Source organism: Diorhabda sublineata, chromosome 11 (genome assembly GCF_026230105.1).
Source record: "Diorhabda sublineata isolate icDioSubl1.1 chromosome 11, icDioSubl1.1, whole genome shotgun sequence".
Lineage (NCBI taxonomy): Eukaryota > Metazoa > Arthropoda > Insecta > Coleoptera > Chrysomelidae > Diorhabda > Diorhabda sublineata.
In genome coordinates this window covers 11,126,564-12,279,996 of record NC_079484.1, presented here as the reverse complement: position 1 = coordinate 12,279,996, position 1,153,433 = coordinate 11,126,564, and the positions used below count along the sequence as shown (strand labels likewise).

The following is a 1,153,433-nucleotide window of genomic DNA, read 5'->3' as shown; positions in this document are numbered from 1 at the left end:
AAGTTCTATTAAATAAATTTAATTGGTTTAAAAAAATATTCAGCAATCTGATAATGCAAATCATAGTTAGAATTGCGAAGGAAAATTTTTAGAAAAAATCATGGCAATCGTAGGAGCTTATAAGTAAAGCTAATTATAACATATTATTATATAAAAAGAACAGAGCTCTTACATTGGTTAGCAGAAATAAGCAGATTATAAAGATTAAATTCATACCAGCGCAGAATAGAGATATTGCGTCACACACATGATTAGTGGATCCAACATTTTCAAGAAAACAAGGCAGCAAAATTATTTGAAAATTGATTTAGAGAACAGAAGTAAATCAACACTTCGAAGAAACAACGTTAGTTCCGTATATTCGCAGGTAATTGAGGAAATCAAAGCCAAAAATTTTCACATATTTACTGATGAAATCATCTATTCATTTATTTACAGTTGTTTTTAGCGACGACATTCTACCAAAATCTTACCTCACTGCTTGTAAAGAAATAGAAAAAACAAATGCACTGACTGTGGCCAAATTTGTTCAAGAGACTCTTTCAACATTTTTTCTTCCAACGCTTGTTCCTTAAGATAATTTCTTGATCATTTGTTCAGATGCCGCACAGTACATAATAAAGGCTGGGCAAAATCTTTTACCCTAACTTAATACATATAACATGTCTCGCCCATGCTTTAGATAGGGCTGCTCAAGAAAAAAATCTTCCTTAAAACACTCCTCTTCCACCTCAACCTATCATTTCAAAGTGGAATACTTGATTGGAGTTCGCTTTTTTTATTGTGAAAATTTTTTATCAACTTAAAGATTTAACTTAAGAATTGGCTGATTCTTCTTTATCATTAACTAATGTTAAGCAATTATTTGGAAGCAGAAAGCAAAACTTTGAACAATAACACAAAGAGAGAAATATATATATATATATATATATATATATATATATATATATATATATATATAATTATTTATAATCGAGAAGATAAAATATTGATAATTAACTGAATCCTTTGATTTGGATTCTGCAATAATCAGCAATTATAAAAATGCCTCTATTACACCAGATGATATGGAAAGAAGTTTTTGTATTCAACAATTTTCATATTCAGACAGGAGACCAAATTTTTTTATTGAGAACATTTTATGGTTTACTGTTTTTATAATTAACGACAATATATTTTATGTATTTAACTCATATTTAGGTTCAGGTTAGTACCTTGAAAGTTTGTATATTGCGCTTGGCAGAAGGTTGACTGTTATTTTTAAAAGTATAGATGCTATACAATGAACATTTTGAAATAACTGGCAACGTGGCATATTTGTGAATCACTTAGTAATCTAACCTTTCACATCAATAATTGAGGAATATTAACGAATGCAGAAAAAATTGGATGGATATTTCCATAAACACATTGTTCAATAATTACATCGTGTGTTGTTTACATTGAATATGGAGGTCATATGCCAAGATAATGTTTTTCATTTTACGGAAGATTTATCTATTAGTTTTTATATAAATTATACATTTTATTTATTTCAACACGTATTTCCAAATTATGTAACATCACCGCTTCAGACGAGTAGCTATTTTAAGGAAATGGTTATATTAATTGAGGAAATTAAATAAATAATGTATTGATACGTTCCATTAAATTAACAATTCTCATAATGTAGTGGAAGAAAAGCTTTTTCGATATTCCATTTCATTTGCTTAAAATGTAATAAAAGTAATAAAATAAAACAACAAAAAAATTTCCACTATTTTGAAATCGATGCGAACCATATCAGTGACTTTCGAAAGAACCTGCATTAACTAAACTATATTTGATAACATTACCAAATTTTTTTGTTTCCATTTATTGAATATATACAGAATATGATCCTTTGATCAACAACCATGTTTTCGTTACAAATACTATTTTTTTTTAAGTTGTTTCTCTCTTCTCATTCTCGATTATAGCACAAATCACTGTGTATGCTTTCCCTTATCCTTATTTATTTGTTACAATGCTACCCATCATATGTTTCTGGCTAAAAGGTCTGTCTTCTCTCTCATATACCGCCCTGGCACGTTGGACACTAGTATAGGGTAGCGCAGTGTCAACACTTCTTCATACTATGTACACCAGTCATTTACCGCCCATTGTTTTCAAATAACTAATCTTTGTAGCTTATTCCGCAAAACCTATTAATGCTCTAGAAAGTGGAAGCTCGGCTATAATTGCATAAATGAATTAGGGACTACTTTGAAGGATGTCTCTTATCGGATGATAATGAATAACATAATTGTAAGTATATGAAGATACTTTTGGAACAAAACTCGTATCTCTAGCGTATTTTTATGATCTAGGGAATGTAACTGGCACTGAAAGGAGATCACAGTTTCCCGTTGAAAATACAAATACATAATGCACATTTACTATAATTATATTGGGCTTTTCCAGAATCTAGAAATTTAATTGTTGGAAATCAAGAGATATAAGCTATATAAATTAAAACCATGTTATTTGCATTTATCATACTTGTCTGAGATTCCAAGAAATCAATTATTAATAATTGAAGCGATTCTTACTAATATTTTTGTCGTCCTTGAAAAAATCTGCGAATGATTAATAATAATACATAAATGTGCCTGAAGTATTTACTAGAAGCAAATGATAAGAATAAAATAGAAGTATTGAAATGAGATTACCTAATTATTAGAGCCTATACTCGTATATTAAAGCATTCCCAAACTATTTTGGCCAAGGAAGGCTTTTTAAAATACATTTCTTCTTTGATCTCTCGATTTAATTAGGAGTCAAAATTTACTGATAATTTAATAAAGATTAGTGAGATACCACAGCCAGCGTGTAGAACACTTACCAACCACCCAATGGTTGCCACTCTACCTGTTAAACCACATAGAACTTATAATGACTCAAGTAAAAAATGACGAAAAAATCTGTCTATATATCTATCTATCAATGTAATCACAGTCGTGCTGTATCTTATCTACCAACCTTTTTTATATCTAAAAGAATTAAGTATTAAATTATGCTTAACTATTTATTACTATTACTATCCTATCAAACTCTCAAAAACTTGTTACAGTTTATAAGAAGGATATACATATATATATATATATATATATATATATATATATATATATATATGTATATATATATATATATATATATATATATATATATATATATGTATATATATATATATATATCTCTGACTCTGAAAGAAAATAATTTTGTATATATTGATAACTTGTATGAAATTGTTCAAATTTGTTTTATCCTTTATACTCTTCGGAACATTAATAATTCGAAGACGTGTCGTGTGACTGACACATAGATGGCACTGCCATTGTGAAATCCATATAACGTTGAAGTACCATACCTACGATTAGTCAGAAAAAAGTGATAACCATTTAAGTGAAGCTACTTTTGTTATTTTTAAAACAATTACGTATGTAGTCAGTAATGGCTTCAAAAGTATTTTTCGAACTCTGCTCCATCAAAACGAAACATTTGTTATTGGTTTGCTGAATTTAACGTGATCGTACGTGAACGTTCTGGCGGTCCAATTGAGGTGGTTACTCCAGAAAACAAAAAGTCCACGAACTGTAAATTGAAATTGCGTGAGATAGATGACGCCGTAAAGATATCAGAAGGTCTCCAATTATGCATGAATATTTGAATGAGAAAACTTCAGGGCAGAATTTTGCCATGTTTACACATAATAAATCAGATTTTTTGCATAGATATGTTACAATGAATGAACAAGGATCTATCACTTCACATCGGAATCAAAACGATGATCATATAAGTGGACTGTAGCCGGTGAACCATGTCCGAAGCGTCCATAGGCACAACAGTCAGCTAGGAAGGTTATGGCTTCAGTATTTTGAGATGCGCATGTAATATTGTTCATTATCTCCAAAAAGGAGAGGACAATCAATAGCAAACACTTCATAAAATTGTTGGATCGGTTGAATGCAAAAATCAAGGAAAATAAGCCTCATGTCAAAGAAAAAACCAATGATTCACCAAAGCGATACACCGATTCACAAGTTGATGGTTAAATTGAACGAATTTGAATTGCTTCCTCATTCACTATATAGTCCAAATCTGGCTCCCAATGAATCTATCTCAAAAAAATACTCGTCGGTAAGAAATTTAGCTCAAATGAAGAACCAATTGCTGAAGCTGATGCCTATTTTAAGGCAAAACACAAATTCTCCTACAACCAAATTATCGAAAAGTTAGAGAAGCCTTGGAGTTATTGTATTACTCGTGAAAGAGATCACATTGAAGAATAAAATCGATTTTTCACAATTTTTAATAATTAATTAATATTACCGCACGCCTCCTTATTTAAAACTTCTTAATATCCATGGAATGAGAGGAAGTTGTTTACCCCTCTACATCCGTCATTAACTACCTATTATCCTTGAATTGAAAACAAACTGAATTTCATTCAAGTTGTAAATAATTTATTTATTCAAACGTTCCATTGAAAAAATTCAAACATTCTAATAAACCTTACAGAAGCCGAAAGAATACTAAAAACTTAAAAGTATATTAACATAAATTCTATATTCAAGTATTTCCTTTATCAAAAATAGAAATATTTAATACTACATCGAAAGCGTATAGTAGGAAGTTTCAATATTTTAAGCATTTGTATTTCTTTATCAAAATTTCATAAAAGTAGTATGCATTACAGGATTTAATAATGGACTATGAATTATCGCGACGCCGAACAAATTGTATGTTTGTAATAACCCTAGTGACCATTATAAAAATGTACTCTTCTCAAATTGAATCGTAAATAACGTCTTCCAGTATTAGATAGTATTAAATACCCTTTAGCCGTCTTCAAAATAGTCGTGTGGAGTTGGTGAAAATAAACAGGAACCGATTATTGACTTCCGTCATATAACCACGATTTTATAGTAGTTCAACTTCCAGGGTCCCGTGATTTATTCAAAGAAAATTAATTCGCAGAATCATCTATTTGTATACCGCAGTTCATAAAGGGGAGGCAATATTTCAATTCGTTAAAGAGCAAACAGGAATCAATTTTACTCGCAGAATATATGCATTCAGAAAATTAGACTGGAATTAAAAGAAGAGAAATCTCGAGAGAGATTTTAATGTAGAAAAATATCAATACAAAATGTTTTGAATATTTTAAAAAGGTAAAAAATATAACGTACGTAATTATGACGAAATCTACATTCACAGCATTCTTTCGGTACCTATAATATTGGACGTGGAAAAAGAGTATTTTGACATCACCAGAACCCAAAGGTAACTGGTTATATTATATGTTGGAGGTGTATTAGGTTTTGTACCTAAAGTTCTTATTTAAAATAGGAAATAAAAGACAGAATGAATACCAAGAATCTTCGTAAAAGGCTAAAGAATAGTTTATCGTTTGTTGTGACGTTACTTTCCAGCTGATGATGTGAAAAAATCAACAGAAGAAATTCAACAATGTGAAAATTCAATATTTGAAAATATCTACGTTTATGTAGGAAAAATTGAAAAATAATACATAAGAAAGAATATATGCTATGGATGATATTTATAATTTAATAATCGATATATGGATCCATAGTAGCGATAACAAATCTGATCAGAAGATAATGAGGCAGATGATGACAAGCCGGGTTGCTATTGTTATGATGCTACAGTTATAAATAAATATTCATTACGTGTGTTGTTATCACATTCAAACACTAGGTACACTCAATTAAATAAACGATAAGACTTAATATTTTTATTTAATTCTTATTTGTCCTGGAAATTATACGTAAAATTATTCCCTTGTTATTTTATTAAATATGCAGTAGAAATAATACTTAGTCTAAGTATATTGTTCTTTTGTGGTATGAAGAAAAAATTACATCAAACATTTAATGAAATTGAGGTGGTATCAAAATATATTATTTTTGTGTAAGGTAGAAGAAAAGTGGACAATTTATTTCAAATTGTTTTAAAATTAATCTTTATATAAGTTTAAATTATTATTTTTATTGTTATTATTTTTATTATTATATTATATTATTTATTATAAATTTGAATGGTTATTGAGAAACACGATGGTGCCTCAAAACAAAGATTGAACCTTTTAAACTGATCTTTTCACACATATAGTATGAAAGCGACGAGACAAAACGTTTTTTACTATTGAAAAGATTTAACCAATGAGATGTTTACCAATAAAACTACGCTCATTACTCTAATACCCCATCAATACTGTAAGCGTAATTCCCAACAGCAAATATGATGTGATTCTCCACGGTAGCGAATTACTCTTCTACCACCGTCATGACTAGAATGGCGATTTGTAACTTATAGTGAAGAGCTAGTGACGTTATGAGTAAGTTATTTAGCTAAATACAATGTTTAAAAAAATGCTAATTTTTTTATTATTTACTTAAGGCTACTATTTTCTCAGTAGTCTTTTAGTAGCTATAAAGAAGGTGGCGAATACCCCCAATGCGTTATTGCTTCCTCTATTTCAAAAATATACGATAATTGGCTAAAGAAAATGGCCATTCTAACTATATAATTTCTAATTTTTGTACCGAATAAGCCAAAATTACGTCCTCCGTAATAGTTTTGCTTTTTTTTAGATCCATCCATTTCGTGAATAAACTATAAATACTTTCATACTTAACATTGACAACAACCTATTTCAGTTTCATGTACTTTCCTTATTAGGCCGAAAAAGCTAGACTTTCTCAAAGAAAAAGCGTCCGAAAAATAGGTACTTTTCGGACGGTTGCCGTAAAAAATGTTATAAGTTTTGCTGTTCAGTTTCTGTTTTGTTTCATAATTAATTATAGTATCTATTTATATTTTTCTTGAATATATTATTTACCATTTTTCATCATAATTATTCTGTTTCAATGCAGTTTTGGCTTCTTTTTTGCATCTTAATTCAGGATTTTATACTTGTATAAATCTATCATCCCAACTTACAATCAGATGTTTTTTGTGACATAGGATGACCTGTATTGAAGTTCAAATATCTTGAGGATCGAGTTGGTTTTGTATACTATTCTGTTCTTATGTTATTGTTAATTTTATATAATGTGACATCAAGAAAATTAATTTTATTATTTTGTTCGATCTCCATTGTGAATTTACTTTTATAATAAGAATTTATTTATTTATGTTTTTAGTTTGATTTTTCGGTACAGCAGTAATGCGTCATCTACATAACGGATGAATGGGATATCTATATTAAGATTGCTTAAGACAGTTTACTCAACATCTTCCATTACTAGGTGCGCTATAACACTTGGTATGGAAGCTCCCATAGCGCAACCTTCAATTTGTTTATATATTTATGTTATTATAAGTATTAATTCTATAACTCTGATAAATACGTTTTAAGGTATATCTTCCGCAATTGCGACCTACGACCTATTGATAAAACTACAAATAAAATAAAATCAAAATGGATCGAAAATTTAACTATTATTGAAATACAAGATAAAGTTAAAGAATCTATATGCCCCAATTTTGGAGGAAATAAAATTTTTAGCATTTTATAATAAATACTATTCTTGAGAATAGATGTCGTTTCAAATTAGTGGTTATAAAATATGTTTTATTTTAGTATTTGTTTTATATAAATTTATTTATCTATGTTGAATTATTACAGTTGTCTAATGACATGGAAAACTTAGTATCATCTAATTCATGATTATCATAAATAAAATGGTTAGTACACATAAATAATATAATGTTAAATTTATTTGTTAAAAAAGAGTAATACAATCAATAAGACAGATATTATGTTTTAAACTGAATTTTAGAATTATATATTTTTGTTTCTATTTGCATAGAGTATAAACTATATAATTTCAATATCACCAATCACAATTATTATAACAAAATGAAATGAAAACTCAATACAAATATCAAAGTAAATATATGAAAGAATGACACATTAACCAATTGTATATATTCACATTGAAATTTTAACGTTCTTAATTCAGGAATATAAAAATAATGAATGGCTACTACCATAATTGCTTCATTGGAAGTTGGAACTATCCACTTTTCATTGTGACAATTTTCAATTGAAAATAAAAATACAAATAACGTAAGTTAATTCAGGTATAAATTCATGTGAACCACAAGAAAATAGGATTACTTGTGCAAAGATAGCCACAACAAAGTTAATTAAAGTTAATCGGACCACATCAGTTGTTCACTATATAGTGACGTCATTCGTAACTGACTAGTGCACTGTTTATTTCTGATCACATGACAAAATTTAATTTAACCAATTTCTTTTAATAAATTATTATGTGTTTAACAAAAAACAAGAAAATAAGGTTAGTTTTAGGAATTTTTGAGACATTGAGCGATGAATAAAAATTTATATAAATTTATTTTATACCTCTGACAAATACCCCATCGCATTACGTTTTCGATGAATGTTTGCTTTTCTTAAAAAAATGTTGAAATTAGTGATGCTTCTCTTTACTTCCCAAACACGTAAATACAGTGTTTCCTGTCATATAACAATAATAAAATTTATTTCCAAAAACATTTTTACGTTGTGAATTATTTACATCATCTTTATCTCAAAATATTACAAATGTATTGAGAAAGTGATAATTATTGTATATGACAACTTTCTTCTCGATTGACAATAATGTTTGGATTTGTTGGTGGAAATCATTACATTATCGCCATTATATAATATTTAGTTTCAACTGTACTGCGAAATGTTAACGACTCACGATGAATTTTAATTATGTTTAATCAACGAAGAAAAGCGTTTATTGATGTAATTCGAGAATATTATTTAAGCGATTAGGTAAGACTTGTCTAAGTCTTACGTACGTCTGTTCAATCATGTTCTACTTGTTCAAATGTACTTATTTGATTCAATACATACAATAATTGGTATTAAAATTATTTTGAAAAATTTATTTGAATCGAACTACTATGAATAACTAATGTAGAGAAGGGTCGTAAATGATCAATGTTATTGAAGAAAGAAGATTCAGATGTGTAAGAAAGTGGGGAAGGATAATCAGCAAAAAGAAAAAATATATCGCATTACTGCGATAATTATCATTTGTTTTGATCCTCGCAAATTTTCTTCTTTGAAAATATTTCATTATAATGGGTTACATTTTTTAGTTTCAATCTCAAAAACTTGTGCAATAATTAGTCATAGTATAATCCAAGGGTGATAATCCTTCCATCCGTAAGGAAGAGTTCCATTTTTACCCGAAGTATGTGTTTTTGATGTTATAAGTGCTAGATGTTCCGCCCAGAATGAATTTTAAGAACAGTCCAGAGCATTAGAGGGTATTTGAGAGTAGTTCACAAAATTGAAATATATTTACTGGAGCCAATTGAACAAGGAGTTGCATAAGTCATATCCACAATATTTCACAGAGAGTCTCAAACAGTTGAAAATATATTTTCACTTTGAGATGGACAATCTGGAGCAGCAGCCTTATTTTTATTGCTCTTCAGATAAAGTGAGATTTTTTTATAATGCATTTAAGATAAATAAATTTAATGAATGTCACGCGTATGTTTAGAGAGAGAGAGAGAAATGCTTTATTGTCAAAAAATTGTTACAATTTGTAAAAACTGAAAATAAAAAACATAAATTTAACTAAATAAAGAAAATTATAGATAATAGTAATAGGTAATAATAGCATTATTACCGTTCATTGACTTATCACAGTCTACTTACCCCTCGACAATTGACCACTAACAAAAATATGGAAATATCAATATTTCACTTGAAAGAAAGTATTTTTAAAAATAATTCGTTTTGTAAAATCAGTTTGAAACAGTTTATTTTGTACAATTTTTGCTTAAAATATGTTTTACATCTCAAAAATAAATTAGGACATCGAATTATATTGAAACACCAGGTACTTACTACCTCTACCATATATCCATACTTGAATATTTAAAAGGTATTAAATTAAAATTTCCATTCTTCAAACATGAATTGTATATTGTATTCCGTATAATCAATATTCATAAATTATTTAGTTGAGCGTTCTTACAGTGAAATAGCGAATAACTACTTATCAATAAATCACCTCGCGTGTCTTCCTACACAAAAGAGCAAGAAACCGATTATGGGTGCAAAGACTAACCAGGAACTAAACGCTCAAATGTCTCCAAATCCATTGAACATAACTAGAAACGATTATTTAGAGGCCAAAGTTGAAGTCTTCCTACTTTTGACATATACTTCCTTATACTTAAATGAAACTAAGTCCATTTTTTGTTTTGTCTACATAACATTGAAAATAATGGTCGTTGGCCTGTCGCTTATCGAGGTCGAACTCTGTATGGGGTATAGGACGCATGCACATATGTTTTGGTGACAGACAACTGCACTACGTTGATTCCCTAATTTCTAATCTCAATTCTTTGAATTATTTGAAAAGTGTGATATTACTTATATATTTATAATTTGCCAGAAGAAATGCTATTCGCTCTAATGGTAACAGACATACGTCTGTCCCATGTTTATTCTCAGATTCGTCAATCTTATGTCAACATATCATTTACAAGGGACATAATTCCAACATATTAATACGAACCACTTGATTGGTGTACTTCTCGTTATCATACCGTAAGAAAGCTCCGTTGGTGCTTGAATTTTAGATGCCCAAAGAAAAATACTCCTTAACCGAATGCACATAACTGATTAAATCACTGACCCACCTATCCTTTACTCTTTTTTGTAGGCTAGATAGTAGTATAACTTTCTTCTTCCTTGTAACCGTATATCAGTTACATTGAATTATAGATTATAGATATTTTTACTAACTTTTATTTATTTAGACTATTTTGTTTTCTGTGTTTTCTGAGTAAGGTAATTCTTGAGCTACAAGGGTTGCTTGAAAAGTACCCGACGTCAACCTTAGTATAGTTAAAATTGAAATTTATAAAAATATTATGATACGTATACACTAAATATCTTTGAAATTTATTAAGAAAAAAATTATTCATCATCAGAAAGGGGGAAGCTGTAATTTCTGAAACGAATTTCAGCTTTAGTTACCTACGGTATCTGAGCATCAGACAGTGAAATTGTGAGTGTTCAGTATTAAGATTGGTATTTCCATTTCCATAGAAATAGTGTTATTTTTGTGTTTCCTTCTGTCTTTTTAGATATTATATTAGGATTCTGATTCATTATTTTCAGTACACACTATTTTCTCATTCCTTTTTTTTCTTTTTTAGGTCTATAGTCATTTTCTTCTGGATCTCTCCTTTTATTTGAGTTTCCAACTATATTTTTTGTCAATTTTGTCGATAATAACATGTACATGTAGTAGTTTCTTTACCATCTCTCCGATTTTTCCCTTTCCTTTCACTTTATAGACGCTTAAATTCTATAAAGTTTGATGACTAAAAGATTATTTACTTACTTCACCAGTGCAAATTCTCCTCACAGAAGTGTGTTGATTGCTAAAAAAATATTGTTAAGCTCTAAACTGCCTTCTACCATTTATATTGCTCGAGTTCCATACGAGGTGAGATAAAATGTATGGAGTATGTACGTTTGAAACCTATGGAATTATCCTCTTGTCGATATGACAAAATTTATAATCATATGAATATTACATTTAACGAGTATTACAGTACGAACCGATTTATGAATTGAATTTTCATAAGAGTGCTTATGATCTACTTGCCTCTAATGAGGTGTAGTTCTCTCATAAATGCATTATAGAATAGTTTTTATGGCAAAGGTCAATACAGGATATTGAAACAGAAAAAAAATGAATATTGTTATCTTCTTATGTGAATTTTCACTAGATCTCTAGTATGACAATCTCGAACAATCTAGAATACAATAAAATAAAATGAAAATGAGCAAATATTAACCAATAATTCTATGCCTCAGTGACGAGTAAAATACATTTATTTTTATAAAAATAGTATATTAGATCAGTATATTTCGTTAGTTTGGAAAAATAAAAATACACAAATACTGCTATGGCATGTATCATACCTTTTTTTAATTATCCAGTGACATTTTTGGTATACAGTCACGTAATAAATCACGAATTTGAATTTTAAATATTCTATGGTCTAGCAACATAGTTCTTCATTTCCCAGACCAGTGCACATGGTAATAATGTGATAACCTGAACACTTTAACTTGTTATTTTGCTATTACATCTAATCTTTTTAAATTTTGGTAAATGTTAGTTACATAACTGCAAAAACTCCTTTTTAAGTAATCTGCCACTATTTCTTTGCTCATTGGCCAATTCGATACTTCCTACTCTTTTCTTCTGTAATACTAATTGGTACTAATACATAACTAATACAAAAATGATCGCTAGTAAATTTATCATTTACTGAAATATTCTTTATTGACATCATCAGTATTTCCTTCATGGGAGTCTTCTGTAGAATTTGAAACAAATTCTAATAAGCCTCTAACAACAAATCTTTTATATCATCGTATATGAATGATGTTTAATACCGACCTTTACAATTTAAAATTTTATGCCAATACCTTTTATACATGACTGATGAAAATTTGTGACTAGTTTATTTTGCCAAGTTTCCCATAATTTATCTCAATGGTTGTCAGAGTTTTTATACATTTTTGTGCACTGAACGGTTTTTTTGAAGTAGATATCTTTTCCGCAAATAAAATGAATGGACATTTTCTTATCAATTGCTCCATACATAGGTACACAATATGGTGGATTTTTTAGGAGTCTCAAATTGAACTCAAGTCTCATCACTTGCTCCATCAATATTGTTGAAGAAAGTTAGACAATTCAAAAAACAACAGCAACTGTAGAGATAAACTTTTGTCCTTGACGATCTTTATCATACACATTAGTATGGCCATCTTTAAACTTGCGTCTTTATCTTCAATGGATTTTTCCTATATTGTTTCCTTCTGCCTATAAGAAACGAATAACAGCTCGCAATACACACTTGCCGGTCAATCAATAGCGACAGCTATGCTTACATGATTGCTATTCATTTGAACGTGTTGATCTCGCCTGTCACAGAGCGTGAGGAGCAGAAGATTTACAGGAGCCAACTTATTGTCCTTATCAGAGATTTAGAAAAAGTCATCACAAATGTTGAAACTACACTAATTTCATGTTAAAATCAGAGTTTTATTCAAATACAAATAGGAGAGCCCCAAGAATGGGTATTCGCGCTCAAAATGAACAAGTATTGGAATATGTGGCCCGAGACCTAAGCTCGCTATTGCAGTGGTCTCAACATCTTCTATTTTCCAGACGAAAATATATGCTATTTGTGCATGTGTAGCCCATTGCACACAACCCAACGGTAGTAACAACCCATCAAGCAGTTGACTCTTATAAAATTGGGTGGTGGCTTTTTGGGAAACCTATAAAAGGTTCAAGTACATTGAAAGGGGTTGTTCCCGGCAAATTAGTGTATGGCACTAACAAGCTGATCCCCTGCCGAGGAACGGCGTGACAACGACTTTAATAGGATTACAACCAAAAAACCATTCATACAAATGAGAAAAAGCCACGTTAGGTGTTAAAAAAATTGGCAACAAGTACGAATACGACAAATTAATTTACTTGCTTCAGCGTTTTTTGAAGTAACTAGTTGAACAGTAATAATTTTATTCCGGATATTCACACAGGTATATTTTCAATCCAATCATAACAATTAGCTTGAAACATAATAAAAACTATTAACATTATTGGATTCAACTAGTTTTTTAAGCTATTTTTAATTGGTTTATTGTTGATATTGGAATTATCACGAATTAATAAAATGATTATTTCAAAATTACGTAGAAACTCAGAACGGTTGACGATAAAACATAGTTAATCAAACAGGATGGTATATTTAACAAGCCACACGTCGTTCAACTCACTTGCTTATTCTTATGAGGAGTAAAGAAATATTTACTTTATCATTTATCGTTACAGCCAGGACCGGCGATAGGTATATACAATATACAGTGATGTTCTATAGAAACGGGTGAAATCAGTTTCTACGTAATTGTTAATACAATTGAAATATCCAAAGCCAAGTCATATTTTTTACAAGGTGTTTGAATAGAAAGTTCACGTTTATTTAGCGAAATGTATCAACGCAGAGGGTATATGGTCAGTAGGTAGTATCAGTATACATTAAAAGCTCTGAAGCTCTTGTATTAATGAACTACACCTGTAAAAACTCAGCATATGGAATATAGTGAATATCCAAAGAGGATAAGAAACTAACGCCACCAAAAAGTCAACGGAATTATATACATTGAAAAAGAAGAGTTTGAAGCGCTGGTAAACACTTGAAGGGAACAGAAAACCAATTTTCTCTTTCTCTTCTGTTTTAAGAAATAAGAAAATTATATATATATATATATATATATATATATATATATATAAAAATATATATATATATATATATATATATATATATATATATATATATGGAATTCCTGAAACCGATCTTAATATTCATAATAAACACACTGTTTTGCCTACCACAACACAACACTCACTGTGCACTGTCTGGCATGTGTATGGATAAGCAAGTTATTGACTGAAGGACAGTTTAAAGAATTTGTTGATAATTTTATGAAATTAAAGTTGTCAACTATGTATATAAAGTTTTTGAAGCATTTGTTATTAATTTACGGTGCCTACTTTTCACAGATCTACGACATTTAGAATAGACTTCGACTTGTTGATTTTGCCAGGAAAACCTTGCGCTCGTTTTCGAAAGCTGAATTCAATTAGGCAATCTAAGAAATCAGTTAATCTACGTCAAACTGGCGGGTGAGGGGTAAATAATTGATTTTCTCGTATGCCCCTTTTCTTTATTTTTCTTGTAGTGACAGTTGTTTTATATTGTTTCTATGTTTGATGGTGTTGAGAAGACTCAATAGATCCTTTTAAGATATGTTTCAATGAAATCAGTAAAGCTGGAATTGAGTGTTTTGCAGTTTTTTTAGAAAATAAGCTTTCAAGTAATTTACAAAATTTAGGTCACTTCTATTTATTTTATGACTTAATTGAAGAACTTTATTAGACATTGATTAGCATTGTTACGTTCAGCTTCATGAAGTTCATCGAACGTGAGTAAAGTGGCAGCTAACAAACTTGAAGCTTTAGGTGGAGCTTACTCATTTTCATTTAATGAAAAGAACTTTGCCCATTTTCCGTTAGTTTCCGATACACTTGCGTTTCAGACTATGTTTACAGCTTCCCTACATTAAGCAAAATTCTGCATAGTAGAAAAAAGACGACAAAACTACTTTCCGGGACGAAATCTCGTACTTCTTTTAGTAGCAACACTTTAAAAAGCGATTTCGCAATAAAACTGGATATAATAAGATCTAAAATTGAGCAAATAAGTTTACAAAACACACAGAACTCTACGAAAAAAACATTTGATTAACCCATGGTCACTAACTAAAATCTTGAGAAATCAAGTATTTCATATCAATTTACAAATTATAAATATCATTGTCTCCCTTTCTCCTAAAATTTGCAACAGATTCTTTCACAGTAATATTTATTGCTTTCATTCAATAAATAATTATAATAATTACTATTTAACATCATCAATAATAAATTCATTTAGACTGTCTTTCGCAAAAAAAAACTTAAATCGCCCAATCAAAAGGTGAGTACGAATATATTCATGCAGAAATTTGAATATAACAGAATTGTTGCACTCCAGTTGACTGTACATACATCTTTCGTTATATCCTGGTAACTCAGGTTTGGAATGTAGTCACTACAAACGTCTCATAGACGGTGATGCAGTGATACAGCAAAACTGAAATCATTTCTTTAAGCACGGAAAGGACGTGAGAATCCGAATCTTTCAATTGGAAAACGCTATAAATGAGCATGAATCATCGTTACACCACATTTATATATAAATCTAAAATTACGCTTGTAACAATCTCTGACGTATTTGAAAGAAAATATCTGCCACGAAAGCAAAACTATGAGGGAGTTGGTTACTGAGTCGTCAATGCAAATTTTCATGGAATTTGGGACATGAGTAGTATAGAGAACAAAATTGAAATTCTGACGATATAACTTAGATACAGATTATATTGAAAATCGGATAGACAGAAATACAAATGAGACTAATTTTTTTAATGACAATAATACACACAATATAATGGCTCTATTAATGAAAGGACTAGACACGGTTTGTACGTTGCATTTTAAAAAGTTAATATTTTCATCTAGCATCTACTAAACAGTGGAAGTAGAGTAGATAATATTGTTTGAGGAGTCGTTTTGGTTTTCAGTCGCTCTGCACTCTATCGTGCTATGCACGTGGTTCATCGGCGTGTCAGTGCTTTCTAGCTTGATCAATTTTACAATCACATACCCTGACAGGATACTTTAGGAGGCAGATTTAAAATTGCCTCTAATGCTGTAGAGCATGTTAATTTGGCCCCCGTGATACACAAACAGATAAACCTCCACAAAAAAAGCGATGCTTATGTGATCAGGGGTTTTATGATTTGATCTAGCCGTATATATATATATATATATATATATATATATATATATATATATATATATATATATATATATATATATATACTAGCAATGTATTTATTTTTAGAACGTTTATTAAAGTTCAGCCTTTCAAAAAAATTTTTACTTAAAGCTGTGTTTCCAATAAAAAACTCGGATCTTTCATTATCTGTATTATCACCATACTCAATATTATTTTTATCATGTACAAGGTCTGATGAATTAAATTGTGTAGCTGCAATTACTTGTATATGTTTAAAATACTCTATATGATACCCTCATATTGTATACCTTTTCATGACTAACAACTGAAAATCCGTCACTGGTTCTTGGTCTATATATTCAAGTCAGATTTATCATAACCCAGTAATTGAAAAATATTATTAACAAAAACTACTGTTGCAAAATGGAATGATTGGAGTCTTTTAATCACAGATAAAAGTTGCTGCATTTATTTCATAATTAATATTTTGATAGTGAATATCTTAAAGAAAATATAGTTTAAATGAGTAACGTAACATCAAAACTACATTGTTTAAATAAACTTGTGACTCGAATGTTTTTTGATAATAACTTTGGTCATAGACCATAATTAGAATCGAATTGAAATGTGGTACGAAACAGTACTAAATACATCATATTACCGATGAAGCAAAGTGTGCACTAAATTATTAATTTGCCATCATTAATATTAAATTTATCAATTATCTATCGATATTCGTAGAATATTTAGCAATAAAAGAAAGAATTCTGTTACACATTAGCTATATGCCTTCATATTTAACACGTGTACGTGGTTTCAGACGATTTCAAGGAGAAATGGCTTTTGTACAATTCGAGATTTCCTAATATTAAAAACCTAGTAATTCACTCTCCCATAAAAGCTAATTTGTTAATACCTCTTTCAAAAGTACAATAACTTGAAAATAATGATTTAACATGAAATAGGTGAAGAATTATACACTTTAAAATATCACAAAATTTTTAAATTATTCGTCATTGCAAACATATCGTATACAGCAAGTATACGATATATATTTGAGTATGTCAGATTTGACATACTCAAATCAGTGCTTCCATATCATAAAACTTAGGTAGCCATCTTCGTTTGCGTCAAATTTTTCTAACCAATGGTTTGGAGAAAAACGTAGACCCATTACTAAGCGTACAATATAACAATACACTCGAGCCTTTCGTCTTTTTTCATATTGTTAATAATTAGTTTTCCTTTTAGGATGTACCATTGTTATCAACTTTTAAGGTGTTGCAAAGAACAATAGCAGATGTGTGGGATAGGATGGTCTGTAGCCTGAAGTTGCTGGGAACGATATACCACAAGCAGATGTTGACTATCTAATTTTGTCAATGCGTAGTTGTACAGAAGTGTATTTTAGCCTTGGAGTCGTCTAACACATTAATATTATTCTGTCGAGCACAATTTTTTGCAAAACTTATCACTCCATTCATTCTGAATGTATGACGTATCTAGTATCTAGCAGATATGTGTTCTAAGTATAACTCACTAATAATAACTGGAATGTCAAATCTTTTGTTTTTAAATACTGCTGTGATCATACTTCATTTCGACATATGCTTGATATTTTTGATTAATTTACAAGAAGGTTTGATAGCGTGGTTGGTGTTTTCATTAGGAATCTACATTCGGAGTCACGCTTTAAACACATTTAACGAGTATTAGTTCTACTTCTATCGCTTGTTCACATTTATAACAAATACTTTTTCCATTTTTGTCACAGTTATTTTCATGGTAGGAGCTTAATTCTTTTCATTGACATCTGTAGTTATTATTTGTATGTTAATCATAAAAAGCTACTTATTGTTCCTGTAAAGTCAGTGTCAAAAATTGTCTTCTAATATTACTATAATTCATTTCTATTTTGCCAGAAAAACTATAGTTCAGAAGTGCTTTAGTCATAAACATTCGCATTCTAATTTCAGAGTTCAAGTATCTGGTCAAAAAAAGGTAAGGTTCTCACTTTTAGACCGAGCTACTCAACCAGATAATTTTCGCGAACGCTTGCAATTCAGAATTAGGTGAACATGGATTTTATCCCCTTCCCCAATTCGCAATTTCTGCTAGAACTATTTTCATCTGCTTCCTCTTGTGGCAGTGCCCTATGAATGCGTAGCTTGTTCTTTTAGTAGTACACCCAAGAAAGACACGACTACAATGCTTCCCCTTCAGTTTTCACCTCCTTACAAATTATTTTCTATACCACATACATAATAGGATGTCATTAACTCAAAAAGTAGTTATATCTTACCATTTTGAATCTATTGCAGTTATTCTCTAGCATTCCCACATCGGGCTTAAAATATCATTTTACCGGTTCTGTGTAGCAACAGTCAACATGTATATACCTATCACATAATCATGTATGTGATTAGAAACCTAGACGAGTTCCTCCTATATGCATAGTGCGTTGACTTCCTTTTATCAACGAACGTTTTAATTGGATTGTTTTTGAAAAAATTCTTATGACTCTTCTATCTTATCGCCTTTTATGTATTGAGGGTTATCGGTAACATACTCTGATACCGGTATTAACGTTGCCATTGTTTTAATTTTATTTAACGTTGATGTTGAATGACAGACAATTTCATTTCTAACCCTTAGGTGCAGATATAAGAAGAAACTTATAATTCCCATTCTAAATATAAACCAAACATTAAATTATTAGGAAACAAGTGATTCTATCATATAGTCCAGTCAAATAACTCCTAAGAATAATAGTGAAGCTATAAAAATTTGCATAGACTTTAACCAAATGGTGTCGAATTTTAAACCACTCTTGATCTAGGGTTCCTGTCAAATTCATATTTTCGGACTTACCAGGGACCAAAACAGAGGAGCTTTATCGGAGTTAAATATATCATAGCAATTTCCTTAATGCATAAATTTGTACTAGAATGAAAAGAGAAAGTTGTTTATTTAATAGTAATATTTGTTGATGAATATGCCATTTATCGAGGATATTAGTGTTGTCAAAATGGAACAATTTCAGAAAATCATACCGAAACCTGACAATTTCCTTAATTTTGCTCTGTTGGAGAAAAAACCACAATCTAGTCCTTGTGACGTGTGCTTTGGCACTGTCTTTAAAATACTAAAATACGGGGGTCAGGAATATGATAATGGGCAAATATTAAAAAAAAACACTTTGTTTGGTCTTAGAAAAAGACAAGACAAAACAAAAATATCAATGTTAACAGTGACAATTCAACGGGGTTGTTTGTGTTTTTTAACTCATCAACAAAAAGTTGGAGTGAATTATTGGAAAGCTTATCACAATCATTCGAAATATTTTCAGCACTTGGGCTTTCTCTTCACATTAAAAGAGCTTTGTATGACTAACTAAGGAGCATGAATTGAATCACTGAATGCAACAAGTTCCAGATTGTGCGTTTTCACCAAGCACTTTGCGACTTTCACGAAGATAAATGGTTTGATGACGAGGTTAGAACAAATTTCCTTGTCCGAAGCAATGGAAGATTTTCGTTTCTTTGTGTCGTTGGCTGCGTGGTATGATATCTTATTTCAATTAAACATTGTTAGTAAAATATAATAAATTAATACTGTCAACTTCCCTCAAGCTGTGTTTATTTTGAAGTCGTTTGAGGGTTTTTGGACAGACCTCTGTGAAACGGATTTTTATGTTGTTTAGTGAATACTAACGAGCTGACTGAAAAGCTAAAAATAGCATCAATCTCTAAATTATTTTATGTTAGAAGGAAGAAAACGCATTTAATCACGAAGCCAATGATGAAACAATAATTGACCTCTAAGAGAGTTAAATTTTCTAATCCAGTTGTTGATACTGCAGAAGAGGTTCCAACAGCTTAAAAGCAAAACATCGAATGTCGTGTTTTTTTATTTAATAAGTTGCCCACGAAAGTGTATTTATTAAATCCAAAGAACTAGAAGACGATATGAGATGAGAATGGCAATTACATCAAAGGAGCGAAATTATGTGTACTAGTTTCAAGATGAATAAAGATTCTTCAAATTTTGTTTTGAAAAATCAGTCAATTAGTCTCTTTTCTTTGTTTTATGCTGAAAAACGCCGATGAATGAGTTGAAATTTGAAAATTTATTTTGGGAACTGGAACATATATACAGACGTATATATAAATGTGTGGGTTGCTTTGCAAGCGCTACTGTGTCTGTGTCATACTCGAAGAAAACCATTTGGAGATTTAGTCTACAGTGCAGTATCTCTAGGGAATCTTAATCTGCGTCTCTCTGATCTGTAGTGAGTTGCGGTGCAAGCAGTCCTTATACTAGCCAATATTGACATTTTAAAGTACTTTTTGTCGAAGGAAGCATCAATTTAACTCAAAAAATGACGTGACTGAAGTGTATTTATCAATCATCAATTGAATTTTGACATCATTATTATTTTTCGAAGTTTTTATGTTTTCGCAACGAAACCTCATATTATCAATTACTGCCCAGCATTGAATTTCTGAAACGAATATCTGTACTAGAATATTCCATTACACCTGGTCAACAAACGAGTTTCATTTCATTTTTACACTTCGATTTTATCGATGAACATGCGTTGATATGGTAATTTAATACTTTAAAAAAATGCGAAAAAAAAAATAAAGTTCATTAAATTATTTTGATACTCACTTTATATTCATAAACTGCTTTTTGTGCTGTTTCATTCTCAAGTATGAATCGATTTCTTTAATTATCCATTAGTATAGTATAAAAATTTAATTTTATCGATTGAAATTTCTTGAATCTATTTCCTTAGGTCAGCGTTCAAGATAAATGAATTTATGAAACATGACAATGTTTCTACCAAAAAAGATTAATGAACACGTAATATTTGATCTACTTGCTAAGTATTTGATACCAAATGTAAACGGACGCCATTTTTTAGGGGCCAGAATTTTTATTATAGCGTGTGTTTATTTTTGTGATTATTAATTTAAGTAGAATTCATTTTCAACTTGTTAAATTTGTATACAATGGTGCGGTATGTTCATGGTTTAAAAAAAAGTGTGATAAAAAAGTACCATTATTATCGTTATATAGGTAAGAAATGATTATTATTAAATTGGCTACATTACGAAATAATCGAAATATTAACTTGTTATACATCGCATCTAGCTCATATTTTTAGTACTTATTCTGGAAAATATGAAATTGTATAGTACAAATCTAAAAGATTTTAATCCATAATTTTCCAAACATCGTCTGTACATACACTCTTATATACTATAAATACCATAGGTCTAGCTAACTCAAGTCATATTTCCATTGGTAATATATTTTCTTGCACCGATTATATCATAACATATAAGGTTGGTTGGCGGATCAAATTCGGAATCAGTTTAGGGTCTGGTCGCTTACGCATTTTCAAAATTGTAGAATGAGTTCTCATTTAATTTGCCGACAGGGCTACGGAAATAAATAAATAGTTCATCGGAAATAGAATCGTCAGATTTTATCATTTTTATCATAATTTCTGGTGATCTTCCTGCAGAGGAAATTTTTCTTCTGCTTTGTCACACAGTTTTGACAAATTATATTGCGCAGCGAGAGCAGTTTCTTTATAACACCCATGCTCTTGTCAATCTCGTTCAGGATCATTGACTGCAATTCTAGGTCAAGAGACTCTTCAACTGTAAGAGGTTTAACTTTTGGAAGAAGACAATGGAAAAGTGATATAATTTTACTGCCACTTCCTTAGTTGCAACCTCAATCAATTGCAGAATTTGTGAAACCGAAGGAAGAATAGATAGGACTGACGCAGTTAGCATCGGTGGTGTATTGTTATGACGAATGATTATATAGCGACCACGCCATGTGCTCTATCATTTAAAAATACTCAAAACTGGTACACACTTCTTCGTCTACCTCTTGACTGACCGATATCTGAAACAGGAAATTCCAAGTAACCTTCTTAATATCCTAATCACATACAATTGAACTAATCCTTTCCGCTATACCTGTTATATTTTTTGGGAAAAACCAATACCTTCTACCTGCTCATTGCTCCTTACTACTTAAACGAACCCAAGCAAGGCGTCAATCTCGAGACAGAGAGGCGATCAGATTTCGAACAACGCTGAGAGCTCAGCGTAGCTGCGCCGTTTCCAGAGACTTAGCTCGAATAACGTAGCTTAATCTTCTGTTATATACATTTTTGTGTATATATATTTTGATGATGTATTGTAGGTTATGAAATCGAACCTTTCCACTACCCTCGACACTAAGACCAGCGCCCATAACTATATTGTTGACGACGCTGCAAAGCTCCAGAAATCGCTTGATCACATCTTTGGGACCTCTTGTTTCAATTTAGTTTCTTTCAGGGCTACTTTACGTAACCAACTTACTGTCTCTTAGTTTAGTTATCAAATTTCCAGATTCCCAATTCAAAATATGTGCGAAACATGGTATATGCTTTTTTCCAAATGCTAAATCGACAGCTTTTACCATATTAGCTGTCTTATCTGTGACAACGGTTGAAACTACCAAATTTAAGTGGTCAAACTTGAGGTTTTATGAAAATAATTGTTTATAATCGATTCGATGTTTTCCTAGAAAAACTGAAAAAACCTCAATGCATTGAGTATATTGGAAGCATTTGAATACATCGGATCGATTCGATTTATTGCATTGTAAGAATTGACCCGTGAATAAAGCTAATATCATTTATCATATTTCCCAAATGAGATTACAACGTTGGAGAATATGATAATCGATAACTGGATGCCATCAGATAATAGTAGAGTATTGTTGGTGTGAAATTTTTCTGTTATCAATTCCAGGGTGAAATTAATACAACAATATTCGTGGATTTACTTAGTTACATGCAACTAGCTAAGATAAAGCTGCTCATATTATCCAGTTTTTTATTTCACTGTTTTCTATCCTAAATATTTTCTCTTACAAAGTATACCCATAACATTGATAGTATAACATCTTTTTGATTAATAAATAATAGAGTACCTCAAGTGACAAAAAACTGCGTGAAAGAATATACTGAAATGAATAATTGTAGAGAAAATCTTACCAGACCTTAGTATAAATAATCAGAGTTAAACGATAGTAGGTACCTCATATACTCTTTCAACTCATAAAAGACTAAATAGTTTATTTTCAAGTGGACATATAACCTACCTGTTGGAAATATGATACACCTATGGAGATGGCTTTGTCATATTAATACAAGATACACAGTGTGATTGAAATTAGTAGATAATATAGAATACTCGAATATTTCTTGTCATATAATTTTTCAGTACCATCCAATTTTGTTATTAAAATTATTAAACATAACAATTGCTAGATAGGGAGATATAAAATTGTTATTTTAAAGATGATGAATATCCAGTTCAAAAAAATAAAGGTAAACTTACTAAACATGGAATGTTACTTTTGGTAGTTAATATAAAGGTATATACAATGAAAATTTTCATATCATCATATTGAAAAATGTAAATAAAGGTTTGTAAAAAAAATAGTTTAAGAAAAATCAGTGAAGTGAAAGTTTTCAATAGCGTGAGTGTCACAAACCTTGGAATATCAGTGAAAAAAGGTATAAAAAAACTTCGGTGTGTAGGGAATTTTATACAGTTTCTCGTTTTAGAGAATAAAAAATATAAAGGAACAATTCTAATCATAAAATCATGTTTAAGAAGAAATGTCAGTTTTGCTGGTGAAAAATTTAGTAAATGGGTTGGCTAGGAAAATCAACGGCGAGAGGAGTCAAAGAAAGAAACTGTGAGTAATTACTTATTACAATTCAGCTCAACGTTTACAAAAAAGAACCAAAAGCAAAAATCTATATAAGCTCACATTTATGGACTTTATCTAGAAATACGTACACCACTTAACTGTGTTTAACATTCCATACATTTATATAAACTTTTTGTGAGGTATTTTATACAATAACCCCCTTTTCATTCCTTGCATTATACGCCCTGCAAAGTTGTCCGATGCCTATTTGCCATTGTTTTCTATTGTTAAAGTCTTCTCTTCTTAGTCCTCGCTCGCATTTTTCTTTGTTTTTGCAATTGCAATTGGAATTCTATGTCTGTACTCCATAGAATTGCAATAAGTGTTTTTATTATCTGTTTCGCCTTTTAGTTTTCTCGATTTTATCACAGCGTCATCCATCCCTTCTTAATTACCCCTAAATATCTATAGCTACCACATTTCTTATTTTTTCATGATTCCCGAATAGCTTCGTGGTTTCGTGGTGTCTTCACCTTTGCAGAGATATTGTGTTTTTGTAATATTGATTTGAAAAAACAATTTTTAGTATACTTCTGTCTCGCCATGCATTCAAGATCCTATTTCTCGTTTGCACATATCACTTGATCATCGGCGATTTGTAGAGTGTAAAAGTATGTATCTTCGTCAATATATCTGCTCATTCATCTGCATTTTCTCTGAGGAAGTGCTTCTGCCACATATATCTTTAAAAGTGTTGGAGAAATGCAGCATCCTTGTTGCAGACTCTAGTCAATTCTGAATGGCTCTTATATTTTATTACCTATTTTTACACAAGATCTCATATAGATTCTGAATGAGTTTTAGTCTTATATATCGCTTTTCTTTGTAGCGATGTTATGAAGACCATTTTCCAGTCTTCTGGTATATTTTCACCTTTGGCGCATTTTGTAAAACGATGAGCCAGAGAAGAATACAGTTCCATTTTTAAGTCGTTCTGCGTTTATCTCTCTGGTTCCGCTGCTCCGCCATTGTTTAGTTGTATAATTGCATCATCTACTGCCTCTTGACCTATATGTACTTCTTCACCTACGACTTGTACTTCGGAGTCCATTCTTTGTTTTTTTTTTTTCATATGTTATTATAAAAAATTTCATTGTCTTCCAAATATTTATTCATATAAGTTAACAGATATATATTATATCATTTGTATAAATATCATAAAATAAAGATACTATCCATGTATTAATATCTCTTACAGGTAGAGGTTTATTCACCCATGTTTTATAAAATTCATTTATTTTTACAAAACAATGTTTGGAAAAAGTTAAACAGCCTCCAACTTACACTGTAGTAGATGATTGGAGCCAGTTAGTAACCTTGTCTAAAGTTGCTTCGCAAGGTGATGGATGTTATGGAAGATCTGCTAGATGCTTGATGCTAGATGCGGATGCTTTGCCCGTGGAACAAAATTTGAGCATTATATAACTATCTATTACCCCAAGAAGACGTCAAGAAATACCCATGTATCTATCTAGACAGGTACCAAAACACATATGGTATAAGAGATTACAGTTTTGTCTGAGAAAATGCTCATTCCAATTATCTCCCACGGGGTCCACTGGGGTTCATAAAGGCAGCTTGACATGGTACAAGACAAAATACAAGAAACAGCATGTAATTTTTTCCAAAGTCAAAATATTTCATAGATAAATATTGCAAAATGACTGCCCCTAATAAAAATTCCAGTAACTAAACTTCTACATAAAATTATACGAAATAAAAATGGCACCAAATCGATAATGTTGTGCGAGTTTTTCCTTGAGCTGAATTTCAGCTGCGCAAGCTATTGATCAAAAAATATTGCTCTTGCATTGCAGTGCACGTTGTATTGCATCATGTCAAGCGGCCATAAAGTAATATCATAATATAATAAATAATAATAAAGAGTTACCAATCCAAAGTGCATAAAGCGGTAGCTAATGTTTTTTGGTATGTCCTGTACCAAATTATGAAAGTCTTAAATGTAGAAAAATATAACTTTGTCGTATTTTGTATAGAATATTTACGTAAATGTTATGGCAGAAATATTATTCAACATAAGTGAGTATTAAATGTATACGAGTAGATGTTGTTTACTTCTTCAAATATTTGTTGATTGAGTTGCCATTAGACGAAAATATCAGCATTGTCAAAATGTAACAATTTTGAAAAATCGTGATGTTGCAATAAAAATATTAATAGAAATTAAGTTCAACATAAGCAAGTATTAAAAATATTGAAGCGTTATAAGGTTCACAGTTGACGATGGTTTCAAAGATAAAATAGAGAATAAGAAAATTTTTTTGGAATTACCACTACTAATAAAAATGGAAGACTTTGACTTTGACTTGCCCTTTACGAAGATAAACAAGTCAGATGTGCAAACCATTGTTGAAGAACATATTCTGTAAGCTGCGTTGAAAAGTGAAAGTGTAAGAACTCTATTTGATTATTTTTCTCACATATTATACTGTTTCCTTCCTATTAGTGGTTTATCCGAAGACGTAAAACAGTAACAAATGGTTATAAAAACGCTGATTTGATCTTCTTTCGATTACATTATAGCATATCGGCACTAAAACAAATACTTTTCTTTGGTTAATATTTTGTTATTTTATTAATGAGGCAATTGGAATAATAGCAGAAATATTATTAATGGTGTAACAACAGTGTAACAACACCGCTTTCAAGTTTTGATACGCTTTATTTGTGATGAAATGGAATACACTGATTCTACATCTTCAAGGAGCAAACATACATATTCTGGACAGTAGTGGTAAAGTGTATCAAAACCTATAAGGAAGAAGAACAATATGCGAAAATTCTTATTTTCCCAACAGCAATCCATTCTGCCATGTTGGTATAGTATTTTGAGAAATTATTTTCCTGGTTGGCGAAGTGCAGAGTGTAATAATCCTTCAGATTTTAATTTCATTTATATGATATATATTGCATACTCTCAAGAAATTAATATTCTTCAGGATACAGAAGATAATATTTTAAAAAATACCGTAATATTTTAGAAAATTAAAAAACTAATTACGTCCAGTAGCTATTTATTGGTAAAAACTACGATATTTTATTAAATTATCAAATGCAATCTCATGACTATGTATGAATACTACTATACATACCTGAAAAGTATTGGAGAATCAGCAGCTTCTACTTAAATGACTTTCTGCCTGTGGCGTAGAATGTAGGAGGAAAAAAACCTTACCTTGCTTCTTTCGTTTGGTAGAGAGCGAATTAACAAATTGTAATATATTTTCATATACTTTAACGCATTATAAAATATATAAAGTAGAAAGCAAAGCTAATTTTAATTTAATTAGCTAATTTTTTTCACAATTTCTCCGTATAGATCGCACCTGTTAAAACCTAACAATGAACAACCCAATCTTTTGAATACAACACCACAATAACAACAAAAAATAAATGATGTCATTCGCTATTAAGAAATTTAAGCCAGTTTCAAATACTAATACAAAATGTACAGGGGCGGACTTTACTTTACTTTCTAATTTAATGGTCCTTTTCGCAATATATGATCCTGCATCAAATAAATCACCTATAAGTCGAATGCGGATCCTAGCTGATAAAAAAGTTTTCTTTAATATTCCCGAATATAGCATTCTGTTCTCGGAAATTCCATATTTTAAACTTTACCTACAAAAACCGCTCTTATTATCTTAGTTTTGTTAATTTTTTAAAAATATTTCATGTTTATATGTTTAGAATTTTTCCTTTTTACAAGAACGAATGAGTTAACATGATCATAGTTTCTGAATTTCGTAATTCAATAAAGATATTTACCGAAATATGGACCAGGTAAAAAAATATTAGAATGAGCTATAAATAGAAGAAAAATCCTCAAGAAAACATGTGGCGGTGTCAAACTGGAAGAAGTTATCTGAAGAATATATACCAAGAGAGAACTAATGATGATAAACCAAAAGCGAAAATAACACATATAATTAGAGCACAAAGAGGGAAATGGTTAGGACACATTGCCAATTTGCCACGGCAAAGAGATGTGAGTATAATGTTGGAGTTAGGGGTAGAACAGAGAAGAAGAAGGGTGAGCCCTCAAAAAAATAGCTGCAAGAAGTCAAGTGGCATTTAGATGAGGTAGGAAGGATCGAAGTTGCGAAGGACCGAAGAAGATTGAGGCTAATATCAAAATCAATATTTCCTCGTATCATTCTAATGCGTATTACGGAGAAAGAATTAATGAAATTGCCTTCAGTTGAAGTAAAATTGATCGAAGTAAAAGAATATAAAATTATGTATAATAATTTTAATAATTTTAAATTGAATCTTAGAAAGGTAGATTATATGTTGGCACAGTTTTTTATTCAAAAAAGGTCGGGAAAGGAGTTGATTTGATAAGAGAGAAAATTCTATATAAAATTGTTACGCATTTTGAAAAATACTACATTTATTTATGACCAATTAAATATATTATAAGAGCCACGCCATTTTTTTGCACGATTTTAGAGTATTTTCTTTTTGTTCTTATCTAATTATTCGAGTTACAATGTTTTTCTATTATCACTATTATGATGAAAGGGATATTTCTGTTAGCATGTCAATAAATAGTTGCATAACGTACACTTTCTTAGAATCAAAAGTTAAGTTTTGGTTGAATATAATAAAAAAACAATGTAATTTTATGTTAATCATTTTTCTCTTCTACTTCTCATGATTCCGGTCCTGGTGGAAGAAAAAAAAAGACTTCTAACAATCTCTGGTTTGTGAACGACCCTCTTTATGGTACTCCCCCTTTCGGTTGTGTTGCAGGTGTTTCGAGGGTGTTCCCTTTCAATAGCTTTATACCTAGCAAGGGTCTTTTGAGAAAGCTGCCCTTTAAATGTTATTTAACCTTCACTACGAATATCTTCCTTATGCATGAGGGTGTCTTTTCATATTGGTATTAGGAATATAAGCTGCAGGTAGTTGGATATCTTTTATGAGAAAAAAAATAGGTGGAATTTAAACCGGTTTTGTCAGTTTTTCTTTTTGAATTAAATTGAATAATTTCTTAGTGTCTCTAATACAATTTTATTATATATATATATATATACAGTGCTTTTCAGATAAAAGTATCCACCTTTAATAACTTTTGTAATACTGGTATTTAGAAAAAATCCAAAAACACGTCAATTTATGTTGGAAGGGGCAAGCATTATGGCTTATTTAAACTTACTGGAAAAGCCACCCCCTCACCCCTAGCAGCATCCCCTTTATTTTTATAAACTACTTTTCATATGTAAATATTATCATATTATGTAAAATTTGGATACTCCTCTTTGAGCTGATTTCAAAAATGTATAATACTTGTAGGTTAAAGTGGTTAGTTTATGAGATAAACAATTTTTCTTTTAAGAGGACAAATTTTACTTATTATTTACTTTCACCTTATTTGCCTGTACTAAAATGGGTTGTACAACAGTTCAAACTCTTTAATCTTTTTAACTGTGCTATTTATTCTACTTAAAAAATCCAAACAACAAAAAACTCTACTTTTTATTAAAGTTTGACATTGTCAACTAGAATTTGTAGTCACTATTGATAGTGTAATTTGATACATTATTTATTTTGTTTCTCTGAAATGGTTTACTCTTTGCAAGAAAGAATTGAAATTGTAGGTTTATACTACCAAAATAATAATTGTGCAAGAGCTGCTGTTAGAATATTTAACGAATTACATGACGGAAGACATGCAACTCATAAGTATGTAATTCAACTGATGGAGAAATTTACCACAACAGGGTCTGTTTGCAATAAAGTGCATAAGCGAGAGGGACTCGTAAATAACGAAGCAATCCAAGTGGCAATTTTAGGGCAAGTCAGCTTAGAGGCTCAACAACCCCAATCGTTGTCAACAATAAGTAGAGCAATCGGTGTTTCATCTTCTACAGTTTTCCGAGTTCTACATAAATTCAAGTACCACTCATACAAAGTTAAGTTGGTGCACGAGTTGAATGAAGATGATTTTGATCGTCGTCCAGAGTTTTGCGAATCAATGACGCAAATTATCAATAACAACCCACAATTGTTAAACAATATTTGCTTTTCTGATGAATGCTCATGTTCATTAAATGGCTTAGTAAGTAGGCATAATTGTAGATATTGGGCTGAAAGTGATCCACATATTATGCGTGAATTCCATACACAACATCCCCAAAAGTTAAACGTTTGGTGTGGTATCCTAGGTGACCACATTGTCGGACCTTTCTTCATCAACGGAAATTTAAATGGTGAATCATATCTTGAGTTACTCAGGGAAGGGGTTGACCCACGTATTACAACAATAATAGAAAATGATGATAACCTTTCCGAAGATTTACTGGTATTTCAACAAGACGGAGCTCCCCCACACTATGCTATGCCTGTCCGACAATTTTTAAACGAAACATTCTCCGCTCGTTGGATAGGTAGAAGGGGGCAGATGATGGAGTGGCCACCTAGGTCACCGGATTTAACACCCCTAGACTTCTTTTTATGGGGCTATTTAAAAACAAAAGTTTATGCTACCCAACCAGAATATCTGGATGATTTACGGGAGAGGATAGAAAATTAATGTCGACAATTAAATCCAGCCGTATTAAGCAATGTCAGAGAGGCATTTCAAAATAGATTATATGTTGTTTCATTTACAGTGGGTTTCGGGTTTGTAGTTGCAAATAAATTGAGTCCAATCTTGATCAATGTTCGATTTATTGAACAGGATTTCAAAAGTGCGTTCAAATAACAATAATAACGGAATAACAATTTCGGAGCACGTTTTTCTTTTGCCTTTCTTTTCGCTCGTATCACTATTACATGAAACTGTCAAAAGGTGCTTATCGCCTACTAATTTTTAATAAAATCAGAATACATTAGAATACATAATTACCAACTTTGACTCTATATAAAACAAAAGTATAGTGTGAAGTTGGATAGGGTCAAGGTTGGGTTGGGTTCGGGTCAGCTGTCAATTGATCAATTCTCAACACTCCTCCTTGATCAATTTACAGCGAAGTGTCTCAAAAACTTTTCTGTTGAGTGCTTTTGTGAAAATGTCTGCAATCTGTTTACTGCACGTGTTGCAGTGTCACAGTGTTGCCGACGTGTTGCTGAATGTGTTTTCGTGGTATCTCAATGTGTCTCTTGCCTCTGGTTGTCTTTCCTTCGTGTGCATTCTGTAACATGTGAATCGCTGATATGTTGTCGATTTTCAGAGTGATCGGCTGATCATTTGCCAGGATACCAAGTTCCAGTGCGAGTCTCTTGATCCAGCACACATCTCCAATCACAGACACTGCGGCTCGGTACTCGGCTTCTGCGGTTGAAGTCGCTACCAAACGCTGCTTCTGTGAGTACCAGACTACTGGTCCATCACCAATACTCCACTTGTCAACTTTCCTGTCTCAGGGTCTCCTCCGAAGTCTGAATCGGTGTATGCTACGAGTTCTTTGCCTCCTCCGAAGTAGATTCCTGCTGTCGCTGTCCCTCTCAAGTACTGGAATACACGTTTCACCATCGCCTGATGGCTTTTCATGGGATTGTTGCAGATTCGACTGAGGTAGTTCACGGCGAAACTGATGTCTGGTCGAGATATTGTAGCGAGGTACAACAAACTCCCTATCGCCTCGCGATAGTTGTTCTTCGCCGGTAGTGCCTCGTCGTTCTTGAAATCTGTTTTCTTGGTGATCATTCCTTGCTCAATTGGTGTGGATGCTGGGTTGCACTGTTCGAGTTTCATCCTCCTCAAGATCTTCTCCGTGTACCGAGGCTGATTCACGAAGATTCCATCTTTGTCGACCTTGATTTCCATGCCCAAGTACGTCAACTTGTCCTGAACTTTCTCACTGTAAGTGATCTGAAACTCCTTGCTTATTTCCTTCAAAAGTCTGTATATTCTCTTTTCATCTTTCCCAATTATCAGTCCATCATCCACGAAGAGTGAGAGCATAATGCTCTTGTCCTTGGTGTAGTAAATACACGGGTCATCATCTGCGTTGATCAGGCCAACTTTCTTTACAAAGTGTGTAGTGACTCTCTCGTTCCACATATTTGGGGCTTGCTTGAGTCCGTAAAGACTCTTATCCAACCTGCAAACTTTACCTCATCCATCGTCGAATCCTTCAGGCTGATTCATGTAGATGACTTGTTCCAGATTTCCATACAAGAATGCCGTTTTCACATCGAACGATACCAACTTCATTTTCTTTGACGCTGCGTGACTTAGTAGTAGTCGAATCGATGCATGGCGGGCTACTGGGCTGAATGTTTCCTTGTAGTCCACTCTTTCCTTCTGTTCAAATCCTCTGGCTACGAGTCTGGCCTTGTATCTTCCATCTGCTTTCTCTCGAAGTACCCACCGACATGTGATAGGTTTCACTCCTTCAGGGCAGTCCACCAGTTCCCAAGTTTTCATTTCCATTAGCGAGTCGTACTTCTCCTGCATTGCTTTTCTCCACTTTTCATCTTTAAGTGCCTGACTCACCGGAATGTCTTCAGCTTCACCAATCATGGCTACTTTTGCGCTCATTCCTCCATGTCTGTTATTAAGTACATAGTCTTTCAGTCTCGGTGGTGGTTGCAAAGTTCGACGATCTCGCAAACTTCTCCTTCCTGGCTCTTCTTCTGGCGGTTGTGTCCCACTTTCGTTCTCACTTTCCTCTTCAGCACTTTCTCCAGTCGTCCAGTTGTCTTCTTCTTCGTCTGACTCACTGCTGCTTTCTTCTTTCTTCTCAAGTGTACCCTCTGTTGCCGATGTCTCAACTTCAGTGCCTTGCCTCTGTCGTATCCTCTCCTCGTCGAAGATTACATTGTCTGAAGTAATGACCTCTCTTTTCTCTTTCATGTAAATCCTGTAACAGGGCGAATCAATGTCATAGCCAACCAGAATTCCCTTTTCTGATTTTCTATTTATTTTGCCTCTCTTTTGTGCTTGGGTCAGCACATAACATTCACAGCCAAAAGGTCGCAGTTTCTCAATCTTCATTTTCCTTCCAAACCACAATTCTGCTGGACTCTTTCCTGGTACGTTGCTGGTTCCTGTCTGGTTGATCGTGAAGATCACGTGGTTCATTGCCTCTGCCCATAGTTTCTCGTTCAATCCATCTTCATGTATCGCTGCCCTGGCTGCTTCGACAATAGTTCTCATTTCTCTTTCAACCCTTCCATTTTGCTCTGGCGTGTGTACATTCGTAAAGGTGTGAAAGATTCCCAACTTGTCCATGAGTTCTTTCGTTTTTGCATTCTTCAGGTCCGTGCCGTTGTCCGATCTCAGGCTCTTCACTCTCCTTCCTAGTTGATTTTCTACAAGTCTCAGGTAGCTGGCAATCTTCTCAGGGGCCTCACTTTTCGTCCTCATGAAATAACAGCTTCGGTAGTGAGTGAAGTCGTCCTTCAACATGAGCCAATACTTTGCTCCTCCCAGGGATGGGATGTTCATCTCTCCAATGTCGACATGAACAAGATCTAACGGCTGCTGGGCTGTCTTGGGATTGTTCGGATGTGCGGATCGATGTTGCTTGCCATATGCGCACCCTGTGCACACATAATTATTCCAGTCATCAACATACTTGATCCCTTTCCTTTTCAGTATGTCCCTCACATACTTCACGTTTTGATGGGCGAGTCTTTCATGCCATACTTTGATCGACTGAACCATCAAACTTGCCTCTTCTTCCTGTCCTTCTCTTCTGAGCATCATTTTGTATAAATTTCCTTTGCGCCTTGCTACTGCCACAACCTCGTTGCTTTTCTTACAATGGAATATCGACTCGTTTTCATCTGCCTTCTGTACATGTCCCTTGTCTAACATCTGACTGACTGAGAAAAGATTAAAGTTGAGATTTGGTACATAGATCACATCTTCAAGTACCACTGGATACCACTTTTGACCATCAAAAGCCTCCATCTCAATGTTCCCGACTGCAACGCCATCTAGCCTAGTTGAATCTCCGATAACAATTGGGATTGGCTCGTCCAGCTCGACAAGCTGTACAAACCATTCTCGATGAGACGTCATGTGTTGACTGGCTCCACTGTCTTGATACCATGAAGTTGCCCTGTCCTGCGAGATGTCGTTGTCCACTGTCGAGAGAGCTGTGGTCAAAAATGCCTTCTTGGGTTTTCCATTTGCTGACTTATTTCCTTCTTCTCGGGATGGACAATCCTTTGCGAAGTGGCCTTTCTGCTTACAATTGTTACATGAGTATTTCTTCTTGCAATACTCAATGTACTTCTGACATGCCTTTCCTCTGCACTCCTTGATCACGTGACCTGGCTTCCCACATTTGTAACATGTGAACTGTGACTTGTCCTGCTTGCTCGACGACTGCCCTTGTTTTCCACGTTTTGCCATGAGAGCGTTGCTGGTACTGCCCTCTGCGTTTGTCGTCGGTTCTCTAAGCTGCTCGTCCTCAAGTCTCAGACGTTTGATGAGTGTGTCCCGTCACGTTGTTCCACGCAGTTCTGAAATGTGCCAGTTTTGGCGGTAAGACACTCAAAATCCTCGTCATGACCCAACTTTCTCTCATTGGATCATTTTCAGTTGACAATTCCTCTCCATACAGTTCTCTATTGCTGACTTGCTCTCATCATACTCAAAGGTAAAGAATTTGATTCGGGACGTTTCTAAAGTTACATCAGTCTTTGTACCATATAAACTAACTAATTTGTCTATCATGTCTTTGGAAGTTTTACAATTAGCAATTTTGTTAGCTATCTTACTGTTTACATTTAAACCTATCAGTGTTTGAGCTTCGACATCTTTCTTGGTCCAAGCTGAAACAGTTGCATCTGACGCAGCACCTGCTGGTCTGACTTTCGTGCCTGATACAATCTCAAACAGGTCTTTGTTCTTAAGTACTAGTATCCAAATATGAAAAGTATCCAAATATGAAAAGTAATTTAAAAAAATAAAGGGGATGCTGCTAGGGGTGAGGGGGTGGCTTTTCCAGTAAGTTTAAATAAGCCATAATGCTTGCCCCTTCCAACATAAATTGACGTGTTTTTGGATTTTTTCTAAATACCAGTATTACAAAAGTTATTAAAGGTGGATACTTTTATCTGAAAAGCACTGTATATATATATATATATATATATATATATATATATATATATATATATATATATATATATATATATATATATGTTTTCAATTTCTTAGACCTTTTGATATATTAATGCATCTAAACGCTCTTGATTTTAGGTCTCTTCTGTTTTAAAATTAGTTTTTTTTGATAGTTTTTAAAAGAAAGATAAATTTTGACGTGTCGACTTTTCTTTAAGTCTTTATCATAATATGGATATTGACACTGACAATTTGCTTATTTATTGATCTATAGATCACCTTCATCATGAATATCAAAATAAGGATTATGTATGGTGTTATAGTTTAATTCTTCATTTCTTAATCTCGAAATTTCGGGTTGAAATATTTATATTTACTAAAGGATCTGTTTCTGTATATATGTATGTGTCAGTTTGTTATTGGTTTGTCCTTCTTATGTGTTGACTTATCCATAATCTCTTAATTGTTATTTTATATTTAATTCTCAACACAATTTTTGCTCTCATTGATTTACTGATCATTTGTATCCCTTCTTAACCATTATTTCTTCTGGAGTAAAGTATAGTATAATGAAAATTAGTGATCATCAAAATAGTTGAGTAAAAATTAATTCTAAAACTAATTAATTTCCAATTGATTTATCAATTTTTTCTCTCGCGAACCGTTTGCACACCTATGCTTTTCATGAAAATACTGCGTAACGAGAATGTATTTCATAGGTGATTATCTAGGGTTAAGGCATTATTATCAATATTAGATTACATTATATACAAAAACAATCAAAACATCTGGTTGCCATGTATATCTAGTGAAAATATTTTTTGAAACAGCATTGCACATGTTTTTCGTTCCCACGCAGTGAAAACATGTGTACGCCTTAAAGATGGGGACCCAAGTTGTAGAGGGTGGAAATAAAAACCGTAAGAAACACTTGCGATAGGGAAGCTTCTTTTTTTGACATTCTCTTGAATTATTATAGAAAGCGTATGAGGGTGACCTTTTTATTTTGTTTAAACCGTTTTTGCATAGCTGAGAGGATTGAGTGTCAAGTTTCTAGAAAGTGTTCAGTTTGATGTGGGTATTTTATTTTCATTGGAAACATTTCGAGGACTGACATAATGAATATGGTTTATCTAGCCTTAATGGTATTACAACGTTAAGGGTATTAGAACTGTTAGCTGTAGTTTATTTTATTTTATTTTTATATTATACTTTTCGCATAATACGATCAATACTTTTCAAACTTTCCATACTTCATAAATATTCGTCTAAATACTTCTTCCTGATTCAAATATTAAGGAAAATGGGAAAGATATTAAAAATATTAGATAGTGGTAATGTTAATAAAAAAATAATTAGTTTTATCTTCATGATTCGTATATTTGAAATCACATTTGATAGATTTGTGATTCGTCATGTTCAAAATGTTGAACGACAGATAGAATCTAATGACCTATATCTTTTGTAACAAATACAAAGCTGTTTTCAAGGCAGGGGGGAAGCAACCAAAAACTCACTTTAACATGGGTGAATGAGAAAAATGAATTTGCACAAAGTTTTAGAAATTTACATTTACTACAATCCCAAATTATTTCAAATAAAATATTATTTATCTGGACGACTGATTCTTTCTGACTCTACGGCATTTTAACAACAATAGGGAAAAGCTCAAAAATGGCATTGTAAACTACATGCATCTTCCTACAACCGGTAATGCAAACTGCACAATAGATAAGGATTTGCTCACTGAGTGAATAATCAGATAAACCCTTAAAGACTATCTATTATCCACACTATTTAACCTTAGCTTAATAGGATCAAACGTAAAATGATGATTACAAAAATCTAATAAAATCAAAAAAGTGGTTGAAGAAAATGTAAAAAAGTAATTGCAGGGGACCACTAATATATTCGAAAATATTGTGTCGCAACATGTTAAGAAAGATCATGTAGTATTACCCTCTCTTCAACCCTTTATAAACAAACTAATGATGATTTTCAGACGATTGTACTGTTGTGATGATATCAATTTTTTGAATTAAAAGTTGAATTTTTTTTTTGTATAAATGTGACTACCTGGTATATTTTGTTTTATTTGCCCAATGATACTTACTTTTTCGTTTATGATATACGATATACTTTTTCAGTTAATAAAGATATGGGAATACTAGAATGAAACTGACAAACTCTGAATACTCAATGGATCTCGCTTTAAAACTTCTGCAAATGTAAATGTAATAACTGTACCATAAAACAGAATGTCCTTTGTCTGAACATGCTCGGGAATATCCAGCAATAAAAAGGCCATCCTATCTCTGATTCTCGTACCGATAGTCAATTTTAGTTATAACCCAACAAAAATAATATTTGCTTATTTCGGTGTAATAAAAGTACATGTTTCATTACATGCCTATTTCTTCTAATGTCTTTTCTATTTTACTTACACTTTCGTTTGTGTACTCACTTTTCATATCCAATCAATTGTAAAGTTTCAATCTTGTGCATTTGAGTTAAGTGAATTATATTAAATTTTTGAACCATATTCCTGCTCTAGACTCCCGTGAGGCGCCTCCAAAAACTCTTGACACGACTTTAGGCGAGTGAGGCTAGCAGTACACACTCGATTATTCAGTTGTTTGCAACATCTCCTACAAAGTGAGCGTGATTCGTTGACGTTAAAATCGCAATTAAATTGAAGCTTTTTTCTGGGCGAGTAGAGGTGACCGAAGTGCTAGCCATCAACACTCTCAACTTCACTTTGTTTTACTTGAGTACAAAAAATCTACAAAGAGTCACGGCGAGTGAAGGCGAAGAAGGCGAGTGCACCATCCATAGTACCGTTTTCTAGTAGAGAGTCTGGATCGGTCTTAGCGTTCAAGATAGAGAGAGCGAGGTGTGCGAGCTTGTTCAAGTAGGCCCAAATGTAAGGGAAACCTGTATACACTCTCTATATCTCTGTCCTTTCTCTAATTGGATCGAAATGACGTCGAAGTCTGGTGGAAACGGTAAAGGAGGAGAATAACAAGTTTTGCGAGTAGAGAGTGATGGAGTCTGATAATCTAATGCTCCTTCTCTTCAAATAATATAATTCCCCTCACATGCTGCTCTCTCTCTATGTTTAATATTTACTCTATGGTTTAAGCTGACGTTGATAATAATCGATATTTAATTTCAAACCACAGCAGTACCATATTTCTGTTTGATATTTAGATTACTAATTTTTCATTAAATGATAATATATCCAAATATCATCTACCATTGTAATTGGTTAGAAATTGAAATTTGTTATAAGGTAGTTATAAACAACTTATCACACCCTGTAAAAATAATCATGAAAAGGACAGTTTTGTCATTTAACAAAATTGCTAATCGAGGTGTCCGAGCATTTTTCGAAGAGAAAATTATCATTTCAACTATTAAATATACCACATTACGGATTCATATTGTATATTACGATAAGCAAGTTTCTAACAGAACAAAAAATAAACTAGTCTTCATTTTAAATATGAAAATAGTCGGTTTTGTAATCAACACTCAATAAAAATAAAAATACATCACTAAAAATAGTAATAACGGAGTATGATACAAATAGTATACAGTGTGTAGCAAAAATAAGGCATACAATATAACAACAGCCAATTTAGGTTAACCAATGCAGTTTAATTATGCCACCAATGAACCTCGTTACCAAACAGTGATACCAACGCAGATAATTCTACAACAGACAGTGATGCCAAGAATACGATTCTTCAAGTTCAAGGTAACAACCAATAAGTTCCACTGATATATCTTTCCCAATCCCAGATTATCCAATAGTCTCACCAACAAATACAGGGAGAGGGCCAATAGAACAATGGAATTAATTTAAAAATTTCAAAGAAGAAAATAGAACAAGCTAAAAACTCAAAAGCACTAAAAAAAAGACCGAATTTTATATATACGGCGAAATATTAAAAAGAACCAAACAAAATTTCAATGTCAAAATATTTTATTACTCAACATATTCTCCTCTTAATTGGATACATTTATTACAACGAACCTGTAACGTCTATAGACCTTTCAAAAAACATGTTTCTTCTTGCTCTGCAAACGAGACCTCCACAGCTTTTATTACCTCCTCGTTGGAAGAAAATTTACAGCCTCTTGAACTTTTTTTCAGTTGAGAAAAGAAATGACAGTTGGACGGAGCCGAATATCTGGTGTATAAGGGGGGTGTTCTAGTAATTCAAACCCTAAATCACGAGTTTTTTGCATGGCAACATGAGATTTGTGTACAGGGGCATTGTCCTGCAAAAACAAAACACTTTTGGATAGCTGTCCGCGTCTTTTCTCTTTAATTTTTCCTGTAGAGTGGTCAGTAATGTCGAATAGTAATCTCCAGTTATTGTTCTACCCTTATCCAAAACATCAATCATGATTACTCCATGACAATCCCAAAAAACTGACGCAATAACTTTTCCAGCAGATTTTTGGACACGAAACTTCTTAGGTCTTGGAGAACCAGAGTGTCGCCATTCCGTCGTTTATTGCTTTGTTTCTGGATCGTAGAAAGGTACCCAATTCTCCTCCATAGTAATAAGTAACAATTCGGTTTAAGAAGTCTACATCGTTCTCAAATCGAGCACAGATCCCTTGCACGCTTTTGGTCAACATTCAAACATTTCGGAATCCATTTTGCAAAAATTTTTCTCATGTCCAAATTGACGTAAACTATATGATGAACGCGTGCGTTCGTATGAAACATTCAGTGCTTCAGATTCCGTTTTAGCCCAATTTGATGGTCTAATAAAATCATGTCATGAACTGCATCGAAATTTTCGGGGACTAACACAGAAACTGGCCTTTCTGATTGGTCATCATCTTTAATGGAAAATTCACCTCTTTTGAAGCTTGCGGTCCATTTTTTCACGGTCGCATACGAAGGACATTGATCACCAAGGGTATTAAGCATATCTTCGTAAATCTGCTTACCTTTTAACTCGATTAAATACAGGTACTTGATGAGGGCTCGATACTCCAATTTTTCTATTTCCACAATTTCGGTGGACATATTTTTTCTTCTAATTTATTGTGTAGCTCTGGTTTACTTTTTGTGCCGTCAAACTTTACATTGACTCATCTAATAAGTTATTGTTCATTGCTATGGTAATGTAATATTTTATTTATGCATGGAACTGGTCTAGGCTAACTAGATAAATACATCCTCGAATGTAAATTAAAAGAAGACAAAAACTTTAGAAAAGTCCTGAAAAACATTCAATACTCCGTAGAAACAAATGAGGTAAAGAATGGAACAGAAAAATTCTAACATACTGTTGCTAATGTGTGGAATATAAAGCACTTTAAATCCAAAAACCTAATATCCATCTTTTTTATTGACCTCGTACACCTGATAACAACAACAAAGAAATTTACAACTTAGAAATTCTCCTTCATCAAAAATCAAATTTGAACCACCAAGATACAGGTGAAAAATTCCCCAATGCATCTGATGTCAACGCTATGGCCATACTACGTCATACTGTCTCTTTAGATGTGTCAAATGCACTGCAAATCAGAAAATGTTAAATGTGTGTTATACGACGGGAATAATCCTGCAAATTATAAAGGATGCAAAGATATAGAGATATCCTAAAAAATAAATTTCCTAGCATTCGCCGTAAAACGCAAGCATCAGCTAAAGTGTAATATACACAACCAATCGTAACAAATAGTCAAGTATTATCATCGGAATCAACAACAACAGAACTACAAGTACCAAGAACTGTCCAATTACAACATTTTAGCACTCCACCCAATGAAATAGCTGAGCTGAAGAATAGGATGGAATCCATTACGGAACAAATGAGTACGATGTTAAATCTATTAACAACCGTCATCACTAAATCGGAAAAATGAATACGTTTCCAAAAATCGCTTTGTAGAACAATCACCAACGGGCTTACTCAACACGTTGATGAAGTAAGAGCCTTCATTACTAATAAAACCATTCATATCATGCTGATATCGGAATCTCATTTCACAGATCAATTTTTCTCAGTATATCTGTGGAAGACTGGAATGGAATCTTTGCAGTTGCACAAATTTATTGCCCACCCAGACACGCCATAAAATAGAAGAGTTAACTGTATTTTACAAAACTCTCGGAAATCGCTAAAGTGCAGGTGGTGACCAAAACTTTTCCCCTTCCAAATAATAATTGCTGTCTGTATCCTTAAAAGGGTGTTTACAATAATGTCTTTGTCTTATGAAAATCCCTCTCTTCCAAGTGAAGAAGTCACTGGGGGCTAGAACTGGTGGATATGGTGGGTAGTCAACAGATTCCAAGTGCAATTTTTCAATTTTAGCTAAGACGATCACCGAAGGTGCATTGTCCCGATTAAAAAGCATTTTCTTCTTTTCAAATGAATTCGCTTTTCACAGTTTATCCTTACCTTATCAATTAATGACTATTCCAAAAACGGTTGCCATCACTTTTCTGACCGATGAAACCGCTTTGCCTTTTGTAACCTACTGTTTTTTAGATTTAATACTATATCGCATCAATAAAAATAACGCGCACCCAACAGATGCATATTCAATCAGTATAGGGCAAATTCTTTTTTTAATATGCCGATAGTCTATTCTATCTCTTAACCTTATTAATCCGGTGATCGCCTAGGACCATTTGGTGGACTTTTTCGATTATATCACTGGTTGTAGCAGTTTTTGGTCGTCTTGAACGCTACTTGTTACTCAAGCTGACACGGCTAAGTTTGAATTCAGTTGCCCATAATTTTACGGTCGAAAATACGCAGAATCTAAATTCTTTTGCGTGGGCGTATTGCCTTTCTCGAAGAAATATCTACTGATAGCTCGATCTCATTATGTATTTTCCATTTTCAGAAAAAATCTCATGACGACTCATTTATACGATGGTTTTACAGAAACTTCATCAAAAATTGATAGAAGTTTAGTGAATTTGTAAATATATTTCACAACTTATATGGATAAATGCTGACATCACCAGGTTGAGGTTGGAAACTCTTCAGACAACCTTCATATCTTGGATAAAATTAAGTTCTACCTTCCCAAACACATCTAAGACATAATTTTAAACAAATAATCTCATATGTAGTATGTAGTTAGCTAATAATGATTAATTCTGGAGAGATTTAGTACGAATATTTTGTTTTGAGCAAAAACAATCGATGTTTATTTTCTAGAAATTGGCAAAAAAATGTTATCCAACCATATTTTTACAGAATAAACATGTTTTGACATTTTTTCAACCCATAAATACACACATATTTAGCTCCTTTAAAATTAGTCAAAAAGTTTTCTAAAGCTAAGTAATAAACGAACAACTAATTTCGAGAGTGTCAGCACACAAAGAAAAGATAAATTTAGGTACAAAGAGCTACGAAATTAGTCCAAGTGAGTCAGGCATTCTGTACAAAATATAAATAAGTCGATAAAGAGTCCAAAAGGTGAGTCAATTATTATTAAAATCAGTAGCGCTCCTTTAAAAACGAGAGTTTTAGTTTTATAAAAAAGTATAATACCTACAGAAATACACTGATAGCCAAAATTTTTTTTCTTGATTTAAAGAAAGCTGGATAGCATACTATAGTATGCAGAATTAACATATCTTAATACAAAAGTGGCGAAAAAAAACTGTAATACTTAAGGTATTTTAATAGTTAATATTAATTTAATTTCAAAATGACAGGTTCTGCAACGTTGTGTATAGATTATAGATTATATTCAAACCAACATAAAAAAAATCAAAAATATCTTTTTCTAACAAATTTTTTATTTCTCTTCTTATGAAGGATCATATCTTCCCTCTCAAAAACCGATGTCGACAGTAATTATCCATTATGACTGAATCCCATAGCCGTTAGGGACGAGTTTCCATTGTTCTAATATCATCTTGTTTGTCGCTGACAGCTCCCAAATTTTCAGAAGTCCCAAGCTCTAAGCTCTTGCGTGGTAATCTTTTCTATAAAATTAGTATCGCTTAGCAACTCTAATTTATCAATAAATATACCATACTTCAATTTGCCGTCACTGGAGGGAAGATATTTAAATCATTCACTCTCTTTATTCAGAGTTTTTCATTAGTCGAACTTTACTGTGAAGGCAGAAGAACATTTTTACATCAACAATAAGTACATAGATTTTGAGAACCTGGTTGAAATTCGGACCTATACGGCCAATTTTCCTTCACTGCACGGCTGTTTTGAAAATAAAGAAATATTTCGTAAATTCCCACTAAAATTGCGATAACTTTTAAATCACCACATATCTGCTAATTATAGTGGTCGTAGTTACTCTTATCTTTCTTTCTTAATAAATGGACCATTGGTATAGATTTAGGTACGTATAGTTTTAAAATTTCATAGTTTCATAACATAACTTAATTTATATTATGATGAGTCCCTGAACAAGCGCCATTCACAAGGAGAATACTTGATATCGAGTTTCTGCATCATATCCCTACAGATACACAAATTTTTAATATCGTATGTTTTTGTTTATGTTTTTTTACGAAAAGTTACCAAATCACGTACTAAATCACTTTCATACCAGGTATGAAGGTAGGATTGGTACACTGTTCCTAGAAGCTTGCTGAAGATCCGTAATTACCTCCAATATTTCTCAAAGCAATATCATACCAATCAAAAGGAGCTACTGCTACTGATAAGTTTGCATTGTATGGTAGAGGTCTTATGACAGATTACAAATTAACACATCACTAGTATTTGTGACTATAATCTTTATTTAATAATTTTCTGTATTCAATAAACATAGCTTAAGAGTGTTATATAGTAAACTTTAGTTTATGTTGAAGGATATTTAACGATACAGATTGATCTTAAGAGAAAGACATCATTCCAGCATTAAGTGTTTGGTGAGACAATATATATACTAACGAGAACGTACAATCTACTAGAAGGGCAACATCTACGAATTTAATTGTTGATCCTTTTCTAAATGATCATGCAGGGTTCCTATATGTACGAGGTCCATGAATTCCTAATATAACTTGGAGAATACTATTTTAATACAAGTAATGCTCGCCTATGTAGCTAGACAGGTTATTGCTAACTTAATTTCCGTTAATATTTTTTTATTAGAGTAGCCACTCAGTAGTCCAGGAATTAAATCAATAGAAAATTTGTAGACAAAGCTCAAAAAAAAGTAGTAGTAGTAGTAGTAGTAGTAGTAGTAGTAGAGAATATCGTGGGTTCCATTCTATCATTCAAAAGCACGTTGAAAGATGCAATATAACAAATAAAGATCATAGTTGACTAATTTCTAAGTTTTAATTATTATTCCGATATTTCTATTTAGTATTGTGAATATTTAGGTTTAATTTTGTCCTGGAATTTAGCATTGCAGTGGTTATGAAGAATATTGATTCTTTTGAATGTTTTTATGTACCGATAATGATAAGCAAAAGCATAAAAATTACAAAATTTAAAATTCGTATCTTTGAGGAAAAAAATTTATATTTCTCACCACCTTTCAGGACGTGTCATCACATCCTTAATATTTCCGCGTAAATATAGAAACACCTTGCATATTTGTATACTAAATAAAATGCAAATTGGTTGGTACTTTCTTGAAAAACAACAAGGAGACAGCGCAGATGTAACCCTTTTAACAAGAAACGAAGGATCCACAAATAAAAAGACGTAATTTGTTTAAATTTTTATAAGTATACATAACATAAACAAATCGAGTGAGTTGGTATATTTGCATGCAATAATCACTTTCCCTGTTCAACTTTCTTCACTGGAAAGTGGACCAACAACCATTTTAATATATCTTTATATTATGTACATTCAGAAATTTTTACACAACACGTGAATAACTTTAGAAAAGACTTGTTGATCAACGATTTCAAAAACTCGTTACATCCACTTCCACACTATTTACAGAAACAAGGTACAGCCTTTACCCGCAAAGATGGGTTGATTTAGATTTTAATTCATAGAGGATAAAACATTTCTTAATTTTTTTTATATTTTATTTGGATATAATTATGCTATTTGTTAATGTCAAATTATATTTTAATTAAAACCCATATTAGGTCGAAACGATTATGTGGCCAAACATTACTAGCCGAAATAGTTGATTTTACGAATTTGGTAATCAAAATCACTAATATTATCATGTCAAAGCACTCTTCAATCGACAGTTTAAAGAATTGTTAAACGAATAGAAACTCCGACTTCCTTCTTAATAATAGAATACGATAGCTTTCCAAAGGTAAGGTGTAAAAACATTTTGCTTTGTGCTTGAATTAAATAGATAAATTCCTAAAAGTTGAAGGTAATAATCATCCTGAATTAAAGAGCGACAAATGGTTGCAAAATTTTTACTTTATGGTGGATAACACAACGAAACTAAATGAACTTAATCTGAAATTGCAATGAATGATAAACCCAGCCTATATATTAGTATACATAGAAGATTTGGTTTGTTTTGGAGACAAATAATGTTTTTTGTAGAAGAATTCAGAGCGGTAAATTATTTTCAATGTTTAAAGAAATATGACAATAAAACCAGTGCAACTGTTGACAACTGTTGATACTTCAGCATATTTATAAAAAAAATTAAGCTGAATTTGCAGACAGATTTGAGCAACTCAAAACCAAAAAAATCATTCTTGCATTCGTAGCAAATCCTCTCAACACAAATAGTAACGAAATCTACTTTGAGCCATTTGGAATTGAAACTGGATATCTAGAAATATAATTTAAAAAAAAAGCCGTGAGCAGCAGAGCCCCATCACGAAAGTCGAATTTTTCGTCGAATGAAGAATTTAACTAATACACAAACAAATCTTTCCATAAAATGATTTTCTTGGAAATATCAATTCTCAATCTTATTTCTTTATATGGAAAATTTGCTATTCCTCAATAACTTTTCATTCTCTCTCTCGAATGAAAATTCATAATTTCAATAGACCCGGTGGTCTCGAACCCTCTTGTTCAATTCCAATTGACAACAAAGAAAAAATTGTCATAATGACAAGAAATTTTGAAAATGAGAAGTAAAAAAAATCACCCTAGCAACGATCATACTCGTATTATTCATTAAATAGGAGGCGGTCCAGTTCAACAATTACAACGATCAAAATGATTTCGGGCGTTTTGTGCTAGAAGAACTGAAGAAGAGAACTTTGAACTTGAAAAAGACAATTCTTCAACATCACCCCTACTTGCATGCGAAGTTCGAACCCTCTAGTTAAACTTTTTCTGGCCAAAAAATAAGAAAATATAACAAAAATGACCATAAAATGGAGAGGGGTGGAGATGGAAAGTTTCGACCTTAGACAGGAAATCATCTCGCAACTAATTGAACCTACATGTGAAATTTCAATTTTCGCTTTTCGTTTGACCTGCAGAGGTGGCCAAAGGTCAAAAACCACTTTTTTTGCACTGCGACCCCTCGAAATATTCATTTGTTTTCAACCACTCTAATAACATCGCCATCCGCCGCCAAAAAAGCCATGTATGCTAATGTTCAACCAAATCGGACCCATAGCAATTGCTCGAGAGACGAAAATAAGAATTTTAGCTTAAACAGATATTATGATGGTTTTATATATATATATATATATATATATATATATATATATATATATATATATATCATAATCGTGTTCAGGAGGTCTCAAAACATGAGAAAAATGATGTGATTATCAAAAATAATTTTGGAAAGAATGCTATAACAAAAAAAGAAATATGACTAGAAAGAATAAACAGTCGAGTATATCAAATGAAGAAATAGTAGGAACTACGAAACAATACAAATCTTATATAGCTCCATACTCAACTGTTAATTAGTCATAAAGTCTTTTTAACCATCATCTTATCAAGGGTAACTTCTCAAAAATAGGAAAAAGACCGATACTAGTGCAACTAGAGAAGTCCTAAATATCGGTAACGAATACAACACTCTACAGACCTGTGTATTTTTTGACTGTTTATGAAAATCCTTTGGCATCTTATCGGAACAATATTTATCGCAAAGATAAAGAGTGCGAAGGAATTTCCAAAGTGCATATCACTATATCTTGAAAGCATTGTAATGAGCTAATTTATTAATGTACAGCCCTCGGTACGGTAGGAACATCATAAATGTAAATCACAAGTATCCATGTTAGGTACAACTCTATGGAACCTCTACTCTGACAAACTCTTCAGCCTGCATAACATCATCCTTATTGGTTATGTTACGACCCTGGATCACCGGTGCATTAGAAGGATTAATGCTTATTCTGACAGACATTACAATACATAGTATACCGTAGTGTATGAAAGAAATGTTTTATAAATACGCGGAAAACAAATTTAGTTTCTAGAACCTTTGGTGACATGCATATTGAACACACTGCTTACCACTACACCAAAACTCACAATTACACTGTTTGACGTGGGCTTCGATAGCCAAGTTATCGTCTTCAGATACTGAAATTAACTTGACCTATTTAGACTAAATTTTCTGACCAATCAGCTTCTTCCTGCGAAGAACAATTCTAGCGGAAAAACTTCTTCAGCGGGAAATTTTACATTAATTCCTTAACCACTAAACTGTAGAGAACAGTCCGCGTTTACTATTTAAAATATTCTTACATTTAAATATCTCAATACTTCCAAATACATTCATCAATTCATTATTAGATACATTTTCCATAATTTAACAATTTAATATTATAATATATTATTTTTCCCATATCCTGGAAAAATACTGAAGATCTATCTTATCTGTTTTTCAAACTAACTCTTGATTAGTTCTGACATCAACGGTTATAGGCAATAGTTCTATCAACGTCACTCTGAATATTGATTTTTTGAATCCTATGAATTTAAAATTTTTCAAGAATTTATATTACTGAATTCCACTACAAATTTTAATTAATTGTTTCCCAGACGATGAATACATAATTATTCGAAAGCTTTAATAAAAATTATTATTCTCATTTTAACAACGTGTTTTATTACAGAAAGCATTATTTTATACATTTCCCAATACGATATTGGAATTATACATATACAATGCGTAGGAATTGTGCACATTTTCTAGGACATTTATGTATTAAATAGTTTTTAAAACAAAATTTTATACATTTCCTAAATAGCTTCGGAATTATATAAATTTCCTAGGATTTGTATACAATCCGTAGATTTCCTACATTTTCGGTAACATATATCTAAAATACGAATGTCAGAATTATTTTGAAAATGTACTTAATTGAAACAAGCTATAATTCAATTCCTGTTGATGTCATAATTAAAAAGATCGTCAAATCAATCTATCACCTAAGAGACGAAAAACATTATGCCCTTCATTCTTCAGCTAATTTTGTGATGATACGAACAATTTTACTTCTTTACTCATAAACGTGGCGCCTCAACTTATTCTAAAATAGGCATAACAACGTACCTTGAATAAGAAAACAGACAAAAGGACCAAAATTGTCCTATTCTACAATACCTCCGGGGTTCCTTCTCATTATGTCAAAGCTATCTATTATCTTTCAATGGGGTATAAAAACACTTAAAAGTAAAAGAAACTATTTGTGGTTCACTGAAATCAGTCCCAAATGGATTAACAGACAAATCGATAGGAAATATATTCAACTAGTCGGCGGTCTACAGTCTTTAAATATAATCTAACTTCAATTATGCAGGAGAAGGTAGAGCACAATGGGACAGAGGAGTTGTTTTTGCCCATAACACACCACGTGATACTTTTTATCAACAATTTTCATTTTTACCTGTTACCTTAAGGTCGATGTACGAAATAAATGTGTAAACTATTATTTTATACAATATATATGACCGTGGTCTACCATTTCCAAAAAAAAAATTATTTAGTTATGCTTCGAGGCCCCGGAAAAAGTTATAATAGGATTAATTCAAGAGATATCAAAATAATTTGTTACAAGATATTATACAAGGTGTCAATTTGAAAACAACCGTCTCCTATATTTCGGCCCCTATAAAAAATTCAAATTCCCGCTACGATAATTCTCTAATAATGGCTAAAGGGGGAATTGATACCTCATTTTAAAGATAGCTCAAATACTTTCTTGATTTTTGAATTTCACAAAAAAATTAAATGAAAACTCTAAACCAGTTATAGGTACGGAAAACTAAAACTTTGGTCATATTATGTAACGGTGAGTTTTTTTGTATTTTCACTTCTAATATTCATGAAAGTAATGATGATATTTAACAAATATTATCATTGGAATGTTACGCTCCTGAACTAGTATTTTTTGTTTTTTTTTTGTTTATTGAACATTCCTATTTGTTGTAAATGAAATTGTCCATTGTAAAATAAGTTAGCATGCTGAAGTACATGCATTCATTAATTATTTTCAAATTGTGCTAACGTACCAGCAAATAACAGGAATTATTATTACTTAGGAAAAATATGCGTAATGCGCAAGATGAACAAAGATCCTAAATGTTCTTTAAATTATAAATATGTTCTGGAATTGGTTGCTAAGTATAGTTGAGTTCTTTATTATTCTAAGGAATCAGAATATTCTGTACAATATTGGTTTTATAGATGACTGAACGTTTTTTCTTAATGTTAGCAAGAGAAACTTTCACCATGGGAACGATGAAAACCCGAAACTTTTTAGGGTGGGTCATACAGTATTTAGAAAAAGTGTACGTTTAGGTTGCCATTCTTGGGAATATCAATATTGAACTTTTATTAACTGTGAAAAATGTAACTGGTGATGTCTACTTATTTTACAAGAAATAATGGACCTCTCAATAACAGATTGTTTAGATAATCAAATTCCTGCTGGTGGTGACATAATTGTGAAATATTCTATTCACACCTAGTTACTTTGTTCTCGTTAAAAAGTGGTTAAATAATAGATTTCCCGGCAATTGGGTTAGACGAGAAAGAGCCACCCTTATTGCCCGACTAAGCCCCTTTAGATTTCTTCCTATGGAAGCGTCCAAAAACCATAAAAAACAACCTCCAGATGTGGATGATATGAAAAGTAGAATAATAGCGGTCTGTAAAGAGTTCAGGCAAAATGTTGAGGTTGGAAAATAGTATATTAGACTTTATGACTGATCATAAAATATTAAGCAAAATTTCAAGAATTGATTAAAATAAGTAACTAATTAATATTTTTGCTATATTGCAAAACACTTCTCACATAAAGTATATTTACGGTTTTTCTTATTTTTTGTACAAAATACGCAAAAGATAATTAAAATAGTCTTTAGTACATTTTGTATGTTGAACGCGGAATATATTTTTGTGCATTAATTTCAAAGAAAATATATTTTAATTTATATATGTCTTTATAAAGCAATTTTTTTTATTTTTTTGACGTGAATTTATTTCCAAATTAAAAAAGTAATCTTATATTGAAACATACTATCAGTTCTAGAAATTCATATTCATAATCATAGATCAACCTGTAACTACATATTAGAATATTTAATATGAATTCTAAAGAAACAATGAGTCACTGTTTTGAATTTCTAATGTTAATATCTTTTCGTTAATCCCATACCAAAGAATAGCTGGGATTTACTAATATTTGATAAGCGATTTCTTATCTACTTATTTATTTTTATGGTAGATATAATATGAATGTAATAATTCTGATTTTAAGTATTTTTCATATTATTCAAATATATATTATATAGCCAAGTATTAAAAACAACTCTGAATTTTTTTGGGTATTATAGCAGAAGTACGAAATTCTGAATTATACTATTGGATTCATTTGAGTATTTAATAAATGAGTATTTAATAAATGAGTATTTAATAAATGGATAAAGTTATACGTAAACAAATCAAACACAATTGTGAGCTAAGCTCTATTTGTACTTTTTATCAGAAAATCGAAATTTCAAAAGCAAAAACAAATTCTCTACATGAATTAGACCAAAATATTGTGGCTTTTTACACAAATAAAAAACAAAAATTGATTGAATTTGAAACGTTTCAATTTCAAAGTTTGTTTATAAGCGATCATCAGTCAGACTCATCTGCACTAGAAACAACCTTCGTTTATTTTATACAAGGGTTGCTACTGAAGTTTTGAAATAGACACATCAAAACAAATATTTATAATTGAATATAGCTTCAGTATTCTATTCTCCATTAAGATCAATACAATTTGACATGCGATTGAACCTATTGTCGAGCATTTTTTTATGTGGAAACTAATGCATCAATTAGTTCTTCGGGTGTAAAAAAGCGTTCACATCGTAATTTATTTTGATCCGCGGAAATAAGAAGAAATCATTGGGTACTGCAGATAATTCATCAATTCGATGTTTTGACTGTACAAAAACTTTTTTGCTTCAACTAATATGTGAGAGCTCACATTGTCGTAGTGGAGAATGATTCTTCTTCTGCGATTGGTTTACCTGATTTTTAAAATTTTTGGCAAAAAACGCTGGTGTAGTACCATCCAGAATTGACCGTTCTACTTTGCTTTAACGGAACGGTGACGATATATCCAGATATTCCGAAAGACCAAGTGACCATTTGCTTCGAAGCGCTTCGTGCGCGAACAACTTTTATTATTTTGGCTCGTCTTGAAGCACCCATACAGACGATTGTGGTTTAGCTTCGGGTTTATAGCTGACAGCGACTATCGGAATTAAAGATTTTACCAAGAAAGCAGAATAATGGAACTATGATACCAAGACCGCTGGGATTCAGTCATGATGAGTAATTACTGATAATTGTTGAAGAGGGAAGATATGATATTTCCATTCAAGATGACATCAATGAAAAAGGGTCCTAAAATATGATTTGCAAAAATTCCTGCCGAAACATTAACTTTTTCATAATATTACGTATGTTCTCTTATCCAGTGAGGATTATCATTGGACCAATAGTCGCATTTTTGACGATTAATATGACCGTGAAGATCAATATACTCTCATCACAAAACAAAAATTCACTTTTTTATCTAATATTTGCTATCATTTGTTTACTAAAATACGGTCTCCTATCGAAATCGTCTTCCATGAGCTCCTAAGTTGGAATTTTATAGGGATGATTTTATTTTCCTTTGATATTTGAAAAATTGATGTATGACTAACGTTCAACAATACTGCTTTCCGATTAGAATGTTGTAGGTTTTCTTGAAACTCAAGCATGATGTCTAATTTCATATCATCATCACAACTGCATTGGCAGCTACTTTTTCATATGTCTTACATGACCAAGCTTCCAAAACAACTCTTCTGTTTTGCTAATTATTTCTTGAAATATTGGCAGAAAATTTGGAAATTTTTCGTGAAAATACGCAACAAACAATCATTTGTGGAATGGTTATTTTGTGAATTTCTGTTGAAAGAATGATTGTTCTGATATTATTACGAAGAGTTAACGAAATTAGAACGACAATTGCACTTGCACAAACCACCATTGTCATTGTTGCAGACAACAAGATGCTAAAGCTATGCGTTTTCAAATCAGTAAAAAGAAACTATTGAACGGTTTTTGTTTACTTTCTCAATATCTAGAGCAGCGGTCGCCGACCTTTTTAATATATTAATTTACATTGATAATTTTGGAATAGATAGAGGAGATAAAACCAACCAAAATAAAATAATGCATAGTTGTATTCCACACATATTTATTTCGTTCATCAATAAATAATAAAAATAAACTAATATTATTTTAGTAAGAGTAAATAATGTTCATAAAAACTAACCATAGGTGTTTAATAAATAAACAAAACTTTTATGCCATTTACATTGCACATTGTAATAGCAACACTATTTTAATTTATGTTCAATGAGAGAGCTGATGTTCAGTCTCATTAATAATATTTTCTATGTTTGCAGTATAATTTGATACAGCCATTCGAATACAATTATTCAGATGTTCATTTGTAATTCGATTCCGGTGTTTGTTTTTAATTAACTTCAGAAACTGGATTCACACAATCTGTTGAACTGGATAACATTTACTTTCAAAGCAAACGCTACATAAAACTGTATATTTTTTCTTGGCTTGAAATTAAAGTTAAATCATTTTGAAATGCAATTAGTTCTATCGCAGTAATTTCTTCTCCCAAGTTCTGCAATACACAAGTAGCGAATTATTGAACCGATATCAATGAACGGTAAAACAACAAAATACGCCACTAATGCAATTCATTCTATTGCATTTCGAGATATCTTTTCTGAAAGAATAAGGAAATGCTTGGTATTGCAGTTAATGAGGTTTTTTCAGTCCACATTCATATATGAATTTAATTTAGAAATCATTTACCCTTGAGCTGCAAATTATGTTTATTTAATTTTTCTGTAATATCCACTTGAAAACCAGAATCTCAAAGGCGAGTTAATTCTCCCAATTCCTGAATCAATTCATCGCGTTGAAAAAAATGAACTATAACAGGTATTATATGTTTAACACTCATCCCCTACTTAATCATTTAACTTTAGAGTGAAGAAGTGGTTTCACATATTGACAGTCGATTTCATCCGCCAAGGTTTTGAATAACCTTCTTTGTAAGGGTTAATCTCTAATTTTTGTTTACAATTTTTACAACAAATTACATAACGTTGCTTTAAAAAAAGTCTGCATAATGCTAACGAACACGGTCATCTGGGAGATATCAATTATGTTATTTGATTCGTCCAATTGCAGGGAAAAATAAAATCACAATTATGCAAGTCACTCTCCAACTCTGGATAATATTATTACTCATTCCTTCTACTCGTCTCATCAATGTATTAACAGAAAGTTACAGAGACCATATTGAAGACACTATCTCGTCTTTATTTTTAAATAATGAATCTGTAGCTTTTAAAAACGCCTATTTTATCATTTTTCGGCCTGTTCTTAAAATACTGATGGCCAATTAACTGCTTATTTAACTGTTTCAGTTTTTCCTTTCAGGCGGAAGAATGTAATGGAATTGATTTCTCAAAATTTGAACGTATATTGATACCTGCCAATATATCCTTTTTTAGGAACGGAGACAGAAGGATCAAACAACAAACACACATTTTCACCGTTAATTTCTGTAAGAAAATATTGATCAAACCGCTAAATTGAGTTTTGTTCTATTATGAGAATTTGCGCAAAACATTTTATCTTGCAAAAATATTGCTGTAAAATGGATCCTCAAATTGAAAACGATGCAAACTTCTCAAACCGAATTGTTACTATGGATGAAACTTGGGTACATTTCTACGATCCAGAAACAAAGCAGCAATCGATGGAATGACAACACATGGTTCTCCAAGACCTAAGAAGCTTCGAGTCCAAGAATCTGCTGGAAAAGTTCTTGCTCCAGTTTTTTGGAATTGCCATAGAGTAATCATGATCGATTTTTGGATAAGGGTGGAACAATAACTGGAGATTACTATACGACATTACTGACCACTCTACGGGAAAAAAGGTGTTTTGTTTTTGCAGGACAATGCCCCTGTACACAAATCTCATGTTGCGATGCAAAAAATTCGTGATTTAGGGTTTGAATTACTAGAACATCCCCCTTATTCTCCAGATTTGGCTCCGTCCGCCTATCATCTCTTTCCTCAGCTGAAAAAAAGTTTAAAAGATCGTACATTTTCTTCCAACGAGGAGGTAACAAAAGCTGTCAAGGTCTGGTTTGCAGAGCAAAAAGAAGAATTTTTTTTGAAAGGTCTAGAGACGTTGCAGGTTCGCTTTAATAAATGTATCCAATTAGGAGGATAATATGTTGAGTAATAAAATATTTTGACCCTGAAATTTTGTTTGGTTCTATAGTAGGCGAAGAATTTATCAATATATCCTCGTAGAGCTAAATGGAAAATAAATATTGAGTGTAATGTAGGAAATTTGTGAAAAAATATAATTTTAATTTCTAATGTTAATTTTTGTAATTAATCTGGAAGCACTTAAAATATTTCCCAGACAGTTGAAGGTATATAAAATAAGTAAGTTGGTCTGGCCAATGTCATTGTCTCACCCAGCACCATTTTTATAAAACTCCGCATTTAAAAATACCAATCAACCGGTTTTCTCCAAAAAACTCTTTATTTATTTATTAACGAATTTATTCTATTCATTACATTACTTATATTATTTCCTATATGATAAGTATTAGTTTGAGTACATGTATTATATGCAGCTATGGAATTATTTATTCTGTATCTACATTACATAGTAAATTTATATATTGCGTGTATTTTATACTCTCACAAACAAGTGTGATTTATAGTTATTAAGCAGTAAGTATTGTGTACAATTCACTAACAATTCGTTATGTTCAGAAAAAATTGACCTTGAAACAGACAGAGATTATCACAGACCTTTTAAACAATATTTTAAAAATCTCGTTTCATCCGTAAGCACTTGTTAAACATTCAGAGCAACTAAGATTATATTCAACTTTTTCGAAACGCGAATCGGATTTACTTTATAAATACAAGCATATCTTTTCATTTTTAACGTTTTCTAAAAACGTTGCATTAAAATTTTTAGGCTAAATCATACCCTATCACTATTAGGTAGCCAAAACCTATTAAAAGTTTCGTTTATATTCAGAGATGGATATACAGGTAACAGTATCCACGGTAGGAGGCTGAAACTAGACACATTAACAATAACATAGTGCACCACGGATGTTATGTACTGTTAGTAGACGCTAAATCCATAGTCTTAAAAATACGCACCAAACACTTTCAAGCAGCATAGCTGATATCAGATACAAAAAAATTATTTATGATTCTTAAAACTATTTTGAACGTATGGAGTGTTACTAGTTAATTTGCAATCCTCAATTTGTTTATTAATAGAGTCCATTATGCGTATTCTTAAATCAAAAAAGAAAAATCAAAAAAAAAATGTTTAAAAATAGAGATCAAATAAGCAATACATTTATCTAAATTCAAGTAAATTTCTATATTCCATCTTAACTCTACATTCAATTTAATTCTTAGGTTATTTAGCAAGACACGACAATAACAACGCTATTCAATATACCCCAACCCAAGACCTACAAAGGAAAAGACTCTTGATCTTGATCTTTCATTAAAGTATTCCTAACCAAATAATAAACCCAAACCAAATGAGCATGTCTCTCTTTCGCTTTTCGGTTTTCATCTCCATTCAAATACGTATCTGCGTCAAGCTGGTGAATCATTTGTCGTTACTTTATTTAAACACATAGGTACACAAGTAGCGTATATATAGCATATAATAGAAAAACAAAAGTCATGTAATTATAGTTCATGAATATCCTCACCTTCTTACTAATAAAACATTAAAAGAATACAGGAAGTTTTAATTATCACACTTTCTTTAACCCCACAGCAATATGTATAAAAAAATATGAGCAGTAGAAAGAAGCAAAAAATGGATAATTTCGAAACTGTTTCATAATTACCACAACTACATTTTACGTAATTGATAGTTTTATTAAATTGCGTGTATTTCTAGTATAGGTTATTATCAGTAGGAATACATGCAAAAAATTAACATTCATTTCTGTGAACACAATTAATTATACAACTTTCAGTAAATAAAATAAAAAGTATTTATATGACTACTTCATAAACTAGAGAAGACTTCGTAGAAAGGCTATTGAACAATAGTTAATGATTCAAAAATTCCCCAGGTTGAATTAGTATAAAATAAGTGTAGAATTTCATCTTTAGATTACTAACATTTCGTTTTGCAATATGTATGTATATTTGCTAACGCATAGAATATTATATAGAGTGATACATAGAACGATTCAACTAGTCTTTATTAGTCATGATAATCTAACCTAACTTACCTCCATTGGCAGAGCGCTTTGCTATACATCCTTCTTGTTAGAATATATGGAACGCAACCAATTTTTATTTAACTGTCAAATGTTGTCAATGTAAGTTGACGTCTGTCAATAGATCTTATCAACCACGTAATTTTCCTTTATGGTAGCAGAGCGTGGTTCCGTGGAAATAACAGAAGACTGAAGAAACTGATTATACAACTGTTAAAATTAAGTTTAGTAATTTGGAGGTTATATTTACAACGTGCTTCTCGTCAAACTTCATCTTCAAAATGGGTTCAAATTTGTTTAATTTGGAACAACTAGTGGGAAGAGAAAATTTTTCCACTTGGAAATTCAGTATGAAAACATATTTACAGCATGAGGATTTGTGGTGTTGTATCGAACCGTCTGATAACAAACCAATTGAAGCAAGTAAGGATGTAAAGGCCAAAGCCAAGTTGATTTTACTTCTGGACCCTCAAAATTATGTTCATGTTCAAGATTGTTCAACTGCAAAAGAGGTATGGGAATGTTTACAATAAGCTTTTGATGATAAAGGGCTCACGCGACGTTGAAATATAGTAATAGTGTTGAAGAATATGTGAGCAAGATCATGAATACTGCTCACAAGCTGCGTAACTTTGATTTTGACGTAAACGATGAATGGCTTGGTACTTTGATGTTGGCAGGCTTACCAGATGAATACAAGCCCATGATTATGGGGCTTGAGAGCTCAGGTATTAAAATAAGTGCTGATTCAGTTAAGTCAAAGCTAATACAAGAAATTAGTACATCAAAGTCAACAATCTTTTCACAAATTATAAGAAATCCAGAAGTAATACTCAGCAAGTTAAAAACAGAGGACCAAGATGCTATAATTGCAATAAATATGGTTATTTTGCTAAACTATGTATTACTTAAGAAGTTAGCGAATAAAGGAGAAGGTTCAAGTTTTGTAGCTGCTTTCCCAGTAACTGTTAAACAAAATGTGAGTGATAAATGGCTAATAGACTCAGGAGCATCTTTGCACATGACTTGCAAAGATGACTGGTTGTATAATGTCACTGAGCCAACTGTGAAAAGTGTTACTGTGGCAAACAGAGAGCCATTAACTGTAAAAGGAGTTGGATGTGTGGACATTCAAATAAATCAGAAAGATAAAATATAAGTTAAAAATGTACTGTTTGTTCCTGGTTTAGCTGCCAATCTTCTTTCAGTCAGCACATTCGTGAAGAATGGGCATAATGTTATATTTTATGAAAGAGATGTGACATTCAGAATGCTAAAGGAGAGGTTATCTGTAATGCAGTATTAAAAAATAGCCTATACGTTATGAACATAAGTGGAGAAGAGGTTCATCTGACTTCAAGCTGTGAATTCTAATGACACTTATCTGTGGCATCTGCGAATGGGACACTTGAATTTTTCAGATATTAAGAAACTGCCAAATTGTGTGCTCGGTTGCCATTTAAAAATGTAGGTTCAAGAGCAGTAAGACCACTTGAACTAATACATTCTGATTTATGTGGCCCTATGGAAAATATTTCATATGGAGGTAAGAAATATTTTATAACTTTCATTGATGACTACACACGAATGGTACATGTGTACTTTCTTAAATATAAAATGAGTGTACTTGATACGTTCAAAGATTTCAAGTCAAAAGTAGAGAATGAATTGAATTGTAATAGTTACGCACAGATAATGGTAAAGAGTACTGTAATAACAATTTTGAGAAATTTTTAACTAATCATGGTATAATTCATCAGACATCTACTCCGTACACTCCAGAGCACAATGGCTAGGCAGAACGAATGAACAGAACACTAGTGGAGCGAGCAAGGTGTATGTTGTTTTATGCCAACCTGGAGAAGAAACTATGGGCTGAAGCTTTGGCAACTGCTGCGTATATTGTAAATAGATCTCCTACAAAGGCTTTGGAAGGTAAAACACCGTATGAACTGTGGAAAGGTAAAAACCCAATTTATCTCATTTAAAGATTTTTGGCTCTGTTGGTATGGTACATGTACCAAAAGAAAAACGTCAAAAATGGGATAAAAAATCTGAAAAAATGTTGATGGTAAGTTATTGTGAAAATTCCAAAGGATATCGATTAATAAATCCTTTAACACATAAAGTAGTAAAAAGTAGAGACATAACTTTTATTGAGAAGTATACTGATGATAATAATATACTTATACCTTCCGATGCTGAAGTTGCAGACATGGAGGGCCGGTCAGCCAGTAATAGCACTGCTCCCACCAGTACTGGGATGTCATCTGATATTCAAAATCAGGAAATACACACTCAGGAGTCATCAAGTAAGGAATTGAATGAACCTATAAGTAGAAGCGAAGACTCAAGTGAGTATGAAACAGATTCTGGGGATTTAGATGAGACTTACTATCCACCTAGATATGTAAGACAGGACTATGATAATAATGTAACTGTTCGACATTCCGTACACGTGACAAACAGCACAGTGATAATCATAAAAATCATATGTGTTTCTTTACTGAACTGACCGACCCACAGACAGTTGAGGAAGCTTTGGCTTCACCACTGGCTAACAAATGGAAAAAGGCTATGGATGAGTTTAGTTGTCCCTATCAGCAAGCAATTAGGTCATTGTTATATGTGTTATAGATCTACAAGGAACTAAAAATTTACAGTTAGTTTATACCAAAGATGGTAATGAAGAAACCACAGGTTATTGTGATGCAGATTGGGCCAGTGATCTGCGCGACCGAAAGTCGTGCACTGGTTATTTATTTATGTTACAGGGTGGTGCAATATCTTGGCGGTCCCAAAAACAACAGACAGTCGCTCTGTCAACTGCAGAGGTGTAGTACATGGCGATATCTTCTGCAGCGCAAGAGGCATTATGGCTGCAGCAGTTACATGAGGAGCTTGGTGTACAGCTGAAGAGCCCACTTATCATCTACAGTGACAACCAGAGTGCAATTAAATTGACTACTACCTCGATCGAAACATATTGATATACGCTATCATTTTCTGAAGAGTCATGTAAATAATCTAAAAATTAAATTTTTGTATATAAAAGGTGAGGAAATGATAGCAGATAGTTTAACAAAAGGTACGACTAGTGATAAAAATTTGTATTGTACCGTAAAAATGGGGTTGTGTTCCAAGGGAGGGTGTTAGAATATATGGAACGCAACCAATTTATATTTAACTGTCAAATGTTGTTAATGTAAGTTGACGTCTGTCATATATCTTATCAATCTTGCTCTTTTATGTGTAAGACTGAAATTACAATAAATTGTTTGTACTGAAAATCATATCAGTTATTATTTTCAAACCACGTAATTTTCCTTTTCCTGCTGAGCAGCACTAAAGAATTTTGCCACTTTTTTGTAATCTCTGTTTCCCTGCTGACTTAGCATGAAATCTACTACTAATGCCATTTTTAAATTTTCACAAACACCCACACACACCACGTTATTTGCTTGAAGAATGAAGAACGAATTTATTATTTTAATTTAACGGTTAAAGGGTTGTGGCAATACTGTGGGTAGAATTTTAACCAATTGCAAGTGTACATGATTTATGTTATATAGAATTTTAAAAAATAGGGCTTCCCAAAATTTTAAAAATCCATTCCTTTATTATATATTGTTTAGTACCTACCCATGTTAAAATGCAATTTAAAAGATTTAGAAATTCCAAGTTTTAATATTTGGATTTCTCATTTTCACAAAGTGGTTTAGGTAGATCCAGGGAATAATCGTAATGAATCCATCACGAATTGTATTATGTACTCGAACTACCTTTTCATTTACTTGGAATATTAAAAGTCGTTACGAGTTGTAGCGCACCCCTTTCCTAAACTCGTATAAATCTTGGCTTTGTCATATTGTAAACAGACAGTTTGAACAATTTCTATAAGAAACAGTTTTATAGAATTGTGTTAGTATGAAAGTTATTACTACAATTAAGTTTATTTGAATCTTCCTTTATTTATTTCTTATTTTTCTTTAAAAATAAAAGTTGAAATTCTTGCAAATGACGCAAATGTTTCGTCATAATCTACAAGATATTTTTCACTAAAACCCATAGCGACTAAACGTGCTTTATACCTAAATGGATTTCCAAATTCATCATTCTGTATAGTAAATATCCATTTACAGTCTACAATATTTTTATTACTTGGTTTCGGTACTGAAATTTTATTTTTCAACAAAGATTCTAAATTCATCTTTTATAGGATGTTGCCATTGCTTAGAAATAGGACATACAATGTATTATGCACATAACATATAATCGTCAGGTATAATATTTTCATTATGTGAAACTTTGCTACGATCTCTGTGTCTATTACTTCGTCTAAGCACTACATTACCGTTATCTTGAGATGAAGAATAGGGATCGTGCTTCTAGACTTTTACGCCAACTAGTGGCAAGTATCTAAAACAGTTGGGATCATGTATTTAACGTAAACATATGTGATTTACTTTTTAATAATTATAAATAAAATATATTTAATTTTTTTAAACAATGCCAGCTTCGAGAAAAAATTGTATTCTTGGATGTAATAATACATCACGCCGAGAACGTGGATTCGGTGTGGAAGTAAAATTTTATAAATTTCCTGAGAGTGTGTTAGGAGCCTCATGGAAAATATTAAAACGTAAACAGTGGATAAATGCAGTGAAAAATTACGTGTAAGTACAATATTAATTACAATTTATAAAAACGAACTGCACCATTCAGTAAAATTATAACCTTTAAATACGACGTATGTAAAAATTGATCATTTTTAATTTTTAATTGATGAAATCTCAAATATTCGTGCCATTTATCTTATAGTCATGACTTAACCTTTTAATAATTCTTTTCTTTGATTTCAGAGAAAATCCAAAAGACTGGGTGCCAAATAAATATACGAGAATTTGTAGTACCCATTTTGTAAATAATGAAAAATCGGAGCATCCTTTACACCCATCTTATGTTTCTTCGATTTTTCCTGGACGTGAAAATAAAAAAAGAAATATTCAATCCTTAGAACGTTTCCAACGAGTTAGGAATCGTGAAACAAACACAACCCACATCAATAAATATATTGTGAGTGAAAAAAAAAAAAGGAATAACATAAACATTGAAAATACGATAGACACAGTAATGGAGCAAGGTAATGAAGAACATGCAAGTAGTGTTGAAGAACATTGATATAAGATTGATATTCATGTTGAAACTGTTACGGTGAAGCCTGTGCAACGGAGCATAAGTTGTCAAACAGAAATAGTCACAGATGGAGCTGAAGAAGATTTGTCATATTTTTTTTGCAATCTTAACTATTTTAACGATTTAAACATGACAGCAGCACAGGTAAATATTCCAATAAAAACAACACAAAATAAATTTTGTGAAGCTAAAATACCAATTATAAAAAATGTTAAAGATTCCAGTTGTGATCCAATAAATATAGACCTTAGTAAATCTTGTCAAGGTTTTTACTACCGACGAAGCAATGAGCAGTTTAACAGGTGTGACATTAGAAATTTTTTCATGGCTTTTAACTATGTTACCAGACTGTAAAGCCTCTAAAGTAGACAAAAAAACTAGTTTCCTGATAACATTAGTCAAATTGAAGACGGGTTTATCATTTACTGCATTGGCAGTAATTTTCAATATTCATAGAACAACTTCACATAGGATATTTGTGAAACACATACAGCAGTTAAATATTTTGCTACAGAATTTCATTGTTTGGCCATCAAAATCAACAATACGTGCATCTCTACCTGAATCTTTTAAGCGGCATTACCCAGATACGCGTGTGATAATTGATTGTACTGAAGTTTACACTGAAGTACCACCAGAAGTTAATCAAAAAGTATTAATGTATTCTGAATATAAACATCATCATACTGTCAAGTTTATGGTGGGTTGTACACCAGATGGATTTATAACTTATGTTTCCAAATATTATGGTGGCCGTGTTGGTGATTGCTTCATTACAAACGATTGTGGTTTGGTTGATTTAATTGCACCCGGTGACGTTGTTCTTGCTGACAAAGGATTTCCCCGGATAAAAACTCAAGTCGAAAACAAAAATGCTATTTTTATTATGCCTCCCTTTGGCCACAAAGATCAATTCACCCCTGAAGAAGTTGACGAAACATACAACATTGCTTCTGTGAGAATACATATAGAACGAGTAAATCAACGAGTTAAGGACTTTAGAATTCTGTCAAAAGTACCTAATTCATTATTTCCTCTTATTGATGAAATTGTTTTTGTTATTTGTGCTTTGGTAAATGTACAGAAGCCATTGTTTAAAGAAAAAGAAGTTGACAAATAAGCCTTTTTCAAATAATTGTAAAAACTGAATTAAATTTCTAATTGTATAAAATAAAAACAAATTAATTTTAACTTTAAAATCTCAGTCTTAGAAATAACAACTACTATAACATTTTTTCAATACTGCACATTTGGTCGATTGCAAAATTATTTTTAAGTCATTTTATAATTTATATTTATATATATATTTATATCTAAAAAGTAATGCACTAATGATAATCATAAATGTATTGTTACTTAGTTAAGTCTTTAGCGTATAATTTTTGTATGTATTGGGTAAAATAAAAGTTTTCAAGATGAGGTATTAAGTTATTCAACAATTGACACTACCTTTTGGCGAGTACACGTACAGATCACAAAACTTTATATTAGTCACATACATCTGCAGCTGGACCTGAATGTTAATTGAATGCGTTGTACTCAAATGTAATCCATTTTCATCAACTTTTAGATATCGAACATTTGACTGGCTTAAACCAGCATCCCAAACAGAAATATCGCGGCAAGTATATGGACATTTAATTTCTATGAGCCGCTTTTGACATTTTGACATACTTCATTCCCATAAACGAGGATTGCGTCCGGAGAACAGCTTAGCCACGGTTGTTGCAGACTAATTATTACACCAACTTTAACAATCTCCCACTTTGGATCAACTAACTGTTTATATTCTTTCAATGCAAAATCCTCATTGTTTTTTTCCGTTAGTTTTGGGTATAACATATCTGTCACAACTTTTTCCACATTAAAACGTTGACCTTTCAACCTGTATCCATTACTGGCAGTTATTCGCAGTGCAAACCATTCGCTGCTATCAGATAAAAGAATGGTTAAAAGACTCAGATTTAATGCTGTCGTAGCATCACAGCATATCTTCTTTTGATAGAATGTATATATTTCTTTGGTAACCAACTTCTTGACTAAATATCACATTACAATTTTGCAATATAAATATATCATTTACTACTTTTTTCGCCTTCTCCTGGAGGACTTCTTTAGCCTTAGTTTGTATTATTTGTAACATTGATTCTACTGGTGTTATTACAATATCTTCTTTCTCTTCAAGCTCTAAGATTTTTCGAAGCGCTGTATTTTTCAAAGATTCCGGCATACTTGCTAGTGTAAGTTTGATAGGTTTCAACTTAGTCATTTCGGCAGACAACACTGGGGGAGGAAAGAGTTTAGACATCCTTTCACCTTTGTCGTATCCTAGTAATTGCTTTTGAGTAGGCTTACCCCATTGCTGAGAATAACTCGTTTTCGATGACGATGTTTCGGGAGAATTAACGTAATGAATTAACGCACATATATGCTTACACTTGCCTCCAAGACCAGCTTTACAGGTGCAAACAGCGTTTCTAACGTGTCAGTTTGTATCAACCTGAAAATAATAATTCTATCATTTTTCTTATAAATTAATAGAAAAATTTCCTAGCTTTCTAATTTAAGTGCAATAAATAATTTTTTATTTTACTTTTATACTTACACTTCATAAAGATTTGATACACTTGTCTGTGGTACAACTTTACCAGTTATGATGCTTTGATTTGAATAATTTTTTGCCTTTTTCATCGTTTTGGCTACAGGCTGAAATCCATATTTTATAATTTTTTCCGTTTTTTTAATGTTATCAAATATTTGTTTTGATCCCACTATGTTCATCAATGAAACACCAGAGAGCGCTCACTCCGACAGCAGTGCTGCCTCTATATTTCACGCACGATCCCTATTATCGGTTTGTTTTTCAACTTTGTCTATCTGTATGTCGTTAAGTTGAGATAATGTATTTTGTATGTTTTCAGTAATACTATTAACAGTTTTCCTTCCTGGATCGACCTCATCTTCAAGTACTTTTAATTTTGGTCTTGACTTAACAAAATTTATCTCATCTATAATTACATCTCTTACTATCAAAAACTTGTCATTCAATTACATTTCATCAAATTTATTTTTTAACCGAAAACCTTTAGCTATTCACATTTCATACGGTGTTTTATTTGTTTTCAATGATTTAGTTGATATCATATTAATTAGATACGTTGCAGGTAAAACTGTATCACCTCATAATATTTTATCTAATTTCACACCAGATATCATTGTTTGAGCTTTTTCTGTGATAGTCCTGACCATCCTTTCTGATGCACCATTTAACTGTGAAGTTCGTGATACTGTAAGATTATAACTCATACCTTTCTGTTCACAATAATCCTTCATTTCGTTATATAAATATTCTCTACCATTATGTGAATATAAATTTACTATTTTGAAATTAAGCCTGGATTCACTTTTTGCTACATACTTACCAAAATATATATCTTTAACTAGGTTAAAAATGTGTTTAACAGGTGTTTTAAAACAGCAAACTTTACTTTCAAAATTATATTAATATATTATAAAAGTATAATATCTTAAAAAAGAAGGATTTTTACATTCAATATTCCCACAGAAACATCTCTTTTAAATAAGATGGTGCGATTACCAATTCAGCAATGCCTGTTTTGAGTTTCTTGATGCTATATTTATAGGCAGATGGACAGGATCCTTTTGAATGACCACCAAGATGGATAGGAATCTTTTGAATTTCTTTATACAAGAGTACTAATATCTATCTATCTATACATTATATTTTATATAAACTTAAAAATATAAATCGGGTCAGAACAATTATACAAAAAAATTATTTCGAAGTACAGTAAACTTAATATCATTGTAAATAAAGGCAATGAGAAAAAAAATATAATTTGTTATTCATATTCAGAGGTAGACGTTAACCGAATATATATTCATTTTCATGTATTAATTCCGAAATCTTATCTCACCGGCCAGCTTGCAATTGTTAAGATTGTTTAGTCTATAGTCACATAAAGGAGTTCTTTGTTGGATATGTTAAGCAGTTAGACATAAAGTTTGCTTTCCAAGTTAAAAGGTACAGGGTGGATAAAAAGTTAAGTCCGGATATAAGGGCGAGTGCAAGCCCGGGCTCCTGCCCTGGGCGATAAATTTAGGAGAAAGCAAATTCAAATTTTGCATACAGTACAGTATCAGAATCAATACATCTTTAACAACTTTGACCATTGAGATGTCCAGTATTTTAAATAATTAAGAGTTTTATTAATTGTAAGGAAGTATTTGCTGACATAGTATTACTACAAAATTAAGTTCTCTTGGGTTTAGATGTAATATTACTTTTAAGTAATGTTCACTTAAATATATGTTAAATCGCTCTACACAAATTGACTAGTATCATTACAAATTATAAACTTAATAGAGAATTAATGACATTCATTTTTAAAAATACATATTTTTTTGAATGTATAAAAAAATAATTGGATCACCAATGGGCTATGCAATACATCCTATACCAGCAAATTATATAATGGATTATATTTTGGATAATCAATATAATTTATATTATATTGAAAAAAAACTATTAAAGAGTTACCCCTTAACTTTCTGGACTCTTTAAACAACATTATATAAAAATTGCTAGCATACAACATCTTACAATCCATTCAATTTTTGGTAACACCAAAGACAGAATGCCAACTAATACTAATAACTTGACTAACATAGATTATGTTATCCCTTGCTTAAATTGCAACTTTGAATACGTTGGTCAACCTAAAATGTCATTTACTAATCGGATTATATATTACAAAATTATACCCTGTCAGATACTCACTTGTTGAACACGTACTTTATAAAAGCCATTATATGTATTATACATCTGCCAAAGTATAAACAATAGAAAATAACGACAACCAACGTTTGTTCGATAATTTATTGAAATACTGGGTATGTAGAAATTTTTGAAAACAAAGGCTTGACAGAAGAAGACATTATATTATAGCATTTCCGAAAATTACTTAAATAGCTAACTGAAATAAAAAAAACATCGTATTCATATTTGACATCAGAAAATTATTAAACAACGGTGTTTTGTATATTTCAATGCACTTTTTCACCGAACATCTGTATAGTTCACTGAAAAACTATATTTGCTATTCGTGAGGATTGTAATCGGGCGAATAACTAACTCGAATATAAAGTCTATCTAAAGCTTTTGTAATCTTGCTCGCTCATTCTCGAAACTATAATTATTTTAGGTTATAACGAAATGTAAATATGCAATGAATTCAATAAGTACAACGGTATAGATGGAATCCACCTGACCTGAACGGTCAAATTCTTGCTTTTAGGATCAGTGTAGCACTGGGGAAAGTAATCATAAATACATACATTACAGAAAATGAATATATATTTGTTCATTATTTGAATATATTAAAAGACAATATAAAACGTTTAAAATATTATATGAGAAAATTAGAAATGGGCCGCTCAACTCAGATTTATTTGTTTCCATTGGGCTGATAACTTATTAAACAGTATTTCAAATCCACATGCTTCATTATCTTAAAAAATGATTTTAATTTCGAGAAATTTTTCAAATATACAATCCAAAAACATAAACAACGTGTTATAAAAATTTAATATTAGCAGTTGTCACTAAAAGGTGTTTGTTCTTCGCTATCCCGAAGTATATTAGAAATAAAACATTATTTTTTGTCCTAATCAAATATTTCTAACTGTTTAGGAGATAACCTGGATAAATAAGAATGGGAGATACCTATATTATTTTTTTATGGTAGAAGATAATATCCAGAATAAAAATGATATGTTCACATGGCTCATGCCTGTTGAACGTTCATCAATTTTATTTAAGTATACTCAATCGGTGCTAGTACTACAAAACACAAAATTTTCTCAGATTAGTGTTGTTCAAAGATTACACACATCATTTTCTTAAGTTATTTTAAGTTGCCCTCATGTAACTTGAAAATTTGATTCTCTCAAACTCATTTTTTACATTCTTCCAAATTTAGGAAACAACGAAGATCCTTTTACTTTGACGCCTTCTTTATTCCTAGAAGATATTCAGACTTGGGAAAGCCCTGATTATGATATCACTGTTCGAGATAACTTTAACCGAAGGTTACCAAACCGACAAAATTTGCTTGACCTGCTATGAATGCGTTTTAGATTGAAGTTCCTTGGATATTTAGCATAGACCTACAACAGAAGGAGTATCGGAGAGCCCAAAGCTGGAGAAGTACTTTTTGGATCGGACGAAGATAGGAGGATGGACTCGACCTTAGCATAATTCAAAATCTGATCTGTGGTTCTGACGGGACGAGTGCTGCAACTCAAAACATCAAATGTGAAACTACTCGCCCACTTTAAAGATTGTTTGCCTTAGAAATAAATTCGCCGGTCCCACTGCTTAGAGAAATTTCAAGGCTGAAATCCAGCTAATATGGATCTAGCTGTTATGTTGTCGAATAAAGGTGGAAAGTGTTTCATCAACAGAAAATAAAAAATTTTTTGACCTCAAAGAGTCGATATAATCATTTATGAAAACTATGATTTAATAACTCTCCTTTTATTATACTTTGACAGTTTGCGTTATTTTCTCTTTAATTTTTTTCCATTTTCAAATACTTTTCATCATCTTGTTATGTTGTTTTATTTTCAGAAGACTGCGGTATATATCGTTTCCATTATCAACATTTGACCATATTGAATTTATTTTCAATTCATTAAGTTTGCACAGTAAGTCAAGGATAAAAGTACATTCATTTTAATGAAGGCATTTGATAAAATTATTATATGTGTATCAAAATGAAGTAGATTAGATACGAACCTTTCCATTTACTCAAACTTTTATATCAAGGATTATTAAACATAATAAAATGAAAATTGTTGTGTTACCATATATATCATAGATGCTACGAACCAAAACTAAATCTTTTTCTTCTTTGCGGCTGGTAATATTGCGGAGTTTAGTAGTTTCGTTGGAAAATTCCTTTATCAAATTCATAACTCGAAATTCATCCACTAACATTTCTTCCATCTGAACAATATTGCAATTATTGATGTAACGTAAAGTGAATCTGAAAAGTGTTTATTTCCAATTTTCTCTATTCCCCTCGTTTATTGCGCGTAAATCCAAAATCTCGCCTCAATTCTATTTTTTGACAGAAAATGAATATGAGGTAGGAAAATACGGTGTGAATATGAAGATTTCAATTGAAGCATTTGAATAAAACATCATTTTGTTCTGAGATACAAGGTGTTTGGATTCAAAATATGAAAATTAGTCCTCCTCTTCTCTTCTTCACTATTGGATATCATTTATCTAAACTTGGTAATAGATTTAAACAAATGAAATTACATTAAAATTTCTGCTTCCTAATAAGGAGCTCGAAACAAACAGGCGAAATTCCTTCTTTACATTTCACGTTACTGACGGGATTGTCATTTTTTAATTCTACTTTAGGTTTTATGTCAATAACACTGCTGTTCAAATCGTTTTATTATGGGTTATGATTTAGAATTAACATACATTAAATGCAAAAAATGTGGAAATCACTTATTGTAGGAGATTCAGATGACTGTTAATTTTCTGGAAATTTACGAAAGATTTCGCAATTCTTAGTGACTATTTATTTCTTGGAAGTAATCGAGCGAAGTCATATGTCTCCAAATATGAAAATTTCAAGATTTTTTGTGCCAATTCAAGGATATGGAAATGATTCGTTTGAAAAAATATGTACAATTACAGGATTATAAGGTAATGCACAATCCTGTAAAAAACAATTATCGCATCTTACATTAAGTGGAAGAATTATATCTCAAAAATATTGTCTGTAAAAATTGCAGATAAGATTAGTCATTCAAATTTTGTGACGACTCGAGAGCATTGTGGCCAGATTGTGCGATTTATCGCAAATTGGACTAATTTTTAGAAGATTTTTTTAGGAAAATATATCAATAATGATTTGGATGACCTACTTTAGTCAATGTCACATAAACAAAGTTTTGTAAATATTGAACATTGTGATTTTGGGTACGAATTTAATATATAATAATTTCTTAAAGAAGTGAAAACTTTTTACTCGATCAGCTACTGCGTTCAATCTCCCAGGAAGATTAATTCTGAACAGATTAAAGAAAATTGAAGATTGGTTCGTTACTGTTGAAAATTGTCAAAGGCCAAGTTGAGGATTTCGTAGTAAAATCTTAACCTCCTGAAAAAAAGATATACGTTTTGGTCGTCCTTCAACACGTTCAGTCAATAGAAGTCCAGCCTCTCCAAATATTGTATAAATGTTGAGCAAACTCTCATGATCGGGTTGTATTGTATATATTATTTCTTGATATCTTTACAACTAGCAAGACATGAGTATTTGAAAAGTTATATAGAAAGTATTCGGAAATTAAAAAATCCAAATGAAATAACAAATCCGCCAGTGGCGTGGAATGTAGGAAGAGAATCCTTCTTTGCCCCTTTCGTACCCATTTGATACTGGGCGGATACTACATCTTTATTATATTTTTATAGTTGAATCCATTACCAAGTATGATAAAAAAATATAAATTATTCTTGAGGAAACGGAAAAAACCAATGCTTATATTTTGACTAACACGCCGACCTTTTACTTGAGTGTTTTTCATCAAATCATATTTTGAGCTGAAATTGTTCTGTCTAATTCATTAGCAGTTATTAATGAGTCACCCCATATATTTCAAACATTTGATTTTGATTTTGATAAATATCTAGAGATACTGTAGAATTAATTCATATCAAAAGACTACATTTTTATCAACAGAAACTTTATTAGTGATCTATGAGGATGTATTGATATCTAGTTAGCCTAGACCAGTTCCATGCATAAAAAATATATTGCATTACCATAGCAACGAACAATAGCTTATTAGAAGTGTCAGTGTAAAGTTTGATGTCAAAAAAGTAAACCAGAGTTACGCAATAAATTAAAAGAAAAAAGATGTCCACCGAAATTGTGAAAATCGAAAAATTGAAGTATCGAGACATCATCAAGTACATGTATTTAAAAGGGTTAAAAGGTAAGCAGATTTACGAAGATGCTTAATACCCTTGGTGATAAATGTCCTTCGTATGCGACCGTGAAAAATTGAACTGCAAACTTCGAAAGAGGTAAATTTTCCAAGATGATGACGATCGGGAAGGCCAATTTCTGTGTTGGTACCCGAAAATATCGATGCAGTTCAAGACATGATTTTATCAGACCGTCGAATTGGGCTGGCTGAAACGGATATCTGAATATCTGATGAACGCGTTCATCATATAGTTTACGTCAATTTGGACATGAGAAAAATTGTTGCAAAATGGATTCCGAAATGTTTGAATGTTGACCAAAAGTGTGCAAGGGTAGAAGCATCGCGTTCGATCTGTGATCGATTTGAAAACGATGCAAACTTCTCAAACCGAATTGTTACGATGGATGAGACTTGGGTACGTTTCTACGAACCAGAAAAAAAGCAAAAATCGATGGAATGGCCTCACTCTGGTTCTCCAAGACCTAAGAAGTTTCGTTTCCAGAAATCTGCTGGGAAAGCAGATTTCTGGGGATTGCCAAGGAATAATCGTGATTGATTTTTTGGATAAGGGTAGAACAATAACTGGAGATTACTATTCGATATTACTGACCACTCTACAGGAAAAAATTAAAAAGAATAGACGCGGAAAGCTATCCAAAGATGTTTTGTTTTTGCAGGACAACGCCCCTGCACTCAAATCTCATGTTGTCATGCAAAAAATTCGTGATTTAGGGTTTGAATTACTGGAACATCCCCCTTATTCACCAGATTTGGTTCCGTCCGACTATCATCTCTTTCCTCAACTGAAAAAAAGTTTAAAAGGTTGTAAATTTTCTTCCAACGAGTAATAAAGGTAATAAAAGCTGTGGAGGTCTGGTTTGCAGAGCAAGAAGTATTTTTTTTAAAGGTCTAGAGAGGTTGCAGGTTCGCTGTAATAAATGTATTCAATTAAGAGGAGAAGATGTTGAGTAATAAAATATTTTGACTTTGAAATTTTGTTTGGTTCTATAGTAGGCTAAGAATGTTTTAATATAAACTTGTATAATGAAAACCTTCATTTTAAAACTATGTACTAACAGATAAGGGTATCGATAGTAGAGTTGTGGTTATTTTTTGTAGTTAGTCGTTAGGATAATTTGTGATTGAACTGAAAAGTAGTAATTTTTTGTGATAAAAAATTGATAAATTGAGACAATCAATCCACCATTTCCTGAACTATTATTCCAAATTATCCGTGTGATTTTTCTTGTGTGATGGCAGCCATTTTTTGAGATAGTTTATCGTATCGGGTTTATCGTATGAAGATAAGGAGGAGTATCTCAAATAAGAGAAAAGTTGAAAAATAGTCCAGCTGTATACGATAAATAACAGTTCGAAAACCTTCGGAATGCTGGTGTGGACAATTTGTATGCTACTGATATATAATTGTAGATGAATTGAAGTATGCCAAGTTAAGAAATTTAACTCAAGCTATTAATTATTGAAACTCAAACCTGATATAACCTAAAAGAACTATTATAAAATTTACCGCGATGATTATGTGGCGCCATTCCTATTTATCATATTTCGACGTATACTTTTTCATAATCACCGATGATTTTCCTGATCTCAACTCTCCATCGTTTATCAACTACCTTAAAAAGGTAAAAAACTAAAAAAAAATATTACACATCATTGCTTGATAAGGCAAAGGAAAAATTGTAAAAAATGAGCTTCTCTATCAGAACAATGGACCTTCGGTAATCGCCATGGTTGAAATTCACGAATTGTTTGACCACTCACCGTTTCATCAGATCTCTCCCCCAGTGATTTTTTACAGATTACTAACCATAAAGTGTCACTTGCAAGATGTACTAATTGTATAGACTTAAGAGAAGTAAAGAAAATGTCTTGTTTCTTTAGTAGGACGGTAACTTTTCAAAAGACCCTTGTTAAATATCATTTAAAATTAAAATTTCATAATTTTTTGAAACTTGATACAAAATAAGTAATTCTTTGCATTTTAAATTCTCCCAAGCCAGCACCGACTAAAAATCTAGCAAAATTCTGTTTTATAGCCTCCAATGAATTTTATTTGTCTCAACAATTAGCTGTATTGAATTTATATTAACAGGAATTTACATAATGACGAAACACATATTTATTGGTAGAAAACCGAATTTAATAGCCTCATCACTGAGATTGAAAGTGAAAGTAAATTACGAGTATAAGTCAATATTCTTGAAATATGAATGACATTATGTAATATGGGAAAACAACGTTACCAGTTTTCAATTTTGTAAAATGTTAATGTTGAATATCTATAACTTTCTCAACACACTTATGGTAAATAAAAAGGCATATTGCCCCCTCGATACTGGATGACAATTCTCATGCGAGTGGGCATAGAACGTAAAACATTCTGAATGTTTGCTTGCTGCAACATATCGTCGTGCTATTAATGCGGCTCTGTCAATATCGACGAGACCTGTGTGTGCTTCTAAAGAAATATCTGCCCAAAACATTACTGCTCCACCCCAATACGCAACCCGTGGTAACCGAGTACAGGCAGCATACCGTTTTCCAGATCTTCTGTACCTTGGCCTGCCATCGTGACCATACAGGCACATTCTACACTCATCCGTGAATAATACTTTTTTCCAGTCGTACACTGTCTAATTCATGTGTTCACGAGCAAAATCAAGGTTGCGGTTTTTGTGAGCTGCAGTAAGCAAGGGTCCTTTAGCTGGACTGCAATCTGTGAGACCATTGTTAAGAACTAAACTCAACTCTATGGAGGCTACTTTCGAACAACGATACGTCTAAGAGTTAAAAATTACTTGAAATGTTACAACGCAAACGTTTTAAATCACAATAAATGTACATGAAGTAATCGAAATTTTCATTCACGCGATCGGTGTTTGACCACTATAGTTTATTTCAGAAAGGTATAGAGCAATAAAATCTCATTAAGTATGAAAAGGAATCACAGAGTGACCCAACGAATATTTAAGCCACATTCATAGCTTGGCATTCATTTCATTGTAAAACATTTTTTTTTATCAAGTGCAAGTAGTACCAGCCGTGTTGGGGTCAATATATGGGTTTAGCCTATTGTTATCCATTCACAAACACTGAAAATAGTGTGCCAAAGGCGTGCCGGTAGGATACTCGTAAAAAGGAAAGAATTTTATTTTAACAGAATAAAAATTAGGCATTATCTGCATAGTATTAGGTACACTTATATTTTATTGGACATTGTACAAAAAATACATTATACAGAAATTAAAAGATGAAAAATCATAATATTCTTCGTCATCTGAGGAACTGTCATCTCCTCTTGACGTTATAATTAACGTGTCGACGGTCCGATCGATCAAGTAGTCAAGATCCCACATTTTCTCCTCTTCTTTAATGACATGCTGGACTGATTTTCGCCAGTTCACCTCGTTAATGGATTAATCCTTTCACTTGCGCCCATATAAGTTCTATAGGATTTAGTTCGCAATGATGTGGCGGTGTGCACAGCACAGTTACACTATGTTTATGTTAAACGATGTTAGTGTTAATTTCCTATAGCTAATTGGTCTTTTTTTACCCAATTATCTTCAAATTCAAACTTTTGGTGGTTAACCAGTCAATAATTTCTTGTTTTCACCAAGATGAAGTTGGAGTATTCTTTATGCATCAAGAATGATAACTTGCGATATCCATAACTACTACTGAATTAGCCGGAAGATATTTTATCATTTCACCAAAAACATCCGAATCCATGTCCTCGTGGTAATCTCCCGTATGGCACGACTGAAAGGTTAGCAAACCGTCTTTGAAAAATCCCTCTTCGCTTCCAATATGGACAATTATTAGTCTTTTCTTTTTACCTAAAGGAGGCAACTTAATACCTGTTGACAGCCATTTTTGGTACTGTATAACCTTCATTAATCCACATCTCATCAAGATAAAATATTTTCTTTTGCTCTGTTCTGTACTGATTTATACTTCTTAAGTATTTTCGTCGCCACCAAACAATTTCATCGCTTTCCAGTAAAAATGCTTTACGGTTATGCTTTTCCCAGGCAAAATCCATATTTCTCACAGTGGTCCATAAAAGTTTTTTAGTTATCAACGGAATACTGTCATCCTGGCCAAGCTCCATTAAAATCTTATCTAGGGTGGGTATTTCTTTTTTTAAATAAAGAGAGTGAACTTTTCTTCGAATTACACTTTTGTTGTCTTCATCAAGAACTTTTACTTGTCTGCCTGGACTTTTCTTCGGAAGTTCCACTTGGCCTGCTATCTTTCTCCCCCGCAATAATTTAAAAACGGTGGACTTTCCAACTCGTCATTCAGGAGCATCGGTCGACAGTTTCTTGTAGAGTAAATGTGGGGTATCGTATTTTATGCAATCGTGTACATTTTATTAATAATCTAATAATACTGTCAACACTATTTACGGATTAACTGCAAATACTGATGCGTTAAACTAAACAAATATACTTAGAAAGATCTAAAAATTTAGGGTAAGGCACCATTGCCCTTACGACGCATGGTTAAGCCGAATCTGAAATAGGGTTGGAATTAGGCAGAGGCACTAATAGAAGGTAAAACGGTACCTGTTAAACGCAAAACGTAACTGTATAAACTACTACCAAAGTAATTCCTACACAATATTTCAAGACCTACACCTATGGCCGACACCGAAATTGTGCCGAAATCGACGGAATTCCCCATTTTATTGCTATATACATTACTGAAATAGACTATATTAATTGTATCGTTTCTTTGGTTCCGAGAAGTTTCTCCTCTGTACAGGGCCTGTTTCATATACATAATTTCACTAAATTAATAAATAAGCAATTAGTAACACTTTGTGAGTTCGCAAATATTTGGGGTTTCCCGTTTTCGCTGACGCGCAGTTAATATTTGTTGTTCTATGTTAAACATGAATCTTCTGCAGCGTTTCCTAAACATTGAAAAACTTGAGTATTAATCTATCATTAACTATTTGTTTTTAAGGCAATACGCTCAAGCAATTAAAAGAGGAGTTACTTCTGCAGCAAAAAGATAGTTCAAAATACCTTGGAATTCATCCGGATCGATGAATAATCTGTGGCACACGCAGCAAACTGTACTGGTTAATTGGTCGAAGATTTCTAATAAAAATCAACAAGCTGCTAATATACAAAGCCACATTAAAAAAACTTAGAATGATTTGAATGCTCCATGGTGTGTACCAAACAGCATTATTGCTTGTCACCTTCAAATTGAGTCAGCTGAAGAAGATATATCTCACTTCTACCAGAAATATTCTCACCGCATTAAACCCCATCTCAATCAAGGCATTTACTCTACCTCTAATGAGATCTTCCACTCAGTGAAGGCTTAGAAGGCATCTTCCGTATGATCTGACTGATAGATTTTTGTGCCGTAGTGATGTACTATGTGGTTATCCTACAATCAAACTATTCTTTTTGTATTGAAAGGAAATTGACACTGGGTAATTTTCCTACAATATAACTTATATAATATTTTGAACCATTTGCTCATTGTACATTTTAAAGATTGCAAATAAAAAAAGGATTGTAAAAAAATATTAACTAGATACGGATAAATATACAATAGAGTTAAGTTATCCAAAATAACTCTTTTCGCAGCGGCGCATCATCATCAATTACTTATTTATTATTATGAACTCTAACCTCATTAAGTTATCTTGCTATAACTTTTGAATATGTTGAGTCTGTCTCTAAGTTTTATAGATTCCACTTCAACCCCATTGAAGTATCATGACAATAATGAACCATAAATATATTTATCTAATTTTATAATTATTATGGTATAAGATAAGAACTAATATATAAAGAAGCCTGTGAAACAAATATTTTGTTCATTCAACTGATATTCGTCTAGTCCGCCAGTCAGATTGGTGTAACAATTTGTAACTTTAAATTATTAAATTCTCAGTTTGCTACATAAATTGTTTTTAAAAAAGCAAGTTAGTGAATTGAGTTATTTACTATAGTGACTATACAACTAAACAGATCATTTGTCGTATAATACAGGCATTTTTTATTAAAAAGTAATTACCAACTGTAAACAATATTGTTTTCTCTCTTCAATCTAACGAAAATTTCTCAAAAATATTAAGGTGTGTTTTGTTACCTACTTCGCGTGAGATGAACTTCAGGTATTTAAAGTGAAATAAGAAATAATTTTATGGGTTTAGAGAAAAAGGTAGAAAAATATATTATACACATGAAACCTGGTTCAATACAAGACATACCGTGACAAACATTTGTCAGGGTTTAAGTGTAAAAAACTTTTGTAGATGGTTTATCGACAGGTTTAATAATCCTATTTGGAAATGGAGAAAAATTCTTAGCCTACTATAGAACCAAACAAAATTTCAATGTCCAAATATTTTATTACTCAACATATTCTCCTCTTAATTGGATACATTTATTACAGCGAACCTACAACGTCCCTAGACCTTTCAAAAAAATGTTTCTTCTTGCTTTGCAAACCAGACCCCCACAGCTTTTATTACCACCTCGTTGGAAGAAAATTTACAACCTTTTAAGTTTTTTTCAGTTGAGGAAAGAGATGATAGTCGGGCGGAGCCAAATCTGGTAAATAAGGGGGGTGTTCTAGTAATTCAAACCCTAATCACGAATTTTTTGCATGGCAACATGAGATTTGTGTGCAGGGGCGTTGTCCTGCAAGAATAAAAACGTTTGAATAGCTTTCCGGGTCTTTTCTCTTTAATTTTTTCCAGTAGAGTGGTCAGTAATGTCGAATAGTAATCTCCAGTTATTGTTCTACCCTTATCCAAAAAATTAATCATGATTATTCCGTGGCAATCCCAAAAAACTGAACCAAGAACTTCTCCAGCAGATTTTTGGACACGAAACTTCTTAGGTCTTGGAGAACCAGAGTGTCGCCATTCCATCGATCGTTGCTTTGTTTCTGGATCGTAGTAAGTCTCATCCATAGTAACAATTTGGATTAAGAAGTCTACATCGTTTTCAAATCGAGCACAGATCGAACGCGATGCTTCTACCCTTGCATGCATTTGGTCAACATTCAAACATTTCGGAATCCATTTTGTAACAATTTTTCTCATGTCCAAATTGACGTAAACTTTATGATGAACGCGTTCGTATGAAATATTCAGTGCTTCAGATATCCGTTTTAGCCCAATTCGACTGTCTGATAAAATCATGTCTTGAACTGCATAAATATTTTCGGGTACAGACACAGAAACTGCCCTTCCCGATCGGTCATCATCTTCAATGAAAAATTTACCTCTTTTGAAGCTTGCAGTCGCATACGAAGGACATTGATCACCAAGGGTATAAGCATATCTTCGTAAATCTGCAAATCTCTGAAACCTTATAAATACAGGTACTTGATGATGTCTCGATACTCCAATTTTTCGATTTTCACAATTCCGGTGGACATATTTTTTTTTAATTTATTGCGTAACTGGTTTACTTTTTTGACGTCAAACTTCACACTGATACTTCTAATAAGTTATTGTTCGTTGTTATAATAACGCAATATTTTGTTTATGCATGGAACTGGTCTAGGCTAACTAGATATCAATACATCCTCGTATATGTTGACTATTTCGAATACAGTGGTATTTTTCAAGCCATATCTAGATCAGGCCAAGTACTTCTGGGACCATCCTCGTATATCAAACAACAAAGTGAAGATAAAAATAATGAAAACTTGAGGATGGATCAACTCAGTGCCTTTCTGCAAATCTAGTTAAATTTTGATCAATGGTGGTTTTTAAACAGTTTTTTTGAAATGTTTGTATAATGTAAACATGCAGAAGCCTTACTTGGCTAGGTATAGTGATGGGTACGCGATAAGATAAATTCCGCGTTGTTTCACAATGCAGGATACTTTATGTTAACGTTGGGCTGTAACATTTGATAGCATTGTTTGAAATTCTGCTCAAGCCCCACATGTTAGCTGATAGTCATCATCACTATATACTGGTCTGCAAAAAATTTTTCATGAATTATAGTCTTGAAATGAATAAATATCAGTAGGTTATCTCATTATATGTCGAGAAATTTTAGTTATTTTGTGGTGTTTTTCTTTCCATCGTTTCTTTTGGAGTTTCTGGGCGAATACCAACAAAATCAACCATTTCCCACTGTAGCGTTTTTCAATCTGCATCACATCCTGATGAAACCTTTCACCATGTTCATCTGATATGGCTCCAAGATTATCAGGAAATCTAAATGCAAGTCCAAAAAATAAATCTATAGTAAGTAAAGCTTCATAATTAAAAAGAAGCCCCCGAATGATTTGTCGATGGTGCTCAGCTTTTGTATTCTCAACTTTGAACTTCGTCTTTCATTAGTTCACGTATCTGCGAATCCACAAAAATTCCTACCTTAAATTTTGCATACTTATTCGAGGAAATTCTATTTTTAGATATTGAAACCCTGCACCATCTTTATTCATAGCTTTCATAGTTTTTCACGAGTCCCAACTTTATGTGAAGTGGTGGCAGAAAAATTTTCTCACTTGGTACCAAAGATTTTTTAGATACATTTTTAAGCCACTTTTTCGTAGTGGCCAAGTTTTTATTTTGTAAAGTTTTCCTCTTGTGTGACTGTCCCACTCACAAAGAAAACAGCAAAACTTTGTAATCCTCCTTATAATCCAGTAAGTATAGCGACGACTTTTAAATCAGCACAAATATTCCATAGGTATTGAGAATATTCAATTTTTTCTAGTAATACTCCTAGGTTTGCATAATTTTGCATGTTCGTAGCATGTGCAACGGGCACAGATGGGTATTTATAACCATTATGGAGTAGGACGGATTTTAAGCTTATTTTTGAAGCATCTTGAAGCATCAATAAAAATTCTTCATTCACTAAAATCTTCTGGAAAACTCAGTTCTTGAAGAAGCCCCAGCATCATTACAATGGACCAAATAATCTTCTTTGGAAAAGTAACTCGTAAAATCTTCTTGCCTCGTACGAAAATATGAAACTCTAGTACTTTTATCCAATAGATTCCATCCAAGTAATTGCGCCTTAGATTTTGAAAGTCCCAAATCTCTAACAAGATGATTTAAGTCACCTTATTTAGATGGACTGGAAGATGCATACAAAGTGGATGAAGATGTATCGGCAAAAAGAAAACTTGATTGAGATTGTGGACCAGAAATATTTTTATTTTTCACCTTATCATTAATTGATGGAACTGGAGGTGAAGTGCCTTCATCACGAGAAATTGGTCTTCGCGTATATACTCGTATACAACGTACTTTTGGCAACCTACTCTTTACTCGCTCATCGATTTAAAATCCAAAATATAGATTATAAGCTGTTTTAACAAGACAATTCGCTGTGTTTTCATTACGAATTCTCCTCAAATGTAGCAAAAACAGACTGTAAAATTTGCATAAGTTCGTGAATTGTATAACCTAAAATTACATAAAATTTATTTTAAAATTAAAAATTATTTTCAAATATCTATTTTATATTTCTTGACTCTGCATATAACAAAATACATAAGGTACATATAAAGAACTCAATACCAATATAAAGAACATGAATTTGCAACACTTACCAAAATATTTGATATAAAATGTAAACAATTATAAGACGTTTTCACTCAACTGTTGTAAAGTCATAGCGAATACTGTATTTACTACCTTTGAAAATAACCCAAATTTGGGAAATTTATAAAAAATCATATTGAAAAATCTAGACATGATAGAAAAAATCGGCCAAGGGGAATAGATTCATAAGATTTGAATCGTAATTTTATGACAAAATTTTTAAAGGAGACATTGGGAATTGCCGCACGCCTAATGTCTAATCGGTTCTATTAACTAAATTTTAGATTGTGGCTTTAGAACTACTTTTTTCAGCTACCTAAAGCATGTGAAAAAACAGCTTGTTATATTATTAATTAGACACAATATTCTGAAAGATTAGTATCTTGAAATTATGTAATAATTGAAACTGTCTCAACTCATGATTTTTTGTCGTTTTCAGCATAACTTGAAAGTGGATCCTATGACTTCAGCATTACAGTAGTTAACAATTATAATAAATTTCTGAGAATCAGGTTTTGATTTGTCAACGAAGTAGATATGAAATTATTTATATGCGCGATGTAATATATTGTCATATTAGAACCAAAGATTACGCGGGCGATAAATATGACTATTTCCTTCGAAAAATTTAAGCCAACCAAAAAGCTGTAATATTTTATGTTTACCTAGCAACGATCAAATTTCAGCGATAATACTGCACTAGTGCAAATTATCGATAATTTGCACTAGTGCCAAATTTTCGTCTAGGATTAATAAACATCATTTGGTTTTAATTTTATATTTTAAGAAAAGGAACAATTATTGTTTATTTTAAATTAAATTTTTCTCAGGAAACAGTCTGCCAAAATGCCCTCTCGTGCATGTCAAATTGTCTCATAATTTCCTCTCGTGCGCATTCGCGCACTCGAGAATATTAAATTATCGACAATTTGACATGCACTCGGGACATTAATATTGATAATTTTACATTGTAGTTATATAAAGTATTACATCACTTTATTTGTAAATATTCCAATGCGAGTGTTTTAAATTTAGCAGGAAACCCATTTTAAAGTTGCAAAATTCCTCAGACATCCCTCTCTAGTCGTTTTCCAATTGATTTAAAAACTTGATAGGTCCAGTTTGTAAATTTGAAGTTATTTTCCTATCAAGATTGAACAATTTAAATAGACATACTAGTCAGTAAATATGAAGTGTACTTAGTAATGATTAATCCAATTTAGTACGTAAAAACACTTAAGGTTATAATTTGAAAAGATGGTTCCTAGACGTACCTAGACCAACAAAGAAAACAGAAAAATTTTGAAAAAAATTTATCTATTTCTCAACGTAATCTCCTTTTAGCACCATATACTTTCCCCAGCGATGTTCAATAATTTCGATCCTCTTTTTGTAATAATCAAGCTCCTCAAAATAGCTGTTAACTGCCGACATCTTCGTTGTTGGAAAATCTTTGACCACGGAGCAATTTTTTTAAGTCTGGGAACAGAAAATAATCAGGGTGGATTAGGGAGCAATTCAAACTTTAATTCATTAATTTGGGCCAATGCTATTACTTTGCCATTGTTTTGATGAAACAACATTTTCTTCTCAGCCAAATGCGGCCGTTTTTGCTTGATTTCTTGGTTCAAACGTTGCATTAAATTCGCAAAATAATAGCCGGTGATAGTTTTTCTTTTTCAAGATAGTCAATGTAAATGATCCCACGCGCATCGCAAAAAACCCACGCCAGGACCTTGCCTGCCTATGAAACAGTCTTTGCCTTCTTTGGAGTCGGTTCTCTCTTTTCTGTCCATTGCTTTGTTTGGTCTTTTGTTTCTGGTGCAAGAATTAGGCTTTATTTCTGTGAAACATTACCACACACTAGGAAATATTCGAAAATATATTAAGGTGTATTATAAATGATTCCCAGATCGTCGAATAACAACTAACCCAACTTTTACCACCGTTGAGCGATATCTTCGAAAGACTGGCTGCTTTGCTTCTGCAAGGGGTTACTAATTTACATAATGAAGACGTTTATGCAATTAAAAACTCATATGCCTTGAATTTGAACTTAATTAATATGTATTATGAAATAATTCCCAATTTCAATGTTGATCTGTTATTCTTTTATAAAAATTGACAGAAGATACCTACTTATAATTTTTAGAAGAATACATTGTCAGAGGTCAGATGACTTCAATGATATTAGAAATGAGTTGTACCCAAACAAATGGATACGTAGATATAATAACGTTCCTGTGAATTTCCCACAACGTTTTTCAGATTTAGTTTCGGCTGATTTCTTTGTATTGGGATATTATAAGTCCATGGTACAAAATACCTGTGAAGTAAAAGTTTGGCACGTTCACAAAATTAAATTAAGGAACTTGGAGATGATGAAATATTTTTACAATGAGTAACTTTTAAATCTTTGTGTGCAAGTAAATGCATAATACATTAGTTATTTTTTTTAATTATTGTATCGTATAATCTCAATAATCTTCAAAACTATGAGCTTTTACTGAACCTACTAATGTATTAGTCTCCAATTGTAGTAGAAGCTTTAAGAAAATAATTTGCTTTTGTTAGAAATGAATAAAAAGAAAATTAAAAACAAAAAATAACTATATAACAAATTTATATTACAGTCCAACGCAACACGGCTAGGTCCCGAGTATTTTTTTTAATCAATACCAAGAGAAGATAGAACTGAAAAGAAAAGGGATTAAATCTACACGAGAAAATTTTCAAGATATTGTACCAAACATGATTGGATCTATGGTTATAACCAAAAAAATGCATTCTAATGTTTTGTGACGAAAAAATTTCGACGCAAATGAAGGTCAGAGATTTGGAGTTTTTTAGTTTAAATGAAAATAGACGTAGAAACTCCGAAAGCTACCTAATTGCATGGAATATGTGACACTAGGAGCAACCAATATTATGCTTCAAATAGATTGTATTTATTGGATAAATATGTAGAGACATAATGAAAAACTAAGAATTCGTATATATTGTAAAAAATATTAATTATACTGCATCTCCGCGGACATGGTGAAATCTATATGTTCGATAATCGTGGACTTAGAAGTAAATTAGTAAAATTATTAAAGATCTGGGTTTCTTATGTGTCAACCGTTTCAACAATGCATCATTTCAGTACCAAAGTTATAAAACAACTAAATTTTTTTACATTGAACCGCCACTGAAACGATAAGCTGTTTAGAATGTATGATACAAATAGCATAGGAATATAATGTTGAATATGTGTGAAGACCTTTTACATACGTATTGCATATTTAGCTTTTGATTACAAGTTATTGTCACTATGTGGTCAATTTATTATCTCTTGAAACATGCACTTATGTCAGAAAATATTTTTTCTAATTAATCTTTACATTTTTGATAAATATAACAATCTTGAAAAATATCAATATGTTTTGACAAGTACCAAAAGTAAACATCACATTTTATGTAAAAAATAAAACTATTTTAAGCAGTTACTCAACACGATTATTTTTTATTCATAGTTGTAAGAAGTGATTAGTTTTTGAATAAAATTATCATTTAAATTGAATTAAGAAAAGAGATAAGGAATAAGTGAACCAAATATTAATAAGAAAATCCGTCATGCATTTTTTAAATTCTAAATCATGACATATGAAAAATAAAAAGGTGGTATATACGGGCCTCAGTGAATATTTATTGTACATTTTGATATTGAAGTATTATTTGTCCAAAGTTATTTGTTATTCAGCATTCATTTTATTGTTGTTTGAGTAATAATGTTGTAGATTCTATTGTATATATTCATTTCATACAATCTCACTCTGATACACAAATAACATGTGAAACAATAGTGCCAGTAGTGTGATGCTACATCTCAATACATTTTATTGTATCATCTTGATCTTTAATCTATTAGTAAGTAGATAACCAATAGTTTTGACGAAACGAGCAAAACAAATATTCATTTTTTTTTATCTAAAAATACCCTTTGAATCTTTGAACCATGTGATATTTTTCGCGTGCTTTGGTCTTAATACTTTAGGAACATGATTTTTTGTGTAAAATATTCACACATATTTTACTTCAAGTTCACACTATTTCCTATATTAATGCTAACTATATCTAAACAGTATTTATACTTTACAAGAGAGGAAGTAAGAATTATTTATTTTAATAATTTCTTTGAAGCTGAACATTTGCTTGATTTAAAAAACGTGACTTAAAATTTTGCCTGTTTACATTATTGATTATAAACTGAATTTGGGATGTTGATTCTTGAAAAACTTCTTCCGTTAACTTGGAGTCTTACAATTAAAAACAAAACCGCGAATAAAACTGCCTTAGAAAATACAAATTTCTGAAAAACTGAGATACACAACTTACATATAATCGAAATATAATCACAAATTTTCCATTGAATCTCAATAATTAGCGTTGCATCTAGGCTATTCTCTGAGCTGACCTTCTGTTTTGCTTGCCAACTGTTCTTGTTAATTTTTGTAATGTAAGTGAGTAAAAAATATATGATTTCTTCCTCTTCCTTTTTTCCTCTGTTCTTTTTTACTTTGAAAAGAGGTGGTGATACGGACTGAAAGTATAAAATGTTTTTGGGAAATTGAAGAGTGAAGTTAATGTGTCGAAACTGTTGTTAGCCCATCAGGATGTGGAAGTTATTATATAATCCTCTTATTATAAGTATGTCGTCTTCATAGACGCAATAGCTGGTGCTGGCTTCAGAAGAATACTAGTATTTGGTATTGGCTGGAAAAAGATTCTTGCCTCTAATCAATTTTGAGCAGTCCAATTTTATTATTATTACATGGTTGCAATCGATAATCGCTATGTAATGGTAAGAAGAAGGTTTATTCTCTCGATGTGGAAATTATTAAAGACAGTGAATGAGGTGTGGATCGTACGATTAATCAATTACTACTAACAAACAGCCAAATTAGAGCTTCCTTTTTCATATTTTTTGAAAAATTCTGTCTTTATGACTCCCGATTCTGAAACCTATAAGTAGAGCCAACTGGAGCGCCGTTAAGTAGGTCTCGTGCTCTTTTGCTGCGGGGAAATATTGAAGAAAGAGGTACGAATATTCCAGTCGGAGTTAGTGAACCCTACAGTTGAAAGTTTGATTTATTAGTCGAACATATGAGTAAAATTAACGATAACTATCAGGTACGACAATTAAATCAACGTATGAGATTAAAACAATAACGATAAAAGCCTGCAATATGAAATTTTGGGATAGATTAGAGTGAAAACGAATTGATTCGAAATACAAATAGCTACCACAACTTGTGTTATGTTAATGCTCGTTTTAGCTTCACATGTATATAAATGAATTTTTTATTTATGTTGAATGTTAGTATATACGAGTACCTACGTGATGTTGAAGTTTTACACGTCACTAAGAATTATATAAAATTTATTCAACAGGTTACGATACAGTCATAAAATTTTTAGTATTTCTTAGCTGTTTTTACTAGAAGCACATATTTTTTCTTACAAAAAAAAATTAATTATATAAGACCCGGTAATTTGCTGCAATATTCTGTTTATGTTTTTATTATTTTCATTATATTTTGAATATATTTATGGACACATTAAAATTGATAATATGATAATCGTAGAGATAATTAATGAGAATAATATACGAGGTTTTTCCAGCAAAAAACTACGGGTTTCTTTTTTATCACTAGAAAATCGCGCTAAGATAAAAGACGTTCTGTCAATCCATGTCTACTTTACCACCTGTCAGCAAATGGAAGTCGTTACGAAAGAAACCGTCCAGAAATGTTTCCACTCTTAGATTCAACGTTGGAATTACTGCAATCCTAGATGAGGGAATACATACTTTGAAGAAGATTAAAAAACGGGATAGTAAAGATATTTAGAAGAAGGTTGATTTGAAACATATCGAACAATAAGTGTCCAAATTTTCTTTTCAAACATTAACATTTGAATTGACGTGAATATTCGATTGATGCTATATTTCTGATAATGAAGGAATATATAGTGAAGTCTAATAAGTACATTAGGAGGCTAATTTATTTCTAATCTCTCCCTCTTATTTCTATCCTGTATTGGTTTCTTGTCTCTTAGTACTCAAAAGTAGTAGTAGTAAACTAGTAGATACAAGGAAGAAAAAGTATTTTTTTGTATGTACTAGATAATTTAGTTTTTTCTCTGTTATCATGGTCTTCGTTCATCAAATCATATTATTGTAGCGCCTTCTTGATTATCTCTACAATCTCCTCTTTACTTTTCAATGTTTTTATCAATGATTACTATATCTATATTTATTATTCTATTCCACATGGCTTAACCGTTTCAAAGGCCTTTTTAGCTGTTATTGCAATATTACTGGGCTTAAAACATACTTCTGTTTTGCCCATATGGTTTAAATGGTTTTTTGTTTGTTTTGCGTAATTATTTGTATGGTTTATGAGCTTTATATTCGTTTTATTCCTCTTTTTTAGCAGATTGAAATTCTTATTGAGTTGTCTTCTTCTTCTAACGTGTTTCACTTTAGTCTTTTGCATTAGTTTGTTATCTAAAACGCTACCATACTGTTGGGACACGTTAGTAGACAATGCGAGTTTTCTATTTTTCAAGTTTAGTGATATGATTCCCAGGTCCATTTTTTTAAGTGTGACCATTATAAATTTTGTTAGATAACTCACTATATACTTATGACATTGCAATCAGTTGATTGTCCAGTCCCGGAGCTAGTTGAGTTTTTTAAACTTCTTCCTGATTATTGAGTATCACGAAGATTAGGAGGAACCTTTTTATGACCAAGTTTTATCCTTAAAAATAATATGAGTTAAATTTAGTTACAAAAATATATGGTTTAAAAAATTGATATCAGTTCAATTTGATGATATTTCTCAGAAGAAAACCAAAAACTAATTGTCGGATTTCGAATCTTATTTAATTATTTAACCCAAATAAAGAGATTCTTCAATATTAACGGATAAATGTTGTATATAATTTGTAGTTTAATTTCGGCCGAAATTAATTTTATTGAGTTGAATTCAGAATTCAAAATGCGCATCTACCTCATATACTCTCAGCTTGTTTCTTCACTACCTTAATAGATTCAATAGAAATTTTCAAATCCGCCGTTGTTGGACATTTATACAATCTCCTACTATGATCCATTGCTCATCATAATTCAAGCCTTCTCATTCAACCCGCTTCATAGTTTTATGAAGCCACAAAAAAAATCCGATACAAGCATATATCTGCTTTAAGGATAAGTATTTGTTACTTAAAATTCAATTTCTTCACCAATAAATACAAGGAAGTCTTTTTGTTACTTGACAAATCTCTATCTAGTGCTGGTATTTTATTATTTAAATTATTCTTCCTTACAGAGGATATCATTTGCGTCGACAGGAAAAATTAAATAAAAATATAAGACTTAATAAAAATCAGGAGTTTACGCAACAAATTTTACAGATTGGATTTTCTTTTCTTTTGGATGGTTATAAATATTGAAGATATTGTTTGCTTTTAAGAAAGGAGAAAAATTATCCCTATTTCTCTTTAAGGGAGGATAATCACAATTTGCCGTTGCAATAAACTACTCACTTATTTTCATGTTAAAATATATCAAAATATATATTTGAAAATCCCAAACATAAAACCATGTTGGTGTTTCCTCAAACACCCTAACTTCAATTTGACAATAGACTAATAGAAATTGTTCTGCGCTAACTGTTTCTAACTTTTTTATTTACTCAGTGTAATTTTGAAATAGAGTATAGCTTCCGCACTGCTGTCTTGTTTATTTTCACCCTCAATTGCCTCAGTCTCGAAATTCTTTGTAGTATCCCCTTTATCTGTCGAAGATTTTGTCCTTGTCTTTTATGTTTGATAACATTTTTTTCTTCTCATGTCACATTTATATTCTAGCGTTCCAAAGCATGATTTATCAACTTTCTTTGTTGTAAAGAATACTTACAGTTATCTTTCTCTCTTTACTCAATAATTTTTGTTTTTTCTGTTCGTTATTTTTGTTTTTCCGCACTCATTGAGAGTGTCCATTATTCTTTACTTGTTCGTTTTTGTTATTTTTTTAGTTTTTATAAACTTATATTTCTAACGAATTTAATTCTCGCTTTTTCCCGTTCTTTTCTTACTGTTATATCTTTTTATTTTGAATATAGTCTATTATTATTTTCATTCTAACGCATAATTCTAATAAATACATATTCTTTAGAAATCTCATTCATTGCAAATTTGGCAACATTGTTTGGATGAGTTAACTGAAAATGTTTTGTCTGTCATCTCCCGCTGAGAAAAAAAAACATATCTGAGAAGAGACCTAAGTGTTCACATCTTGATTCCAACTTTTGACTGTTATGCCTTTGTATGTATGCATTTAACAGATATTGTGAGGATGTTCATAAATGTGTCTTTCTAAAAGTTTTAAATTTCGTTTTTTGTAAACAACTGGATAATAGCCGTCGAATAATCTATTCGTAAAGAATTATGAAAAAGTAATAGCTTTTTAACAGATTTGTGCATTTTCTGACACTTAAATGTCAATGTTAAGAAAACAATTTAAAAAATACATTAGTTTCAGTTCATTATGCGAGTATTCTCGTATATCATGTATTTTTACTATATAGACTCTGTTTTTGTCGAATCCACTATACTTCGACAATATTTCGTTTCTTTTGAATCGATTATGACAGTGGCGGTTTGTTGTACAAAATTTAGGTATTCTGCAATGTTTCCAAAAAAATATTTTGAAATGCATCCTCGTCAAACTGCAATACAAGAAAAATATGAATTAGCAGGCACGTTTTTATCGAGGTCCTTTCTTCTACTTTCCTACTTTACTTTTATTTGCTTTAAAGGAAGTTCGCAATGTTCCAATTTTCAACTTATGAATGACTTAATATTGCTTTGCGTGTAGGGCTTAGATAAACTTTATGTTCCAAGACCAGTAGTTACATCAACAATAAACTTTCAAACGTTCAACAGTCCGGTAGAAAGCGATAATGAGAGCGAAAATCAGACTCCATTATCGGCAGATCAACGTCAGCAACAATAAATTTTCATGGAAAATCAAAAAGTTGTGAGAATTGAAGGAGAGAGGGAAGATTGAAGTTTAGAATCATAAGTTTTGATTTTGTTTTTGTTTGCAGCACATAAATCAAGGAAAACAAGTCCAAAGCGGTATCAAAGAGAAAGCGATGTTTAGATATTTTTATAACAATCATAGTGAAAAGCAAACAGACACCAACCTTGTGTTTTGGCCAGGTCCATAGAAACTACAAGATTTTATACATTTTTCAAAATAATCAATAACCAATATAACCAATATCAGACCAATAGAATTGGTCCGATTATCAGTTAGAATTTTCTCGGCATTTCGAGTATGTTTAGGTGGAGATAACAGGGGCGTGACTAAGAAAGAACAATTCAGCGATTTGTTTTGTAAAACAGGGTTCCCTTCCAATAAGTAATTGTGGGTGCTTTTAACGTTGAGAATCTGAATGTTTGTAAGAAGACATTACAAACGTCAAACCTACTAGAGCCATTGACATACAAATAGAATTAATGAACAGCCAAAAAACAATGGTAGAGATGTCGGTCATGTAACCTAATCTAAGAGTACTGATAGTACCTACCCATCGATAAACTATATTGTATAATAATGAGGACACTAATATCTATTCTCAAAACAGATATATAGGAATGTTGAAATTAGGCATATTTCTCATTGAATTAAATTGATTTTATTTGATTTCTTTATGAAACATCATTTTTATACCTAAATTAAACTACGCTCATGGAATCTTTTATTAGTTCAAAACTGGCTGAAAAAGATTCGTCGTAATCTGCGGGACTTCTTTATGTAGTGTAGTAACTAAAAATCTCACTCTCTTACTTGAAAAATATTGTTATATATGACATTTTAGTCACCAAAATATTTTACGTTTGTACAAGTTGCTAGAGGCTGTAATATTGTTTATTTCCGTTTCCTTAGTCAAATTTAATAACAGTATACATTCTAATATGGCCTTTTAAAAACAACGTAATAAAACTAATTCTTTTACATACCTCTTTCACTTTCAATGTAGTCGGAAGTGAATATAGTAATATTATTCATGGTAGATTATGACGCTTGTGCATAAATGAATAAATAAATTATTTATATCAACTTAATACTGAATGTGCAGTTATTAAGCATTGTTGAATTTCGAAGGTTCGTATGTGTTTAGTATGACGCATAAATTATTTTTATTTATCAAATCAACAAAACACACAAACAAAATCTTTATTGCATATACGAACGGTTGTTGACTTTTGTCCTATAAATTCAATGGATTACATTTGATTCAATTTCAAATAACAAAAAAAACAAAGTGTAATTGTAATTGTAATAACTGCCATATTCTGTGGATATCAGAAATATTTACCAACGAAAGAAGTGTTGAAATGAACCTCGAAAGGAATTGTAAAAACGCAAGATCCATTGCGGCCATTAATGCTATCAAAGTATCGTCATCGTTTCAAAGATGAGAATGTTGTAGGAAACTGAATGGCAAGAGCTGTAAGGTTCTTTTGGCAAAGGTTTTGGTCCTTTCAGAATCAACGGAAACGAGACAACCAGAAAAGTAGCTAAAATAATTTTACTGACCCGGAAAGATAATTACTCTGGCAAATTCTTTCAGGATTGGATTCTTTAAAAAAATTTTTTTTAAACTAATATGCAATATTCAAATATCTGAATGACATGGAAATTATGCCTCACCTTCTTACTAATTTCTTAAAGAAGGCAATTATTTACAAAATAATCTGCCATCACAATTAGTAGAAGTGAGGAGATGTTTTCTGTGTAGCGAACCCAGACACAAAAAACGGATACAATTAGAAGTTTAACAAGCAATGTAGAAGCTTGACAATATTACATCAGATATGCTCCAAAATTTGGGAGAAAGCGGTCTACAAATGCTAACAAAATGCGAATATGGATGGAAGAAAAAATTTCGACAGATTGAGAGATATGTATTATTTTTGGGAAATATTAGACAACCAATTATAAAAATTGTGAGGCTGCTTTAGAAAAGGAAGAAGATACAAAAATATATTCACATTGAGACCGAATAGAGAAAAGACTGAAAACAAATCAAAAAGTATAACTCAGTTTTATATACATTCAAAAAGTATTTAAATGTAAATAAAACAAACATTCCTGGTCATTCCCCTTTCCTGTGAACCGTAGATTATAGAATAGAATATAGGATATTATTTATACAATTTATTGTTTTTTAAATAAAACAAATGTTGTCTGTAATATTTGGTTGGTGTGATATAAATTTTTTTTCTGACAATAGTTACTCATTATATGAAGTAAAGCATTGTTCACATTAACTAGTAGGAAACTACGGTTTTAGCATGTTAGAAGTTTTATTGTTTATTGTTTATTTAGCAGTATCCAGTTGAAAAGAAAAACAGCGCGAAGTTTTAGCTGGGACATCATCAAAGAAAGGTGGAAACGACAATATTGATTTAGAATAAAAATATACCAGTAGAATAGATAAAGATTAATTTTTATGGGAAAGTCCGATTATTCTATGCCCCCAATCATTATCAATGGGATATATGAATCCATAACTACTTTTTATAATTTTCTAGAGAGTTATAGATGTTAACGTTTGTTGCTGCTATGGTATTATTTGGAAATTACATAATCGTGCAAATATAAAATATTATACTGCACTATTATTGTGTGCAATTCATCATATGATGCCTAGCTAATATCACCGGAAGATAGGAATCCATAACTCTCCAGTGATGATTGATGTTGCCATGGCATTTTATGGAAATAAACGATTCATGAAAAATAATTTGGTATATTTGGAATCTAAGAAAGCCTTTTGATTAGCATAGATTTTGTCGGACATAGGTCTAGTGAAAGTGATTTATTTTATGCATATGAAACGACTAATATTACAAAAGTACGAGTTGTAATTTATCCTGATAGCCTGTTTTAAATTTTTGAAAAAAATTATTTCAATATTTACCTACTTTTACAATTTCGTTCATTTTTATCATAAAAGAAAATAATATTTCCTAGGTAGTTATCAGAGATCATTAGGAGTAATTGCAATGACATACTTACTGATAAACTCCTTCAATTTGCAGTTTGTCCTTAATAACCAGGTTTAAATATTTTTCTGAATGTTCTCACGATTGAACGTAGGCAGATAATACTTTTTTGTTGACATGTTTTCAGTTCACTATATGAGAATCATTAAAAGCAATTTAACATGAGCACTTAGATGACAAATGGTAAGAGTTTATAATTTTGACAATCGAAACAAGTATGAAAAAAATAATTTTTTCAATAGTATGAAAGTATTCCCCAGGATCTAAAAGATTTCAATTGCATTGTCTTAACATCAACATAAAAGAGAATGTGAACACAAATTTTAATGTGGAGCTTCGACCTTTACCTCTGTAGTCGATGTTTCAAATCGGAAATCTTTATGTAAAATATTGTGTATAGTAATGATGTTATTTTATCGAATTTCCCGACCCAATTACTTATAATATAAGAATATAAGATAAATAAATATACGGTAGTATATTTTTACGTTGATTTATCACTAGCATATACATAATTTCTATTTATAACAGTATTCGATATTTTAAATTATTGGTAGATCAGCCGTTTACTAGCCCATGCTATAAATTGAAATAATTACCTATTAAATTTCCGTCAATGTTTGATACATATTCTATAACATTTATAGCAAAGAACTTTCAATTTCTGTTAAGAATTCAAGGTGCGGATATAAATTTGAACTATATGAACCTTTAACACCATTGAGTATTTCATAAGAAAACTTAATGATTACATCAGAGGTTAATGGAAATCATACTAATTATTTGCAACAGAATTAAATCAACTTCGACAGATTAGGTGCTGTATTATTACATATGTTCATTGTGATTGCACCCGATGGCAAATGTTTCGTGTTTGTTAACTTTCACTCTTACCATGCAACTAGCATACATCGAACTTCGTAACACTGAAATAATAATTTCATTGATATTCTAACAAATATTGCGGGATTTAAATAATCCATATCCATCTAGTACGATTTCATAATTTGATTGAATTACAATGATGTCCTAATTAAAGGATACAATAAAAATCCTGTGCTGGATATCCATTAGTATTGTTGTAAATATTTTATATTGATAGATGTTGAAATGAGAGTTGCTATTAAAGTTTTGAGATATGGTAACACTGATGTGAATATGTCAAATCTGACATTGACATTATTAAATTTGACATTTTTAATGCTAAACCTACTCGAAAAATGCATATAAATCGGGAACAGTTTCGTGCAATTATTTTCTATGACTTTCGCCGAGTATTAAACCAATAGCAGTGTGCTGATCAATCGCTTCGACTTTTGGTGATGAAGCACCATCTCGAGCCACTGTGTTTTCCTGGTTTTCCGAATTCAATCGTGATCGCATTTCGCTACAGGATAGATTCCGTGAAGATCGTCCAAAATCGGCATTAGTTCTATTCGTATACATTCAATATTGCAAAGGCTCGTGTTAATTGGTGGAAAGAAATACTGAAAAAACTCAATCGTAGTGTTTCAAAAGATGTCTATAAGATCGCGATAGGCGACGAATCGTGGATCTATGCAAGTGAATCCGAAACTAAACAACAATCGTCTGTATGGGTCAAGACAAGTCAAATGCATCAAAAATTGTTAGTGAACGGAGCACTTCGGAGCAAATGGTAGCCTGTTTTTTCGAAATAACTGAAAGTGTCGCCACCGTTACATTAGAACAACTAAGACCAGTCAATTCTGAATGGTACACCTGCATCTGTTTGCCAGAATTTTCCGAAAAAATTAAGGAAATCAATCACAGTAGACGAGTCATTCTTCACGAAGAAAATGCGAGGTCTTACACATCAGTTCAAACATAAACGTTGAACAGTCAAAACATCGAATAGATGATTCATCCGCTGTACAGTTCTTATTTGGCACCCAATGAATTCTTCTTATTCCTGCAAAACAAAAATAAATTACAGGTCAACGTTTTTCTACACCTGAAGAACAGTTTGATGCGTCCAAATCACATGTTTTGGAGGTACCTCAATCGGAATGGAAAAATGTTTCAACAATTGCAATTATAAATATTTTATTTTGAATTCAAAAATTCTCAAAACTCTCTCATATAAGTAGATTCCAACTTTTAGTTTACTTTGCTGATAAAGTATGTTTTTTTTTATTTTCTGAATTATTGTTTATTTTATCTTATCCAGGCACGTCCCTTGGTTACCCTACCAGAAATCGGATATTATAAAAATCGCTAATTTGGTGATTCTGCATCTTTTGACATAAAATTAAAAAAATAAAACGTCAAATTTATTAATGTTATGAGATCATCAAGTTTTTTTTAAATAGTAAGCTAGTTTTCTTACATTATTTAATAAAACTTATTTTTCTGTATTAATACCCTTTTCAAATCTACATGGCTTGTCAGTTCACCAGATGGATGTGAAAACTGCGTTTTTAAATGGTGGCTTAAAAGAGGAATATATATGCAAGTACCTGTGGGTGTAGAAAGTAAGGACAATTAGGTCTGTAAACTGAACAAAGCATTATATGGCCTGAAACAAGCTGCCAGATGTTGGTTCGAAGTATTTGAAATGACTCTTAAAGAAATAGATTTTACAAATTCTTATGGCGATCTGTGTATGTACATATTAGATAGACGAGATATCTCTAAAAATATTTACATTGTACTATTTGTGTTTCATCTAGTGATTTGTACTGCAGATGAAAATACAATGAAGTATTTCTTAATGAATAAATATTTAATACTTGATTTAAAATAGGTAAAGGTAGGCATTAGGGTTACTAGACAAAATAAAGAAACAACACTAGATCAAAGTATATATATATTTAAGCAGTATTAAGTAAATTTAATATAACAGATTGTAACCCCGTAAGTACACCGCTAGTAATTATAAGGCGTTGGAATCCGATGAAAATTACGATGCTCAGTGTCGAAGTCTCATCGGGTGTCTAACTATAAGTATATCAAGCAGATATATGAATAAAAAACACCAAGAACCTTGGCAATATTTAAAACGAGTACTTACTTGATATATCAAGTTTATGTAGCAGGTAGTAAGTTCTCTCCGATCCTTAACATTGTAAGGTCATACCAATTCTTACAGAAGCTTTCATAAACTGTATCGTCTACTTCACATTTCGGTGATATTGTGCCACTTGGATTAATCATAGAATCCTTGAATCATTGCAACTTAATACTTTCGCCATTATCTAGAAGGAAATTCATTCACGATCTGCCAATCTATAAATCATTGATTGAAGCTTTTTAACACAATTTGCCTGCAAATCAATTAATCTTCTCATCGCAGATATTTAACAGATGATCAACATATCAAAAGTACAGTGAATGTCATAAACCTTGGTTTCTCAAATTGTTTCTAGTTTCTAATTGCTAGTTAAATTCCAAGAGGATTATTCAAGAAAATTCTCTCCGCATCGAACATGAGCCAATACCTGGTTCCTTGCTTAGTGTTTTTTTTTTCTATGGGAAAACTACCAATTTCCAAACCTCGAAATTTTTTTTAATGCTAGAATAGATTGTTTGATTGATTGGGTTAATTATTTGATAATAAAATCAATCAAACTTTTAAAATTTCTAATGAAACTGATTGTGCTGTGAATGGATATTAAAAAGCAAAGTTGGCCTATCTAAAAAGTGACTCCATCAAACTTTACTTTTTTGAAATCTACGGTGGCTCTCAGCACAAAAACCAATCAATTCTCACAAATTTTATTAAGAAAACTCCCCATTCGGAATGTTAAAAAGGAATATAGAATATTTTGTTGTTTTGTAGGCATTTATTCAAATATATAAATTATTATTGTATAAAATATTATTATTATAAAAGTCGTGATATAATCAAAATTAAACACTTGTAACTTCTACAATGGAAATCACAAAAAAATTATAACTTTAATGAGGGAGATGTACTTAATGGATTGACAGCAAATTATCAATATTTGGCTTAAGTTTTGTAAGGAATATCCCCAAATCTCCTCGTTTTGTGATATTCAATATACTCCTTATATTGTTAAAATGTTTGTAACGGTACTAAAACTTTTATCGACTAAATATGACAAGGGAAACGCGATTAGAAGACAAAATTTTTGATACCTTCTTTAAATGTCACTTTCAGCTTCTCATTCATGCTAGGATCAAGTAACATCACATTCTCCACTTTCGTTTCACCAAATGGATTTATGATCCATGGTGGCATTTCCATCGACAACATATCTTCAAATCTAAATTTAAAATCATCATGCAGGGCAAAGAAATATTGAACGTATGTCATCAAGGCATTCTATCTGCCACAAGTTTTGAAAACTGAAAAAATTCTCGGCGGCCAAAATTTTCCTTCATAAATTTCAATTTACCTAGAAAAGCTGAAATTACACTCCTTGTTTTTATAAAATTCACGCCATCCCCTTGTAATTTTGAGGTAATTGAATTTTCTGAACAAATCTGACAAATCAGGATCTTCACTTCCCAGAAATTCTATTATTCTGGATAAACATGCACCTTTCGACAACCAGCGTACTTCAGCAATCGTTAGAAGTCTTCATTATTTATCGTAAAATTGTGCAAATAAGCGTGTTTCGATGTATTGTTTCTTATTTTATTAATTGCATTAATCACAAATTAAAGCGACTGATGCAATCTACCAATAATTTTTTGCTACTAGATTTTGTCGATGATTAACACAGTAAATAAAAGTTATCTCTGATATGATTCTTTTAAGATGGCTTATAAAGTTGCGATATCGCCTGACTATGGCAGAAGCTCCTGTTGCCACTAAAATAACATTTCAGAAAAATAAATATTGATTCAACTTTAGTGTTCATCTTCAAATTTCGCAAATAGTATCTCTTCATGAATTTATTCGCCCATAACAAATCGAACATATGCCAATAATAATGCTTCACTGCCAGGTTGACTCGTCTGATTGAATAGAAAAATGTGTTGTTTGCAGTTTATCACACAAGAAACTTTCAGCATTAGAATTGATTCCATCCATACGTCTCAGTACAGTGGTGTTATTCAAAGAAATTCTTTTGAGTATGTCAAATGAAGATTTGTGCAGAACAGTTTTTAAAACCTCTTCAACAGCAGGTAAAATTAACTGTTCTCTAATGGTGTGCGGATTTCCAAATTTGCTTGTTGAGATATTGTAAGATGGCCGGAAGCCAGCATCATTGCTTTAAGACGTTGAAGCGAACATTCCGTTGCCGGCTTGCTCTCTTCATATTTTTCCTTCAATATTTAAAATATTTTAAATCTTTACAAATTTTAGAATGACACGTTCTTAGATGATCTTCCAGCTGATGCGATGCCTTCATAGTCAGTGCTTAAAACTTTGTTGCATACAAGGCATGTGAGCAATCGTCTGCCTGCCTTTGATCGAAGAAAACCAAATTTTAAATATTCAACACTGTACTGACGATACTTCTTCTTAGATTCGGCCATGTTGCGTATAAATTACCTGAAAGAAAATAAAAAAACTTTAATTTCAGTAATCTTAAGGCGATCTGACTTAACAGGATATGGCTATTTTAAAAAAATATGATTATGAAAGCGAAGATTAAAAAGTTTCACACTTCACATATATATTATATACAACCTTTATAATTCTACCGGTTTCGAAAACGATGTTGTCATCATTAGGAATTGAATAATATGATTAATCAATTATTATATACATTATCCATTATTATTATTAGATCCGTAATAGACTTTTATGAAAGCGGCTGAACTTATTTTGATGTGATATAACATTATTATTTCATTTATTATATTTTAATAAATTTCTGTTAAAATAATATTTCCATATTAATATGTTTTCTGATGTTTCATCGAAGTATGAAGTGAATTCAATACTATACAATATACATGTACTTATTACAATATTAAATTTATATTGTAATAAATAATATTTGCGTGTAATAATAGTAAAAATTAAATACTGATTACTTAACTTATATCTTTCGATAAAATAATATATTATAAATATATTTCCATTTTTTGTTTAAAATAAGTTGTAGAATGAATAATATATAAATTAAACTATATGCATATAACAAATAGGCAGGTAGATAATTATTTTTCTGTCATTGGACAACATTGGACAACAATATTGATTAACTTTTATTTATGAAATTCCAGAAAAAAATTATTAACGTTCATCTTTGACATTCGTATTTATATTGGTGAACAAGTTTATGCAAGATATATGCACATATACCACAAGTCGTACTAATTTGCACGTCTGAAGAAGCGTTGCGGACAGGACATGTCGGTGCAGCAACGGCAAGTCTCGACGCATTGTACTGAATCTGGAATAGGCAAGTTTTTACAAATAATAGTCGCTGAGCTTAAAATATGATATGCCTTATATTGAAAGGATAAGACAAGCCAACATTTTAGTTCTTCACTTTCGAAACCAAATAAATTTTGTGGATCCCCTATTTTCTGTAACACCCACCGTAGACCACGTCGAGGCTCCCGTGGACCCCTTTGGGAATGACGGCATTAGATAAATCCCTGTTTGCTTTTATTTTTGTTATATGAATATTGTCATTATTATTTTTCTTTTGACTGGTTTTCTTAACCCATTCGTGATATTTGTTTGCTACATCGTTGTCCGCAGTTTTCTAAATAGTACACTGATACATGCCTTCTGCAGATCAACATATGATAAATGGATTTTTATTCTAATGCAGTTTTTTTCCTAGCACGCAGATATTTTTGTGACGACACTAAACTTTATTTTTTTATAAACATACGAATGGCAGCGAAAATAACTTATCCTTGATTTTTTTAATAAAATTATTTGTCAAGAATAAAATGATAACTTTTATCATCATGTCAGCAGAAGATGAATACTTTATTTGGCGACCCCGTAACTAAATAAATCCTGAACATGTCTAGGAATCGACAAAAGGTTTGACTTCATGGAAATCCTTTATGCAAAACCTATGCCAAAGCCTGAGGAAGGTGCATGTTCTCTATCTCCTCTCCATAACATCTCATATATGTTCAATGAACTGACATATCTGTGAAAGTCTAATTGTGATGATTTTATTTCCTAATTTATGACCGATAAAAAATATTTAAAGTACCCTATTAAATTATTTTATCATTTATACGAGATAGGCGAGCATGTTAAACAAGTATTCGATTAATGAATAATATATTCATTAATATTAAATAGTCCATAATTGAAATGTTGAGATTTACGGTTGAACATACATAATATGGGTAACAGAAACTAATTTAATTGTTCTTAAAATTGGTAGAAAATTTTAGAGTATCAAAACTTTTTATAGAGGTACATTTATTCTCAAGGCAAAAAATAAGTTAATAATTCATCACAATCTCAAATTCTCATTTACCATTCCAATATTCTGACATTCTAAAAATTCTTCTTCAAGGCTACAATATTATTATGAAGTCAGTTATATCTTAGGGTCTACATCAATTAAGTTAGCCAACTAGTATGTTATTTCCAAGAAAAATTAGAAAAACTCTAATTCCTTGCTTTACTGTTTCGTTTCGGTTTATTTTTTGTCAGATTGAATTTTGTCAAGAATTTGTATTACTCTTAATCATATTAAATTATATATTTCCATTTTATTTACATATACGAGGATGTATTGATATCTAGTTAGCCCAGACCAGTTCCATGCATAAACAAAATATTGCGTTATCATAGCAACGAACAATAACTTATTAGAAGTGCCAGTGTAAAGTTTGCCGTCAAAAAAGTAAACTAGAGTTACGCAATAAATTAGAAGAAAAAAGTTGTCCACCGAAATTGTGAAAATCGAAAAATTGGAGTATCGAGACATCATCAAGTACCTGTATTTAAAAGGGTTAAGAGGTAAGCAGATTTACGAAGATATGCTTAATACCCTTGGTGATCAATGTCCTTCGTATGCTACCGTGAAAAATTGGACTGCAAACTTCGAAAGAGGTAAATTTTCCAAGATTATGATGATCGGGAAGGCCAATTTCTGTGTCTGTACCCGAAAATTTCGATGCAGTTCAAGACATGATTTTATCAGACCGTTGAATTGGGCTGAAACGGATATATGAAGCACTGAATATTTCGTACGAACGCGTTCATCATATAGTTTACGTCAATTTGGACATGAGAAAAATTGTTGCAAAATGGATTCCGAAATGTTTGAATGTTGACCAAAAGCGTGCAAGGGATCTGTGCTCGATTTGAAAACGATGTAGACTTCTTAAACCGAATTGTTACTTATTAGTTACTTATTACTATGGAGGAGACTTGGGTACGTTTCTACGATACAGAAACAAAGCAATAATCGATGGAATAGCGACACTCTGGTTCTCCAAGACATAAGAAGTTTCGTGTCCAAAAATCTGCTGGGAAAAATCTTCTTGCTCCAGTTTTTTGAGATAGCCATGGAGTAATCATGATTGATTTTTTGGATAAGGGTGGAACAATAACTGGAGATTACTATTCGACATTACTGACCACTCTACAGGAAAAAAATATAAAGAAAAGACGCGGAAAGCTATCCAAAGGTGTTTTGTTTTTGCAGGACAACGCCCCTGCACACAAATCTCATATTGCTATGTAAAAAATTCGTGATTTAGGGTTTGAATTACTAGATCACCCCCCTTATTCATCAGGTTTGGCTCCGTCCGACTATCATCTCCTTTTCTCAACTGAAAAAAAGTTTAAAAGGTCGTAAATTTTCTTCCAACGAGGAGGTAACAAAAGCTGTGGAGATCTGGTTTTGCAGAGCAAGAAGAAATATTTTTTTTGAAAGATCTAGAGACGTTGCAGGTTCGCTGTAATAAATGTATCCAATTAAGAGGAGAATATGTTTAATAATAAAATATTTTGACAATGAAATTTTGTTTGGTTCTATAGTAGGCTAAGAATTTCTCAATATATCCCCGTACATGTCTTTATTTCTATATTTTGTAAACAATTTCAATTACTTCATTCTGGTAATTATTTTTGAAGTATTTAAAATAAACTAACAGAATTACTTAACGAGATAAAGCAGCGATGAAAAATACCTATAGCTTGGAACCTAGGAATTATACTATCTATATATGAAAGAGGGACTAAAGAAATTTTAAACTAACAGAACAAATGATACCTATAATAATAGAGAGAAGTCAGTAAAGAGGACTCTAATGTGGATTTAGAAGAATAAGCAGAAACGACATAACATTTAGAATTAGATAATTAACTTAGACATTAATAAATAATAAATACATTTGGAGAAAATCTCTGGTTGATTGAAAAAATGAATTTGTTAGTAAAATAATCCATAACAAAAAAGAATTAGTTCACCGTTAAATGAAGAATTTAATTGACAAATAATAATTGTCTATCTACTGTTTTTACAATTGTAAATTGGAATTTCTAGGAACCGTTGGTAATATTCATACTGTTTAACTACCACTACACCAACATTCACAATTACTTTGACACTCGCTTGGATAACCAAGTAATCATTTTCAGACTGAGGATAAACAGTTTGTTCAGTATTTATAATTTTAATTTTACTTATTAAATAGAATGAAAAAATATTCAATTGAAAATCGTCTGAATATAATTTTTATTTTTAGGAAATGTTTCTTAACATCATGTCTATATCGAATGATTTCCTTTAAAATACCACCTCCGTAAAGGTTGGGTGAAACCGGTAGTTTTAATTACTTCAAACTGAAATTGATGAATCCTCCAACTGCCCTTCAAAAACTACTTCAAATGTGATGTAATAATGTAATAAAAAAATTATATTGAAGTCACTCTTCTAAAATTTGTCATCTAAATTATTGTCAAGAATTCAGCGTAGGAAAGATTCTTACACAATTACCACCCTTATTTTGAGATATATAAAAAATTGCAAGGGATGGATTTCGAGAGGAGACTTCAATTTTGGCTACGGTTTCTGAAAAGAACTGACGTATTCGTTTGCAAAATTGTTTTAAGTCGTAATTTTTTGTGTCCGGGAGGTGTTCCTGATTATAAAAGTGTAAGATGACACTTGATATCTTTTGATGTTATTGTTTAAACAACGAAAAACTGAATAAGAAAAAATGCATTTTTTGTAATGAATTAATTTTTTTTTTTTATATTCTTTACAATATTTCGAATGAAAAAAGTCCGTACACCTATTATCGTATCTCCAACCAATTATTTGTTATGAATTTTTTAAAATTCAAAATCGGCGAAAATCCTAATTTTCCTGAATTAAATAATATACCTAAAAAATTGAAATGTTATAATTTTTTGTCAAATATTTCAACTATCGAACAAATTAAACTAAATAGATTTGAAGAATTTTGGTTTTTATATGTTTTATTTATGTTATAACAATATGCTCCCTACGCGCAGACACTTTCGAGAGAGAAGTATTTCTGTCTCACTCCCATCTCAATGTATAAGATGAGTGAGATAAAGGCCGACGACGCGCTTATAAAATTGTTTGCTATTTTTCAGCAGTAATACGTTAAAATAAATATTCTTACTGGTTCTAATATTAATCTATTAAATTTTCCAAATTATTGTTATGTGTAATGAGATTTTTATTTATTACTAGCTGACCCGGCAAACGTTGTTTTACCATATAAATTAGGGAATTTCTAGTGTAGAAAAAAAATAACTAACTATGTAAGGATGTGGTATATGAGTGAAAGAAGCATTGAGCGCTGTGAGTGATGAGCGAATATAAAAAACAAAACACCAAACATTTTTTATTTTATTTATTATAATTTATTCCTTAAAATTATATATATCATCAATTTACGACAGTAATACTAACAAACAATATCAATCTCTTAATGCTATAGCGTGAACAATATTTTTTGTTAGCCCATGTTTAGCTAACAGAAACAAACTGGATGGTTAACCCACTCGAGAGCATACCACGTATAATTTTCCGTGTGAAAAACATGGTGTGCTCAAATCTAAGCCACAAACAGACATCGTTTGGCCTTACTACTTATTGATAGTCATTGCAAATGCCAATCTAATCGGAAACTGAATACGTTTAAATGAATTGGCACATCTGTAGGTGTGATTGTCGTTATTCTAATCTTATTACTTCATTGCGATCAGCTCTTGTTGTTGAGGCAGTTGCGCCATGCCTACACTCGCATCAGTATTTTGTTGCCTGATTTGTTCTTCGGTTCTTTGGGCTCTTCTATTTCGCATGCTTCTAGATCTACTTGTATCACGGTTCAAAGTAGCCCGTTTGCGATTTGTTGGCATTGTTCACTGTACTAAACATACATAAATAGAATTAATCAAATTACATAATAATGAAAAACATTATAGTAATAATGTATTTAATCTTTGATTGTGCACACATACAAATGTAAATATTAGACTGTTTTACGAAAGCAAAAAATTTTATTTTTCTTAATTATATCGTAAATATATTATTAGAAATTGTGAAAAAAAATTCTGTGGTAGTTAGAGCTCTTATAAGTGAACACAAAAAAAATTGCTCAATTGTTATAAAAATCTCTCACCGAATTTTGTTTTGACCATTTCCAACAAAAATTTAAAAAAATATATAGATTTTATAATAAATGTATAAGAATAATTTATATTTACAACACAATAGCCGTTGTTGGCGGGAGCTCGTAGCACGTGTTGAGTACTTTTGAGGTTATATTAATCACTTAATTAACTAATAGTGCGAACTACACTCAACATTAATAATTATTGATAAAATAGGAATAAATAATTATAATCCAGAAAATTAATAATAAATTTACTTGAGAATATAGTTAATATGAGAGTTACATTGAGATACTAAAATGATAATTGTAAACGTTACTACTACGCTTGATGCATGAACAAAAATAATGACCGAAAACTGTGGAGTGAGTGAGAAAAGGCTTATTGTGTGAGAGAAACAGGAAACCGGCTTCGGTTTCATCCCTACTCCGTGTAAGTAGTATTGTAATTAAAATTTTATTATTTTTATACATTTATACATATTTCTTATATTGTATTTGACCATAATTTCAGTCCCAGACGATGAATACATGAGTAGTCGAAAGCTCGGAAAATATATTAAAGTTAGTCCACTACTTATATATATACAGTGCTTTTCAGATAAAAGTATCCACCTTTAATAACTTTTGTAATACTGGTATTTAGAAAAAATCCAAAAACACGTCAATTTATGTTGGAAGGGGCAAGCATTATGGCTTATTTAAACTTACTGGAAAAGCCACCCCCTCACCCCTAGCAACATCCCCTTTATTTTTTTAAATTACTTGTCATATTTTTTATGTAAAATTTGGATACTCCTCTTTGAGCTGATTTCAAAAATGTATAATACTTGTAGGTTAAAGTGGTTAGTTTATGAGATAAACAATTTTTCTTTTAAGAGCACAAATTTTACTTATTATTTACTTTCACCTTATTTGCCTGTACTAAAATGGGTTGTACAACAGTTCAAACCCTTTAATTTTTTTAACTGTGCTATTTATTCTACTTAAAAAATCCAAACAACAAAAAACTCTACTTTTTATTAAAGTTTGACATTGTCAACTAGAATTTGTAGTCACTATTGATAGTGTAATTTGATACATTATTTAATTTGTTTCTCTGAAATGGTTTACTCTTTGCAAGAAAGAATTGAAATTGTAGGTTTATACTACCAAAATAATAATTGTGCAAGAGCTGCTGCTAGAATATTTAACGAATTACATGACGGAAGACATGCAACTCATAACTATGTAATTCAACTGATGGAGAAATTTACCACAACAGGGTCTGTTTGCAATAAAGTGCATAAGCGAGAGGGACTCGTAAATAACGAAGCAATCCAAGTGGCAATTTTAGGGCAAGTCAGTTTAGAGGCTCAACAACCCCAATCGTTGTCAACAATAAGTATAGCGATCGGTGTTTCATCTTCTACAGTTTTCCGAGTTCTTCTACATAAATTCAAGTACCACCCATACAAAGTTAAGTTGGTGCACGAGTTGAATGAAGATGATTTTGATCGTCGTCTAGAGTTTTGCGAATCAATGACGCAAATTATCAATAACAATCCACAATTGTTAAACAATATTTGCTTTTCTGATGAATGCTCATGGTCATTAAATGGCTTAGTAAGTAGGCATAATTGTAGATATTGGGCTGAAAGTGATCCACATATTATGCGTGAATTCCATACACAACATCCCCAAAAGTTAAACGTTTGGTGTGGTATCCTAGGTGACCTTTCTTCATCAACGGAAATTTAAATGGTGAATCATATCTTGAGTTACTCAGGGAAGGGGTTGACCCACGTATTACAACAATAATAGAAAATGATGATAACCTTTCCGAAGATTTACTGATATTTCAACAAGACGGAGCTCCCCCACACTATGCTATGCCTGTCCGACAATTTTTAAACGAAACATTCCCCGCTCGTTGGATAGGTAGAAGGGGGCAGATGATGGAGTGGCCACCTAGGTCACCGGATTTAACACCCCTAGACTTCTTTTTATGGGGGTATTTAAAAACAAAAGTTTATGCTACCCAACCAGAATCTCTGGATGATTTACGAGAGAGGATAGAAAATGAATGTCGACAATTAAATCCAGCCGTATTAAGCAATGTCAGAGAGGCATTTCAAAATAGATTATACCATTGTATGGAAGTGAATGGTACTCATTTTGAACACTTATTGTAACTTCATAATAAATAGCACAGTTAAAAAGATTAAAGAGTTTGAACTGTTCATTTTAGTACAGGCAAATAAGGTGAAAGTAAATAATAAGTAAAATTTGTGCTCTTAAAAGAAAAATTGTTTATCTCATAAACTAACCACTTTAAACTACAAGTATTATACATTTTTGAAATCAGCTCAAAGAGGAGTATCCAAATTTTACATAAAAAATATGACAAGTAATTTAAAAAAATAAAGGGGATGTTGCTAGGGGTGAGGGGGTGGCTTTTCCAGTAAGTTTAAATAAGCCATAATGCTTGCCCCTTCCAACATAAATTGACGTGTTTTTGGATTTTTTCTAAATACCAGTATTACAAAAGTTATTAAAGGTGGATACTTTTATCTGAAAAGCACTGTATATATATATATATATATATATATATATATATATATATATATATATATATAATTAATGTAAGTAAATATTATACTTACATATATCCTAATTATTTCATAACAAACCATGCACACCATATTTATGTACATGTTTACTCAACCATAATAGATGATTCGTAAGTAAAAAAACATTTTACGTTGAATGAAGGTTAAAAAAGTCATACAATTTATAATATATGCCTGCGATGTAAACAAAAATCTTATGGAACAATATAAATGTAAATTTGCTCACTGATTATTTATAAATGTTTCTTGGATCTGTTTTTTCAGAAAGATAGCTCAACATTTACATGAGTCAAATCATTACTACTGATAAAAATTTATATTGAAATTACTTATAATTAACTGAACACGACTGGGCTACGATAGTATTGAAAAACCGTTGATTGAATGGAGAAAGGAAAATTTTACTAACAGAGGAATTAGACGACTATTAATCTATGACTAATTCATCATCCAAGTCATAACAAGACATGGGAGTAATTAATATAGAAAGAGGGTCAAGTGAAGGATATTGATTATCTACAATACAACAAATATTCATACCAAACCCAAGAATAAACATAACGAACCTAAAAGGTATAAGTATATCTCACATAATCGTACCACCTGGTGCACTCAAAAAAAAAGAAAACTTTAAAAAAGTTCTGAAAAGATAAAACAAGATATAAGACAAGCTCAAGACAAGACATTAAGTAATGGGCAGAAACAGAAATAGGTGATTACAATAACGAATACATTTAAATACTACATACCGAGCACCACTACAAAATGTCTTTACAATCTAAGGAGCTTGTACATACATTGCGACCTCAAAATATCGATACTCCTTGCTAAAACTGGGCATATACCTATATATATTTTTCATATATTTCCAAAATATTAATGGACAACATCAGTCGACCCGAATACCGGGGCACGTGTGCCATCACCTCGTTTCATACCAAAATTATATGCGTCGGTTTTTCGGCCCATTCTCCACAAAATCTGCTGCAGATTCCTCGTAGTTTCCGAGGAACAGTCTCGAATATCTAAGACCTTATATAGACTTCAACCTGAATCAACCACAGATTTTTTCTCAGTTATATGGAGCCCTTTCTCAATGAATTCATACCTTTTCATTGTCTAATGGGATTATGTGATCTGTATATACTACATAAAGGATACATACCTAATTTATTTTATCTATATCTTTTGGTGATTATTGCTATGGTCTGTCTCATTGCCCATCTGTCAGATTATCAAACGACCCTAATGTGTCGTATTACAGATATATTCTTTGGCCTTTTGGTATGGACAAATCACTCCTACTTATTATGGGTACCAAGTCCATCGCTAAACTGTTTCTAGTGTTATGTAACACTTCATGTAGCAGATTTCTGGTGTTAGGAACTTTCAATATTTGGCAATAGTTTCTGTTATCTAGCTGTTTGATATAATGTTGCAGCATATCGAAAGTTCAACTTTATTGCAAGATAATGACTTTGGCAGCCGAAATAGTAAGATTCACACAGAGAATGAAGAAAAATTCAAATTTCGGAGCTAAAAAAAGTCTAGAAAATATGTATCAAACTGAAGCGACGGATAAATACACATTTGTATTTTTTGTGAATAAAAACATATCACAATCAGTTTACATAGTTTACCATCTTAAATTTTTAAAATCAGTATTTTAGCGAGATGTAATTAGAAATAAGTACAAAACTGATTTTGAGTGTCGACGAGGTGTTCAATTAGAAACAGTTTCTGAGCATGACATTTTGAGGAAAATTGTAAAAAGTATACGATAGTGTAGTCTGTTAGATATATTTTAAATAAAGGAGTATGACAAACGATTTAACTGAATAAGTTGAGGATTATTAATATTATTTGGTAGTATTTATTGTACGTAAAGCTAGAAACGATTTAATAAATTATGACAATAGTGTATTATTAGAATGGGCATACAAGGGCAATATTTTATAGAATTTCCTAAGTAGGAATTTAAGAGAACGTTCTAGCTCGTCTCCTTAATTTTGAAAATCTGAATTTCTACCTATCTATATAATCAATTCAGTTTCCTTATATTATCATATTTATATTTAAATAGAATCAAGGGTCAAGGAAGAGCAAAATTTATTCAAGTATATTTTTAGTTAATTATTCACAATAGTAGAAGCAGAATTAATAACAAATTCAATTCTCAACATGAGCACAAATTTAACGATTAAATTTTGTTAATATAAGAATAATATTTCTCAAGTTTTGGTTGATTATGCCTTTTCCATAACTCCTATATCCATCAAATATATTCCACGTGTCAGATACATTCTCGAAAAATCGAAAAAATTAACTTTTGAAAATATTGTGCGGCCCCCTAATCTAAAAAACGTTTCGAACAGACGTTGTCAAAAATTCTGTACTATACAACTTTTCAATCAATTTTTACCGAAAAATCGTAACTTATTCGCCAAGGGGTCGAAAGAAACGCAAAGACCCAACTACACGATTTATCCAGGCTCTCTAGCGGGGAAACTAAGCACAACTGGAAAAAATGTTTTAGACAAAAGTTGTGCAAAATCTTATGTTCTGTATAGCTGCTACATAAATTTTTCCCTAATACGCATAGTTTTCGCGGAAAATCCGAAAAACTAATTGTCTACGCCCTCCAGCAGCGATAATATGCGTTCTTCAGAAAAAAGTTTCAAACAAAAGTTGATGGAAATTCTTGCTACAAGTTTACTGTTGACTATTATTCCCGAAAAAGTATAGTTTTTCAGAAAATGCAAGTCTGTAGCAGTCTTTGGTACCATTTTTTGATAGATACCAGATACTACACAGGATGTCAGTATATTTACTAGTCTTGGACTCAATTGCCAGCACTCGCTATCGCTCTGGTGCAGAATCGATCACAACTAGTAAATGTTACTTACATCCTTTGTAATGTAAATAACTATTTTATTGAATATTGAAAACTTCTGGTACCACAGACAGTGTGAAATTAGAGTAATTATTGAAGATTGAATAAAAATTAAAAAAAGTTTCGCATTTATCAAGTTATTCTTAGAGAAGTTATTGTAAAATAGAATGAAAAATTTTCAGTTATTGACAGAAGTTATACGTATTCATACATATAAATATATGAAAGTTGTGACATTGAAAGTTATACGAGTACAACAGATAATCCTGGGAATACTGCCAGAATACTTAGGGGGTCATGTACACCCTGACCCAAAAGATATATTATGACACCTTCTCTTGCTGTGTAGTGTAGTGTTTACTGCTGATGTGAGATGAATGTGAGGTGGCTTTAACTACCAAAAATCATCGTCTTTTATTTCATAGGTTCCCAAATGTAATGCCTTAGAATTCCATAGTCTCTCACACTTCGAGAGAATGTGGATCGAATTCGTCCTCTACGTAATAGAATCTGCACGTTGTTTTCTTACTATACCTAGCGTCTTCAGGAGTCCATTAAGACGGCAATGCCTCCTAATCCTATAGTGTTACCTGCTAAAAAAATTGTAAAATATGAGCAGAAAAGTAAGACCAAGACCGCAAAACCAAGACAATCCCACTCATGATTGGTTATGATTGATTATAACTTTCAAAATTAAAAATCTAATTTTCTACATGTTTCAATTTTGTAAATGAATCGAAGAAAATTTTATATTATTATATATATATATATATATTTTATATTTTTATATATATATATATATATATATATATATATATATATATATAATATGATTTAAAGTTAACTTGTAGCAGGCTATACAATGAAAAAAAGATTGAGAGGATTTTATTAGATAGATAGTTTGGGTTCTGAATCTGAAGTATCTACATATTGAAAAAAAAAATGCCCTTGATTAATTTATGCGTAAAGTTGTCCAATTATAACAATACCTTATGACAAATAAAAAAACACTTCCTGGCTAATGGCATATTATTTCAGTGTGTGAAAATATTTGAATACTGAAATAAAATTAATAATAAATAGTCGATTTTGAAATATATCTTCAACATAATAACCACCCCCCATTTTATTAGTATTTTACCGCGTTTTTTATGTGAATATTTGTATAAATAATTTTGATAACACATTTTTACGATAACATAATCGACGAGCACCATATAGTTGAAAAAAGATATTTTACCGCGATATTGTTGCTAGCTTCCTGTTTATTGATAAAAATATGTCTAGCTTGTGAAACAGGAAATATTTGCAAACTAAGTGTAACAGAATATTTATTATTATGAAAACAGTATGCATGTCAGTTTAACCTAGGACAAAAGTGAAATAAATACTTTGACTAGTAATGTGGCATATAAATACCATCCTAAATAACCTATACAGTTTTATAATTGTCTTTAGTTCTCGAGATCCGCCCTTACACTTGCTCTTTGGTTGAATCAACATATATGCATACATATGAATCAGAAATAGAATAGTCGAATGGGTCATAAATTTTTCCACTTTCAAACTAGTGAAAAAAAACATATAAAATGGAAAATTATTTTTTTAAAATAGTATAGACTAAGTAACGGCCATCTCGCCGCTGGCCCTTATATTTTCGAAAACTCCTCGACCCATACAGGTACGTTACCCATTTATTGACGAATATTCTTTGAGAATTGTTCTTAGTTTATTCAGTTAGATTCGAATTTTAAGAAAATCTCATAAAAAGAGAAGAGCTGAAGATAGGATGCGCTGAGGAGACGCCAATTTTTATCTCTTCTGAACGATATCAATTTGTTTGGAAACAATTCTTTAACAGCAGGTAAACTTTCGTTAGATGTATGTATGTCTTTCATCTTCTAACTAAAGGTTTACTCTGTATCTGAAATTTTATTTTTTGAGATACCCATTTGAATAATGGTTCCTACGCTAGATCAGTTACGAAAGTATAAAAATTTATGGTCTACCCTGTAGTTAATGGCATATTTAGAAAGTTTTGAAAAAAAATACATTTTTCCAAGAAATCTCATGATATTTTCTATTAACGAAATCAGTACCCTGCAGATTGTCCAGTACTTATGTTTGTTGAACATATTTTTTCATTTTTTATAAGAAAGTTTACGACATGGGACTAAATAATGCAAATAAATCGATTTTTATCGAAGTTGTGTTAGACAAAATTTCATTAAAATTGCATCATTGATTATTTATAGTTAATAATAGGAAACTTTTTATTGAAACAAGAAAATTGATATACTAAATATCCCTGCTTTCTGTGGCAGTCTTGCGAAAAACAAACGCTGAGAAAAAACATGATTTTAGGAAACATCGTTTATTGGGCTCTGATAAGTCCATACATATTAAACTTGGACTCTTTACACGTTATCCAGAACATTCTTTTTGCCGATGAGGCCATTTCCTCTTGCAGAGGAGTAGAGAAATAGCCACAGTTCGATTATTGAGAATCTTTAATTACGATACTTATTTTCATTAATAGGTGAAAGACATGTGTACATTTAATATAAAACGTCTTATGTGGTTCTTGTAGAATGGAGCACCCACCTATTATCCTTTAATTATACATAACTATTTAAATGTTTCTTTTCAATACTTTCGAAGAAGAGAGTTTCCGAGTCTATTGCGAAATAATCGCAAGTTATAAAAGCAAATAAATAACTCCTCCGATTTAAAACTCCGTCTATCTAAAAATAGATCGTTATTTTATGTGCTTTAATTTGAATTTAAACATTCTAGGCTGAGGATTTTCTGTATATTCAATAATATATCTATGTAAGAAGTAGTTTCGATATTGTGTTTGAAAATGGTAAATCTTCTGAAAAGTAATAATCTACCGAAGAAAGCATTACGTTAAAACACTTCCTATGGAAATATGCGAACTTGTGGTACCTTGAATATATAAGTTGATTGGTTATGGAAAAAAAATTTTCTGACTTTCTGAGTTTTTGTGTAGTTTCAGTTTTGTTTTTCGGATTCTAGAAAATATTCACTTGCAAAACAAACTGAACCATAGGTTTATTGAAAAACCGTCGTTAGAGGTCTCATATCATGTAAGTATTTCGGGACTCTGATATTTAATTATATGATTTGGCACGTGAATAAAAAAATAAATTGCATCCTGTTATTGCGTGCTAGATTATAAAATTATAGATTAAAATTTGCGTAACCAAATACAGTTTTGTGGTTTAGTGCGATATAATTTAACCGTTTATACTCTATCAAAAACTCAATAGCTAATTAGTTGCAAGGGCCTCGTTATTAATCATCACTTATAACGTTGATGAAATATTGATAACACCGACATTTGATTTAACTGGAAAAGTAAACCATAATAATCTGTTATTTTATTAAATTTCAAGCTTTAATATATAATTGAATCCCACTATTGTATAGGGTGACTCATATTGTAAAGCGATTTAATAGGTTAATCAAATTAAACATTTACCCTGCACCAAATCGATTTAAATAGTGGTTGGATTTTTGAATACCGACAAAAATGGAAAAACTCCATTTTTCTTCATTTTCCAGGCATCATGAAATTCATACATTTTTCCTCCTCTCTTTTGCAAAATATAATTTCCGTTGAAAAACATTCCCTACTGAAAATTACATTCTTTCAATAATTTTCCAGGCACTACTTCCAAAATTGAGATATTTTCCTTTCCTCATATAAAAACATATTTTCCGGTACATGAAAAATATTCAGCAAATTTCTTTCTTTTCATTTCATTTTTCAAGCAAAATTACGAAAATTTAGACATCTTACCTTTCCTTAGAAGGATATATTGAAAAATTCTTAGCCTACTATAGAACCAAACAAAATTTCAATGTCAAAATATTTTATTACTCAACATATTCTCCTCTTAATTGGATACATTTATTACAGCGAACCTGCCACGTCTCTAGACCTTTCAAAAAACATGTTTCTTCTTGCTCTGCAAACCAGACATCCACAGCTTTTATTACCTCTTCGTTTGAAGAAAATTCACGACCTTTTAAACTTTTTTTCAGTTGTCGAAAGAGATGATACTCGGGCGGAGCCAAATCTGCTGAATAAGGGGGATGTTCTAGTAATTCAAACCGTAAATCACGAATTTTTTGCATGGAAACATGAGATTGGTGTGCAGGGGCGTTGTCCTGCAAAAACAACAAAACACCTTTGGATAGCTTTCCGCATCTTTTCTCTTTAATTTTTTCCCGTAGAGTGGTCAGTAATGTCGAATAATAATCTCCAGTTATTGTTCTACCCTTACACCCTTATACAAAAAATCAATCATGATTACTCCATGTCAATCCCAAAAAACTAAAGCAAGAACTTTTCCATCAGATTTAACCAAGTCTCATCCATAGCAACAATTCGGTTTAAGAAGTCTATATCGTTTTCAAATCGAGCACAGATTGAACGCGATGCTTCTACCCTTGCACGCTTTTGGTCAACATTCAAACATTTGGGGATCCATTTTGCAGCAATTTTTCTCATGTCCAAATTGACGTGAACTATATGATGAACGCGTTCGTATGAAATATTCAGTACTTCAGATATCCGTTTAAGCCCAATTCGACGGTCTGATAAAATCATGTCATGAACTGCATCGATATTTTCAGGGACCGATACAGAAACTGACCTTCCCGATCGGTCATCATCTTCAATGGAAAATTTACCTCTTTTGAAGCTTGTAGCTCAATTTTTCACGGTCGCATTCGAAGGACATTCATCACCAAGGGTATAAGCATATCTTCGTAAATTTGCTTACATCTTAGCCCTTCTAAATACAGGTACTTGATTATGGCTCGATACTTCAATTTTTCGATTTTCACAATTTCGGTGGACATCTTTTTTCTTTTAATTTATTGCGTAACTCTGGTTTACTTTTTTGACGTCAAACTTTACACTGACACTCCTAATTTTTTGTTGCTATGGTAACGCAATATTTTGTTTATGCATGGAACTGGCATAGGCTAACAAGATATCAATACATCCTCCTACATGTAAATATAGTTACCATTGCATGTAAATCCAATAAACACAACAAATTTCAATTTTATAATCATTTTTCATTATTATAAAATTTAGATATTTTCTCGTTCCATTACTCAAAAACATGGTCACCATTCCCTCTTTTGAAAAATATAGTTTTCATTGTAAAGAAATCCTTCAAAATAGGACCAATTTCGTCCTTTCCATAATTTTCTAGTCACTAGTTTGGAAATAATTGCAAAAAAATTTACAAATTCAAAATTTTCCTCCGTCCGCACTGTTTCGAAATTTGGACATTTTCCCTTAAAATAAGTATGATTCTAACAAAAACTGTCAACAAAAAATAATACGTTCAAGTATTCATAAAATTATTGTATTTTTATTACTTACCTTCCGAATATAGGCTATCATATTTTGATATATTATTAAATATGTATATTAAATAATTAAAATGGAAGATGAAACAGTAGATATTATCATCGACACTAGAAGAAAAAAACAAATTAAATTGAACAAAGCAAACAAACAGGTCATTTGTCAAGCATTGTAATAATTTTTTATTAAAAAAAATTACCATGTATGAAGAGAATTATTTTCTCTCTTTAATCTAGCGAAAATCTCGCAAAAATATCAGGACTTGTTTTCTTTTGTACGGATAGAAAAATGGATGATACAGAAAAAACTTATTTGAATGAAATTTATTTACATCTTTCCACTCAAACACTTAATATTTTTTGTGTTTATATTCATCATTTCTTGTTTTTAAAAATGTTCAAAGTTTAGAATACTTGAAAATATCTATGTTTTTCTGTATGAAAAAAAAGCATAGCATATTCATAAGATAAGTTCAGAGATTTTAATAGAGAAGATTTTCCATAAAAGTACACCAAAAGCACTGAAACTGCAACAGCAGTCTTTGTTTGGCACCATTTGTTGAAGTATTGATATTCATACCCCTTACTCGATTTTTCTTGCAGCACCCACAGAAAAGCAACATTTGCTGATTATTCTATTATATATATATATATATATATATATATATATATATATATATATATATTTGCAGTTGCATCGGCATCGTTTAGGCAGCATAGACAGAAATTATTATATTATATTATTTAAATATTGGACGACGTTCTGCATAAATAGGTTGATTTTTTTAAAATTAAATTATTTCAAAATCTGCACTATCTATGTAATAACATCGTGAAATTTTTTCCATTATATTTCTGAATACAAAGGAGTATTAAACAAGTTATTAAACAACATCTAATAATTCAAAAATATCAACATGATCCCTTTTTAAGATAGCTCCTGTACTAAAAATGTAAGATTGTTTATTCGTCCATTGCTTTTAGCTCGCTGGTAAGTTTTTACGAATGGCAAAACCTCAAGGCCAAGAAATAATCGGTCTGAATTTATTAGTGAATATTTGAATTTTATGGTGCTGAAATTTATATTCGGAAACCAGCAACAAAGTCTCATACAAATTTCAACATTTCAATATTGATACCAAATAAATGTAAAATGTTCTGCATAGAACACATTTTTTTATATATATAATTTTTATAGTCGTATTTTCTTTGAAATAGCATATATCATATCACCGTAATTTGGAAAATCGCTTGAAATATAAAGAGATAATGTTGCTTTTATAATAATAGACTTTACAAACATTACCTAATATTAGATATATTGCTCACTTAGCTTTGGTTAAAAAAAATATGTTGATTAATAGTTCAGATTGCATGAATCCACAGTTTTAAATTTACAGACAATTGAAATTATTTTTCTGTCATTAATTGTGATTAAATGGCATGAATCATTTCTCATTGTCATTATATAGTAAGGGTATTTATTCTAACTAGATACCTTTAAAATGCAACTATATTTGCCGAAGAGGAAAAATGATGATTACGATGACGTTAAAGAACTAAAGGTAAATCATTTATTTAATTATACGTATCCAAATTATAAGAAAATTACCAAAGCATCAAAGGATTTTGAAACATTTTTAACAAATGAGTTCAACTAAAAACCATTCTATAAACTAGGTCCTTAATACATAATGGAAAATCCTTGGACGTTATGTAAAAGTTTGTAGAACATACTTTTGTGCTTTTGTGCATTACAACATAATATTATTGTAACATTATTAAGAAAAAATCATTATTTTAAAGTAGTTCAAAAATTATTATCGTATTTTGAGAAACAGTAATGTAATTTTACAATGAAAATTTCTTTCAGTAGAGCCATGTTAATATCAAATTATGCAGTTAATCGTCACAATTATCGCTTATATCTAGTGATATAGAGCCCCTAATAGATGCGCGAACATAAAACATAAAAATTTATGTTTAGTAAAGTAATATCGGCACCACGGACAATTTGAACTATAGATATATTACAGATGAGGGTATCAAGCTAAACGTATAATCTTCTGTGTGTAGAACATTCCCAATTAAATAGCGGGTTAATTTGATTTTTTCAACAAGAAGTATTTAGAAATTTTTCTCTATAGTAGAGTGCATTTTATTTGGTAACTACTACAAAAATTTATTGTAACAGAGACTATCATAATAATATTAATATGTTAAATTCAACTGTTAAACACTACTTTAATGATCTTAAAATGTTTTTAAATAATATGCTAACATTAGAGGAAAAAGTGTATGTTATTCAGTGTTATTGAACCGGCGAGAGATCTATAAACAAAATAAAATTCATTTTAAGAGAAAAGATACAGCAGCGTATGCTGAAACTGATGCAGGTATTTTAGTTGCTTCAAATTCAATAAATGGATATCCCAAAATCGAGCAGAATTTATTCCTACAAAGTCAAAATCTGTCGCACTTTAAAAAAGAAAACATTGCGATTTTAGTTCCATTTCTCTTAAGAGTAGCAAAAATTTCCAGAAATTATTTTTTTTTTGGTTGAAAGTACATTTATCACAAATAGAATTACGCCTTCCAAAAACTGTCACAAACGAAATTTCCAACGTAATTAAAGTAAAAGGGGCGTATTTCAAAAAAGTGAACTAAAAAATCGACTGATGTTTTTCAACATGTTCACCAAAATACCCAGCTCATCCTACACAAAGAATTACTGATTGGCTAAATAATCAGTTTGGTGTTTGGGAAAATAATTGTGCAATGTTGGCCTGCTAGATTTCCAAACCTTATAATAGTGGATTTTTTGTACAGATGAAAGAAACTAAGAACGAATGATAGTGAAATATATTATTAGGTTTTTAACTTATATTTATCTAATCATCACCGATGTCAAGCCAGTGTATATGACCCTAAATAACTTTTCTCATATTTGTCAAATAAAAAACACTTCACTTGAGATTACTCATAAAGATAAAAAATCTCAACATTGCCTATTCTAAAAACTCGAACTTTTAAATAAATAATTACACTCATAGAAAAATAAAAAAGAAATATCTACATCACTTAGTTGACAAAAATGAGAAAGCCTATAGCACAAGTATACAGAAAAATGTGTAAGGCTATCGATAATATATGGTAGTGAATCCTGGACACCCAACAAAATTAGAGTAATTACCGCTAAAGTTAGATTTTGATGGAATTATAAAAAGAAAGCGAACTAAGAATGAGACAGGAACAGATAGTACTTATAGTAAGTAATACTCGTTTACGAGCATATTTTTCTTTACATATAAAAGACGTAATTATATGTTTAAATGCAAAAATCCTAAAAACTAGTTATTAGCGAACCCTAATCCAATGGATGATAATTAATTAAAATGGAAATAGGTTCCGGGTATAGCGATGCCAGCAAACAACCTTCAAACTTCTAAACACTGCTGGCTTCCTATAATAATCACGTTGTACTGCGATATGTCCGAGTTAGCCTTGGAAAAATGACCGTTCATCCATTGGTTGAGTTTGTTAGTTACTTGGGCTATCAGTTTGTGTATCGCGGAATAGAATATCGCGGCTACGACGCAAATAGTGAAAACGTTGAAAAAGCATCACATTAACACAAATTATAGTACAGAAGCCAAATTTTTTAGTAGAGTGTTGGAATTATATGATAAAACTCGATAATTATTATTTTTCTTATTATGTTATTACTTGAGACATTTATTTCTTTATTTTATACTGACTGCATATCAACTTCAAATTGCTGTTGAACTGGTTTAGTTCGTTGGTAAAATCAATCTCCTCTAGGAGCCGTTTCACCTGACGTTGGTGAATGTGTTAACGGCCAACACTCCATGGACTGGCCTATGCGGAAAAGAGGAGAGGGAGCTGTTGCAAAGCATAACTCATTTGTGGGCTCCATTCAGTCGTACCAAGGAATGAATGGTATCTAAACTCTAATCAGGTACCACGAACACTGCCTGCGGCAAGCCTGGAGAGGTTTTGCGGTGTATTTGTCTCACTGTGACATGTGGGACACTATTTCAGTGAAACCTTAAAGGTCTTTAATGGTAGGGTTCAAGATAAATCCTTCCATAGGAATCTGAAACAACAGTAATCACGGTATCCTCCACCCACAAAGCATCAGTTTCCCTCAATGCTGATATATTGGGTGATGCTTTTGACAAGGCCCTGCTATAACGCTGCAAAATTGGTCTTATGAGAAAAAGGAGAGAAAAACCATTGCTAGCGAGACGGCTCTGTGTTTCACAGCAGGCTATTTGGTTGTCTCGACCTTCAATACGGATACCCAGCTAAAGACTGCTTAAAGGTGTGGAGCCCCCGGTTCTATGCCAACCAAACAGCGAGATAGAGCGAAAAAATCTGAGCTACCTCTGTAGTAAGGCCCCATACTGGCTCAATCCGGTATCGGAACCAAGTCATCGCAGTTTCTGTCTGTTCGGCTAGTTAGCATCCATATCCTAACTACGACTGCAGATATAAAGGTTAAATGCCTCAGAGTGGTATTGAGCATGGACGAAAAGTTAACTCAATTCATAAAGGAGAGGGGAAGCTCACTATACTATAGCATAACCATAGCATCAATTTCGTTTAAAAAAGATGATTTGCTACAATGGTACCTTCGAAGAAACTCAATAGAGAAACAACCAGAAGTGCAGAGGTAGCAACTATCAGCGAAGTTGCTTCTATCAAATATTTAAAAATAAAAAAATAAATACCCATATTTATCCATTTCATTTTGAATTTGACGCAGCTAGAGACTTGATCTTGATAGGTTGAAATGACATTAATCACCACAATTTTCCTCACTTATCTGGTAAAGTACTTCTTCATATATGTTAGTAAAAGTGAGGAAATGGCATTCAGAACTACTAGAGTAGTAGAGTCAAATATAGGAACATATCCATTATGGCATAATTGAGGAACTCATGGATAGACTGAGCATTAGCCTTAATCGATAATATCTAAAAGGAAGTTTGAGAATAACTTCTGTGACATAGTATAAAGTGGTTCAACTACATGAATAGCTAGTTTAGGCAGGTAGGACTCATCTTCAACCACGCCACAATTCTGCACTAGCATTTTAACAGATGAGTTGCAGATGAGACGGCGTTTTACTGGTAAACACATAAAATATTATTCCAATTTGCATTGACTTGATAGACGCTTTCATACCGATTCAAATGCCAAAGTTAATACTGAAAGAGAGAACCATGAGACGAGAATTCAGAATTCTGAATGAAAAAACAGTAACCTACCTCTCCCTAAAAACAATCAGAGTTGAACACTAAAATCTTGATCAACGTTGTCTTTATCATACTCCGTTCCAAAGACAACAGCTGTAAACTCCGAAATCTAAATAAGTGTATGGAAACGTTTACGAAACAATAGATACTTGAAAATCGTGTGTTTCTGATGGCAAAAGACATTTAACATAAATATTCAGCTAATTCCAGGTCTAAAAATGTGTAATTTTGCTTCTCGCAAAAGGTTCTTACGCCAATTTGTGAATTAGAATATGAATTGGAATTGGGTGTCCATCCTCTTGTGCCGTAAACGTTTTACATATGTACCCACATAATATTTAGATTTATATGCTATTAAAATATGAAAACAAAAATCAACAGCTAACTATAAAATATCAAAAGCAAAGAATCGAACACGCAAAAATAGTTGTACAGTATACTTCTGGTAAACCGATCTCCTCTAATCAATCTTACACTGTATTCCACATGCCTATATCAACGTACAGACTGCCACAGAGAGATTGAGGGAATCAGATTACAAAGGATATTTTGCCAAAAAGTACAACTATAGGGAAATTTTAAAGTCGAAAATTTGATAATCCGACACCGCCTTGCAAATTGGTTATCAGATTGCCACGAGTGGACTGTATATACATAAAAACGAGAAATGCATTAGTAATGCAAAAATACCAAGAAAATTAAAAAAAAATCCTTTTAATGTACTTTCTATGAATAAATTAAGGGGTAAATTGTTCTTTCTTTGTATATTACAAATTCAATATAGAATTTTAACTTTAAATGAAAGAATTTTAGTACTTGCATGTTCTGTTCTTATTTTCATGTGTTGAAAAATAATATACGAGGGCTTTTCAGAAAATAAAACACCTTTCGGTCTGATGTCTACCATAGTCGGTATCGTTCTATTTTAACGGGAATCGAACAACCTGTATACATTCAAAGTAATCGATAGTTACCTTGAGTGTTTAACCACTTGAAGCGGTGAAGCCTTATCTCATCGTTGAAAACTTTTTGATGCACAAAAATAGACATGAATAATTTTGTAGCTTTTTAGAATTATTTATTATCAAAATTATTACAATAAGACATTAACAATATAATAAGTGTCGGATAGTACAAAGATGAGTTGAAAACTGAATCCAGCTTGACTTTTCTTATGAACATCGTCTATAATGCTGAGTTTCTAGATATTATTGGTTCGCGGAAATCAACTGTACGATACAGTCAGCATCTTCTTACGCATCTACGCAAGGTGAAGACATAATTATCGTTTTTTCTAGCGTTTGTGTGTCGGATGAAAAAACTTCTAGTTTTATTGTATTTTCTTTGAAAAAGTGGCTTCCTTTCGATAATAAATCGTAAAATAAAATTATACAAATGTGACAAAATCACAGCAATCTGATAATGCAATCAGGGTAAGAGCTAGGGAAATTAAAAAAAATATGAATCTTCCTTTAACCGAGTTATCACAGAATTAGTGTATATGAATCATACTAAAAATGAGTGAAACAATTGTAATTAAGAAAGAAGATGGTTTTACCCTCTATCCAACCTATTATAATACAAACAAGAGATGATTCCAGTTCAAACGAATTTTATTGTCATGATGATTGCTTTTGATATTAGAAAACTCTGATTTTATTTATTCCTGTATTATTTCATTTTAAAATAGTTTTAAAAAAGATATAATAGTGTATAAATAGTGTATAATTATTTATTCCGTCAAACACACTACATACGTAATCATCCATTAAAAATTCATAATGTTCGAAGGTATAATTTAGAAAATATACTTAAATATAAGTTCTGAATTCACAGCTTTGAAGACCCATAAGTCTGAAAAGAGGATCTTATGGGAAATATATGGCAGCGTTATTTTCACTTCATCTACTCCCGAATTTTTTGCAACAACCACCGGAACACCCTGTATAATAAAAAAAAATTAATAAAATAATTAGATGCGTTTTATCTACTTCATAACGTTGTTCAATTCACCAACACATACTTGATTGAATATGGCATATTGTTTTTTTTTTGCAATTATGAAGAAATTATAACTATAACGAGACGTGAATCAGACACGTTAATAATAAAACATGGAATGGGGGCAAATAACTAAGAAAACTTTTACTAACCTATTTTTCTTTTGTAATAATCAAAATTCATTCACAATAAACTGTGAGTAGTTTAGAACGAGCTTCACAAAAAACTTGATGCCAAAATCCAATATTCAAACTTTGAAAGCATTCATTCGTTCGAATAATATGTTTTTCCTCATTCCTATCTCATACCCCGTGATTTCTATTTGTTTCCAAAATCACTGGTAGCAGAATTTTTTAATCGATAGGTCCCTCAATTTGTTTGTAGATAAGATAGAAATGTAGAATATTAGTAACTCTTGCGAATGTAGATAATTTTCTATTACATCTCGTTTTTTTATTTCCCGCCATTCCTTTATTTCTGACTAGCTCTCGTATTTATCTTATAATATGGAATGGAAAATTTTAATCAAGTCTACAATTGATACAGTTTGATTATAGCAAAGGTTCACTTAATTTTTCGTTGAAATAATAATAACAATGTTTATTGGGTAACTATAAAACTACATAACTTTTGATAATATTAGATCTAGGAGAAATATTCAATGAGTTTCTGCATCACCTGCCTTCAGTGTAGAATAGAAATAACTCAAACATTAGCATGGTAGTTTGTTGGTTGTAAAAGTACGGTTATATTTATTAGCAGGTGCTGTACAGGTCTGCGAACGAAAAATAAATAACCTCTACCTTCACAGAGTTATTCGACAATTTTTCATTGCGTTATTGAAATTTGAATATTCTATAAGACTAAAAAATTTCAAACTGCGTCGAAAAAGCCTTGCTGAGCCGAAAAGATTTGTTGCTAAAAACATTTACAGGTAGATTTGAAATTTGTATTACAAAAATTATTTCATTTTTAATTATAATGATTCAGTTTTAATATTTAATATTATGTATCATTCATAATTTGAAATATTTATATTGTTAAATATTCATATTGAAAATTTATTTTTGTCCTACTTAAAAACAATTTGATGTTCTTGTCCTTATTGTAGATACTATAAACCTATACTTATATTCCTTTCTTATAGATCTTCTGTTCTTACAATTATACTCTACAAGTTGATATTCTGGACTTTTCTACTCCAGTTCCGCTCTGCCTCTTCCAACACCTTATCCAACTATGTTTCTTTGACCTCTCTCTTCTTCTTTCATCTCTTTCCCCTTCTTCAATACTCTTTTCGCATATCTATTTTCTGGCATCCTTTAAGTATGCACCAACTATCTCACTATTTGAGATTTTATAAAATTAATTAGTATTTATACAAATTCTTCAATTCTTCAGTTTTAGGTTAGTTCTTCTCATTCAAAATCTTCATTTGTTTTTATTTTTTCTCAACACCTACCATTTTTGGTTATTACGCCTTTGGTAAAACCCATGTTTCACTACCATATATGACTGTTTTTACTCGATATATTTTAATTTTGGATGCTCTACATAACTTTTATGATCTTATTAACCTACTTAATGATTCCAAATCTTCACTTCCTTTCGCTATTCTTTCATTTGTTACTGTCCATTCTTCGTTTTTTTGGCAGTTTTTTCGAATTCACAAACTGTCTGTCTTTACCTTCTTTAATATATTTTTTTAGAGTTTAACACTATATACTTAGGTTTTTTTTGAAAATGCTATTTCCTTTTCTTTTTTGTTCTGGTTAATAAAGGTTATTTGCTGCTTCGATAGTCTCTGTTACTTATATCTTGTTATCTCGTGCAATTATTTTCAACACTAGCTTAGAAGCAAATTTTTTTCGAAATTTCTAGTAGAATCAGAGCAATATACATTTTATTTCTAAGTATTGCGTCAAAAGCCTACTTAAAATCTATAAACGTAATATGTTTGCTCTAAATCCTTGTTTTACACCTTCTATAGTTCTAGTTGGTTTGTTTCGTAGTTTATTTTACTACTGACTAACTTAATAATGTGATACCTCTACAATTGTTTCTTGTATTCACTTTTTTGCATATTGGTGTAGTTATTTCCACTTGTCAATCTTCTAACGCTTCTCCTGTGTCATATATTTTATCATCACAATTTTCAGTGTCTCTGTTTTCTTTAATTTCTGCTGTATATACCATGTATGTATTTATTTGGTCCATTCCTGTTACCTTTCCTAGTTTTAAATTCTGCATTGCCTGTTGTATTTATCTTGTACTTATTTCACCTTTTGTTATTTGGGTTTCTGCTACTCCTTGTTTTTTAATATATAAGTTTATTTTTTCTTGTACCATATCTTTTTATTTGTAATTATTTTGAGTTTATAACATCTATTTTTTATATCCACAGTTTTTCTTGTGTCTTTCTGTATTTCACTAGGAAGTGTCCTATTATGGATTTCCCTTGTTTATTTCTGTTATTTTATGAATCTCTTCTCTTCTCTCTCTACATCATACAATTATTTTCTTTTCTATTTTTACCATTTAGGTCATTTATTATTATTATTATATCAACTTTACTATCGTCTATTTTTATGCAATATTATTGTGAGCAAGTATTTATGAATATAAATCATTAATGATTCATATACTCCATTGAAAACAACAAAAACATAATCTTTCCTTTCATTATCTCAATGTTTAATATATGCTGAATGCTAATAGAACAAGTTAAGTACACTACGATAGTGAAATTTAAATCATTCCTCCATATCCATTATTCTAATAGATCACATAAAGTCATAATAATATCACCTAATCGTTTCTATTTAATCCAGTGTTCAACAATAATTAACAGCAATTATTTCTTATCTTAGTTTGTGTTAGTGTCAAGAATAATCGAGTTTTTTCTCCATTCAATAGCATTTTTAATTCAATCTGATTGATTTTGTTTGATCCTCAAAAATATTATCAAAAACAAACTAAACGAATTATCATAAATAATGAAAAACATTTTTGTGGACAATACAAAACTAATGATCTACAGTAGTAGAAGTACAAATTATATAACATATACGTTTAACTTTAAAGGTGCGTTTAACTGTTCATGTGAGTTGACCAAGTCAAATGAATTCAAGTGTGATGAATTCAATTGTGAAGGTGAAGGTGACAGTAGTTGTAAATAAAGCTATATTCATCTCTAGCTGAGATATTAGCAAAAACTGTGCGTAAAAAAAAACAAAAGAGAAAAAAAGCTTGGAGTGAGAGTGGATTACTCGCAGAAGGGCACTACACAATACAACCTTCCCTGTGAACTGAAAATGGAACGTCCTGGAGATTCAAGAAATTTTCTCGTTAGGAATTATCAACAATTTCCCTACTTACTAGAGCAAGCTAAATTTGAAATCTGTGAACAAGATACTTTGATGCATGAAGTCCTTCCATCTCGCATGAAACTAAGAGACTAGAAATAAAGATATATAGCATCGGGTGATTAATTGAAAACTTTAGAGTACCTCTACAGAGTACCGAAGTCAGTTATTTCATATTTTCTCTTCCTTTATCTTTAGACCATCCAACTGTCGCCATTTTTTATACCTGTTGTTTATTTCATTTGAATATAAAAAAGTTGAACTTGTTCCAACTCACAACACAATCAATTCAATCGATCAACTAAGTTGAATAGTATGAGTTTACATGTTCAATTCGCTTTCGTGTCACTTGAATTCATTTCTCATTTTTTTAAGACAACCTGAAGGTTTTCCCAACATTGCAAACTGAACATCTTATCTTAAGTTACTATGAATATCTTAAATCTAATGGTTTTACTTAGTTCAAGCTCCTTGAATTTTATACTAATCCCTTAGGTAACTAACTCAAAAGGTTTCTTCCTCTTCAGTCTTCTCAGTCTACGTGGTAGTTCTCGAGAGGCTAATTTGCCTCGATGTTCACGTGTTTTGAGAACCGCTGTTTGTGACTCTTGGCAAATTTAGTGGTTGTATGCCTTACAGTGTCTATCTCTAACTCCCGATGGAGGTGTCTATTTCGAAAGTACCAGGGTGCAGCAAATGATATATGTTCGTTATCTATTTTGATTGATACATATTGCTATTTTTTATATGTACAATTGACGTGTACCTTTACTTGTAAAAGCTTATTCTCCATTTTTTTTGGATCAACTCACAGTGTAAGCGCTCTATAAGGCTTCGTCGATATAAATAAACTTGACCCTCAAATTATTTTATTTCTGAATTAATAAGTCCGGTATACTTTTCTATTTATTATTGTTGACTATAATTCTAAAAACTAAATAATCGAATTCGTATCAAACTAGGAATAAACAAAACAAATTATATATTCGTCCCTATTTTCATGTCATTTCATTATTCTATTACTCATCCACTTATAAGTTTATAGAATTTTTTTAACTCGTAGAAACGATTTGATAACCGCACCTTTAAATTCGCACGTTCACTAGTTGACGCATGATAGCAATACTGTTGCCAGCCACGTTGCAACATTTCAACTTGTTTCTGTGCACTAATTATGTTACAGAGCGCGGGAAAATGCATAAACAATGTTGCTTAATTATTTTTGTCTCGTTTATTGATGTCATATGCTCAGAAAATGAAATTGCAGAAATATTGACGAGTATTACCTTTAGTTTCACGAGCGCACAACGATCCAGTGCCAATTCGACCAAGTTTAAGAATCAACATCTATTTTCCTGGTAAATAATGAAAACGATTTCGTTATAAAAAAAATTCTTTATTTTTTCCAATGAACTGAGTGATTTTATTTGCTATTTGAATTTATCTACTCAAAAACACATCATTAGAAATGATGCGATTTTCAGCGCTTTTCAAAATAGAAAATGACATATGGTCGCTTAAGTTCTAGCTTCGCGTGATTCAAAAAAGACAACTTTTCAAGAGTGTGTTTTTTCAAATATCGCTCTCATAATACATATAAATTTTCTTTTCTTCTAATTTATGAACATAGATCATTTGTATAGGTGTATATTTCGATTCTTCGTAAAATGAAATTTAAAAATAAAAAAATGCATTTTTGGAAGATGTGCTTTTGCTAAGATGATCGAAATGAGTGGCATTTGAACATAGGTAGTATAAAAGATTCGTCTGAAAAGTTTTCGACCGTACAAAATCCGAATCATTTTACCTAAACTGCATCGATAAGGCCTGGCCTGTTCATTTGAATGCGCTTTTGGTCTAAAGTAAACAAACGCCGCACCAACTCGCGGATGCTTACGCTCAAGCATTATTCTGTAGTCGATATTTGGCAAATGCATTCTTTTAAAATGCACATGGCCTCTTCTATCTGTCTAATCCGATGGTCGTCCAGAACTATTTAATCAACTTTTTCGATTATATCACTGTTTATCGCAGGTTTTGGCTATCCCCCTAACGCTCGTCTTGAGGCGAGCTGATACGATTACATTTGAATTCAGCCCCCTAAAACTTAAGGTCGTAATTATGGTGCAGTTTACACTGCAACAATGGACTATAAATATTTTCACTTGTGGGAAATGTGGACGATAAATGAGGAAGATAATTATGCAATATATGTAATTTGCTGCAAAATTGAGAAAAAATTATAATAATCATAATGTTTTGTATGGAGCAGCACAATTAGTACATTTAGACGCCTGTAGATTCCTCCACATATTCTACTCTGACAGGCAAAAGCAATAGAGAAAGCACTACAGTTGAATAAATTTAACTCTATGAAATGCAAATTCTTCAATAGATTATTGTCGACCATTTCAACAAAAGAATTGAATTTTGTCGTTGATATCCAGAATATTTGCACAATATTAAAGCTTTACTGAATTTTTCTTAAGCGTCATCAAATACATGCTGCTGTTAACATAATTTTGCAAAAGTATCTTATTTACATCCACAAGATGAAGCTCCACCACATATTTTTTCCATTTAGACAGAGAAAGGAACGATTCTATGTGATATTTTGAAGAAAACAGTGTTTGGAACTGCGAGTAGGAGTTTGTCATGAGGTTTGACAGAGTTTTGAAAATGGTCGATATTTCCAAAATTTAATAAAAATACGTTTCATAAATTTTTTCTTCCAAAACACTTCATACATAAGATATTTTACTTGATTTCTCGAAAAGTACTGAAAAGATAAATGAACTACTATAAACGACTACTATGTCCATATTTAATTTTCTACTTCCCCGATTCCACGCTCCATTCACTTTATTTTCATCCTCATATCCTTTGGTCCCACTTGAAAAACCTACACGAAGCGGAGCAGCAAAGGGTCAAGGCGAGGGAAGAGAGAAGACACGTATGCATCGCCCACAGTTGCGTTGCCTCGTGTAGCCTCCTGGACAATCTGCCACCATTTCTATTTGAAATTTGAGGGTGGTGCCCACAAGCTAGAAGATTGATTTAATTTATTAAAAACCCGCCTACCAACAATCTCGTTTAAAAATAAATGCGTCTTTGTATTTTTTTTAATTTCGATAGAGGCCGAAATATAGAGATGTTTTCTAACAACCTGTATAGTTATTAGAATACGTCCTTATCTTATCAAAGACAAAATTTATTGCGTAAAATATTTCGGGACTACGTGACATCTATTCAATTAAATTTTCTAGAGACGTTTTTTCGTTTTGTTTGAGCAACTTTGAAACGGGCCTCGAAATCAATATTGAGATCAACACACAATTATTTACATTTAAACTTTAGTTCAGATAACAATTTATCTAGGGAACAGGAAATATTTTCAAAACGTTTCTATGTATCGTTACAATAACAAAGTATTCCTATCTGAACAGCTAAACATACAACAGACTATTATCACCTAAAGAAGTACGTTAAGAGTAAAAACAAATAGACAGAATCGAACTCTAACAAGGAACAGTTTATGCTAAAAAATTCTTATTGATTTCTACATCCAAACAAATTCTCTAGTAACTCGATCAAATAGTTTATCCAACAACCAATATTTCAAATATTTCAGATAATAAATTGCGGGAAGCTTTTCGCGTTTTGAGTAGAATCTAAAAATGTTTGTTGATATTGAAATTTCTCATTATTTCCACAAAAATAAATCTATCAAGTATAAGTTTGTGGTCTAGAAAGAGGTCTTATAATATAAACCAACCACGGGTTCTACTTGACATGCTCAGTTGGTATAGGTACTCAGAATAATTATTTGTTTCTTCATCATCCAGTATGCATCTATATACATTACAGTAGAGGAACCCAAAAGAGGATTTTGAGATTTACCTGAGCTTGGCAGATTAATATAAGAAAACCTATCTTACCTCTTAATAAGTACCTTTAACCAGTATTAGTCCTTAATATAAATCACTATATATGAAGTCCTAATTTCGCTAATCTGACGATTTGAAAGGAGGGTTGGAGGTAACAATATTTAAAAGAAAAAAAGGATATGTGGAGACACAAAAGAGCAAGCGTTTTTTAATAAAGATAATAATGTTAGAATAACAAAAAAATATAGTCTCGCAAATTACGCAACTAGAAAGTAATTAAAATCACTGATCAAAATTCGAGAGTGCAGTAAGGGTGAAGCATATATCCCCCACTTCGCAGCTCTCTGTGTCTTTCACTTTTCCCCTATTTCTGACTCTCTTAACCCTTCTCAAGAGTGCTCTATGGCGCCAAGACATTACAATGTCAAAGATAAAATTTCTGTATTAATTTATAGTTTCTAAAATAGATAAGTACGTAAGAATAAATTTCAGGAAATAAATAAATATCGGTTATATTTGTTTTCAAAGTGAATATATTAAAACAAAAAACTTAATAGATTTGATTATCCCGATTGTAATAGCCGTGGCTAACGACCGAGATGACGTGTGAAATGTTGTGAAAAAAAACGAGTACAGTCACCAGTGATATAATCGATGCCTAATCCTTGTCAAAAAAGATTCAGAACTGTCTTCAGAACTGCCCGCTAAAACGTCACATATGGAACTGCACGACAAAGGCCTACCAAACCACATGGTATGACGGCAAGCAATGGATTATACCCATTAGCAAGAACGTCGCTGTGCAAATCAATGTGGAGGAAAAGCCAAATTCGAGTTCTTAACATGCGATAAAAGCCTGCAATCTAAGTGTATTATGGAGTGCCATGTAATAGGCTCTTCATCATAATATAAATGTTTTAATCATTCCATTACTTTTTTCTATAAACATTGATGAAAATTCAACTGGTTTGTTTATATTTATCCCGTCAACAGGTATCGTATAATATATATAAAATCATAGATATAAATTGTTTTTTATCAACTAAATCGTTAAATTGACCAGAACTCTCCATTATTTATTATAGTACTCGAATTAAGTACTATGTATAACAAACTTTATACAGTTATGGATTAAAATAAATGTAATTTTGTGCAGAGAACTGAATAACGTGTCAAATGATGTCGGCCGCTCTTGTTATTTAAAAAATAGGTGTTGATGGGGGTATGAACATTGGAAGACCATGTATTCATAAAAACTATGCACCTTATACCAATTTTTCTTTTCATGACATAATTAAATATATCCTTCAAGCCCAACATTTACTATTACCATCTCAATCCATATTCTTCTACTTATTTCTTGGCTCTAAAATCATTATTTTTAGCCGTATCCACTATCGCTCTATAATTGTGTTTGAATTCCTTTCTTTTGAATAGATAACGCACGCTTATGCACGTTATGCACTTTAACTACAAAGTTAACAATTTTCATATTATTAGATCAATCACTTAATGGTTAAATTAACATATCAACATAATTTTGATGATTTTTTCAAAAAGTTTTAGAAATATTCAGTATATTTTAGCACCAAATGATGTGGCACTAAAAAATATTCTTGATTTCTTTTATCCTTGCCTTATTTTTGTCTACTTTTAGATGATTAACGATTCCGCTGTATATTTGTATAGAGAAGGAGATTATGAACCAGAACAATTATTATATACAAGGTGATTAATTAGTGTGGTAAAGTTTAATGCCTCCTTTATCCTTTATCCAATTTTTCAAACAAAAAACACTATATTTTATTGCATATTTCAAATCAGCCTTGACTTCCCCATTATAATAATATGGGCTTGTGATGTGTTTATTTTAAAGGGCATTTAAAAAGTTATAACCAATTTTTCATAAATATCGTTACAAGTTCAATACCATGTACAATATAAGAAAAAATCAAGTGACGATCTGTTGTGACCAAAGCATTCGAATAGAGGTAAAAATTCTAGAAAATTATCTATTTCGTTAGTATTCATTGAATATGAATAAACCCACATATTCAATGTGAGTATCCGAAAGTACTACCAACATACTTTTTTTTATCCAGCATTTCCTATACCTAGCATATACCTATACCTATACCAGCATTGGCTCTCTAACCTTCTAACAATAATTTGTGAGATGGCTATAATTTATTTGTCAAAATCATACCATATTTTCTTCATCATAACGCCTTAATTTTTGGAGAGATTTTATTCACTGCATTCTTTATTGTGACTCGGGAAAAATAAGTCCGTTTTATTGAAATCTGGTGACATTGGTTGCCACAGTATGGGACCATTTCTTTCTATCCATCTTCCAGAAAAAAATTTCACGATTAATTAATTGATTAGTATGAGCAGGCGCACTATCATGCAAAAGCCACATCCTTTGACATGTACGAAGTGGGTTTTCTTCCAATAAAAGAGATAATGGGTTAACTAAAAAATCTAAATACATCTCAGCATTCAAATGTACCTCAAAAAAATATGCTAGTTTGACTATGTGATATAAATAATAGTGAAAGTTTTGCCTGTTAACACAACCATTTTTTTAAACCTTGCTCCATCTTCAAATAGAATAGTGTAAAAAGTCTTTATAAATTCCATATATGAAATTTTACTTTCTTTCAAAAATTTACATTTGCTCCTATGATACGTATAAAATAAATTGAGTTGTTACATTCTGCAATTCAGTTTCATATATTATAATAAAATTGAATAGCCGTTCAAAATTAAATTATGTGTTTACTTTTTGATGATATAAAAATGTGCTCCAAACACGTACTGGAAAAAATTAAGTATTGAATATTTGTTTTTGAAAGACAGTAAGCCTACGTAATTGAAGGAGAAGTTGGACACTGTGTTACAAAGCTTCTGTACTTAGTATTTAGGACCTTAAAATGTTGGGAATTCAAACGTGGTCGTAGCAGCTTGATTGACGACAAGCATTGGGGACGACTAAAAACTGTGACAACCAGCGATATCATCGATATGAAGTTCACCAAATGGTACTGGACTATCATCGGATTAAAGTTTGGGAAACAGAAGATACTATCGGTATATCAAAAGAACGTATTTGCCATATACTGACTACTCGATAGTGTAAAGAGAGAAATTGCAAAAAAGCGATCTCATTTGAAAAAAAAAGTGTTTTCTAGCATAATAACGCACCATCTCATTCTTCGGTAATCGCCGTGGCCGAAATTCACGAATTATAATTAATTGATTAACAACATCACGAGATTTGGTCCCCAAATTTTTCCTGTTTCCTAACCTTAAAATTCCATGATGATTATTGTGAAGTTATTGCAAAAAAGCTCCAGAATCGAATACTTTTATTTAGAATTGTCGTGGAGCAATTTAAAAAAATATATTGAATTTTTATATCCATCGTCATGTTGAAAGTAGTTTTTTAAACTATATGAATTCAATTAAGTTGGAATTTCTGCAATCGTTGGCGATATTCCTTCTGAATACACTGTTTACACCACCACTACACCAACACTCACAATTACACAGTCTGACACGCGTTTCGATAACCAAGTTATCTTCTTCAGATAATGAAGGTAAAACGTTTTACAGACTTACAGACTGAAGGTAAACTGTTTTACCTTTAGTATCTGAAGAAGATAACTTGGTTAGGTGAATTCATCACAAAATTGCAATGCCACATTTCTCAGTTAACCAATTCTCCGATAATATATAATTATCCGAAAACAATGAATTTTCGCAAATTTTCAGAGATTGAGGAATTTCTATAGTTTATTGACTTATAATAAGAATGGTTACTAAAAATTTTAGTAGCCGGCAAATTAGGCCAATACGACATCCAACTGAAATCGATCACACGCTATAATGTATCTATTGTGATCATGATAATTGTGGCATTTTGGGAGAAATATGGCATTAAATCCTTTCGTACGATAGACCGCATCAAACATGAGTGAGTGCAGCTTTCCCTAATTTACTGCTCTTCAGTTCCCCGTAGAAAGTTTGCTATCTATTTGTTTATTAACAATGTTTATGGTATCGCATTTTCTTTTTGCTATAACATAAAAGTATAATCAAGTCAATTTTGGTAGTTTGCCAACTCTACTTCTTGTACTAGTTAGTTTTTGTTTGGCAAAATTCTCTGAGGAGGCTTGAGAGCCCAGATTGAACAGAATGTCTTATTGTTAATATTTCTGTCTCTTTTTCACTTTCATAGACTGTCTGTCTGTTTGAAAAATAAAATCTAATTATTTTTCTCATTGATCTTTTACTTATTACACCAACTTCTATTTTTGACAACACTTTATATCAGTTTTTTTCAGATATTCGTTAGATCGATCTTTATAATATTATTTTCTGTAACTTAACTGAGTTGTGTACTGGATTATGTATATAATAAATAGGCTTATCTTATCAAGACAACGGCAGAAAATACAAATATTGTCTTTCTTCATATCTTTATTTTTTCTGTTTCAATGCATATGTTGAATTTAGATTGGTAGTCCAAAAATAGACATTCCCAAAGAGCAAATAAGATTGTTAGATATAATCTTATGATATACCTAAGCATTATATTATTACTGTGACTGTTACTATGGAAGCATTACATACATCGTGATTAGAATTACAATGAAAAGTTGAATAACTCCTTCATTCTAGCTTGGAACTAACAATACATTCATCAACATTTTTGCAACGAATTTTTTTCGAAAAGAAATGCACCTGGTTAGTTTCAGGAAAAATATTAGTGAGACTTCATTTGATCCCACATTTATGTCTAAAATTTTTAAGAATATGGAGGGAAAACGGAAATATCGTTGTTTATACAGATGAGAGGCATATCAAGTTATCAGTTACACTCAATAAAAGCTGGAAAAACAACAAAAATTTGAGATTTTTAAAACCCATTAGTAAAGGCCATTGTTGTGTAATGATTAGTACCTAGATTACCAAGCTTTGTTTGGTATTTTGTGCTTCTTAAATATCATATACGAATCACAATGAAATATGAATAATATTTTTCGATCTTGCCAGCATAATAGTGAAAAAATCACGAGTGCAGTTTGCGCCAACAAATTCGAAAGTTTGCCTTTTTGATTTGTGGAAAGTCATGGCAAATATAGATCTAACGGGAAATTGGTGACGCTGCATGATACATCCCAGTTGGTCATTTGATAAGTCAAAGGTTATCATTGGTATATGTACTCCTTTGCCGAATTTTTCACCAGTAACAATTTTCGCCTTTTATTATATGACTACACAGACTTGTTACCATGAGTCTTACACCATTCCGTAGTCCTTCAGATACACATAAAATCTTTCGTTGAGTCGTGGGTATAGTAAATTTTGTACCTTCCGGGAAGTTTGGCAAATATATCTTCATTAATTTTATCAACATTTTGTTAAAAGGAACTGTCTTTCATCCCCTCATGATTTCCATTGGTATTTAGGGTCAGTTCTCCGTTTTCTAATTTTAGTAAATACTCAGCAAATTGTCATTGCTCTATATCAACAATTTATTTTCTTTTAGTTTTTCAAAGTATTAAAAACGAACCACAAGGAGCATCGTTTGATGGAAAGATCTAATAACTCCATTTTATTCATATGTGGCTGTGCAACAGACATTAACGGAAACTTCCTAATACTGTTAATTTTCCCCCGATAATGAAGATTTAAGATTGGGACGCGACCTTTTTCATTACTTCCAATTATTTTTTCATTTTTGTCCAATACAAAAAATTTATATTTAGATTGATTATTGAAAACCCGAATAAAACGACATTTTCTAAATATTAATCCTAGCTACATCGATTAATCGCCCCCCTGTATACTAAATTTCATGAAAATTGTTAGAGCCGAGGTGGTCATTCCCAAGCATTTATTATGAATCGTATTACATTTTACATCTTTACAGTTTTCCACTTTATCCAATTTATTAAAAAAATTATAATTATATTGTTGTGAAATATACCTGAAAATGGAAAAAAATCAAGCAAAGTCATTATTGTGGTTTTTGAAAGGCAATACGCCTACGCAAATGGAAGAGATACTGAGTACTTTTCAAAAAAAAAGAAGACATTTACAGGAGGCCATCACGAATCAATGTTTGATACGGAAAATGCAGAAATTTCAAAGAAGCTACCGCAGTTGGAAAAAACGAAAGTTCTTTTTAATCAGGACAACGCCCTTTTTTACATCTTGATAATCGCCATGGCTAAAATTCAAGAACTGCACTTCGAATGAGGTGACCACCGATCATATTCACCAAGTCTGAACTCCAGTGACACTTAATGTTTCACTTGCAGTTTAGAGATTTTCATGAGACGAGTATGTTATCGCATGTGTAAACGCCAATTTTGAGGAGAAAAACGGCAAGTCCTCTAAAAAGGTTAGTGCATCGCTGGACTAAGTGTAGGTATAGAGTTAAAAAGAATAAAGGATATTGAGAAAAAATATAAACTTTTTAGACAACTCTGGAACTTCATCCAGTTAACAATTATTATAAAAATACGATTGAAGGCTATTTAAATCATTCACCTGGATATTGTAAATAACATCTTAGAAGTATTTAAACTATTAGTTATGGATTATACACTTTGACAGCTTAATTTATTTCCCTGTCCAAAGTTACTAAATCTTTAAACCTCAAGAAAATTATAATTGGTTATACGGCGAAAATCAAAGATAAAATTTAATTTAAATAACCACGTGATTTGATTTTAGGTGGTCATATTTGTGGTTACAAAATTAAGTCATTTTTGTTTTCGGCCCCTATCTGCTACCCCTATCTGCTACTCTACCCAACCATTAATTACTAAAATGCAAAGATATTTCTTGTGTCAAAACTTTGTTAATATGGAATCTCATAACATCATTTTCTCACTCATGTGATTATTAGGAATTTTTTTAAGTTCTAGAGATATCTGCAATCTAACAAGACATATGCGTTTGATTTGATTTGTTACTGAAATGTATAGTCCAACACCAATGAATAAGTTCTTTCGTTATAAACCTAAATCAAGAATAAACTTAAATTAGATTTACGACTATGATAACAGAAGATGTCGGATAATTGTAATACTTGGCAGCAATTGTTTGCGTCACTGTACTTTACGCTGAATCGAAGGATTGTTTCATTGATAGATTCTAAAGAGATGTCGTGTCGACTTATATTGTTGGAAACATAATATGGAGCATCAATAATGACTCTCTAGACTGTGTTTGTGATCTTAAAGCTGCTGGCAGTGCCTCATAATTGTATACTGTAGGTCAATGCAGATTTTAGGATGGTTCTGTGAAGCAGCGCCTTGTTGTATACTGATATTTGGGATTTACGGCCAATAAGTCATTACGTCATTACTTAGTTTAATCCCCCAAGTAATTTCTGCTTGATGAATATATGCTCTTTCCATGTGAGAAGTCTGTCTAAATGCACCCCAAAGTATTCAATATCCTGCTCTTGTTAAAGTTGGTAGTTATTATTGCTTACAATTCTGTTAATTGGAATAGCATACTAGTCTTGAGACAATTCTTGCCATTTTTTAGCTGAGTAAATTTACTTTATATTTGTTGCTAGTTTGTCAATATTAAATTTTCAAGTAAGTATTTACAAAAAATTTTCATTATACCATAATTATTAATCCTTTCATTCCAGCCGACTCGAGTGAATCCTTACTATTTAAACCCATTTGTTCGTTACAAGGTATGTTTGAAAATAACAGCGGAGTATGTTCTGAAGCTTATGAAAGCGCAATAAGTCCATCAATCACTAATACTAAAAAATCTCTTTTGCCGTTGTATATATAACAACAAATACTCTTTTTACTCCATCTTTCTGAATCGATCTAGAAGAACTTTAGTTGATATGACGACTCACTTATACGATTGTCCCAAAATCACAGAAATTTTAATAAGAACCTCTCAACGTATGAGAAAATACTTTTCCTAACTTATATTGATCATTGTCAACATCTTTAGGCTGAGGTCCGAAGCTTTTCAAACAACTCTCGTACTATTAATTATCTAGTATTTATTCAACACTATCTAATTTATACAAATTCACTATACTCATATTTAAAAAAAAATATTTATAGTAGCTCTGGATATTTATCACTTAACATTATATTATTGTATTAATAGGGCAAAGGTTAATTGTAGAAATTTATAGTAACATTTCGAAAGATCATAAATATATATAAGATAGAACATATATGTAACATAAAATTTTGTTTATAAAAAATGTAGTTTTCCATTGCCCCCTTTTAAAGGATAATTTAAATATCGCTACCATTAAATATTTCTTGCGACTTCCTAAGCTTCTACTTTAAGGCGACTCTGCTCAGATATAACAAAATAAGACATAATTCCACTATTACTGCTCTACTCTAATTTACTATCGAACTTTTCAAATACTATGATCGGGTTAACTCGTTTTTATATTTTTATACTTTTCGGCATTTCAACATAAAAATGGCTCACTGGTATTAAACTTTAATGCAAAATCGTTGTGGGTAGATCATCAATAACAATTATTAAAAATTTACAATCCATTATATAAGTAAATTGTGAATTCGGAAGTGAATAACTTCCAAATAATAATAAACAAGAGAACCTATATTTCCTAAATTATACATTCGAACATAATGAATTTATAATAGATGATTACGTATGTCCATGTAGTGTATTAGACGGATTAGATAATTCTACACTACTATCTGAAAGCCAGAAGGATAATCTAAAGATAGCAAAAATGAATTTTTCAATCGATTTTTCAACAAAAAATACTCTTTGCTTAACTCGATAAAATTTACGGTTTAGGAGATATTTAGATTTTTAGAGCGTTGTACATGCCATGGAAACCATTCGCCATAAATATACATCCTGGAGAAAATAATCATAAATTGTAATAATTTATTAACAAAACTTATTATTATGTATTAAAACACAATCAAAAATTCTTAACTGAACTGCATACTGTCGAACATTATATTACTCAAATTGAAATGTATAAAAATTTAGTTGGTTAGCTTATAAAAAAAAACTATAATAAATGTTCGAAGTGGCCTTGCGGAGGATATTTCTTTGAACATGAAGGAGCATTCCAAGATTCTGCCTTATAGCGTTACAATGGAAGTTTATTCTATAAATCATTCATAAATAAATCCATTGTACTTAATTCAGGGGAACGTGGTGGCCATGCAAATGGACCTTACCGACCATTCCACCTATTCGGAAAAATATTATTTGTTATATTTTAATTATAAATATGTTTCTTATGCCAGTTAGTACAAATGTTTATTTATTTATTCATTCTCCTAGAAATGTTTGATTGTGTTTTGATACCTCCTGTAAGTATTGTTTTACATATCTCCCGATTTATAAATGTTATCGACTTAAACAAAGCAAACCTTCCTGTTGAAAAATCTATTGAAAATTTCATTTATGCTATCTTTAGATTGTACAGATTGTTCCTGTAAAAGTTACGGATTGTTAACCAATGAGCATGAGCCGCCCCTGGCATTCAGAATTATTTATTCCGTCAAACACACTACTCTACGTACGTAATCCATTAAAAATTCATAATATTCGAATGTATAATTTAGAAAATATGCTTAAATATATGTTCTGATTTCGCAATTTTAAAGGCCTATAAGTCAGAAACGAGGTATCGTATGAGAAATTTTTTTATGTCATAGCAGTTTCACGTCATCTACTCACTCCCGAATTTTTTGCATCAAGCTCTCATATGATACGGCTATTAATCTTTAATACATAGGGTTTTTGACGAATCCAAACCTTTTTCTATTGTTCTGTACAACTCATGGTAATAAAAGACCAATAAAACCCTGAAAACTTGTATTAGCTCAGTTACATTTATGAACATTCTAGGAAATAATAGTAAGTAGGTTTTATTGCTCTCTCGTAAATAAAAATGTACTATAATTTTGTTTTCTTTTTGAATAACTTCTTAACTTCTGAAATTCAAATTGTTAGATACCTGTCTTCTTGTGAAATCTTAAGATCATATTAAGACCACCTAAAGTTAAGAGTTACCGTAGTCGCGTCGAAATGAGCTTTACCAACTCTAAAGTCGGAAATCGGTCCTCGTAAAAGAAAATGGAATTTTCCAAAAAAAAATTCTTTTTTTAACCAAAAAACTATTTAAAAAGTAATGTTTTTTACGTAATTTTCAGCTATTCTGAAGTCTGCTTAATTTCTCCGTAACATGTATTGAACTTATAAATAAAACAAATTTTTTATATAACAGTGACAACATATGTCATATAGCTCATTAGAACTAAACGTTGGTCCGTGGTATGGTTAGGAAGAAGGCTATGAAAAGTGTGATTAATAATAGATATTTATTTTCCTTCAAACTTGGAATGATTCAGATACAAATATTCATATCTAATATCCACCCAGTATATATAAAAAACAATCACACACTTTTATGTATGAGTTGTCTGTTTATTAAGTCACTGTTGAACATATGGTTAATGAGTATTATATTTACACTTGTTCGGGTTACTCATTTTAATTTACAAAGTCTGAGGGGATATCAAAACACATCTGACGATTTCTTTTCACTTACGCTTAAAACAATTGGAAGTCTTTTAACGTCGACAGACATCCAAGGCAAAATATGGATTCGAAAGTAAACAAAAACTCAATACAAATAACATAACTAATTTTATTAGTCATTACAAATAAACTACATCACTAATACATGTAGATAAATTCAGTAAAGCGAATTGAAAAAAATTGAAAAAAAAATAATGGGATTCGTAATTTTCATTTTATCTTCGCCTTTGTCGATTTTTCCCGTAACTAGGAACTTTTCAATGTCATCGAATTATCCCAAAAGTAATCAGTTTTTGTCTTTTCCATACCTCAATTATTCTAATCAAACCAAATTTAATTCTTAATTATGTACTTAATTCGATACTATACATACCAGACCCTATAGTATAGATACTTAATCGCTAGATGTAAAGGGTTTTAAAAAAAACTGAAAAATAATTGATATTTTCATAACGCAATCCGTGTTCAAGAAAATAGATGAAGAAGAAAAGTACACATTTTCCACGATTTTGTGAAAACCACTAACAACATCGTTTGTCACGTAAATAAAACCTGATACATAAAACGAACGTTCAAAAATTGGATTTTCCTTTCTTGTAATGTATCACAAAAATCCATTAATAAGTATATTTTGATTTTCTTTAAGTTTGCCATGTCATTTATTCGCGCACCTGTATGGAATTTCGATTGACCAATGATAGTGATCTGAAAGGTCAGTTGATCTTATTAATTGGTCAGCTTAGAGAATTTTTTATAGGCGTAAAAATTTTACAAGATCATTGGGAAATTTCAGCAAGAATCTTTAGCACCTCATTCGCGAAAAAAAGAAAAAAATTCACATATGGGCGATCAAGAACTATTTGCTGATAATTGATCAGCTATATAAAAATATTTCATTTAAGACAATATAAAAATCTGGATATGTTCTACTATCAAATATATAATATATTTGTTAACTACGCATGTGATTTGGTGAGTGATAGTTAACTAGTTAATTTTATAATAATTTTATACAAACATGAATTTTTCAAACTAGAAATATTCGATTCACAAAAAATTCAGCATTGAAATTAATTTCTAGAATATATTATAATTTAGTTTTTTGAACTATAATGTTACATTTATACTGCAATATACTACTTAAACTATTCTATTACGCAATTCAGAAAGCTATAAAAATATTCAAAATACACATAGTAAGAAAGGATTCTAAGAAGCTGCATAATATTTGATCCAACATGTCAGAAACAATGCTGCTATATATTTATGGCGAACATAAAATATTTTGCATTGTTTATTAAAAAAAAAAAAAAGAAGTCATGGCTTTCCTACAAAACAAACGACCCTAAGTCAAGTACAGAAGTTAATGAAATTCTAGGAAACCGAAAAAAGGTAGGTTGTACATCATATTTTATACTGAGTTAGATAAGAGACAGCCATCCTGACAATTATATTTAATTAAGATGTAGATTAGGATATAATAATCACGATAAATAAACATAAAATTTCAGAAAATAACTTTTTTACACATTTGAGATCTTGAAAGGTATTAACAATTCAATGAACTTTGTTATCATAACTTACCTAAAAGATAAAAATATCTATGAATAAAACTTCAATTATATTGACATTATTATTGATAGATGAAACAATTATTTCGACGTCTGTAATAATTAATATCTCATAAGATGAGGGTTTAACGGAATATATTGCTTCTATACAGGGTGCTTCATTAAGAATGTCCAATATCTGAACTGTAGATTCTAGACCTCAAAATATGATGATTCTGCTCAACATGCCTTATGCAAATATTGCTAGTTTCCGAGATATGGGGTGTTCAAAGTTTAAATTTAAATTTTGATTTTCGCAATAAGTTTTTATGTTTTCACAATTTCTCTTTGAAAATTGGCAATTCTACGTTTTTTGGCATGAGGAATCATAATTTGCACTCTAATTTAACATTGCTAATAGAGGGCGCTAGTTACACTTGTTTTTGTTAATTAAATCAAAGTAAACTTTTTTTGGGCTAAACTTACAACTGAAATAATAAAAAAAATTTAAAAACCGTTAAATTCTACAAAAAAAAGTTACTCCTCTTTGATTCGTGTAACTCAATCGATTATCGAGTTATTTGCTTCTATAAAGTTCAATAAATTTTAATTTTTTCATCAAAAAATTTTATTATTCCTTAAATATGTAACAATAACAAATTTGTAAACAAAAATAAAAAACTTCAAAGCAAATAGTCAAAATGCCCACCATTTACTTCAATACACTTTATGATCCGCTTTCGTAAAGATGTCTTAATATCAAATAATCCTTGTCTATTAATTTTAATTACATCCGCGACCTCTTCTATTTTCCGTCGCAGTTGTGGAAGAGAAGTAATTTTTTTTGTAAACTAATGCCTTCATTTGCGACCAAATTGAAATAGACTATATTTCAACCTATTTTTCACTTATTGTCTCATTTTAATTATAGACTTTGAATTAATTTAGTACCATTGTAATTTTCTCAACTTGTTTATCCCCTTTTTTTATATTGTGTACAGTAGATACTACATTGTTTCCCACTGTTTCGAAGCCTTTTGTGTTTTTTATTACGATTATTCTTACTGTTTGGAAGCCTTTTGTATTTTCCATGCGTCTTTACAAACTATTACTATATTTGGTAAATATTTAGAAGTGGGGCTCCAACCCAAAATTACTCCAAAAATGTTTTCTCGCATATAGGGTTGTTTTTAAGTGCTCCGAAAGTAGTGTAAATTATAACTCTTCTCTCGCGAATTATCTAAGCATTCATCCGTTCAATATATCAATCGTCAAGCTTATAGTGAAAAATGTATGTACTTCTTTTACTTAATATTATCTCAAGCACTTGACAGTTAATCATACTTATAATTTCAGGGATCCTTATTGCGGGACATACACCCAAAACGTGGAGCGAGTGTGACTTGATAATATGCCAAAATATGGCCGCTGTGATTATCACATGGATGGTTACATCACGGAATTTCTGTTTAGACGCCGTTATGCCAACCATACTGATCGCTTGCATGCGTTGACTACAGCGATTTTCATATAAACTAATTATTTTGTGATTATTGATAATTTATAATAAGAAATGAACGTATAATGAAATCATGAAACAGTAAACTAAAATTGAATTAAAAATGAAAAATAATTTTTTTTCGATCATCCTTTAAAAAATGTTCCTCTACCTTAACATAACTTATTTTACCTCTTAAAAGGAACTGAATTGGAGCAAAAAATTTTTGGAGTAAGTTTGGGGTGGAGCTCTACTTCTAAATATTTCAGAATAGTGCTATAATATTCCAATGTTTCTAGAACATCTAGTATTTCGGTCTTCGCCTCGTCTTTTATTGTGTTTGATTCTTTGTCCCTGTCTTTGTTCACAATTTGCATTGCCTATTAGCAGATAATTCCATTTACAAAATTCATCATCAACTCAGGGGATATTTATCTCTTTTGAGGAGACGTAAGAAAGTTAGTATTAATAACAATGCAAATTCTATATTTCCTTGATTATGTTGTCTTTATAATCGTTATCGTTGATGTTCACAAAACTCAATATTTCTTCATGTTAACATTGTAAATATTTTCAGTGATGACTCTTGTTTACGGAAAAGAAGTGCTTATTAAGTTATCATTGAGCTTAATTACATGAAATCGGTCAATGGAACGCACAATATTGTTTCCTGAAGATCCCCCTTTCGAAATAGTAGTCCAACTAATGATCCATTCTTACTAACCTTACTTTTGGATTGAGAAGTTGTTTCGTTGGTAAAGAAAAAAATTAATTCATCAATTATTTTAACAATTTAAATGTGAAATTAGTTTATTAACAATTAAAAAATTTCTATAAGAATTTTTTAAATGATGATAATTACAAAATATACGAGGCTTGTCCATACAATAACGAATTTTTGACAGTGAAATGTTAATTGGTATTGAATAATATATGTTTGAAAAGCTTAGACTTGCCTCTATCGACATCATCGCCGTTTAGATCAATGTATTTTGCATGCGGTGTACTATCTCTTCGTCTGTTTTGAATTTGTCCCTCCCAAGTTTTTCTTTAATTTAGAGAAGAGATCGTAACTATAGGGGGTAGAATCTGGGCTGTAACGGTAGTGTGAGGTAATATTCCATCCTAATCTGTACGTCCATTTTTTATTTCTTTTTCCTTTGGTTCCCACATCTCAAATATATAGCGGTATTCAATTAATTTTTCTTATTCATATTTTGATAAAGACTTAAAGAAAAGTCGAAACGTCAATATTTATCTTTCTTTTAAAAACTAATTTTAAAACAGAAGAGAACTATATCAAAACGTCTAAGAAATAGGAAATTTGTCTGTGGAAAAGAATAACATATGCCATAAAAATATATATACAAGTATAAAAAAAATAAAAATCACTTACATTTACTGGTTAAGATTTGCGGGGCTTAAATTTTGTTGTTTCTTTTGAAAATTCAAAAATCAATATTCAAATTGACGCTTGATAGAAATATTAAGCTTCTTGATTCTGGTTGTTATTAGTTTCCTTTGGTTAGATTATGAATGACATAAATATTTATAGGTTAAATTAGGTTATGAGTGTAGTTTATTTTCATAGGGTAGGTGAGAATTGTATTGAATACACGGATCTACAAAAAAAAAATTTTGTTTGGTGCCGCTAATTCTATGTTATAATTTGGTTAATTAGTCCACAAGACGTCGTGGTAAGCTGTCAAAATCGCGAAGCTACTTTTAGGTATGTATCGATCGATCATAACCTAAAAATGTATTTTTTTTTTATACTTAATGTCATTGTAGTTAATTAATTTCTTTTTATAAATGATAATATCGATATGCCGTCGTCGAGAAGGTGTAGTGTAGTAAACATTAAAGACAGTGGACAAACGGTAAACGTAATCATTTAAAGTATAGTGTGCCGATGATTTGGACAGAACCGAAAAGTCACATTGATGACAGTTGTTATTTTTGTGTTGTAGAATTACATGGTATACTATAAACAAAAGGAAAATGACATATCCTGATTTACCGAGTGTTAAAAGACCTCGACTGTTTTCAGGTTTTCCTATGAATCAAGATCTTTCAGATTTGTCGGACACAGTTTTGGAAGTTTTTTCTGATGAACGTGACAGTGGTAGTGATTTTGAAGTGTCAACAAAGCCTTCACTTTTTTCTCAAGATGCTTAAGTGATTTAATTAGAGACCTTTACCTTTCGAAAGAGCAATCTGAGCTACTAGCATCTAGACTCAAAGAAAAAAATTTGTTATCTCAAGGTACTAAAATAACATTTTATCGTGATCGCGAAAAAGTTTTCTTCCATTTTTTAGCTCAGAAAATGATATAGTTTATTGTAATAATCTTGGTGGCCTTCTAATGAACTTGGGACTCTCAAGATACAAAGCTGAAGAATGGAGATTGTTTATGGACAGCTATAAGCGAAGTTTAAAGTGTGTTTTACTAGATATTGGTAATAAACATGCAGCTGTGTCTATTGCTCATTCAACGAAATTAAAAGAGGAGTATCAAAACGTGGATCTTGTTTTAAAAAAACTTAAGTACTCGGAGCACCAATGAGCTATATGTGTCGATTTAAAAATGGTGAACTTTCTATTAGGTCAACAGAGTGGGTACACTAAATTTCCATGCTTCCCATGTTTATGGGATAGCAGGGCAAAGAAAGATCACTGGATCAAGAAAGATTGGCCTTTGAGAAATAACATGACGGTTGGCAAACTAAATATTATAAACCCACCTTTAGTTTCTAGAGATAAGATTATTTTGCCTCCATTGCACATCAAATTAGGACTTATGAAACAATTTGTTAAGGCGTTAGATAAAACTGGTCCGTACTTTGTATATCTTTCAAGAAAGTTTCCCGGTTTAAGTAATAAAAAACTAAAAGCTGGTATGTTTGATGGTCCACAGGTTAGACTTTTAATGAAAGACAAGATTTCATTCATTCAATGAATGATTTAGAAGCAGAGGCTTGGAAATCTTTTGATGCTGTTGTAAAAAATTTTCGAGGAAATCAGAAGGCCAAAAATTACAAAGAATTAGTTCATAAGCGCTTAATTACTTTTAAAAATCTTGGATGTAATATGAGCATAAAAGTACACTATCTGGACAATCATTTAGACAAGTTTCCTGAAAATCTTGGAGCGTATAGCGAAGAACAAGGAGAACGTTTCCATCAAGATTTAAAGATGTAAGATAGATACCAAGGTCGCTGGGATGAGCATATGATGGCAGATTACTGTTGGAGTATTACACGGGAATGTCCTGAAGACATCCACCGAAGAATATCTAAAAAGAGGTGCTTCTAACCTGTAAAATAATGAGTAATTTAATGTATTTAAATGTATCGAATTAAATGTTCTTTTGTTTTTTCAATGAATTTATTGAATGTTTTTTGATTTATTTACCATTGCGAAATCTCGAAAACTACACGTAGCATTAAAAAAGTAAGAATCAATTTTTTATCAGAGTACCGAACGTACTTGAAATCTGTTTTACTTTTAGTAGCATCAAAATCATTGCAGGCCTGTGATATCTTTTAGAGCATTTTGCTTTTTCAAATTCTAAAAGATATTTATAGATTACAATGGTGTTTATATATATATATATATATATATATATATATATATATATATATATATATATATTTCTTTAATTTCTTTTTATTATATTAATGCATCTAAATTTTCTTGATTTTAGACTGTTTCTTCTGTTTTAAAATTAGTTTATTTTTGATAATTTTAAAAAGAAAGATTAATTTTGACGTTTCGACCTTTCCTCAAGTCTTTATCAAAATATAATATTGACACTAACAATTTGCTTATTTATATAGATCTATAGATCACTTTCATCATGAATATCAAAATAAGGATAAAATCAACTTAGAACTTTGTTCTAATAAGAAAAATTAATTTTTCCTTGGTCCCATTTCAAGTGTTATAGCACAATTGGTAATGGAAGATTTTGAGGAAACTGTCCTAAGCAAACTTGATATAAATATTCTATTCTTTTTCCGATATGTAGATGATTGCATTAGTGCTGTACCAAAGAATCAAATTGAAAACATAAGTTAAAAATTCAATTCTTATCATAAAAAACTTCAATTCACAATCGAGGTTGTTGAGCAAAACAACAGAATCAATTTTCTTGATGTCACATTATATAAAATGAACAATAACATAAGAACAGAATGGTATACGAAACCAACTTGGTCCTCAAGATATTTAAACTTCAATTCGTGTCATCCTAAGTCACAAAAAAGATCAGTGATAATAAGTATGGCTGATAGATCTGTCCAACTATCAGATCCTGAATTTAGATTAGATACCAAGGTCCTACTCTTTAGTATACCTAGTATCTAATAAATTTGGCAATGATGCCATTAACATGTTATGCGATATTCGCACAATACTCTACTTTTAATTAACACTGCTATTGTCCTCAATAAGATGAACATGAACAACAACAGTATAGTTGCCTCAATCTATCTTTTGTGGAAGTTCAGCAAGATCATAAATGTTTGAATGATTCCCACTAGACATGTTTATTCAAGAGATAGGAGATAAACAAAGTCTAGCGTTAGGTATCATCCCCAAATAATTTGCATTGTTAGTATAAGAAATTTTATCATTGTTTATTGTTACTAGGATATTTTAGTTTCGCTGAACAAAAATTATGGGACAAAATATTTAAAGAAGAAATCCAGCACCCCATGCTCTGTTATGTAGTCAATTGTAAAGACAAAACTGCGGAAATTCGATGAATTTTTTTTTTTAATTTTTTGAATAATTATCAGGAAAATAATTCTTAACACACACTAATTGAAGCGGGAGCTCATGAGCTGGAGTCACAAACAATTGATGGGATTTCTCTAATTTTTGGTTGGACAGAAAATAAATTATCACAACTATTCAATCTATTTGAACTATTTTTGTTAAAAGGTAATTTTGGTCAGTCGAAAAACAGTTTTCAAAATTGTTTAGTACAGATCGTTAACTATTCGTGGTCAATCTAGTAGTGATACGAAGATTTTCAGTGTAATTATAATTTATAATACTGTTTGTTGAACTTGCTCGAACATCTTTACAAATTTTCCGCAATAAAGTTTAATATATTACAGTTTAATGTTAACGCTTAATGTAGGTTATCACAAAAAAACAAATTATATCAAATCCAAGTTTAAACATTTTATCACTAATCATGAAGTACTGATAAGAACTTTTAAGTAGTTCATTTACCTGGTTAAATTTGAGACTTACACAAACAATACACTCGAAAAACGTAATACTTCTTTTTTTGGTAGTTTCTCATAAGAAAATTTTCGTAGGAAGAACTATAAAATAAGTTCTTTATCTACCAAGTGACTGAGAAAAATAGCAAGGAATTATTATTTATTTTTGTATTTCTTTATAAATTTGGTAAAAAAACTTGTCGATGTACATACATGCTTAAAACATATCAGATGTAATGTTTATAAAAACCAAAAACCCGAACATTAAGGCATCACGCAAGCTGCTAGATATCTGTAAACGTGCCATTACTACAACAATAAATATAATAATCAAGATATCTGCTTTAAAACTCCGGGCTCCAGAAAAATTCATATTTTATATTATTCACGAATATATAAGAGAGGTTATTATTCACGGTGTAAAGTATGCGCATTAACGAGTGGCATAAATCATCAAAAAACTCATTATAAGCGTGTAGAATACTATACTACATCCACAATTACTAAATATTTTTGTTGAAATTTTTTTGTTCGAAAATTTCCTCACATTATAAGAAACACTTTTATTTTATTCTGACAAATATTTCAAACAATATTATTGTTGATTTTAACATAGTACATAGTTAATAAAAATTATAATAGTCATATAGTATCTCAATATATCAATACAAAAATCTATATTTTAGATTCAGGATTGTGTATCTAATGTTACAAGAGAATGAAATTTATTTATAATTATTAGTAATTCCTGTTTCCAGTTCTAAGTTCATATGCTATATTATATACTTTCCTTGACTTTTCCGGTCATAAATTTGACGAGGCAGCTACTCTAATTTCTGGTGGTGTGAAAGAAAACTCAATTTCATTGTCTATATCCATTTAAATTGGTTTTTGAACATTATTCAACATAAAATATTGAAACAGAAATCTAAATACACTGACGCTGACAGCTTGGCTCGAATCAGGGTAAGAAAAATTTACTTTTAGAATTTGTTTAATGTGTACCGAATTAAATTGAAATTATTTAGTAGTGTTTTGCATGATAAAATTATAGAAACCTCATTAATCACTGCCGTGATTTCTTGAATCTTATTAAGATCAAACAAGCAAACGTATAATAGTGTTGGAGAATATGATTGTTTTTTTAACTTATGCCACGTACACTGAAATAATTGTTAACTACTGTTATACCAACACTTACAATTACACTATTACCGTTTCGATAGCCAAGATATCATATTGAAAAACCAAGGGTAATCAGAAATTCACCCTAGTTGCCCTACACTTCTTTTAGAATATTTAGATAATTGTTGAGCTGGAGACATAAGGGTAGGAATACTAGCTACCAGCTCTCCAGATTGACTTCTAATAGTGGAACAGATTCAAGTCAAAAAAGAAGCCATTATGGAACAAATCATGACCGTGGCTGGCTCTGAAGAGACAAATTCCAAGTTTATCAGCGCCCATAACAGACCAGGCTGGCTCGTCTGTGTGAATAAAGAGACTAAGGAGTGGCTACAGAACGCAGTTAATACTTGTAAAACCCTGGGTATAGTATAGCAGGGGTATCTAATATTCCTCACTCCGAGAACTTTAAGCAAAGTGAGCTATAAGTTTGATCACACGACAACCATAAAACAGCTTTGGAAGCAAGGACCAACCGAGCACCTCCAAAAAAACAAGGACCAAAGTAATAGTCCAAATCCTTAGAGCAGATGGCACTAATAGAGGGACCTGCTTCAGACAGAGAGTTGCCCCCAACACAGCCTTAGGGACGCTATTAAACCTGCCTCGTTTCAACTCATATATGAGGAAAGAGGAATTTAGCGAATCTCACAGGTTAATCCAGATAGTGAAATTAAAACCAGGAAGCCTGACAGGTCACCTAAGAAATCGATGACTGATAAAGCTACAAAGCAGTATCAAACCAATGAACCAAATGCATAGAATAATGGACGACGATATACCTTTCGAAGTGGTAATTAAGGACCCCTAATCATGGGCCAAGAACAATACTCCGCATCTTCTTAGCTTAACATAGTTGAGTAATAATTTCAGAATATGGTAAACAATTATTTGGATAACCAGTAGCGTAACGAAAAAATTTGGTTCTCAACATGATTAATATTATTAATATGTTGATTAATACGTTTATTAATCAACAATTTGAAATTTAAAATAAATTAGTTAAAAAGTGCTCATTATTAAATATTTATTGTTCACGTTAATAGCCGTTAAATATATGAAATTTTTAAACTAAATATTTACCGATACGTTATTTTCATTATTGCCTGTCATTAGGAATATTTCACAACATTGACGAATGTAGTGACTCAAATACAATCAAAGATTTCTCTAGAACCGTGACTTCTTCCAGTGGTCGCTATCACACGAATGTGTGATGTATTAAAATATATTCAGACTCGTTGTTGATTTGAAGGTTGAATTCAACAAACAACTGAGAAAAAATCAGTATATTTTTTGATGTAGCTAACCAAACAACTCTAAAATTGTAGGACAAACTCTTAATAAGATCGAAGCAGATATTACGTACATTCTTTTGTGGTGTAGGTGGCTTTGGCACCAGATGGATAAAGTTATCTAAACGCAAAGTTTTAAAAAGATACAAAAACTCGCTCTCCACATTTCCAAAATTAAATTTGTGAATCTGCCTCAAACAAAACTACAATATGACATACTCTAAAATACTGGGACATGACTCATCTGTAGACTCCTGGTTGTTAAATATAAAAAATTGATTTATTATTTCAGTACAACGCATCAAATTTTTTTGTAAAAATTAATTTTTACATCAAAACGAGTAGACTGAAGTCGTTTGTAGTAATCTCTGGCATGGCATTTTCAGTTACTTTGAATCACGTTTTGAGATAGTTTTGGTTGTTAGTAATTTGTTTTACAACCATCTTGGTGATAATTTCCTAAAAAATATTTGTTGTTCCTTCTAATTTTTGAATATATTATTGCTATCGATAATCTGAAATTTATTTATAACAGAGCTGTTGCATTTGTTCATCGTATTGAATTGCATCTGCAGTTAGCTCCATTGCTAATCCAATTATAAGAAATCTAATCAAATATACTAAACACCAGTGGCGTAGCGTGCTTTTGAGGGGCCATGTATCAAAATGAGGGGCCCAAATGAAGGGTATAATTTTCTCACAAAAGAAACAAAACAAAAGTGCTTGCATTAAATTAAAATAAATATTTATCGCTTTAGGCACGTATGACAGTTTTTTTTATATGTTTTTCCAGGGGAAAGCGAGATTAATTGACATTGAGGATAACATTTCATTAATTTTTGTTTATACACGTTAGGGGCCTCTGTAGCCCGGAGGGCCCGTATCATTGATACGTCTGTTACGGTCTGATTCCAACTTAGATTTGTTCATATAAGCAGGTCAAAATGAAATAAAGAAATGACCTTTCATGTAAAACCCACTTACTAACTCTAAGAAGTGATGTCACATAGTGTTTCTTGGCACTTGCCACCACAAAATAATATGGAAATAGTGAGTGGCCTATTTTTTGTGTCTGATATACAATAAATTGCAAAAGATTTCTAAGGAAGTTATTTTTACACAATAATGAAATATTTATAGGAAGCAGCTATTTTCTGGATACGTAGGTAAATTACAATTTTTTTTTATTAATTATAGATACTTATTTTGTAAATGAGCGGTTTAAAGAATTTTAAACCGAAAATTTAAAAACTTGATTTTAAATGTGATAATGGTTTAAAAATTATTATAATAATTTTGCATCATCAATCATCCTTATTATTGCTATTTTTATTGCAAAGACTGAAAATGATTACAAAAATAAAAGCTTAAGATTGAATATCCAAATTTGCAATCTGCCACAAGTCCTGTTTCTCACAATGCACCGACGGCGCCTTTAGATTTTTAAAAATAATGTAGCTGATAATGGTTCTTCTGAAAGTTTCAATAAATAGTTTACCGACCTTACATACTCGTTAAGTTCCAGTCCATTTGATGGAAACAACTTGAATGACTTGGTGTTGTAAAATCACAGTCAGAACTTCTTGGTTCCTGACTTAACGATTAAAACTCATTTGTCAAGAAATGAAACTTACAACTTTTAGTCAAAGAAATTTCGCTTGTACTATATTTTACAATAATAAAATTCGTTGGTTTAAAGAAAGAAATAGATATAAAGTATTCTCCTTGTGAATGGCGATTGTTGAAAATTGTTATGATTAATAGAACTACAATAAATAAAACATGATTTAAATATCTTGCCTTGGTACAACGTTCATGGTTTAAATTCTCGTTTGCTGACGACACTGGCTACAAAGCGTAAATTAATGGTTTTGTTTACAACTTGTAAGAATTGTTTTTTCTAATTATTTTCATGAGCTTTTATAGTGGACTTTAATTGCCTTCTTAAATTTGGAGCATCAACTGACGCGTGACCTAAGTGAGTCAATTTACTGGTACTTTTTATCAAATGTTCATATTCCATAAATAGTTGTATTTGAACGTAACCTACATTTCAGCAAATTAATTGAATAAATATTAAAAATATATTTACGTACGTTTGAAAATAATTGAAAATGTTGGATATTAAACAAAGTCGAAATTTTTAAAAGTTCCGGATATATAAATATGTCACATGCATAGAAAAATATGAATAGTACATGTGTTAAACGGAAAAAAATATTGGTCATATACAGGATGAAAAATAATAAGCAAAAAACAAAATTTGCGAAATTTCTCCAATAACCAAAAAAAAACAAAAAATTTGGAAAAAAATATATTCATATTTCAATGTAAACTCCTTTTGGCTCTATACAATTTTCCCTGCAATGTTCTAAGTCTGGGAACAGAAAATAATCCGTGGAGGCTAATTCTGGCGAATAGAGTGCATGAGCTAGCAATTCAAACTTTATTCCATTAATATTGGCCATTGGAATGACGGATGTGTGAGCTAGTGCATTGTCTCGATGAAACAACATTTTCTTCTCAGACAAATGTGGCTGTTTTGCTTGATTTCTTCGCTCAAACGTTACAATAAGTACGCATAATTGTCAACGTTGATAGTTTTTCATTTTTTAAGATAATTAATGAAAATTATCGTATCACAAAAAACCTTCGCTATGACCTTGTCTGTAGATGGAACGGTCTTTGCTTCTTTGAAGCCGGTTCTCCATTTTCAGTTCGTTGTTTTGATTGTTCTTTTGTTTCGGGTGTGAAGTGATGGACCTACGTTTTATCCATCGTTATGAAACGGCACAAAATGTTGGCTTTATATATGTGAAACATTGCCGAACACGCGATGGAAACATCTTCACTATGCCGGTTTTGTTACATTGTGAGCAAACGCGGCACCCATCCTGCGCACAACTTTCTCATATCCAAATTCTCAGTCAATACGAAAGATTCCGCACTTTTTGAAATTCCTACTATGTCTGCCGAGCTGTCGACGATTATCAATTACATACCACTTTGAGGATTTTTTTCAACATTTCTACAATCGTTACGTCATTTGGTCGATCACTGCGATGCTGATCTTCGCAGATCGTACGGCCTCGTTCTCTGCTACCCAAATGTTTCTGTTGATAGCAAAGGAGCAATCTCACCAAGGGTAGAATGCAGTTTAGCTTTTGTATTGTTAGGACTAATGCCTTTCAAATAAAAGTATTGTATCACATGACAATGTCCAATTTTTTCCATATTTACAAATTCACTGAGAATGTGCACTATTGATGGCTGCAAAACAAACACAACGTGGAGTCTTCAAATTTGCAACATATGCTGTATAGATTGTGTACTTTCTAATACAGTGGTATTTCTCTAGCTACTTACCACCTCCATCTCTAGATCAAGACATGTGCTTGGGGGACCATCCTCGTTGAGAATGGTGGTGTACTGCTCTTTGAATTGAAAAAATTTTTTCGTTTTCCGTAATTTTCATGACTTGGGGCCAAAACACACTTAAAATTGCTAATCTCTGTTTTCGGGGTATTCTTTGTTTTCCGAATGAGGTTGATTGAACGTTCGATGTGGAATTGGACCGACATCCAAATGGAAAATATTCTGTGAATAAAATGAATACAACACTTAATCGTAAGGTTCAGCACAGCCTATTATGATTGTTGAAAACTTCTAAGACCATTGACAGCGTCGTGTATTTCGCTTGTTGAATGAAATATATTTTGTTTAGTTATGATTTGTTGGGAAATATATATTTTACACTTTTGGAAAATGCACAAAGAACTAATTGAATTCCACTAGAAAGTGAATACATTATAAGAATCTAACTACATAGACTTGCACATGAAAACCAATGTTATTTTAATATATTTGCTTGTCTGAATAATATTCAGAAATCATTTAATCTAATGCGAATGAAAATATTAAAAAATCGACAAAATTGCTATTAGAAAACCAATTACGAGTATATTACCACACACTGGAACCAAAAGTCTTATTACCCAGAATATTTTTTTTATTAGAGTCTATTTCAGAAATGTATAGAGCAATAAAATGGGGAATTCCGTCTATTTCCGGTCAATTTCGGTATCGGTCATAGCTGTAGTAGGTCTTGAAATATTGTGTAGGGATTACATAGATAGTATTACATATATATTATTGCCTTTGCCCAATTCCAACCCTATTTCAGATTCAGATTCAGATGTACACGATTGCATAAAATACGATTACCTGAAATTTACTGTACAAGAAACTGTCGACCGATGTTACCGAATGACTGGAGTTGGGAAGTCCACCATTTTTAAATTATTGAGGGGAGAAAGATAGCAGGCCAAGTAGAACCACCCAAGAAAAGTCCAGGCAGACCAGTAAAAGTCCTTGATGAAGAAACCAAAAGTGTAATTCGAAGAAAAATTCACTATTTTTATTTTTTAAAAGAAATACCCAGCCTAGATAAGATTTTAATGGAGCTTGGCCGGGATGACAGTATTCCGTTTATAACTAAAAAACTTTTATGGACCACTTTGAGAAACATGGATTTTGCCTGGGAAAAGCATAACCGTAAAGCACTTTTACTGGAAAGCGATGAAATTGTTTGCTGGCGACGAAAATACTTAAGAAGTATAAAGCAGTACAAAACAAAGCATCTTGATGAGACGTGGATTAATGAAGTTTATACAGTACCAAAAATGTGGCAAGACAAAAATATAACCAGTGCTCGCCAAGCTTTCATGGAAGGTCTGTCAATGGGTATTAAATTGTTTCCTTCAGGTAAAGGGAAAAGACCAATAATCGTTCATATTGCAAGCGAAGAGGGATTTTTAAAAGAAGGTTTGCTAACCTTTCAGTCGTGCCATACGGGAGATTACCACGACATGGATTCGGATGTTTTTGAAGACTATTTTGGTGAAATGATAAAATATCTTCCGGCTGATTCAGTTGTAGTTATGAATAACGCAAGTTATCATTCTCGACGCATAGAGAATACTCCAACTTCATCTTGGTGTAAACAAGAAATTATTGACTGGTTAACCACCAAAAGTTTTAATTTCAAGATAATTGGGCAAAAAAAGATCTATTAGCTATAGCAAACTTACACAAACATCGTTTTATGAAATACGTCGTGGAAGATATAGTAGAAAAACATAGTGTAACTGTGCTGCGCACACCGCCATATCATTGCGAACTAAATCCTATAGAACTTATAAGGGCGCAAGTGAAGGGATTTGTAGCAAGATACAACACGACATTCAAAATGAAAGACATTAGGCTACTGTTTGATCAAGCCATTAAAGAGGTGACACCAGAGAACTGGCGAAAAACAGTCCAGCATGTCATTAAAGAAGAGGAGAAAATATGGGATCTTGACTACTTGATCGATCGGACCGTCGACCTGTTAATTATAACGTTAAGGAGAGATGACGGTTCCTCAGATGACGAAAAATATTATGATTTTTTATAATTCAATTTCTGTATAATGTATTTTTTGTATAATATTCAATAAAAAATAAATGTACCTAATAATATGTACCGGGTGACCCAATAAGAATGGCACTCGGCCATATCTCGGGAGCCGTTTATAGTGCAGCTTCGGGAAAAAACATTTATAACAAAAGTGACCTCGAGAAAAACCTAGAAATTATTTACAGAGTTGTAGGTCCACCGCCAGAGGGCGTAATTAAATACCAAGGAAAAGGAAAATGCTTAAAATTTACATATTACTTAAGATATCTCGTAATACGAAAAAGATATCGACATGTGGTTTTCGCTATTCTGTTGCTAATTTGGTCTACTTTTATATTCCTATATTAAATGCATCTTAATTGGGAAAAATTTGTAAATTATTAATTTTATAATTTTTGGTATTTAATTACGCCCTCTGGCGGTGGACCTACAACTCTATAAATAATTTCCAGGTTTTTCTCAAGGTCACTTTTGTTATAAATTTTTTTCCCGAAACTTTACTATATACGGTTCCCGAGATATGGCCGAGAGCCATTTTTATTGGGACACCTGGTACATAATTTTTATTCTGTTAAAATAAAATTCTTTCCTTTTTACGAGTATCCTACCGGCACGCATTTGGTACACTAATTTCAATGTTTATGAATGGATAACAATAGGCTAAACCCATATATTGACGCCACACAATGAAATGAATGCTAAGCTATGAAAGTGGCTTAAATATTCGTTGGGTCACTCTGTGGTCCCTTTGCATACCTAATGAGATTTTATTACTCTATACATTTCTGAAATAAACTATAGTCCAAAGAATTTATTTTCTTTTATAGCTTTTATGCTATTTATAGTATAATCACACTAAAACCAAATTTCTCAATAGGTTGAAAGTTCAAGTGCATGTATTAGATCTTTTTTGATTTGATGTAGAATATTATCAATTAATGTTTAAATATACAAACATCTTGAAATTTGAATTTCACATTTTTATAAAAAATAGTAAAATATGAACCCATACCAGATTTAAAAATGCTTATCTTAATATTTAAAAAGGTATTACCCTGACCTATAAAATTTTAGGGATATTATATGAATTTTATCTATATCCCCGCCTCTGATTTTATAAGAAAGAAATATATTTCAATTTAAATAGATAGTGATTCTAATTTTTCATGAATTGATAACAAGTAGTATTAAATTATCTTTTTAAAATGTTTCTAATCGAACCAAATGAATATTACACAAGATCAGATTCACTTTCTTTAAGTAAAAAGTAACAGTCACCATCGTGACGTACTCTCCTCTCCTTCTTCGGGTCTGTACAGTTCACACTAACAAGAAGTTTCTCGTTTCTGCGCTGCTAATAGAAAAACAAGAAAAAGAAGACTTATACAGCCTGAAACCGTTAATTGAGATAAACAACCAAATATAACAGAGGCGTCTCTGGTTATACATGTATATAAATGTGAAATGTCAACATTTTAAATTAATAAGGTGGGAACGTGATGTAAAGGAAGGGACAATTGAATAAAACACGTTAAAATTATCAACTCAGTTAGTAATTTCTCCGATGAACCGTTTGGGTTCAATAACATACTAAGAAGCTTGAAAATAATATATTTTATAAATTTTTTACTTATAATTATTATAATTTTTTTTCTAAAAAAAACTTTCTATTATATTTAATTTCAATTTATCTATGTAGCCTTGATGTAAAGAATATCTTCTTGAAACTAGAAAATCTCTAATTCTCATCTTAACGCTGACAAAACTCTTATCAGATCATGTTTTATCTTCTCATGCAATGAGTGGCTGTGACACAACATCTTTCAACCATAGAACACTTAAATTTCAAAAAGTTTTGCAAAAGAACAATCACATATACGTATTTTCAAAGAGCTTCATGTACACCAAGGTGAAGTTGCCGAAGCAGGGAACAAGCTTCTTTCCATACTTTCTGTATAAAAAAGACATCAGACTAGCCAAACAATTAGAGATGAATACGTTTTTTTAACGTAAAAAACAAAATAAAACTTTTTCTCACGATTACCCACAGAAGCTGCCGCTCGACAACATTCGCTGGTAGTTTACTTATAAGTAAAGCAGTCCAGTCAAACCATATTCAATAAATAGCAAAGAGACCCGACTGAATGGAGGCAAAAAAAGAAGTGGAATCGTGCCAGTGGAAACCAAATTAAACCCTACACCACACTCTATACTGCGATACAGTTCTTGTAAGTGCGAAAAGAGCTGTCAGCTCAATTTGGGATGCAAAAAAGCAGGTCTCTACTACTTTATAATCTGTTCATCGTACGAAGAGCTGTATGAAAATATTTAATCACCAGACCACAGCATTGGTTTATAATCAACCAAAGGAAAATATCACAAAACCATCACAGAGCGGTAGTAATTAGAAGAAGAGATCGGTGGCAATAAGTGGCAGTCGAAAAAACGAGTTGTGAAACATGGTAGCATCTGGGGCATAGTCAACCACAAACGTTAAAGATTGTCATACGGAGCCATTTTCTTTTGTAATACTGGGTCAATGGCACCGTTCCTGGCATCGGTGCAGTCAGTCGAATCAAAGTTTTTTCAGAATTATCTTGCCATTGCGCCTGTATTACAGTGTAATATGAACAGAGATTGATTTGGAACCAAAGTTTCGGTTAGTACAAGAATTTTACCTAAATTCTATTATGTCTATTTTTTTGTGAGAAATTCCTCAAAATTATTAACACCTGAATCTGAAATTCAAAGAAAATATAAGTCAACTTGATTTGGATAATAGTAAATATGTCTTTATAATTGATGAATGAATACATTCTAGTCTATCAACATCTTACCAAAGGTCATTTTTTGAAAAAAATCTCGTTTAAAAAGGCAGTCCCATTGCTAAGGTGAATCAAGAAAAGGTTGTTGCAAGCTAAGAACACAAGAATCTACTTACTGACTGTATTTAGTCAACTAGAATAGTTGGCAAAGAGTTTTTACTTTTTTCGTATGGGCCGGGTAATTAATACTTACACATATTTGACTATTTGAATAGCAGAAAGCTGTATAAAACATCCATATGTCGAAAAAAATAATGCGAAAATTCTTTGTCATAGTGTTTCATATCTTCTGATTATTCGGAAAAATTACAAAGTGGGCGACATCTGTTGATTTTCAGTCAAACTTCAATAGAAGTGAACAACAAAGCCAGACTACGATCTAATTTTGTTGTTGTATAGACAATAGAAAGTGTTATTTAAAATTTTAGTCAAAATATGCCTGTTTAAAGTACTTTACTGATGCAATAATATGTTTGCAGAAGCCGGAGATTCCAGTATTACATGAACAAATTCATTTCCAATCTTTAGGCTGGGAAGTTAAACCTGACGTCTACAGACACCAACTTTTAATGGTTTTTAAATTTGTTTCTTCTAGGCCATAAGTTAAAGAGGGCTACTTTCATTTTTGTCATTTTTAGCTCTCAAATAAACATATAAAAAAATAAACATCATCAAACAACTTTACAGGTTGTGTTGTTGTTCATGCGTATAGAAACCAAATCAGCGCCATCTAGTGACACGTGATTTTCGCCAATAAATGAAATAGCTAAAAAGGTGATAAAAAATAGAAACAAAGATTATGTGAGAAGATATTAGACAGCATCAAGACATTATAAATCACTAAAGAAAATTATTCAATGACAAGAAAGGAGTTAGCTAACATCCAGTAAAAAATAAACAAGCTACGGTAGAGTAAACGCAGGAAATATTTCATACACCTCACAATTATCATTGAAATGTAAAACATTTGTAAATGCAATAATGGTAACGAGACATGAAAGAGGGATTAACGCCGGAAAATCACAAGTCACAGATTTTCAAAAATGGATAAGCAAATAACAGAGAAATACTACAAAAAAGTTACGTTAAGCAATGATCAAGAAGAATAAATAAGAGAATATCAGACTTAAGGGCAGCAGTAGAAGTAGGGTAGGGGTCAACTACCAATACTTTTTGAACGTCATTATTATTATATCATATTAAATTTAAAAACAAAATGTTTCTTAAATATATAACCCATATTTTAAGTACAAAATATTTAAAATCGATACCCCTTTGAAATTTTCTAGAAGTACGCCATTGTGATATAGCGAGACTAAGGTCGAAAATCAGCCGAAACATGGCGGATGTCGTCAATTTAAACAATGTTATATTTGATCTTAAAGGAGAAACAACTTTAGGCTTTGCTTGGAATATGCGCTGTTGTCAGATGGTGAAATGATAGTATCCAACGTTGACCAACGTACAAAACAAGTTGAGTTTGAGTCTGGTTAAGGCAGTTCCGAGAAGTGTTATTATTGATTTTTGTGGGTGTAGATTAACACTAGAAAAACTGCGATATGAATGCTAGTAGTATTTTTCAAGGTCGAAAGATTTGTGCTCATCAAAAGTTGATTTGTTAGAAATATAATTATTGTTTTAATGAGCTACATATTTTTGAAGATTTCAAATAAAACCAATTAATCATATTTATGTATGGTGTGTAGTTTTGTTCCTCGAATTAAATCGCTATTGATATGAATATGTATGAGTAATATGTAATATTTAATTGAACATCCACTATTTTGGAAACCGTCTTCAATAATTTAACTTTGAAAGTATGCGAAAACCAAAAACCAAGGAGTTGGTATGAAAATTTTGAAAAACAAACAAAACTAAAGAGAAGGTACATGGCATATATTATTACAAAAATTATAAAATGGGAATAATTTTGTGAAAATATGGAAAACAAATAACAAAGCATATCAGAGGTTTAAAAAAAATAGGGAAAATCGAGCAATATATTCTTCAAATATATCAACACAAAGTAGGTAAAAAAGAATAACTGGAACTCGAAAAAAAAAAGCATCAAATACTGGTAAACGACGGAAGAAGTTGAACAAGCAATACGCAAAAATCCGTGTGAAGCGAATCGATATTGTATTAATCGAATATAGATCAATATATTTTGAATAGAATCTATACAAATCGATTTTACTTGAACAGAATCTATATGAGTCGAATCTATAAATCCTATCTATATAAATCAAATATATCAATCTAGTTTCAATATATAGATTCGATTCCAATACATTTGATTCATATAGATTCGATGCAAAATATTTAAAGCAGCCAGTTACGCCAGTATTACTTTGACAAAAAGAAGAGCCCTTATAATACAAATTTAAGAGTGATTATGAAGGATTTTTACATTTGATCACATTTAAAAACAAAGGTGACATTACAGCTATCGACATAACTTTTTTAACTGAAAGTTCATGAAATTAGGCTATAAAACCTACCAAAAAAAAAATAATAGGTAACCATATTTTTTGATAGTGAAGTTCCACATGGAAAAATTCATGACAAGGAAGATTTGAAATTAAAACAGAAATAATGATAAATCTAATTTTAAAAAAATACGCTCAGCTCAATGACAAAATAATTCAGACAAGGAGTTATTCGTATTTATAATGCATTACAGTGCTGTAGAGAAAAAATTTCTTTCTTCATCCTAAAGTATGTATATTTATAGTATAAAACGAAAGGAAAATAAAAATCTTTTGGTAGTTCACTTTTGTGATAAATTAAAAAATTGAAACATTCAAAAATACCACGGGATCAGAGTAGAGTTTGTACGATCAAATAGCTAAATGGCATTTGAGTGCTGAGGTATTGTGTATAAATCTATAGAAACTTTAAATGTCATCGCGAAAGTGTAAATAAGATGCTGATGTAATTTTGTATATAGGTATGTGGTCAATTTATTAAATTTCGAGACGTAAAACACCAACTAAAAACTGTAACTGTCCCGTTCTGCATCAAGATAAGCCATGGGATCTACATGTTTTTTGTAGTAAAGAAATTCGCAAGTTGACATTGGAATTTTTGTTGATCTGCAATTAGATTTTTGCCGTTGAAAAATTTCCAACGTTGCTGAATAGTACTCAAAATAGGAAAAATAGTTTTAAAGCAGTATTCAGATTTAGAAAATTATCAATTTCCTAAATACAAAAGCAAACTTTTTTATATATTTTTTTCGTCTAGTCACGACCTAAAATAGTGAAATATCACAATTTTAATTCAAAATCTAATTTTGCAATATCTATTCAGAGAAGTAAAAACAAAAGTTAAATAAATAAGGATCGAAAGTAAGTAAATTAAACTATAATGTGATAACATAAACAAGAATTAAAAAAACAAAAATCAATATTGGTACGTTGTGGTAGTAAGTCAAGAAGAAGGAATAAACAAAATACAGAACAAGAGTTTTTAATATTAAGGAGTTTCTTTTAATTATTCACACATACTTCTTCAAAATATTAACAGAAGCTGACCTTAAATGGAGAAACGACGTTTAATGTTATTAATTATAATTAAAAAATAATTATTCAAAAGATTAAAATGAATTATAGGTCTATGTCAAACAATCAACGAAATCGATGGTATACACCACTTGTTGATGAAAGATAATTGCTTTAGATATATAAGAAAAGGAATTCCTAATGTCCCGAAAATAAATATTCCAAAATCAATTCATGAAGCATGGTAGTGAATGTTGGGTATATATCTGAAAATATAATATAAGCTTCAGAGACCTAACTTAACCAAGTTAGGTGTTAACAGAAAGGATCAAATGATCATTGAAAATAAAGAGTAAACTTGAACATTAATTTGTACTAAAAAATTTCAGAAACAACAACCTAAATCGGCAAAGGTGACAATGGATAAATATATGCAGTTCTCATATATGTAATTTAAATTTGAATATACTAGAATAGCTATTATCAAAGTGAGTTCCGTATAAGTCATTAAGGTTACGCAATAGCTATTTACATACCAAGAGAACGAAAATAACACATTCCCTCCCGTAGATAGTAGAAAGGCATTTTTCTCTTGATATCATTTGTATATCGTTTCTTTCTACTACATCTTAATATAATATTGTGGAACTTAAGTAGCCAGTACTTGCTAGGAAAATATTTTAATTTTATAACAAAATATAAATGAGTGATTGCATCAGTTGGTAACAATTACAGATTTAATATGAATTTTGACAATATATAAACACAAAACTGTCACGTAGTGTTAGAAGTTTTCCAAATTTCAAACAAGAAAATTTAGAAATTATAGGTTTAAGTTGGCTTAAGAGGCAAAATTTGTGGCATTGAACTTAATTCCTAAGAAATCAAAAGAGAGATACAGAAAGGAAAATGATGTTTTTGAAACATGGTTCCAAGAGGTAGTCAAAAAATTTTCATTTCTCTCGAAATCATTTTCCTAACTGCGACTTAAAGATCGAAAATTACGTTTTCTAGTAGAGTAGTAGAAAAAAGTATTTAATACCATATTCTTATGAAAGTAGGCACAAATATCTGTACGTTGTACTTTCATATACAACTTCACACGGAAAAACGAAATAAAATTACCATATGAAATAATAGCTATCGTAACTGAACATTCGGTAGATCACCAGAAATATATGACAGATTAATTTCAATTTAAGTAGGTCGATCCACATTAAAACATACGTGTTTGTCTGTCAATGAGTTTTGGATTGATCTTGAGCGTTTTATCTCTTATAACTTTTGTCACAATATATTGTTGTGAAACAGATTCTCCCACCTATAATTATACAAAAAAATTCAGATCAAAATAGGATGTTATTGTAGATATACGCATAAAACCATAAGCAATTATTTATGAAACAATGACACAATTTAGTTTTCAACACTAAAACTTTGAACAAAGAAAATTGTTACAACGTCTAAAACATAGGTGGGGAACCTGCGGCCCTTTGCCACATAGTATAAAATGGTAGAGTTCGTTTCAAACAACTATTGTACATCAACACCATGATAGTTGCGCGAAAAATCCCGCCAAAGACAATGTCATATTGTAAGATGACGTCAGAATATTAGTCTGAAACGGACCCTAACACGCATGAGCGAGGCTCTGGCCCACAGACCATCCGTTTCAGACTTGGACACTCAATGTTAATTTTTTAAACAGTTTTCAGCGCCCTCAAGTTGCTAATAGATTTTCTGATTTTGACGAGCACACTCCTGCTATGAAACTGGCATTTGAACCGCATTTAATAGATATATCCGAGGCTCCTGCAGAACTACAAATGGAGTTAATTGATTTAGGGGAAGATAGTATCATCAAATCCGTTTTTAACGCTAAAAAGGATCCCTTAGAAATCTGGAAAAATGCCGTTGAATATCCATGCCTTCGAGAACATGCTCGCCGTTTACTTTCCTGCTTCGGAAGTACCCACGGTTGCGAGACATTTTCTCTCAAGTCAAAAATAAAAACATTTAAGAACGCAAATTACAGATGCACATTTAGAGGATCAATTAAAGCTAAGCTGTGTGTTACGAAACTTGATCCAAATATACAATTACTGTCAAACAAAAAACAAAGCCAAATAAGTCACTAACTTAGTGAATAAAAAAATATTTTTTATTGTATTTTTTTATATTATTTTATATGTATATTGTATTTAAAATTTTGTAGTATTATATTTTATTTTTTCTATATAATGCAATAAATTGTTAAATCTATAGAAAAACTATAATAATCTCACAAAAGTCACTTTCTTAGGTCAATCAGCTTATGCGGCCTCTCTTATTGCTGCCTAATTTAAATGTGGCCTCTAATGGTAAAAAGGTACCCCACCTCTGGTCTAAAACATTACTGATAAAAGTTTCTGTTCTTATATAATGTTTTTGGCCTCTCAAGGTCTTTCTTTATCTATATAGACATTGCCAGATTTAGCACTATATGAATTCTGACTCTTTCCGGAAATAAGAAATATGCTAGGCCATTCCGATAGAAGTATTGAAATGCTTCCATTCAAGAGCTCAACGTATTGAATTATAGTCTATTTTAGAAATGTGTAGAGCAATAAAATGAGGAATTCCGTCCTGTTGGGCTCAATTTCGGTGTCGGCCATAGGTGTAGGTCTTGAAATATTGTGTAGGGATTACTTAGGTAGTAGATTATACAGTTACGTTTTGCGTTTAACAGGTACCGTTTAACCTTCTATTAGTGCCTCTGCCCAATTCCAACCCTATTTCAGATTCAGATTCAGATGTACACGATTGCATAAAATACGATTACCCGAAATTTACTGTACAAGAAACTGTCGACCGATGTTACCGAATGACTGGAGTTGGAAAGTCCACCGTTTTTAAATTATTGTGGGGAGAAAGATAGCAGGCCAAGTAGAACCCTCCAAGAAAAGTCCAGGCAGACCAGAAAAGCATAACCGTAAAGCATTTTTACTGAAAAGCGATGAAATTGTTTGCTGGCGACGAAAATACTTAAGAAGTATAAAGCAGTACAGAACAGAGCAGAAGAAAATCTTTCATCTTGATGAGACGTGGATTAATGAAGTTTATACAGTACCAAAAATGTGACAAGACAAGAATATAACCAGTACTCCCCAAGCTGTCATGGAAGGCCTGTCAACGGGTATTAAGGTGCTTTCAGGTAATGGGAAAAGACTAATAATCGTCCATATTGGGAGCGAAGAGGGATTTTTAAAAGAAGGTTTGCTGACCTTTCAGTCGTGCCATACAGGAGATTACCATGAGGACGTGGATTCGGATGTTTTTGAAGACTATTTTGGTGAAATGATAAAATATCTTCCGGCTATTTCAGTTGTAGTTATGGATAACGCAAGTTATCATTCTAGACGCATAGAGAAGACTCCAACTTCATCTTGGAGAAAACAAGAAATTATTGAGTGGTTAAGCACCAAAATTTTTAATTTGAAGATAATTGGGTAAAAAAGGAACTATTAGCTATAGCAAACTTACACAAACATCGTTTTATGGAATACGTCATGGAAGATATAGTAGAAAAACACAGTGTAACTGTGCTGCGTACACCACCATATCATTGCGAACTAAATCCTATAGAACTTATAAGGGCGCAAGTGAAGGGATTTGTAGCAAGATACAACACGACATTCAAAATAAAAGACATTATGCTACTGTTTGATCAAGCCAATAAAGAGGTGACACCAGAGAACTGGCGAAAAACAGTCTAGCATGTCATTAAAGAAGAGGAGATAATATGGGATCTTGACTATTTGATCGATCGGACCGTCGACCCATGAATTATAACGTCAAGAAGAGATGACGGTCCTCAGATGACGAAAAATATCATGTTTTTTTATAATTTAATTTCTGTATAATATATTTTTTGTATAATATTCAATAAAAAATAAGTGTACCTAATACTATGTACCGGGTGAATAAGAATGGGACTCGGCCATATCTCGGGAACCGTATATAGTAAAGTTTCGGGAAAAAACATTTATATCAAAAGTGACCTCGAGAAAAACCTGGAAATTATTTACAGAGTTGTAGGTCCACCGCCAAAGGGCGTAATTAAATACCAAAATTGTAAAATGAATAATTTACAAATTTTGCCTAATTAAGATGAATTTAAACTATGATTATCGTAGTATTCAGCGTATATTTGATTCACAAGTTTTAGTCTATCTCTTCAAATAATTAATAAACCTAGTAATTTGTTTATTTACGTGTCATTGAGATTTGTGTGCATTAAATTCGATATAAAATTTACTTAAAATTATATCTAAGATGATTCTTACAAACGAAGAAGCATTTGATATGATAGGCATTTAATTTGACTGTATGAGAAATGCAACTGTTGCGGCTAGGGTATATGACATACAATATCCCCAAAGACGTCATCCCGGTGGCAGAGTTTTTCGTCGATTCATACACCGTTTAAGAACTACTGGAAATGTAAATCTTCCTGTATTTAGAAGACGCAGCAGAGGTCGTTCAGAGGAAAACACAATATGTGGGCATTGTTATATGTTAACATAATAATTTATTTGTCATTCCGGAAAGATATTTAATAGGACTTTATATGTCTTTTATATTTCATCGATATCATATAGTACTGCATCAACAATTGGTTGATCGTGATTAGGACAGAAGGTTAGATTACTGCAACTGGTTACTACATATGGTATATGACGACCTTCAATTATTGTCACGTATTTTGTGGTCAAACGAAGCTACATTTAGTAGTGATGGTACGGTTAACCGGCATAATATGCACTATTGGTCACAGAATAATCCAGGCTTGATGGAAGAAGTTCAGTATCAGGGGCGATGGTCGGTGAATGTATGGTGAGGTATTGTTGATGGTCATATAATTGGACATTTTATTTTTGACAACGCAATTAACGGGGAACGCTACCTGAATTTTATAAGGGACGAATTACCACTTCTTCTAGAAGATATATCACTAGCAACTCATAGGTCTATGTTGCTTCAGCACGATGGGTGTCAGGAGCTTTTCTCCAGACAAGTTAGAGAATTTTTTGATAATGCTTACCCTGATAAGACGTGGAGCCCTATTTTTTTGACCAGCCAGGTCACCAGACTTAACTGTCTTAGATTTCTATCTCTGGAACCGGATTAAAGACCTTTTTTGTGCAATTAGAGCCACTACTAGAGATAACATGATCGAGAGAATACGAAACGCTGTTCAGAGTATTTCGAGAGCAGAAATTGAGACTGCTGTTCAATCTACTCTTCAAAGAATAAACGTTTGTATCGAAAATGAATTTGAACATTTAGGTACCTAGTTATACTTCCATTTTAACTTCCATAACGCAGTTTCCCGGTGACAGCATAAGTAATATTGACATAATAATTGGAACTATTATTAATAGAACAAGAAAAGACAATTTTGAGGAGTCAAAAAATGTTAAAATCCGTCAGTCAACCCGGAGTAATTTATGTTTAAAGGAAAATGCTTAAAATTTACATATTTCTTAAGATATCTCGTAATACGAAAAAGATATCGACATGCGGTTTTCGCTATGCTATTGCTAATTTGATCTACTTTTATATTCCTCAATTAAAACTGCATATTTCCATTTAACATTGAACAAGGATAGCTAGAATTAAAAAAATAGATAAATAGCGCCCTCTAACGTATACGTTACTCATTAGGTAGTTTCGAAATTATAACTCTTACATTGGTAGAAAGAAGCTCTCTTCAAAAAGACTAATTTTGCATAGATAGGTTAAGTAGAACTGGACTTACAGACGTTTTTTCATAATAGAGTTCCCGCTTCCCCCCAACTATTATTTGAAGAGATAGACTAAAACTTGTGAATCAAATATACGCTGAATAATACGATAATCATAGTTTAAATGCATCTTAATTGGGAAAAAATTGTAAATTATTCATTTTATAATTTTTGCTATTTAATTACGTCCTCTGGTGGTAGACCTACAACTCTATAAATAAATTCCAGGTTTTTCTCAAGGTCACTTTTGCTATAAATTTTTTTCCCGAAACTTTACTATATACGGTTCCCGAGATATGGCCGAGAGCCATTCTTATTGGGACACCTGGTACATAATTTTTATTCTGTTAAAATAAAATTCTTTCCTTTTTACGAGTATCCTACCGGCACGCATTTGGTACACTATTTTCAATGTTTGTGACTGGATAACAATAGGCTAAACCCATATATTGACCCCAACACGGGTGGAACTACTTGCACTTGATAAAAAAAAATTTACAATGAATGCCAAGCTATGAAAGTGGCTTAAATATTCGTTGGGTCACTCTGTGGTCCCTTTGCATACCTAATGAGGTTTTATTACTCTAAACCTTTCTGAAATAAACTATAGATAATTTGAATTTTCCACATCATTTTTAATAAAATATTTTCAAATTTTTACATTTACATTTACATTTTTACATCTCCTTGTAAATAATACAAATAGATACAAATTTATGTAAGATCGTTTACTACATAATAAAACGAAGTATCTAAATCCTCTTTAAAATTAAACAGCTTCATTCAAATACATATCGAGCATTTCCCAATCTAATCTGTCAATGAAATTCCCGTTAGGAATTTATACACAACTGCTTCCACCAAAATGTCAGTACGTGTTTATCATTCCTCATTCAAATTTCTCTCTAAATATTATCATAAAAAGACTTTTCTCCTAACTTCACAAAATTATCAAATAAATCGAATTCCTGTTATAATACAATGCGGTCCATATTTATGAATTAAATTCAATTTTAACGTTATCATATACTTTGTGAAAAAAACCTGAAACACATCGATTTTTAATCTTAAATTCACAATCAACAGTATGAAAATATTATCCCCCCACAGGATTTCCTCTGAATTATAAGCACCCTCTCGAAAATTTTAAAAAGAAAGGGGGTCGTGTAGCACCTTATAGGAAAAGGATTTTAGTCCTCTAATCAGTAAGTTAAAGTTTTATTTTAAATTTGGTGCAATCATAACCGAGAAAATAAATTTTTAAGATGTAAAATTTTGATAATGTCTCTATCAGAAAACTTTACATCTTAAAAATTAATTTTCTCAGTTATGATTGAACAAATTTAAAAAAACTTCATATTGCTGATCAGAGGACTAAAATCTATTTCCAACAAGGTGCCTCAAGACGCCCTGTCTTATTCAAAAATTTTCGAGGGGGTGCTTATAATTCAGAGGAAATGCTGTAGGGGGATAATATTTTCCCACTGTAAATTGTCAATTTAAGAATAAAAATCGACGCGTTTCAAGTTTTTTCACAAGTATATGATAACGCTAAAATTGAATTTATTCCATACATACTGTATATGCGAAGACTCTTTTATAAGATGTTCTATTGGGTTAGAAGTTTACATCCAATATAAATGCATCTCATTATTATGTAAAAAATGCCTTAATGCTTCTTTCATATTGTATATAATAATATTTCACTATTGATCATAATAATAAGGCAAACAATTTTTTTAGGACTGAAGAGTTGTAGTTCATTTAATTATTTATAATTAGATTAAACCATCATGTTCCATTTCAAACTACCACATGGCTATATCTTTAAAAAAGCCAAAAAGTCACTTCAGCTTGTTACTTCTAATGTTAATTCGTTTATTTTGGGGTGACCTGCCAACCCATTGGGGATATTCTGCCTGTTTGCTATCCTCATGGCTTCGAATTTTATCGTTTATCGTAGGACTTCAACGGCTCTAGTTGGGGCCGTACCCATGAACCTTGTGATATTAAGACACTCGAGACACTGAACACTGTTCTTTTGCAAACTAATTTTTACTCTCTCCACACATGATGGCTTCGTACGTGAGAAGGGGTTTGACCACTGAAGTGTATATCCAGTGTAGGATCTTAGGTAAAAGACCCCACGAAAACTATTAGTTTTCAATGAAGGATCAAATTTCTCTATCATACGTGACATATGCCTTATTTTGTTCGACTAATATGAATATCTAGGTCTGTACTGAAAGTACAGAATTTTCCCCAATAATCACTTCCTGTTGTCTTGGAAAATGAAATTTCGACTACATCATATAGATTGCTAAAATCAGTAATTACAGAAACTACGAGGATAAAATTCTTAGCCTACTATAGAACCAAACAAAATTTCAAAGTCAAAATATATTATTACTCAACATATTCTCCTCTTAATTGGATACATTTATTACAGCCAACCTGCAACGTTTCTAGACCTTTCAAAAACATGTTTCTTCTTGCTCTGCAAACCAGACCTCCACAGCTTTTATTACCTCCTCGTTGGAAGAAAATTTACGACCTTTTAAACTTTTTTTCAGTTGAGGAAAGAGATGATAGTAAGACGGAGCCAAATTTTGTGAATAAGGTGGGTGTTATTGTAATTCAAACCCTGAATCACGAAGTTTTTGCATGGCAACATGAGATTTGTGTGCAGGAGCGTTGTCCTACAAAAACAAAACACCTTTGGATAGCCTTCCGCGTCTTTTCTCTTCAATTTTTTCCCGTAAAGTGATCAGTAATGTGGAGTAGTAATCTTCTACTTGCTTCTACTCTTGAACGCTTTTGGTGAACATTTAAACATTGACGTTAACTAAATGATGAACGCGTTCGTATGAAATATTCAGTGCTTCAGATATCCGTTTTAGCCCAATTCGACGGTCTGATGAAATCATGTCATGAATTGCATCGATATTTTTGGGGATTGACACAGAAACTGGCCTTCCCGGTCATCATCTTCAATGGAAAATTTATCTCTTTCGAAACTTGCAGTCCAATTTTTCACGGTCGCATACGAAGGACATTGATCACCAAGGGTATTAAGCATATCTTCGTAAATCTGCATACCCCTGAACTCTATTAAATACAGGTACTTGATGATTGCTCGATACTCCAATTTTTCGATTTTCACAATATCGGTGGACATCTTTTTTCTTTTAATTTATTGCGAAACGCCGGTTTACTTTTTTGACGGCAAACTTTACACTGACACTTCTAATAAGTTATTGTTCGTTGCTATGGTAACGCAATATTTTGTTTATGCATGAAACTGGTCTAGGCTAACTAGATATCAATACATCTTCGTACTACTACGTAATAAAATATTGCTTTATATTTTGAGGAAAGAAAACCGGAAGATAATGCTCATATTTTTGTGAAAACTGCAATGGTAATAGTTATAACAAAATAAATGTTATCGAGGGGAGTGATGTCGTTGTTAATAATTTCGCCGATGATTAATGTAATTATATTGTTTCAATAGAATAATAGTTGAATATACATGTCTGCAATTATTTACTATTATTTAATCTCAATTATTTGTTTAATAACAAACATGTGGAATCAATCATATTAGTCCATCGTTACAGTTTAGTTTAGTTTAGTTTAGTCAGGGTCTCTGTCATGCGTATGTAGTGGAATACTAGAAGCAAACATTTCACCGGGACCGGCAGACGATGGTATATGTCAAACAACATTTGAGTCTTTCTACCAAGCACGTCGTGTTAGTTGCTTTTTGGATAATTGAGGTATCTTTAAAGAGGTCAAAGCGTGCACTGATAATATATGTATTAATAAAACGCTGAAAAGGTCCTGAAAAATACTGAATTCATCCTATAGGTAAGTCCGTTAAGAATTGAGTGCGGAAAATATCATCGGTTATGTAATGAGCTTGAAAATTACTCGGAACGATATTTCGAATACTACAAAATGACAAAATCCCAGTTTGATGTTCTTTTGCAATTAGAAAAGGTAATTTCAAAGCAAAATACCAAGTTTCAAAAATGTATTGGTGCAAGAAAAAGACTTTTTGTAACCTTAATGTAAGTAGAATTATTAAAGTCGATTACATTATATTGAAAACATTTGTTCAATAAATTTGGTTTGTAATTTGTTAAAGAATAAAAAGTAATACGAAAATAAATTGAAAATCTTAAATCATAGAAATCTCCAGCTCCCAGAAGACTTATCTGGCTACCACGGTATCTGAGATTCACTTTCTGTCGTGGAGATTTTTAGTAGTGGAAAGCTGACGATAGAGTTCATTGTGGATATGTCTCGTATGTTGTCATACTCAATGTCATATAGTAGTTGTTGTATACTGATTCTATAAAGATTATTTTTTCTCTGCTTTAAACATTTATGTATAAGTAGGCAACTTAAAAGAAAGTTTTCATAGGAATCCGCTTCTTTTGTAAGAATTTCTAATAGCTTTTTATCTGTCATCTCGTTTTCTTTTATTTGAAGCTTGTTTTTCTCAGCGAATTTTGAAATGCTATTTCGAGGTGCTTTCGTTGGAAGAACCAAATCAGACTTTCATGTTGAACGCGGTATTCAAATTCATGATTTCATGTACTATCCTCAATTTCGCCCATTTCTTGCGTGTGTGGAATAGTTTGTGTCTCTATACCAGACGTACAGTTCGGTTCATCAATATTTTTGTTATTACTACAGCTTTGAATAGTTTCTTTCATCTGATTATGAGAAATCGAAAACAATAAATAGTTATAATAGGTCCATCTCTTTTTGCCTCCAGCTCCTGACCCGCGTGATTGAATTTTAACATACGGTGGTATTTAATGAAGGCATCCTTTAGCAGCCGCCATCTCAATATCTAAAAGAAAAAATTCTCATAAAAAATACTTTTATTGTTTTCATGAATTAGGTTGAATTATTTTTTCTTCTTAATATGACTTTACGGGTTGTATTAAATAAAGTGCTCACTTTTTGAACCATAGTTAAAGTAAAATCAAGTGGTAACAAGTTTTTCGTAATTTAAAATTTAATCCGATAGTAAAATTAGTTACAGTTTTTAAACCTTTCAATAATGGTACCACTTTGCTAATTCAACCGATTTCCTATCCATGATATTAACAATTGTTGTAGAGTCTTGGCGTCGAGAATATCGTTTCGAAGTGCTGCTTACATATATCGTATGGTTAAAACTACTGTCAATTTGATAGTGAGGGGAAGTTGTTCTGAAATTTGCTGAGCTTCAATGCCATCCTACATACCGGATCCCAGTGAGCACTTGTGGCTTAAAACATATGATGATCTCTCGGATGGAATATGCATTTTGCTTGGTACCTGCATATGGCAAACATAGAGAGAGACTTTTTGCTCCAATAAACTCCGATTCGCAATATTTCAATTACAAAAGTTTCTTTTCAATTATTTTAGTGGCAGTTGTTAACGCAAATTATAAATACATAACAATAGATGTAGAGGAATACGGATAAAATAGTGACGGTGGTGTTTTTGCTAATAGAAACCTTGGTCGTTATTACAAACTAACATGGGTTTGCCTCTGGTTTTAGTCGCCGATGAGGCCTTTCCTTTAAAGAAATTACATCAAGATCATTTCCAGGAAAAAATTTAACAATACGTGAACGAGTTTTTGGCTGTCGCATATCACCAGCAAGAAGAGTAGTGGAAAATGGATTTGGCATAACTGTTCGCACTTGGATAATTCTATTAAAACGTGACTGTAAGTTTCGTGTCTTTGATAACCGTTACATATTATACACTTTATAACTTTTTATTTATTGAATAATATGCTAATGATAATATTCATGCACCTGATAATTGTGCAAAATAATAGAAGTCGATTTTAAATGAGCATTGTGTTAACTATTTAAGAGCAACAATGGGCCATGGATATCCGCAATTCTTTCGCAAATTAGTTTGTACCACCTACAACTAAAGCGTCCTGGCAGTAAGTGTACTCTTCATTGTTTTATAATATATTTCAGATTATTTTCTTGTATTTGTAACATTAAATCAATGAAAGAAGTTTGCTGATAGTAATTATTCAATGTGTATTCAATACTTACCCTACGTTTAATTCATGTGACCCTTCTTTCCAAGCACAAAACAAAACGCCACGGCCTACCGAATTCAAGAAATACCAAAACCAAAACATGCGTCGATGTGCCGCATCGTGACGTACGTCATTTGACCTACCGTAGTATGTGGGAGGTTAACCAAGCAGTTGCATAGAAAATGAAATATTGAAATATATGGGTTGACGTACATCAACGTATCGCACGACGGTGGAATGTGACCATTAGTGAAGACTGTTGCTTTATAAAATATCACCAGTTATAATCTACTTCAAAAATTGATACAAATCTAATGTTATAAACTGCGTAAATTATTCCAAAAAAAATCAAATATATAAGCTATATACAGAATTTATGAGCATACCTTAATTTCCGACGGAAACGCTGCCGTTTGGTGCATGTGCACTGTAACACTAGTTGTTTAATAACTATACCTCATACAATAATTACTACAGGCGAAAAATTTGAATGATATATATGAAGAAAAGCAGAACCTCCTCAAATGGATCAAGCGAATCGTTTAATTTTCGGGTGAAGTCGTGTTCATTTGGTAAAGCTGGTTAATGTTGATGCGATATTATTAATATTGGACATAACGTTATTGATCCACACTGTATTTCCTCAGAATTTTGTTCGATTCAATTTTTTTTCAAAATTTGACCCTAAATATCTTAGTTTAAGTTTTGCACTTGAGGATGTTAATTGTCACCATCTGGATAAGTTTTTAATTTATGACATTACCTGACTATAGGAGGGTCAAGTCTATTTCTCGACCTTCAAAAGAGTAATTTTATTTAAATTTCTCTTTTGGCTCATTTTTATGATCGATATATAGACCTTTTTATTGGTAAATAAATGTTAATATTTGAAGTCGCCAAAATGGACAGAATTGATATCATGTTGGCTCCAATATTCAAGCGTAGCTATAGTTGTTTTGAGACATTTTATCTTGCTCCGGGTAGCCATAGGTTTTACCTGTAATAATCTCTGACTAGGTAGTTGGTAATCCTAAACAATTAGAATAGGTAAGTAGTAAGAAATTATTAACCCTAAATAATAATGCCATTGTCTAATCCGATCTTATCAAAATAGTTATCACAAATATACGCAGCACTTAAAGAAACAAATTATAAAAAGGAAATTCAAGTATATTTGTTGAGTTCTGACATTTATTTTGACGAAAGTAGCTAAGCTTATCTTTACAGGCAGGGGTTAATACTGAAAAAGATATTTTTAGAGATTATTGCCGGTTCGCAGGTAGTCAAGACTTGGAACTTGGAACGAACTGTACTTTCTACTTTTTCTTTAAGTAAGAGGCGATTCATACTATTCAATTACGTTTCGTTCATCTCTGAATTACAAAGAAAAGTATACTATTTTCTCCCAGCTAGGAATAAAAGGAATGCAACAGGAAATAAGGAAGATCAGTAGCTCAAGGAACTGTATAATTTCTGGAGATAACTGAAGGAGATACTGAAGGGGGCAAACTGTTTGCGTGTCCTAATGACTATAAAAGTATAGAGACAGATGGGTCTGTTCTAATAGTGTGGTTTTGAATAGAAAAAACACGACAGCAGAATTGTTACTATGTCGTATAATCGAACTTCGACGGAAATGTTTACTTATCAGGACATACCTAGACTCAAACAGAAATATAGTGTATTTGGTTTGATACATACGACGTAGTTAATTATGACTGGGTTGTTGATTCTGAAAATGATCACTTAAATATTACTTACTATTCTTCACACTAGCAGTGAAGATGATTTTGTACTAATTGCATTGCTTTTAAATGATAAAATTGCCAATTATAAGCTGACTACCACCATTTCGTAGATTCATTCCTGAATATTAAAAAAATTTTCCATACCAGTTTTAAAAAGAAATGAATTATTCATGAAAACTATTATTTGAAAAATGAATATATTTGTTAATAGCATTTGGAGGTCTTATGGGCATACATACCTTATTAAGATTTCCCCCGTATTATTGTATATTCAATCCTATCGAAATAGTTAGGAGCAGATTAAAAGAAAAACTACGCAAATATAATCGTTTACCTACTTAAGTGCGATAGTGATTGAAAACATATATCGTTCTATCAAACTTTGCAAAGACGTATGGAAAAATTGTGTTGGACACGTAATAAATATTCTATTTGTCTACACGTAACGCAAATAATAATTTTAATCCGTTCGATTGACTTGACTAGCTTTCATGTTTATAACATATTTTAGGTAATTCAGTAATTTTCTTAATATCGTAATAAAATTATTACAATCAGTAAATAGCTGAGTTGAGATATGACAATCATATTTGGAGTAGTTTGTACGATATTTGGGCTATCGCAAATCTCAGGTGGTGATTTTATTCTATATTGTCCATTTCTGCACTGATCCCTACATTGGAGGAGTAATTAGTAAGTCCAGGAGCCACTGTCATAGTTGTAAAGAGATGCTTAAAATAATTCTATTATGTTCACTTCCGAAGAGTCTCAAATTACAAGAAAAACTTCTACTTCAAATACTAGAAAACAATCCCTGTCCCAGTTGGAATGGAAAGAATATACTCATTCATTATTACGATGTGAATCCTATTAAACGGAAACCACCAAATTATTATTAAAATCCAATTATATACCTTAGCTAATATTCACACAGAATTTTCTTTCGTTACATCAAACGCAAATCTTTAAATGCACACAAGATAAAGTTAAATCATAAATGATCCCAATCTATCACATAAAATCTCTATACTTAACGATGGGCCACGTTACGAAACAATTTTTCAGTTAAATCAGAAGCAAATAGAGTCGAATATGGGATAGATAAATTCAATAAAAAATACTTCAAAAAGTTGATCATAATTAGTTATAATCATTTCAAATTTAAACCATATTAGTTTTATAATTGAAAACCAGACATATATTGAAATTAAATGTTAATAAATGATGTTCTTAATTAAATAATAAACATGTATTTATAATCCCACTCTATTATTGACATTAGAAATTTCATTATTTTTGTAAATCATAAATTAATCACCCGTAGATCATTCCGGAAAATTAACTATCCATAGCACTAAAGAAATAAAACAATCAAAATTATTCGCAAAAATTCTTATTCGCCGGGAAATCTTAGTGATGCAGAATCTTCTAAAAAACTCATTAAAATCGACTACATACTATACAATATCATGAGAATTATTCCAAAAAAATATTTGACAAGACGAAGTTGGCTAATGTTCGACATAAAAAACCTACATACCGTCAGAGTCCATCCAACCAATCATTTCCTTCCGAAATAATCATAAAACTAGAAAAAAAAATTGATCGGCGCATTTCCTTACCGATATCCCTATGTAATTCACCACCGTGAACAATACTCAACTCCGAATCAGTCAATCTTCTTCCTCGCCGTAGACATTATCGCCTTCTCTCTCAACTAAGTGATCGAAAGATAACCAATCTTCATTAAAAATATTCTCTCACCCCCTGAAAATTGACCATCTTTTTAACTCGGAAATTTACTTCTTAATATTAATAAGTTTCGAAAAAGCTACTTCGAGAAATCAGAATTTATATTTCCTGCATTTATAATTACTTAGTATTATAAGACCTTTTTGTATAAATATTATCATGGTGATAAATTATTTTTGTATATTTGAATTGAATCTATATTCTTGATAAAATATGTATATATGGCAAATGTTAAAAATAATAATTGCCAAGGTAATATTTGTATGGGACCTATACGAGCTTACAGAGAAATGCTAATACATAAGGAAGACCGTGAAAAACCAGTTTTACAATCACGTAACCTATTTAATCATTCTAGAGTTTATTATAAAACATTGGTAATTACAGAAAGATATCGTTTATGTTGTTCTTCATATCAAAAATAAAAAATAGAATTTCGTATTCTTCTTTCAAATGGAACGTTTTATATTTTCGTGGAATAATCCATCAATCCTTCACGACTATCCACTTCTATAATTCTTTCGCATGTTCATGAATAAAAGTGACAATCTGGCAACACGAAATATCCGTAGTTTATCATTTCTGCCCCCCTCCCCCCAATGTCCCTTCGGCTGAAAAAGTGGGAGCTAACCACTTAGCACGAATAAGCTCCGTACGTATTCGAACCTCAGTAAGAGATATTGCGTGAAAGTAGTAGCAGGGGATTACTGCGTTCGTGGAATAGCGCACTTTTTCGTAATCAAATAGAAAAAAAAATACATTTACTGAAAAAGCGAGTCTTCCCAATTGCAGAATCGGTGTGTTGTGTGTAATAAGTATTTTGTATTTTTATAAATTGTGGGTGCTAAATACAGGATAATAATGTCTACAGCTATAATGTCACAGAACGCCATGTACGAATTCGGGGAAAGTCTTATAAAGGTAAATTAGTGTTCTTTTATTTAATAAAAAAAAGTAATTATTTGGTGTAATTAATTTATTCTAAATAATATAATCTAAGATATTTCTACCAATACGTTTAATATTTTTTGTAATTAAAAAATTATATGGGAGTAGTCGTTTTTATCGAATATCAAAGTTATTAAATGAATTAGATTGTTGTTTGAGTTTTGTTTATGAGATGAGTACGTTTTTTCTAAACTTCTTATTAAGATGAAACGATTATAAAACAATATACTTTTTCAAACATGTTGCCTCGTTTTAGTCTATGAAGGTATAAATTGTGACATGAATAATAAATGTAATACGTTTTTTTTTTTCAAAAATAGCTTAGTATTTATTAAAAATAAGCAGGAACACTTCTTAAACTTAATAATATTATTACTATTTATAACCATTAAATTGAATTTCCTGACCAGCATTAACTATGTACCTGTTGCTTCCGCTTCCATGTTATGAAAACAAGTTTGGGTCGTGGAAGTTTTTCAAAACAAATTAAATAATTGAACGTAGTAATGTTTTGTATTTTAGTGCATTGCGAAATTTAATTCGTGTATAATTTTATAAACATTTTAAAACTTAAAGATACCAAGTAGGTATGGACAAAAAATTAAATTTCAACATTCGACAAAAAACTCATAATATTGTGCACGATGTTTAAAAATATGTACAAAAAGTTGTTTTGCACTTAGAAATAAAAAAAACGTATTTTGATGATGTATTAAATAGTTCTGATATTTTAGGTAAATAACCCATATGGAAAACAACTTTCTTTTTTAATAATTGAATCATTAAAAATATATTAAATTCTGTTTTTTTCCTCAATTCACATAAAAAAAGGTGAATGGAAAGGACAAAGTGACGAAAACAATAGAATTGACTATTTATTCTTAAATTACATGATTTGAGAAGTACAAGGTTATAAAAGAAAATTAAAAGATGAGGTTGAAAGATGATGATAAATTTGAACATTACATTAATTGATTTGAAATTAATTAAACATATTTCACTTACCTAATATAAACTGTGTAAGACGAAAATCTCTTTCAAGGCATTAATGATTTTCATATATTTGTATACAGTTAAAAATAATTCTATCATTTAGAAACAAAATTCTCTTTTATATTCACAAAACGCTCTTATTTTTTTGTTCCTTAACATTATTGATCTGTTTGTTCGTTTATCTGTAGTTTGCTTACTTTACAGGAAATATTCGTCAATTCGGTAATAAAACCCAGAATATATATTAACAAGAGTACACTACACTTATTTTATGTCTATTATGTTTAAGTCAAATATTAACTCTGTTGGATAGAAAAATAACTGGTATAAAAATATTATTTCGAGGAAAATATAGAAAGAAAAAGAAATTCAAGGGTATTTGAGTAAAAAGACACATTTCAAACAAACTGATTTTAAATTGAAATTTCTGAAACCGTTTTTGATGCTCACTGAACACACCATAACTTTTTTGGACTTCAACTATGGATAGCCTTCTTCAAAAAATATCAGCGAGAACAACAGATGTCAACAAAATCTAGCACACAGAAAAACAAGTAGTAGCGCTGAGAGGGAAAGTGATTGCGAATCACTTCAAATTTATTTCGATACATTCTTATATTTACTATGTTACACAACAAAATATTATCTGGTATTTCTCTGAAATCACTGTTGACTTGTGCTACAGAAAAATTTCTATTTGATCATTTTACTAATATCTTGTCATTTTTACGCAAGTATTTTTATTATATCCCCAATAGACTATATTTTTTGGTTCCGATAATTTTCAAAAATAGTCCTTAGAATGGAAAAACCCAACTTATTAGTTTATATGAAATTTAAATATATGTATTGAGTATAAAGTACAATAACCCTTGAGAACAATAAATTTTTGTTTAAAAGTACAATAAACTTTAGATATTCAATTAATAAAATTATCATTGTAAATATTAATTTACTTCTGTTTGATGAACAATTTTATTGTTTACGCAGATGTACTTTGTGGCTATATTTCATTGTTGAATAAAAAGAAATTGTAGTTTAATGAAACATACTTCTAAATAAAAAAATATTTTACTTTGGTTAGGGAAACTTTTCGGTATTTACATCCTGTTCATCGAAGCTTTACTCTTAAACTCACTGATGTATTAAAAATAATTTGCAACGACCTAAGCTAACATAACTTTTGAACGGTTTTTGTTAAAAAAAAATATCAATAAACTTCATTTTTATGTCTTATATTATTTTGAAGGTTGTTTATTGAATTTAAAATTTCACTGAAAACATATTTTGTAGCAATTCCAGCTTAATTTTTTTCAATATCTTCATATTTAGGATATATTTATATTTTTATATATTCCGATAATAGTTTCTATTCAAGCTCATGAATGAACAGTTATTCAAAAGCTTAGAAAATATATTAAAAAGAGTCTTTGTCTATCTTGGATGAACAAGAATGTCAAATTCTATCAGGTATTTGTATTGTTCAAAAAGTATGTGCTTAACTACATAATAAAAGGAGATTAAAATAATCATATGAGATATAATAAAATTAAATTTTATGAATAATAAGGCATCATTTATCGTATCTTGAAAATATGTAGGTACTTACTTCTCCATAGGACAAGTAAATTTGTAGTAATATTTATTTCTATTCCATTTAAACTTCCTGCTTCGCGACCCACGATGTTTAATTCCAAAAATGCGGATTTTTATTATATAGTCATTATATTATAAATTCTGTAAACTTCTCATTAAACCAGAATTTGATTATAACAATAAATAACATCGAAAATGTATGCCTCAGTAAAAATTCATTTCTTATGAATAACAAATTCATTCCTACTATTCTCGGGTGGGTATTTTATTTCTCGGACCAACATTAATATGCATTTTTGGGTAGGGTGTAATACCCAACCAAAGATAAAGCCGGTTTTGCTGGCTACATCAGTCCTTGAATACAAAGTACACATAAAACCTGCTGGGTTACCAGTTTATTTGTTCAAATACATCAGGTAACTTTCAATCATCTTTATCCCTACCATAAGACTTTGCTTTTTACACAGTATGTCTGTATACAAGGTTTTTCTCTGAAAGTAGACGGAGATCTCAATCGTTGGCACTCAGAGGTCGAGAAAATTGAATCTTGCGAATGGAAAAATTTGCTGTTGCCAAAAAAAATTTGCTTTGGGCGAGATCTGTGAATTTAAGTTTATTTGTTTTAAGGTTTTAAAATTCATTTGGAAATTTTGAATTTTGCCTATGCATTTAATTATAATATTTGTCTACATAGCCAGCAATAAAATAGAAACAAATTGTCATGTTTCTGTAAAAAAGTATATCAAAACTAATAGCCAAGTAATTTTAAATACGTCTAAATTTGTTAGTGGTACATTTATTTATTAAATGAATTAAAAAGAGAAATCACAATACGTTGGAATGGAAGTTTGGTATCCACCTAATCTAACAATAAACTAGAAATTGCACTAGTTTCTCCAGAAATTATATCTCGAATAGCATCACAGTTAATTTCAAATACATTTAAGATTATTAAAAAAATTATTAATGTACTATGATACAATAATGTGAGGAATTGGTAGGAGCGAAAAATTATTTTTTGGCAATAAATTGTCTAGAATAAATTGATCGATTTTTCTGACCTCGCTGCAAAGCTTTTTAGACCTCGTTTTTTCTTGAATCCTTCAACCCAGAACGCATAATAGATAATTCATGCTACAAAATAAACCATTTTTGTTAATATACTGAATCCAAACTTGTTACCATCCACTTTTGATGTATTGCCAATAAATGTAGGTTGTGATAAGATTAGTTTATTTCTGAGGGTTAGAATCTCGTTGATCGAGAAAACAGTATTATTTGAATGAAAATTAATGTACCTACTATCATGATGAATAATATCCATTTCAAGGTTATAATTTCAAACGATTTCATTGCATGTCTACCTAGTAGATGAACCACAAGCTGGATTTATAACTATTAAAGAATTGTTTACACTGTTGCAACATCCTATCTTTTCCATATTTCACAGTCATTTCATGACTGAATAAACCAAGGAATAATCGGTAAAGGCACTTGCATAAAATTATTTTTTTATTGGAAACCGCGAAACAGTTCCGTCTCCAAAAATTAATAAAGGGATTAAACGAATCATAAAATATGTTATTTTTCAATGTAATCTGGTATCTGACTGTTAAAATGTTGTGAATTTAGAATGTATCATTCTTGTAGAGAGAAGAAAATGATAAATTTGACACGTGAGAAACTTACTTTCTGTTAAATTGTGTACGCTATTTTTCCTACTCACAAAGATGCTCTTATTTTGTGCTTATTAGTCTTCAATTTTGCACAAAATGAATTGAAACTACTTTTTCTCCGATTTATAAAAAACTTTGCAACACATATGGGGGAAAATGTTGTTAACCTCATTTCTACATATCAAAATTAACAACCAAGTTTAGATAGATATCTACGTGTGAGGCAATATACAAGAAAAGGGGCAGGGCATCGATCGAAATGGCACATGCTGATTAGTTATTAAAATTTATATAAATTCACTTCAAAAGACATTATTTCGACTTTCATATCTTATTGTTTCATACAGATTCCAACAGATATTTCATAATGTACTTATTTAATTCAAACCGAAAAATTACATCCTTAAAATAGTATTGTACGTTTTTTGTTTACTTGTTTATCTTCATCAACGTTTGAGTTATGTAACATATATTTTGAGCCTTGATAAAAATCAAATAAAATATCATAAAATATCGAAATGTTTGATTGAAATTTTTGATAATATAGTATCTAAAACTATTGCCATCTTGAATTATTATTGTGTTACTAACAGATTCAAAGATTTATTGATTTTGGATATTGTATTCTCTATTACTTTGGTATTATACGAATTTTACTTATATACAAGTTTCCACAAAATGCGGAAATTGAACATATTTGATATTGAAAGTATCAATAAGTATAAATGGAGCACGAGAAACCGGCACAGAAAACAATACAGTCGCACACAGAAAAATCTATGTTCTCTTCAAAAAGTTGTCTGGTTCATCTACTAACATTTACATTCAGTTCTTATTGTTTTCATCTCTCCACCCTTGTCATTACATTACCCACTTTCGATGGTTCTGTCGTGTGTTACAAACTGTCGCATTTGGGATTTTATGTGGCAACTATCATTGCAGTACATTATTATTGTCATTATGTTTTTTTATAAATTTTGGATAACAACTTCATCATTTTATCTTTTAGTGTATGGCCCCAGCTAATAACCTGCTTGTGGTCTGGAAAAGTATATGACTAGATACCCAATTTTCTATATTTTCGATTATTTACTTGATTCTATTACGATGATATTTCTATATTAAACTAGACAAGAAATCATAGTAATTTAGTAGGGAAAATTTATACAAATAGATCTATAAATTGAGAAGCAATTTTTGTGTTTATATAGGTACTATTACCGAAAAATATATTCTGAAGCTGATAACTTTACATATCGATCCAGTTTTTCTATTCAAAAACCCTTGTTGTCTATTTATATACTTAAAACTACAAATTTTGAAGGAATTATTTTTCATCCCTTCCAAATAGTTTATGTGAAATGTGAAAAAATATTTTGTAGGTCCTGCAAAATAAAGACTGCAAATCATTTTTCTTTAATATTCTGTGAATTTAGTTTTAACACAATACTGAGAGAGAAAACCTCAAACATTGAAAGAATACCAGTCGATAATGGTTCATTTTTCTTTGATAGATGATACTCCAACAAAAAATATGGTTAGTAATAACTGGAGATCTATTCATTAGTTGTTTATATCATATTTGGCATTACTGCTTTTCTGACCACTTATTTTTCCATACTCTTTTCATATTTCTTTTTGCAAAGATTGATGTTGATATTTTCTCTATTTTTTCTGTTCTCATGTTAATTCTGCTTGATATTCAGTTTTCAATGTATTTAAATTTTTCTCACTTGTTCTGTGCCATTTTCATTTGTTATTTATTTGGTTCTGTGATTATTGGTTTTGTCTTGGGTATAAAGTCTATATCGTAGTTCTTATTACGTGTTACCGTAGGTTTCTGTATGTTCAAAATATTGTTGATGAATTTTATTTATTGTTTATTTCCATTTTATTTTCTAAAAGAATACTATTACAAAAATTGGATAGGAAGGATCTTATCATTCTTACCACCTATCCCTTAAAGGTGCAACTTGTTTCATATTATTTTTTTCTACAACTGGAAATTGGAGTGAAAAAATTGAAAATATAGCAGGTACTATAGCTACTATGACTGCACGTAATAATGAAGAAACGAATTTTTTTAACAATTAGACTCAACCATAAACCAGTTTTATCTGGACAAATGAAATTATAAAGGGAGGTAGGTTACCTGCTTAGATAATATCTAAGTTTTAGTGCTTAAAAGCTTAAAATATCCATCTTTTATTTGACCTTGGAAGATATAAATAATTTAGGTACGACTTTTTAAATTATATATCTAACAGCAAAAATCAAAATTACTTTTTTTGTAATAACATCTTGTGGAAAGTGAACATAAACATAGACACTAACATCATTTTTTGAAAGTATATCTAAAATACATAGTTGTGAATTGTTAGCATTGTATATTTTATATCTTTACAAATTTTGATTTAATAGATTATAAAATATAAAACCATACGAGTGTACGAATTAGCCTGTAACACAAAATTAGAAATTTGAATGATAAAATAAACAATTTCAGCAAATTTTTAAATCAACTCATTTTAAATTAATTAAGTTCTTTCAAGTAACATGGAATTACTACTTCTTAATAGATAAGCCACTAGTTGTATCTGAAGAAAATATGGGAAACTTCTGAAAAATCTGGTCAGAGTCTTATTAGGATGTAATAATATAGTATCAATATAATAATAAACTATTTATTAATACAAAAAAAAATTAGATAACAATAAAATCAATGCTAGGATACTTTTCACAAATCACTTGTTAAGTTTTGCACTAATTTCAGTTGGAAATTGTTGAATCTTCTATATATTTTTTTGCAATTTATAACAAAATCGTCACAGCTAACTTTCTTCCATAAATAATACTCATGTTTGAGATTTGATTGACTTTTCATTTGGTTACTGATTGCTTAATTCTTAGCTATTGAAATAACATTTGTGACATGTTACTCATTAAAAATATCTGAAATTGCTGCACAATCGAAGATTAATATTATAACGCACACGTGTAAACAGTTAATGCAGTCAGATCTAGGTTTAAATACGCTCGTGTTTTCAAAATTATTGTTATGAAGAATCGTTTTACACTTGTTATTGTAATAGAATACAAATGAAATAATCATTAGGTTTACTTCGATCGCAAAGAATATATTTTCGACATAATCTGTATTTTGATTTTACAACTATATCTTAATATTGACCCTGAAGCACTGTATCTAATTTCCGTTTAATCATTATCGAAATAGTTAATACCAGTATTATTTTTTTTAATTAAATCTAATATTCTGAAGCTTCAGAATATACGAAATTTTTTTTAAAAGTATTGAGCTCAAATTGTAGAATGTATAGTGACGGTAAATAAAGTAGTTAAAAAGAGGACTAAAAGGTACAGAAGTAGGAAAAAAAGAAGTTGAAGGCCAAGGGAAACATAGTTGGAGAAAGTTCGAAGAACAGTGTAGGGAGCAATCATCTCATTTATTTCAAAATATCAACTAATTAGTGACCTGTAAGGCCAATATTTCATAAACTATTCTGTTCTACAATTATTTCATTTTTCCAATGTATTCCAATTCACTTTCAATTTTTATTAAAATAATGTGCAAATTTTTCTAAAAATAGTTAATAAAACATTTAAAGACATGGAATGGATAAATACCAAAATTGTATTATTAGAAACTTATGAAAAATTCAATACTTATTTTTATCCTAAAAGGATAGAATTTTAGTTCGTTATCTGACTCTTAATATTTCTGTACAAACATCAAACACTCCTATAACTTCTGTGTTCCTTAGAAACTGTATTCATTTTTTCACTGATTCAACTATCAATGTTTGGAAGAATTTTGCAACTGTTACATTAATGTATCGATTACAATTAATGCTAACTAGTATAAATCAATTTGTTTTACCGGAAGTTAAAGACAAACAAAACAGTAAAATTCCATGACTGTGCAATAACTACACGGACTTAATAAAAGTGATAACTAATTACCAAATAAACTTATACGTATTTAACATCGACAATAAGTGTCGAGGAAAAATAAAAACGTTGAAAAACCACAGAATAATATTATAAACACGTTCGTAAAAGATTCCATCCACAGTATGCTTAGGTGAAAAAATTTTTTAACCTGGCAACATCGACTAACAGCAACTTGTTGGAATAACCTTGTAACAGTCAGTTGTGTGGTGTTTGTGTGTGTGTGTGTGTGAGTAGGCGCAATATTCATGACCGTGCAGGCAGAAATAATTGAAAGGGATTGAAGAAGCTTTCTTAAATTAAAAACTAACGTAGCGTAAAATATTTCGGTACCAGAGGGTATATTCACATATTTAATAAATATAATTTAATAAATAAGTTTGATCGTGTGGATTGTTAAAATTATTATAAATATAGTACTTAGATCGATTTTTCAAAAACATTAAATGCATTGATTTTAATATCTGTATTTTTACTAGTTTTTCTCTTAATTTAGAATATATAATGGACTCCAAATGCAATGATAGGGTTATATATTAAATATATATAAATTTTTTTCATCGGTTTTGTTGATTATATATGTGGTATAGTTATAAACTGAGTATATGAGAAACTAAAAAGAAATCATTGAAGTTTCTAGGAAAATACGCAGCAACTGATGAAAACAAAATGAAATATATGATTTGATATTATGTATTGTTCTGTTTGTTGAAGGTCATCAAGTTATAGAATTTATCTCTTATATTTGTAACGATTTAAGCAATCTACAATAAAAAATTCGTATAAAACAAAAATCAAAGTCATATTCTCTTGAAATAATACAAAATTGTTAAACATTTACGTATACAGAACTCATCTCTGTATTTTCTAGTTCTTCATATATTTTTCAATTTTTTTTTGTAGGACGTTCTCCTTTTTTTTTCTTTTTTAGTTAACTTCACACTATTTTTTGATCTCTGGTCAATGCTTTCCAAATGTCCAAGTTATTTATAGTGGTTTGATTGGATTAGGTACCTTTGTTTTTTTATATTTCTATACAGCTTATATACTTTATTGTTTGATCATCATATCCTCATATCATCATAACCCACAGTTTTGCTTCCTTGAAGCACTGTATCATTCTTGTTTTGTGAACTATTTTCTACGTTTTGATTCTAAATTCTTCTGTACCCAGAGCACCTTTCAACTCGGGTCTAAGATCTATCACCATTTCTTCACATTTATCGTTTTTTACGGCTACCGGATACATAATTATCTGGTCTTTTAATGTTTCTTCACCCGTTCGTAATTCTAGCTAAAGCAATTTGTTTCCTTGATTTCCAAACAAATACCACCTCATTCAAATTCATTTCCTTTTGAGGAAATATTATTGAAACGTTCAGTAACTATATTTTAACTATAGAATTTCGGTGTACTTCAAACATTACATTTAAAGGACTATTCCTATTAATTATTGCAAATCGACGATCTTTTTTTTTTTTCATAAAAAGACAGAATGTATAAGTTTGTATTTACATATGATTACTGTTAGTTGCGTCAAGATAAATATAAATTTTAACGACTGTATGTATATTACATCATTCAATAAGTCTTGTGACTGACGCTGATATAGTCAAAGCCATAGGACATTTATGAAGTACCAACTTTCTAAAGAGTATGTGTAAAATTTCATGATATTTCGACGGCGTGAAGCTACTTTTTTATTATTAAAACAATTTCGTGTGTTAATTTACCATTGCTTCTTGATGAAAAAAATACTATACAAGTTCAGCAATGGCTTAAAAAGTGTTATCCAGACTCTGCCGGAAAAGAACCATTTGTTATTGGTTTGCTGAATTTAAAAGTGGTCGTACAGACACCGATGATGGTCTGGTCGACGAATTGAGGTGGTTATTCCAGAAAACATCAGAAAAGTCCACAAATTGGTTATATCTAATCGTAAATTGAAATTGCGTGAAATGTTGAGGCTGTAAAGATATCAGGAGGCAGTGTGTGTGTATAATTATGCATGAACATTTGACCATGAGAAACCTTTTTTCAAAGTGGGTGCCGTGCCGCGTTTACTCACAGTTGATAAAAAACAAAAACGTGTTGATGATTCAGAGCAGTGTTTGGCCATGTTTACACGTAATAAATCAGATTTCATTCATCACAAAGGAATTATTTTATTTCCCCATTGAAAACTGCATCTAATAACTTCTTATTACATTCAAGTGGAAGATTCTTGCCTCTCATTAGCCATATTGTTCCTTGCATCTAGTAATTATAATTTGTTTCCAAAAAACCTATAGAGGATGAGAAGCTAAAGGTATGCCTCACTTTCTAGCCAAAATCGCACGCGACAGTATTCTATAACGAAGTAAACTTACATCTCTGTTAGAAGTGTTTCAATTTATAGAGAAGTGTAGTCACTAATTCAGATGTGAATTAAATGTCATCTTTTTTGCTAATTCTGAAGCGTTTCTTTCTGAAAGACCTTGTAAAGATAGTTTCATAAAAACATACAATCTTCGAAAATTGAATATATCAAGTATTATATTTCGAAATACTCCTAATTAAAAATTCGAACCAAAAGATTATAACGGTTTTGGTGTCCAGCTTCACTGAAAGTCAAGTTAAACGATAAAATTTACTTTTATGCATCACGATGTAGAGTTCATTGACATAATCGATGGACATCAGAAGGCAACATGGTTAATAAAAAATATCGGAATAAGAGAACTGCGCCTCTTAAATAAAAGTGAATGTGAAAAATTGATGAAACAAAAATACGGTACCAGGCTCGCATTAATCTTTTAAAAAGTAAAAGTAGTATTACGTAATTAGATATTTAGTTCCGGAAGCAAGAGAATGTTTATTTAGTTTATATTCATATCGCCATTTATATATATATATATATATATATATATATATATATATATATATATATTTCTTTAATTTTTTATTTCTTAGACCTTGTGATATGTTTATGTTCCTAAATCTTCTTGATTTTAGGTCTCTTCTGTTTCAAAATTTGTTTTTTCAAAAATAATGTTTCTAAATGTATATGTAAATATATAAAATTGAAAATTTGTCATAAATAATTTGAATTTACATTTCACATAAGTGGATAATTATTTTTATTATTAATATCGCTTCAATGTTTGCGCTTGTCAGCAAATACTTATAATTTTTAGGAACCTTTTCGAAAATGTGACATATCCTATCTGTTTCTATGACATCCATAGTTGATATAGCAGTACTGAAGACTATTTCCTTCGAAAAATTTAAGCCAACCAAACCAAATTATCGATAATTTGCACTAGTGTCAAATTTTCGTCTAGGATTAATAAACATCATTTGGTTTTAATTTTATATTTTAAGAAAAGGAACAATTATTGTTTATTTTAAATTAAATTTTTCTCAGGAAATAGTCTGCCAAAATGCCCTCTCGTGCATGTCAAATTGTCTCATAATTTCCTCTCGTGCGCATTCGCGCACTCGAGAAAATTAAATTATCGACAATTTGACATGCACTCGGGACATTAATATTGAAAATATCGTGAATTAATGAAAAACAACAGTGTCTCTAGTCTTGGTTCCTGGTCACTCGTGTATCAAAGGAAATGAAAAGCCCAACACTTACCAGAAAAAAAGTATAAATACCTTTTATTGATCCAGAACTGTAGGAACATGCTCCTATAGGAAATAGTTTACTAAGGTGTAAACACATAAGATACATCCTCCTCATTGCTCAGCTTACCGGCCGCTACCACCTTAAAAGAGTAATTCATGAGAATAGATTTTGCAAAATCTGCGGATTCATATTCGGTGGGAGGGGGAATAAATTCCTAATACTTTGAACAAGAAACTTTAAGGAACGAGAATCTTACCCTCATCAAACCACGCCATTACAAATAATTGAGATCCTATACCCGCTTTACTCTACGTAGTCCTATACCCGCTTTACTGTACGTAGCATTCTAGTTAGTGAACTAGGTGACTTAGAATTAAAATATCCGGGAGAAAAAATTGGAAATAATGCGATTATTTGGTGAATTGGTAATATTATTAAAATCATTTAAAATGACTAGTTCCATTGAATACACCCGTTTCTTGGTAAGAAATTTTCACAAATGTAAAGAAATAATTATCCCTTAACTTGAACAAGTTACTAAATTGAATGGGGAAACAATTGAAATATGCATTCATATAGACAAAAAATAGATAAGATTAATCGCATTCATCCCATTTATTTCTTTGTACATTTTTTCCTGTATTTTATCGTCTCGATATGATAAAATAATTATTCCAAGTTTTAGGAAATTTCTCAAGATCACACTATTAAATTGTAATTTATACATAAAAAAATGATGATATTCAGAAACGAGGGTTGTGACTATAAAAATTTAAATCTCCATTCGTTAATATAAAGAAAATATGGTGGTCTCCTAATTCGACACACTGTATAATTAAAAAATAATATAATTCGCTTTGTTAATGATATACCAACCGAATAGTTGATTTGAATGGGATCATAGGTCACTGATTCATTTATTTACTACCTAGAATATGAGGTCATTGTAGAAATATATATTTGAACGTCAATATTATCTTGAAATTATACAGGCATTATTTGACCAAAGTCTCTTATTTCATTTAACTTTTAAATTATTGGACTAAATCGAAATAATAATGAAATGTGGAGTTGACACATATGCACAGTTAGTGACGATCCAAATTAACTACCTAACTGTACCTTTTAATCTTATGTTATTAGATCTAATATTAGCATACCATCAAAATGTTCGAAACAACTCTGCCATGTGTACCATTCTATAAATCAAGTTTTATATGTTATTCGTCTCAAATGGTCACATTAACGTTTTTATGACGTTCAAATCTTTGTTAATGTATTACGTACAGACTTACCATACACTAAAGGAAGTATCAGATATTTCGAAATCCTTGTTCACTAATTAGTTGTTCTACGTGAACGATAGGAATGAATAAATACGAAAATATCAAATTTGATATTGTACGTATTTGTGGCCTTTACTTTCGTGTTAATCAGATAAGGCCACACCAATTAGCTCTCACAGTATTTCTTTCATTATTCTTCGTATAGACTTTCTATCTTGTTGTCTCATATTTCGCACCTACGCTCAAAAAATTAAAAAATTTTATCATTTGGAGTTAATTTCAAACTCTTATTACTCGATAGTTCCCTTTTTTTGACTTATAGCACTATTTGATCGGATTTGCTATTTCTTCTACTACTGTTTGTATTTGATTATTTTTGACGTTGACTGCTTTTATTTTCTTCAACGAGAGTTGTTTTCAATCTAAAAAGAAACAAGACTTTTTTCCATAATAATTTCAATTTAGGCGTTTACGTATAATGTAATCTCTAAATTTAACAAACAGGAAAAAATCGCTTCGAGCAAGATAAATACGGTGGATTGACAACTAATACCACTTTATTTTGGTTCAAAGGTCATCGCTTTTTACAAATTATCACTTTACTTTATCAAGCAATTATGCGTAATACTCTCTTCTTAGTATTTTACCTCTTTGAATATATTCGCTGCTGAAAGATTCAGGTTGAGACCTGAAAGTTTTCATACAACTCTCGTACTATTAAGGAATTTGCACTCATATTCCCGATGTGTAACCAGCTTCATAGTTGGATATTGAAATAATGAATCTTAGACATCTTATTAATAAAATTTCACTATTTTTCATAATTTTTATATGGACATCAAAATTATAAAGGAAGTTTAAACGTAAATTGAAAGAAACAATTATTAGAGAGAACAGTTGCTTTCTGAGGAATGTATTGTCATTTGCAAACAACCTAACAGAAACTAGCTAAATCATTAATAAAATGTCCATATATAAGTAGATGTTCTAGGAAATTGTCGAACAATGATAGATGTTATAGGTTGAGGAAGCATGAATTAAGTTGGTCTGACAGTCTATATAAACACGAAATTTGAGTGCCAATTACACTCGCGAAGATAAAATACTACATAAAGAAATATAATTCGAAAATAAAAACCAAAGAGTAAGAAAAATTAAAATTATTTAGTAACTTCCCTATCGCGTCTTTTACAAACTGTACTAATGTGTACTAATTTAAAAATAATAAATTAATTTAAATGTAGTCGAGAAACTAAATTATGGAGAGAAATAGTTGACCAGTATTCTTTTTGGTTATCATATTCTGTTTTCCACTCAGTACATCGTAGCACTTTCATAAAAAAATGTCCATATAGTAACTAGAGAAACTTGAGCACATGATACGAAGCTTTAACCTAAAATATTCCTCCTCCGAGAGACAGTGTGTTGTATCACAAATATTCTAAAAGGATATTAACCCATTGTTTCAACACCTTCACATATATAATATCTAATAGTTGACACTTGGTAGAATACACAAAACGTATTGAAAGATAGTTTTCATTTATCAAACGCGTGCTTGTAGAAACACATACTTTCTTTCCCTTTTATTCCACGCCACTCTCTTAATAATTATTTCTGAATGTGATGATAATACTTACAAGAAATCGTTTTAATATGTGATAATTCGAAAAATTTGATACGTTCGGTGACCCGCAGATGAAGAAACTCCCATAGACGTCGAGGCATCCACAAAAGGATATTATCAATAGCCACTTGCACTCGTTTTCAAGCTCTTGAACTGCATGGATTGATTGCACCGGAATCTGTGGAATTTGATACAAATTGAACCCTTTCTATAATATCCCATACTTTTTATATTGTATTTAAATATGGTTACCGGTGTAGCTACGCGTCGGTCGTCTTCTACCTACTTCTAATTCCATACGACATATACCTAACCATCCTTGCAATGCAGGTGGACAATATTGTAATAGGAAAAACCAACATAACAACTCGTTACACAACAATTTCATGTTAATCGATAAGATTACGATAATTTTGACGTCTTCGAACTCGAGAAATTTTGTTGCAATTGCAATAATATAAAAGTACCTTTACTATTTGGCTTCATTAGCAAATTATTAAAAGAAAACATTTGATTTTGTTAACATGGTCAAAATGTTATCATAGTTGACTCTAAATATTTTTTTTATTAATGCGACATGATCAACATTATTTATAACAATTTAAACGATGTACAGTCATTTATCGTATTGAGATATTGAAACGTAAGCGCCACTAGTCTAGAGAAAGTATTCAACATTGCATCGCAACCGTTGCAGTTACATTGCGGAAAGAAATTTAAAAATTGAAAACGAATGTTGTTTTGATTGTACGATCAATGATTATGGAAAAGAGAAAGAGAAAAGAACTCCCACTGCATAGAAGCAGCTTTCACAGTAAATGAATTACGCTGTTTGTCACTACCAAGCGTAGATACTATAATGTAGAAAGTAGATACTTTTACTGCGATTGGGTAGATATAAATCTGCTTCATAATAACATTTATTAATTATTATAAAGGGTGGACAAATGAAACTTTACTTAAGTTAGGGGAAATAAGACGTCTTTTCAAAATCATTATACCAACAATTACTTGCACTATTTGCTAAAGTGTCCCCTTCGTGGTCATGTCATCTACTGTTTTTTTTTGTTCTTTTTGTCGACACTGTAAGTTGTGATTCAACTGTTTTTTCGATCTTGTTTCCTGGCGTAGTCTTTCTCGAAGTTGTCCGTCATTTAGATATTGCGGTGGCTCCTAGGCTCTTCGTATATTCTCCTAACAATATCATCTTGTAACTTATTCTAGTCCACCTCTCGATAGATCTGCTGGGTGTTGATAGACCAACGGAATGTAAGCTTACGCTTGGAGCTTCTCGCGATGGCTCTCCCCTGTAGTTTGCATTAAGGATGGCCCTGGTAAGTTATAGCTTGGATCGTCTACAGATAAGTCCTTCAAGTCGTCCTCCTGCTTTTATTGTATTGCCCACAAGGTAGTCGACGGGACCCCTAAATGTCTGTTCTTGGTTTAGGATGAGTGCCATGTATTAAGATTTATTATATTTGGTGTGTGCCGCAAAATTTGTGGATCAAATAAGTTATGAGGAAAACTTGGATTTGGATTTCATATCTGTTGTAGTTGCCACGAAATCAGAAAACAAATAATGTTTTCTTAAATTGTCATAGATAAGTCAAATTTGTCCAATTAACAAAATGTAACAATATATCAAATAATAGAAGAATACAGAGGTTCCACCATAAAATCTGATATAAAATAAGCTTAGCATTTCTTAAGTGGAACTGCAGTTAATCGAGAGGCAATTTATAATTTGTGTTCGAGGCGACTACGTGTATGGCCGCTATTAGATTTAGAACCTTTGCGTTGCCGAGGCGAGATGCTGTATAGTTGTTTCAATATCAATTGCAGATTATAAAAACTTACATAAAAACCCTTGCAGGCAATTTTGTTTGAACTACCATAGGTGTAGATTTACTACATCGTGACTGTCAAATTATGTTTCATCTAGATAAATTATGTGTCTATTAGAACTTCGGTAGTCTTTTATCTGACGCAAATAATCTTGTTGCCATCGAACTATCCTTGGCGATTCGGTTATTGCCATCCGTTTATTCAGTTTAAAACCACATGCTAACAAAACTTGACGTACTGTTTCTTAACTGTTATAATTGTATCCTGGATAATCTGCTACCTTTTTCTATCTGTATTACTTCTAATGTCGCAAACCTGTTCTCCTTATATCAATTATAAATTGTCCTACGTATAAAATCTTGAGTAATTTTTTCAACTGATTTCAGTTTTTCTTTACATGTTTTTCGGTTCTGTGAATGATCCACAGCAAATCCCTTTCGTGACTACTCAATGAACGGAAAATTTATTTACTCTAGTAAATTCAGCAATTCTTATTACGACTGCACTATCGGATTGCTGAATATTTTCCTTTTTTAAAACATTCGAATATATTTTAAATATCTGTCTTTATTCTCACTACACGGTGCAATTTCATTGTCTTCATTCGTCCATGGTCTAAAGAATGTCCTCTTTCTATTTATTTAAAGAACTTTATGAATTAAAAAAATCTCACCAACGAAGCCACTGTCTCTGGCAGGAATATTTCAAAGAAATTGTGTACATAATGTGATTCGATATTTTCATCGGTAAACAGTGAAGATGATGAGTCCATGTGGACTGACGGTCTTTTACATATTTACCGAATTTGATACGGGGAATAAACATTTTTCATTTCTTAATTTGGTATGAGTGCCGTGCGTATTTATGAAATATTGCAATTAATATTGGAAAAACTATAATAGTAATAAGTTAGACATCCGTGTTGAAACATACTCGTATAAACATAAATTTTTGTTCATGTCAGTCAAACAAACCGCCAAGATATTTTCTTAACGAGAATGGATCTCACATAGACTTATAAAGTTTAAATTTCTGACTTTTATATTACCCACTAATATGTATGTATTTGGCTATGAAGTCATATTCATATAACAAACCAATATTAATTTTTTCAAACCAATATTAATTTTTTTGACCTGAAAAATGTTGACATTGGTAATACGACTTTTTATTAAAACATCATGGTATGATATTAATATAATAAAAACATGTAAACAACTAATAAATATTCTAATAATTTAAAAATATTATTATCATATTTCAAGATTACAAGAGATGTTCACCAACAGATTTTTTTTCGTGAAGAATGGTTGATTGTGTTTCATTTTCGAAAATTTAATGCAGAAAAATAGCTCATAGAATTCCATTTTCTGTTCTACTCATGTTTCCAAAATTGCAAATAACAGCATTGGATTTTATTTTTTTTTGTTACAGTATTCACAAAAATCCTTACACTGTACAACATACTATAGGGACCTTCTTGATTACGTATGTGAAATCTGCGCACAGATAGTTGACAGATGAAATAGAACTCTAACCACACATGATGTATGTAACCAAAATTGTCGACTTCCGCCCCCCTAATGGCGTTATTCATCTAGTTTGTAAATTTTGTGGTGAGAGTAATGTGAATGAAATAGATGAATAAATACAGAGAAATTTACTAGTACCACATATAATTTTTTTATAGTGTACATATACTTAAAGTGAAATTTTTATTTTCACATGATTTGCGATTGAACAAGATCAAACTGGTCTGTTAGAGATGTAACATAATATTAAACGCACAGATAAGTGATTGATAACAGCAAGATTTTCACTATTTTAATTCATCATGCAGTAAGCCTCTGGTCTAGCAGATAGAGATTACAACAAATTTCATTTTTATATATTTCCCTTGAAGTATCTTTAAAATGACAGCTTCCAAATTTTAAACTCATTCCCGCAAATAATTTGTTACTTGGAATTTTTCAAAATGAATTTTTGTAAACAAATGAAAAAAAATATTTTCAAAACGGAAAAATACCTTTTTGGCAAAGGTATGACTTGAACAATCATTGACTAGTGTGATTACGAGGTGTAATTAAATGGTTTGATGAATGGTGAGAAGAGAAACCAAACAGAAGATACAAACTAATTACTTTTAAGGGCCTTTAAAGTAATCGGCATTACCCACAACAATCTTTTGACAATGTTCATAAAGTTTCTGGAAACCTTCAAAAAATGCTTGGCTTTGTCTTGATTTCTGGAAGTGTTAGTTATCTTTCAGAATTTGATTCTTTCTGTAGGTGAGGAGGGATCAACTTATCATTACTTTATCTCCTCTAAACTATTTTTAAACTCCAGATTAAGCTGACATGCAAAAGAGCATCGTATAGGCCTTGCTTATTGTATTTTATTCAATTGAAGGTATTGTAAAAGATTCTTCATTTGTAAAAACGACATTATGTACTGACATTCTACACTATTATTTAACTGCGAACTCATTAGCGAGACTCCCACTTAAAAATAACTTAGAAGAGATAAAAACTTTTTGATAATATCTTAGTTTTGAATTTGATCTTTGTAACATACTGTTCATATTAAAATATATTGTGTAGTTTATCAAAAGAAATAGCAAATATTTATAGTATTTTCAGAATGTTTATAATCTATTTTTATTGAAAAAAATTATAGGTACCATGTATTGATTTCAAATGGTATGACTTTATGAAGATATCATATAGAAATGTTTGTAGTTTAAAAAAAATGTTCCAATGGGAAAAAATCTAAATAAATGAGGAAGTCATCGCTGAAATTAGAAACCTATTTTGATATTGAAAACTCTTTTTATAAAAATGTTGGGATAGCGTAGGACTCTCGAAAGATGAATAAAACAATTTTTCTAACGATATATTATGTTTATTTTAAATCATTTATTTTAATATCGTTGGAAATTCAGCGAAACATTTTATTGGGTAATTACAGTAAGAAATTATTTGAATCTTATTCCCTACCGAACTCAATTACTTTTTTCAATTTTACTAGACTACTAAACATTGTTATCATCGTCTACTTTCAATTTCTAAAAGTTTACAATAAATTCAATTCTTTCGGTTCTTTCACGTTTCTTTTATAATTCACAATAGAGAAAGTATGACGAAGTTCCCATTGACTGATTTCATCTTATGTAATAATATAATGTCACGACCATGTTGCCAGTGTTAAAATGATTTTAATAAGAATAATAATAAATATTTAAAACCAGCTATAAATATTATGATAATACAGATTAATACTAAAAATTGTTGTACCAGTTAACGTCACTAAATGTCTATATTTTTTTATCTCGAGATAAACTCTCTTTATAGAGATAACTTTTGATCAGGCAGTTTTACTCGGCAGTGATAATAATTATTGTATACTTATTTCAAGATGAGTATAATTGTGCAAGCGAGATTACCTATCTAGAGAAAATTATTTATGACCAAGTGAAAATAACTGATAATTAAATTTGCAACTAAATTGATACAGAATGTATCTTCGATTTCATCGTATTTTCATACGGACAGAAAGTTGAATCGTGAAAAAATAATTACATACTCTGAAATTGTTTGCAACCTAAGTTTGCAATCGGAGCAGTAAATAATATTCATTATTGTGGTAATAGGCTACTGCATGGTAATCAGGTAAATTATGTTCTGTGAATATAATGACATGGAACAGTAAAATTTAAGGAAAATTCAAAAATATTTAAATAAAGGTGTACTTTCTAGTATAAGAGAATTAAAGATTGATTTCATAAATAAATGTATTCTTAAGTAGTTCTATACGAGGTTTGTATGAATGTTGGCTGCCACGTTTGCTCACTTTAGACCAAAAGCAAATTCGCATGAACATTTCTAGACCTTATTGACGCGGTTTAAACAAAATGAGTTGAATTTTTGCGACGGTAACTGTAGATGAAACCTGGATCCACCAATACATTTCTTTGTAAGATCTTCAGACAACCATCGTATTACAATTTTTTTCACAACCTAAAAATAAAAAAGCAACAACATAATAACTACTAAGTTATATAACATAGGAGGAAGGAATTATAGATAGAAAAATATGTTTGGAAAGAGAAATGCCAACAGAGTAGAACATATAGAACATAATCAAAAAAGGAGATATATCCAAAGATATGTGGCAGTACGATGTCGGTGTTTAAGTTACTAACATACTTTGTTAACAATCGCGGATAAAATTACATTAATACTGCCATGCTCCCCTCTCTATTGGCCAGCGTGGGTGCTATAAATTTCAGAATACGCAAAATCGTACTTATGAGCTCTGTATTCTTGGTTTAATGTTGTTCAGCTCTTTGATTTTTTAACTATGCCTAATAAATATTTTGGAATCTCTTAAAAACAAACTAATGCAATATATTTGCTTGAAACTACGAATCAAAAAGAATTTGTTAACATTGTTATCCATAATTGTCACTGAGGAATTTATTTAAAAAAGTTTTTTCTTCCACTAGAATATGTACAATACAACAAATGAAAAAACAATATCACTCGACTTATGTTGTTTTTTAAGAAAGAATTTCGGATAGCAGTAGTACGCTAAATGTTGAAGTTAGTTAAAAAATAATATCACTTTATCGGCCTGCTTTGCAACATTGTCATGTGTAGTTTGCTCACTGTCTGTTTGCTTACGTCAATTTGATAATGCAAACATATCGCGCTGGAAGCAGTAAATAAGAATAGATATGCCGACATCAGACAACTTCAGTAGTAGGGGCGCATGATACAAAAATAATGATGATTTGGTAAAGTTTGGTATGCGGGTTGTAATTGAACAATGTAATATTCAAGATCGAGTGTATTATGCACAAGGTTGCTTCAGGTTTTAAACTCATGGATCAGAATATGTCGAAATGATTATTGCAAAAAATTCAAAACTCGAAACTAAATATTAAATATCAACATTTTTGCCGCTAAACATAAAAACAACTAATGTTAGGACTAAAGTTATTTATTTACATTATCTGGAGGTACTGTATTCGTAGCAGAAAATTACTTTGTAGCAGCACTTTTTAGCACCAGTCTCGTTATTTAATAGCGATACCTTGATAAGTTGAGCTTAAAATATATTTTGTATGTTTAATTACGTCACTGTTGAAATACTAGCATATTTCATAAATATAGACATTACAGGCTACACGTTAACATTTAATGTGATTTATAATACTTTTAATTATTTTATTCCATTATTTGCAACTGTATGTGCGGGTCACTAGCGCATAAATGCACAAACGTCACAAACCTTCTCTTTGAAGACCTGTGTCTCTCCTCTGATTGACGTGGAACTTACACATCGTCAAAACGTCGCGCAACATCTTTATCTATAAAAATCGTCATAGATTTGAGGTATGGATTATAGGAAAGCTTCAGCTAATGTCTACAGCTAAAAACAAATAAATGAAATTACTTAATGAGGCATTGGTGGTATAGATGAGGTGCTCCTACGTACTTCTAACAAAACGTTGGTTGATATTGTGAGGGGCGATATGGAAAGATGATGAGAACGTCAAGATATTCAGAAAGTGAGATACATTTTCTTTCCCTATTTGTTCATATATTTGGCCTTGATCCTTCATCACCTCGTCTATCCATCTAAATGTTGGTCTACTTCTTTCCTCTTCCTTTAGTTCCACTTTCTATTGTCCTTGTAGATAGTCTTACATACCCTTTTTATACGAACCATCAATTTTAATCTGTGCCCTTTTGAGGTGTCGTCATTTATTTCCTTTCATTCTTGGAATAAGATCGATAATCCGTATATAGTAGCCGAAATTTTCGTTGGGCACCCTCAATCAGACGTAACTGTGATTTTGTGGAAAGAGCTTATATTCCCTAGTTTTGTATATGAAACATGTATTTCATATTTGCATCAGTGGGCAGCTTAGGAATTGATTTAGATACAGAAACATTAACTGATAAAGTTCATCAGGAAAATATACAAAAATCCGCATTGTTTAAATGAAAAAATTGGCGTCAAATAGATTTCGCTACCTTTTTTGCAGAAAAATATCCTAGTAATTGATACGATTGGTTCTAGACCACTTTTCCAGAAAACTTAGATGATTATGGTGAAGAACAGAGGGAAAGATCCCTTCGGAATATTAAAACGCAAGAACGGTGAAATATCTACATGACTAACCACGTTTGAACTTTCAGGAACATTAATAAGGTGAAATTAACACAATTAGAAAATAAAGAATACCATTTGTAGCATATCTCAAAAAATAGATATGGTAGATAAATATTGAGGGCTATTTTGAATTCTGCAACCAAAAATAAACCAGGAGTAGTTGAAAACTGCGAGAGTTAACATGTCTGTTGCCCCGTGTAATTGTTTCTGAATAAACAATAAATAATAACAATATTATATCCTTCAGACGTAGTGTAGAATTGTGGATTTTAAAAGCAGAGTAAAACTAATCATGACTCATATATATACTTTGGAAACGTACTGAGTATCTTTTATAACTAAACTCAAACAGATAATACCAAACATAATAATTAAATACTTCAATAAGCCATAAGTAACAATCAAATTTTAGCAAATACTCAACAACGGTACAACAATAAACATTAAAATTTTAACATATACTCAACAACGGTACCATTTATTAACGTAAATATGGAGAATTTTATTATCTGTTATAGTAATAACCTAAACTCCATTGTTGTGAGTATGATTTCTTCAATGACAAAGTTCAAAACAGAATTTTAAATTACACTCGGTATAAAAACAGGAAATTGATCATTTTAACGCTCAAACACGGTAACAAACGACTTGGTCAATTAAAGAATTGATGTAAAGTTAACTGAAGGAGAATCTTTTGACCTTTGTAGATAGTGATTTTTTGTAATAACTGCTAGTTATTGGGAAATTTTTTCATCAGTCATTTCGTTAGAACTTTAAATACCCATATTATTTTCTTTATTCTACATTGTGAAATAATAATAAACAACAAATAAGTAGAAAATATCTTCAACAGATGAGAATATAAAAATAGTATTAGTCCAAATAAAACTTGTTTTTTAGATTAAACGAATGGACTATAATTTGTTTGCAAGTTGAAAAAAATATATAGTTGTGCTGCTAGTAAAACTATTAAAAATATATATATTACTTTTTATATAATTTAATCTATTATATTGATATTTAATTAATGAATATTTTTTTTAGAACGGCATAACGCCAGAATCAAACAATGGCACTCATCTACCGATCGCAACCTCCCAGATGCGTCTGACATTATCCAGAATGGCCTCTACTCCCATAGGTCAAGCAAGTTCCAATCAATTAGCGGCCATGCTCCTAGATAATCTAACCCAACATCGGCGATTGGAGCGAACTCAATCTGCTCCCGCTCCCCCAGTATCTGCGCCTGCGGCGACGGTTACCGCCACAACAGTCAACACCTCCCGTTATAAAACCGAATTATGTCGTCCATTTGAAGAGTTTGGGGTCTGTAAATACGGCGATAAATGTCAGTTCGCACATGGCATTAGTGAGTTACGCAGCCTCGCCAGGCACCCCAAATACAAAACAGAATTATGTCGCACCTATCACACAGTAGGTTTTTGTCCTTACGGACCACGTTGCCATTTTGTACATAACCAAGATGAAGTCACAAAACCTCAAATATTGAGCAGCAGATCAGCTTCTGTTACACCACGTGCCGCGCGACCAGCTGCACTCAGTCCCTCGCTATCATTGGATAGTCCCAGTCCGCCTTGTAGTTTGAGTCAAAGTCCTACCTCATCCATGGGATCGTTTTTCAGCAGTGATCCCGAACTGCATTCCCCTGGTGTCGAAGATCAGAGGTTGCCAGTTTTCAACAGATTTATAGATACTACGCAGATCCTTGCTTTGAGCGATTTAATGTTGTAGTGCTATTTTTATATTTTCTTTACGATGGATAAAATTCGGAACATGGACGTTCAGTTCTTCTAACAGTTGATTTATTATTTAAAAAATGGGCAGTTATACAATGTAATGTAAGGGCAGACAAAAATTTTTAAACAATGTTAAAAAATTTAGCATATTAGAATTTGATGTTAAATTTAGTCTAAATGACGTTTTTGTTTAAATTTTTTGACTATGTCACCTATTGGTGGTTGCAATAGTGCAAGGCTACAATTTTCATACATTGTTTCCATTATAATATAAAAATAAATAAATTATCTGAAATTAAAATAAAATTGTTCTTATTATATTGATTGAAATATTTCATTTTTTGCGGTTTAAAACAGAATAAACAAAAATATGCACTCTATAATAATTTAAGTATTTATTTTTATAGTTTTTAAGTTCAAAGTAATAATTTTTTTATAATATGTGGAGCTCCGCAAATTTGAATGAATTATTTGATTCTACATGTTTTGTGTCTTTGAAAAATTGAAGATTTATGGAAATTTAAAAGAATATGTAAAATTGATTGTAAACATAACGTCCAAGTTTCGATAAAGGCTCCAACTCAGACTTTATTTAATGCATTGTCTTATTTATGTTACAAATAATTATCTCGTCGTCAAGACGGAGTGATTTTGATATTGTGTGATTTTTTTTAAATATTAATAAATTTATAAAATGGTGTGTTTTATACGAATGTTAATATATGTGAATGTGCAACTTAGGTTAGTTTTCAAATCATCGGTCTTAGATTTTCGTAATACATTCCGCGAATTATTTATTATTTTTATTACTGCTTTTCTCACATTGTTTCCCCTTTTGCGTGTGCCTTGTGACCGATGAAAGAATTAAGATTTTTTTGTTATTTAAATCATTATTTAATTTGTGTTTTTTTTCTCAATCAACACGTTTATGTTATGTAGTTATTTTATTATTATAATTTATGTGTAACTTATTATTTATATCGCAATATTTAGAGACCACCGTGCTCATTGTCTCAGTCAAAGTGCATCCTTTTGTGCAGACTGGTCGGGAGTTCGCAATACCTGTATATTATTTATGTAGCTAATAATGTATCTTTGTATCATTATCAATAAATTATATTTTGTTCAATACAACATGGTATTTTTTTTCTGATCCTCTCCAGTGAACTTTACCTCATTTTCATCACCAATTCATACCATCATGAACGAACTGTCCATATAGTTTAAAAAACTAAAAAACACGTTTTCAAAGAACAAACTAAAAAGTTAGAAATATTTTTTTTAAAATAAGCTTGAAACAATGAATGAAAAATACTAGTATTATTGAGAAAAAAAAAACGTCGAGCGCTCAATGTGCGAGAAATATAAAACAAGACGCCCTACACCTTTTTTCACAATAATGCTAGTAATTTTCATTCATAATTGTTTTAAGCTTATTTCAAAAATTATTTTTAACTTTTTAGTTTCATAAGGTATGAAAACTTGTTTTTTATTTTTTTATCCTATATTTATTTTGCATTTTTTTTTAGAGAAAAATTGCAGTGATAATTTTTAAAAAAAATTTGCCAAAAAAGCAATTGAAGTGTTGGGATATACTAACAGTAGTAAGTCACAAAGGAGAGTTACAAACAAGCTCACAAACCTAGATACAGGTGAAGCTAGTTCTCTTAGAAATCATTTTACCAGTTACTCAATAAGTTCTGTAGGCCACTTAAAGCTATAATGTTCATTGTTGTAGTGTTTCTAACATATAGATCAGTCAACACATTCATGTATGCTCCTCAGTTATTGAAAGTCGACACGTCATACAGTGTCAAATTTGTATCAGGATAGTGGACAAAATTAGAAATTTGCTTTATATAGTAGTTAATTTACAAAATTTCTAGTTTCTATAGATACAAATACATATGGCTGAAAAGTTCATAAGTTGACACATAGATGGAGATACTAGTATCAAATCTATATGATTTTCAAGATGAAAGATCTCTGCAAAATGTATTCACCAAAGCACTCGTATGCGACTTTCTCAATCACATTTGGAACATTTTAGAAATGATAAGGAGGGTTTTTGGTGTTGTTTGTTAAATATACTCTCCTTACTACATAATCTTGAATCAAAAAGATTAAGGAATGATACGATCACAAATACTTAGCTACATATCTAACAGGAAGCTATGCCAAACGAATCTTGCTTTTGAATTAACTTCACACTGGTAAAGCAATCAACATAGTAAATATTGTAATCTTATTCTTTTGGATGAACTTATGTAGAAATTCGTTGAAAAGTACTTGGTTTACACAATGAAAAAATTTCATGTCCATAAATTCATGGGAGGAAATTTATTTCCATTGAACGTAATAGCAGCCGTGGAAAAAATGTCTTGCTTGTTTCTTTGTTAGGTTGGAAACTTTTCAGGCTGCCGTCGTACCTTCTATCTGCGTAGGGACTATGTTTTCGGGAGGAGCAGAAAATTGTTTTAATATATTTTTCACTTTATATTATTTTTTAAAGTTTCAATAATTATTTTTGTTAATTATTATTGCACTAAGCAGCTTTTCCCTTGGAATCATTACCCGTAGGATTGAGTAAGGTATATTTTTTTAATATCAAAAATTAATTATGGTTTTTATTATTATAAAAACAATAAGCAGTAGAGTAAAAGTTTAAATAATTCGAAGTCCTTTTGCAAAGGCAATGTTTTCCAATATCGTGGCCATTCCAAAAATTATCTATATCCTATACGAAAATGTCCCCATCCCATTAAAAAACAAACCATGTAGTTCCTGAAGATGTTGTTACCCAAAGTTTAATTTGAACCGACTAGTATTCGAGATTGTCAAATAGTTGAAACGCTAATATTTGTTGAATCTCCTCTCCTGTCTTCTCTCAAAGTTGATATATACTTGCGGAGCTTCGACTTCATATAATCATTAAAAAAATTTCAGTCAAACATGAATGTTTCCTGTATTTTATGAAGAAATTGAGAACATCGGCCATTACGAAATTTCCTATACTTTATAACATGATCTATATACAAATAATGAAGTTGTAACAACACATTTATTAATTAAACACCAGCATTCAAAGATAGGATAATTTTAATAATTTTCACTCCGAGCCTTATGTGATTCTTACACTTATAATTGTCTATTTAACTGCTTTTATAGAGAGGTTTTTTCATAAAATAAACGTTCAAATGATTTTCTTCCCGCAGTGAGATTTTCATTATTACTTTTTCATTCTCCCTGGAATACTTGCTTCAATAATTGTGTTGTGCAGAAAAAGTTGTGCGGAATTTTTCTTTACATAGTGGGCTGACAATTGAGGAACCTTGTGGAAAAATAGTCCAATACGTGAGTGAAGGAAGTTTACTTAAAGTCATTTCCTTTCTTTTGCTCGGTTTCGATTTTCTTCTCTTTGCCTGTAGATCTGAAGCTTTTGCTCAACTTTAAACTCTGAATACTACAAATGCAAGATTATTAATAAATATTTGACGACAAAATTGAACTAATTCTTCGCCGTTGATAAGTTGTTATTTCGAAAAAAAAAATTAAACTTACTTTCATAATAAACATAATCTTAGGGCGTCAACACAAACTAAGGGCAACGATTATTGGTGGGAGAATTTAGTATAAAACAGATAATTGAAGTTAATAGGCTTTAGTTTACCTTCAGTCTCTGAAGACGGTAACTTTGTTATCGAAACGCGCATCATAAAGTGTAATTGTGAGTGTTGGTGTAGTGGTAGTGAAACAGTGTATTCAGAATGAAGATAGAAAGGTGTATGAGAGCGCTCCAAGCGGATTTATGATAAGAGATAATTGTTTATTCCATTCGATCCGTTGTAAAAAATATTGTTACAAAATAAATATGACACATTTTTGAACAAAATGTCAGATAGGACCGTTATTATCGTAAGAAATGCGATCAGCTCTTATGAGCAGCAAATTTCCTCGAAAATGGAACGTGATGATTGGAAACTCCGATAAAAATCTATCTGGAATAGTTTCTGAACAGCCCTGACAATTAGAATGGATATTATAAATGATGTACTATCTGCCATCTATCGTTCACTAGTTGTACTATAGGAGAGAAAACTTCAATAAGTCAAGTTCACTACATTTAACAGAAGTCTCAGATTTCTCAGAGTTTATTCGCTCCGAGTGTGACTGCAGCGCCACAGTGAATATGAAGTACGGGAGGCTGTCAGAGCATGTTTTATTACGTTTTTCAATAGTAAACAGAAAAATTTTGGAAAAAAAGTATGATAAATAGTAATAAATTAGTCGTCAAAAATAAATGTGACAATTTAATACTTACTACAATTTTATAATTATCTTGAGAAGCCAAAAACACAAGTATGTATAATGATAAAATATATAACAGAATGCAGCAAACATATTTGAGGTTAAGTTGCTTTAAACTGTTTTTTCAATGGGATAAGGAAATATTTGCTTAATTAATTGATTTTTTCATTATTTTTAGTTAGACCAAAGAAATGGATATTATTATAAAAACAGGATTTCAGCCATCAAATAAAATTTCAACCAGAAACTATGACCAAGGGTAAAAATGTTGTTCTTGCTGGACATGTGAGAGAAACTGAGGAACATCGACGAAACTTTGATAGTTTTTTAATAAAGTCTCTGATAATTCAGATACTAGTAACAAAGAAGGTGAAAGTACATCTGAAAAACGAAGCTATACTGGAAATGATCTTGCAAATATTTTAATATAAAAATTTATTTTCTATGATGTATAATAGTGTAAAAGTCAATACAGTATTTTTATAATTAGTTACTGAAAAAACAATATTTATTAAGTGACTAAAAACTAAAAAGTGTTATTTTGTGTTACAATAATGTCTATTTAAAAGAATTTTATTATTCGTTACTAATTTGTTAGTTATCAACAAGTTTAAAAGAATATAACTGTTTATTACAATAAGTTTAATTATTAATTTTATTAAAAGCGTACAATAAATTTAAAATTTCTTACAAATTTTCGTTTGTATTATCACAAGTACTTAATGAACAATTTTCATGAGTAATAAAATAGTTTTTATCCCTCATTTTCAGGATCTTTTTTATCAGAAATAATTGAAGGCTGTAAATTTACCACAACACAACAAATATGCAAAATATTGTCAATGCAGTGCAACATATGTTGTGGAATTTTATGCAATATACGATAAGTCCTTAACCGCATAATTCTTTTAACGTGAATCCTAACCCTTGCAACACTGTATGTCTGTTGAGTTGAAAATTCACTTTTCTTCTCTAGAAAAGGTGGCATAACCATTTGCACTTTCTTCCCACTTGCGTCAATCACTGTTCTAATTTCTGGAAAACCTTTGTCAGCCAAAACAATGTCATTATCTTCCAATAAATCCAACAACCCCGATTCTATTGTAAGCTGAGAATCTGATTTCCGTCCTCCAGCTACGTCAGATCTTAAGGATATAAAACCTCCAGGAGGTATGCCAATTAGAACTTTGGCCGTGAAATTCTTTTTGTATTGTGAGTACGTAAAAACATCATTACCAACACTTGTAGGAATATCTATTCGAAATTCAGTGCAATCAATTATGACCCTGGTGTTATTATAATCAGGTAGGAAACAATCAGGCATAGTTTCTTGCACTGCGTCAATATCTAGCCAAAATACTAAATTTCTTATCGCACTAGCAAGATGTTGTAAGATCTCAAAAAAAATTGTTGAAATTGTTCTGTGAACACTAAATAATACACCGAGTGCCGAAAATGTTAATTCAGTCTTAATTTTCATTAAAAAAATTAATAGTCGGTCTTTTTCGATACAATGTACTTTCGTGACGTTGGTTTACATATTCTAGTCAATAAAAAATCAAAATTAGGGAATTAGGGATCCTTTGTGATCGATGCGAATCCATTGAAGAGTTTCCTTATCAGCAAAAGTTTTTTGATCAGTACCACATTCTTTATTAATAAATTTTTTATTACTAATATTTATTTTTATCGGCCTAGTATCATCAACTATTTCTGTCTGAGTTTCAACATGACAGAAATCATGTGTAACATACCGAGTGCAAATAAACGTTTGAGAATTGAGATCAGAATTTGAATAAAAATCAACTTGACACTCTTGGTCAACAATCAGAGGATTATCATATTCATTTATCATTTCTTCTAATACAGTGAGCTCGAAACTTGATTTTGAAGGTGATGTTATTTTCATCCGCCGATTCAATAAACGCTTGTATTTGTATCTGAAATTATTATTATGTTATAAATATTGATCTAGTTTTACTATATCATTTTTACCTGTTCACGGCAGAAAATTCATTTATTTTGCGAGACCTGTAATATGGAGGAAATATTGTTGGAATGTAGCTAGGACTCAACTCCTCATCTGATTTTTTACCTCCAATAAAATGATCACTACAAATATAATCATATGCCTTGGGAATCCACGGTGATCTATCAACGTTAAAAATTATATTTTTTATTAATTTTATCACAGTATTAATTAAACTGTTGGCAAAATAAAAAAAAAATCACTGTAATTAATTTTTCTTTTAATCATTACTTTTTTATAATATTAAAATTTATTCATTTATAAATTTTAGTTTTACTTTTTCATAACAGAATTCTAGAAAAATGATTGACTTCTACTAAACTTAACAATTTTACAAAAATCTACAATACTTCGAATTATTATTTTTGTTAACAATAAGGTTATGGTACTACTTACTTAAACCTTTTAATTGCAGCTATCCACCGATTCCGTTGATTTATTTTTCATGTAGCGGTTGGAAATTTATAAAATTTGCACTTACTTTTTCTGCTAGTATTTTTACAATTCACTACACAATAACTCTGGTGACCCATTTTTATTTAATTTATTATAATTAAAACAAACAAAAGATTTTAACGTGGATTTGTTTATAATTTCGGTTATAATAGCCTCCCGTAATGCTCAAAGTGACCACTGCGAACGCTTCAGTCGATTTAATTTCCCCTACCATGCCTTCCCTCACAGCGAATACCAAGCATAGTAATTTGTGGGTATATCGTTATGTGAACGGCTTAGAGATTTAATTCTCTCGACAAAAGTTGCATTAATACACGAAAATATGTTCATATATTCTTAATTTAAACAATTGCGATAACCATGGAAGTCTTCCATTAACTTATTATTAGTATATATTGTGGACAGTTAATTAAAAGTGCGGCGGTTATTGTAATTAAATAAAAAATAAAGTAATTGAAAAAAAAATTAATACAATTATTGTATTGATATTACTATAAATAAAAGGTAATTCTTATTTTAAAATTGGCAATTTGTTAGTTATATCAAGGTCTAGTATTAAAAATGTGTCATAATTTAAAACAGTTAGGCTACCAAAATATTAATTAAACAATCAACAATTATACTTATGTGAGCCAATTAAAGCTTTACTGCATATAACAAAAGCCTCACAAATGCCTAAAGAAAAAAGTGTTGAAACCTTAACTTAAGCCACCTATAATAATATTTAAAGAGCATATTTCGTAGAGAGAACATCGTGGTAATTTTATTAAGAAAGGTTAGGGACAGTTTTATATGGGATTTTAGGAATGGCCTACTTGTAAGAAAATTTTTTCTTTGGAAAACTGGAATAGGGGTGACTTTTAAGATAGTTTCTCTTCGTGCGACACTCGCTCAGCGTTTGTACATCCGCTCATTATAATGCGCGAAAAGAATAAAATACAAAATGGCTCGATAAACCAAAGAGCTTTTGGAGTGTATTAAGTAGGTGGTCTGTATAAGGGCGGGTAAAGCTGCAGTTGAATTATTCCGTCGTCAGCCGTTTGACTGGTGACGAGTTCACCTAGTTAAAGGGAAACCGCTGAAAACCTTTATCACCGACGAGTGGCGAGGTGGGGTTTTGGAATTGGTTTCATCTAATGAAGATATGGGAATTAACAAGAATGGTTAAGAAATTTTTTAAGCTTTTTTCAATTAAATTATTTTATAAAGGGTTTTGTAGTGTCTATATCTTTTAGGGTACTTTTTTCCTCCTGCACCTGTAATTTAATATCAAAGTCCATGCAGGCTTTCATAAGATTATCATCCAAAATCTAATGAAACTCGTACAGAAACCAGAATATTGAATAGCAGTCAGTAAAATCTTTCGATAACCAAGGAAATCGCGTGTTTAAGAATTATAAATAAGAAAGCAGTCTTGAACTTATGAAAGAAGTTAATTACTGTCCTAGTAATTTAATTTTTTCTTAAATTTATTGCCATTGCTCATAGGAGAATACGAAATATTTGCATTTGAATATAGAAGTAATAGGATTGTTTAAAAGAGAAAAACCTAAAGAAATTTTCGCAGGTTAACAATGTCCAGAAATATTTTTCATTAGAAAAAAAATATTTAACATAATTCTGCCACTGTATTCAACGATTTTGGTACTGAACAAATTACATATATCGAATAGAATTATAATATATTTCACTTCTGTAACACAGATACAAAAATATATACTTTATTTATCGATATATTTGACCTTCTTATCTTTTTGTTATTCCAGCACTAAAGAGGAGCATCGTTACTTTCAAAGAATATTCTGTATTATAAAGATGTTTTCTGTGAAAATAATTAATAAACTAAACAGAAAAGCAATAAGAAGAACGTTCAGTGGGAATGTCGTGGGTGAAAAGACAGCTCTATATGATTTTCATGTGGAAAATGGTGGAAAGATAGTTAATTTTGGAGGATATTTACTTCCCGTGATGTACAATGATTTCAGTATGGTAAACTCCCATCTGTTTACACGAAAAAATGCATCTTTGTTTGATGTATCTCATATGCTTCAAACAGAAATTCGAGGTAAGTATATTTAATGATAATTTTCAATAAATTTTGTTTAATATATTATTATTGTTAAAATTTGAACATCAATTTGAAAAGATTGTGCAATTGACAAATTAGAGTATTCTATACGTGGAACTTTTTATCATTAATTGTGTTATGAAATCACTTGTTCCGAATTTTCAAAAGTTTGGGGAACGAATTAAAATTTGTCATGGAGATTGAGAGTTCCAGACTCGGAGATTATAAAATGTGAATATACATTAGTAATAGGTAATATGATCTAAGTGTAGTGTATAAATGAATTAATTATTAGAAAATTGTTTCAAATTCCTCCTATGTATTAGGATAAAAAGAAGTACATAACTTTTAGTTGAGAAAACATTACAATACATTTCTCATTTACGTATATAATGTGCAGTCGTTGTGTAGCTTATTATTAATAATAGAAAAAATGTTAATAACTTTCCTCTTGCAAATATAATTTAATGCAAATTGAGCTGATATTGGAATGATGGAATGACAAACTGAGACATTCATTAAGCTCATTACATTCTAACCTAAAATCAATTTTTCAATACTAAAGTAAAATATACTTTTTTATTATACAAAGGAAAAAAGTACTTGATTTTAGCTGGAGATTGTATTGTCTTCGAAAGCTAAAATCTAGTATTTTTCTCGTGTATAATATACATTTTTTTCTATGAAGGGAAAAACGATGATTTAATATTGAAAAATTATATTATTACAATATGCAACTCGATATGGAATTTAAATTTTGAAATTAGTAGGCTATGTTGTACTAGCGACAATTAGTCCTGCGTCACTAAGAATACTTTTAAGTAATCAAATAGCTGTCAATTTAATTTTGTGATTTGATTCAAAAATTTTAAGCTTGGTGGTTGTGAAGGAGTTATTTTCAATACTATACAGTAAGAAATGTTTGATTCCGAATTTTCTTTGACTCCACTGGAATTAGTAGAAGTGCGTAAAGTAATGACGATAACTTTGTTATCAAGACGCGCATAAGACAGTGTAATTGTAGTGTAGTGGTAGTGTAAATAGTGTGTTCAGTATGAATATCACCAAAAGGCTCCAGAAATTCCAACTAAGTGCAATCAGTATAAAATATTCTTAATATTTACGTTGCAACATTTTTATTACGATAAAAAATCATATAGATCAAAATTAGTATCATTACGGTTATTATTACGAGAAAATATTTTTTACACAAAAGTACATAAGAAAACAGATCGTGAAATCTGGAACCATATAAAAACTAACTTGGTTATGGGTGAACAAGAATTTACTTATTTTAATATCCCTTGACTACTCCCAAAATATGATTTCCTTAAGCAAAAGATATTTGGAAAAATAAGGTTCTTTCAAAAAATTGAATATCTATAATTATTTTTAGAAAAAAGTGTATGATTTGGCCGATCAATGCACTATTTAATTAATAGTATTCCCGTTTCGACTTAATTTTTGTCTTTATTCAAATATAGCTGACCTTGATAATAATCTAATTATAACAATCAACAGCTCACCTACCACATAAATATCAAAATGTCAGTGTAAAAGTCTAGGAATAAGCGATGGTGCCAGGTCATTAGAAGATAGCCCTTAAACAACTACAGCAGAAATTGCGTTACAACCAAATATTGATCAGTCATTTGTAGTAGAGTTTTTACATGATCTTCATGTTTGAAGGTTTTTGGATAACCACGAAGGTGGATTGGATCAATACGAGGTCACCTAGGTCACTTGATTTTACCCGCTTTGATTTTTTCTGTGGAGACATTCAAGAAGTCGGATTTAAGTTAACCGACCAGACAAATTAATGGACTTATGAAACTCAAGTGGACGAAAGTCTTTCAGAGTAATTCCATAGGGAGAGTCTTCAATGTTTATACAAAAAACCGCTGAATGCTTCTATCAACATTTATTACTATACACTATAGTGATGCGTGCCCAATATTCGATTTAAGAAATTTCTAACAAAGGGTTGATAATACTGAAAAAAATGTTAGCCATATCTAATCAATAGTCATTGATACTGCAAATAATTCATTTCTAAGAGGAAAAATGAATTTCCGAGCTACATTCAACCCAAAAAACTTTATTTTGGTCAAAAACAAGTATATGGTAATAATGGATTATTTCAAAAAACAAGGTACTATGATATTTCTGGATGATCTGGTGTTAATGGAAATATATTTTTGATCAATCCAATCCCAGCTAAAATTCATCCAAACAAAAATATTAGACTTAATATAGCATTAGTGCAAATAGCAACTACACTAATGGATTGTAGACGAACAGTATATTCGGCACTAAAATCACCTTCAAATATCGCCAATTTTGAATTTCCGATATGTGACATTTACAAATCATTGAAACAGGGCAGAGCACGTGCACAATAACTGATCGAATGATGAAGCACTAAATAGAGAAATTAAGATCTACGAGATAAGACCAGCTAAAAGGTAGGTGCATTGTTAATATTTTTATCTGAAAATTGAGGAGTTGGCTGATTTTGCAACAAGACACATATTTAAGATCAGTAGTGTAGAGTGTACTAACATAAACATGTGCAAATTTGCATCATAGAAACTCCTTTTCTTCCTTTCCAAAGTTTACACAATAAAACTATCTTGCAAAACATGCTTTGAAACAATATACCTATTCATGATACGAAGGTTGCTACTAAAGTTATAAGATGGACAACTAAAAACAAATATTTATAATTGGATATGGCTTTATTGTTTTTCAAAATCAATACACTTTTGCGTGCGTTTGAAACAATTGTCGAAGTACTTTTTCCATTCCGATTGAGGTACATGTGACTTCAACGTAACAAGCGCTAATGGAGCGGTTGCGAGATGTCCAGTTATTCCGAAAAAATAGGCAGCCAAGTCCTTCGTGCGTAAACAACTTTTGCTGGATTACACTTGTCTTGGAAGACCCATACATTCGATTGTTGTTTAGTTTCGGGTTCATATACATAAGTCCATGATTCGTCGCCTGTCACGATCTTATAGACGTCTTTTGAAGCATCGCGATTGAATTTTGTCAGCATTTCTTCTTATCGATCGATAAAAGCTTTGTTTAAACGATTATCAAATTATGCGGCATCCAACGCGAACAAATGTCATATGACCATCTTGTATTATTAGTTTAAGCACAGCATCAATGTTTCTTGCACAACAGCCGATTTTGGACGACCTTCACGAAGTTCATCTTGTAGCGAAGTGCGCCCACGATTGAATTCTGAAAACTAGCTAAACACGCTGGTTCGAGATGGCTCTTCATCACTAGAAGTCGAAGCAAGTTGATCGGTTCGATGCTGTTGGTTTAATACACGTCGAAGTTCGTAGAAAATCATCACATGAAAGTGTTCGCGATTTAATTCCATTTTGTGAACAAGTTGAATGTAAAGGTATGTGTAAACAACTCAAATAGCACTCGTATGACTACACGTTCCCTATTAAAAATATCAAATTTTATGAAGACAATGTCGAACTTCACATATTCACATCAGTGTTGCCATATCTCAAAACGTAAGTAGCAACCGTCGTAGTGAAAAAATATAAAAGCATGCTGGGAAAATATTGAAATTCTTATAGGTTTGAAAGAAAGGTTTTATTCATTAATTATTAAGAAAAGTAATGGTCTCTAGTAAGGATTTGTAATCAATTCTTAGCAGCAAAATCTACGAGTATTACTAAACTAAACAGTTGGTACTGCTTGATATTATTTTGTAAGTAGTTTTTAAAAATTTAATTGCGAGGTTGTGGGCAAGAGACCACTTCTTCCACTCTTAGCTACGCTACTGTCTAAGATAGATAAACTGAATTTCTAACTATTAAATGTTCGATATATTGACATAAGTAACTCTGGGTTAAACTGCTATATTTTGATAAGCGTTATTTCTTTTATGACTTATTCCTTATTCACTGAAATAATTTGATAATTGGTGGGATAAGGTTGGTGTACGAAGTTACCTACTGAACTTGTTATTCAGTGAGAGGCGTGCGTGTACAATAAATATCATTTACTAAAACTAAAATTACTGGAAACCTAGACTAAAAAATTGATATCAAGGTTTGCTTCAGTATTGGAGAAAACCATCAATAGATGAAAGTTATGCTACTGTACGCAATTCCGAAAACTGACTTTTAGAGTTACTTCTTGAAGCGAATTAACACTGGGAACGAAAATCAAACGGAATCTACCTTGTAGGATGTCATTCAACAAAGCGGAGATATGGAAATGGGATTTGTTTTGTTTGGTGATTGATTATGATATTAGTTCATTCTTTTTATCAATACAATTTTTTCTTGACGCCTGTTAGACCGTTTTCAATTGCTGTAGATCTAAATTCAATATTCCATATTTCAATTACGGTAGTAAGGTTATTATTTACGTAATGTTATATTAATACTCATTCGTAATATTAATGCTAATAACGGAAAATTAATAGTTATCACAGTTTTTGGGAAAATCCTTACCTAGCAATTAGTACCTAGTTGAATAATTAAAAATTTAAAACTTAATGAAATTATAAAATATAGTATACAATTAAAGTGTCTCACCGTTTATTTTTAAAAAAATCTGCATGCAAAATAATTATTGTTTATCATTGTTCAAAATTGTATCTTTTCCAGGAAGTAGATGTATTGACTTCCTAGAAACCATTTGCACAGCAGATATCCAAGGAACTCAAATTAACGGAGCAACTCTTACTATATTTACAAATGAAAATGGAGGTATTATAGACGATCTCATTGTTACAAAAATTACAGACGATCATCTCTATCTAGTATCAAACGCTGCGAGGAAACAACACGATCAACAGTTGATGTTAAAAGCTTTAGTAAGTGGGCATTCACGGAGCGTTGTTATTCAATAACGAGACTGACGCTGAAAAATCTTTTATCAGGAATTCATAGATATAACAAAAAAACAACTCTGAAGCGAATTAAAGTTACGGCTCTACTTTTACAAAAGCGGGAGATACTGCATTCGACACAAAACGTTTCTTGGTAAAAGATGTCATCTGATGGCATTTAGTTCATGTGCACTTCTTCTGTAGCACTGTCAATATTTTTTTGATAAATGCTCTAGCAAAGCATTATAAATTATTTAAATTACTCCAATAGCTTAAGCTACATACGCTATGTAATCAAATAATCTATTAGGTGAGCTGAAAAATTCGTGAACTGACACATAAATAGCGTTACTATAATTAAAACCATATTTCCAGTTAGGTCCAATCTTCAAAGTCACGAGTATAAATTTGATAGCTGTCGTACAATTAGTTAGCATTTGAGTGGAGCAACGTTTTTTAGTTTGAAAAAATTAATTTTGTGTGTTAATAGAGCATTGCTTTTTAGCAAAAAATACTATTGAATCCAATGCTTGATTCGATAAACTTTATCCGGACATTGCTCCTTTGAGAAGTGGTTTGCTAAGTTTCAACCAAAACCAACAACAAATTGATGATTCTGAGCAGTTTTTTGAGCTGTTCAACACAAGAGTTTCTAATAATGTCTCTAGTTGGCAAAGGGTGACATTTCCCAGTATGTACACTCATGACTGCAGCACCGTCTTAACTTTGGACAATTTATTTATGGGGGCTATAATTTTTTTTAAATACTATTATCTAGGGAGTTAGCATTACAAACCACTGGATTTACGAATTCCCTTAACGTCTCTACAGGAGAGTAATATAGCGCAAAACAATAAGAAGCTGTATTTTGTTGCAAAAATTTGTAGTTCCATCGGTATTAATAGCAATATAATTACTATTTCACTTTATTCTCGACTTCTTCTTCGTGGTAAACATAAAGTATGCATTCGAGAAGGTCATTATGGATGTCTTTAAACACTGTTGTCTTATTAAAATGTTCTATAAGCTCCCTATATAGTTTTGAGCTCAAATCTATCAATCCTTTTATTTATCGACTTAGTTTCGTCATAACCTGTTAAAGCTAATGCAAATGCACGATAAAACGGATACAAATCAGTATTCTATTTAAAATATATTTATTCTTCCCAATTTTCTCAGTATGAGTTGCTGATGTTTATCTATGAACAGTATTTGAATATGACAAAATACTTGTTTGGATATGCCATAAACCTTTCGTGCCAGTTTTGGTTTACATTACTTCTAGTATGAATAAGTTCATACTAGACGAAAAACTAGGAAAGTCAATAAACGTGGAATAATTAGTGCAAGATGAGCTCGAGCATACAAGTTTTTTTAATACGTTTTAATTTTCTTCCAAAAAATATATTTATAAGAGTAACTGTGCTAAGGTTACTAACCGTTCCGGAATAAACGGGAGAGTCCGGCTTTTTTATGTACTTCCCGCTTTGTCAATTGTCCACAAAAAGTCAAGCATTGAGAAGTTCTGTTCCACATTGTCTCCATTCACTTTCTTCTTCTTTCTTCCATAATAGTTTAGATTGTCACTTCAACTCTTTTATGGTCAACTTCTACACCCTGCTCCAATTGGATATTTATCCTTTGCTATTTTTACCAATCTATTGTCTGAAATTCAACTAATATGTAAGTACCTCTGCCTGCAGTGCTTCTGGGAGGTATGAGTAGCCTAGTGTCATTGTTGCCGGTCCCAGGACCGGAAAGAAGAGGAGGGTTGAGGGGCCAGGCTAGCAGCCTACCACTTAGAAAACAAATAATTAGCTCAAAGTACCAATAGAAGTTCTCGATCCTCCTGTGAGATATATTAGGAAATAAAACAAATATAATGAATTATTCCGATAAGACGTCCTGCTTCGACAGAAAGAGTGTTTTTATTAATTTGGACGTGTGAAAAGAAAGGTATGGAAACGGAACCTGTAAGTACAACAGTTGTAACGTGAACGTGTATTAAGTGTTATTAATCCGGTAAAACGACCGGTTTATATAAAGGTTTTTGTATTGAGATAGAGCAGACTTGAATGACAAAAATATGTTGCAGATAAAACGACTTCACAAGTTCGGCATAACCATATGATACTTGTAGTTAATTGACAGTTAGTGGGTCTGTTCACATAATAAGAATTGCCAATATTAGCAACAATAAATAATAGTCAGGTGTTTGATCTGTAAATTACATTTTTTTCATTTTCCTGATTTTCCTATCTTAAAAAAATAGTTTTCAGTGTCAATCTCGTATCTGTCCCTTAAGTAGAGTAGAAAGTGGGTAACCCTTAATCGGGAGCATCATTAATTGCGTGTGGAGGTCAAACCTAATAACATAAATCTCACGTAAGAACGAGAAGGTGTTTCGGCAAATATAGTTGGTGTTTTTTCTAGTCTGAAATATCCCGAAATATAATACAATTATTTTATATATTAAAAGCTATCGACAGATGTGGTGATGTAGTGTTGACGTTTTTTTGTTAAACAAATCATTATGACGTTTTAGTAATATTCTTAGAACTCTTATTTTATGTATTCAATCACGTCACACTTGAAAGTAATAAAATTTTCGAGTATTTTGTAGGATATAAATATATATTTGAAACAATTAGAACAATTTTTGTTTAAGGAAAAATATAAACGGTCAAATTTGGATACCGACATAAAAATAAAATTTTTCGATCCCAAAGAAAGAAGCTTATTGGCTCTGCAAGGTCCTAAAGCAGCCGAAGCATTACAAAATCTCACTGAAGTTGACCTGTCAAATTTATATTTTATGAATACTACTACAGCAACAGTGACCGATGTAAAAGATTGCAGGATTACGAGGTATTTTTTATACTTAAATTTATACTTTTTACTCTACTTTGACTAAGAGAGCACGTTTACAGAAAAAAAATGGAGTGATGCTCAAACAATGGTTACTTATTGCTAAACACAGCTTTCTACAAAATAGGAGCCGACCAGGCTCTGCAAATTGATCAACGTATTTCCTTGGACGTAGCTAATCGATTCCCCCTATACTTTGCCGTTAAACATGACCCACCTCATAAAAGGTGAAAACTAAAGGGTTGCTTACTGAAACTTATTGTAATGTATTTTGCTCGTTGCTAATAGTCGATTCCCTCAAATGATTTTCACAATTCACATGACTAAAGTGACTACCCCAAACTAAAGTATGCGTCATTCGGCGATTATTTTTTAAAACAATATTCGAGGATTGTCTGAAAATGTGTCCGAACCAACAAATAAACAATATTTTTTTCCATTTTTATTTTAAAACGCAGTCTCCTTTCAAGTTCATTTTTTTCCATGGTGCTCTAACACTTTTAACACTTCCAATTAATCATAGTTCGCGTCGCGTCGTTTTCCTCAAAATAGGCGTTTACGTATGTATAACGTCCTCGTCTGATGAAATCTGTCTTCTTTAAGGTTATAAAACAGGAAAAATTGTTGGTGTCCAGATGTATTGAATACGGTGAATGGTTAACCAATTCAAAAAATTTCTAAATTTTAGCCATAGCTATAACCAAAGTGTTGAAAGGTTTTACTGATAAAATAGTTATTTGTATGCCAAGGACTGAAAGTGCTACTTTGTTGAACGAGTCTGAAAATTGCGAGACGAGCAAAGCAACGCGAGTAACAGACGTGTCCAACAAAGTATTTCAGCCGCGGCGTACAGAATATTTGTTACACGACGCATAAGATCCAAAACTTTTTCAATTACATTGAGGAAAGAAAATAAATAATAGATAATTAGAAACCATTTATTTATAATTTTTTCTGGTGACACCACTTCATATCGAGTTCGTACTGCTTTCTTCGGTGAGATCAGGTGGCATGGATTCGAGTAACTCTTCATCGCATTGTTATCCATAAATTTAGACAAAACGCAACTTTCGGTATGTAAATGTATACAGAACGAACACCTTTCAGATGGCGTCGTCTAAAGAAGTACTTTATTTAAAAGTGTGCTCGCTTTTTTGTAATTTCTCTATTTACACTATCAAGCAATGATGCGTAATACTCTCCTGTTTCAACTAAAAAAATCTGACTGATTATGCTTCAATCGCATTAATAAGGCCTGAGAAAAATTTATTTGGATGATCCAATGTGAGCAAAAGCGGCATCCAATGCGGGGATGGCTTACGTATGCATATCCTTCAGTAAGTATATGTCAAATGTACACTTTTGTTATTCTGCTTCTTATATCTTTCTAATCTTAATCCGATGGTCGATAAGCTGCTCAAAGTTCACATTCGTAAATAATGGTCCATAGTATCCGTACAGAGTGCTTAACCATTTGCGTATGCGTATTTCCTTCTAAAAACAAATATTCAACAGCTCGATACTCATTTTTTCCGACTTTCAGGCAAAATCTTCAGAACGATTTACTTACGATTTTCAAACAGAAACTAAGCGTTGGAAATGACTGAAATTTCTCTCAACGCATACGTAAATATATTTCCGAATTTACATTGATATGTGCTGACATCTGGAGATCCTGAATTTCCCAGAAAACCTCCGTACAGCATTAAAATAAGGGATTCTGTAATTTCTGTACTTGCCAACCCCTTTACTTTAGTAAAGAAAAATCAACTTTGCACTGTCTTGCCGAGATCTTTGAGTAGAAAAAAATTTTCTGTCGTCAAGCGAAAAGAATCCGCAGAAGTAACCATATGAATTTCATCTCCCAGTATGGGGTAGTTATTTTATTCATATTTTCGCTGTTGCGAAGACATGATTAAATACATTCTAATGAGGGGTAAGTTTTAATGTAAAAATAATTTGTTGTAACAATTTTAGGTAGCAATCATATAACTTTATTTCGGATCTGTCAACAATTTTAACGGCATTGCATAGGAGGAATTGATTGGTTGGGTACTAGAAAATACGTTGCAACAATTTGCAGTATGCAGTATTACGTTTTCCCCCTATGGGAGAAAAACATTTACTTGCTCTCCATCTTCCATTACCAGCTATTTGATAGAAAGAATCTTGTCTTTAGCAAAGAGTAATTGTTAGAGCATATTGCACATTTATATTCATACAAGATAGTCCCATAGGAGTTGTGAGCATCTCTCTTTTGGTAGCTGATTTTACTTGACCCAAGGGCAAAATTAATTTAGAATAAGATACCCCGATCAATGAATTTGTTGGGGAAAATTGTTTAACGAGGTAAGAAGGGTGTGATTTTAGTAAAAATAACGTTTTTCTTGCATATCTTTTTATCCTTCAATTGAATCAGTTATTAGAGGAACCTATGTCCATTTCGTCCAAAATTACGCTAGACATATTAGATTGGCTTAGATATTGGTGAAGGCTAGACAAATATAATATTTCCATTAAATTCATCATTGAGTTTTAATGTGTAGACTTTGGAAAATGATAATATTCAGACATCTTATTCGTATCCCAGAAATCCTGGTAGCGCTCTTCCATATCGCGTAATTCCTTTTTCATACGCTCTATGTGCTTTTCCTCATATCTCCTAAATTTTCTGAAAACCTATCCAGGTTACTATAGAGTAAGTGAAGTTTTATGCTCGTTCTCGTATTACATCCCATCTTTTTTAATTGTAGCAGAAGGTCTTCTACAAGATAATTTTCAGAATTCTTATTTTCAAGAATGTTCTGCATTACAGAGACGAAAGCTGTCGAAGCCTGTAGTTATAACTCAGTTTTAGAAATTCTAAATTCAATATCTTCCGTAGGTTGTCTAATTTGGGATCCATCAAAAATATCGCTTTTCCATAGTGAGCTAAGGAAATCTTGGCAATTGTAAAAGAAGCAGTTTTCATCTTTGTATAGTGATTTAATAAAGTTTCAAATGCCCAGTTTTGTATGTAATGATGGAGGGACAATTTTGTCACGAGAAATTAATGAGTTCTGGACTATATTTTTTTCTAGACTTTCTAGACCAGTTTCTTATGATCTGCTTCAAAGATTTTCAAATAGAAATTAATCGTCAAGATTTCTTATTCTAATCCAAAAGCATCCCAAAATACTCAAAATAGATATTTTACTCCAACTCTGATATAATCTTTATACACATTTTCTCCGCATATATAGCAAAAATGATCTGGACTATTTAAACAACTTCTTTTGGAAGTACTCATAATGCACCTAACCTAACACAGTGAAATAAGCCTGTTGTGGATTCTTATATATCCTCAAATGATAAAGATCAATAGCAAAGTAACTCGTTAAAAAAATGTTGACGCCAGATTTGACAAATCCAAGTCAACCACACAATTCGCAGCAACAGACAAATAGGTGAATTTTGTAAATTAGTGTAATCAGTCCTAGCCGCAGAAATGTGTATCTCTCAATGGGTTTTCTTCAAACTCAAGCATCATCACTTACTCGTATTGCATTAGCAGTTACTTTTTATCTATCTTACATGATCAAGCTCGTGAAATTGCTTTTCTATTTGTTCCTTGTGTTATAGGTGGCAACTTCCATTTCTATCCGTGTCTTATCTTCATAACCAAAAAGTTGTAGAATTATAATTTTGTGCATTTCTGTTAAATGAACCATTTTTCTTTATTATTTCGAACAATAAACGAAATTCAAACGACAATGACACTTCTTACGTCTGCTAAGAAATGTGTAAATTTTAAGTATTTTCCTTAAACATAAATTACTCCGGGTTGACTGAACGGATTTTAACTTTTTTTGACTCCTCAAAATTGTCTTTACTTATTCTATTAGGTAATAATAGTTCCAATTATTATGTCAATATTACTCATGCTGTCACCGGGAAACTGCGTTATGGAAGTTAAAATGGAAATATATAAATATGTCTTGTGTCAAATTGATAAACCTAGTAATTTGTTCATTTACGTGTCATTGAGATTTGTGTGCATTAAATTCGATATAAAATTTACTTAAAATTATATCTAAGATGATTCTTACAAACGAAGAAGCATTTGATATGATAGGCATTTACTGAATATTATTTGTGGGTATGGTTATATGTTAACATAATAATTTATTAATCATTTTATTAGATATTTAATAGGACATTATATGTCTTTTATATTTCATCCATATCATATAGTACTGCATCATCAATTGGTTGATCGTGATTACGACAGAAGGTTGGATTCTTGCAACTGGTTACTACATATGGTATGTGACGACCCTCAATTACTGTCACGTATTTTGTGGTCAGACAAAGCTACATTTAGAATAATCCACGCTGGATGGAAGAAGTTCAGTATCAGGGGCGATGGTCGGTGAATGTATGGTATGGTATTGTAGATGGTCAGATAATTGGACCTTTTATTTTTGACAACGCAATTAACGGGGAACGCTATCTAAATTTTATAAGGTATGAATTACCACTTCTTCTAGAAGATATATCATTAGCAACTCGTAGGTTTATGTCGTTTCAGCACGACGGGTGTCAGGCGCATTTCTCCAGACAAGTTAGAGAATTTTTAGATAATGCTTACCCTGATAGGTGGATAAGAGTGGAGGCCTATTTTTTTGGCCAGCCAGGTTACCAGATTTAACCGTCTTAGATTTTCATCTCTGGGGCCGGATTAAAGACCTTTTTTGTGCAATTAGACTCACCACTAGAGATAACATGATCGAGAGAATACGAAACGCCATTCAGAGTATTTCGGGAGCAGAAATTGAGACTGCTGTTCAATATACTCTTCAAAGAATAAAAGCTTGTGTCGAAAATGATGGGCGACAATTTGAACATTTAGGTCGTCACTAGAGAGGTACCTTAAGTTATATTTCTATTTTAACTTCCATAACGCAGTTTCCCGGTGACAGCTGAGTAATATTGACGTAATAATTGGAACTAATATTAATACAATAAGGAAAGACAATTTTGAGGAGTCAAAAAAAATCCGATCAGTCAACCCGGAGTAATTTATGTTTAAGGAAAATGCTTAAAATTTACACATTTCTTAGGATATCTCGTAATACGAAAAAGATATCGACATGCAGTTTTCGCTATTCTGTTGCTAATTTGATCTACTTTTATATTCCTTAATTAAAACTGCATGTTTCCATTTAACATTTCTCAAGGATAGCTAGATTTAAGAAAATAAATAAATAGCGCCTTCTAGCGTATACGTTACTCATTAAGTTGCTTCGAATTATAACTCTCACATTGGTAGAAAGGAATTCTCTTCAAAAAGACTAAGTTTGCATAGATAGGTTAAGTAGAACTGGACTTACAGGCGTTTTTTCATATTAAAGTTCCCGCTTCTCCCCACCTCTTATTTGAAGAGATAGACTAAAACTTGCAAAATCAAATATACGCTGAATTTCTTGAAGAATACGATAATCATAGTTTAAATGTATCTTAATTAGGCAAAATTTGTAAATTATTCATGTTATAATTTTTGGTGTCTAATTACGTCCTCTGGCGGTGGACCTACAACTCTGTAAATAATTTTCAGGTTTTTCTCGAGGTCACATTTGTTATGATTTTTTTTCCGAAGCTGTACCATAAACGGTTGCCGATATATGTCCGAGAGCCATTCTTATTGGGACACCCGCTACAATAAAAAGTTGGTATTAGCCACTGTCATATTACACACCTTGTAATTTTTCTTTGATAAAATGCTCATTTAAAAATACAAATCCACGTGCCATAGCTTTCTTATTTATTTATTAACGAATTTATTCTAATTGGCTGTTCCACACACACTGTATATTTATAGAGCATAAGAGAACTTTAATCTGTAAAAAAATTTAGTTTAGATTCCTTGACTTAGTCCAGATTTCGTACACGTTATTTGTGAAGCTGTGGAACATAATTAGGTTTCAATAATAATTTGTTTATTAATAATGGTTTTTTGCTCATAACTTCGAAACTAATAGACATGTTTCTTGACGTGCCAATTCTAGTTTTGTATATCTTTTGAGACGAAAAAATATGCACGAAAAACGTTACTTTCACTGAAATCACACTATTCTTAACTCGTTAAAAAATTTCGGCAAATTTTGTGATGACTACCAGGTGAACTGAAAAGTTCATAAGCTAGCATAGAGAAAATCTTTTTTAATAGAATTTTTTTTTTATTTTTCAAAATAGACGCCATCGACGGCGATATAACCATTAAATCGGTTATTTGGATGTCTTTAACATTAAAATAGGGTTTAGTTTCGGTGATAATCTCTTTATCGGTGCACAATTTCTATAGCGACTATTATCTTGAGTTCTGAGAACAGAAAAAAGTTGCTAGAGACTAGATCTGGAGAATACGGTGTATACGGAAGCAATTCGAAGCCCAATTCATGGAATTTCACCATCGTTTTTCCAAAACGTCCCTTTGATATGTATAGAATCTCAGTTATCTAAGTTAGTTTCAGTTTACGATTATCCAAAATTATTGTGTGACTTTTTTGATGTTTTTATCGGTGACTCTTTGAGGCATCCATTGATGATTCATCTTCGGTACTTTTTGCGCATCGCTTTAACTTAGCAAACCATAATAATGTTCATGCCAACTCAAGTCTTGGCTTCAATAGTACATTTTTGCCAAAAAGCAATGCTATATTAATACACAAAATTAATTTCTATCTATTTTTGCTTCATAAAAATGTTATATATTACAAACTAATAATACGGCATTTCATATATTTACTTTTGAAAGTTAGTACTTAATAAAAATCATCTGAATTCAATACTGGTAGCGCCGTCTATGATCCAGCCTACGAGTTTAAAGATTATTTCTAATTTTTTAGATGTGGATACACCGGCGAAGATGGTTTTGAAATATCGATTCCTGCATCTTATAGTGTGAATGTTGCGAAGGTTTTATTAGAAAATAATTGCGTAAAATTAGCCGGACTTGGAGTGAGAGATTCGTTAAGGTAATTCATCAATCACGTTAATGTATAGTGGAAATCGGCAATTTGATATTATTTATAACTTGTTGCTCTTAACACATTCCTGTGATTTTTAATATATAATCAAACAATTTGTAAACAAATTATACAGGGTATCCATACTGCCATTATTTCGGAAGCGAATAAAAAGCAGAGATGAAGATAATGTGAAATTCAAAATTATTCCAAGTTCAATTCAAATTATATCTGTAACTTGCTATGTTTTGTTCAAAATGCTCCAAGTATACTTTTCTCTCTCGTCAATAGTTATTCGAATTATTGATATACTGGATCTTGAAAAATGTATATTCGCGGATACTGATCTGAATATTCAGGAAACATATGAAAAAATTATTCGAAAAGTTATATTCCTTTGTTATTCAGTTGAAATAAGATTTACAATTTTAATTAATATGTTCGTTCTGAAATAAATTGTAAAAGGCTAGTAAGAGTAGGTATACAGTTATAATATTTGATGCTCAGTCTACCTGGTTAAATGGTTTTCCTTTAGAGTCTCTTTAAAGTATCGAATAGGAATTCTAAAAGTAATATGAATTCATGTATTACATAATAAATCCTTCCTTCAAAGTCCTTTGCTTGGAGCTTTGTGTCACCCTGAAACAAAATGAAATTTTAATGAACATATATTATGTATTGAATATTAATAATATAATAGTACCTAAAACAACAACATATCTATTTTTATATTTTCTTAATTATATAATTATATACTATATAATTATATATATATTGCTATGGGTCCGATTTGGTTCAAAATTAGCATACATGGCTTTTTTGGCGGCGGATTGATGTTATTAGAGTTTGGTTGAAAACAAATGAATATTTCGAGGGGTTGCAGCGCAAAAAAAGTGATTTTTGACCTTTGCTCACCTCTGCAGGTCAAACGAAAAGCGACTGAAAAATGAAATTTCACATGTAGGTTCAATTATTTGCGAGATGATTTCCTGTCTAAGGTCGAAACTTTCCATCTCCACCCCTCTCCATTTTATGGTAATTTTTGTTATATTTTTATTTTTTGGCCAGAAAATGTTTAACTAGAGGGTTCGAACTTCGCATGCAAGTAGGGGTGATGTTGAAGAATTGTCTTTCTCAAGTTCAAAGTTTTCTTCTTCAGTTCTTCTAGCACAAAACGCCCGAAATCATTTTGCTCGTTGTAATTGTTGAACTGGACCGCCTCCTATTTAATGAATATTACGAGTATGATCGTTGCTAGGGTGGTTATTTTTACTTACCAAGAAATTCATTTTTTGGAAAGATTGTTTGTGTATTAGTTAAATTCTTCATTCGACGAAAAATTCGACTTTCGTGATGGAGCTCTGCTGCTCACGGCTTTTTTGATATTTATGTTTGTGATCCATGGATACGGATCTCTATATTCTAATTCAATCGGTGTCGGCACGCGTGACCTTGAAACGATAGTTAATGTCGTGCTCGCCGCAACGACAGGCAGAACATGTCTGACTTCCTTTACATTTTTTTATCATTTGACACTAAGCTGCTTAGATGATATTTGCGTTTGTTTTTGTTACAAGAGTTAAAATAATGTCTGCAAAGTTTTGTAGTTTAATTTGCAATTATTTCAATATAAAAAATTGTGAATGTACGAAGTGTAGAATTTGTGATGTATTCCCGTAAGAAACGAGTCACAAATCGGCAATAGATAAATCATTTTAAGGAACTTGTTTTCGGCGAGATTTACGATAAAATGTTATCGAAAATGAAAAAGATTTTGATGGTTTCCTTCACATCAGAATCTAGTCACACTCGTCATTAGAAGTTTCATTGTTATCTTTAACATGTAAAATGATAGATATTATTAAAAATTTTCTGTTAAATTCGGTGGTTACTGAAGTCATCAAAAAAGTTGTTAGGCCCCTGGTAACTCGCAAAAGATAAAAAAATTGCATGACATCCAACCATTCCACAATAGTAAAGCAAAAACTAATAAAAAAGTTGAACACAAAAAGTTTTAAACTTTTTCCAAGACCAATACGCTGGAATTATTGCTATCATATGTTGGAAAGACTTGATTGAATCAAAGATTCGATATCGCTTCATGTTTCTAATAACATGTATATCTGACTTTATTTCTCTAGTACGAGCATTGAATAAAATCTATGATGAGATCAAGGAAAGTTATAAGTATAGCTGCTGTTCTGGATTTTGTGTCTATTTTTATGAATAAATTAGACTAACATTCTTCGGAAATTAATAAAAATATTTTGTTTCAATAGCCACAGTTTGAGACCACCCACGGACGAAAATGAATTCTTCAATGATATTCTCATGAAAAATAAAGATGCAGACAGCTTTAGATACTGAAGAAAATCTCGCAGAAGCTGTTACTGTTGGAAAAGAACATTGCCAAAATCACTATGTTAAACAATTATGATGACGATGGGCCGAATCTGAAATGAATTAAAAAATACAAAAGCTGATAGAATAGAAAGATTGTTTGAGAAGTTTTCGACCTCAATCTGAAGATATGAACAGTTATCAGTATAAATTGGAGAATATATTTGCGCATGGCTTGACAGATTCTCACCAAAATTTCATCCATTTTCGTGGCTTAATTTCTTATAGACGATCGTATAACAAAATCATTGCGAAATATAATAAGTTGTTTTTAAATATTTGTTTTAAAAAGATAATACGCCTACGCAAATAACAGAGGAGTTGGATATTGTCTACGAAGACTAGTATAACCGTAAAATTTTGGGCAACTGAATTCACACCTGGCCTTATCAGTGCTTGGGACGGCCTAGTACTGCGACAACACGCAATTTTCTCGAAAAAGTTCAACAAATGGTACTGGATGACCGTTGGATTAAGGTTACAGTCATAGAAGAGGCAATAGGTATATCAAAAGAACGCATTTGTCAAATATTGACTGAAAAATTATACATGCGTGACTATCTAAACGTTAAGTGCCGCGTTTGGCCCAATTTAAACATTTCCCAAGAGTTATTGACGTAGTATAGGCAATATGAAGCATTTTTTCACTTCGAATCATAACTACAAATGAAACCATCACTACACACCTGAAACGAAAAAAAAAGTGGATTGCAAAGGGTGAACATGTTCCGATGAAAGCTAAGACTGTTTCATCAGACAGAAAAGTGATGGCGACCGTTGGAATAATCATGGGATTGTGTTCATAAACTATATTGAAGAAGGTAAAACAGTAACAGAAGAGTATTACGTATCATTGTATCATAAGATGAAGATAGAGTACTTTTCCATTAGGACGTTTTCATATCACTGTAATTGCAATAGTTAAAACAGACGAATTGCACTTTGAATTGTTTGACCAGATCTGGTTCCCTGCTATTTTTTTCTGTTTCCTAAAAAATATTCTCATAAGAGGAAGACTTTATCGCATACGTAAAAGTTGTTTTCTATTCTAGGAACCGTCACTTTTTTTTCAAAAATTCGTCTTCTAGCACAAGATTGTCCAACTGAGCCCAGTATGTCTTTCGTGTCGCTGACAATCTTGTCACTTCTTGTCACTTCCATTGCATAATTATTTTTAGGTGATCATTCTATTGATCCTTTTTGGTCACTATTCTTTACTAACCACTCTTGAAACTACAGCTTCCTTAGATTTCGCCTTGTTGAAGTGGGAACTGACCACGTCGTCTGCCGAAATGCCGCCTCCCTAACAGACACCAGCTCGATGTTCGATATCAAAAATGTACTCAATCCAACTTGCGATCTTGAACTGCATCAACCACTTGAGGCTGTATGGTCAATTCGGATTAAGACCTTCTTTCCGCTACTTCCGATACTGGCAAAAGTGTTCCACGGATTAAACTACCGCCAAAAGTTGTCTTCTCGTGGCGCAATAGTTTCGTTCCGATTTCGAGAGAACTTTTTCAATTTCTACGTTGCTTGCATCAGTGTCAAGAATGAAGTCCCACTCTGGTAATGGACATCCTAATATCGGCGCCGTGGTTAAATGTCTCTTCAAGGTCTCGAACGCTGTTTGAGTCTTCATCCCAGTGCAAAGCATTTTTCCTGTGACACGAGTTAGTGGCCTGGCGATATCTCCAAATAAGTCCAAGGAAACTCCTAACTTGATGTTTGTAGATTGGTTGCGGCCATCGCCGAATAGATTTTGGGTACACCGCCACTCCTTCATTGATCACTATACACCTTCTAAATTCTTCAGGTGCTCATGAAATGTGTTTCCCAAATAGATCAGGCTTGTTTTCCAAAATAATCCTCTCAAAACGTTTTCCAAAAGACATTCAAATGTCACGGGTGCATTATAGAGTACGATTTTGTAACACTACATTATTCAATATCAGATGATTTTCGGATATAATAAATTCGTGCAATTTTTTTATTGAAATCGTAAACAAGGATTGTTAAGTCATCACCAGTGCGTTGCAATATTTGCAACCCTGAGTGATTTAAGCACTATGGTTAGTTTATAAAAATGATGATAACCGATGAACCTGTTGGTTACTGTCTGTTTTCACTGTTTTTAACTCCTCACAAATTTCTATTTCTAAATATTAGTAAAGAACTGGATTAATTAAAATATGACGATACTGACACTGAAAATTAACCAGAAGAAAGTAAAAGTTAATGTATTGTTTTATATTTATATTTTTTATTTGGCATCTAAAATATAAAAATACAAATTTCCTCATATGACAACCATTATTTGTGTCTTCACTACTTGACTCTTTATTTTCAGAATAAGCAGATATTTTTATTACAAAGAATTATTGTTATAAAGTTTAAGAAAAAATTTTCCATATTTATATAAATATTTTTGAGGCTCACTGTGTGAAAAAATTTTTAAACACGTCATCATCTGATTACATTAGTCGTCTGCCAGCAGCAGTGTTAATGAAAACATCTATTTTGGTTAATTTTCAATCAATACTTACCCCTTTGGTGCATAAGAGATATCGACATTTAATTATTTATGCTTGGACTTATTGGTATTCCAATATTTTTAGAATGGAAGCAGGTTTGTGTCTTTATGGTAACGATATAACTGAAACAACAACACCTATTCAGGCTGCATTAACATGGCTTGTGGCAAAAAGAAGACGGGAAATGAGAAACTTTCCAGGGGCGGATATAATTCTCGAGGAGATTCAGAAAACATCACCAATCAAAAGAATAGGTAATTTCACATGACAAATATGCTTTGAACATATATAATTGTATAAAATATTTCATAGGTTTATTGTCTTCGTCGGGTCCGCCAGCTAGACAAGGAGCTATAATTTTTTCTGTAGACGGAAAAGAATTAGGAGAAGTAACATCTGGTTGTCCGTCTCCAAGTTTGGGAAAAAACATTGCAATGGGTTATGTATCAACTGATTATAGTAAAATTGGTACTAAAGTTAGTTTAAAAATTAGAGATAAATTGTACGAAGCTAAAGTCAGTAAAATGCCTTTTGTAAAAGCGAATTATTATGTAAAACCAAAACAGAATGTTAATTAAAAATGAGAAAATGTTTCTACTTTTATTATATTTGTAAGTACTACTGATACATAGATAACAAATTTTTAAGATATATAAATACATATCCTTCCAATCGTTCCACGAATTTTAACAAGAAGACCCCCAATAATCCGGCGTCTCCTATAATCCGATATGTCTACGAGAATTATTATTTTTCGTAGACAATCTTCGCTGATGTATGTTTCAGATCAACCACCTCCTGTACGCGCCGTCACCATTGTACTCGACCTTTGAATTAATAGTACTGAAAGGAGTAATGAACAAAAGTTTGGTACCCAGCGAAAGACTAGCAAAGAGAACGGTCGTTGTCCATATTGTTTGGCGATAAGAAACTCGATCAACGGGTCTTATCACAAATACAACGGACGGGAATTATACTTTTCGGTTTTCGAAAATTATTTTTAAAAATTTATTTTACAATAATTGAATGAATACAATTAATCTCAAGCGAACTAACTGATATTCATTGAATGAACTATATTTTCAAGAACGATACATATATTCATTGCCAAGTTGTTTACAAATATTTGTATTTAGTGTTTATGATATTTAATACAATTGCGTTTTATATAAATGTCCTTCTAGAATTTTCTCCATGTAACTCCTCCATCCCTAAGAATGAAAAATGACGGAGTTATTTTTCATATCTTGTTGTCTTCTTTCTTCTAATTCGATGTTTTCTTTCTTCTTTTCTTCAAATTTCTGTTTTCTTACAAATTTACTTTTATATTTACGAATTAATCATAATGTTATGAAAATTACACAAATTATTATTATTATTATAGTAAATAGTCCAATTGATACATGGATTTGCGGATTATAAATTTCATGAATTGGTTTTATATTTCTAGCAATTTTATTTATTTTATATAATTTGTCAAAATCTATGTTGGTTGGAGATTTATAAATTTGATTATTTAAAAATTTGAAGTTTAATTTCGGTAATATTATCGATTTTCCTTTTTTAATTTGTATGTTGGTTGAAAAAATTTCACTTTCTATTTGAATACTACAGTTCTTTGGAATTTTTATAATTGATGGATAACTTATTTTCAAATAACGGTCCGAAACAAATTTAGAAATCACTTCAGTTTCTGAATTTGGAATTACTAAAAGTTCGTTATTTGTTACTTGTTCTAATATAGTTTCTTGAAGATTTATTTATTTAACTAACAACACAATTTTCGGCAGAGCGTCCGTTTAACAATTCAATAGTACAATTGTCTTTTAACTTAAATGTTTCTTTACAATAATATTTCTCTTCTAATGCCGGACATTCTTCTTTAATAAAATTAACTTCTTCTTGACTTCTGGCCAAGTAAGGTTGAGGAGGGATAAATATTGTATGATTTTGGATTATAGGATGTAAATGGAAAATTTTGGGATTTGTTCTTCATTATAAATAGTACTTAAGTATTTCATCATTTCTAAAATTTCTTGACTAGATATTACTGAACTATGAATCGTATTTAATTTTAAAAATGTTATGGCGTTTTCAATATTATTATTTAATGTAATCAAACTTTGACAGTCCAGATTAATCTGTGATATTGTACTGTGAAATGTTATAATATTATTCAAAGTTATTATTTTATTTTCTATCGAAATGTGAAATTTCTCTAAATTGTCAGAAAGTTTCTGTTGATTATTCCATAGAGTCGTAATCGATTTATTATAATGATCAATTAATTTTTTATGTAGTGATATTTGTAAATTTACTTCATGAATTATGTGTTTTTAATTTTGTTGTAAAACCTTTATAGCATTATCATATCTTTCTTCATCATCTGAATCTAGAGTTCCAAAAAGCCATTTATCTATTTTTCCTACTGTATTTATTAATCCTCTTTTTAATCTTAAATGTGGATAAATATTTTCTGATTTTCTATCTAAAGTATTAAATCACAATTTCCGTTCTACTTAATGATTATTCGGCTAAATTATGATATGAAATAGGATTTGTAGCGTTCGCTTGGGATAAATTATTTTTTAAACTATAATAATATTGTTTCAAATTATTAATTTGTTTATGAATAAATTCTAAATCTATATAATATATAAAAGTGTATTTAGTATATATAAGATTACTGGTTCCTAAATTAATGGGTAATAATAAGTTATTTACTTTTGTAATTGTTATGTCTTCTGTCTTAGTTGTCTTGTAAAGTAGTAGTAATATTAATACTGTCGTCAGCTTCATTATTCTGTAACAATTTTTCTGTTTTAGTTTTTGGTTTTCTAATTATGTTTTTGTGATAGGTTCCTCTATCAGTTTCTAATAATATACTAGTCTTTTATGATTTCCGCCTTTTTAAATTTAGGTAATTTTTTATCTCGGAATTTTGTTTTTATATAAGCTGTATTTTGATTTTCATAGGAAGGGGGATCATTTCTATTTTCATTTCTCTTATTAATTATTTTTTCTTTAATAATAGCATTTTTATTTTTAATTTTTTCATATAATAATTTAGAGGTTTCTTTGTGATTTTGTATATAATTGGATATTATTAGATGATCGTGTGTAAATTGTGTTACAGAGTGAATCGAATATATTAATAAAACATTCAATATGCCAATATTGAATGTTCTATTAATTGATTAGGTGTTATTTTCTCTTATACATCTGAAATGCTCAATTAGACTAGAGTGAAAACATTCTACAGGTGAGTTGGAGTTACTGTTTTTTGATGTTGTATAATGTAATTCAATTCTGTACAATTCGCAAAAATCTTGTAGGTTGTTATTCTTGAACTCTGAACCACAATCAGCTGTAATTCTGTAATGTAAACCGTGATGAGTAACATAATTTAATATATTATCAACAACTGAGGTTCCATTCACACTTAACATTGAATAGGCTTCACCGTAACGAGAGAATTTGCTATTTTAAAAGTGTCTATATGTATGTGTTCGAATGGTTTACTGGCTGTTAGGGTTAAATTGAATTTAATTACTGGGGGGTTTCTATCATATTTCACCAATTATAATTTTCGCTAATTATTTTTTCTTTCTCTTTCAAATAATTAAAATTAAGAATTTCATATTGGTTTGTTTCTAAAGGATAAACACTAAGAGGCTTATTCAAAATTATATAAATTGTCTTAAACGTTTCATTTGTGTTACACTGATTATAATTTAAATTTATTTATATTATTTTCTTTTTCCATTAGTTAAGTAAACAAAGTTATGAATCATATTAAGTTTCTTATATATATATATATATATATATATATATATATATATATATATATATATATATATATATATATATATTTCAATTAATAATAAGTTTTTATTATTATAGTTTTTTAAAAGTTTACTAATTTTTTTTAAATTTTACTTATTTATTACCTACTAATTCTAAATCTTATCTATTCATATAACATAATAAGAAAAAAGAAGGTCTTTGTATAAAAATACATTTTATAATTTCTTGAATTGCGTACCATTTTAATGAATGATAATATTTATTTTTCCAAAATTGTTCTTCTATTATCGTTTCATTTAGTATCGCATTTAATTTTCTATTGAAATATTTTTGACTTATTTCATTATTATTTCTATCAAATTCTTTGTTAATTGTTTCATAATTAATCTCAACTTCGTCATTTTCATTATTTATTTCTCTTTTATCAATGATATTACTTTGATTTTGTATATCCAATATATTTGTATTTAATTCAGGTTTTGTAACATAACATTCTTTTCCTAATATATCATTATCTATTTTTATAACATCATTTATATCTTTTTCTTCCATTGTCTCATCATTATTTATTTCATTTATTTTTCTATTTAATTCTATTACATTTTCTTTTACTTCAATTCCATTATCATTTTCATTCATTTTTAATTCACCTAATCCTTTATATTTTAATTCTACGTTTAATTCCTCTTTATCAAATAATTCTATTTCTAATTCTAATTTTGTATCATTATTCATTTCTCCTACCATTATAATATTTTATTCTGAATTCTTTTCTGTTACATTTAATTTATCTTTTTCTTCTTCATTAACTAATTTACTGAAATCTAGTTCTAATTGTTCATTTATCTCTTTACAATGATTTAATTCCGATTCTTTCATTTTTATGAATTTTGAATTTTTGGTGATGAATTATTAGATGTGAAATTTATTTCAATTATTTTTTCACTGGATTCTGGTTCGTTAGTTTCTATGAAATTTTCAAAATATGTTAATGGATCATTAGGAGTATAATTTATTTCTTCTATTATTGATTCTTTTTCCGAGGCTCTTTTCGAAAATTTACTGTTTGATCATTATTTTCTTCTAGTTCAAATAAATTTTGAAAGTTAATTATTTCTTCTGTTTCTTCATCGTTATTGTTACAGTTATTATTATATAACTCTTCCGATGTAAAATTTGGTCGTTCATTTCTCGATTGGAAATATTTATTATTACTCGTATTATTATTATCATATTGCTGATATTGTTGATAGTAGGGATTGTTATTATTATATTGATTATTTTTATTCTTTTTCATTGAATTAGTTTTAAAATTATTATTTTATATTGGGCTCATAAAATTGGCCATAGAGTTTCTCGAAGTTTTCGAATTCGTCGACATAAGCCATAGCATTCTAGCGATACAGGCTTTTTCAAATACATATTATTTCGTATGGTGCCTGAACATCCTGCTATAAAGGTGTTCAAAGCTGTTTTTTCGCAATAGTTTATTTGACATTTTTTGTCAATTTCCTCTAAATTCAAATTATTACTAATTCTTTGGATTATTTGACTTTTCAGCAATTGTAATCTATTTCCAAATGCTATTAGACTCTCATTTTTAAATGGTCGTGTTCTTGTTAGTTCCTGTAATATACAATCTAAATCACGTCTGTCTGCAAAGCATTGTATCAAAGCTTCTTTTAGTTTGAACCAGGTATTTAGTTCAATCCTATTTCCTACCATCATTTCTGCTTTATCAATTAATTTTTCTTGGATACATTCCAAGACATGATTACTGATATCTTGATCATTATAGACCGATTACGTCTCTATTAAATTTTCACGTCTGCTTATGAATTTATTTAAAGTATTTATATTTCCATTGTACGATTTGATATTTTCTAGTTTTAATTTAAACAATTCCCAATTTAGGGTTTTTGTACTTGAAGTTGCCATTTTTTCTGAATTATGTTTCAAGTTTAATTTACAACATGTATTTAATAAGTTATCTAAATCGTTCATAAAAATTATATATTCAAAATTATTAGATTATCTCTTCCTTACTCAGAGTTTGATAAGGATAGATAAAAAAGGAATAAAAATAAGGAAACTTGGCACTTACAGCTATTTGATGTCCTGAAGTTCCTCGTTGAACACGTAGATCTAGTGCTGCTGTACTGAAGTACGTAGTCGGAATTTTTTATCGCACTTTGCGTGAAAAATCACGACCACACTAATCTGAATAACTGCGCCAATTAACAACAAGCGAACTAACTGATATTCATTGAATGAACTATATACTCATGAACGATATATATATATATATATATATATATATATATATATATAAAATTCTAGAAGGACATTTATATAAAACGTAATTGTATTAAATATCATAAACACTATATATAAAACATATATATAAACATATACATATATATATATATATATATATATATATATATATGTATATGTTTATATATATGTTTTATATATAGTGTTTATGATATTTAATACAATTACGTTTTATATAAATGTCCTATATATATATATATATATATATATATATGTATATGTTTATATATATGTTTTATATATAGTGTTTATGATATTTAATACAATTACGTTTTATATAAATGTCCTTCTAGAATTTTCTCCATGTAACTCGGGTTTTGTTTTATTGTTTTTATTGTGAAAATAAAAATGAAATTTAGGTGTATAAAAACAGTTACAAATTATTAGATATAGTTCAGATCAAAATTTTTCGATAATAAAAATTTAAATAAACAGAAAGCTACAGGACGGAATAGGAATAAATAAGATACTGGGTGATTAAAGGAAAATGTGACTGTAGTCTATAAAAGCATTAAACATTTAGAAAAAGTGTTACTTGAAATAAATAAGATATCGGCTTAAAATAACAATAATATAATATAATAAGTAACAATACAAAGCAAGAAATGAGAAAAGAAATAATCGGTAATTATCTAAAAATTCCCTTATCCCCTATCGACTTGGGGTTGTAGGGAGTGTTAGAGGGAAGTAATTACAATATATGGAAGGAGGAATTAGCCGTCGGTCATTGTTTTTAATTTAGGTTAGGTTATACTCAAGACCACTATTTATACAACATCTTTCCGTTCTCTTTTTCGGCAATACTTAACTTGACATATATTATGTACATTTTATATTCTGAAGAATTTAACATAACTGTAGTCTCTAATGAATCAATCACCTATCTGTATTTTCGGATGTGCCAAAAAAATGGACATCCACTACAATCACACCATCACAACCATCTACTAGTCACTAGTAGGTACATTAAATTGTTTTAGCTCAAAGGACAATAAATTTTTATTTTAATAATTTTAATAAAGTTGCTCATAGTAAGTGTATTTAAGTAAATATTTTTTCTTACCCATAACGTTATACGTTAATAATATTACATATTTTGTCTTTAGTCTGTTTTTAACTCATAAATAATAGAGTGCTAGCCGAAAATAATTTATGCAATATTTTTTATAGCAACATGTTTATGCAAATTTCGAAAAATATCATTAATTTATTTTCACACAACAATATTTGAACAAATTTAAAAATAAATAGCCTCCAGTATATGTTCTCCACCACTGGTAGTAGAAGAATGGAACCAGTTTGTAACATAAACTTTGCGGTAGTTTATAAGAACACATTCCGAATAAATTCTGAATATCTTCTGAACGTTCCAAATGCGCATGCTTTGTTTAGACTATGTTCTGAAGGTACATTCATCCACGAACGATATATATGAAATGAACGTCTATTTTGACATCCTTATGCTCTGCCGCCTACATAAACTTTCTGTGATATTTGGTAACCCAAGATAACCTACAAGTATTATTGCTTTGATCTTTAGATTGTGGTATATCCAGGATTTGTTGTTATTTTTAAAACTGACTTGTGATTTTCAATGTAGCTAAAACTAGAAAGTATTTCTGTCACTGAAGTTTTTCGACAAGTTGAATATTTCTAGACTGCTTAAGAAAAATATAATTTTTCAGATTTAATGAACTTTTTTATTCTCCCCAGTAATAGTACCGCACTACAGCCAGGACATAGTACTTTCAGCATTATAGAATATAAACTGGACACTTCTAAGTGAAAACACATGTATACGTTAATTGGTTGATTGTTTTGTGTTACTAGTGTCGGATGCAGGATTCTTTGATATTGAGAAAAATTCAACTCATGTTAGAAGAAATGAAAGAATTTTAAATAGAAATAACTATGAAATTAAGAGAATCGTTGGAAGAAATTTGAATTACAAACATAATAATAATAAAAAAGGTGGAGTATGAGTATGCAGATATAATAAAACACATTTCAGACAACAAAAAATATATATAAATCCGGTATTTTTCCCTTCATTGCAAACAGTTTCTCCGGTAGGTAAAAAAGAGAATGCCTCAAATTTAGAAGAAAATATAGCAGTTCATCTAGCCACAAATGAAACTGAGGACACTCCAAAACTTTGCCAAAGTTATGAGAGAAGACTCCACCAAGCCTAGAAAATATTATCCTATAGAAAGAAATTGTTTACGACAAATATTTTATGCTAAATGAGAAGTGAATTATAAGAGACTAGATAGAAATTAAAAAAAAATCTGAAATGAAAATTGAAAAAAAATATTTCACAACAATAAAACGACCTATGAAAACAGTTCGTAATTTAATTGTCTTTTGCTGTTTAGCATGGAAAAATTTCTTTATTTTTAATTTGTTGACTAAGTATTATAATTTTTTTTCTATTGCCTTCTTAACATTTTACTATAAGTACTTGGTACCAGAGTTCTAAAAATCTTATTTATATCAGTATTTTATTTTGTAGGGCAGCGGTTCTCAAACTTTTTTAATGACTGGAACCACAATTAGGTGCTTTTTTTGTATTCGTGACACGACTCCTGCTGTTTTACCCGTCATCGCCTTGGCCCCATCTGTACAAATGTCAATGCAATTGTTCCAACTGAGATTATTTTTTTCAAAAAACATATTTATTTTAGTAAAAATTTCTTCTCCGGTTCTTCAACGGTGAACATGTAAGCATGTCTTCTTCAAAAGAACTTTCATATGGATATCTCACGATAACCAGCAAGATAGCCAGACCAGCGACATCAGTAGACTCATCCATTTGCAAGACGAATCGTGTTTTTTGTAGACGTGTAACTAGCTCTTGTTTGACGTAGCTTGCCATATCATGAATTCGACGTGAAACAGTATCGTTTGATAGTGGCACAGTAGAAAGATGCTTTGCAGATTTTTCATCGAGCATACATTTTGTTATGTCTAACACACATGGTTTTATTAAAATCTCAGCGATAGTGTGTGTTTCAGGTTAGCTTTGATATTATTATTTAAATAAAACACGATTAGTTTGAGAACACGTTTTACTTCGATCTTCTATATGTTCTAACCTAACTATCTAAGGATGCCGCTTCCCAACTGTCACTTGCCAGATGATCCTAGAACATTCAAGCTAGTACATGGCACTGTGAAGTGACATATACGTAACATCTCCTCTTTTTGGACTTATATTGAAATAATTGAAATAGTAATTAACTAATACTATAAACTAGACATGAAACTAATAATATTTTTTCCGCTATGTATAATAGTCTCTTAACCTATTTGGTACATTGACGACCCGACCTGATCTTGTGCATTTGCTATTTGCTTCCTTGACACTTGTACATTCATTTGCCGTTTTATTATTATTAGTTCCACAATCGTTTTCATTATATACATCAGTGCTATTAGACAAACAAGTTTCTCACTTGATTCATCAGCACTACTAGGTTTACAGTTTATGTTTATATTTTCGTTGTTGTTTGACGCATTTATAACCGTTGGATTTTTTGTATTTTTTAGAAAGGAAGAATTTCTTTTATAAACTCTGCCATTTTCATCACTCACCAAGTATGATCGTGGAGAATTAGTATTTGATAAGACTTTTCCCGGTGTCCAATACCCATCCTTCTTCAATTTAAATAGTATATCTTGATTTTCGTTAAAATCTGAGCTGCTACGTGCAGATTTATCATGATAGCTTTTTACTGCCAACTTTCTTTCTACTTTTTTCCCATACTCGTTAGTGGTTTTGGGTTCCAATAATCTGTTGGATATAGGCAAACCTGTTCTTAGTAACCTACTTTGTAATAACTCTGAAGGTGAGGCCTCAAGACCACATAGTGGTGTAACTCTGTAATTCAACAAATGAACAAATATTTCGTCTTCATTGTTACACTTTTTTAATAACTGTTTACATATGTGTACGGCTTTTTCAGCCAACCCATTCGATTTTGGGTACCTGGGACTCGTAAAAACACATTATATATTGTATTGATTACAAAATTCTTTAAATTTAAAGCTGTTGTAGGGATTGTTATCAGATATAAACTTTGCAGGTAACCCAAAATTAGAAAATATTACTTTTAATTGTTTTAAGATTTCATCTATACTTTTTCTTTGTATTTCTTTCAATTCAATCCAATTGCTGTAGTAATCGACTAAAACTAAATAATATTTTGATGCGTATTCTAATATATCAGACCCCACTATCTCAAATGGATATTTAGGTACCTCGTGCGGTATTAGCGGTTCTTTTATTTTATTTCTGCTGAATTTCTCACATATGCGACACCTTGAAATAAAATTTTCAATATCAGTTATTATACCCGGCCAGTATAATATTTTCCTTGCCCACTTCTTTGTTTTTTCCATACCAAAATGGGATTTATGTAGCTCTCTAGTCATATGATTTTGTAGTTTTTTGGGTATGCAAATTCGCTCATTGAAAAATAAAATTCCATGGCGAACCAGTAGTCTTTTATTTTATAATACTGCTTTAGTTCAGTGTTATCTAATACTTTTTTATCTGGCCAACCTTTAATGCAATATTCAGTAACTTTTTTAAGAGTACTATCATACAAAGTTTCCTTGCTTACCTCAGCTAATCGTCTATTTGTAATGGGTCTTTCAATGTCAATCGTATGCACAACCTCTTCCATTTCACAATCTTCATTTACTTTGTCTTTTATGAATGACCTACTTAAAAGATCAGCTACATACATCTTTGAACCTGGTATGTACTCAACTTCGAAATTATATTTTAAGATTTTCAAGCGCATTCTCTGTAGTCTGGACGTAATTTTATTAATATCTTTTTGCTGAATGCCAATTATTGGCTTGTGATCGGTTTGTACTGTTATCTTATTACCGTAAACAAACGTATGAAACTTAATTAGACTAAAACAAATTGATAAATACTCCTTTTCTATTTGTGCGTACCTTGTCTCGGTTTCAGTAAGACGTCTTGAGCAAAATGCTATGGGTTGACCTCTTTGCATAAGGCACCCTCCCACTCCATACTGGGAACTATCACTTTGTATTGTAATAGGTAAGTTTGGGTTAAATCTTTTAAGGGTTGGTAAATTACCTATAACTTTTTTCAGATTGCTAAATGTATTATCATGATCAGCAGTCCACAAGAAATTTACGTTATTTTTTATTAAACCTCTTAGAGGTGCTACTATTTCTGACATCTTTGGTATAAATTTCGTCAAGTAATTTACCATGCCCAGAATTCTCAGAAATTCTTTTTTATTTTTTGGAGCTTCTAAAGCCATTATTGCCTCTACATATGAATTATCTGGTTTTATCCCCTCTTTGGAATAAACCTGCCCCAAGTATTTTACTTCCTTTACTTTGTATTGTAACTTGTTAGCATTAAATCTTACATTAAACTGTTTAGCTCTCTCTAGTACTTTATTCATTATCAAATCATGTTCTCTTTCGTCTTTACCAGCAATTATTAAGTCATCAAAATATATTGGGATATTTAAATCTCCGAAAATTCTTTCATTTACTCGTTGGAAAACTTCTGGACTACATGATAGACCAAAACATAACCTCTTAAAACGATATTTACCGAATGGTGTTATAAATGTGCATAATTTTTGGCTATCTTTGACCAATCCTATGTGATAGAAGGCATCTGACATATCTATCACACTGTAGATACTTTTCCCTCTTAATTTTAAGCCTATTTCTTCTGTTGTTGGTATAGGATGCCTATCTATACAAATATACTTATTTAAATACGGAACTTTACCTGTACCTTCAAGCAACTTTTTATTCTGACTAATGAAATTTTCTTTAGGATCTCTTTTATTCTTTAAGTTAACTTCATCCAGCTTGCATATTATATTTAATTTTACACAGGTTTTTAATCCAAGAATAGGTTTGCCTCGTATATCTACAACCAAGAATTTTAAATTTTGAATATTATTTTTAATTAAACATTTTAAGATTATACTTCCTACAACTCTGATTTTATTGTCGCCATAGGCTATAATACTTTGCTCTGAATGTATTATGTCATTCTCCCTTTCTAATTTTTTTATATAACTTATTGGAAGCACATTAGATTGAGCTCCAGAATCAACCTTAAACTTAATTACACTATTATCAATACATACATTTTCTGTCCATATTTTTTCAAGTTCTGAATTACCATTCTCATAAATGTTGAATACAGTTAGATTGTTAATAACAAAATCTTCATCACTCGAGTCATTTTCATGAACAACATTTACATGTTGATTACTATTTATATTTCTATTGTGACTGTTAAAATATTTACCTTTGTTCTTATTTATCTTACTGTTACTAAAGTTATCTTTTTTATTGTATCCTGTTTTGCATCGTACAGCAAAATGTCCTTCCAGTCCACACTTAGCGCAGTTTTTTCCGAAAGCAAAACACTTGCCTTTGGTGTGTCTTCTGCCACATTTCAAGCAACTGTATTCTCTTCCGTTATTATTGCCACTGTCGCTAGTACTAGGGTCACCTTGACTGTATCCTCTTCTTCGAATTAAATTCACTTCTTCCTTGTTTAAATCTTTTGCTTGAAGCTTAGTAGCTTCTGTTGTTCTACAAGTGCTTTCTGCAGTTTCCAGATTTAAATTATTTATTCCCAATAGTTTTTCTTGCAAATTATGATCTTGGACCCCTAAAATTATTCTATCTCTAATAAGACTATCTTCTTGAGTTCCAAAATTACACGGTTTAGCTAATAATTTCAAGTCTTTTATAAAATGATCCATGCTTTCTCCCTCTGCCTGATTTCTTGAGAAAAATTTGAAACGATCAAACGTTTCATTATTGCGTGGTTTACAATAATTATCAAAAGCTGCTATGACTTCTTTGTAATTTCCTTTTTGATCTTCTGATAGACTTAATGTGCTGAATACTTCCATAGCCTCCTCACCAGAGGAGTTTAAAAACAAAGCGATTTTGCGTTCATCTGACTTTCCACTTAATACGGTTGCTTTTAAATAAATTTCGAAATGTTGTTTAAACTTCTCATAATTTTTATGAAGGTTTTGATCAAATACAAGATTTGATGGCGGTTTAAATCCGCTTGAATCCATATTAAAATCTTATTCTCAACTAAAGTTCTGTACTTTATATTTATTAAACTCACTCTTCTTATTAATTCACACCTGACACCATGTTTCAGGTTAGCTTTGATATTATTATTTAAATAAAACACGATTAGTTTGAGAATACGTTTTACTTCGATCTTCTATATGTTCTAACCTAACTATCTAAGGATCCCGCTTCCCAACTGTCACTTGCCAGATGACCATAGAACATTCAAGCTAGTACATGGCACTGTGAAGTGTCATATACGTAACAGTGTGCGCTTCACCTTCTCGTGCAATGCTATAGCTAACTAAATATGATGCCTTTGTGACCTTTTCATTGATAGTTTGGGTTACTTGCATCATAGTTTTTTGACTTTCCAATAACTGTTCTTTTTTACGTACAAAAAATTCTCTATTCTTGTCTTTAGACTCGTGGTGTACAGTTTCTAAATGTCGGCGCAACTACTTGGCAGGTGCCATGGAACTATTAGGAAGCAGTTTACTACTCCGAAACTGATATATGATTCATCATACTTCCTTTTTTTCGCCTTTAAAACCGTGGAACTTGACGTCGTTGCATCATTATCATCGATAATTGCAGTACACTCCGCGCGTACTGCTTTTGAACATTCGGCTTCGTTAGAAGATGTTGTTGCAATACGTTCAACACCTTTAAGCCAACGTTCCATTCTTCTTTATTAATAATTACTTGTCAGCGTAGTGGGGTCAAATTAACGCACGATCGTTACTAAGTAGAAGAGTTTAGTCCAAAGAAGATATGTACAAAACTGATACAATCAGAATACAGCAGTAGAACAAAAAAACTTCGTTTCTAGCAAATAGGTACTTATCGCTCCGAACGCTAATCGTCGACTGACTCGAGTGTCGAAGCGCGGTCGTCGCTTTTATAGTCCTAGCCTCGATCTCGAACATTCTTAAAAATACGCGAGTCGGCGCCTTTGATAAATAAAAAGCCGATATAAAAATAGAAATGCAAAAAATGCGGTGTAAACAATCTCGACTTGTTTTGAAGTTATATAGCCGAAAGTCGCTTGTTTACAACTATAGCGTCTAATCTCAGCGGCGGCTTTTATCAAAGTGACTGCGCGCTCACAAGTACATATCGGCGGTCGGTTTTCATCAAGACAAAGGCTAAAGCTGCTTGCGGATCTCATCGGTGAGACATAAAGCATAAATAAATCACCTTAAACTTAAGTATTAAGTCTATTCTTTTTATCTAGGCGCGTGCCGTCCTGAATAAATATTTGGGCTACTGTAGAGATATATTTTTTTAATCTTCTGACTCTCGTATTTTGTACAGGGATCGGTGTAAGTGAAGAACTTGCAATAGGTTTGCCATAAAATTTATTGAAGAGCGGCGTGATGTTAAACTCTCCTCGTAAAATGCACTGTTTCAAGTTAGAATGAAATTACTTTACTGTGCTGGGTGGTGACTGAGTTCTACAGGGGTTTCGCGGAACCCTAGGGTTCCGCGGAACACACTTTGAGCATGGCGGTTGTAGGGCATGTTTTTAATACCGATATTTTTCTTTTCTCCTTATTAAGAATGCTCTCATATTCAAGTTTTTTGTCCCTACTAGAATATTGTGTCATTAGATTATTCATTTTAACTTATATTTTGTATTAGTGAAGAGTTCTTGTAGTATTAAAATAACTCAACCTAGTATCGTTTATTTTTTCCAAATTCCTATTTACTAGTATCGATTTGTGATTTGTAGTGTTGAAGTATTTTATTAATTTTTATTGGTAAAATGTCTAAAGTCAGTTCTGGGCTAGTATGGATTAATCTATACAAAGATCTACGTATGAATTAGGGACAAGCGTACTGTTAAAATAGTAAATATAATTTGTGTATATTCAATAAAAATGGTGGTGCGAAATCTGTCATTGTGTATTTTTTTGAGAACTACAAAAACAAGTTCTTTTTTGTTAGAAACATACCTAAAGAAAGTACACAGAAAGGGATAAAGTGTTTCAGCTTCGATTTGTTTCTTTTATCTATCACGTAATATAAAGTATTCCATTTTCAAAACTGTATAATCAAAATCTCACACCTTTTTTTCAAAAGTATTGCAAATTCAATGTACCAGGTGAATAAACACTAGGAATAAATGACGTTAGTTCCTAATTTTAAGAGATAATTGAACCAAAAATTTAGAATAAACATTTTTATATACCTATGTATTCATAAAACCACCGATTCAAGAGGAAGTTTGATTGCTCATTTATTGATAGGTGCTCTTAGCGACGACATTCTGCCAAAATCTTACATCATTGCTTCTAAAAAGCACTGACAGTGGCCAGATTTGGACAATAGAGACTCTTTTAACATTTTTCTTCCTACGCCTGTTCCTGGAGATTTTATGCTCATTTTGTCAGGCGCAGTACCGTACATGGAAAAAGTTGGGCAAAATGTATTAACATGTCTTGTCTCCGCTTTACATAGGGTTACTCAAGAGATTAGGGAATATTATCAAAAAATTATCGAACACTCCTCTTCTATCTCATCCCATCATTACAAGATAGAAGCTGTTTTTTTATTCCGAGAATTTTTGTCAATCAAAAGAATTAATTTCGGAATTGTCTAACGAATCTTCCCAATTCCTTACCGATGTTAAATAATTATTCGAAAACATAGAAATAAAATCAATTTTCGTTTAAATATATACGGGTGTTTGGAGGGTGAGTAGCCATAGGAAAATGGTCGATAGGTGATGGTGTTGGCTATGTGTTGCACCTACTTAAACAACATTTTGCCTTAAGTTTAATGAGTAACAATTTTTTTTCTATTTTTCTAGAAAATCCCCATTTTTTTTGTATAAAAACTTTAATTATTTTTTTAATAACCGCTGAAATGTTAAAAAATGATGTCATTTGTTAGTGTAGTCTTACCTTATTCAGATTTAATCATAATTTCATACAAACTATTCAAAAAGAAATAACAGTGAAGTATCAAACTTTCATAAATCGAAAAAAAAATCATCCTTATGTCAACTTCAGATGGTAATAATAAAAAAAATACAGTGTATGGCATTTACAAATGTTTTTAAAAACTTCTCTAATTAATATTCTTTCGGACGAAATGTAACATGTATCATAACTAACCAGGTAACTCAACAAAAACCGGTTTGTCGTCACGAATGCATTAAAAGGGTGAAAACCTCATTTCCCAACGCTTGGATGGGCAGAAATGGTCCCATCCCATGGCCTGCAAGGTCGCCGGATATAACACCGCTTGATTTTTATGTTTGGGGTCGTGCTAAAGCTCTAGTGTATACGGAAACCATTGAGCCAAGAGAGCAATTAATTGAAAAAATAGATAATGCATTTGTGATAATGAAACATGAAATCAGGTTAAGCCATACCACAACGGAAATTAGAAAGAGATGTTACGCATGTATCAGAAATAATGGACATCAATTTGAACAAGATTTGTAATAAATGATTTAAAAAAAATATTTTTTTGTTTTAATTGCCCCAAAATAAAGTACATAGATAGTAATAAAAGACAAAAAAGTGCAACAGCTAAACCTATTGCACTTTTTCGTTGCATCATCCAAAACAAAACTTTTTACCTGCTCAATTGAATAGCTTAGGTTTTCACCCATTTAATGCATTCGTGACGACAAACTGGTTTTTGTTGAGTTACCTGGTTAGTTATGATACATGTTACATACCGTTCGAATGAATATTAACTAGAGAAGTTTTTAAAAACATTTGTAAATGCCATAAACTAATTTTGGTTTTCTTTACGAAAAATTCGTTTTTAAAAAAATATATTTATTCTAGCAATTACAAGTTTATTGTTAGAGATCTGAACAGAGAATGAATATTATTAAATGATATTACAAGAAAGTAAGATTTATCTGCATATGTTGTTAAATAACAATTTCTCAGAAAGTATAGTGTTTCTGCTGCGCTTTTAAGTTTCCTTGATAAGCGGCATATGTAACTCCTCCCTCCTTAAGTCTCGAAAAGTATGGATTGACTTTTCGATTTTTGGGTCCTTTCCAGGTTTACTTGACTTTTTTCTTTTGTGTGTTTTCGGCATACTAAAATTTTTGATTTGAATTTGAACAAAACACCTGCTATTAAAATAATGAATATTATCGCTAAAAGGCTTTCGATTATTGTTACATGACTCTGTGTATTGGAAGTTTCTTGGATCGGCTTCAATTTTCTTGACAATTCGTTGATTTGGAAAAGATCATCGATATTGAGATTTGTTATGTTATATTTTTCGTAGTGTTTTGAAGTTGATAATTTGTTTGTTTCTAATTTAGGCAGGACAAATGGTTTACCGTAACTGATTTCGTCGTCATTGATGTATCGTTGATTATTGATCCATAGTTCACAGTTTTTTGGGATTTTGACAAGTGATGGTTCTTCTATTTCGAGGTATCGATCGGATTGACATTTTGAAAGTATTTTTTCTTGTTGAATCGGCATTATCAGGACTTCTTTTGTTGTAACTTGTTGAATGATTGTTTCTTCGATTGGATTTCATTTTGCGTTCGTGCCAGGTAAGGGAATTTAGGAGTGTACATTTTATTATTTTGGATTATGGGAAAAAGGTGGTAAAATTCAAATGTTTCGGAGATGAGTATAGGTACGTGGATAGCAAAGACTAATTTCGAATCGATGATTGATACTTGAGTTCCAAGAAATTGATAGTATGTTAAAATGTTAGAAAATTTAGGAATCTGTTTTTCCGAATATAGTTTTTCTAAATGTTGAATTATGTCCAGTATCTCGTAACTAGAAATTATAGACGTATGTACAGCATTAAGTTTCGAAAATACAACTGCGTTCTCAATATTATCTATAAACGTTATTGTTGACTGACAGTCTAAATTAATCTGATACAACATACCTTGAAACGTTAGATAACTTTCTAGTGTTTCAATTCTGTTATATACAGAGGCTGAAAATAGTTGTAACCCATTATTAAAGTTTGCTTGATTTTTATTTAAAGTAGTAATTGACTTATTGTAATGATCAATGAGTTTCTTATAGAGAGAAATTTGAAGGTTAGTTTCATGGATAATGTTCTTTTGATTTTGTTGTAATAAAGTAATTGCGTTATCGTATTTTATCTCGTCATCTGAATCGAGGTTTCCAAATAGCCATTTGTTTATTTTACCAACGCCATTTAGCAAACCTCTTCGATTTCTGATATGAGGATTCAATTTTCGAATTTTTTCTGTACAACGTTGATCAAATACTCGGTTCTTATTAACATATTCTGTGCTAAAGCGTGATAGGATATAGTGTTTGTAGTGGTTACAGTTGTAATACTATTTTTTATGTAATTGAAATGCGTAACTAGACTATCTATTTGCTTAATAAGTTGGCTTAAATCTAAATAATGTAAAAATGTATGTTTACTATATACTAATCTAGCGTTTCCTAAGTGGATAGGAAGAAGGAAGTTTTGAATTTTCGTAGCCTGTATGTCTTCTACACTACAGGTCGCTTGAAATACGCGAAGAATCAGGTAAAGCATCAGGATTCGCGTGCTCGTCGACATCCTGTAACAATTTCCGAACATTACTTCTTGGTTTTCGGACAATACTTTTATGATACGTACCTTTATCGGTTTTAAGCAGAATATCTTTATCTGTGATTATTTTAGTTTGTTTAAATTTAGGGAGTTTCTTATTTCTTAATTTAGTTTTTACGTAGGCGGTTTTTTGATTTGAATAGTCTAAAGGTTCGGACCTTTTTCTATTTAATTTCTCTATAACCTTTTGTTTAGTTTGTTCGTTTTGTTGTTTAATTTTTTCATATAAGCGTTTACTGGTTTCTTTGTGATTTTGAACGTATTGAGATATAACTAAATGATCATTCAGGTCAAACGGGTCAGGATTGTTTATATGTCCTTTTATAATTTCGAAAGGCGTGAATTTTGTTACTGTATGAACTGAATTGTTATAACTAAGAATCGCGTGTTTCATTATTTGATCCGGTGTCAAATTTTTATTATCTTCCTGTATACATCGATAATGTTCTAAAATACTTGAATGAAATCGTTCAATTGGCGAGTTGGAATTGCTATTTTTCGCTGTGGTATGCAATTCTATATGGTGAAGTTTGCAAAAGTCTTCTAAATCGAAATTCTTAAATTCAGAACCACTATCTGTTTTTATCTTTTGAATAGTCCATGGTGAGTTATGAAATTTAGTAAAGAGTCTACTGTGGAAAATCCTGTAACACTTACTTTGGGGTAAGCTTGTCCGTAACGCGAAAAAGAATCAATTACTGTTAAATAAATTTTATTTGCAATTTTAAAAACATCCATATGTACATGCTCAAAAGGCTTAGACGCTGTGGGTGTTAGGCTAAATTTGACTACAAGGGGATTCCTATCATATTTATTTTTCAAGCATGTATCGCAATTATTGATAAAGTTTTCTACATCTTCGATCATTTTCGGCCAGTAGTATCTACAACTAAGAGATGTTTTAACTTCGTTTATGCCCCTATGACCTGATTTATATATATGATGATATTTAATTTTTTCTAATTGCTCTTCTTTTGTTTCAATATCTGTTACTGATTTGGTACACATTGTAAATTTAAATGCAGAATTCTTAAACATATTCTGTGCAGTTACAATAAATATTCTCGATAAGGGTTCGTTCTGGAAATAAAGTGGATAATTTTTTCTGGGGTCAATATATTCTTTAATGAAGTTTATTATATTATTTTCGATGTCAATTACCGGTAATGTAACGTATAGACGAATATTTTCGAATACTTTCTCTCTTCTAACCTTAAAGGTATTTATTTGACCATTAGTAAGATATATTTGATTTTTATACATATTTAATGGTTTTTCGGTAATTGGAATTGATAGAATAGGATTTTCAACAGATGTATGTACTGTTTCAATGTCTTCGTTATTATTAGAATTTGGTTCTTCCGTTATAGGTAATATTGGTAAATTATTGTTTGCGAGATTTTCTATGTTTGAATCGTTTTGGTTAAATTTATTTAAATCTAATATATTTGTACGATCTAAATTATCTAAATTCGGGAGAGTTCTGGAATTAATTCTTTCAAATTCTTCATTCATTATTTCATCGATGTCACTTAAATTGACATCCATTGATGCAGTTTCTAATGCATTTATATCGGGATATCGAGATAATGCATCAGCTGCTTTGTTACTTTTACCTTTCAAATATTTTATATCGTACTCAAATTCCTCAAGTTTAAGGCGCCAGCGTACAAGACGTGAATTGGGCTCTTTTAATGACATGAGCCATTGCAATGGTTTATGATCTGAAAAAATTGTGAATTTTTGACCAAATAAATACGGTCGAAAATATTTACACAACCAGACTATCGAAAGTAACTCTTTCTCGATTGTAGAATAATTTATTTCTGCGGAATTAAGTGTTCTACTAGCATAACAAATAGGATGATTATTTTGAGATAGAATAGCACCTATGGCATATTTAGAAGCGTCAGTAGTTAATTCGAAAGGTTTACTGAAATCGGGATACGCAAGGACTGCTTCTGAAATTAAAATGTTTTTACAAGTATTGAAGCAATTAATAAATTCTTCGGTATGTTTAATTATGTGATCCTGCTTTAGACATATCGTCATCGGTTTCGTAATTTGAGCAAAGTTTTTTATAAACTTTCTATAGTAACCTACTAGTCCTAAAAAGGATTTAATATCTTTAGCGGTTTTTGGGATAGGGAAATTTTGAATTGCTTTGATTTTATTCGGATTAGGTTTTATCCCATGAGGAGTTACAACGTGACCTAGATACTCTACTTCCTTGCGAAGAAACTCGCACTTGTCTAGTTGTATCTTAAGCTCTGCGTGGCGTTTTGAAAATACTAGTTTCAGATTTTGTATGTGCTCCTGAAGGCTAGTACTGAATATGATAATGTCATCCATGTATACCATGCATAATTTGTTTTGGATGTCTTTAAGGACTTCATTTACAGCTCTTTGAAATGTAGAAGGGGCATTTTTAAGACCGAAAGGCATTCTAAGGTACTCGTAATGTCCTCCATCTACGTTGAAAGCCGTTTTTTCTATAGAACATTCGCTCATTTGTATTTGATGGAAGCCGCTTGCCAAGTCGAGGGTAGTAAAATACTGGGCTCGACCTAATTTATCCAATATATCGGATATATTGGGAAGCGGGTACCTGTCATCAATTGTCTTTTCATTAATTTTCCGGTAATCAACTACCAGTCTCCATTTTTGGGTATTTGATGCGTCCATTTTCTTTTTAACAATCCATATCGGGGAGCTCCAAGGGGAACAGGACGGTCTAATTATGTTTTTATCTAACATCTCTTGAATTTGTCTCCTAATTTCCTCTCTGTGGACGTAGGGATATCTGTGAACCGGTACCTCGTCTTTGGTTCTTATAATATGTTTAACATTTGAAGTGAAAGTCAATTTGTCCCCTGGTTTTAAAAATAAATCAGAATATTCTTTACACAATGAAATAATTTTTTGTTTTTCTTCTTTATTCATGTGATTTGTACGAATTAATTCGGTAATATTGTCATTAGGTTTTATGAAATTATTTTCATCAAAATCATTAGCAAAGCTTTCAAATTTAAAAAGTTCATATTGTGAATATTTAAATGGAGTAACTTGAATTGGTTCTCGTAATGTTATCGTTATCGAATTATTTGTGTGATTTTGAATTTCTATTGGTGCGAAACCGTTTCTCGCTGTAGATAAAATTTGTGGAATTATTATATTTTCTATTTTTCGAGCGTCTACAATAATATCCCCATTATCTATATTTACGGGTAATTTCTTTATCGTTTTTTCTCCGGGGTCTATTGAAAAAGAAAACTCAATATCGTTTACTTTTCTATACTTAAAAGGCAATCTTAGGTGAGGTCCTAATAGTTCTCGATTAGTTAGATCAATATTTATATTCATACCTATTAAATCTTTAATACCGAGAATTCCATCAAAATAATTGTGAAAATCATATAGTATACAATCGATTTGATAGTTTTTATTTTTTAGTTCAGGAAATGCAGGAATAAGCGCTCGATACCTAACGTTTTTACTTCCAAGACTAGTAGATATAGTAGTATCAGAATGATAAATTGTGTCTGGAAAGTATTTTTCGGCAATAGAAGGTATTGATTTAGAGCTACCAGTATCGATTAGCAATTTAATTTTTGGATTTGCAATTTCTATATATGGTAGCGGATTAACTGAAAGTATATTTATTTCTATGTTTTCCCGTCTGATGGACGAGCTGCTTGAAAATTTTCATCGCGATTGGTTTCGTCGTTTTCGTTAAATTCTATTTCATTATATTCATCATATTGATTATCGTGATTATAGTCTGAATTAGCATATTGATTTAATTATAATTCTTCGAACGAAGTTTGATTTAGCGTTTGGATTTGATCGGAAAAATCTATTATTATTATTATTGATAGGTCTTCGAGTACGTTCAGTAAAATTACGTGATGTCGTGGACATCGGTTCAGGTGTTGGTAATCGGTTTTGTGGAATTTGGTCGGGTTTGAATACATTTTTGGGAGGGCCGAATACTTGTCGATTAGTAAAATATCTTTTATTTTGTGGTATGGATTGAATAGGTATCGGCTGATTTGGCCAACTTTCTCTGTTTTGTACGAAATTTGGTTGGTAGTTTTGTCGATTGCTGTAAGAATTCGGGTAATTGTTAACAGGTCTGTTATTTGGTACAAAATTTTGATACGTATTAGTATTTTTATAAAAATTTGATTTGGCTCTTTGAGAATTTTGGCTATTCGCATGCTGTATATTAATATTATTAGGTGTATTTTGTCGATTATTTTTATCGTTTAAAGAACCGTACAGTCTTTCAAAATTTTCGAATTCGGCCACATAATTGAAGTCTACTTCCAAAATCAATAAGATGCTCGTTTTTTAATGGTTTGGCTCTAATCAACTCTTGCACAAGACAATTTAAATCCCTTCTATCAGCAAAACACTGTAATAAGGCCGGTTTTAATTTTGGCCAAGTATTTAATTCAACTCTGTTACCGACCATGAAGGCTGCTCTACCTTCTAATTTCTCTTGAATACATTCTATAATGTGTATAACTCTATTAAATGCTCACACATTGTAATGAATTTATTCAAATATTCACTGTCACCGTTAAAAGGTTTAATATTTGATAATTTGGATTTGAAAAGATCCCAATTCAATGCAGGAGGAGCCATTTTGTTAGTACCAGTTTGTTCTACGTTATTTTCGACTAAAGAAATATTATTGAACAATTGAACTATGTTATCGAGATTACTAGAGTTTAATTCTCTCATAAATTGATAATTTCCTTTTTTTTTAATTATATTCGTTTTTGAAACTTTAAAACTTAATAATCAATACTATCTTTCCGAAATCCAAAAAAAGGTAGGAAAGGCAAGAAGAGGACAATAAGGCACTTACGTTTCTGAAGAAAAGGCTTTTAAAATCTTCTCCCTCGATGATTCCCTGTTGCCTCCAATGTTCACCACTAAAGGGCTATTGCACGATAATTGCTAGTCTAATATTGTTCGTTGGATTCGCACTTAAAACGTTGAAACGTTAAAGCCGTGAAGTCACTAAATTATTTCGCACGATCCGAAATTTTGTTACGCACTGTATGCCCGTAAACGTTTTAGTGATTTTTGATTTCGACGACTTGCGCGATCCTACTGACTGCGCCAATTTTGGTTTTCTTTACGAAAAATTCGTTTTTAAAAAAATATATTTATTCTAGCAATTACAAGTTTATCGTTAGAGATCTGAACAGAGAATGAATATTATTAAATAATATTACAAGAAAGTAAGATTTATCTGCATATGTTGTTAAATAACAATGTCTCAGAAAGTATAGTGTTTCTGCTGCGCTTTTAAGTTTCCTTGATAAGCGGCGTATGTAACTCACTGTATTTTTTTTTTATTATTACCATCTGAAGTTGACGTAAGGATGATTTTTTTTTCGATTTATGAAAGTTGGATACTTCACTGTTATTTCTTTTTGAATAGTTTGTATGAAATTATGATTAAATCTGAATAAGGTAAGACTATACTAACAAATGATATCATTTTTTTAACATTTCTGTGGTTATTAAAAAAATAATTAAAGTTTTTATACAAAAAAATGGAGATTTTCTAGAAAAATAGAAAAAAAATTATTACTTATTAAAGGCAAAATGTTGTTTAAGTAGGCGCAACACGTAGCCAACACCATCACCTATCGACCATTTTCCTATGGCTACTCACCCTCTATAGAAGTTTACTGCCAAGAGCTCTAGGGAGTGGCATAACTCACGGAGTGAATTTATCTACGACTACTACATATTTTTGTTGGAAAACTTTGTTACATTATTCTAAACAAATATTTCATACAATATATTGTTGTTCATTTAAACATAGTCCATAGTTATAGAAAATTATAATAATCGTATATCTCCATAGTAATAGACACAAATGTATATGTATTAGTTTAACAAATCTCGGGTATCTAATGTTACAAGAGGATGGTATTTATTTTTTGTTATTACTAATCCATGTGGCCAATTCAAAATTCATAACCCATATTATATATTCTCCTGTTTCGGTATTAGAACAACGTTATTCTCGCATTTTCGTTTCATTTTGACAGATGACGGGACGATGCATTATTCGGTCCTGTTTGATGTTATTTTAAGATACTATTCACAAGAAATTTTAGTTTTTAGACAAAATAAATGTAGTCATAGATAAAACATACAAATCTACAGTTTTCTTGAAAATACCTAAAAAATGAATGACTTGAGAACATTTTTAAATTCCCTTAATGTAAATTTTTTAACATTTTCTATAAATAAATAAAGTGAATACAAGTCAAAACAGTCAATAGTATAAAACCCTGGCAACAGAAGGCCTTTTAAGCATTCGTTTGGAACTCTTGCTGGAATGAAGACTTCTGTTACTTGTATTCTAATATACTGTTCCGGGAATAAATTTAATGAGGAACCTCAGCAGCTTCTCTAATTTCTGGTGGTGTTAAAGAAGTCATTTTCATTATCCATTGCTACTTGGTTTTTCAACATAATTGAACATAACATTTTAAAACACTGAGAAATCTGAATACACAATAATGTTGACAGAATTGAGTCAAATTTATTTTGTTTTAGAGCTACTTCAATTCACTGATAGTTGAGCGTTATGCTCCGTGCCTTCAAAATGCAAGTCCAATGTTCGAATCTGGTCTAGGAAAATTTTTAATTTTCATTAATGTGAATAGAACTAAATTGAAAATTTTTAGTAGTTTTACATAATATAATTATAAAAATAGATTTTTTGTAGCGAAACAATATAATACAGCTAAATAAATAAAGCATCTGACAGCGGCGATTAACGGATATTATGTAGGTTGAGTAAGACGATGTTTAACGGGTTTATTATTTAACATTTGTGGATAAAAAATATAGCTTTGTTTCTAGAACATTAACACAAATACAAGAATCTAATTTGCCATTACGTCGAAATGTAAAACTAATGAAAACAATTTAACTAGCTATTATTTAAGAGAGAGAATTTACTAAATCAATTGATCTGGATCCTGCAATAAGCAATTATAAAAACGCCCCTAGCACATCAGTATGAAAGTATGAAAAGTTTTTTCATTTATATTTTTATATTCAAAAAGACATAAAATGTATGTTTAGATCCTATGTAAAAAAATTAAAATGCTTATGTTGAATGAATGAATTGATTTACAAGAATTTCTTTGCATATTTCCTACATTTTGACTAAATGATTCATGCGTATATTTTGGTTTTTAAATTTGCATATTTGGGTTCCCTGTTATTACATTTATAGCATTATTGACATTAATTTTATTTTAAATTTCAAGTTCTCATCATTTGTTCAGTGATTTGTGGGTTAACAATTTTCGTGAATAAAACACCGAACACCTGTGCGTAAAATTTTAAATGCTTAAGGGAAAATTGAAAAATCACAGTCTATTTATGTCTTTATTTTATGCCTTTTATAATAAAGGTCTTTTTCAAGACACCCTAAAAAACTTTAGATTAACACAATACATCAAATTTTTGGAATAACATCGGCATGACATTATATAATAGAGCTAACTTCAGTTACATGTGTTATTCAAGTAACTCAATATACATATTATTTTGGAAAAACAATTTATAAAAAAGCAGAATTATCCATTTACAAAGAAATTAGAATTTTTGCGTTTCCTTAGAAAATAAAATCAATAAATTAGTAATACAGTCTAGCATCAATCATCCTGCCATCGATGCGTGCCTTATCTAAATTCTTAATAGCTCTTTCAGCTTGCCAATCTGATCCATATGTAATTAAAATACTCCCATGAGATTTTTCTTCAAAACCTTGGACTTCACCAAATTCTGAAAACTTTTCACTCAGGAGTTTGTAACTGGCCATAGGAGGTAGCTAAAAACAAAATGTTTTGGTGGAAATTAATACTTCCATTTTAAACATACAATATTTTGATTTAATCTCAACAATATTCAAAAATGATGAATTTAACATGTTTTGCATCCTAAATTTTATGTGTACAGAAATATTTTCATATGTTGTGTAAAAAAAAATATAATTGGATAAAAGGCTTTGTTTTTCAAAATATTCTCTATTAAGATCAATACACTTTTGCGTGCATTTGAACCAATTGTCAAAAGTATTTTTTCCATTCTAATTGAGGTGATTTGAACATATCAACCGCTTCTTCGGGCGTGGAAAAACATTGAACTCAATTTATTTTGGATCTGTGAGAATAAGAAATGATCCGTAAATTCGCTGTTGTGACTGTTAAGAAACGTTTTTGTTTGAACTGATGTGTGAGCTCGCATTGTCGTGATGGAGAATGATTCGTCTTCTGTGATTGGTTACTCCAAAAAAACGAGCGACCATTCGCTTATAGACGTGTTTTAAATAACCATGATTGAATTTTTTCAGCATTCTTTGTACCAATTGACACGAGTGTTTTTTTGAGCTATTGTCAAATCTTTTTGACTACCAAATGTTCGACCAATATTGAATATATGCGAGTGGAACTAATGCAAAGTATGCCTCAATGTCACGGTAGTATATCACATGACCATCGTGCAATATCAGTTTTACGCACAGCATCGATGTTAACTGGCACAACAGGTGATTTTGTAGCCAAGTACGACCACGATTCAAAAACCGGCAAAACATGAAAAGTGGAAGCGAATTGATCGCCAGATGAATGTTTCAAGTGTCTTTAAATAACTCAAATAGCACTCATATGACAACATGTACTGAATAATGTTCACCATTAAAAATGTCAACTTTATGATGGCAATGTCAGATTTGATATATCAGTGTTGCCATATCTCAAAACTTAAGAAACCGTATAAGAAATTCTCACAAAAAATAAGGAAATTCAGATATAAAAAGGATACTTTCTGGGTCACAAGAAATGACAAAATCAATTTTTTTTTAATATATTACTTTCAGTACAGTTTGACCAAATTGTATGTAACATATAAGATGACAATATGAATTTTTTCTACAATAAAGCCTAGCTTTTCATCAATTTTTTCTTTATTTTTGTTATTAACAATTTTAGCAAAGAAATTATCCTAAGTTACTTACATTTGAAATTAAAACCTTTCTGGAAAAACTTTTTCCACCAACTAATTGTCGATCCATTGCTCCTGATCTTGCTCCATTGTTAAAGGACAATTGGTCATTGTTATTAAAACCACCTCCTGCACCCTGGAAGTTTCTTCCACCAGAGAGGTTGTTATAGTTTGAATTCTGATTACCAAAGTTGTCGTTTCCTGGATTAGAAATTACTTGATAATATAAATAATTTAAATTTCTTTAATTTCTTAGACCTTTTTATATATTAATGCATCTAAATGTTTTTGATTTTAGGTCTCTTCTGTTGTAAAATTAGTTTTTTGATAATTTTTAGAAGATCAAAATTTGTCTTTTAAAAATTATCAAAAAAAACTAATTTTAAAACAGAAGAGACCTAAAATCAAGAACATTTAGAAGTATTAACAAATAATTTATAGAACTGGTACTGTTTTAATAAAATTTCAACACTAAATTTTTCTTGAATGTCTTGAATGTGACAATTATAAACTGTATAGAAAAAAAGTTATACTTCTTTTAAATATAAGTGATACAATCAAACTTTAGGTGGTATACAAATAATTATATTGCTTTACCAGAATTAGATCCTCTAAAAGTACCAATATTTCCAGAAGCAGTATTTTGCTGAGCCAATGCTGCCAATTGTGGAGTCGCTGTATTTTGGGCTAGGGGATTCTGAACCAGCGACGATAGATCAGTAGCCCCCAACCCGTTTCCCAACAACGTACTTGCGAAACCTGACAAATTACCAGATTGGAAAACTTGCGAACTTCCCAAGTTACCAAGTCCTAAAAATAAACAAATATTTTAATGATAATATATTTTACCTGTTTTTGGTTCATAAAAAGTCACATCAAAAATTACAGCTTTCAATTGTACCAATGATCCTCCTTGTAATGTTCCTCATTCAACATTTCCCAAGCAATACAAAACTTTAAAGAAATGCCAAAATACGATAATAGATGTATTTGTGGTAAAAAAATTTTTTTTTTCAACAAACTACCTAAAAAATACTATTTCAATGCTATCGACGTGTGAATTAAAGTAAGAGATGTTCAAAATGTCCTCCACCCTCTATTTAGCAGGCTCCCAGGAGATGGTAAAACCAGTCTATCAAATTTCAAACATACAGTATTTGATTCCGCTTATTCTATTTTATAGACCTTCAATATTAGCGGGACTATTTTGATAAACCTTATTTTTCACTTATTACTCTGTACATTGATCACTCAAAATACTGATTACCTGGAAAGTGAGGGTTTATTCATTCTAAACTTCTAGCAATGTCGAACATTTTCTGTGTTGCCAATAAAAAATTACAATTTTCAATACAACCGAACACTACAATGATAGTGCCTCTACCAAATTTTCAGAAAAAAAACCCACTATTAAATAATACTTAGAACAAAATGTCAATCTTCTAATTGATTCCAATAGTATATACATACATACTATTAAAAATAAAATCCATGAAAAAATTTAAGCGTTTTGTTGGAATGAGAAGCATAGAAACCATTTTTGTTATTTCACTTTCGAGATAAACCTTACATACAATAAAAATTAAAAATTTCCAAGAAAGAAACTCCAACCTTTAAACAAGATAAATTGATAAAACATACCTGATAGAGCATTAGCCAATTGCAAAGAATTATTAGGTACCGCCCCTAGAATTCCAGACCCACCAATCTGTGAATTAGTATTCAAAGAAGGCAAGTTGTGAGCAACATTTTTCAAAGGTTCTCCATTAGGACCGAGCCCCATACCAATAGACCTTAGACCTTCCGGTAACTTCATGTGTTCATTAACTCTGTCCATTCGAACAGCCAATGTTCTGTCATTCAATACTTGACCTTGCAGCATGGAAATAGCTTGCACCGCTTCTACAGGATGATCGTACTCAATAACTGCAAATCCTCGTACTTTACCATCCTTGTCCAAAGGCAGATCTACATTGATAACTCTACCCGCTAATTTAAAAACTTCCTTCAATTTTTTCTGATCAATGTTGTAATCCAACTAAAAAGTAATACATGAAGAAGGAAAAGACAGACAACTAAATATGAAACATGAACAAGACAAATACTTCACCAGAAAACAGGATATATTTCATAAATCTAATCATTTCTACTACTACAAAATATTTCAACAATCGACACATTGTACAAAGCTTTGAATTAAGAAAATTGTTTCCAATCAAAAACTAATAAAACATTAGAATATGGTAGAAAATGCCATAAAAAACAAAAGACAATCATGCAGTTATGAATTTGTGTTGACATTTGGCAAGTATTTGATTTATAGAATATATCCAAATGTATTGAATTCTTTCCATTGTTATCAAATGATTAGGTGTTCCCAACAGTTTTCATTTCAAAATATTCCAAAAGTTAGTAAACAATTTTAAATTTCAAATCAACAACTCATATAAATTCTTCCTGAGAAAACAAATCCTGTACCATTACCATCTCAGCATATAGTGATAAAATATGATGTAAGCATTTTCAGAATAAATTTGGAAGGATAAGTTTGAATTTTTTTTTAAATTCACAATAGTAATATTTTCTCCACTAATGTTTATAACTGAAAGTTCCTTGTTCTTTGCATAGGACAGACACCTGAATATTTGAAATCAAATAAATCAACAATACCATATAAAAATTAAATTGGTTTAACAAACCATGATATAAAAAAAAATATATGTATCTAGTTATAAAAAGTCAAAAAGAGAATTTTTCTGTATACTTATGAAGTAAAGCAAATCTCAAAAAACAGTTTGTACTTATTGGTAGTAATCAATCGTATTGTCAATGATATATTTTGATAAGATTTAAATTAAATCGAAAAAATCATCCGTTGTTCATTAATAAGGAGCTTAAATCAAGAACATAAATTCGTAGAGTAACGAGAACCTTCATTTTCATCTTTACAGCGCTACCAGTGGGCAAGGTATTAAAATATACCTCTGAAGACGATAACTTGGTTATCGAAACGCGCGTCTGATAGTGTAATTGTGAGTGGCGGTGTAGTAGTAGCGTGCACAATGAATTCAGTATGAATCTCACCAACGATGCCAAAAATTTGAAATTAGTTGATATATGTAATGTTAACATAAAGGTCTAAATTTTACCTATTTGACAATGATAGACGTGTCCCAATTACAGAAGATAGAACAAAACGTTTGCAGAGTATTGCATACAACCAAAGTACTACAAATCTAGATGGACGAGTATGGTATGGGGTTGCATTAAGATGAAAGACCACACTGACATGGTTATTATTGAAAGAGGCAGTTAGATTGCAGACATATTAGAACTCTAAGTCTTATCTATCGCTACCTTTCTAGGAACAAATCTTTCTTCGTGCATGACAATGCATATCACAAGGATCATTCAGAGAACAGCCCCAGCCCTGACCTCAATCAAATAGAACTTCTTTGGGATGTAATTTATAGTCACTAATGAAATCAGAAATGAGATTTGAAGCATGACCAAATGCTGTTTAGCAAAAGGACATACGCACTAAGTGGTTAAAATTAAAAAATATATCAATTTTACATATGTCGATTTTCCCCTTCACCAGCATATGTAAACAGTAATTTTTGTCTCATGCAACATTTTTTAGACTAAAGGAATCAAGAGTTAATTTAGTAAACAAAATTTGAAATAAAATGAAGATATTTTTAATAAGTTATCTAATTATAAACTCAGATACAGAAATTCAAATTAATAAATCTGTATGCCCTCACATTTCCTTGCAATAATTAAATAATCTTTTTTCTTGTAAACTAACCTTCATTTGCAATTCAAAGCTTGAAAATGTTATAAAATATTGAAGAACCTATATGAAATCTTCGAACACCTAAAAAAATTTTTGAAAACAATATAGGAACACCCTGCACATTATTACTAACTCCAAAGCCCCTGTATTGTTCAAACAATCTAAATATAAATTAGAATGGATTTCATACAAAAAAAGAAGAACAATTCGCCAAATTCTATTTTCAACTTCTGTTCGGGTATTTTTTAATTATTATCATTATACACGAAATGCAATCTTGTAGTCCTAGTCCTTCCAATTCCCATATATATTTACAAAATAGAATACATGACATTATTAAACAGCTTAAAATTTGAACTTAATTGCACTAACCATTACCAATAAAAATATGCTTAAGCAGTTTATACTAGGGTTATATGATGTACGATGTTCCAACATACAGAGGCCTATTGACTTTCATTGGAACCAATACAAAAATTATTTTATCATTTACATTAAATTATCCAGCAGATATTTCATATTAAAGAAATTGGAAAACAGCAAACCAATAAAAAATCTCATTGTTCCAATCGAATTGAAATAGTAAAAAACGGACAGAAACATCAAAGTGAAATGTAAAATAATATTTGTAAGGAATACCAGCATCCAACTACAAACAGTCGACAAAAAACATTATACTTACATTAGCAACAAACACTTTATTGTTAAGTGGAGGATCAATTTTCAAAGATTCAAGAAACTGTGGACTTAATCCATAGGTATTGCCCCATTTGTCATCATTTCTTAAAGACAAGCTACTGCCCAAATCTCTACGATCATCTCTGAATCTATCAGAATCTCTATTCCTTCTGCCTCCACTACTTATAATAGCCCCAGACTTATCTCTTGTTACCCCTCCATCATCTTTGACGACTAATTTACGCCCCTTAACCTCAAAACGTTGCATAATTTCCAAACACTTCCTAACAGCATCACCGTCAGAAAATTCGACAATGCCACTACCTTTTGGCTTATCATTATCATCTACAAAAAGCTCGACAAACGCTACATCCCCGACTCTGCTCCGAAACAGATCTTTGATGTCTTGCCAACGATATTCATAAGGGATATTAGATACATACACTCGATTTTGAGAGGATCTCATGCTACGAGGTTCTCTGCCCCCACCTCCTCTATCATTGCTTCTATCTCTGCTATTATCCATTCTGGAGTTATTGCGTTCCCTTCTTGGACGGTCACGCTCTCGACCACGCTGATCGTTAGACGATTCACTCATCTAGAAAAAAGTGGATACATAGTAAAATGTAGATAAATTATTTTTCAGTTAACTTTAAAGAATTGAAGAAATCATAAATTCAAAAAAAAAATTGGAAAGCTAAATTTTGCTAAGGATTTCTCTAACTTATTATTCAGCATATATAAGCAAAGTTTTCAAATGTTAATTTTAGATGATCCAACATAACAGATACCTACTAAGGCCGCTAGTCTTAGGGTTGAGGATGGTGATGAGGTAGCCCATTAAACATAGTTCAATAACTACTTAAACTTACTATATACATTAACAAAACTATAAAGACAAACATATAAATATAAAGTTGACTTAGAATTGTTAAAAATAATACTTTTCTGGTTTGTATTTAATAATATAGGTATTAGTTTTTTTACTTTCTGGCCTACTGTTAAGATATATGAAAATAAAAAAAGAAGAAGTCAGTTAGTGAGAATCATAGAGAATTATCGAGAATGATTCATCATTAAGGTTAAGATGATATATTAATATGATTTGTATTGTACATGGAGTTGACAAATAAAGGTGTATAAGAAGGAAGACTATAAGTTAATTATTTAAAAAAACAACAGGTTATGGGCCCAGGTGATTCTGTGGATAATTAAAATATAAAGAAAATGGCTAATTCACAAATAAAAAATATTTATAACATAGAACTATTGAATGGTGAAAATTATTACTCATGGAAATTTAGAGTGAAAATATTACTAGAAGAAAAAGATGTGGCAGAATGGATAGAAAAAGAATTTGTGGAATCAGATTATACAGTGGAAAAAGACAAAAAGGAAGCTATGAAAAAAGATAAGTTATGTAAGTCATTGATAATACAATGTTTGGATGATAAGCAATTAGAATTTGTAACGGAGAAAAATACAGCCTATGGTATGTGGCAAGCTTTAGGAGATATTTATGAAAAAAAAGGATTACCCGGGCAAATGATGCTAAGAAGAATGTTAATGTCATTAAAATTAAAAGAGAATGAAGATTTGGAAGGTTATTTGACAGAATTTGATGACCTTGTTAGGAAGATAAGAGCTACAGGGGCTGTTATGAGTGATGAGGACATTGTATGTATGTTAATGATGGGGATGCCTCCAAGTTTTGAAACAGTTATAACAATATTAGAGAATATGGATCCTAAAGTGTTAACAATAGATTTCGTCAAAAGAAAATTTAGAAGTGAAGTAGAAAGAAGAAAAGCATTAAAATCTGAACAATCAACTTATGAACAAAAATCAGCAGTATTTAATACTACAAATACTAGAAAAATAGTGTGTTTCCGGTGTCACAAGGAAGGACATATGCAAAAAGACTGTAAAGAAAGTGTACCAGGGCAATCAAATTCAAGAGTTGTGCAAGGTGGTTTTACAAGAGGTAGTTTCAGAGGAAATTATAGAGGTGGTTATAGTAGAGGAGGTTTTCGAGGATATGCAACTCCAAGTAGAGGTTTCACTCGAGGTAGAAGTTATCATACAAACTACAGAAATCAGGGAAATCATGTAGAGGTGAACAAGAAACAAAGTTCAGAAGATCAGGAAGAGCAAGATGGAATATGTTTTTTGATGAATGGTAATGAAAGTAAGATTGTAAGTAACGATAATATCTCATTCTATATAGATTCAGGCTGTACAGATCATTTAGTAAATAATAACAAATATTTTTATGAATATTTAGAATTAAAAACACCAATTAACATAGCAGTAGCAAAGAATAATGAATATTTGAGGGCAATAGGTATTGGAAATATTAAAGTTTTGAGTAAAATAAATGGAAAGATCATTGAATGCATAATAAAAAATGTTTTTTACGTTCCAAATTTAAGGAAGAATTTATTATCAGTAAAAAGATTAGAAATGTCTAATGTATCTGTAGTTTTTGAGGGTGGTCAGGTTAGTTTATATAATGAAAATAAATTGATAGGAGTAGGATTTAGAAACAGGCTTTATGAGATTATTTTTGAGTATAAGATAGAAAATCGATGTTTTATGATTGAAAATGATGACAATGAATCAATGATGTGGCATAAAAGATTAGGGCATATATGTAATGCAAATTTAAAGTTATTAGTTGATAAAAGAATGGTAAAAGGTTTGGAAAATGTAAATGTAAATAAAATTGATTTTTGTGAAGCCTGTGTAAAAGGTAAAATGACAAAACTTAGATTTGAAACAAGATCACATGCAAAAAGATTATTAGAGATTGTTCATACTGATGTTGTCGGACCAATAACGCCACTAAGTCACGATGGGGGTAAATATTTTGTTACATTTGTGGATGATTTTTCTAATTTTTGTACAGTGTATATCATAAAAGGTAAAGATGAGGTGTTTAAGTGTTTTGAAGAATATGTAAATATGGTACAATCAAAATTTAACATAAAATTGGCAGTGCTAAGATGTGACAATGGAGGGGAATATATTTCCAAAGATATAAAAGATTTATGTAAATCAAATGGAACTGTTTTAGATTATACAATACCATATACGCCACAGCAGAATGGTAAGGCTGAGAGGTTTAATAGAAGTTTGTTGGAAAAGGCAAGAACAATGATAGAAGAAGCCAACCTGCCAAAAACATTTTGGAATGAGAGCATTAGAGTAGCTGCTTATATTTTAAATCGTAGCCCTAGCAAACATTTAGAAAATGTTACACCAGCAGAATTGTGGTATGGTAAAAAACCTGATATAAAAAATATTAAGATATTTGGATGTACAGCATATGCTCATATACAAAAACAATTTAGAGAAAAGTTTGATCCAGTTTCTGAAAAAATGATTTTTATAGGATATACAAATACAGGTGGAGTATAAAAGGAAAAAGGGTGATAGTAGCACGAGATGTTATATTTAATGAAACTGATTTTATTTATAAAATAAAAAAGGCAAGTATTGAAATAAATAATAGAGAACAAAACAGTTTAGAAGAAAACGCTGAAATAGAATCCGAAGAAGATGAGAGTAATGATGAAGCTCATAAAAGAAAAAATTTTGAAAGAATAAAAAGGAAAGTCAAAATTCCAGAAAAATATAATGATTATGAATTATATATGGCATTTGATGCAGTATCATTTGTAGAAAAAGTACCAGAGACAGTGGAGGAAATAGATAATAGAAGTGACAAAAATATGTGGATACAGGCTATGAAAAGGGAAATTGATTCAATTGAGAAAAATTAGACATGGAATGAAGTAGAGAAACCGGAAAAAGCAGAAATTTTGACAGCTAAATGGGTATTTGCTAAGAAACCATTAGAAACAATAATGGAAGACAGATACAAAGCGAGATTAGTTGTACGAGGATGTGGACAGAGAAATACTTATGATTATGATGATATATATTCACCTGTGGCAAAAATGACAACAATAAGGACTCTTCTAACAGTGAGCAATCAATATGGATATTATATAAAACAACTTGATGTGAAAACGGCATTTCTAAATGGAGATTTAAAAGAAGAAATATATGTTTATGCGCCAGAGAGGGTAAATTGTAAACCAGGATGTGTTTTAAAATTGAATAAAGCTCTTTATGGCTTAAAACAAGCTGCAAAATGCTGGAATATAAAAATAAATACATATTTATTAAATTTAGGTTTTACAAGATCAGAAACTGATTATTGTCTATATACAAAAGTTGATGAAGATAAACAAATTATGTATTTATTACTCTACGTGGATGATATCATATTAGCAGGGCAAAAATTAAATAAAATTGAAATTTGTAAAAATGATTTAATGAGATGTTTTGATATAAAAGATAAAGGAGATTTAAAGAGTTTTCTAGGACTTGAAGTAAATTATATTAAAGAAGAAGGAATCTTGGAATTAAGTCAAAGAAGATATTTACTTGGAATATTAGAAAGATTTAATTTTGATAATTGCAATCCCACAGCAACACCTATAGATCCAAAGTTTAATATTTTTGAAAATAAAGATGATGAATGCACACTACCAGTAAGACAACTAATTGGATGTTTAATGTATCTGATGCTTGGAACAAGACCAGATATCAGTTACTCAGTAAATTATTTAAGTAGATTTCAAGATAAAAATAATAGTTTGGTGTGGACAGGATTAAAAAGAATTTTAAGATATTTAAAAGGAACAGTTAATATGCATTTAAAATTTGAAAGAAAAAATAATGAGAGTTTGTTTGAGTGTTATGTGGATTCTGATTGGGGAAGTGAAGTGGTAGATAGAAAATCAGTGTCAGGATATTTAATTAAATTATTTGGTAATATAGTGATGTGGGTAACAAGAAAACAAAATTGTGTGACTCTTTCAAGCTCAGAAGCTGAGTTAGTGGCATTATGTTCCGCAGTACAAGATTGCTTATGGTTTAAGAAATTATTGTTTGATATGAAAGTCAATATTCAAAATTTTAAAATATATGAGGACAATCAAGGATGTATAGCTTTGATAAAAAATCCCGAAAATAACAAACGTGTAAAACATATAGATATAAAATACAACTTTGTGTGTGACATTTTAAATACAAAGAAAATGGAATTAACTTTTATTGGAACTAAAAATCAAGTAGCAGACATTTTAACAAAGGGGCTCCACAAAAGACAGTTTTATAAGAATAGAGATTATTTAAATTTATGTTAAGATATTTTGTTTATTATTAATGTTAATAAAAGAAAAAAATCAAAATATAATATTTGAAATTTCATAGAAAAGTATTAAGAGAGGGTGTTAAAAATAATACTTTTCTGGTTTGTGTTTAATAATATAGGTATTAGTTTTTTTACTTTCTGGCCTACTGTTAAGATATATGAAAATAAAAAAAGAAGAAGTCAGTTAGTGAGAATCATAGAGAATTATCGAGAATGATTCATCATTAAGGTTAAGATGATATATTAATATGATTTGTATTGTACATGGAGTTGACAAATAAAGGTGTATAAGAAGGAAGACTAAGTTAATTATTTAAAAAAACAACAAGAATTTCCAAAAGAAGGTAACTTAAAATTCCTTGGTCACGTATCAGTCAGTTAGGGGTGAACGGATTATTGTTTGGAGTTTTTAATGCAAGGGCGCATGGCGTTGTCGCCACACTACTGTAGATAATAGAAATGACTAGACCAGTTTATTAAGTTTTAAATGTACATCATGTTCAGTTTTAATTGCACACATATAGAATTATGCATTTTAACTAAGCCCTTCAGTTAAAAGTCCTCAGTTGAAAACATGGTAGTTTGGTCAATATTATTAGTACTTATTGTAATAATTTATTATTGTAGTTACAAAAAAAGAGAGACCTGTATGGGCGAAAGAGTAGTTTTTGCAAAATGTCGCATAAATGAACTTAAATTACATCTCGAAGATTGGCATAGTTATATGGGAATGAAGTAGAAAACATATCTTTTGTCACATGTATTTCCTTTGATTCTGTGTCCGATAAAGAGTTTATCTAATGAATAAAGCTAACAGATTCCACATACGGGCAGTTTGTCATGGAATCAGTTGAACCTACTTATGCAGAATAGTGAATTTTTATCATCTTTTCAATTCAATTTTTTGGCATGAACACCAATAATTTTTTATCTCCGTTCTTTAGTCCAATTTTATGTACGAGAGAATAACAAAACCTACTTACTTATACGAAACTATAATAAATGTACCTGAGTCACATGTTTTCTGGCTTTAATAACCATAAGCTGTACATAGAAAAAGGTTTGGACCTGTCAAAATTACAAATGCTTCATCATTGTATTACTCTCAGATTCATAAAAAAAAGACTGTAACTGATAAATGTCTGTAGGTCATGAATGCACAGTATCAAGTGCTCCTGATTTAAATTGATTTTCAAAAACTATAAAATATAACATTTCAAAAAAATTTGTAAATAACTATTTTTAATATTTAGTATAGAATTTAGCTTTAGTCCCACATTGTTTACTTAATGATCGTTTTTTTAGGTGAACCTAAGGTTTTGATATATATATATATATATATATATATATATATATATATACATTTTTGAAATCAGCTCAAAGAGGAGTATCCAAATTTTACATAAAAAATATGACAAGTAATTTAAAAAAATAAAGGGGATGCTGCTAGGGGTGAGGGGGTGGCTTTTCTAGTAAGTTTAAATATGCCATAATGCTTGCCCCTTCCAACATAAATTGACGTGTTTTTGGATTTTTTCTAAATACCAGTACTTGGATTGGATACTTTTATCTGAAAAGCACTGTATATATATATATATATATATTTGCATATACCAAACGCCCTATTAGTGTGAAAATTTAGTTGTTTACCGGTAAACTCTATATAGAGATAATGTAAATCAATTAACTAGATAAACACTTATTAATTAAAAATTCATTTTATGCGATTATTCATTTTAATACAATGCAATACACTTTTGATATTACTTTGCCTTGTACCTATCGAAATTTAACAGACTCAATTAGACATGTCCAATATGACGCCGTTATAAAATTCGATGTAGATATTATAAATACATATATTTTTGATACTAAACCATATTTTTAAAAATCAAATAAAAGGAGTGAATTTTGATAACAAATTGAAAAAATGTTTTAGTTGGAACTTACTTTTAGATATTTATATAAAACATATAAACTGAATATACGTACCTCCAAACCACGAGAATTGAAAATGGAAGAGAAGCTTCATCGGCTTGACGCTTGATTATTTCATTTTGACCACACAAACCATCTGAAAATGTTTAGAAACATTTGGTAAAGCCAACCTACAAATATAAAATCCCTAGGTACAAAGCTGATAAAACTAGAATTTGGGAAAAATTGGAGCTAAAGAAACGAAATTCAATGCTATCTTTTCTCAATAGTATCCTTTATCCCTGAATTTAGCTAACATAATTTGCTTTTATATCTAAAATGAGATGAGATTCATACACTTCAAACTCCACAATTGCTTAAAGATCATAGAGAACCATGGAGTAGTGGTATTCCTATATCCGCACAGAGAACACGGTTAAGCCCTTATTTTGGCAATTGACACTAATGACACTGATAAGTGCAATGGCAGATAGTAATGGTAATATTTTGTGAAAAGGAATAATAAAACCTAATAAAAAAATATATGTAAATTTTTAAACTTAAAATTTTATAGCCCACATTGTATTTTTTCACTAACAAAATAATTTATAGGTAAGTGTTGATTATAGAATTTTAGGTTATGTTGGTAAATCGTCATTGTTATTTCAGGAATACACAATAAATATGTCATCAGGCCGGCCCATTAAATGTGTGGTTGTTGGAGATGGAACCGTAGGAAAAACTTGTATGCTCATTTCTTATACCACAGATAGTTTTCCTGGCGAATATGTTCCGACAGTGTAAGTATAGCTAGGAATTTCCTTACCGATAATTTTAACAAATAATCTAAAACACTAAATTTTTAACATCATTTGTTTATTTAATATTACCATCAGGAAATTTTATTGAAACTTTATTTCAGGTTTGACAATTATTCCGCCCCAATGGTAGTTGATGGAATTTCTGTTAGTTTAGGACTTTGGGATACTGCAGGTCAAGAGGATTACGATAGGTTACGACCTCTATCCTATCCACAGACAGATGTTTTTTTGATATGTTTCAGTGTAGCATCACCATCCTCTTTTGAAAATGTTACTTCTAAGTGGTATCCTGAAATTAAACATCACTGTCCAGATGCACCCATTATATTAGTTGGTAAGTAAATTGATTATTTTTCAATTTTCTAGTATATTTTATTTCAGCAGAATATATGTAGTTCTATTTTTGTGGCACAAGCGTTACAAATGCATTAGTTTTTGTTTTATTTAATTACAGTATTAATTTTTCTGTTTAATTTTGGTTAAAATAATAGAAACCATGAAAGCATTCAAATACATTTAAAGAAGTCATAAGGCAATCTAGAACCATGACCTGCGCAACACCAACATGCCTGCTGGATGACAAACAATGTGATTAATGCTCTTGTGACCACTGGATTTTGCTATTTTTTCTTGTGCATTCTATTACCTTGCATTGCCCAAGATTTATTTCAAAAAATTTGAGAAAAGTTCAATCAATAAATTTTGGAGAAATAATTATTACAGTATGCAGAATCTGTTATTTTCTGAACTGTTAAATTATATTCACATATTAATAGATTCGTTCCAACCCATCAAAAAACCATCAGACGGTCTTTTTAATACTTGGTTAATAGCAAGTACTGTTATAAGAACTGTGCATAGCCCTAGATTGCACAGAAAATATCATTTAAACACTTCCAATAACTGTTTCGAGAAGGGTCCAAATTAGCAGGTCAAAACAAGCATAATATTATAAATTTTTAATAACATACTTGGTATGATAGCTTTATGCATATATATTTTCAGGTACGAAAATAGATTTAAGAGATGATAGAGAAACTTTGAATTCTCTTGCTGATCAAGGTCTCAGTCCTATAAAAAGAGAACAAGGACAAAAATTGGCCAATAAGATTAGAGCTGTAAAATATATGGAATGCTCGGCTTTAACTCAGAGGGGTCTTAAACAGGTATTTGATGAAGCTGTTAGGGCAGTACTCCGACCCGAACCTCAAAAAAGGCGCCAACGCAAATGTTTGGTTATGTAACCTTTTTGGTTATATATTTTTGGAAGTCTCTAAATTTAATACTCATTTTGATAATGTTGCAGTTTTTATTTTCTATTTGGGATCTGTGGTTTTCATAATAAACAATTTAAGCAGCATCCATTTTATCAAATCTAAGTAGTTTATTATTGCACATAATAAATGATCAGATTTTATTAAAGAATGGTCATTTCAGATGAGTTACAACACATTTATAGATGAAACTAATTTGTAATTAAATTTATAATTTATTTTTGTCACAATTTCAATTAGATCTGACATCTGTATTAATCCTCTTTATACAGTGCAGGTATTAAGTCTTACCTGTCTATTTTTATTTTAATCAAGGTGTTTTATAACATATAAAAAATTGTCATCCCTTTTACCCCCTTCCCTTGACAGACAGTTTCCTCTTCCGACTATTCTTTGATGTCTTGTCAAATGGCTCTCATAAAGTTTGGGTTTAAAATAACCCCCATAGGTAAAAAATCTAGAGGAGTCAGATCTGGTGAGCAGCAATATGAGAAGGAGCTCCATCCTGCTGAAAAATAATATCCCCAATGAAATCGCCTGGATTGTTTCTAACTAAATCATATCATTAATTATTGAAGGAACTATTTGTGTCTGTAACAGGTATAGATTGGTTTTTTTCCCGTTAAATTTCTGACAATAAAGAGTCTATATTGTTTTCTGCTAGTATACTTGCCCAAACATTTAATTTATTCGGAAATTGAGTATGACACCCTCAAAACAATGGAGGGGTTCCATTGAACCAATATCTGACGTTTTGTCGATGTACATGACAATTTAAATAGAATGTAGCTTTTTCGGAAAAATAAATATGTCTTAAGTAATTTGGATCTTGTGAAGTATTATTATCTATAGTTTCACAAAATTGCAGTCATTGATCTAGATCACCATATGTCAATTTTTGCTTTATTTTCAGTTTATATGGATGAAAATTTTGCTTATTTAAAATGTTTAGACAGATCTGTAACTTACCACAAATTGAGACGAAATATCCACAATATTTTTTTTAGAACTGTGTGAACATTTCTAGAAGTTTTATTTTTATATAATTATTATGACTGTATATGTGGATGCTGCTTTAAATTTTTTCAATTATATACACAATTTTTCTATTCATTTTTAATCGTGTGATTTGTTTCAACAAACATTTTTCTGTATAGTTTAGTTGATTTCAGAACAAAAAATTATCCATCTTTTCGAATTCCTAATGGCTATACTATAACAAACAGTTAACCTCAAATATTATTCAGAAGCATAAACCTTGAATATTTCAAATATATTTGCTGACAAAAATGGTAACCATTCACCAATTTCAGATTTAAAAAATTTTTATGTCTTGATTTGCTATTTACAGGTTTATCAGTTGAATTTCTTAGAACTTATTAATCTTCACTCGCTTTACTACAATTTCAAGAGGTGTGGGCTTAAGAAAGCCATAGAGCTTAAGGCCTTAGGTATCATACACCAATCACAGAACAACGAGATCGTCGATTCAACATCAACTGGTCCATTGACCCGGATTGCCGGTTCCATATAGGAAAAACTACAGATTCACAACCTTTGCAATTGTGACAATCATATAAAAAAAGGAAAGTTCTTAGATTTGATTTAGTAAAAGAGTCTTGCTTCAAACGCTTGGAACATTCTCCAAATTGGGATGAGTTAGGGCGACTGAGGGGGCTACAAACGGACTACCCAAACAATTATGACTGACAAGGCCTCTCTAACCAGACAATGACAAACCAGTGGTTCTAAGAGCTCAGAATGAGTAAAGTATATCGTCAAAAAAGAAGTTTTGACATTTTTTCCACACTGGATGCTGCCCTTTTAAGTTGAGCATCGTCGTAGCCTTCTGCTTTAGTTGTAGACAAAGAATTCAGGGGGAGAACGAAATCAAGTTACCTTTAGTGAAAAAGTCTACTTCTATCAGATGAGGCACAATGGTCAGCCAAGGAGTAGGAAGCATTTACCTTGGCTACCAAGATCTCCCAATCTGTCTCATATTGAATATATCTGGGATGTAACTGATTAAAGGCTCTTAAATTGTAGCATCCTTTACAGACTTTAACAGCACTTTCATCGAGTGCATAAAGAATAACCTCTTTACAAAACATGATGATGACACATCTCAATCTGTTGTTTAATGAAGCATTAAAAAAAGCTCTCAAATTCTTTAAAAAATTATTATAACCAAATGAACAGATGTGTGCGATTTCCTTTATAGATAGACAGTACCTATAATTTTCTATTTTATCTGTGACCTCTACCATAGTTTTCGGCAGGTTAACAAAATAATAGTTGGTTTGCATTGCACTTTTTCCTCTATTATTATTATCATATTTGTTATTTGACCAAAATTAGACTATAACTTAGAATTTAGTGACTCAGTAAATATTAAAATTTATAAATATTCATTATATTGCTCATGTATATATTATACTTAACCAATTGTTAACTGTTTGTTTAGTTTCACTACATATTTATCATTTTGCAACTTTTGATTCTGTTTAAAAAAACTACTCAACCTATAACAATTTTTACAATTTACAAATATTTTCTACACAATTTTTACAACCATATATTAATCGAATTTTTAAGAAAAATCTCTTTTTTATATATAAAAAAACGTAGTGTCGTACAACGAAATGCGTTAATTAAAAGTTGTTTTATATGAAACTATTTGCATTATATTGGTGAACATATATTACATCTTCGAGATTATTTAATTGGTTGAGAAGCATCTTTGAATTGTAATTATTGAATGAGAATATTCAATAATATTCACATTCAATTTTCTGGAACAACAACAATTACTTTTTATATATATATCCCCTTTTATAGCGTTATACGCCTTTGGGTTCCTAATCTCCAGGCCTGTCTATCTTGCCAGTCGTCGACTGCTAGGTTCCTTTCGGACATTGCTCTAGTGATTCCTTGTAGCCATGTTCTAGGTGGTCTTCCCCTCTTTCTTTTTTCTTTGGGGGTCCATTCTAATATTATTCTTGGTAGTCGTTCTCTTCCCATTCTCTTAATGTGTCCGTACCAAATCAACTGTTTCTTTTCTATATCTTCTACTAAAGTTCTTTCTACTTTCAATTGTCTTCTTATTTCCTCGTTTCTTATATGTTCCGTTCTAGATATTCTTGCTGCTCTCCTCCAGAAATCCATTTCCACTGTATTTAAGTTATTTTTTTGCTTTTCTGTAAGTTGCCAAACCTCGGAGCTATATGTAATTATTGGTTGTAAAATGGCGTTGTATATTCTCTTTTTTGTTTCTGGTCTAATATTCTTTTGCCACAGCACTGAGTTCAGGGCTCTTATTACTTTTCTTCCTTTGGTTATTCTGTCCCTAATTGTTTCCTCGTTTCGTCCTGTTGTTGTTAGTTTTACACCTAGGTATATGCATTCCTTACAGTTTTTAATTATTTTTCCCTCTAGATCTAAATTCCCAGGTGAATCTTCTGATCCTATACATATGTATTGTGTCTTCTCCGTGTTAACCTGTAGACCCCACTTTTGGTATTCTTCTATAAGTTTTCTAGACATGTACTCCAGATCTTCTTTTTCCTGTGCTACCACTACCTGGTCATCGGCATAGTGCAGTGTATACAAGGTGCTCTCCCCAATAGTTAGTCCCATTCCTTTACATTTTTTTTTCCAAACTCTTAGGGCTTCATCTATGTATATGTTGAACAGAGTTGGGGATAAACAACACCCTTGTCGCAAGCCTTTGGTTGTTTTGAAGCCGTCTGTCACCTTGTTACCTATTTTTATTTTTGCTGTTGTGTCTCTGTATAGTTCTTTTATAGCCTTTATTAGAGTGGTATTTATGCTCGTTCTTTCCAGAACCTCCCATAATTTTGAGACAGGTACTGTGTCATACGCTTTCTTTAAGTCTACCAATAGTAGGTGCACTTCTTGTGATCTTACGGTTCTCTTTTCGATTATTTGTGATAGACAGAAAATACTATCTATCGTCGATCGACCTGCTCTGAAGCCGTTTTGTTCCTCGGATTCGTATGGGTGATATTCTTCACAAATGATCTCCTTTATTATTTTTCCGTATAACCTACTGAGCGTACTAGTCACTGTAATGCCCCTATAATTATTGCAGTCTTCCTTATTTCCTTTCTTGTATATGGACGTGATCCATCCTTCTTTCCACGTTTGCGGTATTGGTTCTCCATTTAGATGTCTATTGATAATTTCTGTTAGGATATTAAACAGCCTATTTGTTCCTGCTTTTATTAATTCTGCAGGTATTCCCTCTGGACCAGGAGCGCGCCCATTTTTAAGTAGTGTTATAGCTTTCTTTGTTTTTTCTACGTTGATTTTTATTGGTTCACCTGTAATCCGTATGTCTTCAGCCGGCATGTTACTATATTCAGATCTCTGTTCTCTGAGTAATGAGCGGTAATAGTCTTGCCATTTATTTGGTGATATGGTGCCTATTGGGATATTTTCTTTTCTGCCAGATCTAACATTATCTATAAATCTCCACGATTCCCTGGATTGGCGTCCTCCTAAATAGGTATCCAATTCCTTGCATTTATTTTCCCAGCTGAGGTTTTTGGCCTCTATCGCAGCGGTTTTAAATTTTGATACAGCTTCACTATATTGTTCCTTATGTTCTGCTTTTTTAGTGCTTAGCCAGGTATGATACAATCGTTGTTTTTGTTCTTTTAAATTTTGCAGTTGTTCAGTCCACCAATAATTTCGTGTTCTCTTTTTCATTTCTTTATATCCTAAGGCTTCTTTGGCTGCTTTGTGTATGCTGTCAATTACTACTTTGGTAAGATTGTCTGTTGGTTCTTGTTCGTACTCCTGTGGGAGGTTTTGGTCCAGTCTTTGTTGGTATAATAATTTTGTGCTCTCGTTCATAAGGCTTTCTATATTATAGTTTGGTATATCTATATCTGTTAAATCTTTACTGTTTTGCAGTTGATTCTTTTGTTTGTTGTCTTTGATTATTGGCATTATTAACTTAGCTTTTATCAGATGATGGTCACTTCCACATTCTGCGGATCGATATACTCTGACATTGTGCACTTTTATCTTCGTTTTTTGTTTCATTATAAGATAGTCGATTATTGATCTTAGATTTCTAGTTATTTGCGTCCATGTATATGTGTGTATTTCCTTATGTTTAAAATACCCATTCATTATTCTTAGTAAGTTATGTTGACAGACATCTATCAACCTGGAGCCATTATCATTCCTGGTATTTTCACCGTAGGGCCCTATTATCTCATGCTTCGTTTCTTTGCCAGTTCTAGCATTTAGGTCTCCCAGTATTATGATTTCTCGATCGTTACCTGTCTGAGATATTAGCTCATTTAGCGTTTCATAATACTTTTCTTTTTCATCTACCCGTGCGTCTTCATTAGGTCCATAAGTAGCAATTATTGTTATTTTGCAGCCTTTTAAATTGACATTAACTTTTATTGTTCTATCGCTTATTGCTTCCCAGCTGGAGACGTTCTTCTTATACTTCTCATGTATAAGGAGCGATATACCCCTTTTTGTATGTTCTTCTTTGTTAACGCCGCTGTATATGTGGATATATTCCCCGAGTGTTTGTGTACCTTGTCCTTTTTTCTTTGTTTCAGAGAGAGCAATAAAGTCCAGTTTATGTTTTTTAATTTCTTGTAAAATGTCATCTGCCTTCGTTCTAATTCCCTGTATATTCCATGTTCCACAAATCATAGTCCGTTTTCGTTGCCATTGTCGTTTTCCATTTTGATCATCCATATTCCGAGGCCTAGTTTTCGGATTTTTAGCCAAAAGAAGTTTTTTCCAAGTGATAGGGGGCTGGCCTATCGACTTGACCCTCCTCCTTTACCCGGGCTTGGGACCGGCAGTTGTGTCCAACGGGCTACTCAATCCACAATTACTTTTTTATAGTTCATTATCCTAGTACCACTACATAGGGTTTGCTGGTGTAATTCTAAACGATTTTGTCACGTTTGGAAATCACAAAGATCTAATATCTTACTTATTTCTCTCTCTCTTCTAGCCGTTTTCTATCCTTTGGATATAGGCCTCTCTCATATTTTTCCAGTTTTCCCTGTTCTGTGCCACTTGGTACCAGTTAAGTCCGGCTGTTCTCTTGATATCATCATACCATCTTTGTTGTGGTCTGCCGGTGCTTCTTTTCTCCCCCCAAGGTCTCCATCTTGTTATTTTTCCGCTCCAGTTGGTGTTATTTCGAGCAACATGTCCGGCCCAGTTCCATTTAAGACTACCTATTCGCCTCACTATGTCCTCGATTTTGGTTCTATTTCTTATCCACTCATTGGTTTTATGGTCTTTAAGCGTTATTCCTATCATTTTCCGTTCTATTGATCTTTGATGTACCTTTAATTTATTCAAGATTTTCTTTGTTAGGACCCATGTTTCACATCCGTAGGTTGTTACTGGGAGAATGCATTCCATGTAAACCTTGGTTTTTAGTTTGAGGGGTAGGTTGGAGTTGAAGACGTGTCGCATCTTCCCGTAGGCCGCCCATCCTAGATGTATTCTGTGGTTAATTTCAAGTTCTTGATTGGTTTTACCCAATGTTAATTCTTGACCTAGGTAGATATAAGAGTTCACTTTCTTTATCTGTTGTCCTCGCACATTTATACTCTCTTTGTTTGTCCGTTGGTTTGTCATGAATTTGGTTTTAGAAATGTTCATTTCTAGGCCTACTTTTCTTGCTTCTTGTTGTAGTTCTATAAGCATGTATTCTAATTCTTCACTGTTTGGGGCAAAAATGGCAATGTCATCGGCAAATCTTAGGTTACTTAGTTTTTCTCCCGATATATCAATTCCTCTGTCTTCCCAGTGTAGGCTCTTAAAAACGTCTTCTAGCACCAGTGTAAACAATTTGGGTGACACAATGTCTCCTTGTCTAACGCCTCTTTTAATTATGATTTCCTCAGTGTCTTCATATAGCCTTACTTTCATTTTTGAGTTGTCGTTTAGTGTCTGTATAATGTCAATATATCGTTGGTCTATTCTTGCATTTTTCATTGACCTGATAATTGCCCAAAATTCAACTGTGTCGAAGGCCTTTCTAAAATCTATGAAGGCAATCCATAATGGGATGTTATATTCCGTTACTTTTTCGTTCAGTGTCCTTGGAGATGTGTGGAGATGTTCTATTGTACTCATGCCTTTTCTGAAGCCCGCCTGCTCATAGGGTTGGTATGCGTCGAGTTTGAATTCAAGGCGGTTTGCTATTATTCTCATAAAAAGCTTGTAGATCTGTGATAGCAGGCTGATTGGTCTATAGTTTTCTAGGTTGCTTGGATCACCTTTCTTATATATCAGTATGACTATCGCGGTGTTCCAATCCTGTGGTATTCTTCCCTCGGTTAGGCATGTATTAAATAATGATTTAAGTTCTCTTATCAGTAGGCTTCCACCTTCCTTCAACATTTCCGGTATGATGTTATCGTCACCTGCCGCCTTTCCGTTTTTTAGTTGATTTAAAGCTTTTACAATTTCTTCCTCTTCAATCTCAGGTAGATCCTCGGAGCCAACGTTACATATCCTGTTTTTATGGTCACTGTTTGCTTTTCTAACATACTCATTGTCTATTTTGGACTCGAACAGACCTGTGTAGAACTTCTCTGTTACCTTGAGTATCTCTCTTCGATCTTCTGTTATGTTACCTTGTCCGTCTCTCAATTTGATCATTTCTTTTTTATGTGCGTTTTCTTTTTTAAAGATGTTCAGACCTCTGTTTTGCTGTATCAACTCCTCTATTCGATTTTCTTGATACTTTCGTATGTCCTGCTTGGCCATTTTCCTTGCTGTTTTGTTTAGTTCGGCATACTCTACTGTATTCCTTTTGTTGTCTTTAATGAGCTCTCTCCTTCTTTCCAGTAGCTGTTTGGTTTGTGTTGTAAACTTTTCTATTCTTTTAGTTTTTGATGATACTAAACTTGTAGTTGTTTCTTTCAGTTCTTTTACCAGTCTATTGTTTGTTTCGTCCAAGCTCTCGTGTGATGATGTTGTTTCCTTTGTTAGTCGTTCTGTCAATCTTTTGCTATATATTGACTTGTTGTCTCTTATTGTATCAGGATCTATACGGTATTGCGTGCTGTTGAATTTTTTTGCTCTTTCCAATTTTGTGTTTAATACGATCCTGCACCGGACTAATCTGTGGTCGCTGCCCGTATTAAAGGAATTAAGAACGTCAACTTCTTGGACGATATGTTTATTTGGTGTCAGCACGTAGTCTATTTCGTTTTTTGTAATTCCATCCGGGCTGGCCCAGGTCCATTTTTTGTGAGGTCTTTTTTTGAAAAACGTATTCATTATGTATAGTTGTTCTTTTTCCAGGAAATTTGCAAGCATCGTCCCTCTTTCATTTCGTTTCCCCAGTCCAAATTGTCCAACATACTGTGAGCTATTACACTGCTCTCCTATTCTTGCGTTGAAGTCTCCTATTATCAGCGTGTATCTTGTCTTATTTTCTGTTAGGCTCTGTGTGATTTCATCATACAGCACCTCGATCTCTTCGTCCTCATGACTACTTGTTGGGGCATAGATTTGAACGACTTTAATTGTTATATTGGAGTTAATCTTAAGTGTTATGTATATTACTCTATCTGATATGGTTTTAAGTATTTGAAGATTTGGGGAGATTCGTTTGTTGATAAGAAAACCCACACCACCCAAACTATTATCTTCTCTTCCTTTGTAGAATAGGATATGTCCTGATCTTAGTCTAATGGATTCTTCACCTCTTCTCCTTGTTTCTGATATTCCCAGAATATCCCAGTTTATTCTGTCCAGTTCGTACTGTAGTTCCGTTAACCTTTCCTCATTTCCAATTGACCTAGCGTTATAAGTTGCAATGTGAAGTTGGCAGCCTTGTTTTACCCAGGGATTCTTAGCACCCCCTGCTCTACGACTGGTCTGACCGCTACCTTGGCCAGGGTCGTTCGAGCCGCTGGGCACTGGGGGCCATTGTTTTTGGTATGTCTTCATATGAGAGGGGTTTAGCCATAAAACACCACGTTGGCCAGACGTCTTGGTGAGTGTAGGTTCAGCCGCCCCTAACCTGGGGAGCCGTCGCTGTTTGCAGCCGCCCACTCTGGGTCAGACGCTGCAGATTTTTCCTGTTGGTCCACGGGGCGTATTTGATTTCCGCCCTACCACCCATATCTGGGAAGCATTCCCCTATCCGCCACCCGGGGACGCGCTCTCTAGGAGTTACAGGCTCTCCCGAGAGTTCTTACTTATTTAAACTATGATATTACGATACAAATGCAAGTTATACATTTGTTTCTAAGAAAATACTAGTTTATCCTGTAGTGTTTTCAATTATGGGGAATTAAAAAACAAAATTTTACCGAAGAAAATATATATGATTTCAAAAAGTTTAAAGGCTACAAAATTCTTCTAATAGTAAAAACTCATCGAACAGTAAAAAATTATGAAACTTTTCTTAAAGATAAGCCACAGAAAATTTAAGGAATACGAGGAAAATAATTTTGAACGTAGCATTATTGAATCGCGTAAAACACACTCGTTTTTGTATATTTTGACTTTATACATGTAAATTTGAATCGTTACAAAGAATAACACATTTGTGAATGTTTTTCAATCGAGGGAGAACCCTCTCACTTGTGTAGGCTTCTCAAACTCTCGACTGGTTGTGCCGGCCTTTGTATTTGTTATGTCTTTCGCACAGAGGCGGCGTCAACATGCCCCCCGCCTTGAAAGGGACTACTTCCAACCGGAAGCGGACAAAGTCGCACAACCGCTCTGGACACAATACCTTCGGAAGTTTTTACTGACGCTACTCGTCCAACGCCGTCTTTTCCAAACACAAAATTTAGCACTCGTCCTAGTCGCCAACGCAGAGAGGGCAAATTAGAATCTTTGATAAGCACTAGTTGGCCTATGTTGAGTTTTCCAGTTGTTTTCTTCCATTTACTTCGCTCCTGTAATTCGCTTATAAATTCTCGATGCCATCTATTCCAAAATTGTTCATAAACCTTTTGTATTAACTAAAACCGGGATAGTCTATTGCCTGGTAAGTGGCACAATGACGATTCCGGTACAATTGAAAAGGATCTTCCAATAAGAATATGGGCTGGAGTGAGGGGGGTTAAGTCATCAGGATTAGAGCTGAGAGGACTTATAGAACGGGAGTTCAAAACAGATTCGATACGCACAAGTAACGTTTGAAAATCGAAAAAAAAAATAAACTATAAGACACTAAAACTCTTTTTAAATGATGTTTTACACTTCGTACTCCGGATTCCCATATCCCGCCGAAATGAGGGGAGTTTGTAGGAATAAAATGCCACTTAATGCCGAGATTTGTAACTGATTCTGAGATTGATACATTTCATACAAAATTAGTTCCATTGTCAGAAAACACTTCCTCTGGTTTTCCTCGTCTACCAATAAATCTGTTAAACGCTTGCAAAAAATCTTCACAGCTTAATTATAAAACCAATTCGAGATGAATGGCTCGTGTGCTAAAACAGACAAATACAGCCACCCAAACCTTTATAGTCTTGCATCCACGACTACGTCGATCTTTCATTAAAAAGGGATCCGAATAATCCACCTCAACTTTAACAAACGGCAAAGATGAATGTACACGTGCAGCAGGTAAATTTCCCATAATGGGTTGAAACTGAGAGTAATGTATTCTTCGGGAAAAGATTGTTGTGCTATTTTTAGCACTTTGTTAAAACTTTGATCTAATTCAGAAACCGAAACTTTTTCGAATTTTCTAAAAATCTGAATATATAAGCACAGATTCGCTTCAAACGATTGAGATTCGAGAATCTCTCGAACAGAAAATGAGTAGTTGGAGCTCTCGCAACAAAAGAAAAATTAAGCATTTCCGGTAAGTCATTAACAATGGATTTACTTTCAGGCCATTGAGTTTGATCAAGTAATAACCAATTGAGGCCATGCCACCACATTTGAGATTAAATTAACGCCTTCGGACGAAGACCGCGAGATACCAGGTCTGCTGGATTCTCCTTCGTCGGCACATGCCTCCATACGATAGAACTACTTGACCGTTGGATTTCCGCAACACGATTGTTAATAAATGACTTTAATAAGTTGGGTGGCGTCTGTAGCCATCCAAGAACAATGGTTGAGTCTGACCAGCAAAATATTTGATCAAACTTAATGTTAACAGTTGAGACAATAACAACGCGACGCATAACTCCAATCGAGGCATATGGTCAAAGTCTTGAGTGGAGCCACTTTCGATTTTGCGCATAGAAGATCACACATTTTCTCATTTTTTTGCATTAGCTGATAATAGGTAGACGTAAGCCACAGGCTACGTTCGATTTTGATGCCGTTTAAAATGTCCAATTCGGAAGAAAACTCTATCCAAAAATTCAATATATGGTTCGGTAACGGTTGGTCCCAAGTCAAATTCTCCATCCACAGTTTTCGTAATAACAGAATTGAGCGTTTGGTAATCCTTTTTTGATTAAATTTTTCTGGTGTGGATATTTTATACGTTAAGATGTCTTGGTCGCATAACCACAGTAACCCCAGTACCTTACTATTATTTGCATGATTAATATCACTAATTGCTTGAGGAATATTGGATTTCCATATACGTAGTTCGAATCCTCGTCTTATCAGGAATTCTGAAGTTTTAGAAATTACAAATTTCGCTTCCTCAACCGAATCTAAACTGGTATCAAATCATCTACGTACATATCCCTTGCTATTTTATATTTGCTACCTGGGGATATTGAGCGCATTGTTTTGCAACCTCATGTATACAGCGGATTGCCTGGAAGGATCAAGCCGTTGTGTTATATGTTACTGTGTTTAATTGAAAGGTTTTAATAGGTTTGTTGGGATTTGATTGCCACACAGTCTGTTGTAACTGCTCTGGATCGATTAACACCTGGCGATACATCATTCGAATGTCGCCTGAAACGACGATAGGACATATGCGAAATCGCAAAAGTATCAATATTAAATCGGATTGTATTATTGGACCGGTCTTTTGTAAATCATTAATTGAAACTCCGGTAGATGAAGGGGATGATCCGTCAAACACGACACGTAATTTGGTGGTTGAACTCGATTCCTTTAAAACACCGTGATGTGGGAAATAGTAATCGGTTTGAATATATGAATCGTTATGTTTTATCTCGGTCATGTGCCCCAGATTTTCGTATTGTCGCAATGTTTCGTTTGAATATAACTTGCGTTCGAGACTAATGACACGTTTGATAGCTGTTTTGCGTGAATTGTTGAGTTTGGTAGGAGAATCTTTAAGTGGAAGTGACACCACGAATCTACCCTCTGTTGATAATTTTAGATTATCTATATATCTATTTGTATGATAAAGGTTTACTATTGGAAATCTCTTCCACTTTCCAGAATTTAGATATCTGCTCCTTTAAACTAATTGTTTTACCCAGGTTACACAATGAATACGAGTTCGAATAGTAGGCAGCGGAAGGTCCCTCTACGATCCACCCTATTCGCGTATTCTGGAGATTCGGACCGTTAGGCTCTAAGGTAATTTTGCCTTCGCTAATAATGTCCCAAAACAAATCTGCTCCTATTAACAAATCAATTTCTCTAGTTTGATCAAATTTTGGATCCGCTAATTGAATATCCGCAGGAATTTTTAACATTTTACGATTAATCGGCTTAACAGGTAAATTGCTAGTTATATTGTCTAACACAAAGGCGTTTAAGTCTGAACTGTAATTACTTGAAATTGATCGTAGTTTCAACGTACACTTATAAATTGCATTAGAAATTTTTTCTCCAATACCGCAAATAGTTAAATTTGTTTTAATCTTAGGTAAATATAAACTATTAAAGAACTTTATTGTGACAAAGCTGGATTGGGATCCACAATCCAAAAAAGCACGCGCCGTTCGCATCACTCACTTCGACATTAGCTGTGCATAAAATAGCATTATCCGCAGTGGCGAAATTGCAATTGGTTTCCGAAGTAGAAGGGGTCGGTTCGGAATTTACCAACTGGATTAACTGAGTATGGTTAGATTTTTCTCTTGCTATGTGTAACGAAGTATTATGTTTTGAATTGCACAATTTACAACACATTTGCAATCCTTTGCAAAATGATTTCGGCGCAAGCAATTATGACACAATTGTAACTCTTTAACCTTTGTTATGGGGTCGTTTATTGAAAGTGATAGAAAATCAGGGCAATAAAAAAGGCTATGATCCCTTTTACAGAAATAACACACGTACTTCGTTTTATTTTCATTACGCTTCTCATTTTCTTGATCATTATTAACTAGACTCTTAGAAGTAATATTTCGCTTATCCCTATTAAAATTGCGACTATCTCGAGACTTGGTTTCGTATTTTTTATCGGTTCAGTTTATAGACCGGGATCCCTCGCCCTTTTTCGTAAGTGATTACTAACAAGCTAATTTTTCGTCAGTAGCTTCATTTTGACGAGACGCCCAACATTAGCTAGTACAAAAATTTCGTAAGTGGTAGCTAACAGGGGTAATGAGAACATAATTTGTTGATTTAGTGGTTATCAAAAATTCATTACCAACTGGTTTTTTTATTTATAATTCTTATAATAATAATCTAAATTAGCCGAAAAAATATTTGTCCTACAAAATGCTAGGTTTGATCAACGAGGTCCCATTTTTGCAACATGTACTATTTACGAGGTCATGAAAAATTATTACTAACCAGCTGATTTTTTTTTTGTTGGTTAGTTAATAATTATATAATTTAACGCCCACATTGTCCTACACATTACGTGGAACGTTTTTCTAGTCCTAGACTCCTAAGTTGTCCATACCACAGGACCATTTTTTTTATTTGTAACTGTAGGACAAAAGTATCACGTGATACATTAGTGTGTTTTTTATCCGAATAAAACAATGTCCTACAAAAAAACTGGTATGCATCCGTAGTCCTACAATAATCGTAATTTTCCTTTTTCCTATGTGCAACATGAGGTAAAGTGAAAATATATTTATTGAAATAAATCAACTTTATTATGTAACATACATGAAAAAGTAGATATTTTTATATAAAAAAAGTAATTAATTTTCATCTGACTCATCAGAAAAACATTCATCCTCACTACTGGCATCACTCTCCTCATCTTCATCAGTATCTTCTTCATTCTGATCTTCCGTGGTATCTAAATCTGTAATAATATGAAAAAATTAATTAATGTCGCCGAAAAATTAAAAACCAAATTTCAATAATATTAATAGGGTACCTTGCAATTGAGAAGATAATTCTTCAAAGGATGGGCTTTGAGGACCATCAAACCAATAATACTCGTATTTACCATCAATTATTGTCCATCCATAATTTTCAGGTACTTTATCTGTGGGGCACCGCATGTGTGCATTACACCATACATTGCTGATGAATACCGTTCTTTTAATTTGTTGCAACAATTCTTGTTTTGTTGGTGGCAAACTGGAAGGATCATATCCTATAATATTTTTTTTTAATACTTTTTCACTTCCACCTTTTGATCTATAGCCTTTTTCAAATAGTTCATACCGTCCTCTGTTGATATCATTTTTGGTTTTTAATGAGTACACTCTACATACATACTCTTCAATAATTCGAACTATTTCATTTGACGTTGTTAATACTGTATGATCACTTCGTAGGAGTTGAATAAAAGCCTCTTGAAAATTTTTATTTTTCTTAAAAATACTGAAAGGTCTTTTTTTTCCTTTACGGAAAAAAGCGGGATTGTAATCATTTCCTGTAAAAATATGGCATATAGCAAATGAACACGATAATTGATCTCCAAGCTTGGCATAAATTTCATTTATGTTCAGGTACATTTTTTTTTTATTTGTGCTTAAATTAATTATTACTTGTATTTCATCTTTTAAATACTTGAAATTAGCCAACATTATTATTGGTATATCAGAATCTGTACAATGTATCTGCACACGATAGTTACGATTAAATTGACAAACATGGTACACAATTTTGGTGTCAGCTTCTTCATGATAACAAGAAAGATTATAATCAATAATTCTTTTTATTTTATTATCACTAGACACCTCATAAGTGTAACATTGATCATAATTAAGTTTAACAGTCTTCCCTTCAATCAAGGTAAAAAATTCATCTCTTGTCCAATCTTCAATTAAAAATTCGACAAATTTTTCTTTAAAGTTGCTACTCCTCAATAATTTGCAGAAATCCGCAGGACGATTATTGTCTCTACGTATGACGTCATACTGTGTATCCTCTTCACCTCTCAGATCATGTTCAAAATCTTTGATACTGGGTTTTTTGTACTTGTCAAATATAATATGTACTTCTTTTTTATTATATGTAAGTATTTGTAATATATGTTTCGAGATTTTACCATATCTGTTTGGAACGTTTTTCAGCGTATGTAATAAATAAAATCCATCAATTAAGTGAATGTCTGCTTCTGGAGGATTTTCAATTTCGGTTTGATATTCTAGTAATTCATTAATAATCACAGATTTAGGGGTCTTGCATATCGATCCATTAGTATGACAGAGTGAAAAAGGAACAGGAGCTAGAGGATAACTTAATGCTTTTTCTATATCAATTTTATTTTCTACTGATGCATAAAGTAAACGGCCAAAAACATCTCTTTGCATTTTAATTTCTTTGACTTTTCCATTAATTTTGACTTTTTTCGTATTCTTGTAATCAAAATTAATAATTTTATTTTTACTAATGGCTCCATCAAACCTATCTGGTGTTATCCGAGTCTCAGTAATGAAATTCTGATGCTGTTTTTCACCCTCTATTTCAACTGATGATAAAAATTGATATATTTCATCGCTAACGGACTGACCTTTCGATATATTGTAAAGATAATTTTTTGGCAGATCGAACGAGAAAGGGTTGGTGTACTGCTTTATTAGTTGCATTAATACTTCTAAGTTTTTCGTAGCTTTCTTAATGGATGACTCCTTTAAGTCTTTCGTTATGTCATCGGTGGATTTCATATTACAAAACTCCATCATTTTTGATATAACACTCGTACGTAGTGAATGAGTAATTGACCATTTTTGTCGTGCGGAAAACGAGTTTGTAACGTTAATAATTCCAGAAGCTTTAGAAGCAGCATCAGCATTGATTGTTTGTTCAAGTGTTAAATCAATCGGTATTCTTGAAAACGGTTTCATTGTTCTGCGAATGCCCAAAAAACTTTTTTGACAATCATTAAGCAATCCAGGATGTGTTGTTTCAATATTTATTAATTTATCCCAATAAACAGACATATACCTTGCATAATTATGGTGGTTCATTGAAAAGAAAATATTGGTTATTTTCGGTAAAATGTATATAAAGAAATTAAAATCACCCGTACGAATACTGTATTCTAATTGAAGATAATATTCAACTAATCTGGTGTACATTAAATAAATTTGAGGTGTTTTACCATGTCTTCCGAGTAAAGTTTCACTTTTATATTGTTCATATTTTTCAAATAACTTTTTCAAATTCTCATTGGTTATTTGTGGGTCCTCATTTTTTTCTTTATTAAATATTTGTAAATACTCTTGGATATTTTCCAGGTTCTCATCATGTTGCTGTAAAAACCCCTCCAAATGCAAAATCTGCAAAGCAAGGGAGAGTAGAGGATGAATCTTTCTACACCGATTAAAATGTTTTCCACTTAAAAACGAATTGATAGAACCACTGGCTAAAATTTCGCTATCTATAAGAATATTTGTTAAACCAGATCCACTTTTCCCGATTGCTTTCATGAATGATAACATTATATGGAAAGATCCAAAATTAATGAAAAGTTTTTGAAATTCGTCCTCGGCACTCTGTATCCGTAAAGCAATCTTAGCCATGGCTAAATCGTAAGTAACACTGAAGAAATTTTTCTGGCATTCCGAAGCGATTTGCAAACTTCTTCGCATCGTCTCTTTCACAACTGATGGATCCGTGGGTGAATCATTAATTTGCGTGAGATACTCCACCTTTTGAATTTTACTAGTATCTTCAAAAATTTTGGCATTATATCCTATCCACATTGGCGTGTCTGAAATTTGTAACTTATGGGAAAGTACCCACGCAAAGTATTTATGTTGAAATTTATCTGAATTTTGTATATCTTCGGGTAACGATGAACTACTATGCCAAAATTCTGGACGACGTTGCTTCGTAGGCTGTAAATGTTCAAATGAGTCGTCCTCAAATGAACGTTTTCTACGACCAGAGAAATCACGAACATTAATTGATAAATTCTGTTCGAACACTGTAGATGCATTGTTCCTTTCGATGATGTTCAACTCTTCTTCTGTTGGGATATTTTGATAAAGAATACCCACTGTATCATGCAGGGTATTTTTACCAGAGCTTGTTTCCACAAATCTATCGTAATTATCCCACGCTACTCCACATGACAATATAGAAGTGCGTAAAATGCTGGTAGGACATAACTGATTATTAGAAGTACAAGAGTATGCAGCAGACGTTTCTAATTCCAGTATACTGGGATAGGTGATGCAGTAGCCTTGCCTATTTAATATCTCTACTACTTTTTTGCTTCCAGTAAGGCTCTTTACAGTCATACCCAATAAAATATGTTTTTTCGGTTTGATGTATCCTCTTGTAATGCTGTAGATAGAATCCTGTGAATAACATGAAGATAATCTTCTAACTCGATCGCAGCTTTCTTTGCCAACGCCGCTCAAGGCAGTAGTCCAAAAAATATTTAACCACTTGGGAATATCGCACTCTCCTTTATTCAAGACTTCACTATCTATGAAATCTGTTAAAGGTTTTTTTTTTTATTTTCATTATATTTTTGCGATATTTTAAAGCGAAATCTTGAGCTTCTTGTTCAAATATGATGTCTTGGATTTCTTCGTCATCAATAGCTTCTATATCAACTTCAGAGGATATACAAAATTGCTTATTTGAAATTTTAATTACTGTAATTTTATTCTGTAATGTTTTCAGAATGAAGTCCTTGAGAACATGAGTGCTGAAAATGGAAGCCTCTAAATCTGTATTTTCATATGTCTCTTTTAGAAATTCCGTGTAGCAATCTTGGAGGTGAATTAGTGACAACACTCGACGATTTGCAATAATTTCTTTTTCAATATATAGAATTAATCGTTGTTTAGCAATTTTATGGCTGTCTCGCTTTTTAGACCAATCATCGGTAGAGGGTGGATTAACTTTTCTTTGATGTTTTGCAAAATAATTGACATTACAATTGTTATGATATGCTAAAGAAGACTGGTTGACAGAATTACTCTCTTCTTCAATTTTTTGCAACATCTCAATGTCATTCAATTCTGTAGCATAGCTTTTAATTTTTTGTAGAAAAGGTATTTTATTTTTAATATTACGGCAGTATATTTGCCGCCCTTTACGTTTGATGTTAATTTTCATGCAAAAAAAGCATGATTTGGCTGATCCATCATTTTCAAAACTCTCAACATCTATCTCATCATGTGCATAGCTCTCTTCAACAGTATCCAGCGAATGTGCAATGTTTTCTGTTTCTTCATTCTGTTCGATATCTCTGTAAATAATAACATGTGAAGCTATTATATTAGTAACGAAAAAATCAATAACCGAAAACATTTTTTTTGGAGCTTTGTCAGGGTGGCGACTTGAAATTATATTATATATATATTATAAGAATGAACAATAACGTAAAAAAAGAATATTCAACGAACTAACCGAGAGGAGCATGGCATTAAGTGTGGTTCTACGATTGGAGCAGACGTTAAAGAAGTCGAAGCGTCTGTAAATTCAGTACATTCAGCTGCAGACGATGTTACAGCTGGCTCAGTTCTGTATAAAACAAATAAATAAAAGAATAATTTAAATTAAGTATATACATTAGACACAAAAATTACGGGATTGAAAAAAAGGTCATAAATGTTTGGATAATTTTCAACAGATTGTAACTCGGAAGGAGATCGTCGTTCAATAAACAAAAAAAAAAATTATTTTAGTCCCAACTGTTTAGTTTTCATATGTTACCATACAAAATTTTTATCATTCACGGTTTCGGAGTTATTCAGAGAGAACTACAAAAATAAAAAAATTTCAACAATTTAGCTTCCTTTAAAAAAAGTCTGTGAGTTTGAAAACTTTTTTTTCGAAATTTCACCTCATTGATTTGTTAAAAAATTTGATACTTCTTAGTTTGCTAAACATTTTTTATGAGCAGATCCGAAAAGTAGACACTTAAGACAACAATTTGCTTTTTTTTTAAGTGTACGACCATGTGCTTTTTTAGATTTACGCTCTGTGGAAAATCATCAAAAACAATTGGGCATTTCCAAATATAATTGTGCTCTCTGACTCTCAATGGAGAAAATAAGAAGCACGCGGTTAAATTAACTTCTGTATTAAGAAGGGTTTATACTTGTTTCTTTATTGCATCCGTTGAGATAAATAGTAAGGTCCTTGTTGCACTTGAACGATAAATGCAAATTTTGTCTATAAAATACTCTTAAACATTTTTATTTGTTTAAGAGCATTTTATGGACAAACTGAACGATAAACCCTTCTTAAATGTATATATATATTTATATATTATACTTCAAAATTTTTACTAAAATATGTAAAGCACAATGTACTTTGTAAAATTATTATTTACAAAAAAAAATAGCTATAATTTTATCATGCTTTTTATATAATTATGTGAAAACTTCTACTTAATAAATTATTTATCATATAGGGTAAAACACCCAGTAGCTGCTCAGCGATCAGTAACTGCTTACTCCATGTATTTGTATATCTATATTCATATATATAGATATACAAATTCCTGAGCAACGGCTGCGTGCTTTACCTTATTTTGAAAATAAAATTAAAAAATATTCAATCGACTTACCGTTGATAACACAAATATTGAGATTTCACTCTGAATTCCTTATAACAAGAGGAATGATACCCGATTATGTCGTCATTCCAATTTTCCGGTAATACGACATTACTATATTTATGTTTATGATGCTTTCGAGCAGACAAAAAAGTTCGACAAGAAAGCAAAATTTCTTGAGAAAATTTCTTGATCTCTTCGCGTTTCTCTCTAAAGCGAGGGTTATCACACAATACACTGCATAAAAAACACTCCATTTTTGCTGAGCAATTAAAAAAAAAATGTAAGTTATTTCAGAGCGTCCAACACGTGGTCAACAGAAAAGAACAGCACGGTTATAGTCGGCTTCAGCATGGAGTAACTAAACACAGTACGCAGCATCGCGCGCATGCGTACTAATATAACTAAACTCCAAAAATGTACAGAATGAATAGATTTTTATTGTTATGAATTTCAAATTCCATTGGAGGATCAGCAAAATATACCATGCAATTTGTAGGACAATGTGGGCGTTAAATTATATAATTATTAACTAACCAACAAAAAAAAAATCAGCTGGTTAGTAATAATTTTTCATGACCTCGTAAATAGTACATGTTGCAAAAATGGGACCTCGTTGATCAAACCTAGCATTTTGTAGGACAAATATTTTTTCGGCTACTTTAGATTATTATTATAAGAATTATAAATTAAAAAACCAGTTAGTAATAAATTTTTGATAACCACTAAATCAACAAATTATGTCCTCATTACCCCTGTTAGCTACCACAATCGAGCATTTTCGTAAAGGAAATTCTTGGGCGTCTCATTGAAACGAAGCTACTCACGAAGTTTCAACTTGATACTAATTATTTTTACATCTAGTATTTGTACTACAACCTAAGAGTGTCGGACTAAAAAAACGTTCCACGTAATGTGTAGGACAATGTGGGCGTTAAATTATATAATTATTAACTAACCAACAAAAAAAAAATCAGCTGGTTAGTAATAATTTTTCATGACCTCGTAAATAGTACATGTTGCAAAAATGGGACCTCGTTGATCAAACCTAGCATTTTGTAGGACAAATATTTTTTCGGCTAATTTAGATTATTATTATAAGAATTATAAATAAAAAAACCAGTTAGTAATGAATTTTTGATAACCACTAAATCAACAAATTATGTTCTCATTACCCCTGTTAGCTACCACTTACGAAATTTTTGTACTAGCTAATGTTGGGCGTCTCGTCAAAATGAAGCTACTGACGAAAAATTAGCTTGTTAGTAATCACTTACGAAAAAGGGCGAGGGATCCCGGTCTATTAAATTTATCTTAATGTTTTCATAGAGATCCGCCCGCTCTTTCAAATCTTTTTTAAAATAATTTAACGTACATTGTCGCTGTTTAACCCTTAACCACAGACATGAATTTGATTGACATTACAACAGACAGGAGTCAAATTGACTCTTTGTATTTTAAATAGGTTTTTTTTTAGAATTAATATGAAACACTTGAAGATTTATCTAATTAAAAATTATTTTCAAGTTTAAAACAGTTTATTATAAAAATCATAATTATAAAAAACAAATAAAAAACACATTCTAAGAAAATGAGTAAATAATTATTTTAAAATTTAAAAACGTTTAAAACAAAACAAATTTATTCTAAAAAAAGATTAAAAAAATATATTTAAATGCATGTTGAACATATAGGAGATGAACATTGTAGGCATACTGGACGCCTGCATCTAGAGCATAATGTAGAAGTTTTCCTTTTTAGTTTCTTGGGGCAAATTGAACAGTATTTTCTAATGGCGAGTTTACCTACTGGTTCTATTGGTTGCTCTTCTTTTCTTCCCAAAATGTACTTTTATTTTCTGTCTTACACGTGAATTACTCTGTCTTTTCTCTAATTCTTCAGTGATAAGCTGCTTTCCAAGATTTTTCATAAACTCCAGTCTTGTATCTTTTCTTTCAATTTTGGTACTTTTAAAAAGAATATATGCATTTGCTGCACATATATCTAATATTCTAAAAAAAATTGCCATAGGCCATCTTTGCGTTCTACGGCCAGTAGAATATAAAGCACATTTTTGATCTAGACTGTCAACGTAGTATTATAGAAGTGAATCATTTCTGGTTTGTCGACATCAGGATCTTGAGCTGCGGAGGAATGCATTGATGATACGAGTGTAATACAGCCTTCTGTTTTTTTGGTACATGTGATAACAAAGTGACCTTTTCCGAAAAACCATAAAGGGAACTTCCAATTTGTCTCCTCCTATTAGGCTGGAACTCGGGAGGTATTTCCGATTTATTTTTTTTCAAAGTACCGACGTATGTCAAGTTTTTGGTCTTCAAAACATTAACCAATTCGATGGATGAAAACCAGTTATCAGCCGTTATGTTTATTGCTTCCTTGAATAGGTATTGATAAACGTAGTACTGCTTGTGTTGGAATCAACAATTTTTTTTCAGTTTCAGTAAGCGTATTCCCATCAGTTTTTTCCCACAATACAGATATCCGTTATAAAAATAATTATTTCTTGAATCAGTTAGTGCCATTAGTTTCAGGCCATAGTTGCATGGTTTCTGAGGTATATATATTTTAAATTTGGATCTTCCTCTAAAACTTATAAGCATTTCATCCACATAAGCCAAATGTCCTATAGTGTAAGCAGCTTGACAATTTGCAACAAATTTCTCAAATACTGCAGAAATAGGTCCTAGCGGATCATTCTCCTTTCGTTGTTGTCTGGTTTCTGAATCATCAAATCTAAGGCATTGTAATAAAATAGCAAATCGATTTCTGTTCATAACACAGCGAAAAATATCTCTGCCTGTCCCATCCGTTGAAAACAACGAAGTGATATTCTCGTCATTTGATTTGAAAGCCGCAGTATATATAAGTAACCCTAAAAAGGTATTTAGTTCAATCATGTCCAAGTCACGTAAATCCGATTTTGTGGGATCCTTATATAAATCTCTCATTTTTGATAGCTTTTGATTAGAACATTTAATAATTTCTTCTAACATATTTACGTCTAGAAGGCACGTCCACGATTCTTTTTCGTATATTTTGTCTCGCTGGCGCAGAGGATGGCGCAATTCAGGAAGTTGCCTTATTATATTATGTTTTGGTGTTCTCATATATGAACTTACTAATGTCGTCTTAGACCAACGAAATTTAGATTCTCCTTTTTTTCCTTTACCATAAAAATATTTATTTTTGTCTTCCGTTTCTAAATTTTCATCACATTGTTCATCTTCCTCCAAATATTCACTTTCTTCTTGATCAGTATCACTGTTATGATCACTAAGAATGTATTCAGAATCACTGACATCACTATCATTGTTGTGATCCGTCTCAACTTCATCACACCACCTTGTTAGGTTTTTCCTCAAAATCTCTGTCAGTTACTCGAACCCTTTTTCTGGATGGTCCCGAACAAGAATCCATATTTCTATAAAAAATGATAGAATATAGAATCCCTATACAATAAATTCTTTATTATTTAACTTGTAAACTCACCGGTTTATATATTAAATATTTATCACGTAACAACAGACGGGAGTCAATTAGACTCCAAAGATGCGTGCAAAACTTTAAAACCAAATAACGTAAACAAAACAATGTTGTTGATTACTTCAAGCGTACTGAAGAATATTAAATTCGAGGGTACCTCGGCTTGAGCGCTGATGCGCGCGCAAACGAAAAATATTTTGATTATAAATTGCACATGGAGTCAATTTGACTCCTGACTGTGGTTAAGGGTTAAGTTTAAGACCCCATTCACGGGCTGTTTTTTTGGTCTAGTTTTGTTGAAATTATATAAATGATCACTGTGTCCCAATATTGGGTCGGTTCACCTAATTGTTGTAGCTGTAGATGCTTGAATAGATTGTCACTTAAATTGCATATTTGTTCGATTGACTCGGATGTGACAGGTGCCATATTAAAAATGACACTAAAGTGATTTTGAATCAATAAATTTGTGTTCTTGAAACGTTCGCATAAAATATCCCATGCAATATTATAATTTCCGGAGCAAAACTCAATCGCTTGAATAACCTGTGGTGCTGAACCCGTTAATGATGCCCGCAAATAATGGAATTTTTGGATTTCATTAATTTTCGTATTTCTATGAATCATCGAATCAAAAATATCTCGAAAATCTAACAATGTTTGGAACGAGCCGTCAAATTTTGGTAGTTTAATATCAAGTTTTATTCCCTCCGAAATATTCGCGTTAGATTCTACAAATGCCTGTCCATAACTACTGGAATTACTTCGATTATCAAAATTCGGGTTAAGTACCTCTAATAAAGTTTTCGCACGCGATATGGCCGCGTTCAGAAAATTCCCCTTCCCTATCATCTAAATCTAACATATAATCAATTTCGTTTTGTATTTCATCAAAATGTGCTAATAAAGATTTAGTATCCCACATTCTCTGTTCTAACTCAATCACCTTACACCGTTCCACACACTCCACGATTGTTTGCAAACCTTCAACAGATTTTAAATATTTTTCAAAGGATGTTAATTTTCCTTTAATAGAACCACGTTTTTTTGTTAGCAGTTTAAGCTCTGTGTTATCAACTGGAGTAGACATTTTTTATTCATTTATTTTTGTTTTCACTACACCCAAACGATTTAAAAAGGGAAATCAAATGACATAAATGTTTGCAAATAATATTTCGATTATGTTACCTGCTTGCACCCAAACTGCTGTGAACCTTACGGATATTGCAATAAAAGAAATGGTAAAAATAGGACTCGCTGCGATTTACTATTGTCTTAGTATCGGCTTTGGAGCTGTTTCTTCAATAATTACGTATATTTATTTTCAACTGTTATTTCGTATATTGTTGATATCTGCTTTCTGCCACAAAAATCTTCCAATTGACTAATTAATCGGCTTCGAAGGACCAATGTATCGTGTAAAACTGATTAAAAACACACTCGTTTTTGTATTTTTGACTTTATACATGTAAATTTGAATCGTTACAGATAATACCACATTTGAAGATGTTTTTCAATCGAGGGAGAACCCTCTCTCTCTCTCACTTGTGTAGGCTTCTCAAACTCTCGACTAGTTGTGCTGGCTTTTGTATTCGCTTCAAGAGACTCAGAAAAAAATTATGTCTTTCGCACAGTGGCGGCGTCAACAATTATCACACAAAAATGCTCGCAAAAATGTTCTCTTTTTTTCATTGGTCTGCTCCAGGGAATATCAGTAACAAACATCCTATCCTTAGGCCCTATAAATATCTGCGGCAGCAAGGCTTTAATCATAGTGAAACTTATTGTAGAAACATCAGAATCTACTACTATAAAGGATATTTTGATTGGATTTATACTTTTCAGGTCTGTAACTATAAATTCTTTAATCTTTAGAACAAAGTTAATCATAGATGCTAAGTTTTATCTCTGTTTTCCCCAAGAAAGTACTAAAATATATGAACCAAGTTTCAAAAGAGATCTGTCAGGATCCTCATCAATATACTTCATTGGTATTTTCAATATCCATTAGAATTTTGAAGTCTTCTTCATTATCGCTATCTGATGAATTTTCTTCAATGCCGTCCTTTTTGGAGACTTCGCTTCCATGCCTTTTGATAGATGGGTTTTTTTTCTTATTGCTACTCTTTTTCTTTCCTTTGGCGTTTTAGTTATCCTTTTTTGTTGTGCCCCTTTCAGTCTGCAACATTTCCGTAGCTGTTAATACTTCGCCGTAATTAGAATGTTTCAAACGTGGAATTGGAACTGGTCTATTTTTTCCATTGTCTCACAAATTGATTTTCCAGCAGATGGGGGACTTCTTTCTAATAACATTTACAAATATATTTCTATAATACTTTTTGGGGTGTGCTTATTTAGTAGATGGATTATTGAGCCTGAAATATAAACCTAAGCAACTGATTCCAAAACACATTTGATTTTTCTGGTGAGCCAGAGGCACAAACTAGAGCTTTTTGGGTACTAAAAGAGGGCTCGATGGAGGGCGGAGTCAACTGTACTGATGCCGTGCTGTGTGATATGCAGGTTGTTGATACTGACTGTTGATTTAAACCAGAAGGACCAGCTAAAGGCTCTTGAGTTAAAAGTGCAGCCTTTTGAGTTTTACAAATCTTGTATCTTTGAAGCTGGGTCGAATTACTCTTCCGGAAATTTCGTAGACTCAACTGGAAAGATCCAGTTGTTACAAATCCATTGATAAATTTTGAGAATTTACAGCTTCCCGTAATATTTGACTAAACAAATGCAGAATTTATCTTTTGGAAGGTGACCAAAACCAATTCCAATTTGAGATTTTCCATAATAAACGAGTTGTCTGTCCTATTTTGTTTTCCAAGTCCGAAAACACAATTGTCTAAGGGTTGTATACGATTGGTTAAATGACTTGGTAAGCGGATTAGTTGTATGTTGTTCTTAATGTCCGTTTCTATTATTCTAATGCTTGTCTGGCTATTATGTCCGTCAAATCTTAGTATTGCGGTTTGGTTGAGAAGCCCAAGTCAAATCCAAATTTTATCTACATAAGTAACGAAACAACTTTGGAAGTAACTGAAAAATTCTGTCTCTTCAATCCACTCGTTTTGGAACACTGTATATTCTGTCCCAGGATAGTTATCTTCGAATGCCCAATGAGCATGGACAGCAGCTCCTTTATAAACAATCAGTGGAGGAAGAAGGTGGTCATCAGCAGCTATATATAGAAGAACGGTAGTAGACCGAGTCACTTGCAAATCCACTCTTGTCGCAGTTATATATGAAAGACGATTTATATGGAGATTGTTGGTCGTATTGTTCATAAACTATTACAAATTTTCTTATAAAAATCATCAACTACATCTGGATTACTCGCGTTTTGCGTGCTTTCTGAAGATGTTCCGATTTCTTGAGTGAAATGCTGGAGATACATTTCATGTTGAATAATACCAGTCTTCACCAATGGCACCATTTTTAAATGGTGTGTTAAGTAGATTGTTAGAATCAACGAAATCGGCCACACGGGTATACAATTTGTGCTCACGCAATTAAAAATAAAACTATTTATTTTTCAACATCTTCACTTGAAGCTGAATGTCTTCCAGGTCTCATTTTATGTATAGGCACTTTCTACCATTGATCATGTGGTAAATTATCGAAATAGGTACACTATATTGTTCTGAGCCTCCCTGTAATACAAATTGTTTACGGTGTTGACAATATCAACTCCTCAATAAATGTGTTTACTTCTAACACAAATACTGTGTTTATATTTACCCCAGCTGGTGAAATGTCTGGGGTAAATATAAACAGAAAAAGAACACTAACAGGATCCTTCTAAACTTAACTTTGCGTTGAGTTTCCTCAAGATTTTGAGCATATCAAAAACGATTAACACTTAAAACTTTAACGGCCCGCTCGATAATGGCGGTACTTTTGCATCGTGTTGGAAACTCGTCAAATATTGCAATGTTGCCAACACTTGTGATTATTCAAAAGTTTTTAAATGAATGGAAATTCTGTTTACATTATCTGTTTTCAATTATCCCAACCAAACCTACAACAACTCAGGACACTCCTCTTTAAGGCTGCACCAAAACTCTGCTACTGGTTGATTCTCCAACTTTAGTTTTAGTGAAGAATCGGAAGTCAATTCGTTTTCGTATTCTTGAAAGCATAAAGTTGGAGGCTTTTCATTTATAAGAAAAGAATTTTTAACCCATAAATACTTTTCCAGATTGGTACTCAATTCATTAGGAAAGTACTGCGTTACCGAGCTTCCCATGTTTCTAAGATGATTAGTAATATCAGTAACTATTTCTTGAGGTAATTCTTCTGTATTCGTCTATTCACAAAATTCCTTTAATGTCGGAAAACAGTCAAACTCCTCACTTTCAACGCTACTTAGCCAAAATTGTAATTTCCTTTTAAAAGATCTTATTTTATCATTTGCTGTAAATACTGTGATCTGTTTTCCTTGAAGTGACAAATTAACTTCATTAAGTTTAGAATATATTTCTGTTAAATAGGCAAGTCTAAACAACCAGTGTTTATCAATTAATCTGCTTTGTAAATCAAAAGGATCTTCCAAAAGAAAAGGGTGAACTTCAGCTCGTAACTCAAACAATCGAAGTAATATTTTACCCCGAGATAGCCATCGAACTTCTGTGTGAAGTAGTACAGAAGTATAAAGGCTTCCCTATCATCGCACAAGATCTTAAACAGTCTCATGTTTAACGGTCGAGACTTTATAAAGTTTATTATTGGAACAGACTCTTCGAGGACAGTTTTTAATGAAACTGGTATATTTTTAACGGCTAATGCCTGACGATGAATTATACAGTCACTACTGCTGCAATTTTTAGCTATATTTTTAATACTTGAAACAGCACCGGTAGTTTTTCCAACCATAGCAAACATTAATACAGTTGTCCCCTAAATATCATTTTTAATAAAATACTTGTTAACCAAGTTAAAAATTTCAGCCCCAGTAGTGTTACGCATTGAGGGCGATTGTCGTCTACTTCCATAAATCCAAAAGCTATATAATTTTTATCATAGCCACAGCCTTGTTCTGTGCGTTGTGCATGGCTCATTTGAATGGTGTTCTTTGATATATTTACTTTTATGCCCACCTGGCTTATCGACTTCAAATGACTGAAGAGATTGAGAAGAAACGGGAGTTTATATTACTTTACAAAATTTGATTATAAAACAATACCTGCATTGGAGGGTCCAGGTGTTGGTTCTATTCGTGCCTCCAAATTCGTTGTACGCTGTTTTTTGCATGTTCTTGTTTGTAACCAAGAGAATGCAAGCCACTTCCACCTGTGCGGCCAGCTGAGTTGAAACCTGAGATTTCTAGTTCCACTTCCGGGGAACTTAAATGTTGCCTCCGGGGTCCAAACTTTAGAGAGAGCATTGAACCGTTCGCCAAAACTAAGATGCAACCAAAAAAAGTATTACAAAAGTATTTAATTTGTAGTAGCCTCTACAAATTAATATTTATTTTATGAATTTGCGTGTGTGTGTGTGTGTGTGTGTGTGTCTGTAACCATATTTGCGGGAAAACTGCTGATCGGATCGAGTTGACTTTATTATTTTTTCTGTTCATAATCCCTGTCGGACATGGTAGCAAGAATTTTAGCCGTTTTCATCCAGTGGTTAAAAATTTGGAAACTAAAATGTACCATTATTGGGAATGCTTTTCAAAACAGTATACGTTTACAAATAATATTAATCTTTGTCTGAGATGATACCCAACTAGCACCCATTAGTAGCGTCTTTTACTAATTTCAAAGTTTCCTCTATCTTAGGCGTAATTGCATCATCATTCTGAGAAAAATATTGTTTCAAAATTTATAAAAAAGTTAACTTACCCACACATATTGGAAATTAAATAAGATCACAGTTAATAGCTAGCAATTTCAACAGTTCAAAATGCAAATTAAATATGTTAATTACATCATACAGGGTGCGGCAGCATAACTTCCTTTTTTCAAAAGTTAATAAAACTTATTGTATGAATCAGAAAATTTTTATTCGTTTTTTATAATACAGGCACATACATAAAGTTTTGTTTTACTGAGTTTTGAAGATCAAATCAGTTAGGTGACGTCCCCCATTCTCCATACACTGAGTAAACCGATTTCTGGCGTTTGTCATGACTCTTGCCAGCATAGCAGGCGTTATGTTGGCAATTTCTTCCTGGATGTTCGTCTTCAAATCTTGTAGGGTCCTTGGACGGTTCACATACACACGGGATTTCAAAAAACCCCATAGGAAATAATCACAAGGGGTCAAATCGGGAGAGCGGGCTGGCCACTCCAAATCGCCCCTAATTGAGATAAGGCGCTCTGGGAAGTGTTCCCTCAAAACAGCCATCGATGTTCTTGAAGTGTGTGCCGTTGCTCCGTCTTGTTGGAACCAAGTGTCCCCTAAGTCCAACTCATCTAGCCGTGGGAAAAAAAATTCCTGTAACATGTTTACATACCGGTGCGAATTCACTGTCACTGTGACTTCATTTTCCTCAAAGAACCAGGGACCAATAATTCCACGTGAGTAAATTGCACACCACACTGTGACTTTAGGTGAATGCAAAGGCCGTTGATGCAATTGTCGAGGATTGGTATCAGCCCAGTAGCGCATGTTTTGTTTGTTTACGGATCCACACAAATGAAAATGGGCTTCATCACTAAAAAAAACAATAGCGTCCTCAGGAACGACTTCCAGAAAAACCTCACACGCGTTCCTCCGAGAATTGAAGTCACGTTCAGAAAGTTCCTGCACAATTGCCATCTTGTATGGATGAAAATGAAGATCATCATAAAGTATTCTCCTCACAGAACGATCGGAAAGTCCAAGGGCAGACGCATGTTTGCGCGCAGAACGCCGTGGTGATCGCAACACTGAAGTTCTAACTAACTCAATGTTCTCCGGTGATCTAATGGGCCGAGGGACTCCAGTTCTTCGTCTTGTCACACTTGCAGTTTGTCTGAACGTAGTGACCCACGTAACAATTGATTTCCGGTCCGGGACAGGGGCCAAGGGGGCTAAATTAAAGCGATTCCGAAAGGCGCGCTGGGCTGCGATCACAGAACATCCGCTCGAAAAGTAAACCTCAACGGCAAACGCACGCTCCTCACTGTTCCAACGCATGATGGCGACTGAACTGTGCCGGGACAAAACTTTATAGTCCCCCCTCTCGAACGAGACCACTAGCACTCCGTTACGACATCTACCGACTAAATGGCGAACTTTTTAAAAAAGGAAGTTATGCTGCCGCACCCTGTATAATTTCGGCACTTTGTGGTGATGCTAAAGCTCCATCGTTTTGTAGTAGATCAGAAAATCACATCGCAATTAAAGCAACCGTAGTAGAATCGATAATTTTAGAACCAATCAATTGAGAAAAAATTGAAATTGAGTTACTGTCGGCGAGCCAGGAGACGATACCTGGGTCCTGGACACTTTCACTGCGTAATTTTTCGGGTTAAGATTTCCGTAATCGGAAAATTTTTTTCCAGCCATATGTTCCCATTTTGACTAGTAAGTTTTTTTATGACTGCTAGATTAAAAATTTAGTTTTTTGATAGCTAAAAACCATGAATATGTGTGTGACATTCCGGAATGACGTTCGCGTGGCAGGGAGTCCTACCTAGGCAAACCTTTAAAGCATGTAACTGATGTTTTTTTACGTTATAAATTTACTAATAATAATTTCTTAATAGAAACAAGTATTTTATTTTTAGAGGTTGTTAGTGGTGAAAAATAAAATAAATCTCACTTTTTAACAATTTTATAAAAAAAAACGTGGTTACAAAATTACTTGTTTATTTTTCATTAATTTTGTTTAACTAATCATTACATGTAGATCAGAGCTCGTTTTCAATAAAAAATATTTTTTTAATTTATTTATTTGATCGATCTGCAAAAAAATATATATAAATTAAATAAGCTTTAATTTTTTGTGTTTCAGTAGTTAAATATTTGAATATTTCTATTTATTTTTAGTAATAGTTCACTTTTTTTTGAAGAAAACAATAAGAGTTAACAACAAAAAGGTTTTTTCCCCTACCTTTAAAATTAAATATTCCCGGAACGGAGAAGGCTAATTATAAAATGGTTTTCACCGTTCAACACAATAGGCGTTAGTAAAGGTCGGTACAAATTTTATACCTGCACAGGTGACTCCACCAGACCTTTTCAAGTTGCCAACGACGTAAACATACGCGAGTGAATCGCACTCGACATTCCAAAATGTCATCCGCGTGAAATGTGTTAAATAAAATAAAAATTAAACCATAACTTCGTTCATAGTAATTTCTATTGTTAACAGAGATTTTTTTTATGTAGGCCTATACTATTGTCCTTACCTTCATTTCCATCTGCCCTTGATTTGTGCAGCCATACTGATATTAACTTAGAGCACGTTTTTTCTCTAGTTTCTTTTCTGCGCCACTTTTATAATTGCTTTTCATAATATAATAGAACGCTAACGGATTAACAAACAGCAAACAAAATCTATGACAAATACAATGCAGTAAACGGAAACGCTTAGGAGAAGTCATTAGTGAACTATAAGGAAGAAGCTACTGACACTGTCACTCTTAATTTAAGGCGTCGTTAAAGGTTGTGTGGCTGGCCAAATTGTATAGAAGAATTGATCACGGATCACGTGACTACGGAAAAAACTCATGAATTATAGTAAACATTCAATTTATGGTTTTTTCAAGCAATAACACTATTTTGTATTCTACGTCCTGTAACCGATATTATTGACTTATTTATTTACTTTCTTACTCGATTTTGGGGCCTCTTTTACCGGCTCAAGGGGGGGTTCTAACCCGGGAAACCCCCGTGACTACGCCAATGATTGCTGTAATCAAATCTTAAAAATCTGGTTGATCGGACACATAAACTAAGAGTTAGCATGCTCATTGTGGTGGACCTAAATTATTTAAATGACGTTTAACTTCTGGAACGAAATGTTCACTGAATCACTATAGGAAAATATTTTTTTTTGACCAAGAACACCTTTGCCCTTAATAATACACCGGTAATTTTGTGGATTCAAAAGATCCTGGCTAGTAAATGAAATTTTTGTTTACATAAAAGTGATTCTTTAGATACCTTTGATCCATGAGCACCAAATTCAGCAATAGAAGAGGCTAAAGTTTTATCTGACAGAAAGTTCCAAAATAATCCTGATTTGACTGCTTTCTAGATTTGCCAAGGACAAGTTCATTTTCTATTATCTAAATCAGAGCTTTTCTTGAAATTGATAAATAGCCTTCACCTTACCAGAGACCTTCTGACGTGATACTTTCAGCTGGCGTATGTATGACGCTTTTTGTAATTATCTAGTCACCCTCTACTTGCATTGAAATCAGATACTATGAGTCTTTTATAAAGCATCTGACTTATCCCATTACTATTTCGTTTGAAAAAGGATGGCGTCTTCGTCTTTGCTTTAAAAACAAAAAGAAAAGTGTTTCTACTGGTACTTGATTTTCTGGCAACTTCTCTATCTTTTTTCTTCAAATTAGTAATTGTCTTTACACCATAGCTAAAGCTTTGTCTTTGGGTTATGGAAACATTTTGTAACCTTTAGAAACACGTGGCCCTCGAGTTTAACTCAGAGTAACATCTACCCGCGATTTCACTAAATTAACCCTTTAACGGGCACCACTCTGGGGCTACAGTGAAAATTTTCTTGTTAGGTTATATTAACTAAGAGGGTAATTGTGAAGCAAAATATATCAATGAAATGTCAATGTGACATTTACATTATAGGTTTTTGGGTGGTACATATTTATAATGTGCACCGTACAGATTGTACCATATTTACTTTGTCAACTTTATCAATGAATACGAATATAAAAACTGCAAATAAAAAGAAATTTACTTATGAAAACTAAATTAAAATATTTCCGTAACACTTAAGAGTTAAAATAATACATAGACTAAGATTTATGAAAAGGTATAAAACATTTTAAGCACAAGGCAACATTACATTCTTCACACACTATATTTGATCTTTGTTGTTTCTGTGCAGTACTGTATATGTTCCTATGAGCTCTGAAGCTAAAACTGATCTCAATTTCAGATGGTTTTTTGTTTTGAGAAATTTGTTGAATTGTTGTCTGTTGTGTAGCTATTCACGATGCAAGAATCTAGGCAGTAATAAAAAACTTGCTTTTACTTGAAAAACATCCATGAAATGATGAGAAATGGGAATAAATGAAAGGGAAAGATAATCATATTTACATACTAGTTGTCCTTTTCTGGCACATGAAACTGGTTCCTGTTTGTAGCTATTTTTGGAGGATTGATCTTCTGACAAACATCCACCCAGTCGTAAGTCAGGCAATCTTATTTTTCTGGTCAGCGCCAAAACTTGAATCTTTTTTCCATGCATTCAACTATAGGTCCTTCTTCAGATAAACTAACAATTTTGCCAGGGTATTTCTGTCCATCATACTTAACCACTACAAAGTTATCAATAGCAAAGTCTTCAGGTTTCAACGCAACTGGTGTTTCTTCATCATTAGGCCTGTCACACCACGATCTTTTCATTAGCCCAAAGAAGGTAACGTCTAACGGTTGCGTTAGATGTGTTGAATTCGGAGGGAGGCAAACGAACCTTATATTATTTTCTTCACAGAACATAAGCACATGCAAACTGATGTGAGAGGATAAGTTATCTCCAATGATAACTTTAGGACCATCTAGATTTTTAACACCTGGTAACAATGTTGACTGTTCGAAGCATACTGCATCAAACCACCCACATTTAGAGCGGTTATATCGAGTCTCTCAGGACCATTCTCAATCCATGTGGACCACTAGTGCTCAGCTCTTTAGACAACATATGGGGACAAGAGGTCGCCTGCAGCATTCCCAGCCATCATTGTTGATGTTGCACTTTTACTGAAATTGCAAATGTTCTCCACGTATTTTGTTCCTCTCTTACAGATAACCTTTTTGTTACCAGGGTTGTCAGTAAAGTTCGTTTCATCGTAATTGAATATATTATTTAGGGGAACATCTTCTTTGAGGATATCAATGTAATTTTCGATGAGAGAAGCATCTACTTCGGCTCCGACCTTTTTGATATTGGAACTTATCCTACGAGTCAGATTCTCATGTCTTTTTAAGAAGGCTTTTGTCCATTCATAGCCAGGGAGATTGTTTTTGAACTGACAAATGTGGAGACCTTTTTTGTCCAAATAGCTTTTGACTGCATAACGAAAATCCATTTCAACTACAGGGAACCTATAGTCTGATATTTTAATTAAATGTTGTTCGAAAACATGCTCCTCTTCATCACTAAAGATTCTTGCACGCCCTACATTTTTTGTTTGAATCCCTTTAAGTTTATTCTTTATCGTAGATCTAGGTATATTATACATTTTTTCTGCAGCTCTTTGGGTAAAGTCACCTGACCTAATAGCCTCTAAGCACTCCTCTAACACTTCTGGTTTGTAATTGGCGTAATTTCTTGTTCCAAGGGGTTTTATTCGATTTCTCGGCATATTTCCTACAAAAAAATCCAAAAATTAGTGCTTACAATTGTAATAAAAATATTTCAAGTGGTTTTGTGTAAGAAACTGCTTATAAAATACTACTTATGTATTACACCTATCGAAAATATGAGACTTGGGGTAACTTTGGCCCAGTCACCATCTGGGGGCAAAGCTACCCCAACTCTGGGCCAAAGATGTCATGAAATAGTAAAATCGAATTATTTTGTATATAACAAAAGTAACAGCATTTTTTCACCAAAAATACTTGAAACAATTCAATATATAATATTATTATACACTTGCCTGCTAGTAGCTCTTCAAGAATTAGCGTTCACAAGTAAAAGTTGGGAGACAACAAATTTCACCACTTTCTCACAGTAAAGATGGACCAACACTGGGGTGGTTGAGAGATATGGAACTAATCTCCCACTTCATCAAAAGGTGGGCCGGTGGTGCTACCTATCCACTAATGGGTAACTAGGTCGATAAGACATCATATGATTATAATACAGCCCAGCAAAACTTTTTCTATCTTTGGGCCAAAATTACCTTCAAAGGTCCAATCTTACCCCAATAGAGGGGTATCCGTTTTCCCCTTTTTTTGGCATAATACTACTATCGTTAAGATGCAAGAATCGGGTTATTTTTAAAAAACGTTTGACTGGCATAACAGTTTGAATTCGTGAAACGGTAAAATTAACGTCAGCACTCCAGTAAAGACGCATACTAGTCAGTGAATGAAAGCCCATTAGTATCATTATACCTATATAAGCTTCTAGTTCTGGCTGTGTTAGCTTTAAAATTTGACCACATTGAGTCGCATATACATTTGACTGATCCACAATATATTGAAGGAAGATAGTTGTTAGGACGTTTAAAAAAATATCGATTTTTGCGAATTTTGTTATGAACTGTGTTAGGAACTGTGGATCTTCGATCCCATATTTTTTCACTGTCGCTGTTATTTTTTTCGGCGGAGCTATCTGATTCACCTTCATCAATATTGTCTATAGTGGGACTTTCGGAAACTTGTTCATTGAAATGATTCATACCCTCAAAAACTTCTTCATCCACGATGTCATCTGGTATTTCGTGGCCCATTGAAAAATCGACTAAAGAATTATTACTTGACAATTTAGAGAGCCGATCATCAGCGTCGTCATCTCCTTCAGCATCTGAGTTTACGACCATGTCGTCAGTACCTTATTGTGTTGAGTAGATATTCAATGTATTCCTCATTATTTAAATCATACCGTGAAACTTTATCCATCTGAAATAGAAAATATTTTTATAGCCCGATGAAGCCATATTATTATTGCTATAAAATATATAATTTATGCATTGTGAGAACTCAATTTTATTAGAATATCTAGTATAATATATAAACGTCGGTATCTAACAATTATATTCTCCATTTTTCTTTTAAAATTTACAAAAACTGTTAACTTCAAACGAAATCAACATATACCATATTTTTAAATGGAAAAATTATCTTAGACAATAAACCAACTGTGCTCGACACATTACTCTGCCGCGCTCGACCAAGTTCCCTACTTTTCAGCATGTTATTTTTTAGAATTAACCAATCTATAAAGAATTGTGTTTCATATAGCACGCATAAAATTTAATTTACCATATGAAAAATTTACTTTCAATTTTGAAATATTCTCTAGTTTCATATAAAACAACTGGAGAATCTCTTATATATGTTATTTTCTAACAAAAACTTTAGCCCGATAATTTGGTTTTCTTTTCTAATTTTATCAGTATTGTTTGGATGGTAGCTATTTCAGTGAAAATAAAATATTTTATAGTTTAAAAACTAAGCACTGATTATAAACCAATGAATTTGAATGTTATGTGTACGATTTAACTTATTCAATTAATATTTTATTATGTTTTAGTATTGCTTTATTTGAACTACTATAAACGTGTTTACACATAAGGCTGAAAACATAGATTTAAATAAAAGAACACGTACATAAAAAATATGAAGTTTTAAAAACGGTACCATGAAAAATAGTAGTTTGAATTAGTTAAGTATACATTGTTGCATAAAAAACAATTTAGGTATTACAAGTCAAACGTTCAATTTTCTATTCACTTTATTAAAAAACAATTGAAAAAGCATTTAGAAATCGAAAGAGTATTGTTTTCATCAAAATTTTTCCCAATATCCTATTTCTTTCCGTGTGCTAAATAAAAAAATTTAATTGAAATTAATTATAATAGAAAAAAATATTTATTTATAACGTTTTTCTGGAAACAACAACATAATTAGTATATTTAGGAATCGTTGGTATTACTACATGTAACATTTATTGTACAATTCATTCTTTAGAACTAAACATATTGAAGCAACTGTTCGCAGATGTTTTGATTTTCCTAATGGAATGTTACAGAGCTTGTATTTTGCAAGTGAGAAGGGTTTAACAATTTTTGTGATACTTCTATTTTTCTTTGTATGGATTCTTCCGTGTTTCCTTCTGCTACGTTGGAAGATCGCCATCCTCCGTGTCTTTTCAGAGTGAGCAAATCAGCGCAGCAAACATGGTTGTCGAAGAACGCCTTGGCCCATGCCCGGTATTTACATCGAGATTTTTCAGTTTCAGGTAGTTTGCAATCAGTTTTGGAACAGCGCTGTTGTTGTGGCATCCAACATGGTGGGCAAAACACATAAGTTTTCGGTATGCAACAAATATTTTTAGGCTGTAGATCTGCATATTTACGGTAAAGTGCGCAGGGTTCGAATGTACATTCCTCATTGGTAATGGTACAACTTCTTGTCATATGATTATTCCCATCTCACAAACATACTCAAACATATTAAATTATCTCTACGACATGCGCCAAAGATCCTGAACACTACGGTCACTTTTGCCAGTAGATATTGTTTATCTGAAGCTTAGAATAAAAATTTGATTACTTGTTATGCCGTTAGTATCCATTTTTTGGTATATCACAGGCTGACTCTTAAAAAGCAATAATTTTTGGATATTGTGTGTTGCTAGAAATTTCTTTTATAGCAACACCATAACGTGAATTGTTACGTGCGCACGGGAAAATCCTTATTTTCAGATTCCTAATGAAATATACTATTGTAGGCCAACAGATCATTTTCATTGATGTTTCACGTATGTATTCAGATAATAAGGTATGATTAAGTTAAGATGGAATTTCAGGAACGGTTGATGATATTCTTCCTGAACATACTATTTACTACTTCCAGTGTCTATTTACCATAGGTGTCAGCAGCTAATCAGACAGTGAATTTTGAACATTAATGTAGTTTAGTAGTGAATAGTGTGTTCAATTGTGTATGATAACAACTCGGGATTGATTTTTTTGTGCAACTGTATGTATGCAGAGTTGACCAAGTTATATTAAAATTTTTCCTCAAATATCTATATTGTAGATAAATTATCCTTTATAAATATTAATGACGAAATTATGGATACCATTGAGGTTTCCATAGTCTATTCCATAAAATTCTCCAAATAACTTGGTTAACTTTTTTGATTATTTTTATTTTAATTTTTTGTACAATAAACCACAACAGCTACAACCTGTTCTGTAAGTTTTCTATTTTTGATGTCAATTAATAAAAACTGAATGATTATAAACATTTTTGTTAAGACTTTTTTGTGCCATGTTTCACTATTGAAGTAAAATATATCTAGTAGAAAATATTATTGTTAGAATGTGTATCTTATAGTTTGCTTTTTTATACTTATGTGTTTAGAAATATTTTTCAATGCACACTTGAAAACATCTTTTTTAGTAGAATAAAAATTATCGAAACAATGACAATATTCAATATGAAAAAAATTCATTTATAGAAATACTTTGTAGGATAGCAAGATAAGCATGTTAACATTGTCTTAACCTGGATATTTATTCATAAGATTGAAGATATCTTTAATCAAATTTTCAGTTGTGTTGTTTGAAAACAATTTTTTGCTTCACGGTTTATTCCCAAAAATCTGAAAAAAATGAGGATGGTGCCTTTTTCATTAAGAAGATACCCTTATTTTCTTTTTCATATTCTAGGCAATAAAATTGAGCACATATAATACAAATCACCAAATAAATGAATAAGATGATAAATTTGTGTGGTATAAAAACAGATTTTTATGTCTTTTTCAAAAATGTCCAAAGCATTCATATAAACAAATATTTCAGATTAAATTTGATAATAATTTTACATCTAGCCACTAAAATAGCACTTTCAATCCCAAGACAAGCATTTAACGGTCCGATTATCGGGAGGATTGTAATTTATCGATAGTTAAAACAATAGCAACACTTACCTTACCAGATGTAAAAACTATCTCACAGTAGACAAAAATATAATAAAAATTAATATTATATTTAATCCCTAACCCATTTTCTTCGCAAATGTGCAAATAAATCTCATCACCTAACCATTTTGACTAAAAAACAAGTTAATAAATAATTCAATTTATTTGGAAGTATTTTTATTATCAATTATTGATTAAATTGTAGTTAGAAATTCAGAATCACAGTGATGGAGCGTTAAGTTTAGATGATAGAATGATTAAAATATTCTTTCATTTTCCTCTTTTGGTGGTGAAGAAAGTATCTATAGATTATCATGAAAATAATGTTTAAGAATATCAATTATTCATGGTTAGATGTTCCAACGTGGATTCTTAACAAAGCAGAAGATAAGTTTGATATATGGGAAAGGAAAATACTAAGGGGATACCAGGGGATAAAAATGAGGGAGAATTCTGCCTTAAAAAACAATTAATGAAATACGTAATTTATTTGAAGAAACAGAACTAAGCAAAATAATATCCAATAGAAAAAAGAATAGAGTGGCTAGGGCTAGCACATACAGAGAATGCCAGATTTTAGAGCAACCAAAAAATAATGGATGTAGAACACGGAGGAACAAGAAAAACAAAGAAGACCAAGGAAAGGATGGTACGCAGAGGTGATGGAAGACCTAAGATAGAGAAATTCAGGACTGGAAAACTAAAGCAAAAAATAGGGTATTCGAAAGCTTGAAATATATATGGAAATTTGAGAAACCATATGTGACAAATTTTTTGTTTTGTAATCACAGATAGAGATAAATGGAAAATGAGGCGCGGACCATGGAATACATGCCTGATCCATCCACTAAATTTATTAAATATTTTTGTAACTATGCAGCTTGTTGAAATTGGGAGATTATATTTCTTCAATTGTACTTTCATGAATTCGTTCCGTTTTACTTTTATGAATTCCTTCAAAATAAAAAATAATACTTTTCAATAATATCAGTGCACCATTCGTTACCATCCCACGCCCTTATATGCTCATATCGTCGGATTATTTAAATAAATTTAAATTAATATTACTCAAAAAGTAATTTAACAAAATACTCTTGTATTCTCTACTTCTACTACAAAGTTGTTGATGAAATATTTGATTAATAAGTTAATTAAAATTTTGTTCCTGCATATTAGAAGTTGGACAATCAATATTTACAATATCTACGAGTTTGTATTCGAATCAATTTCTGTATTTTAATACTAAAAGTTTTGCTTTAATATAATCAAAGATATTTTTAAGTGTGTATATTTAAGTCCTATTTAACTAAATATATTTTTAAGGATTTTTCTGTTTAACTAACGCGATCTTTTTGAATGTTATTTTTAAGACCAAAGTTATATAAAACTTTCTGTTTCTAGTCACATTTTTCATTATATAATGTTCAGCACAATACTTTCCAAGTCTGGTGATGTATTGTTCATTTTTTATGTAAATCACAATAAAATTATCTAATTTGGAAACATTTATTTTATTTATCCGGACCCATATATTGCTGCTACGATATATCTCTAGCATCAGCGAAGTGAATATGTTATTCGAGATTGAAATTGATGTATTATGTTGTTTTTTCAACCTCTGACCGTACAATACGATATCTAGGAATACAGCAGGTGATTGGTGTGCATAGTAGGCGACTGTGCATCTTCCCCACTCAAAGGCTCTTGCACCGGCCATTTCCTGTTGAATTGCAATCACCTAAACAGGGCTATCGTAGTAGATTTTTTGAAATCGATTGTGACACATGATGTACACAAAATCTCCAACAAGACCTTGTGGAGGTTATGCAGCCTGGATCAAAAGTTATAGAAATTGAGTTATTCCATCTAAAATCGTCTAATTAGCAAAGTCGACTCCTCTTAGATTTTGGTGTAACTTATTTTTAAGCCTTATCAACTTTTGCTGTGAAATTTTTCTGTTTAAAGCTATCTGCATGATCAAGACGGAATTCATATTGGAAAAGATAGTAGTTTAAGGGTAAATGAAGATGATTGGCTCAGACGATTCCTTTGAATAATAGCAGCGTGCTGAAAATGAGTGTTTTTAGTCATTTTTCGTGAATTTCAATCAACTCTAGCGTCTTATGCTGGCTCCTGGAATTGTTCTGATCAACGACCATGCCCGTCCCAACAACGCTCGTTTAACCCAATGACAGTAATTTAAAGGGACATTTTAGAACACTTACCATACAGACCCGATCTAGCACCGAGTGATTTATATTCTATCACTGAACGGAAGCAGTGGCTTGGAGGGCGACGCTTTCAAACTGATGTGGAGTTCAAAGAAATCGTCACAACTCACTTCCAATTATTGGCGGCTAAATTTTATGAAGGGGATATTACAAAGTCTGTTCACAGATGTGACTTATGCCTTAATCGTCAAGGTGATTATGTAGAGAAATAAGCTGTATTGTACCTTACTAATGGTAATAGAATCTTTTTTGTACATTCACCTGTCTTTTCTTTGTAGTCCATCTGAGGTTTATTATAGTATCTCGTTCGGTTTTTCTTTAGAACGTTGCCCCACTGTATAAGTAACCCTATTCTTTTGAAAAGAGTATGATCAATCATATTTTTTACAAAGTATAATTATTAGGAAAAAAAGAATATTCTCAAAATTAAACCTGAAAATAAAAATTCGTCAACATCTATTTGGAAATGCATTACTACTTTATTTGCGATAAAGAAAAAATGAGAAATCCATATATTTGATTAAATTGGATGGAGTCAACATTAATAATAAGACAGGAATTGTAAATACTTTTAATACATTATAATATATATTGCACTAGGGAAAACATATTTTACTCCCAACAAGTAGAGATAGCAGTTCCATTAAGTATATCATAAAACAGTACTTGACATTTTCCAATTTTAAAAGTGTTATAATAAATAACTATAAATAATGAGTGAACTGTTAAACTACCGAGCTGATATCGCATGATGGTGTAACCTAGTGATTTTTCAAAAACTTTTTTTATTGATGGGCGTTTGCAGGGTTCTCATTATACTATAAGTACAATTGAACCACCAGTTGGAAGAAGGGAATAAACGCCACTTTGTCACGTGTCAAGTTTTTTAAATTTTCTATTCCATTGTCAGTTCGAAGAAAGGAATAAAAACCATTCACTTCGAATAAATTCGTGGGACCCCAAAAACCATTAGTCGGAAGTAAGAAATAGTAGCTAACCAATTAGCTGTCATTTTAGTTGTGTTTGAGATATTGGTTCACCACCGTTGTGGAAATTATTAAAGGAAAAAGGAAAAATTAAAGAAGTCACAGCGTCTCTTAGTCTATCTTATACAAGTAGTGGGAGGTTAGTGTCAACATATTCTCACAGTAATAGTGACTGTTTGTAAAGAAACTGCTCTTAGCAGTTTAGTATTGAAGAAAAACAGCAGTTGTTCAAATTAATTTACAATGAACGATCGAAAAATAAACCATACGATGATTGATGAGTCTCATTAAATACTCGCCGCTGTTCAAGACAGGAAAAACTGAAAAATCGTGACAGTACGTTTACGTATTTTGAAAGAAAAAATTCCAGTATGCCGTCACGCTTTCTCCATTTTGTATGCCATAAAAAGTAACGCTATTTTTCGGCTTACCTCCCTTAAATCGGAGGGAAAACTACCTGAAGATAAACGATTGTAATCGAGGTAATGTTTTACCAAACGAAGCTATTGCGGCTATAGATGAACATTACCGATCATGACTAGTACAGAAAATATTTTAATGATAATCATAGCTACAGATTTGGTGGGTCACAGTAGACGTTTGCCTGACTTGCGAAGAACCTGAAGCAAAAATGAAAAGTCCATTTCTCAATGCGAATGCGAATAGAGTGGCAGTTGCGGTGAAAATGATTCATACAAATTTGCTAAAAAGTCATATAATAAACAAAAATAAATTTTGGCGTTATGCCACAAAAGAGAAGATGTAGGAGCTATCGTCAGTTATTTGGTTCTTGAAACTCATGTCGCAATTATGAGAGTTGCTGTAGTACCATTAAACAGCTTCGTTTCTTCAATTTAATAAAAATAACTTACAAGGTGATCAAGCAGATTAGGTAACAGATGTAAACAAAGTTATGATACTAGCAAGTATGACCTCAGTAATGGTGTCAAAACATCAGCATTACTGACAATACTGAAAAATCTGAGACCAAAACTTGCCTCTTTTTAAAAACGTAAAAACCAAAAAAGAAGCTTTGAATAAAGCTAAGCGCCTGGATATTAAAACCAAAGCTCCTCTTACTTGCTAAAAGACAACGGCGTTCATTATTGCTTTTTTCCAACCCATGTCACCTTAACTATTCCTCCAATTGAGGACTTTGCAGCAAGAACGACGCAGCTCCAGTTTTAACGAAAATCGGGGTTATGCGCTGTTTACAATGATCAAAATATTAGCTATCGTTTGGTGCAAGATCGACGCAGCTATGGTGATTGGGTATGCTAAAGCATGTAATAATGGAGATGCGTCATACTGTGTTTGGAGCAAGAAAAACGTAGCTCCGGAGCTACGTCGCTCTTGCCCCATCGCATTTTGTTTTGACGTTTATTAGATATTTTAGTAGTTTAACTGTTTGCGTTAGTTTTCTACCTTTGCTATAATATTCTTAATTGTTATTTTTGAGTTTATAACAAGTGTAATATGTTAGAGGAATTGGACAGTGAACCTGAACCTTTTAGTGGTGGTTCCAGTGATGAATATGTGGCAGATACAGCCGACAGTAGCACATCAAGTAGTGATAGTGATAGTTTGGAGGTTAGAAAAACAAACAGGAAGTCTGTAAATGAATCGCAGTGGGTTCGAAATAAGAAAAAGAAACTTTTGGCTACTGGAGCAAGACATCTTAATAGTATGAACAAAATGGTCGGTCCTAGAGTGGTTGGCGAAGACTGTAAATGGAAATTTAAATGTTTCGAAAACTTTAATGAACAGGAGAGAACGCAGATCTTAAATAAATTTAATGAAATTGGCGAGAAAGTAATGCAGGATACTTACCTTGTAGGCCTAATAAGTACGTCAGAAGTAACCAGAAAACGTCCTAAGACAGGAAATGGTCGGCAACGAAACGTTTCCCATAAATATATGGTAAGTACTTACTAACCTTTCAATTTATTTTCTAAAATAATCCATTTTTTTAAATTCCAGATTGGTATTGGTTCAAAATCCCACCGAGTATGCAAAAAAGCATTTGGTGCGGTTCATGGTATATCATCTAAAAGAATTGATCGCTTGTCAGCTTTTTTAAAATCTAACGACGCTATCACATCTCCTAAGGATGGTCGTGGAAAGCATCACACTAGACCCAACATGATCCCCCCAGAAATCGTTGAGCAAGTAGATAGCCATATTCGCAATTTTCCCAAGAGATCGTCTCATTACAGTCGTCAAAAAAATAATAATAAAATGTATCTTTCACCGGAATTAAATGTCAAGGAGCTGTATGAATTATATCTAGAAAAATATGAAAAAGATATGTTTGATATATATGGCCTAAAAGATAAAAAACATCTTTTCCGTCCGAAAGTGACTTACCACTTCTACTTTAGATATTTCAAGGCTAATTTTAATATTTCGTTTGGCAGCCCACGGTCCGACACTTGCAAGACTTGCGACGAATATGAAAATAAACTTAAGCTACCCTTACCCCATGAAGAATTAAACCAAATTAAAACTTCTAAACAGCTCCATGTAAGCAGAGCTCAAGTATTCTTTGATGCACTCAAAGAAAAAACAGAAGAAGCTAAAAATAATCCCGAGGTAGGAGTACTCTGCTTTGATCATCAACAGAATGCACCTTTACCTAAAGTCCCCTCAGGAGATGCATTTTATCTTAGGCAGTTATGGGTTTTTAATTTCTGCATTTATTCAGCCAAAACAGGAATTTCGCATTTTTACATGTATGATGAAACCACTGGCAAAAAGACACCCAATGAAACCATTAGCTTCCTAGATCATTATTTAAAAAATATAATGTCCAAGGATGTGAAAACATTGTACATCTTCTCAGACAACTGCTCTGCTCAAAACAAGAACGGAAGCCTAGTACAATATCTATTCACTTTGGCCCAAACTAAACAGTTTCAGTCGATTCTTCATCGATATCCTGAAGCTGGCCATGTGACAGGTCATTTGGGGTTGTAGAAAAAGCATTAAGAAAAATCGAACGAATATTTACTCCTCAAGAATATATGACACATTATGGCAAATGCAGCAGAAACTTTGAAGTGGTCCCACTAGAACAAAACATGATTTTTGACTTTGTAAATTATTTAAAGCCACATTTTAAGAAAACAGTCATCAACCAGCTTAGACAGAAATTTGCGATAAACAAATACAAACTGATTTTATATGAAGCAAACGGTGGAATCCAGTGCAGCGAGTCTTGTAATGTACCTATCTATAGTACATTCAATATTCAACGTTCTACGTTAAATACCAATACGGCACCAAATCAACTGTATAAAGAAAAATTGCCATTGAAAAAAGTAAAATATGACAACGTGATGGTGCTGGCAAATCAATACGTGCCAAAAAACGACCTATCTTACTATGAAAAATTAACTTTTGCTCAGGGGAACACAGGTAGTGACGTCGAAATGACCAACGACGAAGAAACTATTGAATAGTATTAGATTCTATGACTTATTATTATTGTTTTTGTTTAATGAGTAGCATTGAATAAAGTTTATGTAATAAATATATACAAATTTTGCGTTCAAATGTAATTTTAGATCTTTCATTATTGCAGACACGCACACTTTTTGAAGTTTTGGTGCAAGAATGACGTAGATCCATAAAAAATAACTTTTTATTTGCTTTAAAATATTATATTTTTAGAAGATTTTCGGTATTTGTAATTGTTAAGGTACGTGCTTTTGGCAGTTTAAAACGTAAAAGTGGTATCTAATAAACTATGGCGTATAAAAGTTTTTTTTTATTTTCTCAAAATCGACTTTTATGGAGCTGCGTCATTCTTGCTGCGGAGTCATCAATTGCAAACAAAAAACGTTAATAGTTGTAATATTTTATTTAATATATAACAAAATTCATATAGCTAATATAGATGTAAATACTCAGCACTCATTGAATCACACTTTTTTTAAGTAAAACTATCTTAAACAAAAACATCGTTCGCTTGTTTCCAGAAAAATACATAAGCACACACATACACACACAAATAATTATATTGCTGATATATTGTCTCAATTTGAAGTCTCATTGAATTGTAATGGCTTTTCAAATAGATATAACGCTTGATTTTTCGTTTATCAAAATATAAATAGCAAAATTAGATAGAAACATTTGAAGATATATCTATTTAAAGTCATTACAATTAAAAATACCTAAAATCAAGAATATTTATCAGCAAAAATATTTGAAAAAATTAGAAACAAACGATATTTCTGTGTATTGATAACATACTAACATTCATTTAGCTAAATTTAAACTAACTTTTTTCAAATATAATGTCGATTCTATAGATTTAACTAGAAACACACTACAGAGTCTGATTAGTCTAAGAATTCGATTGAATGCTATGTATTCAATAAAACACTAACACCAATGTATTCTCCTAAAATTTTGGTTCCCATCATTTTTTAAACTAATAATTTCTGAAAAAATCTTTACTATTCACATTAATCAACCTAGTTCCATTTCACATTTCTCTAGTTTCAGGTATATGAACCATTAGTTATTAGACACCCTATATACTTTTTAGATTATTTTTAATTACCTTTTCTAAGCAACCAGAGTTTGCTTATTTGATTTATTTTGTATATCATTGAAAAATATTAATATATGTTTAAATTAATTCACAAATTAAACAGAATAGGTGTCATTGTTATATAACAAAATAAAGTGTCCAGTGACAAAAGATATTGTCAAATATTTATCTCTTATAAAATCACATTTGTATTGTATTGTTGTGTTAATCATTTGTAATAATAGAATATATATAAAACAAGTTCCTCCCGGATTTGCATTGTCCTTGATGTATTTGTATGTAATATAACCATAAGGAATAAGAAATACACTACTGAACGTAACTTTAAATTATTTCAGTTTTTTAATCATTTTTTCGTATTTTATTCTTTTTTACATGATTTACTAGCATACCATGAATTTTTTAGCACTTTAAAAATTATTTTTTGTTGTTTCGATGACAGACTAATTGTAACACAATGTCACACTTCATTAGTCCTTTCTCCTCTTTTGATATGTGACAATTTATGAATGGGCCGTCATATACCTATGTACAAATTTTGAAAGATTTGTTTAGCAAACTGTTTTTTCTATATATTTCTCTACAATTCAGCACCAACACAATTGTTATATTTTTTAATTTTTAGGGATGTAAAGTATTTTTTAAATTAACATAATTCAAAATTAATAGAAAATTCCACTGAAAGATTAGGAATAGATTTAAATTTTTTCCCCATTAGAAATTAATTGACCTCTGGGTTCTAAAATAGATATAATCCATATTGAAATTTTTGTATGAAAAATCATCATATAAAACTTGTAAATTCATAAAATTGCACGAATCTTTTCAAAACTATAAGTTTGATTGCTTGAAATTATAATAATGAAATAAAAAATTTAAGAAAGTTGAATAATGCATTTTCATCCACGACTTTATCTAACCGCTGGTTCTTCATATTTTTTGTGAAATTTCAACTGAATAGATTAATTAGAAGTTAGTTAAATATTGATTACAAAATTCGACAAAGACAATGAAGTACTTTAGATTTAAATGGCAATAAGTAACAACATAAATTTAGAAGCTACGTTCTAACTTTTGCTTAAATTTTACATATTGATGTTACATGTGTAAAAGCCCCATTGTTGCTATGAATTATGACAGTAATGAATTAGTTTTTTTATTTACAATGGTTTGATTACATGTTTGAAATGTAATAACCAAACAGGAAAAAGAAGCTACCAAATTTATTTGTAAATAATAGTCGCTTTGAAGAAACTGATCACTGTAAAGTGGCCGGTCAAAGACCTCAACTAATAATGACAAATATTTTCCAAACGTTTATAAAAAATTGATATATAAGAATATATCAGTGTGGAATTTGTTAATAGTATTTTAAACTATATTTTTTAGCTCATCAATACCATTTTACAAGAAATATTTGCAGATTATTTTGATTACAGATTGGAATTTTTTTAAACTATAGTGGTGATAACCTTTACTGTGCTTCATTCTTTCTTTCAAAATTGAGTAAATCACTGTAGAGCAAAACACACAATATATGTTATTTATCCTAATTTTCTGTCGCTTACAAATTATAGATAAATACACCAATGAATTATTCTTATTTTACATCATAAGACGTTTTGTACAGTTGAGACTACTGGGTAGTGTTTTTATATTTTATAAAATATAATACACAAAAATCAATAGATTTTTTCAGAAAAAGAATATTGTTTGAAAAAGATAGTTACGCTCCACAGTGAAGGTCACTGTTAATGGCTAGCCTATTTTTAAACAATAATACTACCTCATGATTTTGGAAATAAAGAACAGTTTCTAAGAAAGATTTTTCTTGGACACATTTTACCTTGAAAATCTTCCTGAAATGACCCCATATATGATTCGTGGAGGAAGAATTGAGAATATTTACGTTACAATAATCATGATAATTTGTGGTAATTTCAACAATTTCAATTAAGTCTCCAAGTGCGTGGGGTTCTTTGAGAGTCTTAAGCTAAAGTTTTGAAGTTTGATTTCAAAACAACCAATATTAAAATTTAGATCGTATGAATAATATGTAAACCTGTATCAGAGGTCTGATCTTAAAATGCTTCCTGCATTACATGTACAAAAAAATTACAGTTTGCTACTAAATTTGAGATATAAGCCTCCTATTTTAGGTTTGACTTTGCAATAATACAAAGATCATCAAAAGTAAAGATTTTTTCAGTGATTCGTTATTGTTTGAAATAAAATATGAGGACCTTTAGAAACTCTAAGGAGACCTAATATTGTTCTAAACTTTAAACATTCAGTATTTTTTGTACGATTTTTTTTAATAATTTACTTATAAGAATATCAACAGACAGACAGTCAAAAATATTTGCCGATATCTGTGCATATTTTTTTACATAGTACAATTATATCACATTTTTTCGATTCAAATGCTTCACTAGTTTCTTTAGGGCGTATTGTAAAAAATCGAAAACAAATATTAGCAATTTGCAGTTGAAAATCTCTGAGCAGTTCATTAGCCTTGAGGCTAATAAAAGTGAAATACAGATAACATGATCATTCACAAAGGCTAATTTCAATGTAATTGAATAAACTTATTTTTATTTTTTCATTAAGTGGCAATGATATTTGAATTTGCTACTAGTGTTACTTGTGTAGACTAGAGGATTCAAACTTTTTTTCCTTGTGGATCACTTTCAAAATATCACTGACTTCAATGGACCACCTGCTACTACATTTCAACCATTTTCCCAAACAACAATGGAAATTTGCTTAAACCAATGTCGAGTTCTCCCATTGACACCTAGGGGTTCATTCGGACCACCTTGGGAGTCACAGATGGTGTAGAGTGATGTCTTTGAATTTTCATATCGATTGTCACTGTTTGTTTGGGGGGTTGAATGCATAATTTTTAGGGCAGAAAAGTTTCTTATGGACCCACGATTATTTTAAATGTTATAGTTGTATGACTCACTATTAACGTCTACTTCAAGTTTTTTCCTATTTTACAAAGTTATGTCTTTTTTAGGAACATAATGATTTTGAAGTTTTCTTCAATTACACTTCTACTTTAATGCGATATCATTTATATTAGAATGTAGCCTTCATTAAGTGTACTGTCATAAAAGAATATCAATTGTTCCCAAACAATCCTAAAATTTCAAATTAAAATTTATTTTTCTGTTTCAATAATGAAACTTCTAAACAATAATATATATGTTGAAACTCTTGCTCAAAAAACAGCAAAATATACATTTCACTGAAACATTCAAATAGCCTAGAAACTAAGAAATTCTGAACCTTGCTCTATTTAACAGTTATATGCACTTTAACTTCATAGTCCTTGTAACAAAATACAAAACATGGCCATTCTGATTTCAAATTATTTTTATATGTCTAGTCACAAGTTTAAAAGGACAATTATAGGAGAGTCTTCATCAAATAAACCACTGTAAATATCAACTGTTGGTGCAATTATAAATAATCAACCAATATTTCAGAAAAAAATACAAGAATGAATATTTATCAATATTTGTTATCCACTATAAAATAAAAAAAATATGTATAATGGTAATGATTTATTTATTGTTCAATACAACATTTGATAATTATCATTTTTGAATTTACCAGTGACAGTTTAGTCGAACTCCACATATTCTCATTTTAAACCCTTGAAATTTTTGTAATTATTATTAGAAAAATTGTTGGTTTTCTAATTGGACCTAGTATCGAAGAATATATTTTCTTAATACGTTTTTTTATCCCGAGGTGGCTCTAATTCTGAAAACGAGTGCGATTAACATGGTTGAGTGCCGATCGGGTGTGTCTCAGGTGGCAGATAAGGGGACCAGAGAGAAGTTAAGTGAGGCTCAGCCCCCCTTCCAAATAATACGTGCCTTTCTAGTCAGAACTTAGACTACAGTGGCCACAGGAAGTCCGACTGGCGTAAAAATCGCACCAGGATTATAAAAGCACTGGCACGAACTAACTCCATCTGAGACTCCGAAGGATAAGGATAAGGATCCTTCCAGGTATTTTACACAGGAGACTTATAAAGATGCTGAGCCCCGAGTCTCATTCGAGATAAAGTTCTCTTCCGCCACACAAGCGATCAAGGAGGCTCTGGTGGGAATTATGAAAAGAACTCAATCTGCCCTGACTTCGTTACACGGCCGGATCTTCCTCATTTATACCCCCCACCAGGGAAAAATGGTAAGGGTATATCCACAAATGGCCAGTAACACGGTCATTGGGTCCTCATATTCCCACAACTGTCCCAAAAAACGATAGTTGCCTCACAAAATACAAAGTCAATCTATTCCTCGCAGATCAACTTGCAACACTGCCAAGTCCGCCTCAGGTGTCTATAGTAGAAGCCTATTAAGGTTGCAGACGAATATATATCTAATACATGAGCACTTAATTAATGTCTGACTAGTCAGAGTCAGGTTAGAAGTCAAATATAGACAAATTTTTCAAGACAATTCATCTTTTGGACCAAGAGCCAGCTTGTTCATCAAAAGGAAACTGCGGCTGATCAAGATCTGCCAACTGTGTACCAGAGACCTCGCAGTTGTAGTGGTTCTTTGTCGAAGGGACAAAAACCAGACAAATGGTATCACCTGATTATTTCCCTTATGATCATGAAGAGGTCCCACCCAGAAAAGGTAAAGGTCTTAATTAATTACTGCAGCTCCCATACCAATAAATCCCATAAATAACATCGACTCTTCTCGAATACGTTTCAAGCAATAATCTAGGGCCCCCCTTGAAGACAGGAGGTTAACAATCTAACCTTGGGCTGTCGAAAGTAGTCTCTATCTGACAGGTTTGTTCCGAGGACACAATCTTTAGCCAATGTCAAATTACCTTCTCCTAAAGAGTAATCCATTCAGGGACTGGGGCGTCTTCAGAGTGCAAGACGCAATCATGCAAGCCTATGAAGCTGACTGCCCTCTTAACAGTAGAGTTTGTAAGAACAAATGACCTGGTGGAGTAAAGAGCTGGGCGCCCTTAGAACTAAACCCCTCAAGTCTTAAGATGGAAGTTGGTAACTACTGAACTTGCGGCCCATGTGAAAAAAGGAAACTCATAAGGTGGAGTGTCCTCTCCCGTTATATGGACGGTGATTATTGACAATTTGTGGTTGAATGGATAAGGCTTCTGGTCAAAGTCCTAAAATAATAAGAAATAAGATACAAGCCATAGGGTGCGACCGTCGTCCCCAAAATTTCAAAACCAAATTTAAGTCATCTGTCCTGAGAGGTCGTACTAGGAATATGACTCTCCTAATTTCCTAAGCCCAAAAGGACCCGTTTGGTACACAGATGGGTCAGTTACACAATTAAGAACAAAAGAACCTTTTTGTAGCGATGGACCAAAAATAGAGGAGACTCCAAGGCTCGGTCTCATAGCCACAATCTTCCAAGAAAAGATAAATGCAATTTGCAAAATATAGAACATACACAATTATATCTGCCGTGACAATAGGAAAGCTCTCGAGTTCGCAGTTGTTACCTCGTAAGGTGGTACAAAATTAGATAGAGCAGCTTCAAAAGCAATCGACGAATAATTATGTCAATTTTGTTAGAGTCCCTAGATACTCTCGTGTCCAGGGAAATGAGAGGCGAGACCAGTCTAATAGGTAAAAAGGTGACTTTTAACAACCGGCTTATGACACACCAAAACCCTTTTCTAAGAACCTTCCAAGGTACTTATTTAATTCGAAAGAAATCTTGTATATGGCAAAATCCCTCGAGAGGATGGTTAATGTCCAAGATCCACGATTTCCATCTCAAGAAAGAGCATGGGAGAACAGTTCAAAATCTCAATGAGAACCAAATTTCAATGTTTTCTCATAAGAAAAAAAAATAATTATAATAATTATAATTATTATAATAATTATAATAGAGAGTCGAGAACGGCCGGAGAAAAATCGAGAGCAATTATTATTAGTATTATAAAAATATGTTTAGGTGACATTTGAACACTAAACTTATTTAATGACAGTAATAACTTATTTCCTAAATCACTTATTTAGTTGAAATGTGAAAAAAATATGATAGGAAAAAATTAACTCTGATTTAATTATTTTTTCTCTAAACAATAATAATAAACAAGCATTATTCATATTCTGCATTTTTTCTGAAATCGCGTTTGGTTTTTAAACAACAAAATGTCATTTTACAAATACAAAGAATCTTAAATCAAATAAAATTCGCATGTTACAAACATTTAAAAAAAGGAAAAACTTACATAAATCACAATCAAATTTATTGAAATCAGTGGCACGCTATAAAGGACTCTAATTTAGGAGGTACATTACCTCTATATGGTATTTTGAACTGTCTTATCACTCGCGCTGCTGCGCAACTCAGTCTCGTATATTTAGCCGTATTAACTAATTGATGCACAGGTTGACCTTTCAGAAGATCAACGAAGGTTTCACCTGCGTTGTTCACGGTATCGATGTGGGCACCGTTAGCGAGTAACACTTGAACTACTGATGACGGACAAGGTTTCGTCATAGCAGTTAAATGGAGAGGAGTGTTCCCATCGTCGTCTTTTATATTAGGATCGGCGCCTACTTTAAGTAATACCTGTAATACCAAATAAAAAAGTAAGATAAATAGCTTACCTAGGTACTAAATATTAGAAATTCGACAGAACTTTTAAAATATCATTAGAACTGCTCCTCTTTGAAAAATAATTACAAATGCGAATAAGAGGAATTTACTTAAAAAAATGTGAAATCCAATAAACACTAGGAAATTTAGTTTCATCACTTTTAATATAGAGTGGTGTCTTTCCTCAAACAGAAACAATAGTGAACAGGTCTTCTTTTACTGTAAATTTTTTTAGACTAATGTTTGCCAAGATAAGGGAAAATTCTGCAAAATTCTCAATATTTGGCTTATGGCTATAAGGGGCAAGCTTCGTAAACAGTGTGTAAACTCCAAATTAAATGAATTCATTGTTTCAGTTACCGTATATTGCAAAATAATTTAAAATTGACTTCCTTCAACATGAAAACGTGATCTCTAACTTTGAATGACAGGTACAATCCTCAATTTTGATAATGTAAAGTTTAGGCTTGTGATTCTATCCTTTAAAAAGTCAAAAATATTATATTGTTTCAAGTTTACTGGAAAAATGAATATAGAAAAAAAATAAAAATACAATCATAATGAACTAAAGAATGAAACGTCTTGGCAGCATCCTCCTCTTAAATATAAATTTTGGTAATCAACTATTATTATTTTTTTATGTTATTTCTTGCAATAAACATTTTTTGTAGAAAAGGGAAAGTTGCTTCAAACAATAATTCATAAGTACATACTCCCAAAGGGCTAAAAATAGGGTTCTATTTTCACTTTTAAATGTGTTTATGGATATAGGCATTTTCAGTGACAGTTAGTGACAGTGACAGACAAAAGTTAGGGGATCTGATAATTCACCTAAAGATTCTAGAATCGCTAAAGGTAGATAATGTGATAAACTAATGAACTTTCGAAAATTGATTTTTGAAAACTCTACCAAAGCTTGACGAGTACTGTGTTGTCATATTAGACAATGCTTCGTATCACACGAGAAAACTTGAGAAAATTCCAACAATGGCAACAAGAAAAGCAGGTAATCAAGAATGGCTTACTACCAAAAATATCGATTTTGGTGAAACGATGGTTAAGGCAGAGATTTTAGAAATTGTCAAAGAGCATAAAAATAAGTATAACTCAAACATTATTGATTAAATGGCCAAAAACAAAATAAAACCATTTTATGTTTACCGCCCTACCGTTGTAAACTCAATTCCATTCAGTTGATCTGGGCAGATATGAAACAATATGATGCAGCAAAAAATAAAACATTCAAATTTTTCATGAAGATATTCAAAGAATTACACCTGATGAGCAGAAAAAGTATATTTAGTATGCCAAGGAAAAGGTTGAAATCCAAATATGGAATATAAACATTGTCATTGATGTGCAAGTTGAGCCACTTATTATAAATGTTGACGACAGTGGAAGCTCAATGTCATCTGATGGGGAATAAGAAAATGTGTTTATTGAGGTAAAAAATGAAGATTTTATTCTAATGTTTCAATACACATATTTTTAAATTTTTAAATGAATATGTTCCATATTTTGGCCATTCACTTTGTATATATTCCAAACTTCTCGTTTACATTGTATATTTTTTTATTGTGCATAATTATTTAAGATTTATATTATCACTCTGCTGTATGAAACTGCAAATGATTTCTTAAGTGTGGTCCTGTTACATGCTCGGCTTTGGCGTTTTCAATCCTGGTCACGTGCACTTTGCCACTTTGTGTAAATATGTTTTCGTTTTGCTTGATAATAGACTTGAATTATAAACTTATTGAGGTACTTTTCCACCAACCACTAATAGTTATTTTACAAAGTGAAAAAGGTCAGGTGCAATAAAAAAATATCGAAGATTAGGAATATTTAAATTTTGCATTAATTATAGAAAAATATTCTTGACTTATTATGAACTAGTGGAATAGTAGACAGAAATATTTTTTTTTCTCATGCAAACCAATTTTTTCAAAGTTGTGCAATAAATATTTTGTAATATACAAAGAATTAAATTTCAATAATATGCGCAACATATAAACATTTTTAATATTCCAACTAAAAGTAATTATAGGTAATATTCATTAAGAATAATGTACATTTTCATATACATTTGGAATTATTATAAACAATACTTTAAGCAATTTACCTCGGCCAGATGTGATGATGGGAATTGACAAGCGGGATATCTTCCCAAAATTGCAACTTCTTTACAACAAGCTAAATGTAATATGGTTCTTCCAGATCTAGCTCTAATTTTCAATTTGACCAATTGGTATATCACTTGATAAATGTTCCTGGTAACTTCTTCGCTGCTGGTACGGTGATCTAAAAGTTTAGTCAACAAACACGCTAAATGAAGAGTAATAACCATTACTCTAGTTAGATAATTCAAATCTCCTTTGCAACTAGACAATCTTTCTATGGTTAAATTTCCTGAAACATAAAAGTAATTAACGTAATAAGTTATTTAAGCACGACAGTGATTTGTATGAAAAGATAAAAGAAACTGAAAAGTAAAAACTGCATCAAAACTGTGAACACTGGCGTGTCATAGCGTCAAAAGTTGATTGAAACAGAGTTAAGATAAAATTAGGAAAAAAAATACTGTAAAGAGTTGGAGTTCAGAATAATTTCTAAAATATAACTTAAAAGGAATTTTTTTAATTTGTACAAAATCAGCAATTACAGTCAAAAGGTATTCTATAAGCTAATTGACTGGCGTAGAATTCAGTATTTCCAAATTCATCAATGGTACGATAAGACTTATTCCGGTGAAGGGACGTCTATATTTCATTTAAGATCTATAGAGAATCGTCTTTCTCTAGTCGTTCACGAAATTTGGTACTATGCTTCTGGATTTCTTCTGTGATGTAAGATATGCCATGATCTTTGTGAGTAGTATCATTAGAAACACACCAAGGTGCATTCACTATTGCATTAAGTATTTTGGATTGGGACCTCTGAAAGAAAGAAATACTCGATTTGGTAGCAAAATTTACGTTATTGGGAGTGATTTATGGACATCCTTTCATATATTTAATGTTGAGTTCATTTATTTTTATTTTCCTCGTCCGATCTTCTAAAAGGTTTAAGTGGTGTTAGAAGTGAGCTGCTATCTCAGTTGCTGGACCTTTGTAACTGGATAAAATAACTGCAAATACAGTATTTTCTGTCGTAGGAAGATCTGATATATATAATAAAAAATAAAATAATGACTCCAGAACGCTGTTTTATGGTACCTCAGATTTGATCAGGTCTTATTGATTCTGGTTTTGAATTGTCTACTTATTAAGTAAAACTTAATTTGAAGTTAGATGGAATATATTGTTTTATTTTGAAAAGGAGGCTTTCGTGCCACACCTTACCAAAGGATTGACTTATATTAAGGAATACAGATGGACCATATTTTCTTTTCTTCGAGGTATCTGTTGATCTTATGTACAATTCTGTGGCATTGCTGGATAGTAGAATGTGAATGGCGGATACCAAATTGGTGATGCTGAATTTCATTTAAAATGGGACTCATTCAGTTTATTAGGTGTTTTTTAAGAAGTTTAGATATAATTGATAAAACAATAATGGGTCTGTTGGACTGGAGCAAATTCACATCAAATGATTCAAAGATTGTGATTAGTAGAATGAATTATACTAAAATTTTTACATTTATAATAGAAAAATGAAAAGTATGTGTTATTATGATGTACGCCCACTAGTGGAATACTAGTAATACTTTTTTCAAAACTTTCTTGAAGTAGTATGATCTTATAAGTAGCATGATACCTCCTAGACACCAGGTACACAATATTCTTAAGTTTTCAAATTTTCTCTTAACTCTGTTTTCAGCAATACGCTTAACTAGCATTCAAGTTTTAACTTGATTTTTCACTCTTTAGGACACATTTAAGTAAAGTATTTTCTATTTATACTACTAATACATTATTTAAATCTGTGAGATACAACACAAGAAAATAAACTATATTTTTTTTATTACTCCAAATGGGAAGGTTTTTATTACAAAATTTGTGAGAATTGATTGCTTCTTGTACTGCGAGTCACTGTAGCTTTCAATTAAAATTTTATTTATAATTTGTTTAGTTGGTTTTATTGTGAAATAATTAATTTTATCAAGCAATTAATTTTAATCTTTTCTTTCAAAAACCGTTAATTCGTCTTTGAAACTCAACCACAACGCAAGTTTCCATAGATAGATGAAATCCTCACTTTTTTTGAGATTTGGAAATTAATTTAAAGTTATTAAAGAATAGTGCTTGAGAAATTATAAATGAATTTAAGTTTTTATTTTATCTTTGGGAATTTATCTAATAAACTTAATACTAGAAGACGACAAACAAAGGGGATTTAAACAGTTGTTGTTGTTGAAAATAGCCAGTATCTAAAAATAAGTTGTGAACCATGTGAACTTCATGATTTAATCCTTGAACTAATAAGTCTTTTAGCCAGTAAATTAGTCAACAGATTTCACAGATAACACCAATATTTCATAATTTTTTTTTTAATTTCTTTTGACGAAAAAAATTAGATGACTCCCCGCATTTACTTGAAACGTATTTTTGAACGCATAACTGTATTTGATGTTATTTTAAAATTGCTTATCTATCTGAACTATGAAAAAAATGCATATAGCCCAGTAGGTATCTTTATATAGATCGTTTTTGCAAATTGTAGGAACTATTTGTTCGTGTTGCTAGGAGAAAAAAATTCAAATTATCACCATTTGCTCGTTAGAATCTGTACAAAAACAGTTGACTCACCTTGTATGGAAGTTTCCTATGACTTCTATACAATAAGATTATTTTCAATGATGAACTATACATACAAATGGTGCTGTTCCCGAATCAGTTAACTTTTTTTAGAGTTTATTATTCATATAAAATATTATACTGGTATTTAAAAAAGAGTCTGTCGCATTGGTTTTTGAAATTATTCAAAATTAATCAAGCAAATTTTTTTCATTAATGGGTAAATTATTTTGTTCTCAAAGATATTACCTAATTCCACTTCTCTAACAGCCTTTTTAAACACCCTCAAAATTTCAATTACGTCTACAGATGGAACAACTCTGCCTCTTGTTCCTCTATGTTTACCTTCTTCACACATCATAAAAGAGAACAATTCCGTAAAACTGAAAAGACTACTTTGTGTCATCGGATTCAATCTTTCCAGCATTGATTGTTGCATATCTAGAGCATAGTTCCATAGTTCAATGCATCGGTTGAATTTACCTGCGTCGGCGTATACTGCCCCTCTGGAAATATAATGAAGATAGAAAAATACTAGACACTGCAATAAAAATTTTAACTATAAATTATTGTAACGAGACCATACGAGTTATTTATCTTTTTCCTGTAACTTGGTTTTGCTTATATGATTATGCAGATATTGGATATTCTGAACTGTTGTAAAATATTCTAAGGAATTTATATAGAAATTGGAAGACATAAAAATAAGACAGGAATTGGAAATAATTACATGTTAAAAATTTTGATTAAAATAAAAGAATATAGACATTTTGGAAAAATAATTAAAACAATAGTAAAATAAAAATTGGGGTGAAAAAAAAACACTCAAAATTTTTCATGAGAGGTATTTGAAGAATAACTTGTTTATCAGAAAATGAGTGGCGGAATGCAAGAAAATTTTGAGTTTAAAATAAGAAAATAAAGTTTTTATTATATTTTGAATACCAAAACTGTTCTTATAGAATGAAAGTTTATTATATTTCCTATAAAAGCGATTTCTTGCCCTTTTTCCGTTCAATTAGACGTTTTCTCACAAAACGCGAATGAAACCAGGATTTAAGATTGGGAAAACAAACTTTAAATAACTTATTTAAAAATTCATCATAGAGACAAGCATTAAAGTATGGTGTACCTCTCAAGATCCCCAATTTATTTTCTAACCAAAGTTTTACAGAAGCCTTTTAACTTGATAAAATTCTTAATTTAACATGATAAGCAGATTATTATCAGGAAGGTTCTTAAAAAATTTCTGGGTTTTGGAGTAAAAGTTGAAACAGTTACTTTCCTAACAAGTGCGGAAAGTGATACTTTCCCGCACGCGACTGCAGTTGTCCCGAACGACGCGGAGCGGAGTTCGGGCAAGCGATCAAGTGCGGAAAGACACTTTACGCATTAGTTAAGAACATTATTTTTTCTACAACCGTATATACAACGACCCATTTTTCAAAAATTATTTTATACCAACAAACATAATAATATACAAAACTTTAACTAAAACTACTAATTTTTACAAATATTTGTTGTATTCTGTAGACTAGTAAGAATTGTCGGTCCAGTGGAGTTATTTGGTTTAATATGGTTTAATTTAGAAGAAGATTGTACTTATTCGGTTACTTCCAAAACGTTTTGAACAATTTTGACGTTTTAGTAACAATTACACGACTGGGTTGTCATAGCAACTGATATCAAGCCCGGGTGGTTTGATAGTTGTGACACTCCTTTGAAGATTGTACAAGGTTATATAAAAAATATCTGTATTATTATATATTTTCAAAAAATTAAAAATGCTACAAAAAGCTAGAAAAGGTTTAAATTTATTTGATGGACTATTTCGTAAATATTTATTTACCTGTAGTAACAATAGTTATAACCTCCGAAGTAAAAAAGTATCTAATAAGGTCAAAATTTGCATAATTTTACTTCCCCGCACTAGTGCGGGAAAGTAACACTTTCAAAACTAAAATGCGTGCGGGAAAATGGGTTAAAATGCACGGTCGTAGAAAAATAATCTTTAATATACGTTTTACTCCAAAAGTGAAGGTATAAGCTTTCTAATAACATGATTATAACTAAAGTAATTGAAATGAACCTAGGATTTCCAAAAACTTAGGTACATCCAAATTTCCTTTTATGCTGTGCAATTCAAAATTTTGCTGTTTCAGACGTTTCTTTAAAATGCCAAGAACATTGTCGGAAATTATGTGAAAAGATTATCGGGACACAATATAAATGCAGTTCTTTTGGGCTTCTTTTCTGGTCTCTTACTCTTCCTTATTGAAAACTAATAACTATGATGGGTTTTCCAAAAAACTTTCACTGGAAAATAAACTGAGGGTCTTGAGGAACACAACGTACTTTTATATTTACTTGTCTCTACAATGATTTTTAACAATGTTATTAAAGCTTTCCTGTAAGTACTGTAGCTATCCCACGGTGGCGGGAAATCTAAGCTTTCAATTGCGTTATATAAGAAAATGACAGTTGTTCGCAAAAGGGTGAGAGATAATTTTTGTGGAAAGTTTGATAAACTTTTACTCATCAATCAATAAAAAAATGGTTTTTCTTATTTTGAATTCAAATGTTTTTTGCCTTCCTCCGCCCATTTTTCGGTAAAGAATATTTTTTCTCACAATGCATCTTATCAAGAAAGTTCGGGTCAATTTACAGCGTGATGAAACAGTTTTTACACTCATAGGTATTTTTATTTCCTGTAATATAAAATGAACGAGAAAACTTACTGGATAGAAGAACAATAAAAGAAGTATCAAGAAATATTATGGAAAAATTTTGATAAAATAAACGAAAGAATTGAGAAAAAGATATTTTACCTGTAACGAATATAGTAACTAGTATCAGGATGGGCTGGTCCAAGTATTCTTTCTCTCATTACTAGTGCTTGCATTCTCATCTGATCAGGATCGGCTAGGAGATCGTCCAAGTTGTCGATGTCATCAACTTCAATAACATTATCATAAGCTGCTACTTTTTGAGAATTTGGTTTTGGGATAGGGTGTTTTGGATCATAAAAGTACCTAAAAATAAATATACTGATTAAAATCCAAACCTTCGCATGAGAATTAAATTTTCCCTGCAGGATTGCGACGTTACAACGGTTATTTTAAAAAATAAATATGTTATTGTAACTATTGCCTGTAATGTATCAATTTATGTACTAGGTGGGCAACTAAAAAGCTTCAGGAAAAAAATGTGGCTCCGAGATTATTTTCAGCATTTTTAGATAGACAACTAGAGGACGTATTAGAAAGTATGAAATTAAAAAACCAATTTTTTCAAATTCTACTCAATTAAGTGTCATTTTATATAAGGTAATCGAATTCTTCAACCAATGCTGCGCATTTTTCATTTAACAAGGTTTAGTCTAAATCTTCAAATAAGAGGTGGAAGAGAGTGTGAACCTTGTTTTGAAAAAATGAGTCGTTCTGCTTAGCCGATTTTTATAAACATGATATTGTTTGAAAGATCTTTTGTTCAGAAATATAAAATATATAAATTTTAATTAATTTAATTAACAACGTGAATGCTAGAACGCGTTGCTTCCTATATTTTAGATATTTTTATTTTCATTGACAAATTTAAACAGAAGCATAAAAGTTTAAATACGTATTTTAAAAGTAAACTAAATTAACATAAACAGCGAAACCCACATGTCGACATCTTTTTTCTGTACAGAGATGCCTTAAGAAATTTTTCTTCAAACGTCTAGTAGGTTGATAAAATAAGTTGTTCCGTATTTTTTCTCATTATTTAAAAATTTATTTGTTTACCAGTCAATCAAAGCATTACATATAAGTAAAAACCTATATTCTTGTGAGACAATATATGATACACGACGTTCCTGAAATACTTCCACAAATTTTGTGGATAGACGAGCGTTTCTTAGTAATGGTAGAGAAAATCGCCATAATATGCACTACTGGTCCAAAACGAATCCCCGTTGGATGTAAGAGATCCAACATCAGGGTCGTTGGTCTGTGAATGTGTGGTGCGGGATTTTAGGCGGACAAATAATTTGGTAATTTTTTTTAATATGAGACATTTAGTCGATTTAGACTCTTCAAAAAATAAATTGCCACTTCTTTTTTAGAAGACATACCCTTAGTAATTTGTCGTGACATGTTCTTACAACACGATGTTTGCCATCATTCCATATATGTTTGGCATTTTTTAGATCTAACATACCCTCATAGGTGAATAGGATGTGGAAGTTTAATATCTCCAGTGCTAATATGCTTAGACTTTTATTTGTGAGGCCAGATAAAAGAGCCATGTAGCAGCAGTAATAAAATTATTATTAGTAGAGTTAGAATTACTGCAGGTTGGACAATATAAGAACTTTCCATCCAGATTAAATTTTTCAATTTCCGTTCGCGCAGAATTTGTTGAAGAAAAATTAAATAGACATAAAGATTGTTTAGCACCTAAATAGAATATATTATAAGCATAACACATTTGATAGACATATAGATTTATGAAGAGGTCTATGGAATTAAAGAGGTTGAATCTTTGTTTTTATAGTTTACTTGTCCAAAGCATTTTTTGGGTATGAAAGGTATCCCTTGCCTATGCTTGAAACGGAGAGGCATTCCAGAACTAAGTGAAATGGAGACAAAATTTACACTCATCGAATGCAATACCTTGTAAGGAAGCCACTGAGAAATTGTAGTCAAAAAGAATTTGGATCTAAGCGAAATTTCAGTCTGGGTAACGACCACCAGAAAGCTTCTCTTTTGATTTTTCTATACCTCTCAGTGCTCTGACAGCTGCTTAATAATCAGGATGTATCACCAAAGTGACGTGGTAATAGAAAATATGGGTTTCAATTTTTTAAAAATTCGCAAAAACTTGCATCAACATAATAATATAAAAACTAAAATCTAAAAGAGGACAGGTTTACTATATATTCATGTTCTAGTCATTATATTGCCATTCTAATTAGTATAATTGATTCAACACATCATATAAATTATGTATAAAATTATGTCATTATTTTGAATATAATATTAAGGAAATTCCCGACACAATATCAATTTATAAAAAATACTAATAATAATTTATGATACAAATGATGATTTACCGATATATATATATTTTCAATGCCTCAGATGACTATTAGTGATAACTGTCCGCCATAGTGTTAGCATTGTTAGTCGTTTTATATCTATATAATAATTCATTTACTCGAAAACTATGTCAGGTCAACTATGTACCACACAAAACAAAATAAAAAATCATCTAAGATACGAGCCAACTCATGAGAGGTATTTTATTTCACAAATAAAATTGTGAAAAATCTTGAAAATGAATATGAATATTCAAATCAAACCAGTAAAATAACTTTTTAAAAAAGTATGTGTATTAAATAGGAATATAAATAATATGAATTTGCTTAAAGTATATTGAAACATAACGTATATAATGGAAAAATATTGTTGTATAAAATAAGCAAAAATTGAGAGTTGACACAAATAAGGACTGATGTTTGAAGACAGGATAGAGACGTTGAGAATAATTCAACCTCAGCTCTCCTATTCCTTCAGCTCAGCTCCTTCTACCGTTAGTAGATCACTGGACGTAGTTCCTAGCAACAATTCAGCAGTTACAACAACATGAAAGTGTTCTCAGCCTTATTGAGAGAAAACGATATTAACAAGGCTCATCAGATACACTTACAAAAGATGCATCCAATATCTTTGTCAACAATATTGTTCTTTTGTTTGACCTTATGATTGCAACTTTGATGATATCTAATGATTGTGTTGAAAACTGAGAAAACCAAAGTGGGCTTTTACTGTATAAATACTGAGCACAATATGATTCTATAATCAAATTCAGGTTTTAAGATTCACTTAAATTGATTGTAGACATTTGATTTTTGTTGAGTTTCACTTGTCCAATTTATTTTTTTTTGTCTTCCTCGTATCTCACTAAATTTATTTTACTAGTTCAAATATCAATTGTTAACTAAGTGACTTCAAACTAAAACTGATTAATTATTTGTGTACTAGATCCCACTTCACAAAATTGGATCCCATTTCTTCAGTTTGGATTCTGGATAAATCATTTCACTGTGTAACAAATTCACAGAGCCCAGAAGTATATCAAATTTTAAAACACAAAAACACTACACATTTGTTTTCTTAGACGTGAACCAGACATTTGGAAGGTCTTTTATACAAAATTAAAAAGTATTTTCCTATATCTTATTTAATATTGCCCTGCCCCCCAGTAAATATAAACAATATACGAATAAATGAGTCAACAACCATAACATACCTATGATCCTGCAAATGAACAAAATATTCACCTAGAAAGGGCACACACAAGAAAAACAAACAAATATACATCAAGCTCAAAGAACTATGCTGGTTAATCAGGAGAAAATTCAAAATATCATTAGATAATAAATTCCTTGTATCATTAAAGCAATAATTAAAGTACATAAAGCAATCATTAAACAAATACGGGTTCATGGAATAGAGTTCTGATGTTATGCAAGCAAATTGAATAAATCCAAATTCAGAAAAGCCAACCAAAAATACTAAGAATGGTAACAAATATACAGTGGTATAAATTAAACCAAACAATACATGAAGATCTAGAAATACCTAACATTAAGGAAATCATTAAAGAAAAACAAACTCAAAAATCATATATTGCAGTACTCAAACCATTAACAGAAGCGCCCATAATAATAGAATAGCCAAAAAGAAAAGGCTATTAAACCTAATAGGAGGTTTAACTAGAGAAGACCTCATCACGTCCCTGAGACCTGAAAGCTGAGAGCCAACTCGATAGAACAAAATGCATGCTGATTGTTAATGAATAGAATTATTTGGTGTCAATTCCATATGAAAATATTTGATTTTAAATGCATGACTCCTCTCATTACAAATATTCTCATTTTCAAGTTCCTAATTAATAGTGTTACCATCCATAGTTGCAAGGAGAGTTAATTTTTCAAGAAGTTGGTGCACTCTTTAATTTCTTTATATGAGAGTACCAAAGTTTTAATTAGTTTTATACAATTTTCACCAAACAGAATTTTTCATTTGAGCTATTAAAACAATTTTCACCTAAAAAATCTTTTATATGTACAACGGTTGCTACTAAAGTTTTGAGATAGACAAATAAAAGCAAATCTTTGTAATTGGATATGGATTTATTGTCAATACACTTTTCATGCATTTGAACCAATCGTCGAAACATTTTGTCAATTCCGATAGAAGTACCTTCAAAACATGTGATTTAAACGCACTAACTGCTTCTTTGGGTGTATAAAAACGTTGACCTCGCAATTTATTTTTGATCTGCGAGAATAAGAAAGAATCATTGGATGCCGAACAAGGACTGTACGGCGGATGACCCATCAATTCGATGTTTTGAATGGTGGAGAATTATTCGTCTTCTGCGATTGGTTTCTTTGATTTTTTCGAACAATTCTGGCGAACAAATACTGGTGTACGATTCATAATTGACCGTTCCACATTGCTCTAATAGAACGGTGTCAATATGTCCAGTTATTCCGAAAAAACAGGCGACCATCTACCTCGAAACGTTTCGTGTACGAACAACTTCTGTTGGATTTGGATCGTCTTGAAATACCCATACAGTCGATTGTTGTTTAGTTTTATGATTGGTTGCCTGTAACGATCTTATAGACGTGTTTTGGAGCACCGCGATTGAAATTTTTCAGCATTTCTTTCAATCGACACGAGCTTTTTTTGAGTGATTGTCAAATTATGTTGTTTCCAAACGGTTTTGCAATATCAGTTAACGCACATCATGAATGTTATCTGGCACATTAGGCGTTTTTGGACGACCTTCACGAAATTCATCCCGTAGAGAAGTGCGAGCACGATTGAATTCGGAAAACCAACGAAGCACGGTGGCTCGAGATAGTGCTTCATCCCCAAGAGGCACACTGCTGTTTCTTTTAATCCATGCCGAAAACACGAAAATGTTCGCGATTTAATTCCATTTTTCGACCAAGATGAATGTTTCAAATATCTTTTATAAACTCAAATAGCACACGTTCTGAGTACCTTCACCGTTAAAAATGTCAAATTTTATAATGATACCAACGAAATATTCACATCAGTGTTGCCATATGTTAAAGCTTAAGTAGCAACCCTCGTAATGTAGGATTTATTTTGCATCCCCCAGATATAAGGCATGTGCTGAAGTAAATTCAAAGGATGATTGTAATGGAGTGTTAATATTGAAATAAATACTCCCAATACTTTTACTTTTCTTAAAAAATAATATCACTTTGTTTATGATTAATATGTAATTGATGTTATTTACCTTTCCAATAATGCTATTTTCCATAATTCTAAAGCACCTATCATATCACGTTTCTTATCAACACAAGTTGCACCTAATAATTCTATAGCATCAATTCTTTCTTTTCTATTGACCAAATTTGGAATTTGTATTAAATATTCTACTATATGATTATGTCCTGTTACTGCGGCAGCCATCAATGGTGTCATTCCTGAAACCAAAATCACATAAAAATAGAATAGTTCTTTTTTTCGTACGATTTAGTTTTGTTTTACCATAAGAATCTACGTCCATTTTTGCTCCGTGTTCTAGCAGTAATTTCAAAATTTCCAAGCTTCCGGATTCTGCACAATCATGCAACGCTGTATTTCCTTTAACACTTTTTCTATTAACACTGGCCCCTATGCTGAGCAAATATTTAGCTATGCTGATGTGTCCTTTATAACAAGCGATCATTAGACAAGTATGTCCATGCCTAAAATAAAATACAAATATAAGGATATCAGAGAAAAATGATACCTAGTATTATTCTCATCACTAAAATAACTTCAAAAATTAAAAACCAGTAAAAATATCAATCATTTGAACTTGTGCAGCATTTATGTAATACCAAGATATGGCGTGATAATAATTTTCTTCATTCTTTTCTATTTCTTGTCTTCGCCTTCCAGTCCCAAGTTCCTCTCTCCATCTCTCCAATAGATGTCGTTGTACCTCTGCATACTATATCTTTTTAGGTCTATTTTTTTGTGTTTCTGCCATTGTAACAGTAATTTTCTTCGCCGTTCTTCTCTTTATTTCCTTGTTTTCCCTTCTCCGTATGTCTCCCATCTGTTTCCCTCCTTATGTGCTCGTTTACTATAAGTCCTTTAAGTAATTTCCTCTCCTATATATCTAATTTGGTTTCTTCCGTTTTACTTAGTATCTACGTTTCGCTTGCAGTACTGTTAGTCTAATGAACAAAAAAACATCGACAAACTAAATACTCCGTAAACGCCAAAAAGGAAAAGAATATGAGAAAATACTTTGTGCTCTTTCGATTGAATTGAAAAGTAAATAGTTCTAACTGAGAAAAAATGATTTTTTAAGGGCGGGTCAACTGCTCCAATGATCGTGCCTTCTGTTCGTGTGCGGTAGAAAGTCCTGATTCTAGCAGAAAATTCAATTTGAAAAAAAATCACACATTATTCGCTTTGTTTTCATTTGAACGCTCGGGTAAAGTGGAAAGAACATAAAAGTAACGTGCGTTCTAAAAATAGTATATATAAGGATTAAAATTAAAATTAAAAATAGGCACTTTTAGTCCGTATTAAAATAAAGTTAGTTTTATTCTAAAATCGTTAAAAATTTGGTAATAAATTTGAACACTTATTAATTATTATTACAGCGATAGCAAGTCGGTAGTTATGGATATTTGGTATTGTTGGTAAATATCGACATAAGTAGACGTACTAATCATATAATTTTTGTAGTAGTTTTAAAATATGTTACAAAATTATATTCCTATTTTCATTTGTAGAAGGAATTATGGGGGAAGAACTCCTAAACCTCATCACAAGCCTTGTTTCTTCGTTATTCCCATGAAAAATATTACCTACATATATCTTATTTATATTCAGGAAATTTATTTCATTTTAATGCAATGTCTCAAGCTTGTAAGTGTGAAGCATTTAAACTTGGAGATGGACGTTGGAGTCAATTGTCTGAAAGGGAAGGAAATAAATTTGAATAAACGTTCGTATTTCACCACCACTTAAAAAAAGTATAAGAAAAAATTCGAAATTCAAATTTTATTCCCAAATTTGTTTTCCCCGCGCCCCCGCAAAGTGGTCAAAAGGATTTCGCTTCAGTATAATATTTATTAATAATTAATAATAATTATTGTTTTCAGAACAGGTTATTACGATGAAAATTTTTAAATCGATCCCAATACTGAAGATTCGTCAAAATGTAGTAAGAGGCTCGATAACGAAAAGGCTCATTGTTCGAAGTCTCTAGTCACCATATTATCAACTATTTGTAATGCTTCAAAATTCCTCACATTTTGTACAGAGAAGAAAATATTCAAAAAACGTATATGTTTCCCCCCACTTCGACATATCGAGATAATATATTCGTTAAAATGTCATATTTGACCTCTACTACTTGATTATCGTATTGAAAATTCGATCCCGAAAAATGTATTCGGTCTATTGAAGAAAAACTGCAATTGTGACATATTTTTCACAAAAATCGGAATATGGGGAAATTTCCAATTGGAAATTTGGGGCACCTCTCGAGGTCGGATCATAAAAGTAATGATACATTCATGTTCGGGAGGGTCAAAATATATAAAATCGACCCTAAGAACGTCAAAATTGCTCACCCCACTTTTTCACGGAGGGGTGGTTTCGGTATCATTGCCCAACATACCAATTTTCATGTTTCTACCATTAATTGCCAATTTTTTGCAGTTTGCCACTGCACTACAAGCTTTACTTTGTATTTCAATTCAATTTTAACAGCTTTGGTTAATAATTTACTAATATAGTATGTTTATTGAGAATAAAAATAATTCACTATCATTAAAGAAACAGTCAACATTCATAGAACCAGAAGTTTAATGACAACTACAGAAAAACGCTATAAACTTACCATTTGCTATTAATCATGTATTGTTATCTTGATAGTAAATGAAGAAAATTATTATTGCATCTAACTGTAGTTACCATGGCCATGTAGATACTAGTAAAAGTTGGTAACTTGAAATGTTTGAATTAAGTATTGTATGGAAACATCCGCTAACATCAGTATTAATGCAAAAATATAGTCAAAAAGTTGTTTGCTTTTTGCTTATTCTTGACTATTGAATGAGACTTATGGAAGTAGGTTTTTATTTTTGATTTATAACTTTACCACAGATTGGAAAGTTTATATAAAATTAAAATAGCCAAAATAGCAATAAGGTTTTCTTTTATTAGAATATATATATATATATATATATATATATATATATATATATATATATATATATATTACATAATTTATATTTTGATTTAGCAGACATTAAAAATGTACTGAAAATTGATTATAAATATTTTCGGTTTATCCTAAGAAAAACATATTTTTCTATATATGCCTAGGAATACAAATAAAAATGTTCAGGTTGTACAAATGAAAATAAAACCAGAAAATTTTCTTGATTACAGTCGAATTTTTTCTGTAAGGATATAATTTTTCAGAACGCACGTTACTTTTATGTTTTTCTACTTTATCTGAGGGTGCAAATTAGTTAACAATAATTTATATATAGTACAAACGAAAACAAAGCGAATCATGTGTGATTCCTTTTGGTAAATTGAATTAATTTTCTATTAAAATCGGGGATATCTACCGCAGATGCGTAGAAAGGTACGACCATTGGAGCAGTTGATCCGTCGTTAAAAAACTTTTTCGGTTTTAAAGAGGAACAAATAGAAAATTTATCATAATTGGATGGTCCGAATTAAAATAGAGCTCTTTACTCCTTGACTTAGTCAAGAGCTTCCATTTTTCTGCCAGAAGTATACATATTCCGATAGTACGGTATTTTCTTCGTTTTTTTGGGGGAACGCAAATAATTTAATAGTATTTTTCTGGTAGTACAAATAACAACAAAGCTAACCATGTGCGATTTTTCTATAAAATCCATCATCAGGTAAAAACTTTCTTATCATATGATTATTACCTGGTTAATTCGATCATCGATAAAAGCTACGTTATTGACAACAAAGCCATTTATCAGATAATTTATGTGAATTTCATACACGTGTTGTAGGGTTTCATAAAGCTGAGAAATTTTTTTGTATTACTAGGGGAGGAGTTTTTACATTTAGTTTTAATTATAAATTTTCACGTGCAGTACTTATCGTCGAGACGTCGAAGTTTTGATGTTTGTAATAAAAATTGTTGGTATTTCCTATTAATATAATGTTAGAAAAGTAATAGTGAACTGGATATCAAAAGAAAACATCACAATTTAATATACGAATAAAAAACTATTGGAACGGAATTGTGTTTGAAGGACTTCGAACTAGAAAACAAAACATGAATGTTAGTGCGGTAGTTAATCATGTATTATTTTGACAAAATTTTTCCAAGTTAGTGTGTATAAAATAATTATAACAAGAGATGAAACAATCGACAACAATACCTCGAGGGCTAGACTAGAAAAAGAAAACTGAGGGCACTAGTCTTAAGGTCGAGGATTTCCGTAGTATGATAATCAAAGTTCGATGAATACTTAAATGCCAAAAAAAAATACACAAAATTTTATACAAAACAAAAAACCAAACTAAGTCGCGCGTGCCGAATCTCTAGGAGCAACTTCTGGGTTTTCGAAATCTGTTCATTCCGCTATCCCGAGACAGAGTGAGCTATTCGATTCAAAACGTCTCGCCTGGGTTCGTGTAATTCTGTTGGTTTTTCCTAAAATGTGTATCAGGTATAATGGAAAGAAATAAATGTTGAATCTCCAACAGAAAAAGATGTTTAAAACTGACATTGTAAGAGATTGTTTCATGTTATTGTTTCATTTTTGCACTTATAGTCATTTACTGGAAAATGTGAGAAAAGCTGAATACAATTATAATTGGTTGTTTAATTAGGCCATTAAAAATACTGCTTACAAAAAAAGAAATTATGAGCAAAACAAACGAAAAACTAAATGTCTTCTCAAAGTGTCAGTGCTTTAAATCAAAGCTAGATGTTTTGATTTTCGCCAGGCATAAATTTTCCTACATTCCTCTAAGTCGATGTTTTAGCCGCATAATTTTCAATGGCTTTTACTATTAGCTATACTATAGTTAAAAGTTGTTTGAAGACAGAATTTCTCAAATAGTTTTGGATGCGTTTCAAGACACCGAAAAATCGTTATGCCGTCGATCATATTGGTCTGATCATGCTTCATTTTTGAAAATACATCAATTTCTGAGACTGAAGTGACATTTTCCAAACCAAACGCGGAACTCACAACAAAACATGCTTCTTTGATGCGATCTTTACAAACTTAATTGTTCTTCATCGAAGCCGTCAGCAATTCCATGTTGTAGAGTAGAACCAGCTGCTTTTTTTTTATATCGTGACCTAGTGTTCTCACTCAGTATATCCAGCAGAAGGTAGGAAAACGTTTTTAGAAAATAAGCCTGATGTAAATCATATTCAGGATGACCATCTCCTCCTTTTATTTTAGGTGAAAGTGAGCTGTTGGCCCCTCAAAGTATCTTTTACTAAAAGTTCTTCAGTAAAAACTTTTGGAACTCTTATTCATTTCTCAAACCATTTATGTCACTATGACACTACGGTGTGAGACAGCTGGACTACTCTATGAATGGATACATCATGATTATGTAGGTACTTTGAAAAGATGTTAGTTTTTTGAATAAAGTGCTTCATAGCATTCAATACAAAAATAAATTCAACCTTCGTAATACATGTGAGCATCTCAGTTTTTGAGTTGGTCGCTTCAATATTTTCCAGAGTGTGCAGTATATCTATCAAAAGTTGTTGATCTGCTCGCAAGCTTTCATATCTGCTACTAAACCCAGTGTCGCTTAGTGCTTTCAAAGAGAAATCCTTATTTCTTACATCTTTGAAGGCTATTGCTGCATTTTTTACTGTAGCAAATATTAAGGTAAAGCCTATATATATATATATATATATATATATATATTTATATGTGTAAAAGTGAAATATGTATATATATATATATATATATATATATATATATATATATATATATATATATATATATATATATATATATATATATATTGACCGAACAACTAACTTCTCATTAGATGGAAAAGGGGGCATTATATCAAATAATAATATATTTTCAAAAAATTTACTGCAATTTACAGTGACCAACGAACTACTATTCATTAATGAATAATAGATAGTGTTATACTGCAAGAAGCACTCGTATAATGGATGTATTTATTATATATGGTACATTCGTGGTAAAATTTATAATTCTTACCTATTGGCCACTTCTATGTCAGCATCATGTTGAATAAGGTACTTGACGATATCGAGGTGACCATCGAAGCAAGCTGCTCGAAGAGGAGTGGAGTTGGTACGTGTAGTAGTGTTGACTTTGGCACCGTGACTAATCAAAAGTTTCACTATATGAAGGTGACCTGCTGCTGCTGCACACCATAATGGTGGAGCACCTTCGATGGTTTCACCGTCAAATATTACTACAAACAAATTTATATATTTGAAATGGTAGAAGATATTTAAATTTCAATTAGGTTGTCTAGTCATTGCAATTTTGAAATCACGTATCTCATTTCATTTGTTATAATTATATGGTCAAATTTAATAGTAGAGAGTTGGGAATAATAGCACCTACATTTTATAAGTAATCAAATAGATTTATAGAAGTAGATTACACTACAACCTCAAGTTCTATTGCACCTTGTCCCTCTATTAGAGCTAGTTTTATCATCTTCAGCTCGCCTTCCAATCACAAATCTCTAATAAATTTTATTATTTCGGGTGGCTTCAATAAGGTTTGATACTTGCTAGTACAGTATTGTCTGAAGCATTTTTATGGCATTCTAGAACTAAGTGAAACAAAATTATGTCCTCCTTACACAGATGCTGCAGTTATTAGTTTTGGTTGAATCTATTCTAATGAGATGTTTTTCGAGCCGACAGTGCATTGCTGAGATCCAAAAATTTTTTGGAATTAGTGGTATTAAAATTTCGAGTGAACTTTTTGTAGTGATCCATTCTGGGAAGACACCGTCAGAGGGCTTCTCACCTCTTTAGAAACTCCTATACTTTCTAAACTATAGAAAGGCTCCAGTTTAGGATCGCAGGATTGCCGTTATTTCAAGTTTCATTCTGTTCTCATGTCATGATACGAGTTGTTTCATGGGAATGCAATAGCTTTTAGAATAATATACTGAACCGCTATGTCACATTTCTATCCATATCCATTTCTACGCTCATTTTAACTGGTGATGAGGATTTGGTACCAATTCCAAATACTCCAGCTCCTGTAGAAGCTTTTGAACCATCTGTGTACTAATAAATGGTGTCTTCTTTAGTTTCTCAGTACTTCTTCTTATTGTACCTTCCCTAGATATTCTGAAGGTGATCTCATTTACTGACCTGCTTATTACCAGACATGATGGAAATTTTGGGCTTGGAATTTATTAATAAATATGTTTTTTACACAGTTGGTGTAATTCGGTATAACAATATTCGTATATGATTCCGTAACAGTGTAATATACTACAGGAATCAATAAAAATCAATTGATACTTACCGGAACCAGGTTGTTCTAGATCAGCATGACATTTTTCTATCAAATATTCCGCTACATCATAGTGTCCATTCCGGCAAGCTATAACTAATGGGGTCGCCCCCGCAGTCTTCGCTCCCACCAGCATGTACACCTCTTCTTTCCCTTTATTGCAATGCAGATATATCTGAAACAAATAAGAGCTGACTTAATATTACAATTATTTTGAAAAATTCGATATATTGAGGTTCACAACAAACCTCATGATTTTGTTTCAATGCGAATTATGGAGAAAAATATGGTGTAAATGCAAACACTGCAATAAGATACATTATATTTTATTTAATTAAAAGATGCATTATTACAGTAATACATAATTAACAAAGCTTACGAATTGCAATAATGAAATGAAATATAGTACAGTATTAAATATCGAATGAAATTACAGTAATACATAATCAAATTTCATTAAAATTTCAATAAAAGATAAAAAGCAACCAATAAATTGACTAATTAGTTTATGAGATTCTCTGTTGTGATGGAAAATACATTGGTCGGACTAAGAGGTTACTAAAAAATGGAATAACATTCACTTTTTACAGTCCCATTTGGACCTTTTCCCGAAAAGTCTTGGTGACGTAAGTAAAGAGCAAGGTGAAATATTTCATCAAAACGAAATAGAAAAACGGTACAAACGGCGATGGGACACAAATAGGATACCGATTACTGTTGGACACTAAAAGTCTAAGATCCCTCCGCTTGATCTTGCAGGTATCTGTTTTTTTGATGAAATTAATTTTAAAGGAATCTTGAGGATGTATGAAATGGATTAAGGATAGGTTGCCTTGTAAAAATTAGCTGCAATTACCTGTAATTAATTTTAATGTCATTAATATACTAATATAACTTGCAGCTATATGTTTTTTCAGTCACTCTTACAGCATTTGAAAGAAAATGATGTCAAAATCAAAATAAAAATGGTTGCCCGCTCTCAGTCGGCCGCAGCATTAGGGTTGCCAGGTGTAAACAGGTATATTATTGTTAATTAATTGCATTCATCGTTTTTCATTCCACTGGAACGAGAGTCGTTCACAAAAATCATAGAAACCTCTGTTTGCGGCCATTGTGCAACTGGCAACCATGGATTTTCATCTTTCAATGTATATAAAACTTTAATTTAATTAATTAAGACTGAGAGCTGGTAACCATTTTGATTTGTGACATCATTTTTTTTCAAATGCTGTAAGAGTGACTGAAAAAACATATAGCTGCAAGTTATATTAGTATATTAATGACATTAAAATTAATTGCAGGTAATTGCAGCTAATTTTTACAAGGCAACCTATCCTTAATCCATTCCATATATCCTCAAGATTCCTTTAAAATTAATTTAATCAAAAAACAGATACCTGCTAGATCAAGCGGTGAAATATTAGACTACAATGACAGTTCTTTCAGCAAAATATGACAGAAAAACAACCATCAGTTTTCTTCAAAAAACAAAAAATGTAATTTTGAGAATAAATAAATATTTCTAACAGTTACTGTATAGATATTTTATATATTTTCGTATTTTCTTTGATATATTATCAATTTAGCTAATAAATGGAATAATTCGTGGTTTCTCTATATTTTGTGATTTTACTGTTTCGAAAAATAACATTACGTGATACAAAAGCAGATTTAAAATCACCGCTAACTAATCGCTAAAATTTTTAAATTCATTTTCAAAGTGTTAAGAAATGCAGGCCTGTATAATTTATAATACATGAATATATAATAAAAAATACGAGGCACTTTGTTTAAGTAAGTACAGTTTTGAAATATAAAAACGTGTAGATATTTTTTACTTTTTTGAGAAAGCATAATTTTCCCTAACATCAAGGCACATGTCATATTGTCCTATTGGCTTTGAAATTCTGCAATTAAAAAATTCCGCCTACTTTTTGATAATCCCCCCCCCACCACACGGTTGTTTTGACCTCATCATCGTTGTCATAATGATGAACGTCCAAGGGTTGAGAATATTATTTTACTCATACAATGAGGGTATGTATCCCCCTTTTGCATTTTGGTTTTATAAAATTCCATTTTCGATAAAAAAATTCTTGTACCACAGTTACTTCATAAGGATGACACTAATTGTACTTAATAATATTACTGGCAACTTCTACAATAACATTTTCATTTTTCTTTATCAGTTACGGTCTTTGGTCAGCCAGTTTGAGTGTGGTTTTAGTTCAACCACCCTCCGAACTGAAGTTTTCGTAGTTTGGTTGTGTTTTGGATACGTATCATTAATTTTTTTTTACAATCACCGTAACTCATCATAAGAATAGTTATTCATTCCTGTTCGGTGAACATAGTTAAATTTACCTAATTATAAAAATCACCTTTCACTGATGACAATGAGTAATAATTCATGAGTCATGACAATCAAATACAATTAATGACAGACAAACTACTACTTTTTGACATGAACAATTTTTAATTTTGTTTTCAAACGACTGTTACTAGGAAAAGCAGAATTATGCGGTCTTGACGATTAACCTCATGTGGACGGACAATATCGTAAAACAAAATGGCGCTTTTTATTTTAAATAGTACAGCGGAGTTCTCTTATAATATGTCGTTGAATGTTAGTCTGCCTCCATAATGTTTTCATCATCAGGGAATTATCTGCTAGAGATTTGAGGTATCACAAACTTCTATGAAAATATTTAATTAATCTTATTAAAAAAAAAACAACCTTCAGAATGACAAGACATACATACTTGTATCTATTGTCCTTTTAATGATAGACATCTCAGTATTTGGATAATGGATTGAAAGGTAATCAATACGATAAAAAAAACAATGAAATTGCATTAACAAACTATGAGGTATTGAAGAAAAAATTCAATAAACCTGGAACGGAATCCAATACAAAAATAGAATTTTTATGTCTATTCTAAAAATTGATAGCGGCTACTTATTTTAGAAATATCTATTGTGGTTAAAACAAATTTTTACTTTGAAGTTCATGTTGGAGACGATTTTTGATCAATATAATTATGCAAATTGTCAATGTCAATATCTCTTATAAGAACTAAACATTTCAAGGATACTGAACACTAATGGAGAACCCTTATTATTAACTGTGTTACTTGAACCACAGAAAGGTAGTATTGGAGTGCAATTCTACAAAACCAATTTTTAGAAGATTTCAAAAAGTGTTTACGTCAACTGCGCACCACGTGCTTTAATATTCCTTTACCCGAATTGAAAGCTTAGTTCTTATGATTCTATTATGGAAAATTTTGAGAAAACATCAAGGTGGTTATTATATAAGTAGTTATAAATAAATGAATTTCAGGTCCAAATTTCGAGGCAAAATATCGTTCAGTATTTTCCAATTTTCGAAAAAAATGACATTTTTCATAATTGTCTTGAATAAGTACAATGGCCACATTGTTGTTAGAAGAAAATGAGTTTTGAAGGTTGTTTATTTCTGACTTGCGTTCCTCTAGTTCTTAGCTGACAGAGATGCAATGTTTATCAATCTTGCGAATACAAAATTATAAAGGCCCCTCCACACTCTCGCGAGAACGCAAGAAACATGTGAGAAATGCGAATGTGGAACCGATTCGCGTAGTACTCGCACTGTTCTCCGGCGTTCTCCGGCAAAGATGGAGATCAGCGCGAGAAAGGAGCGAGAGAACGGGAGAACAGGCGAGAAGGTTTATTGAATCCACACTGGCATGTTTCTCAGTAACGAGTGAGTCGCCGATTTGAAGGATTTTTCTCCACTTCTTTTTAATCATTCTTTTCTCTTTAATATACGCATAATTATAATATGCAAATGCGCGTAACAATAAACTTGCCGCAGTCACTTCAGCGTCCATCCAGAGTTTGTACCCAAAAAAAGTTCTCACTACGTTCTCACTGAGATTCTCGCGAGAGTGTGGACGGGCCATAAGGAATAACGAGTACGACTGAAATTGAATAGCTGAAAACAATTAAGATAGTGAGCTTCAAAGTTAGAATGATAAGTCAGAATGTTACAGAACTAGGAATTCAAGATGAAGTGATATGGGTAGAAAACGTAAATGAAGTTGGAACGATCATGTCGAAAGAATGCCAGAAAACTGATGGACAAAATGGGCGAAAAAAACAGAAACCATACATACGTAGACCACTAGACAGACCACCAGAAATATGGCATGGAAGAAGATCTCAAGAGGATGCTAAATATTCGGAATAGGGCGATACGAACGTGTGAAGTGTGAAGACAAAAAAAGAAAGTTATGTTTTGTATTACTGTGGAGGCAAGAAAGAGATATTTTTTCTCTTTCTTTCCCTCATAATCAGTTATGTTTCGTGCACAGTGCACACTTATTGGTTGTATCAGAATGTAAAACACTACGTTCATAACTGTTTTTGAGACTTGGGTCTCTCACTATGATTCCGAATCATAACAAGTAGGGCAGATTCGAATACGGGGCCAAACAATGGTCAAGAATATAACACACCAACATGTGGAGCATTTTAGAAAGGCTAAAATCAGATAAGAATGTGATAGAATTAGTTTTTTGGGATACGAAAGGAATTTTGCTAGCAGTAAAGTAATGTTTTGGAACGATTGTATGTGAAAATTCGTGAAAAAGGCTTGCTTAATGTTATAATAAATAATAAAATCTTTTTTAAACCCATGAAGTCCTGTTTTTCTATCAAATATAAACAGAATAATAAAGTTATTATGAAACACGTTATAATTTAATTTATAGGTTTAAAATTAATAAGCGGTATAAAGTCTAACTTACATAGATATTTTAATCACCAAACTCGAACTCACTCGCTTGATAATATTAACTTATACTTGCAGTAATTAAATATAATAAGCATGCGTATGTGTGTGCCAAACTTTTTGTGTGCTTCGCAAGGTAGTTCAAGGTACTTAGAGAGAAAAAAAATAGAGAAAACGTGGCGCACTGCTTCAAGAACACTTCGAAACTAACCGACCAAGGAAAAATGAATAATAATAATAGACTTTAAAAAGAGGAACAGTCTTGTCCCCCTTGATAATAATTGTATTCCGTAAGCGTTCGATTGATGGAATAATGTATAACGAGAAAAAATTCTTAAAAGCATGATTTGCGAATAATAGTTGTTTACTAATCTTATAACCTAATTAATATTGTTTGTGATCAAGCAACATTTTTATTTAATGCTAATATCTAAATCAGACTGTTTGTTCAACTTGCCACGTGTTTTGAATTTACGATATCTAAATAACGAGAATGGATTTGAGAAAGAGTAGTCATAACAATAGATCGAATTACCTTTTGGATATTATTAAGAGTGAAGGCGATTTTATGAAGTTGGGCTGTTGCAAAATATAGAATTGAAATATTGTCGATATTTTTTAACTGATTTTGTTGGGGAGAAATTTTTAAGCTTTAAATCATATTAATGAATTTAATATAGCAATTGAAAAACCAGCTTTTGCCCTATTTATGCAGTGAAACAATCGTCTTACTCATAGTAACTGTCAAGTTGTAAATCATTTGATAACAGCCGGGTAGTCTCAGGGCCACGTCAGACTTAAAATATTTTTCTTGGACGTTTTCATAAGATGAACTATGTCTGCTGGATAAAATTTTAAATACAACAAAACTACTTTTTTGGAATAATGATCGTGAATGAATGTCATTATTGTAATAGCTGTTTGACAGTGTATTCACTTGCAGATTCTATGAATAATGTTGTTTACAAAAAACACCATCATGAATAACTATTGTATATCATAGTATATTTTTAATATGGAATTTTCTTCTTTCCACTTGGAAGAAGTTATAAATTGATATCATAATTTCTTCAGTGTAAATTTCAACTTTAAAGTTTTTTTCTGACCGTAGGAAATGTGTAGATGAGCATGAGCTCGAAAGTAATCCCGAAAATGTGTTAGTTTCCAAAAATATTCCAGAGGTAGAGATATAAGAAGAAGGCATTATTTATGGTCTAGTGCTAAATAAATAGTGAATAACGTGTACCAAGAATTGGTGGAACGATGGTGTTCGAAAAAAAGTAAATTGAACAAGTTACTATATTCAACGGTGTTCAATGGAGATAGTTTGAAAAAAAGAGATAGATATCAATTACTCCTCAATCAACATTTAGACGTTATTTACGATGAATTGGTTTTCACTACAAAGTAAGTTCTCGCTCAATGAATTATTGGAAAATGTTGAGAGTGTTGACAAAGAAGATGGAATGTAAATTTATGTTTAAATTTTATGTAAAAAAATAATATATATAATTAAATGCTTTAGTAATGCACATAGAACAAGCAGTTTTTATGAACGTGTTATAGCAGGAGGGAAAAAATAATCAACAATGTTATTAAACCAGTGATATTTCTGTTTTCCTCTTCAATTCAAGTACTAAAACGAAATTACATAGATATTTATTTGGAAATAGTTGATATGCACATCACAAGTTTCAATTTATATATAAGATCGGTTTCAGTTTGATTTTCAATATTAGAAATTATTATCAAAAGAACAAAACAGAGATGTTTCAATTACCGGCTACACGAAGTTAAGCAAAGTATTTTTGACATCAAGGGCGGATTCAGGGTCTTGACAAAGGGGGGGGAGGTTATTAGTATTAGGACGAGTCCTCCCCCAAAGACACAGCATTTTAAGCCTTTTACCCACAGAATATAAGTTAATTACGTTGTTTTTGTCTGCACAATGACGAATTTTACGCAATTTTTACTTTAAACCTCAATTCCTCATCGATTTTGAATTATATATCACAACGTCAGTCAGTATACTGTATGTTGTTGTTTTGTCTAGGGTAGTTCTTCATTACAATTGAATAACTGAGAAATGATCCGAAAGATTTTTATTGAGTCTATTTTGACTTGTTAAATAATTATAATAACGTTTATCAATTATAATTCAAAACTATATCTTATTAGGTATTTGAAGTTAGATGGACTAAGGGTCTAAGGACTATAGACAATGACAATTTTACCAAAGTAATTTATTAAAAATTAAACTATGCTAATATGTACATACAGAAATGGATATTAATACAACTCCAACAACTATTACAAATTTATAATATGAAATCTAACTTTCTTGTTGCCTTAGAAAACCGATCAATGACTCTGTCACAGTTGATCTCAATGTCGCGATGAATGTCCTTAGCAGAGCTAAACCTACGAGACAGTCTTCTGCTATTGATGATCGTAACCATGATTTGACCCGGCATATTATCTCCAAAAGACAACTAGGAACTTCATTTACGACACACCTATTCCATTTAGATTTCCAAAGGCTTTGTTCTTTCTTTAATGAACAAAATGGAGGCGAAATTCCTTTATATAAGATTTGAATGTTTTCATCGACACACATTTTGGGCAAAAATATTTTCAATTTAAATAAGTTCATGACTTCTTAAGAAAGACGCGATTTTAAATCCCCTTTTTGTTTTATTAGGTATTGTTTTGATATTCGAAATATTTGGGGATATTGGCTCCCTTTATTCACGGTGTAAAATAATTCGTACTTTACATGTTCCTACTTACGCCCTTTTATAAGAAACGAAAAACCACGTTAATTAATCAGGGTTTATGGGGGGGTCATGACCCCCCTGGATCCGCGCTTGTTCGATATAAATAAATAACAGCAAAGTAAGATATATAATAATCTTTATAAGAGGCTGTGTGGTTCACAGTTAGTTTTACCTAACCATTTTAGAAAGGATATTTTACAAGACAACGTTTTTTTGATTAACATAATATATTTCTCTGGTCCATATATCAGGTTTATGAAATCGATCAAAATAAGAATTATTTTTGTTAAAAGAATTCTACATGTATTCATAAGAAAGTTATTTTGTATTTGTTGAGTAAAATTGTTTTCTGAGGGAAGAAGATAATTACATTCATCGCTCTTAAACCTATTACTAATGCTTGGATTATATGCAATATGCATTTTTAGATATCTTGCATGTTTTAATATGGCTCACATATTTTAACTTATTTTTCAAATTAGACATGCGTATTTTGTCAAATATATATTTACTTTTGGATTTTTTCCAGTTTCTGTAAATTTTTACTCAAACTATTATATCAAATTCCAGGTATCACTTATCAATCAGTAGTGGGAATCGTTTCCCCAAAACTCACTGCCGATCCTAATTCTTTTCTTAATAGGGATGATATGTTTGTTGTTTTAAACGATTCTGTAAAAGTCATTTACAATAATAGGTATTATATAATATCGTGAAAGAGTGATGCAGTTGCGTTAAGAAGTCCTAAGTATAAGTATAAATTTTGTTATATATTTCGATATACAATTCTGCTAAAAATGAAAAAGTTCAATTCATTTCGAATATATAATTAAATAAGTTGAATAACTTAAAGTTTTTCAAGCTCCCCTGAGAAGTATTTCAAAGAATCAAATCCCGATTACATCACTTAACGCAAAATGTAAAGACTGTGGATACAGAAAACAGAAAATTTCAAAAACACAATGAACATTTATTAATAGGCACAACATATTCACCTAAACGTATTTCATCTTAATTTGATACACATCACTTGCTCATGAATATAGGTTTGCCAAGGAAATCAGAAATCAGTTCCCACTGGTCATCCCACATCCAGATGTTCCCTTATCTCCAAAGCCAGTATGAAGTGCAGAATTTTTCGTAAAAATAAATATTGAATCTGTATAACTGTTAGGTTTTAAATAAGCGTTATTTACGTCGGTAGACGTACAACGTAGTTTTTCTACGTATAAATGTTGAATACATTGGAAGAAGACAATCTTCTAATGTCGAGAATTTAGAAAAAAATGTTATTGCAAGTGTTAACATATTTTTTTTCAATAGTAGCTAATAATAACATGTGTATAAGTATAAATATTTTGTTGATAAATGAAAACGAATTCATTTATTGCCTTTTTTTACGTATTTCGAAATTTTAGTCCATATTTTACCAAAAATTAGTGCATATGTATGCGTATATTTCAAATAATTTGCATAAAAATCATAGAAATCTGAACCCTACTTATTACAATTGGAAAATAAAATAAAATTAATATGATAAATGACGAAATGTCAGAAAAAATATAGATAGTTCCCCAGAAATTCGGTTCTTATGTTTATTTTGATATCTTCGTCTGTTCTGTCATTTTATGTGATTAAAATCAATGCATAAATTTATAAGGCAAATATATACTTAATTTTCAGGCACTTAAAAAACTCTTTCAAGTTATCGTACAATATTTGTTTCAATTGGGAACCTTTCACATCAGAAGTTGAGAAAGTGAAAAATATTGGAATATTCTAGGTAAAATAAATTAGCCATTACTTCACATCTATCTCCTAAAACTTCATCTTTCTATCTTGAGAATGCAAGGCACTGTTTCGTTGCAATTTCGTCAAACAGAAGGGCCAACGAAACATACAATTTACTACTATCACTACAACAACACTTACAATTACACAATTAGAAGACATTAACTTGGTTATCGAAGCGCGATATAAAGATTTTCTACAAAACTTTGCATAACGTCCAAGTATCCATCATTAGTTACGTTCTTTGTCCGACCAGTTTTAGGCGGAATTTTAGTTCAACCTATTTAATCAAACACATTCACAATCCTGCAAACTGTATTAAATAAGTGAGCTACCTTATCCTAAATTCTCCTAGGATGGACATTCGAAAAACCTACTACTTTTTTGAAATAAACCATTTTCAAATAATTGCAACATTAAATGAGTTTGGAATTATTAAATATAGAATATTTTTTCAATATTAGTGTATGGGAAAGCAAGAATATGAACGTATTGTATATAAGTTATTTTGGAGTAGCATTGCATACTATACGAGTGTTGCTACTTAAGTTTTGAGATGTACTAATAAAAACAAATATTTATAATTGGATATGGCTACATTGTTTTTCAAAATACATTCCATTAAGATCAATACACCTTTGAAGTAGTTTGAACCAATTGTCTAAGCATTTTTTTCATTCCGATTGAGGTATCAAAACATGTGATTCAAAAGAATCAACGCTTCTTTAGGTGTACGTTGAATTCGCAATTTATTTTTGATCTGAGGGAATAATAAAACATTATTGGATGCCAAACAAGGATTCTACGGCGGATTACTCATCAATTCGATGTTTTCACTGTTTGGACTGCTGTGTGAGAGCTCCCATTGTGGTCTAGATTAATTCGTATTTTGCGATTGGTTTCCCTGATTTTTTCGAATACTTCTGAAAAACAAATACTGGTGTACCATTCAGAATTGACCGTTCTACATTGCTCTAATGCACCAGGCGACTATTTGCTTCGAAGTGCTTCTCGCGCGAACTACTTTTCTTGGATTTGGCTTATCTTGAAAGACCTATAGATGATTGATGTTTACTTTCGGGTTGATATGCATAGACCCATGATTCTTCGCCTATCATGATCTTATAGACGTCTTTTGCAGCGGTGCAAATGAAGTCTTTCAGCATTTCTCTTCACTAATCGACACGAGCTTATTTTATAACGATTGTCAAATTATGCGGTATCCAACACGAACAAATCTTTTTGATAGCCAAATGTTCATACAATATTGTATAAATGCGAGTAGAATTAGTATGCCTCAATCTCATGATGATCTTGCAATATCAGTTTATACACAGCATCGATGTCCGATCTACGATATGCATAGATCCATGATTTGTCGCCTGTCACGATCTTATAGACGTCTTTTGAAGCACCGCGATTGAATTTTTTCAGAATTTCTTTGCAACAATCGACACGAGTTTTTTTTGAGCTATTGTCAAATTATGTGGTATCCAACGCGTACAAATACATAGCCAAATGTTCATGCAATATTGAATGTATGCGATTGGAGCTAATGCCTCGGTATGTCACATAATGATCTTGCAATATCAGTTAACGCACAGCATCGATGTTTTCTGGTAAAACAGCCAATTTTGGTCGACCTTCACGAAATTCATCCTGTAGCGAAGTGTGACCACCAAAATGTTCGCGGATTAATTGCATTTTTCGACCAAGATGAATGTTTCAAGTATCAGTAAACAACTCAAATATCCTTCCATATGACAACAAGTTCTGAGTACATTCACCATTAAAAATGTCAAACTTTATGATGGAAATGTCAGATTTGATATATGCACATCAGTGTTGCCATAATCTAAAACTTAAGTAGCAGCCCTCGTATACAACAGGTGGCTTGAATTGTTTGAAAAAATGTTTGTCCAGCACACCTAATGGAAATGGATAGAATGGGAAAATTGCATTAGAGACTCTTGGTCTGTGAATGTGAATAAATAATGTCTCAAATTAAATTATAACCAATAATCATAGGGATGATATGATGAATATATGAAACTTGATTTTCACGGAAAAACAAACAAATATCGCTGATTTATTATAAAAACATGGAGATAGTTATTTAAATTGAAAAACTTCACTGTTCACTGTAATATCATCGAAACTATAGAGCTTATCTGTAGATTTCTTTATTATAAAACTCTGTTCATTGAGATTTGTTCATTCCTATTCAAATAACAAAATGGGAATAGGAAAAGGATGAAAATTTTATATTTTATAGTCGGAAGTAATTAAGTTATTATTTTGGAATTTTGGTGGCATATTATTATTTTTTCAAACATATTTGTACAATGTTAGTTTGCTTTACATGGAAGCATAACAGAAGTTTAATTCATAATTTCAATTATAAAATCAACTAATTTAAATCAATCCAACTTTGTAATGACAGTATTACGAGAATTGTATGTAAAAATTTTGACCTAACAAGGAAACAATATATTTTGTCAATAATAATTTACATTTTTCAATTTAAATGTAAGGAAACAGAAAAAAGTCGCTGGGGAGCCGACCTACGGTGAGTGGTCAATCATTTCGAGAATTTTAACAATGGCGATGACCGAAAGTGTGATGTCAAGCCAAGCTATGTTGCGTCTCCGGTTATTCTTAAACCTTTTTGAAGAAAGTAGATGCACAGAATCCCATGAAGATCCCAAAAACGGTCGTTATCACTTTTCCTGCAGATGATACCGTCTTGATCTTTTTTGGAGCAGGTTAGCCCTATGCTGTTTTACTGTCTTGGCAGTTTGTTCGTTTCAGGATTGTAGTGGTGGATCCAAGTTTTATTTACAGTTATGAATCAACAGAAAAAAATTCTACTTAAGCCGCGTCAATAGCGCCTAGGAAAAGTGTACCTTTGGTCTAAAGTGAGCAAACGAGGCACTTCAGTGCAGCTTAGGCATGCATAATTCTTCCATCAGTATATGGTAAATGCGTTCTTTTAATATGCCAATAGCCTCTTCTATTTCTCTAACTTTAATCCCATCCTCAGCAAGTTTGGTGAGCTTGGAGAAAGAGTCATAGTTTGGTCATTAAATTTCTTTTTATCTCGCGAAGTTTCAACATTAGTTTAAAATTATTATCCGGAGTGTAATATTTTGTATGTTAATTTTTTATGACATAATATCTCTTACAGATTACCAAGAAATTGAAAGTCGCTGGGAGTACTTGAATCAATTAAATAACTCCTTCTTTTCCTGGCTAATCAATCACAAATATTTGTCAAATAAAGGAAACCTTTTAGAAAAAAAAAAATAAATAAACTAAATAAACTTTTTTTGCATATTTTGATAATCACGTATTATTATTCTTTTATTTCTACTAAAAAACATACCTTTATATGGTGATACATTCGACATTGTAGACCTATTTTAACTGTAGATATGTCAGAAAATATTGCCCAAATCGTCACGAAGCAAATCAAGTACAAAACAAATCCACGATTCGGGTAGTATGTGAAAACGGAAAAATCATTTATTCCTTTCAAACACTTTTGGTAAAAGGCGGACGCATCTTAGCAAATTTCATTATATTTTAAAATGCTTATATCCATTACCAAGTACGATCGATGAATATCTAATGGTCTTGAAGAAACAAAGATATGAGCACAACCAGTCTTCATATAAATGAATCACTCTATATCTACACCTGCATATTGAACTGAACTTATACTTTTAAAGCGTACAGGCAAGGCAAGGCAAGGCAAGGCGCAAAAAACCGATTGCACAATGTCAGCTTCATTCAAAATTCTTATATTTGGATGTTATATACGTATGTTCTTGCATAAGAGTTCTAAAAAAATATTAAGCAATATAGTTGACTACATCTATTTGACTATTAATTACGTATTTGTAGTTCGGCGACTGAATAATACCGCATTGTCTGATAAATTTCAAGTTAATGCGGTCAGGGTAACCGTTAGTAACTTAAATAATTCTTAAAAATGTAAGTATATTTCTATGTATACAAGGTGTTGCGATAAAATTTTTATAAAAAATAATGGCCGATATAGTTTTGTTAAAAATTTTCAAATTACGAAGCTACAGGTTTTCGATGGGTTCAATATAATGTTATTCTGAATGTGACACTTTCGATTATACCGGAAGCAGAACGTTGTTATTTAAAATAGAACTTAATAGTTTTTATTTTATTTTCAAATTCTATATGAAAGATAATATTGGTGTACAATAACTTATACAAAAAAAATATTTTCGAGATATTTCGATTTTTTCAAAATTTTAAAAAAATCCTTATTAATCATTGAATTATTAATAATGAAGATAGTGACTTCAAATTGTAACTAGTAAGCAACGAGTGCTTAACTGCTAACTCCATATGCCCAGCTCATATTTCATACTTGAACTTAGCCGCCAATATGGACTATTTTTATTCATCAACTTATTTCAAATTTAAAGGAATTTTAAATAAAGTCAACAAAATCAACTTAATAAATTTATAGAGATATTAATTTAATAATTAGAATTTTAATTATAAAGAATATTTAACTTGAACGGTATTGAATATTTGAACGGTATGTTCGGTTAAAGAGTCGCGGTATGCGATCGTGGTGGTGGTTACTAACTTTACTTTTTAGCGAAGATTGACTGACTGACTACTTTCTCAAAGTTGTTATTTTTGCGTTATGATTTCTTTAAAAAGTGAAGAGTGATTAGAAAACAAAAGTTAGTTCAATTGACTATCTTCTAAAATATTTCTTTACGTGGAAAAAACCAAGTTAATAAAGCTATTAATAAATAAATGAAATCGTGGGTTTGGCGTTGTTCAACTGCAATTTGAACGATTTTTTACAGATTGAACAATATTCAGAACAGTGTATTTTTCGGGGTGAATCGGCGCGGCGCCCACTATGGTTTACGGTGTAGTGGTTGGTTATGTTACCGGCTAAACCCGATTTTAGGATAAACTAGTTTTGCCTATGCTAAACTAGTTCTTCCTATAAAAAACTCTCTAATTGGAAATATAAACAATTATGCAATAACAAATAATAAGTATTTTTGGAATAAAAATAATAATAGTATCTCAATTTTTAAAATTGTTATTTATTTTTACATGGTGTTCTTTGTGTTGAATATGTTGCATTATTAATTGCCAGTGTGAATAAGTAAATAGAATTTCGTTTGAATACGTTTATTTATTCGTATTACATTAAAAACATGTTATTTCTAACGAGCCTTTTTACGACTGACTTTTCGCACTATTGCCACGATCACAACTCTCAGCGTTGCCGTGCTTTTTGAGCATAGAAAAATAAATTGAACATTTTGCTTTGCCTAATCTAACCTACCTCATCGATTATTTTGACTTTCTAGATATACATAATCTTCAGACTAGGCCGTACTAGTTTATTCTAGATAAGAGTGCGCGTGTTTATATCAGGATCAACTAGTTTGGCCTAGGCTATACTAGTTAATCCTATCGCGTATAGGAAGAACTAGTTTAGCCTAGGCCAAACTAGTTTGTCCTAAAATTTTCCAAATCTGAAACGAACATATGGCGAATTGGATAAATTCGGCAAGATTATCTAGGTAATCACATGAATTATGCTCTTATTGATAATAACTGGAAACTGGAATATTTTAAAACAAATATGTATATATCAAACAAACTGATCTTTTGATGTTATTGAATTAATGATGATATATTTAGACACATTATTATGCATACAAAATTATGGAATATTTAGTGTTATCACTGGAATTTCAAAATATTTTGAAATAATTATAATAAATGGTCTTTATCTAGCTTACTTTCAATCTATTATTGCAAATTTCAATAGAACGTCGCAATAAATTATAAAAGACGAACTCTTCTATTGGATTTCCACTCTCTTACTATTCAAACTATAATCCAGAAAGATTTCATGGAAACAATATGAATCGGAGGAAACTTCTAGAGAAATTGAAAAAAAACATATAAATCTTCTTTTCGAAACGACGTAATATATTGATTTTGGAGAGTTAAAACATTAACGCTTCGACAGGAATATACCATCTGTTCTGAGTCTAATGGTTAAAGGTTACCAAAAATCAAATTTGAGCCACAATTGTTTAATTGTAAAATATTTTGAGAAAGGAAAATCAACCATCATTAATTAATATCCGGAGTTCAAAAGTAACCACGAACTACTCTTTTCATATATCGCACCAGATTTTGATTTTTCAGATAAGATTTTATTATTATCAGCTGCCAGCTGAGCACTTATTGTAATATTTATTTATTGTAAGCATTTGCCTTGTTCCCTTCTTGCGATGGGTGTAAAAATTCCGATTCAAAAGTCTCGTTTCTCAACTAAAAAGAAACTGATACGAGGGAGTAAGTTTTGAGATATGGTAACACTGATGTTAATATGTAAATTTTCATATTACCATAATAAAAACATTTTTAATGGTGAACTTTCTCAGAACGTGTTGACATACGAATTCTATTTGCGTTGTTTACAGATACTTGAAACATTCATCAGTATGTTGATAAACTCGTTTCGACTTTTGTCGATGAAGAACCATTTCGAGTCACCGTGTTTCGCTGGTTTTCCGAATTCAATCGTGGTCGCATTTCGCTACAGGATGAAATTAGTCCAAAATCAGCTGTAGTATGCAAGATCGTCATCGTGAAATTGAGACATTATTTCCACTCGCATACATTCAATATGTTTCGTCTTTCAAGACGAGCCAATTCCAACAAAAGTTGCGTACGAAGCACCTCGAAGTAAGTGGTTGCCTCTTTTTTCGGAATAACTGGACATGTAGTTGCCATTCCATTAGAGGAATGTACAACGATCAATTTTAAATGGTACACCTGCATTTGTTTGCCAGAAGAATTCGAAAAAAATCAGGAGAACCAATCGTCGTGCTAACTTTAGCGCGTGCGATTGCACTTCCGTTGCCCTTGCAACGGACGGTAAAGTTTTATGCGCACCATACCAGCAACCATGGTTCGTCGGGTCGAGGAAGGTTAGTATTAATGTGAAATTTTGTATTATTAAGTTTGTAAAGTTTTGCGTATTCTTTTATTGTGGATTTATTTTCTTGGTATTGCTTCTTATTATAGATACAATACGTCAGTTAATATTACAAGATGAAAACGCTGATGAAAATTCATCAGGGAGTGAGCAAGAAGGCATGTCGAAGTTGATCTAGCTTATGAAACGGATAGAGATGAAGATGTTTCTATTTTGACCCTACAGGAACCTTCAGGCAAGTAGTGACACATCTCCCGTTAAGTCTATTGAAGACTCTGCAACCGTACAATGCAGTGATTTGATAGTACAAACATCGTGTGCAATTCTTTGTGGGAAAAACAAACACAAGTAGTCATCAGTAAAGTTAAATTCACGAAGCTGCAAAGGATATTGTTCATGTTAGATCTGGACCTACCTGATCATACAAAAATTAATTAAACCTTCTTCGATGCTTTTCGTGTTTTAATACCGATAATATGATTGACATTATTGTGATCCAGACTAATGCAGAGATAGAAGTAAAATCTCAAAAATACAAAAATCTAAAAGCTACTCATATCGACCGACCGACAGATTCTAATGAAATAAAAGCCCTTATTGGGTTGCATTATGTGTAGCTATGAAAGATAATCATTTACCAGCAAGGGAGTTATTTGACGTAACATTTTAAGGAAATCGGTACCGAAGTACAATGAATTGTGAGAGGTTTAAGTTCCTAATAAACTGCCTCAAATTTGACGACAAATCTACGCGCCACGAACGTTTAGAGATTTATGGAATCTGTTCATAACTAAATGTAGAGAGAACTACAAGCCCAGTTGCTATCTTACCATTGATAAACAATTACTGGCTTTTAGAGAAAGATGTCCCTTTCGCATTTATATACCTAATAAGTAAATATGGTACGAAAATCGTGATTGTAGTGACTACTCTACAAAGTATATGGAACATGCTGTGCCCTATTTGGTTTTTTTCACTGAAACAAATGCGGTACCGCTTGAAGAATATCTTGTGAAAGAATTGACACGCACATGGCATTAATAGAAACATTACTATGGACAATTGGTTCACTTCAGTGCCACTTGCCAAAAACATTGAAAAAAACCATATAAGCTTACATTGACAGGTACTTTGAGAGCACATAAAAAAGAGATACCTACGGAATTACAAAATGACCGCGCGAGAAGAGCCGGAACAGCTATGTTTTGTTATGATAATGAACTTACGCTGCTTTCCTATAAACCAAAATGCTAAAAAGTAATAATTGTACTATCTGCAAGTAATGAGAAAGAGACGGTGAATGAAAATACTAAAACATTTATAATCTCACTCTTGTTTCTTGTAGCCGGAAGACACGGCGTTGGTCGTTGTGCATTTTTATGGAATGCTCAATATTGCACTTATAAATAGTTATGTTTCTTACGTATAAAATAAGGTTGACGCATTCAACGCTCGAAACTACTTTGCGAGACTCAATCACACAAATTTTAAATATGCCAAGAAGTACTACTTCGAGTTCCACAAGACTGAACAAAATGATGCAGCTGATGTACCTCCTGTACAAAAAAAAACTATGTGCTCTATATCCCTCCGCAAAAAGAAGAATAACTAAAAGTACTTGCACCAAGTGCATAAAATCGGGAGCACAACTTGTCGCATGTCACAAATGTATCAATATCTAGATTTTCTTGAAGAATGTCAATTTTATTAGTTCTTTATATTCAGTATTTTTAATATTTGAAGTTTGTTTCCCAAAATTTCATTATAAATTGTTTCAAGTTAAGATTTCAAATATTTCAATTGTGGATTTTGCATTAAAACTATGATCTCATTCATAACGCTGTTTGATTAATAAATATACCATATTAGTTCATTTAAGTATAAGAAATAATATGAATACAAAATTTTCATGACATAAAATTCAAAACTGAATAAATTTTATTTGAACAACCCCTTTTAACCCCCTTTATAAACACAGTAGTCGAAAAGACGAATGTTCGTAATAAGCGTCAAAAAATAAGGTTAGTAATTGAGGGTCAATGGATAATATTTGAAAAAGCATATCCAATTATAAATATTTGTTTTTCTTTGTCTATCTCAAAACTTAAGTAGTAGCTCTCGTATTATGATTATCTCTAAAATATTTGATTGCTGTTATTTCATTTGTTTATTCTGACAAATTGACGAATAATTTCTGGCATTTTTATACTGATATGTAATTTTAATGAATGAATATTGATGCTGCTGTAACTACATTAAGAAAAATAGTGTGCTGTTAGCTCCCAAGGAAAACAGATTATTGTAAAAATAAGTGGTGCATACAATTTCTTCCGAAACCATTACCATGTAATGTAGTATAACTGAATTTTCATAATGCTTTTTAATACGCTTTTTTATTTGAATTTGATGACAAATCCATCGAAGTGCATCCGCAATTAACAATTTTCTCGGTTTCCCAGTATTGTTAATTTATGATGTTTGTTGAAGTATTATTGTTTTCACTAGTAAATGTTTTCATGGCATAAAAAGATATTGCGCGCTAATGGTCGGCGTTGCTTCATAAACATGGAAAACGTGCTGGATGACCTGGATTATCATAATAACAGTGAGAAATGATCTCTCGCTATAATATTTTTCATTGTTTAAGGAATTCTCCGTAACTCGAAGGTTACGGAACTTAATTATATTTTTTATTATTTTCATACTTGCCACATAAAAGAGACTTTGGAAAATTACTTGATTTTTCAATACTTAAATTATTTGGAAAATATTCTTCAGCCAAGATGGGCTAAATCTCAAAAAATAAAAATTGGAATCGAGAATTTTGTATTTCTTACAAGACTCGTGTCACCTAGCGAAGAACACATACCATATCACATTGTCCAGAATAAATAATAATTAAAATTGCCACGTGGTTATCGAGTTGTTTTGGTGATAAAAATTATAATTTTATTTTTGATTTCTCCTGAATTTTGAACCTGACTATAAATATTGTGTATGATGCAGTTAGATTTTTTCTCAATATTATATATATTTTGTAATCATTTTTAACCTTATTTGTCAACAAAGTATGAACAAAAGTTGATGGTGTGAAAACAGGATGAACGATACGTGAGGACTAATTACATCTTTCTATGAGTAAAAATTATTAGTCTAATTATTGATATGGTGAATTCTAGCCGATTTACGTTTTTATCATCATAATTAATCTAATAACCAATGAGAGGCAAGATTGTAATCATATTTAAATATTGATTCAAATTAGTTTTTAAATAAAATTAACAGTAATAAAACCGGGCTTCACTTACTCTACACAATAATAAGCCGTGATTTCCAAAGTGGTCCGAGTGGACCACCAGGAGTCCACGGGAGGGTGTACATTTGGCATGATAAAAAATATTATTTCAGTGGCAACAGATAGAGCTGGTTGGGCAATATGGTGGGTTTATAAGCCATCTTAAAAGAATTATACTAGTGGTAACTGCAATTCACTGTGGTATCCACCGAAAGATGGGGTACCATGCCATTACCAACACAATGCAATATTTCCCAATCTGTGAATAGGGAATCGATAGAATGGTCGCGCAATCACCTAATTTCGCATTATTAGATAGATAGATAGATAGATACATGAAAGGAATTTTGAAAAAAAAATCTAAAGCTTGCGATTAGATCGATCACGTCTGATATGTTAAGAAAGGTTAGAATACATCCGTAGTTTTTTTTAACGTATTACATTTTATTACAGTTTGCATTATATTTTAGTTTTTGATCAAATTGTGGCAAATTTTTGTTCATTTTATTATTTCTTAATTGTTGTGATAACCTTATGTTACTGAAATAATGAATTTATTCCATTTGGATTTTACACATTATATGGGCTTAAGAAATTAATCGTATTGTTTAGATGCATAAAATTCAAATTTATTAGAGCACACGGTGCACAATTTTCTTCTGTTACAATTTGCCCCATTACTTATGCCCCACTGTATCTACTCTATATTATATGTATGTAGAAATAAATAAACGGAGTTTAGATACATTAAAAATGAGATCTGGTTAAGCAACGATAAGTATTACTGAAAAATGTATATTTATGTAGATGTTGAATTATTTGTTGAATATCCAATAATAGTACAAGCTAAACACACACGTACACACATTAAAATAATTTATATCATTGATTCAGATTTTTCCGAAAACTTCCATTACGCGAGTAACGTTTTATTGATTATGTCAGGGCTAATTTACGATTTTGTATTGGCTTTTGCCAAAAAATTGGCACAGTTACAGTATGTAAATAATCGACAGCATACACTAATTGACGATATTTATATTCACTACCAAGAAACATTTTCAAAATCAAAAGTAATAATACAAATTTAAGTGCAGTATCAAAATTGCTTTTTTGGAGGATATACTCGTATTGACTAATTCCAATGTTCAATACTTATTTTTAGAAAACGCTTCAATAACCAATAATCTGCATAAATGAATAAATATTTTTCTGGAAACGACACAGTTGCTATAATGCAAAGCTAGTTCTGCGGAGATCATATATTTAAATTCATAAAAAATCACATTACGATAATAAGTTGTATATGAAAGTTAAGATTACAGTTTTTACTTCAACCTACATCGCGTTTTACCTACGTGGTCGATTGTTTGGGGGGTCACTTTGAATCTTTAGCCGATATTTTGAACAAGACTCTGTATCTTATTATTCTGTTTACAAAATACGAAGATTGCTGTCTCTGACTTATTGGCAGAATCTGCAGTTGTGATTCTTTGCCATGCCGATCGTCTTAACCCTTTTAGCACCAGTGGACGAACGACGTACGTATACTTGGATTTTTTGCTTACACTGGAATAGTACGAGTATCTACATTTACTTAGAATAGAAAAGGCTATCATTATTGTTGAGCCCAGATTCTTGCAATCGCGAGGTGTCAGTCGAGGCTGTGCAAACTGGGCAAAACATATGAGTCTTCTGCTCCGAGTGACATATACTATTTTTTCTTCAAGTGTAAAAATAATACATTGAAATTCTTATTCTTGAGACATTTTTACAATACACTTTTCAAAACTGACAAAGTAAATAAAAATTAAATGACAGTTCCTGTCTACTTGGTTACAACGCCCATAATAAGACGTTGCTATCGTTTCTTATTATTTTGTAACTAGTACAATAATGAGCGTTCATTATTTCACTAGTAAAAGAATAGGTTATTTCTACGATCTGTGTTGCCGAAAATAATATAGATATTAAGAAAAAACTATTTATCAACAACTATTAATTTTTGTATACTTACGTATTCCAGTATAATAGTTCTCCTCCTCCTCTGTCTTATTGGTCCGATAAGCGGTCGGATTCAGGATAGCTGGCAAAGGTTTTTAATTTTATTTATAATTAAAGGTCGAATTTGCAAGTATTCTAGTTTCAAATTTTGATTTGAAGTACAATCTTCGTTAAATTATTTATGCAAATATCTGCAATAAATACTCCTCATGCGTGACAGTGACCCAGACTCCGATTTTTTTGTTCAGTAATATCACATCCGACAGTGAAAGTGAAAATTTCACTATTAGTGACGATGAAATTTTATCAGACGTTAGTAACACTTCTGTTAATCCTTAGGTAATGTGTTCTTTTTTTCTGAACTATGGCAATTCCATATAGTCACAATAGCTTTAGAAATTACTTAGTGAGGTAATTGTTCCAAGTAATAGGAAAATTGAAAAGTATCAGTTGAGTTCCATAAAGAGTAGTTGCGCGTATGATTACCTTCCTTTTCCTTGTAAATGGGTCTGGTATTGCTTTACCGGGGTTGATTGAGAATTCCTCTTCATCACTTTAGTTCTTAATTGAGTTTAGAGTCACTTGTATCAAAGTAGAGATTATGCCTTCACAGTTACCCCTTACTATTACTACAAGATCATCGGCATTCTTATAACACCCTCTTGATGCTTTTAAAAGCCTGTTCTTTTTCTTTAACTAGGTAATTCAGTTCAGACTTACCTTTTTTAAAAACAATCCACCTGGAACATTTGTAAGTAAATGATCTTTTGTTGATTCGTATATCATCGAATAGGTATTCTATGGAATAATCTATCAAAAATGCAGGTGCTATAATAAATTCATTAATTTTGAATTGGAGTTGAATGATCTAAGTGAAAATGCACCACCACTTTTTTTCCACGGGATTTTTTAGCGCATCTCTTGCGCTTTTACTATTTTGTCCGTCCGCCCGAATGGATAGTTGTAGGTGTGTCGCAAACAAAAAATTTTGGGTTATATTAGGAGAAAGTTAATTAGAGGTGATCTCATCAATCGATGGGATCAATACACAACATAATGTATAGATAAACATGAAATGACAATAGACGTCAATTGGCTTTAATGGACGTCAATTGAGGTCATTTTTCATTTTCTAAACCAATTATTATGAGAATTTTCAAGAAGTAATGAGTATAAAATTATCTATTAGATAAATGGAATTATTGATATTGGATATGGAAACTTCCTTTTATGTATAAATGAAGATTCTTGTTACTGACTTATTGAAGGCGCGCACTTTTTGTTATTCTGATAATAAAACTTGATAAGAATTGTGTAACTTCAGATTTAGGCAAATATACTTCGTTCGGTCTCTCAAAGTAAACTTTTGCTATATAAAGATTCGTATTAAAATACGTATCATTAAAGGGTTCCTGAAAGAAAACAAGAAAATTGAAGAAATGCCAATATTTTGCGGAAGAACTCAAGTTCTAAAACCAGAACCATACCAAAAAAAAGTTTGGGGATATCTTTTGTAACAACTTTACAACTTGTGCGAAGGTAAACCCTATTGCACTATTAATTACAGGTTAGAGAATTCAACAAAATTGCTTTTTGAGATATATTGTTTGGGTTGATGGTTAATAGCATTGTAAAAAATTGAGGAATAAATTAAGTGATTACGTTCGAAACCTGACTTATTTCCTAGATAATTTTTTCAGTCTGTACTACGTGGGCGATTTTTTAAGACGGTTATAAGTAACGCTTTCAAGGTTCAAGTTGATGTTTTACATTTATTTATCGTTACCAACTTGTATTGTCCTTTTAAGGAAAAGGCATTTCTTTGTTCGATAAATTGTATATTATTCAGTTCCTGAATATAAAATTACCATTATAGGTACATGAAAAACAAAAAACATAATTTATGATGCTCATCATCTTTATCTTTGTCTTTGTTAAAATGAAATATTTAATGACGGCTCGATTCTCAATTTGTTCCATTTCTAGAAATATCTTCACAACGACTCATACGATTGTCAAACAGAAGCAAAGAGTCCAAAAAGCAAAATATTCGTGATTTTAGGTCTCTTCTGTTTCAAAATTATTTTCTTTTATAATTTTTAAAAGACGGATATAAATTTGACGTTTCGACTTTTTTAGTATTTATCAAAATATGATATTGACACTGACAATTTGCGTAATTATATTAATCAGTTGATCATGAATATCAAAATAAGAATAAATTCAAAATAGAAATTTGTTTTAGCAAAAAAGATTAATTTTTCCTTAGTTTTTGCATCTCAAATACGTAGCAGTCATCAATTAAATTAATTGTAGTTGTATTAGAATTTACAAAATAGAGCTAAAAATTCTACTTAAATTATTTTATCATTTATAGTTTTTTCGTACTTACTCCAAGAATTTTTGAATCTTTATAATTGAATTTGTTTTTCTGATAAATATAGACTAACTATATTATGGGCGACTACGCTAGATTTCTACCTAAACAGTGGTTCGCAGTTGGAAGTGAAGATGACGCCAGTTAACGTTCGCTGTTTAACTACATGAATCAAATAGCGACGCTCTTTGAAGTTGTCTTCAGTTCTGGTCTCAAGTCCGAACGAGAGTTGTTAAACTGCTCTGATGAGATTTAATAACGTCGAAACTAGTCAGTAGTTACAACCTCTCCTTGCAATTGGCGCAATTAGGGATGTTAATAACGACAAAAAAGCCGATTGGCATCACGCTCTTCAGAGGAGATGTATTTCAATATTCGTCGATGCTTTAGCCAGGAAAGTAGTCGTTTCGTTGAATTACGAAATTATATCAGAGGTGAATAGTAGAAACCTTTATTTTGATAAAATGAATAATGAAAATTTGATACTGGTTGTATATACAAAACTACTATTAGCAACTTGTTTAGTACAAATTGCATGCTTCCTCAGTTTATGTGACATAATGAAACACAGAAATATATAAATATATAAATTTTTCTAATTTTCAACGATCGATATTCACTTCAGTATCTCCCTTTTGCTGTTCCAATATAATTCGTTCTTAGTGTTTCGGTGTATCGAATGGATTCCGAATTAGAATCATGTTTAGCAAATCAAATTTTATAATGTCCTTTTCAATAAATGATTATTAGTTATTTTTTGATGATTCCTCTCAATTTGGGTTTCTATCACAATATTTTAGAGTCCATTACTGCCTGATTAAACCTCTATAAAGGTACCAGATCAGCATAACACATTCTGTGACAGATAAGGTAGAAGCATTGCAAAAGATAATATACAAATATACCCTGTGACATTCGAAGTGTTACACCCAGAAGAAAAATTTTGACGATTTTTTTGTAAAATACCAATAATGAAATGATTATAATCGCAAAAATTTTTCTTAGAATGTACTAAGAAAAAATAATATATTTGTTGTTCCACTAGTTGAATACACTCCTGTATACGTCTAAGCGTTTACAAAAGGAGGTGATCGAGATCTGTTTGTTACACCTCGTTTCAAGCAATTTTAACTTGACGTGGATTAACTACGCCATAGTCTATGGAGAGTGGGAAAAAAATTCTTTTCGTAAATATATTCAAAGATAAAACGGTGATACTTTTAACATAGCCAGCTCTAATAATGATGTTGCCAAAAAATTAACGTTAATAAATTATTTCATCTGGGTGTGATACTTCTAATATAAGTGATAATAACGGGTGTCCGCTGGGAAGGTATACTACTTTGTTTGTTTATAATTTTTGATTAAATGAAAAAGAATGGATATTTTATTGATACATGTTTTAATGAATATCGGCAATTATGTATGGAATATAATATGAGATAAATGTCCGCCTCTGTTAGCCTCACAAATGCGAGCCCTTTTGAGCACATATTTCATTATATTCTCACACATTTCACGCGGTATTTCATCACGAATATTTTGTTTGAGTTAGTCCAGCGTTTCTGATTTGTTTGCATAAGCCTTTCTTTACAGATATCCCCACAAAAAGAAGTCCGGATCAGTAAATTAGGCGACCGTGGAGGCCAATCAACATTACCATTTCTTGAAATAACTTGTTGTGGGAAGAGGTCTCGCAGGAATTCCATTGTAATCCCGGCTGTATGTAATGTGGTACCGTCTTGTTGATACCACATGTTAATCAAGCCCAAAGCATGCAGACGTTAAAAAGTTTTCAAGCATATCACGATATCGCTCCCCATTGACAGTTACCGTTATGCCGTTTCCAGTTTCAAAGAAGTAAGGTCCAATGATTCCTCCTGACCAAATTGCACACACTTTTAATGGATGCAAGGGTGACTGATGAATAATTTGAGGGTTTTCCATTGCCCAGAAACAACTATTCTGTTTATTCACATATCCATTCAAATGAAAATGTGCCACGTTACTCATTATGATTTTTTCATGACATGAAAATCGAGGAAAAGCGGATAATCAAATTAACAAATTACAACTCGCAATCTTACCAATAAACACTATTATTTTGAAAGTAATATTTACTACATTTTTAAAAAATATTCTTCAGTTTACGTTAAATGTTGAAATACGGACTATATTTTTTATCAGTTGATTCCTTTTCGCCCATAGGAGCAATGAGTAAGATGGGAAAATCATTTTTTTCTCTTTTTAGCATATTGCTCTAATAAGATGGTCTTATAAAACATTTCAAATTTTAAACTTATATCTCAAAAAATAAAAATGAAGAGACACCTAGCTATAATAGTATAAAAAAAATAATAACTTTTTCATTATATTATATTAATTATTTATTACAAAAAATTTAATCATCATCAGAACTAGAGGAAAAAAATCTAGATCATCATCATCCTCTGACAAATTCTCGCTGCCTTCACTTTCTTCCATGGATCCCGTATTCACCATAAATTTAAAATTATCTAGGGCTTCATCAAAGAGATTATCTTTTTGTATAAGTTCATCCTCGAGTTTTTTTATATGTCTACAAATACTAGACCATTTCTGTGCCGTCACAACCGCAAATTTTTGCCTAGCAATTCCTTTGCATCTGCCAACCTACCCAGTTTTTTACTAACGCCGAAACTTCTTCTATGGTGTTAAAATTGGTACGTAAGTAATTAAGTATGCTTATTAGCTGAATCCAATTTTATCAGGAGAAATAAGATCAAGTTTTCTTTTCTTAACCTCACGAGTATTATTCGGCGATTTAAATGACGTAATTGGCCCACTCCATTCAACTTTTTGAGTGTCCTTACTAATTTTTTCATATTTCATATTTTTTAGAAAAAGTAATGTAAAGTATAAAATTTGCTAATATAAAACTTAAAACACCTCTTGATCAGCTTAGCTTTGCTATTAAAAAAGCGCAAAATATATTAAAATCAGTTTTAAAAGGACACTTAAGTTGGCCAAGTTGTAGTGGCAAAGTGCCCTGTTTTTTTTAGAAAGCAAGTAAAAAGGAAAATAGGTAATATATTTTATGGTTCCAACCTCACATTTAATTACTCTATGCTTATTATTTAAAAAATCTCGGTGTTTCCCAGTAATTTTTTTAAGAAATAGTAATTCCTTCCTCTGCTTCTTTTTTCATAAAGTTATTAACGTTATGTACAATTTGTCGTCCCTGGCTATGTACAAAACAACTTGTTTTCCGACTTTTTGCAGAGATATAATTTAATTGACAGATATTATTAAAGTATACTAAAACTTTTTTTAACAAACAGACAAACAAACTTTAACAAACTTTAGCAAAATACGGAAAATTTGTAAACCCGACAATGTAGTAAAAATACAGTGAACAAAACGGATGAGGATATTCTCACGCTTTTTGTCAGGTATGGCGTGCCTGTGTTTTTCTTATTTGATTTGTACTTTAGTATACCTTCCCGACGGACACCCGGTATTAGGAACCTACAATGAAAGCATGGAATGTAGGTAATTAGAAATATGGATTATTTTCGATATAATAATTAAACAAAAGAATATTGAAACAGTATAGATTGATCAGAGTTCATCTGAAGGAAAACAAATGTAAACTAAGAATTATTCTTTATATGTACGATATTTTGGCCGCTAAATGTCTGCATATCCTTCTAACTTCCAAATTAAACGCCGAACGACTTCTGGTTCTTTCCAAAAATAAGAAAAGTGCTAAAATGGACAATATTCTTGAAAATGAGAAGGCGACGACAAAGTATATGGAGGAAGTATTTCAAAAATGTTTCTGCCGTTGCGTTGCAATAAGTGCATTGCTAGTTTTATTGATTCAAATTTTATATTATTTTAATAAAATAATTTTTAGATGATATCTCTTATTTTATCGACATTTTCTATTGAAATTTAGACTGGTAAATATGAAGTAAGTTGGTAAACTGTTTACATTGAAATTCCTATGTTGCATTGAAATTTTTCGAAAACTATATTATCAGGAATTTTAAAGTAAATTTGAGGAAGTTAATATTTTTGTAACTCATAAATACTTTTAGAAGGATAAAACCAAAACAAAATAATGTATTTAAATGAGGTGATTTACCCTGTAAAAAGCGTGATGTGCAACTAAAATGGATAATCTTTTCAAATAAATCAGACGAAAATATTTTGTAACGGATATAATTTGTATTCTAAATTATAATGAGGGATTTGTTTTTCATATACAGGGTGTTCCTAAATTCATGCGACATAATTCAGGAGGTGATTGCTCGTATGAAATCCAGATTTGTCTTTCCTATAATAAAGTTTCCTTAGGCCACTTCTTTCAGAGACATCATCCTTAGAAGGTGTTAACTAAAATTGAGTTTCTATTTATGTTTTCGAAAATTTGAGTTAAGCTAGAAACTTGAAATTTTCTTGCCCTCGTAAAGGAATAACCACGGGTACTTTTCAAATATGTTTGTTACATTATAAGAGGGTAAAATTAGCAGCTTTTACTTTATTTCATTTCAAATTTTTTTTTCAAATTGAAGTATTATGAAATAAAATCATAACTTAAAAAATAAGTACTTGTTTTATTTATATAAGACATATATATTGTATAAGACACAATAATAGTTTATATATTTTTTAATAAATTAAGTGGAAAACAGTAAAGATGTAAAATGTAATACAATTCATAATAAATACTTAAAAATAAAGATTGAAAAAATACCCGTAGTTATTCCTTTGAACGTGTACGAAAATTACAGAATTTCAAGATTCTAGCATTCATGAAATTTTAGGAAAAAAATAATAATTCAATGTTAGTCACCACTTTTTAAGGATGATATCTCGGAAAGGGGTGGGCTGAGGAAATTTATTATAGGAAAGACCCATCTTAATTTCATTCGAACAATCACCTGAATTTTGTCGCATGAATTTAGAAATATCCTGTAAGTCAAAGAAATCTAACTAGTACCTGGTTGTTCGATAAGTTTTGTCATTCTATAAGAAAAAGAAAGAGATTTTACCATTCACTTGTTCCAGTGATTTCCCAATTTTTGGATTTCATCCCTGAAATAAGAATATGAATCGTTTTTCACGTATAATTTTTTTTGGGTGTGAGAACAACCTGGAGTTAGAGGAAGTCAAGTCTGGTGAATAGGGGAGATGTTGCAAAAGTTCATAATTTACTGATTTACGCGAAGATTTTTTTTCTTGTTTGAATCGGGTCTCTAAACGCGAATTCTCACATCTATAGTTGATTATAATACGACTTTGCGTTTATTGTATTACCTACCCGTGTGAACGTAATTCATAAGCAAGTTCATTTTGCGTCCTACGAAAATTGATGCCAACATATTTGAACTAGATTTCCGGATCTTAATTGGCTGTGGAGTCCAAGTACCGTACTAGTACCACTTTTTATCTCCTTATTTTAATTTAGGATCGTAGTAGTAGACCCATGTAGCAAATATCTTTTTGTAACTGAACATTTCAGCCAAATATATTACACAAACTGTCTTATAAGATGCCTAGGGGTTCTACTAAATCTCGTTTACTTAATTGACACCCTTACATAATCAAATTGGTGCACTTTTTGGGCACTTAACGTGAAGCGTCGTAAAGACTTTCATAGTTAAATGCAGCGACTTATTTTTTCATACTTCGAATTAAGTTGAATTCAACAATCGTTCATTTTTTGTTTTGGTGCTACACCTTCCACAACTAAGAATTTTACTATTTTCAAGGTTTTCATCGTTTAAACAAACTTTGAATAACTGATAATATACGAATGAGTTGACTTACATGAAAACTTCACGCGTGCTCAGAAAGACGTACGTACGTACGTAACGTACGTTTGAGAAAACTGAAACGACGAACCTAAATTTGATATCGCTTATTGAAATACTGATTGTACAGAAGTTAAATGAATTTATATACTTACAATCTATGAAGATATACGTACGGAAAAACTCACCTGAAACAAAAATAACTTATTTAACAACAATCATTTCAATTTGAATTAAAATAATTTAAAAAATCAAAAATATGGATTGGTAAACACTCGGCAGTATCCATTTTATTCCAATTTAATATCGACTACGTTGAGGTTGATTCAGCTAGTGACGCAGATCGTGGTTTCCTCGAATACTGAAGTCAGAAGAATATTCCTCTAATTGACAAAGAGCATCCAAACCCTGGATACATCACTAGACATCTTAAAGGTCCTCAAGAAGAAAATAACCTCGAAGTATTGCTCGAGTAAATACCAATTTCTTTGTATTTATTATATAGTCTCATAAAACAACTAAAAAATACGCCTCTATAGCTCTAATCAAATTAAACAGTGAAAAGTAATTCTTACTATAATATGTAATAACAAGGAAATAAATGTCTTTGTTCTAAAAGCATTTTTAGCAATTAAGATCTATGCGTGTTACTTCTTAGAATCAGACACATGTAAATAATACTGCATATGCTCAGTAGCAATCAGTGAGAAAGGTAAGTATACCACAGCAGACCAAACAGACTTGCATCTTGTCGATGCCCAACACATAATGACAATTTTTAATCGGTAAATGATTCTATTTTAGAGCGGCATCTTTCGATAGTGAGTATTTATTAAGTTACTAATTTATTTACGCTGCATGCCCGTATAGTAGTCTCTATTTCACAGGCTGCGTACCCGGGAAGTTATCTTTAAAGCTGATGAAGTATCATAAGAAAACATTAGTATATTGTCATAGGTTCTTGACAAGTATGTTAAATTTTGAAATTATATTCATATCTCTTATATTTCCGAAGTTATTATCAATTGAGATTTTTTTGCAATTTTCAAGTTGCATTTCCAACGTATGAGTATGAAAATATCATGAACAAAATTATTATTCACATTTAAAGTATTCATAGATGACAGGTGGCCTGAAAAATTTGTATGCTATTATAAAAAATATTTTTTTTTATTAGACTTTTGTTATTCAATATAGCTGCCGTCGATAAGAACCTTTTCATCGGTGCTAAATTTCTTCCCAGCGAGCACCCTTTTGAGATTTGTGAACAGAAAAAATCACTGGGGGCTAGATCTGACAAATACGGTAGATGCAATTTTGCCGTTGCTTTCATTGATTTGTGTGCATTGTTTGATACAATAGCACTTTCGTCTTTTCGTTCTTTAAATGGTGCTGTTTTTGCGCGACTTTATCCTTCAAATACTTCAATAACGCTACCTAATAGTCGCTGTTTATGGTTTTTCCCTTTTTAAGATAGTCTATGAATATTATATTAGGTGCATTCCATACTGATCAAAATGTTGCCAGCCTAGTTTTGCGACTAGTAGCGTCATCTATGTGTCAGCGTAGGAACTTTTCAACTTATTTAACAGAAATCATGAAAGAAGGGCGCGTATACGATGTACAAGTCGTTCTGTCAGGTAGTTAGAAACGCCATTTTGCTCTGCCAATTGTCGCATAGACTTGTAATAGTAGCACAATAATAAACAAACTTAACTAAAGATTAAAATGTTTATTGGTTCCACGACAAGTTTTCTTTTACCCTCTTAGAACGGTTCAATCGATCGGCTAATGTTAAATCGATGGTTGTCGGCTACCAGACGATAGTTAAAAAAATTAGCCTTACCAAATAATAGTACGATACGCGTGTTTTTACGTACTGAAGATCCCCTTGTAACAGCGAAAGAACTTATACTCACGTAGACCGTCCATAGTCGTCACTCAAATATTAGACCTGAACGGAATCATTACTAAAAATGTCATTGACTTTTGACTAATTTCGATAGACACATACATACCAAGCTAACAACAGCGAAGTAATAAAAACGTAGGTAAACACAGCTAGGTAGTCTCGAACTCTAAAATGTTAAATTTATCTGATCAATCTCATGGGTTTGTAATCAAAATTCTATCGCAATTAAATTCACAAATAAGGAAGTGGTTTAATCTAAAAAACCATATAATTATTTTTAATAAATCAGTATCATCAATGTCAAGTGAATAAAGGAAAAGATAAGGATTTTGTACATATACAAATTAAATTTGGCTTCCGCAAAAATCCAAACCAAACTATACCATAATCTATAGATAGAATACATGAACAAAGTAAAGTATTATTCATTATATACAGTGAAGTCACTAAACAGATTCAATAAAATGAAAGCCATAAACAAAAAGTTACATAATTCCCTCAATTTTATCGTATATGTATTCAGACCAGATTCAATCTAAACTATACTAGCACCAAAATATAATTATTATACAGCTCAATGACTGCGACGGATAACCGCAATAGTGAGAATTATAGCTCTCTAGAACTACTCTTCGAATACATATCTTAAACAGGCATTCTTTAACATAAGTTGCAGAACTCAATAGATTTGGTTTCAAATTTGTGAGAGATTGCCTTTTATACCTACAATTATTGTAACATAATTATAGTTAAAAAATAAGTCGATTTTTAAACCTTGTTTATATAGATAAATTGATATCTAACAAAAAATTAATCAACTTTGGTTTTAAAAATTGGACTAATGTACACTTACAAAGGTTCCTAATTTGCTATATAAATATATAATTAATAAATACTAAATACGAGCTTTGTTTGAAAAGTTGTGAAAATATTTGCGTATGCGTTGGGAGATTCTTACCAAAGTTTTAGCCATTTTCGACTCTAGAGTTTCTGTTTTATCGTATATGTGAGTCGTTATGAAGATTTTTCATAAAATAGAAAATATTAACTTATTTTCAACATGAACAAAAATTTTTTCACTATCAAAATATTTAACAAAATAAACATGAAATATTATTTTGAAGGGTTTATTTTTAACAGAGTCAATTGTTAATTGATTATTCATCGTGAAACAATTTCATTTATTGGAATAATAATTTATACTAAAGTTTGAGCAATTACTTCCAACATAAATTTCCGAAGATGTTTCATGTTGCTGCTTTTCAAAAATGACACGATATTTCTTGAAAAGTTGAATCCTCAATTTTTTCAGATATTTTAATTTGATTGAAAATTAATGGACAATTCAATATTTTGTTGGAAATCTCAATTTCGTTATTTAAATTATCTTCTATACATGCTTCTGAGACAGAGGCAGATTTCCATTCAACGTGACGTTTTATGAAAAACGTTTGAAGAAAACAGTTGTTTAAAAGCGATAACGTATTGGGACAAAAAACGACGTCAAGATGTATTGGATGTATTCATAATTGTAGAAAAAATTTTGTTTGTATTTCGAGTATAAAATTCGTGGTTGACTGAGACGTTCCTTTTTAATATATTAAGCCACACGTGAAGCCGGCCCTGTTCAAATGTTAATTTAAGCTAGTTTGGTGGATGCGTCGGTTATTAGTTTTGGTTGCGGTTATTCGTTTGTATTTTTTCTGACCTACTTAATCGTTTATGCTTTTGTGATCTGTTTTTATAGAGACGATTCTTAACAAAGTATTTTTGTTTGTTTACAGCAAATTAGAGATTTCCAGGAATCGTAGATTCTAGAATGTAATGCAGTATATATAATGAGCTTCTAGCAACAGAAGGGAGTTGTAAGCAGTTTAATGTCATAGTCATGTCAATTCTCCTCACCAATTTTATACTAAAAAGTGTTGACATAAATAGGAAAAACATTACAATATTTTCTTTGGAAAGATCCACTAAAATTTCATTCAATTCTCAGACCTTATGACCAAACCAAGATTATATATAATTCTATCCTAGTGAAATTAGTAGTATATCTATGTCTGTTTATAATTTGATTTTTTCATTGCAAATATAATGTGGATAATATATGATTTTATATAAATTTAACTTTATACTTCTCTCAAAACATTTATTAATTTTCTGTGCATGGGTTATTAAATTGGGAATTGAAGCTACTACGAAAAGATTACAAGCATTATTCGTTCTGTCGTACTACTGTACCAAACTACTGTGGTTTTTGGGAGATTAATTCTCCGATTTCGTGCGATTTCCTGGTCGTCACAAGTGCTTGTTGTCTAGGTCATTAAAGAAATTATAAAATGACATGTTTCACTCTCTTCTCTATGTCGTTGCTCCTGGTCACATTCTAACTAGAAATTCGAAATATCATAAAATTCAACGCTAAACGAGAAAAGATCTATTTTTTACGCACGATGAAGCTCCATCGAACTTTGATAGGAAAGGTCGTAACTGGTCGAGGTGTAGAAGCTCTGATTCACTGGCCCTTCGGTCATGCGATTTTCATCCGTTGGAAAAAGTTTAGTCATGTATTAAGGTGAAATTTATACTACAGAGGTATATTCACGTAAAGAATTGGGAGATAGAAAACGTCACTTTAATGACTTCATAGATGATCCCGAATCGTTTTGGAAATTTATGGATTCTTTAGAAGGATCGACTATTCCTGAAAACAAAGGACATTTTGAATACTCTAATTTTTATTCCCACGAAATATCTGTTATAATAGTGTCTTGGAAACATGCGTAGGTGCTTCTATTTATATCGATGCATTTATTAGTTTTATAAAAATAGTCTCGAATGTCTAAGATCTGATATATACTAACATTCGATTGAAAGTTGGAAAACAACACACACAAAGTCCAAAAAACGAAAACCTTGTGGCAATCTGCTGTTACTCACTTCGGAGATATGATTGAAAATATTTTAATTTCAAAATTATTGTCAAATGTTGAAGGAGTATTACACGTTATGTAGATGGTACCCAGAAAATTGAATTCTATATTACAGAAACAGTTTTATATTTCATTTTGGCATAAAATATGTTGTTAATTAAGACCCCCTACAAAAACATCTATACAGCTACTATTTGACTCTATTTCATGTAATTCTAAATAAATGTTCATTAGCCTAACGACTAATTTAACAATAACTTTTTGTACAATAGCATAACCAATTAAAATTTTAAATGTTTAAATTCGGTTGTATAGAAAATCAATTATTTGTAGAAGAAATATGCATTGTTGTACAGGTTGTTTTAAAAAAGGTATCGTCGTCTCTATGATAGATATAAAACTAATAAATAGTTTTAGTTAGTAACAAACTTTCATAACGCCATGCGTATTTAACAAAAAGGGCGTTGAAGAAAATGAACTTATATCCATTTTTTACAGTTTTGCCGAATCTACTGGTAACATTATAATGAAATTGTTTTTATAATTGAAGCTCATAGAGGGCGCTAAATACACGGTTCGTACCAAGTAGGAATGAAGATAACTTTTTTAAAACTAGATTTATTAATCAAAATTTCAAGTGAACTTAACAGCATTCAATTTTACACAAAAAAGTTTTTCTTGGTAAAATTTGTAACTGGGTACTATGTTCGGAATATTTTGAGTTGGAAATTTTGGAATTATTAATCACTAATTAGTATACATGTGGATAAAAAGCATTTTGTCGTGCAAATGGAATCTTAGGGATAAAACGGGTACATGTTAAAAAACTGGGATTCAGTGCTTTCCTTTATTGTCAAGATCCACAAAAATTCATTCGATATATCTTGATTTTCCACAAGTTTGCATGGAAAACTGTCATTTATTGATAATTATGACAGTAAATGAATAAGATTTTTGAAATATTGTTATTTGTAAAGTTAGATATTGTTGTCATGTACTAAAATATTTAAACACCGACATGTTATTAACCTTAGGTGAATGTTTTAGAAACTCGAGGGTAGCTATTACGCAGAAAAGTTCACTCACCAAGTTGTCGAGATGGGAATGTGAAACCAAAAAAAAAAATTAATACTAGTAGGCCAAGAACAACAAGAAAAATTAATAAAGAACACATCCTTTAAAATTAGTTGATCAAGATCCAACAGTTATGGTAAGGAATATGGCAACACAAACAAATACGTCTTTTTCAAGTACTTGGAGGATACTTGGTACAGCTACATCCTTATCATTACAAGTAAGAGCTCTAACTAAACGATATGTAGGTTAGAGTGTATTTTTGTCAAATAATACGAGAAAGTCAATCCAATCCAAATGCGACAAGAAATGTTCAACTTCTATAATGCATACTACTAGTGTGATAAGAATGCATAAGTGCAAAGTTAATGTTATGACAGCAACTTCAGGTAACAAAATAAGTTATCACATTGTACCTGGATATATGCTTATGCTTCGCACTTTGATATAAGATGTCGTGACTGATTAATTAACAGTTTTCTTGATCAAGAGATTGGTAGAGATGCGAAAGTTCCGATTCATTAGCCTCCACGGTTATGTAATTTTCATCTTTTGGCTGAAGTTCAGTGATATCTTGTGCTAAATTTTATGCTATATTCAACGTCACTTTAACGATCTCATAGCTGATGCCCAACCATTTAAAGTTTAATGAATTCTTTAGATAGTTTGATTGAATTTTATTCTATATTTTTCATTTTAATTTCCCCCTTGTGATTTTCTATTTAATTTATAACTATAATAATTATTACTTTATACCAATATCGGTTATTGCTTTATAATTTTCTAAACAAAATTCTCCAAAAACGGTATAGATGTGTCAAGTTTTGCCAATAGTACCTTTTGATGTGTGACATTTGATGTTGCTCAAGCTCACTGGAGTCGTGCAACCAACTCCCTCTATGAGAGTCAGATATAAAAACAAATTTATGAGATGTATCAACTTCCAAACCTAGTCACCTTTTTTGAAACACCCTGTATAACGATCGTTTCAAATTTAGAATCAAAATTCCCTTTAAGGCAATACTCCACCTCCTGATGTGATACTAGTAACAAAAACTGTTATTTTTCAATTTTACCATAACCATGTTCAAAAGGATAGAGGCTGTGGGAATAAGGAATGGCATAAATGCTATTTTACGAGAAATCTAGATTTTTATCCTCAAGTGTTATGCTTTATAGAAAGGTCTGGACTATAAAAAGCTTTTTAAATGGGATAGTCATTACACACTCTTTTTTATTTATATATTTATTAAGTTACCTTAGATAATTGTGTGTTCTGTGTTCTGTCAAGGTTTGATAAAACACTGATTGTTAGGCTAAATAAACACGGAAGAAGAATCTGATTACACTTCTCCTAAAATTGCAAAAATTGCTTGCAATGTAATATAAAACCTGCATATTTCTTGGAAAAGTCAAGCGAATGTCAATGGAAATTTTCAACATTATTCAATGTTGAAGACCATAAATTTAAATTCAAACATTGATATAAGAAAATTTCATCAGCTCATTACGTTCATAAAACGACAATCAAAGAGCTATAAACCCAGTTTCATAGATATTTACAAAAGTAAATAATAAGCGTTTATTTTTGGTATATCGCAAGAATAAATGTACCAAACAACCTGTTGGTATTAACCAGATTGGAAAGATTTCATTCATTATAGCAAAATATTTAGAGTTGCTCAACCCAAAGGACTGCACAGGTCACTGTTCTGCCTGCTTCGCTATTCGCCGATTCGGGGTAAGATATTTAAGTAGATAAACAACACGACGGGTGGAAATCTTCTACCGCAGAAGGCTTTTTGAATCCTTTTTGGGTGGTGGAGAAATTCTGCAGAAGATGGAAAAGATAGATGTGTGTAACTTCATGGTGATTTGAGAATCTTCATTATTATGTCAAATGTTTTGGAGGTGTGCCTGTTCTATATAAGAAGATTCTATTGAATTCTAGATTTTCACGACTTTTGTGTAGATCTTGATAATATATAATTATATATAAGTAATGTTCTAAGTAGTGGATGAAAATATCTGAATATCATAATTACTTACAAGTATTATTAATCCAGTTAAGCAAACAACAGCAACAATCCAAAACATGGTGGTTTTTTCATAATTAGAGAGAGAAATGCTTTGTGGGTTATAAATATTTTTCACGTAAAAACTATATTATTTCACATATACTCATACAATAAACTTTCACATACTAAACAAATAGTCTTTATGTACTTAATTGTTTATTGAATTGAACAGATATACGGAGTCATTTGACACCATTCTTTTTAAAAATGCTGGTGTTTCAGTTTTCATTAACAAGGGTCAATGCTTCAATTGTTTTAATAAAATAAAATTTTTTTACATTCAATGCGATTAATTATCTGTATGGAGGATACATTACTAGGTGATATTAATATTTAATTAATCTTATTGAATCAAATAAAATATCTACTTAATTAATGGCAACACAAAAAATATTTTCATAGAATACATTCGGAGTCGACAAGAAATTATTGATAGAAATTCAATCTTTTGAGAAAAAAAATTTCCTATTCAATCATTTGACTTTTAGTATTAAATTGTTGGTAGCAGTATTCGTGTATGGTTTCGAAAAATCTTATGAGAATGCACTTTCGACATTTCGAAAGAAAATGAAAAAAACTTTCGAACTAAATTTCATAGAAGAGAAAAACGTGGCACTGAAAAAAATAATAGAAGTGCAGCGAAATAGATATAGTACGCTGGTAATACGAGGGTTACCTAAAACGTTTCCATCTGAACACATGCATCGAGCGATTCTCATTAAAATTACGACAATTTCGGACATATAGTTTTTGTTAGACAATCGTATAATTAAATAGTTTGTCTTGAAAAATGTAAGAATTTAATATCGATTTGCCATTAAATATTAGATTTTCATAGGTAATATGCATATGCAAATAAAAAAAAAAGACATTGTGTATTTTGATTATGAACCATTGAAAATCGTAAAATTTTAAGCAGCTGAATTTAAACGTGGGGTATCGTTTGACTGACGACGAACGTTAGGAACAGGGAAAAATAATGATATCATCGAAAAAGTTGGTACTGGACAACAATCGGAATAAGGTTAAAGAGTGATAACGACCGTGTTTTTATGGTCATGGGTTGTGTTCATCGCAAATCTTCAAAAAGTTTGAGTAATAACATGAGATTATTACGCATTATAGCTAGATGAAGTTGAAAGAAAATGCTTTTCCATCCGAAAATAAAAATCATAACACATAAAGCAATAATGACAGATATATATATATATATATATATATATATATATATATATATATATATATATATATATTAGTAATTAATGGAGCTGAAATATTTTCCAAAATATTAGTAAAAAAATTCAACAACTAGTGGTTATTTAAGAAAAGGTAAAATACTATTTCGATACGAGCGCATCTCTTGCTGAATATTTACTTTCCCAGAATATTGGAATAATTGGTATTTTTCGAGCAAATAGAAGATGGAATCAAAAAAACATCCTAACTTGGTTAAAGAAGACATGCAATTTGATAGCATAAAGAAAAGTTTATAATAACTAACTGGAAGGACCATCAGGATGTAAGAGTAATAAGCATAAAAATATAAGATGATAGATATTACCCCAAAAAGAGGATATGAAAAATTACAGCCTGCTTTGTGTTTTGTCTTACATGTTCATATGTCAGGAGTAGATAGAGTCGACTAGATGATGACATAATATTTGACTCAAAGATAATGCTTAGATGATACAGAAAATATTTTTTTTAATTAACAATTGATGTGGAACAATGGTTTCATTTATATAAAATATATCAACCAAAGTTGTGTAAGGATAGTTTGATTTTCTAGAAGCAAATTCGTTCAAAACACAAGTCACAGATTTGGTCTCACATCACTATTGGGTAGACATTTCTGAAGAGAAAAATACAATCAAGCAGTGCAAACAATTGTAAGGAGGAACAGTGCGAAAAATACAGTAAATAAATACTCCCAAATTGTTTATGAATCTCCTCAGCACTCTCCATCGACAATATCGATATCTTCTCTAAGCAGTTCCCAATCAAAAGCATCAATATTTTCACTGAAAAGTACAAGTTCAGCTAGCTCCTTCTCAAACACAATCAAGCCTTAATATTGCAATGATACCATAAACAAAATAACTAAAAACGTTATTTTTTATATGGGGTTGCCACAAGAGATTTTTTTTCTCACGAAACTACTATCTGAAAGTACGTAAGTACTGTACGTAAATAAACACGAACGAAGCAAGAACCCTAGCGCAACTCGAAAACGAATACTTGAATGATTCGTGGTGCGGTGATATTGAATAGGTCAAATGACGTCATAGGCGAATCAGAAACCACAGACATTCCGTACTAAAATACGTAAACTTCAATAATTTATTTCTAAGTCGTTTATAGATGGATTTCAAAAAATTTTTCAGTGATTAATTACTTTTGATCTATATTTTAATACCATCACGTTAAATATAATATTAACATCATGAAACTTCTCCATTGACCAAATGAAAAGTAGGGTGTTCCAGTGTTTCCTAACCTAACTCGCGGAGGCGTGTGTAAACTTCCCAGCGTGTGAATTTCTGCTCAAAAATCAGAAGTTTTGGCACCTATCTGGTTAAAATTTTACGGTAACCAAGCTATTCATGCATTATTTGCTCAATACTATCTACGCTGATGCCCAATTTTGCAGCCTTGGTTGGCCTTCGCCTGCCTTCGCCATGGTTGTTAAATGATTCGAAATCATTTTATTTGGTTAGCATTGACGAATTAACAAAAAACAGCAGGAGGAAGAAATAATCAACAATCTTGTAAAGCTACTAATATTTTGTTTTTCTTATTTAAACTGATTCATACGCAAAAACGAAACAAACATTTTGAGATTTTGAATTGGACATATTATCCTATGTATACGAGAGTTGTCTGAAAAGTTTCCGACCTCAACCTATAGATGTCATTACTCGTCAATATGAGTTGAGATTCGCACTAAAATTAGCGCCACTTTGGATGTTTAATTTCTATTTGACAATCGTATAAGTGGAGCGTTGTGGATATTTGTCTGAGAATAGAAAAAAATGAGTAACGAGCTGTTGTGAAGGGCAATACGCCTACGTAAATGAAAAAGGTGTTAGACACTATGTAGTAATACTCTGCACCATGATTAATGATCGTTAAATTTTTGGCAGCTGAATTCAAGCTTGGCAGATTATCAGTGACGAATGACGACGAGTGTGCACGATCAAAAACTGCGACAACTAGCCATATCATTGAAAAAGTTTACCAATGATACTGGAAGACAGTCGGATTACATTTAGACAAATATGACAAACTCTCAGTATATGAAAAGAATTTTTTTCTATATACTGACTAAAGAATTTTCTGCGAGTTAGGTCCCGCATTTGCTTACTTTGGTCGAGAATCGCATCCAAATTAGCATTACCCGAGCGTTACTGAAGGGATTTAAGCAAAATAAGTCCGTTTTTTTGCATCTATTCACTTTGCTATACTCTATACTCAAGAAATGAAAACTGGAGGAGGACTGGAGGGGGCGAACTTGTCCCGAAAAAGGCAAAGATGGTTTTATCGGCTGGAAAAGCTCCAACAACAATTACAGAAGGGTATCACATATCAATGTTCGATAAGGTAAAGGGCAAAAATGCAACCGTATTTTAAAGAGAAAGAAAGTGCTTTTCCGTCAAGACAACGCATGTTTTCACACTTCTGTGATTGCCATGGTTAAAATTTACGAAATTTAAGAAACGCAGCGATTATGCTTAAAAAGATTACAACATGGCTAGACTAAATGTATAGACTTAAAAATACACTAGCTTGAGAAATAAAAATGATATGGAAATAATGTCTTTGCTTTGTGTCTTTGCTAGAATCGAAACTTTTGGGGCAAGCCTCGTATATTTCCAGATAATCTATATAATTATATCTTAATTTACACGAAGTGAACGTATATACGGATTATTCACAATAACAAAAAACTGATGTTTTTTAGTTAACTTTATAAACAGACAATAAGGTATCGAGGTTAAAGTAATTAATTGTACATATCAAATAAACACCAATTCAATAACAATTTTTGTTTTCTTAGATTATATTATGTTGATCTTGAATTTTGCGGAAAAAGACAACTTGGAAGATTTGACGTTAGAAACTTGTTTTTCAAATGGTGAATTAATCAAGGACTCTGCATATATTATACAGGTTTATCAAAAATTAACGCAACATATCGGAAATGAGTGAAAAAATAAGACTCATGCTTAGACATAATTTCTAAGCTATACATTTAAATACTATAAAATATTCGTATTTCTACATTAAACGCAGTAATCCAGGTACGGCTAGTATCCATTCTGTCCAATTTTAAAATAGACAAACTGTATGATAATATACATTGTAAAATTCTACTAGAACGTCCCAAAAATGTATAAACAAATCGAACAAACGTTTATTTTAATGGAATGCCCTGTATTCGATCACATTTTTCGATCTTAGATGGATAATTAGGTTAACTTTGAATAAGACCTCTTGTACCTAAGTTTTAATGTTCTTGAGATATTGTGGTATTTTATTATTTTATATTAGTATGTTCGAATATTGAAGATCACTTTACTTTATTAGTTGAAATGGAACACTTTGTATATTTTCAATGCATGAATAGAACTCTTATTTTCCTATCTGTAACCGTTCTCAATTTATAAGCACTCTACCAAACATAATGTATTTTTCTTATTAATGCATAATTTTTCATTGTCATTTGATAAATTTCTTAAATGTAGTGAATCGTTGTTTATATCTGAGCTTTTGTCATTTTATTCACAAAGAACTTAGGTTTAAACAGATAATTTAATTTTTCTTTATTTTCTTTCTAACGATAATACTTTGCAGTGATTTTTTTAAATATGAAACAATATTCTCTTCAAGAAAGAATCAACATGACTTTAACCATAAGCGAATCACATGGAAACGTTTTAGAGATGTTAGCGTAGGGTTACACTCTGTATTACAGAGAATAATACTAAATCTAAGGAACTGTTGTATCTTATGTTTTGTTATTCTTTCATCTGTTTTAATATTTAATAAATTGAGTATTGGGTGGCCATCTATTATTGGGTAACCGTTGTTGAACTATTCTTCCAGATGATACTTAAAGAAGTTAACTGTAATTAGAAAGGAGTTTCCACAACGTAGAGCAGTGAGATGAATATAAAAAGTACGCGGCGAACTATAGAAGTAATATGGGCAATAAAAAAGTGATATTTAATATTAAGAGTTAGTTATGTTCATAATTCGAGCGATAATTGTGGTTTAATGAATTTTTGAATGTGAAATTAACAACAGAATTAGCTGGCTATTTCTATAATTTCCGTAAATAGTTGAAAATGCTTCTCATAAATCTTTTCAAACTAGGTTTCCTCTTCTACCATTTCCCCGCTTTTAATTTAAATTCTTCTTGTTTTCCATTTATAAGTCTCGTTTTATTCTCCTATGAAACGCATTTTCGTTATTATTAAATCTTTCTCAAGATTTCGTATTTTGTCTTCAATCCAATCTCTTTTTGTTTTTCAAATTGTTTCATTGCATTCTTCCTTCTACTTATTTTCATTGAACCATTTCAATCTTGCCTTTATTTTCACATCTTGTTAACATTCTACATTGTAACACTCTTTTGTTAGTTCCGTTTCTACCATTTCTAATTGTTTTTCCGCTGCTTCCAGTAGATATGTTTTAATACTTTTCCATTTTGCTTCCACATAATGATATTTTAAGAGATACTAACATACTGATTTCTACACTCACTCGCGGGTTTCGATAACCAATTTTTCGTCTTCAGGCATCAAAATTTACCACCTACATCCAATAACTGACAGGAATAGGTTTAATAACGCAAGGTTTGAATAAAGTCAATTTATAGTTCGTTTTGATGTGTTAAATGAAATTCGTAATGAGATTCCGAAATAATTGAGGTGTTCCATACTTCAAACTCAAAGTTTACAACAGTCATGCTTCATACACACTATTAAAATAAATATAAATAATATAATGAATAATCAAAAATAGTTATTTACTGAACGTCACGTTATCGGCTGTTGGCAACTAAAAGATGGCGCCAGTGGTTTTCTAAAGATTGTTGTTATTTTTTACAATCTTGTGTTATTTCCCTCCCTACCAAATTTTTCAACAAACAAAATGTTACCGATAAGTGATGATGTAGCGTTTATAGAGTTAACGATTAATGTTGTAACGTAACTACCTCAATATCCATGACACCATTTTATTCTAATTAATGAACGCCGGTAATTTTCATATAGCTCGTACTTTCTCTAAAAATAAATGCATATTATTTTGTTTCATTGAAATTCGAAACGTGCGTGGTTTAAATATGTTTTTGAAACGTGAGCTGTATGGACAATTTGTAGCTTTTGGCTTATAAAAAGAGAAGACATTTGAATATTTTACGTGTTTTCAATTATTTAATATTATTAAATAATAAACTTATCACACTGAAATAATATATATAGAGACACATAGTCTCCTATACAAACACAAGTTTAGCAGAAAATAGAAAAGAGAATAGAAGTTCAAAAAATAGGGTCCTGTCATACTTACTAATCGAAAACTAAAATGAATGTATCCCGATTCCGATATGTATTTCGGGATTATGAAAATGTAAGAATACTTAAAATAAATCGGAATCCCGACATTTCGGGACCTCCAAATCTCGGTATTGGAAAACCTGAAGCATTCTTTTGAAGGTCGTCCAGCAGTACCAGTTGGTGAACTGTTTCCATGATATCGCTGGTTGTTGCTGTATTCGAATGTTAGTCGTCAGTCAAGCTGAGACGGTCACGTTTGAATTCAGTTGCTCAAAATTTTACGGTCGTAAATCATGGCTAGGTTAGGTTAGGTTACACAGTGCCTAACTCCTCAGTCAGTCCTCAGTATCTCGATACTAATTTTTCTCATTTTTAGAAAAATCTTCACAATGACTCATTGATAGGATTTTCGAACTGAAACTAAGCGTTTGAAATGGCTGAAGTTTTAGTGAGAATATCTCAACGCATAATCAAATTTATTTCACAACTAACTCTCTGTCTCTAATTTATCGGCACAAATTGAAGCTTTTCAAGTTCCTTTTCTTCTCCATCTGTACCTAATTCCACTACCTGTTTCTTTATATTTGTATGCGCACTTCACAATGTCACAATGTCACTTACATAATGTGCAAAGTGAGAAAGTTTTTGATAAGATAGGTAGATATACTTTTGTTCTCCTTAATTAGTATGCCCTGTTATTCTTGGGGAGACACCCAACTGTCCTTCATGCCGAAATGACCAATACCCAAGCATTCCAAGTCACCAATTCTATTATGACATTCTTCATATCATAGAATCTATAAAAACGACAACTGTGTCACAACAAATCTCTAATTCTAATTACCTATCAACCTAGTTTGACGTCTGTGAGATAAAAATGAATAACACAAATAAAGAGAAAAACTTTCCTTGTTTTTGATATCGCGTTTTATTTGTATAACTCACAAGATACTATCATTCTTCCTGTTTCGCCATAAAAGTTGAATAACATTATTAAATGACGGTTAATTTATGTACTATTTTTAATGGACAATTGCGAAATGAATCGTGTTTTAATTATCAACTTTTTTTCTATTTCTTGTAACAAAGATTTGTTAGTAATAAGTAAAGAATGTCTTGAGAAATGCACTTTCTTGTTATCGATGACTAATGTGATGCTGTAGGTATATTATAGGTTCGTCACAATAAGACATCCCGAAGCAATCCGAGAGACTGTTCAAGAAATATGAAGTGAATAATACGAGGATGTATCGATATCTAGTATCGAGCCATCATCAAGTACCTGTATTTAAAAGGGTTAAGAGGTAAGCAGATTTACGAAGATATGCTTAATACCCTTGGTGATCAATGTCCTTCGAATGCGACCGTGAAAAATTGGACTGCAAGCTTCAAAAGAGGTGAATTTTCCATTGAACATGATGACCGATCGGGAAGGCCAGTTACTGTGTCAGTCCCCGAAAATATCGATGCAGTTCATGGCATGATTTTATCAGACTGTCGAATTGGGCTAAAACGGATATCTGAAGCACTGAATATTTCATACGAACGTGTTCATTATATAGTTCACGTCAATTTGGACATGAGAAAAATTGCAGAAAAATGGATCCCCAAATGTTTGAATGTTGACCAAAAGCGTGCAAGGGTAGAAGCATCGCGTTCGATCTGTGCTCGATTTGAAAACGATGTAGACTTCTTAAACCGAATTGTTACAATGGATGAGACTTGGGTACATTTCTACGATCCAGAAACAAAGCAACAATCGATAGAATGGCAACATTCTGGATCTCCAAGACCGAAGAAGTTTTGTGTCCAAAAATCTGCTGGGAAAGTTCTTGCTTCAGTTTTTTGGGATTGCCATGGAGTAATCGTGATTGATTTTTTGGATAAGGGTAGAACAATAACTGGAGATTACTATACGACATTACTGACCACTCTATGGAAAAAAATTAAAGAGAAAATACGCGGAAAGCTATCCAAAGGTGTTTTGTTGTTTTCTCAGGACAACGCCCCTGCACACATATTATGTTGCCATGCAAAAAATTCGTGATTTATGGTTTGAATTACTAGAACACTCCCCTTATTCACCAGATTTGGCTCCATCCGACTATCATCTCTTTCCTCAACTGAAAAAAAGTTTAAAAAGTCGTAAATTTTCTTCCAACGAGGAGGAAATAAAAGCTGTGGAGGTTTGGTTTACAGAGCAAGAAGAAACATTTTTTTGAAAGGTCTAGACACGTTGCAGGTTCGCTGTAATAAATGGGTAAGAGGAGTAATAAAATATTTTGACATTAAAATTTTGTTTGGTTTTATAGTAGGCTAAGAATTTTTCAATATATTCTCGTATTATTTGGCAAGAATGAAGCCTGGTTCACATTATTTCAGTCTCGCGATAGAATGCTACTACAATGATGTGAATTGCACTATGGTCAATTCTGTCTAGTTGACTTTCATTCCAGTTCTCGTATATTCAAGTGCCACTGGAATGGCGTAAACGGTCAATCTAGTGCTTAATTATATTTTCTTAGTAATAACCGATGTAGAATAATTAAAACAATTTCTAAACTTTTTTTTGAAAGCATTGTCACTATGTTGTTTCTGGAATAATATGAATTGAGTTTTAAGTATAACCGCTAAATGTATAAAATTTATAAATAAGCTGGGATAGATATTATGAAGTGCTTACTACGAACATGTAGGAATCTCACATCAGAGGAGCTATATATTGGAAAACGTTTTAAAATCTATTCAAATTGTTTGATTTATTCGTTTGGTACTAGTATTTCGTGTTGACTTCATAAGAATATTGATCAAAAACAAATGGTCGCGAACATTTTCTTTTTGGAAATTTCAATATAACTTGGAAATGGTGCCCATGTAAATACATTTCGATATTTGATATATTTTTTCAATTTTCAGAACATTCAAATCAGAATACTACACTTACTACAGGCAAAATAAACACTCCCTATTGTATTGTTGGCAGAGAACTCTTGAAATAACGATAATTTGACAAGTCCTAAATCTAACGAGGTTAGCTTGCATAATTCAATATTATAACTTAAGTGACATGACAACAACTTTTCCCTAAACACAACAGACACATTCTATCCTAATGTTAGCTAGAGATTCATGGGACACTGATGATGTTTTCCTTAAATCATTTTATATGAAAGGAATATTTTTAAGTCTAATTAGTATGTCTCCTCTACAAAAAGAAGTTCTCACATTACAGCAGAAGTCAAAGTATGATACTAGCTCCGAAAATTTAAGGCGAGATCATGTTTATTTGGGAAATACAAAAAATAATTCTTACGGACTCTCCTTCCACTCTTAAACAAAATGAATCTGGCAGTTCCATGTCCAAGTTAACAACTAACACCCACTTTTATGGACATGGAAAACGAAACTGTTATTGTAATCTACCCAAATAATCACTATATGAATGACGAAAGAAAGATGCACAGAGGAATGTACGAAAAATGAAACCGATACTGTCTGTATTAATTCAAAGAAACGAAATTTCAATATTTTACAGAGAGACAATCTAGCGATGATTTTGGGGACTAACTGGATACGCCAAAGCGTTTGTGAATAGATATGTGACTAAAATGAGTAAACCAAGAAATAAAACTGATAGTGACTCCAAGGGGTTATTTCACGTTAATGTATATTTCGTTTATTGGACAAGAAAATTATCAACTTTGGGAATCTGCTACAGAATGATCTAATCATGGTTGAAAGAAAGCTCTTATGGAATGCCAGCAAGATTTCTCAACTTTTTTGTTGGATCAGTTGAAATGCCTTCTCACTACAATAGATCCGAATCTAAACCCTATTTAGATCCAGTTTTCCAATCTATCGAAGATGTTTAGAAACGTTACTTAATCGAACCAAGTTTTAGTCGCAAAAAGTTTAGTTACTACGTAAAGGGCACCAGAAATATTTATTTATTCAACATTAAGATAATGGCAAAGGAGAAATCTACAGGAAAAGTAGTAGAAAAAGCACGAAAATAAGAACGAGAAAGCTGGAAAACAAAAACGTAAGAATATAGAAAATGTAATAAGAAGGGAAATAATATTAATAGAGGTATATCTCCAGGCGGTTAAGCTGGCACCATTTACCCATGCTAACTCTTTCTCTCACGAAACAAAGCTAGCTGTCCATATTAATCAAATTATGGCAGTTACTTAGTGGCAACAACTTTAGTTTCATATTTTAAATCCGAAACAAATGCTTTTCTGCAGAAAAAGGTTAACTACAATAATCTACGATGGGTGCGCAGCTCAAAATCGAAATAACGTTATGGCAAATGCACTGATAATTATAGTTTGCTTCATGGATTTTTAATATATCAGAAATAAATCGTACCCAGATTGCGGTTGATTCTGTTCATGCTTGTATCAAAAGAAAATTACAAAATAACTCCCCAGTAGATATGTATTTATTATGTGAAAAGCCAATACCATACGAAGCCATATTAATTACGATTATTTTTGTGACTATGCAAAACCTTCACGATATAATAAATACTATAAGACCTGGTCGAAGAAAAATGAATCAACAGTAACAGATACAAGTGTGATAAACTGTCCCCCGAGAATCATTAAAGTAAAACTTGATTTTTATGAAGAACTAATAGATTTAGCAGAAAGACTAAAACGATTTGAACCTGTATAATTCGCTAAAACCAAGTTGTTACACCTGCAAGAGCTCAATTGGTAATGCCTAAGGAATTTCATTATTTTCAGGATAATTGACCCGGTCAAGACTAATAAAAATAACATTCCTTTAATTCTATCAAAGTTTACGTTGTTTTTATAATTTTTGTTATTACTATAATATTAATAGATAATATGACGTGTCTCGGATAAAGATTCGTAAATAAAATTATACAAGTTAATTATAACAAAACTTGCGTCAGTAGATGGCGTGTGGCTGTATATGTGCAATAATATTACTTATGATAGAATGTGAATATAAATCTAATGTTTTATTTTTAATTTATAGCCTTTTCTATATATATATATATATATATATATATATATATATATATATATATATATATATATATATATATATACATATATATATATATATATATATATATATATATATATATATATATATATATATATATATATATATATATATATATATATATATTCAAAGTTATGCAAGCCTTTAAGGCTCATGTAATATTTTTCTTTTCTTATCGCTCTTCAACGGCTTTTACAATTTCTTTGCACATGTTACGATTCTAACTTTTGTACTCCAGTTAGGTTCTAACCATCCATTTTTTCTTCCACCTTCCTCTTCTTCAATGACCCTTTTTGTATTTTTATATTGCGGCATTGTTTTCATATGCCCCAACCATTTCACTCAATTGTTACTGATCGGTATTTATAAATATACTTCAGTTACTGATTAGTTCTTCTTTTCTACAGGACTCTTTTTCTACTAAGTAAAATATCCTTGGTACCACAACTTATTGTATAAGGTCATATCTTGATTTTCCAAATAAAATTATAATTATAGAAGAATTAGAAAAATTTCGATTATATTTTATGATAAATAAAATAAACTATGTTTTCATTTCTTGTCTTCTAAATTGTCAAAATTCAGATAAGCGAAATACACAAGTAAAAACGATGGTCACTAAAAGCAACAGAATGCAAATGAAGTTTCTATTTAGAGTTGTTTCCTTGACAGCGAAAGGTATAATGATGCCACATCACAAATGTTACTATTTTAAATTATTAGGTAGTTTTTATTTCTTTTTTCTGTAATTATATTCTTTTTTCTGTAATTATATTCTTTTTCTTCTATAGTGGTCATGCCCCCTGAGTCCTTGACATTCTCAGTTGTCCCTTCTCATCGCTACTCTTTTCCAATTAGGTATCTTTAGAAAACTTATTGCGTCTTCTGCGACTTCTTCCTGCCACGTCTCCTTGGAATGTGACTGGATTCAAGATCATTTCACCGCATTCTCTGCTTAACCCATCGTAGTACCTGTACTCTAACAAATTCCGAGATTTATAGTTCCTTGTATTTTTGCTATTACTTATGATTATATCTGGATCTTCATATCTGACATTTGGAGCCATATATTTTCCCTAATATTTGTCTTTCAAAGGTATTAATTAATATTATCTAAAATTTTTAGTGTTAAGACCCACGTTTCACAACCGTACATTATTATAGATCTTAAACATCTCTTGGATATTGTGACTTTTTATTGTTTTTATGCACATCTTTAAACGTGTATAGTATGCCTTATTTACTTTCCATCCTTGGTAAGCTGTACTCCTAGGTATATGAAATCTGTTACTGTTTCCAAATTATCATCTATTGTAACGTTCTGAAGCATTTTGTTGCTAAAATTTTCTTTTTTTACTTCTTACTTTTTATGTTTTTTGTTTTTTTTTCATAGGAAATCAGTTTTAAAAAACAGGTAAAAATATGACGTTTCGACTTACTTCGGTCTTTATCAAAATATGATTTGATATTGACAATTTACGTAATTATATTAATCAATAGATCACCTACATCATGAATATCAACATAAAAATGAGATCAAAATAGAAATCTGTTTCAAAAACAAAAACTAATTTTTCCTTAATTTGTACATCTTAAAAATATGTAGCAACCATCAATTAAATTATTCGTAGTTGCATTAAAATTTTTTAAATGAATTTATAAATTTTAAGTCTTTTTATCTTTCCGTTTCTATGAATGCGAACAATTTCTAAAATTTCTATGTTTTGTGTATTTGATTTGATTTTAAAAATTTTTGAATCTTTATATTTTAATGTGTTTTTTTTAAATTTAATGGTTAATGCAGTTTTATTTGCGTATTGATGACCTTTTAATCTATTTTATAAATTCTGATATGCCTGCCTTATGTAACACAATCATTATAATATAAGGTACTTGATATATAATATCTCTTCTTTTGTTTTTTGGTTTTTAGATTTCAGTTTAGTAAAATATTTGAATAATGTACAATAAACTTTATAACTTATACTAATATCATAAATAATTCGATAGTTATTGGGAAAGTCTGTACATGTGACAAAAAAAATGTTTTATGTTTTAATGTTTAGTTTCTTTTCGTTTCTTAATTGATTATAGTATTTTTATATACTTTCCTCCAATATGTTATTTATCATTTTCTCGTGATAATTATGTTCTTTCAATGCAGTTTTGGTCTTTGCCTTTAACCGTTAGTAGTGATCTCCCCATTACATAGATGTCATCTGCGTATCCTGCTATTTGCGATTATCTATAACTATGGAATTCAATGTGGTTGTTCTCATGATGTATTCCATAACTATAGTGGATAACATGGTAGACCATCATCCTGTATATGGTCTCTAGTTATCTCGAATTGATTAGTCAGCTGATTCTGTACACGTACATATGCTGTTTTCCTTGTCATTCTGGAATTTAACTAGTCGTATCAACTTTCCTGGTTTATCGAACTTGTTCATGATAACATTTAGTTTATCAAGTGTCAATGGAATCAAAGACCTGCCTAAATTTCACGAATATTTGGTGAATATCTATCTCATGCCCTTTCCTTCTTTGAAGCTAAATATTTGGTAGATAGTGAATTTGCCTGGCCTGAAGCCCGTTTGGTACTCACCAATGAGTTCTTCTACATTAGGGAACAGTGATTTACTATATGTGAATACTTGATAAGCGTTATATAAAGGAGATAACAATAAAAAAAGTATTCGTGGATTACTAGTATTTAAAGCACTCTATTTTATGTATGCCGTGGTGCACAAAAATATCATAATATCCACATATACTTTAATAGACTATTTTTTTCGGGGGCCACGACCCCCCCCCCCGAATACTGAGGCTAACTACGCCGATGAACACTATTAAAAAAATTAACAAAACAAGGTATAGAGAAAAAAATGTTATGCAGCATTCATTTTTCATTTCTCGAATATTCTAATTTAATTTTTTCTGATTTATAATTTTGCAAGGTAATGTAATAAAATTGTATAATGGGAGTTCCCATTAAATATTTTAATATATTAATTTACTATTTACCATATTTTAATACCTGACGGCCTGCTGACCTTGCTAACTATGATTCTACTTTGATGACGGTCCGTTTAGAAATACAGCGATTGTACACTAATATTTAAATTGACGAAATTTGAAAGTAGGTCTAGATAATCACGAAACTAGTTATAACGAGAATTCAATGCATTCGATCACTCAAATTCTCAGAGTCAGCATCATTTAGTCAGAAAACTGGAGCGTAATTTTTTTCAATAAGAAAACCTCTTACTTTATGCAAAAAATTTTAGCTCAGGCGTTTCACTTATTTCATTACAACACCTACTCCTCTTTTAGTTTTTCTAGCAGTATTGGCAATTCAAAAGTTTCGGAATTACATAAAATGTTACGAAGGTTGCTACTTTAATTTGAAATAGATAAATAAAAACAAATATTTATAATTGGATATAACTTTCTTATTTTTCAAAATATTCGCTATTAAGATTAATACACTTTTGAACCAATTGTCGAACCATTCCAAAACATGTGATTTGAACGCATCAACCACTTCTTCAGGTGTAGTAAAACGTTGAGCTCGCAATTTATTTTTGATCTTAGGAAATAAGAAGATATCATTGGCCGTCAAACAAGGACTGTACGGCGGATGACCCATCAATTCGATGTTTTGATTGTTCAAAAACGCAAAATACTAGCAGAACAAATGCTTTTTGAGTTTCGCAAGGATAGTAACGCAACAGTTGCGACAAAAACATTCGCGTTTATCTAAATGAATTACACAATGGCATAGATGGTTCTCTAAGTTCAGATCCGGAATTTAGATCCCTCCTATTCCTATCGATTCAAAAGAACATTAGATAATGCCATGCCGAGGACAGAAATAAAAACAAATCCATACCAGATAATGGAGAAACCCTCAAGCAACATTAATTCAACCTCGGAATAATGAGCAGATCAAGTGTTTGGGATCGCATTAATCTGATTGAAGAGAATAGACTATTGGTTTATCACATGCAACTTATCACTTCAACGAGATCATACAGATCGTACAATTTCGTTTTATTTACCTTTATTTGTGAGAAGAGAGATCAGTTAAGCTACTCTAAAATTCTTATGCCCCCTTAGTCATATACATAATGTTTTAATTAATTAATACTAAGAAATTGAATTGTTAACTAAGAAACTTGAATGAAATATTTAAGGAAATTGTTAATGAAGCACAGTAAATTTTCAAAGCATTGAAAAATAAAATTTCGAATTCCAAATAATTTGAATAAAGATTTTACTTTATTATTTTATTTTAGTTTCATGAGATCATTGCGCTTAATGCTAGCTGCACATATTATGTTATGGTTAGCTTTGGTCTCCAGGTTGTGTTATATGCAATTTCTTTTTATAATTCACAACACTAAATCGTCACAAAGCCATGATATCGCTCCTATTATATTAAATATGAAATTTTAACTGACTCATCTTTTTGCAATTCTGAGAGTTTTTCTTTTTACTGCATATTTGATATATCAGATAAATGTTGAAAATGATTGACAATGATAAGTAAAGTGGTAATAGTTACTTATACCTATCTTATACCATCGATTGTTGACAGATACTGCATTCTTTAGCAAAATTTTAAAACGTCTGTCGTCTGCGTAGGGAAGTTTTATTGAAAATGCCAAACACCCAGTTCATTATTTGGGAAACACTGCTTTAACTACCGTCTTTTTCTTCAAAATAGGCGTTTTCGTATACAATAACGTCGACGTGAAAATCTCTCCTCTGCAAGGAAACTGAAAAAAGTCTATGAGGAGTAGATTTGGTGAATACGATGGATAGTTAACTAATTCGAAGTGCAATTCTTTAATTTTAGCGATACCTATCACATAGGTATTAGAAATTGCATTGTCCCGATGGATAATCACTTTCTTTTTCTTCACATGCGATCACTTTTTTGCAAGTTCTTCTATACCTGGCAAAAAACGGTCGCCAAAACTTTTCTGACTGATGAAACTGTCTTTATCTTTTTCGGAGCAGGTCCGCCGTTTGTAATCCACAGTCTTGACTGTTTTTTCGTTTCAGGAGTATAATGGTGGATCCAGGTTTACTTTACAGTTATCGATACAAAAAATTCCTCTCATTTTGCTTAAGACCTGTTAATCCGGCAGGGAACTTTTTCGACGATATCACTGGTTGTCGCTGTTTTTGGCCGTCCCGAACGGTCGTCGTCAGTCAATCTGTAACTACACGTTTGAATTCATCTGTCCAACATTTTACAATTGTGAAAGATGGTGCAGAGTCTAACTCCTAGTTCATTTGCGTCAAAGTATTGCCTTTCTAATGAAAATAGCAAAGATTTAATGATAACTAGATAATTTTATTTATTTTCAGAAAAATCTTCAACGACAGATTTATACCATTATCAAATATAAATTGAGTGTCCAAAATTGCTGAAATTTTAGTGCAAACCTCTAAACCCACAGACAAATTTTGATAAGTGCTGACATCTTAATATTGAGGTTGGAAACTTGTCAGATAAACCTCGTATTTGTTGGTTTTATTTTTATTACATTAACTGTGATTATCATTAATGTATATAGATCCACAATTTATCAAAGTCATTGCAAAAAAAATGTACGTTGTATAAAAAAAGCGCGAACATATAGAATGTCTTCCACCGTTCATGATTTAATAGTGCATTAAATTACTATCAACAGAAGGGGTTATCTTCGTTGAGCTCAGAAATTTACTGCCGAGGCGTTAGCTGAGGCATTGTAATTTGAATGTAATGTAATCCTTCTACTCCGAATAACATGTACTATTTTGTCTTCAGGCGTAAACATAAATAAAGTTATATGTAACCAAACATAGTAGACATTGTTTGTGTATTAAATATTTATCAATTTATTTGAAAAAATTATATAATTCGCACGACTTTGTTAGAATAATTATTTCAAGGGGTGCATTGCAATTCTTGAGACATTGTTCTAATAGAATATTTATAACTAAGAAACTTCAAATTGAATAAATTTTAAAATGACAGTTCTTACCTATTAAATTACGACGAAAGCAGTTATATACCTTACTATTATACCTTTATATGATGACGATATAATTTATTGTGCCTATATACTTATTATTTCATTATTTTTTTTACAGCGTAAATTTTATTATCAATACAAACCTTAATGTTTCAACACTTCCAAAACTTATACAATAAATTCAATGATTATAATATACTGAACACAATTGACTATCACTAAATAACCAACATTGAACTTCTACTCAAGCGTCAAAGTCCCGTTATTACACCTACAAACGAAGAGGCATAGTTTCACCGATGGTTGATAGTATAGAACTGCAGAATTGCGAGAAATTACGCTTTACGATTTCACTTCCTTCTTTAACTTCAAATAAAGACTTTGAGGACTAATACTAGTAGCTATGAAATTGAATAGTCCGGTACGAGACTATTTATGTTAAAAATTATGACAAGATCTATACTAGAAAACAGAAGTTTTGCTTTTAGTTTGAGAACACAACTGGAGAGGTTTCTCTACTCGAAAATGTTATCGTTTTTCAGGTTTGTAGCAACGATTAGATATTATAATAAAATGAAATCATCTGCTTATAGAAATTCTCAATATATAATCAAACACTAAAATATAATGCCAAATGTGATAAAATGTAAAACACTAAAAAGAACTACGAGGATATATTGAAAAATTCTTAGCCTACTATATAACCAAACAAAATTTCAATGTCAAAATTCTCAACATATTCTCATCTTAATTGGATACATTTATTACAGCGAACTTGCAACGTCTCTAGACCTTTCAAAAAAAATATTTCTTCTTGCTCTGCAAACCAGACCTCCACAGCTTTTATTACCTTTTCGTTGGAAGAAAATTTACGATTTTTCAAACTTTTATTCAGTCGAGGAAAGAGATGATAGTCGGACGCAGCCAAATCTGGTGAATAAGGGGGGTGTTCTAGTAATTAAAACCCAAAATCACGAATTTTTTGCATGGCAACATGAGATTTGTGTGCAGGGGCGTTGTCCTACAAAAACAAAACACCTGTGGATATCTTTCCGCGTCTTTTCTCTTTAGATTTTCCCGTAGAGTGGTCAGTAATGTCGTATAGTAATCTCCAGTTATTGTTCTACCCTTATCCAAAAAATCAATCATGGCAATCCCAAAAACCTAAAGCACGAACTTTTCCAGCAGATTTTTGAACACGAAACTTCTTAGGTCTTGAATAACCAGAGTGTCGCCATTCCATTGATTGTTGCTTTGTTTCTGGATCGTAGAAATGTACCTAAGTCTTATCCATAGTAACAATTCGGTTTAAGAAGTCTACATCGTTTTCAAATCCAGCACAGATCGAACGCGATGCTTCTACCCTTGCACGCTTTTGGTCAACATTCAAACATTTGAGGATCCATTTTACAGCAATTTTTCTCATGTCCAAATTGACGTAAACTATATGATGAACGCGTTCGTAAAAATATTCAGTGCTTCAGATATCCGTTTTAGCCCAATTCGAGAGTCTGATAAAATCATGTCATCAACTGTATCGATATTATAGGGGACTGACACACAAACTGGCCTACCCGATCGGTCATCATGTTCAATGGAAAATTTTCCTCTTTGAAAGCTTGCAGTCCAATTTTTCACGGTCGCATTCGAAGGACATTGATCACCAAGGGTATTAAGCATATCTTCGTAAATCTGCTTACCTCTTAACCCTTTTAAATACAGGTTCTTGATGATGGCTCGATACTCCAATTTTTCGATTTTCACAATTCCGGTGGACATATTTTTTCTTTTAATTTATTGCGTCACTCTGGTTTACTTTTTTGACGTAAAACTTTAAACTGACACTTCTAATAAGTTATTGTTCGTTGCTATGGTAACGCAATATTTTGTTTATGCATGGAACTGGTCTAGGCTAAGTAGATATCAATACATCCTCGTATTTAAATCCAAAGGTTTAGTTTTGTAGATTTTGCCTTTGAATATTCCCACAGAAAGTTATCTAATAATATCAGGTAATCGCCTGATTATCCACCGATTGAGAAATATTGCGTTAAGATTTTACTGGACATTGTATTAGTAATATGATAATGATCCATATTGCTGGAACCACATCGCGTTTCCTGAATCAGGATATAAATTTGTCAAAGTTGGAGCGACATCATTATGAAGTGGGGCGGAGCGGGGTCGATTGATCCGCATTTTGTTCATATTAGTGTAACGTGCTTTCAAAGGAGTATTAAAAAAAGTTAATTGAAATAAAAACTTCAAAAAATCCGTTAATAACTATAATAAATTTACTTTATAAGGAAAACAGTCATATGGCTCATAAGACCCCACAGGCGGGGTCTTTTGAGTCATCCTACGGAGTCACTAGAGACATTGGATTATACAAATTTTATCATATTAAAACATATGAAACATAGAATCAAAATCATAACAACATATTCGAAATTCCTCATAGAAACAAAAACTTACTTATATTAATAAATTTCGTATCGAAAAAAATAAGTTCATTTTCATGCAAACATAAAATGAACTTCAGAATCATGAGCCCAATATTGGTAACTAGTGTTCCATTTGCGTAGAAATGTGTGGCTAACATTGAATAGATATGGAAGAAAATAGAGAAAAAGTGCTTACCGATAATCATTTAGTTTGCGGTTTTCAAGTGAAAAAAGCAAACACGTGGTTTACACATTTTAGTTTGACTTTTTTATGAACTTTAAGAACAAATACACATGTCATTCTTTATTTAATGATGTCTTATGTGTCATACCTTGGTTCATCGAGATATATAATCTTACATCCTTATTTTTTGATTTTTTGCAATTTGCTTCATGTAGTCAAAACGAAATTTTTTCGAGAGAGGTCTTTCCATAAAAGTAAACCGACGATGGAGAATTTTGTTGTGAAAACCAATAATTCGTAAATAACCCCTAATCATTCATTCAGAATAATTGATATCCATCTCTTTTTACCGCAGTTTCTCTTTAATCGATGGTATCGACATTTTTTTGTATAAATCCAGGAATCAACAATCTAAAGCAATTTGGAATTGAAGTTATTTCGATTGGATTTGAATATTGTTCTAATTCATTCTCTATTTATTAAGCACCGGCTGATGTTAGAGAAAACGACTAGCCAAAAGCAACGGATTTTATACAAAACCATTTTATTCGCTTATAGGGATTACGAGATCGGCTAATCACCGAAAGTCAGTTAGTAAGTGAGACACATCGTTATAAGAGGCAAAAGTTTGAGAAACAGATAGAACGAGTGAATCTCTACACTCGTAGACCGGCTCATTACTAGGGGACAATAGCGGTATAAGATAGGGATGGGCAGTCGAACACATAAACTAGGGACATCAGGAATGGAGTACTGTGTTCTCCATTACCACCACTAAACAATTAAAGATCGACAATCTCATTTTTGGAGTGTCTAAGAGATGCCAGAGTATGCAAGAGGAGGCCATACAATTTAATGCCCAATCTCGATTTCTCTCGGTATTCCCAGTCCCCTGGTCTGAGATCCTTCGTCAACATTGCCGTGCGTTCCAATTCATTATGGGTTTTGGTATTCTATACTCACTCACCATCTGCATATGGCCATACCTGCTGAGTTGCTTTTCCTGTATATGGTCCAGTATGGTTTTCCTAGCATTCATCAATTCTCGTATTGTGATATTTGGAATATGTTAGAGCTTTGAAATTCCTGTTGCTCGCCGCTAAAAATCCATTTCTAGGGTTAATAGTCTTTGTTCCATTATTGACGTTAGCTACCATGTTTCTTTTTTTCTCAACTTTTGTTCCCAATTCTCCCTATAAATTTGCAAGTTAATGTATGCCATACCGAGAAACTTATCGATACATTTCTATCATGTTCCTTAGATTAATTCGAAGTATATAGTTTAAATTCTTTACGGCGCATTGAATACTTGTAATTTTCAGAGATCTGAACCTGAAATCCAGAGGAACCTATTTTAATTTGTAATCACGTAAGTGAACGTTTGGTAACAGCCGACAATAAAAACCAATCGGTTTTATAACAAATAACTGTACTATTGATTCAATGAACCATGTAACCGAAGCTAATATCTATTCTTTGTTAACTTGCATAACTGTAGTTTTTCGCACTTAACAATTTATTTAGTTTTTTGTATTTGTTACAAAACATGATCATCTGCAACCGGTCGATACAAACAATTGTTCATTCTGTCACATTTCTTAAATTTCTCTATCGAAAGATCTATTGCACTACAGATTATGAAAAACTCTAGTTTATCACATATTGGAATATAAAAAAATAGCTCATCTAAATCTTGAAAATATAGTGCACATAAGTTACGTAATACATCTCTAAATATATCTTAAGTGATAGATTTTTATTTTACCACTCCCAACGGCTTTAACATTTTATTTGTGCAGGTCTTGTTGTTTAAGGTATCACTTTGTTATGTATGGACGGTTTTTACACGATATAGAAACAGGTCTTAGGTCGCACTGCAACCTTAAGGTTTATTGTGCCCCCTATTAGAGCTGTTTTACTGCAGTACTAAAATTCTGATAAACCTCCGTGATAACTTTATTTCTATAAGTTTCTTGCCTGAAGAATTCTTCGCGTTTATTTGCAACAGCTAGGCGTTGTAGAACTAAGTAACTAATCTGAGGACACTCGTCAGTTTCTAATAAAACTACACTCGTGCAGCAGCAACAGTGTACCGTATGGAACATACTAAAGAGATGTAACTTTGTTTTATTCCAAGAAATACTTTATATATATCTAGCTGTATAAAAATTCAGGAAAAAATTTCTATACATCCAAAAAACGTTTTATGGCTTCCGATGCCCTATCCCCAGTCTGCTCCATGTCTCACTAATTTCTTCTTACCCATCTTCTAGAAGGTCTTCCCCAACTTCTATTCCCGGGTTCTACTAGACAACTGGCTTCAGCAGTTTCATATTCTCCATTCTCTGCACATATAGAAAGCAGTTCGTTATTTACAGGGTGTTCCAGGACTTGATTCAAAAAATGCTGTGACATAAACAAAAATTTTCTCATACCACCCCGCGTTTGTGAGTTATAGACCTTTAAAGTTACAAAATCATAACTTATATTTAAGTATATTTTCTAAATTATACATTCAAACATCATGAATTTTTACTGGATGATTACGTATGTCCATGTGGTACATTTAACGGAATAAATAATTCTACATTACAATCTGAATGCCAGGGACGGCTCATATCTAATGGTTAACAATCTTTTTCAATTTTCAATCCATAAGAAGTGTTAGTGTAAAGTTTGACGACAAAAAAGTAATACAGAATTAAGCAATAAATTAAAATCAAAAGAGGAAAATTTTCCATTGAAGACGATGACCGATCGGGAAGGCCAGTTTGTGTGTCAGTCCCCTATAATATCGATACAGTTAATGACATGATTTTATCAGCCTGTCGAATTGGGCTAAAACGGATATCTGAAGCACTGAATATTTCATACGAACGCGTTCATCATATAGTTCACGTCAATTTGGACATGAGAAAAATTGCTGCAAAATGGATCCCCAAATGTTTGAATGTTGACCAAAAGCGTGCAAGGGTAGAAGCATCGCGTTCGATCTTTGCTCGATTTGAAAATGATGTAGACTTCTTAAACCGAATTGTTACATGGTCGTGACTTGGGTACATTTCTACGATCCAGAAACAAAGCAACAATCGATGGAATTGCGACACTCTGATTCTCTAAGACCTAAGAAGTTTTGTGTCCAAAAATCTGCTGGAAAAGTTCTTGCTTAATTTTTTTGGGATTGCCATGGAGTAATCGTGATTGATTTTTTGGATAAGGGTAGAACAATAACTGGAGATTACTATACGACATTACTGACCACTCTAAGGGAAAAAATTAAAGAGAAAAAACGCGGAAAGCTATTGAGGTCTGGTTTGCAGAGCAAGAAGAAATATTTTTTATGGGTCTAGAGATGTTGCAGGATCGCTGTAATAAATAGATCCAATTAATAGGAGAATATGTTGAGTGATAAAATATTTTAACATTGAAATTTTGTTTGGTTCTATAGTAGGCTAAGAATTATCCAATATATCCTCGTAATACTTTTCAGTAATGTACAACGATATTAAAATCTAAATATCTCCTAAACCATAAATTTTATCGACTTTAACAAACAGTACCTTTTTGTTGAAAAATCGATTGAAAAATTCATTTACACTATCTTCAGATTGTACAGGTTGTGCCTATAAAAGTTACGGATTGTTAACCATTGAGCATGAGCTGCCCCTGGCCTTCAGATAGTTGTGTGGAATTATTTATTCCGTCAAACACACTACATTGACATTCGTAATCAACCTTTAAAAATTCATGATATTCTAATGTATAATTTATAAAATATACATGAATATAAGTTTTGATTTCGCAACTTTGAATGCCTATAACTCAGAAATACGGGGTGGTATGAGAAAATTTTTTTTATAAAAGTTGTTTATATCTAGAAAGTTTAGCAACGAAAATTTAAATGGTGACATTTAATGGCCACATTTTAAGAAATGGAGTGGTGGCTACAGCTTGGTACAGCAAAATGGGACAACTCTTCATAACTTTGTGTGTTTTGCTCAGCATCTTTACATGTTTGATGATAAAGAGATTGCCAATCAGGGTCCTTTTGGTTGGCCAGTTCTTCTCCTTACTAGGATCCTTTAGATTTTGATATTTGAGGTTACATTAAAAATGAGGTATTTTGCAAACCTGTTGCAACTAACCAAGATATGATACAGCAAGGCTCAATTGCTTCAAATTATCTAGCACTCGACTATATTTTCATAATTATAAGACATAACTTAAGGAGAATAATTCATAAAAGTTTAGAGGTAGCTGAACTCTCCTTATGAAACTTTAAATTAGATTGTTATAAAAAACCTAGTCATTTTTTTTCCAAAATTTATAGAAATCATCACCTAGCATTTACTAATGTTCAAATAATTATTTTGTTTTAACTAACATAATAAATGATCTCAAAAGTGGTTGGATTTAGGTATAGGAAATACTGATACCAAACGAACTGGCTTAAAAAAATACACCGGAATATGGAGTGATATACAGGGTGTTTTATTTGGAGTAAGAAACTTATAAATGATTTAAGTTATACGTTTGGGCAAGTGCTTTTTATTTATTGGTTACAATATAATATCACTAACTTTTATTACGTTATTATTGAAGACATCGTTGTGGACTAGAATTTTTTGAATATTCTAAAAAAATTCGAAATATCTTGAAAATACATCATTTTTTGTATTCTGTGCCCAAATTTTATCTAGAATTTAATTCTAGAATTCGAAAATCAAATAAAATATATTAGGTTCTGTTTAAAATAACAAAGTTGACGTCTACTTCCGGTATAACTGAAGTGCCACATTGAGGACATTATATTTGAATAAAGTAACATATAAAAACTTTTCTCGCCACAACCTGTATATATAAATAGGTCTATTTTGAATTATTAATGAGAAAAACATAGTAATATTTTGATAGGTTAAACTGCCCAAACTTATTTTTCTTTGAAAATCGAAATATATTAATTAATATTTGATATAATAGTCATGCTAAGCACGGCGGCACTAATTTTTTAGCGAGCCGCCACTGCCGTACAGTATTTTTAAAATTGATATATTGAATTTATATACGCAATTTACCAATCTATCACCTTGTTGGTATACTAGTATTAAATTTTTTGTAACTGTTAATCTGCATAATGTATTTTAATTCAAAACAACTCTTAATAGATTGCGATATTTCTATTAATGGAAATTTATTCGAGGCAAACAAAAATCGTCAAAAATAACTCTATCGCGTTTTGGTGCCAAATAACACAAGTTTCGTTAGTTTACATTTTTAGGTCAGAGAAATTAAAATTTGTGTACTAAATAAACATTTTCTTGAATAAGTATAGAAATAGATTATTGTAAATAAATCAGTGATGCGGATATAATAACCCAGTTTGATTCAACTGATTGAAAGTATAAAGTTGAAAATCTCGTTGCATACATCTAAAGAAATCGTTCATAATTGTGCAAAAAGCGTGAGTTCTTTTGTAAATATGTCGAAAATTTGCAAATATTCAACACAAAAAGTGAAGTGATTTTATAAAGTGAAGTAATTTTATAATTATCACATACATCCCACATAACAAAAAGTATATTGATTAGTGGGTGAGAAGTGCACATGTGTTAATTAAATTGAAATATTTTTTTGTGAAGTTTGCCCCATTTAGGATGCCGATTTTTTTAATAATGATTCAGGGTGTGATGGAAGCCTTTTTATAAAGATAATATGCAATTCGATCTATTACAACATTAACAAATAAACTCAATGCTAGATATTTTATGTTACGTAAGTTATATCGTAAAAAATTTAATAATAATATAATATTCACGAGTGTATAATGAAGGTTATTAATCAGGAGATAAAGTTTACTGCATAAATCACCGAGTGAATAATAACTCTTTATACGAGAATAGAGTAACTATACTTTATTCTCGACTACTAAATATTTTCTTTTTAAAAAATTTCGTTACATTATTAGAGACTCTATTATTTAATTCTTACAAATATTTCATACAATATATTATTTTTCATTTAAACATAGTTATCGAAAATTATAATAATCGTGTAATATCTCTAAAATAATCAACAAAAAAATCTATCTACAAATATTATGTATGTAATGTTGAAAGATGATGGTATTAATTTATAGTTATTATCCACGACTAATCATTTTTTATGCTGTTAAATGCATTCTTGATTTAGACAAATTATATTGTTTTGCTAAAAAAATAGTATTTTATAATTTTAGCATGTGAAACACTGAATATTTTCAATGTATTTCTGTACACATAAAAAAAATCAAAAAATAATTACATATTCCTAAACCAGACTCTTCAGTTGGCACAGAGCTTTAACACTGAACTATCAGAGACATTAAATGTCTCTATTCATTTATGTGTTTGTTAACGTACTATGATTTTTGAAAAAAATTATAGATTCAACTGCCTTTTGAAACAATATAAATTTAACTCAAACCTGTCAACAATATTGTATCTTTAGATTTCTCAGTATTTTAATATCTTATGTTATATTATGAAAAACCAATTAAAATGAATATAGAAAATGAAAGTGGCTTTTCTTTACTCCACCAGAAGTTGCCTCATTAAATTTATTGCCGGAAAAGTAAAAAACGTATATAATATGGCATATGGATTTTGTACTAGCTACAGGGATTATTAGATATAAATAAATACCATCACTTGAAACATTAGGTTCCTAAAATTTGCTAAACTAATACATAGATTTTTGTGTTGATTATTATGGAGATATTATACGATTATTATAATTTTCGATAACTATGTACTATGTTTAGATGAACAATAATATATTGTATAAATATATGTTAGAATAAAATAATTGTATTTCTAATAATGTAACAAAATTTTACAACAAAAAAACTTCAACAAAAATATTTAGTAATTGTGGATGTAATATAGTTTTCTACTCGCATATAATGAGTTATTATTCACGAGGTGAAGTTTACTGCCACGAGTGGTAGTGAATGACATAAATAACCTATATTTACATTACAGAAAAATTAAATATTAACAATCCCTTTTGTCAGTTTAAAATGAGGCAACTCCAGCAACTTCTCTAATATCTGGTCGTGTTAAAGAAATGTCACTTTCAATTGTTATATCCATTTTTTCAACATAATTTGATATAAAATATTAAAAAATAGAAATCTAAACGCACAATAATGTTGAGAAGTTTAAGTTTAATTCATCTTATTTTAAAAGCACTTCACTTTATAAATTCTTTCAAAAACATTGGTCAGTAATGAAACATATATACTACACATTCATGTCGCTGACAGCTCATTGTTAATGCTCCGTTCCTTTAAACTGGAGGTCCCGGGTTCGAATCTGGTCTAAGAAAATTTACCTTTTCTATTCTACTATTCGGTAGTTTTACATGATAAAATTATGAAAGCGATTTTTGTAGCAAAACAATATAATACCTACAGCTAAATCAAGAAAGCATGGTTTTTTAGATGCTGAAAACCTTTTTCGGAGGTCGGCTTGTGAGTTGTTGAACCGATTACCACTATCACGGTATGATGAATTTTTTTTATTCCACAAACCATTATAATTAGATATTCTCGATTATATTTATATACCTACAAATTGTTTTTGTTATGTAATAAATTATCTGTGTATCTGTCAAGAAATCAATAAATAAACTTGTCAAATTAGAATATGCAAGCCTGTGCTTTATACGGTCCTGCATTCTTTAGGATCTAGTTTACAGCCTGGTAGGAAAACTGCAAACTAAAATGATAATTATGTATGGAAAACAGTGTTACAGGGGCTTTATATCCTTATAGGATGATGGTTACTATACATACGGTTCAATGAAAGTAACCCAATTTTGATTTTTCACAAATTATTTTAAATATGATAAAAATTTTAATTTTTTACTGCAAATACCTCTGACCCTACTGCATATATTTCAAAATTGTTTCAAGACTATGTTGTAGAGAATTTTAATCCTTTGAATTTCTTCGTTCTTAACTTTTTTCAATCTTATTGTTTTTAGATGATTAATGATAAAATTATACTGAAAAATGCAAGCTTGCATTTACCATTTTATTGGACTAATTTGTTTACATTCCAACAATTTTTCGAATTATTTAAATCTAATATATTTATATAGTCAGTACCCTGTATAGACAAAAATGTGTATTTAATGATAAGCTATAATCATAATTATCAACTGTAAACAATGATATTATCATATTTAAGTTTGCGGAATTTTTAGATATCAGATTAACATTTTTATTTCATATATATTTTCACTCATTTCATGATTAATTTAAGTGATTATTATCGTGTAATTTGCATGTCCATTTTCTAGACAATTATTTTCGCCAGGATTGAATTTGACGTAAGCGAATTAAGAAAACTTTGTTGGACGTCATCTTAAAATAAAAAGCCTGAGGCGACAAAAACCTTGAACTTAATATACATTATTAATGTAAGCAAAATATAAACTTGATTGTAGACGTGAATATATATGAGAAAGAGAAAAATAGGAAATATAAGATATTAAAAAATATAATTTACTAATTTTATAGCTAAAATAGAATAAATCACAAACAATGTATAAGAACAGGGTTCTCAAGACGACAAACTCTCAAAAACCGGTGCTTTAGTAGCTCTGAAGTTCAAAATAGTAGTGTGCAGGTCAGTTTAGGCTCTAGAAAGCACAAATTGTATTTTATAATTCAATTACTACTTTTTAACAAAAAGTCTTCATCTACTACATCATATAGATTGCTTAAATCAGTAATTACAGAAACTACGAGGATATATTGGAAAATTCTTAGCCTACTATAGAACCAAACAAAATTTCAATGTCAAAACATTTTATTACTCTCTTCTCTTGGATTCATTTATTACAGCGATCCTGCAACGTCTCTAGACCTCTCAAAAAAAATGTTTCTTCTTGCTCTGCAAACTAGACCTCCACAGCTTTTTTTTACCTCCTTGCTGGAATAAAATTTACGACCTTTTAAACTTGTTTTCAGTTGAGGAAAGGGACGATAGTCGGACGGAGCCAAATCTGGTGAATAAAGGGGGTGTTCCAGTAATTCAAACTTTAAAACACAAATTTTTGGGATGCCAATATGAGATTTGTGTGCATAGGCGTTGTCCTGCAAAAACAAAACACCTTTGGATAGCTTTCCGCATTTTTTCTCTTTAATTTTTTCCCGTAGAGTGGTCAGTAATGTCGAATAGTAATATCCAGTTATTGTTCTACCCTTATCCAAAAAATTAATCATGATTACTCCATGACAATCCCAAAAAACTGAAGCACGAACTTTTCCAGCAGATTTTTGAACACGAAACTTCTTAGGTCTTGAAGAACCAGAGGGTCGCCATTCCATCGATTGTTGCTTTGTTTGTGGATCGTAGAAATGTACCCAAGTCTCATCCATGTAACAATTCGATTTAAGAAGTCTACATCGTTTTCAAATCGAGCACAGATCCCTTGCACGCTTTTGGTCAACATTCAAACATTTGGGGATCCATTTTGCAGCAATTTTATTCATGTCCAAATTGACGGGAACTATATGATGGACGCGTTCGTTTGCAATATTCAATGCTTCAGATATCGGTTTTAGCCAATTCGACAGTCTGATAAAATCATGTCATAAACTGCATCGATATTTTAGTGGACTGACACACAAACTGGTCTTCCCGATCGGTCATCATCTTCAATGGAAAATTTACCTCTTTTGAAGCTTGCAGTGTAATTTTTCACGGTCGCATACGAAGGACATTGATCACCAAGGGTATTAAGCATTTCCTGGTAAATCTGCTTATCTCTTAACCCTTTTAAATACAGGTTCTTGATGATGGCTCGATACTCCAATTTTTCGATTTTCACAATTTCGGTGAAATTTTGAATTTTTTCTTTTAATTTATTGCGTAACTCTGGGGCAACAAAAGAACTAAAAACATCATTCCAACAACAAAAATGAAAATACTTAGAAACACATGCGAACACACACTAAGAGACAAAAAGAGAAACACAGACATAAGACGCGAAAGTGAGGTGGAAGACATAGTCAGATGGGGACGTAAACGTAGAAGAACTTGGAACGAACACGTAGACAGGATGACCAGAGAGCAAACCAGGGACACGTTGACCTTTAGTAAGACCTCCATAAAAATGGATGGATTCATGGACATTAACATCTCAAGGATGACAAGCTGGAAACTACAGGCCTAATGCTTACAATACGTTGAAGAAGAAGAAGAAGAGAAGCTTAGAAAGTTAATAATTTTAGGTATAGAGTGATAAAGCACTTTTCGATACTCACATACAATACAGGGTGGTTCAGTTAAAAAAACTGAGAAAATAATGTATTAGTATTTTGATTTACACTGTATCAGATTATATTAACGAAATTAATAATTTTCCAGAATGTTTACTATTACATCAGTGAGCAGTATTTGGCTAAAGGAAGCCTATTAAGAATGAATATCCTGTTATCATCAACACTATTGCAACCTCGTTTAATTAAGAAGGAAGTAAAACAGAATACATTAAATATGTGTATGAACTTGTGAAAGAAAATCTAATTTTCATAAACTTTAATTGTATAGTAGAAACACAATGACAGCCTTTTTGTTAACTGACCCTTCCAATGTTATAGCTACCATCATACAATATTATCAATAGTAACTACCGCATATTTTCATAATTGAAGGTCAATTACATTGGTTGTTTTCTACAAGGTCACGTTGGTGTTATTTAAATGAAGATATAAATATTTCTACCACAATAGGATAATAACCTATACTAATTGCTTCAGAACAAGGTTTTGCTGTAGCCATAATTGAAAGTTACGAAAAATTTAGTTGTTAGAAAACATAAATTCTTTAATCTGTAAACAAATAAATTTTGTTAAAGTCGGAAATAATTAATTCCATCCGCGTCAAAGTATAAGAATAATTTAAATAGCAGTCGTCAATCATTCAAGTTTCAAGTAAATTTTGATGGATCATAATTCATGTAAGTAGATGAAACAAAGGCAAAAAATAGCCATATGTGCTGTAAAATACGCTGAAAATTCGGGTACACACATTATCATGACGGTTAACAAAAAAATTTTGAGTTTAAAATAAGAATAGGCATTTATGCTTATACTTTGAATACAGAAAAACTTGGAAAGGAATTGTTCTTATGCATTGAAAGTTTATTAAATTGCCTACTAAAATTATCTCTTTTTGCATTTTCTCACAAAACGCGATTGAAATCCAGGATTCTGAACAAACTGTCAACACTACCAGTACTCTGAACACTCACAATTACACCGTCTGGTTCTATTGAACACAATGTTTACACTGCCACTGCACCAACACTAACAATTAGACTGTCTGATTTACGTTTCGATAACCAAGTTATGGTTTTCAGAGATAATTGGTTTACGTTCAGTCGCTGAAGACGATAACTTGGTTATCGAAACGCGCGTTAACCGGTGTAATTGTGAGTGTTTGTGTAGTGGTAATGTAAACATTGTGTTCAGTAGAACCAGACGGTGTAATTGTGAGTGTTAGAGTAGTGGTAGTGTAAACAGTAAACTGATTAAATTTTTTTCTCTCAATAATTTCGAAAATACTGTTGAAAATGATAAAAACAGGGCCATGTGAAAGCCACAGCCCTTATTATTAATATTAAGATATCATGCATGATAAATTTCAATTTCCTGTATGATTAATATAGGAAAGTTTGTTTTTTTGAGTTTAGAATTTTATAACTCTTTAAAGGTTTATCAAAAAGGTTAGATCAAATCATTCTCTTATATAAAATTGTACGCTCTACAAAAAAGCTCTCATATAATTTTTCTATGAACTGACAGTTTCAAACTTATTCAACTTTAAAATATATTTTATATTTCCTCATTTTTTTCTAATTTCTTGCTTTCCAAATTTTCTTTGGTCTTACAGATCCTCTTACTTAACTGTCAAGTTTCTAATACTATTTTTCAATGAATATTTTTTTTCAACTAAAAATTTTTTTCAATTTTTTTTCCCAATTTTATATAAGAGAATGATTTAGTCTAGCGCCTAGTAGTGATTAAATATTTGTTTTTGTAAGGCAATTGAAAGAGGAGTTAGACACTGTTTACAGAGATCCTTAATCATCTTTAACGACCGTTGGACTGTTGAATTAAAATAAACTTGACTGACGATAACTAGAGACATCATTGAAAAAGTTCACCAAATGTCAAATCGTGCCACTTCAAAATCCAGCAGTACGAGTAATTACCAATCCCTTTTGGTACCGAATTTCCATTGTTGAAACCTTTCTTTCTGTTCGTCGCTGATAACTCTAAAAACTCAGGAAAAAATGATAGTTGGGAATAAAGGAATTTACTTGAAAGTTAAATAACTAGCTGATTCTAGTTTGCATCTATATTGTTGCCCAAAAATCCCCTCAAGACACTTACAAATGAGTCCTTGCGTAGAAAGCTTTTTTCTCATATTAATATCGCCCAGCAACCTTTTTATTTGTGATCTAATAAAAATACCCCTTTAACCTGGCCACACTTAATTGGAAACTTTTAAATTACCATATATCTGCAACTGTAGGTTTTTTTGGAAAATGAGGCGAATTTTTTTGTAGGTATCATTCACTAAATGAGTAAATGATAAAAATAGTTTTCATTTTCCATTATCATACACATACACAGCTTTGAAACTATATTTCATTTAATCTAGGAACAAGCGCTATTCACAAGGAAAATGCTTGAAATCAAATGTTTGCATTTCTATTTCTTTGACTACCCCAAATCCCGTACTTAATCATTCAACTCTTTTTAAATAATCATGTATGACTCCTCAGAACTGGCATCAGTGTGGTGTCGGAGATTTATGGCGGATTGCAAATTTTGATCTTTTACTTTTCTTTTTTTGGAATAACCTTCAATTTTTGTCATACCAAAGGAGCAGTCATAAAAATGGTAGGTGAGTTCTCGCCATACCATTGGAACTACTAAAAGTACACTTCTTAATCTTCCCTTTCCCACTGAAACAATGGCACACTACAACTGATACAGCACACATGGGAAGCTCACTGCTTATCTTGATCTCCGATTACAACATTAAAATATATGAAATAAGTCTTTTTCGCATATTCAAACAATCGTCTGGCTTGTGATTTCTTCATAAATTCTCTACTAATGTAACGAAACTTGTCAGGTGAAACTTTTCTTAACTAAACAGAACAATTCACATTAAAACTCAAATGTGGACTAAATAAGAGAATAAAAAACTCGCTCTGCTTATAAATATATAAGTTGTCATCAATTTTACTACCTGCGAAGAACATTGACAATATTTTTTTTATTATTTGAAAGGTTACACAAATAGTGCAAGTGAGTGTTTATTTTTTACTAGATTCTTGTGCCTTATTTCTCCAGCTTTTTATTTACCTGGAATATTTTCGCGTAAGCTTTTTTATTTCTTTTTTATGTACGAGTTTAGCTGCTTTTAATGTTACACACGACACTGAATTTTCTGTTGTAGGCCGGCTTCAGTATGGATTAAAAAATGGTTTTCATAAAGGAAAAAACTTGTTCATACATATATGACGATCCGAATCAATGCAAATTCCACTTTTTTTAGGCAAATAAATTAATCTAGCAAACCAGCTTAACAATTCAGTATTTCATTCGATTTATCCTTAGAATCACCTTCTAAAACTCTTCTTAGTTCAACAAATTTTATTTTCCATAACTCCTAAATTCAATGTGCTGAAGCTGAATCAAGAAAAAGAGCACGTGACTATGTTTTCTAAATTTTGATCTCTTCCTGAAAATTCTTTCAGTGAAGTCATTTAGTTGAAGATTTCCTCATTAAATGCAGCATTATCACAAATATTAAAAGTTTTATGAGAATATTTTTAGATTTGGAAGGTATTTATATTTCAAACATTATTAAAAAACTAATTTTGAAACAGAATAGACCTAAAATCAAGAACATTTAAAAACATAAACATATTAAAAAGTCTAAGAAATTAAAGAAATTTATATGTACGAGTATATTGATAGAATATGCACTTTCCATTTCTTGTGAAAATGAGTTGAATGGTCTTATAAATAAAGAATTGAAATTCAAAAGTGGCCGACTAATGCATTCAGTAAGAAGAAAACAAATCCCTTATCCCTACGATCATAGCGCGTACGCCTCTATAGTTACACATCTTAGTTAAGGCTAATCACCTTTTTTCAACAACCTCACGAATTCTGATAGTATGTCTTCTCATTCGTTCCTTGGGAGACAGATCAGTTCTTCATACACACGTTTATTGCGCAACCGGAAAATATCATCATTAAAACTGCATTTGGTTGTATGATTTTGTCCTTTTTTAATGTTTGTTAAAAATGTTGTACATTTTTGTACATTCAGCACATGTTCGTTCTATCAGCATTATCCTTAAACCATAATCCCTTGTTATGGAACTTAGAAATGGCCGAACGTTCAATATCTGCTTTTTAACCGCCATAACACTAATTTTGAGCGTGAACTTGTGCATTACAAGTTAATAAAGATTACGATTAACTATCCTAGGTCCGACCAATAACAACACCTGTTACAACTTTTACCAGTAAACTTTGATTTCGGAGCTTATCTTCACAATATCTCATACTACACTTGAATATTTCTAATGGAATACACGCTCCTATAATGGTAAATCCGCCTACTAGAAATTTTCCATATAACTGTGGCAATGTCTAAAAGCAGCTGTTGGCGTATTGATGATTATGAGCAGTGTTTGTGAACTGTTTAAATTTAGCTCTAACATTTCACACCGGAGTCCAATAAACAGTCAACCGAATGGACTGCACGTGATATCGGCTCCAAAGCGTGGAAAGGCTTAAAAATTGGGTGGCAAGGCTATGGTATCAGTTTTTTGGAATGCACATGGTATAATATTCATCAACTATCTTAGAAAAGGATAAACCATGAACAGCAACTATTGCGTAGCATTATTGGAGCGTTTGAATTGGAGTTGTGCACTATATTTTGTACTATTGAATATGACATTACTTTGGTCAAATCATTATTTGTTTTTTTGTTTTAATTGGATTTAAGCAACATCGTTTTATCAATTCTTGACACACGTTGGATAATGGTACTTTTTTCTTGAAGATTCCAGAATTGGCCCTAATTTTTTCAGGAAACTTGCGTTTGGGATATCTTAGGAAAGTTTTCAGGATTAATTCTCATTTTCACACATTTCTTACAGCCGAAACATCAATGAAATAATAAAAATTGATAAATAAACTCACAGAAAAATTGCCAAACTGAACAATAAATTTTAAATTATATATTTTTCTAACTGAAAACATTATATTTAGGATTTGCAAATCCATACCCTGTTAAACAGACATTGAAATAATTGTATTTAACTGTCGAGGGTTGCTACTTGAGTTTTGTGATATGGCAATACTAATGTCAAGTCTGACATTGCCATTATAAAGTTTCACTTTTTTAATGGGTAACGTACTCAGAACGTGTTGTCATAGTAGTGCTATTTGATTGTTCACAGATACTTGAAATATTCATCTTGGTAAAACAATGGAATTAAATTTCGAACATTTTCGTGCGATGATTTTCTATTACAACGTGGATTAAGCCAACAGCAGTGTGCCGATCAACTCGCTTCGACTTTTGGTGATGAAGCACCATCTCCAGCCCCTGAGTTTCACTGGTTTTCCGAAATCAATTATAGTCTGTCGGCTGTGGTGCTAGAAAACATCAATGATGTAAACGTTAACTGATATTGCAATATCGTCATGTATTATACCGTGAGGCTGAGGCATACATTAAATCCACTCATATAAATTCAATATTGCATGAACAGTTGGCTTTTAAAAAGATTTGACCATGGTTCAAAAAAGCTCGGGTCGATTGGTGGAAAGAAATGCTGAAAAAATTCAATAGCGGTGCTTCGAAAGACGTCTATAAGATCGTGACAGGCAACCAATCATGCATCTATGCATATGAGCCCGAAACTAAACAATCGACTGTATGGGTATTTTAATATGAGCCAAATTCATCAAAGAACCACTTCGAAGCAAATGGTCACCTGTTTTTTCAGAATAACTGGACATGTTGCCACCGTTCTATTGAAGCAACGTAGAACGGTCAATTCTGAATTGTACACCAGCATTTGTTTGCCAGAAGTGTTCGAAGAAATTAGGGAAACCAATCGCATTCTCCACCACAACAATGTGACCTCTCATACGAGGATATATTGAAAAATTCTTAGCCTACTATAGAACCAAACAAGATTTCAATTTCAAAATATTTTATTACTCAACATATTCTCCTCTTCATTAGATACATTTACTACAGCGAACCTGCAACGTCTCTAGACCTTTCAAAAAAAATATTTCTTCTTGCTCTGCAAACCAGACCTGCACAGCTTTGATTACCTTCTCGTTGGAAGAAAATTTACCTTTCCAACTTTTTTTCAGTTGAGGAAAGAGATGATAGTCGGAAGGAGCCAAATCTGGTGAATAAGGGGTGTGTTCTAGTAATTAAAACCCAAAATCACGAATTTTTTGCATGGCAACATGAGATTTGTTTGCAGGGGCGTTGTCCTGCAAAAACAACAAAACACCTTTGGATAGCTTTCCGCGTTTTTTCTCTTTAATTTTTTCCCGTAGAGTGGTCAGTAATGTATAATGAATAGTAATATCCAGTTATTGTTCTACCCTTATCCAAAAAATTAATCATGATTACTCCATGACAATCCCAAAAAACTGAAGCACGAACTTTTCCAGCAGATTTTTGAACACGAAACTTCTTAGGTCTTGAAGAACCAGAGTGTCGCCATTCCATTGATTGTTGCTTTGTTTCTGGATCGTAGAAATGTACCTAAGTCTTATCCATAGAAACAATTCGGTTTAAGAACTCTACATCGTTTTCAAATCCAGCACAGATCGAACGCGATGCTTCTACCCTTGCACGCTTTTGGTCAACATTCAAACATTTGGGGATCCATTTTGTAGCAATTTTTCTCATGTCCAAATTGACGTGAACTATATGTTAAACCGGTTCGTATGAAATATTTAGTGCTTCAGATATCCGTTTTAGCCCAATTGGACAGTCTGATAAAATCATGCCATGAACTGCATCGATATTTTCGGGGACTGACACAGTAACTGGCCTACCCGATCGGTCATCATGTTCAATGGAAAATTTTCCTCTTAGGAAGCTTACAGTCCAATTTTTCACGGTCGCATTCGAAGGACATTGATCACCAAGGGTATTAAGCATATCTTCGTAAATCTGCTTACCTCTTAACCCTTTTAAATACAGGTTCTTGATGATGGCTCGATACTCCAATTTTTCGATTTTCACAATTTCAGTGGGCATCTTTTTTATTTTAATTTATTGCGTAAGTCTGGTTTAATTTTTTGACGTCAACCTTTACACTGACACTTCTAATAAGTTATTGTTCGTTACTATGGTAACGCAATATTTTGTTTATGCATGGAACTGGTGTAGGCTAACCAGCTAAGTATTTGTTTTCATTTTTCTATCTCAAAACGTAAGTAACAACCCTTGTATAATGACATTCATTTACGAGTACAAATTCGAAATACGCAGTAGTTTTGCATTTCATTAGTAAATATAACAAGTAATATTTTAAATTATGTGTATTTATACAAAGTTAATAAAGTCTCTCAAACTATCTGACTAAAACGTCTAAGAAAATATTTTAAGGCTGACCTGGACACTGAGACTACTCGCCTGATGGAAAATGATCTACAAATGCTTTTTCTAAGTACTTCTGTAGATATTGTCTGTTTTCACAGACTAAATAGCCGTATACCATGACGGTTACAACACAAAAACAGCTTCATTAGCTATCAAAACTGTTTTAATCTCAGTTTACTTAACAACCTGCAATTAGATGTTTCTCATATGTTAAAAATGATAAAATTATCAAATTCAGTACAAAAGCTTTTTTTAGCATAACTAGACTATTTGAAATATAATTATTTCAGCAGCACTTCATAATATCTTAATAACACTTAAATTTGAGGTTGTTTATAAGTAAAATACTGTCACACTACATTATTTTTCTACACAATAGTCTTAAAATAGCTAATTTAATATTTTTTACCAATGAAGAATTAATGAATAAAAAATTGTACTTGACAATTAGACAAAATTCAAGTCAATCATGTTTATTTGAAATATATTGAAGCACTTTTCCATTTCTCAATAAGATTTTCAGGCATTCATGTACAGCAGATTGTATTCTGACCTTAGTTGCGACGGAATATGAAAACATCAAATTTTTTAAATAGCCCACAGATCGCCTATATTTAGATTGTTCACGTTAATGTTATTTGTAACCAAAATGACGTCGACAGGTGGTCTAAAACTGAACTACTAATATGACATCCTTCATAAAATAGCTGGCAAATTTAAATATTATCAATGGCGCGTAATTTAAATTATTTCAGGATTTCATATTTTTAAGAAACAGTATCTCAAAAATGAAATTTTGAGAACTATTATGAGAAAAATTTAGAAATTTAGTAGTCGTAATGTTATTGGAATGAAAATATTCAAGTTATTGTAAGAACATTTATTTCCTTATTCAAGTTTTTAATAGTAATATGATGATTCCTCAATTATATGAATAACCTCAACAAAACTTTTATCTATTTTTTAATAATGTGAAAATAAAACTTCCGACAAAATATTTATTTTTAATTAAAACATTGCACAAAAAACTGAGCAATTAAAATAGTAAATAATTAAACCTAATTTGAATAAATTTTATCACCAGAACTTCATAATAAATTCCTTGCATTTACTTTATTTTGTTTACAGTCAGCAGCATCTATTACAACAGGATTTGGGAACAAATGCATTACAATAATACACGACATTTATTGTTTAAAAAACTCAAAAACAACTAACACGTTAATCAGAAAGACACAAAAACAGGAGAACAACAACACGAAAAAACTTTATATCTACTTATGCTAGCAGATCCATCTAGGGCTCTGAACTTTAATTAGAAAATTGATTCAACCTTGTGTCATCTCTGTGAAACGTCTATAAACTAGGTGATTTGTTAAGTAGCGACCAAAAGAAATTATCTGGCGAATTGGAACAGTAATATTAATCCAGTTAATAAATCACAAACCAAATGATAAATATGGTATCATCTATTATATATCAAAAATTAAGTATCTATTTTGGATAGGTTTGTAAAATTGGGCTTTCCTATTATATTAAAATCAAATTGTCTGCAGAAAATTCTAGATACCTAATTAACTAAATAACAAAAAATTGTTGTTGCTCATATCTTTTCAGATGTCAACCACCCAGCATATAGAGCTATTAGCTAATAAGTTCAACACAATTAGTTTTGGAAATAGAAGTTAAATTTCACATAACATGTTAGTATATTCTGAATGCTGTAACACATTATTATAGTCTGATTCAAAACGAAAAACTTTTTTTAAATATTGGCGCCACAATAGCATCAATGTAAATTTCTTTGAGGTTATACATACTAAATTATTTTGTACAACGCAAGGTCGTTGAAATTTTCAAAAATAAACTGCTTGGGTCAAAGTTGATATTAAATTTTTTAACACGGCATATTTCTATTCATCTAAAATTGCTACATTCTTACCATACCCTTTGACTACAACAGCGCCATTCTGGAAGGTTTTCGAACCAAATTATCGTACACACTTGAACACTTTTTCAACTTTTCTCCCATATTAGATACGTCTCGTCACCTCTACCCTTCATAGTAAATATGAACGCGGGTTTGATGTAAGTGTGACTTTTCAATGAAAAAAATACTTCACCGCAAAAAAAATGTTTTATTGTTGTCTCTGATCATTACCTCTTCCTTTACTGAAACCACTTACAACCAAGAGTTTGTAAGTCATTTGTTTTTTGTTTTCTTCTTCTTCTTGTATCGAAGTAGGTATATTCCTATTTTTAAGCTGAGACAGGTCTTCCCTTGGTTAGTTAAAATTCTTTGACAATTTTAGATATTCTCTCATCAGATATTCTGTTCAAATGATCTCTTCAGTCTCTTTTTTTAACTCCGACTTATCTGATAACATCTTCCACTTCGCAAATTTGTCCTATGCCAATGTTCATATGGTAGTCCCGTAGAGTGTGACCCATTATTACCATCTTAGTTGTTCAGAGTAGGCATGATGTAATTACTGTTTCGGCTATTGTTTGTCCAGCATATGTGATGACAAGTCTCGTATAGGTTTTGTAGATTTTCCTTTGCTTCTAATTGACAATTAAAACATGAATAAAAAAAATCTTGAATTTTAATAAGCAATTTCTCAAACAGCTCAAATAAGTTAAAATCAAAATATTTCATACTTTCAAAAACATTAAAAATTTATTAAAAGAGTGTACTTGATAGTACTAAGGAGAGGATCATAGGGGAAATGAACTTCTTTGAACATACAAGTCAGCAAAAAAGGAATGGAATGATACCAATTATATTTCAAAAATCTTTAGGTTGTATGATAAATGATTAATAATCAATACTTTTCCAACAGAGCTTGAAATTGAGCTACGTTTCAATAAAATAAAGAAATATTGAGGATTGTTTTTATATCTAAGGCGGGTAAACCAAGTACCACAATACCCAAAGATGTCAGAAAGATATGCCTCTGATCTTTCATTCTGAGAATGCTAGAAAGGCTATTGGACTCAAATATAAAAGAAAATATTACTATAGAAACAGATTGCAAAAGCCAATATCCTTGTTTTAAAGGCGAATTAGTTGAGCCAGCACTGCATGAACTAAGTGTAATTGAGAAATCATTGCAAGTTGATAATGGATGCATCAAAAGATCAATAAGTGACCCCTACAGTAATAAACTGGATCATAGCAATGCTGAAATGCAAGATAATCAGGTTCACAATAGGACTACACACAAATACCAAAATGCTCCAAATAAAAGTTAATATGCTGAACTATTACTGATAGCTGCTTGTCCTAAACTATGCAGCTTACTGCATTGTTAGTCATTGTATGCACATAAATCATTGATTATAATCTGAACTTGGGTCAGACTAAATCTTGATTCATGATTTTTTAAGATTCAAATAAATTCTTTACTTTAATGTCTAAAAGTAGGTATCATCGTACCTTCTACCTAAATTTTTCAAAAGGATATCAACTTAACTCTCCTCAGTTCATTTGTGGCCTTTCTGGTTAAAATTGATTTTTTGATTATGTAAATCATTATAGAAATTGACGGAAAATGATTAAAAAAATGTAATCATGAAAGTTTTTTGTTTGCAAAAAAGAAAATAAGAATAGTATGGGAAAAATCCTTAAATAAACTGCTAATTTATAAGCAAATTTAGTTAGAAAGATCCTCCAACAACAAATAACAACAACAATAAAATCTCTTCTATTTTCAATTTTGATTTTCTAATATTTAGCATTTGTTACTGCCAGTGAACTTACCGAAACGCGCGTCAGGAAGTGTAATTGTGAGTGTTCGTGAAGTAGTATTGTAAAGAGTGTGTTCAATATAAATATCATCAATAGCACCAGAAATTCCAACCTAGCAGCATTGTTATAGATTTGTTGGGGCCAGATTCAGGAACAAAATCATTGTTTTGCAATTAATTAGCCACATTTTTTTCTAATTTATGCCTATTTTGCACTGCCAGTTTCATGAACACATGCAACATAAAACAAAGATTGTATAAGGTAAAACAAAATATGAGTCTTGCGAAAACCCTCATACCTACAAACAATGTAGAACCTGAGAATAAAAAACAATAAAACGATAATGAATTGTTTACTAATTGCTTAGCTAATACATTACTTTTTCTCGAAGATTTCACAGTCAACACTTTTTTCACTTTAATATACGTTATTATGGAAATGATAAAACTGCAGGATAAAGTGTTGCAATGAGGCATGGTAAGATTAGAGATAATTCAGAATATTCACAGTATTGTATTATTTTTAAATACTAACTTTCTATATAGAGCATTAATTTACAGAGAATTTTAGAAAGCAATGTTGAACATATTAATAATAACAATCCTGCCAAGAAAAAATCAAAGACTTGTTTCAAGACATTTTGTATGATTTGAATTTTTTACTTAACACAAGGATAATGAACAATTACGGCATACAATAATTTAGAAATACCTGAAGTGGAACAACAGACTTTACTTTTGATATTTTATCCCTAAGGACAAATTTGTTAGAGCCAACATAAGATTATAATTTCATGATTCATCAAACATTAGCCCAGATTTTTAGCCTCTTATACACTAAGAATGATGTCACTAGAAATTTCTAAGTTTAAAGTAGTATCTTGAATAAATCGTTTGTAATTTTTTTGGCAGAAAACTAAAAACTTGAACTTGGAAACATTTTTTTTTAGTTGTGGTTTGAGGAATACATAACTACATAACTTCATTTAAATCATTAAATCTTTCTACAGCAGGTTCATAAAAAGCCTTGATCAATTTTTGAAAAATTGAAATGTGTATATTCTAACATGCCAATCAGAAAATATTTTTTAAGGTCAAAAACCAATGTTCAAATCTAAAGTGTTGTTACATCAAAAACCATGTTATTAATGCAACTGCTTTTGCTCAATAAATTGGAATATTTGCTTATGTAGGTACCAACTTAATATATAAAATAAACAATTTCATAGCATTAGGTATATAACTTATTATCAACGAATGATAAACGAATTTATATTTGTAAACTATCAAATTATCATTGTTTTGTGATGTTGAAATACAAACTTACTTAATGCTAAATTTTGTTTTTCATGCGTCATAATTATTCTCAAGTGTATTAAAACACATATTTCAAGAAGATGTCAGATAATAAATATTTAATGATGGATTAACATCAATATAATACTAATGAAAATAATTTGAGGGACAATGAGAAAACATCAGCACTAATAAATTGAACCTACAACTTATACCATATAATTCAAACTAATATTTGCTTGTAGCATATTCAAAACTATGTATGGGTACACTACTTCACTCAATAAAATATGATTATTATCATAAAAACAATTTTGTTCCATTTTGACAAAGTGAAGCTGATTAAGCTCCTAATATTTAGCAATTATTTCTAGTACAAACATAACTACTAAAAATGATCTGATAAATGCTTAGTTTCTTCCAAGATATTTACACTAATAACCCCTGATTATGTAGTTGGTATTCCAAATAACTACCCTGTTTTTAAACTAGGAGGACTGATTTGAATTTAAGTTGGCAATTCTGTAGATTCCTGATTGTTCAAATAGCAGCTGGTTTTACACTCATATATATTAATTATATATATATATATATATATATATATATATATATATATATATATATATAACAATTCTTGTCAGGACTAATTTGAACATGGAATCAAATAATATTCCCAGTACTAGCAGACATCATTCCCCTCCCAAAAAAAGGAGCTTTGCAATTTTAGGCCACTTATCGTTTACAGAGAAGCAAAACATTGTGATTCATTATAATCAAATCTCAGATGATGAACCAGAGAAAAGTTGAATACTATTTTGTTTAAAATAGTAAAATGTTGGGTGAGTTATCGATAATAGTACTTTTGTACGAAATTAATGGATACAAATTTTATATTTTAGGAGTTGCCAAATCGACTTTGTTTCGAATTATTAAAGAATATAGAAACAATGAAATAATGTCTCTTCTAACCATCGTGGATGTCGTTCAGGAATTGCAGGAACTTTGATGATACAACAAAAAATATACTTCAATGCAATGTTCATCGTTTCTTTCGTAGAAATGAAAACCCAACTTTGGATAAAATTTTAACATTAATATAAAATGTCCAGAAATTACCTAAGATCCATCAAACAGTATAGGCAAGAACAGAGACTTATTTATTACCTTGATGAAACCTAGCTAAATGAAGGTCATACAAATTCCAAAATATGGACAAATACATCTATTCACGATGCTTTTCTTTAAGGATTGTCTATAGGTTTGAAAAATCCATCTGGAAAAGGCATATGTTTAATAATCCTTCATGAGGGATCTAACCATGGATTTATTAATGATACATTGCTAATATGTGAAAGTAAAAAACTGGACAGTATCATGAGGATATGAATGAATTGGTATTTGACAATTGGTTTCCTGAATTTTTAAATAAATGATGTAATTGTAATGGACAATGCATCTTACCATAGCCCTACACCATTTTAAAAGTAATTTCTTAAGTTAAATAACGTGTTGGTAGTTCATTCGGTGCATTCCTACCCCTAATATGAAAAATTGTACATAACACTAAACATACAAGGAGTGCATTAAACATCTTACCTTTTTGTATGGTGGTGGGTACCAATGAATAGTTCATCCAAAATTAATATCCATCATTACTTGAGGTACCTTTAATTTTTTACAATTTTTTGAACTTCAACAATTTTTTAATTTTTTACAGTTCAAGCGTTGATATTTCTAATGGGACAAGAGTTAAAAATCTGGAAGTTGGTCAAGTTATAGTGTTTTTGGTAAGGTTTATGGGAAATATAAACTTGACTTGTTTATTTAACGCAAATGGTTGCACCGACTAAAATTTGCCCGCGCAGTCGAAGAAAAATGGCTGCTATTTTTAAATGGCTGGAGATAAATGTTTTTATTGTGTTTTAAATATCTACAAACATGAAGGAATTATCATAAAAATTTTTTAAAAAATCAAAAATGGTCAAGCAACCACCTCTGTACCACTTCATATGTATTGACTCAGTTCTGATATACTGTATAATGTTTATTTGTTACAAATAATGTTCATTAAAAAAATATGTAAATAGTTCTGTTGAAAAGTAGTCCCTTTTTTATACTATTTGGAAATTTCCTGTTCTATATAGGTACCTAATCTTGCTATAAAATATTCCAAATAAGAAATCTATCAAAGAAGGGATGACAAATCTATAAAGTGTTCTGTTAAAGTGTATCAAATACAGATTATTGATTATTTATTTCTATTTTTAAATCAAATAAGTTCTTATACTTACAAATGGAACATTTTCTTATATTTCAGACTAAACCAATTTTTTATTCAACTGATCTTCATTTCTCATATAGCTCAATTTTCTAAATACAAATATCGTCTGCTCTTTAAATAATAGACTTTTCGTCTATTGCGGTTCCTTTATTTTGAATTAATTACATTTGATCAGAAACGAATTAGATCTTATCATTGTTTTAAAATTTGTTTCACTAATAAATACAAAACCTTTCAGAACTACATGTGCCACGAAATTTGACAACTGTTATCAACCTTCTTACAAACGTTGTCACCGACCTTGAAATTCTTTATAGAATCAATTTTACAATTCGTTGTATTTTTTTTTTCGTTTCCAATAATATACATTGGCTCTTTTAGCATGTGTCTGTGAGTTATTATTTGGCTTGTGGTTCATTATTTCCCTGTATAATTTTAGTATGACAAGTATTTTATGTCATCGCTTCCAATCTAGTAATCTGGACACTGGATAACGCAGAAAAACTTTGAACAAAAAGATGTGTTTATGAGTGCTATAAATAATCTACTCAACAAAAATCAAAATTCAAATGTACTGAATAACTAAAATGTTAAACACACCAGTAGTCACTAATGTGGAACTTGATAAAAGTAATATAATGTTTTCTGGATTTTACAGTTTATCATAGGCATCTAAAAATGTTTATTTTGGAAATGAGTATTATTACTCCATCCACCCATGTTATGAGCTTACTAAACACAGCTCACGGCCTTAGCCATACAGCTTACAAGTTTTCATTTTATATTTATTTTTATATAGTTTATCTTGGATAACTTCCAGCTCGAAAAATAAGTTAATTGTATAAATCCAGCTGAAGATTTAAATTTAATCAAATTCCTTGATAAGCTCTTTCAGAAAAATAGAAATAACCTAGTACTAAACTAATTAACTTTAAAATGTTTCAAAGTTCAGTACAATGATGGTGAGCAATTTCCCAGTCATGTTTACACAATAATGAAATATACCTTCCATCATAAAAAACCTAATTAAACCTGTAAAATCAAATTACTCATGTTTCGAGAATACAGCAGCCAAAAATAACTAAAATTGATCCCTCTTAAAATTATGTCATCAAAACAAGAAGCGGAAGGTTTAGGATACCTGCTACAACTCAGGGCACTACAAGTCATTGTCCCTATGCCTTACTAACAGAAAAATAATCAATTTTTACCTACCTTAAGTCTGTTTAAGTTGCCATCACGGGCAGCATTGTAGACTACGACTTTATAATCCATTCTTTTTGTCACTTTTCACTAAAAAATCACGGAAATCGCACTAAAAATAATCTTTTATTCCCTAAACTTTCATTGTCACTCTAGCAGGCTACCACCTCAGCTGATTTGACAAGGAACACTAACGAAACCGATACGATTTACGTTCACGCGTAGATCTCGCAATGGAACAAAACAAGAGATAAACTTCAATACAAACTCCTCACGTCACCTATTGACATAAAATGATGCTAAAAAATATGTTGATTTTAAATTGTCTCTAGATTACTTTATAACGGTGTGGCTTGACAGCGTTAACTATAACATGGTACATGAAACAGTCAATAGAGCACACTACTGAGGGGATTAACAAGAAATTATTTAGAATATGTATTAAAACCTCTGTTCATGAATCTTTGAATTGTTAAAATTATTTTTTGTTAAAGATAATAAAATCTTATGACGAGATTTTGAACGTTCCGAATATTGCCTTATTTTAGAAGAAGATGTATGACTAACGTTAAAAATTATTAAAAATGGACAGGCGGCTACGGTCTGATATCAGTTGGATGGGTCAGTTGATAATCTCGGTCTCCTGATTTAGATTTATTGTAATAGGAATCTTTATATTATTGACTTCTTTGTATTAGCATCTTTAATATAAGTATGTTCCTTTCATCATTTCCTTGAATAATATTGATTTAGTAAATGATAATATGTATTATAATATTGTAACTGTTTTAAAAATGAATTCTATCGCTCCCAAGTTATGATTAATATTTTATTAATCTTATTTTGTGGCTTTGAAGCATATTTTTTCATCAAATCCAGCCTAAGTACATCAATTATTTCTGAAATTCTTTATATACACATAAATCTGTTTCCTCTTTTATCGAGAAAATTTCTAATGCGTCTCTAAACGTATATAAATGTTTCCTCTAAATCAATACCCATGCTACGACTCTGCAAAACGAAAACATAAATATAAATTAAACCCTTTCATTACTGATAGGAAATAGTGTTATATATGGCACTACCGCTAATGTTCAATTACCCATAAATACATAACCACTATGTAAAATCACTTGTTTTCCAGAATTTCATTTGATGAGGCAACATTGAAACAGTCCATGTGGACTAGTATAGAGCTGTCAGGAAATGTAGGCGTTTTAGATTCGATTTGAGTTTTCTAATTGGTCGAAATAACCGTGACGTATAGCAGATTTTACCACGTGGTGCACTTCTCCCGCTTCGACAGATGAGTTTGTTCGGTTTGGTTTGGAATGTGTCAGTCTTCATAACCCAACTAATTTTATTGTTTTTCAATAAAAGATTATGAAAATTGTTATAAAGTGATAATTACTTGATTCGGCAATGTTTCGTTTTGTAAATAGTTGACGATAATTTTCACGAATTTAAACTATGCTATCTTCCGTGGTGTTTTGAGGTTAGAAAGTGATTCGATTGTTTTGGTTTAATATTTCCTTGAAATGTGCGGCTTTTTTCGGCTCTAATTAAAGTGAATTTTTAGTGACAAATTTAGGATTATTTAATACAGCATGTATCCTGCATCTACCAGACATCCGACAAGTGGGGTAAGTACAAAATTTTCTAGTATTTACATATATATATATATATATATATATATATATATATATATATATATATATATATATATATATATATATATATATATATATATATTGGCGAAGGTATCGAAATATGAGATTAAGTAGCAATTGTGTATATCTAATTTAATCTATTGTTTCTATTTGCTTTGCGCTTTAGTTTTAAATTTATTTATATTAAATATGTTTGCATAAAAGATTACTCAATCAACGAGAAGTGTTGCATTATTCTAATTTGTTTATCTAGATGGTTTGAATGATTCTGAAAAATTGCTATAATTTTGTATCAAAATGCTCTTATCAGATAGCGGGAATATACATAATAAACAAAACTTCCTTAAATATGATATGGGTTGGTATCTCTATAAAGTTGTACTGGAAATAAATAAAAGCATTTTTGGAGTGTGGAACTAAAATATTATCTTAATTTAAATTCAGTTCACAATAAACGGTAAGACTGATGATCATAGTGGAATGCCTACTTTACCAATTTCGGTTTTATTTGAACATTCCTAACGACAGAAATATGGCTGTAAACGAAGCTATACTGTTTTTATACGGATAATGTCGAAGGGAAATGGTTACCGTTGCTATATATCGGAATGTCAAAATTACATGTTTTAGTTTATTTTTATCTGTGTCTCTTAGACGTGATAGTTAAGGTTCGTACGAAACAGTTTTAAACTTTTTTGAGGTGAATTTTCTACTCATGGAATGAAACAATTTTTTTTAACATTAGGAAACTCATATGGGGTAATATAAGTGAAATTGTCGACGTGTATTGTCTTGATGAAAAAGGATTTTTAAACACCAATATATATTTACATAGTAAAATGGGACTATTCACACTATCGGGACTAGGTGTGAGGATACGGAATGGGGAAAATCAAATATCTAAACTTGCAAAGCTCATCAATTTCAAGTTTTTAAAAGAATAAAAATAAATAAATGAAATGTTTAAATTCATATTACTGTATTACTGAAGTTTTTTCTTCTTCTATGGTACTATACCCCACTGCAGGTCTTGACATAGTTATCTTTCTCATTTCTTCCTGTCTCTGTACTCTGACAAACTACAGGGATCTGTAGTTCTTTGTATTGGTATAGCTTATTATATTTGGATCTGTATTCTCACATTACCTCCCATGTTTTCCGTAATATTTTGCTTTCAGAGGTATTTACGTAATCTGCATTCTATGTTAAAACCCACGCTTCACAACCATACGATTTTATAGATCTTTTAATATTCTTTTATATTCGAAATTTATTATTTATACGTACGTCTCTAGATCTAAATATGTGCATAAGTATTATACCGTGTTAATTGATTATTCTTCTGATATCTGTGTTTTCAATTCCATCCTTGGGAAGCTGTATACCCAGGTATGTGAAACCTATTAGTCTCTCCAGATTATAATCTAATATTGGCCGATAGTAGATCTACCTAGTATAAATTCCATTTGGTACTTACCAATGAGTTCTGAATATGGGAGGAAAGCTATTTCTCAAATATAAATGAACAAAGCTGAAAATTAATAAGTATACATAATTGGTAATATAATTAAACAAATATATTGTCAGCACTCTAAGCGATAAATTCAAAATTTTCTATAGTTTCCAAGCAGAAACTAGATATTTCATCAAAGCTCTCACAAAGCAAGACACCTACTCTTAATAATTTTGATTGCATGCCTTCCTTAATGCGAAAAAATTGAACCAAGAATCAGAACACTTCAGAAGCTTTTCAGTAGCTGGTATTGGTAGTAACCAGATTTACTAGCTTTTACCCGCGGCTTCGCTCGCATCGAATCCTTTAAATTAGCATCAGAAATCATTATAATAGAAATATATCAATCTACTTCTTCAATAAACTGTCAACGATGGTTTGCTCCATTTTGTTCGTCACCCATAAAATAAACCTTGATGATATATTTGTCCTTGAACTGTAAAATTTGGTGAAAACCCGGGCATTCTTATAACTTTATCCACTCCAAAGGATGTCATTTGAAAGCAAGAGTTGTATTTTCTGATTTTACTCAAAAATCGCTTTGACTAATCGGTAGCATTCAAAAACAAAGTTTTCAACGATTCTTTTGGTTCACAAAGCAATGGAAGTGAAATTTTACCAGTGGAACAACACATTCCGGGAGTTTCATCTATCCATTTCAGTGCATTGCAATATTGACATTTTTTATTCATTGAGCCAATAACAATGAGAGGATGATTGTGATATTACAATGTAGGGTCATATTGTAATCCAGTATAATTAAATACGAACCACTCCTTACACATGAAATTTCGACAGCGCGTGGTATCTATTTCTGCTCGAACAATTATCCTAGCCTTTGATTGTTCTGGCGTTTCTATCGCTCTTCTAGCTACCCGCTGCTGAGCATGTCTTTATAAACGACGTTGGGTCTGAAGAGGTGTTTCAGCAGCTCTCAAATCACTTTGTCGCCTTGCTTGCTGTGGTCTTCTCAGCTTTGCATGAACCGAAGATTCTTGATTTCGTGCAACTTTGGTGCACGGGCCCGTGACGAATTTTTAGATAATGTAGATTTACGCTTTCGAGGTATTTTTTAGACATACGCTTTCAGTGACAGTGGAAAATAACAATGGTACCTATCCTCAACAATTCCAAACAATCTAAACTATACTCCATTGAATTGGGGGTTTGAACTTCATTACTGTATGTTAGAAGGCGCTGAAGTAGCAAAATGTTGATATTTGTTGACAATTTTTTCATTATTTTCTTACAAATTTTTTTTTTAATAAAAAGTATACTATGTTACTTCTAGTACCTCCCAGAATATCTGTACACAGTTTCATGATGATTCGTCAAGTAGTTTTTGCGTGAAAGCGTAACAAACATCCACGCTTTCACATTTATAATATTAAGGATTACAGAATTCATTGTCATAACGACCTTCTGAACACACTGTTTACACTACCACTACACCAACACTGACACTATGGGACGCGCGTTTCGATAACCAAGTTAAGAGACTGAGGTAAACAATTGTGTGTGTTGTTATAGTGGTAGTGTAAACAGTGTGTTCAGTATGAATATAACGGTTGTTTTGATTTATACACGTAAAAATCAAACGTTTTATAAAAATCTTTTATTTTTGGAACAATGAGGCGTAACGCGAATGCACGGGACACTTTTGTTTTTACGGGACGCCTGGTCACCCTGTTTGAAGGATATCAACCACATAGTTATCGTATAAACATAAGTGGTGATAGCCATAAGCAATAGTCTTCAATAATTATGTGTTCATGTCCTTTAACAGCAAACACAACACACATGACTGTCATTACAGTACAGTTGACAAGACGGACAACTTCGTGATAGGATAAACTAATATCTCGTTAGATTACTGTATATGTACAGAAGTATCTATCTGTCTTTAAAATTACGGTACTAGATTTATCGACAATTAAAAACATGCACCTGCAATATTCGCGTAGATACCTATGAGAAATTATAATTTAATCTTTTTTTTTGTTATTAGCGTAAAATCAGTTAGATAATATTTTCAATAGGCAAGTTTACCAAAATGATTAATGTAATGTTGCATAAAATCGTTGGATTGATTTCGGTAAAACAAAAAAAGGACATAAAATAACTAACCATTAAATTTATAATGGGTTATGATAAAGTAATGTACACAATTCGTAAAGCGTATAATGTTCATTTTTTTTTTTAAATGTAGAAACTCGTCAAAGTGCTCTATTTTATTCTGCGTTTTTTGATGATAAAATGTCAAAGTTATGAAGTCATCAATATTTTCTAGAATAGGAAACTAGCTTCACAACTGCAAGTCTTCAGAATCGTTGCTTATACAGGCAGCACGAATTGAGCACAAAAATATTACCTCATTTGCCTCTCCCTATAAATATTCCATAGCGCGATCATGGGCTGTACACTGCTAGCCTAAGTAAAAGTTAGCAGTGTTCTTATTTTTGGTCCACCTATCACAGTACCAAATATCCGTCTTTAATACTGAATGAGCACTACGTTTCGATCTATAAAACGATTGATTCTACCGACTTCATGTTTCTAGCTTTACAGGCGTCATTAAATAAATAGCTAGCTTTATATTATTTGAAAAATCTTGTTTTTCTGCATTATAAAAAAATAACTTGAGTGGGAATCGCATAGTAATAGTTTTAATATAACTGAATAGTCTATTAAACCGAAACTATTTTTACAGATATTGTTCAAACTGCATCCCTTTTCACTATCTAACATAGGACACATTTTATATCTTATTCGTTACTTTGAGTCTTAAATTGTCTGGTCGGATAACGTGAACGCGAACTTTTAAATGTTTTTCGCAGAAAAAAATCAAGAGGGATGAGATCATGTGACCTAGGTGGCCATTCCATTGATCGACGTCTCCCAATCTATCTTCCTTCAAACATGTTATCCAGAAATCTTCGAAATTAACACCATAATGTGGTGGTGCACCTATAATTTGGATCTGGAAATGCCGTAATTGGGTGCACTTGTTCCAAATATTACTCAGATGCAAAAGAACCCCCAATCAATATTCTCTTGACGATTCCTACCCAAATAATAATTCTTTGAATGCTCTGAGTGTAATTTGTCTGAAATCAAAGGTGATTTTTCCTGAACCAGTAGCGACAATTGTGTCGATTTACAGTACAAAACTGAGAATATTACACTATTAAGAAAATTTGGATTTTGTCACAATGTCTCAAGAAGGTTTCACAAAATTAGAAAATTTTACTACAAAAGACTGACCAACAGTCGTATGTAAGGCAATTTCTGTTGTAGTTGCTTGAAGGTTAGCTTCTAATGACAACAAAATATCTAACTTTGCATCGTCGCTTATTCCTCATCTTCGAAATTTCGCAACAATTCTGGTTGCCGTGCTTCTAGCCATTGCTGGTATCCGAAAAATGCGTTTCGTTGAATAAAGCATATGCTTCTTCGTGACTTTGTAGTCTATCGCCGCCTATCAGTTATTTCTTTTTTTCATAAATTCAAAATTAAGTTTATTCTGTTTTTTATTACTTCTCTCATTTTTTCTTATGTAACGTTTTTTGCATCTTTTTCAATAATGAACGTTGTTTGTTTGATGTACTTTGAGCATCACTTTATGACAATTCTGTGTACAATGTCTGGCTATATATAATAACGAGACTGGTTACGAAAAAGGGTTTTATTATAAAAAATATTCTACATTCGAATGCCCCCCTCCTCTCACCCTACACATTTCCATACGTTTCGTGGAAATCTTTTTTAGTGAGTGACTTTAGATGCTCTGCCGTTTTTTATTTTACCGCTTCCATAGACTCTTTCCTTTTCAAAGCAGATCTTTTTCTAATCTTTCAAGGAAATCTAAGCAGATCCGTTGATTGAGGTTTTGGTCAGGAGACAGATTTGTTGGCACCAACTTCGCACAGACTTTTGTCATGTGTAATTCCTCGTGTAAAATTTTTCCAACCGTTTCTTTATCGGCGTTTACAACCTCGGCAATCATCCGGATGTTCATTCGACTATTTGCACTCACCATTTGGTTGATTTTGATCACTGTTTCCGGAGTTGAAACAGTCACAGGGCGACCTGGGCGCTGGTCATCTTCAGTGCTCTCTCGGTCCTCTTTTAAGCGCTTTTACCACTCGAAAACACGCGCCACAAGATAGAGAATTGTCCCCATAGGCCTCTTGCATCAATTTATAGCACTCAGATGGATTTTTTTTCAATTTAACGAGAAATTGTTACCTTGCTCCTGTTTTTCGTCACATATTGTTTTCGGCACGAGAAAAAAATACGTTCGTTTTAAACCGCTACTGCACAAATACTATAATAGTGTCGGAAACGTGTTATGGGACGTACATAGACAAGATATCTAGATACCCAAAGCACGACTCGTTTTTTAGCCCACCCATCTAGGGCGCCCTCTAGGCGCGCAGTCTCTTTATTCAATAGCCAGACTTGTATGTCGTTTCATTTATTTCGCCTGATGACTGTGGTAATAAACTACTGTTCAGGTATGAATTTTCACCAGATTTTCTGTAATCCAAAACTGTGTACTCGAACAGTTTGGTTTGAAACTCCTAAATTAAAGAGGAGTGACCCTAATAGGTTTACTTAATTTTTCACTTTTTTGGTTTAGTTTACTAGTAATAATACTTACTGTAACTATTATTGAAATTTTTTACGTTTGTATTATACAGATACAAACGTTATTTTATTTCGATGAACGAACATTTTTGCTATAAGCTCTCAAATTTTACTATCAATGTCCCTGGGCTTATCAGCGACTCAATTTGAGCGAATCTTCAATATACAAAAAAGAGCTGTCAGATATTTACTCCGACAAAACAGCAGGGCCTCACTGCAGGTACTTCTTTAAAAGATTAAAAATTCTGAAACTTCCTTCCTTATTCATCTTTGGATCCGTTTGCCTAATTCGTAAGCACGCTTCTCCAATTTCAGAAAGGTCATTGCACGGCTATCCACTTAGGAACGCGGAGCACGACCTGTATCTACCTACTCCATGTTCAGAATTAGTTAAGGGCTCAATATTTTACAATGCAAAAAAATGCACAATCACTTGCCAATTAAAATCAAATCGATATCATCTTTTCCCGCATTCTGCAATAATTTGAGAATTTACTGGAAAGTGCCTTCTACTCTGTGAACGATTACCTATAATTTTGTTACTCAATGTAGTTTTCTGTTGTATATTGAAATTGCATTTTATTAGTATATTTAGTTATTTTCATGATTGTTTTTTAATTTTTACAAGCTTTTGTCTACAAATTGTAACTACTTTTTGACAATAAAGCATTTCTCTCTCTAAATATAAGTAGGCAGCACATCACTCAGTATCATTCTCTCTTAGGAATAAACAGTGTTTATTATGTTGTGGTAAACATCATTTGTTTACGATATTCTTCTCATAATTCTATTATTCTCATTTTTTTTCTTCATAAATAACTATATTGTGAACTTTTATTAATTTATTTCTTCCAACATTTTATAATTGTTCATCTGAGTGTGTATTTTGCATTAAATTCAATACTTCAAATACTAGTTATTTTTCTAATTGGGTTTTTAAAATGTAATTTTAAATTAATAAACACTATCCTTAATGCACAAATCAAAACTACGTGAATTTGTAATATTTTTGCATCAAAATCCCTTTTGCTAATTTCATCCCACACAATTCACCACAAATTTCTACAACTATGAATTTATTTGAATACATTTGTTTCGAAACATACTAATTCTGCTAATCTTTCGTATCGGTATATATCGGAACGTATTTTCTGGGTTGCATTCATGTCTTGATGTACATTGTACAGAAATACAATTATATTACCCTTAAACGCTTACGGGGGACTTTTTGGTGTGACAATGGTAGATAACTACCTTATAATGGAATTTATCGAAAAAAACCACGCGACAAAGCAAACATATATTTTTAAATGCACAATCTATAATTTCTAAAATTTAGATTTCTCTTACAATGCTTCTTCCTGCAATATGCAGTTTTACCAAATTTATATCGAAAACGCTACTAAATAAATACCTTGTATATGGTTAACTACAATTGCTGACTGCTCTAGTGCAGTTTTTATCAAACCATGGATTATTGTCGGTAAACTCCTTCAAGGAGTAAGAAATATAAGCTTTCATACCACCCAAGATTACTTCCGAAATCTCGTTTGCATACACTAAAGTGTCATTGGAATTGAAGCAAACATCATTGCAACTAAACATAAAAAGGAAATACTTCAGATGTTTCCATTTGGCCGATCCACAATGCTAATATTTATGTAGTCTAGGTAGATCCTGGGTTTGGATTCCCAGTTCGCACGTTGCTGTAAGTAGTTAATGATCTGATGTTCTGAGTGGTGCATATAAAGAATAACTGCCTCTAGCGGGTATCACTAGAAGGTAGGAGGTCTGTATAGAAAGCAAAAGAATTTTGTTCTTTGAGTCGTTGTTTGAATTAAAGCACATTACATCGAATTCTGAAGGTACAAGATTCTCTACCCACTGGCAAGATTTATCGTCCCTAACAAATACGGCGAGTCCAAAATTATATCTGAATCGGATGTGTACGTCTATCCAGAATATACAAGATGAACCTTGGTTGTTGTTGTGTTCACCTTTGTTTCTGTTAGATTCAAAATATAAGGTCTCTTCAAATGCAGATGCTGGCGTACAGCGTTTATATTCGTATTAAGACCTCGTATTGCAAAAATCTACCTTAAAATTTGTTTTGCCTGATAGACCCTTCAGATCATCTTCCATCCGAAGATCCGAATGGGAGGCTAGCTTAAATTCGGAATATCTTTGTCTAGATCAGCGATTCCCAACCAATGTGCCGCGAGGCCTCCAAATGTGAGCCGCGAAAACATAAACCATTTAAATCGTGGATTAAAAAGATGGCATGAACAATCAGCAGCACAACTGTTCATTGAATAATAGTGTTCTGTTATGTTTCACAATATTTGTAGTTCAGTATTCAGCCATGTAGAATGCAGCATCCTGTTAGTCACTTCTAGTAGTTCAATATGTCTCCGCTACGACACCGACAGCGCTGCATAGCGTTGACCAAATGTCAGTCATGTCACGTCACATCACTACGTCAGTGCCAGTGAAGTTCTTGTTGTAGTCGGTGCTATTATTGCTGCATTTTCTTCCATTAATGCCATCAAGACAATAAACCGTTCACTGCTTGTCAACTATTCAACCAAGAAAGGATCCTGTAATGAAGGGATATCAGACACAAATGTTCCACTAGTTTTTCTTCACACCTATGCTAAATAAACTTTATTGAATTTAATTTTGTCCTGTAATGATTTTGTTTTCTCTTAATATTAAAATATTTGTTCACTTGTTTTTTTTATTTAGTTTTCATTGGTAATTTTTCCTGATAAAACTTGCTATTATCAAGTCTAAGTATTACCATTTCATACTATATAATAATATGTATAACATAATGAAACGCAATATTGAAATACGCCAAAAAAGTATGCCGTGGCTAAATGAGGACGGAAAAAGTTTGCTATATTTTCTTCTTTTTTCCTATAATGGAAACCGTACGCAATGATACAGTGACGAAACTTGGAACCTTTAGGGCCAATTCACGTCGCTCAGTTTCGATGCGGAGGTATCTCACCGGGCGATGCGAGTGGTCCACATCTACTATCAGCTACCAAGGCATGTTTTTCCCGAACACCACAACCTATAGACGTTCAAGAGTGATATCCAAAGGCATCTCCACACGGAAGGCCCAACTCGAATTACTCCAGTTTAAAAGGGTTTACCCTCTTGTACTTGCTTTTTACATAAATAAATAGTTATAGTTATAGTATACCTTGAAAAGTTTGTAACATTCAAACATTTTGGTGTTACATTTGGCAGTAAATGGAGATTTATTGAGCATATTAATATCCTTGGTGCAGTGTTTAGAAATCTTAGTACCTTGGTTTCATACAATGGAACTTTAAGTCGTTTATCGATGCTTTCCTTTTCAATGCATTTTTCCTCCAAAACTAGATTAGGTGTCTCTTATTTGGGACGATAGCTACCAAATTCATATCAGCCAAATAAAAAATATTCATATAAAGTATGTTAAATATATGTGGTTAAAGTCTACTAATATTCATCCACTTCAAAGAACACTTCAAAACAAACTGCTTCAACAACAATCTAGTAACTAGACGTATGTGTTCTTTCTTGATATAGATCAGGAAATAGTAAAAAATAAAAGAAAACTAGAATAGCAATAGAATATAATAAAAAGGGTTTATCTCAATTTGGTGTAAAACTACGGTACTATGGGAAAACTTAAATAGCAAGTTGTAGGTAATAAATAATTCTACATCTCATTTTTTTTATTTAAAATATTTTTTTGTTACTTTATTTTGCTTTATTAACATCGAAAAACACCTTAATTTTCAATAAAAAATTCCCATGTCAAAATATCGACTTGGTTCATTGAAATCTTTACTTCCTGATGGTGTGAAAAATATACATAACTATGGTAAATTTTCTCAAAATAGTAAAAAAACTCGAATCCGAATCATTATGTACAATTTTTATTTATTTATTGGAATTTTTCACTTTGATTACTTGCGAAACATGAGATTTCATGGTATATTCATAAACATGAGTAATAAAATTGTGATATTTTAATACGAGAATCTATTGATATCTAGTTATCCCAGACCAGTTCCATGCATAAACAAAATATTGCGTTACCATAGCAACGAACAATAAATTATTAGAAGTGTAAAGTGTAAAGTTGGACGTCAAAAAAGTAAACCAGAGTTACGCAATTAAATTAAAAGAAAAAAGATGTCCATCGATATTGTGAAAATTGAAAAATTGGAATATCGATCCATTATGGGAAAAATTGCTGCAAAATGGATCCAAAATGTTTGAATGTTGACCAAAAGCGTGCAAGTGTAAAAGCATCGCTTTCGATCTGTACTCTATTTGAAAACGATGTAGACTTTTTAAACCAAATTGTTACTATAGATGAGACTTGGGTAAATTTCTACGATCCAGAAACAAAGCAACAATCGATAGAATGGCGACATTCTGGATCTCCAAGACATAAGAAGTTTCGTGTCCAAAAATCTGCTGGAAAAGTTCTTGCTTCAGTTTTTTGGGATTGCCATGGAGTAATCATGATTGATTGTATTGTAGAGAAAAGATGCGGAAAGCTATCCAAAGGTATTTTGTTTTTGCAGGACAACGCCCCTGGACACAAATCTCATGATGCCAAGCAAAAATTCGTGATTTAGGATTTGACTTAGTAGAACACCCCCATTATTCACCAGATTTGGCTCTGTCCGACTATCATCTCTTTCGTCTCTCCTTAACTGAAAAAGTTGAAACTGATAGTTAAAAATTGCCTCCTACCCTACATTTATTTATGTTTTGCGCACCATTTGTATTCATTGTATCACCTTGTATACTAGTAGATATTAATCAAAACCGTATATAAAAACAGTGTGAAGCTTTAGCAGTTCCATGTCGATTCACGCGTCACCCACCTTCTATGTGTTATTACCAACAAGAACATGCCGCCAGTAGAGTTTCAGAAATAGTAAAGAAGCGGAGGTAAGATGAAAATGGAAATAAATGGTAGAGGTGGTAACAAATTCTTATAACTGCTACCTTTGAAAAAATTACAGTATTCGAGTAATTGAAATTTACAGGGATAATATTGAACAGGATTATTTAAATAGAAATTTGACATTGACATTTTATGTCGTGGCATCTACGAGGGTTGTCTGAAATGATTCCGACCTAGCGAAGAAACAAGAAACATTTTTCCATATTTATTTTTATTTTTCAATATAGTTTCAATAGGCAATTGAGGGACCAGATCTTGTAACTACGGTGGTTGGTGAATTTTAGTCATAGCGATCACTCAATTGTGACAAGGTGAGTTGTCCTGATGGAAAAGCACTGTTTCCCCAATGGAGTCGCTTTTCGCAACTTCTTTCGTTACATTATCAAGCAATGATACGTAATACTATCCCGTTGTGGAGGGTTAAAGTGGATCCAGGTTTCATCTGCATTTATGAATCGACGCAAAAAATTCTAGTCATTTTGCTTGAAACGTTTCAATACAGCCTGGAAAATATTAATATGAATTCGCTTTTGGTCAAAAGTAAGCCAACGCGCCACATAACGCGCGGATTGCTTACGCATGCATATTGCTTTAATCAGTATAAGGCAAATGCGCTAATTTGATATGCTCATATTCCCTATTATCTCTCTAATCTTGACATTTGAACACATTTGAATACAGCAGTTCAAAATTTTACATTTGTAAATGATGGTGCCGAGTCTAACTACTCTTTCATGTGCCTAGGCCTAATAATAAAAATATTTAATTGCTGCTCAATTTTCTTCATATTTGTCAAAAAACTCACAACGACTCATTTATACGATTGTAAAACAGAAACTGAGCGTCCAAAATGACCGGGATTTTAGTGAGAATATTTTGATAAGTACGATGATTAAAGTTAATAAAAATATTAAATTAAATGAAATTAATAAATTTTTTTTTCGGCGTCACGTTGTACTAGGATTTTAGCTCTCCTTAGGCTTTATCAATCATATACAGATAATTTTCGAGAACAAATCAGCAAATTCTTCGTTTTCTTTAATTTTAAACCTTCCCGATTACATTTTTCTACAATGTGTCACAAGGCTAGCATAAAGCCAACAGTATCAGTATTCAGTAAAATTTTTGTATTGTTTAAAAATGCATTCAAAAATAGAATTTCAATGTTAAGATTCAATTATCTCGGATTTTGGATGGGAACATTGTTTAACGGTTTCCCATTTGCCACTGCGCATCTTATAATTAAAAGTTGTTCTGACTTGTACTAGGATTCTAGTACAACAGTACGCCAAAAAAATGAACAACCATTAGAATCACTATAACTCGAAAATGCAGTGCCCGTCAAAATTTTTTTTCAAATTTCATATTTTAGAACAACAGGGCTTTCTTCACTTTCAGATGACCTCTTCTGATGACCTTCTTCAGTACCTCGACTACTCTCGTTCTTAAAGTGACTAGCTGTATTCTCGGAATCATAATCGTTCTCAAGGATTCCTTTTAAAAGCCCCTTTTCCGGGACAAGGGAGTCCTACTGAGCCCAATATGCTTTTATTGCCGGTGAAAATCTTGACACTTTTTACTAGGTAGATCGCTTCCATTTTTAGGTGAGAATCATGTCTGATTCCTGATCTTCTTGACCTTTCTTCGTTGACCACTGTAGTTGTTGAAACTATGGTTTCTTTCGATTCGGCTTTGTTACAGTGAGAGCACTCTGCTGGATTCTGAATAAGGAACTTCCTTTCATAAAGATACTGGTAAAAGTGTTCCACGGACTTCATTACCGCCAAAAGTTCTCTTCTCGTGACGCAGTAGTTCCGTTCTAGTGTAGAGACTTCACTAAAGTATCCTGGCACTCTTTCTTGCCCTCCTAGTGGAAAGGTCTTGCTTCTTCTGTGAGTCGACTTAGTGGCTTGGCAATATCTCCGAATGTTTTATTAAACTTTAATAGTACGTGCAAAAAGGAAACTCTCAAATGTCGTCCCCAATACCACGATGTCATCCAAATAAACCAGGTTTTTTTTATAAGATAACCCTCTTAAGACGTTTTCCATAAATCTTCTAGCACAATGCCAAAATCGCGTTATCTCACAAGTGCGGTGCCAGCTCAAAAATCGGCAGTCCTGTGCTGTTTTAAAACAATATACAACAAACCTAGGACAACCAACAATTTTTTCGGTGCAACAAAAATAAAAATGAGATTGGAAAAAAATTTGCTGCTGAAAAAAATTCATTCACACACATGTTATAATTACATCTCATTTCTTTTTATTACACCATAATTGTTCATTCTTGAAATTATGGTAGAATTCATTTTCTTCAATATTATTTTTTAACTGTTTCCTTGAAAGTTCTTTTTGATTAAATTTACTTACCTCTCTAATGAATTACCATAATACTAATTGAAACATGATAGTTACTGTTAATCGCTCTCATCTCTATAAACATCAAAAGAAATGAGAGAATTGTCGAATCCAAGTAAATCCCCCTAGTGCCCTCGAGCAACGTTCATTAGTCAGCTTTCTATCAACAAACGGAGACAAACAACAAGTAAGAAAGAGAAACATTAAAGTAGAAATGATAGAGTTATAGTACAAGATCTTGCACGTTAAATCAAAACTTCTTATAGGGTGTATCCTTCTCCAATTTGATTTCACTTTTTCCAAAACATAATTTATTATCATTATAAATAGCGTCAAACCCAGTTCCTCCTCCTGTCTTATTCCTTTTTTCGCGAAATCCTCGTATTGGTTATTATTTTTCCTCATCAGGTTCTTCGTTATTTCATACATACATTTGGTATTATTCAATTTGGATCAAACTCCTTTTTGTTGTAAATTTTTTCATATTTGATTTCTTTAGACGCATCAAATGCTTTTTGAATGTCTATAAAACCGATGTAGACTTTCTTAGTTTTTCCTCTATTATGTATCTCAATGTAAATACCTGTTTTTGTGTGATTCTTCCGTTCCTAAGGCGCTTTGCGATTCTTCTAATTGGTTGTATATTAGTTTTTTTCAGTCTGTTCCACGCTTACAAAATAGTGCCTCTATAATTATTGCATTCTGTTTTGTCACATGTTTAGTTGTGATATTTATTTTAGAATCAATCGGAATTTTTTCTTCAATCCATATTGGATATATAACAATTTTTCACCGTTTTTACACCCCTTTCTTCCAAATTTGTAGTATTTCTTCTGTACTGCTTGTTCACGAAAATGTTAGCGATTTGATTTCATTTTTTGACTAAGACGAATGTTTCAAGTATCGTAAACAACTCAAATACTTAATATTTTTCAGCGCCCGCAAATTTGAAGTCTTATACTGCTACTAAATGCACATTTTCGATAATAGATTATCGAAACTTTTGTTGATAAAAATTTCAAGCTTTCTCTACAAAATGTCGCAAAAAACATTCTTTAATGTTGAAAAACAAAGCCGCAGTGAATTTAAAAAAAAAATATCTAACTTCGCCCCAAATTAAACTGCCAGCTTTCCGAATATGATATTGGGATTACGATATTTTTATAAAATGTTTAAAAAACAATAAATTGTTTATAAATTTTTTTACCCCTTTTTTGAAGTCAAAAAAATTCAAAGAACTGGAATGAGGTATTTTCAATTAAACTCTTCTTCTTTCGAACGCGACTTTCCAAATGATGATAGGACCATCCGGTGAGTAAGAATGGCCCTTTGAAAAAAAGGCCTCCTATGGTTCAATTACCATTTTGCAAAAACTATTGAGGCTACAGGGCCCATCTTTAGAACATTGATTAAGTACATCGAGATCTCGGTGAATAAGAAAGTGAATAAGTGAATAAGAAACCTTAATATTTAAAATTAAATAAATTATAATTAATTTAAAAAATTAAAATTTTTCTCTTTTCGTTTAAATTATCTAAGCAACAAATTATCGAAATTTAATTTATAAAAGCTTATTTTGAAGATTTTTCAATTCTCTTCAATATTGCCCATATTAACAAAGACGAGTCTTGCATAGGTTCGGCGCAAAACGCAAAAAACAAAATTTGTACCGATTTTTTGGTGTTTTTATTGTTTAAAAAAATAACGCATAGGCAAAAATATTGAACTTTATGCACATAACTTTTATTTAACCCCTAGAACACGATGGCGTTGTTTTTTTTCTATTATTAATTTTGTCACCAAAAGCCTTTTTTTTCGTAAGTGCCCTGGCCTAGCACTCGTATGACAATACGTTCGGATTACGTTCGTCATTAAAAATTTCGAATTTGTGATGATAGCAATGTCAGATTTGACATCTTCATATCAATGTTGCCATATCTGAAAGCTACGTAGCAATCCTTGTATGAAGTCTCTACTTACCAATATAAACTAAACACATAACCACAAAACGTCCTGTTTAGGTTATTAGAAGAAAACAGTTTGTGTCGGATAATATAACTTGAGTCACGTATCGGAAAAAAATTCGCATTTAGAGTATGTTCTAATAAAACTTCTTAGATATAGTCGATGTTTAAATTTTCTCATGGCGTAAAAACTTCTCGTCCAGGAACTATCAGTTCAATTTGTTATAATTCTTCTTCTACCAGATTTAGACTGGATAAAAAATTATAGCTAAGCCTCTCGACTATTAAAAAGAGAGATATAATGAGCAACAGAGAACACCGTACCAAAATTAATTATCCTAATGGGAACAACAAAACAACACTTTATGCTTCTTATTTTCCGTTTTTAATTTGATATGCTACAAGAAGAGAGATATGGCGCGGGTTTTAGGTTAGAGGTTGGTCTTTTATTATTTTTATACTTCAAAGCACTTTTCTTTTTTTATTTGTTACTTTCTGTTGGTGTCTGTTTTAAACGGAATGTGGGTGGAAGACAGGCGAAAATAGTGATATGAAGATTGCGGCAACAGAGATTTGAACATGTTTTTTTTTACAATTATACTTGTAAACAGTGGCGGACACGAGAAAATCTCGCAATTTTTGTTTCTCCGAATCTTGTTCGAACAAACTATTTTCAGACACGTGTAAATATACAGTATACACAAAAAAATTCACTCTTTCAAGTGTGAACGATTATTGGTAACGTTAACAATAGTGTTTTGAATTTTGTTCTCAAGTTTTTAAAAGTGGATAGAGCAAAGAATTGGCGTAACCTATTGAAAGTATAATTTCTCATTACTTTTATATCAAAATATGATTTACAAACTTTCAACATTGAAACTTTATGATTTTAAGTGTATTTATCTACCAACATTTAAAATCATTCATAGATACGTAAGATAAAGAAGTAAACTAATTTTTTCTACAAAAATTTCGCTAATGCTAAGTAAGTTGAGTGATGTTGATATATTATAAACTTGTGGCTATAAATAACGCACCACTCTTTATTTCAATATCAAAACTTAAAATATTAATCTTTTGGGCTTCTTTTCTTTTCTATCACAAAAAGTTAAAGTACGTATCGTATCTTAAATGTTAGTGATAAAATGTAGCAAGATTTCTTATCAGCAAATAACTGGTTTTGTGGATTTTTAAATTCTAATTTTATGCATATATTAATGTTTCTTTCATTCTATTGTTGTACCAACTTGTAGACAGTAGTAATTTAAGTCAATCAAGGTGTGTTAAAGTCGAGACTAGTTGAACAAAAAATGAATAAAGTTAAGCAGTTAAGTTAACGCGAAGCTGAAAGAATAGCCGAGTTAGTTGGACAGGGACAAAGTTATCAAGAAGTGGCAAATCTGTTTGGCGTACACCACATAACCATTGGCAGATTGATATAAAGATTTCGAGAAACCGGTTGACATTCTAGAAGACCTGGACAAGGACGTCCTTCAGTTTTAACTCCTCGAGATGACCGTTTTTTGCAATTAAATTCATTAAGAAATCGGCCAATAGCAAGTGTCTAGCTCAACAGCCTTTTACGAGAAGTTCGAAATGTAAATATCTCTGATAGATCAATAAGACGACACCTTCAGAATTCTGGTCTACATAGCAGAAGAGCTCATTAGGCTGCATCGTGTTGCTAGACTAAGATTCGCAAGGCAACATTTAGATTGGAATTCAGAAAATTGGTTTTATTTACTGTCTAAGAGATCCAGATGGACGTAACAAAATTCGAAGACGACTACGAGAAAGTGTCTATCATGTTTTGGAGAGGAATTTGTTTCGATGCCCGCACGGAATTAGTATCTCTTCCTAGACTCGCCCTTAACGCAGCAAGATATATAACTGACATTTTTGAGAATTACGTTGTTCCTTTTGAGCCATTTATTGGTGATGATTTTCGTTTAATGCATGATAATGCTAGACCACACATTGCGGTAGGTGTGAATTACCTAAACGAAGTAGGAATTCATATCCTGGACTGGCCTCCAAGAAGTCCAGATATGAATCCTATCGAGCATGTCTGGGACATTTTTAAACGCCTCATTCGTCGTCGAAATCCATCTCAAAATTTAAATGAGCGTGAGCAAACGGCATTCGATGAATGGGAGAAAATACTTCAAAAAGTGATACAGTACCTAATTGAAAGCATGCTCAGGAGAATGGTAGCAACAATTACATCCAGAGGCGGAAATACACGCTAGTAGCGTTTTAAAAAAACGAACATTATTGTTTAGAATGCAAGTTTTATTTTTAAGATAATTTGGTTTTATTGCAATATTTTTATTTTCATTGTTTTACTGATTAAAAATCACACAAAATTATTATAGTTAAGTAAGTTAAATTAAATTATTTTATTTATTTATTTCTTTATTTATTTATTTATTTTTATTATAATTATTTATTTATATATAATTAAAGTTGAGTTAAATAATAGCAATATTAATTTAAATTTATTAAACAAAAAAATATTTTAAGAAATTGGGTTGGTGTGTTATTTTTAACCATGGGGTTTATTTATTTATCCTACTGCAATTGGCGCACTCATTTTGACAAACCAAAAGTTTTTTTTATATGTCCCTCGCCTTATTTGAAACGAATCATCTTTAACAAAGATTCCAAGTTATCGTCACCTACTGATCTAGTATCTGTCACTACATTTTCTAGCACTGTTAATATCAATTAGGTATCAATAGCCTATCTGGCGATTACTTGTACATAAAATTTTCATCAGAAGTAAAATTTCTTTGTTTCTCTACTTTTCCCAAGCATGTCTCAAAAAATACAAACATATATTTACAAAAATAATCAATGTTCGCCAAACCTGAGTATTGGGGCAGACATCTATTTTCCTGCATCACTATTCGTCATAAAAAATCCTCACTTAAATAACTTCAAAAAATCTTGCTATTCTTAATTGGTTTATGTATATTTAATTTATTAAAAAGTATTTCCCTGCTAATAAAACATTCTAGAATCATGCTAGCGAGAGTTTATACAAACAACTTACCTCAATATTTATTTTAGTAACATTTAACCTCTGATTTATTCAAAGTTAACATTCGTGGCAACCAAGATATGCCACTTTGCGCTTAAAAATACTCAATACAAGTCCACATTTCACGGAACAAACTCTCTCAATAAAACGATAATAGTATAGATATTCCAAGTAATCTTCTTCATATTTTAATGGCATACAATTAAATTTATCCTCCCCGATATACCTGACGTGGAACTTGGACTATGGAAAAACCGATACCTGCTACCTGCTCATCGTTCCATGTGGAATCGATGATAAACTCATTCTGTCTCGAGTCAGCGAAGCAATCAGAGATCGAACGCCGAGGTCTCACCGAAGCTGTGCCGTTTCCAGAAATTTAGCTCGTATTTTTATCTTGTATTGTATATATCTTTGTGTATGTAGTTTGTTGATGTATATATAGTAAGCTTAAGTTACCTCTCCACTACCTTCGACATTAAGACTAGCGCCCATAGGCATTTATTAATTTTCAATGGTTTTTTATGTATAAAGATCGTTCCAAAAAAATTGTAAATGATTAAATAGATTTTTAAAAATAATTGTACGAGTGCTTATTGTGATCTGAATTCAACTACATTATTCTTGTCAAAAATTATACATCAATTGACTGCAAAACTCGAACAACCCTGGTAACCACGGTTAAGCTGAATAAATACTATGGGAAATCTGTACAATTAATATAGTACAAAATGTAATGTAAAATGTACAAAAGTGATTTACTCAATTAAAGTCGTACCAAACGTTCTGGGCATCTTTTTGAGATCTCTACTTCTGAAACAGTTGAGAAAATTCCTGATGTGTTGGCCTATTGGAGTTTACGAATTCGAGAGATGGAAGATATAGGTATTTAACATAACTCGGTGGTTTCATTTTGTAATGATCACTTCGCAGGAGTTTTTGGCATTGTTCAACCGTTTTTGCACCAATTGGCAACCGTACACGGAATGTGGGTCGTCTAAGTCACGTTTCTTAAGGCCAATCGTTGCTAAATGTGCATACATGTACAGTTTCATTCTAAATATCCGTTAATTAGTTTATGATTGTTTCCCCATCTGCCCCATTGTTCGGATTTAGCAACGAGTGATTATTTATGGTACAAAAGGAGCAGCTTTTTCTTTACTAATGAAATCATCTCATAAACAAATACCTTCTTTGTAACCTCGAAAATAATATTTTTTAGAAATAATACAAAATTCGGGAATCATGTGTATGGAGCTCAAGTGGGACTATGTTTTGGTAGGGTTTTGGAGGGTTAAGTGAATTTTTTTCCAATTTCATGATTTTCTCGAATATAAACGGCGTTAAAAATAATATAAAGTACCTGATATTCGGTGTCCCACTGGATACAGTAACAGTTAAATTTTTTCCAAAATATTCATGTATGACGACTATAAACAGTCGAAATCAAAGCAATAATGATTACAAGGGTAAATAAATGCACAGATATATAATTTTTAAAAGTAGATACCAAAAATTTTTCTTTTAAAAATATTAATATAAAGATCAGTTTAAAATAACATGTAAAAACTGTCGTTTCGACCTACTTCAGACTTTTTCAAAATGTTTTGATAAAGACACCCAGAAAAAAGTCCTAAACTCAAGAGAAATTATCACAAAAAATATGAAAAGGTAGATGAAGAAAAATTTGAAAAAAAAATATAATATATAGATTATATTTTTATTTTTCACAAATAATTGGTACTATATCTTTTATCGTGGCTTTTTCACCACAAGATAGTGACTGATATAATTGATAACAGTTATTGAATAAGTTTCACCTCGATCTAGAATGGTCGTGGTTAACTCGGAGACCTGATTTCATAGTGCCCAAAGTGAGCAAAAGCGGCAAATGTGTTTTTTTCTGTAAATGAAGCAGCAGAACAACGTTAAGTTCCTCCTCATTGTGATCGGCTGAGCAACCAAAAACTCCATCAATGCTGTCAAATTCTATTTAGAGATAATGCTCTTTTTAAAACTAACAATGTATTAATTAATTATGGGTACTAATAGGACATTCAAAAATATTTAAATAATCCTCCAAGAAAGAACTGAAAATCTTCAGGAGTTTCTGGGGGAATCAACTCCTATCGTAGTATAAGTCAGAACATTGAATATATTGTTCATTTGCCAAGGAGTATTTTGTTTTAAAAACAAATATTTCATCACTGCTTTATATTCAAGTTTTTCCATTCCTCGTATTAAAGCACTGATTGGACGAAACACCGGTCTCTATTTTCGTATCCATTCCTAAAGACAGAACAACACATAGATTGCCAGTTACCTAGCAGAGAAGCAAGATGAGGAATGGATTCGGAATACAGACTCAGTCCAGACAACTGAAATTCCTTCGACGGGAGTAGCTGGCGTATGTGGCAACTAAACATATGTGCAAAGCAAAAGTACCTAACTCATCGTGGTGACAAGTGTTTTCATGTACCTGTGGATGAAATTGTTTCCGATCTGTATACTCCAAAGTAAAGTGAATACATTAAGGTCATATTGTAGTGAAAAACAATCGATTGCTTTTTGTTGTTGTGCTGTTCTGTTCTTGATTTGCCTGCCAGTTATAATATTTCTAATAATACACAGTTACTATGAAAAATTGCGGTTTTGGTTTTCTTAACGTCATTAAAATTTCCTGTCGAATTTCCGTTTATGTAACTTCCAGTTAAAGTTTTAAGACCGACCCAGTTATAAGTTCTATTTGAAAAATGAAATCTTGAACGTAGAAAATAACAACGAAAACCTCTCGTTTTGGTTTTTAATGCATCCAACAATGATTAATTTTGATTAATCTTTTCTTGGAGTGGCAATTTACACGAAAATATACAGCGAAATGAATGATACTACGCCATGGTTACGAGACAGAGATATATTTTAGACGAGACGAGAGATGGAAATTTGAGAAAGGAAATCGGTGTATTGTTATTAATGGAAAGTGATAAATTGAGCTTAGATAGATTTATTCCAAATGCATAGAAATCGGTGCCATATCAAGCTATAATGGGTTTACCCTCCATTATGTCATATAATTTATGCTTAATAAATAATTGTAATGTATTTCTTATTTATTAAACTATTTCTAACGGCGGGGGTGAATTTATACACTTTGCCTATTGCCTACTTAATTTATTTAAATAATTATGTAATAATAATTATCCACTAACTAACTTATTTATTAAATTAACCGGTTACTTTTTGCTACTTTCATCCGTTCACTATTACTTTGAATTATATACTGACTCTCTGCTAAATAAGCACGAGTTTAAATTAGAAAGGAATTTCTAGAATTCTAGAAAGTGAAAAAAAAACAATATAAACAAATCGTTGCTATAATAAAAACACGTGAACATAATAATATCAATGACACCGCATTCGCCAAGCTTTACACTTCCATTATAACTGAAAAGGACCGGCTTCATGATCCATGTCGTGGACGAGTTCGTAACATAATTATACATTCGGTTAGTGCCGTTCCACTAATTTTTACGGCCCGCGAGTACATTTTCCTATGCATAAATTTATGTTACTAAATTATCATTATCAAATTTATTTTACTATGTGAAAATTTGTAAAGTAGGCGTATTACTTAGTTTAGTTCACTTAACCTGGCTGAATATAGCAGCAATCCGTTTAACGTCCAATGATAGTTGGCTTAACGTTGGCGCCACAAATTATATTTGTGGTTCGTTGTTTTTTAATAATAATTTCTTAATAACTCAAGTAACTTGATAAAAACAAATATTTATAATGGGATATGGATTTATTGATATTATATTCTCCATTAAGATCAATAAACTTCTGCTTGCGTTTCAACCAATTGTCGAAAAATTTTTTCCATTCAGATTGAAGTACCTCCAAACATGTGATTTGAACGCTTCTTTGGGTTTAGAAAACCGTTGACCTCCTAATTTATTTTTTATTTAAGGGAATATGAAGAAATTATTCGGTGCCAAATAAGGACGGTACGGGCGGATGAACCATCAATTCGATGTTCTGACTGTTCAAATGTGTTTTTGTTTGAACTGATGTGTAAGAGCTCGCATTGTCATGGTGGAGAATGATTCGTCTTCTGCGGTTGGTTTCCCTGATTTTTTTGAACACTTCTGGCATTCAACTGCTGGTGTATTATTAAGAATTGATCATTCTACGTTGCTCTGATGGAACGGTGGCGATATGTCCAGTTATTCCGATAAAACAGGCGACCATTTGCTTCGAAGTGTTCCATGCGCGAAAATCTTTTGTTGGATTTAGCTCGTCTTGAAAGACCCACACAGTCGATTATTGTTTCGGGTCCATATGCATAGATCCATGATTAGTCACCTGTAATGATCTTATAGACATCTTTTGAAGCACTGCGATTGAATTTTTTTCAGCATTTGCACCAATCGGCAAGACCTTTATTTGAGTTATTGTCAAATTATGCGAACAAATCGTTTTGACCGTTAAATGTTCATACAATATTGAATGTATGCGAGTGGCTCTAATGCCCAAGTATGCCTCAACCTCACAGTATGTCATATGATTATTTTGTAATATCAGCACAGCATCGATGTTATCTAGCACAACAGCAGATTTTGGTCGACCTTCACAATCATCCCGTAGCGAAGTGCGACTACGATTGAATTCGGTGGCTTCATCACCAAAACTCGAAGCGAGTTGATCGGCACAAAAATTACATTTCTGAGTTACTTAATGTTCATAGAAACTTTTGTTGATAACAATATATCTAAAGGCTCGCAATTGCAAGAAGATGATCTTAATCACTGATTAGTTTCGACGCTTTTGCATCTCATCAGAGCGATGTAACAATTTCTTGTCCGAAGCTAACCAATCCAAGTCAACACCAATATTCGCTGTTACTTTTCCAAACATTTAATGACCACCTTCATTGGCTTTTACGGCTTGAGACGATATTCCGATTAGAAGTTGCATAAGAATAAAAGTTATGTTAATTTACATATTCATTTTTTCGAAAAATCTACTCTCAACAAAAACACCAAACTAAAAAAAATCTCCAGTCGATTACTTTTAAATTCGGCGTATTTAATGTTAATTTCCATTGAAAATTAATGTCAAATAACTCTGCTGCAGCTGGGTATGATAAGGATGCATTTTAAGGAATCTTTGAACGGTGCCCATGACTGTTTTGCCTTTGTGAAATGTTTCTCACATTTGCATGTGGATCCTTTGTAATCCTAACAGTATTTTCAATACAATTTCCTTAGTTTAGGTTGTTTTTGTTGAATCTTTTTTTCATATTCCACTTCACCAGTGCGATTGAAACTATCCATTAGTTTTTCAAATGTTTTTTTGTTGGGAACGTTGCGGTCTGGAAATCTTTGATGGTAAACATTAGATTAGTGGTGGACAAATATTTTTGAGCTTGGGCCACAATGAAATTTTGAAAATGTCTCCCGGGCTCCTGGGCCGGACGACTATACCCCGAATGTTTGGGATTTGAAAGCAGTTGGTCAAATAAATTTGACAGTTGATAAAAGATAATAGTAATAATAAATTGTCTTAAGCTTGATTTATACAATAAATATATATATATATATATATATATATATATATATATATATATATATATATATATATATATATAAGTATAACTAAATTAAAATTAACATTAAACTAAACTTTCTTGGTGATAATTATTTGGTTTATGCAGTAAATTGGCGATAATTATAAAATACTGGTAAACTAATAGAAATTCACTGTATGGGTCGTTTTTGTCATACAATTGTGGAAAGCTCCTGACACTCTCTATCAGTGTTTCATCGTCTGCTGGACATTGCTGACTTTCAGACATTATTTTTTCCTATATTTTGATATCAGTTTTAAAAATAAAACACCACGGCGGAAATCGGCGCAATAACGCTAAAAATATTTTCATAGCCAAAGAACAAAAATGTGAAGAAAACAATACCATAAAATACAGACTTCTCTGGCATATTCTGTGCTCATAACCTCATTAAATTAAGGAATTAAACCAAGTTGGCGAACTCTTAGTTTAATTTAAATTTAGTGTTAATTTTCTGCATTAATATGAACAGTACCTAAATATGTCCACAATTCCTTGAGTAGAGAAATTCATTATTCATCTTAAATATTTCTTACCTATTGAAATAGTTCGTTATGTTAGTTTGCCGATTGCTTGTCTTTATACTATATTAATATCCGGTAAATAATTTGATCGATTTTCTCTGGTCACACATCAATTATTTCTTTCAATTGTATTTTGTAACGGAAATTATAATACCTAGTATAACAATTAAACAAAAGTAAGGTAAATGTACCGATCGATGACTGTGCCTAAAAGGTTAGTAACGATTTTCAATCAAAACTAATATTTGAACGAAGGTTGGAAATAATGGTGAGTACAGATTTTGAGAAGTAAAATCAGTAGCGTATCCAAGGAAATATTTATTTTTGGATAGAATATTAGTAGCTATAATTTGGTTATTCACTGTGAGTTTGTGATAGAAAATAAATTTAATAGTTCAAATACTATTTTTTCAAATACTCTGACCGATCGTATTGTATTTCCAACCGCCATCTTTAGCATACAATAATAGTAATGTGGCATTATAGATCCATCGTGTATTTTGTTAAATGGCAACACTGTCCTAGATAGCCACCAAATATAAAATTTTGGAAAATGTGTTGATACTTGTACACATTATCATTATATGAAAAACTAAAAATTTAGGTTCAAATATCCCATGTTGTTGGAATTTTCCTGTCGTCAGAAGAACTAATTATTAAAGCTCATAAGCATCCTTTCAAAATTACAATTTTTAGGGATTTCATCGAAAAAGTTCACCAAATGGTATTAGATGACCGTAAGATTAATATTGAGAGAAAGAAGAATCTCTGGGCATCTCCAGAGAACGCATTTAGCAAATACTGACTAAACAGTTCCCAGGCCTGAGTGACGCCGTTTAAGGAAAATGTTTCTGATTTCTTGCGTCGATTCGAATTGCGCTTCGAATTGTTTGACCAACTACCGTATTCACCAGATTTAATCCCCAGCAACTTCTTCCTGTTTCCTAACCTCAAAGTTTCACTTTCAGGAATCAGATTGTTATCAGACGAAGACGTTGTTGTATACGTAATCATCAATTTTTGGCAACGTACTTACGACGTATTATAATATTGTAGTGTAGTGCTAAAAATTTCAATCTATTGAAAGACAAAACGAAAAAATCCCACAAAAGGTGTTAAAGTGAGTCAAGGTTAATTGAGGATAAAAGCAAAATAGATGTCACGTCGAAATTTTGGGCGGTGTTACCAGATTATATTAGACAGCTGTATAAAGAGGAAAACAGGCATCCGTTAATAGGAATGAAGTACCACCGAACCGTTGAAGATGAAATAAAAACTATACAAGAAAAGAGATAAATATAGTCCAGATCCTTTTACAAGAAGTAAAAGTACCAAAAAAATATAGGAATAACCATTACCAGAAAAAAATAGCATGAAGGAAGTGAAAGGTATTCTACAGGATCTAATAATTGAAATCATCGAGGTTTATTAAGGAAATTTTGAAATGAAGAAGTTGATGTTCATCTATGCATTAGCTTGGGTTTGTTCTGGGAAAGAGGTACTAATAGATAAGGGTATATAGGTATAGGTAGGTATATTGCATTTTGGAGTAATTTGTAAGCAGAGGGGACGTATTTACCATGGCAGTGAAGAATTAAGTTTTGATGAATTACTGGCACTAAAGTGTAGCACCCACAAGTTCACCATTTATTAGGCAGCAATATTAGTATTCATATTTTCCTTAATTATCTTCAGTTGACGTGATGGATTATTTTTTTTTCCTGATAAAGGACTATAAAAGCAAAGCGGTGTAAAAGGTAATCTATTCCTTGTTTTATTGATTTTATCTATTATCAGTATTCACGCTACCTTTGCACCAACCCTTACGCGCGTTTCTATAACCAAGTTATCTGCTTCAATGATTGAGGGCAAATTAAAACTGGATTCACCTATAAATACTAAATGAACTACTTCCTGCGAAAAACTATTTCAGTGTCATATTTCACATTTATTATTGGATACATTTTTAACAATTTTATCTTTATTTCATGATTAGCAATAAACGATTTTTTGTCCGATCATATTTCAAATGCGCTGGATAGTTTTTAAACTGGACTTCTTGGTTTGCCCAACAAACTTCTCATAATCATTGCAGCTAATTTCGTAGGCACCACTCTTCTCAAAATCTGCTATTTTATTCTTGGATTTATACAACAATTGTTTCAACGTGTTGTTTAATTTCTAAGCTAATTTCAAACCTACTCTGTTAAAGATTTTTTTTAATCCTTTTGTATGAACAGAATTGAAAGGTACCAGATTAATTTTCTATTATTTTTCGTTATGATTTTGGAAAAAAAGTTCTTCCTTCGCTTCACATTAGAACTTGTTTAAAAATTTGGGGTGGATAAAGAAGGTGAGGGATTGAAATATTTAGATTTAGAGTCCACAATGAAATGAAGCTAGACTTGAAATTTTATTGGATCTCAAAATATAAAGGTAATTTGCGATTTTTCTCTTGAAGGAAGGTTAAATAAAAGAATTCGTAGATTTCATACTAGGTATTAGTTTAAAAGCGATGAGAAAGCTATTGGATATATAAATAAAAGTGAATAGAGCTATAGAACGAATTGCAGAATTCAACGTGCCTATTCAAAAGGTAAAATAGGGGAGTCAGCACTACTGGAAATTGTATGTGTAATGAAAAAATCATTGGAAGTGAAAGAATTTACTCTGCGAGCTTTCCTTAATAATATTCACTTAAAGATCTATAAGTGAACCCTATAAAAATAAGCTGGCTTATAGCGATGCTGAAAAGCGAAGTAATCAGCAATGATATCACCCTTAAAATGGTCAGTAGTGCTAATTGAGATATTAAAAATCCTAGAAGGAGGAATCAGAACAATAGCGTACACTAACGATGTATTGATTTCGAGTAGAAAACCACAAAAAAACAGCACCATCATGAAAAAGACATAAGAAGATATCATCTTGAGAGCGTAAAATAATGGATTAGGAGTCAATCACAAGAAAATACCTAACAGCATCAAAATTGAATGGACTACTTTTCCTTTCAAATTAAGCAAAATACTTAGGAGTCATAATAGACTTTAAACATTCATGGAAAAGAAATGTAGAGAAAAGAATTAACGCTATCTACACCTGTAGGAAGATGTTTGGTAAGAAATGTTATATCTTGGTTGTATACAACAATCTATCTATGAACAAAGAAACAAACAAAAACAATGTTACGAAAGTGTATAAGATAGTAGCACTGGGAATCACCGAAGTAGTGTACAAGCAGCTTTAGAAAAAAATCTTAATCCTGCAGCCTATAGAAGGTGTAGCCTCCAAAGGAGTTCTTCGGTTAAGAGAGAATAACTTTTGGAGGATATAAAACTATTCTGCAGAAAATGACTAAAATGAAGAATCTCTCAGCTCAGACTACTGACTATATGTTCATAAAAACGGGCTTCAAGGAAAGGATAAAAATAAGCATGACCACAAGAGAAGAATGGGATGAATCTTCACAGATGACCTCGTAACAGAAAATGGAACACGAGCCGGTGTGTTTAAAAGAAGTGAATATCCAAAAGTACATACTAAAAACTATAATATCCTTCGCCCGAAAATCTACGCAATAAAGACGGTTACCAGATTGTTAATTGAAAATGGTGAATCAAATATAAACACAACAATCCACACAAACAGGCAGGCCTTTAGAACAATGCCATCGGAAACGACAAAATCAAAGGTGGTAATGGATTTATGACACGAGTGAACTTCTTCTGGGTGTCTGGATACTATGAAGTGGATGGGATAGATAGACGTACTAAAGATGGGATGAGGGAAGAGAAAAGCAACGAGACAGTAACAGTACTACTACCGTTGGAATAGTTAAAATATGCTACTGTCACAGAATTGATTACACGATATTCTGATCGATTTGGCCAAGAACACATAAAAGATAATAAACAATCAATTGGAGTGATAGGGGAAAAGGATAGGAGGGCGGTTAGCCAATTAACTATAGGAGAGCCGCTCATTACAGAGAGTAATCACGTGCATAGTGCGTGAGAGAGAAAAATCACACCATACACAACACTAAAAGGTATTTAGTGGAACATTTGAATTGGATTTTAAATGCTTTTTTTAAACTAACATTTTTATTTGAATTTTAAATACTTTATTTTAATATCATATCATATAAATAATACTTTTATTTATCAATTGCATACCATTCATACATTAAAATCTTCGTTCACTTAGTTAACTACTAAATGTTATACCTACATTTTTCACACGTTGCCTTGATTTTTTTAAAAGTATCTATAAATATATATAATTATTATTTTAATCGTAATTTTGTTTTCCCTAACCTTAAATAGCTAGACGGTTTTTCAAATGGTATATTAAATAAAAATGTAAGGGTACCTAATACTATAAAGTAATATCTAAGAAAGAAATGTCGTGCTATATGTTTTATTAAAATACGTATCAAAGGTTATAAAGTAAATTCATACAAAACGATATAAATAATAATAATAATAATAATTTTTATAAACAACACAAGGTCCTTTTCTGAATAAATTCTTTGTTTTTAAAAAAGGTGGTTGAGAGGGATATAAGGGCGGATGAATTTTTATTTTAATCTAAATCGGAATCTGATTCCGACGAATCAGCTCTTAAATTTATTATTAGAGGTTCCACTTGTTTTTCCATTAAATTATCAATGTCCCACATTTTATTTCGAAAAAAGCGGACATGTTGGATTGCCTTACTCCAATTGGTTTGAGTAACATTATTTAAAGCTTTAGTAAATAAAGTTTGGGCATCACTAATTTTACTTTTTCCTTGCCACCTCACCCTTGATTTGTGCCCATATGAGTTCAATTGGGTTGAATTCACAATGGTAAGGTGGCAATCGTAAAACAATTTTATTTTTCTCTTTGGCCATCTCATCAATGACATATCTTTGGACTAATGGCCGATTCTCTTTAACCAATGCCAATAGTTCTGCCCGCACCATATTGTTTTCAAAATTAATATTGGAGTTTACTCCTTAAGAATCGATTTGCATATATAAGGGGCCCGGTATGAGAAAAATGTGAGGAGTAAAATCTATCAATGAATGACCTCGTTACGTTTTTGGTGCGCATCCTATGATGCGCAACTTTCTAATTTGTCAGTGTTAACATACTTATATTGCTGTCATTGTGAAGTTTTATTATCATTGTGTTCCGCTAAAGTGAACTGAAAGTATTTTCAAATAACTATGGCAGAAAGATGATATTGCCGGAACATCTAACAAACACGTGGTTGAAAGGTACGTTATAATTCATGTATTATATGTATGAGCATGTGCAATTTGTATTTATTAAATATTTTAATAATTATCGATGTTCATATAAATATATATTTGAAAACAACACATAAAATTAGATAATCAACCCAATATGAATTAACGAGCGCATCCACATAAAATAGAAAATTTCTAACCTAACCAAAAATTAATTTTTTTGTCGATGTCTATGAATTCTTCCACGTTATTATGATTTATTTTATAAATAATTTTTAAATATTAACAACTGTAGTCAATTCGATAATATTATCAAAAAATCGACAATATTTTTTCATTATAATAATGTTTTTATATAATTTTCTTTCGAAAAGTTATTTTTTAGCTTATTTAAATAATTTTCATGTACTATTTATTATTGTATGTAAAAGATTTAGATTATATTAAAAGATAATATTATATTTTAAATAAAAAATTAATTATAATAATTTAAAAAAAATGTTTATAAAAACCTTTTTTTATCAATTTTCTTAAAGTCAGTTAAAATTTTTATAATTATGCATTTATAAATTTTCTAATTTTTCTTTATAGTTTTTGACTAGGAAAAAATCTAAACCTCCAAAAACTCCAGCCGAGAGACAGCGAGCTTACAGATTGAAAAAAAAAAATTAATGAAGGAAGCCCAAAATATTCTGGCAATCAACCAATCTTTTTTAAGTTAAATAAACTCTTTTTGCGTCTGGTTAGACTAGCGAACTTAAGGAGTAAACTCCAGTCGTGCGTCGGAGCTGACACACACACACACACAATTTTTTTCGTTCCCTTAACACTGTTGTATGTCCGCTTTTCTTGTGGAACTTGTGGGACACTGGTCTAATTTTTTGGAATGGTAGGATGCATTGTCCATTACAATGACTGATCCGTCCTCAAGTTTATTTAAAATTCCCTTAAACCAACCCTCGAACCTATCTGAGTTCATCTCCTCATGATAGTCATAAAAACAATAACTTGGTTGCAATGAGGAAAATCGCTCCAGTTTTTATAAATAATAAATATTTATTATGCTTTGTATCCTCAGATGCATTTTGTCAAAATTCTAAAAGTATTAAAGCAATGACGCGTTTAGAAATGATTGTTCTTCAGATTGAATAACGTAAATAGACAGTTTAAATTTAGTTCCATGAATATTACAGCCACTTTTAACAATAAAATTTATTTTAAAATAGAGGATAGTCAATGTATAACATAACTATAATTCCACATATTAAAGAATAATAAAAATTAAAGTACATGTTTAACATCCGCTATTATACAGTCACATAATTCTTACTGTAAAAGCGCATGTTAGAAATGTAGTTTAATTTTTTATCAAAGTAAATAAATAACATAATAAAACAAAAGCTTAAAATAATTATTAATATAAAATTTTTAGAATATAATAATAATAAATTAATGTAACGTTTAGCAGTGTGAATTTTCTCAGACATTGCTTCAGCCAATACGAATCGTTATAAAAGGTACCACTAGCATCCCATGAGCCGATCATGCGTTTTTACTGCTCTCACCAACGACCGGCCAGATTATAGTTCCCAAAAAGTGGAAAACAAAGAGTAACACAATGGGATTGAGGCCTACGAGTGAATTACAACCAATCTAGTTACAGGTTGCCTGTACTACTCTAGGTAATTTATATTAGGAGCCGACATTAAAAGCTCATTCGGACACGCCAGTGTATTGAGCCGAGTACTTTACAAGCAAGCCACTAGCTTTCAAATAATATATGTGAACAGTAATTGGTGCTAGTGCACTGGTTGCACAGCTCTACTTTTTCGTGCTAACAAAAAGGGGGGGTCCGAAAGCACCAGTGCACCAGTCTGAACATATACTAGCACGTTTCATCCATTTGTTTTGCGAGTCTTATTAAAATAAAAATAAAAATGAGCCGACAGAAACACTAGTGGACAGAAAAGGAAACTAATAATTTGATTCAAAATTAAATAAATGAGGATATTTTGTGGAATCCAATATAGTTAGTGAGAAGCTGCATATTGTAAAAACATTAAATCAACTTATTTTCAGGAGTTAAAAGAAGTAGATCCAATGGATCCTGGAATTGAAGCAAACGACGTTTATAAACTGAATATTACGTGGTACAACACATTACATGCAGTTATGCAAATGGTAGTGCCAACAATGAAAAGTATGCTACCTTCGAAGAAACACAGTATCCTCAACTAAACTCGCGTGAATACCAAATTTCTTGCTAGTAATGCTCGTGCATTTTACTCGGCCGAGTACACCGGCATGATTGAATCTGCCGTAATAACAACATATGTACCATTCAATACAGGGTGTCCCACGACGAGTTAAAACTATCTATATATAGCAAAATACTTATAGTAAAATCATGAAAATTTCTACGTTCAGGTTTTCGGATACGATCTTTTTAACTAAAATATTTTCAAAGATGGCCGACTTCTGGTTCTACCGGAAGTCGACTGTAACTTTGTTATTTTAATTAGAACACCCTGTATATTCACACATTTTTGGAATATACGTAAAGTTTTAGTATACTTTTGTCTAAAATCTTTTTTCGAAAAATGCATACTTTTTGAGTTAATAGTTTTTGTGTAAAAGATTTGACCATTGCAGACCCTTATAAATTATTTTTTTACGAGAATACCCTTAAAGATATGAAAATGGTATCTAATCGGATGCTATAAGCAATGTCAGACGTATTTGAATCTACGTTGAAAATTGTTCATTCTATACAGGGTGTGTATAAAAAGTGTTCAAAGTTTAACTTCATAAATATTGAATTTCTTTATATTTTTAACTAGTGCCAACCAGTTTTTTATATTTTAATGCATTCAGAGGTGGAAAATAAGACAAATTCATGTATACTTTCCTATATCTAAATCTCACCGTTATCTAGATATTCAATGTTTTCTGAAAATTTTTAGAGATACAGGTGTGGTCTAAATTTTATTTATTCGTTATTAAATTGAGAACGAGCCATTTTAACGATTTTCGAAAGTATCAACAATTGAATGATGACAGTTAAATAAATGTCATTTATTAAAAAGCCTTCTAAAAGGATACATAAAAAACTAAAACTGGTTTTAACGTACAATAATAATTTAAAACCTAAAATATCTTGGAAGCGACTTAAAGTTGGAATAGGATTAGTAAATACAATTTGATTTAATTTTTTTACAGATCTTGTCAAGATAAAGAAAAATAGTTTTTTATTTCTTAGTGCTTGTATCAACGGGTCAAAATAAAATTTAGACCACACCTGTATTTCTAAAAATTTACAGAAAACATTGAATATCTAGATAACGGTGAGATTTAGATATAGGAAAGTATACATGAATTTGTTCTATTTTCCACCTCTGAATTCATTAAAACAGAAAAAACTGGTTGGCTCTAGTTAAAAATATAAAGAAATTCTATATTTATGAAGTTAAACTTTGAACACATTTTATACACACCCTGTATAAAATGAACAATTTTTCAAATAGATTCAAATACATACGTCTAAACTTGTTAAAAGCAACTGAGCAAAAAAATAATTTATAAGGGTCTGCAACGGTCAATTTTTTTGCAAAAAAATTAATAACTTAAAAAGTATGCGCAATTTTCAAAAAAAGTTCTTAGACAAAAGTATACTAAAATTTTACTTAGTTTTCAATGATGTATCAATATACAGTGTGTTCTATTTAAAATAACAAAAATAAATAAGTTACAATGAATTTCCGGTAGAAACGAAAGTCGGCCATTATTCAAAATATTTTAGTTAAAAAGATCGTATCCGAAAACCCAAACATAGAAATTTTCATGATTTTCCTATAAGTATTTTGCCACATACAGATAGTTTTAACTCGTCATGGGACACCCTGTATAGTATTCATGGAATAAATATTATTATTATTATATTCGAATGATTATTGTTCTGTGTTCAATTTTTGAATTTGTTAACATTATTATTTCTTAATTATTTATTTAAACTTTATTCATCATAATTGCTCTAATTCATAAATACATAATTTTCGAGAAAAAAATAAATGTGGTCATCCCAAGAAAATTGTGGAAATAGTTAAAATCGGTAAATTATATATATATATATATATATATATATATATATATATATATATATATATATATATATACCATATAATCCAATTTGAACGAATTATACTGTATATTTTGTTAAAATAATATAGTTTCAGTAGTATAACTATCAAGCCAGTAACGCCCAAGGATAATTTAACAAAAAAGCTGTAAATAAATAATAATATAGTGTACTCTAGACCGCAAACTTCAATCTATTTAACCCTAGGCGCAATTAACCGAGAAAACGAGAGAAGTTGGCAATTAACCGAGAGTTTATGAAGTGGAGCAACCGGCGTCGACGGCGACGGGCGTTTCGACGTTAATGTTGCACCCACGATAACTAATTAGCGGTTTTCAACTTCTGCGGTACGTTACGTTACGTGCTGCGACGCGTCGTTGGGATTTGTTTCTATTTCACAAAATTTCTATGTTCTAATGGTTAAATTTGTCTTAATTGACTTGGTAGAATATACTTGGATTTTGTTACAGAAACGTATGTGAATAAGGGGAAAGATAGACCCCGAATAAGTATTTAAAATGGTGAGAATGTCTAGGAAACTGTGTGTTTAAAAGTCATTTATTTGGGAACGGGAGAAGACTGGAAAGAAAAAAATGTTGTTATAGCATTTTAGGAAACAAAATATTGTGAGAAATGTAAATTTTTTTCATTTATTTTAAAAATTTCCATGTCTAAAAATGTTTTTACAAAAAATTTTTTTTGTAGAATAAATTTTCCTTGGTATAACTTACTCCTATTGTGGAGAAAATGAAAGATGTAGAAAAGAAGATGAGGAAATTACAAAGAATAAAAAGGCAATTTCAAAATTCACCGCCTCCGGGGGCAAGACATTATAGGCCAACTACTTAAAAAAACAGCGAACGAATATTCTATAGGAGAGAAAGCGTTAAACATGACAAAAGACGTTTAAGAAAACTCATTACGAACATTTGTTGATTATCTAATCGATGTTTCTTCCACTGGTCTTGAATATTCAGTATTTGATTTCTATTGTATCAGCATCGTTAATTTAACAATAGTTCAGTATTACAACTCGCCTAGATTCAGAAGATGCAATTCAGTTTCTTCAAACCGCACTGGAGGTTTAGGTGGCTTTCAGCTTCATATATTGATAAATATCAAGAATTTTGTACAGTTTTAAGAATATACAATTAAGAAAAATTTCAATAAAAATTATACCCAATAGCTAAAGGAAATAATTACAAATAAGAATAACAAGAGAGTACTGTGCAGCCGTAAAAATGCGGCGTAGGTATTTGACGAAAGATGAAGTGACTAATTGATTTGCCATCCACCGGTTTCATCAGATCCAGCCCCCAACAACTTTTCCCTGTTTCCTAACTTTAAAGTTTCACTTGCAGGAAAAACATTTTCGTCAGACGCGAATGTTATGTTATTTCCGAAGATCAGAAATAAATTGCGAGGTCAACGTTTTTCTACACCCAAAGAAGCGGTTGATGAGTTCAAATCACATGTTTTGGAGGTACTTCAATCGGAAAAAATTCTTGAAACGCATGCAAAAGTGTATTGATCTTAATGGAGAATATTTTAAAAACAATATATGCATATCCAATTATAAATATTTGTTTTCATTTGTCTATCTCAAAACTTAAGTAGCAACCTTCGTATTATACTTTTAAAATATCGCAGATTTCATTGATGTTGGGAATATTGATACAAATTTTAGCTCTATGCCAATTATTGTACTCTTTAATTTAACTGGAATATTGTTTATTTGAATTACTCATAAAGTATCGTTTCCGTGTAAAGGATTCTTGGATAAAATTGTTCTTTTCTCGTTTGAAACTTACAATAATTACAATACAACAAGACTGTAATAACTAACGTTGTACCAAAATATTACTCCTCCACAGCCCGAATTTCTTGTATTTTTCGCCACTTATCTTCAATATTCATCTAAATGCGTTGCTGTAAACTCTTGCTCTATATATACTCTCGCAATAATTCTAGGACATTATAGACACTTTCTAAAGTGTCCAGACAACTTCCGTACAGTTACAGTTAATTACTTCAGAGCATTGTGTATGGCTACCCAATAATAAATATAGTCAACCACCATCTTTTATAGTTTCCATCACGTCAAATTATGACCGGCACCGTTAAATGGCATGCAGCGGTGTTCCCGTTATACTATATTTTTCTCTGAAAGTTATGATCGGCTTCGGTAGGTAGCAGCGGCTGTCTACCCATCACAATAAATATACTTGTCTGGTATTATTTTTCTAATAATAATAATTTTTTCAAAAGAATCAGAATAGAAGTCTTTTTAACGAGCTGATATTAGCTTCATCTGTATGTGGGTTTGATTGTGAGCCTGTCTATTTGTCACTCTCCTTCAGACAAAGAGTAAATGCCTTATTTAATGAATATTTCGTTCGACAGAGGATCCGAATCGCCGTTCTCCGTATTAGAAATTAAGCACTTCGACAACCTTCCCAACTACAACGTTATGGCTCGATACAAGCCTCGACGACTATATAAGCAGTGAAGCCATTACACGAAATGATACCCCAATTAAGAAACTAAAAAGTGAAGAGTAAATACGAGGATATATTGAAAAATTCTTAGCCTACTATAGAACCAAACAAAATTTCAATGTCAAAATATTGGATACATTTCTTACAGCGAAACTGCAACGTCTCTAGACCTTTCAAAATGTTTCTTTTTGCTCTGCAAACTCTACCTCCACAACTTTTATTACCTCCTCGTTGGAAGAAAATTTACGACATTTTAAACTTTTTTCAGTTGAGGAAAGAGATGATAGTCGTACGGAGCCAAATCTGGTGAATAAGGGAGGTGTCCTAGTGATTCAAACCTTAAATCACGAATTTTTTGCATGACAACATGAGATTTGAGTGCAGGGGCGTTGCCTGCAATAACAAAACACCTTTGGATAGCTTTCCGCGTCTTTTCTCTTTAAAAAACTGAACCAAGAACTTTTCCAGCAGATTTTTGGACACGAAACTTCTTCGGTCTTGGAGATCCAGAATGTCGCCATTCTATCGATTGTTGCTTTGTTTCTGGATCGTAGAAATGTACCCAACTCTCATCCATTGTAACAATTCGGTTTAAGAAGTCTACATCGTTTTCAAATCAAGCACAGATCGAACGCGATGCTTCTACCCTTGCACGCTTTTGGTCAACATTCAAACATTTGGGGATCCATTTTGCTGGCCTTCCCGATCGGTCATCATCTTCAATGGAAAATTTACCTCTTTAGAAGCTTGCAGTCCAATTTTTCACGGTCGCATACGAAGGACATTGATCCCCAAGGGTTTAAGCATATCTTCGTAAATCTGCTTACCTCTTAACCCTTTTAAATACAGGTACTTGATGAGGGCTCGATACTTCAATTTTTCGATTTTCAAAATTCCGGTGGACATCTTTTTTCTTTTAATTTATTGCGTAACTCCGGTTTACTTTTTTGACGTCAAGCTTTACACTGACACTTCTAATAATTTATTGTTCGTTGCTATGGTACCGCAATATTTTTTTTATGCATGGAACTGGTCTAGGCTAACTAAATATCAATACATCCTCGTATTGTTTGAACTAATTAAAGAACTAAAAAGTTGAAAATAATTTTTAAAATAAACTCGAAACAATAATAAATGAAAAATTCTGGTAGGTTTTATTGTGAAAAAAGCGTGGTGCGTACATCGAGCGCCTGACGCTTTTTTCACAATAATATCAGTATTATTGAGTTACATCTTAAAAAAGCCTCATTGTTGGTTCCCACCTCTAAATTTGAAGTTTAATGATAATAAATAACCTCGGTTAAGTGTACTTTGTATGTTTATGAGGATTTCATGTTCCCGAATACCACCAAAACCGTGACACTATTAATATAGAGTACAGACTGTGATAGTAAATGCGTGAGAGAGAAAGAGATAATGATAGATGAGGTAATGGAGAGATACTAACATCTGTGGTTTCTAGTTATTACTAAGTTGGAAAGCCCTATTTAAGTTTGTAATAAATATAGTCACATTAAAATCATTGAGAGAAATATCAAGAATTATGTATATGATATAAACCAGGTTTCAAGCGATTAATTGAATATTGGGAATGAACCGAAAACTATTGTAAAAATAAATTTTCCTTGTTAAAGTTAAAAAATTAAATATAGAGGGCGTTTCGGAACTTGATGCAAAAATACGAGTTATAGGCCTTCTAAGTTGCTAATGCAGAAATTTTCTCAATTATACATCCGGACATTATGAATTTTTAATGGATTATTACGTATATCCATGTAGTGTGTTTGACGGAATAGATTATTCTACACTACTATCTGAAGGACAGGGGCGGCTCATGCCCAATGGTTAACAATCCGTAACTTTTTCAGGGACAACCTGTACAATCTAAAGCTTACGACAACTTTTTAACAAAAAAGTACTCTTTTTTTAACTTGATAAAATGTATAGCTTAGGAAACCGCCCACCATAAAGTGAAATTTAAAAAAAATTATAAATTGTAATTATTTATTGAAAAACTACTTACAGGAGGTACTAAAACACATTTCTAATTGAACTGCATACTGTCGAACATCGTGTTACATAAGGAAAAAATTTAGTTGGTCAACCTACAACTTATCAAATAAAAACAACAAAAAACTATAATAAATGTTTAGATGGAGGATATTTCTTTGGAAGGGCATTCCAAGATTCTGCCTTATAGCGTTACAATGGAAGTTGATTATATTGATCATTCCGTTCCTTTCGTTTCCGTTAGGAAACCGCCCACCATAAAGTGAAATTTAAAAAAAATTATAAATTGTAATTATTTATTGAAAAACTACTTACAGGAGGTACTAAAACACATTTCTAATTGAACTGCATACTGTCGAACATCGTGTTACATAAGGAAAAAATTTAGTTGGTCAACCTACAACTTATCAAATAAAAACAAAAAAAACTATAATAAATGTTTAGATGGAGGATATTTCTTTGGAAGGGCATTCCAAGATTCTGCCTTATAGCGTTACAATGGAAGTTGTTTATATTGATCATTCCGTTCCTTGTGTTGCGTATACAAAGCTTTTAAGATATCCCTAAACAAAAATGAATCCATTGTATTTAATTCAGGGGAACGTGGTGGCCATGCAAATGGACCTCCCCAACCAATCGACCTATTAGGAAAAATGTTATTAGGATGATTTTTTACATTATTTAGGAAGCATGTATCGCGCATGAACCACGTGTCTCTGCGAATGTTTAGAGGAATATTACACAACATGGGTGGGAAATAATATGGACCTACTAAATTATTACCTACTTTTCCTCTTCACATATTAACACAAAAGTTGTAGGCTATGTAAGTAACACGATGTTCGACAGTATGCAGTTCAATTAGAAATGTTTCATTATGTTTTAATACCTCCTAAGTAAGTAAGTATTTTCAAAAAATAATTACAAATTATGATAATTTTCTTCAGAGTTTCTCTTTATAGCGACGGTTTCCTTGGTATGTACAACGATCTAAAAATTTACATCTATCCTAAACGATAAATTTTATGAAGCTAAACAAAGAGTACCTTTTTGTTAAAAAATCGATTGAAACATTCATTTTTGCTATCTTTAGATTGTACAGGTAAAAATTACGGATTGTTAACCCCTGGCCTTCAGATAGTAGCGTAGAATAATTTATAAAAATTCAAAATGTTCGATTGTGTAATTTAGAACATATACTTAAATATAAGTTTTGATTTCGCAACTTTAAATGCCTATAACTCAGAAGCGAGGGATCGTATGAGAATTTTTTTGTCACAGCATTATATTCACGTAATGTACACACATGGAATGGAATTTACCTTTAATCCGTATTATCATTGTTTTATTTGTACGAGGTCGTTATTCTGCTGTATAAGTAATATGATATTTATTTATTTTTAATTATTGTAGTTACATTAAAATCTGTGTAAAATAAATTAAATAGAATTTTAAAAAATATATTTTATGACTTCAAAAATATCAAGTGGCGCAGTCATTAGGATACTGAAAGGGATTTTATAGTAAATAACCCTTTGGTATCAACCATTAGTTCAGTGATAAAAAGAATCTACGTAAAAAGAAAGAAGGTAATAAAATTATTAATAAGAAATGAAAATAACCACAACTCTGTAAGTTGCTCATTCCTTTTAATTTATGTCATTTTCCACACCTATTGCATTATCTATTGAAGAAAATCGCCTGAATAGTTTTAATATAAGTTATATAGAAAACTAAATATCTTTTGATATAGAAAGGGAATTTGTCTATTGAAGATTCAATTAGTAATTCCTTCATATCGAATAGAAGTGATATAAGTAATTTAACATTGTTATTTCCCAAATATGATACTAAAATTTTGGATATTGCTCCAATATTCCTTTGGGGAATCCTTTGGAACTATCTTCTTTCATAGATATTAGTAATACTTTAATAAATATCTATTAAGATCCTGTTAATTCTGCTTGTGTTCAAAATTTAAGTCTTATTTATAAATTTATTCCAAATTAGTGGGTGATGCAAAAGAAGTATATAGTGTTTGTATCGCTGAATGTTGGAAATCTGTTCAAGAAGCAATAGTTACACATTTTGGCGATCAATGTTATGTCAAATTGAAGCTCATTGCATAATTATGTCGATCTTCACCACAACACACCCTACCACCACAAAATTTCCAAAATCCTAACCATTTTCTACCTGGTCCGATCGATATACAATCAGGTCCCTCACCACATCAGAGTTTTTTCATTAATCGCTAAATCAGAATTCATTTTAACCAAACCCCCAAGCTTCACAACCGAAAACTACCCTTATGAATGGAATTTCAAATAATACTTTTAGAAAACTACCGAATAACTTTCAAAGACCTATTCCTATGAGCGGAATTCCAAATTACTCCATAAATCGACCTTCGACATCAGTATATCGAAATCAAGCTCCTAGAAACCTATAAGAAAATCATGTAATTCACTACAAAAAAATAACCTTGATTTATTCTATGACAATTAATAAACCTTAGACGATACAAATGACGAATACTGCGAAAATACTCAACAAGACAATTTTCACAATGTAGCCTCAAATCGAACAATCATAGAACTACATTCAATCTATGATAGAGCAGATCGTCCTTATATTAAAATTATGGATCCACCATTGAAACTGGCACAGGTGCTACCAGATCATTCATTAATCCCGAAATAGCATAAAGTTTTTTTCAAAAAATATTATAAAAAAGCCTATCACTATCTGCGGAATTTCCAGAATGTAACACAAACCAAACTATAAATTTTTGTATTTTCAAATTTCATCATTTTTTCATTGGATTTCACACTAAAACAACTAGGTGTCGAACTAGATGTCAAAAACTTAGTCATTGAAACAACTAAAGCTCAGTTTCGTCTTTCACATTACGAAAGTAAAAGGAAATTATTACTCTTCCCTAGAATTGAACCGAATTCTATCAAATCTGCAAAAATTCCTTTAGATATTCATAATGGTATTGTTGGCATACCGCCAACGAAATTATTCAATTTCATTAGAGACGGAATTTCTTAGGCAGAAAATGGTTATGCCCCTGTAGACATTATCAACAATACAGATAATATTTCAGAAATATACTTTTACGGGCCCATTAAAACCATTCCAATTGAAAAAAAGAAAGAAATTTTTCATGTATAAGTAACACCCTCCATTGACAATACTACCAAGTTTCACAAATCAGGTTAAATACCATATAAAAACAAATGACGAAACCCGATGTTGAAAAACAAATAAAAGATTTGTTAGAAAAAGGCATCATTCGCCCAAGCGACTCTCCTTGAAGTAGCCCAATTGAGATAATAGCAAAAAACCCGATGCTTCCGGTAAGAAGAAATGGCGCATTGTAGTGGACTATCATAAACATAATGAAAAAACCATAGATGATCGTTACCCTAATCTCAACATAACTGACATTCTCAACTCTTTATTTAGCTTGTGGATTTCATCAGATAGAGATGCATCCGGATGATATCAAGAAAATACGTTTAGTGTTGAAACGGTCATTATGAATACCTTCGTTTGCCATTCGGAATAAAGAACGGGCCTTCTACCTTCCAAAGGGTAATGGATAATGTCCTACGAGAATATATAAACAAAATCTGCTTTATCTACTCGAATAATATAATTGTGTTCTCTACATCCATTCAAGAGCACATCGTCTATTTACAGAAAATCTCACAAAAATTAAGAGAGGTTAGGAGAAATCTATTTCTATCTAGAGAAATCAGAGGTTTTAAAAAAGGTAGTTGCATTCATTGGTTACGCCAGACGAGATAAAACCAAACCCGGAAAAGATTCAAGCTATCCAAAATTACCCGATTACGAAATCGATTCGCGAAATAAAATCATTGCTATGATTCCTAGGATATTATAGAAAATTAATAATAACTTCGCGAAAATAACTAAGCCTTTACACTATGTTTGAAAAAGGGTGCTAAAATAAACATAAACGATCCATTATACATTAAAACTTAAATTAAAACTTTGTAAAGCTTTACTAACTCACCAACTAATTTTAGCCTATCCCGATTTTATTAAAGACTTCATGATAATTACAGACGCTAGTGATTTTGCTGTTGGTGCAATTTTATTCCAAGGTCTCCTTAATCAAGATAAACCAATTTCTTGTGCCTCACGCACACCCAATGAAGAGAAAAAGAACTTTGGCCATAGTATATGCTACAAAATATTTTAGACCTTACATTTTTAGTAGAAAATTCAAAATTGTTACAGACCCCCTACAATGGCCAATGTCTTTAAAAGAACCAAACTCGCGATTAATACGTTGGAGATTAAAATTACAGGAATTTGATGAAGGAATTTAACCTTAACCAAACTCTCAATCTATACAATTCCTCCATAATTGCCCAAATAGCACAATGACACCGAAACATTACACTCCAACCAAGAAGACCGAATTTTAGGAATACATGATAATGACAAACCTCTTAATAATTTTCTCAACCAAATTATTATAATAAAAGTAGATAAAAACTCTCGTCAAGAAATAAAAAAGCTTTTTGAGAAGAATGTCAAAACTTAAACAATATGGATTTCCAAAGAAACAATACGTATTTTACCTTCAAAATAACGACAATCAAGCTCTTTATAAAAATATGTGTAGATTCATACCAGAAATATTTAAAAATTCTGTCTTCTAATTACTAAAATCAAACATCCTTCTATTTGATGTCCTTAATGAAAATAGGCAACATAGTCTGATAAAAATTGTCGTGAAGGTATTATAAACCAACAGATGTATAAATGTAACTATTCAAGAGTTGAAAAATAAATATTTTTTGCCCAAATTAAATGAAGATGTTAAAAATTTTATAAATAATTGCAGCATATGTGAATAAGCGAAATACGAACCCCCTTTAATAAAATTACAACTAAATTCAACTCCCATTAAACCATTTGAAACTGTGCATATAGACGGTTTTAAATTCGATATGGCACTGACAATTTGTGACAGTTTTTCCAAATTCGCACAAGCTTACATCATCCCATCACTTTCAGCTATTCACGTGTACCAATCTTTATTAAACTCTCCCATTTAATCCAAATAGTAATTCAATTCCCGAAAGGTTTCACTCAATACTCCTAAATCATATGACAACCCTTTCAATTACTAAACCAAAGCTCACCCCTTTCGAAAAACTGAGTTATTCAATTATAGGATATAAGAATTCTATACACTCCGTGACAAAACAAAAACCAACAGGTTTAATCTTTGGACACCTAGAACTTAAGATCCTTTTATTATAAACTATGACGAATAACTTGAATGAATACTAGGAAAAAATGAAAATACTATACGACAATTTACATGAAAGTTTACTTGAAAAAAATTGAAAACTATTGAGAAACGAAACACGTTCTGATACTCCTATCATTGAACCCGGTTCCATAGGTAACAGAAAACAAACAGACAGGCAAGCAAAGACCTCTTACAACCCGAACTTGTTCTGAAATCAGAAGGGATTACAATTACAACTCCTCAAAATACCTAGCACAAACTTTTGTTTAAACATCCCGTTATTTTACAGGATGTCGATCCTCCCATTGACAATGAATCAGAAAATTCAAGTGCACAATCTTAAAGACAACCCTGGTATTCTGTCTTACGAATTAGGAAATGCTAAAGTTAAAACTGCTACACACACCTTTCCCCACTATATTCCACTAAAACCTATCCAAGACCAAATAGACTCACTAACTTCCTCTTTTCGACAATTAGGAACTGTAATTGAAAATTCCACAGCTTCCAATAGACTTGCACTTTTTACAATGTACAAATCTTGAAATTGATAACATAAATAAAAAAATGTTCTCAATTTTCTCTAACAAATTATCCAAAAGAACATTAATCAATTTTCTAGGATCTTTCATAAAAATCATATCGACGAACAAGACGCAATAGAAATTAACAATAGTATTTGTTATTTAGAAAATAGCCACACGAAAATTATTTAGGAAACTCAATAATCATGTTTCACTAAACGAAAAATCTATGAACGTTTTAAATGATACAATATCAACATTGAATAGAAACCAAATATCAATTTTCAACAACATAAGAGAAATACAATGATTAAACGAATCTAGAAGTATCGTTAATCAATATTTAGAAATAAGAGATATTATAGACCAGCTAAAATTTAATTTAGACCTAATTTAAGATTTTCAACAGATATCGAAAACTCAATAAGTTTTTCCATATTAAATGCCGTACAACCTAGTCTAATCTATCCAGATAATTTTAGAGAAATCATAACAGATTTACACAAATTCTACAATAAAGATTAAATATTTTTTTTTTAGCGGACGACTCCTTAAATTTTTATAAGATAGTGAAAACAAAAGTAGTTTATTCGATTGATTTTCTATATAGATTTTCCTTTGGTCCACCCAGACTCCTTTGATCATTATCATCTCTATTCCGTTCCAAATATAAATCAGACTTTTATTATCCCTCAATCACTTTTCCTTATAATGAGCAACAATTTGTACCAATTTGTACCAATACCAAAAAGAAGAATGTACCGATCTGCAATCAATATTTCTATGTGAAGAGAATCGAGTCAAACCAACGAAGACTGTGCGACATCTCTACTCCCATTCAGTGACATAAACAACTCCAAGCAAGTACCTTTCGAAACTTCCAACTCATAGAAGAACTAAGTAATAGCCACTACATCGGTATTTTCCCAGAGGCAATGAAGATGCAACTGAATTGCAAAGATAGTGACATCGCAATTTTACATGACACTTTCCTTTTTATTATTCCACCCAGCTGCCAAAACCTCATCTGTGTCATATTCGAACGAAAAAAGTACAATTACAGGACACGCCCTAACATTAGAAGACATTACCAAAACTTCTTTCCCAATTATGAAGGTACAAAACCTGAAAATAGAAAAAGTTCATCTGGATAAACTTCAAGAAAAGGACGAAAATCCATTAGAAGAAATTCGAACCCACTTAGTAGTATCAAAATAATAATTTTAATCTTTTGCAGTATCTACATATATTTTGATGAAGACTTAAAGAAAAGTTGAAACGTCAAATTTTGGGTATCTTCTGTTTCAAAATTGTTCTTCTGTCAAACTCTTGCATTACTTTCCGTATCATGTTTGGAGTAATTTTTTAGCATTCTTCAGAAATAATCCTCTTCAAATGGTCTACATCATCAAATGGTCCTCGCTGATAAACCTGCTGTTTTAAGTATTCCCATAAACAAAGTAAAGGGAAGTGAAATCAGCAGACATAGGAGGCCAAAAAATATCTGAATACCTGTGAATCACCTTCCCATTAAACATATTTTCAAGGAGTTTAATATACTATTGATGGAAGCACCGTCTTGTTGGAACCAAATTGTCATACGTTCTTGTAACGGAAGTTCGTGCAAAAAATTACTGACTTTATTTTGTAATAATTGTAGGTATTGAGCAACATTTAAGGAATGTCGAAAAAAAAAAGGTCCAACTAATATTTTTCTACACACCACACCATACGTTCGTTTTAAAACAATATTGGTTCCGAGTTTTTATTACAAAGTTTGGATTACTGTTAGACCACTAGCGACAATTTTGTGATGATACGGTTCCGTTTGAAGAAAATGTTGCCCCATCGGAAAATATTTTAGTTCTTGTAAAAAATGGGTCTTCATTCAACTTTTCTTGGATCAGAGCGCAGAATTCAAAACGAATATCGTAATTCCTTAGTAGTACAAATTGCGGTTTGTATGCATGATATATATGACCGCTCAAAATATTTGCCATTGTATCTTTACTTACTGAAGTATTTTGGGTTGCAGAGGCTCTTTTTCTTAACGACATTTTTGAGTCTTCTACGACAGAAAGCATCACTCAAATTCAGTGTCTTCATTTGCATTTGCCGTTTTCGGCGTTTTTTCTTAACTAGCCTTAAATTTATTTAAAATTTTTGTAACTGTTGGATGCCTAATGTTTGTATGCGGATGTTTATTATTAAAAATATTTGCGGCCTTTCTATGTGTTTTGTAATTGTCTCCAACAATTAATACAATTTCTATTTTTTCTTCAAGATCAGCAAATTTGCCATTCTTATTGTAATATTATAAACAACTGACTCTGACATTCACTGTCAAATACTTCATGTCAGGGCATCCTTGCGTTAAATTTTATCCCTCCAGAATAATTAATACGGTACCTAATGATTAGTAAATAATCATAAAATCTGAATTTTCGAAATAAATGGCTGTAATATATAACTTTTAATTCAAAACAACTTTACTTTATAACATTTTTCTGAATTGTGAAAAATAAAGATACTTTACTCCTTCACAAAATTCAAATTTTTTGACAAACCTCGTATACTGCTCAAAAAATTGATATCTAATGGTTGCATTTTAACTTTTGGACCATGCAGAACTTTTTATCAAGAATAACTTTTTTTCATAAAACCACTAATAAAAAAGTTTTCTATATGGTTCCAACTTAAGTAGGACACACTATATATATATATATATATATATATATATATATATATATATATATATAAATTTCTTTAATTTCTTAGATCTTTTAATATGTTTCTGTTTCTAAATGTTCTTAATTTTAGGTCTCTTCGGTTTCAAAATTAGTTTTTCTAATAATTTTAAAAAGATTGATAAAATTTTCGTTTCGACGTTTCGATTTTTCTGTCTTTATCAAAATATGATATTGACACTTACAATATGCGTATTTATATTGTTGAATAGATCACCTTCAGTTTTTGCTTTTTGAAAAGCTAAGCATCTAAATTAAGGATTTGGTAGTTGGATAGATCTATCAGCCAAACTTATTATCACTGATCTTTTTTGTGACATAGAATGACACGAATTGAAGTTTAAATATCTTGAGGACCAAGTTGGTTTCGTATACCATTCTGTTCTTATGTTATTGTTAATTTTATATAATGTGACATGAAGAAAATTGATTTTATTATTTTCTCGACGTCGATTGTGAACTGAAATCAAGAAGAACCTAGACATATCAAAAGGTCTAAGAAATAAGGAATTAAAGAAATTTATATATATATATATATATATATATATATATATATATATATATATATATATATTCATTTACTAATAATTTCAATATAATCGGCGAGCATCGTTAGTGTAAAAAAATAACACTAATTAGAGCATGCTATACGTTTAATGAGCCACTATCTATCATCTTTAATTTGTACCGACACTCTTGAAAAATGTTCTAAGTATCTATGTTGACTTAATGATGTTTCTATACTGTTATTTGAAAACTATTACATTTATAATGACCTTGTTATATTTACCTATTATATGTTAAATACATATTTCGGCAGTGATTCGATTATTAACTATATAACATAAACCGCACTGATGTGCAAATTACATTTTATTATAGAATTTATTTTAAAAACTGGTACCTACCACAAAAATAGATATATAACGTTTATGATAGTGTCAGAGCACTTCCTTTAATTTTCCAACATAATCTACATTTTTCTGTAGACATCCCTCGATGTTCAATAAAGTGGATAACTTTTTTATAATGATAGAGAAATATAATATTTTGATAAAGACTGAAAGTAGCCAAAACGCCAAATATCTGTCTATCTAACTAATTTTAAAACAGGAGAGACCTAAAATCAAGACGATTTAGGAACATACATATATATAAAAGGTCTATATGTTCGGAAAGGTTTCCGCGGTCAGGATTATGAACAAAAGAACTAGGTTCACGGGTTGAACCGCGTTGAAATTTTGAAAATTCTCGACGTTTCGGCTCCCGCTTTGGAGCCATTATCAAAAGAAGGGATGGGATAGGGTCTCAATCTGCCTACTCTTTATAATTTCCCGAGGAAATGAAAAGCTGAAACAAAAAAATCTAAAATGATTAAAATAGAAAACAAAAATAATGTGCTTACCATCGAAAACATTGTTGACACTAACACAATCACTGCTGCTCTTGAGCTAAGCTCGATGGATTCATCCCTCAGCTACCCAAAAAACCTTATACGTGGTTTTTCATTTAATCCATTGTTGTTGTGTCTCGGATATAAAGTGACCTATGCTTCATTTATGGTTATAAAACAGCGAAAAAATTCTGCGTTTTGCAAGTTTTCAGATATTATGTGATAAGCGGCATTATTTAAATGGCTGCCATATCGTCTAACTTATGCATCCAATATCGATGATACTCGTCTTGGTAGCTCGTACGGCCTTGTTTAAATAGTACTATTCATAATTTTAGTGTTGTTAACGAAGAATCAAACTCGCCCAGAGTAGATCAAAGCTCACCTTTCATACTGGTTAGACTGATACCTAATTCAGTGATATTATTCAACCTACCGCTATCTCTAGGTCTGGACGGGTATTTATGGGACCAATGAGGCGTCCACTCACCATCACTTCTTTTGTTTAGTTGTTATATTTACATGAGTAGATCGAAATAATGGAAAACTTTATCACAACAAGTCTAATCAAGAGAAATAATAACAAAACATAAACGAACGAACGAAAAATTGAAGATAATTTTTTGGCATGAACTCGCCTCTCGACATTTTGCGCATTTAGAATATATCCACTCTTTGCAATACTACAGGCTGCATGTTAGCAATCACGCGTCAAATTTTACCTTCCAAATGATTGAGTGTTTTTGGTTTATATACGTAGACATGTGATTTAAAATAATTTAATGGTGTCATGTTAGTTAGTTGGCTAGTTAACACATCCAATGATGAATTATTCCTTTGACAATATTTCTGCCGTGAATTGTTTTTACCTGTTGAAACTATATCCCAACTAAGGCATTTAAAAATGAGTAATCAAATCTCTGAAGATGTGAGGATTAAATTGTCGCATATGGTTAGTTTTTTCGGATGTAATGGTATTCTGATAACGATTCTCAAATCCCAAAATTCAACGATTCTATTCACATAACTATTTAACCAAAATGTGCTTTATCATTGAACAAAAGGAACAAATGAAATTGTGTATCAATCAATCTTTCCGAAAAATTTTCTATAAAGTAGATGGATACAAGCTCACTTATTGAACACTATGACGGAATCATACATTTGGATCGTTTCAAAAACTACGTTGAAAAGTTAAAATCACTAGTTGTGTACCCACAGTAACGTAAGGGAGAATTTTTCAAAATTTGCAGGAAATATCTGGAACCGAAGAAGAAATATGCTCTATACTTTGAAAACCACGATCTTTATCCAGTTCTCTTAACCTAATCAGGGATACGTTCAAGAGCACGGTTTATTTACTTCCAAAAGACAAAAATTTTAAAGCATACCTTCACCGAAACATAAAACAGAGCCCCCAATTCGAGAACTACACTATTGGCCAAAAAAGACATTGCAGACATAATGAATTTATCAAATACTTGTTTATCCCCAAATAAATCTTCCAAAACTAAAATTGATGATAACCCCAACACCCACGAAACCCTTGGCAGTCATTTTTATCACGTTACCTTCGAAAAAGATAGCCAGAAGTTTCTAAGAGTCGTTGATGCATTTCGCAAATATTGCTACATATATGATGGTAGCCGACAAGGTTCCAAATTTAAGAATGCAAAAGTTTGTTGACACTCACAAAATTATGTCCATTACAAAACTGAAAACAGCCCACAATCAAATGGGATAGTCGAACGCTTCCACTCCACAATATTAGAACACGTAATTCTCAGAACATAAAAGAACATTTTATTAGGCATAAATAAGCAAATGTAATACGCTATCTTATGTTACAATAGTTCCATCCTTCCCATAATTGAACAAAAACCAATACATGTTTTGAATTGTCAACTTGATCTGCCTTAGAGAAAAAAAACTAAAGAAATTTATAAAGCCATAAACAAAACAATTCAAGGCATTAAGACATCAAGAAAAGGCCAAAAAAGGATCGGGAAACGAAAAACTATAACGTACAAACCAAAAAGATAGTTAAAAGAAACAATTTACTACCCAGATTTTATCCTAAACTCGTCACAAAAGACAATGAAGTCACCACTGACGTTAAAAGTATGACTATACGTAAGAGAATTGTGAGAAACCAATTCTGTATTACAGCTCTACCTACTTAATGGCTCAAAATTTCAAGGGCAGCCCAGGAATTCTTCTCCTTAAGCTGGAACCAGCAATAAATACGATATTTTATACTAGTTTCACGTGAGACCATTAGCTGAGGAAATAGAAACGCGATACAATACTTTTAATTGCTGCTAAGAAGAGACTTCACGATATGTACTCACCAATCTGCAAAAAACAAACCCAACATACTTCCGGATGATTACCGTGTACATAACAATAAACATCTTCTCCTGTGGTTGAATCACTCATGGTATTTAACTTTGAGCTACTATTGTAAATATAAGTCACTGATTTTTGATTCAACAAACTCAACAAATTCCATTTGTATATAAGATCGGTTTGTAATTTACACTACACGACTTTTTTGTGGTTTTTTGTATGTACTGAACTCTAATATGTACTCTGTTTCTCCCTATCACTCTCGGAGATCTATTGGTGAATTTTAAAAAAGAATAGAAGAAATTTTTTCACAAAAAACACTCCTCATTGTACAGAATAAAAATAAATACAATCAAATAATCCATTTGGTTATGTTTTTTTGTTTGTTTTTGCCAGGAGAGGTTTTTTGAAGGCATCCCATGCTCTGGTTTTTTTTCTTTAAAGTGTATTTTCATAATTTTGGTCCTCGTATTTGAGGTTAATCTAAAAATGCTTCTTCTCCACTTCACTCACGCGGAAATTTCTTTTTCAAATAAAGGAACGCATGTCGTTCTCTATCTAAGGCTTCAAAAGAAATTTGAATAAGCTTCAATTTTATTCTATTTTTAAATTTTCTGCTGAGCTATTGCAGGTTCATTAAAACGTTTTTTCAGCTAGGCACAATATTGACGAAATGGCCAATCTTAAAATAAGTAATGTTGCTTTCTGGCACTACTGTCCCATCTGCATAAGAAACAATAATACTTTGTCAAACGACTCTGCAGTCGTGTGAACAGTGCTCTTTGAGATCAACACAGATATTCCAATTATGATTTTGTATTTTATGATTTAGAGTGGTATGAACAAGCTCTAATGTATTCCATATTTAGACCAAATCCAACGGAAACTGATGGTCAAGCTCATTGAGTAAACCTGAAATATCATGACAGTAAACTAAGTCATACACCTTTCAAAAAAACATGGCTAGCATCGACTAGCTATTCCGAAAATTTTCACATCTTTTTGTAAAAAGTTTCACTGCTGCAAACGTATCCAAGCAGAACTGATCTCTTCCTTAAAAATAAAATGTGACTGTTTGCTGGTATTGCATTCGAAAACGATTTCCTCCTCAAAACTTGGGCTGGGCTCTGACTCTCCTGTGTCATAATTGTCTGATTTATCATATATCTCTGGAGGGTCTAATGGTTTAAGATATATTTAGCTACACTATGTGATGCTTGCTTTTACTCAGGATAAAAAATGTTGGTTAAGCAGAAATAACAGTCGTTGGCATTCCAAACTTCATGGATGTGTGAGTCCCCTGTATCCATCCTACTGAGGTTCTTCAGCAAAAGAGTCAGCCTTTTTTTGAATCTAGAATTTAACTCCTAGGCTTTTCTTACAAGGTTTTTCCTTAAGCTTCAGTATCACCTGGCCACTATATAATATAAACTGTAATATCGATAGCCCGACAACCTTTACATTGTTTATACGCCCGGTATTTTCTAAAAACATTGGGAATCAACAGTATCAAAAATGATTTTTGTATAGAAGGACCCTTCATAAGTAGCTAAACCTCCGACGACTATGGGCTATGGTGGATTTGTGTATTTGTGTATCTAACAAAAATTTCGTTCGACAGACGCTTTGAACCTCCGATCTCATATTCATTATTTTTATTATACTTCAAGATTCTTAAAAGCTATCTACTAAACATTGTTTTCTTTAGCTGTACACAAATGCCACGTTTTCATCGTTTCCCGTCTTATTTTAACTTTCTCGAGAGCATTTCTTCCAATGTTATCTATTTTTTATTATTTTTATTTTTATTGTCTCCTTATTCATTCTTTCTCTTTACTATATATTTTAAAGATAAAATCGTTCTTTCAACTGCTAATTATTGCGAACATCGTAAAATTCTGCAGCTACATTAACTATAGGCAAAGAGAATTAATATTAATCAACGAGAAACAGGCTTAATCATATATAATAGCTTTTCATGTTTAAATACTAATTTATTTGATTTCAGAACATTTTAAAGATTTATTGAACTAATGTTTATGATCCTCTGGCAAACATTTAATAAAATTGTTATAAATAGATGGATTTAGATATAAAATCTGACAGGGGACCAGTGAAAACGTTAATCATGTGTATAGACTGAGAAACTAAAAATGAAAATAGACGGTTACCAGATTGTTATAACAGTTCATAATGAAATAGTGTGTGTCCAAGGGTCCATGTCGTTTAAAAAGCCGATTAGCTGCTTGGGCTTGAATCTTTTGACGAAGTAGAATATGATACCTAACCAGCCAAAAAGGTGTAGAACCAGAGGTACTTGACCTTTTAACAGGCTTTTCCTGCATCTGCGGGTTGAAAGCGGGTTTCCCGCGGCATTGTTCGCGACACCTGATTAGGCCTCAAGTATCATTTATCTCTAGGCACGATTGCTTCTGCTTTGGAGTAAGCCGTCAAGGTCCAATGACTCCTTGAGGGGGGATTGTTATAAAATAAAACATTTAATCATATAATGACAAAAACAGATTTGCAGAATTTGGGCTGATGAGAATTCAAGAGCCATTTCCGAAACGCCATTGCATTTAGAGAAACTAAGTATGGGCCTGTGGCATAATTGGACCTTATTTCTTTAGGAATGCTGATGGTCAGATACAGTAATACAGATATATGATTACGAACTTGCCTCATTTGGAGGGCGTTAATATTGATCAATTCCGATGCCATGTACCACACGTAAATGGATTTACTGTAACATTTGGTCATCGATGGGGCCTGTTAACTGGCTATTTCTTTCATGCATCTTGACACCATTGGATTATTTACTTAGAGGATTTGTATAGTAACGTGTCTAGGTAGAGAAATCTAGAACATTTGAATTCTTGAAAGCCATCATTCGATGCGTCGACTGGAGTTCCGAAAACGGGAACACATCGATTGGCTTCAAATTTTTACTAGATACTTTATCACATACTAAATGATTTTACCTGAAAGGATTTTTGGAGTCTGACAAAGAAAGGAAACGAAACAAATTCTTCCTAACCTAACCTAAACTAACCACGTAGTTTCAGTTTCTGATATTTTATTATTACATTTAGATTTCATATAACACAAAAAACTCCAAAAAAATTTATCATTCTTTAGGTAAACATCCGGTTTTCCTTATACCATAGAGTAGAGTACTTTCAATATTTTTGAACTTATTTCCTAATACTTATGATTGGAATAATAAATAAATGGCTTTTGTTTTTTCTGCTACCTTCATATGTGAAATTTTCATAGTGTGTGGTAGAGTATGTAGTAAAAATTTGAAACAAAGCCGCCAGTCGTAAGGGTCACATGCAGCCGAACATTCTTGACTTTTTTATAACTTCTAAATCTCTATTGGCAGGTTTTCTACATATTTAGTCATATCTATGATGAAAACGTTTGGTTATTCTTCGAGTTATCAAGTTGCTACAAAAAATTCATAATTATTCAACACAAAAGGTTTAGAAAAAACTAATTTCAAGGTAAACATTCAAGTTTTTGCAAGAAAAAGACGAAATAAAGAAATTAGATCCTTTTTAATTTAAAAGATGCCGAGATTTGCTCGAGAAATTTTATTTTCAAGTAATTACGGTAATGAAAACTTTGAGAAAAGTAGACAAAGAAAAGATATCGAAATAAATCCCAGAAAAGCCAATTTTCTTTTATGTAGAGAGTGGCTAGATAATTCTATCAAATACTTAAAGGAAATTTGTCACATACAAGTCAAATACACATAGGAATATTGTATATCACAAAATTTCAATATATATTTTCTTCAATTTTTCTATTTATAGTCTTATATAATATATAATAAATTTTTACAAATTGTTTTTTCAACATGTCTTTACATATACATATACCAGCATTCCCCCGTCCAATTTACAACTCCGACGAATGTTTAATCTGATGGCTCGTAATTAGCAGAAAAGCATAATCACGAACTACAGTTTTTATCTATGGATAGGAACTAGGTTCTATGTCTCTAATATTACATGAATACAACATTATCCAATGCACTATTTTGATTATTGTACATATTCATAAATAATCTCGAAATTTGCCAAATTTAATTATAATTTCAGCTGAAAAACTCAATCTATACAACAAGTTTTGAAACATTACCCTCCAAAACATTCTTTTTTGAGTTCAATACTCGAATATTTTTCTGTGTTTGATTCAAAGCACTTTTCAGCCTCAACATATATGCATTTTTAAAGAAAAGTCGATTCTTCTAATGTTTAACCGCGAGTTTCTTTTTGATGTGCGCGAACAAAACTAAATTATTGACTGCCTAATCGGGGCTTTAAGGTGGATAATGCATCAATTCGACCTAATGGCTGGCTTACATTGTTACGATTAATGATTCGCCTGTTCATTGACTTTTTTCGAATTTCTCCAAAGATTTCTAGCGAATAAATCATTAAGTCTTACGTTGATGACCGATAAAGCCAAAGAAACCGGACCTATACATTGGGATGTGCTTTTTCTGTAAAAATTCTTTATATTTGGCTCATCTTGGAAGACTCAGACAGTTGATTGTTTTGTTTCGGAGTTATATGCGTACATCAATGATTCATTATCTGTGTAGATATTAAACACAGCCTCTGATGGAACTTGAGTACTTTCTTTATTAATCAGGTTATGAAAGATCCAATGGACACAAACTCAATTAGTTAAATATTGCTCTGCTATCTCACGTCGCCGTCGCGTCCAAAAGGATCAAGTCCTTATCAATTAATCAAGAATTTCGGCATTACAATTTTGTTGTAAAGTCGTAAATCATGGGATTCAAAAAATAACAAAACGACAACGAACGTAAATATGAAGTTTGTTATATTTGTCGAATTCCAAACATTCACTAAAACATATGTCGCAAAGATAAAAGAGAATTTTCGATTAACAACCAATCAGGAAGTTAATAAAAAATCCAATTTTTGAAAAAAACATTTAGAGATGTATAAAAATGAGCATGGATATGTTTTAAAAATATTTTTTTTGGATAACCTAAAACCTACTTACTAAAGCACATGCAATGATATACAGTTTGCGAATACTATCTGAAAACGTAAAATTTCAAAGAACATGAAAATTTTAAGGTGACCTCAAATGTTTGCTCGCCACTGTATATTTGGAACATTGTAAAAATATATTCTTCGCAAGCATGTTTGAAACTATTTTAAACAGTATAGAAGGTCCTAAAACTGATCCATCCCATTTTTTAAATGCCCTACTTTTATTATCCTTCTTCATGTCGTCAATTTTAGAGACTGATGTTCATGAAGCAATATTCTCATTAAAATATAAGCCCAATTTGGATTTCTATAATTTAAACTTAATTATGTTTGAAGTTTAACCTTTGATAACAAATGTAGAAACGAGGGAAACTGGCCTCAGGTGATGAAAATATCAAAAATAATTCCAGTGTTTAAAAATGGCGACTTCAATATCGTTAACAACTATAGCTATTATACCTGTGATCTCTAAAATATTTGAAATACTGATAAAAAATAAACTTAGCTACTATCTGGAACTAAATAACTTAATATCTGAAAGTCAATTTGGGTTTCAGAAACACAAATCAATCACTAAGGCAATCTTGAACGTTATTGAAGGCAAAGTTGATGGTCTTGATGATGGTAAAAACATGTATGGCATTATGCGTGACCTAACTTTGATTTTTTGTTGCTTAAGATGGAACACTATGGATTACGAGGTAGAGAGGTAGTGGAGCTGTTTGAATCTTATTTAGAAAATCAGCAGCAGCACGTAAGCTACAACAGGTGTTAATCTAGTCTGAAATTAGTGAGCGATGGAGTCCTTCAGGGTTGAGTGTTGTGGCCACTATTGTTTCTGCTATATAATTAATAAACATAAATATATATATAAATATTGTTTCTGCTATATAAAAACGATCTAAAGGTAGTTAAATCTTGATTTGATTCAAACAATTTGAAATTAAACGAAACAAAAACTAAAACAATAATATTTAACTTTGTAAAACGAGATACCAGAGGAGAAATTGTCACAGTAGAGAATCACATCACAGCTTTTTGCAATGAGACAATTGCACTCTATTGGCTGTAATTGCGTTATGCGCAAATTTACTTTGGTTTGATCCACGGTCATTTGGCTTATGTTATCCCTATATGGAGCAACTCTAGCAGTGCCCTAGTATCACACATAATGCGAGAAGTCTAGTACATTGCCGCAAACTCTTCACGGAATATGGGATCCTGCCATTGTCTTGCATGTATATATTTGTAACACTTCTGTGTATATTCATATATATATATATATATATATATATATATATATATATATATATATATATATATTCTATTTCTTTGTTCATTTAAAATAATATTACTAAATCCGCGCTCACACTCTGCCGAATTGCAAGGTACAATATTTATGTATCGAATTAAGATTTCTACATCTTCAGGAATTACTTTGCCTCCAGTATCAATATAATCTCTAAACGCATTGACACATTTCATCAGTGATGTTAAATTAAATCTGGTGCATAATCACTGGATTTCATTTTTTCCATAGCCAATTTCAATATCTGCTGGCCACTCCGTTGGATCTAGTACTCGAAATTCACTTATCAAATCATTTTCTGTATGTAGTCTTCTGTCATATTATTAATGAGACTTACAAGGAATTGATTTCTGTTAATAATAGTTATAATTTTTTTATTATCTGTTAAAATTATTGTTCCTAATTTCATCACTTGAACAGCCTCTGATGTTTCTATGTGTTTGTTTCCTTTTTTAACGTCTTTTAGTGATTCCAACTAGCGAATAGTTCGACGGATTAGTTTGTCCGCATATCATCGTTACACTTCTGTTCTGTAACGCTTCAGACAAAATAGAAAGTTCATACAAAACGTCGAAAATTAATGCAAAGTTAATTATACACTGTTTAGACATGATATATTTTTTTAGACAGATGTATACACTCTGATCAGTTTTTGAACGAGTTTCATCAGTTGCGGCTTGATGAAAATGTTCAGCAAGAGATTTTAAATTTTGCCAAACTGCATTAACAGTTTGGAAAGAACTAGCTATACACCTTATTCCTAAAACACATCCTATTTTTTTAATTTCTTCTCCCAAATTTTCCGCCCATTATTCTAGTTTGCGTTGCTTTTTAGGAGATTGATAATAAATGGTATATAATTTATCCATAAATATGTGAAAATGGCTAATACCATTTACTTGCGCGACAGCATCTTAACAGAGAGCTCCAAACGATGATTTAAACAGTGCCACGTGATTATTTTTGGAAATTTATTCAATAATTTTGTAGCCACTCCTCACCTTTCTCCTAACACTCACTGGTAAATGCAATTAAATTTTGTTTCAAATAATTCTCGTCGAAGCCATATTTTTCCAAATTATTTAAAAGGTATTCTGTAATGGTGGATGCTGTTTGATCGGACAATTCTAATAAATCAAAAAAAAGGAATCGTGGTTTGCTAATTTTATTTATTTCGAATTTTAAAAATATAATTAGAGCAGATGTTGTAGATTCATCAATGAGAATCGAAATCTTTCAATTTGTTTTAATAATTTCTGAACAAATTATTAATTTCATATTTTTGGATATGTAATTAATTATATTTGCGCAGGTATATCTGGACCGTAAACCAAGTGCCAAAATTGTTCCATTTAATTCTTGTAATTGCAATAAATTATAATAATCCGAATTAATGTGCGCTGTTGTTTTCGCGTGTTGTTTTTATCTTTACCTTAGTAAGAAACGGATGTGGAGCTCCATTCCTTTGAAATATTAACATCACGGGTTTTAGATACACCTAAGTGCTGTATTTTGTTACAAAAAGAGCAGCCTAATTTTCCGGATTCGGAAAGTAACCAAGGAAACTGTCTTTTCTTTTCTAACCACATTTCCGCACTCCAAATATTAATCACGAGACTTCGTCGGAATCGTTATCATTATAAGTACTTGACATTGATGCTATGGTTGCAAGTTCAACATATTCTAGTTGATCAGCGTTGCAGTTGGTGTTGGATACTTGGCTCAATGTTGCTTTTTCCTGGGTCATTGACTCATTTTCGCAGCTAGTTTTTAGTTTATGTTTATAAAAATCGGTGATGCTACTGTTTTTTCTTTTTTCTCTCTTGTTGAAGTTACTAATAAAATAAATACTATTATTTAATAGGAAAGAAAAACGGATATTTTTTTATAAGGAAAATGAAATATACTTATACTTTAAGTTTATTATATTAAAGATTATAGAAAAATGCAACTACTACATACATATATGTAACGCGCACGTAATCTTGTAGTGAGAGGTTCTTAGAAATATGCGAAATTGACCCTAACACTTTTTAATCGACACTTTGACTTAGGTAGCGTAGGTAGCGTGCATAGAATATTTTACTAACAGTAGTACTTATTAATATTATTATTACATTGTATGTAGTGAAGGTTTTAATGCATACAATAGTTTTGTGTGGCACTTATTCACTAACTAAAACATCTACCAATACTGGAAACCAACATCTGGAAATTCTAGTTCACAACAAATGTATAATAAAAATTCTTAGCATTAGCCGTAGGCCCATTTGGGTATGGCAATAAACTATACCAGGGATGAGTAACGTACGGTCCGTGGGCCGCTGTAATTAAAATTTATGTATGAAATCTTTACTTTTTTAAAATTTTATATTTTTTTTCTTAATGTTTTTTATAAATAAAGTTTAATTCCCGTTGAACCGGTTCACGTATTTGTTTCGGTTCAGTTCGAGTGCGGGTTCAGCAGAAAAAAAACGTTCCGGACTCCGGTTCACGGTTCGGAAAAACAAGCCGGTTCGTTCCGGTTTTTGTTCCGGTTCGGTTTCGGTTCCAACCCTTGTTTATAATAATACATATAAAAATTCATCAAAAGTTAAAAAAAATCAGCAATTCTTTTTAATTTTTTAAATACGTTAGCCAATTCTCGTTATCAGAAATCATCTTTAGATCCGGAGCGCGTTCCTGTCCAAAAAGGAAGTACCGGAACGACGTTCCGGAGCGTTCTGGCTCGACAACACCACTGGGTGTACGAGATAAGGCAACTCACTCCGATTCCTATAGTTCTGTCACCAGGGGTGGAGTAGACTTATTGTACTATCTTCTAAGCTACATCAAACTCAATACGAGGATATATTGAAAAATTCTTAGCCTACTATTCGCTCCGAGTGTGACTGCAGCGCCACAGTGAATATGAACTACGGGAGGCTGTCAGAGCATGTTTTATTACGTTTTTCAATAGTAAACAGAAAAATTTTGGAAAAAAAGTATGATAAATAGTAATAAATTAGTCGTCAAAAATAAATGTGACAGTTTAATACTTACTACAATTTTATAATTATCTTGAGAAGCCAAAAAGACAAGTATGTATAATGATAAAATATATAACAGAATGCAGCAAACATATATGAGATTAAGTTGCTTTAAACTGTTTTTTCAATGGGATAAGGAAATATTTGCTTAATTAATTGATTTTTTCATTATTTTTAGTTAAACCAAAGAAATGGATATTATTATAAAAACAGGATTTCAGCCATCAAATAAAATTTCAACCAGAAACTATGACCAAGGGTAAAAATGTTGTTCTTGCTGGACATGTGAGAGAACCTGAGAAACATCGACGAAACTTTGATAGCTTTTTAATAAAGTCTCTGATAATTCAGATACTAGTAACAAAGAAGATGAAAGTACATCTGAAAAACGAAGCTATACTGGAAATGATCTTGCAAATATTTTAATATAAAAATTTATTTTCTATGATGTATAATTGTGTAAAAGTCAATACAGTATTTTTATAATTAGTTACTGAAAAAACAATATTTATTAAGTGACTAAAAACTAAAAAGTGTTATTTTGTGTCACAATAATGTCTATTTAAAAGAATTTTAATATTCGTTACTAATTTGTTAGTTATCAACAAGTTTAAAAGAATATAACTGTTTATTACAATAAGTTTAATTATTAATTTTATTAAAAGCGTACAATAAATTTAAAATTTCTTACAAATTTTCGTTTGTATTATCACAAGTACTTAATGTACAATTTTCATGAGTAATAAAATAGTTTTCATCCCTCATTTTCAGGATCTTTTTTATCAGAAATAATTGGAGGCTGTAAATTTACCAAAACACAACAAATATGCAAAATATCGTCAATGCAGTGCAACATATGTTGGGGAATTTCACAAAGATCTACAATACTTCGAATTATTATTTTTGTTAACAATAAGGTTATGATACTACTTACTTAAACGTTTTAATTGCAGCTATCCACCGATTCCGTTGATTTATTTTTCATGTAGCGGTTGGAAATTTATAAAATTTGCCCTTACTTTTTCTGCTAGTATTTTTACAATTCACTACACAACAACTCTGGTGACCCATTTTTATTTAATTTATTATAATTAAAACAAACAAAAAATTTTAACGTGGATTTGTTTATAATTTCGGTTATAATAGCCTCCCGTAATAAACAAAATTTCAATTTCAAAATATTTTATTACTCAACATATTCTCCTCTTAATTGGATACATTTATTACAGCGAACCTGCAACGTCTCTAGACCTTTCAAAAAAAAAATGTTTCGAGAGATGATAGTCGGATGGAGCCAAATCTGCTGAATAAGGGGGGTGTTCTAGTAATTCCAATTCAAATCACGAATTTTTTGCATGGCAACATGAGATTTGTATCTAGGGGAGTTGTCCTGCAAAAATAAAAAAACTTTGGATAGGTTTGCGCGTCTTTCCTCTTTAATTTTTTACCGTAGAGTGGTGAGTAATGTCGTATAGTAATCTCCAGCTATTGTTCTACCCTTATCCAAAAAATCAATCATGATTACTCCATGGCAATTTCAAAAAACTGAAGCACGAACTTTTCCAGCAGATTTTTGGACACGAAACTTCTTAGGTCTTGGAGAACCATCGATTGTTACTTTGTTTCTGGATCGTAGAAAACTCTCATCCATAGTAACAATTTGGTTTAAGAAGTCTACATCGTTTTCGAATGGAGCACAGATCGAACGCGTTGCTTCTACTCTTGCACGCTTTTGGTCAACATTCAAACATATCGGAATCCATTTTGCAGCAATATTTCTCAGGTCCAAATTAACGTGAACTATATGATGAACGCGTTCGTATGAAATATTCAGTGCTTCAGATATCCGTTTTAGCCCAATTCGAGGGTTTGATAAAATCATGTCATAAACTGCATCGATATTTTCGGAGACTGACACAGAAATTGGCCTTCCCGATCGATCATCATCTTCAATGGAAAATTTACCACTTTTGAAGATTGCAGTCCAATTTTTCACGGTCGCATACAAAGGACATTGATCACCAAGGGTATTAAACATATCTTCCTAAATCTGCTTACCTCTTAACCCTTTTAAATACAGGTTCTTGTTGATGGCTCGATACTCCAATTTTTCGATTTTCACAATTTCGGTGGACATATTTTTTCTTTTAATTTATTAGTTTATTTTTTTGACGTCAAACTTTACACTGATACTTCTAATAAGTTATTGTTCGTTGCTATGGTAACGCAATATATTTTTTATGATGTCTAGGTCTAGGCTAACTAGATATCAATACATCCTCTTATAACAGTATATTAAGTTTCAAAATTTACATACTGAAAAGAACATAACAAAATATAAGCCAGACTCGATTCTATGAATTTTCGAAGCAATTTTTATTGCAAAATTGTTTTTATGCAATTGACTACATATCTATTAATTTTTAACGTAACTTATTTAATATATGTTACGTCAGAAATTTAAATTGATGAAAATATTGTTTCCACTTTGTTTAAATTTTCTACTTCATTATCTCCATATTAGGACTACACAAATCTTATTGTATTTGTATAATAGTCAACATACAATTATAAAGGATAGAAAAAAATTCAAACATAAAATACTTGGATAAAATCAAACAGAAAGGATTAAAATTATATGACTAAAAGCATAACAGGTCGATTGGCATGTACAAATCCAGTTACTTTTTTCTAATCTAACAACAATTTTATCTAACATTTTTTTTAATTCGACTAATCATTTCTCTATTGCCGTAACATAAAAAAAGTTGAATAAAGCCAATAGATAAAATGAAATTCACAAAAGTTTCCAACTTAACTCTAATCCTAAAGATAACAAAAATATTCATTTATCTATATATGATATCAATTTGTTTCACCCTGTAATAGGTCAATAATCTTAATATACAATTTCTACAAATGTTTCTCCATCCATCAAGTACAATTATGAGCTATTAAGTTAATCATACGTTTGTTTGCTCCAAAGCTATATCATCAATTCTTAAACTTCGGTCAAGATGAGTCTTATTACAGTTAAGCTGTTTAAAGTCGTACCGAATACCAGTGCTGTAGAAACAGGTTCTTGCTCTTATAATATCAGTTCATTTAATTTTTTCAAAAAATAAAAGTGATATGATAATGTATGATGGTTGTCCAAAAAGTTTCAGAGCTTAACCTGAAGATGTCAGCAATTATCAATATAAGTTGGGAAATATATTTGTGCATGTCTTGAGAGACTTCCTCTAAACTTTTAGTCATTTTGGACGCTTATTTTTTGTTTGACAATCGTAAAACTGAGTCGTTGCGAGGAATTTTCTGAAAATGGGAAAAATTTAGAATCGTGCTGTCATTGCAAATATTTTTATTTAAAAGACAATACTAATACTCAATTGAAAGAGAAATTAAAAACTGTGTACGGAGACTCTGCACCATCATTTTCGAACGTAAAATTTTTTGGCAGCTGAATTCAAACATGGGCATATCAGCTAGATTGATAAGGAGCCTCTGGGACGTCAAAACTGCTTCAACCAGCGATATCATATAAAAAGTTCACAAAGACTGTCGGATTAAAATTAGATAGAAGATAGAAGAGAAAGTTGATATGTCGAAAGAACGCATTTGTTATAATACTAACTATCCGCCGACCATTTTTGGGATTTTCCTGGTAACTTTGACTACATTTTAAGAAAAACAATGTACTTTTCCATAAAAGGTAAAGTAATTTGTTACAAAGTCGTATTGCAAAATATACTTATCTCGTCTCTGAAGATGAAGATCAACGATTTTCTTTTCCAGACTGTATCGATAAAGATCAAAACAATAATATTTTCGACGGTCAAACAGTACACCTCCGTCTGCAAGTAATATACGGCATATTATCACTTAGTTTTTGCTGAAAATGTTGTAAAAACCTCAAAAAAGGTCGGCAAAGTAGCTTCGGTTATTATACCAAATCAAATATTCTGTGTACAATTGGTATCGTGCGCCTTTGGTGCTGCAATTAGCACTTTTACTTATTCTTACACGTCTAACACCCTCCCTCACTCTTCAGTCATCCAGTCTACTTGTGTACAGCAAACGGCGGTAGTACTGCCTCGTCTGTAGAAAAATCACATTTTGGTTGGTTTGATTAATTTTTTCTTAATAATGCCCAAAATGTCTTTCGTTTCTGCACATCTACAGCTATACAAGAATTAAATGCAAAAAATGAGCTTGCTACATGTTTTCTGTGGAAAAAAGGAAAAAATATAGATGTATCCTCTTGTATTTGTTCTTAATAAAAAAAATGTAAAAACTTCTTTATTGTTCTCAATTTCCCTGCCAACAAATCTGTGTATGTCTGCAAATATAGCAATATATTGCTAGCACTATATTTTTCCCAGCATATATCGAAATATACACTCAAAACAGTCTTTAAGCTCTTACAATTTCATTAATTTTTCATAAATACGTCCGAATATGTATAAAAGGTGTTATGTTTTGCAACGAATTTAATGATGCTTTATAAAGCAACAAACAAAAGTAAACAAGTTTCATAGTATGAACGCCGCTTAAGACTAATACAGATCTCAATACAAGATGTTGGCAACTTTTTATTGATTTTATCAACTTGTATTTAGATACATATTATCAATAAGGTTGGGCGTCCGCACCAATATTAGTGTTGTTTGAAAAATGGAGGATACTGTTGCTGCTGGAAGCAAGTGCTGCGTTCATAATTATTGTTGCAAATGCTGAGAAAATTAAGAGGAGGTAACTGTAGAGAGACTTTTTGTAGTTAGACTGAGTTACTTCTGAAAAATGGTAGCTCGATCCGTAATTTCGTCAAGTTAACGAAATCGGATTTCCAAAGACTTTTATGTTTAATGGCTCCTAAAGTCTTTAAAAATAATACCAACTACCGTGCTGCTGTTTCTCCGTCGATAAGATTGGCAGGTAAATACTATGCATACATAGGAACCTATCGATATTAGATTAGATAATATATACAGATACAGTGATAGTACATATCGAATTAAAAACTTTTGCAAATGGGTTTTTTCGTGAACAATTTTTGATGATGAATATTGGCGATATTACTTTGGATTTACTTTTTCTATCAACTTAATAAGTATTTTGAGGCGTTCTGATTACTTACCTTTACTAATTGTTTGGGTTTACCAAGAACTCTATGTTTATGGTCGTAGTGTAGTTGAATGGTGTCTATCAAGCCAAATTGATAGGTCTAAACCCAGTCGAAAGGCCATTGAAAATAACCGACTGTACATTATGTTTTTACAGCACAATGTACAGTCTGTAGTAAATGGAGAATATATCTCAGGTCAGGAAAAAATCAAATTTTTAATGTTAGCTCTAATTCGATTTCATGTCTAATTAAGGCAATATCATTCCTAATTGAGGATGAAAAGTTGTTATAAAATATCTCATCAATGTATTCATAAAAAATCGGGACATTATGCTTTACACTTTGTTAACTAATCATAAATATTATATCAAAAATGGCAAATAAGAAAAGATTGTGAAGCTAAATTAAGAATAAACTTGGTTTACTAATTGATAAAGTTCAACCAGGCGGAGCAGGCTTGTCTAATGACGGAATTACTGCCAGGTGATCCTTAAAAAATAAATAATCGTCTTAATTTACATTAATTATTGATAAATAATTTAATAAGGCGTTTGGTTGTATGTCATTGTACATGGAGTAATTTCTAGTGTTTTATTGCCTATAGGTCAATTATCAGAGGAAGTGCAAGAGTGCTGAAATGATGATTTGAAACGTTTCCAAAGAAGCAACACAAGAAAATGTCTTCAAACAGCAACGAATAAAGATCCTTTGCACCTGCTTATTTCTTCAGATCCCCTAGTAGCATGTGTGTGTCTACTTTTTTCAAAACCGAAATTTTTTTTCCAATGCTGATATTCCAGAAATTGATTTTTTTTTAAATAACAAGCAAACTATCTGTCAGGTAGTTCTAGTGAAAACGAACTTGAAATGACTTTCAACTTTAAAATGCATTTTAATATTCATATAACCACATATCGTGTTGAGAATATTGTTAACACGGAAGGGGATATTCTGGTCTAGAAGCCTACATTTCTGAAACTAACGTAAAAAAATTGAGAAACATTGTTAATATGATATTTATTGACTTTAAAGCCGCGTCCCCACTGGTCAAACAATGGACAAACATTGTTTGCCAAACATTTGTCGAAAATTTCGACAAACTTTTTTGTTTCACAAACAATGTTCGTCGGTGTTTTTGGTGTGGACGCTATCCCAACAAACATTTCACGTCCTAGACCGAACATTGTTTATCAGTGACTTCCCCTACCACCTGTTTGACTTGTTGTGTGTGTGTGTGTGTGTGTGTGTGTGTGTGTGTGTGTTTGTGTGTTTGTGTGTTTGTGTGTGTGTGTGTGTGTGTGTGTGTGTGTGTGTGTTTGTATGTGTTTGTGTGTGTTTGTGTGTTTGTGTGTTTGTGTGTTTGTGTGTTTGTGTGTTTGTGTGTTTGTGTGTTTGTGTGTTTGTGTTTGTGTGTGTGTGTGTGTGTGTGTGTGTGTGTGTGTGTTCGCCGTAAAAACAATTGTCTCTGTCACCATCGACGAGAACGAGGTTTTCCATTAAAATATAAGCTGCTGCAATGCAGGCCAGACGACGGCGGCGGTTCAAATCACCCATTCTTCAACAAAACCTAACTGACTAATGTTTCATGCCGAATCGCAATTATTTGCGCCACATTTAAAAGGAATCAGACGGGTAGAACTAGAGATATCATGTCAACCACTCAAAAAAAGTAGTTTCGAGAAAAAGGCTCTCAAAGTTTGAGAAACAATTCCAGTAGAATAACTCGTTCCACTCGGCCGGCTACGTCACAAACTACTGTATCTCCGGAAATATTTCGAAAATCCGTTTAAGAGCATATTATTAAGGGTCTAAGATTTGAAAATATGCAAAAAATAGATTTTTTCGAATTTCTAGACCAGAAAACCCCCTTTAAAATATTTTTAACACGTTTCCATGTAAACCATCACTTTTAACAATGTTGACTGTCATTAGAAGTGTCATTTTGAATGGCGGTGATACAAAAACAAAATTTTAACCCCCATTATTAAAAGCTATTATGATAATTTTTTTTAATTTTGGGTACGAATTGAAATTTTTTATCCACTGTGCCTAGGTAGAAGTGAGGGGTCGCATACGTTCGATCACGAACATGTGCAAGATGGAAACTTTCAATGTCTAATATTTCTATTAAAACTCAAATTGCATGACCTATATGCAATTCTTCAGCATTATGGCTGATTTTATTATACAGATATTTATTCCCCTTACCCGATATTCCCTGTTGAAGTCTACGCCTCTTATTCTATTGTTAAATGAATTACAAGTTGAGAGTTGAAATTATTATTACTAATGATACATTGAAAGAATGCTTACCATTATTATGTTAATTGACCGCATCGTACGTGTAAAATTATTGATGAATTTAGCGCCAATAGAAAAGATTTAAATAGATACAGAAACGATGACGATATGATTGATTGAAGTGTAATATTTATATGGTATTAATATCGGTCGATAGACTTTCAACTTTATTAAAGACGTTCCAAGAAACTACTTTTCTATGAATTCCCACAAAAGTTAAATAGAAGTGTACTCTAAATGAAGAAATTTTCTTCAATAATTCCATCATTAGAACAAGTCAACTTGCAATGGCTTAAGAGTTTATAAAACAAAGCCACCATATTCTCTTGATTTGGATTCGGTTGAAGTGAGTGGATTTCCAAAATACCATTTACCATTTAAAGATGATTCGTAAATATGTCTCTAAATGAATGTATATCATATAATTATTAGAATTCAAAGAATTTTAGGTTTCGAGTTTAGATAAATATGGGTCAATTTCTGTTAAGTATTCATTTGAATATTCATATGATTTTTAATTTCAATGTTATTTGATTGATCGAAATGATTTGGATATTAAGCTTTTTTCTAATAATTTTTCGTAAAAACTAGTATGTACATCACTCAGTATATCACTGTAATAAGGAAATTAAAGGAGAGGAAAATAGTGACTTACAAGAGGCCAACTTTCATCATCTTTTCTATCGGATCCTATTTCTTAAAGGTTCAATTAATGTGGTATTGAGCTCAAAATTTTACTTTTAACTCAACTATATTTCTTATACATTCGATATTAAATCAAACTCGTTTTTCACATTTTCTTCAAAGTGGAAAGTTGTATATTTGTGTCTATATTCTGTTATTTCAATTTACCAATTATCGGTAACTTGGTAGTTTGAAATATTTCAAAAATCACCAATTCATACAGGGTGTTCCAGGACTTGACGCAAAAAATTTGGGAGAGAGTAGATGACGTGAAAATAATGCTGTGATATAAAGAAATATAAGTATATTTTCTAAATTATACATTTGAACATTATGAATTTTTAATGGATGATTACGTATGTCCTTGTAGTGTGTTTGACGGAATAAATAATTCTACACTACTATCTGCAGCTCATGCACAATGGTTAACTATCCGTAACTTCTACGCTGATAACCTATACAATCTAAAGATAGCAAAAATGAATTTTTCAATCGATTTTTTAACAAAAAGGTACTGTTGGTTTATGAGATATGAAAATTTTTAGATCGTTGTACATGCCAAGGAAACCGGAGGAGATGAGGTTTTAAAAGACGATCAAAGTTTCTTATTGAACTGCATACTGTCGAACATCGAGTTACATACATAAGGAAAAAATTGAAATGTAGGAAAATTTAGTTGGTTAGGCTACAATCTATCAAATCAAAATAAAAAAAAACTAATAAATGTTCGAAGTGAGCACCTTGCACTTCTACACACTTCCTGAGTCTACGAAGGATATTTCTTTGAACTTGGAAACAAGATTCTGCCTTATAGCGTCACAATGGAAGTTTATTCTATCGATCACTTCGTTCCTTGTGTTTACCGGTGCACATACCAAGCTCTCAACATATCTTCAAACAAATTAATCCATTATATTTAATTCAGGGGAACGTGGTGGCCTTGTAACGGGACATTATCGATCAATACACTTATTAAAGAAATTTTATTTTTTATATTTTAATTATTGATCTCTTTCAAGTTTTTCCTTATGCCAGTAATATGATCTCCGATAGTATGTAGTACAAATGTTTATTTATTTATTCATTAGCTCTCCAAGAAACGTTCGATTGTGTTTTATTACCTCCTTTAAGTATTGTCGATAAATAATTACAATTTATGATAATGGATTTTTGCTATCTTTAGATTGTACAGGTTGTCTCTATAAGTAGATATCAATAAGAAAACTATGACAAATGGTATTCACAAAATTTTGTTTGTTTTCATTTTTCTTCTCTTAGTCTTCTCTGACTGATAATGTCGATACGACAACATTGCTTTGGGCGTTTCAAATATTGTAAAAGTACGATATTGTAGAATCTAAATAATGGGATCAGTTTATACAAAACATGTTAACTATGAATATGTACAAAAAAATTGTGCCTTTTTAACTAATTAAATATTTATTAATTGATATTTAAAATAAATAAAGGAAAAGTCAAACGCTTTTATATATATATATATATATATATATATATATATATATATATATATATATATATATATATATATATATAAAGATGTAAGCGAATCAGATTTAAAACACTCACTGAATTGTGAAAATGTTTAGTTACCTAGTTATCATACTGTTACGTTCCTCAGGTAAAGGGTTCGTGGATAAAATTGTACGCTGCGTATCTCTATTCTATACTCTAATGTGAGTCCCTGCAATAAATATACTCTTGAAATAATTTTAAAACATTGTAAAATAGAATTTCTAAACTGTTTAGCAATAGACAAATTCTGTGCAACATCTGCAGCATTAGCTCAACAAGCGGTTACCCAATAATAGATGGAGCTACATGCCATTTTTTCGTTACATTAGGTACGTAGATAGAATTGAGCAGGGGTGCATTAAGAATGATGTTGATGTACACAGTATTTACTACTAGTCATTAGCTTTTTCATAAAAGTTATATTTTTTATACACCTTGTGTACTACTTATATTGCATATCAATGATTGTAGTACAATTTTTACACAGATAACTGTTTTTATCGAATTATGTAATAAAACTGTTTGCCATAAATGATGATGACTTCATTGGACATTATTTAATTATAAAACCAAGAAGAAATAATGTTTGTAGCACTGCATCCAATATTTTTTCTATGTTTAAACTGAAATGTGTTATAATCTGCAACATATCTTTTAATGTCTGCCTATATTAACGTAATCCATTTGAGTTTACAATGGTAAGGCCCTTTGAGCTTTTACAATTTCATAAATAATATATTTATTAAATAGTTTCTTGTGTTGTTTTATAATGGTTAATATTTCTGATTAGAGCAGTCAGTATACTTCCAAAATTGATAATCATTTATCTTAACCACTCTTCTATTTGTGCTTCAAGATTTTAGCATCTCATATTTGTGGAATTTTGATTGGCTATCTGTAAGGTAAGAAATTGATCATGAAAATTTTATTAATCGGTCAGCATTAGAAATTGAGAAATTTTCGAAAAACATTTGCATTGTGCAATTGAGGAGCATTTGCTGATGATTGGTCAGCCTATATGAATATTTATGCACGCATTATTCGCCTTTTGATTTTTCATGGCACGATTCATGAAGATTTCGAGCGGAAGCTTTTAAAACTATTGTAAAAGTTGTCAAATTCATTGTCAGTTGTTCTTCGTTAACTCATAGACAATTCAAGTCATTTTTACAAGAAATGGAAAGTACATATTGAGATAATCCATTACACAGCAATATACGCTTTTTCGATCAAGAATCGAGCTCAAGTCTATATGGAAATAGATCATGAAGAATTGATTTTATACAGCGTTTGTCTCAATCATATTTAAACCGACCTTGTATATTTCGTTTAAGTCGGCGTTGTTTCCTATTTGATTAAAATTTTTAGAAATATATGTGGTCATTTTGACCTTCCTTATTACTTTTAATAATTTTATATTCTTCATTCATATAAAATTTATACAGTTTTTGATAATAGCACTTTGGCTTTGTTCAAAATTGTACATGAGCACCTCTTTGTTAAAAGGTTGCCGACCACTGGTATAGCATATTAAAATTAATTAATGTTGGAGAATCACATGTGGTTACATCCATGATTCGGTACATTTTTTAAATATTTTAGCAAAAAAATTGTTTTTGGCGCAAATTGGTTTTTCCTAAAAATTTTATACGTCGCGTCGTTTATATTAACAAGGAAATAATTTCTTTTTTTTTTTATATTTTTAAAACAACGTGAAACATCAGAGTGTGCACAATTTCAAAAAACACATATTTCGTTTTATAACACAGTAAGCATACAAAATATTCAAACCTATAGAAGCTTCTGTTGTCCCTATTGCTAATATTGAGCGAATGGTCTAATGATTCAGAATAGATCACGCATGGTTTTTGTTTACAATTTCAAGTGATCGATGATCTATTATAATTATATCATTTCTCTATATAAGTTTAATTTTTTTCCACCTTTTGATTGATTGTACACCTTTCAGGTGATCAATTCATATGTCTCGAGTTATTTGTATTTCGCACCTCAAAATTAAAATCGGTTGTCAAATGTACACCAGCCAGCTAAAACTACCTAAACATCAAAAGACTTAACTCCCTTTCCAAACATGTTCTATTGACCGATTCCATTGTACATAATGGAGGATTTAGGGTGACGGCACGCAAAATATATATAATAATAAAACACCCTTCTAAAACGCGAACTACCCTACGATTAAATAATGTATTAAAAATTAAAGTGGGGTATTCGATTATATGGACTATGAATGAGGATGTACACGAGGGAATTTTGCAGTGGCGTAACCGTTTAATAATGATACATTTTACACAAGTTTTATATCTGATAATGCGAAAAAACCGATAAACCAATAGTCAACATGTTTGTGAAGAAATAATGACTCTTGTCACAATAGATTCAAGGATTTTTAGGAAAGTTTTGACCTGACATGTAAATGGCGAACGTATTAAAAAAACTTTTATGTATAATAAATAATGATATAATAATTTGAGCTTTTTTACGTAATCACTTGTTATTTGCCAATATGTTATATTTTAATAAATTATAAAGGGGAACCGCAAAGTAATGTCATTTTCACTTTTTTACATTAAATTTCTAACTATTTATTTGTGTTATCATTTTAAACATCATCCAAATTTTTGCCACTAAGAAAATGTAGCAATTGGAATAAATGAAAATCCGAAGATGCGATGTCAGGCGATTATGTGGGTGAGACACCAATTCGTTTATCTTGCATTTTCTGTTCAAATCGCCGGATACTTTTCATTTAAAGATTGACTCACTCGATATATAATAAAGGTTTCGCTAGGTTTCAGCACGTATACTCCACCAAACGCACAAGAGCGCAACTCTGGGATGAATGAGGATAGACCGGGTGTATCAAAATAGGGTGACCCGGTGGATGAAAATTGAAAAATAATTGGAATTTTTTTTTGGAAAAAATAATTGGAATTTTTTTTGGAAAAAAATTCGGCAATTCTGTCTTTTGCGGTACAATTCTCTACAATCCCTATGACCTTGAAATATGTCATTTCTGGGGTCATTCTGAGTATGTCCATCTATATGTATATAGGGTGCCCCAATTTTACATAATGTATATTCGTATGCTTTTCTTTCTTAGCCACCGTTTCTATTGGTCTAGTAGGTACAAAACTAACCTAACCTAAGATAGAATACTATCTTTTAGGATACTAGTCTTCTATGAACTGACCCTGAAATACACGTATACCGACCGATTGACGGTCTTCTCTACTCGTCAGTATTCATTAGTCATCGACGACATGCTACACTTCAATTAGTGTTAATGAATAAATACACAATATGTACTCTTTTTTCCTTATTCCTGTCATCTCCAATGTTATAAACATTCCTTGTATTTCATTTTTGATTTCGCTGACCAAAACTACTTAATCTGCATATGTAATAATTTGAACACGTTTGGTGTTGATTATTCCATATGATCTTTTACAATGTAATCGAGTGAGTTTATGGCAGGCAAGTCTAGAAGTTCCAGGCTCCTCATTTTACTTTAATCACAAATTGCCCATATGTTTTCTAGTTTCAATGTTGCTTTTGATTCTTTTTTGTCAATCTCAAAAGTTTTCTAAGTGTTTTTATTATCACTAAATAACCTGCTTAAAATATATAGATAGCTTATTCATAATTTATTGTGATAGAAAATTTGTACACATTTTTTAAGGATTTTGCCGAAACTAGTGGCAACATGTGGCTTCTATCATTTGTGTTCAAATATAAAATATTTACTACCCATCAAACAACACCTTTGGCATGGTTTAAGTCATACATTATCAACAAAATAAGCTTGTGAGGGTTGCTACTACGATGTCTTCTTGAATAGACGTAGTAAGTACTAAGCCGTATTGTTTCTTCTGTTTATCAACGACATTGCCTATCAGTCGTAGATTATGTATTTTGCAGTTCTTGGAGCAACTGACGTCACGGCACTTCATAGGACCATATCTAATCTCAACGTTTCTAAAACTAAAGATTTGAAACAGGGTAAGCAGACTCATTTTTATTCTAACATGAATGAAACTTTGGAGGAATAAGCATTATCCAAACGAGAATTAACAGATATGATTCGCGTTTACACCAGAGAAAATGTTTTCTGAGCAAAAAGCATCCAAAAAATACCTAGAACTGTACTCTAACACAAGAGATTCAAGAATTTAGCAAAAGTAAACTTTTTATGTCTAATCATTTTAAACCTGTACAAAATTTATTTACTTTTAAAAAATTATTCTGTTAGAACCTTTCCGGACCGGATGTTGGCCACTACCATGGCTAATCTAATATTGTAAGCTGATGCCCGGAATAATTCTGTAGTAATTAAGGCAAACCATTGCCTGAGGTTTTAGAAGATTTTCTTCTTCGTTCAGGCCGTCTATGACCGTATATTTTGCCTTGAAGATTTAGCTGTAGAAAGCCATATCCATTTTCACTCCATGGTATGCGAACCAAATATTCCAATTTCCTATAACGCCAACTGAACCATCATAAACCAGACTACCTGAAAGTGTTGCCGGATAACAATTTTCACGAAAAAAGCTTTCATTTAAACATAAAATAGATTTGCTGATCATCGCATTTAATGTCATCGTTGAATTGATATGATTTCCAGTTTGACAAAGAAAAAGTTACCACTGCCAGGCTTTTCTAATAGAGGAATCTGCGTACTTAAAAAACTCCTAAAATTGCATCTTGCTGGTAATAACCTTTTTTTAATGCTACTCGTGGATTAGTACTTAATGTAATTTATTAATCTTGATTTGCTGAATACGAACAATAGTTACAAGAAAGTAAATCACAATGACGGTCGAGAAATAAGTTGCTAGATGGAAAGGAAACCGAAAAAAAAATAAACAAGCTTTAACAACTTCTTCAAACATTCTGCTAAGGGGTGCAGTAATACTGTCACACATGGAAACCATAAACAAATCTTCGATCTCCAATTTTGAGGAAGAAATGGTTAGAAAAAACATTTACATTTATACATACATATTTATATGGCAACTTGAGGTCTACTTTGAAAATATTTTTTTGAATTGTTGATATCACTGGTAGGATCGATTTGAAAAATGAGATTGGGTGGAAAAGAGTAGAAGATATATAAAAATTGATCCATAAATGTGATAATTATAAACTGAACGCAATGAATAATTTTAAATATTGGAAAAATATAAAGAAGACCTACAATTGTCTCTGAAAATAGAATTTGGCACACTATATATCGACGAAAAATTTTTTAGCAAACTGTCCATATAATACCCATTAATTGAATCGAAGCAATCCTAATTTTTGGTTTTTATTGTTTGGATACCAAGAGAATTGTACTCCGATAGTTTATTTCCAAATTGATCACCATTCTCCAAGATTCAAGCCCCTTAATTTAAAAAAATTGATTGGGGAGGATTGCAGCAAAGACGTTGAAGGAAAAATTTTTTTGAAATGAATACTTCTGAGGTAAAATCAATTTACGTCTTTAAGTGTTTTTTACTAATTTTTAAATGATAATTTTGTTCCGACTGTATTATAAACGCTCATAATAGATGAAATTTGGACTGTCGCCTTTTTCTCGGAAATCCAGAATTAGCGATAAAAGCATGTATTGAATTCAATTGTCTGTGATCGGTTGAGAGTTAAAATATGCTTGGACATGAAAATTTAATTTGTAGATTTGGAAATTACATATTGACCATGAATAATTTACATTATTCGGGTGATATTTAAACATTTTTGAGTGCATAATCAAATATTACTATAAATTCGTTAATATCATCTATAGATATAGCAATATTGGGAAATATTTGAATATTCATTCATTGTAATCTCTAATATATTGCACATCACATATTATTGGCAGTAATTATATAATTTTGACAACAGTTCCACTGTACTTGTGTCTGCGGCCAGAGTGTATTTGTAATACTGAAATGCAAATAGGCATATAATTTATTTCTATTATTCAATACATATATGTTAACAAAGCGCAAAATCAAAGAATTAACAAATTAGTTTTATAATATAAAAAAGTAATTAAAAAACTAAACCATGAATTTTTTGCATGGCAACATAAGATTTGTGTGCAAGGGCGTTGTCCTGCAAAAACAAAACACCTTTAAATAGCTTTCCGCGTCGTAGAGTGGTCAGTAATGTCGAATAGTAATCTCCAGTTATTGTTCTACCCTTATCCAAAAAATCAATCATGGCAATCCCAAAAAACTGAAGTAAGAACTATTCCAGCAGATTTTTGGACACGAAACTTGTTAGGTCTTGGAGAACCAGATTTCATCGATTGTTGTTTTGTTTCTGGATCGTAGAAATGTACTTAAGTCACATCCATAGTAACAATTCGGTTTAAGAAGTCTAAATCGTTTTCAAATCGAGCACAAATTCAATTTCGTGCCCATTAAGCTAGAGGAACAAGCAATTGAATAGAAAACAGAGGGGAAATATTTGGGACCTACCCTAGGTAACAAACACTTCTGAACAAACTGAAAAGAGATAATTACTTAAGCAACGAAAACCCTGGCTGTGTATAGATATTTCGCAGAGAAGTGGTGTTGTAACCCAAAGATCCTGCCGTGGATGACGATATTCAAACCAATCATCACGTATGGGGCACTACTATTGGGTAGTGGAATGAGTATGAACACCACGGGATCAATCTCTCGGCGTTATAAAGGTTGGCTTGCATATGTGCAATTAGTTCCATGAGAATATTCTTAAAGCTATACTAGAAATGATTCTAAATCTAATTTACCTTAATACTAAGCCGTTGAAGCTAATGAAATCGAAACACGATACTAGAAATGAACAGTAATGCCAAAAAATAGTATATGAATGGCTCCAAAACATCAAACAGAATAGGAATAAGAGTGTATGAGTTCAGAACCATACACTCTGAAAGGACAATACAGCAAGTATTTGTCATGCAGAAATATATGCAATTGAAAAATGTATCCAGTTCAATCTATAGAGGAATTATCGCAAACAAGAGATAATATGTTGTCCGATATCCAAGCAGCCATTAGATAAAAGTTGGTTTGGAAATAAAATAGCTGACAGATTTACTAAAGTTGGAGCGGATAAACCTTTCACAGTACTCCCTTTAGTGGAATCAACTCAAGTGAAAACACTGCAAAATAAGGTAGATAGAAGAAAAACATGATACTGGATCAATCTACAGGGGTTGAGACAGGCAAAGATGTCTGGGGAAACTATAGCCACAGAATATCTGTGGAAGGTATCAACCTATGCAAAAATAATCTACGAATACTAACAGACGTCATGTCGGAGCTAACAACTAAATGGTTTACAGAACTCAAATAACTTTTTCATTTCACATCAACATTATAACCCATTACTATCAAAAATTAAGAACATACTGAACTCGGTTCACATTATTTCAGTCCAGCATTCCATTTCAGCGCTGGAATGCTTCTAGAATAATGTGAACATGCACTGGAATGTATTACTTCAGTGATCAATCCAGTCCACTTGAATTGAATGATGGTCTATTTTTCCTTCCAGCTTGCCCAATCAAATGCTAGTGGAATGGTTTGAATGCAAATCCATTGCTTGATTAGACGTTGAACAGCGAACACTCATTCTGTGTTTCTTTGGAATTCCATAGGTAATTCTTGGTAATGAAGTTGTCTGGAAGACAAACTCTTCAATTTGTGTCTCTATAGAGAACATGTGTTTGTGGTATATCATGTAAAGGCAGCAGGTAGAAGGTTCTACAGTTGAGGAGTTAAAAGATGAAACAAAAAGTATACGATCTATTCACTACCTTGAACTAGACAAAATTAAAAAATCAAAAGATAAGTTAGTTTTTATAGGCATGTTGTTAATAATTGTTATCTATTCAGAATGAGTGATAAATTAAAAATAATTTTCTTCTACAATCAGTCACTATCAAATTTACAATTACTTTCAATTTAATGAAACATATTAATTTGCCACGCTACTTTTCCTTCGTTCACAAAATAATTAGTATAATATATTCATTTCTCTCTTGCACTTAACTATGATATTGTTTGATGCTGTTAAAACTACTTGCGTCAGTTCTCACATACCTTCATGCAAATTGTAGGTGTTAATATCATCAACCTCTTCACTTTTTTCGTAACCCATTTCTTAGAGAACCATCGGCAAAGGCAATAAGCTGATTATGATGTATGTCTTCGTTGAAATAGTTTTTTCGAAAACTCGTAATCGGCTTGCTACTATTCCAACGTCATTTCCGACAAGGCCTCTGTAACGAATAAAAGACATCATCTGTTCCTTTTGGTATGAAGCTGTCATTATATAATGAATTATAGATAGATAGTTCTTAGAAAAACCACCATCAGATGCAGTTCCATTTGCTCCTATGTTGATGTAGGTAAAACAATAAAACAAATGCTATTAAAATCATTAAAATTAACACTTCCATGCCCTTTACAGCCTATAATTGCAATATATTGTCCATCAAGCGCATCAAGAAATGGGGAAAGTTTTGAAAGAGAAGATTTTTTCCCAATTTTCCCCATTTCTGTGACGTATTTGGTACCTGTGAAAAATAATTTTATTTTATAATAACAAACCCTTCTACACCAGAAACTCATACAATGGAGACTTCTACACCGAAAACACGAAAGAAGAGGTGTAGATTAACAGAGATATCTTCAATTGTCAATGAAAAATATATTACAACGTAATTAAGAAACCTTTTCATAGAACAGGTCAAGAAGGAATACAAAATGTGGTGACAAAATAAAACATTCAAGTGGGTCCAGCATCTATTATAGACACCCAAGCCACTGATGATTCACGCAATTTATTGTGTGAAGATCCAGATCACGCCACTATTGTAATTAATGAATAAAATAATTTCTAAATTACCTTCTTGAAAGCATTTTCACTATAGTGCTACCGATCTTACAACTTTTGAATGACTGGAATATTGTGGACTGCCCCCAGACATGAACGACGGGACTTAACTTGGACCAACGCTGGGAAACCCGGCTTTTGCGAACCAATAATGGTCCAAGCCTGGTTAAAGTCTGGGTAACTTAGTCCCGGCCATTCTATAGTCAGCCAGACTTGGCAGAACTCTGAATAACTATATAAAGTTTTGTTCTAATATCTTATCCATAATAGATATCTTAACATTAAAAGTAATATTTTTTTATGAATAAAATTCTTTTATGCATAAAAGACAATAAAGAATAGAATAATAAAAAATAGTATCATAAAATAGTATCATTTCTTTATATGTTTAATTATTTAACTAATATTTTTATGTACATTAATTTGTAGAGTGTATTAATAGAAGTTTGTCATAAAACTTTAATTTTATCAACAATATATTAGAAATATATTTTTACAAGCAACCAGCCTGGCCCAGGGTTGCAGACCAGTCTTGGGTTTATCTATACTGTGCCCATCGTAAAATCCTATGGGCTTTAATCATTTTCAAACTTGATTCGTGCATCGTGTTAAAAATTGTTTAAAAATACCTTAATTTGTTTGGACCACGCTTTAACCTTTGAAGAGCTTCGAATATATTATGTGCTATCAATATGAAACATTTTGATGTCTATAACTCCAAAACCAAAGCTTATACGAGGAAACTTCATCCCAATTTTTAATATTGTTTTTACTTCGATTCATCCTCGACAATGAGTTATAAAAAATACGCTCACAATTACACTGCCTGAGGCGCATTTCAATAACCAAGTTATCGTCCTCAGTAAATGAAGGTAAACTAAAATCTAATACCTTGACCTACCTATTTATTAATAATTTTCTTATCAATGAACTTCTTTCTGCAAAATATAATTCCAACGGAAAAAAACCACTTCGACGAGAAATTTCACTTTCGTACCCAACTAATAAAATATAGTGTGAACGTAATGACTAAGTTCTTTTTAAAATATTACATTTAACAATATTAATACTTTTAAATACATATTTCACTTTATTGTATAAATTTTACAATTTTACATTATTTATATGTATTCCATGATATTCTCTGACAGCATGCTCGGCAATATTCGATTTTTCTCTCCGTCCATATTTAAAATCAGCTATTTTTTATTTAAACCGGACATGAAAAGAATTCATAGTTTGCCCATTCTTCATTGCATATAATTTCGTAAATACTACTCTTTTATAAATCTAGTACTTTAATTTATTTGGATTTATAAATCAATTTTAAAACTACTTTGTTAAAAATACTTTCCAATCCATTTGTATTATAAACAGGATTGAAAGATCATAGAGCAAATTTTTGTTGTTTTTCATTTTGATTTGGGAAAAGGTGGTTTTACAAGACAATTTCTTCAACCTATGACGGTTAATGAACACTAAAACTCCGGATGGGGCCATTTGACCTTTTCCCATTTTGACGCGTATTGCCCGGTAATCTATTTGCACTAATACCCGATACTAAACAACAATCGACTGTGTGGGTCTTTCAAAATGAGTCAAATCCAGAAAAAGTTGTTCGCACACGAAGCACTTCGAGGTAAATGGTCGCCTGTTTTTTCGGAATACCTGGACATGTCGCCACTGTTCCATTGAAGCAATGTAGAACGGTCAATTCTGAATTGTACACCAGCATTTGTTTGCTAGAAGTGTCCGAAAAAATCATGAAAGCCGATCGTAGAAGACGAATCATTCTCCAATATGACAATGTGAGCTCTCACACATCAGTTCAAACAAAAACGTCAAACAGTCAAAACGTCGAATTGATGGTTCATCCGCCGTACAGTCTTTGTTGTTATTGTAGATCAAAAATAAATTGTGAGGACAACAGCTGAAGAAACATTTGATGCGTGCAAATATATGTTTTCGAGATACCTCAATTGGAATGGAAAAAATATTTCTGGCAGTATGAGTATTGTTTGTTAACAAATATATGAAAAGTTTCTCAAAATTTTTAATCACTCATTATCATTAATTTAAAATTATCTCTTTTAAATATTCTCTTTAATCAATTCAGCACTTAGTTTTTTTTATCCCAATTCAAATCACAAGATTTCCCCTAATTAATACTTGATCTCTTTTATTGACCCTATTCTTAACCCTAACTGAACAACCCTATTCAACCGCAGAATTCACGGAAAAAAATTCGAATTATAAGAAACTATGAAGCAAATAGAAATTGAGAATGGGCAACATCCTGTATATTCGAAGGGCGATAGTACATTTTTATTTATGATGTTGGTAGTCCTAGTGATTAGTATGGCACATCTGTCGAACATCCCCGTGATGTAAACTGAAAACCACCCCTCTAGTTGACAGATGCTGACGCGGTCGACACGAATACATTCTAAACCACCCTTGGAGATTGGGACATACGGATTTGGATATAAAAGGGACCGGGCTCGGAATGACGTACCATCATTGATTTATCGTTTGGAAATTTGTTTAATTGTTTTCCAAATTGATAATAATGCGTTTTTTATATGACTTTATACACAATAAAATTATCATTTATAATTTGGGATTCGTTCTTTCTCTCCCGATTCCAAGTTGAAAATGAATTATTATTATTTTCTACACTAAAACTCTCTATGCCTTGACTATTTTGAAATCGGTGTAATTGCAACATATGAACTCATCTAGTGTTCGAAAATAAAAGAAATATTGCCTTGTGAATAAAAAACGGAGTAATGCAAATATGAAGTGAACTGCTTTGCTGACATAAACAATTTTTTGTCGCAATTTTCATGATCATCAGGATCAATGCAATTATGCAGTCTAAGTTCAAATGATTGACTAATATCTTTCAGCATGTTAATAGATCTGACTGCTTCTCTTATTCTAGTGGTGGGTGTAGATTAATAAACCTCATTTTTTTTATAAATCCCCATAAAAATTAACTTTTGTTCAAACGGGAGAGCGAGCGATATGACAGTTAGCCCCCACCTGTTTTCGAATTTTGAGATGATCTCGTATAGGCGAAGTGGAACTTCTTCTAAATAAACTGTCAGGTGATTCTGTAGAAAAATTGAATAAACAGCGCCAGCTGCCCTTTCATCAAAGAAGTACGATCCTGTCACATGATTACCTACAATTCCACTCCAAATATTTGATGACTATCTCCATTGGCTATTCTGGGTTGAGACGACATTTTGACTAGAAATTAAATAATGAAAGTAATCTTTTTTGAAAACTACAAGAAACACCAAATCACACACGCGAATCCTCTGGCGATTAATTTTAAATTGGGACCATTAAGCGGCCGTACACGCTCACTTTATATCACGATCTGCGATCCAAATTGATGATCGCGATCCAGATTAATAATGTGCGATGTTTGACGAATTGATGTAAAGGTTTACCAAATTTTAAGAGATTTTGGAATCTTTATTGCGATCTTGTGATCACGATCAAGTTGAACGTATAATCACAATGTAACGGAATATTCGTTCAAATATTTAGATCCGACTCTGATAAACGATGTTATCTAATGTGGCGTATAGTATCGATAAAGGGGAGTGTGTTGTGCCACTGTTGATCGTCATCAAGCATGAATTTCAAATTTGACCAAATGAAATGGAGTGAAACGGAAAGAGAGAGATGTTCAAGCTAAATAAATAAAAAACAATTCTTGTTTTGCGGTGTCGTGTGAAGAACGAAACGTCCGAAGGGAAACACCATACGTAGAAAGGGTACATTGTAATTTCATTATAGATCCTCGTTGAATGGATTGTTTTTTTTTTGTAATTCGTTTTGAAATATACTAGTGTTTCTAATGTCGTTCATATGGTAGTTAACTCCGAATTTTAAAACAAAAAATTCTTATTGTTATGCCAATATTCATCAGTTTTTGAATCATTCAATAAATTATTTTTGTTGATAAACCGTCCTAATTTTAGGTATCTTTTGATTAAAAATTCGTTTTTGAAAAAGGCAAAAATGTTTAAATGTTAAAACCTTTATCAAGGCTGAAATATTTCATCTCACACTTTTAGATATAGAAGGGAATCTCTCTCAGTAAGGGTAGTTGTAAAGACGAGAATATTTAACCATTCTTATTCAAACTATACTTTCAATAAACAAAATAACTCGTTATTATTTTAAAAAATCGGTCCTCCGAATACAAGTAACAACATTAATCAATAAAATATAATTATAAATTTCACTTAATCTGTTTTTTTTTGACATTGACAGCACTCTCGTTCATATGTATGTGAACCATGTCTAAAATTTTTTTTTCTTGTATTTGATTCCATTTCAAGAATTTTAGAATTTCTCTAATTGAATGTATATTTTTGAATATTTCATGCAATTATGTTATTCATCATTTTTAGGTATAATTATTTCTCTCAATAGCTTTTTGAATAGCTAAGTATCTAAATCTGCTAGCTAAACTTATATCCTGATTATTCAACTATCAGATCTTGAATTTAAATACTTTCCTATTCAAACAAAAAAACTACATTAAGAGACAATAATTATTCTGAAAAAATTGCTGACTAACATATTTAAGAAACTAATAAATAAATCAATTGAAGAACAATATAGAAACCAAACATGAAACATTTTTCCTTACCATATGAACAAGGACTCCCCCAACAACTATCAAATTATTTCAATAAATATATTAGTATAAGTACATAAAGTACATCATTGAAATATTTTACTAACCCAAAATATAAAACACTTAAAAACAAAAGAAGTAATATTATATATTATGTATCTTGCAATGATTATGAAGACATTTACATAGAACAGACATTCAGTATTTTGAGAATAGATTATGAAGATCATCAATATGACAAAATTATAAAACTGCAATAAGAAACAATGGAATATCAAAAAACATTCAATTATAAAAATTCATATGAACGAGAAAGAATGATAATAAAGACTTGAACAATTTGAATGAAATTTATTATTCTATTTTATAACTTTTTACTTCTTAGACTTTTTAATATGTTTTTTGTCACAATTTTTCTTTGATATTCATGTTGTAGCTGATCAATTGATTAATATGCCTTTTTTAAAAACAAATTTGGAATCAAGACCATTTATAAACAAAAGCATGAAAGAAGGTCTAAGAAGGAAAAAATGAAGAAAAATAATAAATTCTTAAAGCATCACCAGAGACTGAAACTTCAGATTATTTCGATTTCCTTATTATTTACAAGGAAATACACAAGTTGATAAAACTTTGGTTAATAATAGTTAGCAGTTATCCTGCCGTATATAGTTCTGTATTGTTAGTTAGTTTAATTATTTTTTTGTTCCAGGTAAGTGCGAATTTTTCAAATTTGGTAGCTATTGGTAAGTCAGAAGAAATTATCCCTTAGAAGTGTGAAAAATCAAGAGAATTTTCACAGTGGATCATTCTCCGAATGTTACTAATAGTGACTCTAAAACGAGATTCATTACGAATATATTTTATCTCACTATTTCAAAGCTAAATGTCTATAGTCTCTGCCTTTTTTATATTTATATTTATTTATATATATATTTTTAGCGTCTCTGTGTACGTGTGGAACATAGAGCACGTCTAACTATAACTTCATAGTACATTCACTCTGTCGTTTCGTTTTATTATACGTTTTAGACCTCTTCAGTCGTTATGAGTTTCCATTCCTTTGTATTACGTTGTTTTGGGGTAACTCAATTGTTTTACTTGCAAAACATTATTATATTCTTAAAACTGTACCTTTGATATAGTAGTAACAATTTTCCAATGTCAGAATATGAATTCTTTTAATTGGATAGCCTTATAATCAGGGTCCTATACACAGTCAAATCATTTCACAAATCTTTGTTTGACAAACTTTTTCACAAGCTATCAGTGAGCGACAACGTCAGGGCTGCCAGGTGTAAACAGGTATATCATTATTAATTATTCACAATCATTTGTTTTTTCAATAAACTCTAATCCAAACTTAAAGTTTGATATTTACTGTTTACGATAAGCCATGGTTCGCTTCCGGTAAGCGTCAGTACAAAAGAAAAGATGCTCCGGACGTTGAAGAAACAAGAATATGACGCAGTGTAGATACAATTCTAGTATTTCACAAATTTCGCATTAAAAACTATTTATTTTTATTTTATGTTAAACCTTATCAATACTATCGTATTTGGTTTTCCTAATTGAAACAATAACCTTATTCCGAATGTAAATCTTATAATTTCACATCTTTTCCATTTTTTTTATTCAATCTATGTATCAGAGTATTACATCATCTATATCCATATTTCATCTATATCTTTTGATGCTAACACAATATCTTCAACTATCATTGAAGTTGGGTCGCCGATAAACCTCGTTTATGTCAAATGATCATTAATAACTGCTCAATGATAATATTCTGAATTGAATTTTAGATAACATGGTTCAGCTTCTTTATGTCACACGCAATTTATAACAACAGTTTCATAACAGCTTTTGTTCTAAAGATTTCCAACAAACAAAATGGAATTAATTGGGTTAAAACCACTAATTTTATTCAAAACTTCTTCATTAATTTTTGGTGCTGAAATATTTGATATTTGGCGGCGCGAAAACTCTTTAAAAGGTTTCGTTATTTACATTGATTTTTGAAGGCATGAACTATTATAAAATGCACCTGAATAACTGCGGCCAGTAAACGCATGAGATGATGGTAAGCACGATCTAAAATAGGACCTTACTTCGCCGCTAGTTGCGTAAAGTTTATACAGCTGTCACTTTCTTTCTAGTTTTATACCACCCAGCCAATTTCTATTTCAGGTATTTTATATATCTTGTCTAATTCAATGTTTAAAACATCTTTCTTATAAAAAGTTGCCAGCTCTTTTTATCTTGCGCCAACTTTTGTGCTTCGACCCCTTCTGTTTAAAGATGTGTCCTAGAGTGTTATCCCATGTTACTCGTGGTCTTCCCTTATTCCTTTTCCTGGCATTTTATATTCCCAAATTTTCTTATATCGCACTGTAGGTGGTCGCATCATCCTAGTTGTCTCCTTTCTGTGTATTCTTGTGAGGATTCAACTTTTGAATCTTGTCTTATATGCGAGTTTCTGAGTCTATTATTTCTAATTAGTTCATTCACTTTTATTTTCCAATAAGAGGTGTCATTTTGAATAGCCCGCTAATTCGGTAAATGTCACTTTTGAAGCTGTCATTTTTTGACATTTGACAAGTAGAAACTACGCCATTAATGAAAATGGAACGATAAAGCTTCAACAACGCATTGAAATTATTAAAATTCACTATAAAAATGGTGAAAGTTTGGCAGAGACGGTTCGTAAAACTAAAACATTTTTGGGTGGACGTGAAGCACCTTCTCGGACCGCAATACAGAAATTGGTGGAAAAATTTGAGCTGTTGGGACAAGTTAGTGATGTGAAGAATAAAACCCGTGCACGTCGCTCAAGAACAACTGAGAATATTGCTGCTGTAGCCCAAAGTGTTGAAGAAAACCCAGGTTTGTCCATTCCTCGTATTTCTTTGGAATTAGCCATTCCACAAACGTCATTACACCGTATTTTGCATAAAGACTTGGTCTTAAGGCCTATAAAGTTCAGTTAACACAAGAGCTCAAGCCGGCCGATCATCAACAACGTGTGGCTTTGCTGATTGGGTCCTTGAAATGCATGAAAATGATCCGGAATTTCATCGAAAAATCATCTAAACTGATGAGGCCCATTTCCACCTTGGTGGTTACGTCAATAAACAAAACTGTCGAATCTGGGGCTCGGAAAACCCAAGAGTTATTGTTGAAAATCCTCTCCATCCTCAACGCGTGACTGTTTGGTGCGGTTTATGGTCTGGCGGTGTCATTGGACCTTACTTTTTCGAAAATGAGGCTGGAGCAACAGTTACGGTGAATGGATTGCGCTATCGAGAGATTATTAATGATTTTTTATGGCCGGAATTGGATGGTATTGATTTGGACAACGTTTACTTTCAACAAGACGGCGCTACGTGCCACACAAGCAACAAAACCATCGATCTTTTACGGGAAAAATTTCCGGACCGTGTTATCTCTCGAAGAGATGATCACAATTGGCCACCGAGATCTTGTGATTTAACACCTTGCGACTTTTTCCTTTGGGGCCACGTGAAAGATAAGGTCTACGCCAACAGTCCAGCATCGATTCAAGACCTCAAAGATGGAATTCGTGAGGCTATCGAGGACATAGGGCAGCCACTTTGCAATTTGGTTACGGAAAATTTCATGAAAAGGATATGGTCCTGTAAGCGCAGTCGTGGAGGCCATTTGGCTGATGTTGTGTTCCATTATTAACGGCATACCTTCCTCTTTATAATGAAATAAACATCCGATCATTTATCTCAAAAAATGGCATTTTTCTTTGAATATCAAAATAACACCTCTTATTGGAAAACCCCATATTTCATCAATGCTGCTCTAATTTTACTCTTGTCTCTCTCTGTCAAAACCCAAAATTCACAGTATGTGAGAATTGACCTGTATTGCTTTGAACACTTTCATTTTTGTTTCTTTGAAGATTCCCTTTTGTGTTAATTAGCCCCTTGCTTAATGCATAGTTTACCTTGTTCACTTTCTCTATTCTATTGTTCAATTCTAAATCCTGTCTTCCTGTTTCTTCCAACATAACTCCTAGGTATTGGAAGCTACTAATACTTGTTCTATAAGCTCTTTTTCATCTCCGATTTCGATTTTTTCTTTTAGATTTGCCACTACCATAACTTTGGTTTTCTTTTTGTTCATTTTCATTCCGTTTCCTATCAATATTTGCTTCCAGTTGTTCAAGTTGAATTTCCTTGTTGATTCTTCTGATTTTCTACTATAATCACCTGCAAAGGCGCATTCCGATATATTATGTTCTAGTTTTCAGAATCCAATATGAAGCTGCTTCTTCTTCTTCTTATTCATTTTTGCGTTCTCATGATCTGTTAGCTATTCAGGTTTCTCTGTATCAGTTTCTGGGAGGTGGACTGCCAGCTGTCAATCTATCTCTTAGGTGGTAGTCCGAGTTCTCTTTTCCCTATTGGTTTCCCTTCAAGTACAATGCGTGGCATTCTAATCTCTTCCATTCTTTTCACGTGGACGTACCAATATCTTTTTCTTTGTCTCCCCCATCTTTTCTCTTTTCGATTATTTGTTCAAAAAGCTTTAGCGTTGTATATAATAGGGATATTTATATCTTTATAATTTTTACGCTACCCTTTTGGGCACTGGTAGTATTAAGCCCATTTCCAATCTTTTCTTTTATCTGTACTCTATTGAAAATTTTGAGCAGTAATAAGTTCGCTTTTTCTTTTATGTTCGTTATCATCTCGGCTGTGATTTTATCTTCTTTCAGTGTCCATTCTTTAGTTTCCCTCTCCTTCTTTTTGAGTTTTTCCATCTTCTTCAGTGTTGTTCCGTTTTGTCGTGTATTCTTTGTGTCCTAAGCAATCCTTAAAAAATGTTTTCTCTATTGCAAATTATATAAAAAAATTGATTACACTAAATTTAATTATATGTAATTGTGGTTAATTTATGATACGCTTTTCCATTGTCAATACTTTACATACCCCCAAAACAAACTTAGTTCTGAAAAAAGAGATATCTGCAGAATAAAGTTGTGGGATCCTGTACTATAATACTCTCTCCTACGGGCTCTAAACACCTCTTGATGATTGGAGATGGTAGTACTGATAGCCATCCACACTCGATTTATTCAGTTGCTGTATACGCATCTGGCAGAATAAAAAAAGTGATCGAACACGATTAAGGTTTATTTTTTCGCCTCGCCTCCTCGTGCTCTTTAAATTCCGTCAAAAAAACCGACACGAAGCGTAGCGACAGAAAAGCGAGGAGAGGGGACACGAGCGACCGTCTACACTTCTACACGTCTCACACTCGCGATCTCCCGTGTATCTTGGAGGATAGTATGGATTAGATTCAAATAAATTTTCAAAACAAATAATGAATAACAAAATTTCAATTTGAAATAATTTCAATATAGATTTTTTTCTATAATAATTTAATATTTTTTAAATTTAGTGAGATCCTTGCGTTCGATGCTTGGTGAACAGAAATTTTATGTTAGGTTCCGATTTGGATAGCTCCAGCGATAAATCCACATTTAGCAAAATATGAAGATGGAAACGGTATCAAAAGTTTTCTTGCACATTTGGTTAAATTTCCTTTTATATTGAATTAAGTTTCAACTGACTTACAATTTGGCATTTCTGCGAGTTCTTGATACTAAATATTTAATCTTTCAAACAAATTCAGTAATAGTGACTGCAATATCCCTGCTAGCTTCTTTTTTTTTCTAGGCATCATGGGACCACAGATTCTTTACGAGTCGCGTCAGCTTACGTATTTTATTTCATTAATTGAAGTTCTTTTATTCAGATGCGAACAACTGCCTTGTATAGCAAACTTTTAAACAGTCCGGGGGTCCATGTGGAGCCTTCCGTCTGCCGACGGGAAGTTAACTTGATGACGCCAAAAACGAATTTATAATATTAGTTAACCGCAATTATTTGAGAATTTCCTTTTTGCTTTCAATTTTGGCACCAAAATCTAGCTTTGCATTTAAATGGTTAAACCAGAGGTTCCCAAACTTTCTTAACATATGGCTCCCTTTCAGTACAAACATAGCATGGCGGCGCACCTTGTATAATTTACCCATTTTGCATTGCATTACATTACATTTTTAATTTACCTCATAGTTAATTGTTAATATAATATATAAAAAGATTGTTGCTACTTTTATAACAACACACAATTCAAGATTTTTAAAATTTCTCACAGATTGGTCAGTTGCTGAGTTTACCATGTTTACTTTGTTCTTACAGAGGTCAAGAAATAACTTTAACTTTAACAATTTACAAGAGTTGTAATAATACTGACAAAAATTAAACTTGAAATAAACATTAGGAAAACAGAACTAATACTCTAAAAAAAATCAAAAACTTAACTGAACATAAATGAAGTGCCAACTTGAAAAAGATTATACAGAAATTAACAAAGTCCATAACTTTTTGTTTCAATGGGAGGGATGCACTTATTTGTCTTTTATAAGTTCATTATACCTAGGAGTAAATTTTGATAGAGCAACCCAAATTTCTTTTTCAATGTTAAGCGTTGCTCTATACTTGGATTTCATCACTGCAACATCAGAAATACCACACTCGCAAAGCTAAGAACTGGCAAACGGAATAACAGCACGCAAAGCCTTCTTGCTCAACTCTGGAAATTCGTTTTTCTACGACCGTGCGTTTTAACCCACTTTCCCGTACGCATTTTAGTTTTGAAAGTGTCACTTTCCCGCACTAGTGCGGGAAAGTAAAATTATGCAAATTTTGACCTTATTAGATAGTTTTTTACTTCTGAGATTATAACTATTGTTACTACAGATAAATAAATATTCACGAAATAGTCTATCAAATAAAATTTAAACCTTTTCTAGCTTTATGTAGCATTTTTAATTTTTTAAAAATATAAAATAATACAGATATTTTTTTATTTAACCATGTAATTGTTACTAAAACGTGAAAGTTGTTCAAAACGTCTTGGAAGTGACCGAATAAGTACAATCTTCTTCTAAATCAAACCACATTGATCCGAATCCGATACAATAATATTAATGGATTCATCAGAAGAAGAACTTCCCGAGGCCATTTTGAAAGCTGCAAATGAAACTAATTCCGAGCTGTTACCTGCCAAATGACTTAAAACTGTTGCCGCCATCGTCATCTTTATGCGACCTGCAACCGATGCAATCCTCATCGACGTCATCTACCTTCCAGTTGAAATCAAATTATTCCACTGGACCGGCAATTCTTACTAGTCTACAGAATACAACAAATTGTGCTTTCAATATTAATATTTATAATAATTAGTAGTTTTTAGTTAAAGTGTTTTATATTGTTATGTTTGTTGGAATAAAATAATTTCTCAAAAATGGGTTGGTATACTTTTTTGTATATACGGTCGTAGAAAAAATAATGTTCCTAACACATGTGTAAAGTGTCTTTCCCGCACTAAAATAACTATTTCAATATCACTCCAAAACTCAAACAGGGATTGGGCCTGAAATTTTGATTTCGATGACAAGTCCGTTGAAATGTCAATCAGTTGTTCTGCTTCTTCATTACTGAAGTGTTCAGGCATTTCAGTTTGAAAAGGGCCGTTTATTGCGCTTTGATTTCATCTTTCGGCAGGTAATCTTCAAAATAACTCTGTAATTTAGACAAGTGCTGAGTCAATTTTTTTTCATTTCTTCTTTCAGGGTAAAATTATTTTCTTGTAGAAACTGGTTTAAAAATGAAAACATCGAACAATCTCCATTCGTCAAACTTTTTTCGCAAAGCAAAGTTTCTTCTTGAATGCTTAGACGTTACTAGTCATTTGAAAAATATCTGTATTGTTCTCCTGCAAAGTTTAAGGAGAAAACTTTCATCAATAAACATATCAGCAAGAACATTATTTTCTTCACTCAGAAACATGTGGATTTAGTGACTTAGTTCAAACACTCTTAGCAGAGAATTGCCCTCAGATAGCCAACGTGCACTGCTATAGTACAAAAGCGACGAGTGTTGAGCGCTTGTGTCATTACATAGCTTAGAAAAAATACGGGCCTTCATTGGTCTTGTTTTGATTAAGTTTATTACTTGTATCACAGTTTTTAAAACTGCACTTATCTCTGTGCTTCTCGGTATATAATACAGTGTGTTCAAACAGCATTTGGGGATTTTGCTGGAGTCCTTGGTAATGGCCTGACATTGACCGACCTCCATCAGTACATACCCCAACACAGTTTTCCCAGTTAATATCATTCTCTGCCATAAAACCATCAACAATATCAAACAATTCTTTACCAGAGGTGCCTCCTTCAATTTCTTTACAAAACAACAAGTCTTCTATCAACTGTTTTTCATTCACATACCTAACGAAGCAAATCAAATGAGCGTCTTTGTGACTGTCAGTAGCCTCGTCTAATTGAATTTCGAACTCTCTACCTCTCAAACTATTTATAAGTTGATTGCTAATATCCTCAGATATGTCGTCAATCCTCCTGCTTATTGTGTTGTTCGAAAGAGGAATTTTAAGAAGCTGTTTCCCTGCTTCCTCGCCAATCATTATCTTTGCCTTGTCAACAGCAGCAGGTAAAATCAACTCTTCCGCAATTGTGTGGTTTTTTGCATTTTGCAATGCGATATGCCACTTTGTATAAAGCTAAAAGAGCATCGCTGTTAGCTTTTGATTGTTTAGAAAAAGAAGCCTTTTGTTTTACTGCGTCAGTTTGCTTTTTTTTGAAAAAACTCTCTTGGTTTCCCAACCATGTTTGTCGTTTCAGTTTGCTAGGCAACATAGATTCAACAGATAAAACCTTCATGCAAACAACACATTGTGGGCGCTCTTCGTTATTAATTTCAATACAAGAAAAACCAAAATCTAGATACTTATCGTCATATTTCCCTCAGCTGAGCCAGCTGAGGGAATCGGCATCGCTCTTTGCAGACGCACTACTTTGCTTACTTCCTTGTTCACTTTTATTTGACGATAAAAATCTTTTCATTTTAATGAAAAATTTAATAACTAACAATTGAAAAACACAACAAAAAACACCTTAACTGCTTTGATTATTTATTTCACTTGTGCGTGACGTGCAGAACACTGCCAATAATAACTGACAACTGAAAACAAAACAATGGAAACTGGAACGAAAATGGAACTGGAAGTAGTGGGCTGTCGCAAAGGCTTACGAAAAAAATTTTCTGAGACACGATCTTTTGTTGTCGGCCTCTTTGGTAGACAACGGCAGCGCCCCTGGCACTAGCTGGCGGCGCACTGTTTGGGAACTCACGTAGAGACCATTTTCGAATTGTCGCCCTTTGTAATCAAATTGACCCCCTGTAGGGCATGAGTCCTCCGTTTCATAGACCACTTCTAAAATTTTGTTGGATCCGGACCAATTTCCAAATCTCTAAAAATAGTGAAGATTAGATCTATCTATGGAAACTTGTGTTGTAGCTGAGTTTCAACAATGATTTAACAGTATTCGAAAAAAAAAGATCAAAATTGATTGCTTGATAGGGTTAATTATTTGATAATAAAATCAACCGAACAGATTTTCAACTGAATCTTAATTGATTGTGCTGTGAGTGGATGTCGAAAACAAATTTTATCTAGAGTACTTCCCATTCGGAGTGATGAAAAGAAATATAGTATATTCTCTTTATTTATTCAAATATGTTAATTATTAAATTATTAATTATTATTGTTATATAGGAATAATCGCAAACCTCCCCGTTCTGTGATATTATTTCTTCTCCTTTTTTGTATCAATTCTATTGTAAAGTCACATATATAAAACCTGCAAAATAATTAAATAAATGAGATAGGTAATAAAAATATAGTAGGGACAATGCATATAACAAAAAGGCAGGTAGGTACTTACTTTTCCATCACTAATATCAATTCAATTCTTGAAATTCCGGAATCAAGTGATACATACATACATCACAAGTATTGCTCGTAAAAAAATATGCACTTTTAATCTTTATAATATAATATACTATTACCGTTTACAGGACATTCTAACTTAATTTACTTACTCTATTTATTTATTTACATACTTAATTTATAACATTCTCTCATTGTTACCTCAATTTTAAGAATATAATGTCCAAAGAAGATTAAATACATAGGCGAGCAAAAAATTTAAATCACCTCAAGTATTCGCAAACTGTATATCATTGCATGTGCTTTAGTAAGTACCCTACACTAAAGAAAAATGCATTTTTTTCTTGAATTTAATGATTTATTCTGAAAAAGCAACAAATTAACATTTTGGGCCAAATTCAATATTTTGTTGTTAGGGAAGATATGGAACGAACAAAATTGAAAAACTTGATACTAATAACGTGTATTCCCTTCTCTTGCATTGATGACTGCTTGAAGTCGGCGCGGCATACTTTGAATTAAGTTGCGAATCACATTCTGGTCGATGTTATCCTATTCCTGCAACAGCAATCGTCTCAGCTCCTGGGCAGTTCTTGGTGCTGGTGAGTGTCTGCGGATCAGTCGTCCCAACTCGTCCCAGACATGTTCTATGGGATTCATGTCTGGGCTGCGAGCTGCACAGTCAAATTCTAATTTCTACGTCATCCAGATACTCCCTGACAATTCTGGCTGTATGTGGTATCGCATTATCTTGCATAAAAATGCCACGTTCCCCCATAGTCACCATGAAAGGCATAACATGGTCTAGCACCTCCGTAATGTACCTGTAAGACGTTAGGGAGCCATTTTCTATGAAGACGAACTATGTACGAGGTTGTGCAGTGACACTGGTCGATGTTCATCTGACCCAGTGAGGCAAAAACGCAACTCATCTGAGAACAATACCCAGTTCCAGTCATCATTATTCCAATGAACTCTCTGGCAAATGTCAATTTTGCAGTCTGATGCTGGCGTTGCAACGGGGGACCTGTAGCCATGCTTCTGCATGACAATCCAGCAGCATGAACTCTTCTTCTAAAGGTCCATTCACTAACGTTGACATTTCACTTCTTCCAACTGATTTCGCAGTGAAACCGCAGTAGCTGTTCTATTCCGCAAGCTTGTGGACATCAAAAAACGGTCATCTCATTGAGTGGTAACTCTTTTTTGACCAGACCCTGGTCTTCCAGTGATCAGGCCAGTCTCCAGAAAGCGCTAGTATACCCTTTGCCCACCATAAAAACTAGCCACAACAATTCTTGTAGTTTCACGTTGCCTCCGACCGTCTTATAACAGCGCAACAATTCTTGCCACTACAATCGGATCTAAAGGCATTATGGGCCTGTTAAATCACTACACTTTGCAATCGTTAGGTTTTACCTAAAGAACAACAGTAAACTGGAAAACAGGCAAGGCAAATGTGAAATGGCGCAAAGGAACATTTTTCATCAAAGTCGTATTCTAATACATCGAATGACAGCTAATGACAGCTGTCAAGTCTCGGAAAAAATTTGCTTTAACGCCTACTCATCCTTATCCATATTGACGCTAAAATTATTCGCAATTTCTGAATTATTCGCATTTTCTGAAGTAATCTCAATTTTTTGCTCGCCAGTGTAGTTGATTGATGAAATTGATTTTTAACCAATATATTTTACGAATATTTGAAACTAAATGTGAAAAATTTATTGTTGAACTGTCAAAAGTATAAAAAAATGTGTTATCTTCTATATATCTTCTATCTATATATATATACTATATATACTATAACACTTTTCCAAAAACGTTTGATACAAAATTTAAAATTTCTTTACGTATGCAATTTGAAACGGGACGTGTCTTAACAAAATGGGGCAAGGTTTATTCAATTTAGACAATTATTCTATTAACACTAGTGAATTGAATAGTCAATTTAACTCTATAATATTTTTCATTCAATCATCAAAAGGTAACTTCTAGCATAATAGCCGAGGCCACGCATCTATCCTCCTAAACCCCACACCTTCGATTTTCTCAATGTCAAAACATTAATTAAACAACTGGACTAAAACGTCAAAATCCTCAAAGATACACGTTCATACCGCTTTATCCTGAACCAAAACCCAACCAAGCCACATTATTTGTTAATTAATGCACGTCGGTCGTCCGAATACGACCGGCCCTTGCTTATGCCGCCTAGGGGTGGTGAACAACAGTGGCGAACTTAAAATATTAGTGCTCCCGTGAGATGCTGATACGTATGTAGAAAAGCAGCCATCAACTTTATGCTCAATTTGTTTAAACTTGAACAAATTGTAATTGTGTTGTAAACATTTGAATGAAATGAAAACTAATTATAGTCATCTCATAAATTAGATGACTAAAACGAAAAAAAATAATTTCCGCACTAGTCTAGTAATTAAGTCAGTATATCATAACACTTCATACTTTGAAGGCATATGACTAAATTTTCACAATTAAAAATTTACTTAATAAATATATAAAACTCGAGTATATGTAAACTCGATAAGTTTTGCTTCTTTTACATTCTTTACTATACCCCTCCATATATAGGGTTTACCAATAGGGACTTGATAATTTTGAATTTAGTTTGTGAACGCTCCTTTTCACTTAACATCGAACTATCACTGTCAGTTTATTCAGTAGACAGAACCTTTTCATCATGGTGAAGTAAACGAACGAACAACGTCTGAGAATCTTAAAAATTTACTACAGAAATTCGGAGTAGGTGGCCGCTACTTTAAGAGCGTTAACTCTTTCGTAATTCTCAATCTAGTAGACAGGCAGTAAAAAGTTTAGTGAAAAAGTTTGAGTCTACATATTCGTTAGGTTAGGTTAGTTACGTATTTCAGCTCAGCATTCGTTCTGCGTCTCGAATCATTATTCGTTTTGACGCCCACCGGTATTTTCAGTAATTTTCAGTGCACTTTTCTCTCCCACACGTCTATTTCTTCAGAAGTCTTCTAGGTTAGTACACAGGACTTAAACCCATACAGTAATCTAATTATCGTTTTAGACAATCATATCTTCACTACTTTCGATATTCTTTCATTTGCTCTTAGAATATTATTTAGGGATACCTTTTCTCTACAGCACTTTGTAATCTATTATTAACTAATTAATACGAGAATGTATTGATATCTAGTTAGCCTAGACCAGTTCCATGCATAATCAAAATATTGCGTTACCATAGCAACGAACAATAACTTATTAGAAGTGTCAGTGTAAAGTTTGATGTCAAAAAAGTAAACCGGAGTTACGCAATGAATTAAAAGAAAAAATATGTCCACCGAAATTGTGAAAATGGAAAAATTGGAGTATCGAGCCATCATCAAGTATCTGTATTTAAAAGGGTTGAGAGGTAAGCAGATTTACGAAGATATGCTTATTACTACCTACCGAATTGCTGCTATGGATGAGACTTGGGTAAATCTACTGGAAAAGTTCTTGCTTCAGTTTTTTGGGATTGCCATGGAGTAATCATGATTGATTTTTTGAATAAGGGTAGAACAATAACTGGAGATTACTATTCGACATTACTCACCACTCTACGGGAATAAGACGCGGAAATCCATCCATTGCTTTTGCAGGACAACGCACACAAATCTCATGTTGCCATGCAAAAAATTCGTGATTTAGGGTTTGAATTACTAGAACACCCCCCTTATTCACCAGATTTGGCTCCGTCCGACTATCATCTCTTTCCTAAACTGAAAAAATGTTTGAATGGTCGCAAGTTTTCTTCCAACGAGGAGGTAATAAAAGCTGTTAAGGTCTGGTTTGCAGAGCAAGAAGAAAAATTGACAAGAGACGTTGCAGGTTCGCTGTAATAAATATATCCAATTAAGAGGAGAATATGTTGAGTAATAAATTTGACATTGAAATTTTGTTTGGTTCTATAGTAGACTAAGAACTTTTCAATATAATCCTCGTACATCATGTGAACATTTTTCGCTTCTTTATTTCCCAATTTTTCTATTCCCCTCTTCCAATTTCATTTACATCTTTCCTATTCATATTCTTGTCTTTATTCCTTACAGGTTTTGCTTTAGTTAGCCTCTTTGCAAGGTTATGATTCTTGATTTTATTGTTTGTCTTTAGTCCTGTTTCCTTGCTGTAATTTTATCATTTAGTTAATTTTTTTCGGTCCTAAATCAATGGTTGTTATTGAGCTTACAAGTTTTGTTCATTAGGTTCCACCTACATTAATTTAATGTTATAACCAGTTATTAATCCCGCTTTCTACGATGTGCGCATCTGATTTTTCAAATAATGTTTTGTTTGAGGAGTTTCGTTATTCAATATTATTTGAATATAGTTATAGTATTAAACTTACTAGATCTATAATTTGGTATCCTCCCAATTACCTACTTTTAGTATCTTAAACATATCTTTCGGCATTTTTTTGTTTCTCCGCCGCTGCATTGACGAGAAATCAGAAAACAGAGAGCTGGGAATTCCGATGTTATGTATACTTTGGTTGAGTCGACCGACGACATCCGGGCAGGGTTCTGGATGAACCGAGAAGAATGAACCGAACCTGTTAAAATGACAGAGAAGCGTGGTTAGACTTGCTAATGAGCTGATAGAATGAGGAAACAAAAGCTGAGCGCCTTTTACGACCCTTTATGGGAAATAGGGGTATACGAAGACATAAATACCACAGGAGGAATTATTATTGTGTAAATATGATGTAAAGATTCAAAAATTATTATCAAAAAGATTGTTAAAAATGAGTGGAGGATTTTTTTTGTAAATACTCTAATAAAGTTATTATTAGTTCATTTAAATATGATACGAGATATGAGAAAATACATAAAAAATAAAGTAAAAGTTAGCATGAAATTTGAATTACTTTTTGTCAAAGAACCGCAAGGAATAGTATAATATATAAATAATATATAATATATAAAATATTCCAGTACAAATATCCTCAAGAAATTTGAATAGTCAATCACTTATTTGATCGACAAGTTTGATCCTCTTTACATCTGTTTTATATCGAAGAGTGTCCTCTTCTTCAAAATTGCTAAATTATCACCATAGACATATTTGAACATTTTGTGAGTTTTGTTGGTAGGTTCTGTCAATTTGATATAAAATACTTATACAATCTCACTTAATCTTTAGTATTCTTTTATGAACACGTCTCTTATATGTTTTTTGATTGGTAGTAAATTTCGGATCCAAGTTGATGTAACCTTGTGTAACGAACAGTGGATAGAAGTTCGGTTCTCCTCGGTAAAGTGGTACAAAAGGAACTGACAAATTTACTATATGAAAATAAATAATTTGTAATGTTACACATGCTACTATATAAAAAATGTCTAGAATTAATCAAAGAAATGAAAATATCTATTATTCATTCAAAGTCATTACATTACCTTGAACATACAATCAGATATCCAAAAAAATTTTTAAAGCACATCTTAAGAATCATCATAACTCACACATTGTGAAAATATTAAAAGGACAAGTACCAATGGTTTATACATATACAGAGCTACACAGTACAATCAATACGTAAAAAATGCGTTAACTGGCGAATTGATTTTTTTTGTTCCCAATAAAATGAGTCTTAAGAATAATAAAATCACCTTAATTTGGCATTTCTGTAGTCTCAGAATTTATTTATCGGATATTAGTACTTTTACCAATAATTAGAATGATTGACATCCAGTTTGGTTTTTCGATTGGATTCATGAATTACACAGTGGGTTCTCTTTATTATGAATATATATTGCATTTTATAGAAAAATATCTTTTTCCCGAATTTTCGGCCAATTAAGTTAACTTAACCTAATCTAAAATGAGCCTACCTTAATCAGAAACTGGATCTATTCATCAATCCTCAATTTGAATTTAAATAAAAGTGACATAAACAAAAACAATTATTTTTTATGACTGTACATATATTTCCCTTTCTCGGCCAAGCCTTCATCTTCTACAAAAAGACTAAATATGAAATATTTCGTGTAATTCTCGAAAACAGTTGAAACTGGGCAGTCAGAAACACAAACTTCATTGATTTGTTATATTTGTAACTGATACCGCAACTTCAACGTAATAGTTTAATTTCAAACAGTTGTTAAGTAGTGAACTTAAAAAATGAGAAAGTATTTTTCATTTCTTATGTAGGATGAAACCATATTTTTGCCCCTAAAATCTCCTCAGCACACTCATGAATGAGCTCCGAGATCTAAGCTCTTTTCTGTAGCTTTTCTATAAAATTAAAATCACGTCGTAGTTTTTAAATATGTAGATCAATAAAACTATCTTCCTTTAATTTGGCTTACTTGACTGGGAAAGACTTGTTTTAAGTATTCAAATCCTTCACCCTCTTTATTTCTAGCCTTAAAAAATATTTTTATTCGTTCATGTATGAAAGGATTCGGAGAAAAAGAGGAGTTTTTGGGTCTACAATAGGTACATGAATGAAATTTTCAGATCCTGGTTGAAATTCGGACCTTTCCTTCCAAATCCACCTGATTACATAGTTTTTAATCACTGCAAGACTGTGCCACCAACAAAGAAAACAGCAATATTTTGTAAAATCTCCCTGAGATTCCATTAAATTTGTGATAACTTTGAAATCGCCTCATATCTGCCACTTAGCATTTTTAGTTTATTCCATATGATTTTAAATATTCATTATTATATAAGAACACAGCTTTTTCCATATTTTAAAATGTGGAAAAGGCGTATTTCTTTTTTTAAAGGTTGTAATATTCGTTATGTGGAGGACTGGAGGTTATGACAAATAACGCATTTTCTACATTCGATATTACGCTTCCCTTTTTGGAATAACCTTCAGTCTTTTTCACACAGCATCAAAATGGTTGGTGGGCTTTTGCCATAGCATAGAACTACAAAAGGTGTACTTTTTCTCTTCCTCTCAATTTACTGAACCACTGACACATTACAGCTAATAAGTATTTAAATAAAATAAGCCTTTGTCACAGTTTCAGCAAATAAAAAAATCTTTTACGAAATCATTCATTTCAAAATTTGAACGTAGAAAAATAGAATAGAAGAATAAATAACCTCATATTCTCATAAATATAAGCCAATTCAATAATATCTCACTGGGCCAGCTTTCGAGGGCAACAATTAGATTGTTACTGAAAAAGTTTTTGTTTGGTTACAATAGAATTTTAATAGTTATAATGCTTTCATTATCAGGGACAATTCGTTCTTTCAGGTTTCCTAATAATGATTAGAGCATGCTCCAACTCGTGATTTTAATACCCGCCATAAAATTTTAATTTCTTTAAAATGTGCCAACCCGTGATTGTAGTTGTCATGAAGATTAGACAACTTGTGACAAAAGATTATGTTCGTCACTAGTTGTACTGCACTCAACGATTCGGTAGCAATCAAATTTCGTTTGAATACTTGACTTATAATTAGTTTAGAAGCATGAATCAATACAAAACATAAGGAGGAATAATTCGTTTATTTACGCAATAGCCAGCTTAACTTACCCTTCTTTTTGGCCTCTTCTCTCTAAACGACCCCTATTATTCTCGTCACTCGTCGACAACGGGAACAGTTTTTGTTTCGATATTAAATTTTACGACCACTTTCAAAACGTTGAAACGGCTCTTTAATAACTTCGAAATTTATGAAATAACAAGAGTGTTTTTGTGAAATTACGCTAAACTCATATTTTTATGCGCAAGTTATTTTCTCTTCATATAACAAGCAGAATTTTATATTTCTTTTTGTGACGTGATATACCACTTTTCAAATTATTTTACTGGATTTAACTTAACAAGAGCTTGAAACTGGATTGTGGATGGAGAGATTCTATGTACGGTGGAAATATTTTAATTATTATTTAATCAAAATTTCTGCAAATCCGTATTGTTGGATACGTGTTTATGATGGTCAAAAGCTGATTTAAGAAAGGAATGATTTCAAACTCGGAAGAAGTCTAATGAGATGATTCAAAAAAACAGGTAATTATGAGAAAGAAAAGTATTGCTAAGTGATAAAAATAATTGGAAACGACACACTTTTACTCATATTATGATAAAGCAGCCACAAGAGCAACCATATCACAAATTGTCAAGTCTTAGTTGATCATGAAATGTCCATAAACACTAACTGTACTAATAAGCAAATAATATGAAAAAAATTAGTGCTTGGATCCCTTTTGCCAGACTGGGAACGTATATCCGACCGACATTCGAGATGTTCCTCGAAAACTATAACAGCAAAGGTCTAATAAATACGAAGTTTTGCTCTTACGTTTGTGATATGGCAACACTGATGTGAACATGTCAAATCTGACATTGTCATTATAAAGTTTGATATTTTTAATGGAGAATTTACTCAGAATGTGTTGTCATACAAGTGCTATTTGAGTTGATACTTGAAACATTAATCTTAGTCAAAAAATGGAATTTCGACGTGGTGGTGAAGCAGCACTTCGAGCCACCGTGTTTCGCTGGTTTTCATCGTTGCTGTGCATAAACTGACCGTCATGTGACATACGTTAGTTCGCGTTGGATATTGCATAATTAACAATTTCTAGAAAAAAGCTCCTGTCGATTGGTGCAAAAATATGCTGAAAAAATTCAATTGCGTTGCTTCAAAAGATGTCTATAAAATCGTGACAGGCGACGAATGCATATGAATCCGAAACTAAACAACAATCGATTGTATCGGTCTTTAAAGACGAGCCGAATCCAACAAAATCGCACGAAGCATTTCGAAGCAAATGGTCGCCTGTTGTTTCGGAATAACTAGACATGCGGCACGAGAACGATCAATTTTGAATGGCATACCGGCATATGTTTGCCAGAAGTGTTCAAAAAAATCAGGAAAACCATTCGAAGAAGTCGAATCATTCTCCACCACGACAATGCGAGCTCTCACACATTAATTCAAACAAAAACATATTTGAACAGTTCAAACATCGAATTGATGGGTTAACTGCCATACAGCCCTTGTTTAGTACCCACTAATTTCTTCTTGTTTTCGCAGATCAATAATAACTTGCGAGGTCAACGCTTTTCTACACCTGAAGAAGCGGTTGATTCGTTCAAATCATATGCTTTGGTGGTACCTCAATCTACAATTGGCTCAAACGAATGCAAAAGTATATGGAAATAATTTTGAAAAACAAGAAAGTAAGGAAGAAAAACATAACTATTCTTTTTTATTTGTCTATCTCAAAACTTAAGTAGCAACCCTCGTACATCGATTTATGTAGAAATACTGTCATTTTCATGAATAACACAAGGGAATAAATATGGAAACCACTGGCAACTGCAAGTTAGTGGAGAAGAGGGTAAAATACCGAATCACATAGTTCCCATGGGCCCCAAATAGAAGGGCTCCTGCCCGGGTATTTGAGTAATCCAAGATCGAAAGTGGATAACTAACTTTCTAAACAGTCTAAAATAATCGTATTCATTAATGAATTGGGACTAGAGGAAGAGCAGTAACATACTTGTCTAGTCCAGCTCAAATGAAGGAGGGACACGCATGTACAAACTATATAATATCATCTATTGTTGGTTAACTGATTTACACAGAACACATAAAGCTAAATAAGCTCAGTCGATTAATTGTTGAGTACACTGAACATAATTCATATTGAAAATTAGGTACAGATGTGATACTCATTGATTGCAGCTTTTCATAAAACAGTTTGTCCTTTGACCTCGTCAGAAATCTACGAATGTAACCAAAGGAGATCATTTTCTTAACTCAATCACTCGAAAAGTAGATTTCATAGAAAACAGGTCATTCAGAGGTCTAAATCATTCAACTATTTTTTGAATATAGTTTGAAATATGTCGCCCTTTCGAGTTAATACACAGTAAAAGTTCTGTGTCAAAGTGTCTTGTGGTTCAGTAGCAGTTTCTTAAGCCTTCAGATTTTCTAGTGAACGAGGTTTGGACAATCAATTTCAAGTGACCTCATAAGATAACCGGAACGGGAAATTGCGGGATCTGGAAACATTTTGTTAACGATGTTTTACTCGTGTGAACTCCATCATGTTGAAACCATATTTAAGCTGTGGCGATCTCCAACATTCCCACATAATGTTAAGAATTAACTATAAATAGAATGATAACAGTGTTCGGTACTCCACACACACGTAACTTTAGGTGCAGTGGTTTTTGATATAATTCTTGTGGGTTGCTCACCACTGACCACTAGTGGCAATTCCACTCGTTCACAGATTCATTTAAATGAAAGTGGGCTTCATCGCGTATCATTAAAATAGCATTGATTTTTGAAACAACATCAAGGATTTTTTCACAAAAAATTTTTCGTCTAAAAAAATTACCTTCGTGAGGGTTTTCAACACGAGGATGAAGAGCCGATTTATTTTTTGTAACAGATATCGAACTATTACGTTCAACATTAAAAAGTTCATTGAATAGTGATTGCAGATTCATTAGATTTGGAATACTGTTCAACAGAAAAATCATTATATATCTACACACCTCCAAAAGTCTTGGCGCCCCTTGTTTATTTGTCACATGTTTATTTTAATTTCAGCATTTTTTGTTTACAAATACCTTCTTATCTTATCATATAAATAAAACCAATTAGGAAGCAGAAACTTGTTTTCGTATGAACATATTCAGAATTTTGTAAAAGAAGTCAGTTTTGAATTGTAGTGTGTATAGAAAGTATTCATTGAAGTTTGTCTAAGATGCCAGGAAATCCGATTTCTCAATTTGATCGAGCAAGAATTGTGGCCCTACACCAAGAGGGTTTCTCAAATCATGAGATTGCTAGGCGTTTAAATATGCCGCCAACTTGGATAAGGTGGGTAGTGACCCTTTTTCAAGAAACTGGTGGCGTTGCACGAAGGCCGGTGTCTGGTCTAACTAGAGTGACTTCAGAGAGGGAAGATCAGTATATGGCTATGAAGAGTAATTTCGAGAAGTACCATAAAAAGGAGGTTACATTCTTTAAATCTTAGGGCAAGAAGACCTAGACTTCTACCTCGACATACAGCTGAACGTCGCCAATGGGCCGAAGAACATCGGAATTGGCTTTTACCCCAATGGCGCATTTATTTTCTGACGAGTCACGATTTCGCCTACAGAGTGATATCACCGGGAAAGAATTTGGACAGGCCCAGGTAGACGAGAGCGACTAATTTCCGCAAGAGGCTTTGTCCTTTATCATAATGTATGGTCGCCGCACTCCACTTATTCTTATTGAGCGAACCATCACCGGTGCCATATACGATCAAAACATTATCCAAGCAATCATGCAACCTTTGCGCAACGAATATGGAGCAAATTTCATTTTTCAAGATGATAATGCCAGACCTCATCGCGTACCAAGGGTACAGAATATGCTACAAGAGGAAAATATCCAAAGATTAAACTGGCCAGCAAACTCGCCAGACATGAATCCCATCGAACATGTATGGGATTATCTTGGCAGAGCAATATCTAATAGACAAAACCCTTCTTTAACTCTCCGGGACCTAACTGCAGCTGTTCAAGAAGAGTGGAGCAATATACTCAATAATGTTATTGATGAGCTAATTCGTGGCATGCCAAGACGCGTTGGAGAATTAATTACAAGAAGAGGTGGAAACACAAGTTATTAAGTTATGTTATTTTCAGTAATCACATATTTTTCTTAAAAAAAGATTTTATTTTGTTTTTTTTATTTTACAAAATTCTGATTATTTTTACACGAATACAAGTTTTTGCTTTGTAATTGTTTTTATTTATATGATAAGATAAACAAGTATTTGCAAAAAATGCTCAAATTAAAATAAACATGCGACTTTTGGAGATGTGTGTAGTATTGCTATTAATACTGGGTGATCTATCCTACAAAATGACTTCCTTCCTTCTCTTCACTAATACATGCTACTCAAATTACCATGTTTTTTGCACCTCTTTGGTATGTAGAGCCCATGATAGTTAATTTCTCTCAATTTTTCCACTGCTTTCTTTATTTTTTTTCCAGAAATTACGATTTCTCTCTCTCTCTTAGAATTCCCTCTCCTCGCCTCTCCTCGTTTCTGGCACCATTTTCACATGTCATATTTACCTCAAATTTTGTGCTCTTGTAAAGCACATTTTTCAAAGTCCATTTTCTCTTTGTGTTATTACAGAATTTTCTTCTGAAATGCCAAAATCTTAAATTATCTTTGCCATTTGTCAGTTTTGGCTCGTACGACTTCTTTTAGAATCTGTTACTAGATATTTGACTGTTTTAAACTAAACACCAGACTCACTCATAGTAGGAAAGAGTTGTGCTGATGCATTTTTAATAAAAGTATTCACATGAATCATGATCAATGTTCATAATCAATTATCATAAATCATTGAAACAATTCACTATTGAAACTATTCACTTTAACTATCTTTAGGTCGGGGTGGATACTTGTAGGACAACCCTCAGATAGAAACTGGTTATAACAAAATTTTCAAATCAATATTGAAAGAAATGTATTAATTGTATTAAAAACGCATTCTAGGACAGTACTTATCATGTTTATCATTATTTAAGAACAAAAATATTGCAAGATTCCAATTTATTATGTCCATTACTTTCCATTTGCTTTCAATATTTACATGACTCGACTACAGACAAATGGAACAACAGTCACACACATATACATATATATCTTCTTTGCGCTGTATTTACGCTTCTCCCATTATTTAACAATGCCGAGACGAGACATACATATATCTATATATGACTGGATTTGCACCCTAGAGGGTGGTCAACACGAAATATTCTGTATTACAACAAATTTTAACAGTAAATTAAAAAAAAAACACAGAATTAATGTGGAGAAGAAAAAAGATAAAAACGGAAAATATATATAGCAAGCCTGATTTAATATAATATTTAATGATGGTTTAGACCGTTAGGAACTTTTAGAAAAAGAATGAATGCCAAATATTTTGCTGCCGGTGGGAAAACAATACTTGATAAACGTGAATATCAGTAATTGGAAAGAGGAATTGAGAAATTGAAAGAGGTACAGAATAATAGTTGAAAGAATAAAATACCGGTATCCAGTGCTAGGTCAACAGGATAAGATGACCAAAAATTCAGACGAAATGAAAAATATACAAAAAACAAAATTGAAAACAGATCGAAAGCCAACGTTATATCTTGAATATATATTTTCTATTAATGAATAATGAGTTATTTTATGGAAATTATTTTGGATTTTTGGATCTATCAGCATTTCTAACTTAATAACATGAAATCATCCTATCAGGAACGAGCAATTACCATATTTGCTATACTTTTACCGCACCAAAATGGAGAAAGAAACCGTTATTCCTAGCCATACATAACCTGCGAACAAAACAAAGAGAATGCAAATTCGTGAATTTCCTTCACTGTAACATGTACTAATTGAGAATTATATATCTTGTCTATTAAATACTTAAATCACCACCACGAATATTATATCTCTAATCATAAATTAATAATTAATTAATTTTTCTCAGATTCAAGATCTCAGAACTTCAGAAATACACATGATTTCATTTGTTTTGTCATTCATGCCTGCATAGGAGTAAAATTCACGCAACTTTCGTTAACACTACCATTTATTGACACGAATTAAAAAGCTGGTGTCTTCAAAAAATATATCTTATAAATCAAACTTAAAATGATGGTTTTCAGGACCTTTACACCAGAGATTCCCAAAGTGGTCGATATTGATCCCTTGGAGTCGATATCGGTTTCCAAGGGGTCGACATAAACGAGAACTGTTTATGGGGGTTGACGACGTCTAAAATATCGGCCCGTATTAACTAACCAGAGTTCTTCTTTAAAATTTTTTTAGATACTGTATAACTTGTTCTAGGGGTACCGACTTGTTATGAGAATGACTAATATTTTAGTAGGAAGTATCATTCTTGTACTTTTAAAGAAACTTAACAATCGATCAGCGTCAACAAGATTCGAAGCAATTCTTTGAACTGTCGATTATTTGCTCAGCTTTGTGAAGTCTTCACTCGATTACTTCTGCAAGTTCGCTGGCTATCAAGAGGCTCGTGTTTAACAAGATTTTCTGCCATTTTTGAATCTGTGTTGGAATTTTTACAAGAAAAAAATCTCAATTTGAAAAAAAATCTGAACAATTGTAAAACAGATATTTATTACTTCACTGATATTTTTGAAATGTTGAACAAAGTAAATTTGCAACTGCAAGGTGACGATCTCAACTTAATTAAAACAAAATCAATAATATTGGCCTTTGTACAGTTCCGGCATTTGTCAAAATTACCAGAAATGCTTCAAGACGATATTATTTTATCATATATCACTCACTTAGACGCATTACACAAGGATTTTACTAAGGGGTTTGAGGATCTCTTAGATTTACAAATTCCTCAATGGATAATAAATCCATACAATATCACAGCCATGGAGGACACCAATGTGAAAATACAAGAAGAGTTGATTACCACCATCAGCACAGACGAGGAGCTTAAGGAGAAGTTCAACCAAGGCTATCAGAAATTCTGGTTGCAACGCAACATTAAAACACAGAATCTTGCATTGTGGAACATTGCTGAAAAATACCTTATCGTTTTTCCATCAATTTACCTCGTCGAAAAAGGCTTCAGTGTGGTTACAAACATTTTGACAAAACAAAGATACCGTTCGAAAATTAACGAACGTGACAATTTAAGGCTGCAACTCACCAATATTGAACCGAATTTAGCTAGATTGGTATAAAATCACCAGATTCATCTATCGCACTGAATTTTTCAATTTTTCATCTTCACTTTGCGTACTCTAATATTCTTACGTAACTTGTATTCATAATTATTAATTACACTTGATATATACTGAGTTTTATTGTATTTATTTTGATAAGTTTTGATAACTAAAGAATGTTAAGTTCACTCACTTAAGCAACCGCAAAGTTTCTAAATTGGAAGTATTTTGTATCAATAGAAAAAAAAAATAGAGATAGAATTTTTTAATTAATTGTAAAGTAATTACGGCGGTCTGAGATATCAGTTCAGTTAGGAAAAGGGGTCTCTTGCCTAAAATGGTTTGGGAATCCCTGCTTTACACCATCATAATATTTTTCATAAAAACGAACCATAACCTTCCCATTAGCTACAGCGCTGACTTAGATAGATGGACAAAGCCTTGTCTCTTTTCCAATTCATCCCTATTATCCTAAAGATCTCGTTTAGTTTTCTTCGATTATCATGTCCTCTATCTCTTCGGAATTAACATTTCCTCGTATCCTCTACCAACCACAACTTTTTGCGATGTAAACTTGGCTTCATATACTTCGTGCTGATTAATTTGGAGAGAGCTACTGGTTTTTTGGTTTTGATTGTCATACACTATCCTTCCATCCATTTTCGTCTCCAGTGATCAAACAATCAAAGTACTGTTCTGTATGGTACCTTTGAAGCAATACGTTGTATCGGATGGATCGGTTGGCTTTGTTCTCCTCGAACAGATAAAGCTTTTCTCATTTTTCTAATTTTCTGAAAATATTCTTGAATGATCGACCACTTCTGCCCTTAGCATATCGTTACCTAATCCCGTTGATCTTCTTAATCGATAAGAATCAGAAAGATGAAAATAACTGTATCTGCACAAAGAATTTTCTTCGATATTTACCAACGATAAACATCGCAAATGTTTTTGATTGCAACTGTTGCCTTACTACCCTTACTATAAATCACAATCTCTTTGAAATGTCCTGGACACTTCGATGTGCTTAGAAATTACTATGTTATGTTTTTATCACACTTTTATTAGTTCCAATTATATAAACGAAGACTTGATTGCTTCCACTCGTTGGATTTTTTGAATTTTGCATACTCGATAACTATAAAATGAATTTGTATAACTATACTTGCCACATGTAGACAAAGTAACGCAGTGCTGCCAGTTCCCAAATTATGGCTAAATTTCCCTCGCCACACCTTATGGATTGGAATAGGATATTTGGTTTCAATTTTTTGCCTTTTTTTGGATTCAAGTTTCATATTATTACAACTGGATTATTAGTTACATCATATAATTTTTAATATTATATGTGTTTCTCATTAAATCAAAGAAGTCATATAGAACATTTACAGTAACGCAAATTGCTTTTTGGGATAGTGGAACTACTTTTATTTCTTGATTTGATGAGTAGACGCCACCCTCTATTGTATGTACATATGAATACACATATTGTGAATAGGAATGATAAATCAGAAAAATCCAATTCAAAACGGTATTGACGTCACAGTTACAGGCTTATCGTCGAAAAAGAAAAGAAAAGTTGACGTGACTTTTTCTGTACATATCCTTTGTTTTATATGTGATTCTTTCGCTTCAACTGAATGTGAAAAACGAATTAAATTTAGGTAAAATATTTCTCGAAGTGATTCTCGCCAAGAAACTAGTTATTTCATAGTTGAATTTCATCATATTTCTGTCTATTGAGGAATAAATAATGTAGAATAGATTAGATACTCGCTATTTTTTGACCTGTATCAATAACACTTACTAAGATCAATTAGAAGCACCGTTGAGGACAAAACATTGCAAATTAACTTTATCAAAGTAGTATTAGCTGTTAGTAGTGGTCACCACTGCTAGGGCATGGACAGTACGCCATTACACATCGACCGGTATAGTAAAAAATCAAGCTTTTCAGCTAAATTTTGTTTTATTTATCATTTCTTTTCATAATGATACAATCAATCCAACGCTTCTACAAATTTTCTATGCCTTTTATAGAACAATTTTTCTGATGTGAAATTGTTATGGGCAATAAAAAACCAATCCTAGACATAATTGTTGCGTTTTGTCAAGGTAGGTGCTTTATTCAGGCTTGGGACCGGTAACGCCAACTACTGAACTACTAGGTCCAAATAGCATCTGACGCAAATGGCTTTTCTAGGCTGGTTATTGGTTATTATGAGCAATTAACAAATCCTTAAGGGTTATAGGGAAGTTGGGTGCTCCATGATTAGCGGGGCATATGAATTACAGTGAGGAGATACTTTTATCTTGAATACGACTTTCCCTACTTTGAACATTATGCTTAAGAGAAGGAACTTGGTCTTTGACTATACATCTGATATTATTTTTTATTATAAGTCAAAATATAACAATTTTCGTCTTCAGTCCATAATATATGTTGAGGGAATTATAACACTACCGTGCACCAAAATCTATTACGAAATGAAAATAGATATTCTTGAAGCTGTTTATGACGCTGGTTTTGACGCTACAACGTTCAGTTAACTTACAAATCGATCATATCTATCGTTAGAAATCCTTTCCGGCCACTAAACAATCAGACACCCGCGATGATTAAGCGTATATAGCGATTCTCGTGTGAAGTTAGGATTTACATGTACAAGGTCATCCTTTTACATGTTTCTATCGTCTGACGAGCAGGAAAATTTCTTTCAATCATGCATCGACTGCAGTCATCTTTTTTTCAAGTTGCCGCAAACAAATACAGTATACGGTAGCGAGTTAATTCGTCACTCTATAGTCATTTCACTGTAAAAATAATGCCGAGCGATTCGGAACAGTGTTTGAATAGTCTTGATGTGTTTTGTAATATTTGTGGTAATTTTACAGTAGCAAAACAGAGAAGTGACATTAATGGTCTAATAAAGGACCTATATTTTCTCAATTTCAACTTAAAAGTGTGTCGTACCTATGTAGGATTGCATATGATCAATACTACTAGATACAGTTCTAAAAATAAAAAGATTGTTGTTTACTATAGAATTTCCTGATCAATGTACGAACCAAATGTAAGAGTGAAGTCAGAGGATAAATTTACTACAAGCAAGCAGAATTAAATGATTTGGTTAGAGATTTAAACCTATCGAAAAAGAGATCTGAAGTCCTAGGCTAAAAGATGAAATTAATAAATCTCTTAGCCTAAGGTATATTCTTTACATGGTATCACTATGGAATTTACTACCTTTATTGGAAGAAAAAAATTCAATGATGTTCTGATATTCATGATCTAATGAAATAAATGGAATCACTCACGCCACCACGTCTGAATTGATACTTTTTATTGATTACTCTCAAATCAGTCTAAAAGAAGTTCATCTACATATAATTGAACAAATAAGCCTCCATGCCAGTTGACCATTCCGTTCACTTGAAGGAAATATGAAAATGTAGGAACCCTATTGTGCAACATCAAATATGCCGAGCACCAATGGCTTTTGTGTAGCAATTTAAAAATGATATGTCTTCTGCTAGGTCAACGAAAATACCGTTCTTGAATGGGAACAGTTGAGCTCGTGACAAACACTGAAACAAAAATTGTGGCATAAACGACAAAATTTTTCACCTGGTATGTAAAGCATCTGGCATGAACCGTTGATTGACCCTAATAAGATTTTGTTACCACCTTTGCACATAAATTTGTTACCGCTTTATCAAAACAAGGCATCAGCTGCAAGTATCTTCTTTTTCTGCATCACGTCAGAAAAGTCAAGGTGGGAATTTTGGAGGGTCCAGAAATCCGAATTTTGATGGAAGACGCAAATTTTCAAAAAAGTATGAATCCGAAAGAAAAATGGGCAACAATAAAGATCACGAGAACAAAAACCTAGTAGGAACAATGATACGCCATTCCCACCTTGACTATATCCCTGAACACCTAGGGGATTACAGTGAAAAGCAAGGTGAAGGGTTCCACCAATACATAAAAGAAATGGAAAAACGGAACAAAGGTAGAGGGAATAAAAATACGATTGTTGACTACTGCTGGAATCTCAAGATGAATTATCAAGACACCCAAAAGATGTGCAGGAAATTAAAAAAACGAAAGCTCGAAAGCTAAAATCTAATCTTACATAGAAACAACTGCTTTCATTGATTTATCTGCAGAAAAAAATTTGTATCCAAGGTGGTGTAATCTAAGGATCTTCACATCGTTGTTTACTATTCATAAAGCAGACATTGTTCATTACATACCTTTAGTTTTTATGATTTTGTCTAGTAAGTAAATGACTACATATTATACCGCCTGAAGACTGTCAATTGATTATTGCAGTAATGTAGGTTTAAAATTTTCGACACTTCAAATTGTTTACGACTTTGAAATAGCTATTTAACAAAGAAGCAATTATTTAGTTGACAATTATAAATCAGAGAACTCAAATTTTTCACCAAAATTGTGGGTTTATTGTAGTAGTACGATAGAACGAACTAATGCCAATGAGTCACTACTACCTAAATTTTAAGATAGACAAATAAAAACAAATATTTATAAATGGATATAGCTTTATTTGTTGGCTGTACTGTACTGAACGGGTTTACAAAAGTAACCACAACATGAAATAAATTTGCAAAGTGGAAGATGTTGTCATATGTATCAGAAGTAGAGACTGGAGTTTACGAGCACAAAATGGTTAATTTGTGCTCGTAAACAAATTTGTTAAAGAATTTTTACCAACAAAGAAAAACATCCAGATCCTCGAAGACATAGTATGGTTTGGACCTCTGTTCTCAAGGATTAACGACGAGTCATAGTTGCAAAACAGACTTCTGTTTCATAGTTATGCGTTAAATTTGACAATTTGGCATATTGTTCCAGGTTTCACCCATGATCATATCTATGCAAAAAATCGTTTTTATGTCAACCAAACATCTCTTAACCATCCATTCATTGTGGTTTTTGTTGCTTTGTGTCAAAATTGGAGACTCAACGTCTCGGGTCAAGATAACAATGGAATTTGTTAAATTAAAACACTCTCTCGTATTTTCCTAATCAACAAGAATACTTCATGAGTTACTTCACCAAAGAGGATGATTTGGTATTATGTAATGATGCTTAAGGAACGAAATGGGTTTTACTTTTCATTGGTTCATTCGAAATCAGTTTGAACACAGTTTTACTTCATAAGTAATTTTCTTTCTATCCCCCTCGCATATGCTACAAATATGAGAAAAAATGTTGTCTGAAAAATTTTAAATGAATTACAATGAAGATATAATAAATTTTGTTGCTTCTTATACATATAAATGAGACAGTCGAGCAAGTTATACACTATAAAATTAAAAATTGGCTACGAGGAGTAACCTTGACGCCTCGAGTTAAATATGTAAATAAAAAACCTTTAGCCTAAAGTAGCTCATTTTGCTTATCATCACACCATATAAGGCTTCAAAGCTATAAGGCTTCAAAACAAAATTTCTTCGAATCCAAGTCGCTAAATTGAAAGTGGAAATCTTTGTAGGTCAAAAACACAAAAATTTTGGAGAAAAATAAATTTATTTTTCAACGTAATCTCCTTTCAACTCCATACACTTTTCCTAGCGATGTTCAATAAATTAGATACCCTTTTTATAACTGGAATCGTCAATCTCCACAAAATAGCCATTAACTGCCGACATCACCTCTCCATTGCTGGAAAATCTTTGACCACCGAGCTATTTTTTCAGGTTTAGGAACAGAAAATAATCCGAGGGGGCTAAATCTGGCAAATAGGGTGCATGAGGTCTTGATGAAACAACACTTCCTTCTTATACAAATGCGGTCGTTTTTGCTTGATTTCTTCGCTCAAACTTTGCAATAAGTTCACATAATACTCGCCGTTGATAGTTTTTCCTTTTTGAAGATAGTCAATGGAAAAAAACCGACACCATGACTTTGCTTTTTTTGAAACCGGTTCTCCCTTTTGAGTCCATTTTTTAGATTGTTCTTTTGTTTTGGGTGTGAAGTGAGGGACGCACGTTTCATCCATGTTTTTGAAACGGCGCAAAGTTCGGCTTAATTACTGTAAAATATTGCCAAACACTAGATGGAAACATCTTCATGACGCGGTTTTTGATCCATTGTGAGCAAACGTGGCACCTATTTGGCTCACAGCTTTCTCTTGTCCAAATTTTCAGTTAATATGCGATATACCGCACTTTTTGAAATGCCTAATATGTCTGCTATCTCGCGCACTTTTAGTCGACAATCGTACAGTATCACTTTGCAGATTTTCTTCAACATTTGGAGTCGCCACCTCATTTAGTTGACCACTGCGATGTTGTTTTTCGCAGGTAGTAGGTCTCATTTAAACTCTTCTAACCAATATATTACTGTTGATAACAAACGTAGAATCTAATTCAACTTTCAAATAAAAGTATTTTACCACATAACTATGGCCAATTTTGTCCATGTTTACAAATTCACTGAAAAAGTTCACTATTAATGGCTGCCAAACAAAAATTAAACAACGTGGCGTCTTCAAACTTGAATCATTTGCTGTAGAGATTGTGTACTTTCTAAAACAATGAGACCATCCTCGTAGATACGAGAGACTCATAAAAGCTAATTTCTAATGCAAAACTCAGTACGGTCATTTTAAATATTATTACGGAATAATCTAAATATTATATGATATAGTGGAATTAGATTCTAGTATGCTTGGTGTTGTAAAATTCACGATTTACATAGTTATCAAGGAAGAGAAATGTGGTGGGCTTCAAACAGCACGTAAAGCTCTAGAAAAACCAAAAATTGCAATAGAAAACCGGTTAAAAGAAAGACTTCGAAAAACAGTCCATGCATTCTTTATAAAGGAATGTTCGACAGTAGATAAAGTTCTTGCGAGAAGTTTCTAGAAAAAATTTTTTAAAATGGGTGATATCAAACGGTTGTTTTTGGAGGCTATAAATAATGTAAAGCCTAAAAACTGGGATAATGCAGTAAATCATGCGATTAAAGTATAAAAAAAATATAGAAATTGGATAATATTATTGGTGAAATGATCGAGTCACTCATTGTAAATCTTGGTTGCGACATTCATCTTCTGATTCGGATTTGTAAATCTTATAACTTAAATATATATATATATATATATATATATATATATATATATATATATATATATATATATATATATATAACTTATACTGGTTTTTATATTAAAATTATTATCCATGAACGTTACAAGTCAAATTTTAAACTCATATACCTATATAACCAGTATGATACAATGTTTTTGTAGAAAAATCAAACGTTTTAAAAAAAATTGCACTTTTTTACCTTCAACTGTTTAAAAGTTCTAATCAGGTTAATTAGGGGAACTATAAGTGTACTTGGATGTATGCATATATTTATTCAAATGTTATTTCATACGAAAATACTCAAGGTATAATTAAAAAAAAATATTTGAACTGTCTACTAAAAGAGGTGATACGCCTATGGATTACGAATGCTTTATTATTTTATTATTCTCTCGTCATAACAATAGAATATAACAACACTATAAAAAAAGCAAAGCTTATCATTCTTAGAGTCGCTATTAACATAGATTTTGATAATTTGTAAAATATAAAAAATCAAATACAATGGGTGTAAAAACGATGTCTCTAGTACTCATGATAGCGCTGATATAAATTTTTGAAAAGTGGAATATTTTTACTCCACCCTCAATTCTTCTTGCATCCACCAATTGTTTGTTTACGTCACCAACACCGATCGAGTTTTGCCCACCAAGCTACAGCAGCATCCACACCGCATTGGTTTGTTTTACCATCTGATCGCTTCGTATCGTATTAGTCGTATTTTTTTTGTCAGGATGTCGAAGCCTGGATCGACAAAGGTTAGTTATAAATATCGTATTTTTCCAAAATGTATCAACTCCATTATTACTGCACCAAATAAAATATTTTTAAGTATCCCTGACGAAATGTGGGATGCAATGAAAAAGGACAGTAAAAGGAATACTGTCTTACCAAGTACAAGTTATTTTGTAAAACTTAAAATACAGGGTAGCTTGACATATTTTTGAATCAATAATGTAGTAGTTTTGAGGTGTTATTTGTGATTTCCTTTTTTTGTTTTTTTTTGCATTGCATCTAACATGAATATTGCTAAAGAAAAAAAAAACACTACCGGTTTTTCAAAACTAAAAATTTTCAAAATTCACGTTTACCATAAGACAAATTTGACTCTTAGAGTATTTTTTCATTTAAAAAATAAAATTGGTCTGATTTATCATGACGAAATCCTCAAAATGTGGTACGGACATATCCTTTTTTTATAAAAACCTCTATAAACCTACATTTTTTATGTAAGTTAGTTGACACCTTATGCTAGTTATCTGGCATAAACAAGGGAACTATAACTTATAGTATTTCCCTGTCTCATTTTAACTATTTTATGATAACAATTAGGTACTTTTTCACTCCAACACCATAAGTATAAAAAATCGAAGTCGAATTTGCTCCAAATTAAACGTTATATATTTGTTTAACACATGGTATTTCAAAATTGAGAGATCCCGTGCATATAAAATATTAATGAATATGTCATTCTATCGTTCCGTCTGTTCATTTGGTTTATGCTGTGCATTTTAACAGTCATAAAATCGTTATTTGTGGTAAAATAACTAGTCATTGCAGGGAAATTTATTTGGAGTAAGTTGTTTGAAGAACCACGAAAAACCCCTGCTCCATTTTTATCAAAACATCAACCCCTAGTCGTCAGTGACTTGTCAAACAGACCGGCAACTCTCCTACACAATCGGCTCTGATGACGTAGTATCTATTTGGAACGGATCTCGGGCTATATAAAAAATTTCCAAACTTCTAAAGTTTGTTGATACTAATCCTATCGACTTGCAATAAACACCATTATTCTTGTAAAATTAAGGTTATTTGAGAAACACCTTATGTTCATTTTTATCCAAAATGAAGTTAGATCTATCAAAAGGTATAGGCTAGACAAATTCAACTTTTATGGGAGTTTCTTAATTTAACTCTACATATAGGCCAAGTGAAAGTAAAAAACGTTATTGTTGGGCTCAATGAACCAATTTAAAAAACCCGGGAAATGGTGTAATAGGGTTTTTAAAAAATTAGTGCCTATCTGCTAAAATGTGTACCTAATAATATCAACATCAACAAGCTCAAAAATGTCGAGGCTTATGAATATGCCTGCAGATATTGTTGGTAAATTTTAATCAGAAATTTATGATTGCCCAACTATCGATATGGATGATAAACTGTTTCAAGAAACAATGTGTATTTATTATCCGAAAAATGAACTACCAAATTTTATCCATAATTTGAAATGTTTTACCTTTTATTGCATACTTGATAATATATCGATTAGTGATTCTTTTCAGAAACAACAGATTTCCAACATTTATATTTTTTTAAATATAATAAAAATAATAAAATTTTTAGTTGTCAAATTAACAGCAATGATTAAGTTTTTAAACTTTACCATTTTATTGGATTCATATACCGTAAAATTATCCTAAATACGAACCTGCTTGAGTTTTTGTATATTGTATTATTTATATTTTATTGATTCAACTTTTTCGAAATGTTCGTTAGTTTTAATATTTTTATGGCATCGTAAATATTGAAATCATGATTTCAGTAATTGACTAATGTTTTTTGTTGGCAATCGATTCTCTTCAGTACAGAACGTTTATTATTTTAATATTTGTTATTATTTTTCGAGCTGTGAACAATAGAGTGGAAATGAGTGTTTTAAAAAATAATACCGTCTACTCAACCGATAAATTGGAAACAGAGAGTTAAAATAATAATAATCTTCATTTGCCATAAACATAATATAGCTGCAGACAAAATAAACTGTAATGATCATGAGTCACTGTGGGAAATACATTGAACATTACAAAACTAATAATTTTATTATATAATTAATTCGCTAATAGGATAAAATAAATAGTAAAAATCAATTTGGAAGAATAATATTGTTATTCGAAATATTTATCAGATTCCATTTTATTCTAGGACTAAATAACTTGGATTAGGAAAAAGAATAAATATATTGATATAAATTTGAAACAGTAATCAATGGTATGGATGTTTCATAAAAGGTGACCCTACCTCTATGATAGGGAGAAAACTAAAAAAATAATTGGTATTTTCTTAATGAAAAACTTTTGATCAAAAGCATATTCGAACATTTCCCAAACCCTATAGATGCGGTTTAAGCAAAAAAAGTGCGATTTTTTGCGTCGATTCATTATTGTAGATGAAACCAGGATCCACCACTACCCTCCTAAAACGAAAAAACAGCCAAGACAGTGGTCTGGAAAGGGAAATCTGTTCCAAAAAAGACAGAAACGGTTTCATCGGCCGAAAAAGTAATTCCGGCTGTTTTTTGGGAAAGTCGTGGAATTTTGTTCATTGACTGTCATTAAAAATAGCAGAAGAGAATTACGCATCATTGTTTCATAAGGTAAAGGGAGAAGCGTTCCACTTCGGTGCTATCCATTAGAACAACGCAGCTTCTCTCACATCGGTAATCGGCATGACAAAATTGACATATTGGTTGTCCACCCACCGTACTCGCCTGATCTGGCCGTCATAGACTTTTTCATTTTTCCTAAACCTTAAAGTTTCACTTGCTGGTGAGAGATAACGAGGACGTTATCAATCGCATACGTAAATGCCTATTTTGAGGAGAACGATGACAATAATTATATGTGTGTAAAGTAAGAGTTCCGGGATCATAGAAAGTGCTGTAATGTTTTGAACCTTAAAAAAGTGCTCTGTACTTTTCATGCAGAGTGCTGCTCTATAAGGGATCATTTTTCCTTCCCACTTCCCCACTTTACCACTTCCCTCATAATGGGAAGTGATAAATCATATTTTATGCCGAGGATGCGAGAATGATGCCGGGTAGGAATCGATCTAAAATGAAGTGATTCAATAAAATAGAATAGAGTGCTATTTTTACAGGGAAACTGGGGCTACAGGGATTACAAGGACAAGGGTCGAAGACATAGACATTAACGGGCCGACTGATAAATTCTGGTGTGATGTAGAATGATGCCAAAGTGCCGCCGAATGCTAAGAAGAATATACTTGAGTATTGAGTATTGATTAAGTTAGGCGATACGTTTTTGGAGTGAAGCAGGTAGCATTCGACGACACTCTGGCAGCAATCTGTAGCACTTGAGAATTGATCACTTTGCACGTTAATGCCTAGGTCTTCGACCCTGTCCTTCTGCTCCTGTAACCCCAATCCCATCCCATCGTAAAAAAATGGCGTTCTATTCTTAATCATCAAAGCAATTCATTTTATCTCGAATTCTAACCGGCACAGTCTACAGAACTATCATTCTCGCATCCTCACTATGAAACCTGATTTTCTAGTTTCCATTTTGAGGTCTCAAAAATGAGCCTTCTGCATGAAAAATACAGAACACTTCTTTTGAAGGTCAAAAAATTACAATACAGTGAAGAGAACTATTTGTCTGTGATTCTGCAACTCTTACTTTATGGATATAACTATTATTTAAAATAAATAAAAAGTTACATCATTGGACTGAGTGTACAGAACTAAAATAAAATTGGTTATGGAAAAAATGTCTTGTTTCTTCGTTAGGTCTAAAATTTATTAAACAATCTTTGTAGTTTTACCATATAATTAGATCAAACAAAAATTGTAGATAATATAATTACACATATAAAATTTACCATCGCTGTTGTAACAATTTACAACTATTGAAAATTATGAGAAAATTTGTCAGATTCACAGTCATCTGATACTTCGGCTTCTTCTATTTCTTCTTCTTTTCTAATATGAACAAAACTAATGTTAACAAAGTATATAGTAAATAAAATTATATTGTGTAAAACTCTTATTATTCTTTAACGTTAGAAAAGCACGATTTTATTTTATTGGAGAGAATAAAAGTTAAAATAAACACTATCAGGTACTTGAATCATTTTTTAATAAACAGCGGTTTAAAAAAACTCACATTATTTTTTTAATATACGTTTAACTCTACAAATATTTCACCAAATAAAATTAACCAACCGATAGCTAAACGACGCGACGTTTCAATTCAAAATTTCATAATATTTATCTAACCCATAAAGGAGCTTTACCAACTCTAAAACTTGATACGATCCTCAAATTCGATCAAGTTTCTTGATCTAAATATTGACGGTGCCCTTCATAGGTCTGTACATGTGGAAAATTTGGCAAACAAATTATCCTCTGCTTGTTTTGCGCTTAAATTTGTGTCTGAGCAACTTACTACTCGTTGTTGAATCGCAACTTCGTTATGGTTTGCCTTCCTAGTGGTCTTGTAGATTGCAACTTTTCGAATCTATCTTCAAATTACAAAAAAGAACTATTCGTTAAATTTTTGGTTTGAGTAGTAGAACCATATATGTAATACTCCTATATGGACAGTTCTCATGGGACTTGTTACGTAAACTACTATTATTTTAAGATATTCAATAAAATAATTATTGTCTATTATCATAAATTGTGCAAAGGCCTCGAAAAAGGCATAGAACGACTGGGCAGAAATAAATGTCGTTTATCGTATAACGACGTTTAAAATCAAATGATGCAAGGCCCCTATATGAATTTTGGTCACTAGTTCGCACACGGTGCCTTAGTTTGACATTTGTATTGTTCACCATTAGGATCTTTTGAGATCCTTGATAAACATTGAACAATGTGTCAATTGTATTAGTTCCCAAACGGCAACCTTCAAATATTTATGTCACTTTCACTCTATTATGTGAATTTGAATTGTAAGAGATTAATAATAATCGTTAAATTTGACTAATGTTCATTTTTAAATTATTAAAATACTAAATCGGCATTTTTGGTTTCATAATCAACTATTTTCTTTCCGACGTACTGGCTTATGATTTGAAATATTCAAATTTAATTTGTAATTGAATAAAACCTCATTAACTACACCAGCAATTGAAAACAAATTTCGTCCTTAAATTATAAAGATCAGAATCCAACTCATCAGTTAAGTCAAGCTATTTTAACTTTTCCGAAATTATATTTGTAACAATAATAAATTTGTTTTGAAAGTTTGTTCAAAGCAAATAGAGTCCAGTGTTTACTGTCTTTGAAGTGTATACAATGATATTTTTACTGTTTATTTTAATGGAGTTGAAATAAAATAGGAGTAAATATTGATTTACTTAACTAAACATACTTTTCGTTCAATAAACATATTGTTAATGATTGATTTCTATGCCAGTTCATATTTTAGATAGAGTTTTGTTCGTTGGTAATTTTTATTACAGAGGTGTACTGATAAGAGATACAGAAAATTGTTTTATAAAAAACTTACTACTACTTTTTTTGAAAATTGATGTCTCAATTTTTCCTTAATATGTGAGGGATCCTGTTAAATATTATAGATCAACTATTTTCTCTGCCTCATTCTGTGTTAATTTTGTGAAATAAATTTTTCAAAATCTGATTCATTTCTTGCATATTATCTCTAATATATTTTTAATCACCTTTATTCGCGACAAAAGATATAGGAGGGTTAAAAAATGTGTACTTTTCGTAGAAATATAACATAAACAAAAAAAATATACATGTACAGTTAATAAATGAATTCCTGACGTAATCTGTTTATATCGAGTGTATTTGATAGATAAACCTAATACATAATTTTTATAGCTTAATAAATAGCTGTATATAAACAATGTTTGTTGATAAATCATCTTGATTTTATTTCTCATCTGATTTAAAATTAATGTTTCGACCTATTTCGGACTTTAATATTAACGTGTAAGTAGTAAATAGTTAAGAAATTTACATTTAAAATGTGATTTAAGGTGTGATCAGACAAGTAAAAAAGACGTCTCACTCTCGGTGCGAGTGACTAAAGCACAGTTTTTACGTTAGCAATCAGTAATATTAACTAAACTCTTAATTTATAAAAGTTTCCCTGACAAGTATAAAACAAGAAAAATAACAATAATTCCATTTGTTTCAAATGTTGTTCTCTTTACTTCTTGACAATGGTCATAATAATTTGTTTATGAAATAAAAAATGACCTCAAATAACAGGAATTGACGTCCGTTGTAGCCAATTGACGTCTATTGTCATTTGAGGTCATTTGGCCAATGGAATCAAATTTTGGTTAATTTAATTAATTTCTTCCTAATAATGACCAAAATTTCTTTCGTTTCGGTATATCTACGGCTATACAGGAATTAAATGCATAAAAGCTCGCTACATGCTTCCTGTGAGGAGACATCGCTGCTATAGACGGAAGGACGGACAAAACGCTAGAATAGCACATTTTTATTATAAAAAATGCGGTAAAAATACTTAGTAGCTCACAAGTCTTTTTACAATTGGACTGTTATTGATGTCTATGGCTACTAATCTGAGACAAAAATTCGGAGTTTGTAATAAAAAAACAAGGACTAGCTCCCCTTAAAAAGGTCCGTCTATTAACGTTGAAGACCAAGGTTATGCTTTTATGGTTATTGTTTTCTTCGTTTATGACGGCATAGTGTGTTCGTGAAAACTATTTACCGGAACGTGTGTGGAACCTTTGTAGAAAGAATAGGCTTTCTTCTTCATCATGACAATGCGCCATGCCACAAGTCGCTTTTTATTCGAGAGTTTTTATATACTAAAAGTCAATCCAACTTCGCCTTAATAATAAAATGTATTATCATGCGACTTCTGGCTCTTTCAAAAAATTAAAAAATGTACTTAAAAGTTTACTTTTGACAATAATTTTTATTATCGAATATTTTTTATGGTTTTTCTTTCCTACTGAATTATCCTGTTGGATTAAGGATACATATAATTTCGTTTATTATTGTTGCAGTTTATCTACAGTTATTCCTATTAAATCCTTTTGTATCTTTTCTTTCGTTGGAATAAATAAGAACAAAGTGTTGCGACGTGGGTGATGATTTACCCCACATTTAATTCCATGATTTCAATTTGAATGCATATGAATGGGCCAACATCATCTAATATAATGGTTTTGTCCCTTTTCGAGGGTTCCTTGCCGTCCTGCCATGCAGATATAAAAAGGGGGAGAGATATTTCGTGGGCAATGCCTACTGGCACATATTTACACTTTTAACAAGCGGAGGGGACTACCAAAGAAATAAGGACGTAGTGAGCTCATATACGAATTAAACTGTCAAAATATATTTTTTATTTGGAAAAGTTTAGTTGGTAAATTGAATAAAATTATCTCCTAAAACTTCAGTAAAATAAGACATTTTCCAATCAATTTCTGAATCCACATGTTTTATTTTTATGGCAGCATCCCATTGCTATTGGTAAGAATAATTGAGAAAGAAGTCTAAAAGTTTCTCCCCTAAAAAAAAGATAAAACATTTTTCTTCCACAACGATTTTTATTTCTCAATATAGTCGTTTGATGAAAATTCCCTTAAAAGTGAAGCTTTGAGGCTACCGTGGTGAAGTGGTCAATCAAATCATGAATTTTAGTTGTGACGATTATTAAAGAGTGAAAAGTTGTTTTGTCCTAAAGAAAACACACTATTGAATATTCCAAACAACTTCTTTTCACTTTTCCGGCCGCCACGTTTTTGTCTTTATCGGAGCAGGTTCGCCATTCCCTCTATGAAAAATTAATTGTATATTATACTGTGCAGAATATCTCACAGAAATCTTAATTGTGAAATTATTGACACACTACAAACATTAATAACACATGAAAATAATTCATTTGTATTGTTATTATAAATTTACTTTTAAGATTTACAATAATTTGTTTTTCATTAATATCTCAATACAACTTTCAGCGATATTGCTCAATTCCTACCTTCCGTCGCGATTTAAAGAAGATAAATCAGCTTTTTTATCAACCAATAATCTAATTTAGTGGTAGCCCCATGCATCTCATTAGACAATGTGTGCAATATTCTGGTCGAAGTTGTGGATTTCAGAAAGATATGTGCAAAATGTGTGCACCTAACAAAAACACATGCGAAGAACTAAAAGGTTAGGTACGTGGTTTTATAACCGTAGATGAAACATGGGTCAATCATTGGGATCCCGAATCAAAACAAGAAGCCAAGTAGTGGTTACGAACCCGATACTCGAGAGTTGTGTCTAGAAATCAGACCAGAAAGTTTTTAGGGTGCAAAAGGAATTTTGTTATTGGATCCTCACGCTGACACAAAATATTATTATCTTTTGGATCAACGGTAAGATTCATGAAAAAAGTCTTGGTTGACACAATAAAACCAATTATTTCTACCAAGATAATAGAACCTCTCACGCAGCTCAAAATACTATCGCAAAACGCGAAATGGAAATAGAGTACAAAGTGTTGCAACATTCACCCTAATCGCCAACTTGGATATATCCGACTTCTGACTGTTGTGTGAATCTGCATTTTGAAAGTGTTACTTCTGGAATGGAAATTATAAATTAGAAAATGAAACTGGGAAAATGCTTGCAAATTCATTGTGAATCTATTGAATAAAAAAATGCACATGTATAATTGTTCCTTTTTTATTTGTTCCAATAATAAATAATATTCACTGACCTTCTGTTTATAATTAAATTCACAAATATAATTTCACAATTGCTTCCTCAGGTTGTCAGCAAACAGCTTCACTCTATATAATTGAGGAAATCAGGAATCAATCTTCTCACTTAGTAGCACTTCTCATCTCAAGAGACAAAAAACAAGAGAGTTTCTTTAACAATCTTTCCCCTTTTATATGTTCGTCTATTTTTCCCACGTGAAACTATCTAATGTTTTATAGAAACCATAGATATTTACATAATCAGTTTTCCAGTTTTTTTTAAATATAATTGTTTTTGATTCACTGTCTCAATAGTTCACATATACAATTATATAATTTGTGTATATTCTAAATCTTCATTTGATAAATAATTTATAATTTTAATTGGTTCATATTCTGTAAACATTACAATCAATTGAACTATATTTTTACCACCTAAATTCGAAACTTATATTATCAAAAGGTCTAAGAAATAAAAAAGTCTGCCAGCTATATTATGAGCGGTTTCTTATTAGGAGCGTGGCAATGAAACACCAAAGCTTGAAAAATAGTTAGTCCACTTTGGTGTTTCCTTGCTACGTTCCCAATAAGAAACAGCTCATAATATAGCTGGCAAAGACTTCACAATTATATATTATATAATAATAATAACATTACACATTATCATACCAAAACAATATATATATATATATATATATATATATATATATATATATATATATATATATATATATTGTTATGGTATGATAATGTGTAATGTTTATTTTTATAAAATTTTTTTTTTTTTTAAATAAAATCAGATTTTAATTTGGGCGCCATTAATAATTATTTGAATTTCTTTATTTTATTATGTTATTATTATTTTTTTTTTATTCTCAGGGTATTATATTGTGAGGTCAAATTAAAAAATTTTATTGCGATAAATTGTTATGGTTATAAGGTCAGATGATAATAGTTTTAAGACCGGGTCTGTTCTTTATAATGAATAAAATATTCAAAATATACAATTTCTTAACTAGTTATTATAATGATTTTTTTTTACAAACATTCATTCATTCATTCATACTCGTAATTACACTCATAAAACTAAATTATATGGAAATGTGAACTCAAATATTATATACTAAAAGAAATACTTAAACTTAATAGAACAGTACCTTAAGTGTTTGTTATGTTGTATTTTTAATTTTTTTTTTTTAATTGGAAATTGTTACGGCCTTGCAGAATAAACAGATACTCCGCTGTAGTTCCATTCCTGTTCTTTTCCTTTTCACAACTTCTTTATCTTGGAAATTGTCCCTTTGTGAGTATTCTCACTTATTTCACTTTATTTAATTGTTTTCACTAATTTCTTATTACTACACTTATACAAGTATTAATTATCAATCCTTTGAATATTTTATGCCTTTCTTATCAAGATTTTAATTTTTTAAATTTCAATTAAAATTATTTTACTCTTTTTTCTCTTGCAAAAAAAAACCTTTTCTTTCTCGTTGTTTATTCTTTTCTTAATTTTTTTTTTTTAACCAATGATATTTATTTTAAAAGTTAGTTACTAAATTGTCATTTCTAAATTTTTAAATTATTGTGACTTTATTCAAATAATATTATTCTATAATTTCTTTGTTGTATTTATTTCATTCCTATGTTATTAATTTTATCATTGCAGTTATCAAAATTTTTATATTTTATCATTTATAACCTTAAAATTTATGTTGGTATATCACATAAATTTTTGAAGTTGGTGCTCCTGTTTTTATCTGTCAATTTATGGATTAAATTCTTTGATTATACAGGATTTGTCAAAATTAAATAATAATTTAGAATATAGTGTTGGCCAAAACTTAATATAAAGAATGTTATTTATTTTATTGTGATAAACTGCTCTAAATCACCGAATAACAGAACTGAACTTATTGCTTTATTTATATCTTATTATTAATTAATAATTTATTTTGGATATATTCATACCATAACAATATGTATATATATATTGATTTTAGGTCTCTGCTGTTTTAAAATTAGTCTCTTTTATAATTTTTGAAAGACAGATAAAAATGTTTTATTTCGACTTCTTTTAGTATTTATCAAAATATAATATTGACACTTTGCGTATTTATACATCATTAATATCAAAATAAGAATAAAATCAAGATAAAAACTAAAACAGGTTTTGCTAATAAATTTCCAATATCAAAACAAAAGTTTTGGACAATCATTCCTCTGATTCTTTACTTCTATTGAAAATAGCCACGAGTTAAGTTGGTCGGGGGAATCATTGACATTAGGTACAACTCGACGATAGCTGTGTAATGTTCGAATGCGAGGGGTGATTTTTCTGTTTGCGGTGAGGATAAAAACCAATAATGTATCCGTATCATTAATGCCGATGCTAATTTATTATTCAGGCCATTATCGATTTAAATTATACTGAGTTTCCCTCATACCTAAATGCAAATGTTGCTTATAACCTCTTAGTTATTAACCTAAATGAATTCGACAATGCTACAGAGTTATAGAAGAATATTGTTCTATAGTTAAATCTGACAATTGAAAACAGCGCATCATATTGTAGAGCTGTTCTAAAGATCAATCAAAGTAGACGGTTAAGTTGTACTGAAAAGTTGTTGAATTTTTGAATACTGACAATCGATCGACACGTTCGACTTTCGGCCTGTCTACATTTACCAGTACATGTGGATGTGTCCACCGACATTCTCTGGTAAATTGGCTTTGTAAATTTCTAAATTTCTCTTGTTTTTCAATGCCGAAAGTCACTGCTATTTCCATAAGTCCCTCATGTCTTTTATTATTATAGTTCGGTTTACTTGGGTCCCTTGGATAACTCCGATAAAGATACATATAAATAAATGTAACGTCCACACTTCTTCGACATAGTCGATCGATAAAGTCGGATGGTGTCAATCGACACAGTCCTTAAGATCCAGTATTAGTTAATGAAAAAGTGAGTGGGTTTTAACAAAAAACTATTGAATATTTCACAAATTTACATAACCTTTTTCTTCTATTCTCTCTTCAAAGACTGTACATACGATCTGCTAAACTCATGAAAATTGAGAGAATAGATAAGATGGTATTGGCAACAACGCCACTGGTCATTTAATTTCCCTAATTATGACTGCATGTTATAAACTTCGTTAGCTTCCTAACAAGTTTTGTCACCCCCATATTAATTTATAGAGGTATGTAAGCTAGATAGGCCGACAATAATCACCAAAATAACCCTAGACCTTTTAAAAAAGAAAATTTGTGTGATCAGAAATTGTTTAAGTTATATTTTCTGGTCGTTTAATCCTCGATCAATTGAACCCTCATAGAAATTTTCATGGGATTATCTAAAACGTATGGAATTGAAGTAATTGTTATATTATAAATTCACCTATTATTGTTTTGTTAATTGGTTAAGAATTATAATAATATATGCAGAGATAAACCACTAAAACTAAAACAATATGACTGCTGGAAGACAAACAAAGAATATTGTTCTGTTAGTTTTGTATAGTTTTGTGTTGTAGTTGGAATAATTTAAGAGTTTTATTAAAATACTCATTTCAAGACTAAAGCATGCCTCATTGCTCTAGTGTTTTCAGTATGGAATGAAAAGTAACCATGATAAATTTAAATTTTTTCGCTTACGATCAGTGACCTATTTAAGGTATAAAACCGAATTAAATAACTTAGTTTTAAAGCGACAAAACAAAAGGTTAAAAGCTATAAAACGTGATTTCACCAGCGTAATGGAATTGAAGAATGCTCGTGTGTGTTTTAATCATTGTATAACTGGTAAATTATAATATGAATGGCTTTTTGAAGATGTTAACATTTAAACAATATAGGAAAACCTGCTAAACTGAGGAATGGTAATAATCCTTCGATTCTTTCTAGAAATATAGTGTATAAAGACCATGATTCGAGTTCCTCAAAATCAAAAGCCTAGCGATATGAACGGAAAATTAAAAGAAAAAAAAATGAAATTATTTATGTCACTGTTCTGTTATATTCTAGAACATATAGTTTACATTTTTAATATACTATAGCACATTTTTTATTGTAGGATGGATTCCTCTGAAGTTGCCTCCATAGATTTATGAAGTATGGAAAATGAATCTAACCTAGTAGACGAAAACATTTTATTGTCAAACAGATGATACGATGGAAAATTTAACTGAAACTTTTTTAACAATATCGTTGACTCAGGATCTAAAATAAAAGCTTAACTAACTGGCCTTGACTTAAGAAAGCTAAGAAAATGAAGATAAAAACTACATATTATACTAACTAAACAACTAACAATGAATAAAAACAGTGTTGATTTCATTGAAATACTGTTTTGTCACAAAGTAACCAAGTATTACTTACTTTGGTTTAACTGAGATTAAACTTTTTTTGACTTTATAAAAAATATTCATATCACAATTTTTTATCAACATATTACTTATCAAGTACCCGTTGCAATAGTTAGAGAAAATTTGAAAGAATGCTGGAGCTTTGGTTCGAAAAAAAATTTTGCGCGTCAGCGTTCAAATGTTAAGTTTATGAATTTTTTCTTTGACGTATTTAGTTAGGAGTCGTGAAATATGTACAAACCCACTTGTTCAAAATTTTTTATCCACTTACTCTTCAATTTTTCATGTAACCTATTAAAATGTCATTTTATGTCCCCTCTATTAACATTTTTTTGCAAAAGTTCAGTTTTTTGTAAAAAAAATTCGTAGTAGAAATCCATGGATAACTTCACAAGCTTTTATGGATTTGGCATATAAGTTTGGTATTCCATTCTTCTCGGCTTTCACTTATTTTGAAAGTACTTCACATATCATGTAAACGATACAAATTAAAGTATTATTACATGATAAAAAATAATATTTAAACGTACATTTCCTACAACTATGATATATTCATTTATTACAATCACCCCACAATTGCGTCCAAAGCTTGCATCGAAATATTTGTATGCATTTGAACCTTCAAACTAATTCATTTGTTTGCTATTAAGAAGCACTAGATAGCTAACAATGTCCATATTTTTCAAGTTCGGAAAAATTCCTCCACTGAAGTTTAACTCTTTATCTTAAGAGAAAAAGGATTCACATTTTTCATTTTAGTAATATTTGTATTTAAATATTTTTTAAGAAACAAGTTAAAAAATGGTTATGTAACCAATACTACCTCCCAGCGGCAGTATTGGTATCATAAACGTCAGAGTCATGGAATGCCCTATTGGAATGACACAAAACAAAAAAATAGTCAATCAACTCTAAGAAACATGGTTTGGTTAGGTTAGCAGTTTTAGATTCCAAATTATACACTTTGTAGACAACCTCCTTTATGAGTGCATAAAAAAATTATAATTTATTTAAATAACTTAAAAAATTATAGAAATAAAAAAGTTTTTCAATCTAAATGAACCAAGTTTATACCATTAAAAACAGATTAGGTTGATGTATGAAAAATTGAACAAAGAGTTGTATTTATAAACCAAATCTTCGGAACGTATCCATCTTACTAGCTCAAGAACCTAGTTGTCAATTGCTATTTGACACTCATAGATCTAGATAAGTTTTTCTGATATCAATTTCCATTGTTGTGTTCTCAAGTTTATCAAACATGAATAGGTTGCAAATTGATAACCTAGTAGCAGCTGGAAGATACTAGGACAAAATTAAGCCCCTTTTCATTAGATGCAAGAATCCTGCTAATTTTCTACAAGTTCCCAATGTACTTCCCTACACTGCGCACAACACTGCATACCGGAAAATACCGACAAAGCCACTTTCCAAGAGGAAATTTCGCACCTCTTTTCGTTGCAATTCTTTAATAATCAAATTCGCAATGAAACTGGAAATAATAAGGTCTAAAATCGATCAAATAAATTCACAAACCCCAGAAACGACAAAATTCATCTATTCTGGAGTAGTTAGGAATATTTTATCTTATTGATTTAGATGTAAAAGCATTTAGGGGGATAGAATTTAGAAAAACTACAAGGAAAGTTTTAAATCTTGATTTATGTGTCTCCTAATAATGTAAAATCTCAACTTTGTACGAATTGTTATTTTGGGATTTTCTTTATGAAGAAGCAAGAACGCTCACCAAAACATCAAATATATTTTTAATGAAAAAAGACAGAAGAGAGAGTTCAAAGGATGAAGAAATGGAAATGGTTGCTACATTCGTAAAAACTGGATTCTTCGTATGCGATGTCACTATACAAAATCTTTTGTTGCTATTTTAGATCGGTTTTGTTGACAATTCTGTGAAGTTACATAATGACGACAGTTCCAGGAGGAGTTATTTTGATATTTTTTTGACAGGACAAGTCAGACACCTGTGAAAGTCCTCTACACAGTAAAATAAGATGCATCGTACGACATAAACAGCCGACCGAAGAAGAATTTTCAAGAAACGTAAACATTTAAAGTTGAAAGTTGAAAAAACTTGGATAGTTTTATTTTCTACTAAACAGTTCTAACAAATTCAATTCTATATAATTCAAAGTAATCGTAATAACTATGTTTCCTCTGAGAATATATCTATCTAATAAGTTTTAGCTAATATTATAATTGTAGTAACAGAAGCTCTCAGCCACTGTATAACGTCAACCTCAACATCGTACATATCCTTTGAGAGAGATTGAAATGCCGCCACAGTCCTTAATATTCCTTGAGCCCTAAGCCCTTAGCCCTAATCGGTTCAAGAACCCCATAGGGATTATGAAAATGACTTTTCGAGATTTCCACTGACGTCATCATCGACAGATTGGAACTGAAAAGCCCCCTCCACTCTCTCACTCTGGGTTTTGTCTCGCTCTCTATTGCTTGTATACATCTCTAGATGGAGTTAATTTGGTGAGACATATTAGGGTTGGTTAAGGAGGGAAGACGGATTTATTTCTGTTGCGATTAGTAGGACCGTGGAGGGTGGATGGAATCTGGGGTGTAAATAGTTTTCATGTTTTGTTAGGTGAATGACAAGGGTGTTGTATATTACATACATTAGCGTATGTTATATAATTGGTAAAATGAATTTGATTTTTTGTCAAAATACGAATACATTATTTTTGTTAATAAATTTCGTTGAACAGAGCTCTTTATATTTGGTACCTGCTATGAGAAAATATACAGACAAACTTTGAGTTAGATAGATGTGTGTATTCGAAGGGTGTCTAAAAAGTTTCCTACTTCACCCTGAAGACGCCAGCACTTATTGATATAAGTTGGGAAATATATTTGTGTATCGGTAAGCGATCCTCCCTAAAAAGACCCTGCGCAATCCGTATGGAAATTGGCTATCGGCCAATTCTTCTAAAAATTAGTACAATAATAGTTTGAAGCAAGCTGATTAAAAGTCTCAATGGGCACGAAACACCCCCCTCCTCCCCAACTCTGTCAAAACTTCTCCTGAAGTGTTAGAAGGTATTCTGGGATGAAGAGAAACTTGGCGCAATGACAGTTCAAAGAAAACTGATTTAAAGTCTCAACAGAAACGAAACCCCAAACCCCTCAATCCTCCAAAACTACACCTGAAGTATCCAAGGATACCATAACAGGAGGTATATATATATATATATATATATATATATATATATATAAGAGAAGAGGTTCTCTATTATCAGTTTTTCTTCTAAATAGGACAATTTATTGTTTCTGAATATGATACCCTTGGACTTTTCAAGAGTAGTTTTGGGAGTTTGGGGGGCTTTTGCTTTCGTAGCTATTGAGACTTTTAATGAGCATCAGAACAATGGCCAAACCAATTCTCTTCATTCCAATGTATCTTCTGATACTTCAGGGGTAGCTTTCACGGGGTTGAAGTATTTGGATGTTGTGTGTCCATTGGATTTTTAATCAGCTTGCTTCAAACTATTATTGCGCCAAGTTTCAGGAAAATCTGAACAATTAGTTTCTGTTTGGCAATTGTATGAGTGGTTTGTTGTGAAGATTTTTATGAAAATGAATTAAAGCTGAGTTCAAACGTAAAGTATTAGAATGACTGACGACCAGCATTCGGGACGGTCAAAATTACTACAACCAACGATATCATCGACCTAGTTCACCAAATGATATTGACAGACCGTCGTATTAAGATTAAAGGTGGCTATCGGCAGATGGATTTTTTAAAAGGCTTTTCCTTTACATAAAAGATTTCTTTAGACCTCTAGATAAATATTTTTCTAGGGTGCCCTAACTCTATGCGTACCAAAATCCTTTGGTTATGCAGATCTATTAAAAAGCATATATAAAAAACATTTCAATGCAACATTTTTTTCAGTAGTCCTCCAGTAGCAGATAATCATTGATTTCGCAGTGGCAGGTCGATTAGACAGTTGTGGAAAATGTCGCAGGAGAAATGAACTTTTTATTACTTAGTTAAGTTCCATTTTTACTTTGTTGTCAATTATTTGAAGTATATATGACAATTGACAGACAAAATGGCGGCTCTAAGTACCTAGCAGAATGACTTGAACATCCCGTATGCGGGCACTTATTTCACACAAGAATTTACATTTTTAATGTTTCATATTTGTAGCATTTATTTATGATGTTTTTAATAATATCAGACTGCCGTTTACCTTTGGAGCTGATATTTTTATACTCATATTTGAAAATTGTAAAAAAAATTATTCGAGATTAATTTTGCAAAAATGAGAGACAGGAAAAAAATTGTCTTAATAGGAAATGAAATTTTCTACAAAAAAGGTGAATAGTAGTATTTTGTATCTCGTTTGGTATTTACGATATAGTGAAAATAATAAAAATACATGTGTAGCGCCCTTCGTGGCCATTGTTCCAGATTCGTTGTGTCCAATTCTATCTTCTGATTCTGGCGATGCGAGATTGAGGGGTGAGTAATCGTTATCCACCTTAGATATAATCTGATGTGGGGTTGAGGTTTCTGATTTCCTGTGAAAGAATTCATAAAGTTTCAATACCTGTCGAGAGTATAGGTTAACAAGATCGATCAAACCTCTCCCACCCTCTTTTTGGAGTAATGTTGCTCTAATAGTGGATGCCTTCGGTTGGTGGGAGCTCTTTGGAAGCAAATCCCAGTGCTAGAAACGTTGGGGAATCTTTTGGTTCGTGAGAAAATTACTTCGATGATTCGTTCGGGAATTTTTTATACCAGAAGTTTTGGATATTATAAACTTCCGCTGCTTTCCAATTTTTCGTATTTTGGATTGTGTCAGTGATTTTCTCTAGTGTGAAGAAATCATCAAACTGCTTCGGAACAATGTTTAATCGCATCTCTCCGGCTGCTATCCAGTCGGTGTTCCTGTTGTGGTTTTTGGGAGTTGACCACAATGAGGACCAATAAGTTTATTGGTGTTGTTATTGGCAATACCTCCAAGTTTCCTGTGAAATTTACCTTTGGAGCAGTTATTTCTAAACTCATATTTGAATATTGTAAAAAAATTTCATACAAGAATAATTTTGCAAAAATGTGAGACATGAAAAATATTGTCTTACTAGGAAATTCATTTTTTCTAAAAAAAAGTTTATAGTAGTTTTTTTGTATCTCTTTTGGTATTTACGATAAAGTGAAAATATTAAAAAATTCATAAATATTAATTAGAATTAAACGCTCACATATTTTCAAGTGATATTTGTTTACTTCTATTATATCGTAGAAAATAAGCAAGATACGTAAAAATGCTAATTCATCTTTCTTGTAGAGAATTAAATTACCCATCAAAAATATTCAGTCAACTTTTTCGCGTCTCTCATAGTTGCAAAGTTATTGTCAAATGAAATTTTTTTGAAATTTCAAAGCTGAATTTCCAATGTATCAATATGAAAATATCAGTTTCTAAAAAAAGAAACTTAACTAAACAATAATAAGTAGTAAATAATAAAAAGCTTCAACTGAACAACGCACATTTTTTACACATTCAGGGCGGTCTGCGATCAGGATTAATAATCTCGTAATATACTTAATTAGGCCCTTCACAACAGTTCCTCACCAAATATGCCTTATCCGAATAAAAAATATCACTGGCTCTTAGGCTATAACGAGAAAATAATTATATTTAACTTAATTTTTGGTACCTAATAAAAACTAAACGCATTCTGCCTAGAAAGTCAAACATGCTTTTTTGGGAACTCTCATACTATGTATGTATCATTTTTAAACACATCATTACATTAAGAAACTACCACTAGATTCGATCTGTCCGACTTCCTGTTCCTTCTCAAAATAAATCATAGCAAATCGCTTTCGTGCGACCCCTGGCGGTAGAAACTAGCAAATCACATTGGTGTCTTTGTTGCTGTTTATCCTTTATCTGGTACAATAATTGGTTGCGCAGTGCTCTTCAAACTCGTTCAGCAAGTTTACACATATACAGATATACCACATAATATATATATATATATATATATATATATATATATATATATATATATATATATATATATATATATGTACTTACTGTGCTATGCTTATGTTCTCTGTCTACATCATCCCCCTCGCGACTCGCTCGATCTGTGCGCACTCACTCCCTTCACTTTATCTGCGAGACTCTCTTATTTGTTTTTATGACGGTGTGCCGTTTAAACAGTATACGTTTCCCGGCTAACAGAGGCGCGCCTTTAGGAGAAATACGTAAGTCTAAAGAATATATGGTATTGCAAAAATTTTTATGGAACATATAATGTAAACACTTAGTTTTAAACCCTTTTAAGTCTATAATCTTAGTCCAGCGATGCTCTAACTGTTTTAAACCTCCCGAATAATAGTTGCCGTCGTTTTCCCCGAAATAGGCGTTTATGCCTTATCCTTGTCTAATGAAAATCTTTCCTGCAAGTGAAACTTTGAAGTTGCGAAACAGAAATAGTCACTGGAGACCAGGTCTGGTAAAGGTGTTATTAATACCGATAAATATGCATTAATTTTTAAAAAATGTTTGTTGGCCGCGATAAAAGAAACTTTGGAATCTCTGAAGGCCTTTATATTCCAAAAGATAGGGCTGCTGTCATACGTCGAAAACATTAATCAAACGATTTAAGGTCAACAATATTCCATTGTATCCCTGACCCATCGCGCATAGTAACTCTAGGTTATAAAATGGGACGAGCGCATGTCTGGTAATATCAATGGAAGAATTGGGAAGCCAGCATTTGAAAAATATGCCATGAATTCACGGCACGAAATATAACATATTAGTGAAGTTTCTTTAATGTTCGTAGAAGGAAGCTACAAGACTTATTTATGTTCAAAGTAATCACCACCTACATATATACGTTTTTAACAGTAGCTTTCGTAACTTAAAATCTTGAAGCTAGTCATATTTTGGAAAAACTCTCAAAAAATTGATAGATTCCTTAATCTATTTCATTATCCATGGTGAAACGGTGACACTTGAATTCATCTATAGGTTAATGAATGACCAGACATTACAAATGGCTAAATCACTCGAATAAGTTAGATTTTCCATGGTGTTACATTATTTTGACATAAAATTCAACTGTCTGCTGTAGCATGTATTACTAAGCATTATCGTGATGCAGCATTAACTCGCGAATATTGACTGGCTTAAGAACTGCACATAAACATTCTGTGGTGAATCAGTTTGCTGTAACTGAACGTTGATCTTCAAGATTAAGTGCTTTCGCTAATAGACGGAAAAATCATTGCTTTTTGTCAATGCTGGTGTTGGATCATACGTCTCACTCTCCCAATGTTTTCAATACTAACTGAACAATAGGGCTCACCAGCTCGTGGCTCATCACAGTTGCGCGTGAAGAATTTTCATTATCAAATGCGCGTTGTAACCGTTCAAGCCTTCTGGATGTCGGTGAAGATGTTTTTGGCGATACTATCGTGCATGGTCTTGAGCTGAAAGCCGGTTGCCGACATAATAACTGGGACTATTTCCACATTTTCGCTCTGCCACATCTGTTTAATCTCAATTGCGAGATCCGCGTAGTTGGCCGCTTTCTCTTGGTGTTTGTTTAGAACGTTATGAGTGTTCAGTATAGCTATAACGACGAGAAAGACTGAATTGACTCAACCACCACGATGTCAGGTTTGTTTTTCATCACCTATCTATCTGTGATAATGGACCTATCGTAATATAGTTTAAAATTGTGATGTTCAAACTCCTCCTGCGGGTTGTGCTTGTAATTTGTGATAAGATATATAAGTATTGAGGAAATCGAACTTGTAGGCCAGTTTCTGGTGACGATGTCTACTGCGCAACGCCTTTTGTGGCTATTGCTCTAGCTTCTCAAGATCTGAGACTTGAAGTCATAGCCCATCAAGGCGAGGTTCAGGGGTGAGTAATTTTTATCTGCCCAGGATATAATACTTTAAGAGGACCAGAAGACAAATGAGACTAATTAATGTTTGTCACAAGTGTCTTTAGAATCACTCCCATGGATCCAATGGAACTCTTGCTAAATCTACCACATTCATATCACTTCGTACAAGCCGAGAGTAGATCTGTACTGCACAGATGAGTACATACTAAACAGTACATAAAGTCTAAGCATAATACGAAATGTAATGAGCTAATTATGTTTATTGTTATTGATGCAACCCTCATAGTCAATAACAAATTCAAAATATATGCGCACAAGAAACAGGCTTCTTGATGAGCCTCACTGAGGACGTAACAATTTTCCAATCGAAAATAACGAGAGGATATACAACAGTATGGAATAAATCTAAAGGGGTGAAACAATGGGCTATGGTAGAAGAGCCCATCAAGTTGAAGAAAAGGGAAAAATTCATATTATATGTTCAACAGAAATTGATGACAGAGAGTCCTCGTATAGGTTTTGTTGATCAGATGGAAAAACTGCAGACTACATAAAAAAACTCTAGTAGGAGGATTTAGTCTCCAGGGCAATAGTCTATAGGCAATGGCCACAAGCTACCTCAGTAGAATCTATGAGCATTTGTGAAGATTGAAATCCAAATCCTGGATCTATCAGCAGCCCATCAGCAGTCTTTTCTGTAAATGCGTTCCTTGCAAAATAAGGAATCATGTATTTAAATTCTCTATAGTCGTCTGACGTTATCCATGGGAATTTTGCCTGTTTTTTAAGGTTGATTAGTGTCAAGTATGTCATTTCTCTAAGTGGGGCACATTGATAGAATTTGTTTTGCAATTGGTGACGATTGAAAAAATTGAATCATTATCCGATAACCATCATGTATCTTTTCTCAATTAAGAAGAAAGAAAAGTGTGATTTCCAAAATTCTTGTAAATATACAAAACAACATCAGCTAGCATTGGTTAAATGAAATATGTCAATAAGAAAACTTCAGATAGTCGGGTAATTAATTTTTACTTCATATTAAATTCATAATTTATTTCAAAAAAGTATAACAGATATGTCATAAAAATGAAAAAATATATACATAACAAACACATGGATAAGTAATTTGAAATTTTTCTTATCATCATTCATAAAATGTACTTAACTTTAAACTTTAAATAAAGCCTATTATCCATTTGATTATATTTAACATATTTATGATCCGTCTTTGAAATTCCTCTTCAGGTAAACTATTATGCCTTTACCTAAATATTTGCCGAGTCTATTACCTGGATAGTTACCTGAAACATTTGGCAGATTTACAAAAAGAATGAAGGGGGCGAAAGCTCACCCTTTGGAAATAACACTACAGAATAATAATAGAGGTTTATCCTTTCAAATTAATTTGGGGCGAGCCCCTTTCCCTTAGAAATTACAACAGAAACGGTAATAATTGCTACCCTAATTCCGAGTGGTGAGCTTAGTATAACAATCGCATTAAAATAGGTCTCTTGACCAAAATAATAACAGAATATTTTATGTGATTGCATATTGTAATTTAGTGAAATTGTAGATGATTATTTGATTTTTATTACACTTTAACTAATTGATTTAACATATTCCAACCTCACAGTTCATTGAAATTACCAAAAGAATCAATCTCTTGATACAAACAACTACATCGTAACATAATTCATATAGACACTTTTTTAAGTAATTTCTCATAACAAGCCTTTGAGTCTAGTTTATACAAAATTTTAAAAGTTATAAACAATTAAACACCTTGAATAAATATTGAGTTTCTCGCTTATGGTTCGTTAAGTATAAATATTTTCGAATTTTTAAAAAAGATTGATAAGATTCCGTTGTTAAAGTTTAAAAAATATAAATACTTTTTTATCATAATTAATAAAAAATAGAGTAAAAAGACAGTTTTTAATGAAATGCTTTTTCTAGGCATAAGAAAGATAATATAACGATAAATAAAATTTTTTAATAACTTAGAAAAAGAAATAGAAAAAAAGGGCTCTAAGAAACGAAAAAAATTTACAAGTACAAAATGGAAAAAGTAACAATCGTCTAGTTTTTGAAAAATTGATTTAAGTGTAAAATACCAACTGTTATAAATTTTCTAAAGTATTTGGATTATACCTCAGACATTTTTGTGAAATGACGTACTCACTTTCAAGGTGGTGCGCACAAGTTAACGATTGCTCGAAGAGCTATTTTCAGCGTCAAATAGAAATGCTGGAGCTACAATTCCAGGATACAGAATTTTCCTTAAACCCACTTATCAAGCGCAACATTGATATTCTCGTATATATTCCATTTTTCATGGTTTCTTAAGGCTGCCTGACATGATGCAATATAACGTGCATTGCAATGCAAGACGTAATATTTCTTAATCAAAAGCATTAGCAGATGAATTTCAGTTGATTGTTTCATGCAAGACATGAAACATATATTATCGATTTGGAACCATTTTTATGAACGCAAGCTGCAATTCTAAGGAGACATCTAGTTATTTTTGGCTTAACAACCAACCTGTCCGTCAGGATTCAAATGCAAGACAGTAAAAGATTTGAGGTTAGAAATTTGTTTACATTTACTCGTTGAATTTTCTTGCATATTCATTTGCACAATATTTTAACCTTGCAAGAAATTGCATGAAATTACTTGCACATTGTTTCGCACCATGTGAAGCAGCCTTCAAGGCTCAACGTCATACTCATTTGCGAAATTTTAAGCATTCCCCATATTAGATTGGAGCCGCGACGAAATGTATGATGTCGTTACGTTATTTGTGACATTTCGAAACGACGAGTAAAATTTCTATAAAAAAATGTTTAGTTATCCGATACAACTGCCAATGAAGCAACATCACTGGATATAAAAATACCTCAAAGATATATACACAGTGATATTGACAACTCTATCAAAAAGTTAATTAGCGAAAAGAACCAAATAGAAAGTAATAGCGAACAAAATAGTTAGAGAACGACTAACATCAACAATCCAAACTGCTAGAACAAATTAAAAGAACAAGTCCTAGAGTCGGCCATAGTCGTATTACCCATGGTTAAAGAATATCCAAAGAAGCTCTCCCAAAATCTAACAAGTGCGATGTGAGATTGACCATTGAACATATTGGACTGTCCAGAATTTCAAGAAGACAGAAAAAAAACACAAAATAAAGTAAACAAAAATATAACAAATCTACGACAATTACAAAGAACAATACAATACCTGAAGACATCAAACTTAATAATAATGTATAGTGAATGTTAAGGAGAAACAACTTGGTTTGTAATTTAAAATAAAACGTCGCGTACTAATAACTTAACAGTTGTAGTTAAAGCATATAAAAATGTTTATTACTATTTATTCAAGAAAATAAAAATGCGTTTGCCGAGATTTCACAAAAAACAGATTCAAATATTGAATTACATTTTTCCTGAAAGATTTGATAGTGAAAGTAGAAATGTTTAACCTGTAAATTGATTTTAGAGTCATTGCGCCTCGTCAGCATAAGGTGTGTGCTGTCTCGATCAAAGTAATTAAATGAAGCCGTAAATAATCTATAAATTTAGAAATATACTTGGAATATCTGTAAATTATCGTCGATGCGATGGCACTACCTACATTTTCCTACCTACTTTCCTACCAATAGTGGACTTATTTAACAAACCAAGTTTCTATTGCATAACTTATACTTATCCCGTTTTCGTCTGATCATTAAAACTCGTAGGATACTTCTCAGAGTCCTAAAAAGCTAATATACAGGGTGTAAAAGCCAAATGGAATGAATTCATTGTGATATATCTATTAAAAAATGTTAACGTTTATTGCAAAAATAAAGAAGCATAAAATAAAATCGTTTAATCACAGAAATTGCCTAAAATTTAATGCAAAATGTTATAAAATGTTGAACACTAAACAAAACTATGGAACTCAATGAAGTAGTTGTTCAAAATGTTCGTCGTGAACGTCTTAATAACATTCTAATCCTTTTTAAAACTGGCTTTTAACTTTCTTTTACGTATCAGGCATGATAAACTTAATCGCTAGCTTTATTCGTTCTTTTAAGCCATTTAAATTGAAAGACTTGGCTTTGCCCTCTATATATCTCCGTAGAAAGAAATCTAATAATGTAAGATCAGTAGATCGCTTGGGCTATTCTATCAATCGTCGCTTTCCTATCCACCAATTGGGAAATATTGCATAGAGGCAATGCCGGATATTGTGCTGGTAATGAGGAATTTAAAGGTTTCTTGTATCAGGATGAGAACTTGCGAAAGTGAAAATTACATAACTTTGAAGTAGTTCCAAATAAGCCACCCAAGTTTCTCTCAATAAAAAGGTGGTGACCAGTATCAATGTAGTTGATGCCTGTCTATTCGATGTATGTGGGTTAGGTTAGGTTGTTATCCTCAAACTAAAGCATCACATCTAATTTGATTTATTTCATCACTTATTGGCAGATGCTTTTTTATCAGCCTTACATGACCTAACTAAACTGCTTCTCTATTCAAATAATTGTTCCTTGGGATGTAGGCGGTAAATCAGGAAATTTATAATGAAATAGGCGTGTTGCTTACTGGTGTATTCGGGTTTTATCCCCGTAACCATTTTCAAACCTGTTGTTTTATGCATTTTCATCAATCTAACCATTTTTCAGAATTATTAACGTATTTTAAACTAATATTACAATACTTACAACTTATAATTACAAAACAAGTTGCTGAGACGTTTCAACACACTAACTATTTTATTCTATCTTAGTTACTGCAATCAGTTTGAAAACGAAACTATTTTCCAATATAGAAGACACCTTTTAAACAATATACTTTCTATTTAAAAAATTGGTGATTTTACCTATCATTCGAAAAAGGTTGAAAAACAAAATTTGCCGGCACAACCGTTTCAATATTGAAGAGCTTCATTAGTAATTGACACAAGTTTAAAGATCAGCAAAAAATGATAATAAATTGAAAAAACGGTTACTAAATGATTTAACGGTAAAACGGTAGGGATCTAAAAGCTACGACTTGACAAATGTTCATATGTTAATGTTGAGTTTGTTGAACATTGAAAAAATGTTATACTAATTTTTAGATATCTGGTATAAAAATTTACGGTACACAAAAAATGCTTGTGGTGAAATACTGATTGGAAAATAACAGGTTCTATTTTATTAAAATATTTTTACGTATCAACTTCCTCTCTGTCCGTCGTTATTATTTGTAGTACTTTGTCTTTCTGTGACATAGGGAACTTGAAGTACTTCTATTGCGGAAGTACCTGGCAAAGAAAACGTGCTCAGCTTCTTTGGGGATTCCGGAGAATCACGTGTTCAAAGTAATAGACAAACGCTTAGAATAGCTATGTTCTGTGTGAGACAATAGTTGATCTGATTTCTGACTAACCAAGAATCTACCTTCGCTGCGACATTCTACTGTAATTACTCATAATTTAACAAATTCTACAACCCAGTGAAAATATGTTCATTCCTAATAAGAACTATCATATAACAGAAAACTAATATAATAGTAAATACGATTTTAACCACACACACATGTGATGGTAGTAGAAGAGCCAAGTCCCATATTTTGACTAAGTAGTAGAGTTCAAGTTTGTAGATTTAGGGCGAGTTGAATTAGAAGCTTGGTCCTATGTGAAAACTTTTTTACAGTGAATTTGGTCACGTTTAACAACATTTTACCCGAAAAACTTTTGGGACGAATTAGAAATTTTGGTCAAAACCTTTTGGAAGGGTTTTTATTTCTGTTTTTAACCAATTGAGTCGATAGAGAGTGTGTGGAATAGACAGAGACATATATACTCTCACATATTTGAGAAATAATTAATTCAATGCAAAATATTCACCTATAACTATGAGAAAATCTATTTTATAATGGTGTAGGAGGAACTTTGGTAATGAAAGTAAATTGCATTACAAACAGAGATATTTTTTTCAGCTTTTCAATCCATCTTTTTATAACTCTGATGCCTGAACATTCAACCAAATAATGACAGTTTCCCTTAAAGTTTTCCTCTAAAAATGGTTTGGAAATAGATGGAGGTCCTATCATACTAAGTTATGAATGTGTACTGGTTGTTCCTGTATTGTCGTAAAGCATAACGACGCTAGAGAACGATTTGGAATAGCGCATAAAGTTCCACAGAGCTTCTCAGTGTTCACTGTCATTCCTCTTGACAAAGCATCTAACAGAAGCATCACTTTCCTCTCTTGTTTACTGTTTAGGTAACTTCAAAATTCGATACCATTCTTGTAATAGCGCTGGAATAAGGACAAACATTTTCGGCACTATGTTCTTACTAGATAACGAAGTTCTTTATAATAACAACGATAAAATTGATCACTATGAGATGGTAATAAGAAAAGAAATGGAAGAATTGATTTTATGAATTGAGCTAGATTTATCAAATATCTTATTTATGTTCAAGTTTGAGACAATGTGGGAGCCACTGGTGCAAAATGCACCACAAATAGCGCTTATATTTTCCCTACTCTTTGCGCACAACATACGAATCAATAAAAACTGACACTTTTTTTACTCTCTATACACGTCTATATATTCACGTATGTTATAACTTTGGATATATGGAATTTTGTTAAGGTTTATATTCTTCAGAAGGTACAAACATACTCAAGGAGAGATCGAAATATATGCCGCTGTTACTTATTCAATATAAAGGGTGTTCCAACAAATGCCTACCGGTATTTATAACTATCAACGAAGAAAGTAAGGCTTAGACTCTATTATACCAAGGGTTGGTGTTATACCACAAATTTTTTAAAACAGGAACGGGGCCTCGAATGATACGTGTTCAATAACTTTTGATTTTCAACACATTCCATTTTCATCGGTATAAAGCAAAATACCTAGGATTAGGCAGTAGTGTGTTGATAAGGAGTTTAAATTTATTAGTATGAGAAGTCTCATTTTCACCATGTTTGTATATAACTACTCAAGATTCTTGTTTCAGTGATATCAATCATATTTATTAGTTTATATCATAAAGTGAGTATGAGTAAAAATCTAGTATTGAGCAAAGAAACAAAACATTTATTTTCATAATCATTTTATTTATTAAAAAAGAATTTTTCAAAGTTTATATTTCCATCCATTTGACAAATATGGATCGATTAAAAAACTCGACTCATTTCGCTCAAATCTTATCAATAAGGTTTAGGTTTCATGCTATATGCGCTTTTAGTCCAAAGAAAGCAAGTGATGTACCCAACGCGCAGATAGCTTACGCATGCAAAATTTTTTAGTCAGTACGTGGCAATACGTTCTTTCGATATGCCGATAGTCTCTTTTGTCTTTCTAACTATTTGGTGAACTTTTTCGATGATATCGCCGGTAGTTGCAGTTTTTAGAGGTCCGGAATGCTCGTCCGCAGGCAAGCTGATACGACAACGTTTGATCCCGCAGCCCAAAATTTTACGGTTGTAAATGATGGTACAGAGTGTCCTAACAAAAACAAATATTTAATGACATTTTGATACTAAAATGTTCCCATTTGCAGAAAAATCTAGTGAGAATCGCTCAATGCATGTGCACACATATTTTCCAACTTATATTGATAAGTGCTGACGTTTTAAGGTTGAAGCTAGGAACTTTTCAGACAAAGGGGTTGACTGTTTGACTACTTTTGGCGTATTCATTTAGCTTATAGTGTGAATATTCCATGCTGTAATTCACTCTTTCTATAGAGGAAAGCAAAAAAAAGATATTTCCTATGTTTGAAATAGGAATAGGAAGTAAATGAGATACATGTTTTATATGGTATATGTTATTACTACCCAAGGGTGGTAGTTGAAGTAAAACTCTTTGTAAAGTTTTCTGATCATGACGCGTTGTTAACAATATAGGGAGAACAAAAACTTTCGTTATTAAAAGCAAAGTAAAAACTTAATTTAAACGTTGAATTGCTAGTAATGCACTTATCTCATAATCAATCAATGATTGAACTGGAATGACTATCTTTTGCTCATCGTGGACTTTGTAAGTGATATGGTGCCAAATCTGGTACGTGGTACGAATGCGGATAGATAGAGAAGATAGAGAAACTTTTAGCGGCTATACATTTGTGAATCGTGATAAGAAATTTGTTTGTCAATTATTCATTTCTCTTTCGTACCCATAAGATATTTTTAGTGCTTCAATAAGATCTCAAATAGTCAATTTTCTGTTTGAAATAACACTTTTTTGAGGTAAAAGATCATCTCTGTCGTTCCTTGTACTTACTGAAACTCTCAGTATTCCATATCATTTATGAACTGTCTCCAAATTTACTATATTTACGATCTCACTAAAGCAGTTATAATAGCAGACTGGTAAGTTGCAACAGGTTAAAACTTGTTAGTACCTGTCTTAACAGATGTGAATATGAGCGATGCGACTAGAAAATGATGCATCGTGTTTCAAACAAGAAAATTATTTCACTTATCTGTGATTGAAAGGGCCAGATGCCAATTCTCATGTTCCGTTAAACCTTTATCAGGTATTTCCAACTTTTCCACCTTCTTCTTGTTTTATTTTAAGTTTTTTTACTTATTTATTGTTTTTTATTATATTGAAGGTTCACCCCATGTAAGTATCAGTTTCTGAGGTCGACTACAATATCATGACGAAGAGTAAAAGATAATAATAGAGTATTTTAATACGATTGGAAATATCAGCTGTTCATTTGTATTCTAAATGTTTTAATGAAGGTACAAATTATATGTACTTAAAAATTAAATCTTTATATATCTATTCTCCGATACTTGTCGTCGCCGTACAGCTACATAAACCAGTTTCTGCGATACTCCTATTACCCGGGCAGAATTTGATTTTCTTTCCTTTTTTTCATCCCTGTCGGTAATTTGCATTTAGAACGCTGCGAGCAAAATAACTCCTTTTCAGATGTAACCAACACGATATTTCTCTTTTCAATCTGTAGAAAAGTTTCTGAACAACATCAAAAACCACAATTATAGCAACTAAGAACTGTTGAACGGATTATTGGAAACATGATATTCAAATTTGAAGATAAAGGATTACATTAACAATTAATAATAATCATCAAACATAAAATTGTGTTTCGATACCTTATGAATAAGACAATAAATATGCTATAAGTTCAAGTCATAAAGGACATAATACATTATCAAATCATATCAATCAATTTCAAATATTGTTACGAACTCGTCCCCGACATGAAAGCGGTCCTGTCCGGTTATAATGAAATTCTAAGATTTGGCGACGTCGCGGCCCGTTTGATGTTTTTTATATATGTTTTCAACAGAGCAGGAGATTTGCTTACATTGTTTGTTTCAATCTAATTTCTAGGAAGGTCTTGCGGAGTTTAGTTTATATCTAATAAATAGTCATAGGGAACGGAAGGAAATAGAAAAATAACCGAAGAATTTAAATAAATTATAGTTAGTTGAGTATTGGTGACAAGTTAATTATTATATAAGTTAGTTAAGTGTAGTTTAAAGTGTTTGAATAAATTGAGTGAGTAAAAGACAGTGTTTATAAATTCACCCCACAGATAGTAATAGTGTAAATAAATAAGAAAAATACTACAATATTTCAATAAATCAAAGTCTAAATCAACAAAATTAGATCCCTCCTCTTGATAAGGGATCCAAAATAGACGCCGAAACGTATAAAATTTGTAAAGTCATTTAATAAGTATATAAATATATGAACATAAAGATGTGTATAATTATAATAAAATATTGAATTCATATATCTCAAAAAACAATTTTCTAAATGATTTTTGACATCATTATATTTTGTTACTTTCTATTGTTTGCTTGAAATAGAAACACGTCCAAATACAGGTTTATTTATTATTACTACACTGTGGTTACTTTAATCAGTTCGTTTATTAAAACATTGATCGTCTTCAGCAATATATGTTTTGTTTCTAAAAAACATTTCTCAACATATATTGATAAGTGCTGACATCTTCAGGTTGAGGTGGGAACCTTTTTTTACTCTTGGAACTGGAGAGCGGGCCATTCATGAAAAAAGTTACTTTGATATGAGAATACAAACCTTTAGGTTGAAAGTTAACGTTGCACCCTGTACAACCTACAAAGTAAAAAAAAGTTTGAAATGGCCGTCGTGAACTTGCTCTAAATCTTAGATAATTGATGCAAGAAGAAAAATTTAAACGTTTCAAAGATAAGTTTATGCTAACATATATTCACGAAAATGATGTTTTTACATATATTTTAAAATTATAACGTGTTAATTTTTTGAGGTTAGATGGTACTAAATACGAGTTTCGCATCTCAAAAAAATGAGCCCTTTTGAACACAATATTCGCTTTAGGCAACTCTCGTATCTTAATATATTTAGAAGTTTAACTCTCACTATATTTTGTTAAGTAGGTCAGAATCAATGATTATTTTTCATTTCAAAAAATAAACTTCGTAGTATATCTGCTTAAGCGTATTTCAATTAATCTTGTTAATTCGAGTGCATTTCTTTTTAAACGTTTCTTCATCCTTCGGCTCGTTGTCGCGGACCGGATTGGGAATCACGAAATCAATTTTAACACTTTTTCAAAGAATTAGTGGAGTGTTTTGACTGAGAGTTGAAGAGTTGACGTTATAGCGGGAGTCAAAGTGAAGAGAAGCGAACGAAAACACTCAAGGCAAAAAATTAATTATAAATGTTGCTCGAAATCCTCTTTCAACCTTTAAAATGGCTTAATTCGTGGGATTAGATTTTTCACTCGTCGAAAAGACAGAACCGTATCTGTCTAATTCATAGGTCTACAGTTTCTTTATTCTATAGCAACCTTCTAAAATCTGAACATCACGTCTCAACAACCATACGGAGAAAATATATGTTAAATAATAATAAGTAATAAAAATTGAGAACTTGCAACTATTAACATGAATTAATTGAGCGTGCCTTCAAAAATATATAGGATGGATACGCTGAGAAGTTCGAGTAATTCAAAACAGATAAAAATACATAATAAATTCTCTCGACACAGAAGAGAGTTACTTTTTGTTTACCATAACTTATTCATTAGCTGACCATTCCCCCATCTTTTTCCTTTTATAGCTCATTTTAAAAGATTTCAAACCCGAAGGTTTTTACTCATATACTTCTGTTTTTTTTTCAAGACAATCTACTATTCTGGAGTTTTATGCCAACAGTACAATGTCCAGTGTTCATTCTAATAGTTTTCTATATTAGGTGTTTAGTGAATCTTATTATCTTTTTTTACTCTGACACCTGTATCAATATTATCTCTCAACAAGTAATAGCATTGTTACTGTCCCTTTGGCATCTAATCGCTTGATATGGATAGAAAAAATCAAATGCTGAAAGTCCGTTACATGTTATTAATTACAATCAGATCAAATTTCTTCGCCCACTATTTTAATACATTATAAATATTTACATCATTGCTCAGAACTGTTTTCTTATAAGAGTCAATAATAGTATTTTATTAAACAAGAGTATAATGACGCTATTACTCATAAATATAAAATTGAGTGGGTAATAGCCATCATGCGCGAGCCGGATATAATTCTTTATTCATAACTACATATAAGTTTTTTTATAAAAAGCATCCGACTTGAAGCTGAATATGTCAGCAATAAAAAAGTTGATAATCGAACAATAACTTACTAGAAGTGTCAGTGTACAGTTTGACGTCAAAAAAGTGAACCAGAGTTACGCAATAAATTAAAAGAAAAAATATGTCCACCGGAATTGAGAAAATCGAAAAATTGGAGTATCGAGCCATCATCAAGTATCTTTTTTTTTAAAGGGTTAAGAGATAAGCAGACTTACGAAGATATGCTTAATACCTTTGGTGATCAATGTCCTTCTTATGAGACCGTGAAAAATTGCTTTTAAAGACACAAATTTTCCATTGAAGATGATGACCGATTGGAAAGACCGTCAATTTGGGCTAAAACGGGTATCTGAAGCATTATTTCATACAAACGCGTTCATCATATAGTTCACGTCAATTTGGACATGAAAAAAATGCTGCAAAATGGATGCCCAAATGATTGAATGTTGACCAAAAGCGTGCAAGGGTAGAAGCATCGCGTTCGATCTGTGCTCGATTTGAAAACGATGTAGACTTCTTAAATCGAATTGTTACTATGGATGAGACTTGGGTACATTTCTACAATCCAGAAACAAAGCAACAATCAATGGAATGGCGACACTCTGGTTCTTCAAGACCTAAGAAGTTTCGTGTTCAAAAATCTGCTGGAAAAGTTCTTGGTTCAGTTTTTTGGGATTGCCATGGAGTAATAGTAGAACAATGACTAAAAATTACTCTTCGACATTACTGACCACTCTGCGGGAAAAAATTAAAGAGAAAAGACGCGAAAAGCTATGCAAAAATATTTTATTTTTGCAGGACAACACCCCTGCACACAAATCTCATGTTTCCATGCAAAAAATTCGAATTTGAATTACTAGGACACCCCCATTATTCACCAGATTTGGCTCCATCCGACTATCATCTCCTTCCCCAACTGAAAAAAAGTTTGAAAGATCGTAAATTTTCTTCCAATGCGGAGGTAATAAAATATTTTTATATTGAAATTTTGTTTGGTTCTATAGTAGGCTAAGAATTTTTCAATATATCCTCGTATATATATATATATATATATATATATATATATATATATATATATATATATATATATATGATTTAATTGTAATTCAAATTTCAATCATGGTAAACGCTACTTTCCATTTGGAGTATCCAGTTGTCAATGATAATCTGTTTTTAAAAGGCAATACGTCTAAGCGAATGACCTTAAAAATGTAGCAATTTGCTTTTTGATAAAAGTTAATTTGCTAATACCTAGGATAGATAATATTGTCAGAAATGATGATGTTTTTCTGTCAGTTGTCAATTTCTGTAGCTCCAGTTAATAGTTATAAAACGTCTGGCGATGTACAAAACACATAATGTACCTGTAAATCTGATTCACTACTAAATATTGTATGAATGATACTCGTACATACCAAATAATTGACGAAAAAATGACAGTATAAGTATACGAGTATATTTGGAGCAAATATTGCCAAATATTTTGCTTCCAGCGTATAATAATGACTATATTACTTTTATTATTACATTATTTCACTACAATAGAATGAGTTTTTATTATAATGGATAATAAAATAATAAAAACTATACTAGCCCTATCATGAACTGCGTAATCGAATAGTACCGACAGTATATTAATATACAATTTGACATTTTCAACTATGAATATTCTACTGAAAATATATCTCAAGAACTGCAATTGGGAATTAATCTAAATAACTTATTCCACCATTGAAATATTCACTTAAACAAAGTCGCCAAACTTATAGGATTTTCTCGAACATATGAATAGTTATAGCCTTTTTGTTACACTTAACATGAATTATGTTCACACTTACAGTAAAAAGAGTGTCATATCAATCGGAGTAAAAGGATTCATTATGTTATTTGGGTAGACCACAATGCATCGGCTGGAGACGTTTAAGCTCAACATATAATAAGTGCCGTTTACTTCTAGTGATATTAGCTTTGTTCGCAGACCAGTCAGAAACTAGCAGAAACTGACTCATGAGTACTCATCTTTGGAGATTTTCAGAACGAATATTTTCTCCTGTTGATAAATAATCAGGAGTTCGCAAAGCAGACCTGCACATTTGCATTATATGAATTACAGTCCGGGTTGTTTTGTTTCAAACTACCTTGAATTAATATTTTAATTTTTTTGCTATCTTTTGTATGTGTATTTGTTTCATTTGAAACTAATTCTTGTGCTGATCTAAATCACATTGCTTTCGCATGCAGCAATCACATTCATAAAACAAATAATTTGTTGCAGTTACTTGTTAAACAAAACTACTCGTTACCTCTAAACCTCACACATCTTTTAAGCATAGATACCCGACAAACTTTAGATCTACTAGTAAATTTCATAAAGGATATTAAAATTAATATTTAAGTAGAATCATTGAGAAATTCTGCGGCTGATGGACTTGCCTCCAAGCCATTTTCTTTTACACACACACACACACACAGACACACACACAGAGACACACACACGTCTTAGGTGTCGTCTTATTGATCTATCAGAGATATTTACATTTCGAACTTCTCGTAAAAGGCTGTTGAGCTAGACACTTGCTATTGACCGATTTCTTAATGAATTTAATTGCAAAAAACGGTCATCTGAAAGACATCCTTGTCCAGGCCTCCTAGAATGTGAACCTGTCTCTCGAAATGCTTGCATCAATCTGCCAATGGTTGTGTGGTGTACGCCAAACAGATTTGCCACTTCATGATAACTTTGTACCTGTCCAACTAGCTCGGCTATTCTTTCAGCTTCGCGTTCACTTAACTGCCTAACTCTATTCATTCTTTGTTTAACTAGTCTCGACTTTAAAACACCTTGATTGACTTAAATTACTGCTGTCCGCAAGTTGGTACAACAATATAATGGAAGAAACATTGAAATATGCATAAAATAAAAATTTTAAAAAACCACAATTGGAATAACAAAAAAAGAAATTTCGAATTCCACGGATCAGGCGTCGGTCAGACGGGTGGCGAAGAAATATTGTTTGTAATTGTTCAGAAAGCAGTCCAGGGAGGAAAAATTTGTGAAGGAAAGATGAATATATTAAAGCCATATTAGAAAAGAGAGACCTCGGGAATATCCTGACTCTTATATTAACAGAAAAGGCTTCCATTCAATCAAGGTATTTCACATAATATCTTATTTACTTTGTTATTAAGTTTTGTTATTGGGAGATTTTTGAATTTACAGATGTAGTCCACAAGAAACAGAAATCAATCACGGATTCATTTTAAGCCGCAGTTGCGCATAAAAATTTTTTCGGGATTTGCTTGTGCGAACAAAGCTGTCATTTTTTCCATTCTGTATGGTAAAGCATAGTATAAAGTCGCATTTGTTTCAGATGTATTAATTAATAGTTGTGAATAAATACACATACTTGGGTAAAACGGCAGCTAATCTGTTAAATTCAAATGCGTATTCAAAAAGTTGAAATATCGTATATCATAATCCTTTTTGAATAAATAGAATTGTGAGTGCTTAGAAAGGCATCCTCCAGAAAATATGATAAAATACTGATACAGACGATTCTGTAAGGTACGGTATACGTAGCAAAGGGAAGAGGGAAAAAATTAGAAACGAGATACAACAACTCAATTTTTGGAATTGCGGTTGAGTAAGTTGGAACAGGTTACATTCGAAACTAACGTTTTTTTTTTTAAATTCCAAAAACATGATACCAAGGAAAACCCGGTCCTGTACTGGACAACTTCGACGTTCCCTTTAGAGCCTCAAATTAAATTTCAATCAAAGTTATTTAAAAACTTTCTGGGCGAACAAAAATTATACCCTTGTTAAATGGAAAGAAGCGTTGACGGCGTCGGGACGTCCGTCTTGGACCTCGACCGTTGTCGGGTTTAAAAGCTTTTGATAAAGGAAAAGTTTCTTACCGATTGGAAAGAGAAATAATAGTGCAAAAAGTCGAAGAACTGAGATTTTCTCTATTTGCTAATAGTTTGTTTTCAGTAGGAGAAAAACAGAACAACAGGGTGTTTCCAAATTAATCTGCAAGATTGCTATGGACAAATCGCCATTTAATTTTAAGATGAGTTATAAAGTTTTAATAAATAATTCTTAAATAATAGTGCATTTTATGTTAATAAAAGTAATTACATTTAATGTAGGCAAGCAAAGCCGATTCTATAACGGAAGTACGTCATAATTGGACGGAAGCGTCCGCCATCTTGAATATTATCTGTCACTATGTTTCTTGCTCGCACCTGTCTATGAGTCTATATAGATGTTCATCTGTCACATGGGTCAACCATTTTGTGTAGTGGTGATGTAAACAGTGTTCCAGAGATTCCAACTTAACCTTCTTGTGTGCTGTGATAAATATGATCGCATCCATCATGTATCATCGTAGATCGTGACCACAGTCTGATATGCAGGTCTGGAAACCAAGCCCATATTCTATATAGCAGCTTGGTTCTCTTGTTGCCCGGATGCTATGTTTTTGTAAAAGCCATGTCGCGGCGCAGCTATCTAGAGAACTTAGAGGTGGACGTGGGTATAACACGGTTACAAGTAAGACCATGGGGTAGAGCCACGGTAGGGTAAAGATGAAAATTTTTGCCTTAAAGTGTATAACCTAAAATCGGCGTGTGTGTTTTTTTCTTCTCATATTTTTTAGAATTCATTTGTAGTTGGAAATTTTATTTTTCGACCGTTTATTATTTCAAACTATAGTGTCTTTAATAAAACCAGATGGTTATACTGTGTATGGTACCGCGGTGTAAAACATAGTGACGGAAAAGTGCTCGCTATTTTAAGTACCTTCCAATATCGAACCATAAAATAGTGGAAAGTCGATATCGTTGGCTTTTGTTGTGAGAAACATTTCGAAGAACGATATAGATACTTTGAGAAAATGGATAAAACATGACTCGAATGAAAGGATCATTCCTGGGGTACGATCTATTTCAATCGTAATTTATATTTATTACACTTCAAAATTCATATAATTTTTCAAATTGTTGAATAATTTAAGTTATATATTTTATTTTATTATATGTTTATTTTATGCTGAGTACATAACACCTCTCTCCGTCGAACTGTACAATAGTAAATATTTCCATTGAATTTTCTCATGTCAGACTCATTCATTTTAGAAAGTAGGTAATGTACCTATATTATGAGCATTTGTGACAATCCTAATGTCCCATCAATTGTATTTTTCAGAAAATGAAAGTCTAATGTTCTTAGTACAATTACCCATCTCTCGTACTAATTTGATACAAGGTGTTCCGAACTTGTTGCAAAAAATCGGGAGTGAATAGATGACGTGAAAATAATGCTGTGGTATAAAAAATGTTCTCATATGACCCCTCGTTTCTGAGTTATAGACCTTTAAAGTTGCGATATCAGAACTTATATTCAAGTATATTTCCTTTATCACACATTTGAGAAACATGAATTTTTTTATGGATTACGTATGTCCATTGTCCATGTGGTACAAGTTTTACGGAATAAATAATTCTACACTGTGGCCAGTGGCGGTCATGGTCAATGGTTAACAATCCGTAACTTTTACAGGGACAACCTGTACAATCAAAAGATAACAATAATGAATTTTTAAGCGATTTTTCAACAAAAAGGTACTCAACTCGATAAAATTGATGGTTTAGGAGATATGTAGATTTTTAGATTGTTGTACATGCCAAGGAAACTGTTTGCCATAAATAGACACAATTGAACTGCATACTGGGGAACATCGTGATACATAAGGAAAAAATTGAAATGTATATACGAGGCAACAAATTGATATACTTCCAGTTTGAAATATATAGTAAATTTTTACAAATATGATTCAAATTACTCTATTACATACATTCTACGTTAAGTATGGGTTGAATAAATGAGTGATTCTAAATATCAAGAGAATTGTGTTAAGGTGATCTCAAAAAACACATTTTTCTATTTCAATATTTTTAATAGGTATGGTAGCCCGAAAATTCTGTAATAAAACAAAAACTTTATGAAAATCAATTGATATTTTTTAGTAGCACATACTTAGACCGTAATGTTGACAAATTATGGAAACACATAAAAGAGGTCATACTTCGGAAAAGCTTGAAAGTAAGGCAGACATGGTATTAGTGTGGACTGTTCATTCTGTTTGATTTGATTCTGTATTTTTTTTTTCATTTTGTTCGCGGTGTGTAAATTAATTAAATTTATTTATGAAAAACAAGCAAATAAAATTTCACACAAAAGTTTACAGTACACTTTCACAATAGTCTCCATCTAAGCATGGTTACAGCTTCTTTGACCTCATACACACTGATGATTTTTTTGAGGTGTGACTTTATCTTGAGAAATAATGGGGTCTATACGGTTGGAGCAGCATCGATGGGGTACGTTTTTCGCCAAAACTCTTGCTCAATAAATGAGGAATGTTCCGATAACTTTTCGCGTTGTAAGATCAAGCTAGCTTGGTGAATCTGGACAAGTGTAAAAACTTTTGGAGCAATATATGCGTAAATTTTTCTTTTGTTTAAATCCTCGTTTAACATCTTGCAGACGGTTTCTTTGTTGATGTTAGACACCGGTTATGTGTGAACAGTATGCGTAAACGGGACATTCGCATCGGTATGAGTGGTAACTAATCGGCTTCTATTGAATCATGTCTCTCCTTTCCTTTTATTAATCCACGCACGTTCTTGACATACACTAGACTAAACCAATTACAATTTCCGACATTATGCTTGTAAAGTCTACAAAACTCTAATAAGACCAGTAATCAGATATGCGATGGAAACAACAGTAATAAATAAAAGAGTAGAATAACTTAAAATTACCGAAAGAAAGATAATGAGAACTATAACAGGTCCAAACATAACACAGGAAGGAGAAAGAAGAGCAAAGAAAAATTAAAAGACAAAGACTCAACTGGGCCGAGCACATAATGAGAAGAAAACTAATTGAAATAATCAAAAGAATAAAGCAATGGATCCCATTGTGGCCAAGGAGAAGGGGTAGGCCGAGAAAAACTTGGAGAAATGTAGAAAACTGGAGAGCAAAATGCCGGAACCGAAAAGAATGGAAAATAATAACAAAAGCAGCCAAAACAAACGACAAACTATAAAGAAAATAAAAATTAGAAATAGAGGAGTAATACACCTCAAAATAAAAGGATTTAAAGCGCCAAAAGCGATAGCCATAATCCACATGGGATTGAAAGGCTTGATGATAATGCTTGTAAAGTGAATCACTCTTGTTCACCACACTGCCAAAACAATTTTTTTGGATAAATTTGCTTAAATAGGCTTAAGACAACTAAAAGAGAGACCGCCTTACTAAACAGCCACATATTGTATATGAGTGAAATAGAAACTACTCTACTTGGATGATGTATATCGCTTAATTTATTTAGTCTCATTTCAGCTGTTTTTTAAAATCGGTGCATTGTCATTTAAATTCTATATCAATAATTCATATTCGGATGTCTCGTGACATAACGAAATCATTTCATTTTTTCCATATCAGCGTTTTTAATCAAACTGCAACTTCCATTCTTCTCATAATATTAGGAACAATTGATCCAAAAGAAGCACCTGGTTTGTTGAGAATTATGACTTCTTGTACTTAAGTTTTAAAAGGAATGTTGTGTCATACAGAAGATAAATGAGATAAAACAAGGAAACTTTCATACTTTGAGTTTGAGGATGGGGGTTAATAGGTACTAGACCTTTTTTAACAGCAGTAAGCAGAGTCACAATTGTCCTTATGATTAACAAATGGAAAAGTATGATGTTTTATAAAAGCGGCACAGAAAAAAGGATAACTAGTCGTACAAAAGGTGTTCAAGTATCTTAAGCTTTCCAGTACGACTCTCGTAATTTAGTGAATTAGAAGCACTATCGGATTTCATATGAAATCTTTATTAGTGACCTTTTAGATATATGAGAATATATTGAAAAAATCTTAGCCTATTATAGAACCAAACAAAATGTCAAAATATTTTATTACTCAACATATTCTCCTCTTAATTGGATACATTTATTACAGCGAACCTGCAACGTCTCTAGACCTTTTAAAAAAAATGTTTCTTCTTGCTCTGCAAAACCGACCTCCACAGCTTTTGTTACCTCCTCGTTGGAAGAAAATTTACGACTTTTCAAACTTTTATTCAGTCGAGGAAAGAGATGATAGTCGGACGCAGCCAAATCTGGTGAATAAGGGGGTGTTCTAGTAAATCAAACCCTTAATCACGAATTTTTTGCATGGCAACATGAGATTTGTGTGCAGGGGCGTTGTCCTACAAAAACAAAACACCTATGGATATCTTTCCGCGTCTTTTCTCTTTAGATTTTCCCGTAGAGTGGTCAGTAATGTCGAATAGTAATCTCCAGTTATTGTTCTACCCTTATCCAAAAAATCAATCATGATTACTCCATGGCAATCCCAAAAAACTGAAGCAAGCAGATTTTTGGACACAAAACTTCTAAGGTATTGGAGAACTAGAGTGTCGCCATTCCATCGATTGTTGCTTTGTTTCTGGATCGTAGAAATGCACCCAAGTCTAATCCATAGTAACACATTTAAGAAGTCTACATTGTTTTCATATCGAGCACAGATCGAACGCGTTGCTTATATTCTTCCACGCTTTTGGTCAACATTCAAACATTTGGGAATCCATTTTGCAGCAATTTTTCTCATGTCCAAGTTGACGTGAACTATATGATGAACGCGTTTGTATGAAATATTCAGTGCTTCAGATATTCGTTTTAGCCCAATTCGACGGTCTGATAAAATCAAGTCATGAACTGCATCGATATTTTCGGGGACTGTCACAGAAAGTGGCCTTCCCGATCGGACATCATCTTCAATGGAAAATTCACCTCTTTTGAAGCTTGCAGTACAATTTTTCACGGTCGCATACGAAGGACATTGATTACCAAGGGTATTAAGCATATCTTCGTAAATCTGCTTAACTTTTAACCCTTTTAAATACAGGTACTTGATGATGGCTCGATAGTTCAATTTTTCGATTTTCACAATTTCGGTGGACATCTTTTAATTTATTGCGTAACTCTGGTTTACTTTTTTGACATCACAAACTTTACACTGACACTTCTAATAAGTTCGTTGCTGTGGTAACGCAATATTTTGTTTATGCATGGAACTGGTCTAGGCTAACTAGATATCAATACATCCTCGTAAATAAAGTATTGTGTTGATCTACTTTCCAAAGAGGTCATTTTTTGATACAACGAATTGAAATACTATAATCCAATGAGATATAATAATCAATTTTGTTTGATTAACCAGAGACCAAGAAATATGAATAACATGTACTTTCTTCTTGTACACTAACCGTTATTACAAAGCTTTTTCCAAAAAAAGGTCGATTCTCAGTCGGAAAATATCGTTGACAGATAACTCAATGAGAAATGCAGCCTTCCATAACGTAGAACAAAATAATAATTGGTGAACTAGCTCCGTAGCTAACCAGCTTTCACTTTTCTAGAATATCAACTGATCCCAATATTCCAGTATAGCTGTTATTAACATCTAAATATTTGGCCATAATGTTATTTAAAAACGTAAATTTGTTACAGAAGTACCGTCCAAATAGTAATTTCCCAACAAACAGTATTTTAAATACAAGGCCTTATCTGAGTGTAATATGCGTATCTATTATAATTACTATCATCACTCAATCCTTTAGTCGACTGGTCGAACAAGCGATTGCTAACATTATCATTACTGGCCCATTGTTAGGTCATTGATTACCATTTCGGTGACTTTATTAAAACGAATATAATTGAGCAGCCAAGCGGAAGAACAACACCAATCGACAAACGGTTGACGTTACATGAAAATCATATCTATATATATAATGTCTTTGATGTAACGATTGTTATTTTAATTAAATTTGGCATTAACGTATAATAGTGATGTATAATTTTACTAAAAATAAGTTAAATTGTGTTTGGTAGAAGAAACAACAGAAAAAAACTTTTGAATAAATGTAAAATGGTTTTAAATATGACAATTCAGCTCGACAATCAAAAGCGAAATTTATAAATAAAAGGTAGTGCCTAGAATGGAATTACTATTATGTTCATATGACGAAAAAAAAAAGAAATTAGATACGGGGTGAGAACCTTTTAAGTTCATGCAATGTGAATCCTTTTTCAATATACGTTTACAAATGCAAAATACTGAATAGATTTAAATTTTAAATGTTGTATGCGAAATAAGTATCTTTAAAATACTTTTTCGAAATACAAATACCTTTTGTCCAATTCAAGCCTATTATTATTTTCTACCATATTTAACAAGTTGTTCATATACATTATGACTCAATTTTCTTCTCATTATCATACCTCGACATAAAAAAATTTCTCTACTGGTGCTGAGCTTAAGGCGTGTGTATCGCGTTTGCAAAATTGTAAGGTTTCCAGGTCTACTGTAGTATTGGCATATCCACCCTCATTGGTTGCTGAGGAAAGAGGGACATGTAGTCTTGGAGCCACTTTTCAAATTTGTCACTTTCCTCTTTTCTGTGAAAGCAACTTCTTTATTTGCTCCTTCTTATTTTTTGCATTCATTTTCATTTTGTATGTCCTTGTATCTTGCTTATTATAAATTATAATTTTCGAAACGCTTTCTTTTATTACTTCAATCAACGAGTTGTCCATTTCTAATGAAGCTTGTATTTTTTGCATCCTTAATATGTCTTATTGTGCCCTCAGCTATGGGTTTGGATGTTTTAGCATATCCAATTAAAATTTAATTCTTTTAGGACTCCCAAGCCCAGTTTTCTTGGTATTTAATTTATTATTCTCTGGACTTTTAAGATATCTGTTCCACCGAGTTGGGTAGGGCTTATTGGGCATCTATTAGTTTCGGATGATTTCAAACAGTCTGGCATTTACTTATAGCCACATCAAGTAGTTTTTTGATTTGAATTATTTTCAAGTCTAGATTTATCAATGTCCCCTGCTGGGACCCAATATGAGGTATAAGTTGCTGTACATCTCTCGTGGTTGGGCAGTTGGTACAAATCATTTTGTTGAAATGCGGGAAACGAATTCGTTATACGATTGAACGAACTTCATTTTTATGCTTATCATAACGCTTCAGTGTCACGTGTCAGATAATATTCTTAGTTTTCGTTTGTAGGAAATAGAGACTAGGCTAGGCAAGGATAGCAACACCTCTAGCGGTTTTTTTGGACCAAATGCCCAGCATAATGAGCACTCATATCCCATTCAAAGAACAAATCATTGACCACTAATCAAGGGTCAATAATGGTAAGCTCGAAATGTATCTCTCTGAAAAATTATTCGAAAATAGAGCAAGAAGCTGGATTGGCATTTTTGAACCAAAATACAAGCCATTGAGTGCAGGTCTAAGCTAGCATGGGAGTGCATACAAACTCTAAGAGTACTAGCTAACAGGAAAAAAGTCACCCTAATGTGGTCCATTACAAGGATCATTTCATCAATCTATATTTGTTTCGCTGATAAAATAAAATCAATTAGAAAGTATTTTGCATCTTAAAAATGCTACGTATAACGACCATAAAGAGATAACTAAGAAAATAATATCTCAGGACAAGAAATATAAAGCTCAGATTCGACTTGAATGAATTTTGTTTTTCTCTTTTTATTTATTCTGCTCAACTACTCGTTTAAGATCAAGGATACGGATTTATTGATATACATGTCTTATTCTGACATAAATTACTTCGCAATTCCTGGGCGTTGTAGTCTATGGGCTTCCTATAGAAATATAGAGATTGTCTGTACTGAAATTTATGTAAATGATGCTTAATTTTTCAATTAGTTCAAACCACTATTCTCTCATACCTCTAGCGCCCAGTACCACCTCTTGAAATACTTTAAATGGCAAGACTGTTTGGTAAAACTATAATCTGCTTCTATTATCTGTGCAACTTCTTTTTTCTATTTTATTTTGATACTCTTTTCACTTCCAACTTCTATTCAATAGTGTAGCCTGGTTTTTGAATTTTCTCTACTTGTCTTGTGGCTATTGTTCAGAAAACGAGCATCTACAAAGTTACAAACCCGTTCATCATAGTGTAGAGTTCCACCCTATTGAAAAAAAAAGTTACCTACCATCTTTTAATGTTTGGGTTATGTGAGTAGCAATAAGGTCTTCTATAAAACCTACCCAAATATTCAGTTTTTGGGGTCTCTGTGTATGTTAAGTTAAGTAAACCTGTGTCGTCCCACCACAACCTTAGAGACGCTGCTAAGCATTCCTTCTCTTCACCGTTTGATGAAAAAAGAGGCATTTAGAGTTTCCTGCAGGATAATACAGACAGTAAACTTGAATTCAGGATTGATAAAGCTAGTAAGCAGTGACAAATCAATGAACTGAATGCGAAGGATGAAGGACCGCCAATCAAGAGTCAATAAAGGTCTCCCGTAAGCTCGAATTGTATCTCTCTAGTATGAACATTATTTAAGTTTAGCCTCATGAGAAGTTACGGTAGTAACGCAGAGGACGACATCTGCAGATTCTGCGAACAAGCCATGGAAACAGCAAATAATCTACTCTACGAATGTCCTGCCCATTTCATCAAAAGTGAAACACAAAATCTCTCAAAAATAGCCTCCATTGGAAACAGAACAATGATATAGAGCCTTGTAAAAAATCATTTTTAGGTATAGGGGCAGAGGAGCCAGAAGCCAACTCCTTAAAAAATCTACAAACCTGCGCCATTCAATCAATGGGTGATCTGATGGGTTTTGATTGACTATTATCCATGAAAAGATGACCTAATACAACTGCTGCAAGAGCGTCATTTTTTATAGAAGCATATTTAAAATAAATCCAGGTTTTTTTGATTTTTCAATTAAATTTACAACGTCATAACGATTTACTTGCTGTTCCTCATAGTTTGCACATAGCAGCGACAATCATTATTTCCATAAAATAATTTCCTGATTTACCTTTTTTTGGTGTGCAATTAACCAATTAACCATCTCAAAAATTATATTCTAACAGGAAGAACTCTGTATAAGCTTGATCATATTAACTCCGGTCACCTAATCAATTTTTTTTATTTTAAAATAAAATTAATAGCTTCAAAATTATGTATTTTGTGAAATTCCTTCTCACTTAAGATTTGGTAAGAGGTGGTTCTAGGAGCTAATGGATACAAAAGTAAGTTAGAAACTACAATAGAAAATTAACCCCCTTATAGAGTAGAATGAACCTATTTTGACATATCTTAACAAAACTCGAAATATATGGTAGTATAAATTTTTATTCAACAAACATAAGAATACAAGAAGAAAAATACACTATTAAAATATATGAGTAATCATTATTACAATGTATCTTTAAATAATAAAAATGAAAGTTATTTATTAGATTTAGAAATTTCATGTACTATTTATATATGAAAAACTAATTTCTCAATGCCCTTAAATTGTACTAAATACGAGAACATCTCATTCAGTGAATAATCACGAGTTTCATGATTTCTAAAATGTTCTCCTTATATAACACTCCATTTGAAAGTGTTTTAACAAGATTTCATCATCTAAAATCGAAATATTTTATAAATGACATTTCTCTTTTACTGGTGTTGGGACTAATTAATTGGGACTATCAAAAGGCGTTACAAAACTAGTAATACTGAATATTTCTATGATGAATCTAATAATTCATCGAAATCCTCGATATCAAGTTTATTGTGAACTTTCTTTCTCCGAAATTTTTTCTTTGAAGAGTGATATTTCTTTTTCCATCTTTCATTTCGAAATTTACTAAAGCCTAAAGTAATAAATATGAAATTGTTGGAACAAATTATTCCTACATAGATGATATTATTTTTAATTAATTTAATTTCTGCAATTTTGAATTCTTCGTATAAGTAAGTCGTTGTGAAGATTTTTCTAAAAAAATTGAGTAGTTTTTGAAAGGCCATACGCCTATGCAAATGAAGTAGGAGTTAAACACTGTGTACGAAGAAACCATCATTTACGACTGTGAAATGCAGCTGAATTCAAACTTGGCAGTAACCGCTTGACTGACAACAGCAAAAACTGTAACACCAGGGATATAATTGAGAAAGTTCACCAAATTCTAATGAATGATGCTGTCGGCATAACAGAAGAACGCATTTGCTATATACTGACTGAAGAATTATGGATGCGTAAGCAATGATTGTGTTGGGATCTGCTTTTGCTTTTTTAGCCTAAAAGCGCAGTCAATCGAACATTTTCCAAATCTCACTGACGCGACAGTAGTTTGCAAAGAGCGAACCTATTCCATACTGAATTTCTGCTATGCACGTGCTGTGTAGACTTGATAATATCTCGTATATATTTCTCATAAAAATTTTCCATTGGTGGTTTGCACAAGCTCCCAGAATGTTACATATTACGATGGTACACTAACCAAATCTTACTAATAGCTAACATCTACGATTTCTATTTAAAAGTATGAATAAGCAGCTACCTACACAAACTCTTTCCATCCTGTATCACTGATGAAAAAGCGACTTGAGAAATATAATAAAATCTCAAAACAGCAATTCGTATTTCAAGAAAATAGATCGACTCAAGACAAACCAGCTGTTCATCAATCTCATATTAGATCTGCGATACTAATAGAAAACACGTAATCATTGCAGCTACATTTGATCAGAATATTAGATTTTCCATAATCGGTGGTAATGGTACTTTATCGTTAACTTAAATCAAACATGATGTTATTCCTCAAGGGACGGTTTTAAGCCGTACCCCATTTAATCTTACTTTTAACAATCTTTAATCTGATCTCCTTCTTCCATTAAGAATGGTTCATCTGCAATCGAATAATTTTCAGTCTTGGCACAGATTATCGATGGCGTAGACCTTTACACGTTGTTTTCCTATTCCCTCTGCTCCACCATGAATTATAAACCTTCCTAAATTTAATACATCCCTTACGAGATACGACAAACAAATAATCAAAAATTCCTTCAAAGGAATAGTTAGGGAGGCGAGGTTGCTAAATGGCGACATTCCCGAGCGCCGTCGAGAGCTATCAAAATCGAAAGATAAAGTAATTTCGGAAAGAAAAGCTCGTATGGTAAAAACCATTTTACTGTGGGTATGGCGTGTACGGTTTTTCAAAAATGTTAAAGAAAACAGTTACTCGAGGTGTTGAGTAGGCAATAAGGAAGCTCCCCTTAAAAAAACTGACGATTTCGGCGTGACGATAAGTTACGACAAATTTTTGAAAATGCAAAAAAAGTTCATTGAAATACTCGAGCGCGTGAAATTTTCATAGGGGAGGTTTATCTCGGTATCCCGAAAGCATATTTTCTTAATCTGACCGAAAAATTTTTTTTGTTTCTTTTTTTCTCTTTCTTTCTCCCTGATAAAACGGGGAATTTAAGAATAACAATAAAGCGATAGATACAACCATCGTAAATGTAGATGAAATGTAGTACAAATTGTATTATTTATTATACAAAAAAATGAAAAATTATATAAAAATTGTATTGTTATGTATGACCTTTACGTTTTCTTTTCTCTTTTCAATCGGCATCTTACTGAGGGCATATAGGTCTATAGTAGCGACCATAAACATGCGCGTAACTTTTTCCGAATCTACGAAAATTGTCGAGAAGCTTCAGGAAAAAAAAATTTTGAGATATAATAAAAGTTCAAAAATTCCAAAATCAATTTTATAACACCCTCCGTTTTCGAGATATACTCAAAAAACCGGGAGTTTGAGTTTTCATGATGCTTTAAGTCCAAAAGTTTTAACTTTGGACAAAAATGTAAAGAAACTTTTTTTGAGTAAAATAAAATTACTTTTTTTTTATTTAAACTTTTTTTTGTAAAATGTATCGTTCGCGACTTATATGCCGCAACCCGTTTTTCGTAAGACGAAATGGCTCCTCCATACTTCCGGTTATGCGGAAAACGGCAGATTTTGTAGTTTTGGTAAGTTTTAGATTATATTCCTCAAAATGAAAAAAATAAAAATCGAGCTCGAGAATGTTGGATTAACGTTTTTTTTACATGTTCGCGACCCTATAATTCGGAGGCGTCAAGTACTTATCGTCAGATTGGTTAAATTTAGTCTTAAAATACTAAAATCAACCCCCAATATCTTAATCTGACGCGCTCGAGTATTTCAGACTATCGATTTTTTTTAATAATCTGATCGTCTACCCTAGGCGCGCGTCAGTACATATAGAGTTAATACTTTCAAAAGTTGTTCTATTAGGGTATAAGGTATTTCTCATATCTTCAACTGCCACGCTCGAGTATTCCCGAAAAATCCCCTATTCGCCTCCCTAATTAGAATAATAACGCTTTAATTTTATGAACGGTGAGCACCCAAGAATAAAAAAGTAATAGTGTCACGATTTTCAATAAGCTATTTCCTGAACCCGTAACTATTTAGGTTACCACAAGTCATGAATTTTACCATCCCTTTTTATGTTGCAAGATTCACTTGCCTCAATTTCATATATTTCAAATATATTTACTGATCACCCTATTGCCTAATCTATACATGACTGATACCAATTTTTCACAATCCAAAATAACAATTACTATCATTTGGTTACCTTCCCTCATTGGAATCGTAGGTAAAGAACTACAGATCAATAGACAAAAATTACTTCTACAAATACCATAACCGATAAAATAACTATTTATAAGGATTCTGATCTAACTTTGAAAGAAAAACCAACCCAATAAAAATTGTTTGTTATATAACATTTGCCGTAAATATTATATCACCTCATTAAATAACTTAAATGTATATATGATAGTAACCGTAATATTTCTGTTACTCGTATAAACCCCTTAAAGAGCTTAAATGGGGATTATATAAAGTTTACGGAAAACTTAGGTTAGTAACGCTATATAAACTTAGGTGTTTTAACCAAAAGTAACGAAAACATTTTGGCAACCTCTATAATTATAACTACTTAAAAATCCACGGTTGGAGCCTTTTATTGGTCAAATGTAGTATTATATATGTTACTGTTACCCTTATAAACATTGCCTATAATGGTTTTGATAATATTTCTGTTACTCTTCTCCCTGCCAAATATATGTTTTCTCTCACTTGGACACACATTTTCATTCTCTCTTTTTCTTATTGCGTTATGTTCGATTATTATCAGCAAAATAAAAATTTATAAGATGTCAGATAAATATATATACACGTTACCTATAATACCGTATAACATTTATCTTAATTAGGCGTTTTTAGCATTGTAGTGACTTAAATTTCATGAGGGAAACGGTTTTTACTGCTAACATGGACAAGATGCCTTGAAAAAACGCACAAATATTTTTTATTTTATTTTTAACATAGACGCTAAATAATGTGGCCAAAGATATTCGTATAACTACTATTTAACAGGATGATATTAATTTTGGATTCCATGTTGTTCAAATAAGTTTAATTTTCGTTTTTTGAAGGCATAATGAATCGTCCCTTTTCATTTGAGTAAACAATCATGGCGAAATCATTGTATAGTAATTTTACAAATAATGGAAACCTAAAAATCACTTGTTGTGATCTTGTATAACCGATAGTAATGATATATAATTTTGTGGGTTATATAGTAGTGTTTAGAGTTACTAGTAGTGTTAAAATAAAACAAAGCCTCCAAGGATGTCGTATATAATTAAAAATTACATACGTTACTGAAAGTGTTGTTATATACTTAAAGTTGGGCAACACGCGCATCGCGTTTTCAATAACTGACGTGCGAGCAGCTGAGTTTTAAAAAACATTTCAAGTTTGACAATGGTTTAACACATGTTTGATATAATACATAACCTTAATTTAACTAATAAAACGTTTGCTATTAAGAGTATTAAGTATAAGTTTTAAATATTTTAAAAGACATGCAAATGTCTTTTAAATTTGTGCAAACTAAAGAGCCGGGGCACAAGTTGCCATCTTTAACAATTGTGCCTGCAGCTTGGGAAAAGGATGGCACTCTTTTCTGGCCCCCTGTCCAAAAGAAAAGGCTTATTCCCAAATTAATATGTGACGGCAAGTCGAGGCCCCAATCAGATTGGGTGCCTCAGCCCTGTATCAGAAAAAGGAATTTCAGTAATGTTGAATAAAATGGGCCAAAATTCGTCCCTTGAACATTTGTAAATTGGCAAACCATCCATACTTAAGTTGATTGAAATATCTGAAAAAGTCTGCAGACTCTGATAACACTGCTTGGTTAAACAATATTCAAGACCTTGATGCCAGTAGTAACCATCGCCCACTGGTTGTAGTAGAATATTTGTAGGAGTCTCCAGTAATGTTCTCGGATCCACCGGCAAAATGTTTGGTAAACGATTATTAATTATTCTTATCACTTCCTTCAAAGCCCGATGTGTTATGTTAAATTAGCAACCCCATTTTGTTAAATCATATCTTAACTGTTCATTTTTTGTGCATTCTAAATCCTCCTCGGAGAGAGGAGACAAATCATCATCCTCAGCAAGTTCTGTCAACCACTTATTAAGTCTGCATTCGGCGGTAGTGCAGTCATTCAAGGGCCGAAGATTATTTTCTGCCGGCGTTGGCGTTGGACTGCTATCATTTTGTTCTGTAATTTGAGGGATATCTGGTTGCGGAAAAAATTCATTATTTATCAGTCTAACAGTAGCAGTTACCGGTACACAATCTACGATTCGTTTAAATTTTTTTATCACTTTCCGCCAAAACGCAGAGCTGTCCTTTATTTTTTTCCAATTTCGTAACATAGCGATATTTTACAATAATAAATTAATGTTTATTACACTGCTGCTGCTCACTGTTCACAAACAACTGGTGTTAGTACTGTTAGTATCAACTTTGTATCTTAATAATATATTCTTATTCGACAATCGACACCGGCAACCATTTTGTCAATCGTCATCTGTAATAAGTTTATACAGTGCTTTTCAGATAAAAGTATCCACCTTTAATAACTTTTGTAATACTGGTATTTAGAAAAAATCCAAAAACACGTCAATTTATGTTGGAAGGGGCAAGCATTATGGCTTATTTAAACTTACTGGAAAAGCCACCCCCTCACCCCTAGCAGCATCCCCTTTATTTTTTTAAATTACTTTTCATATTTTTTATGTAAAATTTGGATACTCCTCTTTGAGCTGATTTCAAAAATGTATAATACTTGTAGGTTAAAGTGGTTAGTTTATGAGATAAACAATTTTTCTTTTAAGAGCACAAATTTTACTTATTATTTACTTTCGCCTTATTTGCCTGTACTAAAATGGGTTGTACAACAGTTCAAACTCTTTAATCTTTTTAACTGTGCTATTTATTCTACTTAAAAAATCCAAACAACAAAAAACTCTACTTTTTATTAAAGTTTGACATTGTCAACTAGAATTTGTAGTCACTATTGATAGTGTATGTAATTTGATACATTATCTATTTTGTTTCTCTGAAATGGTTTACTCTTTGCAAGAAAGAATTGAAATTGTAGGTTTATACTACCAAAATAATAATTGTGCAAGAGCTGCTGCTAGAATATTTAACGAATTACACGACGGAAGACATGCAACTCATAAGTATGTAATTCAACTGAAGGAGAAATTTACCACCACAGGGTCTGTTTGCAATAAAGTGCATAAGCGAGAGGGACTCGTAAATAACGAAGCAATCCAAGTGGCAATTTTAGGGCAAGTCAGCTTAGAGGCTCAACAACCCCAAATTTATTATGAAGTTACAATAAGTGTTCAAAATGAGTACCATTCACTTCCATACAATGGTATAATCTATTTTGAAATGCCTCTCTGACATTGCTTAATACGGCTGGATTTAATTGTCGACATTCATTTTCTATCCTCTCTCGTAAATCATCCAGAGATTCTAGTTGGGTAGCATAAACTTTTGTTTTTAAATACCCCCATAAAAAGAAGTCTAGGGGTGTTAAATCCGGTGACCTAGGTGGCCACTCCATCATCTGCCCCCTTCTACCTATCCAACGAGCGGGGAATGTTTCGTTTAAAAATTATCGGACAGGCATAGTATAGTGTGGGGGAGCTCCGTCTTGTTGAAATACCAGTAAATCTTCGGAAAGGTTATCATCATTTTCTATTATTGTTGTAATACGTGGGTCAACCCCTTCCCTGAGAAACTCAAGATATGATTCACCATTTAAATTTCCGTTGATGAAGAAAGGTCCGACAATGTGGTCACCTAGGATACCACACCAAACGTTCAACTTTTGAGGATGTTGTGTATGGAATTCACGCATAATATGTGGATCACTTTCAGCCCAATATCTACAATTATGCCTACTTACTAAGCCATTTAATGACCATGAGCATTCATCAGAAAAGCAAATATTGTTTAACAATTGTGGATTGTTATTGATAATTTGCGTCATTGATTCGCAAAACTCTAGACGACGATCAAAATCATCTTCATTCAACTCGTGCACCAACTTAACTTTGTATGGGTGGTACTTGAATTTATGTAGAACTCGGAAAACTGTAGAAGATGAAACACCGATCGCTCTACTTATTGTTGACAACGATTGGGGTTGTTGAGCCTCTAAGCTGACTTGCCCTAAAATTGCCACTTGGATTGCTTCGTTATTTACGAGTCCCTCTCGCTTATGCACTTTATTGCAAACAGACCCTGTGGTGGTAAATTTCTCCTTCAGTTGAATTACATACTTATGAGTTGCATGTCTTCCGTCGTGTAATTCGTTAAATATTCTAGCAGCAGCTCTTGCACAATTATTATTTTGGTAGTATAAACCTACAATTTCAATTCTTTCTTGCAAAGAGTAAACCATTTCAGAGAAACAAAATAAATAATGTATCAAATTACATACACTATCAATAGTGACTACAAATTCTAGTTGACAATGTCAAACTTTAATAAAAAGTAGAGTTTTTTGTTGTTTGGATTTTTTAAGTAGAATAAATAGCACAGTTAAAAAGATTAAAGAGTTTGAACTGTTGTACAACCCATTTTAGTACAGGCAAATAAGGCGAAAGTAAATAATAAGTAAAATTTGTGCTCTTAAAAGAAAAATTGTTTATCTCATAAACTAACCACTTTAACCTACAAGTATTATACATTTTTGAAATCAGCTCAAAGAGGAGTATCCAAATTTTACATAAAAAATATGAAAAGTAATTTAAAAAAATAAAGGGGATGCTGCTAGGGGTGAGGGGGTGGCTTTTCCAGTAAGTTTAAATAAGCCATAATGCTTGCCCCTTCCAACATAAATTGACGTGTTTTTGGATTTTTTCTAAATACCAGTATTACAAAAGTTATTAAAGGTGGATACTTTTATCTGAAAAGCACTGTATATATATATATATATATATATATATATATATATATATATATATATATATATATATATATATAAGGGCAATTAATTTTACTTAAGGTAACCCATGTATATAAAAGAAATGGTTGTCCCTAAGTTGGTTACCAAAAGTTTTTTAATAGGATATACAAACACTAATAATCCCTGATTTTTTTAATTGTGTTTAGAAACACTATTATATAACTCAGAGCCTATATAGTTATATAATTTAGGTAACGGAAAACCTTATATAAATTTGTTATAAACACATTGGTAACAGTTACTACATGTTTTATTAAATGGTGATGGAAACGGTTATAACACTTCTTTATATACCCACAAGTTACAGAAATTGTATAAAACCGTAATATAACTGTGTTACTAAAAGGTGATCTTACAAAACTTCGTAACCTTTTTATATAATTTCATTACCTTTATATAGTCTTTATATAACTAGGAATCACCATAAGTTACAGTTTATTGGGAGAGTAGTATGGCAGTAGAATTGGAATGCCATCTGTACTTACTTACACCTCGATAGGTCACCGTCAACCAAGTACACCTCTCAAGACAAGATGTCGTATGAAGAGTAAGACTCGGTCACTCAAGTCTCATCAAAGGTTATTTAATGTCTTCTATTTCCAGACTTATTTATGCCACTGTACCTTCATACTTCAATTCCTCAAAGAACTTCACCATAAACTATAGAACAATTGTATATTTTATTAGTCTTTTGTAATCATAAGCTCTACAAAATAATACTTCAGTCTTTATCTAAATATTACTTGAGATTGACAACCTGCATAATTATATTAATCCATGGATCACCTAAAACATGAAAATCAGAATAAAAATAGAAATCTATTTTAATCACAAGGAATAACCATTTCTGAAAGACATCTTTTTATAATTGAATGGTTGCTTTTTTGAGATTTCATCGTTTGTTAATGCAGTCTTATTTTTTTTAAGATATTGATGACTTTTAAATCCATGTTGTAAATACTGATATGTCTGTTCCATATAAATAGCTTAGATTTTAGTTTAGTGAAATATTTGGATAATATCTTTTATGACTTATACTTCTGTTCACCGAAAAAGGGAACATAAATTTTGCCTGCGTAAATCAGAGTTCCTACGTAATGTCACTGTCCGTGACAGATAATTTAATAATTAATTTAATTTGAGTTGAAGTAAAAGTGTACTCAATGCCTCCTCAGTTAACTGAAATTCAGAGAGCTGCAACAAACGAACGAGACCTTGCGCCGAAAGGTTGGGTCTGGAGGAACGAAAATTGCATATGACGTACAAGATGCTGAGTCGATTAATTTTTTAATAGAACATCCCTTTGAATCGGCTGCCAGTGCTGCATATGTAACATACTTTCAAGCTTTCGACCGTTTACAGACCACCAAATTCAAGATTTGAAGAGTAATATGTTGACGGATGAAATCGGTCCGTCAAATTTCAACAAATGTTTTGGCTTGGTTAAGTATCAATATTCTAAACAACATTATGTTGCCATCGGTAAATCAAACTCATGATGGAAATAATTTTATTTACTAGCAGAAATCAAGAGCTGTGGGAAACCGTTGACACAGCAAACCTATTCAATTATTTATTGTCAAACATTTGTTCTGTTAGCTAACGTTTTATCATCATCATAAATAATACTTCAATTCTGTATTTTCAATTTTTATTATGGACTCTTAAAACAGCGACCTGTAATTTAATAGATCGTAGGAAGCTATCTTAATCCTTCCAGTACAAGAGACGGATCTATCCGCAAAATCATTGCTGGGGTTTTTACTGAAATCGGAGCGGAACCGAATTCGCTGTTTTAGTATGAACCGATACGATTTGTTTCAATGTGCTCCTTCTGTAGCTCTGCTTGGTAATAACATCGGAAGACCTCATCGCTTTACCTTCTTTGTAACATTGTAGATTAATAAGAACATTTTTCCTAATGTTCAAGGAACACGGTTTTTGACCAGATGTCAATATCAACTCAATTCTAGGTCGAATCAGAATGATGGAGTGAAAAGAGGATTTGTTGTTATGGATACCACGACAAAAAGAGATTTTTCAGTATTAGTGAAAGGAGGACTTATTGCATTTAAGTAGTATTCAGAAGGAAAAAGATAAACCGCTGTCATTCTCAAGAATACTTGTAACGAACAAATGGATTTGACTGGTAAGGAGTCGGCTAGACTGAAAGGGTAAATACGAGGATATATTGATATCTAGTTAGCCTAGACCAGTTCCATGCATAAACAAAATATTGCGTTACCATAGCAACGAACAATAACTTATTAGAAGTGTCAGTGTAAAGTTTGACGTCAAAAAAGTAAACCAGAGTTACGCAATAAATTAAAAGAAAAAATATGTCCACCGATACTGTGAAAATCGAAAAATTGGAGTATCGATTCATCATCAAGTACATGTATTCAAAAGGGTTAAGAGGTAAGCAGATTTACGAAGATATGCTTAATGCCCTAGGTGATCAATGTCCTTCGTATGCGACCGTGAAAAATTGACTGCAAGCTTCAAAAGAGGTAAATTTTCCATTGAAGATGATAACCGATCGGGAAGGCCAGTTTCTGTGTCAATACCCGAAAATATCGATGCAGTTAATGACATGATTTTATCAGACCAAAAGCGTGCAAGGTTAGAAGCATCGCGTTTGATCTGTGCTCGATTTGAGAACGATGTAGACTTCTTAAACTGAATTGTTACTATGGATGAGACTTGGGTACATTTCTACAATCCAGAAATAAAGCAACAATCGATGGAATGGCGACACTCTGGTTCTGCAAGACCTAAGAAGTTTCGTGTCCAAAAATCTGCTGGAAAAGTTCGTTTTTTGGGATTGCCATGGAGTAATCATGATTGATTTCTTGGATAAGGGTAGGACAATAACTGGAGATTACTATTCGACATTATTGACCACTCTACAAGAAAAAAATTAAAGAGAAAAGACGCGGAAAGCTATCCAAAGGTGTTTTATTTTCGCAGGACAATGCCCCTGCACACAAACCTCATGTTTCCATGCAAAAAATTCGTGATTTGAATTACTAGAACACCCTCCTTATTCACCAGATTTGGTTCCGTCCGACTATCATCTCTTTCCTCAACTGAACAAAAGTTTAAAAGGTCGTAAATTTTCTTCCAAAGAGGAGGTAATAAAAGCTGTGGAGGTATGGTTTTGCAGAGCAGCGACATTATTGACCACTCTATGGAAAAAAATTAAAGAGAAAATACGCGGAAAGGTATCCAAAGGTGATTTGTTCTCGCAGGACAACGCTCCTGCACACAAATCTCATGTTGCCATGCAAAACATTCGTGATTTAGGGTTTGCATTACTAGAACACCCCCCTTATTCAGCAGATTTGGCTCTCTTTCCTCAACTGAAAAAAAGTTTAAAAGGTCGTAAATTTTCTTCCAACGAGGAGTTAATAAAAGCTGTGGAGGTCTGGTTTGAAGAACAAGAAGAAACATTTTTTTTAAAGGTCTATAGACGTTGCAGGTTCGCTGTAATAAATTTATCCGATTAAGGGGAGAATATATTGAGTAATAAAATATTTTGACATTGAAATTTTGTTTGGTTAATTTTGTTTGGTTAATACTTAACTTAATATTGGCAAACATGGTAGCAAATGTCAAGTTAATTTTTTTTACAGTTAAAACATTGCAAAAATCTGTCTCAAGACTTGTATTCTATTTCAATGAACAGAAGTGTTTAGTTTCCGTTTTGTTCCTTATTTGATTATGGTTTCTGTTTAATTATATAGTGTAACTACACCTGTGCAAGTGGCCATGGTGATATAAAATAAAAAATTAGTTTAGTTGGTTAAGACAGTCAGTTTTCCAAAGTATTGTCAATCGATTTATAGTGCAACAGAGCAATTATGGTTCGCTTAGATTAATTATATTGTCATACTTTTGATTTTAATAAAAAAAACCCTAGTATTTTCCCAAGCAACCTCTTAACATCCTTTATTACTCATAGAATCTAATCATAAAGCTTTTTTCCCTACTTCCTGTCTACTGACTGATCAATTTGATATAACGACGTTACTGGAATTTTTACAATATTCTTGATGACCCAATCGTCCGTAACGTCCCTTGTCTATCAGTTACCCCTCTATGATCGACACTATCAATAATACAATAGAAGTCAATTTCTCGAAGGCTCAGGGAAAACAGTCGTCGCAGATGTAGACCAAAAAATTTTGTAAATCATATAAAAATATTTTGAAATACTATAGATGAAAATGAATGAGAAAAAATTATTTCATTCAATTTAATAAAACTTCGAAGCATTTAATAGGGCACATACAGGAAACTATTCATTATTAATATTGTAAAAAAAGGTATTGTAACCTATATAAATGTTGATTTCCGTAAAAAATAAGTACTACTTAAGAAGTAACAAAAATCAACTTGACATATGTGAATTGATTTCAAGTGGAACATATTTGTTGCCAATGAAATGAAATTTTCTTTGTCAAACCCTTCGCTGCAGATCAACCTAACATTTTTTCAAATGTGAAGATAAATGGAAAGCTCGTGAAAATTTAATTTCAATATACCCTTTCTATTTTTCACTTATGTGGTTATTGGAAAATTGAGAAAAAACTTTTTGTTACAAAAAGTAGCAAATACTTTATTATTTATACATTAAAAAAAAGTTTTTTACCAAAAAAAATGATATCAAGAAAAATAATAATCTAAACATAGGAAAAAATATAATAATTCTCATGTTACATTATAAATTTATAAAGTTTACACGTACAAAATTTTATGAGAGCCTTATAATTTTTTGGTTTCAATTTAAACATTTCACTTTTCGGATTTAAATTATAAAGTTCCTATAGCTTTGAAAAACACAAAGATAGTTTTTCTAAAAAACATAAATAGTTGAGTCTAGAGCACTTGGTCCTCTTATTGATTATTGAATCCAATAACTTTCTGAAGAGAGGAAAATTATAAATTTTTATTTGTATATCATATATAACAACAATATCATTCTGTCCTTCGACATAATAGCACAGAAAGATGGTTCATTATTCGCAATTTCCGATATCCGATTTCCAACCGCCAACATCTCTGTGACAGTTCTTCTGTTAAATCTCCTCCCTGTATTTCCTTATCTATGTCCTGTCTCCAACTTCTTCTTGGTCTTCCTTTTCTCGTTTTTCGTGCTGGTGTCAACTTTAATTGAATCTGATTTTAATTGAAAAAATTTTTGTCGCTAAATATCACTTGAATTACATGTAGCTAGACTAAATTTTGATTTTTATCGGTTAAATTTTTAAAATTGTATTTGATCTATATTTTCTAGCAATAATGACCTTTTACGCAGAGAATTTTGATTTTCATATTGGCGTCGCCTTACTTGCAATTGGCTTTTCACAACCTAACCTAACATTTCGATTTACTTTTAAATTTATTTTATTTCAACACGCTTATATTAGCTTCACCTGTATGTAGGTTTGTTTGTTTATTTGTGAGCTTATTTGTTTGTAACTCTTCTTTGTCGCTTACTACTGTTAGTATATCAAAACTCGTTCACGGTAATTTGTCTTTAAAAATCATCACTGCAAATTTTTTCGTTACATCGAAATAAATTTTACAACTGTTTGTCCTCTGTTTTAAAGCACCTCAAACTAAAAAGTTAAAAATAATTTTAAAAATAAGCTTAAAACAACAGTAACAAAAATACTAGTATTAATTTGAAAAAAAAGATGTGTTTTATAGTTTTTTTTTTGGCATTTATTATAAGATATTAAATATCATGGTAACTTGATATCTACTTACATTTACATTTTGAGGTTGCGCATGCGTGATTTCAAATTATGTTTGAACAAATAAATTTATTATTTGCACGTATACATCTGTTTTTAATGTTAAAGGAATCTTGAATGTTTTCCGATCTTTAGTGACTCATTTCCACACTAACTCACCAAAGCGGTTATAATAAATGGAATAACCATACAGACGGCCTGAAAATTACGAGACATACTAATAACGTCTATACGGAAACTAAGTTATATAGTATTTAAAATGGTTTTATATGAAAATGTGCATATTTTAAGAGTCTACAAAATATCCATTGTGAGTTAATGTGTTGTTATTCAAATTCTATTTAGAAAAAGTCTTTTGTATTCATCCCACTTACATGTACCGTCACTGACTTTTTACACTCAGCGGTGGTAGCACGAAGTGAATAGAGACGCAAATTACAATGAGGGAAAAACCGAACCCCTATTATGTTACAAAATCATGCCAATTACTGGCCCGACGCGATTTCACCCTATACCCTTCTCTAAGCTTCCTCTACCTTATTTTTAGTCTTCTTTCACCCTCTTTTTTACACTTTAACTGACACAAACGAACGAAACGAAAATAATTTGTATAAAAAGTACTCCCATGAATATTAATTAATGCAGTGTAACTTGTTACTTAAGAATTGTTGTTGAAATTTAATAGACGAATTGTATTTTCAATGCTTACCCTAATATTGTGTACTAGAGAGAGAGAGAGAGAGAGAAATGCTTTATTGCCAAAAAATTGTTACAAACAAACAAACAAAAAAATAACTAAATAAAGATACAAATGAAATAAAATTTCAATATTTAGAATAAAACCACAATGAGTAAAATAATTATAGGTAATAGTAATAGGTAATATTAATATATAAGTCGTATATAAAAGTCCGAAGTCGTTTACAGAGTACAAGGCACTTTCCAGTGAATATGCCCTCAAATTATTGCGGAATGCGGGAAAAGATGATATCGATTTGATTTCAATTGGCAAGTGATTATGCATTTTTTTGACTGTAAAATATTGAGTCCTTAACTAATTCTGAACGTGGAGTAGGTAGGTAAAGGTCGAGCTCCGCATTCCTAATTGGATATCTGTGTAACGATCTTTGTGAAATTGAAGCGTGCTTATGAATTAGGCAAACAGATTAAAAAAATGAATAAACAATATTTTTTTAATATAGGAGTCCCTGCAGTGAGCCCTGCTGTTTAGTTTGAGTAAATAACAGGTCTCTTTTGTAGTTTGAAGATTCGCTCAAATTCAGTCGCACCACACGTACCCCAGAAGGGAAGGGCATTTCGGAGATGCGACTGAATAAGGGCGTAATAAAATGTTGTGGAGGTGGATAAGTTCATTTCTTTGGAAACTGCTCTCAGCGCAAAACAAGAAGAGCAAAATTTTTTAAATAAGGCGGCAATATGTAACTTCCATTTCAAGGGATTGTCCACAACAAAAATTATACAGATTCAAAGACGTCAATGGTGGTGTTATTTAATAAAAAAGGCTGCAATGTATTTTTATTTGATAGAACTTTCATTTTAGAAACGTTGATACAGAAAAGATTAGAATCGCACCACGATATAAAGGGTGATTAGATCACTAGATGTGATCCTATGAAGTGCCGTGAGATCAGTGTTGCTCCAAGAAAAACTGGTGTAGGCTGCAAATAATCATTTTTTTACCACTGATGTCTAGATAGGCGATGTCGTTTATAAACAGAAGAAATAAAATAGGTCCTAGTACTGAGGGTTGGGGCACTCCACATTCTATTGTTTTGCAAGATGACTTCGTTATATCAACCCTTACAAGCTGACTTCTGTTGATAAGATATGACTTAAACCAGTAAAAATAACCAAAAAAAGAAAAACTTTCTAATTTGCACGAATCAGTTTGATTTAGCTACATTTATTATTCATAGCTAGGACTGTGAGCTATGAGTTATAACAATTCATATGCTACATATTAAAAACTTTCTAATTATCCATATTTAGACTGATGTTGTGATACAAGCTTTGGCCACCGTAAAACAAACCAAAAGACAACTGCACGTTGGTTTGTTCAGAACAAGAAAAAGTAGGATATCATGGCGAAACACTAAAACAAAAGAAAAAACAATTACGGGGGATATGAACACCTGTCTAATAGAAGCAATGAAGTTATTTTAATCCTTATAGGAAGACCAACGGGAAATAAGAGAATTCCAAATAAAATAAATATTCCTCCTAAGACCTCCAGTAGATGAGAGAACCCGCAATAGGAATGGATATAGGAGTGTATGAGCTGAAAACCTAATACTAGCTATTGGAAAGTGTGAATGTATAAATTAGACCGGAACTCCCATATAATCAAATCGAAGTGGGTCATGGAAAGTTCAGCTACATGAACTAGGCGAAAAAAAATTCTCCTAAATCTGGGAGCCAGCATACACAGATATGGGCGCTAAAACACCATTACCGTTGTGTTTGACTCATAAACAGGAAATTGCAGAAAATGGAAAATCTTACTCAAATGGAAGTCTATATCTGGTCCTTAGACATTCGAGACTGTTCCTCGAAAACTTTGACCATGAAAGGCCTAAACAATCCATCAACCTTGACCTACACATTCGATACGATCACTTGAACAAAAAAAATAACTGGTAAGTTCAGTAGAAATAGATAATTTTGGATACATCGAAACAATAAACTGTTAGTTATTCGGATCAACCGACATAGAAAGCTGAATGAAGAGTTGTAGTAAAGATATGTTCTCGTTGGATACCGCGGAATTTGACAATTACTCAAAAAAAGCTCCCGTCGATTGATAGAAATAAATGCTGAAAAAATTTAGACGCGGTTTTTCAAAAGACATATAAGATTGTGACAGGCGTCGAATAATGGATCGATGCATATGAACCCAAAACTAAAAAATTGATTATTTGTAAAAATGAATAGATGTTGACATTATATGAAAGAGTAATTGATATTTTTACATGTAATAATCATCAATTTCATATTTTAACTACAATGAATAAAAATATATACTAATTAATAATGTTTCGTACCAACACCTGGTAACAATTTCCACTTATAAATCGACATTACATACGACTTTATTCTATTCTTTAATAAAATTTACCAAGAAGGGTGGTAAAGTAGAGGGTGAGGGATAAAACATCGGTACAACATATGTTGTTCGGTTGACGTATTCAATAATGTTTTGACTTTTTTATTTAGTCTCAGTGTGGTAAGATAAAAGAAATAATAGAAACTAAAATACATGCTTCCATAGTTAACCAACCAAGATAAAAAATTAATTTTTGATATAAGATTGAAATGAAATTAATTCACTATTATAGAAGCGTGGAGAGCTTCATATGACATTTGGAATGATATATTCTATAATATTGAAAGGGGCGCGGGGCGGTTATAGTATACAGATTTTTGTGGTTATCGCTCAGGTAGAATTTCTTCTAACGCGAAACAAATGAACTGTAACTAATTTTTTAATTGTTTGGAGCTATTATTTTATTATTCACTTAAAGAACCAGGTTGGGGCCGTGCTATGGATGTTGAATCAGTCATAAAATTTATAAACCAAAATTGCTTTCTAAAACGCCTGGTTATATATTGCTCGAGATGATCATTCTACGAATGAAAAACCTGATTTATATAACCTTAGTGTAGGACACAATAGGTCTCTTCTGGCTAACAGAGTACATGACATCGTAATCACAATATTAGTGTAAGCTATGCATATCTCTTAGATTATGAAAAAACAAATTCTATAAAAATTCGATGGTATTCACCTTAAACTTACGTTTAACTGTACGGATTTAATTTTCAAAAACTAAGAAATCAAGAAATCTAACAAACTATCATTTTGAAAGTTTCTTTTTGAATCAAATAAATTCAAGATTCTATAAAAAAAATGCAATACCACAAATCTCAGTTGATTAACGTAGATAATTTGTTAATATAATATCGCGATGAATATTGAATTACACCCTTCGAAGACTTGGACATTTTTTTGTCGATTTTAGAAAATATGTAATTCAATATGCGTCGCAGCATTAGCCAGGAAAGTAGTTATTTTCTTCTTTGAGGAACGGCAGACCATAATGTAAAATTATTGAAGTTCGGTATAATATAAGAGTTGACAAGTAGATATTGTATATTTTGATATATTGAGCTCACCTCGTATATCACTTAATATTTATTTCTTATTATCGCCAGCCGAGGCTACACTTTATTTAATAAATGTGCCGCAGTTGGAGGAGAGTATGGTGCCAGATAGCGTCTGCTGGTGAATATTAAACTACAAGAATCAAATATCAGCACTCGCTGATGTAGACTTGAGTTCAGATTAAAGATTCCGAACGAGAGGTTGATAAGCCGCTCTGATGAGATACGAAAACATCGAAACTAGTCAGTGGTTATGACCATATCATATACAATGTGTCTACTTAAGTTGGAACCATGTGGAAAACTTTTTTATTAGTGGTTTTATGAAAAAAAGTTATTCTTTATAAAAAGTTCAGCATGGTCCAAACGTTGAAATGAAACCCTCATATATCAATGTATTAAAGTAGTATACGAGGTTTGTCAAAAAAATTGAATTTTTTACAAGAGTAAAATATCTTTATTCTTTACAATTCAGAAAAATGTTATAAAGTAAATTTGTTTTGAAATTAAAAGTTATATATTACAGCCATTTATTATGAAAATTTAGATTTTGTGATTATTTACTAATCATTAGGTACCGTATTAATTATTCTGGAGGGATAAAATTTAAGGGAAGAATGCCCTGACATGAAGTATGGAACAGTGAATGTCAGAGTGAGTTGTTTATAATATTACAATAAAAATGACAAATTTACTAAATCTTGAAGAAAAAATAGAAATTGTGTTAATTGTTGGAGATAATTACAAAACACATAGAGATGCCGCAAATATTGTTAATAATAGACATCCGCATAGAAACATTAGGCATCCAACATACAAATATTTTAAATAAAAATTTAATGCTAGTGTAAGTATAGAAAATAAAATTTAAGGTTAAACGCCGAAAATGGATTGCGAATGAAGTTACTGAATTTGAGTGATGCTTTCTGTCGTAGAAGACTCAAAAATGTCATTAAGAAAAAGGGCTTCGGCAATCCAAACTACTTCGCTAAGTAAAGATACAGTGGCAAATATTTTGAAAGGTAATAAATATCATGCATACAAACCGCAATTTGTACTACCAAGGAATTGCGATATTCATTTTTAATTCTGCGCTCTGATCCAAGGAAAGTTGGATGAAGACCCGTTTTTTACATGAACTATAATATTTTCGGATGAAGCAACATTTTCTTCAAACGGAACCGTCTCATCACAAAATTGTCACTGGTGGCCTAATAGTACAACAAGTAAGTGATTTTTTGCACGACGTATGACAATTTGGTTCCAACAAGACGGTACTTCCTTCAATAGTACATTAAACGTTAGAGTACTCCTTGAAAATATGTTTAATGGGAAGGTGATTCACAGGTATTCAGATATTTTTTGGCCTCATATGTCTGCTGATTTTACTTTTTTTATGGGGTTACTTAAAACAGCAGATTTATCAACGAGGACCATTTGATGATGTAGACCATTGAAGGGGATTATTTCTGAAGAATGCCAAAAAATTACTCCAAATATGATACGGAAAGTAATACAAGAGTTTGACAAAAGAACAATTAAATGTTTTAAAAAGTGAAGGTGGATATGTCGAAGCAGTAGGACATTAAATTAAAATTTAATTATGTTTGTTTCTGTTTAATAAATAATTTAACAATTTCCACAATAAATAATTATTACGCATTCATTACGTATGTAAATTGCAAGTTTGTTCAAAAACAGTAATAAACAGAAAGGTTATCACATTTTTAACAGGTAAGGGAGATAAATTGTATCCATTCAGAATAATTAATACGTAAATAATCAAAAAACCTGAATTTTCATAATAAATGTCTGTAATTGCATATTTGTATATAAGTTTTAATTCAAAACAACTTAACATTTTTCTGAACTCTGAAAAATAAAGATATTTCACTCTTGCATAAAATTCAAATTTTTTGACAAAAATCGTATACTGCTTTAAAAAATTGATATCTAATTCCATTTTTTCATAAAACCACTAATAAAAAAGTTTTCCATATGGTTCCAACTTAAGTAGACTGTATATAAATGTTTATTCAGACATTTTAATAACATTTGGGTCTTTTCTTTAGATCTTTCACAAAACTGGAAGTAATTATTGATGGAATGAATGTATGGCAATATAACTGTTCACTGTATTCTAATTATTGCTGTCCTAATTGTGATTATTTGAGTAAAAAATATAAACAAACAGTTTTTAATTGGGGAAAAAATATTTTTAAATTTGGTGCAATGCACATTGACGAATTACGCTTTTATTCTTTGTTTTGTATGTTACAAAATATAATTACTTTTAATTTTGAAAAAGATCTAAATAAAGAAAGACCGGAACGTCATTAAAAGATCTAAATAACCAATTTAACATTATTTCAATCCAGTTAAACCCAAGGAAGAACTCAATAAAAATATACAATAGGTCGAATATATATATATATATATATATATATATATATATATATATATATATATATTATATATTATATATCAAGTGTCTTGTACTAATTGTGACGCTGTCTATATAGGGCAGAAATCTCAGTATTTGGAAAATAGACTAAGAGGTCATCAATATGATAAAAAAAATAGAACTGCATTAACGAACCATGAAATATCAAAAAAACATAAATTCAATTATAATTGATTCAAAAATTGTTAAAACGAAATCTAATACACGAAAAAGAGAATTTTTCACATTCATAAGAACGAAAAAGCTATAAATGATAAAAAAGACCTAAATAATTTAAGTAATAAAACTTCAAATAATTCAATTGACTACTGCTATATATTTGAGATGTAAAGACCAAGAAAAAATTAATTTTTCTTTTTAGAACAAAACAAAATTCTATTTTGACTTCATTCTTATTTTGATATTAATGATGAAGGTGATCTATTGATCAATATAAATACACAAATTGTCAGTGTCAATATCATATTTTGAGAAAGACGACAAATTTTATCTATATTTTATAGAAATATTAAGCTTATTGATTATAATCATAATTAAGTGGCAACTGAATCACTAATAGAATTCATTCTTCGTTTCACTTTTTCATATTTAAAATATGGTAAACATATCTAGTCAACTATAGTCGAACAATATATTTTTACTATAATATGAATTAATAGAATGTTGTTAACCTCTTAATAGATTTTCCGTTTATATTCTTTTTTAAGGCCGTACAGTAATTGCATGCATTTATTTTTATTTCTTATATTAGGCAGTTTCAACAAACATATTTAATAGGTTTTTTTACTTTATTGCTCATTTGCATGCGGTTTATTATCGTTTACGTGAAATAATTGCATGCTAATGCGACATGCACACCGTTTATAATATATTTTGATGAAATATCCATGTAAAACATGGTACTAAGATTTTTAATTACATTGTGTTTCTTATAAACCCTATACCTTCTGCAACAATCCCCATACAGTCAATTTCTAGTATGCAAAATTATCTTTAAAAATATTCGACTTAACAAGTAATATGGTTGGGTAAATGTAAGGTTGTTATAGCTCTTCCGGCTATAATTATAGGCGTTTAAAAGCGACATCGATTGAGAGGCATGGACGGAAATTATAAATTATATTTAATCATTTAAATATTTTTAAAACCTGAAAAATTATATCATAGACGAAGAAGTATGTATTTATTATTAAGCATTCAGATAAACGGACGACGTTATGCTTGAGAACATCAAGCGCATTTTTTTTAATGAAATACTTAATGAAAATCCGCACTACCTCTAATACCTCTGAGAGGTTTCCAACCTCAAACTGAGATATTCTCACTAAAAATTCAGAAATTTTGAATACTTAGTTTCTGCTTGATAATCGGATAATTGAGTATTAGTGAAAATCTTCCAAAAAATGGGAAAAGCTGTCTTTAAATATTTGTTTATGAAAGGCAATACGCGAATGAAAGAGAAGACACTGTCCACAATTTACAACCATAAAATTTTGGGCAGTTGAATGCAAATGTGGCCTTATCAGCTTGACTGACCACGAACGTTCGAGATGGCTAAAAACTGCGATAACCAGCGATATAATTGGAAAAGTTCGATGGTGCTGCACGACCGTCGAAATAAGGTTAGAAATATCGGCATATCAAAAGAATGTATTTGCCATATACTTACGGAAGAATTATGCTTGCGTACGCTATCCGCTCATTAAGTACTGCCTTATTGGCGCAGTTTGAGCAAAATAAGTTTGGTTTTTTGCATCGATTTATTCCATCGATAAAATTCCTGCTCCGATAATGGAAAAAACGCTTTCATAGGCCGGAAAAGTGATAGCGACTATGCTGGTATCGCTATTAAATAGAACGCGCTCTATAGTTTCTACTTGTTGCCATTGTAAAACAGATCATAATTCCTAGACACAGTCCTGTGTTGGAGCGTTAATTTTTATGCAATGAATAAACATGTTTAACGGGTGTCCCAATGTGAAAGGCTCTTAGCCATGTATCAGAAACCGTTTGTAATAGCAGTTAACATTAAAACAAATGTTGCCTCTAGCAAAATTAGGAACTCATTTTGAAGTTTGTGTTGTTACTGTTACAGGGCGTAAATCAAACAAAAAAATGTAAATGCTAAATTTGACAAAAATAACATAATTAAGGGCAAGACAAACAAAGTCGATCGACAGGAGGGATGTTATGAAAAACTGCTTATAACTCCAGTTATACTTAACCAATTTTTTTGGCAAATCACTAATTAGAAGAGTAGACCTAATAAGCAACAAAAAAGTGAAAACCTCATGTCGATATATTTTCACATCCCGACATTTTCCTTTGATTATAGATTACATATTATGATTATTGAAGGTACGCAAAGGATTGAATTTTACATTAATTGAAATTGACTTTCATTGCCGTATTAATAATAATTTCAATATTTATGTTACTGGGAAAGAGCGTTAAGTGCAAATATACAAAAATAATTAGTGGACTTTGAAAAAACCTAATATTCACCAAATGAAGTCGACTAAGAATTCTTCCATCATTTTCGACATAAGCAATTCTCATGTAGAGTAAATTTAACAGCAGTATTTGTTCTTGACATACTCTGAGTCTGAGTCGCATGCTATATTCCACATTCTTTCTCTGAAAGCCACATTTGTGTATAATGTCTTTTTCTCGTAAACAATTTTTGAGACATTCATATTAAGAGACCAGGTACACTCTCTATTTATGTTGTACATTTCTTACTTTTCTATTTCTATGTAAAACAAAGATTTTAGTGACTAAAAAATTAAGTGTGAGGATAGAAATACTAGATAATAAGAATAAGTAATAAAATCGCATCCACTAAATAAGGGGCAATCGAAGATCTTCAAATCACACTACGAGACTTAGACACTAATTAGATCCAGGAGTTAAAGAATTTTCCTCGTGATTGAATTTATTTCAGCATCTTCCAAATAAATGAATAAAATAAATTTAAATAAAATAAAGCAGGAGACTTCAATGGTAAAATACAAGCTACAGAGATGAAATATTTGGGAAGAGTAAAAGAAGTGAAAACAAAAGATAGAATTAGAAGTGGTAGTGTTAGAGAAGAACTACAAGTAATACCAGTCACCAAATTCATTGAAAGAAGGCAGTTAAGCTAGTGGGAATATTTACAGACAATAGGTAATAAAAAAAGAAACAGAGGAAAACCAAAGGAAATAAGGGATGACATGATACGAAAAGTTTTGCAGAAGAAATACCCGACATTGAACCAAACAAAGAACGTTATGAATAAGAAAAAATGGACAAAAATTGTATACAATAACGTTATTAAATATTGTAAATAATAATTTTTGTGGCCCTGCACCCTAAATGGTAGAAGAGGGGTAAAATAATTTGAATGAATTAAAAATCTCCATTAATTGTATATTGATAGACACAAATTTTACTCAAATGTAATTCCATATGGTATTTAATCCTTGAATAAATTTAAAATATGACAAATAAAATTTTCTCGTGTACTTTAATAACTTACCTTTTATTATGTTTTTATTGATGTAATCAATATTTTATTGTTAATGAATCAAGCATGCAACAAAATTAATGGTTATACAGGTAGCTGTAGATCTTTCTTTCATTCATTTTTTTGTTATCTAAAGGGAAAGAGGGTCTATTACCAAGGCTATAATTATCGTTTACCGAAAATTTTTGTAATAAAATATTTTTGATCCTTTGGGCGATTTAAAAACGCTTGCAACAGAATATTTGAAGGTATAAATATATTACTGTGGTGAATGCGTTCGTACGTTTATAGGCAATACGTAGACAAAATTGCAGATTTTAAACACTCATGATTATACAGAGTATACAGTAACTTAATAACAATTACCAAAATAAATGTTGGATCTCACCAATTTACTGAATTTACAGATAATATTTATTTATACTTAAAAGATCACGGATTTTGTCATATTACACCCCATATACTTATTCTGCTCATTATTTCGTGATTTTTATGCACTAGAACTCATTAGACGCTCTTGAGAAATGAACCCATAAATCTTGTTCATCTTTTTGCAAGTGGCTGTTAATAATTTTTGGTGACTTACAGATAAGGTAATTATAGTTCTTTTTTCAATTATAGGGGTGACAAGGAATGATAACCGCAAATATGCGTCTATGAGTATAAATTATGCCAATAACAAAGGTACATCTTCAACTTACTTAACATGTTTATATATGATTTAGTTTGTCTAATTTGTAAGCACTGTTCAGTCCATATTGTGTATTTTTTCCTTCGCCTTTTAACAATCGAAACAACTGTAACCACGACAAGCACAATATACCGGGCGGGCAACTAAGAACGACCGTTAGTCAAATCTCAAGAACAAATAATATTACAAAAAAGTGGCCACGAGAAACAAGTGGAAATTATTTTCAGAATCCTAGGTTCGCCACTAGAGGGCGTAATATGAAATTAAAAAAGCAATTTTTTTAAAACTACCTAATTATGTGGCTATTTATATACGATAATCAAAATCTTCAAAAAATTCTGCGCAAAACGGAGATTCATTTCGTACCAGTAGTGCATACTATAGTGATTTAGTCTACCATTATTATGAAACGTAGCCTCATCTGTCAACAAAATTTGTGATTGTCATGTATCAAAATCTCGAACATTTAGACTCTCGTATAGGACCTGCTGATATTGAAGCATTCTAAAATAGTATAATTAGTATAGCATACGAGGATGGTCAACAAGAAAAAAATATATATATATTTTTCAACGTAATCTTCTTTTAACTTCATACACTTTCCCCAGCGATGTTCAATAAGTTCGATATCCTTTTTATAATAAGAACCGTCATGCTCCTGAGCCATTTTTTCAACATCTGAGGACAGAAAATAATTCGAGGGAGCTAAATCTGGCGTTTCTTGTGAGCCAAATGTGGCCGTTTTTGCTTGATTTCTTCGCCAAAACGTTCCAATAAGTTCGCATTATACTCGACGTTGATAGTTTTTCCTTTTTCAAAATAGTTATTGAAAATTATCCCACGTGCATTCCAAAAAAACCGACGTCATGACTTTGCCTCTTTGGAGCCGGTTCTCGTTTTCCAGTCCATTGTTCTAATTGTTCTTTTGTTTCGGGTGTGAAGTGGTGGACCCTTGGTTATGAAACTGCGTAAAAATTCGGCTTTATTTCTGTGAAACATTATCAAGCACTCGATGAAAACATCTTCACACATTGTTTTCGTTCCAATGTGAGCAAACACGCCACCCTTGTTGCGCAAAGTTTTCTCATGTCGAAATTTTCAGTTAATTTGCGATGTATCGCACTTTTTGAAATGTCTACGTCTGCGAACTGGCGCACTTCCAGTGAACAATCATCTGGTACCGGTTTGTGGATTTTCTTCAACATTTAATCGTCACCTCATTTGGTCGACAACTGCGATGCTGGTCTTCGCAGTCCTATTTAAAGATTTAAACTCTGCTAACCAATATTTTACTGTTGATAACAAAGGAGCAGTCTTACCCAGAGTGGAATCTAGTTCAGTTTGGGATAATGCCTTTCAAATAAATGTATCGTATCCCATAACGATGACCATTTTTTTCATGTTTACTAATTCACAAACGTTCACTATTGATGGCTGCCAAACAAATACTAAACAACGTGGCGTCTTGAAACTTGAAACATATTCTATATAAATTGTGTTCTTTCTAATACGGTATCAAGATATCAAGATATATGAAATATTGCTGGACAAAAGTTCTTTCAAACAACATCAAGTTAATAAAAATCATAACCGGAATTACAGGCATTTTTCATAACACTCCCTAACCTCTTATTTGAAAATATAGACCAAATCTTGTAAAATAAATCGATTATAGTAACAAAGTACCACTCAATTGGGTGAATTTTGAGATAACTTTTTTAATTTTGTATTTTAAAATACGTGATGGACCTAAAATTATCCAAATAAATTCTACGTGTTTTTCTCTCAACCACTTTTGTTATGTTACCAACGGCCGTTCTCAGTTGCTTACCCGGTACAAGCAATTTTGCAGTTCCGTCTTTGGAAATCTTTTGTCCTGATGTTAGATTCGTAGGAGGATCAGTAAGTTTTTAACTGCCTTAATGAATCATGGATTTTATATAAAAAATCATAACATGTTTCCCAATTTCGCCATCCCTTCCAAAAAATGAGATTTGAGGAGGTCGTCAAAATAGGTATTTCTTTGTTAGAGGATACTATCGTTGGAGTTAAACCTATTTTTGGCGAGCTTTTTATCAGAGTTGGAAACAAGAAATAGCCACTCGGTACTGAATCCGGTAAATAGTCTGAATGAGAAATCAATAATAATAATCTGCCAAAAAATGCTCGTTAAAACTTAATTGGCTTACAAACCCACCTTGGCTTCTGGTTGGAAAATGACCGTGCTCTTCAACCACTTTACCCACACGCCTATTTATATCTAAGCGTGAGGAGCGCTGCACGTACTTGTTAACTGTACAGCACTTAGACTGTAGCAGTTGCTGATTTTTGGTAGCACAAAACGGTATTTCAGTATAAGGCTAAAAGACATACGCCACTATGAATAATCTTTTATTTAGCAACTACTTTAGGTCGTAAAGCTACAGTAGTTGGTGCCTTATTGACTTCTGTCGATATAAATTGAGACACTTTCATGATAAAAAGTTATAATAAAATATGACTACACTACACAAAATGGTAAACACAAAACTTGTCCTGCGCCCAAATACAGTAAATAACACTTGAAACGTAAATTGAATAAAAGAACTATGTTAATTCATCAAGAAAAATTAATTTGACTTTTCATTTTTAAATGCACTGACAACTCACTGCCATTTTTTTTTTGAGATCAGGTAGTCGTAAATTTATTAATCATTTTTGAAAGATCATCGATTCTAAAATCGAATGATCATTCATTGGTTTGAGAATATAATTCTCGAACATATTGGGCCCTTTGAAACTTGAAAAGTTTCAAAATGCTCGATAAATGGGACTGAAATAGCATTAAAATGTTTGTAAGCATGTCAATATCGCACGGTAAAAATTAAAAATCGAGAAAGGGAATTCAATGCATTTTATAAAATTAAGAAAAATTAACGATTCCTATTGGAAACTACATTCTAGTAACCAATGTAACTACTAAAAAAATGTAAACAACAAGGTGGTTCATATAACTTACAAGCCTATGTTGAATATCAGTCACTTTTCACCGAGAAGTGACTCATCAGACTCAGGAAAAGGTACTATTTTAGAGATGGCTCTGGTGTATATACCAGTTGCTGTTTTAACTTTTACTACCCTCACATTCCCATCAGGCCCCGGCATCGTTTCGATGATTCTTCCTGTAGACCACTGTAGAGGGTGTAGCATATCCTCTTTAAGAAGAACTAAAGAATCAACTTTCAGATTAGGGAAAGACTTAAGCCACTTTGGTCGATTTTGTAATTGATTCAAGTATTCAGTCGACCAGCGGCGCCAGAATTGTTGTTGTAACTTTGTACATTGTTGCCATAGTGACAGCCGATTTTCAGGGATGGTGGTATTATCTTTTTCAGGAAAGGAAGTTAGGCTAGCGCCAATTAGAAAATGACCTGGGGTCAAACATTCCAAGTCAGAAGGGTCATTAGATAATAGTGATATAGGTCTGCTATTTAAAATTGCCTCTATTTGGGCTAGAATTGTAGAGAACTCTTCATATGCTAATTTGGAGTCTCCAAGAATTTTTGACATAAGCTTTTTCGAGCTTTTTATTCCGCTTTCCCATATTCCTCCAAAATGTGGCGCTCTAGGAGGTATGAATTTCCATTCAATTTTGGAATGCGATAAAAAATTTTGAATAGAATCAATATTATTTTCATTTTTGAAAAGTATTTCTAAATCTCTAAACGTGTTATCAGCGCCCTGAAAATTAGTGGCGTTGTCGGAATAAATTTTGGCAGGTTTGCCACGACGGGAAATGAACCGTTTTAGGGTCAAGATAAAGGCTTCAGTTCAGACAAAACATACGAAAAGCGCAATATAGCATTTCACCAAGGGAGCTTTTCGTAATTTGGAAGATTTTATGAGAAATGGCCCACCAAAGTCCAGTCCTGTTTTTTGAAACGGTCGAGCAGGGATGACTCTATCTCGTGGAAGGTCTGCCATAATTTGTGTATATGGCTTAGTTGAAAAACGAAAACACTTATGACAGCTTCGAATAAGCTTTTTGGTAATTTTTAAACCATTTAATGGCCAGAAATTTAGTCGAAAATTGTACAACACTGTTTGAGTTCCAGCGTGTCCAAGCCTTTCATGTTCAGCTTTAATCATTAAGTTGACAGTTATATTTTTTGACGGCAGAAGTAATGGATATTTTTGGTTAAAAGAAAGGTCAGCGTTAGCAAGACGTCCACCGACTCGAAGCATTCCTTTATCGTCTAAAAAAGGTTTCAGCTTATTTATTTGCTTATCAGATAAAATTTTATTCTGTTTAATCTCATTAATTTCCTTTTGAAATTTAGTTTGTTGTAGGGTCTTGATTATAAAGATTTCAGATTTGCTCAATTCGGATACTGTCAAAGGACCAGAAAATTTGTTCGAATTCTTACAATTTCTGATGAACCTATGTACGTACGCCATTGTTCTTTGCAACTTCTTATAACAGGAAAATTTAGAAAATAAAGTTAAAAGAAAATTTTCTTCTGTTGGGGTAGTCATGACGACAGTTTTTGTTTCGGGAATGTCAGAAAGATGAAGGTTTGGGTATGTAAAATTATCAAATTTTGATAAATCGAGAGTGGGATTTGATAGAAATTTCGGTCCATGCCACCAAAGTTTATTAGAAATTAAATTATTTGCGCTAGTGCCACGTGACACCAAATCAGCGGGATTATCGATAGTATTTACATACCTCCATGAATGATCTTTAGTTATGGCTTGAATTTTAGCAACTCTGTTGCCTACAAATACTGTCCAACGGCTGGGTTCATCATTGCGCCAGCATAAAGCGATCTGGCTGTCCGACCAGAGATTTACAGAAATAATATTAATCTTTGTTTGAAAGTTTTTATAAATTTTGTCCACTAAATTAGACAGTAGGAGCATGGCTGATAATTCTAGCCGAGGAAGTGTAATTGTGGTAGATACACGCGATTTTGCCGAAATTAAATTACAGGAAACAGAATTGTCAGAATAAATGGTTCGTAAATACACGCATGCGCCAAAAGCTTTCAGACTCGCGTCTGAGAAACCATGCATTTCGATGAGATTGATAGATTTGTCCAAAAAAAATGAATCTTGGAATAGTTAATTGAGATAGCTTAGGAAGATTGTTTACGAATGTATGCCATTTTTCCAGTATGACTGGATCTGATATCTCTGTGTCCCCAGTCAAGTTTAGCTTGCCATAATTGTTTGACCAAAAGTTTTCCAGACAATATTATGGGATTATAAAGTCCAAGAGGATCGAAACATCGCGATATGGTTGAGAGAATTTTTCTCTTGGTTGCGGGGAATATTGAAAAGGTAGTGGGGACAGAAATGTTCAAATTATCAGAAGCTGGGATCCAATTTAGGCCTAGAACTTTATTTTGAGAATTTTCTAAATCAAGACTAATGCATTTTTCAGGATTTTGTAAGAAGGAAGAATTGTTTGAATCAGAAATTTCAGCGAGAACGTTTGAGTTATTTGAGGCCCACTTATGTAAATTGAACCCGTGATTTCCTAATACAATTTTTAATTATTGAATTAATTTTATCAATTCATGTTCAGAATTTGTACCTGAAATTATATCATCCATGTAAGTTTCGGATATGAGGGCGTTTGCCGCTAAAGAGAAATTGGAACTATTATTATTTGCAATCTCTTGCAATACTCTTGTCGCTACAAACGGAGAGAAATTGCAACCATAAGTTAGAGTTGATAACTCAATGCACTGCAGGGTTTGTTGAGGATTTTCTCGCCATAATATATTTTGTAAAAAACGATGTTCTGTGTTTATAGAAATTTGACGAAACATTTTTTGTACGTCAGAAGTTATCGCAAACTTATTTAGCCTGAAACGGCAAAGAATATCGAATAGATCTGGTTGCACCTGGTACCCTTTCAAAGTTATATCATTTAAAGAAACACCTGTTGAGGTAGGGCAACTAGAATCAAAGACAACACGAAGTTTTGTAGATATACTTTGTTCACGAATTACGCATAAGTGTGGGATAAAATATTTTAATTCGTTTTTTGAATTAGTGAGGTTAAGAGTGACATATTTTGCATGTCTCAAGTTTACATATTCAGAAATAAATTTACTATATTCAGAAAATAATTCTGGATTTTTACGGATTCTATTTTCGAGCGAGAGAAATCGCCTTTTAGCGATCAGAAATGATTCACCGAGTTTATGGTGTTCTTTTTCAGATTTCAACGGGAAATTGACTTGGAACCTGCCGTTTTCCAGAATTTGTGTGGAATTTTGAAAAATAGTTTCCGCTAGTTCGTCGTCAGACGAGAGAATACTCTTAGAAGGAATTTCCTCCTGTTCCCAAAATTTAGAAAGAGATGAACTTAGGTCTTTGTTCGATATAGAAATATGATTACAGCTTGTAAACACGGAATCATTATTTTGAATATTCACGGAATTAAAAGAAGCACTGTTTGGAATAGTTCCAGCAATTATCCAGCCTAAGCTAGTATTTTGTAAACTAGGTAATTTTTTACCGAGATCTATGATACCTGGTGTAAGAAGTTTGTAATATAAATCGGCCCCAACTAGAATGTGAATCTCCGATGGTATGTTAAATTCTGGATTGGCTAGAATAATATCAGTAGGCAGACGTAGCTGGCTTACGTTAATTTTTACTTGTGGTAATTTGCAAGTAATTTTTGGCAATACTGCACAAGGTATTTCAAAGTGTTTGATCGGATTGGAATGTGGAAAGAATTTTAAATGAACCATTTTATTTGTGGTTGATACTGTTTGTGATATGCCGGAAATTTGCAGTGTTTTTTCAAACGTTTTCAATTGTAGTTTATTTACTAGTTCTTGTGAAACAAATGAGTTTTGGGAACCGTTGTCTAGCAGAATAGTAGTTTTAAATGGGTTATTGTGAGAGTCATACATAATTATTTTAGCCGTAGCTAGAAGCACCTGGCATTCAGTGGATAGAGCAGATAAGGATTGTGTTTGTATAGCAGATACGTTAGAATTATTATCTTGTGAGTTTTCGTTGGTTTCAGCATTATCATAATTCTTCTGTGGTCTAGAAGGATTTTGTCGATTATCAGTAGCCTGGTGAGAATGTGAATTTTCGTCAATTTGACGATTAAAGTTATTATTTCGATTATTTATCGATTTGGTGTGAGGATGTTGACCATTTGTCGTATGTACATTGGAGTGAATAGATTGTGAGTTGTTATAACGGTTTTGGGAAATAGAACCATTATTATTATTATGTGCATTATCATTTGCACGGAAAGAGTCAGAATGGAGATAAGTATGATGTCTTTTTTGACATATTGAACAAGATTTTAGAGATTTACAATCCCTTGTGATGTGGCGACCTCCTAGACAGTTTTTACAGAGATTATTCGAATGTATGAATTTATATTTATCACTGATAGACAAATTTTTAAATGATTCACACGTATAGATACGATGTGAAGCATTTTTACAATAATAACAGTCTGATTGACTGTTTGTAGGAATCATATAATTCACGTGAGCAGTTGTTTTCGAATATTTGGGACTAAACTTTTGTTTAGTATCATTTGAATTAGAAGTAGAAGCTTGAATATTTTGAGTGCGCTCTAGAATACCACTACGTTGTTTCAAAAAATCAAAAAAATTCTCAAGGGACGGGATTTCACCTTGTTTTTTACTTTGTTCAAATAATTTACGAGTTGGTAGATCTAGTTTTTTATCTATCCAGAAAATAAGAATATAATCTAATAACTGTTTTGGATTTAAATTTAGTTTTGACATTGATTGTATAATTTTATACATTTTAGCCGTTATTTCACGTAAAAGCGTAGGGAAAGTTTTGCTCACCGGTTTTTGTTGGTATATTTGATCAATTAAGTTATACAGTAGAACACTTTGATCATCATACCTTTGTTTTAAAGTATCTATAGCTATTTGAAAATTGTCATCACAAAGTTCTAGATCGTCTATCAATTGCAAGGGCTCGTTAGAAAGGGAAGCTTTTAAATATAGCAATTTTTTGATATTTGTTAAGCTATTGTTAGAAATAATCAGATTTTCAAAGAGTTGAATGAATGAATGCCACTCTGACGTCTGACCCTTAAATTTAGGCAAGGAAATATCAGGTCACTTGACGTCGATAATACAATTATTATTAGTTTGACTCTGAGAGTTTGAATTATCGTTCGATGTCAATTCATCAATTCAGTTCAGAATTAGTTGTGAAGTATTTTTTCTCAACTAAGTCTATGTCTTCGTTATCTGATAATTCATCCTGAGAGTTTTCAATAAGCATTTCAATTTGACCTTGAATATTTTCATATTGTAAGAAATACTTTTCAAGCTTGTCGCGTCTGTTTATATATTCATTCATAAATGCAGTTTCATTTGTAACAGTAGATTGGGAAGTTATCCAGTTATTCATTCTGGTAATAGAAGATTTCACAGATCTTCTCTGTGTTTTTAAATTTTCCAGAGACATTTTTTGGAAATTTCACTTGCAATTGTACGAAATAGAATAGATTGGAATTTTACAATTGAAACTTGAAATTATACTAAATTGAGTTCGAATATTTGGAAATATTAAATGAACTAGCAATATATTGATTTTTTTTTAACACACAATGCACTTGGGAAGATTAAAGGTTTGATCCTACCTTGAATACTGGAAGTTACTGCTGCCTAGGGACACAGGAACTTGAATATCTTGAAGGAAGTTGAATTTTCTGTGACAATTGCATATAATCTCGAAGAATAGTATGAAGAAAGGCTCTGTAAATACCTTTTTTGCTATCCGGCTCGAAGGACCACAAAGATGGTTGGAAAATGACCGTGTTTTTCAACCACTTTACCCACACGCCTATTTATATCTAAGCGTGAGGAGCGCTGCACGTACTTGTTAACTGTACAGCACTTAGACTGTAGCAGTTGCTGATTTTTGGTAGCACAAAACGGTATTTTAGTATAAGGCTAAAAGACATACGCCACTATGAATAATCTTTTATTTAGCAACTACTTTAGGTCGTAAAGCTACAGTAGTTGGTGCCTTATTGACTTCTGTCGATATAAATTGAGACACTTTCATGATAAAAAGTTATAATAAAATATGGCTACACTACACAAAATGTTAAACACAAAACTTGTCCTGCGCCCAAATACAGTAAATAATACTTGAAACGTAAATTGAATAAAAGAACTATATTAATTCATCAAGAAAAATTAATTTGACTTTTCATTTTTAAATGCACTGACAACTCACTGCCATTTTTTTTTGAGATCAGGTAGTCGTAAATTTATTAATCATTTTTGAAAGATCATCGATTCTAAAATCGAATGATCATTCATTGGTTTGAGAATATAATTCTCGAACAGCTCCCTTGTCACCGATTCGCCCCAATAATGTCTCTGTTTTGATAACTATTTGTTATTTGGTATGTTGATGTGGATCTACGTTTTGTTCATAGTTGTCAAACGGTGAAAAATTCAATGTTAAAATATTTTATTACTCCACATATTCTCATCCTAATTGGATACATTTATTACAGCGAACCTGCAACGTCTCTAGACCTTTCAAAAAAAATATTTCTTCTGCTCTGCAAAACCATACCTCCACAGCTTTTATTACCTCCTCTTTGGAAGAAAATTTACGACCTTTTAAACTTTTGTTCAGTTGAGGAAAGAGATGATAGTCGGACGGAACCAAATCTGGTGAATAAGGAGGGTGTTCTAGTAATTCAAATCACGAATTTTTTGCATGGAAACATGAGGTTTGTGTGCAGGGGCATTGTCCTGCGAAAATAAAACACCTTTGGATAGCTTTCCGCGTCTTTTCTCTTTAATTTTTTCTTGTAGAGTGGTCAATAATGTCGAATAGTAATCTCCAGTTATTGTTGTACCCTTATCCAAAAAATAAATCATGATTACTCCATGGCAATCCCAAAAAACTGAAGCAAGAACTTTTCCAGCAGATTTTTGGTCACGAAACTTCTTAGGTCTTGGAGAACCAGAGTGTCGCCATTCCATCGTCGATTGTTGCTTTGTTTCTTGATCGTAGAAATGTAGCCAAGTCTCATCCATAGTAACAATTCGGTTTAAGAAGTCTACATCGTTTTCATATCGAGCATAGATCGAACGCGATGTTTTTACCCTTGCACGCTTTTGGTCAACATTCAAACATTTGGGAATCCATTTTGTAGTAATTTTTCTCATGTCCAAATTGACGTGAACTATATGATAAACGCGTTTTAGCCCAATTCGAGGGTTTGATAAAATCATGTCATAAACTGCATCGATATTTTCGGGGACTGACACACAAACTAGCCTTCCCGATTGGTCATCATCTTCAATGGAAAATTTACTTCGTTTGAAGCTCGCAGTCCAATTTTCACGGTCGTATACGAAGGACATTGATCACCAAGGGTATTAAGCATATCTTCGAAAATTGCTTACCTCTTAACCCTTTTAGATACAGGTACTTGATGATGGCTCGATAGTTCAAATTTTCGATTTTCACAATATCGGTGGACATCATTTTTCTTTTAATTTATTGCGTAACTCCGGTTTACTTTTTTGACGTCAAGCTTTACACTGACACTTCTAATAAGTTATTGTTCGTTGCTATGGTAACGCAATATTTTGTTTATGCATGGAAATGGTCTGGGATAACTAGATATCAATACATCCTTGTATGTAAACATTTATGCGAAAACATCATATCGTCAATTTTTCCGTTATTTCGAATTTTGAGACCTCAATTGAGCAAACTCAAAATCAGGAGACAAATGGCAGATACCCGTTTACAGAAGCACTGTTACCTTTTGAGTTGAGAGAAGAGAATTTCAAATTTTCACACCTCCTATTTTTCAGATCGTTCAGATGTAAATTTTATATTTCATTTTCAATTAACATTTATAATATGAGTGAAAATATTAGCATCTGAACGTTTTACTTAATTACCATTTCATACATTAAATATATGAACTATTAAAATGATCAGTTAAGTACTCAAGAAAATGTGTCTGGTTCTGGTATAGAAATTAAACATATTAACATATACAGGTAATGAATTGTATCCGTAAAGTTTATTAACTCTTATTTTTTATGTCTTAATCCGAAACATAATTACGTTAGACGTATAATTAACAATAAAGTTTGAACATTACAATATAATTGAGATTGTAAAACGATATTGCAATCATAGAAGCTCCGTATACATACATTTAGTTAATTACTGGAAATTAAACAACATTAAAAGTACAAGATTATCGAATTTTAATATTTTATATAGGGTATGAACAAAAAGTGCTCGAAGTTTAACATGAATATCAAATTTCTTTATTTGTTTAAATGGAACCACCCGGTTTTTTTTATTTTAATGCATTCAGGGGTAAAAGATAAGGCGAATTTATATATACTTTCCTATACCTAAACCTCACCGTTATCCATATATTAAATGTTTTCTGTAAATTTTTAGAGATGCAGTTGTGGTCTAAATTTTATTTTGACTCGTTGTTACAAGCACTAAGAAATAAAAAAGTATTTTTCTTTATCTTGTCAAGGTCTATAAAAAAAATCAAATCAAATTGTATTTACTATTCCTATTCCAACTTTTAGTCGTTTCCGAGATATATGCGGTTTCAAATTATTATTGTATTTTTTGAGTTTTAATTTTTTATGTATACTTTTTGTAATAAATGACACTTATTTATTTGTCATTAGTAAATTGTTGATACTTTTAATGTGAAAAAGAATCCTCAACAATTTTAAGCTATACGATTCATTTGAAGCAAAAGTTAATCGAATTAAATCAATTATTGACAATAATAATGCCGAAATTAATGTTGTTGCTTATCTAGAAGCATCAATACGTGTTGCAGTAAGAGATCTTGAAATAAGGAAATTGTCGATTCACCGCATTTTACGAAAACATAAAATGCATCTCAATTTGTGTTAAAATTTAAAACCAACCGATTCTATTGAACGAGTAGAGTTTGCTGAATTTTTAATAATAAAATGCCAGGAAGACGAAGATTTTTTAAAAAACATAATTTGGTGTGACGAATCGAAATCACGAAAAAGGGATTATTTAATACACACATTTCCTATTATTGGAGTCAAGATAATCTTCATTTAACCAAAAAACATGCTTTTCAAGATCGGTGGCAGTTCAATGTCTTTTGTGCTATTAGAAATTACCAAATAATAACACTTCATTTTTACGATGGGAATTTGAATGGTTAGGAAACACAAACAATTTATTCTCAATTAATAATGTAAAAACATGTTTTTGTATTCTTTAATGTTTTTTGTTTTATTTTTAGGTAAAAAATATCTTGATATTTTAAGAAATTTAAAACAGAATTATTTAGATTGCTTATCATTTGATTGGTTAAAAATTGCATTGAAGTTTAAGGGAGCAATTTTGAACATTTACTTTAAAACATCAGATTATTTTTCTTTGGCTTTTAATTTTCCATAAAAGTTTGTTATTATTATCACAAATGGTTTACTTCGATTAACTTTTGCTTAAAATTAACCGAATAGCTTAAAAATGTTAAGTATTCGTTTAACAATGTGCGATTTCGATTGTGGTTCTATCTGGAATCTTATTGCAAAGAAAGCACATGCTCTTGTAACAACTTTGCCATATTTACCATGTATTAAAAGCAAATTTACTTGAACTTTTTTATTTCTTAGTGCTTGTATCAACGGGTCAAAATAAAATAAAAAAATAATTTATAAGGATCTGCAACGGTCAAATTTTTTATAAAAAATTTTATAACTCATAAAGTAAGCATTTTCCGGAAAAAGTTTTCAGACAAAAATATACTAAAATGTATTAATATAAAGAGTCGGACATCTTTGAAAATATTTTAGTTAAAGATCGTATCCGAAAACCCAAATTTGGAAATTACATGATTTTACTATAAGTATTTTGCCATATACAGATAGTTTAACTCGTCATGGGATACCCTGTATAGTCTTTAGTCTTTCTATTGAAAAAGCAAAGCATTCATTGAAAGAAAAAAGAATTCTGCCGTCTTCAGTGGCGTCCCATTGTTAAAATAACTGCGTTGTATCAACGTTATGTACAAATAATGTTATAATAGAAGTTATTATTGGAATTATGAAAATGTATCATTAAATCTTTTCAAAAATGACTGCAAATTAAAAAAATGTCCACTACAAGCTATGTTCTTAATTTTCATAAATATTATTATTTCATCTTTTGGGAAACTGGCATGAGAATTTTCTTCACGATTCGTGAATGATAAAACGTGTTATTGGTCTTAATATTTGGTAAATATTGTTATCGAAGTTGGACGATACGAAATGCATTCTGTTGTCAATCTTCTTTTAGTTTTATCCCTCCTTCATTTTATCTATGATGAGAAAGCTGTGTCAAAATAGATGCCCGTGTGATCACAAAAGTGTTGGGAATTTAGCAGGATTCCTTATGGATGTAACATGAATCCAGCACTTCACATTCGTGACAAAAGAACAATTGAAAACTAGCTCTAAAGATAAAGAACACCGGTCATGACATCATTTTTTGGGTTTTTTTTTGGGGGGGGGATTTATCAACGTCAAGTATTATGGAATGCAGCGGCTAAACAAAAAAATTAAGCAAAATTAACCACATTTGGCTATGTCGAAAGTATTGCAATCTTATGCATCCAATTTACCATCTCGACTTATCTTCTGTTGCTAAACTTGGAAAAATACCTGTGAAACAAGATTTTCCATCGATGAAATACGACTCACGTCTTAAGCACAACAACAAGCGAAAGAATAACGCCTTTTTTGTTCGAAAATAAAAACATCAAACTTACGCGCATGCCTACTAGTTGGGCTAACGAATGGGCCCGGATGTCTCGCAAAGCGACACGAGTTGGTTTGGATCCACAGATTTATACAAGAATAGGAATAGGAAAAGTATCGTTATTTTGATTTCAAAGCGCGGATCGCTACTGTGCTTTGATTTGTTGTATAGTACCGTTGACTTCATATACAGGTTTTTGAAGTCTCGTACCTGTGTGTACTGGTACAATGCATAAGATTTCTAATCCAGAATTTTTAATAGTATCTACAATTATCAGAACACATTGGCAATAGAATTATTTTTCTAATTATGTCTGTTGATATTCTTCTTATTATTTGTTTACCCTAGTTAAATATTTGCTCTTCTATATCTTATTAAATTATGATTATATAATAAATTAAATTAAATAATTATAAAAGTGATTGAACCAATTTCGAAAACATCAATTATTTAAATTAATCAGTAGCGCAAACCCTTACTGCAAGTCCGCTACTGACGATATCCCAATGAAACCAACTCATAATCCAGGGGCTGTATCGTTCCTAGATTTTCACTGTATTATTCTGCTACTGAGAAGCAAACTCATTACATAGATTTGTTCAATGAATCGGTTCGCCCGACTCGCACGAGACAATCCATATTGGGTTGGTTAAAGATGAAAGCCGGAGATATTCGGATGAGGAAGGTTTCTGGAATTGCTGTAGATTGTTTAAGGTAACGATTTTGTGAATAATTTCACATTTCTAATTGGAGGTTTTATATATATATATATATATATATATATATATAAATTATTATATATTTATATTATATTTATTTTGTTTTATGTTTACAGGTTGTCTTTTCACTTAATAGGTGCTTCTGAAATTTGAATAATATACATAAATCAATCAAATCATGTATATTAGGATATTTTTATTTTGTCAAATAAATCATTTAATCAAATTAACATTTGGATCCTTTGGATTCTGCTAAATTTTTATATTGGATAATATTAACTTCCTGATGTACGGGACATCAAGATTTGTTTCTGAGGGGAATTTCTTGTTTTCAGTTCAGATAAGATCGGTCATCCAGAAAGGATTATATAAGTGAATTTATTGAGGATGGTACTTTTCGTCTTTATTAATATTAATACCTATCATTGAGATATGCTTGTTGCTAAGCTCTCGTTTTATCTACACATCCCATAAAAATCAAAATATTTATGCGTTGGTTTTTGATTGAAGTAGCAATGAATATAGCAGCATATCAGCATTTTAAAAGATACACTGATTTAAAGAAGCCTTTCATTTTCTGGATAGAATAGCATTCAGTTTCAAATTTCATTTAATGGATATGTACGCAAATACTTGACTATATCATTATTACTGTAAATGCATTATTGCAATATGGTTCCAGGCACAGAGTACTGTATTTGGAATCCATTTGTTCAGATGCAAGATCGCGAGCAGGATCATCAACTTCTTTTTTCTCAATAGTTTTTCACATAAACTGTACACTAAGGACATTTTCCTTTCGCGTTGGAGAGCATCTGCAAACGCTAATTGTTATTTAGATGAAGAACTGTTCGTTCGTAATATGTAAAAGAAATAAGTCTATTAACTCATAACGTAAAATATAACCTAACATTACTGTGTATACCAGAGAACAAGATAATGAAAACGAACAAATCAAAACATGACATTTTTCTAGTATACTGTCTATGTACCAAAAACATTAATGGAGATACGGAAGCCCCATAAAATCATTTTTGCTTGCAAGAATTTCAAATATCTGACACCAAATTTTTGAATTATTTTTTGATAAGTAACGTTTTGATGTTGTTATGGCGCAAGCATGGGGGATTATATGAGTAAAAGAGATAGTTATCAAAAAATATTTATATTATTCTATTTCTCTTTGAAGATTAGTACTATAAGTTCAATTGGAAATGAAAAAATCAATTAAAAATTCAATATTTGACTTTTTAAAGGGTTAATAAATAATTGTTTCATAATGCGCAACCCCTTAATTACGCATAAATCATTCCGTAACGGGATATTTGGTGGTAACGGTCGAACAAAGCAATAGAGAATTGGTTGGAAAGAGGGAACGATAGGAATGAAATGATCTGGTTTCTCTCTAAACTGGAGAAGTATTAATTCCATGATTACGTAATTGATAGATCGCTAGAGTTAAGATTGTTTTGATGGGCTAGACTAAGATAAAGGGTATACATAAAATTGATCGTGTATAGCTTAACGGGTATTTTCCAATTTAATTATGGCTTATCAAAATTATTCAGTTATCTTAAAAATATTAATTTTGTAAGTAATACTCCATCATTGCTAAAATTAACTCGATTTCTTTATTGTCAGTCGATAAAATAGTAAGTCGTTGTAAAAAATTTGAACAAAAGCATTTTTTTTCGGCTACAAAATATACCTCATCAAAAAAATTATTGGTGTGGTATGTTAATAAAAATTAACCGAACTTATTGGAAAGTGACAAATCCTAGTTTTGTATTTACTGAAATCCATGCAAGGACAGAGCACGTCTTCATCAAGAGCTAAAAAAGATCGAATCAACAAATCAAAGTGTGAGGCAATGTTTATCGTTTTTTTAGGGATTGTGTACTTTCACTGGGTCCTTGAAGCTATCAATCAACATTACTACCTTTACTCCGTGAAATAATACAGAAAGATCGACCCAAATTGTGGATGAATAAGCCGTGGGTACGGCAAGACAACTTGTATTGTCTGTCAATATATATCTGGTTAAGTTCAAAGCTCCACTCTTCCTCAGTCGGATTTTACGCCCAGCGATTCGTCTCTGTTTCCAAGATAATATTTACGTGAAAGAACAATATTCAAGTCCGTTAGTGCCGTGAAAGAGATACAAACTATGGAAGCTCCACATTGAGCGATGTTGAGGTTAAAATATAGGTATATGTATATTGAAGAAAATGTATGATTTTATAATAAAATATTTCACTTCTCTAGTCTAGTTATTTAATTGACACACCTCGTATATTTAAAATGTCATATTTGCAGTCCTTCTTTTTAAATTTCAAAACGAATTGGATAAGAGATTATATGAAAAATTAGATGGACAGTAAATCTAAAGTACTAATGGACTGAACTGTATATTATTTCCAAGCTCATTCGGTGTGTTTTTCAATTTTTTACTATTTGGTGTGTCAATGACTTTCATGACATAAACATAAGCGTTAGTTGCAATAAATAACATAAACAATACCGTATTGTTTAAAAAAATGTTGCCGGGTTGTTAGAATAGTTCCGTTCTTCAAGGTTGTTTAATTATACATGCAATAAATTAACTAACTACTATTTGTAGTTTGAAATTGAACATTTATTTAAATAATTTAACAATTAATTATGTTTTCTAGCTGTGTGTGTAATTGAATGTAAAAGCGATGTAATTATTAAAATATTTTTATATAGATGCGTTAAACTTTGCAGGAAACAATCGACACGTGAACTGAATATTAAAATTTTTAGCTATCAATAAATTCAGTGGAACACAATTCCTGTGTGTACTACAAATTTGTTAATTTTATAAAACTATTGATAAAGTGTGGGAAAAATGTCTTACCAAATTGTAATATAAAAAATTTGTTTATGTTAATTTGAAAGTGATGAAATGACAGAAATCATTAAACAGGGAGAACCATTTACAAGTTGTATCGTGAAGTAGATTATTTATATAATTCTCTATTGCAGTTGTTAAAACCAATATTATTTCCAAATTCACGTCACTCTAATTTGTTTACAAAAAAAAGACGATTTGCTAAATGAAATTAATGTTATTAGAAGCAAAAAAAGTATCAACTGCTTGGATTAAACACAACACATTAGCTAATATGTGACGTAAATAATACTGGCATTGAAAGCTCACCATAAATAAAAAAATCGAAATATATCTAATGCGATAACAAAAATAAATGCATCAATATTAAGAAATTAAAAATATTTCCTTCTACTTGTAGGTTATAACAGCAGACTGAAAGTCTGAAAAGTTGCAATAATATAAACAAGATGATACACGTCTATTTATACGATTTCTAGTGGTTAAACGGAATCTTTCAAAATTATATTCTCATACCCTTATCAATTCTACATGGAAATTTTGGTTAACTTTCATGTTTCTAGATTTTGCCTAAAGATATTCCATTTTTTATGCAAATAAAGAGTTGGTGCAAAGGTTTATCCCGACGAACCCATTTAATTTAGACAAGTGAAGATTGCAGTGATTAACGGAAATTAAAACTATCCAAGAATATTTGCAATTTATCTGGTATTTGAAATCGGATTCCCAATTACTAATCATATCACGAAGAATTCTTTTTCTCCATCGGTGGTAACAATCATCGACTTTTTTAAGTAGAACCAACATTACCTGTAGCATAAAATTTTGCTAGCACTCTTTTAAAATGTTTTTTGCTGATGGTCTCGTTCAGTATATTTTTGTGAATACAGAGTGTTTGTAAATTCATGAGACAAAAATGAGGTGATTGCTCATATGAAATTAAGATGGGTATTTCCTATAACAAAATTTGCTTAGCCCACCCCTTTCCGGGATATCACCCTTAAAATGTAGTGACTCAAATTGAATTTCTATTTATTTCTAACATTTCAGTAAAACTTGAAATTCTGTAATTTTCCTGTACTCGCAAAGGACTAATGTGGTCATTATTGTAATCTACTCAATTTATTAAGAAAATTGTAAAATATGGTATTTATTTTTTGGAAAAAATTTACAAATTAATTTTTTTTTAAATAAAACAAGGATATCAACTTATAATTTCAATTCATAAAAGTTCATCTTGAAAAAAAGTTTTGATATGAAATGAAGTAAGGGCTGCTAATTTTACCCTCGTATAATGTAAAAAGAATATTGAAAAAATACCCGTAGTAGGTTCTTTGCGAGTGCACGAAAATTATAGTATTCCAAGTTTTTGGCTTATATTAGAATAAAATAAAAATTCAAGTTTAGTCACTACCTTTTTAGGGTGATATCTCGGAAAGGGGTGGGCTGAAAAATTAAGAGCTCATTATTATTTTTATTTCTTTAGTAACAACAATTTCAATATCCGCTTTTCATAACTAGCTTTCACTATTCAGTAATGTCTATTAAACATGTATATCACTAAGCAAATGTTTACGGAAATCATTTGAAAATATTATATGGTACCAGTGTATTATGTCACGAATAAATAACTTATATCAAATAATAAAAGGTTGAATAACAACTGTTATAACTAGAACGTGTTGAATATGTAAATAAATTATCAAATCAAATAACGAATTACCAATATGATGTGATTGTAGGCGCCCCAGATGCTCATAAATCTATTATTTTCCAAAGATACTAGGTTTCTAAAAATAATTAAGTAAGATACACCATCGTGTTCGTCATTTAATAAATTGAATAATGAAATAGAATGATTTCTATTATACTTAAAATCTAATAGCTTAGATTATTGGGTATAGGGTATGCCGAAATCCTCTCCTACCATTTATATCGGAAATTGATACAAGTTTTCTTTCATGTAGTAGAATATATTATTTCAATATAACTTCCCTTATAAACTAAGAAATAAATTTCTAGTATAAGCAGGAGTATTTCCATGAACTAAGTCAATCTTTGGATGACGCGATTTCATCGAACTCCCTACACATTTTTTCACCTAGTTTTCAAAAGAACCATCTTTTCCAACACTGTGTGAACGTTGAATTTTTATAGAAGACAGTTCCTCTAAAACTGCGGTTAGGCCGGTGATCTTCAACAAATATCTGTGCGTTTGCCGAACCACTCCCTAAAGTCTTCTTGATGACTCATAAGTCAATCGACGATATTCGGTCTCCCGTTTTTTCAGTTGCAATGTTTTCTAGGGTAACCCCAGTGAGCGGTCGACCAGAAAGAGGTATGTACTCTAATATAGCTTGATCTAATATAGACTGTTTTTTACGAATGGGAAGACTGGTAATATAATTTGACCATAGATTGATGATATTCTTAGACCTTTTGTAAAATCTTAATAAATGGTAGTAAGTCACATGGATCGAGTTCGATTTTAATATATTTTACTCTATCATTTTGCAGCGCTGTAGCGAGGGTCTTAATAAGCTGACCAAGATATTATTCTGAATATACAGATGCCAAGAATGTCAACTATAAGTACGAGTTGGATTTGAAGGTGTTGCCGAATCCTTAAAAATTTTCATCATGATCCTACCTCTATCTAGGCAATATTTTTCAAAGGAACTGTCTGTGGGTATAATGATTTAAACCTCCATTATATATAATTGTATGTTTATAAAATGATTTTTGGAAGCAGTTTACGTTGTATTTCAATTTACTCGGTAAATATTTATTTAAATAATTCTTGATAACTATGCCAAACAAAAAAAGGTTTTTTATGGTCAAAAAAATCTCGTTCAAATTCGATCTACGAAGTACAACCCTCTATCCTTCAGCGCTTTTCGCTTAACCCAAATAATGCCCTCACGTATCGGCACCACTGTGGCCCACCCCAGAAAGCGCCAACTAACAACCCGAACTCCGTGTGACTGTTGTCGGCTCATCGCATCGAATCGGCCAGTTTTTCGGTTTTAGTTCTGTTTTCAGTCTTACTGTGGCATCGGAGTTGTTAGTAGTTGGAGGTAAATTCTACGCGACGTGTACTCGTTACCACGAAGGTCATTGTTTATAGACGCCGCGTCTGTACTCGCGAGTTTAGAGTGTTCATTTTGTGTTTTCCTGAAGAATATTCTGTGAATTAAAGGATGTGATTAGTGAAGTGTTGTGTGTGATTGAGGATGGGATAGTTTTTCAGTTTTGCTTTTGAGGATTTAAAGTGTTTATGGGAGTTGAAGATGTTTAAAACGGTAAGCGACGGATGTCGAATAGCTTTATTTTCAATTTTTACTCTTTATTGAAATACTTCATGTTTATTAGACATATTCATGTAAAATGTCAGATCGAGAGGTTGCAGCTTACTTCCATGTAGAAAATTAGGTATTTTGTTACAGTCTTAACAACTTTGAATTTACTACCTCAGGTTGTAAACTTATGGTTTTATTTTTTTCAAGTCAAAATTCCACTCGTATCTGATAAAAGAATACTACCTGCGATGTGAAACATGGTAGAATTTGCTTTGTATCGTTTGGTTCTCTATGAATAACAAATAAAACTCAATATTATGCTAACAAAATTTTGGGGTATATTTTTATGACATTTACTTGTAGACCCATCTAATAAGTAATTCTTCGCATAATAACCATAAACTATAAGAAATAGAAATGGAAGAAAAAGTTTCCAAAACGTTTAAAATTAATTTATTACTTTTACCTTGCTGCGTATATGTTCCAGATCATTGTGTTATGCTATACAGTGGGTACGTAAAGTGAGGTAACTTGTTAATATTTTGATTTTTGTTGAACTTACGTCAAAAATGTTTGAATAAAAATTAAAGAATTCATGCAATGGCATCGACATGAGTCAATATATCAGATGTATACAGGGTGCATCGTTACTCCAAATTAACTTGTTCAGATTGTCTTCCTTCTTATATATGACCGTATCCAAGTATATTACAGAAAAGCTTATAGCGGATTCACAATTGTTTATTTCACGGTGCTGTTATCTGCATTCTCAGCTCCTCCCGATTACCACACACACAATATTCTATGACTCTTCCGAGTTAAAATGCCTCTTACACAGAATGGCCCAGTAACATTCCTTCAACTGTAGCAATTATGTACCAATCAACATTAACGTGACTCATTGGAAACACTTGCATTTTTGTTTCAAAAAATTTTATTCCATGCTCATAATTATCATTGTAGATAAATATTGTACCAACGTTAGTATATGAGGATGAAACATATTATCTACACCAACATCAAATTATGCAGTTTTCCATTTTGTCGGCAAATTTTGGTTTTTTATTTTTTTAATAAAACTCAATTCTTTGAAAAGATCCAAAGAGTAATCCAAATTGCATCTTTAGTCATTTGGTTGTGATTTGAAAACGTACCATCCACGAGCACCGTAATCTACTTAATTACAATTAATTGTAACATAATTATGTCACTTTCGACATTGGCAAATAATATATGTCGTTTAAACACAATTATTGACGGAAAAACCTACTACTTTTTTCAAATGAATAAATCTAATTTCAAACGATTTTGGAAGTATATGAAAAATTGTGATATATCTATATATATATACAGAAACTGGCTTTCCCGATCGGTCATCATCTTCAATGGAAAATTTACTTACCTTACCTCGTAACCCTTTTAAATACAGATACTTGATGATGGTTCGATACTCCAATTTTTCCATTTTCACAATTTCGGTGGACATCTTTTTTCTTTTAATTTATTACGTAACTCTGGTTTACTTTTTTGACGTCAAACTTTACACTGACACTTCTAATAAGTTATTGTTCGTTGCTATGGTAACACAATATTTTTTTATGTAATTAGCATCAGCAATCAGTATAACCTGATTAATTCTCAAATGAAGACTAGCCTCGACTGGTTTATTAGAAGAAAATTTCCTAAAGGGGCATCATAGACACATCTGCCTAGGTGGCGAATCATGCATTTGAGCATATGACCTTAACAAATCCCATACTTGAAGCGGTAATTTGAAAATTCGAATACACAACGTTCAACGCTTGTCAGTCAACGAACAATTACAATAATGCAAGCTTTAGTAAAATATTTATTGTAGATATTTCCAACATCCATAGAATGCAATTTTAAATGTATTTTGAATTTAACGATTTGAATCAATCGAGTCTTTGAATTTACTTGTATGCATCTTGTTAACATTCGAGGTACCATTAATCACACAATTTTTTCCTTTTTCAGTTTGGCAGTAAATATGTAGCAAATAATATCAGAGACCACTTTCTTCAACTATTTGAATAATATTCACACGTCGATTTTTGAACACACATGTTCGTGTGTGGTAGCAGTTTTGGGTGCTTCACCTGCATGTTTCTCTGTACGCTATTGTCTACCACATTTAAACTCACGACCCCACGTTGTCACTGCATAAAAAGGGAGAAAGATATGTGAATTAACAGCAAGATGTTATTTTAACATGTTTCAATTAAATGGCCGATGGAAAATATATCTATATCTTCCAACCCAATGAAATTCTCGAATACCAAAGTTGATTTTATATCACACCTATGCTGCTGCACTTCCAAACCACTGCAAATATTCAAAAAAGAAGATTCATTGAGACTGGTTACGAAAAAGGGTTTTATTATAACAATTATTCTACATTCCAACGGTCCCCTCGCTTTTTTATACGTTTTTTTCATTGTTCGAAGCAGTGCTGGAAGTCTTCTTTGCTGAGTGCCCTTAGGAGCTCTGCCATTTTTTGCTTTACCGCTTCCATTGACTCAAATCGGGTCCCTTTCAAAGCAGATCTCATTCTAACCTTTCAAAGAAATCATAGCAGACCCGTTGACTAAGCTCAGACTTTTGTCATGTGTAATCCCTCGTGTAAAATTTTTGTAACCGTTTCTTTATCAGCGTTTACAACCTCGGCAATCATCCGGATGCTCATTCGACGATCCGCACGCACAATTTGGTTAATTTAGGTCACTGTTTCTGCTGTTGTAATAGTCACAGGGCGACCTGGGCGCTGGTCATCTTCAGTACTCTTTCTGCCCTCACTTAAGAATTGTTCCCATAGGCCTCTTGAAACAATTTATAGCACTCAGTCGGAGTTTTTTTCAATTTAACGAGAATTTTGAGATTGATACGTTGCTCCTGGTTTTCAGCACGAGAAAAAATCACTTCGTTCCAAACCGCTACTGTACAAATACTATAATAGTGACGGAAACGTGTTTTGGGACGTGCATAGACAAAATATCTATATACCCAACGCACTACTCGTTTTCAACCCTACCCTACTAGGGCGCCCTCTAGGCGCGCAGTCTAGTTATTTAATAGCCAGACTTCGTATATTATTAATGACTACCATTTTATTTTTTCGTACATTAATTTTTTGTACACTTCTTTCCCTTTTTATGATAAAGCAATGACTTTCTGATAACATTTCGTGCTTATTAGATTAATTACTTTCGAGACTCACTTCCCATTATCTTAATTAATTTTTTGTTTTATCGTTTCGGACGTTTAAAGAACTTTCACATAACAAAAGTAAAAGGACGCTTCAATTTTTCTGAATAGTAAGATGGTCCAATCAAGGAAGTTTTCGATTATAAAATGAAAAGAAGTAGCTATTTCATCAATTTCTATTCCAATAATTATTAATGTAGCATTTTATTTTTCCTTAATACTTTTTTGAAGCGTTGATTACACATTGTGTAAGTTACTGATGGTTAGTTTCAGTATTTAAAACAGAAAAAAAGCAAATCAAATACGACGTACACTATTAAAATATCAACTCTACATATAGTAGTGTGGGTAGCAAAATTCAATTTGCTATCCCACCTTAACACGGGAAGGACGAAAATTTTTCTTTACTGAGAAATATCTACTTATGAGCCCTTGGACTAAACTCAACTAAATATGCACGTCCATTTAATCAAAAAAAGTTCACCTTTATATTGTTTTTTGCCTGAACGCATCTATTCGGAGATGCTATGGAGGATTTCTTGGGAGCGAATCATGCGTTGTGTGTGCGTGAGTTTTATAAAAACGGCAATTCGGCGACTGTAGAGCGTATAAATTTCAGCAATATAAACCATAATCCGGGCGTCCAAGATCTTCGACCAGTCGAAAACAGAGACCGTGTTTCTCGTTCTGTATTTGACGAGCTTGACTTGTCTATTTGGAAGCGTGCTGTTACACTTTGAATGTGCACATATTTGGGGCTGCACCCTTATAGAATTCAATTGGTGCAATAATTGAAGCCTCAGAGTGTTGGTCAGAAGCTTTAAGATGATTAACCGCCTTCCAACGTTTACCAATATCTTGTTTTCGGAAGTTCTCTTACGTCTTAAGGGTCACGTCAACAATCAAAATTGTCGCTACTGGATGGCAACGAATCCTAAATACAAACATCAGAAACCCGCTACATTCTCCTAAAGTGACTGTTTGGGCTGCGTGAAAGAATTATAGAACCTTACTTTAGATAAACTGATTTTCTTGTGACAATTAAAAGAAAATATCTGTCACGACATGGCCTCCATCACGGAGGGGGAGGCCATGGCCCTGAGTACAACATTTGGAGGTGTTATTTTTAAGAAATTACTCCCTAAGCAATGTAGGTATTTTATTTCTCTCTCAATTTTTAACAACATTATTTTAATAATAGATGTAGTATTTGAATCAATAAACATGAGAATGGATATAAAAACTCATTTGTTATAATAAACTTTTAGATATTAGGAAAATTTAATACTAATAATAATGAATTGTTTAATTCGGCATACCTTCAACCCAAACAATTACAACAACTTATACATGTCTCCTTAGAGTTAGTTGAAAATTTCTTGACAACTTGGCAATGTTCCTTTTTGGACACTGTTAACTGTTGTTAACGGGGAGGCCGAAAACTTTTTTATTTTTGTGAAATAACTTCAATTAGTTACCATAAAACTGATAATTATTTCAATCAATTTTCTGTTTCTAAATTATCCAAATATTCACACCAATCAGATCAATAATGTTATACATGACATATTCTACTCTGGTATTCACATGGTATCAAAAAAAATGTTATCGTACGGCATTGTTTTTGACTTCTTGTCACTCATACGCAGTTGTGTGTTATATACTCAAAATGGATACATTTTTATTTTATTTTTTACCTTGATAAACGGTAAATATATTTTAGAAAAGTTTAGCAAATTCTATAGATAATTGCCGTAAAAAATTGTCTTCAAATTCATTTCCAGCAGCATTTGAGAGATATATCAATCAGTCCCAAAACACCAGTGCTTAGATAAGTGCAATAAATATTAGTAGCTCTTCAATATTTATTATCAATCTAAATCTTGACAAAATTTTTGGAGAAATAGTTAGGATACAGTAAAGAGGTGTTGAATACTTTATTAATTTTAATTAATCGGAAATCGAATCAAACTTTCAATTAAAGCAAAACTGTTTCTTAGAGGAATTATTCAAACTGTGTTCCTTTCACTATCTAACATAGGCCAAGACGATAGTAGACCTGATTCACAGAGTTTTCAAACATCTGTGGGATTTAAGAGTCTTATCATGTCCAATTCGTTTCATTAAGTCTTCTAAATTTTCTGAACGGTTAACTTGAACCCGACTTTTGCCGAAAAAAAAATCAAAGGGGTTAAGATCAGGTGAACCTTCGAAGATTAACACCAAAATCATCTTGTTGGAATTAAATTTTCCGAAATATCCTCAACTTAATTTTCTGCAAAAGAAACAAAGACCAGTCAACCTTCCCCTTACGATTCCTACCTAAATATTAATTTTTGAGTGCGCCGGGTGTATTTTATCCGACTCCAGTGAGAATTGTCCTGAGCTCAGTGGCGACTATTGTGCGATCTACTGTACCACTTAAACACAACGTTGCCTCGTTTTAGTAAACTTTGCAACAATTTTGCTTACATGTTTGTAGAAATTCGAGGTCTTTCAAAATATGTTTCGTCAAATTAAGTACAAGGCCGAAGTCTATCTATCCCCTTAACCTACCATCACTAGAATTTCTATCCTTCCTCTTTCGTTTAATGGAGCCGTAATAATAAAATTGGTATGAGACTAATTGTAAGACACTGACTGATTAAAACAATTAAGAAAATTGATAAAAACATATTCTTACTACGTAACTTCGAGTTCTAATTTTGTTAATTATGCAGTTTTTTGAAAATTCAAAATCAATTTTATTTTGTTTTTTCTTATGTGAGTTTTTGCATTTTTTTCAAAAATGACGGTTTTACGTTTTACGAATTTTGTGTATTACTTTATCATAACTCTGTATATCGTATTTCTATATGTATTTCATAATAAAACCCGTAACGGAAATCTTATGTTGACATACTGGTATATGTAACTAATATTTTAACATAAACAAGTAATTTTATTTCACGGAGATATTCCGCAAACTGTGCCACATTGTATAGTTGCATAATTTGCAAAAAAAAATGTCATGTCATTGTTTCGACAAAGTTTATTGATAAATGTTTTTTCAAGGAAAATATAAATGCCATGCTGTAATCTGTATTTTATAGATATGAACAGTAACATAAATTTTTTTTAATTCGATAATGCTGGGTTGTGATTTTTTTCTACCCCAAATAAATCTATCATACTTTCTACTACTTTAAATGTTTGTTAAGGTGAACTTATATTTAAATATTCAATATTTTCCATTTGATATGTAAATCAATTCTTTTAATTATTTCACTATTTGAACTTTTCTATTGTTTAATTTCTGTTGATAAAACCAAGACCACACATAAAACGCATTCTTAAGTCATGCCATGCTTCTTTAGTACCACAATGAAACTCGAAATTTTTTCGTAATTGCCAAATGTAAGTTTTGGAAAATTTCTAATTTATTAGGTACTTACTATTAGTATGCCTACAAACAATTTGGAAAAAATTGTCTCTATTATTCCTTTTTCAGTTTAAGTAATAAAAAAACTTCAATATGTATTCTACGTATTACTATTTCTTAATTTGAAGAATTTTTTTGTTATAAATTTAAAAAATGCTTTCTTAATCCAAATATCTTAAATTTTGCCTTTGGTAGTTCCGTTTTTCATTTGTTCACTCCAATCAAAACGAGTGTGTACGCTTCTGTCTAATAATTTTCGGCACATATATAATTTAATGTTGATGTAACTAGCTTTTGTATATTTCATAAAATAACGCAGTCACGATTTGATTCGAAGATATTTTACCACAATGTCCCAAATCATATCAAGTGATACCGATAATATGTGGTTGAAGTGACCAAAATGGTCCAACACAGATATCCGTTCTTCCGTTGGTCGATAGATATTACATTCGTAAAAAATATTTTGTTATTATATGAAGAAGCATTATAGTAAATAAATAGAAAGTTTCGTAATGAAAAATATTGAGTATGATACTATACTGACACGTTAGTTGACTGCTTATTATTAATATTTATAAGACGAAACTTTTTAACAAGTTTTTATCAATGTCTACAAAATATACCATCGGATTCTAAATTTTCTAAACTTTTTTGTTTATTTTTCATACAATTTTTATATTTCATATGAAAGGAATGTGTTCTAAAATATGACTTGCAAATCCCACATTAACAACAACATAGTGTACGGATACCAATTACTATCCGTTGACATTACTCTATGTTATGTAAAGATCTTTTTGGACTATTTAAAACTATTTTTATTTATAAACCAGCTTCACGTAACTCAACAATCCGATCTCTCAAAGTTACTTGGCAGCTATATTTTCGTACATGCGCCTTTATGGACCAAAATGTAAGAAATCCGTAACGCGACATAACCTGAAAGTGTTTTTACAAACTGTGTGTGTGTTATGACAATTTATAGTGTCAAATATTTTCGAAAATATGTTATTATTAAAAAAAAGTTCTTACGTAAACGCACGTTTCCATAGATGTATTCGGATCCGGAAACTGTCGATAATATACAGACATCTAAATATTTTGTGACGGATAAATAGCTGCACGCCATCTGCCGGCGTCAATCATAATTTATAATATATAGTGAATTCTATAGGATACACAAATGCAAGCCATATAACGGCGCCAGTTATAGTTTGAGGTAATAAAAGCTATAAAATATGCCCGGGTGGATCCACTTATTATTGGATAGCCAATAATAATGTGTACTCTAGCCTAAACAGCCATCATTCCACTACAACAACTTTTTGTAATTTTTCCAAGGCTTTCTATTGTGTTATTCATAATACACATCTCGCATAGTTTAGGTCATACCAACAGAAGTTAGCTTGTAAGGGTTCATACAACGATGTCATCTTGCAAGCCAATAGAATGTGGAGTGGCCAAGGCTTAGTACTAGGCCCTCTTTTGTTTCTTCTGTTTATAAAGGACATCGTCTATCTAAACAACAGTGGTAAAATATGTCCATTTGCAGATAGTTTCTCTGGGAGCAACCCTGATCTCACAGCACTTCAGAGAATCATATCTAATGACCTAATCACCATTATATCATGGTACGATTCTAAACTTCTCTGTCTCAACGTTTTTAAAACCAAAGTAGTTATTTATTGACGTCGTTGAATCTGTAAAATTTTTAGGGCTTGTTGTGGACAATGACAATTCGAGGATATATTTACTGGAAAGTGCCTTCTACTGTGTAAACGAGTTTTATTCTAATAATAATATTTAAGTCCGGACATGCTGCATACTGGTTTAATTTTTGCTATGGACTAATATACTAATTATTACCTATTACTATTAACTATAATTTTGTTACTCATTGCGGTTTTATTCTGTATATTGAAATTTTATTTTATTTGTACCTTTATTTCGTTATTTTTATGTTTGTTTTTACAAGCTTTTGTCTACAAATTGTAACAATTTTTTAACAATAAAGCATTTCTCTCTTTCATTAACTACGTTCTAGATATTTCTCACCAAGAAATGAACTGCATGAAATTTTCTTGACCGAAGTTGTTCATTACTTGACACTTTGTAATGTGTCTAAATGTTCTAGATGCTAGAAGCAGTAAAAAAGGCAATAAAGGCATACTAGGAACAGAACATAAATCCCGGTAACCTAAATGGGCGTCTAGGTATTCTAAAGGAATATGCCAATTGATATGATCACAGATGTAATGTCTTCCAAATTATCTTCATCCAAAACTAAATAGTCACGATAAGTCTACAGCAATAGGCAAATGCAGAGATTGTGTTTCAACGAAATTGATTGCTATTCTACACTAATGGTTACAAAATTCAAGATGGACAAGTAGAGACAGGGATATGCGGTCTGAGAACCAGCTCGCTGTCCCGATGGACTAAAAATCTATTTTCCAGGGGATGTCATACGTTAATACAAAGATATTTATTCTTTCATATTGCAGAGCAGCCCTCCAAGCTCTGTCTCTTATAAAATTAAATCAAAGCTTGTATGGAAATACACACAATTTTTGAATTTACTGAGAGCAACCAACAAAGTTACCCTCATATGGGTACCCGGCCACAACGCAATGTAATGAACAAGCTGATCACCTGGCGAAGAAAAAAGTGGAAAGAAAGAAAATACTAGGAATATGGAGTAAGACCCCAGGACTGAAACCATCGCAGATATTTATTTTTCATTCTCCCAATTGGTCCCACACAAAAGTCCCTTTCGTAAAGAAAATATGAGCTAAGAAGTGTTACTGGTATGCTCATTGGATACTATCCCGTGACATATTATTGGAAGAACATCGAAGAAAATACCGGCAGCTCTTGAGGTTTTTGTCGAACAACTCATCTGTTTAATTTAAGCATCTCAAAGCCCCCAGACAGATCTTTACAAAGTCGGCCTAACGCGATGCATTATTACAAGTGTTGGTCTCATGTAACTAACGTGGGATAGAACGAGTTGGATTGAACTTATGAGAAACTTTTCATATATTTTGACTGATAAACAAGATAAGTTAAATAATGTGTGATCTCTGTCGAACTTTATGCGTGTTCACCTATTTTATTTAGTTAGTATATTTCAATTCCCCCGTACATTTTAAAATTGTATACCTGTACGGGTTACAGCTACTGCTTTTAGAAATGAATGACTTAATGCAAACATTCTCTTTGCTTTATTTACACAACATAACTTCCAAACACAAATTCGGTGTGTTAGAGTAAATATTTTACAACACTATTAGCATATTTTGAGAGAAATAACATGAGCGCTTACGACTATTTATGAGTTAAAGATTACAGAGTGAGCGTATTTTTAACCGCTTAACCTATAAAATTAGTAATAACTTCTTTTACGACTCTTATTATTAAAATGATAGAACCTATTTTTCATTTAACTACAGTATATTTGATATAGTTTCCCATTAAGCAATTTTGAATAAAAATCGTTAATATATCGGGATTAATGTATAAAAACAGCAAGTGTGTTATCTATTGCAGATATTAAAGCTAGGACAGAGTATTTAAGCAGAAACACAAGACATATTATAATAGCTTAACTTGTATAGGGTGTTTGGTGTTAATCTACTTTTCTTAGAAATAAAGAATAGCATAATTAAAAAAGCTAATTTATTTTAATCTCATTGTTTATTTAATAAATACCATCATCAATCAATTGATTATTTGGTATAGTTACTAACACTTTCATATAACACACATATTTTTAAGGTTGGCCTATTTTCTTTGCTCTCATTTTTATTTCTCCCTCGTGTGGTGATATTCGGCCACACACGTAATGATTCCCGTATCTTGTTCCTTCAAGTAGTCTTCTGTTAATTTCTTCTTCTTGGCAATTGTGTTACTTTTCTAATTATGCTGATTTCTTTCATGCCATGCGCTTGATTTAATTATTTTATATCTTTTATATTATGTTGTCTTGCCCCAGTTCTCGTACAATTTTTCATATTCTTTCCACTGCTGATGTTATATTTATTTAACATATTGACCCCATTATATTTTTGTCGAATATTTTTTCCTTTCGTTTAATACGGTAGGTTCCATTCCATAAAAATTTTCTGTTTTTTCAAAAACCCATAATTCTTACTCACAAGTATTTGATCACATACTTTTCAAAATTATGATTTATATTAAGTAGCATCTTGTTTTTTAGTTGCTTCTTCATTGATTTCCAATCCGTATTTTTGTAACACATTTTGAAGTATTTTACTTCTTTGATTGCTCTTTTAAACACTTTTGCTGTTATATTGGGTCATTTACGGGAACCGGATGTTTTTGAAGTGGTTTGTAAACGGGCGCTCATGGTGGTAGGGGCACGTGACTGGTATCTAACGTTTCTTTTGTTCATAGCATTTGCCTTTGAGATGGAGCCGTGGAGGTAAGACCAACGCTTGTACGCGTATGACTGTTTTGTGCGAAATGACGAATCCGTAACTGCTGTTCAGAGAGATTTCCGCCGTCAGTTTAATATCCATCGTAATGCAAGTGTCCCTTCTCGTAGCAAAATATTGGGATGGGTAAACAACCTTGGAACAAGTGGATCAATATTGAAGAAAAAACCACCGGCTTCCCAAAGAACTGCGGAGAACATTGAACGAATAAGGGAGGCCTTTGTCAGAAGCCAACGCCGCTCTATTCAGATGCATTCAGCAGCAGTTCAAATGAGTACAAGTACGGTAAGATGAATTCTGCATACAGATCTAAATTTCCATCCTTACAAGGTAGCCGTCGTGCAGCAGTTAAAAGAGCCAGATTCCCAGCAGCGATTACAACTGTGTCGACAAATGCTTACCATTTTTGAAGAAAATGAAAATTTGATATTGTTAATGAGTAACGAAGAGTATGTACAACAATAAACCGCGTACTTTGGAGGACCTAAAGATCGCAATTCAACAACACGTTACCCAGATTGATGTAGACATGCTACAAAGAATTGAGGCCAGTTTTCGTGAAAGGCTACAAAAATGTATTGCCCAAAATGGGCATCACTTATCGGATATAATTTTTCGTAAGTGAGTAAATAACAAATGCTATGATTTAACAAGTGTTTATGTACCAATAAAACTTTTTTAAAGTAAATATTCAATTTTTTATGATTTTTTTAAAAACATCCGGTTTCCATGAATGACCCTATTTTATATCTTTTCTATTATGCTATTAGTCATATACTCTTGAGTCTTTGTGCTACTCTGTATGATGATAATACATACCGGTATTTACTTTAAACGTTATTTACTTAATGCTCCACTGTCGACTAACTAGCTATTTACATTTCTATAGAGGATAAGAAGCCCTAAAATTTGTACATGAGGTAAGAGGATTTTCAATAATTTAGAAGAAAAACGCCAACAACGTAGCGTAGAGGAAGTTTTAGGCATTATAGCCTTAATTAATTTATTAATGGCTCCATTAATTTAAATAATTGATTTCAGAAATTTCAGGAAATGGAGGTAAAAACAATATAATGCATTTAATTTTTTAATGTTTGTAATTCTCTAGTAAAAATTAAACTAAGAATATTAAAAAATATTAGTTGATGTTATTTTGTTTTTTTTTTCATCTTTTCTCTCATTTTCAGCTGTTTTCAACACCACAAATTTGACTACGGCTTCTCCTGTAATAATTTACCTGTTGGCAATTCTTTCCTCTTAAAGGCCGATTCATAAACTTGACTTTTTGTTTTGACTTTGGTAGCAAATTCGACACCCTCTTCATGCCGTTCACCTAAAAATGTTTTTATCCTTTTTGATGCTGCTTTTTGTTTTCGCAATATTTTTGTGTTTTTCTTTGTAATCCAATATTTATGGATGATATTATGGAAAATAACGAAGATTTTTTTTTATTGGGACAAACACCAACGGATGTCATTGGCTCTTTTCTATTACTACGAAAGTTGCTACGAACGACCGACAGGAAAAGATAAAATTCGTTTATGTTGAAAGTCACCAACGGCAGACCGATTAGCAAACAGTAATTTCTGATAGTTCTCCTGGACGTCAAATTTTATTCAATTTAAATTTTTTATTGAAAACTATCCCAAATATAGTTTCGGTTTCGTTTTTAGAAGTTAACTGATTGAAATCTCCTTTTATTTGTTTTTTGAAAACCTCTTCTTTTCTTCTTTTCCTTTGTTTTATTTAGTCTGGATTAACAGGTGTTTCATTTATTGCTTTATCCGCTTGTATAATTTTAACAAAATCATTTTTCATGTCAATTATTTTTCCTGAAGCAAACCTGCTAATATTGGCAATTCCTGGGACACAAAAGGTCTACGGAAATGACAAAGTGTATATTTCACCACCAATATTTATTTATCTGCTAGAAAATGTCAAGAGAGTAAACATTTTATTACTATAACTTGATAAAATGATAAAAATAATGTGTTTGCAGTATTTTACGTTTTTGTCGACTTCACATTAGTGACCACGCCAGTATTTTGATAGAGATACTAGTATCGTTCCGATACTAGTATCTCTATTTTACCGCTGATGTCTAGTTATGCAATGTCGTTGATAAATGGGATCTAGCACTGACTCTTCAGGTGCTCCACATTCTAATGGCTTGTAAAAATACATCGTTGTATAAACCCTTACAAGCTAACTTCTGTTGGAAAGATATAACTTGAACTATACGAGAAATGCTTCCCAGAAATCATAGCACTGTAATTTGTAATTAAAATATTATGATTTACACAATAGAAAAATCATAGAAAAATGTTGCAGTGGAATGATGGTTGTTTAGGCTGCAGGCTAGCATAATTCGTGCATTTGTAAATTTAAATTAGTGGATAATAGTATTTTATATTAATTAGATATGATGAACGTCTTTCTTTTACCAATCTTCCAATGATCTTAGATAACGTGGGAAGGATTGCAATTGGGCGATACTTCGATGATTGATCTTCATCTCCTCCTTCATGTAAAGGTATAATTATTGCCGTCTCAAGACAATTTGGAAAGGTGCTATTTTGAAACGAAATGTTTATTAAAGCTGTAGAATGATTTAATGTGCATTCCCGCACACTCGAAAACATAATTGATATAAGCCCATCGGTACCAGATGAGGATTTATGTTTGATGTCATTAATTGTACTGCGAAGCTCTGCTAAAACTACGGACATAAAAAAACTGAGTAAATTCAGATTAGTATCAGGGAGATATGGAAGCGGATCATGAGAAGAAGTTATAGAATTCTTTAATTGACTGGTTACATTCACAAAGTAATTATTAAGTTATCAGGTATCAAGTAGATATTCTGCTCGACAAAGAAGCTTTTTTTTTAAATCATTCACAATATACCATATTTCATTCGCAACATTGCGAGAAATAATAGTCACCTATTATAGCCATATGATAACTTTCTATGATAATTTTACGTAATTTTTGGAAGAAGACAATTTCCGAGAATTTCCTTAGGTGAGATAAAGATCGCATGTTCTTTGCAGATATACGTAAATTTTTGAGAATTTTTTTTCGGCTCAATTTGTATGAAGAATTTTTAGTATTGGATTTTACCGAAAATTTTGTTAATGCTGTTTCATGATCGGAGGGACCTGAATTAAAGACAGTACAATCGGTGGATTCTGAACCATACGATGACGCGACATAATCTATAATACTAGAACTAATTTTAATTATTCTGGTTATGCATGATTATATGATATTCACATAAAATTAATTTGCTATTTAGAGAGTCCGTAGTTTACGACAGAATGTATGCATGTCAGCATGTAAATACAAACAATATAGACGTATTGTAAAAACGATAGAGAATTCGAACACTTTCTCAGATATTAAGTTATTGAACTGTGCTATTTCGGAAAAGTCGTTTGTAGACATTATCATAGTTCCTCTATGAGATAAATTAATTCTATTAAATTTTGCTATTGTGGGATAGTTTGGTGATCTGAATGATTTCTGGAAAATTAAATTCCTCTGGTAAAAGATACAATTCATCTGTTATGTGTCTTAGGGACTAAATATTAATCAGATATCCGCTGAGCTTGATACCGTTCAGCTTTTCAGAAGGTGATTAACTGACACTTTTTTAAAGCTGCAGTAGTTTCTCCGTTGAAAAGTAAGACCTGAAAACGGAAACAGTTGCTTCAACTCCAGCTGAACCAATACCATAAGAATTGTGGAAGCGATAACACGACTTACGTAAGGAGGCCACGTCGCAAGCAAGTGCCTGCGATGTTAAAGTTAGTTTAATGCTAGTATTTGTATACCCTTCGAAACACACACACCGGATGGTTGGTCGTGGAGATAGGCGAGGAATAGCCTGAGAGTTTTTGAGATGTTGGCTTTCCTCAGACTTCCTAACACATAGCTGTTCATTTGCTGAACCTTACGATAGCCACACATAGGAGTCATTAGATCTATATACGTACGAAATCATTTTTCTTCATATTTTTTTCTATATTTATTCCAAACCTCCCTGTTAGAACCTATTTCAACAGTTTCGACTTCATTAGATAAGTTTTTTCGTATTAAGCCAAATACTTTCCCCATAATGTTTATTTTAATCTGTTCACTGGTAGGTAAAGTACTTGGAGCTAGTGATGTTAGGTTTATTTGGTTTAAAGTTAAAAAATGTCTATTTTGATATCAACTGCCCACGTACTTATGTCCTTAACCTGCTTTAAGTGAAACTTCTTTTGCGTGCGAACCGTCCCCTATTTTTCAGCATTGTTGTCAGTATTTAAAAAAATCCCTGATTTATATTGTTATTCACGGAAATGATGCTATACTATAATAGAAATATTAAAAAGCTTTAGAAATGGCAAGCTTTGCAACAAATGATTAAAAATAGTAATAGTAAAAAGATAGTTGTTAGGAAAAAATCATTTAGCATATTAGTATTAATTATTGTTGGAGAATTACAAATGGCTACATTCACAAAAGTGATATTAATGTGCATTTCCAAATTTTTCTAGCAACGTTTGATATTAACATTATAGTAATTTTAATTTATTTTTTGTATTTTTATATTCTGAACAATTCATAATGAATGTGATAAATAAATGAAAATGTATAAATGAATGTATGAATAAACAAATATTTCACAGCGTCCGTTTCGTTGGTTAGTAAGCGCAACTCATATTTAGTATAAACTTAGAAGAAAATACCTAAAAAGTATACTTACAATTAACACTACGAATTTCTCTTCACCTTGTTTAAACACGCAAACATTTAACAATATTTATACACTTCTTTAAACGAATTTACATTGTATTTAACAGACAGTAATCTTGTGTTTGTATTACCCAGATACCAGTTTTAAATTAAACATTCTATTACAAATTAAAACTGCTAAATTTCAAAAATGAAATATATAAGCATAGTAAAACTGTAGTTAAACTTTTCTACAGATACGAGTATTTTATTCTCAGTTCCATTATCAAAAATGAACCTACTTTAAACAGGAAATGAAGCCGTTCGACATTAATTCGGAAAACTTATAAACATGGTTCAGTAAAGAATGTCGCACCAAGGTAATGGGAAAATGTAATTTATTGATGTTTATGATTTTTTTGTTTTACTTCAAGTTGAAAGTATTTTTTTGTTTATTTTGCTATAAATAGTTACTAATAACTCCAACGGATGATTGCAATAGTGATAATTATAGCATTATAGAAGATGAATTTAAAATGGACTTCCCTTTACATTGCGGTCATCAATCGGTTTGGTTTGTAACTTTATAGTCTAAGAGCCAGTGAAAGGCTACCTGTATGTATTTGACCAGACCTGATTTTTGGTGTATTGAGGCCCCTATACCTACCCTACATGGAATGGGGACTCACTAAGTCTAAAGTGGTGGACGCGGCTAGTGCGCAGGTAACACAGGTATTAATTTTTAACCAATTTTGAATCCATTTGACCACGTCTGCCGTTTTGAAATTATAAAATATATTATTATTATTATCGGAAAATAACATTGGCAGACTATTATCACGCCGATTTCTTTGTGGCAGACAATTTTGAAATTTCAAAAAAAAGTCAAATTTTGAAAGTATTTGACCAGATCTGTCATTGATGTATTTTATTAATTACAATCTAAAAAACTTATATATATCACGGCAGACGTCTACATCGCGTATAAATCTCAATAATTAACAAAATCCCAGCGACAGCCCGGTTAGATAGTTGGCCTAGGCTTTAACAGCGATCTCTTTTTTTCACTCATGTAATACTGTTGTACTCATCCTTGTCTGTACAGCTTATTCTATCTTATTCTAGTATATTCTTTCTCAACGTATAACGTTCAAAAAATATAGGGTGTATACCTGGAAGGGTCAGATAACAGTCCCAACGTAGCCAGATGTTTTCAGTATAATTCTATGCGTACATATAGTTACCTCGTGTTTCGTGAATATTGCAATATACGTAGTGCTGATTATTTTATTTTTTTGTCAATTATTTATCAAATATATCTGACATGATGTCGAGTAATAAAGACCAAGTGAAGTGTGTTTTTTGTGATAACATAAAAAATGAAAAATTAATAACTTTTTCTGTAGAGACAATGGCAAAATGCCGAACGATTTTAAGGTTAAGAAAATTTCATAAGTTGAAATATAATGACGTTATTTTACCAGATGAAATTTATGATGCCGCTTATCACAGTGCTTGTTATAAATCGTTTACAGCTTTAAAAAAAAAAGTTTTTTTCGACAGAGATCACAGAAACGGTTGAATCACGACGTCATACTTCTATCTCTGCAATTGATGAACCATCAACATCTGCTAGTCATCATGTAACAATGCTAAATGATTCCCATGCAGATGTGAACGTGACCGAAACACCCGATGACATGGACATAACTACAGAAGCTGCAGAAGATCAGGCGCTGGAGGAAGTACCATGTGAAGATGTTCAGGCTTCTGGTAACGTGGCGGCAACTGTTGAATTTCTCTGGGCAAAATTGAATCCTATTTTACAAATTATTTTTTATTTTAGTATTTTAACATTATGCTTAGATTTTATGTTTAAGGAAACTTAACATTTAGTTGAAAGATATTTTAGAAAAGGAAAAGTAAGTCCTACCTCTGTTTTATGACCCCGGACACATGGGTCACACAAAGGACTCTTTTACTTTTCGGAGTAATGCATATATTTTAGAAAAACATCTGTAATTTTACGATTCTTAAGGAGAGGCTTAGACCTCATTGTAAATATTTTATTATTAGTTTTTAGTAAGTACAAACCGACTCTTTCAAGCGTGAGGACGCTTCTCGAAAACGTAGTCTTTTAAATAAAGACTTAATATATGAATGTTAACCACTGTGTATTTCATTTGTAAATATAAAACCTAATAATCACGATTACCTATCCATAACTTTCAATAGGTTATGGGCCCAGATAACGTGAATAATTAAATCGTGAAAATAGTGAACTTAAATAATAATTTGTGATCGAAATCAAACTTGTAAAAGTACTTGTTAGTCATTCCACAATTAAGTGATAATTGTAGTGTGTGTATAAAAATATTTTAAATAGAAGATATATTAAGTGAATTATTTTATTGTGAGTGAATTGAGATAATTCGACACAATGACAAATTCGAACTTAAATTCGCAAAGAGGAATAACTCCTTTTAATGGACAGAATTATAGTATTTGGAAGAAGAGAGTGCGCCTACTGTTGAAAGAGCACCATATACTCAGCATTATTGACGAAGAAATTCCTGTGTTTCCAAATGATAAATGGAATAAAAAGAATGACGTTGCCCATAGTATTGTCGGTTCGCTTTTGGCGGACTCGCTGCTTCATTTTACGGATGTGACATATGCTAAGAATATTTTTGAAAAATTAGATTCTGTATATGATCGAAAAAGTCTTCCAACACAAATGATGATGAATCAAAGACTTTCAGAATTAAAATTAGCGCCTGATATGCCACTAAGAGAACAATTTTCAATTTTTGATACGTATGTAAATGATCTGCTAGCGTCTGGATCAATAATAGAGGAAGCAGATTCCGGAGCATCCGATCATATTATAAACAGAGAAGACATCGCCAGAACATTTGAGCCACTTGAAACACCAATTAAAATTTTGGTTGCCAAGAGCGAGCAGTACATTTCAGCAACCAAACGAGGTTCAATTAATGTGACAACCAACAAAGACGTAAAGGTGACAATTGGAGAAGTTCTTTACAGTCCAGAAGTCCCATACAATCTACTGTCGGTTTCCCAGCTCCAAAAGTCAGACATGGTCATCTTGTTCGATCAGCATGGAGTAAAGATAAGTAAAAATGGTACACTTATCATGCAAGGTAAGCCACTAAATAGTTTGACGCAAATAAACTTTACTATTGAAAATTACGAAATAAATTCTGTCGTCAAAATACTCGACAATAAGAAAATAAATTATGACATTTGGCATAAGAGATTAGGTCATATAAGTAAGGATAAATTTGTAAAATTAAAGGTACATAATATGATAGACGATTTCGAAGAAATAAAAGAAATTAATCCGATTGATAAGATATGTGAAGCTTGTATTAATGGCAAGCAAACTCGATTACCTTTCAATAAAGTTAAAAATCGAGATCATGTAAGAAGACCATTGTTTATTGTACATTCTGATGTGGTCCAATCACTCCGACGGCACTAAATGATAAAAATTATTTTGTCTTATTTCTTGATCATTATACTCATTATTGTGTAGTATATTTGCTTAAACATAAATCAGAGGTGTTTTCAGTATTTAAAGATTTTGTCGCGAAAAGTGAATCACATTTCAATCTCAAATTAAATTACTTATACATAGATAACGGTAGAGAAAATTTATCAAATGATATGAAAGATTACTGTAAAAATAAAGGCATAATTTATCATTTAACAGTTCCGCGAACTCCTCAATTAAATGGCGCTGCTGAACGTATGGTTAGAACAATAACAGAAAAAGCTCGGTCAATGATAGCTGGATCTTGTTTAGATAAAGTTTTCTGGGGTGATGCAGTTTTAACAGCAACTTACTTGATAAATATTATTCCGAGTAGAGCATTAAAAATAATGAAGACACCTTATGAGTTGTGGCATAGCAAAAAGCCTTTGTTTAAATATTTAAAAGTATTTGGTTCTACTGTATATGTACATGATAAACTCAATAAAACTAAATTCGATAATAAATCTTGGAAAGGTGTACTGGTTGGTTATGAACCAAATGATTACAGAGTATGGGATGTAGAATCTCATAAACATGCCGTTGTAAGGGATGTTATTGTGGACGAGACAAATTATTTGGTGTCTCGGCCAGGTATAAAATCTGACAGAACAAATAAGGGTTCCGCAGATGAAACTGATTCATTTGAAGTTTCAGTGATGGAAAATAAATCTGGTAATGATGAACCAGATAGTTTCAATAAATCTGATATTGAGAAATCAGATAGTGTATATAAATCTGATGATGATAAATCAGATAATGTATCTTATATTGAGAAATCAGATAGTGTATGTAAAACTGGTAATGATAAACCAGGTAATGAATCTGATAATGAGAAATCAGATGTACTCTGTGATCCCAGAAATAAATTTCCAAGACTAGAAATAGAAAATAGTGATTTTGACGCCAGTCGTCGGAGGAGTGACAGGATCAGAGGTCTTCCTAAAATATCATATGATGAATCTGGTAGTCCAGAAGAATGTATGTTATCAGCTCAAATAATAATAAGTGCTGTACCGAAGTCATTTGATGAAATTAAAAATAGGCCGGATAGAGTTCAATGGGAACAAGCTATTGAAAGTGAACTTAATTCACTTGATACAAATAATACTTGGACATTAGTACCAAGACCTACTGATAAAAATATTGTAAACTGTAAATGGGTATTTACAATTAAGAATAATGAATTTGGTAGTCCTTGTAAATATAAAGCTCGTTTAGTAGCAAGAGGTTTTAGTCAGGTATATATGGTAGACTATGACGAAACTTTTGCACCAGTTGCTAGAATATCTAGTTTTAGATTCATTGTCTCTTTTGCCAACCAGAATAATCTGTTACTACACCATATGGATGTAAAAACAGCATTTTTGAATGGCAAATTAAAAGAAGAAATTTTTATGAGAGTACCTGAGGGCGTTCAATGTAAAAAGGGTCAGGTCTGTAAATTAAACAAAGCACTTTATGGTTTGAAGCAGGCAGCCCGGTATTGGTTTGAGGTATTTGACAAAACTTTAAAATCAATGAATTTTCAAAATTCTCCAGTAGATCGGTGCATTTATATCTTAGATTTGGGGGATATTTCCAGAAATATTTATATCGTACTATATGTTGATGATCTTGTTATTGCCACTCTGAATAAAGATACGATGAATAGTTTAAAAGAATATTTAATGCATAAATTTCAAATGGTAGATCTTAAAGAAATAAGATTATTTCTAGGTATAAGAGTTTCCAGAACAGAGTCAGTCATAACATTAGATCAAAGTGCGTATGTAAAATTAGTTCTAGAAAAATTTAAAATGCAAGATTGTGATCCAGAAAATAGTCCTCTTGAAAACAAAATAGATTATGAAGCTTTAAATTTAGATAAAAATTGTAATAAGCCATGTCGAAGTATTATTGGTTGTTTGATGTATATAATGATTTGTACTCGCCCAGATCTGAGTTTTTCAGTCAATATTGTTAGTAGATATATGAACAAAAATAATATTAAATTATGGCAATATTTAAAAAGAATCTTAAGATATTTAAAGGGCACAATCGATTTAAAATTAGTATATACTAGAAGTCATTATAAAAATATAATAAGTGGATATGCTGATGCTGATTGGGCGGGTGATATTAATGATAGAAAAAGTGCGACGGGTTATCTTTTTAAATTATACGAAAATTGTACTATCTGTTGGGCTACGAAGCGGCAGACTTCCATGGCAGGCTCTACTCCGGAAGCTGAATATATGACTTTGTATGAGGCTAGACGAGAAGCTCTGTGGTTGCGATCACTAGCAGAGAGTATAAAAATAATTATATCAGGTCCTATAATAATATATGAAGATAACAATGGATGCATAAGTATTGCAAATAATCCATCAAGTCACAAAAGATCGAAACATATCGATATAAAATATCACTATTCTCGTGATAAAGTAGAAAAGGGACTAATCAAATTAATTTATATGCCTACAGATCAGCAGATAGCCGATGTATTGACTAAATCACTGACAGGGGCAAAATTTATGGAGTTCAGAACAAAAATGGACTTGAAATGGTTTTTAAGAATTTTTTTTGTAACACTATTGTAAATTGGTCTGGTAAGGTTTTCCCATAAGACGTTGGGTTTTCCCTTAAACCCTTAAGCAACAAATGTTGGACCAGGTAGAGTCATATAAGTTGATGGACTACGTTGAGAGAAGGGTCATTACGGTTTTTATTCAAGTAAAGATAATATTGTAAGAAATGTATGGAGTACTTAATACTTAGGATTTTAGTTGTAAAATATTATTATGTAGACTGTATTTTTACAAGTTTGTTTTTATGTAAGGGATTCATTTTTGAGGGGGCGTGTTGAATTTCTCTGGGCAAAATTGAATCCTATTTTACAAATTATTTTTTATTTTAGTATTTTAACATTATGCTTAGATTTTATGTTTAAGGAAACTTAACATTTAGTTGAAAGATATTTTAGAAAAGGAAAAGTAAGTCCTACCTCTGTTTTATGACCCCGGACACATGGGTCACACAAAGGACTCTTTTACTTTTCGGAGTAATGCATATATTTTAGTAAAACATCTGTAATTTTACGATTCTTAAGGAGAGGCTTAGACCTCATTGTAAATATTTTATTATTAATTTTTAGTAAGTACAAACCGACTCTTTCAAGCGTGAGGACGCTTCTCGAAAACGTAGTCTTTTAAATAAAGACTTAATATATGAATGTTAACCACTGTGTATTTCATTTGTAAATATAAAACCTAATAATCACGATTACCTATCCATAACTTTCAATAGCAACCAACCCGCAATTGTGTTTTTTTTGTAACAAAAAAAAGAAACAAAACCGGTCTAAAAATGAGCCTTTACGGACAGCAGATAAGGATCAATTTGAAAAAAGTATTTTGTCAAAGTTCAAAGTAGATACAGAAATTTATAATGAAACTTTGTCAAAATTACAAAGTCATCAATTCCAGAACGTTCATTATCATGATGTTTGTCGGCAAGATTTTAGAAACAAGAAAAGATCCTTGGTTAAAAGTCCTGTCCGTACTTCTTGGCATATCTCTAGAGATTTACATGAAACGGTCTATAAAGAAATATGCAATTTAATAGAAGAAAATGTGGTAAAACGTGGACGTTGTTATTTATTAACGTACTTACATAAAGAGTATCTAGATATGTTTAATGAATTGAGTGAAAGCTTGGAAACAAAATCGATATTTAACACACACTTTTTAGAAGAAAAAATCCGCAAAAAGTTCAATGATAAAATTCAAATTCTCATTTCTAAAAACAAGAAAGTAGTTGCCCCTAAAGGTATTACAACCATCGATGATTCATTATTTACCCATTTGAAAGATCAAGACACACTGCAAGCAGCCGCCGCTATTTTACGACAGGAGATCATGGGAATAAAGAAGAAAAAATTACCTGACTACATAACAAGTCAACGACTGATCAATGGGGAATGTTCAACACCACCAATGGTGTCAGAATTTTTTTCTTCAATTCTCGGAGGTTATGGTCGTAAACATCGGAATTGTGATAGTTTTCAACGCCACGTAAAATCTTTGTCCCAGGACATCATTTATATGAGTCACAATGGTAACATTAAGACTTCGAAACACATCTGCTTAGGCATGGCGTTAAAAAGTCTTACTAGCAGTCGAAAGGTTATCGATATCATCAATCGTTACGGCCATTGCATCAGTTACAGCGCAATTGAAGAGCTTGAAACAGAAGCAACATTTTCTTCCGTTTCACGTACCGGGATATGTCCAGAGGCAATTAATAAAGAGGAGAATCTTTCGACAGGTATGGCATTCGACAATTATGATAGATTTGTTGAGACTAGGAATGGAAAAGATACTCTTCACGATACAGTTGGTATAATATACCAAAATATTGTACACGACAATTTAGAAGAAGAAGAAGACGAAGAAGAAGAAGAACGAGAAAAAACACGAGTTGAAGATATGACAGGAAATAAACGTAGAAGGCGATCGTTTGATGCAGTCCAACATGAATTGCCACAGTGCGCTAAAAAGCTGAAAAAAACGACTAATATTGAAATTCAAAGTGAGGAAGAGATTAATTTAATAGTGCATAAGAGTCTTTACGATCAAATTGACATTATTTGGATGTTAAGTCACGCTTTTGGGCTGCCCAATACCCCTATGTGGACTGGTTTCAACAGTAAAATAATAACCGATGATAGTCCTCAGCAATTAATTTCCTACTTAACTCCGATTAATGAATCTCCAACAAGTAATGCAGTTGTTTTGGCTACTATGCATCAATGCATGTCAGTATTGCAAGAGCTAAATCAAGAGTACATGCAAGTAACTTACGATTTAGCTATTGCAAAAATCGCTTTGCAAATCCAAGCTACGGAAAGTAACACCTTTAGAAAACTATTCATACACTTGGGTGCTTTTCATATTATGATGTCATATTTTAAGGCGATTGGAAAGTTTATTAATGATTGTGGTTTGACAACCATCATGGTTGACAGCGAAATGCTTGCTAGTGGATCTATTTCAAGTTTTATTGAGGGCAAGCATTTCAATCGCTGTAAAAGATTACATCCAATGATGGCTTTGGGGCTACAAATTATGCATTTCAGATCTTTTTTAAAGTCTAAAAATATTAAAATTTCTGATGATATCGAAGAAGAACTTGCAAGATTACAAAGTTGTCAGACACATTTACTTATTATTCACAATGAAAGTTTAAGAGAAATCTGTAATGACTATGTTATTTATGAACAGCAGACATTAAATGATGATCATGGTAAAACATCGCAATTTTATATGATTTACATAAAACTTGTTTATCATTATTTACAACTAAGCAGAAGCATTCGTGCTGGAGACTTTCAATTGTATCTTGACATTCTACCAAAAATAACCAATTTATTTTTTGTTTTCAACCATCAAAATTATGCAAAATGGACTGTTCAGTATCATTACAACTTAAAGAAAGCTCATACAACTCATCCTGGTTTAGAGGAGGACTTTAAAAAAGGATTTTTTGGGATCAAACGTACCAGTAAACCATTTTCAAGGCAGCCCATTGATCTTACATTTGAACAGACCATCAATGCAGATGCTGCAAGAACACTTACTGGTATCTCACATCTGACTAATTCCATTTCAGCTCGTCAACGGTGGGCGAGAAGTCACGACATCCGCTCAACTATAATCACACACGTGTTAGAAGAGTTGGGAATAACCAAGAAGCAAGATATTTCAGTAGAGTTGCAGCCACATAATATCAAGAAAAGTTGTCAACAACTTGATAAGTTTATAAACTCGTTCGATCAGTATGTGAACCCCTTCAGCTTAGATTTATCACCCGATCAATTATTTAATATAGGTTCTGGGAAAGCTGCATCAACTCAAGTGAGTGAATTTCTTTTAAATATCGAAAAAACAGGTGAAGAGCTACGAACTACTTTTATATCGGAATGTGCATCTGACTCCAATAGGTTTGAAAAAGCCATAAAAAAGACACCGATACACAATTTTTCAAGTCTACTTATGAAGAAGAAGTCGGTAAAAATTGGAGGTAAGCATCAAGAGATCAAGCTACAGCGAGATTTATTTGGGCGTTTGTTGGGAATTTCTATGGACCATCAAATTGATGTTTTAAGAGTTTTATCGTATCCCATAACTCCTGTACCTCTTGCTCTATGTCATCTAGATGGTGGTTTTTGTAAGATTGACAAATCTGTACTTGTAAAATGTCTTGTACCAAATGTTGATCAAGAACCACCACGCAATACAGATGTGTTTATAATTGATGGATTTTTCATTCTTCATTCAATGAAAGAAGTTCCTAAAACATTCGGGAGTATTTCAAAAAAATTTCTTCAAATGATAACAAAATATTCTGCCCGACGTATTGATGTTACCTTCGACCAATATTTTTATCCATCAATAAAAGATAGTGAAAGATTTCTACGGCATGAAGCATCTTTGATTGACTACACAATTTCTGGGCCTGATCAGGTGCGACCATCAGATTTTTCAAAAGAATTGAAAAACACCAATTTTAAGGAAGCTATTGTTGAATTTTTTATAAAGCATTGGTCTACTGAGGAAGTAAAATCATTTTTGGGTAACCGACAGATTTATTTAAATTTTCGGAATTGTGAATTGTATCAAGTTGTTGATGATACAGTAGAATCGAGTGTTGTGGAAGATTTATGTTGTACTTCACATGAAGAAGCTGATACAAAAATTATCTATCATGCTTCTTATATCGCAGAGCAGACAAACATTGTCATTAGGGCCTCAGATACCAACATTTTAATTCTAATGATTGGTAATATGTCACATTTAAAGAACCCTCATTCTAATATTTGGATGCTCAGTGGAACAGGAAATAATGAAAGATACATTGACATCAAAAAAATTTATAGAGAACTTGGTGAACTATTAGCTAAAAGTTTAATCGGTTTCCATGCATTTACTGGATGCGACTTTAATCCAGCATTCTTTAACAAAGGGAAAAGAAGACCCTTTACTTTACTGAAGAAAAATTCTGGATTTCAACAAGCATTTGCTACACTTGGTGAAGATAATTTAACAGAAGATCAACTACAACAGCTATTTAACACTATTCAAGAGTTCACCTGCCAGCTATACAATGCCAAAAAATCTACTGATGTAGACGATGCCAGGTTTCAGATGTTTGTTAGAAACTATAAAGCCTCAGACATCAATGAAAATTTTCAGAAGAAAATTCAAAATTTTGACGCAAGCTCAATACCACCATGTAAGACTGAGCTTTACCAACAATTTTTGAGGGCCCACTACATTTCTTCTCTGTGGAGAAATGCTTCCAAATTACAACCGACAACTTTAGACCCATTGAAGTATGGTTGGGATGAGCAAGACAACGCATATACCTTCAAATGGTTCGAAGGTGACCAACTTCCATCTTTTGTGGGTGACTTAATCACCAAAGTTTCTGGTAAGTTTATAAAAATATATCCTTTCTAGAATATTTTCCGATCAATTTATTTATATTTTACGACTAACGTTTTATTTTTGCAGAGTCTGACGCATTAGATGATGAGGACGAGCCACCTAACGACCAACATGACTCCGATGACGATGATGATAACGACGATGATGATGAATGATGATTAAGATGTATATACTTATATCAATATATATTTTAAAGTATGCATGATTTATTTTTAAACTTTTTTAACAATTTTGTATTTATGTTGACGAAATGAAATGAAAAAATTGAAATGAGAAATTTTATCATTTTTTTTTATTACCATTTTGCCTTATTATTTATTGTTCAACCTTAAATATATACTTTTTATCATTTAAATAATGAAATATAATATATATAATAAAAAAAAAATTAATTTTTCCAAATACTCTCATAAAGTGACTCAAAAGTTAATTATATTGATGTAAATTACCGAATATAATACATATACATCTGACCGGGCTGTCGCTGGGATTTTGTTAATTATTGAGATTTATACGCGATGTAGACGTCTGCCGTGATATATATAAATTTTTTAGACTGTAATTAATAAAATACATCAATGACAGATCTGGTCAAATACTTTCAAAATTTGACTTTTTTTTGAAATTTCAAAATTGTCTGCTACAAAGAAATCGGCGTGATAATAGTCTGCCAATGTTATTTTCCGATAATAATAATAATATATTTTATAATTTCAAAACGGCAGACGTGGTCAAATGGATTCAAAATTGGTTAAAAATTAATACCTGTGTTACCTGCGCACTAGCCGCGTCCACCACTTTAGGCTTAGTGAGTCCCCATTCCATGTAGGGTAGGTATAGGGGCCTCAATACACCAAAAATTAGGTCTGGTCAAATACATTCAGGTAGCCTTTCACTGGCTCTTAGACTATTAAATTGAATATTGCCCATATCAACCTTTATTCACTAAAGTTATAATAGTCACTGTACCAACTTTACCATTAACAAATTTTATTTGTATATTGTATAGAAACAACATTTTTCTGGTTATAAGAGGAAAATTTTAACAGGAATTTATTTAAAAGCTTTTTCTCTTAATTTTAGTATACCCATTCACATTGTAAACAAAGGAGTATGGTATATTAATGACTTGTATTCACCATTTTCATATTCATTCAAACATTACAAAACAAATTCAAAACTTTTTGAGACGAATTGATGGAGTTAGTTAAGCCGTTTAATTGTTGAAACATTTTAATTTCACATATAGCTAGATATTGTATGGATAAAAAACATTTATATTTGAGATTATTTTCAAATTAATTGAAATAAACACATGTGTTGCTCTAAAAAACAAAGATTTTATTTTTATGACAAATGCACTACATAAGTGATGTTAATAAACTGTTTTATATTACATTTACATTACATTACATTTACATTACAACTAAATCTCACCTAAAAACAAAGAAACGACATTTTTTAATGTGTATTTCTTCAACTCTTTCTTAAATAAGCAATATTTCTTGACCTACATTAATTAACCTCTATTATCTTATTCTAATAAATCAAAATTGACACTTGTGACAGTGACATTTGTGACATCCATGACAGATCTATCATAGACATCATAACACACAAATAAATAAAGTAAACCATATTGAAACTAAAGAAATACTATGACTTTGCATATACAGTGCTTTTCAGATAAAAGTATCCACCTTTAATAACTTTTGTAATACTGGTATTTAGAAAAAATCCAAAAACACGTCAATTTATGTTGGAAGGGGCAAGCATTATGGCTTATTTAAACTTACTGGAAAAGCCACCCCCTCACCCCTAGCAGCATCCCCTTTATTTTTTTAAATTACTTGTCATATTTTTTATGTAAAATTTGGATACTGCTCTTTGAGCTGATTTCAAAAATGTATAATACTTGTAGGTTAAAGTGGTTAGTTTATGAGATAAACAATTTTTCTTTTAAGAGCACAAATTTTACTTATTATTTACTTTCACCTTATTTGCCTGTACTAAAATGGGTTGTACAACAGTTCAAACTCTTTAATCTTTTTAACTGTGCTATTTATTCTACTTAAAAAATCCAAACGACAAAAAACTCTACTTTTTATTAAAGTTTGACATTGTCAACTAGAATTTGTAGTCACTATTGATAGTGTAATTTGATACATTATTTATTTTGTTTCTCTGAAATGGTTTACTCTTTGCAAGAAAGAATTGAAATTGTAGGTTTATACTACCAAAATAATAATTGTGCAAGAGCTGCTGCTAGAATATTTAACGAATTACACGACGGAAGACATGCAACTCATAAGTATGTAATTCAACTGATGGAGAAATTTACCACAACAGGGTCTGTTTGCAATAAAGTGCATAAGCGAGAGGGACTCGTAAATAACGAAGCAATCCAAGTGGCAATTTTAGGGCAAGTCAGCTTAGAGGCTCAACAACCTCAATCGTTGTCAACAATAAGTAGAGCGATCGGTCTTTCATCTTCTACAGTTTTCCGAGTTCTACATAAATTCAAGTACCACCCATACAAAGTTAAGTTGGTGCACGAGTTGAATGAAGATGATTTTGATCCACAATTGTTAAACAATATTTGCTTTTCTGATGAATGCTCATGGTCATTAAATGGCTTAGTAAGTAGGCATAATTGTAGATATTGGGCTGAAAGTGATCCACATATTATGCGTGAATTCCATACACAACATCCCCAAAAGTTAAACGTTTGGTGTGGTATCCTAGGTGACCACATTGTTGGACCTTTCTTCATCAACGGAAATTTAAATGGTGAATCATATCTTGAGTTACTCAGGGAAGGGGTTGACCCACGTATTACAACAATAATAGAAAATGATGATAACCTTTCCGAAGATTTACTGGTATTTCAACAAGACGCAGCTCCCCCACACTATGCTATGCCTGTCCGACAATTTTTAAACGAAACATTCCCCGCTCGTTGGATAGGTAGAAGGGGGCAGATGATGGAGTGGCCACCTAGGTCACCGAATTTAACACCCCTAGACTTCTTTTTATGGGGGTATTTAAAAACAAAAGTTTATGCTACCCAACCAGAATCTCTGGATGATTTACGAGAGAGGATAGAAAATGAATGTCGACAATTAAATCCAGCCGTATTAAGCAATGTCAGAGAGGCATTTCAAAATAGATACCATTGTATGGAAGTGAATAGTACTCATTTTGAACACTTATTGTAACTTCATAATACATAGCACAGTTAAAAAGATTAAAGAGTTTAAACTGTTGTACAACCCATTTTAGTACAGGCAAATAAGGTGAAAGTAAATAATAAGTAAAATTTGTGCTCTTAAAAGAAAAATTGTTTATCTCATAAACTAACCACTTTAACCTACAAGTATTATACATTTTTGATATCAGCTCAAAGAGGAGTATCCAAATTTTACATAAAAAATATGACAAGTAATTTAAAAAAATAAAGGGGATGCTGCTGGGGGTGAGGGAGTGGCTTTTCCAGTAAGTTTAAATATGCCATAATGCTTGCCCCTTCCAACATAAATTGACGTGTTTTTGGATTTTTTCTAAATACCAGTATTACAAACGTTATTAAAGGTGGATACTTTTATCTGAAAAGCACTGTATATTTGGAATCTTACAAAATTATTTGAGTCACAGAATGACGCATTGACGTTTTGTCCGCTAAATTCAAATACAATGCTGAAAGATGAATAAGTCTCGCCCGGTTTTCCCTTATTAAAACGAACACGTTTTTACAATCTACCCGTCATTAAGAAGACAAGACATAGCATAGTCATTCTGAAAGAAACCTCTGAGGAAATCTATCAGTAATTTATTCGACGGTGGAATAAGTATATTGCTAGCCAAGAATAGTAATTTGTCGAAGATTGAATCAAATTTTATGCTCCCTTTTACTTTGTTCTAATAAAAAATTATCAATAATCAAAATTCCATTTTTTGTTACAGGGTCCACCACCACAAGGTGGTCAAATCAAATTTACAATAGCAGACACTTTAGAAAGGATAAAAGAAGAATTTAATTTTCTGCAAGCCCAATATCACACGTAAGTAAAATATTATAATTTTTACATCTATTAGTGGAGGTATTCGCTACCCTTATGGGTACACCTGCTTACTTGCTCGGCTAACTACTCGGTAGTTCGATGCGGCGAGTAGGTGATTACATTCTAGCTGGTCAAAGCGAGGCATTTATCAGATGTGTTCCGCGATGTTAACCCCGTGAAATGATAAAAGAAAAAAGTTGAATGTTTTCATCATTTGCTTATACTTTTTTCTTAGTTCCAGGTCGATCTCAAATTCTTTATTTCCTTTTTCACTTCTGCCTGACCGAATCCGAGTAAATTCATAGCTGTAAGCAGTTGATTTGAAATGTTTTTCTATTCTCGAATGAACTTTACTTGACACTTGAACATTTTCAAAACGAAAAAAAAATTGCAAGGGAGAAAGTATTTGATTGGTTCACTGATTGAAAAATCTAATAGTGGCAATAGAAGACCCGCCATAATCATACTGGCCGACTTGAAAGGCGAACTCCGAACGATCGAGTGGATGAGTGGTGGAGAGTGTCTACTCGGCCGAGAAAATAGAACATGATTCTATCCAATGACTCAAAATTACTCGTCCACCGCTCAGTTGAATAATATCTTGGACGATTACATTGCGGCTTACTAGGCCGAGTGCGGGCCTTTGGTATTTGGAACATTGACATATGAAAGTAAGACTATATATGTTCAAAGCTTGTAAATATGATTCTTCCATTTACAATGAAAGAACAGTGTTTAAAGATTGAGGGATTGAACGACGTTATCTATAAGCACATTTTTTTACTAGTTAATATTGAAGAACGCATAGCAAAACCTACCTACATGGGTGTTTAAACAGGGTTACAGACATGAACAGAGCACCTTTTGTACCCTGTAATTTTTTTTAGTACTTTTAGGCTACATACGGGTGCGTTTTCCATAATCTTTACTGTCTAGTCGAATATTATGCAGAAGTTGTTTTCTAAAACAGTTTTCCAATAAGTTTGCTGTCATGTCTTCATGATAATCAAGGAATAATTTATCCTTCCAAGTTTTTCTATTTTCAGTATAATTCAAAAATCATTTTGATAAATATGCAATTCTTACTACTAGATTGCTGAATATTTTCCTTTTTAGAGAATCAAATACATTTTTTTGGGTATATATTTGTAAGTCTTTGTAGTTAAATTCATATGTGATAATATTCTCACTTATATGTGCAATTCTATTTCTAATTCTATTTTGAGAAGTTAATTTTCCTATGGTCTACAAAACAGAACCGAACTAAATAAAGTATACAGATGCTACGGAATACACGCTACTGTCTGGGACTTAAGTAGTTACCAACTGTAAAAATAAGATTTATGACTGACTATTTAGGCCTGATTGTTTTTAATTGGTTGAAGACCAAAGATTTAACATATTGACGGACGTCAATCAAGCCCGCATAGACCATGACTTCCTTTGAATTTAAATATATATCAAATGTTTTTCAATCCATTGTATATACGTTTCTTGTTGGCGAAGTGAGTTTGTGATTAACTCTTAATAACTATACCTTCATCATAAATTGAATGGTGTTATTAAATGGAGAGGTTAAAAAATAACATTCTAGAACCTATTTATTCTTCATATATATAACGTTAGTGCGACCACCAATCAGGGCGGTATAACGTTACTGAACTAACTGAATTTTTCGACTAATTAAATTTTTTCTTACATTTGTCATGTCAAAAACCTCTCCCAAACAAAAATTCCTCCAGCTCTACTTCACATTCTCGTTGGTTACAAGAGTTAGTTGATTTCTAGTGTTTTTATTTTATAATACGAGGGTGGTTCAAATATAAACCCGAATTTTTGAATAAACGCGCAAAAAATTTAGTGTCGTAAAAGTGTTCAAACTGGATGCTACATTAGTCTTTTACGAAGAGTACAGAACAGCCATGAGCGGGAAGGATATACCAGCGTCTGTTGCCCAATGCATCATTATTCGCTTTTTGATAAAAAATACTGTAAAATCCGCGGAAATGATTAAAAATTACTCTCAAACACTCAAATTTATAGTTATTCTTACGCGTTCCAAAAAGGCCGAGGAGTGGTGGCAAACATGCCACATGCGCGGCACCCCAGAACAAGTGTTACCGATGAGAACGTCAGCGCTGGGAAGTTTGGACGTGTCTCCGCGAATTGGGTTGGGAAACACTGGAACAGTCTTCTTATAAGCCCTATTTATCGCCATGCGACTTTTATTTATTTGGTTCATTGAAAGAGGTACTTGGCGATTAGACAGCAATGCGGATGTAGAATCCTGCATGCACGAATGGTTACATGGCAAACTGAGTGATTTTTAAAAAAAAAGGAATTCGAAAGCTTCCGGAGTGATGAAAAAGTGTGTAGAATATCTACATAAACTGTAAAAAATTTCAACTTTGTAACTTAATAATAACATTTTTTATAACAAACTTCCGGATTATATTGGAACCTCACATGTTCCAATTAAATTTGTATTAATCTTCAGATTCTCTATTATGTTCCAGTATTATAGGAATTGGACGGTTTCTCCAGAATATAATCAATACCGATATATACTAAAGAGAAGATTCCTAGTAGTGTCTACACCCCTAATAGGCGAGAGCTTTCAATAAATTTATTTGTTGCCGCGACGGCTGCAAATTATATTATCTACAGATTCTATGTATAAAAACTGATATACCGTTATTTTCATTTTGTCTCCTCACCTGGTTTGTTTTTATCATTTTGTGAGTTTTGAAAAATTATTTTATACCATTTACTTAATACTGAAACGAATATGGGCAATTAATTATATATCTAACCATTTTACTCTGTTTACTTGTTGATAACAAAAAAATTAGCGTTTGTATAGTCGACAAAATTGAACGTTTCACTCGAAGAAAAATTCATATACAAACAATATATATAATTGTCTTTCATCCCAACTCTATATTATCCACCTTGCTGTATGAAATTCTCTTTTATTTGTGAATATATACTTTTATATTTCTGTATGGATAATTTGTTAGAACTTCGCATCTAATAACATGATATTAGAAGAATAATCACCAAAAGAATAATTTTTCCAAAGTTCAATATTAATACAGTATCTCGAATCTCAATGGAAACGCAAAAAACTTCGACTTAACCAGAAGTTCGAGATATGAAATATGTATGTTTGGCTGCTTTATTTTATATGAATGGTTCAACAACTGTAGAATCCAGATGATACTATCATTTTGGTTGACATTATCGTCATTTTCATTTTGATTAACTGTTAATGTTCCATTAGTAACTATTCCTTCATTACATATAATACCATCATCCTCAAATTGAACTTCTAAATTTTACACTTTATTTTAATCGGCTTCTAAGGTCAGGTCCGGCTCAAAAGTTTCTTCTAAAGTTTCTTGTACCATTGGAAATCGTCAGCTTTAGAAGCAGTAAAAGAAAATGTTATTAGGCGAAGCAGACTTGTCCATATCACTTATCATTCAATGGCAGAATTAGGTTGTGAGCTGTACAATTGTCAACGGAAAGTAATTTTTTTCGTTTCCTCATTTTATTGTCAACTTTCTTACTGGTATCATAGTCTAGTGGTAGAGATTCACACCTCGAAAAACAACGAAGTTATTCAGCCCTATAACTAATGGTACAAGTTTTTCAATACTTGTCATATTGTTAATCACTCTTTACTGTGCATACCACGATGACTCTTTTAATTTTTAAAAATGAGCGATTTATCTAGTAAGCAGTCTCGACATTTTGCTACAAAATCCGATAAAAAACTCTGCAACCTTCTTAAACACAAGATTATGGAGCTTCTAATATTTACCAATTATAGCTGTTCCAGTGATTTTGAAAATTCCACGACTATATCGTCTAAGCTAGGTCCTGATCACCCATGTTCTTGTCACGACACTGTTCTTCTTTTATATCAGAAAGCGCGACTACTCTTTGTCTGCAAGAGAAATTTCTGCTTAGTCATATCTTGACAGTATTTCAGCTTTTTTCCTTAGTTATTGAGCTGCCATGTATTTTACCTTCATGCCACTTTTGACCGTAGAATTTTCACTTGGGGTTAAAGTTGTTAGTTTCAGTTTATTAAGACTCATGCTGTAGCCAGTAAAAAGCCAAATGAGAACCAAATGAGAAATATACAAAACTAATTGTATTGTGTTGGATTTTTTTGTATTAAGGTATTCAAATATTTCAAAGGATTCTTTTTACATATAAGTGAAGCTAAGCAAAGGCTTTTTTTATTGGAAAACCAGGAAGATTTGGTATCTAAAAAATAATTTATTAAAATGGTGCAAGGTTTTTTTGGAAATACGAAAAATGTTTAAAACCAAGATGTAATGGTTAGTTATGAATAAAGGTAAAGATTGAGTAAAGTAAAGAAAAAAAAATCACGCCATATGAAAGAATCGTTTCATTGTATGATCTTTTACTTTGTTTGATACAGAGGGTGTTCCGAGACTTAATGCAAAAAATTCTGGAGTGAGTAGATGACGTCAAAATAATGCTCTGACAAATTTTTCTCAAACGACCCCTCATTTCTGAGTTATAGATCTTTAAAGTTGCGAAATCAGAACTTAAATATTTTCTAAATTTTACATTCGAACATTATGGATTTTCAATAGATGATTACGTATGTCCATGGTTGACGGAATAAATAATTCTACACTAATATATGAAGGCCAGGGACGGCTCATGAAAATGGTTAATAATTCGTAACTTTTACAGGGACAACCTGTCCAACCTAAAGATAGCAAAGATGGATTTTTTAACAACCCTTTGTTTAACTCGATAAAATTTATGGTTTAGGAGATATGTACTTTTTTAGATCGATGTACATGCCAAGGAAACAGTTCGCCATAAGGAGACATTCTGAAGAAAATTATCATAAATTGTAATTATTCATTGAAAATACTTCCAGCATGTATTAAAACACCATCAAACATTTCTAATGCATACTGTCGAACATCGTGTTACTCCCGTAAGTAAATTTAAAGGCGTGCAACTCAGGAACAAGGGGTCGTATGGGGTCATTTTCACGTCATCCCTACATGTATATCATATCATTACAATAATATTGTAACAGTGCAACATGAATAAGAAATATAGAAGGCAAGGAAATGATAATCATATCGGATAGCTACGCAAGCATTAAAGCTCTGAGCTCAACTGTAATTAGTTCCAAAATGGCTTAGTAATTTTTAGGAATACTCAACGAAATGGACCGGACTAACATACTTACTCCATAGTTGCAAAGATACATCGAGGTAGAAAATAAGATTGCTGATAAAACTAGCAAAGGAAGAGACTCAACTCTGCACGAACGGAGTTTATTACAGGACATATCGCTTGAATGGACACTGATGCGAAAGACAACTTGATATTCTGAAGGTTGCTGAATGCAAAGCACAACAGAATCTGATAATTCCGAACACATATAGAGGAGGATTGAAGTAATTGAAGTATCAGCAATAAAAGGACTACTTGTTTTCAACACAGTTCTAGGAAGCTAAGTGGAAAATACAATACAAAGATACAATCGCAAATATGTATTAAATTGTTTTTCTGAAATAATAATGAACCTACTATTTGTGATTACATTTTAATGTTTTTTATATGAGATATATTTGTATTCAGTACTCTACTACAAGCACGCTGTTAATACGACGGAATAATAAATTCTCATCCTTATAAGACCAATACAGAATGAGCCATCCATATTAAAATATGATCATGAACTTTTTTTATTAATTTGTCATACAGGTAGCTTTACCCCGTGTCAGAAAATCTGAATTTATATTCTTCTATGATATATATACCATTTGCCAATTATGTACACACTCTTTTTATTATTAAATTGATCAATTTGTCAGGCATTGTAATTTGAACATTTCTTGTAAATTTCTGTTGTTTTGTTTTTTTCCCTGTAATTTCTCTTCCTATAAATTTTGAAGTTAATGAGATAGAAATACATGTTTCCTAGTTTTTTATATGTTAATTTTTATATATATTTCTTTAGTCGAATGCGGTCCTGTACAATATCAAGTTTGCTAATAAAACATTATTAGTTGACTTACCTTTCTTTCGGTTTTACTTAGAAGTGTTCATGTGTATTTAAATGATTCATGATATTCATCCAAATATGTAGTAGTTTTATATTGAGAACTACTATAAAATAAACACTTCATCAGTGATACACATAGCGATTTGTTATAGATATAAATAGTAATAAATTGATGTAGTCGACAAAAATTTACTTTTTTCTACTATTGAAAATTGAATTAGCTATCTATAACTAATTTTCCAATGCAGGATTTAGAAATAGTATTAACACTGTAGAACGTATAGTATACCACCAGTATTGAAGGGAATAGGAAAAGCATTTTAAACACACGTTTTTATCTCTAATTCCATTAATTTATCATGGAATGTTATTATAATTAGATGATATACATATTTTAAATAAAGAAGGAGATTAAACCATTAAATGTTGATTAAAAATAGTGTGATTCGGTCAAAAAATTCCTAAATAAATGTGAAGCTGGATTTCCATTTAAAAATATAAAATTAATTATTTTCCTGTGGAGTAGACAATCCAAACATCTAGCTTTTGTTGTCGTGGTTGCGTTTACTCGATTTTTACTTTAGATTCGAAATTATGGTGAACAATTTAAAAATACTTACATGTGCATGTGTTCCCTATTCTACATTTCTTGAATTATAAAAACGCATACTCATCATGATAAACGAAGCTGTATTGCAAAGAGTTCTCTAAAAGTGGTTTTGTTATCTGGATGAAATCTCAGGTGAGTAAATCTCTTTTCCTTACCAGCCATTTTGTAATCTTGATAATTCGGCCATTAATAATTAAAACCCGGGGTAAACTGTTATATTCCCAAAACTTTACTTTCCTAATAGCAGCTATCAAAAGTAAAGATCTATAGCACCGGTTTGTCCACTAGACTATACTTATATCGTTTGTTTCAATTTTTAATTTTTTTATGAATGTGTCCTAAATCTTCCGTGTCATTTCGGGGCCACCAAACAAAACACATGAAAAAAAAACTTGTATCACTTAACACCCACAAATCCAATTATTTTTTCCGTACCAAGTCGAGTTGAACTTTCTGATTCGATCTCACTTTTTGACGTATACTTAAATTTGCCTTTAACCTACTCATATTTTTTAAAATACTGGACTCAATAATTAATAATACTCCTCAATAATTATCAATCGACACACGCGAACAATTTCCGCCATCACCGTCTAACTGGCATCGATCAGCACATATCGAAGAGTCTTTCTTTTTTCGTAGAGGTCCATTTATTGCTCTAATTCATACCAATTTAGAGCTAGCCCAAATACAATTTATTTTTACTGCTTATAGCAGATTATGAAGTATTTATGTGTGTATTTTAAGTAGGACTGTTTTAAATGATTAATGGGACGACGCCACGGCAACTTATTGATTGATCTGCATAGGTACTATTTACCTCAATTGTTCTTTGTAGATTTATAGAACGTTTAGAAGTCTTTTTCTATTTCTCTGCTCAAAAAGGGCGAATATACAATTAAAGGGATCATATTATTAATCAAAACAAAATTTGACATGATCTGAAATAAGAAAAAACTAAATACATCAATTTCATATAAAATCATTTCATCTTCGAACCGTTGTTCGCTGAAAATATTATTTAATAATTTTTTTAAAGAATGTGATTCACCTTCGAGATTAACACGCAAGCTGTGGGCTTTATCGCTTCAGGAACTACAAGAAATTCGAGATACATGTGGGTAATTTTGACGAGGAATATCACGAATTCGGATAATTATTAGTATTCAATAATAAATCAAGCCACAGGTGTGGTTCAAAATTTTTTGCGTACAAAGTTTCGCAATGGCGAACAAATAGTTATTTCTTATTGGGTGAGATATCTAAGAATTTTCTATCGTATTCTTTCTTTGTTTTATTTTCTGATAACATGCTGCTTGGTTTATTTTATTACCGAAGCCGTGAGAGGTAGTAATTAAGAAGAGCAACATTATCATATATACATAATGACTATTACTATTGGTTCAATTGAAAAAGGAAACAAATAAACTTCTTTTTATACAGAAGAAAAAAATACTCTTTCGCCAAGACAATGAATGCTCTCGCACCCACTATATTCTTTAGATTTAGCTCCAAGTGACTACTGCTGTTTTCAGATCAGAAAAACATCTAGAAATAAAGAAATATCAATCAAATAAAGAAGATACTTCTGAAGCAGAAACGCATGTTGGCATGCGGCGTACAAGCATCCCAAAAAAACTACACATTCTTGTCCAATTTCTGAACCTCAATTTTGAAGTCGTAATACTGGGTACGCAAAATTTTTCAGCCTCTTGTTTACTTCAAGATAATGGTAATTTAACCGACAATTATAAAACGACGCAAAAATCCTTTTTATCTTGCTAGAACTCTCCAAAGATTGAGAAAATCGCATACGAATATGTTTATGTTTCGGGTTTAATGCCTAGGGATTCTACCGAATCTTCCTCTGTTAATCTTATAATCAAATTTTTTATTATTGTATATGTGTTACTACGTTGATGCATTTTTAATCCATAACTTGGATCATCTTTAAGACTTGTATGACCACTTTTAAATACGGCAAGTATCTTACTACTTTTGAAGTTGAAGAATGATATTAGCTTATTAGAGTAGAGTTGCCAGACCAACTTTCCGAAGATGTATTAACACTATGAACGTAGATCTCAGCAACAAACACAATAGACCTATTTTTAACCTTACGATATTTAAGTTGTCTCAAATATTTTATTCTTAAATCCCTTATTTACTTTTTTCGATCAAAACGTTTGCTTGTTTTGTGTTCTCCGCCATAGAAAATCCATTTCGCAGAATCGTCCTAGTGAGGTTTGTAATAGGCAGGATCCAAAGTTTCTGTTTTAATTTCTTTGACACTAAATCGACAGTTTTCTGTTTAATGAAAATCGTGTACCATTCGTCGAATATGTCATATGTAAAATTGAGGTAGAGACTCGGTTTTAAATGTCAAGTTCAATTTACCGATTGTATTGAGTAAGTACTGCCTTTCTGAAATTACTCTTTCAATAGAGCTTACTGAAACATCTGTAACAAATAACTTTTCACTTCTATTTTACGAATAATATATATTTTAATAGGTAGGTACTAGACGTTCAAAAAGTTGAAACTTTAAATACAGTCTGTATCATAGGACATTATTTTCTTGCTGCGTAGATAGTCACTATTTTTTTCTTAAAAAATAACAAAAAATTACAAATGACTTGATGTTTTCAATGCATAAATTAAATTTGAAAACGCCCACCTGCTGTTTTAGATATATTATTTTTCTATAGTAATGAATGCACGCACGCTTGTTTTCACTTTTTCACTCATATTATTTTAAACACGTTTCTTGCTACGCTACTGAAATGAATTTACAATATATATATATATATATATATATATATATATATATATATATATAATATACCACAAAAATTATCGCATCACTGGTATTTTAGGATATTTTTAATACTTAATTTTAGTTTTCTGGGACAATCTGTATATGTATCAACTTAATAGATATTTCTGGTTTCTTATCATGGGCAAAAAATATCACAATTTCTTACAAATTTTTTTGGAAGCAAAAATGCTCGAGTAAATCATTTCTGTCTTGGAGAATCCTTTGAGATCGAGAACTTTCTAAGCAAATTGTGTTATTGTATAGTGAAAATTTAAATTTATTTTTTTAAAAATGGATGTGCCTCAACGTTTACCAAGACATGTGACGAATGAAGAAGCCGCTAGAATCATCACGCTCATACAAGATGGCCCCAGTTAAAGATACGTCGCCGGGGTAATTGGAGTTCATTAAAGTACCATATTCAGAGTTGTTATTCGCTACCAAGAAACAGGGCAGCTAACCAGAAGACCGTAATGGTAAGTTCGGTAGTAGATGATCGTTATTTGAGGTTAACGGCGTTAAGAATCAGTCGAAGGCTGCAAACAGATCTGATGGCTGCTCTGATGTCCGAATAAGCCTACAAACAGTTCGAAATAGGCTGAGAGAAGCAGGTATACGAGCCAGAGTGTTAGGTAGAGGTCCACGTCCTACCAGAGAACATCGAGTAGCAAGATTGGAATTTGCTCGAAAACACACAAATTGGAATATTCAAGATTGGTCCAATATTTTATTCACGGATAAATCAAGATTTTATCTATATTCATCAGATAGACGTGTACTAGGCAACGTGGTGAACGGCACGATCAGGTTAATTTTTGTCAAACTGAAAGCTTTGGTGGTGGCTCTATCATGGTTTGGGGAGGGTCGCACGGAGTTAGTGCAGTGAATGATGGAAGACTAAATGCTGACAGGTACATAACCAATATCCTAGAACCCCATGTAGTGCCCTATATGTCTCATATCGGTGACAACTCTGTGCTAATGCACTATAATGCTCGTCCACACGCTGCTAGAGAGGTTCAGCAGTACTTAGAAGAGGTCGAGATACCCACCCTGAATTGGCCTGCACGTAGCCCGGACCTTAACCCAATAGAGCATGTCTGGGATCATCTAGGAACGCAAATTCAGCAACATCCGGCACCGATAAGAACACTAGATGATCTTCAGAATGTTCTTTTTAACTCCTGGGAAAACATGCCGCAAGGATACGTGCAGAACCTGTTTAGAAGCCATCCAAGACGAATGGAAGCTGTAATTAAAGCAAGGGGTGGCAACATAAGCTATTAGAAATTCATTGGCTGGTTTTAGTTTAAGTACCGTTCATTTTTTTGTATAGATGTTTTGTACAATTTTTTTGATATTTTCTTTGTTTTGATAAATCAAATTTTTTGTCCTCTGAGGATTAAACTGATATAAAATAAATGTTGCAAAAGGCTTATCTATTGGTGTTTAATAATAAAACCATTATCACTCAAAATTTCTGCAAAACATAGAACAAATTGATAATTTTGTCTCGTCATAAACAATAAAACGGTTTTCATTGAAATAATCTCTTGGAAATCTACGGGTTATCTATTTTGAAGAGTAACGTAATTAAAAAAATGTTGTAGGTAATAGTTATTTAGAGCAAGAAAGATATAAGTTCCTAATGACTTACAATCACTTAAAACACTCCTCAACTATTACCCATTCATTGAACTCGGAAAAATTATGAAGAATCCTCTCACAAAGTAGTACTTGAATTCAGTGGCGTTTACATAGTTCCTTTATTAGTTTACTCGTCAACAAATTATTTAATAAAATGTATCAAAATAAAGAAAAAATTACGTCAAGTGAAGCTAATAGTTTAGTGAAAATATTAACTTGATTTTGAATTTAATCTAATTGTTTTTATTTCAAATCCAATCTAATATTAAAATCTTTTTTATCTTTCTCGAGTTGTATCGTTTTTGTCAATATAAAATAAAAATAAATTATCATAAACATCATGAATATTGAGGCTCTACCAAATATTAAACTATCGCTTGTGAAGAACACTTGTAATATGAATTAAGTAATAATAATCCCCTAATTTTCCCAGTGATAAAAATTGTTAGTTATGAACTTTCCAAAAAATTTGAAAAATATAAATACTCGGACAAGTCGGACAAGTTTAATTTCGAATTGAACATTGAAAGTATTTAAAAAAAGTTTACACATTTTGACTTCTTAATAAACCTCGAAATAAATTTTTATAAATGTGTCGACCTACCTTCCTTGAACATAAAAGTGTTAGCCTAAATACACTATCTCGTCACATTTTTTTCTCTCAACCATATGAGTTTTTTCATGGATTATTTAAAGAGTACACATCTCCATTATTTTGGATATCCTGTTGCGATTCAATTTAAAAAATTAGTACCACATGTGTCAGCCAGAGATAACATATACCATCCATTTGGTTAATCAATATAATGAAGAAAACCTATCAATCACGAAAATGTCTATTTCTTTTGTGTCACTAAGATAGTGGGATACAATAAAAAAATAAGACAAGTCTTTATATGTCAATGTTCCATCTGTTACTAAGCCAATTCGATGGATCTTCCATATCCAATTTCTCCTGGTAATTCCACTCAAAATATATTGAATGATGACAATGAAAGTGAGATAGTGATAAGATCTATTTCTCCAAAAAAATACTCCATATTGAATTAATCAATATGAATAAAATTATCTCATTGGAGATTTGCAATTACCAAGATCTTGAACAATAATACTTCTCACATACAATAGCGAAATTTGTTTACACTAGATACGAAAGAAAAAGGTTTAATTACCCGGAATTTTTCAAGAGAGAATAAGAAACCTATTATTGTACTGATTTCCCAGGAATTTTGGAAGCAATTAATCAGTACTATAATAAACACAGAATATCGCTTATTCGTTGATTCCTTGACACACAGTCTGAAATCTGTTTTATTACTCAACGGAAATAGAAAACCGTCTCTATCAATAAAATACTCAGTAATTGATAAAGAGAGCTATTAATTAATTTATATCTTATGTAAATTAATAAAGTATGAAACACGTCAATGAAAAATGTGCTGCAACCTTAAAGTCATCAAGTCTTCAAGTTTTTTAATGAATTTTCAAGGGGTATTTTCCTAATACTCGTGTTTCCTACACCTATAGCACAGTATGACCCACCCCAAAATTGAACATTAGTCATTGATAAATCCAATAAAAATTATTCTAGCCTTTTTACACATTAAATTGGGATTTAAAACCAAATAAATTACACTCTATAAATCACAAAACAACTTTTTTATTAGAAGTCCATATTATGGAATATTTAATGAAAACACAAATGAATTCGAGTTTCTGTTAAGTCCAGGAAAAAAGGCTACGGGATAATAAAAGGCGTTTGTCCTCCTTTCCTAACGAGTATATTGGACTCTTCAGTTATGTCGATTCTTGTCTGATCAGTAACTCAGATGAAAGATTGTTTTTCATCAAGTTAATCTAAGCACGCTCATGTTAGCTTTCTGTCGATGACGTTGAAGCTCAGTACTTTGACTAGCAATAGAAAGCGTGTCCCTTATAAATTATTTATAACTATGTTTTCCCAATATTCCACCATCAATTTCCTTCGTATACAAAATAAAACACAATTATTTTATAAATACTCCATAACAGGCCTTACATGATGTTGGTATCTAAATATTGACAAAAACCGATCTCTACGTGGTTTATTACCATATTATTTCCCATATCAGAACTTTATGTCAGGAAAGGAGTTATAGAAAGAAATATTTTCATTTCATCCTAAGTGACTTTGAAATCATTAACTTCTCTTGGCATATTTTTCGGTTTTCATTACTAACAAATGTAAGAACTCATTATCAAAAAATTATTCAATACTTAAGTTGGAGTTAGAGATTTGAAATTCTGATAACTTGGAGGCTCAAATGATATTTTGGATTTTGTAACATTCCAAGCTGGCGCCTATTCCTATTATGACTATTATTTTGGAGGTCCTCTTCTTTTGCTCCATTGTCCGAACTATAAATTAACTCGACTGGTGTGTTCAATTAATTATCTACTACATACTATAATATAATATATTTGACTAATTGTGTTTATTTTTAGCTCCCCGTATTCTCCACCAGAGTCCCCGTTAGTCACTTTCTGGAAGTTCTACAAAAATTTATCTATTGTTAAATCTTCATCTGCATTTGAAAACAGAATAATGTACAAATAATTTGAAAAAGAATCAGTATATTCCATCTAGAACAAGTGAACTTCTAAATTATATGATTTAGATTAAATCTTTATATTTTATTATTTTTTAGAATTTTATATAAAACTGAATATTAATGTATTTTTACCACTCACGCTAGTCTGAAGTTTATTGTGTAAACGCTATTGCACTAACCTTACAAAATGAAGCTTGTATTGCTCACATTTTTTTTATTTGGAAATTGACGATATGCAACACCATGCTTTTACTAAACAATCATCATTTCTGGTCGTCAATTCTATTCACAAGTTACTGATTTTGTTGCGATATGGCAACGCCAGTTCTTGATAGCTTAAATATAGAGGGATCCAAACAGATAATAACAAAAAATAGAATTCAAAGAATCCATTTGGTTCACTGCCATCATGAACAATGCATTGCGTGACTCTTTAAATACATTAACATCGAGATGCTCCAATAACATGATAATTAAAGGAGACCGAAGAGGACCAACATTTGGAAACTAGTTTTGAGAGGAAATCTGAAGCAGTGATAAGTGGATACATACGAAACACAAGTTATTTATGATATTTTATATACATTCTCTTTCATTCTAAAGCTATTTTCATTTTTTTCTACAAATTCACTATTTGTTCCAATATGACAAACATCACTGATTTTTTCTCGTTACAGAAGGAATTGTTAAAATATTAAATTGTGTTTTTCAAATTTATATCTGCTACGCCACTGTTGAATTAATCGCTTTCATTAAAATTTATCGCAAAAAGCAATAAAAGAAACGTATTTAACTGAGAGAGCAAATCGTGAGAAATTCCAACTTAATATGTTTGATTTTTTTTCCTTTCCTTATTCAGTGTTTTGTTCGATGGTGATTACATTTATTACGTTTAATAGAAATTATAAATTTGTTCGCTGGTAACGTTCATTACTACTTATTGTTTTAAGAAATTTCAATTTGTTCCTTATTGTTTCAACTTTATTTCTAAGTATCACAAATACAATTATAGTTTGAAACATTTTGATTCGAAGAATATAATATAATGGGTAGATGTAGATGTAGATTATGGGTTACATTGAAACTGCAACCTTCAAGTTTATTGTGCTCTATGGCGGTACTATTATTAACATCTTCAATCAGCACACCTCGCAGTTCCAGACTTATTAACAACTCCATTATTTGTACTCGCTTCAAGAAGGTTATATCTTCGCTCCTACAAATTTCTTCTAAGAAGTATTCATTTGCATTTCCCATCCACAGAATTTACACTAGTCAATTTCTTCTAGATATAATTGCATTAAATGTTTACTCAGGCTTTATTTGTAAAAAAGCTAGTGATAAGCTGTAGATTGTTTTTTTTTTGGATATAGCGTTATCAAAGTCCCAATGGAATGCTTGAACCTGAGAATATATATCAAAGTGCTTCTTTTTCTAATTCCTTTGTCTCAGAAACTTTTATAAGGGTTTCCTACTCTACAGAAAGGCTCCGACTCAATAAAAACAGTCGCCCTCCTCTCTTGGATGGGGAAAAAATAACGCAATGTCTTGCGACATTATATGGAGGACAATTAGTGCAAATGAGAAAAGGAGACAGAAACTACAGTCTACTTACTTATTAACCGGTAGTCAATCATGTTCAAAATTACATCTAAAAAAATTAACAAAGATAATACACATTTTTCTATAGATAGCAGGTAGAGGAAACGTTCTGAAAAGGAATTAATTAACAAATGTTAACGTAAATTTTTTCACAACAGTCACGAGGTGATTTGCTATATTTAAGGTGACGATAGTAGGACGATGAGTGCAAATAAGGTACTTAAAAACCAACAGACTGGAAATTAATCATCCAAAAGAAATGAAGTAAAATTAGCAGTTAATGAAGAATTAACTCTCAGTACATTAGTTGCTTCTTAATTACCTTGTTTTTACTAGTCCTTTGCTATCTTTATATTAAGACAGCAAGACATTACGTATGAAACTCCAGGTCTTGAAAACACGCGTGCTTTCATTGTATCATCATCAACCTAATATAAGAAACGAAGTCTATTTTAAGTTCTTTTTTTAATGATTTATCTGATGATACCTTGTAAAGCCAGATAAATATACCAATCCAGATTTCATATACTTTATTCAAATTTCTCAATTTTTCAAATGAATGTGAAGAGTACAGTTGGTGTTGTTTGAAATGTTAATCATATATGTAATACTTCTATATGGACAGTTTCTATAAGTGGAAGCTGTTCCGACTAAGGAAGACAGAATTATAATGCTTCCTCTATCCTCCGAAGTTCCAGCTAGGTTCTGCGCATTATCAAGCATGCGCATCCTGAATGAGGTATCTGGAACGAAAGAGATATATATATAATAATATATATAATAGTATATTTCTGTCAGAATTTTCGGAAGTCAGTGAGAATAAATATTCGTTAGAGGTACTTCCAATGATGCCCACAAACCAGACGTTTTACTCACGGTTGAATCATTTTTGTAATTAGTTCAGAGCCCTAGATGGATCTACCTACATAACTATATATTAAGTTGGGAATTTAACACAAAACTGGATAATTTCATTTTGGTATACTTTGTAAGTTTTCCTTTATGATTCATTATCGTTGTGTTGTGCTCGTGTTTTGTGTCCTTTTGGTTATGTATACTGTCCATGGCCAAATTATTCGTGATTTTATGTGAAATATTAATTACTGTTTCATTGGTTTAAATTGATCTGATCGTTATTTTTATAGTATCCAACCCATTACCGTCAATATTTAGTTGAACCACCTTTAGCCATTATTAAAGCTTTAATTCTGCACGACATGCTATTAAGGCAAGATTGTACACTGCTGCATTTGCGGATGGTGATTCCACAAATTAAAAATTTTCACTAGGAGCTCGGTTTTGTTGTTGATCACCTTTTTATCGACTTCTCTCACCATCAGATTCCACAAATTTTCAATTGAGTTTATATGGGATCTGTTACCAGGCCAATCCAACATAGTGATATTTTCTTCTGCCAAAAAAACACAGACTGAACAATGTGACAGAGAGCTCCATGTTGCATGAAGGCGAAAGGTTCCCAATTTGAAAACCATCCTCTGAGCTGCGAAATCAACCGATTTTTTATTAAACTTTTTTGTACTGATTTTGCCTCATTATTCCTCTTACGACGTACAAACGTTTGGTACCCTTGCCACTTATGACTGACCAAATCATCACTTTGGTGGCATGACGACAACGCTTTATTCCTCAAAATTTCGAATGTACTTCCGTCACTGAAGTATACCTATCAGAAAATAGTAAAATTTCAGGTTTCTTTGCTTCATTTAATTGGAAATAATAACTATGCATCCATTTTTTATCAAAATATATTATCTTACCGAAGTTTGGCCCACTTCAAGCGCTTTCATTGCAGCTATTAACTTGGGCTTCCTGGCGGCACGACAAGCCTTAAAATCTAATTCTTTTAATTTTCTTCGAACACTGCGCTCAGGATCATTCACGCTAGCATCCTGCAGTTGTGATTCCATCACATTTGTGTAATTCTTCCCCTGACCCTGAATTTTCTTCTTTATGTGTTGTAAATTAGCCTCAATTTTCGTGATATTTTCCGGTTTATGAATATTTTCGCATACACAAGGGACTTCACTCCAGCTTTTTCACTAACTGTAATAGTACAAACAAGTTCGTACCTGATGCGATTCCGATACAGGTTGGTACTTGTTCACGTTCATGTATCACTTTGACAACACGGTGTAGCTGTATGTTGAAAATAAATACAAATAAATTGTATGCGACTAATCTTTTGAATAAGAATCAATAATATTATAGATAAATATACAATCACGGCGTAAAATCTCTTAAGAAACAAAATTATTAAAGAAATACAGTGCGTCGAATAATTTGGCCAGGGACTGTAGTGTTAGTTGTTAATTTTTAATGACTTTCAATAAATGTTCTGTATATTATTATGAATCTATTAATGGAATGCATTTGTTCCCAAATTCTAATAAGGACTTAGAACGTTTCAATACGTGGCTGTAGGCTATAAACAATACTAAATTAACTGAGAGGTTTTTGTTATGAAGTTTAAGTGATAAGTGATGACTATGTTTGTATAAATATTTTTTTAATACATATTTTCTTCAAGTTTTATTTTCACCTTGTCAATAAATAATAACATGATTTGTTTAGATTATTATTAAGATTGAAGGATTGTCATATTTCTTCAAAAACCCGATTTGTCTCCATTTCACTTGAGTAAGAAGAAAAGTGTTCTTACAATAACTTAACGATAAGATTACAACTGATAAATTTCCAAATTTATTATTTCTTCCATAATAGCTCTCATAATTTCATCTTTCGTAATACTATATCTTGAAAAGGTGCCATTTTGAGAAGTATTATGAACAAAAACATAAATTTGAAAGTTTATTAGTTGTAAGGGAGCAGTTGACGTCAATTTGGTTAGAACATAGATCCATCTAAATATAGGTGATCCGTGTTAATTCCTGAAGCATTCTTTTTAAGAATACTCTCTTCGGTGTAATCGGATCAAATAGAAAACAACAACATCCTAGAAAAAATTCAGTTTTCTCATGAATTCACGTTAAGGTTAATCGGTGGAGTGAATCGATAAATTTGTCTATATTGAACGGATGAGAATTCATTCTGAAAGAGGTGACGCCATAATCAATGTTCGAAAAGGGGTTTTAATGAAGTACGATATTTGAATTTCTTGCAAGCAGAATTCGTATCGAAATTGATCAATTTATCTGTCAACCCTGTACATGTACTTGGCGAATAAGCCCTGCTTGCGTATACTTGCCATGTAGTGTGAGAAGATTATTACACTCAAAATCAAAAGAAGTAATATTTATATCAAGTATCTTCCTATGATTGTGAATTATTGTAAAAAGTAACTTTTTAAAAAGATACAACTAACAATATGTAATTCAGCAAGATCATCAGTTCAATGAAATATTTGTTAAATTGTGGATCAGCAAATAATGTTTGTTTTGAAGACTCAAAGTTCAGTACCACGTATGGTCAGCTGGTTACTTACGACATATTTTTCAATATTTATAAAATCGATATGAATACGATGAAAAAATAAAATTGCATCAACGAGCTTTATAGTATCAAAAAACATAAAATTTAATAATGAAAATTCTTGAAACACAGTCAAACACAAGGGAGAGAGAATTTGTCACAAATATAGAAACAATTTAAGTGAAATTTAAATTTTAAATTTTGTTTCTTAAATATAAATGCAACTATGATTAATTTAAAGCAGATACAAATATTGACGTTTCGAACTGTTGCGTCTTTACCAAAATACGATTTGACATTGACAATTGATTATTTTCTGTTCTTTTAGTTGTTATATCTAAAAAATTAGAAGTGGTCCTCATAGTAACAATGAAATTTGTGAACTAGGATTATAAATTAAATTCAAATTTTGCAGGTATTTTTTATCATTGACAATTTTCTTGTTTCTGTGAATGTGAATTATTTTTCAAAGTTTTGTTATTCCTGTATTTGACTCTGTCTTAAGAATGTATTGTATTTATATATATATATATATATATATATATATTTATTTATTTATTTATTTATTATATTTATGTTCATTTTCTTGAAGCATTGAAGCTTAAATATCTCGGGGACCTAATTGGTTTTGTATACAATTTGTTTTTTTTTGTCAATTTTATATAATGTGACGCCAAGAAAATTAATTTTATTATTTTGTTTAATTTCTCATTTGAATTGTTTTAATTATGCTTATTGAATTTTTGACATATGTTTCTTATTTACTTTTTTTGGGCAGTAGTAATACAGTCATCTACATAAGAAAAAACCCTGCAATATTCATGCTAAGACGGTTTCCTCAAGATCCTCAATTACTAATTGTGCTATAACCTCCATAGTAAAACCATCAGTTTGTTCAAATATTTTATGAAAGAAGATTTATGAAGATAAAACAAAAACATACATTACCGCTCAAAAGTTTTGTCCATTCATTTAATTCCAAAATAATACTCTTTAACAAATTTCTTTTTCATATTTATTTGTTTTCTTTATAAGAGCGCATCTTTATTTTTTGTCGATGAGTGCTACGAGCTGAAACTTGCAAGAACCGGCTGATTTTTTTATTATTCCTTAAATGTGAATTATTCCTTCGGTGTTTATGATTGTAGTTTAGTTCTAGTCAACCATGTGAGACGCAACAACATGCTATGCTCTATTAAGATGTCAAAATAAAATTAAGAGGTTGCAGTGGGCTTAAGAATATTAAAATTGAATGCGTGGCGAGTAGGAGAAAGCTTTATGGAATGATGAGTGAAAGGAAGAACGTATGTTAGATTCCGACTGTAAAACATGGCGGAGGCACGGTGATAGTTTGGGATGTTTGGGAGGTAGGTCGACTGGATACCTGCTAAAAATTGGAATTTTGAAGGAAGAATGATATAAAAAAAGCAAAATATAGTAAATTCTAGTCAGCGCTTGATAAGCACAAAATTTATCTTCCAGCTTGACAATGATCCCAATCATTCCTTGTAGCTCTGCAAAGAGTATTTGAAAGAATAGGAAAGGAAGAATATACTGAAAGTAAGCCGTTACTTTCGCTCGACCCAATTGAGTTGTGAGACAAATTAAACAGGGAAATCAAAAAGCAGTGTCCTATTTTCACTGCATATCTTTGTCATCTTGAACAATTTAATTAAAATTCATAATTCTGTTTTATGTCCAATAAATATGAGAATAATTTAATTGAGGGCTGTTACCTACTTTTGAGATATATTTAAATATATAAAAATATAGGATAGTTAAAACAGATTTTTATTCATGATATTCATGTTATAGGTGATCTATTCAATAAGTATAATCACGCAAATTATCAATGTCAAATTATATTTTGTAAAGATAGAAATAGGTCCAACCATCAATATTTTTATCTACCTAAAAGCCAATTAAATCAAAACGATTTATCAACAAAAAGTTCTAATAAGTAAATAATAAATATAAAAGAAATAAATAATTGGGGTTGTGACTACTAAATACCCAAATGTATATACTTTTTCAATGTATATTATTAGCTTTCGAATATCTATATATTCATCATCGATGATGGATATTTGATTTATTTTTGGCATAACTTCTAAAATCGTCTTCAGGTTACCATTTCTGTTTTATATTCGTCTGAATGTATGTCTAAACGTTGAAAATAAAGTTTGTTTCATGTACATACTTTACTCATCCTTTCCTTAAATTGTATGTAGAGAATCGTAAAAAAATAATTATCTGAATTATAGAATTTATTCTTAATTAAGCTTTATCTACAATAAGCATTTTTAGAGCTTCGCTGCGAGCGCCAAGAGAGTGTGATCCGATCAAATGTTACAGGTAACGAAATTATGGTATTTTACTATGACGCGACATCCAAAAGAGAGTGAATGCAGCATATTATTTTGACATACTAAAGCTTGTTACTACTTACTTAAGCAGTTGTGAAAAAGTTATCGAAAAAAGGCGATATAAAATGAGTCGAGTTGTGCGCTTATTCCATGACAATGCCACGCTGCGACCATTTCCAAGGCTTCTGTATATGAATTTGGATTCATAAAGGATGAACACTCACCATATAGCACTGAACTGTCCTCTTCCGACTATTTTTTGTTCGCAAAGCTGAAGGCCGAGTAAAGGGGTAGAATATTCAAGAGCTACGATGAAATTAACAGTCAAGACAGTGGGTTGCAAGGGGGGAGTCTCCTCCAAAAATGATAAAAATGATTTCATTGGCCGGAAAACTGATTGCGATCATTTTTTGGATAATCGTGGAATTATGTTCATCGAATATCTTCAAAACGATAAAACAGGAGAGTATTACTCTCTAATATATCATTGCTTGATAGAATAAGAGGAATTTGCAAAAATTGGGCTCATTTGAAAAAAAAAAGTGCTTCTCCACCAGGATAACGTAACTTCTCATACTCTGGTGATCACTGTGGCTAAAATTCACGATTTGCACTTTGAATTGATTGACCACACCTCTTATCAATCAGATCTGCAATTTTTTAGTGTTTAATCTTCAAGCTTCACTTGTAGCATAGAGAGTTTCAACACGTTTGATCATTATAACACCCTCATAGTACCTCTATTTAGTTAAAAAAGTTTAAATTCCTTCTAGTGGTGTGAAAGTACAAATTTCAAAGAATAATAATTTTTAAACTGTGACCTGTATATTTAACTACATCTTTATCTTTGATTTCCATTGTACAATAAACAAAATGCGGTGTAATTAAATCATAATGTTTGAATGAAAGATTCTGTTATAAGTGATATATATTTATAAATTTTTTTAGTTTATTTGCGGTGCCGGTGGCTTAAAAACGATTGATCATCATTGCCTTAGTTTCATTATTATTCTTTGTGCGGATTTTCTACAAATACTATTACTAAAAATCGTTATGAACTGGAAAATAGAGATAAACTGATACGATTATTGTGAGTTCTTTATTACAATTTTGTAGTTACTTGGTAATGGGTCACATAAAAATATAACATATTAATAAGTTTCCAGCAGAATGCTATATACACTAATCATGATTTACGACGTATTGTTAAACATAATAATAATTCAAAGGTTTTATTTATTCATAAGTTAAAAATGGTGGTCGTTAAAATATGGAATCGATTTTATAAAAAATATGGAGTAAAACAATTAATGTAATAAATACTATTATTTTATGTCAGGTAAACTAAATTAATATAGTCGTAAAATATATTGTGAAACCCAGATTTTGAATCAGGAAAATTATTACCATCAAATAAAACACTGGTCTACAGTGATACAATAAGAAAAATCAAACCATTAATTTATTTATATTGTTTAAACAAGTAAAAGTTCAAGTAAAAAAGTCCCACCACGTCTAATTTTAGTTTTAACAAATATGGAATCATCCCCAATTTTCATAATTTTTGCGAAAATGCCATGCTTGGCCTGGTCATTTCGGGCTGTCCAAGAATAGAAAAATCCTTTAATAAGTGTGGTTTTTTCCTCTTATAACATGTAATTTCGAAAAATAACAAGTTCTCAATTTAGACTACTCTTGATAAATTTTATTATATTTGTGGACGTTTCATACCAAAAATACAACTCTGACATAGATATTTCAAAAAATGGAAAAGTTTATTTTATTTATTTCGGGTATAAAGTTATGACCCAGATAACAGTTAGGAACGTCACGTGTGCTGCATAAGTTTTAATGTAGCTCTTGTTCAGAAGATGGGAAGTAACAGAAGCTATATGCTATCAGCTGTCCCTATGGTATGGCGGAAACCTCTCAAATTATTCTGGTAAATGCTTCACAAACCCAGAATAATATTTAAATAAGTACTCTGCTATTTTACATATATTGACACTTACAAGGTGAGAGACACTGAAGTTGAATCCAAAACAGACATAGCTGCAGACAATTTTGACCCTAACTTGAAACATCGAGCCTCAAAATGAACTCAAGGATTCGGTACGAAACAAAAATAGAAACTTCTCGTTTCTAGACTACAAAAATGGAATCTCGAGTGAATATCGATAAAGAAATATGCTCTATTCGAGAGTTCTATAGAAGGTTCAGTTTGTATTTGCCTCAATAAAGATGGATTCTGGATTCTGGAGTAATTAAAAACGAACGTAAACCATAAGAATAGAGCTTTATATCTGCTCCATAATGGAATCAATACACAATCTAAACTGTTTATTGAACATCGTAACTATACTACAATATCTTTTTTTGTTTGGGTAGAATTTCAGTTAGTTTTTCTCCTCTATTCTTGTTGATTTTCATCAACTTCTGACTCTTATACTATTCTCATTGTTTTTTCTCAAACATCCTTTTGACATGTCCAAACCATTTGATTTTCTTCTATGGGTTGTTCTGCGGGTTTTGTATTCAATATTTATTTACTAATTTTGTTTCATATGTGGTAAAATCGGGTTTTGTTTCCAATTTCTTGGAGAAATCGAATCATTTTTATCTTTTTCCTGTGCTTTACGGTCTTCGTCTATGTTTCATAGTCATAATATATTAGTATTGGTATAACTACTCTTTCACAAATTTCTAATCTCATTTCCTTAAATGTTCCATTGCTACCTATAAATGTTGTTAAATAATTTTCCTGTTGTTTTTTCTCTGCTGATGACTATATTCAGTGTAGCATATTTGCCTTATTGTAACTCCATTTGAAAGTGCACTACTTTATGATTTTTTAAACTGTTTTTTATTCCTTTTATGGTTTCATATAATATTACCGTATACAGTAATGGACTTGTTTTACTCCATTATTTGTTTCAAATATTCTAGATGTTTTGTGTGGCATTTTTGTTGTTCCTGTACAAATTTCCAATGCATTGAATTTGATTTATTCCTCTCTGTTCAAATTTTCTTCACAAGACTCCTCTATTTATTGCATTGAGGAATTTTTTGGATCAATGAAACCCAGATGTAAATATATATATATTTTTTTCGTGTTGCTTTTTTCGTTATAAAAATTTTAAATGTTATATATAATCAATCCAATTTGCAAATTTGTGGTAATTTAAAGATCTGGGTTGTGGGTCTTGAAAGTCGGTTAGCGAAGTGTAAAAAAAGACTTTTCTGTCTGGAACTACCAATATCAATTAATATCTTCTCATTGATTCGGAAAAAGTTTCTTTTCCGTCGCTTCACATCAAATTAGGACTTTGAAGAATTTTCTGAAAGCTATGGATGAAGAAGGTGAAACAAATACTGTTTCCTGAATTAAGTAAAGAAAACAAAGGAGACATTTTTATTGAACCTTAAATCAGAAAAGTGATTAGCGACTCTCCTTTATGAAAACATGCTAAATAAAAAGAAATTGGCAACTATTTTTGAAAGTGATGAAAGAATGAAACAAAATGTAAAATCTATTAAAAAAACTTTCCAACTCCTACCAAGCCATGGAGTGGTTTCGAATTTCAAAATTCACTTTCCATATTCACATTTCGACTTTTTAGTTCCTTTTACTACGTTTAGTCAGCAAAATTATAGTCTATTTTTATGACCTAGAAAGTAGTGAAACCTACTTACTAATCCAAAACTAAATAAAATAAATGTACCTACCTCAGCTAATACAAGTTTTCGGATTTCATTGTCTGTTATAATCATAAGTTGTACAGGACAATAGGAAAAAGTTTTGACTAGTCAAAATTTTTGATGCCTCATAATTTTATAACTTTCTCATTCAAAAAAATAGACTATAGTTATGGATAATTAATTTTATTTTTGTTAGAGAAAAGGATTTTCTACTAGTGTAACTGTCAATCGACATAACTGTTGACACTGGTCATATTCCAATTCAAAAAATTTTCATTAAGTATACGGGTGTTCATTAATGTTTTAAATTACAAATCATATCATTGCTTTGATTGATAATCGTTATCGGAAACTAAAAGTTCTTTAACATTTGCCCATGCAGATTCTTATTATCCGAATGTATTTATTCTCTTTGTTATATCAATTATAATAATTTGTCGTTTTTTGTTCCAGGTTAAAACTAGAATGTGAGAAATTAGCTAGTGAAAAGACTGAAATGCAACGGCACTACGTCATGGTAAGATAAACAAAAAAATTACTTTTTAATTTCATAGTCATAATTCAAGTAACATCATTGAGATTCTTTTTCTTATTATTTGTAACAATGGATAGCTGTTAAGTGCTCGAATTCCGTAGCTAAAAATAATATTCATTTGACAATTATACCATAATGTAGAACGATCTTCTGGAGCATTCAGCGATGTAAAATATTAGTCCAGTCAAATTAGATATGCATTATCACTAAAACTCCCACAAAACTGAAAATTGGTACAAATATTTCTAATACCATAATAAATAATTCCCTATGGATCCTATAATTGCAAAAATTTTATTAAATGTGAGAACGGGTTCTTTAGTTACTTAGTAAAGAAAAGCCTTATCAGTGTTTCTTAGAGGAAATACTTCATCCATACTCTCTAGAAAACCCATCTTCTAATATTCTAAAATCCGCACTAAAATTTTCTGAATATTTTTGGTCGAAACTGGATCAATTGAATGTAGTCATAAGCTACAAATGAAAAAAGATAGCTGTACGTAAATTTCAAAGAGGAAAGATAGAGATTTCTCAGATATCAAATCAATGATCGCCTGAAAGCTTTTGAAAATGGTTTGTGTTTCAAGTAATGTACTTGGCACGTTTTTACGCGGTTTCATTATTAGTTAACTATAAAATTTAATACAAGAAATGTATTAAAATATATTTTGTCATGTGATCAGAAACAAATCACGGTTCACCATGCACCAATCAACTGTTAGTGACGTCACTAAATAGTGAACGTCTGTTGTGATCCGATTCAATCTTTTTAATCCTTCTTGGCTATAAGTACATCTTTTAGCAGTTATAAAGCTAGAAAAATAAATATAACAATTTACTTTACTTAGTGGTTATTAGGACTTAGGACTTTTTTTGAGAAAAGACATTTATTAAAATTTCTTGATAGAGACCAAAATAAGCCGAAACTTCTATTTTTATCTGTTTTTTCAAAATCATTTTTTATCAAAGGACACCTGAAATCAAGACGATTGATCAAGAAAAGCAATTTATAATTATCACTAAGCAATGCCCTTAACTGTGTACAAGCTTACTATGTACTGACGTCAGTTCACCGCCATATTGGGAATCAGCGTTTGAGCGGAAAGTTTGAACCGATCTGCTTCACCTTGTTCTTCCTGTTCTTTCCTGATACATGTAACTGCCAAGTTCTATTGTTCAATAAGATATGGCGCAACATAGAACAAGAAAAAAATGTATGGATATAGAACAGGCATGAGCAAAATAAACATAATAAACTATAGAGAAAAAATTAACATCTGGGAAAGAGAGAGAGAGAGAGAGAGAGAGGAATCCATGACGTAATGCTAAATATAAAAAGGCTGAAAAGAAATAATTTATAAGCTATTGGTCTAGAAGATCCATGTGGCATATTCTATTTAAAATAAAAATTCAAAGGGGTGATGTCAAAACTAAACATAGTAAAAATCTCCCTGTTGATGGTAGATGGGTGGAGTTTATATTCAATTGTCGTCACTATCAAGTAAGTTAGAGTAAATAAGTACGTAGTGTGGTCCATGAGCTCTTGGTCTCATATAGTAAATAGAGTGCCTTCGCAAAAATCTTCATGCACGCGTCATTGACAAGTCTCAACAAGCTTTACACAAAGTTTCAACTTGCTGCTTCGATCTATCTTATTAGAGTTCGAACCACCACTCAGTCAAATTGTTTTGAAAAATGACTCTAATTGAGTTTGGCGCTGTAAAATTTTCGATTAAAGTTGTTTCGTCGGGGACGAGAATCATTAGAATATGACCCACGAGCAGGAGGTTTTGTGGCAGTGACTACTCTAGAAAACATTAAATTAGTGGAAGAAATTGTTCTAAGTGACTGGCGAATAAAAACAAAAAATAAATTTAAGCGCATACCGGCTTTTCCAGAACAATGGTTTTAAGGATTATACTTGAGCATTCAAATATGACAGAAATTAGTGCATCGATTACTTAGCGCATTGCTTTGAGTAGTATGCTGTGAATGATTTTTAGAGCTTTGAGGGCCAAAAAATTGTAATCTGTCAATTATAAGGAGTGATATGGTATTTTACTTTTATGCAGCATTCAAAAGAGATTCCATAGAGTGGCATCGGAAAGGAAAACCCGTGCTAGAAAAAGCAAAGGTCACGAAAAGCATACAAAAATACTGCGAAGGTATACTACCGTGAACGTGGCATATTACTCTGATTTCAGTTTCATAAAAAAAATATGGAAAAAAGACTAAATCCGAGGTGTGCTACAATCCACACTGTTTCGCTTTCCAAGGCTACTCTGTACACTAATGAGGCTTCACATAGATGGGACACGCTCCTTATAAATCTGATCTGACAACGTCGGACTATTTGTTGTTGGCAAAGCGTTAAGGAATAAAAGTTTTAACAGCGACAATGAATTTAAACGAACATTTTAACTCTAAAGATGGATCACATTTTTATAGTGGCATAGAAGCTTTAGTCAGAAGTTCTGAAAGGTGTGTGGGAATTAAGGGAGAATATATTGAGAAATAATTTTTTATTTTATTCACAACCTTCCTATATTATGTTAAGAACCCATTGACTGCAGTACTTAGACCATGCGCAATGGTTCCACAATCTGCACAATTTTTTTCAACAGGTAAAATCGTTCAATATTAAATAAAAAATGCAGTTACAAAATTACCTACAAAGCTGTTCTTTTTAAACAGGATACCAGATGTGTATTGAGCCCTTTTGATAATTCGTCCGATTTTTTTCTATTACTAGGAGTTTCCTCGAGTGATACGATGTGTTATTCAGAACAATTACGAGTACTTAATTATGGAATATTAGGTAGAACCAGTTTTCAAATAAATCTTCCTTCATTTCTTCAAAATAATCAGCTACAATTCAGATAATAACAGATTAAATACAAAACTGTTTTTCTTTCCAACTAGTAAGAATATAATTCGTCTCGCTTACGAGCATGGTCCACTTAAACGGAGGTTTTTACTTTTGTCAACCCAACCATGATTTATTACATCATCGTCGATATTAGTTCTAAATCGATATTTGCATTGTATCCGTATAAAGCTCAATCATAGTGTACCCAAGGAATTTACTACATCATGTCTGTAGAAACATATTTTTTGAAGAAAAATAATGGATTTATGAAAACGTGGGGTTTTCTATTCTCAACTTACTCTAATTTGGAGGGATGGGTCCATTGTAGTAATCCTTGTCTCTTTATATAAATTTTCTTTATAAACTCTTCCGTAGCTATGTTAATTTCTTCAAATTTTTGTATAAAGAATTTTCAGTAAATTTCACTAATTTGTGTTAATTCTGCAATCACTATGATTGCATCCAATTGTTCTAAATTATCCTTTTCTAGAGAACTTAATATATTTGATTAAGTGGCTCTGTTGTGCAAATAGTTAAATTCATATGTGATAATATTTTAGATATATATGTAATTTCATTATTACTTTGTGCCTTTTCATTTTCCCAAGATCAAAAAACTAAGTTTCAAGAACAATCAACAGAATTTATTATTATACATATATATCATTTGGCTTTTGTCACTTCAAAAATATCTATGGATATCAAGCACTGATAAAATAAAGGACTTATAAAATGCCTTTAAGCTTACGATTCACCGTTTTGATGATTTGAACACCAAACATATCAATTACATTCAAATGAAGTAACTCTTCCATTGTACATTTACTCTGTACCAAAAAATTGTTTGAATAGTTGTTGTATTTTTGAATTCCTAATGAAATAGAGAAAGATTCCGTGTTAGTTTATGCAAGTGGGTTAGAACAACCGTATATTATTCATTTATAATCTTACAAAAACCTTCTAATTATTATTTTCCAAACGTTAATTCAACTTCGATAATTTGACTCGTTGATTTTTAAACAGTGCAAATTTCTTCTAAGCGATAAAGGGTTTCTTGTAAACTAAAACTTTTTCAGCATTCAACTTGATAATAATAATATGACTGTAGTTTATATCTTTCATCAATTTTAGATAATAAAAGAGAACAGCAATGACGTCGAAAATTGAAGCTACTTTATTGAGAATAACTTCATTTATCAGGTAATTTCTGTCAGTTTCATACACGTGTAGGGTTTTATGAAGCAGAGATCGGCGTTTTTAACACTCTTTTATTAGCTTCATGTGGGTTGTGGGTTTGTTTGTTTGTAACTCTCCTTTAAACTTAGAGCAAGTGGCTTATTTAATAAAAATTTCATCCGACAGAGCATTGGAACCTTGGATCTTCGTATTGGAAATTTAACACTTCGACAACCTTACCAACTACACTATCATGTAGAAAAAATTCAAGAAGCACGCATTCATAACATATGAAACTAAAAAAGTGGAAACTAAATAAATAAAATTATGCGCTTTAAAAGCGCATCAAATTAAAAAGTTAGAAATAAATTTCAAAATAAGCTTAAAACAATAACGAATGAAAAATACTAGTATTATTGTGAAAAAAGGCGTACATTGAGTGCCCGACGCTTTTCTCACAATAATACTAGTATTTTTCATTCGTTATTGTTTTAAACTAAATTTATTACGTTTAGTTTCCTGCAGTACTTTTTAGGTTTTTAGTTTTTAGGTTTGTAATAAACATTGTTTCTATTTCTTCATCGATCTTCGACATAATTAGAAGTTTGAATTGCAGTAATTTGGTGACAAATAATAAATATGAGTGAGAATAGTAATAGTGAACCAGATATCAAAAGGAAACGTTACAATTTAACATCCGAAGAAAAAACCATGATCAGAAATGTGTTGAAGCCATAAACAAAATATGAATGTTAGTGAGGTAGTTACATTATGTAGTAAAAAAAAAGTTTCTAAAGCTAGTATGTATAAAATCGATATTAATACTTCGAAGGCTGAGAATAGAAAACTATTTTAATTAATAACAGGTATATACAGAAAACACAATATTTTTCGAATCATGTCAGAGGTGATAAGATAGACAACTCAAAAATTTGTTTTGGCATTTATTGTTTTTGGTAACATTAATGATAGGAAGACAACATTTTTTTCGTTTTCAACTTATTCGATAATTCTTACTGCCGTACATTCGACTTGTCGATTTATTTTCCTCTTGGATCTGCAAATGTCTATGTTGAAAGTATGAGTCACTTGTTTTCTGTTTTGTTTTTGTTTCCTTATAAAAACAGCTTTTGCAATTGATAATGGAATTATATAAACCAAAGATCCTTCCACGAGAATATTTTTACTATATTTCAGACCGAGACAAGATTTTTATGAAATTCCACTGAACGCGCTATATTTGACAAATACTTCTCAAAAACTTCATTTGGCGTTGATATTATTAGCAAATTGTTCTTGAAGTCAATTTCTTTCCAATCTTTTTATTATTGGCATTCTATTTCTCTTTATTTTACCGTTATTCTTACAAGTGATCTTTTGCTATATATTTACTTGTCCGCTTTTTATAGTTTCTGAAATAAAAGTTCGACAACCGATTCAGATAATTTGGAAAATTGGTATAGAAAATAGCGTTTTGTATTTTTAAAGCCGACTCTGTTACTGATTCGCAGAAAGCACATCCGTGTAATTGAAGGCACCCAGAATTCGGCGAACAAAGGCCGTTTCTACACGTTTTCAGAATCCATCTGTTATTGTTATATCATCAGAGCTATGAAACACACAAAAGGTTTATGCCGGCAAATCTCATTAGACGGCAATTCTTCTACAAAAATTGTTTTGGTAGAAAATTCGAAAAATTTATTAGTGAGGGGTGTTAAGTAAAGAGGGTTCGCTATTGCTATCAGTCTCTCTTTTTTTCAAGAGATTTATTTTCAAAAGAAAGCCAAGTGAATTATCTAAAAGGGAGGCGGAAATAACAAAACGAAAATTAAAGATAAGCTTTTCACTTAACAACATATAGTTTGGGATTAAAATAAACACAACGGCATATCAAAAGTTCACAATATATATGGGTAGTCGAAGTGATCGAAAAAGTTTCCGACTCAAAATGAAGATATCCGCGCTTATCATTATGTATTGCATCAAGTCATGCGACCTTAGTTTCTGTTTGATTATCGTTACGTGAGTCTTTGTGAAGATTTTTTTAGAATTGTAAAATTGAGTATCGAGCGGATATTAAATATTTTTGAAAGGTAATTCGCCTACTCACTTCAACACTGTGTACGGAGACCTTGCACCATCATTCACGACCATAAAATTTGAGTTAGCTGAATTCAAAAGTGGCCGTATCAGCTGAATAATGACATTCACATTAGGTGCCACGTCTTCTCACTTGGAATCAAAAGATCATTGACGCAGTTCTAGCAAAATGAGGCGGATTTATTTCGGTCGATTCATAGCTATAGATGAAACCAGTTATAAAAAAAAAATTATTCGGTGTATTTCAAGCGAAGTGAAAAGACGTAAACTAACCTTAATTTAATGTCTCATTAATTCAAACATAAAATATTTTTATTATCATATTATCATAAAAAACTTTTTAGCGACCAAAAAGCAATTTGCGATGCTACGCATGGGTGAGATTAGAAGAAAGCCGTTGATCCATTTTTAGGTAGTTTTAGCAACGTACTTTGTAGTTACAAAAATTTTGAGGGTTGTTTGAGATTGTTCAACTTTGTTCTAATACGGAATAACTCTCCGAAAGAAAATTTAAAAAAGCGCACACTGTGCTTTCAAGGTATCGCGATTCTGGCGCCGGTTTTAGGTTTGTTCTGTATTGTTCTAAAATATAGTCCAAACAAATCTAGTTTTCACAAATTCCACAAAATAGTTATTGAGCTAGTATCACACTTTGCAGCTATCGCGATTACAATCGTTCTGAATTTGTTCTGAAATGTTGAATATTGCTTTCGGAAAAAAAAAAGATTTTCTAGAAATTGATAATATTATTTCAGCAATATCTCACCTCAATTTCAATATATCGTCATTTTATGAATTGTTCTAATTGGTCTCAACTTTTTCCTAGAACTTTTCGAGAAACATGAAAAAACGGACTTTTCAATTGGAACCGTATTTTCATGATAATCCGATTTTGAGGGTAAGTTGTTCTAGGTTTGTTCTTCTTTGTTATATAAGGGCATCGGCCCAGAATGATACTGAAATTATCAATTTTTAGAGGCCATCAAAGGTTGTACTATTGTGCTAGTATCATAGTATGCACTACGAATTTCTCATTTGCAATTTCAATTTTTTACCGCCAAGTTTCTATTTCTAATTGCTGTGAAAACATTTTTTTTGCAATGAGATATTTTGAATAAATGTAGAACAACCACTAAAACTGCGATGTCTCAAAAATACGGTAAAGCTCGAAGTTGAGAACAATGATTTTTCGAATATAAGGTGAAATATATTTAGCGTAATTTGTGAAAAATGTTTTAATGCGATATTTTGGACAAGCCTAGAACACAAATCCAGAATCGCGATACCTTTAAAGTGAAGTGCTAACTAAAAATTTTTTTTCAATCTTCACCTTTACCTAAAAGTTTTATTATCAGCCTAGACCTATGCCTTTGTAAATAAAGTAAAAATTCCTGGAACAACTCTCAAAACTGTTGTAACTTCAAAGGGCGGTGCCAACTTCTCGAGGTCTTTAATTTCCAATTATCTCTAAGAACTTGAAAAACCGATTATTATCACTATCAATCGGTATCGAATTTATATTTTCTTAAATTTAAAGTTTCAATTTTCCGTTAGTTATAACTATTTATTTTTCAAGTTATTAGGTTCAATAAATGAAATATATTTTGTATTTTATGATCATTAAAAAAGAACCAAATCAAATCTTAAATAATGAAACCCTGCGCTTTAATAAATTCTTGAAATATTTATTAATTATTCTATGTCGATATAAATACAGCCGACCGGGACGTTTTTATGTGGTAAGGTAAGTGCTTTTACCTGCCAAGCAATCGGACACAGATTTCGGTTCGCTGTAACAAAAGCTCAAAGAATTCCGACACTCCAAAAAAGATGAATAAGAAATATTCGAATCGTGATTGTAAGCCGCCAGTTTAGAATGGGTATTTAATGAGTCGTTTATAATCCCTCCTTCTACCAGATGAGATGTTATATACGTATATACTTATATAAAAGTCTTATTTTATATTTAATAAATAATTAAATTGAATATCTTAGAACTAGAATAACAAATATAATGAAAAATCGAAGACATGTCTAACTATAACACATGAACAAGTTTCTTACATATTCTCACATAAATACGTGAACACTAAAACATGAAGTGCCTTCTGTTGTACATGAGATCTTTCTCCGAAGATCCCCTGATTCACAACTCATTCGTCAAACCACTTCTCATAGTAACCCTGTAGGGAAAAAATTGAAATCTAGAGTGCCATTGGGCACACTGAATATCGCAGCCTCTAACAACTGACCATGTGAAAATCTGGCCACAGGCTGTAATATAAACGTCCAATCATTTTGATGGGCAGTGAGTAAATAACTACCATTAATAAAAAATGAGGTAGTGGCACACATTACTAACATAATGAGCACTTGCTACACAGACGGCCCCAGGATGAATGATTTGGCCGAAGTAAGCTTCTGCGGAGGATACTCCAAAATAAGTGAATTTTCCTAGCTTAGGAATATAGTCTTCCGTGTTCCAACGCAAGGTATGCGCTCGGATGGAATGTACATGTGTATGATACTCAATCTACTCAGACAGAAGAGCTGCTATATAAGCCAAATCGGCTGAAACGGTGTGTTGTAGACTTATGCAGGAGTATAAAAAAAGTCCCAAAATATCTGGTGATTGATGGCTGGAGGATCGAACTCCTTCAGATGCGCAGCCAACAAGGACAACGATGAAGCTGGCTCGTTTGCCAGAGTGGAATTAGCAAATCCAGCTATAGGCCCAGAACCCATTTTTGGTTTTGTCAAAAGTGTGTCTATTACATCTATCAATAAGTTGCTCGCAAAACAGACACTGTAAAGATAAAGAGAAATACCTAGTATAAGACAAATTAAGATACACATAGATGGACCATCTGCGTTCCGTACTGAACACTCTCTCTCTCTCTTCTAGCCGTTTTCTATCCTTTGGATATAGGCCTCTCTCATATTTTTCCAGTTTTCCCTGTTCTGTGCCACTTGGTACCAGTTAAGTCCGGCTGTTCTCTTGATATCATCATACCATCTTTGTTGTGGTCTGCCGGTGCTTCTTTTCTCCCCCCAAGGTCTCCATCTTGTTATTTTTCCGCTCCAGTTGGTGTTATTTCGAGCAACATGTCCGGCCCAGTTCCATTTAAGACTACCTATTCGCCTCACTATGTCCTCGATTTTGGTTCTATTTCTTATCCACTCATTGGTTTTATGGTCTTTAAGCGTTATTCCTATCATTTTCCGTTCTATTGATCTTTGATGTACCTTTAATTTATTCAAGATTTTCTTTGTTAGGACCCATGTTTCACATCCGTAGGTTGTTACTGGGAGAATGCATTCCATGTAAACCTTGGTTTTTAGTTTGAGGGGTAGGTTGGAGTTGAAGACGTGTCGCATCTTCCCGTATGCCGCCCATCCTAGATGTATTCTGTGGTTAATTTCAAGTTCTTGATTGGTTTTACCCAATGTTAATTCTTGACCTAGGTAGATATAAGAGTTCACTTTCTTTATCTGTTGTCCTCGCACATTTATACTCTCTTTGTTTGTCCGTTGGTTTGTCATGAATTTGGTTTTAGAAATGTTCATTTCTAGGCCTACTTTTCTTGCTTCTTGTTGTAGTTCTATAAGCATGTATTCTAATTCTTCACTGTTTGGGGCAAAAATGGCAATGTCATCGGCAAATCTTAGGTTACTTAGTTTTTCTCCCGATATATCAATTCCTCTGTCTTCCCAATGTAGGCTTTTAAAAACGTCTTCTAGCACCAGTGTAAACAATTTGGGTGACACAATGTCTCCTTGTCTAACGCCTCTTTTAATTATGATTTCCTCAGTGTCTTCATATAGCCTTACTTTCATTTTTGAGTTGTCGTTTAGTGTCTGTATAATGTCAATATATCGTTGGTCTATTCTTGCATTTTTCATTGACCTGATAATTGCCCAAAATTCAACTGTGTCGAAGGCCTTTCTAAAATCTATGAAGGCAATCCATAATGGGATGTTATATTCCGTTACTTTTTCGTTCAGTGTCCTTATGGTGTGGAGATGTTCTATTGTACTCATGCCTTTTCTGAAGCCCGCCTGCTCATAGGGTTGGTATGCGTCGAGTTTGAATTCAAGGCGGTTTGCTATTATTCTCATAAAAAGCTTGTAGATCTGTGATAGCAGGCTGATTGGTCTATAGTTTTCTAGGTTGCTTGGATCACCTTTCTTATATATCAGTATGACTATCGCGGTGTTCCAATCCTGTGGTATTCTTCCCTCGGTTAGGCATGTATTAAATAATGATTTAAGCTCTCTTATCAGTAGGCTTCCACCTTCCTTCAACATTTCCGCTATGATGTTATCGTCACCTGCCGCCTTTCCGTTTTTTAGTTGATTTAAAGCTTTTACAATTTCTTCCTCTTCAATCTCAGGTAGATCCTCGGAGCCAACGTTACATATCCTGTTTTTATGGTCACTGTTTGCTTTTCTAACATCCTCATTGTCTATTTTGGACTCGTACAGACCTGTGTAGAACTTCTCTGTTACCTTGAGTATCTCTCTTCGATCTTCTGTTATGTTACCTTGTCCGTCTCTCAATTTGATCATTTCTTTTTTATGTGCGTTTTCTTTTTTAAAGATGTTCAGACCTCTGTTTTGCTGTATCAACTCCTCTATTCGATTTTCTTGATACTTTCGTATGTCCTGCTTGGCCATTTTCCTTGCTGTTTTGTTTAGTTCGGCATACTCTACTGTATTCCTTTTGTTGTCTTTAATGAGCTCTCTCCTTCTTTCCAGTAGCTGTTTGGTTTGTGTTGTAAACTTTTCTATTCTTTTAGTTTTTGATGATACTAAACTTGTAGTTGTTTCTTTCAGTTCTTTTACCAGTCTATTGTTTGTTTCGTCCAAGCTCTCGTGTGATGATGTTGTTTCCTTTGTTAGTCGTTCTGTCAATCTTTTGCTATATGTTGACTTGTTGTCTCTTATTGTATCAGGATCTATACGGTATTGCGTGCTGTTGAATTTTTTTGCTCTTTCCAATTTTGTGTTTAATACGATCCTGCACCGGACTAATCTGTGGTCGCTGCCCGTATTAAAGGAATTAAGAACGTCAACTTCTTGGACGATATGTTTATTTGGTGTCAGCACGTAGTCTATTTCGTTTTTTGTAATTCCATCCGGGCTGGCCCAGGTCCATTTTTTGTGAGGTCTTTTTTTGAAAAACGTATTCATTATGTATAGTTGTTCTTTTTCCAGGAAATTTGCAAGCATCGTCCCTCTTTCATTTCGTTTCCCCAGTCCAAATTGTCCAACATACTGTGAGCTATTACACTGCTCTCCTATTCTTGCGTTGAAGTCTCCTATTATCAGCGTGTATCTTGTCTTATTTTCTGTTAGGCTCTGTGTGATTTCATCATACAGCACCTCGATCTCTTCGTCCTCATGACTACTTGTTGGGGCATAGATTTGAACGACTTTAATTGTTATATTGGAGTTAATCTTAAGTGTTATGTATATTACTCTATCTGATATGGTTTTAAGTATTTGAAGATTTGGGGAGATTCGTTTGTTGATAAGAAAACCCACACCACCCAAACTATTATCTTCTCTTCCTTTGTAGAATAGGATATGTCCTGATCTTAGTCTAATGGATTCTTCACCTCTTCTCCTTGTTTCTGATATTCCCAGAATATCCCAGTTTATTCTGTCCAGTTCGTACTGTAGTTCCGTTAACCTTTCCTCATTTCCAATTGACCTAGCGTTATAAGTTGCAATGTGAAGTTGGCAGCCTTGTTTTACCCAGGGATTCTTAGCACCCCCTGCTCTACGACTGGTCTGACCGCTACCTTGGCCAGGGTCGTTCGAGCCGCTGGGCACTGGGGGCCATTGTTTTTGGTATGTCTTCATATGAGAGGGGTTTAGCCATAAAACACCACGTTGGCCAGACGTCTTGGTGAGTGTAGGTTCAGCCGCCCCTAACCTGGGGAGCCGTCGCTGTTTGCAGCCGCCCACTCTGGGTCAGACGCTGCAGATTTTTCCTGTTGGTCCACGGGGCGTATTTGATTTCCGCCCTACCACCCATATCTGGGAAGCATTCCCCTATCCGCCACCCGGGGACGCGCTCTCTAGGAGTTACAGGCTCTCCCGAGAGTACTGAACACTAGCTCGACCTAAACAAGCGTAAATTTGACTGGCCTTTTAACCGAACACGGTCATCTAAAACGCCATCTCCACTCATACGTGTTAGGTTCAAACACCTGGGCAAGCTTCACAGTTTGTTTCACAGATGAAATAGTCATCCTCACAAATGTTGCGTACCGGCTATTTCAAAATTATCAACTAGGTTTACACGTTTTATACTATTTCATACATTCATACAATAACCATATATAAGTCAATTATACATCAAACGGAAAAGAAACACAGTACTAGTTTTTCAAAAAAGCCCACGAATGTTCCATGTGAACACCATTCGTCACACGACGTATTGCCACTCGAGTAATTGTTGCAAGCAAAAGTAGAAATCACATAGCGTCAGATCAAAGACCAGCTCTGTCATTGGACCCTTTATGACTAATCTAGCGGTCGAGTACACCTACTTGTTATGCGTTTGAGGTGACGCAGCATCTTGCTGAAAATGATGCTCTTTTGTTCATCTTCTTCCGTCCATCCCTGTTAATTTAGGCAATATTGATAAATATTTTCCTTTCTTTTTTCTAGTAAGTTACAATAAGCTAGATTTTTTCAATGTCAACCCTTTAACGTCAATCTAACCAGAAATATCACGTGATTTTTACATATGAATTAACAATCTTTCTCCATTATACGAAAAGGACTATGTGTCGCATATAACGTATATTTGTTTATTATAAGATGGTTTCATCATTGTAGTCAAATCTCTATTTATATTTGGAAATTAAAAATACTCACTCGTGGGTAAATCCAGAGAATAGGGTGAATAAGGGAGCAATGTTAAGATACAATTTACTGTATAAATTGTATCTTAATATTGACCGGGTGCAAAACAACTGCTTATTTTCCAAACCCTCAACCCTCGTTAAATAGATTCAATAAGTATAATATTCGACAATGATTGTCTGACTTTTGCTGATTATAGATTCGTGACGCTATTAGTTGTTCTCTCTTTAGGTTCTCTTTAGCATCGATTAAATACGAGGAACACACTGTTTTGATTGCTGTGTAGTTTCTGGCGTTTTGTAATAGATGACCTTTCGAGCAGAAATCTTCCTCATACTCAAAATAGAAACCACCGAGTCATGTGAAATGTCTATATCTTCAGCAATCACTTTCTATTTTAATCTCCGGTAGGCCTATACCCTATTCTGAATTTTTTGAAGTGTAGAGACTTCGACTGAGCGTCCAGAACGTTCGGCGTCTTTCGTGCTTTTACTAAATCCAGTAAACCATTTTCTATAATAATAGTTATTGAGCTTAGCATTGTGGCCATTTTATTTTAGAGGCGAAAAATTCAAAATGTCCCGGACTGATTGACCAGATCTTGTAAATTATCTAAATTTCTGCTTCTGGTAGTAACTCTCTGACAGTAAAACGTGTAAAGTAGGCGGTACAATGATTAGGAACATACATCCTAAAAACAAATTCTATTGATTTTAATTATGCATTTATTTTATTGAACAGAAAACGATAACTATAATAATTATGTTCAATAAAATGTCTTTCTTTGATATATCAAAACTTTTTTCTCGTTAAAATTGTTTTAGTAGATTTTAAAATCAAAATAACTACATTATTTCAAATTCATATTTACCTTGTTTTATAAGAACGTAAAAGGAATAAAATGCCTGGGAGAATAATTCTATTCGATAATTAGAATTACATTATCTTATTCAGTTTCATTCAAAAATAGTTTTAAAACCTGTATGGGGTCATTATTTATAGATTCGTAAAATCCATCTAATTAATCAATGACCATATGACTCAAAGCAAAAAAAAAATCGAATATTTGTACCTAGAAGAACTAATTATTCTACAAGAATATTTTAGCTTAACGAGAAGCTTATTAAGAATGAGCAAAACGGGTTGGACGGCAAAACGTGTCATTGTCATTCCAAAGTTTGGAGTTTTCGACAGTATAATTGTGAAAATCAGATGTAATGAAAAATTTTAAAACAATATTGAACATCAATGACATATGTACGAAAAATTCTTAGGCTACTATAGAACCAAACAAAATTTCAATGTCAAAATATTTTATTACTCAACATATTCTCCTCTTAATTGGATACATTTATTACAGCGAACCTGCAACCTCTCTAGACCTTTCAAAAAAAAAATGTTTCTTCTTGCTCTGCAAACCAGACCTCCACAGCTTTTATTACCACCTCGTTGGAAGAAAATTTACGATCTTTTCAACTTTTTCAGCTGAGGAAAGAGATGATAGTCGGACGGAGCCAAATCTGGTGAATAAGGGGTGTGTTCTAGTAATTCAAACCCCAAATCACGAATTTTTGCATGACAACATGAGATTTGAGTGCAAGGGCATTATCCTGCAAAAACAAAACACCTTTGGATAGCTTTCCACGTCGTTTCTCCTCAATTTTTTCCCGTAGGGTGGTCAGTAAAGTCGAGTAGTAATCTCCAGTTATTGTTCTACCCTTATTCAAAAAATCAATCATGATTACTCCATGGCAATCCCAAAAAACTGAAGCAAAAACTTTTCCAGCAGATTTTTGGACACGAAACTTCTTAGGTCTTGGAGAACCAGAGTGTCGCCATTCCATCGATTGTTGCTTTCTTTCTGGATCGTAGAAATGTACTTAAGTCTCATCTGTCGTAACAATTCCGTTTAAGAAGTCTACATCGTTTTCAAATCGAGCACAGATCGAATGCGATGCTTTTACCCTTGCACGCTTTTGGTCAACATCAAACATTTGGGGATCCGTTTTGCAGCAATTTTTCTCATGTCTAAATTGATGTGAACTATAAGATGAACGCGTTTGTATGAAATATTCAGTGCTTCGGATATCCGTTTTAGCCCAATTCGATGGTCTGATAAAATCATGTCATGAACTGCATCGATATTTTCTGGGACTGACACAGAAACTGGCTTTCCCGATCGGTCATGATCATCAATGGAAAATTTATCTCTTTCGAAACTTGCAGTCCAATTTTTCACGGTCGCATACGAAGTACATTGATCACCAAGGGTATTAAGCATATCTTCGTAAATCTGCATACCCCTTAACTCTATTAAATACAGGTACTTGATGATGGCTCGATACTCCAATTTTTAGATTTTCACAATTTCGGTGGACATCTTTTTTCTTTTAATTTATTGCGTAACTCCGGTTTACTTTTTTGACGTCAAACTTTACACTGACACTTCTAATAAGTTATTGTTCTTTGCTATGGCAACGCAATATTTTGTTCATGCATGGAACTGGTCTAGGCTAACTAGATATCAATACATTCTCGTATATACGACTACTTCTTGTTTACTTAAGAAATTATAGGAAATGTTTTGGTTACTGAGTATGCAACGTGTTTTCCGTTTACCTCTATCCAAAGTATACATTTCCTGGCCTCGTTATAAGGAGCAAAGTCGTACTTTTCCTCCCTCGAGAGGGAAAGTACTTTTCCGCCCTAGGAAGGAAAAGTTAAACTAATTTCATGGAAAGGCTCTAATTATATTGACATTTATAGAAAATATATATCGCTACTCCCTAAAACAGATCATACACGTTTATTTGAGTGCTATAGAACAGGAAAGTGTATCATCAAATGGTTAAAAAAAATACTATTGTTAAAATTTCTAAAATTATAGCAGGCATAATTTTAGTAGAACCTCAGCAAGTTTACTTTCAAATTCTGGAAGAGACAGCCAATGGATGTACTCATTAAATTGTTGGAGTCTTGATCATGTGACCAGGAAATAGTACGGTACGGTTTATTTGAATTTTCTTCAGAATCATCTGCCAGTTTTATTAGAAGAACAAGATCATCTCTGTACAGTATTCTAAAACGGTTGGCTCTAAAGACGGGGTCAACTGATTGGCCACCTTGGTCGAGAGTTAACAAACGTTGATTTATTATTATGAGACTTTATAAAAAATGGGGCTTATAAAACTTCTACGACTACTAGAGAAGATATGATGGAGAGAATCGGAGAGGCATGAATATACTGAGAGATATCAGTCTATAATAAACTGAAAATAGTCGATACGTTAATATTATATGGTTTTAAACAAATTTGTAATTGATAGAGATCTAAAATTTAATTATTACTGCGGCTAGCTCATAATATATGCAGTGGCACGAGATTTTGTTTCTCATTGAGTTCGGGCTATTACATTAGTTATAAATATAAATTGTTGGAGAAGGAATTTAGTAATTTTAATTAATTTTATTTATTGGAAAGAGTATTGATTGATTTAAAAATATTTATCTAAATATGAAGAGGTACATAATATTTTTTTAAATTAACTTAACCATATAATACTAAGCATGAAACAATTTTTCATTTTTCATTCAAACTTAACAGGATTAATTATTGTATCTACTTTTTTTATGAATATATCGGCATACATGTATATTTTTTAACTGGTACTTAGAAATAAAATTCACTAACCTTCTGTATATAATCAAATATATAATTATATATACGAATATAATTTCATAATTGCTTCCCTCAGGTTGCCAGCAAACAACTTCTCTCCATATAATTGAGGAAATCAGGTACCAATCGACAATTTTCTTACTTATCAACGCGACAACAAAATCTAGACAAAAAACTGCTATCCTCACTTTCTTTCCTATTTTATATGTTCGTATTTTTGTCGATATCAACATCACCAATGGTTCGCAATTGCAAGAAGAAATTTGTTTCGACGTTATCACATCTCATAGGGGTGGTATAACAAACTCTCGTTCGGGCTTGAGACCCGAACTGAAGACGATGTCAAAGGGCGTCACTATTTGGGTCATATAGCTAAACAGCCAGCTAACTGTCGCCAACGTCATTTTCTGCGAACCTTTTAGTGATTGTGTGGCAAATTAATTAATTTATGATTGTGTCGTGTTGTGTTCGTCAGATTTTTGCTTGAAAATGTCATAATTCACGTTTAAATAGCAAAACATATTAAAAAGACAATGTTGTTCAAAAAGTATCGTAATTTACTTATATTTTGATTTCCAAGAAATATTAAATAAAACTTTTTTTCAAATATTTCAAGCTATTTGAATAAGTTGGTTGAAAGTAGACATTCACTTCAAATGTTTTTTGAGTAAATACCCCCTTTATAATAAATTTTACGGTTTCCATAATCTCTAAGGCAGCTATTTCTCAACTAATAGAAAATCAAATTTATTAAAATATAATGAAAATATTTTTGATAATAGTTTGAGTCATCACCGATTATCTTTGATTGTTTGAATTGTACTCGCTATAAAAATATATTCACAGGAGATTTAAGAATTAATATGATTTTCTTTATCATGAAATAACAACTAAAATGGCTGCCGCACCATTTACAAACTGAATTGAAGCGAAGTAGGTCTCTGGCGACTTCTCATACATGAAGAAATAAAGAAAGAACGTTTCCTTTCTCGTCTTAGGCGGCAGATATAGGGGGTGGTTGGGGGGATGGGGAGACAAATCGTCTACGAAGTCGACGGGGCAAGGAAAGCAATTGACGGAGGTATAATAGACGAACCAAGGAGAGAAGATAACCAGGGATGTGATAAGATTTGTGTCGAGTTATAATTCGGAGGGATAGGGGAACAGTAGGCGGCAGATAGAGCTGTTAGAGGTGGACGGAAGTTTTACTGAAGGACATTTTGTGGAATTTCGATTTTTTTTGAAGAGATATTGATGGAAATATTAGTCTTTGATAGAAAACTAGAAAAATGTATTTAGAAATTGAAGATTATTTGTGGATAAATTAATATTCAACTTAAATGTCAGAGCTACATGGAAGTTCTACAGTCTAATTAACTGCTATTTTATAGTTTATTGTGTGAGAGTAATAAATTCGATTAACATTTGAAAGTGGTCATCAAAAATAGAAAAATTAATATTAGATATAAGATAAAAATGAGACCCAAGTTTTAAAACCGAAATTTCCATAATTTCTTGATCAATCCGAAAACTGTAAATTATTGAAGATTTTAGTATTTTTTTCGAAAAGTACCGATAAAAACGAACAATAAAATAAACAATTGAATATCATAATTCAAACAAGTTTTATAGATGAAGAAATTTTTTTTAGATTAGGTTATACTTTTCTTCATGCTTCTCTTTGTAACGTTGCTAGAATTGCACAATGATTCATTTAGTATAAAAATTTGTTTCTTGTTAATAATAAGATTGATAATATAATTTTTTTGTAACCAAAAAAGTGTTGAAATAGTGTTTGGTAAACTTATTTCTAATGCGCTTAAAAATGAACAAAATAAAAAATTTATTGAAAATAAGAGTTTTCAATTTTTTATAATAAAAAATCGAACTCCACACCTAATATTTATCATCAATAGTGATCCCAGTAAAACCAATTCAGGGTGAGCCATCCAAGTAATATGAACATGTTATTATGAACATATTTTTTAATTTCTGTTTCGAGCAGGTAGCTTCACCATGTATCAGAAGATTAGGATCTTTTCTATTGGAAAGAGATTAAAAATGAAGTTATTATAGTAGCCAGTAACGTGAGCTGAAGATAAAATCAATTTTGTGAATAAATCTGAATTGTATTATTTGTAAGTATTTGATTGTTTGTATATTGACTTATTTCATACAATACGTAATAGAAGAGAGACTGTTGAAAACCAAGTGAAGTTTAAAAAAGTTACAAACCAAGTAGTATTTACAATTAGTAAACAAAACAATTAACAATAAAAATATCTGCTTACGTACGTAACCTCAATACTAAAAGGGTTAATCTACATCAGAATCAGAACACTTATTATTGATGTTTTAATTAGTTCATTACAAATTTTGTCATTCCACATTGACGATTTTTCTTTGTGAAACTGCGCAATTCATTCCTTCCGGTTGACGCTTTACGTAGCACATAGTTTAAGTCGTTTAGTTCAGTAATCGAAGCAGCGATTACAATGTTAAGTTGCCATTTTGTCCACAGCATATACTTTAAATTTGTCTTTAGCATCATAAAGTTAAGGATTTTAGTACATCATTATGAAATGGTACAAAGTTTCCCACCTAACAAAAAAATAAAACAAAGTTTCCTTTCAAATACATACATATGGTCCAGCGATGCTTTAACCCTTCCAAATAATAGTTGCCGTCTTTCTCCTCAACATAGACGCATACCTACGATTACGTTCTCGTCTTATAAAATTTTTTCTCATGCAAGTAAAATTTTAAGGTTAGGAAGAAGAAAAAACCTCATTCTTAAACTTATTTTAAGTATGCTTATGGAATCTGACCAATTTACTTCTCGGTTGTATTTATGCGTTTTATGTTTTTTACGCGAAATTTTTTTATATTGACTAATATTACTTTTTAAAAAAATGTTAATTACTAGAGTTGCCTTTTAAAAATAGTACTGATCAAATCAACCTATCCCAACCTAATCAAAAAAATATTCAAGAAACAGCAGGACATATTTTAGAAGATATCACAGTCAAGTACACTTTTTCATGATTTGCGTAAGTTTGCAGTTATATATAAATTCAGACAAATAAAACCTATTCATGTTTTGATTAACAATAAACAGAATTGCACGATTGGGTTCGGTAAATATGAAACACACCTAGAAATAACTGTAAAATCATATAATTATTGTGAAAGTTTATTCTTATTAAAACAAAAAACCTCTGATTTTATGACAATAATTATTTTAATAATATGAAAATATTAAGTAGCATCATGAGCATGAAAACAATATATCTGTTCCTTTTGAATCTAGATATTAAAACTTAGATATATCGTTACACATATTACTAAAAGAAAGTAGTGAAAGTCGGAAAAATCGAAAAAAATATTACGTTATGACCTGAGACGGAAAACTGGAAAATGATAACATTTTGGGCAGCTGTTTTCTTCGGCAGTTGTAAAATTAGAATAGGATATAATACTTCGAGAAGAAAAAAAAAGTTTTTGAAATTTGCGTTCCAAAATTGCAAAAATAATTTGATTATCAGATCATTGTATAGATTTCTGTAATATATATTCCAACTTATATGAAGAAGATAGTAATATTATACGAGGATTGTCTGAAAACTACCGACTTAACAAAGAAACAAGATATAATAATTTTTATTTTTCTCCTTTTAAATCAGTACACTTTGTATAGCGATATAACCTCTTAATCCTTCTATATCATAGTTTCTCTCTTTGCAAAATGCGCGTTTACATATTGGATAACGTTCTCGTCTAATAAAAATATCTCTCCTGCAAGTGGAACTTCAAGGTTAGTGGAGTCGGTAGCGGCCAGATTTGGTGTCAACCAATTCGAAGTCCAGTGAATTTTAGCCATACCTATCACCGAAGTATGCAAAAGTGCGTTGACTTGATTGAAAATCACTGTCTTTTCTTTCCTTCCTTCACCTTATCTAGCAACGACAATACTCTCTTGTTATTGTTTTACCTTTTCAAAGATATTCGATACTTATCTATCCCAAACAACGGTCGCCATCACTTTTCTGGCCGATAAAACTGTCTGCCGTTTGTATTAACTGTTTAGGAGTATGGCGGTAGATCCAGGCTTTATGTACAATATTCATTCCAATACGATTTTGCAACAATTCGTTTCTTTCTGTTAAAACCAAGGTTATATTTTGTACTGTACCCTAAGTTAAAATCCCTTCCAAGTATCTGTAGTTTTTAATATCATAAATATGAGATGTGAGAACCTTCATTATGGGTATATAAGACAATGGCTAAGTTGATCTCCCCGTGCAAATTTCAATATTTTGTTTTTCCATATTTCTTGACCTTGATTTTTTGACAACATCATGACCATTAGCTATGATAATAATATCAGCATTTCATCTTTAGATATATTTATAAAAACAATTCTTTTCTACAAATGTTGTTTACTGCTTAATATAACATTCAGCAACCAAAAGAAATTTTATTTAGGGGCGCATGACGGCTGTAGAAATTTAAAACGCCGACGTGGAAATTGTGATATTGAGTTAGCTGTTGTACACAAGACTGTTGGAGTGTTGGTAAGAAGTTTCTCTAAGAAGCCGTATTAAAGTCTTGCCCTCGCCATGCCGATCACCAGATTTGAACCCTATCTTACATGTGTAGAATATTACGGGGGTTGACTGTACAATTTACACCACCATCCACAGACTCAGACACAATTGACAAGCAAACATCGACCACTTTTGTTTGTCATTGCCTAGGTATACATAAGTATCAGCCACGGGGTCGCGAAATATCTTATTTTTTTCTTAGTACATATTAATGAAATTTATTAGAAATGTTATGATTTCATTTTAGATGTGAAGGCGCTACAATATCAAAAATTTAAGTTATTCCCTCTAGTTATAATACTTTAAAGATTATTGAATATATTTTCCAACAAGGTGATGGAACTTTTTTTTTAAATTCAGTTCAATTGTCATTATAATTTCAAATTATATAAGTATTTCTTGTTTAAGAATATTTTATAGTAGGAATTTATTTCATCGATGTCCATCTCTATTGGTTTCCAAGCAAGTTTGAAAGTTTGGGCTTCACGATGAGGTTACGAACGTGACCCGATTTACAATTCCCTTAAATAAGGTTATTACATGAAAACAATATTACTCGTCTTGAATTATAGAGAAATGCCAGTTTCTCACTTTTTCTATTCTTCATTTCCTTTCAGAAATCGATTTCATTTGACGACGTTCAGTTGGAGAAATTGTAACATTTTATTGGCAACTTTTCAATTGTAAGAAATAAATAAACATATTTTGGTAATTTAGTTATTTTTGTATTCTACTCTTATGGCCTTTTTAAACTATTGGCAACAATAGTATCATATTCATCTGCATCCTACGTACCTACATTCTACCATTGTTGTAGAGGTAATATTTCTTTACCATTTGGTTCTGTCCTTTGCTTCCAGCTTAGTCCTCTTTTTTTCCCAGAATGTTTTCTCTCTTACTATGTCTCCAAACCATCTCAACCTTCAATTCACGTCTAATTGTGTCGTTCCTCTTCTATCAAGTCTCTTCACCCCATTATTTTTCTCAGTATCCTCATTTTACATTGCACATTTCTGCTTCAATATATTGGCTGACTAACACACAGGATCCGCAACCACAGATCAGCGTTTATTGTAATAAGGACTCGTAAATGTTCGCTTTTGTATACATTTTGTTATTTTTTTGTTGTTAAAAAAAACTAATGAATACCGTCAAATTATCCATCTTGTACCTAGATACTCTACTGATAACGCTCTTCTTTTGCTGTTCTTGTATCCGCACAGTTATTTCTTCTGCTATGCTTAATATTTTCATCAAATCTACCTTGTATGCTTATTTGCAGTCTGTATTGTCCATTTCTCATTTTTCCACATCTTCCTTTATGTTAGCAAATATTAGTATATCATCTGTAAACATTAGTCATTTATATAAACTGGTCCCCCTTCTTTATCTGTTTCTACCAACATAAATAGGAACAATAACGGGCTTAAAACGTCTCCTTGGCTAAATCCTGTGTCAGTTACAAAACTATTTATCATCATCTCGTTGACTCGAACTATTCCCTGTTTTCCTAGATATATTCTTAACTAGGTTTATCAATTGGTTACTACTAACTTCTCCATTCCTCATAATTTCTTATATTTTTTCTCTGTTTCTACTCAATCAAAGTTCTGTTCTGTTATTTGTCTCGAAGTGAATATCTAAACTTGCGTTGAACTGTTGTATCTAAATACTGCTTGCGTATCATTCTATCTGTCATCTATCACCTCGCGGTTTTATTTCTGTTCTTGGCTTTTCCCATATTTATGTAGCTAGTTCCTGTTAAATTATCGTCTTTTTTGTCTGTTTGTTCTTCATCTATTTCTGCTTCTATTTGTTCCGTTTTAGTAATTCTCCGAAGTTTCATAATTCTTTTGTGAAATTATCCGTAGAAAAAACTCTAATGAATTGCAGTGAAACTAAAATTCGGACATTTTAATTAAAAAGCAGTTATATCGCAAAAACAGAAGCCAATTCACAAATAAATATAATTTCTATGATAATGTTATGGAAAGATTAGAGAGAGAAAGAGAGAAATGCTTTCTTGGTAAAAAATTGTTTAGAATTTGTAAACGAAGAAGAAAGAAGCATACAAACAAATAAATAGACATATAAAAGTCATTTATAGAGTATAAGGCACTTTCAGTAATTTCCTCTTCAAATTATTGCAAAAAGCGGGAAAGGATGTTATAGATTAGATTTCAATTGGCAAATGATTATGCATGCTTTTTGCATTGTAAAATATTCAGCCCTTGACTAATTCTGAACGTGGAGGAGGTAGATATTTCTAAAATTTGAGAAGCGAGAAATGTTCATAATAAAGAACGATTTGTATTGCCTAGTGTCATTTGTATGGTCTGTTGTCATAAATGAAGACTTGTCACAAAAAATCGATGAGAAAAGTCACAGGAACAGTTGCTTTAATATTGATGAGTTAATACAATACTAGATCAGTAGTTTATTATGACATTTAAAAGATGATGATAAGGAAATCGTTACAACTTAATTTAACGCTGTCGTCATTTGCAGAAATGCAGTATGTACAAAAATGACATTCTGACTTACACATTTTTCCATGGCAGTATTCTATAAAATACCAATAACAGTACTAGAATTACAGAAAACTGTTCATATTTCACGAATCTAATAAAAATACAGATATTTCCATAGTAAAAATACAACATATGACAGTGCTTAGTACAATCGCGGCAGAGGTTAATTTTTTGTTTGTAGGAGTGGGTGTTTTTATGAACAATATGTCGAAAAAAGTGATGCTACCAATGAATATAATAGAAGATCTATTTCCGAGTCATCAGAAAACGATTTTTTTTTCAAAATATAAATATAATTAACAATGGCGTCAGTAGTAGTAGTAGTATTTTTTTAAAAAGTTAGGCTTGCATTTGGCTTGATTAGTTGAAGCCAAAACAAAAATTGGTAATACTTCAGGTGGTTTTATCTACGTTATCCAGTATTTTGAACCAGGACATCCATATACATCTGCTATCATCCTCCATAATCAGGTGAAGCTGTAAATGAAAATGCATGGAAAAACTTTCCAGACTTTGTTGATGCTGTAGCACATGCAATTAAAGGTGTAGTTGATATAAAGATAATGGAATTTCAAAATTTTCATACTACTAAAAGAATACACAGTACGTCTTTCTTCGACTATTTTTCATATTCCTTTGTTTAATTATGGTGGATCAATAGTCACTTCTGTTTTATTACCGCGTCCAAGTTTTTAAAGAAATTAATATGTTCGAAAAGTTCAATAAAATTTCTTTATTCATTCTAAAACATTCTATGCCTACAACTCCTACCAAAGAAATACTTTTAGTAAATTTGTGGTGGAACTTCACTTTATATTCGCTGGTAAGTTTTTCTAATATCTTTTTAACTTTGCTTTTTACATGTAGTAACACATTCTTTGAAAACATGAACGTGGTAATAAAACAGAAGTGACTAATGAGCAACAATAACTAAATAATGAAATATTTAAAAAAACCTTAATAGGCTGTTGGCATGTTACAATATGAATAGAATTTATCTAAGAGAATTGCACAGTTAATTGCCCAATGATGAAATAATAATCTCCGTTTTAAACCGTCCTATTGCGAATATGAACCAACCAATAGCTCAGATTTTCTTCAAGTAAAAGTAATTAAAGTAAAATCATATGAAATTGCCAGCGCCATTAAGTGAACTCGTGGATGATTCCCATTAGAGAAATTACGACACAAAAAATAGATTTCAAAACTTATTTGTAATTTGTATAATGTTTTATATTTGATAAATATTGCAGTGTACTAAGTAAGAACGCAGTACTGCATTGTTTTTGAACAACCTATACTTTCTTGAAAAATTTCGCACGTATTCAGGAAACAAATTAAAATTCATATTATATTCTAAAACTCTCCTACTTGCCTGTATTTTACAGTCAATATCAATTAATTAAACTACTATTCCATATGTAAATCAATTGATGTTACAAACTATCGGCGCCTATGTTGCCTACTATTGGCATACAGCGGTCGGTTGTAAGTAATATCATTGTCATCGCTAATGTAATCGTGGAATTGACGGTAATCACGGTAACGCGCAGGCATCGGCATTATACAGGCAGACAACGATCGGGCCATCGACGACCGATGATCGGTCAGCCGGTAATTGTGTGATTGATGCTCGGATGTTACATACGAGCTCATTCACTTGGCCTGCATTGCTTGCAACCGAAGGGGTATTTTGCGTGGAGCAAATTGGTTTGAATACGGTTTTGCTATTGCTTGTAATAATACCATGGTATATAACGAAATACACTGAATGTTTTTATTAATAATAGGGATAAAATTTAACAGTTACAAATAAATATGTATGATTTTTGAAGTAAAAAATCATATTTTACCCATTTCGCCCTCGATTTTACACGATAATTCTCAAATATTACTAAAGTTTTAAGCTAGTATTACTTTTTTACTGGTAACTCAGCTTCTCAGAATGATAAAAATCAAATCAATCACTTACGCTGCATCTATTCCGAATAGTACATCTCATGCTTCTAGTTCAGCTGCTTTAATGCGATGTAATGTGAAACATAAAATTACGTTTCGAAAACATGTGCCGTAACGTCTTGTTAAAATTTGACTCTGTTGATGATATACAATGTTTATAAGCGATATAAGCGATTTATGTATCTGTTAAGGACCAGGAAGACCCGAGGCGGCCTTCGATTAAAAAACTAATGAAAATGTCCATACATAACCCTGCTTCAAACATGCAATTCGGTAATGTGAAAAGAAAAAGTCTTGAAACATAATAGTCCCAAAGCTGGCTACAATAAACAGGGTCGATAAGGTGTGCGCCATTTCAGCTTGTAAACTGGCCAACTTAGTACCAAACGCCACTTCTTAAGGTCAGCACAGGTCGGATATGAAAATGCCAGCCGGCTTTCCCGAACGAAAAAAATTGGCTGAAAAACCTCATAACGGGCGCGCGTGAAACCTTTTATATCTTAGGGTTTAAACCTCAAATAGGATCGGTGTAATAGCGCAAGAAGTTTTGCAGGCCCGAAAAACCCTCGTAAGAAGAGATCGAAAGTGCCGGAAAACTTATCTGAAAAACCTCATAACGTCCGCGCGCGAAACTTTTTTATTAGGTTTTTGGTATATTTGAAATGAAAATTTCTCGTTTTAACGCGCCGTGTTACAAGTTGCTTTTGTTTAGCGAGTGGTTGCTAAACGGCTTTTCCCGAAAATTAAAAAAATGTGCTAAAAGGGAAAATTTTTGACACTATTCCTGACATTTTGAAAGAAGTCTCACAGAAATGCTTCATAGATTGACGTTTGGCAGAGTGGATTACTAGCTTGGCCAATTTTATTCTTTTTAGAGATTAAAATTTTAGGAAATAAACAAAAACAATACGAAGTGCTCTAGGTTTCCAGTTCCAAACAATTTATTATTAAAACTATTAAAAAGAAAATTCTATTTTCATAACCGTTGAAAACAATATTGTAACAGGATAAAGTTGAAATATTGTTTTGTTCTTATAGAGAGAGACTATGTTAACCTTTCACCCAATTGAATTCGATTTGTCTATTCGCGTGTTACGTAATTGAATAATGTATGGTTGCCAACCATCCTGTAAGAGCCAAGAAGTTTTCGCATTTAGAGCTTTAGTGTACTATCATATTCATTAACACAAATATAAAGGAGATAAACATCGAGCAATTTGCAATTGATGCTGGATTGCTTCAAATGCAATTGCTAGACTTAAAATACAAAGACTTGGGAAATGGCACGTTAACAGTATTCAAGAGCAAGTTAGAGGTCTAAAAATGTATGCACATCTTGCAGCACAAGTTGAGACTCTTATAATAGGCGCTTTCAATAGTCTTCCGGGATACTACATTGTACATTGAGTTGAAGAAGTTGGCATATGGAGAGAGAAACCTAAAAGTTATAAGCCAAATTTCTTTCATTAGACATGTAAAGCCAATACTATATATTGCTGATTTTATGAGAACAATTATTAATCCTCATATAAATTCATTTATTTTAAATCAAACTTTAAATTTTTAGTGGATTTTAAAAAATTGGGAAATTTTGTACATTGTAACTTGACTCTTCCTTTTTAAAAGGTTGCTGGCCCCTGACCTAGTGGAATGCGGAGAAAACCCAACAGCAATAGAATGTTATTGAGTGTAGATGTTTTCTTGCTATGTCCTTACTGTTTGTAAAAATTCAAGCATTTTCTTTTTTATATCACCGATAGTTCCGAAGTTGTTCAACCATGAAACAATCTGATGCCGATCTAGAATGAAGTCATAAAGTTGGTAGAATAGAAAACGTAAGCGTTAAGTTTAATTCAAAATACGATACGATACAAAAGAAGATGCTGGGAATGTGGTCTTTTGAAATGCCATAATTACTCTTAATTAATAACTTGAAAAACAATTACGTTGTATCTCTTCTTAAATGTTGATTTGCGGTTGCGACTTATATTATTGATATAAACAGTGCAAAAAAAACAAGCTGATATTATTGTTTATCAAAACAATTTTCATTGCAATGAAAACACTTTTCAATGCTTCCGAGGAACTCCGACTGAAATAGTTCCTAAATTTACGTTTCAAAAGCAATAACGGCTTATTGCACTGGTAAAAATGATTAACCACGAATTTCTTTAATTATGTCCAATAATGTAAAGTAACTGAGAATTTCAGTGACATTTCAAACCATTCAATGTTGCCAATGCCAAAAATATAAATAACATTCTTAGCTATCTAGAACAAAGCAAACTGAATCTCGACTGCATTTGCATTCATTGCGCCACTCACACGCATGTATTTTTGTGAGTCATATGTTCAGCACTGTCACTCTCGAAAAATCATAAAAAACACGTATAGATAAACGTATTTAGAAGTTGAACTTTGTTATTTTTAACTAATGTGGTTATTTGATAACAGCAAATGTTTGTGCATGACAAAAAATACAACATTTTCATACGATCACTACAAATTACAACGTGCATGCAAAGAGTAATATCCAACGAAGTAGACTAGTCCAGCACAGGCCGTTATAATCAACGTTGCCAGCTCATTACTTTTTCACACATCTCGTATTCACTTGATATGAAAAACTATTGCTCAAGTGTAAAGTTCCAATGGAGCCAACGAATTATCGCGATGAGTGAATCAAATTATGAAAATCTTAACTAACAATTTCAACTTTTCAGTTGACAATGCATTTTTTTCATTATAACCAATTGTAAACATCAAATTAACGATCGTTTTTCATACGTACTCTCCCGTTGTTAGTTCATGATAACAAAATAATAAATTAATTAACTCAAATACAGGTTTCAAAAGTACATATATCTAATTTGAAGTACATACGGAATTGAGAAGATCATTGACAAAGCCAATTACAAAAGAGACTCAAACGTAGAGTGTGTGTTTGAGACATTTCTAATCGAGTATTAGATTCTCGAGAGGTTTATAGAGAAGACGAGATTCTCACATAGGCGTTACTGAGCGTGAACCACTTTGAACTAGATGGGTAGAAAATTCAAAACATAGATGGAACCATTTATTTTTCAAATTTCAAATCAATTCTAGTTTGCAAATAATAATAATTGTTTTATTGAATTTTTAATATTTTCCCTTCTGATACCACTAAACACTAAGCTTAACCTTTCCTCGATTATTGTTTTTGAAGCTTCTCCATGCTTCAAACACGAACTCAATCGTACATTATTGCCGTACGTGATCCATTATAGTATTCCGTGATTATTTTTTTCACAAAGGCTTGATTTCGTTTTTTTATGTGGAACACAAGTAGCAAGCTTTTTTAGTATCCATTCTTATGTAAACCATCTCGTTCAAGAACTCAAAACCATAAATACTACATTGTTTTCGAAGAAGCTGCCATGAATTATTTCCTTTTTGAACGTAAAAAAGCAACATGTCACCTAACCTAACCAAAGTGACTTTTTAAAATCTCAATTTTTGTAGAAGTGAACAAACGACGTTACTTCGAACTCTACAAACATCCATTAAATAAGAATTATTCAAAATATATACATATTCGAAGGAACCGAAATTATTTTTTCACCAACCTATTATATTTGGGAGCGACTTAACAAACAAATAATCATACTCTTAATGCGGAAATTATCTTGAATGTATTACCAAGGGCTAATTAAGAAAATATCGTACGTATATGCTTATCACTAATGTCTTTTTATTGTTCTCGTAAAAGGTACTACAAATGATGTCATCTGGCCTTTTATGACCCTGATGCTGAGACTTAGGAAAAAGATTTTCATCTAGTTCTTATTAATCTTATTATTTCTAGCAATGTGTCCGTGTTTTGCATTTAACTTTGATTCCCTCTATTAATCCTAATATGTTTATGTAGTATGTTCATCCTTGTATCTTTGTCCGTTGTTTCAATTGTTTTTGCTCTAGTTTCCGTGAAAATCTTATAAATTTTTTATTTCTTTACCAACACCTCAAGGATCAATTAATAGATTGAAAAATTAATCTAAATTAAATAGTACGATTAAAGATTTTAAAAAAATGTTTTAATAATATAGTGTACATAAGAATATAAAAAAAAGTAAACCTTATACTTGTAGCTAATTTTCTTTTTTATGTTAGAGTTAATGCGGCAAAAAATATCCGGAGTTCTGTACAATATGACAGTGATATTGCTCCATTCTATATGGATGAAAATTTGAGTACATGTATTCTTGCAACCGTGATCAGGTCAGTGAATCCTATTCGTCACAATTTTGTGAAGGAATAGCAAGAAAGAACGCATATATCTGTCTTTAGATCGTTTAGATTAAATCGATGTAACAATGAGTTTTACATACTTTCTGTGATTATTATTTATTTGGCTGATATGATTTTGGTAGATAAAGTCCTATATTAAAAGAGGCTCACCTTATTTTTGAAAGAACGATTGCATAAAGTGAAGATACTGTTTTAGCTACCTAAAGTTATTCAATACGGAACCATGGATCTTAAAGGCTCTACCAAGGATAATATAATTAAGCTCAACAGAGTTCAATTCGCTATCCAATGTAACATCAAGATCTTCAAATGCTGCAAACTTTTCAAGCACATAATTAGAAATGTTATAATAGATGTTAAATAAATCAGAGTTTCCTAGTGAAAGATGAGAAATTACATTTTGAAATTTTGAGAGGAAGTGCATTTTCATCGCATCACTCACAAATTGTATTTATATCAAATTGAAGTAAATGACAGTCACCGATGTTTTAATATAAAATGATATACTTTTAGATCAAATGCTCAAAGGGTAACATTAGAATGTAAACTCAAGACAAATTCAATTATAAATTTCTATGCAGTTGCATGCATGGTACGTAATTATAAGTTTCTATCCGTGAGGCATGACACAAGTAGGTAAAAAGTAAATAAATTGGTGGATGTGACTGTTAATCTACGTTTTATAGCTTAGTGAGAATAATACCATGATCTCATCATCGTTTTCTAAATGTGTCGCCGTATATATTGCGTTAACCACATTAAATTTGAGATTGTAGATATACCAGGATAAAAACCAAGCTTTTCATTTCGATTGTTTCATGTGGCGGAAAATAACGTTGTAAAATCAGAGCTTCAACTATTTTTTAAAAGTTGGATATACAGGTGAAGGGGCGATAGTTTTCAATAAATAAATTTTAAATATTTTTAAATAAATAGATAAAATCGTCCAGGTTTCCAATCATCGAAAATTTACCATTCAATGAGATGTGTAAAAATAATTGGTGTAATTGGAAGAACTGACGCAGTCTCGTAGTAGAAATGCATGTAAACCAATAGAACCAGATAAAAAATGTTGTCAAAATTAGCAGTAGACGAGGTAGTATATTTTGACTGAAAATAATCAGCAAAAGCTTTCGGTGGTCAAGATGTTCACTCTTATATAACCTGCTATTATATACTAGTAAATTTCTCTATGGATATCTACATAAGACCAAAACTTCTGCTCCTGCGCGAAATTTTAGTATATTATACAGTGTTATATATATATATATATATATATATATATATATATATATATATATATATATATATATATATATATATATACTAACTGACCCGGCAAACGTTGTTTTGCCATATAAATTATTTCTAGGGATTTTCTAGTGTAGAAAAAAAATAACATCTTTTATTTAATTAAATAAATAAAAATTTAAAAAAATTTAATTAAATATATATATATATATATATACTAACTGACCCGGTAAACGTAATTTATTATAATTTATTCCTTATATATATCATTAATTAATTACGACAGTAACACTAACAAACAATGTCAATCTCTTAATTCTATAGCGTGAACAATATTTTTTGTTAGCTCATCTTTAGCTAACACAAACAAACTTTGATGATTTACCCACTCGAGAGCATGCCACGTATAATTGTCCGTGTGAAAAACATGGTGTGCTCAAATTTAAGCCACAAACAGACATCGTTTGGCCTTGGGACTTATTGATAGTCATTGCAAATGCCAATCTAATCGGAAACAGTATACGTTTAAATTGAATTGGCACATCTGTAGGGATAATAGGGATTCGTGGTATTAATATATTTTCACCTCGGAATTTGCCCTTTAAAATGCTGGCTTCGAAAAGGTTTTTCATTAATTTTTGAATGATTAATCGCGTACCGCTGCACAGCCGCAGCGGGTTCAAATTACGAAGCAAAATAATCGGAGATCCAACCTTCAATTGTAAATTAGTCGGTGGCATGCCTGGCAAATCCAGTGAGTTCAAAAACTTTGTTGGAAAATATACAGCTTCGCTGGCATCGCAAACTGTATCAATAGTATGATACCAAGTTCCCAGGCAACAACTGTTGTATCTTTAGATTTAATTCGTCAACGGCCGCTAAAATTGCTCTTTCTGCAAGCCATTCATAATTTATGTACTGTGTGCGTACATCGAGAAATATTTCTTCAATGATTGTGCAGAAATCGGTCGGTAATTTTACGCATCCAGTTTCATCTATAGTAACTTTTCCATCACCGATATATAAGAGTTGTTTTGAGAATGTATAGTCTGGCAAATGAGTGTTGATCTAGAAAAAGCGCGGAAAATTTAAAAAATCTAGCACTGGTAACACTAACTATAGCAGGAATAAACTGTCTTGATACTTATGTTACCATGTAATAAGTTTCAATTAAATGTTGGGCTGTTAAAAATATAGACTATCTTTTAACACCCCTCCTCCCCACCCCCAATCCTCTCTAACATTAAATATAATTAGTTACGCCTAATGTAATGACACAAATCAATTTCTAACAATAATCATTATTTACATGATAATCATCGTGACATTTCTTCAATAAATGCTTCAATTCTATTTGAATATGAGTAATGTATTTTAAATAGAAATTCCCCAAAATACTGACGATAATGAGATCTAGTTCTTCCATAACGAGGTATATTATCACGAATATCTCGCCAAGTCGCTCAATATTTTGAATATGAGCCTAACCTAACCTAACCTAACCTATCCTAACCTAACCTAACTTAACCTATCCTAACCTAATCTAACCTATCTAAATTTTCAACCTCGGAAAAGTATGTGAAGGAATAATTTCCGAGCCCAACATATATACATCTTTTTTCAGCATAAAAAACTGTATACTCGTAACATACTAAAATTTCAAGAAAATCGGGCGTATGCAACCTAAACTAAATGATTACCGAAAGGGGTCCTATTTGTGTACTTATATATTTGTATTTCTGTTCTATTTTAACTGCTTACCTACTTTTTCCGAGTGTTTTTGTTGTTTGTATTCCTATGCTTTGATCTATAATCCCATCATTTATTACATCTTGAAACGTATCGGTTATTTACAAATTACAATGCTGTTTTCTCGCATCAAATTTGCATACTCAAACCCCTTGTTACAGAAGAAATATAGAGAGGCAGTAAAACTCAAATTCAATTATTATATAATGTAATATATGAACGTAGACTACTAAAGAGAAAATTAATATTCCTAACTGTAACTAAATCTCTTAGTAGGTATTCTTTTATTTTGAGTTGATAAAATAAACAAAATCTAGTGTAGATAAGAAACAGATAAATAATTTAGTGTAAATGATAGATTGAATTCTTCACTTTATTGAATGACAAGTTTCGATTCTTCAAGGCCGCTTGACATGAAGCAAAGAAACATGCAATGCAAGACGCAATATTTCTTGATCAAAATAATGCGCAGATGAAGGTCAGTTAATTGTTTCGTACAAAATCTCGCACTTGCAACATTATCGATTTGATACTATTTTTATTGCGTGCAAGCTAATTACTTTTCGCGTAAAAACCAAACTGTTCATCAGGCTGCAAAAGCGAATTATTCACTGACCACTTTTTTCTCAACCATTTTACTTAGCTTTGTTATTTTCATTTTTAATCCCGTCACAAGATATTAAATAAAATTTGACGTTAGGAATTTGTTTAATTTACTTATCCAATTTCTAACAAGTTGTCTTACACCATGTGAAGCTTTCTTTATGTAATAATTTTCAAGTTTTGCAAGAAATTTAATTATAACAAACCCCTTTAGTATCGTGAAAATTTATTTTTGAGGATAATTGAACATTAAAAGCAGTCATTGAAATAAACTTAATATTATTATTGAAAAACTGGAAAAATCCATTAGAAACAAAAAATAATACATTGCTTATTACGAGTGCCGTTTTGTTTTCAACATCCGTTAGGCTATAAATAAAAGACAAGTTCATATAAAACAATAATTTTATTACCAAAAGATTGGTACACGGTTATTTTTGACATAATCACCGAAGAGATTGAGCCATTTGTCTTATCTGTGGACAAGCTCTTCAATACCCTCTTCAAGAAACTTGCCGCCAATGTAGCCCAACCGATCAGTAACAATAGAGCACAAAAGACCTTGAAACTTCTGGAAATTCCGGTTTTATTTAACCATTCTGTCAACTCGTCGAACCAGGTCACCTGAAATGACAGATTTGCGTCCTTGGCCCCCTTCATCGTGCATATCATAACGGCCATTTGTAAACTTTCGACACCATTTACGCACAACACCATCACTCATGAAGTTTTCTCCATACACACGACTCATCCTCCGATGGGTTTCTGCAGAACTATGGCCTTCAGCTTGTAGAAAACGAATCATACTTCGCAATTCACACTTGGCGGGAGCATCAACCATGGCGGACATATTTACGTGGCTGTAGCACAACGCCGACTGACGGCTGAATGTACATGGTGAAACCCACCTTGGCTTGAATAATAAAGATTTGTTTCTATCAAATTGATTTTTTTGTAAATAACGTTAAACGTTTACATTTTATGTATTAAGCATTTAATGATGTCGTATAGCTTTATTGTTTGTTAATATTTGAAATGCATCTAATTTATTGCTTATAATTGTTGCTATTTTGTTTTTATTTGTAATTTCTAACATCTTAACATATTTCAAAGACTGCTTTTAATGTTTAATTAACCTTAAAAGTAAGTTTTAATCACAATTTATATATATTTGTCCAGTCATGTGGTTACAATGCAACGTATTTCTCACAGAACTTCTATAGAGAATCAAAAACAATGGATTAATAAAGAAATTGAATGTGGATTGGGCCTTACTTTTTGTTCTATGAATAATACCAATATGTAGAATAGAGCCTCAAAAACATTATTCTCCTTTATTAAAAACTGTAGATGCAATTAAATTCAAAAGTTCACGAATACTTGTAACCGAGACGTAATGTTTATCTGTAGAGAGGACGACTCAAAACAATGCAGACAATGTTCTCCTGTTATGCGCCTTTAAGACGGCGCGGCGTGTATTATTGTATGTTGTATAGCTGTTACCCCGGTGAAGCATCAGATACACGCTGAGATGGATTGTGATAGAGATAAAAGACGTGCAGGGGCGTCGCGTATAAGGTGAAGTGTTCCATTAACTTGATAAGTTTCGCAAATCATCTAGTTTAATTGATAAATATATAACATGAATTAAGATTTGGTGAAAACATTTCCGATAGTTTTAAAATTTTGAAAATTTGAGACCTTTTTACTGTTAAGAAGACATTGACATCCGAACTATCTGATCTATACAATAGATCTACCTGATTAATTGACTTAAGTAGAAATAGAATATTAACAAATGTTAATATTAAAGAAGATTCACAGATAACCTAAACGAACCTTTTCAACTGAGAATAAGACATGCATTCACATAATTCCACAATGTGTGGAGGAGCTGCTAAAGCTATTGGGATATAACCAGCAATTAAGTAACAGAAAGGGATCCAATACATCTTCTTGCTTACAGTACTTAAGCTAACCTACGTACCTACATAAACAAAAGAACTTTATAGTATTAAAATGTCTTTGGAAATACGAGGGTTGCTATATCTGACATTGCCATCATAAAGTTTGACATTTTAATGATGAACGTTCTAAGAACCTGTTGTCATACGAGTGCTTTTTGAGTTGTTTACAGATACTTAAAAAACCAGCAGCAGTGTGGCGATCAACTCGCTTCGTCTTTTAGTGTTGAAGCATTCGAGCTCCAGTGCTTCGCTGGTTTTCCGAATTCAAACGTGATCGTCCTTCGTTACCGGATGTCAAAAAGATTTGTCCGCTTTGGATACTGCATAATTTGAAAATCGCTCAAAATAAAGCTTGTGTGGATTGGTGCAAATAAATATGGAAAAAATTCAATCGCTGTGCTTCCAAAGACGTCTACAAGATCGTGACAGGCGAGGAATCATGGATCTATTTATATGAACCTGAAAATAAACAACAATCGACTCTAAGGGTCTTCCGGAACGAGCCAAATCGAACAAGAGTTGTTTGCGTACGAAGTACTTCTCCTGTTTTTTAGAATAACAGGACATGTTGCCACCGTTCCATTAGAGCAATGTTAAACGGTTAATTCTGACTGCCACATCTGCCATTCTGTTCACACATCAGTTCGAATAAAAACATTTTCGAACAGTCAAAATATCGAATTGATGGGTCATCTGCCGTACAGTCCTTGTTTGGAACCCAATGATTTTTTTTTCTTCCTGCAGATCGAAATAAAATTGTGAGGTCAACGATTTTCTACACCTAAAGAAGCTGTTAATCCGTTCAAATCACATGTTTTGAAGGTGTGGACAAAATACTTCGATGATTGGTTCAAACGCACGCTAAAGTGTATTGATCTTAATGGATAATATTTTAAAAAATAATAAAACCGTATCTAATTATAAATATTTGTTTTTATTTGTCTATCTCAAAACATAAGTAGCAACCATCGTATAACTCAACACGAAATGAATTTGATTTATATTGTTTTGTACTTTGCATTTAAGATTTTTTTTTTCGAAATCTAAAAGTTGTTCCACTAGGTGCTTTTAGAATATTGCGATTTTCCACTTTTATTAATATTGGGGGCACCAACTTTTTTTGCGTTGAAAATTTGACATCTCACGACTCAAAGCTGCAGTAGAGGTAATCAAAATTAAGAATTTCCTATTTTTTGAAGTGCTTTTTTTAAAATTTGAATTCACTTTTACGCACGATAATTATCTGAGTGGGTGGATCGCGAATCGTGGAAAAACACAAAACACAACATTGTACTAGCCAAGCTTATGGCCTAATTAGAAAAGGAAAAACAATTAACAGGGTGTATTCTGTACATAACTATGCTCTGTTCAGTGATTAAAGAAAGGTTTGAAGAGCGAAAACTTTGTAACCAAGATTAGGCGTGCAAAATTTATTATAAATAAAAACAAATTTTCCAGTATTGTTAAATTGAAGTATTTCTTGAATATTTAATATTGTTTAAACGATACCTCCTTTTTGTCCATCCAACTTCCATTAAAATTTTCCATAACATCATGTATCAGAGGAACTTTCTGAGGAGAAATAAGGTTCTTCCGTTCCTTTTATGTAACGGGATCTGGAAGCATCGATATACTCATAAAGTATGTCTTATGTCAATAAAGTTTACACCCTCTAATGTGAAATCCTAATGTTTCAAATGTATTCAAAATATTTACGTATCTTAGTGAGTCTACAATGAATGTTTTTTGTCTTGAGGCATTTTATCATCATAGTGCTCCTGAGTTATCCCCATTCATTCGTTTGTAGAGGAACCTGTTCAATCAATTTTGGTCAAATAATCATTAACAGATTTAATTAAAACTTTTGTTTTAAAATAATTCCTAAGGTTTTTTTGGTAGATAAAAAAGACTATATTTTCACAAAATCAGTTAGTAATAACACGAGTTGTTTTTATAGTTCTTTCATTTACAATTGTGGGAGCACAAAAGCGACATCGATCGGGCAGCATAGACGAAGATTATTAATTTTATTTGAGTAATTAAATATTTTCACAATTGGAAAAATATGCTACTAGCGAGAAAGTATGTATTCATTATTATTAGTTATACGTAGATTAAGCGTAATTTTTTCAAAACAGATACACTGTCTATTTAATTCAGTTTTTGTCATATAACTTGGTACTGAAGTAAATATTTATAAGAAAACCCAGACAAAAAAATACCTACCTACTAAAGTGTGCCTTTTAAATACGAGGATGGTTCCAAAAGTACCTGTCCCAACCAAGACAACAAACATTTTAGAAAAAAATATATTTTTCGACGTAATCTTTTCCCAGCTGGCGACATTTTCTTTAAACCAATCGATAGAGGTTTTCTTTTGAGCGATTGTCAAATTATGCGTTATTCAACGCGAACAAATCGTCTTGGCAGCCAAAAGTTCATGCAATATTGAATGTATGCGATTGAAACTAATGCCCACGTATGCCTCGTTATGTCACATGACGATCTTGCAATATCAGTTCACGCACAGCATCGATGTTTTCTGACACCACAACCGGTTTTGGACGATCTTCACCGAAGTGCGACAATGATTTAATTCGGAAAACTATCTAAAACCGATGATCCAAGATACTGCCTCATCATCAAAAGTCAAATCGAGTTGATCGATTCAAGTCTAAATAAAAATTATAATAACAACTTTTCCCAGCGATGTTCAATAAGTTCGATACCCTTTTTATAATTAATAACGTCAAGCTCCTCAAAATAGCCATTATCTGCCAACATCACATCTCCATTGTAGGAAAATATTTGACCACCAAGCCAAGTCTGGGAACAGAAAATAATCCGAGAGGGCTAAACCTGGCGAATAGGGTGCATGAGGTAACAACATTAATTCATCTGTATGAGCTGGTGCATTGTTTTGATGAAACAACACTTTCTTCTTACCTAAATGCGGCCGATTTTGCTTAATTTATTCGCTAAAATGTTGCAATAAGTACGCATAATACTTTCTGTTGATAGTTTTTGCAGATAGTCAATGAAAATCCCACGTACGTCATTGCCTTCGTTGGAGCCGGTTCTCCCTTTTTAGTCCATTGTTTTGATTGTTTTTTTGCTTCGGGTTTGAAGTGATGGATCCACGTTTCATCCATGGCCATGAAACGGCGCCAAAATTCGGTTTTATTTCTGTGAAATGCCATTGTGAAATCCATATGACGTTTATGAAGTACCAACTTTCAAAAGCAAAATTTCATGACATTTCAATTAGTCAGATAGAAGTGCCATTTAAGTGAAGCTACTTTTATTATTTTCAAAACAATGGATTCCAAACAATTTCGTGTTAATTGATCATTGCTTCTTGAGGAAAAAAAATACTATTCAAGCTCAGCAATAGCTTTAAAAGTTTTATTCGAACTCTGTTCCATCGAAAAGAACCATTTGGTATTTCTTTGCTAAATTTAAACGTGATCTTACAGACACCGATGATGGTGAAAGTTCTGTACGTCCAATTGAGTTGGTTACTCCAGAGAACATCAAAAAATTCCACAAATTGGTTTTTTTGCGTCGATATGTGACAATGGATGGAACATGTATCCGTCATTTCACTTCGAAATCAAAACGATCATTATCTGGACTGCAGCCGGTGAATCACGTCCGAACCGTCCAAACGCACAAAAGACAGCTGGGAAGGTTACGGCTTCAGTATTTTAGGATGCGCATGGAATATTCTCCATCGACCATCTCTATAAGGAAATTACATTGATGAAATAAATCGATTTTTGACAAAAAAAGTGCTCCGCAACAGTAAATGGAATAACATAAGAATATTTTTCTAGTGATGAAGAAAATTTTTTTGTATTTTAACCATTTGAAAATGTTTTTTGACTAGTTATGAAGTTAGAATTGTGATTTTCATTAGTTACAATTTTATTAGCACCAAAGGAGACCTTGAATTCAAAGGACAGAAATAGTGGAATGCTTGAGAGATCTATATGCAGAAAAAAACACGTGACATTCCATGTAATAACTCATTTTCACTTACATAAGTGGGAAAATGTTCAGAAATATTTCATTCCATTAATATGCTTTGATAATACTGTTTATAACATACAGCGAAATATCAAAAACAAAGCAAAAATGTAGCACAAAATTTGTTACAAACTATGGTCCCTGCCTATGAATATGGCTAAACATATGTTCTGACCCTTCCAATGTCAGAAGTGATATTGAAACGTTTCAAGATTTGTTTTCAATTCGCGGAGAACAAGTCGCATTGTGCCAAATCAAATGGATAATGAGGATATGATCTGATAGAACGACTTTAGCGGCCAAAAACTCGCTTATCAAAAGTGACTTGTGGCACGGCGCGGTGTCACGTTGAAGAAGAAAGCCATTGTTTCATTGGTCCATAATTTAACAAACATTTCAGCACCCCCTTGTACAACTCAGCTCAAATCACAGCTGTTCCTCTTTTGATGAACTCTGATTACGCTTCAATGTTGAAATTGTATGTATGTGTGTAATACATACATTGGGGGTGATCAGTGTTTACAGTTGATTTATTAATCTCACTCCTTTTAAAAAGTTGAGGTCCCAGGTATAATGCTCTGGATATCCGTAGTCTCTTACACTTCAAGAGAATGTGAATAGAGGTTTCGTCCTATGCACAATACACTTTCTATTAAACCTAGCTTCTTCAAGTGTCCATTGAGACGGCTATGCCCTGATAAACTCCTGTTAGTATTCATAAATTGTTTTTGCCTGGGCTGATACATTCAATAAAACTTTCCCTGTCATAGTTTCCTAGGGGTGGAATTATATGTCTCAATCCTTTTAGACCATTCCAGTTTTTTTATAAGAGAAAGAAAGCACTTAATCTCACGATTAAGCGACATTTTACATTTAACCTGAGCTACTACTGTCCTAAGTATTTCCAATAGTTCAACTAAGGATTGATGTTAATGTGCACTTTACTATTGTACCTATTATCCATTGATATGGGTTTGAATTAACACTTTTCACAGAAGTTTAAAACGATTATCTAGATGTTCCAATATGTCATTACTTGTGTGGTTATCAAGTGGTCCTTCGAGACCTCTTGGACTCCGAATACAAGCAAAATTACTTTCACTGGTATAATCCCATAGTTATACACCATAAGACCATACCGGTTTGAGTATTTGTTTGTATACTAATACCTTATTTTTAATAATAAGTTGTGAGCTTCTTCCTAGTAACCAATATAGCTTTTCATATTTGAGGTTGGGCTGCTCCACTTTTTTTTTTAAATGTTTCTGTCACTTTAACTTGCTTCTCACATGTAATAACATTTTGATCAATTGTTGTTTGAGTTCTTATCAATAGTATCTTCTCAAATAATTTTGAAATAATTGACAATAACGATGTTGTTGGTCTACTTTATGCACTAGTTTGTTTGGTTTGCGATTAATAATTATTTTAGGTGTTTTCCACGTTATTTGTACATATCGGACTCTGTATACTCCATTTGTGAGGCCTTGTTCGGCAACATTTTTCTTGTTATTATGTCGTATCCCAGAGCTTTCTTGGAATTAATGTTATTTTCAATAATCTTCATTACCTTTTTAGATGCCATGAGTTTTTGCTTTTCAACATTTATTCCTTCACCAATATTCCCATCATCGCCACTATCGGTTACATCATTGTTTTCCATGTCAGTAATTTGAAACATATTCTCCAAGTATGAAACCTTTTATTGTTCATCTCGTGCCAAAGATCCATCTTCCATTTGATTTTGCGGAATATGTTGAATTGAATTTATTCTTTTCGTATATATTCACAGTGAATAATTACTCAGTGGTTCGATCATCTGTTAGTTCATTTAGATAATGGTTCGGTTTTAATTATGTAAATTTTTTTTGTACCTTATTTGGGGTGAAGTTGTCCAGTATGTTCTCATTTTCTGTAGTTTTGGGCCTCTATCGCGTTTTTATGGCTTTCTCTTTCCATTAAATTAGTTCTTTGATTTCTTTGAGGTAAAAATTTCTCAAGTAACCGATTTTTTCTTTATCAATTTCTTTTTCTATTGTCCTGAAGCCAATTCCACAGAAGAATTCAGGTCTTACGAAGGGTTCATCCACCCCTATTTTGACAAATTTTTCTGCTATTTCATTTCTCTCCACTGCAGTATGTCCCAAAATCCATTGGAAAAATGACTGATTCTTTTTAAGGCGATGTGATGGTCATAACCATATACTCAAATTTCAGGTATTTTTTGTTAAATGTAAACAAAATTTAATGTACGTTTCACGACTGTTATGCGAACACGATTTCCCTAAAGCGACTATAGTAGTAGTCTGGCCTGACTTGTCTCAACACATGGGGGTATATTTTTTATCACGCTGTGTAAATATTGAAAATAATGTAAATGTATTCAAAACTATGCATTCACGATAAATCTGATATTAAAAATTAGAACATTTCATATTATCAATTAAATACGGTCCTGTTGGTACAAAGGATTCTTTTTACTTGATTTATTACCAGTTTATTTTCCTCTCTTTCTGTTTGAGTTTGACACCAGAATGTAGCTGAAGTTCAGTTCTGTTTTCTCAATTGCTTTTTTTTTGCTTTTCGGAACGTTTTGTAAGTGTCAAGTCGATTTTTGTCTGTTTAATCTTGTTACCAGGTGAGAACGTTTCGTTAATTTGAAATAAAAAGTATTTTCATTAATTTGAAACATTAAAACGACGAAAGTAAATGGAACAAAATTATAACGAAAAAATAATTACTTCGCATTTATATACACATAGACCAGTTTTTGGGATTTTGCTGCTTTATAAACGATTCTCTGGAATTAAATTGTTAATTAGTAGGAAAATCTCTAATATACACAATGTTAAAGTTGCGCTTAACGAGCAATACTTAACTAATTAAATTCAATTGGCAAAAACGAATAGAATATTTTTTCTTATTATAGAATAAAATGCTAATATAGAATAATTAAAAATAATTTAAAAAAATGTATTAAGTAATTTAACATAAAATAATATTTAAACAACAGCTAATATTCACATCACAGCAACACATTTTGGTATGCTTCCAACCAAGTTGTCCAATAAATTTTGTGCTATTTCTGCCCAAAGCCGCAAAATAAGATTTATAAGCTCTTATGTGGCTTTTGTTCGCCGATTGGGGTCCATGGCTCTATTTAATTCAGATCAGGCAACCTGAGTAGAAATGGTAGATGAAGACAACTTTGATTTGTGGCAGTGTGTTTGTCACCACTTGATCCATATATACTTGTCCTGTCATATTTCTATCCAATACAATCAACTCACTATATTTGTTAAAACAAATTCCTGTCCAGACCATCACTGTAACGTCTCTAAACGGATGAATGTCTTGTATGCAAGTTCGTCAATGAATTTATGCATATTCTTACTTGTCTACTGTCTAAAAACAATCCTCAATGAGACTAATTTGCGAAGATCCCAATCCTACATCCATTACGCCAGTATTGGTGTCCAATATCCACGCTAATGTTTATTGCCTATGCGCAAATGTCAATAATACTCTCCGGATCTTAAACTGTATTACGGATTCTTCTTTTCATCGTTGATATCGATACAGATATACTTCCAGAATTACAAAGTTTGTTACTCTGGAATTTCCAACTTTTCGTTTTTCGGCAACAGCTCCAGTTTAGTGGAACCCATAAAGCATCCTCGAAATGACACTTGAGGACACATTTAGATCATTCGCAACATTCTTCTGTGTTGAGCTTGCTTCAAGTAATCAATGTTTATACAAATAAAGAGAAGCAATTATGAATTCAGATAAGAACACAGATCCACAAAATTAAATAAGAAAATTAAAATTCATCCATTTTTCTCTAATGATAGCAACTTTCAATAAATAATTCCAAATAGATCCATAACGTTTGAAAAGGTGTTTATTTCAGAAGTCATACTGGATAGTGGGTATGTGTTCGTAACCTAAGATATAATAGTTGTGCTCAAAGATTAATTCAACTACAAATAATCTCTGATGTCTGGTTAGGTGGATGACATTCATCTCATATTGTTAATCTTACCTATTTTTTTTTACTTCTTCAAAAGTCAAGCTCACACAACTTCGATGGAACATCGGCTTGTAATTTTATCGATTTTATATTTTGCTATATCACATAAAAGATATTAACAGAAGTTATAGAACATTTTTGATATGAAATAATTTGTTATAGTTAAAAAATGTGGGATTATAATAAAAAATAGTTTTTAAATATGAATGAGGCTTTTTGTTTTTCTTTAACATCGATCGTTTGCGTCCCTGCTGTTTCAACCAACGGTCCCAAATGAACCTGATAAAAATCTAATTAGAAAAAACACATAGAAACGTCGATTATGTATACTCCGTTGAATCGATGAGCAGGGAAGAGTTGAGAGTGAACAAAAAAATTTGAACATAATAAAACCCAGTAAAATCCTAACGAGCCGTAGAGCGTGCTCCGCAGAGAACCGGTGAATTGTAAACAACGGAGCAACTTAAATACAGAGAATCGAAATCCAAATATGGCTTTTACACAAAAAACAGTTTACTTCTCATTCGGCACATAACATAATTTTTTAAATTTAACAGCAAACAGCGGTTCCTATTTCCAGGACTCGCTTTCATTGAAACGGATTCTAAACTTAAACCGCTTGCCCCTCAATAGTGCATCGAGACTGATACTAATAGTGGAGACAGGGCTCGTACTGATCTCTTGATATTGTAGTTATTATATTTAGGCCGGGTTTCTTCACTTCTTAATAAGTCCCTATTAACTATTATTTACCGAATAACCAAAAATTCGGTGCCTTCACCTCCTAATAAAGTAAACCTCCGATTAAATCGAGGTATTTGCTAATTAAGTTACTAGACAGACACGAGTGTGAATTAAAGAGTTTAGTAGAAAGTTAACCTTTAATATACAACAAAAGTGGTTTGTTTGTTTATTATACCTGTATTTGATTAGTTTATATTTGCAAATATTTGTAATACAAATAATTAAATATTTAATATGGATGCTTTTCAATATTTAGAAGATTTGTTTGATGAAGGAAATACAGAAAATTTCAGTACAAGCTTATTCCGTTCGTATAAAATTGATCATTACAATTATTTGTCCGATGATGGAATTTTTTCTTTCCTATGAATTATTTTCAGACCAACACATATTTTTCCAACTAGCGACTATTTGAACATTAACCTTAACAAAACACGAGCAAATATAATTACGCACAGATAGTTGTCACAAACACACGCCGTTTTTTCGCTTATTTATTTCCTTATTCAATACATGGACGATTGCTATATAGACATCTCTCATAGTGTTACCAACAGTAGACTATTTGTTAAATACATAATAAAGTTCGGATTTAAACAAACTAGGGTGAAGAAACGGTAAACATTTATTCGACAATTAAAAGTTCCTACTAAAGTTATGTGGCTAATAATTATTCGGCACTTTATTAGAACATAAAGAAACCGACTCGAGTAATATTGGCGTCCATTACCTCAATCGAAGTAAAAAGTTAAGAGGTTTGATGTTACATGATAGCCGGTAAATTTACTGATCCAAAGCATGAAATGTAGGTATTATTACCAAAGAGTAAAAATAAAATAATACACAAATCAAAAACAATGTAATAGAGCAATTCCGTACTGCTTCTCATCATTACCAATTTTGTTTTGACAATGTTAGCTTGTTATTTTTTTTGAGTTTTAATGCCGTCGTGTACCACACGACTTTGCCTTTATGTACGGCGCGGACTTGGCTTCAATTTCAGAAATTAAATAATATTATAATGACGCGATACCGATCACCATTCACAGTAACATTCCGGCCGGTTTCTATTTGGAAGTAATATAGACCGATATTCCACCTTACTATAAACCACACCAAACACTTGTTTTGTCAGGAGTTAATGTAGCTCTTGAATATCTTATGTTTTTTACTATGCCAAATACGACTATCTTCTGCAAGTTTGTCAAGAACACAACGACTAAAATGGCTTCAGTTCTTGCAATAGTTGTATGCTTTTGAATATAAATCCTTACGTAAAATACACCAAGATGTTAAATACTATAGGCCAAGCTATTGAGAACGGCGACGCTCTTCATGTGCACTCTCCGCTACAGCTCCTATATTTCCTTCACAGCGTGCTGGATGTGGTCTATTTTGATACACATTCCTAGTAGAACCTCCATTTTCGTAATGGAACTGAACAATGTGTAGACGCTGTGCTGGGATAAATATTTCTATTATCGCATGCGCGATTTGTAATTAAATCCCTACTACAAAAATACCTCTAAATGAATCACGCGTTCTAATGCAGTGATTGCAATAATTTTATTAAAATAATGACTTGATTTTTGGACTAAAGCATTTCGAATATTTCTTTTATTATTCTAGTGAAATTAGTAACCTCCATACAAACCTATCAATTAAATAAAATAAATCTCCGCAAAGAAAAATACACAGATACCCATTACATAAAATTTAATGCTTTTAAGTCTCCTTGGATTTTACCCTATTACAAAAGACACAATAAGAAATATCCTCAAATAAATCCTTATTTTCTGTTTTCTCCACTCTCTACTCCATCCGCGTTCTGTGGATAGAATAGAGAGAAGCGGATGCCATTAGTCTAACCTTCCATTATTACCGAGATAACCATTTCTATTCACTTCGTTAAAATCGATATACCTACATTCGAGCTCTACTCTGCCATTTGCACCATTACACTAAACGTTTAACAAGTAGTATCAATAAAAGAAATTTATGGGTGTGATAAAAATATTTAAATAGATTTAGATATATGTACCAAATTGTGAGAGGGAGCCATGTTTCTTTTAATTCTGTTTAGAACGTCATATACACAAAAAATACATTAAATTTGTAATCGGTTCCTCAAGAAGTGAGTCTTGATGTTACTCTCATTATATAATAAAGACAATTATGAGACAGAACTGACTGAAAATTGCAGGCTGCGATTGAAACGATTGAAATGAGAGAGAAGCAGAAACGACAAATGATCAATAATTAAAAAAATAACCGATATTGAACCCATAAAGAATATCTAATAAAATAATGTAGATGGATAAATCCATTAAAAGCCAAAGATCGGTCACAGAGAAATTAGACCGAATTGAATAGAAGCTATGGAAATGCTTAAATAGGTACTTCAAAGAGAAGATTTGCATAGTCAATAAGTACGTTTACAACATGTTTCTTGGATAAAGTGATCGAATTGTTTATGAGTTTCCACTATTTTTGAATAATAAAATTATACTGATCTAAATAGATTGTGGAAAATAAAGAGAAAGCGACTGACAAAAAATGCGATAACTCATCTTTAGGTATTTCTAAGCATTTTATTCTATCCCTTTATGTTTCAATCCATTTTTGTTGTCTCACTCTCCGATCTATTCTTACATTTCCTTCTACAGTGAGGAATCCTATCCAGTGTCATGTTGCTATCACCATTCTAGTGTTATCATTAACTTGAATATTATAATTGCTAGTTGTTTCTCCATAGCTTTTCTCGTCTTAATTATCACGTAATACATTCTTCTCTGCGTATCCTAAAATTTGAGATACTTGAGTAAGAACCAATAGAATTATTAAATGTTTTAAGATATTCCGAATTATTCTAATTTGTGGCCGAGAATCTTGAGAGTAGATTCGCCCTTTTGGAATCCTCCTGTAATAAATGTAAATTGTTAATGCCGTTCTCTCGACTTATTAAATTCATATTCCTTCAAAAAATCCTCACGTTAAACACTCCTTGTTCTTTGTCGAATAAATAAATATTACCTATTATTTCTGTTCTTATGAGATAGATCAACAAATCCAGGCAAATTCGATAATATGGCGTGTAGCATTTGAGTCATATTTGTAATAATCTACAGCAAAAAACAGAATTTTTTGCTTTATTCTCATGTGATGGTCAAAAGTATATTCATAGAAAAGTTTATCAAACATTGTAGAAAGTGTGCTCATTATTGATCACAAAAACGAAGACGTGCTTTCTAGAAACTCCGATTCTTAGATATACAAAAATATATGATTCAAAGAAAGGTAGTTCCTACAAGAAACGGAGAGTTAAAATATGTATAGGTAGGCACAAGATTATTTTTCATTATTGTACTGTCTAATCTAATGAAGACCTGACTATTACAATCAACCGTACGGATCATGGCCATTCTGTCCCGCACAAAATTTGTACCTTAAGAGAACGTTTGACGCAGTGTTTTACTTCTGTAAAAGCAAATAACATATTATTAAAATGCCGTATTAAGCTAGTAGTGGTAAAGTACAACAAAATATTTGAATATGTGACAATTTAAAATTCCAATAAATAAGTTTTGTATGAAAGGTTCATTGCCATCACACCGGGATAAAAAAATATCCAGAAGACTATTAGTGACAAAACAATTTTTTTAGAGTATCTTATTTAGTACCTACTATCAAAAGAGAAATGAAAAAGACTGGTTGAAATTGTATCCAATAAAATGAAATGACAAATGTCTAAATAAATATGGTTTATGGTGGTTATTATGTTTTGTAACAAAAACTTGTCTTATTTTTCAGTCCTGATCAACATAAGACTCAAATACACATACATACTGTTTTTTTTTTGGTGCTTGGTACAAGTGACAGTTACCAGAAAAGTTGATTAAATTCCCAAATAATGATTTGAAGTTCAGATATAATGGGATCTAACTTAAAGCTCCTCTCAAATGGGGACCGATCTTTATGTTCTAAAGAAGAATACATGAATTTGGGGAGTAATGGTAATGGAATTATGTGTACACACTACACATTATTGAAGTATAACTGCACTTCGACTAAATTCAAAACCGACTTTTCATCTTCATTTTATAAATTTCATTACGTTTATTTTGATAATATTTTACATGATTGGATTCATCCTTAGAAATATTCTGCAATATCTTAAGGGAAGTACAATGTTGATCAGAAAGGATTTTGTAATAGTGCAAACGACATTCCACACCCTTACACCAACTCACACAAATACGTATATCCTCTAGAACACATCCGAAACTAAATCCTTGGAATTTTTCCGGCGGCCGAACATCTTACCGGTACTGGGTCCTTGTCGTCGATCTGTCGAAAGAGCCGTTGGCGACAAGTGAACATCAGTAGCGTAACGAATTCGGTACTCTGAGGTTTAAAAATATATTTTTATAATAATTTTTATGCATTAACATTAACAGAGGAACTTTTAGTGTTTTCAGATTTTGAACTTTCTAATTTTTTCTGCTAAATTCTCTCCTCTTTTTATAGCCAATAGTCTCGAATACAGGACAGTACCATAACGCTTCAAGAACATTTGATAACTACTTAATTATATAGGGAAAGGACAATTTATAGAGGATGGAAGAATATGATGATATATTCTTTGTATAAAGTACTATAATTTTCTTCTTTCCCTTAACAATTTGATAAAATGAAAAATGTCTAATTAACAAAATTTCTGATTATATCGGCTTCCCAATCTCCAATGTTATAGTAACTTAAAACATCTAAAATTATTTTTTTCATACGTCTTCAGCTAATAAAATTCTACTTTCTGATTTTGTTGTTTAGGCTTAATTAGAAGGTTATGTATGTTTTATTTACAAAACTTTTTGTCTGAACATACAACTTTACATCTTCATCACTTTCCGATAACCAAGTTATCATCTATAAAAATATTAGTGATATAAGAAAGCTATTTTCCAAGTTGATGCACTTATGGTACCTAGGAGTAATAAACCTTGTACCTTGAAAGATGTGAGAGGATTGTCCTTTTGAAAAAGTATATTTCAGATAAAAAATACTTAATAAATAGAGGAAGAAAGTAGAATTATAACCGTTCAAATTGAGCTCATTTGACCTTGTATTTTGTGCGAGGTCAGCTAACATTTAATCACTACTTATTTCCAGTTTACCACCTGTTTTTTCTATTGTTCTCCATTTATTTCTGTCCTGCATCTGTCTGTTCTAGTCAAATACCCCAATATTTTGCTTATATATTACAATCTTCTCTTCTCTCTCTAATCTTCTCATCTACTTTTTGGTCTTCCTGTCAGTTTTTTCTCATTGCATCTCCATTCTGTAATTCTTCTCATGCCTTATCGTTGTGTCATGTATCTAAACATAGTAATCTTTTTAATTTAATTGTGTACTGTATCTTCATTTTCCAATATATATATATATATATATATATATATATATATATATATATATATATATATATATATATATTAATGTGTCTTCAAAATTCTTCGGTTCCTTGCTATTAAAGTTAAATCAACAGGATATGTTTGATTTGTTTTGATTTATTAATCAATCACCTTGCCTCACACCAGTATTTATTTAAAATTCATCAATGTTCTTTTTTTCGCCATTACCCTTCTCCTAGAATTTAACCTAGTAATTCTCACCAATCGTATTCGTAAACTTTTCGGGCACTTTCAGTTTTTCTACGTCCTCTTTTTCAGACTGTGCTTGTGCTTGTTTGAGGTCCTCGCATAGAATGTGCATGTTGAGCTCATAACATTTTTCGATCACTAGATTTATTATATGAATGCCATCCACTGTTGATTTTTCTTGTCTAAAACCGTTTTGATACTACCCTATATCTGATGCGAATAACGAATAACTTTTTCAGTCTTTGGATTATTATCGTCATTAGTATTTTATATACGGTGGCAAGCAATTCAATTTCTCTATAATTGCTACATATATTGGGATTTCCTCCCTTCATCATCAACTCAGTAGACATTCCCTCAACATTGTTTATCCACCTGATCTTAAATATTCCTCTTATCTTATTAGCTCATTCCCTATTCCCCACTTCTGTCGATGTTTCTTGAAATTCTAGTATTTTTCAATTATCATTTGTATCATCGCGTTCGTGCATACTTTCTTTCTCTGTTAATAATTTCTTTAAAATACTATAACTTCATTTTTTTTTCCTTGATATTTTTTTAAGTTCTTTTTCTATCTTGTTTATTTATATGTCGATATAGTTTCACATTCTTTTATTATCTTTATTTTTATTATTTTGCCCTCTCTTCTTATTTTCTATATTTATCTTTTTTCCTATAATTTTCATTGTATATTCCTGATAAAACCACGTGTTAAAAATTTTTAGTTACTATAGCAATATTACTTGAATTAGTTCCACACACAAACACACATCAGAAGACCCATAATAAAGCAAATTTGGCTTAATCGGGGACGTGACTGCCAAAATAAATATTTTGAAGCCAAAGTAAATAGTTCCTCAAGAAGTAGAAGTGTTGGAGAGTCGCAAATCGAAAATGACATTTAAGAGAAATTGTTTTTTATTATAACTTTACAGTAAGAGTAATTTAGTGACTTTTGAAAATGTATTTAAAAAGTATCTATCTTTACAGATTTGAATTAATATTTTTCAATTACCAATCTCCAAAAACTAGTGCCAACCTCCTTAAAATTATTAGAATATTAAAAAATACGAAGTTTACATGTGTGATTTAATGTATTCTAATTAACTTAACTAGCTATCCAGTACAGGTACCTGTAAAGTTATAAAATCACCCCTACAAACGGCGACTGTGGGAGCGATCTTAGCTTAGATGAAGAGAAGGGGGTTGGAGGGCTTGTATCGATTACCAGTGAGCTCGACAAGGTGCTTGTCACGTCTGATACACACACAAGTGAAATAGCTGTTTATGGTTGCTGCTTTAAGGGCGGCGGGTGTTCGGTCTGCATCCCCTCGTTTCCGAACATTTACCGCCCTCTCTTCGAGCAACCGCCGTCACCGGTATTAGTAGATCGGTACGGATGTCAACCGATGAGTCGTCAGTGGAGGAAAGAAAGAATGATAGAAATGGGGAATGAAATGTTTTCAACGAAACAAATTGGCGACAAGTGTAGGGAATAAATATCAAAAGGAACCGGTTGGAATAATAATAATTTGTTGAATTGTTGCAACTTACTCGTATTTTAAAATCATGAAACACAAATTCACACGAAAAAACATGATCTAAAAATTATTGTCTGTTACCCACATAATACTACAATTGAATACTAATTAATTTGGTTAAATGAGAAAATATTTTTTCTCAAATTCAGAAATTTCATAAAAGACATTTCATATATAATTCGATTTGTTGCCAACTTATTATGGGGTATTCAAAATGACTGGGAATTGATTATAAATTGTTTTTTTAGCATTGATACATTGTCCATCCATCTATAACAATTGAAAAATTTTGCTATTGATAATTAAAATTAAAATGTCACAGTCACTTGCACAAATATAAAAATGGGATAATAAAATGAGACACCAGTCAGAGAACAAAAAACTTCCTACGTTTGGCATTCCCAAAATGCGAACCCATTCCAGCATCATCAATGTTCCAGAAAAAAGAAGTATTCATAACCCAACAACTGGTTCTATAGATCCCCAGAATGGTCTGGTATTGGTTTGGTTTGCAATTTGTTTGACGACTTAATCTCTCACATTAAGTCCTGACCAGCTGGAAATTATCAGCACCGCTACTGAGCCGTGCAACCTGGGTTGTATAATTTGATTTTGAGTTTAAAAATGTTTGTTTTGTTGGCAAATAGTAGACCTTTCCCTATTTGCTACCTGTCAAAATATCAATCCAAGAGCAATCTCATTGTAAACTAACTGGTCACTTTTATAGTAACAATATAGGATTATGTGTGAATGCACCGTCAGATCTTCTATTCATTAGTTCTTCCGTTTTGTTGGTATTGTAATAGGCACCCAGTCGCACGCCTTGTGTAATTTGTAATTTAATGTAATGGAAGATACAAAAGATGGAGAGTGGCTGCAACTAATAGTGGGTAAATATTGCTCAATGTGTTTTTGATAGAAGAAGTTGGATGTAACTAGTCAGAAGCTTCTACCATGTTCTAGAATTGAACTGGACATGTAAATTAAAAACAACTTTCAAAATGACAACGAAATCATAAGGAGACAATTACGTAACACGCGAGTTGTTTTTGTGATTGGTAGAAATTTTTAATGTGAGAGATAATAATAAAAGACAGAGAAGATTAGTCATTAGTTTATTGAATTTCCTTTTTGTCATTTTATTATGATCTCATATAGTCTTATTAAAATAAAATTCTCGTGAAAATCAACCAGCCAAATCTACTAGAACTCACCTTAAAAAAAATTCCTCAGTTCCTACTTAAATTATAATTCAAAAATAAAGCATTAATTTTGCTGCGTCGTGTATACTTATACGCAATTACAATCAAAACTCTTTGCTCCTCACCTTGTATATTATTTCTCAATATATGAATCTGTCTACTAAATTATATTTTTTAAATTTCTTATTGTCAGTGTCAATATCATATTTTAATAAAGACAGAAAAGTCGAAACGTCAATTTTATCTATCTTTCAAAAATTATTAAAAAAACTAATTTTGAAATAGAAGAGACCTAAAATCAAGAACATTTAGAAACATAAAAATTATATCTTATATAATATATGCTCCTTACAATTATTTTATTATATTTTCCGATATAATCTAAATTGTGGTATTTTCTACCATAAATTATTTAAAAAATAATTCATCATTACATTTTATTAAAAATTCATTTTTGTTTCAGTACTACGAAATGTCATATGGCCTTAATGTGGAAATGCACAAACAGGTAAGTTTTTTATATAAATTCATTCATATTCCAGCAAGTATTTTATGCTTTACCATTGGTACGTACCCCATATTAGAACAATTATTAGTAACTCATCACAAACGTGCACCTGACGTCTCGAATATTCGAAGGTGATCGAGCAAAATCGGTTTGATTTGTAGTAACTTCATTGTGGCCTTCTATACGGCGCTAGTGGAACCACACTTTGTATTGTTTGTTACGTTTAATGTAAGAGTTTTTATACTAGTACAGTATAAGTTCCTTTTTCGCGCTTCCTTCATTCGCGCTTTCACTATTCGCGGCTAAAAATTTCTTTATTCGCGGATCTAATAAGTACATACATAATAATAAAAGGATTGCAATAGGTATCCAACCCTATATCATTTGTAAATGCCGTCAAATGAACTAATAAAAAAAGTAAATAAATCTTATAAAGACTTTGCCTAAAGTATGTTGTTAAATGATATTGCAGACGACTTTGACATAAACCGTCTTCGCCGCAATCGGTGTTTTTTAGAATTTAAATAAACAGAATGAAAGCAACCGTATTATTCAATGATGGAGTACATACGCATATTTTAAATGTTGCTGTTCAGTTCTATGGTAAAAGCTTTACTGCAGGAGAGCGATATCCAGAAGAATTTGCAAACCTAGTAGCTGATGGAGGATACAAACCTGAGCAAGTATTTAATGTAGACACTGTTTTGAAAGATAATGCCAAACAAAATATTCATTTCTAAAAGCGAAAAGTCTGCTCCTGGATTTAAGGCAGCAAAGGATAGAGTTACACTGCTGCTATGTTCGAATGCATCTAGAGATGGTGTCATTAAGTTACTGATGCTTTACACATCGTTTAATCCTCGGGATTTAAAAAATCAAAACAAGGACAACCTGCCAGTGTTTTGGCATGCTAATAAGAAAGCATGAGCTACAAGCGCTATTTTCTGTGACTGATTCCGGAATTGTTCTGTTTCTGAAGTTGAAACTTATTTAAAAAAACAGAATTTAGACTTGAAAGCACTTCTACTTTTGGACAATGCTCCAGGTCATCCTCGCAAACTTGAAACTATGCATCCAAATATAAAAGTGTCATTTTTACCTCCCAACAATACGGCTTTGCTTCAACCTATGAACCGAGGAATAATATAAGCCTTTAAGTTCTATTGCATCAGAATCATATTGGATAATATGGAATGTAATCCTGATATGAATGTTATGGAATACTGGAAGAAATTTGACATTGCAAAATGCATCGTAAACATAAAAGAATCATTGGAAGAACTGAAGCCACACACATTGAAGTCATGCTGGTAAAAACTTTGGCCTACTCTGACTGCGGAAAATGATGCAGAATCTATGTTCAAACTATGACTTCATAGCCGAAATCGCGAATGGAATAGGACGAGATGGGTTCGAGCAGATAGAATCAAGTGACATTCAGGAGTTGCCTGAATTTGACTGAAACCGACTTGGAGAAAATGTTAAATTTACAGCCCATTGAAGAAGAGGCTTCAACAAGCACTGAAAACGTGACATTTAATTTGAAAAATCATAGCTTTGTGATTTTTTTATGAACATTGATCCGTCTATGGAACGAAGCCTTATTTTTAAGAGGTAAATTGCTAATGCAACTGCTCCGTATCAGTCTGAATTGAAGGAGCTTTTAAAAACTGCCAAGATAGAGAAAATTACAAAATTCTTCAAACTGCTTAAGATGATAAATCTCTTATAAACTTATTCTTGTAATTGACGCTAGATATAGTGCACAAATATTTACGAAGGTTGTCTTGAAAGTTTCCGATCTCAAAAAAAGCAAGATATTTTTGCTATAATCATTTATTATTCAACTTTATTCAACAGTCTTCTTTTAAGTCTATACCCTTAGTTAAGCCTTTCAACTCTTCCAAATAATAGTTTGATCCCAAAAATTCGATTATTTTGTCTAAAACTACATATATAAGCCCTGGGTAATGTTCATTAGAATGCGCTTTTAGTCCAAAGTGAGAAAAACCAATGCATAATTCTGCAGTGGCAAATATATTCTTTCGATAAACCGATAACCTCTTCTATCTCTCTATCTCTCTATCCCAAATCCGACAGTTGTTAGAGATTTGGAAAAATTATTCGATCATATCGCTGGTTATCGCAGTTTTTAGCGGCCCAGAACACTCGTCGTCAATCAAGTTGATAAATTTGAATTTAGCCACCAAACATTTAGGGTCGTATATTATAGTGCAGTGCAGAGTCTCCTTACTAATTCCTCTTTTATTTGCCTTTCACAAGCTTGACACTGAATTGTTTGCATTTTTGGAAAAATATTCATATCGACTCATTTGTACGATTATTAAACAGAAACTAAACGTCCAAAATCATTCAACACATACGCAAATATATTTTCCATATTGATAAGTGCTTTAGGGTAAGGTCGGAAACTTTTTATACAACCATCGAATATTTTCATTAATATAAAATATCTAGCGCTGGTCAAAAAAGTATGAATCGGTGGAAATAAAAGGCAAGTGCGCAAGTTACTTTACCAACGTGAAATCTTACTCTACACAATAATGATCGAGCTCTAAACCCGACCAGTTACGTATTCATTCATAGAGTTAGAGGCATATTTAGTACTTGACCAAATAATAACTTGACTGCTGACTCTACTAATAAAAATTAGACTCAAGAGTTTTTCGTACTAGTCGACTTTTTCGTCAATTTTTCTCATTGACTATAATTAGGTAGATATTGTTGTAAAGTTCCATATTGTTTACGCCCTTATTACATTCAAGTTTTATTCCATAATTAAAATTGAATTTCTAAAAGTCGTTTTAATATAATTTTTCTTAAGGAGCTTTAGCCACTCCAATGTTTCTATTAAATCTCAATAACATCGTCGGGAATTATTTACAACTCCTTAAGTCCTAAATAATAAAATTTTCTTATCTTTAACAAGGAAGAAGAACCCTTACCATTTATTTTCCTTTTTAACCCGACCGTCGTCGTCATCGGCAGCCGGTGGCTGAGAACTAACTCGGCTTTTCCTTTTAATTCCATTGGATTATTATTAAAGTATTTCAAACATCATTTCCTCAACAAAATCGATCCCTTTCGTTGTACGAGAATTTTCTGTCTTTATCCTAAAAAACAGGACTGGAACTTATACAAATTTTATTATATTTATATATTTATTATATTTAGAAATATCATTTTTGCATTAAATATGTAAAATTATTTATATAAATATATTATCAATCGACAGAGTCCATTAGATATATTTATACGGGGTCTTTCAAAACGTTCGCATGCGAGTTATATCACTTCATTAAGCAAAAAAAAAATCGATTAAAAATCACCTAACAATCACATGTCTATAACGCAAGTTCAAAAATGCGGCAGCAGCTGAATACTTTTATGGCTCTCTCGACCGCTCGAGAGGGAGGAACATGAACGTTCCACAAGCTTTGATTGGCTTAACCTTATTGTTAATTTGTGATTAATCTATGCGTTATAGACATGTGTTTGTTGGTGATTTTTAATCGAATTTTCCCTTAATGCAGTGATATAACTCGCATGCGAACGTTTTGAAGAATATAGCTTACGGAATATTGACAGACATTTCCCTAATGGTAATTTTTAATAAGAGCTACTCTATGAATATTGGATTTCATGAAACAAAACATAAATAATAAAAACATTTTTTTACCATTGTATATTTTGATCTAAGTTTTTTAATTGTGCTTCAAATGCATGCAAAAAATATCTTCTTTCTTGATCACCTTATATAAACTAGAAGTTTTTTATAAACCACTCTCTATACCTCAATCACATATTTTTTGGACAATAATCTAAATAAATGATACTGTGGTTCCACAGTAAGCTATATAAAAATGACATCATTGCGTAGAGATGATACCACTCAACTCCCATGGAGGAAAGGTCCATGTCGCCAAAATCCATCAATTCACGTAATGTACGACTTACAAGAGCAAAGCTACGATTACTTCTACATTGGAGAACTACTGAAAAGGTTCATGTTTAGTCTTGACTAGAGGGCGAGGGCTGTAAATACTCTGGATTGATTTGATCGAGGCAAAGGTATCAAAGTATATTGCAACTTTTTTATCGTTTTGGGGAATAGAGCTAGCTACAAGCTTGAAGTATAGCAAACAGCTCTTCAGTGTGAACAATGCAGGAAGATGAAAGGAAGTTTCTTGAAACAGTTGTTTAAGAAAGGGGAAACAACCTACAGCATTACTGCTTTTAAAGACGTCTGTATATAATACTGGACTCATTTAGTTATATGGTATTTCAGATATTCTCTAACAGTGTTATGAGAGGAATTGTCTTTCCAACCAAAGAGTAGCTTACCAACATGAACTATTGACTAGGTTCTCTAGATGGATTTCAAGCACACGTATAGTTGCATTTTGTACAATTCTGAGCAGTCTTAAATCTGTAGTAGATGATACGTAAAGAATGTTATCATAGTCCATGCTGGAATGAATAAAAGATCTGTTAACTCTCAACAACATTTCCTTTTTAGCTCCCCATTTGCAGTGTGATATGAAGCAAAGACATTCATTAATTAGTATATTGTCGAATACAATCAAAATATTAAGATTATCTAGCGTACCTACACTAAGGTGTAGTCATGATTGGAAACAAAAAACATTGAATATTGTGTATAATTTTTTTTGTATTCCATACAGCTGAGCTATAAATTTGTTCAATGCAATTATCTCACTTTCTAGCACAAATATATCAAAATTTTTTTTTAATTGGGGTTAACGTGCATATGACGAGTTACAGTGTAAATTTTAGGTATATTACCTGATAGAGAAACTCGCGTGTCGCTTCTTAAAGGCTCTCCAAACAAGTTTCTGCGAGCGTCGGCGAATCACACTCTCTATTTATTCTATACTCACGCCGTTATATCCTTTAACCGACATGGAGGACAGTGACAGAATTAGTGAAGAGTTTTGTTGATTAAATTATAAGATAATATTCAAGTCAGTCGACCTTTTCGTTACTTATCAATCTGCCGTTAGAAAGAACGTATTTAATTAGAGGAAATTTGGTGAGGTCTGGTTATAGATAAGTTTATGTATTTGGTTGAAATTTTTATTAGCAATAAGAGGCTGAAGTTGGGGATATACTGGATTTTAAGATTTTGGCTGCATTGGAGCGCTTTTGTTAGTGCCAGAATGGGCCTTCATTAGACTCATAAGCTCATTAGCATGCTTGACCAAAATGCATCGAATTCTAGACGGATAGTCTACATATGTCTATGACAAAATGAGTCACTATTATTAAAACTGAAGTAGTGTATTAAAAATATATTTAATTATGTAAATGCAAATTGGCGGAATTAAATTTTAACTTCACATGAAAAAAATACAAATGAAAAACATTATTCTTCCTTCTTAGTACGCAACGACTTCTCTACTAAAATATAGTCTTTCTGGTCACTCTCTCCAAACTCTGTAACGCCGACTCTAACTAAGTAAATCAAATTTGGTTCTGTCTTGAAATACAAGCATCTAGCCACTAAAATCCAGTCCTGTGCCAAATGTAGACGAGCGGCTATATTCTGTAAAGCAACCTGAATACTCTCAATGGTCTCTTGAGCCCAAGTTGATTCCAGCAAGTCTCCGCCGTATTGTGGTACTGGAAATGAATCGACTATACGTTCTTCTAAATTGAGTTCAGACAACTGAGACTCTTTTGCTTCGACAGTTATCCTAGGATGCCCAGTTCTACGTCTCTATTCAACGCTGTTAGTTTCCTGGTGCAATCGCACTATTCGGGTAACTGAGTTGGAAAATCCCTAGTCAATCCGCAATTCGATGATTCGCCAGACCGTCAAGCAACGCTACTATTATTGCTGTACTGAACACTGATATTCCATTGCTAGTCAGAATATTGTAAAAAAAAAACTTTTCAAGCATTGGTACCTGAAATGGTGGGAGATTCTTAGTTGTGTAGCAACAGTTAACTAAATAAAGATTAAATGTACAAAAAAAAGAGCTAAATATACTTAGCACAGGACTTTCAAATACAATAACTTAAGTTTACGTAATAGAGTTTTGACTTGTCATTATCCGAACATTTAATTCGTTAAATCGGGGAAGTTTCAAGTTGTTTGTGTTATTCCTGATATTCCACAAATAAATTAGTTGCTACTTGACAAAATATGGAGTATGATTTTTTTTAGGGAATTTCGGCTTTCTTTTAGAAAAATTTGGCGTGTTTTTTCACATTTTTAAACTCTTTTTGGGTTTCTGATTGAATCAAGTTGTCGTTTGAAGACTATGTATATTTTCAGCTGGGTAGTTTAGACATTTTTTATATATTTTCAATAAAATTTCAATCCCTGAAAGACATATTTTTTATGTCGTATGATTGTTCTTTCGATAGTAAATTGAATTTTCATTTTATTGTACTACGTTTTTACTTTAGTACACTTAAAAGGATTAGAAAAGATACTTACCCGCGAAGTATATATAAAATATTATCACCATTCATTATGAAATCAGTATGAGGTTTCTATTAAAAGTTTGATGACAGCTAATCTAGTACGGATCTGTTCTGACGGTTTCATCCTATAATTCTTTATTGATTGAAAGAAATAGACGAGAACCAGGGAAGAGTGAGTAGAGTAGAGAGATAGACAACCCGACAAACATGTGATTTTAACCGCAAACATGGCCGTATATTATCAAGGGGTTTAAATTGTATTATTTTAATACCACATATGATAATTATAAAAGTACATATACAGTAAAGTGAAGACTAATTTTTGTAGTAATTTTTGGTTGTCCTAGAATTTTTCAATGTAATATCAGGCTGTTGAAATATTTGTGATCACTTTTTAGGTTATGTATAATAGTCACAAAAGGTATATGGCATTTCCAAATTCGATCTTTACGGATCTATTGTTGTCCTCCAAATTAAGAAGGAACTTCTATATTTTATATAAGGATTGGAATTCCCAGTCTCAGCCTCTTGGAGTCTAAAACGCTTTATTTCGGAATTTCGTTCCTCTATATAAGTAATCTTTCCAAGAGGTTTAAGGAAGTCCCCTACCCCTTGATGAATCATGCGTTGTTTATTTTCTTATAAACAGTGGCTTTGTTCTTCTCTATTACGGCATGCCGAAACGACAGCTGTGATCACAAATGAATGCCGCTTAATAGGTGAGGGAATTACGAAATTCGCAGTCGATTTTGCGTCTAATTTCAAAAAATAATGAGTTAATAAAAATTAGCTCTCTTTTTGACTATTAAAATTTGATTGTAAGGAAACCGGGATTTAAAAAAAATTTCAAGCCATTGGAATTCCTTATATTCAGGTTTCACTGTACTTTCTTATCACTGGCTTCTCGAAGCCTAGAAATGAGAACCGAATACTTGATAAACTTTCGCAATGACATCATAGTTTCCAAAGTTTATTCCTCTCATCGACTAAATCTAAATAAAGACTTCTCTATAAATATTATCAATTTTAGATTCCTTATTGAATCACAACATTTTTTTTACGATCGAATAGTTCATAATAATATGCTACTATTCACCTGACAATTTGTATTAAGCTCTTTCTCCTTACAAACGTTGAACCAACAAACCCGAATTATACAAACTGCGAGCCCAAAAACCATCCAAGGACCAAAATAATATCCATGTCCCGACTTAACATCAGAAAATTACTTTGGAACGATTTAAAGGACAACTTTCGCCGATTCAAGAACAACATCGTACTTTCTATTTAACCTGAGTAATGAATGATTTATTTGTTAGTGAAAGAGAACGTGGTCAGTTCTGTTGTTGTTCCAAAATTAACTTGAAAAAAAAATATTTCAATGTTGTTATCGAAAAATCGGGATATTGATGGTTGTGACCAATTTCTTCCCATCTAGTTGCTCATTTATAAATATTTTTGAAACAATAATATATCATATATATATATATATATATCATATATATATATATATATATATATATATACTTATTGGATCATGACATTTTATTATATACAATCAAGACATTTATAGGTATTCATATAAACGGCTGTTTACATATAGACATTTTTTATGATCGCCCTGCCGAATTTTTATTCACTATTAAACATTGTATGATCATCATATATTGACGTTTATAAAAATCAAAACGGGTCGTCCTCTGTAGTTGCTTTGTAGCCAGCAAACCAAATCGTTACTCCAAAAGTCGGTCGATACATCTAGCAAGAGAAATTTGTAACAGATTGAACTGTATCTCGACGCCATGTTTTTGAACAGTCCATGCTTTAAATGTTTCATCGCGTTGTTTTATTGTGTGATGTCGTGTTGTACTAGATATAACTATAAATGTTTTTGGAGTGTGGTTGTACCTGCCTAATTGCGAATCTATGGGCGATTACAAAAAGGGAATTTTATACGGCCATCTTACAATGCTCCATCAATTCTGATTTCTGCTTTGGAAAGATATTTTTTTCTTGAGCTAATGCGCCAAGTGTTACCAAGAGGTGAAATACGCAAAACTGCGTATGTATGAATGGATTGATTCATTATGCGGTCAAAACACGGTGGAAGACAAGCTCTAGCTGCCCGTCAATATCTAACTTAAATGACTTTTCGTCAAGGTTTACTGTACTATATCGAAAATTCGTATTAAATATAATTGTAGGGGAAGTTAATGCATAAGAGGCATGTTTAGAAAGCAATACATTGAATTTGTGTTAAAAATATGAATGAGTGAACGATAATTGTCAGATTTAGTATGTTGATATATAAATTTCTTTTATTTCTTCAATTATTTTATTAGGAATTATATTCATCTGCAAAAAATAATTTTGTAGTTATTTATCAACTTATTCATCTAATCGCATAGGTACGTCTTTGGTCGAAACGCCATCAAACATCAGAAAAATTGACAAAAACGTATCGAATCGAACAATTACTCAAGCAGAATAGCTCCTTCTGAGCCGTTAGAATAAAGAAAAGGAGCAAAGAGTCGAACGGTAGTTTGGGAGTTGCGGGAATTGGGGAGCTGTGAGTGGAAGAGAGTGAGAGAGATAGAGAGTGACATCGATTTCATCAACTCCCTCGCCAAGCCAGAAAATGTGTTGTAGCAATTTACGTAATTACTTACTTAGTGAGCAGTGACGCGCAATGTAATTTCAAACAATACTGGAAATGAATATCAAAGTTTATAGAGTTTTTAATTCGAATAAAATTCTGGAATAGAGATTTTGATATTCTTTATCTAATTTTATAACTATTTTTTTTATTTTTTCAAAAATTTGTAACTTAGCTGGAGTTTCCGGAACCGTAGGTGATATCCATACTGAACATACACATACACTACCGTCAGTCTCTGATGATGATAACTTGGTTAGCGAAACGCGAAAATATATAATTTGTACTTAGATGAGGTTAACAACTGATATTGAATCGGACGCAACTAGCTTTTCATCAGAATGAAATTCATAAACGAAAAAAAAGGCGGATAAGCTGGAAACACTTAAAAAAAAATAAATTTATCTCCAAGTTAATATTGGCAGCTGAAAACAATAAGAGAATAGTTTATTAAAAAAACAAAAAGAATAAATACAAGAAATTCTATACCCAACCCATACTTTACAAGAGACTACCGAGGGAATATCTAACTAAGACTTCGTACTTCTAGGAAGTGCCTTGCGAAAGTCAGAATCCGGCATTATAGAAAAACAACTCTAGACTTATGTATGTTATATAAGATGAGTAAACATATCTGAAAAAAGCTGTTTGCAGTTGGCATTGAGCTTGTCGTGACCTATTAGCTGCATATTTGCGGTTAAAAAATAAAACAAGAATATGGTATCAACTAAAGAAAAAAAAAGACAGATCTGACTAAAAACTCATTCTCACACCATAAACGTGTTAAAAAAAATATTTCACAAGGCTATCCAAAATTACGATGAAATTATAAATTTTGTTAGCAAAAATAAAAAGTTAAATATATATATTACAAAAAGTAATAGACAGAGATATAGTGTTTTTCACGTCATCGAACTATTGCTTGGGTTGCTGACAGACCTGAACGTATAGGGGATGGGGTTGAAAATGAAGTCGCGCAGGTGATATGACTACTGTAAGCAAATCGCACATTAAACACTTGGTCGTTCAGGAAGACTAAATCCAAAGTTGCTGACTGCTTGGTCAATACAGACAGCTGTGCAGCGAGGTCGAAATTTTTGACCAAGCTGTCAACAACTTCCGATTTAGTTCTTCTGGTACTATCAAATATCTAATGCGTGAGTTGCCTATAGGCTCAGGACTGTGAACAACCCTTCAAACGATTACTAACAAACAATAGTATAAAATAAAATTTTCACCACTGTTGTTTGTATGAAGTACAAAACTCGTCTCTATCTCTTAGACTTTAACTTACTAGCTACTTGCAAAAAATGGGACAATTGAAAATGTATTACTTTATTTCCGTTGCGTCTGATAGGCAAGTTTTGAGATATGGCAATACTGATATAAATATATCAAATCTGACATTGCCGTTTCATAACCATGGATGAAACGTGGATCCATCACTTCACATCCGAAACCAAAGAACAATCAAAACGATGGACTGAAAAGGGAGAACCGGCTCTAAAGAAGACAAAGACTGTTTCATCTGCAGGCAAGGTCATGGCGTCGGTTTTGTGGGATGCACATGGGATTACTTTCATTGACTATCTTGAAAAAGGAAAAACTATCAACGGCTAGTATTATGCGAACTTATTTCAACTTTTGAGTGAAGAAATTAAGCAAAAACGGCTGCATTTGGCTAAGAAAAAAGTGTCGTTTCATCAATACAATGCACCAGCTCACAAATCTGTTGTTGCAATTTCCAAAATTAATCAATTAAAGTTTGAATTGCTACCTCATGCACCCTATTCGCCAGATTTAGCTCCATCGGATTATTTTTTGTTCCCAGACTTCGGTTCGGGAGTCAAAGATTTTCCAACAATGAAGATATGATATTGGCAGCTGATGGCTATTTTGAGGAGCTTGACTATTCTTATTATAAAAAGGGTATTGAACTTATTGAACATTGAAAATTAAAAAATAAAAATATTTTCTTTTTCAAAATTTTTGTACTGTTTGTTGAGCCAGGTACATCTGGGACCATCCTCGTAGATATTGTATATATTGCGTCTGGACTGAATAAATAATACTATAGATCTAATATATAGAAAAACAGAATATGAAATTAATAACCAATATCTAAAAGTAAGGAATATGCATTTTATTACATCTCTACAAACAACATTAAAAACTAGCGATAAATAGAAATAAATTTATTACTGTTAAATCATAAGTTATTGCGATATTTCTAGACCTGGTTGGCACGAAAAATTTCGAAGCTATTAATAATTTAAGCATCGGGAGAAAACAAATTGGTCGTTACGCGTTAAAGTAAAATAGTGCTAGCAATTTCGGCAGCTATTTTTTAGTTAATAGAATATTGTTTACGATGCTAAATATAACGAACAAATGTGTAAGAAATCACTAAGAAATTCTTTATAATTTATTCATAATGACGAATAGTTAATTATTATAGTTTAGTTAAATATTTTTAATAAATTAAGTATGTAAAAGATGAGTTTTCGTTAGATTGAATAACACGTTATCAGCAATGTTTTCACTGCCTGAAAATGCAATGCATGAATTTCATCCTTTGAATGGTATTTTTAAATTAAAAAAGAGCCACGTCGTGATTCTAGAAAGGCTGGCGAAGCTATACGATTTAGTACTTTACTAAGAACTACTACACAGGTTTTCGATGATAGCGCATTGTCGTTGTTAAGCAGCTAATCAGCGCTCATGGCTATACATAAAAGTACCTCTGTGGAAAATACGTCAAAAATTAATGAGATAAGTTGTTTAGAATCATTTAGATCTCCATAACAAAATTCAAAATCATCGGTCAAATATAATTTCTAATCGGATAAACAAAGTTGTATCCATAATAATATATATATATATATATATATATATATATATATATATATATATATTAAAAAGAATGAATCAACAGTTTAAATCTACTTTGTTAATCTTATAGGAAAAAGTTTAGATGATTCAGTGTTATGGAACCGGTCAAAGTTCAATGAAAATGGTTATTACCTTGTTCAATGGACTATCCAATTATCGTGATAAACAAAAGTATTGCTTGACGTTTGATAAACAAATTTCTTATAATAGGTAGCATTCCTTATAAGAAGAAAGATACGAAACTTATAATGGAACTGTTGCATGCAATTGAGTTGCTTTCAAATCAAAGGATGCAGGTCCCAAAATTGCACTCAGGAATCGAAGCGTAATTAGCGAAGATAACTAAGAAAGACAATTTCATAAATTAATATTTTTCTCTGACCTAACATTCTTACCACAAATGGTGTTCCGTCTTTCCAAAACTCTCGTTATTGAAGCGAAAGCAATCCTCATTACGTAATTAAAGCAAGAAAGCAGTTTTTCAAAACTGAATGTTTGCTCTCAAGAATCATTGGACCTTTCTTTATTGAACAAACGTTAAATCAGCACACTTATTTACAAATTCTGCATATATTTATTGACGAACTTCCTTTAAATATTCGACGGACTCATTTCTTACAACATGATGGATGTTCTGCTCATTATAAACAAAGAATCAGTGATTGGTTAAATAATCTTTTTGGTGATAGATGTTTTTTGGGTGAATAAATGTGACATGTTGGCCTACTAGATTTCCAGATCTCACCATAATGGATTTTTTGTATAGAGAAAGGTAAAACAAATAATTTGTCGAGAACACATTCCAAATGATAGTGATCAATGTTGTGTCTTCTAGGTTCTGCATTGCCTCATCTTCATCATTTTTTGTTTTGTTTCTTTACATTCGCCAACTTTGTCAAAACAAGTTTGTTATTTACATTCAATCAATACAGTCGACATATTTCTCTTTCCAAAACAGAATATTGTTGAGAACTCATCCTCTGTTATAGGCTGTTTATATTTACATTATTATTTTTTGTGTACCTATTTACATTGTTTTCGTGACTGTTTTTATAGATACAATTTCTAAGAAGAACCTTTTGTTTATTTACGGTAAATCGAAAGTTCTATGATAGTGTATATAAAACGAGTCTCCAGCAACAGGGTAGTTAGTAAACAAGAACAACCGAAAGGTAACGCCAACAAAAGCGTCAGCGCTGGCGCAAACGTAAGAGTTCATAAATCCAACTTAAGTGATAGTGAATAGTTTGTGTATAAAGAAATTCACCCTACCATTTTGTCATTAAAAACTGTTTGAATAAACGAGAAAAACAAAAAGTTGCTCTACCCCACCCTGTTGTATGTGCGTATGGGAACACCATCCTGACATTTATTTATAGAATTCAAATTTTTGCAAATGCTTCTGTATTTTCTAATCCGAACTATTCCATTGTCTTTTTTAGATATATCAATATGTATGTTAATGAAGTAAATAGATAGACGGAAAAATTACATGAATACAATTCTGATAAATGTTCATGATGATGTTTTTTTTACAATATTCGATTCAAAAAGAATTAGTGAATCAACTTAATACCCGGAGATAATAAATTATAAACAACTGTTATTAGTCGAATGAATTATCAGATATAGTACGCTGTTCAATTAGTCTTTTATACAGAATTATAATCTTCGGTCACGATCACTAATAATATTTTATGGTTTCAAAATCTAACCTCATTTTTATATTTCATGTTTCATTATCTTCCATCGGGCGATTTATTTCATAATGTGTAGGCGATAAAATTTCCTACAGCTGTCTTACGAATAAAATATTAATATTAGTGGAAAAATAAACTTTTAATTGGCTTCTTATTGTGCTGGACAGTAACGAGAACCTTAAAACAGCTTGAAGCTAGAAAACTTGGGATGCAATGCAAGTCGCAAGCTAAGCTGCTGGATCGTTTCACACTTGCAACTCTATCGGTTTTGATGCAGTTTTTATTACATGCGATATCAGGTATCCACACAGAGAAGACAATGTGCAATAGATAGAACTTGCAAGAGCTTTTTATTTTGATAGTCAGTTTTATTAAAGCACCACTTTTGTGAAACTAATAGACATCATGCAATGGCAAATAACGTGGAAGATTTATCATTTGCAATATTGTTTCTTGCTTTTTATTAGCGGCCGTTATGACATCTAATTGTTGAAAATGGAGCGTTGCAAAGTATAAAAACGTGCTACTTATACCTAGCCAAAACAGATACTGTCTTAAAGTTTAGATAAATTCGCTTTTTTCTGTTGTAAGACGATATATTGAAAAATTCTTAGACTACTATAGAACTAGACAAAATTTCAAAGTCAAAATATTTTATTACTAAACATATTCTACTCTTAATTAGATACATTTATTACAGCGAACCTGCAACGCCTCTAGACCTTTAAAAAAAAATGTTTCTTCTTGCTCTGCAAACCCGACCTCCACAGCTTTTATTACCTCCTCGTTGAAAGAAAATGTACGACCTTCTGAACTTTTTTTCAGTTGAGGAAAGAGATGATAATCGGACGGAGCCAAATCTGATGGATAAGGGGGGTGTTCTAGTAATTCAAACCCTAAATCACGAATTTTTCGTTTGGCAACATGAGATTTGTTTGCAGGGGCATTGTCCTGCAAAAACAAAACACCTTTGGATAGCTTTCCGCATCTTTTCTCTTTAATTTTTTCTACATTGTTTTCAAATCGAGCACAGATAAAATGCGATGCTTCTACACTTGCACGCTTTTGGTCAACATTCAAATATTTGGGGATCCATTTTGCAGCAATTTTTCTCATGTCCAAATTGACGTGAACTATATGATGAACTGCATCGATATTTTCGGGGACTGACACAGAAACTAGCCTAGCGATCGATCATCATCTTCAATGGAAAATTTACCTCTTTTGAAGCTTGCATTTCAATTTTTCACGGTCGCATACGAAGGATATTCATCACCAAGGGTATAAAGCATATCTTCGTAAATCTGCTTACCTTTTAACCCTTTTAAATACTTTCACTTGATGATGGCACGATACTCTAATTTTTCGATTTTCGCAATTTCGGTGGACATCTTTTTTCTTTTAATTTATTGCGTAACTCTGGTTTACTTTTTTGTCGTCAAACTTTATAACGAACCCTTCTAATAAGTTATTGTTCGTTGCGATGGTAACGCAATATTTTGTTTATGCATATCTAGACTGACTAGATATCAATACATCCTCGTATCTCTTCCAATTTAATTTGATGCTTTTCATAGCCTTTCTCTCCTATTATAACTTCTAAATATGAAAATTCTTCGACGCTTATTGGTTGCCAGTACTTGTGATCATTTCTTATTGATTTGCTTCTTAATGTGTTTTACCCTTAAACATACGTTTAGGTTTATTTTCGTTAATTGTACTAGTTTATATGATATCATATCCCAGCTGATACTTATTACTTATTTTTTATTTAAAAAACTTAGCGTTATCTCGATCATGATTTGAATGTTTGGAAACTAACTTGGATCACGTTTATTGTTGTTCATAAACTGATCGAATTAATCGGGTCGTATCATATAATATGTCCTTTCTACCCTGGTAGATCGGTGGGTAAATGCGATCAGATTGTTTAATTTATCTATTGTTTTTTAAACTTTGAGTTATTTATTCCGCTTAAATGGTTGACGACTATCAATTTTCTTGAGCAATGTCATTGATAGTTACTGATGTTTGCGGTTCGTGCAAAATTCGTGTTAAGGGGTAAATTATTAAACATCTATTATATATCTATCTAGATAAACATTATGGAAGAATTAACGCACAAATAATTGATAAATAAATCAATTTTTGTTTTGTTTGATCGATAATTGCACGCGACATTCGTAAACTGTGATCTGAACCTCGTTTCGAATCGGCTATTATTTTCTTATATAATGCTGCTATCTTATCCTGCTATCCCATATACGAAGAAAACAAAAGTATTTGGTAAATCCACCTTGTAAACCCAATAACAAACCGATGACAAGTCGCTGCTCTTTATACTTCATTTCATTAAGTCAATTTACTGTGTGCCCTAATGGTATTGACAGTCTTTTATTCCTGTTCTGCAATAATAGAGATTCTAGACTATTTTTCAAAGAATCAACGAATAAGCGCCATTTTGTTTTATTAGGTTTCAATTCATTCTTCAAAAAGTCCCAGGATATCAATAACATAACAATATATCCCTTCTCCTTTTTTTGAACAAAGGTAACTTTCGAATCTGGTATCAATAAATTCCACTATTATGAGCAAGGGCATTCAATTCAGCTTGATCAATTGAATGTGGAATATTTTCTGGAACAGATAGATCGTTTCACTGAACTTCAGCAGCAGAGTGAACTTCAGCATCACCCTTATTTTCATCTTCTAATAGATTTTAATAAGGATTATATGAATCAGCGTGAAAAATACTTATCAGTATAGTCATTTTCATAATTACTATTACTATGCTCATTCCATAACATTGATGAACCAAATCATCTCAGGCTGACCATTTTAGTAATACAATACGCAAAACATATGTGATGTGGTATCCACTTTTTATTTTATGTCGTAATAGGAAATCCAAAATAATGTAAATATACACTCTTTAAAAAATCTACGATGAATTTTTTTTTGAAAATATTGTTGGGAACTCGTCTACTGATTCCCATTTTTTATATAAGGCGGCAATTTCTTGATAATTATCTAACTTATTTACTGAATGCTGTGGCCGTTTTTATAGAATCAAATTCTAGGAAGGCCTTTTTGTTTGTTTACTTTCTGGAATCGAGAAATCCTTTTTGTATAAATGGCAAAAAGTTGAATTTAAATAAATAGGTTAGTGAATAGTTTTAGTTCTTCTAATATCAATAGCAGATTATAAAGACCCCTGCCGATAATTTTGTTTGATCTACCATAGGCGTAGATATCTCATTTTATAAATAAGTCTTAATGGATAATTCGGTGAATATCGAGTAGTTAAAAAAATTTAGGTTTAAGGAAAGTAGTCTGACACATTTAGAAACGTTTCTTTTGGGGTGTATAAAAAATGTTAAAATGTGTAAACGGATTACTTACACTTAATAACCAAAGGAAACTTTTCAATTTTGCAGATGACACTATGGTATTTTCTCCAGATAGCTTTAGAACCGCATTAAAAATAAAAGCCGAATTACATTGTTAAAACATTCTGAACTGGCTCAATCACAAATATCTAAAAGTGAACTATGAAAAACCAAAATTTGTGCCATACAAAAATTACTTACCTGACTATACAGTATTGAAGACCTCAGATGATGGTAAAGTTATTATCACTTATCAGGGGAATCGCATATTCATAACTTATCAAAAACTCTGCGGCGAATGATATTCAAATTAAAATTCCTTAACATAAACAGTCTAAAATTTCATAAGCTTATTGAATCGCACCTAACATATGGAATATTTGGGTGGGGAGGTGTCAAAAGTCAACTAGAACGCAGAATTAATTTTTTAAAAACATAAAACTGTATTTTTGCAACATCGTGATCAAAATAGATATCAGATAAATTTTCTTGGGACGAAAAGTCAGCGCCGTTACAACCCATAGCTTAGAACTCATTGGATATAAAGATGAAAAATCGTATACGTACTCTATTTATATTCAATAAAATTAAAAAAAATGCTATATTGAATTTCAACGTAATAGTAACTATACATATTGATATTTAATTAATAGCTTATTTTTTCATCTCTTTCCTCCTTCACTACTCTCTCTCACTCTCTCCGATGATTGATATAAACTGAAACATGTCATAACTGCCTTAGTATCATTTTTGTCACATTATTTTACCTAGTAAAATGATTATAAACATATTCAAACCAGAGCGATTTAATCATTAACCCTACACACATTTTGTTTCTAATTTTTTTTTCATAGTTCATTCGTCCCTGACTTGATATTAAATTGCTTATTATTATTGCATTTTTCATTTACAGTAAAATATGAATTACTATTCATATTCCCTATTTATTAATACCGAATAAATATTATTATTATAATGACTATCTTACAATTATATGACGGGACATTCTGTACGAAAAACCGATGTTTGATTTATAACCGCGCCTTATTCTCCACTTCGCTGTTTGAGATTGTGTCGACCGTGGTTTCGTATAACGTGTACGGCAATAAATGCCGATCACACTTCTATTTTCCTTTGTTTTGTATCTTGTTGTTTCTTTTCCAACGCCCACTAGAACCGTATCAATCAATAAGCAGCGAAAGCTTGTTTTTCTTTTGTTTCGGCGTGCTTGTACTTTTTTTGCCTGTTCGTGTTTTGTTACCTCGATTGCCGGTCGACTACGATCTCGACCGATCACAATACAGAAGAAGGGTTATTTATCGGGTAGTGGCTACTGCTATCAGAAACCCGATTTTTAAAAATTCATAAGTTGAATTTGGAAATATTTGAAGAAGCAAAGAGAAGATTTAATTTCAGTTTAATATGATTAAGTTTAATTATGGTTAATTACATATATATTAAGTATAAGAACAATTAGTAAAAATATTCCATATTTTTCAGATAATGAATGTGACATATCGTCGACTTAAGTCACAAACCACTAATTCCGTTTTTTTCTGATATCAAATTTTTGATACCATTGGATAGATAATTTCTGGACGCATATAACATAAAAATTCGTGGAAGCTCAAAAATCCCATAAAATACAAAAGTCTAAATAGATAACTCCGTAACTCCAGATCCCCATTTCGTTGAAAGCTAACTACACTTCGTGTTTATTTGTTCTATATTCTCGAAATTTGATTTCTGGCATCTATTTATATCCTTTATTCAAAAAAAAACAGGTCAAGTCCTCATTAAATTTTTTTCATTGTTCAGTTTTTTGGGTCTATGGTGAAATTTGGTGCTATGGAGTTAAAAGATTTGCGAATTAAGCCGACGAGCCCAAGTGGAATTTTGTATTTACTGGAGCATATTGATAGGAGTAATTTTTTACATCTTGTAGAGCATTTCTTCAATATACAAGTCATCTAGTACTTCTACAAAAAAATTGATGTGAGTGATTCAAAAATATTGCATTAATTTGCGAAACAAAAACACTACATTGACATACTGAAGCGAAATTAAATCTTTCTAAAGAAAATTATACAAGAATTACTGAAAAAGTAATCAAATTTAGCCTTTACTACTACCACATATACTTGTGTGTAAATATAAAAAAACGGAATCAACTATCTAAGACTGGTTTTGTTTTAGATCGGCATGAGACTGTTTAAAATATATTCTATCCAACTAACTTTATGACATATTTCAAATTGAAGCTTAAAAACGTCCTGATACGACGACGTCTGGTTCAGGAGAAGAGAGGAGTATGTGTAGTGCTCAATAGTACTCGGCATCCGCACATTAAGAAGCTATTTGGAAGCAGAATGTATAGACTAACCACAAGAGTACAAGAGGGAACGTGTGTGTAAGAGTTTGCTAGTGTTCCATTGCCTTCACGTACGTTGCCTTACCGTCGCTCCGGCTTGGTGTCAGTTTTTCGAGCGCAAGGCAAAGGACGCGAGGCGGCGAGTCAAAGCAATCAACTACTCCCTCCTGTTTACTGCATGTAATGACGTGAACAATTTTTTTATTATGACGGAATAACAGTTTATATATATATATATATATATATATATATATATATATATATATATATATATATATTATTTTTAAAAAAATCAAACCTCATTTTTTTTCTCGTTACTAAATTAAAATAGTCGATCTATTTCATTTTCTTCAAATTACTTTGTAAATTTCAAATTATTGTTGCAAAAAAATATTTCCTAAGAACAGTTTAATACTATTTGCTATATCTGTTTGATTCCTTAGTCACTACCGAATTTATTAATAACATAGCGTTTACATCTCGATATAGGAGCTAATATTAACAGCAGCAGTTAACTAGCCAGATAATGATGTAATAATTAACGATTGAACTTTATATGTTGTACTGTTTAACCCACACCCACAGTCATAACATAAACCAAAATAATAGGTTGACGTGAAAAAATACATACAATCTGTTTTGTAGAGCTTTTTATGAGCTCAATTTCTTTGTTTGAAACTTTTTTCAAAATCAATATTTTCGAATATATTCAGTGAAACTGGGGTACAAACTAAACTTTTATTATTATTTTCTTTAGTCAGGGTGAATACAAAATTTCAGCAAAATCAGAGGGGGCTCAACTTTTCAGAATTACACCATTATATCTATATACGAATTATTATTATAAACTAATAAAGATAAACAAAACATTGCATTCATAATACTAGTTTTTTTTATACTATATTGTAAAGGCGACTAATTAATACCAATCCCGTTTTAAATAATTGGAAATAAAAAATCAACTAACATCAATAACTAAACTCTTATTCTATTTTTTGAATGTTAACAGTAATGGTGCAACTACTGTTACCAGAAACATTTACTGTAGGAATTACTAGATGTACTTCTTTATTTTCAATAATGCTGGAAAATGTGTGGTTTTGGTTTAACACTTGTACAAAAGTTTCACCACCTTGTATCATTCTTGCTATTTTCTTTATGCTCTCGACGTATTCTTCCACATATTTTTCAGCCACTGAAGAATTCTTCCATCCACCATGCCGTTTTAAAACATTGATAATCAGCCCCAGCGTTAGCCAACAGCATTGACGAAGTCCTTCTAAAGCAATGTCCGGTGTACTTTTCTGTATGCTTAAGATTGCGGAATTCGGAATTTTTTTAGGTGCCCCGCCAACAGCTTTTTGACCTACGCATTTTCCTTGTCTGTAGTCTACTTGTAAATTATAAATGTCTTCCCTTGTACAACCTCCGACAATGCCAACTTTCAACTTCTTTCTTCGTTAGCACCTTCGACTGGTTTGGATGGTAGTCTACATTTTGTTTTTTTTAAATCACTAACATAAAATAACGAGAAATGTTGACATTCTCATTAACCATAATCATTGATTTGACCATCGAGTAACTAGACTATTATGATGAGCTATTTGATGTTTTGTATTTGATTTAAGGTTCGAAAAGAATGCTTCTAAAAAACAACTGTTGCCGCACGCAAATTAAAGTGAAACGTTGAAATGCTTTAAAAAAAACAACTGTTCTTACCACATCAAAAAAAAATAATTAACATCCAATTTTCATCAGCACTTCATATTTCTCACGCCAGTCGCAAAACATCGCATATTCTTTTCCGTTTCGAAGACTTAATTGGAATAATTTGCCCTATTGCTTCCACACTTTTCTCAGCAATTTCATTTGAATTATCAGACATTCTTTCGGAAAATATTTTTTGTATTTCCAAAAATTCAATATGTCTGCCTTTGTTTACATTCTTACATTAATGACTTTTGTTAATTTTTATTTTTTTAAATAATAAGAGAATAATCAAAGGAGCTATTTTCAGTAAAATTGTCAAATTTCATTCATTTCATATTTTAATATAAGTTTGCTTTTTATTTAAAACCGAAAACAGTATGAAAAAAAAAACATATTACGATATTCGTCCGTGAAGTTATTATTACAGTGCTCGATTAGATATTCTTGACTCGGTTCCTTCGTTGCCTCATCCATAAACATCTATCTCGTACCGTCCTAAATCACTTCCAGGACTTATAACGTAAATAACTATTTAAAATCACCTATAAAAAAGGTACTATTTCCTCCTTTACGTCGCGGCGATGAAATACAAAGGCAATGTTGTTTGAGTGACTAAACTATCATTTTCGTTTGGATTTTTTTGTAGATTTTTTAATTATCATTTATTTCGAATTATAATACCAAGATATGGGATATATCTAAGGGATTTCGTATTTTCAGATTGCGTTCTTATATCTTCGGTTATATTCTAAGATTAAATGACATTTTTGAGAAGTTATTATTTGCTTAAGGCCTATTTTTTGAGAGACTCTTGTGGAGGGTCTGACTAAGTGCCATCGGTGAGGATTAGCCCTGATCGCTGTTCCAAGAGAGTGGAGGTACGCACTCCATCTGTAGAAATTAATTAAGGTCCATTATTTAGTATGCTTTTGTGTCGACCATTCAAAGTGTATTCAAAAATTGGCAGAAAAAATTTTTATTTATAAATAACCTGACAGAACTACTTCAACATCTCATATGCGCGCTCTAAATTCGTGACCTCTATCGCACTCTTAAATTATGAATGTTTTAATAGTGAATATGCATTTCGTTTATTTATTTAGAGTGCTTTTAGTAAACAAAGAAATTCATTTACCTTTGAAGCTGATATATTAATATAAAATAAAATTAAATTTTCTACAAAAAAAGTTTATTTGAAGTTTTTCGTATCGCGCTTAATTTCTACGATATAGTGAAAATAATGAAAAATGATGCACATTCAAACATTCTTATTGTGTTCATAGTCCAGTTAATGAACTTTTTGATACTGAACTGATTTTCATAAAAATATGGGATTGAAGATTAACTAATACCTAAAGCTAAAAATCATTTAACGTTAAAATTTGACCTTTTATCATTAACACCTTCATTTTTAAAACATTCCAACCCATAAAAATCGCCGCTAATGAAGGAATTTCCATAAAAATATTTTTCGTTTGAATCTAAAGTAAAATTGTGAAATAAATATGATTGATTCTACACTCTAGGTAATAAATACAGTTCACAATAGAAATTGCCCACAAAATTATTTTTGAACTATCATAACAATTAAGTTTTAAAAGTTGCTTTAAAACATTGAACTCTGGAAGAGAAAAAAGTATTACTAAACAAAAAAAAATTTATTTCTTAAATAAATACATAATGTATCAAATCGCTTTCATTTTCTTCATATTCATTTTGATCCGCAACAATCAGAATGTTTTTACTGTTATGCGGAGAAACACATGTCGAATTACAAAAAATCCCCAATGATTTTACAGCAAATTCTAACAGCTATATTACTGTAATTTTCGACATGTACTTTGAAAGGATTGAAATTTATGGCTATACTCGTAACACATTAATTTTTATCGTACAAAAAACATAGAAAAAACATGAAACTATTTTGTAAAACGTATTCTAACTTTTCTATGTCTAGATTTGAAACATCATATTTGATAAAAATGTGTATCCTAAACCGCTAAAATACAAATGGAAAACACTTACTATTTTTAAACATGTTGGTAAATTAATAAATGTTTCGTTCGTCATAACTTGATACAATTCAAAGATTTTTTAGGTACTTCAAAATAATATCTAGTATACATTTCCTCTAAAAGTTTTTTTGTGTTTAATGTAGCCGCTTTATTAACTACCCCTATTTTAACATCTATTGCATCTACATAATTCAAGAATATTTCACATTATTAGTTTTTTATCAGGCTCATTTGATTAAATTTGAATAATTTTTTTTATGGAACGTTTATTTCGGACAATGGAGAGAAACTTTAGTTTGACTTTATGTTTAAAATTCATTCCTTCAGGGATTTTTTTCACCTTGTAGCAGAAGAGGCTCCAATTCCTAGAACGGAAAGTCCCGCTAGACTATCACTGTTATTTCTTGACCAATTTACTAATTCCTGTCAAATTTTTACGTCAATCGGCTCAGTTGCAGATAATTGTCAAACAAAAACCATTTACTGGACCATAATGATTACATCTGAAATCACATAACCAGCTTGTATTGTTTGTATTAATGATTACGTATCTCTCTAATATTACAGACTGAAATTGCAAAACGCTTAAACGCTATTATCGCCCAAGTGCTGCCCTTCTTGGCTCAAGAGCATCAACAGCAAGTAGCCACAGCTGTCGAAAGGGCCAAACAAGTTACAATGGCCGAACTAAATTCCATTATAGGGGTAAGTTTCTCTCAATTTATTGTATAGTATATAGTATTTAATGTATTCAAATAAGTCTATCAGAAATATGAATATATATTTATTAGTATGTATTTTTATTAGAATAGTTACTGTAGAAACCAAATGTATTCATTTGGGACTTAGTAATTTCAGTAGATTTAGAGGAGATTAATTTTCAAAAAGGAATGTTTCTAGAATTTGAAAGTATAGAGCGCATTTATACTGCTAATATTTCGTATTACAAGAGTTTAAAAAAAAATGTTGAATTAAAATTTTTCAAATAATCCAGGTCATATTTATCACTGAACATCTAATTACTTACTGAATCTTAAACTTTTCTACCCTTACCGGTTTAAGGCATGAGGAGTCGAGCTACGATCCTCCAAAGTATCGTCCATTCTTTTTTATCCATTACTTTACGTCTCATCTCGTTACAGCCAATGTTCCGTTTTCTGCCGCTATCTTCCTCGTTCCATGTTTCTTGGTCTTTTTCTCTAACTATTTTGACCTAGTATCACTTTAAGAAAATTAAAACAATGAACCCAATAGCGCCATGGTTTATTGAATAGCCGATTATTTCGAAAACAAAATGTAATAGATGCAGAGACATTAAGAACATGCTCTAGAAATTGTTAACATTTATTGAGCGTTGTATATTTACATTTTATAGGATACAATGGCATATGAATGTTGACTGTGGTAAAGTTTTTTTATTACTTATGCGGGAGAAGCGGTTTCTTTATGCTTGCTGTTATGGTCCAAAAATAGTTCATTTTATAATTGCGGGTGCGACGAGTTCAATTGCCGCACGCAAATTAAAATGAAACGTTGAAATAAAACACAACCAAAAAAACACAAATGAAATAAAACACAACCAAAAAAAACACAAATGAAATATTGAAACTGAATTGAGGTTGGTGTATTAGACAGTTTAATTTAATAAATAAAATTATAAATCAACTCATACATGTTTCAAAATAAATATGGAGTCGGAAATAATACTAGAAATTATACAATAACAAATAGTATATGCAATTTGTGTAACATTTTCTTTTACCATCTTCGCTTTCGTGAGCGACGACAATTGTAGCACTAGTTGCCCTCTATACTATTTAAGCCTTCGCTTCAGACTTTCATTGTCAAAACTGTTAGCATTCCATTTAATACTTTGATAAAATTTCAATCAATTTCTTAATTTTCATTTTAAAACAACATACGTTAACTGAATCGAAAATAATGGATTAAAATTGCTAATGCTAATACAATGCAATACATATAGTAGAATATTTATTAACATGTGTTATTGGTTTCTCAAGCCAGTACCACACGATGCGTCCAATGCTTCCAAAGTTGGACGCTGGTATGATTGAACGCATCGTGTGGTCGTACTTCGCATATCACTCGACGAATGTTTCGCTTTCAACGTTGGCTATAGAAATTCGGTTTTTTTGACCCGCTTTACAGGAGTACCCAACATTGAAAAGAAGCTGGAACCTACACTACACTTGTATAACTACACACACTTCTTGTACTCTTGTGCGTGTATGCTACGTGTTTTGTATGAAAAACACGTATCATACAGTTCATTTTAAAAGAATTTATATTATTTTTTTGCCACATTTCCATTTCTTTAAGTAAGGTTCCAGCCTTCTTCCAATGTTCAGCCATATGTTGGAAGGCAAATGTTGGTGCAAACGTTGGACGCATCGTGTAGTACCGGTTTTAGTTATATTTCTTGAGCGCATTGAGCAAAATAAATGTAACACCCTAAATAATAATGTAAACATGAATAAATGTTGAAACCTTCGTTCAAAAATTTATTAGTTTTGGCGATTAAGCAGAATCGAACCTTTTCAAATTACTCAAAAAACACCACAAGAAATGTCTGGAAACTTTCCGGCATAACATCCATTTTATTCATAATAACTTTCATTTTTCAACATAGTCTTCTTAGTCCAGCTTTTAAACCCCAAATAACTATTGTCGTCTTTATCCTGAAAATAAGCGTTTATATATTGGATAACGTCCTCGTCTGATGAAAACCTCTCTCCTACAAATGAAACTTTAGGGTTAAGAACCGGGAAAACGTCTTGTTATTGTTTTACATTATTGAAAATGTCGATAAATACAATCCCATGACTAAACCAAATAACGATCGTCATTACTTTTCGGACCAATGAAATCGTATTTAACTTTTTCAGAGCGGGTCGCCCTTTGTAATCCACTGTCTTGTCTGATTTCTCATTTTAGTGTGTGGTATATCCAGATTTCATGTACTGTTATGAATCGACGCAAAGAATCCGACTGATTTGGCTTAAACCGGTCATTAAGAACTGGGAAATGCGCTTTTAGTACAGAGTGAGCTAAAGCAGCATCCAACTCGCAGATAGCTTACGCATGCATAATTCTTTAGTCGGTATATTGCAAATGCGTTCCTCCTATATGCCGATGGCTTCTTCTATCTCTCTTACATTAATCCGACGGTGGGCCAGCACCGTTTGGCGAACTTTTCTTCATTTGCGTGAGAGTATATTTATTGATTGCTACAAACTCAATTTTTCTCATTTTCAGAAAAATATTCACAACGACTCACTTATACGATTGTCAAACAGAAGCTAAGCGTTCAAAATGACTGAGATTTTAGTGAGAATTTCTCAATGCATGTGCAAATATATTCCCTAATTTATATTGATAAAAGCTGACATCTTCAAGTCGGAAGCTTTTCAGAAAATCTTCGTATATTAAATCATTCTTTTTGTCGATCGGACTATCGGACTATATTTATTTTAAATGAAAATTTCATTCAATTTCGCACTGTCGGATACTTAAAAATCCAATTTACAAGGGTAAAATGAAATTTGAATTAATATTATAGTTACTACTTTGCAAGAAATGTATTTATCCAAACCTTGAATTCTTTTTTGTTGTCTTCTTTCTGAATGGCTATCATGTGCTCTATCGTGGCTTTTACAATATCAGAACTGACGTAAAAATCTTGAGGTAGATTGAAGAGACAGAAATGTGACCCAACGCGTTGCCATGATAAAGAAGAAAGAGAAGAAAAACGTTGAACCAATTTTTATATACAACGACGTAATCCACAATATGAGTCTTGCACAGACAATTGGATTAACTTCTGCTAAGCATAACAGTATATCAATATTTATAAAAAGACTGTAGTATATAGTCACACATAAAGAATAGTACAATTTTGAAGAAAAGTAACAAAAACTTGGTTTATCAAGAGAAAATTTGTATCATAACTAGCATGAGGGCATTAACGCATATCGCTTGGAACTAAGACCGTTCTGTAACATGTCAAAGATCAGATATTATAATGGATAACGCTTCCTATCTTAGTCGCTGGATAGAACGTATTTCTACAGTAAGAAACCTGAAATGCAACAATGGCTACGTGCGAAGGGGATTAGATACGATGATACTGCAATTAAAGCAGATTAAATAGACAACTATCAAACAACATGGCCAATTACAATCAAAACTTTGTCGCCAAATCATTGAGAAAAAAAACTTATTCAAGCACAAAAACATATATAAAATTTAAAGATGCTAACTTTGAATTTTTGCTGATTACTTCAATAAAAATTGCCGCATTAGTATGGAAGAACGCTGTACCTCACGTTCGATAAGAGGAATCAGATTTTCTGCGACCCATATCAACAGAGACGGATTAAATTATTCAAATGAATTACTTCGAAAATTTTTCAAATATTTTTCAAATATCACACAGATGCTTGAAACAAAACACAACAATATTTCAAATTATAATTGTATGGCGCTTGAATTTGAATAATTCATTTCAATTTGTGTTATAAATATTGTGTCCAGTTCAGTAACGTCATCCCGCCATGATTAATTTTTTGAGTCACGTAAGATTGGGTAATGAATAATACAATAACTCGATTTAATTCAATTTGAATACTTAGATTCTTAGATATTAAAAATTAAACTACATGAATTTGTAACGTTTGAATATATGTAGATATATATAATTCAAAAGTTGGGGCTTTGTTGGCCTTACTTACCTCTTCAGTGGCTTTTTGACATATTCCTTCATTTTGGTATCTTTACGGGGGTTGTCTGAAATATTTACGACTTAACCAATTGTATAATTTTTATTTTTCAGCATAGTATCCTCGTAGTCCAGTGATCTCTAAGAATTTTAACCCTTCTAAATAATAGTTGCAGTCTTTCTGTGCAAGTGAAACTTTCAGCTTAGAAAATAGCAGTAGAAAATTGCTGAGGACCAGATCTGGTAAATACCGTGACTGGTCACAAAATTCGTGAATTATTGCCATGGCGATCACCCAAGAGTGAGAAGGTGCGTTGCCCTAGTGGAAACACAATTTCTTTGTCTTCAAATGCGGTCGCTTTCGCTATTTCTTTCGTTACATCATCTAGTAATGATGTGTTATACTCTCCTGTTATTGTTTTACCTGAAGATGAATACAATCTCATCACTATCCCTAAAACAGTTTCCATCACTTTTCCGGAAGATAAAACACTCTTTGCCTTTGAAATCTGCTGTTTGGACTATTTTTTCTTTTCAAGTATGTACTGGTGGATCTATATTTCGTCTATAGCTATTTATCGACGCAAAATTTCGACTTATTCTACTCAAACTGCGTTAATGATGCATCCAACGCGCGAATATTGTACATATGCATAGTCGTCCAGAACTTTTTGCTGAACTTTTTCGATGATATCGTTGATTGTCGCAGCTTTTGGCCGCCTAGAAATCTAGTTATCAGTCAAGCTGATACGGCTATGTTTCAATAGAGCTGATGAAAATTTTACGTTAATGATGGTGCAGAGACTCCGTACACAGTGCCTAACTCCTAATTGAGTGTCCAAAAAAGCTGAAGTTGCAAGTATAATCTCTCAAAGCATGCGCACATATATTTCTCAATTTATATTGATAAGTGCTACTATCTTTAAGTTGAGATTGGGAACTTTTCAGAAAACCCTCATATTTTGAGAAGGATAATTATTACCACTATTGTTCTGCATATCAAAGCCCGCTTTTAATTGTGGGTTTCATTGGTAAATCATATTTTTCGTGGCTTCAATTCAAACTAAATATGATAAACTTAATTTTCCCTTGTTTGAATTACGATTTAACTTTCATTTTGTCAACCAACATTGAATACCTATGTATCCATTCAAGCTTCTAAATTTAGTTTTTATGTATAACCTTATAAACAACGTCGTTGTGCACGAACACACCTGTATAAAGTAATTTTCTGAAAGAAATACTACGCACCATCGTAAACAACTATAAAAATATATAATTTAATATCCCACATCCTATAATTTCTTATTGAAAACCATAATAAAATTAATTAAATTTTAATTGTGGGTTAAAATATAAAAGTCAATCAAAAATTCATTCTAAACCGTCGAAGGTAATAAATTTTTCATCCGCATTCACCTGTCGTCCTATCAAATTATTAAAAAAAAAACAGTTGTAAGGTATACGAGCTGAATTTTTATTTTGAATTTAGAATTTTTCAAATCCGAATTTCGAGTTTGGAAGATTTAAAAAAAATACTCAAGATACTTGAGCAATAAGTTCTTAGCTTAATAAGTAGTAGTAAGTCATAGAAATCGAACTAATGGTGAAATTATTGCTAAATAGTTGCCAAAGAATCAGTTTTGTTGCTCTTGTAGTTTACGCTAACTTTATATTTCAATGTGTTATGTTATCAAAAATTTTGCTGCTAATTATTTGCCAGAGTGAATTCTGTTGATCCGGCGGATCCCTCAAATTCAAGTTAATATGAACTTCATTAACATCATGGCATAAAAAATACTAAAGTTCGTTATTAATTTGTTGCCAGCCGATTCATTCATTTAATTTTTTCACTGTTCAGTTTACAAATAATTTATTAATTCTTCCACCAGTACGATTCGTCAGAATAAAATTTGCTATTTAAACGGGTTTTTGAAATGGCTTTAGATGATTGGAAAATTGTATATTCAGCAATAAGCAACAAAATATGAACAAAGAATTCTTTCTGATTTTCAAAGAAATATCCCAATTGAATTTTATATGCTTTATATTTTGATTATTTTATGTCTACACAGCTAGAAACAAGAACTCGGTCATGTTTTCAAGAAAAACATTCCAATATAGAATGTAAGGGTGTGGGTACAAAACATCCGTAAAAACTGTTTGTTTCAATATAATTATTTGTACTTTACTCTATGAAACAATGGTTAATATTATAATTACACACATAGTATATAACTGAATCAGCACCCAGTCGACTCGCTTCTTACAGAGACTTCATGTTATGTCTATATACTTGGGATGTTTGACAACTTCCAAATTATGAGAAACAATTATTAACATTTTCAGTCAACACCCACTTTATTTGCTAAGCTGTCTAAAAATGTTCGGATTTTTTGTTACTAGTTGTTAGTTACTAGTCCTTTAGGGCCTAGGCAATTATTGTATGAGCAACAAATTACAAATCATACCAAAAGTAATGAAAAATATCAAGATAGCAAAATATGATTTGTGATATTCATCTTAAAAAAGACGGTCGATTTCTTGTTTATAGTTTGTTGCTTTGTTAACTATATATATTAATTATTTATAATTATCCGCACGCAATTTAATTAGGCCATCTATTTACAATTCAAAAGTCTGAATATTATATATCATTTATTTCATTCCACTAATAAATAACCTACGGGGATCATCATCATCAATTATTCGAGTAATTACAAAAGGGGTTCGAAAAAGTTTTATAGATTAGATCAGGGCTTCTTAAACTTTTTTATATAGCGAATCCCTTCAAGCTTAGGAAATTTTAAACGACCCCCCCTATAAACGTTCAGTTGAAAATCGAGGAGCGCGTTGTATTTATTATTTTAAATGCTACTTCCATATTTTCATTTATAGGCATTTTTGCATTGCCACTTTTTTCAAAAAATAGTTATAATAAAACTACAATAGTATTTTGTATGATTTTTATTTGTATTTATATTTGTACGTAGTGTGTATACTAATTTTAAAATTTTATTTATAATGATTGAAAAGTATCAGATCTTTGCGACCCTTTTTCAGTAGTCTCGCGACCCCCCTGGGGGTCGCGACCCACAGTTTAAGAAGCCTTGGTTTAGATGTATGTTTCTAAAACAAATCGAAGGGTGTTTTCGTGAACAATATGCCGAATTGAGTTCCTCTTCTTTGAGCCAGAAACATAAATGAAATTGAATGTGGAACTCCACGAAATTTAACGATCGAGTCAATTGAAACTGAGTGTCGAAAAGTCAAACGTACCCGATCTGCGGAATTCTCCTCGAAATTCCAATCGAAAAGTGCATCGGATTAAACAGTGTAAAAGTCAATACATTAGCTTAATGGCAGAAATTGGCTTCACTGTTCAACATCAAAAATTCGTAGGAAGCTATAGATGGGTGGAAGGTTATAAGAAGCGACGTGAATTGTACAGACAATGTTATGGGGGGGGGGGGGGGTAGCAAGTTGAGGTATACAATCAGTGTCTAGATGACATCTACTAACGTTACGGCGATGCTTTTCAAATATCTTCCTATCGCAAGAGGTACCGAAAAATTTCCACGTATCGTTATAAGGAAGATCATATAAAAACTCGCTCTGTCGCAATTAAAATAAGTGGATGACGAGGCAGGTATTCATGAACTAACTGAAGAGTATCAACACATAAATTGAATTTGCAAAAGAGTAAAATCATCTTGTTCCTTTACAACTGTTTGTGTGTCAAGCATTTCCCTGAATTTGAATTTGTGATGACTCCTACCACCCGATACCTCCAATAACCAGTAAACAGCCTATGGACTTATGAATGATAAGAAACTTCAAAGTTCATTATCGAAAAGAAGTAAATAGTCATTAATATAATTGAAAGGACCTAGTGTCTTGAAATCAATATTTTGAAGGAAGTGAGATTTGCTAAGAAACCTTGGCTTTTCATCTCCTAAACGATTATATCAAATTGCTTCTAAAATAAGATTTTGTAGTTGAAGAATCCAGAATCGTAATCGTAGATCCAAAATTTAGAATCGTAATCGTAGATCCAGAACCCCCAGTCTAGAAGTCGAATGTTTCCAGGTGATATCATCCATACTATTAACTTATGAACTACATTTGATAGTTGACGTTGATTGCGGCGTCATGATAACGGGCATAAGATTGGATAAAGGGATCGAGGATTCAGATGAAGTTCCTACAGAAGACACTCTGGTTCGTGAAAAAGCACTTACAGGATCGGCCATTGCGAATGTATCGTTTGTGATTCATCATATTTTGATTATATTTAGGAGCTCGCGAAACTCTTTAAAAGAATAAAAACTTATAGCGCCCAATAAGCGAAAGTGACATATTACTTATTTCAACAATACAAATTTGAGAGTTTTTCTAAATGTAGTTTTCAAATTATGTTCAAATAAGTATACGTATTTAAATATACATTTTCCCAATTCAGTTTTCAAATTCATTCATTCCTACCTCTATATAAGGAATTTCTGACTTATAAATTTAAATGTAAGGAAACCTGGATATAAGGAAAAAATTATGATTATTTGAGTTTTTCTCTAATCAATTATTAATGTTTTAACTTTATTTATTTTTAGTGTCAGTAATTGAATAGTCATTTTAGATATAGTAATCACTCTACCAAAATGAAATATAGGTGGAACCATTTATAACATTAAGTACAATCGTACAATAAATTTTTAGTTCACTCTGTTTGTAGATGTCCGTAGATTATTTCTCTTAAATTCAGTTTAAAAACTGAACCATATGCGACAATTTATAAAAATAGATAATAATTCATCAAAATAATTATTTATTTGATTGTTATTCATATGCAGAGTGTTTATTTCGTGGTTTTTTTAAATATAATTTGGTAAAATTGCATATTGTAAGAAGAGCTGTTGCGTTTACAAAACGTTTTTGTCTCTATCACGCACCTAGATATCGGTATATTGTCCAGATAAATAGCATGTCGTTGCCTACAATTTTTTTAATAGTTTTGAATACATAATAAACAACTCATCGAACGTTGCGTTGTCACTCTAAAACCTCACCCTGCATGTTAGTAACGATTAATTTATTTTCTATACCATTTATATCTGTACATTTAGTGTGATAAATTGGTATTTAAGGTGATGGTCATTTGTATTATTATCAATTAAATTGTGTTGTTGTTTCCAGCAACAGCAACAACAAGGCCTTCAACAGTTGCTTGTAAGTAGTTCTTTAGTTGTTTCGTATTTTAAAGTAGATTTTAAACAAGATGACTCCCAAAAATAGATAGAGTATTAAACCAACTAAATATCGGTATTTATCAAATTTTTTAGACAAGTACAACGATGTCTAGTGCCATAGAATTTGTACCCGGTTTCACCGGAAATAATCTCAACTAATACAATTCGGATACCATGTATATATTTACCCATTTTGTTATTTTGAATTAGTAAATATAGTATGGAAACCAGACATTGTATTTCGAAAATTGTGTTTGTATTTGTGTTTCTAAACAAAATTACAAAAGTTCCCACTGATATAAGTTACTTTAGTAATAGAGTGTTAGGAACAGTTCTAAGGGCAAATCTAATGAATACCTGATTATTACGTACAGCTGGAATTTATCGAATATTGCGTAGGTTGATGTTTGTCAAGGGTGAGACAAGGCCTGATCCTTCAGGTAGGGGATGATGCTAACTATTTTTATTTAACAAAATACGTGGGCTGTATTATTTAAATGTTGCAACTGCTGTAAGTATTAGTGGTTAGTCAGTTACACTACTTATAAGGGTTAGTATGTTTTATGAAATCAGTAAGAAATGATTTGTTGTTGAAATCAAATGTTTCTACTCAACAGCTAAGAAAGGCTCATGGTGGTGTAGGCTTTCTTTGTCGTGTCGCATTCCACTGCTTTGTCGCACCCTTGTCATACATCAACCTAGCGGGCTGTACACAATCTTCGCAAAATCTTCACTAAAACCAGAATAAAACTAAATAGTTGAGGATTGGACAGACAGTTTGAGAAGACAACGACGTCACTTGTAGAAAATGGCTTCCAAAAACTGTAAAAAACACTTTTTTGCTATATTTGCGGCGAGTTCATTTTGTTGTCAAATATAAAACTCTATCTAGGGGCCAGGTCCTGGAGACAGGAAAGGCAAAACGTCTTAATCTGCATCCACGATTAAGAGAGACAAATACTGAGAACAAATATTACAGGAGATATAGAGAAAAATAGGAGAAAAAAACAGGAAGAGAAAATATAATAAGGTGTATAAAAGCACAAAGACTAAATTGGGCAGAACACATGAGAAGGAAACCTACAGAAATAGTAAGGAGGATAACACAATGGATCCCTATGTGGCAAACCAAGAAATACCAGCTCAATCTAGTGTCATGGTTCCACAAGCATTTGTTATTTTATTGTTTAATTTCATTGATTGTTTGTACATCTAAATACATTAGTTCAATATATACCTATACCCAGCTACCTATAATAATCTCTGTATAGCAGTGATTGTAAGAAATGGGTTTGGTTTCACAATGTTTCGTACCACTTTTCGTACAAAAATGATTATAAAAAAAGTTTACGAAACGTTAAATCGTCGAAATGTTGGAACAACTTCTGCAATTGAAAGAAAAAAAAGTCAAACTTAAATCTATTCATATCCGATAAAAGTGATGCTAATTTAATTTGAAAAGGATATTAATCGGAAAAGGATGCAAGACTAAAACAAACTATCCTTTCTTATATTCAAAAAAGACTAATTGAGAGCGAAATTAATATTCAATATGGCCGTACAAGTCTATGAAAAAATCGCTTGCAAATTGGGATTAAATACTTTAAGACCGATAAAACATATCCAGTTATAGATATCTAGCTGAGACATGATATGCTTCTCGATATCAAAGTATATACACCTAAAGAATGTCGGGCAAAGGCACCTTCAAACTGAGAACAATTCATCACAATAATTCATGCTGGATCAAAAATGGGCTCGATTCCAAATACGTTGTTGTTGTCATCAAAAATTAAAGATATCAGTTTAGAATACCAAGGCAGAACTTTTGAAAATTTGGTTCCAAATATATCCGAAAATAAACTTATTGTAATGAACAAAGTACCTTGTCACAAACAACAAGTATATAGTATATATATACCAAATTCTGAAAAATAAATTCAAGTAGATTTTTTTAATCGCGATATTTGTATTGGACTACTCGTAATATTAATAACTTGATATATCGACGCAAAATTCAAGTTTATTGTGATTGAACAGCTGGAAACTGGACTGGAATTCGATTTTGTTTTGGGTCGATTGTTAGCTAGTGCGGCACCCACCTTCGCATACCTAAATATTCGTTCACGATGTATCAGTCACGTTCATTTGATAGCTTTATGATTTCTGTTTTCTCAATCAGCTTTACATTACGGTTGTTTGAATTTATTTTTTGGACTTGGGGCTTATTTCGCCTTCGCAATCCACTTTTTAATGGTTGATTTTCCTCGACCATCGTCCGAATAATGTTTATTAGACCAATGGTTCTTTTACAAAAAGCAATGCTTTATTAACTTTTCCTGTTATCCATTTTTTCAAACTAATAAAACTCGCAAAGTGGTATATCCGATAAATAATTCAGCTTCAAGCGAGAAATCAACTTATCCATTCTATCCACACAACTCCAGTTGAATCTTCGTACACGAGCTTGTAAGAATACATTTTCGTACGAATTCTTACCCAAGGTAACCACCATCCAACGGCTACTTAGTCAAAAAAAGTGTTTACAGTTTACAGAAAGCATCGTTTTCAACAGTCAGGCATTTATGTCAATGACTTATAAATCCAGATCAATCTATCATATCTCCAGACCTGTATAAAACAAATTTCTAGACTCGATACTTTAACGTATATCTGACAGAGTCTGCCTCACGCTGTATAAAACATAAAAATTAGTTCCGTTGTAAAATACGTTGCTACACTGTAGATAATGAACCATAACATATTTCTATGAAGGATCTCTATTATTTTTAACCTTCCCAAAGGAATAAAAAGTCCATAAAACCGATTTTTATTGATTATACGCCTTAATTTTATAAATTGATGTCGGTTTATTATTTCGTTATGGCTGAATCGTGAATTTAATTTCGAGAATCCATTCTGGAAAGTAATCAAAATGTTTTTTGTGTATTTACAGTACTTCTGTTCAGGTAAAATTCAATATAATTTAAAAATTTAAAATAGGATGAAGCGTCCCTCGTTTCATAATGACCGCGACTTTTCTTTTGATAGGACTCTGTCTTGTATAATTCCAATATATTAAGCCTCCTCCAAAACTGTTCTAAAGATACTGTACTCCAACCCTCATACCATCTTTTTGGTGGTGTGTCTAGGATTGGTTTCTGTTTTTTGCACGTTTTGCCCACTTGCTTTCTAACCCTTCACGCCACAACTAAATTGGAATTCTTTTGTTGTTGTTGATGTTTTGGCTATCGTTTCTGTTGTATACATCAAAATTTTATCTTTATAGGTTCTCATCGTTCTAATCATATCATTTTTCCATATTATTTCTCTCAAATATCCGCTGAGACTTCATGCTTGTGATTTCGCGTTTCCTCGCCTTTCCTATTGATTTCTTCTTACTTGTAATTGCTACTACAAGGTAATTGAATTCTAGTATTTTTATTGTTATACATCTAGATCACTTCTGATCGCATCTAAGACTTCGACCATTGAGTCTTTTTAGTTGGAATACTCATATTTATCCGCCGTAGTCTTTATACTTTACTGTAGGATATTCTCAGAGCGTAATGCATAATTATTGAAATGTACTAACTCAACGGTCTTTGCTCTGATTTGCAATTATAGGAAGTCATGAGAATCTAAGATACGTGAGATAGTGTACGGAAAATTTACTTAGTTACTTGCCAGTTCATTCTAGAATAACACTATTGGGTTGAATTTGTAGCTACGTGTCAAATATATCTGTTCATTTGGTCTAAAGGATTACTTTTGAGAATTTTAATTTGAATGAACTCTTATTGGCACTCGTTCTTCTGGTATCAAATATTTGCATTGGGTAAGCTCTGATCTATTACGATGAGATTTAAGTTCATAATTATTCGATTTTTACGAATAAACAATGACTTTGTTTAGTGTCAGATTAGTAAATTGACAAACTATAGTCAATTTATGAATGTCTTACAAAACAATATTGACCAGTAAATTTTTTATGTTATATGATAAGACACTGGTTCATAAAATGATTCGAAACATAATAATATGGAGATGCTGCTTCCAATCCTCTAGTCACAAAAAACAAACATTGATACAGAAATATATTATTGCCATTTCTGATCTGATATTGCGCTTCAGTTACGTCAACATGATTTCCTGCTCCTTTAGCGTACAATTAGTCGTTTTCCCACCTACTGTAAAACTGGATTTTGATTAGTTTTACATAAGAACCATAAATCCAAAAGAATCGCATCTTGATCCCCGTTAATCTTTTAAGATAATCTGGAAAAGAAAAATAAATTTATGTATTTTAGGACAATAATGTCTTTGGAATTCTTAAGAACAACATTTGAGTTTGGCAACAACAACGTATTTTTGGAGATGCCCAAGTTTTTTGAAATCCTAACCTTATTATTTATTTTCTTTATAAACATGCTATCAAGTTTAAACCTAGAGCTTGAAATTGATATCTTTACTTTTCTTCTAAAACTCATCTCAAAGATTATTTTCAACTGTTATTGCGGTACTCCGTGGAATTTGTTGGAGTCAAGAGAATAGAGATTCGTAAAACGCATTTTGTGTCTTCGGCAAATAAGAATCGCTTAATTTGTGGAGAACATCCTCGAGAATGATCTAGTTGTCATTGGATATTGCAATGAAATGTGTGCCAATTTTGAGCGTCTTACAAAACTTTATTACCCCAAAATCTTATTTTACTGTGCTATAAGAATGTTCGTACTTTTGTGGGTCATCCTGTGAAATAAAATTGAACATAGACGTCAAGGATTGCGTTAATATTTTTACAGAAAACGTTTTTAATTTGTACCTAGTTTACATTTGTGAATTGTTTTTGTAAAAATATCGTTTGTATGTAAACTTTTTTTGATATTTAGAGAATATTGCATGGTATTCTTTTAATTATTACCATAGTTTTCTTCTATTTTTTAATAAAGAAACAGAGAATATATGTATATATCCATGTTATTATTATTAATTAGATAATTTCTTTTAGTTCAAACTGAATCTTTGTAAAAATAATGCCTTATTACCATTTGTGATATTGTCTCTATTTTTGATAAAAAACAATATTTGTATTCACATTAGTATCATTCACAACGCAATTTTTGTTTTTACGAAGTAATTTCAGTTCTCAATTCATATTCTCGTAAGGAAAGACGTTTTTGATTATGTACATTCAAAAGATTGTTATTCTTTTCTTATATTTTTTCAACAAAAATCCGTTTTTTTCATGATGTTTCGAAAATATATACTGCTTTGAAAAACTGATTGTTTTTGGATAATTCCAACCATATTTATAATTACAAGTAGCACAAATATTTGTTTGCATATGATATCAACAATATAAAATAATATTAATGTATTATTTTTATATAGCAACAAATACACGCCCAACAGCTACCGCACGGTGCTCATGGACCTGGGTTACCAATGGGTCCACATCCAGGTCTCCCAGGAATGGGTCCAGCAGCTGGTTTATTGGGCTTCGGAGCTGGATTGGCAGCAGGAGTTCCTGGTGCACCTGGAGGTCCTCATCCTTCAGTCGCTGGTGGTGCACATCCTCTACTTAAACCTGCCGATCTCCATGCTAGAGATCATCAAGATCTTAAAAGGCCTGGCAGCACAAATGCTGAAGAAAGACTGGTAAGATTAAACCTGATTTTTTTATAGAACGAATGGTTTCGCTCGAACCATACATTCTACATTACGAGAGTTCAACTTTTTTGAGATATGGCAACACTGATGTGAATATGTCAAATCTGATGTTGTCATTATAAAGTTTTACATTTTTACTGGCGAACGTACTCAGAACATGTTGTCATAAGAGTCCTATTCAACGTTCAACGAGGTTTAAACCAACAGAAGTGTGCCGATCAACTCGCTTCGAGTTTTGGTGAAGAAGTACCATCTCGAGCCACCGGCTTTCGTTGGATTTCCGAATTCAATCGTGGTCGCACTTAGCTACTGAATGAATTTAGTGAAGGTCGTCCAAAATTGGCTGTTATACCAGAGAACATCGATGCTATGTGTAAACTGATATTGCAAAATCGTCATGTGACATAAAGTGAGATGGAGGCATACTTAGGCATCAGTTACACTCGCATACATTCAATATTGCCAAAAAATTTGGCTGTCAAAACGATTTCTTCCTGTTGGATACCGCATAATTTGACAATTGCTCAAAAAAGCTCGTGTCGATTGATCCTAAGATAGACTTCAATTGCAGCGCTGCAAAAAACGCCTATAAGATTATGATATGCGACCCTTCATGGATCTATGCATATGAACCTGAAACTAAACAATAATCGACTGTATGGGTCTTTCAAGACGAGCCAAATCCAACAAAAGTTGTTCGCACCTTCCTTCATTTGCCAAAAGTATTCGAAAAAATAAGGCAAACCAATCGTGGAAGACTTATCATTCTCAGCCAAGACAATGCGAGCTCTCACACATCAGTTCACATAAAAACGTTTTTGAACATTCAAAGTATCGAATTGATGGGTCATCATAGAGTGGTTGTTTGACATCCAATGATTTTTTCCCGCAGATGAAAACATTTCGAATTCAACGTTTTTCTACACCTGAAAAAGCGGTTGATGCATTCAAAACACATGCTTTGAAACAATAAAGCCATATCCAATTAAAAATATTTATTTTTATTTATCTATCTCAAAACTTGTATAGTAACCCTCATATTACCCAAAATGAAAAATCAGTCAAAAAACTCTTTTTTATTTTCGCAGAACTCTGTTTCACCTGGTGATAGAGATAAATATAGGTCACGATCTCCAACAGAAGTCGATACTGTGAAACGACGAAAAGAAGACAAATTAGGACATGTAAGTATACTATTTTTATTAATTAACATCGTTGTTATATGTGTCAGTAACAATATCCAAGACGAATGTAGATATTTTGTAGCAATTCTGCCACTGAAAATATATCTATTGTCCTGAACCATATGGAAACTTTTGAAATTTTACCTGTGTAAGACATTTGGGAAAAAGGATGTTTCTCGACAATATGTAGATTTCACGATTTTTTCTGATTATCCCTCATGTTTTTCATCACTTTTGTCATCAAGGTCGTATGAAATAAGTACTATAGGATTTAGGTACCACCGGCGGAGTTACATACTACTCGAATGAAGTATAAAGTTGTTCAAAGTAATTAATAAGATAATTGATTAAGTAAAGAAATGTACAATATTTATAAAAAGTTTATTCAAAAAGGAAACACACACTTACTGTTAAACGAAATATGTTTTTAAATGAGACATTTCATTTAAAGTTCGGAACATTTTCAATGCGATCCCTGTCCTTTTTTTATCGCGATAGCTTTTCTATTTCTGATTCATGTTAAGTTACTTTTAATATTACGTACTTCTCTGAATTTTCTGTTGTTAATCAGCTTCTATATGGATTCAAAATGATTTTGATATGGAACAAACTTACCCATATATATATATATATATATATATATATATATATATATATATATATATATATATATATATATATATATATATATGTATATATATATATATATATATAGGATCTAAATGCTGAAAAAATTCTATCTAGCATACTAACCCAACAATTTGTTTCTGAGGATCATCTCCTAAAACTTTTTTTATTTCCACAACTAAATTCAATATGTTAAAGCTTGATTTCCCATTCGTGCGAAAAAAGAATCGTTGAAAGGAATGCTAGTGAAATCCATTAAGCTTGTTTTTATCAGAAAGGAGAACATGTGACCATTTTTATTAGGATCTTGATCTCTTTTACTAAATTCTTCTTTTAGTGAAGCCATGTAGTTTAACATTGCCATTGCAGCATTATTACAATAATTAAGGTTACCTCGGTATGTTTGAAATTGAAGTTAAAGGAAAAGCTATTCAGACGTAGATAAACTTGATGTATTTAGGAATAGTAATAACAAGCTCTGGTGACGTTGAAACGCAAGTTAAAGAAACAAACAATGAAGGAAACAAAAATAGCATATTCCAGGTTATTTAAATGACACAATGTCAAGAAATAAATCTACTGTTTGACCAACTATTACATACCCCACAGAAAATCGAACTGACACCCTGCTGGAAGAAAACAGTTACTAGAAACAACCGAAATAAAAGAAATAACTTAAGAAAACATCTTGAACTAAGAGAGGCGTATCGCCTAGATCCAGAAAGGAATAGGAGGAAATGATCCATGCTGTCAATAAGAATGAATGAGGAAGACTTGTTATTTATAATAAGTATGGTTTACTTTTGTCAGTTTTGAAAAGATAAAAATCCTTATAACTATTTACTTAATCTGTATAACATTCAATTTCTTAAGGGTACTATTCGTGTTCGATATCCTGCTTTCCTTGCTAAAATGTCTTCATTCTCCTCGGATCGTAAACATATAAACTTTATTGTATAGAAAAAATACTCATAGATAAGAACCATACCAATCAGTTTTAGTTCACACTGAATAGAAATTCATTTACGAAGAATAAAATTTTCGCAAACGTATATTACAACAAAAAAAATGACTAGAAGAAAAAGATATATTAGTCATCCATTTATCACTGTCTTTTCCTCTTTCTTGAACGAATACGAACAAACAAAAATCAGCGATTTTTCTCGGTCTAATACGCGAGATAGTGTCTCAAAACAAAATTTATGGCTGTTTTTAAAAGTTGCTCTTGCGGTTTTCTACTTCAGATATTTCCGGGAGAACAGACCAACTTTCTCAATTGATTATGTTCCTTATTCCATACGTGACGTATGGCGAAAGCATTCGAGAAGAATCGCTCTTGGAAGGAGTTTTATATATGAGAAAAATTCCGTATTATTATGTAACATTAGATCGTATAAAGGATAGGGAATAATAAGCATTAATCTGAAAATCCATAAGAGTGGAAAAGCGCGAAGAAATTTATTTTGTGAATGAAATAAAAATATATTGAAGAAATTTATACTTTGTTAAACAATTTATAAATAATAATATTTCTATATTTTGTTGGAATTATCAGTGGAGATTTTTTATTCTTCGCCATATTTTTTGTGTTATAACAGTTCACCTCGATATTTGACGGTATTTATTGGATTCAAAGAAAATGTTGAAACATGTTATTTCTTGTTGTAAGAGGGGAAACATTTCACGATGCAGACATCAGTCATTTGTCAACCCTCTCTCTTCCACTGTCCCAACCCCTTACTTTTGAATATATTATGTGTCGCAAATCATTAGAAATGGATTTAAATAGAGTATTCAAACATAACGATAATGATTTTTTTCGATTGTATACAGTCCTTAAAAAAAAAGTCCTCATTGAAGTCCAACACCTTTTAAATATGATGAAGTCTAAAGGATTTTTTGTCACATCAAGTGTAAATTATAAAAAATATGGGAAAATTTGTAACTTGATACTAAGACTTTTTGTTTAACATTATTGATAATTAATAAATTAACGAACTATGGAAATAATTGAAGCGACTGGTAGCATTTTCAGATCATGTTAATTTGGATCGTACAACAAGTACAAGAATATTAGCTTAATAATCCAGTTTTCCTTGCACCTTTTATAGGATTTAGATGGATCATAAATTTCATTTTTAATCTCGATCCAGGCTCTCCGTGACGCTATAGTAGGGAACGCGAGTGCCATAGTTTAGATCAGTATTTCTCAACCTTTTTTGTACCAAGCTCCACTTTATCCTTTCAAAAACTCTCTATGTAACACAAATAAAAAATTTAAATGTTTACTAAAACAAACTTAAATTGAAATGGGTTTTAGAAAGAAATCACTAGGTAAACGCTAACAAAGTACATTAACTAGAAAGAAATATATAAGCATATGGAATGGAAAACTGGAATTCAAATGCCCAATAATTTTAATAGAAATTCCTCTATATTAATTTATAATTTTAATCTACTGAGATACTTACGTTTGATGGTAAAATTAGAGATTTTATATTAGGTTCCAATTTGGTTAGGTTCAGTCGCATGTTGTGTTGCTTTTTTTTACCTCTAAATCATATACTGCACAAATTCACATTCAGCTAAATATGGAGATAAAATTGATACATCATTGATAAATCAGTTTGTCTTGGAATATTCAAATGATTAACAATGATAAGTAAAGCGGTATGAGTACACTTCATATTCACTTCAAAAAACTTGAGACTTGCATGAGGTGAGGTTAGGTTTGTATGCGTTGAATAGTCGCTGTAATGAATTGTCGGCAATGAAATTTTGTAGATTTCTTCTGTTCGATAGACTGCTGTTTTTCTTAATCAATGTATGGTACAGGTATGCGTTCTTGATTATTTGTGCCATTTAATGATATTGTAGATCACTTTATGGTCAACTCCACACTTTTTAACAATACATTTAGCTTTTCAAACATGTCCTCTAGTCCATTAACAGGTCGTGTACCTGCATCCCCAGTTCAGTTTTTTGAAGGTATATTGAAATAATGTGGTGAAAAGTTACTTTTACTTCTCCTTTGGCCAAATCAGCATTAAAAGTGACCTGTAGGGTGGCCACTTTATAGAAATTTTCAATTATTAAAATTATTGAATATCTAATGTTCGATCCTTACTTCGTCTGTTACCGCCAATATAATATCCAAATTCTGCTCGTCAAGAATAAACAAAAATTATAGAACATTTTGTCCAAATTATTTACCTTTTTCATGATATAAATTTCATTATACTAATGGCGGTTCGAAAACCAATTTTAGGTTTTTGTTTTCTTAATAAATTAACACTTCGTAGAGACGGAATCACTTTTAATAAAGAAATCAATTTCTAATTGTTTTCGGGGCTCGCTTTTATAATGCGAAAGCTCCATTTTTGTCTGTTCAAACGTTATATTGATTGACAAGGTAAGAGAGGTGTCATATAAACCAACAAAAAAAACTCCCCTTCCGCTTCCCTTCGCCGTTCTCTTTTCAGGGCCGTTATTAAATTCCCCTTTTAAGTAATGCGATTCCAACAAAGTAATCGTTGGAAACGGTTCAGTGGAAACAGGGAGGAACCGGGAAAAAAGTGAAAGGCATTAATATTGTGCTTGTTTGTGTTTGTTTAAACAGAGTAGTAGTCAGGGAGTCGATTATTTTTTCAATCAATGTTAGTGTTGGAAAGTAGTCGATACAAACATATAATAAAAGAGTACCTAGAAGTATCAATTTGTTTTCAAAATTGACACTTAGTTCAATGATAATAATTAAAGATTCAGGGTAGCTTTTCTTCATCATTACTTTATTTTATAATGTATTAATTTATTTTCTACATCATAACTTGTTTTAACATATCTTGTTAGTTACATTTTAAACTAGATTAAGTTATCTTTGTGAGAAATGCGTTTATTGTGATGCGCATTAATTATTTGCGACCACTCCTAAGATATTACCGCATTATACGTGACCATATTTTTAGAAGATAGAATGAGTATAGTAAACTATACTTTTATGATGTTTTACACCGATGGCTCATAAAGTAATGAAAGACTACCATCCAGCTACCAAGCGATGGTAATTGAGGAATGGGAACAGAAGAGGTAGATTCTATTCTATCTAATGATCGAAAAACAAAGGTAGACTAAGTCTTTCTTCCCCTATTTGACAGACCAAATAAAATAAGCTCTATCACTCAGTAAATTTCAACTTAAGGGGACTTATCAAGATCTTGCTGCTGGATTGGTAAACTTTGTGAGGTTATACACTAGTTGCTTACGAGGTTTGCATAGCTCATCCTATGTCATCTTGTGCTTTTATCCACAGAAAATAAATATCGTGCCAAGCATTGCTTTGTTATATTTCAAAGGGATTAAGCTTTAGATGAAAATTATTATGCGGCCACATTTTCGAGCAATGGTCATCACATTTCAATAACATATCACTGAAACTTTGACAATACAACCTGAAAATTAAGTAGATTTTGACTTTATCGTGAACATGGCGGAAGACTTTGTTTTGTTATATATAGTTATATATATAAGAACTCAAAATACCATGCGCATTGATTGTTGAGAGGTTTGTAAATGCTGTCTAAGGAATACCGCAATTTTTCAAATAAACGAATCATTTTTCAACGTAAAGTTTCTTTTAGGCCACTACATTTTCCCCTGTGATCCAATAACTTTAAAATTCTCAAATTATTATTTCTATCATGTAAAAGAATGAGGAAACTTGGCGTCAGCTTTCTTTAGTTCCAAAGGAACTTATTTTATGAACACATTGTTTATAAGGTTGATTGGTAATTTGCTCTATTTTCCTATCTATAGTCGATTTAGCTGAACAAACTTCGGCTTTCAATTTATTTTTGATTTTTTTTTGTTTTTACCCGTGTTTTTTATTGTACTTTTATCTGGCCATATAACTCTTGGGGCTTCATTAGACCTTATACAATGAGATTCCTATATAATCTATTAAGTTCTATTTTATTCCTGCTTATTCATTAATTTCCTTTCTCCGCTTATTATCTATTTTTCTTCCATAACTAATTATTTCTCCGTCTAAGTGTTCATTGTATCTTCCTCTTCCAGTGCCTGCTTCATTCTAATGAAGGTTGGCAATCACCCTTTAGAATTCCTCACGATCTTCAGTCATGCGTATTAAATTTACGGCATCACGTACATGGAACCAATCTCAACGATTTTTCAACCAAGAAAATATTTTTCTACCTAGGCCGCGCCTGCCTTCTATCTTACCTTCCATAATCAGCTGTAACAAGGCATATTTTTGATTTCTAAAAATGTGGCCAAAGTAGGAAGCTTCCCTTCTCTTGGTTAATATGGTTAATAGTTCTCGTTCTCTGTTCATTCGTCTTAGCACCTCGTCGTTGGTCACCCGATTCGTCCATGGTATTTTAAGGATTCGTTTCATTGTATCGGTTTAATTTAATATTACCAACTTTATAATTTTGCTGTCCTTTCTATAACATTTTACTAGTCTTTGATGTTCACTCCGTCAGTAATGAGTTTGATATATAAATTATTCCATCCTGTAGGCTTTAAAAATATAGTTTGCTGTCGATTTGTTTCTTATTTTTAGGTTTGAGTTATAAACCTAAATGTCTTGATTTTAATTCTTATACTTTAATCAATTCTTTGTTTTTTCTTTTAATTTTTGTTATTGAATCCCCTTGTTGTAGTAGCCTTTTATCACTTTTCATTTTTTGCCCTAAATTTCATTCTTGTTTGAAGTATCAGAGCCAGTCCAGTCCGTCTCTGATCTTTGCTTACATTGCCGATCGAGCCTATCAAGTTATCTTTTCTATAGATTTCGAGATGGGTTATAAATACTTGTCTTGGAAGAATCCATAATATTAAAGTCGCGTCCGTTACCGATATAAAAAGCACGTTATAAAAAGAGCTTAGTTCAAAAATCAATTCAGTTCATATGTCATTTATAGGTGCTTTTATATAAATTGTGAAAATTGAACCTCAAAAACCCAACTATAATATTTTGCTTATACATTAATGAGAATAATATTGGACAATGAATAGTATGAGTAATAATAATAAAGAAAAAATGTATTACCTATATATAAGTGTATCTTTGTATATAGTATTTTAAAATTAAATTAAATCAACTTGTAATAATTTCCTGAATACCTTCCTGTGCGACTAGGGCGTGAAATACAAGAGAATTTCAATTGTTTGTCAAGTCTGCAGCGATGATATGACAAAGTGTGGTCGGCCATGTTTCACGTCGACTCTGCTCGGGGATCACTAACAGAGACGAAACGAGAGACGGATAGATATAAAGCAACCCGAGGGGTTATAAATAAATGACGATTCTCGCCTCACTGCTAGTAATACCCCTACCATAACTTCTGCTACCGTTTTCGCTTCACATCCTCATCGGTAGGATTCGTAATGTCTATCGAAGTCTATCTTGGAATCATCCTCGTGACAATTCTTGTTTTTGTAGGATATTAGCGGCTTAATAAGAGAAATTTGAAGACATAGATGATACAAAAGAATTTTTTATTTTCTACATAATACGGAGAATTAATAATAAGATAATATATATGTTTAATATGTCTCATAAGTAGTGGTGGTTTTCAAATATGAAAACTCCTACGTCCAATTTGAACATGTTTCCAATTCTATGAAGTACGTAAAGCAGTTGATGCTCTACGTTCTTTGTTTATTGACTTTGTTCATTGATTACGTTTTTATGATAAATATTATTGACTGGTATGAAATTCGAATATTGTTGAAATTAAAGGGGAAGACTCAGTTAATGAGCGAATGGTACAGCGTTGGTTTAATCATTTTAATACTAGAGTCTTTATCACAATGGGCCTAAGGCCTCCGAGTGGATCTCGGATGAAAAGTGGAAATCACCCTGTTAACCTAACCTAATCTACTTGACGCTTGAAAATCTTTTCTGCTCAGGTCGTCCACCTACGTGGGATATTGAGGTTACACGGAAAGCAATGGAAAACCAACTCTCTTAGATTTTATAAAAATACCATACATCGCCATTGAAAATCATTAAATGAGATCTATAAAACTTGTCGAATAGTAACACACGAATCAACCGAGGTTCAAGCAAAACTTCGAGTAGAGGTTTGTGAACAGTTCCTTGTCTTGCAAAAGATGATCGTTTTATTGGACGATGCGATGAAACAAGGATTCTGCAAACAATCCTGTGGCTAGAATAATTACCAAAAAACGTAAAGAGAAATCGATTCGAGAAGAAAGTCTTTTATATGTCTGGTAGAATTATGAAAATTAAGTGTAATCATTAATCATTCCAGATGGTCGAGCTATCAATTCCGAGGTATATAGTAGATAGCTGATGTGAATCTATGAGATTTTATCAGAGAAATATCGAGGTTTAGTTAACCGAATGCGAGCTCTCTTAGAACAAAATAATGCTAAACCACATACCGTCTAAGTTACGCGGAATTAGATCGAAGAACTTGGTGGTATTTAACTCCTACTATATCCAGCATTTAGTCCTAACTATGCACCGTTAGATTACTATTTATTTAAATGAATCCATAGTGAAATTATTCCGTTAGAAAAAATTAGTGTTAAAAATGCAGTGCGACAATTTTTTGCCATTAATTCCAAAGAATGGTGGTACCAAGGTCTCAAAGAACTTGCTGATCGTTGATAAATAGATTTCCATTACGGTCGATGGAAACTAACTGGAAAAAATACACCAATTGCGAAATAATTTATGTAATAGACATAAAAAAGGCTCAAGGCCTCCCGGGAGACCACCTAAAAGGTGGAAAAATGGTTGGCAATCCACCTCTCAGGAAAAGATGCAGAGGCAGCTTCAGAATTAACAGATCGACAGATCTCCAAGAAGTAGAAGAATAAGACATAAAAAAATAGAAAATATTAGCTGGCGTAGCTTTCTAAGCATGAAAACACATTTTTGTGACAGAAATATCTAGTGATATGGTAATCACCATTTCGGGAAGTCTACTATATTTCGAGATATCTTCTCCAAAAGAATCGGGCAGAAACTACATAGAAACATGTCATATTTTGGCTTGGCATAGTTTTCTAGAAATAATTATAAACTTCGAGGAGGAAGTCAAGATGGAAACTGTAGGACAATAGACTTCTTCGGAACTTTCGAAAAGAGTGGGGAAATTTCATACTTGACAAGAAAGCGCTCTGATGTCAGAATTAAAAAAAAACAAGATAAAACTGTCTTCCACTCAATTCTCTATGCTATTTTGAATTAATTTGAAAAAATCACATTTTTTGAGATATTACAGTTTTCTTCTAAACCGACTATATATTTAACAATAGTCTCGTTTAATTCAAAAATTAAACAAATAAAAATCTTTACTTACCAGGAATTAATAACAAATTTCTCGATAAAACATTACTAGTGTTAAAAATATAGAATGGAGTCTTAACAATATCAGAATCGTGAGAAACATGTAGGACACAAATTGAAAGAAAACTAAGAGTCTGAACTATACGAAATAATGAAATAATTGTTGTAAATTGGCCAATGTGACATTCAGTAATTTACGGCCTATTATTAAGTGCGGGATTATTTATTGAACAAAACTTCAAGCTTATCTTGATAGATTATTTCTAAACCAGTCTGGTCATACTGGGATTATTGGTCCATTCTTTATTATTTTTTGCTACAGTTCTTGTTTGATGACATGTTTTCCCTATTTCTAAAATTTCTGTCATCTCCAAAGCGTTCATGTTTTTATTAAATCCTGGATATAGCGGATGAAAAGATTTACTCTATCGAAAAGTATCCACGGTCGAAATAGAGTTACTTTCAAAAATAGTCGAAAATTAGTAGACAAAATATAATATTTGCAATGGTCGACAGAAAAAAAGTTTTAAAAAAAAGTTGTACAAACTTAACTAACTTGTTTGAAAATTATATTAACATAACATATTATTTATATTTTTCCTTATATAAATTATAGAGTCATGAAAATGATGTCAGTAAGTCGATCATTTATGAACTGCTCGTTACAAGTAATGAAAAATTTTCAAACTAGACTCATTCTTGGGTTTGCTGGCATTATGGAGACTTTCCTTGCACTATGCTTTGTATCACCGTAACACTTGCTGATCTGATAGAGCCGTATTCTTCATTAGCTCACTTGATCAAATAAATAGCCTCCATCGTAGTTCTTTCACGCAAAGTGTGATGGTAATTCTTAGTTATAACGAACGGTGCATTTTTATATGTTAGGTCACAAAATCAGGGATATGCTTCATTCTTCTTGCTTAAACCTCACTAAGTAGTTTAGCTGATGTCCCTACTACTAGTTTTAACCGGTTTAATCGCGTTTCGACGTGCAGTAGCTGACATTAATTTAGGAACGTACTATGTCTATGTTTGTGTCTATCTTATTTTGACAACTAAAGAGTTTCGGATTTTAAAAAACATCTGGCAACATCACTGTGAAGGAAAGGGTAGGTATTACTGGTCTTAATACAGTTGATGTGGAGATTCCACTAAATCCGATCAAAACTATGTACTGATTTTAAATAAAGAAAGAGTAAAATGGGTTTAAGTACCGATGCTTTGGATTATTTGAGAACCAACAAATATACGGGCCCAGATTTGTTCTTGCTAAAGGCAAAAAATTTGCCTGACATGTACCAAAAATAATTTCCATATCGATTTAAATTCAGTTCCGATTTAATATGCAAATGCGGAAATAATTACCTCGTTTAACATGTTTATTAATCATTACATGTCTTGGAGTTCAATTTCTGTTAATCCACTATTTATTTTTAGTTCTTTTGTACGATAGAAATAGCACTGATCATGATGTTTTCGCAGTTCTTTCAAAGCCTTATACTTGTTATTTTCTATAATCATCAAGGCTTGCAATTTCAAGAATTTACCCCCTTCATTTGGCTGATCTGGTATGTCTGATCATTTAATCAGACAAGAATGATATTATCAAATATTTTTCCATTAGCTCGCCTTTATGAAAAAATTCCGGTCCGGTGCTGAATTTTCTGTTTCGGGTCTCTTTGGATTCTTATTACTTGTTCGTTTTTCGAGCTTATTTGCGGCAAACGTTTGGTCGCTTGGTTTCTTTTTCCTCAAAGTAAGTAATGGAATTAATTTTCAAGCTATTATGTTATCCCCTCGCAAAAAGATAACACTATACGCTAGCCTCAAAATCATGTGAAAAATCGTTTAACTGTTTCATGTTCTCCAACCTAATGATAGTCATGCATTTTTATAACTAATAATGATATAAATGATCGTTTTTGTTTTTTTTTCTAAACAAATTATAAAACATTTTTTAAGATTATTTTTTATCCGTTATCTCGAAGCTAAAATTTGCAAAAAATTTATAATAAAGTATGTTCGACTCCTACATTCTTCTTCGAGCACAATTTTTATTGTTGTACTTCCAATTGAAACATACATTTCCCAGTCTGGATGGTTTTTTCAGTCATAGATTTATGGCCTTTCAGAACTAACATATGCATTGTTTGGTCTACTATATTTATCACTCCTACTCTATTTGTGGCAAGAACAATATATTTTTGTTCAATCAAAATAAAAATCTCTGTTGATACAACCGAATAGTGGCATATTATGCATCGATAATAACGAGGTTATTATCTCGTAACCATAGCTCAATAATCAAAATGGAGGAGTCCGAAGAGCCAAGACTGAGAAAAGCTCGCCAATCACATTTTCGCTAGTTCGTCATTTTTTCACCGGCATAATCTACTAAAACGTTTTTTATTTAAATAGATTGAGAGGTAAATAAATAAATGGAAGAACTCGTAAAAAGTACATAGAATATTCGCAGAAGCACTAACAGTCTACATGGTATCAAAGTTCAAACTAATGTTGATTGTATTTTCGATATTCATGGGATGCTGCACCTTCACTGTTTATGAATGTCAAATTATTAACATTCCTGGTATCCGAAAAATACATAGGCTGAGTATTCTAAGCCAGCTTAGCCTTGTCTACCTCAGTAGAACACAGGGCGTGACTCTTAGCAGCAACTCAGTAGTTACAACATGAAAGCTTGTCGGCTTTGGTAAGAGGAAATAAAATTAACAAGGCTCACCAATTATACTTGCAAAGGATGTGGCCAATATTTTTGTTGTTTTGTTTGTCCAGATAGTGGCAACATTGATAATGGTGATTGTGATGAAGATGGAGAAAACCAAATTGAGCTCTTTATTGTAAATATTGTGCACGATATGTTTCTGTATTCAAATTTAGGTTTAGTTTCACTGTATATTACTTGTACACATTTGACTTTTTGTTTAGTTTTAATCAGTATTTAATTTTCATGATCTCTCTTGTAGTTTACCTCATTTTACTAGTATAAATTTAAATTGTTTACCAAGTGGTTTTACAATTTTACACAATTTCCAATAAACATAATTGTTAATTTGAGCTGTTTACAATTTTTTTGTAACTCCCAGATAGAAGGCTGATGTACATTCAAAGATCTCGAGTAATAAAGAGTTAATAAACAATACTGCCTCTTGCTGAATGATTTCTATTTTTTTCTAAAATCAACTCTTCAGTAAAACAAAATAATTTGAGTCCGTTAAAGTATAAGACGAAACGACACACGTTATGAAGGATCTGATAGACAATGATTTTTCGATTTCTCGTTAATAGATTAGTCCACTATGTAACAAATGGACAATTTCTTTTCCTATTATTGTTTTCTTTGTTGGCAACAAAGATAGTCTTTCACAGATTTTGAATAATGGTAATATTAATAAAAATAGAAATAGTGGAATCGATGCTAATGAAAATAATGATCAAACACTATTAGTTTTTACCTGTAATTCATGTTTATTTTTAAACTCAAATAATGCACTGTTACACGATTTGTAACCCTATGTCTATTAAAAAGGAAGCAGTTGGGCACACGTCTTTCATAAAATACGGTATAAGGGCGTTGGCGTGAAGGGCGAAGCGAGTACTTCAATAGTGGTAATGGGGGATTATTTTTGTGGGACGCAAACAAGAGAACGCGCGAGAATGAAAAGAGGCAAGGGAGACGAGGGGATAAGGCCAGAAAAGCGGATAAATGATTACTCCGGAACGAGTAGAATTGATGATGGAAGTTACGGAGATTGCCGGTCAGGGCAGGACCACAAAAACAGTTGTTTAATGTAGTTTGTTAGGATTGTCAGGATTGCGGCTAGAACATATTTTTATCAAAATCGTAACTTTGGAAACCACATAATGTATGTGAACTTTTTTATGCAGATATAGATATTGATCTTGAGTGTCTTTGGCCGATCTAAGATATAGATATTGATCTTGAGAGTCTTTGGCCGATCTAAAGCAATTGTTTGGTTATGCGGATAACATCGGGTATACGCACGTATAGCCTCTTCCAATATTGGTACAGGCTAATCTATAAAATTACCTACAGTATTAGTAAACTTAGTCATCGTCTTCAACTGAATATATAGATACAGCGAAATCAAAAAAAAAAAGCTTATAATACGCAAAATCTTGTTAGTTTCCGAAAGTAGCAGTTCCAATATAAAAAAAAATTGAAATAAATTGTATGTAAGAGTCGAACTCAGCATTACTTAACTGGTGCATATTTATTTTATCAGAATTTTTGATTTTTGAATTGTAGGATGAATCGCCCACAATTATATAAAATATTATTTTTCAGATTACGTTAAAACCCTATTTATAATAAATAATTATATATGTCACTTAGTGTACGCCATTTCATCGATTGCGACTTGAAATCCGGATTGCACTGGAAGCAACAAGCCTCATCCCTAATAAAATCTCCAGCCACTTTCATTTGTTTTGCTTTCTGATCGCCTTTTAGCATGTGCGGCACAAATCGGGAACATATCTTGCTCTTAGCTAAATATCCGCGGACGATGGTGCAAACCGTACTGAAGCATGTCTGGTTTTTTTCCTTTGGACGACGGGTCAAACTTGACCGTTTCTCATCTTCCGTCGTTTTCATGCCGTCGTTCAAACGTTTGAACTAGTTGTTAAACACCTTTTCTCATGACGGCTTTCATACTGTATTCTTTCGCCAACCTTTCATGTGTCTCAATAGCCGTTTTTCCCAATTTCTTGACACTACCTCTCACACTGACTAGCTGGTTATCCCATGGTGTAAGGGCGTGCGCTTAGCACATGTTGTTGAGATATCAGACCATTTACCAAATTTTTTAGACACATCTTTCAACTTTTTCAAAAAGTTCCTTACCACTTCTTAATCTCTGATCATCAACTTTGAGAATGGCAAATAATTCGAAGACATTTAATATGGCAAAAAGGATGTGCGCATAGTCTTTGATGAACTAATTTTAGTCTAAGAGCTAGCCACGTATTTGAGAGAGAATTTCAAGTAGGCCAGTTTTGTGATATGCTATCTCTCTCATTCTCCCAGCCGTCATACAAGCTATCTGGTTGGCGGTGAAATATCAATTTCTTAAACCATTTCAAGGAGTTTCTTTTTTTTTTGCTATTATTTTTATTGAACTTGTTGTAACATGAATTTACTATTGCCAGATATTTTTCTTGTTGTGTGCCAGACGCTAATTTTAAATTAAAAAAATTTTTTTTCAATGTTTTAGTATGATTGAAATTTTTATACGATGTTATTTGGGTATCTGAAAATATAACATTGATTTGCTAAACTATAATTCGATTGCTAAACGCCGATCTAAAAGAGGAAAGTGATTGGATATGTTGGAAGAGTACAGACAGTCGTACGTGTTAGTTGCGTAAGCGAGATAGACGGCAGCAGCTGTTTGTAGTAAAGAACGCGTTAGTTTAGACACATTGGTGTATTTGTTGCTGTTATTTTTAATGTTTTTGAAAAATTGTGTTACAACGGCTAATAAAACATTGAAATGTTTTTTTTTCTACGACCGTGCGTTTTAACCCCCTTTCCCGCACGCATTTTAGTTTTGAAAGTGTCACTTTCCCGCACTAGTGCGGGAAAGTAAAATTATGCAAATTTTGACCTTATTAGATAGTTTTTTACTTTGAGATTATAACTATTGTTACTACAGGTAAATAAATATTTACGAAATAGTCCATCAAATAAAAATTAAACCTTTTCTAGCTTTTAGTAGCATTTTCAATTTTTTGAAAATATAAAATAATACAGATATTTTTTATATAACCATGTAATTGTTACTAAAACGTCAAAGTTGTTCAAAACATCATGGAAGTGAGCGAATAAGTGCAATCTTCTTCTAAATTAAACCACTTTAAACCGAATCCGATACAATAATATTAATGGATTCATCCGACGAAGAACTTCCCGAAGCCATTTTGAAGGCTACAAATGAAACTAATTCCGAGCTGTTACCTGCCAAATGACTTAAAACCGTTGCCGTCACCGTCATCGTCATCTTTTTGCGACCTGCAACTGATGCCATCCTCATCGACGTCATCTACCCTCCAGTTGAAACCAAATAACTCCACTGGATCGACAATTCTTACTAGTCTACAGAATGCAACAAATTGTTTTTTCAATATTAATATTTATAATAATTAGTAGTTTTTAGTTACAGTTTTTATATTGTTATGTTTGTTGGATTAAAATAATTTTTGAAAATTGGGTTGGTATACTTTTTTGTATATACGGTCGTAGAAAAAATAATATTCCTAACACATGCGTAAAGTGTCTTTCCCGCACTTGAACGCTTGCCCGAACTCCGCTCCGCGTCATTCGGGACAACTGCAGTCGCGTGCGGGAAAGTATCACTTTCCGCACTTGTTAGGAAAATAACTATTCTGTAAAGACAGAAATGGAAAAATAATAACTTTCGTAGAAGTTAAATTGAAAAAGTGTAAAAGAATAAATGACATTGATGGATATCACAAAAATTGTTACAGCAGTTTTAAAGCTCTAATGACAAAATACGAGGATGTATTGATATCTATATAGTCTAGACCAGTTCCATGCATAAACAAAATATTGCGTTACCATGCAACGAACAATAAGTGTCAGTGTAAAGTAAACCAGAGTTACACAATAAATTGAAGGAAAAAAGATGTCCACCGTATTTAGAAGCGGAAGCAGATTTTCGAAGATATGCTTAATACGTTTGGTGATCAATTTCCTTCGTATGTGACCGTGAAAAATTGGACTGCAAGCTTCAAAAGGGGTAAATTTTCCATTGAAGATGATGACCGATCGGGAAGGCCAGTTTCTGTGTCAATCCTCGAAAATATCGATGCAGTTCATGACATGATTTTATCAGACCGTCGAATTGGGCTAAAACGGATATCTGAAGCACTAAATATTTCATACGAACGCTTTCATCATATAGTTCACGTCAATTTGGACATGAGAAAAATTGCTGCAAAATGGATTCCCAAATGTTTGAATGTTGACCAAAAGCGTATTGCTCGATTTGAAAATGATGTAGACTTCTTAAACCTAATTGTTACTATGGATGAGACTTGGGTACAGAAACAAAACAACAATCGATGGAATGGCGACACTCTGGTTCTCCAAGACCTAAGAAGTTTCTTGTCCAAAAATCTGCTGGAAAAGTTCTAACCAAGTTTAAACATCAATAAAAATATCTGGCAATGATAGATTAATGTTGCAAAAAGTTCAATAAAAATAATAAAAACAAAAGGGAACTTCCTAAAATGATTTGAAAAATTGATATTCTACCTGTACAGGTGATGAGCTGATGAACACCACCTCTACCGTCAGCCTGATAGATGGAATGGCGTTCGGTAGAGTGAAAGATCTTGTACCATCTCTTCTTGGTTGGTTTGTTAAATTTCTTGGCTCAAAATTTGAAACATATTGAGATATAGCTATAGAAAAAGTAATATCACGTTTAAAAGCAAACAGAAAATCCAATGTTTACTTTGAAATCAATGGAAACTTTGTAATTTTAGAAATTCTCTTAATCTTAAGGTAGTTACTATAGGAAAATACAGTGAAGATGTGAGGCCGTTTAGCAAAATAAGCTACAGAATTTGAACTTATCTTTGAAAAAAACTGCTATATCCGAAACCTAAGACGAAATTGGCAACAAGCTTACTCACAAAGTAATAAATATTGGTAAACTATAACTTGGTTATCGAAACGAGCGTCAGACAGTGTAATTGTGAGTGTTGATGTAGTTGTAACGTAAACACTGTATTTAGTATTTCTAGCCACTTTAGTGAAAACATTTTTTACCGCAAATCTTTACGTCATAATTTCTAATATACATAAGTTTTTATTCTCATCCAGCTAAGAAACTGTATTATTTTTAATAGGAATATATACAACACACATAATAATCACAGTATTTCATGCATTTATTCGATACGTATCTGAAAAGACAATTTCCCCATAATAATTTTTATCAGCGCAGTCTCCTTTTAAGTCTATGCAATTTTTTCAGTGATGTTTGAACCTTTTCAACTCTCCCGATTAATGGTTGACGTCTGTTTGCGATAAAGTCCTCGTCTGATGAAAATATCTCTCCCGCAAGTAAGATTTTGAGATTAGGAAACAGGAAAAAGTCACCGGTGACAGATCTGATGAAAATTGTGGATAGTTAACAAATTCTAAGTGTAATTCGTGAATTAGCTATGGCGATATCCGACTGTCCTGCGTTGTCCTGATGAAAAAGGTTTTTCTCTTTCTTCAAATGCGGTCGCTTTTTTGCAACTTATCTATTTACCAGCTTACCAAGCAATGGCTCTGGAAGATAATCGTTGAACATGGCCATTACTTTTCTAGCACAATGAAACCGTCTTTGCCTTTTTCTGAGCAGCTTTTGCAATCCATTATCTTGTTTTTTCATTTCAGGAGTGTAGTGGTGGAAGCAGGTTTTATCTACATTTATGAATAGACTCCAAAAACCTCGTCAATAATGCCTGAGAAATGTTTTTCGATTGTGCTTTTGGTTCAAAGTGAACAAACGCGGTACCCAACGTGCGCATAGTTTACGCATGTATTCTCCAATGCTTTAGTTATTATACTAAATGTATTTTGATATGACTCTCTAACCTTAATATTTTGACCGCCTCGAACGCTCGTCCTCAGTCAAGTTGATACGGTCAGGTTTGAATTCAGCTGCCCAAAATTTTACAATCGCAAATAATGGTGCAGAGTCTCCGTACACAGTGTCTAAATTTTCATTTATGTATGTAGTCATAATGTCTCATAACAACTAACCATTATACGATTGTTACTTCTTAATAATCGTACCAAAAAGCTGAAATTTCAGTGGAAATATCCTAATGCATGCACAAATATTTATAAGTGATGAGGTAGAAAACTTTCGTGCATTATCAGATTTTTATTTCCTTCTAATTACACATAATAAGTTAGCTGAGATAGAGTTATAAAGTACATCTGAAAATTATACAGGGTGTTGAATCAGAAATGAAAAGTACCAAATCTACGTTTGACCAGCGCTCAATTCAGTTTAACAGTTATCGTGTCCTGAAATGTTTCACACTTATAAGGACATTAGTTTTACTCGCTTCCTCTAATGATAATTTAGTAGTTTTTCTAGAAAGATAATTAACAAAATATGTATTATTTACAAGAATATAATATTAATACCAACAATCTTCATTATTTTTTTTTCACCAGCTCTTTTTAATAAACTGAACACGTTGTAAGGTTCCGGTAGAAAAGTTCCAACAAATAGTATTTTTTTTTTAATTTCCATCAGCAACACTGATGATTATTTTTATTAAACGCTTCACGGAATTCGGCCCATATTTTCTACTAATTTCGTGATTAAACAACAATGGATCTCTTTTTTGTGCATATCTTTTCCGGTAATTGCTACTGTAAAAACTTACGCAGTGACTAGAAACATACCAACAAATTATTTACAAATAAGAGAACTCTTTTACTCCATATTGTTTTCCGGTTCGATAAACTTTTTACTTGAAATCTTTTGATAGCATCTATTTTAATTACTGTCCTCGCAATTATGTTATTTCTGTTTAAATATCTTATCTGATTATACATTTTTTATAATAAGTGAGTTGACATACTTTATGAATTTAAAAAGTGAAAAAATGTTATATATATATATATATATATATATATATATATATGACATGTTTGCTAAAAAGGCTAGTACAAAATGAAAAAATGCATACAAAAATCAACTGAGAATGTTTATCATCTCTTTACTTGTTTCCACACCCTGTGTATTTGTTTCATTTGACATTTGAAATTTGGGTATCTTATACCAAAAGAATTAGTATATTATGTTCGGTTTTTATTCCATTTTCCTTTGATTTGGAAATTAGTAAATGCTCTTTTCTATGCATTGTTCTGGACGATTTAAATCTTTAAATTAATTATTAAACTCCGTTTTCTAAAAGTTGGATTATCTATGTTGGAATTTCTGGACCGTTGGCGATATTTATACTGAATACACTGGTTACACCAATACTCACAATTACACTGTCTTTGAAGACGATAACTTGGTTATCGAAACGCGCGTAAGACAGTGTAATTTTGAGTGTTGGTGTAGTGGTGGTGGTTTGATTATCTGGAAACATTGTTATTCGTATGTTCGTCTCTGAATACAGCATGGTAATTATAAGTGGAGGTATAGTGGTAGTCTGTGGGTTCAGCATAATTGTGAGGTTTAAATAATTTTCCAAAAACAAACACAACAAAGTTCAAGTGAAGCTCCAAGCATGTTTATCAGTTTTTCTGGATGATACCTTCAGGTGTATGTCTCATATTCCCTCACTTGGAATCGGATTTCACTGTCAAAATTGTTACTCAAGATTAAAATTGAGTCTACGACAATGAACTTGAGAAAATTTAGAGACCCCAATAGAAAATCAGTGATTCCCATCGCCATAGAAGTTCTGTTAATATAATTCGAACATCAAGGTCAATATTTTCTTTGTTTGTTAGAGTATAGTGTGATATGAGTTAGTAAGAATGAGCCAAAAACTTTCTGTTTCATTATGAAAATACGCCGTGCTATATATCGCGAGTTTTTGGGTGCTAAATGTTTTCCTATCTCCACATCCGCCTAATTCTTCATATTCAGCACATGCAACTGCTGTCTCAAAAATAAAGAATGTGCTAACAGACAAATGTTTTGATACCGTTCCTGATTTTGGGAAAGGAAATGAAACCTATATCGGAAGAAACCTAGAAGCCTTCCAGATGAGGGTTTATCGTTGGGTATTGTTAGTTTTGTTAATTTTTTTCAATATAAAATAGATTTATCGATAATTTTAAAGAACTGGAACTTGGCTTCCTCGTCTTGTCTGTCTACCTAGTTGCCATTGTAGCATAACGTTTTGTACTAATTTTTAACTGTGCACTTTGCTGTACATTTTCATTTTATCTTTCTTCACATTTTAGAACATTTCTTAACTCGATTTTTTATATTTGCACTTGTCTTTGTTCTATTCATTTTCAAAAATAATTTTTCAACGATCTTATAATGACATACGGAATAGAGGTCTATGAAGAGACAAATAATAGAAGTAGAAGCAAAGATGAAAAATTTAAGAATCATTGCTATTGTTCTCAGGTTGTATTTGTTAAATGTTTTCAAAATAATATAAATGATGAATTTTGGTATCTTGGTAAATTTAGGTCATGGCGATCACTGAAATGTAAGAAGGTTCGTTGCTCTGATGGTTAATTATTTTCTTTTTCTTCGAATGCTGTCGCTTTTTTGCAATTTTTCTCTCCATCTTATCGAGCAATAGTCCGTAATACAACCCCATGATTATCCCAAAAAACATGCCCATTTAAGTGAAAGTGGGCTCCGTCCGAGAAGTAAATGTTAGTAAAGTTGCCAAAGGATTTTTTTTAATTTAAATCATTTTCTCATCTCATGTACTAACTGTACCTTAAAGATGTGCAATTTTAAGTCAAACTTCAAAATCTGATGGAAAGTTGTCAGGCGTATAGCCAAAATATCTCAACCCTTGGGCATAGACAACCTTAGATCCCTTCTCACAGACTTGTTAAGTTGCGCCACGGTCTCTTTGTTTCTCATGCGCCTTGGCCAACCTGTATTGTTTTTTTGATAATAGTTGCTTCAACCTTACCCCGCGCTGCTCCTACGCTAGACCGCTTACCAAAGTCCACAAATTTATGTACAACAATCAGATCTAGAATCAAGTGCAATGTGAAATATTGTAGTGAAATACTGCATTAACTCCATTATTGATTATACAATTAAAAAAGTTTGGATTAGACTTCGGATCAATATAATTACCATTAATATTTTTCTACGCGATACGGCATCAAATTAAGAAGTTTTAACGGTACTGTAACCTTATTATAAAAAGCAAATCACTTTGCGGCTTATGATACAGTAAATTTATTTAAAATTGACCTATTAAGCAACTGAGATATAATTACTTAAATAAAGTTATTACGGTTTGATACCATCCATTTAGAAACAACCTTCAGGTAAAATTTATATTTACGACTATATAAAAAAATATATACAAAAAAAACCATTTGTTATGAACGTGTAACGAAAAACAATTTAATGTGTTGTATGGGTACATACAGGATGATTCACATCTATTGGTATGAGTAGGTTATTTGGATTATTCTAACTGAATAAAATGAGGAAAAAATATTAGTATAAATATTCTCTTCAATTTGTTAGCAAAGGATTCTGCCGTCTTAATTGTAATAGAATTGTTACATAAAAATAGATTGCACTGTTTTGCATTTTGAAACTTTTTGTCGCTCTGCGAAATATTTTAGGGTTTTTGCGTCTATTGTGTTGTACTCGGATTCGGAGAAGAAGGAATAGAAAGTAGGAAAATCCCAATGTATATGTGATCTAAGGTAAATTAAAAAAAAGCACTTTTCTCACAAGACATACTTTTACACTGAAATAATTCCATGATGCCCTAGGGGATTGAAACCATGTGGATGGCCGACATCCCAGACACTCCCCGTGGTGTTGTCAGATTGTACACAATTTTTCTAGATTTAGATTGGGTTTCTTAGACCCCTATGCTATATATAAGATAAATATAGAACAAGTAGACTCTTTCACCTGCTTAAAGCATGCGTTTGTTTATTATTACGTGATACTTCAATTTAATGGTCAGAGTGAGGTGTTGAATAGGTAGTATTTACCGAAATAACGTATTTGTACGGCGAAGAGGATTTTCGTGTTGTTCAGTGTTATTGAAACTGAACAAAAATTAATTTACGAATTTAAACAATTTTTTTGTTTACAAATCGCTTTAGTCATAAAGAGATGAAATTTTAGTATGTTATATAAGAAAATTACGCTGAACAAGAATACATATAAACGTATCTAAATGTTCTTGATTTTAGGTCTCTTCTGTTTTAAAATTAGTTTTTATTTGATAATTTTTAAAAGAAAGATAATTTTGACGTTTCGACCTTTCCTTAAGTCTTTATCAAAATATGATATTGACACTGACAATTTGTTTATTTATATTGATTTATAGATCACCTTCATGATGAATATCAAAATAAGGATAAAATCAACTTAGAACCCTGTTCTAATAAGAAAAATTAATTTTTCCTTGGTTTCTATATCTCAAATATAAAGCAGTAATCAATTAAATTATTTGTTGTGATATTTATTAATAATAGCCAAAAATAAATATTCGCTAAAATTTCAACAATTTCTAAAACAATTTTTTTTTTCATTATAAACAAAATAATTTCAGAGAAAGAAATTCATCAAATTGAAATATTTAGTTACGGAATCATAAACATACGGTGCACCAATCAGCCGTGAGTGACGTCACTAAATAGTAAACGATGGATGCAGTCCGATTAACGCCATTTAATTTTTGTTTTGGCCATCAGTGCACCAGTAATTTTATTTTCTTGTGGTTTTTAGACGAATTTATATTTGTTTTGTGTATTTTTATTTTCAATAAAATATATTATGATACAAAGCGGATTCTCCGAAGCTGTTAGTTCCCCCTAGTCAATGATAAAATTTCAATGTAAGTACATACTACTTGCTCGATGGGTTGTTTTTTCATTTATTTAAATAAAAGTTATGATATTTGAGTTACTCAGGTCAAGATTCAATTTTATCATTTTAATAATATTTATTAAAAGGCTAGTAAAATAAATACGACAAATAAACTTTTCGAGCAAGTTGTAACCACTTTTTCTTTTCTCATTTCTGTGGGCACATGAATAAATCGTTTTTCATGTTTTGTCAAGGAAATATCACTATATATCATGTAGAAGTTTCAAAAGACATTTCATAACACAACAAATAAGCACTAAAGTATGTCGTTAACTATATACAAGCTTACTATGTGCTGACGTTGGTGTATCGACGTATTAGTAATGTCTTTTAGTGGGAAGTAATCCGAAAATTCAATTTCGAATGTGATAATATAAAAATATACAACAATAATTTCACATGCCCAATTGGAGATCATTTGATCACTTCTTCAAAATTTATCAAATATCATTCGAGCCTTCGTTTCCCGTGTTCGAAATCAAGCATATCGACAACCTTACCAATCACACAGTTACGGCTCGATACAATTTTCGACAAGATATAGGTATAAAATAGTGTAGCCATTATATGAGGGTGATATCAATTAAGAAACTAAAAATTGAAAAATAAATGTAGTTAACAAAAACTAAGAAACACGCTGTTAAAGCACATCAAACTAAAAAGGTGGGGCGCTTTGTTCCACATTTCTCATACGTCGAGCACCCGACGGTTTTTAAATAATAATACTAGTATTTTCCATTCATTATTGTTTAAAGCTTATTTTCAACTTTTTAGTTTGATGTGCTTTAAAAGCGTGTTTTTTAGTTTTTTCTTGAAATATATTTCAGTACTCCGAACGATGTTTGTGCATTAATATAATGTTATTTGGTATAGATCATATTCTCGAGTTAGAGTTATAGTTCAGTTTTCCCTGACTATATTATTGTGTATGACAAAAATTTGATTACGGCAGAATACAACCCTGATGTCATATGTTTTATAGTGTTATGAAAAGTTCCGGAGAGAACTGGCGGTTGTCATAATATAAATGGAAATATTACACATGGAATTGGCGAGGAATTTTATACGAATAGGAGAATTTTTTGGGGTTCAACCGAGCTCGAAGTCGAACAAAGTAATAGCCATATTCCAACTGGGATATTATTGAATTTTCCGTTTTCACTGTGTTTTATTGATTTCTTTTTCGGTCTTTCTTTTATTATTTGCTAGGGATAAGTGAAACGTGAATTCTCATAGTATTGCTATGTTAAGTTTATAATGGCAACTGTGTAATTTGTTGAAAATACTATTTATGCCATATTTGTTGTTTTACAAATTTGTCAGTAATAATTACTGTTCGTAACTCCTATTTCATATTTATTTGATGAAAGAGAAGAGCTGTAGAAGAAGAAAACTGAAGTATAAAAAATTGACTGGCTACATGGAAGAAACTCCACTCTGACTCTACACAATAATCTTATACTTTATCAGCAGAGACTTAAGTCTGTATGGACTTATGGTATCCCAATATTGGGTTGCAGCAGGGCAAGTAACTTAGCAATAATCCTAATATTCCACAACAAAGTACTGAGGAATAAAGTAGATGTTCCTTGGTACATACGCAATAGTAGAAATCATAAGGACCTGGAAATGGGTACTGTTCACCAGATGACGTGGCCATCCAGCTTCTTGAAAATACTGCGTTAGAAATAAGATTTAAGAGGATCAAATCCTTTGAGTTGGTTTAATGATTTTATTGCAAAAGCAAAGCTTTTGTGTGCACGTTATATTTCAGTGCAATACTACAGAAACATAAGGGAGACTAATACGCTAATGTTAACGAGATTGTAATTTACTAAATACCTTTCAAGTGTTTAAGAATAAAACAAAGAAAAATAATTTGGGGATTTTTTTGGTGATTTGGTTTGTTCGCCCATCACAATACTTTGGTCTGTCCGCCACAGATCCGATGGTCACCAGTCGATTAGCTCCGTGTCGAAGAAAGGGTGGATTCTTAAAATTATAGTCAACAAAGTAGAGTTTTGGCAAGCGGCCAAGACGTCTGTAAGTTAAACTCAAAACTCCTCGAAGGTTTAATGAATCAATTACTCTATTATGAGTTTTCCCTATAACACTTTATTTGTTTAGACTGCTCATAGTTACAAGAGGTTAGATAAGACTGCAAATACAATATACTAAATGGCTGTATTGCCATTGCTTGTCTCATCACATCAGATATATCTATTCGTTAAAATAGCTGCTATAATAATTCATTCAAAAGATTTTTTTTACCTCATGTATTAAACCACCATTGTAAAAATAATAAAAAAAAACATTAGAACAGATTTATATAATCCATCGTAAAACAGGACAAAAGTAACGGTGTTAAATAACAACAATTATTATCATATTTTAGAGGTGTTAGCATATTTATATATTATAATGTATATGTATATAAAAGTTAACTTGAGACTTTTTATAAAAAACTACTTTATATTATATTTCTAAAAAACTAATTTAAATAATAAAATTGTATCATTTTACATTTTTTTCTTTTCACATAAAATAATGCTTGAACCATCAAAGTCCCCTATATTTATAGGAAAATATACAGTTGTTTGCAGAACGTGTCTGCATCGTTAATACGGACGATTATGTTATATATATACAATTTAATTTTGGCTTAAATTTTGTTTCATAATTATTACAATATCTGGATAAGGATGTCTGTTCGAAGAATGGCTATACAATCATTTAGAAATAATTATTGCTGAACCAAACCATCGATACTATTGTGCAGAACATCACATTCGTCAAATTTTTAAAACAAACCCAAAACAAACATACAAATTACAGTGGTTGTCAAAATGGATGCCTACGAGCTGCGTCTCGCGGTTAAATTTTAATTCGGATTACTGTAAGGGTCATATATGAATTGCATCCCGAAGACCTTCCAAGGAATATTGTACTAAATACTCCTGTCAACTAATTATACTTCCCAGAATTATCGATATCTAAATATTGAATTCTGGTTAACCATTTTCTTATCTGGAGCTTAAAGAAAATATATGCTACGAACTTATTAATCATAACACCTCATGCTGGCATAATTAACATGCATGAGGCTAGATTTGAAGTCAGTGGTTAGAATTTTATGACCAATAACATAACCTAACCGAACCTAACCTGATTAAAATTTAGAGGTAATTCTTAGTAATATGTACTTAGGAAATTACTTTTGGTAGTATTGTTACGTCATAAAATTTTTTCCAGAATATGTTAAGTTAAAATGAGAGCGCTTATTGTAGACTTTTAGAATGATATATAATAAGTCTACAGATGCTCAATAAGCGCTCTCACTCTAACTTACAGGTTTCCATATGCATTGCTCGCACTCGCACGGACACGTTTTTCGCTCTGGCAGACTGTTGGTGATCGAATTTCTTTCTGGAATTAGATATTATGTCTTATTAATCTATTCTATTTATTCTGTTAAAATTTCAAGACTGATGAAATGACAAAACTGGATTTTTTTATAAATATTTATAATGTTCTCTCAACAATTTGGAAGGATGTAAATATTCTGGCAAAAATTTTATGACGTAACAATACTACCAAAAGTAATTTCCTAGAATTTTATGACTTATACTTTTACAAAAATAAGTCTTCTTTCTGACCCTCTTTAAAAATTTAGGGTAGTTCACCCCGGCCACATAGGGCTGCCAGAAGTGACTTTTCAGCATCTGTAGGTATTAAGGTTTAACTGTGAAAAGTTTCATGACTTTTGAAATGACGACTTAAAATTGGTCACTGGCTCTCCCTCTATATGCATTATTCTTGGGTATATTCTTAATGTCAGAGAAAATTCGGAAAATAGAGAATGAGATCATTTTTGACTATAATATCCAATATTTCAGTTCGCTGTTTTTGACCTTTAATTCAATATCTCCATGTAGACTCCACGTGCCTAAAGAGTAGGTTATAATAGATCGCCACATTTTGCACTACACTTTATATTTCTAAAACTATGCTGTCGGAAATATGGAACTTGGGTATTTTTTTTTCTCAATAACTATTTAAAAATGGCATTGGAAATCCTAACTCAGAAGGAATCCTTATAACTATTAATCTGATAAGTAGGAAATCCCATTTCCCATAAATTTAGTTTGAATAAGTTAATCAAACCACCAGTGTTTAAAGATTTGTTTACAAAAAGGGCACATTATTTACCAAACCAGACATTAAATTCTGAGAGTATTGGTCTGTACAATTTATAACTCAATGAGGATAATTGTAGTCCGGTATCTACAGTTTTTGGGGTAAGAAAAGTGGTTCAACATGGCTACTACCTCTGAATCCGACGGACGTTAACTAGAGCTGGTGCTCAAACCCAAAATAATGCATTTTATTCGACTAGAGTTATGCATAAAAACCATCGACAATAGAATAACTAGAGACCAATCGGTTTCTCGCCAAATGTTAAGGAAAAAACGCCTTACCCTGTTTTATAGTATATATTTCACGATCAACTTCTAAGCACTTGTACCTACCAAAAAATTTAATTTCCAACATATATCTTTAAATACTCGTTCGTAAATCTAAATTTAAAATTATTATTGTTTATAACTCTGTTGAATCTAATAAAAGCAACAGTGTGAGTGAACAATTTACTTCAACATCATATTATTATCATTCGATGTTAGTGGTATAGTTATTCCACAACACTGCTCCATTTTAAATTTCGTTTTCAAATATGCGATGCGTTGTCTATACTCATATGTGTGTACGAGCTGGAATCTGCTGCCCCATTCTACTTCTATTCGAATGAGATTGAATTCGTTCTATCAAACAAAAAAACCGATGAAAAATAAACGTTTTAAACGTTTTCCAACATCAATGAAAATAAAATTAAAACAAACACATTCGTTCACCGGCGGCATAGAATGAAAATACGAATTCGATAGGACAGGATCGTATTAACGTACACTTACAAAAAAAAGAACAAGCCAATAAAAACACTTAATCATTAACTTGTACCATTTTTGTGCTATTATTAACCAAGATATTAATTGTTAAAGAAAAAGTTTATCTCACAACGAAATAAGACACTTTATTCCAAAATCCTGTTGGTTTTTTTAACGAAGTCTCTACACTATGTTGCACGGCATTTTTAAATCTTTCAAATAATAGATTCCCTGTTTCTCTTCAAAATATAGGTTGGCGATAACATCTTGTTTAATAAAAATCACTCTTCTACAATTGAAACTTTAAGGTCTTTTCTTTTTCTTCAAATGTGGTCGCCTTTTGCAATTTCACCTTTTGGAAGATAGTCAATAAACGCAATTCCATGACTCCCAAAAAACGATCACCATCACTTCTCCGGCTGATGATTACAGTCTTTGTCTTTTATGGAACGGGTGCGCCATCTGCAATTCACTGCTTTGACTGTTTTTTTTTTATTTCAGGATTATAGTGGTGGATCCAGGTTTCATCTGCAGTTATAAATTGATGCAAAAAATCCAACTCATTTTGTTAAACTGTGTCAATAAAACCTATTCTTTGGTCAAAAGTGAGCAAACGCGACACTTAACGTGCAGATAGTTTACGCATGCATAATTCTTCAAATGGAGTATGAAAAAATGCCTACTTTTCATATGGTGATAGCTCTTCTATATCTCTCTTTTCCTCAGTCAAGCTGATACGGCCACGTTTCTATTCAGTTGTCCAAAATTTTACGGTGGTAAAAGATGGTACAGAGTGTCTAATCTCTTTCATTTTCTAGACGTATTGCCATGCCAAAAATAATATTTAATTGTTGCTCGATACTAATTTCAATGGTCCGGTCAAATTAGACCCAAAAATAAGAGTGAAGCTACATAAATTTCCATCAAGCTGAAAATTAGTAAAATTAAAAATAAAATTTGAATGTTCCCCATCATTTCCATATATGGAAAATATTTTATTCATGTCAAAGGTCAAAAAAATTACTTTTTCGCGATTATCAGCAAAACGGTAAGTTCAGTACCTCAGACAAAAATTGTTGATTATAAAATTATCTACAAAAATCTTATTAATACTTTTTTTTCCTACGAGCCACCGTTTCTGAGATATAACGATTCAAAAAGTTGTACTTTGCACATCTTTAATAATTTATTTGATGAACTTATGACAGTTCCAACCAGTCAACAGAAACAGTGGCTTGTAGAAAAAAAAGTATTAATACGTTTTTTGTAGATAATTTTATGATCTACAATTTTCGTCTAAGGTATTTTTTTGATAAATCTCACCGTTTTGTTGAAAATTACGAAAAACTCATTTTTTTTGATCTTTGATCTTGAATAAAATTTTTTCCATACACGGAAATAATGGGGAACATTCAAATTCTATGTTCAATTGTATTTTAAACAATTTTCAGCTTGATGGGAATTTATGTAACTTCGAATGTCTGAATTGACCGAATTAAATTATCATTTTTGTTTTTATGTAGTTTCACTGGACCATTCATTTTAATCTCCACTGCCGACTAAATGCACTATATCCATCTTAAAAATATTTTACAACCTGATAAAAGATGTGTTAACATTCGCAGATCCATGTTCCAAAATTTATTCAGAACATTTTTGCCCGTCTCGAACAAATATTGAACAAGTTTGTTTTTGGAACCTAAAACTTTTTGTTCATTACTTGAGCTTGATATTGTCGAAACGCAATTTTCGTATGGCGCATGATTAAGTAGTTACAGATAGTGTGCTGGAACAAACCTATTATGCTATTGAAGATGCAAGGACTAATCAGGTTTCTCAACAATCGTTTTTAAGCTTATTTAAAGCTTATACTCCAAATTGTTGTCGTACCATATACTGCAGCAATTGATTTATATTTTTAAAAGACAACGTCCCCTTTCATGTTGACAGCATAATTGAAAAATTTTTGAACTCCGAGCCAATTAACGCATTAGTTTTTCGTGCCCAAACACCAGACCTCAATCCGATTGAACATATCTGACACATACTACAAAGAAGGATTACGCATTAAAATGCTTTTTTTTTAATAACCATCAGGAACTTATAGAGAATCTTAAGAGCAAATGGAGAGCTCTTGAACAAATTGAAATTGATAACCTATTTTTTAGTGTGGGAAGAAAATGTAGAGCTAGAGGAAACAATACACATATTTTTTATATGGTTATAAGATATCTTCTAATTATATTTTTTTGGATATTAACTATGTTTATTATGTAACTATCTTTGATTTAGTACTGATTGAACATTTCAAACATTAAAGAAAAAATGATCCAATAATTGTCATACAACAGTGTGTTTTTGAAAAAAATTTCCTAGACCCTGTTGAGGTATGCGTGTACAGACTATTTAGAAAAAAGTCTTATTGGTAAAACTCTAAATTATGTACCGTTTTTATTTGAAAATTATGAAATAATGACCGATTCTGGTATAAAGGAATGATAAAATTATTAATTAAACATAAAATCCCAATGTGAAAATTGTCTGTCCTTTTTTTTAAAGAATCCATTAATCTTTTAAATGGTTGGGGAATAAACTATGAGATTAGTAAAGTAATAAAGTAAAAATTCTGTCTTCCAATTCTCAACGTGAAATTAAGTCTGTTGCATAGACTTAAGACCAAACTGTGTAGTCCATTTTCTCGACAACGTACTTCAATGGCTCTAAATGTATTTTTACTGGGTAAGTTTTTATAGGAAACTTTTCCGCATAATGCATAACAGCTGCACTAGAGTTTCCTAAACACCCGCCTGAGGCTAATGATATGTCGGTGTAAACATTTTCATTAACAATATATAATTTCACAAATAACTAGATTTCAAGAATATAATTATTGTTGACTTAACGTCATTACCTAACAATTTTCCATTGCAAATATAGAGAAAATTAAGATATTATACCGATTATTATACAATAAAGGAAAGCTCCCTACCCGAATTTTTTCAAATGTATCCATTTTACGAATAAAAAAAATTTTTTATCCCATAATATAATTAAAAATAATAAAATAATTTATAACTTTATCATAACTTTATACCAGTATCGGTTGTTAATAATTTTCAAATCAATATATTCCGTAAACAATACACAGTATCGAGTTTCACCAAGAGTACCTTTTTGGTATAAATTGTATTGTTGTTCACTTAAAATTTTAATTATTGAAATTAACATTAAAAAAGTTATGTTCAATACTGCTAGGAACCATGTAACTTCGCCTTATTTGAGAAGCTTCCAAAACATATTCGTATAAAATTTCATTACAATGTTGTCATTGGTTTCGGCATAATTGTAGAAAATGTGTACAAATTTTTTTTGTTTTAAATGATAAACTATTATTCATCATTATATTCAATCTTCTGTAAATAATATTCTTCATCCAGTGTTTCCAGGAGACACTTTTTTATTTGCCAAGAAGTTAAATTTTTTTATTTTCATTTTCGGTAGATTGTATTTTAAAAAAGTAATGCAATTTGGGGTAATTTGAAATCTCGATGTTATTTTTCATATTTATCATTATTTTTGATATACATACTACATTTTGTCCAAAGGGTTGGGGGGCTTATTTTTTTCTTGTTAACCTTTTTATGAAATATTTTTAACATAATTCATAATTACTTCTTATGATAATTATTTATCTTTAAAATTGCCAAAAAGAAAATTTGGAGAGTACTAAATGCAAATGCTGATTGGTGGTTTTCTTATACATTCTTTGCGTGAAATAAAACTAGTTAAGTGTTCTGTAGATTAGCAAAAAATACGCATGTGAGCGTCGAACAAATGTGTAGGTCTATTAAAAAATTGTGTTTTGTGTCATGTTTCTAACAATATATAAATTTTATCATGTTAACTTAGTTCGTTCCTGTTAAGCGTCAGATTAGAACAAATAATTATATAGTTTTAGCAGCAGATGGTATATGTGTGTATATATATAATTTATTTTTGGCACCGTACGCACATACTGTGATATGTCCGCACTAAATTTTATTTTTATTGAGTAAATAGTCGATTCGGTGAAAACCAGCTTGATGCCTGATGTCTCTCTGCTCTAAAAAATAAAATATAACACGGCATTTCATTTGTTTCATTACCAATACAGGGTCGTTTAGAGTATTACTTTGATATACTGATATTAGTTGCGTGAATTATAGTAGAATCTTTTTATTGGGTTTTCATGTTTGGTTTAGAATTCAAATATACTAGTGTTCTGTTTACAGGTAAATAACAAAAATATAAAACTACCTATCTCACAATCAGATACATTTAACGAATATTTGTAACATTTATAAAAATATGCGCTTATTTATTATGATTGATAAACACGACATCAGGAAACATGCATAGAATAACGATTAGTGTAAAGAATAAAATATTTAGTGTAAATATCAAAAGATTTTGTTTCACAGAAACACTTTTTGGGAAAAACTTCATCTAGGAGGCGTAATAAAAACTGTGTTAAATGAATTAATTACACTGCATCTGTTTCATTTAATATGACTTATATGTTGAGACAAACAGTGTTGAATACACCATTACTACAACACTCACGATTGCACTGTTTGTATGGGAGTGTAATTGTAAGTGATGTAGTGTAGTGGTAGCGTGAATAGTATATTTAGTATGAAGGTCACCAACGGTTCCAGAAATTTCAACTTGAGACAAAAAACAACAGGTATGAACCGCTTGCTGTGTCCATCATGATTATCGTGTTTTTATATTAATTTGAATACCAAAAAAATCGCGTAGTAATGAGTAATGAGGTTTTAGTTTTCATTACCCTCTTATCTATTTTTTTCACTAGATCCGATCCTTTGCTTCTTCATTTGTTGTATTGTTTTCCCCTTTCTTCCTCAATTATTTTCTACTTGTTGTAAAGAAGTTTTCCTCTTCTTCTTTTTTGTCTTATTGCTTCTCAATCGCATTTTTCTTGTTAGTCTTTGTATTCTTTATGTGTTCGTACCATTTTAAACACGTTTTAACTATTTTTTTCCAATTGATTCATATCTAATTTCTCATCTTTTTCATCTTTGTTTTTCCTCTCTTTTTCTTAGATGCTTCTGCTGTTATTATTCTACCTTTTGTTCATTGCCCAGGTTTCACTTCCATATATTAACGTAGCCATTATATATCTTTTTTTTGATATTTTCGCCTGTTTTTTCCTGAATATTGTCTTATTTAGAATATAGTATATTTGATTGGATTTTCTTACTCTGTTAACTACTTCTGTTCCATGTTCTGTGAAAATGACTTCCATATATTCAAATGTGGTAACTCTATTTATTCTTTGTCCTCCCGTTATTGAATCTTCAAATTTTTTGCTTTGTTTTACTACCATCCTTTTGCATTGATTCATATTTACCCTTTTTCTTCCATTTTTTTAAATGTATCTGGTACTATCACTATATCGCCTGCATATACTAATTCGTCTATTTTTACTGGTTCTAGGTTTCTATAGCCAATTATTGTATCCAGTTTACGGTTTTTTTTCCTTTTTTGTTTTTATCATCCTCTCCATAAAATACTAAAAACATTCAAAATAAGAGGGTCAAGACTGTCTTTTTGTTTTACCCTCAATTCTATCCTAAACTCCGTTAATCTTATGTCTACATGAACTTTCCATATTACGTTTTCATATATTCCTTTTATTATTTCTATTATTTTTCTGGTGACTCCTATTTTCACCATACTAACCCATACTATTTTTTATATAATGCTCTGTAGTTTCCGCACATTAGATCTTCTATTCGATACATTTATGGCTTAAGTAGTAGAACGTATAGCGAATTCTATTTTAAAAAATACAAAATTTCAACTTTCCCCGCTCTTTTCATTTTAGAATTCGTCCGTTTGGTTCACAAACAATTTCACAACTCAATTGAAAGACCCATTCATAGTTACCCTACTAGAAAAAAAATTGTACATTTACTTAACTATAATCATCATTTTCAATGCCAAAAAATTATTCAATCAGCTACCTTTAGAATTAAAAGTGTCAAATACATTTAGTAAGTTCCGAAGATTGACAAAGGCATTTCTGCTTGAAAAACCTTATTATTCTTTGACAGAATTCTACAATCTACCATAGACTGGCATAATTCAATATTTAGTATGGAGTATGATATTAATATTGTATAATAATTATTATTTAACCAAATTTTCTTTCCAGTCTCTGGGTATTTTATTTGTTTTCCATGCCAAATTGAATATCTTTGATAGCCATCCTTTTACTGTTTGCTCTAAATGATTTATAATTTTTGCTTCTATTATCACCTCCACAAGCTTGTCTATTTTGATTTTCCTTTTCGTTTCTTTCACTTCCTCTTATGTGCTCTCCTTTCATTTCACAATATAAAATTCTGTCTATGGATAGAGAAGTATATTTAAAGACTGTGAGATTATGAGCGATTTAAAGGTTGTAATTGGTCAGTTAGGGACAAGGAACGATAGGGGCGTTCTTCGACCTCCAAATCAGATGAAATTGTGGGAAAGTGGAAAAACTTGTTTGTTCAAACAGGCGATTGAGAGTTTTGTGCACAATTTTATACCTCATAGATAAGACGAGTTAGTGTCAAATTTGTTCAAAACAATGAGCTCCGAAGTTTATATGTAGGTACTGGAACATTCGCGAAATGATGTTCGAAGAAAGATACTTGAGAAATCGTCCGACAGTTTTTATCTTCTTCATGACAACTCGCCTTTCACTAGTCGCTGTTGTTTGGAGATTGAATTGGAGATTTTAGCACTATCAGTATCTTTACTAGGCACACTTAATATGATTACATTATTGAAATCAAAATAGGCGATGAAATTTCTATGTTTTATCATATCATTTTGAAGGATTTTTTGGTAAAATTTTTACTGTTTGTAAAACTAATTCGAGGTATATCCAAAATAGAATTTACGATAATTTTCTTCGTCTTTGTTTTCGAATTCTTGTCTTTACTTTGCTTCCTTCCTCCTAACAAATGTTAATAATTTTAATATTGTGTTGTTCCGCATAAAGACATATACGTTATATTGCTGATACTACATATCTTATTTTTGTTACAGGAAAGTGATGGGGAAAAAAGTGATCAAGATTTAGTTGTGGACGTTGCTAATGAGGTAAGATGCCATTAAATGCACCTGAGTATCTAAAGTCTCTTATGAGTCTGATAAGTTTCTATCCTAACAAAGAAAAGACAAAGACATTTTTTCTATAATCTTCATTTTTCAACTTAGTCTCCTTTTAAACATATACACTTTTTCCAGAAATGCCTCAACTTTCTTAACCCTTTCAAATAATAGTTGCCGTCTTTCTCCTCAACATGGGTATTTACATATGCGATAGCGTCTTCGTCATCTATCTTTGCGTTTTCCGGGCAGGTTCGCTCTTTACAATTCACTGTCTTGACTGATTGATAGTTTTAGGAATATAGTGGTGGATCCAGGTTTTATTAATAGTTAAGAATCAACGCAAAAAATGTTACTTAAGCCGCTTCAATCAGGCCTGAGAAATGTTCATTCGAATGCGCTAGTCCAAAGTGAACAAATGTATATAACGTGCGGATAGCTTATGCATGTATAATTCTCTCGACGGTATATGTCAGGAGCATACTTTTGATATGCCGATAGCCTCTTCGATCTCTCTAACCTTAATTCGATAGTAGTCCAATATCATCCAGTGAACTTTTTCGATGGTATAGCTGGTTGTCTCCGTATTTTGATCGCCCCGAATGCTCGAAAGTCAAGTTGATAAGGCCATGTTTGAATTCAGCTACACAAACTTTTATGATTGCAAATTATGGTACAGTCTCGGTATTACCATTTAAAATAAATATTTAGTGACAGCTCAATATTCATTTTTTTTTGGTTTTGTTTGTGTTTATTCTGCAACTGATGATAACATAAACACAAGTGTTTTTCAAATATTGTGTTGTTTGGCAATGCGTATTCGATAATATAATTTATAATTTCATATTCTTCAACTCCTCTGTATTGCTACTTTATTTTTAACAGATAGACACTAAACTGTTTTTTTCGAAATAAACTTTAATTTTTGTATTGGAAAAAATTAAGTGCTGCAAATCCTTAAAAACATTGGATGTAGTATTTAGCAAATCTATTTTACGTGAAAATCTTTATAGATGATAAAAGCGCTTTACAGAATCCAAAAAATCATTTCTGGACGCCCCAGCAGCTCAACAACCGAAAAAAATCACTGAATAAAAAGGCAATTTTTTTCGTATAAGAAATATATGGGCGCTAGGGCCGAGGATAGTGAAAAGCACAATAATTCAAGTTTGATAATTACTTAAACTTACTATCTATACAAATATACCAACTAACAATATACACAGAAATATATACAGAACGTAAAATTTAAGGAAGTCCCACTTGCCGAATCGTTAGGAGCAGCGTATCTCCGCTGAGATCTAGGCGTTCAAGATTTACTCACTTCACAGTACCGAAAAAGAGTGAGCTTGAAGTTGCCTGGGTTCGTGTCATGGAACAACACGAAAAGTAAAAGTATGTTCATATGCTAATTTTTCCTAAAAAGTGCTACCAGGATTAAGTTAGTTGTATGCTATTAGGACATTAAGAAGGTTATAAAAGAAAGGTGACTTGAAATTCCCAGGGTCAGGTATCGATCAGTCAGGTCAAAGAATTATTCGTGGAAACGATCAAAGGAAAAAAATCGTGAATGAAAGTATACATGCATCATATATTTTTAAATGTGAGGGCACCTGGCATGGTTACCACAAATATGTAGCAACAAAACAGCACTTTAGGAGCTGTTAAATAACATTAAGGACAAAACAATTTTTCTCGAGAAGGTTTATAGTAACGGAACGTTAGTATATAATGAAATATGTGAAATGTGGAGGTTTTGGTCAGTGTTTGCTTCTTTTGAAATGACGCGTGCAAAATAACCCAATAAAGAATATAAAGTTGAAGTTGTATGCTATGTTCCAAAGCAATACGACTAAGGTTTATACCAATCCGAGTTGTATACGTATGTATGTATCAAAGTAATAAATTGCTTTTTGTATTGATCTCATACGTCTTTGATCAGAGCTAGTGACGTTTTGTAGCTACCAAGATTGGAAATGATAGAGTTTTGTCATAACTTATGTGACCATAACAAGATTTGAAAAAGCGTTATTAGGAGCCGAAAATAAATACCGGTATTTCGGTTGATATTATGTAAGACGGCAAAATTGTACATTATGGTGACACTTATAAACACTGAATAAATAAATATTTTTATTATAGGAAGCAACATCACCACATACGAACGGGGAACATGTTTCTTTAGGAAATTCCAATGAAATTAGGGAAAACGGAAGTACCAACGGTGATAAAATAAAAGTAGAAAGACCACCCAGTAGAAGTGGTTCCTCTTCATCGAGAAGTACGCCATCTTTAAAAAGCAAAGACGTAAGTATTAGATATCATTTTTATTAAATATAAATACTAGTGTTCCTTGATTCTGGGTATTCTATTACAAAAAGTCACGATGAAATTTTTACAGTCATTATTTTATAAAAAAATGAAGTGAAATTGGAAATTCCATATGCAAGTAATTTTGTAAATGATATATATTTTTCTAAATGATTACTGATAAGGCTACAGAAGATGAGAAATTCTTCGCTAAATGCCATCTTCAACATCTACTTATTAAACGTTTCACACTGATAGTGTTTGGTTTGGTATGATGCAATATTCTTGATTAGCTTTGAAATATTCACTATGTTTTTGACGACATTGTGCATTTAAAATCATATGCTCAACAAACGACTGAAATTTTCAAATTACATGTACAGAATGTACCTCTGCGTAATAAAACGACGTTTACGGCTTTCTGTTAACGTATGGTAGCTGTTACAACCAACGCATTCAAAATGAAATTAGAGAAGTAGTTCGTTATTTGTATCCCCATGAAAAGTATTCTAAAAATAAAAATTCTGGAGATCGTGCTACCTCTTCTACTGATCGAAATATCATGAGAAATTCTTCAATTTATATATTTTTAGGAGAAACCTCTTACGCCTGGTTCAAAGCCTCGGTCTACGACGCCAAATCTAGGTGCTGGACCGGCACCAACTGCTAAAGTTGGTCACGCAGGTCAATATCCACCTTATCCTTTAGGAGCTTCAAGAGGTCCCGAACATTTGAGCCCATATAATAATGTAGCTCCTTCTCCCTATAGTCGACCGGCTATGTTAGGTTATGATGGACATCCGCATACTAGAGCCCCTGGAATTGCAACGAACGGAATGGGAGCCATTCCTGGAGGAAAACCGTAAGTAAACTAAACCTTTACTGATTCGTATATTTTCTTGTTAAATTATTTTATATTTTAGGGCTTATTCTTTTCACATGAACGGTGAAGGTCAATTACAGCCTGTACCTTTTCCAGCAGACGCTTTAATTGGTCCTGGGATACCAAGACATGCGCGTCAGATTAATACGTTAACACATGGTGAAGTCGTTTGCGCAGTTACGATCTCTAATCCCACCAAATATGTATATACGGGAGGAAAAGGCTGCGTAAAAGTTTGGGATATCAGCCAACCCGGATCTAAGAGTCCTGTTTCACAATTGGATTGCTTGGTAAGTATTTTCTTCAGACTTAAAAATGACTTTTAGGAGTGGGTTTTTTGTCTCTCTATATATCCTTTAATATAATATATAAAGGTGAGTTTTCTTTGCTTTGCAAAACCGAGCGTTCACAACAATCTCTTGAGTCCAATTTCAATCTTATAGAAATAGATGTATAATAGTGTAACGAAGAGAAGGCTAGGGATTTATTCAATCAATATAAATTATAGAGGTTTGTCATATATTATGGAAGGAATATTTATTTCAATGAAAGGCTTAGTAAAATTGTCAATTTTTGTTTGGATAACCAAAAAAGACACTAACCATCCATGATAGGGGCCCAGCTATCTGTTTAGACGATTATTATATTATTGCAAACACCCGCTTCTCTGGGTTATTTTACAGTTACGATTTTAATCATTCGTTTCTTTTAAACTAGAACATCAACTTAAGCTTTTGTTTCTTTTATATTACATGAAAAACGCCCTGTTTAGAATAGTTTTGAAATATGTTTAAGGATTTTATAGAATATTTATAAATGATTCTAATCAATATAGAATTTTATTTATATTATTATTTGATACATCTTAAGTTATTTCAAATTTAAAGTCTTTACAGCAATTTCATTCGATCTAGAATATTCTTCTTTCGGTGCCGTGCCTGTCTTCAAACGTGGACTATCTCCATGACAATTTGGTTGAATTGGTCTCAATGTCGATACTCGAAATAGTTTTACTCCCATTCCAAATTTTGAATATTTCATAGCCACCATAGTTTTTTGCTACCTATCAATCTTTTGCCCTCAACCTTTCCCTGAATGATCAGGCGAGCATAATATCTCTGAAATAATTGACCTTTCTTGTTTTTATGATGTTTAAGAGTTCTAGATCCTTATTCACCTGGCTTCATTACTGGTATGTACAGTCCACGGGATCTTGGGGATTCTCCGATAGCACACATTTTGAACGCTTCTATTTTATATTTAACTAGTAGACCCGGCCATGCGTTGCTGTGGCTGAGTGATTTGATTTGAAATAATTCTAATGACAATACAATTGCTCTCTCTTCTGCTTGTTCAATGAAATTATACTGGCATCGAGTTGTTACACGTTCGTCACAATTGCCCATAAAATAGATCTGCAGAAATTTTGGATCTTCATTTGACATTGGCATCAATGATCCATGAAGGCTCTAAACTACCTCCCTGCCAATTTTTAGCTAAATCGGTTCAGCCGTTCTTGAGTTATAAGTGGAGTAACTAACACGACTTTCTTTTATATATATAGATGTTAGGTTTAAGCGTCCATGTCTGACATACGTACAAAAATGCTCCTTATATAAAAACGGAGTGTTCTTAACCGCGTCTGAACTTTGAGGTTTCTATTAGTGACAGTTGATTTCCATTTGCTGAATGGCCTAAGTGTCATTTGAATTCTGTCTCTTATTTCTTCAATGTATGGTGTTATAGTTCAGTCAGCTACCCAGATATTTGAAATGTGATATCAGTTCAATGTTGTGTCTTCGACCAGCCTCATGTACTCTGTCCAGCAGCGTTTGCAAGTCTTCCATGTTTGCTGCAATGATGACAGTATCATCAGGTTACATTATTTATAATTTCGCCACTTATCTTTACTCCCTTTGTTCTGCCTTATAAAGCCTAGCAAAATATGTTCCTTGAATAAAAGCTGAACAAGAGTGAAAAAATTATTCCACCTTCTATTGGTGTTTCATTTGTAATGCTATAATCTGTTTGACTAACTGCTGTTTGACTCTGATACAGGTTTGACATAAAACGCATATCATTATAGGCTCTTCCGAAGTTAACAAAACATATATAGATATGTTTTTGTAACTCACGACTCTTTTGTAGTAATGTCCTCATAGAGAAAAGGGCTTTGAGAAGTATCTGTAACTGTATTTAAGGTGTGACTCATGAGGCTAATTAATCGGAAGTCATTGCGCCTATTAGCATTTATAGTTGATGGGTAAGATGATGAAGATCGATTTCTGCCGGTAGCTGGGAAGTTCCCCAGTTTGGTAGACCTGATCGAAGAATGCCGTTAAATCAGATATGCTTTCATAGTCAAGTCGTTTTACAGAACATAACGCTTTTTAGAACATTCCATAATAGATTGGAATGATTTCAACCAATTTTCATCATTTAAACTTAATTTCAGTTTTTCTAGTGTTTTTTAAGCGTTAGAACAATATAGTATCATCCAAACCTAGGGAAATCATTTTAAACTGATTCAAAACATTTACACTGAGATTGGAGTTTTCTACAATATTTTTCAACTGTTTTGACCAATATATGGATTGATTGGGATTCTTTTCAACTTTAAACTTAATTTGTGGTTTTCTAGATGGTTTTTTGAAATCATTAAAACAATATAGTACCATCCAAACCTATGGAAATTTTTAAACTAATTTAAAACATGTAAACTGGTATTGGGGTTTTCTAGATTATTTTCAAACTGTCTTGACTAAACTGAGGATTGATTCGAATTGTTTTTAACTAACTTTCAACATTTACATGTAATTTTAGGTTTACTAGATGGTTATGGAAATTATTAAAAGTTTTCTAGGTCATTTTCAGTTATGACCTACAGATGATCTTTTGTAATTGCAAAAATTTAAGAACAATCCAGAACATATGTAGTTATATTGATTACATCATTTAAATTTCAGAATTTTGTAGGTCAAAATGTGAGACCAAGAGTGTAAATCGGTTGAAATAATTTTCAACTATTGTGTAAGCGTGTTAGAGCATTTCAAAAATTGTTAGAACAATTTACAGCTATTAGAATCTTATTTTAAGTCATAGTCAGCGACTTGCTGCTTATTCGTTGCATATCTAAGATTATTTTATATGCTGAATGTTTTATATGAAAATCTCATTTCTTTTTCTTTTTAGCAAAGAGACAATTATATTAGATCGGTAAAACTCTTACCAGATGGTAGAACGTTAATAGTAGGCGGTGAAGCATCTAATTTATCAATTTGGGATTTAGCAAGTCCTACACCTAGAATAAAAGCAGAATTAACTTCTAGTGCGCCAGCCTGCTATGCACTAGCTATTAGTCCGGATTCTAAGGTATGTTTCAGTTGCTGTTCTGATGGTAATATAGCTGTATGGGACTTACACAATCAGACTCTAGTGAGACAGTTTCAAGGACATACAGATGGCGCGTCTTGTATAGACATTTCTTCCGATGGAACTAAATTGTGGACGGGAGGCTTAGACAATACTGTAAGTAGCTTCCTTTTTTAGAAAATGGAATTCGTTTAGTTTTCATCTCTAAGAGTAGAAATTAGAATAATTTTTTGCAATAAACTCCATTATTTTTAGATGTTTTAAAAAAATCTTGTTAATTTTGATTTTTCATGATAATTTTTGAAGGATTATCATGCAGCTCTCAATTCCAAAACCTAATATATTTTTAATAATGCTGCACTGATGATTGCAAATGAGCTAAGAAATACATTTGTGGCTGAGGTTCGACAAATTGCTTATGCAAACTTTCCATGCACCTTTGAGTATTGGTGTAAATAAGTGTGACAATCTAGAAAAAATTCGTGTCTATCTGATATTTTCATAATAAAAAAATTACCACTAATTTAACGTGGATTACTTGTTGATTACATCATTCTTCAAGTTGTTCCGTAATGTTTACAGGGACAACCTGTACATTCTAAAGATAGCAAAAATGAATTTTTCAACAAAAGGTACCTTTTTGATCGTTGTGATTGCCAAGGAAACCGTTCGCCATAAAGACATTCTGAAGAAAACTATTGTAACTATTTATTGAAACTACTTACAGTAGGTACTAAAACACAAACATTTCTAACTGAACTGCATACTGTCGAACATCGTGTTACTTACACAAAGAAAAAATTGAAATGCAGAAAAATTTAATTGGTTAGCTTACAACTTATCAAAAAAAAATACTATAATAAATGTTCGAAGTGGGAAACTTGCACATTTACACACTTCTGAAGTTCACAGAGGATATTTCTTTGAACTTGGAAGAGCATTCCAAGATTCTGCCTTATAACATTGCAATGGATGTTTATTCTCCTGATTATTTCATTTTTTGTGTTTACGGGTGTTGCATATACCAAACTTTTAAGATATCCCCAAACAAAAATGAATCCAATGTATTTAATTCAGAGGAACGTGGAGGCCAAGCGAATGGACCTCCCGACCAATCCTCTTATTGGGAAAAATGTTATTTTTTATATTTAATTATAAATTTCTTTCAAGTTTTTCCTTATGCCAGTAATATCATCTTCCATAGTATGTAGTACAAATATTTTATTCATTTGTTCTACAAGAAATGTTTTATTGCGTTTATTACCTCCTGTAAGTATTTTCAATAAATAATTACAATTTATGATAATTTTCATCTGAATGTTTCTTTTTGGCGAACGGTTTCCTTGGCAAACACAACGATCAAAAAGGAACCTTTTTGTTGAAAAATCAATTTTTGCTATCTTTAGGTTGTACAGTTTGTCCCTGTAAACGTTACGGGTTGTTAACCATTGTTAAATGGTTGTTGTTAAAAATTCATAATATTCGAATGTATAGTTTAGGAAATATACTTAAACATAATCTCTGATTTCGCAACTTTAAAGGCCTATAACTCAGGGGTCGTTTGAGAAAATTTTTTGTCACAGCATTATTTTCACGTCATCTACTCACTCCCGAATTTTTTGTATCAAGTCCCGGAATACCCTATGAATACATATTTTGTGTATGTTTTTATATACAATTTGTTAATTTCTTCTTTCTTCTATAATTTTACTATATGACCACGCAGTTATCGAATATTCTGTGAAAGTTTTGGAACTTTTCTAAAGAACTCTTGAGATTATTCTAGAGCTTCACTGGAAAGGAAAAGTAGTCAATGATTACCAAAAAGTTTTGAAACAGATTATGAAAAGTTTTTAATCATTCCTAGAGAATCTTTGATTTCTTGAATAAACAAGTGAACACCGGTGTTTTACAATAGTATCAGTTTTATTAATAATGTATAATAAATATATTTTCAGGTTCGTAGTTGGGATCTTCGAGAAGGCAAACAATTACAACAACATGATTTCAGTTCTCAAATCTTCTCTTTAGGATACTGTCCTACAGGAGAATGGTTAGCAGTTGGTATGGAAAATTCGCATGTAGAAGTACTGCACGCTACAAAAGCAGATAAATATCAGTTACACTTGCACGAGAGTTGTGTACTCAGTTTAAGGTTCGCCACATGTGGAAAATGGTTTGTTTCAACTGGCAAAGATAATTTGTTGAATGCTTGGCGAACGCCGTATGGAGCGAGTATATTCCAAGTAAGTTTCTTCTCTATTTCCGGTTATATTTCTAGATATTCTTGAACGAGCTTTCTCAATATAAGTATTACACCAACCAGTTCAGTATTCAATTTCCAAAATTTCATATAAAAATTCTTTTTGACCATCATGTATTACTTTTCTCATGAGAACTTTTCTTTAATTTTATTTTAGAGGGTACTACATCTACATAGCCATTTGTATTAGTTGTGAATTGTGTTGATATGTCCTAAACACAAATTGTAATAATGAATTTACAATTCAAGAAATAACACAAATCAATAGATTTTATTTTTCCAAGTTTGTTAATTGGTATATTTTATTATTTCAGTCCAAAGAATCATCGAGTGTCTTGAGTTGTGACATCTCTACAGATGACAAATATATTGTAACGGGCTCAGGAGACAAAAAAGCAACAGTGTATGAAGTGATGTATTAAACATAGTGCGCGGAAAAACAGGAGACTTTTTACACAATACGAACGAACCAATTTGGACAATTATATCATAATTTTCATTCTACTTGTACATAAAGAGATTGTAGATGTTTACAACAGAGGGCGTAACTGTTAATCGTTTTCAGCTTCTCCAAATTTCACTATTTATCAAGTACTTTCCTGTACTGTGACACAACTGTAAATTTTTTTAGATAGCTGAGCAAAAAGGGACTTTTTTATTTATGTTGTCTTCTTTAGAGTAAGCCTCAACGCGGTAAGTACAGCGTGTACCAACAATTATGAATCTTTTATTGATTCGGATTTTTGGGACAATCTGTATATTTGTTATTTGTTTTACAAAAAAATCTGACATATATTGTTAAAATGTGTGTGTGAATTAGATGTCAATGAATTGAAACAAAAACTTGGCACCAATGATTCAAATTCAAAATACTTAAATATTTAGAACTTTTCATTGGTTTCTGGATGTTATTACGAAACAGAAGATTACGTAGCATATTTTTCGTAATTAAATAAAATTATATAATTACAAACTATAAATTTATTTAATTAAATTTTATATACCCTATCCGAATAATCTTTCCTGTTTTCCCCAAGAAATTAGTTGGTTTGGATATTTTTTCTATTTTTGTTTATATACAGTAATAACATATAATTGCATTTTTAGCCAATACTAACACAAATCATTTTAGATAAACTTTGTCAAAATTGGTTACATGATTAATTGCTGTTGCAGTTTTGCAACTTTTGAAGCCACTTCGGCGTAGAACCAGGGGTTCTTGACCTTTTAAGAGTCTTTATCTGGACCTCCCGGTTGGAACCACTGGTTGAGGGAGGGATGGAGGTCGAAGCAACATCAGGATCCGGAGATGTTAAGTCCTCAACCGTCTTGGCAGCGTTGCCGTTTTCCTTTTTCTGTGGCGTTTGAGTTGAGCCTTGTCAATAGCACCGGCCAGAGCTTCGACATAGGTAAAACTGATACATTGTACGTAGTAGGTTCCGTGGTCATTGTTTACTTAGACCCCTGAGACGGAAGAGGCGGATTTGTCATGGTTCCTGCTCTTTCAGGGCCTATGAAATTTAGCTGGATTTCCCGCAGGCTGTTCTCGACACATGATTATAACTCAGGTACCATTCATCACTCGGCACGATTGCTTTTGACTTAGTAAGCCCATTAAAATGTACCGACCATCCTCTTGTGTACGTAGACACGCCCGAGGTGGGCAGCCGTTGGGTCCCCGCACCAATATCAAGGTCCAACGGCCCTTGAGGGGGAAACAATACGTTATTCCAGAAAACGCACACACAAAAATTACAACTTACTCGAAAAAGTGGCTAAATGGGTTTCAAAATCATAATGTTATTCAACTTGATTATCATATAATACACTGAGAGAACAAGCTCATATCAAAACAACAAGAAAAATTATTAGAAAGTAAATGTCTGTCTGATCCAGCTGTTTACTTTGATGTTCATATTTCATATTAAAAATAAATAAAATGAAAAAATAAATAAAATACGCTTTTATAGGTAATCAAACTGAAAAAAGTATAAATAATTGGTGATAAATCGTTTTTATTGTAGGTGTCTCTAAATTGCAATTGCTTTTTTTCTAATAGTTAATAATCTTGATGCTTCGACCTAATTATAAAGTGTGTATAAGCCAAATAGAATAAATTCATTATTTACTACAATCTGTGTTGCCGAAAATAATATAGATATTATTATAAGCTTGAAAGAAAAGATCATACCGAAAAAATTTTTATTGTACAAAAATCTATAATTAATATAACCAATTTTCTATATAGCTTCCGAAATTTTGTGGGCATTTGTCATAGTGTGGCACAAGTTTAGTATGCCTTCTTCATAGAATATTGCCGCCACTGTTAACATTGACCACCAAGGAAATGATTAAAATAAAACAACCTGAACAATTAGTAACATAGAGAAATAGATTCGCAAAATTGGTCATGGGAGGCAGATAAAAAAAGCAGCTACATTCAATGTTAGCCATACATCGATACTTACTTCACTGCAGTTCATGGAAAACGATTTTCATATTTTTGTAAGTGAATTATGGACATGTTGGATAACAGTATTATCCAATTAGAATGTGTTTTGTTTTGTGATAAGTGCAAAATTACTGCTACTGGTCAACGAAAAATACTGACTAGAGGAGGAAAGAACATACACAATACCCTCAAAAGGTTAATGTCTAGGCAGTGATTGATTAAAACCATCCATGGTCCCTTTTTCATTTAGAACAATTTAAATGACTATTATTATTTGATCTACTTCAAAATCATTCTAACTGGTAATTTTATATCCTGATTCGGGACTCCCTTAAGTTTCGATGAATGTGACGCAAGATCCGGTAGTATCTCAATGCAATATTTCCCAATTGGTGGATAGGGGCGAAGATAAATAGAATGGCCAGCGCGATTACTTGATCTCTATTTATGGGGACATTAATGACTTATAGCTGTTTTCTTTATGAAATAGTTACGTATCACGGCTGATAAATATATAGGTTTAAAATCGAATGGGTGAATGATTTTCTATTATCTGGAGAGTAACGTTAACTGAAGGATAATTGGGTGAATAAAACAGCCATTAATAGAACGAAAATCATTTGTGATTTAGTTGATCACGCCTGATATTTTAAATAAGCTTAGAAGGATGCTGCGAAGATTTTCGTGATGACCATTGTGAGGATCTACTACGTATTTTTTGGGAAATCAATATATTGATTTTTTTATTAAATACAGAAAAAAGGAAATGTGACATATATGTCACATTGAGATATTATTTTTTTTCTATATGGTATGAAAATCTTTAGCAAGCAATCTTTTTTTATTATAGCATAAAGCTTTACCTCTCTTCTTACATATGGTTTGTGCCCTTTGTGTTTTTGGCCTGAATGTCACTTTCAATCGAATTGCGGCTCTTGATTGGTTTTCTCTGTTAAAATTTGCACAGAATTTCAGCTATCTGGAGTCTCAAATCTGCCGAAGACATATCATTTTCACGATTTCGTGAAGCACCTTTTACTCGCCAGTTACGAGCCAAGCGTTTGACATTTTAAGATCTAATAGACGTACTTACCACCTTTTACTTTGCACTAAGATTTTATAATATGATACTGTAACTAAATCAACACCACCCATGTATTGATTATATTCACTATCTTGGGCCAATCAACGTTGACGTATCTCTTATTTTTTTGTCATATGGCCGAACCTGGTCCTCGGGGATTTCACCTACGAAAGTCGACACCATCGTAACAATGTTACAGTCTTTCCAAGCAACATTTGAAATTTATTTTAATACTATCAACATCAGTCACAAATGCCACGGAATAACCACGATTTTTTTTTGATAACACTTTTTCAGTAGGTAGTCCTGCAGACTAACTCCTCCTAAGTGCATTAGGAATGGGTGTGAATACGATGTCGGCTTTGAATTTTTAAATAATGTGCACTCCGTAAGATAAATTTTGCAATTTACCGTACGTTTCTGGCATTGATATAAATTTTTAAAAGTGGAATATCTCCGCATTGCAATGATCCAATGGCTTGATTATGTAATTAGCGACATCGAGTTTTGCACGTCAAGCCACAGCAGCATCAACACCACCATTTTGCCTTCCTATTACGTTGTATTAGTTGTATTTTTTGTTAGGATGTCGAAGCCTGGATCGATAAAGGTTAGTTATAAAAATTGTATTGTACCAAAATGTACCAACACCACTATTACTGCACCAAATAAAGTATTTTTATGTAAGTGCGTAAGGGAGAAAAAATGGTGTGATGCAATGAAAAGAGACTGTAAAAGGAATACTGTTTTATCAAGTACAAGTCATAAAAACGTTATTTGTGGCAAAATAAGTAGCCATTGCGAGGAAATCTATTTCGAGTTGTCTGAAGAACTACGAAAAAAATCCTTGCTCCATTTTTATTAACAAATCAACTCTTTGTAGTCAAAAAAGACTTTAGCCAGTAGCATTTTATCGAACAGGCCGGTCGCTCTTCAATATAATCGGCGCTGCTAAGGTATTTGGAAGGGATATTGGGCGGTATAAAATATATCCAGGCTTCTAAACTTTTGTTTTGTTGTATTAATCCTATTGACTTGAAATAAATACAATTATATTTGTAAAATTAAGTAGCATTTATTTTCGTTAAAAAAGAGTATGTTTTAAATTTTCCAAGCCCATACTGCGTTAGTGATAGAGACGTAAAATAATTATCAAAATATATTATACGAAGCACCTAGGTCAGGCTCTCCAGCGCGTACAATAATTTGTTATGCCCATTTATGCGCTTTAAATTATTTCTAGCTGTCGTGGAGCAGATTTGCTTGTCTACACATAGATATTTCTCCTTAGAAACTTTACTAAAACTTTCATTCAAGCTATCGATAATGGGTCTTATTTTAATAATCTGTCAGCACCCAGTGTATTACATTGAAGCATCCTTATTGGTTATTGGAATGAATGTTGTCTTAGTTTTTCAAATTTATTTTTGTTTCATATATCAAAGGTGTTCCAATGTTTGTACTCCAATACTAATGACTCTTGGTAGAAAAATGATTGCAATAAATGGTTAAATGTCGACGTTAGTAAAAGACTGTTTGGATTTTTCCGAATATAAATTAGCCTGCTGAGCAATAAGCTGCATAATATCTTTGGGAAACAGATAAAGAAAAAATTGGGTGTAAACTGCTATTTTTGAAAATTTAACTTGTTCGTTTAGTATAAGATTCCTCGATTTCCATGTCGATTCTCTCTTACTTTGTTTGTTTCTACTATATAGGTTACAAAATAGTTTCATAATTTTCTATAACATTTATAATTGAATATAAATCAATACCTATTATATCCGCATCATAATTGGACATAGAATTTTCACAGTTGGGATCTATCAACTCATCGTCATCAAAATCTATTTCATCTTCACTGTCTTCACCAGTAAATAGAAAGTCGATAATTTCATTCTCACCAAGGTGATAAATAACGCCGTGAAGACATCCTAGAAAAAGTAATTTTGTAATAGCTATATTTAAATGGTACAAACACATAGAGGTATCTTTCTAGAATACAAATACAAAGAATACGCAACATATTATCAAATATATTAATTTTAGGTACTTATCTAAACTAATTATGAAACTTTTTGCAACTGAAATCGAACTGTTGAAAGAAACTTTAGTATGGTATGTAACCCTAATGGTACAAAAGCAAAAAAAAACAGTTTGTATGAATTCTGTGGAATCTTTTTTAGTTTGTTACAGAAATATCACAAGGATATACAAGGGGTTAGTTTTTTATTGTATTGTTGCGAATTTCTGTATTTAACACGCTTATATTAGCTTCACCTGTATGTAGGTTTGTTTGTTTGTTACTCTCTTTGGACTAAGTGCAAGTGGCTTATTTTTGATAAAAATTTCGTTTGACAGAGTATTTGAACCTCTGATCTCCATGTTAGAAATTAAGCACTTTGACAATTTTACCAATACTCCGTTATGGCTCGATACACGTTTCGACGAGATGTATGAATATGAGCAACGAAGCCATTATATTAGGGTGGTATCAATTAAAAAATTAAGTGAAAATAAATATAGTTAAAAAAAACTAAAAAACACCCTTTAAAACACATCAAATTAAAAAGGGAGTTTTACTCCACATTTCTCGTACATCGAGCGCCCGACGCTTTTTCACAACGTGTTTTTTAGTTTTTTAGACTATATTCATTTTTTTTTAAGTTTTGTTTCATAATTAGAAGGACTTACCTTGATTGATATGGTGCATTAAAATGTGGCATCCAATAGAAATGGGTTGAATCCGGAACTTTATAAAAAAATATTGACACAACATGATTTTTTCAAGTCCAAGTATATAAAATATCATACAAGGAACAATTTATAAACTACTCGAAAAACCAGTATTATATATTAGTAGTAGTATATATTTTTTTCCTCCATCCCAATAAAAATTCCAATATGGTTGTAAAATTTCAATTTCTATTATTTTCGAAATGTTCAAATTGTGAGTACTCAGAAGTAGTTTATCACTATAATAAAACTCCAGTTTAAAAAAAGATTTCAGAAAAATTACAATCATCCAAACCAAAAAAATAAAAATAATTTGACTAATAACATAAAAATAAAGTTTGAAAATTTTATTCAAGAAAATGACTCATTGAAAAATTGATGAACACAAATAACGTTGTATAAAATGCTTCAATTAATAACAAAAAATACAAGTTGAAACAATCCACGCATTCAAACTAATAAGAAAAATATTCAAATGGCATCGATGTCTACATGATCTTGACCATCATCATCTTTCTCAGCCTGTTTTAGTACTGGTTTCTGTTGAGACATAACCGTTAGTTGTATTTGTGCCCTATCGTTATACTCAATTTCAATATTATCATCTTCATTTTCCGAGTCCTCAGATTCAGCTTCCTTCAACCATTTTACAAATGGTGCAGCCTTATCATGGATTTCTTGGCTAATCTCTCTAGCTACATATTTTTTAGATACCTAGAATCAAGTATTTTTGGAAAAATTACTAACCGCCCTACATCACCATTGAAGCATAAGTCTTACCTTTTCAGACCACTCGATAATGCATTCTTCCCCAAGAATATCCATATCGTACAATACTTTCAACAAGCCGGGTACTTTACTCATCAATTTGTCTGTATGCAAAGCAATAACTTGTTCCAAACCACCAATGAGATATTTCTGTGCCTTCTTATCATTCAATATAAAACGCAAAAATAACGTTCGGTATTTTTTAGCTTGCGTCAGAATATTCTTTCAAAAATAAGACAACAAATTAACGATACATCATATAACTCAAACAGTGATTTTTACCTGGTCAAATAGTAGTTCGGCTAAAATAAGAGGAGCTTTGGTTTTAATCTCCAGACGCTCTGCTTCATTCAGAATTTCTTTTTGGGTTTGAGCGTTTTCTAGAAGACGAGAGTCTCGTTTTGCTTTCACCATATTGTAGAAAATGTCCATTCTTTCCTTCTCAGATTTGTCAAGATCGTCGGTAATAGTCATGTTTTTAACACCATCACTGAGATCTTGCATTCTAGCTTTTATAGCTTCCTCAGTAACATCTATTGCCCATTCCGTTTGATCATCCTCGCTGCCCTCCTAGAAGTTATTTTTATTCTAACAAAGAAACGAACCTCTTATATACCCGGTAGGTATGATATACAGTGTGTTGCAAAAAGTTTTATACAAATTGAGAAAAACTATTTTACATTTACATTCTTGATAAAGTGCTCATGATTTGTAGATCCATAATCACGTCCAAATTTTTAAAACATGGAAACCAGGAAAACAAAAATGACGCTTTGATTAGAATATAAAATTTACTTAATAGTAGATAATTATGAATACAATTAAGGGACTTTTATTATAAAAAATCTTCTTTCGTCCAGGGGAGGTTAAAGATCCTCGGTATCTGATTCCAATTTTTCTTTATTCCATTATTTATTTGTGCTCCTTGAACCAAAAATACGTTGGTTTTGATGTTGGTGCCGTTTCAATTTATTTATTGTGATATGGTGCATTATCTATTATTACAACACTTTTTAGAAGAGGATTGGGTATTAATTTGTTTTTGAACCACTTAAATAATTTTCCAAAGACATATTGCCATGATAGTGGCCGGTTTTAGTACCAGATTGGAAAATTAAGGCAACTCCTTGTAGAAGATCACAAGATAAGCAAATGATTCTCTTTTGATGTGGGTTGCTTAATGCCTTAATTCAAAACATCACTCCAACTTTTGCTGGTGGCATGTATCGAGTGAATGATGTAGTCTATACGTAGCTACTGTATTTCCATAAAAGTCTTCAATTTGTTTTTATGTTTTTCTCTAGCGGATTCCAATGTATATTGTAATTAAATTATAATTTTTAGCTGCGCTACTTCTCCATCGCTTTTATGCATATTATGAATAATACGCCTTAACACCCCTTTGTCAGCGTCGTCAATAGTTTGCTTCTTTTTTTCTTTTATATGAGGGTTGTTATTTAAGTTTTGAGATATGGCAACACTGGTGTGATTATGTCAAATCTGACATTGCAATCATAAAGTTTGATATTTTTAATGGTGAACGTACTCAGAACGTGTTATCATACGAGTGCTATTTGAGTTGTTTACAGTGTACTAATAAACGCGTTTCAACTTTTGGTGATGAAGTTGTTTCGCTGGTTTTCCACACTTCGCAACAGGATGAATTTCATGAAGGTTGTCCAAAATCGGCTGTTGTGCCAGAAATCATCAGTGCAGTGCTAAATTGATTTAACAAGGTCGTCATGTGACATACCGTGAGATTAATGCATACTTGGGCATTAGACAAACGTAAAATGGTTAATTCTGTATGGTATACTGCCATTTGAGAAGTGTTCGAATAAACCAGGGAAACTAATCGCAGAAGACGAATCATTCTCCACAATGACATTGCGAGCTCTCACACATCAATTCAAACGAAAACTTCGAATTGATGGGTCATCCGCCTTGTTCTCAGTCAGTCCTTGTTTGGCATCCAATGATTTCTTCTTATTTCCGCAGATCAAAAACAAATTGCAATCAAGGTTTTTCTGTATCAGAAGAAGTGATTGATGGAATAGGAATGGGGAAAATGCTTCGACAATTGTCTATCTCAAAACTTAAGAAGTAACCCTGGTAATATGTACATGCAGGCAAGTATTTCTGCTTTAAGACGAACGGATAGAATTCAAGCGATGAGTATTTGGTACCAGGCCCAAATATTCCTCCAGCAGTAGTTTTTGAACTGTAAGTACACCATTTAAAATTATTTCATTTGGGTGGTTTATTCCATTTCACTTTCTTTCTTCTTGCTTAATTCTATCCAATCATTCCGTCACTAGAAATGTTTGATGATACTGTTGTGAGTTGTACGTAGTTAGAGAGGACTAAGCTCTCTGTTAATTGATAATTCCATCGCCTGTACCTTCCCTATATATTCTAAGAATGGCCTCATGGATCTGTTGCGACAAATTCTAACTCCAGTGATGCATACAAAGTTAATACTGGAATTTTTTTTTTGTAAATTCTTCTGTCTGTTCACACAAAAGGAGTTACATTATCTAAGAATCAAATACTAGACCTGTATCATATGAAAGACGGTAAGTTTAAATATCAAATGAAATATTCCGGAGAATAGATCAGACTGCTGAAAATAAATAAAGATATCGAAGAAGGAATAGGCGTTAGACCTATTATTGAAGAAAGAAGAAGACATTCCGTAGAAATATTAAAGTTCACTTATGTGGCTTCAGTGAATCACAGTCATTATGAGGAGATTATTGCTTAAACATTAAATGATAAATGTGAAATATAGTCATAATTCAAATCTTCAAAAGTACTGACAATGATTCAAATGCCTATAAGCTATATCTGATTACCAAAAAAGTTTTGCAGAAAAATGTTAATATTAACATTTATTTATTATAATCTCAAATGATTACTTAAAAATATAATGATGTATAAAAAATTTATGTAATGTTGAACCAAGACTTGTGAAAATAAGTCAACAATTTATTGTTGAGTACATGATTGAATCGTACCAATTTTTCCATTACAAATTAGCACAAGTGACTAGGTATAGGCATTATTAACCGATAATCAAGTATTAAAAAAATTTGAATATGAGATCACTTCACCTCGAATTCAAATACAGAATTTGTAAGCACTTACATTATTTTCCATAGCAGATGATTCAAGTGTCATATCTCCTTGATTTTCTTGATTGCCATTTCCATTGGATTCCCCATTACGTTTGCTCCGTTTAGAACGTTTTCCATCATTCGTAGATGAGCTTTGAATTGCACGTTCAGAATTCGGTGGATTCTTTAATATAAATGTCATCAATTTATGACTCGATTTCAATACACCATGGTAACCGCAAGCCTTGCAGCTCTGGGATATTGTATTTCTTTTTAAAGACACCAACAAATCAGTTTCGGGATTGTCGCACTCCGGACACAAAACGAATCTAAGATAATAAATTAAAGTAAACAAAATATATTATAGGAAGATATTTAAAGCAAATTTATTGCAAATGAATTTATGCAAAATAATTATTCAAAATATCTGTTAAAGATGCAAGTAATGCCAGAGAGAGAGAGAGAGAAATACTTTATTGTCAAAAAAATAAACAAAAATAACTAAATAAGGATACAAACAAAATAAAATTCCAATATACAGAATAAAAACACAATGAGTAACAAAATTATAGGTAATAGTAATAGGTAATAATTAGTATATAAGTCCATAGCAAAAATTAAACCAATATGCAGCATGTCCGGAATAAAATATTATTATTAGAATAGAAGTCGTTCACAAAGTAGAAGGAACTTTCCTATAAATATGCCCTTAAATTATTGAGGAATGCTGGAAAATATTATATCGCAAGTGATTGTGCATTTTTTGCAGTGTAAAATATTGAGCCCTTAATTAATTCTGAGCGTGGAGTAGGTACGTGAAGGTCGTGCTCCGCGTTACTAAGGAGAACGTGCCGGGCAACGATCTTTCTAGAATTGGAGCAGCGTGCTTACCAATTGGGCACACGGATTCAAAGATGAATATGGAAGGAAGAGTCATGAAATACCATAAAAAATTCATAACAGTATGATGAAATATTAGTCAATCGTTGTGTCTCATAGTGAATCAGATTTTAAAGACATCTTTTACCCTCCTAGACATTTATAATTAGCCCTACAGAAAATCTACCAAATAAATCAAATGGTAAATATGTTGTGGTATACAAACGTATTATAGATTAGCAAAATCGTGCTACTTTTAAAAGTATTAACTGTCAGCAAAGTTCATGATCAAATTGGAGCAGTTACACAAAAAAAAAATCGTTGTATGAAATAAGTGATTTTTTAGACGACGCCATCTGAAAGTTGTTCGTTCTGTATTCATTTACATACCGAAAGTTGCGTTTTGAGTGTTCCATGAAGTGGAATGTTGTGTATGCCAAGGACTGAAATACTACTTTGTTGGACTCGTCTGTTGCTCGCCTCGCAATTTGCAGACTCGTCCAACAAGTAGCACTTTCTGACCTTGGCATACAAATAACTATTATTTTGTTCATGAAATGAGTAGAACAAAATAAGACATCACTTTTAACACTCATATCAACAAAGTGGTATATTATTCTAAGATAAAAAATACAATGAATATTTTCTTTACAAATAAATATTTACATTATTGACACAAAATGCCGCAAACGAGGCCAAAAATGGAATAAATTCAGATAATTTATTGGGTTTTGGTATATAGTCGCTATTTATCAATCCGTCAACAGTTTTTTAAAAAATATTTCATTTTCTAATGAAATTTAATATAACGGAGTTTTAGAGGTCACTGATTACGAATCCATCAACAGTTTTTTTTAAAACAAAATGGCAGCGCGTAGTGTTGAAAACTCATTATTTTGTAATGAAATTCGATATACGGGATTTTGAGGTCGCTTATTTCGAACCCTCCAACCGTTTTTCAAAAAACAAATAGCGACATCAAAATGGCAGCCAACAATATTGAAAAATCCTTATATCTATAACTGAAATTTTGTATGCGAGGGTTTTCAAGGTAGCTGCTTACAAATCCGTCAACAGTTTTACAAAAAACAAAATAGCGGCTAGGAGTGTTATGTATATGTTATTAAAATGATTATTTTCCAATGACATTCGATATACAGAAATTTAAGAGGTCGCTGATTACGGTCAACATTTTTTCAAAAAAAAAATGGCAACCTCAAAATGGTGGCCAACAATGTTAAAAAGTCGCTTATTATGAATTCGTCGTCAGTATGCAAAAAATTGGCGGAATGTCGATAATTTCACATTTTGTGAAGTTACTCCTTTATGTCGTATGCAATGTTGGAATATTATAAGCAGTCAAATAGGAAAATACATAATTATTTTAAATAAACCTAAATCTTAATTTGAATCGCTGCAATATTGTTTCCCACGTTTATCATTCCAGATGTAGTGCGTCAGACACTCGCAAAAGAAATGAATTACCGACCCACGTAAGAGTCCTCCCTTCTCTAACGGTCCTTTCATACTCTATACATTCCATACATTTCCTGGGAAACTATAACCAGAGAAGATCTGTTCAATGTATCAACCTAAGTAACGACAATCTTCCAATACTACGAGTTTTATAGGAGTACAGTCACCTCGATAAACACCTGAAGACGCTGGATCTAGCAGATAATGCGGCGTGCAGATTTTGGTTGCACAGAGGACGAAACCTCTATCCACATTCTCTGTGAGTGTGAGAGACTACGGACCTCCAGAGCACTACACTTGGAACCCACATCCTAGACTTCCTAAAGGGAGGGAGATTAACAGATCAGCTGTAAACACTGGGTTCCCCAGTATCGCAGCTAGAAAGTGAGACACAATAGATTCATTGGGTCGTTGTGTATATGATATCCCAATATCATATCAAAATGCAAATTATAAATCGCTTTATAAACTAATAGATGATGGAAATAACAATGTCGAGATTTTGAAAAAATGCTGTCAGAAGAGTTAAAATTGAGTTCTTTTGAATGTAACCTAATTATCACATGTCTTCTCAGTTTTGTGAGATAATTTTAAGGTATCCAAAAGGCTTTAGGTCGTTATTTAAAAGTATATTTGTTGTACTGTTTATAGAAAATATATAAATTTTCTGTATACTCATGTTTAATTTTGATGGCGTCTAGGTAATAATAAATTTTATAGACTATATCTAATACTTACTTGCGTATAAACCCATCAAGAAGATCTTGGAGTTTGGAAGCGTCATGAGAACCATTTATGATGAAGCGTTCGTTTTTGAAATCGAATTGAGTTTGAGCGCCCAATTCGCAGCCGAAGTATTTAGTTGGATACGTTGGAGGCCTTCCTAAAGCTTTAGCAATCTCAGGCATATTAACTATGACGGTTTTGATACCATTCCCTTTGCCTAATACAAAATAATACAGAGCATTATATTTATCGATTTTGTGACTTTAAATAGAATAAGTTATGAATAAATATAGAATTTTTTTAAAATGATACAGTACTTGCAGGTCTTTTAAAGTCTCCTATGGATGACTGCAATAGTGATAATTATAGCCCGCCACAAAATACTGTTTGAGTATGCTTTTTAAATAGTCTATCCTGTAATCAACAGCTTCGGTACTCAAATGGTTTGGTTGAGTTGTTTAGCCAACCCATTAATATGATCTGCCAGACCTATATGAAAGCATTTGGAGCCATTGGTGATATTCATATTTAATAGACTATTTAAAACTTCACACTAACGATTACACTCTGACGCGTTTCGATAATCCTGATATCGTCTTCAGAGATTGTTTACTTCCAAAAACGATAACTTAGTTATCAAAATGCACGTCAGGCAGTGTAATTGTATATGTAATAATGGTAACTTGTTGAAGAGTTTGTAGAAGTATTTGGAAAGAACTATATTTTAGCAATCATTGTTATTTACTTCGTCGTCTGAATCATAGCACATTCTACAAGTAGGAAAGGTAAAAGTATGTACTTAGTTTTTGGGGTATATTTCGGTTTCGAAACAGAAAAGGAAAGTTCTTTTTTCATTAGGATACAGTTAATCGAAAGTGGTTAATGTATACATTTGTAATTAGCAATAATTTAGATTATGGTATGGCCGATAAGAAAATTAGCTTACCTTCAACTTTGGCCACGATTCGTGGCATTTTATAGCGATAGAAGACATCGCTGACGTTTCTATTAATATTGACACTCATAATGGAAATATTTTAGTAGCAATACGATGATGTTAATTATTTATTTGGACAATTTTAGGTATTGATCCAAAGTTGCATGAAATCTCAATAGCCAGTCACGTTTCTCTAAATGGTTGAAGTTTTCGATGCCTATTGGATGAAAATTTTGTAGAGCTACAATGAAAAACAAAATAAATACAGTCATGTTGAGTCTGAAAATCTATTGGTTTATTTTGATTTTTAAGGATTTACTACAAGAAAATATATAGCCAGTCAAATCCGGTGATCATGGTGGAGATCTCCTCTACTCCTTGGATATAATGTATCTAATTACGTACAGCGCAGAGTTAATAATGTTGATACTACTGGCTCCAGAAGGTACCATGGAATTAATTAGATGTGAAATATGGCTATTACTGTTGGCATAATATCATAACATATCCAAATATCTGTAATTTAAATAACCTTCTACAAAGAAGGGTCCGATTAGTTGGTTATTAATAATCACTTCCCAAACATTCATTTTCTATAGCCACTTTAGCTTCATAAAAAAAGAGTCGAATTTCTGAGCGATACTATTGTCTAGAACTAGGGTTTTCCTCAACTCGTAAAAACACATTTAATTTCGTATGTATAATTCTGTAGCAGTTTACGGCTTGTCAGATTTAGGTAACATTTCTAGTGTCTAAATGTTATGACATGTTCAAATATCTGTCATCATTAAAATTATCTTCTATAAAGGTTTGATTATATGCTTATTATTGTTAATATATTTGTCTAGAGCCAACTGGATCGAAAATTTTTCAGTATTTTTCTCAACTTAGAACAAAAAATTTAGTTTCTTACATATAATCTACTCAAAAATTTATTTTCTATAGCTTGATGTGCTTCATCAAAAATCGAGCCGGATTTCTGAGCGATATTGTTTTCTAAAGCCAACTGATTTGATACTATTTTAGTATTCTCTTCAACTCATAGTGACTCATTTAGTTTCTTACATATAATCTTCTGCAGCAGTTTTTGGCTTGCCACATTTAGAACAAATTCTATTTCTAATGTCTCATGACATGCCAAGTATCTGTCTCCATTTCAATTATCTTCTATACAGAGTAGTACATTCATGGTTTATTTGGAAATATAGGCTTTGTGACAGTAAGTATATAATACATAATTGACATTAGTTATTTCAGATTTTTTTGCTATTTCTTCAAATGCGTCAAAGATTTTGACGCTTTGTTCTTCATTCCCATTGATTATAAAAAGTCAATGGCTGTGTAACCATAAGCATAGATTTATAACAAAATTAATCTACAGAATTCATAAACCAATTTAATATTACACTATATGAAATGTGCACAGTCTGATTTTTCTGTTCGCGTATTTGATAATGTGATATATTGAGATGAAAAAATAAGATAAAAATCCATATCTTTAATGGAAAATAGCCAGGCGGTTTTCAATTGAAGTATAGTTAAATATTGTGAATTCCTTATTTTATTTTTAATTCGGAAACTCACAAATTTAGATAGTTAATGTTTAGGACTATATTTATGTAAAATTGACAGAACTTTTTCCTATAAACTTTTGAGCTATAAGAAGAACCATTTTCACTTGTTTCACAAGATGTTAAATTTGGGAAAAAACGATATTTTCCAACATTTTTTATGTAAAAAGCAAGCACAACAGTGTAAACCCTTTACACTCGAGGAATTCGAGTGTGCCTACCGTGGAAATGCCTGTGGATATTGATCTCAAACTTCTGTAGGTTATAGTGTTCTGGAAAGACGTACCTTGGTAGCTGATTCCATAGGCTTGCACTGCTCTAAAGAAAGGAGTGCCGATAAATTTGACGTATGGAAGACTGCATGTGATTTGGTGTTCCTGAGCCATGTTTGCCTGTCGATTAGGTCTTGCAAAAACTGCTATAGGTAGGATTATGTTGAACGTCGAAAGTTCGGAGTTAGGCCGGCGACCTAAGCTCTAAGCTAGTCAACTCTGAATTGCCTATAAGTGGAATTGCTCTTTTCTGTATTGTGTCAAGCATCATCAGGGTATGCATGGGAGCCGAGCTTTAAATGTGCGAGCAACATTCCAAAGATGAATAAATCTGGGCCTTGTAGAGGATTAGAAGCGGAGTATATTGATTTTTGGTATTAGAGACAGCTCCAAGTTTTTATGAAGTTGCCTTGGTTAAATCTGCCACGTGACTATACCAGGACATATTGCTTCCAACAAGCGATTTTACGGTGATGGTGATATTTTATGTCAGACAGAACCAAATCCGGAGCTGCAATGCCAGCCCACTTTATAAAAACATAAGCTTGGGTCTTTGCTGTATTAAACTCGATCAGATTGTTTCCACCCCACTCCAGAATGTTGGTGATCAGTTGCTGCCTTCGGATTTGCATGTTTATTGGGGAGGTGGATTTAAACTTCAAACCTTTCTGAGGTGTGTCCATCGATAGCAACCTCTAAGGATTCGTTTTTGAGAAAGCTACTAAGCCAGTCGCTAAGTGAGGACCACAAACCATACGATTACAATTTATTTAGAAGGATGACATACCAAATCCTGTCAGAAGCCTTCGATATGTCCAGTGTGATTGCTCTGAATTCCACATATTGCTCTACAGCTTTAGTCCATACGCTCGTGACATAGACCAAGAGATCCCCAGATTGATGATCTATGTTTACGGAACCCATATTTATGGTCGCTGATGATGTTAGCAAACTCAAGTTATCTCAAGTTTTGCTGGTTAAAGATTTTCTCTATGACCTTGACAATGGCTGGGGCTGAACACGGTAGTTGTTGGTAATCATATTTTTCTTATTTTGGTATGGGTTGAACCCGAGGAATATTACAATCTTCAGGGGAAAAGTTTCTTCTATATGACAAAGAAAATAGTTTGCATAGCGGACTTTAGTTCAGCAACGCCTCTCTTCAATATGATTAGTAGTTTTCCATAGGGGCCCGTATTGATATTAAAGCCTTTGAGAAGTTTTGCCACACTAAGTATCGAAATTCTATTTTTGGCATTGATGTAACAAATATAGGAAGGCTAGGTGGCAGTTTTCCCGGCCTTCTCTTTTGCAATCACTGCGATTGACCCAATTTTTCCAGACAGCGGTGGCATTTTTGACTTATAAAGCCTTATAGGACCGCTTTTGTTACAGACTTTGATCCATTTGGGCAATTGAGGACTTTGTTTTTCTTTATATCGTTCCTTGTAAGCATCTATGTTTTGTTTGCAGGTATTTCTCGACACAACAAAGTTAATACGATTTTCATGTACTTTTGCTATATTTTCAACTAATTCATTTTCAAATTGAAATGAAATAATTTTCTTCAATCATTTTTGATATTATTTATAATAATAAATTTGCTAACACATTATAAACGTATGAAATATATCTGAAATATTTTTTCATGTAATAGAAATCATAATGTATTAGTTCTAACAAACGAGAAAAATCAAAAAATATTACAGACACATAGAACGTGTAATTTTGGTAATGTTGGTGGTAAATGTGGTTTACTATCTTATTAATACGTGGAATAGGTTAATATTTAGCAAAAAAAATGAGTGTTACATTGGATGTTTTGTTTCGATATATCGGATATTAATGCTATTGAAATATAAAAGCGCCAACAACGATAGATTTTCCCAACGCGCTTCGTGAATCAATAGTAGCAGTACGAACAAAATTTTCCTCAAATTCTAATTTATTCATACCACCAGCAAAAGTTCCTGCGTCCAGAAGGCTAACACGAACACAAGCATTAGAATTTACAAATGTCAAGTTTTAATACAACTTTCAATAATATATACGCTGATGTAGAACAATGTATAGTGGATGGAGTGATAAAGAGGTTGAAACAACTGAAACGTAATCAAGTAAAGTTCTGCTTATGTACCACCTACAAAAATTGTTAGACGTAAACAAATTCAAAATGTAATACATTCAAGGATGACAAAAACCTTAGATACATTCCAAATACCTAACAATGCAGTTTCTATTATTATTGGTGAGGTTGCATACATTTTAGGTCATGATGTTAAACCGTTGTCTAGAATTCATTAGACTGCAACGTGTAAAACATAGAATTACAATTTACAATAGTATTAAAGAACACTTCTAAAAATGCTCTTTTTTACTATACACTAGGATGCTAAAATATTTGATGATTGTGATCTATTAGATTGGAATGTACAAATGAAACTTATGGCAAAGTGTCTTAATACAACAGCAAGCAATACTAGCATTTCGGTTGGAGTATGTGCTGAATTAGAGAAGCAAATACTTTTCGTTTTATTGCTTAATAGATTTCATGAACCATATATACCAGGTCATATAAATTTTGAATTTGGTATAAAAGATTTCGTAATACCTAAACTTGGAGCTTTACTAGATTTATGGGAAAGAATATCTATGTAATAATAGTTTTATTAGCTGCAAAAGCATCTTCCTTCGATATGAAAAGAAAATGATTGACAAGTTAATCGCAAATGGTCATCCAGATAAATCACCAAGAATCAATTTATCTGTCGATAGAATCATGTCATCTGAATTATGTGATTTCGTTGCAAATAATATATTTTTTTTCGATAGAATATACAATGAAGACATTTTTTACAGACATATACAGCAGCATGGTATAAAAATAAACATTATATTGCTGTAAAAAAGAAATGGTTGAAAAGTTAGTTGTAAATAATTTCACTGAATGTGGGATTTAAGGAAAAACAATTGTTATGTATATATCAAGGCAATAAAGTCATACTTTTTGTCGCGAGTATGGAGATTAGTTGCCTCGGCAGCTAACCAGTCGAATAAAAAAGGGACTTTTAGTGCCGCATTCCATACTATATTTTTTTTGCAATAGCCCAAATTCAAAAATACTTGCGAAAATATTTGGAATTGAGGTGATCAGAATAGGTTATAAGTGTCGCGTTTAGTTTCGCTGAATAATTTGATTATTTTTAAAAAAATCGGCATGAAAATCTTATTTTTTCTATTTAATTTATATTAATGGTAACAGAATAGTTTAAATTATTCTTAATGTTAAAACGTTGTGAGTTGGTTGACGTGTAATCGAGTGTTGTTAAACATGAAGTAGATGACAGTTCAGTTACTTTAGTGGCTAGGCACTAAAAAGCGATTTTACTGCCGATTTCTATCGACAAACCGGCATTAATATTTTATTTTACTGCCGATTTCAAAAAAAATATTATTCACGCTCTGGAAAAGCATTTAAGAGATTAAGTGATCGATCGATTTAATAGAAATTATACTAGATACTCAAACAAGTCCACAATTTATTAGTTCACTTAGTATTTATGGATTAGGGTGATAATGTCTCTTTAAAATGATTTACAATCTCAAAGGATGTTCCAGAATGCTGTGTGTATGAATTTGCTATGATTTATTGGTCAAAAACTGATATTTGACAATGACATGACATGTCAATAAGTTTATTATAGTTGATTTAATTTAGCGGTTTAGTACATTTTTTGGTGTCTCGAGGAATTTGACTAGTGATGAAATTATTGATATTATCTGGATATTGGAAGAATGCAATAAAAATGCCTTACTATCAGCAAGAGTATACGATTAAATTCATATTTAATCCAGTCAAAATAGACAAAAATAAGTCATATAAAATAAGTTCCCTTCGATCCTACTTCTGCAAAAAATTTTATTCAAGGTCAAAAGTACAAAATTAAGGTTTTTCCATTTTTCTTGAAAACAGTAAGCATTATCGTGAAAGTATGTCAGACAAAAGTTGTAGATCATACAATTTTCTACAAAAATGGTCTAGTCACTTTTTCTTTTACGACTCACCATTCGTGAGATATCGCGGTTTTAATCATTAGAAAATTCATATTTTACATAATATGCATTAAAAGCAGCCTGTATACGTCACCGGACGTTAAATATAAATGAAAACAAGAAACTATTGGTTTGTGTTACTTACACAATAAAACTTATACAGTGCTTTTCAGATAAAAGTATCCACCTTTAATAACTTTTGTAATACTGGTATTTAGAAAAAATCCAAAAACACATCAATTTATGTTGGAAGGGGCAAGCATTATGGCTTATTTAAACTTACTGGAAAAGCCACCCCCTCACCCCTAGCAGCATCCCCTTTATTTTTTTAAATTACTTTTCATATTTTTTATGTAAAATTTGGATACTCCTCTTTGAGCTGATTTCAAAAATGTATAATACTTGTAGGTTAAAGTGGTTAGTTTATGAGATAAACAATTTTTCTTTTAAGAGCACAAATTTTACTTATTATTTACTTTCACCTTATTTGCCTGTACTAAAATGGATTGTACAACAGTTCAAACTCTTTAATCTTTTTAACTGTGCTATTTATTCTACTTAAAAAATCCAAACAAAAAAAACTCTACTTTTTATTAAAGTTTGACATTGTCAACTAGAATTTGTAGTCACTATTGATAGTGTAATTTGATACATTATTTATTTTGTTTCTCTGAAATGGTTTACTCTTTGCAAGAAAGAATTGAAATTGTAGGTTTATACTACCAAAATAATAATTGTGCAAGAGCTGCTGTTAGAATATTTAACGAATTACATGACGGAAGACATGCAACTCATAAGTATGTAATTCAACTGATGGAGAAATTTACCACAACAGGGTCTGTTTGCAATAAAGTGCATAAGCGAGAGGGACTCGTAAATAACGAAGCAATCCAAGTGGCAATTTTAGGGCAAGTCAGCTTAGAGGCTCAACAACCCCAATCGTTGTCAACAATAAGTAGAGCGATCGGTGTTTCATCTTCTACAGTTTTCCGAGTTCTACATAAATTCAAGTACCACTCATACAAAGTTAAGTTGGTGCACGAGTTGAATGAAGATGATTTTGATCGTCGTCTAGAGTTTTGCGAATCAATGACGCAAATTATCAATAACAACCCACAATTGTTAAACAATATTTGCTTTTCTGATGAATGCTCATGGTCATTAAATGGCTTAGTAAGTAGGCATAATTGTAGATATTGGGCTGAAAGTGATCCACATATTATGCGTGAATTCCATACACAACATCCCCAAAAGTTAAACGTTTGGTGTGGTATCCTAGGTGACCACATTGTCGGACCTTTCTTCATCAACGGAAATTTAAATGGTGAATCATATCTTGAGTTACTCAGGGAAGGGGTTGACCTACGTATTACAACAATAATAGAAAATGATGATAACCTTTCCGAAGATTTACTGGTATTTCAACAAGACGGAGCTCCCCCACACTATGCTATGCCTGTCCGACAATTTTTAAACGAAACATTCCCCGCTCGTTGGATAGGTAGAAGGGGGCAGATGATGGAGTGGCCACCTAGGTCACCGGATTTAACACCCCTAGACTTCTTTTTATGGGGGTATTTAAAAACAAAAGTTTATGCTACCCAACCAGAATATCTGGATGATTTACGAGAGAGGATAGAAAATGAATGTCGACAATTAAATCCAGCCGTATTAAGCAATGTCAGAGAGGCATTTCAAAATAGATTATATGTTGTTTCATTTACAGGATTTCAAAAGTGCGTTCAAATAACAATAATAACGGAATAACAATTTCGGAGCACGTTTTTCTTTTGCCTTTCTTTTCGCTCGTGTCACTATTACATGAAACTGTCAAAAGGTGCTTAACGCCTACTAATTTTTAATAAAATCAGAATACATTAGAATACATAATTACCAACTTTGACTCTATATAAAACGAAAGTATAGTGTGAAGTTGGATAGGGTCAAGGTTGGGTTGGGTTCGGGTCAGCTGTCAATTGATCAATTCTCAACACTCCTCCTTGATCAATGTACAGCGAAGTGTCTCAAAAACTTTTCTGTTGAGTGCTTTTGTGAAAATGTCTGCAATCTGTTTGCTGCACGTGTTGCAGTGTCACAGTGTTGCCGACGTGTTGCTGAATGTGTTTTCGTGGTATCTCAATGTGTCTCTTGCCTCTGGTTGTCTTTCCTTCGTGTGCATTCTGTAACATGTGAATCGCTGACATGTTGTCGATTTTCAGAGTGATCGGCTGATCATTTGCCAGGATACCAAGTTCCAGTGCGAGTCTCTTGATCCAGCACACATCTCCAATCACAGACACTGCGGCTCGGTACTTGGCTTCTGCGGTTGAAGTCGCTACCAAACGCTGCTTCTGTGAGTACCAAACTACAAAATACTCCACTTGTCGACTTTCCTGTCTCAGGGTCTCTCCGAAGTCTGAATCGGTGTATGCTACGAGTTCTTTGCCTCCTCCGAAGTAGATTCCTGCTGTCGCTGTCCCTCTCAAGTACTGGAATACACGTTTCACCATCGCCTGATGGCTTTTCATGGGATTGTTGCAGAATCGACTGAGGTAGTTCACGGCGAAACTGATGTCTGGTCGAGATATTGTAGCGAGGTACAACAAACTCCCTATCGCCTCGCGATAGTTGTTCTTCGCCGGTAGTGCCTCGTCGTTCTTGAAATCTGTTTTCTTGGTGATCATTCCTTGCTCAATTGGTGTGGATGCTGGGTTGCACTGTTCGAGTTTCATCCTCCTCAAGATCTTCTCCGTGTACCGAGGCTGATTCCATCTTTGTCGACCTTGATTTCCATGCCCAAGTACGTCAACTTGTCCTGAACTTTCTCACTGTAAGTGATCTGAAACTCCTTGCTTATTTCCTTCAAAAGTCTGTATATTCTCTTTTCATCTTTCCCAATTATCAGTCCATCATCCACGAAGAGTGAGAGCATAATGCTCTTGTCCTTGGTGTAGTAAATACACGGGTCGTCATCTGCGTTGATCAGGCCAACTTTCTTTACAAAGTGTGTAGTGACTCTCTCGTTCCACATCTTTGGGGCTTGCTTGAGTCCGTAAAGACTCTTATCCAACCTGCAAACTTTACCTCATCCATCGTCGAATCCTTCAGGCTGATTCATGTAGATGACTTGTTCCAGATTTCCATACAAGAATGCCGTTTTCACATCGAACGATACCAACTTCATTTTCTTTGACGCTGCGTGACTTAGTAGTAGTCGAATCGATGCATGGCGGGCTACTGGGCTGAATGTTTCATTGTAGTCCACTCTTTCCTTCTGTTCAAATCCTCTGGCTACGAGTCTGGCCTTGTATCTTCCATCTGCTTTCTCTCGAAGTACCCACCGACATGTGATAGGTTTCACTCCTTCAGGGCAGTCCACCAGTTCCCAAGTTTTCATTTCCATTAGTGAGTCGTACTCCTCCTGCATTGCTTTTCTCCACTTTTCATCTTTAAGTGCCTGACTCACCGGAATGTCTTCAGCTTCACCAATCATGGCTACTTTTGCGCTCATTCCTCCATGTCTGTTATTAAGTACATAGTCTTTCAGTCTCGGTGGTGGTTGCAAAGTTCGACGATCTCGCAAACTTCTCCTTCCTGGCTCTTCTTCTGGCGGTTGTGTCCCACTTTCGTACTCACTTTCCTCTTCAGCACTTTCTCCAGTCGTCCAGTTGTCTTCTTCTTCGTCTGACTCACTGCTGCTTTCTTCTTTCTTCTCAAGTGTACCCTCTGTTGCCGATGTCTCAACTTCTTGCCTCTGTCGTATCCTCTCCTCTTCGAAGATTACATTGTCTGAAGTAATGACCTCTCTTTTCTCTTTCATGTAAATCCTGTAACAGGGCGAATCAATGTCATAGCCAACCAGAATTCCCTTTTCTGATTTTCTATTTATTTTGCCTCTCTTTTGTGCTTGGGTCAGCACATAACATTCACAGCCAAAAGGTAGTTTCTCAATCTTCATTTTCCTTCCAAACCACAATTCTGCTGGACTCTTTCCTGGTACGTTGTTGGTTCCTGTCTGGTTGATCGTGAAGATCACGTGGTTCATTGCCTCTGCCCATAGTTTCTCGTTCAATCCATCTTCATGTATCGCTGCCCTGGCTGCTTCGACAATAGTTCTCATTTCTCTTTCAACCCTTCCATTTTGCTCTGGCGTGTGTACATTCGTAAAGGTGTGAAAGATTCCCAACTTGTCCATGAGTTCTTTCGTTTTTGCATTCTTCAGTTCCGTGCCGTTGTCCGATCTCAGGCTCTTCACTCTCCTTCCTAGTTGATTTTCTACAAGTCTCAGGTAGCTGGCAATCTTCTCAGGGGCCTCACTTTTCGTCCTCATGAAATAACAGCTTCGGTAGTGAGTGAAGTCGTCCTTCAACATTAGCCAATACTTTGCTCCTCCCAGGGATGGGATGTTCATCTCTCCAATGTCGATATGAACAAGATCTAACGGCTGCTGGGCTGTCTTGGGATTGTTCGGATGTGCGGATCGATGTTGCTTGCCATATGCGCACCCTGTGCACACATAATTATTCCAGTCATCAACATACTTGATCCCTTTCCTTTTCAGTATGTCCCTCACATACTTCACGTTTTGATGGGCGAGTCTTTCATACCATACTTTGATCGACTGAACCATCAAACTTGCCTCTTCTTCCTGTCCTTCTCTTCTGAGCATCATTTTGTATAAATTTCCTTTGCGCCTTGCTACTGCCACAACCTCGTTGCTTTTCTTACAATGGAATATCGACTCGTTTTCATCTGCCTTCTGTACATGTCCCTTGTCTAACATCTGACTGACTGAGAAAAGATTAAAGTTGAGATTTGGTACATAGATCACATCTTCAAGTACCACTGGATACCACTTTTGACCATCAAAAGCCTCCATCTCAATGTTCCCGACTGCAACGCCATCTAGCCTAGTTGAATCTCCGATCACAATTGGGATTGGCTCGTCCAGCTCGACAAGCTGTACAAACCATTCTGGATGAGACGTCATGTGTTGACTGGCTCCACTGTCTTGATACCATGAAGTTGCCCTGTCCTGCGAGATGTCGTTGTCCACTGTCGAGAGAGCTGTGGTCAAAAATGCCTTCTTGGGTTTTCCATTTGCTGACTTATTTCCTTCTTCTCAGGATGGACAATCCTTTGCGAAGTGGCCTTTCTGCTTACAATTGTTACATGAGTATTTCTTCTTGCAATACTCAATGTACTTCTGACATGCCTTTCCTCTGCACTCCTTGATCACGTGACCTGGCTTCCCACATTTGTGAACTGTGACTTGTCCTGCTTGCTCGACGACTGCCCTTGTTTTCCACGTTTTGCCATGAGAGCGTTGCTGGTACTGCCCTCTGCGTTTGTCGTCGGTTCTCTAAGCTGCTCGTCCTCAAGTCTCAGACGTTTGATGAGTGTGTCCCGTTCACGCAGTTCTGAAATGTGCCAGTTTTGGCGGTAAGACACTCAAAATCCTCGTCATGACCCAACTTTCTCTCATTGGATCATTTTCAGTTGACAATTCCTCTCCATACAGTTCTCTATTGCTGACTTGCTCTCATCATACTCAAAGGTAAAGAATTTGATTCGGGACGTTTCTAAAGTTACATCAGTCTTTGTACCATATAAACTAACTAATTTGTCTATCATGTCTTTGGAAGTTTTACAATTAGCAATTTTGTTAGCTATCTTACTGTTTACATTTAAACCTATCAGTGTTTGAGCTTCGACATCTTTCTTGGTCCAAGCTGAAACAGTTGCATCTGACGCAGCACCTGCTGGTCTGACTTTCGTGCCTGATACAATCTCAAACAGGTCTTTGTTCTTAAGTACTAGGTTTAATTTAAATCGCCAAGAAATAAAATTGACATTCCCCTGACTATCTTCACTTAACATCTCCAACTGAGATTTTACAGTATCCATTTTGCATTTAAATTCTACAATTTGACTGGCTTCTGACAATTTTTTTTAAATAAACAAAATGAATTTACAATCTTTCGTGGCGATTTTCTGACTTAAAACGACTTGCGTGTGCGTTGTTCAACGTTGACTTGCTGTGCGAGCCGGATGTGGTCGTCTGACTGCGTGCCTGACTGCGAGACTGACTGACGTTTTGAACTGCTTTCTGGACTTCGCCGTCGCTTTCCTGGCTTTATTTACAACAAAACCCTTTTACAGCTGCCCTGGGCCCATAACCTGTTGTTTCATTTACAGTGGGTTTTGGGTTTGTAGCTGCAAATAAATTGAGTCCAATCTTGATCAATGTTCGATTTATTGAACAGGATTTCAAAAGTGCGTTCAAATAACAATAATAACGGAATAACAATTTCGGAGCACGTTTTTCTTTTGCCTTTCTTTTCGCTCGTGTCACTATTTCATGAAACTGTCAAAAGGTGCTTATCGCCTACTAATTTTTAATAAAATCAGAATACATTAGAATACATAATTATCAACTTTGACTCTATATAAAACAAAAGTATAGTGTGAAGTTGGATAGGGTCAAGGTTGGGTTGGGTTCGGGTCAGCTGTCAATTGATCAATTCTCAACATTATACCATTGTATGGAAGTGAATGGTACTCATTTTGAACACTTATTGTAACTTCATAATAAATAGCACAGTTAAAAAGATTAAAGAGTTTGAACTGTTGTACAACCCATTTTAGTACAGGCAAATAAGGTGAAAGTAAATAATAAGTAAAATTTGTGCTCTTAAAAGAAAAATTATTTATCTCGTAAACTAACCACTTTAACCTACAAGTATTATACATTTTGGAAATCAGCTCAAAGAGGAGTATCCAAATTTTACATAAAAAATATGAAAAGTAATTTAAAAAAATAAAGGGGATGCTGCTAGGGGTGAGGGGGTGGCTTTTCCAGTAAGTTTAAATAAGCCATAATGCTTGCCCCTTCCAACATAAATTGACGTGTTTTTGGATTTTTTCTAAATACCAGTATTACAAAAGTTATTAAAGGTGGATACTTTTATCTGAAAAGCACTGTATACATTAAATGAAGATTTTAAAATATACGGACTATACTGTTCCTAATTCCCTTCGTCGGTAACCTTGAGTAACATCTGCTATCTACATCATCGATGGAGGGTATCTATTACATCGTGTTGTATGGGATCTAGATGAAACATTTCATACTATTTTTGAAAAATATGTTCAGTATGTACAAAGACATTTTGGTCATAACAGTACGATTATATTTGATGTCTATACTAATCATACAAAAAATATTAAAGCTGCAGAACAACGTCGTCGGACTACAAAAACATCTTTATCTGTTGATATCGTTTTTGATCGATCTATGAAAGTTCCAACAAACCAACAACAATTTCTTGCAAATACTCACTGATGTCCTTATAATTGAAACAGCAATAGAAAAATGGAAAAGTGCAAATACAATTGTTGTTATTGGGGAAGATGTTGATTTGTTGATATTACTGACTGCACGGACTCCAAATGATAAAATTATTTATTTTTTAAAACCTGGGAAAGCTCAAGTACAATCAACAATATATTCATCACAAAGTCTGACTGCATATCCGAAATGTCAAGCTCATATTTTATTTTTACATTTTACTGGTTGCGATACTACATCAGCAATTTTTAAAAGAGGTAAAACATCACTAAATTAAATTGTTTGAGAAACGTAATGATTTAGTTATTTGAAGTTTGTAAAATATGCATGGAACAATAAAACAGTACAGTTGTCTTGTCTGCCTCCAACATCTGCTTCTGCCTTTCAATACTTGTATTGTGGCTAGGCAATGAGCTGGACCCGGAGAATGGGGTTGGAAATTAACAGATAATTATTTGGAGCCAATTCAAACTTTACTCCCGCTTGTTCCAGAAAAACTACTCAATACTATTTTTTGTAAATGTAAGACGGATTGTAGTAAAAATTGTGGCTGTCAAAAAGTGGGATTATTTTGTTCGCCAGTATGCATCAATTGTCAGGGTCAGACTTGCTCCAATATTGAAACAAATACAACAGATGAAGATATTTCTGATATTAATGAAGAGATTATTGGTTCATCCCTTTTCTTAGAACAGCGAACAGAAATTCTGCAAGAAGAGAATGAAGACGAAGAAATAATTGTCGAAGTAGAATTAGACAATCATCTTATATAATGACATGTGGAAAAAACAACCAATTCCACTTTAATCATTAGCAATATTACTATTCTTTCAATTGATAGGATACGATCTGATCAAACTTTCTTTATTACAATAGATCGTGGAGTATACCTACTGGGGAAACCACGTTAAAAAAATTGCTCCAAGTACATTACATCATAGGTGGTGCCGAAATGTGTGCATATTATGTAAAATTTTCTAATGATTAAAACCACGTTATCTCACGAATGGTGAGTCGTAAGAGAAAAAGTGAATCGATCATTTTTGTAGAGAATTGTATGATCTACAACTTTTGTCTGACCTACTTTCGCAATAATACTTAATGTTTCCAAGAAAAATGAAAAAAACCTTAATTTTGTACTTTTGACCTTGAATAAATTTTTTTGCAGAAGTAGGATCGAAGGGAACTTTTTACATTTATAATGATATATTTAATGTCTCTGTCAATTTTCAGCTCTATGCGAATTTTGTTTAAGTCAAATGTCTATTTTGACTGGACTAATTTTGCTGAAAATTACTGAAAACTCACGCACAAATGTTAGGAGTATTTCCAGCGAACTAAAACCGCGCTACTTCAGTGTGTGCTACTTGACAAAAACAAAATGCACACTTATCATATTTTGAAAAAATACTAGCATTTTGTTAGTTTGAGAAAATTTTTCGAATATCTTCTATTTGGAGACGAAGCCACGTTTAATAAAAATGATTGTGTTAAAATGCAAAACTTTCACTATTATTTAACAACTAATCCATATCACATAGTGACACACAGTCAAACTAGATGGTTATTGAATGTGTAGGGAGGTAGTTTTTCGAATTTGAATGCTGAGATGTATTTAGATTTTCTAGTTATCCAATTACCTCTTCATCATCAAAGATGTGGTTTTTGCTTGATGATGCGTCTGCTCAATCTAATCAATAAATTAATGGTGGACAGAATAAACTATTTCCTGGAAGATAAATCGGATGAAATGGACCAGTGCAGTGGCCATCAAGGTCACCAAATTTAATAAAATTTTTCTCACATTAAGAATTAAGGGTACAAAATATCTCTAACAAGGGAAGAGAATACGAAAGGTATTTAGGAATGTTTCTATAAAAATGCTTCGTAATATGAATAACTCCTTCATTTGGAGGTCATTTCGAATACCTATGAATATCAAGATACGTATATTGTAGTAGATAGGATAGTTTTTGATTTTTTGATTAGTGTAATTTATTTGTAATATACTTGTTTTTTGTTTGTATGTCAGTTTTTGACAAATAAATCATAACTCCCACAGTTAATTGTTAAATGTTTAGATATGGGAAGATTGTGTTGCACATAAAAAGCAAAATATCTCAAGAACTAATAATATTAGGTATAGAAAATGCTCGACAAAAAATGAAGTACTTTTCAATATTGACATAAAAACAGGGCGATTCATTTGAAAAAACCGTAAAAATAATGTATTTTGATTCAATGAATATTAACGAAGTAAATAGATTTTCAGAATTTTCACTACTATTCGAAAGCTTTGGCCTCAACAGTCTCATGTTTCAATTTTTCTTACGTTGACAGGGTATAGAACTTGTTACGATTTTCATGGAAAACATTTTAAATACCCTTAAAACATACCATAATAAAATATAGGGTATTTCATTTAAAAAAATGTAACTTTGATATGACACAGTATTTTATAACACCCTGTAAGATTGTAAATAGTTTTTAAATATGAAGACTAATGATAGCTATAATCCTTCGAATTTTCAAATTGATATCTAAAGATCAAAGGAGGCACTATATTTTATATTTTTTACTTTTTTAATGAGAATTATGATATCACAAATAAAGAAAATTAATTCCTTTCAATTTATGTGCAAGTAGAAAAACTCGTTTCAACATTTTGTAAGATCAGTGAAAATTAATATTTTTGAATGATTTTTTAAAAATTATCTATATTTAATGCCGTATAAGGTAGTGTTTTCAAAAAGTAAAATGCAGTTTTTCAAATTTCTAAAAAACCAGTTTGAAAATTTTTCACAATTTTTTTAAATTTCGTCTTTCATAGCTACTGGAGTCGTGCATTTCATCCAAAAAGAATTTAACAAAAAAATTCTGGAAATGACAGCGTAGATGAAAATGCTATTCAAAGTGTTTTGGTAGATTCTACAACAACAAGGCGAAACATTCACAGACAGAAGCTTGAGATAGAGCCGGGTAAAATCGTAACGGCCCCAGTCTTACAGGAAAATTCCGATACCCAAGTTGTCCAAGAAATAGAAGATGCTGAATATTTCTCTGTAGAAAATGAAAATTTTGAGAAAAGTAGCGTTTTTGCTGGTTACGGTCTTAGGAGCTAGTCGAAAAAAAAGTGTATACGTATGTCTCAATAATTCAGGAAAGAACGAACGAAGGAATGGAAGTATCAGAATATGGGTATGAAATCCAATGATGCTACGAAAAACATTTTTAAAGCAGTGGAAGATGATCAATTTGTTGTTGATAAATTTGATATTTTAGATGTACTTCCATATCCTAAAATAACAGATCAAAATGGTATAGTTATATACACATTTCAAAAACGTTAGACCATTTACCTAAATTTAAATTAACTTTTGGTTTTTTTAGAAATTATATATTTTTTCTATGATCTAACTTTTTCCTTTCTTACCTTGGACAACTATTTGATATATAGATATTTTATTTGGTTAATCTTGTTAAAAACACATTCCTTTTTTTATTTAATAAAGATTTTCAATATTTGATTAATTAGCCGCTGCCAACAAAATTATGTTTCCTGTCTGTAAAATAGTTTTGTATGAAAAAGCTGCTTATCACATGGATATAAGATATTTTAAATTTCTTTCAGCTTAGAAACTTTTATTTTGTTGGCTACAGTATAAAGTGTTTGACAGTGATCAATTTCACCCAAGCGATTAATTTTATCCCGAGATATTTGAGAATGAATAACTTTAAAAGTGTCGAGAATATTTAACCCGGGGTCAAATGGATCATTCTACATATATGGTTGGATTAGTATTTAGTTGCTATATAAAAGAGATGATCAAATTCGACCTAAATCAAGTGTAAATTTGATCAAGTCCATTTTGGTATTTTTTAAAGAAACTGGAGATAATTTTAAAATTGTGGTGCTTGGAATCTCTATAAATCAATCAAATAAAGCCATCTGAATTTCTTTAAATAAATATCTTACATTTAAATATTCTATATATCAAACAAAAATTTTAATAATAAATCCTAGTCCCAAACTACGGTACACAATTTCTAGCTCTATTTTTTACGAAGATGGTCCCAGAAGTACCTGGCATGGCGGTAGTTGCGAGATAATAGATATATAAATACGACTGGATTAGAAAGTACACAATCTATAGAGCATATGTTTCAAGTCTGAAGACACCACGTTGTTTACTATTTGTTCGGTAGCCATCTACAGTGAACATTTTCAGTGAATTTATAAACATGGAAAAAATTGGTCATTCTTTTGTGATACAATACTGTTATTTGAAAGTCATTAGTCCAACTAATATAAAGGCTGAACTAGATTCTACTATGGATGAGACTGCTCCTTTGTTATCAACAGTAAAAGATTGGGTAACAGAGTTCAAAGAGTTTAATCGAGGCCATACGACCTGCGAAGACCAGTCTTAAAGAAAATTCACACTGGATGATCGTCGACTGAAAGTGCGCGATCTAACAGACATGGTAGGCATTTCAAAAAGTGGAGTACATCGCATATTAACATAAATTTTGGACATGAGAAAGCTGTGCGCAAGATGGGTGTCGCGTTTGTTCTTAATGTTTTTCACTGTTTCTTAACCATAGATGGAACATGGGTCCATCACCCGAAACAAAAGAACAATCAAAACGATGGACTGAAAAGAGAAAACCGGCTCCAAAGAAGGCAAAGACCGTTCCATCTGCAGACAAGGTTATAGCATCGGTTTTTTGGGATGCGCGTGAGATAATTTCCATTGAATGTCTTGAAAAAGGAAAAACTATCCACGGTGAGTATTATTGAGAAGAAATCAAGCAAAAACGGCCGCATTTGGATAAGAATAGTGTTATTTCATCAAGACAAGGCACCAGCTCACACATCCGTTATTCACTATATTTAGTCTCCTCGGATTATTTTCTGTTACAGACTTAACAAAAAGGCTCGATAGTCAAAGATGAAAAGATGATGTCGGCAGTTAATGGCTATTTTGAGTGTATGTAGCTAAAAGGAGATTACGTTGAAAAACAAATATATTTTTGTCCAAAATTTTTGTGTTTTCTTTGTTGGGTCAGGTACTTCTGGGACCATCCTCGTATAGTTCAAATGAAAAACGCCTGGCTAACGATATGAGTTTTTTATGCAAGTTACGTCAATGAACATTGTTTATTAAGCTTTATTGTATAACGCCGACGAGGCACTTTGTAAAACATATAAATATTGTAAACTTGTAATAGTATCAGATTCTGTTTTGTCAATGTATTGAATAAACGTTTCTCAACGTGTAATTCGTTTTTAAAAACGCCTTCTCGAAGTTCAGTAACGTAATTTGCATATCATATTTTTTATCCTAGCCTATCACATTATCAAGTACGCGAATAGAAAAATCAAACTTTGCAAATATGAACAATCTAATATATTGAATTTTAAAAAATCCATCAGTGCAGCCACTGCACTTTTTTTTAATAAAATTTCAAATATAGCAAATATGCAGCATCTGTTAAATCTTCTTACCACCTTTTTTTGTTTATGACATATTCAGATCATATTTCGATCTTATTTTATATATTATTGTAATTACTTCAATATGTTCTCTAGTTTAATTTGCACGACTCACCTGTAACAGTTAAGCTCATATCGCAACAAAGTCATGCACCTCGCTTGTTTGGGTCCTGAATTCCCAACTATGCCTATAATACCTAATGTCTCTAAAAAAGAAGATTCTGTTAATAGTAAACATTATAAAATCATCATTTATTTTTAGAGCTTAAGAAATAACAGTACTCCTCAACCCCTAATCAAAAATTCCTATTCTCCAATACAAATTTTATCGTATTATAAAATTTCTAAATATACGTATATTTCGCATTGGAATAATAGCAAACAGTACGATGGCCGATGGCCAAGGGCTTCAAGTTTATATAGTGGATGAGAAAAGTATGAATTATAGAGGTAAGGAGAACCGTTTTGAATGGAGAGAAAGCTGAAAAAGTACTCAAATTATTATTCGAAGATTCACCAAAACCGCGCTAGTGAGGTATTCTGGCCGAAAAAGTTAATAATTTACTTGGCGGTGTAGTTGAAAAATATACAGTATTTAAAATCTCAACTACTTACGTAGTCAAAAATTTGGCAATTATACCTTTTAAATTTTTTGATATTAACACGCTTTTTCAAAAACCTTATTATAATGTTGTCAATTTATTGACTTTATGGTTGTTAAAATAGTTATTACATTAAAATAAGAATTTAATTTAATATTCCACATAATTTCTGACGCTGTTTTATAAATTTTTCCACTTGCTACTAGAGCGCCCCCTTAATTTTATCCCTTTCCATGGACACTTTTTGATGCACTAAGATAGTTCTCCTTACCTTCATGTTTCATAAATTGTAGGTAAAGTCGAAAGCACAGGTTTTCACTAAAGCTACAAGATCTCTCTGACTATACAATAAATAAGTTATTTCACTTATTACAAACATAGAATAAAAATAAATAGGGAGTTTGAATTCTTTGACTTAAGCTTAGGACTTTGGTTGCTTTACATTTGCCAACTTTTTCAGAATCTCTACGGGAGGTAGCTGCCCTTTCCTGTCCCTTTCGCAGATAATATGGACAATTCCAAGATTATAATGGACAAAATCAGTAGTGTTCGGCACAGAAATTATTATAATTAATGATTGTACGTAGTCAACAAATAATCATACAAAACATATTTAAATATTTGAACTAATCACTAAATGCAAAGAAATGACAATACATATTACAATAATTTCTTTTTTAGCAAGAAACATCATTAAATCTACTATTTATGACCAAATTGCTGTTAAAATTAAATGAACTGAATGGAAACCTAGAAATGTGGACCTAAAGTAGGTATTCGATGGATATACCACATTACCAACCAATTTGTACTGAATACTGCTTCCGCCCGAAGATAATTAAAATCATAGAAACACGTAAAAGCTTTCAAAACTTCCGTGAATCCCACTGCTCGCAGATAAAACAATTTTATGTTTTGACTATGAAGGGCATATAGGTACTTCTACTCTCCATTGTTTTGACGAAGGTCATTCATAGAATCTTATATCCAAAATGAAAATTCTATCAATTTTTTTACAGATTACATTATACTAATCATATTTTTGGTTATATTAAGTTATTATTTTTAATTTATCACCAATAAAATATTCGGTTTCCTCATTCATTTTGAAAGAAAAAATACCAATGTACAAATAAATATTGATACAAATATAAATAAAAAATTTCGGGTTGTTTATTCAAATACCTAGCGGCATGACAGCAAATGTAGGTAAAATTTTCTGTCTATTAATGGTGAGGTAAATGAGGCTTGATAGGGACAGTGTGGCCACATGAGAGGCCGCCATGTTTAACCCAAACTACGAAATAAATTTGTACCTTATATGTTTAGTTAAAAGTACTATTAAACTCTTAAGAATTTTTTTTATTGAGTATTTGAGAATATTTTGATTTTATAAGCGTTATTTTGAGAAGAATAAATACTAAATCAGCAGAGTTTGAGTTAAACACGGCGATCAATGTCATGTTGCCACACTGTCTCCATTAAGCTAATGTATTATGAATCGGCATTTATTCTTAGAAACATCCTTATAAATTTCCTCTCATCTCTCAATTTCGGACTGTCACATTCAAAATTTTTCTTTTCTAAATTATTACTAGGTTACTAAATTATTATTTGCGAATATTACAATAATTTAGGTATACACTAGTAATAATAAATATCAGTTAAAAGTTCCCTTACCTTTAATTTTCTCTATTCAAAACGATGCTAGGTATAATCAACACTTTTCATAAAATGGAAATAGAGGATTTGACAGATGACAAGTGAGAACAATAACTAGATGTCGTATTTTTATATAAAAATAATTTACCTCAAATATTTACTCATTCCAGAATTATCTATATTCATTACAAAAATTTTGAAAAATTACTGCGATATGTATTCATCGGGTTTGCAACTTTTTCTCTTGAAATTAATATATTATTACAGTTGAAATATTTAATTCTTGAAGCAGAGCGTTAGCTGGATACTATGCATACCGTCAATGCGCCGGTAGTTCAACATTGATAATAAAAGTGATATGATCACAACATAATTTTCGATTATAAAAAAATGACAAAAAGTGACAGATATATGTTATTCATTTTTTTAATAAAAAATCTATGTCAAATTAAGTAATAGGTATCAACCACTCTTTGCAAAATTAAAATTTCATTAATCAATATTTCTAAATGTCCTTGTTGGGTTTTATCCATATATTTCTTGCTTTTTTCGATATCTATCATACACAATATCTTATTTGAAACTAAAACTTCCTAATCTCCCTATCTCTTCTAAAATATTAAATAGACAAAACAAAAAATAATTAGATTATTATATACAAAAAACTACAACTGTGAAATCCATGTACCTATCTTCATTACAATGGTCTCTTATTACATGAGGCATCCAGCTATTTATTGGATTTCACACTAATTAACTTGATCCTGATCATATGACAATCTGTAAAAACTTCTATTATTCAATTTGATTTCTATTTTATGGATTTTCTTCAAATTGTTTACTAATAAAAAACCAAGGTCCTTGAGCTTTTTTTTCAAGAAAATTCGGTACCATATTTTCTGCTATTCATTGTTAATTTTGAGTCTGTATAAATCTGTGCACGAAATCACATTTCACTTTTTTATTTTTAATATTTACCAACATAATTCTCTTCCTTGAAACGAGGTATAAATACCAGGAGAACATATAAGAGCGTAAAATCACTGTCAAAGCAGAATATCACATCATTTTATTCCTGATTCTAAATGACTATGTTTATGAATAAAATATTGCATTGTATTCACTGCACTGTTTTCAATCCATTTCTAATAATAACATGAATAACTATTATGATAAGAGGAAAGACATAACATAATATTTTACATTGTTGCCAGATTGAACTTTTTTTCTAGCTATTAAATGGTATTAAATGTTATATCAAGTTTAAGTATGAGATTTTCAACAATTTTCATTGCTCCTATACATATAACTCAGTATAGGTACCAAAGATTTCTTAAAAGTATACTTTGTCAGAAAGAATAATTTTCTTAATAAACTTATATTACCAAACATTTACAATATTGCTTGGAATATTGAAATCTCTTAGAGATAATGGAAGTAGAGGTTATTAGTAGTTCATAATTTGAGGCATAAAAGTGTGAGGTTGTAGTTATAGGTATCCTTACCTGAAAGTGTAGTACATAAGTGAGCCTAATCGCATACATTCACCTTTCCACTGACTCAAATCATGATGTAAAGACTACAAGGTGTGTTCTTGCGCAGCCGGATAGCCACAGCCAATGAGAGGCTTTCCCTCTATCGGCCATATTATTCTTCTGGCCAATCAAATCAATGCGGGAATTTGAATCTTTTCGTTTTAAGTTTGTTATGAACTAAACGTCGAGCAGCGATTGTGATACAAAAATATCAAAAATTAATTCCTGCATATGGTAAATTGGGCTTTTTATTGAAAGTTATTTCAATAAAAACAATTCTCAAATTAATGTGAATTCAATAATTTCAAATACATTGCAAAACTTTTTGCCATGTAACGAATGTATATTATATTTTTTTTCATTTAACAAGGAGAATTAGATAATAAATAAAATGCATTGTGTGTTTTTTAACAATTTATTAATAAAACAAATTGTAATTATGGAGCTACTTACAAATATTTTATAGTGACACAGCATTTCTGCTATTTTTTTTACACTCATGTTGAATTTTCACTGGTAGATAGATTGTCAGTTGGCACTGCATCTTTAGATAACACATGGACATTTGTATCTCCACTAACAATCAAGTGCTCGGGCTTTTGCACATAGCAACAAACAATAAATATTTGATCAATGTTAAATCAACCGCCAAAAACATATAGGATAAACTTGTAAACACTTACCGTGTTGGAGATTAAGTTGTCTTTCTCCACAAACTTTCGTTAAGTAATTTAATATCTTTTTTAGGAAATCTATGGAAACTAATATCTTTACTACTACCATTCTTATTGTTATTTGTGGATGAAGGGACAGAACAAGAAGGCATTTTAATTTCAATAACTACTCTATACACTCAATGTAAATAAATATAAATCAGTCAGCTGGTGACAGCCTATATGGCGGAAAGTGAGACTGCACAGTAGATGTCGTAAATTGGTCTTCAGTAAGAACACACCTTGTAGTCTTTACATCATGAATCTTGAGTCGAAATTGACCGTGTCAACGATTTTACCTCAACTGAACTATCTATTTACTTGTGTAAAGTGCGCATAGAGAAATTAATATTCGATGAGATCTCGATCAACCCTCATTCCTTATTAATAATATAAAATGATTAATTGAAGAGCTCTGGTCAGTGCTTTACTTTATTTGGAAGATGAAAAGAGGAAAAGAAAATGAAGACACTCTGTTCATCCTATTTTCGGCAACAGATTAATAAATGGAGTTCCATGGTACCTTGAAGAATTGTCCTGATAATTTTTTCGACTTTCACAGAATGACTGAAAGAAGTATCAATTAAATCATTTTTATAATTGGTCCACACATAAGTCTTGTTTAACCCATCTTGAGAGAACTTCTCGACATATTTTCTACCATATTTTATTTAGATTAATGTCTAAATATTTCTTCAATGACTTAACATACAGGGCCGATAGTCAAGCGATCTTGAAGGTCCTGAAAGCTATTAAGTGCACATCCAAAAGTGCAAACAAAGTCTAAAAGCATTAGCTAGCAAAAACAAAGTTATCCTAATTTTGCTACCAGGCCAACAGGGTATATCACGCAAAGAAGAAACAGACAGGCTTATCAAAAAAGGAACAACGACTGCATATCTAGTACCAGAGCCCAATTGTGGTCTCATGAGAAGCCACATGAATAAAGAACTGAACAGATGGCTAAATAATCAGATAAGAGTCTCAATGGAGAAACACGCCAGGCTATACACTACCCAAATAATTCATAATAATATCATGAAATGTAAAGTGTTGTACAAAATATCTTTTAGGTATAGGTACAGAGTGGCCGTAAAACCAAAATGACTCCCAAAACAATCCCTTCTCTATACATTCAATGAAGTACTTGACATCATCTATGAAGACAAGTCCCGCCATTTCGAGAGCACCTGAATAACTTTAGGTTCATCCAAAACCTCTAAAACACAACTGACCTGATTAGAGCATTTAGTGTTTTGTATTCACACTCCAATACAAGGCTATGGACACTGTTTGATCAGAAGGCAGTTGATGTGTTTTCATGATTTTTTAATCGAACAACTATCAGCCGAGCTGTATGCACATTCCCATTTGATATATAGACTTTTGTCAAACAACCAAATATTTGCGCAATTAAAAGTTGTATATATATGCCTAGCCTAACATCTGTGGTATTTTTTGGCATTGTTTTAGATATTTATATAGTTTTTTTTGCAGATTATCTGATTTTTTCCAAATTGAGCTGATAATATCAGCTTACCTGTTCTAACTTTGAAAAGGTGGGTCAAATAGAATGATAAACTGAGAAATTCAATCAGTTTATTGTATTCTAATCCAAAATGCACTTGTCAATAAGAAAGTAAAATAAAAATAAATTCGCAAATAATAATCACGATGTTAATCACTAGGTACTAATCAAAAAATAAGTTAATATACCTTCAAACTTATTAATTATTTGTCAAATAATTATTAATAACTGAGTTAATTCCGTAAAACGTAAACGTTGGTAGTGAATTGGTAAGGGGGGATGTATATATCTCAATTAATCCGATTTCATTAAAATTAAATGGGATATAGTTTTAAATGATCTACACTTAAAATAAATAGTTCAAATTATCTGAGATTTCATGCAAAGAAACAATAGATTGAGGATGTAACTGAAGTCTTAAGTCAATCCCAAATACTCAAGATATGTGAATATTCAAAGACATTTATGACAACACTTGCAATAGAAAATAAATAAAATATTATATATCAGTATATACTTGTAGCAAAGTAAAATTTTATTCTTTTCACATATAGATAATAATTGAAGACAGTGTTTGAAAAAATAGGTTTAGTAAATTTGTGTAGTGAGTTTAATGAAAATAAGCTTTCGTTAAAATCTACATAATAAGTACGACATAAGATTTATTGCAGATTTGTGAATGCTCAAATTATTCCTATATAGGGATAATATAAGTTTAATTTAATATAATGACAGCTTAAATTACTCACCTTTAGATAATCCAGAATATTTATATTAAATAATCCAAACACTATGGTAAACGAACGTGAAAGAGTTCAGATTGTAAGGAAAGATTTCTCACTTCTGAGAGGTTACTTGATTTAATAACACACAGAAAAATATAAAGATTATGCCAATAGGAATACTTGGTAATCATGAATAATTTCACAAGATGTGGAGTATCGATTAACTTTAAAAACATTCCAAGAGAAATTATTAGTTTTTTCATAACAAATCAACCACCGTATTACAAGTTAGGTTAAAGATGATGCTGTTTATAAATATGCATAGTTGCCACAACCATTTACAATATCAAAATTGAAACATATTTTTTCGTTCATTAATTTTAAAAAACAAAATAATTTTCGCAAGGGAAATATTGTGATTGCTGAAAATGTAGTGAATATTCTAACTTAAAACAGTTTATATGTAAATAATGAAACACATTCTTTCAAAGTTCTTGAACTTTTTCCTCTCTTTGTAGAAATATTTGTAAAATATTGGGATGTTTGAATTTGACGGGTGGAACAAGAAAATGTCAAAATTGCCAGCAGAGTAGTAAGACAGGAAAATTGTGTTATATATGTTCAAGTAAAATAACACTTAATACGGTTTCAATATTATAACATTGTTTTATAATAAGCCGGTGAGTTTTGCAGGAATGAAATCGACACCTATCTTACGCTTATAAGTAGTTGACTCTCATTGGGATCCAATGTTTATGTCACAGAGGTTAGATGGCTATCTAGCATCTGTGGTTTATATACGAACTACTTTTATAAAAGAAGAAGATAAATACCACAGATTTGCCAATATATCTTTTAAAATTGACAGGAGCAAAATAGTACGAGTCTCTTAAAACCGAATATGTAATACTACTATACGGACAGTTTTTGTAAGTGAAATGTTCCGATTAAGGAAGACAGAATGACAACGATTTCTCTATCTTCTGAGGTTTCAGCACGGTTCTTCGCATTCTCAAGCATGCGCAACCTGTACGAGGTATCATCTGGAACGAGAGAGAAAATAGTATATTGTCGGCATCTTAATAGTGGGACATTCCACTCCTGTCTCTCTTTTATTTGTACCTCGGGAGTATGGAGGGTAGAGAGTAGAAGTATTGGTTATGGGAAAAAAGTTCAAAAAGTATCCAGCTGTATAGGATAAATAACAGTTCAAAACAGAATAGCACATGTGTGGACAAAGGGTATGGTATGAATGTAGCAGCTGTAGATGAATTGAAGTATGCAAAGTTAAAAAAATTAATTGACTTCTGACTCAAGCATTTTATTATTGAAAATATCAATGACTTGCCTAGTACAAAATAATAGCTTTGTTCTCGGTATGTCTTTATTTAAATTTATGAACATCTGAAATTATAATTTGAATGTAAAACTAGCTAGGATAATAAAATATATATAATATTCACTTTACTACATAATTTAATATTTTTCTTCGGGACTTTGTTAACTGACGATGGACTACATAGAATCTCGTAGTTCCATTTTTTTTTGACGAGCACTATTTGAGACACTCATGGACTAGTAGATGATTCTATTACTTTCTCCACTTCCATCTCTCCAATTATTCTTTCAGCTTCCTCTCTCTTTGCTCTTGGTAGTCTGCGGCTGCTTGTCTGATTGGCTTGGCATCACCAGTATCAATTTTGTGTTTGATGGCTGATGTCCTACCACCCTCCCCTTCTTTTGGTACTAATAGGTCTTTATACTGATATAAGATAAATTCCCTCATTTTTCTTTTCTCAGCTCGATTCAAGAATTGGCCAGCTACTGACGTCATCTGTTCGAATCGGTTATGGAAATTTTCCGTTATTGTCGTTTGGCTTACTATAGACGTTTCTGGTACGCAACCCTGGTTCCCTGTTTTATGGTAATCGGGTTATCATTTACATTTATTACACGTGCTGGAATCTCTAGTACTAGTCCTACTCTGCTAACCTCTTCGTGGTGGTTCCATAACCAATGTATATTCTTCCATGAACTCCTGTAGCCGCACTACTATTATGGTTTCGCTTCGTGCAGGTAGAGCAATATCTTCCTGTATAGCTGCCTACACCGTGTTACTCTCAGAAGGATGAAGAAATACTTTTTCAGAAACCACTTTAATGGTTCTGTTTGTAAAGTCCGATTGGAAACTATAAGGATTCATTACTTCCATTTCCAGAATCATAGTCAACTTCACAGCCCATGTCGGGGACGAGCTCGTAATAATAATTAACTGGCCAATGGTTTAGGTATTCTTGATATTTGTATAAAGTCAACAACCTCGTTTTTTTCAAATACAAGTACGTAGAAAAACACATAGGCCAGAGATAACCCAGGTCCGATGATACATTGGGCCATATATGTAATACTCTTATATGGACAGATGTTATTGGAAAGAATGTTCCTCTCTCCTTCGAGACACTTTATCTATATTGGGCATACTAATATGTGCAAATCTGACTAAAGCAATCGAGAGAACAATACACGATCTGTTTCACTTAATTGGAACACCATCCACTTTTAGGAAGCGTCCAATCAGGAGTATTACATATATGCCTTGAACGTTCGGAATTAGAAATATGTCTTCCACCAACACTATATTTTGAATCCTAAATATGTTTATTAACACCGGGAACGCGCAATTTCTAGCTGCGCATGAATCTGATGATAGAATGTGTTCAGGATATATACCGCGACAAAGCTAATGTAGTAAATATTAGCTAAAAGAAATTTACCCTGATGTTAATCTAGCGCTTTCCTTATCTAAAGCATTTCGACGGATACTTTTCACATGGGAGTTTAGAGGTTAGGTGGCTAATTATTTAAGTAAGCGGTATCTTCACCATTTCGGTAAAATTTCTTGAGAGTTTCATTTGTTTAGGAGTTTTCATAATTACTTTGAAGGTTTTTAACAACATATTAAAAATGAAAATTTAAAAAAAAATATTGGATCAGATTTTTTTATAAGGAGGCTTTACGAATTCATGGCCATGTCTATTAATTTTTCATCTATCATGACCACTGTGGTTTGAGAAAAGAATCTACCGAAGAATTGGACTGAAAATTTAATTAGTGTCTGAAGAATATTTATCTGTGTTTTCACCACGATAATTTTTGGAAAATTAGATGGTTGATCATTTGAATGAACGATCTCATTACGAAGGAGACAGAAAACCTGGAGTATTACGCGTTTTTAAGTAATTTTTCAAAGATAATGGTAAATGTTTTCTTAAATTGTAATCTGATTATATTCGTCTTGATTCTTCTCTATAGGTTGGTATTGTCGTTTGTTAAGTCGGTAGTATCAGGGTGCATCTGTACCTAATAAACAACCTCGGAAATGAAGGCATAATAAACTGAAAACTAATCTACTACATAAGAGATATACCTGCCAATGACATACAATAATAATATAAAGTAACTACAAATAAATGTAACAATAAATAAGGACATTCACTCCCGGTCATTTTTTTTCACACAGTTTTAAATGTAGTCTCTTAAGTATACAGGGATCTTCTTTCATGTTGGGACCGTTGTGAATGCGAAGAGAGTTCAGAAAGAGTGTGGAAACGGAGTGAGAGTCTACATGAGCCCATAACTGTTCTTTTAATTATCTGGATGGGGCTGATGGTCGACTGGAGACTTATGCACTGATCATTACTGTTGGAAGGGAATGGCACCTCTTGATATGGATTTGATAAAACCATACATTGGTATTCTTCTTCTAGGCATTGCTGATTTTTCTTCCATTGTCGCATATTTGGGTTTTCCCTAAGAGCTATATATTGTGTTGAAACAGTAGCTTCATTACCATTCGGTAGTCGACCATATGCATAGTGAGAATTACCTTTTACAAGTGGTTCATATTTGCTTTGACTCATTTGTTTTTTTTTTGTAAAATTACAGTACATAGCAGTGACCTTATTGATTTCCATGAACCCAGACTGATGTGAAGGTATCAATTTTCTTTCATCAAGTATAGGACTTATATCTTTTATAATAGTGATATTGGCTTACATGAAGATACTACATTTGGGTTTTCTCTGGAAGGGAACCAGTATGAATTTCCACAAGGTAGGTACATGCTTAAGTTGGAAGGCAGCATTAATAATATGCTTTAATTTAATTACAACTTTCTTGGTGAATGCCTTATTATTTTTCCTGCGATTGAGTTAAATTCAGGAGCTGTCTTAAAGTTGATATATTTTTTAATCATTGCGGATATTTCCCTTGGAGCAGTTTAGGATATTTCCAAGGTGCTTTGAGTTCTAGGTGATTGAACTTTTTAGCCTCCTGGCCGCCTTCCATACTGGGTATTTCGTACACTTGTTCAAGTATTATTCGTCTTGTCTAAGTGTAACAATTTTCAGGTTTTCAAAGTGTTTAATATTCATGGTATGAAAGTGGATGGAAAAAGGAATAGTTGAAGAGAAAAACTGACGGGGGAGTAGTTAACAAGAAAAATTTAATAAGGATCTAGGAAATATTTCAGTTCATAATTTCTATCATGAATATTTTTCTTTATTCTAGAATAGGATGTTACAATAAATTGAAGGGATTCCCACCATTAAAAGCAAGTTACCACCAATACAATTTGTAATCAGCTCTTCTTAGTTGTAATTTCACAACATGTTTGTAGATTTTCAATGCTGGACGCAATTTCAAATTAAGATTTGTTAACACGTCTATCCTTTTCAATAGAAGAAGAGATCTGCCATCAATTTCCTGAAAAAATAAAACAATTTTTCACAATAATATGATGCCCAAACACATTTAATAGTAGTTATGTACAAATATAGAGATATTACCTGTTCTTTAAATATTTTTGCCTCTTCTGGAAAATATTGCGCAAAGTAATCATACACTTCGTCTGCCGTCCAATATGTTGCATCAGGAATTGAAGCATCAATGTCATTTTTATCAATATCTTTTTTACTCTTAAAATTTCGAGTCCATCTTTCAGTTTGAGGGCTCAGTCGAGACGGAGAAAAAGATAGAGAAGGGATACCAAAATTAGAAGTTGGAGTAGCATTTTTATCTGTAAAGTGATTTTTATGAAAAATCCAAATCACATATGAGATACGAGGCTTGTCATCAAAATAAAGTTCCCAACGTATTGAATAATATATGTTGGAAAGCTTAGACTTCCCTCATTTTTTTCAACATAATCGTCGTTTAGATCAAAGCATTTGTGCATGCCGTGTACCATATTCTTTCTAGATTATATTATATAGATTATACCTGAATCAAATATGTTGCACACTCATACAATTTTCCCCATATACCTCACACAGTTGGAACTGAATATCCACCGGAGGACCTCGCACAAAAAACGAATCACAGAGCGTAATTTGCACCTGGTAAGAGAATCAAATGGTAGCTCTATCTTTCACGGCTAACAAGACAAGAATTAATGTTGTAGACAGTTCGTTGGGGCAGGGGCTGGGAGAAAGGGAGCCAAGCTACACGCTAGTTTCGTCAAATCCCGCGTTCTTAGGGTCCGCAGCTCCTTGAGAACCTCATTTTATGGACAAAATATGAATATTTTGACCAAAATAATTGACATTGTATTGGATTTTGTTAATTTCTAGTTTGACATTTGGCAATGAGTGCACATCAATATTTGATAATTTTTAACAGTAATAAACAAAACAATTACAACAATTATAAATAACCCAAAGACATATTGGACATATTTACCTCTAATGTTACATTCCTTGCATGCAATGAATCCACCATTTGATCCCTTTTTATTTTTTTTATGGCAAACATCATGTTTTTCTCTATTACATGTTGATGTTTTTGATTCATGCAGAATTTCTGGACTGTCTTTAGATTTCTGTCTAGCAAGTTGGTGTTCTAAGGTTGATCGTTTTAATGATCCTATAGGACGGCCTCTCTTTTTGGGGACATGGTCATCTGATCGATCAAATACTCTCTTTGATCTCTATTAACGAAATCCAAATATTATAGTTCAAAAAGTAAAAAGTTTAAAAGATAAAATAAAAAAATTAAAAATAGAAAACTGAATTGCACTAACCTTAAGTCCATTCCTCATACTGAATTTTCCATTATCCACAGACTTGTTTGGGGAATCCATGTTTTTATATTGATGATCATTGTTATATTTTCTTTCTGAATATTTATTGGTTTCTTTAATAAATTCATGATTGTCATAGTTCTTATTCAACTGACACTGTTCGTTGCTTACTTCTTTTACATTTTCTATTTCATCCAGTTTGAAGTTTCTTAGATTTTTCCTGCATGAAGGCTGCATGAGATAATTGCCATTTTCTGTTTTTATCAATTCGCCTCTCTCGACTTCTTTTTCTAATAGTAAACAAATATACTTTTTGGTGTACCTAACTTTATCTTTTGCTAATATAATGTTTATTATTTCAATACGGGGTATACCGGTTTTCAGGTAGTCAGGATTTCTCATTATCAATTCTCCGAAAGCATTTGTTAACAATTCAATGAATTGAAAATTTGTTTTATAATTTTTATCGAGCATATTATCTGTTCCCTTCCCATCCACATATCGTTGTTGCGCATTTTTTTTCGCAGCAATACGATAACTTATGCGTCCCTTATATTCAACTTTGAATACGTATTTATTAGCAACACACCAGTCTAAATCATTTTTAGCTTCTTGGACATTGACGTAAAACCGGCGATTCAAGTATTTACAAATTCTTTCACTATCTGGGCGAGCTTTTCGTCGCCGCATTTGATCAATTGCTTCCAAAACATTGTCTCTTCTATTAATTGTTGACATCCTATAAATCGAAGATATATGAAAAATGTATTTGGCACATTTGAACCATAATAAAAATATACATATACATACATAGTTTTATATTACAAGAAACCTCATAATAGAAACAAATATGGAGTAGTTATTAGTTAATATCTATATCTCTAATCTAGCAGATGAGATATTGGTTAAATAAATGAAATATCAACAGTTTCAAATAAAAAATTTGGCATGAGAGAAACGCTGCTATTTCCCGCGGTCGGTGGTGACTAGTAAAATATAAAACTACCTAACAATATTATAATTTTACCTTTTTGCATTTATTTACGCTGCGAATTATCAGTTTGTCGCCTCTCACGCATACACAAGTATTCAAATTATTTGAATTAGTTTTTAACAAAGTTCTAAACACAACTTTATCGAAAAATAAAAAGGTGACTAGACTCTATTAGCACACCCAACGTAGAAGAACATCAAAGCGCGATTACGACGATGTTGCCAAATTTATAACAACAAAATCGTAGTATCTAAAACCATGTTCTCTGACTATTATCGATGAACTAGTTTTCAATGTAAATTGATGTATACTTGATAGAAAGTCTCTGAAGCTAGCAACTAAGCAGCATATTATCATTCAGATATACTGCGCGCGCATAACAAAGTCTAAACTCCATAGATTGATACTATTTATTCAGAGGAATTTTAATTGATTGTTAATGAAGTAAAAGAAACTATCTACAAAGTTATAAAAATAGGTATAAAATGTTTTTTGAGGCTGTCTTACTATTTATAGTCTTTGTCAGATTATTATTGTGACAAATGCAAAATATCTGCAAAATAGATGAAAAATTACTTTGAACGTGTACAGAATGTGTTTGTTTAGAGGTGTTTAGAAAAATAATAAATAATTGAAGTATTTAGAATTAAACATTGAGAATAATTAGAATATTGGATTTTCCCTTAAATAAGGATTTTTACGAATAGATTGGTTTGTTTATATAAAAATATTCGAGTCAAATCATATAACAATATAATAATTATCTACAATCAGCTGCCCTATTGTCTTGGGTAAGAAACATTGCATTATTTACATCAAAATTATTATTAGTAGCTTTATTTTCTATTCTTTTTTTGGGACAAAGATATTCATTTGATTAAAAAAGTGCTAGAAACAATGAATTTTCTATATACATATGAAATAAAATCACTGTTTGTCCACCATCACAATATGGACGATGTTTCAAATCACGTTAAATGAAATTTCTTACAAAACACTAGATAAGATAGGTAATAGGTAATAGTAGAGGACGCACAGAACATACCCGGTAAAAATGTCGACTTGCATCTAGATTTCAGCAACACAAATTTAGTTCTGCCACTTACCAATCGTGGTTGGTGACTAAAAATGTGTCATTACTGTCAATGACAATTGCCAGATAAATAATTATTTGCTTAAATTTCCCAAACGCGTTCCTGATGTTTGTTCTAAATGAGAAGAATTTTATAAAATTCAATGCATAACATCAAATCGCTGTGTGAAAATCATTTTCTGGAAAATTTATTTTACAAATTTTAATTGATAACATTTGAAGTATAAAGCTATCCCATCTATTCCTACCTCTCATCGGCCTTCATTGTGTACTTCCATTTAGTTACGCCAAAGTTAATGACCATATAGTAAACCAAGAATATTTATATTGTAGACACTGATATGATCGTCGAAGAGCATCGAGTTGTGTTTTCATGCGTCAATATCTGGCAATTTACTTATAGAAGAGCCATTGGAGTTTTCAAGAGGATTTTCAGCCTCCATTGTTACAGAGAAAATTAGTAGTTTTGACAAACAAAAATCTGGTTTTTTGACTATAGCTGGAACTAGTAAGAGCAATTCAACACTTGGGAAAATGGTAATGATCAAGTTCATCGGAATACAACAGATAAATTATTAAAATTGAAAAATAGTTTAAAGAGTAACAAAGAGCAGTTGAAGACATTGAAGAGGACGTGCGAAATTGGAGCATTTGACTGTATAGAAGAAAGTTTAAATACTGTATCTAAAGAATTCATTCATTCACAGTTAAGAAATATTCAAAGTCAAAGTACAGCAAACGATGACTATAGAGGATAAAACTTTGGTTTTGTCAGTTTTCATTTTAAAAGTGATATTGTAATCATGTCTACGAATTTTCCTTGGTTGAAGATATATGTAAATATTATTTTGTAAATAAACGTGTTCCAGTTCTAAGATGTTTTTGTCGTGAATTCTGGAAACTGCTAAATCGGAACTGGATGGAAATAAATAACATAGAATATTGTAGATATTCTTTGTTGTAAATTTAAATGGGCGTCGAAAATAGATTAGTTCTGCCATGTACAATCGAGGGCATTGGCATCGAAAATCCGCCATGCTGGTTCCACTGATTAGCAACTAAATTTGCATTTTTTCTTAGGATATGTTCTGTGAGAAGACGTAGTACTCATATATGTAATACTCCTATATGGACAGTTGGTATGGAAAAAAACGTCCCTGCGGTGCCGACAATATTCATTTTCTCTCTCGCTCGAGACACTTCATCTATTCTGCGCATGTCGGACCAGCTTCCACTTAGAGAAACTGTCCTTATAGAAGTACAAGGCATATTTTTTAAGTAAGTACCGTTTTGGAATTAAAAAAAGAAGTGCAAAGATATCGCAAATAATTTTATTTTTACATGAAAGTCTGTACCTTAATCTACTTTTCTACATAATTTCTGTGAATATTGAGGCACTTGTCATAACGTGGCACCAGTTTTTGAATACTCTCCTCATAAAAATGAGCCGCCTGACTTGTTAACCACTGTATCACAACTGTTCCGACTTCGTTATCGTCTTGAAGACGCTGCCCGGCAAGGTGTTTCTTTAAGTGTAGAACAAATGGTAGTCGCTGGACGCCAGATCAGGGCTGTAGGGAGGATGATCTGGAGTTTCCTATTGACAAGATTTGATGAGATCTTTGGTCCGATTAGCCACATGTGGACGGGCATTGTCATGTAGCAAAACGATACCCTTACTCAACTTGCCATGTCTTTTTTTCTGGATTGCACGATGCAGATTGTTCAATGTCTCACAATAAGACGTTGCATAAACTTCACTTTTTTGGGTGATGATCACTCATAATGTTTTGTCCGTAAACTTCACAGATCTCACGATGAATATCGATCGGTTTTACGCCTTTAGCACTAAGAAATCGTATAACAGCCCGTACTTCATAATCGGCGGGACTCACGATTGTCGGAGGCATCTTAAACACTCAGTAAACAACGTACAAAATGAAGAGTCAGACTGTAATGGCGTCAGTGCGTAGACAAGAGATGTAGGTAACCAGCGCACATGTGCGGAACGCCGACCTTGGGGTTGCGGCGGCGGAATCGCAAAACGGTACTTACTTAAAAAATATGCCCCGTATTACATATATGATAGTACTATTGAACACACTATTTACACTACCACTGCACAAACATTCACCTCTAATATTACATGCCCTGCATGCATACAATCCACCATTTGATCCCTGTTTATTTTATTTATGGCAAACATCATGTTGATGTTAATAATCTTATTGAGTATATTTTATATTCTTAACTCACATTACGTGTTCCTTTCATTCACTTAGGGTAGGAAACCAAAGAGTTGCTATATAACAGGTGCTCCTGAAAGCGTTCAGATTAAAAAACCTGGCTAATTATTTAAAATAAGCCGTCCCCCTATTTGCATTAAACATATATGTAATACTTCTATATGGACAGTTGGTATCGGTAAAAACGTCCCTACGTTACAGTGCTGACAATATTCATTTTCTCTCTTGTTCGAGGCACTTTATCTGTAGTACGTATGCTTCATGCATATATGCAAAAAGATGCGCAGAACTAACTGAAGCGCTCGGAGGAGAGAGAGAACGATACACTATTTGTTTCACTTAGTCGGAGCATCTTCTTCTTATAGAAACTGTCCATATAGAAGTATTACATATATGGCATTAAATAAAAGATCTAGTTTGAATTCGCCTGCCGACAGTGTCATTTTACAGTATTTTATTAAATGTATGTTATAATTATTTTAGTTTGGACTGGATCCAAGTTTAGTTTGCGTTTTTGTATTAAACTTTAGTGTTTTGTTTTTATTATAATAAACTATTTAAATTCATTGTGATGGGTTTTTGGCTACCATTCGGGGTAGACTACACTGTGTCGAATCTTGAAAAAAGTGTTAGCACAGAAGGCAAACGAGAGTTTAAACATAAAGATCTACAGGTCCAACTTCAAAAGATTATTTATAATATGTTCGCTTATTTAATTTTTATTTAATTTTCTACCTGAATCGCATTTCACAAGTGGGGTATGTTATATATCATACACTAAAACGAAAGGACGTTAATCGAAAACTGATAAAAGTTAAGGATGCGACTTTTAAGATCAAGTTATATAAGAATTTGACAATGATATATATAGGCTACACCACCTCACCTAGACAAACTCTTGATGTATATACAATTATTAGGTTGAAACTATAATAATAATTATGAAAGGCACAGTTAAGAATTTGTGAAAATTCATAAATTTCTAATTTTAAAATATTATGTATTCTAAGGTTAAAAGCTATCTATTTGCTAACACCGCACGTTAGGGATGGGTATCGATGGTTCAATGTTACCAAAACATCGATGGTTACACGAAATCGATGGTTTTAAATAAATATCGATGTTTTGATAATTTCAATAATTCCTAGTTGTTGAAAAGCTACTTCAATTAATAAATTTCAAATTAGCCAAGACTAATTATTTCATTATTTGAATCCCCTCCCATGAATAAAGAAGGTTTTAGAGCACGGGTGTACGTTTTGAGTGAATTCAGAGCGCATGACAAAAAAAGAAACAATCAATAGATAAATCAATGCCGGAAGATCTTTCGTTATACTTAAATTCCCCAAACGAGAAGATTCAGCAGCACCCTCTGGCTTTCTGGAAAATAATGAAGGACACTACAGACCCTACTATTTTTCAAGTAGTATTCAAATATGTGCCTGTAATCGCCCTTCAGTTCGATCTGTGCGTCTATTCTCCCAAGCAGGTCTGATTTTGAACTCTCTCAGAAATCGCCTCTCAAAGGATAAGGCTGCGAAACTTATTTTTCTGCATGAACTAGATGACAAATTTTGGAAAATTTAATACTCAAATTTTCATCTTTTTAATATTAATTGATCAAGTGTTCTATATTGTTTTTTTTGTTTTTAATTATTATTACCACTTAAATTGTAAAATTTATTTCTTTTTAATAAAGTTTGTTTTGAAGCTCATAACCTTGTTTTTCTCCTAATTATTTTTGTGGAATAATGAGTGACAAATTATAGATGATCTTTAATTAGGTAATACAGTTAAATACACATTAAAAATAACTGGGTTTCAGAGAAACAAAAACTTGTATTTACCTATCAGCTGTTACGTAAAATCAGTTAATTTACAAACAGAAAAATCAGTTAATTTGCAACGTTTCTTTCATATTTTCATGAAAATTTGATCTTAATTGTTTTTTTATTCCTTATTTGTTTATTTTTTAGGAAAACATAGATTTTTCAAAACACGCACCTATACTGAATGAACTGATCTTTTTTTATTGTTCCAAGTTGGTGATGACGGTTAGTATATTTCTTTCTTGCAAATAATATAATAAGCATGCACACTGCAGACAGTGTCTATAAAAATCATTGCCATCTGCTGTGAAGTGAAGTGAGGACATAATTTACTTAGCAGTACTGCCACTGTTATAAGTGTATTTTAAGTTTAAGTATAATAAAAACGTCTATATGTTATTGTTAGAATGCAAAATACTAGAAATCTAGTTATTTTGCTTAGTAACGAATAGTACATCGTTAAAGTGCGAAAGACAGACGAAACACACTGTTATTGCGTTTGTTCAGCCGCAACGGCTCGCTTTAGGGATGGAGATTCTTTCCAAAAAACATCGGTTTTTTAATCGATTCGAACCTCAACCTGATGAATCTTAAAAAAATCGAGGTCTAAAATATCGATTTGTAGAAAATCGATTTTATGCAAGTTTATATTTACGTAAATATGAATCCATTTAATGAAGAAAAAGGAATATACCATAATAAACAATCTCTGGGATCTCCTATCAGTAAAATCAAGAATTTTTGAGTTCAGGGAATTCGATGGTAACAAATCTACCGGGATCCTAGCGGCTCTGATCATTACTTGCGATGTTGCCGGCAATTGAAAAAAGGTACTCACAAGGAACATATGATCTCACGATACTCATATATATCCCGGCTATATTTATATCGATTGAGCTATATATAGAGTGATGATGTCTCAATTCTTCGTTTGAGCCGTTTCCATTGCAAGTGTATTACATGAAGATAATTCCTTTTTACAAGATACAGAAACTAACCATACAGCCATCTCGTGAGCTTTTGAATAATTAATCCCTTAACCGGCATATCGATTCACTGACTCGATTTAGTATAACATATCGATTTATTTGGTCCGAGGAATCGATTCCTCGATTAATTGATTTCAGATCAACATGTCTAGCTCGCGTTAGTTGCACGTGTGTCTTGGAGTGGGAGGGTTGTGTTTCTTTGTATGCTGATCGCGGTTAATATAGTATCATGTGTGAATATTTACCTAATAAGTTTTGGCTATATTTGTTATACCTCAGGCAATACTTTGCTCACTGCATAGAGAAGAGGATCTAAATGGATGTGTCCAAAAGTACATCTTTACAATTTTCATTGATTTAAGCTATTGAGGAGTCTAATATAGTGTCAGTACAGGATGATCAAGATGGAATCACTGAAACCCTTACCGAAGAGCCACTCAATAAAGACAATAGTAATGATACAGTTGTTTATGATCCATTTATCAAAAAATCAAGAGCTAGTTGAAGAACGTATTAATTCTAAAGTACCTCTAATATATAAGGAAAAGGTTATTGTTTGCTCTAAAGGTTCATTATGTGCTCATACAGAGTGATACAGAGTCTAAAGAAGAGGGTTATCGCACAAAGATTTTATGTAAAATCAAAAAAATGAATCATAAAACACAACGAAAAAAGGCAATGGAAGGTTTAGAAAACCTAGCTGAGAAGTTGATATTCGTTTCCGATGCAAATAATCATATAGCCGAAGAAGGAACTACAGTCAGAATAAATATACCTAAAGTTGACACTAAAAGCGGAATTTTGAGGATATTATATGTAAGATTTATGTAAGTTTATAGCAAAATATGATGTTCTTGAAGTCGAAATTTCTTTACGTTAAACCGACAAAGCAGTCTCAAGTCATGGCCAGGAAATGTGACTGGATTTAAATGTGCAACTATTAGATATGCTTGTCGTAAAAATAAATTTTTGTGTAATTCAAAATGTTACTAATCTTTAGAAAGCCCTAATAAATGACTCTATGACGTGGAATTTTACAATTTTAATTGATTTGATCTGTTAAATTTTATCAGTGGAGAAACATTTTAGTTGATTGGTTATTCATTCTTAGTTTATAAGTATCGGAAATTATATTAAATAATTACCTACAACTTAAAAAGACGTTTTATTCAAACAAAAACCTGTTTTATGGAATTTGCTATATGGTCGTTAGTCTGCAGATTACATAGGTATTCTATTATCTGGTTAGTGTAAGAATTGAATCAGCTTTTTCCACTATAAATGGTTTACGAAAATTAACAGTAACATATACATATGGTGCAAACGAAAAGAATAATTTCATTATTTCCTAAACCAGCGACTTTGTCTTTGTATATTAACATGAAGCCGATTCAAATGCAAAGATTTAAAATTCTATTTATGATTGATTGTGAAGATAAAACACGCAGAAATGAGTAAGTACATTATTTAATTATAAATACCCCCACCGGGAACTAATTTCACATTAACGGTAAGCAAAACTGAGAAGGAATTCAGGGAAACCTCCCTAGTAGTAAACAAATATCTAAAAATAAACAATCATTGTTCTATTATACTTTCAAGATAATCCCCAGACCAGTTCACGACAAGTAGCATTTGAAAATGATATAAGCTATTTAAAAGTTCTTAGAAAGCTAAAGAAGGAAAAGTGGCATCCTTTCAAAGTAAGCTTAGTACAAAAACTAAGGATGCTTTTAATAGACGAATTGAATTTTGTGATTGGCTATTTTTTTGCCTGTAAAATTCTGGCATATCCAAAATTTTTCCGCCCTTCAAATATGACGTAAATCCATCATTGATTAGATCATACTATTTCGAAGAAAAGTTAACAGGTCCTCGATATTTAGAATTTCTTCCAAAATTCTTGCTCCCCGAATTGAATAGGTTGTTTCCAAACAAAAATGGCTGCAGCAAGATAGTGCGCCTCGACACCATATTGTCTTGGTGCGCAACTACTTAACAACGATTTTTGAAATTGACGGATGTGACCGTCTAGGTCACCTTTTTTGACTCCTTTTGATTGAATTTTATGGAGATACTTGAAATGCTAAAGATTGCCAAAATAGGCTGCAAAATATCATTGAAATAATGACTGTATAATGAATGGTAATATTAACGTATCGTAAATTTTACGTAAATTTTACGGCGCGTGATTTTTTCAGCTAATTTCGTCATTGTTGTACTTAAGGCAGCGCTTAAGTTATTGACATAAATAAAAATCACCGTTAGCTGATTGGTTTTGAGTGGAAACATCGACAGTTCATCGGTCAAAGTGACGTTCTCGGACGCATTGAATACATCTCCGCTTACTGACGGTATTTCCACCATTGACTTTTAATTATTCTTCTTCAACGTGGCCGATGCTCATTTTTTGTTTCAAAAAAGGTTAAATGTGACATAATGGGTCAGGGACAGATTTCAACCATCAAAATCATGGCATTTCTTTGGAGGAAAGCATAACTACTTGCATGGTTAACACCTTGATGAATATTGGATTACACCTTCTTCCAAGAATGTGTTCTTTCAGTTATATCTATATCAATCATGGCTCTCAATTGAAAGGAGAGAGGCGTAATCCATGGAGGGGTCTCGATGTTTCAGCATCGTTATAACGCTCTCTCGTTCTGAGTATCTAATATGAACTGAATACAACAAACACCAGCTGGCGTAGTTATTTGGTTCGAGTAGTTATACAATCTCCAGCATAGCTTCTCTGACGCCATCGGCGTAAAATCGGGACGTAGTCGCCAAATCTTAATTTTCACATATCACGTACTTACAGGAAAATTTGAACGATCGACAAAGAGTGTGTAGAGTGGATGTTGAGGGGCGGAGTTTATCTGATTGATATGGGGGATTAAATGACTGTGTATTAAAACATGCGCACAGTAAAAAATTAACGACTCACAGGCGCTCTGAGCAAAATAATTAACAACAAATTATCGTTCAACGTTTAGGCGTACCACGGTAATCTTTAAATGATCATTGTGAGAGACTCACTATTCAATATATCGTCAGTGCAAGTAATATAGAGATGCAGAAATATAAAATAATGGAAACTTAACAAACAGCATGGGTCAAATAATACCATACGGTAGGTGACGTGGTTCTAATTACTAAAAGGAAAATATAATGGAAAGGATGTTTGAGAAAATGACAACAGGAAATTTAAAATACATGGAATAAGGGGATGAATTTGAAGAAGTACAAAATTTCAAATAACGATGATAATTAAGAAAGCAAATACTAAATAATGAGACCAAAATGAATATCAAGAAGTCAAGAATCATGGAAAGAAAGATAATAAGAACAATACTAGGACCAATCAGTTTTGATGAAAAGAATACAAACAACGCTAAGGTAAAAGAATATAAACGCAAAGAATAAGACAGCTATGGCATTTCTGAAGAAAAGAGACACGTAGTAGTTTGGTCAAAGTTACAGGGTGATACAGGAGGTAGAATAAGGAAGGAAGCCCAAATCAAAGTGAGTAAAAGAGGTAGAGGAGGTTCTGATTGAAATCAAGCGTTGGAAAGAAAAGACCAAGAACAAAACCGTATGGAAGATACTTAGTAACAGAGTGGTGTAAAGAGATAATGGACTTTTTTATATACCCCTTAATAAATGTTGATAAATGTGTCAACCTACCTTCCGTAAAATTAAATATTTTGGTATTCATGTCGCGTCACTTTTTTTTCAGTTCATATTTTAAAAAAGAGAAGATTTATCATAAAAAATTGTATATCTTCATTATTTTGGATTTCTTACTGCGAATTAAGATAAAAAGTGGGTACCACATGTATTTTGTGACATCTGTATAATTGTTTCACTATTAACTTCGTATTACGAAGGCAGGGCATACTATACAAAGATTAAGACAAGTATTATATATGCCAGTGTTCCTTCTTTTATATTCCAAAGATCTTTCATATACAATTTGCCTCGGTAAATCCAGTCAAAATGAATTAAAATTTGACAATGAAAGTGATGTTTAAGTCAAATCTATTTCTAGTGATTCGGATGATTTATATTTTCAAGATTTACAATCGCTAGAGATTTATAATTATTAAGATCGTTGTCCTCGCTCACTGTTGGGAGTACTAAATTTATATTTGTGCGCATGTGTACCGTTGTACGGAGAGCGCATGATCTCTTGTATGTGTGGAAGAGCTTGTGCACACGACATGTGACTTGACAGGCCCCAGTAATGGTGTAGCGTGCTTTGGAGGGCCCTGTATCAAAATTAGTTGGGGGCCAAATGGGGGTAAAATTTTTTCACAAAAGAAACAAAAATGCTTGCATTAAATTAAAATAAGTATTTATTGATTATAAGTTATCGCTTCCTCCTAGAAATTGAGCTAGCCAAACAATACAAATGAAATGTACACTTTTCTAGCCTTTTTTTCGGCAAATTGATTTATTAAATCATCTATAGCTGAAGACGATTTCAATTTTTCTAAAAAGTCTGATAGCCGTTCCTACCCCATTGAAGTCCTTAGGGAAAAAAGAGATCGCTTTTTTGACTTTTGTCATTTCTGAAGTAAAAACTCTATAGGCACGTATGACAGTTTTTTATATGTTTTTTTCCGGGAAACACGAGATTGAGTGACATTGGGGATAACATTTCACTAATTTTTGTTTACACACGTAGCCCGGGAGCTCCGTATCATTGATACTGCTGATACGGCGATAGCTACGCCCCTGGGCCCCAGTCACAGCACAGGAATATCCAGTAGCGCCACTCGAGGAAAAGTTTTGCACGAATGCGCGAATTTGCACAACCAGCAAAAGGGCGATGTTTGTAAACGAAAAGTGTGTATAAATGTGGCATAAGGTGATTTGTTAGTAGAAACTGTTTTGTTTTAATTATTTTATAGTAGTTACGGTATAGTGTTAAGATTAAATAGATAAGTTAATGTGTAAGAAGTTCATACAGACTTTAAAAATTGTGTGTTTATTGACTATATCGTTGTCACATTTGTGAAGAATTTGCACATGGGTGTGTAAGTTTAGAAGAAAAGACTTTATATACTTATTTTAAAGCATTCGACACAGAGACTGAGACTTTTGGAGGATTACTTTCACCTGATGATACTTTTATCATATATATTTCAAAACTAGAAACAGTTTTTACTTGAATATTTACAATTGCTATTTATTCGTATACGTTTATTTTTTTCTTTAAAATTTATCAATTTTAATTACTTTATCAAAACACAGAAGGGACGTCGCAAATGAATTATTGTGACAAATGTATACCCTCACTTTGTTCACTAATAAATATATATGGAAACGCGACCTCGTATTTAATTTTATCTGGTAAATATTTACTTTCCTATCCCTATTTTCCTCTGAATTATTATTTAATACTTAATCTCACATTTTTAATATAACAGCTATCAAGGTATTTTTGGAATTTCAAAATTCCTATTAAATTTGGAATACCTTAGCTATATTACCAAAATTATTGTTTATCTAATTACTATTGTTTTATTCTTTAATTCCTATTTATTTATTGCTTTTTACAAAACCTTTACTACTTATTTAGTAGCCGTTTAAATTTCGCTCTGAAAACAACTACGAACATGGCGCAAGGTCATTGAAACTTGAAGCATTGTCTTATGGGAAGTGTCGCTACTGGCTTATACTTATACTGTGCCCCAGTTCTATGTAAGATGTTCTATTGTACAGATGTATTGCATCTAAGAAATACAGTCCGACAGCGTGTTATTGCTCAACGGGTGAAAGAAACTGTCTATACTACTCTATACCAATAGGACACAGTAAATTGTGAAGAGAGGTATGAATCAAAGTGTATTATAATAATATAGATACAAAAAACATAATTCTACTCTCTTTCCATATCAAACTGGGACGTATAAAAAACTTGGTGAAGGTGCAAGACAAGAAATTTGATGCATTCCCATATTTGCAAACAATACTACAGAAGGTAAACTAAAACATGGAATATTTGTTGGCCTACAGATCCGTAAAGTTATAAAAGTTTGAAAGCTGCTTGGGAAATCGTTCAAACAATTGTCTAAGAATTTTTTGAAAATAAACAAATTGAGAATATGGAGATGTTGTGGCCAGTTAATTGAAAAAATGAATAAGGGTGAATAAGTCATTGAATATTCAATTTCTATACTTACATATTAGTTTAGGAAGTATGCGTTTTCATCAATATTCAATTTTTTTTTAAACTACGTTGGATGAAAAAACTATAAAAAGAAGGCCATTTCTAATTATTATGTTATTATTTTGTTAAAAATATATAGTAACAATGTATTTATAAATTCAGATATGGCAAACATTTTTTATTATTTTTTCCGATTTACTATTACCTAAATAAACAATGATTAATAAATTTTAGCTGGAGTGTAAAAACCATGCAAACAAGAGACTTTTAAAATTATATCAAATGCATAGAAAAGTTAAGTAAATTAGTAGATTTTGTTAAAAATTCTTTATTCAAAACAATGGCTGTTATTTCAACTTAGTTTAGAATACCTACAAATGAAATATCTGTAGATTTTTCAAATACTTATTCATACAAATTATTTTATTCGTAGCATTTGTACTATCTGCCCATTTTCCAAACTGTGGATTAGTACTAATGAAACAAATATTCAAGTTTTGAAACGATTTTATTACATTTTTTACATGATATTCAAAACTCATTAGTCTGTATAGTTGATATAAATATAAGTGCAATGAATCGTCTCAAATTGATAAAATACATTATCAGTAGTTAAATAATAAATAATAAATGTAATATTTACAATAGAATATTAAGGCTCAATAACCTTAATTCGACATTTTCCATACTCAATTGATATTAGAATCCAAACACTAACAAAATTTTATAAACAATTCAAAATTTGAATTTCTAATCTAAAAATTTTAAAATACTCTCAAATTACTTCTTTTTATTGTTTAATACGGAAGTATGAATCGGCTATAAACAAAAGTATTACTCCTCCTGGGTATTTTAACTTCTGGCATTTCTCAATTAGATGTCTGTCAAGTCTTCTCAATCGGAGTTTGAGTCACTTCTGGAGGATCTTGCAACGCTAATGGTGGACTGACAGTTATCGGTTGCTGCTCCAGCATAGTCATAAAAATTTTAATCAAGTTATTAACGCCAATTAAGTAACCATCTTCGTGGTTACCTACTTTCCATTTGGAGTTGTGGGTTATCTTCATGTTTTCAGGAAGAATTATTGTCTTAGCGAAATCTATTAACCAAACATTGGCACTAAATCGATCGTGAACAAAAAGAAGTGAACTTCCAATTACCTGAAAATAATTAGTGATTATAGTTATAATAAAAATAATAATGACAAAATAAGATTAAGTAATTGAAATTTTTATTAAGGTAATATTAATGCTGCCAAGTATAGTTGTGTAGTATTTCATTTTTGTCCTCTAACACACATTATTTGAAACATCCAAACTACTTCGTTATTTAATAAATTCACGTTTATATAATTTTAAAGTGATTTTTTTAATATAAACACCCTCAACTAAAATACACTTGTTCCAATGATCTAATAATTTATGGATTTCATCTTTGAAGTAAGAATCTAACAAAACTATTTAATTGTGAGAAGTCAGAGGAAGCCAAGTCTAGCGAATAATGTGAATGTTGCAAAAGTTCACACTTTGATTCACTGATTTTCGCTTTAGTTTTTTGAGCGATGTGATGTATAATCATGACGAAAAATGGTTTTTTGGGCTATGTCATTGGGTAGATAATCATGATGGATGAATTTTTACATGCAGTTGAGCCCTTAACTAGCTTTGGAGCCAATATGCAATACCTCTAGTTTTAAGTTAGGATCATGGTGAGACCCAAGTCACATCTACAATTCGAAAACAACGTAAAAATCCTTTTTATCCTTTCTAATACGCTCCAAATATTGTGTCTTCTTTTGATATTGGTAAATGTTATGTTTCCTGACGTTGATACACGTTTTGGACGTATGAATTCAGCTATTCGAATATACAAGGTGTTCAAGTTCTTCTAGAACAATCGAAAACATAACTAGTGTTACTCAGTCTGTTCGTGACAAGCGTGACTTGACCATTCTGAAGCGTCTTGGAAAGTGCATAAACATTATTATTTCGTAATTTACACAAATTAGGGACTGCACTTCTAAAAATTCAGGGGGATAAAAAATTAAAGCCTCAGGATGCTGGTCAGAGACTTAACTTCGCAAACCAGATGTTTAAGCGCTTTCCAATGTTTACCAACATCTTGTTTTCGAATGAAGACAATTTCCATCTTAATGGACACATCAACAAGCGAAATTGTCGCTACTGGAGAGTAAACAATCCAAAACACAAACATCAGAAACCTATAAATTATGTGATGCGATGTCAACGCGAGGAATTATATACTTTTTTGAATATGAAGAAGCGCATAGTTACAGTGAATTCAGATCGTTATGTTCATATGTTAGACGACTTATTCGTCCCTGAATGGCAAAACTTTATAATCAAAGAACATGGGTCCAGCAGGATGGAGCAACTTCACACACGTCCGATAAATCTCAGTCACGAGTTCGTGAAATTTTCCTGGCAAATTGATCTCCAAGAGAGGTGAAATAAGTTGGCCTCCACGCAGTCCCGATTCAACACCTATTGTGGGGTTATGTCAAATGATAGCTAACACGGCAAATACCTGCCAAACCATCAAAGGCAATTTTTGTGCTCGAATATTTTCTCAATAAACTCATTACTTTTCTTAAAATTGTTATTTTAAATGTGAACTTTATTTTGAGACACCTTTTATATATTATTCCTTATACCCTTATAAGAATTGTTCATGAATTTGTTGAGGTGCTACACCTTCCAAAATTAATATAAAAAAGTTTTTCTACTGCACATAAAAACCTTGATGTGTCAACTATAAACAACTAAGAATATATGAATGAGTTGACCGATCTATATGTGAAACTTCATATTTGTTCATAAAGAAGTAATATCACTAAAACAACGGACCTAATCTTGATCGACAAACCTCATTGGACAGCGTATTAAATCACAGTTGCATGAATAACACAAATTTCTTTGATACGCTCAAATTAAGGCATGTCAATGTCTTTAATGTGAATAGAATCTTCTATTATTCTAAACTCTTTTTTGAGACATCTCCATAGAATATATAATAGTTCATGTTTACTCGTCTTCTTCTTCTTGTAAAAAGGTTCTTCCAATACTGCCACTATCCTCTGACAGTGATGTTCAGCTGTGGTGTCAGACTGACTGAACGTATGTATTCAGCTCTAGTTCTAGTCCGTTTAACACTTCAATCTGCTCTATTCGTCTTTCTATTGACAGCTCCTGACAACATCTAATGTATCTGTGCTCTGTATTCTATGGCAAAAGGTGTTTCCCTTAAATTTTCATATTATTAAATTCATTATTCTCATTTTTCTCTTTGTTTCTGTGGCATAAGTCTTACTTTCTGTGTTATCACTACAGACTTTAAAGTAGTAATATTAATACTCGCTTACCTCATGTGAATTAAAGAAAGCTGAAGTTTCCAAAGTGGCTTTGATAGCCTTCAACCTCTGAATATATTTGGGCTGTAAAATAGAAAAAATAAAAGATTATACCTCAATTACAGGATATTAAGAGTTTGAACTTAAAGGTAGCCAACTTTATAAAAAGTTATAAAGAATATTTATAACTCTGAAAATATGTCGGTAGTACTTTCAGAAAACTTAAAACTGAGAGTATGCTGAGACTTATTAGCGTTAAAGAATCAAGCAACATCTACAAAATAAATAATCAATACAGAAATGCAGAGAAAATTGACGAGAATAATAATGCAGGCAGAAACTTTAGAGAAATTGAAGATGATAGAAAACATTTTAGAAATGGACTCATGAGAAATCGGAATCCTCATTCTACACCTGAAAAGGTAAAAGGAATAGAGTAGATGAAAGAAAGTATAGTAGAACCTTTTTAATTCAATCTAACCTGATACATAATACATAATTAAAAAAACTATTATTCAAGAATATTGGTAGAAACGCTGGTAAAGATTGAATATAGGGTTAAAACATTTTTGGATGAAGAAAGTATCGTTAAACAATGGCGCTGACCAGATTCATTTCTACCGATCGTCATGGGGTAATTAGAGAACAATTCATAGAAGCAAAGGTAAAAATTTTTAGTTTGAAACAGTTTATTATCAGATTAATTGAACTTACTATGGCATGAGGAAATCCATCTGTGAACTTTTCGAAAGCAGCCATAACTTGCTCTTTGGTTTTAGTTGTTTTAAAATCCTTGGTTGAGGTGCCATCTGCACTTCGAATACCTTCGATTCTAAATCCTAAAGTGGCTGTGGATGAAATTGTTTCTCGCCAAACCATATATCGGGGCTTGGTAACTCCTTTGAGCTTATGTTCTTCTTCTGTTGGAGCATTCTGATCGATTTGGCACATTTTATCGTACATATCCTATTGGAACAAAAAATGATGCTGATCACAAAAATTATGACCAAAAAAGTATTAGGTAAAATTACAGAGTTTTTATTCCCGTAATACTGTGGTTGTCAAAAGTGTTTCTATCCTCTATATAAATTTATCTTTTACTAAGTGTAATAGTAATAAAATTATGGAGCCAATATGAATAAAAACTAGAGCGCGAAAGCAAATCATATCTCATTTGAAAGCTAATGACAATTTCTACATTTAATTTGAGTTTAGACTCGTTTTGATGGAGCAATTGATTAAATATTCTTTGATAAATGGTGATTATTAATGCTGCCTTTAGTGAGTTCCAGAAGGTTGACGTTATCAATTGTTTAAGAACATCATAGAATAATCTAACATACTCAACGAGTGGAAGAACATCAAAACAGTAACCATTTTTAAAAAAGGACAGTAAACGCATCTAGAAAATTATCGAAGAATAACACTGCTTTACAGTACTTTTAAAGTATCCACAAAAATTATACTGAACAAAATCACCGAAACTTAAAGTGTACAAGAATAATAACAAGGCTTCCAAAAGAACAGGTCCACTATTGACGCAATATTCATTATCAAACTGATATCCCAAAAAGGATTAAATCATAGACTAATTAACCTGATACAATATATTTATACCCAGTGCAAAACAAAAATCAGAGGGACATACAATAACAGAAGATATAAATGTAAGCACAGAAATCAGACAAGGAGACTCAGTCCCTTCGTATTTAATTTGTTAATGGATAAAATAATAGGAACTCTGCCAAAAAAAGCGACATTCAAAATGGGAAACACATTATTCCACGTCATCTGCTATGCTGACGATGCTATCCTTATTGCCGATACTGAAAATCATCTCCATAGGCACTCCTTTAACACTGAAACAAAGCAACTAAACATTCTAATCAACACTAAGAAGACCACATGCCTAGTGACGTCCTAAGAACCGATACGATGTAATTTGAAAATCGATTAATAAATTATCGAACAAGTGAAACATTTAAAATACCTGGGAGTAGAAAACCTTTGGAAACCTTTTCAACAAAGTAAGAGAACAAACACCTAAATACCAAAAGTAAAATCAAGGTACATAAAACCTATAAGACCTATCATTATATACGCAGCAGAAACATGACCAGATACGAGTAGGACACTACAGACTAAGAGAAGAGTCGAAATGAAAATACTAAGAAGTATAAAAGGTAAAACTCTACACGACAGAAAATGGAACGGATAAGACAGTGACGATAATTCTCAAACATATAAAAAGAATGGGAAACAGTAGACTTGTTAGGAACGGAAAAATGAACAGCCCAGAAGGAAGATGACACCACTGGGAAGACCATCTAAACAAGCGCGAGACTGCTGGTCTCCCGTTTTGCAGGGAAGATTTACTGACAATGAAGAGGCAGTAGCCTACTAATATGGTCATCCATGTTTGAAAGAAGAGATGCAGAATATTGTTTGTAGTACTCAATAATGAATCAAATCACTAAAAATACGGTCAAACAACTCAATGATGACGATATAGTTGCAGAAATGCTAGTGCCGAAAGCCTACATCTTCTACAGCTTTAGTTGTGTCCATCTACGTTGTATGGTTGAAAAAACTTCTGTGGAAGTTTTGAGAAATTAACAAATAGAAATGATCTAAAACCAATAGGTATAATGAAGTATTGTGTTTGAGTGATGAAAGTATGTTTTTCATCAATAGAAATTTCAAATTTAAAATAACATACCCACATTTTTCGTGAAAAGCATGCTCAGTTTTGGAAAAAGTATATAGGGTTTTCACAAATTATATTTCCACAAAATAGGGCTCCAGTTCATCGTTTTAATGCAGGAGAAAAAAGCACTTAATTCTTTTATAAATGAATGTACTGGCTTCATGAAAAATAACGTGAATATGTAGGTGAACATCAACATTTTGAAAGATTGTATGGCCAATTGGATGAAGCAACTAACTGCTTTTTTAGAAAACGGGTCACAAAATGAAAAACAGTATAACAAATTCAATTGACCAAGAAATATCAAAATAATAATTATCAAAGGCCAAGTAATACAATATTTATATCTAAATAACTGACAAAAGATATTAGATAATAGAAACTAATATATTAAATAGCTACTGTATATAGAACTTCAAAAACAAAAATTAAATTTTTTAAATGATACCGAGATCCTTAGTTAGACCTTTAAATATAGAAAAATTTTTATCCAAATTGTATTTACCAGTCAAATCTTGATACAAAACAGTAGAGGTAGGTAGAGAGAAGGTTTTAGGTAGAAATACCAACATTCAAACAATTTATTCACACATATGATTTTCACGAATTTTTTGACAGAATCATAGACTTGAAAGATATGAAAATAAATTTAATATAGATTTTAGTAATGATTATTTGGTGATAATAATTCTATTATTCTATTGGATCTGACTTTGGATGATAACTACAATAATAATTTTTAATTGTCATTGGATTTCACAAAAAAACTATGGGAATCTGTAGCTGTTAGTATAGTAGACAAAGAATTATATTTAGGTGAGCTTTATATATCGAAGCTCTAATAATAACTCGATGGTTGTAACATGCCAATCGGCCTGCAAATATTTTTCATATTCCGTTGTTTAACTATTGTCGTTCAGTATTCACATGTTTTCGATCTCCCATTCAATTCGAAAAGTTCAATAAAATCCCTTTGTCGATTCTAAAACGTTTTCTATCTACAACGCCTCAAAGGTTGAACATAAAGTAAATTTTAGTAAATTTTTGGTGAAACTATTCCACTTGTAAGTTTTTGTAATATCTCTTTAACTTTTACATTTCCATAAAAATCAAGTTAAGCTAATTTTGTGTACTCAATTAGGTTAAAATTGATATTTTCTATTTATTTGGGGAACAGAACGAATAGAATGGAACATATTTCAGTATGGTTATACTTTAAATATATAAATTTAGGTTTTGTGTATGTTTGAACATAAGCTCTTTTTTATCCAGATCTATTCTACCTACTCTTCTCCCCTTTAGTGGTTTCCAACAGTATTACCGTTTCCTTCCTCATTTTACAGTTCTAAAGTCGCCAGGTTGGAGTGTAGGTGTAATCAAGGATCCAACTGGTGCATCACAACATTATCAACATCATCTTCATCAGCTTGGAGTTAGTTGAAGGTTACAACAGCAAAAAAAAGTTTGAAATTAAATTTTTCAAGGTGTGGAAATAATTTTCTTTAATCAACTGGCAGATAAAAAACCTTAGGGTTAGGTCTCCTCTAATTGGACCCCCGGAATTCTGTTATCTTCTACTTAATGCCCTTAACAGTGTACCAAATTTGATATATTTGATAAATTTTTTCTAAATGTTGGGCCCTACTGTCATACCCTATAACTCCTCAAGTATGTAACTTGGTATAGAGGTAAATTTCCCTCCAATTGTTTTGAGCTCCCCTACACGCCTCTGCTCTGTGTCGTTTCTTATACGGGACACCCTGTACATAAGTTTAAGCTATTTTGAATTCATAACTGCTTTGCATTCATTATGCTTCGATATGCAGTTAATGCGAATCTTATTACCCTTCCAAATAAATTAGTAATTTGCTGAAACTTTTGAAAATTTAATTATTTTGATGGTGTTTCCCGCTGTTTCATCTCTTTTTGAAAATTTAATTTCTTTTGATTTAAAATACGGTAGCGTTTAATTTAATATTAACTCTTCATTCCAACTGTGTACTAGTTATATGTTAGTGCGACATAATTTAATCGATCATTCTACTTTAGCCAACTTTTCGACCAAAACGCGCAAAACGGCGTATCGGCAATTTCGGCCGATTCTTCCACAGCAATTTCACTGTGAGGAGAGTGCTATTTTTCTCGTATTAGTATTTTTGTAGTATTGTGTATCATATTTTGGCTGATTCTCCCATGCCACTTCACGATCTGGTCGGCCAATTCCCGAAATCAAGAAAAGATCGGACATTAGCCAGCCAATTTACAGTGTTCTTAGCCATTCCTCGAATTGGGTGTAACGTATATGTATATGTTACCAACAAATCATGTAATTCAGGCATTCTATGAAATGTCTGGCATTACATGATATTCCGTAGTGAACTTAGATGGTGTATATAATATTCATATTAACTTTGTATTAAGATACTTTATCCTCTGACGTATTAAATACTCAAGGAGTAGAAAAGCTTTTTGCGCCTATGATTGAAAACGAGTCACAAGTGATATATTATTGCTCGATTGAAGATTTATTTGATATTGTGTATGTCATATTTCTATTGGTCACGGCGGCAGTGATAGAATGTTAACAGAATGCATCGTCGCTATAAAAAGTTAGGTTAGGTTCAGTTAGAAAAAAAATTCCAGTATTTCTAAATTTGTGTGAATTATACCAACAGAAGAGAAATGGTAAAAGAAAAGGACTTGTGAAACCCATTTTATCACAAAACATGAATTCTGTTAATACAAACTCACGTAGTTAATATGAATATTATATACATGACTTAAGTTCACTCCGGAATTTTATGTAATGCCTAGACATTTCATAGAATACCTAGTCGAACCAAGGAATGAAAGCTCGATTCCATACTTCTCCCAAAAAGACCCGGATTTTATAGAATGCCTGAATTACATGATTTGTCGATAACATATACATTTAAACTGAGGCCAAATACCAGTTTCTGAGAGAAGTCTTCAGCCGGGGACGTTTAGGTTTCATATTTATGAAGTCGTTGAAATTATCAAAAAAAGTAATTGAACAATTTCAATGATTTCAAATAAACTAAATATTCGAATCTTATACGAAATACATAACTTCAACTTTATCAATAAAGTATGCAAAAAATACAAAATAAATAATACATATAAAGTAGGCATAATAATTTGGGTAATTCATTAACATTCACCTCGAAAATTGAGCAATCAAATGAAAATTCAGACAGATGAATTCAGCGACAAATCAATGATCAAAAATCACATTCAAAGTCTTTTTTAAATTAAGAGTTGTTCTTTCATAAATCGAAAAAAGGTAGCCGCTTTGTTTAGATTTTTTCACGTTTTGATTGTAATAGTGCATTGATCTTATACAGATTTCTAATTCACCTTTCTCAATTTTGGTTTCTCTTTAGCTTTGGCAAGTTCTTCTTCTAAATATGTTCTAACACCAATTTTGCAATCCATCACGCAAGGTGATACAAAGTCTCCTAAGAGATCCTGTAATTGTATATAAGAACATTCTCCATCGTCACTTGTTACTAAGCCCTTATATTCAGGAACATATGGCCGTAATACATCCTTCATAAGGATCTGAAATAGAAAATTAAATCGAATGTCAGTTAAGGTATCTGTTATTAACAATAAATAAGAGAGAATACCTTATAAATATGTACGATAAAGATAGTTTAATCTATTCCTTGACTTGATCACAACATGTCGCAGCATTTGATGGTTACATGTCTCATGAAAACAGATAGCGTGTGGTTAAGTAGTGAAAGTTCCCAGACGGCTCAAGATGAAATGAAAAGACACTTAGAAAATTGGTCTTGTGTGTAAGTGCGAGTCAGTAATTAGTTTTTCTCCACATATTACATTCATGATCAAATCATGAACATTTATAGTGAAAAAGCACGCAGACGGGGTCTTAATAGGTGAATTAACACGGCACAAGAAATTATCCAAAATGATCAGCGGCTAATTTTGTGTACATATCATTTTTGGTGGGTTGAGCAATTCCATTTCTATAGCGTTATTGTTCCGACGGTCAGTAGTGCAAAACTTCATCAATCGGTGAAGAAGCAACTATGGAGTGGAAATATTCCAGATCATTAAAAATTTAGGTTACACTATTTGCCGTAAAACTTATGGCGACAATATTTTGGAACTAATGATACATTGTCCTGTTATCAACCATTAACACAGATCTTATTGTGTCACTTTGGGATTACATGGAGGCATCCCAGGTCCATAGCTAGATATATTGCATGCTAAAGTCGGGCACCCATACTGCTAAAGCAACGCAGAAATTGTTGCGACTGTTCAAGTTTGAAACCAGTATTTTCCTTCTGTACACCTAGTGTTTATTTTTTTAACTGCGTTCTGATGAATGTCTAAATAGACTTGAAAAATATGTCAAAAAGGAATAGGCATGTATGCCTCTCCCTTTTGTTTTTTCTATCTGGTATTAATAAATATTACTTCACTCGACTTGAGATCTTTTTTATCAGGCCTGTATATATCAAGAGTATTAAGCAGTATTATTATCAAGAAAAAATTCTCTATTGCCAAAAAGTTGATACCCCCTTCTTGATTAATTTCTCATACAAATTTAAAAGAGCTTTCGATACTTTTTCTAATAATTAATACAGTTTCAATATCGAAAATCTCAACTACTGAGTGACAAAAACTCATCTCGAATGAAGCATATGTCGTAGGTCAATAGACAATCTAATATCTAATATCCCAGGACAATAGGCAGTTGGCTGATGGTGCACCACGCAGGCCTATTCTCATTTATTTCAACACGTGGAGGCTTGGTGACATTGTCATTTACATTTTATTGGAGTTTACTCCTTAAGAATGGATTTGCATATATAAGGGGCCCGGTATGAGAAAAATGTGAGGAGTAAAATCTATCGATGAATGACCTCGTTACGTTTTTAGTGCGCATCCTATGATGCGCAACTTTCTAATTTGTCAGTGTCGACATACTTATATTGCTGTTTTTATTATAATTATCAATAATTAATATTGTTATTGTGAAGTTTTAATTTTTATCATTGTGTTCCGCTAAAGTGAACTGAAAGTATTTTCAAATAACTATGGCAGAAAGTGGTGTAGATGATATTGCCGGAACATCTAACAAACACGTGGTGCAAGGTACGTTATAATTCATGTATTATATGTATGAGCATGTGCAATTTGTATTTATTAAATATTTTAATAATTATCGATGTAGTTCATATAAATATATATTTGAAAACAACACATAAAATTAGATAATCAACCCAATATGAATTATTGAGATTATTGACTATTGTAAAAAGTTTAATGTAAAATATTTCGTCGATTAGTTATAATAAATGTATATGAAATGAATAAATTGAATAAATATATATTTATATATGTATATTATTTTCATTAATTAACAAATTTACCCTTTTATACAGTATCAATCTTTTTTAAGTTAAATAAACTCTTTTTGCGTCTGGTTAGACTATCGAACTTAAGGAGTAAACTCCAGTCGTGCGTCGGAGCTGACACACACAATTGTTTTATTTTTAAAACAAGGTTGTTCCACATTGTTTACCTAACCTAACCAGTCTGAGCATGAGCTTCTAAAATTTTCTTTCTGATGATTAAACAATTCTTACATGATCTTCTCCATTCTAAAGAGTTTTTGCAAATGACTTTTCAAGTTTACGTATCGACTAAACTGATTATAATAATAATATACAAAACTGGACAAGACACTGTATATTCGACAGAAGCGACAGCACGACTGATGAATCTGGAGACAATGAGAGAGAGAGAGAGAGAGAGAGAGAGAGAGAGAGAGAGAGAGAGAGAGAGAGAGAGAGAAACAAACATTGAAATTGAAATTGGCTTCGGTATTGGCTCTTTCGCAAGAAGTATAGGACAGCAGATAAACGCTTGGCCTTTTTCAATAGATATTCTATTATCCGAATTTTAGCTAAAGTCCCAGGAGAATAGACAGACGCTTAAAAAATGCACTTTTTAAGACCAAAGTACTTATTTTATAACTGTCAGTTGATAAAGTAAATACAACTGAAACTGAAAATATACAATTCTGAATTCCATGAGCAAATGTTGTCTGAAGTTTGTTTTTAAATAGTGGAATATTTATTTGCAACTTTTTCTGCAACCATCAACTTACACCTATCGTATTCTGTAGATCTCTTTTCCGGCGAGAAAACTTTTCGAGGGAAAAAATATCAATTAAATGAGAAACACATTGCTGAAATAAAAGACTATTTCCAATATAAAGAAAAATATTTCTAAAAAAATAATAGAAAGGCTTGAAAAGTATTGGAATCACTCTAGGAGGTAAGTGTCTTGTAGCATAAAATGAAAATCAGCTCAAAAAATGTTTTATTTTGACTAGGTACACGAAATAAATAATGTGTTTTTGTGTCAAAATTCTTATAATTGCTCCAGTGATTTTACGTTAAGTATTTCTAAGAGGATATTTTTAAAGTAAGTACAGATTACGTCCAAGATAAGTGACGTCAGTTTAAGGTCTGTTGCTCTGCAAATATCTCATTACGCCGCCTTTAAGTTTCACGTCCGAGGATATATTGATATCTAGTTATCCTAGACCAGTTCCATGCATAAATAAAATATTGCGTTACCATAGCAAAGAACAATAACTTATTAGAAGTCAATGTAAAGTTTGACGTCAAAAAAGTAAACCAGAGTGACGCAATAAATTAAAAGAAAAAATATGTCCACCGGAATTGTGAAAATCGAAAAATTGGAGTATCGAGCAATATTCAAGTACCTGTATTTAAAAGGGTTAAGAGGTAAGCAGATTTTCAAAGATATGCTTAATACGTTTGGTAATCAATATCCTTCGTATGGGACCGTGAAAAATTGGACTGCAAGCTTCAAAAGAGGTAAATTTTCCTTTGAAGATGATGGCCGAACGGGAAGGCCAGTTTCTGGGTCAGTTGCCGAAAATATCGATGCAGTTCATGACATGATTTTATCAGACCGTCGAATTGGGCTAAAACGGATATCTGAAGCACTGAATATTTCATACGAACGCGTTCATGTTCACGACAATTTGGACATGAGAAAAATTGCTGCAAAATGGATCTCCAAATGTTTGAATGTTGACCAAAAGCGTGCAAGGGTACAAGCATCGCGTTCGATCTGTGCTCAATTTGAAAACGATGTAGACTTCTTAAACCGAATTGTTACAATGGATGAGACTTGGATACATTTCTACGATTCAGAAACAAAGTAACAGTCGATGGAATGGCGACACTCTGGTTCTCCAAGACCTAAGAAGTTTCGTGTCCAAATATCTGCTGGAAAAATTCTTGCTTGAGTTTTTTGGGATTGCCATGGAGTAATCATGATTGATTTTTTGGATAAGGGTAGAGCAATAACTGGAGATTAATATACGATATTAATTCCCACTCTATGGGAAAAAAATGGGAAAGAGAAAAGACGCGGAAAGCTATCCAAAGGTGTTTTGTTCTGACAGGACAACACTCCTGCACACAAATCTCATGTTGCTATGCAAAAAATTCGTGATTTAAGGTTTGAATTACTAGAACACCCCCTTATTCAGCATATTTGGCATTGCTCGACTATCATCTCTTTCCTCAACTGAAAAAAAGTTTAAAAGGTCGTAAATTTTTTTCCAACGAGGAGGTAATAAAAGCTGTGGACGTCTGGTTTGCAGAGCAAGAAAAAACATTTTTTTCAAAAGTCTAGAGACGATGCAGGTTCGCTGTAATAAATGTATCCAATTAAGTGGAGAATATGTTGAGTAATGAAATGTTTTGAAATTGAAATTTTATTTGGTTCTATAGTAGGCTAAGAATGTTTCAATATATCCTCGTATGCTACAGTTAAATGGTTAAGTTCATTCCGTAGACATTCACCTACATCACATTTATGTTTACGGTGGAATAAATAATATGGAAATGTTCATATAGAAGGAAGGAGAAAGATGTATAATGAAAAGGATCTTGACGACCGATTGTCATGAGGAAAGACTTGATCCTAAAAGTTGAACAGGAAATTCGCATAGAGCACTGACTATCGTTTGTTTTGAAAACTTCAAGAATATGTTACTGAGAAGCGTTTGGAAAATGATAAGTTGAAATAAACTGGTTTAACGGTCAAGCGTTAAAGTTCTTCGATGATAGAATTCCAAAGCTGGTGCCACAACTTTAGAAATGTTTTGATTTTAATCGTTGAAAAGTGTGAAATGGTTCATATTTTAATTTTTTATTTGTATATATGTACAAAATGTAATTTCTTCTTCTCAAATTAAAATAAGAAAAATTATTATACTTCTCTCAATATTAATTGCAGATTATAAAAATCCTTGCCGACAGTTTTGTTTGATCTACCATATGCGTAGATACCTCATTTTATAAATTTATTATTTTTATAAATGCTTTTAAAAGTATGTGCATCTTATGCGAGAAAGTATTCGTTAAAAGGCAATCGAATCATTATAATAAATTGGACGGCATTTTACGCCCTTATTTAGACAGATGCCCTTAATTGTAGTACTACTTGGAACTTGAAAAAAAAATCATTATTAACTTGCTTCAACTGAATATTAAATTATAAAACGTAAATAGACGAGTAAAATATACCAGCCTGTAAGGAAGTTTGGTTTAAACAGGGTACCGGATGTGAATTGGGCCCTTTTTTAACCTCATTCGTTTTTTTTTTCATTTCAATTATGAAGAGTTGTAAAGAGAGTGATACCACATACTCATCTTCTTCTTTTTTCGTTTTTCGTTTTTTCGTAATTCTGATTTTACGTTTGCCCACATTAACTCTATAGGGTTGAATATGCAATAGCAAGGAGATAGTCTGACCCAGTTCTTTGCACAGCTTATCAGTATAATAAAATTAGACCTTCAACGGTAAGCATTTCTTTGTTTGTTGGGCCTTTTTCACTATGGCTGACAGGAATAGGAATATTTTTTCAAACATAAATGCTAAAATTTACTATAACTACTATTTGGTATCTTAAGGAGTATCCGCGAGTGGTAGGATGCGTTGTTCATAACGATTACTGACTGGTGGAATGTTAGGTATAAGCTGTTAATTTTTCTTTTCAAATAATTCTTTTGACATATCTTCATGATATGTCTTCTATTCCTCCAGCGTGTAATAATATAAAGAGTTTCTCTTTAGAACATGGCTCATTCAAACAGCAATTTTTACTCTTATTAACCTAACCGAAATTGTGACTATCAAACCATGTTTCATATAGATAAATTATGTGTCTATTAGAACTTCGTTAGTCTTTTATCTGACGCAAATAATCTTGTTGCCATCGAACTATCCTTGACGATTCGGTTCTTGCCATTCGTTTATTCAGATTTTTTTGTTTAAAACCACATGCTGATAAAACTTGACGCAATGTTTCTAAACTGGTATAATTGTATTCTGGATAATCTGCTACCTTTTGCTGTATACACACTACTCGGTAAATGGAAAATTTATTCACTCTAGTTAATTCAGCAATTCTTATTATGATTACTTTGTCAGATTGCTGAATATTTTCTTTTTTTTTAACCTGCCAATATACTTAAAACCATTTGCTGAATTTGTATATCTAAATCTTTATTATTGAATTCATACCTGTCTTTATTCTCACTACACGGTGCAATTTCATTGTCTTCATTCGCCCGTGGTCTAAAGAACGCCATATTTATATTTATTTAAAGAAATTTATGAATTAAATAAGTCTCCTTAGCCACGCTACAGCTTCGGCCAATAGACATACATTTAGGTTTACGATTCGATGTTTTCATTGGTAAACAGTGGAGATGATGAATCCACGTGGACTGACGGTTTGTTAGATGTATACGAAATTTTATAAGGGAAGTAAACATTATTTTTAATTTTTTAATTTGGTATGTAAGTATTTATAAAATATTAATTGTTATTGTCGCGTAACTCTTCTGAAATTGTTATTGGAAGAACTATAAATGTTTACTAGGGATTATTGATGAAAATAACTATTTGTTTGAATATTTTGGGGCTTTGCAAATTATTCATATTTTCAAACGATAAATTCGTTCTTTGAAAAGATCTTCATTGCATTCATTCCATACAATATAGTTAATGAATAGATACAGATCTATACTCATCCTCAGATTGGTTAAGTAGAATGTGTTTCAAAATTTAGTAGACGTCACTTTTGAAAATCAAAAAGTAACAATATTTCAATTAGAATACAACATATTGAAACTTATTTTAAGTATCGATAATAAATGGTAAACTAAGGTATATTCTTACTTTGAAACATTTTTCTTCTTTAGCACACAATTTTTTCAAAATTGTGCCTTGGTCCGGTCCAGCCTTGAAGTTCCCTTGATGTCCAGCAAGCTGCACCCAAGGATACCTCTGCTTCTTGTAGGTTTGGAAAAACGGTGTCCATTGAACGATATTTCTGAGCTTTCTCCACCCCGAAGGCTGAAAACAAATTTGATATTTAAATCAACTGAAAAATACATTTAGCCGAAATTTTAAAACGAGAACATTGTATAAAAAAAATCAATTTTCCCATAATAATAAACCGAAATTGGAAAAGTTTATTCACTACAATATGGAGGGAATACTTTTGCTCACATTATTAATTCTGTATAATGAATTATACTTATCGTCACCTTCACCTTTTTGTACCGAAGAAGGTTTTTTCTTTCTAGAATGGCCATAGCAATTACCAAATTTCTTTAAAAGGGTGAATGTAATTAGTTTTGTATACAGAATGTTTCGAGACTTGATCCAAAAAATTGTGAGTGAGTAGATGAATTTCCCTCACGGCCTTTATAGTAGCATGCCTTCCAAGTTGCGAACTCAGAACTTATATTTAAGCATATTTTGTAAATTACATATATAGTCGAGAATTATGAATTTTCAATGGATGATTACGTATGTCCTTGTAGTGTGTTTGCCAAAATAAATAATGAATTTTTCAATCGATTTTTTAACAAAAAGGTACTCTTTCTTTAACTCGATAAAATATATGGTTTAGGACATATGTAGATTTTTAGATTGTTATAGGAAACCGTTCTCCATAAAAAGACATTCTGAAGAACATTATCATAAAATGTATTTATTGAAAATACTATATAAATAGGTATTGAAACACTCAATCCCGATTTTTTGCGTCAAGTCGTGGAACACCTTGTATAAAACTAACCGTCTTGATTCGAAAGGTTCAAAAAAAGAAAGAACGGTAAGCATTTTCAAAATCTAGTCCATTGACTTACTGAAATTGTCATCAGCATTGCAGTCCCTTAAGTGGTCGTCCTTATCAACAACAGAGAAACTTATCTGTGTGCTCCGACTCCAGAAAAGCTTGCTGTCGCCTTTCCCTTATTTCCATAATTGTTAAATTCTGGCTCTTCTAACTCTTTCCTGAATTACATCATATGGCTTCTCAAAAACACCCCACAAATACCCGTTTTTATTATCATATACCAACAATTATATAGTTTTACATTTAAACTATGATACTTTTCTATAATCTAAATCTAATGTTTCTGGTAATTTTTCCACTCACTTGGAACAGTACTATAAAATTGGTAACAATATAGGTAAAGGGCAAGTTAAAGAGGAAAGAAGAGTTAGTTAACTTCTCAAAATGCTATACAGCTTTCAACAGTGATATTGATAAAAAACAAATTAATAACGGATAACCTAAGTAAACAACCTATTTGGCTACAATACATTAGTAGAATATTATAGTAATTTTAAATATTATGAAATAAAAAAGACAATTTAAAATTCTTTGTAATAATTTTGATACGGTAAATACGGAGAACAAACATCTCAATATTTGGTGGATAAAAACTAAACATGAAAAAGCTCAACGATTCAAAAACTGATATGTTTACCCTATATCACTTTTTTGTATTTTTCCTATTTATGTATCATATAAAGAAATCTACCTCAGTAACTATTCATTAGTGGATTCCTGATAAATATGTTTACAAATATCTTTACACTTAGAAAAGAGAAAAAGAAAAACTACTCTAGTCATTAATTCATGTTTATACGTTCTTACGACATAAGTACATGTTTGTCATTGAACTATTCAGTGTGAACTAATAGGCAGTAAACAGGATACTAAAATTGTGACAATTTTTTGAAAGTAATAATAATTATCGTTCAAGTTGACAACTATAAAATTTTCATTCGATGCTCAATTAACAACCTCAAAAGCAACTTTTTATGGTTCTTTAAAAATAACTAAGATAACTTATGTGATACATTTATTAGTAATAAAAATATGAGAAACGTCATCCACAAGTAATAGGAGAATAACTCGTGCTCGACTATGTACTAATATTAAGTTTAGATTTAATTTACGGCCAGTTTCGTAATACATTGGTTTTATAATTTGCATTTGACATTTGGCCTAAATGTCAAATGCAAACATATGCTATGTTTTAATTCTAACCTGACACAGGCGTCTTTTTAATAAATTTAAAAAAATAAAAGGTTTATTGTTGTATTCGAATACAACAAACCAGCCTAGATATGTTTCATAGATCCGCAAAAAGAATTTGACCGGGTTCAGTTAGAGGATGTTGTACATTAACTTTACGACAGACAAGTACCCCATACCTTAATCAAAGTCATAGAGAATCTTTAGAGCGCGAACAAAATCCAGGCCAAGATCGACGGAGAGCTCACCAAACCAATCCCTGTGGAAAGAGGAATACGACTCAGTGACTCACTGAGTCCACTCCTTTACAACATAATTATGAATGAAATAATAAAGCAAGTACGCAGATTGAACGAATGTAATATTACAATACTATGCTATGCTGACGATACTGTGCTGGTTGCAGAAAAAGAAAACGACCTCCAAAGGATGCTATATTGCTATAGCAAAATCTCTAAATATTATGGTTTCTGCCTCCAAAAAAAAAGCCTGACAACATCAAAAATACCTCTTAGATGCCAGCTGGTCGTAGACGACAAAATAATCGATATAAGGCAAAAATGCAGAGTGGAAAATATTAACGAATGGGTCCTGAGCAGAAAGTGCGAATGGGACGAACACATAAGTGGAATGAGTGAGGAAAGAACAGTAAGGGTAGCACCATTCAACTCACCAGTGAGGAGAAGAAGTATGGGAAGGCCTCGAAAATGAAGAAGTGATAATCTTATCATCAATTGAGGCAATAGGCATGCTGCAAAGAATGATCAGGCAATCTGCCTAAAATGGAGTAGGAAGAAGAAGAAGAGAAGGTTTATGACACAATGTTCAAGCTCATGCCATAAACTGTGTCCGACGCTCGGCTTGGGATTCGTAACAATGTAGCTCGTTAGCCAGGTCCCGTTCGACCAGACAATATTTAATAGCAGTGCTTTGAGAAGGCAGTTTGAGGAAATACACTTTGGAAGACATCTTTTAGTGGGTTACAACGGATATCGCATTCAGTCAGTCACCTCATGATAAAATTGGTAACGTCGTAGAAATAGGAAAAACGAGCCCCTTCTTGAGCGACTGTTACAAATCGATTATGGGACCACTTCCCATCAAAGTTAAAGGGCTCTCTAATCCAAAGGAACCTTTAGTTAAAGCGCTTGTTAGAGTAGGATTATGAAAGCGGCTGTTAATATTACAACTACATATAAAATGTCATATTTTTACCAACTTGAAATGGGTCCTTAGGCCGGCTCTATCCAGCTGCTATGGAATTTCAAAAATTCGGCCAAATCGCGCGGTGCCTTTCATCTGCATCTGCTAGCCGACGCACCCCGATGTTTCCATTTTTATTATAGCAAGTGGTTTGTTTACAGTATTTCTTCTAAATAGTTTTTAGGAAAGTCTATTTATTCATTTATGTTTCTTTTTGTTCTAGAACTCTATAGAATTTTATTCAGGTATATAAATGATTTGTGTAAACGTAGTTGGTTTAGTAGTGAAAATAACGAATCAGTAAAAGTAAAAGTAATCGTAGAAATTATTTAAGTGATATTTATAAGTAAATTATTGTATTGTATGTAACGATCGAAAAAATGAACGTGAAACACTGCTCATACACATATGTATCCTATTAATAAAATATTCTTATTCCACCCTTATTTTTACGTAAATCAGTTAATAGTGATTTTGATATTGCTAACAATAAAATTTCTATTAATACATTCCTACTAAGGAAAGTCTAATTATTCTTTCTTTGCCAAATGTTGTAATTAAGTTTTTGTTTATCAATGAGAATTGTTGCGCAAATTTTTTGTATGTTTTAATTTTCGTGTAATATCTCGCAGACAGTATTTTTGCTGATATTGAAACACACAATTTGTAATCACTTAACCTATATCGACATCAGTGGCTGAATGCATTTTCTCAATGTTAAAACTTTCTTGATCAATTCGATGAAATAAGGAATAATGTACTTTTTGGGAAATGAATATGTAATTGAATTTTTTTTCGACAAAACAGACTGCTTAATGGATTTCAAGTATATTTCGTATTGAAATGTAACAGTTCTAAATTTAAAAGATAAGTGATTTTCATTGGACTATAATAATTATTGTAGAGTTACATTGAAAATTGTGAACTATTTGTTCTCTGAAAGCCAATACCTATAACTCAAGCTATTTTTGTTTAATAATTAAGTGAGTTGTTTTTTCCATTGTGCCTATACGGTACAAGGCCCATGGTGTCATAGAGCCAGATAAAAACTTACCAATTAAAGGGTCTGTGACTGAACAGAAAGCAAAGGATAGAACCAAATGACGAAATATTACATCTACACCTGTGGAAGAATTTGTGGATAAGTAAATAATGTCTGTTTTATTGTCATTCTGTTGGAACACATATTTTGTTTCATGTAGTTAAAAATATATATCAAAAAATTAAGTAATCAGTTTGTATTACACTGTTAATGACTTATTGTTACGAACTCGTCCACTCATATAGACGTGAAGCCGGTCATGTCCTAGTAAGTTAAACGAATATAAAGTTTAGTGAATTTGCCGGTTATTCGTTTCCTGGAAGGTCTGCCTTTCCACATAATGTTTTTTAGTGACGGCTATTTCTTTGTATTTTTTGTGACCTATTTACATTACTTTATGACTGTTTTTATAGAAACAATTTTTAAAAAGTCTTTTTTGTTTGTTTTCGTAAATTGGGGATTTCCAAGAAATTGAAGATTCTGGAAATTAAGATAGTATATAGAAATATGTTGTCATAGTGTGTTAAGTATTGGCGAATAGTTTAGTGTTTGTTAGATAATAGTTAGAAGTATAAATAAATACGTAAGTGAGATACACCGTGTCTATGAATTAATCCCACCCGACCAAAAAATAAATAAGAATATTATTTATTTAACCTGAGTTCCATAAAAAAAAGTATAAGTTCCTTATATTGAGGCTGGAAAGGTGACCATAAATAAATTTAAATCAATATATGTAAAAGTGTCATCACCTTCTTAATCAGAAACAACTATAGCTTGAGAAGACTTGAATATCACTTCATGAGAAGAAGACATATTTTATGAATTATAGTTATTCACAGTTCTATGTAATCAAGGCACGTTAACATAATACTAACATGAATAAGCAGATGCATGAAATAAAAAAGAAAAATATTAACATGTTCTGTAATCAATTCAATGATTTTAGCATCTTCTGTGTGGTTTTTAAAACCCATTATCTTTTTCAAAATATTTACAAATCATGTTTCACCATTATACACTTCGTAAATATTGTGAAGATTGAAAAATATAACCTATCTATATTCGAAAACAATGTGAAATAATAGTCTCGGCGGTATCTGCGGTTTTTCAGTTTTTTTTTTAATACGTAAGCGGAAACTGAATATGATGTTATTACAGACGTTGTTAATGATATCATATGGTGGCATTATTTTATAAAATCATCATGAATGATACTTGATAAGATTGAATAGGAAATCTGTGTGAATAGAGAATCAATGATTTCATTTGTAGTTTAAACATTGAAGGCCCATTTCTCTTATATGTAATATGTATAATTATATAAAAAACTAGAGTAATATGGCCTTAGGACAACGAAAATATTATAATATCCAATCAAAGGGTTTTCGTAGTTAAAGAAGTAAAACTGACAACTAAGGCATTTCTAATTGATCAAAAACGAAGACGACGGTTCCCACTTTGGTTTTGAGATATGGCAGCACTGATATGAATATGTAGAATCTGTAATTGGCGTCATAAAGTTTGAAATTTTTGACAGTGAGCATGATCAGAACGTGTTTACATAAAAGTGCTATTTTAGTTGTCTACAGATACTTGAAAAATTAATCTTTATCAAAAAATGATATTAAATCACGAAAATTTTAGTGTGATGATTTTCGACGCTTGTCGATCAACTCGCTTTTCGATTTTTGGTGAAGCATCACCTCGAGCAAACGTATTTCACTGTTTTTCCGAATTTAATCGTGGTCACACGCTACAGGATGAATTCCGTGAAGGTCGTCTAAAATCGACTGATGTGTCAGAAAACTATGCGTAAACTGATGCTGCAAAACCGTCATGTGACATACTGTGAGACTGAGGCATACTTGGAAATTAGTTCCACTCGCATACATTCAATATTGCATAAATATTGGGCTGTCAAAAAGATTTGTTCGCATATTTCAACAAACGCTTAAAAAAGCTTCTGTCGATTAGTGAAATGAAATACTGGAAAAATTGATGAAAAAATGAATCATGGATCTATGCATATGAACCCAAAACTAAATATCAATCGACTGCATGGGTCTTTCAAGACGAGTCAAATCCATCATAAGTTGTTCATACACTAAATACTACGAAGCAAATGGTCGCCTGTTTTTTCGAAATATCTGAATATGTCGCCGTTCCATTAAAGCAACGTAGAACGGTCAATGATGAATGGTACATCAGCATTTGTTTGCCAGTTGTGTTTGAAAAAATCAAGGAAACCAATCATTCTCCAACACGATAATGCGAGCGCTCACACATCAGATCAAACAAAAAAGTTTTTCCTTGTTTGACACCCAATGATTCTTATTCCCGCCGATCAAAAAAAAATTCGAGATCAACTTTGTTCTACAACTGAAGATGCGGTTGATGCATTCAAATTACATGTTTTCGACATTTGATTCAAACGCATGCAAAAGTTTATTGATCTTACTAGAGAATATTTTGAAAAACAATAAAGCCATATCCAATTATGAATATTTATCTTCATTTTTCTATGTCAAAACTTAAGTAGCAACCTTCGTAATTATATTTTTAGACTTTGACACCACTTGGAAATCTCACATCCTAAAGACATTCTAAAAGGAACTGCACACGATCAAATTTGTTTATCACACCTAATATTTTCATCGAACAAAAGCACACAAGTACAAACCGATAGATCAAATAAATGTTTTCAAATCTGCTGATGAGTGACGTTCGTATGTTGTTATCACCTCTGTTGTTATTAACAATGAGTATTAATGCATATGATGTGTATGAATTTGAGCAGAAAAATACACACACACACACACACAAAATAACATGGACTATATTGAGAACAACAGGATTACAAGCAAACTAAACATAAAGTAAATAAAAGATGAATGTGTCCACAAAGTACAAGAAAGTCTAACGAAAGTGGAAATTCAAAGAATAAAAGAAAAATGGGATATGATTGAAGAAAACATATCATATAGTGAAAAAAAAAACGATATAATAGAAAAATTCAAACCGACACAAAGAATAGTTTGACGAGGAGTGCCGCGAAAGTGTAAGACCAGGAACAAATTGGTTGAGATATAGAAGCACAACAGAATTATAAAACTATAAAGAACAAAAGCAATTAAAACATGCAGAAAGGAAAAGGATCAATTGGTAGATAAAATTATGCAAAAAATAGAGGTTAATAACAGAGATGATAGGAAGTCATTTGTACTTAGGAAAACATGGAACAGAAATAAAAACTACCAATCGAAAATATAACTAGAAAATTAGAAGAAGCATTGCGAAAACCTGTACAGAGTAATAGAGGTGAGAGACAAACTAGGGCACAAGAAGAAATACCAATCGTAAACCTCCCAAGCCGTGTAAAAAACACCGTGACTAGATGAAATAAACAGTTAAGCTTAGATAGTTGTAAATAACGATGAATTTTCATAGGTTATATTGAACTTTTATAGAATTTGTATATTAAAATATAAGATATGCATAGATTACAATAAGGTTATAATCAGTTTGTTTATTAGTACACTGAGCAATACATTATATTGTTCCTAAATATAGGCGAAAAAATTGAACTAGTTTTGAAACAGTGTTTGAATCAATAATGCTTTTTGTTGTTTCATAAAATTATTATAATCAGTACCTCTAAAATTCTGATTATTCAAAAAAATCTTGAGAGAGGCCATTGACACTAAAGCTGAATATTTTAACTGTTTGACGTCACCAGACACTAACGTCATAACTGTTGTGATTTTAATCCCTTAAACCCACATCTGATTACCAATTTTATTGCATTGTGCTGAAGATGCCAAGCAAGATGTTACAAGTTGTCTAGTTAAAATTTCAATTTTATGAAGCAATATAAATAAATAAGTTTAAAATTTATAAACAATTTTTGGTTTCTACCTGCACTTATAATATTTTTTTTTTCATTTGATCTAAAGAAACTCACGATTCATTTTATTTTTATCTTCAATAAATTAACAAAGTTCAATTATTAATGGCATTTGTCTTTTTGAGACTCAGTCATCTTTAGCTCAAGGTTCGAGTATTATTTAATGTATAAAAAGTTCCAGCATACTTGCGTATTCACAATAAAATGAACCATTGAACTCTTATTTAATTTATTCTTAATTCAAAAAATATTGCATTAAGAAAATTTTTATTTAGGTAACAAATGAAGATCAATTAATTATTTAAATGAATAGTTCTCATTTTTTTTGCCGAAAACTAGATGGTTTGAAGTGTATTGTAAAATCGTATCTTTCTGAATAATAGGTCCTTGAAGTGTATCAAATCAGTCCAGAAATTTTAATTCGAGTGTTTTTTTTTTCTATTTAGTATAAAGCCACTTGCTAATTTCCCTTTTTTGACGGTTTAGGTGTAAAATTCGATAGTTAACGAGATAATGGAACCTGAAAAAGCCTTGTAATTGTTGCATCTGCCCTGACTCCAGAGAAGTATGTTCCCTGCAATACTCGTCGCTGGTCTGACCAATTATTTCATAACTCAGCCAATAATCATGTAGCAAAAACAGGCAAGGTTTTGTGTGATCTTTAGAATTTTGCCCATTAGTTTATTATGAATTTTAATTTATTCGGATAATTTTAGATAATAGGTCCTTGAACTGTGTTAAATCAATCAAAAAATGTGGTTTCTAGTGTTTTTTTTTTATTTAATATATAGCCACTTGTTAACTTCCATTTTTTTCCTGTTTACGGAATTTTTGTTTTAAAAAAGATTCTTTGCACATGGCTTTTGCTTTTCCCTTTTTTAGTTTGTTCAACATAAAAATGACATAATTTCTGATTTAACAGGAAAAATTAAAATACCCCATACTTGATTTAAATCTTCTTCACCACGCACACGATCAGCTGTTTCTGTATAAGTGTATATATAAAGTTTTAAAATTCAATGGCAGATTATTTTTATTTTTTCATTTGCAATGTATTAAAATTCGGAAATTGCTAGAAATGGACTAATTATTCATTTTCTAAATATAATATAAAAAAGAAAAATATTGAAAAATTTTCAATATTGCTGATTTTTATTCAGGAAATTTGCAACAACAAATTACTTATCCCGACTTTGTTGAAGGATCACGGCAGCAAACGATACATCATTTTTGCTACATTTGTTGTGAGTCTGTTTCTGAGTCATGGACACAAATTTGGTAATGACAGATGGAGGAATGACTCAGCCTCCTGAAAGATTATAATCTTCTTTAGGTAAAAATCTGAAGCAGTTGTCACCTGGCAATAAGTGATTTACACAAGATTTGAATCTACTTTTCAGCTACACCTTATTAAACACTTATCTACAAGCAAAAAATACGTTCGTAACCGCAATATTTTTTGAGAAATCGAACATTTAGAGCCGCAATGTATTTTAAAAAAGGGGGTTAAGTATAGAAAAAGTCTGGACAAGAGTTATAATATAATGTATAATGTAAAAGAGAGAACTCTCCTGTCATGTGGTCTCGCGAATGTAAATAAAACAGACCGGACTTGCATTTGCTTGCAGATACAAAAATCGGATTTAAAAAATACCCTTATGAAACTATCCCGGCTGCAAAAATAATATAAATCATGGAAAAAAATGGTATATGGCATCATTTCCCTCGAATAAGAACACCATAGGAATATTCATTTAAATGCAAGGTATTATAAGACAATTTATTTATATGTTTGTGTTGTTAATATATCAATCAATGGCCATGAACACTCTGGTAAAACAACTCGCATTTCAATTTTATGGTATTTGGAATAAAGTGTTTTAAAACGTGATTGGTGATTTTTTACAATTTTTCCCATTTCAAACATTATTCTCTTAGATTTGACTAGCTGAATGTTTTCTCTAAAAAGTCAATTAATTTTCACAAGAGATAGATAAAAAAATCGCACCACTCTCTTAATCCATGATTAGAATTCATTTGCATACTTGTAAAATAAGAAATAACTTCAATCAAAATAGTATAGTATATTATATTATAAGGATTGAAAGTGCATATTTTTATACGAGCAATATTTGCAGTTGCGAGGCGGAGCGCAGCGCAGCCGAGTGAATGCAAAATTGCAAAAAAACAAAACAAATAATATTATATAACAAGTGCCTTGTACTAATTGCGCTTTGCTATTGCCCCAATTTCCCTGCCATCTTGACTATAGAATATTGACTCTTTTTCGTTTGCCTTCTGTACATGTCCCTTGTCTCGCATCTGACTTACTGAGAAAATATTAAAGTTGAGATTTGGTACGTGGATCACATTTTCAAGTACCACTGGATACCACTTCTGACCGTCAAAAGCCTCAATCTCGATGTCCCCGACTGCAACGCCTTCTAGCCGGGTTGAGTCTCAAATCACAATTGGAATTGGCTCGTCCAGATCGAAAAGCTGTACAAACCATTCTCGATGAGACGTCATGTGTTGGCTGGCTCCACAGACCTGATACCATGAAGTTGCCCTGTCCTTCGAAATGTTATTGTCCACTGTTGAGAGTGCTGTGGTCAAAAATCCCTTCCTTGGCGGTTTCTCGTTTTCTGGTTTGTTTGCATCATCACGGGATTAGCATTCTCTTGCGAAGTGTCCTTTCTTCTTACAGATATTGCATGAGTGTTTCTTGCATTAAGCAATGTATTTCGCACATGCTTTGCCTTTGAACTCCTTGATTACGTGACCTGTCTTCCCACATTTGTAGCATGCAAGCGATGACTTGTCCTGTTTGCTGTATGAAGACTGTCTTTGTTTCTCACGTTTTGCCATGAGAACGTTGCTGGTGCCAATTTTGGCGGTAGCACACTCATAATTCTCTTTGTACCATATAAACTAACTAATTTATCAATCATGTCTTACAATTTGCAATTTTGTTCGCAATCTTACTATTTACATTTAAACCTATTAACGTTTGAGCTTCGACATCTTTCTCTATCCAAGCTGCAACGGTTTCTTTTGACACTGCACCTGCTGGTTTGGGCTTTGCACCTGTTACAATTTCGTGCAAGTCCTTATTCTTAAGTGCTAGATTTAATTTAAATCGCCATGAAATAAAATTGACATTCCCCTGACCTTCCACTTAACATTTCCAGTTGAGACTATACAGTATCCATTTTGCTTCAAATTTTACAATTCAACTGACTTCGGACAATTTTGAAATAAACAAAATGAATTTAAAATCTTTCGTGGTGTTTTACTGACTTAAAGCGACTTGCGTGTACGTTGCTCTCTGACTCTGACTCTCTAGACTGATTTTCTCGATTTTGTGGTTGCTTTCTTATCCTGACTTCCAAAGAAATCCTTTCACAGCTGCCCTGGGCCCATAACCTGTTGTTATTTTCAGTGGGTTTGAGTTCTTTGTTGTTAAATGATGAAAAAATGATATTTGTTTTGATTACCAAATCTCTTGCTGAACAATCGTAGGATTGTTGCTCAATACTTAAAAGTTCTCAAAAATTACAAATTGTAGCACGTTTGCCTGTCACTACTTCACATTCACTTGAACATATCTAAGAGTGCTTGTCCCCTGCCAACTTAACTAAATTGGAAATTAATATAAACATGGCTACCAACTATATAAAACAAAATAGTGTGAGATAGGGATAGGTCGGCTCAGCTGCTAATTTAATCAATTATCAATAGATTCTTTATAACCTGTTTGTGCAAAAAGTATTAATGTTAAAACAAAAATCATTGGTATACATTTTGTAGAGTACAAGCTGGGTTATGAGCTCTAAATGGGATATTTTCGGACATATTTGCGAAAAACGAATTTTTTGAGATTTAGATATGTTTTCCAGGAGTCTTCTCGTCTTCATTCTCCTAGAACATTTTCTAATTTCAAAGCACTATTCGGGATCTACTAATCAAAACTTAAATGAACACTAAGGATTTGCCCAGTTTTTTCAACTTTTCAGCTTTCATTTACCGGACTATTCACATTTTTTTAACAAATTTATATGATTTCCATTTGTCTGTTTGATTTGTAACGAAATTTCTTTGTTTTCAATCCTATTGAACATCATTGAAAAGAGTCCGATCATGAAAAGTACATTATTATAAAATATCGAATAACTTTTTATGTCATTAGTGGCTACAGAAGTTGAATATCGAGTTTTTGTCGCCTTCTCACGTTGCATCAACATTTTATCCATCCGTTTTTCTGTAAATGGTGTGAAAGCTTGCGTATACTTTCTTTAATTAACATAAGTTTTGAATTTTCTATTTATTACTGTTAATTAATGTTAATCAGTACAACATTGTTTTTGAACGTGTATATATTTCTTGAAATAAAACAACACAATTTCGTTATACTAAAAATTGTGTCAAAATAGCAAAATATTTTCTCTATATTTCGACTCCCATAGAAAATTCCATGCTATGTCAATCTTTTTGTAATTGGGACTGTTGGTTTGCTGGTTTGGTTGGTTTGCAATCTTCAAATCTTAGATGGAAATGGAGGCTGAGAGATACAAAAGAGGTCAAGCATGTGGTGTTTTGGAAATATAGTCTAGGGCTGATATAAGGGTATAAGGCAAACGAGCCTGAAATTAGCCTTTGGTTACATTGGACTTGGGGAATGGTATTTTTACCTCGGGACGAAGAAAATTCATGTTTTGTTGAGGAATAATATGCAATAATATAGGGTGCGAAGGTCAATCCTGTAATTTTGAAATGGCTATGAAAAATAAACGGAATTATTTTTCACAATTTTATTTTTTTAACATGATTATGTATAGATGAGCATAGACGAAACGTAAGTGCAATCAACGTTCAAAAATAATACCGGTCAGATGGCGTCCTTCCCGATTAATGCCGGTTTCTGACATCACGTCATAAATCATGCGCTGAGGAATTCTCAGGATTTCCATTCGAATTCTTTTCTCAACTTCTTCAACTATACGAGGTCGTTGTTCATAAACTTAATTTTTGGAAATCCCCACAAGAAAAATTTACATGGTGTAAAGCCGGGTGAGCTCCGATTCCGGATATTACAGGATTCGGCTGCTTCCTTTTATTTTCGAAAAACAAAATGGGTCGATGATTCCCGATGAGGACATGGCACACGAAGCTGTTACCTTAATTAAGTACCTGAATTTTTGTATGTGCACAAATCCCGATGAAGATGAAAATGTGGCTCGTTACTTATCCAGAGGTTGTGAACAATTAAATTGTGTAGAATTTTTTTATCGACAAGAATAAAATTCATTAAAAAATGTTAACCTCTGTAACTCGAAGTAAATTTATTACACCTCTTTACCTCAAAGTCCCCTTTACTCGAAACTTTTAACTAATTTTTGACATGTAACAACTATGGAAAAATTATTTTTTGTGAATATAGTTATTTACTATACAATGGAAAAAAGTACTAGATTTAAGTTTGAGGTTGTATTGTCTGCTGACGCGCAGTGGAAGAAGACAAAAACCGAAATTCGACCAGCGTTGCTAATGAAACTTTTAAAGTAATCAAATAGAGGTCAATTCAATTTTGTGATTTGATTTAGTACTTCTGAACTTAGTAGTTGTTTAGAAGTTATTTTCAATACTACAAAATACAAAATGTCTTAATCAGATTGTGGGTAAAAACCAGTTTTATAAAGTTCCCGAAACAGTGGCTAATTGAAAATCCTAATTAATTTATTTCGAAGATTATCAGGTGAATTTGAGGGAAACTTGATGACACCAAAGAAACATGTCGGTTGGAAGTCTTCAACGGTCGCTGAAGGGTATGTTGATGAATCGGCAGTACACAGTACAGAAATAGCTAATAAATTGTTTAGAACGTGTGGTAGTGCTGCAATAACATCGGATTTGCGACCAAGTAGGTACATCAACGAGAGTTGTGATGGCAGGAAGAAATATAATTTCAATACAAGAAAATTCGACTGTTGTACCGAATAGTTTAAGAAACGAACCATTCATGCAATGCACATTCAATAATTGTACTTTTGATACAAAGGATATGTAACTTTATTGTAAAATAAAATATTCTAAAATTAAATATCTACCTTTGCTTATGTGTAACCAGGAAAAAAGTAGTAATTTTTTCCCGGTTATTGTATTGTTTTTATTGTATATTGATTAATATAATTATGTAACTTGTAAATGTCAAGTTTTATTTTGATAAAGACTGAAATAGGTCGCAATGTCAATTTTTATCTATTTTTAATTCAGAAAATACTTAAAATGAAGACAATTAAGTAACAAAAACGTATAAAAGATCTGAGAATAAAAAATATAGAATAAACATCCAAATCGACACCCTGTAAAACGCAGTTTAGCTTGGAAACACAACGTCTTAACAAGACTGCTTAATTTTAAATAATTAAACTTATTGAAACATTCGATTAACTTTTAACTTAGTAATTTGATAATTACGAAGTGTTATAAAAAAACTAAATGAATTTCTCTTCCAGCAATTAATTACGCTGCATATTTAACTAGTATACTTTATACCCTATTGTGTTGGAACAAGCAGTGACAAGTTCCGCTTCCCAATCTGCTACTACATATTTGTAGTGTCTGTCATGAAACGAATAGATCAACTCATTATGAAGACAGGTCACGTAACAATTCTCGTTATATGAAAGAATCTCATACCCAATAACCTCAAAAGATTGATATATGGGTTAGTATATTAATAGAGAAAATAATTTGGTTCCTTTTGGTTATAGGAAACTGAAATGGTTCGCGTATTTTAATTATACCTAACTTGCCTAGGTTATTTTCAAATTCAAGTAAATATTAATATGTTTGGATCCCTAACAAATAGTGCTACAGTGCTAATCATTAACTTACAATTTAACTACGACACCTGGACATTAACTGTTCACATTCCATTAAAAAGTTATATTTCGTTATACTGGGTGTCCCAGGTTTGATGGGAGAAACAGTCAGTGACCTATAGTATGAGCCAAAATAATTTTAGTACATCATATAAACTTCTACAATACAGCCACTCGTTTTCCAAAGTTTGAATATCGTTTTTTTTATTTTCAAATCCTGTATTGTTAATTTGTTCTTTATAAAATGTTTAGCACGTTCATAATATATGTATATTTTGGTATAGTGAACAGATTTATAGTATTGCATTGAAGCCAGGGACGTGATCATTCGTTCGAAAGTTTTACAACACGTGACCATGATGGAATATGATTATTTGAGCTTTGGCTGAAATTTGCCATTACATTAATGCACTTCCTACAAATTTATAAAACATTTGACTAAAACTAATGTTGAACCAACAGAAAAAAGGTTGATTCTTTGCATTTGAAATAACAATCCCTTATTATGTTTAATAGAATTGCAATGTAATGTAATACAATATCAAATTTTATTGTTGAAATAACCAAAAAAATCTACAGGATTAGCGGTGGTCACTGAAAAGGACAGCCCTGACCATCTATCAGGAAGCTTTGGGTTCAAAGGTTATCGTACATCTGAACTGAAATGAGAATGAGCCCTATGAATTAATTCGAGCTTGTAGTGACACATCATCAATTGGGTTCCAGAAATCGTTTTGCAAATATTTTTACTAAGTCAAAGTATGATTTTATCAAATGATTACCAACTATTCCTGTTCCAACCTTTACCTTAAATCTAAGAGGATTCTCAGCATTTCATAAAATATATGTTAATGCGAACACTAATGAGTGTCTGGTGAAATCAAATTTGTTTGTAAAAATAAATCAAGACATAAAAATAAATTCTGTTTGGTGTTGTTGCAGAAACCATTGATTCAAATCATGTACTTTAATACGTGATAAGGATACAACAGTTCTTTTAGGCTGAGATGAACAATTGATTTTGAGACGTTATGTTCTCTTGATAGCTTGACTTCTTTCAATTAATTCTTGTTCAGTTGCCACACCACGTACACTTCGTTACGCATTTTAAGCAAAAATCTTCATAAAATCACAAATTCTGTTTTGTACAAAATTCTAAGTTTTATTTACCCATCCATACCTGTTTCTCGTAACCTCAAATTAATACGTTTAAATATTCTTTTGCCTGGAAATGCTCTGTTTGGAAAATTCTCCTGACCTTCAAATAATTTCTAAAATTTTATATAAGCGTACTATATAAAAAGTGTAGTTTTTCAGTGTAATGAAAAGTGAAGTTTTTCTGTGTAATGAAAAGTGAATTTTTTCAGTGTAATGTAATTTTTTAAATTAAATGTTTATTGACAAGGGTGACAAATATTTAACAGAATTATATATATATATATATATATATATATATATATATATATATATATATAAATTTTCCATAATTTAAATATTTTCTTTATAGATTATTGCTGTGTTTTCTAAAGTGGACTAGTTATGGTATTAATTCGCTACGATATCCTATGAAAATTGGTACAAAGTGCATTATAAAATTGCAACAACTATTAAAGATCCAACGTCAGTCAAGTATGCACAATGTCTACTATACCTATTGGACTCAGAATTAGTCTTCTCAATCTTTGAATAGTATATAGTTTAGTATTGTAACTAGCTCAGTGTTTTGTCCATCGGTCGCGTTTGGAATACCTTATTTTAGTTATCAGGTCATTGTGAATTTTGAGTCACTGCAGACGTTACGAGATTCTTTTGCAGTTTGATCCGAAGGTCTTCGGCGTGAGACGTAATAGTAACACCACAGCTCGCAAGACGTTTCGACTTTTCTTTTATTTATTTTGATAAAGCTTAAAGAAAAGTCGAAACGTCAATGTTTATCTATCTTTTAAAAATTATTTAAAAAACTAATTTTGAAACAGAAGAGACCTAAAATCAAGAATATTAGTTTATTAATGCGAGAAAGTTTCTGCTTATATTAGGTGGGTTTAAAAGTTCGTAGACTGACATATAGATGGCGTTACTACGATTAAATTCATATAATCTTTAGGTTGCCTTAAAGCAAAAGATAGAATATCTTCCATGAAAAACCAATTATTAAGAAGGGATTTGCTAAGTTCAAACGAGGCGAAATTAGCACGAGGATGATGACACTCCAAAGAGGCTGCCACAGATGAAAACATCAAGTCTGCATAATTATTTTGGATAACCGTGAAGTGAAGCTGATTGAGACAGCTGAGACCCTAGATATCAAATGGTCGTGTTAGACATATCGTAAATCAATATTTTGGTATGCGAAAATAAGAGCAAATTTATGATTCTGAGTAGTGTTTGCAGCTGTTCAATCGTAATAAAACCTGATTTTTGCATCAATATGTGACTATGAGTGAAACATGGCCATATCACTTCGTCACATCGACAGTTAACCGAGTGGATTGCATGTGATGAAATGATTCTATGTGTGCGTTCACATTGTCAACGCTCAAGCGGTGAGCGTCGAGCAAAGCCGCTCCAGCGGTGTTAAAACATCTTTCTGGCTATAAACTTTAAATGAATTTGTTCACATTGCAAAAAACCACCGATCAAAGTCGCGCGCCGCTCGAGCTTCGATCTTGTTCGTTTTTTTGAGCGGAATGTTTATATTTTTATTCAGTATGGAGTCGAAGTGCGACCAATCTATACGTTCTAGTTTTAATAAAATGACGTCGCAAAATGAGATTATTGGTTATGAGTTATTAATATCGACCAAACCAGACCAAACCTTTTGAATGATAGTTGTTTTCTTTTGAAGTCGATGCTTTATTTTTCCCAGAATGTAATCAAACGTTTCCACTGACATTCTTAAAAACTTAAAACATCTTATTCGATCACTGCGAAGTTCATTATAAAGGTGATGGAATTCGCCATAAGCAAATCTATTTTTATTAGGTTCATGAACGCCTTGTATTTTTTGTTTTTGTTAAGAATTAGCCTTCGCAGTCGTCTACTTTCTATAAGTAATAATCGTTTGGTTGGTTACCAAATTCATTACGTCCTTTTGGTTCGAAAGCTAGAAAATAACTAAAACGACACTTAACCAATTTGAATATGATAACGCGCGCGATGACATCGCAAAAGCGGAATCGCTCGACGTTCACCGCTTAAGCGTCGCCAATGTGAACGCACACTTAAACATAGAGAGGCGCTTAAGTCGGCTGGCAAGGTAATGGTATCACTATTTTGGGATGCGCACGGTATAATATTTATCTTAAAAATGGAAAACCATAAATAGGTACTATTACATATCGTCATTGGAACGTTTGAAGGACGACATCGCGGGGATGGCTTCATTTAGAGTAGTTTTATACTTCAAGATAATGCACCGTGTCACAAATTAATTGAAACGATGGCAAAATTTCAAGAATTTCAAGAATTTTTTTCACATCCACTACTCTTCAGATCTGGCCCCCAGCGACTTTTTCCTGTTCTCAGAACCCAATAGGATGCTTGTTGGATAGAAATTTTGAGATTATCGTCGAAAGTGGAGCCTATTTTGATGCTAAAGGCAAATTGTTGTATCGTACCGAAAGACGAATATTGATTAATAAAATCAAATTCTATAAAACACGAAAAATTTGACTACGAATTTTAAAGCCCACCAGTTGGCTGTTTCTTTTTCGGTAGAGGGTAGGGAATTTAGAACATGTTATGTTTGTAGGAAATGCAATTTAATTGCTCCTCAAATACAAGATTCAAACACGTATATCAATTTCTAGTGGCAGTTTTAACTCCATAAAAATAGGTATTTCAGTTACTGAAATACCTGAGAAAAACACTTGGCGGTTCATGAATTTGTTTTAATTTCAAAAATTTTGTCATTATATTTATCAAAATTTTTAATATAATTTTATTTTTCACTAACACGCTTATATTAGCTTTACTTGTATGTGGGTTTGTTTGTTTGTAACGCTCTTTTGGACTAAGAGTAAAGTGGCTTATTAAATAAAAATTTCGTTCGACAGAGGATTCGAACCTCCGAATCTCCGTGTTGACAATCAAACATTTCAACAATCTTACCAAATAACTAAACCGTTACAGCTCGATAAAAGTTTCGACGAGATGTGGGTACATAAGCAGCGAGGGTGATATCAATTAAAAAAGTGAAAAATAAGTATAGCTAAAAAAACTAGAAAATTAAGCTTTTAAAACACATCACATTAAAAAGTTGAAAATAGTTTTTAAAATAAGCTTAAAACAATAATACTAGTACATTTCAATCATCATTGTTATAAGCTTAACTTTTTAGTTTGATTTGCTTCCAAAGCGTGTTTTTCAGTTTTTTCAACTATATTAATTTTTTTAAATGTAATTGTTTATAATCAAAAACATTTTTGAACGTAACAATAAATGTCGTCACAATCCGATTACGTACCTTCCTTTCCTCTTCCCAATTGAATAATTACATATATTATAATGTTACGATATTAAAAAGATGTAGCATAAATTATTTTTGTATTGACGTCAGATTTATCAAATTGGGATAGGTCGTGAACCTTTGTTTTATCGATACACAATAGCTCTCATTATTCATGTTATTTTAACAAATATTTATCTTGTACAAAATTTTGTGGTGAAAGTCTCTAAAACCAATAACCTCATTTGTTGTTTATCTTGTTATTTGTGTTTCGATCAGATCATCCAAGTCGTTAATAAAGAGAAAATATTCATATAATCAAGATGCTGTTTTAAATTTGTTTATTTTTGTCTCAGTTTAATTACAATATTATGTCAAACAATAAACAGCTAACTTGAAACAGGGAGAGCGACAATAGTGCGGAGCCATATACACGATGTATGAAAGCAAATAGATGGGAAACGGAAATAGATCCGAAACAAGTCGGTACTGAAATCAAAGTAAAAACCGTATTAGCGAACAAAAATCATGGCGCAAATAAAAAAATAGAGAAGACAATAGTAGTAAATGAACTAATTGGAATAATAAGACATACCTTAAGACTGGTGACACCTTTTATAAACTGTTAAAGAAAATAAAGGACAAATAAAGTCTATTGAGAATAGGCTTTAAAATTAATAGATCACTGACGGACCAGTTTTTTTTGTTCACTAACCATTTGCTAACAACACAATATTCGTAGATTTCAAGCAAATGTATGACAAAATAAATTTGATCGAGCAAATAGGAATATCAATAAAATTAAGGCGAGGCGAGGATGACGAGTAATATTAATATGGATTTCAAAAATCATGGATGGGAAAGACTTGAAGAGAATTGAATAAGTAAAACGAATACAGAACTTAAAACAAGCATTTGTATTAGAGGAAAGTATCAATGAGGAAGTGGTATAACCGTTTTATTAAAGGCTTAAAATATAACAATAATCAGAATTTGGATGATATTACTGAGAATAAGAAAAAATGGAGAAACTTTGTGTGAATAATTCGCAATAAAAGACTTGCCTTTTCAATTTCAAATATCCAATTTCTATTCAAAATTAGAAAGTAGATGTAGATTTTTGTCGTATTGTTCCATGTTATAGACCATAATATATAATGCAAATAGTAATTTTCAACTTAGCAATTCAACCATCCTTGATTCTATTTACAGTGAGAAAATTTACCTATACAATTATAGGTGAAAACTATTTGTTTTGAAAGTGAATTATACAATAACTTTTGGTTTTCTCCTTGCCTTATTCTTATGTTTTTTAAGCGTGAAATTAGAACTCCACCCATTTTTTGATGATTTTTTATTCAAGAAAATATCAATTAGATGTCCCTTTCCCAAATATTTCTATTCCACACTAATCGTCTTATCTTTCTCAACTGTTGACGTCGCTTTTCTACTTACCTAGACCATGCCCTTACCAATATTTTCATTGCTGCCTTGTTCAGCTGTTGCCCTGAACAAGAGCTTTCAAGAATTGCCCTGTTATTTCATTAACATCCATTATAATTTTGTGTTTTATTCATTCGTCATTTTCTCACGATTCCTTGATTCTCGTTTTTCGATTTCTATAGTGTTTTCAGAATAGCTTCATCAATTATGTTTTCCGAATTTGACAAGATTATGTGAGTGGCGAAATATCGAGAACCGTTAGCCCGATTGGGCCTCCTTGATGTACGTTTCACAGATGGCAATTGATGTCTGAGGGATGCATGAGTTCATTGCATCAAATTTAATCAATCGTATCGAAATGAAATATGGATAAAATATGAGAAAATTAAATACAAACGATGATAGTCCAAGCGTTGTTAAGTGACACAAAGGACTATAAAGACCAGACTGAAGTGATGCTGATCAATCAGCTTGCTAGGAGGATATTCAAAATGTTGGAGTTGGTCAAGCTTCACACATATTTAATGAATCGCTAAAAAATGACTGAAATTCTTCTTGAGGGAAAAATTGGAAATACAAGACCCATCGAAATTTTGCCACTAAACCACAGAAGTTCTAAAACGATGACATCTATCTGGAAAATGGCAAAAATATATTCAGCAAAACACAAACGACATTGTCTCTATCAATAAAATTTGAATATTTAATTTGTTACCTGGAGCGTCAAGCCTTGGAAAGAAAAGTCAACTAGTCACTGGGCCTTGTCGTACACCGATCTCATTTAAAATAATTCAATAGGATGTACATTGTGCTAATCGGTTGTGAAATTACCATTTTTCCTAAACAAATGATGTCTAAAACTACTAATAGTGCGTAGAAATTCAAATTATAAAGCAATTTGAGTAATTTTCCTTACAATCTCCATCCAATTAGAAACTGTGACATCAGTTCTGGTTTGTCGATTTGTTCATGTATGTTGTTCCGTTCGGTACGTTTCTTTGATATCGTCATACCAGGCAACCTTGCATAAGAATTCTTCCTATGTAGGTTGCTACCTTGTGCAGCATCATCTGGACGATATTATCAGGGTTTATACTGCCGACAATCTTCTGTCAAATCCCTTCAGTGGTTACACACGAAGAACGTATGTTCGGCATCATCTGAGTCGTGTTCACAATACGTACACTCAGATGTTTGTACTTGAGTATACTAGGATCGTATTTCAATAACAATGTTTTATTGAAAAATTTTGTGATTTGAGTTATTATGAAAACATTGAATAGATGGCGCTAGCCACGCTGTTTGCATTTATGCTCAAGTCTTAGAACACTTAAGACTGTTATTTTGAAATATATTTAGATTTAGAGGAAATAAATCGAAACCATAATACTCAAAACATAATAGCTTGTCAGAGAAAGATAGTTTGTTAATTATATAGTAAATTAAAACTCAGAATCTCTGAATAAAATTACAAAATTATATGGTAAAATTAATAATCAAATTTTCTATTACCGCTTAGTAAATTTTATAAAATATTTTGTGATTTTCTCAAACTGAATTAAATTATTTTGTTAAGTAAATTTACTAAATTGTTTTGTTTTGAATTACCAAATAAATTTTTAGCAGTGTACGGTGCAAATACACATCCCGAAGAGTATGAGTAAGTATTACTCAGTAAGAAGCCACATTTTACGTAAGTAAATCTAAATATTTTTAGAGTTCAATAATATTTCCAATTCGTATCCATCTGATACATTAGAAGACTTCAAAAATATCCAAATTTAATCTTCTGATAATATAATTTAATTTCGGAAACTTGAACAGTACTATAAAAAAAATAAAATAAGCAAGTACCTTCGTCTGAATTTCTTTTTTTGGTTCGGGCACATCTGAATCCCATTCCGAACTCAAATCATCACTGGAAGGATCTCCATAATCTACACAAATCGGTACTTCTAATAAACTCTTTTGATATTGTTCATAACCTGTTGTAGAGCCCCGTCTAGACCCTAATATAGGACTAGAAGGACTATTACTTCTTCTGAAATTGCTGCCCCTTCTTCCTAAACGGGGGGAACAGTCTGATGCAGGAGATGGGGTTCTTGACGGAGATCGATTGGGATTTAACGTATTTTCAGACAACTTTTTCGTTTCTTTTGTCTCTAAAATTATTTCATAAGATGATAAGATTTAAAAAAATAAAAAATATGTTAATGTATTATTCAGATTTTGTCTATATTTGTATAAATATTATATTAAATGTTATATTTTTTCAATAACTTTGGTGATGAAATACGTCTACCTCGATTTTAGAGAGGATTATTTAGACAATAATGCTTGAATTCGTAATATCACTCCTCATCCTTATGCAGTTATTCCTTTAAAAGGTTCAAGTTGTGGAGTGATACCTCTTTTAAAAGATCTTGGAATTCTTACAGTTGTATATTTATATTTTTTGTGATGAATGAGTTTGTGCAAATAACTTTTTAAATCACTTTCGTATTTAAAAAATTAAAACAGGAAATTGAAGTGATCGCTTGAATCTGTAATAAATGATTGTTAGACTTATCCAAAGAAACGACACATATTTTTAACAGAGTATATCGTATAGCTATTTAGAAACAAATAAGACATTTTAGTAATACATAATACAGGATATAAACAATACTTCAAATTTGTTGGAGTTAGTAACTAATATAATACATAGATGTGACATAACACAGAATATGGAAAAAATTACGTCATAGATACGTGTGTACCATTTGTGGGTGTCAGAAGTGTTTGTCTTTTTATTCCTGGTGTATAAATTGTTGCCACTCCTTTTTACTTCTAACTATTATCATAGCTTCTCCCCATAATTTTTTTCTCCTACAATCGCGGCAATTGCTTTTTTCGACGATTTATTTGGGCATCCCCTTTTTATCCTTTCTATTTCTCTAGCTTACCAAATTCTTTTTTCCGGTCTATTGTTCTGCATTCTACAAAGGTGTCCAAACCATCTAAGCTGTTGTTTTTCAAATGTTTTAATCACAGTTGCTACATTCAAGTACCCTCTTATTGTTTCGTTTATTATTTGATCTTTTCTGGTGAGACCTTTGACTCTGCGTATGAACTTCATTTCAGCTGCTTGAATTTTACTTTTGAGTTTGTAAGTACCCAGTTTTCGCGTTCGTCTATAAAGACAGATCGAAATATTGATTTTCATGCGTTCATTTGGATGTTTTTTTAATATCTTTTCTTCGCAGAAAATTTATGTTTAACTCATAATAATATAATAATATTTGGAACTCACTTGTTCCGATTGTATTCCATCTATTTCAACTTTGAGGTCTTCTTCTTGTTTTCCCACTACCATTATTTTTGTCTTCTTCATATTAATATTCATGTTTCTCAATTTTAAGGCTTGTTTCCATATTAATGAATTATGTTTGAACCCTTCTTCATTTTAACGAACTAAACTGATCGTCGGCAAAAACACATTCAGAGATTCCAACTATCTCTATGTTTCCGTATCCTATTTGTATCTGTTCCGTTTTTGTCTTCACTTTTTCGAATACATCATCCATCATTATTATGAATAGCGCCGGGTTCAGTTCTCCCCCTTCTTTAGTCGTAAAATTCTCGTCATTATTTCTCCTCACCCGGTTCCTTGTTATTTGTTACGTTATGTTTTATATCGTAGATATTTTCTCCATTTTTTTCTTTAGTCTAGTTTGTTCTGTTTGTTTGTCTTTGTTCCATCATCTCGTTCCTTTTTAATTGCCACCAGTTCTGGTAATGCGACATACTTTCATAACAACCTCTAGTATTACGAGTATATCCTCAAATATATTCCTCATCTCGTCTATTGATATACTTACTATTCGATCTTACTATGTTTCCATTTTTATTTCAGTGTATTCTTTCAATTTTTCAGCTATTTCCTTCTCCCTCGTCTCACGATTTCCGTTTTCAATTTTGCTCTTAAATGATAATGATTGCATGACTCTTTCACATTTCTTTGCTGATCCTTGTTTATAAGGACATAATGATAGATTTTTCATTCCCGATACTGACTTCTTTAGTGTATTTATGTAAATAATTTGCACGATTAATTCTTTCAAAGTGGGCACAAATAACATATTTCTAATTTCTGGGTGTTCACGACATCTTCAGAAGTTATAGTAGATCAAAACCACTCTAATTAATGTATTAGTACGTCCACGCTTTTTATGAGGTTTCATCAAAATATCTATTTTTACTTTATAAATTCTTGCCAGAAGATTATGTGACTATTTTGTGGACTAATATAAAGCATAGTGTAAATATCATTATATTTATATGGTGTCATCAAGCATAGTGTGAATAACACAAAAAAATAATTTTTAAACATTCTTGTCTCTCAATTTGTTAGATACATGAATTACATCACCCTCAAAGTAAAATTATTCTTAAATATATTATGCTAAAAATCAGGCCTTAAAAGTATATATTTTTGTAAAAAATTTCTTGTTTATATGAAAATAATACTAGTTATATTAATCAAATACTGTGGGCGTCTTAATAAAAATATTAGGACGAAAAAATACATCCATTTTAAGTGGGTATTTTAAGATTGGAAAGGATTCAATGTATTTAAGTACCTCAAAATTCAAATCAAAATTGTGATGCTAAACGTGAATTCGTTCACAAATAAACAACGAAGAAAGTGAAGGAAAGAATGTAAAAATTGGCTATTAACATCAACTTCTTTTGGAAGAATAGTTTGAACTTTTTTTGTCCACACAACCCTTTTGAGAAGTATAGAACATAATAATACCCGGTACACTAGTAAATCTTATTTATTTACGTGATGTTGTGACGATACGTAAATAACAGAATTTCCCATTTTGGTGCGCGAGATACCAGTCAAAATTAGAGTCCACGGGTCTATTTGGATTGACGTGGAATCTTTGTAGTAATTCACATTTTTCATTTTCACTGAGTGCCAATTAAAATTAAATATTTTTTTCCCATAATTCTCTCAATAACTGTACAGAAGCAGACCAATTATCAGTCACTACATTCCAGTCGGTTTACTAAGAGCCCTAATTGGGTGGGTATCTATAGCTTTTCTCGATTTGATTAAATATAAATTAATAACCGTTACTTTGAAATTAATTTGTAATATTCTATTATACATTTTTCTAAATATTATACTATGTATATATTTTCACTTTTTCATTATCGCAAATAGATTTTTCTATCAATGATTGTGTTTGTGAATTATTTCTCTTTGTCTTTAATAGAAGGTATAAGCACCTTTCAAATAAGTAGTAAGTATTTTTACAAATGAACACATTAATAAGGAAAGTTTCATCCTTGGAAAGTAACTAGTAAATCAATAACGCAGAATGGAATTTTTGTTTTTAAAACCACAATACTCCATTTCATAGATAAGACAGTACTTTCCGATTAGGCCACGGTTACGTTTATTGGTATAATAAACCACCACATTTGTAGATACTGGAGTTATACTAATTCTAGATGGATACGTGAAGACGAACGCCTTTAAAACTTAATTTCGGACGGGTATTATCGGCAGGATATCCAGAACAGAGCATATACGAAATGAAGATTTACGACGAAAACCAGGTCGCAGTATTCACGATTTCAGAGAGGATACAGACTAAGCAACTACTCTAGTAACGACATGTGATGAGGAAGGAGAAGAACAGGTGGCCGAAGAAAACATTGATGTAGTATCAACTGCAGAATAAAAAAAAGGAAGGCCTTCAAGGACCTCGAAGGAAAGAATTGAGACAGTGCTATCCAGGAAAACGAGTGGATAGATACAGGATGCTGCAAAGGAAGTTGTAGGATCTTTGCTGTTTATATGTATTATAGGTAGTTATGTTATTGGATAAATTTGGAAGAAGGAAGTTTGAGCGGGTCAATACGAGACATTTGTTGAGATATTAATTAGATCTCTATCAAATTTACTAGTACATACTTTGTATTTGTACGACTAAAAGGCAACTTATTTAATTCTAGCTGATCCATGTGAGTAAATTCGCAGTTGGATAAAAAAACATCGACACCACAATTCTACTTATATCAACACCGTTACAATTGTGATTCTTTTGATGTTTAACACAAGGAGAAAAACTATATTATTCAACTTTTACTGTACTATGCGGCTTTCATAAAAAAATAAGTAGAAATTTTCTTAACATATTCAGTTTTGTCAATTAATTTAAAAGTTAATGGAGTAATTAGTTTCAATTCACTAAAGGCGAAATTCACATTACTAGAAGACAGAAAGAAAGCGGTCTCTAAATCCAATTTTTACGCCATTAATCATACGTGAAATTAATGTAAAATTGTTTTCATTAGATACGAATAATCAAAATTAACCTGAAAATTTTCTATGAATTTCTTAATATCAGTAAAGAATGGTTTTAGTTTAGAATAAGATAGACTTTGGATGTGGTCTAGTTACTCTCGAAACACATGGATAAACATGTAATTCTATCATGTATAGTCATGTAAGATAATGTTAATCTTACAAATATCAGTTTTACATTTCAAAAGAAAACGAAGAAACTAATTATGTCAGTTTTTATAAAAATTTTTTAAAAACCCATAAATAGGAAAAGGCCTATTAAACAGAATTCTCAACTCACTTCATCATATGAACCATTACATCTATAATACATGTTTCACTTATTCTAAAATCAAATCAATATATGATGTTTAAAAAAATTTAGCATATGGAAAATTTGAATTGTAATGTTAAGAAAAAAATATTTGAATATGAGAAAAAGTTTTAAGGAGCAGGAAATTTCCGAGCTGAAGGTCCTACCTCACAGTTGATTAAACAATGAGATTGACGATACTACATTTCACGTGCGTTGAACTCCAGTAACCAATAGATGTTACCGTGAAACCTTCTATACGATTGCAGTGCCTCTCATCACTGTAAACAAATCAGAATAGCCTTTATAGTATGAGAGTTGTTTTGTTTCTTCGGAAAAGTATCAAGTGTAATAGTAAAGCAACGAACTGTAATGAAATTTCAGAGGATGTCAAGTGAAACATCAATTATTGCAAGAAATGTATAATGACAATATAGCAATTGATGAAGAACACGTAAGACAATTTGAACATGCGACAAGGTTGTGTAAAAAATTCTGAAGTTTGAACAACTAGTTCACAAAAATGTTTATACTAATACATAGATAGCTGTTGAAAATATTTGTTTATAACAAGTTGTTTAATTGATCAATAATTGTTGATAAATAGTTTTTTTCGTTACTTTATTATGTCAATTATGATTTAAGGAAAGTGCTTAAATAATTCGAAATTTGAAACATTTTTTTTCACAATAATTATTTAATTACCAGGTAGATACGGCACTGGCGTACTTGTTTGTTTTTTTGAATTTTGCAAGCAGGCAATAAAAATCTTTGTAGATAATTTCTAATCAAAGATGAACCACTCCTTTTCTCGCTTAATCATTCTGTAGTATATCTAATTGGAGGAGGAAATCAAAATTTATTCTATGTCAAGTACCGTATTTTTTATTGATACTAAGACGGTTCCGTTTTTGCAAGATGGAGAGAGGTTTTTTTTGAAAGAGAACGGAAAGCTATGGCGACTTAGTTTTATGAGGGTGGTATACAGTTTTAAATAGTGGAAAAATATACGGCCTAGATTTAGGGTTCATATCAATATATGTTCAAATGACAAAATAATAGCTACATGTGTATGTGTTATTATTTATATTTTTGAGTAAAAATTCAACATCGACATTTTAAATTCATATTTCTCTCTGTAGTTGATAAATTTTAAATCAAATTTATCAGAAAATGGAACAAAAGAAGTAACTCCTGCCGGTTTATTAGGAGAATTTTTTAGTTATGTATTTTTCTCCCTTCGATTCATTTGTGAGACATAAAAAAAACGTAAAAAACAAGTTCTTCAACTATAATAGAATATAACCGACGGATCTTCTTATGAAAATTTCCGAGGCCATGCTCTCATCTCGGTTTTTCGTGCCGAGTCTCGGCATGTCTCGCGAGAGAGCCGAGAGCATTGCTGTACACTCTCCCTCTTGAATTTCATAAAACAAAAAAAATTTCATGATGCATATGTTGGGATATCGAAGCAGACTAAATTCCCTGTTTATGAACTGAAGAAAAACGACATCTGCGAAAAATTCAAATTATGTGAAGTCTGCTTAATAGCGGAAGCTACTTCTAATGTGTCCATTCACAACCGCAACTGAACAGACGAGAGTGTACAGTCGCCATTAGAACGAGAAAACAGTGAAGAAAAAGAGAAAGATAGTTCCATCGGACAGAAAAGTGTTTTTCCGCTTTTAGCGATAGATATTCTTAGGATTATTTTGATCGACTATCCATATCTGGTCTGAACGACTTTTTTCCCAGCCTTGCAGGATAGAGAATTTCATCAGACGAGAACATTATTGCATATTTGAATGGAAAATGGTTTTCTTTATTAGACCGGAAACTTGCGAGACTTGGATAAATTAATTTTTTGATCAAAATGACTTTGTGCGTAGATATCTGAATACTTTTTCTGTTGGTTTTCAAACAATAGAATTATTACTAAGGTATACGTGTTAAATTTCGTGATTACAAGCAATACATTTCAGTAACAGTGTTTGGATTTTTTCGAACGTTTTCGAATATCTAAGCCCACATTTACGGCATTATTGAATAGGTAGAACACCAAATATGATTCTCACAATTAATATTATTGTACTATGTAATTTTAGGGCTGGTCGTATTCAACCTGATATACAACTACTGACTTTACGATTTTTATGTATGTATGTTGATAACTGTTGGGAGATTTTGTAGGTGTCGCAAGTGGAACGAATAGTGCGGAGCCTATGTGAAGCAGTGGCTCGATTTGCCTGACGTATATCCAAATGTCTCTCACTTCTACGTTTCATTTTGTTTCTTTTTCTAGTGACACATGTCGGAAAAGAAAAGAGTATTGTCCTTAGTAGCTGACAGAAACTTTAGAAATACAGACACGCTTATCAACCTTCTTTTAAAGTCTTAGAGGATCCTTTACTTAAAGGTGATATCGGACTGTTCACTTTTTATTCATTTCTGTCTTTCATTCAGCATCTTTCATTAAGTATGAAACGTCTAGGCTTTAAATGAAATGATGAAATGAATTCATTAGTGAACTAATCCAGGGATGTTGGATTTCGGCATTCGGCATCAATCACTCGCACTCCGAATGAACGAAAAATGAAACGTATAAACACGAAGAAAACGTTCAGTCGAGTTTGTTTGACGACATATTCGAGGAAATGAGCGAATAAAGTTCATTTTTTTGTCATTTTGTGTGTGTCTTGTGAGCGTGGAATGAAAAAAAAGAGAACATTCACTGAGTGATCATTCATCCAAATGAACCGAAAAGTGAACCGACTGATATCACGTTAAGAGACTGTTACAAATAAGTTAAGGGAGGAACCTTTTGTTGAAGTACCGATTAGGACGGCATTATGGAACTGGCAGTAAATTTATATTTATAAATCTGTAATTAGAGGGTGTAGATTATTATAAAGTATGTGGACAATTATAAACAAATAAAAATTGTATTTAAGAACACGAAATCGGTTAATGATCATTTCTTTGAATTTTCAAATTAATATTTAATGACTTGAAAATAATTATTCCGATTTACGTAGTCCATTATCGTTAATTAGAGTTCAATATTATAGAGCAATGAAATAGAATGGGTTCTTATTTGGACTATATGAATTCATGGTATAAGAGATACAATTATGGGGGCTAGTCTGTTTTACCGCGGGTAGTGAAGAGGTAGCACAATAAACAAAGTTTATTGTGCTACCTTGTGCCTTAAATTTACTACAATACATCTACTAAACCACATATACAAAAATATATGCATCGAAAGAATAAACTAGGTTTTTGGTTTTTCACAAAGTATAATTTTCACAGGTATATCGGGGAGGATTAATTTAATTGTGTGCTATTTGGAATTTTACTGGATCAGGTATCAGTCAGTCAGGTGTAGATCGATTATCGTTTTATTGAGGGAATTTTTTAGGAGAAATGTTTGCCTGAAGTAAGTATTTGTTAATGTGAGTACACATGATCGCCACACAGTCTTCACCAAATTATGAGTTTTCTCACCGTATTGATACTGAGATAAAAGTTAGAACAGAATTAACCTCAAAATATTTTCTAAGTACATAATCCCTTAATAACACTAAGTCATAACATAATTCGGGTTCTACATCAATAGAGGCGAAGCCAGTGACCAATTTTAGGTGGTCATTTCAAAAGTCATGAAACTTTTCACAGTTAAACCTTATTACCTACAGATGCTGAAAAGCCACTTCTGGCAGCCCTATGTGGCCGGGATGAACTACCCTAAATTCTGTAGGTATTAAGGTTTGACTTTTGAAATAACCACCACAAAGTAGACCCAAAACATTACAAGAATAAAATCTTGTGATCTGCGAAAAAATTGAAATTGTTTTTGATGAATCAAACTATAATTTCGCGTTTGACAAGAAGTATTCCGTCGTCTTGTGTTCAAAAAGTAAACTGACTAAACTTATATTTGAGAGTGATCACATTCGATTATCAAATGCTGATCCTGAACATTTATTATCGTCAATCAGAGAAAGGTATTGACCATAATATTGACCGTAACAAGGCCGTAACCTGGGTCAGGTCGGTTTTGCACAAATGCGCAAAATGCTTTAGATTTAATGCCTTCAACTCCTATAATGGGTTTATCAGCTATGGAGGGATTTTTGAAGTGTTAGGTGTAGACTATACAGGTCCGTTATACATTAAAGACGAAAAGGGTTGAGATGAAAAATTAGTAAAATAACATGTTTGTTCAATTGTATGTTTCACTACCAAAGCTATCCACTTCGAATTAGTTACCGATACGACTATCGATTCATTTATATTCACTTTACGAAGATTTGTGGACAAGCACTTTCCTAAGTGCATATATTCGGACAAAGGATCATGTTTTGTAGGCGCTACAAACGAACTGAGGTGCTTTTTTAGCAAAAAGATTAATTGAACCAGGTCTCTATCTCAGAAAACAAAAAATGGCATTTTAATCCACCCACTTTCCTCATTTTAAGACTTAAGAACCACAAAATATTGAATTATGTTATGTAAAACATCTTATTTGTCATAAATATAAAAATTTGGTAACTAATCATATACAATCCCCTTATTTAAATCAAACCAACGTTTCTTCATATCAAATTTATGTACAAATTAGAATAATAACAGATATTAAATATTACAATTGGATTGTTTTTGAATACGAGTTTATGTAATATAGTTCCTATATTTTTTAAATAATTTTTTTTAATAAATTTGTGGGTGTACTTGACGTGTGACGTCAATCCATTGTTAACTTCATATTATCAAGTAGCTTGATGGACATTCATTAAAACTAATGATCGAATGATGTCATTGTTTAATGGGTTACAGATAAATATTTGAATATGGTCGTCCTTCTCTCGTGTAACAAAAAAATTGGAGCGGCGGTCAATTGAACTTTAAAAATAGAATCATGATTTATTATTGCCTGTTAAATATTTTATTCGATTTAATTTTATGATAATATAAATTATACATGATAATTTTAAAAATTGCAGACTGATTTATACCGTAAATGATGAACGAATCAAAAAATTGTTCACACCAAACCATCTTTTTTCCAAGATATTAAAATATTGGTAAATAAGTTCTCGTAATACGTTTGTGGCGAGGTACAATTTTGTTTCAGATGACAATGCGGAAGGTTTACTTGGGAGAGATTTGTTGATATTAGGCTAAGCGCAATTTTTTAGATTTAAATGTAGATTCAAAACGAGATACGAGTGTGGCTATTTACCGAAAAAATTTTTACTGTTTTGCTTTAAATCTGCAAACCATTTTCATGCGATTTTGGAGTTTGCCGATCTCAGTCGTCATCACGTCGGGAGCGTTTCTAAACTACCTGTTTTTTTTTTCGACATTAAAATTTAAATTATCTTATGAAACACGACATGAAGGAACGCGTAGTATATCCCAAATGTAATCAGAAATAGTCTGTGTGAAATCAACTGAGGTCGCGTATTTTTAATCAGAAAAGTTGGTTACTCCTATGCGAAACTTCCACATTCTGAGGTAGATGAGACTTTCGGCCAAGTAAGCAAGCAAAGGTACCTGAACATTTATCGAGAAGTCTGTGAAGTTCACGCAAACAAAGTTATCCATGGAAGTTCCATACAGAAATGAAGTTTAAAAATAACCAATCTTGCGTCCACGATTTGGTTACAAAATTGTTAGAAAAATCTAGTCTGTCAAAATTACTCACGATTTCGTATAAGTTAAGCGAATAGGAACATCTTCCACTTATATGAACATGGGGAGTCATTACTAGATCGAATCGTAATTGGTGACAAAACAACGGTGAGATACGTCTATTGCGAGACAAACTTACAGTGTAGAACTTGTTATAAACAGCCTACGATATGTTTGTAAACCTTGTCATAAAGCAAGATTATGGCGACTGTCTTATGGGATGTCTGTTTCCAATTGATTTTCTCGAACGTTTAACAGGAGCCGAGTAGTTTAAAATAAACGCCGGGGAAACTTGACTTCCAAGTTTTTTTTGATGAAATTGGTCAAACCAAAACTCTTTGATTGGATTATTTTTCTTCATTCCTTTTATATTCTCGATCTAGTTTCTAGTGATATCAACTTTCCTTCGACGAATAGATTTTTAACAGTAAGGTGAGAAGTCACGGATGTGCGTCATTTGGTGACTGCGATTACATTACATCTATGCTAAATGGTTGTTTCCGAGCGATATATAATCTGTTTTCGTAAAGAGATGTCACGTAATCATTTGCTTCTCATTGGAACAAATATATGAAATCCAACGCGTATAAAGCTGCTAAGTCCCAACATATTTGTTCAAATATGTGAAAGAGGGTCATATTTATGCTTAAGCTTGAATTGAGAAATACAAAGGTGACATTCAATCAAAGTTGAACTTTTGTAATTGAGCTAAACCACATACTTCATTTTGGTGATAAAATTCTCACCTCTCTCAACATTTCATTACATACTTTATCTCGTTCCAATGCCCCTTTTGGAGGGTTTCACCACATTTTATCTATATTTTCCATCGTCTTGGTCTAGTGTTATGGATTTAATCGAGATACGTTGTATCCATTCGATCTTGTCCTGTGCCTTTCCTTTCGATCTTTCGATACCAAACTTTCTGCCTTCACCTCTTCTATCCAATTCTTCTCTGTTCGGTTTCATCTTTTCTCTTCTCCAACTCTCCAAGAATTTTTTGGGTATTTTCTAAGTAATCCTTTGGGATCTAATTTTTTCTCAATATTTTCTTCTCACAGGCTTACAGCTTCTTTGCAAGTTCTTTTGATAATATCCGTAGTTGTGGGAAACGAATAGATTTTGCTGATCTTGATAATATTTTGGAATTTAACGCTGCTTTTATGGCTCCTGTTGTCTTGATTCCCTTTGGAATCATATTTTCTAACTCTCGAATTTCTGTATTTTTGTTTTTATTTGTTACCCCCGGATATTCGAATTGGGTTACCTCTTTAAGGCAGCATTCTTTTCCATTGTATATTTTTATTGATAAATTGCTCATTGGTCTTTGCGAGTTCCCTTCCAATACCATATATTTGGTTTTTTGTTCATTTACGAGGATGGTCCCAGAAGAACCTGGCCCAACAATAAAAACACAAATTTTGAAAAAAATATATTTATTTTCCAACGTAATCTCCTTTTAGCTACACTTTTTCCAGAGGTGTTCAATAAATTTGATACCCTTTTTATAATAAGAATCAACTAGTTCTTCGAAATAGCCATTAAATTAACATCACCATCATTGGTGAAAAAATTTTGAACACCGAGACATAGTTTCAAGTCTAAAAATAGAAAATAATCCGAGGGGGCTAAATCTGGCAAATAAGGTGTATGAGGTAGCAATTCAAGTTTTAATTCATTAATTTTGTCCATTGCAATAACGGATTTGTAATTTCGTGCATTGTCTTGATGACACAATACTCTTTTAGCCAAATGCTGCCGTTTTTGCTTCATTTATTCGCTTTGGACCCGATTCTCCCTCTTCAGTTAATGGTTTTTATTGTTCTTTTGTTTCAGGTGTGAAGTGATGGACCCACGTTTCATCTATTGTTACGAAATGGCGTGAAAATTCGGCTTTTCTGTGAAACATTGTCAAAAACTACATCTTCACGACATTTTTTTTGTTCCATTGTGAACAAACGTGGCACCCATCTTGCATATAGCTTTTTCATGTCCAAATTTTCAGTAAATATGCGATGCACTTTTGGAAATGCCTACTATTTCTACTAGTTCGCACACTTTTAGCCGACTACCATCCAGTACCGTTTTGTGGATTTTCTTCAACATTTTTGAAGTCGTCACCTCTTTTGGTCGACTGCTGGTCTTCGCAGGTTGTGTGGCCTCGTTTAAACTCGGCTACCAAATATTATACTGTTGATAACGAAGGAGCAGTCTCACTGAAAACCTTCACTATTAATGGCTGTCAAGCAAATACTAAATAACGTGGCGTCTTCATAGTTGAAAAGTATGCTGTACATATTGTGTCCTTTCTAATACTGCGGCATTTTTCAAGCAACTAACGCCATCTCTAGGTCAAAACAGGTACTTCTGGGACCATCCTCCTATATATAGAGTATTTACTTTTGCTCTTGCTTCTAACCTACCTAGGACGTTTTGGATTAATATTTTTAGTCTAGTTAATACTGGCGTCAAATATTATATGTTGAACAAAGACGACGAGCATGGGTTACCTTGATTTAATGATTCATTATTTATAAATTAAAAAGCAATAATTTTTGTTTCAATAGAATCATCCATTTCTAACCAGTCATATAATAAAATGGTAATGATTCACCATTAAGGTTAAAAGGACAAAAATTATGAGTATACAGTTGAATGAGAATCTATGGTGATAGCGTAAGTAGAAATGTATCAAAATTGTAAGAATGTACGAGTGTATGACAAATGGAGTACAACCGTTTTATTTCATAAATTCTCTTCATTGTGTTAAATTTGTCGACTTTTTGTTTTCTCTACATGTTCTCTTACTTTTTTCATACTATTCTTGAACCACAGAACGTAGAATTTTCGAATTTATACATCAACAAAATGTCACCAACTAGGTAAATATATTAAATCAAGTCAATACTAATAAACTAGGTGTGGCTATTAAATAACGACATCGATGATATAACATATTGTAACGTTTTTCGTATTTATTTACATTACACTCTTTTTATTCGTGGGGTGAATTAATAAACACTATCTCTTACGTTCTTAATTTATTCACACACTATACCATACACTTAACTTATAATAATTTACTTATAAATATCACTAAAATAATTTCTGCGATTACTTTTACTGATTCGTTCTTTTTACTACTAAACCAACTACGTTTACACATTTATATACCTAAATAAAATTCTAGAACACAAAACAAAAGACTTCTGATATATTATTTACATTTATTTATCACCTTCAATATATAACCCTTCTTTATCCCTACGAATCTTCCATTGTACGAAAGAGTGCAGGAAGTCCTCTTCTGTCAGTACCTTCAAGGTGTGCGACGCTTTTTCTTTCACAGCTTTAACAGACTCAAAAGTTGTTCCTTTCAATGCAGGTTTGATTCGTCACACATTATTAACATGTTTAATAAGTTTGAGTCATTTTCAATTGCATTCAAATATTTTCACGAGCTTCAACATCCTCTTATCTTGAAAACGATTCAACCACTTAAAAACATGTGGACACGACTAACATTCATTGCCATACATTTGTTTTAATAAATTATAAGTTTGAGTTGGAGTTTTTCCAAGTTTCAAGTGCAATTTCACAACAATCTACTGCTCTATTTTTATGGCTACACAAAAATACAGCGCCTATACAAACGAAGGCAACAGCTTCTATGGTTTGTCTATAGACACGGTAGATATTGCATTCGAAACAGCAGACTTCGGGCTATACAGCTGACAGTTGTTGATCTTTAGCACATGCGTACTTTTTCTGTAGCAGCGCTAATCTCGTTACTTAGCCACACCACATAATATTTGATTTAATAGTTCCGAACTAGATAGGCGTCACAATAAATAATAAAACAATCGAAATAGTTGAACTGGAAGTTAAATTATAGGAGAAATTTTAGTAATGGTTGTATTCAAAAGCAAAATGTAAATAGAATGCAACAGAAAATAAAAATTCAGTTGATAAATAATAGACAAAAAGAAGAAAAAAGTAAAGTGCAATGAGAAGACAACAGTTTTATGAGAAAAACTCAAATACGTGACAAACAGCATAATAATTAGTATATCCTATTCACAATTCTAGTAGATTAGGAATGAGGACATGATATTAATTTTTTTAGGTAACTATAGACAAAATCTGACATATATGATCAAATTTGACCAGCACTGACCCAAGAAAAAATAAAATTTTTACGTATTTTAATAAAAATGTTTATTATAGCCTTTGAAATAAAGTCCTTTGGAGCCAATATAAGGTCGCAAACACTTAATCCAATGTTAACAATTGTAAGACTCGGCTGAGATGACTTCCAGTACCCCAAGTCAATTACTTTTTATGGCTCATAGCGCGTTGTCCGAAAAGGATGTTTCAGTTTGACAATCTCGCTGGAATGTGACGAAGCATTATCGTGGTGAAAATTTCATGATTGACTGTCTACAAATCCGGTCGTTTACGATAAATTGTTCTACGTAAATACCTCAATATTGCCAAGTAGTATTCTTTATTGATCGTTTGACCCTCTGGACTAAATTCATGGGAAATCACAACACGATAATGGAATAAAACAATGACTCTTATTTCGATTTTCTATCAATTTTTACGTGATTTTTTCGGTTCCGGCTCATTTTTGGAGCGATTTGATTTTTGAACAGTTTCGACTTCATATTCATAAATCTACGTTTCTCTGACTAGTAATAAGACGTTTGAAGAATGTAAGATCCTAAACTAAGTTGTCTTTTGCAATCTCTACTCGACGTTGTTTTTGCAATAGATTCAAATCTACCATTCACACGTTTCATATCCAAAACATTAGGCAAAATATGTTGATTCGACACATAAGTGATGTTCAGAACCTCTGTTATATCTCGTATACTGACGCGACGATTTTCGAACACCATTTCCTCAAATTTTTTGATGATAACGTCGTTAACAGTGGTGGATGAAAGACTCGCATGAGATACGTTTTCGACAATTTCATTGCACGACTACCACTGAATGCATTGCAACAATAAAATAGTTACGTTCGAGATAAAGTAGACTATACTTCTCCAAAATTTTCAACGATTTCGTACACGTAATTCTATTCAAAAAACGAAATTTCTAGCAAACTCGTTGCTCAACATGTTTCTTTACAGTCAATATCGCCAGACAAATTTTTCTAATCGTCCACAAATAGCTGACACACACTAATTGAAATATGGTGCTCACACTTTGCACGAACAGAAAAAAAAATTGTACCAATTCAATACAAAAAAGTTAGTGATTCTATATAAGCGCGAAGTTTGAATGCATCAGTTCGGGTCAAATTTGATGAGACCATGTACATATACGCTTTGTACTATTTAAAATATTTACCTCCACACCTTCGAATTATATTTCCTTCAAAGTCAAAAACGCATGGCGATGGAGAACAACGTATTTCTGGTGAATTTAGTTGATTCAGTTTCTTTTCAGGTATTCGTAGAAAGTCATTACTGATGTTATCAATCCTAGAACCGTTCACATCTTTCAAGACCGTTTTTTGGGACGATTTGTACATATCGTTCACTTTGGACATCTTCTTTCTATTAAAAACGAGTTAAGTAAAGTCATTGGGGTATGACATATTTTCTTATTACTATTTTTGATAGCTGGATATGCATTTATATAGAAATTATTAAAAAAATATGGATTTATTTACATTATTAATGCTGAATGTAAAATCATAGTATCTGGTTTACTAATAAAAATTTTGTGATACTGTTCAGGTTTTGTTAAAGAGTGAGTGAACAAAACTATGCTTCATTTAATAATAACAAATATTATAATAATACAAAGTGTCCTACGACGAATTAAAACTATCTATATATGGCAAAATACTTATAGTAAAATCATGAAAATTTCTACATTTGGGTTTTCGGATACGATCTTTTTAGATAAAATATTTTCAAAGATGGCCGACTTCCAGTTCTACCGGAAGTCAAATGTAACTTTGTTATTTTCAATAGAACACCCTATATATTAATACATTTTTGAAATTAACGCAAAATTTTAGTATACTTTTGTCTAAAAACTTTTTTCGAAAAATGCTTTTTTGCTATACTTTTTGAGTTATTAATCAAATCAAACCAAATTGTATTTACTAATTGCAACTTTTAGTCGTTTATGAGATATTTAAGGTTTTAAATTATCATTGCAATTTTTAACAAGTTTTAATTTTTTAATGTATACTTTTAGTAGGCTTTGTAATAAATCACACTTACTCAACTTTTATTAGTCAATTGTTGATATTTTCAAAAATCTTTAAAATGTCTCGTTCTAAATTTAATAACGAACAAATAAAATTTAGACCATACCTGCATCTCTAAAAATTTACAGAAAACATTTAATACCTAGATAAGGGTAAGGTTTAGGTGTAGGAAGGTAAACATGAGTTTGCCTTATTTTTTACCCTTGAATGTATTAAAATAGAAAAAACCGGGTGGTTCTATTTTAAAAAATTAAGAAATTTTATATTTTTGAAGTTAAACTTTGAATACTTCTTATACACACCCTGTATAAAATGAAAAATTTTTCAGCATAGATTCAAATACATCTGACCTTGCTAAAAGCAACTGAATAGAAACCATTTTCATATCTTTAAGGGTTTTCTCGTAAAAAAATAATTTATAAGGGTCTGCAACGATCAAATTTAAAAAAAAATTAATAACCCAATACATTTTTCGTAAAAAGCTTTTGCACAAAAGTATACTAAAATTCTACGTAGATTTCAAAAATGTATTAATATACAGGGTGTTCTTCCGGTAGAACTGGAAGTCGGCCATCTTTGAAAATATTTTATTTAAAAAGATCGTATCCGAAAACCCAAACGTAGAAATGTTCATGATTTTACTATAAATATTTTGCCATAAATAGATAGTTTCAACTGGTAGTGGGGCACACTGTATATAAATAGCAGAAAATTATAACTACAATGTGATTATAGTATATTCAATTTTAGTTAATTTAAAACATTCGAAGGTATGAGTATATGAAATATAAATCGAAGGTAGTCTGGTAGGTATCCTATATGTTATTACAACAAATATTGAAATTGAAAATATTTTGAGGCAGAGAAAGAAAGCAATATGATGTTATAAGCAATTACTTGATCAAGTGATTTCGTAATTTTCACTGATTCAAAGAATTATTGTATCATACTTTACATATTATAAGTAACAAGATATATTACATTCAGAAATCTTGCACACGAATATTTTCTTACTAATATTCAAGTACGATACTGTGCCTTAATTGACTGAGGTCTTATAAAATTTATGCCGTTTTGTTTTAGCCGTACATGTATTTTCGCCATTTTGGTTCATAGTAGATACTTTTATGTACTAAGAAAACTATAGTTATATGTACTGAGAAAGTTGTAACTTTTATTTACTAATAAACTCATAGCTTTAATATCAATATTTTCTTGTGTGTGTCGTGTTTGAACTGGAGTAATTTGACCATATCTATATGATTTCAACTTTGTAGGTAAATCGGAAAAATATATCAGGGTTGTATAACTCTCATTCTGATATATACACCAAAATTTGTATTTGAGCTCCTAATTGTTATTTTTCTATTAAGGTAAGTACAGAGATAAGAGAGAAGTGAATGATGTAATCAGAACATTACTTAGACGTAAATAAGTTATACGAGGGTTGATTTGGAAAATTTCCCCCCTTCCACTTGAAGATGTCAGCCCTCATCAGTATAAGTTGGAATATTTATATTCGCGCACGCGTTGAGAGATTATCTCTAAAATTTCAGCCATTCAGTAAATCAATATTTATTTTTGAAAAGCAACACGTCTACGCAAATGGGAGATGAGTTACATACTTTTTATGAAGACTTCACCATGAGTTACGATCGTAAAACTTTAGGCAGATGAATTCAAACGTAGCTGTATCAACATGGTACTAGACAATCGTTGTATTAAAATTTGAGAGATGAGGTTATCGGTGTATGAAAAGAATGCATTTCGGATATACTCACTAAAGGATAATGCATTCGAGTAAATACAGTAGAACCTCTATAACTCGAACTCCAAGGAAAAGGCAAAAAAATTCGAGTTAGGAAGTTTTCAAGGATTTCGAATTAGGTAACAACTGGTTTCGACTTAGGGAGGGAGGGGGGTAGCAGATAGGAAAACATCAATTACATACACATACAAATTCAAATTACATAGATAATAAACATATTTGTTTAAAAAAAAGTCATTTATTTTTTTGCTTTAAATAATATTGGTCTTTATCTATAGCATTACCTAGAATACAAAGAGCAGCAAATTCTACCTCTGAGTTGTTTGATCAATAAAATTACGTAACATATTTAGTGCTGTTCTCGCCTCTCTAATGGAAACCGATCGGTGTCATGTTACATTATTTAGATCTTCTGTGTCATCTTCATTTATTTCATTGTACCGAGATGCTGAATTAAGGATCACTTCGTCCGATAATATTCCAGCAGTCATTACTTCATGGTCACATGATGTAATAGAAACATCGAAACATACCGTAGGCTCTACCGTATCCCATGGTTCAGGAGGTTATAGAGAAATATCTTCAACTTATTCTTCGATTAATGACTAAGGAAAGCCACAGTGAGCAAAACAGTTTTTTATAGTAGTAGCAGTCACGTTTTGCCAAGCTTTATCAGTAATTCGCATTGCTTGTAATACATCTATGTGAGAATCTTCACTTTCATATTTTGAGACATATACCTAACAATGTCTTCAAGATTTAATGACCTTTATGATGCCCTGATCCATCGGTTGCAATTTTGATGTGTTGTTAAGAGATAAAACCTCGACTGTTATTGAATTCACGTATATCGTTGTGTGCTATGCAATTATCAAGGGATAATAGGATCTTTCTTTTTTCTCTAGCCAAGTAAAAGTGAGAGTTTTTCTGTACCTGTTATGTTTGCAGCAAGTGAAATTATTAAACATCCCTTGTTATACTTCCCATCATGGCATTTATGATTTCTGAAAGTTAGAGTTTCATCAGGAAGACATTTATCTACATTGAAGATGTCTTCAGGCTCGTAATCACGTAATTAACCTATCAGTTTTTCGCTGGTCCATTTGTTGCAAGTTGCAAGATTTTCACTTACACTTTCCCTACAAACTTTTTTAAAAACAAAGTCATGCCTACGCTTAAACTTTTACAGCCATCCATTGCTTGCTTTGAAATCATCAAATCCTAAAGACGAATACATTTTAGCTTTTTCTTATAACAATGGCCTAGTAATGCTTATATCTTCATTGCGACCACTTTAATAAGCCGTCTTTTCCACGAAAAACTTTGATCACTCCCAACATTTTTTATTTCATCTTCTTCATTCTTCATGATCGTCGAAAAATTGTTCCTAAACAATTTTCTTTTTTTGACTAGGCAATCTTCACTGCTTCGAGCACCACTCAAGGTTTTTAATTTATGTTTCACACTCATTGCTTATCAATTTCTTCACGTGGAGGTCAAAATAAATGTGAATTTCCGTCCCAACTAAGTCTAAATTTTACAATCACCAACAGGAGATCTGACATTAGCTATAAACTCCATTACTATTTCATAGAATTGATAATCTAAATGAGATACTTACGCACAGTATTTATTTTATATTCGAGATACAGAGGTCCATGTTTATTTATTCGAGTTATGGAGGGAAAATATGTATAGAAACAGCTTCTAGCCTGAATTGCCTTGGTACTTCTGTCGCAGTGTCTTTGTTCGCCCTAGCACAAGTAGGATCTCCAGACTTTGAGAACGACACCAACTTTGGAGTAGCTCTTCCACTAGGTCAAATTCCAGGATTTCTTATGTTTTGATAAATCAGTTGTAGAGGATCTGAGGGTATGACTGAAGCAATTTGGTTTTATCCCTATTCCACAGGTTCCACCACCAATCAAAATTATAGTGCCTAACTCGCGTTTCGATAACAAAGTTATCGTCTTCAAAGACTGAGTTTATCTTCAGTTATTGAAGCGCGCGTCAGACGGTGTCATTTGGATTTTGGTGTAGTGGTGGTGTAAACAGTGTATTCGGGATAAAACACCTTGTATAATGAAAAATGGGCGAAATAGTTCCAATTTTGGGGTGAAAGTCAAAAAGAAATATCTGCATAAATATATATCGATTAACGAACCGAACCGAATTTGATAAAAACCACATAATTTCGAAAATTATTCAAATATAATAAGAAATATAATGTTTCATTTTTTTTATTCTAGTTTGGGAAAGCGAGGAAAGTTTTAATTTCCGGCTTCTTGCCCAGAAAGGGAACATTTCATATCATATTATCGTATCACCACGTATAAAAGTTGAAAAATATCAATTTTTTTTCAAGTTAGATTTTACGCCTAATTTATGATAAAAATAAATTATCTGAAGATTATTACTTCAACTTATATAGAGTTAAAATTGTGCTTAAAAGGGAAGGGGGAGAAATATTCCTTCGAGTTTGGGAGGTTTTCGATTGATCGAGGTTCAACTTTTGTATTTCCTAGGCCGCATTGCCAAAATAAGTCGAATGATTTTGTGCATCGATTCATAACTGTGAATGAAACCTAGATTTGCTAATGGAAAAACAGTCAAAACAATGGATTAGAAAGAGTTATCCTGCTCCAAAAAAGTCTAAAGTGGTTTCATAGACAATACCTGAGTGCGACCGATTTTTTAATATAGTCATGAGATTATGTTAATCGACTATCTTCAAGAAGAATGTGCTGACAAAGCACCTTTTCACCCTTTACTTATTACCTGGGCATTACTCTGAAATATAGGGGAGTCTTGTTTTGTCCCTCAAGCTAAAAAGAAAATTTGAAGTCCTAAGTCAGAGGAGAAATTACTGTCTATCTCCGTTCATTTCAAACCAAGAAAAATTCCAATCCCCCGAAATAATGTTCATCCACAAACCAACAAGTGATTGTTTGAAAGTTTCAGTATGAGGGATTATTAAATGTTTTACCAACGAGAAATTTGTTAAAATTAAAAAATGTTAACAAATATTGATTTATGAATTAATATTATTGTTAAATTAAAATATGCTAATGAATTAATTAGTTATTTAGGTATTTCTGTTATTTAATACTTATTTCATTTAAAAATATTGATAAGGAATAATCATTTTATCATAACACTCATATTGGAGCGTGATGCCGAATAATTAATGTTCGGGTTAGGTTATATCCTTCCAGCTGAAAATTTGTAAACTGATTGTAAATATACAGTAAATATAAAGTAAACCTGGTTAGCTGATACATTTACATAGGCAATAGATGCTTCCGCTTAACTCCTACGTAATCAAAGTATCAGCTGAGACATAGACCTCTGACTTATATATTTATTCACAGTTATATATATATACTATCTTCAATAAGATTTTTATTTGAGAGGAAATCACTGAAAGTATAAAGTTTTTTTCATTTTCCAGGCGCCGGCTGACGTATAATATAGGGTCCTTCACGACGAGGTGAATTGATATGTATATGGAAAAGTACTGCGACTAGTATTCTGAAAATTTACTTGCATGGGTTTTCCGAAATTCACGTTTCAGCTAAAATAATTTCAGTTTTCTGTAACTTCCGGTTATACCAGTGGACCTAAACTTCGTTATTTTAAGCGGAATGCTATGGTTTTTATTGAGTTTTTGAAATCTACACAAAATTTCAAAATAACTTCATATAAAACATAATAATATTATGTGAAATTTTAATTTAACTTTATATAAGGCATAGTATGCCTAAAGTCCACAATTTTTTAATTATTTCACATTTTCGAAATTTTTAGACACATACAGCCCTCCACTAAAAAAATTATATTTCTAAGTTTAAGTGAGTCAGGTCTAATATTTTTGGGATTTAGACAAATAACACTTACAGCTCTCAAATTCTGTGAAAACCTTGACAAAAATTTATATAAGGTGTTCAGAAAATGGTGCCGAATTTCGCTATCTAAAAACTTCGAAAACAATGTTTAAGCATTGCAAAAGTGTTCATCATCATATTTCACTTTGCTGGTAATATACGGGAAATGTGATAGGGTTATTATGCAACAACGCTTAACCGTCAAGCTGTTTTCATTGTGTTTGTTTGTTTGTTTGTTGATATGTTTGTTTGGTCGCTCCAGACAACCGACAATTAAAGTCCATGAAGATTTCAGTTTTCTCAAGTTTCTACAAAAAACGTTAATTTGAGATATATGAATTTACTAACGGAGTCCCCTTAATTCAAAGGGTAGAATCCAATGGTAAAGAGAAAATGGGGAAAGCCATTTGAAAAAATTAAGTTTTCGAAGTTTTTAGATAGCGAAATTCGGCACCATTTTCTGAACACCCTATATAAATTTTGGGCAAGGTTTTCATAGATTTTGAAAGCTGTAAGTGTTATTTGTCTAAATTTCAAAATATTAGACCTGACGCACTTAAACTTATTAATATAAATTTTTTAGTGGAGGGCTGCATGTGTCTAAAAATTTCAAAAATGTGAAATAATTAAAAAATTGTGAACTTTAGGCATATTATGCTTTATATGAAGTTATTTTGAAATTTTGCGCAGATTTCAAAAATTTAATAAAAACCATAGCATGCCTTTTAAAATAAGGAAATTTGGGTCCAATTTTCAGAATACTAGTCGCAGTACTTTCCCATATACATATCGATTCAGCTCGTCGTGAAGGATCCTGTACATAATAGTATATTCGGCTGAATGTTTTATTTTTTCGAGATTTTGGCATAGTTACAATTTCACAAATTTTTAGCTGAGAGAAAATGACTGAATTTCTTTTTCGTGCAGGGAGGCTACTGCCGCTAATCCCACCCACCGAGCCGCAGCTGACGTTCCCTAGGCTTTATTATACAAGTCTCTGATGCATTCTACTAATTTTCGTTCAAAAAGAACTTGATCGCGTATTTCTGTTGCAGGCTCCCGGACTATCAATTTTAGTACCATTAAGTCTCCACAAAAATTGGTTTTCAAAATACAGTACTTTACATTTGGCCACCCTGTACAAAAACCATTTTTTTGCATCACAACAAATAACAGTGTTAATTTTAAACATGGTTTCAAAATTTATCATTGATAGTAATGATGTTATTGCCTTAGAAAAGTTCCTTGTTTTTCTTTTCAAGGGAAAAAGTATCATCAGAAACATATTTCTATTCAATCTCTCAATTCCTACAACGTTTAAAATCAGCATTAAGCGAGTTTATACTTGGAAGTAACAAAACTTTATAGTTTATTTGAGAAAATATTATAATATAAATAAACTATTCTTTTTAATATTTCAATGTATGTTACGATCTGCAATTATGAAAATTGTCCACACTTGTTGCAAATAATTAGAGATACTGAGAATTCGTTAAGCACATGTCCCCTTTAGTTGGAACGTGATGTTTGTTAAATATTTTTCATTATTTAACGATAATACAAAGATCGTTTGAAAATATAATATGTTTAGTTGTAATTGAAATGGAATGTTTTATCTTACAAATGTTTTTAGATATTAAAATTCTAATGCAAGTTTTCTGACTAATAAAATATTTTATTACGGCATAAAAAACAGGATAAAAATAGCTGAAGTAATTTGTCATTTTAATAGAAACTTAACTTGCTAATATTTCCATTTTACAACGTTATTTCGAATAATTCCGGCAATCTGACTATATCGATCGTCGATCATAACATATTAACTTATTTCTTGAAATAGTACTTCCCCTATATATTTTCATATTATATATCTAATTCATAATATGATTTAAAAATAAGTTTCTAAATGATAATAGATCTATTATTAAAATTGTATTTCTTCGATTTTTTCAAATAATTTTTGAAAGATTGATAAAAAATTGACGTTTCGACTTTGTCTTTATCAAAATATGATATTGACACAGACAATTTGCGTATTTATATTAATCAATAGATCACCTACATAATGAACATCAAAATAAATTGTCAGTGTCAATATCGTTAGGTAATACTTCTTCTTCTTCTTCCTTCTTGTATGGTAGGTTTGAAACCTGTTTCTTCTTCAGTTTCAGCCTCCTGGATCCAGATTGTCAAACTCCGCCTGTATGAGCTCTGGGTGAATTGAATAGCGCAGTGGTTGTGTTGCCGGTCCCAAGCCCGGATAAAAGAGGAAGGTTAATGGACTAGGTTAGCACCCTACCCATCGTAAAACAGCAACATGCTCAAAACCCTAGCAGTAAGCCTCAAAGTTGGACTGATCACAAGTTACGTATTACAATACTTTTATTTGAAAGGCGTTATCCCAACCAATATAAATGCTGAAATAGATTGTACTCTGGGAGAGACTCCTCCTTTGTTATAAACAGTAAAATATTAGGTAACAGAGTTTAAGCGAGGCCATCCGTCCTGCGAAGACTAGCAGTCGACCAAAAGATGTGACGACTTCAGAAATGTTGAAGAAAATCCACAAAACGGTACTGGATGATCGTCGACTGAAAGTGCGCGAGCTAGCAGACATAGTAGACATTACAAAAAGTGCATCGCATATTAACTGAAAATTTGAATATGAGAAAGCTGTGCGCAAGATGGGTGCCGCGTTTGCTCACAATGGAACAAAAACAAAGTCGTGAATATGTTTCTATCGAGTGTTTGGCAATGTTTGACGTGATTCCATCACTTCACACCCGAAACAAAAGAGCAATAAAAACAATAGACGGAAAAGGGAGATCTGGCTCCAAAGAAAGCATTTGACTAAGAAGAAATTATTGATTCATCAAGACAATGCAATGCACATCTGATATTAAAATGACCAAAATTAATGAGAAGCTTATTGAACATCGCTAGGAAAAGGAGATTACGTTGAAAAATAAATATATTTTTTTCCAAAAATTTTTGGGTTTTTTTATTGGGCCAGGTAATTCAGGGACCATCCTCATACCCCTTCATATTTCCATTTCAAATCCCTTTAAAACTAACTATTAATTCACCTGTACAAGTTTTATCAAAAATATTGAATTGCATAATGTGTTTTTGTTTCTATTTCTTCTTTATTTAACCGTATTATTTCAATGAAATCGCATTTTACGGTATTATAAATAAAGTTGGTTATATAAACAATTTCTAATTATATGCAATTGTGCTACTGCTGCAAATTTGCAATTAAAAATGTAAATGTTTTCATCTCTTTTTCAACAAGATTAATGACACACGATCAAATATTTAAATAACAACAATCTACCAAAATTAAAACGCAGTAGATAAATGTCAACTTTATTAATGAGTGCAAATATAAATTGAACATATATGTAATGGACGAAATTAATTACCTATCTTTCGGAGTATAATTAATAAATTTTACCAATAACAACGCACCCGACCAAACTACGCAGTTGCACAATGGACCCGATACACTGAAAACCTGGCCAAAATTCTAAATTGTTAAGTGTTCAGGAATGCCGCAAAGCTTGATAAGTTTGCAAAAGGGATGCTTGGTCTGTAACGGGGTGCGATAAAATATACCTGAAACGTCCACCGTCACTTGAATGTGCAGTGCAGTGACTAAGTGTGTAAATCTAGAGAAGATTTTGTACTATTTATTTGTGTTTTGGATAAAGAAAAAACGATAAATAGCAAACTTTTTGTAGAGATACAAAATTAGTTACGACTAGTCACGTTTTAATTTTTTGTTTGAATGAAAACGTAGTATATCGAATCTGCTAAAAAATTAGCTCTTCTTTTGAAAATATCGTGATTTTTCTGTAACCGATATATGCGGTTATTCCACTTGGCAGCTTTTTCTTTAAAACCTAAGAATCTTTTCACCGTTTGGCAAGGGTAAAAATAATACGGAAGAATTTCATCATGTTCAGAATGTTGCCCGCAATCATTTGTTATCTGAAGAGTATGATGAAGAAACTTTAAAATCTGTGGAACTTTGCATTTATCAGCATGTTTCGCATTTTCGAAAAGGATAGCAAATCGCTAAAAAAATGGAAAAAAAGTTTCTGGGACAAAAGACTGCTTAGCTTAATGAACTGTTTTCATTACCTATTGCATATTTGCCTGATGAAACACCATCAACGTCTCGCATGATATGGCCCAAAGTAACTTTTGAAATCAGTAGCGAGAAGAATAAAAGGAGAAAAACCAAAGTTGTTAGGGCGCAACTTTCTAAGGAAGAATCAGCATTCAGAAATGAAGATTTGAAAGCATATCAGAGAAGCCACACTAGAAAATCGTCACGGCAATTCACTAATACAGATCTTTTTAGTATTTTACTAGTCTCACTCCATAAAGTTATTAATAGCTAGGAAGTTGCCACAGTAATGAAGGAAAACATTATCACCGAAAATCCTAGAGTTTTTAAAGCCACCTGATGAGGTAGAAAATATCTGTGACTCAATTATGTTCTTCTCGGAAGAAGAAAGTTCAACTGAATTCACAACGACTGATAGTGACGATAGTTTCGTCGCTACACATTCACATCCAATTTTCTGACCTGATTTTCAAGCAAAAAGTGCTAATATAATGATTTTTCAAAGTAATATTGGGTCTGTTCCAGCAGTATGCTCTGAAAATATTTCGAAAATTGCTACACTACGCATAACTTGACCGTTATTAATCAGTTTAAACAGAAATACGAGTTGATGATTTTTTTACAGATTTAATAACCCTACCTGCACATAACTCACATATAAATGATTTTACTGTATCAGAGAAGAAAACATATTGGTGTAAAAACTGAAAATGCGATTTTATTTATTGTCTCGAAATTGAATATCTTTTGATTGTATGATTTTTCATCATTGAAGAGTGACATTACTTCTGAGCATTGAAATTTATTCTTGAGAAGATTTCCTATTATAGTATGAGGATTTCCAATCAATGGCAACAATAGCTTCAAAAAATTTGATATCTGTGAAAATCCTTGTTTTTTTTAATTGGCCAAGTAGTCTCATGCTCTAGAAATATATATGACTCAAATTATACTAAATTAACGATAATGATAAATATGATAATAATAAATGATTGTTATATGATTATAATATTGAATCTAGAGAAAAAACGACCTCATAACCAATAAACAAAATAAATATACAAATGTGACATCTGAAACTGATTTTATTATTTCCTCCACTTTGGCAATTAAACATACGGCTTTGCTGATACTGTTCAAAAATGTGGTTCTATTAACCATAAAATACTCTATGAATTTCTCATCACTATATTGCTGAAGTGTTTCCTGGATGTAATTTTCATTTTTAGTGACTCGCCCTCAAATTCTTCTAGTAACAATTGCTTTCATAATTCTATTCAGTTTCACTGGACCATTAACTTTCTATCTCCAACTTGAAATATCTCAGATCCTAATACAACACGATCTACGATTTAAAATATGTGTTGACATAAGCGAATCTAAATGTTCCAAAATGCAAACAAAATATTTTTATCCATCTCGAGCAACCCCTGAACAAGTGTGGTGGAGCGTAAAATTTTTGTTTATAACTTGAAGTGTTACATCGAAACTTGTTTTGCTATATTTGAACACAAAACCACAATGTTAAAATTGGAAATAACATGTGAACCAATTGACGTTTGGAGTTCTGGGAACTGTCTGAAATACATGATTAGATTATTCTCAGTCAAATCTAAGAAATAATCCGGAATGCCGATGACATAATAATTTTGTACAAAGAAATTTATTTGGAACGATTGAAAGAATTAGTTATGTATTTAGTAACTAGCATTCATAGGAAAATTTGTGATGTTACAATTTTTTCTAACAATACGGATCAGAATTTTATTTCTCGACTTAAACTTCACTTATGATAGATAATATTTGAGGAGATGGACTTCGCAAGTAGCGTTCTGTAAAATTACTCTTGTTTGTATCACTTGGTAGATGAATAGTAGTTGTTTCTAATATCGAAAATAGTAAAGGAAGCGAATATGAAAGACTATCAGTGGATTGACAACCTTTGTTTTGCTTTCTGCAATTTGGGTCCTAAAAAAAATAGTTTTGACTTGAAACAACCTCCATTATTTATTATTACAGAGTTTAAAAAAATATATGTCCAACAACTATCTAGATACTTTCCTATTACTATGCTGTTTACCCTATTGCCATGACATGGCTGCACTTATTGCACACATTACCTGTTTCGCACTATTCACTTAATTTATCATTTTTTAATAGGTATCCATATCATCTAATAATATTTACAAAAAATCCAATACGTTTATAAACTTTTTACGTCTAGGTTGACTCGATTGTTGTCAATACTTATTAGAAAACTAAACTTATTATCAACAAAATGTATATTCTACGTGATAAAGTCGAGGTTGTTCCAAAATATTATATAATTAAATCCTATTGACGTATGTCTGAAAAATAATTTAAGCAAAACATATTCGTCCAGCATAGTAAACAGATAAATACTATTTTAATTGTAATATCAAGAGTTGTAGGTGATTATTTTTTTCTTCTTTTTCCTTTTGTCGTATCACTGACTCATAAGAACAGTCTTTAGAGTAAATAAATTATCACCATAGGTAGATTTTAATATTACGTCACATTTGTTAGTTTTTTTTAACTTAAAACAAAACTTGATGTTATTGCGTTGTAGATTAATGTTTTACGAGAAATTAACGAACGTTATAGTAAATTACTGACAAGTTGGAAATTTGTCACTGATTATCTACATTTTACATTATTACTGTTTTCCACTCGAAAAAATAATAAATTATTGTGTTTTTTTTCTCTGTAGCTATTGGTTTTGTGGAAAAAATTTGAGAATAAAAAATATTTGTAAATAAAACAAGGATTTTTAGTTATAATTTTTTATAAAACTTCATTTTGAAAAAAAAATTATATGAAACAAAGAAGGGCTATTAATTTTACCCCTGTATAATGTAACAGGAATATTGTGGTTAGTCCTTTGCGAGTACACGAAAATTACATAATTTCAAGTTTCTAGCTTTCCTGAAATTTTATAAAAAAATTGAAATTCAATTTTAATCAACACCTCTTAAGTCTTAAGTGTGATATCTCGGAAAGGCTGAGGAAATTTTGTTATAGAAAAACGCATATTAATTTTATACGAGCAAGCACCTCCTACATTTTGTCCCATCAATTAAGAAACACCCCGTATGTTGAGTAAGTATAACGATAGATTTCCAATTAATCGAATTAATTATTAGAAAATATTTTTGCCAAAGATGGGATTCGAAACAGAAGACGGAAAATAGATTTATTGTGATATTTTTAATATATTCAAAAAGACTAGGTTAATATTTCTTTAGAAAACTTTATAAGCTGGACTGCTGCTGCTATCCTTCATAGGATAAGAGTAAGATTTTGATAATAAAATCGATGATAAACTATCGTTCTACAAACATAGCATGGATCAGAAAATCACGGTAAGAAACACTTTTTTCTTGGAAAATCTCACTTTGTGAGGAAAATGTCAGTGAAAAATAAATGAGTTTTCCATGAATCGTAAGTACGTTTAACTCTTTGATTACTCTAGAAGGCAGGAATCAGAAAATTGGAAATATTATGGCGCAAGTAGTTACAATTTGTAGACACAAGCTTGCAAAAACTAAAAAAAGAAACAAAAATAACTAAATAAATATACAAATAAAATAAAATTTAAATATACAGAAGAAAACAGTAATAGGTAATAATTAGTAGATAAGTCCATAGCAAAAATTAAACCAGTATGCAGCATGTTCGGAATTAAATATTATCATTAGAATAGAAGTGGTTTACAGAATATAAGGCACTTTCCAGTAAATATGCCTTCAAATTATTGCGGAATGCGGGAAAAGATGATATCGATTTGATTTCAATTGGCAAGTGATTGTGCATTTTTTTGTATTGTGAAATATTGAGCCCTCAACTAATTCTGAACGTGGAGTAGGTAGGTAAACGTTGTACTCCGCGTTCCTAAGTGGATAGCTGTGCAACGACCTTTCTGAAATTAGAGAAGCGTGCTTACAAATTAGGCAAACGGATTCAAAGATAAATAAGGAAGGAGGAGTCAGAATTTTTAATCTTTTAAAGAAGTCCCTTCAGTGAGCCCTGCGGTTTAGTCCGAGTAAATATCTAACAACTTTATTTTGTAGTTTGAAGATTCGCTTAAATTGAGTCGCACCACACGTGTCCCAGAAGTAAAGGGCATATCAGAGATGCGACTCGATCAGTTCTTTGAAAACTGATCTCAGCGCAAAGCAGGAAAAGCTTTTTCGATAATATGTAACTTCCAATTCAAGGAATTGACCACAACAAGTCCTAAGAATTTTACAGATTCAACGACGTCAATGGTGGTGTTATATAAAAAGTGTTACTGAACCCGTATAAACCTTCGTTGTCAAAGTTATAAATCGAAAAACTACCAATTTTTGAGATTATTAGGCCAAAATTACCTTACAATAGTTTCGTAAAATATTCTTCATTATAAAAACTTTTTACAACGAGAGAAATATTTTAATTTTTAAAAAACAGTGTAATTGTAAATATGGTAATGATTTATTTTGTTATACTCGTATTTTTGGTGGTAGTAAGGAATAAATATTAGAGACTTTGTGAAGAAGATGTTGAATATTTCGAATTTCAAATGAACAAACAATATAAATCATGGGTTACTGATAAAGTTTCTTAGTTCTGTGTCGAGTCTTTAAGGTTTGAAAAAAAGAACAACTGCTTGGATTACTTCGGCATTCTTATAATCTGGATGGAGTCTAAGAATCATATTGATGGTTTTTTTACTTTTACGTAGTAGATGTCAAAAGGCTCCAAACGGAATCAAATGTGTTTTGAATAATCCTCATCGTGCCACACGTTTGAAAAGTAACTCGCATGCCCCCAGAAATAATGATGTTGCCAAAGTCACAGAAATCGGTACAGGCTATCAGTGAAAGTGAGTACAACGGTGATACATTTTCTCCAGTGTTATCCCCTTCAAATGATCGTAATCTCAGTTTATTAAAACAAGAATTTAAACTGTTAGTCTCCAGATTGCAAGAAAAAATTATTAATACCAACGGTAGAATAACAACATGTAGAACAACAGGAAGAGAGTTATTATCTTGTTTTGCTAAAAATCAAGAATTGGTGTACTGTAATGAAATCGCGAAGTTACTTTAGACATGCGTTTAAAAGAGTTCTGCACAATAAATTTTAATAAATTTCAATTGACCATTTAAAAAAACTCAAAGAAGAATATAAAAAATTTTTACTTGGTCAAGTTGATGCCCGAAATACAGATCACTTTTTTAGTAGTAAGAAACATCAAGCAGCAGCTGCCAAGAATACCAAAGGTAACCAATACAAGGAAGAAGAATAACAAATTAACGATACAAGGAAACGGGATGGAAATACCTTAATTCATTTGTATGTGGGATATTGGGAAAAGATGTTTGGCCTGTGAGAAAATATTTAACTTTCTGTGAAGCCAATGTAATAATGGAGCTGTTGGCAAGCAGAGAGAAAATCATACCTCGAGTATTAAATATGAAGTTTAGAATGATAAACCCATTTTTCAAAGAGTTAGACAAGAACAGATATTATTTTAATTACCTTTCTATCAAATTTCCGAAATTGATGAAAGATACAGATTTTATAAAAGTTACGACTGTTTCGGAAAGTAGAGCTTTAAGTTTTGAGTCGGTATTGAAAATTTCCTAAGTAACCATAAAGCACAAAATTATAAAGAAATTGTGCACAAAAAAATTCAACTCAAAAAACTTCATATTTGTTTTAAAAATTTTTTTCTGTGCTTACTTCGATGTATCTTGATTTTTCAAAACTGACTTTATAAACATCTAATAGTTTATTCTGAGTTTTCCGATGTTTGTTATGTAAAATAGAAAAGAAGATTGAAAACGAACGAGAGAATATTTGATATTTTTATAAATTGGGACCCTTAATATGACCAAAAGCTATCAACCAATCAATTTATTTTCCTACTATTTTGGTATGTCAATATCCCTTCATAGTTCAAAGTTGTGGGCGGCCAGGAAGCCGTTGAGCACATTCGCCTTCAGATATTTCCGTCGTGCCCCACTTGACGTTACCAAAGGCCGATGTCATTTGAGAAACTGCTCAGGCGCTTTGGTTTGAACCCTTTCATGTCATTAGGCAAGTTATGAGGATTGTTCAGGCGTTTAAACCGCGCAGGACACTCACAGATAACGTAGTCCGAAGTTTCGTCCTCCTCCATATACAAACGGCACTCCTGATTGTCCGTGATCCCATGGTGTGGTTATGGTGTCTTAGATGGCAGTGTTCGGTTAGAAATCCGGTAACTACTCGGATTCCGCACCTATTTAGTTGGAGCTGTGGTTTGGCGTGAGACGCAAGAGGTGCATCGCTTGTCTCATGCCTGGTGTCTCTATCCATCTCTGCCGGGTCCGCCTTGCAAGTAGACCGTTAAAGATGCGATGGCAACGCTTTTGGACACACCAAGGATGGGTTCTGGGCCCATCGGTGGGTTCGTCCATCCCAAACTGGCGAGTGAGTCAAATATCCCTCATATATAACTAAATTGCCCCAATATGTACCGCATTATTTTATTGTCTTTTCAACGAGTAGTGACATGCAAATCTTTATGTTAAATAGCTCTTTTAGAGACTCTCTATTCTAAATATACAAAGTCTTTGACACCATTATATAAATTTGTAAACATTATACAAAATAATCTAATGATAATTTCCAGAATTTTTTCCGCTTTAGAAGCCAGATCCTTAGTATCAAAGTTCTTAATCTCATGGTTACTGTCATTAAAGGAGTGTACGTATATCTACCTGCGTAATTTTTCCCATAGTTTCAAAAAAAATGTTTGACAAGATCATAATAAGTTGGGTTGAAAATCTCGAAAATAGGGTAGATGAAATCATAGCTAATGATAAAAAACGATGAAAACATCGGAGTACGAGGATATATTGAAAAATTCTTAGCCTACTATAGAACCAAACAACATTACAATGTCAAAATATTTTATTACTCGACATATTCTCTTAATCGGATACATTTATTATAGGGAACCTGCAACGTCTTGTTTCGACCTTTTAAACTTTTTTACAGTTGAGGAAAGAGATGATAGTCGGACGAAGCTAAATCTGGTGAATAAGGGGGGTATTCTAGAAATTCAAACCATAAATCATGAATTTTTAGGAATGGCAACATGAGATTTGTGTGCAGGGGCGTTGTCCTGCAAAAACAAAACACCTTTGGATAGCTTACCGCGTCTTTTCTCTTCAATTTTTTGTAATGTCGAATAGTTATCTCCAGTTATTGTTCTACCATTAATCTACAAAAAAATCAATCATGATTACCCCACGGCAATTTCAAAAAACTCAAGCAAGAATTTTTTCAGCAGAGTTTTGGACACGGAACTTCTTAAGTCTTGGGGAACCAGAGTGTCGCCATTCCATAGATTGTTGCTTTGTTTCTGAATCGTAGAAATGTACCCAAGTCTCATCCATAGTAGCAATTCGGTTTAAGAAGTCTACATCCTTTTCAAATCGAGCACAGATCGAACGCGATGCTTCTACCCTTGCATCCTTTTGGTCAACATTCAAACATTTGGAAATCCATTTTCCAGCAATTTTTTTCATGCCCAAATTGTCGTGAACTATATGATGAACGCGGTCGTATGAAATATTCAGTGCTTCAGATCAGATCCGTTTTAGCCCAATTCGACGGTCTGATAAAATCATGTCATGAATGGTTTATATATTGTATATTATATATTATATATGGAATAAATCAATTAATATAAATGAAACCATATATATGGACACAACAAAAAAAATACCTTGACTGGTCATAGACACACATAGAAAATTATCTCTTTGGTAAATAAGGAGATATACCGAAGATAATAAAAGTACAACACAAAACCGAAGAAATTCAATGCATAATAATTATCATGCTAAAAATTATAGGGTTGGAAATTCGAGAGCAAAACTGAGAAAAAAAAAGGGAGAAGAGGAAGCTAGGCAAAAGTGGTGAAAAGGGAAGACACGAACTAGGACTACGACTAGGATAGTTACAGAACTACCCGATAAAACAATATTAGAAAATAAAAAACCTTTTGCTTCAAACTTATACGGATAGAGAGATAGTATTAATAATAGTATTTATTAAATGTTTTCAATATTTTTTTGTAATTTTATATTTCTTCTTATATAATATACTGCCTGAAAGTAACTGACATGAAAAACTTAAATATTAGTATCAATTTGAAATAGCTGTGCTAATTTGCAGCAAATTAATAATTCAAACATTGACATTTATATAACAAAGTATTATATATGAGTATTATGTGACACGTTGATTGTTTTCAAATTTTTGATGTTTCACAGCAATATATTTTTCTTTTAAGAACAAAATTTGATGATAATAAATACTTAATTAAACATGTTTAGATTTATTCGAGTAAACAATGATGCCAATTAACAAATAAAAATGGAATAATTTTGAATCGATTAACCAGCTATCAAAAATAACCAATAAAATATTTTTGGTAATGACGAAAATAACTCACTTTCACAAACCAACTTTATGATTTCCAATTAGCATCTTCAGCGTTCCACATCCGCCAATATAACTTGATAATTCGTCCCAATAAAATTCAGTTAACGATCTATACGACACTGACATAACTTTAAACTTTTTTTTAACAGAAAATTGCCGAGTCTGACATAGGAACGATTGAAAAAATGTGATTTTATAAACGCGTGGTATATTTACCGGTATCGAACTGAGATATTTTATGTGTTACGATACGAACTAACGTGTTCGTTTGTAGTTACGTCTGGTTTTCACATTTCACATGAACTTTCTTCCGGCCTCCCAAACACATCAGTTATAATGATTGCACTATCTTCGTTAACGCTGGTTTAGTATTCATATAAACAACTTTTGAAATAGTGACGTACATGTTAACTGCTTTTAAAGACGCATGCGTTTGACGAGAATAGGGAGGAGTTGCGTAGGAATGTATGCAAATATTTGTTTAATTGTTCAATATTGGTATAAAGGAAATTAAAGGTTGATACATCTCACCGTAAATAACGGCTCAGCGAGAATTCGTAATTAATTTTCCTTGAACTTATTGATGTAGTAATTTATAAATACTAGCGATTTACGTACCATGCAAAATATTTCAATGGAGTAAGAATCGAGTATTCGAATTTTTTGTCATTGAAAAGTTACCCAATAATTTATTGGTTCATGAATGATTGCATACAGTGCCCGCAAAAAAACTGGAATGTTTAGTTCCAAAGGTTAACCTACTACCATTGAGTTGGTATTGTTGGTTAGTGAACAGTACCATTTATATTTACGAATATTTACGGTTGCATGATTAAATAAACATATAATTGAATATTAGCATTAATTAATGTTTGTAATTATTTAAGACTATATATCAGGACGGCAACTTATGGAAATGGAATGAAGAGTAGGAACGACTACAAGAAGAATTAAAAGAAAATAGAAAAGAAGAAAAACCTGATACGCAATAATAATTAGAGTAGCAATCAACGCAATGGATAAAGAAAATAGAGAGAATGATGAAGGAGATGATAATATAAATATTGGAGAACCAACAAGAAAATGTAAAGAAACCAAAAGAAGGAAACGGAAGAAAGAAAAGATACAAAAAGGTATACACGTACCGGGTTATTTCAACAGCGGAAATGACAATAAAAAATTTTTTAGAGTCGGATTCACAATAAGAAGAGAATTAACGAAAAGTTTCATCAATTTTGACGCAATTTCGCACTATGTAGAATAAGATTACAGGGCAAACACAAGAAAATAACAATAATAAATGGCAAGTGAAGTGGAATAAACTCCAAGGTATAATAAGAAGATGGTAAAGGCAGATATAAACGCTAGGAAGGGAATAGGAGACAAATACGAGAAAATGAAAACTCACTGATTTATTTCGACATGGAACAAGATATGAAAACAAAGCACAAGCTTTGACCATAGAGAAATACATAAAATAACATGCATTACACCAGATGGGCGAACCAATAACGAGATTTATACAAAAAAATACATCAAAAGTTAGTGAAGTATGTGAGAATTTACAGAGGTGCGTACGCGAATACACTTTTCAGTAGTAAGAAACATCAAGCAGCAGCTGCGAAGAATACCGAAAGTAAACAATACAAGGAAGAAGTATAACATATCAAGGGTACCATAAAACGGGATTAGGTAGAAAATTCAAGAGTACTTTAGCACAAATCCGAGAATAATAAATGAGGACGATAATGTGAAAACAGGAAAGGTACCTGAGCAAATGTTAGGCTTAGAAAAAATAACAAGCAAGAAAGGATTATTGGATGAGGAGTATAAAAAAACTGGGGGAAAGGAGTCTAGTACGATTAGACACGCTAGAAAACCAAGAGAAAATACTCAGTCCAAAAAGGCACCAAAAAGATACGTAGGCAAAAAATTATTGATGAATACTTTGAACAAAAGAATTGAGAAATTTTCACCAAGAGGCAAATAAAAAACGAAAAGATTCAGTTAATCAGGGATAACGAGTGAAGGTTATTAACAAGTCTACAAAAGTTAAACAAACATATAAATAAGCTCTTAAAGTAAAAAATTGGAAATATTTTTTTTAAAATAAGCTTAAAACAATAATGTTTGAAAAATACTAGTATTATTGTGAAAAACGCGTTGTGCGCTCGATGTACAAGGAATATGGAACAAAGCGTCTCACGCTTTTTTCTCAATAATACTAGTATTTTTCATTCATTATTATTTTAAGCACTAACTAAATACTAACTAACTAAAACAACTTTTCAGTTTGATATGCTTCAAAAGCGTTTTTTTAGTTTTTTCAAAGTATATTTATTTTCCACTTTAAGTTCGATTTATTATTTAAAATAACATTTTTCTTCAAGTTCTAGTCATTAGAATTGTGAATTTGTGTAATTTGCTTCGATGTAAAGAAAAAACTTGCAATGATAATATATAAAATAAAATTTACAGAGTGAACGGGGTTTGAACCATCGACCGGTGAATTAGCCGGCTCAAGTAACGATTGCAATTAAAGTGGTGGGATTTACTAACAGCAATAAGACACAAAAGAGAGTTATAAACAAACAAACAAATAAGTTCACAAACCCATATACAGGTGAAGTTTATATAGGCGTGTTAAATATGCGTTAAATTCCGCACAATCGGGGTACTTTTCGGACACTACGCCCTAGGACGACGCATCGAACTGACCGGTGATACGTCAGCGACAAAAAATTCTAAAATTGTAATCCCGGGAACCAAATGACTTTACGGTTGATAAAGAGAACCAAAAAAATTACCATGGAAACATTCAGTTGTCATTATCGTTACTGATAAACCTATTCATAAGGGCAATCAAGAACTTTTGTGTTTGTCACAGTAAAAATAGGGAAATAAATAAATTCGAATTTTATTTATTGTTAGATTTATATATTTATTACAGACTATTAGTTTAGATGCAGTATGATAAATATTTATGAATAAAACCATTACAAAAATATTAACAACTTATCACAAAACTGATTATATTCCTCATCTTCTAGATGCAGTGCATTTACATCAACGTCAAATCGCTTAGTCTTTTGTGACCTGTGGATTTTTTTAAATGAGTTTTAAGAAAGAGTCCTGCCAGAGGTAAAAATGAAAATGATCAATGTCGCCAATATCTTCAGAAGTTTGTGTACATTTAGAAGTGAGGCATGATTGCATTATCCAAGAGCTTCAATAGCCCTCTTTGGTCTATCTAGTTCAGAATATATCAGCCCTTTAATCCATCCACGAAGAGTCTAAATCATATTTACCGAATTTCCAATCTAAATATTTTTTATAAGTACAGCTCAAAGTACTTTTCTTGATAATTACGATAAATTTATTCTCTCCAACACACAAACTATGATTTTGGGATTTCGCACAATAAAATTATGCAATTATAAGTCTAGAATATGTCATGTGTTGTAATTTGCTCTATTCATCAAATTTTGAATCAATATTTTGGCGAACATATTCAATAAATAAATAGACACTTGTAGTATTTTGCATACTATCAGTGTATAAGGGAAAAACACATATAGGCAACATAAGCTAACAACAAAATCACTTTGAGTATATTTCAGAACCCATATATATTATTTAATTTCTTATTTCTTAGACCTTTTGATATATTAATGCATCTAAATGTTCTTGATCTGTTGTTCTGTTTTAAAATTAATTTTTTTTTGATAATTTTTAAAACAAAGATAAATTTTGACGTTTCGACTTTTCTTTGGGTCTTTATCAAAATACGATGTTGACACTGACAATTTGCTTATTTATATTGATCTATAGATTACCTTCATCATAAATATCAAAATAAGGATGAAATCAATTGATACACTTGATATATAATATTACTAGTAATATTACATATCATGTGCCTTATACCAATTGTGACGCTGTCTATATAGGGCAAACCTTTCAGTATTTAGAAAATAGACTAAGAAATCACCAATTCGATAAAAAATAGAACTGCATTAATCAACCATAAAATATCAAAAAAACAGAAATTCAAATATAAAGATTCAAAAATTCTTGAAACGGAATCTAATACACGAAAAAGAGAATTTTTAGAAATGGTTCACATTAATTAGAACGAAAAAGCTATAAATGATAAAAAAGACCAAAATAATTTAAGTAAAATGTATAGCTCTATTTTGTAAATTCTAATAAAACTACAAATAATTTAATTGATTACTGCTATATATTTGGGATAGAGGGACCAAGGAAAAATTAATTTTTCTTATTAGATTCTAAGTTGATTTTATCCTTATTTTGATTTTCATGATGAAGGTGATCTATAAATCAATATAAATAAGCAAATTGTCAGTGTCAATATCGTATTTTGATAAAGACCTAAAGAAAAGTCGACGTCCCCTGACGTACTTAATTTGTTTCAGCTAAGGGTTTTCATGCCAAAAAGCGAATATAGTAATAAAGTATATCGTAAAGTATATCGACTATACATTATGACTAGATAACACTCCAGTTTCTGTCATTGTAAATGAATATCGGCTGTGGATGATAAAGTGGTAGCCATGGCAGCGGACCCAGGACATATCGCAGTTCGATTTCTGATCTTATTTTAAATTGTGACATCGATATGTATCCTAATATAAGAAAATTTTTATGTATTATGGCTACACTACCTGTTAGTGTAGCGATAGCAGAAAAGTCTTTCTCTATGTTGCACAGAATGAAATCGTGGTTAAGATTTTCAATGGTTGAAGATCGCCTAACCGGACTGGCACTTCTTCACGTTCATAAAAACGTACCCATTGACGTAAATAACGCAATAACGAGTTTCGGATGAAGACGTTAAAGAAAAATTGATTTTTTTATTTGAATATATGTATTTTTTCTATTTCTATTTTGTTTCTCGGAAACCCTTGTCGTACCACCTCTTCACTTTTGCGGAGTTTTGCGTCATACCCCTCGACATACCTCTAGCTGTTATGACAAATCATTCACCACGGCTATGGAATGTCGTCAAGAGAAGATGGCAATATGTACATGTATATGTACAAGTTATTATGTGTTAAGTTATTCAAGTGTATAATAAAGAATAAATATTTTTAAGTACAGTACTTACGTACATTAATAAAATACCTACTTTTCACTTGTATCTATTGTTATCAAAAGTTTTTGACTTGACCACGACTATGTGACCCCCTCCTGGCGGATCCGACCTTGACATATATATATATATATATATATATATATATATATATATATATATATATATATATATATATATATATATAAGTTGTTGAAATTCGCAATAATTAAGAGGAAACTGAAGGAGCAGAAGAAATAATTATAATTTTTATAATAATTATTTGAATGATTATTGATGAAGAACGAAATCTGAAATTTCCATACTAATTACCATATAAGAGGATTGTCCCAGAAGTACCTGGTCTGGCCTAGAGATAGCGGTAGTTGCTTGAAAAATACCCTTGTATTAAGAAGAACACAATTTATACAGCATATATTTGAAAATCCCACGTTCTTTAATATTTTTTTGGTAGCCGTCATTAGTGAACGTTTCCAGTGAATTTGTTAACTTGAAAAAAATTGGTCATCGTTATGTGATACAATCCTTTTATTTTAAGGACATGAGCCCAACCAATATAAAAGATGAACTAAATTCTACTCTGGGTGAGACTGCTCCTTCGTAATCAACAGTAAAGTATTGAGTAGCATAGTTTAAATGAGGTCGTACGACATACAAAGACCAGCATCACAGTGGTCGACCAAATGAGGTGACGTCTCCAGAAATTTTGAAAAATATCTACAAATGGATAATCGTCGACTGAAAGTGCGCATGGGATAATTTTCATTGAATATCTTGAAAAAGGTAAAACTATTATCGGCGTGTATTATGCGATCTTATTGCAACGTTAGAGCGAGGAAATTAAGAAAAAACTGCCGCATTTGGCTAAGAAAGTGTTGTTTCATCAAGACAATATACCAGCTCACTCATCCATTACCGTAATTCTCAAAATTAATGAAATAATGTTTGAATGGCTCATCCACCTCATCCACCATTTTCACCAGATTAAGTCCCCTCCGATTATTTTCTGTTTCCAGATTTGAAAGAATGACTCGGTGGTCAGATTTCCCAACAAGGGAGAGGTGATTTCGGCAATTAATAACTATTTTGAGCAGCATGACGGTTCTTATTATAAAAAGGGTGTCGAACTTATTGAACATCGCTGGGGAAAGTGTATGGAGCTAAAAGAACATTACGTTGAAAATAAGATATATTTTTTTTCCAAAATTCTTGTTGGGCCATGTACTTCTGGACCATCCTCGTAGATTCCTACCAAAGTATAGTAAAAATAAAAAAATAAATACATTTAGTGGGTAAATGATATGCGCAAGATATGTGGTAGTTTCTAAGCCCGCATACTATCTCTGAAGTGAAAATCTGGAAGACTGTTAGGTATCGTTCTATCAAAATTGTTTTCCGGGCATGAATTTTTTAAGATCCTGAGATAAGAGTCAGTTAAGTGATGTTAATAAGGTGAATGTTGGAAAATTTCGTATTCCATTTCTCCAGTTTTCCCGATGGTTTTTTGAGCTATGTGAGAAGGAGCATTACCTTGAAACGAATAACTTAATTTTTGTGCAAATCAGGTCTTTTATTAGTATTACATCCAGTTGATCCAAAAGTTCGTTAGAAATTCGTTTGAATCTCAACTGAATGGCGTTAACAGCTTCTTACCCTATTTCCGGAATCTAACTAGCTTTGGAGTCTAAGTACCGGATTCACATCACTCCTTAACCAATTGTTTTGATTTAATATCATTGAGGTATACCCACCTCTCATCTACAGTTATCTTTATCAATTTATCTTGTTGATAAAATGATATATTTTAAACAAAGCTTTCTGTAACCCAAGACTTCAGCAAAATTTAACTTAACTACCTAATGAGATGCTTAGGAATTCTACTATATATATTTTCTCTGGAATTGAAGTACTTTTCAAACGTCTTCCAAAAGGATCGTCTAAGACTTGTATGACCACTTTCAAACGCATCAGAATCCCCGAAGACTTAACAAAACGCTCGTGAATTTGTTTTTGATTCTTTATTTTCCAAAAATAAGATGTTTATCACTGCACGTTATTCAAGTTTTTCCATCATACAAAATACTCTGAACCATCAACTTTGAAAAACTAAGAAAATAAGAATAAGTTAACAAATCTACAAAAAACCCTACGCGTGTTCATTAAAACGTATTATTTGAGAAAACTGAAGAAATAGAACTTAATACTTTTGAAACGAATCTATAGGTTTTCCGGACGTCCAAATTTTTTTCCAGTCTGAAAGAAAATTGATGCTTCCATCCAAGACGCTGCCAACACAATATCACAAAAGAGGCTATAATAGCAATTTGACAAGCCGGAACAGATTCAAACATGTTACTGCTTGCCTCAACACATGACGATATGGTCATAATAGTTGAAACAGTAATGAATTACTTACCCTTTCTGATTCTAATGTAACCAATAGTGCTTACCTAAAACAAAAGAAAAATTAATATTTAATCCCATACAGTTTCTTTTATCTCCTAATAATAAACAAATCAAAACAAAAATTAAGAAACATAAAAAAGGGTTCCAGTATCATATGTGTGCTAAAAGGGCTAACAGTGAATCGATTTGATTGAAACTAGCAGCGAAAAAGTAATATAGCCCATTAAATTGAATGTAACACGGCTTAAGTGAATTTCTGTAACTCACCAATTGTCGAAACGCTTATCGTATAGTCAGTACAGTCTAAATGTTGAATCTTCTCAAACACGTTACTGGTAGTTCATCAACCATTTGCAAATCAAAATGACAGTAGAAAATAAGATAATGATTAATATTCTTAAGATCGGCAAAGGCAAACGTTTAAAGAATGAATATTATTTTGTTATGTATTTTCCAAAAGTACAACAGAATAAACTCTCCAAAATATGTTTATCATCCTTTATTAACTATCACCGTTTATATTTAATAATTTTTACGGTATCATTGACTGTTATTCAGCTGAAACAGAAAGTACAGTTTTTTGCAGTTCCAGAATCTGAGCTCTTATAATTTGTATCTATCATTAGTTCAATACCTATATTGACCAAATTTTGGTCTCTAATGAACCAGTCTTCTATTAGTTGTTCGGTGTGTATATCTCACGCATTCATTCTAAACCTCTACGCTGCAATTTTCTAATGTTTCTTTCCAAATATTTATATAATAATCCTTACCATATCCATGTCTACCGATATAACTATTAAATTTGTTTTCCATTTGGCTCAAGGCTCAAATCAATTCGATAGGATTAAGCTCACAATGGTAATGGTGTTTTGGAAACAAATCATTGTTGACATAAATATTTCGTTTTCGCTTCATATTAGTAATTTCTATAGTTCATGTTTTGTATATTTATCGCTAAAATTTATAGTAACAAATTGACAATTTCATGATTCGTTGAAGAATTAGAACGCTTTCAGTACACTATCGTTCGGTTGATTGTCCATTATTATTAATGATAGTTCTAAATTAGAAATTTACTGTGTCATTGTCCACTCGTGAAAATAATTATCTGTAAACAATGATTTTAATGATAATACTAATCTTGTATTTTTAATAAATTCGTTGGATGAACCAGCAAGAACAAAAATACAACGTCTATCATCGTAACTCTTAAGTTAATTTCTTTCTCCTAGAATATATCCATTTACATATAAAAATTTAATTTTTAAGATATGACAACACTGATGTGAATGTGACAAATTTTACATTAGCATCATAGTTTGACATTTTTAATGGTGAATGTACTCAGAAAGTGTTGTCATACGAGTACTATAGGATGTACAGTCCCCGTTTGACACACAATGATTTATTCTTATTCCCGGGGATTGAAAGTAAATTGCGAGGTCAACGTTTTTCTCCACCCGAAGAAGCGATGGATGCATTCAAATCACATGTTTTGGAGGTACTTCAATCGAAATAGCCAAAATGCTTCGAAAATGGGTTCAAATATTTTGAAAAACAGTAAAGCCGTATCCAATTATAAATATCTTTTTTATTTTTTTACCTCAAAATTTAAGTAGCAACCCACTTACTTCTAGATATTTACAAAGAAAACATGCTCTTCGAATAACAATATTTATTCGCTCCATAATTGCTCTTTGTTACTTAAATATGAAATGTGTTTCTTTAAGAAACAATTTTTTTACTCCCGAATTCATTATTTTCGGTTTTGATAGTGACATGTTTCCATATAAATAAAGATATATTAAGAAGAATTTAGTTAATTAGTATACCAGCAACATACTTTTCTTGAATTGTTGAAAGCCCCAATAAGAGATTGACTTTCGATAATAGCGTTGTTATTAACAATATCGATGTGTAGTTAATATTATTGCTGACTACATACACATATCTCTTGATAATTATACAGGGTGCTCCAACGAAAAGTTTACACCTTTTTTTGTAATTAAATTCAACCATGCTCAGAGATAAACATATTATTCGTTCTGCGCCTTTAACCCTCTAGCGGAAGTGAGTAACAACCTTAAAATTTTAAATGGAGGGAGGAGTCGACTGATATATTATTTGAAAAGGCACAAAATTGTCTTTCTAATGATACCCTATTTGTTGAATTTTACTAAATCAGTTAATGCGAAAACGGCTTTAAAGACATTAAGCAGATAATTTTGGTATTAACGAAAAATAAGTTTTAATTATTACGAGTGAAAACAGCTACAATCATTTCTAAATTATTTAATTTAAAGGAAAATGGGATTTCAAAAACACGACATTATTTATCAGAACTGCAGATACGTGTAGCAAAAAAAATTACACAGTTTATTTTACTCTCTTCATTGATTCAGTTTGGTTGCTTTTCAAGTTATTTTAATTTCACGGTACAAAATGATTTATTCCATTCCAGAACGAGTTGAAATAGTTCAACTCTATTTTCAAAATAATAGTTGTGCTAGACTTACGGGCTTGCTTATTTAATGAGAGTCATCCCGATAAAAATGTGAATGATGTGTACATTGGCAAGTTAGTTAAAAAGTTTGTAGATACCGGATCATACTCAAAGTACTCGTCAACTAGCTGAAGCCTCAGGTGTCTTCAGTTCGTATGTTATTGCTATTCGAAATATTGTTTCCATACATTTTTGGATAAACTCACACCAATTATAGACATATTTTCTTCTTTGATGCTGATATCGAAGAAACGTGGTTTTGAAAGTCTTCAACAGCTTCTTGAGGTGATGAATATCGCACATCTTGTTTGACAGAGAACAAGATAAGGTCATTAGGCGATAAATCGGCTATGAGTACATTAATTCGATGGTTTTCTCCTTCAAATATTCAGTTGTTCGACGTGCTTTATTGGAGTTGGCATGCAGAATCTATTTGGAACATATCTTCCTCAATCATAAATGTTCATTTGATAGCGATTGTATAGTCTGCGATATTCTAAAATATCTGTCCTTAAATAACATTACGATCTTCTTTAATCATGTTTCGAGGAATAACAAACGATTTTGGCAGAGTTTCTCGACATTCATCACTGATGGACGCATTATACCAAGACGAAATTCTGCAAATCAATTGTTAACAGTCTTTTCTTATAGTTCTTCATTACCAAAAGTTGCACGAAGTGATTCCGTGTATTGTTGATGAGAAAGACCTTTTTAAATATCATAAAAAATCATCCAACGTAAGCTTCGTTGGTGATTTTCGATTTGACAAACTTGCTTCTTTTAAACGTTCACTTTCAACAACCAGTAGATAACAAAAATTACTGTTCACAAACACAGTGGTGCCACAACTCATTAAATTCTACCATTGTTCCATTGTAGAAATCCTCGTAGGTATTCCTCGTATAATGCATAACGAACTACTATTTTACTATCTCTATGCCCGGTTCATATTAATCCAGTCTAATGCTGGAATGCTTGTAGAAGGAGGTTAACCTGCACTAGAATATTCCATTTTAGTGATTAATCCAGTCCAGTTGACTGGATAAGATTCTATGGTGTGAACAATGCTTGATTATACGTTGGACAATTCTAAAGGTAATTTCTAGCAATGAAGTTAACTGTTCAATTTATTTCAACGTACAGAGAACATGTGGGCTTGTATGGTATCACCTCGGAATTTGATAAACACATAGTGTTTGCCGATTTTACAGCTGTATATGACTGGAATAATGTGAACCGGGCTTCAAGTTTGTTTTTAATTTAAGTTGATGTTTTCGATTATTCGACAAATTCATAACTTATTCTCTGGTTTGAGAATAAAAAAAAATTGTTTAGAATATCTTTATGAGCCACATTCTTACAATTAATAAGTTAAAGAATGAATATATATTCCAATAATTCGATATCACACATTTTAGATATAATTTAAAGATCTTTTGGTAAGACGTTGATAATATCCACTTACCAATATAAAATAGAGTGACAAGGTTAATGGGGCTATTTAAAGAAATGAATTTAACAATGAATACGCTTTTAATCCAAATAAATAATGCGTAATAATGAGAAAAATACACTTATCTACAAAATTTTTTAACATCAAACTTAAAGTGTATTTACGTGTCATTTATCATAATATCTCTTTTAGTCCAGTTTAGCAAAAATCGTTTTTGAGGGGTTTTCGGGCACACTGAGGCCAATTTTGCCACGAAATTTACCAAGGGTCAATCTAAGGAGGTGCTCGAGGAGTGCATTTCGGAAAAATTGTACGAGTGACAAAAATCGTTTCTCGGTGGTTTTCGGGCATGCTGAAAATGGATACGGGGGCGCTCGGGATGGCTGTAAGGGAAAGGTGATGGAGAAAATAAAAAATGACAAATTACGAAAAAATATTTTTGTATTTTTACTCAATTATTTATTACAATGTTCATATTTATAATAAAATTTAAGATTGAATTTACATTTTTATGTAAGTTCAATCAAGTATTTTTTATCTCTTATCCCACCGTAATGACTTTTAACCCCCAAGCACCTCCACTAAAAGCACTCCGGCGAATTTTAATAGCAGAATTGGCCTCAGCATGCCAGAAAACCCCCGAGAAACGATTTAAGAGCAATTTTTCTGGGTTTCCAATCGTTTATTAAGCAAAGAATGCAATTTTCGAAAAATGGCGCAACCAGTAAATGTAGACTTTTCTTGCGGCCGCTTTACGTTTACAATACAAACCACCTCATCTCGATATTTAATGCTTACCAGTTTCCCCGATTTGTTTCATATCCTCGCTGGACTATTTCCAAGATATTTATTTTAAACGTACTATTACGTATGAATCGCTATTGTTCTTGTGAAAATGACATTTGGCTGTATTGAAATTCATTCTTTTTCTCTTATTAGAAGAAGACAGTATCAACACAATATGTGTTCAATAATATCGTTAACGTCACGTGTCAGACACGATTCAGCGTTTAAACTTTAGTATACGAGAGTTTTCTGGAAATTTTCCGATTACAACCTGAAGACGTCAGCGCATTCTTTTATTCTCATTTAAATTTCCGCCATTTTGGTCTCTTACTTTCTGTCGTATGTGAAAAATTGAATATCGAGCTACGAGTTCTGGCTATTACAATGAGACTGCGCGACTGGAGGGCGCCCTAGACGGCTGGGGTAAAAAACGAGTAGTGCGTTGGGTATCTAGATATCTTGTCTATTCAGGTCCCAAAAAACGTTTCCGTCACTATTATAGTATTTGTTGCAAGAGGCTCATGGAGAGACATTTCTCTTACTCGTGCGCGTGTGTTTGAGTTGTGTAAGCGCTTTAGTGAGGGCCGAGAGAGCACTGAAGATGATCAGCGCCCAGGTCACCTTGTGATTGTTTTAACTCCGAAAACAGTGATCAAAATCAACCAAATTGTGCGTGCAGATCGTCGAATGAGTAACCGGATGATTGCCGAGGCTCTAAACGCTTATAAAGAAACCGTTAGAAAAATTTTACACGAGGAATTACACATGACAACTCTGTGCGTAAGTTGGTATCAAAAAATCTGACTCCTGACCAAAAGCTCTAGCGTCAACAGATCTGCTCAAATTTCCTTGAAAGGTTAGAAAAAGATCTGCTGAAACGTATGAAAAGGTGTGTGGCGAAGGAAGGGAAGCATCCGAATGTAGAATAATTTTTATAATACAAGCCTTTTTCGTAATCAGTCTAGTTATTTAATAGCCAGAACTCGTATATTAAATTAAACACTACCACCACCATCGATATCATCGAAAAGGTGCACTAGATGGTATTGAACGATCGTCGGGTTAAGGTTAGAGAATTAGAAAGGTTACCAGCATATCAAAAGAATTAAGCGTTTTGAGCAAAATAAGTTGGATTTATTGCGTAGATTCATTACTGTAGTTGAAATCTAGATCCACCATAACACTTCTGAAACGAAAAAACAGTCAATATAAAGACGATTACATCACTTGGAAAAGTGATAGTGTTAGTAAAACAGCAGAGTATGACATATCATTGCTTGATAAGGTGAAAAAATTGGAAAATAGCGTCCACATTCGAAGAAAAAGAACGTTCTTTTCCAACAGGACATTGGGTTATTGGGAGGCTTAAAATTCATCAATTGCACTTCGAATTGATTGACAACTCATCTTATTCAGATCTGGCCCTCAGAGACTTATTTCCAGTTTCATAACCTTAAGGTTTCACTTGTAGGAGAGAGATTTTTATCAAGAGAGATAGATGGCCACAAAATATGCAATACTAATTGGCTACCTTACTAGAAAAGACACATAGAAGGTGGAGAGTAAAAGGAATAGTACACAGTTGAAAGTCATTTGACTCGTTTCACTAAATGTTTGCTTCTGCAGAAAAAACGGCCATAAAATCGGTTTTGTAATCTCCCATAAATTGAATGAGAAAGTGATAATTATCAAACACATAGTATTGGAAAAAGAAATCGAAGAGAATAGATAATTTCGTTTTTCATTTTGATGTTTAAAATAAATCCAATCATTATGAAAATTAGAACGCTTTTCATGTTCAAAAAATGCGCGATGTTTTGTCAACTCAATTAGTTTTCCAAAAAATCATTTTTTTTCTAGAAAATACTTTTTTAAAAAGAAAAATAATATTTAAAAATGGATTTTATAAATTAATATTAACATATTATGGTATGTTATGTTAATATTCAAACTATTTGATTGTAGATTTTTTCAAATAATTTTATTGGAAATTATTATTCGAAATGTATAAACTCACATAGAAATTAATAAATAACGTTGTTCCGGTCAAATACACCAAACAAAATGAGAAATTTTGAACCAAATCCAATCGATAAACTATTGTGCAAATTATGTAAAATATTCCCAATGCACTGCAATTGTCTAGAAAAAAAAACGTTGGAAGCAGTGAAGTGGACAAATAAATTCTTATTCACTTTTATTTAGGTAAATTACATCATGTTTAAAAAATGACAATAGTGAAAGTTTTACCGCAAAGGCAATAGACAATTTGTTAATCCTCTAACAAAAACTCAATGAGAAATCATATAAAACCAGGCGCCACTTCAACCAAAACAGTATCAGTCAATTCGTTCAAGTATTCAGAACATCATGAATACTTATAAAGGGCTCTTCGTCCTCGCTTTAGTAGCTCTCGTGTGTGTAACTTTTACTCAACCTCGTGAAATAAGTCGAGAAAAACGTGAAGTTAGTGATTTAGAAGCCGCAGCTTCTGGCCACGGACACCATTGGGAAAAGGGAGGCGGCCACGAGCACCACGCCGATCACCACGGTAGTCACGGAGAGAAGGGCGATAAAGGCTACAAAGGTCACCATCACCACGAGAAAGGATCGAAAGGACATCACGATAAAGAGGGCCACAAAAAACATTACGAAGAACACGGGGGTCATAAAAAACATCATCATCATGACGACGGATACCACGCCCACCACCACAAAGGCGAAAAGGGAGAAAAAGGTCACAAATATGGTGAAAAGGGATCTTACAAGAAAGGCCACAGCACCAAAGGAGGCCATGATGTCCACAAACTAGACGAATACAAGAAAGAAAAACACTTCTTCGACGAAGATCATTCTTCTGGTCACCACGAAAAACACGGAGGTCACCACCATGAAGATGGATACAAAAAGGGAGGTCACAAGAAAGGAGGACACAAAAAAGGAGGTCACCACGAAGACCACTATGGCAAAAAAGGTGGTCATGAAAAAGGATCCCACTATCACGAATCTGCTGGACACAAGAAAGCTGGTGGACATGATGATCATCATCATCACGAACATAAATATGGAAAGAAAGGAGAACATGAAGACCACAAGCATTGGGGATTCAAAAAAGGGCATTAAGTACTACCTAAGAGAGAATGTGATTCAATTTAATTTTGTTAAGGATAATTGTGTTATCTTGATTGTTGTTTTGTTTTATGTGAATAGTTTTAATAAATTTTGAAAAAAAAATAATTCAATTTAATATCCACCCATTATATCAAAAAGGAATCATTTGATAATTATTCGTCAAAATGTAATCGTTGGAAATCAATGTTCGTTATGCAGGTTATATCTAGTTGATTTGTATGCAGTGACTTCACACATGCCACAATTACAGACAGACAGTTCAGACCTATGAGAATAAGCCGATAAACAATAACAAAAAACTTAACAAACCACCTAATTTATTATATTTTATAATCGACATTTGCAAATATTTTAGAATATTAATTTCCTTCCTCTTTTTGATCGGAATTAAACTATGATAAGATCACCACTAGAGTAAGAACCTCAGTTTTTGTCATAAAACGAGAATAGTAGTTTGTGCAACCAGAGTGTATATGATGTTCATATCGCACGAGGATGAATTCTGAGCACAATGGCGTAGGTGGAGTGCTCAATCGTTCGAGTGCGATATGTACAATTGACGCGAGTCGAACAGTATATTTTTTCTACGATCCAATTAAGAAAAAATCTAGAAAATAAACATTTTATTAAACTAATATAAATGAAAAGTGTTAACAATTTTATTTATAACTTTACCAATTCAATCTTATATTTTCACTGTTTCTTTGTGATAAACGTACAATAGTTAAATGTACAATTTGTATATGTTACGGTTTCTTTTTTAGATATTTTCTTCGATACTATTACAAGTAGATAAATTTTGGTGACTATTTTGCATCGATGTTGATGACATAGTTTCGTGTTTTTTGTCAACTGACCTTACAATAGTATTAACGGTGTCTGTTTTTTTACTTAAAGAATGTTCTATATACGTTTCCATTACCGCGGTTGATTTCGAACCACGTACGTTAATAAACTGATTTACCACAAATTTATTGAAACATTAATAAGGTGACAACAGCATTATGTAAACACGTACTACATTTAAATGATAAATGATGTATGGATTATTATTTTTTAAACTTACTTTTGTAAATAAATATTCTTGATCCGGTGGTTCTAAAAAAACTTTTGCTCAGAGTTAAAATTTTTGATTCTTTAGTCTTACATCCAGTAGATTGTAATTAAAGAAAAGAACGCAACTTAGTGTATCTTATAATGTCAATATAACTTTCAATATTTAACATTGAATATGTTTATCAAAGTCCATGAATTTTTTATAACAGAATTCATATTAACTTTTTTTTAATTTTTGAGGTAATAATGTGTTATACGTCTCTTTTGCGGCTAAGCGAAGGGGTACTAAATGCAGATGCTGATTGGTGGATTTCATATACATTCTAGGATGTATATGAAATAATATTCATTCAGTTAACCGAGTGGGTGTATAAAAATTTCTTATCATCATTATTATCGTTATATAGCTCCCAGCAGAGTGAAGATTCGGTGTCCATGCGTCGTTTTATAGGTTCCATCCAATTATGTAGAACGATGTTTCTGCATTTCCTTTTGTTTTTGGAGGTAGAATTTATTGGGATTTGAATATTCTCGTAGAAAAAAGGGATTCGATTTATTTGGTAGTTCTATATTGCATCGCACACCAAATGCTATCCTTAAACTCTTCCTCTCTTATCATGTGCATTTTGAGAATCCAATAAATGACAGTTTTTCCAATAAAAAATTCTACTGCTAACTGAAACGGTATTCGTTAGCGAAATAATTCATTGTTAAGAAATGCTTATTTCTTGTGAAAATTTCGTCAGTCGGTGTAGTTTCTTTCACAATGGTGATTTCATATCGCCATTAAATGAAGTGGTAATGTCATACCAATTGTGACATGCACTTGATAAATAATTTGATCGAAAAAAAAGCTTTTGACTGTGTGTCACACCAAAAAATTATCAACATCCTAAAATCAACCGGGACACAAGATTTAAAGATCACAACCGGACTTTACTGGCACCAAACAGTCAAAATCGAAGGGTCCACATCAGAAGAGGTAGCAATAAGGAGAGGCGTGCGATAAGAATGTTTAACGTGTTTAACCTCTACTTTAAGGTAGTATTCAGCGAAACCCTCGAGAATACAACTGCAGGCATAAAGATCAATGGAAACATTATAAACAATCTTCGTTACGCAGATGATACCGTGTAGCGAGCAATTTAGCCTTTATATGAATAAGATCAAACTATTTGTATTCCCAAAAATACAAAGAAACGCCACCCTAAGACTTCATGGAGAGATCATTGAACAAGTGTCATCTTTAAGATACATGGGCACGCTCGTCAACCAGCAATGCGGGCCAAAACTCGAAATCAGATCAAGAATTGAGAAAGCACGTAAGCGTCGTAAGAGGAATCAGTGAAAGAGTTTGTGTTCACATGTTGTCAAAGAATACGCCTATCAATTCTAAAAAGTATGGTTTTAGTGTACGCTGTACCACCACCAGAAATGGGTAGCTTCTACCCAATGCTGCATACATGGTACTACTACTACTTTATGTTAGTAAATATAGATAATTCAAAATAACGCTACAATATTATGTTTTCGTCGAAGTAGTTCACTAAATGTAGGGAAATTATAGGAGAGAAATAATTTCTGAAAAGAAGTACATTGAAACGGATGTACTTTTACCTTCTTAATTTTTTAATGCCAGACAATTGGGACTCGGACATAATCGGTGCAAACTGAAATTTGGTTTGTCTAAAAGTCCATTGACAGTAGTTTCTTCTTCTTCTTCGATAGTTTTTACAGATTTATGATATGTCACTGTTGTAAAATCGTTATATTTTCTATAATCAACTTTTAAAGTTTTATTCAAAATGAAAAACGATTGCTAATCATATCTGCGCACCTATTAAGTAATGTCAGTTTAAGATCACCCTTTGCAGGTTATTCACTACCCTTATATTCACGTCTATGTCGGTTGTATGGTTAAACTACTTCGTTTATCACCATTTTAATGAGTAATCCCCCCGGCAGTGAGGTTCGCTCATTTATGAGATTTTTAAATGCTATAATTCACCAGCAGCTAGAATCAATAATGGTTACCATTCACTGTAACATTCCGGCCGGTCTCTGTTTTGATAAAATTTGGAGCCGTTATTCCACTGGAGTATAAATCCCATCAAATAGTTGTTTTGTTAGGATTTGATAGTAATTCTTGAACTTCTTCGGGTTATTCATCATCCCAAATACGGGTATTTCATTTATTAACAAACCCATTAAGCCAAAAGTGGGCCTCATAGGTGGAAACAAATTTTGACGAAAACAGCGGATCTTATGCCAGCTTGTCAAGAGCTAAACGACTCAAAAGGAAACGAGTCGGAAGGTCCGTCTGCTTCAGTTCTTGTATCATTTAAATTTTGTATACTTTTTATGGAAGAGTATACGCCAAGTGGTTGAATATGACAACCTACCACTTCTATATTTCCTCCACTGCATGCTGGATGTTGTCTATTAGGTCCAGTATTATCCAATAATGAAAATTAGGTCTCAACCTTACTGACTTGAACGAATTGTACGTTTGGTAGGCCGATTATGTGGACCAATAGTTGTTCTATGCCTCCGATATACATTTCCCGTAGAAAGCTTATGTTTGTAATAAAGATGAACAAATCGTGAACGCTGTGTCGGGATAAATCTTTTCATTGTGAAATGTCAACACCACTGAACAGAAATACCACTTCAGTTGACATGAGACTTGCACGGATTGAAATTAAATCCCTACCATAAAAATGAATTACCATTATCCACTCAATAATGTATTGAAAAAACTTTGTACCTAGACCAGCGAAGGCAACGCATTTGATTTATTGAGTAGTCAGTAAAGTCAGTACGATTCAGTCAGTACTAGTTCTAAATTTGTTTGAAGCTGTCGATTTCTATTACACTTCAGTTCATGTTGATATACTGTCGTTTGAATATTGAACAAACTACTCTACCACTACACCAACAGTCACAATTATACTTTATAACTATGTTATCGTCTTCAGAGACTGAAGGTAAGCTTACTTACTAATTTGGTTATCGAAACGCGCGTCAGACAGTGTAATCGTGAGTGTTGGTGTAGTGGCAGTGAAATTAGGGTGTTCAATATGAATATCACCAACGGTTCAAAAATTCCAACTTACTGTTATTTACAATGAAATTATTAAAAACAATTTGGTCAAAAAAGTTCTACAGTTTCCTGACAATAATTGTGCTTCAATGTCACAAATTATACTTCATTGTCATTGGAGAAAGCTTTGATGGTAATAAAGTACTTTTCAAATTCAACTATGTTTCTGTTATATAAGAGAAAAAATAATGATTTGCTGATTGCAAAGAATCTACGATTACATAGCTATTTCAAAATTGACGTTTGGAGGATTGGGAAATTTTTCTAAGAAGTGCGATGAACATAAAATTACCCTAAAAGTTACCTGCCAAAGATGTAACTAATTACAAAAAATCCTCGAAAAACCTATGCAAAGTTTCTTAGAAAATTCTTGTAGATCCTATCGGAAAACTGGGTAGAAAGTGTAGAATCCGTCTGTAATATAATTAAGAAGACTCCATTCCATCTTCTTCATTTTTTTTGAGATCAGCGATATGCCAGTAGTTACTGGTGGCCAGATCTGGACAATCCGGTGGCTGATGAAGCAATTCGAAGTGTAATTCGTTCAATTTAACCATCGTTGCCATCAACTTGTGAATCCTTGCATTTTCTTGGCGAGACAGTGGTTTTTTCTTCAACATATGAGGCTGTTTTTTCTTGATTTACACATTCAAACGATCTAACAACTCTATATAGTATTCGCTCTTGATCTCCCTTGTGGAAATAGTCGATATATAATATTCCATAGGCATTCCAAAATACTGAAGCCATAACCTTCCCAGCTAACTGTTGTACCTTCGGACATGGCTCACCGGCTGTAGTCCAATCCGAAGTGATGGATCCATGTTTCATCCATTACGTATAAACATGGCTAAACATTGCTCTGAATCATCAACACGTTGTTGTTTTTGATATGCTATGAGTGAAAACGGCACCCACTTTAAAAAAAACTTTCGCCTGGTCAAATGTTCATGCATAATTGTAAAAACATTGCCTTCTGATATCTTCACGGCCTCAGCTATCTCACACAATTTTTACTTTACGATTAGATAATATAACCAATTCGGGGACTTTTTTATGTTTCTGGAGTAGCCACCTCATATGTACGACCAAAACGTTTACCATCATCAGTGTCTGTTCGATCACGTTTAAATTCAGCATACCAATAACAAATGGTGTTTTCGAGCAGAGTCCGGATAATACGTTTGAATCCATTGCTGAACTTGTACAGTATTTTTTTCAGCAAGAAGCAATGATTAATAAACACATGAAATTGTTTTGCATCCATTGTTTTGAAAATAACAAAAATAGCTTCACTTAAATGATTGTCACTTTTTTCTGACTAATCGACATGTCATGAAATTTCACTCATAGTCTTTTGAAAGTTTGTACTTCATAAATGTCATATGGATTTCACCTGCGTGTCAGTCACACCACTTATTGAGTGATGTTATACAATTAAGGTTAAAAACTTGCATAAAAACTATTTTTTATTATAACAAGCTGAATTCCAGAAAAGTACACTTTTTGCACAATTTGAATGAATAATTATTTATGAGATTCAAGCCAAAATATCAACTTAATTTAAATTATAAAGAAACATATATTTTTTAAGTCTATACTTCCACCGTTTTCACATATCCAATTTTATTACTAATGTAGAACCTTTTATATATAATTATAGTATCAGTCAATCATAAGTTTATAATCATCAAATCAATACAGACTCACTTATATATATTCTTATTTTTTTCATACATTTTTGTCACCTGTAATGCACGTACCAGTCTAACTTCTATTCTTTAGCAGTTGGTTGTATACTAAAGTCCCCATATTGATAAGTCTGGGCATGAGCTATAACGCCCATGCGTAAGAGAGACAACTCCTTGCTTGCTTGCCCACGGCGTCGGTCTTTCCTATCATTTGGTCTCGCAAATGTAAACAGAACATATCAGATTTGCTTTCGTTGTATTTTACTTAAACACTATCATTTGACTCGTCTCTTTTTGTAATTTTATTATTTATGTTATTCATTCATAAAACTTCTATAATCTGAATATATATCCTAATAGTCAATAATATTGTTAGAAAATTTGAGCAGAATACTATTTCGCGCGCTTCTCTTATTGGAGCCGCCATTAATTCTTACTTCGATGCTAGCCAATCGTGGGAATGACTGCTCGAATCCAGACTCCAATACAGGGAATTCATTGTATACCAGATATCTACTCAAGTACTTAGACAACTTTGTTTCACCAGATATGTTCTTCACCCGTCAAGATTTGAAAATAATATATCAGAAGTACTTACAACACCATACAATATTAACATATGAAATTGTTCATCTATTTCAACTATGTGCTTCTCGAGAAAAGATCTAAAAGGTACCTTAAATAAGAAACACTACTAAGTTACTTCATTTCAGAGATACAATCTGTATATTATTAAGAAAATAAATGACTTGCAATATAATTACATTAAATGGTATACTACATAATCTTTGGTATGCTAGTTCAACCACAAAGATAATTAATTTTTAGTAGTTGCACTTTTTATTTCTCTTGAAATGTTGTTTTTCACGAAATATTTTCGATGTATCTAGAAATCACACATTCATTTTGGCGGAAAAATAGATTTCGTAATAAAACTCAAATACAGAATCATAAAATATTATATTATATTCCTTCCTACAGGCTTCGATATCTCTGTCTCTTTCTTTTCGTTTGCTGTATTTTTAACCTCATTTTGCCAAATCCTCACTCCCACAGTTCTGGAATCTCTTCTAACCTTCTCCGACTATTTTTTCATTAGCCTTCTTCTTTATTTTCGACCTTCTCCACCTTTTAATATTCATTTTAGTTATCCATTGCCGGGAAGAACCGTCACTTAAATGCGAAAACAATTTTACAGGAGAGTAAAATAACATTTGCTGTTGTATGAAACAAATAATAGAAAAGGGTGTGAGTGACAGCAAATAATGTTAATATTTGTTCTTCCTTTGACCTAACCACAAATACCCTTTTTCTTAGACTCGAAAGCCTCAAACTTTGAATCATCACTTCATAAAACTCTCTGCCGTCCCCCTTTGAGTCCAATTTTTATGTTCTTTAGCCCACTGTAATCTCTTAATTTTATATGGACGTTTTAATAGAGGTTTCTTCACTGCCACTATTCCAAAAAGACCAGCTTCTCTTAATCTCCTTTTCACTGTAGAAGTATTCAAAGTCAGATGCCAAGATTCATTGATCTGACCTGCTATCTCTGGGACCGTGAATCGTCGATCGACTGATTTATAAAATACGATTATACTTAGCGGATGTGGTTTTATATATTTTCTCATGTTGTGGTCCTTAATACTTCGAGGTATTTTTAATTCGGCGGCAATGGTACGGTTACTTTTGCTTAAATTATATAGACTTGCTATAAATTCACGAATTACAACTGTTTCCGTTCCTTGGTTTCTTCCTTTTTAAAACTGAATTAGCGAGAACGAAAACAATTCGTGAACGAACTTCACAACCAGATGTCTTGGAGCAAAACGTATAATGTTTTTGAGTCTGATATGGCTAACTGGACGAAACTCAGAGGGCTAACTGGGCGAAACTACAATCACAAACACCAAAGAAGTCATTCACGATTAAAAAATAATAAACAAATCAACCAGCACTCCCAAGTTTTAACTTGTCGCACTCACCCACGAAATACAGAGTGTTTCTAAATTCATGGGACAAAATTCAGGAGGTAAGTTTCAATTTTTTTATAAAATTTCAGTAAAAGTGGAAACTTAAAATTCTGAAATCGGTCACGGGTATTTTTTACATTATACGGGTTGAAATTAGGAACCCTTTTATTTCATATTGAAAAGTTTTTTCAATAGTTTATAAAATAAAATTATACCTTTTATTTAAAAATATTTTTTTTGTTAAATTTTTCTCCGATACCAATAGCTGCAGAGAAACACTGTAATTCATAATTCATTTTAATAAATTGAGTGGAAAATAGTAAATATAGAAAATGTACGATTGACATTAAATGTTGGAACTAACCACCACTATCCAAAATACATGAAACTACTAGCCTTGCCATGGATTGTCTTACACGTTCAAAGATTTGAGGTATATTTCTTATGGTGTCACACGCTATTTGAATAACTCTTTTTTATCAATTATGGGCGTCGTGTAAACTAATCATTTAAGTTACATCTAAATGTTGCCTAGCAGTCCGAGTGAAGTGTACTGAAGCACCATCGTGCTTGAACAACACATTTTATCTGATATTAAGTGCGATTTCTTCAAGCATTTCAGGTAGATCATTTTTGAAAAAACTAGTAAAAGAAATTCTATTTAATTGACGAGTCAGAAAATGTGGCCCAATTAAGTTATCTTCTACAATACTCTATAATCAAGCTCTATAATCTCATGGGAATTCTCATCTGCCCTTTCGTGATTATTGTGAAAATTTATTTACTCTTGATAAAAGTGCCTCGCCCCTAAACAATATATTCTTTAAAACTTGAGGATTTTGTTGCATTCCGTGTGTTAACCGTTTAAAAAATCTAATTCATCGAGGAAAACCTCCAGGTAAAATAAAATGAACCTGTGGGATGTGGTAAAAATATAAATGTTGATCTTTTAAAACTCGCCACATAGATGATATTTGCAACTGTTCTGGGTGTACATTAATTTCATCTGAAATTGCTAGTTTTGCAATTACATTTCTAACCATCTGGAAACGACTAGTGTTGGTTGAATTTCTTCTTAACATTCCAGTTATGCAGTTATTAATTCGTGCAAATAAAGAATGACGAAGCGTCATTGTTGCGGATATTTTTCAGCATTAAGACGTCTAGCTTAACCAGAATTACTATTTGCTATACTACTCCTAATTGTATGTCGGACATTTCAACGTTGGTAACTTTCAACAACATTAGGTAAACACTATAAATATATAAATATTAATTAATATAAATATTGAAAAAAGACCCTTCCTTTGCGAGTTTATGAAAATAACAGAAGTTTCTGGCATTACTGAAATTTATGAAAAAAATATATAATCAGTTTTAGTCACCATCTTTTAAGGGTGATATCTTGGAAAGGGGTGGGCTAAGGAAATTTTGTTATAGGAAATACCCATCTAAATTTCATACGAGCAATCACCTCCTGAATGTTGTCGCATGAATAATATAATAATTCAGGGCAATAACTCTGACTGGTAGTGTTACTTAACTTTCATTTCCAAGAATTAGCATTTAATCACCTTAATAACAACCTATTTCTATAAACTATCCGTTGTTATAGAACCGTTAGTTTTTTCAGCAATGTTATGTAATTTTCGTTGATGAAATAAAAATAAAGAAAAAAAAAGTTTTGGTCAGATTTTACAGATTTGTTCAGATTTTATACGGAGTACTCTGGATTTTATATTTAGATTTTATATTGAGTACTCTGGCTCGAAACATAAAAATCATCCGTAGATCAAGACCATTCCAGTTTTTACACTCTGTCATTCTACTGATTTTAGATTTCAATATGTTTTAAAAACAATAAATTCTTCATATTGATCAACAGAAATCTCTTCTTTCATTATCATTTCATTTGATAAAGATAGTAATACTTTAAGCATATTATTAAATCTAACTAGCAATTATATGTACATCTACAATTATTTATTTTTTAAAAACATTAATTACCTCCCACTTTTTGCTATATCTGTGGACATATTTATTTCTATTTCGGTCAATCTATTCAAAATATTACTCATTAAAAAATTAGCTTGTTCAAGATTTATTATTTTCTTGCCATAGACCTTTAGAAACAGGGCCAATAAAGAGAAAAAAGCGTCAAGAACATAATTTTTCAAGGGTACATAATTTTATCTTTTTTGTTCCACTGGAGTGATCTCTTTTTATTTCATTTATTGTCATTTCGTGAAACGGGAAAATCCTGCAATAAATATTGGGTATTGGGTTAATATGAACCTCTTGAGTTAGAAAAAATTATATATTGATTCGGTATAATCTAATTTTTAAATGAAACTTGTGGTCCAGCAGTTAATCTCCAGTTATTGATGTATAAAAAATTGTTGTTAACATTTTTAGTTACACGCGCTACAGCTTGAGAACCCCGTATTATTTGTATAACTGATACTTCCAAAGCTACTTGGATATATTAGATTTTAACCTAATAAAAAATAGATAACTCGCTTTTTTCAAAGTAAAATACCGCGGAGTAAAAAAATAAACTTTATATTATTGATGATTCGAATATTATAAAATAAAGTATTCAAGTTTTTAATCGGGGCTTATTATTCATGTATCAAATAACAAATTCAAATCTAACATAGTAACAAATTTTATGAAGCAGAAATTGAAATGGCGTGATGAGAAATATTGGCAATTAGATGTTACTATGGTCAAAGTTAACAGTTTAACATCATTACATTATAAAATAAAATTGTTAATAGTGAAAGGCTCACCGCAAATGCAATAGACAATTTGTTAATCATTTCACTAACGCTTTAACAACAATCATATAAAAGCCGTTATCACTTCAACCAAAACAGTATCCATCAAGTCGTCTAAGTATTCAGAACATCATGAATACTTACAAAGGGTTCTTTGTTCTCGCTTTAGTAGCTCTCGTGGGTATAACTTCAATCCAATCTCGAGAAATTAATCGAGACAAAAGTGAAGTTAGTGATTTAGAAACCGCAGCTTCTGGACATGGTGGACATGGTGGGCATGGAGGACATGGTGGACATGGTGGACATGGTGGACACCACTGGTCTGAAGGAGGCGGCCACGAACACCATTCCGACCACCACGGTAGTCATGGAGAGAAGGGCGGTAAAGGTTACAAAGGTCACCACCATCACGAAAAAGGATCCAAAGGACATCACGACAAAGGAGGTCACCATAAACATTACGAAGAACATGGTGGGCACGATAAACATCACCATCACGACGACGGATACTATGGAGAACATCATAAAGGAGAAAAAGGAGACAAAGGCCATTCGTACGGCGAAAAAGGATCCTACAAAAAAGGTCATCACACTAAAGGTGGACACCACGAGCATAATTTGGACGAATTCAATAAAGAAAAACATTTCTTTGATGAAGATCATGATTCTGGTCATCACGAACAACACGGAGGACATCACCATGAAGATGGATACAAAAAGGGAGGCCACGAGAAAGGAGGACACCACAAGGGAGGCCATCATGAAGACCACTACGGTAAAAAAGGCGGTCATAATAAGGGATCCCATTACCACGAATCTTCTGGACACAAGAAAGCTGGTGGACACGACGACCATTACCATCATGGACACCATTATGGTAAAAAGGGAGGACATGGACACCACAAGGACTGGAGCTTCAAAAAAGGACATTAATCACAAACGAAAAGAAAATATGATCCGTAATGTTGTTAAAAATTGTTATGTTGATTTATTTGTATTGTTGTATGCAAATTGTAATTTTTTGATACAATTTTTCGAATATTTTATCTTCGATAAAATATATACAATATCAAACTAAAGAATTTGTTTTATTAATTGAAAATAAAATATGAATTTAATTAGATCTATAAAATGAACATCATAACTATTTGCAGAATATTGATGAAGAGGCGGCTAGTGCATAAACCCTGCAGTGGTGTAAAAAATTAACTGAATAACAATATACTATAATAGAGTGCAGTAAATACATATTTTGTATATTCCTCAAATATTGATACGAAAAAATTTAGAATTTAGTACGATCATTACTAAATATTATTACAGAAAAAATTGGTGCAAGTAGGAGAAAAAGCTATACAAGAAAATTTACTAAAGAATATGCCAAAAATAAATGCATTTGTGGTTATAACCAAAACAATTCATTTGACCGATCTAGAGCACTTAAGATTGAGGACAAAAAGACACGTCAACTCCAGAAGTTATCTTCATCAATTATATTGAAAATACAGAGGCACAACAAAAATGTGTCGAAAAATAGGTATACATTGTCAAAATGTGTTGACTAGATTTTGTACGGCTATTAGCGGATATGATGATTGTGGTAGTTCAGATAATAGTCGTACCTATATTTCTCGGATTTTCAAATTTTTGTGTTAAATTAGATGCAACTTTAAGTAAGTCCCGAAGCATACCAAAAGGTAGTTCTTGATGATTCATATTTTTCTTGTGTAGCAACAGTTCCAATGCATAATTTCAGCACATAAAACCAAAGGAGAGTTGACGAAGATGACAAAGCTTCTACAAGATAAGATTTGTTGGAAACAACAAGAAACAATCGTTAATACAGTATTGACTGATACACCAGAGTTTGTCTTTTATTGTTTTGTAATTTATTTTGTTGACATATGTAGTTGGGAAACCAGAAGTTTGTTAAATTTGTGTCTTAACGTAATATTAATGACGAAAAGTATCCCATATTCTGCGAATCTAGTGTAGGTTGTATAAGATTTACTTCTATAAGAAGGATTATTTTTAATCAACTTCTAACTTATATTTCATCGTATATATCTAATATTTGCCTTTATATTGAATAATTGTATTCTTCATAATTTGTCTCTTTTTTTAAAAAAATATTTCATAGGAATATTTTTCACGTACCTTATGGTCTACTTCTAATAAAAAACATTGGCACTTAGTTAAATGATATAAACAAAAAGATAATCGAAGATAGTTATTATAATATTCCTCTACCAAGTTAAATAAAGCCATCACATTACAAGAACGCCCATCTAAGATTATTGCATCACTACCACTACGATACTGAAGCAAAACTACTATTATGGTAGTCTCATGGGATGCCCAGCTATGAAGAAAATTACATATTGAATAGATCTCGATAATAAACTGCGTGCTGTTGAATTACTGTATTCAGTCGTTTGAAAAGTATTGAACTTCATTAATTTTCATGACTTGTATGTTATTGTTAGGAATTAATACACTTTAAATATACCTATTACCCGGTTTATAATTGTTTTGTAAATTTAGCTTTATAAACCTAATAGCTTTGTTCCACATCTCCAGCTCAATAGTAAATAATAGACAAAAGAAAAATAGATTATAGAGACACTAGGTATCCGTTATTATAGAAGCTGAATGGTTATTATCTATGTTATTACAAATCAACTTGAAATCAAATTTCTTTTGCCAACTAAAATTAACATCAATGAAGGAAATTCGGCCCGAACTAAATAAAATTTTTTATTTTCTTAAAAACGCACAGAAACCTGTTGTACCTCAAACACCGTGGTACCTCGAACAAACCTTTAAAATTCAAACTCGCCGTACTTTTAACTAAACTGTGTAATTGTTTGTAATGTGTTGACAAACAACTGACAATGTGAATACGATTCTGATCATCTGTTTACAAAAATAGAGTGGTAAAGTTCTAACAGACTTTGATCCTCCACATCACAAGATTTTTCTCTACAAGATTCTGATGAGTCTTACATCTCTCTAGATTTCCTTTCAGTAGGGAAATTGTTATTGTAGTTTATGATGCCAAAATTTTTTCCAGGAAAAATATCAGAAGTCGCCACAGATGAAGCGGTTGTAAATGCAATGCAGAAGTCCTTTAATTATTGGAAATGGCCAGAGCGAATCGACTCGATGTTTTCTTTGTGGGACGATATTGTGCAACACATTCCTCCTCAGAAAACTCGATAAAGAGCCGCCTGTCTCATTACTTTTAATGCCGTAAAAAAGAAGGAAAGCATATAATATGGTATATGAATTTTGAACTGGCAGATAGGATTAGAAAAAATCCATCCACTCGTAACATTAGATATCCAAAATTTCCTAAACTAATACATAGATTATTATAGAGATATTATACGATTATTATAATTCGATAATTATGTACTATGTTTAAATGAACAATAATATATTGTATGAAATATTTATATTATTCATTTGGAGATTCATGTTTCACTTTACCTCGTGAATAATAACCTCCATTAAATACTTGTGAATACTATAATATTAAACGTTTGGAAAAGATTGATAAATAAATGCATCATCCTGATTTGGGTTTTTTTACAGAAGATGGTTAAAAAGAATAGGAATATGGGCGTTTGGGAACATGAAAACTACGAGTATAATAGAAAAAAATATGTTTGATCGGAAAACGTTGCAGTGCTATTTTAATAATGAATTGATAAAAAAACATAATTTCTAATAATGAATTCATCTTTTTCAATTTGAAAAAAAATATTTGTAAAAACTGTTTAATTATTAAATTCGTCCTTGTCTTGTCACATTACACACACATGATGTATAAAATTTTGTTGTTTTTCAATTAACAAAAATTAAAGGCTAAAAAAAGGTTTTGTTGTTGATTGATTAGAGGTTCCCGTCTTCGAACTTTTGGTAATTAGAATTGGGGTTCCAGGTAAAAATCGCTCCAAAATTTTTCACCACCTGGAAACTATTTCATTAGGTAGAATTAGATAATTGAAGGTGGGGAAACATGTTCCATGGAGTTTCATATTCAATAAAAGCGAAAGAATGTGAATTTCTAGTAGTAAAATCATGATATCTTAATTCTCAGTAATCGTCGGATTAGTGTAAACAAAAAAGTTTATCGCTTATATCACATGTTTATGTACATCAAAGTTCTAATAAAATAAGAACGTGGTCGAAGGAGGACGAAGGGGGGGAAAGACGACCAAACGTTAACTTATAAACACTCCTCCCCCTCGCCACATTTTGCTACATTATGAAATGTATGAACAACGATTTTATAGAAATAATTGATTTATCATATGTCAGTTGTACCATGTAATGTCTAAAATAATGAAAATAATATGTCTTTCCCGCCTTAAATTTACTATTTGTACACTCAGAAATAACCCCAAAAGTTTATATAATTGAAGAAGTTGACTTGAACCTTGTAAAAAAATTCTCCAAAGCAAGAAAAACTACTTAAATTGGGAATTTTGACTACTATACTATATTACTGTAAAAAGAGAAACAGAGAGGCCGAAAAAATTTCATAGATGAAAAAAACATTCCTCATTTCTCAATCGTTCAATTACACTTGAAAAACTATCCATATTCAGATACAAATTTCTTTAAAAAAATGCCTCCTTAGTCTTGGTTCAAGACTAAGATAAAAACTGGACTGTGCAAGACCAAGACCACTTAATACACCGCAAGATAACAACCGAAACTAACTTGGTTTTGACCTTGGTCTTGTATTTACTCATCATTAAGGTTGAGTATCGTTCTGTTTTCGTTTCTGTAAATAATTTTTTAATAGTAATTTTTTCTCATTTGATATGATTGCCCGCCTCCCTTGAGTTGAAAATGATCTTTGCTGATATCCAAAGTAAGTGGTTCAATCATTCTGGAAAACTAAAATTGAAGAAACCTTGATTTGAAAATTTTGAAAATTAACTCCTCTACATACAAACAAAATTCCTTTTCAATTAACTTAAAAACAAAAAAGAATATTAAAAATCTGATCTGAATTATCGATCCCTTAGCACAATTTATTAGTTATTGTATATTTTACCGTTTTCGAGATTCTAATAATATCCTCAAATGTAGGACACTCGGTACATTTTAATTAACTTCACTTGATTGACTTAGAACATAGTTTTTTTCAACTATTTCGCAGAATTAATTTTCTTTAATTTAGAAGATTGTTTGAGGAATATTACTTTCAATTATCTAGTTTTCTTAGCTAATAAAATCTCACAACATTTTTGAATGTCAATGATTTCATAGAATTTACGTAACGATGGATATCATTAAAAACAGTGTAGTCTCAAGCAAAAAACTCAATTATTATTTTTTAATACGCAGGTAATGTAAAGAGACAGATGTTCGTGTCAGTGTTGTTTTCATTTGATGATTAATATTTTAGCAATTCTTGAATGACGTCCGTACTGATTATTTACGTTGCATTAATATACTACTAATGGCACATTGTTTTTTATCGAACGTTATTTATAGTTCACATGACCTTAAGATCAAGAAAGGGAGAGAGAGAAACTGTATAATAATTGAATTTACGTTTATATGCTAACTGTTAGTGTTCACTTAATATCATTATAAGAATGATTATGGTACTGTAAGCATAAGGTACGAATGTTTTTTAAATATTAGGCAACGTTAACCAACTTTCATTAACTAAAGTTTGCTTCAGGAGAAGCAGAAAATGTTTTCTTCGGAAATACATGATATTTATTTACCAAACTTAATCTTTCTTTCGACTTTTGTCATTTTTGAACGTATAAAAAGTAGTTTATGTTCATTTCGCAAATCAATTACTGATTTTTGAACAAAAACTACTATGTTTGTTAGTTTTTATGAAACCATTGGTGATATTCATACTGAACACACTGTTCACACCAACACTGACAATTACACTGCCTAACGCGCGTTTCTAAACTGAATACGATAACTTGGTTATCGAAACGCGCATCAGACAGTGTAATTGTGAGTTTTGGTGTAGGTGTGGTGAAAACAGTGTATTCAGTAAAAACTGCTATGGAAAATAAAGTTGTATACATAATCTGTTATTGAACAGTGGGATGTTGATACGAAAAATTCATCAATATCAACCTTACCTGCCTGTGTTGCACCCTGCTCTTACCAACGAGGCTCTGGCCATCTAACGATTGTCGGCATAAAGAATCCACCTTTGAAGGCCAACGGTTCCGAGCACTCTTTTTTTCTGGAGCTAGAGAACCGGCTCCTGAAGACGGAGAAGTCGCGGAATGTGGTCAACAGCGGAGAAAGAAAAACAGGACACGATACCTCATTAAGATCCTGAAGAATAAGGTCCAGTGAACCTCTTCTCCAGTGAGGGCAGTAATAAATTTACCAGGAGGTAACAAATTTAAGTGCAGTAGTAGAATCAAAGTCTGCAGTTAAAATGTGAAAACAATTGCAAAAACAGGAAAAACGAATAATGCAATACAAGGGTGAGGACCATGCAAACGGAGATCATCGGAAAAACAGAAATTAGATGAAAGTGAAAATGGAAGACCACAGAATCTATTAATCTGAAGATAATGAGGGAGTTCATGAATACGAAGTTGGCGTTATAGTATCACCAAAAGTGGCCAAATGTGTTACGATATCAAAGAGAGTGATGTTACTTCAAATAAACGCCATAAATGTAGACAAAGAAAAGGAAGAAATACTCGACTTCTACCAACCTTTTTAAGTATACGTTTCATACAACTGCACATTATTTCACATGTAAAATTAAAGTTTTAGTATTGACGTCACTGTTTATGTGAAACGGCCATATACGCTCATATCTATAATAATAATAATATTTTTTCCTCGTTTCGGCACCGGGCACTCTGCAGAAGTGGAATCAAAGTCTGCAGTTAAAATGCGAAAACAGAAAAAATTAACAATGGAATACAGGAGATGAGGAACATGCAAACGGAGGTCATAGGAGTATCAGAAATAAGATGACCCAACGCAGGAGAAGTGAAAATGGGAGACCACAGAATCTATTACTCCGGAGAAAAAGAGGGAGCTCATGAGATATAGTATCACCTAAAGTGTAATGAATTTTACATCGATATCAAAAAGAGTGATGCTACCGAAATAAACCCCATAAATGCAGACAAAAAGGAGAAAGAAATACTTAACTTCTATCAAACTTTTCAATTATACGTTCCATACAACTGCACATTATTTCACCTCTCTCATGTAAAATAGAAGTTTATCTGAAAAGGCCATATATTCTCATATTTATAGACGATAGACGTTCTACATGAATAATATTTCTTCCTTGTTCAATTTTTTTCAGATTCACATATTTATCATACAAAAGCTTGTAATATTTTTTTAATTGGTACTCTGGTATATAACAACGTACACGAGTACTAAGTAACCACATTTTGTATTTAAAAAAATACCTTTTGTATCTAAAGGGATTTGATTTCACTGTATGTTTGTCAAAGAATTTTAACATACACTCATCATAGCCAAAATATTTTTTCGGTTACCGATTTTTTATAAATCTTTCCTTGCTTCTGATCTATTTGGTTGAGATTATCTAAGGTAATCAAGTGTCAAAATTTGTATAAAGTGTTTTATTTTAATTGCATCAGTAACAGTAAAAATCTCTGCCTAGTGGCTCTTGGTATCTACTCAAAATAATAAGAGCTAATGCACATTTAATTTATTAATATAAAAATTTGGACTCTGGCTTATTTTTAAAAAATATATGTTTAATGATATAAATACTTTTTAACGAGACCCCTTAAAAACAAAACTCACCTTATTTAGGAATTAATTAGGAATCAAAATTAAACGATTTTATTGCAGTCGAATTGATAGCAGATATTATTCAAAATATTGAACTGTGAAGTACAAAATTGGAAATGCCAAGTGTTATTCATTTGGAACTACACTGTATATTATCACAGCTGAATCGGTAGTTTAAACATTAGGATGTAATAAAATGGCGAATGCGCAAGTTACCCATTGACAAAACATTGCAACTTTTATAGATCGAAAATTATATGTACACACAACCTACGTATTATTATTATTTAGAACCTCAATACATCTGAAATTATTGCCAACTGCCCAAATGCACAATTGCTTTTATAAACCTAGCTTTAGGCTATGTTTGGAATGTAGCATTTGCAAAACGTCGTTAAAAATTTGAAAAACTTGGTTTAATATAATCTTATCTTATATTGGTATGTATAGTTTTAAAGAATTTTAGACCTAATGAATTCTTTTAGGGTTTCCCAGGAAAAATTACTATCATTTGTCACCGCTCTAGACCGCATTATCTCAGTACTGATTAAATATATTTATTATTTTTCTGATTACCTGAAGCAGGTCGATTTTTATTCTTAAATTGACAATTTACAGTATAAAAGTATTGTCCCTCTGAATTATAAGTAACCCTCCAAAAATTTTAAATAAGAAAGGGGGTCGTGCGGCACCTTGTTGGAAAGAGTCTCTGTTCAACAATATATAAAGTTTTTTAAATTTGGTACAATCGTTACTGAGAAAATTAATTTTTAAGATGTAACATTTTGATAATGTCTGTATCACAATACATTACATAGAATGAAGATAAGAATGTCGCATGATATTTAGAATGTATTTTTCGACGTATTCTACAATTTAATTAAATGTTCAAGTTCAAAATAACCTAACCTAACCATTCAAATCTTGACAAAAGCCAAGGTGATTTTAGAATTCTCGTACAAAATTTTGCATGACCTCAGGGGTTATTTCGTAAATTTTTTTCGTTACCCTAACTTTTTAATCAGCAATATTGTTTTCCTCAGCCTCTAGAAGTACATCTTACTATTTTTCATCAGTAAATTGCATATTTTTATCTGGTTTTTCAATATTTTTTACATATCCAGTTTCACGAAACTTTTTTTCAATTTTGCTAACTGTATACTGCGAAATGTGTTGACCAGGATATTTATTATTAAAAATTTAACAAACCTCCTTTTTAGTTCTTGACTTGTTTATTTGGTTCGTTGACTAATATTTTAGTATCGTCAGATTTTCTCCTGATGTTTAGCAACATAGATACAAAAATACCTGATTATTTCTAAAGTATATTTTAATAGACCAGACAATATTGCTGATTTAAAAGAAGAAATTAACAAAATAACCCCTGAGGTCATACAAAACGTACGAGAATTCCAACATCGGCTCGGTTATTGTCCAGAAGTGAATGACGTAATTTTGAACATTCAATTCAATTGTAAAGTACATTGAAAAATACATTCTAAATAATATATCTTCATTCTACATAAAGTTTTTTGATAGACACATTAATAAAGTTTTACATCTTGAAAATCAATTTTCTCAGTTATTATTGCAACAAATTTTAAAAAAACTTTATATTGCTGATTAGAGGACTAAAATCCCTTTTCAACAAGGTTCCACACTACCCCCATTCTTATTCAAAATTTTCGAAATGCTTTAGGTTTTTTCACTTACGAGTAGTAAGTAATAACGCCAAAATTTTATTTATTCCATACATATGTATTGTATAGAGTGGATGAAGGCTTGATCCAAAATTTTTATTACAAAAAAATTTTGAAAATCTATTTGAAAAAATGCAGTCAATGTCACAAGATTGCCATGGCGTTTCATTTATATGTCAACGTGTTAATATAATTACATCTGCTGCAATTAGTTGAAATCAATTGATATAATTTAATATAGCTGCAAAGTTGTAATTGCTTGATAAAACTGAATAGATATGATTAGTGCCCATTAATACTCGTTAAAAACGAAATTTTGTACACCAATTCAGTAACTAAACATCTCGAAACACAAGGAATTATTATCATATTGAATAGGACGTTTCCTTGAAGAACATAACTGAAAAGTCTAGATCCACTCTAAGAGAAATGTCATTACTTTAAACTTTCTAAGAAAATATTTTTTTCTGATGATAATAAATTGTGAACGGTAGTAGTTATGTCAACAATTTTTAGATGTTATGTGCTTTCTGCATTTCTTGAAGAACGATTCGTTACTTGATCTTGTACGTACAGTAACGAGAAACTATAGTTCTCACTAGATGCTGCTCCTATACATAATTCAAATGTGGTTAGAGTTTTCCCAAAAGAATATTACCAAGATAAGTCGCAAAAGTTCTCTAAGCGACTTAGATTCCCCAATGAGACGACATTAGATTTTCATTTATGCGGATTTGTCAAAAATTGAGTTTACAAATCCAGATTTTCGAATATTCAACAACTTTTGCCAAGAATTGGTTGAAAATATTAGTATCAAAGTGATAGCTAGACTAACATCTGCGATTATTTTGTGAGATTTTGGGACTTTTGTGTAGTTGGTTTTCAAAATTCTTTTAATATCGGAAGTGACTTTGAACATAATGGGTGGCATTGATCAAACAATATATGGCTTTCCTGTGTTTATTTTTTAGATGATAACAAATTTTTAGTGTGGATCGGGTAATAATACTGTCCAGCTTCTTATGAAACCATTTCGCAAACCAAATACAGTGGCGTTCTTACGTAATACGTGGATAAGTTCGATGAAGATTTGTAGAAAAAATCTATGTTATTAGTACGGTCACAAAAGTGTGAGAACCAATATACACAATAAATATTTTTTTATTTAATGTTTCAGAAACAGGTATATGTGGAAAAAACAATATGTTTTTATCAAATTTGTGTTTTCACTGATCACTTGTTGCCTAGTGATCAATGACACACCGAAACATAAATTTCAACTTACACAAATGTGATTTGATAGAAACATGTTTTTCCACATAAACCTGTTTCTGAAACTTTAATTAATTAAAATCACTTCTTACCCAGTGATCACTGACACCTCTCATTGAACATCTGTTTTATAATGTGATCTAAATTAGAACACATCAATTACAATAAATCTCTAAAGTATTCTTCAAAAAACTATATGTACTTTCCGATGCCTTGAACCCTTAATAAAAGCAGTACTGGGAAAATAAACTCAGCCATATTTATATATATATATATATATATATATATATATATATATATATATATATATATATATATATAAAATTGTCAAACCTCTTCTCATGAAGAACGGAGTAACCGCCTGGTGGTCCTGTACGGAGAAAGTAAAAACTAGCGTGCAGTTGGGTTCAGCGCCTCGCGTGACTTACTATCAGGGAGTCTATCTGTACGACATTAACTAGAGGCCTTGACGCATTAATGGATCTTCCACCTATCGACCCAATGATTCAATTCAAAGCCATGAGGACAGAATACAGGCGGGATCTCCTCAACGAATAGCAGAGTAGAGCAACAAGTCACGCGAAAATCTGGACGCAATATAATAATAATTATATTAATAATTATACTAATAATTGTGTTCAACGTGATCAAATGGTGCCTACGACTGTTAACAGTAAGGCCTTGGAGTCACATATCACTGACAAAGAGTAATGGACAAATGGCTCTAAGCCTTCACCTGGTACACAGATGGCTCTAGAACGAATAGTTTGGCCGGAGCAGGCTTCTGCAGAGGACACCTCAAAATAAGTTTTCTACCATACTTAGCTGACGCCATAAAAACAGAGCAATCTGAATATGATCAGATAGCAGAGCCGTTGAAGAAGCCATAACGGCTAAAATGGTGTGTTGGAGTACAAAAATGTCATACGAGAACGAGTGACCGACAGTTGCAAGGTCCAGCTCGTTTGGGTACCGGGTCAATCTGATAATAATGGTGACAATAAGGCTTGCACTATAGTGGTCAAAGAATTCATTTTAAGTGGAAAATTCTTAATTAATTTACTTTTTAGTTACCATAACAACAAAAAATATACTGATGTCACATTACTAATGAAACCATTTGAAAGTATTAGTTTTTATTACAATTTTTTGTAATGGTAACAGTAATAATAATAAAGTATGTCAAAGTATAGTTACGGATAAAAACATCATAAAATGGATATTTGATTTTCAAGGTACTTGTTCAATTTAAAAAATTTCATGACCATGATATACTGTTATTCATTATATTCATTAATGTTATATATTCAATTTCATTTTATTTAAACTATATTATTGATAAATGATAGACGGATTCAATACCAAATGCTTATCAAAATATTACAGACCATCACTTATCTTCTGATTTCTCTTGTATCGGTTTCAAAACATTCCTGTTTCCTACGAATGATTTTAAAATGTCTAGCTTGAAGATAAGCTTGAAAAAAGAATAAAAAATTCCTCTTTAAAAATTCCTTGGACATCAATTCAAACAAATGATATTGATTTATTAGAGTACGCAGTTACTTATAAACAAGATTGTATCATTAGTGGTGAACGTATCGGAGATAGATGGACTCAAAAGACGATTGAATATACATATCATAATATCCAGATTAAACATTTTTTATATTATTGATTAGATTAGAATATGAATTTAATGATATACTATAGGTAATAAACAGCATAAACAACAAGTAATCCACCTTATACATAAATATTCATACGCGGGTTGAGGATTATTACGATTTTCTTTTGATTTTGAATATTATTTAGCTCAAAATAGTACATATGACATGATTTATCAGGGAAGCTGATGGTTTAAAAATAAAGGCCAAAAAGAAAAACTTTAAAATGTCGAGTCTGAAGACGATGATAAACCCTTAAAAATATAAAAAGATTGGGAACTTCATGTTGAAAGAGCTAGAAATCGATTTTAATTAAAAAAATGCAAGACAAGTGGAGGATGAGGTTTGTATAGTAGAGAGAAAAAATAGATATATTACGCAACAAACGCCAATTAAGAATGCTACCCCAAAAAATTATTATAAATTCGGAACTCACATAGAAGGAGCAAATAATTGAGAATCAAATAAAAACGATCACAAAGCAGAAAGGTGAAAAGGAATGAAGAGTGAGGAATAGTACAAGAAGAACAAGAAATGAATGTCAATCGAGATGACAGTAAGGAAATGGATAAGGAAATTGCTAAATGGAATAATGCTTATTGTCCAAAAATTGTTACAATTTGTAGATACAAGCTTGAAAAAACTAAAGAAACAAACATAAAAATAGCTATATAAAGATAGAACAAATGAAATAAAATTTCAATATACAGAATAAAACCATAATGAGTAACTAAATTATAGGTAACAGTAATAGGTAATAATTAGTAGATAAGTCCATAGCAAAAATTAGCATATCCAGAATTGAATATTATTATTAGAATAGAAGTCGTTTACAGAGTAGAAGGCACTTTCCAGTAAATATACCCTTCAATAAATGCGGAATGCGAGAAAAGATGATATCGATATTATTTCAATTGGCAAGTTATTGTGCATTTTTTGCATTGTAAAATATTGATCCCTCAACTAACTCTGAACGTGGAGTAGGTAGGAAAAGGTCTAAGTTTCTAAGTGGATATCCGTGCAACGATCTTACTGAAATTGGAGAAGCGTACTTACTAATTAGGTAAACGGATTCAAAGATAAATAAGGAAGAAAAATTCAGAATTTTTAATCTTTTAAAGAAGTCCCTGCAGTGAGCCCTGCTGTTAAGTAGAGCAAATATCTAACAGCTCTCTTTTGTAGTTTAAAAATTCGCTGAAATTGAGTCGCACCACAACAAGCCCTAAAAATTTTACAGATTCAACGACGTCAATGGTGGTGTTATTGAATAAAAAAGGCTGCAATGTATTTTTTGATAGATGAGGGTATAAATATTGAAGCGAATACAAGAAAATGTAAAACTAACGAAGGGTTAAACGAAAGATCGAAGTGATATAATGAAAGTCGGTACTTGAAATGTAAGGTCGACTTTTGAGGAAAGAGCTTGGGGGAATCTAGTAATCAATGAAGAAGTACAAAATAGACATTTTATCCTTGCAAGAAACAATGCAAAAAGGTAAGCTCACAACGAGTATAGACGGATATTGTTATTTCAACAGCGGAAATGATAATAATAGTTTCTTTGGAGTCAGATTCATAAAAAGAAGACATAAATGAGCAGTTTCATCAATTTTGATGCAATTTCGGAAAGACTATGTAAAATAAAGCTACCGGGTAACTACAGGGAAATAACAATAATCAATGGACATAAACCTACAGAAAATGAAGAATTAACACATACATGCGAGTTTTATGGCAAGCGCACTAGAGAAAACCCCAAAGTATGATATATTGGTGGTGGTAGGGGAAAATGTGAGAAGTTACAGAGGTATTAACGTAAATATAGATCACTTTTTAGTAGTAGGAAACATCAAGCAACTGCTAGCAAGAATACCGAATGTAACCAATAGAAGGAATAAGTATTATGTATCAAATATACAAGAAAACGAGGCGAGAGGAAATAATTTTAAAAGAGTTTTATTTCATGTTTTATCGAATTTTCAATTATTTTTAATCACTTCAATTTCAAGTCTTCTGATAAGGCTTCTAGTAAAAAGCGCAACGTCAAGATAAAATAAAATCCAAATAAATAATCAACCTAAAAGCTCAAGAAGTTTTAATAAAAAATATATATTTACTTGAAAGGTTGAAGAAACCAAGGTTTGATCGATCGGAGCGTCCGCCACTCCCAATACGTCCAAATAACCAGGTCATATAAATAATTACTAACAGGCTAATTTTTTGAGAGTGACTTAGTGAATATGTGTATAATGAAGTAATTATATTGTCCTAGAAATAAAGCGGTATGTTTTCCCAATCCTACACGCGTAACCTGTCAATTTCACGGTACCACTTTTTCATCAACAACAACTTAATTAAAATTGGCAGCCGTAGAGTATAATGCGGGGAATGCAATTCTAATACCATTTTTCAAAAAAGTGGTAAATATTGCTAAAAATATATTTGAAAAATAATTCAACGGGTTTTCGCATTTAGGCTATGTTTCGAAAACGACAAGAGATGTTAAAAGAATTCTAAAGAAAAGTTATAGAACGTGAAGCATCACACAAATATCACTTGTATTATTTTCATTTTTGATGAAGATTTAGATAAGAAAAATTTTAATGTTCGACGCGGTAGTATGCACAAGCTTACATTAATTTGAATCAAAAATAAAAAAAATGTTTGTTTTACAGTTAAAAAAATTACAACTTTTTTGGATATCTCTTGTCGTTCTTGGAATATATTTGAAACCCGTTTTTGATGGCGACATAAATCGACTCCTTTCCTTTATAAAATTCTAAAATCCGTGATAATAAATTCAGATATCCATTTAATTGATGGGTTTTATACATACTTTGAAGAACATGCCGACAATTATAGTAAAATCTCGAATTACTTATTCCAATGAATTATATCTACAAACAAAGAAATAAACATAATTTTTGAAAAATACAACAAACCTAGCGTGAAGGATTTGGAATATGATTTGAGAATCGAAGATAACGAAACACAGTATGACATAAAAAAAGAAAATCACTCCATATAATTTAGTAAATTATTACGAAGTTCAATTTTAAAGAAACATTTGAAGAAATTTTAATTAAAGACTGAACGAGAGATGAGTGACTTTTATCACGAGACAAATTTTCAAATTATATTTTGATCAGTGATATGAAGTATCATCTGATAATATAAGAAAAGAGTGATCGACTCTCATCTTTCTTGTTACCACGAGTAAGCTGATACTAAAATTATGTTGTATATTTGTCAGTTCAACAATAATTATTACGCCTGTGGACTGCGAAGCATTTTTGTAGCGACATCTTGCATGCTTCTATGCGATCTTCTAAAGTCTGTGTGATTACTTGTTTACAATTATATCTGGCAATAGAATTTCAGTTTTCAATAGAGCGTGAATAATAACTACATGAAATTTTAAACAAAGTTTATATTGAAATTTAGATTGCTAAACTTAAAACAATGGATAGATTTGATTCAACTTTCAATCTTAATGGCTTATTACCATCTGGTGAAGCGTCAAAGTTTGTGGCAAAGATCAACAGCGTTCAATTTCTGGCATCCCTTACAGATTTAACTCTCATTTCAGTGCCTAATTGAACGCCCAAATAAAATTGAAATCGGCCAATTCAACTTTTAAATTAAGTATTTATAAATTATTAATTAATTAAGTAATGACAGCTTACTATTTAGCACTAAAGCAACACGAATATTAACCGATCCTTTATTCACAAAATTTACTTAACATTTAAAGTCCCTCAGAGAACCAGAATATATAAATATATTAGATCAGTCCTTCCATATAATGATTCTTTGGCCAATGCACTTGAATGTCAATAAATTTAAAATCATATGGGTCCATGAAGTTTTTTAAATTATTAATATCTATTGGTAATTACGATAATATCAGTATTCTCTAATTTGTTTTCTATGGATCTCCAGTCAAAAACAGTAATTGTTGATTATGTCTTGAGGCGTCACGAATCTGATTAGAATCCAAATGTGTTCTAGATGCATAACATAAGCTTTATAATATAATGACTGACTATTCATCAGATTACATTGTTTTGTTAATCAATTTCATAATCATTCTTTGTCAAGTCTTTGTTGATATATAATTAAGAGATACGACGTCATCGTTTATTTTGTTGAATGACAACACTGTCATTTATATGGTTATATTAATTATGTATAAAGTTTTACATGGCTTCCAAATACGAAATTTTTATTTCTTCACAATTACAAGATGATGAAATATAACTGAGTTATGGAAAACAATTATGGATAACAAGTAATCAAATGATTATTCTGTAATTAATTTATTCATTTCAATTAACCAAAGCCTATACTGTTGTTCATTTCATTTCATCTTACCTGGTCTTTTAATTATTTACCTATACATCTGCGTGGAAATGTACTGGGTTAGAAAACAAATTAGCCAAATACTGCAATCATTGAGGTTGAGTGTGACCTTCCCTTATCCCGCTTAATATCGATAATTGTGTCGATTTACCCCATTATTCAATAACAGCTTAGAATCATCAGAAGACAGAATACGATAAGTTCGTTATCAAAATGCAGGTCAGATAGTGTGATAATAAGTTTTGGTATAGTGGTGGTAGTAAACAGGGTATGAATATCACCAACGCTTCCAGAAAATTCAACTTGGCTCTAGCTCATCTATTTTCGTGATATCTCAAAATATAAAAAGTGGATCAGGTATCTACGTATTTTTTAGTAGACCATATACTTCATGGGGCACTGTATGTAAAGATGCAATTTATATACGTTGAGAATTCAATTTCTTCAGATATCTACCTGGTATTAGGATGAAAGTCCACTGTCCAAAAGGTACTTTGCGAAATGAGTGTCAGACCGGAATATTATTCTCTGAATAGATGCGTAACTTCCGTTCATGCTCTCGCTCTATCTTAATATCCATTCATTTGTGAAGTTTTATTTCATATATCAAAAACAAAATTACCGACTCTTTGTATTATACTATTCATGTTTCAAGAAAGGTCAAGTCCTTCACATTCAAGTTCTGTTCTCATTATTTGATGAAACTTATTGTGAGATATGACTTTCGATCCTCAATGTTATTTAATATAAGTTTAGACGTAGATCTGATGGATCTACGTAGCTACCAAGAAATCTACAAATGTAAATATTTCTTTTGAATTTGTATAATATTCATTTTATATTGAAAGCAATATTATTTAGATTTTTAGCTTTTCTGGACCCAACGCTCCAAAAAATTCTTTCTTATATTTATATTTCAGATGCCATTGCATACAGAGATTAGGTCATGTCAGATTATGCTAGAAATTTAAATTAGTTATAGTTAGTGGCTGGTAGTAAGTAGTCAAGCAAGAGATTAACATGTACCATAATTATGTGTCTTCTTTCAACAGAAAGTATCGTAATAATTTTATCTTCTTAGAGGCCGTTACTGTATTCACTGAATTTTAAATTCTACTGTTAACTTGCAATTTTTTTAAATAAGGCTGACTCAATTTTTACTTACTGAAGGTACAGTTTTGCTAGAACATTTTTTAATTTAATACTTTATCTCAATCTAACTGTATTCATCTAGTAAAAACAACAAACTCAATGAAACTATTAAATACGTCATTTTTTCGATTAATATTTGAGTTAATATGATTTGACTTACCTTTCTTCTTTTTTCTTCAGAATTATCCTGTTGCCAATAATCACCAATTCCCAATAAGCAATCGTCGCATCTACACACATCACCTGCTTTTTGAGAATTAACGGATCCAAAAGAGCTAGCGGAGTCAGCGCTATCAGTTCTCACCAACTGCCTACCAGGATGACCCAGTGATGCTTGTTCCATTTTTGCAACCAATATGCTCTCCATTAAATTCTTGGGATTTTTACCTGATGGAGGAGAGTTTATTGGTATAACGTGTGATTTTAATCTGGAGCAGCAGTTGGGGGATTCTGAATGAACAGTGTTAGTTGAATTTTGATTGGCATCTAAATATTGAGAGTTTTCTGCTATCAAGTTTTCACTAGCTTCTTCACGTTCCTCTAATAGTGGTGTTGTAGGAATGGAGTCATCCGTTATTTCCAAATTATTTGATTTCAAGCTGAGATCCAGATTAGAAGGTCTTACTGAAGCTCGAGAAGTGATTTTCGACGAACCAATATCTTGAGTTAATGATATCGAAGAGTTGTTATTTGATGCCATTTTCGACATACCGTAAAGTCATAGTTCAGTATTTATTCAATGATAATATGCAGTTGTCACTAGAATATTTGTAAATTATTGTTCTGATATTTTTGATGGCATGTTTTTTTACACGTTTTAACGTATGAAATAACTGTACGACCTTCAATATATTTTGTTAGCATTCTTATAACTTAATTGTTTCAAAGAATATGATTCATATATTTTCTTAAATATTTTTATAAGACGGAATATATAAAATCATATACATGGTTTCATAAAAATTTGCCCGGAATGGTGTATCGAATCGGTAGCATTTTGTTTTCTCTAAATTAGTACAACCTTTTCTGATATTTGTGTGAAATTCGAGCGTCATATGTCACTTACTTAGCTTGGACGCATATTGAGCTGTATAGCAAGATCCGGGTGGCCCAACGCAGTATAACAAAGTGCAGCAATGGCAAAAAATCTGCGTTGTCTAGTTTACATCGCATATTGAAAAGCAGTGTGTCATGTGTGTGATGAGTATGTATATTATTTAGATTTGAGACATTTCTGAATGAAATTAAAATGCAAACCTATATTTATAATTGCTACTTCATCAGAAAACAATGTAATGCATTACATAAACATGAACGAAATGAAAAACATGAATTTGATTTCAAAAACACCAAAATATTAACTCAAGAAAAAATTATCAAAAATTAACAATCTTTATAAAACAAAATAAATTATCAGTTAATGATAAACAAGGTGTAAAAAAGTTATTATAATTTAATCAATCAAATTTTCAAACTCATTTTTCTCATTTTGCAAAAATTTTATTCAATTTATATGATATTTTTTAATAATTTTAAATATAATTCTTGAGAAAACTGTCTTAAGCAAATTTAATATAAATCATTCTTTTTCTGTTATGTATATGATTGCATTGCTGCTGTACCAAAAAATTAAATTGAAAACGAAAATAAAAAATTTTATTCTTATCAAAAAAATCTTAAATCTCAATCGAAATCTAACAAAGTAATAAAATTTATTTTCTTGGTTACATTATATAAAATTAACAGTACTTTAAGAACAGAACGGTATACAAAAACTAATTGGTTCTTATGGTATTTGAATTTCAATTTGAAGTTTAAATCATGTGATCCTTTGTCAAAAAGATCAGTTTGGTTGATAGATATATCCAACTATCGGATTCTGAATTTAGATGCGAATTTAGATGCTTAGATATTCAAAAAGTAAAAACTGCATTGAAAGAAAATAATTATACGGAAAAAATGATAAACAACATATTCAAGAAAAAGATAGACAAATACTAAAATCAACTAAAAAACAAAACAGAATTATTATTACTCAACAGAACAGTTACTTAGGCCTTTGTGATTATAAAAGGATATACTTTTTTTACCAAACACTAGAGTTTATTAAAAAAAATCCCCTATCTGCAATGTCGAGTTATTTTCGGATTTCTTCCCAAATTTCTTGCTAGTACTCGATGCAAATAATAACAATAAAAATAATAATTAGAATATGTTTTTGTCGTTTTGTTTTTCTAGAATGAAATAATGAGTCAACACACATCATTTCCAATTTTCCATGATTAAAACTCATGGATGACTTCACAAAATAGGTACGCATGTTTTCAAAAGCTTGTTCCTGTTGGCAAATAAAATTCCAATTACCATAACTGTATAGAATTTCGCTTTTCTTTACAAAACAGGCTGCTAATATCTTGACACGTTATGGCGTAATACCATCGAATTCATGATATTCGAACCCAATTACTGACATAAAAACCTACTACTTTTTTTTAAACAATTTTTTAATAACTATAATTCATAAGTATAATTTTAACTTTGGAACTGTTGAATATAGAATTATGCGGTCGTGATACTTGCATTTGTTGTCAAAAGATAATAAATAACTTGAAGTAAATATTTAGAAAATCTTCTGTTTAAAATATGTTGATGAAGCGGATATTGTTTTGTGATACATATATTATCATCGAAAAAATATTGAAGATAGAGAGAGCGAGGTAAGGGAGCTTGTTTAAGTGGGTCCGAACGGCTGACAGAGACTGAGAAGGAGTTTTGAAATTATTGGTGAGTAAAGGGTTATAAAGAATAAACCGATGTTTTTTCACTTTAGTCCAATAGAACAATTTCACTTATATATGCTAAACCCTATTTTTAATATTTTCTCTATGAATATTACACGAGTTTGTAAAAGTATTCGATGAAGTTTGGGTAAATTATTTCGAATACGGGTGCGACAAACAGCCCGGGATAATATTTTTTAGTTTACATCAAATGCTATGTTTTTTTACAGAACTATATGACTTTTCTACACAATGTTGGATGTAATTACCAAAATTTCAAAAATACAATTTTATCCTCTTGTTACTGAATTGGTTATATAAAATTGTGGCCTCATTATGTAATTCAGAGTAAACTAAAAAATATCAAATCATTTATATTTCATATCCGAGAAATTAATCTTAAACTTTACAACATCTTGTACCGCTTCAAAAATGTGTAGTGCATCATATCTGTTACTTATTATCTCAAAATTGCAATCTTATGTGGTGGCAATTAAATATTCTGCTGATGCGAGCCATCTGTCTATATCCGCAATCAAAATTTTGATGGAGATTACAATCTTTTAATATTTTATATCGACTTAACGGCGAATACAATGAGATACGAGGGTTGCTACTTGAGTTTTGAGGTAGATGAATAAAAACAAATATTTATAATTGGAAATGGCTTTATTGTTATTCAAAAGATTCCCCATTAAGATCAATACATTTTTACATGCGTTTGAACCAATTGTCGAAACATTCCTCCCATTCCGCTGAGGTAACTCCAAAAAATGTGATTTGGATATATCAATTGGTTCGTCAGGTTTAGAAAACCTCGAAATTTTTTTGATCTGCGAGAATAAGAAGAAATCATTGGGTGTCAACGGCAGATAATCCATCAATTCGATATTTTGACTGTTCAAAAACGTTTTTGTTTGAACTGATGTGTAAGTGCTCGCATTTTCGATTGTCAATAATGCGGAATGCAAAAGGATCAAAAATTCTTAACAGCCAAATCTTCATGCAATATTTACACATAACGATATTTCACTATCAGTGCGACTACGATTGAATTCGAAAAACCAGCGAAACACGGTGGATCGAGATAGTGCTTTATCACCAAAACTCAGACTTTAAGAAGGCCAACATTTGAGAGAAAAAAAGAATCAGGAGGAATGCATCTTTGCTTCATAGACCTTGAGAATGTTTTAGACAATATATACAGGAATAATATAATGGAAGATCCTATAAAACAGAGGAGTGGATAAAACAACGGAATATATAAGATTATAATGATGGTAAAAGAACAAGAAACGAAATGTAAAAAACATTCAGGACAACATGAGGGGTAATTCAGGAATGTATACTAAGCCTAATGTTTGTCTCGATTGTTTTTGATAAAAGTTTACAAAAAGCAAAAAACACTCACTGCAAGAAGTGTTATGTTGAATTGAAGAAGTATAACATTTGGAATATTGGAATATGGAAGAGGTCAAAGTATCGGAAGTACTAATCGCTTAAGATGGAAGAACAGCGAACACAAATGAGGGAAAATATAATGCAAGCTTCAAGGATATCAATGTAAGAATGAGACAAAACAAATAATATAATCATAAGTAACGAAAAAACGTAATCTTCTAAATACCTAAGATCAAAACAAAATGAAAATGGGAGGATCAATGATGAAATAAAGGAGAGACTATGAGCAGCAGGAATATTTTTTGATTTTTGAAAGATCAAAAATACCTTCCTGAGAGAGCAAGAGATACTAGAAGAAATGAAAACACAAATTTTCACAAATTTAGTCAACAAACTCACTTTCTGGGCAAAAAAATGGATCACATCACAAAGCCCAATAAATAAGATTCAGATCATGGAAATTAGGAATAGGAAAGATTAGGAATAATACATATATAAACCTAAATGTTCCAAAATAGAAGAAGAGTATAACAAAGAAAAAAGCAAAAAGGGAAAACAAGGAAAATATGGCATGGGGAAGCTCAGAAAAAAAACATTTAATGGCATAAAACGAAGAGTATTGGATGGAGAAGAATATAGGATCATTTGAAGAAGTAATAGTTCTTTGTAAAACCTTAGCGCAAATACAACTAATTTACATAAGCGTACTTAATACAAATTTAAAGTGAATCTTTTTTTAATGTAAAATAAGAGAAACATTCAAGAAATATGAAATGTAGTTTTGCGATTGGGTTGAAGGATTTTTACTAATTTTGAATAAATATTGAACTAATTATTTATCAAATATTACCCCAAAGATTTATAAGTTTCCCAGGTTACTATTTAAAAAGAAGATTGTTAAAAATGGAAAAAAATTGAATTATTTTCAGTTTCAATATTCTCAATGCTCCCCCCTATTTTTTATTTATTTTTTCCGAACTGCTTTCCGAATTGTTTGAGTATCTTTCCAATTCATATTTGCGTTTTTTTAAATAAATTTCTTGAGAATATGCCTATTAATAATATTGGAATGTAATATCCTTTTCCGAAGAATCATTTTTGACTTTATATTTCAAATATTTACGACCTATCTCCCTCGATTGTTTTCAACATCCTTCTCTTACTTGACATATATATATATATATTTATATATATATATATATATATATATATATATATATATATATATTAAAATTAGTTTTTTTTTGATAATTTTTGAAAGAAAGATAAATATTGACGTTTCGACTTTTCTTTAAGTCTTTATCAAAATATAATATTGACACTGACAATTTGCTTATTTATATTGATTTATAGATCACCTTCATCATGAATATCAAAATAGGGATAAAATCAACTTAGAGCTTTGTTCTAATAAGAAAAATTAATTGAGTTTTTTTTTGGGAACGTAGCAAGGAAACACAAAAATGGACTAACTAAATAATATAAATATTATTAAAGCTTGTAAAAATCTTTAATCTCATGGAATTCAAAATTCAATATTCAAATTGACTTTGATAGAAATATTGATTCAATACTGGTGTTTCCTTGCCACGTTCCCAATAATAAACTACTCTTATATATAAATATATATATATATATATATATATATATATATATAAAGTTCTTTAATTTCTTATGTCTTAGACCTTTTGATGCATCTAAATGTTCTGTTAGGTTAGGTTAGGTCTCTTCTGTTTTAAAATCAGTTTTTCTTTCTTTCTTTCAAAAATTTTCAAAAAAAAAGAAAAAAAATTTTAAAACAGAAGGGGCCTAAAATCAAGAACATTATATATATATATATATATATATATATATATATATATATATATTTATTCAATACTAAATTCTACTCTTTTCAGTTTTTGGTTAATTCCATTCTCATATTATTTACATTTGATTTAATATTTATTTGGTTCTAGATATTTTTAATTATCCTAAATTTTTCTGTACGTACGCATCTTGTTATCATATATTGTCAGAAATTGATTAACGATTTACAGTCTCTACACATTTATTTATTCATTATTTCCTCACAATGTTCATTTTTGAAGAGAATAGAAAAACAAGTCAATTTGTTTATGTTATTAGCATCGACATCTGTTAAAAAAACATCAAATTTATCAAAATGATGACGTCATCATTACAAAGCTTGTCTTTCTGCAATTTATTCAAACTGTGTTCTGTTTAATATCTGACATAGGCCAAGACGATGAAAGACCGATCATCTACGAGTCATTTCATGTCTAATTCATTCCATTAAGTCTTCTAAATTTTCTATATGGTTGATGTAGATCAGGGAGTAAGATCATATAACCTAGGTGGCCATTCCAATGATCCACGTTTTCCAATTCACCTTACTACAAACTAATTATCCAGCAACCTTCGAACATTAATGATTTCGTAGTCTAATGGCATAATCTACCGTAATAAGAATTTTTATCCTTTCTGTTTCGGTTGAAGAAGCCATAATAATAAAATTTGTATGAGGCTCATTGCAGGACTGACACTGATAAATATTTGTTTTATGAAATCATTTGACAAAAATTATGGAAGCATACGTTTTTACAAGGTGACTATATAAATTCAAAATCAAGTTTATCTTGTTATTATAAATTCTTTCAGTTTTTTCTCATGTGACATGTTTTTGCATTTGTATGATTTATGGATTTTGTACATTAGGATTCTTGATAATTGTCCTTTAATAAAATATATTAATTTTGACTGACTAACTGTACAAGTATTTCTAGCAATTGACGGTCTTACGGTCTTTCCAAATGTGTTTTGTTGAATAAAGAACATGCTTATTAATGATTTCGAAGTCTATTGGCATAATCTACCATAATTATAATTTCTATCCTGTCCGTTTCGGTTGAAGAAGCCATAATAATAAGCAGACGTTCTTACTAGGTAATTATATAAATTCAAAATCAAGTTTATTTTGTTATTAGAAATTCTTTCAGTTTTTTCTCATATGACGTGTTTTTGCATTCGTATGTTTTATGAATTTTGTACATTAGGATTCTTGATAATTGGCTTTTAATAAAATATGTTAATTTTGACAAAGGAAAAAGAAGCAAGTTCAAGTTGTTTCTATTGAAATTTATATAATAGATGTTTGCTCAAATTGTTTGAGTTTTCAATGTTTCTATCATTGATAGATTCATTTTCAAGTACGAAAGTATTTGATTCTGATTCAAAGATGTTTCAACTATTTGAATCCTTCACTGAAAGTATGTTGGCTGTTATGGTCTTTTATCTGTTTTCGAATATTCAAACTAGACGTTTAATGTAAAATAATAAGTCTAATAATAACTGGATAAAAAATTTACTCATGCATTTATAACTGTTATAGTGTAAACCATAGGAAAATATGATAAATCATTGTTTGAACACTTCAGTTTTTTTAATAACAATGTTTAATATTATAAAAACTTCATGTCCAATCGACAGTCAGCAGAGTGGACTGTACTTGATGAACCGACTCTAGAGCGTAGTAAAACGCAAAAGTGGGCTGGCAAGGTTATGACATCAATATTTTGGGATGCGCAAGGTATAATATGCATAGTCAATCTTGAAACAGAAAAAACCATTAACGGCGGCCATTCAATTCAATGAAAACGATGGTGTAATCGTTGGAGTTGGGCTACTAATTGCTTTCACATCCACCGTATACTCTGCTGTGGGGTTATTGCCAAAACTCAAGCCTAATTTGGAGCTAATGACAAATCGTACTATATTTATAAATGGTATCGAAGAATTTTATTACAACTAAAATCAAAGGCAGCTATTTTGAATAACAAAATCAAATTCTATCTAAAAATATTTTTTATATGCCAGCATAGGAATTTTTCAGACCACCGTTATGTTTCATCACTTGTTACTAATGAAAAAAGATTATAATGTCCACCATTCTTTAACATTTTTAACGTTTTTGTCCGATCTTAATCTCTCCGTCTTTTGAAAATTGTTGAGTACATGTGGCAGCCAACGACTGACAATTTTTTTCAATGTATCAGTTGCTTGATAGGTGCATCATTATCTTCTTATAGTATACGTCTCAATTTATCAAAATTTCCAACAGGATAGGGCCTACCATCACAAAGGGACATCCGTCCTCTTTAATTTCGATATACTAGCGATACACAGTTCATTAAGGAGAAATTTGATCACCAAATCCACGTTAAAATGAAATAAAATCATAGTAGATCATAGTATGCACATGTTCTGACATATTCATATTTCGATAGCAAACCATGGTTACTCCACGAAAGCAGTGACTTGAATGAAGACTAAAATACAGTGTTGCCAGATCTAGCTCATCTAACGTCGTGGCATTTCAAAATGGAGTGTTGCATTATAAATTTTTAATTGATTTTGAACTTGAAATGAAAAGTTGTTCTTTCCAATATCGAACAAGATTATTATATTGTTTTGATTCGAATTCTTTGATAACGTATTCTTTTATATTATTCAATATAAATAGTACGAGTATAATAACTATCATATGTAAAATAGTTAAGTGATAGATTGGATCGATTTCAGCTTACAGGTTCAATCGCCAAGTTTTAATGGCAATTAAGTTGAATAACATTCATATGCAAATGGAATAGTTACCGTACCTGAAATCTAGCCGATCGGCATTACAAGATCCGTTAATCAAGATTTATAATTGAAGTGAAATAATTGTATGACATTCATAGTCGTGACTATCGACATTAAATACTTAAGGATGGTTTCATGGTTTGTGCTGAGTATCAATGTTTGTCATCCGTTACGATATTCGATATTCCGTTATGTAGAGCGGGAATGTACTACAGCAGTGATGCAAAAAAATTTTATTTTTATAACAAATACAGCGGATATATTCAGTGGTAGTTAGCGAAACATTTCTAGTTCTATAAAACTTGCCATTCACTTTTTTTATTATTAAAAATTGTGTATTCATGCGTTTCAGTGCGCTGATGTTTCTGTAGTTGTTAAGGTTGCGCTAACCATTTAGCTACCCAACATATAGGATCATCTAAAAATATATTCTGGTTCTCACGTAACTTTTATATGAATATAAAATTTGCCAACAACAAGAGTTACTTAAGAAAAAGCAACTTAGAATCCCAAAACTTTATAATAAAAATGGACTAAGACTGTTTTTCATAATAGTTATGGATGACATAATTGAAGCAACAAAAAGAGAATCCAAAGAAGTAAGAATGGAATTTTATAGGTTAAACCCAGTACAATTGTCGGAATGTGCTCTTTGTACATAATAAATAACATGATAAAATATTAGCAAGATATGGTAAACAGAATTAAAAAGATTAATCTGATTATTAATATCGTGTAGTCAAAAGTAGTAAATATAGGAGATTATAAACAGATAAACATAACGATGCTAGAAGGAAAATGGAACAATTGGAAATGATCAAATATTTAGGCGCGACAATAGCGGAAGGAACAAACTAAGCGAAAAGAATCTACAGCGCATTTTAACTGTATAATAAAAAAAGAAATCAATAGGAAAATCAAAATTATAGTGAATATAACAGTATACAGTAATTTATACTAATGGGGTGAAGTTACATACACTATCTTCCACGTACTTAATTTATTTAAACACTTACACTTGCCTTAACTAACTTATATGATTTATTTAAATTCTTCGGTTACTTTCTAGTTCGTTATATTCACTATAACTATTTATTATAAACTAAACTAAGCTAAGCTAAACAACTCGTTTATATATCCAAACAAAGTTCTCAGAAACTCTAGAAAATAATGAAAGAGAAAGATAAATGAATAGACCTTCCTAGAAATTAGTTCAAAAGAAACAATGTAAACAAATCAAAGATGATATTACTGGCATAGAAAAACTTGTAAGAAATTAATAATTAAAATATAAAAAATAATATTAATAATAAAAATATAAAAAAATTTTTCTAATAGGTGGATTAGTCGGTGAGGCACAATTGTATGGCCACCACTTTCCCCTGAATTGAATACAATGGATTCATTTATTTCGGAAATATCTTGAAAGCTTGGTATATGTAACACCGGTAAACACAAAGAACGGAATGATCGATAAAATAAACTTCCATTGTGACGCTATAAGTTAGAATTTGGGAATCCTTTTCCAAGTTCAAAGAAATATACTCCGTTGACTCCGGAGATGTGTAGAAGTGCAAGGTGCCCACTTCAAACATTTTTTGTTTTCGTTTGATAAGCTGTAGGATAACCAAATTTTTCTACATTTCTATTCTTTCTTTTTATAAGTAACACGATTTTAGACACTATGCAGATAAATTAGAAATGTTTGATTGTGTTTTAATACCTTCTGTAAGTATTTTCATTAAATAATTACAATTTATGATAATTTTCTTAAGAATGTCTCTTTAGGGCGAACGGTTTCCTTAGTATGTAGAACGATTTAAAAATTTACATATCTCCTAAACCATAAATTTTATCGGGTTAAGCAAAGAGTATCTTTTTGTTAAAAAACGATTGCTATCTTTAGATTGTACAGGTTGTCCCTGTAAAAGTTACGGATTGTTAACCATTGGCACTAAGATAGTAGTGCCAATGGTTAACAATTATTTATTCCGTCAAACACACTAAATGGACATTCATAATCATCGATTACAAATTTATAATGTTCTGATTTGTAATTTAGAAAATATAATAAAATATAAGTTCTGATTAAGCAATTTTAAAGATCTATAACTCAAAAACGTAGGGTCGAATAAGAAATTTTTTTTATGTCACAGCATTATTTTCTCGTCATCTACTCACTTCCGAATGTTCTGCATCAAGTCCAGGAACACACTGTATTAATTCTACAATTAATTCTTATTTATTTTTCAATAAACCAAGTGACACTAAAATATTGGGATTTACTGACTCAGATTGAGCACGAGATAAGACTGACAGGAAATCTACCACACGATTTTTATTTAGACAGAAGCTAAATATACATATAGCTCTGGCTGAAATAGTGAGAGAAGGTATTTGGCTATACAATTTATTGAAGAATTTTGGTTTCGCAAATACAATTTTCATTATTTATAAAGACAATCATCAGTATTCCATAAATTTAGTAATAAATAGAAACATATAAGATTGAAAAATGTAAATATAGAATTGAACTTTATGAAAGATTTAGTATTAATACCAATGAACAAATAACAGATTTATTAACTAAATATTTAAAATATGTCTTGTTTACAAAACATAGAATTAGTTTAGGATTAATGGAAACGTTGGAAGACTAAAATTGTTTTGAGGGAGTGTGTTGAATATCAATTAGAAAAGTTTATTTTATTAATTAGTTTTAGTAATCTATAGAATTTTCACTTCATGTTTGGTGAAAAAATAAAATATAATCATTCGGATTCGGGACATCTGTGCCCTTTTTCACAACCTCATCGACATAATATCGAATCATCGATCGATCGACTCTCTTCAGAGGAGTTGTAATTCAGTATTCGTCGAATCATTAGCCAGGAAAGTAGTTGTTTTCTCCTTTGAAGCTTTGAAGAACGGCGGAATACATTTTCGGAATATTGATTTTCGAAATTATTTCAGAGGTGAAAATCCTTTATTTTGATGCATGGTCAGTTAGTCGGAATACTGAAGTAGAGTAACTGGATATGAACTGAGATTACTTCTTCATTATTAAAATTTTAATATAGATCAAAATTAGGTCGAACGTTGAACATATTTTTTATAAAAAAATACATTAATCATTGAACGAGACTTAACATTAAAAATGCCTGATAAACAAGGTTTCCTTGCAGCATTTTTCCAATGATTATAATAAATGTAGTTTCATAATAGGTACAATAATAGAAAATATCTTTTTTTTGTTTCTTTTTCCCAAAATTATTAAACTTCAAACAAGTTCAATCCGAGTTAAGTCAAATACACTTTCAGTAAATATACTTCAACGTCTATAACCTCATTGTGTTCTTGTTGTTTGTAATAAATCTTGCCATAATTCAAATGATACTTTCAACTTGGTATTACATGGTGATGTACAATATTCAACAATCTTAAATCAAGATATTCCACATTGTAGTTATTTATTTTCTGTTTCTCTCGTATGTGTGAATAACTAGCCTTCGAATATGTCGAGGTAATATCTAAATGGATATTATCGTTACACGAGATCTCTTGAAAATTATTACTTTAGATCCATTTACCTTTCGTTTGGTATTTTTGAAAATTACAGAAGCGAGTGCAAATAGCTGAGGTTGAATTTATGATTACAATAAACTGCAGCTACAAGTAAAATCGTTAAGGGAAATTGAGGATCATATATACAAATTGTCAATTAGCTACGGATATACTGACTCTATGTAAGACAGTGGCGCTCATGCTACTAGCTTTTATTGGATCACATTTGACTAGAAGCAACTGGATATACCTCTTTAAAAATTTTCACATTATGGGATCTAGAATAAAGTTATATTGAAATTAATTCTAAGAAGCATTCCCGTTGTAAATCTGGAAATATTCTAACAGAACCGAGTTTCTAGGACAACTTACTGATAATTTTGGATAAAAGTAACTCATCGTAAAATAACTTGTATACTATGTGGAATTGCAGTACATATAATTTGAGTCCAAATCGAGCGCCAAATAATTTAAAAAAAGTATAATATACCTAAGAAAATACTTCATTTGCTAAAAATGACACTGAACATGACCAAAAAATTTAGTAACGGTATAAAGAAGTCTTTCATAAAATTATGAAACAAAGGTTTGAATCAAGCAGATCATAAGAGATAATGGCATCCGAGCTCGAGGGATGGTTTACAATACCAAAACACAAACATTTGCCTTCGCAGATGATGTGGTACTTATAAGCAGAAGGGAAAGGATCTAGAAAAAATATTCCTACTCTCTGAAAAGAAAGCAAAATAATATGGACTACGCATAAATGACAAAGCCAAACAACAGGTATATATTTAATAAAAGTGTTCCAATACCTGAGAGACATTGATACTAACTAAGAAGATGAAAAAAGGGAAATCAACAAAAGACTAGCAAGAGGAAACAATACGTTTGGAGAACTAAAACTAGAACTATTTAAGATCAAAATATAGTTCAAGAGCCGCCAAGTTACCTATTTACAAATCAGTTATATACAACCAACGGTGCTATATAGCAGTGAGTGTTTTAGCATGAACAGAAAGAATGGAACAAAATAAACATAAATGGGAGATACCTAGTTTGATGAAAAGATCTTTGTTAAGGAGAGAAGGAGCGAAAAGGAAACGAGAGCGTCCATGGAAAAATAGATAGATGCATGAGGAACAGATTTAGAAAGAATAGGAATAGAGAACTGGCGTGACTCCAAGCCTTGTGCCTATAAGGTACTTTAAGCTGTTTATAGATATAGTATACTTCCTGTTGTTGTATGGAATAAAAATAAAAATAAATTGGTTCTTTGTATGAATGTGTCAACATTTTTAATTTGTCTTTTGGAAATTTTCAATTTGATTACTAAGCCAACGTGGTCCTCCGATTTAGCTGCTCAATTTTTTCTAATAGGATATATATGATAGATTGGTTAGAAAAATTCAACTTCGCAAATTGGGAAATAAAGAGGAAGAATAATACCTGAAAAATAATGAATAATATTCCAAAAATTAAATACAATTCAAATTTCTAATAGATATGACTTTATTGTTTTTCAGAATATTTTTAATTTTGCGAGCGTTTGTACCAATTTTTTACATTCCGATTGAGGTACCTCCACAAGTGATTTAAACACTTTTTCAGGTGTAGAAGAACTTTTTTTTGATCTGCGGAAATAAAAAGAAATCATTGGCTGCTAAACAAGGAATGAAGGCGGATGATCCATCAATTCGATGTTTTGAATGAGAGCTCGTATTGTCGTAGTGGAAATATTATGTCTTTTGCGATTGGTTTTCCTGGAGAAAATGGAACAGGTAACCATTTCATTTCAAGCGCTTCGTGCGCGAACAACTTTTGTTGGATTTGGCTCGTCTTGAGAGTAGATTGTTGTTTAATTTGGGGTTCATATGCTTAGATCCTTGATTCGTCTCCTATCACTATATTATAGACGTCAGTTGAAGCACCCCGATTGAATTTTTTCAGTATTTGGGCTGTTGTTCCGCGATTTCGTCGTTCAAACGCTCCAATTACGCCAAATAGTCGATTTTCATGTTTTTTCCCTTTTTAATATAGTCTATGAATATTATACGATGTGCGTCCAAATATATTAATGCCATAACCTTACCAGACGATTTTTGCTTCCACTATTTCTTATCGATTCATCACGTGCAGTTCATATTATGACATATTGACGCAAAATTTCGGATTAATTATGATCAAAAGAATCCAAACAATGCTCAGAATCATCAATTCGTAATGATTTTTGGTCGGTTGTAAGTTCGCACAGCAACCACTTTGAGCAGAGCTCTCGCATTTCGAAAAATTCATTCAGGACATTTCAATCACATTCCTCAAAGATTTTTAGGGTCACAGCTAACTCAATTAACTTCACTTTATGATTATCTGAAATTATTTTGGGGATTTTGTTGATGGTTTCGTCGGTTGCAGCCTCTTTGGTGCTTCCAATGTGTGCATTGTCATCAGTGTTTATTTCGCCTCGTTTAAATTGATTTCCCTATGGCAAAGTTGTATTAATGTCTATCAAGCCAAGCCTTGACTTTAATAGAATTTATGCTTTCTTTAACACGAAATTTCTTTTTATCCATTTTTTAAAACTAAAAAAAGTCGCTTCATACAAAATGCTATAACTCACGAACTAATAGTACAACAGCATTCAAATTTATACATGTGTCTTTTAAAGGTTAGGCCTAACTGGAATAAAATGAATTTAATTCTAGTTATTGCAATCTACATGTCCGCCTACGAACTTTTCAGCCCACCTAAGACATTTGTTTAAAATTGTAATTATTAAAAAGTTCTTCAAGTCAAAAAAGCTGTTGGCTGTTGTAATGTATTTTACATTGTAAATACGCTATAAACTAATAAAGAATAAATCAAATTATAATAGTATTTCTCTTTTAAAAATATTCAAATGAATATGGTAAGAGAACACATTAGAGGGATCCCCATTAATTTAAAGACCAAGCAATATGCAGATGTTTTTGACAAAATCATAGTAGAAAATGAATGTTGCCTTGATATAAAGACATTACGTAGTATGATTCTAGGATGTTTTGGCCAGAAAAATATTTTGCCTTAAAAACGAAAAAAATCATTTTTTTAGTACGCGCAAAAACAATTTTGGAAATTTCTTAGTTTCACCATCTTTCATTTTTAACAGATAAAAAAAGTTATGATGCAGCTGCAAAAAGCATGGTTTATGATGTGAAAATCTTTGAGGAAATGGCCATGTTACAAATTTTATATTAACATTTAATTAACTGAGACGATGATTCTAAATTGGAACGTTACCCTATGTCTGTAGTTCAAACTTGATGAATATAAGGTTTTTTTCAAGTAAATAAAATACACATATTAAGTGACATAAATTATTACCACCCAAGGCTGGGTGGTAATTAGACTTACTTCAAGAACAATCGTTATGTTTTTGGTAATTGTCACTTATGTCCTTTAAAACTGTGTATTTCCACTATAGGGAACGAAAAAAATTAATCATTGTACAAGTAAAATTACAGAATATTTCTACGATTTATATTACCAAAAGTAATGTAGATATTATTATACTTTAAGGGAAAAATACAATTTAGGAAGCTACATGTCATAAAATTCATTTTTCTTATATTTCAATCGCAAAATTTATTTCTTTGTACAACACTTTTGATTCCTATGAATGTATAGTTTATAAAACTGAATTTCTGGAAACTCAGCTGCAAATTTTTTTAAATATCATCAATAATAATTGTCAGGTATGTATCGGCATTGAGACTATCATTTCTTCGGAACTGATAATTAAAAATATGTCATTCGTAATGATTATAGCTTCGTTCGCGGTAGATAATTTGGACACATTCTGAATGATCTGGACATATCAAACGCATATTCTTTGTTCAGAATGTGTTCTCAAAATACATTCTTCCACGAACGATTTATGAACATCTAAAATTTTAATTTGAAATCAAATATAACTAGGAAAATAAAACATATATAATTAACTAACGAAAGGTTTATTCTAGATATTTGTAAGTATAAAGTGAACTACCACGTTTTTTAGATACAATTACATAGAAAACCACATAGGTTGGATGTTATTTCGTGGTAAATAGGTATCACAAAAGATATGAATGCACATGCGCCAGATTAAAAATCCTTAGAGATAGAATTAGAAATCTCTGCTCCACAAACATAGGATTTTAAATCCTGGACATGTTTTATTAGCACCCCAAACGGACAATTTCAAACTGCGCATGAATCTGGTGACAGAACATGTTTAGGATATCTACTGCGAACAAAGCATATATTAACCGAAAATGTTCTTTTAAGTCTTGATTTCCGTATTGTTGGGTTGTGTCCTGTATGTAACTTACATTTTTAGGCCAACTTTTATTAACAATTCGTTTCCAGAATTCTTTTTACTTCAATCTCCACTACAAATTGAATGCTTGATCCCCATCTCAATATTATATCACAAACTGATAACCACTGTAATCGAAAAAAATGTAACATATGCTATGAGCTTAAAAATAGTTGTGATAGAATATTATTAAATTGGCTATGTCAACAAATTTTCTTTCATTTTCTCGACATTAGCTAGATACTTTTTTATTCATTATTAAAATGTCTTATAAGTTGGAAATGAGACAAATAGAATTTAATTGGACCTAACCTAACCTAACCATTTAGCTCGGAATCCAAGATGCTGACGTCAACTGAGGTGGATACATTTTGCGAATAAGAGATTAATTGTTATAGAAGATGAAAAATACTTCCCACTTACCACTCCGGAAATCAAAGGAAACGGTGGGTCATGTAAAGTGGGAAGCTATAGATTCTGAAAGGTATATAAACAACTGCCTCACTAAATTAGTTGATTTTATAATAAATATAAAATAAAATAATATACCTTTTATATCAAAACAGTATTTAACTCAGGCCCGTTCAATGAAGAATTTTTTGGCACTTTTATCTCGCAAAGTGTATACTGAATACACTGTTTACACCAACACCCACAATTACACTGTCTGACGCGCGTTTCGATAACCAAGTTATCATCTTCAGAGACTTACGCGCATCAGATAGTGTAATTGGGAGTGTTGGTGAATATCACCAATTCCAACTTAGTCGTCGTAAAGTGTATGCTGGAGGGTCGCAAGCCGAAAAGGAGGTAAAATTACGGCCTAGAATTTATCGAAAAAAACGCAAAAAATTACGCCTAGTTGAGGAGTGCGGGCCCTTCCATTTAATACAAGTTGTTATCTTCGTTAGTTACTTACTATTCAATTATCACAAATAAAAAAGTTTAAAGATACTTATTACAAAAATATATGATTAGATATTTTGCGCCGAAACTATTGGGACATACGTTATTCACATATACAAACCAAAATTTCTTCAAAACATTTTTGCTAGTCTCGAATTACTATTGAACAAGTTCAATGTATTACTGAAACGTAAAACTTTTTATATAGTATAAACATATAGCGCATGATCAAGTAATTATAAACAGTCTCGTAGAACAAACCTATGATAGACAGTTTTTTGTCCTAAGTATTTAAATAACTATTTATATGCACATTATGTTCTTCCCATAATTGGCCTCTTTATCCTATTTCACTGTTAAAATTCCCCGACATTTTCTAGTTATGTGATGATCATAAACTGTTTCAAACCTTAATCACTCTTATCAATTTGTTTGCTATGGAAAGGATAATTAATTTTTTCATATTTTTCCAGTTGATTAAGTATCATAAGCCATTAATTCATCATTCTTATTGATCCTTTCAAGATAAGCAAACATAAATAAATACTTCTTAATAAGCTTACTCATAGACAAACTGAGTGGAACTGATACGCTACATATCAATTATTTCTAGTCTAGTTTTCAAATTAACTTTCAAATTCATTACAATTATATTACTTTTATCAGTATATTGTATCTATTTAAAAGACAAAGCAACTCTTCAAGTTGTACCCAGTGATACAACTAGTTGTTTCATTCAATTTAAAATGAAGGTTTCGAATTTAGAAACACAGTTATTTGAAATATTGAAAAATTTGTGTAATATTGTTGAAACAACATAATAAATTGTGAACAGTTTTTTTTCCACTGAGGCCAAAGTTTTAGACTAGAAGATTCCACTCTGACAATGACTTTGGATTTTAATACACGTACTTAAAAGGGTTCAACATATATATTTGTGTTGTTCATAGGAATAAATTTGATTCCGACTTCAACATAAAATTTTTCTATTGACTTTCACATGTGATCCATCACAGTTGACGAGTCATAGATTTATGCACATGAAAAATTAACTGGCAATTTGGGTTGTTTCAAGTGAAAAACTTTCCATTTTTCAAAGCATTAGGAAACGAGCGGTGGAAATATTCTTAAAGGAACCCGGCCATATGATAATTCTGCCTTTCGGAAATCAAATAGTTAGTTTAATTGATGAACTGAAATGAACTAGTGAATAAAAAGAAACAAATTATTTTGTACGATGATAATGAACTCACAAACCTCGCTTTAAACAAACCGAAAAACAAAAATATCAATTTTATGGGTCGCCCGCCTACTTGGTACACAACTAATTAAAAATAGTCTGGTTAAAAATCATATGGTAATCATAATAATAATAATATTTTTGATATGCTCACATGGGAAAAAGTAGTAATTGAGGACGTACTCTATAATATGGCACTGATAGAGAAAACACTATAATATTTATCAAACCACAAGATATTACAATTATTACAAGAGATCATTGATAAATATAAAAAAATTATGCCCACACATACAGCAGCAATTATAAACAATAACGATTATCATACGGTGAATTAGCGTTTTGAACATTTGACTTAAACATTTTTCATCTGAAATGAGGTAATTATAGAAAAGCTCAAAAAATTTAAAGATGATTAAACTGATAAGTGCACATGAAGAGATGAACACGGCAGAGCTTGATAATAAAAGTGACTGAAGCGAAAAGAAATATCCACAAAACTTGACTAGAAAAATTAGCACGGGAATGAGGGAGAAATAAACAAACAATACGAATACAATAATGAATGAAATCGCAAGGGACCGGAAACACTCCGAAAAGTACAATAAAAATTAAAACCCCAATTCTCTGAGAAGAAGAAAGGGATTTAATATTTTCTGTTTCTTTTTGTTAAGAATTTGAAATGTTATTTTAGGAAGTAGGACGGATTAATGTAGATTAGATGAGAGAACAAATAGTTCCTACAATAAAAAATGAAGAAAATTTTTAGTGATAATTTATTTCAACATAATGATATCACACTTTAGTGTTGCAGTTCGAAATATTTTAGTTTTCCAAAACAGATGTATTGGATAAACTAGCGCAAGAGTGGCCAGCAAGATCTCCCGATTTATCGTCTTTAAACTATTTATCCTGAAGATATCTAAAAAGTTAAAACAAAACCTGATAATTGAAATGAACTGCGAAATGTAATTCTAATAACAGTTCGTAAAAATTAGCAAATGCGTAAGTCCGTATCAGTAAATATTTGGATGATGATATTTGATTTGTTTCTATTAATTTTTTTGTAAGAATAGCCTGCCCGTATATTTTTCATAAATTGTTGAAACATAAATGTTTTGATATAATGTATATCCATTAATAAACTATAAGTCGTATCACCTTGTATAGATTATTGATCACCTGTCGAACATTTTGAACGGTAATTCAATGGGTAATTCGAAATTATTGATGCTTTGTTTAGAACATTTTGTAATACACCAGAGATATTTATCAACAGTGTAATGTATAACATACATAATATCTACTTGACCAACCTGTTCGTTTTTATGAACGTTCTTCTTGCCTTTTTTTAATATAAATTTATTGATGGAAAGTGCCCGTTACATGTCAATATCAACTTGGAATGTCAGTATTCATACCATGAACTGGAATGAATTTTCAATAATTTTCTTATACCTCAATATGCACTCAAGAGAACATTGCATTAGTTGAAGTACGGATAAATATCATTATTGAATTGTATTTTGGAAATAAACCGTTTGCTCTTTGAGTACCCTACTTATTACAACCGAAATTAACATGAATCGAAGGAATAATTGGTTTGGAATATTGTGAAACAAAATTTTGATATTGTTCCAACGTAGAAATAACTAAAGTAATATTTCCCGAGGAGAGTATAAAACATAGAATTTTTGAATGAAATTTTCCTCACGATTCTATATATCATAAACTGAATTCATCTACTGTAAGATTCCTATTCGGCTCAAAAAATTAAATATGAATATTCGAAAGTATAAAAGCAAATTCTTCATAATACATTTCTATCCGTTCCTGTCAATTTTAAGGCGATTCGATTGAAACGAGACGGTTTTCCTGCTCACAAAAAACGTGAGCTGCAAAAGTATCTGTCACTCAGTTTTGTTAATGAAAACAAAACAAAGGACACGTTCACTCTAACTATTGAATTTTATTAAAAAATTATCCACAATATCCATATAATTATCTCCTGAAGTCAGAGCAACAGCAATATCGTTTTTCTTACAAAAAATTTCGAAAGTTTTGTTGGTGTGATGGAGTAGATTAGATGAGATCAGCTAGGGCGTAAAGATCGTGAACACTTTGACCCATTGATCTATTGTATACAAAATTCAGAGACCGTAAGTTTAACTTTAAGTAAAAATTTACCTCAATACTTAGCTGTAGTGAGGAGGATCAAAACATCATACGAGAAATACCATTAAATGGTACATAGACAGCTCTGAAGCAGCAGACAGAACTGGAATAGGAGCGTACAGTCCAAGAACAAAACACTCTGAAGGCATGAAAAATACACCAAGCATTTTTCAAGCAAAAATTCATGCAATTGAAACATGTGTCCAGTTCAATCTAGCTAAGAACTATTGCAAACAAGAAAACAGCATCCTGTTCAATAAAATCGTTTGGAAATGCCTGAATAAATTGAACGAGCTAGGCAAAAAAAAATAATCTCACCCTGCAATGGGGGCAGACAAGCCCTTCATGGAACCTGAACCCTTGTGTGGTATCAGCTACAGAACAATAGAACAAGTATTGGAAAATAAGGTAGATAGGGGTAAAACCAATTACTGGTACAATCTATTGGGGTTGAGACAGGCAAAGGGAAACTATAACCATAGAAGATGTGCTGAATATATCTGCCTAAGTAAGAACAATTTACGAATACTAACAGTAGTCCTATCAGGGACCTGAAAACGCTAGACTTGGCAAATAATGCAGCGTGTAGATTCTGTTGCGCAGAGGACGAAACCTCTATCCACATTTTCTCGAAGTGTGAACTACGTATCTCCAGATTCCCCACTATACCTGGAAACTCATGAAATAGAAGACGAAGGTCTCTGGCAGTTACAGCAATCCCACATTCTGAACTTGGTAAGAGGAGTGGAACTTACAGATCAGCTGTAAAGATTTGGTTCACTAGTACTGTAGCAAGAAAGGGGGACACAATAGATCCTTTGGGTCGCGTTGTATATGATACTACAACATCTACATACACACATATTAGTTCACAAAAGGAATAATTGAACTTTGCACTTTTTTAGAATTCAAACTGTCAATAAACGTAATGAAAAATTATTATTTGCTAGTAAAAAGGGCTAGGAACTTCAGTTTCAATTGCTCTTGCGATATTTTTTTTTAATTGTAGGTCGTAAATTGCACATCACTTATGAAAAATCTTATCACCCCCCTAATGGAGGATGCAAAATACGCGTCAAACTTGTTTTTTGAGGTAATCAGAATATCTCAGAAAATCATTATTTTATCAAAAAAAAACTGTAGATTCAGAAAGGGCACAAAATTTTACGAAAAAAGGTCTTTACAACAATTTCGCCAAATTGCATTGTATTCCTGAAAAAAATTGTTGAAGGTAAGGGTTTTTGCGATCTGCATGGCGCGCGGCAAGCTGCATTGTTTCAACCAGCGCGGGGAATAAAAATCCATATTTTGATTTTGACGAATCTGACGTCATTTTGAAGATAAATATTTCAGCTTTCTATTGACCTATTATTATCTCTTATACGCAAAGTGAGTAACATCAAAATTGCGGCTTTAGCTTTCATTACACTACTATACTACTATAAGAGGTTAACATCGTTGCAAGGAAATTCGTTTTATTTTTCACGTTCATTTTCGTTCATATTTATAGCCCTCAACTGATAAATTGCGTTTTTTAGAGAATACGTTTTTTCCATTTTAGGGGAGCAGCCCCCCCCTATGAGAGTGATAAGATTATTGGTGATGATTCAGCACACTGTGACGACCACAAAGCAATTTAAGTTGAAATTTTGGGAGAAAAATTGCTTTATTTGTTGGCCTATTAGTAGATAAGCAGTTTGTGTTATTTCCAGGCACTTGTTTTTACATACAAATGTGAAAAATAATTTCCTGATCAAGTCAGTTTACATGGTCAGTTATCAGATCAACTGCGTAAAATAATGATAAACAACATGGTTAGGTCAATGGTACGTCAATAATAGGTGAAACCAGGAGGCTAATTTGGGATTTACTAGAGCGTCCTTAGAATCTATTGGATTGTAAAGTTTAAATGATATAAATCATAAAAGACATAGATGTTTTACCTTTTACAGGTCGAAAGTCGCCTATAGATTTTCAAGAATATTAAAAATAATATCAATGAAATGATTAAGAGTATCAAATATTGGTAGTTTAGGTGCTCTTTAAAAATAAAGTTATATGCCGCTTTGTCATATGGAAAGGTGGAAAATAATAATATTCAGAAAGGGTGTTAAACAGATGCTTGAAATGCTCAATACTCAGAAAACTGATTAGTAATGGATGTTCAAAGAGAACTTTTTCTCAAAATATTTTATTTGAAATACCAAATTTGATATATACAATTATGTAAAATAGTGTAAAAATTCATAAATTCAAAATAGATTCAAATATAATAAAACCACCAAAACAATATTTATCTTTATCTTAGGAAGCATCTAGGGAGTGTGTGAGAAAGCCAGAGATACTTTACTCAAAGTGCACACACTTTTCCATCTATTTTTGCACAATTTCTTTCAAAATAAACATTAAATTTCACTCGTGATTGTCAACGCATCGATTTTTTTACATGTTTTTATACCTAGGTTGACCTCATATCGTCAGGAATAGGAAATATATACTTTTCAACAAGTAATTAAACCATGTCATGACAATCCAGAGGTTCGCCAATTTTCCTTAAAGTACCCGTATAGGATTTTTACTATTAGAAAGAATGTTGAGGCAGACTTCATATGCAGTCTCCTACATTGCTCTCGCATTAGACCTTGGAGGCTCTCCAGGATTGGAGAATCCACTGCAACGTCGCTAGTTGGACTATTCATAATCCAAGAATTTTCTTCTTTGTGTTGTTAAGAGTATAATAAAAGATATGCTTCGTAGTAGCTTCCTCTATTCTGCAGTCCAGAAAGGTGGCCCTAACTATACTGTATACGTAATATACGCGTGATCTGTGATTAGGGCTGTCAGTATTTGTCTCCCCTCTATTTAACTGCAATATTTCTGCTGTCAAGTCAATGTGGTTTATTCCTTAAACTTCGAGTAAAGGATTTCCACAGCATGTTCGTGACGTGTCAGCGGTGATATGGCTTCAGCTTAACCAGGAAGTCGGCGATCTCATTGCTCCTGAGTCCCCTATGTCTAGTAATTTAGAACAGCCCTACCACCCTTTCCCCTACCATCGTATTGTAGGTTTATATTTATATATGGTGAAAGTATTAAATAGGATGTAAAGTTTCTCTTTCATAATAATTTGCTTACTAATTATCTAATAATACTTTTATAAACAGGTATAATTTATTTTTCAACTCAACATAACAACAAATGAGTGTAATCAAATTGTATAAAGAAGTTCAGTATTATCATCATAATTTCCATTTGTGTTTATGTTTTCGATTGACGTAAATTAATAAAAAATGTATTAAATCATTTATGAAACATCTGTTTCAGTATTTCAGATGGAAGATTATGATAATGAACTTAATATAAACATACTTTTCGTTTCAAGACCTTATACATTAAATGTGTAACATTTCTTTGTTAGGACGATACTGTATTTTTAAAATCTGTGTGAACTGAAACATAAAATGATTTCTGTTTTATTAGTATTAACATAGGAGGCTTATCACTAAGTGCTGTCGTGCAATGGCAATATTTTTGAACATTTTTAACCAGTGAAAATATCACTAGGTTTTTCTCACTCATAATTTCAAGTAGTTCTTTTGGGCTATCTCAGAGTTGGCACGAATCAGCAAGTTTATGGGCCAAATCTTTAATTGTGAGTAGTGCGGTTATTTTTTTGTTTATTCATTATGAATCAAATCAAGAATCATGAAAATCATGAATCAAGAAAAACTTTTTCCGCGTATCCATTAGGAAAATAAAACGAATTATAAAGTAAAGGAGGCCAAAGTCAAATTAAATATAGAATAACGAAATCGAACCACAAAGTTGAACCCAAGTTTCTACGCAAATAACAGAAGGATTTTTGGTTATGTAGAAGGAGATGATATGAGGGAAGGATTGGAGTCTGAATTTTCAAATGAGACATCGACATCACTTCCAAAAGCATGTGAAGTTTGCGATATTATTATTATAATTATAAATATAATCTCCTCCCCTTTACTAAACACCGGGAGGTGCAGTTAACGTTGAGAAGTTTGTTGATTATTAAAAATATTTTAGATGATTTGTTAATTTAAATATTTATGCAAGAGATAAGTTCAAGGCTGCTTCTAGTACCATTTTGTTTCTACCCTTACTTTTCGAAACTATTATCATTTTTTTAAGAGATATTGAAACTCAAATTTCAGTCACATCATCTATGTTGATATCAGAGACCCAACGCTCAATTTTCAAAAGAATTGATTGAACTTTTTTGATTAATTCGTAGAAAAAAGAAAGATTTGGGAGTGCTGTTTGCTGAAAAACAATTTAAGAACAATATTGAAAATTTCACTGAACCAGGTATTGTCATCTATTCTATTAAAAAGGATCGACGATTGGATTTCAGCAACTATCGTTGGTATGAAAATGTATCCTTTCTACATTTAAACATTGAGACAATGTGAAGATATTTATTATTTTGTAATTTTTTGATTGAAAGCCCGTGCCATGTGAGTTGTTTTTTCAATTGTGCCTATTCGGTAAGAGACCCACAGTCCCAGCGGAAGCTTATCTGGTTTTTGGTACCTTTTTTTCTTGAAGTTACGAACCACCACTGAATATTAAATGCTCTACAAGGATTGAATAGAAACTTTTTTGAAACTGAGTAAATACCTTATTAACAATAATAACATTAATTAACATTCAAAGTTACTCGAACCAAATATGTTGTGCCTTTTATTGGTAACGGTTAAAAGTTAACAGAAAAGTATCAGTTTTTGTCTTTCACGTCTAAAATCGTTTCAATATCTATTTTTCCAAATTGTCACTTTTCTATTAAATTCTGTAAGTAGCTCAATCACCTCGAAATCACCTTTAGAAACTAGTCGACAGCTGAATCGTGTAAAATGTCATGCAAATGTTCAATTCTCCCGACTTAATCTGTTATATTTGCAGTGAATATACACTCAAAGGCCAAAAAAGGTTAATTCATCTCGGTATCGTGAATATTTCAACCTGGATATTCGCAACTAGGATAAATATTGGGTGCCACACATCTGCTGTATCTCATGTCACAGAAATTTAACAGTTGTTTTATTGTTTATTATTATCACATAAGTGACTTTTTACTTGACCAATATGAAAGGGTTGTAGCATACTATAAAATACGCGGAGGTGTCTTCTGTATCGAAAACAAACCCTCATTCGGAAGAAGTTCCTTTGCCTTCTCCAGTTTATGGTGTTGAAGAAAGTTGAAGCAGTTCTGATAACGAAGAAATTTAAACAGAATTTACAGCTCCTGTCAGTCGTCAAGCATCGCATTTCATTTATCAATTGCAACTTAATGATTTCATAAGAGATTTGGATTTGCTCAAATAGAAAGCTGAAGTGTAAGGTTCAAGACTGAGTGGAATCTTCTTAAGACGGGAATTAAAGTTACTGTTTACCGTAAACATCATAGTTCATATGTTGGTTCGTTTTCTAAAGAGAATGACTTAGTGTATTATAATGACATTTAGAGCTTAATATTAACACTGGGTTATGACCATAGGTCAAAGGAATGGAGACTCTTCATTGATTACTGAAAGTCAAGTCTAAAGACTATACTGCTCCATAATGGAAACTTCTATTTATCTTTAGCTTACTGAGCTCATTTAAAATGAACAAACGACATTATAAAACTAGTGTTAGATATGATATGATACAGCAAACAACAATGGCTAATCTGTTACTTTGGTTTTATGAATATAAACTGGCCACACAAAATACTGTTGCTTAGAGCAATATGATCACTGTTTACGTTCCTGTGCAAAAAAATGTGGAAAATTAACCTTTGTTTAACCTCTAAAAGATAATATTGCCACCTAAGATAAAGAAAAGTATATTTGTTGAACCAGACGTCAAAAAATTAATCAAAGATCCGGTATTCATTACCACTTTAAATTAAAAAGAATATGAAGCTTGGATAGCGGATGTCACAGTTTTTTTGTGTAAAGGTAAAGGAAAATGGTAAACTGCAATACTTGCAGACTATTGTTGGTCTTGAATTATTGACACTCCGGACTCCGAATATAGGAGACATGTGAAACGGTCTAAGGAAATATGTTTTTTGTGCTTATACTAAAACTGGAGTTTCATAAATACTTGAGTTTTTTTAGAACAATAAATTTATTTGTCAAATTAATATGATAATTAATTATAAAGGTGGAAAAAAATGTGACACATTAATCAAGATTAAGTAAGTAAGATTAATTAAGTAAGAACTTATTATTAATTTAAAGATAGAAGTTCCCATTTATTTTTCATTATTGTCAAATTCCAACGTCAATAGTTTGTGAATAATAAATTGTAAGTTTAGAGATTCTGTTTAACATAACTTTTTATACCTTCCCAAATACGTTCAATATAATTTAATTGGTAATGACAGAATGTTTCTCTTTAGAGTCATCTTATATATGCAATACTGCTTGCCTATTAGGTAGTATTGGTTTATCACCATTAATAATTCTTTTACAAGAAATGTATAATCGAACTGGATACTTCTTCCGTGTGGTCAATTATATCTTTTCTTCGAGTACTCGTTAATTTTGGTAGAACGCTACTAGGATACGAAATAGACATGCCTAGACATGAAAACCAAAAAGGAAAAAAGGAATTTTGTGCCAAATGATTTATTATTTTTCTACATACACAATTAAATTTATTTCTTTATGATCCTCTCTCTAAAACATTTTATATGCTTTACATTTATTTTCCTCTAGGGTGTGTTTAAAAAGTGTTCAAAGTTTAATTTCATAAATATCAAATTTCTTTATTTTTTTTTAATAGAACCACCCGGTTTTTTCTATTTTGAGGCATTCAGGGGTAAAAAATAAGGCAAATTCATGTATACTTCCTTATACCTAAACCTTACTGTAAAGTTTTCATACAAAAGTATACTAAAATTTCACATAGATTTCAAAAATGTATTAATTTACATGGTTTTCTATTTAAAATAACAAAGTTACAGGCGACTTCCGGTTCCACCAGAAGTCGCCTTTGAAAATATTTTAGTTAAGAATTTTACTTTAAGTATTTTGCTATATATACAGATAACTTTTACTCGTCGTGGGACACGGTCATATGGAAAATACTCTAAACTATCTAAAAGAGATACAACTTAGTTACGAGATGTAATAAAAAACATAACAGCATCTTCCTACACTGTATCAATCTATCTCAAACCCTCACATATTGCGAAAAGATAAAAGTTTGAGCCCATTCCAGATTGTCGTTAAGATTCGTCTTTGTCATGAACATAGATTTTAAACAATGAAGTAACATAACTTTTTGTTCCCAGTTGCGGGAAGTTGCGAAGCGTACAAAAAAGTACGATATCTTACAATTTGTGTAAGTTATTAATTCATTAACTTTAAAGACTGTTTAAAGATGGTATGGACGATTTCTAAGTTGAGCACGCAGAATGGCCGTTTTCCGATCTTACAAATATTTTAAAATGTGCAATAAAGTAGACGAACTCAATCGTTCAAACAAGTAATAGTCTATTCGAGAGTTTAGTGAAGAACTTAATGTTTTATACTGGTCCAAGAAAAACGTTTTAACAAATGATTTGTAAGTGACACGAGTAAATGGCAAATTTTTTAGCATACTTTTGAATGATGAAGAAAAATAAGTTCGTGTTCCAATCAGCGTGGAATTAGAAAATCGTCACTGAAGATGAAAGTTGGGTCTATGATCATAATCTCGAGGCAAAAACTATGTGCTTTCTATATACTTGTACTTTTACAAGTGTTTTGCATTTGATGAATATTGTGTCTCAGTTATTTACATTTCTGCTAATAATTAATTTGATACGTCTATTTTATTTTTATTTGAATGGTATTGTGAGAGAAATATTGTATTGTAGTATTAATATTGTTTGGTATGTGGGGATAGAATGTGAAATCAAAGATAAGTGTGTACTTATTTCATGACCTCTATCGCATAATAATTTACGTTATGAATATTTTCCATGTAAATAATAAATTCGTTCATTTATTCAGGATGTTTGTAAAGAACACAGATATTCATTTACCTTTGGAGCTGATATTTCACTATACATACGTTGAAATGCAGCTTGAAAAAAAATTTCAATAAAGAATAGCTTTGCAAATGCGAGAGGCACGAAAAAGGAGTCTCCTTGGTTGTGATAGGCAAGGAAACCATGCAAAATGCATATTTTACAGGTTTTACATGTTATATGCAGTTTTGCATATGTTTAGAAAATAGCATATTGTACATAATTGAACAAATTTTGAAGGAGGTAGAACTTTGGCATGAGTTTTAAGACAAAACAATTTTATAAATCTCCTATTTTGAAACAATTACTTTTATTGTAGTTCTTAAGAAACTAATCTTAAAGCAGGTAGTCAAACAATTCAAAGACTGATGTATAGGTATTATCAATTATGAAATTCGAAAAAGCCCTTAAACCTGCATAGAGTGTAGACCAATTTGTGTCAGTATTTATTTATTTTGTGGTGTCGAAGAGATAACTTCTATGTATGGATGTATGGATTAATGCATACATAGATATAATTTTGGATACGGTAAAAGTCTAATATTTTGTTTGCGTTAAAATACTAAGTATAATGTTGTAAAATATCTGAAGGAAATGGAGGAAGGATTATTTGGTCTAAAGATTAAGGAAAATAGGCAACTTGCCTTTCAACTAGCTAATTTAAATGGGTTTCAACGATCCCTGAACGAAGTCGCTGAAGGAGGATGAGTAAGGAATTTTCAACTAGAAAAATAGGGATTTGGCCATAAAAAACTCGAGGCAACATCAGCTACACTTGATACAGGATTTAACAATGTGGCTGTAACAGAATTCTTCAATTTGTTAAACTCAAATCAATCAGATGGTAGTGATGGAACCATTACTAAATTTTTTTTCCTGCCACTGGTGCATATGTGCTTTCTATGTTAATATTTCCAGGAAAGCGAAAACAACATGTTAATTTATATGATGGTATGATTCCAGGTGGAAACGTTGAATTAAGTGTGATGTGATGTGATGAAATACACTAGAGATTAAGGTTTTATACTATACATGCTTACAAGCACTGGATGAATCGTTCATGAAGTATATATTAGTAAGATTGGGTTAGGGAATGGCTTCGAACAAACCGTGTCCGTGAGGTAATAATTCAGCAAATCACTTCTTTATTCAGTGATGCTTATTTAAACGCATAATACTATAATACTAACTGCCATAAATAGGATTTAAAAACTGGGATTTGGCCTGTGAATATTGACGTTGTTCCCGACTCGGATTACTTGCTTTTAGTTACTAATAATGTATAAATACTTATATAACTCTTGAAGACGAAATCTGAACATCAACAAGAAAACATGCACATTGTAAGAGACACCAGAGGAACTTTTAAATAACAACAGGCCGAATACCCCACAACCTGGAATGTCCAAAGAGAGTTTTGATTTTACAAGCCTGGAAACTGCGAGATTAATTGGAAAAAAATTAGTACCGAAAGAGAAGACTTCTTCGAACGCAAAAAGTTAAATTTGATTCGAAAAGCAATGTGTTAGAGATGCTGAGTATCTGTACAGTGCAGATTTGTATTCAAGTTCAATGAAGGGATGAATCTATCGTTCCAGATGTCAAAAATGGGCACATAATTCATATGCAGTCATTGAAGGCGAGGACGATGAAGCAGTACTCATTTGTGAGATCTGGCAGTAATTCTTTTCCCCGTAACTACACCACCCCACATGCAAACCGCGATAAATTACATATTTGTATTTTTTGATCGCTTTATAAGTGTTTTTTTGTAAGCATAATTAGTATATAGTAACTACAGTTATGAAACCTTGATTTTATATTCCATACTGTAAATCCTTAAATTTTTATAGGTCATTTTAAAACTTAGACCATTTTGTACAGTTGTCCCTTATTATTCAATGTATATTATTATCGAATTCTATTTAATAAAGCAAGAAGTATATGAAGTGAACAAAATATATTTCAAGAAACATCAAAATAATGATTGAAATGAAAATAAAACTTTTTGAAATATTGAAAAATTGCTAGAATTAAAACAATAATTTCAAGGAATTTGCCTTCATGTGTGATCCATGATTATTTCTGTTTAAGGCTTTAAGGATCAGCAAAAATTATTTGGATATTCACGTAACAGAAATGTCGATGCATCTACAGTATTTCTCATTAAAGAATTGTTATGTCGAATTTAGTAGATACAGTGCGTGCATGAAGTGTGTTTCTGCCCTACTTTGAGCGATCAGATTTAATTTAAAATTTGTACACTTGTTGAATACTGAGGACAATATAATAAATCGATGAAAATTTCTGAATTTCTCGATAAGCTTCACAATTTCTTTTTATATCCTTTCCTTGAGAGTGGAAAAGATAGAACTAGTGAGTCAACTACGTAAACGCGCAGTCCCAGATTTACAAAATCGACATGAAACTATCAAATCATTTGTACATATTAAAGATGGGTTTGAAATAGCAATAAAATCTAAAAAATAAAATACAGTTTAAAAACACTTAGAATAAACAGGCTTTTAGAATTAGTTAAACTAAAAATAGAAAGATGAATTATACTTGAAAATAAAAACAAAAAGACAGCAATAATGAAAATAATTCTTGGCATGATGATAAAATTACTGATGAGACAATTAGTGTCACTGTTATAAAAGCGTAGGTTGTGTTCTATGACATTTTTGAACTAACTCGGTTTTTCACAATGAAACTAGTAAAAAATTATAAAGAGTGACATGGGGTTCTAAATTACGATTTCACCTATTTGCGCATGTTAGGTAAATGAGAAAATAGAGAATAAAGAAATACTGATTAATTTTCGATAACGGACGACCTGGAATAAGAATCCTGCCCAAATCTATAAGTTAAGCTATCCTAGAGAGATATACCTCATTTATACATCAGTCATCTAAATAAAAGATCCACTGAGAAACATTAACGTCCATCTTACCGTAGAGAACCATTTCTAGCTTATAAAGAAAATAAGGAAATAAAGGAATAACGGAAATGGATGTCCTACTCAATAAATAATTTTCTCACTCAATCTAAGAAAAAATAATTCTTCTTCTATCAATTTTTGTTCAATAGATGCTCGAAATGTTTTCTAAATGTGCATGTGCGCTCGATTCACGTGCGCTCCTCGCACCCCATCCTTTATAATAGTGTGATTAATGTTCTCATCAGTAATTTTATTCTTATGCCAAGTATTAGTTTCTATTTCATTGATTATTGGTAAAAGTGTGTTTTTTAATTTTTTTAAAACTAAAATTCATTCATTTTCTCTTCAAAACTGAATGAGATACGTAAAAAAATAACTTTTATAATCAAAAATATCGTATTTAGTATAGTTAAAGAAATATGAACGTTTAAATTTTTTATTTGCATCAAATTGTAGAAACTGATATACGAAACGATACCAATAAACCTTTTTTTGTAGCGAATTCAATTTCAAATGAAAAACAATGATACTTTTTCCGACGGTTACATTAAAATATCAGCTCCAAAGTGCTGTCTATGTTTATATATATAGAGGTCGTGAAATAGGGGCACATATACAGGATGTTCACGTCGTTCGGCCAGATAGTGAAAACCGCCATTTTTGCTAGATATTATATAAACTATAGTCCATCCAATAACGTACTGAAACATGAATGTTTCCGCGACATATTAGACTGTTACCCTCACGGACCGTCCAATCGTTCTACCAATATTATATCGATAATTATGATTCTCTTAGATTATTTGTGAACGATTTCATTGACCCAGAATCATGCTGGAGGGTTTTTGAGAACATAAAAAATACAACTCATCTAAGTTTATTTTGTCCAAGAACTGTTGGAAGATGACTACAATAAACATATACAAATTAGTGAGAAAATTATGAAGCGATGTGACGAGAGAAGTGGGATGAGGTTATTTTTTATTTGATTAGTTAACAGGCACAATTATCGTTTCTGGATTCTTAAAACGCAAACCGGATATGTGAAGTTTATATCTAGAATAATCAGAAAATAAATGTATGTATAAATATATCTAACAGTAGAATATTAGGTCCATACTTTGAAAAAAAATTCTTTTCTTGAGATATTTGACAAGACAAAAAATGTTGAGGTACAACTGTGATGAATTTATTCCGGACTATCAAAGCTAAATTACAATTGATTTGGATCAAATATAATATTTCTTCGTTGAAAAGCATGTCGTCTATAATACAAATTATATTTATACGATATAACATTAGTTGCATAATGTAAGAAAAGAGTACGTCAAATAGTTTAGTTTTTCAAGGATATCAATTCAATATGTAGTAAATGAAATAATAATATAAATAATAGTTAAATACTAAATCAATTATTACATTCCAAACGTCATCCTTAATACGTAAATGCAACAATTCCTCATAATCAATATATCAAATACCATTCAGTATCGTATATAAATAAATTACGAATCAATAATATGTGACATATTTGACAATATGTTTATATTTATATACTCAGAGAGAATGCGATTAAGATAATTATTATTTATAAATATACGTAAGTTTGAATAAATATCTTTTTTGGTAAATTTTGTTTCACGGTGTACCATAAAATACATCGAAAAACTATGGGTAACTGAAGGCCAATCAGTATAATTTTACATCATTTATGTATCAAGTAAGTACCTATTTTACAAGATATTGCCATCAAAATTATCAATTTTCACTTAATACATTATGAAAACACGGCACTTTACACAATTCACACTCGAAATTATGCATTAAACATGAAAAGAAACCAATCCGGTTGGCGCGCGATCTATAACTCAACCAATCGAATATATTTAAACACGCGCCTTACCCAACCGCCGGGAGTTCTGAACTACACTTCGCGGCTTTTGTGTAAGTACTAAAAGAAACCCGTAAGCTTATACTGAGCGTTGAATGAACCCTTTCCTGTTCCCACACAGCATACCTACAACACACGATACTGACGGTTTTATTAGTGTTTCATTTCTTTTATCTCAAAAATCAAATTAAAGGAACTATCAGTAATAGTTATTTTTAAAATGCAGCACGTCAAAAATCTTTCTTTGTACATTATTGTTAATAAATTGTTATTGTTAAATTGTTAAAAGTGGGGTCCACTCTATTTTGGTCATAACAAATCGAAATATTAATAATTTCAATAATTTTTTTTTCATTTTGTTTATTTCTTCCGCACATTTTAGTTAAAAATGAGACCTAAGTTTGAAAATCAAAATTCCAACTCTTTATTGGCCAATCAAAAATTCAAAATCTACACCCCTTTTGTGTATGAAAACTTTTCTTTTCGGAAAGTACATACAAAATCGAACAATTTAACATCATAATGTGAACAATTTTCACGAATTATTAAATTTTTTTTAGGTTAGGTTAAGATTCACTTTCTTCATGGTTTCTTTGTAACATTTCAAGCATTTGAGTGTACTAAGTTTTCAGGACAGTGGGATTTATAAGTACCAACTATTTATTTTTCATTCACAAATACAGGGCACTTTTTGATAGAAAAACATGTTCCGTGCTTTTAAAAAAAGGCCTTTTATCGGTACTAAAAAATAAGTGAGATAACTTCTTCCATTGATTGGAATATTGTTTTATATTAACTATATATGGGGAAGATTGGAGATACGATAATAATCGAATTAGATTACAAAAATTTGTTTTTTGTTGATAACGTAATAATACGATTGATAATATGATTTTTATTTTTCTCTATCAACCAAAAAGTGTTGAAATTTTGGTTTTTAAGCTTAGGTGTGATTCTTACTCTAAATACGGTAAAAAAATTAACACCATGAAACAGTAGTATTAATTTTTCGAATTTTTATGACCAGAAATATGGTGGACCCTACTTCAAAACACCAATTAGATTTCAGTAGTTTATCTTTTAAAATCATATTCACTCGATAAAGATCGCTAACAAATTATTGTTGTAAATCTAAATTGATGAAAAATCTTGCAATTCCATATATTTGCTCTGTAAGAAAGTTTTGTTTGATCAAACCAGACAATGTATTCGTCTATTGTATTCTGAATCTTAATATCCATCAAGCCTAATGAAATCGGTTGAGTCAATTTCAAGTTTCAATAGTAACCTAATCAATTACAATCGCTTTACTAGCTGTACTGCGACATTATTTTTAAATTTAATTCTAAACCAGATTACCGCGACGTGTATAGCTATTTTATTGAAGGTTATTTCTCCATGCGTTTCCATCTTGCTCTTAACATTTTATTCTAAAATTTTTATCTGCAATTTGCAATTATAACGTTCTTTTTGGTATTCCATTTTCGGACAACAGGCATGTTTTCAATCCATATTAGTTGTGCCTCAAATATTTTATATCAAATCAGTTTCATCTTCTGTTTTCATCTACAAGTTCACTTATTCTATTTTTTTTATTATATTGTCGTCACGAATACCATTTCCATGTCATTTATATTTCATTTGATTCAATGTTCATTTTTTTCCCAAAAAATGATTAAACAATTTATCAACTTCTCCTATTTTTTTTATTTCCTGCTTCAGACTGCCATTACTCTCTATCATTGCGCTTAAATATTTACTCATTTTTACTTATTCAATTTGTTTTTTGTTACATTTGAATATTATATATTTCATCTTCTGTTGTTATTATTAATAAATGAAAATAAATATCAAAAACCGGAGTCTTAACGGCTAGACATCATCATAACATATGTTCCTAAAAGAAGTCAGCATTCTGGAATACAATAGGATATTGTAGATTAATTTAATGTGTCGAAAGTTCTCAATCCTGTAGAAAAGTAGTCGTTTCTATTACGGTTCTATATTTGGCAAAGATAAATAATTTTTGGTTAACTGTTCAGAATATATAGTATAACCCTTTTAATTATTTTTCAGAGGTTTAAATGCATAAATAAAAATGATTGATGCATACTCATATTTTCGTGTTACTATTCTTTATATTACATTTTCAATACTATGAACTAGTTATTATAGAAAATTTTGCTACATTCGCTAATTTTTTATTTCCATAAAATGTCACTTGAATGTATCTTCTTAATGTCTACTTTATCCAGTAATAATTATGCAGAACTAATTAAAAATGTGTAATTATGAGAAATGTTGAAAACGTTAGTTTAGGTGCACCTCATAGATAATAACAAAATTAGTCTTATGTGGTAAAAAATCATACAATATACATGATTCATCCTGTGCAAATTATTCAAATGACATTAATTGAACTTAGATGTTCAAATAAGCACACGACTTGTACGCGTTTAGAGTGCAGTGAATTAGCAATAATGATTTAAAGGTTACGTATAGAATTTTTATCATTAGTAAACATTCTTATGATTATCTAATAATCATTCAATGACAATATATAGTGTTGAATAAACAATACATAATAATATTTTTTGTTCAGACCACCTTAAGTGAATAAAATCGGTAAATTCACAAAGTACTACTTCTCCGATTACTCAAATAACACCCAAGTAGGAATTTAATTGTTGTTGAAAACTATTTGTATACAAAATAAAATAATTCAACTTTAATATTTGTAGTTTAGAAATAAATACAATTATTATTTTCAAAGAAATATCCGAATGCCTGCGGATACTGTCAAGTGAAGTTTTGTCAACTACTTCGTTTGTCCCCCTGTTAATCAGTAATCTCTTGGACTGTGTTCAGTTCGCTCAGTTACTCGGTTTGATTGTTGAAGTTTATGATAATGGTAATGAATGAAGGAAATGTGCGTAAATTTTGTAGCCGTTTTAATAAGAAAGGACAAATTTTCATAATAAAAAAACAATCTGAATGTCAAGTGTCAAGAAATGAAGATGATGATAAAATTCATCAATATGTTTAGGAAATTATTAAAACCTCATATCTTTAGATTCGACCTCAATCGACGTCAATAGACATCGGAAGACATAAATCAACATAAAGTGATAATAGACCTCAATCGGCTTCAATAGACCGAACTTAGCTTAAATTAGGACAAAGGGCCAATTCCTTACAGCCCTCTCTTTAGTTTAGTAGTCAAAGAATAAACATGAATATTCCCGCCAAGGAGATTTCACGCTGAAATTAATTTTTGCGGGAGGTGGCTTATTGGTGGGAAAATTTATTATAAAACAGGTAAGTAAAGTTATTGGATTTTTTTACCTTCAGTCTCTGAAGACGATAACTTGGTTATCGAAACGCGCGTCAGACATTGTAATTGTTAGTGTTGGTGTAGTGGTGGTGTAAACAGTATATTCCGTATGAATATAGCCAATGGTTCCAGAAATTCCAATTTAGTTAGACCTCAATCTAACCTAGATCTTTATTGACAAAATCTAACAAAAATAAACGCCAATTCACCTAAATATATAAGAAGAATTTGATTCAAATGATTTTATACGGTATTTGGGATCCTTCTCGGTTCAACATTAAAACAATGGAATTTGTTAAATAAAAATACCAGGATTCCATATTTTCCTAACCGACAAGAAAAATTCACAAAAGAGCAGATTTGGTATTTTCTGAACGCTCAAAGAAACGGTGTTACGTCACAATGACAATCAAAATTGTTTCTTTAAAATTCAATGACAAAATATACACGTGCACAATAATAAAAGAGAATATATGATTAAATGTTTCTATACTTTTCTGTTTTACCACCAACTCCTATTAATAGAAAACAAATTCCCATTAGAAAGAATATCGTGAATGTGTGGCAATACGAAGTAGAATTCACTGAATTTTATAATCGCTAATCTTTTCCTTTTGCACATCCATCTTGAAACTACATTCTGAACCTTAAAACTGCTTTTCTTTTCCTGATGAAACACTTTCTCACTTTCAAATGTTCATGCATAAAGTTGGTAAGATTTCCATATTATATCTTCGAGATGTTTTATGTTTTCTGGTATAACCGTGTGATAGTTGAGCTCAAAATTTTACAGTTTTTGATGGTACTTCGAAGGCAAGAATATAAAATCGCGATCTCAGGTGACCTCTACCGTTCAACCTCATCTTCTACTACCTATTCAGTATTATTGGGTGTTTGCGATTACATTTTCGTAGGGTTCTCTGTCTTCCTATATTTCTCAGTGTTGTCCACTTTCTTGTGTTCCTCCACCAAAACATTTGCTTTCTCCCGACTCTCCGTTTACCATCTATCCTACCCTTAACTGTGAGAAGCGAAGAAGTAGGTACTTCCAGGCTCTAAGTATGGAACCTAAAGAGGCTGTTCTTTCTATATTCAGGAAAAATTCTATGTCTTTTTCCATTCTTCTTGGGATCTCCTCATTTGTCACTATGTCAGTTCATGGTATTCCTAGCAATAGAAGATAGTTCCACATTTCAAATGCTTCCAATTTATTTAACTTAGATTTTTTTAAACGTTCATGTTTCTATACCATAAATAATACCCACCATACGTATTCCAATATTAATTGCAGAAGATAGTTATGCTTTTAATATTTCATAAATACGCACGGCACTCATACCAAATTAAAAATGAAAAATAATGTTTACTCCCCATATCAAATTCGATAAACATCTAACAAAATGTTAGTCTACGTGGACTCATCATCTACACTGTATTTCTGTTAGCCGAAGGTGTATGTACACAAATTATTCGAAATATTCCTGCCAGACAGCTTGCGACAAGCATTGGCGTTCATAAATTTCTTCAAATAAATAGAAATATGGCGTTCTTTAGACCATGGGCGAATGAAGACAATGAAATTGAACAGTGTAGTGAAAATAAAGACAGGTATGAATTTAATAATGAAGGTTTAGATTTACAAACACAGCAAGTTATTTTAAATATATTCGAATATTTAAAAAAGGAAAAAATTCAGCAATCTGACAAAGTAATCATAATAAGAATTGTTGAATTAACTAGATTTTCCATTTATAGAGTAGTCACAAAAGGGGTTGCTGTGAATCATTCACAGAACCGAAAAATATATAAAGAAAAAAGACAAAGCTACTCAAGATTTTATACGTAGGACAATTTATAGTGTGTATACAGCAAAAGGTAGCAAATTATCCAGAATACAATTATACCAGTTTAGAAACATTGCGTTAAGTTTTGTCAGCATGTGGTTTTAAACAAAAAACTGAAAAAATAGTCAATTTCAGTTGGGTTGATAAGAGTAAAAATTTCTGTTGCTGTTTGATTGGGCCATGTTCTAAAGGGAACCGCATTATAATATTACATTATTAATATCTGCTAGAAAAATTAATGACTGTGAAGCTGATTATCATGAGGATATGTCAGCAGATTTATTTGAAAATTGGTTGAATGAACAGCTTTTACCTGACATTCCACCACAAACAGTAATCGTTATGAACAACGCATCCTACCATTCGTGGCAACTCCTCCAAGATACCAAATAGTAGTTATAGAAAATTTTAGCATTTATTTTTGGAAAAATATTCCTATTCCTGTCAGCGATCGTTAAAAAAGCCAAACAAACAAAGAATTGATTACTGTTTATCAAAGGTGTAAAGTTAGAGAACATTTATTACATTGACAAGCTGTGCAACAACAGGGTCAGAATCTTCTCAGACTACTTCCTTACTATTGCATATTTAACCCTATAGAGTTAATATGGGCAAACGTAACATCAGAATTACGAAAATGTAATCAGTCTCCAGAACTGAGTAAAGAGGTTGAAGAACCCGTAAAGAAAGTTCTAGCAGCAAACCGCAAGAGCTTTGGATAAACTGTATTGAACATGTTACCAAAGAAGAAGATGAGTATGTGGTATCACCCTCTTTACAATCCTTCATAATTCTATGGAATGATGACTCTAGTTCAGACGATTCTGACTACCATTATTATTTATAAAGATACTTTGGAATTGAAATGTTTTTTTTCTTTCGTTTTATTTGCAAAGAATTTATTTGTATTTATGGTTTTTACTTTGAAATTTCTTTTTCCAGAAAAAACGAAGAAGTACAAAAAGGGCTCTGTTCACGTCCGGTACACTGTTTATACCAAATTCCCTGAAAGGCAGATACATTTTCCTCGTCTATTTACGTTTTTTAATTATTCAGTTGTAGCAAGTTAATGAGTTTCAAGTAGGATTATAATTAAGTGCATCTGTCTAAATAACGGCGTATAATGCCGTCCAATTTATAATGATTCGATTGCCTTTGAACGAATACTTTTTCGTATAAGATATACATATTTTTAAAAGTATTCATAAAAATAATAAATTTATAAAATGAGGTATTTACGGCTATGGTAGATCAAACAAAATTGTCGTCAAGGATTTTTATCTAAGTTTTTATAGTCTGCAATTGATATTGGAAAAACTATAACATCTTGTGTATCACATTCTCAGTATCAAACTAATATCTTTGTTGGTTATTTTTGTTGGTTTGTCGGATTTTCTCGACATTAAAAAAATGATTTGCGGGCCAATTCAATTCTCACTCTTCTACCAAGAATTGTGCATTGTGTATACGGCACTTTACATCTGCTGATTATCATAAAGTTTGTCTTGTTGCTGTTTATATTCAAACCGTAATTTTTACCAACACAGTTTAGTTGGTCGATCATATTCTGTAAATCCTGAATAGATTCTGCGATTAGAACTGAGTCGTCTACGTTAAAGATGGCCTCAGAGTAGAGTTTAAATAAAAGTGGAGATAAGATGAATCCTTGTCCGACTCCTCTGCTAATTGCTTTATTATCTATTGTTAATTTATGTCTTACCACGTGAGCAGTTTGGTGCGAGAACAAGTTTTCAATATATCTTATATCCTTTTCATCTACATCCGTTGTTCTCTATACTTTGATCAATTTGTGATGTTGAATCTTGTCAAAAGCCTTTTCGTAATCGACAAAACAAAAGAAGACATCCTTCTGTACGTCTCGGCAGATTTGGACCTTCACATGGATACCGAATAGAGATTCTCTTGACCCCTTTCAAATTCTAAACCCGAATTGAAAATTTTATTTGGTTATGTAAGATTTTTAATGAGTCACTCATTAGACTAATTGCATTTCTTTGCATTTTTTTTCTTGGGTAGTGGAATGGAAGTGGATATTAATCTGCCTAAGGAAAATTTGCCCTCGCTTTACATTTATCGTTGAATATATTTCGTAGCAAAGAAAGATTATCGTCATTTATTGTTATTCGTTAGATCGCGCACTTATTAATAGATGATTGTATTATCTATGTTGCGTATTATCTAACTCACCAAGATGATCTATTTAACAATCTATTGTTCATCAAATGTTTCATGAGCTATCGTTGGAAAATATATGAAGAATAAGGTTCAATGACCATATTCACGATTTATTCGGTTTCAACAAAAAACTGGTTTCTACTGCAGACTGGAATGAATATCATTATCAGTTAAGTCTTCTTTAAATGGTATTAAATAAATCAAATTTAATTCTTCAATCCAATTTTCCATGTCAGTTTGAAAAAGTATTATATATTAATCCATTGGTTAGTTATATTATAAAGGTGTTTTTTCATTTATAGTCCAACCGATCAACTAAAGCTCAAAGATAATACAACAATGAAACCTCAAACAAAAAAGATTTTATCATAAAAGTAATGTCTTCTCAGTTTTGTCACGTATTTCTGATTTGCAAGATAGAAACGATTCTAGTAAGACAAGATTTCTTTTCATGATAATACTTCACTTTTAAATAGTCATTTCTGGCATTGTCAAGTTACTAACTTGTACAATAAAATAAATAGAAGAGTCAACAAGAGATAACGTGTATTTTCTCTTATAGTCCATTCCACTAGATGTCGAAGTAAATTACCTGAATAAATTCATTAAAAACAAGGCGCCACAAGGGTGACTTTGTCTGAACCTAATGTATTCTCTGATATATCATAACTTTTTGGGTACTCCAATAATACACTCATAAAAAGCTTAAATTATAGAATATACAGAGTGTTCCAAAATTATCATTACATTTTCAAAAATTCATAACTTCGAACATAAACAAGATATTTATATTCTGTCTTTTGCATGTATTACTGCAACTAATAAAGTTTTTTTTCAATAGGCTGAACAGTTATAATTGAAGATGTGGACACCACAACAGAAAGCTCATGTGTCATGTTTCATAGAGACGAAATGAGATACACAGGTTCAACGGAACTTCAGGACAAAATTCCAAAGAGACTCACCATCCAGACACTCCATCCGTGCATGGCACACAAGCTTCATGAGCATCGGATCAGTATTGCATAAAATTGGAGTCGGACGACTCAGCACAAGTCCAGAAAATGTGGAGCGAATACGGTAAACATTCCAGCACAGTCCGTAAACTTCAATTCGTCAGGCTTCAAGGCAACCAAATGCCTACAACCACAATCCACAGGGTTCTTCATAAACAGTTGTTGCCTATAAGGTACAGTTGCTGCAGGCACTGCTACCAACACATCGACCAAAACGTGTAGAATTTGCCGTAGACATGTTACAACGTATTGAGCACGATGAAGATTTATTGAAAAAGGTGTGTTTCAGTGATGAGGCCACGATCCATGTGTCCGGTACAATAAACTGTCACAACGTACAAATTTGGGGTTCTGAACCTCACATGCAGTAGTCGAGCTTCAACGAGACAGCCTGAAGGTTGATGTGCAGTGTGGGCTTATGCACAACAAAATCATTGGTCCTTTCTTCTTCATAGAAACCACAGTTACTGGTTGTGTGTATCCTCTTCCTCGGTTCGAAGAATTACAATCGATTGTTTACTTCCAACAAGGATGATACACCACCACCCAAACATTGTTTATCGGACACCGGTTAATGACATTGATGACTTGAAACGTTGCATTACACAGCGTACCTGGCTTGTAATTGATTACAGACTGGAAGTGCTTAGGGCCACCAATAGTGCGCATGTTGAAGAGTACTAAAAACACTTTATTAGTTGCAGTAATACATGCAAAAGACTGAATATAAATATTTTGTTTATTTTTGAAGTTATGAATTTTTGAAGTTGTAATGATAATTTTCGAACACGCTGTATATTCAGATGTGGATAAATAAACGTATTAAAGATAAACCTAACCAATCGATATTATTAATTAGTAAGTGGAAGTCATTTTCCGTTGATTCTACATTGGTTTATTATGAAATGTTCTTTTTTTTTCGAAGTTGACGGCGCTGGTTTTCATGTCAAAATTATTAACTAAGACGATTCCGTTATTGTGTGTGCCATTTTGTTCTTTTGGTCTGACAACTCATACAGATTAGAAAAGTGGAAGGAAGCAACTTTTACAAATTATTTATTACCAAATTGGTTAGTTCCATTGACATATAGGGAAATCGTTGATTGCGTAATGTATACAATAAGCGATTGCTGTTGTTCAGCCAAATGTTAAATATGATCCAAATGTGTCGACTCGTTATTGTTAACTTGTGTCCATCAAATTTATTTTGTGCAACGATCCGGATTTGCGTTAATACAACATTCAACTTTTCCAGATATAGATCATCGTTCACATCGAATAGCGAAAGGAAAATATTTCCACAATTTTAAAATTTGATGATGAAATACTTCAATAGAAAATTTACCTCTTTTGAAGCTTGCCGTGTAATTTTTCACGGTTGCCTACGAAGGACATTGATCACCAAGGGTATTAACAATATCTTCGTAAATTTGCTTACCTTTTAACCCTTTTAAATACAGGTACTTGATAATGGCTAGATACTTTAGTTTTTCGATTTTCTCAATTTCGGTGAACATTTTTTTTCTTTTAATTTATTGACGTCAAACTTTACACTGACACATCTAATAAGTTATTGTTCGTTGCTATGGTAGCGCAATATTTTGTTTATGTATGGAACTGGTCTAGGCTAACTAGATATCAATACATCGTCGGATTTATCAGATCAACTAACAGGAACTAACAGGAATGAATTTATTCTCACTTTCCACCAGGATTCGTTATGACGTCTATTAATGCTCAATGAAACAATTATTAGGTCAGTGGTTTTCGTTTTCTGAAAGTGGTACTACTTCTATATGAGAACGCGTCAATTTCATGTAGATTGATCAATTCACATAACGTGCAATGATATAATTCTTAGTTTTGGAATGTGTAGTACTAGAATGAATGCATGAACAACTGTTAAAAGTGTATAAGTTCACCTCCAATTCGAACAGTAGAAATATGTTGGCTATTAACTTGGTACTTGGTAACTTGGTTACAGTTACCATTGAATGATGGTAGAAATGCAACAGAAAAAAAAACATCAATTCATTCTCTTAGTCAAGTTGCTATCGAAGTTCTAAGCCTACATATAATTAACTCACTAACATGGGAGTGCAAAAAAAACTGTCGGCTGGAAAGGAGCACGAATGCCTTTCACTGCCCTGGATCATTTCTGTGGTGGAGGAAAATGCTCATATAAGAAAAAGATTGTGAAGGAGAAAACAGAAGGAAAAGCGCTCTGAAGATGTCTTTCTGGACTGGATTACTCTAATTTATTCAGATCTCTGATATCGCTAGATCCTCGCTAGTTACGATGCACTGCTGCCCCAATGAGCACTTGATGCTCAAGATCATGCTTAGAAGAAAATCACAAACGTAGATTTTGTGAGGAGGAGTAAATAGCTCTAGTTCTTCCAGTTATGGACTTCTTTATTTTTTTCAGCTTATGTCCCAGAAAATATGTAGGGACTTGAAACTCAAACAAATACTGGATTTCATCAAAGCTTAGGAGCTGTACATGTTAGAAACAGCTCTAGTAAAGACATGATATGCGCAAAGTTGCAGTGTATCGTAAATCTATGTGCATCTACACCTTATTGCAGTTTTGACAAACAACCTAATTTGTTGTTTAAAATTTAGAAACACCATAAAGATTATAAAATTTGGTTATTTGCTTAATTTATACAATTAATTTATTGTTTGTTTACTTATGGAACGGTTTATTTCCATTGCCATAAATTTGCCCTGATATTAAATCCGGGAAATTTCGACATTTAAAATAGAAATATAATTAATTTCTATTTCCTTGTGTTTATTTTTTAGCTTGTCATTAATTACTACATATACGCAAATATTGAATGAATTAATACGACGATAAATAGTAAGGCAAACTCTTGCTGTTTATCGTCAATATAATATATTTAAATAATTTACTTGCCACATGTTGATCAAGAATATCCGTTAATTATTTAGTCAGTTCCAAGAGATAAACTACAATTTATATCAACAACCGACCGGTATCATTCTAGCGATAATAATTTTATAAGAACTATATCAGGTACGTATTAACCAAAGCAGCATAAAGTGATTCTTTTAATAGATTTATTCGAAAATTCTAAGACAGATGACAATAGAATAATTTCATAAAGCCATGTCGTGAACCTAATCAGGTCAACAAGGTTTAGCGATTTTTTTAAATATGATTTCTGGTAGTGCTTTGTGCCAACTACAAAGGACGTGCTAAAACATGCGCATTTGGGAATTTCCTAATCGAATAAAGCCACAATATGTTTAGAAAGAAATCTTAAAATCCACTTCTACTATTTTTGCGAACTCGTCTCCGCCCTGGGGCTGGTCCTGCTTGGATGTAGTGGAGTTCTTGGATTCGGCGAAGGCGCCGCCTATGATGGGGTGCCCGGAATTCGTTTGAACTTTGTATTTATAGCAAGCGGTTTATTTTCATTGTTTCTTCTAAATAATTTAGTTAAATGAATTATTTTGATATAGTTAAGTGTAGTGTATAATATTTAAATAAATTAAGGACGAGAAACATTACATTATCAAAGAAGATAGCAGGCGCTCAATTTATTGATGAATATTGATAAAAGACAATATTTTAACGTAATAAAAGTATTTTCAAGATAATATTATAATGACTCTTCTTACATCAGTATCTCATAATATTTACATAAATTAGCACAACACTTTTTTACATAAATATGAAATCTTTTATTAACCTCCCACTTATCTAGTATTAAAAAAATATGTTTTAATTTTTTGGTTGGTTTGCTATTAAAGCAGGCTTTTTTAGATTTTTAGACTATTGTTTATTGTTCCTGCATGTAGGTCGATTTTAGTCGCACCTTTTTACACCTGTCAACTTCTTCTCTTCTACTTTGCCAGCTCCTTTTTCTTAAATAGGAATAGGGAACAGAGAGGCATTGAATTTCTTTATGAGATTATTTAAGCAGTAAAATTTTTTTCACATCGCAATTAATTATCATTTTGTTCCAATTTAGTTTTGATCTTGGGATTGGCATAATCAGTCATGGATATGTAGAAATTGATGTGAGAAGACAAGTAGTCAGACAACAGAAACCTAAGACAAGAGACAAAGGCATGAATTTACAAAGTGACAATCAGACCAATAATGACTTATACATAAGAAACAAGACCAGGAACGTCAAAAACGAAAAACTTCTAGAGACCACAGAAATGCGAATTATCGGATAGATCTAGAAAAAAACACTACTTGACCGAGGAAACAGCGAAAACATCAGACGATCAAGTAAAGTAGAAAAAATTAATGAATGGGTATCACAACGTAAGAAACAATGGAAAATAGCAACGGATAAATAACTAATTGGAACACGATGTAGAGGTCGACCACATAAGAGGTAGGTGACAACCTAGGACCAGGATGAAGAAAGATATTAAAGGAGATAGGGCTATTATGGAAGAAGGGAGAAGAAAAAGATGTGCAATTTGAATTAATTGAGATGGTGTACTTAAATATCAGTCACGATTATTATGCCTGAATGTTCCATTTAAGTGCCATTCTAATAAAGTGCCACACATGGTACATTACCTATTCAAAAATAAGGGTTTGGAAAATGGAAGGAAGCTGATTGACAAATATTAGATGTGCGTATCGTAAAAATACCAGTTGGAACAAAAAGCATTCCATTAAAATCTTATTAATGCTGCCAAATACCGGCGTGAATTGTTTTCTGTGGCCTACTCTGTATACAAAAATTTTTTTTCCACCAAGATAATAGAAAAACAAAATATCTTGTATGTTTTCTGGTAACTGTGTGAAGAAATGAGTATTTATATCAAAAAACAAAATTTCTTTCTGCAATTCGAACGGAACTAGTTTTTTGTTTATAGAAGAATGTCTTTAAATTCAAATATTTGTAACATATTTTATTAAATGGCCAAATCATCCCTTTTCGATTTTGTTTTAAATTGGTTTCAAATTTAAGTTTTTTCTTATAATGGTATTCCTTTTTTTGTCGTATATTGTTATATTTTCTATTTTTTTAGAAATCTCATTTATGCATTCTGTATTTTCCTTTTTAATTTTAAACGTTTATGTCATATGGGTATGGTTACTTGTTCATATATTTCTGTTTTCAGTTGTTTTGGTATTCTTTTTAAGAACCATCAAAAACAGGTATATCTCACCGTCTTCTCTTATTATTTTCATTTATTTGTATAATTATGGATTTTGCATCTGTTGTTCCTTTATTCGCTCTAAATTCGTGTTGTGAATCTGGTTTCTTCTAGTTCGTTTCCTAGTCTAGTTTCTATCATTCTCGTATATATTTAGCTGTCTATACAACTAGTGTGATTCCTACATAATTGTTGCTGTTTCTCGTTTCCTTTTCTTGTGTAATCTTGTGTAATATTTGCAAAAAAAAGTCTACAATCGACCGTGTTCAATCACCTAATGCAACAAATTTATCAAAACAATACTGATATTTGCTGCTTCCTTCGAAAATAAGCAACAAGCAGCAAGTTTTAATTTTTGTCTCGATAACAGAGAACAGCACTCGATAACATTTTGGTAGACGTTACATATTATTTTGCGGATCACGTCTAAGCCCAAATATTTTTTTCCGTCAATTTGTTAATAGCGAAAAATATTTTGATTTCTTGATTAGATTAGTAACAAAAATGTTGTTTTATTCATCACTATAATGAGTGCCTTAAGTTTTTTAGCGGCTTGAATTTCAGTTGCTCTTTGTGTCATAGATCATAATTTGTTTACTTGTACTTACTTTTCTCAATTTCAAAATGTTTTCCACTTCCTGAGTAGCTCACATATTAAGAATTTAGAAAATATGCTGCCATATAGGAGGAAAACATTATGATGCTGTAATTACATATCAGTTTTTCAATATTAAAACATTTTTCTAAAATGGAATGCATGTACTGTTGATTATCAGAACCCGAGAAATGATTAATACGATAACTAATTTGTTCGTTAAAGATATTGGAAAGCTGGTTAGTTCAATAGTAATAGTTAGTACAATCAAATGTATATCTTTGGAGTTTTTCAATGCTGAATTCTTTCATTAGAAGTATTGACAAATGTGCAAATTTCTATCTCGTGGTAGTAAATGATAAAATCAAAAAGAAACATTTCCATTACAATTAATACAATATGTAGATACATTGACTATGCACTGTTTATAATCATAATTTTAAAATTAACATAAGAATGAATGCAGTTTCATATTGTTCAGAAGTAAATATTCCGTATTTATGATTTGCTTTGTTAACATAAGGTGAATGTTACATTAGTACACTGACCCAAATACAATATTTCTGTAGATAGAAACAATTAATCAAGAGCTGTGACTTTTTGAAATCGATGCACATAATCAATATGAAAATTACTGAAAAATAAACAATAAAAATAATAAAGGATGAAATACCCCCTTCAACTGCTACTGCTCAATGAAATGCCAATCAAGAAACTTCTCGTTTCAAAGTAACACTCGCGATTGAGGTTAAAAATAATTCAAGTGAGGGTTGTTATGAAAATCCCTTCCACCCCTATATGCTGTTATTTTTTATCTCATAACTTGATCGAATTTTGCATTAAGGGAATTTATATCTTTATATTTAGTCGGGTACGGATTCAGGGGAACTAGCCTCAAGATTGGTAACAATTTCTTTGTCATCACAAATGACTTGGTTTTAGTTTCAATATCCAAAGCATCAATAGATGTCGGAAACATATACTTTGTTTGCCATTCATAGTTATTATACATCCATTTCTGACCGAAACCTTATTAATATAGAAAAATCGTATCTTCTTCCTATGAATTCCTCCCCGAGTTTTATCGTCAAGCTAAGAAATTGTTTTCAAGCTGCTGTCACTTTCTAAAATCAAGAATGTATACCAAGGTCGTGCTGGAATTTTTAAATAATCAAACACTTAAACATTACGAGGATGTTTGTCATCCATAATAATAATTCGGTGTAAGAAGTCTACATCCTTTTCAAATCGAGCACAGATCTACCCTTGCATGCTTTTGGTCAACATTCAAACATTTGGGGATCCATTTTGCAGCAATTTTTCTCATGTCTAATTTGACGTGAACTATATTATGAACGCGTTCGTATGAAAGTGCTTCAGATATCCGTTTTAGCCCAATTCGATGGTCTAATAACATCATGTCATGAACTGCATCGATATATTTTCGGGGACTTACACACAAACTGGCCTTCCCGATCGGTCATCATCTTCAATGGAAAATTTACCTTTTTTGAAGCTTGCTGTTCAATTTTTCACGGTCGGATACGAAGGACATTGATCACTAACGGTATTAAGCATGTGTTATCTAGATATCAATACATCCTCGTATATTGAAAAATTGTTTCAAATATCATTCAATATCACTAATGATTTAAAAAAATTACTTAATTGACTTTTCACATCGTGAATATAGCAGTAAGTTGATAAACATGTAACTGTGACAAAAATTGAACATTCATTGAGGCTTTGCCTCTTCCTATTACTGTTAAATAGTAGAAACATCTCAGATGCTGTTTCATAGGCAATATCGGTTTTCATATGATAAAATTCCTACGCTTCAATTTAAACGTGTCGTAATTTGTTAAGACTAGTCTCTCATTCCATGAACAGGTACGATTTTGTGATAAATAGTATGGGGTACGATAAATATGAAATTCGGGTATTGTCAAGATATTATTGGGAACAAAAGATACTCTACAACGCCATCGTTAGGTTAGACGTATCAAAATATCAATCCAGATAGATTAAGAAATATGAACTTTTTTAACCTGGCAGGACAATTCTTTGTCGAATTTTTATATTATTTGACCATCTGAAAATAATCACTTATGCAATTCTTCTAACACATTTTTTATATAATTGTTATAAACAAAAAGATTCTCAACAAGAATTGATGAGGTAAGAACTAGAAAAAATACTAAAAAGATGCATGCAGCGAATTTTGTGATAGAATGTGACATTTTACTGAATATAACCATTGGTTATTGAAAATTTTTATTCATAACTGCAATCACGACACGCGGACTTTCACCTTATATTTAGCATACTTGTTTTCATACATTCTTGAATAATACGAGGTGTTATTAGAACATTCTATTTTATTAAATCATAGTAAAAACGTCACGTAAATTTTGGATTATTCTCCATCAAAGTACTGCCATTTATCATTATGAAGCTTAACTCAACATTGTAAGTAGAAGGCTTCTTTTAGAATGGCTTCCAACTCTTTTGTCAGGGCCTTCTCAATGTCAAGAATGGTGTCAAAACATTTCTTCATTTTCGAAAGAGTCAGAAGTCGTACCCACGAGGATTGTTTTCAACGAATCGTAAAAACAAAACATATTTTTCATAGTCGTTCTAATTGCAAAACATAATCTTCTTTCTTTTTCTTCGAATACAATCGCTTTTTTACAAATTCTCTCTAACTTATCAAGTAATGATGCGTAATAATTACTCTCTTGATATTGTTGAACAAAAATCGCGTGAATAAGGCTAGAAAATGTTCGTTCAAACACGCTTTTGCTTCCAATTGAGCAAATGCGACACTCAACGCGCGGATAGCCTATACATAATTTTTCAGTCAGTGTATGGCAAATCCATTCTTTTGTTATGTCGATTACCTCTTATATCTCACTAATCTTAATTCGACGATTGTCCAGTACTATTAGGTGAACAGTTTCGATGATCACTAATTCTCTCAATTTTTGGACGGCCGAAAGCACTTCTTGTGTGAAGCTAACATGGCCACGTTGGAATTCAGTTGCTCAAAATTTTACGATCATAAATTAATATGTAGACTCTCCGTATATCATGTCTAATTCCTCTTACATTTGCGTGAATATATTGCCTTTCAAAGACAAATATTTAATGACAGTTCGATACTCAGTTTTTCCATTTCCAGGAAAATATTCAACGACTCACTTATACCATTGTCAAATAGAAACTTCTAAAATGTCAGACATTTTATTGAGAATCAACGCTTGCACGAGGTCAGAAAATTTTCTGAAAACCTTCAGAAAAACGCTTTGAATGCGCCATTCATAATTTTAATAACAGTTTCAGGTTAAAGTTTCCACTATTTTTTGTTGCAATATGTGAAGTGCGCGTTATGCAGAATGAACTGGTGAACACTAATTTACAATTTACAAAAGTGCAAAATTCACAATTTAACGATCTGCATCAGCGCGGGTAATTTAGGCGTGCGTGCGAGAGTTTTTGTTCAATCAACTTTCTGGGGTCATAATACATGACGTCACATCAATAAATACAAAGATTAAAAAAGTGATACATTTCTTGATGTTTAAATCTCAAATCAGCAGGAAACCGACAATAACACAGGCACCGATGATCTACATCACTTAATCGAAAGGTTTAATTACTTCATTAATTATTGTTTGAGATTCATTAATCTTTCAAACTCGTAAGTAGAAAGATTTGATAAAAAGTAATTGATCTATTAAAAATCAGCAGGAGGTTACTTTAAACCTACTACATAAAAACTTGTAACGTTATTTTATGTAGATGATAGACGTCTCTGAGCTTTATAAATAAATAAACTATCAATAGTCGTGGTTGTTTTACCAGTTGTAGAGAACAACCATTGAAAATGCATTTTTTGGGAAAATTAAAAGTTATTAAAAATAACTATAGATATATTTATGAATTGATGGGATATTTCACAATTAGGTAATTACTAACAAAAGAAATAATAATATATAATTATTCAACAATATTAATGGTGACATTTTTTAATAAAGTTTCAAAGCACCGATCATATAGATTTTTGGCTTGCGGTTAAATTTCATACAGAATTCAGTATGTTGTAGGTTTAACCCTCTTATAAGAAGTTATCATTAACCTAATTCTTATACAGGGTGCCAAAATGCGTTATTTTTGTTCCTATAACTAATATTTCGGTAGTGTAAATTTAAAATACCTGTTAATTTTTCCAAGATTCGAGAACAGTTAGTTATCGAAATTATTTACAAAAATGTAGTTTTTCTAGGTAATTTCACTCGCTAGTCACACAATTTTGTAACCCCTCCACCACCCGCGGGCCTGATTGTCTTCGCTCGACTTGCCCTTCCTTATTTTTCGTCTACTCTTTAAATAACACCTTGCTGTTGGGAATGTAATATTATACTGATTTGTGAAGATTGGCGTCAAAAAACCGTTCCCCTCCAACTCGTATTGCGTCATCAAGCAGCGACAAACTTCCAAAATCATGAATTTTTGCTGGGAGTTCAACAGTCTTAGAACCCATCGCGCCGTTATTTTGCGAACTTGAAGGTGTTTGTGAGTGATAGACGCTACACTACCAATACTAATGCTGAGTTCAGCCGAAATTTTGCGAACATTCATCCTACGGTCGTTTAAAATGAGTTTTACTACTTGGCGAATATTGTCTTGTGCGATGCTGGTTCAAGGTCGACAATCGTGCTGCTCATTCTCGACGTTTCTGCGATCATATTTTAACGCTTTGGTCCAGCACTCATTATCGTACTGATTTAGTAAACGCCAAAGCATTTACGTGTCTATAATGCCTTTCCACAGCAAAAAACGAATGGCAATACGTTGCGCAACAGCGGTAGGCTCTTGAAGTTCACTCGTAGTCGTAGCTCGCGCGTGAAACATGCGTTCGCGACGACTACTATGCGAGTATACTGTTAGTAAAGGATCCAACTAACACACAAGCAAACCGCGATCTTCAAAACATACAGACGCATTGTTGCCACACTGTGATTTCATGCGTCGACCTATTCGAAATTCGTCTCGCAAAAAACTGAATGTAGATCTCGTTGTTTATAAAATACAAAATCCTAATATTGATGAACTCAAAAGAGGAAACACAGCCTTTGAAGTTTTAGAGTTTTAAAGCAAAAATTGTGACAAATCATAAAATAAAAACTGATAAGAAGCTACGTTAGTACTATCATGAGATCGTCCATCTCATGGACCGTGAAGCCGATCCTTATCGGTTATAATAGAAAAGTCTAAAGTTTGGCGGGTGCGACGGTTCTCGGAAAAGCTGTTTACATTCTTTTATATACTGCGGGGAATTGTATATATTATTTTTATAGAATCTGATTAGTCAAGTAATTCTTTTTGGGATAAATTTTAGCTTGTTCATCAGCTAAAAAGTCAGTAAATTATCTGATGTCATTTTGAACACATCGGGTGTAAGAAACTGTGTGTTTAGATAAATAAATATGTTAAGTGTTTAGTAACAAGTCTTAGTATATGTTTTAGTGAATAGTAAATAGTTTAGTGTATTTAGTGTAAGCATAAACGAATAAGAAATATACTATAAATAAACTAAGTAAGTATAAAGATACATCGGTTTTATAAATCCACCTCACCGTATAAAAAAATAAAATTTTTGTTGTTTTTTTTTTTCAAATTTACTGTATTTGCACTGACAACACTTTTAAGTAATTCAGTTTCACTTGGTGTTAGAATTTCCATTTTATTTTGTTTTTAGCTAAATGAATGAATTCTTTTGTCAAAATCATGCATTGAAAAAATCTCTGATAACATTTTTGTTTCCATTCATTTTAGAGTCTCGTGGTAATATTTATAAAATCAGATTTTATTGATAAATAGTTATTTTAAATTAGCTTAAAAATACTCGTTTTAAAAATTATTATTCTAAAGTTCTAATTTACGTACATTTTTCATAATATTCCAAGGACCATTATCGTATTTTTAACGCTTTGTTTATATACTTAGGGTCAACTTTGTTTACTGAACTAACTTTCTTTCTAACAATATACAAGAAATATAGTCAACAGATAATTAGTTATATAATTCCAATAAAACTTTTAACACTGAGTAAAATATATATATCTAGTGTTATATTGATGAGATTCTATTTTAATATGTATGAATGAATAAATCTTCGATTCACATTAACATAAACTTTTGGCGAAAAAAGTTTTATGTTTTTCACACTAGCGCTTCAGTTTGACGGCTCCTTATTTGTAAAGCAGAATTTCAAAATATTCATGAATATTAAATAGAATAAGTTTAAAAAAATTATTTACATAATAACACAAAGATGCTGAACAATAAATTTTATAATATAGTTTATTTATAGTCATTCATAATAATATATATTTTTTAAAATGCTGGGACCCGTCGATTACTATTTCTATTCATGATTTTCTACATCCAATAACAATGTATCCAAATTTAAAGATATAACGTCATCATTGATTTTGTTAAATAACAACCCTCTCCTTTTGATGGCTATCTTTATCAAAATTTGTAGTGCTTACCAGTTACACAAGTCAAATTTGAAAATATGACGTCTTGAACAACTTGTATCATCAGCAATTTTGATGGTATTAATTCATTAAATTAAGTAATTTGAAATGCACTGGATATAGAGGGAGTAACAAGACAAAAGATAATCACGCCTGTGTGTAAAGAAAAATATCCGAACTGTATGTCATTTCGCAAAGTACTGGAAAACTGTAAAATGGCTTATGAGAAAAACAGATACTGATCGTTGAACTGCTATTAGTAAAGATATCAAATTGAATGTGTTATTTTATCTGTTTAAGATATATAATGATGTTGAAATTAGCCTATCGTCAGTAGCAGGAATATTCCAAGCACATAAAATGCATCTGGAAGATGAACATAATGTGTGACGCTTTTGGCGCACACTTTTCAGCATTTTTCAAATTGTGACTACTCCTTAACCATAACATACACTAATATACCTGTTTAAGAGTGAAAAGTAAAAGATAAATAAAAATACATATAAAATTTGAAAACCCAAAGTTTATTTTTTTGCAAGCCATATCATAAAAAACAAAAAATTCAAAAGAACTAGAAAATATCTAACCTTGTGAATATAATTAAATATTGTTCAATTAGAAATAGAAAACAACAGTATTCACTTTGAAATTACAATCTAATACCATCTTAAACATTTCGAGGATTGCTACTTATATTTTGAGATACGGCAACACGGATATGAATATGTCAAATCTGACATTGCGATCTAACAGAACGTGTTATGATACTAGTGCTATTTGAGTTGTTTACAGATACTTGAAACATTCATCTTGGTCAAAAAATGAAATTAAATCGCGAACATTTTCGTGCGATGATTTTGTATGACTTTCGACGTGGATTAAACCAACAGCGTTATGCCGATTAACTCGCTTCGACTTTTGGTGATGCAGCACCATCTCGAGTCACCGTGTGACGCGAATTCTTCAATTCAATCGTTGTCGCACTTCGCTACAGGAGGAATTTCGTGAAGATCGACTAAAATCGGCTGTTGTGCCAGAAAACATCCATGCTGTATGTAAACTGATATTGCAAGATCTTTATGTAACATACCGTGAGATTGAGACATACTTGGCCACTGGTTACACTTGCATACACCAAATATCGCATGAAGATTTGGCTGTCCAGAACTTTTTTTTTTTCGTTGAATACCGCATAATTTGACAATCGCTCAAAAAAATTTGTTTGGTGTAAAGAAATGTTGAAAAAATCAATCGCGGTGCTTCAAAAGATGTCTATAAGATCGTGACAGACGACGAATCATGGATCAATACATATAAACCCGGAACTCAAGAACAATCGACTCTATGGGTTTGAAGACGAGAAAAATTCAACAAAAGTTGGCGCACGAAGCAAATGGTGGCCATTTTTTTCGGAATAACTTGACATGTCGCCACCGTTCCATTAAAGCAATGTATATCGGTCAATTCAGAATGGTACACCAGCATTTGTTTACCTAAATTGTTTTGGAACAGTCAAAACATCAAATTGATGGGTCATCTGCCGTACAGCCCTTGTTTGACACCCAAAGATTTCTTGTTATTCCCTTAGATCAAAAATAAGGTCAAAGTTTTTCTACACCCGAAGAAGCGTTGGATGCATTCAAATCACATGATTTGGAGATACCTCGGAAGGGAAAGAATGTTTCGACAATTGACTCAAACGCATGCAAAAGTGTATTGATCTTAATGGAGAATTAAAAAAAAACAATAAGTCAAGTCATATCTAATTATAAATAAGTGTTTTAATTTGTCTGTTAAAACTTAATTAGCCAACCTCGTAATTGTTAATTGGCCAAAACTACTTTCGTCTGAAGGCACATAGTAGCAAGTATGCTAAAAATTCTTAATTTCACAGCCAAAAATGGAAAATATAGAATGAGATCACTTTTCACAATTTTTCACATGGCTTTTCACCAGGAAAAAGATCTTTGAATGAATTTATTCCATAAAAGAGTTGAATACCGTCTATAAGATAATAAGGTAAATCTTAATCGTAAACCGTTTTTTTCCTAAGCTTCAGCATGGGAGATTTAGAATCAATCCCAAATCTATAGTATTGTTGTTACTGATTCGTCAAATGTTTTATACTTCACGTAAGACCTTTGGAACATTTTTAAAATTATCTAAGCCTTGAATGCATTTCGATTTATTCATCAATTTAGAATTGTGAAGCATTTTATACAAGAGTTAAATTTTTGATAATATGTCATATCCAATTAAAACTGTACACAAAAATTTCAATATTTCTATATGTTTAATTAGTGATTTAGCACCACTTATTTTGGTTTTCGTGTTTCTGGTACAACTTTTCCCCACACTTATGTTATCAGCATTAATGTATGTTAAATCACAACTAAAAGAAAATACTAAAATGTAAGTAGATTCACTCATTTTTACATTTATATGTTGATGAAATAGGAGAAAAAATGACAATAGCGCATCTTGTTAAATTTTACGAATTAATTATTAAGTTCTAAATTTAAAAAGGGACCCGTCATAAATAAGACGATGGTAATATCCTTGATAAACAAAAAAGCCCTCGACTATTTCCGAATCTGTACAATCAAATGAGGAATGTGTCTAAAGAATAGACAATAATGCACCACCATTTTGTCCACAACAATCTATATTTCTTAAACGATTCTGTCGGAAAAATGGAGCTTAGGTATTTTAATTAAAACTCAGAATATTTATTCGATCTAAGTAATTTTAATTTAAGAAATAAAAAAAATTCCTTGATTAGTTAGCCTACTATACAGTCTAAATCAAATGTGGAGCTCATTGACGGCATATTTATAAATAGATTAGAGATGATGAGCCCTCCGGCAACCATCAAAACCGCAACATTTTTATAGAAACTTCGCCTCGTTCTAATATCCAAGACATCAACTGTAAATTCTTCTATTTAGACTTATATTTTTAAAACAACGTTTTTTTTTCATCGTGACACATTTGCTCTGTATGTGATACATCCGATCTAAAGTCGAACATTATCGTTTTATTATTTGCTTCTTTGCGAGATAAGATAAGTTCATAAATTCCAAGAACCTATGGTAATTGATAAATATTTTATCTATTCATATTTAACTCCAAGAAATTTTTAATTTAATTATCAATTAAAGACGTGGCTTTTGTTCCCATAAATCTATAAATTGTCAAGTATTTGTAGAAGGTAAAATAAACTTTATGAAAATTGATTAATAGGTACCACACTAAATGGAATAATGGAATACTTTTTCTATTTATACTTGCAGTACCTCAATATCGAAACAAAAGGCGCTATTTACAAACTTGTGTTTGTAAACCATGGTAACAGAAATAGAAGAAATTGTTAGAAAGCAATTAACAGTTGTACGACCTGATAATGAAACAAAAGAGGGATATCTTCACATCTTAATCGTTCATTAAATCGATAAATAACCATTCATCAGAATTAACTTGAAGTCCAACAACACCACACAAGAAATAAATCAACAACCTAAACGACCGCCGACCATTTGTAGAAGTTGGTAATCATAAATTTTCGAAGAACTTTTATTGTGAATTATAACTAGAATCGAACTACTTGAAACGTTCTACGAGTACCAATATACAGAGTGTTACAAAATAGTATGTTAATTTCGAAGTGATTATTTTAAGAAATTGGATGTTTTAGTAATAATGTGAAAAAATCGAACAAAAACTTTGCCTACGAACTACATTCAGTTTTTTTGATGCATGTTTAAGAAAAAATACTGCCACAAATAGCTCAAATTTCGCAGCAACTGTTTTCAGCAAAAAATGAGCAAATAATTTGAAATGAGAGCCATTATTTAATTTCATTTTATGGTTATGGAATTCATCATCGAAAACTTTGAAAATAATGAAATTTTTGGGATAATTTCAACAACATTGAAGCAAGAACTGAATAAAAGTCGTGATAATACTATCCCTAATAGTTTAACCAGCTCCAGGAAATAATATGTACTCTGTATATAATTATTATGTCCATTTCGATAGGCGATACTGGTTATTTCAAATAACAAAACTTACCTATTTTTTATTGTAATTATCATTGGCTGATCAAGTGATATTTTGTGAAAAAATATTGTTAAGAGATTTTTGCGGTAATTTGACATTTTTTTGTATTTCAAATTTATTTAAAACTTTGAAAGACTTTATTTCCCAAAATAATAATTCGTTTGGGGTCGAATTCATCTTGTTGTTAACCGTTTACATATGATCAAATCAAACGAATTCAAACTTTGAAGGCTCATACTATAGGTTATCAACTTTGTCTTAAGTTCCCAACCTCAGCCTGAAGATGTGAACACTCATCAATATCTTGTCTAATATTCACAAATCACACACTGTTTAACCAACCACCGTAATCACCAGATCTGCCTCCCAGCGACATTTTTTTTATTTATAACCTCAAAGTGTTACTTACAGGAGAAAGAATCTCATCAGAAGAGGGCGTCATCGCATACGTAAAATCGTATTTTGAGGAGAAAGACAACGACTATTATTTGGACGTATTATAAAAATTCGAGAAATGCTGGAAAAAGTGTATATGTAGACTTAAAACGAAAGTTTGTTGGAAAATGGAAATCTTTTCTTCTTATTCCTTTTCTCTTCTTCTTCTGCTGCCTCCATCATGTTTTTCGTTTTTGTTCTATCTGCTCGTATTTCCCCTGCATATGTAAGTAGAGGTCCTACACTTGATTTGTATATGCGGACTTTACTATCGGTGGGTATATATTTGTTTTCCATATCAGGTCCCGCAGATATCCAGAGATTCTCGAAGCCTTATTTACCTGGGTGCGTATCTCTTGTTAAGTTTTTGGCTCCTAAATATGCACATTTCATACTCTGGTGAATGGGTTTGTCGTTCAAAGCTACGTTATATCTTGTAGGCTCTTTTGCTATTACCATTGATTCTGCTTTTTCTATAGATGTCTGCATTTTAAGGTTTTCTGCTGTTGTTTCGAACCGATATAGCAAACACTGTAGGTCATCCTTGTTATCGGCTATCAAGATTGCGTCACCTTGTCGAATTCCTGTTGGTATTGGTCCTTGTTCCGTAATCCCCTGTTGTGTTTTGATCTGGGTTTTAAGGGTGTTCCAAAAGTATATCAATGATGTCGGTTATTTTAATTCAATTAAATCAAATGCTTTCTTGAGATTGACAAATGAACATGAGTTTTTGATATTTAATGGATTCTTCTGACAATGAAAATTGTGTCTATTGTCGATATGTTTTCTCTGAAGCCTTCTTGTTTTTCGCTTATTTATATTTTTTTGTAACAATATTGAACAGGAGCTTACTTACGCTGTTGAGCAAAGATATTGTTCTATAATTTTCTGGATCATTTCTCTTTCCCTTTTTGTATAATGGAATTATGATTCTGTTTTTCTAATCAGTAGTAGCGGGTCCAGATAATTTTTTGAAATAGTATTGTGATCGCTGTTTCTAGTTCAAGTCCATTCTTAAGCATTCCGTTAACGATTCGGTAAGGGCCAAGGGCGTTATGTTTCAAAATTTTGCTAGTACCTCATGTATCTCTACGTGTGTTGTGTTAACTACTTCTAAAAGTTCTTCTGTGTAGTTATTATACGCGTAATCTTCGTTATCAATGCTCGTGATCCATATAAATATCTTACGTACGTTTCCGATTTTCTGTGTTTATTTGTACTTTGGTGAATGTTCTTTTTCTGTTTCTTAGTGTGTGAAATTTTCCTAGTACGTCTTTTTTATGTATTTTATGGCATCATTCACTCTATTTTTTTATTTTGATCTATCCTTCTTTTTTTGCATTACTAAAATTTTCACTTCGTCTGTAAACCATTAGTTTTTGTTTTTTGTTTCATTACGTTTGTGCTCACTCTCCTAATTCCGAATGCTTTTGTGGTACTCTACTATAGGTTTGGAGGCCATTTTTTCGTTTAATCTACTTTGGTATAATGCCCTTGTTAAGCTGTCGTTTAATGACTCCAAGTTGAACTTCTAAATATACATTTGGTTTATTCTTTTTGGGGTTGGGAAAATGATTCTTTGTTAGAATCAAAAGTTAAAAATAGAAAATTATTAGCATTCGTTATGATTTCGAAAAAAATCGCTAGATGCTGTTTGGAGCATGTTTTCACTTCTGTTTGTGCTCTTTCTGAGTAAGAATCCTAGAAAAATCATACCTTTAATCCGTTTTGTAAAGAACACAACCAGCTAATATCGATGGACATCGAAAGATAAATTACAGTAGATTGAGATTGAAGTTTTCGGAAACGTTATAAAGGAATCCGGAACTAGATTTTCTTACTATTTAGAGCAAAATTTTGGACATTTGATATGTGTAAGTGACTCTCACATTGGAAATCTCAAATTAAAGAAAAATAATGAAAAAATAATATTAATAGTATAGATCTAATTCTGAAATTCGAGATTATATATTATATTTTCATTTAAAAACTTATAATCTACAGTTCCCAAAATAAAAGTAACAGACTAACATATACAAATCTATTCGAATTCAAAACAAATATATATGCCAATATACGAGGCATATTTTTTAAGTAAGTACCGTTTTGCGATTCCGCCACCGCAGCCCCTAGGGTTGGCGTTCCGCACATGGGCGCTGGTTACCTACATCTCTTGTCTACGCACTGACGCCATTACATTCTGATTCTTCATTGTGTACGTTGTTGACTGAGTGTTTAAGATGCCTCCGACAATTGTGAGTCCTGCCGATTGTGAAGTACGGGCTGTTATACAATTTCTTAGTGCTAGTGCTAAACCGATCGATATTCATCGTGAGATCTGTGAAGTTTACGAACAAAACATTATGAGTGATCATCACCCAAAAAAGTGAAGTTTAAGCAAACAATTTTTGCCCGGAAAATCATGTGCACAGTTTTTTGGGACAGAAAAGGAGTATTGCTAGTGGAGTTTCGGCCTCGTAATGAGACAATCAATGCAGCGTCTTATTGTGAGACATTGAACAATCTGCGTCGTGCAATCCAGAACAAAAGACGTGGCAAGTTGAGTAAGGGTATCGTTTTGCTGCATGTGGCTAATCGGACCAAAGATTTCATCAAATCTTTTCAATGGGAAACTCTAGATCATCCGCCCTACAGCCCTGATATGGCACCCGGCGACTACCATTTGTTCCTGCACTTGAAGAAACATCTGGGCGGTCAGCGTCTTCAAGACGATAACGAAGTCAAAACAGTTGTGATACAGTGGTTAACAAGTCAGGCGGCAGAATTTTATGAGGAGGGTATTCAAAAACTGATGCCACGTTATGAATAGTGCCTCAATATTAACGGAAATTATGTAGAAAAGTAGATTAAGGTACAGGCTTTCATGTAAAAATAAAATTACTTACTTAAAAATATGCCTCGTACATTGTGTATCTTTTGAAAAAATTGGATTGCATATACGATGTCTGATCCCTATGCTCTACTTTTAATCTATTCATAGAAGAAAACAATTATTCATTATCACGTCACATATTATGTATTGACTGCAAGATACTGACATGTCTGAATCTATGGTAGCGTGCCTACAAGTAGAAACCGAATAATCCAAAGTTACATCTCAGTATTAAAATGAATTGTGCCGAGCAGCACGCTGTGATCAAATACCTGCGTTTATAAGATTTCACCCCTACAGCAAATTAAAACATTTTAATTTGTGGTGAATATATTAAGAAAATCTGCAGTATCTTATGACATGATGAAAAGGTCGCGTCGTGCGTTTAAAAGACGAACATCCAGGTGAAGCACCTACAACTGCTACTAGACACAAATCCTAGATAAGTCCACGATCTCGTGTTACTAGTTTGACGTGTTACTAATAGACATCTAGTAAAAGATAATGGGCTCTCATACCATATGGTACATAATATACTTACTGTCGAGTTGAACAAGAAAAAATTGTCTTCACAACATGTGCGAATTCATACAAGCAATGAATGAAACAGTGATCGATCACTATGATGTGGAGATCGAAATTGAAAGGAAGTAAAAAAATCATGATGCAATTTTCAGCAGGGTAGGTCATGTTAAATGTATTTTAGGATACTAAAGGTCTAATTTCAATAGATTATCTGCAAAAGGAAGCTTCAATTACAGGTGCTTATTATGTCATTAAAAATTACGATAAAAGAAAAACTCCGAAATCTTATTATAAACAGGTCAAATGCGAGACAAAGCCCGTATATATTTCTTTTACTTTTGTATGATGCATATCAGTCAGTCTTAATGCTAATCATTTTATTTCATATTCACAGTGCTCTTATTCTTCTTCTTGCAGTGCCTATACGGTCCGGATGTTTGCGACTAGCATTTCTATCCTGACTTCGTTGGCTACTATATGAAATAATACTGTGGTTTGGAATTCAAGAATCTCTTCTCCGCCCCGGTCATCTATAACTAACTGTTATTTTTTTTTGCCTTGAGTATATAGCCAGTTTTCTATTATTGGTCTCATATGTAATAACTCGGCGTTAGTAACCCTGTTCATTAATAAAATTCTTAATATACTCCTATAACACCACATCTCAAAAGCTTCCAGTTTCTTCACCTTCCATGATTCGATTTCATACGAGGCTTGCTACTTATGTTTTGAAATATGACAACACTGATGTGGATATGTCAAATCTGACATTGCCATAATAAATTTTGACATGAAATTTTTAATGGTGAAAAAGTGCTATTTGAGTTGTCTACAGATTCTTGAAATCTTCATCTTGGTCAAAAAATGAAATGAAATAGCGAACCTTTTTGTGCGACGATTTTCTATGACTTTCGACGTGGATTAAACCAACAGCAGTGTGCCAATCCCCTCGCTTTGACTTTTGGTGATGAAGCACCATTCCGGGTTATCGTGTCAAAAATCGGCTGTTGTGCCGTAAAACATCGGTGCTGTGCGTAAACTGATATTTTAAGATCGTCATGTGACATAACGTGAGATTGGGGCATATTTGGGCAATCGTTCCACTCGCATACATTCAATATTCCATAAACATTTGGTTGTAGAAAAAATTTTTTCCTTTTGAATACCGCATAATTTGACAATCGCTCAAAAAAAGTTCGTCGATTAGTGCAAACAAATGTTGAAAAAATTCAATCGCGGTGCTTCAAAAGACGTCTATATGATCGTGAAAGGCGACGAATAATGGATCCATGCAAATGAACATAAAACTAGACAACAATCGACAATATGGGTCTTTCAAGATGAGTCAACTCCAAATACAAGTTTGTTTGTCAGAAATGTTCGAAAAAATCAGGGAAATCAATCGTTTTTTTCACGACAATACGAGCTCTCGCACATCTATTCAAACAAAAACGTTTTAAAGGAGTCAAAACATCGAATTGATGAGTCATCCGCCTTACAGTCTTCTTATTCTTGCAGATCAAAAATAAATTACGATGTTATCGGTTTTCTACACATGAAGAAGCGGTTGATGCGTTCAAATCACATGTTTTGGAGGTACCTCAATAGGAATGGGAAGATGCTTCAACACTCGGTTCAAACGTATGAAAAAGTGTATTGATCTTAATGGAGAATATATTGAAAAACAATGAAACCATATCCAATTACATACATCAGAAAGTGTAGTTTACCATTAGACAGGTCGTACGGCCAATAAATACTTCTATCCAATCGTTTCGAGGCATTTTAAAGAATTTATACATCTTAAAAAAGGCCAAAATTGTGTGGAGGTAATTACTTGATTTTAAATGATAATTATATCAGCCGTTATTCACCAAATCTTACACTTTGCGTATTGTTACCTAATTTCAAAAATCCGTCATTGATAACGCCAAAAATTACTTTCTTTCAAATTTTTTGTCACAGTAGTATAATAAGTGAGAAACTGATAATTGACTGGAATAAATATTATTATTATAAGTATAAAACAACTATAGAATCAATAAAACTTAATTCCATTTATCTTTTTATTTCTTACCGATTATGACTGATAATCTAGACCGTCGAATTAATAAGAAGTATAATAATGTGTTTTTTCGTATTATTATCTAAATTGTGGTATTAGCTTTCAAATAATATTCGAATAGAATTTAATTTCAGTTTTTTATTTATTTATTATCATGTAATAATAGTGATGATGATAATAATGAATTCTTTTAATGGTAATCTACAAGACAAATTTACGTTCTACTTTAACTAAAATGAATGAATATGAAAAAGTTGCTTCTAATGAATTAGCCTATTGTATTGACACAAACCTCAAAAACTTCGATTAAGAACAAGATTTTTAAGCTGTCTTCCGAGTTCAGAAGAAGGAGTAATAGAAGCAAGTCCGACTGAACAACAATTTGAAGGATAATATAAAAAGACAAGTTGGAAAAAAACTTTCCTTCAAAGGCTCTAAGAATAAGGATAAAAGTAATTTTAATTATAAATTTGCCTTGAGTTAAACTCGATCTGGCGAGAATTTGAAAAGTTTATGGACGTATCCCGGGTAACGCGGTGTCATCTTTTTCACGTCATTAGTAGGTGATATTTCGTCGGTAACGTGAAATGACCAAAAACTGAGGTCAATTTGTCGTCACTTAATTGACATACAAAATATCTTGATATGAAAATGACGACATAGTACTACCTGGGATGGAAACAGTTTTACAGAAGACATTCTATGTTCAATAGCGACTCACACACAAACATGGAATCGTGATGTATATAACCTACACATGACTAATGTGTAAAGGCTTGTTGATTTTTACAGTTACAAAAAATGTACACCAATTAGTAAACATCTTTAATGGAACAAAAATTGGAATACGCTCGTAAAAACGAATACGATACATAAACTAAATGGATGGAAGAGCAAAGATGAAATTGGAAACTATATTGAGGGTAAACAGAAGGTCGACATAAAATTATTTGTTGAAGTGTATACATTTTATAATTCAAGGAAGACAGTTTCCATTTATGTACTGGACATTTTGTATTTAGTTTTAAAGATCGCAGCGATTTACGATATATTTGGCTCTAGTAGGAGTGAGCTAACTGACTGGATACTATGCGGCTTATCTCTTCTAGCTTTAAAAACCTTACTTACCTACAAAGTAGGTGTTCGGTGGTTTCTTTTGGTGCCTCACAGAAACGACAAGAATTGTTGAGAGTTATTTTTCAGAAGGTAATGCACCTGACAGGTTCCAGTAAGCATACTAATAACTCTCCTTACCTCAACTTTGTTTAATAAAAGGGCCTTTAGAGACCAGTTGGTAGAATAATATTGAAATCTCCACGATTATTTCAGATCTGGAGCCTTATTACAAGTTTATGATTTCTTCTCATTTTCCCACTTTTTTATGACCATGTTTTCATGGCTTTTTGGGAAACCAATGAAAGGTTGTGGTGCCATGAAATGAATTGTCCAGCTTAGATTAGATGCCAGCTTTGATTCAATTTTATGAGTCATGGGGCTTGTAGGGCGGCTCTACTATCATCTAGAATAAATATCTTTATTACGAATGATAATTACGTCGCCTCGCAAATGAAAGGTTCTTAGCTCCTTAGGATATCGAGCTTGGTTCCTGGGCAATATACTCCTGCCCCTACTTATCCATTTTCCAATTTAGAAACATCAGAATAGAATAGAAATGAGCTTTGTGGGAGCACAATCTCTGCATTTGAACATTGCTGTCGAATTATTATTATAAATTTTATAGTTTATGGTGAAGCATAGTTTTGAAGACATGGCGCATGTCCAGTTTATTCAAAAAAAACCTAACCAGTTGCTTCGAAGTTCTTCGTTTGCGAACAACTTTTGTTGGATTTGGCTCGTCTTGAAAGACCCATACAGTCATTATTTAATTTCAGTTCATATGCATAAATTCATGATTCGTCGTCTGTCTTGATCTTAGCACCGCGGTTGAATTCTTTCATCATTTCTTTGCACCTATCGACACGAGCATTTTTTTAAGCGATTGTCGAATTTTGCGGTATCAAACGCGATCGAATATTCATGCAATATTGAATATAAGTTGAACTAAGGACCAAGTATGCCTCAATCTCACAGTATGACACATGACGCAATATCAGTTTACACACAGTATCGATATTTTCTGGCCAATTTTGGAAAACCCTCACGAAATTCATCCTGTAGCGAGGTGTGACCACGATTGAATTCGGAAAACCAGCGAAACACGGTGATGGTGTTAATCGGCACACTGCTGTTGGTTTAATTCACGTCGAAAGTCATAAAAAATCATTGCACGAAAATTTTCGTGATTTAATTCCATTTCTCATGATTGTCAGTTTGTCAGACTCGAAGAGAGATAAATTTCGAACACAAAGAGTTTCTCGAGATGGTGCACGAGTGTGTGGACAATTAACTTTGTCGAAGCGTCGAAACGAGTAGTCCAGTGGACCTGCAACTATTTGCGCTAAGTGCTTTAATTACAAATTTGTGAAATATGCGGAATGGAAGCTCCATAAGAACCTCTCGAAGAAATTTAAATGTTTTTCCGTGCCTACCGAAAAGCATTTATTTCTTTTCAGAAACATTCACTGTGATACAAAATGTATTAAAGGTTAGCTATAAGTTGCTAATACCTTCATTAACACTCAAAAATACTTCGCACACTTCAATTTGCTTGAACACTATTTACTATGTTTTATTAGTAATTATACCTCCAATAACATTTTAAATATTCAATCAAATTATTAATTCAGAAATAATTTTTTCTCATATTTTTAAATAAAAGAATATTATATTTAAATATTATCTTCGACTGCTATTTCTGAATGTATGAACCAATTTATTAAAGTAAGTGATATGAACTATTGAAATACAAATAAGTACTAACCTCTTTTGTCTTATATGGTTGTAGAAGAGTATCACCACCAGAATTTTCCTCGTCATCACTCACGGTTGAACAAGTTGAACAATTAGAAGATTTTCTGTACGGCTCACAAATCACATAGTCACCATCCAAACCACTTAATGTCGAACCACAATAGTTTAGATTACTGCAAGAACTTTGTAAACTCGAATCAGGAGATATTGAATTATTTCTACGGCTACGAATATATTCAATATCCTCGAGGGTTAAACCCATTATGTCGTCCGAATAATCACTGACTACGACCGATGGAGTGCGCCAATAACGATAAGGAGGCTGGTTTTCTCCTTCACTGAAAAGATGAATATGAATTAGTAAACTCAGAGACAATATACACATAACCTCAAATATTTCATTTTACAATGATCAATGACATTGTGATATTATAACCTTACGTAGAAACCAAATACTGTTACTACATCTACCGCTGCAAGTCTTGGAAAATACAATAATGATACTAAGAAAGCCAGACAGCAGCTTTGTGGAAAATGAGGATGATTGGGTACTGCTCTTATTGAAAACTCATTCATCAGGATACAATAAATAGTACGTCTTTCTGAAAATATAGTAGATCCTCGAATAAAATTGACTATCTTTCAACTGGTTCATGGAATTTTACCAACACTTTCCAAAAAGGGTAAGAAGAAATTCTGTCGCATTTGATTAGTTTTAATCGGGATAACTGAAGGGATTGATATTTAAGTTTTGAGATATGGTAACACTGATCTGAATATGTCAAATCTGACTTAGCCACATAAAATTTAACATTCTCAATAGTGAATATACTCAGAACGTGTTGTCATAAGAGTCTTCGAGTTGTTTACAGATACTTCCAACATCCATCTTGGTCAAAAAATGAAATTAAATCACGAATATATTCGTGCGATGATTTTCTATGACTTCAATACGACATGAATTAAATCAACAGCTGTATGTCTAGTAACTAACTTCAACTTTAGGTAATGAAGCACTGTGTTTCGTTCTTTTTCCGAATTCAGTCGTGGTCGCACTTCGCTACAGGATGAATCTCGTGAAGGACGTCCAAAATCGACTGTTATTCCAGAAAACAACGATGCTGTGCGTAAACTGATATTACAAGATCTTCCTCTGACATATGGTGAGATTGAGGCTTTCTTGGTCATTAGTTTCACTCGTATACATTCAATATTACATGAACATTTATATTTCAAAATCTTTTGTCCGCGTTGGATACCGAATAATTTGACAATCGCTCAAAAAAAACTCGATCGATTAGTGCAAAAAAATTGTGAAAAAATTCGATCACGATGCTTCAAAAGACGTTTATGAGAATATGACAAGTGACAAATCATGAATCTAAATAGCAATCAACTGTATGGGTTTTTCGAGACGAGCCAGATCCTACAAAAATTATTCGCGCACGAAGAACTACAAAGTAAATGGTCCCTTCTTTTTTCGGCACCGTTCCATCAGAACAACAAAGAACGGTCAATTCTGATTGTTATACCAGTATTTGTTTGTCGGAAGATCAAAAATAAATCGATATCAATGTTTTTCTCCACCTAAAGAAGCCGTTGATGCATTCAAATAACATTATTTGGAGGTACCTCAATCGAAATGGAAAAAATGCTTCGGCAACTGTTTCGGCAACAACCCTTGTTTATATCAGAGCTCTGGAGGAAAGCCAAAGTAACCTTTATACCTAAAGTAGAACTCATCCCAAAACCCTCAGACCTATGAGCCTCACATCATTTCAACTAAAGTCGATAGCACTGGTATATCTTTTGACTTTGGACCTTAGGTCTTCAATGACTTCTTGGCTATTGGACAATGTTATAATCTTCGCTTTGTTTTAAATCCTTTCCAAATTGAACTAGATACATGACTCCATTGTAAATATTTCTGCTTGAAAAATACTTGATGTATTACCCAAGTTTTCAGATTATTTGATTCCTATTCTAGTTCCATCTGTATACCATTTGATTTATATCTAATATAGTATTTTCATCCCTACAGCTCAGATTCGAAGTGTATCAACCACACCCCTCTTAGCTCATGTCTTATGTAGAATATTGTGCAAAATGTCTCCTATTTCTTCTGGTCGCCATAGTATACTGAATGTCGTTGGTACCAATACAGTTTCCGATTTGCCTGTCTCAAATTTAGACATAGATTTAACAGCTTTTGCCATCGTCTTGATGTGATGTGAGGCTAATTGATCTAAAGGTTATGAGATGCGTGGTTTCTCTCTGTTCTACTTTTGGTATGAAGGTTACTTTGGCTCTATTCCAGAGTATATATGTCAGCTATTCCAGAGTTATCCCGACTAAAATGAATCAAATGCAACAGGATTTTTTTTACCGTTTTTGGAAAAGAGCTCATAAAATTCCTTGTATTAGTTGGCTCTAATACTGAAAAAAGAGGTTTCAATGAAGCAGTTTCCATTTTTCTTAATTTTTCATAAAGCTGCCGTTTGGCTTTTTCAGTGCCATTCTTGTATCAACTTTACAATTCTCCAAGACTTAATTACTTTTACATTGCACAGAAAATTTAACTTGTTACAATTTTTATGGAAAATTTGTTATAATTGTTTAAATACCCCGAAGAAAACATCACAACGCTATATTACTGTAAAGAGGAAATCCAAATAATAAAATAGCTTTGGTACGGCACAGCATTGTGCAAGTTGTACAAGTTATACAAAAATAAGAAAGTTGCCCTTTAATGAGGTCTGGGATGAGAAATGAAATAGTGGACAGACTTTTTCCGAGAAACAAAGTAACTCCATGAAAAGTGTGTGTTGTTTGTTGAAGAGATAAAATGTCAAACTTTTTCCCGATTACAGATAAAATAATGTGTTAAGCCATAAAACGAAAATGTGATAAATCAGATGTTAAATTACTCACCTGAAGCAACTATGACGGCGACTCTCATCGAAAGTATCATAAGTATTTGATGTATGTTCGCTGGCAATATCTACGCTGAATTTCCTATTAAGCGGTAAGGGAACGTACTGAGCTTCTATTAACGTTTTGCTAGGAACATTCGAATGGTCCACAGAACATCTTGGACTGTAAGGACTTCTTGCTTTATACCCTACAAAGCATAGCGCAAAGTACATTATCGAATATAGACTGGATAATAATTAATAGGTGAAGTACAAAATAATTTTTAATCACTTCTAGGTATGAACGGTAAAAATCTTAATAGCAAACTTTATATTATTTTTCATACCGGTATTTTTAATTGTCTTATAGAGATCCAAGAGGAGACAGATAGAGAGAGGGAGAGAAAGAGAAATGCTTTCTTGTCAAAAAATTGTTACAATTTGTAGAGAAAAGCTTGTAAAAACTTCAAGACAAACATATAAATACAAATAAAATAAAATTACAATATACAGAAGAAAACCACAATGAGTAACAAAATTATAAGTATAGTATTAGGTAATAATTAGTATATAAATCGTACATAAGTCAATAACGCAAATTAAACCAGATTCCAGACAATACGTTCTCAAATTATTGCGGAATGCGAGAAAAGATGATATCGATTTATAGTCTACCATTCCCTTCTGGGGTACGAGTGGTGCGACTCAATTTGAGCGAATCCATCTACAAAAGAGAGCTGTTAGATATTTACGCGGACTAAATAGCAGGGCTCACTAAAGGGACTTCTTTAAAAGATTAAAAATTCTAAGTCCTCCTTCCTTACTTATTTTTGAATTCGTTTGCCTAATTCTTAAGCACGCTTCTCCAATTTCGGAAAGGACGTAGCACGGCTTTCCACTTAGGAAAGCGGAGCGGACTTTATCTACAATTTGTTAAGGCTCAATATTTTACAATCCAAAAAAAATTCACTGTCACTTGCCAATTGAAATTAATAGACGGAGAGCTAGAGCCGATAAATCATCGTCATCAGTAATATGGAGTTTCTGTCGTAAAACATGTCCATTTAGTATTGCTAATTATATTCCCAAGCAGGCTGAGAATTTACTTGGTACAGGGGGCAGCAATAAGGGGTCAATGTGGAAAGTTTTTTGGGAAAAAATTGCCACCGAAAATATGCTTAAAAATTTTCCCAGTTGAAGGTCTTAACCCAAGTAGTTGAAATCCCAAAGGGCTGACAGATAGCTTGGTGTAAAAGGGGTGACGGATAAAGGTAAAAACGGTGAATATTTTGGGAAAAAATCGTCATCGATAATATGTCAGCCATTTTGAACACTTAAAGTTGAATCCCCAAGGTGTCCAAACCCAAAAGGGCTGACAGTTCGATTGATACCGAGAGCTGTGAAACGGATTCAAATTATATCCCGAGCGCGTACCTATATAAGTGTATTTTCTAATTTTTCAATTTTTAATTTATTTAACAGACATGTACATTTTTAATTTATTTATTTTCTGGTTTTAAAATTCTTATTCAAAATAATGGAATTTATTTGATTAAAGTTGATTAACCAATTGTTGGACAACCCAATACTAGACATGTTCCGGTGTATGAATAAAATAATTTATAGTTTGAAAACTTCAAATAACTCTCAACATAACTAATATAAAATATAAAAAAATATGTAATAATGCAAATTTGATTAGCTTGAGAACACCATTATCCGTAATTTCCACAAAAGAAAAATTTTTAAAATATTTTGAATTGCAATTTTTTTTGAAATCCTCCCCTATAAGTTGTAACATACAAAATGTCGTCAAATTTCACATAATTTTGTTGCGCTTTATACGTTATGAAAACTTGAGCAACATTACGCGTGCACTTCAAAATAGACGCTATATTGTATACTTTCTCATTTCGGACTCGGAGTTTGTATTGTATACAACTCAAATTTATAACGGTTTTCAAAATGGAGAACCAACCCACGTGTGTATATAAAATAAATTGTGATATTGCTGATTCAGGTACAGTGAAATTGTTCAGTTGCAAGAACATTAAAAACAGCAAAAGATGAATTAAATATCATAAAAAAGTGTAACTTGAAATACAGTGATGTTGTTCTACCAGAAGCTTATTGACAATACAAATGGATATCACGGTGCTTGTTTCAAACTTTTTACATCCATAAATAGAAGAAGTTTAGATGCATTTGAACAAATAGCATGTTCATCCTGGACTTCTAATGCTCGTTATTACTTAATGTTTATTAATATTTATAGTACTTATTCATATAAATTTTCAAATTCTACTTCGTCATCATCAATAAGTTTTTAAGTGAAAAAACTATCTATTCATTTTCGATAAATAGTTACAATTTTAGAAATATATTGTTCAATTGTATAAGTTATTAATTATAGCATTTAAAAAAATGTAAAATGGTATGGTATGGTATGAGACTTGAAAAAAGTCTTGGACTATAATGTTAAATTATTGCAATTTGCATCTCCTACTTGAATATACTGAATGTATTATTTAAATTTTAACATATAATAAATAATTATACAAAATTAAAATCGTTGTTATAAAATCGAATTCAATCTTGCAGATTCATCAGAAAGTTCATCAAAGGCAGATGAAAATCCTACACCGACAGACAAAATATCTACAACTTCTGATGATGTTTTGCCATAATTTTCTGCTACCTCTGCTTCTGAACTTCCTGGCGATGCTTTTAATAAGAACATCTGCTGAATCTGTTCCTTCAAATTCTAATCAATCACAGGAAATGTCTATTTTGTGGAATTCGCCGTAAGAGGAAGCGTGGTAATTTTGTAACTTGTCATAAGTCATCAGACGAAAAGCTTTTAAATTGTCTTTTTATGGCTGCCAATAGTTTGAATGATTTGGTTATGATTGAAAAGCTAGAAGCAATAAAAACATATTCTGAATTTTATCACCACTTCTGTTGTGAACAAGAATATCTATCAAATTATTCAAAGCCTTCAACATCTATCGAAAAATCAGATTCTTTATTTTTTAATAGATTAGAATGTATTTCAATATAAAAATAAAATTATGATATTTGTTCTGTAATGAAATTATAAACAAAATTTCTTTGTAGAATATTCTGGTGGCCAATTCAATCTTTTATTAAATAAACAATAATTTTTATTACTTTATTTTGATTTCTAAATTCTATTACAATTTTGAGAATTTAGTAACGAGAAGTAAGTGTAAAAAATTTTAAACTTACCAAAAATAATAACATTTCTAATTTTTTCAAAAAAAAAACTACAAATATTTTAGATTATTGTTTTACTTCAGAGGACTAAAAATAATCCAGAAGATATTGCGATTAATTCTGCAAAAGTAAGTAATTTCATAGCAATTGATTAAAATTGAATTTATTAATTTTTTAAAAATGTTATTTTATCGTACAATTTATTAAAACTATTAAAAAAATTGGTATTAAGAAGTATTCATAAAACGGAATATGTCCAGATATTGGGTTATCCAACAATTGGTTCATAAACTTAATAAATAAATTAAATAAATTTCATTATTTTGCATAAGAATTTTAAAACAAGATGATAAATAAATTTAAAATGTATATGTCTGTTAAATAAATTAAATTTTAAAAAATTAGAAAATACACTTATATAGGTGCGCGCTCGGGATATAATTTGAACCCGTTTTACAGCTCTCGGTACTAACCGAACTGTCAGCCCTTTTGGGTTTGAACACCTTGGGGATTCAACTTTAAGAGGTCAAAATAGCTGACATATTATCGATGACGATTTTTTCCCAAAATTTTCACGCTCTTTATCTTTATCCGTCACCCCTTTTACACCAAGCTATCTGTCAGCCCTTTGGGATTTCAACTACTAGGGTTAAGACCTTCAACTGGGAAAATTTTTAAGCATATTTTCGGTGACGATTTTTCCCCAAAAACTTTCCAATTTCACCCCTTATTGCTGCCCCCTGTACCAAGTAAATTGTCATCCTGCATGGGAACATAATTAGCAATACTAAATGAACATGTTTTACGGTAGAAAATCCATATTACTGATAACGATGATTTTTCGGCTCTAGCTCTCTATTTAAGAATTCAAAGATAAATAAGGAAGGAGGAGTTAGAATTTTTAATCTTTTAAAGAAGTCCCTGCAGTGAGCCCTGCTATTTAGTCCGCGTAAATATCTAACATCTCTCTTTTGTAGATGGATTCGTTCAAATTGAGTCGCACCACTCGTACCCCAGAAGGGAATGGTAGACTATAAAGGCGGCAATATGTAACTCCCATTTCAAGGAATTGTCTACAACAAACCCTTATACACACAAATAGAGATATTAAGAGTAGCAAAATGACGAATGTAAAAAGAATATCATTGGTAAAATCAGGACATATCGTACGAAAACAACATAAAAATTAACAAAATTGAATTACAAGTTAATTCTGTATAATTTAGTTCATTTTTAAGAATATTTGAAGTTTAAAAATTGTTATTTATACAAAATTGGTGGGTGCGCTAGGAAATATGTAGTTTATAAAATTTAACTTTTGGTCTAATACCGCTAATTTTGTGGTTGATAATGTTCACTTATGACTTGTTATTGTCAAATTTATGAAAAATATTATATCATAGTTGGTGAAAAATACCTATATTGAGTCTTGTGCTCCCAATTGTGTAAATCATGTATGGGATGTTCAAGAAACAAGATATTAAATTTGGAATACCAACTTTTTGGCGAGAGCCATGAAATAAATAACTGGAAGTGGGATAAAACAAGTTTTTTCTACCATATATACTGAAAATACCATTGACCACATATAATCTGGACTGGCGTATGCTAGCGACTGGCGACTGCTATACCCATACTTTTTATTACACCAAGCTTTATCACAAATGATTTTTGAAAATCTTATGGAGCATAATAAGGATTATGTAAACTTATTGAATGATGAAGAGAAATCCATGATTTTCGAAGTGTTTAATTGTACACAAATAACTGAAAATCATGATTTTCAAATGCTTGCTACAATTTTTGAAAATTAGTTAGTTGAGCTTGAGAATAAAAATGAAACGTCGATACTATGGATTACTTATTTTGGAATGGTTACATTATTCATTGCTGCTGACTGCATGGGAGATTAGAACTTACATTTATATAGTATTGAGCTAATTTCATGCAGCAGGACACTTTCCGTATGCTAAGGCTGCATAAAGTTATCTACAAGATATGAAAGAATTAGAGTATAGAATGGACCCTGTAAAGTTTAAAAATTTAGAGAAAGTTGTTTTACATCTATGCGTTCAAATAATTTTATCCTGGCATTGTAAGTGATCAGACTATTGAGCAAATCTTAATGAAGGAGGAGGAGATCCTTGGCGTCGTGAATGTGGCACTACTGAAAATGTAGTATATGGATCAGAAAAGGTATTTATACTCAAGATATTATTGTGTGCGGATATCAGAAGAGTAGTTTATATCGTAGTGTGTCATATTTACAGTGCAACAGAAATTATTGCTTTAATACGAGGATGTTCACAGAAGTACTTGGCCTGACTTTGAGATGGCGGTAGTTGCTTGAAAAGTACCACTATATAAAAAATTACACAATATATACAGCATCAAATTTTAATACGCCTCGTTGTGCGGCAGCCATCAATAGTGAACGTTTTCAGTAAAATTGTAAACATGGAAAAAATTAGTCATCCTTTTGTGATACAATATTTTTATTTGAAAGTCATTAGTTCAACTAAGATAAAGGCGGAACTAGATTCTACTCTGGGTGAGACTGCTCCTTGGATAGCAGAATTTAAAATAAACTGCGCACTAATCGACTAAATGATGTCACTACTCCAGAAAAGTCGAATAAAATCCAAAAAACGGTTCTGGAGGCTCGTCGACTGAAAGTTCGTGAGCTACCAGACATAGTAGGCATTTCAAAGTGCGGTCCATTGAACATTAACCGAAAATTTTAACGCAAGATGGGTACCGTAGGTCTTTCACCTAAGACCCTTCACTGGATTTATACCATGCGTACAGCCCTAACTAGGGACCTTGAAGTCCTACTGGTCCTTCCACGCTTGGATCTATCGATTCAATTCGAAGCCATGAGGACAACCTACAGGCTGATCTAAACAGAGAAATGCAGGCTGAATCAACTGGCATTTCAAAAATCTGGACGCAGACCATAGGTGAATGCCCAATCATTTCGAGGAGAAGCGACCAAATGACGCCTGCGACCGTTGATAATAAGGATTTCACTAAGCGCAAGCAGTGTAAAGGTGACTCCGTACCCGCTATATGAAATAATGGAGCCACCTGGTACACAGAGGGCTCCAGGAGAAACGACTTGACCGGAGCAGGTGGCGGTGGCCCCCCAAAATAAGCGAATTGTTTTCGCTTGGGGAACATACCACCGTCTTCCAAGCAGAGGTATTATCTGTGATGAAATGTCTCAGTCTACGCCCCAAGAGCACAGTATCTCAATCTGCTCAGACAGTAGAGTTGTCATACAAGTCATAACGGTTGAAAGTGCAAGAGAACCTGGTGAGTGATGGCTGCAATATCCAGCTCGTTTAGGTGTCCGGTCACTCGGGCAACAAAAGCAACGACGAGGCCGACTCACTCGCCAGATTGGGAGCGGCAAACTCACCGATGGGACCTTCTACAGTAAGAATAGTATATGTATGTGGAGTTTCAACACGAATGCATCCTCTTCAGATTAATTTTAGTATTTACAACCCAGAAAATCTTCTGCCAATTTTTTTACACGCTTAAAATAGTGTGAATTAAAACATAGTAAGCGGCAGTCTTGTTAAAGTATAATATGAAATATATTGATTTGTTACAATTTCAAACTCACCTGGCAGGTACTTGCAACCATCCAATTTTTTTATGGATTCCAGATAATATAAATTAAAACATATGTCAACAGATGTGTGGAACAATATTTAAAAAAAATACAACTATAAAAATGAAGGGGGTATTCTTACAATCTGTAATACTGAGTTTTCCCGTTTCATATGTCTTTTGAATAGTAAAGCAAGAGCATTGGGTAAGAAGAATGTATTTCTTCATTACAAATAAAACCAATTTTTTAAATCACTAGATAAATACGAGAACTGCTTTTCTTATATTTGCCAAAAATTGCCCTCAGCTCACTATGGAAAAGATTAAAACCAGTATTTGTGATGGCCCTCAAATTAGACAACTTACAGAAGATACTGAATGTTGGAATTCTATGACTGAGTTACAAATAAAGACTTTCATCACATTGATGCAGAATTTTCCGGAAATAAAAAACCTGACAAATATATTGAATTTTTAGGAGACCTACTACAATGAAAAAACATCCGGTGCTATATGAGCTTAAAAGTCCACTTCCTCCATAAGCATCTGGCCATGTTTCCGGAAAATGTAGCAGATATGAACGAAGAGCAGTGTGAGCGTATGCATCAGGGCAAGCGCGCCATGGAGGAGTGCTACCTGGATTTCTGGAATACGAATATGATGTCTGCCTATTGTTGGTCTCTGACACGTTTTTTCCAAAGTCTATATACCAAATAATTTTATATTTTTGAAAATAGCAAATCATATGTAGTCAGGAACAGCTAAAATTTCTTTGGCAGATGTAAACTAGTGTAATAGTACAAGTATTGAAATATAAGTACTGATGTGCCATGGAAATGGAAAAAAGACGAAAATAAATTTACAATATGTGACACACTATTACTTTGCCTCAATTGTTACTTATTGTATTTCAATTAAAAAGACATCAAAACAAAAGGGTTTCTTGACTTTTAACTTATATATTAGCGGCAGATTCAAGTATTTTTTTAAGTTTTCCAATATTTTCATAATTTAATTTTATATTTCTTTCTAATATTCGTATAATCATCATTTAAATCAGTACAGACTTTCATATATCAATTTGAGTGACTGTTAAATGTACTATATACACTGTTGATTTTACTTTCAGTTCCTGAAGAGGAATATTGATGTAATGAAAAATGTCTTCTCTACGATTATCAACAACGGTTTCAGCTTTGTATTGTTAAAAAATAGTCGCTCTTTATTTACTATATCCTCAAACCAAAATTATTTTATCCAACAATAACGATTTCTATTCGTGTGATGAATTCATAGACAATGTCTCTTACAATCGTAATTTATTTAAACACTATACACACACTTAACCAACTTATAATAATTCACTTATCACTAACACTTTACTAACTTAAATAATTTATTTAAATTCTTCGATCACATTCTATTAAGGCCTGTTCACTATGACTATTCATTATAAACTACCTGAATTGTGGTACACAGCTCCTTATATATCCCAAAAGAATTCTAAAAACTTCTAGAAAATAAAGAAACAAAACAAATTAATAAATAGACCTTCAAAGAAATTATTCAAAAGAAACAATGTAAATGCTATGATAGAAAAAACATCAAACGAATTCCGGGTATTTCAATCGTACATCAAAGATTTCCGCCTTCGCCGAATTTTAGAATTCCATAATAGCCGGACAGGGACGGCTAAGGACCCCTTTCGCGAACTTGTTCCTAACAATAAATTAAAAAATGAAAATCACTTTTAGTGACATTGGACAATCCTTTCAAGAAATATAAACACGAATTTTAATAATTATGGAGTTGTGGTAATTCCAACATAGACCTGTGGAATAACATTTACACATACATTTGCATCAACGCAAATAAAAGTTTAGGCTTTCTTTGTGGTATTGAGTCACGTTAAACACCTGGTATTGCGGTTTTATATTGGAGTCATTTGTTTTGGAAAAACCTTGATTATAAAATATTTGGTATAAATTTTTAAGTACTTCCATTCTTTAATTAATTTATTATTAGTCAATACTACTTTGGAAAATCTCAAATAAAATTAATTTCTCTACACCGTATTTTTAAAGTACCTTGTATTTTAACGGTGTATAGCGCTTAAAACGGTTGTTTATGGTTAGAAAAGTAGAAAAACGTTGAGAAAAAAGTGCCATAAAGTTACCTTTATTCCACACTTTCTATAAGCTACCAAGTTGATTAGTGCAAATCGTTCACACCTTTATTAAATACAAAATATTTGATTTTGACCTGATAGCACATGAAATGATGATTAAACTTTAACAGTAATTCGATTTGTCTTGATTTAGTAGTGGCTTTCTATTATTATTGTTAAGATGGACAGTGAAGATTCTGAGTTTGAAGTATGTCCTCCTGAAGAAATCATAGAAAAAGCAAATGTGGCAACATTGAATTTGTTGTCGGAAAAATCTTAACATATCTAAAACAATATAACACTTTTATAGAATGGCGGAACCAGAATAATATTTACCGCTTTACAGAACGCGTGCTGTTAGCTTATTTTGAAAAAAGGTCTAAAAAATCCAAGTCTTCTACACTATGGTCCAGCTATTCTAAACTAAAAGCAACTTGAACTATAAATTGTAATGTAGATTTAAGTAACTTTGGCAAATTAATAGTACCAGTTTTTTTATTCTATTAATTAATTCGTAGATTACATTGATACTGGTAATAGCTGGAGTGGAGTGGAAGTGACATTGAAAATAAGAGGTAATTTCTTCTCATCGCGATACTAGATTCAAAAACGCATACAAGTCAGCGGCGTTTTACAGTTATTGGAGAAACCAGTTCAAACCGAAATTTAATACATTTATATCTTTTTTTCCATATTATTCGTCCAGGAGTCGTTGTTTAAATGTCGAGAGATTAGGTCACAATAAAAATAAAAATACATTACTAGAAAATTCTGACAACAAAAATACTATATAAATAGTATACAGTGTGAAACAAAAATATGGCATACAATATAACAACAGCCAATTTTGGTCAACCAATGCATATGCCTTATATTTCCAATCAACTTCCTTACCAAACAGTGATACCAGCGCAGATTATTCCACAATAGATAGTGATGCCAATGTCGCAAGACTACGATTCTTCTCAAGTTCAAGGTAATAACTAATTGGTTATTCCAATATATTCTTCCCAATTCCAAATTACTCAATATTTTCACTGACAAATATATGTATAGGGCCAACACAAACAATGGTATTTAGTTGAAAGCGAAACGGGAAACGAGTTTAGAAATAGACGATTATTGGCTAAATTCTCCGAAAGTAAAAGCTTCAAATAGGTTCAGTAGTCTAGAAGAGATGGCAGATTACTTGAACAAACGAAATGACACAGAAGAATGCAGTAATGATCAAACAGAAAAATCTCTAAACCACCACCAATATTTGTGAAAGGTGTGAAGTAGTGCTTGGAAATTTGACAAAAACGAACTTGTACGAGGTCAGTTGGAAACATCGCTAAATACTCAAATTTTTCACCACGAGGTGACATATATTAAAAAAAAATACCTGTTTCCGTACGTTTTTTACAAAAAAACCCGGCTCTGTCTTATAAATTGTCTCTTTCATTTATAATAAAGTATATCATTGTAACCAAGATTAAAGCATACAATTCTTATTCTCATGATTCAAATTTGAAACAGATATTTATTAAAAAATAAGAAATATGACGCATATAAATCTATCCATAACAATATCTGAATATCAGTGTCCCAGAAAATACAAACATTATTCCATTGTGTTCGAACGAATTGATAAACCAAAAATAATAGTAACCAAAGAAAACGTGTGCTACGGAATGACGTCAGCACTGTGCATTAACCTGCTTGTTGTGATAACGCTGGCATAATATTATCTAATTAACAATATTATGCGTGAGCTTATAAGCAGTTTAGATCGTATTTACAGAACAATTTGAATAAACACGTTTAATTAGCAATATGTGAATGTGAAGCGCTACTAATTTATGGTGGGAATTTTACTGTAGGCGATCAGTCTCAATCAATGAGTGGGAGAACCAAACAGATAACAATAATACAGAAAAGTATTTGCTGTTTGTAATGAGTTTAATTTGAGGATACGAAGTCAAAATTCAATGGTTACACTGAAAAAATAAGAATCGACACATTGTTATCTTTAAAATCTAAGCTTCAAAGTCAATAATCGATGTTTACAAAAGCTAATACAGGGAGCGAAGATACCCTGAAATTAAGTTTTATTATTGCATTATAAATCGCCAAAAGATCAAAACCTTTCACTGATAGTGATTTTATTAAAGACTGTATGTTGAAAGTTGCCGATGTTTCATTTCCATCTCAAAAGTCAATAATATAAAATTTTTCGCTCTTAAATAAGCTGTTGCTTCAAGAATAAATTATTTATCTCAAAATTTGGTTCTTCAACTGAAGGAGAAAATTAAGGAATTTACAAACTTTTCAATGGCTGTTGACGAGAGCACTGATACTGTTGATGCAGTTCAACTTGCTGTTTTTATACGAGGTATTAACAGTAACTTTGAAATAACTGAAGAACTATTAAAATGCGTTCCATTGACAGGTACTACAACAGCAAATGATATTTATTCTGAAATTGAGCATTTGATAGCAGAATATGAACTCGACTGGAATATACTTAGAAGCACAACTACGGATGGCGCTCCTGCCATGGCTGGCAAACATTCGGGCGTTGTAACTAAATTAAAACAGAAAACATCAGGGAATTTTGTGGGGTTTCACTATATAATTCATCAGAAATCATTGGTATCCAAACATTTAAAAATGGAATATGTCATGCAACATATAATTAACATTGTAAATTTTATAAGGAGCAGATGACTAAATCACCGACAGTTCAGGCCATTTTTATAAGATTTGGACGAAAAGTTTTCTGATGTTCCTTATTTCACCGAAGTTCGTTGGCTCAGTCGTGGAGTAGTTTTTAGATTTTTACGTGACCTTATTCATGTTAGAAAAAGGCAAACCAATTGATTATGACAATGACTGGTGGATTGATTGTGCCTTTTTGGTAGATATGAATAAACACTTGACTGATCTGAATATAAAGTTACAGGGTAAAAGTCTGATTGTCACTCAAATGTATTCATATATTCAAGCCTTTGAAACAAAGTTGAGGCTGTGGGAAAATCTGGTGAAATATCAAACTTTGGACCATTTCCCTCATTTAAAATCATTTAGCACAGTGAACCAATAAAAAATTGGATGAATATTCTCAACTTCTACAAAATTCGATTACCCGGAATTAAAAAAGCATGCAACACGCATTCTTTGCATTCATGCAGGTAGCACATATTTATGTGAGCAGATGTTTTCCGTCATGAAAATAAATAAGAGCAAACATCGCACAAGACTTACGAATGAAAATCTCCAATCAATTCTTGAAATAACTAGAACGAATATGATACCTGACATCAATGAGCTTGTCAAAAACAAGACAAGTCAGGCATCTGGATACTCGAGGTCAACATAATTACCTACCATCAGAATAGGACACGTTGGTACAACCGAACAAAATATGTAACGTGCTGTTGAAGTCGTAGTTTATACTGAGGTTGTTCTGCCAGGTCAGAGCGACAAACACATCTTTTATTTGGATGTGTTACGAATATTGCGTTACCTTGAGACCCTATTTGTGACACACAAGTTGACTGTTTCTTCGAATAAATAGAATTAGATGATACCTAAATAGAACAAGCAAAAACATCACAATAGTTAGGATGAAATCTAGACGAGACACACAAATAGAGTGAAGAATAGAAAAAACAATGAAACCAAAAGTCGATTTCTGTTGTATTCTTCATTGCCATAATATAACATAACTGTGAAGTAGTGAAGTACTGTGAGCCATAAACGAAGTGGCATTGCTTAGGCTAAACTGGACGGAGTCCGATTCTCTAACTCGCTACACTATAGTTTAACATTCCAATTTGTTTTATAATTTCATGATGCGACAACCAGACAAAGTTGGGATGTTGAAAGCATAAAACTATCATCAAAAAGAAAACTTTTACTGGCGCCGAAAAAGAATAATTTGTAGAATATATAAAATTAATAAAAAAGCGTCTATTAGTTCTCAATACAGAAGGTTTGAGGAGTTATGATTAGTAACAAGTCAAATAAAACTATTTTAAAAACAAAAAATATTAATCGTCTAGATTAGCTGAAAAGTGTCTGAAATGGCACCAAAACCAAAAAGTTTAAGAAATTCAGAACCTGTTAGTGCAATGTAGCTGTCTCATTGTTTTCTGAAAATCTTGATTTATTCAAAAATCTAGGAATCAAAATTATAAAATTTATAGCGTAAAAGATGCGGCAAATGAAAAAATACTTGTACATGAACACATTATTGCATTGAGGGGCACACCTAGAGTGATATTTTCAAAAAATTTTTTTTCATATTTCGATAGGTTATACCTTTAAAAATAACATACCAAAATTTTAAATCGATTTCTTAAATAGTTTTTGAGTTAAACGTGTTTTTCTCGAAACAGCATTTTTCGAATTTGATGAAGTTATTACTCGGAGACAAATGAACCGATGGCTATCAAATGTTTTTTGCAACTTCTCTATATAGTTCTCCATACGATGACCATCCAGGTTTTTGATCTGATCAAAAATCGAATTTTGGCAGGCCAAAAACGACTAAAATTTTGGGTAAAATTCAACTTTTTTCTCAACATGCCGCCATTTTGTCAATTTTTGATTTTTTTTGTTCTCCCGAAAGTCATCGTACAGACAATATGTTTTATTTTAAAGAGATTTTTTTTGTTAGGTTTTATCAACGGAGAAGGCTACAATCACTCCAGCAGTGGAGGACCTTCTTTTTGGAGTCGCCGGAGATGGCGTGCCATTTAAAAAATATATAGAATATTTATATCAAAAATTTTACTGTGTATTCTCAAAATATGTATAAATATGCCTTCAAAATTTTAAAACTTTTGATTCACTAGTTTTTTTTAATTTCCAAAAACTGCTTTTTTTAGACTGTCACACTAGGTGTGCCCCTTAAGAGAAGAAATACACATATTCAGGTTAAATGTTTGTCCTGGCACATTTTCGATTAGATCCATACCGTTAAAGCGCAATCAGGCAAAGCAGGATTTCCCAAAAATATTTTTTATACTGATACTTTAAAATTATATTGTACTTTTTTATATTACAATACATTCTAAATCGGTTATCTGTTCTTAAATCAATTATAAATAGTTTTACGTATAAGATGCGTGATTTCGTCAATTTTATGAATGCTCTCCAAAAACATTTTTCGTGTTAACTCGATAAATCGAAAATTCATTGATTGATTCTGCAATTCTTAGTAATTAAATATATTTAAAATAACTAGTCGAATTGGATATTGTATAATATTTCCATTTACCTCTATATTTTCATTTTCTATGGTCGGAAAAAGCTATATTTTCTAACAAAACACAACCCACATAAGCAAAATCTTTCTATACATAGACACTACGGTGCACGAGTCACTGTCTGTAGTCGTAGAAGTTTTTAATGATAAAAACATATCAGAGTTATGATGAAGTAATGCAAAAAATTTATAAAACGTAAAACGTTAATATTTGAAATATATTGAAAAGCAAGTTATAATGAAAACTATGAGAATTAATTAACAACAAAATAAACGTAAGTTTTGAATTTATAAAGAAAAACTATATAATTAAACGAATTAAAACTTACCTAGTAACATCTGTTTTTATCAATATTACCAACTGTTTTGAGATAAAACAACAGTTTTTCAGGGTTAGTCGGACTTTTCGAAAACTGTGGTCGGTTACCTCGATTATGATCTTAATGTTTGGAAACTAACCTGGACACGGTCATTGTTGTTCGGAAACTGGATTAATCGTGTTGTATTCATATGATATTCTTTCTAACCTGGTGGACCAGTAGATAAATGCAATCAACCGATGGGTTGTTTCAATTTTCTATGGTGTTTTTACAAAATTATTTATTCCTCTTATAGGGGGGTATACTATTAATTCTCATGAACAACGTAATTCATAGGTTACTGAGGCTTGCATTGAGGTTTTGATACTATTCAGCATGTTAATGTAGCTTATTGGTATTGAATTTTAGTGCAAAATCGGTACGTAGAATAGCTGCAAATATTAATTTAATAAATCTAGAAGACCAGGAATAGATGACGATGTAAAGTTAAGTGCTGTCATTAGAATATAAGCCTCGTGCAACTACAACAGAAACTGTCAAAATTTTATTCGGTCGTTTGCAGTAAAGTTTCCAAAGAAAGAAAAACTGCACTCATACAAAGTTCAACTTGTTCACGAACTCAGGAGATAATTCGGACAGACGTTTGTGAAATTTTCAAGGCATTGTGATGAAAAACCAAACGCTCAAACTCAACAGTTCAACGTAAGCTCTCGCTATTGATTTTTTCGCTAAGTATGAATCGCGAGTTGCTATCCGTTTCTTTGAGGTAGAAGGGAACAGTGCAGCGGAAATTCATCGAACAATGAGTCGAGTGTATGGAGGAACCTTTATGAAAGATGGCGTTAATCTTGAGTGGTGTCGAAAATTTAAAGATGGCTGAACTGATGATGAAGGGGGCCAAGAACGCAAGTCTGTTGCTACAGACGACTCGAAGGTTCACAATAAGTGAATTATCGATGCAAGGAAATTTCACTCTATCGTTGCTGTACAACTGCGCTTCATTAAAATTTGCGCTCGCTGTGTCCCAACGATGTTGACCGACTGTATGGCACGCCCGAAACGAAACGATAATCACAGCAATGGTGCCCACAAAATTCAAACGAACCTTCAACAGCCGTAAAATTATGGCAACTGCTTTTGGGACCAAAAAGAAGTATTGCTTGTAGAGTTTATACAACTTAGAATAACAATCAATACAGATTCATATCTGTATTGATTGAGTTATTCAAAACAAACGGAATTGTCCTGATCCATGATAATGCACTCGTATAACGCAATGACTTTTCTGCAATTTCAATGGGACATTGTCGAAGACCCATCATACAATCGAAACCTAGCACCGAGTGATTTTCATATTTTCTTTGAACTGAAGCGGTGGTTTGGAGGCACTTACAATCATTGGCGGCTACATTTTATGAAGAAAGTATTGTAAAGTTTGTTCACAGATATGACAAATGCTTTAATCATCAAGGTGATTATAAAATATAAACTGTATTGTACCTTACTTTTGGAAATGAGTTTTTTTGTATATTCACCCGTCTGTTCTTTACAGCCCATCGAAGAGCAATCCTTGTATGTACGACAATCTCGGTTCCAAATAATAGGAGAACATGAAACTCGGTACTTCCAATAACATAGTAGACCACCATATTATAGTCTTAATATTCAAAGGTATCTGGATAACCAGTTTGAACAAAGTTCGATTGGAAAGCGTGGATCAATGGAGTGGCCACCTATATCACCTGATCAACCCCACTCATTTTTTTCTGTAGGGCCATTTGAAATGTGAGGTCTACGTTAACCTACCTTATAAATTAGTAGACTTAATCAAAAGAATTAGACAGGAAGTGGCTCGTATAACTTCACGGATAGAAAATTCTGTAAATCAGGTTTATCATCGGCTTGATCTATGTCAGATAGTGAATGGAACAGTTTGAACAATTTCTCCAATAATTAATTTTGGTTTAATGGACTGTTTCTATGATTTGAAAGTTACTCCTAAAATTCAGTTTATTTCGACTTTTATCGATCGAATTATTCTTCATAATGCAGAAAAACAAGCTTTATCAAATGATTTGAAAAATTCCTATTTAAAAAAAAAATAATTATGACGTCATCAAAAGTTTGACGTTTTATTTTTTTGACTCATGTCATAAGACGAACAATAAAATAAACAGTTTGACGTTTTTTTGCATTCATTTCAAAACTGAACTTTTATGAAAACTTTTATGAATTCTATGCATAATTTATCATAGCCCTATAACTCTTGAGGTTTATAAAGCTGCTTGACTAATGGAGAGCGTTTAATTTAATGATTCGCCGGTTTTAATTGGTTAAACACGAAAGATTTGAATTTTGAATTTGTATTTGAAAGCATGTAATATTTCCGTTCATCTTAGCGAAATTAGTTTTTGATTGCCCCTTGACAATGGAACTGCTAATGGCATAATTCATGGCACATCTTTTCTCGTTAATTTTTTCCCGTAGAGTGCTCAGTAATGTCGAATAGTAATCTCCAGTTATTATTCTACCCTTATCCAAAAAATCAATCATGATTACTCTATGGCAATCCCCAAAAACTGAAGCAAGAACTTTTCCAGCAGATTTTTGGACAAGAATCTTCTTAGGTCTTGGAGAACCAGAGTGTCGCCATTCCATTGTCGATTGTTGCTTTGTTTCTGGATCGTAGAAATGTACGCAAGTCTCATCCATAATAACAATTCGATTTAAGAAGTCTACATCGTTTTCAAATCGAGCACAGATCCTTGCACGCTTTTGGTCAACATTCAAACATTTAAGGATCCATTTTGCAGCAATTTTTCTCGTGTCCAAATTAACATGAACTATATGATGAATGCGTTCGTATGAAATATTTTCGGGGACTGACACAGAAACTGGCCTTCCCGATCAGTCATCATCTTCAATGGAAAATTTACGTTCTTTGAAGCTTGCAGTTCAATTTTTCACGGTCGCATATGAAGGACATTGATCACCAAGGGTATTAACCATATCTTAGTAAATCTGCTTACCTCTTAACCATTTTAAATACAGGTACTTGATGTTTGCTCGATACTCCAATTTTTCGATTTTCACAATTTCGGTGGACATCTTTTTTCTTTTAATTTATTGCGTAACTCTGGTTTACTTTTTTGATGTCAAACTTTACACTGACACTTCTAATAAGTTGCTACGGTAACGTAATATTTTGTTTATACATGGTCTAGGCTAACTACATATCAATACATCCTCGTTTATCAAGAAATGTAATAATATTACAGTAAAACCAAGTCCAAGATCAAGATCAATTCGATTTTGTAAATATCTTGGAAAAACTCGTAACTATTTTTGAGTCTATAGTCTATTTCAGAAAGGTATAGAGTAATAAATTGGGGAATTCCATCAAGTTCGGCTCAATTTCGGTGTCGGCCATAGGTGTAGGTTTTGAAATAATGTGTAGGGATTACTTAGGTAGTAGATTATACAGTTACGTTTTGCGTTTAACAGGTACCAATCAACCTTCAGCTAGTGCCTCTGCCTTTGTACGAGTATCTTACCGGCACGCCTTTGTCACATTATTTTCAGTGTTTGTGAATGCATAACAATAGGCTAAACCCAACCCGGGTGGTACTACCTGCACTTGATAAAAAGAAAGAATTTTATAATAAAATCAATGCCAAACTATGAAAGTGGCTTGAATATTCGTTAGCTCACTCTGTGGTCCCTTTGCATACCTAATGAGGTTTTATTACTCTATGCCTATCTGAAATAAACTATAAATAATTAAAACAATGCAGTCTAAAATTTAGATATTGGATGAAATGTAAATATAAGAATTTTAAATTTTAAAATAAATTGATATTTCGTCAACTTTTTATATTTTAAAGTATTTCTAATAACGCATTATTATGAGTATTATCAACATTTTATTGATAAACTGATGTTTTGTTAAGCTTTATATATAAATTGAGAACAATAAAAGTATAAGTTAGGAGAGTTTAAGGTCAAACGTAAGAAAACATTAAGCATTATTTATATTAAGATTAGAGGTTGGCTATTAGATTACGTTATCGATAAGATAACACCAGAACAACAACTTGCTTTAGTTATTATTGATCCACATTCACTACTCATTTAATATTTTAATGATTATGCACTCACCATTCGGCAACGAAATTTCCTCATTTTTTTCTCCCCAATTGGTTTGAATAGGTGCCTCCTCATCACTTTGTACTGCCGAATCAGTGCTGCCACTTCTTCTTTCACTTTTCCTCCAATTTTTTTCACGTTCGTCATCACTAGTTCCCGAAGCAGTGGAACTGCAATAACCGCTTGAAGGTGGAACAAGCAATTCCGTTTTTTCGTTTAACAACTCTAATTTTTCAGGCATGATTTCTTGTCTTTTCTCGGTTTTTTTATCGATATTTGAATTATCTGAAACTAACGAAAGTTGTTTCGTTGTTTTTTCTAGCATTGAAATATAATTTTGACGCAAAAGTTTTACACTTTTAAATTCAACCGGTTCCGAAAACATTGCTTCAATCTCGTAAACACCCCGTCTTCTTTGTCTCGATTTAGAATTGATCGACCCCGTACAACTCGATTCGAGTACTTCGGTCGCGTTAGCATCGTTCGTGTCTAAACTTGGTACTTCGTCTGCCATCTTTTCTTCAATTGGCGAACTATCGATGTCGGTAGTATCGGTAACCAACTTGGAATTATAATAATCGCGATGCTTCTCAGCTTTTTCTCGAAGTATTTCACGTAGATCGTTCTCCATATTGTTATTGATTATATGTTGGAAATAATTTGTGTCTTTTGATGAGGTAGGAGGTAATATTGTTGGCTGCACCCCGCCGAACATCCAAGGTGTAGATGAACCACCTTCTTGAAATCGGCGGGACCAAAATCCACCAAAGCTGAAATAAAACAAAAAAACTTAAATTAAAAATTATCAAAAATTGAATCGCGATAAGAATCATCATTAGTAGATGAAATAATTCCGAAATGAATTTTAAGATATTAATACAAATATACTATTTATCCCCACACACTTGCTTCTTTTATGATTATCTATAATTTCCTAATTAATTTTCCATAATAAAACTAAACAACATGCGTTGCCTTTGGATTTTCTACAACCGTTGGAAACACACTGTTTATATTACCACTATTCTAGCACTCATAATTACACTGTCTGATGCTCGTTTCGGTAACCAAGTTATCGTCTTCAGAGACTGAAGGTATACTCAGTCTTTTGACATCGAAACGGACGTTACACTGTGTAATTATTACAGTTGGTGTATTGATAGTGTAAACAGTGACTCAATTTTATATTTGGATAGAAAACAATCCAACTGAAAGTAAAAATTATGTGAATACCACAAACGAAAACCTGAAAATATGCATAATTTAAATGAATCCGGTTCTAAGAGAAAAACATCATAATACAGACATCTGTCATTTGTTAACACCGTTGGACTGAAAAGTAGTAGGGCCTGGGATTACTTAAGGAAATTAAAATCAGCTGGAACTTTTTTAATTGTAATATATTACTGTTAAATTAAATATAAATTATAAATAAAGACAAATTAAAATCTTATTTCATAAACTAAAATTTTTATTAAGAAAACATCTTTCTCAATTTAGTGATAACAAAATTTTTATTAAGAAAACATCTTTCTCAATTTAGTGGTAACAAAATTTTTAATTATTTCATCAAAATTTATATTCTGTAATGTCTTCTAGATGTACCTTGCCGCAGTATAATTACCATGAGCTCAAGAGACGCGGAACTTGGTCACAACTTCTATATATTCACATTTTGAATGCGTAGAATATAGAATTTATTATTATTTAGAGGATAAAATTATCGGATGCAGTAAAAAATTAGTATTTTGATAAAATTACAATAATTCGTTCACTATAGATTAGATTTTAAATACCGCTCATTTTAATTTCCAACCAATTTATAGGAAAAATGCTACGGATACAACATTGCTTTTAAAATAAATGATCAAATCAGTAATTTTTTGAGACCTCTACCTGCTCAGGGCCTGAGGCTCCAGCACTTCCCCCATACTCTCCTTAAGGAGTAAAAAGTCAACATCTTTTTTTTTACTAAAATAGTAGGGAATTATATTAAAAATGATGTAGTCAAATAATTTTTCGAAAACAAAATTATTTAACCAATTTTAATCCGATTAATTAAAAACTTTGTCAAAAGCTTCATAACATCGTTTTCTAGGGATCTACGTAGGATTTTATTGATAAAATGGAAACTTTTGGTTGTCCGACCGATTTTTTATGATTTTTTAGACGAAAAAAAAATTTTTTTAAACTCTCGCCATTTTGTGAAAATTTGATATTTTCTGAAACCGCTACGTATTTCTTCTGCTTTTAGTTCAAACATTAACTAAAAACATGATTTTTATGTTTCAGATCAATAGCTACAACGAAAAGTTGGTGGTAGAAGAAGCCTCTCTAAAAATTCCTCTTATGCTTATAGCTCTGTATTGACACCATTTTGTTTTAGAACTTTCTGTAAGAATTAATTTAATTACATGTATAACAAAGTCACCCAATTACATTTTGCATCTGATATACAGTTTTTTTGAAAAAAAATTATTTTCAAAAATGGGACTCTATAGAGGTGTTACCCCTGAAATCCGACTCTGTTTGTGACAACATAGAAAAAAAGGTTCCAAATACCTGTTGCCACCTTTCTCCTCAAAATAGGCGTTTACGTATGTGATAAAATCTACCTCTGATGAAAATCTGTCACCAGCAAGTGAAACTAGGTAAGGAAACGGAAAAGATTAGAGAAGGTACGTTGACCTGATGAAAATATACTTTATTTTTCTTCAAATTTGGTCCCTTTTTACAATTTATTGAAAAATCAGACACATTTTGTTTGAACTGCCTCAGTTAGGTGTTCAAAATGTTCATTCGAAATCGCTTCTGATCAAAACTGAGCGAGAACGCGGCAATGCCTTCTGTTGGTATACCGATTACCTTCCTATCTCTCTTAACTTGATCCGACAGTAGTCCAGTAGCATTTGGTGAACTTTTTTGATAATGTCACTGGTCGACGCTATTTTTCATCGTTCCGAAAACTCGTTGTCAGTCAAGCTGATGAGGTCTTCAGTTACCCATAAACTTACAATCCTAAGTGAAGATGTAGAGTCTTCTCTTCTATTTGCGTAGGCTATTCAGACACACTCATCGGCAATAAGTTGATTTTATTTATTTTAAGTGCAACAAATCTCAAAAATTAAACGAAGTCTTATTTATACTATTACATCAAAGTACTCAGAACATGTTGTCATACGCGTGCTTTTTGAGTTGTTTACTGATACAGATAAAAGTTGGAAAACGAGAAGAAATCAGAAACTTGGAATATTGAGGCATAGTTGGGCATTAGTTCCACTCGCATACATTTAATATTACATGAACGGCGACAGACGTCTATAAGATCATTATCTATGCATATGGACTCGAAACTAAACCACAATTAACTGTATGGGACTCTCAAAACGAGCCAAATCCAACAAAAGTTGGTTATACACAAACTTTAAAGCAAATGGTCACCTGTCTTTGCAGAATAACTGGACAGACGTAACCAAATTAAGGCAGCTGCTACAATTAACCTTGAACTAAACGAAACTATGTTTACCTGCTAATACAGTTTCAACATTAAGTGTACGGACAGTGTTGTTAATTTCTTCATAATCAATCACTTTCGATTCATTTAAGATGAAATGCATATCTTCAGTCATTTTAGCAAAACCAAAACCCTTTACTCAGAGTAATATGTGAAAACGTGAACAATTTGAATCAGGTTCAAATTCTTATTTTCATATTAAACTGTTCCCAAACTGCCAGAGATGTTTATACCTCTCTCCATTTCATTACACGCGTTCATTGAATTTACAACAAACGTATTGTATCTGGGAGATATTAAACTAATTCTACAATATTACTTATTCATTTTCAAAATTTTTTATGTAGAAAATGTGTAAACAGCTCAAATGTTAATCGAAAATTTGTTGAAAACTAATCAGAGTCCATAACAAAATTAATAAAATTAATAACTCTAATTAGAACTATGGATATTAACCATATGTATTAGGAACCCAACCTGTGAATGGAACATTTTCTAAGGAATTCAATTTAAATCAATTATTTTCGTATAAAATTGGTATTGCCTAGTAATTCTAGTAACACTGACAATAGTTTCAATTGTTCCGTTTGTTAAGACACAATGTTTTAGTAAAAAATTGGTACGAAAACTAGTGAAATAATACACAAGAACAATACTAGAGAATTTTGAAATAGGAGAGACTAGTTAAATTAAATTTAAGTAGTGAAATAAAATGAGACTAGTGAAGTAGGTAAGACTAAATAAAACATTTTAAATCTAAGATAATAAGTAATAAAACAGTATTTAATGCAACTTAGTAAACAATTAAAATTTCTACTAGTAAGGTAAGTGAGATACAAGAGCGACGAGGAAAATTAAATTAGATATTAGTCCAATAAATCACCATTTGGAACTAGGTTCTACTTACTTATTTTCCTAAAAAGGTACTTTGTGTGAACGCACGCAAACTTTAAATGGCCATATCTTACTCAATGTTTATCTTACAAAAGAAATGCCAAAATATTCAGTAAAGAAAAACAAACAATTTTCTACTCTATAAAATTTTGCATATCCTCAATAGTTTTTGAGTTATTTTCAAGAAAAGAAGATTTTTCGTTAAATTACAAAACTAATTTTCTCACTTCAAGCTCAATTTTGTTCAAAAATAAGTACTTTAAACAGGTCAAACGTACAGAGCATATTATTAGAACACCAATAAAGCGAATTGTAAAGTGGTAATGATTTTTTTCATTTGGGTGGAAGAGAGGGTGAGATTATCACTATTTTTTACAACGAAAAATACAAGAATCAACATCATTTTTTTTCATCTCTCTTAGTTTTAATGCTAGGAACTTTTTACAAAAATAAAAATAAAGATTTTTCGAAGGACTTTAAGAAAGTTGTGATGAGTTTTACAAGAACAATGCATTGGTTTTCGGTTATTGTTCATCAGGGATTCTCAAACCATTTTAGGCAAGAGACCCCTTTGCCTAACTGAACTGATATCTCAGACCTAATTACTTTACAATTAATTAAAAAATTCTATCTCTATTTTTTTTTCTATTGATACAAAATACTTACCAATTTAGAAACTTTGCAGTTGGTTAAGTGAGTGAACTTAACATTCTTTGGTCATCAAAACTCATCAAAATAAATACAATAAAACTCAGTAAATATCAAGTGTAATTAATAATTATTAATACGTAAGAATACTCGAGTAGGAAGTATTTTTTGAAAAAACATTTAAATCGCAAAGTGAAGATAAAAAAATGAAAAATTCAGTGCGACGGATGAATCTGGTGACTTTATACCAATCTAGCTAAATTCGGTTCAATATTATATAAGTTGATGGAAAAGCGATAAGGTATTTTTGAGCAATGTTCCACAATGCAGGATACTGTGTTTCAATGTTGCGTTGCAACCAGAATTTCTGATAGCCTTGGTTGAACTTCTCCTTAAGCTCCTCGTTTGTGCTGATGATAATTATATCATTTTTTTGCACGTTAAATGAAAAAAAGGCAGAAGTTCGAAATATTTTGCGATTTCAGAGTGGAGCACAGCGAGGCTAAATATTTTTTTTTTTTTGGAAAAATCGCGACGACAGTTTCGAAGAGCATACATTATGTATATTGCCCTTTAGATTTGCTTAAAAGCTCTGTACAACTTTTTTTGTCCGAGAAACCTACAGTATTATCATTCAAGTTCCGACGAAATTGAAAACGCAAAGGCACTTTTAACATAAGTGCAAGCGTGTCCTATAGTCAAATATCCGGAGCATGTTTGGACTTTATCATAATCTCGTTCGGGTTAAATTGCGTATATGCACCTAAAACAATGCAAGTCAAAACATGCCTAAAGATTTATACGCTTGAACACATTATATTATCTTACAGGAATTTTTCATGCTTTTCATCTAGTCAAGTTATTCATCTTCTACGAACGTGTTCACGCTTATCGATTGTTAAGTTTTTTTAAAAGTACAAGAATGATACTTCCTACTAAAATATTAGTCATTCTCATAACAAGTCGGTACCCCTAGAACAAGTTATACAGTATATAAAAAAATTCAAATAAGAACTCGGGTTACTTAATACGGGCCGATTTTTAGACGTCGTCGACCCCCAAAAAGAAGTTTTCGTTTATGTTGACTCCTTGGAAAGCGATATCGACCCCAAGGGGTTAATATCGACCACTTTGGGAATCACTGTTGTATATAGAAACTTTCTATTTTGGCGTTTGAAAATATCAATTAACTTTCAACAAGCAATAATTCCGTTTATATTGGGTTTGTAAACATCGTGAATACTCGATTTTTTTTTGTTTTTTATTAACTACAATCAATTTTGATCTCTACAGGTTTTTCCATTGAATGCATATTTTGCCACTTATTCGCTAAAAAACAATCCAAAAACGTGGTTTTTTGCCTAAAAACCGACAATTTCACCCGCGAATAAGTCGAAAAATATTGAATTTGAGAAGAAACCTTATAAAACAAAAGTTGCTAATAATTAGTCAATTTAACGATTCACGCACTTATTTTCAATCAAAAATGTCTCACCCCCGAGAAAGGGTGGCATCCACATCTAGGAAAAACAATCCTCGGCCTAGGGTAGATTTTGAAATAAAGGATAAGTAGAACCTAAATCGAAATTTTTATACAAATCGGTGCTGTATGAGTAAATACAGTTTACACTTTTTTTACCGTCATTGATTGGACTAAATATAAAACAATCGAATATGTATAATTAATATAAAGTAAAGCTGAAAACTATGATGAGTCTGTGAGATATAAGTTGAACGAATTGCCAGTTAACCTGCTTTAGCTAGAACAATTGGCGATATACTAAAATATTGATATTATTATTTAGAAATATCAATATTTATTAGAAAAACTTGTTTGTACGGTATATCGATAATTCGATATGGAAATGAAAATATCCCTACGTGATATTTTTTCAAAGTAAGTTTTAATTGTTTTTCATTATAAAACATCAACAACTATAGGAGTATCAGCGCTAAATAATTTATTGAAGGTACTGGAGATAGAGCCACTATCTTAGACCCCCGCTCTAAAAAGCTTATTTCATGTCAGCATTGGCTGCTCCCATATTCTATGTTTATGTATGCGAGAGTAATAAAAGCTTCTTACTTGTCCAAAACTTAGTACGGTCATTTTAAATATTATTATAGAAGAACCTAAAATATGTCCTAAACTATTCATAAATGTACCTGAGCTAATACTAGTTTTCGGGCTTTTGATGTCTTTTATAACGATAAGCTATACAGAACATAAGAAAAAAGCGTGGATTGATCAAAAACCCTGTGTATTAAAGATCACTTAGCCATATCATAAGATTTTTTTCGATAAGTACCTAATTGCCAATAAAATTTAGAAGTTTGTTTTATTTATTATTTTCCATATAGTTTAATTTCAACATACAAAGTACAGTGTGCAATCTATTGTGGATTCTAGTTAGGCCAGCCGATTTCTCGTGAAATATTGATAATCAAAGTTGAATGTATTAAAAATCGGTATGATTTATAACCTTCTTCAAAATGTAACCTTTACCCTGGGGTTGAAAGCCATCCTTTCTTGGAGATGAAAATATATTTCATCAAAATAATCTTGTAGGTAGATTGATAGAATATAACTAAAAAAACAAAGAGATTCGTTTCTTAAGAACATCTGTAAATTTAATAATAACTGAGTTATTGCTCGTTGAAGGATGCCTGTTTTTGGGGAACCCCGAAATTGAAAGCCTTTAACCTCAACTAATTCAATATTGTTTAAATTTTTGGCAAAAACTCAGGAGATCTTTTTCAAAGTACATAGAAAAACCTTTAAAATGAGCACTATCAAAAGTTTTTTGTATAAGAGTTGAGTAATTCATAACAAAAAAGAAGTTTTTTATTTTTCGAAAAAATGTAATAATTATACCCTCGCCATTACCACCATAATTAGAATTAGAAGGAGATACATTAGTTCAAAGTTTGCATTCGCGTAACAAATGTGGCTTATACAATCTCTTTGTGCTGCACCCTTTTCGAAACCGGGGGTGGAAAAAAGTTTTAATTGATATGAAGCTGAAGTACTTGAAATCCCCAACAAAATGCTTTTTTGAAAAAGTTTCTAGCTCGAACATTGAGCGAGTTATTGTCAATAAACCAACTGAATTTTTTTCAAAATTTCGAAACACGAATTTTGGAAAATTGGAAAAAGAGAAACGTGGAGCGTACAATCGAGTAACAGCTGGCACGAACGAAAAGAGGAAGAAGATATTAGTGACGATGAAGTATAATTATTCAAAATTGTTTTTTATATTATTTTCCAAATAAAAAATTTCATGGATTTTAAAGTATTTGAATTTTTTTATTTCTGTAAAAAAATTGTAACTTTTTTGTAAATTTTTGGTTATTGATGGTGGGTTTAATTTAATATAAAAAAAAACAACACTTCTTAAACATACCGACAAAATATTCTGAATTCAATATAAATACACTTTTGAATAATATTCAATTGTAAAAGAATCGTTGGGATTATTTTTTATCTTTTCATATGGATAGGGGATAATTTGGAGAAGTTCCATGAATTTGATTGATCATAAACGTGTTTGAGAATGTCAACAAATTTACGTATGATACATTTAAACTTTAATTTACCAGCACAACATGCATAAAATCTGAGATTTGGAATTTCTTTGCAATAAGGGGTAGTTTACACCCCCATATATACATATAAAAATCTAGTTCGGCACAAGGAAGATTTCGTAGAAGATTATAAGTAGAGTTTGGTCTCTGGAGGGGTTGCATGACTCCGATTAATCATAAACTTATTTGAGAATATCAACAGATCTACGATTAATTCATTTAAACTGTATTTTACCCAAATACATGCTAAAATCGAATTTTTTCAAATTTTTTTCGAGTAGTTTTCACCCTTAAAAAATAAAAAGTACCCTTCGGCACAGGGTAGATTTTTAGTGGAGCTTAAATCCAAATTTTCGTAAAATCGACGTTGTTTAACAAAATTCCATAGTTTAAACGTTTTTTACCGCCGATTCATGGCCTAAGTGTGAAAATGCAAAATTTGGAAGTGTCGCGTGAATGACAAAAAATCATTCATAAAAATTCATATAAAAGTGTTGATGCTATAGTGGAACTAGTTAGTAGTCCGCTTGGTATTAGGAAATCTACGATATATTAAAGAAGAGAAATGAGGCGACTTTCAAACAGCACGTTAAGCTCTACCAAATAGAAAATCATTTGAAATAATGACTTCGAAGGAAAGTACATGCATTCTTACTGAAAACACTGTCACTATCACTACACCAACACTCACAATTACACTGTCTCACGTTGACGATATCGTTATATGACGTATATGACGAGTTATCGTCTTCAGAAACCTATATTTTACTTTAGAAAAAATTGCACTTTTTTAAGTTCAACTATTTGGAAGTTATAGAGTGGTTAATTAGGGAAAATGTAAGTATAAACACGATATATTCATTGTACATTTACAAATGTTATTTCATACGAAAATACTTGAGGTATAAATTTCAACAACTGTCTACTAAAAGAAATAATAAGTCTGGATGGATTAGGAATGCTTTATCATTTGCTTTTACTCTCTCATTCAATAAAATAGACTAGAAATGCAGGACAACTCGAAGAAAAAGAAACAACTTTATCATTATGGGAAGGCTCTTGAAAAATATGTCTAATGAAGTTTTTGGCAGAAGTTTTGGTACAATGCTGAACAGTTCCTACTCCAGGCACATCCAGTGCTCCTCTGACGGTAGAGGAGGTTGAGCTGAATGAATAGGTGGGTTGAAGTGCTCACTAGCAACCCTATCCTGTCTTAGAAAAACCCCATTTTTCCTTCAGATACGAGCAAGAATACCAGATACCACGATTCCATGTTTTATCTCACGATATTCGTTCTTATTCTCTCGATTTTTTCAGTATTCAGTATTCAATAGTCCATGGGGCCTGTTCGTCGAGGAAATGAGAGATTACAGAGGGAATGCCCTTCCTCAATTGAAGAATAAAAATTGGACCCCATAACATCATAACATCAGCTGAGTAATCGCCTTGAAACCATAACGTCGGAAGGGCTCCTTTTTAACAAAAAGCTTTGTTTCAAATGACGGTAATTCCTAAGCTGTGTCTGCAGATTTAACAAATAAATTAAACTCTGCAGCAATGTATCCCAAAAAATGATACAGATTCGAACTGAATAAATTTATTTTATGAAACTTTTTTACATTAATTATTTCTTTATTAGGCATTTTTAATTTTATTTTGTGTTAAGAGTTTTAGGTAATTTTACTTAGATACTTATTGTTCAAATTTGTAGATATATAAACAAAATATCATAAGCAACTTTGGAAATTAGAGAGAGTTTGCAAATAAACATCAGTAAACGAGAAATGATTGCTGTTTACTGAATTACTTGCTGAATTATTTATTGTTTAATTGAGAATGCAATTGAAATGTGAGATCGAAGAAAAAATATATTTATTTTCGACTCAGAGTTTATACCTAGTAAATCGATTTTTAGTCTCAAATGACTTATGAGTACCATCTGGAAGGAAAAGAGACGCCCTATCGTCTGAGAAAAACGGTTACTTCAAGTCAAGACTGATAGCGTATCCATACGATCAAAACATTTCCGGCTAAATCTAGTGTCACCTCCATTTTGTGTTAGTCTTTGTTGATGTCACTTAGTGCTCTCAAGGTTTTCGTGGTTTATTCGAAGTTGCTTTAAAAATTCGTGAATATTATTAAACAAAGGTTTTTTGATATTTAGTTCGTTATCTTGGGAATTTTCTTAAAGCTACTTCACTACTACATTTTTGGGTCTTAGCTGGTTTTTTGTAGTTTGTACTCACCTATTTTACATTTAAGTTTGAAAATATTTGGGTTCACTTAACAAAAAAAAAAGTTTTGTCTTCCAACTCACTTATACTTGGTAACGAAATTTTATTCACTAGGGTAGGTTGCTAGTAAAGAAAACTATGTAGATAGTGTTAGGACTAAAGCATATATACAAAAATTGACCTAATAATTTGGTTTTTTTCCAATCAGCGTTCGTGGGATTTTGAAACATCATAAAGTTGCATCCTTTCAAGATATATTTGGTACGAGAAATAAATGAAATTATTTGTTATAATAACTGACAATATAAATAATAACGCATTTTTTTTATCAATCGACACAACTACTATTACTAGGCTGGAAAAAATCCTAGAATATTCCACAAAAGACCCAACAATCTTTTAAATATGTGGTAAGGAAACTATGGAAAATGTATTGTTGGACAATTTTTTGCCATAAAATTTGAACTCAAATGATTAGAGGATGCTGTTGATCTCGCTTTCAGAGCAAGGGCGTTTCCGTTTAATAAGCTTAGGGAGGAGGAAATATTTTTTTAATTCATAGATATCAAATGAGCAACTAAAAAGACAATTACTATTATATAATACACAAAAACAAAATAAAAATATATCATATAATGAATAGAGTACATAAAAACATAAAATATTCTATACAATCTGAAACAGATTTACATAAATGCATAAAACATGTTTCTCAAACAATGACATCTACTTTTATTTGTTTTCCGGCGAAATTGTTGATAATATTGTTAATATTGATAACCATATAGAAGGGTTGTCTGAAAAGTTTCCGATCTCAGCCTGAATGTTTTATGATGTTGGAAAATATATTTGCAGATGCGTTAAGAGTGTCTCACTAAATTTTGGACACTTTGTATCTGTTTAACAAACATATAAGTGAGAGGTTATCAAAATTTATCTGAAAAGATTGAGTATCGAGCTGGTATTAAAAATTTGTTTTCGAAAAGCAATACACATACGCAAATTGAGGGGAAGTTAGACATTGAGTACGTTGAATCTGTACCATCATTTATTATATGACCATAAAATTTTGGGCATCTGAGAAATCAAACGCCTTATCCACTTGGTTGACGCCAAAAACTACGAAAACCAGAGATATCATAGAAAAAGGTCACTAAATGATACTCGAATTTCCTAGAACTTATTGACGTAGTTCAAGCAAAATAAATTTTGTGTCAATTTATAACTGTATGAAATCGGGATCCACCACTACGCCCTTGAAACGCCTACCTTCAAAAAGGCAAAGAGAAAAATTGCAAGAAACGACTGTGCAGGGTTCTTCACGACGAGCTAAATCGATATGTATTTGGGAAAGTACTGCGACTAGTGCTCTGAAAATTTGCTTTCATGGGCTTTCCGAAATGATCCTTTCATCTAAAATAATTTCAGTTTTCTGAAACTTCCAGTTATACAGGAAGTAGACCCAAACTTCGTTATTTTAAGCGGAATGCTATGGTTTTTATCAAGTTTTTGAAATCTACGCAAAATTTCAATATAACTTCGTATAAAACATAATATGCCTAAAGTCCACTAAAAAAATTATATTTCCAAGTTTAAGTGAGTCAGGTCTAATATTTTTGGGATTTGGACAAATAACACTTACAGCTTTCAAAATCTATGAAAACCTTGGCGAAAATTTATATAGGGTATTCAGAAAATGATGCCGAATTTCGCTATTTAAGAATTCCAAAACTTAATTTTTTCAAATGGCTTTCCCCATTTTTCTCTTTACCATTGGATTGATTCTACGCTTTAAATTAAGGGGACTTAGATAGTAAATTCATATAACTCAAATGAACGGTTTTTGTAGAAACTTGAGAAAACTGGAATTTTCATGGTTTTTAATTGTCAGTTATCTGGAGCGATCAAAAAAAAAACAAAAGCTAACATATCAACAAACAAACAAACAAACAAACAAACAATGAAAAGAGCTTGACGATTAAGCGTTGCAAAAGTGGTCATGTTCCGTTAAGGATTTATTAATGAAGATTATTTCAATTTGCTGGTAATATACGGGGAATGTGGTAGGGTTATTATGCAACGCTTAACCGTTAAGCTGTTTTCATTGTTTGTTTGTTTGTTTGTTTGTTGATATGTTAGCTTTAATTTTATTTTTGGTCGCTCCAGACAACCGATAATTAAAATCCATGAAGATTTCAGTTTTCTCAAGTTTCTACAAAAACAGTCCATTTGAGATATATGAATTTACTATCTAAGTCCCCTTAATTTAAAGCGTACAATCCAATGTTAAAGAGAAAAATGGGGGTTGCCACTTGAAAAATTTAAGTTTTCGAAGTTTTTAGATAGTGAAATTCGGAACCATTGTCAAGGTTTTCACAGATTTTGAAAGCTGTAAGTATTATTTGTCCAAATCCCAAAAATACTAGACCTGACTCACTTAAACTTAGAAATATAATTTTTTTAATGGAGGATTGCACGTGTCCAATAATTTGGAAAATGTGAAATAATCAAAAAATGGTGGACTTTAGCCGTACGATGCCTTACATAAAGTTATATTGAAAGTTCGCGTAGATTCCAAAAATTTAATAAAAACCATAGCATTCCGTTTAAAATAACTAAGTTTGGGTCCACTTCCGGTATAAGCGGAAGTTTTAGAAAACTGAAATTATTTTAGATGAAAGGATCATTTCGGAAAACCCATGAAAGCAAATTTTCAGAACACTAGTCATAGTACGTTTCCATATACATATCGATTCAGCTCGTCGTGAAGGACTCTGTACTTGATAAACAAGAAAGTGCTTTTCCATCACGACAACGCATCTTCTCACACTTTCATGATCGCCCTGCTTAAAATTCCTAAAATGCACTTTGTTGATCACGCACCGTATTCAACGGAATTAGTCCCCATCAAGTTTTTTCTATTTCCTAACCTTGATGTTTCACTTAGCGCAAAGAAATACGTAAGCACCTTTTTTGAGGAGTAAGAAGGCAATTATTATTTGGAAGGGTGAAAAAAACTTGAAAAGCCCAGGCTTAAAATGATTATGGGAAAAAATATCTTGTCTCTTTGTTAGGTCGATATCTTTTCAGACAACCCTCCTATTTACAGTTATATGTAATAATACCAGCTTTTTTATCATTATCCATAAAAGTTGCCATAAGAGACGCCTTGTTATAGTTAAGGACGAGGAACAGTCAAAATGTCGTTGGACCTAAAAATCAGATGAAAATTTGAATTTAAATAGTCGATTGACTTGACCATTTGACAATAAGGTCCGAATTTTTTCCGAAAATTTGGACTGATTGCATTAAAATGAACCATCTCCTTTATGCAGATTTAATTGTCATTTAATTCAAACTGGAACTGAACCTATAGCTATAGGACTGCCACAAAAATTCAGAGTTCTTGCTGGAAAATCATCTTGTACTAAAAAGTCAAACGTCAAGGTCGATCAGAGTTCGATCCAAGATAAGTAACTGTAAACTTAAAAGGTATATTGAAACCTTCCTGAAACGATGTGCAATTAAAAAGACTTGAAAAAAGGATCAACGTAACGTATTACAAGTTTCTTTTTATTCGCGAATTTTTAGCTGCTAAAAGGTTTCCTGTCAGTTCACTTCAGCTTTACTGACCACCCATATTTAACAATATGCTACTTGTAACTATTCTCAAAAATAAAAAAATGTGATTAAACTATTTCACTCTATTACTAATATTGAGAAGGATACAACAGAGCAGATGGAAGACATTCCGAAAGAAAAAGTTTCAGGGATTCTTTGTCATAGGTCAACGATGAAATAAGAAAATTGCTAGTCAAAGGCAGTATTTTGAAAAAGATCAATTTAGGTTTATTTTATTTTATATTTATACTTTTTCACTTTGTATTAAATAATTCACCATATTTTTTAATCGTTCCTCGTACGTTGCACAGCATTGGAGATATTACACAATAATTTTGATAGATATATCTCGGTATGTTGACGTTAGACAAGTCTACAATTCCCCATGGTTCTATAAATCATTCAAATAAAAACAATAAAATAAATCCTGACAATTTTTATTTTCCCACTGGTTGGTGTACGAAGTCAGTTACATGTTTCACGCTTGTAAAACACTACGACAGGAAAATTATTTTATCGTTGAATCAAACAATACTATACACGTCAACAAACTGAACGCAATTAGTCAAATTCTAGAGACAAACATAGGTCATTTCCATATACAGTTGAGTGAATGACATTGACTAGATTTTTTGTGCATCACAATTTGAAATAATCACAGTAATTATAGTGGAGTATACATTATGAATTTAGTTGACCCGTGATAAACAAGGTTTCGTTTATCATTATAACATAATTTAACGTAGTTAGGTGATGTGTTAGATTAGCTTATAGTGCAAGAGCTGGCGGAAAAAAATCTTGCTTATTATACTATATTAGTCACAAATAATATTTGGCGTCTGAACAAAAATTGCGTATAATTGCTATATTTTTTCTAATGTACATGAAATATATCAGTCAAGATTATGAGCAAGGTCTCGTTAAATTTGATGCTAGCCCCGTGCACCACACTTTTTGTTATTTTTATTGTTGCGTTACTGTACCTTTAGAGTAACCACTTTAAACTGTAATTAACTTAAAGGTTTCAAACATTTATTATCAAGAAAATGCATTAGTACCACTACTATTCTAGTGACAAATGCCTGGCACGATACATAATATATCATTATGTCCTATACTACAGTGCAACCTAAATATATCGAGCCTATATTTGCCTATATTTACAATGTTATTTTTACCTCTATACGAGGATGTATTGATATCTAGTTAGCCTAGACCAGCGGCTCTCAAAATTTTTAGTGTCGGAACCCTTTTGGAAAGCGAAATACTTGACGGAACCCTACAATAAAAGAATAGTCTCTAAAAGTATATTCTTTATTAATAAGCATAATAAACGTAGAATGTAACATATACTTATTACTTATTTACATAACAAGTATAATAATAGAAATAGAAGATATTAAAAAAGAAAAACAAACTAATGGGAGGTATGGAACTGTTTTTTATTATTCATTAATTGGTTGATATCAGGTTTGATAGAAGACAGTTGAAGTCTCACATCAGGTTCGGCGTCCAGTCTATTCCGGTATTTTGTTTTCGTGGCTGCATAGGTGGAGAATCCTGTTTCGCACAAATATGTTGTGGGAAATGGAAGAAGAATATTCAGAGCCATTTTGACAAGCATTGGGTATTCATCACGGATTCTGCACCAATAATCGTTCAGAGATGTCGTTTTGAACAATGACTCCATACTTGTGTCTGATGACATTTCTAAAAGAGATTCATATATCTCATTTGACATACTTTCGGGCTCTTGGTGGCAAGGTGGGTAAAAAAGGATTATGAATCCATGAATTCAGTTTCAATTTTGTATTCTGTTCTTCGGGAAAATACTTCTCAAAAGATGCGCGCATCGAAGTGAGATATTGGACCAATTCTTCAAATACATCATCTTGAAACATTTCTGAGTCGTTATCGCTAACAAACTCACTGAGTAACGTAAAGCTTTCTATTTCTCTCTTACTAACGCAAATAATCCAAAAATCTAATTTTCTTTTAAAGGCAGTTATTTTGTTACAGGCCTGGAACACTGTTGTCTGTTTACCATGCAATGATAAATTTAATTCGTTCAGTTTTTGAAAAATATCCGCCATGGAAGACAGTCGGAACAAACAAGTTTTATCATACAAACGGCCTTTCAAATTAAAAGAAGTATCTGAAAGAAACATTTGTAACTCGGCTTTAAGTTCAAATAGCCTTGTTAAAGTTTTACCCCGAGACAGCCATCGCACTTCTGTATGGAGCAGCAGTGTTTTATGTTTGCTACCATAATCTTCACACAATAATGAGAACAATCGGGATTGTAGTGGTCAATTTCAACCATACTGCATGAATTTTTTACTAGATCAATGTTAATGACAATAAAATTGAACCACTTTGATATAATAGAACTTGATGAAGTAGAGTTTGATGAAATTGATAAGTATAACGATAATTATTGTGATAATGAGGATCAAAATCAAAATAATGACAGGAATCATGACGTTGATGATAATATTTATGGAAATAAAGGTAACCATGATGATAATCATGATAAAAATAAAATTTCATTGTATTTTATGTACATGCTTTATGAAATACCCATATAAATAAATAAATAAAAATGGTTAATAAATCACTACAATTCTTCACAAGATATTTATTCATTTATTCCCAAATATTTGTGTGATACGTTTTATAGGTAATAGCCCAGATTTCTCAGTCAGTAAGACGGAGAAACGAAAAACGAAATTATGGGGAAGATATGGGGAAAGTAACTGATTTAAAGGTTGGTATAGCAAAACGAACGCATCCGATTATCGATTAAAAACAGCTGTGGAATTTAATTTCATGCTGGATAGTGAGACAACGGTGGCGTTTCGAGAGCAATCATAACAGTGATATATCTGTAGAATTTAATCTGTGGTAATGGTATACGACTTGAAGAAATATTAAGTTTCGAGCGAGGCATTTGTCACCAGCAATAGTTAGAAATGGTTAATCAAAGAAATTTATAGTGTGGTGTGTGGTACCAAGGGGTTGGCTATAGAGTTTACGAGGCATTTGTTAATAAAATTATTTTTTACTCACTTAAAATTACATTCTCAGTTTCAAGTGGTTACTCTATCAATACAGTGTATCCTATACAGATGTATAGGAATGTGTTGTAGGAAAATATAGCAATTTATAATTATAGTGAGCAGTATTATTTACTTCATCTGGTAACTTGATTGGCATCCAAACGAAAAACATAAGTATACAAATTTTTTCATTGTGAAATACAAAAATCCATAAAACCGTTATTTTGGCCTGTAGGAAGAAAATTTTTAGTAGAAATTTGGTGGTTATGACCAAAAGGGTGTTTAAAGTTTAGGAGCGAGCATATTTTATGAAGCACAAGAAAATAATAGTTTGGTCTCTAAATTTAGTACCCCGTATATTTGTAAATTCTTAAAATTTTTCGCTGGATCGAAGAATACTGCTATGATACGGGATTTTAACGATTTATTAACAGTAACCAAGAGTTTTATTTAAAATTTTCCATAGTTTTCCATGTAGAATATTGATATTTTTCTACATTCTTCACTTTTAGAAGTCCCAAAATGAACGAACAGGACTCATCCATTTCTAATCTGTTGCACTCCTAATACCAGATAAATCCCCTCTTAGAACTCCAACAATACTACAATTGACTTCTTCTTTTCAATCGCTGATTGACTCCAGTGGCATCTTCATAGGGTATTCAGCGTAACGCCAAGTCATACGGTAGCTTTATCTCACTACCTTCGAAGGTAACTAACATAAAGCCTCTTCCCCTACATTCCACTACGCTTGGATCGAGAGCTAGGTTCAATGTATTTTCTGCTTACTACCGAGCAGGATATTATTACAAGGTAATGTACTACTGTCCGTGGCTAGAAATGTACATATTTTCTCAAGAAAATATAAATTGCAGCTTTAATTTGGCAAAATTGGCAAAATATTCTGACCTTAACTCCAATGAGAACTTATGGAATGATATAGGTTAGTGACTTTCTGTGTCTACTTAGAATCCTAATTGAGGTTTCGTTCAGGCTGCCATAAATACGGATCATGATGCAATTAGAAACCTTATTTAAAGTATGTCTCAAAGATGTGAGGCAAGTAATAAGAAGAGACAACTCAATGAAGTATCAACATCATTTTTTTTTAAATTTCTGGATAAACAATTTGTTCAATTCTGTACTTTACGAATTCTCATTATCTTTTGTAAATTTGATCGCTATTCTATAGTAATCTTTTTGGACCATGGGCGTCAGTTTGAATACAGAAAATAAAACCATAGAAGATATAAATATGAGTGTGAAAATAATAATCCATAATAGATAAATCATAGGATATGTTATAATAACATATTCAATATGAAAATTGGTTATTGAGAAAGGAGAATGAAGAATATTACACATAAAACAAGAAATAGATACAAGTAAAATAAATAGGAAACACTTAAATTGATATGGACACATTTACGAGATAGCATCAGACAAACATGAAAAGTGATGGAAGAAGAAGTAACCGAGAATAAAATGCATAGACCAAATAAGGCAGAAATGAGAATGAGAAAGAACAAAATCAATTGAAGGAAAGCAGGAAACAATGAAAAATGGGATAAACTTCCGAAAAACGCCAAGAGGAATTGGAAGGTAAAAATGATAGGGAATTGTTACAATTTTATTCCACAAAAATTTAGTCACTTTCTTCATCCTCTTCCATCATTCTTTCAAGGATACAAACATTTTTTATCTACATTCATTGCCTCGAATGGATCCACATTTTTTCGCCGGACTTGCCGCCTCCAGAGAAATTCACAAAGATGCAGGTCTAAGTTACTTCTGATTCCCCCCTCGATATTCTTATTCTCATGTGCCTTCAGCTGGAATCAATATTTTGAGTGTAGGCCCCTGTTTCATGGCTAACAAAGTGCTCTTGATGGTTGACTGTAAAGTGCTGGTAGCCTTCACTTTCTAGCGCCAAATATCCTTTCCAGCGGTCAGTATAAATGATAGTCCCGACTTTGACATGCTTCTTTATCAGCTCCATATATTTCCGCACTTCTAGAATTATCGGGACATATTTCCAATCGGTAGCCATCGCCGCCACGTTCGATCCTTCCTAATATCCAATTACCCTCGACCATGCGCCCTCTATTGTATTTTCTTCGTCCGATTTAACATTCGTCTATTTCAACGATGGAACCATCCCCACAATTTGGCCTTCATCTTCATATGCTCGGTCTAAACTGGCCGTACGTAGTTGTTTCCAAAATTAAGGCCTGTTCAAATGAAAATCCTTGTGAAAAACAATAGGTGATGATTATTCTTTGACGGATGTTAGTATGCAATGCGTCTTCTGCCGCTGAACCATTATGGTCGAACGATCTGCCCTTGATTTTTCCGAAACATTTGAAGTAGCCAAAAACGGTACCATTATCATACCATTTAGCAAACTGGTTGTATTTTCTGCACCATCTATTGACTCACACGAGATTATTATTAATTGCCCAAATTTTTGCTTGAGCCTCTGTTGGCACAATTGTTGTTATTTTAAAAAGGTTCCATCTTTTTGCGAGGGTCTGTGTCTAGAATGATGTTATTTGTGAATAATATAAGAGCCTAAAAATAAAAAATTAATCATCAATTGATGAAACATTGGATTATTTAATAACTACTTACATTTTTGAATTTTTGAAAGTATTCCTTTTTTTAACACAAAAAACCAAACCATGAAAAATGTTTTAAACTTGCAATGTTTTATTTACCACTAAATCAATGAACGAGCAAAATTTCAGCTCCAACTTACCTGCGCACTAATTCATGACGATTTTCGACCTTGCGAGGTCGCGGGAATTTCAAAAATATCGACGTTACTTGTAAAATTTCATTGGCGTTTTTCGGAAGTTCAGCCTGGAAAATGTTATAATAAGAGAAACAAGAACCGTCATTCCAATCTGACGCTTGTAAAGTTAAAGGAAGAATAGAAAAAGAAACTTGGGAAATAAGGAGAGAAAATTTAGTTGAATATCAAAACATAACATATACCCTAGATTTGCGAGGTGTTGGAAATTGAGAATTAAAGATTTAGTTCTTGCAATCGTATTTGAATTTTTTCCTGACAATTTAGAAACTATGAGTGATAAACAAGGGGGAGAGTTTTTTATCAAGTTTTAAAAATTTTTGAAAAATTAAGGAATTTAGAGATGAAAATACGTTAAAGGATTATTATTGGTCAATAATAAGAGAAACGGCCCCAAAAAAAAACTTTTAAAAGGTTTTTTCATTTCAATTATTTTGTTATTGTTCGTAGTAAATTCAACAAATTTTTTTAGAAATCTAAAAACAGACTTAACAGAAATTGTTATTATTCTTTCTGGATAATAATTATTTTTTGGTGCGGTATAAAAACTGTGTAAAATAGTGTAATCGGTCGAGAATACTGCAGTGATATTCCTCGTGTTTTCATTATTTAAAACCAAAATTAATGACATAGTTATTTTCACAATCCCAATATTTTAAGGGGTGACTGTAAAAAATTCATCCTTCTTGATAATATTTGACGTATATCACTTGTTGTACTGCCTCCTAATGAATTTACGAGTATTTTTCGTTGTACACTATATTCTGATCTTTATTTTTTAAATTCTTGAAAACTGACTAATCAAATTGTTTGGGTTTGTTGTATACAAGTACTTCCAAGAACCCGTCTCACAAAACAACCATTATAAAATAGGGAGAAAAAAATGATTGTGTAATTTCTGAAATTATTGTAACAAGAGTGAATTCACGATGGTAATGATCTCGTTTCTGTCTATCTCGAATTACGTACAGATAACATTAAAAAACTGACCTTTACATTTCCCCACTTCACGTTAAACAACACTAGATATATCCATAAACTATTTATAACCACATTTTTTTAATACACAGCACAATTTATATTGGAGGTCATTACGTACAACATCAAAAGTTAATAAAAACCGTCACCGGATAATAAAAATAATAATTCTTTGCCCAGCACTCACGTCGCATCCGAATACACTAAATACGCTATTGTCGTTATCATTTTATTTATCATCCGAACACCAACGTTTATTTAAACACGGTTACTGTATTTACGAATGTGAATGACTCTCTACCGCTAACCATGATTCTTGTAGTGAATAGCATTTTTCTAAGCGATAAAAGTTATGTTAGGGGGACAGTAAGCGGTACAGTACATTCGAAGTGCGTATATGATTTTGAATCATTATAGCTACGTTATAATATAAATTTTAGGTAAACGAATTAATTCCTCCAGTTTTTTTCTTCGACTTTTCTACATATCTTTGAATGAATAACTGTTGGACTATTTTAATCGAAGAATTAAATAGAGACCAAAATTGAGTGTAAAACTCAAAATTATTAGTATAAAATAACTCATGAGGATAATTGTTCCATCGCGATCATAGCATTTCGTCAATTATCGACAACAAATTGTGTGAGCGGTTGTGACAACACAGTTGTGAAAGAACTAGGGGGGTAGAAAACAACCGTAGTTGCCGAAGGTTGGATAGACGACAACATAAATGAATATTGAGAACGAGGAAGGATCATTCTAGAAGTAATTAACAAAAATAGCTATACCATACAGAACATTACAAGTGCATGTACCATAGGAAATACTACTTATAACATGAGGGATGAAGAAAATCCTCCTATCAGACTAGAGCTACCCGACGGAGGCTACCTTTTAGGCTATGCCGATGACACAGTTATCGTCATCACTAGAAGAGACAAAGAACAAATCCAAAAAAAGCTATTCAGCGCCATACGGATTCTGGAAAGATGGCTCAATGACCATGGGCAATCTCTAGCGGCGAAAAAAACGATATATAAATCGAAGAACTCTCCATCAATACGAAAGTATCCATAAAATATTTAGGATTCACAGACTTAAAAATAAGTTTTGGAGAGCACATAAGAAAAGGAGTGGAGAAAGCATCAACAATCACATAATGGCTAAGCCGACTAATGACAAATATCGGGGATCCGACTGCCACCAAAAGAAGACTGTTAATGGCAGTCAGAAATTCAATACTTCTGTACGGCGCAGAAATATGAAAATATGACACAGATACAGATCTAGCGCAAAAGAATAGCTATTGTGGGAACCATCCCAGTAGATCTAATAGCACTCGAACGCAGAAGAATATACAAGAGAATAACGTAACAACTAATGAAATCATCAACAAAGCCATAATCGTGAACGAAGAAAGAGTCGTAACCACGAAAAAATGGCAGCAGTGGTATGATGGACTGCGCGCCTCTTACCATATGTCAAGATAGAGAAAAATCACGGGGTGGTGAACTAATAATTGATCCAACTGGACACAGTTGCTTTCATTCCTACCTATTTAAACAAGGAAAAGTAGAGAGCCGCACTTATTTCCTTTGCGGACAAACCAGAACACAAATTCTTCATATGCAGTCATTGGAGGTTCACACCCAAGAATATCGTAGGGATTATGATCGTGAAAGAAGAGAATTGAGATACCGTAGGTGAGTACGGAGAAGGAATTTTACTGACAAAGGAAAGGATAGTTTGGTCGATGATCCAATCACGTGCCCTAACAGCTGAAGAGATCACAGAACAGAGCAAACGCAAATCAAGCAAAGAACAGCTATTCTGTGGAATGCTGACGCGGGTCAAAGATGAGAACCTCAAAGAGGTTTAGCTTAAAGAGGGAGGGTTTAAGTGTAATCCAGCTCCATACACCGCTCGGTCTGGTATGGTTACTGATGGACGCGTACGCATTTCCCTATTCTTTGGATAAAAAAAATTATTCATTATAGTTATCATGTTGACCAAAATTATTAAAATATATTGTTTTTTTCTTAAATCACAATCATACAAAAACCACTCACCGCTACTAGTTAAGAGACTTATCCAATAGAATAAAATCACACCTTCTATAAGGTGTGACACAAAGACCTGCCTTGTAATTTAAAGAATTTCTAGTAGATTATCAAATAGAATACGCGAATACTACACTCAATAAAATTAGGTATTCCATAAGGTAGTGTTCTTGGTTCCCTACACACTGCTCGCATCAGAATAAAATTGAAATATATCATCTAGATATCTTCAATTACACCAAAATGAATTGAACAAAATAGTTCAAGACATGGTGAATGGAATGGAAAATGTGCCATAAAAGAAGATTCTTTTCAAACGGTTCTGTTCAACAATCAATCCTACGTACAGAAGAATAAAGTCAAATATCTTGGAATCCACTTAAATCGAAGGTTAAGATGGAGAACCCACAAATTTGCTGAACGAAGCATTTAGGGTTGAAATTAAAACAGTACTAATGATTAATTGAAGAACATTCCAAGCAAAATCCGGCAAAGAAGCTGCATAAAAACTGGTATGAGTCTACGAAACCCAGCTGTGAGGTACAGTAATTTAAACCTTGAAATTTTAAAACAATTCCAGAATAAGATACAATGCATCAATTTCTGCCTACAGTAATGGGCTTGTGTGCAACTTGTTTAATACAGAAAACGAGGTACGAGTTTGGAGGAGAAACAAGGACATTCAACTACATAACACCCTGTTTACACTACCATTACACCAAAACTCTTAATTACATTGTCTGACGCGCGTAAAATGTTTACCTTCAATCTCTGAAGATGATAAGTTGGTTATAGAAAAGTATGTCAGTGTAATTGTGAGTGTAGTGTAAAACTATATTTAAAGGAGATTTTCATGTTTTTCCTAAAAAACAGATGACTTTATAGTTACTACGAAGAAACTACCCAAACTACATTTTTTGCTTATTTATCAATGTGTGAAGTGGAGATTCGTATAAAACGAAGCAGACAAATACAAGAAAATATTCTTTTTCTGCTATTTCTTAATTTATTACCGTGATCGGTATAGTCCAGGTCCAGAATATGTAGACAAAATTGCAGCTAGTTTCTCCAAGTTTCGGTAATTGCAAAAAATTGCGATATCATTGGGTCAACAAGTTTTACACCAAGTTTCAACTTGCTGTTTCAATCCATTTAATTATAGTAGAGCTGGAACAACAACTCAGTCAAGTTGTTTCGAAAAATTTCACAAATTGAGTTTCGGGCTATTATAAAATTTTTGACTAAAGAAAGATTAACACCAATACGAATTAAAAACGGAATGGAAGCTGTTCATGGTTACTAAGTCATGTCTCTGGGGACGATATTCATCAGAAGATGACCCAAGTGCGGGAAGTGACTACTTCAGAAAACATTGTATTAAGGGCAGAAAAATGACCGGCGCCTAAAAACAGAAATTGCAGCACACACCGACATTTCCAAAACAAGTGTTTTAATATACTGTAAAAGCAGCGTCGAGTAGAATATCATTAGCCGTTTTTAGAGCTTTTCCGGGGGAACCAAAAAAGTGTAAGCCAATCAATTATATCGAAAGATTCTATGGAGTGGCATCGGAAAAGAGAGTCCGTGCCAAAAAAAAGCAAAGGTCATGAAAGACACCAAAAAAGTGATAGCACTAATATTTTGAGACTCCTAGGATATCCTTTTGATATACTTTAAAGAATCAAATACAACCCTAAATACGGCATATAACTCTGAGTTACTAATGTAATTGCGTCAAAAATTATCCGCAAAAGGTGCGGCAAAATCAGCCGAGGTGTGCGCTTACTTCATAACAATGCCCCAGTCCACACTGTTTCGCTTTCCAAGTCTAATGTACACAAATGTAGCTTGGCACAGATAAAACACCTACTATATAGCCGGATCTGGCCCCGTCTGATTATTTTTTTATGCAAGGCCAAGTTAAGGGGTATAATATTTAAAAGTAACGATGAAATTAAACAGGCGATCTACGAACATTTTCACATTAAAGAGGCATCAAATTTTTATAGTGGCATAAAAACTTTAGTCAGACGTTCTGAAAAATGTGTGGTGATATAGGGAGAATATATGTAACTGCACTAAGTATGTTGCTGAGCTCCAATATATATATAAATTATCATTTTTTAAAGTTGATTTCAGTTTTCTAGATTTATCGTTGTATAGACATAAAAGACAGGACACCCCAGGATTCGATATTGGGGCCAATTATAATACAAATTTCTTCCATAAATTTATCGAAATAAACGAATACTTTTTGAGTTATCAGAGATACAAATTTCTTCAAAAAATTGCCGGTTTGAAAGCGGTTTTTCAAAATTAACTCAAAAACTTTTTAATAGAAAAGTCACCAAAATTGAAACTAATGAAAAAATTAATAAATTTTTTTGTTGTGTAATGGCCACTTCTTCGTGATAAAATAATATTTAAATATCGTGGACTGTATTTTCTATAACCTTTTAATAACTATACATAACTGTGGCCATTACACAACAAAAAAATTTATTAATTTTTTTATTAGTTTCAATTTTGACGACTTTTCTATTAAAAAGTTTTTGAGTTAATTTTGAAAAACCGCTTTCAAACCTGCAATTTTATATATATATATATATATATATATATATATATATATATATATATATATATATATATATATATATATATATCTACTTCTGCTAAAAACCATATAAGTAGTAATCGACTGTATTTGACGGTTGTTATTGTCTCTTTAAATCGACAGACCAACAAAAAACATGTTTTTTTATCTTCACTGGTGTTTTTTAGTACATAAACGGCGTGAGAATATATTAATATCTTCAACACTCTTCCTTAGAAAACCTTTTCATACAAATTTAAAGTGAGGTAAAGGTGATTAAATGACAGTTTTCGTAGTGGCAAAATGAAACACCAAAATGTACTAACTCAAATATATTTCCGAGCTTTTAAATACTTATGTATACATCGTCTGGGTATTAATTAATTAGAATTGCGGTATTTATATCTTTTAAAAAATATTAAATGTATCAGTTTCAAAAAGCAATATTTGAATTGACGTTCGATGAAAATGTTGATTCTATTGATTATTGACTGAATGTATATTTTATGAATGTTTTGAAAAATATTTTTCAGTACTCAAAAATCCCTATCAAGTAAGCTAGAAGTTCATAGCATAAAAATTAAGCAAATTATAAAGAAAATTTTTATAAATGTTCTATCTTTTGATACTAACGACAAAAATACTCGATATACCTACGTAAAATTGATATGAGATCAAAATAGTAGGATAAAAATAACCGAAATCGAATCGTTTAAAGCCTATATTTGACTTCGAAAACCAAATAACCGAGGCCTTTTAACATATTATCTTAAAAAAGATTAAATTAAATCTTAAAGCTATTAAATTATCTTTCAAATGGTTTTTGGTTGAACCTGATATCATAAAAATGGAGTAATTATGAAAAAAACCAATTTATTGTGGAAAATTTTTTGGAGCAGATTTTGTACACATATATAAGAAAAAAGATTGATAGTAGGTAGATGTCGATAAGAATGTGCTCACAGAATATACATGTGTGGGCGTGTATGTATATTTTGAATATAGAAAAAGTGAAAGGAATTCTGAACATTTGCGGTTATTTTGCAATGCAGTCTGCTGATCATATAGTGGTGAAAATTGCCAAAATAGACATTTAAATAAATTTTAATATTTATTTAAATACATTTTCCTCCTAATTAATGAATTGAAGCAATGAAAAAACGTTTCTAGCATTAAATTATGATTTTTATATTTGCGCAAAAATGCTAGTATGGAGAATGTGGAAAAAATAATATTAACAAAGTTATGAATAGTTTATTAAAACTAATACGAAAGATTCTGAATAATTTAAGCTATTAAAGCTAATGAAAAACATTTTCCATTATTTTCATAACAAATGGTAGTTTTAAAGGATGGAAAACTTTGCAATAAATAAATAATCACTATAATACTCAGTAAATAAGATTTCAATTCGGTAATGTATCATTCAAATGAAGTTTCCTGAAACCAATTTTTCAAATGATTCTGTATTAAGGTATTGAAATCACATAGTCAACCAAACATTATATCATAAATATAAAACAAACTGTTTGTGCAATGTTAATATATGATTTCATATTTCAGAAATACAAAATTAGTTTTTTCTTTATTTTCGCTTTAAGGGGAGGTTGCTAAAAGTATTTGAAAATCAATTGAAATCATAAATCGTTCATATAGATGATGAAAAATATTTATTTTATATAATCGAGATTGCTTACGCCAGAATGCTTGAATATTTACAAATTTTCAACAAAAGGGGTGGTTTTCTCTCCTAAAATACAAAAAGCGCAAGTAACACAATTAAAAATTTTCATGCAAATCGATGGAGTTTTACCAAAATCGGAACTAATAGTTGGTTTTACCTTCATTTACTGTACTAATAAGCATTGAAAATATAAACATTAAATTATGTTGATAAAAATTTTTTTCTCATAGTTTAGGAGATATTTCCAAAGTTTTTGCAAAAACACATATTTTCATAATTCAAAAATATGTTTATTAATTCACACGTTAACAATTTAAAAAACCAAGTTCCTTTAGGCATTGGAGCTAAATAATATACTAGGTGGGCAAACAAAGAATAGCCGTCGGCCATATATCAGAAACGAATATTAGGTACAGCTTCAAACAGAGTTCGTGAGAAAAAATGGTTAGATCTAGAAATCAAATATCTCTACAGTAAACGAAGTATCTTTCAAATTAGGCATACTGACTTTATTAAAAGTGAGTTACAGGGAAAGATGTTCATAGTCATTGACTTTAAGAAGAAGGTTTTTGTTTTAAGCAAGAAATTGAAGAAATTGAAACCACAGCCCAGGACAATTTCTTTGAAGCTTATCAACATTGTTTCTTCAGACTTTTGACTGAAAAGAGAAGAGCTTGTTGAATAAGAGTTTGGGTTTTGCTGTTTATGGCAATGTCGATTTTGGCGAATTGATTGGATATAATGAAAGTACCATTCAGTACCTACCTTGACTCATATCTATTAAGGATAAAAATCTATAGTCAACAAAAAAGATTTCAATAGTGTCAGGAGTTTGAGGAGGAAAATTGTTTTGATTTGAAAGCACATGAAGGAAACAAGGTTGTTATAATGCACAAAAAGGACTATTTCGAGAGAATGGACAGCTTAATGGAAATAGGAGCATACACCATAATCTCATAGAATCCGCTGAATAAAATGATTACAATTGTAAAAGAACATTAAAAAATTGTAAATAAATTTTGTTACCGATATATTCAAGTTATTCGTAAGTAACACAACATTTTCAAAGCTTTATTACCTTTCCAAAATTCACAAACCTGAGGAGGCCTATTGTTTCAACAATTTGTACACCCAGTTATAATATTTCCAGATGGTTTACGGAGGAGTTTGAAAACCTATTCATCAAACCGGAGAGTTTATCCATTATGTATGGAGCAAAACTGTTTCAAGTACAATATCGAATTCTACTAACAAGACGAAAGAACAGCTATGGGTAATTGCTATTAATTACTATTCATTAGTTATTTTGAAAAGCAAATTAGTCAAGAGTTTCATTATTTTCTCCGGTGTGTGGATGATATTTCCACCATATTCAATACGAAAAAAGAAACCGTAAAAGAGTTCATTATGGAACTCATGGAATTCAAAATGTCAATCTATAGTCAAGGTTACTTATGATATGGAAAATAAGTAGTAATAGGCTAGAATTTGATGCATTAAAAAAAACACCGCTACGTGCAGGTAAATCCCGTCTGTTTCTTTCCATTGCATCCACATTCTATTTCCTTATGCATCGTTTATTTCACTTTCCACTTAATATTCATAAATACAATGGAAGGATTTTTATTGAGTATGTAGCTGTACTAAACGATTATGATAAGAGAATTGAAAATAGGCTAATTGAACGTCAAAGATTTAAGTAATCTCTATATGAAACTACGTTTTTCCAAAATCAAAATGTGCTTTAATACCTTTCAATCCTGTTTATACATAGGAGTTGGAAGGAATTATTAACAGAATAGGTTTTAAATTGGTTTATAAATCAAACTAGTAGTAGAGGAGACCGTGAGAGATCGATCTTTACCGATCTGATAACCAGATGAGACGTATTTTTTATCAAATAAGACTTATAAATAAATAATAACTTGCCTATCAAAAAGTGCTTTTAATTTAATTAATTCTAATCAATTTTTTCCATCAGCTCCATTCTTTCGATAACTGAATGTTTTTTATATAAACTATAATATAATGGTTTTTAACACACAGAATATGCCTAGGTAAGATTGCCTACTCATTTCTGTGTATGGCTACCGGGCATGCAAATGTGAACAGGTAAGTCAATGTAGGTAACTATACCAATCTGCTAACCAATCGAAATTGATATCAAAGTTTCAATATAAAATATACACCCCACAAAAATTATCGCATCACTCATTATTTTTTAAATATTTTATATGTGTTGTCTGTTTTTCGAATTTTATTATTATTACGAATTAAAACACCAATAGATAAGCCTTTTGCAACATTTATTTTTTATCAGTTTATTATACAGAGGACAAAAAGTTTGATTTCTAATAGCGTGTGTTGCCGCCCCTCGCTCTAATTACAGCTTCCATTCGTCTTGGAAGGCTTCTAAATAGGTTCTGGACGTATCCTTGCGGCATTTTTTGCCAGAAGTTGAAAAGAACATTTTGAAGATCATCTAGTGTTCTTATTGGTGCCGGATGTCGCTGAATTTGCCATCCTAGGTGGTTCCAGACATGCTCTATTGGATTAAGGTCCGGGCTACGTGCAGGCCAATTCAGGGTGGGTATCTCAACCTCTTCTAAGTACTGCCGAACCACTCTAGCAGCATGTGAACGAGCATTATCGTGCAAACAGATCTGTTGGCTGTTCGTAATGTCCGAATAAGCCTACAAACAGTTCGAAATAGGCTGAGAGAAGCAGGTATACGAGCCAGAGTGCCAGCTAGAAGTCCACGTCTTATCAGAGATTATCGAGTAGCAAGATTGGAATTTGCTCGAAAACACGCAAATATTCAAGATTGGTCCAATATTTTATTCACGGATGAAGCAAGATTTTATCTATATTCATCAGATAGACGTGTACTAGTATATAGGCGACGTGGTGAACGGCACGATCAGGCTAATTTTTGTCGAATTGAAAGCTTTGATGGTGGCTCTATCATGGTTTGGGGAGGGTCGCACGGACTTAGTACCAGTGAATGATGGATGACTAAATGCTAACAGGTACATAACCAATATCCTAGAACCCCATGTAGTGCCATATATACCTCATATCGGTGAAAACTCTGTCCACACTCTGCAAGAGTGGTTCGGCAGTACTTAGAAGAGGTCTAGATAACCACCGTGAATTGGCCTGCACGTAGCCCGGACCTTAACCCAATAGAGCATGTCTGAAACCATCTAGGATGGCTAATTCTGCAACATCCGGCACAAGGCGTTTGAGCTGTCGTCTTTTTGAGTAAGATTCAAATTTGTACTTCAATTTTTAAAAACCTAGGACGCTGCTTAAAAACTATTCAGGACATTACAAAAACTAAGACATGTCCTGGGAAAACAGGACGGTTGGCAAGCTTAATATTCGTAAATCTTTACTATTTTCTTTGCTTCATCCATTAGTAAAGCCAAGTATTACCACAAATTGTTTTAAATGATTCTAAATACTCTCAAAATCTGTGGGAATGTTCAAAGAAATTTTTATAATCAACCACATACTCTTTATATTAATTAATAAATTCTTCACACTTTATTACAATGTAAATATTGATAAATATCTAATCTAGGAACTTTGTTACTTAAATAGTTGGTAAATATAAATTAATTACTTCGATAATATTTAATAGTTAACACAAATTAGTTACAGAAAAATAATTATTGTACAACATGTAACTGTACTCAACAACAACACGAAAAAATTTATCATAAACATTTGCATTCAAATTCCAACATTTTGTATCTATATGTATGTTTGTGATAATTATGAACGTCAATGAGAACTAGTATTAAAAAAATGTAATTTTCTTTTTCCTAATTCAGTCAATCTCTTATTAGGATCACTTCGGCTGTTCGCGTCCATCGCCCAATTCCCATCCATTTTACGGATCTCTCTTTGGAAACTCTTGAAATTCCGTATACTAACACACCAATAAAGTCATTAGCGCCAATACCTCAATATAAAAGAGGCACGCAAGCATAGACAAAAGTTCCGTGTTCCCAACCAATTCTGTGTAGAAAAAGTAGTGACGGCTTTTCAAAAAGAAAGCTCGGACGCACGGGATTATGGGGCAAAGGTAGTGGGCAGTGGTGCTTTGAAGTCTTTTATCGTTTTATGGGTATTTTGGATACATAGCTGTTTCTAGTCATTGATAACTTAGCTTATTTTTTCTATAGGTTAATAGTTAAAAAGTGGCGAACGCGAATAACTACACCGAATTTATAAAACAATTGCACTTTTCGTCCGTAATTGACGCAAACTATACCTACAAGGAATAATAATAAAAGCAAACCGCGTCCATTTTTTCAATTTTTTCCCTAAACTTAATTTGTTTGTATTTTCTAATACAAAATATATTGTAGGTAAATTTTTACTATGACTACAAGTTTAATACCTGTTCTACTTTGAATTAAATGAGTAATTTCTTGAATTCCTATATTTTTCTATTTAAGATCAGTTCTTCGGAGATAAGAAAGAAGAAGGAAAAAAGAAAATATATGTAAGTAGCTATGGGTGCTGTTATACATAGCGACCCAAAGGATCTATTGAAAAAAGAACATACACAGAAAAATATTTAAGAAAAGCTTTGAATGAAATTAGAGAGAAGAAGAAATCAGTGGGCGCAGATCAGATGGAGTAAAGAATCCGGGCCCAGAACCTGCGCTAGGAGTAGAATTGAGAAAAAGGCTTCTTAACATTTCCAAATGTGGATATCCAGTGAAAAAACAGAAGTTGTTAGATACTGTTCAGAAAGTAACGAGAGACCAGTGGTTTAAAAATAAATTTAAAGATGATCGCCGATAGTTTGAAAAAGTTTTAGCCAGAAATAAAGAAATCTCACTTAAAAATACGTATGGCATTAATAAAGCTAGAACTCAAGTCACAAAAAAGTTAATTGAGTTTGTGCTTAAAATAATTAGATGACTATTTGGACAGTAAAGATATTTTGAGTGATCTGAAAAGAATTTTCAATGGGGACAATGGTTTTAGGCCTAAGATAATTCCAAAAAACGTATACCAAATAGAACCAAATAACGAAAAAGAAAACATAACGGTGTTACTAACATTTAATGCGAATGAAGATATGTGCCCACCTTGTATTTTGTTTCCATACATTAGACCATCAAAAGCTGTAGTGGATAGTATGTCCCAAGACTGGTGCTTAGGCAGATCGGAGACAGGTTGTATGAGAGAAGAAGTAATCTTTGAATACCAACGAGTTTCACAAATTGATAGTGGAAAATAACATTGAAAGACCCGTGCTTCTGCTGGTAGATGGGCATAAATCGCATACGTCCTTAATGCTAAGTACGACATGTGAACAAATGCAAACTATTTTGTATGTCCTTCTGCCCAACACCACCCATATTTTACTAGTGTATTTGCATCTTCAAAAACATTTGAAATCTACAGTGCGCTCAGTCCTATCTAGCTTTATCAGTTCTATAATTCTTAGATTACCTGTCAATATTTCCTGGCTCCAATTTTTCTGTCTGCATTAGCCTGTGGGCGCCATTGAATGCCTCTTTTTGAAGGGAAAGCAGGTTTAGCAGCGCCTCTAAGATTGTGGTTAGATAGATCAGCCTTTGAATCTTGTCAAGTTTTTTCTGAGCTGTTGTTTGTTCAGTTTTCAACCACCAAACAAGAGCTGCGCATAATATCGTGGGTTTGATGACTGATTGGTATAATTAGTATTCTTAGGCTTAAGTTCATATGTCCCAATAATCTTGCGACAAGTCCATATAGCCGAGGTGGCTTTTGAGATTATCTTGTCTAAATTATTATTCCAAGTAAGTGTTTTATCCACGATGACCCCAAGATAGTTACTACATTGGACAGTACCCGTTTAGTTCCATTAAGGATGGTGCGCCTATATTTGCCTTTTCTTTGTAAATGAAATTAATGTTGTCTTACTAGCGACGATCGATCGATCGATGCTCTTTATCACCACAGTTTTTTATATGTTTAGGGCCGTTTGTATCCTTGAAAGAGTTTCCGTTTATTTATGCCGTTACTATTCGCTGTTATAGCATCGTCTCGGTCCATTTTAGAATAGGGATTTCCACTTTCGTCTTTTCCAGGCGATTTGTAGGGCTTGAAGCTCCCACTTGATACTGTTTAATGAAAATATTTTTCATTACAGAATTTTGCTTCTTCTGTTAGGAACATTTGTCTCTTTTTCAGTACGTTCTCAGCATTTTTAATGATATACGAACCGGGAAAATGAATCTTTGGAAATCCTTTTATACTCTATTCTCCGTTTGGCTTTTGAAGCAGTCCGATTCCTTTCGAATGGGTTTTGGCTAAGACATTTTGGACACGTTGTGCTGGGGCTAACTCATGTATTCCCTCTCAGAATTGTCTTAGATTTCTTGAGTTCCTTAGCTGTATGTTAAACTGTTATAGTTGAGTTACAATATTCATTTTGTGATCAAATCAGTCTATCAAAACACGTCTGGCATCGAAGAATAGTGGCATTTGTATCATGATGTTGATACCCAACTAGTTTCATAAATTAGGTTGATCCTCTAAAATTGTGTTTAACCATTCTTTCGCTTTCTTATACGACTCCGTACCTCAAAAGCTTCGTAAATAACACTAGCAGCAAATAGCTAGGTTACCAATCCAAAAGGGCAAGTAAAATCTGTTCAACTGATTTCAGCGTGTTCGTTATCATCATACTGACCCCTGGAATATTTTATTTTCTTTACTGACGCTGCCCGGAGCAAGTGGAGCGTTATAACTTTGTAATGATGCAACCAGCAAAGACTCATTTAAGATTTTTGCAAAAGGTGTAATATTTAAATCTTAACCTATCACAGGAGTACAATGCAGATGAAACATGACTTTTTTGGAATTATCACTTCCTGATAACGCTCTCGGTCATCCATTTAAAGAAGAACTGACAACTGAAGATAAATGCATCAGATCTTTCGCCAAACTGATTCATCTAAAATGGATCAGTATATCATTCAATGTTAGGCAAAATTGTAATATGTAAAAACCTACTTCTGAGAGCCGGGTCAAAAGACGTTAAAAAATTTTAATGTGAAAGACTTAATTTTTGCTCATTGCGAATCGTGGACTACTTCACCTTTATAAATTATAGTCCTTTACAGATAGATCTGTAGATATAGTTGCCACTCCTAGCAACGATTCACAAAAAGAGGAAATTATTTTCCTTGGAATATCTGACTAAGATTAACACTGGCTTTGCAATTGGTCGAAGAGAATAGTGCAGACCATAACTAACTTGGGAGTACTGACTAACTAACTAACTTGATAGTTTTTGATTCTTTTAGTATGAGGGTTGTCTGAAAAGTTGCATTTGCTCATGATTTGCATTCTCACAAAAATTGCTTGGTTTCTGTTTGGCGAGTCGTCGTGAATATTTTTGTGAAAATGGAAAAGATTGAGTATCGAGTCATTAAAAATATTTGTTTTTGAAAGGCTACAAGCCGACGCAGAGGAAAGAGACTTTGCAATATAATTTACTACCGTAAAATTTTGATCATCTAATTTCATACGTGGTTATATTAGCTTGACTGAAGCCGAGCGTTTGAGACGCCCAAAAACTGCAACAACCAATGATATTACCGAAAAAGTTCATCAAATGCTACTAGTCGACCGTCGCGTCGAATTTAAGTTAGTAGAAGAAACTATCGATATATCAAAAGAAAGCATTTGTCATATACTGACTTTGGTTGTCGCGTTTGCTCGTTTTGGATTATGGTAATGGAATATTTTCAACAAAGTAAAACAATATCAGTAGAGTATTTCTTGATAAGGTAAATGGAGAAACTGTGAAAATGTGACGACCTTCCCACACTTCGGTGATAGCTATGGCTAAAATTCACTTCCAATTGGTTGACCACCTACTGTATTCACCAGATCTGATCCCCAGGGACTTTTCTGTTTCATAACTTTAAGAATTCACTTGCAGGAGAGAGATTTTCATTAGTCGAAGAAACTCATATTTTGAGAGACAAAAGACGGCAACTATTAGGTATTTGGAAGAGTTAAAAAGGTTAGAGCATCGCTGGAAAAAGTGTATACACTTAGGAGGAGGCTATATTGAAAAATAAAAATGAATATGGAAAAAATGTTGAAATATTTTCAGATAACTCTCGTACATATGTACAGAATTATTTCCCTATGGAAAGGGATAGTTTTATAGCATTAATTAATTATCAGTAAATCTAGTGTCTAAAAATATTCAATGGATATTCATATAAAAAATATCATCTCAATCAGCAGGTTACAAACTTACTTTTTTAGAAATCAAGAAATAAATGGACCAGACACCATTATAAACTAATTTTTTATTTTACAAGTAGGAGCAACTTAGTTTGACTGTCCTTCAGTTAAATAATGAACAAGGTATACTTTGAATTCAACCGAAATTTATCAATCTCAGAAAGAAAAATGCATGTAGTGGTTCGTTAAAATTAAAACCTAGATCGTTACGAAATTAACTTCGATTATTTAACTGGGGAACAAGAAACCAAGTTCCATATATGCCCAGTTGTGCATGTATTGAGGCCAATGATACATAAGCAAGGTTACCGCAGTACGACCCAGGAGATTTTTTCCTATTACGTGAAAGAAAGATACTAACTACATATGGATTTAGTTAAAAATGGATTGGTACAACTTCATCAATGCATGTAAATCGTAATTCTGCATCATAATTCATCGAATATATCATTCTAATTTGTATATGAAAATTATATGTAATGAAAAGTAATTACAATAATGTAATACACAGAGCCCGCCTCAAGATCTATGAAAATAAATAACAATTAACCAATTTCAATGCTATTATTCGAAAATATTTTGTTTTGGAACTATTTTTAGACGGTTTACAAGTAGAACGGAAACTATTTATTGACGTATTTGACTGATTGGTCGTCATATAAAATACTGTAATTAATGTATGATTACATCTTATTTCTTACAAATTTGTTGTGTTTTTCGTAAATTTTAGATTATGTATTAAATCACTGGATTTTGAATTATTAAGAAAGATTGGAATAAAAAAAGTTTATTCATTCAACATACTGAATTAATTATAACAAAATCATAATTACTATTACTAATTTATATATATATATATATATATATATATATATATATATATATATATATATATATATATATATATATATACTGTCGCGAATCGAGATCTTGTCTACAATTATTAGTCAGTGATTCAACTTTAATTTTAAAGGAATTTAGAAAAAACTTTTCATGTTTTCATGTTACCAAGAACTAGGGAAAAGAATCTTCAAGTTTCACTATTTATAAAATTCTTGAAGGGATTGGGAAATCTACAAATTAACTTTATTGGTTTTTGAGTGACTGTGACTGAAATAGAAAAGTATTTCACAAAAAAAACAATGGCAGCAATGTTTTCTAAAAATTTATCTTGTAGAAGGATTATTGGTTGTTAGAATGGTTGTCGTGCAAGAAAAATTTTAATCACCAACCAATTACCGATGATTTTTTGTATACTTTACTACTTTACTTTTATTGTCTCAGATAAATTCGCGATGTTTCAATTTTCAAAAATGTGATGACTAACTTAAACAGATCTAACACTTCCATTGACTTACGAGTAACTTAAATGGCTAAGAGAGAAGCAAGCCGAATATATGGCCCAAGAGGAACTCTGCAAAATCGTCTTCACGGTTGGAAAAAAAAAGACTAGAAAAATTGGTCCAGCTACAGTGTTAACTACAAATGAAGAAATAAAACTAGTTAACTGAATTAATGAGTTAGCAAAATGTGGCTTCCCCGCAAAAAACGTTCTTTTGAAGACTGTTTAACAAATTGTAATTAAACAAGAAAGAAAAGTGCTATTTAATGAAGGAAGTCCTGGAGAAAAATGGTTTAGATCGTTTTTGAGGACATCCAGTTTTGTCCTTCAGAGAAGCTGTTTAAGGGGTTTAAGAACATCAAAAAGTATGATAACAGAAGAATACTTACGAAAATGGTTCCGTGAACTCGAAATTTATTTAAAATATCAAAATGTTTCTGATAATGTAACTTGCTGATGTAAGTGAATTTGAAAGACCCAAAATTGAGTAGGAGAAGACGGTATGAAGTTGGTAGTCTAAATCAGAGTGTTTCAACAAAGATAGTATTTTGCCCTTTATTGAAAGAAGTACAGCTAAATTCCATCATCAATGGTTTCAGGAAGTATTCATCGTAAACAAACTGTGTGAAAAACCGAATTGAATATTCCGCTGTTTATTGCGAAATATCAAAAACAGAATTTGAAAAACAAACTGCAGAATAAACTTGAAGAAAAAAACATTGAACATTTACAGTGTCAGGCAATTTAAAGTGAAACAATTTGCTCATTAGTTTTTTGGCTGAACACTGGAACATTTGTGGCTGTACATAGGTTTTTAAAGGTTGACTACTAGAAATTTCACCAGTTGTAACTTTAAAAATCTTTCTTTGAATTCCTATACATCAAATATAAAAAACGATGGAAGTAGTCAAAAACTTAGATATATTAATATTTAATCTATTTAAATGGTTAGTCTTTGAGTTTTGCTTAATTTTTTTATAAAAGGCTAATAGGCGGAGCAGCGTTACATGACCAAGCACTAGCGCAGTTACCCTAATAAAACTTAACTTCATGGACTTATTGAAAACAACAACACATTTTTTTTATAACTAGATTGTTGGTTTTTCATAAAGCGACCCAAGTATCAAGATATGATATTCTCCAATTTGATTTTTTTACCATTTCAAAAAATCAACAATATTGTCGTATCTCTAAATTGGGTTGTATGCATGTAAATTGGAAACAATAATCGAGGGGCTCCAGCATTTTTCACAAAAAATTAGTATCGTAAACAATAAATTCATATCAAATTACGTACTTTCTCTGTAAACGAATGCTGAATGAATTGATAAGAATGGTATAAAACTAATATTGTATTTGCATCTATTTTTAATAGTTTCTATATTGTATTCACTTTTTTAAATGTATTTGAAATGTCTATTACATACGAAAACTATTTCTGTGATTATTAATAGTCGCTATATAATGAGGTTTGAATATTTATTATGAAAGAATAGACTTTATGGTTAATCTATTCCTTATATTTGATTTCTACCTCATGACTGCATAATTTTCTAACCGATACATGCCAGTAAAAATGAAAAACTACTTACTAAAATATCAGCTAATAAAACAGAAGTAGCTTTTTCATGTCACTTTCGATTCACTTTATTGATGTTCACATAGCCAAAACGTTTCTCTTAATAAAGAAATTAGGTAGAATGTATAAAAAAAACTACAGATGCAATACTTTTTACAATCCTCATAAATCCATCAGACAATGTTATCTCATAAAGTATGTGAGTTTAAAATTTAGATATAAAGATCGTAAATAGAACAGTATGAGTATTATTTCTATAATTGCTCAATAAAAACAGGTAAATTTCTTTAATTTCTTATTTCTTAGACCTTTTGATATATTAATGCATCTAAATGTTATTGATTTTAGGTCTCTTCTGTTTTAAAATTAGTTTTTTTCTATAATTTTTAAAAAAAAGATAAATTTTGACGTTTCGACTTTTCTTTGAAAAAAATTTATCTTTTTTTTAAAAATTAAAAAAAAAATCTAATTTTAAAACAGAAAAGACCTAAAATCAAGAACATTTAGATGAATTAAAAATGGGTATTGAAACTAAGGTACATGAGTTGATACAAATTTAGAAAAACAAAAATAAGGTAGCAGGACATCTTGAAATAAGATCTGGAACACGTAACGAGTATTAATTTTGATGAGTGTGCTCATTAAGCATTATTTTTGTGAAAAAAACTATTATTCAAACCAAAGCAAAGCTTATTTTGATGAATAGAGGGAAGCAGAACAATCTATTTATATGAAAAATGTGCGACGAAATATATTGAATAAGGGTGGCGCCACATTAGCATTAAGATAAATTTTAAAGCAAACGCCAAATATTCTTCACGCCCAGGGCAACTTATCACATTTTTGTACAAAGCAAGCTGTTAAAATTTTTGCTGATAAACTACCTATAATATTAAAATTTTTAACTCAGGAAACTTCAATTCCTCTACAAAAAGATACATTTTACCATACACTGTGTATATACCAGCGCCATTATGAAAGGCTTTTGAACTGTTCTTTATCGTATATAGCTGGACACTTTTTCAATTCTTCTTCCATATTAGATACTTCTTCTCTCTACCATCCATAGCATTTATGTAAATTTTGCATTATCAATTTCATAAGTAAAAAACTGGTTTACTAAATTTGGTTGTGATCGTACAACTCGGAAAGGGGTGAACATCTAAACGTCACTGTATCACTACACCAAGAAAACTTCACGATATGGTGTTGGTTGGATATTGAAAGTGCTAGAGTACTAAAGTCACTTCATATCGCCCAGTGATTTCAATCAGTTGGGGTATAAGAAATGTTTCAGCAAAATGGATGTCACGTTCGCTCACAATCAACTACCAATGCAATCGATTAACAACATAGCTTTGTTTAACAGGAGATTCACGTACTTCGTAAACCTGGATGAAACGTGAATCGATCATTACCAGAAACTAAACAGCAGTCAAAAAAATAAGGTTAACGTGATGAATCAGTCAATAGACGTTTTCTGGAATGCACGTGGTCTAATCCACATTAACTACCCTAAAAACTAACTAACTCGATTTAACGATTCGCCCTGTTCTCCGGATTCAGTCCTGAGTAACATTTCTTGTTTCCAAACTTGAAGAAATGTCTTGGTGGAAAGTGATTTCAATATCACGATGAAATCATCATATAAGGAAATGCTTATATTGTTGTTCTCGACTAATCTAATTTTTTTTAAATCGATAAAAAATTGGACAAACTTGAGACAAAATGTACGATCATAAAAAGTTAATTTATAAAAGAAAAAGTTGGATAAGAAAATTATAATAACTTACCTACACTTGTGCAGCATATCACAAAATAATTATATTTATCACATTAATAAATAACTTTTTTGTTAAAAAAAGCGGTCGTTAACTTATAAACACAAAACATACCGAAATTAATTAATTTTTACCACACACATCTCAAATGTCTACCCACCAATCGACAACTGATAGTTTGTATTTTGTATTGCAACCCACATTGTAGTACTAAATTACTCGGTAGAAGGATTTGATGTGTTTGTTATTGAGTTTTACAAGTTTCCAATTGGTTATTTCCTTGCGCACCAATTCAATTATTTATCTGTGTAGCTTTAAAAAATTAATAATAAATTTTATTAACCTATTACCTAATTAAATAAAAAAAGAATGTGACGAGCATCATAATAAACAATACCATACATATTAAATTAAAACTTATTTAGCATGTCCCTGAGCGAGAAGTTGTACGTTTTTTGTTTGGTTTTTTCATCGAAATGATTTTCTCTCACTCAAGTTTAGAGGTTGGTTAGAATATATTCTATTTATTACACGAAAAAAAGTATATTAAATTATACAACTTTACAGACTAAAGCTAAGGAATGAGTAGCTGACATATAAATTATATCAATAATGTAAAATGGAGTTTTACTGACTAAAAATAAAGAGTAATATGAAGCAAAAAAGAAGGTTATTGTGTAGTATTTTCTGTATAACAATTTTGAGTGAGTTATTATATTTAATACTCTTTTGGTATGATTTCATTCTACTTGTTTTTGATACCAATTCAGAATAAACAAAGATATAAGCATCGGTATTTCATAAGCATTAAAATATTCACAGACATACATAAAAATTTGGAAAATTGTTGATTCTTGATTGCAGGAGTTTAAATCAATAAGATATAATGAAGACATAATAGTTATTTGTACAATATTCTCTCTAAATAAACTGATTCAAGATAAGGAATATGAAATTGGAAGGAGGAAGTATATCTTCTGCAAGTAATAAAAAAACTATTCACCTGGTGGTTACGTCGTCCGATAAAAAAGATACTATTTTATAATTTATCCCTGAAATCCAATTTACTTGACCTAGTGACGCTAAAATTCATGGATTCCATCCCTAAAGTGATTATCTGGAAGACTGTCTAAATGCGTTTCAAAGGTTACTGATACCTCTTCGTTCGAGGTAAACTTTTTTCCACAAATTAATTTTTTAAGATATGACAACAGCAAGAAGTCGAAGAGAACCCAGTCTTATGGAATTTGTGAATGTTGCGAAAGTTAGTATGTATTTTCACTGATTTTCGCGATGGTTTTCGGAATTTTGCGAGAGGGTACATTGTTTTGAAAGAACAAACGTATTCACACTTAAAACAATCGTAAAATTGAAATGCTACAAAGCTACATGAAAAGGGGATTCAGTTAATTAATAATTGTAATACAATAAAACTGAAGTTAATGGCAACGATCAAGTTAAATCTAGCAAATTACATTTAATAATTTGTAGATAAATGTCGCAAACCACAAAGAAGAAAAACCGCAAACCTCAGCAACCTGTCGATTATACTATTAACAGGTATTAATCATACATAACCGAATACAAACAAAACATATGAACAAAAAAAATTTAGATTAAGATTGATTTGAATCGATAATAATTTTCAAAAAGCTCTATAGAATTTATTATTGGAAAGCTATGTGGACAAAGTGAAGCAGAAGTCTTAGCAATTTTAAGTTGATATAATGAAATAGTATTGGATTTGAAATATCAGAAGAAGAATTGTCTGGGAGCAACATTCTTCCAGATGGACTCCCGCTGTTTATGTGTTACACTTGATAAACACTTTCTATTTTATTTTAATTCAACTACGACAAATTTAGAATTATTCTTTGCAATTAATTTTATGACTAAATATCAAAACAACTATCATTTGTTAATGGAAATTGCAATTAAACAAAATATATTAGCAAATGATAAATATTCGTTTACTACATAATTAATGGTAGAAAAAAATAATTAAAAAATAGAAAACATATTTATGAAATTAAGAAAAATAGTTATTTATGTAATGAAATTTAATACTCATGATTCCGTTGGTGTATCGACATACTATATTGTTATCAGTATCACACCGACCGAAATTCTTTAAAAAATACGCATCTTTTACAAAAACATCTAGATTTACCTAAAACTTTTTTTGTTCGCTCACTTCCACTAGATACTTCTGTCAAATTGACCAGAATCGATTTATAACAAAACTTTCAAGTTTCTGTATGTCTAAATAAAATTATTTATGGAATTCTAAAATAAATGATAACAATTTTTTCAATTTCCCTTAAATTTTGAACACAGGTATCTTGTATCTACCCCTCTACCAAAAGAATTTAATTTTATCGAATTCCTTCTTAGCTTCAACAAACATCCGCTAGAGGTTTCAAAGTGTCGAAATTGGGCGATTTCTTATTTGTTTGGTTCATTTTCAAACCCTTTTGATTTAAATCACAGTATAAATTGATAAATATTTACAAACTAGTTAGAAAACAACATGTTCAAAATAACACTGGAGAAGAAGTTGTTTGTGAACGTATTATTTCAAAAACACTTAAACCAGGTTATGTAGCACGTATGTTGACACCACTACAATATAAAATAAAATTCATTTAATAAGTGTTTTAACCTACTTTGGATATTATTATTGGTGTTTTGAGAATAACGTTAGTGAAGAAGTAAAATGTTTAGCAAAAAAAAGAAAAAACCTCAAATTTCCCAACCGACGAACTTTGAGCATAGGGTACATACAGGCTTTGATAAACGTGAAGGAAAGTACGTAGGACTTCCGTTGCAATGGGCTTCTATTGTAGGAAATAATCAAATATTGAAATCAACTAATAGGCCATTACCTTTGGTTGATCCTTCTGAAATAACTCCAACTGAAATACTGGACTTGAAAACTATTGTTAGGGGAGACCATAAAAATGAAAATAAACACGGAGTTTCTCAAAATAAACCGAATAATGGTATTGTTCTCCCTAAAATGTCAAATGTGGCCAGATCAAACTCCCTTAGATCTTCAAGTCCACCTAAGTTAAGAAGAGATCATAGAAATAATACTAATGTGCCCCCTTCAGTGCCAGAAGAACAAGTTATGCAATACACTTCAATGAGAAGGGATCCAAGCATAAGTGAGTAACTAATAAATTTCATATCTGTGATAAATATTTATTTTACTGTATTCCTATCAACCATCATTTAGGAATAAATATAACTTTATTTTATTAATAATATGTCATTTATTTATATTCTGCCAAGCAACAACCTTATTATTTATTATGTCCAACAATATTCTCCAATGCTTCCCAATTTTGTGATATTTTTTGGTGTTCATGAATGTTAATCATAATTCAAATGTCCATATTTTTGTTCCTTTTCCTTTCATGCTCATTCTCTTCATTTCTTTTCTTCATATAGCTTTCCAATATTTATGGTTGTCTAAAAATAACAATGCATGAAGTGACAGGATTATATATAATAATGCTAGTTAGTTTTTGTTTTGGATACATTTTAATGAATCTGTTCTACCTAAATTATAGAATTTCAATAGCTTTCTTTGTACACTAGGTAAACCTCAGGTACGAGATAATTCTCCAGCTGAACGTTCCCTAAGTAATCAAGAAATTCCTAATCCTTTCGTAAACGGTAACATACCAGATCAATATATAGGTTACCATCCTCGAGATCATCCTCAAATTTCACCAGCAGGCTCTATGATGTCTTCTGGACCTTCTCCCATGATACCTTTATCTCACAAAGCAGGTCATACACAACCAACTCATACTGGATCACATCAGAGTCTTCAACATGCAGGATACCACTCCGCTCCACAGAGGCATGATCAAAATCAAAATTTAAAAAATGGATTGCAATCAACTCAGGCTGTACATACTCCACCTAGTGCCACTGGTCAAGTTTCATCCAATAAACATCATGAACAAAGGCTTACCCATGAACAGGTAAATACAAATCTAAATTCAATACTTTTCATAATTTGATTTAGAAGAATTGATAATTTATCTGGGTATATGCTAGAATATTTCATGATTTATAGATGTAAAGGATTAATGGAGTAAGTAGTATACAATATAGTAGATAATCTTAGTAATTATTGAATTGTATTGATGATCTGTTTAATTCATTTTTTTGTTTGTAGTTCAGAGCAGCTCTTCAAATGGTTGTATCCTCAAAGGATCCTCGTGAAAATCTGGAACGGTTTATTAAAATAGGTGAAGGTTCAACGGGTACTGTATGTATAGCTCATGATCGCACTACAGGCCGACAAGTTGCCGTAAAAAAAATGGATTTAAGAAAACAACAACGGAGAGAACTCTTATTTAATGAAGTGGTCATTATGAGAGATTATCATCATCCTAATATAGTAGAAATGTTTGACAGTTATTTGGTGAATGATGAACTTTGGGTTGTAATGGAATTTTTAGAAGGTAAGCTAAACAATTCTTTCAGTTCTGCATGAAATTATAATATAAATAAATATTCATAATTTGAGTGAGATTGCTATGAACTTTTATAGCATTAAGGAGAGTAGATAGAATCAAATACTTTTTAATAAGATAGGATGGTCAAGGTAGGAAGGGATATTCTTGAGCCTTATATGTTTATATAAAGACCTATCTTTTTCTCCTCTTTTCCTTTTACCTTTTCATATATCAGACATGGGCTTCGATTCTCTTGAACCCAATTATTCCACTGTCTTTAATCATCTTCATTAATGCTATGTAATGTTTTCCTTCTATTTACTTCCAATTCATTTAGTTGTTCCCTCTTTCTTCTTCGTCTTGTCATTCGATTTTTAATGGTACATCCAGCCTCTATTATTTTTCTTGTAAACTTCTTTCTAATATATCCATATTATCCAGTGGTTTATTATTTTCTCCATTCGTGTTACTTTTATATCTTTGTCATGTTCTGTTATTCTCCTCAAGGTTTTCTGCATGTATTTTCCTCTTTTCTATTCAAAACTTGTCAAGATAAATAAGTGACTGAAGCAGCCTCCTTCAATAAGTTGAAATTTGAATTATTCAGCATCAATCAAAATTTTGATGTCTTAACGAGTAATTTTAATAAAGATGCTATGCCCTTTGGTGAAGATTGTCAAGAATCAAATAGAAGAATTTTACCAAAATCTCAATGAATCTTTCACAATGGTTGATAATAAAGTTTATGACATGTGAGATGTGATAAAAAATGTGATTCTATCTCTGTGACATTGAACAGAATTTTTTATTCAGCAGTCTTAAAAACATATAGTTCAAATGTTTTGTCATGAAATCCAAATATTCATTTCATATTAACTCTAAATCTCGATCAAATATGCTACAACAAAAGAATCCTCTTGATAAATTCTTAACTTAGCAAAACAGAATCTACGAGATGGTGACCTACGTTAGGTGCAATGAAAAAATTAAGAAGTTCAATCAGCAATGACAAATTATCTACCAATGATGATATTAAGGAACTTTGAAACTCTGTTTTCCATCTTGTGAAACCATACATACATATACATATTTAATGTGCTTAACACAATATTCAGCAGCAGACTTGGGTAATGGTGGTCTGGTTGATGTCATCTATACAGATACATTCTTATCATTAATCTATATAGCATTGGTTTAACTGATTCATTCACCAATTTTTTATGTCATACCTTATGGATAGAAAGCTCACAGTTACTATGGTTTTAACTCCCTAGATACTTCTGGAGAGCCTCAGGGCTCAGTTCTTGGGCAGTTATTATTCTCAATATTTAGTAATGACATCCTTTATGCAGATGATCTACAGCTATATCAAACATTGGTGATTGTCACTTACCTCAATCTAATATGGATACAATTTGTGAGTGATGTGATGAAAATGCAATTCATCTTAAAAGTTCTATAACATTTAAACATTTTGGTGTTACATTGGATAGTAGATTAAACTTTGTTGAGCATATCAATATTATCCTTAGTGGAGCCTTTATAAACCTTTTGTACTGAAAAGCTCTGGGCAGTTTATCGAAGTTAAAACTGTATCTTTACTTTTGATTGCATTTGGTCTTCCAAAACTAGAATATGTCTCTCTTATATGAGATCCAAGTTACCAAACTCATATCAACAAAATAAGTAAATACAGAGAAAGTAAATGAAATATATGTGGTTTAACAATATTTATCCACAATAACTCAAACGATCTAGAGTCTAGACGTTTGTGGTCTTTGATTTTCCTTCACATGATATTCCTTTACAAAATTGTGACAAATAAAATTGACTGTTCAGAATTGCCGTCTTTTAAGAAAACATACTTCTCGGATTGCTACTTAGTCCCACTCTTTATTATACTTTTCCAGTCGCTAGAACTAATATTCTCAAGTTTTCACCTTTATATAGAATGGATTAATAACACAGGCATATGCTGAACTATTTGGTTACTTTTTGCAGCACTATCTCTTAACATAAAAAAGAACATTTTCACTGTTTTATAACTCTCTCATTATTTATATTTGACAAAGTTGTTGAGATGAGATAAGACTTTAGAACCGTTTTGCTTACCTTTTCGTATCTTTCTGTGTATAGTATATTTTGTTAAGTTTGATCTAAATGTACCATTTTTTTTATTGGTACTTTTCTAATTTAACCATTGATTGTTAAATCTTATGCATGTTCGTTCCACCTTTTACTTGGCCCTTGGGATGTGGGGTGGTGTCATAACCAATGCTCCCAACTCTCAAATGTTCATCTGCCTAAAGCCTCAATCAGAAACACCTAAAATCTCCACATTTACTGTAGATTCCCATTAAAGAAACTTATTTTTTATAAAATAAATAATTGAATATTTTTAAATAAATAATATATTAAAAATATCATTTGACAAATGATAAATTTTAAACAATAAACAGATAATTTCACTCAGTAACATTATTTTTTTAAATTCTTTATTCGTAAATCATCGAAAACTTCAAGTAACAAATCGTTTTCCTCAAATTCTGATTATTTTAAATCATATATATTGCCATTAAATAATTTCCCAAAGCCTATACTGTTACACCTTTGTTTTACTTAATTTGAAATTAAAAAAACTAAATATTTGAAGATATAGAAATCCCTAAAAATATAACACTAGTAAAAACATCCCATTCCACATTTTCCCCCTAAATTTGTGATCGCATTTTTTCTTTATTGGTTTATTATTATATTATTGGTTTATTATCATGACTTCAGTTTTATTGATGTTTACTTCCCTTTTATTTATTTTTATATCTCATGAAAATACTTTTATTTATTTTTAGTTTTATTCTGAGAATTTGCTATTAAAATTGATTTGCGAAACATGAAAAGTATAAAAGCAATGGCAAGAATGCTGGACTTGATCATCAGAAAAAGTTTTGTTGGACTAAATATTCAATTTTCTCTAATTTATGGTAACTCATTTATCAAAAACAAATTCATTAGTATTGTGGTTGGTCACTTTATTTTTGTAAAAAAAAACAAATCAAGGTGTGTCCAGTTTAATAAACATGTTACATGAATGATATACCTTTATTTAAAATGTCTTGATTTTTTATTTTTATTTATAATTGAAACAGGTGGAGCCCTAACGGATATTGTGACACATTCCAGAATGGACGAAGAACAAATTGCAACTGTCTGTAAACAATGTTTGAAAGCTTTGTCTTACCTTCATTCCCAAGGAGTTATTCATAGAGATATTAAGTCAGATTCAATATTATTAGCACTCGATGGAAGAGTAAAATTGTCCGACTTTGGATTCTGTGCTCAAGTAAGCATTTTTTGTGATTAAAATTATAATAATCCATTATTTCAATATAAATCAAATTTCTATGTATGTAGGATAATTTTTTTTATGTAAAAAGCAAGCACAATAGGGTAAACCCTGTGGACATGATATTGAACTTCTGTAGGTTGTAGTGTTTGGAAAAGACGTATGCCTGTCCAGTTGGTCTTGCAAATACTGTTCCAGGTGGGATTATGTTGGACAGTTTTGAAAGAGCATCTGCCATGGTAGTATTGGTAAAATAGAGTTAGGTCAGTGACCTTTCTTCTATGCTCTAAGCTATCCAAATTTCTGGTCTAATTTGCGGAGTATACAGCTTATTGGTCTTGAAGATATGAGTGTAAGTGCTTTGTAAAAATAGCAGTCTAGGTCTTTGCTGCATTAAATTCAATCAGATTGCCTCCATCCCACTCCAGAATATTTTCAAGATCGATATTGGTGGTGGTGATCTGTTGCTGCTTACAGATTTGAGTGCTAGCCGAATTGTGTTGTCAACTTACTTCACCATTTTATATTTTAGTTTCAGATTTCAATACTGTGGAAAGTACCTAATTTTCTTTCATAATTTTCTTCCTTATTGTCTATTTTAGTCTGTTGGGGGGTTCTTAAATTTTGTACATAATTTTCATTTTCATTTAATTTAACTTTGCTTGTAATTGTTCCTCAATATTCATTACTCACTTTTTCATTACTCAGACCTGATAAAGAAAAAGCTGAAGCGTTTTCTAAATACCTAAGCAACGTATACAAACCGAATCCCTTAAAACTATCTGTTAAAGGAGAAAATAAAATTGTTCAAACCATGGATGTACACTGTCATCTTGATCTTCCTCACCAGAAAGTAACAATGGAATATAAACAAATAATAAAAGGAATCAACATAAAAAAGTCGCCTGGGTTTGGCACAATCTCTGGCAAAAGTATACAAAAACTTATAGTATAGATCTCCAATGCCACGTTGAGAATAAACTACTTTTCATGCACTTGGAAAGCTGCCCATATAATAATGATCTTCAAACCGGGGAAAAAGCTAGAGTATGTCTTCTCCTACAGACCTATAAGTTTACTTCCATCTCACTCAAAAATATTCAAGAAGCTGTATGTTAAAATACAAAAGATAATATATCAAAATAAAATAATACCAGACCATCAGTTTGGATTCCTCAATAAGCATGGTGCAGCATCAAATCCATAGATTAGTTATTATGAATATGGATAACAAAACATACTGTTTCACACCTTTCCTTGACATATCCCAGCTTTTGATGAAGTATGGCATAGAAGACTGCAAGTCAAACTTAAGAAACTACTTCCTCATCTTCACTATCAACTCCTCAAATCATACATAACTAACAGATACTTCACTGTGACACTACGCAATGAACATACTGATATCCAGCATAGACACTCTGGTGCTCTACAAATGAGTGTCTTAGGATCAATTCTTTACCTGATGTACACAGCAGAATTATTTACTTGAAGATCCATCCTCATAGCAACATATGCTGATGACACTGATGTGCAGAAAATATTAAATATTAAAATAGATATGGACGTATGGCATACAACTGTGGGGTACCACCAGTAACTCCTATATCACCATCTTCAGAGGTTCCAAAACAAAGTACTGGATGCAATAGTCGACGTACCCTATTATGTCCCTAACGAGGTAATTCACCATGACATCCCCCTGGAATCCGTCAAAGAAACCATAAATCAGTTGAATGTGTGCGACAATAGTGAAGGGTGAAGGTTGAAACACCTGCTGCTATTGAATCTGAACGATAAACACTGATAAGTTCAGATATTAAGACAGAAACGAAATAAAAACTCTATAACAAGACTCAAATTAAGATTAATTTAAAAGAGATTATTCATTGGAGTAATTTTCTATAAGCCATCCATCCATTTATATTGTTTATTGCCTATGAGGCAGACTGCACTCTGAGTGTTAAAAAAAACTCACTTGGGAAAGTTAATACTGCCCTAACTACTGTTGAGTTACTCTCATAGGTTTAGAATTAGTTTTAAATGGCCATTTCTTAATTTTATTAATTATCTCAATAATTTTGTCTTCTAAAATCCTTTTGATTGTAACCAACAAAACATCTATAAAAATTCTTAGTGTAGTCTGTAGAATTTTTGTGATGAACCACTTGAACATAGAATATAATTTATAATAGAAAATGATTTTCTTGTTGGCATGAAGGTATATTAGTATACAATGAATCAAATAATTATAGGTAATTGTAGTGCTCAAGACGAGAGTGACCACAAGTCACCATAGCTGAGATAAAGAAAACTAATAAAGAAATTATTGATTTAGCATTACATATTTATGTCAATGTGGCATTCATGTGTTGTAACAATCAAAACTGTTTAGTTTCAACACATGTGTTATTTATTTTATAGATTTATATTACAATAATTACATTTAACTTGTACTAATCTAATTTATTGCACAGATTGCCTTATATAATTTTTTTTATTTAGGTTTCTCAAGAGCTTCCAAAACGAAAATCTTTAGTTGGAACTCCTTATTGGATGTCACCTGAAGTTATATCAAGATTGCCGTACGGACCTGAAGTTGATATTTGGTCATTAGGTATTATGGTTATAGAAATGGTTGATGGAGAACCGCCATTATTCAACGAACCTCCTTTGCAGGCTATGAGGAGGATACGGGAAATGCCACCTCCAAAACTAAAAAATGCTCATAAGGTAAAAGTATATTTATCATTATTTGCTATTGTTATAAACATTCCTTGTCATGAATGTGTTGTCTTTTTGTCTTTCCACGCCCAAAGACATATATCTATATCCTAGAGTTTACTTCATATAAATTATAATTTATTTTTAGGTATCCCCACGGTTGCAATCATTCTTGGACAGGATGCTAGTAAGAGATCCTGCTCAACGTGCAACTGCTCAAGAACTTCTAGCGCATCCATTTCTAAGGCAAGCTGGTCCACCAGCTTTATTGGTACCATTGATGCGAGGCGTCAAAAATACGAATTATTCTTAAGGTATTATGATAAAAATGAAATTTTTATTTATTTTATAGAGAACATAGCAGTTAACTAACTTTTTTCATCTGGAGAGTAAATGTATTGTTAGACATCACAAACAGTTCATAAAATTTACAATGAATTTTATTAAATACTGTGAATATTCCCACTATGAGGTTTGGTGGCCTTTTTGGATAACATGTACTTAATCAAAAAGTATTTTGGTTCTCATTAACTTTTTTCCTATTCTCAGTCTAATCATTTTGCAATCTTTGGTCTTCTGTTGTTTCTTTTGGAGTTGTAGAATAAGTTATTTATAGGTATTTTTAGTCTTTGGTGGTGTTTGCTTCCAATAAAGTCAAAATTTTGGATATTTTATTGATATTGATCTTGCTATTTCTAGTTCCTTTATGAAAACCGTTGGGAAACTGACTCTTAATCAACTTAATATTTATATGATTTCCATTCTCCCATTTTTTAAATTTGGATGAAGTGGTCTTGTAATTTTACACATTCCGTTATGAAAGCTTGCGATTAGGACGATTGCATCATTAGTATTGTATCTGTAATGGTTCCACTGCCATTAGAATTGGTTCTAAAACACTGTTTATTAGATATGTTTTCTTTAATCGTGGTGGCTTATATCGTCAACAAAAAATGATTTTTTTTTTAAATTTTAGTTGTACTTATTAATTTATTTTATTTCAAGAGTGATACAACCAGACCAAAACTTTTTATTCTTTCATGCTATTTTAATCAAATGAAGTTTGTTCTTCATTGAAGTAAGCCCCAGTTTGAGTACAACGACAACAACTAGTAGTCACTGGGATTAGTTCAATACAAGTTTTTCTCTTTTACTCTTTTCAAATACTATCATTTTTTTTACAAAAGAAGAATCTTGACA

At 31.9% G+C, this 1,153,433-nt stretch overlaps 15 protein-coding genes across 22 annotated transcripts; 8 read left to right on the top strand and 7 right to left on the bottom strand.

Moving 5' to 3' along the window:
- Window positions 1-62,670: 62,670 nt before the first annotated feature.
- Window positions 62,671-63,453, top strand: LOC130450446 (uncharacterized). The gene has a single exon (XM_056788821.1). It carries the CDS (start codon window positions 62,671-62,673, stop codon window positions 63,451-63,453), a length of 783 nt encoding a protein of 260 aa, XP_056644799.1.
- A 115,730-nt stretch (window positions 63,454-179,183) lies between these two features.
- On the top strand, window positions 179,184-205,190 carry LOC130450488 (protein TIS11). Of its 2 annotated transcripts, none has more exons than XM_056788889.1 (2): window positions 179,184-179,482; window positions 203,342-205,190. In XM_056788889.1, the coding sequence occupies exons 1-2, from the start codon at window positions 179,423-179,425 to the stop codon at window positions 204,047-204,049; spliced, it is 768 nt and encodes a 255-aa protein (XP_056644867.1). In that variant the 5' UTR covers window positions 179,184-179,422; the 3' UTR covers window positions 204,050-205,190. The 2 variants fall into 2 exon arrangements, with proteins under 2 accessions (XP_056644867.1, XP_056644868.1); XM_056788890.1 differs by lacking the exon at window positions 179,184-179,482 and adding an exon at window positions 187,944-188,082 and having other exon boundaries at window positions 203,342-205,182.
- Window positions 205,191-212,622: 7,432 nt separating this feature from the next.
- LOC130450487 (aminomethyltransferase, mitochondrial) lies at window positions 212,623-235,326 on the top strand. Its single transcript, XM_056788888.1, has 6 exons — window positions 212,623-212,912; window positions 217,562-217,770; window positions 220,454-220,653; window positions 227,541-227,669; window positions 232,679-232,848; window positions 232,907-235,326. The coding sequence occupies exons 1-6, from the start codon at window positions 212,663-212,665 to the stop codon at window positions 233,170-233,172; spliced, it is 1,224 nt and encodes a 407-aa protein (XP_056644866.1). The 5' UTR covers window positions 212,623-212,662; the 3' UTR covers window positions 233,173-235,326.
- A 23,525-nt stretch (window positions 235,327-258,851) lies between these two features.
- Window positions 258,852-272,285, bottom strand: LOC130450534 (myelin expression factor 2-like). Of its 3 annotated transcripts, XM_056788997.1 has the most exons (7): window positions 272,179-272,251; window positions 271,195-271,254; window positions 264,964-265,557; window positions 262,124-262,520; window positions 261,080-261,292; window positions 260,496-260,683; window positions 258,852-259,310 (listed from the first exon to the last, which is right to left on the bottom strand). In XM_056788997.1, the coding sequence occupies exons 2-7, from the start codon at window positions 271,225-271,227 to the stop codon at window positions 259,116-259,118; spliced, it is 1,620 nt and encodes a 539-aa protein (XP_056644975.1). In that variant the 5' UTR covers window positions 271,228-271,254; window positions 272,179-272,251; the 3' UTR covers window positions 258,852-259,115. The 3 variants fall into 3 exon arrangements, with proteins under 3 accessions (XP_056644975.1, XP_056644977.1, XP_056644976.1); XM_056788999.1 differs by lacking the exon at window positions 271,195-271,254 and having other exon boundaries at window positions 272,179-272,285; XM_056788998.1 differs by lacking the exon at window positions 272,179-272,251 and having other exon boundaries at window positions 271,170-271,198.
- A 276-nt stretch (window positions 272,286-272,561) lies between these two features.
- On the top strand, window positions 272,562-277,251 carry LOC130450035 (ras-related C3 botulinum toxin substrate 1). Its single transcript, XM_056788198.1, has 4 exons — window positions 272,562-272,715; window positions 272,773-272,903; window positions 273,026-273,258; window positions 273,930-277,251. The coding sequence occupies exons 2-4, from the start codon at window positions 272,788-272,790 to the stop codon at window positions 274,166-274,168; spliced, it is 588 nt and encodes a 195-aa protein (XP_056644176.1). The 5' UTR covers window positions 272,562-272,715; window positions 272,773-272,787; the 3' UTR covers window positions 274,169-277,251.
- An 8,732-nt stretch (window positions 277,252-285,983) lies between these two features.
- Window positions 285,984-287,272, bottom strand: LOC130450442 (uncharacterized). The gene is made up of 3 exons (XM_056788817.1): window positions 287,096-287,272; window positions 286,611-287,001; window positions 285,984-286,495 (listed from the first exon to the last, which is right to left on the bottom strand). The coding sequence occupies exons 1-3, from the start codon at window positions 287,270-287,272 to the stop codon at window positions 285,984-285,986; spliced, it is 1,080 nt and encodes a 359-aa protein (XP_056644795.1).
- A 33,118-nt stretch (window positions 287,273-320,390) lies between these two features.
- Window positions 320,391-432,615, bottom strand: LOC130450148 (protein fem-1 homolog CG6966). Its single transcript, XM_056788355.1, has 9 exons — window positions 432,433-432,615; window positions 348,062-348,224; window positions 346,763-346,982; window positions 341,040-341,239; window positions 340,786-340,975; window positions 335,289-335,492; window positions 332,710-332,966; window positions 329,847-330,133; window positions 320,391-327,697 (listed from the first exon to the last, which is right to left on the bottom strand). The coding sequence occupies exons 1-9, from the start codon at window positions 432,490-432,492 to the stop codon at window positions 327,380-327,382; spliced, it is 1,899 nt and encodes a 632-aa protein (XP_056644333.1). The 5' UTR covers window positions 432,493-432,615; the 3' UTR covers window positions 320,391-327,379.
- A 1,109-nt stretch (window positions 432,616-433,724) lies between these two features.
- LOC130450063 (protein groucho) lies at window positions 433,725-836,522 on the top strand. Of its 2 annotated transcripts, none has more exons than XM_056788230.1 (15): window positions 433,725-434,063; window positions 672,098-672,195; window positions 697,505-697,568; window positions 750,913-750,957; window positions 774,732-774,869; window positions 784,096-784,128; window positions 789,540-789,806; window positions 790,907-791,002; window positions 825,664-825,717; window positions 827,869-828,033; window positions 828,630-828,898; window positions 828,960-829,209; window positions 832,112-832,447; window positions 834,250-834,537; window positions 834,869-836,522. In XM_056788230.1, the coding sequence occupies exons 1-15, from the start codon at window positions 434,028-434,030 to the stop codon at window positions 834,974-834,976; spliced, it is 2,247 nt and encodes a 748-aa protein (XP_056644208.1). In that variant the 5' UTR covers window positions 433,725-434,027; the 3' UTR covers window positions 834,977-836,522. The 2 variants fall into 2 exon arrangements, with proteins under 2 accessions (XP_056644208.1, XP_056644209.1); XM_056788231.1 differs by lacking the exon at window positions 433,725-434,063 and adding an exon at window positions 641,002-641,263 and having other exon boundaries at window positions 834,869-836,521.
- Window positions 836,523-841,158: 4,636 nt separating this feature from the next.
- On the bottom strand, window positions 841,159-874,800 carry LOC130450486 (eukaryotic translation initiation factor 5-like). Its single transcript, XM_056788887.1, has 8 exons — window positions 874,262-874,800; window positions 867,588-867,678; window positions 848,738-848,969; window positions 847,804-848,008; window positions 844,742-845,039; window positions 841,877-842,164; window positions 841,607-841,816; window positions 841,159-841,540 (listed from the first exon to the last, which is right to left on the bottom strand). The coding sequence occupies exons 3-8, from the start codon at window positions 848,814-848,816 to the stop codon at window positions 841,298-841,300; spliced, it is 1,323 nt and encodes a 440-aa protein (XP_056644865.1). The 5' UTR covers window positions 848,817-848,969; window positions 867,588-867,678; window positions 874,262-874,800; the 3' UTR covers window positions 841,159-841,297.
- Window positions 874,801-878,775: 3,975 nt separating this feature from the next.
- On the bottom strand, window positions 878,776-881,619 carry LOC130450485 (polyhomeotic-like protein 2). The gene is made up of 5 exons (XM_056788885.1): window positions 881,344-881,619; window positions 880,317-881,055; window positions 879,977-880,223; window positions 879,085-879,314; window positions 878,776-879,001 (listed from the first exon to the last, which is right to left on the bottom strand). The coding sequence occupies exons 2-5, from the start codon at window positions 881,052-881,054 to the stop codon at window positions 878,855-878,857; spliced, it is 1,362 nt and encodes a 453-aa protein (XP_056644863.1). The 5' UTR covers window position 881,055; window positions 881,344-881,619; the 3' UTR covers window positions 878,776-878,854.
- Window positions 881,620-894,134: 12,515 nt separating this feature from the next.
- Window positions 894,135-1,141,961, bottom strand: LOC130450481 (uncharacterized). 4 transcript variants are annotated; one of them, XM_056788878.1, is made up of 9 exons: window positions 1,141,704-1,141,961; window positions 1,101,046-1,101,803; window positions 1,082,311-1,082,500; window positions 1,079,390-1,079,717; window positions 910,016-910,192; window positions 903,101-903,304; window positions 897,730-897,981; window positions 897,028-897,099; window positions 894,135-894,805 (listed from the first exon to the last, which is right to left on the bottom strand). In XM_056788878.1, exons 1-9 carry the CDS (start codon window positions 1,141,718-1,141,720, stop codon window positions 894,530-894,532), a joined length of 2,274 nt encoding a protein of 757 aa, XP_056644856.1. In that variant the 5' UTR covers window positions 1,141,721-1,141,961; the 3' UTR covers window positions 894,135-894,529. The 4 variants fall into 4 exon arrangements, with proteins under 4 accessions (XP_056644856.1, XP_056644859.1, XP_056644858.1 ...); XM_056788881.1 differs by having other exon boundaries at window positions 1,141,708-1,141,899; XM_056788880.1 differs by lacking the exon at window positions 1,141,704-1,141,961 and adding an exon at window positions 1,139,924-1,140,003.
- LOC130450484 (uncharacterized) lies at window positions 932,698-968,347 on the bottom strand. The gene is made up of 3 exons (XM_056788884.1): window positions 967,987-968,347; window positions 948,811-949,019; window positions 932,698-933,261 (listed from the first exon to the last, which is right to left on the bottom strand). Exons 2-3 carry the CDS (start codon window positions 949,010-949,012, stop codon window positions 932,855-932,857), a joined length of 609 nt encoding a protein of 202 aa, XP_056644862.1. The 5' UTR covers window positions 949,013-949,019; window positions 967,987-968,347; the 3' UTR covers window positions 932,698-932,854.
- LOC130450483 (histidine-rich glycoprotein-like) lies at window positions 982,617-983,369 on the top strand. Its single transcript, XM_056788883.1, has one exon. It carries the CDS (start codon window positions 982,617-982,619, stop codon window positions 983,367-983,369), a length of 753 nt encoding a protein of 250 aa, XP_056644861.1.
- LOC130450482 (uncharacterized) lies at window positions 993,997-995,045 on the top strand. Its single transcript, XM_056788882.1, has one exon. The coding sequence runs from the start codon at window positions 994,111-994,113 to the stop codon at window positions 994,909-994,911; it is 801 nt and encodes a 266-aa protein (XP_056644860.1). The 5' UTR covers window positions 993,997-994,110; the 3' UTR covers window positions 994,912-995,045.
- A 2,131-nt stretch (window positions 1,141,962-1,144,092) lies between the features above and the next one.
- LOC130450260 (serine/threonine-protein kinase PAK mbt) lies at window positions 1,144,093-1,152,553 on the top strand. Its single transcript, XM_056788559.1, has 6 exons — window positions 1,144,093-1,144,858; window positions 1,145,295-1,145,686; window positions 1,145,884-1,146,172; window positions 1,149,313-1,149,506; window positions 1,152,015-1,152,242; window positions 1,152,382-1,152,553. The coding sequence occupies exons 1-6, from the start codon at window positions 1,144,408-1,144,410 to the stop codon at window positions 1,152,544-1,152,546; spliced, it is 1,719 nt and encodes a 572-aa protein (XP_056644537.1). The 5' UTR covers window positions 1,144,093-1,144,407; the 3' UTR covers window positions 1,152,547-1,152,553.
- Window positions 1,152,554-1,153,433: the final 880 nt, after the last annotated feature.

Coding starts and splice junctions, on each gene's coding strand:
- LOC130450446 (XM_056788821.1), top strand. CDS start 62,671: ATGTTACCAGACTGTAAAGCCTCTAAAGTAGACAAAAAAACTAGTTTC.
- LOC130450488 (XM_056788889.1), top strand. CDS start 179,423: ATGTCTACAGCTATAATGTCACAGAACGCCATGTACGAATTCGGGGAA. Junction 179,483..203,341: donor TCGGGGAAAGTCTTATAAAG/GTAAATTAGTGT, acceptor TATTTTTTTTAG/AACGGCATAACGCCAGAATC.
- LOC130450487 (XM_056788888.1), top strand. CDS start 212,663: ATGTTTTCTGTGAAAATAATTAATAAACTAAACAGAAAAGCAATAAGA. Junction 217,771..220,453: donor AGTTGATGTTAAAAGCTTTA/GTAAGTGGGCAT, acceptor TTTTTGTTTAAG/GAAAAATATAAACGGTCAAA. Junction 220,654..227,540: donor AAAGATTGCAGGATTACGAG/GTATTTTTTATA, acceptor CTAATTTTTTAG/ATGTGGATACACCGGCGAAG.
- LOC130450534 (XM_056788997.1), bottom strand. CDS start 271,227: ATGGTTATTAAAGCCAGAAAACATGTGACTCAG. Junction 261,293..262,123: donor ATTGGCTAATGCTCTATCAG/GTATGTTTTATC, acceptor GTTTATTTTTAG/GACTTGGTAACTTGGGAAGT. Junction 260,684..261,079: donor TTTTAGAGGATCTAATTCTG/GTAAAGCAATAT, acceptor TTTCTAATCCAG/GAAACGACAACTTTGGTAAT.
- LOC130450035 (XM_056788198.1), top strand. CDS start 272,788: ATGTCATCAGGCCGGCCCATTAAATGTGTGGTTGTTGGAGATGGAACC. Junction 272,904..273,025: donor GGCGAATATGTTCCGACAGT/GTAAGTATAGCT, acceptor ACTTTATTTCAG/GTTTGACAATTATTCCGCCC. Junction 273,259..273,929: donor TGCACCCATTATATTAGTTG/GTAAGTAAATTG, acceptor ATATATTTTCAG/GTACGAAAATAGATTTAAGA.
- LOC130450442 (XM_056788817.1), bottom strand. CDS start 287,272: ATGTGTTGTAAATTGTGCAATTCAAAACATAATACTTCGTTACACATA. Junction 287,002..287,095: donor TATGCACAGCTAATGTCGAA/GTGAGTGATGCG, acceptor TATTTACCTAAG/ATTAAAACAAATTTAACTAT. Junction 286,496..286,610: donor GTATTCATTGTGTAACCTGG/GTAAAACAATTA, acceptor AATTATCAACAG/AGGGTAGATTCGTGGTGTCA.
- LOC130450148 (XM_056788355.1), bottom strand. CDS start 432,492: ATGGATTATAAAGTCGTAGTCTACAATGCTGCCCGTGATGGCAACTTA. Junction 348,225..432,432: donor GCAACTTAAACAGACTTAAG/GTAGGTAAAAAT, acceptor TATTTGTTTCAG/ATATATCTGCATTGCAATAA. Junction 332,967..335,288: donor AGTTACTATATTCGTTACAG/GTAAAATATCTT, acceptor TTATATTTCCAG/AGGGGCAGTATACGCCGACG.
- LOC130450063 (XM_056788230.1), top strand. CDS start 434,028: ATGTATCCTGCATCTACCAGACATCCGACAAGTGGG. Junction 434,064..672,097: donor CCAGACATCCGACAAGTGGG/GTAAGTACAAAA, acceptor TTTTTGTTACAG/GGTCCACCACCACAAGGTGG. Junction 825,718..827,868: donor TTGTGGACGTTGCTAATGAG/GTAAGATGCCAT, acceptor TTTTTATTATAG/GAAGCAACATCACCACATAC.
- LOC130450486 (XM_056788887.1), bottom strand. CDS start 848,816: ATGAGTGTCAATATTAATAGAAACGTCAGCGATGTCTTCTATCGCTAT. Junction 841,817..841,876: donor CCGAACTACTATTTGACCAG/GTAAAAATCACT, acceptor TATTTTTGAAAG/AATATTCTGACGCAAGCTAA. Junction 841,541..841,606: donor TTATCGAGTGGTCTGAAAAG/GTAAGACTTATG, acceptor ACTTGATTCTAG/GTATCTAAAAAATATGTAGC.
- LOC130450485 (XM_056788885.1), bottom strand. CDS start 881,054: ATGTCAACAATTAATAGAAGAGACAATGTTTTGGAAGCAATTGATCAA. Junction 880,224..880,316: donor GTATGAGGAATGGACTTAAG/GTTAGTGCAATT, acceptor TTTCGTTAATAG/AGATCAAAGAGAGTATTTGA. Junction 879,002..879,084: donor CAAAAATATTTAAAGAACAG/GTAATATCTCTA, acceptor TTATTTTTTCAG/GAAATTGATGGCAGATCTCT.
- LOC130450484 (XM_056788884.1), bottom strand. CDS start 949,012: ATGTCCAAAGTGAACGATATGTACAAATCGTCCCAAAAAACGGTCTTG. Junction 933,262..948,810: donor TATAATTCGAAGGTGTGGAG/GTAAATATTTTA, acceptor AAATAATTTTAG/AGACAAAAGAAACGAAAAAG.
- LOC130450483 (XM_056788883.1), top strand. CDS start 982,617: ATGAATACTTATAAAGGGCTCTTCGTCCTCGCTTTAGTAGCTCTCGTG.
- LOC130450482 (XM_056788882.1), top strand. CDS start 994,111: ATGAATACTTACAAAGGGTTCTTTGTTCTCGCTTTAGTAGCTCTCGTG.
- LOC130450481 (XM_056788878.1), bottom strand. Junction 897,982..903,100: donor AGAAACCAAAATTGAGAAAG/GTGAATTAGAAA, acceptor TTGTTCCAATAG/GATATGTACGATAAAATGTG. Junction 894,806..897,027: donor CTTTCTTTAATTCACATGAG/GTAAGCGAGTAT, acceptor AATTATTTTCAG/GTAATTGGAAGTTCACTTCT.
- LOC130450260 (XM_056788559.1), top strand. CDS start 1,144,408: ATGTTTAGCAAAAAAAAGAAAAAACCTCAAATTTCCCAACCGACGAAC. Junction 1,146,173..1,149,312: donor TGTAATGGAATTTTTAGAAG/GTAAGCTAAACA, acceptor TAATTGAAACAG/GTGGAGCCCTAACGGATATT. Junction 1,152,243..1,152,381: donor AACTAAAAAATGCTCATAAG/GTAAAAGTATAT, acceptor ATTTATTTTTAG/GTATCCCCACGGTTGCAATC.